Source organism: Pleurodeles waltl, chromosome 10 (assembly GCF_031143425.1).
Source record: "Pleurodeles waltl isolate 20211129_DDA chromosome 10, aPleWal1.hap1.20221129, whole genome shotgun sequence".
NCBI classification, from domain to species: Eukaryota; Metazoa; Chordata; class Amphibia; order Caudata; family Salamandridae; genus Pleurodeles; species Pleurodeles waltl.
In genome coordinates, this window is record NC_090449.1 from 139,906,998 (window position 1) to 141,060,430 (window position 1,153,433).

General features: G+C 45.1%; 1 protein-coding gene and 2 long non-coding RNA genes across 6 annotated transcripts; 2 read left to right on the plus strand and 1 right to left on the minus strand.

Annotated features, from left to right (window-relative positions):
- Window positions 1-40,394: 40,394 nt before the first annotated feature.
- On the plus strand, window positions 40,395-43,314 carry LOC138260724 (uncharacterized). Its single transcript, XR_011198942.1, has 3 exons — window positions 40,395-40,606; window positions 40,717-40,779; window positions 41,058-43,314. It is a non-coding gene; the product is annotated as an uncharacterized lncRNA (long non-coding RNA).
- A 27,971-nt stretch (window positions 43,315-71,285) lies between these two features.
- Window positions 71,286-768,739, minus strand: RNF216 (ring finger protein 216). Of its 4 annotated transcripts, none has more exons than XM_069210008.1 (17): window positions 768,629-768,694; window positions 716,406-716,551; window positions 703,736-703,875; window positions 673,933-674,679; window positions 627,635-627,711; window positions 621,002-621,104; window positions 608,752-608,916; window positions 550,389-550,503; window positions 512,134-512,273; window positions 487,512-487,562; window positions 453,830-453,967; window positions 433,384-433,532; window positions 351,077-351,155; window positions 202,095-202,192; window positions 129,351-129,573; window positions 101,567-101,636; window positions 71,286-75,649 (listed from the first exon to the last, which is right to left on the minus strand). In XM_069210008.1, exons 2-17 carry the CDS (start codon window positions 716,482-716,484, stop codon window positions 75,324-75,326), a joined length of 2,700 nt encoding a protein of 899 aa, XP_069066109.1. In that variant the 5' UTR covers window positions 716,485-716,551; window positions 768,629-768,694; the 3' UTR covers window positions 71,286-75,323. The 4 variants fall into 4 exon arrangements, with proteins under 4 accessions (XP_069066109.1, XP_069066108.1, XP_069066111.1 ...); XM_069210007.1 differs by lacking the exon at window positions 768,629-768,694 and adding an exon at window positions 717,709-717,788; XM_069210010.1 differs by lacking the exon at window positions 703,736-703,875 and having other exon boundaries at window positions 768,629-768,739.
- On the plus strand, window positions 637,397-638,211 carry LOC138261245 (uncharacterized). Its single transcript, XR_011199061.1, has 3 exons — window positions 637,397-637,587; window positions 637,670-637,744; window positions 637,831-638,211. It is a non-coding gene; the product is annotated as an uncharacterized lncRNA (long non-coding RNA).
- Window positions 768,740-1,153,433: the final 384,694 nt, after the last annotated feature.

Consider the following 1,153,433-nt stretch of genomic DNA (forward strand, 5'->3'; position numbering starts at 1 on the left):
CACAGGACTTACAAAATTCCTTTGTGTCCTCAGACATCCTAGGCCAATGAAACAATGAAACCAGTCTGTCCCAAGTTTTCATTTGACCCAGGTGCCCAGCTAGGGGAATGTCGTGGGCAAGAGTTAGGAGGAACTTTCTGTACTCCTGAGGAATCACTAATCTCCTGGCAGCTCCAGGTTTAGGATCCCTATGCTCAGTGTACAAGAGGTTGTCCTCCCAGTAAACTCTGTGAGAGTCACTGACATCCCCATTAGCCTGTTTGACAGCTTGCTGTCTGAGACCCTCTAATGTGGGACAGGTTTGCTGTGCCACACTCAGCTCCTCCCTGGCAGGCCCCCCTTCACCCAAAAGCTCAGCAGTGTCTGCTTGAAGCTCCTCTGGTGTAGGTTCTGCACAGGGAGGGAATTCTTCTTCCTCAGAAGTTGAATCCACTGTAGAGGGAGGGATAGTAGGAAGTGGTTTGCTTCTACTAGCCCTAGCTTTAGGGAGCACTTGGTCCATTGTTCCAGGATCCAAGCTTCCCTGTCCTTTTTGCTTTTTGGCCTGAGCCCTTGTCAAAGCAAAAATATGCCCTGGGATGCCCAGCATTGCTGCATGGGCCTCCAACTCCACATCTGACCAAGCTGATGTCTCCAAATCATTTCCTAGTAGACAGTCTACAGGTAAATCTGTGGCTACCACAACTTTCTTTGGACCAGTAACCCCCCCCCCAGTTGAGATTAACAACAGCCATGGGGTGGCTAAGTGTGTTGTTGTGAGCATCGGTTACTTGGTACTGGTGACCAAGTAGGTGTTGTTCAGGGTGGACCAGTTTCTCTATGACCATAGTCACACTGGCTCCAGTGTCCCTGTAGGCCTGAACCTCAACACCATTTATTAGGGGTAGCTGCTTGTACTTATCCATATTAAGGGGACAAGCAACTAAGGTGGCTAAATCAATAGCCCCCTCAGAGACTAACACAGCCTCTGTGGCCTCCCTAACAAGGCCAACCCCAACTAAGTTACCAATAGTGAGCCCAGCTACTCCCTTGGATTGGCTATTAGTAGGTTTGCTCCCACCACCACTGCTATTAGTAGGGACACTAGGTGTAGCAGTAGGGGTTGTAGTGGTAGGAGGCTTGGTGCCTTTCTTTGGACAACTGGGATCTGTTGTCCAATGGCCTTTTATCTTACATAAATAGCACCATGGTTTCTTTTCCTTGTTCTGATTAAAAGAGGATTTGGGCCCACCACCCCCACCAGAGTGTTTTTGTGGGCCTGATGAAGACTAATTTTTAGATTTGTCCCCACCCTTGTCAGAAGACTTACCATCCTTCTTTTTGTTGCCATCTTTGTCACCCCCTGTATGAACTTTTCTGTTCACCCTTCTCCTGACCCATTTGTCTGCCTTCTTTCCCAATTCTTGGGGAGAGGTCAGATCAGAGTCCACCAAGTACTGGTGCAACAAATCAGACACACAATTATTAAGAATATGCTCTCTCAGGATCAAGGTATACAGGCTGTCATAATCAGTAACTTTACTGCCATGTAACCACCCCTCCAAGGCCTTCACTGAATGGTCAATGAAATCAACCCAGTCTTGTGAAGACTCCTTTTTGGTGTCTCTGAACTTTATCCTGTATTGTTCAGTGGTTAAGCCATAACCATCCAGGAGTGCATTCTTAAGAACTTGGAAATTATTAGCATCATTTTCTTTCACAGTAAGGAGCCTATCCCTACCTTTTCCACTAAATGATAGCCATAGGATAGCAGCCCACTGCCTTTGAGGGACATCCTGTACAACACAGGCCCTCTCAAGTGCAGCAAACCACTTGTTAATGTCATCCCCCTCCTTGTAAGGGGGAACTATCTTGTGCAGATTCCTGGAATCATGCTCTTTTGCAGGATGACTATGGGGAATACTGCTGCTGCCACCATGGGTTTCTAAACCCAGTTTCTGTCTCTCCTTCTCTACTTCTAAAGTCTGTCTATCCAAATCCAGCTGTTGCTTCTTGAGCTTCAGTCTGGTTTGTTCCACTCTCAATCTATTGAGCTCCCTTTCTAACAATCTGTCATCAGGGTGGGTGGGAGGGACATGCCTTGAAACAGAAGTATGGTGAGAATGGACAGAAGGAGACCTGTCCCTTACAGAAGCCACCCTAACAGCTTGGCTAACAGAAACATCACTACCAGTATGGTGAGAATAAATGCTTTTGCTATGATGTGAGACAACACTATTTATATGGTGTGGCTCATCATCATTACCAACTATGCTAGACTGTCTAGTAATGGGCAGGCTAGGAAGTTTCTTTCCTGAATCTTTTCCTGGGGGAGTCCCTGCATCAGATTGAGAACCATTAGCTACTTTTTCAACAGATGGGGCACTTCTAGCCTTATCCTGTTCTCTAAGCATGTTAAGTAACAGTTCCAAGGAAGGATTCTTCCCTACACTCAAACCTCTCTCTATGCAGAGACTCCTTGCTCCTTTCCAGCTAAGGTGATCATATGCAAGTTTGGACAGATCAACATTTTGGCCTGTGCCAGACATTTTTAGAGAGAGTTAAAGTGATAGTAAAATATAAAAAGTTTGTCAGAGCTTTTAGAAAGACAGAGAAAAAAAACTTTTTAAACTTTTAAGAACTTTTTGAAAGTTTAGGAGTACTTTTCAGCACTTAGAAAAGAGTGAAAAGAGGAAATGCAAAACTTTTTGGCTATGTGTATATACACTGACCTTGTTTTGTATATTTTTCTCTTATGAAAAGTACAATGACAAGAGTGGTAAGTAGTCTCAAAGCACTTATCCCACCGCTGCACAACCAATGTAGGAGGCTGGACTGGCTTGTAGTGAGTACCAAGGGGTACTTGCACCTTGCACCAGGCCCAGTTATCCCTTATTAGTGTATAGGGTGTCTAGCAGCTTAGGCTGATAGATAATGGTAGCTTAGCAGAGCAGCTTAGGCTGAACTAGGAGACGTGTGAAGCTACTACAGTACCACTTAGTGTCATATGCACAATATCATAAGAAAACACAATACACAGTTATACTAAAAATAAAGGTACTTTATTTTTATGACAATATGCCAAAGTATCTTAGAGTGTACCCTCAGTGAGAGGATAGGAAATATACACAAGATATATATACACAATAGCAAAAATATGCAGTATAGTCTTAGAAAACAGTGCAAACAATGTATAGTTACAATAGGATGCAATGGGGAAACATAGGGATAGGGGCAACACAAACCATATACTCCAAAAGTGGAATGCGAACCACGAATGGACCCCAAACCTATGTGACCTTGTAGAGGGTCGCTGGGACTATTAGAAAATAGTGAGAGTTAGAAAAATAACCCTCCCCAAGACCCTGAAAAGTGAGTGCAAAGTGCACTAAAGTTCCCCTAAGTACAAAGAAGTCGTGTTAGAGGAATAATGCAGGAAAGACACAAACCAACAATGCAACAACTGTGGATTTCCAATCTAGGGTACCTGTGGAACAAGGGGACCAAGTCCAAAAGTCACAAGCAAGTCGGAGATGGGCAAATGCCCAGGAAATGCCAGCTGCGGGTGCAAAGAAGCTTCTACTGGAAAGAAGAAGCTGAGGTTTCTGCAGGAACGAAAAGGGCTAGAGACTTCCCCTTTGGTGGACGGATCCCTCTTGCCGTGGAGAGTCGTGCAGAAGTGTTTTCCCGCCGAAAGAACGCCAACAAGCCTTGCTAGCTGCAAATCGTGCGGTTAGCGTTTTTGGACGCTGCTGTGGCCCTGGAGGGACCAGGAGGTCGCAAATTGGACCAGGAGAGAGAGGGGACGTCGAGCAAGACAAGGAGCCCTCTCAGCAGCAGGTAGCACCCAGAGAAGTGCCAGAAGCAGGCACTACGAGGATGCGTGAAACAGTGCTCACCCGAAGTCGCACAAAGGAGTCCCACGTCGCCGGAGACCAACTTAGAAAGTCGTGCAATGCAGGTTAGAGTGCCGTGGACCCAGGCTTGGCTGTGCACAAAGGATTTCCGCCGGAAGTGCACAGGGGCCGGAGTAGCTGCAAAGTCGCGGTTCCCAGCAATGCAGCCCAGCGAGGTGAGGCAAGGACTTACCTCCACCAAACTTGGACTGAAGAGTCACTGGACTGTGGGGGTCACTTGGACAGAGTCGCTGGATTCGAGGGACCTCGTTCGTCGTGCTGAGAGGAGACCCAAGGGACCGGTAATGCAGCTTTTTGGTGCCTGCGGTTGCAGGGGGAAGATTCCGTCGACCCACGGGAGATTTCTTCGGAGCTTCTGGTGCAGAGAGGAGGCAGACTACCCCCACAGCATGCACAAGCAGGAAAACAGTCGAGAAGGCGGCAGGATCAGCGTTACAGAGTTGCAGTAGTCGTCTTTGCTACTATGTTGCAGGTTTGCAGGCTTCCAGCGCGGTCAGCAGTCGATTCCTTGGCAGACGGTGAAGAGAGAGATGCAGAGGAACTCGGATGAGCTCTTGCATTCGTTATCTAAAGTTTCCCCAGAGACAGAGACCCTAAATAGCCAGAAAAGAGGGTTTGGCTACCTAGGAGAGAGGATAGGCTACTAACACCTGAAGGAGCCTATCAGCAGGAGTCTCTGACGTCACCTGGTGGCACTGGCCACTCAGAGCAGTCCAGTGTGCCAGCAGCACCTCTGTTTCCAAGATGGCAGAGGTCTGGAGCACACTGGAGGAGCTCTGGACACCTCCCAGGGGAGGTGCAGGTCAGGGGAGTGGTCACTCCCCTTTCCTTTGTCCAGTTTCGCGCCAGAGCAGGGGCTAAGGGGTCCCTGAACCGGTGTAGACTGGCTTATGCAGAATTGGGCACATCTGTGCCCAAGAAAGCATTTCCAGAGGCTGGGGGAGGCTACTCCTCCCCTGCCTTCACACCATTTTCCAAAGGGAGAGGGTGTCACACCCTCTCTCAGAGGAAGTTCTTTGTTCTGCCATCCTGGGCCAGGCCTGGCTGGACCCCAGGAGGGCAGATGCCTGTCTGAGGGGTTGGCAGCAGCAGCAGCTGCAGTGAAACCCCAGGAAGGGCAGTTTGGCAGTACCAGGGTCTGTGCTACAGACCACTGGGATCATGGGATTGTGCCAACCATGCCAGGATGGCATAGAGGGGGCAATTCCATGATCATAGACATGTTACATGGCCATATTCGGAGTTACCATTGTGAAGCCACATATAGGTAGTGACCTATATGTAGTGCACGCGTGTAATGGTGTCCCCGCACTCACAAAGTTCAGGGAATTGGCTCTGAACAATGTGGGGGCACCTTGGCTAGTGCCAGGGTGCCCTCACACTAAGTAACTTTGCACCTAACCTTTACCAGGTAAAGGTTAGACATATAGGTGACTTATAAGTTACTTAAGTGCAGTGTAAAATGGCTGTGAAATAACGTGGACGTTATTTCACTCAGGCTGCAGTGGCAGGCCTGTGTAAGAATTGTCAGAGCTCCCTATGGGTGGCAAAAGAAATGCTGCAGCCCATAGGGATCTCCTGGAACCCCAATACCCTGGGTACCTCAGTACCATATACTAGGGAATTATAAGGGTGTTCCAGTAAGCCAATGTAAATTGGTAAAAATGGTCACTAGCCTGTTAGTGACAATTTGGAAAGAAATGAGAGAGCATAACCACTGAGGTTCTGATTAGCAGAGCCTCAGTGAGACAGTTAGTCACTACACAGGTAACACATTCAGGCACACTTATGAGCACTGGGGCCCTGGGTTACCAGGGTCCCAGTGACACATACAACTAAAACAACATATATACAGTGAAAAATGGGGGTAACATGCCAGGCAAGATGGTACTTTCCTACATCCCTAAACCAGCAGTCTTGCCTTGAGCAAGGGTCCAACTACGACATGGTGCCACCAAAGATGGTGTTTTGGCACTAATTTACGGATGCTTTGAGTATCTCGGTCTCACACATAACAGGTACCCTGAGTACCATTATACAGAGATATCCGTGGTTTTGGGAAAGATCCTCCTCAGCTGAACAGGGAGCACCTAACTAGGCTGTAGGTTGTTTGAGCTCGAACTCTTAAAAGGGCTTTCTCCCCACTTGGTGTTCTAGCTCTTCACCCATTTCTCAATATGTTCTATAGACATTACTGAAAATGTCAGATATGCATTAACATTACATTTAATAGCGCATGGCTTAACAGATGAAGGCAGGGATGTCACATTCATTGCAGAATCCAATGAAGCTTACCAAACAGAAACTTTCTATTCCTGGATCACCTTTCCTCAGGAAGACTCTACAACATACACATTCCACACATTCAGAGTTGCAAACGTACCACAACTGTACCAAGCATACCAGTATCTTGAAATACTGATTACTTATCAAGAATCACAGAACTGGTTTAATGGTGCCCTACCACAAGTCATAGATTTGGTCCTTTAGGTAATGATGGACCAATGTGGCCAATGTTTGCCACATTTACCCTTCACCCCGGTGTATAAAACATGCAGGCAGCTGATCTGCTCAGTTTTTACAATGAGCTAGTAACATTATATAGATGACTTGTTGAGTTTGTTATGTGAACTTAAGGCTGGAAGGCTTGCCAAAGGGGTGGCCTACCTATATTGCATGCAGTCTGTTGTGGACAGGTCGCACGGGCTGTGTGCCATGTCAGTTTTGCATTTTAGGATTGCACCAGGACCAGTGGCAGACAGTAATTCTAGGAAGGAGTAGGGTGGGCAGGACACACATGCACACTCACACTCACACTCACCCTCATTCATTCGCACATACATCCATTTACAACACTCATTATCAAATATTCAAACATACATGCACCAAACATTCATTTAAATATAAAACAACAAACACACACACTTACCTTCGGCTCTCCCTTGGAGGTCTAGGAAGGTTGAAACTGCTGCCTTCCCTGCCTGACTAATCTAAGGTCAGCTAATGAGGGAAGGCAGCAGTCCCAACTCTTCACAGAGTGGGATGGGGTCAGCTAGACTGTGGACCCCACCCCACTCTGTGATGAGGTGTCACTGATTGACAGTCGGCACTGGGCGCTTCAGGGCTTAAAACTGAAGCGTCCAAGTCCGAAGCCATCAGTTACATTGCCCCTCTTCATAAGGGGGGTGGGCATCCAGGCACCATTGCTAGGTGAAAGAGGTCATGCCGACAGGGCTGTGACATCTTCAGCCCAGCAAAGTTCAGCTCAAGCAGCCGGGAGCCTGTGCAAATAGCGCATGTCTAGCTCCTGGCTCCCTGACCTGAAAATGAAGAGTGTCAGTCATGCTGACCTTTGCTCAGTCTGACGTACACTCTTCTTGAGGGGGGCAAAAGTTGGGGGGGATGTAGCACCTCAGCCTCAAAGGACAGGACGTGGCTGACCATTTACTGTGGACTTACAGTGGCAGCTAAAGGTGAAGAACACTGGCACAGGGTACCTGGTTAGCTGGTACCTAGTGCACTTCAGTCCAAGTTCCATTCAGAAACCAGGCAAAAAGTGGGGAGGGCGGTAATGCAGCAAGGGGCCAGTTTCCACAATTATAACCAGGGTAAAATGAAAGACTGTTTCCATTGTTTTTAATGCGCTTCTGCTATCATGACGTGGTTAGTAGCCTGACCTTGCCCCAGTATTTGAGTAAGCGAATCATAATCATTCTTGGTTGCTCACCCAATATTCTGTGCTGCTTGGCCTTCTGTGTACCATGTCCATTCAGAAATCTTTAATGACACTCGGGTCTCTGTAAAAGCTGGGCACAAAGTTCTCAAGAAAGTTTTCCATAAGGTGAGTCTGCCTCCTCTGGCAGACCGAGGAGGTGCTCATAATTACACTTTGACCTGTCTTTGAGATCAGGCAGCTTCTCCTCCTGCTTTTTTCATTATGGCTTATAGTTCAGCAGTCTCTCTGAAGTAACTACTTGTGTAATTCTCTATCCTGTATCCTCTGCTTTCTGTAGTTGTTATTCACTCTCTCATTTTGTCTAGGTCTTGTAAAAGCAGAATCACATTTATTGCCAAAAAGGCCTATTTTTCTTTATGATGAGCTGCTTTATTTCACTAGTAGAGGGAAGTCTGTACAGTCTTATTGGCTATGAAAGCTGCAACAAAAATTGTCCGAAATTGTGCATCGTGGGCAGACTGAAGTGACAGCAGAACCCTGTTTGGCATGAGGCGTGTCTGTTCAATAGACACATGCTGCCCTGCAGGTGCCTGAAATAGCTGCCATAGAATGCTTTGGGGGGAATATTAGGAGAAAAGGGCCTCATTTACAAAAAAGTCTGACCCATCTGTGACAACGTGCGCCCTAGAGCTCAGTTTTGTAAATACAGTGCCTCCATGGCGGCTTTAGGAGATGTGCGGCAGGAGTAAGAAATCTGACACTGATGACCATGCGTCAGATTATTGTAAATAAGGCCAAGAGTTTTGATCTGCTCTGAGAAAAGTCCCACCTCTCTGTTTTACCAGACCTTCACATAATCATGGAGGTCATTCTGCCAAAGGTTCTGGGTCCCAAGAGTTCATTGCAGAGCATGAGGCATCTCCCAGCCATAGAGGATCAAAAGACTGTGCCAGGGGAAAGCCACAGCACCCAGCAAGTGCTGATGGGACTGCTCCACTCATTGAGGACATCTGCAGTCCAGCAGTATAGCAGCACCAGAAATGTATCCACAGTGCCCCTCAGCGAAAGAGTGGGCCCTGGTGCACCACCAGTGCAGCCCAAAGTCAGCCAATCATTGTGGCCCCACCATGCATCAGCAAGCACACCAGCCTGATTTCAAGACAAGCAGGACCTGGTTTTAAATGATGTACGATGCTGGAGTTGTTCTTCACTTTCACCACCATCACTGCCATGTATGAAGTATTTAACAGCTGCAAAAGTTGTCACCACTTCCCTTTCACACACACATAACACTACTCTGTGCACTGATTTGGAGAAAGTTGGGTTACAGCCACAGTCCACTATTTTGCTTCCTCAATATTTAGGCACATATTTATACTTGTTTAGCACCGCATTTGCACCGCTTTTTGGTGCAAAAACGGCGCAAACTTACAAAATACAATAAAAGCGGCGCTAAAAAAGTATAAATATGGGCCTTATTATTTTAATGGGGCAAAGTACTAAACTTTGCTATAAGAGTCCTCTACAATCTTCCCACTAAACTCCTGCAACCAACTAGCATCATCACTAAGCTAATTATCAGCAAAACCCAGGGCAACATACAAACGACTGATTCTGCATTTCAAAGGAATGATGTTTCCTAGCAGCAGTTTTGCACAGCAGTAGTTTTTTTTTTTTTTTTTACATTAGTCCATTTTATGACGTTTGCATACGAGTGCACAAAGTAAAGGAAATTGTAAACAAAAAATAACTGAAAAATATAAGACGAGCTTGGTGCATGGGGGACATTCATAAGGTGAGGAATCTTTCAGATATATCCATCACAACTATTCATTTCTACAGATATCAAAAAAGTGATATAATACAATGTATTAAAGTGAAACACAAAATTTCAATAAAAAAAATATTTTACTTGAAAAGTATCTTCATCATGTATTTAAATGGTGTTTGCCATGTCATTTACATGCCAAATCTTTTGATATCTTTTTGCGTTGCTTCTCAGAACTTAGCCAGATCTGTGACTCGGCTCTACTTATGACATTGCGGATTGCCAATCTATATACATAGTTTTTCTATGCTGTGCTACATGTATGCACAATATTCTGTCTAAAGTGTCCTTTTGGGGGTTGTGCATGTAGGATGTGATTAGTGATGCAAGCATCACGTGAGCATGATATGTGTTCTAGAATAATGCATAAAGGCCCATATTTATACTTTTTTAGTGCCTCATTTGCGTCATTTTTTGATGCAAAAGCGGCGCAAACTTTCAAAATACAATTATATTTTGTGCGTTTGCACCCCTTTTGCGTCAAAAAGCAGCGCAAATGCGGCTGTCCTCCTGGGATGTATTTTTTTGCAAGTGGCTAAAACTTTCAATAAATGTGATATTATTAGGCCGGTGGCTGCTGTTTAGCGTTACATTTATTTCAACAAACATTGTCTGCGTGATTTCGTCCCACTCCTGCCCTCAGCTTCTTCCACAAGGTTCAGATGAATCAAGAGTCTGAATGTAAAAACATGTGTTACATGCACAAGACAAACAAGGACATGGCATTGCCATAAATCTACTATCTGATCCCCAGTATTCACAAACTTGCCCTTTGGATTCCAGACAGCAGAGCGCATTAGCCAAGCATCCATCTTACTTGAGAAAAAAACAGTGTGGGATGCTCTCTTTGGTACAATCTCAGTCTGCAACTGCGAGGCCAACAAGACTAAAAAAACTTCTGAAAGGGCCTTTAAAACTGACAACACATACTACTTGGCCTGTCTGCTGTCTGGAAAGGATGTAGTTTAATAGCCAGAGCTGCCCACTTTGGAGCTGGGAAACTAGGCTTGACTCTCAGCATCGGCTCAACATCCTGTGATTCTGGGCAAATCACTTAGGTCCAGATTTAAGAGGGCCTAGCACCTCCTTGCGCCACATTAGGATAATTTTTTAATGATGTTAATGTATTCCCAACTAGGCCAAATTCACGGTGTCATATTTACAAAGAGGCACAATGCGTGCATTGTGCCACTTTGTAACCCCTTATGCCACATTATACCTGAGCCAGGCATAATGTATGCAAGGGGGGGTGTTCCCCGTCAGGGGGAACCGCAAAACAGCACTGTGGAATCTAAGAAATTCCACTGCACCATTTTTAGCAGTTACTTTTAATAGCAGGCCTGAAAAGGGGGCATACCATTGTTTTCAATGGGCCTCTAAGTACTCTGCAGGATTAGCGCCAACATTTTGGCACTAATTCTGCACAGTACATCAATAGAGTCAAACATTTTGTTGTTGTTGCCCTTACCCTGCACCATAGTGTGCAGTATATTAAATACGGCGCAAACATGGTTGTGGTAGGGGCGATAAGGGGCACATGAAAAGCGGCACTGCATTAGGTGCAGCACCACTACTCTTAAATCTGGTCCTTAACCTTAATGTCCCCTTGCCTACCAAAAAAAATATGAATATGTCTGTGTGTAGCGTACCTGGTGCTCATGTAAAGCGCTCCAGTACCTTTGGGTCGAGTTCATGCTATTTAAAACCGCAAGGAGAAAAAACCTCTGTGGCAGTCACTGATGCCCTGAAGACAGCGAAGGGCCCTTAGAGATATTGAATGACTCACCTCGAATTCTAAGCCATGAAGCCAAACCAATATGGAATGCTTGCCTCATTTCCAGTATGAGGAGCAAAAAGCTGCTCATAATTTTGTTTTCTTTTGAGCTAGCAAGAGTAGATGGGATCTGGGCTTTTTAAAGATTGACCTATCTGCTCAGGTTACCAACCATGATTGCCCTTCCACTTCTTTTCTCGCAATGAGCTGCATTGGTACGGCAACAGGCAGTAAGCCCAATCTTTCAGAAAGGTTCATGGCTACTCCTCATAACATCAACTCCCACTTGGCATAATTTTACACATTAGACAACATCTCGGCCTTGTGCATACTGCCAAATAGATGCAGGGCCATCTCTGGTTATCCATTTTTTTTTTTTTGTGAACACACCCACAGCACCCTGCTGCCCCTATGAATAGACTGGTGCTATGTAGCTGCCTGTATGTTTAAATCCAAACTATAATAATCAATGAGCCTACTTCTCAGACCTCCTCCTCCCTCACACTGGTAGGCGCTACAGCCCAAAATAAGAGAAGAGCACCACTATGGACCCAGACACAACAACACTAAAACACAGCCTTATAGAAAGTACAACATTGCCAAACATATACTCTTCCAAGGGGTGTGTGCTACCTGCTATGGCGCCATGTAGAAGTGTATGAGGCACTATATTAATGCTACAATACATAGGCCCACTTTATTTTTTTAACCTAATGTGGCGTTACGTTGGCAAAAACACCGCACCAAGGGCCTGATTTATACTTTTTTAGCGGTGCATTTGCATTATTTTTTTACGCAAAAGCGGCGCAAACTTACAAAATATAATTGTATTTTGTAAGTTTGTGCCCCTTTTGCGTAAAAAAATGATGCAAATACGGCGCTAACAAATTTGAAATCAGACCCCAAATTTACATAGTGGTGCAATGGACGCATTGCGCCACTTTGTGAACCCTTGCATCCTTTTGGGTTCCGGAGTAGCATGCTACTTGCCAAAAGGGGCTTTGATGTCTCGTCAGGAGTAGTAAGCGCTATACAAATACTATTACAATACAGTACATTATGTCTGCCCCAGGCGTAATGTATGCAAGGGGGGAGCATTCCTCCGTTAGGAGGACCAGAAAAATGGCACAGTAGAATCTATGAGATTCTACTTCACCATTTTTCTTGACATTTTTAACGCCTGCTCAGTGCAGGTGTTAAATTGAGGCACACCATTGTTTATAATGGGCCTTTATGTACTTTGCAGGATTATCGCCAAATTTTTTGGCGCTAATCCTGCAAAGTACCACAATAGCACCATAAAATATGACGCTATTGATCCTAACGTGCGCAGTATTATTAATATGACGCACAGATGGTGGCGTTAGGGGGACCCATTGGCTTGCAAGAAAAGTTACATCTTAAATCTGGGCCATAGTGAATTCAAACAATAATCCCTTTGTAGGTTTATAACCATATTGACCCTGTTGTGTTATCCTCGCACAGCCTTGCTTCAGAAGGATGATGCTGTAAACTGCTAGTGTACCAGTGCTAGAATCAGTGCTCAATTTGTGCTTGTTGTTTCCGGTGCGGAGCACCTGTACTTATTTTTGAGGGCCAGGACTTATTTTTCTACCTCAAGCATTTACTGGGAGCAAAAAACACATTTGGGAAAGACGGAGAAAGAGACAAACGAAAAAGCATCCCAATAGGAGAAAGCAAAAAGGTTCAGGAGTGAGCTGAGGGGGCAGGGAGTGGCTGTATAAGGATTGAAGAGGCCCGGATGGCTTCAGGATTACCTTGCCTCAGTAATCCGTGTTCGCACATTTAATTGCAGCAGCCGCGTTTAAAATGAGCTCTTTGGGCACCGGCACGTTTTTATTTACAAATTAAGCACTGGCTAGAATTAAGTTGAATGTAAAGGTAAATGGCGTCATGGGGCAGTTTGGAGCTGTCTTTCATAGAGCTATCTGCGTGGCCCTAGCCCCTTGTTTGGCTCCTGAAAAGAAAGATTTTTTGGGGGGGTTACTGATGGAGAAAAGCCGAGTTAAGGCGACAAGACTGGATTGGGCTTCGGCAGGCAGAGAGGCGGTGGTTTCTATGGAAACCGTTCAAGGCTGCGAGAAATAGTGTGCAGAGGGCCCGCGAAGGGGGGATGTTTCTCCCTGGCTGAACAGGACAGAGGGTATTATGTTCACAAAGCTCGACAAAGAGCAGGGTCTTAAGGTTGTCACTTCTATTCTACTTCATGTAAGGACCATGGAGGGCCGCGCTGGGAAGAGGGTGTATTCCTGCAGGGTCTTTACAATGAAGTGGTCTGTACTGGCAGCGGCGCCATGTTTGTTTTCAGGCCCTTTCAGACATTGCTACATGAATATGGCACGGTCCACGCTACATGCACGATAACCTCAGTGAATGAGTCCCGCGTTAGTTTCTTCACGGAAGTTCATGTCGAGGCGCCTGGAGATTTACAAGCGCCTAGCGCCTCCTTGAACCACACTAGTGTCATTTTTTAATGCTAATATGGCTCAAGGAGGCAATTTTCGCCATGCCAGATTTACAAAGTGGCGCATTGCATGTATTGCGCCACCTTGCGCCCCCTTGCGCCACATTATGCCTGCATCAGGGATAATGCATGAAAGGGGGCGTTCGGTGCTAGGAGGCCCTCAAAAATAGTGTGGTGAAATCTAGAAGATTTCACTGCACCATTTTTGGTGTCATTTTTAAGACCTGCACAAAGCAGGCGATAAAGTGATGCTCCCATTTTAATCAATGGGCTTCCTCGCACTTTGCAGCACCATCGTCAAAATGTTTGACGCTAGTGCAGTTAAGCGCCACAATAGCATAAAAAATGTTGACGCTATTGGCTTTACATGCGCCCTGGTGCGCATATTGTGTCTTTTGGTGGGGCAGGGGTGATGCAAGAAAACTGGCGCATCAGCACTGATGTGCCAGTTTCTTGTAAATATGCCCCCAAGTTTTCTATGCACACGTGTTGTAGAATGGACATGACGTGAGCAATTCCCACCGTAATGAGGGTTATGATGGTAAACAGCTGATGAGCAGCGTAGAGGCCGTAGTTTGTATGAGAAAAATATAAGAAGAAACATGATGAAAAACTGATGATTTGGGAAACAACCACAGTAGAAATTGCTCTGAAAGGAAAGAGAATGGTCTCTGATTTCACTTCTACTTCGAGGGTGAAATAATGCGCTTGTCTAAGTGCCAAAGGGAGCGGTGAGACCACTCTGCTTAGTTCTGTTCTTCTGCAAATGGTTTGTAGTGCATAGTACTTGAATCCTCATCACACAATCTTGTAGTTGATGGACATTCTTGCTATTTAATCTCATGCCTGATATTCGAAATACGATGATTAGTTGTATAGCTTTATCACTAAGATACTACGTTGTGCATTCCACTTTCCACTTGAGGCTGCGCTACAATGCGCAGTTTGCTGGGGACTGTAATTCATCACAGTCGTTTATAAATCTGCTTCTTCAAATATCAAGGAATTTGATTGTTCACTATAAGGCCGGGGGTGAGGGGGAGCTATTCATATTCACAAATGTATCACCCTCATGAGTAACTTACAAGTGTAATTTACCCAGACCTTTGTGAGCACCTTTACTACTTTAGTATATTCACAAAATCCGAGTGCAAAGTTGCTCAAAAGTGTAGACTTACAAACCTCTGCTCCCTGAAAAAAAGGGTGGCGCCAAATTTAAACATTTTAAGTTACTACTGCAAAAAAAGGAAGCAGTATGGTTCATATGGTAAAATAAAGAGAATAATTTACCATAAGGAGAGCTCCACTATCTGTGGAGATCTTCCTATGGGTACAGACTCATAGGTCCTCTGGAAGACCTGAATCATTGGTCTTCAAAGGGCCCGAAACCTAGGTCACCCAGAGGAACCGAACCCCAGGTCTCCCAGTGTAACGAACCCTAGGTGTCCCAGGGGTATCGAACCCTATGCCCTCGAAAGGTACTGAACTCTAAGCCCCCCACCACCGGGGGTATCAGGTAATAGGCCCCCCGAGGTACTGAACCCTAGGTCCCCTTTGGGGGCTATTAAACCTAGGTACCCTGGGTGTACCAAACCCAAGGTCCCCAGGAGCAGTGGGTCATAGGTCCCCTTGGGGTACCAAACTTTAGGTCCCCTGGGGGTACTGAATCCTGGGTTCCCAGGGAGGGTACTTTTCCCAAATTCCCCTTGGGTTGCTGGACCCAAAGAACCCTGGGGGTACGGGACACTAGGTCCCCCAGGGGTACTCAACCCTGGGGTCCATTTGGGGTACTAAACTCTAGCTCCCATGGGGGCACCAAACCCTGGCTCCCCCAGGTGTACTGAACTTTAGGTCCCCTGGGAGTACCGAACCCTGGGATCACCCAGAGTACCGAACCCTAGGTCCCTGGGAATATCAGGTAATAGGTCCCCCAGGGGTACTGATCTTGATCCCTGGGGGTCGAACCCTAGGTCCTCTGGGGGTACCAAAGTCAAGGTCCCCCAGGGGCACCAGGTGCTAGAGGCCCTGGGGATACCGAACACACAGTCCCTGGGGGGTACCGAACCCTGGGTCCCCTAGGGGTACTGAACGCTAGGTCTCCGGGGGGAGGGTTGCTGAACCCTAGGTCCCCCAGGGGAAGGGGGGGCTTACCAAACCCTGTGTCCCACAGGGGGTACTGGGTTATATGTCCATCAGGGGCACCAAACCCTTATTTCCCCAGAGGGTACCGAATCCTAGGAAGTCCCCTGTTGGTGCTGGGTAATAGGTCTCCCAGGACACCTAACGTTATGTTTCCTGGGATACTGGGTGTACCGAATCCTAGGTCCGGGGGGGGGGGGGGGGGGGGGAATCACGTACCCTAGGTCCTCCGGGGGTATGAAACCATAGTTCTCCCATGGTTACACGACTCGGGGAACCGGGTACTAGGTCACCCTGGGTTACCAAACCTTGGGTCCTCCATGGGTACAGAACCTCTAAGACCCTGGGGGTACCCAGTACCAGGGGGCCATGTGGGCTCCCTCACATATATTATGAATACGGCCCCGGGGAAGTGGGGCCACTGAGGGCTCCCTAGTGGGGACTGGGTCAGCACACCTTCTCTCCTTAATTAATACACCTGGCCCAACAGGATGGGCATCTGGGGGAGGCGGGCCCTACTCATGCCACCCTCCCCATATGTGTAGAAAAAACATACATATACAAAAATACAAAAAAATTAAAAATATAAAAAATGGTGGCTACCATTTTTTTTGCTGCAATTCTACAGGATTGCAAAACAAACCTGCTTTTTTTTTTATTTAAGATTTTTGGCCCCAAGGGTGGGTCTCTCCAGGTCACATCCACTTTATTTTTTTTAAATCTGGGCAGGGGACTAAGGGCCTGATTTATGAACAGTTAGCGCCACCTTGGCGTCATTTTGTGACGCAGAAGCGGTGCAAACTTACAAAATATAATTATATTTTGTACGTTTGCGGCGCTTTTGTGTCACAAAACGACGCTAAGGTGGCGCTAACTATTCATAAATCAGGCCCTAAGTCCCTGAGTCCTGTAATAGGTGCCAGCAACAATTTTCTTATGTTGCGGGCAGCCAATCAACCTTGTTAGGCCCGATTGCCAGGATCAGTCAGGCCTGTCTCATCAGGGGCTGCAGCCAATCACTTGGCCGCACAGCCTCCCAGATGCCAGGTACTGGAAATCGGCCCCATTCAGCCTTCCCTCCTCCTCTCAGCCAGGCCTAGGGCAGATCAAAAGTTGAGGAAGGAGGGGACCTTTGCATTGCTTAGCGCCACTTGGGAATGCCAGTCTTCCACAACGCTCAACTTCTCAGTCTCTGGCTCCCCACTGATAGTAAATCCGGGCCCCGTGGGAGCTCCTTGAGCAGCATCCCCACCTCCATCAGACCAGTAGATGGACCGCCCCTCACTGAGCCAGGGTGCTTCAGGTGCTGGGGAGGAAGAAAAGGTCGCAACCTCACCACCACAGGGGACCCACGCAGCTTGGCCTTGGGGTCAGCAGTCACACAGTCTTTTGAGGGGTACAGACTTCTCAAACCCTTTTTGCCCTTGCAGTACAGAGCTACACACTGGCTTCTTTATTCACAAGACTTCTGCTGAAGTCTTTGAGATGCTGACACCTACCTTACTCTGTCCTGAGACCCTTGAGATCTTATCCTGTTTAGCTGAGAACCTAACTAGATGTCCTTAATTCTGTTTCTGCTGAGACGCAATCTGAATTTTTTTAAAGAATACCAACTCTTATTTCTAATTTTCTGTATTGCTGTGACTGTAATTTGTATATGCCTTATGCTATTGAGATTAATTTATTCCCCATTTCAGCTTGCTGGTTGTGATGTTGTGTCTTTACAATTTGATTCTGAGTTGCAACTATATGGCTTGATGCTTAATTCGTAAAAGAACCACTAAATTCCAATATTGATTCCTGGTCCTTTTTGTTTGGCCAAATGACTTCAAAAAGTTGTAAAGTGTAATCTCAATGCTAACTTCATTGATTCCCAGTACCCTACAAGATGGTGAAGAAGTCTGGCCACCTCTTCCATGTGCGCTCCTGCAAAAATTAACAAGCACTGGCAAAATCAATAGGTCTGGCCTTGTCAAAGATGGCTACTGCTTAATTATTTCTTAGATTTTTTTTATTGCAAGCATATTCCAGAAAAAAGGACAAAAAAAAAAAATCAATGTTGTGCTTGTATTAAAAATGTGTATTTAAAAAAATAAATGTAAAATAAAATTATTGATGTGGTAATTTTTCTGTTGTTGTTATTTAAATTACAATTTTTTCAAATGAACCAGCGCTTTATATTAATAAGAAGGATGCAAGAATAAATCACTGAATAACCAAACACTCAAATAAAGGACCACTACACAGTTACATAAACACATTAAAAAAAACTTCAAAGTGGATACCGAAAAGGAACCGTCATCTACTTATCCACACACTCATCTAACCACACTCACCCGTAAACCTAATTTACATCAAATACACAAAAACTTGACCATTTTTTAAAGCCAAGCCTATTGGTTTGGTCATTGCTTGTTCACTCATGAAATCCTCAGGGACTGGAAGTTCAAGAATCATACTTTCCTCCACTAATGTCCTGACAACATGTGGAAAAAAAATACAAAACATAGTGTGCGCCGTGCTGCGGATGATTAACTCAGCAACTATTTATTTAGAATGAAGGGCGCCCATATTTGGCAAAGGTTATAGGTTCATTGTTCACCTGTTTTTCCAATGAAGTTCTTCACCGGAAACACGCTTCTTGAAACTCATTTACAATGAGATTAGATTTAACTGTATTCATCACGATAAGCCATAATGGCCCGCACAGCTGTCACTGCTTCACCCCTGACCCCATCTGATGCAATTAAAGCAAGAAAGGGGGAGGGGCGAGGCTTCTTGATGGAGGGTGGGAGTCCGGGGAAAAGGACAGGAGGGGAAAAGCAGGGAGGGCGCTCTCTCTGGAATGCCTTCGGTTCCTAATCGAATTGACCACTAGGCAGGATGACACATGTTTATTTCAAAGGTGCAAGTTGCTTATTATATTCAAGAGCTTATCGGCGATATAGTGGAATTAATGTAAACGTTGTGCAGGAAGTCAGGGGAGAAGTTTGCCAAATACAACTGCAGTAAAACTCTACCTACACGCATTTTAACTATAAATATGCCGAATGTAAATATAAGTAGCATGCGGGCATGGTAGGGTTTGAAAGAGCGGCAGGAGTAGACGTGGGCTAATATGTAGGTGCTGCATATGTAAAATGTTTTGCAGCAATACAGGTCCCAAAACAGAAAATATAAACTAGAACTTCCTATCCCATTTGCCCCGTAATATGCTGCAATTGGAATTACCACAAAAACTAAAGTCAGTCCTTCACGAGTAACTGGCTTTTATACTCAGGCTCGCTGCACCCGCACCCACCCCACCGAGCCCAGGCCAGCAATACACGTTAGAAACCGAACTGTCTGATGTACAAGCAGTGCACTCTACTCAACAGCATCAGCCAGGCCGGAAGTTGTGCTGGTCACTTCCGCTACGGGTCCCGACTGTTATGTTTTGCACTGGATCATACCAGTAGTTCGGGGGGGGTGATAAATACTGCTATGAATAGAATAGCGGTAATCCTGTGAGGTGAGGGCGAGAAAGTAGAGTCCTGACATCAGGACTCATAGGAAATAAAGTTGCCGTTTGGTTTGGCGCCAACAGGCATTGAGTGTATCAGAAACCTGTGTATGCGTGTCATTTATTGCAGACCTGTTCGGGCCTCGTAACTCTACCAGCTTCGAATGTACACGTCGTCTGGTGCACAACAAACTGGCGACAAGAGCGGAGAACTCACCGTCTCCTCTCTGTGGCATCGCAGCTTCAGAAATGGAGCCGGGTCGGCTGTGCAGAGCCAGCACATGCAACGACCGCGAGTCCGGCGCTACGGAGCAGATGGGCGCGCGCGACTGCGCGGCCCCGTAAGGCACCTCTCAGCCCAATTATTCAGCGGCAGCAGCACCGGCTGGTCGGAAAGCGGAGGTGGAGCCACTGCATACATGTGGCGCCCGTATTCCGACCACGAAACAACAAGAGGAAATTACCGGTAACACGAGCACGGCGGCGCTCGACACAGTGAGCATAGAGGGGTGTGACTGATCGCCACGGAAGGGAGCTCAGAGGGCAAGCAGGCTGCACAACACCAGTCCTACGGCACTGTGCTCCTGTAGTAACAGAGAGCCCAATGGACACGTGCAGAAAGTAATTGTGCCCCGCCCTCAGAGAGTGCATTCCAGTCACAGACACTACTGGTTTTTGGCCTGAAAGAAGCAATAAGAGAGCAGGAACACCACCCAAGCACGGTACATGACACAATCCACACAACCAGCAAGTCCCTAAAAGTAAAAAAAAAAAAAAAAAAAAAAAAGAAAAACATAGACACATAATAAGTCAAGAACAACAAGAGAAGAAAAGGAACAAACGGAAATACAGTATCATGGCCACATTCCCAGAATTAGAGCCGTTTGTAATGGAAGGGCCTCCATCAGCTCAGGCGGCAAAGTGGAAATCATGGGTGGAGCGCCTAGAGAACTATTTTGCAACAATGGTGCTAGACCCAGATAGGCAGAGACCAATGCTCCTGCATATGGGGGGAGCAATGATACATAGAATTAGCAAGATAGTAGTGGAAGAGGGACCCCCATTCAATTATCGAACTCTAAAAAGGGCAATTACAGCATATTTTGAACCCATGGCGAACCCAGATTACGAACGCTTTCTCCTCCGTCAAGCCAGACAACAACCCGAGGAATCGGTAGACACTTATTATGCAAGACTACGGGAACTGGCCAGCACGTGCACACTGCATGATCCTGAGGATGAAATAAGAGACCAATTTATTCAAGGATGTTACTCTACAAAACTAAGGGTGCAGATTCTAAATATCCCTGGCATGGCGATGGCTGAAATGTTAATGATGGACAGATCAAAAGAACTATCCAAAGTGAGAGCGGCACACATGGAATCGGCACTCACGCAAGCTACCAAAACAGAGCCGGTTAACACCATCAACAAACAACCATTGACAATGCTATATGTGTGGAGAGATCTTCCCACATCAAGGCAAATGCCCGGCACTAGGAAAACAATGCACGAACTGTCAAAAACTAAATCACTTTGCGAAAGTATGTCGTTCTACAACAAGACCCAAGACAGAGACAGAGAATGAGCCATGCACGAAAACCATTCAACAACCGGACATAATTCCGGACATGGATGACGATGATGAACCAGATGGGACAGTATATGTAATACGCGCCACAGAACCAGGCAGTCGGACAGGAAAAAAGATCCCGAAATGCAAAGTAAAAGTAGCAGGCCACCAAGTGACTGCGCTGATCGACACGGGGGCCTCAATCAACATTCTAGCTCAATCGGTATTTAATCAACTGCAACAGCCATCCCCACATTGCCGCACAGCCATGCAAGTATTCGCCTTTGGGTCAACCACGCCACTCCCACTGGCAGGAGTGTTTATAACGGATATCAGTCACAAAGAGGCCACAGTGCAAGCTAAAGTATACGTCGCCAAAATAGGGACGGGAATGCTACTCAGCTGCTGCACAGCGGAAGAGTTAAAGTTGGTGACTTTCGCTTTCAGCATACACTTAGGAACGCTGGACAACCTGCAGGAAGAATACACTGATCTGTTCAGAGGGATTGGCTGTCTGAAAGACCAGCAAGTGAGACTGCACATTGACAAGTCTATAGAGCCAGTGGCCCTTAAACATCGACGGATAGCATTTCACCTTCGACCGCAGGTGGAGGCTGAACTACGGAAATTGGAGGAAGCTGACATCATCGAAAAAGTGGAAGGACCCACACCCTGGGTGTCACCCATTGTGGTTACCAAGAAACCAAAACAGCCAGGAGAGGTGCGCATATGCGTGGAAATGCACCTTCCGAATGTGGCCATCAGGAGAGAACGCCACCTCACACCCACAGTAGATGACATTGTAACTGAGGTCAGTGGCTCGAAATGGCAGAAGTGTTTCAGGACACCATACGTGGGGTACTAGCCAGACTAGAAGGAGTGATCAACGTAAATGATGATATTCTGGTGCATGCCCCCACAACAGAAACACATCTAAAAAGACTCCGGGCCGTCTTCCAACGACTACACACGAATGGGTTAGCTCTACACCGAGAAAAGTGTGAGGTTCTGAGACAGGACATTGCATTTTTAGGCTACCATTTTTCAGAACGGGGTGTCCGACCTGACACAGAGAAAGTGGCGGATATAAAATCTGCGCCCGCCCCACCTCAGTCACTGGTGTTCAAAGCTTTCTGGGAATGGTGACTTACTGTGGGAGGGTCATCCTAAACCTCACCTCTCCCACAGCTCCGCTGAGAGAACTCACAAAAGCCAATACCCCATGGGAATGGAGTCAAACACAGGAGGCAGCTTTTCAGGCAACAAAACAAGCACTCTCATCGGAAACCACGTTAGTGTATCTTGACCCGACAAGAGACACGGAAACTGTCAGTAGATGCAAGCCCTGTTGGTCTGGGGGCTGTGTTGTCCCAAAGGGGGAAGGATGGTGAGTGGGCACCAGTGGCGTATGCCAGCAGAGCGTTGACCATGACTAAACAAAGATACTCCCACATCGAAAAAGAGGCATTAGCAGTAAATTGGGGATGTCACCACTATCACTTATATCTCTATGGTCATCCATTCCTTGTCTACACTGATCACAAACCCCTCATACCATTGTTCAACAAGACAGCATCTCAGCCGCCCCCAAAAATAGAGAAATGGATCTTACAACTGCAAGGATATCAATTCTCAGTGGTATATCGGCCGGGCACCCAGAATCCAGCCGATTACTTATCACGCCATGCCAGACCGGCGTCAGAAAAGGAAAAGGGTTAGTGGAGGACATTGAGGAGTATGTGCGGTTAGTGGTAGAGAGATCGAAGCCACTACCCATGTCGCTGAGAGAAATTCAGGAGGCGACCCAAAGGGATGAAGTTTTGCAGATAGCCATTTCATGTGTGCAGGATGGGAAGTGGCATCGTTTGAAACAAAATCTGGCACTTAGAACAAAGGATGCAAGGGTGGCACTACAGGCATTATTCCGCGTTCGATACGAGCTGGCTGTGTCTTCAGAAGACTGTCTTTTGCGAGGCAGTCGTCTTGTCATCCTGGACATCTTACAACAGCGCACGATTGATCTAGCTCATGCTGCCCATCAAGGCATGGTGAAGACCAAAGCCAGGCTGCGAAGTAAAGTGTGATTCCCAAATATGGACTCCAGAGTGGAACAGACAATACACCGGTGTCATGTTTGCCAAATGGTGGGGCCGGCGGATCCTCCATCCCCCATCATCACAGAACTGATTCTATCCACCCCTTGGCAAAGGGCAAGTGCAGATTTAGGCAGTCTACCGGATGGTCGGTGCATGATGGTGGTCATTGACGACTTTTCAAAGTATCCAGAGATCAAGCTGTTGGAATCCACCACCACGGAAAAGGTGATACCGTGCCTGGAGAAAATAATGGCCACCCATGGAATCATGCAAGAATTGAGGACAGATAATGGTCCCCCGTTTTCAAGTCACGACTTTTCCCACTATCTGGCCTCGCACTCCATTCATCACCGCAAGATCACCCCTCGATGGCCTCAAGCCAATGGGAAGCAGAAAGATTAATGCAAACCCTCAATAAAGTGCTACGTATTGCAGTAGCACAAGGAAGGAACCTAGACTGTGCGATATTTGAATTTCTGAGAGAGTATCGTTTGACACCACACAGCACTACTGGAATGTCACCCAGTTCCATTTGTATGAGAAGGGGTGTGAGAGATACCATACCTCAGATCAGTATTCCCACAAAGGTCCATGATCAAGTGGAAATAAAGTTACGAAACAGACAAGCTAAGAATGACAGGATGTCAAAGAAAAGACAAGCTTGTGTGAAAGACATGCAAGTGGGAGATCGGGTGCTAATAAAGAATCGATATCCCGGAGGAAAATTCAAGACTCCATTTGAGCCCCATCCATGGGCAGTTGTTAGAATAAAGGGGACTCTAGTGACTGTAAAGAGAAACGAGGAGACCGTTACACAGAACATTTCATGGTTCAAGCAGTATCACAGTGATGAGAAGACACCCGAAGAAAAGAGTTCGACTGAGAATATCATGTAAGAGCTGGAAGAAGATTGGATACCCGACTTGCACAGAGAAATCTGTCTCCCAGTGGGTACTCATTGCAGCTCAGATGCTCGCAAGGGAACGGAAGCAGTCGGAACTGGTGAGGTGAACCAAGAAGCCGGTGTGAGAGAGGCCGACAAGGTACCTGAAATGGTGGTGCCTGATGTCACCCTGAAAAGAGGTGGGGACAGATATAATTTGCGATCTCGCATCACCACACCCATGAGACTCAAAGACTACTTGTGTTCATAGTTGAACTGCATTTGTAGGTGAATTACTTGCCGTCTCGCATATCATATGTTTTTGGTTCTACGTGATAAGCTATAAGGTGGTCGAAAATCAAACATTGCTGTTTATGGTTGATATTCATGTCTTCAAGTATAACTTTTGTTTTTATTCATTTTTAAGTTGAGGAGGAATGTTATGTTTTGCACTGGATCATACCAGTAGTTCGGGGGTGTGATGAATATTGCTATGAATAGAATAGCGGTAACCCTGTGAGGTAAGGGCGAGATGGTACAGTCCTGATGTCGGGACTCGTAGGAAATAAAGTTGCCGTTTGGTTTGGCGCCAACAGGCATTGGGTGCATCAGAGACCTGTGTATGCATGTCATTTATTGCAGACCTGTTCGGGCCTCGTAACCCTACCAGCTTCGAATGTACACGTCGTCTGGTGCACAACACCGACAAGGTGATGCAGCCCACCGCTTGCTCTCCGGGGCTGCCCAGCCTCCAGAAGGACCAGATCCTCGCCCTTCTTGTTCGGTTGGTACAGGTGGTGGCGGGGGACTACAAGTTTTACAATCCAAGCACAATGATATTCAGACCTCTACGATACTGCCACACCAAACTGATACTCAGATGGCAAAGTCCAACACATTTAGTGGAATGGCAACAGGATAAACATTGGCCAGGACTATTCCAAGGAAAAGTTTTTTAGCACTTTGCCAAACGTTGAAAGACCATGCTATCCCCTTTGCATTTGCGGAACGTGCAAAATTTTGCATTGTCGTTAAGGGAAAAAATAATGATCTTCACGGATCCTACTGACCTGCAATCATTTCTGGACTCTTCCTTCCATTCAGACAAGCAAACATGAACAAATTGTTCTTGCTGTTCCTTTCTGTGATTTGGTTGCCTTCTGTCATTGTTTGTGGATATCTCTACCTTATTACTGTCTACTACACAGAGTCTAGATAGGCCAATGGTATTATTGATGGAACATATCCTGTAGGACTGCTTGCCTCACACATGCACAGACTATGCCACAACAACATAATGGTTGATAGACTGTTACATAACTCCCAGTCTCACGGGCTGGGATTCACCCTAAGTTTATTTACAGCTGTCTTCGTGTTGCCAATAGTATATTTGTATGTATATTCTAGGTGCATTCTTTTACAGGTTTTTACGTCACTATACAACCCTACTTCACACGTGTTTTGCACATCTGGTTTGCAGTCCCACTTCTTATTCAAACTGTTCAAGATTCTGTTTTTTGGTTACCTGCTACCACCCACTGTTAGCAAAGTTACCCTTTGTGGTCCAATGTTATGTAATGATGTGCTCCGCTGTCTGGGCAATGTAAGTTTATTCTTCTTTCGTTTGTCCGGAGGATTGGGGGGAGATTGCTTTTTTTCTTTTATTTTCTTTCCTTAGTTGGCTTGGGACAGGCTTGCTTTTGGGTGACTGCGCCCCTCTTACATAAAGGGTGGGAAAATGTGCCATAGCTTCATCTCAGGAAAGGCGTGGAGGGTGGGTATTGTTCAGCAGTTTTCTTTCGATAATGCTTTTTTATTGCGTTGGCATTCTTTCTTCATCTCTCTTTTCTTTCTATTTCTCTCTTCTTAATTTTGTACGATACTACTTGACAGGGCCACCACAACACAATTCTCCAACATTGTCAAAGACAACACACTGAACTCAGGTTTCTGTTATTCATACTTCTATACAACTACCTTCACCTATACTCTTAAACAAAGCCGTCCGCACAGGTTCTCAGATATCTCCTCTAATAAACCAGTGCAATACGTGCTACTATAGTGTCTTTATCAATTATTTACTCTCATTAAATACGAAGGACCCTAACCATCTGGTTAAACGTAGAACGGTCGAGGACTATTGTTATGAGCTGAAAGGGGCTATTATTCTAATACAAGAAACACATCTGAAACCATCCAGGATGCAACATTTTACAGTACTTGGATTGCAGAGATTGGCATCTCTCCAGCAATGCAGAAAAATAATGGTGTTCTCACCTTAATATCTAGAAAATCAGACATTGCAGTGATATCCCATACACATGGCAGATGGCTTATATCTAGGGTTAGGAAGAGATACGAAGAATTCAACATTGTCAATATCTATGCTAAGTGGAACTTTGGAAGGACCAGGATAAGGAACTAACAGGTCTACTTGATAACCTTGAGGCGATATGAGGAGGAGACTTCAATCTTCCAGTAGATGGCAATCTTGATGGACTATCATCACTTAAATTTGTGGGCAATATCTCACACAAACAAGTGAGAATCTGCTGCAGCAATAACAACTGACAATATGGAGGCTTTACAACCCTTCAGGCGGTGACTACACATTCTACTCATCCCGCACCACTCCTTTTCCAAGGCTCGACTACATAATGGTCAGTAGACGTTAACTCCCTATGTTTCCTTGGACCTTAATCCGAATGACCTCTTCCCTCCCCTAGGCACTGACACCTAAATGATCATCTTCTTGATGATCATAACAGTAGGGAGGCAATTCCGTGGGCTATTGACCACTTTTTGGAAGAGAATCATACTGACAACACCCCCCACTCAAAGCCACATTTAGAGGTCTCATAATTCACCTAATGTCACTCAAAAGCAAGCCCATATCCGAACAACTCACATTAATAGTGCCGGACATTCAAGAGTTGGACAAATAGCTTAGACATTCTCGGGCGACCAGGAACCTTACCTAAATTACGTAGCTTGCAATACGAGTAAAATCAAATTTTAAGTAAAAGAGGCCGAAAATGGGTCGAGTTCTCTAGTGCTAAGAAATTATGTAATAGAAACAGAGCCAGAAAACCTTGGCAGACTACCTGAAGTATACAAATAACAAATCTCTCCAACCCGTAAGAAGGTCTTCAGGGGCAGTTATATCCTCCACACAAGGAATCCTCAATGCTTTCGGACATTCTATTCTAATCTATACAATTCTAATAAGCCATCTCCCCTTGCTATAACCAATGAATATCTTGACTCATGTAAACCCCCGTAGGTCTCCCAAGCAGACGCACTATGGGCCAGATTCATGCTGGCCTTGCGCCATTCCAATGCCACATTAGTGTCATTTTTTTTTACTCTAATGTGGCATTGGAAGTGCAAAAATTCTGCACTATATTTACAAAGTAGCGCAATGCTTGCATTGCGCCATTTTGTAACCCCTGTGCTCCACATTATGCCTGCTCCAGGCATAATGTATGCAAGGGGGGCATTCCGGCGTTAGAGGGGCAATGAAAATGGCACAAAGGAATCTAAGTGCAGGTGTTAAAAAGAGGCTCCCATTGATTACAGTCGGCCTCTGGGTGCTTTGCAGGATTAACGTCATAAGTTTTTACGCTAGTCCTGCAAAGTGCCAGACTAGTGTACAAAATAATAACGCTAGTACCTCTAATTACCGCCATGGTGCACCTTATTTTAAATATGGCGCTACCATGATGTCGCTACCATGGTGGCATTAGGGGGGGCACTGAGGGGCGCTAGAAAAGTGGCACTGCACTAGGTGCACCACCAATTTTCGTAAAACTGCCCCTTAGTCTTAATGTGCCTATTGTTGAAGGAGAAATCTATCCACTATACATAGTCTTAGGCCTGGGAAAGCACCCAGTCCGGATGGATTCTGGGATAGATTCTATAACTTTGTGCAGCAAAAGTAAAAAAGCCTTTAGAAGTTCCTGGTGGTTTTGTATACATGAGACCTGTCCGCACACCTGGCTTAATAAAGAGCCCCATCTAACGTAACTCTTACCTCTCAGCTCCGCCCTCTCCATACACAACTCAGCCAGACTCCCTCTGGAACATTCAAGATGCATAATATTGGATACAGTATCTACTTTAATCTTGCTTGATAAGCGGTTAGACAAACAAATGGCTGGTTCAACTGTGGCCTCCTTGTGGCATAATCAGAAGATTACATTAGAATGGAAGACGATGTTCCAGGAATCGTGGACATAGAAGGGTATAAAACTTTAGTAGATTCAGGCACTCGCCTACAACTCATTTAGTTCTCAGCCATACGCATGATTTTCAATCTACCAGACATCAATTTCTATAAATTCTTGAGTTAGAAAAGCATAACTAGTAAGCTGAAGTTTCCTCACCCACCTGACTTGCCGGGTCTACTAGGTAATTTTGAAAGGTGTGGCCACTCTGCATCACACATATATACTTCTAGAATATCCCAAAAGCTTTTGTTTGAAAGCACTTACCCGGAAATGGGACACTTACACTCACTCATTGCACAGCTCAAACATCCCAGAAGTTGCATGACGAAACATCTCGCAGTCCCTCCTTTACTGCAAAAAAGACAAAAAACATTAGCTCTAAATCAGACCACATTCTGGTCTAGGCTTAAGACATATTGGACTCCATCTAGATTACACAAGATTGGCTTAAGTACAACAGATGTTTGTTGGAGATGTGAGGAACCTTTGGGAGAATCTAAAACATATGTTTTTTACCTATGATGACCCGCCCATTATGGAATAAGATAGCATCCTTAATTGACACCACAGGGAATCTATCGAGAGAGACTTTTTGACTGTTGCCCTTGGCTTGCATGCAACCCCCAATCATCCAGTTTCAATGAAGAGAACTCCACGCTGCTTTACCTTTTGGTTTCACTGGGTACTAAGACTAAAACTAACCTGAGTTATCTCCCTTGGAAAATGGTGGAATATGCTGTGCTCCACAAGAGGCACAATGCTTCTAGTTCTACACACCTTTGGGACTCCTCTGATCAATATTTACAAAAAAAAGCAAACCACTTTCGGTGCTCTCCTGAACATATGTTTTCTAAACGCAAGGTGCTATTGCTGTTTGTTGGCATCCATTGTCCATACTTGTATTACTGGATATAGTCGACGGAGGTCCTGTCGGATTACTATATTGCAGATTTCTCTTTCTCTATCCCACTTCCCCTATCTACTTTGGGCTATTTTCTCTTTCTCTCTATTTTTTTCTCTTCTCCATGATCTGACTTATGGGTACTATTGTATGCTTCTGTTATGTTTCATCGGTTGCTCCAGAGATCTGCATCGTTCTTGCTTTATAGTTTGTGAATACTGACTTCACCACCCGGTTTGCTTATTGCAATTGGATAAGGCATGTTACGCGGATACTCAATTGTGTGGTCTCTCTTACCTGTAGGTAATTGTCTTATAGGCGTCGTCAATAGGATATCTATTGTAACAGATGTGTATTGTAGATTCTTTTATTTAAAAACAAGTCTGGGATTACAATGCAATTATCAAATCACTGCTTCTTGGCGAAGACTCTTCTTTCTGCAGCACATTCGGGGAGGTTCCTAAGGGCTCCAGGAGCATGCTTGGTGCCTGGATATGCGGCCAGTCTTCTGTTTGCAGGGCTCGTGGTTGTGCTAGATCTTGGAGATTTGATATGGGTGTCAGATCGACAACAGTTGGAACGCATTGATCTGACATCATGCTTTAATCGTAGGGGCAGCTGGAAACCAATAGTTTCTCCCGAAGACATTCAGTGGCCACTGGAACCTAATTTACCGGTAATCAGGAGGTGATCCCAAGGAAAGGGATTTGGAAACAACAATGAACTAACATAAGTAAAATAAAGACAAACAGGACCATGTTTGTACCTCTTAAGGTGAATGAGGTAAGCTTACTTTAATTATTAAACCTAGTTTAATATCATAAACACCAGTAGACTGGCATGCATGACTGTGCTGTTAGAGCTCGCCCAGGAGCTAATGCGGTCAGTTGGTGTGCCATATAAATGACATTACCACACAAATGTGCCAGCAAATTCATCCACTACCATGTTCTGTCCCTCTACTGCTTAGGTTTTTCGTGTGGCAGAACTGCATCTAAGAGGCTGGATTAGTAGCTCAGGACTGTTTCTGAACTGGCTGCCCTTAGCTAATCAATTCAGTGAATTTGATAAACCGACATAAGGCCTTTGTGAAAACAGTTCCTTTTTTAATTGTTATATAGTTTGCTGCTAGGTGTGCATGTTATGTCTCCTTCCCTAGCAACTGTGATGCTGCAGTAAACTGGCATATCTAAGATAGTAATCATCGTGGAGGGAATTGGAAATCTGGTGAGCTCTGGTGCAGTGACCAAAGATACATGTGGGTTAGGAATAGCAACAATGTGACACAAAAAAATCATGGGGAAGAAATGTATTGATGATTTCAACGAGCATTCCTAAACTGCGTTTATGAAAAATATATGCTGCAATTACCAATAACTGTATAATACTTCTAATTTTCTACTGCATACGATCATGATTTATACATCCCTGAAGAAAACCACATTTTGGTAAACAGTGCTTTAGAAAAATATACTGAAGAATGCAAATAGTGATGGATGGAATGCTTGAATTAAACTCAGCCACTGCTTATTACTCAGGCAGCATTCCAGTCCATCCTTATTTAGCGCACCTGCCACCTGTTTACAACCAGACATATGCAAATGGTTTGCTTGTTTTCAGGTTCAGTGAGGACCAGGCCTGGCATCTTGGCTGACTGTTCCCATCGGGGCAGAGTTTAGACAGATTTGCATATGGCTGGGTCTAAACCTGGTGTGCGAAATACTGATGGACTGGGATGAGGCCCGAGTAATTACCAGTGGCTGAGACTAATCCAAGTATTCAATCCATCACTGTTATGTATACTTCAGAAAAACATACAGCACAGTAAAAATTGACGAATACTCTATAATACAATAGGGCACAACATTGCCAAAAATGAAGTGCATGGAACTAAGTAACAAGATAGTTCTATCACACTAAGATCGGTGTGGAGCATATAAGCGACAATCTTCAGACGTGCCTAAAACCTCTCCGAATTTTGGAATGGGTTTTATTGAATCACAACATCTAAAATGCAAGTTGTTTTTATGCCAGAAAAAAAAATCTTACTGATTTTTAGTGGAACATTACCCTGTCCAAGTGGAAGATTGTGCTTGCATAAAAAAGTGAGGAGCGCATACTACTTAGTGTAGTTACAACCAGTGGTCCATCCATTAGCCAGTGGTTTGCTTTCCATTACTCACACGCATCTACTGTATAACTGAAAGGAACATTTTTCTAGCACTTCGGATTTTCTGGACGCCCTGCAGAAGTGAGCAGCGCCAAGAAGACGGGGCGCTTGTGTGTAGGGCCAAGGCTGCTAGTAAGGTCTTGGGGTGAGGGATTAGAGTAACCATACCTCTTTGGTGCCCTGCCTTCATAAACTCGAACGTAATCGTTTATTCCAGCAGAGATTAGTTTGTTACTTGTCACAAAGCTATTTACAAACTGCAATGCTTAAAGTGGTTCAATAATGACACTTCTTTCCTCACTTGAAAGAAACTGGCTACAAAACAGGTCTCCTCTGGAGGCAAGCAGTGTTTGATGGCTTTTCCTAATACTGACAAGAGCATTTGTATAGCGCTGTCGTAGCTTCAAGCCAAATTAATTATTTGAAGTTGTTGATACGAAAATAAATGGTGCTTTATTTATAGCGGAACGTTAAACAAACTGAGGTAATATGAACTTTCAAATTGCGATTGAAACACGTGTCAACAGCTGGTGCTGAAGCCACTGAGATACCTAACTTGCTGCATCCTGTCACGTGGGCAGCGTTCCAACAGGATCCAGGAAGTATGCTTTAGACTTTGATTGCTACCATGATCAGAGTGTAGCACATTTTCCTGGTCTAGTCGTGCCTAGCTGAGTCCTCCAGGAACAGAACTCGCCAGGTCTTACAGGAAAACCAATGACAAAGTAAAATGGTCACCAAGTAATTTCAATGTGCATTAATACATTGTTTGCAGAAGAGCTAGCACAGAGCTCCACTCGATGGGCAAAACCAACCACCTACACTAGAAACGACATCATGTTTGAAAATAAATGTGAGATTGCCATTTTAACTTATGTTGTGAACTATTAGCCCTCTTTTTAATGTTTTTTTTTCAAATGTCTGATAAAATTTTAATGACCTGATAATATTTTGCCAACAAATAAAAGCAAGTTCTGGCCATTGATGATCCAAGGAAGTGTCACAATTTCAGAGTTCAGAAGGATAGTTAGGACCCGGTAATTCCTAATGTGATCCAATAAATAATCCATACATTTTGGTTTCCTGCCCGCAGACAGATACCCTCCAGTACTCTCTAAGTCCAAGGAAGTGCTAAATCAGCAGCATCACTTAAGAAATAACCTTAATGTCATGGGGCACCACATCCCCCGAGAATCAACATCCATGCATCTTTCTCAGACAAGCACAACAGTTTGATCAATGACTGCCCTTACATCAAAATCTCAAAAGATACACTCAACTCAGTACCTCATAATAAAACACAAGGTCAAAGTCTGAGAGTTTCAGCGATGTTCAGCATCTATGTGCGAGAGATTGTTTGGTGCCATTGTGGGTCAGGTGGAGCAACCTAAGATGGAACAACTTGCATCACTGGCCCACACATAATAAACTTTCACCCTTTCTTTCCATTTCATCAGATTCTTTCCTACATCAATATTCCAAAAAAACGTGCATCAAAATAACCCCTCATAGCTAGGAATTATTCTCCTTCCTGCCTCCTATTTGAATGAGACTCTCTTTACAATCCATCCTCTGGATGCCTTGGTGGCTCTAAATGTATCCTACCCTTACACGTGCCTGCCTCCTTACTGTCTACTAAACTTCAATAAAATAGCCATACTCATCCTTACAAAGGATACACTTTCCTCATGAATACGTGTTCCTGAAAAACTACAACCAATGTTCTCACCCCAATCACGTAAATCACACTGTCTCAGTCTGTTAAACCTCCCCTTGTTATCTTCAAATATTTACTGCCTTCCACCCATTTCTTCACTACTCTTTTGCCACTTTCAATAATTCATAATTACTCCTATTGACGTAAAACATCACCACTTGAAAATTGAGGAAATCGATCAGTTTCCTTAGAACACAATACTAACCCAACGACCAACAAATCTACAATTGATAACCACTGGATTTTCCATTAACATTAGACTATGGAGTGCCATGCTAACCACCTTAAAACGTTTCAACACATTTTCAGGGACAGGTTAAATGCAAATAAGGCAGCTGAGAGCCATGAGGTGATGCCCACTGCGAGAATGGGAACTGTCCCGTTTGTTTTTTCTGGGGTAGAAAGTGTTCCTGTCTATGAGCAGGAATTCTGCCCAGTATTTTATCCCCTTCGCTGCCAGGCCTTTCACCCCTCTTGTGTCGAGCCTTTTTTGGCTATTTGGGCAGTGCTTAATTTGTAAATAAAAAGGTGCTGGTGCCCAAAGCCCTCCTCTTAAACATTCGGTTGCTGCAATTAAATGTGCAAGCACTGAATACTGAGGTAGCATAATCCTAAAGCCATCTCAAGCCTCTTTAATCCATTTGCAGCCACTCCCTACCCCTTCAGCTCACTCTAGCAGCTTTCTACTTTCTCCCTTTGTGACGCTTTTTCGTTTTTCTCTTCCTCCGTCTTTCACATGTGTGTCTTTTAGTTGCAGCAAATGCTTGAGGCAGAAGAATAAGCCCAGGCCATGAAAAATAAGAGCCGGCGCTCAGCACCGGAAACAACAAGCACAAATTAAGCACTGTATTTGGGGCAGTTTGTGCTTATGCCCTCATAACTTTTTGCCAACATAAGCTACCCACGCCAAATTTGCGTCCTTTTTTCCAACATCCTAAGGATTCTAGAGGTACCCAGAGTTTGTGGGATCCCCTGGAGGAGACCAAGAAATTAGCCAAAATACAGGTAAAATTTTGTTTAAAAAAAAAAAATTGGAAAAAAGGGCTGCAGAGGAAAGCTTATGTTTTTTCCCATGAAAACGGCATCAAAAAAGGATTTGTGGTGCTAAAATCACCATCTTCCCAGCTTTCAGGAACAGGCAGACTTGGATCAGAAAACCACATTTTCAACACAATTTTATTGGGGCATACCCCATTTTCACTATTTTTTTGTGCTTTCAGCCTCCTTCCAGTGAGTGACAAAAATGTGTCTGGAACCAGTGCCGGATCCCAGACAGCTAAACATTTCTGAAAAATAGACAACATTCTGAATTCTGCAAGGGGTAATTTCTGTGGATCCTTCATTGTTTTCCTGCAGAAAGTAACAGCTAAATTAAAATAAATATTGAAGTTGAGGTGAAAAAAAGAGCCATTTCTGTCCACGTTTTCTTCTATAATTTTTTTCCAGCTATGGCAGAGTTTTTAAAGCAATATACCGTTATGTCCAATGTTCCCTGTAAGGTGCGCTCGTACCCTTCCTTCCCCCACCGCGCAGGCCGTTTTCTCAAGCATGCACGTTTTTGCAACGTTACCTCGCTGCCTGCATCATGCGGGAGAGAGGACGTCAGCGCTGCGTTTAAAAAACAGAAGCAGTGCGAAAACAGAGTCACTCTTCGCGGCCGAGCAGGACGGAAAACAAGTGTGCAGCCACTCGAGGACAGATCACAGCACAAAGAGAGCACCGGATTAAACAGGTACGTGTATTTACATATTTGATTTTCTGCAAGTTCTGTGCGTCGATGGATTTCTGCTCTCTGGGTTTGCAACTGACACAGTGCGGGAAGTGAGCCCGATCCTGCTGGATCTGGCAGCTATGTTTGTGCCAAGCCCGGGTTCTGGGGCCGGTGTCCCAGTGGGTGACAAATACCTACACCGGGACACCACAGAGACGTCACTAAACATGCACTGCGTGGAGAACCAGGCTGCTGCACATGACCAGTAAGTAGCATGCTGCATTCCTTCTGCATCGTGAAGTTATCACAAGGGATACTGGTGCCCTTCACCCAAGCCGAAGTCCCAGTGCTGGTATTCTTGCAAAAGGGAAAACGAATCCTGTAGCCCATTCTATGGTGTTTATTGTATTAAAATGTGTACAATTGGCATATCATTGTAAGTATCTAAAATATCAGATTATGCATACGCTTTGTTGTATATTTTGGCTGCTGCTCATTCATCCTTATGGCCCACCCGTGCTTCTTCTTGGCATCACTAGATAAAAAATCCTGGCGCCGAGACTGCCGCAGGTGTGCACAGAAATACACGCTTCCCTTAAATCGATGATCATGTCCCTTTGCCCTAGTTGTATCTTGGCTGGGAACAGCTGCTGAAGCACAAACGAGCTCAGTCAGCTGCAGCTTTAGGTCTGGCCCTTCAGGTGGATAGATACACTCAGCATGTCGCTTCACAGGTTCAACTGAGACCAGAAAGGGGCTTTAGGCTTTCAATCTGAAGCCCAGTATGTATCTAAGAGATGGATGTCTATGCGCATGTGAGGATGTCAGACTTCTCTGGATGTAAGTAACCTAATTGTAAGCTTGATTAAAGAAAAAAATCCTAACTCAACTTTTGGCACCTGATAAATGTTTAGTAGTGCTCCCCAACACAACCCATGCTGTCAACATTAGAATAATGAAATGCTAAGTACAAACCTACAATGTTTCTCACGTATGCTTTTCAGATTACATGGAGCTGTATGAAGTTATTTAAGCAGGATTTTAACTTGTGATCAGCAGGTAGCAGAAGAATCTCTGCAACAACTTCATTAACCAACTTAGCTGTCTTTGATTGAACACAAACCTATGACCTGCATGTTACACAAGCATTAACCCTCTATGCTATAGTATGGTGCTTCAGACTATGACCAGTGTTGCCCTACATATTTGTACAGCAGGGGCATTGACCACCAGATTTAACTTAATATTATATCCTGCAGCCTGCAAGATACAAATAGATTTTAGCAACCTGTGTACCAACCCCAGCATTTTCACTGCTTCCAGGCTCTGGGAGAAGGTCGGCTGGATTCCTGGCCCCAAGTGTAACATGCCCTGGTCAGGATGGAGGCTATTTCTGTGCCCAGCTCTTAAAAACTGGCACTGCAGCTTGACCTCTGACTGGCTCCAGGGAGTATCTTTATTTATAAAAAAAAAACCCTGTGAGTATTTGACACCCATTGCTCAAACAGAAAACTGTTTCTGCACCACTGATGCCTGGTGATGTTGTCATATTAAGGCCTGATTTGATTTTCTGCAAGTTTGACCAGTGCCGCTCTGGGTTTGGGAGGGGTGTGGGTGGGGTGGGGTGGGGTGGGGGGGTGGGATAGTGCAGCACTGCATTTAGCAGTCCCTCGCTTCCAGGCTCTGGGAGAAAGTCAGCTGGATTCCTGGCCCCAAGTGTAACATGCCCTGGTCAGGATGGAGGCTATTCCTGTGCCCAGCTCTTAAAAACTGGCAGTGCAGCTTGACCTCTAACTGAGGATTGCTTTAAAAGCGCCCTTTCGGAAATACCTGGATGTGTATTAACATAGGTGGCACTCGCATCACAGGCATGTACTGTACGGAATACCAACTTGGCAATTGCTGGTCAAAACGGTGGGAGAATGTTTAACTTATGTATGAACTTGTGAATTCCCATCATATCTTGATATTTCTTTAATAGATGTTCATTTCTTGAAGTACCCCAGAACAAGTTGGGGGTGTGGAAAAGCATATTTGGATTGGGTGTGCTAGCCACGCTACCTGTTAACTGCAGCCGTCTCAATAGATGATAACCATTCTCAAAGTTGCTCTCCTGGCACAGTGGGAGAGCAATACTGCAATATTCGCTGCACTTGTGTGCTGACTGGCTACATGACCATGTTGCTTCAAATGTTTTTGTTGCAGTGGCCTCTAGGGGCAGTTTAGATCATTAGTCTAATGCCAAGTTTATTTTTTATTTTTTGGGTTTGCATAATTGTATCTGTTAATCTTTCCTTTATGCAATTCAGGCCACCATAGCATCCTAATTACACTGAACACTTTGGGGTGACCCTGCTAGTTTATTTCTCAATTCTGTGCGGTCTTGTCTTTTTGGGAATTGTTAGCCAGCAACTCTACTGGTGGGGTGGTAAAAGTGGTATTTTCTCAGAATTAACATGGTAGACTTCATTTAGGATGCTAAATGACAACATTTTAATTTGTCCTGCAGATTGAGGAAGTCAAATGTAAATGCTTTAGTTATATGCAGGGTCCCTGGAAGTATGTGGCGGGAAAGTACCAAATTATGAGGCAGAGTTGACCAATTTGTGACAAGTCCAATTATGCTTTTACAACCCCAGTAGCTAACTCACAATTGCAAGAACTATTGGATTGCAAATAGTTTTTTTCAGGTTAAGCACTCGAATGCCATTTGCAGCTGTCTCTTCCTAGCTGTGCTTTGTTGCTCTCACCTGTGATATCTCTGGGCCATTTTGTGCCCTTGTATGCTTCTCCCCGGTTGCTTTTTCATTGGTGTGCTTCTTCCTGGACAGATTCCCCCTGCTCTCCTTTGCTAGATTTTTTTCCTGATCACTTAGACTCCAACTGTGGTAGTGCAGGCTGAACAGCATGGTTATAAGGTAAAGGTACTAAAAGACACAACCAACTTTGACAGTGCTCGTTATAAATATGTACAGCTCTCCCCAGCAATTTCTCTCATGGAGAAAATGGGGACATATGTGGGCTTCCTGTTGCTTGTTGGCAAAAACCGGCCTGGTGGGAAACAGGTTTATATAGTGACTGCTAACGGGTGCAAAGCCAGAGTTAATGATGGGGATATTAGATGTAGGCTGTTAAGACACCTCAAAAGTGAGTCCTTCTGTGAAGACCACATTTTTGGATTGCCACGATCTGAAAGCTGACTGTGCATATCATGTTGAGTCCAATGCCTAAGTGATTGCGCCCTCTGCACTGGTAAGCAACCAGGTTTCCCATGTTGGGAAGGCAAGGCACAGCCAGCCTCCCTGTAGGCACGGTTAAAGCAAGCAGTGTCCAATACTGTAAATGGCATGCTGTCATCTTATTCATTGACTGGCTTATTGTGCTTTAAAGGGGGCTGGTGTGACCAAAGTCAGTTTTTGTACTGGAAAATGTTAAGTTATGGCTTTGAATACAAACCAATAATTTGTGCAATACTGAGGGAGCATCTGATGTGAAGGTACTAAATGCTTAGCCATACACAATGTGCCTCTGAGATGTGCAACACCATCAGGCTACCACCCATTGGCAAAGCCAGTAGGTTGTACATATGCAAAATCAATCGGCTCTGACAGTGTTTTACCCATGTGCACTAGCATGGTTGCATTTCAGCGTGGCTTGAAAGTTGGTATTGTGGAACTGAGTGGCAGTGTTGTATATTGGAGTGGTATAGTGCATTGTTGCAGAGTATAGTGTTGAATTAAGTGGTGTACAATGCAGTGTTGAGGAATTCAGTGTCAGTATATTAGAGTGGAGCACAGTGGAGTAGTGTATAGTGCAGGGGTGTAGTGGAGTTGTGCAGAGTGGTGTGGCCGGGACTGATGTAGTGGTGAAGAGAGCATTGGCACAGGTGTAGCATGTAGTGTTGTGGATTGGAGTGCAGTGGTGTGAAGTGCCAATAGACAACACATTTTCAGTTGAAATTACCATTCTATTAGCACATTTTTTAAATCTGTACAGTGAAGTGTAACCTGCCTCACCTAGTATAATGGCTTGTTTTGATCATATAAAATGTTTTCAATGCACTTCAGAAACAACCATGTGCTACATTTGTGTTCCTAATGCAAGTATTTTGAAATACTTGCATGGTTCATTTAAAAGTTGCTGTGCTAAAAAAAAAACGTTTGTACGCAAGTATCTAGCAAGATTGGCAGTGTAAATTCTCACTTTGAAGCCAAAGAGAGAAGTAAACAAGCATCCTTGAAAGACCATTCATTTACCTCTTTGAATGCACAGCAAATGGGATGAGATAAGAACAAGATCTACAGGTCTGTTTACAGAAAGGACTCAGAAGGATGATTTAAATAAGGTTTGGGGAGGGTACAAACTGCAGGTAGACAGCCTAAAACAACCAGAAAATGAAAAGCAGGAAAATGACAACCACAGCCAGTGGGCACAATACATTCATATGTCAGCTTTCTGAATGTACCCTTGATGTCTTTGGGTGTGACCTAAAAGGGGCTACAATCAGCCTCATTATGCTTTAACTTAGGCTACTGGAGCTTCCAGTAATCTCCTCAGGTGTTTGGAGGTGGGGGCCCACAGTTGTGGTCTTCTAGGTAATCCAGGGATTGAGGTGAATTAAAGTGTGGAACTGAGTGGGGCCCAAGTTAAAGCTAAAAACAATATTCTGCAACTCTTATGAACTTTTCACTACCTGTTGTATGCATATAATGCAAACACTTTAAATGAACTGCAAACAAAAGTAATTAGTGGTAAATGACTTGTTAATGCAATATCAATTAATACAATTGCCGACTAGTCCATCTAGCATAGTTGTGTGTAGTATTGGGAGGTCCAAGCCTGCTACTACTACTACTACTGTAATGCTCTGCCTAATTTGCCCCCTTGCAAAGTGAACTCCACAGCACACTTTATTAAATCCTCCAACTTTGCAGTCAGAGCAGAAAAATAACCATTAATCTCCAGGATAAAATAAGCAGCAAATTGTAAGAAGACATAAGTTGGCACTGGACGTCTGTCGTTGAACCCACAGCAAATGTGACAAGACAACAACAAGACTTAAAGGTACCTTCATTGCTCATTCACTGTCTGAATGAACAGAACACTTTTCTTCTGTCAGCTTGCCAGAACGAGCCAGTAGGCCTGAAAATGGCTCACCCTTATAAATCCGATTAGTCATAGCGAGTGGCCAAGCAGATAACTTGAGGCCTGTAAAGGCTGCATCATCGAACGTCTAACGCGGGATGTAGGTTTCCAAACGGATGATAATATGGAACCAAAGTTCATCTAAACTGAAAGCCCAGGTATCTACTCACTTGCTATGGAACTGTCATGCATGTTTTTGTAACTCCTATAACCTATGCTAAATATCTTCTTTCCAATTACAGCCGGTCAACATTTGGATTTGAACAGACAGGCGTGAGTACCAAGGAAGACCAGGTAATTCTGTAGACGTTCCAGGTGGGATTAAGGGTCTCTACATAAATCACGTTCATGATCCACACCTTTGCTTCTTTTACAGGTTTGTCGGACCGAGCAAGTTATAGATTTGAATGGACCGACATGTGTAGAAGCATAAGGACCAGGTAATTATTTGGTAGGTACCTCATCTGGGTCATCTGGCACATTATAATATGACATGCTGTAACTAACTGTTAACCATCTTTTCTTTTGCTGCAGGCATCTCAGACAGTATTGGTCATAGATGAGGGCGGGCAGACCGGAGTAGCAGCAGAAATAGCAGGTTATTATTTGCTAGTTTTTCCTTATGGTGCAACGGAGACATTGAAACGTTCAGGTGCTTTAATCACTTTTTCCTCTTGTACAGGCATCTTCGACACTGCTACACAAATTTGAACAGGCACACGTCAGTAGAAGCAGAAAGACAAGATAATAATGTAGCAGATTTTCATTGTGGTGCACCTAGTACAGTGCAATATGACAACCTACTTTAACCACCTTACCCACCTTTTCTTCTGTTGCAGGCATCGACAACAGCACTACTCATATATTACTAAAAGGCGCATGTGAGTAGAAGCAGAAAAACAAGGAAATTATTTGGCAGATTTCACTTGTGATGCACCTAGTACATTATAAAATTACAACATTCTTCAACCCTTTTTTTTTTCTTTTGCAGGCTTCTTAGACAGTGCTAACATTGGTTAGAAAAGGCAGACGTGACTACAAGCAGAAAGACCAGGTAATTATTTAGTAGTTTTTCCTTGTAGTACATCTGAAATACTGGAACACAAGCATGTTCTGTAACCATTTTTTCCTTCTATTGCAGAGAACTTAGACAGTGTTACATATACAGGCAGGTGTGAGATCAAACAGAAAGGCCCACGTAATTACTCGCTAGTCACAACATTTTCCAAGAGATAGCTCAGTCTTGCCTGGAAGATTGCATTCAATAGCATAAAAAACAACTTTAAGTAATGTTCCTCACTTTAAATAATGTCCCTCTTTTTTTTTTTGCAGGGTTTGCGGCACAGTAGGCTCAGACTGATTGTCACCAAAATGTTCAAGCGCAAAGCTGTGACTTCTGCAGAGAGCAGTGCTTCACCACAAAGGAAGAAATTCTGTCTTGTGTTCAAAGAAGAATGGCTGAAAGAAACTGTGGAGACAGACACAGAAGTCCCGGAGCAAGGTTTGTGTACAACTGGGAGAGCTATTTCTATACAATCCAGAAGTAGGCCTGATTTGCAAAGTATGTGCAGAAGCAAAGATTGCAGGGGACTTTTCTACTGGGAAGAAATGGAGTGATTGCTGGAAGCTGGACTACTTGAAACGCCATCTATGTAGCAAAGTTCAAGAATCTGCTTTGGTGACACTGAGAAATAAAAGTGCTGCTGCCAGGCTGGTTTTTGGAGTGCGCACCATGCTAACGGAAACCGCCAGTGACAGAGCAAACAGACTAGAAGTAGTTGAACGGCAAAGATCCCTGCCTGAGGAGATAAAGATTCTCATCAACAATGTGTTGCTAGCAGTCAAAATGAACACGTCAATGTTATCTGTTCAAGAGATCCATGACCATGTTGCATTGTATGTGAAGATACCAGACAGCTGGAGGAGCAAGAACTATGCCTTTGAGTTTTTAGAGGCCATCAACAGCGTGATACGCTCTGACTTCATGGCAGAACTGCGCAGTACTCGTATCACACATTGATAATTGATGAGAGCACAGATATTTCAGTTACAAAAATGCTCATCCTCTACATCAAGTTCCGATCTGTAGCATTAACAGAGCACAAAACAGTGTTTGGGGGAATTGTAACTCTGAGTGCATGCAATGCAGAGGCTATCACTATAGCTGTAAAAGACTTCTACACTGCCAATAAGCTGGATCTTATGAAAATGGTCATGTTCACATCAGATGGTGCATCAGTGATGCTGGGAAAGAACAATGGTGTTGCTACCCGCCTCAAACAATCCATTCCCCATCTAGTTGAGCAGCCCTGTGTTGCGCACAGAGAAGATTTGGGAGTTGATGATGCCTGGAAAAAAGTGCAGATGATCAGGGAAATGGAAACATTACTGAGGACTGCCTACACTGTGTTCTCCCGATCTCCGTTAAGGAAGTCCAAGCTGGATGAAATTGCTTTGGTCACTGAATGTGAAGCGGTCTCCTTTCGGCCACTCAATGAGGTGCGGTGGCATTCAAGGCATTTTGCTGTTGGTGCACTATGGCATAATTACGAGGTTGCTCTCAAATACTTTGATCATGAACGAGTTGAGGAGAATTACCCATGTGCTAAATGTTGCTACAAAAAAACTATCTGACTCAAACTTCCACATTTCCTTTGCAGCACTAAATGACATTCTGGGTGAACTTGCATCTTTGTGCAAGTTGTTTCAGAAAAGCTCTTTGACCACCGTTGAAGTTCTACAGTATGCAAGAGCACAAATTACCCAAATAAAGGAACATGACTTGGGTGACACTGTCTTTTGGGGCACCACAGTAAGAGATCTGAAGGCTTTGTTTAGAGAGGACCGCGAGTATGATAGTGAGCCGATGTTATATTTCATTAAACTTCTTTGTGAGCACATGGAGACAAGGTTCCCAGAAGATTAATTGAAGGAATGGACAAGCTTTGATTTCCATACAGTAACAACACAATCACAGTTTGATTTTGGGACTGAAAATGTACAAAGACTTGTTGAAAAGTATAAGAAGGTCTTGGTCCTGGGTGATTGTGACGCCCCTGATGATGATGTTCGGCAGTACAGCGATTATAAATATGTAGTGGCAGCGCATATTAAAAAAAACTTACTGTTTAGGACTTTTCAAGACATGGTGAATTTCACTCTGCAGAATGCTGCCCAATATAGTGTTGTATCTCAGCTTGTTGATGTCTGTGCAACTTTCCAGGCTTCAAGTGCAGACTGCGAACGAGGATTCAGCCTCATGAACTCAATCAAGTCCAAATTAAGAAACAGACTAGAGGAGAGTCACCTAGATATGCTGATGAGGACAAAGGCCTACTTCTCAAATGGGAAGCTTAACATAGACCGAGTTTATCAGCACTGGAAGAATGGCAAGGACCGGCAAGAGAAACAAACATGTCACACATCTACTGTTGGCACCTGACTTGTCTAAACTATGATGCAGCTCCTCCTATAGTCCATGTGTGGGTGGGTAGGAACATTTCTCAGCCTGTATCTTGGCAGGGGCATCATGGCATTTATCAACAGTGTGTTCATCAAACTGTAAATGTTAACTAATTATACAACTGGCTGTATTTGATGTGCAGGGCCCTCTCCAGCACTCGGAGTATTCATTAAAGTTTCATAATGGTTCAACCTCCTGATTTCTGCTTTCTCTAACTGGGGTGTAGGTGGCACTTAACAGTTCATGTCCTTGGGGTGTGCAACCAGGTCACAAAACTGCCTTAACGTCCTATTGCATGGAGTAATGTTTATACAAATATCCCTTTTTTGCTTTAGTGGTATGGAGAGGCTAATGCCAAAGATCTTGGTAGTTATGCGCTGCGTTCGCGTGAATGGTCAATTTCTTGTCACACGTATCCTTGGCTGCAGTGCACAGAGACCTCATACTGCCACACACAGTGGCAAAAAATTAGAGGGAACATTGGTTACGTCTGCTGGACTCTTCTGGTTGTGGGGATATATAGGGTTTGTAAGTTCATCAGGAACCCTAGGTACCCAAAGCCAATAATGGAGCTGCACCTTGCAATGGGTTTTCATTGTATACAGCAATTCATTTGGTAAAATATAAAGAGTGAAAAATAAGTATCAAGGAAACCTTTGTATTTCCAAAATGGGCACAAGATAAGGTGTTGAGAAGCAGTGGTTATTTGCACATCTCTGAATTCTGGGGTCCCCATACAAGCATGTGAATTACAGGGCATTTCTCAAATAGACATATTTTTTACACACTGTCTTACATTTGGAAGGAAAAGATGTAGAGAAAGACAAGGGGCGATAACACTTGTTCTTCTATTCTCTCTTCCCCCAAGTCTCCCGATAAAAATGGTACCTCACTTGTGTAGGTAGGCCTTCTGCCCACAACAGGAAACGCAACATGGACACATCACATTTTTACATCGAAATCCGATGTGTTTTTTGGAAAGGGCCTAGCTATGGATTTTGGCTTCTAGCTCAGCCAGCACCTAGGGACACCTACCAAACCTGTACATTTTTGAAAACTTGGGGGAATCTGGGATGGAGTGACTTATGGGGCTCTCACCAGGTTCTCTTACCCAGAATCCTATTGCAACCTAAAAATTTGGCAAAAAACACTTTTTCCTCACATTTCGGTGAAAAAAAGTTCTGGTATCTGGGAAGAGCCACAAATGTCCTTCCACTCAGCATTCCCCCAAGTCTCCCGATAAAAATGGTACCTCACTTGTGTGGGTAGGCCTAGTTCCCACGACAGGAAATGCCCCAAAACACAACATGAACACATCTCATTTTCCCAAAGAAAACTGACCTATTTTTTTGCAAAGCACCTAGTTGTGGATTTTAGCCTTTAGCTTACCTGGCACCTAGGAAAACCTAGCAAACATGTACATTTCTGAAAACTAGACTCCTTGGGGAACCCAGGATGGGGTAACTTGTGGTGCTCTCACCAGGTTCTGTTACCCAGAATCCTTAGCAAACCTCAAAATTTGGCCCAAAAAACCAAAAACAAACAAACACTTTTTCTTCACAATTTGGTGCTGCAAAGTTCTGTAATCTGAGGGAAGCCACGAACTTCCTTCTACCCTGCATTCCCCCACATCTTCCGATAAAAATGGTACCTCACTTGCGTGGGTAGGCCTAGTGCCCGTGACAGGAAATGCCCCAAAACACTACATGGACACATCAAACTTATCAAATACAAAACTACCTGTTTTTAAGCGGGTGATGGGGGACACCTGGTTTCTGGCCCTGGGCTCAGTAGCCATCTAGGAAAACCTACCAAACCCAGACATTTCACAAAACTAGACACCCAGGAGAGTCCAGGGAGGTGTGACTTGAGTGGATCCCCAGTGTTTTCTTACCCAGAATCCTCAGCAAATATCAACTTTAGCTTAAAAAAAAAAGAAATTACACCACACAGCACAAATTTCCTACGACCCAATGTTCCCCTCAGTCTCCCGATAAAAATAATACCTCACTTGTGTAGGTGGGCCAAGTGCCTGTGGCAGGAAAGAGAAGAAAAAACATTTCGATATTGAGGGGGCACGAAAGCGGGTCCAAAAGGGCAGTTTGAAAAAAATGTTTTTAGGCTGACAAGTGGGGCAGAGGTTTTTTCGATATAGATGCAACAATATTGGGTGGCAGAAATTTTATGGATTCCTGCAGATTATGGAAGCTTCCATCACAAAAATGTGGGAAAAAGTTGTGATTTGAAGCAAAGTTGGAGGTTTGCAGGGCATTGTGGGTTGATAAATGGTCTGTGTGCATGTGAAGCACACCACCCTGGACTCACCCAGATGTTTAGTTTTCGAATGTGTCTAGGTCTCATAGATTTTTCTACATGGCATAGTCCCAAAGTCCAAAAAGCGCAGCCCTCGCCATTCCAAGTGGGACGATTTTAAGAGTTAGACAAGCTCTTGTGACCCAAATATAAAACCAAAACCAAAAATAATCAAATGTCCTCTTGCTTGCTGTTGGGATAAGATCTTTTAGTGTGCAGGGGAGAGATGAAAGGCTGTTACCCCCTCAGTTTGGTGGCATAACAATTCCCATACTGGTTGGCATGCATCACCCACTCTATATATTTTCTTTTAATTCTCTGGCATCTAGTAGGTTTTCGCCCTCTTGGTGCGTGGATCGGGGGTAATTGCCCCATCTGCCCACCGGTGGGCAGAACAACTTTGTCTCCATTTATTTTGGGTGGGGATATGGCCCTACCCTCACCCTCTTTTTTTGAAAAAAAACTCTTCCCTGCCTTCTGGTGGGCTTTTTGCCCCCTTGGCACCACATGGGCCTAACAAAAATAGGTCGATCTGCTCCCAAAGTGGGCAAAAATGGCCAACAGTAATATGCCCCCATGGGGAGCGACCCTTGCCCAAGGGGCTGCTCCCCCAAACAAAACACACACACCAATCCCTGATGCTTAAGTGGTTTTTGCCCCTCCCCCCGGGAGTAGATCAGCCTAATAGAAATAGCCCAATCTGCCCCCAGGGAAGCAGAAATGGCCTAAAATAATTTTGCCCCCCAGGGAAGCGACCCTTGCCTAAGGGGTCGCTCCCCTTATGTGAAATTGGTGCAAAAAAAAACCCTGGTGTCTAGTGGTTTGTGGCTCCCTTGGGGGCAGGTTGGCCTAAGAAAAATAGGCCGATCTGGCCCTAAGGTGGGCAGAAATGGCCTACAATAACAGACAGTGCAAGCAGCCCCATCATAAAGACCAGGCACAAGTAAGGTGGTGGTGTAGTGTAAGGCTTTTCCAATATACACATGGCAGCAATGCATCCTGGCACACAATCATATACTCAACTCTCAAAGAAGCTCTACCTATTGTTTCTGCGACTGTGCATCTGTGATGGTGTTTGTGTGGGCCTGTTGCTGTAGTTTCTAATCTGATGGTGTGTGTGGTGGCTGATTCTGTGCATTTGTTAAGATGTGTGCATGTTGGATTGAGCTCGATGATTGTGTTATGGGATATGTGCTAGTGTTTGCTAGTGAGATGTGGCTCTGAGCTTCACAGCACACTACGCACCTTGCTTCCCGTCCGTCACTGTGTTACAGATACACTGCACAATGACTGCACAGGGAAGTGACTCTTTCAGAACGTATAGAAAGACCTACTGAGTACAAACAGCATCCAGCTTGTTGTGAGACCACTAACAATGCAGGGAGCCTTTCACTTATTTCAGTATGATAAAGTTCTGCTTAATGCCCACACACTTCAAGCTGCCACTTTTAGGTGGGTGAAACAGCAGTTTACATTTAGCTAAGTCATTTGCCTCTTAGTATTAACCAGCTTATGGAATCTTTTTGCCTGCCTCTTACCCAATATGCTTCGATTAGTGTTTGTCAATTTGTCCCCTTCCTCAAAATCTCCTGCCATTCATAATGTCCTATGTGGACACACCCATGTCAATCACAGTGGCAGAGGAAGCTTCACCTAATGCCACTCACCCAAAACTGTAACAAAGTGATGGAAGAAATGCTTGAATTAAACTCCGCTACTGGTAATCACTTGGGGCCATTCTCCAGTCCATTGTTTTTGCCCATCATTCCACTCTAGACAAAAGCCTGCCAAATGCAAATCAATATCAACTCTGTGCCTCATGGAAAGTCTGTCCCAAGCTACCAGGCAAGGCCACCCTTAGATGGGACCATAAGCAACCCAAGACCGGTTTTGACCTACTTATGTCTCATCAATGAGGTGATGATTGATTCCTATGGCACAATGAGCATGGAAGCCACATCTGTACTCAAAACATGCATTCTTGCAGTAGTTCAAACTTTGTGCCTCGGTTGCACAGCTTTCAAAATGCACAGTCCGATGGCTTACAACACACTCAAACAATCCTGGGTTGCGTAGTTTCCCAGGACAGACTGTCCCGTCATCTTATTTGTTAGTCTCAGTTCCAGGGGGAACGAAGGGGACAGGGGAAACAATTAAAAAAAATAAACAAATAAAACGTACCTTTCCCGCCAAGTCCTGCCCAACTTGCTCCTCTGCTCCTGATGGTTGGTGTCCCAGCATTTGCAGGGACACCAGCACAGGCTCCCCTGCAATCCTGGCACTGCTTTTATGCTAAACATAGCATGAAATCAGTGCCAGGGTAGGTTTGTGTGGCTCGGACTGCTGCTCAGACAGTCCTGGGGTCTGTGCAGCTTCTCCAGGCTGTTTTTTCAACACAGCTGCGCTGGAGAAACCTAAGTGTACGTGTGTTTGCTGGCCTGAGATGGCCTGCCAAACACATGTGTGCACTCTCTCCTCCCCCTCCCACCTCCTGTGACCAAGCCCCGCCCCACCCTGCACTGCTGGCTGAGCCAGGATCTGAAAAATAAAATGATAGTCAACTATGGTTTTATTTTTCATCTCCTGGCTCTTAGCCGGGGGGAGCGATGCTTCTCCACTATTGCAGAGGAGCCGCCCCTGCTCAGTTCCAGTGCATAATGTGGCTCAAAGTGTTGACCCAGCGCAAAACTCTCACTCACAATGTGCTGCTGGGACTGGTTCCATTTCCATCACTGCATTCTGTTAATCACATTTAACATTTACTTTTTTCCAAGTGCATCCCAGCATGTCTGAAAATTTTCATTCAGGTCTGGAACCTTAGTGGGGGGACAAAATTGTTGTGACAAGGCCTGGAGGGTGGGCTTAGTTCTCAAACTGTGTGACGAGTTGTTCTAGAAATTAGCTGTTGCTCTACATGAGGAGGGTATCCTAAATTTGTGAAGTTCCAAACTTAGGGGTCATCAGTTCTCAGTCCTCATTGATCACCTGATATGGTCAACAATTGGCCTAATAGAGACCGCATGTTTTTTGCACAAAGAATAACCAACACATGTTCAGCTAGAGAGATCTTTCGGACAGTCAAAAAAATCTGCAACCCACGCTCTGCCCCCACCAAACTCTGAAGAAAAGCAAGGTTTTACCCACCCAAGCCGATAGTGGTCAACCTTCTAATTTAAATGTAGGAAAAAAGAATTAGTGAACATAAAGCCACCTTTGGGGCACCTTATAGATCTTTCTTCAGTAGATAAACCTGCCCTGTCCCTCTCAGACACAACGTTTATATATATTAAAACTGTGACCCAGTAATAGGTGATTAATCAGATAAGGAGGACTAGCTCTGGATCCCCTTTTTATCCCTGCAGGGTGAAGTACATTCACTTTGTTAAAGAAAGAATTGGAGAAAAACTTGTAAAACCTGAAACAAGCTGGTCCATCTGCCTTTTGATTGTAACAATGCTGTGGTTATTACAATAATAAACAAGCATTGGCAAAGCCAATAGATCTGGCGTTGGTAGCTAGCATTTTGTGCCATCTATGCTAGTTTTGTTGTATCGTAGTTATTGCAAAACTTTACTGTAAGGATGCTGCCGGACTCTCATCCATTAAAAACAAAATGGCTAAAAGCAAAAACATTCGTTGTTCTCTTTCTATCTAATTGCAAATTGACCACCTGTGTGATTTTAGAAGGTTTCTGAGTGCTACATTTTTTCCCTGTGGAAATACTTTGATATTGTTTTAACTTCTGGGATTTGTGTTATCTTTTTTTGTAGGATGTGTTTTTGTGGTGGATTACTTCGAGATTATGGACATCAGCAACTAAACTAAGTTATGTATTTTATTTTTAGCGGGTGAGATATATTACTATTTAAGTTGTTGCCCTTATAAGGGATTATGTTTTTTGTATTTTATTTCTAGCTGATTGATTTTATGTATTGTGTCTTTAAGAGGTGTAATCTGTTTGAGTGACTGCATAATTTATCTATTAATATTTATTTTAGTCTCACTGAAATTTGTTACTGAAATGGAAATGCTTGACTGATAAGTAACAATTATTAAAATATTTATAAATAATTTAGTTTGCTACATATTTATTTACAGTTGCATTTTTGCTTTAGTTGGAATATTTGGATTTTTTAGGGTAGTCGCCTTGCTAAGGATTCTAGATATGGTAGGTCTTGATTGTTCTACTGTTGTATATCCATAGAGTCCAGACTGTTCTGGAAAACGTTCACAGCTCTCCTGCAATGGCTCCATCTCGGTGTCATAGTGACATCACTGGAGATATAAAGCACCTGATACAGCACATCAATGTCAGTTTCTCATAAATTTTTACTCATCCAATGACATCAAATATTAGAGTGCAGTACTATTATTTGGAACATTTTTTATGTGGACTATGACCCTACTTCAGAATGAGAAGGTGGGCAGGATCGGTGTGGAATCAGCAAGTAACTTATTCACTAAAAAAGGAGCTACAGAACGTAAGTAACTTTTTCTGCGGATGGATATTTCTACTGCATATTCCTTTCCATTTGAGTAGATTCCTATTTAGTACCCAAGTTCAATGGGGGAACACATTAACTAAGTAAGGACAAGATTGAGGTCCCACTGAGGCATGATAAAAAGAGTGGGAGGAAAGAAATGGGTGTGGCCCTTAAGGACTCCACTAACAATAGGATACTTAAAGAGTGAAGGCTGATCAGGCAACTGAAGAAAGGCTGAGATAGGTGATAAATATCCCTTAAGCGTGCCCAAAGCAGAACCCTGCTGGGCCAAAGAAAGAAGGAACAACAGAACCTCAGAAAGAGAAGCAGATAGGGGAATCAACAGATTTGTTGGTACACCATGCCACAAATTTATGCCAGCGACAGGCGTATACCATTTTGCAGAGGGACGCCTGGCTGCCAAGATTACATCACAGACTTCGGTGGAAGGTCAAAAGCCGTCAACTGCTGCCGCTCAGTCTCCACGCATGAAGGTGGAGATTGGACAGGTTCGGATGAAGAACCAACCCCTGCTGCTATGACAGAAGATCCTCCCAAAGGGGCAGGCTGAGCGGAGGATCGGTGGCCATGCTCAATAGCTCTGGAAGCTATACTCTCTGTGCCTAGTCCGGAGCCACCAAGATTACTTGGGCCCGGTTGTTCTTGATCTTCTTGAGATGTCTGGACAGGCGGAAAGGCATAAAGGAGGCCGGAGTTCTACTTGAGACGAAAATCCTCTCAGAGCGAGTGCCACTTGGAAATTCAAACGTGCAAAACAGCTACCATTGCACGTTCTCTGCGGAGGCGAACAGATCTTACGAAGGCTTTTCCCACTGCTGAAAGAGACTTTGCGCCACCTCCGGATGGAGATGCCATTCGTGATCGGCTATGCATCAACAGCTGAGTTTGTCTGGTCTGGCGTTCAGAGAACCTGCCAGATGTTGAACCACCAGGGTGCTGACCTGATTTGCCAGCCATGTCCAGAGGCGTAGCACCTCCAGACAAAGAGTCCAGGACCCTACTCCACCCTGTTTGTTGCAGTACCACGTGGCAGTAGTGTTGTCCGAGAACAATTGCACTACTTTTCCTTTGAGAGAGGGAAGAAATGCTTTCAATGCAAGCCTGATCGCCTGCAGCTCCAGAAGATTAATATGGAGCCCAGACTCTAATCTCCACCTCTCCCATGTGCCCACCCCCCATCCCAGATGTGATGCATCCTGGATAAAACTGGTTGGGGAAGGGGAAGGGAGAGGGATCTGTCATTGACCCAATGCTGATTCGAAAGCCACCACTTGAGGTCTTTCACAGACCCCTCTGAGATCTGGACCATGTCAAAGAGAATTCCCTGATGCTGTGCCCACTGGAACTTCAAGTCCCACCACAGAGCCTGCATATGCCATCTGGCATGTGTTACTGGCAGGATGCAGGAGGCCATGAGGCCCAGCAGCCTCAGAGTCAGTCTCCTTTAAACCCAAGATAGAAGCTGAAAGATTCGAATCATAGCCTGAATATCTTGGACTTGCTTTTCGAGAGGATAGGCCCGAAACTGCACTGCATCCAGAACATCTCTGATGAAAAGGAGCAGTGTCTGGAGGGAGTCAGGTGTGACTTCGGAACGTTTATAGCGAACCCCAGCATGTTCAGGAGGCTGGTCATAGTCCGAAGCTGGGAGACGAATTCCTGGGGCGAGTTCGCCTTTAACAGCCAGTCATCGAGGTAGGGGAAGACTGAAACCCCCAACCTGCGCGGATGAGCTGCAACCACCGCCACCACTTTCGTGACCACCCGAGGGGTGCTAGTAAGGCCAAAGGGGAGCACAGCAAATTGAAAGTGCTCGTGACCTACCACGAATCGTAGATAACACCTGTGGACAGGAAGGATTAGAAGAATATAGAAATAAACGTCCTGCAAGTCCAATGCTACCATCCAGTCTCCTGGATCCAAGGCAGACAGGACCTGAGCCAGGGTGAGCATTCTGAATTTCTCCTTCTCGAGGAAGGGATTGAGGTCCCAAAGGTCTAGGATAGGACGTAAGCCCTTGTCTTTTTTGGGCACCAGAAAGTAGCGGGAATAACAACCACAACCTACTTCTAGCGCAGGGACCGTCCCTCTGGCTCCCTTGGCCAAGAGAGCTGCGACTTCCTGACAGAGAAGTGCCAAATAATCCTCCGGTTATCGCTGAATGATGGCGGCATGGCTGGTGGGGCAGATTCAAAGGGGAGGGAGTAGTCCCTTCAAATGATCTGCAAAACCCACCTGTCCGGAGTGATGGATTCCCAGTGGGGCAGGTGATGGCGAATTATGTCACCAACTATTTTGAGGCTGCAGCAGGGGCAGAGGTGGACTGGGCAGACCTCTGGTTCCCTATCCCACGACCACGTGAGATTCCGCGTCCCCGGACACACAGCGGCTGAACAGCATGGGTGGAATGGTGGCTGGGAAAGGAAATGCAACAGGGAGCCCATTCCATGGCCACGAAAGGCGGACTGTTGGGGACGAAGGGCAGTGGAAAGGCCGTGCGACCGAGCCGTATCCCGGGAGACCTTGAACCTCTCCAGAGCAGGGTCTACCTTGTCTCCAAAGAGACGGGAGCCATCAAAGGGCATGTCCATAAGAGTCTGTTGGATATCCCCTGAGAAACCAGATGTATGTAACCAGGTATGGTGCCGCAAGGTCTACCGTTGTAACAACTGATCTACCTAGAGAGTCGGTCGTGTCCAGCCCACATCTGATAGGGAACTTTGACACGTCTCTGCCATTGGTGACAGCTTGGGAGATGATAACACTGGCCTCGTTCGGTATATGTGGCCGAACGTGCGCAACTGTATCCCACAGAGAGTGAGTGTAATAGCCCAAAAAAGCATGCAGTGTTCACTGACTGCAGTGCAAAACTCGAGGAAGAAAACATCTTTATCCCAAATTGTTCTAGCCTTTTTGATTCCCTATCTGGAGGTGCAGAAGGGAATGCACCAGAGGTTTAGGATGCCTTGATGACAAAGCTCTCAGGCATGGGGTGTAGAGACAGGAATTTAGGGACTTTCGGGGTGGGCCGATGGCGGCAAGCGATAGTCCTGTTCACAGGAGCCCCTCTGTTGGGTCTGGACCAAGTACTCAAAAGGACATCGGTGAGGGCTTCATTGAATGGAAGAAGAGGCTCATATGTGGAATCCCCTGGTTGAAGCACCTCCGTCAGGACATTAGACCTGACCTGAACAGAAGGCAGCTCAAGCCCAAGGACCTCAGCCGCCCTACTCCCTCCACTGTAGCCACGGTAGGAGGAGAGAGCATGCCAGCGTCTGGAGAGGTATCCAGACCACTGGCCTCACCCAACTCTTGTGCCCAGTCTAAGTTAGAGTCACCCTGGTATTCATAAGGGTCCAGGGACCCCTCCAATCCTTCCCGGACTTCATCCCATGAGAATAAGGGCCAGAATCCAAACTGGGGTGAATAGACCCCATCGAAGGAGGCGGCGTCGGCTCAAGCTGGTCCGACTCAGAGTCGTCTCGGATCAGTATTGGGTAGACGTCAATGGTGGGTACCACCGACTTCGGGAGAGTCAACAATTGAAGCAGCACCAGGGATGGTCTCAATAGTACAGCCTGTGCGAATCCGAAAGCAGATCTTGGGGGGAGTTCGGTGGCCAGAGCCGTAGCCCCCAGCGCGGTACCTGAAGGCCGCCCTAACCGAACCCTTTGGGCCCAAAGGTGCCATAGCAGGGGTCGGGCTGCCCAAAAATTAGGCGCATAGCCTCATAAAACTCCTTTATTTGGAAATGGGTCCCCCCGCTCCTGGAAACTGGGGGACGCATGGAGCGGACCCAGAAGCATGCTCTGAAGGAGGACTAGAGCACTGATGCTCCTGCCCTGTCGCACCAGCTGAGCGACAGGGTGAAGTCGAAGGATGACGGAATCTCTTTGACTTCTTCTTCTTCTTACCTTGACCTGAAGACTTCGAAGAAGACGAGTGGTGGTGGCTCCGTGACTGGTCTCGAGACCTTCCCCTTGAGCGAGACCGGAACCTATGCGAAGTCGAGCGCTGGGCCACCATAAGCTTGAGGGATCGCTCCCTTCAGGCCTTCAGGTGCATGGCCTGGCACTCAGAGCACAACTTTGGGTTGTGGTTGCGCTCCAGGCACCACAAACAGAACCGATGCGGATCCCTCACCAATATCATGTGGTGACAGTCCTTGCATGATTTGAAGCCAGTCTTCAGGGACATCTCTTGATGCACCAGAAACTCACAAAAAGTCAACAAAAGAGTCGACCAAGGGCAGTTCTCTCTCCGGATCAGGGCGTGGCGCGGAAAGAAGAGAACTGACATCACTGCGCTGAGGTGGCGTCTATGTACCTATTCCAATGTCATCATGGTGACTACGACGCCAACAATGCCCGTGGAGTCGACTGATGCCACCTAGAGACGCGCAAGGGTATTGCTCAAAGAAAAAATCTCCAGATTCAGTCAGACGCCTGGGGGAAAATTCTAAGGTAAGGAATCTGCAACTAGAAGTCTCCATCAGATAAATATAATTTGTCCGTACTTTTTAATATATTTTCATTTTACTTTGGTACATTTTTTCACAATTTTATACCAATTGTAAACATTTTGCTAACATTCAACAACTTATAATTAAAGTTATTATTTATTTTCCATTGTTTTCAATGGCTATGAAGTCTTTTTGTATTGTTTATTAACTGGGCATTTGTTACTGCTACCTTTATTTTTTTAGTTTATAAACTCCATTTTGGATCGTTCTAGCTTTGATGTGGTCACAGTTCCCTGGTGCTGCTTTATCGATTAAGCAAGAGCAATTTTGTGTTACTTTTATGGATTTTGTAGTTGGTGAAACTGTTGTTAGTGTTTTGTTGAGGTTTAGTAATGAAATGTTATGCTGTAGTTTTAGTTTTGGTTATGTAATCTGGAAGGCCTTAACATATTATGTATGTTCTGATTTCATGTTTTCCTGAAGTGTATTATATGTATGCTGTCTTCCCAAAAAATGTTTTCACTTGTGTTTAAGGAGTTATTTGTGCTGTTTGGGTGGGTATTTTGTGTTTTTGTTTTTAAGAGTTTTTTTGTCAGACTTTTGGGGGTCATTTTGAGTTTAGCGAATGGAAAACTGTCCACCAAACTCCAGACAGAGTGGTTTCTGCCTACATGGCAACCTCCTGCCAGTGTTAAGGGTGTCATTTCTAGCTAATTTGTTTGTTGTGTCTTTAAGAGGTGTTATTTGTTTGGGTGACCGTATAGTTTATGTATTAACATTTATTTTAGTAATTTTTATTTTTCAATCTCACTGGATTTTGTTATTGAAATGAAAATGTTCTGACTGATTAGTAACAATCATTAAAATATTAATAAATAAATTTGCTTTGCTGCATATTTGTTATTTACAGTTGTATTTCTGCTTTAGTTGGAATATTTTGATTGTTTTAGGGTAGTATTCCTGGATTCTGGATATGGTAGGTTTAGGCTGTTAGCAAGTGTATATAGTTTGCAATGTAGTATTTTTATACATTTGTTTTTTTTCATACTTTAGGTTTTGGTTTGGCTAGAAAGTGTTCTATTATAAGTTGTTGGTAGTTTTCTTTTCTTTTTTTTAAAAAATATTCCTAGGAATTAGTGTAGTGTAGGAAGGGACTTTGGCCTAGTGTTCCTTGGAAGGCGTTGTGCCACCTTTGCACTGCATTGTTTTGGGTTGTTGTGCCATGTTGCTGTCACACAAGTCCCACCATAGTTTAGGATACTTGGGTTGGCATTTGTGATGGAAACGGTTCAGTCTGCCATCCAAAGTACCTCCAAAATAGTCCATTAGGGGGAACTAAGTTTGCCGTTCTGTGTTTGGTGGTAGGTTGCAATGGTTCACTAATCCGATTACTGGGACATATGTTAGGACAATTCATTTTTTTTAAAGTTGATATGCAAGTTGGGCGTTTGTTGAGTTAATAACATTAGTGTAGATTTCTGGAAGCGTTTCCATATATTCGGGTTAAAACAGTCCTGTATAGCTGTATATGGGTAGATTTTTTCATATAGAACTAATCATTGCTGGTACAAAATTAATGATTATTTTTTGGTGATAGTAATTGTTAGTTTTAGATTCTATGAGTTAGTAGTAAGTGATTTACTGCACTTTGTTAGGCAAGAGGGCATGCACTAAAGGTATGTTTGTGTTGTGGTATTCATTGTGGTTCATGTGAACCGTAGAAGGCACAATTTAAATATGCAGTCATCATTCATGTGTTGCTTTATGTTAATCTTAGCAGGATGTAGCATAAATTAATATTTTTCTGTCACTGTTAGCATGTCATGCACGAGGAAGGGTTCCACACTATATGTTATTGGCGATATTTATGTCTGCAAATATTTTAGGGGCAGCAGGGATTTCAGGTGTGTTTTTTTTCGGTCTAAGAATCCTATCAAGTCTGGGGTACCTGGCAGTTGTCCTGTAGTATAAGCAGGAACATTTAGCATGATAACCTTTTAAAATAGATCCTGCAGGTCTTGTGAACTAGTGCTAGCTCCTCTAAAGTCTTGTAACATATTTCTAACTTTGATTCTTGTGGCATTTAATAGGTGATTATGCTCTTTGATGTTTTGTATAATTGTGTTTCACTATCAATATTTTTAAGTAACATTCATATTTGAAAGTGCATTAGTTTTTTGTATTTTATACTTAAAGGTTTGATATTGCTTTATTTTATAAAGATGTTTCCTCAGATTTTCATTTTTGTTGGAACGTTATGGACTAGAGACCTGGTTTTTGCTTGTTTATTAGTGTAAGGTTTGAAAAATAATTTTGCTTTTTTTAGCCTTTTAATTTTATAATTAAATTAAATACAGTATTGCTTTGTTTTATATTATAGTTTGCTGGGTTTTGGAATTAAGAAAGATTACTTATTTCATCTTCTGATTCTCTGCTTCGCTCAATTGGTGCTTGCTATGTTAGGGAAATAAAAATAGAAAACATAAATTTTGGGGTTTAATATAAGAGTTTGGCTGTTGGTGTTATTTAGTTATAATTTATTTAGTTTAGATTACTTTTTAGAATGGTTTGTTTTTTTGGATTTGCTTTGTTCGTTTATTTCTCCATAGAATTTGCAGACTGTTGCATTCTTAAAGTTTTGGCGTTTTTGATGTAAAATTAATGTACATTATTTGTTCTTTTCATATTTGTTATTGAACTAGTAAAGTTTTATTTGATATTTGAGTTTATTTGTGTATGTGTTAAGGCTAAAATATAATTAGTTTAATAAATGAAACTTCAAAAATAAGTAAAATGATTACTTTAGTAAATAAATATATTTATTGGTGTGGTATTGGTTTATTGGTACAATTTTTTTTTGATGTTGGTATAATATTTGCTGTTAATTTATTCACATCTTAATTACTTTTTTTAATATTTCGAAATATTTTTATTTGTGCTTATATGCTAAATAAACACTTAAAGATTTTTATTGTGTTAGAAAATGGGTCTCTAGATATCAGAGGTATGCACTCCGTGCAAGTAGGAACCACAATACTAGTCGGGGTAAGTCAAACAGAAAACCGAAATTCACCTGTGCTCACCCTCTGGTAGTTTGGCGCAGAGCAGGCAGGTTTAACTTAGAAGGCAATGTGTAAAGTATTTGTGCATCACACACACAGTAATCACAATGAGCACACCACAAAAAGACTCCACACTGGTGTAGAAAAATAAAGCTTGTCTATCTTTGTAAATCAAGACCAAAACAACAACAATCCAATTAATAAATCATAAAATATGCAATTTTCAAACTATATTGAAGCAGTGCTTTAGACGGTGCTCGTTTTAGAGCCTTTAAGGTATTTCATCTGTATGTAAGTTAAACAGAATCCATGTCTGTGCACAGGACTCCGCGTGTCCCGATGTAGCTGCGACAGGGACGAAAATGCAGCAAAAACCCTTCCGTGCAGCTGCCCGTGATATTGCGTGGTCAGCCAGAAGAACAGCACATCAGCCCCTCCACATTTGCAGCACCTTGTGGTGGATACAGCCGCTGCTGCAGCTCCATCGGTGAAGATGTGGCACCCGCTGCTTGGTCCTGTCTGGGTCGGTGAGAGCGCATCCAACTTGCTGTGAGTATCAGGCCAACTGGGAGGGCATTAACGCTGGATTGGAGCTTCCAGCAGCATCTGTGTCAGGCAGCACGGATGTGTAAGCGATTGGCACCGGGGAAGCACTCCTCTGCCGCAAGCCAGGCCCTTCGGGGTAAAACATCCGCAATCCCTTCCATGAGCAACATGGGTGCAGTGAAGACGCTTCGTGCTCTCCACTGGGGGCTCCTAGACAAGTGCCAAGGAGTTCCTTTTTGCAGAGCAATGCGAGGGGCTCACAGACAGATCCGCACTTGCTCCTTGATTTTGGCAGAAACCAGGTACGCTCCAGCAACATGGAGCGCTGAGATGGCATTTCAAGGTCTTGATGTCCCGAGATCTGAGGCAAGCCAGCAAGCCCTGGAAAATAGTTCTTGGGTCCTGCAACTGGGCAGAGGTCAGCAAGGCAGCTCATTCAGGCAGAGTAGAAGTCCTAGGAACAATCAAGCCCAGCAAGAGGGCAGTCCTCCAGCTCAGCTGCTTTTACTCCAGCATAGATTCTTCCAGGTCCAGAGCGTACTAATTTTAGGGGTTAAGAGACCCAGTATTTGCCTTTGAAGTGGGGGATGACTTCAGAAGCTTTCTGTGAAGTGGACAGGTCCCCCTTTTAGCTTAGCCTCAGCTCCAGACTATCAGTGGGGTGTAATCAGCCCCCTTGTTTGGGCTCTGGTTACTACCCTTTGAAATGCAAGTGGGAGCAATTCCAAACCTCCTCTCCAGGGATACCCATCAGTATGCAGATAAATACAGATGCAGTTGAGTATCCTGTGTTGTGGGTGTCAGAAGGGAATGCTCAAGTGTAGCTGTCACCTGGCACAGGCTAGACATGTATTGGAGACAGGCTGTAGGCACAAAGGACAGTGAGGGCAGAGAAATGCCCACTTTCGCAAAGTGGAATTTCTAAAATAGAAATAATAAATCTGGCTTCACCAGTAAAGTGGATTTATCATTAACATTCCAATGATATTAAATAGGATGCAGCCACTCCACTCAGATAAGGAATTACAACTTAATTGTATTTAAGGAATTACCAATGCTGGCCTGTAAGAGGAGCAGGCCTCACAGTAATGTAAAAAGAGTTTGGGAGTTTTTCATTACCAGGACATGTAAAACTAAAGTACCTGCCCAGCTTTTTACTTACATGGCATCCTGCCCTATGGGCTACGTGAGGCCTATCTTAACGGTGAAATATGCAAGAAAAGGGGAGTTTAAGGCTTGGCAAGAGGTTTTGAATGCCAAATCGAGGTGGCAGTGAGACTGCACACACACAGGCTCTGCAGTGCCAGGCCTGGGACATGTTTACAGAGCTACTAAAGTGGGTGGCACAATCAGAGCTGCAGGCCAACTAGTCTAAAAAAACGACTGTTCTTATGAAATGATAAATGTAAAATCAATGAAAGTTAAGCACCATCACATTGGTAACATAATAGCAGAAAGACAAATAAGGAAGTCAACTTCATGTAACAATACAACAAGCATTTGCAATGCAATAGGTCTCGCATTTGCTTGAGTTACAGCTATTGGCACTGTAAATACGTAACTGGACTTTTCTTGCAACATAAATTGGTCAACCTTGCTGCATAGTTTGGTCCTCTCTGCCACATAATTCCAGTGGCCCTGCATATAACTAAAGAACGTCCATTTACCTTCTTTCTCTATCTGCAGCAAAAAATGAAAATATTGCCATTATTTATTATATTTATTTATATAATTATTTGCCCCCCCCCACCTCACCAGCCTAGTGTGGGGGACCCAGAGATGACAGACAGAAACAGCACTTCATGCTGACAGTTTTGATGGTGGTACCATTGTTCTAGGAGAAAATGTTACTTACCTTCTGTAATGATTTATCTAATAGAGACATATTCTAGTTGCAGATTTCTTACCTTAGGCGTCAGACTGGATCTGGAGACTTTTCTTCAAGCAGTACCCTTGGGCGCCGTTATGTGGCGTTGGTTGACTCTGTATCCGTTGTTGGCGTCGTGGTTGCCGTAGTGACATCGGGTCGAATATGGTCTCTGCCTTGGCGCGGTGATGTCAGTTTCTTTTCACGACTTTCCACCCCAAAGTGTGGAGCCATGAAGAACACTGAAGTGGTGCACTAGAGCTAAGGCCCTAAAAGGGTAATCCCTGTCCCTAGAAATCAGTTCACAGGCGGGAGGATGGGTGGGTCGGTAAGGAATCTGCAGCTAGAACGTCTCTACCCGATAAATCGTTACAGAGGTAAATAACTTGTTCATCTAATAGAGACTTCTAGTTGCAGATTCCTTACCTTAGAATAGATACCCAAGTAATACCATCCTTGGAGGAGCGCTGCAAATCAAAAATCATATTAGAAAGTCCTGCAGGACCAAACAACCAAAGTAGCCTTCTCTGTGGACCTGGCTGTCCAGGCAGTAATGTTTAGTAAACGTGTGCAAGGACACCCACGTAGCTGCCTGACAGATGTCCAGGACAGGAACTCCTCATGCTAAAGCTGTGGTAGCAGCAGTTGCTCTGGTTGAGTGAGCATTCAAACCCTCTGGAGGTTGCTTCTTTGCCAAAGCGTAGCACATTTTGATGCAGAGAAGCACCCATCATAAGATGGTACGCTTCGGCACCGCCTTCCCTTTCTTCGCACCCATATACTCAACAAAGAGTTGATTATCCATGCGGAAATGTTTAGTGCGATTAAGATTGAACGCCAACATTCTTGTTTGATCCAGGCGGTGAAGTCTCTCTTCATGAGAAGGATGTGGGGGTGCGTAAAAAGTAGGCAAAGTGATGGATTGGCCAACGTGAAAAGGTGTGACAACCTTGGGAAGGAAGGAGGCCCTCGTGCATAGCACTACTTTGTCAGGATGTACAGACAAAAATGGAGGCTCTGAAGGAAGCGCCTGAAGCGCACTCACTCTGCGAGTAGAGGCGATAGCCACTAGAAAGACAGTTTTGAGGGTGAGGAGCAGCGGAGGACAATTGTGTAACGGCTCAAATGGAGCACACATTAGGTAAGTGAGGCCAAGACTGAGGTCCCACTGAGGCATAATAAATGGAGTGGGAGGATACAGATGAGTAAGACCTTTGAGGAATCTCCCTAAAATAGGGGATTTAAAAAAGGTTGATGTGGCAATCTAAGAAAAGCTGAGGTAGTTGATAAGTAGCCCTTAAGAGTGTCCAAGGCAGAACCCTGAAGGGCTAGTGAAAGAATGAACAACAGGACCTCAGAAAGAGTGGCAGGGAGAGGATCAACAGCCTTGTCTGTGCACCATGCCACAAATTTAAGCCAACAGGCGTATAACTTTTTGATGGCGGGACGCCTGGCTGCCAAGATAACATCACAGACTTCGGGTGGAAGTTCAAAAACCATCAACTGCCGCCACTCAATCTCTACGCAAGAAGGCGGAGACTGGACAGGTCCGGGTGAAGAACTGTCCCCTGATGCTGCTTCAGAAGATCCTCCCAAAGGGACATGTTGAACCACCAGAGAAATGCCCTGATGTGCCAGCCATGTCCAGGGGTGCAGAGCCTCTTGACAAAGGGTCCAGGACCCCACACTGGCCTGTTTGTTGCAGTATGAAATGGCAGTGTCTGTGAACACCTGCACCACTTTCCCTTTGATAGAGAGAAGGAATGCTTTCAACGCATGTCTGATCGCCTGGAGCTCCAGCAGATTGATGTGAAGTCCGGACTCTGCCGGAGACCCGAGTCCTCTGTTTACCACCTCTCCCATGTGGCTGCCCCATCCTACAAGTGGCGCGTCTGTCACTACTGTAAATTCTGGTTGAGGAAGGGAGACCTAATCCTGATTTGAAAGCCACCACTGCAGATCTTTTGCAGTCCCCTCTGAGATCTGGACTATTTCGGAGAGGTTCCTCAATGCTGCACCCACTGGAATTTCAGGTCCCACTGCAGAGCCCGCATATGCCATCTTGCATGTGTCACTAGCAGGATGCAGGAGGCCATGAGGCCCAGCAGCCTCAGAGTTATTCTCACAGAATCCCTGGATAGAGGCTGAAACATCGGAATCATTGCTTGAATATCCCAGACTCGCTGATCGGGAGGATAGGCCGGAAAATGTGCTGTGTCCAGAACAACTCCGATGAAAGGGAGCGTCTGAGGAGGGGTCAGGCGTGACCTTGGCATGTTTATAGTGAATCCCAGCATGTGCAGAAGGTTCACCGTAGTATGGAAGTGGGAGATGACTTTCTGGGGTATATCCACCATCAACAGCCAGTCGTAGAGGTAGAGAAAGACTGAAATCCCCGACCTGCGCAGATGAGCTGCAACCACCATCATCACTTTCGTGAACACCCGAGGGGCGCTGGTAAGGCTGAAGGGGAGCACTGTAAACTGGAAGTGCTCGTGACCTATGACAAATTGTAGGTAACGCCAGTGGGCAGGCAAGATGGGGATATGAAAATAAGTGTCTTGCAAATCCACCATCCAGTCTCCTAGGTCCAAAGTAGAAAGGACCTGAGCCAAGGCAAGCATTTTCTCTTTCTTGAAGAAGAGTTTAAGGGTCCTGAGGTCGAGGCTAGGACGTAAGCCTTTGTCCTTTTTGGGCACCAGAAAGTAGCAGGGATACAAGCAGCTGAGGGGGGCCCAAATAGGTGTTCCAGATGACTGCTCCCTTTGATGAATGTGTGACTATAAGGAGTATCATCCCCAACCGAGACCAGGGGCCAGTTGCCCTTCAGATTTGAGTAAATACTCGGGTAGACCTTGAGTATGTTATATACAAGCCTTGTACCGTTAAGACAGGATAGTTTTTTTCTTCACACTATACTTAGGAGGGATCCAAGGCCCTGAAGAGTGCCCCAGACCAGTAACTGCGCCACGTGTGGACAGAAACATGTTGGCTGTCAGGATTAGAGCGACGCAATGAGTCATACTCAAAAACCATCCCTATTTTGCTTTTAATTTACCAGCAGACACCACTATTAAAAGGTGTGATCCACACTGGTGATCTGCTAGGTAATTTTATTCAAACAATTGGATCCCGATATTATCCAGAAAAATATCATATCAGCACTTCTTCTGGGTTCATTTAACCACAAGGTTGAGTTCGCCCAGGTGGTATTGTCCTACCTGGGTGGGGGCAGGTGGCCAAATGATGAAGCATGACAGTATAATGTGAGACCACCTATTCCATAAGGAGGAAACCCTGAGAAAGGTCCCTAACATATGGTTTTCACAACCATGTTTCATTAGACTGGATCACGGAAAAGAGTGGTTCTACCACTAGTTGATCAAGTCCTGTGGGTTTGATTTTTCCCCCCATATGTTTTGTGTACATGGTTTTGATTTTTGGCGGTAGTATGGGGGCTACACCCTTCCTTGTTTCTCTTTATGTGTAAAAAGCGGGAATAACAACCACAGCCCCCTTGGCCAAGAGAGCCGCAACTTCCTGTCGGAGAAGTGGCAAGTGATCCTCTATCATTTGGCTAAAAGATGGCAGCATGGCCGGAGGGGAAGTCTCGAAGGGGAGGGAGTAGCCCCTTCGGATGATCTGCAAAACCCACCTGTCCGTCATGATGGATTCCCAGTGGGGCATGTGATGGCATATCCTGCCGCCAACTGGGTGGAGATGGGGGACGGACTAGAAAGGTTTGGAGGCTGTGGCGGCGGTGGACTGGGCAGACCTCGGTTTCCCTGTCCCATGAGCCTGTGGGATTCCGCGCGGTGTATACTATAGTGTTAAATTCTTGTTCTTACCACCATCTAACTTTTAGATTATGGAGCGGACTGCAGTCCATTTTACAGCCATCAACACAACACTATGGCACTCATTACAACCTTGGCGGGCGGCTATGTCCACCCGCCAAGGTTGAACCGCCGGGCGGCCGCCAATGCATCGCACTCCCGCAGGGTCTATTATGAGATCCCTGCTGGGCCGGCAAACCTGGTTTCCGCCCGCCGGCCCAGAGGGGATCTCGGCCGCAACACAGGAGCCAGCTCCAAATGGAACTGGCGGTGTTGCGGCTGTGCGACAGGTGCAGTTGCACCCGTCGCACTTTTTACTGTCTGCATGGCAAACAGTGAAAAGCTCCATGGGGCCGTGGCAGGGGGCCCCGCGACTCTCCTTTCCGCCCGCTTTTTCATGGACTCGTAATCCACCGGGACAAAAGTGGCAGAAATCCGCCAGTCCCGGCGGTGAGACCGCAGCGCTTCCGCCGCAGTCGTTATCCCCATGGAAGCACTGCCAGCCTGTTGGCGGTGCTTCCTCCAAAACAGCCCTGGCGGTTGAAGACCGCCAGGGTTGTAATGACCCCCTATGTCCGGTTGTACATCTTACATGGGGGGTAAGCCGCATTCTCCGTGCACTGCATTTCGGGTGCTTCATCCATAAGTACATACCTTCTCCTAATTTTTGTTTTGGACCTTTAGTGCAAGGACCCCTTTTTAAGTAGGCTTTGTGTAACTACACCATTGGTGTGGTTCACTTGGTGATTGGGTTTCACTGAAGGTATTAGGTGAAGGTGTCACCTTCTTAATTATTGGATCAGTTTCTGTTCTTTGATTTGTCAGTTACTGCATTTTAGAATATTTCTGTTTTCTTGTAGGTGTCCCTTTTATTGTTTAGTCCTGATGAGACCTCAAAGGAGCTAGAGGGTTGTAACGTCATCAACTGTGGTTTAATAAACCTAGTATTGTGGCCCTTTGAATTTAATTGGGTCATGAGTATGGACTTCAAATACTTTAGGTCGTTTTTTTCTACATTTTGGAACCCCCCCTTTCCTTTTTTTCCCTCTTGTGTATTCCCATTTTTAAATGTGTAATTCTTATGTTAATTGGAGGTTCCATACCATTTGGGACAGTTCACAATTTTATGGACACCTTCCACAGAAATACATTATATTTTTCCAAAGATTGACTAAGAAGTCAATTTTCTCTTTTTAAGATGATTATATGAAGTTGACTTACATACTTGTCTTTCTACTATTATGTTACCAATGTGACGGTGCATAAATGTAATTGATTATACATTTATCATTTCTTAAGAACAGCTGTTTTTCTAAGGATAGTGATATGGCACAGGTTCATATTGGCCAGGGTTTGCCTTTGTTGGTTGATGCAGGCCACTAGTAGCCTTTAATTTACAGGTTCTGGGTATATGGTATAAACGTTTACAAGAGACTTACATGTATAATAAATATGCCAAGTGCGGATACACCAATGTTACCATGTTATGGAGAGAACCACATGCACTTTAGCACTGGTTGGCAGTGGTAACGTGTTCAGAGTTCTAAGGCCAACAACAAGTTACAGCAACAAAATAGGGGGTCATGGCAAAAAGTCTGGGGTAAGACCACACGAAAGATGCCAGGTCTAACATACGCAGTTTTAAATTAGTAGTTAAGCAGCTTTTAACTGCAGATTTTGTTATTTTTCTTTGTCAGCAATATTCTGGTTGTCAATAATTATATTTTCAATACCCCAGTAGTATACTGCATACTAATGAGCTCACAATATTGTGTAGTTTTTATTTTTGTTTTAGATATTTGGATATTTTAGAGATTTTTTTCTTTTCAAATCGGCATTACTTTTGTATTCGTTAATTGCGTTTTTATGTTTTAAATGTATTTGATTTTTTTCTGCAGTATTTCAGAATTTAGATATTGTTGTTGTCAACAGTGTGTTATATAACATCCAGCAGAATTAGGAAGAGAAGAACCACCAGGGCTGGAAACAGAGCTCCTTCCTGAAACAGCTTAGTCATATTCGAAAGTCTTGTACCCTATGTCAAGGAAGATCTAAGAAATGTGTCCAGTGCTGTCCCTATGAATAGGAGTCATTGAGAGGGCTTCAAGTGAGACTTGGAAATATTAATGTAAACACTGGCAAGTCCCCACCTGCTCCCCCTCTGTGCACACCTTGGGTTCCTCTGCCCTGCTGCCGCGTCGTTGCCTGCCGGCCTGCTGCTGCCTGTTATTGCCTGCCTACTCTTGCCCGGCCGATCCTGCTGCTCCTGATCATCAGCTTGGCCCTGTCCCACCTCCTCGCCACAGTTGCGCCACTTCCCTCCTTCCTGCTCCATGTTGCCTGCCCGCCCTGTACCCCCGAACCACCCCAGGACCTACTTAATGGGGGTCCCTGTGCGACTCCACTGAACAAGTACCGATCAGCTCCCACTCTTCGCACACTCCGCGCTTCTCTGCCCTGCTGCAGCTTGGTTGGCCTGCCAGACTGCTGCTGCCTGTCCTTACCGGCCTAATCTTGTCCGGTGCCTGGCCCTACCAAACCGCTCCTGCTGCTCCTGATCGTCATCTTGGCCTATCCCATCCCCTCGCCAGCTTTCCGCTTTTTTCCCCACACCTTGCTTCTCGCCTGCCCTCCACATGCCCCGCCCACCACAGGACCCATAAATGGTATTTGGTGTGCGCACCTATTGAGCAGATCCCGCTCAGCTCTCCTCTGTGCACACATCGGGCTCCTCTGCCATGCTGACTCATGGGTGGCTTGCCAGCCTGCTGCTGCCTGTCTTTGCCTCGCCTTGCCAGCCTACTCTTGCCTGGGTGCCTGGCCCTTTGTGGTCTTGCCTGGCCATTCCTGCTGCTCCTGATCGTCAGCTTGGCCCTGCCCCATCCCCTCGCCAGTTTCCCACTACTCGCTTCCTGCCCGCCCTCCCCTCACCCTCCTCAGGACCTACTTAATGGCGGTCGCTGTGCGACCCCATTCAGCAGGCTCTGACCAGCTCACCCTCTGCACACACCTCAGGCTCCTCTGCCATGTGGTTGGTCTGCTAGCCTGCTGCTACCTGTCCTTGCCGGCCTACTCTTGCCTCGGTGCCTGGCCCTGTCTGGACACTCCTTATCGTCAGCTTGGCCCCGGCCCTCCCCACAATAGTTTCCCACTTCCCTACTTCCTTTTTTCTGCATCCCGCCCGTCCCCCGTCTGCCCCAGGACCTACTTAATGGCAGTTGCCACCGGCGCCCTGAATTTGCACCAAAGGCAAGTCAGTCTGCACCTGGACCGTGCCCAGTGCCAGGACCCCTGGATCTACAGCCTGCCACTTGTACTACATGAGCTTCGGAACATAAACCCAAGACCCGAAACACTAACTGCAGCACCGCCTCACCACGGGACCCTTCACCTGCCACCACTGCCATTTCTCATGAGATGTAAGAACCTCCATGAGCACCACCTAGCAGACACCTGTCCAGAGATCACAGGTTCACTGAGCGCTACTCAATGTTCGATCCCTTTGAAGGCCGGCCATGGAAATCTGGGACAGCATAACTATCCTCGCCCAAAGGTACTATTCATGACTGAAACTGGGCTTACCCCGCGTCAGCACCCGGCATCACCACTGCGACACCCCCTGGATACAAAGAGGATCACATCAGCCGCCCAACAGACATGGCAGAGGCATCGTTATCATCCCCAATGAATGCCTATGCTGCACTGCCTCTGACAACACTACATCAATCACGGAACACCTCAACTTCCAGATCAAACCGGACGCCAAAACCACCATCAGAGGAACCCTCGCTGACAGACCCCTGGGCGCCCACCACAGTTTCTGCAACTCTATCCCTGACTTCATCAAAGGCCCCTCCCTCATCCCATCCCGCAATCAACTCCAACCACTATATTTTCCTTGGAGACCGAAACTTCCAGCTAGAAGACCCTAATGACACCAACTCCACAATGCTCCTTGAAAACATGATCATCAGCCTCTCACAACTGGTCACCGCCCCCACACAGTGCAGAACACACACTCGATCACATTTTCTCCACCAATGACAGAGTCAAAATCTCACACACCGAGATGACCTGGACAGACCACTGCACTGACTACTTCACAATTGACTGCCAGCCAGAAGACCAGGGAGTATCCCCCACCCAAACTCGCCGTACCTGGAGCAAAGTCACTGAACTCATCTGGATTGCCGTCGTGAAAGAAGCTACTCCAATCCCTCACACTCTTGAAAACTTTGCCAACTGGATCTCCTCAGCTGCCATTATCCCCCCCCATCGAAAAACACCACCATCAGCAAACCCACCAACCAGGCCAAGAGGTTCACCCCAGAGCTAATTCCCCTCAAACACCACTGCAAGAAACTGGTGATATACAGGCACTCCAACAAGACCCCCGCCAACCTCAACTCATTCAGATACACCCTCAATAGCTACCACCACTGCCTTAGGGAGACCAAGTAAAAGCCCTCAACTTTCGTATCAAGGCACGCGCCAAACACACCAAGAAACTTTTCAGCATTGTCAGAGAATTCTCCTGCTCCTGCACCACAGAGAACACAATCCTCCCCTCCCATACCCTCTGTGACAGTCTAGCAGACTACTTTCACCACAAGATCTCTGACATTTACATTAACTTCGACCCCCAACCCACCAGCCTCAATTACCTCTGCACCCAACCAACATCCCACCCACACCGGATCACTGGCTGGAGGCTGCTCTCTACCGAAGACACCATCTCCATCATGAACTCCATCCACTCCGGATCCCCTATGGACCACTGCCCACAGCACATATACAACCTAGGAAGAGAAGTAATCGGAAGCTCCCTCACAGACATCCTCAACACCTCCATCACCACAGCTACCGTCCACGATGCTTGGAAGCACCCCAACAAATCCAAAAACTACTGCCCCATCTTGCTTCTCCCCTTCCCCGCCAAAGTCTAGGAAAAATCCATCAAATGCCAGCTCACAGACTATCTTAAAGAAAACAGCCTACTCGACCCTTCCGAGTCCGGTTTCAGGCTGAATCACACCAACGGACGACATCAGACGCCTCCTTGACCTAGGTGGAACAGCTGCCCTCATCCTATTCGACCTATCGGCTGCCTTCGTCACCGTCTCCCACCACACTCTTGTTACCAGACTCCACTGCATCACATCCAAGGCAACACACTTTATTGGATCTCCACCTTCCTTTCCGGTTGAAACAAAGAATCTACCTACCACCCTTCGCCTCCGCACCCAAAGGCATCATCTGTGGCCTCAACCAGGGCTCCTCCCTCAGCCCCACCCTCTTCAACACCTACACAACACCACTAGCAGACACTGCTTACACCTACCGACTCAACATCATCTCCTACACCACCGACACTCAGCTCATCCTGTCTCTCACAGAAGATGCCGTCGTCACAAGGGCCAACTTTCAAAACACCATGACCAACATCGCCTCCAGGAAGAAGACCATCTGCCTTAAACTCAACTCAGACAAAACAGAGGTCCTCATCTTGGGGAACACGCCTTCCCCTTGGAATGACACTTGGTGGCCCTCTGCACTCTGTCCCTCACCCACCCCAACGAGCTTGCACGCAACCTCGGAAACATCCTAGACACCGAACTAACCATGAAGCAACAGATTAACGCCGTCTCATTGGCCTGCTTCCACACTCTCCATCTGATCTTCCGATAGATCCCCCATCTCAATCAGGACGACAGTCATCCAGGCCCTCATCTTCAGCCGTCTTGAGTACGAGAACGCATTGTACACTGGAAGCACCAAACAGCTCCTGAAAAGACTCCAGATCATCCAGAACTCAGCAGCAAGGCTCATCCTCAATCTCCCCAGAAGAACCAGCATCGGCCCTCACCGCAGGGGCCTCTACTGGCTCCCTGTCCAGGAAAAGATGTCTCTTCAAGTACCTCACACATACCTACAAAGCCCTCCACAAATCAGGCCCAATCTACATAAACAACCGCCTGACATTTCACCAACTAACCTCTGCCCTCACCCTGGCCCACACTCACTGCATCTGATGTGCCTGCTACATAGGGTGCCCCTTCCCCTACCTCGCTGCCAGGACCTGGAACGACCGCTCCCTACACCTGCGCAGATTCCTATCTTTGAAGGACTTCAGGAAGCAGCTCAAGACCTGGGTCTTCAACCGCCATCAATCTCTGACCTAGGCTTGCAGATCCCACCAGCGCCTGGAGACCCCCAATGTTGACAAGTCGCTCTTTACAAGACCCACTGTTTGAATGACTCATTAATGGAAAAGCCAAAGTGATGCTGCTCTCAGTAGGTTATATGACACTTCTGGGACAAACAGGTTTTTACCAGCCAGTTGTCTTTACCTTCTCTAATGTATTGCATAAGGACTGGTACTCACAAAAACTGAACCTCTTAGAACACCCAAAATGTATGAAATTGACACTAGTCTTTTGCCAAGGTCTGAAGGCCTAAAGATTCCGCCGTCATATTTATCACAGTTTGGTGACTGCTTCAGGGTACTTAAAACCTGTCGGCAAATCCTTCCGTTCCTATTTTACTACAGACAAAAAGGTAGTTCAAACTTCAGTTGTATCTTGAACAGAGTAAAATTCCCTCTACATGGGAGTTTTCTTTCTTCGTATGATGGGTCACTGGGTTCTGAGATTGGTTGAGCTGATGCAACTTGGTAATGCAGAATTGGTGGGAAGTAATTGGTCTTCTCAGAGGTGCAGGTCTCTTGTAATTGAGCGTATGCTCTCCAGGCCACCGTGCTTTTCAAGCCTTCATACACTGTCACCACTTAGAGTAATCTCCTGTGTTTCTCAAACCCACCCAACATCCCCGTCTGAGGCCTCGCCTCAGAGGGGCGATAGTGCAAAGACAGCTTATAATGCAAGGAAAACAGCAGGAAGCTGGGGATTCAATTTGTCATCATCTCTCCTTCAATACTCAATCTTTACACTTCAGTGAAATGTATTATCATGGTGTAGGGTAACCTTTCTCATCAGTCCTATTTCAGATGTCACTTGTGTAAGACAGAATTTCTGAACCGGGAAGAGCCTATTAAAATAGTTTCCATCTACTCTGTGCTCATTAAACACCCCATTGGGTTTTATTCAATATATGAGGATCAAGACATGAAAACAAGAAAGAAAGAAACTTGGCAACCTACATACAACATTCACAAACTAATAAACATGTATAAATTACACAGAGGCAGCATAATCTTCAAAAGGTAGTGACATTTTGTACTCCTGGTAAAAACTATCCACATGAAACTATAATAGTGGTAATTTCACTATTAAACTAACATCAAACTAATTCAGGTATCTTGAGGCTGCATATCATTTTCACTCTTAATATTTGCACACAATTTTATAACTCTACGTCTTATATCTGGTATATCCAAGCCTTGATTCATTCAATACTTAATTAGAATTCCCAACATTTTATTACAAAGTGAAGTAGCATGTAAGAGGAGTCACATTTTCTCAACCACAATTGAGACAGAAAAGATACTAGATTCAACAAAACTTTATTTGCAAAAAATTCAAATTACATATAGTACATTTTTTACACACATTTAAACAAGGGATTAATAGTACACTACCAGAAGATAAAGAAAAATAGGTTTTATTTTTTTTGTTATAAACCACCTATTTATTTTCTGCTATGGTTATACAAATTTGAAATTCATGCATGGCGCTTCTGTACAGGTTGCTTTTGTTTTTAGAGGTTTTGCTAAGTACAAATAAAAAATTCCACTCTCCACCTTTAAGGCAAGTAAAATGGAATACTGCAAAGGTGAAACATAACCACCTGCTGCAGCAGCCAGGTGGACCTTTAACCTCTTGTCTTCACAGGCCAAGGGTATTCAAAATGAAAAACAACAATTAGACAAATTGGCCATTATATACACAAATAACCTGAGGACAAGCCTACCCTTAATGCTTTTATAATACGTAAAATTGATGTTATGAGTTGCTATGTCATTTGTTTGGGAGAAGCTAGCCTATTGTGGTCTTAAGGGAGCGGCTTTCACATTATCCAGAATTTTACTTACCTTACTGGGCATGATCTAATAGTAAGCAAGCCTTTAAGTGTTTTCCAAAACCACACTGGTGGGATTCTTCTATTTGTATATACATTTGGAAATTAATTTCTGCCTAATTGGGTTAACTTGGTGCTATGTTAAGTATTTTGAAATTCAAAAAGTAAACTAAAAATTCTCGTTGTTTATAATATACGAGGATGCACCAATGTTATGTACTTCTTTTGCTTACAAATATAGAAGTACACTAGCATATGATAGTGCTAACCGGAATTCTTAACAACACCATAAAGTTTGAATGCAAGCGTGTCTCAAGAGCATCTAACAGGCTGAACCTTCCTTTAAGAGCTGAAGACCACGAGCTGTAATCAGTAAGAACGTACCAATGAAACAGTCTTAACCAGATGCCTGCTATGATGTTCATAGTAATTCGAAACAACAGTCAAGATACTGGATAGGTTAAGAAAACAGCGGATGCCGTTTACTGTTTTTGACTATTGATGTCTATGGTGAACAAATGACTGGGCCATTTCCAGTATACCACAGACACTGAAAAAACACATTAATGCAGTCAAGCAAGTGGCATAGCAGCAACTAACCAGTCATCCCTGCCTGAAGACCAGAACATCCTTCATTGTATCTGGCACTACGTTCTGGTAAACATTTTTAAAATAATACAATAGAGATAACTGGAACAGGAAATCTGGAATGTACACTGATTATTGGAGAAACTAGACAAAGCTCAGCTAGAGGAATAGGATGTTTTAGTTTCTTTTTCCTAGATATGCCCACTCCGCCAACAGCTCAGAAACGTTTCTAGCTCCAATCCAAATAAAGCACATATAGCTCACAGCTCCTGGAAACATCCACTTCAAACTACAGGGGACAATTAGGACAACAACGTATCCACAAATGCCCATTTCTAACACAGGGAATGAACACTGGTTATATAGGCCAGAATAGGCCTTCAATTTAGGATAAGTGTTCATTGCTAACTACATTTCATGGAGGTCATATTCAACAGAAAGATAACCTGTAGATAAGAGAATCTCATAAACACAACTGTACTCTAAAGCCAATGTACAATTACTGGAGTCTTGGTAAGAAAGATCCATAATCAAATTAACCCATATGCAGCATCCTCAATCAAAGAATGAAACCAATACTGGCTTTTGATATATTTGCAAATTTAATAACATTCAGTAAATGGGGGCTAAGGGTACTGCCAAAAGAAGGCTTACAATTTTTAACTTATCTGTATTCTATTAAGCAAATTCTTCAAATGACTTCTTTTTTGGAATGCAAAATCAAGCAAGGTTCATATTCGGAATTTAAGAAAACATAGTTCACAATAATGCATGAAGGCTTCTATTGATTAAATGTCAATTAGGTAGTAAAACTGAAAGTGTTAAATTATTAGCATCAATGAGTCCCAATAATAGTGTCCATTCAATTTCTGTTTTGAACACAACCGAGAGTTGCATTAGTACAATTGCTGAATACAATATCCTCAATAAGCACCAGATCTATGCTGTATAAACCTGTCATAAGGTTAGGCATAGAGATAGACTGGAATCACACTTTGAGGTGTATGAATCAAACGTCATGAATTCCCTTCCTCTCCACGCCATCCATTCGCAGATTCAAAGTGTACAAAGAGTCCATGATGTTAGTAAATGAGATTCCAGAACTTTCAGAAAACCACATCAAGACACTGACATTAGAAACGGTGTAGTTGTTCCCTAGCAATATAAATACCGGATTATAAAACTGAGGTGTACGGTCCAGTGTGAGTAAACAAAGCATAAACAGCCAGTGTCATAATATTAACGTTTAAAGGCAATGAGGAGAAGTCGTGACATTTTAGCTTGAAAAATACATTGTTGATAGTGAAAGGACCACCAAAAGCCTCAGAATTTCAGGACAGTTTTGTAATATTTTTAAGGGACAATGATTTCAGCTTTAATTCATACACTCAAACATTCAGAGCGATTCAGACCGGTTATCCTTTCTACTATGTGCACACAGATGAATAAAAGTATATTCAGTGTAATATGACAATGTGAAATACTATTTTCCAAAAGGAACTGACTAACATGAATAAAGCAGTTGCTTTGCACAGCGTGCCTCAAACTGTTCATACAAAAAGACCTTTAATCGGTTCAAAACAAAAATAAATTTGGCAACAAATAATGATCAACATCTTTTTATATAGAAAAAACCTACACAAACTTTATACAGCATTTGATTAATTGAGTTGGGGTTTGAGAAGAAAGATTAACAATGAGAAATATATTATCTATGCAAACCATTAACATATAAATTCCAATAATCTTCTATCAGCTTCATATTATTTTAAAATAAAACAGTTTCTAAACTCGTACAGAATAAAAAAGAATGGTATGAAACTCCCATACGCAGGAAGCCCAAGTAATTTTCCAGTAAGCATACTATGCCAGTACGGTGAATGCCAACAGAAGTTCTTTCATGACATGCTCTGGTTAAGACTCGCCCCAAAATGTTTCCCAGCCTTGGTTATCAAATACTCCTTCCACAAAACAACAGGTTCTCATCCATATCCATATACAATTGTTTTTCCCCTCGTAGATATAAATGAAAACTAGTTCAAAAGGAAAAACACAGTAAGAAGCGTGGTTGAAACAATGCAACTGGAAATACTTTGTATGAAAACATTCCTGGTTTCTTGAGTGCATTACAGATATTTAAACTACTGACAGGAACAAAGACATTCATATACCAGGGTTCAGAACAATGCAGTGCTTAAAAGATGTGATGTCTACGCAGCAAAAGAAGGGTATAAAGACAAAATAAGTGTTAGTAAAGACAATTAGCTCAACGGAAAGTTTTTTTTTAAATTATAGTTTCAAGTTTAGAAAATAGTTGGAAATACCTGAATACAATAACATAATGGTTAGGTGATATTTCTTCTAATTTCCAAATTATTTGGAGAAAAAAAAAACACTAACCTCCTATAAAATCATAATAGCAAGAACTGATGATTTTTGAACTTTCAATGTATTTCCGCAGACAACAAAAACGTGCAAATATCTGCAGGCTCAGGTTTTGCCTGTTCAACTTCTTCACTACCATGAGGAGTGTCATGTACTGTAGCAAGGCTAAGTGGAAACTAAAGGGCTTTTAATTCAGCTATCTTAACATCTATGTTTCTTCACCAGTCCAGCAAACTCTCACTAACGAAGGTGAACATGTGCCAAAAGGGAAGCATGAGCATCATAAAATGGACACCTGAGTGCCTTATTTAAATTCAAACCACACACTTACCACCTGTAGGTGTGGTTAGTGTGTACTAACAGACATTGCAAAGGGGGAATAATCCATCAATAATTGACACAAGACGTGGAGAAAGTCCTTGGGTGTGTCCCAGCAGTCCACTTCTTTCAGCTACCCCCCTGGAAGAAAAGTATTCACATACTTATGCCATTAATGGCTCCCTGTTATGCTACTTACTGCAAGAGATCCTGAAATCAATATCTATGCCTATGTCGAGGCTGAGGACCAAAGTGCATGGGTAAGTTGTGCTCGAGCTCCATGTTGATGGCAGGGAATTCATAGTTGAAACGCATAAGGGGCAAGGGAGGCACATATGGAGCTGGAATAGGACCCATGTTTATTGGAAGATTGTTGTACACAGGACGGACAGGAGGCAGTGGAAATGGGGGATGCACAAATGGATAGGGGGGAATCTGATGTTGGTGCATATTTTGTGGGACTGGTCTGGGAATTACTTCAGCCCTTGGAATTTTACGGGGTTCCTCTTCAATCGGTGGACCAATCCTTTTGACACCATTTTCTGCAAAGAGAGTAAAAAAACGAAGCAAGTTAAATGTTAACATTAGAAATTACAAATGATGAATTTGCTTTTTTCAACTAAGATTGGAGACAGGGCTACATGTAATTTGAGGTGGCACATGATAGTGGAAAAGCAAGGCTAAAATAAACAAGCATTCGCAATGCAATGCAATGAGTCTCACGTTTGCTCGAGTTAGAGCTATTAGCATTGTAAACTCCTAACCGGATTTTTCTTGCCACAAACTGAAAATGAAAAGATAAACAGTTTCACATAAGCGAGCCGACGGCTGCCATAAGCGTGAAGCAAACACAAAGGAGGAAACACAATTAAATGTATGGGCAAAAGTGCAATTATCCATGTTTTCGGCAAAAGTGCAATTATCCATGTAACAGGCAAAAGTGCAATTATCTATGTAACAGGATCTATGTCATGCAAAGCGCTGCCTATGAAACAAAGAGAAAAAGTAATTAAGATACCATACAGAAAACATGGTGGTTCGTATGTTTTCGTATGTTTTCAGTAGTTGGCCGATGCGCTTGAGGAGGGCTAAACACCAGAAAAGGCATGACGTATGCATGCCTTCCACTAATCAAATCAAGTGAATTTTAAAAGGCAAGCCCACAAACGAACCAAACTGATGGGCGTGGTTACCAGCCCGTAGAGAGATAACATCAGGGACAGAGCGCTTTGCGTACTCAACCCTTAAACGCACCTAAGCACCACTAAGCAGCATTAATCAGCGCTTCCTCGTCCATAAGCAGCACTAACCTGAGAAAATCCTCACCCTACTGTAGAAGCGATTCCATTAATTAGCCAAGTATTATTGCGAGTACCATGTTGCTGCACTGGCAAAAACTCCCATAAGTTTATTTACCTTCTCAGGTCTTGCTGCAACTGGCAATACAGAACTGTATGTTAAACATACAGTGAAAAACCGAAGCCAAATAATGCGAGGGGTGAAGTTGGAGGAAGGAGAAACGTTTAGAACCTGGATGAATTTAGAACTTTAAAACATTCCAATAAGGTATACAGTCCAGCAAAACGCAGCCATCTTCCACCTTCTTTTGTTGCTGCTGCTCATAAGATAAGTACTCTACTATTTTATTAACCTTTGGTTGGGAAAAGTCTGTATAGACGAGTATGAGTAATGTTTGTTGCTAAATGGACTTTGTCCAGATATTCTCTGCCTTTCCCTTAGTGAGACCTACTGCTTCCATATTCTAATTTCTACCATCTCTCAATATTTTTCAAGCTTAAATGTACTTGCTGCAGACTCAGTTGATATGCAACCTTTGTTTTCTTTTGATGCCTCTTTCTACTAGATGGCCATTATTTTCCTCTAGCAGCTGGTTAGTCACCCCCCCCCCCCCCCCTTTCATAAATTGTGGCGAGCACCCAGGCTCATAGTTTCAGTGAGGAAGACGCATCAGAGCTCTGCTGAGCAGCCTCATGCCTCCTCATTTATCCCTGTGCCGCAACAAAAACCTTTCGGTGCGGTGCATTTTTAACATATCGACTGCACCGTTACAGGGAGGGAGACGCGTCAGACCTCTGCTAAGTGGCCGAACCTCCTCGATAATCCTCCCTTTGCTCAGGGCTGCTATTCGGTGCAGCGCTTCTCATAATAGGTGGCTGCACTGACTGACTTCAAACGGAAGCATACTTCCCACATTTAGGTGCTTCCTTTCATTAGAGGAAAGCGCCTTAACAGCCGATCACACTTCGGGCATGCGCGTTGGTCACCATTTTGCATGACTGGGATACTTGTATCCTTAATAAGGGTGGCTGCCATTCTGTTGGTTTGGACACCTTTTTAAAAATGTTACAATAATTACTGGGTTCTGTTGTGTACACAGTCCAGACAGAGTTGATGTTACCAAGAGAAAAACTAAAAAAGTTTTGGCAACGATTCTGTGCATGTTATCCTAGATGATTCTGGCTATATTCCTTGGACCACCGTACTATTGAGCCCTTCAGAGAAAGGAAACAGAATGCTTACAAACCAACTGGTGATACTCCCAGATGATATCATTAGATCAGGAATTCTTGGAGGAGTTAGAATTCTAGCTAAAGAATGTGGCGGCATGGAATGGCAAAGCCATTTGTGGGGAAGAGCCAGAAATAGTGCCAGATGCCAGTATAGAATGATGGAGAGCAAGATGTGGACACTCACCCAAGGGTGGACGTTGGACACTTCAAGGGAAGAGGTTACACATCAACTATTTAGAACTGTTGGTAGGCTCATTTGCAATAAGTTGCTTAACCCAAGGAATGATGAAATGTTGTGTGAAGCTCCATGACAACACTGTTGGCTGTGAAGTACGTCAACAAGATGGGCGGACTACATTTGAAGGGTCTAGCAGATTTGGTGAAAGACTTTTGGGAATACTGTTTGAGCAAGGGAACTTCTGTTGTGGCAGAACGTATTCATGGTCTAAACAATGGTGTGAGGGATTCATTTTCGAGGAATTTCAAAGATTCGAGTAACTAGAGGTTGAACAGGCAGGTATTTCTGAGTATTTCAGATATTCAGGAGAGATGGGGCACTTCAATGTAGGTCTCTTTGCAAACAGACCGTACACTCACTGATTACATTTTTCAGTTGGAGACCAGACCCGTAAGCTTTGGGAACAGATGTTTTTCTGCAAGACTGGAGTGGTTTAGCTCCATGTGCTATGATACAGAGAGAACTCCTACTGATATGCAAATGCAGGGAAACAGTTGTGGTGGTAACTCCAGTTTGGAGGTCACAAGCTTCGTTCCCAATAATGATGGAAATGGTAATCAATTTTCCTGTCCTGATACAGACTTTTAGAGGGGAGTATCACACTCTGATAGAACAGGGAATGCTAGATTTGATGGCTTGGAAGATTTCAGGAGACAGTGGGAAATGCCAGGTCCTTAGGCAGAGGCTTTCAGACTCATATCAGAATACTAAGCATCAGGAAACAGGAAAGCAAATAGATTGGCTTGGAAGAAATAGGTTTGTTACAGTATAGAACAGAATTAGGATCCTTAGCTACGTCCATTTTCTGCCCTTTCTTTGAGTTGAATGAGAGACTTTGCGTGGTTAAATGGTTGAGAGAGTATGAGAGGAACACTGAGAATTTGAGAAACAATGTTGCACATTTACTGGTTTTGTACAGGTGGCTTCATAAAGCAGTCTCACCCCCAACTTTGGCAAGATGGATGAAAGAGGTCATGAGAGAAGCAGGTGTGGATGTTAGCAGGTTTGGAGCTCACTCCCTTAGGGGAGCGTCAGCTTCAAAATCAATTGTCCTGATGGTGGTCTGCAAGAAATCTAAAGCGCTGCAGATTGTTTGAATGAAAACATGTTCAAAAGTTGACACATTAGACCTGTTGTGAATGTAATTGATAATGTTTTAACAGCACTTTAAACTTGCATAATGTGTCCTGACATAAAATATAGATTTTTAACAGCCTGGTGGGCAGAGAAAATGCATTTTATTGATGACACAGAGGCTAAGATTATGCCTCCACAGAAACTACACAGCCTGATGGAATAAATGCATGATGTTCTGTTTTTCTTTCAGAATAAAAAGACTTCTGAAAATGAAAACTAGAATGATGTGATAGGAGCATTTGCCTTTAGATTTCTATGTTTTGGGATTTATCTGGTTCGCAGCGTTTGAGGAAGGAAGATGACTCTGCGTTGCTGGACTTCACACTTTATTGGAATGTTTGAAAGTTCTAAGGTCTCTCTATTGTTGCTTCTGTGAGCGGGCAATAAAAGGAGTTTGCATAATCTTAGCCATCGTTTTCATTAATAAAAACTAAATTTTCCACCCACCAGACTGTGAAAAATCTACACTGTCTGGAAATATGGTTGTGGGAGTTCAGGCCTATGATGGCAAGTGTTCCCTCCGCGGAGGCCCATAATCTCTGGGATTGCCTCTCCAACAGAACGTTTATCGGAATACGTGGGCAGATTTTTGCAAACCTTGGTGTGCAATCTACCAGCCTATATTCAGGATAGCAAGGATATTCTAAATTATTCTGTTGGTGTTGTCTGGTCAGAGGACCTTATGTTTGTTACAAATAATGTCACTAGTCTATACTTGCATAAAGGAAACGTTTGGAATTCAGGCAGTTGAATTCTTTTTGCATACCAAAACAGGTGATTGGTTGGAACACAACAAAATGATTCTAGGGATGATTGAAATTAATCCCACAAATATTTTCTTACATAATTGATGCTGGTACCTCCAGAAGCAAGGGACAGCAATGAGTTCCATGTTTGCTCCCTTGTATGCCGGCCAGTTTATGGGCTGAGGTGCCTCCCCCAGACGGATTGTATTGTGTTCTAGGGGAGGTACCATTTAATGATTTTATTGATGATATTGTGCTCTGGAAGGGAACAGTTGACTAATTGACTGAATTTTTTGGGAATCTAAATGACAATCCTTACAATGTGAGATTAACCATGGCATTTAGCAGTGATAAGATCAACTTCTAAGATCTTCATTTTTATATCAAGCAGGGTCGGGTCCATAGTACCCTAAACAGAAAAGCCACAGCCTATAATAGGGTCCTTCAAGCGACTAGTGCACACCCCAGGTCTACCATTAATAATATACCATATGGAGATATGATGTGGTAGGCGCAATTGCAGTGAAACTGAGACATTTATGGAGACCATAAAAGGGATTAAACAGCGCTTTAGAGTTAGCTGCTATGAGGACAGGACTTTAGAAAAAGCAGAGGCCAGAATACAGCTGGTAGGGTAAATACGCTGAGTAAGAGAAAAAGGGACACAAAGAACAGACACCATAAACTAGCATTAATGTTGAGATGGAATGAAGCAGGTTGCATCAGCCGCTTTCGGTGTATTGAAATGGGGCATATTAAGTATTGAGGAGTTTCACTATTTTTTGTAACCTACAATGGTGGTTACGGTGATTGTATCAGACATATTGTTAAATCTTGCAATGGATTGGTCCAGTATGATATCTCTGGTTATTCCAGTGTGAATATGTGATATGGCCTGTAGTATATAAGATTCATTTGGGATTCTGTAGGATGGACCCGTCGGGTTATGAGATATATGAATAAAGAGTCTGATCTACTTACTTGGTATATGATGATGATACCAATACTGAATATGGATAGATCTCAAACGATACCCCTTGAGGATAGTTTCCTCTAATAGTCTGAAGGGGAGTCCTACTTTTTATTATGGCATCATAAGGACGGACACTAGTGAATGACTTTGTGACAATATAGCGATATAAGGCTCCATTTATTTTGCGGTCGTGCCCTTGGTGTTGTACTTGAGTCAAGATATTTTCATATCACATCTGTGGGGATGATGGGGATGCAGCAAATAGATTTTAATAGTCATTTGTTATAGCTGATGAATGGAAGCACGTATGCGGTTGAAAGGACTATGAGCTTTAAGCGATACTGTTTTGTTCCGATACATGGAGTCATGTGATAATTAAGCAACATGTGGCCTAACGTAAGTTCCAGTTGGTGTCCTGCATGCTGTGAATGAGCTGGGATATTTGCATCATTCATGTGGTGATATTTACCATTGCACCTATGGGGATGCAGTAAACAGACAGCAACATTTACTTGGTATAGCTGTGGTGAATAGTAGGGCACTTGTGGTTGAGAGGACTAGGATCTATTTAAGCAATATTGTTCTGTTCCGATCTGTGGCGCCATGTGATATTCAAGCAACATGTGGCCGAACATAAACAACATTTGGTGCTGTGCAAGCTGCACCAGAGCCAAGATATTTAACATCATTCATGTGGTGATATCATAAATGGATATCAAATAGCTGTTTACAATCGTTTTGTCAACTTTTACTAAGTGCACAGTGGTGGACAGAATTGGGACCAATTGGAATGGGAGTATTTCACGTTAACATGCAAAGTTAGTACACTTTGGGTCCATGTGACCACCCGGGAAATTGTAAGTAGAGGAGTAGATGGTGGTTGCGCTGCTATACCGCAGTGTTTCCGAGGAGGCTTACCAAAGCAAGATGGTGCCGGAGGACGTTTAAGTTGGTAAGAAGTGCAACGGGAATCTCAGAGTGTAAATGTTTAATTATGTAATATGCCATGTAGCTTGGGAAAGGGGTAGGTTTTGAATTTCTGTTTGACCCACTGGGCGTGGGCTTGTAAGTTGAGGTTTTGGTTCTGGTGGTTGACAAAGAGTGTGCAAGTTCGATCAGGCCCAAGGCCCACCATATTGTTGTAGATAATTATGTAGGTACTCTAAGGGTTGGAGTCATCTCCGTTTAGCATCTGGGATAGAGATGGATGAGGCCGCACAGGGATTTGTTACCCATGGCATACAATGAAACAAGCATATAGGGAAGCGCTGCTTTAAGAACAAAGTGGCGTTTGAAATGTGGCTGATACAATGTAGTGAGTACGTACAAATATATATAGCACCTGTAAGAGTGTTCGGCAAGACATAGGGCTGCCTAATTTTGAGGGGGATTAAAACGCACATTATTGATTTTGGGTGCCAATGGAAATGCGCACTGTTACGAACCTTTGTGAATATTGGAATTAAGATTATGATGACTGCTTGTGTGAAGAACTGGGAAGCCACTGGAATATATAACAGAAGGATTTTGAGGGGTATGTAACATACTTCAAGAACTGTTAAGATGTTTGAAATGTGGTGGGTACAATGTAGCGAGCGTTATGTGTAGATTTGAGAACGCCGCTGCAACGCGGCTTAATGGGGCATATGGAAGTCCAACTTCGTAGGTCATTAATGCGCATGTTGTTGGTTTCAGGTGCCATCTGAAATGGCACAATTGTTTTAAATTTATGCGAATATTGGTACGAAGACTATGATGATGATGATGTGCATTTATGAAGAACTGGGAAGCGATTGGAATACTTAGCAGCAAAGGATTTTCAGGGGTATATAACACAACAAGGTTTGAGCAATTGATTTGTGGCGTGTTGTACATGAGAAGAATATATATTTGGGAAAGGCACAAATATAATTATCATCCAAACGCATTTTTAGACGCTCAATGTTTGTGCTCCTCTGAGGGACCCAGGCACAAGGGTCGAATCTGGTGCATGATCGGATAAGGGGCAGCTACTGCCACAGTGTGCGAGACTAATGGATAGGATGTGTAAATAATTTGCAGTACATATATTTCTAGTGGACATGAATAACTGCACTAAGCTACAAGGAATATTATGGACGAATGGTACTAAATGTATGAACCCACAGGGGAAGTTTAGTGAGTTACACATGTGCCCATGTAATGGGGTTGGTTGTACTGTATTGCTTACAAATTGGATATCTTTCCTATTCCTACATATGTAGGTTGTCAAGACCTTTTGAGCAACTTTACAAGTTTTAAGTATATGAGCATAAATATGGTGGGCTAGATGTGTAACATGTTGAGATGTTTTCTTCTGTTCTTGTGCATTCAGTTATAGTTGTTTTATTGTGTTTGATGTTTAAAAACATTTTCTTTATATTTATAAATAAATGTATTCGAGTTGGTGTGTATGTTTTTAGATGTATATATATATATATATATATATATATATATATATATATATATATATATATATATATATATATATATATATATATGTTTTATTATATGTTTTCTTTCCAGCGCTGATGAAGTGTACTTGTACTGAACGAAACCGGTTGGCTGTTTTCTTTTTAAATTTTGAAGAGAATAAAGAACAAGCTGGATCATAATTTTGGAAATAAATTTAAGTTGGTTGTGCTGAGTAATATGTTGGGTGAGTTGATGTATTATGTGTGTTGTGTGGACATCTAATGGTGGTAGTGCATGAGGTTAAGAGGTTGGCAAATACTGTTTTTTGTGCGGATATGTGATGGAAGGCCAGATATGGTGGATAGAGTGTTTGCATATGATGATGGGTGTTTCCATACGCTGGTTGTGTGGACTTATGATGGCCGTGTTTGTGTATGATGATGGGTGTGTTGGAATGTGATGGGGATGTGTTGACGTATAGCTATGGGTGTGTTAACACAAGACAATGGTTATGGTGTATGATTTTGGCTATGGTGGCGTACGACAATGGGTTTGTTGGTGAATGACAGTAGGTATGACAGTGAATGCTGTTTGGATGTATGCTGAGTCTGTGTAGCATATGATATGTAGATGTACGATCTTTTGAGGCATGATGGGTGTGTGGAGGTAGGATGGTTGGTGTGTGGAGGTAGGATGGTTGGTGTGTGGAGGTAGGATGGTTGGTGTGTCGAGGCAAAATTGTGGTTTTGGGGATGTAATGTTGAGCGCATTGGCATATGTGAATGTGGACATAAGATGGTGTGTGTATATACATATGATGTTACGTGCGTTGACCTATGATAGCAGATACGTTAGCGTTTGATATTGGCAATTTAGACTTATGGTTGAGGGTGTGCTAGGAGGTGATGTGGGTTTGGTGAAGTATGATGAACATGCTGATGTATAATAGAGGTTGTGTTGGTATACATAGTTGATTGCGTGGACGTGCAAATGCAGGAGCATTTGCTGAGGATGTTGTTTTTGGGGAACTATGATGGGAAGTAAGTTGGCATATGTTGGTTGTGCGGATAAGTGACCACAAGCAGGTGTATGTTCACTTTCAATGGTTGTGCTGGTATATGATTGTGATTGTGTGGGTGTATGATGTTGGGATTGCTGATGTATGACAAGGCTGTGTTAGTATAAACTATGGCTGTGTGAATGTATGGTAGATATTTTAATGGCATATGATGGTAGGAGTGATGGTGTATGATACTGTGTGAATGTATGATAGCAGGTGCATTCAAAGCTTCTGAGGAAGTATGATGCTAGTTATTTGGACATCTGGTGAGAGCAGCAGCAATGAGCAAGGATTGGAGATGAGAAACAGCAGGTACGGGTTAAGAGAAAGCTGAGCTGGACAAGGAGTAGTGGGGCAGCAATGGATGAGCTTGGCGTGGGTGAGCAACACAGAAGTGCAGATGTATTAAGGAAACAAGATCCATATTGAAGAGAAAGAGCAAGAAAACACATGCACTCTCTTGAATGCTAAAAGAAACAAGTATTTGCAATGCAAAGGGTCTCGCATTTCTCCGAGTTAGAGCTATTAGCAGTTGTTAACTCCCAACCGGACTTTTTTTGCCTCATTCAATGGAAAAAAAAAAATTTACCCGATCGCGCTGCTAAACAAGTAAAATCGTGCTGTGAAAAAAAGAGAAAAAGTAGTCCACAAACCGGACAGAAAACAGCGAGCCTCATATGGTTTTCAGTACTTGGTCGCTACGCTCGAAGAGGGCTAGACCTATGCAGGCCTTCCATTAATAAAAGCAAGCAGATTTTAGAAGGCAAGCTCACGAACTAATGAAAGACACTCATGTTACATGGATGGGGCTCCGAGCCCTTTTCTAACTACTACAGCCTCTCGCAAGAGATACGCATGCGCAAGCGCATGCGATGCAGGCTCGACCCTAAAAAGTAGTTCCCGGCATGTAAGCAGTGGAAGGACATGTCATCCAATGAAAAAGATCTATGGTCCAGAAAAGTGAAAAAACGGGAACAAGGAGGAAAAACACTAACTATAAAAGCTAGCAAATAACGCAAATAAGACTGACGTTAAAACGATGATTGATATCCAAAGGACTGAGCTAAAGCTCACCATAAGCGGTCTGATACGTTTTGACAACACACAGCTAATATATGTATATAGACGAGACCTGGAAAAAAAAAAAAAAAAAAAAAAGAGGCAGGTGAGCTGATTACTACAAAGGTCTTGCCCAAATGCTTGGTGGGGGGGAGGCCTTATTTCCAACTGGGAAGGAGAAATGAAATTCAAGTCACCCCCACTGCTGCACTTCTGTAATGTCGAGGGAGGGACAAGTATTTCTCACCCTTGGCAAGTTGAAGGGGTGCACAGTATGCCAGCATTCGGTTGCCTTACTTAAATATGCTGTAGAAATAAAGAAGTGGGCATAAACTTATCAAGCTACAAAATGTGAGATTAACAGCAAAGTGAACATCAGTGGGACACAGACCGAGGCACCAGCTTGACAAACGTATTTGTTAGAAAAAAATAAAGTGTCAGCAAAAAAACAGAAAAGAAAAAATTATTTTATATACTTACATTTTGTTTAAAAACATAATATGGAAGCTACAATGAACAGGACACATGGACGTTAGCACAGATGCTGCATTGGAGCAATTTTCTACGACCCTTTCCTTGCACATGTGTGCTTAGTGACTTCTCTCTGACGAAGCACTACCATAAATGTTTGAATAGGGAACTGATGATGGGAGTATAGCTATAGAAGATTGTTCGATTCATGACAAGTAGAAGATGAAAATATTACATACAAAAGTACGGCCTCTAGGTTTCTTTACTATGATTATAAACACACGCAAGGGTACTGTATATTGATTGAAAAAACACAACTGTTAAAAAGTCAGTTCTGGGTCTAATTCAAACACGTTAATCCTATAACGTTACCTCCTGTGGACGAATCAGCAAAAATAAAATAGCAATCAAGCTGTGTAGTTTTATTACGTGAGGCACTCCCGTTTTAATGCAGATCTGTGCAGGAGGAAAAACAACTTAAATGCAGGGAGGAGGGAGCTGATAAAATACTTTTCCCCATTTTAGCACCATAAAAATTTTGCTAGCACCTGCAGAAAAAAAATTGAGATTTACAACTCAGCAGAAATCTGTTCAATAGTTTTTGAAAAAAATACGCCATTACGTAAAATGGCGCTTCTCCTTGAATCTACTGTTCGAATTCACTATTCAAGGAATCACAGTGTACGTCAAACACATTTGATTTTTTTTTTTTTTTTTTTTTACAAATGTGATTGGCTGGTGAGGTCTCCTTAGTTTTTTTATGGCCATTTTAAAAATCTCCAGTCTATTTCGGATAGTAGCATTGTGGAAAAAACATTTTCACAGAAAGAGGTGGCACTAGAACAAGGGTCTGATCCCAGGGCAGTTTGTAGGAGATAGCCAGTGACGTGGGTAGCTCTTGTAACAGACCATGGAAAACAAAACACAGAATACTGCACATGATTTATGACAAAAACATAATTGTGAAAACTGCAATTTTAAGTAGTGAATTATTCTACCATTTTGTGATAAGTGCTAATTTGATTCAATTTGAAACTTACAAAGTAACAAAAAATAAAGACCTAAGGTTGTGAGGTAGAGAGACAAACTATTACAGTCATAGAGCCAAATGCCATGTGTAGTGGGGTTATGGTTTTCACGCCAACACGGTGTTTGGCCAAATTCTGCATGAAACTTAAGAAAATTACATCCACTTTGGGTTCTTACAGGCAAACTTCATGCAGGTCCGTCAAGCGGGGGCCAAAAAAACGGGGCTCCAAAGGTTGCATTTCCCATACTAAATACCACAGGATACATTACAAGTTGATACAGGTGGAAAAAAAACACAATTAACATAATTAGACCAAACTTGGCATGAAGTGGAGCTATTCTCAGGGAAGTGCCTTTGCTTGATTTGGTGTAAATTCATTAAGTAGTTTCAGAAGGCCAAGTTACTTATCTTTGGTAACGCCTCATCTGGTAGAGACTATATCTAGCTGCAGATTCCTTACATTTGAATTCTCCCCAGGCATCAAGACTGGATCTGGAAAATTTCTGTGAGCATTATCTCTGCGTGCCGGTAGGTGGCGCCAATCGGCTCTGCATCAGTCGTCGGCGTTGCCTATGCTGGAATGACGTTGTGGGTCCTATAAGGGCGCCAACCAGGTGCACCAATGTCAGTTTAATTTCACGACTTTCCATGGCAGAAGCGTAGAGACGTGAAGAGCACTGACCACTGGTGTGTCAAAGCTAAGGTTCGGAAAGGGAAGCTCTTAGAAATCAGTTCACAGAGCGGGGAGGATGTGTGGGTCGGTAAGGAATATGCAGTTAGATAGAATTATCTTTTCCATCTAATAGAGACATCTAGCTGCAGATTCCGTACCTGTGAATAGATACCCACCAATACCATCTCCGGAGGTGGGTCTGCCAACCAAGCTCAAATAAAGTCCTGCAGGACCGAACGGGCAAAGTGCCCGTCCCTACGGACCTGACAGGCCAGGCAGTAGTGCTTGGTAAACATGTGCAAAGATGCCCACATTGCTGTCTGACAGATGTCAAGGACTGAAACTCCTTGTGCTAATGCTGTGGTCACAGCTTTAGTTTGGGTAGAATGAGTGCGAAATCCTTCAGGGGGTTGCTTTTTGGCCAGTGCGAAGCAGATCTTAATGCAGAGTACGATCCATCTGAGATGGTCCGCTTCTGCACTGCTCAACCTTTCTTCACACCCACATACCCTACAAAGAGTTGGTCATCCACCCGGAACTCTTTTGTACAATCCAGGTAGAAGTCCAACACTCTTTTTGGGTCCAGGTGGTGGAGTCTTCCCTCTTCTTTAGAAGGATGGGGGGTGCATAAAAACTAGGCAAGGTGATGGGCTGGCCTACATGAATGGGAGTAACCACTTTTGGCAGCAAAGGAGGCCTTAGTGCAAAGCAACACTTTGTCAGGATAGACAGAAGGTAGGTAAGGCACGCAGCTCACTCACTGTGGGCAGATGTAACCACGCAAGTAAGGATGTTTTCAATGTGAGAAACTTCAGAAGACAACTAGGATGAGGTTTGAAAGGGGCACACAAAGTGAGAACCAAATTTAGATCCCACCAAGGCATAATTAATGGAGATGGAGGAAAGAGATGTGTAAGGCCTCTGAGGTACCCAAGTACAATAGGAGACTTAAACAAAGAAGGTTGTTTAGGCAATCTCCAAAAAGCAGAAATAGCAGACAGAAATCTCTTTAAGAGTGCTCAGAGCAGAGCCCTGCTGGGCAATAGAAAGGATAAACACAAGACCTCAGAGACAGGAGCATGGGGGAAGGGTCAACAGACTTGTCTGTGCACCATTCCACAAATTTCTTCCAATGACAGGCTTGTACCATTTCAGTTACAGAATTCAGGAGGAAGGTCAAAGGCTTTCAACTGCTGCTGCTCAATCTGCAGGCAAGAAGGCGTTGAGTGGACAGGTTCGGGCGAAGACCCATCCCCTGCTGCTGCAACAGAAGATCCTCCTGAAGGGGTAGTTTGATCTGAGGATCGATGGACATGCTCAGCAGCTCAGGATACAAGACTCTGTGCCCAGTCTGCAGCCACTAAGTTTACGTGGGCCTAGTCGTTCCAGAACTTTTTGAGAACTCTGGGCAGGATTGGTATGGGTGGAAAGACGCACAGGAGGCCTCAATCCCACTCAAGACTAAGTGACTACAAGCGACTACCACCTTTGAAAAGCCAATGTGCAAAACTGCTGACATTGCACATTCTCTGCAGAGGCAAACAGATCTAACCAAGGTTCTCCCCAATGCTGAAAGAGACCTTGCACCACCTCATGGAGACGCCAATCGGCTGAGTTTGTTCAATCTGGTGTTCATAGAGCCAATCAGATTTTGAACCACCAGGGGTATGCCCAGCTGTTCCAGTCACGTACACTGACTCAGAGCCTCCTGGCAAAGGGTCCATGACCCCACTTCACGCTGAAGAGACCTGACTCTGGCCCAATTGTGGTTTGTTAACCGCCAGTGCAGATCTTTTGCAGTTCCCTCCGAGATCTGGATCATGTCGGAGAGATTCCCCCGATGCTGCTCCCACAGGAACTTCAGGTCTCACTGCAGAGCCCGCACATGCCATCTGGCATGAGTCACCAGAAGGATTCAGGAGGCCATGAGGCCCAGCAGCCTCAGAGTCATTCTCACCGAAATTCAGGATAGAGGCTGAAATATCAGCATCATAGCCTGAATATCCTGCACTCGCCGCTCGGGAAGATAAGCCGGAAACTGCACTTTGGGCCAGATGTATCAAATGATTTTGCACTCGCAAACTGCGAAATCGGCCGTTTGCGAGTGCAAAATCGTGGTCTGCAATGCATCAAAGGCATTCACAGACCACAAAATGAAAATCGCAAAAATTGCGATTTTCTGCGTTGCGACCTGGATTTTGCTAATCGCAATTTGCAAAATCCAGGTCGCAAAGCAATTCTGCAAAAAATCGCAAATTGCGATTTTTCGCAGAATGGTATTTTGCACATGCAAAATACCATTGTCTGCAACCAGGTGGTAACCTGGCGCAAAATTTAAAAATGCAGTAAAACTGTATTTTTAAATTTAATATGTAAAGCACACATGCCCTTTTGGCATGTGTATACTTTACAGTGAAAAAAATAAAATAAATTGGGGGTGCAGGAGAGGGGGCCTTAGGCCCCCAGCACCCTGGCCTTTTGCATTTCCCAATTGCGATTTCTGTTTGAGAAATCGCAATTTAGGAAATGCAAAAAATTCTGAGCTGTGGGCCAACAGGCCCATAGCTGCGAATGGGGCCAGTATCGCAATTTGCGATTCGGTAATTGCATTTGCGATTTTTAAGAAATCGCAATTACCGAATCGCAAATGTGATGATACATGGCCCTTTGCGAGTCGGTAATTGCGATTTCTTAAAAATCGCAATTACCGAATCGCAATGGGCCAGATTCATACATCTGGCCCTAAGTCCAGAACAGTTTGGTGGAAAGGGAGGGTGAGAGAGAGTCAGGTGTGACTTTTGCATGTTTACAGTTAACCCCAGCGAAGGCAGGAGGTCTGCCATAGTCTGGCTGTGGGAGACGACAGCCTTGGGGAGCTCGCCTTCAACAGCGAGTCATCAAGATAGGGTAAGAACCTTATCTTGAGGTGAGCATCAACCACCGCCATCACCTTCGTGAACATCTGAGGGGTGCTGGTAAGACCAAAGGGGAGCACGTTGAACTGGAAAGTGCTTGTGGCCTACTGTGAAATGCTAGTAATGTCTGTGGGCAGGCAGGATAGGGACATGGAAGTAAGCATGTTGCAAGTCTAAAGTTACCATCCAGTCTCCAGGGTAGACAAGACCTGAGTCAACGTGAGCATCTTGAACTTCCCCTTCTTGAGGGATTGAAGGTCTAGGATAGGGCGAAGGCCCTTGTCCTTTTTGGATACCAGAAAGAAGTGGGAATAGAAACCACAGCCTACTTCTGGCAGTGGAACCCACCCTAGGGCTCCCTTGGCTATGAGAGACGTAACTTCCTTGTGGAGAAGGGGCAAAGGATCCTCCATCATACAATTGAAGGATGGTGGCCTGGATGGTATGGTAGTCTCGAACGGGACAGGGTAGCCCCTTTAGATGATCTGCAAAATCCACCTGTCTGAAGTGATGGATTGCCAGTACGGAACGCGATGGCGAAACCTGTTCCCAAGCTGGCCCTTGGTGGGGGGAGGCTTATTAGGAGGGTTTGAAGGCTACTGCAGGACATGGGGGAGGACTGACCAGACCTCTGGCCACATGGCCCATGAGGTGGATGGGTCCCACGCAATCGGCCACGCAGAGGCTTTGGAGGATGTTTGACAAGAAATGGCCAAAAGGTAGACACTGGAGGCGAGGGACTGCCGAGAGGTCCACGGACCTGGCCGTAGCATAATAAATCTTGAAGCAATCAAGTGTGAGTCTGCCTTGTCTCCGAAGAGACAGGTGCCATCGAAGGGCATGTCCATCAAAGAAGCATGGACATCCCACGAAAAGCCAGATGTCGTCAGCCAGGCATGGTATCTCAGGGCCAGTGTCGTGGAAATTGGTTGTTGTGTGGAGGTAGGATGGTTGGTGTGTCGAGGCAAAATGGTGGTTTTGGGGATGTAATGTTGAGCGCATTGGCATATGTGAATGTGGACATAAGATGGTGTGTGTATATACATATGATGTTACGTGCGTTGACCTATGATAGCAGATGCGTTAGCGTTTGATATTGGCAATTTAGACTTATGGTTGAGGGTGTGCTAGGAGTTGATGTGGGTTTGTGGTTGCGTGATGGTGGGTTTGGTGACGTATGATGAACATGCTGATGTATAATAGAGGTTGTGTTGGTATACATAGTTGATTGCGTGGATGTGCAAATGCAGGAGCATTTGCTGAGGATGTTGTTTTTGTGGAACTATGATGGAAAGTAAGTTGGCATATGTTCGTTGTGCGGATAAGTGACCACAAGCAGGTGTATGTTCACTTTCAATGGTTGTGCTGGTATACGATTGTGATTGTGTGGGTGTATGATGTTGGGATTGCTGATGTATGACAAGGCTGTGTTAGTATAAACTATGGCTGTGTGAATGTATGGTAGATATTTTAATGGCATATGATGGTAGGAGTGATGGTGTATGATACTGTGTTAATGTATGATAGCAGGTGCATTCAAAGCTTCTGAGGAAGTATGATGCTAGTTATTTGGACATCTGGTGAGAGCAGCAGCAATGAGCAAGGATTGGAGATGAGAAACAGCAGGTACGGGTTAAGAGAAAGCTGAGCTGGACAAGGAGTAGTGGGGAAGCAATGGATGAGCTTGGCGTGGGTGAGCAACACAGAAGTGCAGATGTATTAAGGAAACAAGATCCATATTGAAGAGAAAGAGCAAGAAAACACATGCACTCTCTTGAATGCTAAAAGAAACAAGCATTTGCAATGCAAAGGATCTCGCATTTCTCCGAGTTAGAGCTATTAGCAGTTGTTAACTCCCAACCGGATTTTTTTTGCCTCATTCAAAGGAAAAAAAAAATAGCCCGATCGCGCTGCTAAACAAGCAAAATCGTGCTGTGAAAAAAAGAGAAAAAGTAGTCCACAAACCGGACAGAAAACAGCGAGCCTCATATGTTTTCAGTACTTGGTCGCTACGCTCGAAGAGGGCTAGACGTATGCAGGCCTTCCATTAATAAAAGCAAGCAGATTTTAGAAGGCAAGCCCACGAACTAATGAAAGACACTCACGTGACATGGATGGGGCTCCGAGCCCTTTCCTAACTACTACAGCCTCTCGCAAGAGATACGCATGCGCAAGCGCATGCGATGCAGGCTCGACCCTAAAAAGTAGTTCCCGGCATGTAAGCAGTGGAAGGACATGTCATCCAATGAAAAAGATCTATGGTCCAGAAAAGTGAAAAAACGGGAACAAGGAGGAAAAACACTAACTATAAAAGCTAGCAAATAATGCAAATAAGACTGACGTTAAAACGATGATTGATATCCAAAGGACTGAGCTAAAGCTCACCATAAGCGGTCTGATACGTTTTGACAACACACAGCTAATATATGTATATAGACGAGACCTGGAAAAAAAAAAAGAAAAAAAAAGAGGCAGGTGAGCCGATTACTACAAAGGTCTTGCCCAAATGCTTGGTGGGGGGGGAGGCCTTATTTCCAACTGGGAAGGAGAAATGTAATTCAAGTCACCCCCACTGCTGAACTTCTGTAATGTCGAGGGAGGGACAAGTATTTCTCACCCTTGGCAAGTTGAAGGGGTGCACAGTATGCCAGCATTCGGTTGCCTTACTTAAATATGCTGTAGAAATAAAGAAGTGGGCATAAACTTATCAAGCTACAAAATGTGAGATTAACAGCAAAGTGAACATCAGTGGGACACAGACCGAGGCACCAGCTTGACAAACGTATTTGTTAGAAAAAAATAAAGTGTCAGCAAAAAAACAGAAAAGAAAAAATTATTTTATATACTTACATTTTGTTTAAAAACATAATATGGAAGCTACAATGAACAGGACACATGGACGTTAGCACAGATGCTGCATTGGAGCAATTTTCTACGACCCTTTCCTTGCACATGTGTGCTTAGTGACTTCTCTCTGACGAAGCACTACCATAAATGTTTGAATAGGGAACTGATGATGGGAGTATAGCTATAGAAGATTGTTCGATTCATGACAAGTAGAAGATGAAAATATTACATACAAAAGTACGGCCTCTAGGTTTCTTTACTATGATTATAAACACACGCAAGGGTACTGTATATTGATTGAAAAAACACAACTGTTAAAAAGTCAGTTCTGGGTCTAATTCAAACACGTTAATCCTATAACGTTACCTCCTGTGGACGAATCAGCAAAAATAAAATAGCAATCAAGCTGTGTAGTTTTATTACGTGAGGCACTCCCGTTTTAATGCAGATCTGTGCAGGAGGAAAAACAACTTAAATGCAGGGAGGAGGGAGCTGATAAAATACTTTTCCCCATTTTAGCACCATAAAAATTTTGCTAGCACCTGCAGAAAAAAAATTGAGATTTACAACTCAGCAGAAATCTGTTCAATAGTTTTTGAAAAAAATACGCCATTACGTAAAATGGCGCTTCTCCTTGAATCTACTGTTCGAATTCACTATTCAAGGAATCACAGTGTACGTCAAACACATTTGATTTTTTTTTTTTTTTTTTTTTACAAATGTGATTGGCTGGTGAGGTCTCCTTAGTTTTTTTATGGCCATTTTAAAAATCTCCAGTCTATTTCGGATAGTAGCATTGTGGAAAAAACATTTTCACAGAAAGAGGTGGCACTAGAACAAGGGTCTGATCCCAGGGCAGTTTGTAGGAGATAGCCAGTGACGTGGGTAGCTCTTGTAACAGACCATGGAAAACAAAACACAGAATACTGCACATGATTTATGACAAAAACATAATTGTGAAAACTGCAATTTTAAGTAGTGAATTATTCTACCATTTTGTGATAAGTGCTAATTTGATTCAATTTGAAACTTACAAAGTAACAAAAAATAAAGACCTAAGGTTGTGAGGTAGAGAGACAAATGTGGTATCCGCTACGTGGGTGCTTTGGCACGAGCATAAGAATGAGAGGAGCCAGCACGAGAGTGAGAATGTGGAGAATGTGGAATGCGAAGTAAGTGGAATGTGGGAGGCGTTTGTGGGTGAGCCGTTGAGAAGGGGTGGCATGAAGAGATAAGGAGGTGGTTGGTGTAGGACTCGTTGTACGACTTATTTACAGAATAAACTTGCCTTTGTTTAAACTCTGCAAGTGTCGACTCCCGCCGGTCATTCTCACAACAAACTATTACAGTCGTAGAGCCATATGCCATGTGTAGTGGGGTTATGGTTTTCGCGCCAACACGGTGTTTGGCCAATTCTGCATGAAACTTAAGAAAATTACATCCACTTTGGGTTCTTACAGGCAAACTTCATGCAGGTCCGTCAAGTGGGGGCCAAAAAAACGGGGCTCCAAAGGTTGCATTTCCCATACTAAATACCACAGGATACATTACAAGTTGATACAGGTGGAAAAAAAACACAATTAACATAATTAGACCAAACTTGGCATGAAGTGGAGCTATACTCAGGGAAGTGCCTTTGCTTGATTTGGTGTAAATTCATTAAGTAGTTTCAGAAGGCCAAGTTACTTATCTTTGGTAACGCTTCATCTGGTAGAGACTATATCTAGCTGCAGATTCCTTACATTTGAATTCTCCCCAGGCATCAAGACTGGATCTGGAAGATTTCTGTGAGCATTATCTCTGCGGGCCGGTAGGTGGTGCCAATCGGCTCTGCATCAGTCGTCGGCGTTGCCTATGCTGGAATGACGTTGTGGGTCCTATAAGGGCGCCAACCAGGTGCACCAATGTCAGTTTAATTTCACGACTTTCCATGGCAGAAGCATAGAGACGTGAAGAGCACTGACCACTGGTGTGTCAAAGCTAAGGTTCGGAAAGGGAAGCTCTTAGAAATCAGTTCACAGAGCGGGGAGGATGTGTGGGTCGGTAAGGAATATGCAGTTAGATAGAATTAACTTTTCCATCTAATAGAGACATCTAGCTGCAGATTCCGTACCTGTGAATAGATACCCACCAATACCATCTCCGGAGGTGGGTCTGCCAACCAAGCTCAAATAAAGTTCTGCAGGACCGAACGGGCAAAGTGCTCGTCCCTACGGACCTGACAGGCCAGGCAGTAGTGCTTGGTAAACATGTGCAAAGATGCCCACATTGCTGTCTGACAGATGTCAAGGACTGAAACTCCTTGTGCTAATGCTGTGGTCACAGCTTTAGTTTGGGTAGAATAAGTGCGAAATCCTTCAGGGGGTTGCTTTTTGGCCAGTGCGAAGCAGATCTTAATGCAGAGTACGATCCATCTGAGATGGTCCGCTTCTGCACTGCTCAACCTTTCTTCACACCCACATCCGGAACTCTTTTGTACAATCAGGGTAGAAGTCCAACACTCTTTTTGGGTCCAGGTGGTGGAGTCTTCCCTCTTCTTTAGAAGGATGGGGAGGGGGGCGGGGGGTGCATAAAAACTAGGCAAGGTGATGGGCTGGCCTAAATGAATGGGAGTAACCACTTTTGGCAGCAAAGGAGGCCTTAGTGCAAAGCAACACTGTCAGGATAGACAGAAGGTAGGTAAGGCACGCAGCTCACTCACTGTGGGCAGATGAAACCACGCAAGTAAGGATGTTTTCAATGTGAGAAACTTCAGAAGACAACTAGGATGAGGTTTGAAAGGGGCACACAAAGTGAGAACCAAATTTAGATCCCACCAAGGCATAATTAATGGAGCTGGAGGAAAGAGATGTGTAAGGCCTCTGAGGTACCCATGTACAAAAGGAGACTTAAACAAAGAAGGTTGTTTAGGCAATCTCCAAAAAGCAGAAATAGCAGACAGAAATCTCTTTAAGAGTGCTCAGAGCAGAGCCCTGCTGGGCAATAGAAAGGATAAACACAAGACCTCAGAGACAGGAGCATGGGGGGAGGGTCAACAGACTTGTCTGTGCACCATTCCACAAATTTCTTCCAATGACAGGCTTGTACCGTTTCAGTTACAGAATTCAGGAGGAAGGTCAAAGGCTTTCAACTGCTGCTGCTCAATCTGCAGGCAAGAAGGCGTTGAGTGGACAGGTTCGGGCGAAGACCCATCCCCTGCTGCTGCAACAGAAGATTCTCCTGAAGGGGTAGTTTGATCTGAGGATCGATGGACATGCTCAGCAGCTCAGGATACAAGACTCTGTGCCCAGTCTGCAGCCACAAAGTTTACGTGGGCCTAGTCGTCTCAGAACTTTTTGAGAACTCTGGGCAGGATGGTATGGGTGGAAAGACGCACAGGCGGCCTCAATCCCACTCAAGACTAAGTGACTACAAGCGACTACCACCTTTGAAACGCCAATGTGCAAAACTGCTGACATTGCACATTCTCTGCAGAGGCAAACAGATCTAACCAAGGTTCTCCCCAATGCTGAAAGAGACCTTGCACCACCTCATGGAGACGCCAATCGGCTGAGTTTGTTCAATCTGGTGTTCATAGAGCCAATCAGATTTTGAACCACCAGGGGTATGCCCAGCTGTTCTAGTCACGTACACTGACTCAGAGCCTCCTGGCAAAGGGTCCATGACCCCACTTCACGCTAAAGAGACCTGACTCTGGCCCAATTGTGGTTTGTTAACCGCCAGTGCAGATCTTTTGCAGTTCCCTCCGAGATCTGGATCATGTCGGAGAGATTCCCCCGATGCTGCTCCCACAGGAACTTCAGGTCTCACTGCAGAGCCCGCACATGCCATCTGGCATGAGTCACCAGAAGGATTCAGGAGGCCATGAGGCCCAGCAGCCTCAGAGTCATTCTCACCGAAATTCAGGATAGAGGCTGAAATATCGGCATCATAGCCTGAATATCCTGCACTCGCCGCTCGGGAAGATAAGCCGGAAACTGCACTTTGGGCCAGATGTATCAAATGATTTTGCACTCGCAAACTGCGAAATTGGCCGTTTGCGAGTGCAAAATCGTGGTCTGCAATGCATCAAAGGCATTCACAGACCACAAAATGAAAATCGCAAAAATTGCGATTTTATGCGTTGTGACCTGGATTTTGTGAATCGCAATTTGCGATTCGCAAAATCCAGGTCGCAAAGCAATTCTGCAAAAAATCGCAAATTGCAATTTTTCGCAGAATGGTATTTTGCACATGCAAAATACCATTGTCTGCAACCAGGTGGTAACCTGGCGCAAAATTTAAAAATGCAGTAAAACTGCATTTTTAAATTTAATATGTAAAGCACACATGCCCTTTTGGCATGTGTGTACTTTACATTGAAAAAAATAAAATAAATTGGGGGTGCAGGAGAGGGGGCCTTAGGCCCCCAGCACCCTGGCCTTTTGCATTTCCCAATTGCGATTTCTGTTTGAGAAATCGCAATTTAGGAAATGCAAAAAATTCTGAGCTGTGGGCCAACAGGCCCATAGCTGCGAATGGGGCCAGTATCGCAATTTGCGATTCGGTAATTGCATTTGCGATTTTTAAGAAATCGCAATTACCGAATCGCAAATGTGCCCAAGGGAGGGTGAGAGAGAGTCATGTGTGACTTTTGCATGTTTACAGTTAACCCCAGCGAAGGCAGGAGGTCTGCCATAGTCTGGCTGTGGGAGACGACAGCCTTGGGGAGCTCGCCTTCAACAGCGAGTCATCAAGATAGGGTAAGAACCTTATCTTGAGGTGAGCATCAACCACCGCCATCACCTTCGTGAACATCTGAGGGGTGCTGGTAAGACCAAAGGGGAGCACGTTGAACTGGAAAGTGCTTGTGGCCTACTGTGAAATGCTAGTAATGTCTGGGGGCAGGCAGTATAGGGACATGGAAGTAAGCATGTTGCAAGCCTAAAGTTACCATCCAGTCTCCAGGGTAGACAAGACCTGAGTCAACGTGAGCATCTTGAACTTCCCCTTCTTGAGGAAGCGCTTGAGGGATTGAAGGTCTAGGATAGGGCGAAGGCCCCTGTCCTTTTTGGGAGCCAGAAAGAAGTGGGAATAAAAACCACAGCCTACTTCTGGCAGTGGAACCCACCCTAGGGCTCCCTTGGCTATGAGAGACGTAACTTCCTTGTGGAGAAGGGGCAAAGGATCCTCCATCATACAATTGAAGGATGGTGGCCTGGATGGTATGATAGTCTCGAAGGGGACAGGGTAGCCCCTTTAGATGATCTGCAAAATCCACCTGTCTGAAGTGATGGATTGCCAGTGGGGAACGCAATGGCGAAACCTGTTCCCAAGCTGGCCATTGGTGGGGGGAGGCTTATTAGGAGGGTTTGAAGGCTGCTGCAGGACATGGGGGAGGACTGACCAGACCTCTGGCCACCTGGCCCATGAGGTGGATGGGTCCCACGCAATCAGCCACGCAGAGGCTTTGGAGGATGTTTGACAAGAAATGGCCAAAAGGTAGACACTGGGGGCGAGGGACTGCCGAGAGGTCCACGGACCTGGCCGTAGCATAATAAATCTTGAAGCAATCAAGTGTGAGTCTGCCTTGTCTCCGAAGAGACAGGTGCCATCGAAGGGCATGTCCATCAAAGAAGCATGGACATCCCACGAAAAGCCAGATGTCCTCAGCCAGGCATGGTATCTCAGGGCCAGTGTCGTGGAAATTGCCTAGCGAGTCGGTCGTATCAAGTCTGCAACAAATTGTGAACTTTGCCTTGTCTCTCCCATGGGCAACAGCCCGAGAGAATACAGCCCAGGCCTTCTTCGGGATCTGTGGCAGCACTTGCACAACCATATCCCACAGTGTATGGGAATAACAGCCCAAAAGCATGTGGTGATCACTGACCACAATGCAAGGCTGGCAGAAGACAAAATCTTCTTCCCAAATTAATTCAGCCTTTTGGATTCCCTATCTGGGGGAGCTGTCTGGAATGCGCCTTGGGAAGTTGAGCTTTCTGTGGTGAGGTGCTGCGTCAAGAAAACTGGGTCCCTTGGTGCAGGGTGATGGCTGCGGGCAATTGTCCTGTTCACTGGGCCCCTGTGATTGGTTTGGACCAAGTACCCAGAAGGAAGTCAGGAAGGGCCTCATTGAACGTGAGCAGCACCTCTGTCAAGAGAATAGCCTTGACGGCCATCGAGGGTAGATGAACATCCAGGACCTCTGCCGCCCTCCATAGCACCATAACCACGGTAGGGGGAGATAGTAGGCCAGTATCTGTTGAGGTGTCTAGTCTGCTGGCTTCACCCATGTCCTCACACTAGTCCATTTCACATTTGTAAGGCTGGTATTCTAAAGGGTCCAGCGACCCCTCATTCGTCCCCAAGGCCTAGCCAAGAGAAATAGGGCTCAGGATCCAAGTGAGGAGGTAAAGACCCTGCCAGTGCTGGAGTCAGCTTCGTGCAACACCCATCCAGCTTAGTGTCAGAGCAGGGAATTACAATGGGGATGGAGCCGCCGGTGGGTGCGGGCAGCACCGCCGGGAACGGCGTCGGGGAAGGTTAAGGTGGTACACCCAGTGCTGGTCCACGTCCAGGACTAGATCCCTAGGAGCCCTTTGAGGCCAGAGTTGCTGGTGTGGCACATGAAGCCCCCCCCGTGCACCCCTCCGCCACAGGATCAAAGGCGTAGGGTCAGATTGCCCATAATGAGACACATAGCATCATAAAACTCTTGAGTTGAACAGGGGCTGCTCTGGCTCCTGAAAATTCAGGAGGGAAAAGTCCACACAGGTACAGGTTTCGCAGTATGAGCCCTAGAGCATCAAGGCTCCCTCATCTCGTCAGCCGATGGACGGGGAGAAGATGAAGAGCACTTTGACTTGTTAGATTTTTTCTTGTGCCTCGACTTACCCGATCGCCCAAGGACTTTGACGGGAGGACGACAACTCCGGACTCATGAGTGGTCCCGGACATTCCTTTTGACCAAGAATTCGACCTGCACAGTCACGTGCCAGGCTGCCATCAGCTCTAGGGACCACACCCTTAAAGACTTTGGATACATGGCCTGTCACTCTGAGTAAGACTCTGGGTTGTGGTCGCACTCCAAACACCACAAACACACGTGGTGCGGATCCGTCACGGACATTGCCCAATGACAGGATCCGTAGGGCTTGAAACCTTTCTTACTAGAAGACATCCCTTGACATACCAGGAAAAAAACAAAATGCCGGAAAAGTCGAGTCAAAAATTGACTGAGGGATAGCCCTCTTCAGATCAGCTCTGGCTGGCACGGAAAGAATAGAACTGATGTTGGGGGTTCCAGGGTCGCACCTATATAGGACTTGCAACGTCATTTCCGGAGTGGATGACGATGATGGACATGGAGCCAATCAACGCCATCTACCGGCACACAGGGGTACTGCTCACAAAAATCTTCTGGATCCAGTCTGACACCTGCAGATAATTCAAAGGTAAGGAATCTTGTAGCTGTAAGTTTCTACTATATATTACACTAATATTATAAGATTTAATAAGGCAATGAAGATGTTACATTTTAGAGATTTCTGGACTGTTAGTTCACAGATCATCCATGGATTCATGATTCAATGGAGGAATCATAAATGGGTTAAAAAATAAAGACACATGTTGGACGAGGGAAATTTTTCAACTGTTGTGCCTTGTGGATCTGCAACTCCACTGTGCTCTGATTGGCTGCTTTTCATAGAGATCAATTGCGGCAAACATAACCCTTACACTGTGCACAAGAACCCTGCTGGCAAAAAAAGAAAACGGGAATAAGGAGACAGGGTTAGTATACGATGACCCACAGGTCCTCATCGGAGCCCCAAATGAACACCCTCCCAAATTCAGTGCCAGATTCATGGGTACTTAAACCTTCCTAGATGCTGCAGAACCTTCTTTGCCACCAGGATACAAGAATCCTGTAATTAAAATATACCACTTTCCAGTTGTGCTTAGCTAATGGCCTTACATAGTGGTTGGCATCACAGATAGGTTTATGACTAAGGTGTTTTCACGATCAGTGATGTCATTATTAATGTTTAACAAGTCATGAATGATGTAATATGTGAGATCTTTAGTAGTGCATGGTGGGGGCACAAGTTATAGAGTTTGGCAACTGAACTTTAACTGGCTAATTTCAGTGTCAGCATATTCATTAATATGAGTATGGCTACATATATGTTTATTAGGCTAAAAGGATGTTTATATTTGTTTTCATAAATTGTTAGGCAGTGGTTTTACAGTTAGTTTGGCAGAAGAATGACTATGTGGAGAAATCAATAGAAAATCTGAAGATCTGAAGAATAATGCACAATTTTTTATGGAAGGATCCTTACATCATTGTATGGAAATATAACTCACCCCCACTTTTCTTTTTCTGCTCTTCTTCCGCTTCTTTCTGAATTTCCTGAATAATCTTTTCATCGTCTTGCTAGATTGACAGTAAAAAACAAAAAAAAAACATTAATTAAACCAATAGAGCACTGAATTATGTTTTCCCGAATCCAGTATTCATAGCTACTATTCCAAAAAGTTATTGTATTAATTGAAAACATTCGGAGGTAAAAATTGAGAAAACAGTAATTTCTTGTGATAAAGTTTCTCTAGAATGCACAGCTTTCATAGCTTATGTATGCTTTAAACATCACTGTTTCTTCAAATTTCTTTTTAAGCCTTGCAAATCAGAAGCATGGTCCATTATCTGTGAGGACATTATAAGACGTGGTTAAGGATGGTTGTCAATAGATTTAGGTGGTACATAAGATGAGAAAGGTAATATTACAGGCAAAAGTTGCATTATTAACAGTATTCCAAGCCTAAAACCTAGGGGTACACCTGAACCAATTAAAGATCTAGGCCCCTTTTCCCCCATGGCAACACTGGAACCCTTTCAGTTAAAATGCATTCAACCCCTCTCTATGCACCATTCGAAACAGCTTTCAATAAACACCTCATTTTTCAAAAACTGTATTAACTAACCTTTTTCTGCAATAATCTACAGCTATGTACACATGTGAATACAGGTGTTAGAATTTCCCTGTCACTGATAACCATAACCCACCAATTATTTATGTACTCACACAAAACTGCTCTATAAGCTATTTAAAGTTGATATTGCTATTTAAGGCATTTCTTTTGGAATAGGTTAGTAGCATGTAAACAGATGAGGCTGAACTGGTTACCGGCATGAGGTACCTCTGCTGAAACCATAAAATGGAACAGTAGGGTTGATGCCGCTGACGAGGTGAGGCTGATAAGCCTAGCAAGCGTGATGTGGCCCTGTTCTCTTTGAACTGTTCCAGAGCAAAATTGGACTGGTTCTCAAGCAGGCGGGTCCCGTCAAAGGGCATGTCTATGAGGGTCGATTAGTCATCGCCAGAAAATTCACTGTCATAAGTCAGTCATGGCGGCGAATGACAACCCTGGTATCAATGACTCGCTCCATGCAATCGGGGGTAATCAAGCCACAACTAATTGTAAACTTGACTGCATTATGAGCGGCTTGTAAAGCTTGGGTCAGATCAGATCAGAGGTCTCCCAGGACACCTGGGAGGACCTGAACCACCAAACTCCAAAAAGTGTGGTTATAACGGCCCTACAGGCTACTGGCATTTACAGACTTAAGGGTCAAACTTGTGGAAGAAAATACTCTGTTCCCAAAGGTCTCTGCTTCTTTGGACTCTTTGTCTTGGTGGAGTGAACACAAAAGTGGTGGATCTGTTTGACTAGTAAATGACTGCACCGTTTAGATCTCAGGCGAAAGGTGCAGGGATAAAAATGCGGTGTTACCTAGAGCATAGTGATGGAGTCTCACAATCTGGTGATTTACAGGGGGCCAGAGCAAGGTTTGACCTAGGCTCATAGGAAAGAATCTGTTTGTTTCTCATGAATAGGGAGCATGGACTCAGAGATGGTTTGCCCCGCTGGAGGACTTTGCTCAAGACATTGGTTTTGACCTTTAAGGTGGGAAACTGAAGGTGGTGAACTTCAGCCACCCTCCCCGGGGCCACTGTCAAGGAAGCACTCTCTTCAGTGGCCGGACATGAGGGTGTGAGTAGATCAGAGTCAGGGGAGACGTCAAGGCCACTGGCCTCTTGGAAGTCATAACACCAATTTTACCCATGTTAGGGTTGACTGAATTCATCACCTGCTTCGTAATCATTGTCAGAATGGGTACCAAACAAGGAGTGTAGTGCATGGTATTTTTCTGGTGGCCGCAGGATGTTGAGCGGTGCAGATTACAGTTCCACGGAAACTGAGAGCGGCCTCACTCAAGTTTTAATGGCGTCCACTTGGAGTCAGAAAGTAAAATAGGCACTTCATCTTCCAGCGTCTATGGCGTGGATATTGGTGTCGATTCCTCAGGAGCCGCCGGGGATCGTGGAATCTGAGGCAAGACAGGGGCTGGGGAGGCCCAGTCATGGTGTCAGAGTCACAAACTGGCACTGAGGGCAAACCTGCTGGTGGTATCCCAGATGTAGGGCATCTCAGCTCCTTGGGACACACTGGCGCATCAGAGGAAGGTGGTAGAGTTCTGAATAGTTGGAGCATGGTCTCATACAACTCGGTCACGGATTGTGCCACGACAAGTTGCAGAATTGGCTCAGAAGTCAACAACGCCAGGAACGAGATTGAGAGCAATGACGATGCCCACACCCCCCTTCACAGGAGTTCGATAGTGGTGGGAAGGGGCTGAGTCCCACTTGGATTTTTTCTTCGACTTACCCAAAACATTTATAGTGTGACAACAGTCAACCTTGGGATCCACTTCTGTGATTTTTGGACCAAAAATGGGACCGAGACCAACTTTTGGAATTCTTGGAAGTGGACCGATCTTGACGAGGAGTCTTCCAATGCTTGTCAACGTACAACTTCGCTTTGCGATCCTATTTGACCTTTGGGTTCATTGACACGCGGTCATTGCAGGCCTTCGAGTCTTGGCTCGACCCCAGGAGTCAGGCAAACCTGATGGGGATCGGTCATAATTTTTGCCTGCAATAGTCCCTGTAAGGTTTAAACTCTTTAGGTTTCAGAGGTGGCATTTCCCTTGAACACAAAAATATATATATATATATTTTTTTTTTTAAGGTAAAAATGTCTCAGGAAAAGGCCAGAGTCAGCTCCAGATTCGATATCTGGTGGTGTGGAAAGGAAGAAACTGATGTCAATGTGTGAATGACAAGTATTTATTGCCACATGTCACTTCCGGAGAGTACTGGTTTAAGTGTGGGACAAAACAACGCCCCCCTACAGACATGCAGAGGTATGACTGAAGAACGTTTTCACATCTGGTTTGATGCCTGGGGAATATTTAAAAGGTGAGTGATTCTGCAGTTAGAAGTCTTGATCAAAATATATTATTAAATGATAGGCATGCTAGGACATTTGATGAAGCATGATAAACTGATTTCTCAAGGTTTCCTGCCCTGCTATGCCAAAGGAACCACAGAAAAGAGCATAACAACAGACCTTTTTCCAAGCTTTTAAGGTAAACGATACTGGTAGTCTATGTGCACTACACTATTCTCAACTAATGCCCTTCCTACCCTTGCCACTCAGTGGCACGAGCAGAAAGTGCTTCTCAACACAGTTACAAATACAACTGTGTAAACTGTGTACCACGCATGTTTATGCAAATATATCCAAATCATGCCTGCTAGCGTGCCCCTCTCTAGGCCTTACTCCACCATAGTACTCATTCTGGTCAGTTAAATCATTAATAAGTAACAGTTCTGTTTGATTGCAAGATGGTAAGACAATGTCAAGAACATATGAAACAGTGATGTCATGTAGCAAGTTATTAATAATAGATCCATACTGAAGGACAAGAGATAAAGATGAAAAACAAACACCACATGTTGTAGGAGGCTGGCCTGGTTTGTAGTGGGTACCACAGGTACTTACGTACAACTTATACCAGGTCCAGTTATCCCAGACTTATTAGTGAAATGTAGTCTGGGTCTAGAAGCCACGTTTTCTAGAGGTAGCGGTAGGCAGAGCAGCCAAGGCTGAACTAGGAGACATGCAAAGCTCTTGCAATACCACCGTAGCCACAGAGTACTTACACAAAAGAAAGACAATACTCAGTGTTATCAAAAATAAAGGTACTTTAGTTTAGCCACACAAGGCCAAATATATCTTAGAGGCTAGACTCCCTTAGGAGGTAAGTATAATACGTAAAATATAAACTAGTAACCAGAAACAGGTAAGTAAACAGTCATAAAATTGTGCAAATAGTGAAAATCACCATAAATTACAATAGGGCTAAGGGGAACACAAACCATATACTACAATAGTGGAATGCGAATGTCGGTTTCCCACCTAGGTAAGAGTAGTGTGTAGAGGGGCTCTGGGAGTGCAAGAAAACACCAAAGGTAAGTACCTCGCCCCGTAGCCCAGGAAAGAAGGAGCAAAGTACAGCAAGTTTCCTCAGAACACACTAGAAGTCATGGTAAAGAATTATGCACAAACCAAGCAAGATTGCAAGACACCAACAATGGATTCCTGGACCTGAAGTCCTGCAGAGAGAGGAGACCAAGTCCAAGAACAGCTGAAGAGTTCAGGAGTAACAGGAGCCCCTGCTAACCCGGATGAATGTGCAAAAGTGGAACCTCCGGTTGGAAGAAAAAGTCAGAGATGCACCAAAGAAGACAGCTGCAGCTTCCTGCTTGGTGCAAAAAATGTCCCATGTTGAAGAGATGAATGCAGGCTGTTTTTCATCACTGCATTCCACCAACAAGCCTTGGCTCATGCAAGGGACGTGTTTGGCAGGAAAAGGTGCTACCCAGGCCCAGGAGGGAACTGGAGGTATCAACTCGGACTGAGGAGATAGAGGGGGCTCTCAGCATTTCAGAGAGCCCTCAGAAGACTAGGCAGCACCCACTGGAGCCCCAGGACACGGGGACAAAGGAGTTGCAAATTGCAGTTGTCGCAGCACTACACAGCAAGATCCCACACCTCCGGGGAACAACTCACGGAGCTGAGCGTCGCAGGATAGAGTGCTGGGGACCTCGGCTACGCTGTGCACGAAGGATTCCTTGGCGAAGCACACAGAAGCCCTCGGAGCTGCAAAACACACAGTGCACAGGGAGGCAAGCTCTTATGTCCACCAAATTTGGACAGTTGGACCTTTGGACAGTCAGAGTCACTTCGGTTCACCTCCTGTGTTCCAGGATCCACGCTCGTCGTCAGGAGAGGAGACCCAGAGTACCGGTCGTCACTGCAGAGAGGTGTCTGCTGAAGCAGGGAAGTGACTCTGACACTCCACAGGAGATTCCTTTGGTCCTGCTGGTGCAGGATGAAGACAGGCAGTCCTCGGAGCGTGCATGACCTGGAAACTGTTGCAATTGCTGGCAGGAGCTGAAGTTACAAAATTGCAGTAGCTTTCTTGGATACTTTGTTACAAGTTGTAGAGTCCATTGAGCAGTTCTGCGGTTGATCTGACAGTAGAAGTTGAAGCAAAGGATGCAGAGGAGTCCATCTGGAGTCTTGCAAACCAAATCTGAAGAAACAGAGGAGACCCTAAAAAGCACTCGGAGGGGGATTGGCTACCTAACCAGGTATGGACCTATCAGGAGGTGTCTCGGACGTCACCTGCTGGCACTGGCCACTCAGATGCTCCCAGTGTTCCCTGACCATCCTGAAAACAAGATGGCAGAACATAGGGACACTCTGGAGCAGTTCTGGGAACCAGCCCTGGGGTGGTGATGCACAGGAGAGTGGTCACTCCCCTTTCCTTTGTCCAGTTTCGTGCCAGAGCAGGGACTGGGGGTCCTTGGTGAGAGTATTCTGCAGCAAGTACTCATTTTTAAGACCTAGGGAGGTTCTCAGGTGACTTCGCAAGGGTGAAAGCCTAAACTAAATGGATCTTTTCAGCATTGAATGCTTGAGCTCACCAGGAGGTATCTCAGACCACACCAGGGATGAGTCTAACAATTTTGGGTGAAAGATTGCCACAGGTATAACTGTTCACGCATTACTAAAACAGCACCTGTGTCTAATCCACTGTTCAGTTAGGATGCACGGACCACCAGAAGTAGTGTCTATGGGTCACTGGAAAGCTGGGAAGGCGAGAGGCCTTAAACTCAAAATCTCTCCAAACAACCAGGACTCTCTAGAAACTGTCTAGGTGGATGTAACCAAGTTATAACCAAGTTCAGTGGCACTAGTGGCGATCAGACACGTGAAACATTATTTCTGGTATTTACTGCCACAGTTGTGCTTCAACAGGCTAGGGTTTAATTAGCTAGTCAGGGATGTAGCGCTAAGGATGTGAGAAAGATGACAGAGATGCCAGCTGGTCTAAAGAAGATCTAGCATTGATTACTTGTGAAGTGATTACCTTAGAGGTTGGAATCCAGTAAATACTGACCACAAGAGCACAGTGCGAGCCCCCAAATAGAAGGTGGAAACTTGGAGCTTTGTGCTCAGTGTCCTATCCAAGCCTCTAGGTGATCTAACAGATCTCAGAGAGGTCCCCAGATTGTCACCCTAGGGGAACAGTGTCCCTTGAAAGATATGGGTTTCAGGAATGGTCTGAACACTGGAAGCTACCACATGTGCAGCTGGGTACACTGGACCTGGCCTCCATTCTGACCTAAAGGGCAAAAGAAGGGAGTTGCTCTCTTACTTCCCCTCTTAGGTTGGCATTGAAGGCTGAATCAACTGAAACATGGAGTGACTATGGTGAACTGACCTTAGGCCAGGGAGGATTTGTCCCAAGCATTAAGGATCCTCTGACTTGAGGAAATATGAGCCTCAATAGCCCCATTCAGTAATGAAGCTGACTGGGCTATAAGCCTATTGATATAAATGGCCTTAGGCAGTAGACAGCCTTAATGCCTTCTGTCACTAACGACCATCCACAGTAAGAGCTCTGTGCCCTCAGACAAGAGCAAATAACAGTTTGGTAGTTGGATAGTGTGCTAATTTAAAATTGGACTATTTGACTTGCCAAAAATCAACTCCGCCGAATGGGAAGGAGGGCAGGCCATTAAAAAACCTATCAACAGCTAGAGTTTAAATCAGAAAAAAGAGTTATTGAAGGTTAGTGCATCAGCTCCATCAGATAAATAAATACCCATGTAGTAGCTTCTCTAAGGTGGAGGGTCTGAGATGTGGACTTCACACTACATGTATAGTAGTATCTGGTGAAGGAGTGGAAAGATGCTCACATAGCAGCCAAAACCATAATAGTAGCTTGGTTTCTGGTGGAATGAGCTAGGTATCCCTCTGGAGACTCAGAATTGATTCTGAAGAAAACTATGGTTGTAAGGGTGAGCAATCTCAAAGAGCAACTGTGCATAGGCTTAGAAAAATGTGCACATTAAGAATGCATGGACCAAACTACGGTCACACTGCAGCATGACAAAAGAGCAGGAGGAAGCATTTATGTAAGCCCCTTTAAAAAATGCTTCATAATAGCTGGTACCAGAAAGCTTAACCTGAAGTGGGTCAACAGAGGGTCCTCGCACCAGGCCACATCTTTGCCCAGTAGCCAGTGTAGATAAACCTGTTGAACGGACAGCAAGCCGCCAATGTAAAATCCACTACCTCTGTATACAGGTCAAAACCACTCAACTAGTTGTTATGTTATGTGAATTTGTAGGACATGGCTAATTACCTGTGAGGGTATCAAAGGTGCTGAGTAGGGAAGGTCTGACGTGGGAGGAGGAGCTCATGCCTGTCTCGTCTGGAAGAGGCATGTCTTGAGGTTCCTTTAGTAGTCCATGATGGACTGGGAGGCTCAAAGGTGTTTCTGGAGGTTGTTCCAGGTCTTGGCTGTGAGATATGAGAAGGAGCATCCTCTGCTTCTGGTCTTCTTAATACAAGGGAGGTGTGCTCTTGCCTGGGATGCAGGTCAAAGGTGTCTAGTGGGTTGGTAGGAGCTGAGTTGTGCAGGACAGGTGTTGTAGAGAGCTTTATAGGCATGTTTGAGTAGATTGAACTTACATCTTTCCTGGATTGAGAACCAGTGGAGATTGCTGAGGTGAGGAGAGATGTGGTTATTTTGGGAGATGTTCAAGATGAGTTTAGCAGCAGCATTGTAGGTGGTTCTGGTGAGATCAGCTGAATCTTCATAAGATGTAGATGAGGTTTAGATGAAGAAAGGTGTCCTACTACCAGGACAGCAGGTCATCTTGAAGAGATAGGCAGAGTGGAAGGCAAATGCTCAGGCTCAGCAGCTTGGAGTACCAAACCGAGCTCATTCTGTGGGTAACAGAATGAGCTACGCCTGGTCTCTCCTGAGTTCACCCAAGGCACGCACCACTGGGAAAACTGTGTTAAACTACTTCTGAATGCACTCTTGGTCAGTGAGATGACGCCAGCTGAGCTTGACAACAGTGACAGAGATAAATTTGAGCATTATACTAAAGTCAAGAAATTCCCCTCAGGAGAAATATATATATCACACCATAATTAAAACCACTTGCATTCAAGTTAATTAGCGACCTCACTCTATGATCCACACCTTATACACCAAAGCAAGAACCACATGAATTTGTAGAAGATACAGAAAGTTTTAATATAATAATACAAGCACAGCAAGAATACATATATTTTCTTTCGTCAGTCTGTGCAAGAGCATTTTAAAAGGTATTTAAAAAGCTTTAACATCATTAATAAAACCACCATTATTGTACCATAACAACATAACCATGAAACAAAAAAAAAATAGTACGAGAAAACAAATAAAACAGCACATTTTGTCTGTTGTTATACTGAAGGTCTACTCATATCAACAGAGATTTGTAATACACACAACTTCTCAGCTACGGTTTCCCCGTGTATAGCAGATTCTGCAAATATATACATGTTGATGCGTTTCGGCGGGAATGTTAAATAGCAACCGCCTCCTTCAGGACAGTACAACTGATTCAGTCTCCCACAACATTTCACAAACAAAACATCATAGGGACCAAATAGCTTGTTTATATCCTTTGTCTAGGTTCCAATTAACCAAAAACAGAAATCTTCTCGTGCTCCACAGAATCACATTAGGTATGTGAATTAACGAAGACGCGAGACAGGCTGATAACGCAGACTTAGAAGGCCAACACGAATAAGGGAATCCCCATAAAAGGAGGAAGAATCATGTAGTCTTAAGACAACCTATTCCATTTATACATGAGATGGCATAGTGAGGATCGGGTGATGGAATACTGATTGATACAATGGAGAGTGGGTCAGATTGGGCCACATACCTAATGTGATTTTCTGGAGCAGGAGAAGATTTCAGTCACAGAAGTTGGGGAGCAGAGCTCTGGATCTGCATCGAAGAGCATGGAAAAAAAGGACCTAATTTGAGCACACATGGGTGAAGCCAATATAAGGGCCTGCTTAGTCACTCTCGGATACAGGACGAGGCTGCCATGTGTTCCAATAGCACCACTTACTGGTGCAGAAAATGTTTCCAGATTCAGACTAGTGCCCAAGGAATTCAAAATATTCAGAATCTGCAGCTTGAACCATCCATCAGAAACTGGATTCCTTAGATGCAAGGTGGCAGCTCTTACCAAAAATAATGACTTTGTAGCAGCCTGGGAGTTATCTGCAACCAGAACATCTCTGGGGAGGGACGTGGTGGCAGCCATTGTCCAAGTGGAATGAACACATATTTCTAGAAAATATTTATTCTCCACAGAATATTTCTTAGCCATGTCATGTCAAATCTTGACAAACAAGTTACTTACCTTTAGTAACGCCTTATCTGGTAGAGACTATCTAGATGCAAAATCCTTACCTTAAAATACTCCCCAGATGTTACACTGGATCTGGAAATGTTTGAAGCCTGAGTTGGTCTGCCCTGGAATTCAGAGTAGTCCGCCAGGTGTTGAACCACAAGGGAAATGCCCTGGCCTTCCAGCCATGTCCAGAGGCGCAGGGCCTCTTGACAAAGGGTCCACAATCCCACCCCGTTTGTTGAAGTGTCAAATGGCGATGAACCATTCCTTGGTCGAAGGAAGGAAGGTTTTCAATCACAATTGGATCACCCCGAGCTCCGACAGGTTGATGTGAAGCCTGGACTCTGCTGGAGGCCAGAGTCCTCTGCTCTCCACCTCTTCCAGGTGGCCAACCCAAGAGTGACGCATCTGTCACTACACTCAGCTCTGGATGGGGAAGGGGGAGGGTCTGCCGCTGACCCAATTGTGATTTGTTAGCCACCACTGCAGGCTCTTTGCAGTTCCCTCGGAGATCTGGACCAGGTCAAAAAGAATCCACTGATGCTGTGCCCACTGGACCTTCAGGTCACAATGAAGAGCCCTCATATGCCAATGGGCATGTGTAACTAGAAGGATGCAGGTGCCATTAGGCTCAACAGCCTCCGAGCTTGTTTCATTGAAATTCAGGATAAAGGCTGGAACATAGGTATTATAGCCTGAATATCCTGGATATTGCTTTCAGGAGGTTAGGCCCAATCTGCACTGTGTCCAGAACGGACTGATAAAAAGGAGTGTCTGAGAGGGCGCCAGGTGTGAGTTTTGCACACCAATAGCAAAGCTTAGTGAATGGAGGAGATTCATACAGTCTGGCGGCAGAAGACTGCCTAGGACGAGCGTTCCAAATGCCACTACCAACAATAAACAGAGGAGGAGGAGACAAGTAAAGCGAACCACAAGTCAAGAGAGGGTTGATCAGGAAGGCACATTAAGTCAGGCAGCCCTCAAATTAAGCCACCACCTGCTTTGCAAGGAACACAAATCACAAAACATTGGAATGGCACGATTTAAAGAGGTTGAGGCTTTTTGAATCATACCACTGAACATACTTTTTCCAGCAACCTGCAAAGATGAATTTGCAAGCCTGCGTCCAGCCACAAAGAGGGCGTCATCAACTTAATCTGGAACACAAGAGAACCCTAAATTGGCAAAACTCAATTTTCATGAGTGCATCCACAGTATTTGGGGTAAGACGGGAAGGGCATCATTCATCCTATGAGCGCAGGACTGTTCTGAACGGGAGCAGGAGAGGAGGTCGGGTAACAAACTGGTATATGAGATCTTCTGTGCCCACTGGGCAATGCAAATCAGCTCTGCTGTAATCTTTTGTACCTTCTGCAATACTTTTGCATATATGGGATTGTTGGTAACATGTACAGCAGGCCCTGAACACAGTTGAACCTGTTCCTCAGAGACCCATTAAGAGGTAGATGTGTTGCACAAATGTGTGGACACTTCCTGATGTGGGTGCCGGCAAAGTTATCCAGGAATGGAAACTGCAACCTGAGAATATCACCTCTTTCGACTTCAGGGTGCAGGTCCCATTCGTGGGCCTCCAGTAAGAAATACCAAAGTGGTCAACCTAGTCTAAGAGCATGGGAGGCCAATAACTTACACACCTCTACTCCACTCTATTTTGATATAGTGGCTGTTAGTGTTGTTACCAACAGAATATGAATACTGCTCTCTGATATGAAAGGGAGAAATGTCTTCATTATGCGGTGAACTACTTGCAGCTCAAGCACTTTTCTTAGCATGTGGTACTCTATGCTTTAAGGCACACCAAAGGATCTGTGGCATCATGTCACTCAGATAGGCACCCTACACCAGAAAGGAGGCGTCCGTGACTACAGTAATCAGAGCCTTTGGAGGGCTGAAAGGACAGTCTCTATCAAACGTTTGGAGTGCCCTATCCTCCAGTGCATATCTGGATGAAAACAGTGAGAGATTTACATCTGAGCTGTGTGATTCTGCTGATGCTGGGGCCACAGTTACCTCAGTTACTCATCTGGACTGTGACACCAAGGCCATGAGGCCAAACAGTGGCAAACTTGCAAAATGAAGTCAGAGTCAAAAACCTCTGATTCATCGCCTACATTTCTGCTATCCTCTGAAAGGAAAAGGCTTTCAAGCTGATTGTGTCCAGAAAAGTTTCTTACAGAGGTTAGTGTCTGTGTGGAAGAAAAGCAGGACACTTTTTGCATTAATAGTAAAGCCCAAGTTGTGGACAATGGTGACCATTTTCTGGAAGGTGCTCCTTGTCAATGCAGTGAACTCAAATTGCACTAGCCAGTAGTCTCAAGAATAGAAATACATGGAATCCTAACAACTACACTGAAAACACAACATCTGTCAGCACTTGATAAAGATGCATAGAGTGTTTGTTAGTCAAAAATGCAGAACTGAGTGCCGTAATTCCACCTTGATCCTCAGTTAATGTTTGTTTGCCGGGAGACTTGAAAGATGAAAAGAGGCATCTGAAAGGTCCCAATCTCTTGCATTCACGACTAGAATGAATGGCTCAGAGACCAACTACTGAATGTGTCCTTCGGAATTAACAAATTTTGAAGTCGAAGATCCAGGATGGGTCTTAGGCCTCCTTTGTTCATTAGGGCCAAGAAGTAAAGGTAATACAATCTAATGCCCCTTTCCTTCAGAGGTACTACATGTAGACACTTTTGTTTGGCAGCAAGGACTTTCACCTACAAGACTTAAGTGTGTCCTAGAGAGCGCAACCTTGGTAGCAGGTGTGGGGTCAGAGCGAATGGGGAATAACACTTTGAGACTAGTTGGATGACCCTGCGATCTATTGTGATTGTTTATCAATTGGTGGAAAAATGGGATAGCCTCTCTTGCTGAAGGCGAGGGACAGTGTGAGGAGAGTGCAGGTGGAGAGTTGAAGAGGTTTTGAGATAAATCCAGCAGAAGATGGCACAGCTGAATCTACTGCTGATTTCCTCCACTATATACATCCCTTCACAAAAAGCAGCAGTTCAGCTGCTGAGATTTCTGGACAGGCTGAGTAGGTTGTCTCTGTTGAACTGTACTATCCTGAAATAGAGATGACATTTCTTACATTGTTGGCAAGATTGTCATGTTGGGGAGGCAAGGTCTAGTGCCCCTGCCCATGAACCAAGCGGAGTTGTCAACCCACACAATCCAGGAAGATCCAATCTATCCTAAACTTGCTTTGTGAACTGCTTTTTCGTGTGGGCTGAAAAGCTGATCTCTGTAGGTTTTACCAATTCCCACTAGGCATGAACATATCAGCAAAGAAGGCAGATGGCAACTGCAGTTGTGGAGGGTGGGGAGAATTGGGTGGGAGTCTGTCAGAAGCAAAGACTTTATGGCTTACTGAGCCAGGTTTCTTTGACTCTTTATCAGGAGGCTACATGGGGAAGACATTTGGGTTTTGCTCAGTGCTCAATTTGTAAATAAAAAGGTGCCGGTGCTCAAAACTCTCCTCTGAAACACGCGGCTGCTGCAATTAAAAGTGTGAGCACATAATACTTAGGCAGCATAATCCTGAAGCCGCCTCGAGCCTCTTCAGTCCATTTATAGCCACTCCCGGCCCCTTCAGCTCACTCTGTCAGCTTCCTGCTTTTCCCCTTTCTGACGCTTTTTCGTTTCTCTCCTCTTCCATCTTTCCCACGTGTCTTTTGCTCCCAGTAAATGCTTAAGACAGAAAACTAAGCGCCAGCCCTCAAAAATAAGTGCCGGTGCTCCGCACCGGAAACAACAAGCACAAATTAAGCATTGGTTTTGCGTAGAGGAGGAAATATGCAGAACAAGGCTTTCTAGTAACAAGTGAGAGGGCATAAAACAGGGGAAAGTTGCCGGGAGCAGGCCTATGGTGTTTGGCTATCTGCCCATGGACTCATGGGCTTAAAAGCTGTTTCTCAAATGCAGCATTGACGTGATCCAAGACAGCATCACAGAAAGAAAGCAATGGTTCTCACACAAAAGAGAATGGTTGCAAGACTACAGAAAAATATGTTAAACTTCTCCTTTAAAGAGGGCAATATCAATTCCAAGGCTTCCACTGCTTAGTGTACTGCTTACAGTTGTGAATGAAGAAACTTCAGCTGAAGCAGGGCCAGAGGGGCAAGGGCAGGGCCAGAGGGGCAAGTGATGACTTCTTCTGGTGAGGTGTCCACGTTGCTCACATCTTATACGTCCAGATATAAGTCAGCATCAGTTTTATAGAGAGAAATGAGGGTAGCAGCCTCCTAATCATTCTCTTCTGTTCTGCCATAGTCCTTATGAGGCTCTGCGAAGGCATCAAATGTCTGAGATAAATAACGTTCCATTGAGACAAATCTATGACTCTGGGAAGGTTCTATGCAAAAGTAAAATTGTTGAAGTTTGCCTCACTGCACCAATAATTTCCCCAAAACTCCCATGTCAACTTTGAAAGCAGCTTTGTAGTCAGCTCTCTGGAGTGAGCCTGCACTGACAAACTAACAGGAGGTGGCACCCTGGTAGGTTCCAACTACATTCTCTGTGCTGGGGATGGAGTATACATAGGCACAGATTCAGTGGTCCCCGTAAGGGGCAATTGAGAGGACAGAGAAGAGGTCCTGAAAAAATCCAGCATTGCCAGCCGGAAAGGCTCAACCAGCTCAAGGTCGGCCAATGAACTAGCGAACTCCAGTCTCGTCGTTATTCGCATTGGGATCTTATCTGCACTTGAGAGCTCGGTGTGGGAGAAAGGCACTGAGACTCCGAATAGTCACAGAAAATGGGCTGTTTTCTATAGGAAGAAAACGTATTCTTCCTGTTGCTCTTCTTCTAATTTTTATGGGAACATCTCCAGAGACATCTCCACCCGTCAGGTGACTCACCTGTACACAATGAGATGAATGCATCTCACTTTAGGCCTGAGGCAAAAACAACTTGATGTGTCGCTTTCTGGAGGCCTTGTAGACCATAGAGGCCTCAGAATGGCAGGCAGTGGATTTAAGTTCAAAACCCAGACACCAAATGCAGATGTCATGTGGATCTGAAATGGAAATATTCTTGCAGCATCTCCTACAAAGTTTTAACTCTGACACTTTCAGTGGAGACACTGGACCTAGTCACTGTCTAAGGAATTTAATTAGAAAGAAAACAAGGAGGATCTACTATTTACATTGATGAGGCATAGAAAAAAAAGAAGACCAGGCGCCTGCATGGCAGGTGGCACCATATATATATTTGTGCGTCATGTCAGTAGTGGCGGGTGAAGCCATATGAAGCCACCCAGTCGTACTGGAGAGCTACTGACGCGCAAAAGCTTTTGTGGCCCACTCTGAAGCCTGGAAAAATGATCCCTAAGATAAAGGATCTGTTTCAAGAGCTATCAATCGGCATGCCGCCTCTGTAATATTCTTACACATATTACATCAAATATCAATCTTAAGCTGTGCACAGTTCCAAGATATTAGTTATAAGCAAGTTTTCTCAGACAACAGAGCATAAAAGATAAGAGTACCCTACCCTCCTTCTGTTCAAGGCAAACAAAGTTTCTGGATATGCCTTTTGAATAGAAAATAGGAACTGAAAATGAAACTGCAAGAAAAGAATGCTTACAAAATAAGAGTGGATCAAGATTTTTTGCTGATGCTTCTTTCAAAGCAGTTTAACAAAACATTTTCTAACCATATATTTTAGCCAACAACCTTCAAAGAGGTCATTTACATTAACGTACAAATTACTTACCTTCAGTAACAAAATATCTGGTAGAAACATATTCTAGTTGTAGATTCCTTACCTTAGAATTTTCCTCCAGGAGTCAGACTGGATCCGGAGATTTTTCTTCGAGCAATACCCTTGGGCGTCGGTCGACTCCGCAGGCGTCGTAGGAGTTGTGGTCGCCGTGATGACGTCGGGAGTAGTACATAGACGCCACCCTTGTGCAGTGACATCAGTTTCTTTTAACGACTTTCCACGCCACAGCGCAGAGCCGCTAAGAACACTGAGTTTGGTGCGCCAGAGCTAAGGACCTGAAAGTGGGGGATCCCTGTCCCTAGAAATCAGTTCGCAAGCGGGGAGGATGGGTGGGCGGTAAGGAATCTGCAACTAGAATATGTCTCTACCAGATATTTTGTTACCAAAGGTAAGTAACTTGTACATCTGATAGAGACTTCTAGTTGCAGATTCCTTACCTTAAACCCACGCAATGACATCCTCGGTGGTGGGCTGCGAACTAAGATCATCCAAGAAAGTCCTGCAGGACCGAACGACTAAAGTAGCCGTCCCGACAGACCTGACTATCCAGGCAGTAATGCTTAGCAAAAGTGTGCAGGGATGCCCACGTAGCTGCCTGACAGATATCCAGGACAGGAACTCCAAGTGCTAACGCAGTGGATGCAGCAGTGGCCTTGGTAGAATGAGCCCGCAACCCGTCAGGAGGTTGCTTTTTTGCCAAAGCGTAGCACATTTTGATGCAAAAAAGCACCCATCGAGAGATGGTACGCTTCTGCACTGCCTTCCCTTTCTTCGCACCCACATAGCCAAAGAGTTGATCGTCCACCCAGAAGTCTTTATTTTAGGTCCAGACAGTGGAGTCTCTCCTCTGCCTGGGAAGGATGTGGGGGTGCGTAGAAGGTAGGTAAAGTGATGGACTGGCCTACATGAAATGGTGTAACCACCTTAGGAAGGAAAGAAGCCCTGGTGCGTAACACCACTTCGTCAGGGTGCACAGACAAATATGGAGGCTTTGAAGAAAGGGCCTGAAGCTCACTCACCCTGCGAGCAGAGGTGATGGCGATGAGAGAGACAGTTTTGATTGTGAGGAGCCGTAAAGGACAATTATGCATTGGCTCAAAGGGACAATTATGCATTGGCTCAAAGGGGGTACACAATAAGTAAGTAAGTAAGAAGATCCGCCCAAAGAGGAGGTCTGAGTGGAGGATCGATGGACATGCTCAACAGCTCTGGATACCACACTCTTCGAGCCCAGTCCGGAGCCACCAAGATAACTTGGGCCCGGTCGTACTTGATTTTCTTGAGAATTCTGGGCAGAAGAGAGATAGGCGTAAAGGAGGCCGGAGTTCCACTTGAGGCGAAAAGCGTCTCCGAGCGAGTGCCACCTTGGAAACTCCAATGCGCAAAATAGCTGATATTGCACGTTCTCTGCAAACAGATCTAACCAAGGCTCTCCCCACTTGAGAAAGAGACCGTGCGCCACCTCCGGATGGAGATGCCATTCGTGATCGACTGCGTCGGCGGCTGAGTTTGTCTGCTCTGGCGTTGAGAGAGCCCGCCAGATGTTGAACCATCAGGGTAATGCCCTGATGTTCCAGCCATGTCCAGAGGCATAGGGCCTCCTGACAAAGGGTCCAGGATCCTACCCCACCTTGTTTGTTGGATTACCACATGGCTATAGTGTTGTCCTTGAACACCTGCACTACTTTCCCTTTGAGAGAGGGAAGGAATGCTTTCAACGCAAGTCTGATTGCTCGGAGCTCCAGCAAATTTATGTGGAGTCCCAATTCCGCAGGAGACTAGAGGCCTCTGATCTCCGCCTCTCCCATGTGGCCGCCCCACCCCAGAAGTGACGCATCTGTCACTATAGAGAGATCTGAGTGGGGAAGGGAGAGGGATCCGCCAGTGACCCAATTGGGATTCGAAGGCCACCACTACAGGTCTTTCGCAGTACCCTGCGAGATCTGGACCATGTCGGAGAGATTCCCCTGATGCTGCACCCACTGGAACTTCAAGTCCCACTGCACAGCCCGCATATGCCACCTGTCATGTGTTACTAGCAGGATGCAGGAGGCCGAGAGGCCCAGCAGCCTCAGAGTCTGTCTCACTGAAACCCAAGACCAGGGCTGAAAGATCGGAATCATAGCCTGAATGTCTTGGACTCGCTTTTGGGGAGGATAAGCCTGAAACAGCACTGTGTCCAGAACTCCTCCGATGAAAGGGAGCGTCTGAGAAGGAGTCAGGTGTGACTTTGGCATGTTGATAGTGAACCCCAGCTGGTGCAGGAGGTCCGCCGTAGTCTGGAGGTGGGAGACCACTGTCACGGGCGAAGGTGCCTTCAACAGCCACTCGTCTAGGTAGGGGAAGACTGAGACCCCTAACCTGCGAAGATGAGCTGCAACCACCGCCATCACTTTTGTGAACACGCGAGGGGCACTGGTAAGGCCGAAAGGGAGCACGGTAAATTGAAAGTGCTTGTGACCTACCACAAATCGTAGGTAACGTCTGTGGGCAGGCAGGATGGAGATGTGGAAATAAGCATCCTGTAAGTCCAACGCTACCATTCAGTCTCCTGAGTCCTAGACAGACAGAACCTGAGCCAGGGTGAGCATTTTGAACTTCTTCTTGAGGAAGTAGTTCAGGTCCTGAAGATCTAGGATAGGGCGCAAGCCTTTGTCCTTCTTTGGTATCAAAGTAGTGGGAATAACAACCACAACCTACTTCTGGCACAGAGACCCTTTCAATAGCTCCCTTGGCCAAGAGAGCCACGACTTCCTGGCGGAGAAGCATCAAATGATCCTCCAAAAGGTGATGGAAGGATGGTGGCATGTGTGGTGGTGCAGATTTGAAAGGGAGCGAGTAGCCCTTCTGAATTATTTGCAAAACCCACCCATCCGTGGTTATATGTTCCCAGTGGGGCAGGTGATGGCGGATTCTGCCACCAACTGGGCAGGAGTGAGGGGCAGAGGTGGACTGGACAGACCTCTGGTTCCCTGTCTCACGGCCACGTGGGATTCCGCGCCCTCGGCAACGCATAGGCTGTCCAGCGTGCATGGCCCAGTGGCTAGGTTGAGGACGCGACAGGGCGCCTCTTCCGTGGCCACGAAAGGGACGAAAAGTGTACTGTGGGGGGCGAGTGGCGGAAAAAAGGCCAAGGGACCGAGCCGTAGCCTGGGAATCCTTGAACCTCTCCAAGGCCGAGTCCTCTTTGTCTCCGAAGAGACGGGTGCCATCAAAGGGCATGTCCATGAGTGACTGTTGGACATCTCCCGAGAAGCCAGAAGTATGTAACCAGGCATGGCACCGTAAGGCCACTGTCATTGCAACCGATATGCCCAGAGAGTCGGACGTATCCAGCCCACAACGGATTGTGAACTTTGCCACGTCTCTCCCATCTTGGACTGCTTGGGAGACGATAGCACGGGCCTCCTCCGGTATCTGCGGCAGGACTTGCGCTACCGTATCCCACAGCGAGCAGGAATAACGGCCCAAAAAGCATGCAGTGTTCACGGACCGCAGCGTGAGGCTGGAGGAAGAAAACAATTTCTTACCAAATTGTTCCAGCTTTCTGGATTCCCTATCCGGGGGTGCAGAAGGGAACGCGCCAGAAGAAGAGGATGCCTGGATGACAAGACTATAAGGCGTAGATTGTTGGGACAGGAACTTTGGGTCGTTCGGCACAGGCTGATGGCGAGCGATGGTCCTGGTCACAGGAGCCCCCGTTTTGGGTTTGGACCATGTACCCAAAAGGACATCATTGAGGGCCTCATTAAATGGGAGAAGGGGTTCAGACGTAGAAGCCCCAGGCTGAAGCACCTCCGTCAGGAGATTAGACCAGACTTCGACAGTAGGTAGCTCAAGGCCAAGGACCTCAGCCACCACACTAACCACCATACTATAGGTAGCTCCCTCTGCCGTAGCCACGGTAGGAGGAGACAGCATGCCAGTGTCAGGAGAAGTATCCAGACCACTGGCTTCTCCCAAGTCCTGCGCCCAGTCCATAGTAGGGTCTTCCTGGTATTCGTAAGGGTCCAGGGACCCCTCCAGTTCCTCCCCGTATTCGTACCCATATGAAAATGGGTCAGAATCCGACCTCAGGCGAATAGGGCCCACTGAAGCCGATGGCGGCGTCGGCCGACTCCGAGTCGTCGCGAATGAGAATCGGGTCGATGTAGATAGAGGGCACTACCGACGTCGGGAGCGTTGATAAACGACCCAGCGCCGGGGAAGGTCTCGATTGTGCGACTGGCGTCGGTGCGGATCCGTGCATGGATCCAGAGGCGACCTCGGGGGCCGGGGCAGAAGCCACCGGCACGGAACCCGAAGGCCCCTCAGCCAAGCCCCTTGGGCCCGAAAGCAACGTATCAGGGTCGGCACGCCCAAAGATGAGGCGCATGGCCTCGTAGAACTCTGAGTTGGGCGGGGGTCGCTCCGGCAAACTCAGGGAAGCTCGGAGGCGACCCAGACGTAGACTCCGAGGACAGAGGCCTAGTGCGTGGACGCTCGTCCTGCGTCGTGTCAGCCGAGCGACGGGGTGAAGTCTGAGAGCGATGGGACTTCTTCGACTTCTTACTTGACCCAAAGACTTCGAAGAAGACGAGTGGTGATGGCTCTGTGACCAATCTCAAGACCTTCCTCTTGAGCGAGATCCGGATCTACGCGGAGTCGAGTGCCGGGCCACCATCAGCTTTAGCTTTGCCCGACACTCGGAGCACGACTTCAGGTCATGGTCGCACTCGAGGCACCACAGGCAACCACGATGAGGGTCCTTCACCGACATCATACGGTGGCAGTCCTCGCACGGCTTGAACCTGGTTTTCGCGGACATCCTCGACGCACCAAGTGTCACACCAAAAATGTTTGACAAACGGTCTAATTCGGCCAAAAAGTAGCCGGGGATAGCTCTCTCTCGGATCAGCGTGTGGTGCAGAAAGAAAAGAACTGACGTCACTGCGCGAGGGCGGTGTCTATGTACTACTCCCAATGTCATCACGGCGACCACGATGCCTACGGCGACCACGATGCCTACGACGCCTGCGGAGTTGACCGACGCCACCTACCGAAGCGCAAGGGTATTGCTCGAAGAAAAATCTCCGGATCCAGTCTGACGCCTGGGGGAAAATTCTAAGGTAAGGAATCTGCAAATAGAAGTCTCTATCAGATAGAACAAAATAATAGGAGAAAGGTAACAGGAGAAAAATTGTTTCAATGTAATCATTTTGAGACATATCATTTGTAGCCACCAGGATAGAAATGTCGGATGCTGGGATATACGTTGCAATAACACTCGGGCAGCATACCATATTGCACTTGTAAGTCACCTCATTTTAAAAGACATGCTTCTCGACCTTTTTCCTGGAATTAGGTGAGAGCTATGGCTAAAAATATAGAAACGGTCAGTGGCAGTTCCTAACTTCGGTTTTACATTATCAAAACTAGCAACATTTCCAGAATGTATTTTCCAACTGCAGCAGTGAAAAAAAAATCACAGGTTGGCGTATTTTCTACAGTGGTGCAAAAAATACCTGCTCCTTGGATTGGAAAGATTAGCGGCCTTTTGGAATTTTAGTAACACTCCAGTTGGAATTTTGTGGGTAATTGCAGCTCATCAAATGCCATTTTCCGGAATATATGCGTTCCTACAGTTACATGTAAAAAGGAATGAGTAAGTGTGCACTTACGGTAAAATAACAGAAACCTACATTGCCATTTTTGGGGGGATGGAGAGAGGAGGGATCTTTCCACACAGAAACATATTTCTCCTAACCATAGACGGCTAGATTGCCCCTCTGTAAACAAACCACAGGAGTAGGATTTGGGGAAATGGGATACACTCAGAAATCATTTTTTTTTTTTTGTTTAGATATTCTAGCTTTCGCCCTGGCCTTTTTTAGAATACCAAAGATGTAGCTCTATGAAAGGTGTAGATATAAGCCCTTTGAGTCGTAGATTTATTGATTATTTCGTGCGACTGGCCCTGATGCGATGTAAAGGGAGCGAGCAGCTTATCACAAAGTCTTCAAATTCGGCATCACAGAATCCATACTTTTTGAGCTTGTGAGTTACTATGGCGATGAGGAAATTACCTACCCAATCACTGAGCTGCGCCCACGAACAGTCCAGTGTCTTTCCAAACATTTGCATGTGTTTTTATTTTAATAAGAAAATAAACGCACAAGGTTAGTTTGAAAAGCTACCCAAAATTTTGCCACCAGCCATTTCTCTACGCCACCCGTCACCCCATCTCCTTTCTCAATATCTGTCCTGCAGCCAGACCACTGCTATCCTTGACAACCTGTGGCTGGAGTAGGAAACCAATCACACACACTAGACCACTTGGCCTTTTCCTACTTGACTTCTGAGGTTTCAGAAGAAACCTCTGAGCTTTCCATCCCTTCAGCATATTGGGGCCTGCTTCTTCCTCATCAGCGCTGAACAGATGTTCTGGCCTGAAGATGTCAGCGGAGATTTGGCTTTGCATTATGTAATGACACCAATGCCTCTCTCTTCGATACCCGAGGGTTTTATTCCAGTGGAAGGCTTAAGTGGTGTCACTGGTAGCCTTGCTGTACTTCAGCTTCAGGCACAGATTCCACACACTGTGCAGGTACGACTTGGGGTACTTGGCAGTGCACCTATGGCAAAACTGGAAAGATGCATCTTACATAACACCCTTACCTGCCAACAGTGATTCTCTAGAATTCGACCTGGAGAACATCAGTCTTGTTGGCTGTTCGTAGGGGTGGCTGGACCAGATTTATTGGATAATAGTTAACCAGTCAAAGGCAGGAGAGACAGCAATGGTTTTCAAAGTTGTTGTGTTGGAAAAACTCAAACACTGGTCCGAAGAACTTGGCAAACAATGAGTCAGTCCCAGAACTGGCTCTCAAACACCCAAACCTGATGGCTGAAGCAAAAAAAATTAAAAAAAATCGAGCGGTTGAGTTTTTGTCCTCCTGCATTGTAAGTTAAGGTAGTAGTCACAACAGGTCTTGTGACTCAAAACCTTTCTGAAGAAAAACAAGATGCAAACATACACAGTAGATGGCAGAAGTATGCAGAGTATGTGTATCTACAGCCACAAATGCTATGAACATAACTATGGAGGAGGCCTAGCCATGCCAAATTTTCAGTTATACAATTTTGGTGCCATTGCCATTATTATTTTTGGGTTATGATAGGTGCAACAGGTAGATATGATAATTTTATCCTTGAAATGCAGACTACAGCATCTGGAGATTGATTTAGCACAATTTCTACAGACACCCCCATTGTCTCAAAAACGTATGCTATAAGTGCATCATCATGAAGCCGTTCATTTTTTTTATTTTATTTTTTAACAATTTGACATTTCTGCCTTCCATGCAAAAACTACTCTACAGGGCTGGTCATTTAGGACAAGTTGTCTTGTCCAATATGAACAAGTTACTTTCCTTTGGTGGCGCCTTATCTGGTAGAGGCTATGTCTAGCTAGAGATTCCTTACCTTTAAATTCTCCCCAGGCATCAGACTGGATCCAGAAGATGTTACATGAGCAGTACCCCTTTGCGCTGGAAGGTGGCGTCGATTGGCTGTGCACCTGTCGTTGACGTCATCCACGCAGAAAAGGACGTCATGCTTCCCATATAGGCGCCACCCAGATGCACAGATGTCAGTTTCTTTTCAGGAATTTCCATGTCAGAAGAACTGACCACTGTTGTCTCCGTAAGGGAATAGCCCTGCACCTAGAAATCTGTTCAGAGTGGGAAGGATGGGCAGGTTGGTGAGGAATCTGCAGCTAGATGTATTCTCAACCAGATAAGGCGTTACCAGAGATAAGTAACTTGTTCATCTGATACAGACTTCTAGCTGCAGATTCCTCATCTTTGAATAGATACACAAGCAACACTATCCCCAGCGCTCAAACTCCACGCGAGTCGGAGAGTGGAAAGATTCTGGTGGAGAATTCTCCCTTGCTGCTGCGACAGAAGATCTTCCCGAAGGGGCAGTCTGATTGGCGGATCAATGAACATGCTCAGCAGATTGGGACACAAGACTCTGTGCTCAGTCCGGAGCCATAAGTATTAATTGGGCCCAGTGGTTCCTGATCATCTTGAGGACTCTGGACAGGAGTGGTATGTGCAGAAAGGCGTATAGGAGGCCTGAATTCCACTTAAGACAGTGTCTCAGAGCGACTGCCGCCTTGGAAAGTCGAGCACAATACTGCTGGCTCTGCATGTTCTCGGCAGAGGCAAACAGATCTAGCCAAGCCTTCCCCCACTGCTGAAAGAGACCTTGTGCCACTTCCGGATGGAGATACCATTAGTGATCCGCTAGACATTTTCAGCTGAGTTAATCCTCTTTGGCATTCAGAGAGCCCACCAGTTGATGAACCACAAGGGATATGCCCTGCTGTTCCAGCCGTGTCCAGAAGCAAAGAGGCTCTTGACAAAGGGTCTAGGTCCCCATCCCTCTCTGCTTGTTGCAGTATCACATGGCGGTGTTGTTTGCGAACCCTTGCACTATCTTTAACCTGATAGAAGGGAGAAAGGATTTCAATACCAGTCGGAGGACACAGACCTCCAGCATTGATGTGGAGCCCCACTTTTGCCGGAGATCAGATTCCTCTTATCTCCACCTCTCCCAGATGGCCGCCCCATCCCAGGAGTGACGCATCTGTTACCACTACTGTCAGATCTGTGTGGGGAAGGGAGAGGGATCTGTGCACGAACTGACCAGAACTCTGACCACATGACCCATCAGGGCAGTGGGTCCTGTGCCCTCAGCCATGCAACAGCTAGGCAGCATGCACGGCAGAGTGGCTGGACGGAAATTTGCACGGTTGGAAGCCCCTTCTGCAGCCACGAAAGGCCGGTTGTTGGGGATGAGGGGCCGCCGCAAGACCCAAAGACCTGGCTGCAGCATGAGAATCCTTTAAGCGCTGGGGCGCCAAACCTGTCTTGTCTCTAAAGAAATGGATGCCATTAAAATGCATGTCCATTAGGGAAGCTTGGACATCCCCTGAAAAGCCAGACGTCCTCAGCTAGGTGTCGTGCCTCAGGGCCAGAGTCGTTAAAGCGCTCTGCTTAGCGAGTCGGTCTTGAATTTTGCTGCGCCTCTCCTGCCAACAACAGCCTGAGACAGTAAAGCCCAGGCCTCCTCCGGGACCTGTGGCAGCATTTGCGCATCCGTGTTCTGCAGTGTGGGAATAACAGCCCAAAAGATATGAGGTGTTCACAGACTGCAATGCAAGACTACCGGAAGAAAACATCTTCCCAAATGAATCCTGCCTTTTGGATTCCCTATTTGGGGAGTGGTAAGGAATGCGCCATGGGAAGTAGAGGCATGGATCACCAAGGTCTCAGGGGTAGGGTGTTGGATCAGGAAACTTGGGTCCCCAGCTGCAGGGCGATAGCGCCGGACAATCGTCCCATTCCCAAGGGTTGGTGCTTCGTTTGGACCAGGTATCCAGAAGGAAGTCTGTGAGGGCATCATTAAACGGAAGAAGGGTTTCAAAGGTGGAAGCTCCCGGTTGCAGCATCTCTGTCAAAAGATTAGTCTTGATGGTCGTGAGGACCTCAGCTGCCCTCCTCACCACCATTGCATAAGAGGCTCCCCTCTTCCATAGCCACGGTAGGGGGAGAATGTATACCAGTATCTGGAGATGTGTCCAGTCCACTGGCTTCAGCCAATTTCTTCCTCATTTGGCTGGCGATCTAAAGGGTTCAACGACCCCTCTGTAGTATTGGGTAGTTTATTATGTGTAAGTTATCTTGGTATGCTCCTTTCCTCCCCTCCTTGGGCAGCATTGTATTATGCCAGTGGACTTTCTAGAATGTAGAGGAGTGGAGAGAAGTAGGAGAGTCGAGTGGACGAATATATTGAAGGTGGCTGGAGGTTCTGTTATAGAGAACTTAAATAAATATATTTTTATGTCCACATCTTAGAAAGTCCAGCGTTTGTATGTTCAAGAGATTCAAGCAAGAGACACTACACCCTACCATTATTCCCTGATACCTAGCCCAGGAGACTAGGGCTCAGGATCAGAACGAGGAGGCAAAGCCCATGCCGGCGTAGAAGTCTGCTCTGTGTTGGAGTCGGGGATGATGACGGCGCTCCTGCACTGGGAGCAAAGGGACCGCACCATCGAAGATCGCAGTGGTACGACTGGCACCAGTCAAGATCCAAGACTGGATCCCTGAGAGACAATCAGCGCCAAAGCCATCGCTGCGGAAACCAATGGGGCCGCTTCTGACTGTGCAGGGCTCAAAGGCACCCTGCCAGGGTCGGACTACCCAAAAATACGATGCATGGCCTCATGAAATGTTTAATTGAGCTGGGGTCGCTACGGCTCCAGGAAACTCGGGGAGGAGCCGAGTCGGCCCTGGTGCAGATTCTGAAGAACGAGGCCTAGAATTACAACGCTACATCGTTGTGTTGGCCGACGGAAGTCGAAAAATGCTTTGACTTCCTGCTTTTCTTCGTATGCCTTGACTTACCATATCGCCCTGAGGATTTTCAGTGGGATGTCTTCAGCCTCCGCGAACGGTTCTGGAACGTTCCTCTCGACCAAGAACTCAACCTGAACAAATTTGCATGTTGGGCCACCATCACCTTAGGGACCGCTCCCTCAAAGCCTTCGGATGTATGGCCTAGCACTCGGAGTACGAGTTTGGGTTGTGGATATGCTCCAAACACCACAAGCAAACAAGGTGCAAATCCATCACAGACCTTGCCCAATGACAGCATCCACGGGGCTTGAAAACCGCCTTCCTAGATGACATCTTTCCACACACCAGGAGTGATCTCAAAAAGAATTTTGACAAAAAGTAAAAAAAAAAATACCAGTTGAAAAGCGAGTGAGGGGTAGCTCTCTTCGAATCAGTGCTGGCTGGTGCGGAAATAAAAGAACTGACATTGGCGCGCCTGTGTGGTACCTGCATAGGAACCGCAATGTAATTTCTGACATGGACGATGCTGACGACGGACGCAGAGCCGATTGACGCCACCTACCAGTGCGCAGGTGTACAGCTCACAAAAATGTTTCCAGATCCAGTATAACACCCGGGAGAATTCAAAGGTAAGTAATCTGCAGCTAGACATCTCTATCAGATTAGACCAATCAGCTGCTAGGAGGTGGCGGAGCACAATATAAACTATACTACTAACTTTCATTTTGGAGTGAGGTGAGAGTCTTGGAGTCAGGTAGAAATACTATGTTCCGAAAGAAAAAGTTGGTTATAATTCTCTAATGAACGGTCTAAGCTCTAGAGTAGAAAATGTTATTGAATGCTCCAGAGAAATTGTGAACGTTTATTCTTGGAAAAGTCACCAATAGTGGTAAGAAGTCGCTGTTATGAAATATTAAAAGGAGAAGCCAAAATCTCCAGTATAGACGTTTGTGAAAGAGAAATCAGGGTGTTTTTCACAACAACAAAAAATGTGGAAAGTGTTATTGAAAAAGAACTTGGAAAGCGTTTGTGGAACCAATTTTGGTAATATGGTCGTTTTTATTAAAAGAACGTTATATTCCCAAAATATTATATAAGGCCAATTGTCCAAATCTCGCAGACTCCTCTATTTTGCCTGACTCTGAAAGATTACAGTACTGCAGACTGGCAACACATTTAAATTTAGAAGAGTAATGAAATACTACTTTTCAACTTTTTATGGACTCAAATACATCTGTACAATGCACCATTACAAATATCAGTTTTGTCTCACACAGCGGCAAAACTGATTTTTGTAGGAGTGCTAGTTCCATAGGGTCATTAATAGCAGAACTCCTAAAATCTTGTCAGGTGCCAATTTTACAATAAGGTCGTAGTAATATGCATAGAGTAAAATACTTATATGCTGCTTTAGGAAAGGCCCAACAGGTACATTTTCTGAAGTATAGCAATATTTATGTAATCTCCTGTGAATTTTTATAGCTCCTAGTACAGAATTAATTTACTTATATTAATAATTTTGCAGGCAAACTATATGGAGTGTGTTAATATAGATGCACAGGTTTGTCTTTTACTGTGTTGTGTAGAATTTAACAAATCTTATTATTTCTTGCTAAAAAAAGTAAATGCATTTCATGTAGTTAGTGTTGGTATGGTAAAAACCAAGGTTGTAGGCAGCCATCCGGGACTTACGCTGGACATGCCTGCTCTAGAGATGTGTGAGGAAAATATAGGGACCTCCACAAACAGATCAGAAGGTGATCAGAACAGACATTCAGTTGCATTCTTTACAAATGATACAGAGAAGTAGAATGTCTAACTCACAAGTCACAGACTCAACCAGTGAAAATAAAATAGGGTTTTGGGGTATTTCCTAAGACCACGTGATGCATTCTATGAACCTTTAACGACTCCTACTGCAAATATTTGAAGCAGTACTCTCAATTACAAGTGAGATATATCACTGCGGGAAAGTTCTTCATAAAACAGGAGAGGTAAAGTGAACACGAAGGGGCGCACATGCACAACAGAGGTTATCAAGAACGTTATCTTTTTCTCCAGATTTACAAAAAAATGAAACCCCGAGAGTTGGGACTTACAACGCAAGATCATTTTTGGGCACCAGTATTATTGTTAAATATGCCTACTGCTTAACAAAGAAACCACCAAAGAATCGGATGGGCTGGACAGATTTGAACTGCACTATAAGTGTTGTGTTTTTTAAGACCATCATACGAATAATTATATCAGCAAAGACAAACTGTATAGCAAATGTAGAACTCGAATTAAGACTATTATACGACTTACCGATGGGTCAGTCCACAAAGAACATTTTGTACAGTCTCGGCAAGGCGCTCCTGGTGATTTTGGATGTTGGCAGAAGTGGTCGTATCCGCTGATTGGGACGCGGCAGAGGTAGCACATTTGGGCACCGCAGCGGCAAGACATGCGATTGCAGCCTTCTGATTTAATGAGACCAGTCCCACACTTGTGGCATTTCCTAATGCGGGCAGCAGTCATTTTTTCTTCACTAGAAAAAATACATGAAAAGAGTAAAGGATAAAAGCAAAACGTTAAACAATATACGGTAAAAATATGGCTTAAAATAAGTGTCTGAAAACAATTAAAAATATAATTTGGTAAATAAGTGTGCAAAACATCCTTTTCTCTAAAAACGTTCACTGTAGATCCTCGGTGGGGAAATCAAAATGCTCATCCTTGCAAAGGCACATCAAATTGAACCATAATTTTAAAAGACTAAACAGAAGAAACAAATATGTAAAAACAAGGAAAAGTACTGAAGGAAAGTTATTTCTAAAAGCACTTCTGTTGCTTTCAAAGCACCTATGTGCCTGTAAACAAACCCCGTACTCGTGCAGCACCTTTCAAATCAGAAGCTGACTTGTTAGGAAGCAATGGGCTGAGCAAGCGAAGGGTACCTTCCCCAGTTAGAATGAGCAACAAAGAGTATAAGCCTTGAAAAAAAATCAACCTGAATGCAAATAACGCTTCTGGGGGGAAAAAACGGGTTATAGACAACAGAGAATTGATTTCTCCCAAATCACTGCCTGCATCACTATGGATGGGAATAAAAGCACCGCTTTTGTCATTTCTATTAGTGAAGTAACCTAAATCGTTTAGGAATTCGTCCAGATTCACTTCACATGTAGTTAGTATTCAATAGCAGGTATAAGCATAGTGGATCAGAGAACTTTATTTCAAGGAAAATAAATTGTTACTTACAGCATAGCAGAGTAGCCAAATACACACAAAAAGCTCACAAGATTTCTTAAAAAGGCCAGTTCTGTCTAGATAGACTCTTAAGGGATCTTTTTGCTTCCAACAATGGAGTGAAGGGTCCACCAAACATGATCCAAATTAGCGTGAGTTAATCACGGTCTCATTGAGGTGAAAATTAATCAGAATTTTGGGAATGAATGGGACGGGTATAGCAGGGAATGTAAGGAGTTGTATTAGTCAAGAATCAGGTGTTGGCCAACACACTTTTTCCTAAAATCATGTCATGGACTACCCCAAAAACCCTGCAGCGGTTTGATCTGGATTTCTATCAATTTGTTTAAAATTCAAATACAGTGTCTCTTGTGCCTAAACTGAGTGTCAGTCAGCACAACATGAAACAAACTCTACGTAAGGGTGTCAATATAGGGGGAAAAAGGTGTGTGAAAATTAAAAACAAAGGTTTTTCAAAATTACACTGTAGGAAGGCATCCAAAAGCAAATATGAGACTACATACCAATATAATGAATTGCTAAGGCTATTAGTGCAGGGAATGCCAAAATCAGTTAGGCCTTGCCCCTGAGGAACTGCATGATGAATTCCCTTCCTCTCTTGCCGCAGCTCAAGATGCCAGAGGAACTGAAGTACTGAGCCAGTATCATTATAAGTATCTTGCTGCTTCTCCTGCCTGAGGTCTGCTGGGGACACGCTTAGCATCCCACTGTCTGATACAGGTAGTGAGCCACCCTGATTGACACGCTCAGTGCTCAACATATCCTGCAGTGACAGACCATAGTGAGCCCCCTGATGTGCAACGGGTTCTGTGATGCAGGTACAGGTCCGTGATCCTTCTTTTCAGGCAGACCAACAGCTACAAGTATATGGCATTAATGTGCTGCTGGCAATTGGCACAAGGAGGGAACTGTAACTTGAGGGTCACTGTCCTCCATGGACATAGAAAACAAATACTGACTCTGATTGATGCCCAAGAACAATGAATGGCCGATTGACTGTTGGCTGTGTAGACTCACACCATCACGCATAGGTGGAAAATACTGGTAATTAGACTTGAACAATGTCAAGTAAGCACACTCTGAGGGGAAGATGCAATGGTAGGTGAGTAGTAGTGCCCGGTGCATGCAATATGGGAGATGCTTCCTCCATGCTTAATTGAAGTCTCAAAACTGGCCGGAGGTGAGCTCCTCTTGCACCATGTAGGATGGATCTGGGGTTCAACCACTGCCTCGATCGCAAGGAACTTGTCTTTGATGCAGCAGCACCAGCATCTGAGAATTGCACTTTTAGTGGTCTCCTTTCTACATGTGCAGTTCTGCACCATCTACTTATCTGAGTGCTTAACGAACAAGTTACTTACCTTCGGTAACAAATTATCTGGTAGAGACATATTCTCTACTTTGGGCACCCTTGAAGGTTAGCTGTCTGCCATCTCTGCTTTCCTCATAGTACCGGATGAACCCTCCTTGTTTAAGTCTCCCATTGTTGGGAGGTTTCTCAAGGGTCTTACCCACATGTTTCCGCCTACCCCGTTCATAAACCTGATACGCATTTACCTTGTGTGCTCCCTTTGAGCCCCTTCATAATTGTCCTCTTTGGCTTTTAACTTTAAAGCCAAGCCTTTCTTGTAGTCATCACCTCTGTTCATAGAGTGAGTGAGCTGCAAGCTCTTTCTTCAAAGCCACCCTTTATCTCTGTCCATCCTGACAAAGTGGTTCTTTGTACCAGGGCCTCTTCCTCTCTAAGTTGGTCACGCCAATTCATGTAGGCCAGTCCATCACCTTGCCTACTTTTTACGCACCCCCACATCCTTATTGTGAAGAGGAGAGACTCCAACGTCTGGATCCAAAAAGAGCGTTGGCGTTTTACCTCAATCGTACTAAAGACTTCCAGGTGGACCATCAACTCTTTGCTGGTTATGTGGATGCAAAAAAGGTGGGTCAGTGCAGAAAAGGACCATCGCCAGATGAATTGTTCTCTGGATCAACATGTGCTATGCTTTGGCTAAGAGGCAACCTCCTGAAGGTTTGGGTGCTCACTTTAATGGAGCAACTGCAGCAACCACAGCATTAGCACGCAGAGTTCCAGTCCCAGATATCTGCCAGGCAGCAACGTGGGCATCACTGCACATGTTCACTAAACACTACTGCCTGGACAGTCAGGTCCACAGGGATGGCTACTTTGGCTGTTCGGTCCTGCAGGACTTTTTATTAAGATCTTAGTTGGCAGTCCCACCTCCAGGGATGGTATTGCTCGGGTATCTATTCTAAGGTAAGGAATGTGCAACTAGAAGTCTATCAGATGAACAAGTTACTTACCTTCGGTAACAAATTATCTGGTAGAGACATATTCTACTTGCAGATTCCTTCCCGACCGACCTATCAATCCTCCCCACTCGGACAACTGATTTCTAGAGACAGGGACTTCCTTTCAGGGCCCTAGGTCTGGCACACCAGTCTTGGCGTTCTTCATGGCTCCTTGCTTCTGGCGTGGAAAGTTGTGAAAAGAAATTGTTGTCAGAGCACCGGGGTGGCACCTAAATACGACTGCGACGTCATCACAGTGACTACAATGCTAACAACGGACATGGAGCCAACCGACGCCACCTGACGGTGTGCAAGGGAATTGCTCAAAGAAAAATCTCCGGATCCAGTCTGACGCCTGGGGGAAATTCTAAGCTAAGGAATCTACAACTATAAGTCTTTATCAGATTACCTTCCTTACCACCTGTGGCCTTGCCACTGACGTCAAGTTATCAATACTACAAGTCATTAAACTACAGAGTGTCACAGGAAGAGATGCCCAGATTCCTGCAGACACCCAACCTGAACAAGAATTTAAGACCAGAGAGAAAACTGCAGTTGGAGTATAAGATAGTCTCCTTGAACAACTATTCAAACATGGTCCGTGAAGAATTTTGAAAAAGTAGGGCCTGGTTTACACACCATACAAGGACTGTCTCAGGCCTAGATGACCACATCACAGAACTGCCATAGTAAGGTACTGCCTATGGATGACCATCATCAAAACTAAGCAGCATGGAAGACAGACCACAATGCTGCAAAGTAAGACTCCTGTGTCTAGCAGAGCTCAAATGAAAGTGGCCATAGGAAGGTCTTCATCCAAGGCTTTATACACCAAGTTATTTGCCATTAGCTCCTAAGCAAGACTGGTCCTCTACTGATGACATTTGTGTGAGTGTTTATTTAGAGTTATTACTCACATAGGACTCCACGAGGGAGACTGCTTAAGTGCCCAGGGAAGATACATATGGATTGGTCCAGCTTTGCAATACTTCTGTTTTGGACGTAAATTTGTGACCAGAGAGTGAATTCATAAAACAGCTATTTAATTACTAAATGCCAATTGCATTTTGGATCTGAAATAGAAGAATAAAAGTAAGGAGCATGTTTAACCATTCACTCAAATGGTGATTTGGTAGGCTAAATGTAAGTTGTTCAGAAAATTCCTTACTGGTGCGCGGATAAGCAAATACTGTATAGGGTCTTCCCACACCAGGTGACCAAACTAGCGTCCTGGTGTGGGAGATAGTATCCAAATCCTAGAAATCTGTACGGAGAGAAGGGGGGATGGTAGGGTCAGCAAGGAATCTGCAGCTAGATCCTCTCTCTTCCAGATAAGGTATTACTGAAGGTAAGTAACTTGTTCATCTGTTTGAGACATTATCCGCAGATTCCTTACCTCAGAATAGATACCAAAGCAATACCATCCCCAGAGGTGGGTCTGCAGACCAATTTCAGAGGAACAAGTGCAGCAGGGCGATTGGGCAAAATGCCTGCCCCACCAGACCGGACTGTCCAGACGGTAATGTTAAGTAAACATGTGCAGGGAAAAACATGTTGCTTCCTGGTCGGCATCCAGGACCGAAATTCTGCGTTCTAATGCAAAGTTCCCTGGCCTGCCTCTGGTAGAATGAGCATGCAAGCCTTTGGGGAGATGAACCCTGGCCAATGCATAGTAGGTTGTAATGCAAATGCGTCTCACCCTGCAAGAAGTTACTGACTAGAATAGCAGGTTACTCTGAGGAATTAGGTCAATAAAAACATACTCATCCCCATAATAACTGTGGAAGCACTACAGCAACGTCAAGCTCTAAAGGCAATGAAGAACAGGGGAATAGCATTGCCACGGCAGTGAAACAAATGAGTCAGAGGACAACAGACAACATGAACATAAAATCCACCTGCTCCCAAGGTGAGAATGAACCATGTTCGGCTAGCACATGGAGATTCAGAGTCAATAGGCAATGCCACTGAGCAGTAGCTCATCTCCATAAAAAAACATCACTGCAGCCAAAGCTGTTCTGTAAAAGCACAGATAAGAAGCATTGAACAATGCTATAAGAGAAACATGGCAAAGATCACAACAGCAACTATTGATATAGAACAACAATTGCCCTCAGAAAAAAACGACCAGAAATAAAGGAAAAGCCTCTGAGACCTACTAGAAAGGATACGCACAGAGGAAAAAAAGAATTGTCAATAAAAAGGCACGATGAAGATGTCATTAAATGTTTACGTACCGAGTCGAGTAACATGAAGATAGTACTAATGTAAAAAAATAGAATGTGTGGAGGACAGCATACACTCCAGGAAAATAAAGACCATCGAAACATGCAACCAAAGCCGGCCGACTGAGCAGACCTCATCAGTTTGCAGATTGTAAAAGCTGAAAGAAGACAAAAGGCATTAAACCTGGCTGAGGTACGGTAAGAAAGGGAAATTCAAAATACTTCAGGGACAAAACCTCACAAAGTGGATGTCCCAAAATGAAACAACTCAGTAAGGCCTGAACCAAAGAAGGAGCTGCAGACTAGAAAAGAACAACAATTGCTCATCACAGGAGACAATGCTCTAAAGGAAACATCAAAATATATGGTCATCTTCCAAGGAAGAGAGAGACATATTAAAAGAGAATATCCCCTTATAAATCATGGAACCTTATTAAAAATGAAGAAGGCTACAACGACCCAGAGGGGTTGCAATATGAAAACATCCTGAAGAACAGAGTGAAAGGAACCGACCAAGGAAACTGAACCATGATGTCCAAGGAACGTGCGTAACACCAACATCCACGGCAATACAGAAGGTAGCCAGTGACACAGAGGAAGACTACATGGAGGCATCTTAAAAATGAACATATGTAATCTGGAGTCCGTGAAAGGTATGAGGACCCCTGTTTAAAAAGGGTCCTAGAGCAGCCAGGGTACAGGACCTGACTTGTAAGTGAAAAGAAAGTAATACACATCAACCTGCGATGAAGGAGCAATATAGATACAGCAAGACCGGCAGCACAAAGGAAGAATGTCTGGTAGCATTACTCGCATGGGCACAAGAAGTAATGGGCCCTCCACACACCTGGTGCTTAAGATGGCAGCAGAAAGAACCCATAGTTAAAAAAGTGAAAAAAACGCACAGATGTAGAATAGTAGAACCACTTGCCCCATTGCTCCAACGGGACCGAAAAAACTGCTCATGGGAAGGGCAACACTAGAAGGAGAAGCGTAAGAAATGCTTCCATAGTAAAGCAAGAAGACTAATACACCATAAAAAGACACTTGTGCAAGCAATCTGCCATGCACAAAAGGTCCCAACGAGACATACTGACCAGCTCCCAATAAGGGAAATGAAGAGTACTACAAGATAATTAACGCCTTTGAGCCAAAAAGGGGATGATCCACACACAGCAGGTTAGGTACCATTAGGGTAACTATCTCTTGAACATGAAGCCCGTCTTCAGGGAAAAAGAAAAAAACATTCTGTAACAGTTGCTAAACCCACTTAGGGTCACAAGAATATAATACCGCCCATACAGTAACAAAAAGAGTAACAAAAAAGAGGTCAGCAACAGCCATAAGAAAAAATATGAATACTGTGCCAGTCCAAAATGTGGAAGGGCTCAGGCTGTAACGAAATAAGGGAGCCGAAGCTGGACTCAACAGGTCTCCACTCTGGGATTGGTTCATCTGCTAACATGGGTAGACATGTTTACAAATCTTTGCCACTCTGACTGTCCCGAAAGCGTTGCACCGCAAAATCGGCAGCAGTGCCGAACAGGCGAGTGCCATCGAAATGCATAACTTTCAAAGTAAATTAGACAGCGTCCGAAAAACCAGAGAGACATAGCCAGGCATGGCAGCGCAGTGCTACAGAGTGGGCCATGGCATGGACAAGTGAGTACCTGGTATCCATACCACACTGCATGACAAACCTAGTTGCCTCGCACCCATCCGGAAGTGTCTGGGTGAGTTCATTCCAGTTCTCCTCTGGAAGCGAAGAGTGCAGGTGCGCCACCGAATCCCACAATGCACGGGAAAGATGACCCAGAATACAAGAGTTGTTGATCGACCAGCGAAAATACTTTGTCCACAAGTTTCAAGCCATCTGGACTCCCACTCCGGAAGAATGCTAGGGAGAATGCTGAGGTCAGAAGAGGCGGCAGCAGCCTGCACCACAAAACGTCTAGGAGTTGGGGGCCTGATAAGGCTAGCAGGGTCTCCTTGGGTGGGCCGGTGTCTACAGTGTATGGATCTGTCCACAGGGGCCCACGTATCTGGTTTAGCCCAGGTCCCCAATAAAATGCTATAGAGCGTCGCATTATATGGGTGCACAGACTTTATTCCTGGCTGACCATGGTGAAACACTGTTAACAAGGGATCAGTAGCGACCTCCACAGAGGGGAGATGCAATTCTAACACTGCAGCTGACCTCTTTAGTGCCTCTGCAATTTCCTCTGTTGCAAGGCTTGTTGGGGGAGGGGGGGGTCTGAAGTGAGCGAGGACTCATTGCCACTGGCCTTACCAAACTCCGTCAGAAAAAAACCTTCCAGAGAAGGCTGGACAGTCTCGTCCACAGGGTTGCTAAACCCCAGGCCCTCTCCTTCACCTTCAAAAGCCTGTTCTGCTGAAGGAAAAAAGACGAGGGATTGATGAGAAGGGAAGGTATCCAAGTCTACAGGCACCACACCCAATGCCGCATGGCGTCAAGCGGCGGTGCTTCGGGAAAGGGTAATCGGTTTGACGTCAACTGCCGCTGTAGACGTCGGTTGATCAAACTTCAGCGTCGCGGGTGGGAACTCCAAAGGGCTGTGTGCAGGAGCCGGTACGGATCAGAGTATGGATCTAGGGGGCCTATCTGATGCTGAGGGCAAACCTGTCAGTGTGGAGTCAGGCCGGACGCCTCTCACCTCCCTGGACCCAGAAAGCGCACCCAGAGGGAGGTAGGGCCCAAAGACTGTGTGAAGGGAGTTGTAATAATCCTACATCTGGGCCAGAGTCGACCCAGTTCCAGGGAAGAGAGTGAGGTGCGGGTGGACTTATATGCCGATTAGTCACCTGGGAAATGGGAGCGGGGTTGGAAACACCAGAGATATCTAATGCAGGCAGATGCTGCAAATTCTAGCGTCAGTACTTCACAGTCTGGTCCTTCAAGGCTGATCGCAGCCTGGAACAGACTCGCAACTGCTTCCTGGACTTGGAGCGAGACAGACAACGGCGCAGGGCCTCCGCCAGACACGCCTCTAAGATCAATCAATCAGAGTATTTGTAGAGCATACTACTCATCCGTGAGGGTCTCAAGGCGCCGAGGGGAGGGCGGCTGCTACTGCTAGAACAGCCATGTCTTGAGAAGTCTCCTGAATGTAAGTAGGTCCTACGTCTGACGCAGGTGGGTGGGAAGAGTGTTCCACGTCTTGGCGGCGAAGTGGGCGAATGATCTGTCACCAGCTGTCGTTCTGTGGATGCCTGGGATGGTGGGGAGGGCAAGGTTGGCAGAGTGGAGCTGTCAGGTTGGGGTGTAGAAGGAGAGCCATCTGTTGAGGTATTCTGGTCCAGTGTTGCGCAGTGTCTTGTGAGCGTAGGTGAGGAGTCTGAACATGATTCTCTTGTTGACAGGAAGCCAGTGTAGGTCTCTCAGGTGGGCTGTGATGTGCCAGTGGATGTCCAGGATGGGGCGCGCGGAGGTGTTCTGCATGTGGTGCAGTCTTTTCTGAAGCTTGGCTGGGATCATCATATAGCATTCTTGCAACGCCTTCGGACGAAGGCGATGTCAGGAGCTGCAATCCTCTGAGTCATGGTGTTCCCCAAGGCACCACATACACAAAGTATGAGGGTCCGTAGCGTACATCTGCCTGCCACAGGACCCACAAGGTTTGAACCCCAAGGACATAAAGAAAAATGGCACACTGTTGCCTGAACAAAAGAAAGTTTTGTTGAGATAGGCCAAAGGCCTGAAGATAACTCTGGATCCGCGTTGTAGGATGGAATGGAAGGAAATTACGTCAGCATGTCGGAAAGGGTATTATATGGACTCCATCAACGTCACATCTGGTGGACGACGTTGCTACGGAGTCGCACACCACAATTTTAGGGCTGTTGAATTTTGTAAGATAACTGATTGGTGAGACAAGATTAACTATATAAATTAGGTACTGGAAATTCATATGATTGCAGCAATGAGGCACTAGTAGAAACTGAATGCAGGGTAATCTAGCGGCCCAATAATATTTTTGAAATTCCTGGACGCCGTGCCAGCTTCTACTAGTGCAACAGTAGCCTGAGTGATGCTTGGAACTTAATTATCCCTACATAAAAACTATTAAAACATTTCTCCAGCTCTTAAAAACATTTTCAATGTACTTTACCAAGTGCTGAGTAGGCAAAGTTTTTTTAGGAAGGACTGTCATTTTTATGTAGTTATTTTGACCAAGTAATGTAACAGAGCGTGCTTCTGAAGCTAGTAACTGCTAAATCTTAAACTATCAAGAAAACTCTCTCAGTAGATTGTTATTCATAATTGTCTGTGAAAATATCCTAATGATATTCCATCTTTTCTAAGCCAAAAGCTGTCAATCTAGCTTTAATTTCAATAGTATATGACCATGTTATCTTACTATTCAGATCCTAACCTGACAAAATGATGAAAATGGCCATTAGCATTGACCCACATTTACAATATGGAGTTAAAGCCAAAAGGTCATCTAGACAGTAGAGTTAGACTTTGTGGTTGGTTTTACCCACTGAGAATCCTTCAATAGACTAGTTCTCTTGAAGCTATCAAGTATCTTGTATAACGGGCAGGTAGTAGTTTGGAATATACTTTTATACCAATAATAATAATAAAGAAATTAGACAAAAGGGGGAGTAACTCATTGCATCTTTCTTGGGTTTACAGAAAGCAGCAATTTGGGCTTCTCACAAGGACACCTAGCTGAAAGTACTCTAGGCATACGCTCAGAAAAATCTCAAAAATGTATTCTTGGAGCATATCCAATATTTCTATTGGGAGTCTATTTAAGAATGTATAAGCAGCCAACCCAGATAGGCTGCTTATACATTTTTAACCAAGCTTATAACTGTAGGGACTTCATCCTTATAACCAGTTTAGGCATCCTTGTGATACTCCTGGAAAAGACTATTTTGACTTTAAAAAGGTCTGAAAAGCTTTTTGATAAGCCACTTTAGTTTTAGAGTACAGAGTTAAGTAATACATTTCAAAATCCTTGACTATCTTGTTTGAAATGTAGTAATATTTACTTTCGGTGTAAATATAATTTAAACTAACTTTCATTGTCCTACGCCTAGTTTGCCTTGTCAACATCCTGCCACTGTTTTCAATGAACTCCAGCTCAGTCTGTTCCAATACTAACTCCAGCAGTGTCCAGCCAGAAGACCTATTATTGAACTTAATTTGGGCTTCGTATGGCTTTGCAATATGACTTGCTTGTAAGGCAAGTATAGTTCTCACTTTCTAACAAAGATTGGAAATTCAACATTTTAACACACACATAAATGTATTTATTTAGTAATTAAGAATTTAGTTGTACCATGTCAAAGGTAAAAGTAGAAGGCACACCACAATGTAGATTTTCCTAGTAATTTATGAAGGAAAGTCTTAATTTTATTAAAGACACAGAGACAAGAATTATGCATTCTTAACTTGCTTTAATAAAATAGCAGCAGTCAAGAAACTACAAATCCCAATGGGCTTAGCAACAAGCTAGCCAATGGGGAGAAAAAACGTAGTAACAGTAAGCACCATTAGGATACCAGATAGTGCTATAGAGTACACCCTTGACTGTAAGCAGCCCTCTTTTCTTGTGCGAGAAATTCAACTAGTATCATAAAATAGAGGAAACAAAGATCCAATAATAGCAATCGCAGGAAGGGATGATAAAAGTTCTTGGCAGCAGGAGATAAACCATTGAAGGCGTGGAGAAGCTTGGCAGGATTGATGGTGAGAAAACTTGGAGTTCCGAAGATGGCAGGTAGGTAATTGTCTGAAGTCATCATGAAGAGGTAGGTGGTAATGCTGGAATCGCTGGTAGGGAGGGAAAGATAGACATGTTAATGGAAACCGTGGTGGGATAATACTCGCCTCCGTGTCTTTAATAAAATTAAGACTTTCCTTCATAAAGTACTAGGAAAATCTATATTTTATGTCAAGACCGGAGGCTTTTATTATGCTAGTTTAAAGCATATCAACTACTAATGAAGCTGCTGTTTGAATAGGTTTGTAATAAAACGTTCTAAAAACATTGTCATTGGACCAGTCAGCCGACCTCAGAATGTCCTCTAGGGAAGTGCCTATTGAAAAGGCTTTAGATGCCATGGCACCCCTGGAGGAATGGGCTTGAAAAATGGAAGTGTCAATCCCTGGTAGTGACATTACCCATTTGACCCATCGAGCAAGAGTAGGAGAGGAAACTGGTTTATGGGACTTGCGGAAGGAAATGAGTAGTTGGCGATTGGAGGACATTCTGAGGTTAAGCGTATGCTTTTCATATTCTTTTAAACACAGGCCTACACACAGTTTAGGTTGAGAAGGAAAGAAATGGTAGAACACTGTGTGTAGATTAGTTTTTGTACGTTTGTGGATATGAAATAGCACTCCTGTAGCAGTAAATTGGCGAAAGTAAACATCTAAGGATTTAACTTCAGAGATACGTTTAATAGAAATGAGGCATAAAAGCATGGCTAACTTTGCTGAAAGCATTTTTAAGGAAAGGTCTGTGTTGTCAGGCCATGAAAGAAAAAAGTTGAGCACTATGGATACATCCCACAAATTAGTATATTTGGAAGTAGGGGGTTTGGAAAGTTTAACTCCCTTCAGGAGACCGCAGACTAAAGGATGTTCACCAACAGGTTTGCCGTTGATATAGTAATGGTGCATGGAAATAGCTGCCCTTTAGAGATTGACCGTCCTGTAAGACTTACTAGAACTGGCTTCTGAGGCCAAGAAATTAATAATTAGGTTGATATTTGTTGAAAAGGGATTGATAAATTTTCCCACACACCAGCTTGTCCATAAAGACCAAGCTGACTTGTAGGCTTTTCTCGTCCCCGGAGCCCAGGCGATGTTAATGACTTCTGAAGCTTCTGTCGAAATAAGAGGGGCTTGTTGGGGAGGCCAGAGACCTTCCAAGCTGAGAGTGTTAGGGAATTGGAAAGAATTAGGTTGTGAGGGAGGCCTGCTGGATCGAGGAGAAGAGAAGGGAAAGAGGGGAGGAGAACCGGAAAATCTGTTGAAAGCTCTAGGAGAGGAGGAAACCAAACCTGGGACTGCCAAAACGGGGTCACTACAATCAGGGTTGCTGATTGGCGTCTGACCTGGGTTAAAACCCTGTTGATTAGTATGAAGTGGGGAAAGGCGTAATTGATTGTCCGAGACCAATCTTGTAGGAATGCGTATGTTGCTACAGCCAAAGGATCTGGGCGCCAACTGAAGAAATGTAGTAATTGTGAATTGAGACGAGAAGCAAAAAGGTCCATGTGAAACGGACCCCATTTGTTGGAGATAAGATGGAAAATGGAGGGATGGAGTTTCCATTTGCTGGAGTCTTTGAAATGACGGGAGTGCCAGTCTGCTATGGAATTTTGAGAACCTGGAAGGTACTCCGCTTGAAGGGAAAAACTGTCGGATAGACAGAATTCCCAAAGACTTTTCGCTAGCTGAGCCAGAGGTTTTGACCTGGTGCCTCTGAGATGATTTATGTAGCAAACTGCGGAAATGTAGTCCATAAGGAGAAGAATGGAGCATTGTACTTTGTGTTTTGCGAGGCTTTTGATTGCAAAGGAGCCTGCAAGCACCTCTAAACAATTTATGTGCAATTTGGACTCCTCTGGAGACCGTGTACCTCCAGTCGATATTTGACCACAACAGGCGCCCCAACCTCTTAAGCTTGTATCTGATTCTAATACAAGATCGGGCGCTGAGGGGAAGATGGTCCTGCCGTTCCAGGCGTCTAAATGGTGTATCCACCATTAGATTTCCAAGCGAGAGTCTGTGTCTAATTTTATTAGATCGGAGAAGGCTAAGCCTTTGCGGAGATGGAGGATTTTTAGACGTTGAAGAGCTCGGTAATGGAGAGGACCGGGAAATATGGCTTGGATTGAGGAAGAAAGAAGACCTATGATCCTTGCTAGAAGTTTGAGAGAGATTTGGTCTTTGAGTAGAAAGTGGCAAAGTTCTTTTTTGATGGAAATTACTTTTGAAGGAGGAAGATGGAGTGTAGCAGAGGAAGAGTCTATTAGGAAACCTAAGAACTCTATGCGTTGTGAGGAAATCATTAGAGATTTTTTTGAGTTTATGAGGAAACCTTAGGTCCGAAAGAAGAGAGCAGGTGAGATGGAGATGAGAATGAAGAGTTTGAACATTTTAATTCATGAGTAGGATGTCGTCCAGATAGATTATTAATCTGATACCTAGAGACCTGAGATAAGTGACAATTGGTTTCATGGTTTTCGTAAAACACCAAGGGGCTGAGGAAAGGCTGAAAGGAAGGGAAGAAAATTGATAGGTTCTGGATTGCCACTGGAATTGAAGGAATTTCCTGTGAGAAGGATGAATAGGAATGGTTAGATAGGCATCTTGTAAATCTAATCTCACGAACCAATCGTGTTGGAGCAAGATATCCCTGAGATAGATTATAGTTTCCATTTTGAAATGACGATATATGACAAATTGATTGAAGGATTTGAGGTGGATTACGGGTCTTAACTTCTTGTTTTTCTTTTGAACGAGGAAGAGAGCTCATCAACCCTGTGTGATCGGGTAGAGTGAGTTGAATAGCTTTTTTGTGTATAAGAACTTGAATTCCTGTAGAAATTAGATTGGACACTTCCAGCGAAAATCTTGGGGGAGTAGGAAGAGTATCTTGAAAAGGAGGAGAGTAGAATTCTATGGAGTAACCCTGAACAGTATCCAGTACCCAAGGGTCTGTTGTGATTGAATGCCATTTTGGAAGAAAGAAACAAAGGTGCCCTCCTATGGGAAGGCCAAAATATTGGCTTACCTTGGGGATTATTGGTCCTGGCGTATCGTTGTCCGCGGCCGCGGAAACCTCGGGATCTCTGGGGGTAGAACTGGTGTTTGAACTCCTGGGTGTTGTAGGAAGAGTTGAAGGAAGAATTGTAGGAGCCTTGTGATCCTTGGTTACGGAAGGGACGGCCAGTAAAGCGGCTCCTTCCTCTACCGGCCGGTGCAAAAACCCATTGGTTAAACACTTTCTTTAAATTTTGTTGAGCTTCGTCGATGGATGAAAAGGTAGAAACATAGCGGCTGAGATCCTTGATGAAAGAATCACAGAAAAGCTGTCCTTCTGATGGTATTGCAGGATCAAGGGTAGCCAAATTTGCAAGCTTGGGGTCTAATTTCAAGAGTAAGCCTTTCTTCCTTTCATGAATGATGGCTGAATTCACATTGCCCAGACGACAAAAATCCCTTTGAACCCAAAGGGAGAGGTCTGTAGGGTTTACCTCAGAATTGTCGAGTCTGGCCGATTCTGCCAAGTCAAATATACGGGCGAGAGGCCCAACCACATCCAATAACTTGTCTTGGCAAGTTGTCCAAGCTTTATCTACCCCTTTGCGTGGATACCTGCCAAATTTTGAAAAGAAAGTGATCAAAGATTGATCAATAGAAGGAGTTGAGGTGATTTGAGAAGGTAAAGAAGGTCTGGGGCATTCAGACTTTAGCTTGGCACAAGTTTGTTTGTCAAGGGGAAGACGGAGACGTGAAGAAATGTAGTCACCAACATGGGAAGCAGGAAGCCATTCTGTAGAATTAGGATGGTGTATGAGCATAGGATCAAACATGGGTAAACCTATCAGAATCCAGAATAGAATGAGGATCAGAATTGGATAATTTTATTTTATTTGGGTGAGGAGGAGAGGAAGTGGTGTCTGAGGTGTCTCAATGGATTAAATCGTCTAAATCATTGTCAGAGTCCAATATCTTAGATATTATTATTTTTCTAGGCGCATTATCAATATTTTTTGTTTTGAGTTTACATTTAGCAAATAAAACATCAGACTTTGTATTAGCGGAAGTGTTCCCCCTCCTTTCGAGGAGGCCTTGAAGCAGTTAAATCCTCAATCTGTGTTGAGGAAGACTCACCTATCAATTGTGCGCCAATGTAAGATTTATTTTTTGAAATAGGAGACAGTTTATGTTTTCTGCTTACCCCCGCAGAATGGGCCATTAAAGTATTGGACATAATATGTCTGACGGAATTTTCAATGTTTTTAGACTTTTTTTCATGGAAGCTTGTAAAGCTTGTTGTACTGAAGACTGAATAAAATCAGTCAAATCTTGGTTAAAAGCTTCCCCATCATCAACATTGACAGGTGTTAGAGAACTGTCAATCTCCATTGAAACGGTAAGAATTTAGTTTGAGAAAAAAATCAGCAGAGAAAAGGTTAAAACAGCAAAGGGAAAAGTGGGCAAGAAGAAAGTAAGTTAGTCACTCCCCTGAGGCGTGTATTGCGGAAGCAGAGCGTCTGGAGAAGGCTGAAGGCAAATTGGACGCACCCCTTTGAAGATGAATGGGCGTGACACGAAGTTGTGTTGCTGGCGTAGACCGGCAGAAGAAATATCTGTCGGAGCAACGAGGAAGCCGGCAAATGCAGCGTGCGTCTGGCAGGTACGATAAAAGGAAAGACCGGCCTGAGGCAGAAAGCGAGCGCAACGGTTTATGCCGTTAGAACGAGCGCACGAAGATGGTTGAGTAAAGCTTGCAGTCAAGGGTGTACTCAATAGCACTATCTGGTATCTTATTGGTGCTTACTGTTTCTACGATTTTTCTCCCCATTGGCTAGCTTGTTGCTAAGCCCATTGGGATTTGTAGTTTCTTGACTGCTGCTATTTTATTAAAGCAAGTTAAGAATGCATAATAAGAGCCTCCGGTCTTGACATAAAATTAGTGTAGATCAACAGCAGCCTTGTTTGACAGTACTTAAGGGGTTAGTAAACAGACACCCTTAGTGCTGTAGAATCATTATAAAGAAACCTTTTGAACAGAGATTAAACAATATACTGACACACCCAAGGAGCCGTTTATATTACAAGTTCTCCATGGGGGATACTAGTACAATTCCATAATCTCACAAGTTAGAAAATTAAAACTCTGCAGGAGGATGGTTCCGACATCTGCAGAGCCAGAAGCTTCATACAAAGCTCCTGCAGAGCTTTTGACCGAAGTTGACAACAGGAGTCAAACTCTTTGGCGTCATGGTGCTCGTCCAAACACCAAATACAAATTGAGTGGGAGTCCGTAGTCGACATTTGTTGTCCACAGGACCCAAAGGGTTTGAACCCTGACGATTGGACAGGAAAAAGCACACTGTTCCCACAACAAAAAAGAATAAGTAGGCCGAAAACGGCCCAAATACCATTACCGGATTCACGTTGCAAGAGCAGAAAAGAAGAAACGGATGTCTGGGCATTGGTGAGGGAGTTATATGGACTCCACTGATGTCACATTCGGTGGACAACGTTGATATGGAACCACGCGACACCCTCTTCCAACACGCAGACGTGTTATGGGGAAAAAAGTTTCTAGATCCAGGCTTGCATCTGGGAAACATTCTAAAGTAAGGAATCTGCAGCTAGATGTCTCTACCAGATATATAAAATCTGAGATGCAACTTGCCCTTACCAACCAGGACAAATATATATTGTATTATTAATGTTCACTTCACTTGAAGATATTCGTTGATGCATCAAATCTGACTTATGCCGCACACAAATTAATGAAATACAAAAATAATTTTACAGGGGTTTGACTCAAACCAATCAACAGCTCTATGTACATCTAGCTATACCATAACTAGTACATTTCTGGCACATTTGTAACAAATCTACCGGTGATGGATAATCTAGATAAACCTGCACATTTCAAATTTCTGCGAAGGACATATATTATATAACCATCCCACAATAACATGTAATGGGATGCTGGCAAAGTTTATACTTTTTCAATGGCATGGCAGATGAAGTAGTTATATCATCCTCTATGGCGCAGTAACAGCCACCACCTCTACAAACCCAAGTGTGACGCCAACATGATGACTTTTAAAAGCACTACAAGCTTCTGAGATTTCTTGGTGGGATTTTATAACACCAAGGAGTCATTAGGCCTAAATATATATAAAGAATGAACAAATAGATGGCTATGTTATGTAACACTTACCTGACTTTAAATGGATGAGACCTTCTCATAGTAACCTTTGCATTATATGCTGTACTCACTGTATGTGGGATGTGCGCTTGGAGTCTATAAACTGTTTGAAGTGGGCTTCTATTGAAGACTAGGACAGTTACATAATAGCACCATGACTATGGGGGAGGAACACAATTTAAATGTAATTGGATATGCAAAGAAAAAAATTTCTTCAGGAAAAACACAGTTATAATTCTGAGTGACCCTTACTTCTATCAAGGGGGAAATATGAGCGAACGAAGTGTGTGATTTTACTGTATTATAGGTCAAGCAGTGCAGCAAGACACGCAAACCAACATATCTTTTATCCTGTAACCTTTTTTCCACACTCAAAATAACAAATAGAACTTGAGTCTAGGGCTGTTGTATGAAACAAGCTGTAGTAGAGCATGACAGGATGACTTAAAGCCTCATTTTAGATTGCACATTTTAACTTAGCCTTTCTTTTGGATGGTGACATTTTACTCAGCTTTCCACTCATGAGATAATGTACTGAGAAAGCACTGTACATGCAACATATTTCCCATAGGCGTTGCTGCCATTCAGTCTGTACATACTGTCGAAGGCTAGGCACTCTGAACGCAATGCCCTGCTTACTATGATTGTCCGTGAAGACAGCTCATCATTTGCAGACGTTACATTGCAATGGCGCTGCACCTCTGACAGCAAGATACAGTGCTTGTTTTATATAAACCGCCTCTGTGCTACATTCAGCAGAGGAGCACTTCTGCAAGGGTTATCCCAAAACCAGTGCACTGTGGCTGAAATGCAGTCTTGCTGACTTTGACCTCTACTCTGCAAGCGATGATAGCTTGCACGACACCAGACCGGATTCTTGACTTCCTGGTATATCTTATCCAGGAATGGGGGGTTCGGCTATCCCCACTGATCTGGCAGAGCATACTCCCACTATGCTCTCGAAAGTGTAGGTAGTAACAGAAAGGAGAGTACAACATAATAGCATTATCATGGTTGAACAGTTTATCTTTTTCACTATTTTCATGATAGTTACCATGATTTGTCTAATTTGCCTAAAAATCACAGCTCATGTCTTTTATGCAAGAATACGACTGTTGCAATAAATGCTTGAAACAACACTTCCAAATCTTTCTCGTGTCTCATCTTGGTTGCGCAGTGGGACAACGTTTTTTTTTTTTTTTTTTTTTTAAATAATTTGCAATATACTAAGGGAGGCTATATTAGATCACACTGCACATCTGCTCATTCCCTAACTGTTAGGCATATCACCAACACTAGGGCCATCAATACTTACTACTGTAAACATCTTGTTTTAAAATCACAGTATTGATGTCACTAGGCATCCATATTTATCCCCCTTTAATTTACGGACCATCTAGTTAGATGATTTCAATGTCAAAATGGCCATGCCTCTAATGACAGTCTACTGATGGATGCTACCACTAGCAGTGTCCCGGCCGAACATAGTTTATTAATTTGGCTAATAGGTATATGTGTTTCTTGTGGCAAACTAAAAGCCTCAAGCCCATATTCTTAAATAATCTTGTATACCAACTGCTTTATTTTTTCAAATGGAGCAATAGACGATTCACGTTTTGTGAAACAATGGAAGATTTCTTGCTACCCAATACTGGATTGTATAGGCCCCTCTGTATACACAAGGTGCATTCCCATGCATCAACGCTACATGCCCTGTTCTCCTTCATCTGAACCCCATCTATCCACAAGGGAATGCCCAGGCCTAGCAGCCCAGGGCTACCTAAAGAGCTCTTGAAAAAGGTGGTTAACACACCAGAAAAAAGGGATTCAATAAATAGTAAACTTATAAAATTACATAAAAATACCAGTAAATGGCCTTTGTGAACGGGATTGAATAATAAAGATAATAATTTTCATAAATTGTCACAGAAGAAATTCACTGGATTTCTTTATCCAAATGTGTGTTCTTGCGGAAGGCCACACATATGATCCTGTTTGTGTCCTCTACCGCTTCTATGACCTTGATACTACTTATCCTTCAGACGTTTTCCAGCTGCTCTAGGTTAAGCTCTCCTGTTTCTTGCTTTTTATTTACCAACTGGATTTCAGCCAAGTAGGCCTGTGGTACCATTTAGAGGTCCTTAGCAGATGCAGTAATTTGCATCATTACCAATCCCAAATGTCTTTTGGGTGGAAATATGACATTTAGTCTGCAGCTTGGGAATTCATAGCTTCATGGGCAGGTTCTCTTTTAGAGCAATCTTCCCCACTGTATCTCATAAGGCTTTTCAGCGAGTACTTATTACGGTTTAGCCCAGTAATGTCCTTGGATTCTCCATTCACCCTTTGTATGATTACTGTATACTAATAGCATCCTGACAGAGACTTAGGGGGTCATTCCAACCCTGGCGGTCGGTGATAAAGCGGCGGCCAACCCGCCAACAGGCAGGCGGTAAAAAAAAATGAATTCTGACCCTGGCGGGAACCGCCAACACAGACCGCCACTTTAACACTCCGACCGCCATGGCGGGACAAACAAACAGCGCGGCGGTCACCGCCAACAGGCAGGCGGCAGACAACGTACCGCCCACCCTATCACAACTCACCAATCCGCCACCTTTTCCGGGGCGGGAGCACCGCCGATAAAAACACGGCAGAAACAGACTACGAACGGGAAAACGCTCACCTCTAGACACTCCACGAGGACGGAGGACAGCATGGAACCCGAATTGAAAATCCTACCTGCTCTCGTCTACCTGCTCATCTACCACGAGTACGAAGTCCGGCGCAGACGACAACGGTGAGTACCGCACCTACGACACAGGGGAGGGGAGAGGAGGAAGGGTTACGGGCACACACATACGCAATACACCCACCCCCCAACTATCTACACACCAATGCAGAGCACCAAGTCACAGTGACACCACCCAAACCCCCCGGAATAATGAAAAGAAATAATTAAATTGAGAAACTAAATTTATGTATAAAATAGGTTCATTGAAGTCATGGAAAAATAGGTAAATGAATTATAAAAAATCAAGTTAAAACATTGCGTAACCGATAAATAGAGGCAATAAGTCCTGCACAGTCACAGAAATTTCAACTGTCCGTGGGCCAAAGTGTATCAACACATGGGCAAAGCCCACACAGGAGACCTGAGTCCGTTGGAGAGAACACTGCAGGGGATCAGATGATAAAACTACAGGCACCTCAGGGGGACGGGAAGGGGGGGCTCCACAGCCACATGAGTCCACGACGCCAGATCCAAGAAGGGGCCACCATGCCCGCTGTGCCATCCTGGGGAGTGCAAAGCCACAGTCTCGCAAGTCTCTACAGTGGGTGGCTTGCCCACTGTACCATCCTGGGGAGTGCAAAGCCACAGTCTCTCAAGTCTCTACAGTGGGTGGCTTGCCCACTGTACCATCCTGGGGAGTGCAAAGCCACAGTCTCTCAAGTCTCTACAGTGGGTGGCTTGCCCACTGTTCAATCCTGGGGAGTGCAAAGCCACAGTCTCTCAAGTCTCTACAGTGGGTGGCTTGCCCACTGTTCAATCCTGGGGAGTGCAAAGCCACAGTCTCTCAAGTCTCCACAGTGGGTGGCTTGCCCACTGTACCATCCTGGGGAGTGCAAAGCCACAGTCTCTCAAGTATCTACAGTGGGTGGCTTGCCCACTGTTCAATCCTGGGGAGTGCAAAGCCACAGTCTCTCAAGTCTCTACAGTGGGTGGCTTGCCCACTGTACTATCCTGGGGAGTGCAAAGCCACAGTCTCTCAAGTGGATAACAGTCTCCACAGGCAATGGAGGAGGCAGTGTGGCCCGAGTGCAGCGTGAACAGTAGCTCGACCCAGAACCGGCACTGTCATTGGGCCAGCGGTGCTTGAGACGGCGGGGCCCAGCGGAGCGGAGCTTGAGATGAAGGGCCCAGCGGAGCGGTGCTTGACAGGAAGGGCCCAGCGGAGCCGTGCTTGAGACGGCGGGGCCCAGCGGAGCGGTGCTTGAGACGGCGGGGCCCAGCGGAGCGGTGCTTGAGACGGCGGGGCCCTGCGGAGCGGTGCTTGAGACGGCGGGGCCCAGCGGAGCGGTGCTTGAGACGGCAGGGCCCAGCGGAGCGGTGCTTGAGACGGCGGGGCCCAGCGGAGCGATGCTTGAGACGGCGGGGCCCAGCGGAGCGGTGCCTGTCTTGGCGGGGCCCTGTTCAGCGGTGCCTTTCTGGACGGCAGGGCCCTGTTCAGCGGTGCCTTTCTGGACGGCAGGGCCCTGTTCAGCGGTGCCTTTCTGGACGGCGGGGCCCTGTTCAGCGGTGCCTTTCTGGACGGCGGGGCCCTCTTCAGCCGTGCCTTTCTGGACGGCGGGGCCCTCTTCAGCCGTGCCTTTCTGGACGGCGGGGCTCTCTTCAGCGGTGCCTTTCTGGACGGCGGGGCCCTCTTCAGCGGTGCTTGTCCAGTAATTCAAGGGAGTCAGACCTGGCCAGGACTCCCTGCTCAGTCGCCCTCCGACCGTGCAGTTGCTGGACCCTTCGGTGACTGTGTCCTGGGCCCTTGGGTGTCCTCCCTCACACCCGGGATGGGGCTTGTGGGGCCCTCCTGGTCCGCGCTCCTGCTGGCTGACTTCTCCGCCCTGCTGCCCTTGCCCTCCTTCGATGTGGCTCTCTGGGCCTTGCCTCCCCTGGATGTTGTGGCAGGTGAAGTGGCAGAACTTTGGTCCTTGGGGGCAGCCGTGTCAGTCTTCTCGCGGCGGCCCCTTACTTTACGGGTCCTCTTTCCAGGGGGGGGGGCTGGCTGTCCCCTTGCTGCGGACCGATGTATCACTGCTGGCAAAGGGTGGACTCCAAAATCCATGCACTACGGTGACACTTGAAGCCGGGCTGGTGGTGGCTGAGGTGCTCTTGGGACTCTTAGCAGATGGAGGGGGTGGGTCAGGTGAGGGAAAGAGGTTAAGATTGGAGAGGTAAACTTTTTTAGGACCAAGGTAAAGGGTAGGTGTAGTGGTTATGGGAGTGGAGGAAGAGGAGGTGGTTGTAGGAGAGTCAGGTGTTCTGTCCTTGGGTGAAGGTGCATGGGCTGGAGGCTGTCGTGAGGTGGTTGGCTGTTGGGTGGGTGGCTGCCTGCATTTGTGTGTCTTGGAAGAGGGGGTGACAGACACAGTGGGAGAGGACACAGGGGACGTGTAAATGGCAGTGGGGGTGGTGACTGCACGTGTGCAGACTGTACTGGAGGGTGTGCTGGGGATGGAAGTACTGGCTGTTGGTGGTGTGCATGCAGGTGTGAGTGGAGACGTCACAGGGAGGGAGGAGGGAGACGAGGAGGTGGGGGACACAGAGGTGGTAGTGGCTGTTGGCATGTCTGCATCTGGGTGTTGCTTGGGTGAATGTTTGTGTGATCTGTGGTGCTTATGTCTGGATGAGCTGCCCTTGGGTGTTGAGGTGTGTGCAGGCTGGTCTGATGGTGTGGATGGGATAGGCTGAGGAACAGGAGACAGAGACAGGGTGGAGGCAGTTAGAAGAGGGAGGCTGGAAACAGGGACAATGGCTGCCGTCAGTGCTGAGGCCAGAGAATTGAACGATCGTTGATGGGCAGCCTGACCCGAATGAATGCCCTCCAGGTATGCATTGCTACGATGCACCTCCCTCTCTACCTCCTGGATGGCATTCAAAAGGGTAGACTGCCCAACAATGATGGTCTGTAGGAGGTCAATGACCTCCTCACTGAGGGCAGCAGGGGTAACAGGGGCTGAGGTGCCTGGGGCGAAGGAGATGCCCGCCTTCTTGGGCGAGCGGGCACGGAGCGAAGGCTGAGGGGCTGCTGGGAGGGCGGAGCTGGTGCGCTGGGTGACGGCTGTACCTGTAGAGGCGGGGGGCACGGATGTTGCTGCCACCGCTAGGGAGCTCCCATCCGAGGACGTGTCGGTGTCGCTGGTGTCACCACGGGTACCCGTTGTGAAGCTCCCCTCGCCCTCCGTATCACTGGTGGCCTCGGTGTCTGTGCCATGGCCCACCGGGGCCTTGTGAGTTGCAGCTCCCTCGTGCTCCGGTGCCAATTCTCCTCCGCCTGATGATGCTAATGCACACATGCAAAAGTAGATAAAGAAAAAGGGTGGGGGGAGAAATAAAAACAGGTTGAGTGCATGCATTGTCAACACCGTTGGCGGAGAGGACAGACACAGGAGCCTCATGCACTAAGCCGCGCAATCGGGGTACACTACTCAGTACTTGTGACTAGGCCAACAGGTCTAGAGACAACAAATGCGCACATGGGTGATGCAGGACCATGGATAGCTGTACTTGTCACCCTACAGAGGTGGGGGGGCGGGGGCACAGGGCCATGGCTAAAGGAGAGGACTACACTACAGAAAGCGCCCTGGCCTAATATCACCCACAGCCCTCCTCCCCCACCCAGGCACCTCCACTGCGCGTAAAGATAGCTGAATGTGCTGGTACTCACCCCCTTGTGTCTGCTGTGATGTCCTCACGCGCCCATCCAAATCGGGGTAGCCCACCGCCAGGATCCGGGACATCAGGGGGGTCAGGGTACGACTGGCACCCCTCCTAGGTTGGGAGGCCATCCCCAGCAGTGACTCGGCGGTCTTCCTGGTCCCGCGGCGGATGTCCTCCCACCTCTTGTGGCAGTGGGTGCCCCGTCTGTTGTGGACCCCCAGGGTCCGGACTTCCTTGGCGATGGCACGCCAAATGTCGACTTTCTGATGGGCGCTGACCTATTTGACATGTACAGGGTGGAATAGGAAATATCATAATTTTTCCGCATGTTAGATGTGATTGGCCCCCCCTCCCCAACCTTGCCATGTGGCACATGCTCTCATCTGTCGTGCCTTGCACTCGTCATTCTCTCCCCACCCCACCATCTTATATCCACCCCACTCAACACAGGCATAGCCCATTCAACGTGCACCCTGTGTACTAACCTGTTGGTCTGGAGGACCGTAGAGTAGCGCATACTGGGGGAGGACCCCATCCACTAGTTTCTCCAACTCTTCAGAAGTGAAGGCAGGGGCCCTTTCCCCAGTCGCAGCAGCCATTGTCTCTTCCAGACCTAGGTCACAGCAGCACTTGCAGTATAGGTCCTCTCCTGTGGATGATCAGGTCTCGAGTGATTAATCAGATAGAAAATGGCGGTCACGTCCGCGGCGGTGCGTACCGCGGCGGTGCGTACCGCGACTGCCGGCGCACCTAGTCATTGGCTCCTGAAACCCATAGGGTTCAATGTTAACCAATGCGGCTTCGCACAGCGGTCTTCGACCGCCTACCGCCACGGTGTGCCACGCCAGCGCATTGACCTCACATCCCACTGTCACACTTCACAGGTCAGGCAGCCGCCATTTCAAGGGCCCACATGGCTTAATTTCTACTGCGTCACACAGGCCTAGGCCTTGCATTGCCAATCATACAAGCCTTTCAATGACTAGCGATTCTTGTACTGTGCAAGCTGTGGTTACGTACCTGTGGGTTTCTTTACTCCATACTCCATGTTGTCCTTCCTAGGCACCGTCCGCTGGGACTTGCGAGAAGGAGGAATCCTCCCGTGTACCGACCGCTGGTGGACCGGTCGACAATGGAAGAACGCCATATTATACTCCGATACCGACTTGACTGAGCCACTATACATGAACTGTGTGCCCAGCTGGAGCCAGCCCTGATGTTCCCCATCCGCCAACCCACAGGGATTCCCCCTCTGGTGCAGGTCCTGTCAGTAATCCATTTTTTGGCAAGTGGATCATTCCAAACAACAGTGGCCATGTCATCAGGGATGTCTCAGCCTATGTTTTCTAAGGTTTTGTCAAGAGTGTTGTCTGCCCTGCTGAAATACATGCGGAGCTACATTGTTTTCCCTGAGGAGGGTGATTTGGCCACTGTGAAGGGTGATTTCTATGCCCTTGGACATATCCCCAACATAATTGGTGCCATTGATGGGACACATGTGGCTTTAGTTCCCCCAAAAGACAATGAGCAGGTGTACAGAAATCGGAAAAATTACCATTCTATGAATGTCCAGGTGGTCTGTTTGGCTGACCAGTACATCTCCCATCTAAATGCCAAGTTCCCTAGGTCAGTGCATGACGCGTATGTCATGCGAAATAGCAGCATCCCCTATGTGATGGAACAGCTACAGAGACAACGTGTGTGGCTAATAGGTGACTCTGGTTACCCCAACCTGCCTTGGCTATTGCCCCCAGTGAGGAATCCCCGGACCAGGGCAGAGGAACGGTACAATGAGGCCCATGGGCGAACTAGGAGGATCATAGAAAGGACCTTCGGCCTCCTGAAGGCCAGGTTTAGGTGCCTGCATATGACAGGTGGATCCCTCATGTACTCACCAAAGAAGGTGTGCCAGATCATCGTGGCCTGCTGTATGCTTCACAATCTGGCATTGCAACGCCAGGTGCCTTTCCTGCAGGAGGATGGTCCAGATGGTGGTGTTGTAGCAGCTGTGGAGCCTGTGGAGAGTGAAGAGGAGGAAGACGACGGGGACGAGACAGACAACAGGGACACAGTTATACAACAGTATTTTCAGTAGCACACAGGTAAGAATCACCCACGACATTTTACATTTACTTAAGGCCTCCTGCATCTCTACTTTCTGTGTTTCCCCCCAGTTCATTTTAACTGATTTGTGACTTTGCATTCCCTTTTCAGAGCTGTATGACCCAGTGCGTGACTACTGCTTTGTTTGCCCATGGACTAAAGCTTATTGACATTGGTATGTTGTCATCACAATTTAACTGAACATAATTGAACCGTTGTGTGTAATACATTTGTTAAGAATACAAGCTGACTCCAGAATATTTTCAGTGCAAATAGTGATTTATTTTTAGTGCTACATATAGGTCCATGATAGTAAAACGGTGATGGGTGGGGGTGGAGTAATGTCCATGGCAGAGTCCAGTTCTCAGTTTCACAGGTGCATTGTCCATATGCCTGTGGAAGGATGGAGCAGGGGCAGTTTAAGGTTGGACAGGTTGACAATGTGGGACAGTGGGATGACATCAGGGGGTATCTTATGCTGGCGTGGGTCTTGGCATCCTACTCTGTCTTCTTTTGTGATCTCAGGTTCCGCTTGCGGGGTGGTTGTTCTTCAGCAGGAGGTGGGGTTCTGGTGGCCTGTCGTTGTGTGGGGGCCTCCTGTCCACTAGCGCCGGCGGAGGTGGTAGGCTGTTCCTGGTCCTGGCTAGTGACAGGGGCCCTGTGTGGTGCCACATGGTCCCGCAATGTGGTTTCTATCCGGTTGAGGGCCAGGACGATGGTCCCCATTGCGGACCCGATGTTCCTGAGTTCGTCTCTGAACCCCATGTACCGTTCCTCCTGCTGTGCCTGGATCTCCTGGAACCTGGCCAGTACCGTCGCCATCGTCTCTTGGGAGTGGTGGTATGCTCCCATGATGGTGGTGAGGGCCTCTTGGAGAGTGGGTTCCCTGGGCCTGTCCTCCCGCCCCTGTTGCACTGCAGCCCTCCCAGTTCCCCTGTTTCCCCTGGCCTCTGTCCCCTGGACGGTGTGCCCACTACCACTGCCCCCAGGTCCCTGTTGTTGTTGGGGTGGTGGGTCAGCCTGGGTGCCCTGTAGTGGCGGACACACCGCTGATTGACGCGTCCTGGAGACAGAGGCATGGGCCCGCTGGGTGGGAGCTGTGCTGGTGTTCCCAGAGAGGGTTGGGTCTGCTGTGGCCTGTGTCTGTATGTGGGGAACCGACTGTCCAGAGGTCCCCGATGGTCCGGGCTGGTCATCAGGTTCTAGGTCGACAGAGCTGCTGTCATCACTGGGGGCCTGTTGTGGGGGTGGGATGGACAAATCTGGACCCTCCGTGGCGGTGTGTTGGCGTTCGGGCCCTGCAGGGGTAAAAGAGTATGGTTATTGCTATTGTGTGTGCCATGTCGTGTGATTTGTGGGTGCCCTTGTCCCCCAGTGCTGGCATTCCCTTGTGGGAGGAGATGTGAGGGTGGTTTGGGGGGGTGGATGGGTATGTGCAGTGGTCATGCATAGGTGATGGGTGTCTATGGTTTGTTTGGCATTCAGGGATTGGTGTTGGGTTGGGTGGGTTGTGCTGGTGAGACATTGGCAGGGAGGATGTGTGCTGGGGGTGGGGGTGTGGGTTGGCATGCTGGTGGTTGGGGGGGGGGGGGGGGGTGAAGTAGTTGAGATTCGACTTACCAGAGTCCATTCCTCCGAGTACTCCAGCGAGGCCGTCAGGATGCAGGATGTTGAAGACCTCTTGCTCCCATGCTGTGAATTCGGGTGGAGTGGGTGGGGGGTCCGCCGCCAGTCTTCTGCACAGCGATGTTGTGTCTTGACACCAGCGAGCGCACATTCCCCCGTAGGTCGTTCCAGCGCTTTCGGATGTCTTCCCGATTTCTGGGATGCTGTCCCACAGCGTTGACCCTGTCGACGATCCTTTGCCATGGCTCCGCCTTCCTGGCTATTGTGGTGTGCTGCACCTGTGTGCCGAAGAGCTGGGGCTCTACCCTTATTATTTCCTCCACCATGACCCTGAGTTCTTGGTCTGAGAACCTGGGGTGTCTTTGGGGTGCCATGGGGTGGTGTGGATGAGGTGTGGGGTGGTGTTTGTGGTGATGTGAGTGTTGGTGTGTGGTGATGTGTGCGTAGATGTATTGTGGGTGATGGAGTTGGGTTCCTGTGTGTGTTGTGGTTTGCGTTCCCTGTGCTCTCTCTCTGTGTATTGGGCCTTGTCTCTGATTTTCGATTTATGGGGGTTTGTGAGTGATGTGGGTGTGTGTTTTATATTGTAATGGGTGTGTGGGAGTGGTGTGTGTATGTGTATCAGGTGTGTGTATTTGGAATTGTCCAATGTGGCTGTGTTTTGTAAGGGTATTTGTATTTTGAGCGCGGCGGTGTGTACCGCCAATGGAATACCGCGGTTGAAAGACCGCTGCGTGGATTCGTGGGTCGTAATGGCATGGGCGTGTTTGTGTTGGCGTGACGGTGGAGGTTTGGTCATCTCCAGTTTATCGCTGCCCGCTGATGAGGCGGCCTTCCGTGGATGTCGGGTTTTTGGCGGTTTGCCAGTTGGAGGTCAGAATGACCGTGGCGGTTTACCGCGGCCGCGGCGGTATAATGGCGGACTTCTGACCGGCGGTAAGGGCCTTTTACCGCCGAGGTCAGAATCACCCCCTAAGAGATTTGCAAGGTGCATGCTGGACTAATCTAAAAGAGGGTGACGGTGGAGGGATGAAGAGTCTGAAATGGTATCTTGAACCTCTCTGGTACCATGGCTTGCTAGTTGGTAGACAGCTTATATAATACTACTTGCAGGAGTAGGAGTTAAGTGAGTATTAAATAGTTTACAATGTGACACAGATTTGATTATAAAGGTTGCTTTGGACTCTGAACAAGTTAAATATGGAGTTGCACATATTACAATACTATAAAGGTTAATAACCTAATTTCTAATAGGAGTACCCAATCGGCGATCCAGAAAGCAGTTGCTTGCTTCTTTTAAAATAGGATACTTTTAATTTGGTGCAATCTTTGTTTACTTTAAGACTACTATTTACTGTGATGCAAGCCTCACATAATTGAAATATACAGGTAACACTTGCTGTGGGCAGTCCATAATAATTTTGAGAAGTTAAAAATGTTACACCAAATTTTATTATTTTTAAGAAAAAATTTATTTTATCTTCACATTTTTATTGTACAATTAACACGGTCAGGTGTAAATGTGAGTGGCAAAGCTATAAAATGCAAGTGCAACTGCTTACACATTTTATTAAATAAATTGTTTTGTTTACACTTTTTCTGATCAAATTATTTGACACCTTTGTGTACTATTTTTGCTAAACAATTTGTATTGATTTTTGCTGGTAAACATACATGCATTGCGGTCAAGTATCATAGTGGGATAAATGTGGTACAATCCTTTTACGCAGTCTTATGTTCCCAATCCATAAAAATCCCACCATTTGCCCCATATCCTGGTGTGCTTCTGGGGAACATTCCCTAGCAGTGTAGACAGGCTCTTCCTGTTGCCACACCAGTCTAGGCAATTGTGCCACATTGTCAATGAATATCTCGGGCGAGGTCTCTTTTTGCCACTAATGTGGCCATACTCTGTAGGATATGGTCAAAGGTTCCACCTACATCAGCCAGGAAGCCCGGTAGGTCCATTTTTGCTGTCAAGTCCACCCGGCGTCCCAAAATCTGTCCCACAGTCTGAACAAACAGGTGCCAGTAACTGGCAGTTGCAGGGCATTGCCAGACAATGTGCAAAAAGTCTGCATCTGGGCGGTTGTAGCAAAAGCAAATCGAATCAGGGACCTGACCCTCATGCCATAGCTGGTGAGGGGAATGACAAATGACAAGGAGATAGTTCAGTTTGATCAAGCAGAGCGGGAAGAGATAGCTAATTCACATGGGGCCATATAGGCCTCTCCCCAGTGAACAACAAGGGGGCCCACCTATTGTTAATCTTTCCATTAGACGGCTACAAATTGGTCTAGGGAGTTGATGACCAGAGTATGGTATATCTGGGAGATACCACCCTTACCCAAGTGTTGCTTCAAGGTCTTAGCTTCAAATAGATTGAAGTCTGGTAAGTCAGTCAAGTCTGCTTTGTGTCTGGAGAGGACATGTCATAGTTGTAAGTATTTATGGAATTGGGTTCGGGAGAACTGAAATTGGATCTGCTAGTCTTGAAATGTAAGTAGGTGTCCTCCATGGATTATATCGCCCATGGAGGGAGATGCCAATTTTGTCTCATTTAGGGAAGTCCTCTGGCCACGCAGTGTGGCGGAGGTAATCATTCCAACCACAGGGGAGTTTGCAGTGCCACTTCCAGGTCCTAACCCACTGATTGCAGGGCCAGATACCAGCTTGTGAAGATCACCTTGGCGACCTCTGGTGGGGGGGACAGGGTTGCCATATAGCAGCCCCCTGTCTATCAATGCCAAGGAGGGAGAGTTCCGCTTGATAGGCAGGATCGTCTCAGCCCCCACACAACCAGTTGTTCCCGACCATTGTTTGGGCAACACAGAAGTACAACTGATCAGCCTCCATGATAGACTGAGTGAGAACATTTCTCGGAGGCAATGATGGGGTTTGATGGGCGGTAAGCCACCGCCACAGAAAGGAGGAGCTCATGGATGCCAATCCTTAAAGAAAATGTTACTTACCTTTTGTAACATCTTATCTGGTAGAGACTATCTAGCCACAGGTTCTTTACCTTAGAATTACCTCCAGGCATCAGAAAAGATCTGGACATTTTTGATCAGTACCCCTGTACTTTGGTAGGTCGCGTCATTCGGCTTGCTGGCATTGTTGGGATCGTCCACACCGGAAGTGACATGCGTGGTGGCTACATAGGCACCACTGCAGCACGCTGTCATAAATGTCTTTTCGCAACCACAAAGAATGCTGATGGACTGGTGTGCATCACAAATGGCCTCAATAGGGTCATCCCATGCAAAAACCCATTTGCACAATGAGGAGGATCAGTAAGAAAAATGCGACTAAATAGAGTCTCTACCAGATAAAGCATTACTAAGAGTAATTAACTTGTTTATCTGACAAAGACTTCTAGCTGCAGATTATTTACATTAAAACAGATTACCAAGCAAAACCTCATCGGAGGTGGGTCAGTGAACAGAGAAGATCAAAATGTCCCGCAGGACCGAATCGGCAAAGTGCCTGTCCTGACAGAAGATCTGAACATCCAGGCAGCAGTGTTTGGTGAACGTGTGCAAAGATGCACACGTTTCTACCTGACATAGATCCAGGACAGGGACTCTGTGAGCTTATGCAGAGGTCAAATCCCTGGCTCTGGTGGAATGAGTCCACAAGCCCTCAAGGGGTTGCTTCTTGGCCATAGCGTACCAGATTTTCCTGCAGAACACAATCCATTGTGAGATGGTCAGTTTCTGCACAGCGCCTTGCCTTTCTTTGCCCCGCAGTATCAAACAAAGAGTTGACCGTCCACCCGGAAGTCATTGATTCGATGTGTGTAAAATGACAACACTCTTTTTGGGCCTAGGCAATACAGTGTCTCCTCTTCTTTAGAAGGGTAAAGCAGAGCAAAGAAAATATGCAATGTGATATTTTGCCCTTCATAGAATGGTGTTACCCACTTCAGAAAGGAGGAGGACTGGGTTCTTGGTACCAGATTGTCTGGGTAGAATGTTTTGTATTGAGGGCGCTCAGAGTGCATTCAGGTCGGTGACCCTCCTGGCCGATGTGGCCAACAGAAAAATCGTTCTGATGGTAATAACTGAAGTGGACAATTGTGCAGTGGCTCAAAGAGTGCACACATGAGGAGGGTTAAGACCAGATTGAGGTCCCATTGGGCATGATGGATGGTCTTGGGGGGAAACAGATGTTGGAGACCATTAAGAAATTGAGTCACAACAGGTGCCTTGAACAAGAAAGGTTGGTACAGCAACTGTAAGAAAGCGGATATGGCTGACAAGTAACCTACAACAGTGCCCGGAACTGAGCCCTGCTGGGCTAGAGAAAGAACGAACAGTAAAACCTTGGATAAGGGAGCAGAAAAAGGATCAATGATCTTGGAAGCACACCATGTTACACATTTTCCCCAACAGCAGGCATACACAGTCTTGGTGGCGGGACACCTGGCTGTCAGAATAACATCACAGACTTCAGGAGGAAGGTTGAAGTCTGTCAACTGCTGCCGCTCAAGCTCCATGCATCTAGGCGAAGGGTGCCTAGGTTTGGGTGGAAGACCCCATCCTGCTGCTGCCACAGAAGATCCTCTCGAAGGGGCAGCCAGAACAGAGGATTCAAGCTCAAACTCAGGATTTAAGGATACCAACTCTCCTTGCCCAATCCCGGGCCCAAGTCACTCTTGTGCCCCCAGTCGCTACTGATGATCTTGAGAACTCTGGATAGAAGTAGCACTGGCAGAAAGGTATACAGGAGGTCTGAGCTCCACTTGAGATGAAAAGCATCTTCAAGCACGAGCCACCTTGGAAACTACAGCTCGCAGAACTGATGTTGCCCACTCTCAGTGGTGGTAAAAGATCTAACCAAGGTTCTCCCCAATCTCAGAAGAGATCATGCACCACTTCCAGACGCAGACAACATTCATGACCCCCTGAACACTGAATGGCTGACTTTGTCCGATTTGGTGTACAAAGAGTGAACTCTGGGTGAGGAAGGGGGAGAGGTCTGCCACTAACCCAACTGCGGTTTGTCAGCCACCATTGCAGGTCTCTTCTCCGAGATCTGGACCATGTTGAAGAGATTTCCCTGATGCTGTGCCACTGAGACTTCAGAACCAGCATATGCCAACGGGCATGGATTACCAGAAGGGAGGCCATAAGGCCCATCAGCTTCAGAGACAGTCTCATAAAATCCAGGGTAGAGGCAGAAACATCAGAATCAAAGACAGAAAATCCTAGACTCATCCCTTGGGAGGTCAGACCCGAAACTGCACTGTATCCAGAACAGCCCTTATTGAAGGGAGTGTCTGAGAGGGTGTCAGGTGCGACTTTGGCATGTAGATAATGAACCCCAGTGCGTGAAATAGGTCCACCGTAGTTTGGAGGGGGGAGACAACTGCCTGGGGCGAGCCTCCCTTCAATAGTCAACTGCCAAGGTAGGGGAAGATTGGGACCCCCAACCTCTGTGGATGTGCTGCAACCATTGCCATCACCTTGGTGAACATCTAAGGGGCACTGGTAAGGCCAAAAGGGAGCAAACTGAACTGAAAATGCTTGCCACAGCAGGCCTATGATAGGACAAAGGTCTCGGTCCTTTTTGGCAACCAGAAAGTAGCGGGACTAGCAACCCTCACTAATTTCTGATGCCGGCAGCCACTGGATGGCCCCTTTGGCCAAAAAAGCCAGTCCTTCCTCATCGAGCAAGGAGAGATGTTCCTCTGCCTGCAAATTGTATGAAAGTGGCATGGGGGTGGTAGGATTTGGGGAAAGGGAACAGGTTAGCCCCTCTGGGTGACCTGTAGGACCCATGTATCCGATGTTATTAACTGCCAGTGAGGCAGGTGGTGGAAACGTCAGCCCCCCACTGGGTGTCCATGCTTGTGTAAGGAAAAACTGAAGGGGTTTAGGGGTGGCAGCTGCCAGGGAAGTGGTGGACTGGTTCAACCTCTGGCTGGTAGTCTCATGTTGTTTGTGGGAACGGCGTCTGTGGCCATGAAAGCTTTGTAAGCCTGCTGGCCATGGAGGCTGAGTAGGAAAGGGTGTGGTTGGTTGCCCCCACGGTAGCTACAGAAAGGGCGAAAGTTGAAGTTGGCTGTGAGCCATGAATAGGCCCAAAGATCTAGCCGTAGCCCTGCTGTCTTTAAAACACTCTAGTGCTGAGCCTGCCTTTACGTCAAAATGGCAAGAGTCATGAAAGGACATGTCCACAAGGGAATATTGGATATCCCCTGAAAAGCTTGCGGTTCTCAACCAGGCATGACGTGCCACCAACAATGCAATCGCTCCGCCCAGGGAGTAAGTTGTGTCCAGTCCACAACGTGTGGTTAACTTTGCTGCATCTTGTCTATCAGCAATAGCTTGGGAGAGTATGGTTTGGGCCTCCTCTGAGACCATGGGCAGCACTTGAGCCACCGAATCCCACACAGTGTGGGTGTATCCGCTCAAAAAGCAGGCAGTGATCACCAACCGCAGTGCTAGGCTGGCGGAAGGTGTGCAGCCTTTTGAATTCCCTTATCTGGTGCAGTGTTAGGTAATGAGCCAGGGTTGATTTGGGAGGGGTAGACTTGGACCACCCAGCTCTCTAGTGTGGGGTGCTGGGTTTGGAAACTGGGATCCCCAGGAATGGGGAAACGGAGGCAGGCAAATGTACTGTGCACAGAAGCCCCGGTGGAGGGTGTGGACCAGGCCCCGAGTAGGACATTCATAAGTGCTTCATTCGAAGAGAGCAAGAGTTCAGAGTGGGAAAACTCCTGGCTGAAGCACTTGTCAAGACGGTGGTCTTGACTATTACTGGACCTCAGCCACCCTCTGCACCACCATTACAAATGAGGCTACTTCCTTTGTAGCCATGGCAGGAGAAGAGACCAAGCTAATGATCAGTGAGATGTCTAATCCACTGTCATCCACCATTTCCTCATACAAGTTGTCCTCTGGTTCTTCTAGGGAATGATGAAAATCATGAGGGTCCTCAGTCCCCTTCCAAAACTCCCCCTTTCCAGGCCTATCAAGAGTAAAAAGCACTGGCTCCATTTCAGGGGACATGGTACCAGTCTGCACTGGAATCAACAAGGGGCGAGTCAATCCAGCTTCGTATTGCATTCGGGAATGACTATGGGGTCGACAGCTCTGGGAATGACAGCCGTGGAGTGGGCTCCATGGAAGGTTGTGGTCTCGCAGGTAGAGTTGTTCCGACCTGAAGGTGCTCCAGAGGGGTTTGGCCACCCAAATATGAGATGCATGGCCTGACAGAACTCCGTAAGTTGGGTAGGGGTTGCTCTGGCTCCAGGAAACTCTGCGAGGGGCAGAGTGGAATCAAGTACAGGCTCTGTGGAAGAGTGAAGCCTCGAGAGTTGCCAAAGTTCCCATGCATTATCTGAGAACTTGGACCCACGGAAAGAAGTAGAGGAACAAGTTGACAGTTATTTATGTTGTAAAGTTCTGAATGTAAGTGGTAAGTATGGTCATCACTAAATAATGAATTATTGCTGAACCTCAGAAAAACAACTTAAGAACTACATAAATTACAATACATTTTGAAATGACAGGTCTTTTATCCAATTTGTCCGTTTTCACAGAATAGAAGTGATATCACTCCTGCACAAAAAAGCAGCCACAAATTTGTTGACTGAGTTGGCAAATTAAATTCCGTCACTAAATTTAATCAGCTCACATTATACTGTCAAAGATCAGAAAGGCACTTCATTAAATAAAGTAGGAAGTTATTAAATACATTTCCTCTCTGCGTAATTGAAGAAGGCTCCACAATAACATATGGCTCTAATTTAATCCGTGGATGATTTCCCACCTGAACGAGAGCCTTGAAAGGAAGTGCTGCGCTAGCACCACTCCTATGCAGTCACCAGCTGCAGCTCTGACTAACAAAGTCCACACAGGGCCTCTTTGATTGCTCCTCAAGCTTCCAAGGGAAACACCCCAAAATCCCTAAGCCCTTTCCACTGATGACTTTGATTCCATAGTGCTCTGATAAGTCAAATGGGTAGCAGCAGGGTGCTGTAAAGCTGAAAGCTCAAATTTAAAGCACCTCAATGTCAAATACTTAATTGTAAAATGACAGAACAATGATTGTCTGGATGTAAAACTACATACCACCAAGCAACCTTGCCCCATTGAAGGGTGTGAATGTCAACGGTTTAAGTGTTAACTCCAGCACACACAGAGCCTTTAACTAATGGGCTTATGTGAAACACTCTAACAACCCTCCCCCACCTCATAAGCCGTGTTTCTAGGTCAATAACCATACTAAGTAGAGAACTGGTGGTTGAAAGTAGCCTCAACCTGCAGATGTTCCCAGATTAGGAGGAATGTAATGTTCCGAATGTACTACTTGTATCCTCCTATGAGGCAGGAGTAACCTGACGTATGACAGGGACCCCAAAGAAGCTGCAGGCACTTCATTTTCTGTAATAGTTAAGACTCTTAGCGCACTCAGCTTCACGAGTGACATCACTCACTGATACAGCTGAAAAGACTGAAATGACTGTAAGCATATCTCATTTAAAAGCCTGACAAAAACTACACTTCTCAATGAAGTGTTGGGGTATCCTTCTGTGCATACACTAAGTGCCAGCATACCCTCGCAGGTGAAAGTATGCTTTCCAAATACACAACACACTGCCCGATTGTGCGTCTTTATCACACAAAGGCCTTTACCGCTTTTGAAATGTGTGCATCATTTTCCTGTAGAGTCCTGGGGAACTGGAGGGATTTCGCACCTTCCCTGATGATACATTTAGATTGTAAATATTTTGAATTCTGCATCTCTTTTAAAGAAATGCTGAAAACGGTGGAGGAAGTTCAGATGTTTCACGAGCACAGGGAAGATTCTAAAACAAAATATTGAGGGGATGCACCAAAGCTGGAGAACGAATAACTCGTCTATGGAACACCACATCAAATGGTGCAATTTACACACGACTGCAGATGGAATAGTAATTTTTGTTTGAATACTTTTCTGTGATAGGGTTTGTACCTCACTTGATCCATCAACTAAGTGACTTTGTAGAGTCGTTTTGTATAAAAGTGGAGAGTAAGTGTCACACACTTGTCTTTTACAGCAGTAGCCATTTTACTGGTAGGACACATATTAGATATTTGAATATGTCCTTCAAGACTATATTTCCTGCCTAACTGTGAAAGAGCAATCTCAGTGAATAAATAGATAACTACATTTCGAGGCCAGCGAAACAATAACCCTATTCAGCACGTACCTATGGTTGATTTTCTTAAAGTTTAGCTAATAGTTTGCATGCAAGTAGCTTTTTCTATTATGCCCCATCAAAATTACTGTTCTTCATTTTGTGTGGCAACTAAGGTGGTTCAGAAAGTCTCTTTCTGACTGCAAAGTTAGTGGGAAAGAACTGGCTAGAAGGGGAACAGAAATCAGTCTACTGAATATTGTGCTACAACTGCATGAGGCTGAATGGCACTAATCCAAACTATTAAGAAAACCCACACTTGGGTAAGAGTTGTTTTGGAAACCAACTGCAACTGGCGTCTCAGTTGCATATCAGGTCCATATGACAAATAAGATCAGTCTAAGCACAAAAGTACATCACCAACAAAAGATGGAGCGCATGTACAGGTAGTTCTACAAATTGACAGAACAGTAGTGGGAGGAGAGCTACGACAAGCTGGGCCACACTAAAGCAGGGGAGCAACCTTTTCATCTATAGCTCCACGCATTACTTCTATATAGGGACAACAAAGACACCACAGTAGTCGCTACGGTGTTGTTGAACAATTCTAATTGGGGTGGGTGGAGCCCGCAGTGGCACGGTCTGTAAGGCATCTGCCCAACAACTGACTCCTGCAACAGAGGGGTTGATGAAGCTATGCTGGCGATTGACATCGGCCACCAGAGCATCTTAGCCAGAGTAGCAGGAGTGGTGATGTCACATGCCAACCTATTAACTTTCTAAATTCTCTAATGGCTGCACAGAAAGCATTGGTGAAGGGTGGCCCGGCCTTTATTTGTTCGATTTCCTACCCACGGTAAAATTTGTTTTATTTAGTAATAAAATCTGCCTACATCATGCTTATATACAGTGGAATTTAGTTAACTGTTTCAATTCTACAGGTGTTCGCCATTTAAAAATAAGTATGAACAGAGTAGCAGAGAGGAGAGGAAGAAACAAACATTTCAGCAAAAGATGGACCAAGATTTACAACAAGTTATCAAAAGGATTGAGAACATGAAAAACTGCATGATATTTTCGGCACTTCGCAGCCCTAGATCTTTCAGAGACAAAAGGGCTTCTCATGTGTCAGCAGGTGACGGGAGTCTGTTAGCTCCAGAAGTTCTAGGAGTTTGCTTACGGTGCGGGCTATACAGGAGAAGACTTTATGTGAGGCCCTGTCCTGGGGCACATAGCAGGTAAGGAAGACTTCTCTGATGAGGCAAGTTATCAGACTTCTCTTACAAAATCTGAATTTAGGCTGCTTTGTTAGGTTTGGACTGAGTTCCACGGATGCGCTCTTGGGGTTCCCACTGTAGGAAAACTAAGACAAGGCAAAGCCAGGATGTCCACTGAGTAGTCATCAAACCAGTGGCAGTCGGTAATTTCCCGAGGGAGTGTGGGGGACACGGGTACACTCACACTCATTTATTCAAACACATGCGCATGCACACACACACATCCACACACAACACTCATTATCAAATATTTAAACATGCACCCACGAATCAAACATTCATTTAAAAAAACAAAATGAAAAAAAACACATTCACACTTCCCTTTAGCTCTGTGTCGGAGGTCGCAGGAGGGTTGGGATTGCTGCCTTCCCTCACTGGCTAACCTAAAGTCTGCCAATGAGGGAAGGCAGCAGTCCTAACTCATCACAAAGTGGGATGGGGCCAGAGAGATTGCTGACCCCATTCCTCTCTGTGACAAGGTGTCATTGATCGACACTCAGCCCTGGGCGCTTCAGGGCTTAAAACTGAAGCACCCAGGTCCGAAGCAATCAGTGAGGTGCCCCCTCGTTATGAGGGGGAGGGCCTTGAGGCACCTTTGCTAGGCTGAAGAGGTCACGTCCACAGGGCTGTGACTTCTACAGTCCAGCAAAGTTCATCTCAGGGAGCTGGGAGCCTGCGGCAAATAGCGCATGTCTAGCTGCCGGCTGCCTGACCTGAAAATAAAGAGTGGCTGTCAGGCTGACCTTTGCTCAGCCTTACAGACACTCTTCTTGAGGGGCAAATGGTGGGGGGGCGTGGCCCCTCAGTCTCAAAGGGCGAGCTGCAGCTGCACCAAACACATAGGAGTATCTAGGAAAATAAAATACCTCCACTTTGAACCATATCCCAAAAGACACTGAGCGAGCGAGCAAGGGGAAAAATCCTGGCACTATATCAGGGATTGCTCTACAAGAGCGAAATCTAAAAAACATAAATTAAAGAAAATTTAAATAAAGTGATCAGATGCAGTTTTTCATACCTCAGTTGTCAAAGTATGTGGCCATAAAGGTAGACGCTTTTTGAGTAGCAAAAGAAGGGCATTCAAGAGATGAATTCATCAACACTTGCCTATTATTGCTGAATATTCTTCAGAGAAGTTGAAGGTGGCATTTTCCAAACAAAATTTAGAAAAATGTGGCCACATTTTGCATTTTAGAGAACAATTTTCAAATTCACTGGCTACAAATACTAAAAGGTTTCACAGGTAGTTGTGAAGGGACACTGCACAAGACCAGGCTTATCCAAATTTGGGATACTAAGGAGGTGCAGGGGATCCCGGAATATACTGTGCCTTATCTCATCCTTCTTTCACTTTTCTTTCCTTATGTCTTTTCTACTTCCCATTTTTGTTTCTTCTCTCTTTTTAAAAAAAACAAAAAAACTTTCCTCTTATATTTCTCTTTTGTCCGTCTTTCTTTCCATCATTCTTTTTTCCATTTTCTGCGATTTTTAAAAATGTGTCAATATTTTTCATTCCTTCGTACGATACATTGTTTTTCTTCTTTACTTCGTTTACATCTTTTTTCTCTTTAAATTTGTATGTTTTCGAACCCATTTCGCTTCCTTTGGCTTCTTTCACTTTGTTTTCATCTTATCGTTTTTATTCCTTCTTTATTTCTACATCCCTTCTTTCTATTACTTGTTCTGTTATTTCCACCTTTGTCTAGTCCTTTTAGGTCTTTAATTTTTTCCTTCCCCTCCCCCTACGTCTGGTCTTTTGCAATCTTTCCATACTTCAATTTCGCCATCCTTCTTTCAGACCTTTTTGCTTCCTGCTTTTCTTTTTCATTCTTTATCTTTCTTACTTCGCCCTTCTTTCTCTTCTTCTATGACTAATTCCATCTTTCTGTGCTTCCTTCTCTCTTTCTGTATTTTACCAATCCACCTGTTTCACCCTTCCTTCTATCCAGCTTACTCTACATCTTTTTGTATGTGTCTAGCGATCCTCCTCTACCCAAACCATCTTTCCTTCTCTATCATTCATCTGTCTCTCCATTACTCCCTCTACTTTCTGAGCTTTCATTAATGTATCCATCCATCTTACTTCCCATCTCACTCCCCTTCCCTCGCTAAGATGCTCTCTTATTCCATTTGTTATTGCACCTCATTTCAATACTTTATGAGCCTTAGGACACCAACATTTCAAAGTGAAAGGAGCCCTAACAGCAAATTTAATGTGGTAAGTTATAAAGAACTGTCCAATGGCAACCACACTGACTTATGCAACAGCAGTGGGGGTTTATGCTGCCTCAGTTCTAAAGGGTGGGGTCCAACCATAAACCAATAGCTCTGGCAACAGACAGCACGAGCAATTTTAGGTGGGACCGTAAAAGGCTTTGAGTTGGGCCCACGTTGGAAGGGAACATTTTGCAGTCAACAGTTTCAGCCGTGAAAACTATGCTAGGCTATATGATACTTCTGATGCACTGAGTAAAGAGGGGCAAAACCAAGCAAAAGACAATCTATGTCGGAGTAAGTGTGCACAAAGAGCGATGGATTTTGGTTTTACGGCTCAGGTAGAAGAAAGAGATTTAGAAATGAGGACAGCAGGCGACTCTGTCACCTCCAGCATGCTTCAGGTCTTGCAGGGAGTCACCAAAACAATGAAACCTGGGGAATCACGGTAACGAGAAGGGGGTGTATTCAGGTGGAAAGAAGAGGCTATGGCCTGTGACAGGAAATGAAGCGCCTGACAGCTGCATACAAGCCTTTTAACTCAAACTAAAAAATAATCCCGTTTAGTAGAATTTTATATTAAGAGCAACATTTTCTTGGACGTTGATGGCGGATGTAAGCGGTTGTCCTAATAACCGGAAGAAACCCTGTTTTCTTTGCAGAGACGGAGTAGATGGAGCGTAGGGAAAGAGCGAGAGATGCACTGGGGCACTTAGGAAGGACTGGAAGGAAACAAGGAGAACCAGCTAAGTACAATGCCCTCTAATTGCATGACTGTGGTTGGAAAACTGCATTAAACTGTATTAGCAAGCTATAATTAGTGCTGCGAAGAGAGCAATGAGACAGATGGGTGCTATTAAAAACCTAAATAAATATAATAAGCTCGTTAAGAGTGAGCCCTTTAATGAAAGGGTCGTGTAAACCTGGCTAGCTTCAGATCCTGCCAGTGCTGAAGAGACCTCGGAACCGTATCTGTAGTGAAAACATCGGTCTAATCCAAAACAGGGTTGGGGAACCCTTTCCCTACAACTGGGCCACACTCTACACCGCCCCTTCCGAATGGCCCATAAAACAAGGTGTGAGGATTCTTTAACAGTGATTGGTTTACTGAATTCGGTGGAGTCTCTGTGCTGCAAGTCTTAATATATTAATAAACGCGCTGAAACACAAGCTGCTGAACCATAAAAGTGCATTTACTGTTCCCTCTAAGTGCACAGCTTGCAACAATGCGTCAACGTTCAAATGTTTCTACCTCACCACACCAAGCATTGAATGGAGTTATTGTGTTTGAAAACGGCGGCTGCAGCCGTCCAGGTGTGAGGGCCGAAAACAATATTATCTATGCCATTTTCACATGGTTGCTGTACTTCCTTCCGAGCGTCGTCTTCGCTGTATGGCCGGATGCTGCCAATAGCCTCTCCAGGAGATCAACAAGGGAGACAGGAAGCTGTGCTTGGGGCCAAGCTGCACTTCCGCTTCCTTCAGTAAAAAAACGGAAGTGACACTGTTTCTTCACATGTACAAACACACAGGTTTTCCAGCACACTAAGTGAGGAGGTTGCTTAAAAGGATATCATGGCCTCCTCCTATTAATGTCCATCATGTTGTGAGAAAACAAGTGATTTGTTTTCGGGGTCAACAACCATCCCAATAGTTTTTCGTAAACTAAGAACGTGAGAAGACTTATCAACTCGTACTCCGTCCGAATACCTTGGGTACATGGAATGTATACCTGTCCACCCGTCTGCACATTTATACATCACGTGGCATCTTAAGAAGCATAGTTCTAAATCGGGCTGTTGACTTTAAGAAGTTTTTTGCCACACTCAATGTCTGATCAGTGCACCCTAAACAAGTGTGTAAAGCCGCTGCCAAACAAAGCCTCGAACATCCTAATGAAACCACTACAGGAGGCCCGGAGAAACAAAATATATGCCTTCCTACAATAAGGAACATATCAGAGAGTCTCGGTTGAGACCAAGAAGAGGAACGCAAACCACTATAGCTGGTGTGAGGAAAGATCAAGATTGCTTACAAATAACTAATTCTTCTTGACCTGTCCGCGGCCTACAACACATGCACCACAGTGCACTTACTGAAACACTAGGGTGAAATGGAATGGCTCAAAATGAGGCACTCTTGTCAAGCAGCAGACAACCAATTGAACTGGTAGAGACTATATCTACCCGCAGATTCCTTACCTCAGAATTATCCCGAGGAGTCAAACTGGATCCGGAAGACTTTTCGTGAGCAGTGCCCCTGCGTGCTGGTAGGTGATGTCATTAGCACCTGAAGTGACATTTGCGGTGTCTAAAAAGGCACCATCCAAGTGCGCTGAAGTCAGATTCTTTTTGCAACTTTCCACGCCGTAAGCATGGTGCCACAAAGAACACCGATTACTGGTGAGGAAAACTAGGGCTCTGAAAGGGTAATATCCCAGTCCCTAAAAATCAGTTTGCAGAGCGGGAGGATGGGTGGGTCAGAAAGGAATATGTGGCTATATTTAGTATCTACCAGATAAGGCATTATCGATCATAAGTAACTTGTTCATCTGATTAAGACTTTTAGCTGCAGATTCCTTACCTCAGAATAGATACCCAAGCAATACCATCCCTGGAGGTGGACCAATTTCAGACAAGGAAGTCTTGCAGGACCCAAAAGGCAACGTGCCCATACCTATGGACCTGACTGTCTGGGCTGTAGTGCTTTGTGAATGTGTGCAACAAGGCCAACAGTGCTGCCCGACAGACATCCAGGACCGGAACTCAGTGTGTGAATGTAGTGGTTGCAGATTTAGCTCTGGTGAATTGAGCTCGCAAGTCGCAGGAGCCTACTTTTTGGCCAGTACATAGCAGATTTTAATGCAGTATAAAACCCATCTGGAGATGGTCTGCTTCTGCATGGCCCATCCTTTCTCCGCTTCATAATACCCCATGAAGAGTTGGTCATCCACCCGGAACTCTTTTGTGCGGTAAAGGTGAACAACAACACTCTTTTTGGGTCCAGATGGCGGAGTCGCTCCTCTTCTTTAGAGGGATGTGGAGGAGCATAACAAGTAGGTAAAGTGATGGATTTACCTACATGAAATAGTGACAACTTTAGGTAGAAAGGAGACCCTAGCGCGAAGCACCAGTTTCTCAGGACGGATGGAATGGTATGGATGCTTGAATGATAAAGCCTGAAGCTCACTTACCCTTCAGGCAGATGTGAGCTCCACAAGGGAGTGAGTCTTGATCGTAAGGAGCCTGAGGGAACCCGAGGGAACAATTATGGACTGGCTTGAAGGGAGCACACATTAAATAAGTTTAAGTTCCCACTGAAGCGTGATAAATGGAGATGAATCAATCAATCAGTAATTTGTTAAGCGCACTACTCACCTGGAAGGGTCTCAAGGCGCTGGGGGGGGGGGGGAGAGGGGCATGGGGGGTGGGGAGGGGAGGTGCAACTGCTCGAAGAGCCAGGTCTTGAGGCGCTTCCTGAAGGTCATGATGTCCTGGGTCAGACGTAGGTTGATGGGAGGGAGTTCCAGGTTTTGGCGGCAAGGTGGGAGAAGGATCTGCCGCCAGTTTTGTGGTCCGGTGGATGCGGGGGATGGTTGCGAGCTGGCATGTCGGGATGTGGAAGTTGAGACGCTCGTTGAGGTAGGCAGGTCTGGCATCATGGAGAGCTTTGTGAGCGTGGATCAGGAGTTTGAAGACAATCCTTTTGTTGACAGGGAGCCAGTGGAGGTCTCTGAGGTGGGCTGAGATGTGTTCGTGGTGAGGGAGGTTGAGGATGAGTCGTGCTGAGGCGTTCTGGATGCGCTGGAGTTTCTTCTGGAGCTTGGCTGTTGTTCCAGCGTAGAGGGCATTGCCGTAGTCCTGTCTGCTGCTGACGAGGGTGTGGGTGACCGTTCTTCTGGTTTCAACGGGGATCCATCTGAAGGTCTTGCAGAGCATGCAAAGGGTGTTAAAGCATGAGGATGAGATGGCGTTGACTTGCTGGGTCATAGAGAGCGATGAGTCCAGTATGAAGCCGAGGTTGCATGCATGGGTGGTGGGCGTTGGGGCAGACCCCAGAGTGGCAGGCCACCAGGAGTCGTCCCATGCTGATCTGTTGGAGCCAGAGATGAGGATCTTGGTCTTTTCAGAGTTCAGCTTGAGGCGGCTTGCTTCCATCCAGTTGGAGATGGCGTGAAGTCCGGTGTGGAGGTTGGTCTTAGCGGTTGCGGGGTCCTTCGTGAGAGAGAGGATGAGCTGAGTGTCGTCTGCGTAGGAGACGATGTTGAGGCCATGGGATCGGACAATGTTGGCCAGCGGTGCCATGTAGACACTGAAGAGGGTGGGGCCCTTTTAGCAACCTATGTACAGTACGGGTCTTGAATAGGGATGGCTTGTCAGGCAACTGGAAACTTTGTTTTCTGCACACCATGCCACACATTTCTTCCAACAGCAGGCGTATACCTATGGAGGGATGCCTGGCTGCTAAGATCACATCACAGACTTCGGGAGGAAGATCAAAAGTTGTCAACTGTCGCCGCTCAATCTCCACGCCAGAAGGCGGAGGTGGAGGACCTTCCCCTGTTGCTGTGACAGAAGATTCTCCCAAAGGGCACCCTGACTGGGGGATTGATGGCCATGCTCAAGAGCTCGGGATACCAGACTCTACATGCCCAGTCTGGAACCAGAAGGATGACTTGGATTCGGTTGTTTCTGATCTTCTTGAGAACTTTGGGAAAGAGTGGTATTGGCAGAGAGGCGTACAGGAGGTCTGAGTGCCACTTCAGACGAAAAATTTCTCTGAGCAACAGACGCTTTGGAAATGCCAGTGCGCAAAACTGCTGACATTATACATTCTCGGCAGAGGCGAATAGATCTAACCAAGGCTCTCCCACTGCTGAAACAGACCCTGCTCCACCTCCAGGTTGTGATGTCATTCGTGATCCACAATGCATCTTTGGCTGATTTGTCCGCCCTGGCATTCAGGGAGCCCGCCAAGTGTTGAACACCAGAGATATTCCCTTATGTCCCAGCCATGACCAGAGGCGTTGGGCTGCTTGGCAAAGGGCCCACAACCCCATCCCGCCCTGTTTGTCTTAGCACAACATGGCGGAGGTGTTGCTTGTGAACACCAGCACTAGGCGCCAATTGATGGAGGGTAGAATTGCTTTCAAGATTAATCAGAATGCTTGGAGCCCTAGGGGGTTAATGTGGTGTCCAGATTTCACTGGAGGCCACAGTCTCGGATCTGCACCTCTCCCAGATGGCTGCCCCACCCCAGGATTGATGCATCTGTCACTACTGTGAAATCTGATTGTGGAAGGAAGAGGGGTCTGCCGCTGGTCCAATCATGGTTTTTTAGTCACCACTGTAAATCTTTCGCAGTTCCCTCCAAGACGTGGACCACGTCCGAGCTATTTCCCTGATGATGTGCCCAATGGAACTTCAGGCCCCACTGCACAGCCCGCTTATGCCAGTGTGCATGTGTTACCAGCAAAATGCATGAGGCCATGACACCTTCCAGCCTCAAGGTCTATCATCTTAGTGAAATCCAAGAAAGAGGCTGAAACATCAGTATCACAGTCTGAATATGCTGGACTCGCCGTTCGGGAGGATAGGCCTGAAACTGCACCATGTGCAGAACAGCTCTGACAAAAGGGAGCATCTGAGTGGGAGTCAGGTGTGACTTTAGGACACTGATAGTGAAGCCCACTGACTGCAAGAGGTTCGCTACAGTCTGGAGGTGGGAGACAACAGCCTGGGGCGAGCTCACCTTCAACAGCCAGTCATCGAGATGGGGGAAGACTGGCACCCCTGTTCTCAACAGATAAGCAGCAACTACAGCCATCATCTTGGAGAACACTCAAGTGGTGCTAGTAAGGCCAAGGGAGCACGGTGAACTTAAAATGCACTTGGCCTACTGTGAACTACAGCTGAAGCCTATGGGTAGGACAGGAATGTGGAAAAAGGTGTTTTTGAAGTCCAACACTGCCATTCAGTTCTCCTGGATCCAGAGCAGAAAGGAACTTGCTAACTGGAACATTTTGAACTTCTTCTTGAGGAAGTAATGGAGGGGCATAAGTTTAGGATGGGACTAAGGCCTCAGTCCTATGTTGGCACCAGAAAATAGCAGGAATAGCAACCATGACCCATTTCTGCTTCCGGCACCCCCTTTATGGCTCCCTTGGCCAAGAGGGCTGTGATTTCCTGGCAGAGAAGGGATAGGTGATCCGTCATTTGCCTGTTATAAGATGGTGGCATGGGGAGAGGAGTGGTCATGAAGGGGAGAGAGTAGCACCTGCAGACGATCTACAAAACCCATCTGTTCGATGTTATGGACTGCCAGTGCATTAGATGATGGCGAATCCTTCTGCCAACTGGATGCTCATGATGGTATGTGGGCAGATTAGGAGGGTATGGAGATTTTCGCCTTCTGGGGCGTGGTGTATTGATTAGACCGCTGGATTCCCGATACACAGGGTCTGTGACATTGGTAGTCAGCCTTTCGGTTTTCTCAATGTGTGTCTTTTTTTGACATGGGTTCTGTAAAACTTTATTGCTGTGGGAGATGCCAAGCTCTCACTATTAAAACAAACACTGGCAAAAAAAAAATGTTTTGGTTTAAAAAAGCACACATTGACCCAGTAGTTTCTGACATTGAACAAAACTACTTTGTCTGTCGATATGATCCTTGTGAAAGATCACAATGCTGTCACTCAGTGTAGCCATGCAACAGATAGCTAGAGAGACGGATAGAATTTTAGTAAAAACAAAAGGTCTTGGTTAACGCCAGACCTAATTATGAGTTTCATTCTTAAAGAAAGTCAAAAAAGTGCACCCATGGTATATGTACTTACATTAGTGCAGGTTTATACAGAAGCAGGTAAGGGATGGTACTCCTAGAAAATATTTGTAAATTCCATTTTAGCTTGAGCAAATATGCATGTGTAGACTTGCTCATGCGAAAATCTGTTAAGCGTTTACAAGATCACTTTCCCTCCAACCACTTTTTTCCCAACCCCAGAAGGAATTTGACTTCTGCCCTTGTCAGAAATACATTTTCAAGTTTTCTCAGCATGGGAAAATATTAGTGAAGAGCTTGTGAAAACCCCTAAAACATGCAAGTTGGGAAGTTTGCACAGTCTCAAAAGGGCATTCCAACCCTGGAACTATTGGTTATCGCTACCTCCAGCACCAGTATTTAGATTTGTGGAAAGGTGTAAATATTAGGGAATTGTTAGTATTCAAGCCCAACTATAGTAATAGCCCAGGCATAATCAAAGCTCTTGTATAATGAGATTGCTGCCATAATTAGTCGCCCCACTACATGGTACCAAAGGGACAAGTGGATTTTGTTACATGAAAAGTAGATTTATGAAACATCCTGTCCCATGGATAGGTAGCTATTTTATTAAATTCCACACCCCTCGTCAAACTGGAGTAGCGGATCTGAAGGGAAGGCTACCGGTTGCAGCACCTCTGTCAAGATGTTATTCTTGACTGCCACCGATGGTAAGCTGATGTCCAGGACCTCAGCCACCCTCCGCTGAAAAGGACTCTCCCTCTCCCGTAACCACAGTGGAGGGAGAAAGAATACTACTATCTGGACAAGAATTCAGTCCACTGCCTTCATCTGGGTCCTCACACCTGTCCATGTTAGGGTATTCATAATGCTGGTATTCTTGAAGGTCCCACAACCCCTTCCAATCCTCTCCACGTCCTAGCACGTAGGAATAGGGCTGAGTCTCCGACCTGGAGGATATGGCTCCACTCTGGAACAAAGGAGACATTGGTTGATGCCCCTCCGGCTCTGTGTCCGAATCGGGAGTAAAGATTGGGACAGTGCTGCTGAGAGCTTCTGGATTGGGACTGACACCGGGGACGGTCGATATGGTACAAGTGGCTTCGGTTCAGATCCAGCAAAAGAACCCAGGGGACCTACTGTTGAAGAGGCTGGAGCCATCGGAACAGAACCCATAGGGGCCCCTTGCAAACTCTCTGGGCCCAAACGCACAGCAGACAGAACAGGCCACCCAAATATGAGGAGCATGGTTTCACAGAATTCTTTCAATTGGGCGGGGGTTGTCTGGCTTCCGGAAATTTGGGGAGGTGGGGAGATGGCTCAGGCGCTGGCTCAACTGCAGAGCCAGGTCTCGATGGACGATGCTCTTGGCTGACATACGAGGCAAAGACAAAGATCTCTTCAATGACGATTTCTTGTGGAGGTGGGACTTACCCAAGTGGCCCAAAGACTTCTAATGCAAAGAAGATCTTGGTCTCGGCGACCGCTACCTTGCTCTCGACCGGAATCTGGATTGTCGTAGAGTTACATGTCGAGCGGTCAGGAGCTTGAGTGATTGATCCATCAAAGCCTTGGGTTCATGGCGCGGCAATCAGCACAGGCCTTCAGGTCGTGATCAACCTTGAGGGACAACAGGCATACAAGGTCCAAGTCCATCACCGACATCAATCTGTGAGAGATGCCATAGGGCTTGAATCCAGTTTTTCTAGAGGACATCCCTGCCACACCAGAAGAAAACCACCTCAAAAAGAGTTGACAAAACATCAAAAAGGTTAGTAAAAAAATGACTAGGGGTAGCTCTCCTTTGGATCGGTGATTACTGGTGCAAAAAGAAAAGAACTGACGTCGGCGCACCCTGGTGGTGACTTAATAGGCACTGCGAACGTCACTTTCAGTGCAGACGACGCAGGCAATGCCATGCAGAGTGGATCAATGCCACCTACTGGGGTGCAGGGGTACTGTTCACGAAAAAACTTCCGGATCCAGTCTGACGCCTGGGGATATTTCTAAAGTAGGGAATCTGCGGCTACAAATCCCTATAAGATAAAGTAGGATCCCCTTATCTGTGAAAACCATCATATGGGGGTAACATAAGGATTTCTACTGTTTCTTCTATTATTCCGCACACAGAATATTCTTCAAGCCCAGCTGATCTAGCCATAAATACAGTTATAAATGTACTTTTCATATTCAAGTGGGCAATCGCAAGAAGCATTGCAAAACATCAATTGCCACCCTAAACACACTTATCAATAGAAAAAGAGAGCTATCATTTTAACAGGTCAAAAACTTAAATCCTGAGAGCTGAAGATTTGTCTGGTGAAAGCTCTTCCTTTGACTAGCTTGAGAATAAGATGTCACACAGACCCCAGTCAAAGTAGTCAAATATATGGGCATGCAGTATCAATCAGATTGTGCTTTATGCCATCACACCACAGTACTAATTAAAAACAACTTGATCGCTAGTTGCAGAAATGGATCCTTCTGATACAGGTTTCTCATCAAATTAGGCCGACTAGAACTTAGGTGGTATCGGAACTGAACAACCATAATGCTGTTTAGGCCTAAGCCCAAATGAAAGCTCCAGATACTGCAAAACCAGGCAGCTATACTCTTCTTCAGTTAAATTAAAGAAAAAGCAACCTACCTTCGCACAGGTCATTGTGTACTGCATTGCTTTCCAGTGGCATAGAAAATACAATTCTGGGTCCTCTGCACTTGTACTAAAGCCCAGGTTGGTCAAATCCCTAAATTTCTTCAGTCACTGTTGCAGAACATTACTCTGAAGCACTAGGTCAGAGCCAGTGATGTACACATGCTTATTCAGGTCATTTTTAACTGAAAGACAGAAACCATGTTTTCAATCTGTCCATTCGAAGCCCAGCTTTAGATCCCTCTGTCCAAAAGCGAATAAATTTACCCTGGATATCAACTTCAAAACAAGCCTGTTCAAAGCCTCCTAAACCGTACATGAAATATTTGGGACTAGACTCCCTTAAGGAAACATAAGGCTTCCCTTGTGCAGTTGTACCCACATTTAAGATCTGAAATTAATTCCTTCATGACTTAATCATCTGAAATGCCATAAACTGTTTATATCCAAGAAGAGCACTAATAATATTCAAGAACCAACACTATTACCAACCCTACCAAATGGGAATCCATCACAATCGCTTTCTTAAAAAGACAATCACATTAATTTGGGGTCTATGGAAACCTAAATTACAGGACTATGCTAAGTACCATTGAAAGGGATAAATACCTTGAACAGTCAATCTCTAAATTTAGTCATGCACAAGGGACAATGAAACGATCATATGCATTTTACTTTGATTTCACTTGGACATCTAGGGCAAACTTCATTGGGAGGTCTTTCATATTTGCTTCAAAGTATATACCTTTATCTGCACGTATTAGTTTCCTTCAACTCAACTGTGGGACTAAAAGCATTCTGCAGATTAATTTTGGATTCAGAAATCCAAAACACTTGCTTCAGGTGTACGTCTCATTAAAGATGCGTTCCAAATATACACCAGCCAAAATGACTCTGTTTAGAGTATACTGAGAGTGATAGAGAAACTGCTCATGCTTTACAGAAAAATAATCTCATTTACATATTGCTAACTGCACGATTTAACAGAGGCTACAAAGAGGAATAACTCCCATAGCTTTCCTGACCATCAGCCCTTTAGAGGCACCAACCAAACTATCCAAGTGCTTACTGGAAAACCTGGCACATTTATTATTGGTAAGTATGCTGTACATAAAATTGCATCTAAGTTTTAAACATCTGTGAATCTGTGACAGTACACCAAAATACCACGCATCTGCAAAGAGGTTTCGCTGCACTTCAATTTTTCCTGAACTAACAAGCATTCCTCTTAGGTTTTTGCCCACTTCCTCCCTATACAATACTACCACTTCTATGTATCATATGAAGGGCATAGGAATACAGCCCTCTCCATGCTCTGTGTTGTCATGACCCAACACAGCCAGTTGTAAGAGATAAAGGACCAGGTATTGCCATTCCTTTGGATCAAAGCCAGCTCATGTTGTAACTTAATGTGTTTTGCAGCTCTCAGGCTTATGGACAGACCACTTGCTAGGTGGTTCCAGTGGGCTGCACCCCTCACTGCTCCAGAGTCACCACGGACTTATATTATTTTACTTCAGAGTGGGGAATTGACCTTCCAGTAGGAGGCTATTTTGCCACTCCTCAACGGACAGAGTTTTAAGTAGTTGCCTGAGTAGCACTTCCTGCTTTGGTTAGAATTTCCACACAGTAGTGATCAGTAAATGTGTGGATGGAGGGCCAGGTGGCATTCTTACAAATGTATGTTAAAGGAACATTTCCCATGAATGCCACAGTGACTTCTCTTTTTTTTATGAGTGGAATGTGCTCTTAGTATTTAGTGGAGTGTGTGTTTGGTTTCTTGTAACACAGCTGAATGTATTTAACGATCCACCTTGTGAGGCTCTGTTTTCAAGCAGGGTTACTAAGGTTGAGCTTTGCAAAAGCAACAAAATGTTTAGTGTTCGTGTGGCTTAAAGTCAATACAATAGATAGCGGCCCTGCGAATAGCTAACGTGTGGAGTACTTTATCCACTTAACACTGGTTTTTTTTGTGACAAACGCTATCTCACCACTTCCAAGTCAACCAGACTATACAGTTACCTTCTTTTTTTCCCAATAGGGTGTGTATGCGCTACACAGGTCTGTCATTGTCTACATGCATAAATGATTCCTCTACTGATAAAAGCTGAAGTTCATTTACTCTTCTGAGACAACTGACAGTCCCAATGAAAACTACTTCCTGAGAAAGGAACTGCGGTGGAAAGAAGTGGAGTGGCTTGAATGGCACCCCCAAAAGCCAAGCAAGGACAACGTTAAGGTCTCAAAAGGAATAGGAGGCAGTCTAGGAGGAGTTATTTAAGGCGTTTCAAGAAGGCTTTGATGACAGGATTATTAACTATTGCCTGATAGTCTCAAGTTTCCAAATACAAAGCTACTTCTGATAAATGTATTAGTACATAAGTCTAGCCTGCCTCTTATGTTTGTAGGTGTAACCGACAATGTGATGAACTCTAACTGTTGAGGGCTGAATGTAGTAACTTGAAAAATAAGTAACTATTTGCATTTTGCAGCATAACACGCAGAAGTAGTATGTTTTCTAGCCTTATCAAATATTTGCAAGCATTCCAAATTCTGAGACCTCAAGTGTCAAGAGTGAGCGACTTGAGGTTCGGTACGAAGGCACCATCCCTAAAGCTTCCTGAGAAGGCCTGGACTTAGAGACGTCCATTAATTCACACGAAAAGCTATGCCAAACAGTAGAGAACGCCAATACTGATGCATTTGCAGTTTTTTTCTTTTTCTTACGTAAGTAGCAGTTGGGGCAAGCATCTAGGTCATTCATAGGGGAACACAGAAAGCAGTGGTTGGAATGCATGAATTAATCTCAGTCACTTGTAATTATGTGGGGCCACATTTCAATTAATGTTTTCTACTCACTTATACCAGCTAAGACAGCATCCAAGGATATGAAAATCAGCTTTCGTTCTGCTGTGATATGACAGTCCAGCTTGAACCGTCATGCCAGGTCCCCTCTGAAAGGGACTAGAATCACCCCAGACCGATATTGGCCTAGTTAGGTCTAGTGAGTGAGCTATAGCTTGATTTATGTAGCACACTGAGCATGGGACCGAGATCTGGGCATACCTGAAGAGGAGGATGGTCCAATCAAAAACAGCATCTAGTGAGTCAATTCACACAGCAACCAATACAGTGTTGCAGCTCTCCAACTGAAGGTGAAAGTCAGGTAGCGCAGATATGTCACTGTTGCACTGAGGTGTGTAGACAATTGAGAATTGCAAACCACGTCCGAATAGGCGATGGGGACGGAAAGGTGTGGGGGCCTTACAAGACACAAGCAAAGAATGAGAAGAGGCAGAATATGATGAGAAGCACATGTAAATACAAGATAAGGCAACAGGTCCCACTGGATGTTGATGATGGAAAGCAATGAGAATCTTATGAAAAGGGTAAAATTGTTCCAAACCAACAACACGTTACCCTGGAAAACGATGCCTGGATAAGTAAACCTTTACCACACCGAATGAGAACAAGTAGAAAAAGAGGAAGTAAGAAAGACAGGATTTCTCTCCGAATATCAAGACTTACCCTCAACACCTCTCCCAAGTGACTTTAATCTGAGGTGTACATAAAGCAAGGGAACTGCAACTAGGCCATTGTGGTGTTGGGGAGAGGGAGGATAAATGCCAAGAATTTCTAGCAGACACAGGAAGTCATACAGGCCAAGCAGTTCTGCGGCACATGTTACACAGGGGAGGAGGTGGTTGAGCTAAGCGAAATATAAATAATCAAGAAGGGGCAAACTCAACAGATGTAATCTTTAAGAATATAGACAGGGCCAGAGGCAGTCTCTCGAAGGAAGTCACACCAACAATTACAATCTGAGAAGACTTTATAATATGGTGGCCCTGGCAACTTACACAAACAAATCACTGGCAATGGCATTCTTCCACTCATGAAAAGTGTTTGACTTACTTAAATGAAGCTATATTTTTTCCAGTTGAACAAAATTTAAAGATGGCGGGGGACAGTAGTAGTTCTCTCTCAATCCAATTGTTCACCATGAAACAAAGGTCTAGCAGGATGGGCCAGAAGAGATCTAATTCTTTAGCTATGTTGATGGACATGAGGAAAGATGGAGTGGGATGCTAGCAAGACTCAGCACTCTGTTAATACTTGACTGGGGCAACGATAATGTTTGACGATGGCATTTGCTCTCTCAGCCACTAGCAAGAAGGACAACACATATTCCTGTTTATACATGTGACAGAACAAAAAACAACCTAGACAGCAGCACGTCAGTATTTTAAGCAAGTGGAAGACGAGCTGAGAACTCCAATTTGGGATGCACTAAACGAGGCAATTACTTTTTTCAATTAGGCAAGAACCCGAACTACATTTCGTAACAACCTTTCTGATGGATATGGCAGCTCCAGCAGAATTTGCATATGAACCTTCCAAGGTACCAGATTAAACAGTTAACATTTTCATTAGTATCAACCCATTGGCACTAAATGATGCTATAATGTGTTGTTTGTGGAGTCATGCACCACGCTAGAAGGGATGCCAAAGGCACTTCTAAGGCTCCACAGAAGGTGTGATATTAAAGCTGGCAATGTTAATTTCTCTGCACATTTATTGCAACCCCAGAGGGTAGAGCGAACAAAAATTAAAAGAAAAAAGAAAGACAACTTCAGAAGGGAAGGGGCTATATATATATATATATATATATATATATATATATATATATATATATATATATATATATATATATGAGCTGTCAAAGCCATCTGAAAGGATGTTATCAAAGGTAACATCCTCCTAATGGATATTGGCTCTTGCAATTCTTTATAACAAGCACAACCCACAATCAGCCTTCTAACCTTTCCACTGCTATATATACCTCTTATATATTTTGTTTTCTGTAATAATCCACTATATTGTAACTCTCGACCTTTGAAACTCTTTTGGTAGTATTTGATAATTTTAAACCATCTGTAATTTCCATGTAACAAAATATTTCTACGGTAAAGTGCTCTAGCTTTGAGTTCTGCCCGGCTGTATGAATTTGCATAAATAAATAATTAACCCAAGTAAATGACAAGCCTGAGGATTCACCCTTATAACTTTAAATGGGGCAAACGCTGAAGTAGTGTGTCCCAAATTGGGAGTGTGCTCCGTCCTGCTTGCCCCAACAGTAGCATCAAGAGACACAGAGGCTCTATCTGCTGCTTAGCAGATTGACTGGCTAGTATCACCTCAAAGAAGAGCTGAGGTACTTGCTTTGCTTCTCACTGAATTCGCATGAATGCACCCTGTGTAGTTTTTAAGTGGCAGTTCATAAGACTGCTTATGCACACAGACACACACTCGTGGGTGTCCGATGCAGATCGACTTCCCAACAAAAGTACCTAAAACGGTGATTACATTATTACACTCTGCTTGGAGTGGCTGAGCGATGGCCTAGTGTCCAATTTGTGAAGATTCACATTGTCCTTGTGATGAGATGAAGAATAAAGGGAAAGCAAAGATATTGCCTGAGCCAAAAGAGATTCAGCGATTAACTATGGCAGAATGACAGGTTTGACCCACATTGTAACTTTTTCCCTGGAATAGGAATCAAATGTTAGGGCAGGAGAGAGAGCTTGAAGCCACCTTACTCTCGCGCTAAATTAACTCTCATAAGGACAGCAACTACAGACAAAAGAAATGCAAGTGTTCAAACAAATAAAGGTTACAAGCAAGTTTACACACAGGAGCCCTAAAATGGACTGGAATAAAGATATGCAAGTCCTTTAAGGGTCTGGCACCCACAAGAACCTTAAACAGAGTACTCACTTCCCCTAACAAAATGCATGCAGAATTAGAGGGAAGAGACCCTTGCACATTTTGAGCCCATTCTCCAATAGGGCTACAGCAAGCTGGAGAATATCCAAAACACTTGCTTATAAGGGTCAACAATGTTATCCTTGCACCAAGAAGTGAATGTGGACTATCGACTTGACTACACCAACATGGCTGATGGGAGTTGACACATGACCTCTGCCAGATGTTTATAACGAGGCAAATCTAGCCTTCAAGTTCAAGACAAACATGTTCAGTCTGTCAATGGATGGATGAAGGCACTGCCCCCAAAATTCAACAACTGGTCTACCTAAAATGGGAAATGACAAAAGGGCTGGTAACGCAAAGAAAGTTATGAACTCACAAATCCCTTGTACAATGTTAAGGCGATGAAGTTCACATTCCCTTTGCGAAATCAGAGTTTGCAGTTGCTAGTCTGAATAAGAGGAAAGAGAGGAAAGGAATTATGAAGCTGAAGTATCAGAAGAGATGCTGATCATCATCATACTGTGTCAAGACTGAACAAAAAAGCTTACACCGACTTTATGCTGGGGTCACAGTAACTGCGGTCAGGCCTGAGTCTTGGTGAAACCAAAAGTCATGTCTGGAATGAAAGTCAGTTGGTGCCCTTGGAAGCTGTATCTGAGAGGTTCTCCAAAAACAATTCTAGTATGACACTCTGAAATATCTGACTCACTCTGGGAAATCCCCAACTGGGACAAAAGAACAAGTTACCTACCTTTGGTAACGCATAAAGTAGAGACTATGTAGCTGCAGATTCCTTACCTCAGAATAATCCCCAGGCATGAGACTGAAACCAGAAGTTTTTTTTAGCAGTACCCTGGCGTGCCTACAGGTGGCATTGTCAGCACCAGTTGAGATGTGTGCTGTACCTACATTGGCCTCACTCCGGCACGCTGACGTCAGTTACTTTTGTGACTTTCTGTGCCACAATGAGAACAGACGGCACAAGTCTTCCAGGAAAACTTCACAAAAACTCCAGTGCTCAGTAATCATGACACCGTATTCTCGTCATTGGTGAAAATATCCAATGGAAAAGGTTATGCCCCACTGGGCAAAAATGTTTTGAATCACCTCAGGATGGAAATGCCATTCACAGTCCACCAGCTAATGTTTCTTCAACTCGTGACTGCCTGCAGCAAACACGCCTTGAGCAGCCAGTTGTTAAGGTACGCTAATACATGTATCCCTGAGCTATGTAGATGGGCTATGACCACCACTATCACTTTTGGGAACACTCAAAGGACTGAGGTGATGCAAAAAGGTAGAACAGCACATTGGACGTGTTCTCACAGCATTATGAACTGAAGGAAGCTTCTGTGGGACTGCAGGACGGGCTTATGAAAACACATGTCCTCAAAGTGCAAGGACGAGATTTAGTTTCCTGGGTCCAGAGAAGTAAGAAGCGGAGCCAGAGACAGCATCTTGAATTTGTCCTTTTGAAAGAAGGCATTCAGAGGTCAAAGGTCTAGGGATGAGTCTGATACCTCCATCCTTACAGAATGTGAGGAAGTTGTGAAAAAATACCCCTTGCCTTTCTCCGCTTCTAGAAACCTCTTGATGGCTCCTTTGGCCGGTAGATGGTTGATTTCCTGTATTCTTGTATAAAAAGTGTGGCATGATCTTGAAAGAGTGGTCCTAATGTCCGGGGATATGTGTAAATAAATGGTAGAGCATAGCCCCATTGAATGATCGTAATACCGACTTATCTAATGTGATGGAAATCCTGTCTCCGTCCCCTTGTTGGTTCTGGAAGGGCACATCAGAGTGGCTTGTTGTTGCTGTAGCAGGGGAGAAAAGGACTGCTGTTGCTGATGTGCGCGGCTATGGCTGCCACCATGGTCTCTAGAACTATGAAATGTCTTGAGTGGTTGGTGCACTGGCTGGGAAGGCATGCTGCCGGAACACTACGCTGGTGCCTATGACATAATGCACATAATCAGTGAAATCAAGGCAGAATGCAGCACATATTTCACAGTGTCATGTTCGACCTAAATGGTTTGTACTAATTTTTCCATGAGGTCCTCAGAGATGACCAGCTGGCAAGATTTAATTGACTATATCAAGCAAAACATGAGTGTACCTTCCCACCAGACAAAACTAGTTATGCACCTTTGGTAACACCCTATCTGGTAGACACTCAACCTAAATGCACATTCCTTACTTAGAATATTTCCCAAGAGTCAGACTGGATTTGGAAGTATTTGAGCAGTACCCCTGTAGGTGGTGGTGTTTGGCTCCACATCGGCTGCACCGACAATGACGTACACAATATATATATCAATAAAATGTGAGGTGCCACAATGAAAACCTGGCCTACGCGTTTCGGCAAAAAGCCTTCGACTGGGCCATTATATATCTATATATATATATATATCCCTGGAAGCTGGGCTCTGTCGGGGTGAGGGGGCAGGACTGGCCTGGAGTAAGACATCCGTAAGGGCTTCGTTGCAGAGAAGTAAAGGTTTTGAAGGGGTAACTCCAGGCTCTGTTTAGACCAGTGGTTCCCAACCTTTTAACTTCTGTGGACCCTCACTTTATCATTACTGGAGTCCAGGGACCACCACAGAATCTTTATTGGAATCCGGGGACCCCCCACTGAGTCATTACAGAAAGCTAGGGACCTAATCTGTTAATAATATTTAATTTTCTAAGCTGTCGCGGACCCCCTGAAGGTGGTTCGTGGACCCCCAGGGGTCCCCGGACCACAGGTTGGGAACCACTGGTTTAGATGTTTGTCTTGACTTCCACTGTGGGTAGCTGAAGGTACAAGACTTCCCTACACACCACCTTAGATAAAGAGGCTCCCTCCTCCGTAGCCACAGTAGGAGGAGACCAAGCCAGTGTCAAGTGAGGTGTCTAACCCACTGGCCTCCACCAGTTCCTCTTACCAGTTGTCCTCATTCTCAACTAGGGGATGCTGGTATCCGTAAGGGACCTCAGACTCCCCCACCCCCCCTTTCCCATTCCACTCCCCTTCCAGAAGCACTGGCTTCAGTAAAGAAGTCATGGTCGGCGCTGGAATGGTGTTGGACAACGCCCATCTGGCTTCATAAAGTGGGAAATGACCATGGGGATGGAGCCACTGTGGTGCATCAGTACTGGAGTAGGCTGTGAGAAATGTCTCAGTCTCGCTGGTGCCTCCGCTCTGGATCCAACAAGGGATCCTTGGGGCTGAGAGTCGACTTGTGCAGAGAGTGTGAAGTTCTCAGAAAGCATACATGAGCAGGCGTAGGTATATTTCCAAATGCAGAAGATTTATGAATTTAGAAAATTAACTCCGGCTACTGGAGGACAACAGCTCCTCAACTGACTGATCATAGCCTCCTTGACCATCAGCATCAGCATTCTCAATAGAATTTTACATAAGAACATTACATACATAAAAAGGGGTATGGTATCTAAAAGAGGGAAGAACGAAAATATATAACAAATAACAAATGTCTGTATGGAATACCACACACCTTCCTTCCCAAAACATGAGGCCCACTCTACCTAATCTTGACCTAATGGATCCAATCACTAGAATTCTATAGAAATTCCAAATGCGACCATCATTCATTCTGGCCACACTCAAACACTTTTGTCACATGGTAAGGAGCACTGAAAAGTACAGAACCATGCAGTTTTCCCAGCAATTTAATGTTAGCACAATCTCCCACATTGACACTTTTAGGTTTGACTGCATTACAATGATCAGTTTTCCTTTTTAGGCATCTGTGCGAGGTTCTCCCTTTACCTCCTCAACACTTTTTCTTGAACGTTCCCACTCTCCCCATCTCCTTTATAATTCTGCACCCAAGGAGGGTTCATGCGTGTATTCGGAATCCGCTTTTTAAATAGAGTAAAATGGACTGACTCCTGTAACTGTATGAGAGTCAACTGTACTCCTCCACCCTCTTCATCACAGCTTATACCCAATCATGACCATTGGATTTAGCGATTTGAATTGTCTCCTTTAGTATCCTGTTAAATCTCTCTACCATCCCATTACTCTCTGGATGATCGAGAGAACACTATTTATGCTTTATACCTCTGTCAAACAAGAATTGTTCTATTTCCCTGGAAGTCAATTGCAATCCATTGTACATAAGTAGGCTTTTTAGATTATCTCCCCTGCTAAACACTTCAGAAAGGAATTTTATCACAGTAGACATGCTAATCTCAGCTTTGACCGAAACATCTGGTTACCTAGATAACATGTCTATGGCAACAATCAGACATCTGTTAACTGTTTGCACTTATAGGACCAACAATGTCAAGACTCAATTCCTCCCAAACTTCACTGGTAATTTCTCTGCAGCTCATGGAAACATTTCTCATTTTCATGGCTTTGTCACTCAAGTTACATTCCACACAATCTCACACACCTTTCTATCATAATATCCATTCCAGGCCACCAATATGTGCTTCCAAGTCTCTCCTTAGCCTTTTGTATCCATTGGTGACCCTTATGACCTTTGTTGACTAACGTCTCATGGACATCTGAGGGGGGAACTAATCAAGTCCCTCGCAGGACCACTCTGTTCACAACAGAAATCTCATTAAACATTTTGACATACGATGAGAACTTTCTGATCCTTACAGTATTATATTCTCACAAAGAGATCCAAGTGTGAATCTGGGAAAGTTCTTCATCCAAGTCTAACTCTTGTAACCACTGCTCCTCAGACACACACCCACGCGTCACACTACATACCTAAATATCGATACTCCACCACAATCACGTTACGTTCCTGATGCCCATTACATAGAGACAGCCTGGAGAGACAGTCCCCTACACAATTTCTATTCCTGGAATGCAAACCACTGAAAATTTAAAATCTTGCAGCCCCACAAGCCATTTACATATCCTAGAAAATGCGCTGTTAAGCCCTTTTTTGTTGTACACCTCTTGCAAGGGTTTGTGATTGGTTTGAACAAGGAATCTCAGACCGCACTCAAATATACAGCAAGGGCTTCATTTTCAACTGTAGAACATCATTCTTCAGACCCTTTTGAGGACCTGGCAGGCAAATGCCATGGTCACCTCATTCCCATTTTGCCTCTGTTTCAATACCACCCCTAGCCCTTTATCACTGGCATCAGTTACTATCATACACGGTCTGCTCGGTATGAAACATTTAAACTTTTGTGCATCAAAGAGAGCTGACTTCAAAACCTGTTTTTCCTGTTGACAATCTTCTGACCACACACACTGCACATTTTTCTTTGGCAGGGACCTTACGGCTAGAGTACGGCAGGCGAAATTGGGCACAAATCTTGAATAATATTCTGCCATTCCTAAAAAGGATTGCAATTCTTCTTTCCTAGTGGGAGGTGGCAATTTTTTAATAGTTTTGACTAAGTCCTCTCTGAGACTCACACCTTCTCCAGAAATATCATGACCCAAATAAGTTATCTTCAAAAGATAAACAAAAACCAACATTTACTGAGACGTGGTGCGATACCTTTCTGCTCAAAAACGCTCAAGAATTCTCTGACTGTATTGTTGTGTTGTTCCAAATTTTCACAAAAAAAATTAACACATCATCCTGAAAACACTTCACATTTCTTACAGATATGAATAGTTCGGACATGAGCCTCAACACTGAGGCTGCCGAACAAAGACCAAGTGGCGTCCTATTGAACCTGTATACCCAAAATGGTGTAAGGCTGTAAAAGACTCTAAATCTTATGTTAAATGATCCTGGTGATAGGCAGATGTCAAGTCCAGGGTGAGAAAAAACTTGGCATCGCCTATCATTGTTACAATTTCTATGATGTTAGGTAACAGAAATCTGTCTTCCGCCACTTCCTTATTAAGAGTTCTGAGATTGATGCATAAGCGTATCTCACCTGAAGGTTTGGTTGCCACTCCAACTGGAGCCACCCATCTGGCTGCCTTTACAGGTTCAAGTATGCCCTCATCATTAATTATGTCTAATTCTGACATATCGTGTAAACCTAGAGGACTATTCCTTGCCTTGAAGCAATGGGAATAGCATTGTTCTTAAACTCAATGCAGTGTGAGTAGCCTTTAACGGATCCCACTTTGTCAGAAAAAACACTCTCAGAAATTCTCTGGAAAATTCAAAAGCCAAGGCATCAATCTTTTTAACTTGTACCAAAGGGTCAAGACTGGGATCAAGAAATATTCCTAAGAGCTTCTGATGTGGCCATCTCAATATGGTGTCACCAACCAATGGGGCCTTTACTTTTCCCATGGTGTGGTTCCCATTACACTTAAAATGAGCCATAAAATACCCCACCAACTCTATTGGCTTTCCTCCATAACTGTGTGGAGTGACATCGGGATCAATGAGTTCAACTTTTCCCTTAAAAAAAGTAGAGAAATCACCATCAGAAATAAGAGAGCTTTGCCCCAGAACTAATCCCATTTACAGTTACATCGGCAGGGTAGTTGCAGTTCACACTAGTGACACATTTTACATCATTGACCACCTGAAGAACAAAAATCACCTTTGTCTGTATCACCTCCATTGATTTTCTCTTTGTATGTGACAGCCTTACAACACTTTGCAAAATGCCCCTTTTTCTTGCATGATCTTCAAACAACTCTCAATGTAGGACACTCTTTACTGTTCGCAAAGTAATTCAGGTTTCCACATCTAAAAGAGGTTGTTTCAGATCTGGTGGCACTCGTTTTTATCTGACCAAAAGTGTGTACCAACGGCACACAGTCTTTAGATTGTTTTCAAATCACATATACATTGTAAAGAAAGCATTATTTGTTTTGATATAGTTAACACTTCAGTTAACGAGGGGTCATTCCTGGACCCCAATTCTTCCTTAACTATCATTATTGCATTACAACATAAATTGGTCACAGATTTGTTTCCTCCGTATTATCCCAGTTACAAACTCTTCAACCGTTTCATCTTCTTCTTGTTTCCTTTTCCCAAAGTAAAACCTTTGTAGGATAACAGATACCTTGAGAAGGAAATGCAAATCGAGTTTTTTAACAGCTGATTCAAACTCATTTAGATTGTCACCATCCCCTTCACCAAATAAATTTGGTAAATTTTCATATATGTCCTGACCCTCAGCACCTAAACAATGACTAAGCATGGATGTTTTTCTTTTAGCTGAGAGGTTAGGACTACACAACTGAAGGTAATTAGAAAATATAGGGATGTGGAATTCCTATCACCCGACGCCCAGGAAATATTGTTTGGGGTCAAGGGCAACAAGTTTTCATGCTTATTTTGTCCTTGGGACAAGTAGGCCCAACCGCCTTCAGCACAAACCCTTTGGCTGCTAATTTACAAAGAAGGGAACTGTCTGTAGTTAATATGTGTGCCCATATGTTAATGCTCTTCGAACTAGTATTTATGGTTCATGAATTAAAAGCCTTCATTATTAGGGTGAATGCTCTAAAGAAATATTTTAAGGTCACTGCATTACTGACAGTTGTTCCAGTGCAAAAAAAATGGTTAAACTTTTCAAACGTGTGTACACTATCAAGCTGAGAATAATGCTCCCAGAATGCTCTCTGATCAGATGTACATGTCTGCAAAAGCTTGTAAGCAAGAGTGAGGATTCTTTGTTTTCAAAATAAAATGTTCAGAAAAACGTACAAGTAGGAAAAAAACATTTCACTATTATGAAATGTGAGGTTCCATTCTTTCAAACGTCATTTAGAAAAACGTGTTGATGCATGCTAGTATTTCCAAAAAATATTCCTAATGGAAAATTAGTGTAACCATTTTCAACAAGATTATGGGAAGCATCAAAATAAACAAGCACTGGCAAAGCCAACCGATCCTACATTTTTGGTGAGTCTTTTAGTTTCGTCAATGCATGTTTTTTTTATATAGCTTTTGAAACACTGTTGTGGGAGCTGCCAGGCCCTCACCATTGTAACACATACTGGCAAAAAGAAAAAAAACTGTTTTTGGTCTCAAAAAGCAAACATTGCCACCAGTAGCGAGCAAAAGCCCTGCAGCCCCCCTCCACGGAGCCCCCTCCGCACAGTACCTGCCCTGAGTGACTCTAGAGGGGGGCTCCAGGTTCTTTGCAGGGGGGCCCCCCTCCAGGTTAGTCACGCCACTAATTGCCACAGTGGTTCCTAGCACTGAACAAAATTACTTGATGTGTGCCTATATGCTCCTTGTGGAAGAGCAGAATGCAATCACTCACAGTAAAGCCACCCGATAGATAGAGAAAGAAGTAGAAGTTTAATAAAAACAAAATGTCTTTGTTAACACCAGAACTAATAGGGGACCCAATTCTTTAAAAAGGTCACAAAAGTGCACACATGATCTAACTCTTTAAAGTATTGACTTTTATGAATTCACACGAACTTACAGAAGTAGAAAATAGTTGTGAACTGTATTTTAGCACAAGCAAATATGCATATGCAGATTTGCTCGTGTGAAAATCTATTGAGTGTTTACAAGTGCATTTTCCCTCCAACCACATTTTTCCCCAACCCTGGAAGAACGTCTACTTCTGCCCTTGTCAGGAGTAAATTTCCAACCTTTCTCATTATGGTAAAAGAGTAGAGAAGAGCTGGTGAAAACCATTAAAACATGTAAGTTAGTAGGTCTGCAGACTCAAAGGCATTTCCAGCCCTGGAATTATAGCTTACTGCTTCCTCCAGTCCCCAGTATGTAGATCTGCGGAAAGGTGGCAAATAAGGAAATTGCTATAGCAGAGATTAAAACTGCAAGAATTCAAGCCCTACTATAGTGGCAGCGCTGGAATAATCAGAGAGGCTATTATCAGAGCTCTTATATAAGGAGATTGCTGCTATAATGTTTCGCTGCACCACATGGCACCAATGGGACAAGTAGATTTTTTTACTGGACAGGTAGGTTTGAGAAGCAACCTGTCCCATGGACAAGTAGATGTTTTATTAAATTCCACACCCCTGAAAATACCCTTTGCCATTTAGACCAGATGAGAGGCAGGTTGCCAGGTGTAGATAGGAAGAAAGGTAGTGGAATGATATGTTGCATGGTGCGAGACGGAGAGCAAAAAAACAGCAAGAAGAAAAAAGAAAAGTAATAAAAAAATAAACAAAATGATAAGAGTAAGATGATAGGCTATACAATGGAGAGGAGAACATGCTAGCTGAAAGGATAATAAACTTGCATAAAAGAAATATAAAGGTAATATGAGAGAGCAAAAAAATATTAAAATAAGGATACATTTCTCTGGTACACAAAAATGTACCCAAAAAAACCTAAGGATTTTTATTTATTTTTAAGTTAAAGCAATGCAAACTTCTAGCATTAGAGTACAATGAAATCTGAGGAACTCCTTTTCCTTTGTTGATGACTGGTGGCATGAGAAGAAGTCCTTTCTCTATTAAGCTGGGGGCAGAGCCAGTGCAGGAATTGTCACCTTAAAGTAGAAGAATGAAACTGGTAGACTGGTGAAAACAGCGAGAAATCCTGTATTTTAGAGTGCTGGAAGAAGCGTGCTGGTGAATACTCCAATCCACAGAGGATTACAGGGCTTAGTGAGATTGCTGACTCAACTATAAATGGAGCCAATTGCTCGAGGTGCTGTGTGTGCATAAGTCAAGCAACATTTTGAAACAGGCTCAAGAGGCCGTGCGCAGACGAGACAGTCTTTTGCACGAGCCGGAGACATTGAGGCAGGAAGTGGAGTCAGAGGATGATTAAATAGGCTCGTAGGGACTCGCATGCACAATGCAATCTTCTGCAAAAGCCAGACATTTAGCGGCTCGAAGTAGGGCTAGAAATTAATAAAATACAGAAAACAAAAACATTTTTACAGCATAAATAAAAATACGCGCGCACATATATAAGTTAAAGTGATCCATGCCCATAAAGTCTAATAAATGCTGTAAAACAGGAACGTTGCAGGGCGAGTAAAAGTTGCAAGTAGAGAAATTACCAGGAACGTAGTGTGTTGGGTACACTGCGCAAAGTAAATATCAAGGATGGCAAGCAAATACCTTGATAAAAATGTCTGTTAAAAACGCTTGGCTTTACTGTCCATATATTAAACAGAGCAGTCTTGAAGATTCCCCTTGCATGGGTAACGTGCCGACTGCTGCCACTGTGAAGTTCTCAGCAAGCATACTCAAGCAGGCATGGGTATATTTCTAATTGTAGAAGATTTATGTAGACAGAAAAAACTACAGCCACTGCAGGACAACAACTCCATAGTCTCCTTGAACATCAACATTCTCAATAGAATTGTACATAAAAACATTGTGATGTTATCACAAACAGGGAAGAACCAACCAACCAACTGCCTGTATGGAATACCAGAGCGCCAACCACAGGCGAGTGTGGGCCACTTCCGAGCACGTGGAACCCCAAGACGCTTCTCTGGGAGGCTGGCTCTCTTTATAGTGTACGAAAATGACCAGCACTGTGCAGAGTCTCCAAGCAACCCCACCTTGGTATCCAGAGGTAAAAAGCAAATCACCTAATGCTCTTTTTGTGGTAGTGTGGGCGAGCAGTTAGGCGTATCTTGGAGATGTGCTAAGCATTTGTTTTACTCACAGTATCAATAAATGTGGACACAAAGTCTGAAGAATAACTTGAGACAAATTTACAAAAATATTTCAGATTTTTATAAAATGTTCAAGACCAAGATCATCAATAAACGGTAAGTACTTCTTTTGTCATGATTTTTCAAAATTGAGAAAATATATGCTTTTTGTGCATAATGACACCATAGGAATGAAAGGGAAAAACTTTAAAATTACATATAAAATCAGGCAATGCTCTCACAAGTGTCACCTTCTATTTTTAGGTTGAGGTCGTCGAGATGTCCTGTTGGCCAGCCGGAGAAGTTCGGTCAGTTCCCAGTTCAAGTGGGAGCAGCAGCTGAAAGTCTTGGCGCTGGTGCAAAACTGAGAAGCGGATCACATGGAAACACACTGCACAGATGGACTTAAGGTAAGTCCAATGGGTCACTTTGGAGTGTATAGGTCGCAAGGTGTTAGGGACCCCTAGAGCACAGCTGGTTTTCTGATGCAGGGGCCAGAGAGGCTGGGTGCAGTACAGATAGGTCAGCCAGGAGTTGAGCGTCATGGAGTCCTTGGAGCCAGGAGCAGGTCACTTAGAGGGTGGATTGCAGGCCAGCAGAGCCACTCAGGGGTGGTGATTCTTGTGTGTCCTGAAGTCCCTCAACTGGTGCTTGCTTCTGGGCTACTGAGAGTCCAGATTGGACTTTACTTCTGGGTGTCCGACGTTGGGGGTCCAGTACCCCCAGGCAATGGGACATCTCAAGCCCTGAAAGTCGTAGTGCCACCAAACTTGGCACCCTGGTAGGTTTTGTCCTTTGGGTGGGTCGTGTGGATTTTGGTCTGGCTGCTGGGTCCAGTTCGTTGGTCTGCAGCTAGTCAGTAAACTGGACTTCACTGGTTCCTTGCTTGAGGGTTTGCAGAGAATAAGACCTTCATTCTGAGGGAGGTTCTTGGTGATTTCCAGAAGGCTGGAGGTGTTCTAGTTTTTTATTTTTTATTTTTTTAAAGAGTCCTTCAAGTTTCCAGGTGACACCTCAGCAGCAATTGTCGTGTCCCAGGAGCAGCAAGCAGGTTTTGGTGCCTTTTGCTTCTTGCAGCAGGACTTCTGTTCTTGCGCCTTGGGTCTTCTTTGTTCCTGGTCTTCTTGTGTCCATCGAATCTGATCTGAAGGTCTAAGGATGCCCACTAAATACTACATCTAGTGGGCATTAAGTGGGGAGTACCTGGTAGTGTCCAAAGGGCGATCTACCTTAGGGTGGCTACACCCATTAAGTAACCACTTTCTGTGGAAAGGGGTCACATCCCTAACCCTGATTGGTTACTTGCCCACCATCCCAGATGGAGGAAAATGAAATGGAGTGTTCACCTTGCCTGCCACATCTGAGGGTTGGTACAGGCTGGGGGTGGCCACTCCTCCTATTCTGGCTAAGATTTCTCACAGGTTATTTTACTCAAAGTGAGGGGGAAAACCGTTGGGCAGCCACCTGCTGCTTGCAGCAGAGGCAGATTTCAAAGGCAGTAAAACCTCTGAAGCTGACCGCTGGTGCAGGGTGCCTGCCTGGGGGAGGAGGTGTAAAACCTCCACCTAGGAAAGGCTTTGTTTTCTGGCTCCTGAGAGCAGATGCTTTCATCCCAGGAGTCCAGACTTCTGTCTGGTGGTGGCAGGCTGGCTGAGACCAGTCAGCAACCATGCCAGGGCTGTTAGATTTTGCCGGGGGCACCTCTAAGTTGCACTCTGGGTACACTTTATAATAAATCCAACACGCATCAAGGTGGGTTTATTATTCTGAGTTGTTTGATACCAAACAACCCAGTATTCAGAGAGGCCACAATGTAGCTGGGGAACTCGTTATAACCACAGTCCATCACAAGTATTTGCTATGGCTTCCCTTAACACTTACTATGTCTTAAGGTATTCCAAAGACACAGTAAGAGGATATTGGCTCATGCACACATATGCCCTCACATGTACTATACGGCACCCTGCCTTAGTGCTGGGAGGCCTGCCAGAGGGGTGACTTACCTATATTGCATGCAGTGTTAGTGGACATTGCACTCTTGGTAAGTGCCATGTTGAGTGGCGCAATTGGTGCTGCAGCTCTGGGGGGAGCCCTCTTCAGTACCCATGCCGTAGGTACCAGGGGTACCATTTAATAGGGACCTACACGGGTGGCTGAAGTGCCAAACATAGTACATTATTGAGAAAAGAGATCAGGTCCTTTGAACCTGTTTAGCAGGGGTTCAGGGCACTTACAGTTTGAAACCACGTTAGTTTAGAGGCAAAAATTGGGGGGCTACCATGTTGAAATAGGCCCTTTTTCACAGCTTCAGAGGGGCAGGCCACCCAAATATGGGGTGCATGCCCTCTCAATATTCCTTGACCTGGCCAGGGGGCGTTCCAGCTAAGTCCGGGAAGAGTGGAGCCACCCTGAGTCCTGCTCCGTTGATGAATGAGGCCTAGAGTGCCCATCTTGTCAGAGAACTTTGACGAGTGCGTCAAAGTTGAAGATCTCTTTGACTTCTTGTGAATGTGGGACTTCCCCGACAACTTAGAGTGTGACAACGATCACCGGGTGCGGCTCTGCGAACTGTCCCAAAATGCTCACAAATAGTCCTGTGACCTTCCCCGTGACTCAGATCTTGAGCGTTGCGGGGTCGTCTTACATCAGGCTTTGAGGAGATTGGGCAATTGCTCCCTCAGCACATTTGTGTGTATGGCAAGGCAGTCCTTCCAAGCCTTGGTCACCATAAACCCACCAAGTGTGGGACTGTCACAGATATCTGCCTGCGAGAGGCACTACATGATTTGAAACCAGTCAGTTACTTAGAGGACATCCGGTCACAGCAGGAAAGAAAATCTCTCAAAAAAGTGCTGACAAAAACTTGAGGAAAAAGCCAGTCAAAAAACGACTGATGGCAGCGCTGACCGGACCAGCGTCCTCTGGCATGAAAAGGAAAGCACTGACGTCAGAGCACTGGCGTGGTGTAAATATAGGTACCGCGCATAACAGTTCCAGTTTGGACCCTGCAAAACAACGCTACCTACTGGCAGGCAGGGGTACTGCTCAAAAACATACTGATGCAGTCTAACTCCTGGAGAATATTCTAAGGTAGGAAATATGTGGCTAGAAGTCTCTATCACATAAATCCATTTGGGAACATCTTTTTCCCAAAACTTGTCAATGTGCATAAATTACCTCTCCTGAGAATTGGTAGGAAAGGCATTAGGATTCACCTTTCTGGTAAAAGCCTGTGCCATAGTACCACTACAATTCCTGGCTTTAGATGCTACACGAGGAATGTTGGTTTATCTAGGGCCAATCTGCGTTATTTTACAACAGGCCAACTGACTGGAATGGCCAAGCATGGTTTCATTCCAAGCAGCTACAAGAATGCCCATGAACACCTCACTGAAGGGCAATAGGGTATCAGTAGAAGCAATATAAATAGGAGGACTTCTGTTAGTAAATCCAATTTAGTTTCTACAATAGACAGCAATAGGTGGAGGACTTTTGCTACTCTGCGTACCACAAAAAAAAAAAAGAAGGCACAGTTACGGTCAATCATAGCTGGCTGCATCTTACTGATGTTGTGTTAATACACAGCTCTGGCGTGGATCAATGTTGGTTCGGGGTTAGAGACTGGCGCAGGCACCGGGTGAGGTACAGATGTCAGCAGAGTCAGCAGTGGTGTTGGTTCAGAAGGGACTGGCATGGACCCTGGGGCCTGAATGGATGTTAGGTTTGGAATCAGTATGGGGCTGGTGATGAGTCTCACGGAGACAGTCTGAGCCAGGAAAGAGCCCGCTGTCAAAAATGCGACTGGAGGCTCCTAAGGCTCCATGGGTCCGAGAGACCCTCAAGAAAGAGCCAGCAGTGACTTAATTTGCAGCAAAGCCTCCTTTAACGTCTCTATCCGCTGATGGGTTGGAGATGGCCCAGGGCATGTGTGGTACATTAGGATCAACTACTGTGTAATAGGCTTGCAGCCAGTGGATGCCAGAGGTGAAGGTCCCTTTGTGTGATGTCTGCACAACGTTTTGTGTGACTGAGTGGAAGGAGGGTGGGGACAGTGTTGAATCCCTGTTGGTCTTCTTTTACTTGAGATGCACTTTGGATTTTGGCTTACCTGTGGGCCTCAAGCGGAACCAAGATTTATCTTGGGACTAACCTTGCAAGGGGAACAGGCCCTGCAACTTGGAATGGAATCGCAGTTTCCAATGCAAACTCTTCTTATACTCAGTGTTTTATAGACTTGCTTCCTGCTCTCTGATTGGCTTTGGCTACATCAGGGCAAATCATTTTATATGAAGAGTTGTTTGTGACTGGAGCCAAAGCACAATAGACCTATGTCATAGGGGTCTGTAACCAACATTTGCATCACACAGTCACTGCAAGTTCTGATCCTGTTGTTTTGGGGTCGGAGATGTTTCCTAGCACAATAAAAACTTAAGCCTTAGAAGACCAACAAGTTGGGTATGAAGTTCCTTATCTGTGTAGAATGTCCAGGAAAAACAAGAAACTGGTATTAATATGCAGGAGTTCACCTAAATGGAGTGCCGCACTGCCACTTCTGGGGGTGCGAGGTTGCAGAGGAGTCATGTAGGGCCCCCCCTGGTAGCATGCGGATGCAATTTCTTGACATTCGCCAGCTCCGTTCTGCCACCTGACAATATTTTAAAAGGTGAGAAACTGGCAGTAAGAAGTATTCATTCGAAACAAGAGTTATGGTATGCCAAAGCTTAAATGATTTAAGGGGTAGAGTGCTCAGTGAAATGGAAAAGGTACTAGAAAATATTTCAGTAGAACTCTTGCTATGCTTGTTGGCAATAGCCCTGGAGACACATCTTACTAGATACGAGAAAAACTCCTAAATAAATGGGGATAAACCTGAGAAGAGACTTCGGTCAAATGCTATGAATTTGAGACCCAAAGTTTAATGAGATACTTGAGGTATATTTTAGTATCATTTTTTATAAAATAAATAAAAACATATGTAAAAAAGGAAATTTGTTGGAACCTATGGAACATGCATGTCTGTATATCTAAAATTAGTGGGTCTGCTCTCTTTAAAAGTTAAACACTTACAGAAAATTATCACAATGTTACATTATGTGATTTTGAGTAACTTTGTTTACACAAATGAGATTTGTGCATTAAAAAAAAGTAACGTGAGATACTAGCAGAAGCATGGTTTGTACAGAAAATGTTCGCCAAGTAACATTTCTACTTTAACTAGAATCTTATTGGTATTGCATAAGACTTAATAGAAAGTGCCTACACAGATAAAAACACAGTTTGGTCCAAAAGTGTAATTTTGGACAATTAATAATTTTCAAAACTTTTGTGGGAAAAAAATATGCGCAACTTCACATACACCTGTAGTTCAGAGTAAGAAAGAGTCACTAAGTACCAGTTCTACCGTGATGTTAGAAGCCTTTATTCTGATGGCAGAGGCGCTATAAAGAGTGTGTATTAGGTTAACGGGAGACCCCCACAAGATGAGTTAGACAGTTACAAGGATTATGTTCTCCGCTCACATTCTCAACTCACACACTTCAGGGATAGGACAAGCTGTTCTAGCAGTACATTCCTCACGGCTGATATTCAGAAGCAGCACCAGGCTTATCAACGTCTGGCCGTTAGGAAACAATTCAGAATGTTTTTCAGCTCTTGTTGCAACTTTGCAATCTTGTATTTTACTTAACATTAGCATGTTTATGTACCATTCTGTTACTCTCTCCCCTCTGGGAATGAAGCATGTGGGTCCCCAGTGCACGGTGTGCATTATGAAAGAGTCCCGGAGGTAGCTGTGGAAGTACCAAACTATGGTGAACTGCATAGAGAGCTAAAACACTTCCAATCCAAGTGTAATGCTAGTGGACACAGAAGAAGCAACCTCTCCACTACTGAAGCCAGCATCCCACCACAGAAGTGAAACAGGGGAGGGTTGCAACTTGCAGGAAAACTTGAATGACAGACTGAACATCCATCTACCACTATTTTCACCTTCACACTTGGTCACTAGGCCCCGAAGGTGCAAGCAGCAGGACTGCCTCCAGGCTGTGCACATATTACCCTCCATTGGGTAAGCAGTTTGAAAAATCTGATGGAACCAGCTAAATTCTGAGACTCATCAGCACAAAAGTCACCTACTACCCCCCTCAACGGCTTGTGCATCTTTTATTGCCCCCCCTCCCCGCAGTGTCAGGTCTGCCTACTGAAACAAACATTAGCACACATTTTCGGCTCATGTGTAGTGGTAAAGCTTCAGAGTGCAATAATACTGTGCTTTTTATGTGGTTATTTTACATTTACTGTAAAGAAATACCATATCCACATTACAGGCTACATCATGCATCTTTAAGAAAGACGCATGCGTTCTAAAGACAATAATGCACAGATCGCTCTGAACTGCAAACTCTTGCTCATATGGCAGGTTACAGTCATGTACACAAACACGCTAACGCGACCCCCTCTATTAATGTCCTAGAGAAAGGGGCATTGGTAAAGTGTGCAATGTTTTTCTTTACCAAGCGTAATGCTAAAACACTGGGCTGCCGTCTGCTTTTTCTGTTCAAATATTGGCAGCATGACTCACTTTTTTCAACCTAGGGGTTGTCTTTATGTAACTTTTCCTTAACAGTTAGGTTTGCATGAAAAGTAGAGCGTAAAAGTTTTCAGCGACCCTTTCAAAAGATGCACACGTAAGACCCCCCCAGTTGGAATCCTAACAAAGGATAACAGGTAAGGATACACGCCAAGTTTTGTCATACAAGTGATTACAAGCCACAGAATGCTCCTATTCCCTTACCCTACTCCTACACGCCCCAATGAGGTACTTACATTGTAACTCGGTACTTAATGTCATCTTTTTCAGCCAACTGCTCACAAGTAAAATCTTCATGCTCTTTCCAGGGCCACTGACATTTCCTGCAGGTTTCCTGACAATGAAAATAAAGCAAAGATTAAGAGAATGAGAAGAGGCGGTCATGACTTAAGTCACATATCAATATCTTTTACCAGGTGAATGCAAGTGTGAAGATTTGTAAAGAACCTTCTAAGGAAGGGTCTAGGCACTCTCCGAAGAGGAATCTATGTGAGATATTTGCCTAACGCCAGTAGCTCAGTTTTACTTCCCAGATCTCAAACAGCGACCCATTGATGGACTCAAGAGTCTGCATGTCAATCTTAAACTCTGAGGAGTTTCCAGTACAAGATCTGAGACCAACACTCTCTGTTCCCGACAAGACACACAAGATGAGGAGAACAAACTGCAAAATGGCCACACAGTGCAGTTCATTGAACACAGCTGTCCGGCTCACTATGAAGATCTACGCTAATGATTTCAGTATTATGGTTGTACACTCACACTGTAACTATGTGCTGCTACTGAATTGGTGGAGGGTTAAACCTTAAGAATGCACCTGTTTAGACTACCATAAATATTAAAACTCGGTGAACTATATTATCGCCCAATATCTATGGCTATACCTGTGCACAAATCACTGCACCTGCCACCAAAGGGGCAATCCTGAAAGGATTACATACAAAAAGATATGGATAGTGCACCACTGCTCAATGTCAGTAAAGTCCAGTAACACAACGTTGCCTTTTAAACATCTTCATTTTTTATTATTGCTTTTTCTTGAACAAACGAGCAATCAGCCAACGCGTTTCGTCCTACACAAAAGGACTTCTTCAGGGCTTATATTTGCATGGTCTTTAAATTGATTGTCTTTCCATATTATTGGAATTAAATGTCCAACCTATTATTACCCATAAAGTAAGGGATCAACCATGTCCGTCCCGGTCGGCAAAGGAAGTAAAAGAACACAGCTGTCCGGCTCACTATGAAGATCTACGCTAATGATTTCAGTATTATGGTTGTACACTCACACTGTAACTCTGTGTTCAGTGCATTAGGGAAGGTGTGCTGTATCAGGAAACTTAACTTAGTAAAGTGGCAGCAACTTATGCACTGAAACATTCCCTAGAGCACGGTATCAACGCTTGTGTTTCTATTTTCGTCTTTTAGATGGTTTGCAGCATTTCACAGACTTCATCTAGTAATGCAATGGCAAGCAGTTGGCATAAAACTGGCACTAATAAACCACTATTTCGTCTCACTGAACAACGTGCTAATGATGAAAACTAAACTAAAACTCTATCTGGTAGGATTTTTCAAGTTATACTATGACTAAGGAGAGGATAGGAGTGACAAATATAAAGGGTATTCGGTACCTATAAAGTGATTCACGGAAGTGATGCATGTTTTTTGGATGAGTGCCAAAATGTTGCCTCTTATATTTTTTCCTTCTTTGTATTTATATTTGAGGCAGTAAAACACGGATATAAAGGTAAGACATACTCCAAGGGAAAGCAATCCCTTCCTGCCAATGACGACTCACCCACTCGCTGCAAAACACACAGAGGAGCAGTTTAAGCAAGGTTGTGTTTTGAGCAGTTGTGTTTACGCAGTAACAAAATATGTGTATTATTTGAAATAAATGTGTTTTTTGGTGAAGAAGAAACACCATTTAGCATGAACTTTCAACAAGTTTATTTGCGGAACTTGCACATCTGAACAGAACTTCATGTTGCTTCGGTATATTATGCGCACATACGCTCAAACAAAAAAAACAAGCATTGGTAAAGCCAATAGGCCTGCCTACGCAAGGGCTATAGGTTTTGTCAATGTATTTTACCCATGTTGTACATCATTGTGGCTGCTGTGCAGCATGGCTGTGAAAGTAAGGAAAAAAGCGCTAGCCGTGTCCAGTGCTTTTTTTCTGGCGAGAGCAGCTAAGTAACAACGCAGGAGAGGGGAGTGGCAAGCAACAACAGGGGAGGAAGGACAGGGAGCATGGTAAGCAACAATGTGATGGGGCAGTGGAGTACAGGACGAGCAACAGTTTGGGTGTGGGTGACATGGAATGCAGCGACGGAGCAACCAACAGAGCAGGAGGGGTGTAGACAAGCAGCAAATCAGTTGGAGCAGGAGTGACAGGGTAAGCAAAACAGTAAGAGGGGGGCGGGAGGGACCAGGGAAGCAACAAAGAAGGAGGAGGGCATGAGGGAAGGGGCAAGCAATAAAACGGGAGGAGTGGGAAGGAGGGCAAGCAACATAGCAGGAGGAAAGGGGGCAAGCAACAGAGCATAAGCGAGGGACGGGGAAAGCAACAAAGCGGGAGGGAAATGGGTGAGATGGGGCAAGCAACAAAGCAGGAAGAAAGGAGGAGGACAGAGCAAGCAACAACGCCGGAGGGGGAGGTAGAAGGAATGGGAGCCCGCAACAAGGGGGGATGGTGGACAGGACAGATCAAACCACATTGAAAGAGGGACGGGGCATTCAAAAACAGGGAAAACAACAACACAAGAGGGCCAGGTGCAAGTAAAAGGGGAAAAAGTACCTCAGAAAGCACTAGTGGAAAGACCTACACTAGACAAGGAAGCAGTACTTTAGCCATTCATTATGGGAGCAACTAACACATGAAGAGGAAGGTGACACATGCTACCAGAGGAGAACAAGTTACTTACCTTTGGTAAAGGCTTAGCTGGCAGAGACTCTATCTAGCCACAGATTTCCTACCTTAGAATTACACCCAGGCATAAGACTCATTTTTTCGTGAGCAGTACACCTGCGTGCCGGTAGGTGGCATAGTTTGGCTCTACATGGCGTTAGCATCATCTGCGCTGTAAGTGCACTGTCCATATAGGTGCCACCCCAGCATGCCCATTGGCAGAAGGTCGAAGCCTTCGGAGGAAGTTCAAAAGCTGTCGACTGTCACCACTCAATCTCCACACATGAAGGCAGAGCACTGACAGGTTCAGTGGAGAACCTTCCCTTATTGCTGCAACGGAAGATCCCCCTGAAGAGGCAGCCTGATCAGAGGACTGATAGCCATGCTTAATAGCTCAGGATACTAAACTCTTGGAGCCCAGTCTGAAACTCAAGTATGGCTGGGCCTGGTCATTCCTGATCTTCTTGAGAACTCTGTGCAGGAGTGGTGTTGGTAGAAAGGGGTACAGGAGGTCTGACCCCCCCACTCAAGATGAACAGTCTCCGATTGAGAGCAGCCTTGGAAAGTCCAGCGAGCAGAACTACTGACATTGAGCATTCTTTGAGGTGGACAACAGTTCTAACCAAGGTTAGTTCCACTGCTGAATGAGACCTTGCACCACCTTCGGATGGAGATGCTATTTGTGATATGCTACGCATTTTCAGCAGAGTTTGTCCGCCCTAGCATTCAAAGAGCCTGCCTGGTGTTGAACTACTAGGGATATGCCCTGATATTTCAGCCACATCCAGAGGCTTGACAGAGGGTCCACGATCCAACCCACCCTGTTTGTTGAGGTACCACCTGGCAGTGGTGTTGTCCGTGAACACTACACTCACCTTTCCTTGGAGGGCAGAAAGGATTTCAAAGCCAAACAGATCGCCTGTAGCTTCAGTAGGTTGATGTGGAGTGCAGATTCCGCTAGAAATCAGAGGTCTCTGATCTCCACCTCTCCTAGGTGGACATCCCAACCTAGAAATTATGCATCTGTCAAAAATGTCAGAGCTGGTTGGAGGAAAGAAGAGGGGTCTGCTGCAGACCTAATCGCCATTTGTAAACCATCACTACAGACCTTGTGCAGCTCCATCCGAGAACTGGAACATGTCAGAGAGATTCCTCTTATGTTGGCCCACTGGGACTTCCGATCCCACTCCGGAGCCTGCAGGAGGCCAAGAGGCCCAGCAGCCTTAGGGTCAGTCTCACCGTAATCCAGGATAGAGGCTGAAACACTTGTATCATGAATTTCCTGAATTTGCAGTTCTGAAGGATAAGCCCGAAATTGCACCATGTCCAGTAAAACTCCCATGAAAGGGAGCATCTGAGAAGGAGTCTGGTGTGACATCGGCACGTTGATAGTGAGCACCAGTGAGTGGAGGAGGTCCACCGTAGTCTGGAGGTGGGAGACGATTGCCTGGGACGAGCCTCCATTCAACAGTCAGTCAAGATAGGGAAAGACAGGAACCCTGATCTCCACAAGTGAGCTGCAACCACCACCATCTCCTTGGTGACCCCCTGAGGGGTGCTGGAAAGGCAAAACAGGAGCATGGTGAACTGAAAGTGTTCATGGCCCACTTATGGACGTCAATTCACCAAAATGCCAGGATTAGCGGAAGTGACATCACACGCCCCTTTGATCTCCACTTACATTCACACATACTTACACATACACACAAATTCTCACTTACATACATGCTCTCGCACAAAACCACACTCTCACTAACATCCACAACATACATTTAAAAGCATTTTTACTTACCTCACCTGCCATGGAAGGGTATACTCCATTTTTATTATACTAATAGTGAATAATAAAATATTATTATTTATTCTTAGTATATTAAAAAATGAACAGAAAAAGAGTGGAGCTCCAACGGATGTCCACAAGGACGAGCTGCCTCTGTGTTCCTGGTACTGAATTTGCCACCTCTGGGGCCAGGGGTTGCAAAGTCAGTGAAAGGGGTAGCAAAGGACAAGCCAGGGGTCACAGCTGCTACCCCTGGCGACCCCTAAATTACGTCCATGGGCCCACTGTGAACCAAAAGTAGCATCTGTGGGCAGGCAGAACCGGAATGTGGAAATATGCATCCTGCAAGTCCAATGCCACCATCCTGTCTCCCGGGTCCAGGGCAGACAGGACATGAGCTAGGGTGAGCATTTTAAATTTCTCCTTTTTCAGAAAGTAGTTGAGAGGTTGCAGGTTTGATAGGACAAAGGTCTCTGTCCTTTTTGGGTACCAGAAAGTAGAGGGAATAGCAACCATGACCTACATCTGGCCTTGGCTCCCTCTTTATGACTCCTTTGACCAAAGAGCCACCACTTCCTAGTAGCATGAGGAGAGATGATCATCTGTCAGCTTGTCGCAAGAGGGTCACATGGGTGGAGAGGAAGTCAAACAAGCGGGAAGGAGTAACCCCTTCGGACAATCCAGAGAAACCAGCAGTCTGATATTATTGACCTCTGGTGGTACAGGTGAAGGTGTATTCTGCCTCCTACTGGTTGCCCATATGGGTTGGAGGGTGTACAAAAGAGTTTTAGAGGCTGTGGCTGCAGGGCGGCATGGTGGACTGGCCTGACTTCTGGCTGCCCGACCCACAGCATCTGGGGGTACAGCGTCCTTGGCCACGAAATGAGCAAAAGTTGGACTTGGGTTGGCAGGGGCCATAGAAAGACCCAAGGACCTGGTCAAAGCTCTGCTATCCTTGAAGCACTACAGCGCTGAATCCACCTGGACTCCGAAGTGATGGGAGCCTTCAAAGGGCATGTCCATAAGTGAGGCTTGGGCATCTCCTGAAAAGGCAGTCATTTTCAGCCAGGCATGGTGCAGTAAGTTCACCAACTGAGAAGCTGCTCTGCCTAGTGAGTCAGTCGTGTCCAGCCCACATCTGATAATGGCCTAGACCAGTGGTTCCCAACCTTTTGACTTCTGTGGACCCCCATTTTATCAATACTGGAGCCCGGGGACCCCCACTGAATCATTATTTGAACACGGGGACCCCCAAGGAGTCATTACTGATAGCTGGGAACTAATATTTTTACATTTTCAAGCAGTCGCGGACCCCCTGAGGAGGCTTCGCGGACCCCCAGGGGTCCCCGGCCCACAGGTTGGGAACCACTGGCCTAGACTGCAACCCTCCTGTTTGCCATCTCTTTGAAGAATATGGCTAAAGCCTCCTCCAGGACGATGGGCAGCACCCGTGCAGCCAAATCCCAAAGGGCATGGGCGTAACGGCCCAAAAGGCACGTGGTGTTCCTAGACTGCAGTGCTAGGATGGCGGAAAAAAACATTTTCTTGCCTAAAGTGTCCAGCTTCTAGTATTCCATATCCTGTGGAATGGTATGGAATGCACCCGCGTTTCCACAGGAAGTGGATGCTTGGACCACCAAGATTTCTGGGGTGGGGTGTTGCCTTTGGAAATTGGGGTGGGGCGATGGTGGCAGGTAATTGTCCTGTTCATAGGAGCCCCTGTGCTTGGTTTGAACCAGGTCCCAAGCAAGACATCTGTAAGGGCTTCATTAAATGGGAGAACTGTTTCCGAGCCACTCACGGCAAAAGCACCTCTGTCGAGACGTTGTGTTTGACTGCCACTATGGGCTAAGGGCAGGCTAAGGTCCAGGACCTCAGCCGCCACCATAGCAAAAGATGTTTCCTCCTCCCTAGCTACGGCAGGTGACCATGTCAGCCTCTTGGGAGGTGTCCAGTCCACTGGCATCCGCCAGTTCTTCACACCAGTCTATGTTGGGGAATAGGGGTTGGTGTTCATCAGGGCCAAGTGGCCCCTCCCAATCTTCCCCAAGTCCTAGCCTGTAAAAATAGGGCTCATTCTCCGGTCTAGAGGGGATGGCTCCAGTCGGCGTCGAATTATACCCCTCCGGCTCAGTGTGAAAGTTGGGGATGAGAATGGGAATGGCACCACCAGTGGTGCTGGGAGAGTCAACATCGGGACCAGCGTCAGGGAAGGTTGAGATAGTACAACCAGTGCCGGTCTGTGGATGAAAGGGGCCTGCCTGGCACTGGGGTTGGACTTGCCGGTGCGGAACCAGTACTGCCCTTTCCAGATCCCCTGTGACCTGAAGGCGCACCAGATGGGGCAGACTGGCCAAATATAAGGCATGGCCTCATAAAATTCACAAACTTGGGCACGGTGGAGGTGCAGAGCTGGCCCAGGCACAGGCTCAACCGCAGAGCTAGGCCTTGAATTGCAATGCTTCCTCATCTGGTCAGATGACTTCAACTGACAGGGCAAGACTTCTTTCTCTTTCTCTTTTTCTGGGACTTATCCAACCGCTCAGACAACTTTGATTCTAATAAAAATCAAAGGCTCCACAACTGATTCCAGGACCTTCCACTCGACCGGGATCGAGACCATCATGGAGTCGCACGTTGAAAAGCAAGGAACTTGAGGGATCATTTCCTCAAGGCCTTGGGTGCCTGGGGAGGTAGATGACGCAGGTCTTTGCATGATGGTCACATTCGAGGTACCAGAGGCAAAAAAGATGCAGGTCCGTCACCAACATCTGTCTTTCACTGGCACCCAGGAATTGAAGCCGGCTTTTCTTGTGGACATCCCAATCACTCCAGGAGACAATGTCTCAAAAATCTTCAACAAAGGGTTGAAAAAAGTGCAATAAAAAATGTGACTGGAGGTAGCGGTCTCTGGATCTTTGCCGGTGTGGATGACCCCATGAGGAACCAAACAATGCCACCTATTGGCACGCAGGAGTACTGGTGATTAAAAAAATTCCATATCCATTCGGACATCTGGGGATAATGGTAAAGAAGCTGTGGCTAGAAGTCTTTTTCAGATGCTAGGAAATGAGAGTTATGATGAACCAACCAATACTAAGAAACTGGTGGGCTCTAAGCCCCCTGTACTAAACAAACTGTCTCACAAGTGATAGCACATGTGCTTTCTCAAGCGAAACATAAAAATGGAGCCAGAACACAGGTTCTCATGAGGCGTTTATATAAGGCTCCATGACAGCAAACATTTCCTAGGTTTTAGAGAAGAGCCCGCAATTTACATGAGTTCTCTATTTCTGACGAGGTACTATTATAAATCCTAAAATGAACAGTGGAATTAAAAAAATTGTCTATAGCCGATGTATGGCTATAGATCAATTTACCATTCAGTGCTAATTTATATATTGATATTTAATTCAATTCACATTAATGGTTCTAAATGTTATTACGACCATTATTTTTGTTTTCGATATTCATTTGAGACTACAGTCTAATTAAGCCAATACTGCGGTCTTTCAATATAAGTGCCTTTTCATGGAAGCTGTACCCAATGTAGACTTCCAAGCCAATAACAAAAGTATTTTTCTGCATTTAAAAGAACCCCTAGAACCCTGAACTTGGTATTGTACTTGCAAATTACAAATGATCCAGGTTCATCCTGGCTCTTAAGTAACAAAATCAATTAAGAAGATTAAGTTAAGAAAAGCCATATTATTCTAATCTTCTAAAAACAAGAGATGACTAAAGGAGGCCCAAATGAACGTGAGGGCCAAGTATGTGTTGAAAATATTTTTTCGCTAAGGCCTGGAAGAAAAAAAAAACCAGATGTTCAGTTCTGTACCAGTGAATTTCTAGATCTCCTTTCATCAGCATTTGATTGTAAGAGGGCATGTATGTGGTAACTGTGTTCAGCAAGTAGACAAGTGTTATCTCTTAACAGACAGAAATACAGGGGGTGCCACTTTAAAAAAAAATAAAGCATTGGCATAGCCAATAGGTCTCGCATTTTGGATGTGAATGCACTATTTTTGCGTTCCTGTTGCATTATTGTTTAGCATCTTTCATTGCCACTACAAGTGAAACAAGCATTTACAATGCAACGGGCCTCGCGTTTGCTCATGTTAGAGCTGATCGCGTTGTAAACTCCTAACCCAACTTTTCACCTATCGGGCAAAAGTGCATTTATGTACATAACTCGAAAAAGTGAAATTAACTATGTAAAAGCGCTCGACTTCTGCCAAGCGAGATCGCGCTCGTAAATTAGAGAAAAAGAAGTCCACGAGCCCGATGGAAAACAGCGAGCCTCGCATGTTTTCTGTACTTGGTCGCTGCGCTCGAGGAGGGCTAGCTACCGGAAAAGGCATGACGTATGCGTGCCTTCGACTAATGAAAGCAAGCAGATTTTATTAGGCAAACCCACGAACCAATAAAAAACACTGACCTGAAGTTGACAGGGCTCAGAGCCCTTTTCTAAATACTAAAGCGTCTCGCTGCGATACACATGCGCGAGCGCATGCAACGCAGGCTCGACCCTAAAAACAACCCTATATATGTGTGTGACAGTGTACTCATGCATCAAAAATATTAAAGGAAGGTTGGGGGCTGTGTTCATAGCATCAGTCAGCTCCTTCTATTAGACTATTGCTATGCTTTATGAATGAGATACAATCGCCCGCTGTGTAACAATCAATAAGTGCAAGTGGGGGGGATGGTGTGTGGTTGAGGTAGAGATGTAGAGAGAGAGATGTAGGGGGGTAGAGGTGTAGAGAGAGAGGTAGAGGTGTAGGGATAGTGGTGTAGAGATAGGGACGTAGAGGTGCAGTGATAGTGTGGTAGAGGTAGAGAGAGAGGGGTAGCGGTAGAGAGAATCAAGGGTAGAGAGAGAGGTAGAGGTAGGGAGAGAGGGGGGTCAGAGGTAGAGAGAGAGGGGGTAGAGGCAGCGAGAGAAGAGTAGAGGTAGAGAGAGGGGTAGAGATGTACAGGGAGGTAGAGAGAGAGGGAGAGGTAAAGGTGTAGAGAGGTAGAGATGTAGAGGTAGAGAGGGGGTAGAGGTAGAGGTGAAGAGAGGTAGAGGTAGATAGAGGTAGAGAGCTGTAGAGAGAGAGAGGGGGTGGAGAGAGATAGAGAGCCTGAATGCCCTGGTCTCACTTAAATGGAGGGAAGGCCAGAACACCACCATATCCAGGAGGGCTCTTATAGAAGGAAGCCTCTGCAAAGGAGTCAGATGCGACTTTTGCACCTTGATCATGAATCCTAGAGTTGTAAGAAGGTTTGTTGTCATCTGGAGGTGGTCAACGACTGAGCGAGCCACTTGACAAAGTTGACAATGAAGATGCAGGAGGCTAAATTAGCCAAGAAGCCACGGAAAAATGTCTCTAATGCGGAGGTTGAAATATTGGGATCAATCATACACCACATGACCTGGACTCTTTGCAACGGAAGAAAAGCTATGATCTGCACCACATGAAGGACATCTCCAATGAAAGGAGTCATCTACGAAGGAGTGTGGTGTGAGTATGGCTCTTGATCAGGAAAGATGGCAGGAAATTAGCTGTCAACTGGAGATGGTCTACAAGTCACTGTAGCGAGCCCATCTTCAATGACCAGTAATTGATGTTGGGCAAAACTGCTAGCCATGTTCTCTGAAGATGTGCTGCAACCACTGCGATCGCCTTCATGAACACCTGAGGGGTACGTGTAATGCAGAGTGGGAGTAAAGCAAATTGAAACTGCTCCTGGCCTACCCTTAAACGCAGGTAACGTCTGTGGGACTTCAGGATTATTGTATGAAAATATGCATCCTGCAGTTCCAGGGCTGCTTCCCAGCCCCAATCAGGGCATTCCAAACCTGCGTCAATGTGAGCAGCCTGACAGGAGTGAGAGGATTGTTGTCCCTGATGACAAGCATACTGTTTTGCTTCATCTTGTCCCCTATCCCGAAAGGGCTGGGTTGCTTGCTGTGGCGATTTGGCATTGTAGGTATGCCAACCCATTGAAGAATCCCCTAAAGAGACAGGCTTGCTTAAGGAATTGCCTGGTAGGACCCAAAAGCCCCAAAGAAAGTACTGTGACCCAGCTTTCTCTAAAGTGTTTTAGGGCAGAATCTACTTTCTTGCCAAACACAAGAGATCTTTCAAGTTGCACATCCATAAGGACATCCCCAGAAAAAAACAGCAGATCTCATACATGCAAATAGTGGTTTTCAGGCCAAAAGGAAAGATTTATTTAGTTGCATCCTGGCCATCCTGAATGCCCTGTGCCAGGGAGGCCTGAAGGTCCTCATGCATTTTGCTGTTCATGTCTCAAACGATGAGCCATGCAAGCAGGCAACTGTAGTGATGACCTCAGGCTTTGGCCAGTTGATGAGAACATTTGTTTCTTTGTTTCTCAAAGGCATCCATCCTTTTTTACTCTGTCATGGTGAGGAGAGTGTGAGGGGGAAGTTAAGGGACAAGTTGAGCTTCATCTTGCTGGGAAAAGTTTGAACAAGACTCTCAGGACGGGGATGCTCAGTCATGAAAACAGGGTTGCATGTTGTAGGCCTGTGGCATCTGGCAACCTCCTGTTCACTGGTGGGCATAAACAAGGCTTTGCCGATGTGACAGTCAGGGCTTCATTAAAGGGCAAGAAGGATTAGAAAAAGCCGGCCCAGCTTGCTGAACCTCTGTAAAGATGTTAGTTTAGACCGCCACAGATGAATGTAGTAGACCCAAGACCCATACTGCAAGTCTAATAACAACAGAAGGAGGCAGTGTCTTCTGTCAGTAGTCCATGGTGATAAATCAGTCCAGTGTCACAGGATCTTACAAACCCACTGACCTCCTGCAAGGCCACATACAAATTGTCACAATCACAGTGTGGAGGTAACCCATCCCCCTCATCAGTATTGTCAATGCCAAATGGTAGACAGCTCTGATCAAAGTCTGAAAGAAAGTTGGGGGAGTACCTGAGAGCGGCTCCACGGTAGAGGTAATGTTCTGAGAGAATCAGACTGAATAGGGACCGGGCATCTCAATGTGGATTCCAGAAGTGACTTCAATCGAGGCTGAAATGAGTTTGGCTTAGAGTCAGACATAAAAATTGGTATAGGTTCGTCTTCTGGCACTAGGAGAGTCACAACTGGCACTGATGTTTAAGGGACTGGTGCAGAGTTTGGCACTAGAGCGGAAGTCTGTATCAGCACCAGTGCGGAACCCAAAGTGGATTTGATAGGCACAGATGGAAAGAAGATGGATCTGCTTGCGATTACCCAACTAGAGACCCCTGTGGATGTTTGAGGCCCACAGGCACACTAGAGGGAAGTGGAAGACTGCCAAAGGTGCGCAACATGGCTTCCCTGAAGGCCTCGATCTGTTGCAACATCAACGATGACCTAGGAAATTCAGAGTGCATCGGGCCAATCTTGGAATGGGCTCCTCAGTGAATTAGGAGCAAACCAGGTGGCCCATTGACACCTTGTGACTTCTTTGGAGACAGAGTGGCAGGATAGGGATGAGTACTGCTTGCTCTTGAATCTTTACTTACCTGAACTCTTCGACCGCAAAGTTGACATGTTGCAGGAACAGTCGATGGAAAGATCTCGGGAGCCTGAGTAAGTACATGCTTTCTATTTTGAGCCGGCGCTCTGTGACATACGGCTTTGCATCACAGTCCTCGATCACCTTCGGGTTCATGAGGGCACACGCCACACAGAACCAAACACCGAATGAATAACTCGAGGAGATCCATCACAGACAAATGTTTGAGACAGTCTTTGCATAGCTTAAATCCTGTAGTCTTTGGAGGTGACAGTTTCCTTACACATTGGTTTTAGTTTTTTTAATAAAAAAAAATTTGGGCAAAAGTTAGCAAAACATTGAAGAAAGAAGAAGGAAGCTAAGGATCCACATCTTAAGGAGCAGAGAAAAAGGATTGGATGTCAGCACAAAGTGGTGGCCTCTATCTTGGCTACACTCTATCACTTCTGGTGCGGGAATGAAGTCAATGCCAAACCACATGAGGCCACCTACCAGCGTGCCAGCGAGCTGCTGTGAATAGCTTCTCTGTCCTGTCTGGTGCCTACTAAGTATTGTAAAGAAGAGGAACCTGTGGTTAGAAGTATCCATCAGAAAAATAAGAGTTTATGGTGCCCACTGCTTCATGAACCAAAGACAAAACAAACAAAAGAACATCTGACAGTTTGGATTGTAAAGGTTCAATATTGAAGTTACCACGCCAATCCACAAACCTATTCTATTGATCGGCATAAATGAACTTACTGAAGGGCATATGGCAGTGAGGATGACATCCACTAATGTCTGCAGCAGATCAAACGCAGCCAAATAGTGTCACCCAATATCAAAGAATGCCGGTGTAGACTAAACAGATTTGGTTGGAAGACCCTGTCCTGATGCCGACACAAAAGGTCTACCCTATGTGGCAACCTAATTGGAGGACAGGTGCTCATGCCTAGAAGCTTATGGTGCCACACTCTCCTTGCCCAATCTGGAGCCACTAGAATGACTTGGGCTGGTCGTTGCCAATCTTTTTGTCTTTCTTTTTCAAAACTCAAAATAGGAGAGGCAGGAAGGCATACAAAAGTCCAGAGTTCCATTCCAGCCAGAATGCATCTCCTAGTGAGTGTTCGAGGAAACTCCAATGCACAATCCCTTTGACACTGCGTACTCTCGACAGTGGTGAAAAGATCTAGCCAGGGCTCTCCTCACTGCCGAAGATGCCATGCAACACCTCGCAATGTAGTCACCATTTGTGGTATGTCAAACGCAGTCTGCTGAGCTTGTCCATGTTGGCATTCAAGGACCCTGCCAGAGGGTTCACGATCAGGAAAAAGGCCCAGACGCTTAAACCAATTCCAGCGATGCCCAGCCTTTATGGTCGGAGCCCAGGACCCTCTCCCTCTACATCGGTTTGTTGCAATACAATTTGGAGGTGGTGGTGTCCATGAGAATTCTCAACTGCCTCCTCATTTGATGGATGGTAGTAGGAAGGCCTTTAAGGGCAAGTGAATGGCTCATAACTCCAGCAGGTTGATGTGGTGCAGGCTTCAACTGGAGACCAGAGTCCTCTGATGTTTAACTCCCACGGACGGCCTATCCACCCCAACAGTGATAAATCTATCATCACCGTCACCTCTGGCTGGGGAAGGGGGAGGGGCCTGCCACTGGTACAATTACTATGTAGCTACCACTGCACATCTTCAGCATGCATCTTCGGAACTGGGTGCAGCAGAAAGAAATTTAAGGGCATAACCATTCTGAATGAGTTGAAAGGCCCATCTGACAAAAGTGACCAATTGCCACCCTAGCAGAAAGTGATGGATCCTACCTCCCAACAAGTGGATGTACACCACCAATGGCAAGCTAAGGTGGTTTTGGTGGTTGCCTGCCAGATCTATATCCCTGGCATCAAAAGGACTGGGGTGAGTGCAGCAATGGCTGGGGAGACTAATGTTGCCTAAAGACCAGCCAGTAAGGTGGTGAAGAAACTGTTATGAAGGGGTCAAAAGATCCAGGGAGCATGCCATGACCCTACATTCCTTGACAGGTTGAGACAGAATCAGCTTTTTAGTTGAACATGCATGACCCATTGAAAAGGATATCCATGAGAGAGTTCAGTAAGTCTCCAGAAAACCCTATAGAGAGCATCAACACAAATGGCGGTGGAGCACCACACTGATAGAATGCCCTTCCAGACAACTATTCGTATAAAGGCCACCACAAATAGTGTACTTGCTCGCATCTTGTTCATCCTGCATTGTTTGCGCCAGTAAAGCCTTATGGTCTTCAGGGACCCGTGGCAAGACCCCACTAGCCATGTCCTGTAAGTTATGTACATAATGGCCAAGAAGCATAATCTGTTGACCGATCACAATGTTGGGTACCTGAAGAGAAAATGTATTTTGCAAATAGCTCAGTCCTCCTAAGCCTCCGTAGCCCCGGGGTGTGGAATTTAATAAAACATCTAGTTCTCCATGGGACAGGTTGCTTCTCAAATCTACTTGTCCGGTAAAAAATCTACTTGTACCTTTGGTGTCATGTAGTGGGGCAAAAAATTATGGCAGCAATCTCATTATGTAAGAGCTCTGATAATAGCCTCTCTAATTATGCCAGGGCTGCTACTACAGTAGGGACTGAATTCTTGCAATGTCAATCTCTACTATAGCAATTTCCTTATTTTGCCACCTTTCCACAGATCTACATACTGGGGGGCTGGAGGAAGTAGTAAGCAATAGTTCCAGGGCTGGAATGCCTTTAAGCCTGAAAACCTACTAACTTGCATGTTTTAATGATTTTCACCAGCTCTTCTCTACTCTTTTCCCATAATGAGAAAGGTTGGAAATTTGCTCCTGATAAGAGCAGAAGGAGAAGTTCTTCCAAGGTTGGGGAAAAATGTGGTTGGAGGGAAAGTGAACTTGTAAACGCTCAATAGATTTTCATATGATCAAATCTGCACATGCATATTTGCTCATGCTAAAATACAGTTCGCAACTATTTTCTAGGAGTATGATTTCCTGGTCTACTTCTGTAAGTTCGTGTGAATTCATGAAAGTCACTACTTCAAAGACTTATACCATGGGTGCGCTTTTGTAACTTTCTTTAAGAATTGGGTCCCTAATTAGTTCAGGCGTTAACAAAGACATTTCGTTTTTATTAAACTTCTATTTCTCTATCTATTGGCTGGCTTCACTGTGAGTGATCACATTCTGCTCTTCCACAAGGAGCATATTGGCACACAAGTAGTTTTGTCCAGTGCCAGGAACCACTGTGGAAATCAGTGGCAAACTGAAACTGGAGGGGGCCCCACTGCAAAGAACATGGAGCCCCCCTGCCCCCAAGACTCACTCAGGGCAGGTGCTGTGCTGAGGGCCCCCCCTGAAGGGGGCAGCAGGGCCTTTCCTACGCTACTGGTGGCAACGTGTGCTTTTTGAGACCAAACTTTTTTTTTCTTTTTGCCAGTATTTCTTACAATGGTGAGGGTGTGGCAGCTCACACAACAAAGAGTTACAAAAGTTATGTAAAAAAAAACGTGCATTGAAGAAAACAAAAGACTCACAAAAAAATGTAGGATCAGTTTGCTTTGCCAGTACTTGTTTATTTTGATGCTTCGCATAGTCTTGTTGAAAATGGTTACACTGATTTTCAATTCGTAATATTTCTGTGAAATACTAGAATGCATCAACACATTTTTCTAAATGACACTTCAAAGGATGGCACCTAAAATTTCATAGTAGTGAAACGTTTTTTTTTTTTTTTTACTACTTACATGTTTTTCTGAACATTTTATTTTGAAAGCAAAGAATCATCACTCTTGCTTAGAGGCTTTTGCAAACATGTACATATGATCAGAGAGCACTCTGGGAGCAGTATAGTCAGCTTGATATTGTTAAACTTTTCAAACTTGTGTACACTTTTTTTTTATTAACTGGAACCACTGTCAGTAGTGCAGTGTGACCTTAAAATGTTTATTTACGGCACTCACCCTAATAATGAAGACTTGTAATTCATGAACCATAATGACAATTTCGAACAGCATTAACAAATGGACACACATATTACCTAACTGCAGACAGTTCCCTTCTCTGTAAATTAGCAGCCAAAGGGTTTGTGCAGAAGGCGGTTGGGCCTACTTGTCCCAAGGACAAAATAAACATGAAAACTTGTTGCCCTTGACCCCAAACAATATGTCCCGGGCGTCGGGGGGATAGAAATTCCACATTCCTGCTAGCCAGTGGATGCGTGAGGAATAATTTGGGGTTCTCCTTCTTGATTAAGGTCTGAACAAACTCACTCTGAATTCAGAGAGAAAATCAAGATCCTCAGGCACTGGTCTCTGATGTCTGGCTATGTTCCTATACACTGGTGGGCAGGAACAGGGCTTTGACCAGATGACATTAAAATACAAGTGAGGGCCTTAATCAAAGGGAGAAAGGGCTGTGATGTGGAGGGCCCCAGCTGTAAGATTTCCATAAAGACATTAGGGTTCGTCTCAAAGCCCAGGTATAGGTCCTAGAACTCCGCTGCTATTAGTGCCAATAATGCACTTTCTTCTGTTGGTGGTCCTAATTGAGAATTCAACCCTTTATCAGACAAAGTACCAAGCCACTGGCCTCTTGTAAGTCTATGTGAAAACAGTTACCATAAACAGGGGGTAGGTCATCCCCATTCCACCATCGTCATCTCTGGGTGGTCTTAAGCATTGGTAAAAATGCCAGCCAAAAAGATGGTGTGTCCGCCCTAGTAGAGGCCCTGGATTAACAGTCAGGCTGCTATGTCACCTGGTTGCTCCTTAGTAATTTTGTAGCACATTATTGGTTGAGATAGGGCTGAAGTTAGTTCGGAGTCAGACATCTGAAATACCAATGGATCCTCCTCTGATGCCAGTGATGTCTGCACAGGAATCTACAAGAAAGGACAGTTGTGGGTTGTGAAGGTCAGGTGGAAGCTTGTACAGATTTGACAGTGGAACCGTAACAGGTTCAAGGGCTTCAGATGACGCGGAGGACGGATCTGCCTGCAGTAACATGATTGGAGGCCACTTGGTTCCTATCAGCGTAAAGGCACGCCAAAGGAAGCCATAATAAAGCCAAATATCTGCAGTATGGACTTCTTAAAGGTATGAATTTGAAGCAGTGTCACTGATGGCCTGGACAAATCCGGCATACCAAGTGTAGGAAAGTGCCCTCTTTCTTGGCAAGGTTACCCCCATTATCTGCCTGTTGGGTTTGACTGTGTCTACTGGGTTTCTGCTAACCAGGACCCCAGTAGTTTTGCTCTATCTTCTAAATTGTACCTTTTTCTTCCCACAATTGGCATACTGGTCCCCCCATGTAAGTCCCTAGTATATGGTACATAGGTACCCAGGGCACCTGGGGTTCCAGGGGATCCCTATGGGCTGCAGCAGTTATTCTGCCAAGCATAGGGAGACCATGCAAAGGCCTAAGCAGGCCTGCCATTGCAGTATGCGTGAACCGGGTGCACACACCCGGTTTCACTACAGGTCACTGCACCAGGTTATTCTAAGTCACCCCTATGGTAGGCCCTCTCAGCCCAGAGGGCAGGGTGCAGGTACCTGTGTTTGAGGGCACCCCTGCACTAGCAGAGGTGCTCCCATGAACTCCAGCACCATTTTACTGGACTTCTTGAGTGCGGGGTCACCATTTTATATATGTACTGGACATAGGTCACTACCTATGTCCAGCTACATAAACATCGGAATCATTCCTCAATACTATTGCAAGTATTGGAAGTATGATTCCATGCACTCTGGTGACTCCTTAGAGGACTGACAGCACTGCTACCACCAGTCTTACAGGGTTTCTCGGGCAGCCGAGCTGCTGCCACCCCTCAGACAGGCTTCTGCCCTCCTGCTACTTGATCTGATCAAGCCCAAGAAGGCAGAACAAAGTATTTTCGTTGGGAGAGGGAGGTAACACCCTCTCCCTTTGAAAATAGGGGTAACTGGCTTGGGAGGGGTAGCCTCCCCAAGCCGCCACTGGTTTGCTTTGAAGGGCACGTTTGGTGTCCTCTGTGCATAAACCAGTCCACACCATTCAGGGACCCCCAGTCCCTGCTCTGGCGTGAAACTGGACAATGGAGAGGGGTGTGACCACTCCCCTGTCTATCACCACCCCAGGGGTGGTGCCCAGAGCTCTTCCAGAGGGTCCATGGGTTCTGCCACCTTGATTCTAAGGTTGGCAGGGACCTCTGGGAGCATCAGAATAGCCAGGCCAAGCACGTAGGTAGGTAGGTGATGTCAGAGCCCCCTCCTGATAGGTGCTTACCTGGTTAGGTGACCAATCCCCTTTCAGGGCTATTTAAAGGTCTCTCTCTTGGGTGGGTGCTCAGATTTGGCTTGCAGGATTCCAACAGGACTCCTCTGCAACCTTTACTTCGACTTCTGGCCTTCAGAACCACGACTTGACCCTCCAGGAACCTAGAAGCTGCAGATCCACGAGGAAGACTCTTCTGCAACATTTTATCCAGAGTTCCTGCCAGCTTCGCAACAGTTTCCTAGCCATGCATCCTCAGAATACTGTAACTCTTCATCCTGCACAAGAACAAGAAGAAGGAATCTTCCTTGGAGTGAAGGAGTAATTTCCTTGCAACCGCAGGCACCTACAACAAGCGACAACTGACTGCGTGGCTCCTCTCTCCTGCTGAGCTGCGTGAATCCTGCCTCACAGGTGGTGGTCCAGAGGAGTTCTCTTGGCCTTCTCTGCCAGCTGTCCAACTTTGATGGAGGTGGGCCCTTGCCTTTCCACGCAGGACAGTACCCCCGTGCACCGCATCTCTTGCAGCTGCCAAGGCTTGTTTGCATCTCCTCCAAGGGATCTTAAGGCAACGTGCAGCTCCAGTCCCCAGCACTCCTTCCTGCAAATCCCAGCCTCCTGCATGGTTCTCCTGTGGCGTGGGATCCACTTTTGTAGTGCTCTTCAGGTTTCTTCTGTGTCCTCGTCCTGTGGGACTCCTGTATGTGCTGCCTCTGCTCCTATGCTGAGGGTCCCCTGTGACTCCCCTCCTGGGTTGAGTCCTCCTGAGCCTTGATGGTCCCCGGCAGCATCTCTTTTCCCCTAACTGCGAATTTGCCTTTGCCAAGGCATGTTAGTGGAAAACCTGCACCAACACCCATCTGCAATCTTCCTTCTGGCGTGGGACATCTTCTGTATCCATCTGGAACTCTTCACCAGCTCCTGGGCTGCAGTTCTGACCTGTAGTTCAGAACTGTGGACCAACTCTGCATCCACAGCTGGGTGAGTAGTAACTCCTACTCCTCCTGGACTCCACTGTGACTTTTGGACTTGGTCCCATCTTCTCCACAGGTCTTCTTTCTTCAGGAATCCACCGCTGTTTTCTTGCCGTCTTCTCTGGGTGTCTTATTTTTCTTCTCTTCCTCCTTTTGGGTGGTTTGGAGAAATTCCAGTGTTTTACTCCGGCATTCCTGGTCGCTGGGGGGTTCTGTGTTACTTACCTTTGTGGTTTCCCCCTACTCCCCTTTACACATTTTACTTACCTGGGTGGGGATACCTTGTTCGCATTCCATTTTTTTAGTATATGGTTTGTGCTCCCCCTATGGTCAATATTGGTTATTACTGTTTGCACTTTTTTCTAACCTTCTCTATGCCTATTTCTGATTGCTAGTGTACATATTTAGTGTATTACTTACCTCCTAAGGGTGGGTCACCTGGCTAGTGATTTGTGATAATCTGTGCCAAAAATAAAGTACCCTTATTTTTGTACAACTAAGTGTTTTCTTTCATGTGTGTAAGTGGTGTGTGATTACAGTGGTATTGCATGAGCTTTGCATGTCTCCTGGATAAGCCTTGGCTGCTCCTCCACAGCTATCTCTAGAGAGCCTGTCTTCTAGACACTGCCTACACTTCACTAAGCGGGGTACCTGGACCTGGTATAAGGTGTAAGTACCTTGGGTACCCAACATACACCAGGCCAGCTTCCTACACCAAGATCAATTGTAGGTTTGCCCATGCACTCGTGATCTGGGGGAGACTGAAAGACATAATTTGTGCCTTACCTTCGAATAGAGTGTGGTGGGGTGAAGTAGGGTACTGCTTTGCTTTCTTGTGCTTGAATATGGACTTTGATTATTTTGACTTACCTGAGACTTTGAACACAAATGGTGACTTGTCATGCGGGAACTGCCTTGGTAGCGGAAGCAGGCAAAGCCCTTTATCTGGAGGGGGGCCTACGCCAGTCCTGCAATTACATTCTGTGTTCAGCAACGTACAGCTTTGCATCAAAGTCCTGGATTGAATTTGGGTGCATGAGGGCCCACTTGTCGTACAAATTCGAACTGTGTCCTGAACCAAGCACCAGAGACAACTTTTCCGGGGTCATGACCAACATCCATTTTCTAATCACACTACCAGAGAGTTGTGAGGGAGATTAGCAAAATATATTTTGTGGAAAACGTCTTATACTAGCTCCCTCGTTTGAAAGACTAGTTACCTCAATAAAGTATGGGGTTCACCAATAATGTAGAGCTCTGTACACAGGAGACTGTCCGTGGGCTCCTGGACCCCCTTTGGGTTCAGAGAATGCGTGGTGTGGGTGCTATGACAAGTGAAGGTGGGGGGGGGGGGGGTGGAATTTCCTTTTACGGACTAGGTGGTCTCACACACGATATAGTGTCATGCTTCATCATTTGATCACCTAGCCCCACCCAGGTAGGATAGTACCACCTGGGCAGACTCAACCTTGCGGTTAAAAGAACGGGAGGGAGTGCGTAAATAAATGTTATTTGGAGATAATGGGATCCAGCTAAGCAAGGGGGATATAAAAGCACGTATGCTGTTGCCTGTGTGATCTACACTTTAATAGAGGTAACTGCTGGTGCGACTAAAAACGGGCCGGGACACCACGGAGAGAACAAGGACTCACTGGGTCACCTCACTAAAGGTTGGCCGACATGTTTCTGCCCACTGCTGGGAGCCGTGAGAGGTCTCGGGGCATTCTTAAGGGCCTAGGATCCCTAACCATCATGCAAAGTGCAGATAGGTAAGCCTCCCCTCAAGAGAAGGGGGGAAAAAACAATTGTAATCTATTGATAGAGAGGGCCTACCTTAGGCAAGGAACTACCTCGCGGAGGCCCTAATCAATGAGGCAACTAGCCTCAGATTCCAGGAGGGGGAGTGTCTCCTTATAGTCACACTTACATCAAAGGAGGCGCTCGCTGTGCTCCTATCCCGACCCCTCGCTAGACCGCTTGCAGGGTCAATGCAGAGCCATACTGCGCCACCTAGTAGCATGCTGAAGCATTCTTGGTGAACATTTTACAGGATCCATTCTGGCACCTAGGGAGTACTCTACAGTGAGGAACCTGCAGTTACAAGCACACATCAGATATTGCTGCTTGGAGTGGTCATGATGGTAAGCCACATAAGGCTCCCACTTGCACTCGAGTGGACAGCTACACCTTTCACTCCTTCCCTCAGGGCATAACCTAGTCAACAGGAACATCTGTCCATTTTAGAGGCAAATGAAAGAACTCCATCTTACCATCTGAACCTACAAAAAAAAAAAAAAAAAAGCTGACTGTACAAACAAGCTATAAGTGATGGAATGCTTTCCCAAAGACACACAAGTATTTATAATTGAGAATATTGCTTCAAATATGATCAGCATGTTTTTGTGATGTCCTATATCTAACAGATACCTGTACCCTACCAGAAAAACACTGGGCATAATCTATGTTACAGCTGATAGATGAAACAAACAACCAGCCACGGAGCTGTGGCATTTAACGAAGGGCCTAAGACTACTGTCTAAGTAGCTGGTGGGATGACTTACAAATGAGACGTGATTAGATTAGGTGGTGTCTATTCACCAAAAATGTCTGCAACCCGGTGGTCGAAAAACAAAGGCTTCTCAGAGGTACATATGTGGTCAAACAACTGAAAATTGAGAATGTCACCACCAAAGGCTCTCTAAAAGCCACATTGCAAACGAATACTTTGTGTACATGCACAAAAATGTCATGCAGACATGACTGTGTAATTGTCCCATGCGTACATTGGTTTTAGGGGCGAGCGATTAGAGGGATTTTAAAAACGGCCATGTCACATCAGTCACTTTCATTGGTTTGTGGGCTTTCCTTTTAAAATCCGCTTGCTTTCATTCGTGAAAGGTATGCAGACATCATGCCTTTTCCGGTGTTTAGCCCTCATCGAGAGCACCGGTAAACTATTGGAAACATACGAGGCGCCCTGTTTTCTGCACTACTTTTTCTCTTTATTTTGCAGCGCGATTGGGCTCGTTTTTTCCCGTTTTTTTCCATTTAATGTGGCAAGAGAAGGCCAGTTAGGAGTTTACAACGCTAATAGCTCTAATTCGACGTCATGGGAGATCCGTTGCATTGCAAATGCTGGTTAAATTTCTAGCTCACGAAAATAGAGATACGCGGCCGCGAAGAGGAACGGGGTCCAACCAGGCCTCGCAGTTCCGAGCAGAGTAAGCGGGACGAGATACCCATCAATTCAGTCCCGCCTGCCCGTGTTTCTGTAAAGCAGCAGCATGCTCGGGTGGGGCAGGATGGGGGAGGCCAGCATTACATAACTGATGATGCATTTTCATTGTACATGTGGCAGGAAGTCCCGAACGCCCTGCGGGCTAGGACTCGAATGTATTTCAGTCAGCTGCTGAGTATGCGCGAGGTGGTGCTCCGGGAGGCCTATTGTTCGCCGCAGAACAGATGCCAGCCTGCGGGCAACACCCACCTGACAATCAGGGGAATAAAAGCTGCACGCGACAGCGCGAAGTGAACATGGGTACCAGGGTAACGACTTAAAACAGACAAATCTACTACATGTGTGCTAAAGAAATCTACGTGTTATACAGATCCTTACTGTCTTGCAATGTTGCCATGGATACAGGGTTTCATTTTGGGCTCAGCGATTTCTCTTCATGCTTAAATATGAAACCATAGGGAAAAGAAAGGCACATCGCCTAGGCTACAGTCCGTCAGAGTGCTGGTGGCAGTCAAGGCGCACAGGCACATGTTTAAAGAAGGCAACTAAGAACAAGCAAAGAACAAGCATTTACAATGCATCGGGTCTCGCGTTTGCTCATGTTAGATAGAGCTGATCGCGTTGTAAACTCCTAACCCGACTTTTCACCTATCGGGCAAAAGTGCATTTATGTACATAACCCGAAAAAGTGAAATCAAGTACGTAAAGCGCTCGACTTCTGCCAAGCGAGATCGGGCTCGTAAATTAGAGAAAAAAAAGTCCACGAGCCCGATGGAAAACAGCGAGCCTCGCATGTTTTCTGTACTTGGTCCCTGCGCTGGAGGAGGGCTAGCCACCGGAAAAGGCATGCCATATGCGTGCCTTCGACTAATGAAAGCAAGCAGATTTTATTAGGGAAGCCCACCAACCAATAAAAAACACTGATGTGAAGTTGACAGGGCTCCGAGCCCTTTTATAAATACAAAAGAGTCTCCCTGCGAAACGCATGCGCGAGCGCATGCAACGCAGGCTCGACCCTAAAAACAGCAGTAAGAAAGCCAATGTGTAACAAGATGATGCAAATAAAACATTATTACACAGATGGTCAGGGGCTACTTTTGAATGGACAAACATTTCTTTTCTAGAACTTAATGGTTGCCTATAAACATGCATAAGCTATGCATTGAAGAGAATGATTCCTAAAGGGCATGTGGAAAGTCTAATTTGACTCGTTACGTCTACCTGATGCAGGGAGAAATGCACAAAGGGGAGAGTGAAACACGGGTGCAGGATGGGGAGAGAAGCCCATGGGCAAGAGAGAATATAGTTGAGAAAAGTACACATGGGAGATAACAGGAAAACATCTGCACTCTCATGAAGTGCTTAAAAAAGAAAAATGGTTGCAACAAAAGCGATCAGTGGGGATATAGAAGTTAGCCAATCAGAGAAACTAAAGAGTGTGCGCTATGGGCGATGCAAACACAAGATTGACAAACTGGGACACATGTAGGAAGCAGGCAAACAAGAGTAGCAGTAAAGGGAACCAATGAAAAGCAATGGAAATGCTGCCAGCCCCTGAATATTCTTGGTAAGTCCACACTCACAGCTTGCACAGCCTGGTAGGCTCTATCCAAAAGCGTCTGTAAGAGGAGGGGTAGTGCTGAGAAGATTGATGTTTTCTGGTCACCTTTACGGAGTCCTGGGGTACGACTTATCTGTGTGGACATGGTTCACCTTAGTCTCTGTTGTCCGAGTTCCTCTTACTTCCTGTCTTTTTTAAATTTCACTCTCCTTTTCACATCAGGCAGAGAAAGAACGTCAGATGGCGCACCAGCCAAAAGTAATGAAACAATTTATAAATGAAAAATACAAACATATACCTCATGAAGGGGCCTATGGGTAACACCTCTTCACCCACTGGTCTATTCAACTGCTATTCACATTCCATATAAGCCCACCCCAGGACACAGCAAAGGGCACAAAGTCAGCCAACTTCAGCTATTCGTTGTTCTCTTGTTCTGTGAGTGACAGCATTTTGAATGGTCACATGTGCACAGCTGCATAAACAGAAGAGTAGTTATGCGCCTGGACTGATGGGTCAGTATCATGCTAATGCTTTTCATTCGCTATCCTTTTAAGTTGAAGACTACCAGACAGCATAGCTGTGTGGTTGTAAAGACATATAGGGGACATGCAGATAGCTTCTCTGGGAATTCATTCCACCCATTGTTCACTGTTGGAATTTGTGTTGGGTAAATCACATTTGCTTGCATTCTATTTGCTGGCTTCATTTGTCTTAGTATGTCCCACATGCCTCTGTCCCTCCCGCTGGGGACAGACAGTTTACCACCTCTCTGACAGGCTCCTTGTAGTCCCCCACAGGAGCTCACTTTCTGGGAACTCTATTTCTTTTTGGTGATGCACTCCAGGAGGGTAAATGTGTTTTTAATTGTTTCCTCTATGGTAGTTCACGGCAGTAAACATGCTGTATTTCTTTGAAAAGGTTTTCTGCCACCTATCTTTCTGCTTGACTGACTACGTGCAACTACCAGTTCATCAATCTTCCATTGTTCGCTCTACCAGCTTGTTTATGTTGGTCAGTGCTCTTTACTAATAGCATAACTTAAACAATCCTCTTCCTCAATTTCACACCCATGCAAAGGCCCTGCAAGTAAGGGATTGGGGTGCTGAAGCACCTCCAAAATAATAATGCTATTTCAGAAGCGAATGAGTAATAAACAGGCCTTTAAATTTTGCTTCAATCTTGCCACATTTGCTGTGTATTCAAAGATGCAGGTCAAATGTTAGGTTCTGTCTTTCGATGGAGCACTGTATTTACTTTTCTTTCTATGACTTTATAGTCACGATTTATGCACCATCTTGCTGGGTACTGGGGGGTGTGAAAGGAAATGCTATAGGACGCTTTCTTTTCTAGCACACAACATTTAAATGCCAGTAAATGAACTGTTTAAATAGTTCAGGATATATTAGAATTAGGAAAGCACAAATGAAGCACATTTTTTTAAATTCTGAAGTGTTACGGAAGCAAACATTTTAATAATCTCAAAACAAATCAGTAAACTAGCTGATGTCGATTTCCATAGCTTTAGCATTAAAACTGTGTCTGTGCACTTTATTAGTCACTTCAATTGAAAATGTTGTCTGTACTTATGGTGCTCCACCACACCATGCATACTCCACTCTATGCCAGTCCACTCTACTCCATTTTATGACACTCCACAACACTCTCATCTACAATACTCTGTTCCATGTCTGTCTACTAACTTTCAGCCATGCTGGTGTACCACTAGGCTAAATCAGATTGGCAAAGCCAGTACGTTCTTGCATTAGCTTTGCCAATAACTTGTTGTATTTTTCAGTCGCACTTGAGTGTTTTAACTACTTTTTTTAGGTAACAGTAATTCAACACTAACAAATCTTTTTCTTAGAGCATATAAGAATCATATTTTCATCTACAGAGCATTCAAACTAACAAACATTGGCAATGCCAGTAGGTCTCACTTATGCAAAAGCTATTAGACTTGCGAATGTGTTTCAGCTATGTTGTACATTAGTGTGGCTGCGGTTCAACATGGCTAAATGTTTGTGGCGTAGAGTGGAGGGGTACAGAGTGGAGGGGCGCAGAGTGAAGGGGCGCAGAGTAGAGGGGGTTAGAGTGTCATGACTGGGTAGAGCATTATAGAGTGGTGTAGAGTATTGTAGAGTGGAGTAGAATGTTGGAAATCGGTGGTCTCTATTACAGAAGTGATGTAAACAATCAGGAGGGAAAGGATCAGGTGGCAGTTGGACCAGTCCCTTCTTTTCAATCAGGAATAGGTGGATAATATGAGGAAATGTATTGAACAATTGTTTTTGTGTTGAATCCTGGTCCAACTTCCCCCTTTGCAGTTTGGGAGACATTTAAGGCCACAGCTCAGGCGCAGATTATAGCATATAAAGCTAATCCGAATAAGCAGTGGGCTTGTAAAATGGCAGAATTACAGGCCACTGATGGATCAGATCAGCAGGCACAGAGCAGGCCTTCCTTGCCTAGTGTTCGTTTAGAGGAGGCTGAGAAGAACTTGAAAGACTTGTTTATATCGGAGGAGATAACCACCTTCAAAGCTTATCAACAGCAGGTCTAGGGAGAGAGCCAGTAGGTTGGCAAATTTCTGGCTTGGTCGACGTGGGTCAGACAAGAGGCTTCGTTAGTTGGTCAGATAGAAAATCCTGCCACTAAAAAGACAGTTTCCGAAAAGGGGGAGGTATCTCGCATCTGTTTCCAACATCATAGATCGTTGTATGAAACCAGGTTCTTGATCCCACAAACTTCCATTTATAGTTACATTGAATCATTAATGTTATGTTACCTCAGCTTCCTTATTCATAGGGATAAACACATAACCTGACAGGAACTGTTGGCACGGGGCAGAGCAGGCCAATTGCTTGTTTTTTAGCTTTCAATAGATTATTAATTTCCAAACCAGTAATTGGAAGAAAAGTTGTCAATCTGACCATCCTGCTATGCGTGCGATTGAGAGATCTAAGCTTCAGGGAATTGGTATAGTCTGTTGTGTAGTTATGGGACATCCAGGACCTGGTCACTGGTTTTCTCGAAAAGATCTGGTGGAAAACCCAATGCCATGTTTCTGAAGGTGACAGGCAGATTATTTGGGAGGCTGGCCATAAATCTTTAAGGGTGGCTAATTTCAAGAGAATGCCTCTGTCACAATGTATGGCGTATTAGACAGGTGTTTGTTTCTATCACATTGGCAATAGCCCGCTCTCTGCTTCTCCAAAATTAGAGAACACGATTAGTTCCAACAACCCTGGCTTGGTGGTCCAAAATGCTCAGAACACAGCAGATCGAAGAGGCATATGCAAAACTGGTTGGGGGACTAAGCTTCAAATAACTTTCTGGCAGTATACAGAGTGTATTAAAGATGTGGTTCCTGACTTTGGATAAATGCCAGAGGTGATATCCCCACCCTTGGTTTTACCAGCAACGATAGGGATGATGCTTACCGGTTTGAAGCTCCTCTAAATGGGAATTGGACTGGGTTAATAGTTAAAGAATAAAGCTGGGTTACATTTTAGGTGAATATCCGCAACAGCACCTTAATTGTTCTCTCCCAGGGGTCCAGAAGGAGTATATATTGCTTTATGGTATGATTGTCTAAAAGACAGCAAATGAGTCTTCCATTTATGAAATTAGTTTTATCTGTTAATAAGAGTACTAGTCCATGCGCTCCTCTTGCTGCTTAATTATAACTTGAAAATTTGTACTTTACTATTTTACCTATTTTTTGTAAAAGGGCGGCTAATTTCAAAAGAATGTCTCTTCTGTCACAACGAAAGGTGTATTATACACCCACAGCTCCTCATAAAATGTAACTTGTATTGTTTATTTCTTCCATAGTATGTCACTTGGCTGCTCAGGGCTCCTGTTGCTGCTTAAGTATTTTTTGAAATCATGCACTTTAATACTTTATTTTAATTTTTCCTTTTGACTGTATATTAAATGATATGCAACCTGCCTGGTCGAGGCTGATTTTTACCCCGCTTATGAATTTGTTTTTACATTGATTCGGAGTAAATAAAAAGATCTAAAGGCTGGGCTCCACTTTAGCTCGGTATTTGTAACAGCACTTTAATTCCCTGTCCCTGGGGATCCAGATGGGTTTATGGCGAGATTGTGTAAAAGGCAACATGTATTGTTTTCTGTTTTTCTTTGGCCTTGAACTTGCTTAAGTAGCTATGCTGTATCTAATACCTGGAGTACGATGCATTTCACTCGTTACACCTGCCTTGAGAGAGAAGGTTCTTAGGCAAATAAGAAGTGTTGCATTTTTTAAATTATGTTAGCTTGTCGGTAAGAGCAGCAGGTCCATCTTTTTCTCTTGCTGATGTACTATAATATGGAATTTTGCACTTTACCATTTTATTTATTTCTTCTGTATGGTATTTATCTGTGCACTTAATTATGATTATTATATCCTAGGTATTTGTATATTTAGTAGCGGGTACGGAACCCGTCTGTTCAAGGTCGAATCTCTAACACTTTTATGAATTTATGAATCTGTTTGAAAATCAATTCTGCTCAATAAAAAGATCTAAAAAAATAATATAGTGTTATGGAGTAAAGTGTTGCAGAATGGAGTAGAGTGGCGGGCAGTGGGGTAGAGTGGCGCAGAGGGACGAAGAATGGAGGGACACAGAGTGTCGTGGAGGGTGGTGGAGTGGAGTAAAGTGTTGTACAGTGGAATAGAGGTTTAGAGTAGAGTGCTGTGGAGTAGCATAGTGTGTTGTGGAATGGCATAGAGAGCAGCGGAGTAGAGGGTCCGAGTGGAGTAGTGTAAAGTAGAGGGTGTCGTACAGTAGACTACAGTGTAGTACAGTGGAATAAAGGGTTGCAGAGAGGACTACAGTGTAGTATAGTGTAGTATAGTGGAATAAAGGGATGCCGAGTAGAAGGTCAGCCATGGGGAGGCTGACAGTGTGGAGTACTTACATACACTGAAGAATGTAGTGATCACATTAACCACATAAGCTTTCAAAGTATAAAAGAGTGTGTTTCCTAACTATCTAATCTGCATTTATTTTTCACTTAAGGGGTGTGCGTTATATTGTACATGCATTACCTGAATGTGAGGATATCGATGTCAGTTGTGAGAACATGAACAGTGGAGGATGGAATACGTGGTAAAATACCAAAAGAAAACCCTGATTGAATTTAAAGAACGGTTTACATATGACCTTTGTGACCTGCCTGCCACTCACCCCAACGAGTCTCTATTGTAATATTGTCTCATTTGCCAGCATTATGTTCTTGCTGGGCATGGGGTATGTGTGACAGATGCCTTGTGCTAGAACGACTTTAATGTCGGTAAGATCTCGGCAAGTTCAGTGCTTGTTGTTGAGATCTGTTTCTGATCTGCAGGACACCGGTTTAAATCCTGGTTAGGTCGACTTAGCCATTCATCCTACTGACGTCGTATGTACAGTACCCTGGACTACAATGCTGTACATTTAACAAATTACATGACCATCGAAAATTAGATAATGTTAGGGAACCTTGAAAGCGTGATGGGTTCTACCATCAGATCGCACACATTGCTGACTGGTCGAAATAAAAATCATTTAACGCAAAACTCGATACCTCCTAACACGCAGTTCACAATCATTTTGCAAAAAAATGTGCACTGTTTGAAATCAGTGGACAGGCGAGTCCATCGACAAAACATGCAGAATGACCATTTACACCGCCATCGCCGCCCCACGAATATCTGGCAGTAGGCCTAGACATGATCTTTAAGAGGGAAAAATGGGCACCATAACGTCCTACGTACCGAGTCGGTACGCGGTAATCAGTCGCGGGCCAAACTCAATTCCAGATGTGCTCGTATGCTTGGCTAAATGATGTGTGTGTTGGTTAGGCAAAGCGTATTATTTCAACCAATTATAGCTGCGTATCATCATTTTCTTTTTTTACAGAATAAATTGACATGTAAAGTAAACTTACAAAATACTTTGATATCTTTGCTTCACAAAACAGACAGCAAAAAGTCTCTCTTTGCTTAGCTTGCGGTCTACGGCGACACCAAGAGGCCACTGTAAGTAAGACCGCTCCGAGACACTTTCAGCCTTGGTGCTGAAATATGAGTCACCAATGTAAAACCGCGGAACATTGGAAACGGTCGCGAAACAAACAGCTTCTCTCCAGGTGCCAGTAGGTTCATGGAGGCTGAAGAAATGACATGTCGCTTCAGTGTAAGGGGGACGAGGAACATCATCGAGCACATTCTTTTAATGGGCAGGTGCCAGAGTGAGGTGCCTATAGCAAAAGGTTTATCAGCAGTCGGCCATATGATACATATAGCAGGGCAAGCGGAAGAGACAAAATGGGCAAAACTGTGATGTTCATTTGCAGACACCAGTGAGTCGCTCGCACGCGCACTTACAAGGCCAATTTGCGGCACGAGTTCTTTCATGTTCATACTTTGGCTGAAATTAACACGGAAAGGGACTATAAAAATTGCTACAACATTATGCTATTTTACAATACTGAATGATTCAGGAGATTATAGTTATTACGTTTGCTTTACTGAACGTTAGTGAGGTAATGAAAATTGACCAATGAACAGTTTTGTAAGACTTTTTTATTTATTTATAAAGATTAGATATCAAAATTATAAATATACCTTTAGAACCTGATATATCTGCTACTGTAGGCAAGCACGTGAGAGGTGGGACGGACTTGTAAAAAAACACATTAGAAAACCAAGCTAAGTATTTTTTTTAATTTACTGCTTTTTCATTTGCCATGTATACCATAGACACTAGTGAGTTCTAGAGAGTATTATTAATGAAAAACACAAAGGGGGTCATTACAACCCTGGCGGTCTTTGACCGCCAGGGTTGTTTTGGCGGATTTCACCACCAACAGGTTGGCGGTGAAATCCTGGGGATTACGACCGCGGCGGAAGCGCCGCGCTCGCACCGCCGGGACCGGCAGTTTCCCACCACTTTTGTCCCGCGGGAGTAATCCTCCAGGGCAGCGCTGCCCAGGGGATTACGAGTCCCCCTCCCGCCAGCCTTTTCATGGCGGTTTGCACCGCCATGATAAGGCTGGCGGAAGGGGAGTCTCGCGGGGCCCCCTGCCATGGCCTGTGCAGCTTTTCACTGTCTGGTATGCAGACAGTGAAAAGCGCGACGGGTGCAACATCACCAGTCGCACAGCCGCAACACCGCCGGCTCCATTTGGAGCCGGCTCCTGTGTTACGGCCGAGATCCCCGCTGGGCCGGCGGGCGGAAACCTGGTTTCCGCCCGCCGGCCCAGCGGGAAATTTCATAATGGCTGTGGTGCAAGTGCGGCCACACTGGCGGCCAGAGCTTCGTAATGACCCCCAAAGTCTATATGGAGGGAGACAAGAGCGGATAAGAGAAATAACACAATTTTGATGCACGTAAAAAACACAAAAAGGGAACAAACTGAAGATTCCAGACCACTGGCCAAAAAAACAAACAAAAAAAAAAACCAGCAACATCAAAAACACAAAGCGATAGGCTTTTTTTATTCTTGCAGTTACAATTCTTCGAGTTTTGGAACTCAAAGAGTTAAAACCAAGCTTGTTTCACGTAACTAGTTTAATTAATACATGGTACTCGCCAACTAGAGACACTTCGAATCCCAGGAGAACTTAAAGGCATCAAAGGAAAGTATACCAAGCATTCTGATTTATCTTCCCAAAGGATCGTTAAAGAGTCTTAAAAAAAGGCAAGCAAAGCAGAATTATTTTAAGAAAGCAAAGATATACAATAATTTTGAATGTTGGGTAGCATTTGCAGAAGGGTTCCAAAGCGTCGGACAGGGGATACGTGGAAAATGTGGGGCAGGTGTGGGGAATGGAGGAGAGAGAAAGAAGCCAGGGTAATCCGCGTTAACGACCCCCACCCCCAACACACACACACAGCACACCCCCAAACTGGAAGCAGCAGTAACATTGTTTTTTTGTGTGCAATTCGTAGAAGAACAGAGCAAAAGTTAAACCTTTATTTGGGGGGAGGGGGTGGAGGGAGGAATAACAGAATGTTTACATTGAAAAAAGGGATTTGATTGGCCAGAACCTTAGAGATAAATGCTTTTGTAAATCAGTAGGGAGTAAATGGGGTTGAGTCAATTAGTATCTATATTGGGACTGAATGAAAAAAACAGATACTCAGGCTTCTACCTGAATATAAAACTATTATCAACCGGCCCAAAAGGTGCGGATCTATTTGGTGAGAAATGGCCTTGTTTTACAAGTAGGCATTGGCGTCTGCTTCTTTAGGGTATGGGGCCTCCGCCCACGTTTTTTTCTGAACTGTTGCATAATGTATTGTAGTGTAATCTTTAATTTTAAAAGTAGCATTTTTAAAATTAGTGTTAAGGTTGGCAGTACAATCCCAGAGTTTAACTTGGGCTAGCTGTCGTTCTTTGCCCCTCGCTTTTGCGAGGGCCAGGAAGTCAGGCACTGTTTAACTAGCTCAAGTGCAAGTGTGCATGTGCTTGTCTCCGAGTGCCGAATTAACAGCAGAATAAGGGCTTACCTTTTTACAGCCAAGGCCTGCCGTTTTGGTGGGTCTTCAGAGTCACTCCTTTATGACGCACATAAGTGTGATTTTAAAAGGCAGCCCTGGTTGCTTTGGGCTTAAGCCCTGTCCTGCCTGGGGCTGCATGCCAATCATGGCTGCTTCTGATGTTGGTGTCACATGCCATTAACCCTGCCTCATTGCACAGGATCCAGCAAAGGATGTGAGCACCAAGGCCCTCATTGTGCACCCTGGCCATAGGTAAGTCCTCCTTTTTAGGTCGAGCACGCAAGTGCTTTGACCTGTTGTAAGCATTGTGGGCTTTTAACCACGCCCACCACATGCCAACCATGCCCACCCCACACCCATCACTTTCATTCACTCGTGGGCTCGCCTTTTAAAACATCCCTTTATGTCATTGGTAATTGCTTTACATTTGTTCCGCTTTGGGGTAGTTTTGTGACCACCTTGCATACGGACGCTGTTACATGGATAAATGCACGATTGCCGATATACTTCAGCGGGGCTGAACTATTCTTTTTATTTTGTCTCTCCCCTTCGTGCTCCATGGCAACCATGGCCCTCACAGCACCAACTCCATCGGCAGTACTGGAGCACTGGTCACATAGTTCACACTGTTACCTTATCAGAGTAATTACTTTTGGCTCTCTCCTTCATGGTCCATAGCTTTCCCAAAAACACTCAATTGATAAATGCTAAATAACAGTCTGACTCCTGGGGAAATTGACTGAATTGCTGGCAATGCAATTCCCAAAACAAGACGGCCACAGAGGGGTAATAGATTAGAAGTGTCACGCAAACATATCAAGAGTGTTGAAATTGTCATAGTGTAATAAGGATATTAAGTTGGTCTGAATTATGATGATAATTGCAATAAGTAGAGATTATTAAAACATATTCGATTATCATATAAACCCAATAAAAACCTTTATCAGAAATAAATGTTTAGCATTAGACTGTAATGCTCGGAACAGCACCTAGAGGACACCACAATGAAAATAGGATTTGTAAGAAACATGGTCATGTTGCCATATAGTTAGCCCCAAGAGGGCATAACCACATTAAAAGAAGATGAATGAAAATACTGCGGAAAGATATCCCTTAAGAGTGCCCAAGGTGGAACCCGGCCAGGCAAGGGAAAGAATAAAGGGAAGAACTTGAGAGAGAGGAGCAGATAGAGGATCAATAGTATTGTCGATGCACCATGCCACAAATTTCTTCCAACAACAGGCGTATACAGTTTTGGTTGAGGGACGCCTGTCTGCCAAGATAGCATCACAGACTTTGGATGGCAAGTCAAAAAACATCAACTGTCGCCACTCAATCTCCACGCGAGAAGTTGTAGAGTTGACAGGTTCGGGTGGAGGACCTTCCCCTGATGCTGCGCCAGAAGATCCTCCCTAAGAGGCAGTCTGATCGGAGGAGCTATGGCCATGTTCAAAAGCTCGGGATACTAGACTCTTCGTGCCCAATCTGGAGCCACCAGTATTACTTGGGCCTTGTCTTGCCTGATCTTCGTCAGAACTCTGGGCAGAAGTGGTATTGGCGGGAAGGCGTACAGGAGGCCTGAATTCCACTCATGACGAAAAGCGTCGCCAAGCAAGTGCCGCTTTGGAAACTCCAACGCGCAAAACAGCTGACATTGCATGTTCTCTATGGAGGTGATCAAGTCTAGCCAAGGTTCTCCCCACTGCAGGAAGAGACCCTGCGCCACCTCCGGATGGAGGACCATTTGTGTTTGACTATGCATCGTCGACTGAGTTAGTCTGCTCTGGTATTCAAGGAGCCTGCCAGGTGTTGAACTACCAGGGAAATGCCCTAATGTTCCAGCCAAGTCCAGAGATGAAGGGCCTCTTGACAAAGAGTCCACGACCCCATTCCGCCTTGTTTGTTGCAATACCACATGGCGGTGGTGTTGTCTGTAAACACCTGCACTACTTTCCCCTTGAGGGAGGGAAGAAATGCTATCAATGCTAGTCGAATCACTCGGAGCTCCAGATGGCTGATATGGAGCCGGGGTTCCGCTGGAGACAAGATGCCTCTGATCTCTGCCTCTCCCTTGTGGCCACCCCATCCCAGAAGTGATGCATCTGTCCGACCGTAAGATCTGGTTGGGGAAAGGAGAGGGATCTGCCCTTAACCCAATACTGATTCATTAACCACCACTGCAGGTCTTTCGCAGTCCCTTCCGAGATCTGGACCTTGTCGGAGAGATTTCCCTGATGCTGCGTCCACTGGAACTTCAGGTCCCACTGCAGAGCCCGCATATACCATCTGGTATTTTGAACCTGCAGGAGGCCATGAGGCCCAGCAGTCTCAGAGCCATTCTCACCGAAATCCAGGACAGAGGCTGAAACATCGGTATCATAGCCCGAATATCCTGGACTCACTTTTTGGGAGGATATGCCCGAAACTGCACCTTATCCAGAACAGCTCCGATGAAAGGAAGCATCTGAGAAGAAGTCAGGTGTGACTTCGGCATGTTGACAGTGAACCCCAGCGAATGCAAAAGCTTTGCCGTAGTCTGGAGGTGGGAGACGACTGTTTGGGGCGAGTTCGCCTTCAACGGCCAATCGTCGAGGTAGGGGAAGACTGCACAGATGAGCTGCCACCACTACCATCACTTTTGTGAACACCCAAGGGGCACGGGTAAGGCCCAAGGGGAGTACGGTAAACTGAAAGTGCTCGTGACCTACCACGAATCGCAGGTAACGCAGGTGGGCCGGCAAGACGGGAATGTGGAAGTATGCGTCTTATAATTCCAACGCTACCATCCAGTCTCCGGGATCCAGGGAAGATAGGACCTGAGCCAATGTCAACATTTTGAACTTCTCCTGTTTAAGGAAGAGATTGAGGGACCGAAGATCTAATATAGCTCGAAGACCTTTGTCCTTTTTCGGAACTAGAAAGTAGCGGAAATAGCAACCACAACCTACTTCTGGCAACGGAACCCTCTGTAGAGCTCCCGTGGCCAAAAGGGCTTTGACTTCCTCGCAGATAAGCGCCATGTGATCCTCCGATATCTGACTGTATGAAGGTGGCATGGCTGGAGATGTCTCGAAGGGGAGGGAGTAGCCCCTTCGGACAATTTGGAGTACCCACCTGTCCGAGGTAATGGCTTGCCATTGGGGCAGGTGATGGCATATCCTGCCACCTACTGGCTCCTGGTGTACCTGTGGACTAGGAAGGCTTGGAGGCTGAGGCTGAGGGTGGGGTGGGGTGGACTGGGCGACCCGCTGGCTCCCTGATCCCCCGGGAACGTGGGATCCCGCGGCCCTACAGAGGCTGTATAGCACGCGCAGGTCTGTGGTCAGGTGGAAAAGGACGCGGTTGGGTGCCCCTTCCGTAGCCATGAAAGGGGCAAAAGGTGGACTGCTGGGGTCTAGGTGCGGGCGCGAGGCCAAGGGACCGGGCCGTAGCTCGGGAATCCTTAAAGTGGTTGAGAGATGAGTCCGCCTTGTCTCCGAAGAGACGTGTGCCATCAAAGGGCATGTCCATCAAGGATTGCTGGACATCCCCCAAAAGCCAGACATTCTCAGTCAGGTGTGGCGTCTCAATGCCACCGTCGATGCAACAAATCTGCCTAGAGAGTCGGTCGTATCCAGTCCACAACAAATCATGAACTAGCTTCATCCCTCCCATCTTTTACGGCTTAGGGCAGGACAGTCTGGACCACCTCCGGAACTGCAGGCAGCACTTGCGCAACCGTATCCCAGAGAGTATGCGAACAGTTGCCCAAAAGGCATACGGTGTTCATGGACCGTAGCGGTAGACTGTTGGAAGAAAACAACGTATTCCTCAAATTGTCCGGTCTTTTTGGATCCCTATCCGGGGATGCAGCAGGGAATGCGCCAGATGAAGAAGAAGAAGCCTGGATGACAAGGCTCTCAGGCGTGGGGTGTTGAGTCAGGAATTTTGGGTCTGACGGCGCAGGCCGATGGCAGCGGGCAATCGTCCTATTCACAGGAGCCCCTGTGCTGGGTCTGGACCAGGTACCCAAAAGGACGTCTGACAGTGCTTCATTAAAGGGTAAAAGGGGCTCGGAAAAGGAAGACCCCGGATGGAGCACGTTGGTTCAGATGTTAGGCCTAACCCGCACAGAAGGAAGCTCGAGGTCCAGGACCTCAGCCGCCCTTCTCACCACCATAGAGTAAGAATCACCTCCTCTGTAACCACGCTAGGAGGAGAGAGCATACCAATGTCAGGGGAGGTGTCTAGACCACTGGCATCACCCAAATCCTGTACCCAGTCCATTTATGGGTCAAGCTGGTATTCTAAAGGGTCCAGCAACCCCTCCATACTCTCCCCATATCCATACCCACAAGAATAAGGGTCTGGATCAACCCTGGGCCCGGGAGAGCCCGAGAGAACAGAATCAGCATTGATCTACATCGTTCCAGCTCTGGGTCGTCGGGTATGAGGATGGGATCGATTGTGGACCCAACCGACACCGCGAGCGTCGACGTAGTCTGACCCGATGCCGGGGAAGGTCACTGTGGCACGACCGGCATCGGGACGGATCCGCAAATGGATCCGGAGGGGCCCTCCAGAGCCAATGCCAAAGCTGACGGCTTTGAAACCGAAGGGACCCCGACCGACTCACCTGTGCCTGAAGGCTCCGAAGGTGGGTCAGTCCGCCCAAAAATGAGCGCATGGCCTCTGAAAATGCTTTACGTTGGGCTGGGGTAGCCCCGGCTCCCGAGAAGTCGGGAAGCGCAGATCCGACCCAGAAGAAGGCTCTGTTGACGGAGGCCTAGAACGTCGACACTCTTCCCACGTCGTATCATCCGATTGACGGGGTGAAGTCGAAGAGCGCTTGTCCTTCTTCGACTTCTTCTTTGACCCGAATGTCCCGATGACTTGGAGGACGAAGAGTAGTGGTGACTCCGCGGATGGTCTCGAGACCTTCCTCTTGGACGGGACTGTGAGTGCAGTGGAGTCGAGTGTCAGGCCGCCATGAGCTTTACGGACCACTCCCTCAAAGCCTTCGGGTTCATGGCCCGACACTCGGAGCACGACTTCAGGTCGTGATCGCGCTCCAGACATCATAACCACACAAGGTGCGGATCCTTCACTGACATAGTTCGGTGAAAGAAGTTGCAGGGCCTGAATCCGTTCTTGCGGAACATCCCTCGACGCATCCACAAACTCATCAAAAATATGATAAAAATGTCGACGTAGTCAAAAAATGACTGAGGTAGCTCTTCTCCAGATCTGTGCGTAGGTTGGCGCGGAAAGAAAGGAACTGACGTCAGCGCACCGGGGTGGCGCCTATATACGACCGCATCATCATCACCGCGAGCGCGACGCCAACGACGCCCGAGGAGAGGTAATGCTTGAAGAAAAAAATTCTGGATCCAGTCTGACGCCTGGGGAAATTCAAAGGTAAGGAATCTGCAATTAGAAGTCTCTATCAGATGGCAACATTTTTATTTTTTGCTGCAGATAGAGGAAAAAGGTAAATGGAAGTGCTTTAGTTATATGCTGGGCCACTGGAATTATGTGGCAAGAAAAGACCAAATTATGAGACAGGGTTGACTAATTTACGTGGCAACAAAAGTCCAGTTATGAATTTACAACGCCAATAGCTCTAACTCAAGCAAATGCGAGACCCATTGCATTACAAATGCTTGTTTTAACATGCAGTTCTGTTTCTGTTTATTGATGCCACTGCCAGCGTAACAATGTAATGCTCTAAACTGGTACACTTTTGCATGTTAAAGAAATGCAGTATTTCTGTAACATATTGAACCATTTAAGTTTAGTGCTTTAAATTATTAATGTGCTACCAACGCAACAAGGTAATGCACTAAAATGAAATGAATCAACATGATAAAGAAAGGCTACATTTCTTTAAGATGCAAAGCGTTTAAATTTAGTGCATTAGTCTGTATAGTTCAGGAGACATTTAATAGAAGTGGCAGCCTCTAAATCCGAAAAGTTTTTTGTCCCTCACACCACCAACCTGATGACATGCCAGTTAACACGGAAAGACAAGTTATTTATCATGTGCCCCTTACTTGTTGCCTAGGTTACAATGCTAGATGGAGCAATACTGTAGTCTATTAAGGTTTCAGCTTAGAACTCATCTTGAAGTATTTTAAGAAGCTCTATCATACCTGGCTTCCCACTTGACCAAACTCTGTGATCCTGGGCAATTTCCTTTATTTCACTGTGCCCATTTGTCCTTTATCATCACATTTGGTGAAGTTAGATAACTGCCTAGGATCACACAGTGTAGTAGATAAAGGACAAAGAAGCCTACTGAAAAAAAGGCAATTGGTCGGTATTGATAACAGGTTTCTTGCTTTAACTCAATCCAATTCAGCTGCTAGATGGATATTTTTAAACACTGTACTGGAAAGTGTACCATTGCACACAAAGGCAAAATATTCTCAAGAAGAGAACCTCCAAAAACCCCAGTGGAAAAACCCAGCTAGCTCACTCATCACTTTTCATGTATTGGTCTTATTTCCCTCCACTTTAAAACTTCACCAGCCACCTCTGTAAGTATGGGCTTGGGAGAAGTGTTCAGGCAGTGGGAAAGTGTCTAAGCAGTGGGAAAGGAGTGTGAGCAAGGGAGGGCACAAAGAATATGAATGAGGGATGACTGCAGACAGGAAGAAGGCTGGCTACCTGGAGGGATGGCTAGGGGTAGGAGTGTACAGTGAGACAGCACCTTTCAGAGGAATACCATTTAATACAGCAGCAAGGCCAGAAGTATCAGAAGCTGATGAAAGTCAGGGAAATTTAAAAAACACAACTAAGAGACACCTGAGGGACAAGGGATGTACGGGATCAGCAGAAGCAAATAATGTGCCTATGTCAAGTTACTTAGGATTTACTCTTTCTTAGGCTTCACTCATTACATGTAATAACACAGGAGCAGGGGGCAGCTCCTCCATAAGAGCAGAGGAGTGTCACCGCCCCCCAAGCCTCCCCCCCCCCCTCTATCGGCAGCGGCAGCTGCAAACCTTTTCCACAAAAACGATAATAAACTTTCTTTTATTATCATTTTGGGGGGAAAGGGGCGGGGCCACGGGGGTGAAAAGCAATGAGGGGGAGTGCTCATCTCAGAGCGCATGTATGTTTGGCCAGCTGCTTCGGGCTGGCCAAACACACACGCGCACAGGGCTCTCTCCAGCCCAGCAACACAGTTTCTGGGCTGGAGAGAGCCTGCGCAGGCTCCCAGTCTGCCTGAGAGAGCAATCCTGATGCTGCTCTGAGCAGTGCCAGGACTGGCGAAGGGCAGGCTGGGATTCTGTGCCTGCAGGCAGAGAAGAGGAGAGGAGGAGCGCAGTTGTGAAGGTACTTTTTTTTGTTTTTCTTTTAAAAAATGTAATTCCCCCCCACCACCCCTTGTTAATCCCCCCCGTCCCTCCCCTGCACGCCGCCGCCCCACCCCTGCAGCGTTGCACGAGCCGCAACTGCACATTAGCACTAAGGGGCCTTTCCAGTGCTTTAAATGGGCCGGGACTGTCCGGTACTGAGTACTGGCACTTTTTTTATTTTGAGAGGGTGAGTACTTGCACTTCCCAAGATAAACCTAATACTTTTAATTGGAGAGTACCAGCACTTATCAGAAGTAAGCAGGTACTCTGACACAGAGTACCTGTCCCTATATTTTTCCATTTCAGGCACTGATCCTTTCCATAAACTTAAAAAAATACATTATGTATCCAGGAGACTAAGATTAATAATTTGGCTTGGTTGGAAGGAAAGTCCCCTGCATGATGGACTGACATATACCCTGCCCTGAGTGTCTGCTTGTAAAACTGGTATTCTAGCTTTTCGTCTGGCCCCGACGTCATGCTAATCTGGCACATACACCCAGGCTGGACTCTGGTGAAGCAAGGTCCATACCTGTCCTGAGATCTGGAGGGATGCACCAAGTGTGTCTTCCCAGAGGGCATAGTTCTACCGCCCATGCCTTGGGTAGGTTACATTAAACAGGGGTGGCAGTGTATTTTGATTTTTCAGATCAATAGCGTGTGCGGACTTTATTCTGAGTCAAAGAGAGGGTGGAAACCGGAAACCATCGGCTCAAATTAAGCACCGACGATTGCAGATTTGCAAATCTGGAGCATTTAATATATCAATCGGTGGATGACTGCAGATCATGGGTAAGTAAAGGCGGGTAGTGCACTTGCACTATATCGCTATCCCGATCATATTTTTCCAATGCACGTCTTTTCTTTCTTAATTGTGCTCTTTAATTAAATTGGTGTCTTACTTTTTAAATGTGCAGGAGATTCTGCATCATTTTCAAACCCTGTGAAAGTTGACAGCGGTGCCTTAACTGCTTGCAAACTACTACAGCCACATTTCTAATGCAAGCTTTCAAGGAATAATTCCATGACATGGTATCATAAGCCAGAAGATGCGGGCCCTTCAGAGAGCTGGCAAGTGCGGGAACAGTAACTGAGGCAAAATCCAATCAAGCAGGCTCCTGTGGGAACACCTGGCACAGTTTACTGCCAATTACTGCGGCTCGACATATCATCCGCTGCACTTTCTTCTGTGCTAGTCTGCGGTTCCTGCACTTATTTTTGACGCTGCTAAAATATCTTCTAAAAGCAAGAGGCACCCTGGAATGACGCACAATAGGCTGGCGTAATTGTCACTTGAAATACACTGATAGAAGGCTTTCCCATGAATTGTAAAAAGCCAGTCCAAAACAAACGTCAGGGGCTGTCGGTGAGAGGCAGCGGAATTAACTGCTGGCATTGCCCGTGTAGCATTCCACTCCAGCGCAAGCTCTTTCACTGCGAGTGCCTCGGACAGCCCCGGACGGGCTCCCGAAGTGTGCGGCACGCGGACCCGCGTCACAGTTCCCCGATGACGTCACAGCCGCCCCGCAGTCATGGAACAGGGCTTCTTGGGGCGCTGCTCACGAAGGATTTGCACCTCAACCCTGCCAAGGCTAAGGTTAGTAGTTGAATTGGTCTAAGCATTACATCGTTACATGTTTTGTTCTTTCTCGCTGCCATGATATTGAAAACTATAATAACCTGCACGTGCAGAAGAAATGTAATGGTGCAAACTTCTGCACCAGTTTTTGTTGCAAGGATTCACAATTTACCTTGCCACAGACACTGAAAACATCAAACAAACGTACTTCTAAATCAACCATGTTTGTAAGAGCATACAATATTTTTTTTGTGAAACTACTGCGTATATTGTGGACTTCTGAAATCTAGACACGACCTTCAGTGAGAAGGAAGGGCAAGTGCGCAGTATCAGCTTGTATTGGGGGAAAAAAAATACCAGTAAAAGATGGGGATATAAAAGGCCTGCACACTTCAGTACTAACTCCCGAGCTGGATCTCAGCAGATGTTTTATTTAAAGCACAGCAGTTACTAGCGATGTGGATAAAGAAGTCCCGGATGTAGCTCACCCTGGTTAGTAAACGCTCTTCCAACATGCAATATGACTCAGGTCCCACGAGCCAGGACTGTGTCACAACGAGAGACATCCCGGCATCTACACGGAACGCTTATCTGAGTACACCTTGGCCACACACTGGTACCACAATGGACATACCTTCCAGAAGAGCTATGATCTAGCCAAGCTCGAGCAACGAAACAGTCCCAGCCAGCGCCTCGCCTCTTGCCCTACAGGACTAATGAAATTACTACAATGGCATGTCTTAGGCTTTTTAAAGTTTCCACTAAACATTCAGCTCGACTATACCCCTTTAGTTCACAGCTTCAAATGATGGGAAAACATTGGGGTCTCACTTGCAGCTATTCTGAAGAGCTGCTTCGATAATACCAGACAATACCCACTGCATTTCATCAAAACAGACGGGCATGAAAGAGTCTGCCCACTCGGAAGGATGAGTGGACGGGGAGAAGTACAAGTGTCTTTTGGGACGTGAGGGAGGTATGATACCAAGGATGGAAAGGCAGAGACCCAGAGCCTATGGGGGAACAGGATGCTGGCTGTCCCCATGAGAAGGTCAGCAGAGGCACCAGTGCTTTGCTGCAAAGCTAAGATGGGCAGAGCACCGAACTTTACTAGAGATATACAGAATCCTCTTCTGTGGTGAAAGGCAGAGGAGAAATAATTGGATGATGATCCCCACACAAGGGAACAACAGATAATGGGTTGCAATATTCCATAAATAAGATACCTACAGGAGAAAAGGCTAAAATGACTCCTCCCGTCATTCTCTGTATTATCTATTGATCTATTATTTAGCAGGTAATGAGAACTGACTGAAATATGTAGCCCATCTTCGACAGTAGCCTAAAAACAACACATTTAATTTGTCCTTTTGCAATCTATTGCGTTATTATCTAATTCTTTTCAGGGCTGTTTTTTACCCTATTGTGTTGTGGGCAATTGGGAATTTGAATGCCAGGTAATACCATGCCCTAACCCCCTAATGAAACCTATTCTGTGCATATATTTCTGCACAGAAAACCACTTTTCCCTTTGATTCTGCCCAACCAAATCTCATGAAATCTTCATCACCCTTGACCTAATGATACACGCACATTTTGAAACAAAACCATTGCTCCAATCTGTTAGTGGTTACATAACCTGCACGATTTACGAATTGCCTGTTAATTCCATTTAACATATGACAGCCCTACGTTATAAGGACTTTTCTTACTTTCAGGTTTATGTCAGAACGATAAAGGCAGCTGAAGAACAAGTCCATGTAGCACATGTTAGGTGCCTTAAAGGCAGATGAAACTCAGTAAATATTGCAAAAAAATGAATAAGTTGTGCAGCACTTTGAGAGCTTCAATAACAAATGAGTCAAAAATAATAATCAATTATAGCAAAGATCTCCACTACAGTAACATCAAAAGACACAAGAAGACACCCTACTCAAAGGCATAAGAAGTCAAACTTATATTCCGGGCACAAGTCGGGGGTAGATGGAATCTACCCAGTGTGGTGCCCCTCCCCACCCCACGAAGTATTTAGCTTGGCTCCAGCGAGTAAGCAGTTTAATTGTATAGCACTTACTACCCCTGATGAAACGTCGAAGTGCTTTACGATGAGTAAGACTGCTACTCAGAGCCTAGTTGTCAGTAAGTCAATTGGTTATTGGGTTAGTTTGCCTGCTGTATGGGGACTTGTTTAGTTTGATGTGATTATTAGAGGGGGCTACATGAGGCACAATTACTAGCTGGAATTAATACTGTTATGGTTTCAAAAGAGCTTTAAGGCAGATAGGCATGAGATTTTTAGAGTAACTTGTATACAGATGAGGGAGACAGAAGGCAGAAAGAAGCAGAGATCGATTTAAAAAACAAATGATTGGAAGGTCAGTTTTTCATGCAGGAGTTTAAGGGTTACAACAGGTTGAGAAATTTTGCGTGAAATTTGTGGATGTAAACCTGTTGAAAGAAACAGTTTCATTTAAAGATACTTCTCAGAGTAAAAAAAAGGAAGCTCAGTGTGACAAGTAAGAGCATCTTTTTATATACCCACTACACCATATTAAATACTATACTATAAAGTATTGGAGTTCATGCAAGTTATATGCACCATAAACAATATATTATAAAAATGTTTGTGAACATCCATCATTATGAAAATATAACAAGGGAATTAATATAGACACGTTTCAGTAACTATTAGTATATTCAGTGCCTTGTTTGTCACTCATTCAATGCCTAGTTTGTAAGGCGCCTGAACCTGAAGAGAACCCCAACAGAACAGACACCCGCTCCAGCTGAACGGATGTCTGTGGTTACCTTCTCCTTCTAGGATCCACCTTGCCTCATAGTGGCAAGCAGGGTAATTTTCCTAACCCAGACACATTATGCAGTGCCTGTACTGCAGACTGCTTTCTGCTCTGTGCAGGGGCTTGTTTTCACCCTCCAGGTGGACCCAAGACAAAGGGCTGATTTAAAGGCCATCATCTCTCGCTTTATCTGAGTGCAATCCTGCATGGGAGCTATCTGCTGCCTCAAACCTTCGGGCCAGAGCAGTGGAGGGGAACTATAGGCACACTGCTTGTTATCACCTCTCAAGCATTTAAGAGACACTACGATTTATAACCAAGCTTTTGATTTTGTTCAATACATATATGAAAGATGACACACTGTAAGAGTGTCACCCGTATTGGAATGTATGAGTATTCATAATAGCCATTCAAATACCTAATATTTTTTATGTAATTATTATACAGATGCCACTTCCTGTAAGTCACTTCTTCTGATGCCACATGAGATATCACAATCAGTGATTTCACACACACTGATTTCACTTGCTTAATGACTAACTTAGTTTGTCCTCCCACTTCTTTTTTTTTTTTAAGACTTGTGCCCTGATTATATTCGATGCAGTCTGAATTGTTTACATATACCATATGTCCCTGTGCTGTGCGCTGCAAGAGAACGTCCTTCAACTGGACAGACAACGGGGAGCATGGATCATACTGAAGAAGAAAAGACTGACAAATGTAATATGTATATCTGTGATGTCAATTAACAAGCTATGAATATATGAAGTAGCGCATGATGGGGATGCATGTTATAGTTAATTCACTAAACTATAACTGGCGTGTCATTGTTTCTTGTTTTTTTTTTTTTAAATTTACTTTACATCTCATTCCATCACATAACTATAACATGACCTTAGCTTTTTTTCAATAAATATATAGATATGTTTATACACACACATACACACACACATATATACATACACAACTGTGGCAACACTGACAGGCAGTACACTGGAGGCCAATAAGTCAAGAAGCCTCAGAGCCACTAACTCAGATCGAGGACCAATGCTCAAATATTTGGATCATAGCCCGAATGTTACAGACTCATTGTAACGGAAGCGAAGTTCCCAAAATGCACACAATCCTCAATAACAGGGAGGCTCTGTGAAGGTGGCATGTGTGCCTTTGGCATGTTGATGGTCAATCCCAATGATGACAGGAGGATTGTCTTTCTTTGGAGGTGGTCTACGACCGACTGTTGCAAGTCTGCTGTCAACAGACAGTTGTCAACTGACCTCCAAAGATGGGCCGCAGCCACCACCATCACTTTTGTGAATATCCTATGGAACACCCATGCTCTTGGCCTACCCTAGACTGCAGGTAACATCTGTAGCTAGCATGGATATATGAAAATACACATCATGCAGATCTAGGACTACAATCAAGTGTCTCGGATATAGGGCAGACAGAACCTGGTACAATGTGAACATCCCAAATCTGCCATTTTCCAGAAAGGCATTTTCCAGAGGGCAATGATGTAAAACAGGATGAAGACCTCTGCCCTTCAGCACCAAGAGCAGCCAGAATAACTTCCAATCCCTACTTCCGAGGCTGGCACCCGTTCTATGGCCCCTTTGAATAAGAGTGCCCGCACCTCCTGCAGTCAAACTGCAGGTGGTCTTCTAAAAAGACTCTAATGTAGGTCGATAAGTAATGGAAGACCACAGCCCTGTTGAATTCGGAGGACCCATCTTTCTGATGTAATCTGGTACCACCCCTGCTCAAAGTGTTGGGTTCTGGCCTTATACATGGTGGCCTTGAGTAAGTACCTGGTAAGAGCCAAAAAGCGCAAGAAATGTGCCATGGATCAGCTTTTACGTGCTCAGGGTCAGATTCCACTTTCTTGCCAAAGAAGAAAGAACTCTCAAATGGCATGTCCATACGGGAGGCAAGCCCATTCCCTGAAACATCAGTAGATCTCAACCAAGTGTGGCACTGTAGGACCACGCTGGTACAGACTGCTCAGCCTAAGCAATCAGTAGTTTTCAAAGCAGGCAAAATTACACTTACTCCTCCATCCTGAATGATTTGTGCCAGGGAGGGCCAAATATCTTCAAGGACTGCAGGCAAGATGTTGCTGAACATGTCCAAGGGGGCCTGTGTATAGCGGCCAAGTAAGCAACTGGCCTTGACTGATCTCAAGGCTAGGCTGGCTGATGAAAACATTTGTTTCTCGAATGCATAAAGCCTCTTTGATTCTTTGTTTAAAGGGGTAGTGGGAGAAGGAGTTGGGGTTCACACTGCTGGTAGCGAGTCCTGAACCACCAGACTCTCCTGAGGTGGATACTGAGTGAGGTTATCAGGGTCACCTGGCATTCGGCTTGTTCACTGGTGGGAATAAACAAGGCTTTGCCCATGTGCCCACCAAGGTATCAGTCAGTGATTCATTAAAGGGCAACAGGAGTTCAGAAGAAGCCCATCCTGCTTGCAGAACCTCTTTAAGAATGCTAGTTTTGACCTCCGTAGAGGGGAGTTGGTCCAAGACAATGCTCTATGTCTAATGAATACAGCAAAGGAAGCACTTTCTTCTGTTAGTAGTCCAGGGGGTGGATGGGTCAACCCAGTGTCAGGGCATGTATCAAGACCACAGGACCCCCTGCAAGGCCATATACAAATTGGCATCATCAGGGTTTGAGGGTACCATATCCCCATGAATCATGCCATTATCAGCATTGTAATCTCCAAATGGTGGCAGACACTCATCAGAGTGTAAACCAAACAGCTGGTGGAGCTCCTAAGAGCAGATCCACACAAGGAGTGGTGTTGTGTCAGACCAGATTGAACTGGGACTCAGTGTGACAATTTGGGGGTCCAGATGAAACCTCGGTTGAAGCAGAGACTAATTTGGCTACTAGTCAAAGGTCATCTTCTTACACCATCAGAGTCAGTGTAGATGTTCAAGTGAATGGTGTAGATTTTGCCACCAGAACAGAAGTCAGCACTGACATTGGTGGAAAAACTGAAGTGGGTTTGAGGGTACAGATTGTGCCAAAGATGGAACTGCTTAAAGAAGCCAGACTGGAAGACCTTGCAAATACTTGGGTACAGATGTTACGCGATAAGCAACTGGCAGAGTGACAAAGATGTGCAGGATGGCCTCCCTGAAGTCCTGGATCTGTTGGGACGTCGCTTAGGAGGGAAATTCGTGGTGCATGGGAAACAAATGTGGAATCAGCTTCTCTGTGAATTGGGAGCAAGACCGATCGGCAATTAGAGGCCCTTGACTTCTTAGGTGATTGAGAGTGGAGGAATGTGGACAAGTGACACTTAGTTTTTCTTGTGTTTACTCCTTGAATTTGATTTGGGCTTACCCAAAGACTTTGACTGCGACGAGGGTCTGTCACATGAATGACCTTGGAACAAGCGTGGGTCTGCGAACGGGAGCAGAACTTGCATGGTTTCCTCCAGTGTTCGGTGGTGTACATCTTTGCTTTATGCTCCCAGATTACCTTCAGGTTCACGAGGTCACTGTCTTTACAGGATTTGTAGTCGTGACCTGAGGATTGTGGACATCTGGCACAGACATTTGTTTGAGAAAGTCCCTGTGTGACTGAAATCCTGTAGTCTCTGGAGTGGACATAGTTACTTTGTATACTGATTTAAAGTTTTGGAGATTTTTTAGAAAAACTGTACACCAAATAAAAACAAGCATTTGCAAAGTAATGTGTCTCCCATTTGCTTGAGTTAGAGCTAGTGGCGTTGTAAATTCATAAGTGGACTTTTCTTGCCACATAAATTCTGCCTCATAATTTGATCTTTTCCTGCCCCATAATTCCAGTGGCCCTGCATGTAGCTAAAGCATTTTCATTTACCTTCTTCCTCTATTTGCAGCCAAAAATGGAAATGTTGCCATTTAGCACCCAAATTTACCACTTTCACCTCCTTCAGTGCCTTACACATTTTCAGGCCTACTGCAATACTAAGGCCCTAAAACACAAACTACTCCCACCTATAAAACAGAAGTTCCAGCTGTAAGAGTGCTTAAAAAGGGACTGAATGGTGGGAAGGATTATTATTTTGGGGTCCCCACTGATCTAGTGTGGGGACCCAGAGATGACCTAAACAGAGAGAGTGTGTCATGATGAACGTTTTGGTGGTGGTCCCCATTGCCCTAGGACCATGAAAGGCTGAGTTATGGGCAAAAATGTTTGGAAAAAGAATGATTGCAAAGCATTATGGGGAAACTTTTCCAGAGTGCAGTGAATATTGAAGTATCGGCTCACTCGCTGTACCAGGAGAGCTGCATTGAGGATTTCTGTGCTTTTTTTTTAGTAAAGGAGACCTGCCAACTCACAAGGTGCCACTGTGTGTCACATGAAATCTGCTCCATTCACACGGTCACGCAGTTAGGAGCTGATAACACACGGTGGCAGGAAAAACGAGCTGGAAACCAGTGCAAAGAGTGATTTTCCAAGCTCACTTTTGTTTTTGAGACTTTTAAAAGCTGATGTGTTTTATGCGGTGTGAAACACCCCAGGGCATCGGCACCAGCCTCAGCAGGCTTGGTTTTTTTTAGGAAGAGGGGGTTTGGTGGGAGAGGGCAGAGAAGGGCCTCCTAACTAATTCTGGGTACAAAGCCATCCTCTCCAAGCCTATCCCCCCCTCCTCACACAGTGAATGTTCTCTTGAGGTTGGCAGATCTGGTAAAACATTTATCAATTATAAGTGTGAATAAGTGTTTTTGGGAAAGCTATGGGTGGTGAAGGGAAGAGCCAAAAGAAATGAGACTGACTAGGGAACAGTATGAACAATGTGACCAGCACTCCAATACCGCAGATAGAGTTTGCGCTGTTAGTGCTGTGAGCGTCATGGATGCCATGAAGCACGAAGGAGAGAGCACAAAGAAAAATAGTTCACCCACACTGAAGTATAACGGCAATCGTGCAATAATCCATGTAACAGGGTCAAGTCTGCTAGGCGGAAACAAAACCGCCCCAACGCGGGACAAACGTAAAGGAATTACAAATGACATCAAGGGATTTTTCAAAGGCAAGCCCACGAACGAGTAAAAGTAATGGGCGTGAGGTGGGCATGGTTAAAAGCCCACAATACTTACAACAGGTCAAAGTGCTTGCACGCTCGACCTAAAAAGGAAGAGGGGAGCATCAGATCTGCGTCAAAGCGTGGCAAAAAGGAACTGATACCCGTGAAGAGTGGTGACGCCTACATTGGTTCCACTCCTTCACTTTCTAAGTGGGACAAAGTCAATGCAGAGCTGCACAACACGACCTACAGGTTTCTGGATCCAGTCTGGCACCTGAACATTATTCTAAAGATGAGCATTAGCAATATCCATCAAAAGGCCAGCTTATAAACCTTGCCACTAAGTTGATCACAAGTAGGATTCCTAATTATGAGGCCATCTGAATAGGAACATCATTGCAAACGCTTTGCTAGAGGCACTGGGGGCTGAATTTAGGTTGAAGTTATTTGTTTTCTACTTACATTGTTCCTCCACCATCATTTGATCCTGGACATCTTTGCTGTTCACACAGGTTGAGATGTAAAACATTTGGAAGGCTCACCAATCACAGGTATGTGCAGATTGGATGTGTTTTGATACTGCACACTTGTTTATAAGGTGATAGATTACAAAAAAATACATTTTGGTCACTGCTTCAATTCAAATTTCAACATAACTAAGTAAATGTGCTTCTTGTCTGGTTACCACCTTCATTCTTAAAGTCCTTAACAGCATTAGCCTTTTTTAACTTTAAATACTGAAGATGAGGCACCTGTGTGTGAACAAGAAGGGAAGCATGACTGCTCCCATTTACCAGAATCTAGACAGTCACATAGCACTAGAGATGCCTATATTGATATCCTTTTGTGAGCCTCACTTCTCTAAGAGGTACACAAGCAGATCTAAGCCACTTGAGAAATAAACATAGCGTACCCGTTTCCGTGAAAAGAACAGGCAGGCCTCTCTCTTCACCAAAAAGAGTTGTGCTCATATAGATAAGGAGTGTTAAGAATCAGACAAGCCTGTCAGAGTAGCTCAAATTTGCAGCAGGAGTATTGTATACCGATAATGATCCCTACTCTGGCCCATGGAAACAGTACACACACAGTTGTTGGTGTTTTACAATAAAAGGTTATTTATTATGCACTGTTCATACATACATTTCACGTACCAGAATGACAGTAATTATCATGGTGACGTCAAACGTCATACTATAAAGGTGAATATCAGAAATGCTTCAAATATTTTACAACACACATTCCAACTCGTTCTACTAGATTAGTCGTCTCCTCGCCTAATATCTGTCTTTAGCAATGACAGAGTGATTGTTACAACTCCCAATACTTTTAATATGCCAAACCATGCAAGTAGCCCTGCATAGAAAGCCAGTGGGTCTGCAGTAAGAGAGCGGTACCCTCGACATGTCATGCTAACAATTAGTTCCCAGTAATCTTCATGCCCTCTCCTTAAATGTTGTTATGTGGTGATGGCATCTCTTGTGCAGCTTCTTGTACCTTTGGTCAAGAACAGCAGCAGTGTTTGTGTAACAGAAGCAGGCAACAGTTGCCACTTTACATCACCCCATGCCTGCGTTGTGCGAGACGACGTCGCAGCTCTAATCATTGCACGTACTCGTATAGCTTTTTAGAGAATGGAAAACTGCAGTTTTCTATTTTGTTGGCCGGCTAATGCCAAATCTTATTCATCTGAAAATAATATCTGAAAATGATATTGCACTCTTGCACACTGTTACATTATAATTAAAACTAATAGGTTTCTAGGGCTCTCCCTCTGCCCCCCGCCCCCACTCCCTCCCTGTGAAATCAAGCCTGGTTTGCTTGTAATATGCATATATTAACAAGAAGGCCCTCCCAGAGGGAACAAACAATCTTTGTAAATCATGGTGCTTTCCACTACTGTGACAGCATTTATTATGGGTGATTGCAGTAGTCCCTTGGTGTGCTAAGGATGTAAACTTGTGCCAAGAATAGCAACCAGAAGGAGGTGCATAATTCTAAGATTTATGTTTATGGCGGATAAGTGGTAGTCTTCGTTCACAAACAATTTCTACCAATGTATACTTCTAGATATAAGTTAAACGGAAACTAAACATTCACGTGCAGACGCCTTGAAGGGTTCAATCAATAGCTATAAGCAAGACATGGTATGATTTGACCAAAACCCAGTGCTAGAAACTATTTTTAAAACCTACTGTCAATTTCGTTATATCATTTAACCCAGTGGTTCCCAACCTGTGGTCCGCGGACCCCCAGGGGTCCGTGACATATTCCCAGGGGGTCCGCAGGCCTGGGCTGGGAGGAAGGCACTTTTCCAGCTGGGGCCTCTCACAAACAGGTACGTGCGTGTTTTTATATTTATTACTTCCTTTGTTGAGCAGTTTTAAACGGACTGCAAAGCTCCTTGTACTTCAAAAATAAAAGTGTCAAGCTAACTCAGGTGATTAATGTATCTGCTGGATAGAGATGGGCGTTTTGTGCAGTGGCAGTTTTGACTCAAAGGTAGCGCAGATGGTTAATATGCCTACTGCAAAGAGTGTGTATCATGCAAAAAACTGTATTTTATGAGCATGGCACAGTGGGTTACTGCTTTTGTCACAGAGATTCTTTTGTTACTATGCAGTTCATAATCATAATTTAGCACAGTGAGCTGTGAACTGCCATTAAAGAGCTGCATGCAAACTGCATGGCAAAAATTAGAAAGTTGTTTTTTTCCTAGTCTTTCATTTTCCTTATGCTGCTAAAAAAGGTTTGCTTGTGTAGAAATAAATTCTTATTGCTTACACATGGCTCAATTTGTGCTTGTTGTTTCCGGTGCTGAGCACCAGCACTTATTTTGGAGGGCCGGGGCTTATTCTTCTGCCTCAAGCATTTGCTACGAGCAAAAATCACATATGGGAAAGACGGAGGAAGGGAAAAACAAAAAAGTGTCACAAGGGGAGAAAGTAGAAAGCTGCTAGAGTGAGCTGAAGTGACAGGGAGTGGCTTTATATGGATTGAAGAGGCCCAAGATGGTTCAGGATTCTGCTGCCTCAGGATTCCGTGTACCCACATTTAATTGTAGCAGCCGCATGTTTAAGAGGAGGGCTTTGGGCACCGGCACGTTTTTATTGACAAATTAAGCACTGTGCTAACGTCATCGCTAATCACTGTGCTGTGTTCTGAATTCTAAGTTTGTGCTTCTCCGGACCAAGCACTCTTAGAAAATACCTACCAGTGTGGATGATGTGAATCCTACACCTTGTAGTCCCCTGTAAAGTGCGGTGACACCCTACAGTGGTATGAGAGGTGCTATAAAACAAATGAAGTACATGTGAAAGAGAGGCTAGGGAGAGATGAGAGGCCCTTATGGTTTTTTTTCATTTCCGCTTCACTTATTTACGTGAAAAAGCTTTCTCAGATCTAGCATCCCTAAAAATTAAAAACAGAAATCGCTCCGGGAATGTAGAATCGGACCTGAGGATTCACCTTTTCTAAATAGAACCCAACATTGAAAAGGTAGTTGCCGAGATGCAGCGTCAACCTTCCCAATAAAATGTTTTGATTTTTGCATCTTTTTTTCAATATAAAAGAATTTTATCCTTAGTAATATGAGTATTTGTTTGGTGTGTACTTGTTATATTTTTTGCGAATTACTGTTTTAATGTTTGAAAATTAAATCGTACAAATTGCTGGGGGTCCCCGGCTTCCAGTAATGATTCATTGGGGGTCCTCAGGAGTCAAAAGGTTGGGAACCACTGATTTAACCCATTTGAAGACAACCTTAACAATCACACAGCTATTTCCTCTTGCTTTGGGAAGCCACCATGTGTTAAGCTGCCCTGATAGTTGTGGAGTGACTTACTGCATCATCCATCAGTAAAGGGATGTGACAACTTAGAATTGAAAGCATGCACCCACTGCGTCAAATAGATTTCACCTTGTTACACAGAAGCTTTGCGGGGTTTAGCAGTCCTACTCCAACAAAAGACAGGGCTAGATAATATGCAAGCAGTGAGTATTTACATTTTGAAACGGCTTAAAATTTAAAACAAGTTAAAATTAAGAACTTCTGCGAAGGAAGGTGTGTGAAGAATGCATGTGAACATGATATTAACCCAGTACTAATCAAGTTCCTCCTGTCCTAGGTGGGGGTCAATGCACTAAGCATCTGAGCTTCCCGGTGGTCTGCCTATGCCTCCCGGAAGTTACCCTGAAAGTTGGGGGCAGCACAGACATACCAAAAATATTCCAGGAGAGCAGGATTTACCCTTCTAACTATAGTCTAGAAAATGTGGGTAAAATCTTTGTTATGGGCCTTGCTGTAAGTCTGGGAGTAATGCTGGCATGTCAGTGCCAACGCATAAAGTGCGTCTCGAACTAGAGAGACTGAGGAGCTTTGGCGGATCTGGAACTTGCAAAGGAAGTCAAGTTATCCTGTCCCACGTAGGAGCAATCGCGCAAAATTAGCTATAAGTATTCAATGACGCCAAGAAGAGAGTTCATCATGTAGAAGTCAAACATCAGAAGTGTGTCCAGGCGGCCCTAGCCGGAGTCCACATAACACAGCATTTTACTGAAGAAAAGTAATGGGGAAAAATAGTGTCATTAGTCAGCCAGATGTATGCTGATCACAAATCAAGATTGGAAAACATACATATTTTTGTTATACCTTCAACTCAATACCTATTTTGCGGTGAAAGCAGTCGGGGTTGCACAACAGGTGCCTAGGCAAGCTTACAAAGATTATCTTGAGCTATGAATTTGTCAACACTACAGGCGCCTTATATTTGGAACCATGACCAGTATCAAATTATAATGCCCCTTATTTCGTTCACGCGTGAACTAACCGGGGAAATGCAAATAGTGGAAATTAAAAAGGAACACGCACAGCCCAAACGGTTGCTTGGCCTAAAGAAACACATAATGTGTGCCAGGAAATCCTGTCCTCGACTTGATCTGCAACACCTTCATCGATAGTACAGAGAGGTAACTTTTTACACGTTCTGTGACTCCTCGCCCGCAGTAACCTGTAATGTGTGGGGAGAGCCAGGCTGCATCTCGGCTTATATAGGTGCGCTAAATATAGCCCGTGACCTCACGGTGATGACGCGCCAGTGACAGGAGAACAAGCAGAAACCTGCGCCCGTCCTCGCTGTGGGCGGGGCTTTACTGCCGAAGAGAGCTTCTCCGAGTGATCAACAACAGATGGGTCACCTTCAGCGTTTACTTTTTCAAAGTCCCAGAAATTCAGGAGCTCAACGTGAGGAAGGTTCGCGCACGGGGTGCACCACAGCCAGTGCCACGCTAAACCCCGCAAAAAACCCTAAAACGTACAATTCATAACGCTTTACTGTAAACACTGTAAAGATTGTATCCTCCTCATTTGGAGGAAGCGTCGAGAGAAGCACGAGGTAACACCGTGCTGTACATACACTTGGCCTGGGTGTAGAAGTGCTTCACAGCCCCAGGTTTAAAGCACATGACCCGGGATCCAGGGTGAAATAGACAGCGAGGCATTATCCACCCAGAAGTATGGTCCAGGACACCACTTCAACGAGGAAGCCACAGCCCCACGCAGATCAACCTAGCAGAGATCCTACCCTACCTTCAGTTAACACACAGCACTGTCCACCATCTACGTGCAGCTCAGCTATCCAGGTGAAACCAGCGGATGACGCCTCATAACGCACAGCACTGGCAAAGCCAATAGGTTGCACCTCTGGGAGCAATTGCTTTGCCAATGCTGTACACAGCATCAGAAAACCTTCTCTTTCTACTGCTGTGCAGCATGGTCAACAGAAAATAGCAAGGCACAAGACCATTGTCATACTAGATGCATCGTCGTTTTTGTAAATAAAAAATAATGTAATTGATTTATTTTTTTCAAGCAGAGGGTAGGCAGCGATTCGCTGCCTGGTCCCCAGCAATACAGAGGGTAAAAGAGAACCACATGTGAGAGAGCAACACAGAGCATGGAGGAGCTGGGAGAAAAGCACACGCGAGAGAGCAGACAGCACACGGAGAAATCCACGCAGAGCGCTAGGGAGGACAGGGAGAGAGCCCGAAAATACATGTACCATCATGGAGTGCTTAGTGAAAAAGTAAAATGTTTCCTAGAAGTGAGTAGTGGAAGGATAAAGCAACAGGGTTTAAAGAGTGTATGCCCCAGGAATGGGACAAACACAGGAAGAGGAAGTCAAGTCAACACAAGCCAATGAATAAGCATCCAAGAAATGAAGTTACAATAAAACCAATCAATGGGTTGGCTCCAAACGCTCTAAGTTATTGGTAAATGATGCTCTGTTTCGGTTCAATATTTGACCTTGTTCACTCGCCTCAGTAGTCTTTTCCTTATGTGCTATGCACAGTGGCGGTGTCAGGTGATCGGCACCAACCTTCTACACCTACCACAAACAAGGTTTCTCCGATTATCACCATTAAATGCACATTCAAATAAAGTCAGCAGACCCAGGACACTACTCAATGCAAAAGTGGCTTTTGTCCACTGAAACCTATTAAGGAGGAAGGGAACCCTTTTAAATGCCCCCTCCAGGAATTTAACTTGGAGTCACTATCACTTATCGTGTACCTGTGCTAAAATTGCCTTGCTTTGGAGCCAGGTAGGCAATCAACACCGAAACATTTACTTTAAGATTTTATTTACCAGCATTGCGATGTTTGCACTTCATCACTTACGCTCCCCTGTTTCCAGTTGTTCCTCCCCACCTCCGACAGCCAGACAATCGATCTGCTTACCTCCGGGTGGTATAATTCCAGACTTCTGGAATTTACATGGTACCAAGGGAACAGTTACAGTATCCTTTGCAGACATGCTGGAAAATACTCTATGAACATAAATAATAGTCTCACTTGGAAGTAGCACATCTATTTATTAGGCTTTATTTCTGATTAGCACCGTTTCAATTCTCCTCAGTCAGGATCACACCCCTTCCATTCCTGACCCTCTGCTTCTTTTTTCTGCACTGTTCATTACCCGAGCCACAGCAGTAGATAGTTCGAAATCAACAGGGCAAAAACGTCCTCGTTGTGATCCATTTTATCAAAATATGATTTCTGCTATTAAAACTTGCGACAAGATTAATTTGGAAGCTTAACATCTGAGTACTATTTCTAAAAGGTTAGGTTATGAAATGTAAATCCATCTTCGAGATGTGGCAGGTGTGCCTGTTACACAACTAGAGCTACCATTTATAAATACACTACCTGTTTTAGTAAAACTATGAAATGTAGTCCTTCTTATGAAAGTTCTGTGGGAGAACTCAACTGACGCTTGATCTGTGTTCTAATATTTTTGGAACCCTAAAGGAATTTCAGGACTTACGGGACTTAAAATAGTCTAAAAGCATGAAACAGATTTCCACTTAGGTAAGGCAAGATCATACACAAAAGGAAAACAAGATTGACTTTCTACTGTGTCTGACGAACAGTTCCCAAATTCTGTTTCTGCTATCACGGTCCACCTATGTCCCACCAGGATCTTTGAGTTGGAGCGAGGTGGGAAATACAGACAATTAATGGAGGGTTTACTTGCAATCTATTTTGGTTAGCTAAAACTGGAAGAACATTGCACAAAAAAGCGCATGACAACTTAGACTTAATTTTATTCTGCCTACCTGGCTCTAAATGCCCATCAAAAAACACATCTATTTCAAATTTATGAAAGCCAGGGATTAGACATATGTATTTCGACGTCTACCACTGCTTGGAAAGCAAAACTAATACATTTTTCATTAAGGCAGTTACATTTATTTAAACAATTGAACAATGTATTGGAAGTAAAAGAAATTTCGAATCTGAACCTATAATATTGGCTACATTTACTACCAACGTAAAAATAAAATATGATTATTGATGTTCAAGAGTATGATGTACATATGTCCAGCTCTTAATTATGAAATAATTTTTAGTAGGGTACTAGATGCATTTTATACAATTTAACATTGGTAAATACTGTCTTCAAGCATCGTGACAGGAGTTTTGGTTTTCATTTAAGTATACATAAGCCCAGATATTTGAGGATTAATTTATTTATACTGTTTTATGTTATCACAAGAAGTTGCAAATAAGCAAACAAATTTAAACTTTACATAATACACTTTAAAAAAAATGTTTCCAGTGTCATCCAAATAAATTTCACACCAAGATGTTACAGCCAATGCTATTTATAACATTCCTTATTTCCCTTAAAATCACGTTATGTCTAACCCACGTGTACATTTATTACTTTTCCTTCCTAACGTTTTTTTACCCATTTTCTTTTCTTATTCTCTTACTGAGGAATCAATTTCCTATCTTTGACTACAATCTTGGATTTTCTAAACCCATACCCTCCAAACCATCAATAAGTGGCCTGTGACAATATCTATTTATTTATATTCAAAAGTCTGCATTCCCTATTAGTCTTTCCTAGTTAGACAGACACGATCACTTGCTGGCTGGCCCTTCATCAGCCCCAAGCCCACATTTTCATTCTACAGAACATACATATTACAAGTGTTTGCATTTTGTTACAAAACACAGAGGTAATTCCAACTGAGATACAGATGCTTTTCATCTAAGTAAATCATACAGTTGTTACACAACAAACTAGCAGTGTTTCTTTAACTTTTGAAAACCACTGGCCTACAATATTTATAGAGCAAAAAATTCCAATACCAGTCCGTCAGAGAAGCAATTTAGACTCAATGGATACACCTATTAAATTAGTTTCCAGGCGCGCACTTGCAAGCTCAAACAAAATAGTATATGGCCTAATATAGCGGTGATCTTTTTTGCAGACCCTACAAGACGGCCTGCATATATTACATTCCGACTTTACACAGTTCTAATTTCTAGGTGATTCCAATGTCAAATTCTCCAACTGCAACAACAAATACATCGCATCCATTCCTCGAGCTAAATGAGTTATTCAGATCTTTACAAACAACAGCACTTCTACATTTAGTGGAATGCTACAATGTGATATTCCAAATACTCTTAACGTCAACAGTACTGGATTACTGTGTTGTGATAAATATGTTTTTAAGTACAGAAAGCAATGCGGTTAGCTCTCAAGATGATGTTTGTCCTGGTGAATGGTCTATGTAAAAGTTCACCAACCCAGTTAGTGATAAATTAAGTGCCTTCTTTTGGGACCAATGAGAAGAGCTGAGAGCAAATCCATTAAAAAATGTGGTATTAACCATTGCTTTGTTGGCTGAGGCCTTCTACGGGGAGCTTGGCATGATGGAACATCATCTCCACAATTATTAGAGGTCCAGGAAAAGTGGGCCTGCCTAACTATTCTAATCATCATCCTATGGTGTTTATGTTTCCTTTCCTAGCCATCTTTCAGTAGCTAAAATCCCTCCCAGAACTTCATCATGCTCATGGTAGATCTAGAATGTTCAGCTTCGTTGGCTACAGGATGCGTATAACATTCACAAAAAACATGCCAGCCTAGTCCATCTCTCACTCTGAATCCTACCCCACCACAGAAAACTGCATCAAAGACTATGTTCTACATCACCCAGTTTTTACACCATACTTTACAGATTTCACTGATGTGTGGGTTGTGAATGGAAAAACGAATTGCTGTCGTAAGATGCTGCTGTTATCGTCGACCCTCAATCATCAAGGTATTGGGCACATTTCTGATTTAGTAGGGTAAAAAGTATTTCAGCAATAAAAAAGGGTTGGTACAACCGCCCCCTATCAAGGCTTTTAGTGCTCTAAAATAACGCCAAGGAGAACCGCTAAATATAATAAAGAGAACAGAATTTAAGGCAGGTATGAAAGAGAAGCCACCAAAGAAGGAAAGACTAACTGGAGCAAATGGTGTCCATAGGCAGGCACAACAGTAAGAGCAGAGCAGTAAGACAGGAAAAGGCTAAAACATTTCAGATGTTTAAAAAGTAAGAGCAGGTCAGATTTTATATTTTGATATCAGGAACCTGTGTATGAGTACAACGACAAAGAAGCAGTTCGAGAAAGAGAGGGATGGATTAAAGGGTGCCAGTTACAAGCTGAGAATGAGATGGTTAGAGAGAATGGAAAACATGATCACGGAATAGCGAAGGCAGGTGTGAGGGGAAGGAGCCGGGACACTAACCTTGGGTTTATCACAGCTGATGAGTAATAACTGCGATATCATCCAGGAAGGAAAGGGGCTAGAGTAATTATGTTAAGAAGCTGACATCTAAACAAGGAAAGTGACAGAACTAGGAATCAGCTGCACAGAAGTGACCAACAAGAATGAAAGGTGCAAAGGGAAGTCCCAGGGAAATAGCAGAGCCATTGGGATACAGCCTAAAAGGCACGGCATAGAGAAGGGCCTCCCCAACTGCAATGTGCAGTGAGAGGGGTAGAAAGACAACTTTAGGGCTGCAGAGCTATAAACACAAAGATAGCAGCCTGTGGAGCCGAGATCAAAGGGATCAAATACAATAAGTGAGGGCAGCAGATCGGGAAGAATAAGAAGGGAAAAATGTTTATAGGTACAACCCGAAGCGAACAAACTTTTTATGAGTGAATAAAAGTTTTGGTGGAGTAGAAAAATAAGGGAGGCCGCAACAATTAGCAAGACAAGTTCAAGGCACACTATAATGGGTGAATCCTTTATTTGCAAGGGAGAACTTTTCTAATTTTCTAAACTCTGCTTTTACTGTAATAATTCACAGAAAACTGTTCCAAAGGCATCTCACTTCCTCCAATCGCCCCAACTTTTGAACCCATGAGCTTCTTATTTCCCCTTTACAACTTTACAACTTGCAAGCAGAGTCTTTCAGTTCCAGGCATAACCCACACCCATCTGTCAGAACGGGAAATGAAACTGGCATGGACAATGGCAATCAGTCTGATTATGTAATCATGTGGTTAACATACATTTGTGATGAGGTTACACTAGCCTGGAAAGAAAGTTTCAGAGGTCAAGAATTTGGAAGGGTTTCTCAATGGCTAAGGTAGTATTAACTCTAGTTTAAAGAACTGAAGTCTCCAACCACTTGCTATTCGCCTCGTCAGGGTCGATAAGTACTTTTTTGTTGCGCAGAAGGTCCAAGCCAAGTCCTCAACACCTCCATTGGTTCCTTTGTGAGGACCTGGACCATCCGCTTTCAACTTATTCGGGTGTTGCACCAAACCTGGATCCTGAGAGGGAACAAAAACTGGTATCGTAGGTGGTATTGCAGTGTCTCTCCACTCGATTTTAGCACTCAACACTTTCAAAGAGTTAAGTTAAAGAGGGGTGGGAGGATGTTGCCCATGGCATGCAATCCCTTACTCACTGGGTTAAATCGGTTTGCAGGTGGCAGACTGGATGAGGCTCAGCCGCCTAAAGCTGAACTCTGACAAAACGGAAGTCCTCATCCTCGGAAACACCCCTTCCGCTTGGGACGACTCCTGGTGGCCCACGGCCTTCGGCACCGCACCTACCCCCGCAGACCACGCCCGCAACCTCGGCTTCATCTTGGACCCTCTTCTCACCATGACCAAGCAAGTCAACGCCGTGTCCTCCGCCTGCTTCCTCACCCTCCGCATGCTTCGCAAGATCTTCCGCTGGATCCCCGCCGACACTAGAAAAACCGTGACCCACGCCATCGTCACGAGCCTCCTGGACTACGGCAACACCCTCTATGCTGGGACCACCGCCAAACTCCAAAAACGCCTGCAACGTATTCAAAATGCCTCGGCCCGACTCATCCTCGACGTACCCCGCAACAGCCACATCTCCGCACACCTGAGACACCTGCATTGGCTACCAGTCAGCAAAAGGATCACCTTCCGACTTCTCACCCACGCACACAAAGCCCTCCACAACAAGGGACCGGAATACCTCAACCGTCGCCTCAGCTTCTACGCCCCCACCCGTCTCCTCCGTTCCTCGGGCCTCGCGCTCGCTGCCGTCCCTCGAATCCGCCGCTCCACGGCGGGTGGGAGGTCCTTCTCCTTCCTGGCAGCCAAGACCTGGAACACCCTCCCCACCAGCCTCAGGACCACCCAGGACCACTCCGCATTCCGGAGACTCCTCAAAACCTGGCTTTTCGAGCAGCAGTAACCCCCCCTTCCCCCTAGCGCCTTGAGACCCGCACGGGTGAGTAGTGCGCTTTATAAATGTTAATGATTTGATTTGATTTACCATAAAAAATTATATTTCCAAAAGGTCACAGTTTCACCTAAGGCTCCCACCCTTCTCCACCCCATACGAACTTAGCAATTAGGACCTCCACTGGAGTTCTGGTTACTATTTAGGTGGTAAAGGCTGTCATCCTACTTCTATTTCCCTAATAATCTAATTTGTCAAAGTACCTTTGTAAATTCATATGCTTCAGAGATATAGGCTCTACCCTTCAAGAGTCAAGATAATAATGCATTCTAGTCAAATATAAGCTCTGTGCCCCAAGCGTAAGCTCCCTGCAGCTTCATTATTCACCACAACTAATGAAAACTGTACTCCTTGGGCATCCATCCTGAAGCCTAAAACACAATAAAGGTACAAAAAATGGCTAATATTATGGACTGTGGTGGCATTTTAATAATTAATTAACATTATGTCGTAGCCACAATGGAATCCGCAAATATCGTTTAATCAAAATTAACCTTTGTGAGATAAGTGCCTGGTACAAGAAATGTATTTTAGCACGGCCCCATTATTTCCCAAGTAATAAACATAAAGGGTGATGCTGGAGTTTCAGCTTTGATGCAGCTAAATGACTCCATATTCAACTCAATGGTGGTCCCATTCTCAAGCACTTTTCAGCAGCACCTAAAACCGGCCTGAACCTATTAAAAAGGAGGGAGGTGGCTCGTCGACTTGTGTCTCTTTTCTGGCCCTCAAAATAGATTTATATACTGAAAATATTCCAGTCTTGTTAAAAAAAAACCTAAGCATGGGAGAAATGTCCAGTTCGCTGGCATAATCTTGCATACGTTTGCGTTACAGTTGTTACATAAAAGGCCAGAAATTACGCTATTAAACTGTGTAGCATAATTATGTGCTGTTCACTGCAAAACAATCTAAGCACGAGTAAATGGTTGCAATGTAAATGACTAGAACACAAGCTGCTGTGGCACACTGTAAACCATCAGAACGTTGAAAGCCGTTTCTAAAACTTGTGTTTTTTTTACTGTTTTTTTATTTTTGTTTGCGAAAGTGCATTCTGCATCCAAAATGGGCACTAAAATAAGGTACCAAAAGTCAAGTTTTTAGTTTTATGTAACTAGGTGTATATTTGTGAAGAATTTCTTGTAATTAAGCAAAAGCAAATTACGAGAATATCACATATCCCGAGGGGAAAAATATTCTTACTCGCATCTCACTTGTATGAAAACGGTGGGGGGTGCCAATTCAGACAGCCCAAAACGTCCCACACCTTCACTGAGCAGCAGGACAAACCCATGATCGTGGGCATGCTCCAAACATCAGGCTGCAGTGAAGCAATTCTTCACCTCTGTTGACCATCCTGAAAAAGAATTCAACCTACCTACAAATATCTCAAAATTCACTAGCCAAAAAGATTTTATAACGTAAATTACAAGTTACTTACCTTCGGTAACAATACAACTGGTAGAGACATATTCTAGTTGCCGATTCCTCACCATAGAATTTTCCCCTAGGCGTCAGACTGGGTCTGGAGATTTTTTCTTCGAGCAATACCTTTGCATGTCAGTTGGTGGCATCTGTCAGCTCCGTGGGTGTCGGCATCGTAGTCGTTGTGATGACATCGGGAGTAGTACACAGACACCGCCTCAATGCAGGGACATCAGTTTCTTTTCACGACTTTCCACACCAAAGCGCAGAGCCACGAAGAACACTGAAATTGATGAATCAGAGCTAAGGCCCTGAATGGGAAAGTCATATCCATAGAACTCGGTTCACAAGCGGGAAGGATGGGTGGGTCGGTAAGGAATCTGCAACTAGAATATGTCTCTACCAGATATATTGTTATCAAAGGTAAGTTACTTGTACATATGACAGAGGCTTCTAGTTGCAGATTTCTTACCTTAGAATAGATACACAAGCAATGCCATCCTCGGAGGTGGGCTGCGAACCAAGATCATACTAAAAAGTCCTGCAGGACCAAACGACCAATGTAGCTGTCCCTACAGAAATGACTGTCCAGGCAGCAATGTTTAGTTAACTTGTGCAGGGATGCCCAGGTTGCTGTCTGTCAGGAACTCCATGTACTAACGCTGTGGAAGCAGCAGTTTTTCTGGTTGAATGAGTGCGCAAGGCCTCAAGGGGTTGCTTATTTGCCAAAGCGCAGAACATCTTGATGCAAAGAAGTACCCATTGTGAGACGGTACGTTTTTGCACTGCCTTCATTTTCATTGCACCTACATATCCAACAAAGAGTTGATCATCCACCCAGAAATCTTTAGTATGATTGAGATAGAACGCCAATGCTCTTTTTGGATCCAGGCAGTGCAGTCTCTCCTCTTACGAGAAGGATGTGGAGATGCTTAAATAGTAGGCTAAGTGACGGACTGGCCTACATGAAAAGGTGTAACGACTTTGGAAAGGAATTAAGCCTTTGTGATTAACACCACTTTGTCAGGGTACACAGACAAAATTGGGGGCTTAGAAGAGCACGAAGCTCACTCTCTCTGCGAGCAGAAGTGATGGCAACAAGAAAAACAGTTTTGAAAGTAAGGAGCCGAAAGGGAGAATTGTGTATCGGCTCAAAAGGAGTACACATAATGTAAGGAAAATATTGAGGTCCCACTAAGGCATGATGAATGGAGTGGGAGGAAATAAATGGGTGAGGCCCTTAAGGAATCTACTAACAATAGGAGACTTAAAGACTGAAGGCTGATCAGGCAACCTAAGAAAGGCTCAGATAGATGATAAATAGCCCTTAAGGGTGTCCAAAGCAGAGCCCTGCTGGGACAAAGAAAGAATGAACAAAAGAACCTTAGAAAGAGCAGCAGAGAGGGGGATCAACAGATTTGTTGGTACAACATGCCACAAATTTATGCCAGCTACAGGTGTACATTGTTTTGGTTGAGGGATGCCTGGCTGCCTAGATTATATCACAGACTTCGGGTGGAAGGTCAAAAGCTGTCAATTGCTGCCGCTCAATCTCCACGCATGAAGGCGGAGATTGGACAGGTTCGGTGGAGAACCGTCCCCTGCTTCTGCGACAGAAGATCCTCCCAAAGGGGCAGGCTGACTGGAGGATCAGTGGCCATGCTCAAGAGCTCTGGATACCAGACTCTCCGTGCCGAGTCCGGAGCCACCAAGATTACTTGGGCCCGGTCATTCTTGATTTTCTTGAGAACTCTGGACAGGAGTGGTATAGGTGGAAAGGAGGCTGTTGTTCGACTCAAGATGAAAAACGTCTCCGAGCGAGTGCCACCTTCGAACCTCCAATACGCAAAGCAGCTGACATTGCGCATTTCTCTGTGGAGGCGAACAGATCTAACCAAGGCTCTAACCACTGCTGAAAGAGACCTTGCGCCACCTCCAGATGGAGACGCCATTTGTGATCGGCTATGCATTGATGACGGAGAGTCTGCTCTGGTGTTCAGACAGCCTGCCAGATGTTGAATCACCAGTGTGATGTCCTGATGTGTCAGCCATTTACAGAGGCGTATCGGCTCCTGACAAAGGGTCCTGGATCCTAATCCACCCTGTTTGTTGCAGTACCACATGGCGGTAGTGTTGTCCGTGAACACTTGCACTACTTTCCCTTTGAGAGAGGGAAGAAATGCTTTCAACGCAAGCCTGATAGCCCGGAGCACCAGAAGGTTGAAATGGAGCCCAGACTCCACTGCAGACCAGAGGCCTCCGATCTCTGATGTGGCCACCCCATCCCAGAAGTGACATGTCTGTTAGTATGGACAGATCTGGTTGGCGAAGGGAGAGGGATCTGCCGTTGACCCAATGCCGATTCGAAAGCCACCACTGCAGGTCTTTCACAGTTCCCTCCGAGATCTGGACCATGTCAGAGAGATCTCCCTGATGCTGCGCACACTGGAACTTCAAGTTCCACTGCAGAGCCCACATATGCCATCTGGCATGTGTCAATAGCATGATGTAGGATGCCATGAGGCCCAGCAGCCTCAGAGTCAGTCTCACTGAAACCCAAGATAGAGGCTGAAAGATCGGAATCATAACATGAATATGCTGGACTCGCTTTTCGGAAGGATCGGCCCGAAACTGCATTGTGTCCAGAACAGCTCTGATGAAAGGGAGCAGCATCTGCGAGGGAGTCAGGTGTGACTTTGGCACGTTTATAGTGAACCCCAGCGTGTGCAGGAGGTTCGCCGTAGTCTGAAGGGGGGTGACGACTTTCTGGGGTGAGTCCAAATTCCACAGCCAGTCGTCGAGGTAGGGGAGGACTGAGACCCCAACCTGCGCAGATGAGCTGCAACCACAGCCATCACTTTCGTTAACACCTGAGGGGCGCTGGTAAGGCCAAAGCGGAGCACGGGAAATTGAAAGTGCTCGTGACCTACCTCGAATCATAGGTAACATCTGTGGGCGGGCAGGATCGGAATATGGAAATAAGAGTCCTGCAATTCCAGTGCTACCACCCAGTCTTCTGGGTCCAAGGCAGATAGGACCTGAGCCAGGGTGAGCATTTTGAATTTCTCCCTCTTGAGGAAGAGCTTGATGGCCTGAAGGTGTAGGACAGGATGTAAGCCCTTGTCTTTTTTGGGTACCAGAAAGTAGCAAGAATAACAACCACGACCTACTTCTGGCGCAGGGACTCTCTCTATAGCTCCCTTGGAAAAGAGAGCTGCTACTTCCTGGTGGAGAAGTGTCAAATGATCCTGCGGTATACAGCTGAGTAGGCATGGCTGTTGGGGCAGATTCGAAGGGGAGGGAGTAGCCCCTTCGAACGATCTACAAAACCCACCTGTAGTGATGGATTCCCAGTGCAGCAGCTGATGGCGAATCCTGCTGCCAACTGGACCAGAGCAAGGGGACGGACTAGGAGGGTTTGGAGGCTGCAGCAGGGGCAAGAGTGGACTGGGCAGGCCTCTGGTTCCCTGTCTCACGCCCACGTGGGATTCTGTATCCCCAGCCATTCAGCGGACGAACAGCATGGGTTGCACAGTGGCTGGGAAAGGGATGCAACATGGAGCCTCTTTCCGTGGCCACGAAAGGGGCGAAAGGGAGTGGAAAGGCCGAGGGACCGAGACGTAGCCCAGGAGTCCTTGAACCTCTCCAGCACGGAGTCCACCTTGTCTCCAAAGAGAAAGGAGCCATCAAAGGACATGTCCATAAGAGTCTATTGAACATCTGCTCAAAAACCAGACGTACGTAACCAGACGTGGCACCTCAAGGCCACCGTTGTTGTGACCGATCTACCCAGAGAGTCGGTTGTGTCCAGCCTACATCGGATAGTGAACTTTGCCACGTCTCTCCCAACGGTGACAGTTTAGGAGACTATAGCAGGGGCCTCCTTCGATATCTGTGGCAGAACCTGAGCGACTGTATCCCACAGAGAGGGAGTATAACAGCCCAAAAGGTATGCGGTGTTCACTGACCGCAGCGTGGGACTAGAGGAAGAAAACATCTTCTCAAATTGTTCCAGCTTTTTTGCTTCCCAATCTGGAGGTGTGGAAGGGAATGCGCCCGAAGAGGAGGATGCCTGGATGACAAAGCTCTCAGGCGTGGGGTATTGGGACAGGAATTTAGGGTCGTTCGGGGCGGGCCGATGGCGGCGTGTGATTGTCCTGTTCACAGGAGCCCCTGTGTTGGGTTTGGACCAAGTACCCAAAAGGCCATCGGCGAGGGCTTCATTGAATGGAAGAAGAGGCTTAGATGTGGAAGCCCCTGGTTGAAGCACCTCTGTCAGGAGATTAGACCGGATCTGAGCAGAAGGCAGCACAAGGCCGAGGACCTCAGTCACCCTACTGACCACCATGGAATAAGTTGCTCCCTCCGCCATAGTTACAGTAGGAGGAGACAGCATGCCAGAGTCTGGAGAGGTATCCAGACCACTGACCTCGCCCAACTCCTATGCCCAGTCCAAGTTAGGGTAATCCTGGTATTCATAAGGTCCAGGGACCCCTCCAATCCTTCTCCGAATTCGAACCCATAAGAATAAGGGTCAGAATCCAACCTGGGGTGATTAGGCCCCATTGAAGAAGGAGGCGGCGTCAGCCAACTCCGGTCTGACTCAAAGTTGTCGGGGATCGGGTTGACGTCGATGGTGGGCACCACCGACGTCAGGAGCGTTGACAATTCAACCAGCACAGTGGAAAGGTCTCGATGATACGACCGGCGCCGGTGTGGATCTGGAGGAGACTTCAGTTGCCAAAGCTGCCGGTGCGAAACCCGAAGGCCCCCAAACCGAACCCCTTGGGTCCGAAGGCGCCGTAGTGGGGTTGGACTGCCCAAAAATGAGGCGCATGGTCTCATGAAATTCCTTCAATTGGGCAGGGGTCGCCCTGGCTCATGGAAACTCAGGGAGGCACAGAGCAGACCCAAAAGCAGGCTCTGAAGACGGAGGCCTCGAGCGCTGACGCCCCTCCCGCATTGCATCAGCCTAGCGACAGGGTAAAGTTGAAGGATGACAGGATTTCTTCAACTTTTTCTTCTTACCTTGACCCAAAGACTTTGAAGAAGATGAGTGGTGGCGGCTCCGCAACCGTTCTTGAGACCTTCCCCTCAAGAGAGACAGGGACCTATGTGAAGTGGAGCCCCGAGCCGCTGTATGTTTGAGGGACCGCTCCCTCAAGGCCTCTGGGTGCACGGCCTGGCACTTGGAGCACAACTTCGGGTCGTGGTCCCGCTCCAGGCACCACAAGCAGACCTAATGTAGATCCGTCAGCGGCATCATGTGGTGACAGTCCTCGCACGGTTTGAAGCCGGTCTTTGGGGATATACCTGAACGCACCAAAAACCTCACAAATAGTCGACAAGAGTAGAAGTCGGTCAAAAATTGACCAAGGGTAGCTCTCTCCAGATCGGTGTGTGGAGCTGAAAGAAAAGAACTGACGTCACTGCACTGAGGCTGCATCTATGTATTACTCCTTACATCATCATGGCGACTACGACGCCAGCGGCGCTCGCAGATTCGACCGATGCCACCTACTGACATACAAGGGTATTGCTCGAAGAAAAGAATCCCCAGATCCAGTATAGCGCCTGGGGAAAATTCTAAGGCAAGGAATTTGGAACTAGAAGTCTCTATCAGATACCAATTACATTCTTACTAGGTTTATATGCGCTTCAGCTTGTTAACCATACTACAGATTTTAAGAATACTGGCTTCAGTAACTGATCTAACAAGTCTTATCTCAGAACAAAAGTAACTTATGTGTATCAAATATCATATTTGATATTGAGAGCAAATACATTCATCATATTGATTTTTGTGGGCCACTGAACTGAAAAATAGGCAGCATTCCAAAATTACATTTCATTACAAATCTGCTGGTGTTCTCAACTTAGAATATTTCTAGATAAGCTTGTGCCTTGATTAACTAATTTAGAAGGAAGAACAATTGCCTCACGACTATCTTGGCACAACTGCGCTTATCAGTGCGTGTCTATAAATATGACTAACTTTAAAAAAAAAAAAATTAAAGCAGATTTTGACTGAAACTGTCCTACCCGTTTGTAGGAAAACTTCAAATGTAATATTAAGGAGTCATCCAAACAAAGGATAAAAAGTAAGCTTTTTCCTAAGATGTAAGATCCTGTCTTGAAGATGTATGTGTTGGTATGGACTAGCTGCAACCAAAGCGCTGCAAATCACGCAAAAATGTATTTAAATACAAAATCTAGAGTTACTCAAAGCCAATCAAGTAAAACGACTAGATTTAAGCTACACAAAGACAAACGAGTAAGGGGGGGGGGAATAAACCGACCTAACACCAAAGGGGCCAGTGCCTTTCACTGCTCCGGTAATGCTTATTGCTGGACATCTGCTGACACGGGTAAGGTGACAGTGCCGTTCATTACTTGTCCCACAGTACTGGCACAGAAATGCAGAACGCTTGCAGGCGACGCATCTGCACATCCATTAACAAATACCAACTTGCCTAACACCCATGTAATGGTTCCAGATGGAAACGCACGGACCCATGGGAACGCCATCTGTCTTCGGCTCGTATCCATATCAACCAGGCTTCGTGAAAGAAAAAAAAAACTCTAAATAAAAGTCACATTTTATAACAATATTATCATATACAAAAAACATGAAGCCATAAACAAAGGCAGGGTGCATGCTAAAATGGTTACTGAAAGTGCACGGATGCACATCATACTGCTCCAGCGGCACGATTTACATTCGGAAAGCGCGAGGAGATGGGGAGGCAGATGGGAGGGCCCATTCCATTCTGCTGATCAAAACAACAGGCAATGTAATGTCACAATATTATAAACGTGCATCCATACCGAGAGGGATATAGCCATAGCTCCTTGTTGCCATGGTACCCACGCAGCAATAAAGAATCAGCCATGTCATTCATCAAGAGACAGTGAAATCTCAAGTACCATACTGTAGATATGGACTACACAGTGCACGGGAAACACATACTTCAAGCTACCATTGCCCATGTGATGGCAGGCTATCAGAGCGCAGAGATAACCCACGCCTGGGAGTGGCAGCCCCTGGATTCACCTAAGAATCCCTCAGTGGCATTCCTGGCCACATTTCACCCATGCTCACAATCCCACAAGATCTATGTGCACCTATACACGAAGAATACCAAACAATTGGCCACCATTACACAGACAAAAAGAGCAGCACATAAGCAGGCATGCGCAGAGGGATAGAGGGACAGACCGAAATGAGTGCAGACTTTATGCACGTGTTCTATTTTGCTCCTCTGCAGCGCTCACTCATTCCTTGGCCTCCCAATTGAGAAGTTACAGTTCCAGCGAAGGAAAACTCGCTCTGCATGCCTGTCCAGTGGTCATCAAACAAAATGAGATACTGAGAACATGAGCACAATTAAAAAGATCCGAAGGCGTAGCAGGGTCGGGCCCATCTCAAGGTTACTATGCAGACATTTTCTAACTGGCTCAAGGGGTTTTACCAACTCATGAGTGGCAAATCTGAGCATCTTTTGGGGAATGTTAGATGATGGGTGGCAGATCGAAGCAGTCGCCGAGGCCTGGTGAATGCTGGGGCAGATATGTGAAGATGTGGGATCATTGCAGAGCGACTGGCACAGTCTGAGGGGCTGCACGGTTACTACAGGTCTACTCTAAGTCTACATGGCTTAGTGTGGAGGGGATTTATGAAAGTATAGGACAGAGTCCTACTTCAAAAAAAAAAAAAGAAGAGCCATTTCAACTAATTAAATGACTGTCAGCGTATGGCACCGTGGAAAGTGAGCTTAGAAGAGTATGTTTAAATGTCTGATCGGTGAGCCTAACTTTCACCATTCATGAACACTCAGAAGAAAACGCTGCGCATGAAGCATTTCTGGTTAGACTACTTGTCTCCTCGACTATAACAAAGGTCACTGGAATTATACTATTCCGCAGCCGCTGCACTGTCCGCATAATTATGGACTTGTTCACACGTGCCACATAATTTACCATTTAATTCATAACTTGCAAGTTTTTAACCAAGAACGTTTCTACTTCAAACGGATCAAAAGTTTTAAAAAAATGTTGCCATGCCACCTGCTTCACTGTGACAGGCCCGTTGCAAAGTTAAACTGGTCACCTTTCAGTCGGAGATTATTGTATTTAACTTTAAAACTGGTACCAATGAGGTAAAAACGTTGGCCTGTGTTAACTTGTGTAAAAGTATCAAAATAATGCACCAATATTTTCAAAAAAGGTGCCACATAATTTGCCTTAGAATTTGATCCTCTCCTGCTACATCATTCCAGTGGCCCTTCCCATTCCCAACATAGCAGTTCCCATTTCAAACCAGAAGCTTCATCCCAGTTTGAAGTGTACGGTTCCTGATCAGTGACAGCCGCATGCACCAGGTAAAGTGAAAGCAAAAAGCTACAATGGCACCGGAGCTGCTTCTCCAGTGTGCCAAGTGCACGCACACCCGGCCTGAAACTCGAAACCCTATTGTTTTGCTTAATTACAGCCGCCAGGGAAAGGGCTTGGCTCCCATGAGCTCAGGACAAAGAGGCGTAAGTTAATTGTATCTATGGAACAAATCCTTCCATTAGAGGCAACCTTGTAGCACAACAATGCCCAAGCACAAAGCCATTAGCTGTCTGTCACTAGGGTCTCATTACACACCTGCCACAAAGGCACAAACGAAGCCACGGGCGGCGCGCGCATTTGTGCAACTAAAGCAGCCACGGCCGCCTCCGCGGTGCCGCTGCCAGCTCACAGCCGAGGGCTGCCCAATCACTCGGTGCCCCTGGCTACAACCGATACCCTTTCCTGGCCAGCTGCCTCGGCTGGCTTCACGCCCCAGCTGGCCACAAGGCGACGTCTGGAGCGCACAGCTCCACGCATTTCGGAGTGCCAGGTGCCCTCGCAGTTGCCACAGTAGACGTTTTACTTTGTAAACATCTGAATTTCTTTTGAACTGAATGTATACTACCTTTACCCTATCTAGTGGACAATAGGGCTCATTCCCTTCAGCTGATTTTCTTTTCACATTAAGTTTGCAAAGGTCTGCTGCGACTACTGGTTGTTGGCACATGTGCACCATGTTCAAGACAGTGGCACACGTTTATGACTGGGTGAGCACGGCACTACTATTGAGCTGATCTATTGGTCCTTTCTTCAGCCTGTGTCCGTCCTCGGTATGATGAAGTTTGAAACTTTTCCTGCGGAGGGGATGCTTGTGAACCAAGGAAAGGTGCACAGCATTTAAAGTAAATTGCTCTTAAAGTTGCCTTTGCCACACAATGATGCACACCAGCCTCTCAGATCAGGAACAAAATGATCGCATTAGGTAGCAGTCCTCCCCTTGCCAAGGCCCCATTACTGAGGCCATCTTCTCCTCTGTGGAAGAGACTGGAGTGGGATTTATGGAATAAGATATGTACCTACAGTTACTATTTGTCTGGCGGGTACATAATCACCCTCAGATTCCACAAATGAAGAATATACTTTTTCCCCCAGCAATTGCTCTCCAGCGTCTCCCAGTGGCTCTATGAAGCTTCAGCCCAGTCTCCACCCACTAGAAGTCATGACCGAGTATACTGCTTCAACTGGGACACTGGGATCAGATACTGGCACTGGGTCCCATGCCCGCTGAGGCGTGTGGAGGGAACCAAGACAGCATCAAGTAAAGAGATCATCATAACTCATAGTAAGTGCACATACCTTGGGATCTTGGCAGACATAGCACTAACGTCTGCAGGAATGTTAGGTGTCTACCAAAAATATCACTACCAAAGGAAAGTAACTTTCTTTTGATAGATGCGAATTCCACCTTCAGATTCTTAGCCTAATGAATGAATTCAAAGGTAACAATACCCTATGGGAGGTAGAAAGAAGTAGTGTTGATTATCCAAAGAAATCAAGCAACATTACTTGGACAAAGTATTAGTCACTGAATGATTGTGCCATGAGGCAGTAGTGCTTGGCAAAAGTATGCGAGGAAGACCCCACAGTAGCCCGGCAGATGTCAGATACTGGAACGCCTTTGGTGAGAGCGACAGAACTACCTATGGCCATGCTGAAGTGACTTGGAATGACTAATGCATGGTCCTTCTTTGCCAAAGTGTAGCAGATTTTGATGTAGAATATAACCCAATACAAAAAAAGTGTGTTTGGTCACTTCCTTGCCTGGCTCTGGTTAAGCTAATCATTCAATCTGTCCTTTAGAGTGCAGAGGATGTTGCAGAGTACAGCAAGCCTGGGGGTACTTATCTACAATTGCTTGTCCCCTTTGGAAGGAGAAGGAGGCAGTAAGAAAAATATATGGAGGGCTGATGGACTGATTCATGTGAAAAACAGATATTACTTTGGGAAGAAAAGATTGACAGCTACCAAAAAAAAACATTTATGGTATTTGAAGACCCTGAGTCATGGTCTAACCTAAAAGGCTTGAATTTCACTGATCCTAACACCAAGTTCTTGACACTATGAAGATAGTTTTCACAATAAGAAAACAAAATGGGCAACTGTGCACTGACTCGAAAAACAGGGATGTCATTAGAAAAGTCAAAACAAATTTCAGATCACACGGAGGAGCAATAAACGGAGAAGGACGAAAAACAAAGCAAACCTTTGTAAAAACATGTCAACTGTTGTAACCTAAACATTAAAAGGTGGTTGGGAAGCATATGAAGCCGAATAGAGGAGCCAAATAATCTTTGACAGTAGCCACTATTAGGCCCTACTGAGCTAGAGACAGTGTAAATTACCTAATATCAGTGAGGTGTGATTTGAAAGGAGTCAAACCTTACGATTTGCACCACTGAACAAACATGATTTCAGGGCAGTTTCTACGCAGCCAAAATGACCCCTGCAACTTCAGCAAAAAGACTTAGTCACCATCTTCACACTTGTAACCATAGCCTTTGGAGATTAGGGTGAGGGACCTGCCCATCCTGTTGCAAGAGCACGCCTAACTGGTGTAGGCCAGCAAGAATAGGCTGAAGGCAGAGTGCCAATAGATTAGTAGATCAGAACCTCTGCGATCATACCGGGGAAGAACAGGATCAGCTGTACTATACATTTATGCACCTTCTAAAAAAACAGATCACGGAGTAACTCATCTAGCATACCTTGTGAACATCTGAACCTGACGGCATGCCATTCTTTTGGGAACCATTCAGAAAGAAAATTTTGGCACAAAAGTGAGACTGCTTGTTATGGGCCACAACAAAGAGATCCACATTTAGACAAACTCATCTGGAGAAGATCATGTTCATCACTTTGTAGTGAAGTTCCCACTTGCGGTCCTCTACGGAGGATGACTCGAAGCATCTCCTTTCATGCTGAGGGAGCCAGCAAGGTTTGCAGCCGCTGTTAAGATCTCCTTGTTATATCTTGCGCTCTACTTACTCCCCACTGCTGCAACACTTTTTCCTCCATCCTAAGCTTAAACTGTAGCTGTAAATCTTGTAGATCCACCAAAATTTTCGCCCGCCCCCTTCATCTAATGTGTTTAATTTTAACATCTCTTCTATTCTCCATTTGAGCCTAATGCAATTTCTCCTGCCTTGCCCAATAAGTCGAGAGACCCTTTATTAACCCCTTAACAGAGCTTTATGCGTGTCCCATATCACGTTTGGGGTCCTTCGTCTTATTCCAGGAAAAAAACTCTTTATATTGTTGCTGTATCTTAACCACTAACTCTAGTTGGATTAACATCCGTCTATCCATTGTCCATCTCTCCTCTTCCCAAACGTTTTTCTGCTCAATTTTTAACAACAAAGCTGCATGATCTGACAAGTGGATGGGTAAATGATCCAACCCAATAACTCTATCCATCTCCTTCCTTTCCATAAAAAAATAATCTAGTCTTGAATAATGTCTGTTTTTTGCTATAAAAAGTATATTCCCTGTGAGATATAATAAATGGGGAAAGTTGTGGGAAGTTGCTGGCTTGGAAATCTAGACTAGAAACACACCAGAATAATATTAGGAAGAGTTTGGATGGCGAGGCCGGGTTAATTGTTGAAGATAGTCCTAAGACAAAAACTGCTTTTAAATCCTTTTTCCAAGAGTTATATTCAGAAAATCTGGAGCTAGAAACGGGGGCCATAGAAGAGTGGCTCCAGCAAGCACGTCGCAAAATTGTCTAGTGATCAGACTCAATTATTGTGTCAGGAAATCTCAAATAGTGAAGTTTCTGCAAGTAATCAGCAAGGCAAAGAAAGGAAAGTGGCAGGGCCTGATGGGCTCTCCAGTGAGCTTTATAAGGCTCTGGAGGAGGTTACAGCTCCAGTCTGGGTACAGTTGTTTAATGCCATACTGCTGGAAGGCGATCCCATACCAGGGTCATGGAATGACACGATCATTTTGTTAATATGGAAGCCAGGGAAGAACCCCCTGCAGTGTCAATCCTATCACCCAATTTCACTACTTAATTGTGATTATAAAGTATTTACTAGTATCTTAGCGGGACGTCTGAATAAAGTCGTGGGTCATCTGATTTACCAAGACCAGAGGGGTTTCTTGCCTGGTAGGAATATGAGGGATCTCAATCATATATTAATTGGTTCCATTGACTTGGCTATGACTTTGGACCTGCCACTGGCAGTAGTGACGGTGGACGCCGCCAAAGCGTTCTACCATGTAAACTGGCAATATCTCATGACAGCATTAGCCCACTCTGGAATAGGTCAACCTCTAGTTAGTGTGCTGGAGAATATCTATAGTGCACGACAGCGAAAATCTTGGTAAATGGCAGCTTATATTCTGAAGTGAAAATAGAAAGAGGGATCAGACAAGGTTGTCCCCTCTCCCCGGTCCTCTTCGATCTCTATATAGAGCCCTTTGCAGAGAGTCTGAGATTAAATTAGCAGAGGAGGCCTTTTGAGGTAGGTGGTTTTTCCAGAAAAATTGCTCTATATGCAGACGATTTAATGGTATATACTTTAAATGTTGCTTCTGCTCTGCCAAATCTCATGAGGGAGATCTCGGTTTTCTCGAGGTTTGTTGGTTATGAGGTAAATGAAGAAAAAATTGAGATAATGGAATGGAATCAAAATATTGAGGATTCCAGAAAGGGTTCTGTTATGAGGTATAAAAATAACGTAGGATTTGGGGAAATTAGAAGCAAATTTGGAAAAAGTGGCCAGCGAGGTCGGGGTGCTGTTAAAACAATTTAGTAATTTATCACTTTCTATTTATGGGCGAATTAATTTGGTGAAGATGTCCATTCTGCCAAAAATCTCCTTCTCATTCGATAATATTCTCTTAACTTTTGATAAAAAAGTTATTTTAAAATTACAAGGAAAGATAACCTGGTTTATTTGGGCCAGAAGGGGTATTCGCCTGTCATGGAAAAAACTGAGGAGGAGGATTGGCGTGGGAGGACTGGCCCTTCCGGATCTCCAGCTTTATTGTTGGGCTTATCAGTTAAAGAATAACAAGGGGCTGTTAGGGACCCCAGATGACTCAGTGTTAGGTGGTATGTATAGAGCAATGCTGGTAGGCTTACCCTTGGATGGATTATCCTATAAATTTGGGGCACCGAAGTTCTTTAAGAAGCTTAGGCTGAAATATTTACAGGCAGCAGTCACCACTTGGAATGATATTAGATTATTTTAGGTATTGGATATTATAGTAAGTTATCGCACAAATGGGATTTACCAGGGACCCCGTAGTGTTTGCCTGACAGTTTAGCCCTGCTGATAAAACAAAGTGGAGTCACCACATGGCGTCAGTTAGTTAATGATGGGCAAAGGTTGACATGGGAGTTCTGTAGGAACAAGACAGAGGGGGCAATATCCAGATTTAAGATCTACCAGGTAAATGGGTTGCTCCAGGATCGTGGGCGGCGGAGGGGGGAGAGGGGAATAGGACAGACCCAGAATTGACTCAAATGGAACTAGCTCTTGAGTTGTCCGGGATTATTAAGAAGGAAGTCCACAATGGTACCAGCAATTGTTGACAGTAGTAGAGGATACAATACAGCCATCACATTTGGGGTGGATCGGGTTCTTGCCAGATGAGGAGCTGGAAGAGTTATGGCAAGTATCCTTTGCTACTCTATACTCAGTGGTAAAGTCTGCTGCCCTGAGAAGAAATAATTTCCTTACCCACCACAGAGTAAATTGGACACCCTAGAAATTGGCTAGGTTAAAAGGATGTGTAACGTCTGACTGTAAGAGGTGTGGCGGTAGAGAGGCGGATGATGTTCATATGTTTGCCTCTTGCCCGAAACTGGAGGCATTTTGGATAGCGGTAGGTAAGACTATCTACGACTCAGTGGACACGAATATCAAGGAAAGCCCTGATCTGATCATGTTTGGAATAACACCTTGGATACCAGGCCGGCCTCCCCTATTGATTTATCTGATATTACTTGCTAGGAGAGAAATCTGCAGGAATTGGGTACAATCTTCCGAATCTAGCTGGCAGGCTTGGAAAAGAGCTGTTTTATTCTTTAGGGAAGTAGAGAAAAGAGGAACACAGAGGAATGGGAATGGGAAAAGGACTTGGGATCTGTTAAAGCTTTGATTGACCTAATAGGGTTTGGTCCGATGATTAGTCACTGTTACCGAGCTAGGCTGGGAATAAACTCTTTCCATCCTGTGACCTAGAAGAAATGTGACTTCCACAAGCTTATGAGACTGATGGCAATCTAGTTGGGGCTCAATGGTGGTATTATTAGGACAATTAAAAAAAAAAAAAATCTCCTTGTCAGCTCCGATACAGAAGGCCTCATCAATCCATGGATTGCATACCACTGAAGACATATACCTGCTGAGGAGCTGTGCTAACGGCTACAACTGCTGTGAGAGAACATTCTTCAGCAAGTGGCGCGGAAGGCTGCACCTGTCAAAGGCAAGTGCCTGCTGGGACGGCCTGCTGCACTGTTCCCACACCACAGGTCATGTTCTAAGAGGTCACCATTGCAGCCCTGCATCAATGGTTAGACTAAATGCACCCACTAGCCCCAGCAGAGCTGCCTCTCCACCAAGCAGATCAAAGTGTGAGAACAAAACAAAAAATTAAGCATGTACACTAATCTGCCATATGAACTTAAGACTTTGGCCTGGTTAAACTAGAGTTGGTGAAAGCATTAGCTAATGGGGTAAACCAGAGTGAACCGCACCAGTGCCTAATTAATGCCTATACTTCTTCAACATACCATGGACCGTAGACAATAGCAAACCACTGTAGCAGAGAGAGGGCACTGGAGGGGGTTGAGTGCCTCAATGGTGATCATAGATGACATTACATTCCTATACCTGAAACAATATCCCAGTCCTTCCATCCTCGATTTCAAATACAAATGAAGGGGAGCACATTCTTAGCATTTTAATATAACACATCTTTCTCCACCTCAGACTTCTGCTTGTGGTCACCAGGGACAGAGGTATGTGGAATGCTCACTGTGCAAATTATCTGTGCCTTGTAAAATACATTAGATTAATCCTTCAAAATCAGTGTGCTGGGGTTAAAGACAATCGTTCAAGCATTGAAAGGCTTCCTTTTGATGGTGAAATTAAGAGTGACCACAATGCACACTTAAGTGTAACAAGGTGATACTTTGGGACTCTTCAAACCTTTTTCCAAATATGATGCAGAATTCCATTTGAACAAAAAAATGATTCTAGCAACCACTTTTCATGCCTATATGCTTCCTTCCCTGGGGAAACTTTTCACAAATTTGATGTTGCATACACTTTTTTGTCTCTTTGAAACTGAGGTCTTGTATCACACTTATGACGGATAATTTTTTAGGTAATGATGCTGGCAAAGTTGCTGCAAGGCCACTACTGCTGGATTCTCCTGGGCACCCACCTCCGTCTGGTATCCTGGCACAATCTATCATGGCTAGGGTGGTGGTCAGTGGCAATTTTAAGTCATTTATATGTCATATATATGTGGGGAAGCTTCATTAGATATGCCTCCCACAATCTACTGACACCATGTTCTGGAAGCTTTCTGCAATTGTGTTGCAGAGTCCGATCAGAAAGTTATGTGAACCTGTTCGGCAGGCATAAATAACCTTCTTAAGGAGGTTTTCTCCTTGATTTCTCATTCTCACCTTCTGTAGAATCTTCACACAAACCTCTGGATGGGAGATATCCTACGATGTTAGGAAAGAATATGTTGACCTGATTAGTTTTAATCTGTGGGCTTCTTCTTTTTTTTTTTAATTTTTTTTTTTACTTACAGCGATGTAATCAGCGTAGAACACTAAACAATTGGCACCATTTTTTAAGGTGGGAACTGGTGCAGGCGTGCATATTGTCAGGTACAAAGGGTGGTGCATGCTACATACAACATATGCATGCATCATACCGCTGCGAAAGGCTCCGAGTTAAAGGCTTTTGGAGGAGTGTTTAACCCCATCACTAGGTGGCAAGCTACACAAAGCAGATAACGGGAAAGGGCCTGTAGATCAATGGTAATTGAGTCACCATAAAGATACAGACTTCCACTAACTCCTGTTCATTCGATCTACCGTGGATAGTGTTTCAAAAGGGGTCCTTAAGTTAAAGAGCAGAAGTCTCCATGGTGAAGACTAACTACTACAGAATTCTTCTTACACCTCTCAGTCCTTATTTTAATTCATTAACACCCATACCCACATCCCCTTAGAGCTATAATTCTGTGGTTCTTGGGACAAGAAATGTTGCAAGTTCAAGAAATCGTAAGCTACTTTATCATCAAGGAGACAGCATGCTGGCCAATGTCGGTTCCTCTCGTAAAGGCGGTAAGGGTGGTAGCTACGAAGTGTAAATTAACAAAACCTAAGAAAATTAATGCAGCTAAATGCTATTTAAACTCTTGTTCAAACCAGTTTTAGCCTGTTATACAGCAACTACTTACGTACAGAGTTTTTAAGTTGTTAGTCCAGTTTATAATTCTAATAATTTGAGTTTCTGAAACATTAGTTTCCAAGTTTATGAAGTATTATTCTTGAGAGGCAGAAAAATCCTCTTAGCTGGAAAGATCTTCAGATGGTTTTTGGGGTGTTCATATGAATCTGGAGAACCCATTCAAATTAAAGACCTGACTACTGACTGTGATGCCACTAACAAACTGAGTGGTTGGGAAGACACCCACATGACAAAGTATGATTATTTCAAGAGCCCCCAAGATGGAAAACATACTACTGATTAAACTGATAACATCAGTCACTGTACCCAGAAGTGGGAAGTCCTAAGATCTAGGATATCTCTTGCCCTAGGTCGAGCAGCCTCTTGGTGGTGGGTAACGGTTAGAGGACCAGATTAAATCCCTATTTTAGAGAGCAAGTTGCAGAATACTGACTTTATAAACCCTCAGTGGCACTTGCACAAGTGAATTTATCAGTTGAACTTTCTTCCCATTAACAGAACTTGAAGCTATTCCCTGCCATTATGCCCTCAGCACAGATGGGTCTTCAAGAATACAAAATCATATGTGCTCTCAATCCAATCTTTGGGCATGGTTATCTAAATGCTTGCTTCAGTACAGGTGAGAGACAGATTTATTTATGAGAGAAAGTAATTGATTTATTATTTCTTCAAAGATCGTGTCACTTTATTATCTCCTGGATACATCTACCTTCAGAATCCTCATATTATGAAGATCCTGCAAGTGTCGGGATGAAGCTGGTCAACTTTTTCCCTGCAGGAAAAGCTCTTTACCATCCCCAGGTGACACTACAAGGCGTTAGCCGTGATACTGCCCATAAGATGGTGATCTAGTGTCAGTTCCTTTTTTGTGTACTTCTTTCAATCAAATCAAGGGTTTTCTCAGGGGTTCTTTGATAACATTTGTCAGGTGTTTGATGGTGACTAAGTCAAATGTCTCGACATAGGACCTGAGATTAAATCCTGTGTGCATATGCCACAAGATGTCTCTTTTGAATTCAAAAGATTTCTGCATGTGGTATCCATGGTCCAACCATGACTTCATGTCATGCATCTGAAAGCCACCAAGGATCAGGAGACCAAACTGTTTCTGGCAAAAGCCCACAAAGATGCCAAAGTGCTCCACTATGCCAAAGTGCTCCACTACCCCCCTAAGGTAAGTCTTGTAAAAGGGAAAGATCTCCAAAAAAGATCATTCCTCAAAAATAAAATAAAACCTGCCATGTGAAGGGGAAATCTATTTTGTCATGATTAATCTCTTCCTGGCCTATTCAAAGTCCTAGTGCTGTGCTCTTCCTAGTAGTCAGTGTCAATTCCTAAACTGAAAAAGATAAAGCCAGAATTCTGATCTCCATCTGCAGATCTTGTGAACGTTCAGGCCTCATTACTGGTTATATTACAATAATTCAGGACAGCTGTGGTACTTATCAGAGGCATCCCAAAAGGTGAGCATGATCCTGAAGATTTTGGGACTAAAGCAGCACAGACAACCAGTGCCTCCCAACTACATGCTTCAATAGGCTCTGGCTCAGCGTCTAAAAAATAATACTGTGCTAATGCCGGCTTAGTCTGTATTGCCCACAACACCAACCAAGATGTGGCCCTCAGAACCGATCTCTGTGCCACCTCAAAGTCGACTGGAATCACCTGTATGGCAAATGAAAAGATTAAGGCTTGTACGGTAAGCAATACCTTGGTAGAGCACCTGCCTAAGGCAAATAAGTGTTCACTGCAGGAAGAATTACTGACACACTTACCTTGTCTGATAAGGATTATGGCTGTACAGAAGGAGAAGACTCTGGGTCTCATACCATCTTTCTCACATACAGTGTTTATGCTAGCTTATATCTTGATTGGGACACTTCGCCATAGGGAGATACTCCTTACTTTGTTGAAAAGCAGCAGTAGTTTTGGTATTAACTATGGCCCCTGCTGCAGTGAAAGCTAATATTTTGAGAGAGTTTTTGCAACCTTCCTCTCAATTGTTGAGCCTTTGCTCCAATTCTGTGAGAGATTATGAAGCTTTGTAAAAACTCTCAGTTGATCCATCATTCCAAGGAAAGATAGCCCGATGACAGAACTTCTCAGTCTGACCTGAAGTTTCCAGCATCACACCTCTCACCGGAAAGGCTGATAGTCTAAGATTCATCCCAAAGTCGAACTTGAAAGCATTTCCCCATGGTTCCTCCAGACAGAGTCAACAAAGCTGGATGGGTGGAATAAAATGTCTTCACTTCCTTAGTCTGCCCTATATTTGGCGATACAAGGTGCTTTTAGGTCACTAAGGTACATCCTGTGGGAACTGAAAGTTATCAGCCTATTGGAGCATATGAAGAAGTTATTTTCCTGTTTGGACAACAAATGTTTGGATACCACCAGTCAGACCTGGAACTGGAGCCTGGATTCTGCGGTCATCTTGGCCCGAACCATGACGACAATCAGGCTGCAGTGCCTTGCTTGGATTCTTTCTACTGGGATATCAGAGGATAAACAACCAATCCTCAAGGATATGACTTTTGATGGGGAGAAGATCTTCAGAGAGAAGGCAAATTCTTCCCTGAAACTCTCTATAAAGAGGAGAGTTATGGTTTGTTCGTTGGTTCCGGAGCACGGTAGTTCCATCAAAATACAGAAAAATTTGAGACTATGAAAGAGCGCCCCCCAACATGGGGGGAGCGCGGACCCTTAGGGGTCGGGGACGCTGGGGCCTGAACCTCGCACTAGTTGTGCGCAGGCTGGCCTATGGGCTTCTGCTTGCGCGTCTCGCGAGACGTGAGGGCGGAAGTCCGACGCTTGGGGGAACGTCGGTGGTCGGCGGCAGTGCCGGACCGATTTGGGCCGCCGCGCACTGGTGGGGGGGGGGGGCATAAAAGCACCCCCCCCCCAGAAGGCTCTGCCTTCTTACTTCGTGTGTGGCGGCCCGAGTGGACGGGCCTGTTGTCAATTACCGACGTTCCCCAAGCGACCTGGAGGAGAAGCGCGCAGCATGGGAGCGACCTTGTTGAGAAGCGGCGGGAAGCATCAATATTAGAATTCTTGCCGTTCACGCAGGGGACCGTGTTTCTATACCCAGCCATACAGCAGCTTATTTTTCGGAGGTGCCTGAGGATCGGACAGCAGGGGAGCGACCTTGTAGAGTCGGGTGAATCGGACGCACAATTACAGGCGCAGGGGAGCGACCTTGTCAATCGATCGGTGTGGGTAATTTTCATAAAGGAAAGCGAGGTGAGTGAGCGCACGGAGGCTAACTCCGTTGTTAGGAGGTTGTTCTGTGCGCGCTCTGACCTGCTAGGGGTTTCACCCCCGGTCAATTATTTAAGGGTTTTCACCCCTGTTTTAATGGTTTAGTTGTTTGGATGCCACGTGGGAGAGGGTTGTGGCGCTAGGGCTAAAGTGATTGTGGCAAAAAATATTCAATCTCCCCCAATTTTCTTCAACTTTATGGTAAAGCGAAGTGTCATTATATCGATTGTTGAAGGTGCTTATTTGCAGGTATAATTGTTTCTATTGGTATGTTGGTAATTTTGTCGCCAATTGGACGTGTTTAATTTGCATTGCGTGACAGTGCCATAGGACTGTTAGCCACTGTGTTTTGCAAAAGTGCTGTGGGCATTGGGCTAACAGAATTATTCCTTTCAGGTTAATTAGTTTAGAAAGTTTTCTTACCACTGCTTACACCTTGTTTACCTAACATTGGCATTATAGCATCTAATAGGGTGAGAGGGGGTAAGAGGAAGGGCACAGATCCTGATCTTGCCCAACTATTGAAATTGGTCCTAGCTGAATTAGGGGGCGGGGATTCAGAGGGGGAGGCTGCTCCTTCAGATGGAGATGACGGTGAGGTAGGCGCTTCCCGCCCGCGCCGTGCGAACATAGCACCACCTGCAGCATTTCCTCCAGTTAAACGTAGGAATAAAAAACAGACTGGGGGGACAGTAGTCCAACAACCTACGCCTCAGGCAGTTCCCACCCCCCCTCCCCCTGTGATTGAGTTAGTCACAGTGGTGGCCCCCAGTATTGCAGCGGCTGCACCTTCTGAAGAAATTGCTGGGCATCACGCAGGGGTGGGGTCGCCTAGCACGGGTCCAGCGGGAGGTGTGGAAGCTATGCTGGCAGACATATGGCGTTCTGTAGCAGCATTAGCAGCACCAACCAATGGTGTACCCACACAGGTATTACCCATCGTGCAAGGAGTGGCACCAGGAGCTAGCACAACCACAGAGCAAGGGCAGGCGGCAAGGGCCCAATCAGGGGCATCCCAGGACCTGACAACTCAAACATTGGTGTCAGTATCCCAGATGTTGGCCAATCTCACTGTGCCAACGCCAACACCACCCCCCACGACCCCATGGGCTAGTGACCCATTGCAGAACACGGTACTTGAACTTAAGCGCCAGGTGGAGGCATTGGTAGCAGCGCGTAATGTTCCTTCATTGCAGGTGATGACCTCAGGTCCCTGTGTCAGCCAGGCACCGGGCTCGCTGTCTCAGACTCCTCCAGTTGGAAAAGAACATGGTAAGGTCATGGAACAGGGTGTTAACATCATAAAAACACCGGCTCCAGCTGAGGTCACGGGTGCAGATACATTGCTATCTAGGCCAGGGAAGTTAGCTGCACATGTGGCTTCTGAAAATATGGAAAGGGGATTTTGTGGACATTTTTAGCCTGGTAAGGGCTAAGAGAAGGGAAATGGAATCAAAGGATAAAGATACTAAAGCTTCATCATATACAGATAAATAACGCATCCCAGGTCCCCCCCTTAGGTCATTGCAGAAATCTTATGTCTGCCGTGAAAAACCCCGGCGTGGTGGCTAGAAAAATTGCAAAACAATGCGCTCTAGGGAGACTGGCTGGCTCCTTCCCTTCCCCCCCCTCAGCTAATTTTGTTTGTTCCCCATTAGGAGTAGTACCCAAAAAAGAGCCGGGGCAGTTCAGATTGATCCATAATCTATCAGCCCCACGTGGCGCATCAGTAAATGAGGCGATAGACCCGACTCTATGTTCAGTGCGTTATGCTACCGTAGACCAGGCACTAGTGTTGCTGAGGGGTCTAGGGCGGGGTGCGCTCTTAGCAAAAACAGATATCGAGGCAGCTTTCCGGCTTTTGCCAGTTCACCCTGAAGATTACCATCTTTTGGGATTCCAATTTAATGGGGAGTATTTTTATGACAAGTGTATGCCCATGGGGTGCAGTGTGTCCTGCAGTTATGTCGAACAGTTCAGTTCTGCTTTGCAATGGATTTTCACCAGGCGTACAAGTCATGGGAATGTAATACATTATTTAGATGATTTCCTAGTGTTGGGCCCTCCTGAGTCTAAAAAATGCCTTTTGGCCCTGCAGTCTCTGACAACCATGTTCAGGGAATTCGGGGTCCCAATAGCCCAAGAAAAAACAGAAGGCCCCTCCACATGCATCACTTTTCTGGGCATCGAAATTGACACCATAGCGGGGGAGTGCCGCCTTCCTCTGGACAAGCTTCAGGTTTTTAAGGGGTCCATCAGAACTGTCCTATCCCGTACCAAGGTCACCCTGCACCAATTGCAAGTCCTGGTGGGTCAATTGAATTTCGCCCTGAGGATCATTCCCATGGCCCGTCCCTTTTCCAGATCAATAGCTAGGTCTATGGCAGGGTTGACCGAGAAACACCATCACACCAGGCTGTCTGCTGAAGTAAAGGACGATTTGAGAGTGTGGGAGGCATTCCTACAGGACTTTAACGGGGCGGTGATCTGGCCTCATCCCCCTGCCGACAGCACTTCTCTTGGCCTATTCACAGACGCTGCAGGCAGTGTGGGCTTTGGGGCTATCCTAGGTTCTGCATGGTGCAGGGCGGATTGGCCAACTGATTGGGTTGAGTTGGGTCTCACCAAAAATATAGCATTCTTAGAATTATTTCCCATCATTGTAGTGGTTTCTGTCTGGGAGGGCACATTGAGAAACAAGACAGTAGTATTTTGGTCAGCCAACATGGCAGTCGTTGAGTCGATCAATAGACAAAAAGCTAGCTGCCGATGGGTGCTGAGACTACTTAAGTATCTGGTGCTGCAATGTTTGAAACTCAACATCACATTCCGGGCGAAACATGTTCCTGGGGTAAATAACAATGCGGCTGATGCCTTGTCTCGATCATTAATGCAGGATTTTCAGAGGTTCCACCCACAGGCATCGGAGAGGATGACAAAGTTTCCAACATCACTGTGGAGGATTGGTGTCCCGCGCTGTCAGCCCTAGTAGGGGCTTCTTTGGCGACACGAACGAAGGGGGCATACGAAAGGGCCTTCTTGCATTATAGACTGTTTTTGAAATCAGTGAGCTCCTCAGATTGGTTTTCATCCGAAGCAATCTGTGCCTTTTTGCAACATTTAAAGAGCAATGGTAAACCTGTCTCGTGCGCCAAGGCCAGCTTGGCAGCCATCCGTTTTTTCGCCAAGCTAAGAGGGCAAGACTCTAAACTCAATGCCTTTATTATGAAGCAGGCACTGGTGGGGTGGTCAAGAGCGGAGGGCCCCAAGGTAGACTCCAGGCGGCCTATAACCCCCCAGTTTTTAGAAAAATTGCTGGGCGTAGTTGCTGTAGTTTCTTCCTCCCCGTTTGAGACTGCCTTATTCACATCAGCTTTTTCTGTGGCCTTCTATGGGGCCTTCCGTATTGGGGAAATGTTAGGTACATCCAAGAACGACCATGCGGGGGTCTCCAGTGGCCAGATGTAATAATCAATAATAACTCCGCCACCATACTGCTGCGCAAATCAAAGACTGATCAGTCAGGAAAAGGGGCGAGGATTGCTCTTCGGGCAGCGCAGGGGTCTCTTATCTGTCCGGTAGCCAACCTAGATGCTTACCTAAAGGTGCACCCTTTAGAAAAATCAACGGCGTTATTCATACACTCAAATGGGGACTGTCTGTCGCGCTACCAATTTACAGAGGTAATGAAAATATCACTAAAGGCAGCAGGCATAGAACCTCTAGGTTACTCCCCTCACTCGTTCAGGATTGGCGCGGCTACGTTAGCTGCGGGGCAGGCTTGCCCATCTCTGAAGTTAAGGCCATTGGCAGATGGTCGTCTAACTGTTATAAGCGTGACGTTAGGCCGGAGCTGGTCTAAGTTGTAGTCTATGTGTGTATCTAAACATTCTGTATCATTCCTCACACAATTTTCCCTTTATTGCAGTAGATGGCTCTGCGTGTGGTTTGGGTACTGGGGCATTCATTCGTTCGTGGGGCGGCGTACCGGTTGCAGCAGCTCCGTAAACAGAATCCGGCGACAAGCTTAGACGTGGCCTTCAGGTGGTGCGAGGTTGGCGGAAAAGGAATTAAACAGCTGCAGCAGCTGGTTGATTTGGCTTGCGGATGTGCAGGGCTCCAATCCCCGGACCTCATCATCATTCACCTTGGGGGAAATGACCTGGTACATTTAGGTCGTAAAGCCCTCAGAGAGGCAATATTCTTAGAAATAACAAAGCTTGCTAAGCAATTCCCTAATGCAGCTATCGCCTGGTCTCACATGGTGCCGCGGAAAAGATGGGGCCCAGGAATCAAACCAAGAACAATCAATGTGTCAGTTAGGCGACTTAACGCGGAGATGTCAAAGCTTTGCCCTGGTCCAGGCCGTTTGTGGAACATCCCACATAGACAATTGAAAGGACCTGAAATGTTTCATAGAGATTTGGTTCATTTATCCGATGCAGGTACTGACCAATTCATGGCAGACATGTGGTTCTTCGCTAAGTGTTTGTTTTCTGGAGGGGAGGGCGTAGGACCCTGGGGCCCTGGTCGCCCTCGTGGCGCAGATAGAGAGAATAAAGTAACCGGAAGCAACAGAGGGGACCCCAAGGGTGGGGCCCCGGTATAACAACAGAGATAGGATCCTGAAGTCCTGGACCAACCTGCAGATGGACACACCTGTTTGGGGGTAGGGAGCCCAGATCACTGGGGTGGTCACGGGGCTCATGCCCTGGGCCGCCCCGGTACACCCCTGGGTTGATTGGTGTTTGGAGAGGGGGCGGAACCCTGAGCATGGGGGCAAGGAACAGAGGAAGCAGGGATACCGCCCCCCCCAAGGATACAGGTGACGACCAGTCCCTGTGTGGTCCAAAGGAGGTTCAGGACAGGAAGGGATCCTGTCAAAATAATCTATGGTTACAAAGTAGCGTCTATAACAGTATATATATATTAAAGTTTGCAGTGAAATGTTTTATTTGAGTAATGTGCATATGATGACTTGCATAAATTGTGTTTATGAATTTTAATGAAAGTATATATAAAAATAAATACTTCTTCCATCAAACAAAATTGTCTTGTCGGTTGGTGTATGACCGGTGTTGGGGTAAGGGCCCTATGGCGGCCTCCGAGTCCTATGGAAGAGTGCCCCCCCAACATGGGGGGAGCGCGGACCCTTAGGGGTCGGGGACGCTGGGGCCTGAACCTCGCACTAGTTGTGCGCAGGCTGGCCTATGGGCTTCCGCTCGCGCGTCTCGCGAGACGCGATGGCGGAAGTCCGACGCTTAGGGAACGTCGGTGGTCGGCGGCAGTGCCGTACCGGTTTGGGCCGCCGCGCACTGGTGGCGGGGCATAAAAGCACCCACCCCCCAGAAGGCTCTGCCTTCTTACTTCGTGCGTGGCGGGCCGAGCGGACGGGCCTGTTGTCAATTCCCACCCACCCTCTCCTTATTATTAGGCTTGGAGGAAGAGAGAATAAAGTAACCGGAAGCAACAGAGGGGACCTCAAGGGTGGGGCCCCGGTATAACAACAGAGATAGGATCCTGAAGTCCTGGACCAACCTGCGGATGGACACACCTGTTTGGGGGTAGGGCGCCCAGATCACTGGGGTGGTCACGGGGCTCGTGCCCTGGGCCGCCCCAGTACACCCCTTGGTTGATTGGTGTTTGGAGAGGGGGCGGAACCCTGAGCATGGGGGCAAGGAACAGAGGAAGCAGGGATACCGCCCCCCCTAAGGATACAGGTGACGACCAGTCCCTGTGTGGTCCAAAGGAGGTTCAGGACAGGAAGGGATCCTGTCAAAATAATCTATGGTTACAAAGTAGCGTCTATAACAGTATATATAAAGTTTGCAGTGAAATGTTTTATTTGAGTAATGTGCATATGATGACTTGCATAAATTGTGTTTATGAATTTTAATGAAAGTATATATAAAAATAAATACTTCTTCCATCAAACAATATTGTCTTGTCGGTTGGTGTATGACCGGTGTTGGGGTAAGGGCCCTATGGCGAAATTCCATTTCACAGCTACCCCTGACAGTGCCAACCTTTGCAGCCAATCCAGACACTCCAACAAATGTATGAATGAATGTATGTATGTATGGTTAATTTTGGGGCTAGGTAGATTTAGAGGACATAGTCACCAACAGCAGCTACAGTCCCTGCCATCTTCCATCGACTGTGCTGCTTCAAAAACCTCTCATTTCTATGTCCTCTGTCTCACCCCCCTTCTCCCCCCCTTTGAGCCATCATCGGGTAGGGCTCTTTTTCCTCAGATGGATGACAATCTCGCACGGACTAGGCTTTACCCTTCCCCTCCTCTCCTCTGACCTGCCCTTCCTCCACCATGCTTTCTAGCTCACTCCAGCAATTATTGACGTGGATAGCTTTCGGCTGGTTGTCTTTCAATGGTCCACGTGTTCAAGCAGAAAAAGATGCAGAAAAAGATGCAGAAAATGCATGCTGAGCTTGCTATGAACTCCCCCACCCCACCCCACCGAACAAAGCATCAAGTAACAAAAACCAGGGGGCAGACAATTCAGTCGGGCTGGATGCCCCAGAAGGGGAGATTAAGTAGGTGAAATGAGTGTCATTCCACTGCGAACAGCGAGAGGGAACGGAATAAGGCAAAAACGCAAAGCCAATTGGGACCCTGGAAACCTAGTGCACGCAACATAGGCTGCGTGGGCAAAACTATTTGTGGAGGTACAATATAAAATGCTGGTAGAAGGAAAACAGAGACGCAAAACACACATGAAATGTAGTTAAAAACGGTACTGTGACAGAATTCTTCTCTGTCACGAGGAGCCCATTCACAGTGTAATTCCATTCACTGTCAGGGACTGCTACAGCAACATCCGCTTTGCAAGATCAAAAAACATATTTTGGCTTTTTTTTTTTTAACTGGTGAGGAACCGGCAGCTTCTTCAACAATAAAGTTTCACAAAAAGCATGAAAAAACAAAAACATATGGAAAGCCATGTTTGACATGCCTGCCTTTCCAAATCAAAATGTTATGTTTTCATGAAAATCACAACACTTACTCCAGACACTATGAGCTGGCTGGCCATAGTAAAACTGCTCAAAGTGCCCACCTCCCCATTCCGAGTGCTACACATCCTCTATAAACGAAGCACTCTGGCTGCTAAGCTGACTTCCAATATAATTGAGGGGCATTGTTCTGTGTGGAGGCGAGGATTTGGTGCCCCCTACTGTCTGCCTCGAGAAATTAATTCATATCATTTGTGACATTAAAAGGTTTCTAAACCGCTGCTGGTTCCTTATACTCTGGGGTGTAGTAGCATCCATGCAATTTCCGTTTCCTTCAAAAAGCCAATATTAAGTAATATCTTCTGTTTATCAAAAATGTTTCATGTTGCGCAACAAAGCTGTGTTTTCTTTAAGAATTCCTTTATTGTAGCTAACAGCTCAATATGATAAATGGACAGGCTGAAAATGATTTAGATACGAACACTTAAGTCCTCGGTATCTGGAGAACAAATTATTCCTGTTGCTGTGTGACAGCCACTGCCTTGCGAGTCTGCTTCTATGCTCCAGAGACAAAGGACGGAAAGAGAAGCACAGATACCTTAAGAAGGCATTGTCGCAAACTGACCAAGAAAGTGTACGAAGAACACACCAAATGAGAGCAGATGTAAAATGCATTCACGTTTTTAAACAATTTTCATTGATCTTCCATTAATAAAATAAAAATAAAAAAAGAGCGTCTAACATACAAGATAATGTCCAGTCCTAAAAGACGCATTAACAGCAACAATTCTACCAATGAAACTCTATGGCACTCATACAGTGTTCCAGATACTAATGGAGGAATCTCACAGGCACGTGCAAAGCGGACCTCGTCTTATCACGTTATCCATCTTCTGGAAGACCTGTATCAAGTCTTCCCAGGCCCGGACACCACTTCATACCTACTCTATAATGCCTCTCTCACTGCCTGATCTCCTTAGGTCGCTCCTCTTTACACGTCACTGCTACGTCCCTTTCAGTAAGATTTCGTGCTAAGTCTACAAATCTGATGCTAATGTTCTTCTTTCTAGGACTCAGAATCTTTCATGACTCAGCAATGCAGTCCTCCTGTCACCTTTTCAATAACCAGTTCAGCCAAGCCACAAAGGTCACCCAATTACTAGAAGCGTGTAGTGGTACCAGCTAGATGTCATCCATTAATCTGGCACTGAGCGAATCTGTTTCTTAACTGCTGGAGGACAAACGGCCAGATGTACGTAGGTAAGCCTGTGCAATTACCAAACAGCAAATTATTGGGATCTGCTATTTGGTAATTGCAAACAATCAATTTACAAATGTGTGTATGCACATTTTGCGATTCCCATTGGGTTGCAAATAGACCTACCCCATGCATATTAATGAGGTAGATCTCGCTTTGCGGCCCATTGGGAATCACTAAAATTACAGGGATGGCAGCCTGCTGGCGTCAGCAGACCATCATGCCTGTGATTGCTTTTAAATAAAGCAATGTATTTATTTTTTAAATGCAGCCCATTCTCCTGGAAGGAAAATAGGATGCGTTTCAAACAAAACATGAAACGTTTTCTGTTCATTTTTTAAGACAATGCAGCGGCCCACGAGACTACTGCCTGCTCTTAAAACATGTTTTACATTCACAAAGGGTAAGTGGTCCCATGGGGACCCCTTCCCATTTGCAAATGGATTACCATCTATTTGAAGTATGTGGTAAAATACAAATATTTTGTAACTGCATTTCGATTGCAAAACATTCACACCCCACTGCAATGCGGTATTAGGAAGGGACACCCTTACCATGCCCCTTCCTAATTCCGAATTGCAAACCTAATTTGAGATTCAGTGATAGGTTACCAAATCGCGAATAGGGCTTTGTACATTTAAAAAAGCCTTTTTGAGTTCACAAAAGGCTGATTCTGCGAGTCAGCCCATTTGCAAACACAAAACGCTTTGCACATATGGCTACTGATCTATTAAGGTACCAAACAAGTTCTGCGTGACCAAAAAGGAAGGTTGATGACTTTCTTAGGTGTCTCTAGGAGAACGTTTCAAGACTTAAGCCACTGCTGCTGATGAATGTATGTATACGTGGGGGCTCATTTTCCTGGCAGCAGTGTCAATGAGATCCAAGGGTAACAGCTGCTGCTCAAGTGGCTTAGGTACAGCACACACATACACCTGGTCGAGACAGCACCTTGTGAGGGGCAGGTCTTTATGGTGTCTGGTGCCAGGGTCAAGTTCCCAGAAGCATCTCTTCCTGGGGAGAAGTATGGGTGCCTTACAAGAATATCACTGATCTGTGAAAGCTCTGTAGACCAGCAGGGAGCAAGTCATAGACTGGTATTTGGATTGGAACCAGCATACCAATATAAACAGGAGCCTGCTCCCCTGGGCTGATCGCGTAGTGAAGCAAGCTTCACCATGGGATCCTATCATGGAAATCAACACTACCCCAAGTAGAGGATGTGCCTGAGTAGACTCGGTATTCCGGATTTAGCTGATCCACAGTCTGACCTGTGCAGCGTGAGGGTTCACCTCCATGAGAGGGTCAAAAGCCAGAGGAAAGCCATTAAAAACAGACAGAGTCGAAGGTCCAGATCCCCAGGCCTTTGGATGCACCAGGAAGACTGTGCAAGTATTACCCCTCCAAGAACTGGATGGGGAGGCATGATGGGAACACAGACTCCCATTTCCGGTGTGCATATGGCGTTGGGGAAGCCTGCTAAAAGACTGCTGACTTCTTCGTTAGGCAGGAGGAATCAGTGTGGTTCTCAAACCAACTAAGTTGCAACTTCCCTCTCAACAAACAACAGCACAGTCGGAACTGGTTTAATCACAGAGTAAAAGCGCATCAGGAGAAGGATCTGCTGATGGAACTGTGACAGAGAACTCAGACATGAGGATCTGGCCCCTGATGTCTTGCAACCAAGTGAGAGATGGCCCACCTGGGAACTAGGGACTGATACTTGAAGATTCTCTAAAACAGGTCTGCAGCACCACACCCAGAAGAGACTTGCCCTATGCCGTGGGGCATCAGTGGCTTGAGACCAGATTGACATAGCTGAAGTTCATCAGAGAGTCCCAAAAGATTCCACAGAGATGATCAGAGGCTTCTCCGCAAAAAGATCTTACTCCTGGGAGCTTGGTGTCTAGTGACAGGCAAACAATTGTTGTGCATCCCAGTGCTTAAATATTAACTGGGGTTACTTGCACTACCTGATCTAGGCCAGTCAGTGTAACAATCATACTAGAGTGTCATTTGCCAAGGTGCCTGCTCGTTCACTGGCAGAAAGAGTGCTTGAGACTGCTCGAGGTGGCTGAAATTCTCTAATCCCCTCCTAATTCTTCCAAAGGATAAAATCAAACATCTAGAAACGGAGCAGGGCTCCCTTACAAATTGCGAGGCAGGAAGTTCTGGAATGACTGTATAGAAGGTAGCATAAAGAGTGCAGGGCTTACACTGACCAAGAGCGTCTGGGGCTGTGTAGGTCACCAGCTATAAACTTAAGGTTGATGACAGAAGTGAATGCCTTAAAGCTGGAGCAAGGCAGCATAAACTACATGAACGGAAGGAATTTGGCTGGAGAAACATCAAAAATGATGTACGGAGACATGCGGTGTACTACCTTGCAAAGCCCTCACTGAGCAGCATCTGAAGAAGTTTCAGGTCTCTCTACTAAGGAAGAATCACTACCAAAAGCAGAGATTCTCAGCAGTTCAGAATACGAGAGAGCCAAAATGTGAGACTAACAACGCCATCTAAATTCACATTTACTGCACTGTCCGCTTTCTTTCTCTCCCTCAACCTCTCAAAATACATTGTCTGGAGAAATCGTCAAACACGGCCAAAGAAATGTTCACACTTTGAGCTTGAATACCTATTTTATTAGTCACTTAGTTATAAATATATCCAAACCAATACCCCTTTATAAAATCAGATGGTGAAATTTGGGTGTACAAGAACAAAAAAAAATAAAAAATAAAAAATAAAAAATAAAGTTCAAAATTACAGCGGGATGTTGATGGGCCGCACTGACACAGCGTTGTAGTTATTTCAAAGGGCAGTGCAATCATTCACATGTCGACATTGGGAAAGCTGCTAGAGGAAGTATTGGCCGGGTTGGCATGCTAAGAATACTGGCTTATCCACCTGAAAACTAGCTTTTATCCATGGTACTAAGAAATTCATTATTACTATCAAGATGTTACAAAAAAAACGCTTGACCATGAAAATCAAAAGCTTTCGGAGAATCATGTTTCCTGAGAAGGCGGGCGAGGATGTGTATCAGCCTGGAGGCAGAGTACTCACCTTTGAAATATAGTGAACATTTCAAATCACGTCATCAGAGATGGTTTGGTGCATGTAATCTAATATATTGGTGGGTCTTTTCTTTGCCATTAGCCACAGCTTACATATTTGATTTCACGTCTTTTTCCTCCTGCCCCCACTTCCAATCATTTCACATGCAAGTCCATGATCTAAGCGGAAATCTGATTCAAGAAAAGATGACCTAATTTCAAAAACATGTCAATCTGTGACTGCTGCCTTGGCCTTCACAGTGCAGTGACTGACCTCAACTTCCCGTAAACTGGAAAGGTTTACAGCACAAGGGGAGTTTACTTGCAGCCGTTCCTGATCCCCCTCTATGGAGCAGAAGAATTCTGAACAATTTACAGCCTCTCAGGAAAGTCAGACTTTGATCACGGTTCTGCTTAATGCCAAAGCAAATCGAGCGATGCCATGTACAATATCTGGATTACTGATTTGTGGGGGATGCATGATTCATCTCATGTTTCTCGCCAAGAATCTTTTGCAGGGCGTGCTGAAGGGGGTCACCCTCACATTACAGCAGAATGGAAAGACCCCCTTTGCGTCTCATACTTCCTGCATGGGTATAACATGGCCCCTTTCAGGTGCTTAATTATGGACCAGGATGATAGAAACCCTCCTGTTCCAGCTGGATTTACTCTTTCGACTGAAAGAGTGGTGCATTTCAGCCAACTTGATATGTTCTAGATAAGCCAATCGCATTGGCCAAAACGATTTGCATCCTCTATGGGAAAATGCCACAAAACAACCCGTGGGGCATGGCGGCAAGGGCAATCTATATCAAATCAAATCAAATCATTAACATTTATAAAGCGCGCTACTCACCCGTGCGGGTCTCAAGGCGCTAGGGGAAAAAGGGGGGGGGGTTATCGCTGTTCGAACAGCCAGGTCTTTAGGAGTCTCCGGAAAGCGGAGTGGTCCTGGGTGGTCCTGAGGCTGGTGGGGAGGGAGTTCCAGGTCTTGGCCGCCAGGAAGGAGAAAGATCTCCCACCCGCCGTGGAGCGGCGGATGCGAGGGACAGCAGCGAGTGCGAGGCCAGAGGAGCGGAGGAGGCGGGTGGGGACGTAGAAGCTGAGGCGACGGTTGAGATATTCCAGTCCCTTGTCGTGGAGGGCTTTGTGTGCGTGGGTGAGAAGTCGGAAGGTGATCCTTTTGCTGACTGGGAGCCAATGCAGGTGTCTCAGGTGTGCGGAGATGTGGCTGTTGCGGGGTACGTCGAGGATAAGGCGTGCCGATGCGTTTTGAATGCGTTGCAGGCGATTTTGGAGTTTGGCTGTGGTCCCGGCGTAGAGGGTGTTGCCGTAGTCCAGGCGGCTCGTGACGAGGGTCACGGTTTTTCTTGTGTCGGCGGGGATCCAGCGGAAGATCTTGCGGAGCATGCGGAGGGTGAGGAAGCAGGCGGAGGACACGGCGTTGAATTGCTTGGTCATGGTGAGAAGAGGGTCCAAGATGAAGCCGAGGTTGCGGGCGTGGTCTGTGGGGGTCGGTGCGGTGCCGAGGGCTGTGGGCCACCAGGAGTCGTCCCAGGCGGACGGGGTGTTGCCGAGGATGAGGACTTCCGTTTTTTCAGAGTTCAGCTTTAGGCGGCTGAGCCTTATCCAATCTGCGACGTCCTTCATACCCTCTTGTAGGTTGGTCTTGGCGCTGGCGGGGTCCTTGGTGAGGGAGAGTATAAGTTGGGTGTCGTCGGCGTAGGAGGTGATGATGATGATGTCGTGCTTGCGTACGATGTTGGCGAGGGGGCTCATGTAGACATTGAAGAGTGTCGGGCTGAGTGATGAGCCTTGGGGTACGCCGCAGATGATCTCGGTGGGTTCTGAGCGAAACGGAGGGAGGTAAACTCTTTGGGAACGGTTTGAGAGGAAGGAGGCGATCCAGTCCAGGGTTTGGCCTTGGATCCCGGTGGAGCGGAGGCGGGTGATTAGGGTGCGGTGACAGACGGTGTCAAAGGCAGCCGAGAGGTCGAGCAGAATGAGGGCGACTGTTTCACCGCTGTCCATCAGGGTTCTGATGTCGTCAGTGACTGAGATGAGGGCGGTTTCAGTGCTGTGGTTGGTTCGGAATCCGGTTTGTGAGGGGTCGAGCAGGTTGTTGTCTTCCAGGAAGGTGGTCAGCTGTTTGTTGACGGTCTTCTCTATTACTTTGGCTGGGAAAGGCAGAAGAGAGATGGGGCGGAAGTTTTTTAGGTCGCTCGGGTCAGCCGTAGGTTTCTTTAGTAGGGCGTTGACTTTGGCGTGTTTCCAGCATTCGGGGAAGGTAGCAGAAGAAAAAGAAGAGTTGATGACGGTCTGGAGGTGCGGGGCGATGATGTCGTCGGCTTTGTTAAAGATGAAGTGCGGGCAGGGGTCCGAAGGGGCACCGGAGTGGATAGAGTTCATGATGGATTTGGTTTCTTCCGTGTTGATGTGGGACCAGTTGTTGAGGGTGATGGCCGTGGATGCCGGCCTATATGTAATCATTTGATTTTCGCTCCTGGTTAGTGGAATGGAATCTTAGGTGACTGTTTATGCTTTGTGGCAGAAAGTTTGCTCATTCTTTTCCTAATTGTGTTCATTGACAAGGATGTCTTACTTTGTCTATAAAATGTTCCGTTCTAATGACCAACATATAAAACCCAAATAATATGGAACACGGTTTCTCTGAAAATATTTAACTTGTTGCTTCAAACAAAAGAAATATCAAATGAGTCTTTAGTTCCCTGTTGCAAACATTTCAAGCTGAACAGGAAACGAGCTAAAACAAATAACAGTGTCTAAAAAGAGCCATTAAACACGTTTTGATGCAGAACATCAGACAGAATTACCAGTGGGTTGCCGTGAAAAATAACATAGATAAGTGTCAGTACAGCTTAAGCAGTGCCCCTTTGGGTGATGTAGAGATTGAAAGACTTGCGAGTGGAAAATTGTGAGACTGGCAAAAAAATATTTAGACTCGGTTGCTTGAATTCAGTGAAAAGGTTAGGGTATACTAGTTTCCACCTGCTAGTTCCAAGCCAATTAGTTTCCAAGATTCCATCAACCAGAGAACCTTTCTACTCGAAAGGTATGCTTTAGCACCACTAGGGCAAAATATATTGCACTACAACGAGAGAGAGAGATCTCAGACATACCGATATTCCACACCTTTCTGCTATAACCAAGAGAGTGGTTAGTGGAGTGCGACATGCTGCCACAAAGCCAGAATCATAACAGAAACCTTGTTTTATGCAAATCGGTGCTGCAGGACTTTTGGAAGAACAACCACCTCCTCCCTCCAATAGCAGCTGAATGATTTCTCCTATCTAGTCTTTTTCCTATGGAAAATATTTGTCAGAGCATGGGAGGGCAGCAGCAGACATATGGTGACCTCTACAAAGCAGAGCCAGTGACCACAAATGGACCATCATATTTTTGTGGAGAAAAACTGAATTGAGCCAAAGGACTCGCCTTTCATACCGCTGGGCTCTTACATCTAATGATCTTCATAACTGCATGGTTTACTACATTTCAGAGACAAGTAAGATTCTATGAGAACTCCTCCGCCATACAGTGCAAACAAATTCAACCCACTCCATCATCATTCCAAGGAGCTCCTCTTCTCCACTACTGTCAAGACTTTGAGAATGACACTTCTGCTTGCCCACTACCACTTATGTTTGAACAACTTTTAATGTGTTTTGTGGCCTCTGTTACAGACCAATGACATTAGCTGAACAAAGTTGTTGAAGTGTCCTGCTAACCAAACAAGGGCAATCGCGTCAAGTGATCCCAGAACCAGCTAGCAGACAGACTGCTTTGGACAAATGCAACCAGTTGTGCCAGATATTGCGAAGCTGAGAAGATGTAGACCTCCGAGTGGGGTCTTTCAGCATAGAATGAAGTATCTCCGTGCGAAGGGGGCAAAACACTGAATTATGCCGGGGCAAGCTTTCTCAACATTACACAAGCAGCCCCATTATTTACTTTCATTATAAGTCTTTGTAGTAGATCAATGATTTAAGACATACAATTAAATCCACAGCTGATAGTATACGTACCAGGTGCAGTGCTCACAGGATGATGTAAATTATGCTACATGAACTACGCAATATTCAAATTAATGCACCAATTATAATGTAAATAATGTGAAGGAAGGAAAAAACACACATCTGCAAAGGTAAATGTAAGAATCGCTGTCTTGGTGCATCTGCCCAAGGACTTTAGGATCATGCCACACATAATGGATGGCAAACTCTGCCTTCTTATAGGAAGCCAACATAACAGCTAGATAGAGCCCACGCCAGGTTTAGGTGCCTGCAGGCACCTTTTCCATCTAAGCACACACATACAAAAAAGCCGTTAAACAGTGAATTTGCTGCTAGAAATAAGATTTCACTTTGGGAGTGTGTAGTAGGAGGACCTGGACTTGTATGTGTCCCGGAGCCTAGCACAGAATTACATTTTTTTTTAGATAATGTACCACACATTTCAACTAAAATGATACGCATGTCTTGTGGTTCTGTAGCACTCTTACGGTTGGCCTGTTTGGTGGTGGGGGACAAACAAAATGTACCCTGATTTCCACCTAAGGACCCACTGTAGTCACATTTACCCCAACCCAAACCGTCCTAACTGTCACAACCCCAGCACACACCACTGCTAAAAGTGGCTTCCCTCCTTAAAATCACTATCTGACGGTGAAGAGGCGAGACACTGGTGTAATCAAAGCCAAGCCCGTTCCCGTTTGGAAACAGCGCAGATTAAAAGCATCTTGGCTTCATTCAGGAGTGACGTCGAAGGTGCTTTCCTTATCTCACGGCCGGCGCTTCCTCGAGCTACGGATGAACAACACGCGTTCGCTCATTGCAGGGTTTCTGGCTCCTTGACTGAAGAGGTGTTCTGGCTGGATTACCGCAAACATTAATAATTCAACCACTGTAAAAAGACAAAAGCGTCTGCAGGTCAGAACCCGTGGACGGCAGAGTCCCTGGCGCAGCGTTATGACTTGTTGACAATTATAAGAGCTGGCGAGCGGAAACTTGCCACACACAGCCTGTGCGCGTGGGGGGAGGCTCGGGCCGAGAGCGAGAGTCTTTAAAGAAAAAGCAAGGTAACATGTCTTCTCTCACAGAAACCATGAAATACCGACGCAAGACACGTACACTGCTCAGTATCGGCCAGCAGTGTAAGAAACTGCACAATACCCCACTGCTATGTCCGGTAGGGTGACCACCTGGGATTGAGGCAAATTCTGGACAGGACTGTAAAAAATTCAGGACAAAGGGTCAAAATTCAGGACAAAAATTCAGGACCTCCCTGCATTAGATGGGGTGTACCAGTAAATACTTTTAAGGAAGGCTTAATACACTGCTCATTGTTTCCTACTGACCATTCCATGGATCACTATCTGGGGTTATCATGCACAGCTTTCTCTTGCCCTGCCAGAACCTGTAAACTCACTGACCCGAAGAAACCCTATGCTCCTGCACTACCTTTGCTAAGCCTTCCCACCTGCACACTGCACTGGTCGCCACTGTACTCTACACCACTCTGCTCTGTACTACTGCATTCTGCACCAATACACTCAATTCTACTGCGCTCTATGCCACTCTACCCTGCCCAATGCCACTCTATGCAACTGCACTCTACACCAGTGCACTCTAAACAACTGCACTGTGTGCCACTGCCCTTTACTCTGAACCACTGTACTCTATGCCACTGTTCTCTGTACCACTGCACTGACACTCTACTCTGCAACTGTGCACTCTACACCACTCTACTCTACTCTATGCCACTGAACGCTAGGCACTATACTCTACTCTACACCACTCTACAATACTCCTCTCTGCACCACTCTACACCACTGCACTCTATGCCACATGAGTCTACTCTGCACTCTGACACTGCACCACTCTACATTACTGCACTCTATGCCACATGAGTCTACTCTGCACTCTGACACTGCACCACTCTGCATTACTGCAGTCTCTGCTACTCCACTGCACTCTATGGAACTCTACCCCATGCCACTCTATGCCACTGCACTCAGCGCCAATGTACTCTAAACAACTGCACTGTACTCCACTGCCCTCTACTCTGTACCACTGACTCTACGCCACTCTCTGCCACTCTACATCACTGCACTGACACTCTACAGCGTTGCACTCTGCGCCACAGCACTCTACTCTGCACCACTCTACACTACACCACTGCACTCCCTGCATTGTGAGTCTACTCTGCAATCTATGCCACTGCACCACTCTACACTACTGCTCTCTCTGCTACTCTATTGTATGCCACTCTGCTCCACTGCACTCTATGCCACTGTACTCTGTCCCACACCACTGCACTCTAAACCACTGCACTCTACGCTAACGCACTCTAAACAACTGCACTGTACCCCACTGCACTGTACTTTGCACCACTGGGCTCTACGCCACTGCTCCTATGCTACTCTACTCCACTCCACACCACTATGCCACTAGCTTTAAGCCATGCTGAACAGCAGCTACTCTGGTGTATAACATGGCTAATGGCTAAAACACATTAGCAAAGACAATAACTCTTTCGTAGACGAGACCTGTTGGCTTTGCCAATGTTTGTTAGTACTATGAGGTACAGAGGTCGCTGAAAGAACTATGAAAAATACAATTACATCATAATAAAAGCTGCTACAAAATGCGCAAATACATTTCGGTTAAATAAAAAAAAGCACTTCTCAAATACAGATTTGAATAATATACGGTTTATACCTAGTACTAAAAAAATGTATAACACTCCATTAAAACCACACACTCCACAGCTCACCTTGGAACACCATTACAATACCTCTCTGAAAGAAATATCTTTGCCACCAGAAAACTTCAAGTGACTCCTTTTAGTAAAGTCAATGCAGGTTTTCAAGCCCCTTTGTATTTGCAGATTTACCAGTTGTCCACATTTGCATGTCTTTAGGGAAGGAGACCCCCTGGCAAGAAGGTCTGATTCTTATCTGTCTGCCCCTCCCTCCCTCAGAGCACAGGAGACTCCCAGCTGGGGAAACTGATTGGCCCGTAATTTCGCTCTACCTTCCCTTGTCCATTTAGTCAAAGGCTAAAATTACGGATAAATGCCGTTCGTTAAACCTTTCATAACGGACAACGGACGGCAGGGCGAAATTACAGACAGTCCGTGAAATTTACGGACGGGTGGTCACCCTAATGTCCGGGCTTTACATCACTTTATGGGGGTTTTCATCGAAATCCACTGGCTGATCGGTCTCCCACAGAACCTGCACTCCATACTGTGAATAGGGTGGGTTTTAGGGTCTGGCTTGACAGCACGCCTGTCCCTAGACAATTATGTGAGCATCACTAAAGAGGGACTTTGGCTCAGCCATATGCTGGGAGTGAGAAACACGTTCTGATTGGGCGGAAGGTGTGTGCTTCCACAAAAAAGAGCTTGCCATCCGCCAGCTGTAATCAGCTCGTTTTGTTATCCAACTGCCTACGCTTAAACTTTCAGGGGTATACAGATGACACTGGAATACTATTAAAGGGTCTTAGATAATTAAATAATGTATATTTTTCCCCAGCACATATGGGAGGAGGACTGTGTAGGAGGCTGGACTGGCTTGTAGTGAGTACCAAGGGGTACTTGCACCTTGCACCAGGCCCAGTTATCCCTTATTAGTGTATAGGGTGTCTAGCAGCTTAGGCTGATAGATAATGGTAGCTTAGCAGAGCAGCTCAGGCTGAACTAGGAGACGTGTGAAGCTACTACAGTACCACTTAGTGTCATATGCACAATATCATAAGAAAACACAATACACAGTTATACTAAAAATAAAGGTACTTTATTTTTATGACAATATGCCAAAGTATCTTAGAGTGTACCCTCAGTGAGAGGATAGGAAATATACACAAGATATATATACACAATAGCAAAAATATGCAGTATAGTCTTAGAAAACAGTGCAAACAATGTATAGTTACAATAGGATGCAATGGGGAAACATAGGGATAGGGGCAACACAAACCATATACTCCAGAAGTGGAATGCGAACCACGAATGGACCCCAAACCTATGTGACCTTGTAGAGGGTCACTGGGACTATTAGAAAATAGTGAGAGTTAGCAAAATAACCCTCCCCAAGACCCTGAAAAGTGAGTGCAAAGTGCACCAAAGTTCCCCTAAGGACAAAATAGTCGTGTTAGAGGGAGAATGCAAGGAAAACACAAATCAGCAATGCAACAACGATGGATTCCTGTCTGAGGGTACCTGTGGAACAAGGGGACCAAGTCCAAAAGTCACAAGCAGCTCGGAGATGGGCAGATGCCCAAGAAATGCCAGCGGTTGGTGCAAAGAAGCTCTTACTAGGCTGAAGAACTGTGAATACTGCATGAACGACAAGGGCTAGAGACTTCCCCTTTGGAGGATGAATCCCCCACGCCTTGGAGAGTCGTGCAGAAGTGTTTTCCCGCCGGATGGACGCCAACAAGCCTTGCTACACGCAAATCGTGCGTTTGGCGTTTTTGGACGCTGCTGGGGCCCAGGAGGGACCAGGAGGTCGCAAATTGGACCTGCAGAGAGAGGGGACGTCGAGCAAGACAAAGAGCCCTCACTGAAGCAGGTAGCACCCGGAGAAGTGCCAGAACAGGCACTACGAGGATGCGTGAAACGGTGCTCGCCGAAGTTGCACAAAGGAGTCCCACGTCGCCGGAGACCAACTTAGAAAGTCGTGCAATGCAGGTTAGAGTGCCGTGGACCCAGGCTTGGCTGTGCACACAGGATTTCCGCCGGAAGTGCACAGGGGCCGGAGAAGCTTGCAAAGTCGAGGTTCCCAGCAATGCAGCCCAGCGAGGTGAGGCAAGGACTTACCTCCACCAAACTTGGGCTGAAGAGTCACTGGACTGTGGGGGTCACTTGGACGGTGTCGCTGGATTCGAGGGACCTCGCTCGTCGTGCTGAGAGGAGACCCAAGGGACCGGTAATGCAGCTTTTTGGTGCCTGCGGTTGCAGGGGGAAGATTCCGTCGACCCACGGGAGATTTCTTCGGAGCTTCTGGTGCAGAGAGGAGGCAGACTACCCCCACAGCATGCACAAGCAGGAAAACAGTCGAGAAGGCGGCAGGATCAGCGTTACAGAGTTGCAGTAGTCGTCTTTGCTACTATGTTGCAGGTTTGCAGGCTTCCAGCGCGGTCAGCGGTCGATTCCTTATCAGAAGGTGAAGAGGGAGATGCAGAGGAACTCGGCTGAGCTCATGCATTCGTTATCTGAAGTTTCCCCAGAGACAGAGACCCTAAATAGCCAGAAAAGAGGGTTTGGCTACCTAGGAGAGAGGAAAGGCTACTAACACCTGAAGGAGCCTATCACAAGGAGTCTCTGACGTCACCTGGTGGCACTGGCCACTCAGAGCAGTCCAGTGTGCCAGCAGCACCTCTGTTTCCAAGATGGCAGAGGTCTGGAGCACACTGGAGGAGCTCTGGACACCTCCCAGGGGAGGTGCAGGTCAGGGGAGTGGTCACTCCCCTTTCCTTTGTCCAGTTTCGCGCCAGAGCAGGGGCTAAGGGGTCCCTGAACCGGTGTAGACTGGCTTATGCAGAATTGGGCACATCTGTGCCCAACAAAGCATTTCCAGAGGCTGGGGGAGGCTACTCCTCCCCTGCCTTCACACCATTTTCCAAAGGGAGAGGGTGTCACACCCTCTCTCAGAGGAAGTTCTTTGTTCTGCCATCCTGGGCCAGGCCTGGCTGGACCCCATGAGGGCAGCTGCCTGTCTGAGGGGTTGGCAGCAGCAGCAGCTGCAGAGAAACCCCAGGAAGGGCAGTCTGGCAGTACCAGGGTCTGTGCTACAGACCACTGGGATCATGGAATTGTACCAACAATGCCAGGATGGCATAGAGGGGGCAATTCCATGATCATAGACATGTTACATGGCCATATTCGGAGTTACCATGGTGAAGCTACATATAGGTAGTGACCTATATGTAGTGCACGCGTGTAATGGTGTCCCCGCACTCACAAAGTTCAGTGAATTGGCTCTGAACAATGTGGGGGCACCTTGGCTAGTGCCAGGGTGCCCTCACACTAAGTAACTTTGCACCTAACCTTTACCAGGTAAAGGTTAGACATATAGGTGACTTATAAGTTACTTAAGTGCAGTGTAAAATGGCTGTGAAATAACGTGGACGTTATTTCACTCAGGCTGCAGTGGCAGGCCTGTGTAAGAATTGTCAGAGCTCCCTATGGGTGGCAAAATAAATGCTGCAGCCCATAGGGATCTCCTGGAACCCCAATACCCTGGGTACCTCAGTACCATATACTAGGGAATTATAAGGGTGTTCCAGTAAGCCAATGTAAATTGGTAAAAATGGTCACTAGCCTGTCAGTGACAATTTGGAAAGAAATGAGAGAGCATAACCACTGAGGTTCTGATTAGCAGAGCCTCAGTGAGACAGTTAGTCACTACACAGGTAACACATTCAGGCACACTTATGAGCACTGGGGCCCTGGGTTACCAGGGTCCCAGTGACACATACAACTAAAACAACATATATACAGTGAAAAATGGGGGTAACATGCCAGGCAAGATGGTACTTTCCTACACAACCCCCCCCCAAACGAAGGACAATAAGACTAGCCATTACCTGATGAGTCTTCATTGTCTAAGTGGAAATATCTGGAGAGTCCATCTGCATTGGAGTGGCTACTCCCAGGTCTATGTTCCACTGTATAGTCCATTCCCTGTAGGGATATGGACCACCTCAACAATTTAGGATTTTCACCTTTCATTTGTTTTAGCCAAAGTAGAGGTTTGTGGTCTGTCTGAACAATGAAGTGAGTGCCAAACAGGTATGGCCTCAACTTCTTCAGAGCCCAGACCACAGCAAAGGCCTCCCTCTCAATGGCAGACCAACGCTTTTCTCTAGGGGTCAACCTTCTACTAATAAAAGCAACAGGTTGATCCTGGCCCTCAGAATTAAGTTGTGATAGGACTGCCCCTACTCCTAATTCAGATGCATCAGTTTGGACATAGAATTTTTTAGAGTAACAAGGGCTTTTCAGGACAGGTGCAGAGCACATGGCCTGCTTCAGCTCCTCAAAAGCTTTCTGACAGTTTGCTGTCCATAATACCTTTTTAGGCATTTTCTTGGATGTGAGGTCATTAAGAGGGGCTGCAATGGAGCCATAGTTCTTAATGAACCTCCTGTAATACCCAGTGAGGCCTAGGAAGGCTCTCACCTGAGTCTGAGTGGTAGGGGGAACCCAATCAATAATAGTTTGGATTTTCCCCTGAAGTGGTGCAATCTGTTCCCCACCAACAAGGTGTCCCAGATAAACCACCTTACCCTGCCCTATCTGGCACTTTGATGCCTTGATAGTGAGGCCTGCCTTTTGCAGGGCCTCCAAAACTTTCCAAAGGTGGACCAGGTGATCATCCCAGCTGGAGCTAAAGACAGCTATATCATCCAAATATGCTGCACTGAAAGCTTCCAGCCCTTGCAGGACTGTGTTCACCAACCTCTGAAAAGTGGCAGGTGCATTTTTCAAACCAAAAGGCATTACAGTAAACTGGTAATGTCCTCCAATGGTAGAAAATGCAGTCTTAGATTTAGCATCTTCTGACAATTTGATCTGCCAATACCCTGCAGTCAAATCAAAAGTGCTTAGATACTTGGCAGATGCCAGTGTATCTATTAGCTCATCTGCCCTGGGTATAGGGTGAGCATCAGTTTTGGTTACCAAGTTGAGACCTCTATAGTCTACACAAAACCTCATTTCCTTCTTTCCATCTTTAGAATTGGGTTTTGGTACCAGTACCACAGGAGAAGCCCATGGACTGTCAGAGTGCTCAACCACTCCTAGTTCCAACATCTTCTGAACTTCTTGCTTTATGCAGTCCCTGACATGGTCAGGCTGCCTATAGATCTTACTTTTGACAGGTAAACTGTCTCCAGTATCTATAGTGTGCTCACACCAAGAAGTGGTGCCTGGCACAATGGAGAAGAGTTCTGAAAATTGTCCTAGGAGATTTATGCAATTATCTTTCTGCTCAGCAGTAAGACAATCAGCCAAAACTACACCTTCCACAAGAGCATCTTGTTCTGTGGAAGAGAAGAGATCAGGTAGAGGATCACTGTCTTCTTCCTGTCCCTCATCTGTTGCCATGAGCAGGGTGAGATCAGCCCTGTCATAGTAGGGTTTCAGGCGGTTGACATGGAGCACCCTAAGGGGACTCCTGGCAGTGCCTAAGTCAACCAAGTAGGTGACTTCACCCTTCTTTTCAACAATTGTGTGGGGTCCACTCCATTTATCTTGGAGTGCTCTTGGGGCCACAGGCTCCAAGACCCACACTTTCTGCCCTGGTTGGTACTGAACCAAAACAGCCTTCTGATCATGCCATTGCTTCTGGAGCTCTTGGCTGGCCTGAAGGTTTTTACTGGCCTTTTTCATGTACTCAGCCATCCTTGATCTGAGGCCAAGTACATAATCCACAATATCCTGCTTAGGAGCTTTTAAAGGTTGTTCCCAACCCTCCTTTACAAGTGTGAGTGGACCCCTAACAGGGTGTCCAAAAAGAAGTTCAAAGGGGCTGAAGCCCACTCCTTTCTGGGGTACCTCCCTGTAGGCAAAAAGGAGGCATGGTAGAAGGATATCCCATCTCCTGCTGAGTTTTTCAGGGAGTCCCATAATCATGCCTTTGAGAGTTTTATTAAATCTCTCCACCAGTCCATTTGTTTGTGGATGATAGGGTGTTGTGAACTTGTAAGTTACACCACACTCCTTCCACATGGCCTTTAAGTATGCAGACATGAAATTGCTTCCTCTGTCTGATACTACTTCCTTTGGGAAGCCCACCCTGGAAAATATTCCCAGGAGGGCCTTTGCCACTGCAGGAGCTGTAGTGGTCCTTAAAGGAATAGCTTCAGGATATCTTGTGGCATGGTCCACTACCACCAAGATAAACCTATTGCCTGAAGCAGTAGGAGGGTCAAGGGGGCCAACTATGTCAACCCCTACCCTTTCAAAGGGAACCCCAACCACAGGCAGTGGGATAAGGGGTGCCTTTGGAGTGCCACCTGTCTTGCCACTGGCTTGACAGGTTTCACAGGACTTACAAAATTATTTTGTGTCCTCAGACATCCTAGGCCAATGAAACAGTGGTACCAATCTGTCCCAAGTTTTCATTTGACCCAGGTGCCCAGCTAAGGGAATGTCATGTGCCAGTGTTAGGAGGAACTTTCTGTACTCCTGAGGAATCACTAATCTCCTGGCAGCTCCAGGTTTAGGATCTCTATGCTCAGTGTACAAGAGGTTGTCCTCCCAGTAAACTCTGTGTGAGTCACTGACATCCCCATTAGCCTGTTTGACAGCTTGCAGTCTGAGACCCTCTAATGTGGGACAGGTTTGCTGTGCCACACTCAGCTCCTCTCTGGCAGGCCCCCCTTCACCCAAAAGCTCAGCAGTGTCTGCTTCCAGCTCCTCTGGTGTAGGTTCTGCACAGGGAGGGAATTCTTCTTCCTCAGAAGTAGAATCCACTGTAGAGGGAGGGATAGTAGGAAGTGGTTTGCTTCTACTAGCCCTAGCTTTAGGGAGCACTTGGTCCATTGTTCCAGGATCCAAGCTTCCCTTGCTTTTTGGCCTGAGCCTTTGTCAAAGCAAAAATATGCCCTGGGATGCCCAGCATTGCTGCATGGGCCTCCAACTCCACATCTGCCCAAGCTGATGTCTCCAAATCGTTCCCTAATAGACAGTCTACAGGTAAATCTGAAGCTACCACAACTTTCTTTGGACCAGATACCCCCCCCCAGTTGAGATTTACAACAGCCATGGGGTGGCTTTGTGTTATGTTGTGAGCATCGGTTACTTGGTACTGGTGTCCAAGTATGTGTTGTTCAGGGTGCACCAGTTTCTCAATCACCATTGTGACACTGGCACCTGTGTCCCTGTAGGCCTGGACCTCAACACCATTTATTAGGGTTAGTTGCTTGTACTTCTCCAAGTTATGGGGGCAAGCAACCAAAGTGGCTAAGTCAATAGCCCCTTCAGAGACTAAAGTAGCCTCTGTGGTCTCCCTAATCAGACCAACCCCAACTAAATTACCAAAAGTGAGCCCAGCTACTCCCTTGGATTGGCTATTAGTAGGTTTGCTCCCACCACCACTGCTATTAGTAGGGACACTAGGTGTAGCAGTAGGGGTTGTAGTGGTAGGAGCTGTGGTGCCTTTCTTTGGACAACTGGGATCTGTTGTCCAATGGCCTTTTATCTTACATAAATAGCACCATGGTTTCTTTTCCTTGTTCTGATTAAAGGAGGATTTGGGCCCACCACCCCCACCAGAGTGTTTTTGTGGGCCTGATGAAGACTCATTTTTAGATTTGTCCCCACCCTTGTCAGAAGACTTACCATCCTTCTTTTTGTTGCCATCTTTGTCACCCCCTGTATGAACTTTTCTGTTCACTCTTGTTCTGACCCATTTGTCTGCCTTCTTTCCCAATTCTTGGGGAGAGGTCAGATCAGAGTCCACCAAGTACTGGTGCAACAAATCAGACACACAATTATTAAGAATATGCTCTCTCAGGATCAAGTTATACAGGCTGTCATAATCAGTAACTTTACTGCCATGTAACCACCCCTCCAAGGCCTTCACTGCCTGGTCAATGAAATCAACCCAGTCTTGTGAAGACTCCTTTTTGGTATCTCTGAACTTTATCCTGTACTGTTCAGTGGTTAAGCCATAACCATCCAGGAGTGCATTCTTAAGAACTTGGAAATTGTTAGCATCATTTTCTTTTACAGTAAGGAGCCTATCCCTACCTTTTCCAGTAAATGATAGCCATAGGATAGCAGCCCACTGCTTTTGAGGGACATCCTGTACAACACAGGCCCTCTCAAGTGCAGCAAACCACTTGTTAATGTCATCCCCCTCCTTGTAAGGGGGAACTATCTTATGCAGATTCCTGGAATCATGCTCTTTTGCAGGATGACTATGGGGAATACTGCTGCTGCCACCATGGGTATCTAAACCCATTTTCAGTCTTTCCCTCTCTATTTCTAAAGACTGTCTATCCAAATCCAGCTGTTGCTTCTTGAGCTTCAGTCTGGTTTGCTCCACTCTCAATCTATTGAGCTCCCTTTCTAACAATCTGTCATCAGGGTGGGTGGGAGGGACATTTCTAGATACAGAGGTGTGATGGGAATGAACAGAAGGAGACCTGTCCCTTACCAAGGGCACCCTAACAGCTTGGCTACCAGCATAATGTGAGAGCACATCCTCAGTATGATGTGATTCAACCTCTGTACCAACTATGCTAGACTGTCTAGTAATGGGCAGGCTGAGAAGTTTCTTTCCTGAACCTTTTCCTGGGGGAGTCCCTGGATCAGATTGAGAACCATTAGCTACTTTTTCTACAGATTGGGCACTTATGGCCTTATCCTGTACTCTAAGCATATTAATTAACAGTTCTAAGGAAGGATTCTTCCCTACACTCAAACCTCTCTCTATGCAGAGACTCCTTGCTCCTTTCCAGCTAAGGTGATCATATGCAAGTTTGGACAGTTCAACTTTTTGGCCTGTGCCAGACATTTTTAGAGAGAGTTAAAGTGATAGACAAAGAGAAAAAAGTTTTCAGAACTTTTTGGAAAGACAGAAAAAAACTTTTTTAACTTTTAAGAACTTTTTGAAAGTTTAGAAGTACTTTTCAGCACTTAGAAAAGAGTGAAAAGAGGAAATGCAAAACTTTTTGGCTATGTGTATATACACTGACCTTGTTTTGTATATTTTTCTCTTATGAAAAGTACAATGACAAGAGTGGTAAGTAGTCTCAAAGCACTTATCCCACCGCTGCACAACCAATTTAGGAGGCTGGACTGGCTTGTAGTGAGTACCAAGGGGTACCTGCACCTTGCACCAGGCCCAGTTATCCCTTATTAGTGTATAGGGTGTCTAGCAGCTTAGGCTGATAGATAATGGTAGCTTAGCAGAGCAGCTCAGGCTGAACTAGGAGACGTGTGAAGCTACTACAGTACCACTTAGTGTCATATGCACAATATCATAAGAAAACACAATACACAGTTATACTAAAAATAAAGGTACTTTATTTTTATGACAATATGCCAAAGTATCTTAGAGTGTACCCTCAGTGAGAGGATAGGAAATATACACAAGATATATATACACAATAGCAAAAATATGCAGTATAGTCTTAGAAAACAGTGCAAACAATGTATAGTTACAATAGGATGCAATGGGGAAACATAGGGATAGGGGCAACACAAACCATATACTCCAGAAGTGGAATGCGAACCACGAATGGACCCCAAACCTATGTGACCTTGTAGAGGGTCGCTGGGACTATTAGAAAATAGTGAGAGTTAGCAAAATAACCCTCCCCAAGACCCTGAAAAGTGAGTGCAAAGTGCACCAAAGTTCCCCTAAGGACAAAATAGTCGTGTTAGAGGGAGAATGCAAGGAAAACACAAATCAGCAATGCAACAACGATGGATTCCTGTCTGAGGGTACCTGTGGAACAAGGGGACCAAGTCCAAAAGTCACAAGCAGCTCGGAGATGGGCAGATGCCCAAGAAATGCCAGCGGTTGGTGCAAAGAAGCTCTTACTAGGCTGAAGAACTGTGAATACTGCAGGAACGACAAGGGCTAGAGACTTCCCCTTTGGAGGATGGATCCCCCACGCCTTGGAGAGTCGTGCAGAAGTGTTTTCCCGCCGGATGGACGCCAACAAGCCTTGCTACACGCAAATCATGCGTTTGGCGTTTTTGGACGCTGCTGGGGCCCAGGAGGGACCAGGAGGTCGCAAATTGGACCTGCAGAGAGAGGGGACGTCGAGCATGACAAAGAGCCCTCACTGAAGCAGGTAGCACCCGGAGAAGTGCCAGAAACAGGCACTACGAGGATGCGTGAAACGGTGCTCGCCGAAGTTGCACAAAGGAGTCCCACGTCGCCGGAGACCAACTTAGAAAGTCGTGCAATGCAGGTTAGAGTGCCGTGGACCCAGGCTTGGCTGTGCACACAGGATTTCCGCCGGAAGTGCACAGGGGCCGGAGAAGCTTGCAAAGTCGCGGTTCCCAGCAATGCAGCCCAGCGAGGTGAGGCAAGGACTTACCTCCACCAAACTTGGGCTGAAGAGTCACTGGACTGTGGGGGTCACTTGGACGGTGTCGCTGGATTCGAGGGACCTCGCTCGTCGTGCTGAGAGGAGACCCAAGGGACCGGTAATGCAGCTTTTTGGTGCCTGCGGTTGCAGGGGGAAGATTCCGTCGACCCACGGGAGATTTCTTCGGAGCTTCTGGTGCAGAGAGGAGGCAGACTACCCCCACAGCATGCACAAGCAGGAAAACAGTCGAGAAGGCGGCAGGATCAGCGTTACAGAGTTGCAGTAGTCGTCTTTGCTACTATGTTGCAGGTTTGCAGGCTTCCAGCGCGGTCAGCGGTCGATTCCTTATCAGAAGGTGAAGAGAGAGATGCAGAGGAACTCGGCTGAGCTCATGCATTCGTTATCTGAAGTTTCCCCAGAGACAGAGACCCTAAATAGCCAGAAAAGAGGGTTTGGCTACCTAGGAGAGAGGAAAGGCTACTAACACCTGAAGGAGCCTATCACAAGGAGTCTCTGACGTCACCTGGTGGCACTGGCCACTCAGAGCAGTCCAGTGTGCCAGCAGCACCTCTGTTTCCAAGATGGCAGAGGTCTGGAGCACACTGGAGGAGCTCTGGACACCTCCCAGGGGAGGTGCAGGTCAGGGGAGTGGTCACTCCCCTTTCCTTTGTCCAGTTTCGCGCCAGAGCAGGGGCTAAGGGGTCCCTGAACCGGTGTAGACTGGCTTATGCAGAATTGGGCACATCTGTGCCCAACAAAGCATTTCCAGAGGCTGGGGGAGGCTACTCCTCCCCTGCCTTCACACCATTTTCCAAAGGGAGAGGGTGTCACACCCTCTCTCAGAGGAAGTTCTTTGTTCTGCCATCCTGGGCCAGGCCTGGCTGGACCCCAGGAGGGCAGCTGCCTGTCTGAGGGGTTGGCAGCAGCAGCAGCTGCAGAGAAACCCCAGGAAGGGCAGTCTGGCAGTACCAGGGTCTGTGCTACAGACCACTGGGATCATGGAATTGTACCAACAATGCCAGGATGGCATAGAGGGGGCAATTCCATGATCATAGACATGTTACATGGCCATATTCGGAGTTACCATGGTGAAGCTACATATAGGTAGTGACCTATATGTAGTGCACGCGTGTAATGGTGTCCCCGCACTCACAAAGTTCAGTGAATTGGCTCTGAACAATGTGGGGGCACCTTGGCTAGTGCCAGGGTGCCCTCACACTAAGTAACTTTGCACCTAACCTTTACCAGGTAAAGGTTAGACATATAGGTGACTTATAAGTTACTTAAGTGCAGTGTAAAATGGCTGTGAAATAACGTGGACGTTATTTCACTCAGGCTGCAGTGGCAGGCCTGTGTAAGAATTGTCAGAGCTCCCTATGGGTGGCAAAATAAATGCTGCAGCCCATAGGGATCTCCTGGAACCCCAATACCCTGGGTACCTCAGTACCATATACTAGGGAATTATAAGGGTGTTCCAGTAAGCCAATGTAAATTGGTAAAAATGGTCACTAGCCTGTCAGTGACAATTTGGAAAGAAATGAGAGAGCATAACCACTGAGGTTCGGATTAGCAGAGCCTCAGTGAGACAGTTAGTCACTACACAGGTAACACATTCAGGCACACTTATGAGCACTGGGGCCCTGGGTTACCAGGGTCCCAGTGACACATACAACTAAAACAACATATATACAGTGAAAAATGGGGGTAACATGCCAGGCAAGATGGTACTTTCCTACAGACTGTCATGGATCTTTAGGTCTGCCTTCACAATGCAACTGTCAATGGACATTTCAACCCATACCATTATTATTGTACGGTATTTTGCTTCCACCCAAATACATATATATTCCCTTTCTATTTACTTGTAATGTTTTACATTACCTTACAACATTCTCTTAAAGCCAGAACTATTGGGGTTGCCAATGCTTGTTATTTTAGGTGGGTGTGGCAACACAGTAATTGTGGGTGCATATTCATGTAGTTTGATTTGGCTTTACTAAATCTCTTCTCATAGAATGGTTTGCATGCCCACTGCTCAGTAGAAGATGCACGTAAGTAACTGGTGATAACATAGGCGGTGGGTGGTTATACTAACACCTGTTAAGCTGTCTTCAAAAGCAGCCAGAAAAGTTATAAACCAGCGAGTAGGCCAGATTTATTATTTTTGATCTCCTGAACGGTCTACAGCAACCAACCTGACTACCATTGGTTACTTTTTTTAAATTTATTTTTATTGAAAAAGTAGAGCGACAATAAATATACAAATACATCCTTAAAATATCAGTATACATATATCAAACTGAAAAATCACCAAAGATACAAGTTTATAGTAACATAAGACGTCAATAACAGCACGTTAATGAGATGGAAAGGTGTGTTATTCATTCCAAAAGACCAGCCCACATGTGTCTCATAATCGCTTTTGACCCCTTTTCGCTATTATCTTTCAAAATCACTGCTCCCATCTCTAATTAGTGCCAAAAAAGCGCCCACCCGTTCTTCACAGAGGGCAGGCTGGAGAATGTCTCTTCATGAGCAATACAGAATCCAGTGTCAACAACTGAAATACAAATACTAGATATATACTGGCCAGGGGTACTCCTACCACTGGTTACAAGTCAGAATGTCTGCATTCACCACAGATTGGCACGCGTGTGTGTTCGTTCATTAGGGCAGTGTGCAGTTTCACCACAAACAGAGGGCACATATGCTGTTAGTTTACGCTCCGCTCAAATGCACGTTGTGGTCGAATGCAACTGAGGTGAACACAGCTGTGACAAGTACTTGCACCCACACACAATCTCCTCCCCATCCCTAAACTCCACTGGCAGAAGTTTGCCCTTGATGCCCAAGCAGCGAAAAGCGCCACATTAAACAAGTGAAGCAGTCCTTCTCGTCTTCACTGAGGGGTATCAACAAGGACCACAGAGATGCTAAAGCCCACTATAAATGGGTCCCGCTGCACTCTCCATGAGGATACCCAAGAAGTTCTGCATGATGTTCCTTCCACTGCAGAGAATCGCAACTGTCAGAGACCTCGTAGGAAGGAAAAACCTGGCTACTAGTTGCCCCCCAGCTATATGAAAGAGCAGGGATAGGGATGTGGCAGGACAACTGAACGGCAGGTGTCCACACCAAGGCGCACAGCCAGATCCCAGCAGGATGATGCAGACGCAGCTCCATCCTAGGACACGTGGCATGCACCTGGACAAATAAGGGAGTGTCCACGACCTCCTTCCACAACCACACTCTCTAACAATGTGCCCTACATCCCTAAAACAGACCGTCATTTTGGCCACCCTTTTAATCTGCAAATGAGACTGGAAAGGACCCAAGAGGACATTGTGCGACAGTCACTAGCTGAGCAAGGCAAGCTCATTCTCACTGCACTCGCGCAGAGAAACCACACACGAATCAATAAAGACTGAGGTCACAGGCAGGGCTATTGATTCTTCAGCTATTTATCTTATTTAGCCTGAAGAGAAGACAATCATGGCCATTAGCCATTTCTGCCAGGTTTTCCTGCTCCGACACTTGCACTAACCTTCATAATGGCCTTGTTTCTACACAGACACAAAGCACTCTCTTTGTGGGGGCGACTGAGAAGCTTAAAGCATCAACCGGACTGAAGGACATGTTTGATTGCCTCAACGAGAGCAGAACAGAGTTCAGCCTCTGGAAGTGGAATTCAAAGTAAAGGTTACTTCAGATAATTTTAAGCAAGAAGTAAAAATCCAAAGCGCAGAGCAGCCCAGGCTGACCCTCAGTGACACTTCCTCCGCAGAGAGGAAGTGGAGAGCGTGCTGAATGCCCTCGGATAAGAGGATTTCCTGCTTGCCTAACACGACTCTACAATTCTTCGGAGAACATTTCCCAAATTAGGAAGCAAGTTCAGCGTAAAGCACTGAGCCGCATGCGCCGTCCGCAAGCTAGGTCACATGCTGAGGAACCTCTGTTCTCTAAAACAACCACCACGATCTGTGCATGAAGAACATGTGTGGGTAAGGCACGATTTCCTGCAAGATCCATAACACCCAGAATATGCTAGGCACCTCATCCACAGAGGCCTGTCGCTGTGAATACTCGCTAGGCTCCATTAAAGTTCTGTGATCCCTAAACACAGCAGGTTTCTAGCAACAAAGCGAACATTGGCAAAGCCAATAGGTCTCGCCTTTGGTACAACTGGCTTTGCCCATGGTTTTTAAGAGCTGCTGTACAGTATTCCCAATATTATGCAGCATAGCTAAAGAATATTCTTTAAAAAAAGTTATAATACTGCTGCCCCCTCACTTAGTAGGTGATTACACCACACATCTGTGTGCCTACAAGGTTATACAGGCGCTTGGATTGGTAAGTTAAAAGAAAGATAAAAGTTAAAGGGTTTTTTACTTCTTTGAAAGCATGCCGGAGAAAAGCAACACAAGGTAGCAGAAGTAACTGGGGAGAGGAAGCAAGGCAGGGTCTGGGGAGAAACACAGGAGTGGAGAAAAGCAAACTTGTGAGAAACTGCAACATGGAGAATGGCGGGAGGAGAGAAAACAAGCTAGAGAGAGAGTAACGTGGAGCTGTGGAGAGAAGTACATGGGAGAGAAAGCAACACATGGAGAAGCACAAGAGGGCGGGTGAATGACATAGGTGGGTGGGGGAAACTAGAAACAGCCATATGGTGCACAGGTGGGGTAAGAGCAGCATGCTAGGGAGACAGCTGAAAAACACATGCCCTCTTCATGGATTGCTTAAGTAAAAAAAAAAAAGTAGTTCTCTAAAACTAAGCAGTGAATGAAACTAAGTAAATTGGGAGTGCTCCGGGTGAAGGACAGACACAAATGGAGAAGGCAAGCCACTGAATAGGAATCAGGCACAGTATAGCGAGAGTAAGCCAACCAATGGTTAAGTAATGGATGGACTGCAAGCCTCTCAATGTTCTTCGTAAGCGCACAGTAGGTCTTTTGGTACTAGATAGCTTGCGCTATTAGGCTCAACTTAAAAACAACCATTTCTACAATTGTGTGTCCTAGCTGTGCAGACTCAACCAAGAGTCCCACCCCACAGTCAAGGCAAAAGGCATGGCTATACAATGCTAAGATTAGAGTGACCACCGTTGTAGAATACAATAACCTTCGGATTTGTCACTTACAACTAGCTGGATGAAAAACATGGATGTGCCTCAGTAAATGTGCATACTTTCACCTCCTGTTTGGGTCACGATTCTGGGGTGAAAATTCTGACTGGGCAACCTGGACAGTAAAATAATTGGGTAGATTACAAAATAATTGGCAGACTACAATGATTACCAGTCCTAACCCTCAGATGCTCTCCGTCTTTAGTGGCAACATTTCCCCGTTTCCTTTTCTCCTTTGGTGCACTCAAACAGTACCCTTTCCAACTTTTCTGTGCACCAGCTGCATTCCGAGACACTCAAAATTTTTCCTTCTACCCGTTGCCGCCTACTCTACCTCTCTGGTGCTGAAGTGCATAGAAACTTCTCTGACTCCATCCCCCAGTGACCAATGTTTCGTATGCAAATCACCACTAGCGTAGATGTCTGCCTAAAGAAAAACATATACAGGCACTGATTTAAAACTGTTACTGCATGAATAAAACAGCACAGCAGAAAACCATACATTGTACGGCAATTGTTAGATTACAGTAGTAATAATGTGTTTATTTATTGCATTTTATACTGCAATGCTACAATTTCTAGGCGCTTTAAAGTACCAGATGTTCCTATTACACAGTTTAAGGACCACATAAAAATGGAAGGTTGCTGGAAATTGAACGCTGAACTCAGATCACAGCGTATGTTAATAGCAAACTTCTAACTCAATAAGCCACCCTGCTGTTAAGTACAAAATGTTGCACAACTCCACTTCAGCAATTCTTATTAGACTTTGTTGATTTAAAGCAATTTCAGGATGGCATGCGCTTTCTACAAATGAACGTAACATAGGAACAGACTGTGTTGTGGATACATATTCACTACTGTCAATGATTCGACATTTACAGAAACTAAAATGAGTTACATATGGATACAATTCTAAACTCTAAACGTGTTTAATACTATTTGCAACATTCTGTGGCAAATTTGCAAATGTTACATCTTGATTTAGTCCTGAGAGTGCAGCCTTGCTAGAAGTTGCAGAATCTATGTGGTGTGGAGCTACTAGTCTGAATGGCAAACAGAACTAGCTTTCTGGATAGGCCACCCTTGAAGCTCTTACTGCAAAATTTCAGAATAAAATGTTAAAGAAAGGACAGGAAATATATGCAGTAAGCAAGCACCTTTTTGCACTTTAGAACCGCTTATATTTGCAGAAGCTGTGTAATCTGTACTCTGCTGAGAAGAACAAGCGTGTCCTGGGCAGTTCACATGAAACTACGTTTTTTCTGTATTTAAGAGAAAAACGCTCATCCTATAGAACTCGGAGGCCACCAGCAAGCCCTCACCCCAACACCGGCTATACGCAGACCGAGAACTCATTTGTTAGAAGAAGTTTATTTTCTTAACTTTTCTCGTTAATTTCATAACACTTTTTTATCAATAAATCACTGCAAAAGATATTTCAAAAACATAATTTACAAGATAATAACCATATTCATGAGTTTTACTCTATAACCATAAATCACTTGTGACAGGATCCCTTCCTGTCCTGAACCTCCCTTGGACCACACAGGTGAACCGTACCTCACCTGTATCCGTAGGGGGGCAGCTCCCCTGACTTCACAGTTCCTTGTCCTCATGCTCAGAGTGCCGCCCCCTCTTCAAACACCAAACTGTCAAGGGGTGTAACGGGGCGGCCAGGAGCGGGAGCCCCATGGCCACCCCAGCGATCTGGGCTCCCTACCCCCTAATATGGTGTGTAAATCTGCAGGTTAGTTCAGGACTTCAGGATCCTACCTCTGGTGTTAACCCAGGGCCCCAGCCTTGGGTACCCCTCTGTTTCTTCTGGTTACCTCAGTACTTCTTCTCCAACCATACAAAGGAGAGGGTGGGTGGGACAACGCTGCATTCGCCGATTCCAGACGCCTCGCAAACCACAAGGCCAAGCACCTTTGGAGGGGCGCTTAAGTAGCCCCACAGCTGCAGCGTGGCGGCTGAAACCGGCTCAGCGAATGCTACACCTACGTTTACCCCCATACCTAGCTACCGGACCCACACCTCGCGAGGCATGAGGGCGGAAGTGCATGGGCCAGCCCGACACACAACTAGTGCGAGGGGTTCGGGCCACGGCGACCCCCGAATCCTAAGGGGCCGTGCTCCCCCCATGTTTGGGGGGGCGCTTTTCCCAAGCTATTGTAAGATGCACCACTGCAGCACTAGTTCCCAGCATGCTGCAATCTGTTGAACTATACAATGCAGCAGAATTCTAATCTGAAAAGCAGCATTACTATCTCCCACAACTCTGAGCACCTTTACGTGGGCCAACACACCCACAACCAGATTGCAAGGGGCTAAATTCCTAAAGTCCGATAAAATCACATTACATAGGCAGTCCAGGTGTGGGATCAGTTGTTTTACCCACCCGACAAACTTTAACATGAAAGTTCTCAAGCAGTAAACTGATTTCTGGAGTTACCCCTATTGCCATTTTGCACCATAATAATATATCTGGGCGCAGCAGTATTATTAATGAATAAAAGGCCCTACTTGCCACATTCATTTTTTGCCACTGGCAGGACAGGCACACACTTGACAGAATTATGCCTCTATGTGTGAGCTAAGGGACCATGGACAGGTGTGTGACAGCTGATGTTTGTTGGTGTAGAGCTGATCGGTCTATTTATTTATAGGGCAGCTCGGACTGGGCATGGATTTACACCTCACTTCATGCTGCAGCAGTCAGATCCTGCCTTTACAACTAGCTACTCCTCCCCAAATGGGTGCACACTAGGATCTCTGCTGTACGTGGTCTATCAAACAAACAAGCTTGCATCTCACTGAGATGGAAGGTAACCCTTTAAAGCCATGCCCTGTACATCGGGATAGAAATGTATGATCACCAGAGAAGACTTCTCTGGTGCTCTCCATCCACGGGGAATTGGGTTAAACTTCCACAGGGTCAGGCCTCAGCCAGAGACATTTCAAGGCATGAGCTATTGCCACGGGGCACCATCTTCTAAGGGGCCTCTTGGGAAACCGCATTCTCTCTCTATTTGCCATTTATCTAGCCTGCTTTTCTATCTAAACCCTCTCTCCCCCGGACTGTCTCTCTAGCCTTTGTCATTTGAAGGAGTTTTTGATCATGGGCAAGTTTATACTTCAACTGCCTTGAATGACTTTGTGAAAGTTTAACATAAAATGTCACAATTGTTTGGAATTATCCGACAGTAAATTAGCAGGAAATGGGTAATAACGTTCAAATTCGTCCCGTAGAGGGGTCCCAAAAATATGTCTCTCCTGCGGCCCCCCAAAATGCTTAAGATTTAATGGGCCTGCCTGTGCTGCACATGGAGGCAGCATCTACCGCAGCGCTGGGCTGATCACATCATGGGTTTCCGACAGCAGAGGAAAGAAAAAAAGCTGAATGTGAGTAACAACTTCCCGTCTCCTTTTACGGTAAAAAATTGACACAGCAGGGCTCCCAAGAAGCGCATTGAGAAACCACAAGAGACGAGACAACAAACTCGCCATTTGTTCTGGCCCCCCAAGAATATAATGGTGCATGCTCACATCTGTGTCATGCCGAGAGAATGCATCGATCTGTCTGAAAGTCCCAAATGTTGCTTAACAAGCCACCTACTGATACCCCCCGCGTGGCTATTTTATTTATATATGGTATTTATGGAAAGCGGACTTAGCCACAGGCAGCAAAGCTCTCCACATGCAGAGTAACAAACGAAAAAATATTATTTTAGTGAGAAAGAAACAACATTGGTATCAAGGGTCACGACATCAGTACAAGTCAGTATGACGTTGCACATGGAATCAACAGGATGTTGCGCAACAGAGAGCAGGGCATCCTAATCTAGAAATTCAAGTTCCAACTGTGGAAGTGTAAGATTTCTTCTGAACTAGAGGACATCAGGATCATGTCTAATGGTTCCAGTGATCCGAGGCCTACTGTACTAATCCGTAAAGTGGTTGCGGTCCCTGCCATTGGCAAAATCACACGGTTTGCAAAAGCAAAATGATTTTAGACCATGCCCTTCATGACTTGCAAGTCAGAAAAGCACTGAAAGGCTTCTGATACCTCCAAAGAGGTAGTAATCACTTCACCATTGGGAACGGTCGCCGGTGGACACCCTCATCATTGAGAATCGTTCTGGGCCGCATCGGTGGGAGGAAGCTGTAGGTCCTGAGGACCACTGCATATTTGGAAAACAAACAGAAAGATGGTGGTCTACTGTCCCCTTGCAAGCCACCACTGCTGCATCAGCAGCCTTTCATAGGCTAATTGTTAGGTAGGCCGTTTTACAATCCTTTACAAATGTGCAATGTATGATGCAACTTATTAATAAATGGATCGCATTGCATATTCCATACCCGTTCGCAAACCAGTTTGTGTGCAAACTAAACCTTTTGGCTTGCGAACAGGAATAAGCACAGCAGGCCCCTTGTTCCAAGATGGAAATAAGAATATTTATTCGATAAAGACTAGCAGTTAAAGCTACTCAGACAGGATCTTAATTGGATGTCCACTGGCATATTTATAAGATGTAACTGATGCAAGAATTGCTCATGTTGGTTTCAGAAGACTCTTCCCAGACCAATTCAACAGAGTAAGTCTGTCCGTTGGTCCCTATATCGTGCACAAGTAACCAATAGACTAAAACTGAGGTAGGTCAGGTATCAAACCATATTAATATGTGTGGAGAGTGTGGATAAGAAAGCCAAGAAAAATGTAAACCAGAGGCCTGCATTTAGAGGAAAACTATACCGGTCTGAGGATCACAGGCTAAACACATCATCAGGCTGCGAACAAGGCAGGAGAAACTTTACAAACAAAAGAACCTATAGCAGCATGACCAACCTTTTAAAAGGTCCAATGCTATTTTTCTCTCTTGGATGCTTCTCTCCTTTGCATGGCTTGCAGAAGAAACTGGTGTATTTTTCAAATATTTTGGGAGCCATGGTGCTCAAAACCCCTGTGTTATGTGGCATTTCTACCACACTTCTGCCGCATTAAATAGCAGGTTATAGTAGGCGATTAATGTAACAGCTTAGAATCCCGACAAGGCACTCATCACCTAGCTTCTTTTTTTCCCCCAAACACCGAAACAGAATCAATAGGCCTGTAACACTGATTTTATGTGCGGAGATATGTGCTATCTGGTATTTAGAATTGTCGGTATTCTGATGTTAAGCTTTCGCCTCTCGGAGTGTGCAGACGCTTGACATTCAATGGCTGCATCATATGCAATGGCATGGGGCCCAATTAACCAACATGCTTTATTTGTTAAGAGTACCATGGGGGGCACTGCTATGACATGGCTTAGGATGAGGTTAACGTGAAGCCAAAAAATATGAGATTCATGGGGTACCAGTACCACTAAAGTACGTAAGTTACAACAAAGACATTGAGAAGCTCCAGCAATTAGTCAATAGGAACGTGTTGATCTCCAGCTTGGTTTTCAAGGTTTAACAAAGGAAAAACAGCTTTGCAAATATGGTTCAATGTGAGAAACGTTAAAAAAAATGACTGATACTACGTTTACAGAGGACAGGAGGCTCAGCAAAACATTTTATGCTGACAACAGGTCTATGCAGTTAGTTAAAAAAAAAAAAAAAAAATACAGTATTACAAATCAATGGTGGTTACTGTAGCCTTCACTCCCTAAATAGACTATGCCAAAGTACAAGGTTCCTTAACAAATAAAGTGTAACCTCAATACAATTAGGATTCAGGATCTGAATATGAATGGAAAGATGATGGCTTCGAAGGATGATCCCACCATGTCTGGAACGGTACAAATGACATTAGCCACAAGTTTAAAAGACAATAAGGCCTTGAAGCTTGTGAGACTAGCAATCTGGTGATAGAGTGTTAGATAAACAAAAGATTGAATCAAGGTCTGTGATCAGACCTTTCAAGGATCAACTTTCATTAATTTTTTCCAAGATGAAACAAGTCACATTTATTGTGCTTGTTTAGTGGGTATACAACATCAAAATAAGATATCTGACAGAATGACTGGGCCTTCATAATATCCCCTACTGAAGAAGTCCTGGCCGGTTGAGATAGTACGTTGGAGAATACTAGCAGTTTTAACCAAAACCCTCTTTAGCGCAACAGGATCGCAATTCTATACTTAGGCCAGGTCAAGAGAAGGATCCTTACCTACAAATAAAGAACAACAGACTTATCTACCTTTAAGGAAACACCTGAAAACTACTCTTGCGATGCCAGGATACCGAAGTTGATGTTTCCCTCCCTGCTGGCCTTTGAAGAGTTGGTTCTGGTCATTCAGTAGCCTCTAAGCATGTCACCCAGAGAGGAGGAACTGATGAGTCCGTGGACACATGAAGCACCTCTCACAGACAGCACAACAGAATCAGAATGGTCTCAGGTGCCCACAACAGTACATTTAAAATATGCATATCCCTTGAACCATCACAATGTACTCTTAAAACCAGTCAATTCTCCTAGTACCTAAATGAGCCTTTATTCTTTCAAGCTGAAAAAATAATACTCTAAATAAACAAATATAATAAGTTGGTTGCAATATAATGTATAATACAGTGTTGAGGCAGTTTCAGGTCGAACGACCCTTAATAATGACATCACATAGCTTTAGGGGCTAATCGGCTTGACTTTATTAATCAGAATATTTCTAAGACACGGTGCAACTTCACTGAACTGGAAAGTTTACTCCCCTGCTAGGCTTTCTTTTAATAGCTGGTGCATCAATCTTAATATGACAAGCCCCATGGCAACCAGTGAGTCAGCCAGTGAAGTCGCCCACTCACCACTTAGCAGGCTGTGAGGCAGCAGTGGAGTTCTGAGGAATAAAAGTGTGAGGCGAAGATGAGCCACGGAGGAAAGCGTTACCTATTAGTGCTGCTGGCTCTCTTCAGTGATTGTCGAGCCACAAAACATGAGAATGACCACCCATAAGACAGATCCTCTCAGAACTGTCTACAAAGTCAACGCACCAAAGATTCAGATGGAATATATCTGAACCAAGCCCATCAACAGCGGTCCTAACTGTCACTACCGAATGAGACTACACTGTAATATACACCATGTAGGGTTCTAGATCCCTAAACATTCAATAGCCACAATCAACTACTGGTAACTTTTGAGAGGCAAATTATAAGGTGCGCCCAGTTGCAGCAATTTTGACCTAGAAACAGAATGTTGGATATTCTCATCTTTCAATATATATTCTGTATCATTCATGAATCTTCAGCCACAAGGCAGGTTCAAGTAAATAGCATTCTGTTCTAGTACTTTTCGGAATTCAGTGTTAGAAAATACAAATAGTGTTACAATAGAATATGTGTGTAAGCTAGAACTCTAACAACCTCAAAGCAAAGCTCACTGATACTCCCATCACCATTTCACCATTTGTATTCCACCTTACTTTGAATTAACTGTTAAGCTCAAGAAGTGGGAGCTGTCTAAACTAGGCGCTTGACAGCCAGGCCATTTACTTTACTAGATATTATGATTCACTGACCCTCTGTGATCATTACTAGTCCATAAAAGCCGCTCACCCTGAACACAAACTAATCACAGCTTGTGAGGTTTTAAGCTGACCTAAATAGCCCTTAATGAGTATATGATTATTTTCGCTGACAGAATTGTTAAATTCTATCTTTAAAGAAACTAGATATTGGGAGTAACACACGACCCCTAACTTACTGTAGAACAGGTAAAAAAAACACTAGCAAAAACATTTAGCCAGTAATCCGATGCTTCTGAGCACAGAGCAAGCAGTTCTTTTGAAGAACTCAAAGCACTGGTATCCAGAGAAATAACTGAATTTGGGCTTAGCTACTGTTTAGGTCGAGCATGGCAACACGCAGGTGCTGCTTTTCAACCTGTTGTAATCTATTCTGTGGGCTTTAACCAGGCCCATCACTTTCATTCGTTCCAGGGCTTGCCTTTCAAAAATCCCTGGACGTCACTGGTAAATGCTTTACATATGTCCTGCCCAGTGCTTAATTTGAGCTGGTGGTTTCCGGTGTGGGGCACCAGCACTTATTTTTGAGGGCCAGCACTTATTCTTTTGCCTAAAGCATTTCCTGTGAGTAAAAGACACATAAGTGAAAGACGAAGGAAGAGAAAAACGAAAAAGCGTCACAAAGGGAAAAAGTAGAAAGCTGCAAGAGTGAGCTGAAGGGGCAGGAATGCCTGTGAATGGATTAAAGAGGCCAGAGATTGCTTCAGGACTACGATGCCTCAGTATTATGTGCTCGCACATTTAATCACAGCAGCCACGTGTTTCAGAGGAGAGCTTTGGGCACCGGCACATTTTACAAATTAAGTACTGGTCTTGCCTTGAGGCTCTTTTGTTACGCCTTGCAGAGTGACTCTGTTACATGGACTATTGCACGATTGCCAACATACTTTAGCAAGGGGAAACTACATTTTTTTTGTCTCTCCCCTGCTCACTCCATGGCGGCCATGGCGGGTTGAAGTTTCATACAGCGCGACCAGCGTAAATTCGATCGGCGGTATTGGAGCGTTTGTCACATTGTTCACACTGTTACCTAATCGGAGTCATTTGAATTTTGCTATTGTCTCTCCCTTTCGCACTCCATGGCTTTTAAAAATCCCTTGTAAATGGTAAATGCTTTATTAAAAAACACCAAAGTCATCAAAGCACCTTTCCGGCACAGCAGGAGAGCCTATACTACAATATTCACTGCACTTGGGAAAACTCGCCTCATACTGCTTTGCAGGGCATTCCTTTTACAATACATTTTTGCTCAAAACTCAGCCTGTGGTGGGTGTAGGACAATGAACCATCTTCAAAACAAACGTTCAACGCGAGGTTCTCTTTCTAACTACTCAGCTCTGTGTCCCCACACGAGGTTCGTGGGGACCCCAAAACAATAATCCCTACCACCATTCAGTGTCTTTTTAAGCTCTCTCATGGCTGGAACTTTTGTTTTACAGCTGGGAGTGGTTTATGTTTTAGGGCCTTGTTTGTAATATAATTGCAGTAGGACTGCTAGCCCTGAAAATGTGTAATGCATTACGTCCTCTAGCAGCTAAATATATGGTTACACTGCATTACTTTGCCATTCTATTTTTAACATAGTTATGCCCTCTAGGGGCTGACTATATGGTTACATGACCATATTTCTTACAAATACAATTTTATTGTGGTGTCCTCTACGGGCTGTTCTTAACATTACAGTCAACATACTACAATATTTGCAGCACTCAAAATCTCGCCCCAAAATGGTTTGCAGGGCATTCCTTTGCAAAACATGTTTGCTCATAATTCAGCCTGGGACCACCTTCAAAACGTTCACCACAACATGCTTGTTCTGTCTAGACCATCTCTGGGTCCCCACACTAGTTTAGTGGGGAACCCAAAATAATAACCGCTCCCACCATTCAGGGTATTTTTAAGCTCTGTTCAAACCTTTGTTTTACAGCTGGGAGTAGTTTTAATGTCCTTGGTTGAAATAATATTCCAGTAGGCCTGCTAGTCCATAAGCTATATGCAGGGCCGTTGGAATTATGTGGCAGAGAGGACCAAATGATGTGGCAAGAAAAGTCCAGTTATGCATTTACAGTGCCAATAGCTCTAGTGCAAGACCTACTGCGTTGCAAATGCTTGCGTCTGCACTGCTCACAGGCTCCAAAAAATGCACATCAGCACTGCATGGACTGTGGTTGGAATGCAAGTTGGCATCACACCACTAAAATCGTAGTTGGAATGCACCAACTCCAGGTTGCAGCGGGTTTGCAAAAGAATGTAATTTAAAGCGGCAACTTCAGTACACAGAATATGTTGGATATAGGGCGTAAGCACCCAAGAAATAGCTCAAACTGCAACTTTGAGAGTCCTCTAAGCTCTGTGATTCTTGCCCTCTTAATATAGGTTTGATTCCAAAATCCATCATCTAGAAGTAGAACATTAGACATTAATGGAACCAGACTATTGAACAAATGCCCCACCGAGTTAAGGAAGGAAGAACATTTGTTAACATTTACAAAACAAATAAAACATTTAAGTTCCCTAAAGAATCGGTGTCGCATAATGGGGGTTGTTTACAAATCCGCACTATTGCTCATAGGCCACGTGCTTCAATTTAGTGCTGTACAGATGTAAATGTAATGAAAACATTCAACTGCAACAGACAGAAGAGCATTCTCCTTGAGAACCAACATTACATATCTTGTAATTTATCACCAGGATATAGGCATAAACCAAAACACGTTCGGGCAACTTACCAAGGCATTTTTAATTTTGTGTGATAGTACCCCAGTACAGCTACTTCATAAACTACCATTTGAAATTCATTAAAGTGAAGATTTATTTTTGTAGTATTTCTAAAGTCCAGAAGTAAGATGGAATACGACAAAATGGCAAGTCATTTGCAATTCACTTACATCCTCATCTACAGCAGTAGTACAACAGCACAAATAGGTTCTATTTTACTCTAGCCAAGCTTTAGGGTAAGTGGCCCACCATCTATGGCTACTAGCAGTTGCTAGGAAATCACATGCAAATCAAGCCAAAAGCATTCCCAGCACAAAGCATAAAACCTACCAAAAAATAAAGAAATAGTTGATAAATTATCCCAGTACTTGACCACCTACAATATACAAATGTAAATATTAAATCAATAAAATAAAAATATAATTTAAAAACATTTATATAAACTCTGACATTCAATACCCTATATGTATATATATCACACTGCACAAATACTGAAACGCAATAAAACATGATAAAAATATACAAAGTCAAAACGGAACATTGCAGACGACTAGGCTCACATGAGTTTCAGGGACTCAAGGTGCAACAAGCAAGGCCACAATGTGTCTGTTCTGTTGAGACAGGACAGGGGCTAGCAGTTCGGAATCGACAGGTTGGTCTGGACATGGGTAAAACTGATTTGAATATGGTTAATCTTCTGCAGGCGGGTGAAGGGGGTGGGGGAAACTAAATATCAAATTCCCAGGGGTTAAACTGATACACACAATTCTATCCAGTACAAATGTAGAATTTTACAGTGGTTGCCAACCATAGCTAAGCAGCTTCCAGAGGTAAACTGAAAACTATCATGCTCAAGAAAGTCAGAGTTCTTGCAACACGTAGAAGGTAACACTAGAGAAAGATCAGGAGGGCTAAACGAATTTGAAGCATCAAAGCACAGTACGTGATAAAATGAGTTGTGTACAGTTCTGCCACTTCTCAAAAGCAAAATGGGGACACCGATGTGCAAGGGCGATAAACAGCCTCCCTCATAAGAAGGAAGTGCAAGCAAATCTAACATTTTAGACATTTAGGAGGAATATTTAGAGCGACCTCCGACCTGAACATATACCACATTATATTACTGATCTATGCACTTTATTCCCAGTGCTTGCCTGTCCAAAAGCCAATAAAATGATTGCAACATCAACATTTTGTCCTTGTTCTCGAGAACAGTAATTTGCTACTCTTAAGAATCAATTTTGAAAACACGCACTTTACACTAAGGGAACTGAATAGGATACACTTCTGGCTGCATTACACGTTTTCCAAGTGAATTTACAGTTTTCAGCAAATGATAATTAACCTCCGTTGAAGCACGAGATGAAATTAGAAAGTACTTAGCTAGCAAGCCATTAAAAACACGAGCCTGGAAGAGCACTCCATCTTTTAGCACAATAGTACTTCCATTTTCGACACTGCTTAAAGAGTATGATATAGGCCACTCCAAGAGTAGAATGCCGGAGTCTAGTCGCACACTTTCTCCTACATCTAGTGCTTTAAATGGGTAGGTACTGTGCGGTACTGAGTACCGGCACTTCTTTAATTTTAAAGGGAGAGCACCTGCACTTCTCAGGACCACTGCAATACATGTAAAAGCAGAGTACCGACAATTCTCAGGAGCAGGCAGGTACTCTAAATAGTGAGTATCTGCTCTTCTACATTTCCATTTAAAGCACTGCCTACATCTATATGGAGGCACTGCCACAGCCTTGCAATGTCTGAGGTACATACATGCGCGAACAATGTACTTCCAAGAAAGGCAGCATTTCATACATCCATGCACTACAATTTATGGATTAATTGTTGCAAATACATTTTCATTTGAAAATCAAGCAAGTGTCATTTACACCCAAGCCAAAGAAGCATTTTCACACTCAAATGTCTCCAAAACTGCAAATTTTTCCTATCACCAAAAGTACATGAAAATTGCATGCAGTACCTTATACACTCACGCCTTGACTGTGGCAATATGCTTTTCACTGGACTGCCAAACGAGTTTTGCTCCATTAAGGACTGTACTGCATGGTGCGGCTAGGATTTTCTCAAACATACACAAATATGCCCATATCATACTGTCCTCGTCTGCTTAAAATGGCTTAAAAGTGCTTAAGATGCATTTACAAAACAGGCCGTCTAACCCACAAGATGGTACGCCTAAATATTCCGAAATATGTCTCCGTAACCGACCATCTTAGGTAAATGGCCGTATCTAGGAGATTGGTAGGTGCCGAAGCTGAGAAGAAGTGCAGATTAGTAGTCAAGAGGCCAACTGGCCTTGTCAACTGGGGCCAACATTTCAAGATCTAGCTGTGTTTGCGAGGTGGTTCCAATAGGACAGCGGGTTGATGCATGCTGGGCTGTGGCTCTGGGACCATGTGACAGACTGTGTGCTGGTCCAGCAGTTGTAAGCGCTGCATAGACGGAACTACCCTTCTTTCCCTGCTCCCATGGTGATGACTCTATGGGCCTTGGAGGGCCTGTGGCCCCGTCAGGTGCTCTGGAGGGCTGGAAGAGGGTTGATCTCTGCAACAGTGCAGAGTTGCCTAGAACTGGGAGTCGGGCACCACCTGGAGATATCCGAGGGCTGACCTGAATTCTGTGCCTAATTCCCCCAACAAATCTCGAGAGGGTTGAGATATGGGAATGCATGTTCTCACAGTGCTCCCAGTTGTGCAACTCAGAAGTGATTGACCTCCTTAGAGGCCTGACCTGAGCACATCCCCTAGGCTTTGTGGATATGGTTGGTCAATATACCTGGTTTCACTATTGAGAGTATTGGCTTGGGACAAGAAAAACGTGGGATCATTGAAGACCACCTCCTCCCTACTATTAAATGCTCAAGGACAGGGGTGCATCTATACTTGCTTCCGGTGGGGTGGTGTCCCTGTCCTAGGGGTAGCAGCCAAACGCCAAGCGGACTCCACACGCATCCTACAAGCCATAAATTCCACCAGACTGGTCCACCTGCGCAACACCATGTCCAATCATAGCCAACCTTCTCAACTTCAAAGAACAGACTCTATTCTACATGCAGCCTGAACACAAGAATCTTCCCAGACTATGCCAGACTTTTGCAACAGCTAAACATTTCTGATGGGGTAAAACAGAAGCGGCGAGCGCTAACATTAGACTACATGTTGATGTATCTGGCTAGACACAAAGTCCTTTGCAACTCCAAGTCATTCATCTTTAATATCCCGGCAGCCGCCAGGGTCTGGGGGAGGGTGTGGATTACTCTACGACTGAAATCGCAATTATTAGTAGACTCTGAGGGGAGACTGTCTCTGCTGAGTGGGCCTGCAGGCATGGGTTCGTTCTAGTACAAACAGAGAGGAACAAAATTCAATCCGTCCAAAACTCTGACATTGCTCATGGACAGCCAAGATAAAAAGAGGAAACGCTGACTTGCAGCAAGTCCTGAAGCTTGGGACTTGAAGCACTAACTGGGATCAGGGCGACTGAGATCAGAAGCGGTGGCGTGCCTTATCAGCATCAGTCTGGAGCCCTCTCTTGAGGCTGGACTCTGGGCAATGGCTGCCCTACGAACAACACCCCCCCACCCTACTATTGGCCTTTGAACTGCCTCTCCTCTGATGCGAAAGCAGGTCACAACTGCCTATTGTTTATATGAAGATATGCACATACATAGGTCTAGAAGATATGTCATCTGGATAGGAACACTTCAAACTCAAGACTTCAACAAGGCATGCCAATGACCTTGAATAAGGATTGTTCCCCTCCCATACTCTCTAGCAACACATTCCTGGAAAAGACTGGGTCGTTTAGGACGCAGGTCCCACCAGGCTGACTGAACCGTGAAGAGATGGGCAGGGCGCAAGATGGACTCTATGTATCTGCTGAGAACACCACCAAGCTTACAGAATTTGACAAATCTATGGGAATGTGTAATGTACATCACTTTCATCCCAATGCCTATGAACGACCTGCTTTTGGTATGCACACATTTGATCCTGGTGCCCTGGCAAACGTTACTGGGTGATGCCTGTGTTTGACTGTGCTCGGTAGAGGAATCATATATGGTGGCTCCTTGGATACAGACTTTGAAGCAGATGAGAAGGGAGGCAGATCTGTGCTGTTAAAACATATGTGGGCTCAGTGGTGTCACCACTAGTGTGCTGGCAGTTCTTTAATGTATTAATTAGGGGTAGGGTTATGAGCCACACTGCAGGAAGTAACAGGTGTCAACAGAAAGTGCCCTACTGAAGGCCCTCCTCCCGGATGTACAGACACGTCATGTGGCCCCCACAGGAACCAGACACCCTCGTGTCAAAATTCACTAATCAGCAGACCATTTTAAGGCAGCCTAAGTCAATTAGTCACACAGATCAGGACATATCAGTGGGGGAATAAGGCCAGTAACCGCTCCATATTGGCTTACTAAATGGGATGAATCCCCAAGAGTGGTTGCAAAGGTTCGGAGCTGAATGACAGCAGCCCCATCTCACAGGGCTTCACAGACCATCTGGATTTATACTCTGAGTGATTACACCCCTACCCTCAAAATCTGAGATGACTTAATCCAGTTCATCTGATGCACCCATGCGGCACCTCATTCAGACTGACAGAGGTGAACTGGAGATGCTTGCTTCTCCAGGGACAGAGCTGACGTAGGTTCTCAGTTGCAGAATGAGAAGAGCCTGAGTCCCAATGTACATCAAGCCAAATTCTTTAAACAATAGCGAGAAAACAGATGTCCCACTTTAAATCCATGTGTGAGGCCTGCTTGGGCGGATGTGCTCTGCCACAAGAGTCGGAGATAGCAGTGATTTTTAAACTGGGTGGATCACTGAATCCGGTTTTTTGTACTGAAACATCTCCTGATGAACAATGAGGTTAAGATATTGGCAAGGCCCCAGTAAAATCAGTTACGTTTGTGTGACTGATTCTCTGACGCGCCCAGACCAGAGCAGATTTATGCTACATGGCACAATATCTACGAAATGCACAGTGCCCTGACTTTCTTGTAGTGGTTGGAGGGGTAAGATTAAAGCATCTGATAGGACGCTGGACACAGCTGACTGTCTTCCACTTTGCTGTCCTCACAAAATGAGCTTTGGGCGTATGTGAAGGAGTTGGATTGAGCTCTTATACGCTCAACTTACAGCCACACTGAAGTCACCGGCATACTTTTGGAACTGTCCCCAACTGGCAGAGGTACTCGGCAAAGATGGTCTCTGTTCTGTCCCCTCGCCCCCAATACATTCCCTCCCCTTCACCCAACGCCGCTCCCTTCTCCCCACCTTTGTGTTTATCCGGGTCACTGGCTCGGGCTTAGGGAACTGTTCCCTGAGAAGGAGGATAGTGTCTCGCTCAATGCAGACAATCGCGCAGATTTGTTTGTAGCGCCCAGCTGTGATTGCTTCACGCGCCCTTGGCACGCTGGACATCTTGGGTGAATGTCTACCATCAGGTGGATTAGTCAAAGACTCGGTCTATCCGGGCAATTCCGTTCAAAGGGCAGGGGAGTTCTCAGGGCTGTCCTGTGCATCGGGCCTGAGAATAGCAATGGAGGGTTTGCCTACCTTGGTGTGCGCATCTCTAGGGAGCAGACATCAAGCTGGCACTCAAATGAAGCAACGCACCTGGATGGGTTCTGCAGCACTCTAGGATGCTCGTGCACTCTCTCTTTATCACTGCTGGGCACAGTCGCCACAACCAATGTGACCATCCTCCCAAAACTCATACATAAGCTACAGAACTAGCCCGATAGTATTCCACTGGCCTTCCTTGCCCATCGTATCAATTTACAGTGTTAGTTTATGTGGAGTGGGAGAGTTCCTAGAGTATCATTGGCTCAGTGTTGCAAGTCTCCTTTTGATGGAGGTCTTGGCATGGGGGGTACGAGGTCATACTACTGAGCCTCCCATCTGGAAGTGATAAATGTTTATTTGGCTCCATTTTCAATCCTAATTACTGTTCTGAGATTAGGTCTTTGGGACATCCACACACTCTCCACTTCTTATACAGAGACCACAGGACACACCCAGTCAACACTTAAGCGTCGGGTCTGGTTTGCCACCCAATAAAGTGGCATGCTCACAATGGAGGCCCCTGTGTGTGGTTCAACACCATGTTAAGGGAAATAACAACACAGCTGAGATTCGAGGGTTGGGACGATATGGACATATCCAGGCTGGAAGATATAATAAGGTGAAAAATTCTGTGCTCTTTTGCAGCGATTCAAAGTACAAAACCACCACTTCTTTCTGCGTCTACAGCTCTTTCTCAATGTCCATGCCCACGAGAATTCGGCCTGAATTCAATACCTAAGAGACCAGACTGCTCACGGAAGACATGGGGAGAGAGGTGGATACAATACCTCACAGCTCCTTAGTGTTTAATACCCCAGACTCCTTCCCATCCCTCACGTCCTGCTGCGATGCGAGCTCAGGGCCTCTCTGATGACAAGTGGGGAGGCACTGATGGCCACTCATGAGGCCCTATTAAGGTGAATCCAGTTCACCTACCACCACTGCATATAGTTTATCAGTCAGAGTTTGGGTTGCTCAGGTCGTGAACTATCTCGGCTGTGCCGGAGATGTGGGGACCAAGAGTGGGATTTCTTGCATATGGGTTCACCTTGTGATAGCCTTCACTGCTACTGGGAAGTATTCAGTTGCTCATTTCGACCTCACGTCTAAATAACCATGCTGTACATCTCCCCCGATATAGATACACAAGATATGCCCAATATGATACCATTCTCAAAATGGGAATTATCCTATCCAAGAGAGACAAGGTGCTTACACATGGCGTGACCGGGACTCATCGGATCAAGAATGTTGACCCAAGGGGTTGGATTGGTACATGTTGCTGGAGCGTCCCATGTACTACATAGAGGTTGGTGAGCCAATGAAAGCTTGAGCCAGCTGTCTAGGCTCTGGGTCAGCTCGAGGCCCTCTTGGACTATTGAGGCTAAAAGGAGCCAAGCTTTTATGGGACTTTTGCTACCATCTATAGTCTACCCCCACGCACAAAGAATTAAAGGCATGCTCGTGAACTTTGATGCAAAAGTGACAGAAGGAGATATGCACAGAGTGACTTGAATTGCCCACTGTGACAATAGAAAACCTGGGATAAATCACGGCTACGCTTAACCAAATAATGTGATCCTGTCAAATATTTTATTATACCGAACATCCTTTTTAAATCATTATCACATATGATGAGCACCTTTCTAATATGCAAGTTAAGAATAAGCACCGTAAAAGAGACTCTTGTGTTTGACTTAATAGTCTACAATACTGCTCCATGTATAATAAGAATCTAGGCCATAATGGAGTACGCATGACAACCGATTTGCTTCTTAGTTTATTAGTGGCATTGTCAGCATGATAGGGGGCATGAATGTTTCCAAGTTCTTGTTTAAAACTATTATCAATTTTAATAAAAACCTCTCAATGCAGAGATCGGATCTATTGTACCAAGGCGAGACGATTCTGCATGTCCCAGAAGCATATTTGTACACGATAGTTACCGAGAGATTTACATGCCAAGTATTTTAAGTGCCCGGCTTCTAAATGAGGGTGCTTTAAGCTGAGCAGGACCCTTGGCTCTGCCCTTCCTGTTAATTTGTTGGCTCACCCACCACTGCTACCAGCATGAACAGGAGACGTGATTCTCCCGGTGTGTGATGTGCCGCCTGGGCTTGAAAATACGGAAATCATTTTAGGGACCGACAATTATTTTTCTACACAGACTTTGATCCAGCCCAGAAGAGAAAAAAAACAGGGAGGTGGCAGGGGGCGCGGTAAACTGAGATAAGTAGAGAAAGCAGGGTTTAAAAAACTGAAAGAGTGAGATAAAGAGGCAGGAACGGTCTGATGGTGGACTAAAGAGGTAGAATCAACACTACCAGTCTTAGCATTTGGCAGCACCGTCCGCAGGTTTCTGGGAGCTATACAACTGGCGTTATGTTACATTGAAATGTACGGTCAGTTAATTGCAATTTGCAATTACTTGCTTATGGAATTGCTGATTCACTGTGTTTATTTGATAATGTCAAGAAAATGGTATATAAAGGCTACTACTGAAATAATGGGGCACTTTTAAGAAGTACAACTTCTAAAAAAGATTTCTCGAATTCGCTATACGTTATGTTATAACTGGGGAAAAAAGCCTTTTGACCCCCAAAAAAGTACACAATGTATTATTATATTAGTATACTATTGTGGGCTAGTCAGTAGATGGTACAGAAACCTGGAGAATTTCATCTCCACGTACAGCAGTTAGAAACAACGGATCTTAGACAGCGCGTGAGCGCCATCTAGTGATCGCATTCCACCCCGAGCATTCCGCGGCCGTGTGCTCATTCCCGTGGAAAAACTTAAGCCAGCCTGCAAGACCCGACAGCGGTAGCAGGGGAAGAGTCAATTAATTAATAGTAGAGTCACAGCCGAGCCAACGGTCTGCTGGCATGGTTCAATGAGCCAATACACGAGCCCAACTCTGAAAATAATTCACATGTAAATCTTTCAACAACCATCATGTGCAATATGATAGACTCTCCAAAATTAAAAACAAAAAAGCTTTCTTTGAACATTTACAAGCGTTTCACCTTAGTACATCAGATTATCATATCACTGCATTGAGGCGTCATTAAAAGTGATAGACTGTAAAAAAATAAATATATATATATATATATATATATATATGGAAAATGTCACTTACCCAGTGTACATCTGTTCGTGGCATGAGTCGCTGCAGATTCACATGCTGTGCACAGTCCGCCGTCTGGTGTTGGGCTCGGAGTGTTACAAGTTGTTTTTCTTTGAAGAAGTCTTTTCGAGTCACGAGACCGAGGGACTCCTCCCCTTTCGGTTCCATTGCGCATGGGCGTCGACTCCATCTTAGATTGTTTTCCCCGCAGAGGGTGAGGCAGGAGTTGTGTATGTTAGTCATAGTGCCCATGCAATGGAATGAATACGTATGTACATAATAAAGGTTAAAGTAATATATTTACAAATGTACAATTGTTTAAGATCTACTTCTAAACGGCTACAGGCTCCCGGGGAGGCGGGTGGGCGCATGTGAATCTGCAGCGACTCATGCCACGAACAGATGTACACTGGGTAAGTGACATTTTCCGTTCGATGGCATGTGTAGCTGCAGATACACATTCTGTGCATAGACTAGTAAGCAGTTATCTCCCCAAAAGCGGTGGTTCAGCCTGTAGGAGTTGAAGTAGTTTGAAATAATGTTCTTAGTACAGCCTGACCTACTGTGGCTTGTTGTGCAGTTAACACATCTACACAGTAGTGCTTGGTAAATGTATGAGGCGTAGACCATGTTGCTGCCTTACATATTTCGTTCATTGGAATATTTCCTAGAAAGGCCATGGTAGCCCCTTTCTTTCTGGTTGAGTGTGCCTTTGGTGTAATAGGCAGCTCTCTCTTTGCTTTAAGATAGCAGGTTTGAATACACTTAACTATCCACCTGGCAATGCCTTGTTTGGAAATTGGATTTCCTGTATGAGGTTTTTGAAAGGCAATAAATAGTTGTTTTGTCTTCCTAATTTGTTTTGTTCTGTCAATGTAGTACATTAGTGCTCTCTTGATGTCTAATGTATGTAGTGCTCTTTCAGCTACCGAATCTGGCTGTGGGAAGAACACTGGTAATTCTACTGTTTGATTTAAGTGGAACGGTGAGATAACCTTTGGTAAGAATTTTGGATTTGTTCTTAGAACTACCTTATTCTTGTGTATTTGAATAAATGGTTCTTGTATGGTAAATGCCTGAATCTCACTCACTCTTCTTAGAGATGTGATGGCAATGAGAAATGCAACTTTCCACGTTAAGTATTGCATTTCACAAGAATGCATGGGTTCGAAAGGTGGACCCATGAGCCTTGTTAAGACAATGTTGAGGTCCCATGAAGGAACAGGTGGTGTCCTTGGTGGTATAATTCTCTTTAGGCCTTCCATAAACGCTTTAATGACAGGTATTCTAAATAGGGAAGTTGAATGAGTAATCTGCAGGTAAGCAGATATTGCGGTGAGATGTATCTTTATGGAAGAGAAAGCTAGATTTGATTTTTGCAAATGTAGTAAATATCCTACTACATCTTTTGGAGATGTGTGCAATGGTTGAATTTGATTATTATGGCAGTAACAAACAAATCTTTTCCATTTATTTGCATAGCAGTGTCTAGTGGAAGGTTTTCTAGCTTGTTTTATGACCTCCATACACTCTTGTGTGAGGTCTAAGTGTCCAAATTCTAGGATTTCAGGAGCCAAATTGCTAGATTCAGCGATGCTGGGTTTGGATGCCTGATCTGTTGTTTGTGTTGTTTTAACAGATCTGGTCTGTTGGGTAGCTTGACATGAGGTACTACTGACAGGTCTAGTAGTGTTGTATACCAAGGTTGTCTTACCCATGCTGGTGCTATTAGTATGAGTTTGAGTTTGTTTTGACTCAATCTGTTTACTAGATATGGAAGGAGAGGGAGAGGGGGAAAAGCGTACGCAAATATCCCTGACCAATTCATCCATAGAGCATTGCCTTGGGATTGATGGTGTGGGAACCTGGATGCGAAGTTTTGGCATTTTGCGTTTTCTTTTGTTGCAAATAGATCTATTTGAGGTGTTCCCCAAATTTGAAAGTAAGTGTTCAGTATTTGGGGGTGAATTTCCCATTCGTGGACTTGTTGGTGATCCCGAGAGAGATTGTCTGCTAGCTGGTTCTGGATCCCTGGAATAAATTGTGCTATTAGGCGAATGTGGTTGTGAATTGCCCAATGCCATATTTTCTGTGTTAGGAGACACAACTGTGTCGAGTGTGTCCCCCCCGTTTGTTTAAATAATACATTGTTGTCATGTTGTCTGTTTTGACAAGAATGTATTTGTGGGTTATCATGGGTTGAAATGCTTTCAACGCTAGAAATACTGCTAACAGCTCTAAGTGATTTATGTGAAACTTCCTTTGATGTATGTCCCATTGTCCTTGGATGCTGTGTTGATTGAGGTGTGCTCCCCACCCTGTCATGGAAGCATCCGTTGTTATGACGTATTGTGGCACTGGGTCTTGGAAAGGCCGCCCTTTGTTTAAATTTGTACTGTTCCACCATAGAAGCGAGATGTATGTTTGGCGGTCTATCAACACCAGATCTAGAAGTTGACCCTGTGCATGTGACCATTGTGATGCTAGGCATTGTTGTAAGGGCCGCATTGCGTTTGGGACAATGGCTGTGCATGAAGACATCATGCCTAGGAGTTTTAATACCATTTTTGCTTGTATCTTTTGTGTTGGATACATGGCCTGTATCACGTTGTGAAATGTTTGAACCCTTTGTGGACTTGGAGTGGCTATCCCTTCTGTTGTGTTGATTGTCGCTCCTAAGTATTGCTGTGTTTGACACGGCAAAAGGTGTGACTTTGCATAGTTGATGGAGAAACCCAGCTTGTGAAGGGTCTGTATGACATACTTTGTGTGGCGTGAACACCTTGTTAGCGTGTTGGTCTTGATTAACCAGTCGTCTAAGTAAGGGAACACGTGTATCTGCTGCCTTCTGATATGTGCAGCTACTACTGCCAGGCATTTTGTAAAGACTCTTGGCGCAGTTGTTATTCCGAATGGCAACACTTTGAATTGGTAATGTATTCCTTTGAATACGAACCTTAGGTATTTCCTGTGGGAAGGATGTATCGGTATGTGGAAATACGCATCCTTTAGGTCTAATGTTGTCATGTAGTCTTGCTGTTTGAGCAGTGGGATTACGTCTTGTAATGTGACCATGGGAAAGTGGTCTGATTTGATGTAGGTATTTAGTGTTCTGAGATCTAGTATTGGTCTCAGAGTTTTGTCCTTCTTTGGTATTAGAAAATACAGTGAGTAAACTCCTGTGTTTTTCTGTAGGCTTGGTACTAATTCTATTGCGTCCTTTTGTAGTAATGCTTGAACTTCTAGTCCTAGAAGATCTATATGCTGTTTTGACATATTGTGTGTTTTCGGTGGGACGTTTGGAGGGAATTTGTGAAATTCTATGCAATAGCCATGTTGGATAATTGCTAAGACCCAAGTGTCTGTTGTTATTTCTTCCCAAGATTCGTAGAATTGGCTTAGTCTTCCCCCCACTGGTGTTGTGTGACTTGTGAGTCACTGTTTATTTTGAGGGGCTTTGGGACCTTGAAATTTTCCCCGACTTCTTGGGAATTGGCCTCCTCTATATTGTCCCCGAAAACCTCCCCTTTGATATTGACCCTGGTAGGTAGGTGGTCTTGTCTGTGAAGTGTTGGTTTCTGTGGGTTGACCCCGAAACCCTCCCCTAAAAGGTGTCTTCCGAAATGTGCCTCTGCTCTGCGGGGAGTAGAGTGCGCCCATGGCTTTGGCTGTATCGGTGTCCTTTTTTAGTTTTTCAATGGCAGTGTCTACCTCCGGCCCAAACAATTGCTGTTCATTAAACGGCATATTGAGCACAGCCTGTTGGATTTCGGGTTTGAACCCAGAAGTGCGCAGCCAAGCGTGCCTCCGTATTGTGACTGCAGTGTTTATTGTCCTTGCAGCTGTATCGGCTGCATCCATGGAAGACCGTATCTGATTGTTCGAGATACTTTGTCCCTCTTCCACCACTTGTTGCGCTCTTTTTTGGAACTCCTTGGGAAGGTGTTCGATGAGATGTTGCATTTCATCCCAATGAGCCCTGTCGTATCTTGCCAAGAGTGCTTGCGAGTTGGCGATACACCACTGATTTGCTGCAACTCTTTTTCCCGCTGCATCAAATTTGCGGCTCTCCTTGTCTGGAGGTGGTGCGTCGCCTGATGTCTGAGAGTTGACTCTTTTACGAGCTGCCCCCACAACTACTGAGTCCAGTGTTAGTTGTGTTGTAATAAATATTGGGTCTGTGGGAGGTGCCTTATATTTTTTCTCCACCCTTGGAGTTATGGCTCTGCCTTTAACTGGCTCCTGAAATATTTGTTTTGAGTGCCTTAGCATTCCTGGGAGCATGGGAAGGCTTTGATACTGGCTATGGGTGGAGGACAGGGTGTTAAAGAGAAAGTCATCCTCAATAGGTTCCGAATGTAGTGAGACATTGTGGAATTCGGCTGCCCTTGCGACCACCTGTGCATATGATGTACTGTCCTCAGGTGGTGACGGTTTAGTTGGATATGAGTCTGGACTATTGTCAGACACTGGGGCGTCGTAGAGGTCCCATGCATCGGGATCATCCTGGCTCATTGTGGTATGAGTTGGTGAGTGCGTTAGTGGTGGAGTTTGCGCCGGTGATGCATGTGTTGATTGTGGTGGAGAAGGTGGTGGTGTTACTTTCTTTACCACCTTTGCTTGTGGTTGCTGGTCCCCTTGTTGGAAAACAAGTTTCCTTTTCATCTTGATTGGGGGGAAGAGTGGTTATCTTCCCTGTGTCTTCCTGGATGTGAAGCCTCCTTTGAGTGTAGTCAGTTTCTACAGTTTGAAGCTCTTCACCAAATCTATGCAATTGGGTGTTTAGTCCTTGTTCCTCTGTATAGGAACTAATTTTCAGTTCCGAGGCTTTTCTCGGTACCAAAACCTTTTCGGTAGGCTTTTTAGGCTCCGAAGAAGATTTCTTTGATTTCGGCGTGGTATCTCGGTGCCGAACATCTTCGGTGCCGCTGTCTCTGCGCCGAATTGTCTCGGAGCCGGTGTCTCGGCTCCGAGGTTGCTGTGTGGCGGTATCACGACTGGAGTCGGATGACTTCGACACCAGCATGCCCTTTTTCGGTTCCTTGGCTCGGTCACCTAGTTTTTGGGTTAAGCCATGGCCTGTTGGCTGTGGCGTCCCCTGGGCTTTTGTGGACTTTTCGTGAGTCCTAATTTTCGACGTCTTACTCACGGTTGTTATGTCTTCGGCGTCGGATTCCCCCGAATCCGACTCGTGGATGGAGAACGCTTCCTCTTCGTCCTCGAACCGATGTTGTCCTGTCGGCGTGGACGCCATTTGCAATCTTCTGGCTCTTCGGTCTCTGAGCGTCTTCCTCGACCGAAACGCTCGACAGGCTTCACACGTATCCTCCTTGTGCTCCGGGGACAGGCACAAGTTACAGACCAGATGCTGATCCGTATACGGATATTTGTTATGGCATTTAGGACAGAAGCGGAACGGGGTCCGTTCCATCAGTCTTGAAGTCGCACGCGGTCGGGCCGACCAGGCCCCGACGGGGATCTAAATTACCCCGAAGGGCCACCGGAGCTCTTCAAGATTCGGTGTCGATTTGTTCTAACTAACCCGAAACCGAACGAAACAATACCGACGATTTTTTCCGAGATTCTAACTAACTTTCCGACCCGAAACACGGAGCGAAAAGGAACACGTCCGAACCCGATGGCGGAAAAAAAACAATCTAAGATGGAGTCGACGCCCATGCGCAATGGAACCGAAAGGGGAGGAGCCCCTCGGTCTCGTGACTCGAAAAGACTTCTTCGAAGAAAAACTACTTGTAACACTCCGAGCCCAACACCAGACGGCGGACTGTGCACAGCATGTGTATCTGCAGTTACACATGCCATCAATATATATATATATATATATATATATATATATATATATATATAAATAAATAAATAAAAAACTTTGTATAATTTTAAAACATACAGACTGAGCAGCACATCATACATGGATCTGGGAAACTTGGCCGGGCTGCACTTCCAGCCAATTTTGGCATTTTAGCCAACATCAATTTACATGCTGAGGTTTTGATCCCATAATGATACTGTGAAAAGCCAAACTACAAGCCCCAAAAAGCAACATACTGATGTCCAGGGGAAAAACACATGTTGGTAATCCGTGTCATACTGCCTACTTGCAGAGTTATAAAATGCAAAATTAAATATAGTTGTAGGCTTTCTGCCTTTTTTGTAGGCAATAATGATTAAACAGCCAGTGAGTGACAGGGAGGGGATAGCCTTTCAGATGTAAATGCCAGATTCTCCTGCTATGGGCTAACATTAACACTTCTAGGAAAGCCAGACTGTTAACCGGACCCATCTGCCAGAACAATTCGTGCATCTGCAAGTTACCTGCGCCTAGAGACCGAGAGAAATGAAAAATACTGACTTTCTACCCCTTGGACAAGGGGACAAGGCGGCAGCTCGCAGGCCCCGGAGACAGGTGCAGGCCGGATCGGACCGGTCATGGTGAGTGGGCTAACGGTGGACCTAGTTTGAATTTGTGCGGTCACCCAGGGTCAGCAGCCATTGGTTGCTAGGTGATTGGCGGGGGGCGCCTGGGCAGGCATCTGGGGCAGCCACACCAGTTAAATAACTCCTGGCTGCCCTTGGTGACTGTGGATGCGCCCCCTCCCCTTTTTCAGACCAGATTTCTTCTTTTCCTACCCTCCCTTCCCTGTATTAAGTCCACTGGGGGTGGAGAAGTCATGTTTGGCAACAATTACAGGTAGACAACCTTGGCATCAAGGATATAAGTGCAGGCAAATTCAGGATGGAATCAGTTTTTTAGCCTTTAACTGAAGACGGGGCAGGGGTACTGCAGTCTTTATTGAAAGGCTGAGGACGTCCGCTACTGTGATTGTCTATAGCTGGCCAGGGTACTCCATTACACAGCCCTGGGGATACTGGGGGATGGTGGGCTGCGCCAGGAAACCAAGGTATGGCCCAGTTGACAAGGCCCATCTCCCAATGGGTGCCAGGGGGAGTCCCATGTATTCGGTTGCTCTGGCATGGTAGTTTGTGAGACCAGCTGTCATGCTGGCCCAAGCTCCCTCTGTCTTGAGGGGACAAGTGAGTTCCCCTTGTAAAGGACAGCTTATTGAGGGACCAGCAGGGTTTCATCTTAGGTCCAAGTCAATGCAATCAGTCAATGCCACAAGGGGCCTGGGGAGTGGTCAACTATGACTCCTCATGTATTTGGTATTTGCTGGAAATTGTTCATATATTGGTAATGAATATTTGCTAGGAGTTTCATGTATTAGTTATGTACATGTGATAATTACAATGCTATTCTGTACATATTGTAACAACATGAGAAAGAATATTGGTCGTGTTTATGAGATGTAATAAATACATCCGGAGAATGTTTTATTCTCTAACGCAATAATGGCATCTTGTATTGTGTCCTTGCAGAATCAGTCATGGATGTGTAGATGTATAATGTTTGAGTGGTTGAGATATGACCGGTCTCGCTGCGGTCCCTCACCTGTCTTCCCCAGCCCATCCTCGACGTTTGTGTGATTTAGGTAGCGGATAACTGGTTTGTACAAGTTCCAAGTGCTTCTTATTGTTTTCTAACAAAACAGTGCACAGAAAAAACATTTATCTTTAAGTCCATTGCTGGCACTGCAGAATACCAAGGCCGCCTACTCCTGATTCCTGCTCTTGCCCCTTCTTGCATCACCTCACGTCTCCTTATCCCACTCTCTCAGGTTCTTTGTCACCCCCTGCTTTATCACCGTTTTCCTACTTGTAGCTTTCACCTTCTTTCTCCTTTTCTAGCTCTTGCTCTGGGACAAAGAATGATTGTGAGTCCCAGATGTAGGAAGTAAGTACTTGTGCCCACCCCGTTACACGTTAGTACTACATGTGTTCCATGCACTTGCACCGTTCACCTAAAGGGACCTATGCCGGATTGTAAGAAATTAGCGCCAATCCCTGGACTCTCCTCACAGCTTCCAGAAACCGAGCAGCGGCCAGTTGTGCTGAAACTGGATTCAATAGCTGTACCGAAGGAAGTCACACAGCAAAAAACTCTATGCCTGGTTGGGTTCCCAAATGATCCATGGAAAAAGTTAGGCATGGACGTTGCGTGACCCATGTAAGATCTCTCAGCAAACGCGAGATAGCCTTCGGTGGTTGTAGATTACTTCCCGAAGTGGGTGGAAAGCAAGTTTATGAGGGAACCAAACACAACACTTTCCTCAACAATTAAATTCTATTAAAGATCTGGTGCAGTGTCATTTTAAGTAGCTCTAATGGATGTGTGATGTAACTTTGGTAATGGTTTTCACCCTAGATCTTGGAACCTCTACATGCCATGGAGCTTATGCGAAGCTATTAGTGCATAAACTAATCAGTGGGATTGATTATGAACTGAAGTTACACCAACACACTGAAGTAACCTTTGCGAAGGAGAGTACACAGTCTATTCAACTTCTTATGCTAGAGCAGGTATATGAACAGCAACCCTGGCATTAGCGTTCACCAACTATGGCTACAGGACAAGGGCTTTGCTTGGCAAGGGTTCTGGCTTAGTTCACGTGTGGGAGAGTGAGACAGCACTGAATGAATCGGATGGCACCAGCATCTCCTTGAGAGCAGGCAGCAGCCTCTGACTTCAAGGCCTGCTTCGACAGCCTGTTCGCATCAGGGACAGTTTTACACCCTACAGCAGAGCACCATTACATTGCACAGTACAAGCAAAGACTTTGCATATACCGGTGTATACTAGTTGTGAAGGCAATAGTATTCCTGGTACGTTATCTCTCATTAATGGCCACGACTGCACCCGAGGTTGTGCCTATTATGCTACTGCTGTGGGTATAGCACATAGCATTTGTCTGATTGAAAAGATGATTCCCTTTTTTAGAAGAGTTTCCTAGGCGACAGCCATGGTTCTAACTGAGGTCAAAGTATCTAACTGAAATAGATAAGGAAAAACGAAGCTGGTCAAAATTGTGAGTAATCGTTGAAATCATGTGGTACCCACCACAACAAAGTCTCCTACAAGAGACCTGTAAGGCGCGGAAGACCCCACGTAAAATGAAGGTGGCTCGTCTTAGTGCGAAGCCACAATTTTGTGTTGAATGATTTCACCACACCGAACCATGCACTGCTACAGCGCACTGTATACTGTTAAGTATGCATGCTACACCATGCATTCAAAGTCCCAGTTTTCTGGATAAACACACCATAAAATAAGAGAAACAAAAATTACTCTCACAAAACCATTGCCCCATCACCTGACACAATAACTCCAAGCCAGAGCAGATTACTAATTTGCCACATAAACCCATCCAGCAGACAGGTATCTTTAACTCTTGATTTTCACTACTCCACACAGTACCACTTCTATTATACTGCAGTAGGGCAGTACTAGCTCTACAGGCTAGCAGGGCAGTGCATAGCACTACATGCTATGTACATCCAAATTACATCATACAACAAAGTAAATTAATACCACAGCACATTTTGCCTCTCTAGACTTGAGACATTTCAACAGAACCATCAATCTTACATCACATTTGCTATTTAGGATTGGAGAGGATTATGCAATGAGAAGATTGCCCAGTTTAAGGGTTTTATATCTACTTCCTCCTTTCATAGCCACACAAAATATTTTCAGGTACATCATAGCATCAATGAATTGGTAAACTAACAATTCAAGGCTTCCACAATGTTGAAATGGAATGAAGATTGTAGTACTATATGCAATCTCTTCTTCAGGTAGCAGCAACAGGTTTTTGCTCTCTTTTTTTTCCCTTCAAAGGTCAGACTAGATCCAAGGTCAATTTCAGCAGAAAATAGGATACGTTACCCATCTTCAGTAACTCTTACAGGAGGACACTTTATCTAATTGCAGATTGCTCAGCTCAAAATATCTTCTAGGCACCCGACTGGATTCTGAGAATTTCAACTGATAGGTGGAATTGTGAGGCTTCACACTGACTCCATTCTGCCCCAGAAGTGACAGACCTGAACCACATATAAGCACTAAATCCACAGGGTGACATAGGTTTCTTGCGTTTTCTCTTTATACACCCTCAAATGTGGAGAGTGAACAATTTTTGACAATAGTTTGGTGATTAGTACCATTGGACCTCTTCCAATGTTAAAAAGAGAGAAATCCACTGATTGCGGAAAGGAAGTAGATTGAAGACTATGCGGTTTGATAGAATATTCCCCTGAAAGAGTATCGGTAAGTAACTTTTTCATCTGATGGATATTTCTAACTGCACATTCCTCAAACTAGAATGGATACCAAAGAAGTACCTAGTCACTTAGGGCGCACATAGCAACATCACAAAATAAAATGATGGACGGAGTGTTGAAACTTTTCAACCCGGGTCAAAACTGATTTGCATATGCCTGAGTCCAACTGGGGTGGCATGATGAGCAGAAGATCTGTGACTGGGGGTAAGTGCTTGAAAAGTTTCAGCACTCTGTCCATCATCCTTTTGTGTTGCTAAAGTTACCCTTAGTGGGAAGGGTATGCCCAGACGTGGGTCCCGTGCTTACGGTGCCACTGGATTCAAACTAGCCTGGCTGAGGAAGGGTAACACCCTGAAACCGGTTCCAGGATGCTTGTTTCCGGTCCAGGAAGGACCGGACGTGGCAGTTCGGACTGGACTGTTCCCATGGGGAACAGGGTCAAGACTGATTTGCGAATGGGTGAGTTCCAACTGGGGTGGCATGGTGAGCTAAAGAACAATGGATTAAACCCAGATCTTTGACTGGGGGTGAGAGTTTGAAAAGTTTCAGCACTCTGTCCATCTCCCTTTTGTGTTGGTAAATCAAATGCAGACGATTGTCACAGCTCAGTTTTTTCACTTGGAGAGGTTATTTACAGAAGTTCAGGTGGAGGACCCTGCCCTGTTGCTGAGACAAGAGGTTCTCTTGAAGCGGTAGACAGATCAATGGGCAGAAGAGTTCAGGGTACCGCACTCTTCTGACACATTTCAGGGCAATTAGGATGAATTATGCCCAGTCGTTCTTGATCTTCTTCAGAACTCGAGGTAGGAGACGTAGTTGCATGAAGACAGGCAAGAGTCCCATTCCAGCTGAACGCATGTCCTTAAGAGTGCTCCTGTGTAACTCCAACGCGTTAACTGTTGACATTGCACGTTCAACTGTTCTGAAAATGTGTAGCCAGGGTTCTTCCTGATAGTCTAACACAACCATCACCAGTTTGGGATGTGGACGCCAGCTTGTGATCTGCCATATGAAGTTTGCTAGTTTTCTCTGGCATTCAGGGACCCTGACAGATCAGTGGTGATCAGGAAGATGTCTGGTGGGTAAGCCACCCCTAAAGGCGCAGAGCCTCCTGACAAAGAACCCAGGAGGCCACTAAGCCCTGCTTCTTGCAGTAACATACCAGTAGTGTTGTGTAAAACCTATACCATCCTTCTTTGATGGCAGGAAAACCATCGGCAACAAACACATGAGCCATAGCTCCAGCATGTCGATGTGGAGCTGGCCTTCCACTGCAGACATGGGGCATCTGATTACCACCACTTCCAGATGACCACATCACAATGCAGTAAAGATGCATCCATTTTTAGACCTGTGAAGATGGGCAGTGACCACTACACTTAATTTCGTGAAAACCTGAGCAGTGAAGGTAAGACTGAATTGGAACAGAGCAAACTGAAAATGCTCAAGGCCAAGCTTGAATCGCAGGAAACTCCTGGGCTGCTGGACGGGTACATGAAAGTAGATACTTTGCCTTATCCTGCTTGTCATTAATTATCCTGGCCAAAGAGGCCCTCTAGTCCTTTGGAAGAGCCAGCAAGGTCTTGCTGGCCATTTCCTGTAGGGCACATGTATGTCGGCCAAATAGACATACTGTGTATACAGATGTTAGTGCAGTCAGGCAGAAGAAAACATTTGCTTATCAAACTCATCACGCCCTTGGGATTCTCCGTCCGGGGGACTGGACAGAAATTTAACATGATTCACCTTATTGGTTAAAGCCTGAACAATGAGACTTTCCAGAAAGGGGTGCATGGTGGGAAACTCTGGGTCAATTGTGCAGTTCTACTTACCATGGCAACCAGATGACTTTCAGACAGGAAAGAACATAGTTTAGACCAGGTAACCTTCAATGTACCTGTGAGTGCAACATGAATGGAAGCAAGGGCCCAACATTTCTGTCAAAACATTTATTCCAATCTGAATGGAGAACAGCCGCAACTCTAGTACCTCAGCTGCCATCAGAAGTACCAGTGCAAATGAGACACTTTCTTACGGTGGAGGTCCATATTATGATTCAAGCTCTGGTTCAGGGGAGGTGCATGTCCATTAATATTTCGTAAATTAAGATACAAGGCATCATCTGTGTAATGAGTGGTGAGCTAGTCATACCTCTCACCTTCATCATTATACAGGGGTGCACCATGTTCGGTCTAGCAAAGAATCGAAGTCCGAATCAATAAGAAAACTAGAGCCTCTGCTTATTATTGCATCATTTAAAAGCATCGAATTAGAATCAGGCTGTATGACAACTGGTGGCACTTTTGTAATTTCGTGGAGTGACATCTGCTAAGTTCCAGCATACAGTGGTTTGGGGTCTGACATGAGCATTGGCAGCAGATCACCCAGTGGTACCTGTGGTATTCGTATCGGCATAGGGGTGACTGGGAGCAGTGTAGATCTTAGGGTAGGATCAGAGTAGACAGTCTCGTAACGTGTCCCTTGAAGACAGATGGCAGTTGGGGGGGGGGGGGGGCAATGACCCACTGGTAGTTACCTGACTGGAGACCTCTGTCCAAAAGAACACCATTGAGAGGCAGAAGCACGCTAAAGACTTGCACCATGAGCTCTTTGAAGACTTTGATCTGTTGCAGGGTCCACAATGGCCTGGGGAACTCAGGGCACGATGGAACCAACTGAGGACGTGATTTTGTGGCGGAGTGACCTCAAGTGAGTGCAACTCAGCTCTTGATATCCACTTGCCTTCTCTTTGATGTTAAAGTTGCAGGATACCGTTGAGTTCAGATTCACTTTCCTATGCTTTCGCTTGAGCTTACCCAAAGATTTCTAGCAGGAACTGGAGCATCTGCCAGAAACCCCCTGGGACCAGGTTTTAGAGCAAGATATGCATGAAATCTGCAACTTCTTCGCCTGGCAATGTACCTAACCTCCTAATCTTGAATCACCTTTGGGTGTAATATAGCACATTTGTCACATCAAAAAGTCGTGGCCTAAGTCCAGGCACAACTTTGACATGTGACAGACATCTGCTTCCTGAACTCACAGCAGAGCTTGATCATGTAATTTTTGGTGGGGACACCATTTCCTACCACACTATTCAAAAAAGTTATTTGGAGACACTAGAATACTGACAAGGTTGAAGGCAGAGCACCAATCTGCATCAGAAGGCATAGAAAGAAAGAAATGGACATCGGTGTGCAGGAGTGGGTGTATGTGAGACTCTCTTTCATCACTTATGGGACATACAGTGGTATGGTACCAGCTTGGAGTTGTACGATGCTGGGCAACTGCTAGAAAATTCTCCGGATCCATTCTGGCCACTGCTGGGTTATTCTGAGATTAAGAATCTAAAGTAGGAATTATCCATCAGAAATATCATCAAGGGAAAAGGTAGAGGTAATCTTACTTTACATATTCCATTCTTGCACAAACATTCTTCATTTGGTTCTGTTCTCAAACACTAAAATGGAAGTTTCTGCATACAAAGGTTTTTTAGTCACTTACTTTTCGGCACCTTGGATTAGGACAGCTGAAACGAGTCACATCTTTGTCTAGAATAGCAGGAAAACTGCACAGTGGACACCTGGAAAGAATGCATAAAAAGTGTCACAATCCTTTTTCACTCACAACAGTTAAATATTGCATTTACCAAGTGATAATCTTCAAGTTCTACTGTACAAAATGGAGAGTACAGTGCATCAGACCCCCCTCTGATACCAATACAAATACAGTAGAAATGCAAATTGAGGAAAGCTTTATCCAATAGGGCCTTGAACCATATTCATTTAAGAAGGTCGACTACTGTGTTTATCAATATGATGAAAGAAACATTAGCAAATCGATCAGACATATCAAGCTTGAAGAAAGAGAAATTAACTGGTGTTTATGGGCTGAGATTTTTTATTTTTTTTAATTGGAGGGAATTTTGTTGTAGGACAGTGCTATCAGTGGAAAACTTTTTTGTATGTCTGGGTATGACAAACTAGTTACTTACCTTAGGGAACAAATTATCTGCTAGAGACGTATCCTAGTTGCAGATTCCTTGCCTTAGAATTTCCCCCAGGCGTCAGTCTGGATCAAGGGATTTTTCTCGACCAGTACACCTGCGTGCAGCCAGGTGGCATCAGTCGACTCTGCGTCAGTCATTGGCTTTGGCTTCGCCTGATGTGATGCCTCGGGTCATATATAGGCACCACCCCAACGTGCTGTCAGTTTCTTGTTACGGCTTTCCATGGCAGAAGCCCAGAGCCATGAAGAACACTGATCCTGGTTTGATGGAACTAGGGCCCTGAAAGGGAAGTCCCTGTCCCTAGAAATCAGTTCGCAGAGCAGGAAGGATGGGTGGGCTGGTAAGGAATGTGCAACCAGAATATGTCCCTACCAGATCATTTGTTATCAAAGGTAAGTAACTTGTTCATCTTTTAGAGACTTCTAGTTGCAGATTCCTTACCTTAAAATACATTCCCAACCCGGAGGCGGGTTTGCAAACCAAGATCATACTAAGAAGTCCCGCAGGAACGACAGGAAAAGTACCCATCCCTACGGACCTGAGTGTCCAGGCAGTAGTGTTTGGTGAATGTGTGAAGAAACACCCACGTTGCTGCCTGACAGATGTCCATGAGTGGAACTACGTGTGCTAACGCAGTGGTTGCAGCTGTTGCTCTGGTGGAGAGAACATGCAAACCCTCCGTGGGTTGCTTCTTAGCCAAAGCATTGCACATTTCTATGCAGAGAACAACATTTTAATGGAGAGAACGACCCATCTTCTGCACTGCCCGACCTTTCTTTGCACCCTCATAATCAACAAAGAGTTGATCATCCACCCAAAACTCTTTGGTACAATCAAGATAGAACGCCAATGCTCTTTTTGGGTCCAGACGATCGAGTCTCTCCTCTTCCTTAGAAGGACGTGAGGGCGCGTAAAAAGTAGGCAAGGTGATGGATTGGCCTACATGAAAGGGCGTGACCACTTTAGGTAAAAAGGAAGCCCTGGTACGAAGCACCACCTTTTCAGGGTGGATGGAAATAAAAGTTGGCTTTGAGCAAAGAGCTTGCAGCTCACTCACTCTGCGGGCAGAACTGATGGCCACAAGAAAGGCTGTCTTCAGAGTAAGAAGCCAAAGTGGACAGTTGTGAAGTGGCTCGAAAGGAGGACACATTAGGAAGGTAAGAACCAAGTTCAAATCCCATTGGAGCATTATAACTGTAGAAGGAGGAAACATACAGGTAAGGCCTTTGAGGAACCTTCCAACAATAGGAGATTTAAACAAGGAGAGTTGGTCAGGTAATCTGAGGAAAGTCGATATGTCAGATAAGTATCCCTTGAAGGTGCACAAAGCAGAGCCCTGCTAGCCTAAAAAAAAGAATAAACAAAAGGGGCTCAGACAGAGGTGCAGGGAGGGGATCAACAGACTTGCCTGTGCAACATGCCACAAATTTGTTCCATCTGCAGGCGTATACCGTTTTGGTGGAAGGACCCCACGGCTGCCAAAATAATATTGCAGACTTTGGGCGGAAGGTGTAAAGTTATCAACTGCCACCACTCAATCTCCACGCAATAAGGCAAAGACTGGACCGGTTGGGATGGAGAACCGCCCTCTGCTGCTGAGACAGAAGATCCTCCGGAAGTGACAGTATGAGCGGAGGATCAATGCCCATGCTCAAAAGCTCGGGATACCAAACTCTTCGTGCCCAGCCTGGAGCCATAAAAATTAATTAGGCCCAGTCAGTCTTGATCTTCTTGAGAACTCTTGGCAGAATTGGTAAGGCACAGAGGAGGCCTGAGTTCCACTTGAGATGAAAAGCTTCGCCGATCGAGTGCTGCCTTGGAAACTTCAAGGTGTAAAACAGCTGATACTGTGTGTTCTCGCGGAGGCAAACAGATCTAACCAAGGTTCTCCCCACTGCTGAATGAGACCTTGCGCCACCTCTGGGTGGAGATGCCATTCATGATCGACCAGGCATTGACGGCTGAGTTAGTCTGCTCAGGTGTTCAGAGAGCCCACCAGACGTTGAACCACCAAAGATACACATTGATGTTCCAGCCATGTCCAGAGGCACACAGCCTTCTGACAAAGGGTCCAAGGACCCAGTCCACACTGCACGTTGTAGTACCACATGGCAGTGGTGTTGTCCATGAAGACCTTAATCACTTTCCTTTTGAGAGAGGGAAGGAATGCCTTCAATGCTAGCCTGATTGCCCTGATCTCCAAAAGACTGATAAGGAGCCTGGACTCTGCCGGAGACCAGACACCTCTGATATCCCCCTGTCCCATGCGGCCACTCCATCCCAGGAGTGACGCATCTGTCACTACTGTCAGATCTGCTTGGTGAAGAACAAGGGAGCTGACTCTGACCCAACTGCGGTTCAAAATCCATCATTGCAGATCTTGCACAGTTCCCTTCGAGCTCTGGACCATGATGGAGGGGTGGTTACCCTGATGCTGTGCCCACTGGATCTTCAGGTCTCACTACAGAGCCCGCATATGCCATCTGGTATGTGTCACCAGCAGTCTGCAGGTGTCACAGGATACTCGTTGTTTATGACTCTGGCCAACTGCAAAGTGGTTTTGATCCTTGTGGGTTCTGCCTTGACCAAGGTAAGGGCGGCCCTTTCTGGTAGCCACGCTGCTGCGGACGATGGAACGCCAAAGGCAGTCCGTCCCCTCCAGAAGGAGTCCCAGAGGAAACAAACGCAAAGGGAAAAACCTCTATAGCAGGTACTCCCTGGAACAAAAATATGCAAAAAGGTAAGTCTTCCAACAAGAAAAAAATACTGGAACAAACTGGAACAAGCGGGGGAAAAAGCTGGAGAAAAACAACAGAGTGAAGATCACGACCAAAGAAGTGATGCAGCGCAAGGAGAACAAGAATCACAATCCTTATATAACCCAAAACAGGAAATGACCAACAGGAAGAAAAAGGACACCACATTGTATTGGAAAAGAACCATAGGAGAATACAGAGAAAGGGGCCATTTTGGAAAAGGGTCCTAAAGCGTGCAGTGAAAAGAAGGGCATGCTGGGACAATGACTAACATGGCTGCAAAGTGTAAAAACAAGGAAAGAAAGAAGAAAAGGAGAAAGAAGAAAAGAGAAAAACAAGAAAAAAATCCTGCCTCCAACTGGTCCAAGACGGTGAAGCGTAAGACTTGGAAGGTTTGGAGGTTGCGGTAGGGAGGTGGGGTGCAGGGGGGGTGCTTGGGAGTGGTGGAGTGGGCTGACCACTAGCTCCCCGATCCACAAGGACGTTGGATCCATCTCAGGCAGCGTAGAAGCTGCGCAGCATGTGTGGCACAGGGGAAAAGGGACGTGGTCGGGTGCCCCTTCCGTAGCCATGAAAGGGGCAAAAAGCAGAGTGAGGTCGAGAGGCACACTGAGCCGTATCGCGGGACTCCTTGAAGCGCTCGAACGTGGAGTCTGCTGTGTCTCCAAAGAGACGGGTGCCATCGAAGCGCATGTCCATGAGCGTAGCTCAGACATCCCCTGAAAAGCCAGATGTCCTCAACCAGGCGTGGCTCCTCAATGCCACCATCGATCAGCCAAGTGAGTTGGTCATAGCCAGCCCACATCTGATTGTGAACTTAGCTGCATCTTTCCTGTTAGCAACAGCTTTGGAGAGAATGGCCCTGCCTCCTGCGGGACCTGTGGCAGCACCTGCACAACCCTATCCCATAATGTAAAGGAGTAACGGCCCAAAAGGCATGCAGTGTTAAAGGACCACAATGACAGACTGGTAGAAGAACATTTTTTCTTTCCAAGCTGGTCCAGTGTTTTGGATTCCCTATCCAGAGGTGCGGAAGGGAATGCGCCCGAGGATGTAGAGGCTTGGATGACCAAGCTCTGAAGGGTGGGGTGTTGGGTCAGGAATTTTTTGATCGTAAGGCGCAGGCTGTTATTTTTTAGCCATGACTGTTTGAAATTTCCCTCGTAGTTTGTGGCAAAAGACTTCATAAAGCTCCCCTCTTCTTTTTTTAAAGAAAAATGCTACATACACCTCAGTGGCTAACCAGAGTGTTTTTAGGAGACTTCTTAATCTGTTTCTGTGATTTAAACTGTATTTAGAAACTGTCTACATCACCTCTTTTTGCCTTGAAAAAGCAACATTTCTGATTGTAAAAAAAAAAAAAAAAAAAAACACTGAAATACTGCTTGTCACACAATATCTCCCTTACCTGGAAAGTAGACTCTGCTAGCTTGGAAGTATGTATTCAGCCGGTCTGTATCCAAGGAGATTCTGAATAGAGCAGCAGCTTCCCCCCTCCCTTGCCACAGGGGCTGGGGCTTCAGTTAACATGGCCCTTATATAGGTTTCCATTGGTTATTGCATATGGTGTTGTGATAGGTTGTCGGGGGTTGAGATACCTATTGGGTTGCGATACCTATTGGTACATGGTTATTAGGGTTGGGGTTGTGATTGGTACTAGGGTTGAAATTTCTATTGGTTTCTGGTTTTTAGGGTTGGGGTTGTGATTGTTTGTCAGGATTAGGGCTATGATTGGTGAATAGGGTTGGGTCTCCCATTAATTGTGAGATTTAGGTTTACAAATCTGATTGGTGAGGGTTAGGACTAGGTTTCTATTGGCCAGTAGGGCTGTTTAAGCCTAGGGCTCAGGGCGTCTCCGGCCGGGCGTCGAGGCTAAGGGCAGAGAGGACAAGGGCATATGCCTGTTTGGACCTGTTCAGGACAAGTTGGGCCTATGGCCAGAAATGCTGCCCAAATCTCTATTGACCAGAAAGGACTTTACTCCCTACATATCAATCAACATGCAAACACATTATCAGCAAAGACATCCAACTCTTGCATCACAAACTGACCTCATACAGATCATCAACCAACACAATACCCCATATACAACACCTGTACACATATCTACCACAACTACAACAGTAAAACACCTTCATTCTCACAGTAAACACTACTCTGTGCATTCCCACGAACACAACCTGACATTACCCACACAACACAAAACCACATTATACATTATTTTCAGCCATCCAGATACACACTCCCTGTTCATACAAACCAACAACACTATCATGTATTTCCTACTGCCAGACACCCTTTTATCATGAAAATACCTAAACCCAGCCTGCCAACATACCATCGACAAACATTTCCCTCTCTTCACCAACTACACACAACCATACAATCCTCACACTCAACTCCACCACATTTTACCTCTTCCAGTCATCACAACTAACACAAGCTTCCCTGACACACATCCATCCCCTCTTACACACCTCATACACTCATCTCCAAAACACACCCCCTGTAATACTCTAATACCACTCCCCAGCAATAACTCACATACAAATCCCTCACAGAAAACCATTATATCAATACCCCCTTTCACTATTCCACAAAACAATACAGACCACACACATCAGCACACCAAAATAACAGAAACTTTTGTATTCTTTCTGTCACACCCACTCCCACAATCATGACTACACAAATAAAACAAACCCTGGCCAATTTTACCCATAAATTCTGACTCTTCACAAGCATCTACCACAAGCACCCCAACACAGCGACATTCATTCACCCGCCTCTCATCCACTGAAAAATTTAGAGCCTTACATTATGATCCACATGCTCCTTCACCACCCCTAACCCATACTCATTCCGCACTAAACAGACGCAAACAAAATAAACAACATGCCACTCTTAACAACTATGTATCCCCTAGTCTATTACATAATAAGGCTACCCTACAAAAAAAGTACACTCTTCATGTCTCTCTCAGCCACCAAGTCCACCACCGACACACAAAGACCCAACAACATGCCTCCTAAGCCTGCTTGAAGAGGAACACTATATTGGAACAGGACTATTGTGACCCTCACACAGTTATCACAACTAACAACACACCTGCTACAAGTTCTAAATATACTGCTCACCCGTCTCCTAAACAAAACACCGCCACTAACACACTTCTTCTAAACTGCCAGCTCATAAATGCTCGATCACTCTAAAAAAACAAGCACCACATATACGACCTGCTCACGGACACACAACCTGAGTTACTATTCATAACAGAATCATGGTTGGGAAATGACATGGCCCCAGAGCTGCATGAAGCCGTTCCTCCGGGCTATCAAATCATCACACAAAACCGTACAGGCAAGAGAGGAGGTGGACTAGCTATTATATTCAAACAAGCAATAAATCTCAGTAAAACGGACAACATTTCCATTCAAAGTTGTGAAGCCCTCCTCACCAGATGCCACCCTACTCCAACTTCCTCCTGTAACTTTCTCCTCCTTTGCAGACCTTCACCTAACAACTCAACATTCGCAGACGCTTTCCTAGATACAGTCTCAAACCTTATTACATTATACTCAAACATATGCATTCTTGGGGACCTAAATATTTGGTTTGACAAACCCAATATGCCCCATCCAAAAGCTATCACCACTGGCCTAGTCGCATTTAACCTACATCAGATTGTACACAATCCCACACACATCTCTGGACACATCCTAGATGTCATTTTTGCTAAGCCTGAACTAGTTACCGTTCATAGCATCACACTAATCACATCGTCAGACCACCATCTGATAACTTTCCAACATAAAACACCACAAATCAACATACCCCACAACTACTTACATACGCACACCTATCCACCATGGAGCAAACTCAATTTTGATGACTTTGAAACACAACTAACACCCAAAACAGATCTAGATACAACTAATTATGTTCCAAAACTTTATGAGTGGCTACAGGAAGCTTTTGATATCCTAATACCCTCAGAAAAACTAAATAGGACAAAAGAAAACCAACACCTTGGAGAAACACAAAACTTAAAAAGATAAAGCAACAAATCAGAAGGTTGCAGTGGACCTGGCTCAAAACAAACATTCAAGACAAACTTCAGCTACATAAACTTAACAGAATATACAAATAATCAATCAAAAAAGCTAAAATAAAGTACTACTCAGACAGAATTCTAAATATTAAGTTTGCAACCAAAGAATTTTATAAAATTCTCAATGAATTTTGAAAACCCAAATGCATGGAAGGAAGTCATCCATTTCACAAACAAACTGGCAACTCATTACACAGCCAAGGCAGACACAATGGACTTCTATTTAAAACAGAAGAAAACTATTTTCAGCAACAACCCCTTTCCTAAAATACCCTCTAAGAATAAACCAACCCAGCTTCTACAGTCCTTCAAACAAATATCACAAGGTGAATTTATGGATTTGGTCAAAGCAAGCAAGCCTTCCGGTTGCCCTTCTGACCCTTATCCACCACACATCTTCAAGAACATTCTTTTTTCTACTTCTGCTCTCACACCTGTAAGAAGAATCATCAACAACTCTTTAACTACAGGAACTTTTCCTGAAGACCGGAAAAAGGCATACATACAACCGTTATTAAAGAAAACAAAACCTAGACCCACAGGACCCCAACAACTACAGACAATCACAAATGGACCTTTGCTGAACAAACTAACAGAAAGAGCAACATTTGCCCCGAAGTCACAATTCATTGAAGATAGTTCCATACTTTCAGACTACCAAACTAGATGCAGCCCAGGAAGAGGCACTGAATTGGCACTCAAAGCAATCTGGGAAGATCTTAACACCACAGTCGACTGCAATAGAGTTGCAGCACTACTTCTTTTGGACCTCTCGGCTGCCTTTGATACGGTTGACAATGACACCCTAATTCAAAGACTCCATGAAGCCGGCATAGAAGGGACTGCTCTCGACTGGATTACATCCTATCTTCAAAACAGAACTAATATTATCTATTCTCCCAACCTTCTCGTCCAAACCCTACCTCACAAAAGCAGGAGTCCCCCAAGGATCAATCATCTCACCTTTGCTTTTCAACATCTACATGATACCATTACCAGAACTGATCAATGATTTTCAACTCACATGCTAAAACTATGCAGATGACACACAAATACTACTTAAATTGGAATGCCCCAAAGACATTGAAAATTCACATATCTTCAGTTGCCTCAGAGCTGTTGATCAGTGGATGACTTGGAGCCAACTCAAACTAAATGCCTCCAAAACGGAAATACTCATATGTGATGACTGGAAAAATGATGACCCACTGTGCGCCTGGCCTGACGATCTCAGACCACCTCCTCAATTATCTGAGGAAGTTAAAAACCTTGGCATTACCATGGATTCCAAGTTAACAATGAATGCCCAAGTGGACAAATTAGCCCCAACAAACGTCATCATCTTGAAGACTCTACGACGCATCTTCCCCAAACTCTGATTTCCACACAAGGTGCAGGCTACTATCTCGCTTGTACTATCCAAACTGGATTATGCCTATGGTCTACCATGGATCATCTCGATTATGAAAAAACAACAACATATTCAGAACTCCCCTGCCAGGCTGCTATTACATGTAAAGCCACAAGCCCACATCTCCCCTGCCTTGAGAGCACTACACTGGTTACCCGCTGCCAAAAGACCCACCTTCAAGCTGCTCTGTTATCTTCCACACAGCTATACACGGAACAGGACTGCTTTTTATCAGAAACAAAATAACCAAATACATTCAACAAAGAAAACTCCGCTCACGATTGGCACCCTGCCTTAAAACACCATCATACAAGAAAAAGACTATAGGTGGTACATCCTTCTCCGTTCAAGCAGCCAAATTATAGAATTCATTACCCCCAAATATAAGATCCATGGATAACTTTCTTGTCTTCAGAAGACTATTCAAGAGTTGGCTCTTTCCTTCATAACCACCATATTCAAACAGCAATGGACTGCATAGGCCAGTGTTGACAAATATATGTTTAATATGATTATGTGTATATTCAAGATATGTATAGTTCTTTTGGAAATATGTATTGCAACTGTGTCATAACAATAAATTACACACATACTCTTTAAATCGGTTTACCAAATGTATATTTACTCCGGGTAAATATGTATACATGCATAAATATATATATATATATGTGTATGTTATTCTATGCTTAGCATGGTCATTGCATAGCTCCTAGATACGTTGTTATATTAGATCCTTATGAATCACTGCTCTCATTTTATATCACACTGATCAAATGTTTGATTATCCTAAGCATTCCACTATTCAAAAATTGAGGAAAGATAAATAAATGTTAGAAAGATACACTTATTAACTTTAAATATTACAAATCTTGAAAGTCTGTGTTTATACAATACTACTGTTCTTCTCATATTATACCCATTATGATATTCCTTGAACATATATTCCCTTACTATGTATTTACATATATATTACTCTAGTCCTACTGTACTAGAGAAAAATTTAAGAGAAATAAATAACAAAAAATCTATAAATGAAATTCAAATTATAAATAAATCAAAATGAAAAAAATAATGAATAAATAAATTAAAGAAAATAAAATGATTAAAGAAATGCATATAAATGTATTAATAACATTATAAAAAAAAATATATATAAATGTACTCTCTTGTAAGCTTTACTTTGCCTACCCATCACCATATGTCAATTTATCCTCCAACCCTCTGACTCATCCCAAACCCATTCTACCACTTTCATCTCCAAAATAACCCTGCCTAACCTCTTTCCTCCTCTTCCTAATCTAGCTCACCCAAACCTCAGTTTATTACCATGATCTCCCAAACAACCCTACTAAATTCTCCCTCATGTATCTCCCCTTTGATTAATCTAAAACCCCTCCTGCTACTATGATCTCCCTAACCCTTTCCACAGACTATCCCCACCTCCATCTCTCCTTTACTCATCCCAAGCCTCATCCTATTACTATAAACTCCCAATTAACACTTCTGGATTCTTCCCTTCTCTATCCCTCCATTACTCTAGTCAATCCAACTAACAAACTCACATATCCTCTCCTCAAATTTAACTCATAATAATACTAAAACTGTACTCGGTTTTCCCTATACTAATTCACCACTAATTCCTCTTGGGTTCCGGAGTAGCGTGCTACTCGCCGAAAAGCGATTCGACGCCTCATCAGGGATAGTATTCGCTATGTAAATACTATTACAATACAATACAAAGTAATGAGGCTAAGCTTCAGAGGAGTGACTACCACAAGAAGAGGAAGGAAAGCCCACACTAGCTAAGGAATAGAAAGTAGGCAAATGAGAGTGACAAAAAAGCTAACGAAAGGTAAGTAATGGGCGAGGCCTAAGCCCCCTTTAAACTGTCAATAAGTCTTTTTGCAAATAGACAGCTTCCACTGTCTGGTAGGCGAGATCTAAAATTAATATATCCTTAACGAGAGGGCACAATGTACATGTTTTATTTTACATGGGGGGGCATCACTGAGTACAGATCTTATGTACTGAGCAACATTCAAAAGTAGCAATAGTAAACTTGCCTTGTGTTGCTTCTCTGTAGAAGGCTAAACATGGACAAATATTGCTGCTGTGTTGAGAGGTTCATGAGTACATACTATGAATTGTGCACATTGGGTAAGACGTGGGAGCATATGCTTCTAAGTTCTCTACATGTGAATTTAGGGCTTTTATGTTCCCAGTTCACACATGCTCTTTATTATCTCCATTTAGCAAGAGCTGCATGAGCACAGATGTAGAACACAATTAACTTGTGATGAGTATGGCAGGGGAGCGAGTGATTGTGCTGTAATCGGTTTAACTTTTTTTTTTTCTTTTTAATAAAGTGGCATCTTTCTATCCTATGGATGCCTCAGAATGCTCTAAAATACCGGAGAATGCAGGAAGCAATGCTAACCCATAGATGGCTAATGGTAGAACTTGAGGAACAGAATGCCGGACCTAATCCTTGAAATACTTACAGCCTTGTTAGTGGAGAGATATGCCCATCTTCAATAAAAACTACAAACATTAACGATTTACAATAACAGAACCCAAGAGATCGTGCCAACTACAGGCCTACTGCTGGTTAGGAAATGGATAGCAGTATTCTTGAGAAACACCATCCCACATATAGCAGTGCACATCCTTTGCAATATGGATTACAGGCTACCATGGAAAAAAGGTTGCCATGCTTAAACTCTATGAATACATGCAGGGAAGAGGGACATGTAGTGAAACAGTCACGTGGCCTTCAGCTCCTGGGATTATACTCTTTAACTGTTAAGATAGCAATCTTTAGGCAAGTCTGTATGAACTGGAAACTAGTCTGTGAAAGTTTGATTGGAGAAGTTCCTGATTACTTTACACTGGCATTGGGCCTATAAATACCCAATAAACTCTAGGCTTTAAAACAAGGACATGAACAGTTGGCAACAGTATCAAAGACCAAATCTGCAAGGAGCAGAAAACTAGATTTTCATTAGTAGGCAGCAATCATCCAGGAACAAGTAAGCCCTTTGCTTGCACCAGGTAACACTGCAGGTTTATTAAATTACCTATCTACAGGCTTATGGATTATCTGCCATGGTACGATTGTGGCCCCGGTTAGGCATCAGAAAATGATGGTATACTTTATGCATGCAAAGAACGTTGCAAGTGATTCATATAACCTTTCAGGAAGTGGTCTAAGGATCTAGGTGCTCCAATGTTAGAAGATAATTTAACTAGGTCTTTGAATCTTCACGGAGTTCCTTGAAACCCCAGATCAATGGTCACAGGACCCAGAAGAAATATCTCAGAGAAATAAAGACCAGGAAAAAAAATCCAGAAGGGATAACGTCCGGATTTCTAATGTTAAGGATGACCAAGAGGGAAACACTATATCTGCCTCTATTTACAGACTGGAATTATTAGGGTGCCCAGAGTGGGAAGACAATCCAAGAAACAAGGTACACAGTCAGACATGGTGTAAAACCAAAAGACTACAAGCTTAAAGAGGAAATTATGTCTCATACTAAGAAAATAAAAGAGTTCACATATGCCAGTAGCCATGCCCTACTCGTCCAACACATCTTGATGGGTAAAGCGTCAGTGAAGGTGACAATTCAGAAGTCTTACCCAAGAAGTAAGCAAGAACTTTAATAGGCATGGGGACTAGTCCCATTGGGACAGTACTCCAGTAGGACGGCATGCTCAAAAGGAGTCTGTGCCATCAGCAGAGACAAGTTTTGACTTGAACTGGAGGAACTGCGGAGATGAGGGGAGACTATATAATAAAATTGAGAAAAAAACAGACCTATCAGCCAAAAACGACACCAGAACACAAATCATGACTAGCCTAAAAAAAAACGAATGCCAGGGAAGCTAAAAATATAATAACCGGACTTGGATGACAGGAGTTGACCAGTGATGCCTAACAATCTTAGACCATACTAATGGCCTTATTTCGAGGTGGGACGAGGTTAGGTGAAGAGGAGGAACAGTGTTTTGGCCGGCTATGAGGTAGAAGATGCAAATGGCTAGAAGATTCATTGGACAGACTGTATAGGTGTTGCTAACACTCGTCAGCTTCTCATGGGGATGGGGGGGGGGGGGGGGGGGGGCATTGTCGGCACTCCTTTTGGCTGAGCACCAAAAGCATAAGTGCCTACAGAAATGTCTAGGCCCAGATGGCGTTGGTTACTTCTAGTATTGAAAAATTAAAGTTCATATGGACACATGGTGCTCACAAGGAGAAACCTAGGAGGGGGCATATAAAGGAGAGCACTCAACACCGCTCAACACAAAAATTCAAACTACAATCACTTAATGTGAAAGGTTTACACTGTTTGAGTATGACTGAAAATCTGGCAATATATACTACACCATGATCAAGACATATTGCTCTTAATGGAAATGCATCTTTTGCAAAAGGACTGATTTAGAACAGGCCACAAAGCATACCCAACGCAGTTCTGGGCATCAGCCAACAAGAGAATTGCAGGGACTTCCATATTGTGTAAACAATCTTTTAGAAAGGAGGGAACCAAATAACCAAGGGCCAGATGTAGTAAACAGTTTGCACGTCGCAAACAGTTTTGACTTGAACTGGAGGAACTGCGGAGATGAGGGGAGACTATGTAATAAAATTGAGAAAAAAACAGACCTATCAGCCAAAAACGACACCAGAACACAAATCATGACTAGCCTAAAAAAAAACGAATGCCAGGGAAGCTAAAAATATAATAACCGGACTTGGATGACAGGAGTTGACCAGTGATGCCTAACAATCTTAGACCATACTAATGGCCTTATTTCGAGGTGGGACGAGGTTAGGTGAAGAGGAGGAACAGTGTTTTGGCCGGCTATGAGGTAGAAGATGCAAATGGCTAGAAGATTCATTGGACAGACTGTATAGGTGTTGCTAACACTCGTCAGCTTCTCATGGGGATGGGGGGTGGGGGGGCATTGTCGGCACTCCTTTTGGCTGAGCACCAAAAGCATAAGTGCCTACAGAAATGTCTAGGCCCAGATGGCGTTGGTTACTTCTAGTATTGAAAAATTTAAGTTCATATGGACACATGGTGCTCAGAAGGAGAAACCTAGGAGGGGGCATCTAAAGGAGAGCACTCAACACCGCTCAACACAAAAATTCAAACTACAATCACTTAATGTGAAAGGTTTACACTGTTTGAGTATGACTGAAAATCTGGCAATATATACTACACCATGATCAAGACATATTGCTCTTAATGGAAATGCATCTTTTGCAAAAGGACTGATTTAGAACAGGCCACAAAGCATACCCAACGCAGTTCTGGGCATCAGCCAACAAGAGAATTGCAGGGACTTCCATATTGTGTAAACAATCTTTTAGAAAGGAGGGAACCAAATAACCAAGGGCCAGATGTAGTAAACAGTTTGCACGTCGCAAACAGCGAATTTCGCTGTTTGCGACGTGCAAACTGCACTTTCCAATGCACACAACCAGTTTTGCGATTCGGTAACCTGCTTACCGATTCGTAAAACGGGCTTGCGAGTAGCAATTAGGCAGGGGAGTCCCCTTCCTAATTGCGAGTCACAGTGCAATGCCAGATTGCTTTGTGACCACGAACGCGGTCGCAAACCAATTGCAGTTAGCACCCATTTCAAATGGGTGCTAACCCATTCGCAAAAGGGAAGGGGTCCCCCCTTTTTCCAGAGCAGGAAGTGGTCCTATGCCTGCTCTGAAAAAATTCAACAAAAAAGTTTCATTTTTGTAATGCATCTCGTTTTCCTTTAAAGAAAACGGGCTGCATTACAACAAAAAAAAAAAAAAAACTGCTTAATTAAAAAAGCAGTCACAGACATTAATATTAATGAGGTGGGTCTTTGCGACCCCCTTGCAAGTCGCAGATGGTGTCAGGGACACCATCCTACATTCTGAATTGCGACTCGCAAATTGCGAGTCTCTCTGACTCGCAATTTGCAGGGTCGCAATTCAGAATCTACCTACATCTGGCCCCAAGTGACCTAGAAGGGAGTTTCCTCAAAGTTTTATTGATATTCATCAACCATAAATGTATACTCCCTAACTGGGCATAGGAGCTGTTCCTGAACAATTTTCTATCATGGGTGTGGACTTCAACTTTTGACTGAACCACCAGATAGGCCGAGGTGTAAAAAGGGAGGCGGTTTATGGTATGAACTCAGGATATTGGCAGAGAAAATGTAAAGACTAGGTCTGAAGGACCTTACATGTAGGGGATAAAGATTATTGCTTCTATCCTGCATATACAAATTGCAAACTATTATACAACCTATCTAAGACCAGGGACTCGCTCACACAGCCCAGATCTGGGATATCTCTGTATCACACCATCCACACTTAGAGGTAGAGTGGTAAAAGATGGGTGACAGACAACCTGTGAACAATCCGGAGATTATGAGCAGATCTAACTGATTAACACCCACAGAGGGTAGAGATGGTAATGGAGAGTGAGGAATTCTTCAAGGACAATGAAGTAGCCTTAATGACAATGCTTCGGTAGTAGCCGTAGAAATGCTAAATAATGCTCGATGGAAAAAGAAGACTAGTTGAAGAGAATCTAATACAGAACCAAGAAGAGTTGGAGAGGGAAGAAAAACAAGCACCAGGCTAGGACATTAAAGGACTAGTTGAAGAGAATCTAATACAGAACCAAGAAGAGTTGGAGAGGGAAGAAAAACAAGCACCAGGCTAGGACATTAAATGATTTCAGTGGTCTGAGGTAAAATTAATCTACTTTGAACAAATAAATTGCAAAAATGTAACCAGAAGGGCAAAAGAAGCATACTTCAGGCATGCAGATTAAAACACATAAAGGCCAAAAACATATGAAGGGCATATTCAGAGGGAAGATGAGGCCTGGACAATAAGGAGAGAGAAAACACTTAGCGTTTAAGCAGTGCTTTTATTTCCTATACAGAAGGGATCGAAGATTATTACTCTTGTAAAAAATGGTCTGTATCCCATCCAACTGGGTGGAAGAGATGAACAAGTGATGGATATCAGTCCAAGTCCCTATGCAGTTGTGGCAGCCTTGGCCCAAATGCAACTGACTTCCGGAGGCTTCTTCTTGACTAATGTGTAGCAGCTCTTAACATAAAGGACTACCCACCTTGACAGAGTCCTTTTTTACAGTACCTTACCTTTACTTTAACCTAAAGCACCCATAAAAAGCTGATTGCCCACCTGATGGTCTTTGGTACAATTGATGTAAAAGCTTAAAGCTCTTTTGGAAATCTCTCGCCCTTTTTCAAGAGGAATGGCAGGGTAAAGAACGCTTGGTGGGTGATGAAATGCCCAACAAGAAAAGTCGTTATGACTTTTGCAAAAAGGCCACCTTGGTCCTTAGCCCCAGTTTGTCCAGAAAAAGGTGGTGTAGGGCATTTGCATTAAAAGGTCCTGGAGCTTACTCATGTGATGAGCTGGGGTTATTACAATGCGGAAGAGCGACTTTAACGTAGAAGCCATAACGTGCAGCTGTGCTTCGGTAAGAAGTAAGTACTGTGGCAAATCCATTTTAGTTCCCCACTGGGCACAGGAGACAGCTCGGCCATCGGCTTGCAGGCCTGTTTCCCTCGTAACCTCTTACCTACTTAGCATGCTCTGTTTTATCCTATTTATTTCGTTATTTCTTTTAGCACTTCGCAATTGTTTACATTTTTTTTTTTTTTTTAAAGGGTTGCTTTTCTTTATCAGTGCCATTAGGAGAAGGTGTCATTATCAATGAAGTACGTAGGTACTGTCATAATGTCCTTTTCTTTCTTACATTTGACAGGAACACAATGTGCACTTGTTAGACATTGTTTATGTAATTCCCAATACAAGTTTGCGTACATAATCAGTTGTTTAGGTACATACCTGCATCAGAGATCATACACGAGCCGTATGAATACACCTCACACAGATAAGGTCATTAGAAGGTTTCCTTCCAGATGCCATCTATGCTGTACGTCACTTTGCTGCAGAACTCAGCCTTTGTGTTTCCAGAGTCTGACCTAGAGACCTCATTCCAAGGTAACAAAGAGTCTGACCTAGAGACCTCATTCCAAGGTAGCAAAGGCTCGGTGGCGCTTCTCATGGACATGGTACTGGAAGATTAGGGTTTATTACTCCTAGCTCTCGTTAGGGTAAATTAGGCCTTCTTTGTTAGGAATTTCATATCTTATGTTTATTGCAATATAGTAGGGGTTTCATAGTTATTGCTAACAAGAGAAAAGGGTAACCGGTTTCACCACGACTTCCCTGAGAAGTCTCATCTAGAGTCCATGCGTAAGGCTGCCAAAAATCACCTTCACTGAGTTACGGTGAGGCACTGCTTGTGAGCTGGAAGGATTGGGCCGACAGATGTGACTAGTTGTATGAGTGACTCAGTCGCCTACAAACAGAAGTGCTGCCACCCCTAAACCAGCACTCTCTATAAGGAGCGAAAGTCCAACTACAACAGTATGCATGAGAAATGTCAGAACCAAATTAAGGTCCCACTGTGGCATCGCAAATGGTTAGGGAGGGATGATGTGTGTTAAAGTTTTAATAAACCACATCACAACAGGCGATTTGAACAAGGACAGTTGACCCAATAAATGCAGAAAAATCAAAAGAGCTGATAAATAACCTTAAAAGTGCCCACCGCAAACACTGATGTGCCAAATCTAAATCAATTAACAAAATAGCCTAGAGCTCTGCAACAGCAGGATTGCCACCCTGGTAAAAAATGGCAGATCCTTCCTTCCACATGGCGGCTGTGCAGCACTAAGGAAAACTAAAGAAGGTTGCAGGTTGATTCCACAGGGGAGGGGGACTAGGAAGATTGGTGCCACTGGTGATCTCCATATTACCTGCCTGATCCACGTTCCTAGCCACATAAGGACTGAGGTGACAGGAGCAGGAGTTGGTAGGAGGTGCCTTGTGACGCCTATACATCAGCCCTCTGGAGTAGCCTTGGAAGGGGTGAAACTGATTAGGACGTTATCTCAGAAGGGTTAAAAGGTCAAAAGAACGCACCATAATCCTACATTACTTAAAACCTTCGATGGTAGAATCAGTTTTTCCACCAAAGAGGTGGGATCCATCAAGAGATGCATAGCCATAAGGGGTGCCTGCACAAATCCTAAAAAAAATCTGTGGATCACATCCACACATGGCAACAAAACACCACACTAGTACCTACTGCTCACTCCTAACAATCAATTGTATTCAGATCAGCAATGATCACATATTTAACTGAATCCTGACTATCATGGGTGGTTTGAGCTGAGGAAGAACGAAACTATTTCAGGACTGTCTGCAAAATCTCACTGCCCATGTCCCAGAGGATGTGCCTGTAATGGACTATCCAACCTCTAAGCAATCAAGGAAAAAGGGAACAATTGTTTCCTGAGCACCTGGGTCCTTTTCGGTGCTGGAGGGAGTTTGGGGGTTAATAAATTAGGGTAGAGGTCTTCAATCCGTGGAGTGCGACCTCCAAGGGGGCCTTGGAGTCATGAAAAGGGAGGTGCGCATTCCCCAGCTTTATCAGCAAAAAAAGGATTTATGAAAAAAAAAAAAAAAACCTTTTTGGGAGCAGATACCCCCCCCCCCCCACCCTCCCAGCCAATAATTCCGATTCGGAGTGAAGCATCACTCAGGGAGTGTCCTTTGCTGTGAAACCGAAGCTGAATAGACAGCTAAAGGAGCCTTCCTGTCAGGGTGCTTGCTTGCCTGAAAGAAATGCAAAGGTGTGCTACAAGTTAATCTACAAATTTAAAGGGTAATCTGCAAATGTAAAGGATGCTTGGGAGCCGGTACTGGCTTTAATTGATCGAATCATTCAAAGCTTTGTGAAGACAAAGAGTTAACTGAGCTGTGAAGTGTGTGCTTTTAATTATAATTGTATTTACATAGCATGTACTACCCCTGAGGAAGTTTTGAAGGTGCAGTTATGTGAAACAAGTTGCATTACATACAGTCTGGGAATTACTAAAATCTATATTTTGGGAGCACCATTTTATCTTACAACTTTTTGTGCATTTTGGAGTCTATCTTATACTGTGTGTAATGCAAGTATAAAATAATGACTTGCATATTCACAGTGCTTTCTGTGACAGGCTGGTACTTCGTAGCACTAAAAATGCTCAAGTCACTATTCTACACTGTACCAACCAAGATTTCATTCTGTGGCTCTCTGGTTACACACAGACCTCTGCAGGGCATTAATTAATAGATGTTTCATAAAGTACTATTGTGCATTTCCCACTGAGGAACAACTTTATTTGTTTTTTCCATTTAAGCTGCCCGTTATTTTATATGTAGCTACCTGACAGTGAAAGACCTAAAAAAAAATGTGCAGAATATTTTGTTTTTGAGCCCGCCCCATGCTCACTGACCCCACCCATATTGCATGCAGCATCACAGTTCCCATACTTTTTTTTTTTTTTTTTTTTTAATACACTTTGACCTCTGGTGGCTCGCCTGCCCATTACTGTGTGGATTTGGCATGGTGGAAGGTTGACAAGAATTGGAGCACTGCACACTCTGCTGCTTGATGCCTCAGTGAGTACAGTTCACTCATCACAATATAGCTGGCACTGGTCGCACTGGCCTGGTTGGCTCAACTGCGCTGGCTGCAGCAGTCTGATCACAGCTGAGGCTGACTCACTCATCCAGGTGGCAAGCAGCAGTTATGTTTCTTTTTCGTGCTGCTGCGTGTGCCTCCAGTTTGGTGCATGCCTCATTTACAATGCACAACCACTGGGTGAGGTCGCACAGTCATCGCTGCAGAGAAGCAGGATTATGTGGTTACTTAATTTTGGGCTAAAATGAATACTGTATATGTGTTTTTTTAATGTGAGGGACTCTCCACCTTTAAGTTGTGCAGACATTCACTGTCCTACAGCGCTGTGCTAGCTGCTGCCACAGCTCCTCTCCCTCTCAGATAGTGCCTGCCTCAGCATATGGCTGTTCCCCTGCACCTAGGACTGCCCTCACTCCAAGGCAGCATCAGAGAAAGAAAGCAGTGTGTGTGTCGCAGGTGCACATATTAATTAAACGCTACTGTGCATGGTGTCGCAGCACGGGATGTTTTACCGCTGGGTTAGGGAGCACTATCACATTGCTCTCCCTGCTCAGACTGCAAAGGCCCTACAAACATGATTGAAGTCAACAATAACTGCAACTATTATAACCAGGAATCACCAAAAAACCTTTGGTTTTCTAAACACCGTTTAATATTATTTTCCCACTGTAAAAATAATTTGACATGGGAACTGGGGGCTTTTATTGTTATCGATGACAAGGACTACCAGGTTCTAGAACGTTTAGTCAGGAGGGGGTCTTTATGCCTAAAAAGTATTGACAGGGGGGTCTCAGCATCAAAAAGTGTGAATAACTTTGAAATAGGGTTCTTCTTGGTCAGGGAAGCTTGGACAACCGAACTCTCAAGAGTAGTAGAAAAGCAGAGCCACCCACTGCTCAACTGTGGCGTCTTCCCACCTGCCTGCTCACCAATGGGCAAGAGTAAGGCTTGGACCAAGTACCCAGAAGAGTGACAAGTTAGGGCTTTGTTAAATGGGGGGAAAAACGCTCAAAGGAAGCAGGCCCCTATTGCAGAACTTCTGTAACGATGTTTGTCTTAAATTCATCAGAAGGGACATGTAGGTCCAGGACCTCTACAGCATGTTTAATTACCACAGCAAACGAAGCACTCTTCAGATGGTGGCCCAAGGAGGAAATCAACCTTGTATCCGGGAAGGTTTCAAGCTCTTTGTAAATCCATATATAAACTGTCTACATTCATAATGTGGGGATAAATCATCCCCAACATCACCACTGTCATCGCCGGGTGGTGGTAAAGAGATGATGGAGCATCTGAGGATTTTTCTTTGGTAGTGGGAGAGTACTGTCGCTGTACAGTTACTGGGAGCAACAGAGTGGAGTCTGAAAGCGACCTCAGACTGAGTCAAGATGAATTCGGTTCGGGGTCAGCATCGGATCCCCCTTCAGAAAAGGGGAGGTGGGAGTTAATGACAGGGGGACCAGCAGATGTGTTGGAGCCAGGATGGAAGTTGGCACCAGAGTCAATGCAAACCCAGAGGCAGGTTCCAGTGGTTCAGACTGCTTTGAGATTGAATTGCAGGGGAACCCGACTAGAGGTATGAAATGGTGAGAATGGAGCACACATCAAAAATAGTATCACTCTGTTATTAGTCGTAAAATGATCATACCTCAGTAAGTTGTATAAGAGAACCGTAAAATTCCTCCAAAAGTGCTATCAGTACAAAATTTGATGGTTAAAAAGTTAAAGAAAAAGTTTTAATTGATAAATCAAAGTCATTACATTTAGTATATAATAAGAAAAATTGTTGTTTTTAAACTTGACAATACAACTGTAAATCCATACCAAATAATCTTTAAACTTGACAATACAACTAGTGCGAGAAGAACAACAATGAATGACGTAACCTCATGCATAATTGTTGTATTACATTCCAAAGAACCAGAACCTGTGAAAAGTATCACAGAAAGTCGGATATTGTGAATAATTAGTGATTTAATTTCTGACTGCAATCCTAAGTGTTCATTGTTGTTCTTCTCGCACTAGCTTGGGCTAGCACTTTCTTCATCCTTTTTTCTCCTTCCTTTTCTTCTTTTTCTTTGGCTTATATAAATTTTCTGCTATTTAATGAGGATATCTAGAAGTATGGTTTCTGTTTGTTTTTTTATCACATTTAATAATTGGTGACATATCTCTGTGGTATCTTGGTGTTTTTTATCTTTATGACACTTTATGGCACTTATATCTTCATTGTTATGTCGATATAATGTGGGATATTTTTTAAAAAAATTCTTTATCAACATTTGGGATATTGGCAGTACAATAGGTACAAACAAACAATCTAACATTTGTTTTGTCAGCCTTGATAAAGTCCCATGTTCGGGACGAAACACGTGTCGGCTGAATCTGGATGAACCGGATAATTATTTTCTCTATTGGATGAAGACAATTCTTTCTGCTTCCATATCACCAAAGTGGATACTTTCTATCCCTATGATTAATTTGCTGGATTTTGTATGAACATGCTAAGGGATTAACTATTCCTTTGTTGATTTGAATATATATTTGTCTAATTTCTGGTAAATCTTTTTTTCATGTATGGATAGGGTATTTGATATGGAACTACAGTTGTATTGTCAAATTTAAAGATTATTTGGTATGGATTTACAGTTGTATTGTCAAGTTTAAAAACAACAATTTTTCTTATTATATACTAAATGTAATGACTGATTTATCAATTAAAACCTTTTCTTTAACTTTTTAACCATCAAATTTTGTACTGATACCACTTTTGTAGGAATTTTACGGTTCTCTTATACAACTTACTGAGGTATGATCATTTTACGACTAATAACAGAGTGATACTATTTTTGATGTGTGCTCCATTCTCACCTTTTCATAAATTTAATTTGCTGGTACAAGTTCGCTTGTTCCAACACACATGCTTGACAACAGGCATGTTCTAAATGTATGAGCACTTATACAAAACTCGGTATTATAGGAATGTGCAGCAAACCTTAGGTTTCTGTTGTCAATCTTTTGTAATAAAAAAGAACCCGACTAGAGGCCCTTGTGATTCTTTGGGTCCAAAGGCATGCCCGAGGGAGAAGGAAGAATGCAAAAAATATGCAGCTTGACTTCTTTAAAGAACTCAACCTGCTGCGCCATCAACAACGGCCCAGAAAACTCAAGGCACATCAGCATAACTATAGGATCCACTCGTGAATCAGAAACCGGGATCGATATCACACAGCCGCTTGACACTTTTGAAACATTTTTAGATAGAGAGTGCTGGGATAGGTTAAGTATCACTTCATCTTCTTTGGGTTCCACTTAAATTTCAACTCGCAGAATGACTTCAACCACAAAGAAGACCTGTCGTGGGATTGCCTCTAGAGCGGAAATAGTTGCATGCTCTTGGCTGGGAGCATGAACATGGGGCCGTGCCCAGAGTGAAAACACCAAAGGCACACAGATCGACAATTGTTTGACAGTCACAGAATGTACTGAACCCTATAGTTTTAGGAGAGACTTTGTTCCCTTACACACTGTAATTCTATTTGAAAAATTCCTTAAACTGACGAAAAAGGGAGTGGCGCTCCGGATCAGCATTCGAAGGTCTGGAAAGAAAGGAACTTGTGTCTGTGTACAGGGGTGGCGCTTTTGTGTGGCTACACTCCATCATTTCCAGGGCAGAATGAAGCCAATGTGGATCTACGTGGCAGGTGTAGTTCTGTGAAATATTCCTCATCCATTTTGAAGCTTGAAGAATAATGTAAAGTTCAGGAATGTGCACTTAGAAGTATCCATCAGAAGGGGAAACGCTTTGAAGTAGCAGAGGTATGTATAGCAATTAAGAGAATGCATCAGACTAAAACGGGGATGGGATCAATATAAAAACTGCTGACAACCCCATTAAAAGCACTTACACTGTAATCAGGACTGTTCCCATTGACGCGAGAGGTGAACATCTCATTGATTCCCAAAACAGGAAGGCACCCAGAGGAATGATCAAAATATAGGTAAATAGACTTCCTAAATACAGATACAAGGATTTCACCAAACTATTAGCAAACAGTAAATGTAATTAATGCCCAACTTGGTAAATCTAAACCAGGAAGGCTTCATTCAGTGTAGACAAGGGCATGACAATCTTAGAAGGGAGTACTCCTGGTGGCGCAAACTAAGAAGAAAAAAACCCAACTGACCTACTTAGTTTGGATGCTAAAATATAATTGAGTTGTGTCCTGTGTGAGTGTCTGAAAGCAATTTCAGACGTTATTGGAATGGCCAAGGGTATGATGGGTTGGATAATGGCAGGATACAAAGTACCAGACAGAAGAACATAGCAGAGTTTCTCTCTGTTATTTGCTCTAGTAGTGTGTGGAAACCACCAATCAAAACACGGGCACCATAGTGGACTTTGGCCAAGACAAACATGCCTTTTTGGAGATGATGTCCTCCTCACTTTGACTGACCTTGAAAGGTCTATACCGATAATATTGAGACCCATTGAGGAATTCAAAGCAGAGGAAGGCCTTATGGTCAATAAGCAGAAAAAAGGAAATAATCAGGTTCTTATCTTACCAGAAATCCGATTACAGTCAGTATATTCATTGTTCTGGCCAGTGACGGTAATAAACTAAACTATCGAGGCATCCATCTTACTTCAATCTAGGAGAGTGGTACTTCGCCAACTGGCATTCATTGCATGTGCAACTATTTTCAGATTTAAATAAGTGGTTACCCTTTAATGGCTTGGATGGGGATGGATCAAAGCCCTCAAAAATCGATATGTTGTCCAGGCTTCCATATTTCTTTCAGAGAATACCAGTTCCTATCCTTGCAGGGGAACTGAAGTCCCTACAGGGCAAACTAATGGACTCTGCTGGGCAGAGGTGAAAGCATGCATTAAAAAAGAAAAACCCTGATGGCCCAGAGAGAAAGAAGAGCACTGGCATGTCCTGATACCATCAGCATGAGCATTCAGGGCCATGCACACTTATGAAATAAGCTAAAACAATGGCTCAAGCGTTCATCCTGCAAGCACACAAAAGGGCACATTTCTCTTGTGCACAGGCATCCTGTACTCACAAAGACACACTACTCACACTGTACCCACCCAGGCACACTACCATTGGTATACTCACGTACTACCCCTACCCCTACTACTTAGCCACCACTAACTCTGCACTCGCACAGCTTACCCAGCATGCAGAAGCATACTTTGAACTGACACAGACACTACTCACCTTGTACATTGCTCACCATGCACTCATACAGGCACCACCACCACCACTCCCCACAAAGGTGGATCCAACATTCACATATATGCACCCTACACTCACAAAGGCACACTGCTATCCATCGTGACTCACTTCCATGTTGAACGATTCATCTCTCTTTCAGTGTTTACTCCCCTCACCTACTGAAAAAGGAGGTTAGGCTCCATCGGTTGGACCCCAAAATGGCTTAAGGCTTTTACATAGATTGAGCCAAGGGTCATCAAGTAGTTTTTGTGGTGATCTCTGAAGCACAAATAGTGAAACCTGTGTAAAAGAGGACCTTGCTGAAGTAGATACTCCTCTTCGTTAAGATTTGCTACCCACTGGCCGAGAAGCAGCCCCGAAAAGGTACGAGAGATCACTCTACCAGGGCCAAGCCTTCTACCATGGCATTAATGCAAGGAGTGCCTGTCCTTGACATCTGCCAGAAAACAACATGGGTCTCTGTGTGAATGTTCATGAAGCACAACCCTTTGACAGTCAATCTGACTGGAATGACCCTTCGCGCACTTGGTCCGGATGATTTTTTGGTGCGAGTCCACTCCACAGACCATCCATTCTTTTGGTATCTATAAGGTGGGGACTTTGCAGTTATACATATCCGTAGGAACAACAACTTACCTTTAACACTTTTTCTGGTGGAATATAATCACAGATTCCTCACTTCCCTCCTCCCTTTTCTATGGAGTGGCCCTTTTTTTAACACCTAAAATGACCCCAGACGTGGGTGGGGGTGATGTTGGGGAGAGGGATTCAATCAGGCCTTTACATCGTGACCTGAAGAGGGGAGGGCCATTAGCCTTCGCTCTAGGAGGCAACAGGGGGCTACGTACAGTTAGGATGAGGAGGCAGAGTCTGGGTGAGTTAAATTTTGCAGCTAAATGAAGCAGGGCAGGTCCATTACTGCCAGAGAGGCAAACAAAGGTGGGCGAGCTTAAATGTCGAATGAAGCCTGTGGGGAATGCCATGGGTGTTAAGGGCATAGTTGGAGATTAAACTCAGTAGAGGTACGGGACAGCACACTCTTCAAACCTGTGTTTTTATTCTGCTGCTGGATCTCTGCAGTACCAATTGTGAAGAGTCAAGGGATGCACTCTAAAATTTTAAAACATATAAGTGCACCAATGGTAAGCAACACTTGGTTAGGTGCTTTATCAGTTTGAGGGAAGGGATAGCAGACTCTGAACCTTCCAGCCCATCCTCACACCGCAAACCACATTCAATCAATCTTAGCCCGATAATGTAGCAACCTCCAACTCAGCACTGAATTTGACACAGTTGCTGGGCAAATAGCTATCACTACTTACCTTAAATACTGGAGCCCTTACTGACTCACTAAAGTTAACCAGAGAGCCGAGGCCTGCTCACTGTTAACTATATTGAGCCCGCCAATCAGCAGATCAAGGCTTGTACAATATTTACACATTGCAGACACCAACTTCACAGCCAATGAGCTCTTTGGAATTCTCTGCACCGTTCTCGGATTGGCTGATGTGCCACCAACAAGCCAATCTTACCCCCACCTTACACATTACAATACCAACTGTATTTCTATGGGATTGTCTGTGATGTTATCAAGAAGTACTGCATTTATAGACAAATGCTGTATATAAAATGATTACTAAAGGACAACATATATTGAGCTGAATTAAATAGCAGGAGCCTGTAGGTAGCAGGAACAGATGGTCACCCTATGCCAATTGTTGACAGCATTATAAAAAATACAAAAACTGCCAGAGTGCACAATGTATCAGTAAGTTTAGATGTGCTGGCTGTCTAGGTAAGCGGAACCCCTGGGGATGTAGAGTGTGAAAAACATTCTTTTGTGGGCACATGTAGCAAATTCACCTTTTCGGCATGAACATGTGAATAGCACCCCTGCGTGCCGATAGGTGGAGTTGATCAGTTCTGCACCTGTTGTCAAGCACTGTCCATGCCAGAAGTGACGCTGCAGTACCTATATCAGCATCACCCAGGCCTGCTGGCGTCAGTTTTTTTTCATGACTTTCCACGCCAGAAGTGCGCAGTCATGAAGAACACTGATCACTGGTGAGTCAAAACTAGGGCCCTGAAAAGGGTCATCCCTGTCCCTAGAATTCTTTTCGCACAGCAGGGAGGATGGGTGGGTTAGTAAGGAATCTGCAGCTAGAAAATGGCCCTCATTACGACTTTGGCGGTCTTTTTTGAAGACCGCCAAGTTGCTGCAGCCAGCAGCCAGCCATTGTGGGTGGTCTGCTGACCGCCATATTACGTGTCCTGAAAGGGCTTCTGCCTGTTTACAGGTGGAAATCTGACTTCGTCGGCCTGGCCGACAGAGTTGAAGAGGCGGTTCCACCACCAGCACCGCCATGCCAACAAGACTCCACCTGCCATATTACAATCCATAATACGGAGTGGCGGAGTCCTGAATGGTGGTTTGGTGCTGGCGGTGAAAAACACCAGGACCCATCCCCTCCCAGATGACCAATTCACCAGAAAAAGGTAACTCAATCGTCGGAATATTGTGCATTCTTGGCCAACGCAAACAAATCTAACCAAAGCTCTCCCCACTGCTGAAAGAGAACTTGCGCCACCTCTGGGCGGAGCTGCCATTCCTAATCAGCTAAGCATCTTTGGCTGAGTTAGTGTGCTTTGGTGTTCAGAGAGCTCGCCAAGTGCTGAACCTCCAGGGATATGCCCTGCTGTTGCAGCCCTGTCCAGAGATGCAGGCCTCTTGACGAAGGGTCCTTGACCCCCTCACCCTATTTGTTGCAGTACCACAGGGCGGTGGTTTTGTTCGTGAACACCTGCAATAGCCTTCCCCTGATGAAGGTAGAAAGGCCTTCAAAGCCAGTCGGATCACTCCGAGCTCCAGCAGAGTAATGTGGAGTCCAGATTCTGCAGCAGACCAGAATCCTCCGATTCCAACCTCTTCCAGATGGCTGCCCCATCACAGGAGTAATGCATATGTCACTACTGTCAAATCTGGTTGGGGAAGTGGAGGGGTCTGCCTCTGACCCAATTGAAGTTTGTTAGCCACCATCTCGACCATGTCTGAGAGAATCCCCTGATGCTGCATCCACTGAAACCCCAGGTCCCACTGCAGAGCCTGCATATTCCATCTGACATGTGTCACCAGCAGGATGCAGGAGTCCATGAGTCCTACCAGCCTCAGTCTCACCAAAATCCTAAACAGAGGCTGAAACATCAGTATCATAGCCTGAATATCCCCGACTCATCCCTCAGGAGGATAAGCCTGAAACTGCACTGTGTCCAGAACAGCTCAGATGAAAGGGAGTGTCTAAGAGGGAGTCAGGTGAGACTTTGGCACGTTTATAGTGAACCCCAGTGAATGCAGGAGGTTCGCTGTAGTTTAGAGACAGGAGATAACAGCCTATGGAGAGCCCACCTTCAACAGCCAGTTGTCCAGATAGGGAAAGTCTAGAACCCTGATCTCCACAGATGAGCTGCAATCACCGCCAACACCTTGGTGAACACACCTGTCCGATGTTATGGACTGGCAGTGGAGCATGTGATGGCGAATCCTGCTGCCAACTGGGTGCCCATGGTGGTAAAAAGTCAGACTAGGAGGGTTTGGAGACTGACCAGACCGCTGTAAACCTGACCCACGAGGTCTGTGGGTACCGCACCCTCTTCAATGCAGAGGCTGGGAAGCATGCGCAGCACAGTGGTTGGGTGGGAATTGGCACGGCTGGAAGCCCCTTCTGTAGCCGGGAAAGGAGCGAAAGACAGATTAGGAGTGATGGGGGCTGCCACGGGCCCAAGGATCTTGCCATAGCCTGAAAGTCCTTGAAGCGCTTGAGCCCCAAATCTGCCTTATCTCCAAAGAGACTGGGACCATCGAAGAGCATGTCCATAGAAGAAGCTTGGACATCCCCCGAAAAGGCAGATATCCTTAGCCAGGCATGGTGCCTCAGGGCCACTGCCTTGAAAACTGCTCTGCTAAGCGAGCCGGTTGCGTCAAGTTTGCAATGAATTGTGAACTTTGCTGCATCTCTCCCATCGGCAATAGCCTGAGAGAGACCATCCAGGCCTCCTCCGGAACCTGTGCCAGCACCTGCATACCCGTGTCCCACAGGGTGTGGGAATAATGCTTAGGTGCCTCCACCGCCGTGGCCCCGAACACCCATATGAGCATGGGTCTGCTCCTTTCGCCGAAGTGGGAGTGAGGGAGGCAAACAAGCGTGCCTGTGCCTGCACCCCTTTCCAGAGAAGTGACACGGGTGAGTTGGGCCCAGGACGAGCTGTGCAGCTGATACACTGTTGTCTGTGAGTAGCCCCGTCAATGCAAAGGGAGACCAGTCATCTCTGCTGGAGCAGCTACGGCCTTGTGGGGACTGCTGCTGCAGTCCAGGAAGCCCTAGAGGGCCCCAGACACGCTGCTGGTGTTTGCGCAGCTTGAGGGGAACCCGCAGAGACCGGCAGCTGCCCCTCAGAGGTGTGGGTGATTGCCTCTGGATTTGCCCTACGTAGGGAGACTAGAAGAATCTCCCCACCAGCCAAACTAGTTGTGTGTTCCCTCCACCCCTAAGGAGTACCCAGGGGGATAAAGGGCCTGTGTTCTGGCATTTTTGCCCCTGGGACAAGGCGACCTCGACGGAGGCTCTTTCCCACAAGGAGAGGGATTTATCAAATACCTATAATAACAGCGCAACAATGCAGGGTTGCATGGTGAGATCTTCGTGCAGGAGGTGCTTGGGGGTGATCTCTTTCGGTTCTGCCTTCCCCTTATGGGGGTGGCTGGCTTCATTACTTAGGATAATTGTTATGCCCTGATGGAGTACCTTGTTTTTCCTGATGACTGCTAACATACGTATCTCAGGTTTGAAATTGCATGCATTGGGAGAGTAACATTTTAGAACACGGTGTGCCAGATAGGAATGTTTCATTTCATGTGCATTTGTGGAAATGTCTTAGAATCTCTGATAATATGTTTATCCTGATATGGGCATTTTTGGTGATAATGACAATGTGATTACTGCTTGTGTTGCAGAATACCAGTAATTTATATGTTTACCTGACTACTGCTTATTGTCGCAGAGTGCTAGTAACCTGTGTGATGTTCTGACAACTGCTTGTGTAGCAGGGTATTACTGATACGTGTCATGTTTGGTCTTATGCAATACAGCTTATTTTTTTATATAACTTGTTGTTGTTTCCTTTGTGGTGTATTTATTGTGTCACATGTGTTGCGTGTGTTGTGCAAATGCTTTACACCTTGCCACTGGGATAAGCCTGACTGCTCGTGCCAAGCTACCAGGGGGGTGAGCAGGGGTTATCTCGGGGGTGTAACTCTCTCGCCCTGACTACAGTGGCGGGTTCTGCCTGGCTTAGGTGCCTACACCCTAGCCAACCAGAAACCCCTTTTCTAACAGGGCACATCCTTGCTGGGCCCAGAGCAGAACCCGATGGGGCCCTCTCCAACCCTGTAGAGCCTGAAGGTACACTGACAGGAGTCAGACTGCCCAAAAAGTCAGGGAGACATGGAGCCGGTCCAGGATAGGTTCTGAGGAACGAGGCCTAGAAGGTCACAGCTCCCTCGCTGTGTCAGCTGATGGATAAGGAGAAGTCGAAGACCACTTTGACTTCTTGCTCTTCTTCTTGTGCCTCAACTTACCCGATCATCCCGAGGACTTGGAAAGGGACGGAGACTACTTCAGACTCCACGATCAGTCCCCCGACCTTCACCTCGACAGGGACCTCAACTTGCTCAGAGTCACATGCCAGGACGCCATCAACTTTAAGGATCAGTCCATCAAAGCCTTCGGATGCACGGGCCGACAATCGTAGCACAACATCTAGTCGTGGTCACGCTCCAAACACCACAGACCGACGAGGTGATGATCCATCAACAGCATTGGCCTTTGACAGAATCCGGAAGGGCTTAAAACGTGTCTTGCTCAATGACTGACACCAGGATGTAAAAACCTCAAAGCTGTTGACAAAATGTTGAAGAAACTGAATGAGGGGTAGCTCTTCTCCCGAACAGTGTAAGTTCTGGCACAGAAAGAAAAGAACTAACACCAGCACGCCTATTCAGGTAATGCAACGTCACTTCCGGCATGGAGAATGCAGACAGACGTGGAGCGGATCTACGCCACCTATTGGTGTGTAGGGGTACAAGATGCGGAGCAGATCAACACCATCTACTTGTGTGCAGGGGTACTGGCTCACAAAAAATCTTCATCCCGTCTGATGCCTAGGGAGAATTCAAAGGTAAGGAATCTGCAGCTAGAAGTCTCCATCAGATATATTTCTTTTTTTGTCTCCGCTTTGGAAGATGGAAACAGAAAGGCTTCAGTTATTTCTCTATGATTTTCAAAAAATGATTTTTTTGGGACAGAAGATTCTGGATATTTCTCCTGGAAAAATGGCTTTGAAAAAATGTACTTTGTGCTTCTTGGAACAAAAGTGTCATAAACCCAGTCTTGCCACTCCTACATACCCCATATGGTGAAATACATATTCATAGATGGAAGAGTTGCCATTCCTGACTCAGAGGATAAAAGGCTGCCTCTAAGCCCAGAAAGAGCAGATGCCTGCTAACTGCTAACCACATAGGCGGAATTAGCTATCTGGAGTGGACAGGAACAGTTGGCAGAACACAGGGCAGCTTTAGCACTATTTCCTTTGATCTGGAGATGCCCTATTAATTCATTCCTGGACAGCCAGCTCTAAGTCAAAGTAGGATAGAGAAGTAGTGTTGACCCCATCAGATGGGAGGCCAGCTCAACTCAACAGGGGAGTGGACAAGGTACTGAAAACAATCTTGCCATCTTCAAACAGGGGTTCCTGAGTAATTTTATAGTAAGGCAAAGAGGTTTCTAGAAAATAGAGTTGTATGGTAGGAATTCTCTAATCACTTGCTAATACACAGAAAAATCTGGCAACTCAATCAGTGAGACCTCCGAACAACCCTGGAACTGCGAGACTAAACCTGAAGAACGCCCTACTCCAAGAGGACTAACTAAATGACTTAAGGACACCTGAATCCTGCTGTCATGCAGGGAGTGGAACTGCACTCTATGGGTAATGTGGTTGGCCTGCTGTTTTCCTGCTTATGTGGCACAAAAAGCTGAAGACCAATCTGAGGTACCAAACCTTAATTTTTCAAAAGCAATTTTGGACGAACTGAGAGTTACATTGCTGCTGAGATGAGGTTTACATTACTCCAAATGTACATGATCTATGTAAATCCAACTATCCATGTTGCTGTCTGACATTAAAATCAACCTGCAAAGATGGCCCCTTCCTTTCCCTTCTTGGATTGGTAGCATCAATGTAGGGGAAATTGAATACCATGTCCAGAGTTTTACATCTGTTCCAGAAGCATCCGTTCTTGGTGGAGGAAACTTTTTCGCCTGTCTGCAGCAGCATTAATTAAGTTTATTTGGGAGACTCTAAACCATGCATTCCTTTGAAACAGTTGCAGCACAGTACAAATCTGTCTGGACTAACTCTACCAGATTTAAAATTCTACTCTTATGTGCATTGTGGTGAAGAGGTTCAAAGACAAGGTTGACACACATTGGCCTCATATGGAAAGGGCAGTTATGGCACAGCCCCTGAAAGAAATAGTATGGCTCTGTAAAAATCACAGACCACAAATTGCTTACCCTATCACCCCTGTCAACATCACACTTCAAAAATGGGCTACAGTTAATAATAAAGAGCTCGTGACCATTTATCCATCCCCTTAAATGCCAATTTATGACAACCCGGCATTCTCTCCAGCACTGATGGTAGGGAGCCTTTGCTAAGAGGTAACACTGAGGCTGCAGATATATAACATGTTTCAGAAATGTGTGATTAAATCCTTCTCACAATGCAATTAAGATTTTAGGATACCAGAGACTGAACAACTGCACAATGAGCAAATGTGGCACAGGGCGATGCAAAACAATGGCCACAATTTAAGATAAGACACCCTTAAAAAAATTGTTGCCCCCACTCTCATCTCAAAGAGGCGTAACATCTAAGTTATGCGCTACTCTGTGTGACACTCAATTCGCTCGTAAATTGGCCTATCAAAATAAGTGAGTCAGGACACTGGATAAAGAGATCACTGCTATGGATTGGGACAATCTAAGGGCATATATACAAAGGTGATCTATTTCCATAGAAATAAAAGAAATTCATTATAAACTTCTCTAAGCATGGCTCTTACACCTTACAATACTCCACAGAATTTTCCCATTGTCCAGCACCTTACGTTGGAGACTGAGGTCAGAGAGGCTTTTTCCTTCATATATGGTGGGAATGCCCATCCCTTCAACCCATTTGAAAGAGTGGGCTCAGGCCTTGCAGGAAATACTTGGCTTCCCTTTGACATTCACACTGGTTTTCCTCGTTAGGTCTGCGACACCCAGACCCTAAATCCTTAATACAAAAAGGCAGCCTAGAGGCTCTTTGGGGCAGCAAAATTAGCTACAGCATTACAGGGAAGGAGGGCAGACCAGCCATTGACTTTTCATTGGTATGTCCACTTGTGGGACACTGTAGCAATAGAATGTTTGACCAGTAGTGTCCAAAGAATCACTTATCCTTTGGGATATGATGGTTCCCTATAGTTACCTACTTGTTGAAAGGTCTCCAGAATACGATACATCCACCACAGCTACGAGCCTGGAATATCTTTCAGTAATTTGCACTGAAATTAGAGAAAGTGATTTATCACAAAGGAACTTAAGGACTTCACAGGGCCCGGAAGATTCATATTAATGACTGCTGATGGCCATACTCTTTGTTACAATGGATGGGTGGGGGTGGGGTTTATTTTGCTTTTGAGTATGTTGTATTTGAAGTTTTTTTAATTAGGTACTCAAAGGGTCTGGTTGACAATTCATTGGTGAATGTTGTGATCTTTGTGTTAGATGGGCGAATACTTGTCATTATAAGCACCAAAAACATGTCTGTAACCCCCCCCCCCCTAAAAAAAACTGGAGACCTGACTTTAAGAGGGCCGTAGCTGAGCACAGAGAAATTGATCATGCAGAGAATTGTCTGGAGAGAAACCTGACACCGACAAGCATGCCTGACTAGCATGCTGCTGCAGGAATGATCAGGAGAATGTTGTCTAGCAGGATGAAAAAAGTGTGATGTAGTCATTTCTGTCCTATCTCTGGAGGACCAGATTGCGGTGCTGAGGCTTGACCAGGGAGAACGCACCTGTGGTGAAAAGAAAAGCAAGGTTGTCACACTCAGAGCTTTTTGTCATCCTGAAATTGGTTCAGTGGGACCTTGAGGCAAAGGCATCTCGACTCGAGCAGGCCTGCCCAGCTACAATTTCCACACTTGCCCAGCTGGAGGACTTTGACTTACAAAAAAAGTGAAAAATGGCAATGGTTACACATCCCAACTTGATATACATGTAGGTGTTTGTTCTAATAGCTTAGTATCCAATTAAAACACATCAACAGGTATTTGCAGTACCTGTTTTGACGGAGAGGTGGTGAAGACCCATGCCACTGAAATACTACATCTGGAGGTAAAAAGAGACACCTTGTAGGAGGGATCAAGGATATACTGATTAGGTCTGTTCTGTGCCCCAGGCTTCTTATCACTAGTATGTTTCTGTGGCTGTTGTTAGGGAGAAAGGGGAAACTGGATCAGTAAGTGTTTGTTGCTGTACAGTCCTGAGTGCCCTTTTTGTCATTGCAGATATTCACAGTGACTAAAGTGGACTCTTTCATTATGGTACACCACCTATGTTGTAGTCAACCTCTCCTGTAGTATGTTGCGTCATTACCCTCGTGGTATCTACAGCCTTCAATAGTGAGCAATTTACTGCATGGGGCACTAACAGGCATAATCAGAGTACTCCTTGTTAGCTTTCGTGAGAGTTACTGAGCTATTAGTACAAACTCTACACTTCTGTGAAGTGAAGGTGTGTAACCACTACCAAATGTTAAAATGTGTATGCTTTAATGCTAGCTCAGTCCAAAATCCTGTTTTCAAGAGCAAGAAAAAAAAAGAACAAACATTGTCACTTACTACAGACTATCTTGCTACATTACTCTTGTTTCACTTCCATTCTTTTTACGGATTGTGAAAGATAATGCTGGCCATTTTTTTGTTCACTATTGAGTTTTTAAACATTCTAAAGAAAAATAAATAATACCTGGAACACATGATCTACAGAAAGGCTACAGAAATGTGTAATATATTTTGTAAAGGAATGTATTTAACAAGTCTATTTTATGAAAAGCGTCCAGGAATAACAAGCATGAGTGAAGCCATTAAATGCTTATGGCTATCAACGAAAATATGTTAAAGGAGAATTCTAACAATTCTACAACATCTTTCCCAAAAATGACTCAAAGTTTATGGCCTATGTCTGTAGCACGCCATTCATCATCAGTGCCTAAATGCAATTGACTCAGAAACGCTAAAACAAACAAGGAATCTGACACTGCTAACGAACGGAATACAAGGTATGCAGTAAAGAAATACATTTGTTTAATGAATGGGGAGATTCTCCTATTCAGGTATGAATGCAGACAGCTTTACGTGATGGCAGAGCGCATGGCGTTGCAAATGCGTAACATGAATTGTTTAACCCTACAGCATATTTGGTCCTTTTTGACACACAATTCCAGTGGTCCTGCATATAACTAAAGAGATAGTAGGCCTACGGGAATATTTTTGCACACAATGCCCAAACTACGTCCAGGTGCAAACTAAAAGTTCCAGCCAATAGAGAGCTTAGAAATACAATGAATGATGGGATGGGTTATTATTCTGGGGTCCCCACTAACACAGTGAGGGGATACAAAGATGATCTAGACAGAAAAAGCACGTTGTGGTGAATGTTTTGAAGGTGTCCCATTGCCCTAGGACCACCACAGGCTGAGTTATAAGTAAAAAATGTTTTGTAAAGAGAATGCCCTGCATAGCATTATGGGTCGAATTTCAGAGTACTGCGAATATTACAGTATGTTCACTGTAATACTCAGAACAGCCCCTAGAGGACACCACAAAAATACATAGCATTTGTAAGAAGGAAAATGTTACTTACCCAACAGACATCTGTTAGTGGCATGTAGTGTTGTAGATTCACATGCTTTGCATAAGTCTGCCATCTAGTGTTGGGCTCGGAGTGTTAAAAGTTGTTTTCGAGTCACGAGATCGAGTGACTAGCCCTCTCGGTGATACTGCGCATGGGAACTGAGTCGTTTGTTAGACTGTTTTCCCACAGGTGGGTAAAGTAAAGAGTGTGTACATGTGTACATAGATATAAGAAATTAGATGTCCGTGCAATGTATGTATATTTACAATATATGATACTGCAACAGCTACAGGGCCAAGGGGAGGAGTGAGGGTACATGTGAATCTACAGCACTACATGCCACGAACAGATGTCTACTGGGTAAGTAACATTTCTGTTCGATGGCATGTGTAGCTGTAGATACACATGCTTTGCATAGACTGTAAAGCAGTCCCCTACAAATAAGCGGTAGTCAGCCTGTAGGAGTTGGAGTAGCTTGAAATGATGCCCCAAGTACTGCCTGTCCAACATTTGCTTGTTGGCGAGCTAACACATCCACGCAGTAGTGTTTCGTAAATGTGTAAGTGGTAGACCATGTAGCAGCTTTACATATGTCTGAGATTGGTATGTTGCCTAAGAATGCCATTGAAGCTCAATTTTTCCTAGTGGAATGAGCTTTAGGAGCTACCTGTAACTGTCTTTTAGCTTTAAGATAACATGTCTGAATACATTTAACTATCCATCTGCCAATCTACTATTTGTGATAGGATTCCCTGTTGTGAGGTTTTGACAATGTAACAAAAAGTTGTTTTAACTTTCCAAAATCTTTTGTTCTGTATATATAGTACATGAGAGCTATTTTAACATCAAGGGTATGTAGGGCTCTTTCAGCAACTGAATCTGGCTGTAGAAAGAAGACTGGCAAATCCACTGACTGATTGACAGAAAAGGTGAAATTACCTTTGGTAGGCATTATGGATTTGTCCTCAGAACCAATTCGTCTTTATGAATCTGAAAGACTGGTCCTTCTAAAGTGGAAGCTTGAATTTCACTAACTCTTCTTAAAGAAGTCATTGCTACTAAAAAAAAGCAAGCTTCCATGATAAGAACTGAAGGGTACAAGAATGCATGGGTTTAAAATGTTGGCCCGTAAGTCTCGTAAGTACAATTGTTAAATTCCATGCAGGAGCTGGAAAAACTCTGTGTGGGATTACTCTCTGAAGTCCCTCCACAAAAGCTTTAATAACAGGAATTAATTCTAAATACAGAAATACGCTATCTGTTTTGAAGATAAGCTGCTGTACCTGCTAAATGAAGCCTAATAGAGGAATATGCCAGATTCGTTTTTTGTAAGTGTAACAAATAGCATACAATATCTTGGACTGAAGTACAAGTTACTTACCTTTAGTACTGATATATCTGCTAGAGACATATTCTAATTGCAGATTCCTTACCTTAGAATTTTCCCCCAGGCGTCAGACTGGATCCGGAGACTTTTTCTTCAAGCAATACCCTTGCACATCGGTAGGTGGCATTGGTAGCCTTCACAGGCGTTGTTGGCATCTTAGTCGCCATGATGATGTCGGGAGTAGTACACAGACGCCGCCTCAGCGCAGTGACGTCAGTTTCTTTTAACGACTTTCCACGCCAAAGTGCAGAGATGAACAAGTTACTTACCTTTGGTAACGAGGTATCGGGTAGAGACTATCTAGCTGCAGATTCCTTACCTTAGAATTCCGTGGCGTCAGCTTCGAATCCGGAGTTTTTTCTGAGCAATACCCTGCGCACGCGCCGCCGGGCAGCGTCGTTCGGATCCCCGTGCGTAGACCAGCTTCGCGTGCGTCGTCAGCGTCGTTGGAGCAGTCTATGACGTCACGGTTGCCTATATAGCTCTTTTCCACAACTTCCCATGCCAGAAGCGCAGAGTCATGGAAGAACCAACAATTATGGATTTTACCTCTTTGACTGTTTGAAGTAAAAATTCTCTCATGCCTTTAAGAAAGGCAAAAATGTCAATCATATATATATACACATATACGCAGAGCGGGGAGGCTTGGGTGGGTGTAAGGAATCTGCAGCTAGATAGAGTCTCTACCAGATACCTTGTTACTGAAGGTAAGTAACTTGTTCATCTGATAGAGACTTCTAGCTGCAGCTTCCTTACCTTAGAATAGATAACCAAGCTATAACCCCTGGCGGTGGGTCTGAAGGAGATTTTTACACTAGGAAGTCCTGCAAATCAGACTGGGCAAAATGCCCCTCTCTTCTTATCTGGCTATCCAGGCAGTAGTGTTTTGCAAACGTGTGCAAAAAAGCCCACGTTGCAGCCTGACAGATGTCCACCACCGGTACGCCACGTGCTAACTCAGTGGTAGCAGCTTTCCCCCTAGTAGAATGAGCTCTCAAGCCCTCGGGAGGCTGCTTCTTTGCCAAAGCGTAGCAGATCTTTATACAGAGAACGACCCAGTGCGAAATGGATCGTTTCTGCACCGGCCAACCCTTCTTTGCACCAATGTACCCCACAAAGAGTTGGTCGTCCACCCAGAACTCTTTAGTGCAGTTAAGGTAGAACGAGAACGCTCTTTTTGGGTCCAGTCGATGGAGATGGGAGATGCTCCTCTTCCTTAGCGGGATGCGGGGGGCAAAGAAGGTGGGCAGGGAGGTATTTTGACCCAGATGGAAAGGGGTCACCACCTTGGGGAGGAAAGAGGCACGAGTTCTTAACACTACCTTGTCAGGATATATCATGAGATAAGGTGGCTTTGAGGATAAAGCCTTCAGCTCACTCTCCTGGCAGATGTAATTGCCACCAAAAAGGCTGTTTTAATAGTGAGCAGCCGGAGAGGACAGTTATACAAGGGCTCGAAGGGAGCACACATAAGGAAGTTAAGAACCAAATTAAGATCCCACTGGGGCATAACGAAAGGCACCGGCGGGAACAGATGCACAAGCCCTTTCAAAAACCTCTGTACTATAGGTGATTTAAACAGAGATGGTTGATCAGGCAACTGAAGAAAAGCCGATAAGGCTGCAAGATAGCCCTTGAGAGTCCCCAAGGAGGAAACCTGCTGGGCAAGAGACAATATAAACAAAAGGATGTTAGACAGAGAAGAAGAAAGAGGATCAATAGACCTCTCTGTACAATATGAAACAAAGCGTTTCCAACGGCAGGCATAGATCGACTTAGTAGAGGGACGCCTGGCTGCCAGAATGACATCACAGACCTCGGGAGGGAGGTCATAAACCATCAACTGTTGCCGCTCAATTTCCACGTATGAAAGCGCAGAGTTGATAGGTTCGGGTGGAGAACCTTCCCCTGCTGCTGCGACAGAAGATCCTTCCGAAGAGGCAGCCTGATTGGAGGACCGATGCTCATTTTGAGAAGCTCTGGATAGCAAACATTCCATGCCCAATCCGGAGCCACTAGGATTACTTGGGCACAGTCGTTCTTGATTTTCTTGAGAACTCTGGGCAGAAGTGGTATAGGCGGAAAGGCAAACAGGAGGCCTGAACTCCACTTGCGACAAAGAGCGTCACCTAGCGATAGCCCCCTTGGAAACTCCAACGCGCAAAACTGCTGACATTGCGTGTTCTCTACGGAGGCGAACAGATCTAACCGAGGCTCTCCCCACTGCTGAAAGAGTCCTTGCGCCACCTCCGGATGGAGACACCATTCGTGATCCTCTAAGCATTTTCGGCTGAGCTCGTATGCCCCGGCGTTCACAGAATCTGCCAGGTGTTGATCACCAGGGTCATGCCCTGCTGTTACAGCCATGTCCAGAGCTGTAAAGCCTCTTGACAAAGGGTCCACGACCCCACACCGCCCTGCTTGTTGCAGTACCACATTGCGGTAGTGTTGTCCATGAACACCTGCACCACCTTCCCTTTCACAACAGGAAGAAATGCCTTTAATGCTAGCCGGATCGCCCGAAGCTCCAGCAAGTTGATGTGGACCCCGGATTCCGCCGGAGACCAGTGACCTCTGATCTCCACCTCCCCCAGATGGCCTCCCCATCCCAGAAGTGACGCATCTGACACTACCGTTAGATCTGGTTGGGAGAAGGGAGAGGAGACTGCCTTTGACCCAATCGCAGTTAAATAACAACCACTGCAGATCTTTTGCAGTCCCCTCCGAGATCTGAACCACGTCGGTAAGGTTTCTCTGATGCTGTGCCCATTGGAACTTCAGGTCCCACTGCATAGACCTCACGCGCCATCTGGCATGCTTGACCAATAGGATGCAGGAAGCCATGAGTCCAACCAGCCTCAGAGTATGTCTCACCAAAATCCAGGATAGAGGCCGAAACATCGGTTACATAACCTGAATATCCTGAACCTGTTGTTCGGGGGGGGGGGAATAAGCCCGATACTGCACTGTGTCCAGAACAGCTCTGATGAAAGTGAGCTTCTGAGAGGGAGTCAGGTGTGACTTCGGCACATTTATAGTGAACCCCAGCGAATGCAGGAGGTCCGCCGTCGTCTGGAAGTGGGTGACGCAAGCCTGGGGCGTAGAAGTCTTCAACAGCCAATCGTCCAGGTAGGGGAAGATTGAAATCCCTGACCTGCGCAGATGAGTTGCCACCACCCCCATCACCTTTGTGAACACCCAAGGGGCACTGGTGAGACCGAAAGGAAGCACTGTAAACTGAAAGTGCTCGTGGCCCACCTTGAACCGCAGGTAACGCCTGTGGGCTGGCAGGATAGGAATGTGGAAATACGCATCCTGCAAATCCAACACTACCATCCAGTCTCCTTGGGCTAGGGCAGACAAAACCTGAGCAAGAGTGAGCATCTTAAATTTCTCCTTCTTGAGAAAGAGATTGACGTCCCTTAAATCCAAGATAGGGCGAAGGCCTTTGTTCTGTTTGGGAATCAGAAATTAGCGGGAATAACAATCACTGCCTACTTCTGATATCGGGACTCTTTTTATGGCTCCCTTGGCCAAGAGAGCCGTAACTTCCTCGCGGAGCAAAGCCAGATGGTCCTCCATCAGCCATTCCTTTGTCGGAGGGATAGAAGGAGGGAAAGACTGGAAAGGAAGGGAGTAGCCGTTCCGTATGATCTGCAGGACCCACTTGTCCGTGGTGATGGAAAGCCAGTGAGGGAGATGAAAACGAATCCTCCCTCCAACTGGACGGATGTGATCCCGCAGAACCATACCAGGAGGGCTTGGGTGCAGCGGAGGGGGGCTGTGTGGTGGCTGACCTGTGGCCAGAACCTCTGGGTCTGATGGTACCATGACCACATCCTCTTCCGGGATGCTGTGAAGCCTGAGGACGGTGGCTAAACTGTGGCTGGTGTGGTACCACGCCCCTTCCCAAGCCTTGAAAGGGCCGAAAGACAGACTGCTGTTGTGCTGGCGCTGAAAGGCCCAAGGATCTGGCCGTGGCTCAAGAATCCTTGAACCTCTCAAGCACGGAGTCTGCCTTTTCGCCAAAAAGGCGAGAGCCATCAAAGGGCATGTTCATCAAGCTGGACTGGACATCCCCTGAGAAACCAGTGGAACGTAGCCAGGCGTGGCGATGCAGAGCCACTGACGATGAAATCGCTCTGCCCAGCGAGTCGGTTGTGTCCGAACCACACTGGATCGTAAACTTGGCTGCATCTCTCCCATCCTTGACAGCCTTGGTGAGTGTGTCCTGTACGCCCTCCGGGACCTGGGGCAGCACCTGTGCCACCGTATCCCATAAAGTATGGGAATAACGGCCCAATAGGCAAGAGGTGTTTACGGACCTCAATGCCAGGCTGGTGGAAGAAAACTTCTTCCCAAGCTGATCCAGCCTCTTGGATTCCCTATCCGGGGGAGCAGAAGAGAAGGCACCACAGGAAGTAGAGGCTTGGACAACCAAGCTCTCAGGAGTGGGGTGTCAGGAAACTAGGTTCGCTCTGAGCAGGCCTATGGCGGCGGCCGACCGTCCTATTCACAGGAGGCCCTGTGCTGGGTTTGGACCACGTACCCAGAAGGACGTCTGTAAGAGCCTCATTGAAGGGCAACATCGGCTCTGATGTTGTCACCTCCGGCTGAAGCACGTCTGTCAGGATATTCGTCCTGAATGGCACCATAGGCAAATCTAGGTCCAAGACCTCAGCTGCCCTACACACCACTATAGCGAAAGAAGCACCCTCCTCCGTAGCCACATTAGGAGGAGAGAGTATACCAGTATCTGGAGACGTGTCCAGTCCACTGGCCTCCCCTAGATCCTCATACCAGTCCTGTTGTAATCTACATTCTAAAGGGTCCTCAGACCCCTCCAGCGTCTGCCTGATCTAAATAATGCTCAGACAATGATCTGAGCCGAATTGGTTCCGTCGGAGTCGACGTCGTAAGACGTCGCTCCGGATCATCCGGAATAAGGATGGGGCTGCCAACGGCGCCGTAGGAGGTCGACTGTGAGAGACCGGCGCCAGTCCGGATCCAGCATCGGATCCTGGGGTCCCCAATGGTGCCGAAGCCGCCGGCGTCGAATCTGAAGGGGCCCCTGCTGACCCCGTGTAGCCCAAAGACCCACCCGAGGGCGCAGCCCGCTCAAAAACGAGACTCATGGCCTCGTAAAACTCTTATTTGAGCGGGGTCGATCCGGTCTCCGAAAAGGGGGGAAGACGCGAGGACGACCCTGGCGACGGCTCTGCACAACCGCGCTCGTAACGTTGACGTTCCCTAGAAGCCTCGGCCGACGGACGTGGGTAAGACGAAGTCCGCTTGGACTTCTTCCTGTGCCTCTTACCTTCGGATGAACTCGAATGCGAGGAAGAGGACTTGGGGCTCCGGGAGCGGTGCCACAACCTCTTCCTGCTGCAGGACTGTGACCTCCGCGGAGTCGTGCAGACTGAAGACGAATGTCGGGCCGCAAGAAGCTTAAGGGATCTCTTCCTTAAGGCCTTTGGCGCCATGGCCCGACAGTCGGAGCACGAGGTGGAATCGTGGTCCTTCTCCAAACACCAAAGACAAACACGGTGCAGATCAGTCACCGACACAGTGCGATGACACGCACCACACGGCTTGAATCCTGTCTTTCTCGAAGACTTGACTTCTAACAGTCAAAAAAGCGTCGACAAACTGAAGCAGGGTAGCTCTTTCCGGAACTGCGCTTAAACGGCGCAGAAGGAAAAGAACTGACGTAAGTACGCCGAGACGGCATCTATATAGACAACCGTGACATCATAGATGGCCCCAACGATGCTGACGAAGCACGTGGATCCGAATGACGCCACCCAGTGGCGCGTGCACAGGGTACTGCTCTCAGAAAAAACGCCGGATTCGAAGCTGACTCCAGGGAATTCTAAGGTAAGGAAGCTGCAGCTAGAAGTCTCTATCAGATGCAAAGAACACTGAAATTGATGCGTCAGAGCTAAGGCCCTGAATGGAAAAAATCCTGTCCCTAGAAATCAGTTCACAAGCGGGGAGGATGGGTGGATCGGTAAGAAATCTGCAACTAGAATATGTCTCTATACCAGATATATTGTTACCAAAGGTAAGTAACTTATACATCTGTTAGAGACTTCTGATAGAGACTTCTAGTTGCAGATTCCTTACCCCAAGCAATGCCAATCTCGGAGTTGGGCTGAGAACCAAGATCATACTAGAAAATCCCAAACAACCAAAGTAGTCGTCCGGATGGACCCGACTGTCCAGGCAGTATTGTTTGGTAAACGTGTGCAAGGATGCCCGAGTAGCTACCTGGCAGATATCCGTGACAGGAACTCCACCTGCTAATGCAGTGGAAGCAGCTGCCTTCCCTTTCTTTGCACCCACATATCCAACAGGGTTGATCATCCACCGGAAATCTTTAGTAAGATTGAGATAGAACGCTAATGCTCTTTTTGGATCCAGATGAAAGAGTTTCTCCTCCTTATGACAAGGATGTGAAGGTACGTAAAAACTAGGCAAGGTGAAGGACTAGGATACATGAAATGGTGTATCGACTTTGGGAAAAGGGAAGTGTTCGTGTGTAAAACCACTTTGTCAGGGTGCACAGACAATAATGGGGGCTTAGAACAAAGAGCCTGAAGCTCATTCACTCTGTCAGCAGAAGTGATGTCAAAAAGAAAAACAGTCTTGAAAGTAAGGAGCTGCTATGGACAATTGTGCATCGGCTCAAAGGGAGTACACATTAAGAAAGTAAGCACAAGATTGAGGTCCCAATGAGGCATGATAAATGGAGTGAGAAGAATGAAATGGGTGAGACCCTTAAGGAATCGACTAATAATAGGAGACTTAAAGAGTGAAGGCTGAGCAGGCAACCTAAGAAAGGCTGAAATAGCAGATGAATAACCTTTAAGGGAGCCCAAAGCAGAACTCTGTTGGGATAAAGAGAGAATGAACAACAGAACCTCAGAAAGGAGTACAGAGGGGCATCAACAGATTTGTTGGTACACCATGCCACAAATGTATGCCAACAACAGAGTTACACCGTTTTGGTGGAGGGATGCCTGGCTGCCAAGATAACGTCACTGACTTCGAGTGGAAGGTCAAAAGCCGTCAACTGCCGCCGCTCAATCTACACGCATGAAGGCAGAGATTGGACAGATTCGGGAGGAGAGGAAGATCCTCCCGAAGAGGCAGTCTGAGTGGAGGACTGGTGGCCATACTCAATACCTCAGGAAACCATACTCTCCGTGCCCAATCCGGAGCCACCAAGATGACTTGGGCCCACTTGTTCCTGATTCTTAAGAACTCTGGGCAGAAGTGGTATAAGCGGAAAGGCATAAAGACGGCCGGAGTTCAACTTGCGATGAAAAGCGTCTCAGAGCGAGCGCCACCTTGGAAACTCCAACATGCAAAACAGCTGACATTGCGTGTTCTCTGTGGAGGCAAACAGATCTAACCAATGCTATAACCACTGCTGAGACCTTGTGCCACCTCTGGATGGAGGCGCCATTCGTGATCAGCTATGGATCGATGGCTGAGTTTGTCTGCTCTGGCGTTCAGAGAGCCTGCCAGATGATGAACCACCAGGGTAATGTCCTGATGAGCCAGCCTTGTCCAGAGGCGTAGAGCCTCCTGACAAAGGGTCCAGGACCCTTCTCCGCCCTGTTTGTTGCAGTAGCACATGGCGGTAGTGTTGTCTGTGAACACTTGCACTACTTTCCCTTTGAGAGAGGGAAAAAATGCTTTTGGAGCTCTGGCCTGATCGCCCAGAGCTCCAGAAGATTGATATGGAGCTTAGACTCTGCCGGAGGCCACAGGCTTCTGATCTCTGCCTCTCCCCATGTGGCCACCCCATCCTAGAAGTGATGCGTCCATCACTATGGATAGATCTGGCTGGGGAAGGGATCTGCTGTTGACCCAATGCGGTTTTGAAAGCCACCAATGCAGGTTTTTCGCAGTTCCCTCTGAGATCTGGACCATGTGGGAGAGATTTCCCTGATGCTGCACCCACTGGAACTTCAAATCCCACTGCAGAGTCCGCATATGCCAACTGGCATGTCTCACTAACAGGATGCAGGAGGCCATGAGGCCCAGCACCCTCAGAGTCAGTCTCACTGAAACCCAAGACAGAGGCTGAAAGATCGGAATCATAGCTCGAATATCCTGGACTCGCTTTTTGGGAGGATATTCCCGAAACTGCGCTGTGTCCAGAACAGCTCAGATGAAAGGGAGCGTGTGAGAGATAGTCAGGGGTGACATTCAGCACATTTATAGAGAACCCCAGCTTGTGCAGGAAGTTTGCCGTAGTCTGAAGGTGGGAGACAACTTTCTGGGGCGAGTCCGCCTTCAACAGCCAGTCGTCGAGGTAGGGAAAGACTGAAACCCCCAACCTGCGTAGATGAGCTGCAACCACCGACATCACTTTCGTGAACACTCAAGGGGCGCTGGTAAGGCTGAAGGGGAGCAGAGTAAATTAAAAATGCTTCTGACCTACCACCAATCGTAGTTAACATCTGTGGGCAGGCAGGATGGGAATATGGAAATAAGCGTTCTGCAAGTCCAACACTACCATCCAGTCTCCTGAGTCCAAGGCAGACAGGACCTGAACCAGGGTGAGCATTTTGAATTTCTCCTTCTTGAGGAAGAGACTGAGGTCCCGAAGGTATAGGATAGGACATAAGTCCTTGCCTTTTTTGGGCACCAGAAAGTGGCGGGAATAACAACCACAACCTACTTCTCACGCAGGGACACAGTCTATTACTCCTTTGGCCAAGACAGCTGCAACTTCCTGGCGGAGATGTACCAAATGACCCTCTGGAATACGGCTGACTGATGAAGGCATGGCTGGTGGGGCAGATTCGAAAGGGAGGGAGTAGTCCCTTCAAACGATCTGCAAAACCCACCTGTACTTAGTGATGGATTCTCAGTCGGGCAGGCGATGGTGAATCCTGCCACCAACTGGACCGGAGTGAGGGAGACAGACTAGGAGGATTTCGAGGCTGCAACAGGATTCCGCATCCCTGGCCACTCAGTGGGTGAACAGCATGGGTGGCACGGTGGCTGGGATAGGGAATCAAAAAGGCTGGATAGGGACGCAACAGGGAGCTCCTTCCGTGTCCACGAAAGGGACGAAAGGTGGACCTGTTGGGGACGAGGGGCAATAGAAAGGCCGAGGGCCCGAGCCATAGCTCGGGAGTCCTTGAACCTCTCCAAAGCCGAGTCAGCCTTAAGAGCCTGTTTGACATCCACTGAATAACCAGATGCATGTAACCAGGCGTGGTGCTTCAAGGCCACCGTCGTCACAACCGATCTACCTAGAGAGTTGGTTGTGTCCAGCCTACATCTGATAGTGAGATTTCCCACGTCTCTCCCATCGGTGACTGCTTGGGAGAAGATAGCATGGGTCTCCTCCGGTATCTGTGGCAGAACTTGTGTGACCGTATCCTACGGTGACTGGGTTTGGTGGCCCAAAATGCATGTGGTGTTCACTGACCGCAGCGTGAGACTGGAGGAAGAAAACATGTTCTTCCCAAATTGTTCCAGCCTTTTTGATTCCCTATCCGGAAATGCAGAAGGGAATGCGCCCGAGGATGAGGATGCCTGGATGACAAGGCTCTCTGGGGTGGGGTGTTGGGACAGGAATTTAGGGTCGTTCGGGGCGGGCTGATGGTGGCGTGTGATAGTCCTGCTTACAGGAGCCCCTGTGTTGGGTCTTAACCAAGTACCCAAAAGGACATTGGTGAAGGCTTCATTGAATGGAAGAAGAGGCTCAGGTGTTGAAGCCCCTGGTTGAAGCACCTCTGTCAGGAGATTAGACCGGACCTGAACAGTAGGCATCTCAAATCGGAGGACCTCAGCCACCCTACCGACCACCATGGAATGAGTTCCTCCCTCTGCCGTAGCCACGGTATGAGGAGACAGAATGCCAGCGTCTGGACCCTTCCAACCCTTCCCCAAATTCATACCCATAAGAAAAATAATCCAACCTGGGGTGAATAGGCCCAATCGAAGAAGGAGGTGGCCTTGGCTGACGCTGGTCCGACTCCAAGTCACTGGGGATCGGGTCGATGGTGGGCACCAAAGACATCGGAAGAGTTAACAATCGAACAGGTGCCAGGGAGGGTCTCAATGGTACGACCCACGCAGGTGCAGATCTGAAAGTGGATCAGGAGGGGACCTAGGTGGCCGGAGCCGCTGCCGCAGAAACTGAAAGCCCCACGACCTGACCCCTTGGGCCCGAAGACGCATAGCGGGGTAGGCCTGCCCAAAAATGAGGTGCATGGCCTCATAAAACTCCTTTAATTGGGCAGGGGTTCCAGACTCCCGGAAACTTGGGGAAGCGCAGAGCAGACCCAGAAGCAGGCTCGGAAGACGGAGGCCTCATGCATCGGTGCTCCTCGCGCATCGCATAAGTCGAGCGATGGGGTGAAGTCAAAGGATGACGGGATCTCTTCGACGACGACTTCTTACCTTGACCCGAAGACTTTGAAGAAGAAGAGTGGTGGTGACTTCTCGACCGGCCTCGAGACCTTCCCCTCGAGCAAGACCGGGAGCTATGCAGAGTCGAGTGTCGGGCCGCCCATAAGCTTGAGGGACCGCTCCCTCAAGGCCTTCGGGTGCATGGCTCGGCACTCGGAGCACGGCTTTAGGTCATGGTCACACTCCAGGCACCATAAACAGACCGATACAGATCCATCACCGACATCATGCGGTGATAGTTCTTGCACGGTTTGAAACCGGTCTTCGGGGACATCCCTCGACGCACCAGAAAAAAACTCACCAAAAAGTCAACAAAAGAGTCGAAGCCGGTCAAAAAGTGACCAAGGACAGCTCTCTCCGGATCAGCGCTTGGCGTGGTAAGAAAAGAACTGATGTCACGGCACTGAGGCGGTGTCTATGTACTACTCCCGACGTCATCACGGCAACTACAACGCCAACAATGCCTGCGGAGTCGGCTGATGCCACCTACCGACGCAAAAGGGTATTGCTCGAAGAAAAAAATCTCCGGATCCAGTCTGATGCCTAGAAGAAAATTCTAAGGTAAGGAATCTGCAACTAGAAGTCTATCAGATGGGTCAATATTTTTGGGTTGACAATTGTACACAAAACATTTCCATTTAGCAGCATAACACTGTCAAGTTGTGGGTTTGCCTGCCTCCTTTAGAATATCCATACATTCAGAAGGAAGTTGTAGGAAACTAATCTCTGACTTGAGGAGCCATATTGCAAGATTGAGTGTGATGGGATTTGGGTGTCCGATTTGACCTTTGTTTTGGGCCAATAGATCTGGTCTGTTTGGTAGCTTATGATGAGGTACCACATATAGATCCAGCAGTGATGCGTACCAATGTTGATGTGTCCATGTGGAAGCTACGAGAATCAACGCTAGTGAGATTTGTCTCATCATCTTTACCTGAAATGGAATGAGTGGGAGAGGCGGAAAAGTGAAAGCAAATATCTTTGACCAGTTCATCCATAGAGCACTGTCCTTGGATTTTGGGTGTGGGTACCTGGATGCGAAGCTTTGGCATTTCGAGTTTTCTTTTGTGGCAAATAGGTCCATGTCTGCAGTTCCCCACATTTGAAAGTTTTCTGAAATATTTGCGGGTGAATTTCCCATTCATGGACTTGTTGCTACAACCTGCTTAACAGGTCCACTTGTTGACTGTCCATCCCTAGCAGATACTATGCCAATGTCTGTGCATATTAGCACTACCTTGTGTCAGAAAAGTTCTGAGTGTTAGGAATACTGCTTGTAATTCAAAGTAATTTATGAGGCAAGTCTGCTGGTTGGCGTTCCATTCCCCTTGTATGGTGAGATGAGCTCCTCAACCTCTCTGTGATGCATCTGTTGTGATGGTGGTCTGAGACACAGGTTCCTGAAAGGGCCACCCTTTTGATAGATTGGTGTGATTCCACCATTGCAGAGAGCGGTAAGTATGACGGCCCAACAACACCTGATCCTGAAGTGACCCTTTGATTGAGACCACTGTTGAGAGGCACTGCTGAGGTGGCCAAATGTGCAGTCTTGCATTTGGAACTATGGCTATACATGAAGGCGTCATTCCTAATAACTTCTTCACTAACTTCACTGTACAAGTGTGGTTATGTTGTAGTTGAGATATTAAGAGTTGAAGTGCCTGAATCCCTACTGGGTTTGGGTATGCTAATTCTGACTGAGTGTTCAGAATTGCTCCCAAATACAGCTGTATTGTAAATGGTTGTAGATAGCATCTGAGGTAATAGATCATGAATCCCAAACTGTGTAGGAGATCTATTGCATTCTTACTGTGTTGTTGACAGGCTTAGCTTGTACTGGCCTTTATTAGCCAGTCATCTAGATATGGGAAGACATGTATGTGTTGTCTTCTGAGGAATGCTACAACCACTGCTAAACATTTGGTAAATACCCTTGGTGCTATTGTTACTCCGAATGGTAGTACTCTGAATTGGTAGTGCTTTCCCGTGATGACAAATCTTAGGTATTTGCGATGTGGTGGATATATGGGAATTTGGAAATATGCATCCTTGAGATCTAATGCTGTCATGTAATCTCGTTTTTGTAATTAGGGAATGACATCCTGTAGAATGGCCATATGATAGTGTTCTGAGAGAATGTATAGATTGAGAGACCTGAGAGCTAGAATTGACCTTAATGTGCTATCTTTATTTGGTATTAGGAAGTATAGTGAATACACTCATGATCCCTGCTGGGATAGGAGTACTAACTCTATCACTCCTTTGAACATTAGTGACTGTATCTCCTCTTTCAATAGATTGAGATGGTCCTGAGTAAGTTTGTGTGAACGAGGGGGAATGTTTGGTGGAATAGTAATAAGTTCCAGACAATAACCCTGTTGGATAATTGGCAGAACTAATTGGTCTGTAGTGAAGTCTTGCCATTGTGGATAGATATTTACCAGTCTTCCTCCCCCAGGAGATGTGTGGGCTGTGGGGATAGTGGCTGTGGCACTGTTTAGTTGCAGCAGAGGAACATCTGGAAGCGAATGGTTTGCCTCTTCCTCTATTATTGGATGCTTTGTAGGAACCACAAAATTAACCTCTTGTATAAAATTGTGAGGTCTGTTTTGCTTTGAAGTGGATGTTGTTTCTGTGGCTGCTGGTTTGAAGCCACACCTCTAAATTGTGGCCTACGAAAGCGCCTTTCAGCAGGAGTAGTGTATAAAGCACCCATCGCATTAGCCATCTCAGAATCTTTCTTCAGCTTTTCTATAGTTGTTTCCACCACTTCTGGACCGAACAGATGTTCCTTGTTAAAGGGCATGTTTAAGAAATCTTGTTTGATCTCAGGTTTGAAGCCTGAACATCTTAGCCAAGCATGCCTTCTGATGACTACGCTGGTGTTTATGCCTCTAGCTGAGGTGTCAGCTGCATCAGTAGTGCATCTAATAGTGTTACTGGAAATTGCCTGTCCCTCTAACTATTTGCTGTCCCAGCTTTTGATACTCTGGTAGAAGGTATTAGAGCAATTCTTCCATCTTGTCCCAATGGGCCCTGTTGTACCTAGCTAAAAGAGCTTGGGAGTTAGCTATTCTCTAATGGTTGCCGCTTTTCCTGCAGCATCTAGCTTTTTGCTCTCCTTATCTGGAGGAGCATCCCTGGTTGACTCGCTGTCAGCCCTGTTCCTTGCTGCACTAATTTCTATTGAATCCGGGGGGTAACTGAGTTCTTATGAAAACTGGGTCTGTGGCAGCTGGTTTACATTTTTTATCTACTCTAGGAGTGATAATTCTGGCCTTCACTAGTTCCTTAAAAATATTGGATGAATGCTTAAGAATCCCAAGTAGCATTGGGGACATTGATATTCCTTATGTGTGGATGTTAATGTATTAAAAAGGAAATCCTTCTCTCACGGGTCTCACATTATGGTATGCAACTGCTCTTCGTATGACCTGATTGTATGATGTAGTGTCTTCTGGTGGAGAAGGTCTAGCAGGGTACAAGTCTGGATCATTAGAGGTAATAGGGTCAGAGTCATACAGATCCCATGGATCCATATTCTGCCTAATATCACCAAGATCATCCCTGTGTGGTGATGCTGAGGATGTCTGTGGTGAGAATTGCATCTCATATGTGGGTGATGGCGGTGGTGTGGAAGGAAGAGGAAGCGAGAAAGAGAAGGACAGAGAATGTGGTGGCAAAGGCTGTTTCTGCTGTAAAGACCTTTCTCTCTGTACTTGGAGACCTTTTTTGGTAGAGGTCCAGCATCTAAGGTCTCCTGAAACTTTAACTTCCTTTTAATAGTCACTGGAGGAGAAGCAATTACTCTTCCAATGCCCTTTTGAATTTGTGCTGTCTAGCATCCATAACCTCTAAAATTGGTTGTATGTCCAAGGGTTCTTGTATGGAAGTAGTAGCTCTACTACTTGTAGCTTTCGGCTGCAAAGGTTTAGTCACTGAGTTTTTTACTTGAACTGATAGCATTGCCTCCGAAATGGATAAATGTTTTTTCGGCTCTGAAATTGATGTCTCTACTTTTCGGCTGGGTACTGAGACAGCTGGAACAGTCTGTTTAGTTGGTGCCAAATGCACTTTGGATATATTCTCGGTGCCATACCCGAAGGTTGGTCATCCGGACTGGTTCTTCATATCCGACCACGGCCTGAAGGCGTTGGAGGACCGAACACTAGTGTTGGAGACTTTTTTGATGGGTTTGGGTGGTGTGAAGGGGCAGGTGTACTCACGTACTGCGTCTGAGGTAGGGTGTGGCTGTCCACAGTGGAGTCGTGTTCAGAATCCGAGTCTCTGATGGAAAGCGCCATACTCTGTTCTTCCTCCCCCTGCGCATGTTCCTCACCAAAAATATCAGGTGTATCTTCTGTGGACTTGGATGCCATTTCCAGTCTATGAGTTCTTCAGTACCGAAGAGTCTTCTTAGATCTAAATGATCTGCAGGCGTCTCAAGTCTCCTCTCGATGGTGGGAGATAGAGATTACACACCAAATGCTAGTCGGTGTATGGGAACTTGAGGTGACACAAGGACAGAATCGCAACTGGGTTTGTTCCATCAGCCCAACATTGAAGTAGGCCCTAAAAGGGCGAGACTCTTTGTAAGCGCAAAAAAAAACAAAAAAAACCCTGATGGTTTAGTCGGATTGACTACACATAGAAAATACGATTGAGACAATACCAACGGTATCATAGAAAGGTAGAATAAGTTCAGAAGGCCCAAACCGAGATCCACCGGAGTGAGCTGAAAAACGTCCAAACCGGACAGCAGAAAGAAAACAATCTAACAAAGGACTCTATGCCCACGTGCAGTATCCCCGAGAGGAGAAATCACTAGATCTTGTGACTCGAAAACCTTCTTCGAAGCAAAACAACTAATAACACTCCGGGCCCAAAACCAGATGGCAGCTGTATGCAGAGCATGTGTATCTACAGCCACAAATGTCAAACATTTTTTTTCCATCTAACCTCAGATTCCTCATCTTTAGAACACATACCTGAGCAGTTCTTTCAAAAGGTGGATGGTCTGAGGACTGGACTTAGCTTAGGAAGTCTTGGAGGACCGCGCTTGCAAAATGGCCCTCCCGTCAGACAAGGCAGTCAAGGCGGTAGTGGTTCATGAACATGTGCACTGACAAGCACCTCCCAGCCTGGTAGAGATCCAAAACCAGCACCCTTTTCCCAGTGTAGTAGCTTAAGTGGCCTTTCCCTTGCTGGAATACATCTGAGGTCTCTGAGGGGTGTTTCTAAGCCAGAGCACAGCAGATGTTAATGCAGGGGACCAGACCCTTGTGTCCCTCTTTTTGCACTGCCTTGCCTATCTTGACTGCAGTGAACCTCACAAACAGCTGATCAGCCACTAAGGATGATCGGTCTCTTGTATGCCCAGTATAGAAACTCAAAGCCCCACTAGTGATGGGCAGATGAAGCCTCTCCTCTTTCTACGAGTGGCAGAGTGAAAAATGTCAATACGGTAATTGACTGATCAACATGGAAGGGTGATACCACTTAGCAGGAAGGCAGACTGAGTGCTAAGCACCAATATGCCTGGGAAGAAAAGTGGTGTTAGGAGGTTGCTGTAGTTTACTCATGTGGCAAGTACAGTGATGGTGACAAGAAAAGCTGTCTAGATAGTCAGAAACTGCAAGGACATACTGGGCCTACAGCAAAAAAATAATGTAACAGATTGACCTGTAAAGGGTCAAGATGAGGTACTCCCACACCAGCCCTTAAATTTTTCTCAGTGCGGTCATGGACGGATTTTGTGGAGGGGCTCTCTTTTCCCAAGAATGACATCTACCACTTCAGGTAGTAAGTTAGAAAAATGTAATTGTCACACTTGATTTACACAGCAGGAGGTGAAGTCTGAGGAGATTAAGGTGCAGAGCTCTCCTCTATTGCCGAGTAAGAAGGTCCTCTTGCAGGGGTAGCTTGATAGGAGGATACATTTCAGGCTCATGAGCTCTGGGTATTACAGCCTCCTCATCCAGACCAGGGCTACTAAGATGGGTTGGGCCCAGTCTGTTTTGACTTATTTTGAGGCAGGAGAGGTAGTGGCAGGAAAGCATCCTGGAGAAATGTGCCCCCATCGTAGATCGAGTATGTCTCCCAATGACCTTTGTGGAACAGACTCGAGGGTGTAGACTAGAGAGGTCTCATCAAGACACACGATGACCTGGGGGATGATTGCCTTACGTTAGCCTGGAATTGTCAAGTAAGTTCTAGAGATACAGCCACGTAATTAGGGCCAGTGAAAACGCGGCACCGTCTATGCTCACTTGATACCTATACCTTTATCAAGGGTCTAGGATTCATCATATTTATTTCTATAGCCACTGGCCCTAATTAAGTGTCCTGTGAGTACTGCTACAAATATTAACTAAAGACTCACCTTGACACGGAGGACCTTATTTCCAGCTAAGTGTGGCTGTATCTCTAGACGTTACTTGAGAATTCCAGGCTTACTTAAGGCAATCATCACCCAAGTCAACGTGTGTCCTGATGAGACCCCTGTTTTCATGGTCGTGTTGAAAAGCCATTGACATAGAAAAAAAGACTGATCCTTGGAATACCTATTCCATGAGGTAAACTTCCCTATCGCTAAACCCTTCTTATCAGATTTGGCTGTCTTTTCTTTGATGTATCAAATGCACCAATAACTATTTATAAAACAAAACTTGCATGTGTTTAAATTTGGGGTTTTCTTAACTTGGGGTTCACACTTTTTTTTTTTTTTTTTTTATATGCTGCATTTTTGTTATTAATATGATTTTTTCACTTGCTGTTTCCAAAATGAAGATACGACTTGGACCATATGAGAAACCCAGATACTGTTTGCCTTTGACACAGTCTGTATACTTTTTTTATATATATATATATATATATATATATATATATATATATATATATATATATATATATATATATATATATATATATATATATATATATATATATATGTATATTTATTTCGCCGCGATTGGGCACTCACTATTCATAAACCATTTCTATATGTAAATTCAAACCACTGATGTAAGCAGAGATTAATTCTAATGCAGTACTTTCTGCCTGATTTCATATTATACTGAGTTTCACGTGGATGTCTGTATGTGAATTGCAAGTGAAGCACATAACAGACAATGTCTCAAACTGCTGCAGCAAGAGGGCAATGGGCCTGGGCAAGCAGTAGTGAACAAAGCTTTTCCATTTTGCTGCGTAGAAGGCTCACATGGTCGACCTTTGTGCTTCCTTTAAGATGGTCAAGCACTCTGGAGGGAAACTGAGGTAACCAAACTTAAGACTCAGGAACTGTTGGACTTTTTTTTGCTTATGCAAGGTCATCCCCAATCTTTTTTGCCTCCTGCCTCCTATTTTTTCTGACCTGTTGCTGTTGTTTTTTTTTTTTTTAACTCTGAGCACTTTACCACTGCTAACCAGTGCTAAAGTGCATATGCTCTCTGTGTAAATTGTATGTGATTGGTTTATCCATGATTGGCATATTTGATTTACTAGTAAGTCCCTAGTAATTTGCACTAGAGGTGCCAGGGCCTGTAAATCAAATGCTACTAGTGGGCCTGCAGCACTGGTTGTGCCACCCACATAAGTAGCTCTGTAATCATGTCTCAGACATGCCACTGCAGTGTCTGTGTGTGCAGTTTGAACTGTAAATTCGACTTGGCAAGTGTACCCACTTTCCAGGCCTAAACCTTCCCCTTTCTTACATGTAAGACACCCCTAAGGTAGGCTCTCGGTAGCCCCAAGGGCAGGGTGCAGTGTATGGTTACGGTAGGACATATAGTTATGTGTTTTATATGTCCTGACATAAATATTGCTAAATTCGTTTTTCACTGTTGCAAGGCCTTTCCCTCTCATAGGTTAACATGGGGGCTACCTTTAAATCTGATTAAAGTGTAGATTCCCTTTGGGAGCGGATGGACATGTGGAGTTTGGGGTCTCTGAGCTCACAATTTAAAAATACATCTTTTAGTAAAGTTGATTTTAAGATTGTGTGTTTGAAAATGCCACTTTTAGAAAGTGAGCATTTTCTTGCTTAGACCATTTCTGTGACTCTGCCTGTTTGTGGATTCCCTGTCTGGGTCAGTTTGACAGTTGGGCTGGTTGCACCTCACACTAGACAGTGACAGAAAAGGAGCTGGGGTGTGGTCTGCATTTCCTGATGAGCCATCTGTGCTAGGAGGGAGGGGAAGAGTGGTCACTTACACCTGAAAGGGCTATGCCTGTCCTCACACAATGCAGTCTCCGACCCCCCTGGTGAGTGTCTGGGGCCTGGCCTCGGCAAGGCAGGATTTCACATTCCAAAGGGACTTTACTTTGAAGTAGGCCTACTTCAAAGGAGAAATTAGGTATAAAAAGGGCACCCAAAACCACAGACTTTAGAACACTTCTGGAAACAAGAGGAACCTCTGCCTGGAGAAGAGCTGAAGAGACGTGCTGCCCTGCCTGTGACTGTGCTTTGTAGAGCTATCCTGCAGTTGCTGCTTCTGCAAGAGTAAGAGGGCAAAGACTGAACTTTGTGTGCCTTCCATCTTGTGAAGAAATCTCCAACGGCTTGATTTAGAGCTTGCCTCCTGTTGTTTGAAGTCTCAAGGACAGCAAAGACTTCTCTCTGCCAGCACCTGGAGTCTCTGGAGAGACTCCTGCTCTGACAAGTGGTGTCCTATCCAGTCCCTGAGCCCTTGAAAGGAAAGCTGGTGGAATTCCAAGGAAATCAACTTCGGCCGACTTCGGACCGACACCGCTGCTGAATCCGGTGACGTCGCCTGCACCCGACTTTGTGACCTTCGCTGGAACGCAACGCTCTTCGCAGGCCCGATGCCGCTGCAGCCCCACTGAAGTCTGCGACTCCGTGGAAGTCGCCACACCACGTTGTGACCGACGCCGCTCAAAGTGCGCGGTTTCAACGTTTCGCACCGACGCTGCGATCCCCGACTTCGCGCATCGACTTGTTTTCACTCTTCACCAAAGGTACTGTACTTGGGGGTCTACGCGACTCAGTGTCCGGCGCCGCTGGTGTCGGCTTGTTGGGAACAACACCTCATCGAAGCATTTTATGTTTCTAAGTGCTATTTTCTAGTTTAATCTTTAATAATTCATAACTTGACTCGTGTATGTTGGATTTTTGTTGTTTTGGTCTTGTTTTGTTTAGATAAATATTTCCTATTTTTAGGGTCGAGCCTGCGTTGCATGCGCTCGCGCATGCGTATCGCAGCAAGACGCTTTAGTTATTAGAAAAGGGTTCGTGGGCTTGCCTAGTAAAATCCGCTTGCTTTCATTAGTGGAAGGCATGCATAGTCATGCCTTTTCCGGTGGTTAGCCCTCCTCGAGCGCAGCGACCAAGTACAGAAAACATGCGAGGCTCGCTGTGATCGTGGACTACTTTTTCTCTATTTTCCTAGCTCGATTTCGCTTGGCAGAAGTCGAGCGCTTACACAGTTAATTTCACTTTTTTACGTACATAAAAGCACTTTTGCCGATAGATGAAAAGTTGGGTTAGGAGTTTACAACGCGATCAGCTCTAACATGAGCAAACGCGAGACCCGTTGCACTGCAAATGCTTGTTCTAAACTGGTGTTGTGTCATTTTGTAGTGTTTTCATTAAGTTACTGTGTGTGTTATTACAAATACTTTACACCTAGCACTCTGAAGTTAAGCCTACTGTCTGCCAAGCTACCAAGGGGGTAATCAGGGGTTAGCTGAGGGTGATTCTCTTTTACCCTGACTAGAGTGAGGGTCCTTGCTTGAACAGGTGTAACCTGACTGTCAACCAAAGACCCCATTTCTAACAGGAACCAAATCACAAAATTGAGTTGCCTGGAGTTCAGGTGCTTGAGTGTTTCCTGCCTCTGCATGAGAAGGTCCATCCAGCTAACAGTCTCTCATGCTGCACTACAGACAGGTTGAAGAGGATGATGAAGCAGGGCTGCCTTGTCCAAGTGGAAGCCACCAGGATGAGGGTCAGGGACGTTTGCTGGAGCCTTTGGACCACGAACGGAATTAGTGGAAGAGGCAGGAAAGCGTAGGTAAACGACCCAAGCTTGACCATCCCTGGTGCATTGCTCATGGACTGCTGGCATTTGGGTACCTGGAGGCGAAGTGTGGGCATTTTGCATTTTCGGTGGCAGCAAACAGATCTATGTTGGGAAAGCCTCAAAGATGGAAGTGTGGGAGTAGGACTTGCAGGTGGCGTTCACACTTGTGAACTTGCTACTGAATCCTGTTGAGAAGGACTTAAAAGTCGTTATCCACTTCTGGACCGTCCTCCACCAGCATATGGACCCTGTGGTGGGGTGCCCACTACCAAAAGACCCAAACTAGTGCTGACAACTGCAGAGAGTATATGCTGCCTTGTTTCTAGAGATAGTACATGGCAATCATGTTCTCTATGAAAATTAGGACTACCTTGCACTCAATGTGACCGTGGAAGGCCTTGAGTGCTACTGAATGACCAGCAGCCTGGGGAGTTTGATGTGGAGACCCAGTTGGTGAGTTGCCCAGAGACCCTGAACCACAAACTCTTATAAGTGTGTCCCCCACTTCGTGAGGCAAGCATCCATTTTAATGGTCACCCGCGGTCCCAGATAGAGAACCTGCAACAGACTGGTGGTGTTCTACCACTGCAGAGAGCAACAAGTGCGTCCCCAAATCTACACTTGATCCGCTCTGTGACCCTCTGCTTGTGACCAAAGGGCGCTAGGCACTCCTGTTACAGGCACATGTGTAAAAGTGTGGGGAGCCTACAGCAGCAAAAGATGCAATCATGTTGACTAGGCGCATGAGAGTTCTGACTGTTACCTGGTGGTCCAGCTTAAAGAGAGAGAGCAATGTGCTGAAGGTCTGAACCCTTGCTGTACTGGGTCAAGCCTTGCCTACTACAGAGTTGAGTACTACCCTTTAAACAGGCTGGAGGTCATACTTTGTCGTATTGATGAAAACCTTAGAGCTATAGCAGGTCTGTGGTGGTTATAGAACATTGTGTTCTGGAGACAATTTGTGATAACGTGGAGGAATGTTCGGAGGGGTAGAAATCAATTCTAGGCAATAGCTGTTGCGGATAATTGACAATACCCATAGGTCTGTGTTGGTATTTTGCCATTGGGAGTGGAACTGCTGCAGTCTTCCCCCCACAGGAGATGTGTGGGGTTGAGGGATGGTTAATAAGTCACTGTTTAGAAGGGGTAGTGGCATGTTTTGAGGCCTGGAATTTGCCTCTGGTTCTAAAGTGTTGGCCTCTATAAGAACCTCTAAATCCCCCTCTTTGGTACTGCTGTTGTTGCCCTGGTTTTGCCTGGGAGGTAGAAGCCTTTGTGGACTGTGGCTTGAATCCTCCTCTAAATTGTTGCCTATGAAAGGAGCCTCTGTAAGGTGTTCTATACAAGGCACCCATTCCTTTGGCAGTGTCCGAGTCCTTCCTGAGTTTTTCTATGGCAGTGTCAACCTCAGGACCAAACAGGTGTTTTTTTATTGAAAGACATATTCAGCACTGCCTGCTGTATTTGTGGCTTGAAACCAGAGGAATGTAGCCATGCGTATCTGCGTATGGTGACAGGAGTATTCATGCTTCTAGCTGCTGTATCTGCAGCATCAAGGGCAGACAATATTTGATTGTTACTTATGGCCTGACCCTCCTCAACAATCTGTTGTGCTTTTTTTTTGGTGTTCTTTTGGCAGGTGTTGTAGGAGTTCCTGCATCTCGCCCCAGTGGGCTCTATCATACCTTGCCAGCAAGGCTTGCAAGTTAACAAATTGCCATTGGTTCGCAGCTTGTGTCGCTACCCTCTTGCCAGCACCATCAAATTTTCTACTCTGTCAGGGGGAGGAGCATCCCCTGACAACAGGCTATTAGCCCTCTTCCAGGTGGCACACACATCTAGTGTTGGGCTCGGAGTGTTCCAAGTTGTTTTTCTTTGAAGAAGTATTTTCAAGTCCCGGGATCGAGTGACTCCTCCTCTTCGGTTCCATTATGCAAGGATATCGACTCCATTGTTAGATTATTGTCCCGCAGAGGGTAAAGGAAGGAGTGATCGAGTATATAGGTATAAAATAAGAGATGTCCATGCAAATGTAAATGAATATACAAATGTGTTAACCTAAACAACTACAGGCTTCCGGGGAGGAGGGTGGGTGCATGTGAACCTGCAGCAGAAATGCCACGAACAGAAGTGTACACTGGGTAAGTGACATTTTCCGTTCAATGGCATGTGTAGCTGCAGATACACATGCTGTGCATAGACTACAAAGCAGTTTGTCCTCCCAAAAAATAGCGGTGTCGAGCCTGTAGGAGTTGAAGTTGTTTGAAATAATGTTCTTAGAACAGCTTGACCTACTGTGGCTTGTTGTTGTGTTAATACGTCTACACAGTAGTGTTTAGTGAATGTATGTGGTGTTGACCATGTAGCTGCTTTACATATTTCAGCCATTGGTATATTCCCTAAAAAGCCATTGTTGCACCTTTCCTTTGTGTAGAATGTGCTTTGGGAGTAATTAAAAGGGGTCTTCTTGCTTTGATATAACATGTTTGGATGCACCTTACAATCCATCTTGCTAAACCTTGTTTGGATAGGATTGTCTGTATGTGGTCATTGGAAAGCTACAAAGAGTTGTTTTGTCTTTCTAAACGGTTTAGTTCTGTTTATATAGTACATTAAAGTTCTTTTGATGTCCAAAGTATGTAGAGCTCTTTCTGCCACAGAATCCGGCTGTGGAAAGAAGACTGGCAGTTCCACTGTTTGATTAATATGAAATGGTGATACAACTTTTGGTAGAAACTTTGGATTTGTTCTTAGTACAACTTTGTTTGTGTACTTGGAAGAAAGGTTCCTCAAGAGTAAAGGCTTGAATTTTGCTTACTCTTCTTAAATAAGTAATTGCCATTAGGAAGGCAACTTTCCATTTTAGAAATGTAATTTGACACAAGTGCATTGGCTCAAATGGTGAACCCATGAGTCTTGTAAGCACTATATTTAGATTCCAAGATGGAACTGGTGGTGTTCTGGGTGGAATGATGCGTTTTAAGCCTTCCACTAAAGCTTTCATGACAGGAACTCTAAATAAAGATCTATGTTGTATATTTTGTAAATATGCAGAAATTGCAGTAAGATGTATTTTTATTGAAGAGAATGCTAAATTAGATTTCTGTAAATGAAGGTAATAGCATACAATATCTTATATTGATGCTGTAAGAGGGTCTATATTTCTAGATTCACAGTAATATATACATCTTTTCCATTTGTTGGCATAGCACTGTCTAGTAGCGGGTTTTCTTGCTTGTTTAATAACTTCAATACATTCTGATGGGAGTTGTAAATATCCAAACTCTATGACCTCATGAGCCAAACTGCTAGATTGAGAGCTTTGGGATTTGGATGTCTGATTTGCCCTCTGTTTTGTGTCAACAGATATGGTCTGCATGGGAGGTTGGAGTGTGGTACTACAGACAGATCTAGTAATGTTGAATACCACGGCTAGCGTGCCCATGTTGGTGCTATGAGTATCATGCTGAGTGACGTTTGACGCAACTTGTTGACTAGAAACGGAAGGAGGGGGAGAGGGGGGAAAAGCGCACGCAAATATCCCTGACCAATTGATCCATAGAGCATTGCCCTTGGATAGGGGATGTGGGTGTCTGGATGCGTAGTTTTGGCATTTTGTGTTTTCGCTTGATGCAAACAGGTCTATGTTTGGTGTTCCCCACTTTTGAAAGTACTTTTGAAGTACATGAGGATGAATCTCCCATTTGTGAGTTTGTTGGTGATCTCTGTTGAGGATATCTGCCAACTGATTGTCTATCCCTGGGATGTACTGAGCTAATAGATGAATTTGGTTGTGGATTGCCCATTTCCACATTTTTGGGGCTAGAAGGGACAGTTGGGATGAATGTGTCCCTCCCTGTTTGTTGAGATAATACATGGCTGTCATGTTGTCTGTTTTGATAAGAACATTCTTCTGTGTGAGAAGAGGTTGAAAAGCTTTGAGGGCTAGAAAGACAGCTAATAACTGCAAGTGATTTATGTGTAGCTGTTTCCGTTTGACATCCCATTGTCCTTGAATGTTGTGATTGTTTAGGTGAGCTCCCCAACCAATAATTGATGTGTCTGTTGTAATTATGGTCTGAGGCACAGGGTCTTGAAATGACCGCCCCTTGATTAGATTGGTAGAATTCCACCACTGAAGGGACATATATGTTTGACGGTCTATCAACACTAGATCTTGGAGTTGACGATGTGCCTGTGACCATTGTTGTGCAAGGCACTGTTGTAAGGGCCGCATGTTTAAACTTGCATGTGGGACAATTGAATGCAGGATGCCATAATTCCTAGAAATTTTCATGACAAATCTTACAGTGTATTGTTGATTTGGTTGTATTTGTGGAATTAGATTTTGGAAAGCTTGTATCCATTGTGTGTTTGGAAATGCTAGAGCCTGTTGAGTATTTAGTATCGCACCTAAATACGGTTGTAGATGTGCTGGTTGGAGGTGTGATTTTTTGTATTTTATTGAGAAACCTAGTGTGTGTAAGGTTTGTATTACATAACGTGTATGATTTTGGCATTGTGTACGACTGCTTGATTTTATTAGCCAATCGTCTAGATATGGAAAGACATGTATATGTTGTCTGCTTAGGTAAGCTGCCACTACTGCCAGGCACTTTGTGAATACCCTTGGCGCTGTTGTTATTCCAAAGGGTAACACTTTGAATTGGTAGTGTTTTCCCTGAATGACAAACCTGAGGTATTTTCTGTGGACAAGATGGATGGGTATGTGGAAATACGCATCTTTGAGATCTAAAGCTGTCATAAAATCTCGTTTTTGTAGCAGTGGGATAATATCCTCTAAAGTTACCATGTGAAAATGCTATGACAGGATGTAAAGATTCAGGGGCCTGAGGTCTAATATTGGTCTGAGGGTGCCATCTTTTTGGGGAATGAGAAAGTATAGTGAATAAACTCCTGTTTCTATCTGAGACTGTAGAACTAACTCTATTGTTTGTTTGAGTAGTAGAGATTGGACCTCTTCTTGTAACAGAATTGTGTTCTGTGGTTAGTTTGTGAAACCTTGGTGGACTAGTTGGAGGAGTGTTTATCAATTCTAGGCAATAACCATTGCGGATAATTGATAGCACCCGGTTTTCTGTGGTGATATTTTGCCAGTGTGTGTGGAATTGCTGTAGTCTTCCCCCACAGGAGAGGTGTGGAGTGGTAGGGAGTGAGGGAAGTCACGGTTTTGGGTGTGTTGCAGGCTGTTTGGAGGTCTGGATTTTTCCTCTTTTTTGGAGTATTGTCCTCTATATGTGCCTCTAAATCCACCTTGTTGGTACTGTGTTTGGTAGGTTGGTTTTGTGTGGGAGGTTGGTGCCTCTGAGAGCTGTGGTATGAAACATGGTGTGGAATAGAGTGCACCCATTGCTTTAGCTGTGTCGGAGTCTTTTCGTAGCTTTTCTATTGCTGTTTCTACCTCTGGCCCAAAAAGATGTTTTTTTTTTTTTTTTTAAATCAAAGGGCATGTTTAGCACAGCCTGTTGTATTTCTGGCTTGAATCCAGAAGATCGGAGCCATGCATGTCTATGAATAGTGACTGCTGTGTTGACACTCCTTGAGGCTGTATCTGCTGCATCTAGGGCAGATCTTATTTGGTTATTTGTGATAGCTTGCCCTTCTTCCACTACCTGTTGAGCCCTTTTTTGGTGTTCTTTGGGGAGATGCTGTATCATATCTTGCATCCCGTCCCAATGGGCTCTATCATAACGAGCTAGTAGTGCTTGTGAGTTTGTTATTCACCATTGGTTTGCTGCTTGGTATGCACCCCTTTTCCCTGCAGCATCGAATTTTCTGCTTTCCTTATCAGGAGGGGGTGCAAATCCTGAGGACTGACTATTTGCTCTCTTCCTGGCAGCACTAACCACAATAGAATCAGGTGGTACCTGATGGGTTATATAATCAGGGTCAGAAGGTGCAGGTTTGTACTTCTTTTCTATTCCATGTGTTATAATGCGTGCTTTTACCGGCTCGTTAAAAATTTGATCTGCATGTTTAAACATGCCTGGGAGCTTCGGGAGGCATTGGTATATAAAATGAGTTGAAGATAATGTGTTGAATAAAAAATCCTCTTCTAGTGGTTCTGTATGCATTGTGACCCCATGATAGGCTGCAGCCCTAGCTATGACCTGGTTATATACAGTAGTATCCTCAGGTGGTAATGGTTTAGAGGGGTAGCTGTCTGGATCGTTGCTTGGGATGGGATCAGGGTCATAAAGATCCCATGGATCAACAAAGTCCTGTTGTGAGTCATAGGGATGAGTTGACAAATGCATTGGAGTAGGGCTGGTGTGAGGAGAGGTAGGTAGGTGCGGAGAATGAGGAGAAGACTGAGGAGGTGCTGGCTTCTCTTTCTGTTTTGGCACTTTAGCTGGGGGCTGCATATTGTCCAATTCCTCCTGAAATGCTAGCTTCCTCTTTGTTTTTAAAGGAGGTGCTGTGATAATTCTTCCTGTTTCCTTATGGATGTGGATCCTGGACTGCCTCTCATCCATAATTTGAAGTATTGGTTCGACCGCTGACTCCTCCTCAGAGGTTTTGTGTCTTTGATTAAGTCTTTTAGAAAGTCTGTGTTCCTCTGTGTATGCCAGTTTTTTCAGCTCCAAAATGTGTCATTTTGGGATCGAAAAGGATGAGAAGGTCTCAGCTCCGAAACAGGTTTTCTTATTTTCGACTCTGAAAATTGCTGTTTATTGGAGTCTGAAACTGAGCTTTTTGTCAACCCTAAGGTTTTCGGAGGGGTGGCCTTTTTCGGTGCCGAACAGGAGGGTCAGTCACCGACAGTCTTTGTTCGGGGCGAGCCATGGCCTTCCAGTAGTAGCGTACCCAAGGCCTTCTGTTTTTTCTTATGTGAGGGTACAGGGGCAGACGTAATCACATGCTGGCCGGCTGTGACAGGTCTGTCTTTCTCAGATTCCTACTCTGACTCCGAATCTCAGACTGAGACCGCTGTTTGTATTAGTTCTTCTTCTTCTACATCAAAATGTTCTCCACTCTTCAACGCCATTTCAAGCCTTCTTGCTCTTCTGTCTCTTAGATTTTTTTCGATCGGAAGGATCGACAGGCCTCGCAGTTTTTCTAGAGAAAGGCAGAGGTTGCAAACCAGATGCTGGTCTGGGTATGGGTATGGGTACTTCGCGCGGCACCGAGGGCAGAATCGGAATGGAGTTCGATCCATGAGGCTCTCCACATGGTTGGCCCAAACAGGCCAGAGTAGGGCGAACAAAGTTGTTTCCCGACGGTACTGCTGTGTCGATGGAAGATTATTAACCCAATCGATACAATACCGCCGAAAATAAAGTTTTGCAAAGTTTTCCGAATCAAAATCTTAGATCGAGAGGAAACACGTCCGAACCCAACGGCGGAAAGAAAACAATCTAACAAAGTCGATGCCCATGCACAATGGAACCGAAGAGGAGGAGTCACTCGATCTTGTGACTCGAAAAGACTTCTTGGAAGAAAAACAACTTGTAACACTCCGAGCCCAACACTAGATGTCGGAATCCATATGCACAGCATGTGTATCTGCAGCTACACATGCCATCGAACACATTATATATATATATATATATATATATACACACACACACACCCTGACGGTAGTGGTAACCCCAAAGGAAAGCTATTTGAACTGATAATGCTGCCCACTTACCAAGAACCTGAAAAATTGGCAGTGAGCAGGATAAATGGGTATAGGAAAGTAGGCATTGTTATATTTCATCCACCAAGGGGTTGAATACCCTTGCCTTCACAGGCTCCTTAGAGATGTCAAGAGCATGCTATGGCATTCCCTTAGCATTGGGAGGTACTGCATGGAGTGCTTGGTGAAAGAGAGCATCTCCAGCAAGAAGGTATCATCCTGCGGTAACTTATGCATTTCGACCTTATGGTATGTGGCCGACCTGGAGAGTACCTCATGGTATAGGGAGTTGAAGTCTGGTCAGGAACGCTTTGCAGGTTAGGTGCAGGATCCGTATACCCAGGAGAGTCGACATTATAATTGTCCATTGGGTCATACTGTGGCTGTGGGTTGAAAGGTGTGTCGTAAGGAACACAAGGAGACCCTGTACTGTCTCCCCCAAACCCAGAACGTCGTGAAGCCTGTGGGGAGTGAGACAAAGGGCCAGCAGGTGATGGGGGTGAAGGAGGGGATATTGAGAAAAAGGCAAAAAAGGAGGAGGGGAAAGGTGGGGTGGACGAGGAGGTCATGGACTAGTATCTCTGTCATAGTGCCATTTGATCTTAGAAGCTGGTTCCATTGTTTTCTGGAGGGCTTAGCAAGAATCTGGCCAGTCTGTGGATGGATGAGGATCCGCTGCTGAAAAGCACTAAGTTCACCCTGAAGCCATTGGAGGATCTGCTGATCCTGGGAGGCAGTGGAAGATGAGGTAGTGGGCTCCGGGCATTTCTTTACTAAAGTGGTGTCAGCGCTTAGGGTCTCAAATCCAAAGATTACCTCAATTGTGTCTTTTAAGTCAGTGCAGAAGGAGCAGTTGGAGTCGAGTGTTGTGGCTTCAGTATATGCTTCTGTGACAGGAGCTGGCTAGGTGCAAGGTCCCAAGTGTAGTGTTGGTGCCAACCATGGCCTTCAGCAGAGGGGGACAGGAAGCCTAATGATGAGCTTCTGGCCTCGATGTCTGACCTTCAAGTGCGATGCTCAGCCTCAGTTTGATGCTGGAGATGGAGGAGGAAAGAGTGGTCTAACTCATGGCAGCGGACTTCACTGGGGGTATTGTTGCAGAAGGAGGGACAAGCAGCACAGAAGCCTTGCTTGAGCTCTGGGGACAGAAAATGTTTAAAGATCGAATGGAGGTCTCCAAATGTACAGTTGGTGCAACAATAAGGGCAGTTCCGGAATGGAGTCCTTTCCATCATAGATGGCCCACTGATGAACTGCAGAGAAGTCCGAGCAGGGGTGAGGCCCTGAATGGGGCACTGTAGAAGCCTTGGACAAGGGAGTACAACAATACGAAATGAAGGAGACACCACAACTCTTTACAACAATGAGTCTAGAGGATCCGAACAGGCCCGGAGACAACACCAAGAAGTGTCAACCAAGAGCTCGATAATTACACGCCCGAAACTGAGGGTGGAAAAAACACACATCAAGCAATGGACCTAATAGCAATGCACATTACCACCAAAAGGACCTTGTTATTCGACTTTGAAGAAAAACAAGTTGCATACGTCTGAGACCAACACAGGAGAGTATGCGCATCATGTGTATCCACAGCTACACATGCAACAAACCTACTGTATACTGCCCCACCATCAGCAGGTCATTGGCCTAGAAGGGCAAAATCAAAGCTGTATGGGAACCCCTGCAGCAGGGGTGGAAGAGTTAGATAATTGCTGTCCCTGCTGGAGTGAACATATATAAATCTTTTCCAAAAGAGAGGAGTTTCTAGTGCACTGGCTGGTAAGGTTGGTTTTGCAGGTAAGCTAGGCCTCTGTAATAGCACCTAAACTTTATATATGGTTAGCAAAATTGCTTGGTTAGAGACAGTAACTCCAAGGATTGAACAGTGGGACCTCTATCTTTGAATCATTCGCGTGTTGAGTCAGACTTTTCTCTGAACAATCTAGATCCATCGAAGACCAGGCCCATACAGGACTGTATTAACTGTGCCAAACAGAAAGGCAATTGAAAACGCCACTTTTAGGAGCAATTTATTTCCTGTTGATATCTACATCACCATAGCGAGGCTATTGCTCAGGGCAGGAAAGGAACAGAAAACTGCCATAGTTGATTAACCCTTGTAAAATCTGAGCTGCAAAGTTTTAAATATTAGTTTTAATTAATTGATTTGTCCTGATAAAGGTCAAAGAGCCACCAAAACACTGTCGACCGAGAAACCTCTTTTTGTTTCTTGAGTGTATACAGTTGCTTTCTATGTTATTTTTCTACCAACTGTTTTTGATGATGCATCTGGTCCAATGGATAATAAACTATATTAACAAATGTCACTAGCATTTTATGTGTTTTTATTTACATATTTATGAGATACTAAATATTGTGGTTGGAGCATAATTAGTTCTTGTTTGAGATCTATGCTATATGTGTTGTTCTTGTGATGATTAAGCATCCATATAGTGAAAGTTTGGATCTTAACAGTGAGACTTCTAAACAGTACCAAGACTGCCAGCAACATCTACTTTGCTGCACAGTGAGCACTTTGGATCACTGTGAGAGCCTTCGTAACAGCCAACAAGGTATCGCTGGCCATTTCCCATAAGGCATGGGGGTACATGATCTAAAGGCACACAAGTAAAGGTAGGTTAGCTGAGGAAAGTATTTTTGTACTGTAGGCATCAATACTTTTCGAAACCCTATTTAGGGTGTTTGCCAGAAAAGCATTTGGAGTGACGTTAAATATACCACACTCCTTTCACATGTTGTATGTTTCATCAGAAATTCAGGGTCATGGTCGCCAGGGGCTGGCAGGTATTGTCTAGCCATGGGTCAGCTGACAGGAGCATCTGAGCATGCCTCACGTCAAGTAGCCATGACACTGTCCGTAAGGGCCCCATTAAAGGTTAGTATTGGCTCAAAGAGGCAAGACTTGGTTGCAGAACTTCTGTCCGTAGATTTTAAATCCAGTGTAGGCAAAAGCAAATCTAGCACTTCTATTGCTTTTCACACCACTGCTGCTTAAGGGTCACCTCCTTACATTGATAGAGCAGGTGGTGAGTCAGCTCTGTCTCTGGTGAAGTATCTAGTCCACTAGAATTTTACAAGTCTAAGTACACCCCTTCTTCATTCTAATGGGGGAGCAAATTGTCTGCCTCTTAATCAACATCTATGTTGTGCCATGAGGGATAATATGTAAGTACTGCAACGCAATGGAGTAGAAGGTGAATTCAGCCACTAGCCTCTAAAAACTGACATGTTCTGTCACTTCTGGGATGGTGTGAAGTCATCGTGGATACATAGTGCTCCGTCTACTGGCGCATGGAAGCACTGGTGAAAAAATCTCCAGATCCCGTCTGACTCCCAGGAATATTCTAAAGGCGAGGAATCTGCAGTTAGATATATCAATCTGAATAGCTGTGTCAACCTCTCTCCAGCTCTTTAAGCATTCAACATCTCTGAAGCCACAATTTGTTTTTTGATAGCTAGGATGTGGAATGTAGGTGGTAGGGTTTTCTGTTGGCTGCTTAACGGCTTAGGGATGTAAATAATAGATCACTCTTTCTCAAAACAATATTTGCAGTTCACATGGATTTAGACTGACAGTGGCCATGCTGAACACCTGCGACTTGCCTGGAGAACAAGCTACGCCATCCCAGACAGCAGGAGGGATAAGTGTGCACTCATCCAAAACAGCAACTGAAGCCTATTCTTGGCTAGTATGTTTTAAAAGGGTGTTTTAGAAGCCAACAGCACTGTATGTAATGATCTGGTATTTCAACAAAGCAGGATTATAATTTGAATGGGTCCAGTGCGATTTCATGCCATCTGTCATAACAATATCTAGAGGAGAGGGCTGTCCCCGATCATGGGTGTTAATGGATCACAAAGTGGTACCACAGCTGAAGATTCATGCTTAAGATGTGCCATGCATGATATTGATTGCTTTCAAGGTTCTGTGAGGTCTGGGTTTATGAAGCCCTCCACAAATCTGGCATGAGTAACAGGACATGCGGGAACATAGACTTAACTTTGTCTCGTTTCTGTATTTTTAAAGTTGCTACTCTTTAGTGTGGTGGTCTTTAACACACTGGCCTTTTGAATTCCTCCACTTGGTATCACGGATGCCAAGCCCCCAGGTCTTATTTCAATATGTATGTATGCATGAAATCACCTAGTTACGGAGTTCTGACAAACAGATTTAGCAGAACTGTGATATGTTTGGTATTAAAAGATTGCAGTGATTGTTTGCAAATTATAAGAATTTGCATACCACTTAGTTGAAAAGTCAGATAGCCTGGCATATTCAAAAGCAATTCTGCTACTCTATGCTTGTTAGCTATTCAATGCAATATACTTGAATTGAACCCACTGGAGGGAAGTATTAGGTCAGTTATTACTTAAAATAGTGTTTAATTGTGATGCTTTTCCAACATCATCACAAGACCTGCTTCATCTATATTTTGTGACTGATATACATTTTCACATAACATGGGTTTAACTTAGCTAGATATAGCAGTGATGTCTTCATGTGTTTTACTATCCTTTAAATAGCAAGCATGGTCAGAGCCAAAACATCTGGAAGATGTGTTTTCTTGTTATTGACATTTGCTTTGTACATGACAGGCAGTTGTGGGTAGGGTTGTACGGATGGCGACGTCACTGAAAGCATAGAACTAAATAGGTGATTGTGAAAGGATGAATAAGGGCATAAGTGAGTGAATGGGCACACAATTGCCAACCAATAAAGAAGCACTTTCATTATTCCTAAAGAAGCCAGACTTACTGGCTTTGCCTATGGCTGTTCAATTGTTAAAGAAGAAAATTACCTCAACTATTGGCTCCTCAAAACAGTTTAGCTAAGAAAGTTATAACAGAAACCCTCAAGTTTCTCCCATATAAATGTTCTTTACAACAAAATACTGCATAATTTCAGAGCAGTCTATAATAGGTGCAAAGAACAAGTTACTTACCTTCGGTAACTATAAATCTGGTAGAGACAGTCTAGTTGCAGATTTCTCACAGTAGAATTTCCCCCAGGCATCAGACTGGATCCGGAGATTTTTCTTCGAGCAGTACCCCTGTGCACTGCCAGGTGGCGTCAGTCGACTGTGTGCGTTGTTAGCATTGTGGTCGCCGTGATGATGTTGCAGTCATATATAGGCACTAACCCGATGCGCTGACGTCAGTTCTTTTCTTTACGCGCCAGCCTACGCACAGATCTGGAGAAGTACTACCTCTAGTCATTTTTTTACTGACTGCAACACTTTTGTCGAATTGATCAGTACATATGACAAATATCGATTTTAAGAAAGAATGTAACAAATCTTCAAATGCAGCCCAAGCAGGTCCCAAGTGGCTGTCTCGAGCGGGATGATGTGACACTTCACAAGGTTTCGCCTTTCTCAGTGAAGCCACTCTCCAATCATCATGGCCGCCACAAGTACATTGGACATGGAGAGTTTCAAGTTTCAAACATGAAGCTGAAGGCGTTTACCATCGGAGTAGAAGTAAGCCGTGCACAGCGACCTCTCACAACCAACAACTACCTGAGTAGGAGATAAGTGGAGACATGAGGAAGGGGGAATAAGTATAGGGGACAGTCAAAGTGTGGCCTTGGCAATTAAAGTAATAAACACTAGGATGGTCCATCTAGTATCTAATCTACCATCAGTGCTTCAAACTAGCACTTTGTATCAAGAGCATCAGGGACTTTAAGGGCTCACCATAACTGCAGAATCAAACAATGGGGTAAGGGTTAGGCCTCCCCCAGCACAGACCCTCACCAATGCAAGAGTTCAGCTCCCCCATAACTAGAATTGAACCGTTGCTGACCACTATTTTAGGAGAGATGCAAAAGTTAAAGCAAAGTCATACTCAATGGCCCAGTCACTGAGTGGCAAAGTGGATGAAATTGAGAAGAAAAATCGATCAATACTCAGTGAAGCTTCAGGAAGTAAAAATGCGATTCTTCATCCTGGAAGACGCTGAAGACGAGCTAAACCCAGCTAAGGTATGCCATGCAAAGAAGATCAAGTTAATTACACTTCAGTTAGAGGATCAGGAAACTCATTTAAGGAGATCAAACTTACACTTTGTGGGTATTCCAGAGGATTGAATTGGCGTCCTCTCCCGCAAAGGTTATAGAAAATTTTATTAGAACTCATGCCCTCCTGAAGGTTAAGGATGACTTGATTATGAGAGCACATTGTAGCCCGTTTACAGAATATGCCAATGTTGCATGCCCAAGTACATATTACATTGTGTATGGGGATCTCTATGTGATACGATGGGGGAGGTGTTTTTTTTTCTTTGCTTATGTATTCTGTTTTAAGGGTACTGATCGAGGGGTTGGAGAGGGGAGCAGTCACCACACTCAAGGGTGAAGGATTGGTACAGTATCCAAGCAGAACGCAAAGAAAGTGCATGGGTACTTAAAGGGAAAGCAGACAGGGGTTTGTGTGTGTGGGTGGGGCACTTCAGAGTGCGGCAGGGGAGGTTTAAAATGGAAGGGTAAGGGGGGCTGCAGAATCCAGGGATGAAAACCGTTTTGGGGCCTTAAAAATCTGAAAAATGACCTCCACAACAGAGAACGGGTAGTAGGAGAAATCAGGATGATGGTGAAGAGGGATGATCAGGTTCTGGCCTGCATGGCAGTGGGATTTTAATTAACGGTAATAGGCTCAATAAGAAGCAGTGCAGGGCCACCTCTGGAACTGGTTCAAAAAGGCAGAAATCAACCATTGGATATTTTTTTAAATAAAGCTTATTATCAAAGGAAACTTTTCTGGAAGAGATTTGGAATGAAACTCGCATTCTGTTCTTGGAATATAAAGGCTCTACATCACAAGAAACCATTTGGGAGGCTTACAAAGCAACAATGAGGAGTGAAATTATAGCCTATGAAAGAGCCTGGTGAAAGACAGAAAATGAGCAACTACTAAATCTTTTAAAAGAACTTCAAAGCGCTGAAATTAGGCTGCAGTGGGATCCGAATGGCTATACCAGCTAGAAAGTAAGTTATGAAGAAATTGTGAATGCTTTTGCTAGAGAAGGAAATTATAAGTTCAGAGACTTATGAGAAACAGTTGTATGAGGAGGAAGAAGTTAGGGGTAGATTGTTGGCATTGCGTGCGCTCACTCAACAGATGGAAAATAAAGTTAATAAAGAAGATCCAACAGTGAAAAGGTAGAAAGAGGAAATAGATTCTGTTTTCAGTGTCCATTTCCGTAAGATCTATGAAGACAGTATTAACCCTTCAGATGAGGACATTTAAAGATTTCTATGCCTGGCCCAGATTCTCTCTTTGACAACAGAGGCAGAAGGCACCCTGATTCACCCGAAAGAAACAGAGGAGGTAGGGAGGGCGCGTCCACAATGTGAGACTCCAAGAGACAATGGCTACCCATCCGAATGGTATTCATTAAAGCACCTGCTTACATAACTATTTTATCATGTCTTGAATGGGGGTGCGGAGTCTATGCCCCCTTCATTCAAGAAAATAATTTTAATCCACTTTCCTAAAAAACAACAACTCCAGAACAGGTAAATTCTTATACTCCTATCACTTTATTAAACTCAGACTATAACATTTGTATGAAGATTCTCATTAGGAGAATATCAGCAGTAATAACTGATTTAGTGGCAGCGGATCAAAACCGGTTTAAAACCGCTCACCAACTAGTCTCCAACACATATTTTTGTTTAAATGGAGGTTATGGATTATAATGAGACTAGTCTGCTTCCAGCCATAGTTTTGTTTATCGATGCTGAAAAAGCCTTTGATTCGGTGAATTGGAAGTTTTTATTTCGAAAAATGAATGCATTAATCATATATCAGCATATTTCAGGGCTCAGTGGCACAACTGTCATTAAATGATAAAATGTCAATTTTTATAAGTATCCGCCGAGGCACAAGGCCAGGCCACTGTCACCTTTGCTGTTTGTGCTTTACATTGAGACTCCAAGCATGTTCCTTAAGGAGGTTGGAAGAGCTGTCCGAGCCCTTGTACAAGGTTTTACTAAGCTCCAGATTTATGTGGACGATTTAGTTTTATACATTCAACCAGATCCCGTAGTCATAAAGGCAACATTTCCCCTTTTAGGAAAATTCACGCCTGTTGCCGGATATACTATTAATACTGCAAGAGCAGAGCTGTTACTCTTTAATGCAGAGGTCAAGACTTGGTAGCAATCCTTCAGCAAGTTTACACAAATAGACCTATTTGGTATTTGGGCATTAGGGTTACAATGAATCTTGATGATCTTTGTGAACTAAATAAAGATTGGAGATACATTTGTCAGACTGTCAAATAGCTTTATTTCAGCACTATATGTCTTAAAAGCATAACATGACACAAGAATAAATATAGACAAATAATATGGAATAAAAATCTAAAACAATTAATACCATCCTTACAAAGATAATATGAAAGGCATTTTGATCTTACAGCCAGAGCCCTAGGAGCACAAGCACTAAAACATGCATAACAAAATTATAATAGCAGCACTAAAAAGCATAGTAAAAGACATATGAAAAAGAATCGATGAACTATATAGTTCCAAGAATAGTGGCAACATGCATGAGCTGTGTGATGCATACTTATAAAAATGCAATATTGCCAAACCGCCACAACAAGTTAGTACAAATGATTAGATCAAACAAAGCAAGAGACGGCTCGAGCGAAAAACAGCCACCCAAACAGAAGCATATTGGCAATCAGGGGGGAAACAAAAATACCTCCCACAAAGGCCACAGCTCTAGTAAAGATGACTCAATCATACACTCTTCTACCACTGCTTAATGGCCTTTGCCCTGATAGTTCACATGTGTCCTAGGAATTGTGTGACGGAACAAGCGTAAAAAACGGCTAGGGTCAGTTCGCAAAACACTCAGGGCACACATGCTGCTTCAAGTCCCCAGGGCCCTAAGCAGCTATGTGCAACCAGGAAATGGTACATGGGCAACAGATTCTTTGGCAGACTTGCAGCCAGGACATAGGGGAGAGACAGCATAATTTGATGCCCAGCTGTCCATAAAAGATCTCATAGGAAAGGTGCCAAATCTAAACTGAATGTACAATTTCCTGTCTCTGGGTATAGAAATAAAATCCAGATAAGGTTCCAGGGAACTAATAGACTTAAAAGCTAAAAATGAATTTGCCAGAGGCCTTCTGTCGCACGAGGCTCTGTCATTTTGTGCAACCCACTGTCAGTAGTACTTCTTCAGTTGGGCCTTAGATGGAATAATTCCCGGCAGACTGGTGTTCCATGCTGCCTGTAAGCCCAACGAGGTAAGCAGCTTCTTGAAGTTGTGAAGTGACACCTGGTGATGAAAACAGGGTCAGTAGGAGGTGCCTTATATTTCTTTTCCACCCTTGGCGTTATTGCCCTACTTTTGACCGGCTCCTTGAAGATTTCCTTTGCGTGCCGAAGCATACCTGGCAGCATAGGCAGGCTTTGGTAGGAGCTGTGGGTGGAGGAGAGGGTGTTGAATAAAAAGTCATCCTCGACTTGTTCTGAGTGGAGGTTTACGTTGTGGAATTGTGCTGCTCTAGCCACCACTTGAGAATATGCTGTGCTGTCTTCTGGTGGTGAGGGCTTTGTTGGATATGCCTCCGGACTGTTGTCCGACACTGGGGCGTCATATAAGTCCCAAGCGTCTTGATCCTGGTCACCTTGGCTCATGGTGGTGTGAGCCGGGGAATGTGACGGAGTTTGCGTTGGTGAGACGTTAATTACAGGTGGAGGAGAGGGTGGCGGAGTCACCTTTTTCACCATTTTTGTTTGTGGCGCCTGGTCTGTTTGAAACTCCAGTCTCCTTTTTCTCCTAATATGGGGAAGGGTGCTTATTTTTCCTGTTCCCTGCTGTATGAAAATACGTTTTTGCGTATGGTCCACTTCGGTGGATTGCAGCTCTTCCTCAAACCTATGCTTTCGCATCTGAGAGGACAGTGATTGCTCCTCTGTATAAGAGCCTGGACCTGGGTCGGTTACGGGTTGTTTCGGCACCGAAACCCTGCCTCTATCTTTTTTCGGCTCCGAGGTGGCTTTTTTCTTTTTTGGAGTTGAAACCTCTCGGCGTCGATCTTCGTCGGTGCAGCTGTCTCGGCGTCGAGCCGTTTCTACACCGCTATCTCGGTGTCGTTGCTTTTCTCCAGCACTTTCTCAATCCCGAGAAGGCTGCATGCCGGTGTCTCGACCGGAGTCGGACGATCTCGGCACTGTTTGGGCCTTTTTCAGTGCCGATGGTCGGTCACCGAATTTATGGGTGGAGCCATGGCCTGGTGGCAGTGGCGTCCCCTGGGCCTTGTCACTTTTCTTATGTGTTGTTTTCGACGTCTTACTCACGGCTCTTTGATCGTCGAATTCCTCGGAGTCCGATTCGTGGATCGAAAAGGTTTCTTCTTCCTCTTGTTCCTCGAACTCTCGGTGCGCTGTCGGCGTGGACGCCATCTGAAGTCTCCTGGCTCGACGGTCACGGAGTGTCTTTCGGGACCGGAACGCGCGACAGGCCTCGCAAGTCTCCTCACTGTGCTCAGGTGACAGGCACAGGTTACAGACCAAATGTTGGTCTGTATACGGGTATTTGTTGTGGCATTTGGGACAAAAACGGAACGGGGTCCGTTCCATCGGCGTTGTTCGACACGCGGTCGGGCCGACCAGGCCCCGACGGGGGATCGAAAACCACCCCGAAGGGCACCGGAGCGCGTCGATCTTCGATGCGGTGTTGAATCTAACTACGCCGATCCCGAACGCAACAATACCGACGAAAATCTTCCGATATTTACTAACTTTCCGTTCCGAAACTCGGAGCGACAGGAACACGTCCGAACCCGATGGCGGAAAGAAAACAATCAAAGATGGAGTCGACGCCCATGCGCAATGGAGACAGAAGGAGGAGTCACTCGGTCCCGTGACTCGAAAGACTTCTTCGAAGAAAAACAACTTGTAACACTCCAACCCAACACCAGATGGCGAGCTATGCAGAACATGTGTATCTACAGCGACAGATGCCATCGAACACTTTGTTTTGGTGGTCTTGATCACAAGCCCCTTACAATGCAAAATTCCTCGAATCTATTCACTAAGAGTTGAAGGCCGGCAGGTGTTGTAGCCACCCGTAATGTGTCATCTGCGCATAGAAGCGTTGCTATTTTATGCTTGCCAATCGATGGGGCATCACTCAAGGGTATGGAGAGAAAGTCAACTACCTAATTCAAGAATTATGAGAATAGAGTAGGGGCGAGCACGCATCCCTGTCTCACACCTTTATCAGTATTTGTTGATTCTGCTATCTGGCCTTGCTCGCGCCACCTAATGACTGCCTGGTTGTCTTTGTGTAAACAAATTATAATAGACAAGATATCGCTCGGCATCCCCATATCTTGTAGTACAGATCAAACTTTTTGGCGCGAGACCAGATCAAATGCAGACTTTAAAATCAATGAACACCACATGTAGGCTACCCCTGCCTATTAGCACGGTTTTCCAATATAAAAGCATAAATCGAAAAACCTGCTCTATCGTCCTCATCTTTGCCCTAAATCCTGCCTGATAGAGCATCAAGATTTCCTGTTCCTCAATCCACTCTTGGATCTTGGCCAGCACTGTTACTAAATTCTTTCTGAACCGCATCGGTTAAGCTTATCGGCCTATAGTTAGTAGGGGAGTCCCTTGCCCCCTTTTTAGGTCGAGTTTGGCAGTGCGCAGCGCTGTCTGCAAGACGTATTGTATTCAATATGGGCTTTTAACAACACCTATCTTGCCATTTATTCTTTGTTGTGCTGGTCTTAAATGTTTCACTTGTATTAGTGCATTGTGCTAAATGGCCTTCCTTTGTGTGCTAGGTTCCCGCCGAAGGAGCTTTCACTAAGTGAACATTTTTGTTGCCCATCACACTACGTCACACTTACTCCTGTTACAGCATGTGTTAGCTCCTCCTCCCAGCAGACTTCACTGATTGATCTTTTTTGTTGGCCATCTGTTGCATTCTTGCCTCTTCTCCCTCCTGTCATTGCTGAAAATATGTGCTTTAAACTTTATCTTAAAAGCAGCTGCAAACTTCTACAGAGTGGTTTGTTTCCTATTTCTCTTGCTTAATTTATTTCATCTATTAATTTAGTTTGATTCATGTCTTACTGCTAACAGAGTCCATGTGACTGCTTTTAAGCTTTTTCGTAACGGGCCTCTCAGGGAGTGGGTTTCCTTCTAAGGCTGTGGCTGGGAGTTCAGATACGTTTTTGGTGCTGCTGAGTATGTACGTTGTAATCAGTGAATCGGTTTCTCTTTCTAACTCATCTCTTTCCTGAGATGGCTTAGTTACACAGAAGGGAAGGCGTTTGCGTTTTAAAACAGACACATGTACAGGGCTGTATATGAACCCAGAAATGCAGTTCCTGGTGGAAAACACAGAGGGGGTCATTCTGACCCTGGCGGCCGGTGGCTGCCAGGGCCACCGACCACGGGAGCACCGCCAACAGGCTGGCGGTGCTCCCACGAGCATTCTGACCGCGGCGGTTCAGCCGCGGTCAGAAGCGGCAAGTCGGCGGGCTCCCGCCGACTTACCGCTGCTCGGGGGAATCCTTCATGGCGGCGGAGCGCGCTCCGCCGCCATGAGGATTCTGACAGCCCCTACCGCCATCCTGTTCATGGCGGGAAACCCGCCATGAACAGGATGGCGGTAGGGGGTGCCGCGGGGCCCCTGGGGGCCCCTGCCGTGCCCATGCCAATGGCATGGGCACGGCAGGGGCCCCCGTAAGAGGGCCCCGCAAAGTATTTCAGTGTCTGCCTTGCAGACACTGAAATAAGCGACGGGTGCAACTGCACCCGTCGCACCCCTGCAACTACGCCGGCTCAATTCTGAGCCGGCGTCCTCGTTGCAGGGACATTTCCTCTGGGCCGGCGGGCGCTCTTTCGGAGAGCGCCCGCCGGCCCAGAGGAAATGTTTAAATGGCCGCCGCGGTCTTTTGACCGCGGTGCGGTCATTTCACGGCGGTACCTTGGCGGACGGCCTCCGCCGTCCGCCAAGGTTAGAATCACCCCCAGAGTGCCTTGCCTGGTTCTGCTCACTGTATTCCCTTTTTAGGATGAGCATTTATTAAAACCTGTCGCCCTTGTTTGCTTTTAAAAATCATTGGCTGGACTTCCATCCATGTGCATGCGAAACATCATATACTGTTGAAAGTGCATTTAAATGTTTTATATTTTATTTAACTTTTTTCAACTGAAGGATGTGGGCTGCTTCATGCTTTTCAAGCTATAAATACAACAGGGAAAAGATAATTTCTATTGATTAAATCAGCATGTTGTGTGCCCCCGCATTCAGGTGGGCATAAATTTAGGAAGATGCAGTTTCAGATAGTCCAGTCTTTCCAGCCGCCTGTGCCAGAAGAACACGCAAGGTGTCTACTCTGCTCAGTTGATCGCTGAGGCCACTGGATCTGTGTAACACGCATGTTCACTATGGGAGCTGCATGCTTTCCAGCAAACAATCTTTGCATCTCTCAGAGACCAAGGTGAGGCACTGCATTGGATAAAAGGAGCGCTGACCTAGTCAAACCTTCTCACAATCCGAGATCTGGAATTAGCTAAAACCCTGTTGTGCAAGCCAGTGGCGTGACCACTGCTGTACCATAATCACAGCCCAGTCATAACTAAGAAGGCACCAATTTATGTGGCAAGAAAAGTCCAGTTATGTATTTACAACGTCAATAACTCTAACTCAAGCAAATGCGAGACCTATTGCATTGCAAATGCTTGCTATAAATAGGTTCTACTTCTGCCAACTTCCAGAAAGGAGGAATAGGCGCACCCTTGGTGATGTGATTTGCCAAAAGTAGAATGTATTTTGCCCGACTCGGTTTATCATATTTGAATAGATCACCCAGGACACCATCAGGGCCTGGTGCTTTACTTCCCATAATGGTGTTGCTAGAAATATTGATCTCGCTCAGAACAAACATATCCCTAAGATCAGAAAGAGAAGCTGTTGGTTGGGGAGCAGATAGCGCCAACAGGGAGTCATCACAGTAAGGAGATTTAAAATGATTAACCTACACTGCCCGAGGGATCGCATTGTCTGGTTGAGGTGCAACCTCAAGACCACCACTACTAAGGCCCATACTTTCCACAGGCATTTCTTAAATCTTGCCACCTTTTTTCCTCCCAAGCTCTCCTCACAAGTATCTAGGCCTGCTTATAAGCTTCCCTCAGTTTAATTATGCTACCCAAACCCTTGAGCTTAACGGCCTTTAACAAATCGGTCCTAGCCTTCCCACATTTCTTATCATACCAATTAGCATGGTTGGGTGGTTGCTTTTACAAACTTGCTGCAGGGACCGTAAAATATTGTCTAATCCGCTCAAAAAGGGCTGAATCAGTGTTAGCCACCTTAGTCCGACCCATAATGCTAGAAGCTAACATGTCCACCTCACAAGTGGCAACTCCAAATTCTCCAGCTATTTTAGCAAGTAATCAGTATCCCAAACTACCCTCTGCCATTTGAGGCTGCGCCTATTGTTTGTGGAGAGAGGCCCATGTGTGCAAGTAAGAGGGCTTGAGTCGAATACACAGTCAACACACACTGAATTCAGCGGTAGGCATAATGGATTGTGATCACTTTTAAGGGTCTTCCTCACTTCCATATCAACTACATTGGCCAAAATCTAAGGTTAATCAGCTCATAATCTATTAAACTAGAACCTTTGTGACCCTGGAATGTGGAAGCCCCGTTCCCGACACTCTTAGTTCTGCCACTAGTGGCTCTTGGTCCGAATTCTAGTGTAAGAGCCTTTAATTGTAGTGCCACCCTTGCCCATTTTTTAGTTGCAGCTAAATTCAGCTGCAGGATAAACCATAATTCACCCTCCTCTGCCATAAGAATAACATCATCCCTGTCCATGGGGCTCAAAGGTAGTGTTGAAATCCCTGCTTATAATTAAATGTAGCGATGTCAGTGTCTTATCTAAACTGACTAAAATGGTCTCCAAGCCACTAATAAAATTGTTCCACTTGGGTAATAGTATCTCTGAGCGCAGCCCAGCCACATTGCATGAGACCAAAGATGTTTCATCAAGAGAACCCACATTATTTGAATCCTAGTAAACTTGAGGGCTCGCAGACAAACAATTATTCTTACAGTCATCTTCTTGTGGTACTATCTCACCCTCTCACCCGATACCATCACAGTAGGCAAACAAGGTGCAATCTTCATGCAGCGGTCTACCTTTGCAGCCTGAGGAATGTGGAAGCCTAGCTCTCCCAGCCCCACATGCGAAGTGGGCACTAATCCCTCCTCCTGGAGGTAGTCAATCAACCTCCGCCAGGACACCAAATCGACTATGAGCGGCGCACACACACACACCCACACACACCCCCCCCCCCCTCCGCCCAACACCCCCACCCCTCTATCTCTGACTCTGCATGTCATCACTGAATAGTTTATGCACAATCGCTGGATCTTTAAAATTTATATTTATACAGTCCATACCTGGGACAATCCACCCTACCCCCTCTGTGTCAGTAATACAGTATGGGCCATCTTGGCTGGAAAGTTCTTGTTTTTCCCAAGCCAGTGTAAACATGTGTTAGCTAGCTCCTCCTGTGATTCTTTCCGGCCATCCTGCAGCTTTGGGTCTCCTGATAAGAAGGCAACAAAGGGGCAGGAAGCTGGGGCATATTTATAGTGGGAGATTTATTAGTTTGAGGGTTCCCAGCTAGCTTGACCACCCCTTCACCAGCATCCCTTGCAATGTACTTGGTCCCCGCCAGGGCCCCCTATCGCAGGCATGACCGCCTCAGTTGAGGATGCCAGTAGGGGGTCTGCCGGACGGGGCCTTTTAACAGTCTGATTCCAGAAAGGGCACTCTGAAGATGGCACTGGGGAGCCAACTTCCGCACACGTCTAACTGTATCAGTGGCACACAATCTATTGTAGCTGGGGGTGCATGGGACTCATGATTTTGAGTGCTTTTTCAATCTTAGAGAGGCACTCTATTATGGGAGCAAGTTCAATGCTAAGAATTCCCTTCCATGACCTTGTTCGTTAAATGTGCTATCAATCTGAACGTGACCCGTGTCCTTTAGTAGAATTTAGGCACTGAACATCTGCTATGGGCTCTACTTGAATAACAGCTTTCACACTAGGGTCATGTAATTTACTCATCTGTGCCCTCCACTGCCTTATCGTATGCAGGCTGCCCTCAGTAGTAAAATCCTCCGAAGGCAATGTCTCGGGGCTCGTTGGAACTTTAGCCGGGGACCGCTTTTAACACACTAGATGAGGCCTCAAAAGTATTATTGGCAGCAAGTAGAAAATGATGGCTAGCTATCCGCTTGGGCTGCAGGACATCCAGCGACAGTCTCCTCTCCGTTAACTCTACCTCATTGGAAACAATGCCTATCACTGGTTGTGACATCCGGTCAGTTGTTCTCCCTCAGGACCAGTCTTTAATACTCTGGAGTATTTTCAAATACACAGCACGCTTAAACTCCTACTGCTTCAGGAAGAGTAATCAAGGGAGAGTGAAAGTAATATTTGATCACAAAAACAACAAAAAAGCTTGAACAATGGGTGAAACAACTACAAATGAGCCACAGAAAGGCTGATGAAATGTTCTGCATCGGCTAAGGGAATTGGAGGAAGAAGGTTAGAGTAAATCTGGAGGAGGAAGACATGTCTGAAATTTCACTTTTTAACACTCAGATGCTTAGAGGAGCAAAATGTAAGCACCTGCAAATCTATTCATCTTGATTAGTGTACTACACCACCAATAAACTGCATGGGTGGAATGTAAACATCCAGAGTAACTGTCCTAGGTGTGACTCAGTGGGCGTTCAGGCGAATTCTGTCATAATTTATTGTGGTAAGACTAGTTGAGAAACTTGGAATATTTGAAAAGGAAGGTTAGCTGATTAGTTAAGATGATGAGCTAAGGAGTATTACCCAACATAAAAAGTACTGCAACTGGGAGCACTTTATAATACCACTTTCCCAGCAATTGTTGTGGACTTTTTTGCTGAAAAATCCGGAATGCTCACTAGTATGGATGCTTGAATTTTTAGTTTATGTGAAGATGATGAATTCATCTGATGCATTAAAGTGATAAATGAAAAAATGGAAACTGTAAAAATCATTAAATAAAAAAAGAAAGCAGCCCAAGCAGAGCACCAACCTGACAAGCTCATCTGCACAGGCAGCAGCGATCTCCTCCTCTGCTTTCCGCTCATAGTACTTGCATAGGATGTTCTCCGGTAACACCTTCTCCAGCTCGCTGGTTGGAAAGTCACATGTACAAGTGCCATCCATGCAACTGAGTTCAGACTATATTGAAAAGAGGGGTGCAAGATATATGCAAATCAGTTATTACTCAGCCACAACAGTTATAGATCAATTTAAAAAATAAGACGTTTCTTCACAAAAGGTTTATACAATGTTATTTTAAACATGCTAATCGATGGGTGCTTACATCAATCTACCAACACAGCAAGGCGAGACCATACAAGCCCCAATCCACCCTATAAATAAAAGACAGAAAGTATATATTTGCACGCCTACAATACACTTATCCGATTAACATTTCAAGACATGCCAGCAGCACCACCCACCTACTGAAGTATCCGCAATGCATTAACCAACATGCTCAATTAAGTTGCCTTGTACTTTTGCCAATATTTAAGTAATTGTCAACATATTTTTAGTTTAATGCATTAACATGGCTACATTCTGCAGATGCCTGGATAGCTATATGCATGTCGGTCACAAGGTAATAAGCACCTACTTGACAACCCCTTTCACCTATACTGTGGTCACAAGCAGTGATCAACAGTGCTGCAGTCTCAGCCGTGAGGCCTGCACAAGTTAGAATGAAAGATTAGTCTTCTGATAGAACAAATGAAAACAGGGCACAAGTGTAGGAAAGTGCTGCTTTTATCCCTGATATATGGTACAAGAGATACCCACGGCCAGTAAGTTAAAGGTCACTAATGAACTTCAGCACTTACCTGTGACATCACTATGGTGACAAAGATGAAAACGTGACTCCAGGCCTGCCACTGCAGCCTAGTCGAGCAGATCACAAACTGCCAAACTCAACATAGTAAAGTAACCCTTTTGCCAGGTCCGAAACTTCCTTTTTGATACCTATAAGCCACCACTAAGGCAGGCCATAAAAGCACATAAGGCAGTTCATGATATTAAACAGGATACATCATATTTATACCTTACATGTACTGACAGTGAAAACTCAAAATTTGTATTTTCACTGTAGCAAGACTGGTGGCTCTATTGGCTAACATGATGTTTCACTAGCCCATATGCTAAGTGCTAACTTCCAAACGAGACCACTAAATATGGAAAAGGGGGCTCTGGAAAGCAACCACTTTGTTACCCAAACTGCTGGTAGCCCTTTTTGACTTTTTGGCTATCCTTCGAAACAACAAGCTGCTCTCCTGCCACAAACGGCGAAGTACTCCCATGAACAGGCAACAAAGGTAACTTGCTGGGAGGAAGTCTGTTGTCCTCCAGCAGGATGACTACCAGGCAGTGGTGAGAGATGACCCACTTTCAAAGAGGCTACCGCCTTAGTGAAGCAAATGGCAAATACATCTTTGTCTGGCAGCTCCTTTGTGTAGGCAGACAGGTTATCATCTCCTGCAGAGCGGGAAACCCATTGTAGAACTTATTTTCCAGGAGTAGTGGCTCATTATACTGGCTACACCCCAAGGGTGTGCCCAGAGCTCCACACAGGGAAAGAAACCCTGAGCCAACTTGGATTCAGGTTGTGAAGGGTATTCTGGGATTGATTTTGGCCAAACCCCCCAAAAAGTAAGAAGGATTACTCCATGGAAGCTGTTGCCCCATTAGCTGGTGAGTCCTCCCGTCCACAAACACAAAGATGGCATTAAAGTAGCACCCTTGGCACACAGTCCTCAGATCACTAGTGGACTGCAAAGAAGGCACCGACAAGAAAGATTTACTTACCTGCAAGTCACTGTGGAGACCACTGTAACTGGGAGATCATTTGCCAGTGAAGACCGGATCTGCACTGGACTCTATTGGTGCATCGGGGGAGATAAATGTCCCAAGTGTGGAGACGACTCCAGATGCTTGTGGACCCAGGGTGGCCCCAAGAAGACGCACCACAACTCTTCTAGTATCTTCAGCATACTCATCATCCTGCACCCCAAGCATCAGGATCACGTCTTTGCAGAAACAGTGATAACGGTTAAAAAAAACAGTGAGGACCTGGAAACTGCTGGATCCCACAGGACATAGTCTCCCTGGACCTGAGTGGTCCCTGTGATGGACTCCCAATGTGTTGTGGACAGTCCACAAGCATTGGTAGCCCTGCTAGCCCAGTGGCTAAGAGCAGTTAAACCACTTGTAACAATTTAATGCATCTCAAAGACTGAGCTACAGTGATTTATCTTAACTTTGAGAAACAAAATCTCCGGCGTTTGATAGATTGTTGTAGTACTGGTGTCCACTTAATAATACAAATATACCTTTTTTATACATTTATTGGATTTTATTGTGTTGCGTTTCTTACTTATTGACCATTTTGGTATTTCTAAATGCTTTATACTTCCATTGATTGAGCATGACTGTCCTATGCCCCAGGTACCAAGGACTGAGCTAAGGGTTTTATTAAAGAACCTAACTGGACCTGATCGAGATTATGTAATTATTATATAGTGAGGTCTCACAACAATTCAATTTACTTCAGCTATCCAGTATTAGATCTTGAGGGTTCAACTACCAAAAGAGCTGTCTAGTGCCCCTAACATTCTTTATTGCACGTAAACATACTTAGGGCTTAACTTGGACCGAACATGTTACTTGACATCTATCGTAGTGTGTAGTGCTGTAGATTCATGTTCTACGCATACTCCTGTCATCTAGTGTTGGGCCCAGATGTTTCCAATATTTTTCTTCAAAAAAGTCTTAAGTGACAGGGTACAGCAACTCCACCCTTAGCTGTCAATGCACATGGATGTCAGCTCCAATGTTAGATTGTTTTTTGCACAGCAGGCGATCATAATGATGGAGCAGTAGGTAGGAAAGCTTAGTGACCATTTGCAAAGGTGTTAAATATGTAAATGAAAGGGAAAAATACTGTCTCTTGAGAAGGCTGGTTGGCGCATGGGAATCTACAGTGCTACACGCTACAAACAGTTTACAAGGTAAGTAGCATTTTCAGTTCACAGCATGCGTGGTTTTTAAAAAAAAATGTTCTGTATAGACTGAAAAGTACTACTTTAAGCGGGTGGTTACGCCAGTGGATGGTGCCCATGCTTGAAACAAAGTCTTTAAAACAGTCTGACCATCTTTAGCTTATTGGTGAGTTAGAACATCCACACACTTGTGTTTGGCAAATGTGTGTAATTTAGACCATGTAGCTAACTTATGTATGACAGCTGCACAAATATTACCCAGGAAAGCCATGTGGCCCATTCCTTGTGGATGGAATACGGCCTAGGCAGGGCATGCAACATTCTTTTGGCTTTGACGTAGCAGGCTTGAATGCACCTAACAATCCTCTTGGCACGGACAGGGAATGAGCTTGTGAAGTTTAGCAAATGTAACAAAAGGTCGCTGTGTCTTGTAAAAAGTCTTGGTCCCATCACTGTAATTCATAAGGGCGATTTTTTTATATCAAGAATGTGAAGAACACTCTCTGCAACCGTGTAGTTGAGCAAAAAAGATCAGTAGATCCATAGTCTGATTGAGATTAAAAGTGGAAGCCACCTCTGGGAGGAATTTGGGGTTGTCCTGTAGACAACAATGTTATTATGGTTCTGAAAGAAATGTTTCCCTAAAGCAATTGTAAGTAGTTGGCTAACACACTTTAGGGACGTCATAGAACAAGAAATGAGACCTTCCAAAAGAGGAACTATAAATGGCAAGAGAGTAGTGGTTTAACAGGAGGGTCCATGAGTCGGAAAATAATGATATTAAGGTTCCAGACAGGAGCAGGAAGAACTCCAGGTGGAATGAACCTTCTTGAAGCCTTCTATAAAAGCCTTGATGACAGAGATTCTAAACAGTGAAGAGTGAGCCCTGTTCTCCAACCTGCAATAGTGACCAAATGAAGGCAAATGAAAGGGTAAGCCAGACCTGAATTCTGAGGAAGGAGGCAGCAGGCAATATCCTGAACTTCAGATCTAATTGGGGTCAGATGATTTGGAGTGCAGGAGTAGAAAACCATTTCCACTGGGCAGCGTAACAGGCACACAAAGTGGGTCTGCGAGCTTCTTTGAGAATGCCCAGGCATTCTTGATGTAGGCTGAGGTAACCAAACTCTAAGAAATCACAAGTCAAGTAACTAGATTGAGTTGCCTGGGATCCAGGTGTTTGATTCTTCCTTTGTCCTGCATGAGAAGGTCCAGCCTGTAGGGGAACCTCTCATGCGGAACCACAGACATCTTGAGAAGGGTCGAGAACCAGGGTTGACTGGTCAGGTGGGAGCCAAATCTTAGGGCGATTGGGAGAGGAAGAAAAGCATAGACAAAGATCCCTGATAAGTTCCTCCATTGCGCTTGGCCCAATGGACTGAGGGTCTGAAAACCTGGAGGCAAAGTTTTGACATTTTGCATTCTGTGTGGTGGTGAAGAATTTGAAATTGGAACTGGAGCAAAATCTCAGTCTTGGAGAGCATCTTTACCTGGAAGTCGTCATCCTCAGGAGTGGTAAAGGTGTACTTTGTGGTAAGCAGATGCTCGATGGATGACCCCAGGATACACAGAGGTGTCATCTATCGGTGAAGGCTTGACTGGGACCGGCTCAAGGTCACGGCCACTTGGAGGTTCTACATCAGTCTTCCTTGGGGTCGTCAGTAGGATGCGGGAAGAGAGGCATTGAAGTCTCTTATAGTAGGGACTAGGACTAAATGTCACAAATGGACTGTATATATCCACCAGAGGAGCCACAAAGAGGGTTGTGGTTGGTAGTGCTTCGATGCAGGAGAAGGGCTAGGGTCCTTGTTGATGAGAGCATTTTTAGGCACAGAAACTGAGAAGAGTGATCAGCCTCATTAATGCCCTCGAAGGCACGCCAGGGATTCTTGGGCATTGCTCCAGAAGGGCTGGTGGAAATTTTCCCCATCCGGGGGAGAATGATAGTGTTATCTCTAATTGAGCTTGCGCTGAAGCTTTGATGATGGGCTCGGTAAAGTCTTCAGAGCCAACCATCAAGGCTGCTCTCAGGGTGACAGAGTTCCAGCTCCAAACTTAGATGGGATGCTGATGAGGACTTTGGCTTCGAAGTGTATTTGGGCACTTTGGCGCCGAGGTGTGTCTTCAAAGCACCCATGGCCCCACACTGCTCTTTAAAAAGGGAAGGGTGAAGCACTGACTGATACATGCAGGACCCACTGGTTTGTGGTAATTTAGCAGTACTTGGGCAGGTAAAAACATATTTTACCCCCTGATATGGGTGCACGTGACTCCTTAAGGGTGAATCAGTGCTACTTGATGATTGTGGTGGCAAGGAAAAAGGTAGACTAGAACTGGTCATGCTGCTGCTGTTCCCATTCTCTACCACCAGCATGTTCACTGGAGCCCCCAAAGGTCTAAGCAGGTTTCTTAATGTATGCAATAGTTTCTTTGAGGCACGAGTTATAAGTACTTGAGATTACTCTAACTGGTGAATTTCAGTAGTTTGGTTTGTTTAAAATGGAATGTTTTAACTGAAATTTTCACCTGAATATATATGTATATTCATATGACTTGCCTATAACTTTGGCGCCATTTGACAAATCTTCATAATATTTTCCAATAAAAGTGTCTTACTGTGTCTTATTGTGCACTGTAAGCCTCATGGTGATTCGAAATGCGGTGGCTGAGAAAAGGGGAAAAAAAAGCATTTTTTTAAAACAAAAAATGTCGGCTAAATTAGCGGAAGATTGGTAAATCCGCTGAAAAAAACAAAAAACAAGTGTGGTCTCATGCTTTTAATGTAGCATACGGGTGGGCCAGGACCTGCGGGCATCCTCAAAATATAAAAATGGAGGGAGGCACACAGGGCTTTCTTATGCCTCAGAGACCACATCTCCCCAGGGCTACTTGAAAATAAAAATTTATGGTGGGCAAAGCGGACCCCCGGGCCACACCACATCCCTGGGACTTTTTCTTAAAAAGGAGGTGGGGTTGTTCTGTCCCCCCTCCTGGGGCTTTCATATGCGACGGGGACCACCACCTCCCTGGGGCCAAATACTACTGCAAAACAGGGAGGAGTGCCATTTATGGCCCCTGGAACCACCACCTCCCTGGGGCTAACCTGTGTAATAGAAAGTAGGGGCCAGGCTGCCCCCCTCCTGGAGCCATTATTGGCCCTGGAGACCGGCACCCCCTAGGGCAGGCTCCTGCTAACTCCTGAGCTGCCCATCCCTGGGAGATAGCCGTTTGGTTATTGTACTGTATTGTACTGTAATAGTATTTATATAGCGCTTACTACCCCTGACAAGGTGTCTAAGTGCTTTTTGGCGAGCAGCCCGCTACTCTGGAACACAAAAGGAATTAGTGGTGGATTAGTATAGGGAAATATGAGTACAGTTTTAGTACTATTATGAGTTAATTTGAGCCGCGGATATGTGAGTTTGTTAGTTGGATTGACTGGAGTAATAGAGGGGTGGAGAAGGGAAGAATCCAGAACTGTTAATTGGGAGCTTATAATAATAGGATTTAGGCTTGGGATGAGTAAAGGGGGTATGGAGAGGGGAAGAGTCTCTGGTCATAGTAGCAGGAGGGGTTTTGGATGAGTTAAAGGGGAGATAAATGAGGGAGAATTTAGTATGGTTGTTTGGGAGATCATGGCAGTAAACTGAGGTTTGGGTGAGTTAGATATGGAGGAGGAGGGAAGAGCTCAGGCAGGGTTATCTAGGAGATGAATGGATTTGGGATTAGTCAGAGTGGGAATGGAGGATGGATTGATAGAGACATGACATATGGTGATGGGTAGACAAAGTAAAGCTCCCATGAGAGTAAAAAATATAATATATATATATATATATATATATATATACACATACATACACACACACACACTTTTATCATTATTTTTATTTATGTATTCTTTATTATTAATATATATATTTAAATTTACTTATAATTTGAATTTATTTATAGATTTTATTTTATTTAAATTTTTCACTAGTACAGAAGGACTAGAGAAATAAATAAATAGATATGTAAGTACATAGTAAGGGAATATATGTCCAAGGAAAATAATAATGGGTATAATATGAGAAAAAAAATAGTATTGTATAAACACAGATTTTCAAGATTTGTAATATTTGAAGTCAATTAATAAGTGTACTTTTCTAACATTTACCTTTACTCAATGTTTGAATAGGCAAATACCTATGATAATAAACATTTGATCATTGTGATATAAAATGAGAGCAAGGATTCATAAGTATCTAATATAGCAACGTATCTAGGAGCTATGCAACAACCTATGAACATGTTAAGCATAGAATAACATTATATATATATACATATATATATATATATATATATATATATACACACACATATACACACACACGTACATATATATACATATTTAAACCGTGAGTAAATATACATTAGTTAAACAGGTTTAAAGAGTATGTGTGTAGTTTATTGTTATGACATAGTAGGGATACATATTTTCTAAAGAACTATATATATCTAGAATATACACATCGGATAATAAATATTTATCAACACAGGCATATGCAGTCCATAGCTGTTTGAATATGGTGGTTATGAAGGAAAGAGCCAACTCTTGAGTAGTCTTCTGAAGACAAGATAGGTATCTGTGGAGCTTATAGCTGGGGTAATGAATTCCATAGTTTGGCTGCTTGAACGGAGAAGGATTTACCACCTATAGTCTGTTTCTTGTATGGTGGTGGTCTAAGGCAGGGTGCCAATCTTGAGAGGAGGTTTCTTTGTTGAATGTATTTGGTTATTTGGTTTCTGATAAAAAGCGGTCCTGTTCCATGTATAGCTTTGTGGGTGATACAAAGCAGCTTGAAGGTGCATCTTCCGGCAACGGTTAACAGGTGTAGTGCTCTCAAGGCAGGGGAGATGTGGGCTTGTGGCTTTACACGTAATAGTAGCCTGGCTGCAGAGTTCTGAATACGTTGTTGTTTTTTCATAATAGATAGAGATGATCCATGGTAGAGGCCATTTGCATAATCCAGTTTGGATAGTACAAGCGAGATAGTAGCCTGCACCTTGTGTGGAAATCTGAGGTGGGGAAGAGGCGTCATAGATTCTTCAAGGTGATGAACCTTGTTCGTGCTAATTTGTCCACTTGGGCATTCATTGTTAACTTTGAGTCCATGGTGAGTCCAAGGTTTTTAACTTCCTTGAATAATTGAGGAGGTGATCCGAGATCGTCAGGCCAGGTGCACAGTGGGTCATAATTTTTCCAGTCATCACATATGAGTATTTCTGTTTTGAAGGCATTTAGTTTGAGATGGCTCCAAGTCATCCACTGATCAACGGCTCTGAGGCAAATGAAGATTAGTGAGTTTTCAATGTTTTTGTGGCATTCTAATTTAAGTAGTATTTGTGTGTCATCTGCATAGTTGTAGCATGTGAGATGAAAATCATTGATCAGTTCTGGTAATGATATCATGTAGATGTTAAAAAGCAAAGGTGAGATGACTGATCCTTGGGGGACCCCTGCTTTTGTGAGGTAGGGTTTGGACGAGAAGGTGGGAGAATAGATGATATTCGTTCTTTTTTTAAGGTAGGATGTAATCCAGTCGAGCAGTCCTCTCTATGCCGGCTTTGTGGAGTCTTTGAATTAGGGTGTCATGGTCAACTGTATCAAAGGCAGCTGAGAGGTCCAAAAGAAGTAGTGCAGCAACTCCATTGCAGTCGACTGTGTTTTTAAGATCATCCCAGATTGCTATGAGTGTCGATTCAGTGCCTCTTCCTGGGCAGAATCCAGTTTGGTAGTTTGAAAGTATAGAATTGTCTTCAATGAATTGTGAAACCTGGGTGAATGCTGCTCTTTCTATCGGTTTGCCCAGGAAAGGTCCATTTGTGATTGGTATGTAGATGTTGGGCTCTTGCAGGTCTAGATTTGTTTTCTTTAACAACGTTCGTATGTACGCCTTTTTCAGGTCTACAGGAAACTTTTCTGTAGTTAAAGAGTTGTTGATGAGTCTTCTTACAGGTGTGGCAGCAGAAGTAGATAAAAGAATGTTCTTGAAGATGTGTGGTGGGCAAGGATCAGAAAAGCAACCGAAAGGTCTGCTTGCTTTGACCAAATCCATAAATTCACCTTGTGATATTTGTTTGAAGGACAGTAGAGGCTGGGTTGGTTTATTCTTAGAGGGTATTTTAGGAAAGGGGTTGGTGCTGATGATTTTCTTCTGTTTTAAATAGGAGTTCAAAGTGTCTGCCTTGGTTGTGTAATGAGTTGCCAGTTTGTTTGTGAAATCTTGAGTGGTGTGATGACTTCCTCCCATGCATATAGGTTTTCGTAATCCATTGAGAATTTTATAAAATTCTTTGGTTGCAGATTTAGCATTTTGTATTCTGTCTGAGTAGTACCTTTTTTTTAGCTCTTTTGATTGATGATTAGTATATTCTGTTACGTTTGCGTAGCTGCAGTTTGTCTTGGCTGTTTGTTTTGAGTCAGGTCCGCTGCACCTTTCTGATTTGTTGCTTTATCTTTTTAAGTTCTGTGTTTCTCAAAGGTGTTGGTTTTCTTTTGTCCTGTTTAGTTTTTCTGAGTGGTATTAGGATATCAAAAGCTTCCTAAAGCCACTCAAAGTTTTGGAACAGAATTAATTGTATCTAGATCTGTGTTGGCTGTTAGGTGTGTTTCTAAGTCATCAAAATTGAGTTTGCTCCAAGGTCGATAGGTGCTTGCATGTAAGTAGTTGTGGGGTGTGTTAATTTGCGGTGTTTTATGTCAGAAAGTTATCAAATGGTGGTCTGACCATGTGATTGGTGTGATGCTATGAACAGTAACTAGTTCAGGCCTAGCAAAAATGACATCTAGTATGTGTCCAGCGATGTGTGTGGGACTGTGTACAATCTGATGTAGGTTCAATGTGACTAGGCCAGTGGTGATAGCTTTTGGATGGGGCATATTGGGTTTGTCGAACCAAATGTTTAGGTCCCCAAGAATGAAAAAGTTTGAGACTAATGTAATAAGGTTTGAGACTGTATCTAGAATAGCATCTGGGAATGCTGAGTTGTTAGTTATGCCTTGTGGGAGCTGTGATAGCTCCCGCCAAGCAAAAACTAACTCTGTTTCCAGCAAGCGGGAGCAGTCAAAATGCTCCTGCTTGCTGGAAGCAGAGTTTTTATCTGTTTACCTGCCTGCAATCATGCGGGCAGGGAAACAAATGAAAGTACTGCTCCTGCATGCAGGGAGTTGCACTTCTAGCAGCTCCCTGCGTGCGGGAGCAATGCCAGCTCCCCCAGGAGGCAAGAACCTGGATGGGACCGCAGGGGCCTACAGACTCCCCTGGCGTTCCTGTCACTTTCTCTCTCTCTGTCTTTCTTCCATCCCATAATGGGATGGTAGAGAGAGAGATAGAAAGATATTGTTTTGCAATGGTCGCTCCACAGAATGACTTCAAAGCATCAAACTAGCAAGATGATGGTTTTGATGCACAGAAGATCAGAGTCCCTTCCTGTCTAATGGTAAAGCTCTTGGACTGTCACTCAGTAGGTTGAATGTTCAAATCTTAGAATCTCTTGTCAGTGTGTCTGTTTATTTACTACTGCTTTGACTGTTAAACATTCCGTAGTGATGAATATTTATGCTTTTTGCCATCAAAATCTTTAGGTGGAATGTAATAGTTATATCTGGACATTGCATATCAAGGAATCTTCTGTGGCCTAGAGTTTAAGGTTTCAGACCTTCACACTGAAGGTTGAGGGTCCTATTTAGGTGTGCCTGTGGTCATTTCCCTGCATCCATTTCATTCCAACTTCAAATATTTAAGGTACATACTGAAAGGTGATTTCACTCTTTTTAATTGACAAATACATTTCTCTTTTCAATTTGTCCACAAAAACCTCATTCTAAGTATATCATTGAGCAAAGCCTACAAAATTCTCTCTCAAAATCTTCAATCTCTTTCTATTATTACCCCCTTCTTTTTCTCCCTCTTTCACCCCATAATGGGATGGAAGAGGGACAGATTGTTATTGCAATGGTCTCTCTATACAATGATTTCAAAGAGTCATACTAGCAAGATGTTAGGTTTGCACGTTATAGCTATGTTTTGATGCACAGCAGAACAGAGTCACCTCCGGCCTACCAGTGAAGCTTTTGGACTTTCACTCAGATGGTTGAAGGTTCGAATCCTGGTACCTCATGGCAGTGCGTCTGTTTATTTACTCAGGTTTTGAATTTTAAACATTTCTAGTAATGGAACATTTACATCTTTTTCCCATCAAAAACTTTGGGTTGAATGTCGTACCTACGTCTGTACACTGCATGATAAAGAGCCACCTGTGGTCTAGTGGTAAAGGTCTTAGCCCCTGGCACGCACCGCTGAAGGCTGCGCGTGGCTCGCACTTGGGTGCATATAGGTGGTAGGCTGCAGGGCTTTACGGCCAACCCCCACAAGGTACAGCCGAAGGCCGTGCGTGGCACAGGGTTTGGCAATTATAGGGGGTGTTATAGTTAGATTCTGAATTTACACACACACACACACACACACACAGCCATAGAAATTCAGCAGTTAAAGTTATGGTTTCCTAAAGTAACTATAACTCATGCCTTACGGAAACTATAACTCATACTCTTGCCATTCACTACTAATTACCCCACATAGTACTACACTCATGACATTTTGATAATATCAATGTAATAGTTGCAGTAAAATTATTGAGGAGAAAAATGTGCATGGAGGGGGTGCGAGTTATAGTTACTGCAGATAACCATAACTATAACTGCTGAATTTCTATGGCTTGGTATGGGTAAATTCATAACCTAACTATAACGTCCATGTAACCTTTGGTTATTGAAGTAAAAATAATAATTATATATATATATATATATATATATATATACAGATAGATAGATATATCTATATCTATCTGTCTGCAAAGGTTAAAGCGATGTTATATTCGGGTGAAAATGTCAGTAAAAAAAAATCAATTTTAAACAAAGCAAAACTACTACAATTCACCAGTATATATGTATATTTGTGTGTGTGTGTGTGTATATATGTATATATGTGTGTGTGTGTAATTTACTCATGTAACAATTTATAGACAGAGCTCTGTTTGCTGAACCATAGTTTTCCTAATCACAAAACATCGGAAAAAAATGTTAAATGTGTTTTTTAAAGAAAACTCTGAATACTAGAAACTGTGAACAATACTGGGTCATAGAATGCAGCCATGAGGTAGAAACAACTTATCTCTGCATCCCTTATACAGAAAAGTAATACATAATCAAGAGCAGTCTTGTCTCCGTTATACTCTTGTGACTGTATCTGCTCTTAGAAAGCCACAATATTACTGCACAGATGCGGATCAAACATTCAATCGGAGTTCCTGTAAAAAGCCCAACATTTCATTCTGCTGCTAGACTCTGGCAAATAGGCAGCGGAATAAGTGAAGTAAGGCAGTATGAGGGCGCACACTACAGAGTACTTTATATATTTATGTGCCAACAATACATTATTAACTAGACAGGCTCAGAAAAACAACTTCAAAACCTATGTACATCAGATGAGAAGTAACCGAGACCTACATTTACATTTTCATCATTGATTAGCCCTTTCAGGCTTTTCCAGCAATAGGGTGACATTTCAATTTACTTTGAGCTAAAGCAGATTGGCATTTTCTAAAAATCCTCAGCATATTGCTATGCTAATCAAGGAATAGCAAGCAGCCCATCCCATCAATCTTAGCGCGCTCAAGGGCAACAGTGACAAGGTTGCCAGTTTCATCAGGGAATTTTTCGTCGAAAGCAAGAGTATGGTAGGGGAGGATAGCAAAGCCACTCATCAAACTGAGAAACGTGGCGAGACACACTCGGTATGATTAATGTTTTACCTATATTCACTGGGAAATTTGTGGAAACTAAAGCAGTCGAAGCCATGGCTAAATATTCATCTGCTGATATCCCAATTAGTTGCTTTTGCTGATCTACAGAATGATGCCTGCCGTTTAAAAAGAATGATGAATAAACATGCCTTGAAAAGAAACAGGCATAGAGCGCGTTTTACAACACGAAGCACTCATCCCCAGCACACCAGACTGCTTGTCGTTTCTATATCGAGTGTCCAAAACTGAAATTAGCTGTCAGTCACTTACAAGTCCCTGCCAGGACTTCCTTTGTGCTTTCTTTGCCATCCCTAGAAAACCAGCAAGCCGCCAGTTCTGCGAATACGGCCAGCGTGTCAGCAGAAGGCCCAGTGGTTTGCGGTCATCACTCCTCCTTTAACATATGCATGTGCCTCCCACATATCTATGTCATTAAATCTATGCAGCGCTTCCCCAAAAGAGCTGGATGGTAAAGAAGCGGACGCAGTGCCAAGGGGCGAAAAATGAGCACATGAAGGGTGGGAAGCAAGGACAGCAAGCAGGTGGAACAAAGGTACAGCCCAAGGGCAGAATGTGTGAAGGAAAGACATGTACAGGGGTTTCAGATCAAGGAAATACTGAAGGGTAGTACAGAAAAACCAAAACAGAGGCCAGAATAAATAGAAGAACCAGAGAGAGCAGATGTAGGACCCGATTTATACTTCGGCAGACGGATCGCCACGTCACAAATGTGACCGATCTCTAGTGAGCCTAAATACAGATGCATTAGGAAGAAACGCACTTGTAATAAGGCGGGCGGGGATTCCATCACAATTGTGCCGGAGAATCTGTCTGCCAAACTCCAAAATCAGGCCAGTGTGCACCAAGGGACAAGAGAAAGAGTAGGTGGTCGGAGGAGCTGGACATAGACTGCGCTGGGCCGAGTGATTAAACAGAGACTTCAGCAAAGGCAACTCCGTGCACACGAGCGGAGCTAAAACCAGAGACGAGAAGCTGGGGAACGTGAAATATTAACGGGGTAAACATTTTGCATACGTTATGGAGTGGGAAAAGACGATAACATACTGGAAGAGATGTGAGTTCGTAAGGGTAGAGCCTCAAAGCGCACACCAGTACTGCGAGCAAAAGTGGACAGCGGGGGGCTTCGGGAGGCAGGGGATATACAATACCTTAGGTAGAAGGACAGGTGTGGAGTAGAAGGAAGGAAGAACATTCCTTTCAGCAAGGCTGAAAAGGTTGAGACTACATTCAGGCAGAATCGAGAGAAGAGAATAACATTCATCAGTAGTCCAAGGAGAAGAAAGCAGACAAGAGGCAGATGAGGAGCACGATAGACAACAGGGTGAAGTTACAGACACTGAAAGTAGTCTAAATGAAAAAAGAAAGGAGCCTGAGATCAGGATCTTCTTGCAACTCCCAAGAAGGGTTTCTAGCTTTGGAAAACCTAAGACATAGAAACCGAACACATGGAAAAACAGACAGAAAGCCAATGGAGTGCAATACCGGAGATCCCATAAAAAAACAGAGAACAGAGGGAAAATAAGATCAACCATTTCAAAAGCAGTTGATATATTTGGGACGCTAACATGAGAATAGGGCTTAGCACGCAGAGCTGTGGCTAGTTTTTACAACAGATAGAAGTGCGCATTTGTTGGAGTGGGCAAAATAAAAAACAGAATGGACCATGGACAGACGGGAGTGAACATCAAAACAGAAAGAATAGCAGAGTAGGAACAACACACCCAAGAAGCTTTGAAAAAAACAGCAGTTACATAAAAGGCCCAGTATTTAGCGGTAGGGGCAGATAGATAAGTCGAATTTTCCAAAGGCCTGAAGAAGAGCAGCATGCTTCTTCCATGGATTTGTTAAAAATAGAGGAGCAGAAGACTTGACAAGCACTGGTAAAGCCAACAGATCTGGTCTCTGCAAGAGCCATTGGCTTTGCGAATGCGTTTTAGTCACGTTGTACACCAGTGTGGCTGATGTTCAGCATGGCTAAAAGTTTTTGCCATGGAGGAGAACTAAGCGGTGTGAAGCGCAGTGGAGCAGAGTAGAGCAGTGTGGTGCGGTGTGGCGTAGAGTGGAGTACATAGGAAACAGTGTTGTGGCATAGAGTAGAGCAGAGTGCTGCTGGGTGGAGGGGTGTAAAGTGGAGAGGCGAAGAGTGGAGTAGAGAGGTTGCGTAGAGGGGAGCTCTGTTGAGTGGCACAGAATGGAGTAAAGTGTTGTAGCCTGGAGTGCTGTAGAGAGGAGCATAGTGGCGTAGACTGTCTTAGATGGCATAGTGTCATAGAGTGTTGTGGATTGGTACAGAGTGGCCTGAAGCGAAGTGTCAGAGTTGAGAAGCATAGTGTAGAGTGAAGTGGTGTAGCATAGACTGGAGTGGGTTGAATGGAGTGATGTGGCATAGAAATGAGTGATGTGGCGTAGAATTGAGTGATGTAGAGTGTCACGGTGGTGTGGAGTGGATAGAGTGGAAGGGAGTAGAATGTCAGAGTGCAGTGACAAAGTGGCATAAAAGAGTTGAGTAAAGTGTTGTAGATGTAGATGGGAGAAGTGTCGTAGAGTAGAGTGTTGTAAGTGGACTGACAGACTGGAGTTGCGTAGAGTGGGAAATGCATGTTGTGGTAGTGCACTGCTATTCTAAAATATTTTCACTGTTCATTTACAGTAATTTAAACTTTATTGTGTGTTAGAGAAAAATAACTTCCTACAGCCTTCCCTGTCACATGGGCACGCAACAGGATTGTCACACAAATCCTCTCACTTTGATACAGAACAGTAAACACTAAGGGCCAGATGTATCAAGCGTGTTTGCATTCGCAAACAGTGTGAATGTCCTTCTGTGAATGCAAAAATGCGTTTTACGATGTATGAAACGCATTCGCAGTGGGAAAATAAGAAATCACAAAAATAGCGAATTTTTGCGAATGAGAAACTAATTAGCGTGTCGCAAATAGCAATATGATTTACTGAATCGCTTTTTGAGAAACGCTAATTGTGATACAGAACAGCGATTCGCAGATAGCAATTTCCTAAATCGTGCTGCTATTTGCGAGATGCAGATTGCGACACGCAAAAACGGATTCGCAATGCGATGTAGCAAAAATATTTTTAAAAAATTGCGATTATTCGCAGAATGGCCGTTTGCACATGCAATTTACCACACACTGAAACCAGGTGGTAACCAGCTGCAACCTATATAAAGGGGACCAGAATGCCTCAGCTCCTCTTCCACAATGGCTGCACTCTACGTCACGGCGAGGAGAATGAGGATCTTGGCAGGTTTGAGGAGAGAGAGGAGGAGACAGGAGCGCATTTTCAGAGTGCGCATAACCCTTTTTGACCAGACTGAGGAGGACATTTATGATAAATACAGGTTAAGCTCAGCCATGATACTTGACCTGATAGCTGAGCTACAACCCATGCTGCAGCGCACAACACACAGGACCAATAGCATACCCACACATGTGCAGGTATTATGCTCCCTGCACCTACTAGCCTCAGGGAGCTATCAAGGGGTCCTAGCAGCAGCTGGAGGGGTATCACAGAGTGCCCTTTCTAGATTCAACGCATTTCTCAATGCCATGCTGAGCAGAATACAACTGTACATCAGATTCCCCAACACCCCACAGGCATTACAACAAACCAAAGTTAAATTTTATCAGATAGCACAGTTCCCACATGTGCTAGGTGCCATTGATGGGACACATGTAGCAATCTGTCCACCATCGGCCACTGAGTATGTGTATCGAAACCGTTAAAACCATCATTCCATGAACATACAGGTGATAAGCAATGTCTCTTACATCATTACCGATCTCGTGGCCAGATACCCAGGGAGCACACATGACGCCTACATCTTTCGCCACAGCGGGATACACACAAGACTGCTAGCTGGGGAGTTTGGGGAAGGATATCTACTCGGTAATTTGATAGTTCACATTATTAATGTATTGATGTAAGCATGACGTCAGACAGCAAATGTACTCATTTTACTCTCTGTGCATTCAGGAGACAGTGCCTACGCAGTGCGCACCTATAGGCTAACGCCCTACCTAAGCCCTGCCACACCAGCAGAGAGGAGGTACAATGCTGCACATAGGGCTACCCGCAATGTGGTGGAGCGCACTTTTGGGCTGCTGAAGAGCCGTTTCAGGTGCATCCATAGGAGTGGAAGTGCACTACAGTACAGCCCTGAGACAACATGCAAAATTGTGGCCACATGTGCTAACCTGCACAACATAGCAACCACCAGGGGCATACCAGTGGAACTCACGGAGCCAGACTCAGGTGAGGATGATGATCCCTTACCACCCCTTTTACCAGAAGGCAGGCAAAGACATGCTGACATCACGCGCAACCATTTTTGATGTAAGTAAAGACAAATCCACTTCAATAATACGTATTTCAGGTAAACAATGTGTCAGTAGGACACAGCTATTCACAATGGGCAGACATGATCTACTAACAGTGTCACACTATTAGTATCATAGCATGACTTTATTACACATGTTGAGGTGGTCCCCTGTAGCCCTCCACATCACTTCTTACGTCCACGCACTCCACTTGAGTGCTCAGTGCCCTCGCTGGCACCTCTAGTAGCAGGTTCACCTGCAGTACTGTGTCTGGACCTGCGACGCCTCGGATCAATCACAGGGACTGTCAGACTGCTGAGGCTAGACAACTCCTCACGGTCACCAACACCCAGTTCGCTGGTTGCGTGCTGTTTGCAGGGCATCCATTATGTTGGTAATTTGCACCAGTCCCTGTGCAATGTCCCGACTGCAATGTGCCATCTCCACCTGTGTGGCAACGGCACGCCATGATATCTGGGCTGTTGAACTTGCAAGCCGATTGACTGATCTACAGACGCTGTCAAACTTAGCCAAATATTGGTGATGGCGCCTGCGCTGGCTGACGCGCTCCTGCCGTACCTCAGTGCATAGTTCCCAAATGGCCTGTGTCAACTCCTTGGTGTTTTCAGCAACTCTTTGCTGTCCCTCAATCAGGGTCTCCAAGTGCTTGTTTTGTAACCCCACATTGCTATTGTGAGACACAAACTGTGCAGTGACTTCAAATGTTTGCATTACAGGCGCTGCACCTTCAGCATGGAAGCTTCCATGCCGCAAAGATTGATGGGCCCACTCCTTCTTCTGTGCCCTGTCTGCCTGCATCGTGGCGTCTCCTGAGGGGAGTTGACTGATGCTGGTGCAGGGACTGCTATCTTCCTGTGGGACTCGGCTCTGGTGGTGGTGTGGGTTCGTGTTCTGGCATCTCATCTGAGTCCAGGTTGTACTCTGGCAGTGGTACCACCCTCGCCCTGCATTTAGTCGAAAATATACTGTAGGATTCCCTTGTATTTGAGTCGGACTGTGGCTGTGTTTCGGCTTCCCCCACTTTTTAAGATCGTGCAGCAGCAGGGACCGAGTCATCTGCAAGGATAATGTGCAGCATGTCAGTTCTAGCATTTGTCACATATTTCCACAGTGTTGCTTTAAATGTACAATTACATTGTGTCACCCTGAGTCATTTGTGGTGTTTCTCGATGTGTCTGACCACTATCTTGTTATTTATGTTGTGAATTCACCTTAGGGTTGTGTTCTACCACTGCCACAAGGCACTGTTGTGTTGTATGCAAGATGTGACATGGACTACTTTTCATTGTGCATCAAGCTATGTTCTATTTCCTAAGGGGCATGTGTACATGCACATGTGGGGATACACATTATCACAGGCCTTACCTTTGCTGGTGCTGGGTGTCCCTGAGGTGTCATTGTCAGTTACACCACTGACAGCTTCTGGCAGCAATGTGGACTCCACCAGGTCTTCCATAGGGGTGGACGGTGTGTGGGTGGATGGTCCGCCTCCAGTGTTCCTTGCCTCCCTAAGCCTGCTGGCCACCCTCTCCTTGGCACGGGACCGCAAGTCGTACCATCGCTTGCGTATCTCCTCCACAGAGCGCTGTACAACCCCCACTGCGCATATTTTCGTCTGTATGTCAGACCAGAGTTTCCGCTTCTCACTCTCAGGTACTTGGAGTGAGGTCTTGCCAAAGAGTCTATCATGGTTCCCAACAACCTCCTCAATGAGCACCTCCAATTCTTTCTCACTGAATTTCAGCTTCCTCTTCCTGTCTCCCTTCTCCTTCCCATTGCCAGCACTGGCCATGTTGCAGTTTGATCCTGGCTTCCTCACAATGCGGACTCCCTGGCGCTGGGCTGTGTCTCACTCACTGCTCCTATGGGTGTGGCATCTGGAAACAGCATGGGCTGACTCACTTCCTGGTTGTGATGTTATCAGGCTGTTCCAGTTTGCCGTTTTCGCTATTTGCGATTTACAGTTACCAAATCACAATTTTTTTTGCGATTCGGTAGTTGCATCTCACAAATAGCGTTTGCGAATTTTAAGAAATCGCTATTTGCGATTTTCAAATTTGATACATCGCATTTTGCATTTCTAAAATTGCGATTTCTTAAAAATCGCAATTTGCAAATCGCTACCTGGAATCTTGCTACATCTGGCCCTAAGCTCCCTCAGAAGACAGAGCCTAGTATTTGAACTGTCTTTGAATGCGCAGCAAATGTGACAAGATCAGAATAAAATCTAAAGGCCTGCTTACAGAAAACAAGCACTCGTGAAAGACTACAAGGAGTGATGGTAAAGAGGCGATTGAGAATGGGAGGGTCGAAGACATGCTGGACAACCTAAAACAAATAAGGCCAGCAAATGGAAAGCAAGCAAGTGGGAGCTGCAAACTACAAAGCCAATGGTGAGCAATGGGCGGAATGCATTCCAAGGGAAGTTTTCAGGATGTTCACAAAATGTCTCTGCAAACCAGGCAGCTGCACTGTTTGGCAGGCTTCGGCCTAAAAACAGGACTGGCAAGGGCAAAACACAATGGGTGAGAAAAGCACTTATAAAGGAAGTGAAATGGATCAGAATGAGGCAATGGAGGGATTAGCTTTGTGAAGCCAAGACCGATCACATTGATAGCCTTAGGGAAAATGTGCAAAGAAATGCAAGGAGGAGGAGCAAAAGAACAAAATGGGAAAGGAATAGGGGAATGAGAACTAAGTGCAAAGTATATCAATTTTGCATGAAAAACATTTTTGCAGAGGAAGTCAGCAAAGAAAGGTAAGCAGGTCAGGGGAAGTTAGAAATGAAGTTACTTGAGACGACAAAGGAGAAGTTATGGGTGAAGAGATTGTGAAAGGGGTGATCAATTACTGATACAACAGTTTAGCATGGAAAAGCGTGAAGTTGCAGACGGGACTGGACATCAAGAAAGTAATATCTTTAATAATGTCTCAAATTTAAATTAAAAATAAAATACAATCACAAAGCCAATGACTAATAGTATTACTGAAGACTCATTTGCAATTTTATGGACAAAATGGAACATGTGAAGAACAAAAAAATAACATGTGTATTTAAATAGTGAGGCTATTTGCCTAAAAGTAAGAAACAACCTTAACCCACAGCAGCAAAATATATAAATGCAAGGAAACAAACTAAAATCACATGCTGAGTGAACAACAGCATTCAAGTCATCTACGCTACGGAACATTTATAATCTATTTTCTTCATTCCACTTACCTTTCCAGAGCCAAAGACTGCTTCCTGAGCATATCTAATGAGGCACTCCTTGCAGAACAAGTGGCCATCTGCACATTGTGTCAGCTCCTCAAATGCAAACTCCCCATAGCAACAGCGACACTCAATCATCTGGCCATCCTACAAAATACAACAAAAAGTAAATGTAGCAAATCCGGAATATCAAACAGCTGTCTAGATTCCATCATGTACACAAATGCATGTATAAATAAACCTCACAGAAACAACAATTAATCCCAAAGAATGTTTCTCTCAAACCCAAAAAGCTATTTAATGTGTGTTGTGACAATGTTGTGATGATTCGGCTTACACTTACCCATTCACTAGCGACGTCAATGGAATATTAAAAGGAAATAAAGAAGGCAGTACCTTAGAATTAAGGTGACGTCAGTTTCTTTTAACTTAGGATAGATACCCAAGCAATACTATCGACAGAGGTGGGCCAGCGGACAAATTTGACACCAGTAAGTCCTGCAAGACAGAATGGGCAAAGTGCCCATCCCGATGAGCCTGACTGTCCAGGCAGTATTGCTTTGTGAATGTGTGCAAAGCAGCCCATGCTGCTGCCTGGCAGATGTCCAGGACCGGAACTCTGCGTGCTAACGCCTTGTTCGCAGCTTTAGCTTTGGTGGAGAAAGCACGCAAGCCCTCAGGGGGTTGCTTCTTAACCAATGCATAGCAGATCTTAACATAGAGCATGATCCATTTGGAGATGGTCCATTTCTGCAAGGCCCGCCTTTCTTCGCTCCAACACCCCATGAACAGTTGGTCTTCTACCAGGACCCGGAATGCTTGTGTGTGATCAAGGTAGAACAACATTCTTTTTGGGTCCAGATGGTGAAGTCACTCCTCATCTTTAGAGGGATGTGGCAGGGCGTAACAAGGTGGCAAAGTGATGGATTATTGAACATGAAAGGGAGTGACCACTTTAGATGTAAAGGAAGCGCTTGCGCAAAGCACCAGATTGTCTGGGTATATGTTATGGTAGGGAGGCTTGGATGACAAAGCCTGAAACTCTTTGGGCAGATGTTATAGCCATGAAAAAGGCTTTATTGATGGTAAGGAGCCTAAGTGGACTATTGTGCAATGGCTGAAAGGGAGTAGACATGAGGAAAGTAAGGACAAGATTAAGGTCCCACTGGGGAGATAATGAAAAAGGGAAGATAGATACAAATGCTACAAACCTTTTAAGAACCTATTTACAATAGGGAATTGGAAGAGGGATGGCCGGTCAGGCACCTGCAAAAAAGCAGAAATAGCAGAGAGATAGCCCTTGAAAGTGCTCAAAGCAGAGCCCTGCAGGACAAGAGAAAGGATGAAAAGGGGGCAGAAAAGGGATTCAACTGTCTTTCTGTGCACATGGCACAAATATTTCTCAACGGCAGGCCCATATTGTCTTGGTGGAGGGATGCCTCCATGCCAAGATAACGTGACAGATTTGAAGAGAAAGGATGAAAGCTGTCAAATGTCACAGCTCAATCTCCAAGCAAGAAGGCAAACAGCTGACAGGTTCAGGTGGACAACCTTTCTCTGCTGCTGTGACTGAAGAACCTTCGGAAGGGGCGGTTTGATCGGAGGGTTAATGGCCAGGCTTAACATCTTGGGATACCAAACTCACTGTGCAGAGCCCGAAACCCACAAAGATGACTTGTGCCTGGTCGTTTCTGATCTTCTTGAGAACTATTGGCAGGAGAAGTATGTGTGGAAAGGCGTACAGGAGGCCTGAGCTCCACTCAAGAAATAACATGTTTTCAAGTGAGAGCCGCCTTGGAATCTCCAGCATACAAAAATGCTGATATTGCACGTTTTTGGCCATGGCAAACAGATCTAACCAAAGCTCTCCCCAATGCTGAAAGAGACCTTGCACCACTTTTGGATGGAGACTCCACTAGTGATCTGTAAGGCATTGTTAGCAGAGTTTGTCTGCCATGGCATTCAGAGAGCCCGCCAAATGTTTAACTGTCAGAGATATGCCCTGGCATTTCAGTGAAAGTCCAGAAATGTAGGGCCTTGTGACAAAGGGTCTATGACCCCCACACCACACCCTGCTTGTTTGACTACCACATTGCGGTGATGCTGTCCGTAAACACCTACATTAGCCTTCCCCTGATAAAGGGTAGAAAGGCTTTCAATGCTAATCCGATCGCTCAGAGCTTCAAACAGGGTGATGTGGAGTCTGGATTCCGTTAGAGACTAGAGTCCTCTGATCACCTCTCCCAAATGACCGCCCCATCTCTAGAATGATGCATCTATCACTTCCGTCAGATCTGGTTGGGGAAGAGAGTGAGGTCTGCCGATGGCCCAATCATGATTCATTAGCCACCACTGCAGATCTTTTGCAATTCCCTGGGAGATCTGGACCACGTTGGAGAGAGCTTCCTGCACTGCACCCACTGGAACTTAAAGCCTCACTGCAGAGCCCTCATATGCTAGTGGGCATGTGTCACAAGCAGGATCCAGGAGGCCATGAGTCCCAGCAGCCTCAGAGTCAATCTCACCGAAATCCAGGAGAGAGGCTGAAACATCGATATCACGGCCTGAATATCTCGAATTCGTCATCTGGGAGGATGAGCCTGAAATGAACAGGGTCCAGACAGCTCTGATGAAGGGGAGTGTCTGAGAGGGAGTCAAGTGTGACTTTGGCATGTTTATAGTGAACCCTAGTGAATGCAGGAGGTCTGTTGTAGTCTGGAGGAGGGAGATGGCAGCCTGGGGCGAGCGTGCCTTCAACAGCCAAGCGTCAAGATAGGGAAAGACTGTCAGACCCGATTTACGCAGATGAGCTGCAACCACTGCCGTCACCTTGGTGAACACTCAATGGGCCTTGGCAAGGCCAAAGTCGGGCAAAAGGAACAGAAAGGTCATGTGGCCTACCATAGGATAGGGTAGGACAGGATTATGAAAGTATGCGCCCAGCAATTTCAACGCTTCCATCCATTCTCCCATGTTGAGGGCAGACAGGACCTGAGCTAGTGTGTGCGTCTTGAACTTCTCCTTCTTGAGGAAGAAACTAAGCGGGAGCAGGTCTAGGATAGGATTAGGGCCTCCATCCTCCTTGGGCACCAGAAAGTAGTGGGAATAGCAACCACAACCCACTTCTGGCATCGGCACCCTCTCTATGGCTCCCTTGGCCAAGAGGGCCAATCCTTCCTGGCAAAGAAGGCGTAGGTGATCGTACGTCAGCCCGTCGCAAGTTGGTGGCATGGGTGGGAGGGGTAGTCACAGAGGTGAGGGAGTAGCCCCATCAGATGATCTGCAAACCCAACTGTCTGATATTATAGACCACCAGCGGGCAGGTGATAGCAAACCCTGTCACGCCCTGGGTGCCTATGAAGGTAAAAGGGCAGATCAGGAGGGTTTGGAGGCTGCCGGGGTCGTGGTGGTGGCCTGACCTGAATGCTGCCTACCTGACCCAAGGAGTCTGCGGGTATTGCATCCTCTGCCAGGCAGAGTCTGCAGAGTGTGCATGGCTTGGTGGATAGGAGGGGTATATACGTGGCTGGAAGCCCCTTCCATGGCCAGGAAAGGAGTGAAAGGTGGATTGCGGGTGGTGGGAGGCCATGGAAAGGCCCGAAGACCTGCCATAACCCTGCTGTCCTTAAAGCACTCCAGCACTGAATCCGCCTTGAGGCACGGCCATTAAAGGGCATGTCCATAAGTGATGCTTGGACTTCCCCAGAAAAGGCAGTCGTCCTCAAGCAGGCGTGGCATCGTAAGGCCACTGTTGATGAAACTGCTCTGCCCAGCGAGTCAGTCATGTCTAGTCCACAACGAATTGTGAACTTAGCTACGCCCCTCCCCGTCAGCAATAGCCTGGAAGAGTACGACCCAGGCCTTCTCTGGGACGGGGTGCAGCACATGAGCAACCACATTCCACAGAGCATGGGAATAGCAGCCTAAAAAGGCACGTGGTGTTCACAGACAGCACTGCAAGGCTGGTGGAAGAGAACATTGTCTTTCCTAAGGTGTTCAGCTTCTTGGATTCTGATCCTGTAGTGCAGCTGGGAATGTGCCAAGTTTTATGTGGGAAGTGAAGGCTTGGACCACCAAGCTCTCTGGGGTACAATGTTGTGAGAGGAAGGTTGGGTCCCCATCAGTAGGGCAGTGCTAGCGGGCAATAGTCCTATTCACAGGAGCCCCCATGCTTGGGCTTGGACCAGGTCCCAAGCAGGAAGCCTGTAAGTGCTTCATTAAAAGGGAGAAGTGATTATGAAGGGGACACTCCCGGGCTGAAGCACTTCTGTCAAGACATTCGCCACTGAGGTTAGGCTGAGGTCCAGGACTTCAGCTTCTTTCCTCACCACCATTGCGATGGACGCTCCCTCCTCTGCAGTCATGGAAAGGGGAGAAAGCGTGCCAGTATTAAGGGAAGTCTCTAGTTCACTGGCCTCACCCAGATCTTCACACCAGTACAGTGTGTCATAAGGCAGGTATTCCTCAGATTCCAGTGACCCCTCCCACTCTTCCCCAAGTCACTGACTTGACCCGTAAAAATAAAATACATCAGTGGAGGGATTCTGGTGTTGTGAAACCTCTGGAACATGAGTGTTTATGCCATCTTTTCCTTATTATAGTACAGACGAAAGAGGTCATGTTACTTTATAGGGCCCTGCTGGAGGGCCACAGACAGCTCTCATGGCCCTCCAGTCGTGATGGGAGGAGGACTTGGGGGTGTCATCCCAGAGGATGACCCGAGAATTTGGTCCAGAAATATCCATTTTAAACGTATGTAATTCTTTTATTTACACCAGGCCTATTTGACTCCCTGGCGCATACAGGCCACACGTTCCCTGCTGGACCTCAGAATGTCCTCGGTCTGTTACGGAGGATGCTGGCTTCTTCCACATTGTCTGATCCTGCCTGCTTTTGCTATCTTACTGGTTGGAGGTCCTCAAGGTGGTTCAGAAGGGGGGGTGGTTTGAGGGGGCACGGACAGAGACTTCACACTTAGTCCTCTAATGCGCTTTCTGGTCCTACATGAGCATACTGTGACTAGGAAAACTACTGTCAGGTTTCAGGACTTGGCTTTAATCCTGGCCCGCTGCCAGGTTTCAGGACTTTGCTTTAATCCTGGCCCGCAGACAACTGACTGAGTTGGAAATCCAACTGGGATCCAGATGTGCACATTAATTCATGAAATGGGCGGACTGTGAAAGGGAGGCTACTTATAAGCATGAGGCTGTGGGAATGCTGATTCTACCTGTGTGGAATGCTATAATGTTGGCGTGTCCCTGTGTGGACTACAGTGGCCTTATGATTGTAGACAAGCCGCTTTCTGGCGTATCTTTGCACACTGTGGGGACACGGGCAGCGGGCATGAATATGGGTGACTCCCCCCTTAGATGCCGTTGGGTCTTCCTGTATTCTTGCTTCTTGTCTGTCTCCTCTGCTTTGGTTTTATGATTGTTGGGGAGGTGCTCAGCTTTCTTTAGATGGGAATGTAGCACTGGGACTCTGATGTTATGCAGGATTTCTACCTGTGGGGAATTCCACCCTACCCTGCTTCTTCCTTGTTAGGTATGCTGTCACTGTTACTATTCATTGCTGTACTTTTAATTTTTTTATCAATTTGTTCCTTTTTCCTCTATGCCTTGCCCTCGGGCATTTGCTTTGTTGTATAAAGATCTGTTTGAGTATTGATTGGTTGAGTTACCACTCATGGAAAGAGAACTCCTGTCTGCTTAGTTTGTCTGCTTTGACACTGTTCCCTGGAAGTTGTATTGCCATTATGTTTGTCTCTGAATGGTCCACCTCCAGACTTCCTGAGCTAGTCCTAATAGAACCAGATTTCCTTAGCTAGTTTGTTCCTCCCTGCTTGTTTAGATAAAACATTGTCATTGTATTGTCTATACGACTTGGTAAAGTTAATCCCCAAAGCTCTTTCTGAAAGGATTTTAAGGCTAGGAGCACTGCCTTTAGCTCTAGTGCATTGATATGTTGTACTGCTCCTTGTTCCTTTCAAATTTCTCTGACAGTGAATCTGCCCATATGAGCTCCCCAACCCATATGTGAGACGCCCGTATTAATGGTTACTGTGGGAGCTGGGTGTATAAAGGGTCTTCGCACTGTTAAATGTGGTCTTTTTCCACCGTGCCATTTCCTACTGTAATATTTTGGTTTAGAACCACTAGATCTTCCCACCTCCCTGTGGCTTGTGACCATTGGCTTTGGACCCATTCCTGAATTGCTCTCATATGCAGCCGTGCATATGGAATGAGAGGGATGCAGAAGGCCATCTTCCCTTCTATTTTCCCCACAGTCCTCATTGTCAGAGACTGCACCATTGTAACAGGTGAGTTTCTTGAAGTATTGATGATATCCTTTTCTCGCAGAGATGAGTCTTTGCCTCAGATGTGTTGATTCTTGCTCCCAGAAACATTTTTACCTAATCAGGGTTTGGCAACGACGTTTTTATGTTTTTTTTAAAAAACTCGGACTGGAAAGTGTTGATAGGACCTTTTGTATATCCATTTTACATTTGATTACAGTTTGTTTTCTCCAGCCACTCTGTAAATAAGGGTAAACATGTATCCCTTACCTTCTTAAGTATGCTGCAACTGCTGCTAGGCACTTTGGAATAAAATATGCACGAAGGGGTTTTACAAAGGCCAGTACCTTTGTATAGTGTTTTTTGTTCACAACAAGACGCAAATATATTTAGGGTCTGCTATTCACTGGGATGTGTAAGTAAGCATCTTCTAAATCTATAGTTGCCATACAGTCCCCTTGTTGTGGTGGAGGTGTTGTCATTTTGAATTTGTGTTTTTATGAACTTGTTTATAAATGAGAGGTTCAGCACAGGATATAGGGGTCCATCCTGCTTTGGAATTAGGAAATATGTTGAGTAGTTTCCCTCACTGATCTCGTTCCTGGACACTTTCTATTGCCTTTTTTCCCAGAAATTCATCTACCTCTTTCAGTAGACTGGATGTGTTCGATTTGGTATGGATCACTTTCTTTGGTCGCCTTGCTGGTGGTTGCCTTTCTCAGGTCTATGCAGTATCCAAAATGTACGTGAGATGTTCAATATCCAATTGTCTGAGGTCACTTTCCACACTCGTGAAGAATTTCCTTAATCCATCTCTCCACGGGTGTTACTTGTTAGAGGGGTTGATGATATGAGTCATTTGCTGGAGGCAGCAGCTCCTCGGCTGTGCTCTCCTTGTGCACGACCACAAAACTGCTTTCGTCCTGGTGTTTAAAACTGCCATTGCTGTGATGGTGTCTGTGTTTGGCTTGCATTCTGAAACCCCTGATGTGGAGTTGTACTTGGGAAACTTCCTCTGCTTGTAACCCTTCAGACTGGGGTTTCCCCTCTCCATATGATTCCTCTTAATTGCAGGGCTCCTATTGACTTTTCAGTTTAATTATCCTTCTTCAGCTGTTGAAGAGTTTCATCCACTGTGCTTCCAAACAGTTGTTCCCAATCGAAAGGCGTGTTGACTATATTGGCCTGCACCTCTGGCTTGAACCTGACACCAGCAGCCAGGCATGACATAATTACATTGTTCCGGCTATCATTTGCATACCTGCAGTGTCTGCTATGTCTAATGCAGACTTTAAGCAAGTATTTGTGATATTTGTTCCTTCTTTTGCCACAGAAGCTGCCCTATTACAATATTATTGTGGAAGATGCTTCATCAGCTCTGCCATCTCATACCAGTGTTGGCATGCATATCTGTTTAGCAGAGCGTTTGAGTTGGCTATTCGACATTGAGTTGCCGAACTTCTTTAAAATTTCCTCCCCACCATAGCCAGATTTTTGCTTTCTTAATCCGGTGGGGATATGGACGCTGTTGGACTGTTTGCTCTTTTCCTGGAGCAACAATGAAGTCTGCCTGGACCATTTCTCTTATATACAGTGAGTCTTTGGAAGAGTGTTTATACTTCTTCTCTACCCTCGGTGTTACTGTCCTGCAAGTAGCAGGTTCCTGAAAGGCTTCCCTTCCTTTATCCAGAATGCTTGGTAGCATTGGTAGGAACGAGTTCCTAGTTTGAGAAGGTAGCAATCTCTCTGGTACGAAGCATGCTTGTGTTTTCTCCTCCTCTACTGTTAATTGTATTTTATAGCCGCTCTTTTAATCAGCAGTCTATGCATTGTGATGTCGTCCGTAGGCGATGGCCTCGACGGATATGTGTCAATCCTCTAATCAGTAGAATCCATTCAGATGTATTGCTGCTGAGTTTCCATGTACTCTGACCCCTCAGTCTCCTCAAACATACTCATGCCATCAGGATCACCTTTGTCAAAGTATCATCCCTGTTTTTCTTCCTCTTCCTGCGACTCTGGTGTCATAGGGGGCTCTACTTCTTCAACATCTTTCTTAAGTCTTTTTCAGTCAAAATCTTTCGAGGGATTCAAATTTCTTAAAGGGATGCGCTGAGCTCCCTTTTCTTCTGCAAAATCTTGGCCATTTCTGCATCAAGGGACCTCTTCTGCTCGATTTCGGAAGATCGCTTTTCAGCATCAGGTGTTGGAAACAATTTTCTCTGCAATATCAAGGCTTCCTTCAACTGTGTATTGCTCATTTCACGACTTCTTTCGATGTCAAAGCTGCTAGACTTCTTTCGTCCTTCGACGACGAAGCTTCTCGACTTCGATCGTCTTTTGACTTCACTGTCTTTTCTGGTGTGTGTGTCCTCCTGAGGGGTCCTTGCTGTGGGATCGGAGGGGTTCTTTTGCTCTCTGCTTTCCTTTGGTCAGCAAGATTTCAGGCTGAGGCAGTCGTCAGTGGTTTAAATTCTGATGTTAGATACTCTCACCCTATATCTTTTTTGTGTTAACTGGGGTCTCTTCTCCTTGTGCTGTTCCTTCTGGTTGTTGATGATTTTCATTTTGGTGTCTGAGACCTCTCCTTCTGTCCCTTCAGCGATGTTATCTTCGTCATGCCTAGACAAAACCATGTCTTTTAGAGATGGTGTCTGCTGCTGCCCCTGCATGGCATAGTGTGCCTGTCTTTGCTTGTCCCTTGCCGCCAAAACTTCAGCTTGAACTCCGCATATGTCTCCCAGTTTTCACTCTTGTAGTTGAGAGGAAGTCATAGGTTACACACCTGTCAGGCCTCAAAAAAGCTACTTGCTCACTCACTATGGCAAGTCATATTTTATCACGTCGAGCTATTTTTATGACCTACTCACCCCTTCTGGTGAATTTACAAAGAACAGGTGTTCTGTTCAGTCAGAAGGTGAAGGAGCAATAAAGATGCCTTTAAATCTTGTTCATATCTTATTACATTTGCTCTGTGTTCAGAGACAGAGGTCAAAAGTCAGTTTGTCTTCTTACAAATCATTTTTCTTCTGACTGCAGATTTCCAGGATTTTGTAGGGGGGACTGTCTGACCTGCTGTACAAATAGTGTGAAATGAAAGGCTGTATAGCGTCAGGTTTTTCATAACAGACAACATTTAAATAACTAAGTCAACTGTACAAACATTTAAAAAATATATTGCAGTAGTTGCGAAAGCCCATTTTTTCTATGTCTGTCAGATGAAAAAAAAAATTCATAGGATGAAAACAAATCAGAACACTTTACTTGGTGATGTGCAAAGGATAAATATGTTTTCTGAAACCCAATTTCTACATATTATTGTTAATAAACTATATAGTTTTAGCAGTAAGCTGCAAGTTAGTGGGAGGTGTTGTGACATTTCTTTGAAAATTTCTGTCTGTAAGTGACAGTGTGCTATCACATCAAGCTTTAGTAATATATTTATTGAAAGTGAGTGTTTAAACGACCTGAGAAACACTCCTGCCCGATGGAAATTGTATTAGCAAACTAAGAGGCAAGGCAAGGATCACATGCTCCGTATAAGTGGGCTAGATTCTTATTACACATGGAGCAAACGATTACTCTATTTAATCAAACAAAAGGGTTGTTTGTACAGCAGAAATACGAAGCTCATACACTGAAGGCACATTCATATGTGAGAGGCCATTCTGTAAACTAAAATATTTGCTTAGAATCACACAATTTGATACCCATTTACTGGTCAAGTACATTACAGTTAGGTAGAGTAGATTATTCAAGTTACCATTTACCAGCAACTGTTATTCCACTAGATACTTGTAGCTCTCACTACCCTGTACCTTGCAGCTTTCGCTACCTTTTACTTTCTTTGTAGCACAATAGGGGCTGGAGGTTGCATGGCTTCCGTTCCTGTTGGCATACATTTTAAGTCAGGCGCCACCTGTGTTTAGCTTTTATTTTATGTGTTTTTACTTTTCATACTTTTAATTTGTTGCTTTTATTTTAATTTGGCATCCTGGTTCCTAGTAGCTCATTCTGGGAGGGAAGCCTGCCAGTTAGGGGTCAGAGAAGCTGGGCTCCATTTTGTTTTCTATTGCCCCCTCGGTTTACTTTCTGCTTGTCTGGCAAGACCCCCGTTCAGGTGGGCTACTTAACCATGGAAGCAGAATGGATGCACCTATGGCAAGCCCATCTGCGCCGGTCCATGCCTGGACGGCACTAGGGTCCAGAATCCCTGCCTAGAAGAAGCCAGACATAAGTACTACTCTCCTAAGAAAATCCTGTCTCTGGCCCCCAATGAGCTGAAGGATGATTGCCTACTCTATGAATATGGGTAGGGTTGATTTAACATGAAGCAAATGTTGTTATAGCCTTGATTGCTCAGATAGTGTCACACCGATGAGAAGAGAGGGAGACTCTCCTAGACACAATGCGCAATGTTTCGCTATTAACTGCCGCTCTCTACCCAAGAACAAGGCAGAGATTTGGGACTTTCTTATAGAGTGTGGTCCGAGCGCGCTTTTTATTTCAGAAACCTGGCTAAGAGCCACCTCATCCCCTTATATTCTCAATGCAATCCCCTCTGGATATGCCATAGTGAGGCTGGACAATCTCAGAGAGGGGGAGGGATTCAAACATTCAATATTCAAACAATCGCTACCCTGTGTTTCTACTGAGATGAAGATTGAGGGCGCTGAGGCCTCCTTCTTTACTTTAACCCTCTCCAACAATTGCACCTTGGCAGGTTTACTCATTTACTGCCCACCCCGCCCTGCTGCCCAGTTTATTATTGATTTGGCCTACATTGTTTCCTCTCTTGCCCTACGGTACTTTAACTTCATCATTCTGGTTGCTCTCAATTTACACTTTGAGGATTCTTCATGTCATAATGTCATGTCTCTAGTAGAACATCTAGCAGCCTGTCATCTGACCCAACTGGAGCATACCCCAACCCATTGGCTGGGTCATACCATAGATCCCATTTTCATTAACTCTCTTTGGGTGAGTACCATCTCCCTGATAGGAGTGGTTTGGTCAGATCATTATGTTCTTCCATTTCAGATCAAGGGGGTCCCCCCACCCCTCCTTCCTCCAGAGGACATCAATACTCAGCACAAAAGCGATCTAAAGTCACTGCTGACTCTTTTATGTTGACATTAAAGGTCTCGTATCCCACCCTTCGGGATTACGTGAGTTTACCAGTTCACATTTCGCAAGTAGAGCCTTGGATGACCTACCACCAATATCGCTGCGCTCTACTGCTCGCACTTAACCCTCGAAGGAGTGGTATATTGAAGAGCTTGGAATTCAGAAAAACATTGGCAAGCCTCTAGAGCATCAATGGCATAGGAATGACAGTGCCATAGATACAGTGCTACATTTAAAGGCCATGAAAGACCACCGTAAACAGATGAAACCCACTCATTGTCAATTCCATGCCAAGAAAATTGTCCTAGCTCAGAACTCTGAGCGTGGGATCTTCTCTATAGTGAAATTGTTATCCTTAGAGCGCATCTCTGCGCTGTTGGTGCCCTCGACAGAGAACTTTAAATCAGACTGCAATTATTTTCCGACAAAGTAGACACAATTTATACCATATTTCATCAGGAATTTAGGAAAACGAGATGCCACTTGTGATTTACTCCTACCGAGGCCAGAGATGGTCTTACGAAGTTTGAAGCAGTGTCGCTGACTGACCTGCAGCAGGTTATAACCAAGGTTAAATCTAAGTCTCCACTTGACCCAACCCCGTCTAAGATCTTGGAACATGGTATGGAGGTTATTGCTCCGGTCCTTTGTGACCTGCTGAGCCTATCCTTTAACTTGGATCAGGTGCCCCCAGAATGGAAACAAGCGACTGTGGAGCCCCTTCTGAAAAAATGAAAAAACCTTTGCTAGATTCTAGCAAACCAGAAAACCTCAGACCCATCTTGCTTCTCCCCTTTGTTGCCAAATTAGCCAACAATTGTGTGAATCAACAGCTGTTGAGGTTCATGGAACCTAATGATCTGATACACGAGAACCAGTCGGGCTTTCACCCTCACTACAGTGCTGAGTCAGCTCTAATGATAGCCTCTGAGTCTCTTAAGACACAATGCATATGAAGACAACACAGCTGCTTTGATAATGTTTGACCTAAGCACATATTTTGATACCGTGTCTCATGGCATACTGGTGGAACGTTTGAGGTCCTATGGCGTTGGTGGATCTGCCCTAAAATGGATTGCTTCCTTTCTTCAGAATCTCACCTTTCAGGTAGTTCAACAGTCTTGCTCCTCTGAGATTCTCCCACCGAAACAAGGTGTGCAGCAGGGCTCCACCCTTAGCCCCTACGCTGATTAATCTCTATATGTGTCCTTTAGCGAAGGTAATTGAAAGTTGGGGTTTCAAAATCGTGTCTTATGCAGATGACACCCAATTGATTATTACCCTCACCGAAGACCAGGGTTCTTTCACCGACGCTTCAGATCATGCCTGGCTATTTTAGCCAGGTGGATGGAACTGAGCTGTCTCAAATTGAACGTGGTGGTTGGGAGACAGCCCTCAATCTGATCCTTGGCTTGGTGGCCTGACGCCCTGGGATCAGTGCCATTGCCTAATGAAGCAGTGCAAAAGTCAAACATCTGGTTTGATGTCAATACGTTTTGAAAAACAGATCTCTAGCTGGCACCTGTTTTGGCATTTTAAAAATGCAACAGGAAATCATAGGTTTCCTGCCAGCAGCTGGAAAACCGTGGTACGAGCCGTTCAGATTAATAAAATGTACTCTAATGACTTTTAAAGTTCCAAATTGTGCAGAACGCTTCTCCTCGACTGTTACTAAACTCCCCAAAATGATTTTCAATGGGACAAGCCCTCGCCACCCTTCACTGGCTTACGTTAGGGAAGAGAGTGGCTTTCAAGGATCTGAGCTTCTGCCATAAAATTCTGCTGGGAAAGAGCCCCCGGTATTTTCATCCCCTAGTCACTCCTTACTGCCCAAACAGAAGTCTTAGATCTTCAACTGCGACTTTCACATCAATCCTAAGAGTAAAGAGAGCACGAATGGGAGGCAGTTCTTTCAGGTACTTGTACACTAAACTGTTGAATTTGTTGCCATTAGATCTTAGGCAGGAAAACCTAGAATCAGTCTTCCGTAAACATTAAAGACCTGGCACTTTCAGACCACTTTCGTTTAGGGCTGGATTCTCTGTTAACTGGTAAATATACCTTCGCGGGGGGACACTCCAGTCTGGAGTAACAAGGCACTTTAAAATCTCCTACAACATAACTCGAACTGCAGGTCTAGTAACATTTTTATGATTTTTCGAGGTTCTGGGTGAGTTTATGGTGGCACTTTGGGCAGAAATGAAATGGTATCTTCTCCATAGCTCGCGGAACAGACTTCCCTATGTTCAGGCATTCTCCCAGTCGCCCTGGATGTTTGAGATCGATTAATTTTTATTCAGTACCTCTTCTCGATGGTAGTCTGATTTTTTTCATTCAGCTAAACTTCATCTCTGTGTAGCCTGGAGAGCTTCAACTAAGATCCCTGACCTAACAGTGGAAAAAACAATTTGAAGATGGCGACCATGCGAAGCTTCCGGGGAGGGTGTGTGATGTCAGGAGAGGCTGGATTAGACACCAAATGGAGGGACAATCAATGCCCAACAAAAAAAAAATGAAGGAGGACTACTGGTACACTAGAGAATTCTGGACCCAACCACTAGATGGTGGAATAATGCACAGAATGTGAATCCAGAAAAGATTCACGCTTCAAAAGCAGCCAACACACTGACTTGACTGATCAGGCTTTCTGGCAGTGTCAGATTGCACTATATGCTAGTGTGAATCTGCTTAAATTTAAGGAGGGTGACTGCATAATGCTAGGATATTTCTTCTCCACCAGGGGAAAACCAAATGCATTAAAGCGTGTAAAAGAGATTTAGAAATCAACAAATCTAGCAAACTCCAATAAACGCAACTAAGTTATTGGGCACTTTTCAATACCAATACCAATACTCACTCCCTTTCAGATAGTGTTCACTATATACAAAACCATTACATACCTAATTAATAAGATATGAGACAATGGGGGGATACTAGATCCCCTATGAAATTGCATTTCACAAATACATAGGACACAATGCTCAGCAAGAACATTTCAGGGGAAGAGTACAACAAAAATGCAAAACTATCACTCAAACTACACAAAGTGTATAAAACAGATAATTCCAAAACAAGCTAATTTATTATTGGTATATGACTCCCAGAAAACTGAGGTTATGTTCTCCGGGACACAATAAAAATGTTAGAGTCAATGTGAGGTGGAATGGGCTCAGCAATATGTGGAGTGGGTCTGCCAAATTTTACAGGTGCACTGGAAATAGGTGCTGAGCAATCTTAAAAGGACCTGGGATAACCTATGGTCAAGGACCCCTTGGTTTCAGCTGGGCTAATATCACTCACACTGAACAAATTGACAAACAAGTATTGGCAATGCCAATAGGTCTCACATTTGTGAGAGTTAGAGCTATTGTCACTGTAAATGTCAATGCCTTTTATCTATTTTATCTATACATTTTGGTTTGGAGTGGACTTGATGTATGTGGTTTGGAGTGGAATTATGTGGGTTGAATTGGAATTCTTAGTTGTGGAATTGTGTGGGAAGGGTGTGTAGTGTATTTGTGTAGGGGAATTATGTGACATGGTGAATAGACGGCGTGCGAGCTGTTTAGAATTGATAGTAAGGAAGTTAGAGAGAGATGGGCAGTTTGTGCACAAAGTGGTGAATGAATACTAAATAGAGGAGCAGAAACTGTGCGTGAGAAAGGAGAGAGGAGGCCAGGGCACCTGTGTATGCAGAAAAGACCTTAAGAAGAGAAGGAGCAAGTTGGTTTGAGGGACGGAAATGTTGAAAAAGCAAGGGAAAGAAATAGTGCTTCAAGACCTGAAGTGAACTAATATGAGAGTGGCAAGAAGAGAGAGAGGTGTGACATAGGAAGGAGAGAGCATGAGAGAGAGAGAGAGAGAGAGAGAGAGAGAGAGAGAGAAAGGTACGAGTAGGAGGGGTACCCAGAGGGTGTGGGAGAGGCGAGAGGTAGACGTTTGCACAGCACAGGGTGGTACAGGAAGGTAAGTATGTGTGAGCAGACAGAACAGAGAGAAGACAGGGAGTCTGAGGAAGGGATGAGAGGGGGTAGTGGAATTGCTAGATGAGAGGGGGTTCACTCAGTACCTCCAGTACCCTTTTACAACCCAGCAATCTGTACGACGGTTCAGCGCCCTTAATTACCGCAGTTTCATACCTAGTTATCAATGTTGGATACACAGCAATGGGTATCATGCGGTTCTCTGCAGTTTGTATCCTTCAGTATTGAAGCAGTATTTTTCAGTACCAATCTGTACTGTGGAGAAAAATGGATACAATACAAACCGAGCAATCCTTTGGAGCCCACCATTTGATACTCAAAATAATCAGTAGTCTTAAAACACCTGAAAATCAGTAACTACATACATCTACATCCAACAAGCAGCTGAACTTTTTCAGATACTTTTTTTTTATTGCAATACATGCATCTAGGTACCTGGGATGGTCAAGAGGTGTGGAGGCCAGTCCGGTTAAAGAAAGCAGGATGTCAGGGATGGAAGCATTTATTAGGGACAACACAGCCACCTTTTTCATTAATTACACGTCAGAGGAGGAGAGAGAGCGATTTGCTGCAAATCACATGTTTTTTGTTTAAGTGTCGGTACTGGGACTGGAACCCAGATTTTCACATCCCGAATTTAGCAAATCTGCGAGGAACACCAATGAAGGAGCACTAGCATACATTGCCATGAGTACTCTGTGAGAGAGTGCAGGTGGTCAGTACTCACACGCACCGCATTCAGTGCCCTGAAGTCGTTCCCTGCTCACAGCACGGTTCTAGAGCCCTGCCATCCGTAGATTATCTGCACTTATTTCACTCTCTGAGCGTCCAAACTTCAAAGCAATGGTAAAGCCAGTCTGTGGGCCAATAGCAGACTTTATTCCCAGCTCCAAACTGGCAATGCCCAACTCATATAAACAGGCAGCGCCCACTCACCCTTGAGTCCAGGACACCAGCCTGCTGTCAACACATAAATAACTTTCCTGCGCTGCACAACTTTCCCTTCAAAACAAAAGGTAGGAAAGAAGTACGCTGCATTCTGAAGGTAATCACTTTCCAACAAGGTCTGAGAAGAACACCACCAAAGGGCCTTTTTCTCCTAAACGCTGCCAGGCAACAAAATAAACACCATGCGGGCAGGAGGTTTCATCCTGTTCTTATGAGCAGAAAGAAAAAAAGTGGCACAGACAGACATTTTCCGTACACTGTTGAAAACATTTTTTTTTTTTTTTTTTTTTTTTAAACACCCCAGTTCTGCGTTTCTGCACAACTGGGTTCTGCGTATTCTATGAAGGACCACTCCGGTCCAGAAGTATTTCCACCATTAACATTGTAAACTCACCACAGTTTAATTTTATTCCCCAGAATAATGAAACTGGCAGTGAAAAAAGCATACCATCAAAGGAAAAAGGAAGCTGCAGGTTAAATCTTTAAACCGAGCACTTCCCTCTCTGCTACATTCTTTTTCAGGGATTTCTCTCAGAGTGCAGCTCTGCCTACAACCCAGAGTCTACAATAGGGCTGGGCGACCTCAGAGTGCATGCTAGTTTGTAGCAGAATGCAAGTGGAATACGACTGCATGAGTTCAGCATTGCACTGCTAAATTAATGAGCTGCACCATGCAGAACAAAACGTGGGCGGGCAGCTGTCATATTTAAAGATAAAGCGAGGCATGCCCGCTAATCAAGGGAATCGGCGTGCCATGCAGTGCTAATCGAGGGCTGCACGCTGCGCTTTACCCTAATCAAGCACAAACCAAGGGAAAGCAATCACAAAAGTTCCCACACAGGCCCTGCATCAACCTGTAATGCCAGAAGGATGCTACTGCTGGTAGTGTGATCACTAAGATCTCAGTGTTATTTTGGAAAATACAGGACACAAAGTCAGTCCTGAACACTGACCCATAAAAGAATAAATTGCAAAAGGGTTAAAAATCAATTTCAGTTTATAAAAAAAAAAAAGGTTTGTTTACCCGATTGTGACAATGGGGATAATAACACGTACGGCAGCTTCACTGTGTAAAACAAACTGGACGTTACTGTGGAAAACAATACGAAGAGAGTAACAGTGGTTTCAAGGAACACGTTACAGAGGCAATGGCAGTTATATCCTTGTGGGCTCCATAGCTACCGCCTTAGTGTTTTTGTGTACTTTTTTGTGCCCATTTCTCGTTTTTCGCTGGAAAATATTTGTCTAAATACACGGAGTTGCATTTTCGTGTTGTTTTTAAACGCAGGCTTGCGTGACCATGCTGATACAAACATCGCGCCTGCAGTCACTAAGCAGCAGAGCACCCCCATCAAAGCAGCTGGGACTGAAGCACAGCAGCTAGTCTTTTCTGGCAACCAACGTTATGAGGAAATTAAAGGAAGCAGAGTTAAAACCACAATAATGAATTACTCTCCATTGCAAGCCGAGCCTGGGAGCTGCCTTTGGGATGAATACAAAAGAATGTCAGCCACATGACTGAGAGGACCGAATGCGGCAATAAAATGGAAGCAGATACGGGCCTGAGCCCCCACAAGCTGGAAAAAAAATAGTCCCCTCACGAACAGTTAAACACAACAAAGAGTAATTGTATTGCACTTCGGTCCTGCCATGGAGCAGCTACTAAGAGAAAAAGGTGGGACAAGGAGGCAGGACTGACAACTAGCAAGCAAGGATTTTTAAAGGACACTGAAACAAACAAATGAGAAGCAGGGGGATGGGCTTTAAGTTTAAGTATACTTGAGGTCGTACACTTACGCTTGACCTAAAAATGATTAGTCCCTCTTCTGTGTCAAAGGCAAGAAGCAACATCCTGATGGGGAAAAAAACACTATGCAGGGACGCTGGCAGCTTAATCAAAACGACAGCTGGTGATAATGGCAAAGGAGAGGCTTACTTAGGATGCGAAATAAAAGCAATTGCTAAACCACCATCTGGAAACATTGACAGATTGCCTGTAAAATAGTTCTTTATATTCAGCCTGCCTAAGGATCTTAAGAGCATTTATATTATACTGAGAACCAGGAATTGAGCAAATTAAGGCAAACAGTATACATTTGACATTTTCAGATTGTACATAGCAGGCCAGATAAGGGTGCTCCCTAGTGGGGAAACATCCCGAACAACTAGGTCTAAACCACTACTTGCCTGAACCACTACTGCTAAACAACTAAAAAGTCTCTACAACTAAGTACTGAACAACTACTGTCTAAACAACAATTGTGCCTGAAAAACAATTGCCTGAACAACTAATTATAAGATAAGGTTTTCTTTTTGTTTTTGTTTTTTATGGTTTATTAGTTGTTTAGAATATATGGAAAATGTCACTTACCCAGTGTACATCTGTTCCTGGCATGAGACGCTGCAGATTCACATGCTGTGCACTGTTCCTACCATCTAGTGTTGGGCTCGGATTGTCACAAGTTGTTTTTCTTCGAAGAAGTCTTCGAGTCACGGGACCGAGTGACTCCTCCCTTTCGGCTCCACAGCGCATGGGCGTCGACTCCATCTTAGATTGTTTTCCCCGCAAAGGGTGAGGTAGGAGTTGTGAGTATACTAGAGGTGCCCATGCAATGGAGTAGCAATGTATGTACATAGTGTGTATTAAAATAATAATTATTTATATATTTACAATTTTCGTGCAACTAAAAACGACTACAGGCTCCCGGGGAGATGGGAGGGTGCATGTGAATCTGCAGCGTCTCATGCTACGAACAGATGTACACTGGGTAAGTGACATTTTCCGTTCGATGGCATGTGTAGCTGCAGATACACATGCTGTGCATAGACTACAAAGCAGTAATCTCCCCAAAAGCGGTGGTTAGCCTCTAGGAGTTGAAGTTGTCTGAAATAATGTTCTAAATACAGCCTGTCTTACTGTGGCTTGTTGTGTTGCTAACACGTCTACACAGTAATGCTTAGTAAATGTATGAGGCGTAGACCAGGTGGCTGCCTTACAAATTTCTGTCATTGGTATATTTCCAAGAAAAGCCATTGTGGTGCCTTTCTTTCTAGTGGAGTGTGCCCTTGGTGTAATGGTTAATTCTCTTTTAGCTTTAAGGTAACAGGTCTGAATGCATTTAACTATCCATCTGGCAATGCCTTGTTTGGATATAGGGTTACCTGCATGAGGTTTTCGGAAAGCTACTAACAATTGTTTTGTTTTACGAAATTGTTTCGTTCTGTCAATGTAATACATTAGTGCTCTTTTTATGTCTAATGTATGGAAGTCCCTTTCAGCTACTGAGTCTGGTTGTGGAAAGAAGACTGGGAGTTCCACAGTTTGGTTTAGATGGAATGGTGATATGACCTATGGTAAGAATTTTGGATTTGCCTGGAGAACCACTTTATGTTTATGTATTTGTATAAAGAGTTCTTGAATAGTAAATGCTTGTATTTCACTCACTCTTCTAAGTGATGTGATGGCTATTAGAAAGGCTACTTTCCAAGTTAGAAATTGGATTTGACAAGAATGTATGGGTTCGAATGGTGGGCCAATGAGTTGTGTTAATACAATATTAAGGTTCCACGAAGGTACTGGTGGTGTCCTTGGGGGTATGATTATTTTTAGTCCTTCCATAAATGCTTTAATAACTGGGATTCTAAAAAGCGATGTTGTATGTTTAATCTGCAGATATTGCAGTGAGATGGATTTTAATGGAAGAGAAAGCTAGATTAGACTTTTTAAGTGTAGTAAATAACTTACAATGTCTTGTGTGGAGGCATCTAGTGGCATAATTTGATTAGTCTGACAGTAGCAAACAAATATTTTCCATTTGTTTGCGTAACAATGTCTTGTTGTAGGTTTTCTCGCTTGTTTAATGACCTCCATACACTCTTGTGAAAGGTTTAAATGTCCGAATTCTAAGACTTCGGAGCCAGATTGCTAGATTGAGCGATGCTGGATTCGGGTGTCTGATCTGTTGTTTGTTTTGTGTCAACAGATCTGGTCTGTTTGGTAGTTTGATATGGGGTACTACTGATAAGTCCAACAGTGTTGTGTACCACGGTTGGCGAGCCCAGGCTGGTGCTATGAGTATTAGTTTGAGTTTGTTTTGACTCAGTTTGTTGACCAGATAAGGAATGAGCGTGAGAGGGGGAAAAGCGTAAGCAATTATCCCTGACCAGCTGATCCATAGAGCACTGCCATTGGACTGAGGGTGTAGGTACCTGGACGCGAAGTTTTGGCATTTTGCGTTTTCTTTTGTTGCAAATAGATCTATGTTTGGTGCTCCCCAGCGGTGGAAGTGATCCTGTAGGATCTGGGGATGTATTTCCCATTCGTGAGTTTGCTGTTGATCTCGACTGAGATTGTCGGCTAGCTGATTCTGAATGCCTGGTATGTATTGTGATATTAGCTGAATGCTGTTGTGAATTGCCCAATGCCAAATTCTTTGTGCTAAGAGACACAGCTGTGACGAGTGTCCCCCCCGTTTGTTGAGATAATACATTGTTGTCATATTGTCTGTCTTTACAAGAATGTGTTTGTGGGCTATCAGTGGTTGAAACGCTTTTAATGCTAGAAATACCGCTAGCAGTTCCAAGTGAATTATGTGAAGTCGTTTTTGTTGATTGTCCCATTGCCCTTGTATGCTGTGATTGTTGAGGTGTGCTCCCCACCCAAGCATGGAAGCATCTGTTGTGATAATTGCGTGAGGCACTGGGTCTTGAAATTGCCGCCCTTTGTTTAAATTTATAGGGCTCCACCATTGAAGCGAAGAGTGTGTTTGGTGGTCTATCAATACTAGATCTTGTAGTTGACCCTGTGCTTGCGTTCATTGTTTTGCTAGGCACTGTTGTAAGGGCTGCATGTGTAGTCTTGCGTTTTGGACAATTGCTATGCATGAGGACATCATGCCTAGTAGTTTCATTGCAAACCTTACCGTGTAGTGTTGGTTTAGTTGTATGCTTGATCTTACATTTTGGAACAATTGGACTCTTTGTGGACTTGGAGTGGCAATTGCTCTTTGTGTGTTGTGTTGCTCCCAAGTATTGTTGTATTTGGGATGGTTGCAGATGTGATTTTTGGTAATTTATAGACAACCCTAGTTTGTGTAGAGTTTCTATGACGTATTGCATGTGAAATTGACATTGTTGGCTTTTATTAGTCAGTCGTCCAAATATGGGAATACGTGCATGTGCTGTCTCCTAATGTGAGCTGCTACTATGGCTAGGCATTTTGTAAATACTCTGGGGGCTGTTGTTATCCCGAACTGTAGCACTTTGAATTGATAATGTTTGCCTTGAATTACAAACCTTAGGTATTTCCTGTGAGAAGGATGGATGGGTATGTGGAAATACGCATCCTTGAGATGCGGTGTTGTCATGTATTCCCCTTTTTTTTTTAGTAAGGGAACTACATCTTGAAGTGTTACCATGTGGAAATTATCTGATTTGATGAAGAGATTCAGTGTTCTGAGATCTAAGATAGGACTTAACATTTTGTCCTTTTTTGGAATGAGGAAATATAGTGAATAAACGCCTGTTCTTTTTTGGTGATTGGGTACTAGCTCTATTGCTTTTTTGTAACAGTGCTTTGACCTCTATATGTAATAGGGCTAAGTGTTGTGGAGACAGTCTGTGCGGTTTTGGTGGCACATCTGGAGGGAATGTTGTGAATTCTATGCAATAACCATGTTGGATAATTGATAGGACCTATGTGTCCAATTGTGGTAGTATTTGGTTAGCCTCCCCCCCACTGGTGACAAGTGTTGGGGTGTTGTGACATTGAAGTCACTGCTTGCTAGGGCTTGGTTTGTCGGGCTGGAATTTCCCTCTTCCTCTTGGGAATTGTCCTCTATAGGAATCACGAACCCCCCCCCCCCCCCCCCCATTGGTATTGTGATTGATAGGTGGGTTTTGTTTGGGAAGTGGAAGGTTCAGATCTTTGTTGCCGAAACCCCCCTCTAAATTGTGGTTTCCTAAAAGTGCCTCTGAATTGTGGGGAGTAGAGCGTTCCCATGGCTTTGGCCGTGTCCACGTCTTTTTTCATTTTTTCGATGGCAGTATTGACTTCCGGCCCAAACAACTGATGTTGGTTAAACAGCATATTTAAAACCGCTTGTTGAATTTCTGGTTTGAATCCAGAACTCCGCAGCCATGCATGTCTGCGAATCGTTACAGCCATGTTGACAGTCCGTGCTGCTGTATCTACAGAGTCCAATGCGGACCTTATCTGATTGTTAGATATGGCCTGTCCCTCTTCAACTACTTGCTGGGCACGTTTTTGGTGTTCCTTGGGCAAGTGCTGGATGAGGTCTTGCATCTCATCCCAGTGTGCCCTGTCGTAGCGTGCAAGTAGGGCTTGCAAATTTGCAATTCGCCATTGATTGGCTGCTTGTGATGCCATTCTCTTGCCCGCCGCGTCAAAGTTTCTACTCTCTTTGTCAGGTGGTGGGGCATCCCCTGACGATTGTGAGTTCGCCCTTTATCTTGCCGCCCCTACAACCACTGAGTCCGGTGTGAGCTATTGCGTTATAAACACTGGGTCTGTTGGGGGTGGTTTATATTTCTTTTCGACCCTAGGCGTTATAGCTCTTCCCATTACAGGCTCTTGGAAGACCTGTTGTGCGTGCTTGAGCATGCCCGGTAGCACTGGCAGGCTTTGATAGGATGCATGGGTGGATGCCAGAGTGTTGAAAAGGAAGTCATCTTCCACTGGTTAAGAGTGCATCGTTACGTTGTGGAACGTAGCTGCCCTGGCTAGTACTTGCGTATATGCTGTACTGTCCTCTGGTGGGGACGGCTTGGTTGGATAACACTCTGGGCTGTTATCCGATATCGGTGGATCATATAAATCCCATGCATCAGCATCATCTTGGGCCATCCCAGTATGTGTGGGTGACTGCATAAACGGTGTTCCCACTGGTGACAAGTGTGGTGAGTGCAGTGGGGATCGTTGTGGTGAGACCTGTGGTGGTGGTGACTTGTCTCAAACCACTTTGGCCTTTGGTTGCATCTCTGTTTCTTGAAATGCAAGTTTTCTCTTAGATCTGAATCTTGCCAGTATCCTTTTGGATATGTAACCTTTGTTGTCTTTGATCAGGTTCCTCTATATCCAACTCTTGCACAAAAATCTATGTCTTTCCTTGAGTTGCATGGAAAGCCCTTCCTCCTCAGTGTATGAGGTTTGTTTCGGCTCCGAGGCTGCTTTTTTCTGTACCGAAGTTTCTAACGTAATAGTCTTTTTCGGTTCTGAGGAGCTTTTACGGGGTTTGGTCGATTCGATCACTCGGTGTCGAAATTTTTCAGTGCCGGAATCTCGACCGGAGTCGGAAGTCTTCGGCAACTCTTTGGCCTTTTTCGTTGCCGATGTTATCTGGTCACCTTCCCTTCTGTGGGTTGAGCCATGGCCTGCTGGCGGTGGCGTCCCCATGGCCTTGAGTTTCTTGGTGTGACCCCGAGTGTGGGACGGGGCAGGTTTACTCACGGGTTGTTGCACCGTCGAGGGTCGTTCACTGTCGGATCCATCTGAGTCCGTTTCTTGCATGGAGATTCTTTCTTCCTCCTCGACGTCTAGCTGTTCTTTCGGTTTCAATGCCATTTAAAGTCTTCTTGTGCGTCGATCTCTCAAGGTTTTCTTAGATAGAAACGCTTGGAAAGCTTCACAAGTATACTCTCTGTGTTCGGGCGACAAACACAGGTTACAGACCCGGTGCAGGTCTGTATACGGATACTTTGGTTGACACTTAGGACAGAAACAGAAGAGGGTCCGGTCCATTAGTCTGGGACGATGGGTGTGGTCGGGCCGACCAGGTCTCGATGAAGAGTGGAAGCCCGAAGGGCCGCCAAAGTGGTCTTGATGTCGGTGCCGATACACTAACACTAAACCGGTACCGAACGAGAACAATACCGTCAAATTTTCGATACTTTAGCTAACTTTCCCAATTCAAAATACGGAGCGAAGAGGAACAAGTCCAAACCCGATGGCAGAAAGAAAACAATCTAAGATGGAGTCGACAGGGAGGAGTCACTCGGTCCTGTGACTCGAAAAGACTTCTTCGAAGAAAAACAACTTGTAACACTCCGAGCCCAACACTAGATGGCAGGAACAGTGCACAGCATGTGTATCTGCAGCTACACATGCCATCAAACATATAGAAAATGTCACTTACCCAGTGTACATCTGTTCGTGGCATGAGACGCTGCAGATTCACATGCTGTGCATTATCCTGCCATCTAGTGTTGGGCTCAGAGTGTTACAAGTTGTTTTTCTTCGAAGAAGTCTTTTCGAGTCACGAGATCGAGGGACTCCTCCCCTTTCGGCTCCATTGCGCATGGGCGTCGACTCCATCTTAGATTGTTTTCCCCGCAGAGGGTGAGGTAGGAGTTGTGTATATAGTAATAGTGCCCATGTAATCGAGTAAGTATGTATGTACATAATGTGTTTAAAAGTGATATATATTTACAAATTTACAATTGTACTTGTTTATTTTTATCAACTTAAACGGCTACAGGCTCCCGGGGAGGTGGGAGGGCGCATGTGAATCTGCAGCTTCTCATGCCACGAACAGATGTACACTGGGTAAGTGACATTTTCCGTTTGATGGCATGTGTAGCTGCAGATACACATGCTGTGCATAGACTAGTAAGCAGTTATCTCCCCAAAAGCGGTGGTTTAGCCTGTAGGAGTTGAAGTTGTTTGAAATAATGTCCGTAATACTGCCTGTCCTACTGTGGCTTGTTGTGTTGTTAACACATCCACACAGTAATGTTTTGTGAATGTATGAGGCGTAGACCATGTGGCTGCCTTACATATTTCTGTCATTGGTATATTTCCTAAAAACTTCATTGTGGCGCCTTTCTTTCTAGTAGAGTGTGCCTTAGGTGTTATAGGTAGGTCTCTCTTTGCCTTAACATAGCAGGTTTGAATACACTTAACTATCCATCTGGCAATGCCTTGTTTGGATATTGGATTTCCTGCATGAGGCTTTTGAAAAGCTACAAACAATTGTTTCGTTTTGCGAAATTGTTTGGTTCTATCAATGTAATACATTAGTGCCCTTTTAATGTCTAATGTATGTAATGCTCTTTCAGCTACTGAGTCTGGCTGTGGGAAAAATACTGGGAGTTCCACAGTTTGATTTAGGTGGTACGGTGATATAACTTTTGGCAAACATTTGGGATTTGTACGTAGAACCACTTTATGTTTGTGTATTTGTATAAAGGGTTCTTGTATGGTAAATGCTTGTATTTCACTTACTCTTTTAAGAGATGTGATAGCTATTAGGAATGCTACTTTCCATGTTAAGTATACTGATAGGTCTAGTAGTGTTGTGTAACATGGTTGGCGAGCCCAAGTTGGTGCTACTAGTATTAGTTTGAGTTTCTTTTGACTCAATTTGTTTACTAGATACGGAAGGAGTGGGAGAGGGGGAAAAGCATCAGCAAATATCCCTGACCAACTCATCCATAACGCATTGCCCTTGGATTGAGGGTGTGGGTACCTGGATGCGAAGTTTTGGCATTTTGAGTTTGCTTTTGTTTCGAATAGGTCTATTTGCGGTGTTCCCCAGTTTTGAAAGTAAGTTTGCAGTATCTGGAGATGAACTTCCCATTCGTGGGTCTGTTGGTGATCTCGACTGAGATTGTCGGCTAACTGGTTTTGAATTCCTGGGATGTATTGTGCTATTAGGCGAATGTGATTGTGAATCGCCCAATGCCAAATCTTCTGTGCTAAGAGACACAGCTGTGATGAGTGTGTCCCTCCCTGTTTGTTTAGGTAATACATTGTTGTCATGTTGTCTGTTTTGACAAGAATGTGTTTGTGGGCTATTAACGGTTGAAATGCTTTCAATGCTAGAAACACTGCTAGTAGTTCTAGTTGATTTATATGAAGTTGTCTTTGTTGATTGTCCCATTGTCCCTGGATGCTGTGTTGGTTGAGGTGTGCTCCCCCACCCTACCATGGAAGCATCTGTTGTGATCACGTATTGAGGCACTGGGTCTTGGAAAGGCCGCCCTTGGTTTAAATTGATAGGATTCCACCATTGAAGCAAGGAGTGTGTTTGGCGGTCTATCAACACTAGATCTTGAAGTTGACCCTGTGCTTGTGTTCTTTGTGTCGCTAGGCACTGTTGTAAGGGCCGCATGTGTAATCTTGCGTTTGGGACAATGGCTATGCATGAAGACATCATGCCTAGAAGTTTCATCACTAACTTTACTTGATACTGTTGGTTTGGGTGCATGCTTTGTATTACGTTTTGGAAGGCTTGTACCCTTTGTGGACTTGGAGTGGCAATCCCTTTTTCTGTGTTGATTGTTGCTCCTAAGTATTGTTGTATTTGACACAGTTGTAAGTGTGACTAGGTAGTTTATTGAGAACCCTAACTTGTGAAGGGTTTCTATGACGTATTTTGTGTGTTGAAGACACTGTTTCTGAGTGCTGGTTTTTATTAACCAATCGTCTAGGTACAGGAATACGTGTATGTGCTGTCTTTTGATATGTGCTGCTGCTACTGCAAGGCATTTTGTAAATACCCTTGGTGCTGTTGTTATCCCAAATGGTAACACTTTGAATTGGTAATGTACTCCTTGGATTACAAACCTTAAGTATTTCCTGTGGGAAGGATGTATGGGTATATGGAACTAAGCATCCTTGAGGGCTAATGTTGACATGTAGTCTTGTTGTTTGAGCAAGGGAATCACATCTTGAAGTGTCACCATGTGAAAGTGATCTGATTTGATGTAAAGATTTAGTGTTCGGAGATCTAAGATGGGTCTCAGTGTTTTGTCCTTTTTTGGTATTAGAAAATACAGGGAATAAACACATGTTCCTTTTTGATGGTTGGGTACCATTTCTATTGCTTCTTTTTGTAACAACGCTTGGACTTCTAGTTGTAACAGATCCAAGTGCTGTTTGGACATGTTGTGTGCTTTTGGAGGCATATTTGGCGGTAATTGTGAAATTCTATGCAATAACCATGTTGGATAATGGCCAGGACCCACAAGTCCGTAGTTATGTCTTCCCAATTTTGGTAATAGTTTGTGATTCTCCCCCACACTGGTGTTATGTGTTGGGGATTTGTGACAGTGAAGTCACTGTTTAGTTTGTGGGTTTTTTGGACTTTTGGAATTTCCCTCTTGTTTTAGGGAACTGTCCACCTCTATATTGCCCCGAAAGCCTCCTCTTTGGTATTGGCCCTTGTATGTGGGTCTGGCCTGTGAGGTTGAAGGTTCTGTGCTTTGGGCTCGAAACCCCCCTCTAAAGTGTGGCTTCCTAAAGGTGCCTCTGCTCTGTGGGGAGTAGAGCGTGCCCATGGCTTTGGCCGTGTCCTTCTTTAGCTTTTCTATAGCTGAATCCACCTCCCGCCCAAACAACTTTTGTCCATTAAAAGGCATATTAAGCAGAGCCTGCTGGATCTCTGGCATAAATCCGGAGGTGTGTAGCCATGCGTGTCTCCGAATAGTGACCGCCGTGTTTACTGTTCTGGCGGCTGTGTCCGCTGCGTCAATAGTGCTGACGTATCTGATTGTTGGAGATACTTTGGCCCTCCTCCACCACTTGTTGTGCACGCTTTTGAAACTCTTTAGGAAGATGTTCAATGAAATGCTGCATTTCGTCCCAATGAGCCCTGTCATATCTTGCCAATAAAGCTTGTGAATTGGCAATGACCCATTGATTGGCTGCCTGTGCTGCAACCCTTTTCTCTGCTGCATCAAACTTTCAACTTTCTTTGGCGGGAAGTGGTGCATCCCCAGAAGTCTGTGAGTTTGCCCTTTTCCGGGCTGCTCCTACTACCACCGAGTCAGGTGTTAGTTGTTGCGTGATGTACACAGGGTCCGTAGGGGGAGGTTTGTACTTCTTCTCCACCCTAGGTGTGATGGCTCTGCCTTTGACTGGGTCCTGAAACACCTGTTTTGCGTGTTTTAACATGCCTGGTAACATAGGCAGACTCTGGTATTGGCTATGTGTTGATGACAGAGTATTGAATAAAAAGTCATCCTCTATAGGTTCTGCATGCAGTGCTACATTGTGAAAAGAGCTGCTCTGGACGCCACCTGCATGTAAGCAGTACTGTCTTCTGGTGGTGATGGTCTTGCCGGGTAGCAATCCGGACTATTGTCAGATACTGGTGCATCGTATAGTTCCCATGCATCTGGGTCATCTTGGCTCATCCCTGTGTGCGTTGGTGATTGCATCATTGGTGGTGTTGCAATTGGGGACAGTTGCCGTGATTGCTGTGGCGATGGCTGTGGTGAAAAACGTGGTGGAGTTTTTTCTTTCGCCACTTTAGCTTTTGGCTGTTTTTCAGTTTCCTGGAAAGCGAGTTTCCGTTTCATTTTAACTGGGGGAAGAGTTCTTATTTTCCCCGTGTCCTTCTGTATACGGAGCCTTCTTTGTGTATAGTCTGGCTCTCCCATCTCTAGTTCTTGCCCGAATTTATGGCCTTGTAGTTGTGATGAAAGGCCTTGTTCTTCGGTATAGGAGCTCTGTTTTGGCTCCGAGGCTGGATGTTTCGGCACCGAAACCTTTTCAGCTGTCTTTTTCGGCTCCGAAGCCACCTTTTTCGGTTTCGGTGTGCCGATATCTCGGTGCCGAGTCTGGTCGGAGGCAGTATCTTGGTACCGAGTATACTCTGTGCCGGTATCTCGACCGGAGTTGGATGTCTTCGACACGTGTGTGCCCTTTTTCGGTGCCGATGGTTGGTCACCTTGTTTACGGGTTAAACCATGGCCTACAGGCGATGGCGTCCCCTGGGCTTTCATTATTTTCGTGTGAGTTTTGGCCGGGGCAGTTTTACTCACTGTTTGTTGCCTCGCCGGCTGCTCACTTTCGGCCTCGTCCGAATCAGGAATGGAGAAAGTCTCCTCTTCTTCGACGCTGTGATGTCCTGCCGGCGTCGATGCCATTTGAAGCCTTCGAGCTCTCCGGTCCCGTAGCGTCTTCTTCGACCGAAATGCCCGACAGGCCTCGCAGGTATCCTCTTTGTGTTCGGGGGACAAACACAAATTACAGACCAAGTGCTGGTCTGTATAAGGATACTTATTGTGGCATTCTGGGCAGAAGCGGAATGGGGTCCGTTCCTTGAGCCTTGAAGACGCACGCGGTCGGGCCGACCAGGCCCCGCCGAGGAATGGAAGCCCCGAAGGGCTATCAGAGCTCTTCTTTTCTTCGGTGTCGATGTGTGATTACTAACCCGAGACCGAACGCAAACAATACAGTCGAATTTTCCGAGATTTTAACTAACTTTCCGAACCGAAACACGGAGCGAAGAGGAACACGACCGAACCCGATGGCGGAAAGAAAACAATCTAAGATGGAGTCGACGCTCATGCGCAATGGAGCCGAAAGGGGAGGAGTCCCTCGATCTCGTGACTCGAAAAGACTTCTTCTAAGAAAAACAACTTGTAACACTCCGAGCCCAACACTAGGTGGCAGGATAATGCACAGCATGTGTATCTGCAGCTACACATGCCATCAAACATATATATACTAGTTTGAGTCTTGCACTCTGCTACTGGCTAATAAAGTAGCGCCACAAAGATTCCTATGATGCAGGAATTGCACTATCCATCTATACAGAGGAGGAATCTACCTCCTTTTTCCCTTTGGACAACAAGTTTTGGAAAAAAATTGAGAGCCAGACCTAGGTCAACCAACAATCCCCCAGAAGGGCGACAGAGCTACCGGAGGTTGAATGTTGCGCCGCAAAGAGGCCTAACAACCAGGGTGTCGACAAGGACACCTTCAAGCATCTGAAGCAGGCATTCCTTTCAACCCAACCCCCAGTTCGCTGATCCTGAATCTTTCCCAGCCTCCCCCCTCTCCTAATCCTCTGGGGGATGATGACTCTTAGGGTGACTGATGGGGATCCTGGCCTTTCCAGACCGTGCCCCCATCATCGGATGAAGTTTCCTTACCTCAATAAGATTCAGAGCCTTTGCTAGTAGTCCTGGTGGCGGACATGCTGGATCCAGATGACATTCTCTATGTTGAGGGGCACCTTAGAAAGCCCTTGGAAAAAGATGAGGATGGCCACTTTATTGGCAAAATATATCAGGGATCCGAAGAAGGGAATAGACCTTTCTTGGTGGTCAGACCAAGTTAAACTTTTGGATGTGACTTCCCGTGACGAACAGCGGATTCATCAAGATGTATTATGTATTATTCCTAATTGGTCTATTGGCCTGGCTGGTAACAGTCAGAGATGGAAGGGCAGTGGCCCTTCTAACTGATCTTGAGGCCTTGGGCCTATGTGAATAAATGGCAGGACAAAATAAGATTCTCCACCTGCATGGATGTTTCAAGCAGCAGGTTCATACTCAAGAATTGACTTCACATTGGTTACATTAAATATTTTCCAATTAATCTCTGCTTTTGAGACTAAACTCAATAAGTTGTTGCCCATGACCACTTTCGCTTGTTTTTTTAAAGTACAGTGCTTTTTATTTCAAAAAGTAAATTCCTTACCAGGAGAGATGGAAATAAACTTTAGGAAGTTGCTCTGGTTGGCAAGAACGATAGAAGGATTGAGGCCACTGCTTCAATCATCCTAAAGGACTGCCTTTCAATGGACCCTCTTAATACTGTAGAGCAATAGTTACTATTCAAAAGAAAACTAGTGTCTGTGTATTTTCCGGCAGCTGACAATAAGACGCGTCAATCCAGTCATCATTTGCAAGCTTTAAACAAAATCAAAATATTGGCATGTCTTCGTATCTTAAGGAGAAAGTGTAATAGGATCCTGAGACGTGCAGGAGGCAGCCCTTGAACCTCGAGCTCCAACTTAATCTGAAGTGTGCAAATAAAACCAATCAGAAAATACTTTGGGAGGCGAGCACTATAGCAAAGCAAAATCTCTGGGCAAAGGCACTATACCTCAGCAAAAAGAAGGACTCTAGGGAGTTTTGGAAAATGGTTAATAACTTAAATAAGGCTTGGTCGGCCGCCACTGGGTCAACTATAACAGAAGCAGGCCATGCTGCTTTTCTATGGGACATTTTAATTTGTCCGTGGGGGAGACATCAACCTCAATCACAAGAAGAGGCAGGACAATGCCTAGCGTACAGACAGACCTAGATGACAACAAGCTTAACTTCTCTGTGGATCAGACATGTAAAGCCATAAAAGCAAGTAATCACAATGATGCGCCTGGGTCAAACAGATTATCACAAGCTTTGTACAAAGTGAACCCGGCCTTTTGAGCAGAAAGTCTAAATGAGGTTATTAATAAGGTACTTCAGCAGAGGCTATTCTAGACTCATGATGGGGCTCTGTAACATTTCCAACCTATAAGGGGGGAGATCAGGAGAGACCGGAAAACTACTGCCTCATTATGGTACAAGACTCACAGCCAGAACTGTATGCAGGTCTACTGCTAACAGAACTATCACAGTGTGCCTCAGAAGAGCAAATTATCCCTTTTAATCAAACAGGGTTTATCTGTGGACACAGACAAATACACTAGCACTCTCTGTAATTATGGACAAATATAAGCCAAATAGGTGTCTAATGTATCTATGTTTTGTTGATTTTAAGTCGACATTCAACTGTGTACAGTGACATTTATTGTGGCAAAAATCGGTTCAAAAGGATATTCCCAATTGTCTTTTGAAAGGAATTCAACTGTTGTACACAAACACACGGGTTAAGGTTAAAATAGGAGATGGTTCTTTTATTTCTAGAAAAATTGTGGCCTCCCATGGTTTAAAGCAAGGTTGCACTCTGGCACCATACTGGTTTAATCTCTTCTTGGCCAATTTGCCACAGGTGTTGGACGAAGTAAATGTGCATCCTCCCAAACTAGGTGATAAACATATTACAAACTTTTTGGATGCTGTCTACGTGATTCCTTTTTGTAGAACAAAAATAGGATTACAATCACTTATTGACAAAATATCTAACTATACGGCGCTCAACGGCATGGTAATTAATGAAGAGAAAACTAAGGTCATGGAGTTGACCAAAAGGATATAAAAAAAACATAAATGGAATTTGAATGGCCATCAATTGGAGCAGGATAAGACCTACAGATATCTGGGTCTGCTATTTGATAAGGGACCTTTCAACAAACATACACAAGACCCGCAGGGAAAGGGGAATACACTAGTCCTCATGTTTAAAACATTACAGAGATCATTGGGGGGGGTCCAAGTTATCTCCCACTGTTAAAAATTATATCAGCTAAGTTTATTGCAGAGTATAGCTTATGGAAGTGAGGCACTGCGCGGTAGGGATGCGGTAACTGTGAACGCAATCCTTTCTAAGACATTTAGAGCACTTTTTTTCTCTTCCGCCCAACGCCTTCCCAGCATAGATATGGCTGGAATTTGGTTTAGTAAATCAAATTATTGCAAGTAAGGGAGCTTACCTCAAAGTATGGCAAATAATAATACTCAATTAATTGCACCAATTATGTAAGGCTCTTTGGGAAGAAGTCCAAACTAATGCAAACACTCAACTAAGGTAGTATTTGGAAGTGGCAATTGAGAATCTGGCTGTGTGTCCAGTGTGGGAAATAGCCTTTAGAATCCTTTAAAAGAGTCATTACGAGGCAGATGAAAAAGTTGTCACAGTTAAAAGACAAAGAGGCCTTTTGCCCATAAACCCCATGCCTGGATGATTATACATGAATAAATGTTTCTTAAACTGCTGCCTTACTTAGAGATTGGTTTGTCTAGACACCTAAACATGACTTTTATTAGGTACAGATTTGATTTTATGCCGGGGCTTATCCATACGGTCCCTTGGGCTGGAGGCACAGAAACTATTGTGCACAACGGGGCTAGAAAATATTATGCATTTGACCTGCTTATGTCCGGCTCTATTAAAGGAGAGAAAGGAGCTCCTAAAAACACTTTTTATCCAGCAAGGAATTCAGACATGTAGGTAGGCAGTGATGTCATATTTTAAGTCAACTGACACCTTGCTGAATTATAATTTCACTATGTTTTTAGTGGCAGCTGCGAAAAAATTGACTAATACTGGGGAATAACCTGGTTTGAAAAATGGTTAGGATTAACAATAATTGTGTTGTCAAAAGTGATTTTATAATGGAGCTTTTTGATTTTTTTTGCCAGATTGTGTTTTTATATTATATTTGCAATTTAGGTAAAATTGGATTTCACTTTAGAAAGCTCAGGCCAATGAAAGAAAAATTGTTGCTTAAATTTTTTTTCCCTATGGTGTGATTTTTGGAAATATGCTTGATTTGAGTAACTGTGGTATTGTAAGATTTTAATTAATCAATCAATAAACTATTTATCTGTCTATCTGTGCAAACATCTGGTGGCCACGTGCAGAATGAATTAGACAGAGAAACCATTCTCAATTAGTTACGTATGGTCAGAGGCTTACCTTTTGATATTGTTCTTCATTCATCTGAAGGGCGAGAAGAAAATCGGCATGCTGGAGGGGAAAAAATGCAAATGTTTAACACACTGTATTTATAAAATCAGAAAATGAACCATCACATTAGAAAGCCACCCAAACCACTTCTGCTTTCATTATACACGTAGCAAAGAGACTAACGAAAACTAATTTGAGAAAAAAGGAAAATGTTACTTATTCAGTAAGCATCTGTTTGTGGCATGTAGTGCTGTAGATTCACATGCTTGGCATAAGTCCACCATTTAGTATTGGGCTTGGAAGTGTGCAGATTGTTTTTCTGTGAAAAAGTCTTTGGAGTCACGCAGTATGGAGACTCCCCTTGCTTGTACTGCGCATGGTCCTCGACTCCATTGTTAAATTGTTTTCCGCGTAGCACGTGAGGATGGAGTGTAATGGATGATGGATCCTGATAAGGTGACCAGGCAAAATAGTGTAATGTATAATGAAAATAATCGCAAACAATACAGGTGTCCATGGAGAAGGGTGGGGGCATGTGAACCTACAGCACTACATGCCACAAACAGGTGCTTACTGGGTAAGTAACATTTGATGGCATTTGTGGCAGTAGATACACATGCTTAGCACAGGTCGTAAAGCAGTTTTTTCTCTTGAAGGAAGTGGCTAACCTTTGTGGGTTGCGTTAGTTTGAAACCGCTCAGCCCAAATTGGCTTGTTGACAAGCCATGACATCTACACAGTAATCGGTTGTAAATGTGGGGGTATATTACATTAGCTGCCCTGAATATGTCTGCCATGGTTATGCTACCTAGAAAGGCCCAGGAGGCACCCTTTTTGTAAAGTAGAGTGGGCCTTTCGAGGGATGGGTAGATTTTGTTTAGCTTTAATATAACAAGTTTTGATTCATTTCATAATCCAAAATGAAATAGTTGCTTTAGAAATAGCCTTTGCCTTACATAGTTTTGAAAATGTGACAATGCTGTTGTGTCTTTCTGAATGATTGAGTTTGGTCAATTTAATACATGAGATCTCTTTATACATCCAGTGTACATAAAGCTCTTTCTGCTCCGGAATCTGGTTGGGGAAAAAAATACTGGTAACTCAATAGATTGATTTAAGTGGAACTGTGAAATTACTTTTGGAAGAAATTTAGGATTTGTACGTAGTACTACTTTGCCCCTATGAATTTAGAAGAATGGTTCTTCTATAGTTAATACCTGACGCACTGATACTTATAAGTGAAGTGACTGCAATGAGAAAAGTAACTTTTCAGGATAGAAACTGGAGAGGGCATGAATGTAATGGAACAAATGAGGGGGGCATTAACCTTGTTAGGACAACATTGAGGTTCCAATCTATTTTTAGAGGAGCTCTAGGCGGGATAACTATTTTGAGGTCCTCCATAAAAGCTTTAACAACAGGAATCTTGAATATAGAAGCTTGTTCTCTGCTTTGGAGATCTGCTGCTACTGCTGCTAGGTGTAGTCTTATAGAAGTGAAATCTAACCCAGAGTTTTGTTAAGGAAAACGGTATCAGAAAATATGTAGAGGCTTTGCTGTTAAAGGGTTAATATCCTTTGAATGACAACAGTGGACAAATCATTTCCACTTTGCTGTATTGCAGGCCCTAGTAGCGGGCCTTCTTGCCTCTTCAACCTCTTCAAGAATCTCCATGCACTGTTCAGGCAGATTTAACAAACGGAAGCAGTGGGAGAGGTGGAAAAGCGTAAGTAAATATCACTCACCAGCTCATACATAGTGCATTGCCCTTTGACCGTGGTTGTGGGAACCTGGAGATGAAGCCTGGGCATTTGTCATTTTCTACTGTGGCAAATAGGTTTATGTTTGAGTGACCCCACTGTTGAAAGAAAGGTTGTAGAATGTGCCTGTTCAGCTCCCACTCACGGACTTGTTGCTGTCTTCTGCTGAGGAGATACGCAAAGTTGCTGTCCATTCCCGGTATGTGTTCTGCTAAGAGGTGAATGTTGTGTTTGAAAGCCTAGCTGCATATGTTCTGTCCTAGATGAGATAGCCGATGTGATCTGAAACCCTCCCTGTTTTTGTCGATAATACACAGTAGTCATGTTGGGTTTTTTTCTTATGAGAACTACTTTGCAGGTGAGGTGGGGAACAAAATGGTTAATTACCAGCAGAACTAGTTTTGCAGCTTAAGAGTTTTCTGGATTCACATGCTGTGCATTATTCTGCCATCTAGTGGGTGGGTCTGGAATTATCCGTTGCCCTTTTTTCTTTTCATTTTTTGTTTTCATGGGTGTCGATCACCATTTGGTGCTAGGTCCGCCCCCCTGTGTGACGTCAGATGGCGCCCCAGAAGTTCCTTTGTGTGGTAGCAATCTTCAGATTCTTTTTTCTTCTTTTTTTGTTTTACAATCCTTCTTTATGTATGACTTCCTTCCCATCTGTTTGTCCTGGGGAGGTGGGTGGGTAGCATGTGCCTCCAGAGAACTCTTCAAGCTGCAACACTACTCCTCCTGGTAACCATTTTGTTTTGCAGCATGAATCATTTTCTGGACTCGCATCCTGTGCATTAGACTGAAAGTATCGCCTTGTCATTTAATTGGGCCTTACTATGAACCTTAGTTCCAGGGGCGGAGTCTAAACCTGGGAGTGAGGTGTAAATAATATCTATCTTTTCCTTGAAGAACTTGGCGATCTTATTACAATGCAGAGTTGTGGGTGCCTGAATTGCAGAGTTACAGCCAGGTTTTAAAAGAGATTTTATCATTTGGAATATCTCTCTTGGCCATTTGAAACCGGGTTCTCCATACATCAAGGATATGCAAGGTTCTATCTAGCTGTGTTAGTGGGTTCTTAAAAAACAGTGGTAGTTTAATGCTCTGATTGACATGAAACTTGCTCACTACCTTGGATAGGAATTGAGGGCTTGTTCAGAGAATCACCTTTTCCTTATGTATCTCCTTGTATGATTCTTGTAATGTCAATGTAAGAAGCTCGCTCACTGTCTGTAGTCATGTGATTACTATTAGGAAGGCAGTTTTCAGTGTGGCATATCGGAGTTCTGCCTTGTATCTAGGCGCCAATGGTTTGGTCATCAATTATGCCAATACTGAATTTAGGCTCCACATAGGTACCAGAGCCTTCCTTTGGGGAGTTATTCTCTTGGGGCCCCTCTAGCCACTACCTTTTGGGCACTGGTGAAATGAAAACATTTTTACACGATGCTTCCCTGGTGTAAGTTACTATAGCTGCCATATGACCCTTGAGTGATGAATAGTTTATACCGCTATCCAGCAGATGGGGTAAGATAGATTAACACCGTCTTGTTTTGCTATTGTTTCCATTGAATTGTTTTGTGTGCACCAGTGGATATATGGTCCCTCTTTTGCTACATAGCATGGCCTTGTGGTAAACTTTCCTGCCTCCTTTAGTCTTTCCAAGGCTCTATGTGGCAAGGTTAGCTGTTCGAGTTCTATGTATTCCGGTGCCAAGCTGTTAGATTGATTGTTGCTGGTTCCAGGTGGACCACCTTCCCCTTCTGCATTGTGAGAAGGTCCCGTTCTTCCTTGATCCTGATCATCTGTCCTATGGACAGCTCAAGTAGGTTTGAGTACGAGGTCTGTCTGGACCATTGGGGGCTATCAGGATGAGGTCTGACCCTGGTTGTCTTCCTTGCTTTCTAATCTTTGAGATTGGAGGAATCGGTGGGAAGGCTTAGGCAAATCTCCCTGGCCAGTTTAGTGGCAGGGCAGTCCTTTCTGATTGGTGATGTTGAAACCTGGAGGCAAAGATCTGGCATTTCTTGTTCTCTGCTGTTGCAAACAGATCGATTGTTATTGTGTCCCAGTACCTGAAGATTTTTTCTAGGGCTTCTTGTCTTATTTCCCATTCATGTGAGCTGCTTTCCTCTCTTCTCAGTCTGTATGCCTCTGTGTTCTCCTTCCCCGGTAGGTGGATTGTCTGTAAATTGATCTTCTGTGGTATCGCCCACTGTCATATCTCTTGGCCTAGTTTGCCTAAGGTGAATGACTTTGTGCCTTCCTGTTCTGGGAGAACATTGCTGTTGTATTGTCTGTTGGGATCCGACGGTTTTCCGTGCAATGTGTGTCTGAGAAGTCTTCGGAGCTAGCAGCACTGTCTTCATCTCTAGGACGTTGATTTGCTTTGTTGTATCTATGTTGTTCCACTTGTCCCAAATCTTTAGTTTGCCCGTGTGTGCGCCCCATCTCTTGTGGTATGCGCCTGTTGTGGTGGTCACTGATTGAGTTGGTGTTTTGAACGTTCTCCCTAGAGTTATGTTCTTGGATGTCCACCATTGTACTTCTTTCTGTATTTGTACTGTTACAACCACTAGGTCTTACCAACTCCCAGAGGATGGCCACCAATTGTTGCATAATAGTTCCTGGAATGGGCGCATGTGTAGTATTGCATGGTTTATGAGCGTGATTCATGATGCCATCATGCCAATTGCCTTCAAGACTGTCCTCACTGTCAGAGATTGCCCCTTCTGGTAAAGGCGAGTTTGTTTCATGATTGTCTCTACTCTCTTGTGAGTCAGATATGTTCATGCTGTCTTCGAATGCCCTCTTGCCTCTATGAAGATGTTTTTCCTGCTCCAGTTGTGGGGACAACTTCTTGTGGGTTATTGAGAACCCTAGGTACTGCAGGATTGTGATCAGTTTGAATGTCCCTTTGACATTTCTGTTTTGTCTGTGACTTCACCAGTCAGTCGTCCTGGTATGGGTAGACATGTATCCCCTTTCTTCGTAGGAATGTAGCGGCTGTTGCCAGGCATTTTGTAAAAACCCTTGGTGCAGACTTTATGGCGAATGGTAAGGCCTCGATTTGATAATGTACTTTTTGGAGCACAAATCAGAGGTACTTTTTGTGCACTTGATTCATGGGTATGTATAGGTAGGCGTCCTTTAAGTCTATAGTTGATATGTATCCCCCCCCTCCCTTTGCAGGAGTGGGAATACCTCTTGCAGTGTTGTCATTTTGGAGTGCTATGTGTGAATGAATTTGTTTATGAACCCGAGGTCCAAGACTGAGCTTAGTGTGAGGTCTTGTTTTGGCACCAGGAAATAAGATGAATCATTTCCTTTGTTCAACTCCCTTGTTGGTACTCTTTCTATTGCTTGCTTTTGCAAGAGTTCTTTCATTTCTCTCCTTAGTTTTACAAGTTTCACCTCATGGGACATGTTCTTTTTTGGTGGAGTTGGTGGTGTAGTCTTTTTTATTTCTATACAGTATCCATTACGTATCATGTTTACAACCCAATTGCCCATTCTTGAGGGTAATGCACTATTCTGCCCCTACTGGTGTTTTGTGGGGGCCCAAGTCTGTTCTTACGTCCCCATGTGTGAGTTGAGGATGGCTCCTAAGTAAGGCTGTATCTGAACTGGCTGCAGGTGGGATCTGACCACATTGGTCGTGAAACCTAGTTGGTGAAGTACTTGATCCTCCTCTCTAGAGGTTTGTCCTTTACCCCTCCCTCTACCATGAAAGGGTGTCTCGAGGGCTACTGCCACTTGTGATAGGTGGCTTGCTGGGTAACCCGTTGTGGGCTGCTTTGTGTTTGTTGTTGCTGCCCCTTCCTGTCGGCCTTCTGGGTGTTTTTCCTCTCCCTAGAAAGTACCTCTGTACTGTAGGGCACCCATTGCTTTTGCTGTTTCATTGTCCTTTTTAATCTGCTGCAAGGACTCATCAACTGCTTGGCCAAATAGTGCATCCCCAGTAAATGGCTAACTGAAAATAGAGGCCTGAAATTTTTGCTTAAAGCCTGAGATCCTTAGCCAGGCATGTCTCCTTAGGGTTGTGCCTGTGCACATCTGTCTGCTGGCTGCGTCTGCTGCATTCAGTGCTGATTTCAAGCAAGTGTTGGAGATGATCTTCTCCCCTCGAATAATCGCTTCGGTTTGTTTTTAAAATCCTCCTTTGGGAGCTCTCATAACTTCCTCAATTTCATCCCATTGCCAGTGGCCATATCTGTTAAGGAGAGCACTGGAATTTACAATCCAATATTGTATGGCGGCTTCCCTTTCCATCTTCCTCCCTACCAGATCTCAAGTCTCTTGCTTTCTCTTTCTGGAGGTGGGCCTGCTGGCAGTTGTGACAGTGATGGACTTGGGGTTCCCTTTGATGATGGCTTTTATTTTTTTCTTCACCCTGGGAGGTAACTCTCTTTGTTGTAGATGGTTCCTTGAAGGCCTCCTTGACTTGGTCCAGTATACTAGGTAGCACTGAGAGATATAAATTCACCTTTCTTGATGGCATAAGAGTTTCCAGGAGAAAGCACAAGTCTCCTCCCCCCACCGCCCTTAGTGGCACAACATACATTTCTCCTGCCCTTTTTACCAGGCTGTTGTAAAGCGTGATGACATCAGGTGGTAATGGTCTAGAGGGGCAGTTGTCAACCTCCTCTTCTGGACTCTCAGTTTCAAGGTCATTCCACTCGTCCTCCAAGCCTCCTGTTGGCTCCTCCTCTTCAGGGGAATAGAATTCTTTTGCAGCTTCTTCCTCGTGAGGTTCTGGTGACACCAGGGCTTTTAAGGCTGCTTTCCTCATCTTGGATGTCCGTGGTCGTGAAAGGCTTTCGTGGAATTCTGAATTCTTTCAGTGCGTCGTCGCACTCCTAGCGTTGAAGGAGTGCCGCCATTCTTACTTCCAGGGTTCGTTTTTTGCTTTCCACCTCTAAAGCCCTTTCAAAATTTTTCGGCAAGGATGTTCTTTTCTTCGGTGTCAGTGGCTCTTTCTCTGAAGTTCTTGGCCCTTCCTTCGGGGTCTCTTGACCCGTGGTGGTTTTCGCCATTTTCAACTGACTTCCTTCATCGGTATCCCTGGTCTGGGATCCATGGGCCTCTTTTGTTTACAGCTGGCATTCAAGCTTTGTTTTCTTAGACGCGGAGGCTGACTTGTGCGATTTGTTCTCAGGGATCTTAGTCTCTGAACCTTCCAGTGGTTTTCTTACCTTTTCAGGTCTCTTTTTGACGTCTTTCGTGGCCTTCTTTGCTGCATGCTTTTTCGCCATGCCCCCTTGAGGATTTCTATGTCTGATCCTCTATTAGTTGATTTGGCGTCCCCAACATTATCATCATCGTTAATGGAAAGGCTCATATCCTTCAGCAACGTCTGTGGTCTCTGGCTGCTGGACATGGTTGTGTGGTGTTCCTCTCTCTGTTTTCTGCAAAACATGAGTCATTGGCACAAACCCAGCACAGGCCTCACAGTCCTCGTCCCCATAGTCTTTTCAGACTGCAAACACCATGAGGGCCGCACTGCGTAAACTTATGGTGGTAGTTTGGCGAATGAGGCAAGGTAGGGGTCATGGTAAACACCCCCTTTAAATTCTGTCCAACCATGTGTGAATTCTGCCAGAGTGACCCGCTGAGGTGTGATAATGAAGGGGCCCCTTCACTCTGATGGTTTTATTTTGTCATTCGGTTCGGTGATTTGATGGTTCTTCAAAATGTTTCCACACATTTTTGACGTTCTCCCTAAATCTTCAGAGCTCCTTCTTTTGCTTCCAGAAACAATGGCAAAAAAAAAGAATCTGGAGATGCTTACCACGCACAGGAACTTCCGGGGCACTGTTTGACGTCACTCAGGGGACGGACCTAGCACCAAATGGAGGTTGATGCGCATGAAAAAAAAAAACATGAAAAAAAAATAAAGAAGAAGAAAAAGGAAAACCGCCAATTCCGGCCCCAACCACTAAATAGCGGAATAATGCACAGCATATGAATCCAAAAAAGGATGCATGCTGCAAAAAGAATGCTTTCAGTGCTTAATGAACAGCTAGCAGCTCTACGTGCATGATATGAAGATGAGTTTGAGTGGGAGTCCACTGTACCTGTACAGTCAATCACCATGAGTGTTCTCCACAACCAGTGAGTGATCAGTCTCTTGTTATGTTCCTCTGCGGAATTGGGTCTAGAAAAGGCCATTTCTTTAGAAGATTGTTGGTATTCCACCACTGCTGAGAGTGGCAAGCTTGACCGCTGATCAACACCAGATCCTCTAGCTGACCCCTCCGCTTGAGTCCATTGATGCGCTAAGCATTGTTGCAATGGGAGCATATTTAGTCTGGCACGATGTAAAATGGCTATTCATGATGCCTCCATGCCTAGGAAGCGCATGACTGTCTCACTGTTACCTGCTGTTGCGGCTGAAATTGTGGAATAAGTGTTTTGAACAACTAAATTCTTGCATTATTTGTATAAGCTATTTCCATGTGTGAGTTGAGGATGACTCCTAAGTAAGGTTGTATCTGAATTGGCTGCAGGTGAGTTTTGAGTGCATTGGTAGCGAAACCTAGTTGGTGAATGTAGGAAGCTGGCTCTGTATATACTATATCAAAGTGAGATATACTGTGCACAGAGTCCAGGGGTTCCCCTGAGGCTTGACAGTGGCAAAAATAGATAATACTAATGCTCTATTTGTGGTAGTATGGTCGAGCAGTTAGGCTTATCAGAGGTTACTGTTAAGCATTTGTTGTACACACACAAGCAATAGAAAGAACACACACTCAATGCTTAACTCCAGACCAATATGATTTTATATAGAGAAATATATTTTGTTAATTTCTTTTCAGAACCACAAGATTCAGTAAAAGGTACTTTGCATTGGTATAAGGACTTTGAATGGATTCGACAATGTATACAGCTTTCTTAAAAATGGCAAAAATCTATTATAAAAGCAGACAGTGCATTTTTCAACAGTTCCTGGGGGGAGAAAATTCAGTACAGTTTTACCGATAAGTACACAACTTACAGTTCTTACCTCTGGGAGTTAGGTAGTCCGTCGTAAGGGGTTCAAGTTAACCCCAAACACCCACCATCAGCAACACGGGGCCGGTCGGGTGCAGAGGTCAAAGACAAACCAAATTAACGTGGGATTGTAAGGAGACGGGGGGCACTTGGTCTACTAGCAGGTAAGCACCCGTGGTTTCGGAGGGCAGACTGGAGGGGGGGGTGCTAGGGGAGGGGGATATTTTAGGACAGCACTGGAGGGGCCCCAAAGTAGGCACCAAACAGGCACCCTCAGCGGCACGTGGGTGGCAGGGTGTAGGGTGAAAACAGGACGTCAGATCTTCAATGTAACTCTATGAGGGGGCCCCAGGGGTCACACTGAGGTGCATGCGAGGTACTGGGGTTGGGGGATCTCAGGCACACCACCAGTCGGACTGGGAGGAGGGCCGCCTGCTGAACATTGGTACAACGGGGGTCGGTTTTTCCAAGGCCTGGGGGCTGCGGGTGCAGTGTGTCCTTAGGCGTTGGTTATCTTCGTCTGGAGCTCCACGCTCAGGAGGGTCCTCGGGATTCCCTCTGCAGGCATGTGTGGAGGGGTGGAGAGGTCAACCTAGGCAGGGCACTTGCTAGCAATCGCCCGGGGACCCTCTCTTGCTTGATGGACCACCTGGACATGGGCAGTGGATGTCGGGTGCACAGGGGTCCGGGCTCGCGCATCCAGAGTGAGGTGGGAGTCTTAGGTTTCTTCAGACAGAGCCGCTGTCTTCTGGAGTTCTTGGTCCTTTTGGGTGCAGGGCAGTCCTCTGGAGTTGGCAGAGGTCACTGGGCCCGCTGGTTGCGTCGCTGTTCTTTTTGCAGATTCTTTGAAGCAGGAAACAGGCTGGTAGGGCTGGGGCCAAAGCAGTTGTCGTCATCCTTTTCTCTGCTGGGGGTTTCAGCTTAGCAGTCCTTCATCTTCTTGTTGGTTATCAGGAATCTAATGAGCTGGGTTCAGGGAAGCCTTGAAATACAAGATTTAGGGGCATTTTAGGGGTCAGAGGGCAGTAGCCAATGGCTACTGTCCCTGAGGGTTGCAACACCCTACTCGTGCCCACTCCCTTTGGGGAGGGGGGCACATTCCTATCCCTACTGGTCCCCGTCTTCCAAACCAAGATGGAGGATTCTGCAGGGAGGGGGTCACCTAAGCTCTGGACACCTTAGGGGTGGTCCTGGTCCTGGCTGGGGTGGTGACTCCTCCCTGTTTTCCCTAATTGTCCCTCCGGACTTGCCACCAAAAGTGGGGCTTTTTCTGGGGGGCATGCCTCTCCACTAGTTGGAGTGTCCTGGGCAGTGTAACTCAAGACTTGAGCCTCAGAGGCTCACCACCAGATTTTACAGTTGCTGCAGGGGGAGGTGTGAAGCACCTCCACCTAGGACAGGCTTTGTTTCGGACCACAGAGTGCACAAAGGCACTCACCCCATGTGGTCAGAAACTTGTCTGAAAGTGGCAGGCTGGCACAGACCGGTCAGTCCTACACTAGCAGTTTGGCTAACATAAAGGGGGCATCTCTAAGATGCCCTCTGTGTGCATTTTTAAATAAATCCCACACTGGAATCAGTGTGGGTTTATTGTGCTGAGAAGTTTGATACCAAACTTCCCAGTATTCAGTGAAGGCATTATGGAGCTGTGGAGTTCGTAATGACAAACTCCCAGACCATATACTCAATAGGACTACACTGCACTTACAATGTCTAAGAATGTACTTAAACACTATAAGGGCATTGTGCACCCTGCCTTAGGGCTGTAAGGCCTGCTACAGTGGTGACTGACCTATGCCACAGGCAGTGGTTTGTGGGCATGGCACCCTGAGGGGAGTGCCATGTCGACTTTGTTCTCCCCCCACCAGCACACACAAGCTGCAAGGTAGTGTGCATGTGCTAAGTGAGGGGCCCCCTAGGGTGGCATAATACATGCTGCAGCCCTTAGAGACCTTCCTAGGCTACAGGGCCCTTGGTACTAGGGGTACCTTTCACAAGGGCCTTATCTGTGTGCCAGGGCTGTTTCAATTGTGGAAACAAAGGTATAGTTTTAGGGAAAGAACACTGGTGCTGGGGCCTGGTTAGCAGGGTCCCAGCACCCCTGCAATCAAAGATGGCATCAACACTAGGCAAAAAGTGTGTGTGTGTGGGCGGGGTGGTAACCATGCCAACAGTGGCATTTTCCTACAGTGACACAGGTTCATGGTAGTTTGAGTGTGTTGAAAACAGTTCAGGTGAGTACTGCTCTTGGTAAGCCAATTGTCTAGGTAAGGAAAATATGTATATTGTGACTGCACAGAGGAGCCGCTACTACTGCCAGGTACTTGGTAAACACTTTGGGGGCTGTGGTGCCCCAAACTGAAGCACCTTTAACTGAAAATGCTGTCCATGTTGCACAAATCCTAGGTATTGATGATGTTCTGGGTGGATTGGAATATGAAAGTATGCGTCCTTTAGGTCCAGTGAGGCTCTAAAGTCACCTTGTTTTAGTAGCGGGATGACCTCTTCAAGTGTGACCAAGTAAAAGTGCTCTGAGAGGATGTACCTGTTTAGTGGTCTGAGGTCGAGGATAGGTCACAGTGACCCATTCTTTATAGGGATAAGGAAGTAAAGTGAACAGACTCCTGTGCTTTGTCTGTGTAACGACAGAGGTTCTATTGCCCCCTTCTGTATCAAAGCTTGAATTTCCCCTGAGCAGTTGATGATGGTCTGCTGATAGTCTGTGGATACAAGGTAGAATGTTTAGAGGTGTGGAAGTGAGCTCCAGGCAATACCAGTGTGGGATAATATCCAACACCTACTGGTTTGATGTGATATTTTGCCATGCAGGAAAGTACCTCTGTATTCTTCCCTGTCAGATGTTGTATGATAGGGGGGAATTGTAGGTATGTCAGAGTTTGGTGGTGGAGGTGAAAGGTTTGGTAAAACCTCCTCTACCTCTACCTCAGGAATTGTTTTGCTTATGTAAACCTCTATAATATCCTCTTGATGAAGATGTTTGTGGACCCTTCACAGTTTGGTGAACAGCAAAAGCAGTCATATTGTGATTCTGTCTTGAAATCTCTTATGATTTTTGCAGTTTCCTTGTCTTTCTTTAGTTTCGCTAAAAGAGTATCCAATTGGGGTCCAAAAAGATGTTTTCGTTCAAAAAGGGAGGGCTAACAATTCTGCTGAACTTCAGGTTTAAAACTCAATTGCCTTAACTAGGCACGTTTTCTGAGGAGCTAGCTTGAATTGATACCCCTAGCTGCTCTACAAGCTAAATTAAGTGCACAACAAATAGTTGTATTTGATATTAATTTGCCCTCTGAGGTAATCTAGTATACCCTTTTCTTATATTCCTCTGGGAGATGCTGAAGTTTGTCTTCCATCTCAGCTCAGTGGGACCTTTCATAGCCTGATAAGAGGCCAATAGAGTTGCAATCCTCCAATGGTTGGCAGATTGTGCTGCCACTCTCTTACCCGCAGCATCTATCATTTTACTGTCTTTATCTGGAGGAGGCTCCTCACTAGTTGTTTTAGAGTTTGACCATTTATGGGCTGCAGCCACCACTAGGGAGTCAGGTAGAAGCTGTCCCTTGATACATACAGGGTCAATCGGGGGAGGAATGAAATATATAGAGATTTACTTTTTTTTACGAACCTAGGCGTAATAACTGTGGATCTAACTGAGGCACTGAAAATGTCCTGAGTGTAACTGAGCACACCTTTTAGAATTAGAAGATATTGAGTTGAGTGGACAAGGGTTTCAAACAAAAAGTTGTCTTCTAGAGGTTCAGTGTGAAGTGTCACTTTGGGAAATTTGGCTGCCCTACTCGTAAGGTTGTGATGAGTAGTGGTATCATCAGGACAGGAAGGATTTGGTAGCTAGAGATCTGGATCTGTGTTATTGTGGATCTATGCAATATGAGTCCCAGTGATCTTGAGGTCATATTTAAAACTGATCACCATCCCCTGTGAAAGAATTAAGGGCCATATGTACAAAAGCTTTTTCCCCATAGGCACAGAATGGGTAAAATCCTTTCGTACATCTGGCCCTAATTGAACTTCAAGGTGCATAAATAGTGTCATGAGCCGATGAAAGCAATGATGAGGGAGTGCACACAGCAGGGGGTGTGCAGTGGACTGGTGGCTTTATCCTCCCTTTTCTCCTTTGTAGGAACCGGAAAATCAATGACTCCACAAAAGTTAATTGTCTTTTAGCAGGTTTTACCACTCAACGTGGAGGTCTGGAGAGGATGAGTCCTGTGTCCGATGAATCATCAGGTATTTCTGATGAAAGTCCAATTCTTGATGTAACTTCTCGAGAACTGGTTGAACAGTCTCTGGAGAATCCCTCGAAGATGCATGTTTTTTTTTTTTTAGCACTGATGCGGTCTTAGGCACACATATTTTCAGTGTTGAATGTTTCGGATCTGAGGCTGATTTTTTTTCTGTGCTGGAGTGGAGTGTTTCAACTCCACAGTGTTTCGTGCTGAAGGTCGGCTCAAATCTGATGTTGAGTGCTTCGGTTCAAAGACCTGCTGGAGAGGCTATTTTTCTGATGCCAAGCTGTGACTCTCCATTTCGGACTCAGTCAGTTGATGCCAACCCTGGCCCAAACTCAGTGGTGACCAGACGAGTCTTTATTTTATGGGATGTTTGAGGCTTTCCCTAGAAAGTTGGCTCTTTATGTAGTATACCAAAGAGAAGTATATTGTGCAAAGAGTCCAGGTATGCCTTATAAGTGGACAGGGAGGTTGCTCTAGCAATCCCAGTGTGCTCTCGTAGGGGGGTCATGTGGTCGAGCAGCCTTAGACTTATCAGAGAGGAGTGTTAGACATTTGCTATAGACACACAGTCAATAAATGACACACACAACTCAATAAGGAGAGCCACACAATATCTAAAAATAACAGGTATCTTGATATACATTTAGGCATCAGAATAAAGACGGTCAGATAAGTACGTTTTGCAATAGAAACTATTACAGTTTTAAAAGTCTACTGTGCATTTTTCTGAAGCAGCAATGTTACCCTATTGGAGAGTAAACATATAGGCCAAACAGGTACTCCACAGTGACTTACAGAATCAATCGTCCAGACGTAAGCTGAGTATAGGGCAGGGTTCTAGGTCTCATCAACAGGACACCTCGGCGGGCATGGTGACAGCTGGGTGCAGTGGTGCAGTTCAGTGTTTGCTGCCCTGTTGAAGTCAATGGGGATTGGTTCGGGTAGAAAGGTGCTGCAGGTAGGGACAGGTCCGGGTGAACCACAAGGGAGTTCAAATCTTGCGATGCTCAGGGACACCTTTGGGCCTCTTCTCCTCAATCTCGGGCAGCATGGTGCAGGGGTGTCTTGGACTGTGGGGTTTCTGTCACCAGAGGTGGTCGCATGTGGGTAGCCTGCAGAAAGAGGCTGCAGGTGTGGACTGTGGGTCCAGTCTGAACAAACCAGCAAGTGGGCTCGGGTCTCACGAGGGTCAGGGACGTGGGTACACCTTTGGTCCTCTTCTCCTTGGTCCAAGGCGGCCAGGTGCACAGGTGTACTGGGCCATCAATTTTCCGTCACCAGAGGCAGTCGTGGTAGAGGAGGGCCTGGAGAAAGAGGCTGCAGGTGTTGGTGGGGAGTCCACAATCGACAAATTCAAGAGGTTTTGTCTCTGGAGGGCCTGGGAACCACGCTGACACCGTTGGCCCACTTCAGCTCAGGCTAGGAGGCATGGAGGCATGGGTGAAGTGCTGCTGTCAGCTTTTTGCAGTCCTCGGGCATCTCAATTCTTCTTGGGGTGCGTGCAAGATGCAGGGGAGCAGCTCAGCTACTCCATGGGAGTTCCTGGTTCTTGGGTGAAGGCTAGCAGTCTACCTGGGTGTTTTGGAGACACAAGCAGCTACAGGACGCGGCATCTTTGTCACAAATGTCAAAGTCAGTGGTAGGCTGGCAGGGTTGGTGCAGTCAGTCTGTGGTCTTCAGTGCTTGCTTTTGCATCTCTCCTCTTTCAGGTTGGCAGGGGCTTCCCTAAATTTTGAACTTAGGGGGCGTTAGGGGAGCGTAGGGGAGTAGCCAATGGCTACTTACCCAAGGGGTCACCCTATTAATTTCCTTTCTTTAACTTCAATTAACCTTTAAATAAACATTTGCCCATTTAACTTTTGTTTTTTCAAATGTTTGGGACGACTGGAATAAACAACAGCACAGGGAACCACATATAAACCAGAGGACTGCATATAAAAGCCAGGAGGGCTGCATGCAGTCCATGCTGTTCTTTGAGTATCACTGTTCTAGGGGATATTTTATCTACCTTCAAATGCCTCACCTCTTGAATATCCCAGGCACAAATTTGAATGTACAACTTGTCAATAGCTCTCCAATGCCGGTGAGGGGACGGCCGGATGCTGCACTTTGTTATGTCACTGAGGGCATAATTCACCCTGTTGGCCTGCAGACATCAGTTTCCATCCGATTTTTAGCAAGCTTTCAAGGCTAACTGATAACCAACATCCTACTCAGCTAGGTGTAGTTTTCAGTAATATGTACATAACAGGACTATTAGTATATACAACCATGCAACACGGAGGTTGAGAGGTGGGAGAGGAATCAGAAGGTATAGTATCCATTATAAAAAAAAGGATCAGTAAAGTTTGGTAACATGTTCCTCTGATGGATACCTGCAGATTTCTCACCTTTTGAATAAATTTCCTCAAGCAGTCCTAGATAAGGAGGTGGGTGCATAGCTGGTTATACCAAAAAGTCATCTAGAACTGTGAAGTTACCATTCCATCTGACTTTGGAATTTAAACAATGGTGTTTCACAAAAGTGCAATGGGATGACCAAGTTGCAAAGATCTGCCATTGGTACCTCTCTCTCCAGTGCTGATGTAGAGGACTTTGCTCTGGTAAAATGACTTGAATACCTTCTGGAGGATCCTTCTGCATCATTGAGTAACATATCTTAATGCACAGGATTATCCGGCTTGAAACAGTTTGTGGACTGCCCTTCCTTTCATCTTTCTAACATATACCACAGCGGGTTGATAATCCAATCTGAACTCATGTGTCCTATACAGGTAGAAGATGACTGCTCTCTTGGGATCAAAATGACAGTATTTCCTCCTCTTTAGATGGAGGTGGAGGAGGATAGGAGGTGAAAAGGGTAATTGATTTCCTTAGGAGGAAAGGTGGAACCACTTTAGGCACGAAGGCAGCCATAGTTCTCAACACTAGCTTGTCAGGAAAAGGGAGTTACAAGGAGGTTTAACACCTAAGGCTTGTAAATCGCATTCTCTCCTCGCTGAAGTAACAGCAATTAGGAAAACAGTTTTTAATGTCAGTAAATGTAAGGGACAACGGAGCAGTGATTCAAACTGTAAACACATTAGATAAGCAAGAACCAAAATGAGATCCTATTGTCATAATACAGAGAGTAGGTGGGTACTTGTTTGCAAGACCATTGAGAAATTTTGATATAGGAGATTTAAAGAGACATTATTGATCTGGACGACATAATAGGCCAGTAAGGCTGACAACAGTAGTAACTGCGCAGCCCTGCTGGCCTAGGGAAAAGGTAAAATGGAGAATGTCAGACAGATGAGCCTGAAGAGGATCTATGTATCTCACACTATTTAACAAAATATGGCATATCTACAAGAAGACACTTAGTGGAGTGTCTTCTTGATCATAAAATATCATCAACCACTTCAGGAGGTAAGGAAAAAGAAATCCAGATTCCACTGCTCAATCCCCGGGCATGTGGATGAAGGCTCTGGAGGCCAGGGAGTAGAACCTGCCCCTGCAACTGCTAGAGGAGTTCTACCCTATAAGGGAGACAAAGGGGAGGGAAAAGGGGAAGGTAAATAAAGTCTGCATACCATGTTCTTTGTGGTGAGTATGGGGTAATTAGGATTATTTGGGCCCGGTGGAGGCGGATCTTCCTCAAGACACGAGGAATCAGGCGTATAGGAGAAAGCATGTAGAGAAGTGGAAAGTTCCTCTTTACGTGAAAAGCTTCCCGAATGCGCCATGCTTTGGATACTGAAAAGCATAGAATTTTGGCCAGTGAAAATTCTCCTGTGACAAAGAAGTCTATCTAAGGAGTCCACCATAGCAGAGGAGTTCTGGACTACCTCGTATGAAGACACCACTTGTAATCGGACAGAGGGCACCAGATGAGATTATCCACTCTGACATTAAAATATCAGGCCAGGTGATTTTCCACTATGCAAATCAGATGGTCTTGAGCCCAAGACCAGAGTTGCAACTGTTCTCTGCAAAGAAGATGCAACCCCACAACATCTTGCTTGTTGATCTGGGATGTATTGTGTGTGAATGATTGTACGATGGAACGCACGTGAAAACCACACATGCCTGAACAACGTGGTCAGAACAACCGGATTGTTACCATGATTGCCTTTACAACGATTTTCCGTTGTAAAAGCATGCCTAGTAAAGGCATGTGAGGGAATAACATGCGTTGTTCTACCATGCCACCCCCCATCCGCTTAGGGCCCAACAGTACCCCACCTCTAATTCTTAAACTACCCAGACCCCACCACCCTCGCCCCTAAAAACAAGAGTACCCTAGCGACACCCACCCACCCTGAATCCTAAAACCTTCCAAGATACTCCCACCCCACCGCCGTAAAAACAAAAATAACCTGACCTCCCCACCTCCACACCTAAAAAAAAAAAACTGCCTGACCCCTCCACCCCAGCCCTAATAAAAAAAAACTAATCCGACCTCCCAACCCTTAGAAACAAAACTACCCCGACCCCCCTGAAAACAAAACTACCCCAATACCCCACACCCACCCTGAGCCCTAAAACCTTCCCCGATTCCCCTACCCGCCCAAAAAACAACCGACCCCCAAACCCTCACCCCTAAAAATCAAACTACCCAGACCCCTCCTCTCCTTTCCCTTAAAAACAAAAGTACCCTAACCCCACCACCACCGCCCCTAAAAACAAAACGATCCCAAAAAAAACCACCCACCCTGAGCCCTAAAACCTTCCCCGGACCCCCACCCTAAAAACAACCGAACCGCCCACCCCTAAAAACAAAACTACCCTGCCCATAAAAACAAAAATACCCCATACCCCCAACCACCCTGAGCCCTAAAACCTTCCCCGACCTCTCCACCCACCCTAAAAACAACCAAGCCCCCACCACAACCCTAAAAACAATATTACTTCGACATTTCCACCCAACCCCACCCCTAAAAACAAAACTTCCCTGACCCCCCACCCCGTCCCTAAAAAAACAAAAAAAAACAACAACAAAAATAGGCCAAACCCCCCACCCCAAACCCTTAATCCACCCCCACCTATTAAACGACCCCATAACCCTGCCCCTGCCCAACGTACATGGCCTCTCCTGATCCACACTAGAGAAAAAAGAAAAAAACTTCCCCTCATCCCTGCCCCTAAAAAAAAAAATAAAAAAAAAAAAAAAAAAAAAAAAAAATAGCCCAAGCCCCGCACCCTAAGCCCTTTATCCTCTCCACCCCTAAAAACTGCCCGATCCCTGCCCCAACCCCACTTACCTGCCTGCGTCCTCTCCAGATCCATATTGCCTTTTTTTCTGCCTTAACCACGCATATTCGTAGTTCAGCACATGTGGTTAAGGCAGAGAAAAAGGTTTGCATTGTTCCGCTTGCGTTGTAAATGTAATCGTTGTTGTGGGATCGTTGTTAAGGACATTTCCTGTGTGAATATCTGGAATTACTGACCACCAAGAAGAGAGAAACCTTGATGTATTGCAGTGAATTTTAACAGCTTTATGTGTAACATCTGTTCTTCTGGCGACCAGAGAACTCCGATCTCCAGTTCCTCCAAATGATGGGCTGCATCACTTTCATGAAGACTCTAGGAGCAGAAGTGAAGCCAAACTGATAGACCGCAAACTGTTCTGACCTGACTGTGAAACAAAGGAATTTCCTGTATTACTGCAGGATGGTAAGTATCCAGCAGGTCGATAGACATTTTCCAGTCTTCTACTTCCAGTACAAGCAGAACACGAGCCAAGGACAGCATTTGAACTTTTCTTATTTGAGGAACTAGTTCAAAACCCTGAGGACTAGCACCAGACGAAAATAGTTGTCCTTTCTGGAGCACAAGAAGTATAGAGCGAAACATCCTTGACTCTGTATCTACTTTGGGACCAATTCCACTAAGTCCTGTTGGAATAAGGACTGAACCTCTTGTTAAAGGATGTGCAGGAAGTCCTGTGGGAGTGTCTCTGCTCAGGGAGGAATAGAAGGTGGTGACTGTTGGAACAGTAAGGCATACCTGCGTGAGATCCAAAGTTCTGAAGTAATGGTCTTCTATGTTGTGGAAGGCGGACACCTATCCTCCAATGGGCTGAGTGTGTTCAGGCAAGAAGGAACAAGGCCTGTTTCCCTGTAATAAAGGTGGAAGTAGAGGATGATGGAGATAGGGTTAGGGTAAGATGAGGAAAGGCATGTTGTCTTCCTCTGCCTCTTTATCCTATCGAAATGTTTCTAGACCCAGACTGACTCCTGGGATATTAAAAAAAAAAGGTGAGGGATCTGCAGTTAGAAGTATCAGAAACAAGCAGCAAGGAAAGGATAAACATCTCTTGATTGTTTTCCTTTTACATATTACCACACTCTAATTAAAGATGACTTTCCTATGGTTTTCATAATGAAGTAGGAGATGGATACATTCCTAATTAGTGAGTGAGTGAGCTAAATTAGATTAATAAATGAGCAAGATTGAATAAGATTTTTTTCGGGCCGATCACATGAGGACTGCTTCAGCTGATGCTGGTATCAGTACTACTTACTACCAGCATTTCTCTTTTAAAAGATTGGAGGATATCATTATTTGTATGATACTGGAGGGCATCCTCCACCCAAGGCCTTAGCAAATGGAAGGGATCCTATGGTGTGTCACATCTTGTCCTCAGAAATTGGTTTGTTTAAAGACTCCTGTTTGCCAGGATTTTTCAAAATGATTTGAAAAGGTTTTTACAACAAATTTAGAGGGGGACAGAGTTTCCATTTGTAGATTTGGGATCTTCATAGAACTGTAATCCCCTACCCGGTCAAATACGTCAGGGATTGTTTTTAGTATGCCATTCTCAAGGTTAATATATTTAGTGTCCAGATTTGCCACTTATCATGATTTCATTATCTTCAAATGATTTCGGATACACAATTTCTCTATTCAATGTCTCATTTTGGGGCACTATTACTAAAATCTTAGCTCAGGTCCAAAGTAATTCCTTAATATATGTGGGATTAGGTTTTTTGGGACTTGTTGAAATAAATCCCTTAAATCCAAATCTCTTTTCTCTCATTCTTGTGCGTCTAGTTTTTAAAGTGCCTCAAAGATACACCTTAAACATTCCCAAATACTTACTACACTCTCTGCGCCTTTTGTTTATTTCAAAACAAATCCCTAATGGCTATTTGATTTCTATTGCGGCTCCTGGCTGTCTAAGATAGAAAAGTCTGCACACCAAAATGTTTAAGGAGATGTTGTGGCCTGGGGTTTTCGTGCTTCCTGGTGGTCGGCAGTAGGAGGCAAGTCGAGCACAGTGCGAAACATGATCAGTCACTGCAGTCATACTGCCAGACAGATGGTGCCCAGATCATTAGCCTTCATCATAGCAGTTATTACCTCACAAGAACCCATCATCTGACTTCACAGTACTGTGCAAGTACTGTCAAATGATCATCATGCCCAATTATGTCACAGCAGTGAGCCAAGTGATGGCTGGATGAGTCGGCCACTGGCAGTGGTAACTATCAGTCAGGAAAGTTCACAGAAAGGCAGAAACAGCATCAGTACACTCCCCATTATGAGTGGTGTTGGCAAAGAGGTAGGCAAGCAACCACTGCATAAAGGAATAATCGTCCCAGAATGCAGGCATCACGGAGTTCTAAAGGAAAGCAACCACTTAACAAATGGCCAAGCTCTGTTCCCAAAAGATCATTCTTAATTATGTGGGAGGCCATATTTTACAGTAATAGATTTTTAGAGGTACTGAAGTACTGATATACCATCCCCCTGTTCCTCATGGGAGGTTCCTACAGGCTCTACTAGAACTAGTAGCAGATCCAGCCTGCAGATACTTCAACTTCACCATTCTTGGTAAACTCAACATTCATGTGGATGAAGCGAGCAACATATCCGCTAAATCTTTATTCACAGATCTAGCAGCGCTAGACCTGACACAGTTGGTAAACGGTCCCACTCACATTAAAAGTTATAGAATCGGTCTAGTATTTAACAACATTCCTAACTTGTCAGCTCAGGCACCTCTCTTCCCCTGGTCTGGTCTGCTCATTTCTAAATCATGCTTACTCTCCCCAATTCCTCTGCCTCTATACACAAACAACCAAATAAGCTAACCTATCATCCATGGTCACATCTGAGCTGTAGTGAATTGACTGGTACCCTAGAAAACACTCTCCCTAATCCTTCCATCCCTTGGTCATGCTCAGCAGACAAATTTAATGAGTGGATTTCCACCTCCCTTGATACTATACTACAGACAAAGAATGTCTTTAGAAGTGCTCGCCGAAGGAAATCACTACGGTTCACTCGCCAGCTGCGGCGGTTAAAAAAAAAAGAGCAACTTGAAAGAAGGTGGAGGAAGACTTATGATGATGCCTTCAAACTCGAATATACAAAAGCGATTAGATCCTTCCATGCGGGCACTAAATCCGCGCAGGCGGCTTTCTATGCATCCAAAATAGAAGTCTTTTAATTCTGCAAGAGAGATTTTTCTAATATTTAAATAAATGATTCAGGATCAGTCTCCTGGTAATTTAACGGAAACCTCCAAGGAACACAGCAATAATCTGGCGTGTTTCTTCCTAAAGAAAATTCTCGATATTCATGGAACCTTCCCTATTAAGTCCTCTCAAGAGGTCGACCTGTTAGCTCAGGATGATTCTCATCTTCGCAGAGCCATACTTTCAGTCTTTCTGCCACTTATGGAAGATTTAGTAGGAAATCACCTATTCACCATAAAATCTGTATCTCCTCTGGATCCTGCCCCCCCCACCCCTTATATCTAAGCTTTAGGCTCTGACATCACAGTTCCTGCTCAACTAATGTTCTTAACGAATCCCTTACGTCCGGCCATATATCACCACACTGAAAACATGCAGCTGTTAAACCTTTACTTAAACCTTTACTTAAAAAACCCAGGCTTGATGGAACTCTACTAAGCAATTATAGACCAACTGCTCTCCTCCCTATAGCATCTACAATGATTGAAAACCACATCAACAGACAAGTGACAGGCTTTCTTGAGGACCATAAGCTTCTTCATCACACTCAAATGGGTTTTGTACCCCAACATAGTACTGAAACTGCCCTCTTGGCCGTTACAGAAGACGCATGACAACGGCTAGATTCAAGTGATACGCAGCAATCATTCTATTAGACTTAAGCGCAGCATTAGATACTGTGGATCACAACATATTGGTGCCAAGAATTTCACATGTAGGAATCAAGGGGCCCACCTTTAAATGGCTCTCCTCTTTTTTGAGAGATAGGACCTTTCAAGTCCTTGATCGTTCCCTCTTCTCCAACACTCTCTCCCACAGTTGTGGGGTACCGCAGGCTCTTCCCTGAGCCCTACCCTCTTTAATATCTATATGTCCCCATTGGCTAAGATCGTAGAACCCTCTGGTCTATCCTTAGTATCCTATGCCGATAAAACCCAGTTGGTCTTTTCTTTTTCTACCAATACCAACTCAGAACAGTCTAGTCTATCATCTTGTCTTCAGGATGTCGCCAGGTGGATGGCTGACCACAAACTCAAACTTAACAACGAGAAAACAGAGGTAATGATGTCCGGGAATCTCTCTCTCCCCAAGTCCCCTGCTCCAGCTCCGGAAGTATTAAATGATCTCCCTCCGCCAAAAGAGAATATAAAAAGTCTTGGTTTTTGGTTGGACTCTTGTCTTATGATGGAATGCCATTCAACAAAACTTGCAGCTACCTGTTTCAGTCTGTTAAGAATCCTTAGGAAAATCTTTAAGGTCCTCCAATTTCCAGCCAAAAGACTCATTTATTCAGGCCCTTATATTGTCACCCCTGGACTAAGGAAATGTTCTCTTCTTGATATTCCCTCGTTATGTATTAAAGAGATTGCAGGTGGTGCAAAATGCAGCTGCTCGCTTACTTATGAACACCCCTAGATGTCTTTCTGCCAAATCAGCTTTAGTTTCGCTTCACTGGCTCCCCACTGAACAACGTATTAACTTCGAAGCCATGTGTACTGAGCACAGAGCCCATCACAAAAAGGGTCCTGCCTTCCTTAGTCGGATTGTAACATTCTACACTCCTCACAGGTCGCTTAGACCATCAACAGCTTCTCTAATCAACATCCCTCGGATCAAGAAAGCAAGATGGGGAGGCAGATCCTTTGCTTTTAGAGCAGTTAATCTCTGGATCTCACTTCCTCTGGAGCTCCGCCAAGATAACTCAGAACTTTCTTTTTGTAGGAAACTGAAGACTTTATTAAAATTCAGCATAGGCCCTCATTTAGTTTATTGGTCTTGCTTTAGCGCTGGGAAGCCTTCGGGTAGCCATGCGCTCCATACACCCAGTAAACTAAACTAGAGGCTCAACTACCAAAAGTAAAGGTGGAGCAAAAAAATGAGTGCTTCCTCAGCCAAAGAGTTGAAAATACACACTTTATGTATTTGTGACCTAGGGGCGAAGATAGCTTTGTGGCTCTGAGCGGATGACCAACTCAACCAGTATTGAGGAAATAATCTAATTAAAAAGATGCATACACAGACGTTTCATTTAAATGGTCTTCAAGGCCATAATGCTTCTTCTCAGAGGTGTTGCTGGAAGAGAGTGGTCAGCATGGATTGATTTGATATTATTCAATAACCTGCTCGACATAGTGAGAAACTCTGATGGTGTGATTTGCTTCATTACTTGTGGTGCTACCTCCAGCACCTTGACTATGTAAACCCAGTAAATGTAGAATAAAAAGCCATGTGGAAGGTTCAGGTTTTTATTCCTAGCAAAACAGAGGAATTCCAGCCAACATGGGTTTCGCTTGGCAGGCGATAAGACTGTTCAAAGGACAGACTGAAAGCAGAATATTGATACTATGTAAACCATAAATTGGTATGTGTATGACGTAATACCTCTTGGAACCCTCAAATAACTTTTCATTGCCATGAAGAAGCTCATGTCGCTATATGGCGAGAAAAACATTAAATTATCACCAAAGGCAGAGATTTTTTTTTAATGAGCTACTGCCCCCTGAAATAGGAGATGGGCATAGAAGGGGAACCAATAATTTACCTTAAGCACTTGAACTCTACAGTGGATGCTTATTCCACTGCCTGCATTTTGATTTAGCCTGATCTAGTCATGATGCTTTTATTAACCCATTTCTATAGAATGTGTGACATGGAAAAAGAAAACAAATTTTACACTGTTCTGTAGGAAACGCTAACAAATTCAGGTGAATGTTTTATTAACTCAACGTTTAATTTTTGTCCTAAAAAGGTGGCCATTACTTTACCAATCACCTGCTTAGTGGGCATTCTGGGTATTGGCATTGGTTGTTCTGGTAAATTGAACAAATTCAATGATAAACTAAAGGGGGAGTTTGCTTTGGCCTTGATTCTGTTTTGTTGTGGGATACATTCAAAGGACTGGATTGCATTTTATGATATTTATTTAAGAGATAAAGTAGCTCTGTACTATTATGTCACTCTTTGTCCTATGATTTAACTACAAATGAGATTCGGGGCAAATGCACTAAAATATGAAGCTCAATAAAAAGTTTAAGATGCCTAAAATGTCAGCTTCACAATGCAAAATTAAAACTTGCCCCTAAAACTCTACTTTCCCCAGCTTTCAAATTCAAACAGTTCACTGGTCATGCAAACATTTACTTACTTCTGCTATCTCTTTCATTTTCTGCTCATAGAAGTTCAGCTCGTCCCTTACAGAAGAGTAAAGTTTATCTGAATCATAGCTTCTCCAGTGACGCCTTTTGTTCTCCAAAAAGAACATTCGTTTCTCAATTTTCATCTGCCCTATAGGAGAAAATAAGTTATACTGAGATATATGAAACATGTACTCCGCATGCAACCTAATAAGCACAGTTGGGAAATTTAAAAACAGTAATATAGCTTTTCTGAGTACATTTGATACAGTATGAAGCAAACTGACGCAAAATCATAAGACAACCACAAAGGCAAAGTTCACAAAATCCAATTGTCATTTTCCAATTATGAAGGCACCATTGGAAGTATACGTTTGCAAAGGGTCTTTAGAAAGACTCCAATAAATAATACCTGCCTTTACCCTCGATCAATGAGCTCAAGAACATGGAACATCCTTCATCAAAAACACCAGAAGTTGTATAATTAACCCTCTCACTGCCAGGGTTTTTGCCCAGGTCTGTGCAGAAGCTTTTTAAAGAAATTTGGCATTAGGTTAGTAAAGCCTATGTACCTCTTTGGTCTCATTGCTCACACTTGTTCCCGGCACAAAAGGAGTTTTTTTTATTGTGACAAACCCTGCATCCATATCTCATTAAAGGATTCAAACTATTTTGTTGCATTTCTCAAATATACAACTAGAACTCCTGGAGTGAGAACCAAAAAAGTTGTCGCCTTGAATGTCTGGAGTCCAGCAACAACAGATATGTTTGGGTTATCCTAAGAAATGTAGTCTACAGAAGCAAATATTAAATATTAGCACTGATTATTAAATAGTATCAGAAAAACCATTTGACGACATATCAAGTTCACAGCTACATGGAAATATGGAAAGTATAAATATTATAGAATTTCTGTACTACATAATGAATCTACTGGTGCAAGGCTAGTTAGTATTGCACTGAAAATGACCTAACATTTATAAGACTTTTAGAATTCTTTCTTTCCCATGGTAAGCCCTTAAATTTCTCTCACTTGGGGACATGTCCAACTGCAAACTATCTTAAATTGAGTCTCCAGAGGGTTGGGACTACCAGACATGCATGGGTTTTCTTTGAGTTCGGGCTGCCCAGAGTCAATAAGCCAGGTGCAGTGCATTTGGGAAATTTCAAAAGCAGCTGAATGTAAAATGCTGGTACTTACCTTTTAGTAACAGGCAAGACACCTCGGCCATACAGAAACATACTCCAACCATATATTTACCATCTACACAGCCTAAAGTTTCAATGTTTGGGTGCCCAACATCTCTCAACAAGACTGGGTGGGTGGGAGAGCACACTGAACATAAGGTTTGTCAAATAGAATTATATGAATCACAGCATATTTGAGAATCAGAACTTCCTGCAAATTACAAAAAGAAATTTCACAATTTCTTCACAGCTCTGTGACTGGAAAGTAAAACAAAAGGGACACTATCCAATGTTCCAGCATGTCTACCGACAAAAACAGTACCTCACATAAGGAGACTGGCCTAATAGATGGGACAGGAATAGACCAACATTTTAACATTGTGAAGACCACTTTGAGAGTAGACTACCCTTAAATGGTCACAACTCTGGCCTATTCGCACCCATTCCGACAGGCCCACCCACAGAACTGAGGTATTTGTTTTGACGTTTTGGAACAGTGGGGGTGGGACTTTTGCTGTAGCTCAAATTCCAAAACTTTCCGTTAGAGAATGTGAGGGATTTCACATTCAAACTATGATGCTTGCAAAGCATTCTGCCTAAGAAAAGGTTGTGGCATCCTCACCATCAACACCACTAACACTCGCCTATGTGAAGTTTTCAGAAAAATTCCTAGAATTGATAGTTTCAATCCTGGGCACACCTAGAGGAGTTACCAACATACCAAAAGTAAACCTAATTCCAAGCTTCTACATTGAGTTTCCATGGGCAATTTCTCAGACCTTTCCTTTTCCCAGATGACAAGCCCACAATTGTATTTGGGAGAAATACACAAAGCCAAACTGGTAAGACATTTGCTGTTATATATTGAACTTCTCTATGATTTTGGCCTCCTATTTTAACCGATTCAGTTTGGCAGACATGACACACTAACGTTCCAGGTTGGAGGGCATGAATATCACTTCCCCTAATGGGAATGTGAGAAGTGTCTGGTGCTTGCACTGGAGGTTTTACCAGTTTATTCTCCCACAGGTGCTGACATTGATGTGGCTGTACCTCAGCACACCACTTTTAATTCAGCTTCACTGTACCCGGGGGACTTTGTGCCACCCGGAGGCAAATATAGTGGAAAAATGGGTAACAATGGAAAAATGATTTTTTTCCCCTCTTTCCAATGGTGACCTTGCACAAAGGATTCTTGCTAAAGGATTGTGGGTAGGCCTGCAATCCCTGAGCAGAAATCCAACACTAGAAACCAAAGGTCTGTTATTTCATGGGGTCGGCCCCCCGGCATAGAGGCTGCCCCCCCCTGGGGTTTTATATGTTTTTTTCTTTCTTTTTTTTTAAACATTTCCCCTTCCCAGGGAGAGGAATGGATAGGTAGGGCAAAACGTTCAGGCCACAGCCCTCCTTTATATGATAAGTCACCATGTTTGAGTCTGTCTCTCTGGCCCTGGGGGGTTACGCATCCCACCCACTGCAGATACACAGTGTATATCGATTAGCAGTCAGGTGATATTTTGCACATGAATTGTAATCCTATTTTGAAAGCATAAGGTGGGTTGTGCCCTAACAGCTTTTTGTTGTTCACTAATAGTTAGCTGCACAGTTCTAATTTGTTGCTTACTTTATTATTTTTGTAATTGCATTTCAGCTTGCCTTTTTGATACAAACTGAAGAATTTATTTTTATCTTCCCACTTAGGTAGGTTGTTCCCCACTCTGCAAAGCCTGTGGTGTACCACACTCTCACACTGCATTTTCTGCTCATATCACAAACACTTGATAGCATTCTCAGCGCATAAACATTTCTACGAGTTTCAATGCATTCTACTTAAAGGACACCATTTGTTATTTAAAGAGTAGCATTTTAGATTAGAAATAGAGAAGGCCTCTCGTTTGATGAATCCTACCCAGAATCTTTGAAATCAAATTATGGAGGTTAGGTTCAAGGCCGGTTCTGACTGTATGGAAGAGAGAGATCATGATCAGAATCTGAGTGTAAATTTTTAGTTGGTGGAGTCAGATCACAACTTCCTCTGCAGGACAGCAAGGCAGCTAGGAGGCCCTTTCAAGAGGGCAACCTGTGCTGCTCAGACACCATGGCATTACTGCGGAATCCAGGGTGCAAGCAGGTGCAGCAGAGAGCACTGCATGGTGTGGTCACTTGGCCGCCACATACTAGTTTTCAGTCTCTAGTTCCTTTCTTTCACCGAAGATTCTAAATGTAACACCAGTAATGCACTTTTATCCCAATGAGTGTTTCCAAATTTTGTGAATGATATGTTCTTTGAGAAAGCATGAAGGAGCTCTGGAGCCTCACTCTAGGGTACCCATGAGGACATTAGGTCTTACTAGTCTTCTGTCACTGGTTGGGCAACACCCAGCTTCCCATTTGTCATGAGCAGTGATAAAGTTTTGATTCTGCAACATATGCTTCAATTCAATAACTCTAGCACTGCTTTGGAACCATCCAGAGCATGACAGATTGTACAAATGTCAGCCTGCCATAAAACAGTTCTCTGCCAAGTTGTAGGAAGTTGGCTCTGTATGTACTATTTCAAAGTAAGAAATAGTGTGCACAGAGTCTAAGGGTTCCCCTTAGAGGTAAGATAGTGGCAAAAGTAGATAATTCTAATGCTGCATTTTGTGGTAGTGTGGTCGAGCAGTAGGCTTATCAGAGGGTAGTGTTAAGCATTTGTTGTACACACACAGGCAATAAATGAGGAACACACACTCAAAGACTTACTCCATGCTAATAGGTTTTTATATTGAAAAATATATTTTCTTAGTTTATTTTAAGAACCACAGGTTCAAGATTTACATTAAACACTTTAAATGTAAGGTACTTCACTTAGATACTTTAGGAACTTAGAATAAAAGCATGATCATATACAGTCTTTGTAAAAATGGCAATAAGCTATTTTCAAAGTGGACACAGTGCAAAAATCAACAGTTTCTGGAGGAGGTAAGTAAAGGTTAGATTAGGAGGCAAGTAAAACACAAGTCTCAGTTCTGGGGCATAGGCAGCCCACCGTTGGAGGTTTAAGGCAACCCCAAAGTTACCACACCAGCAGCTCAGGGCAGGTCAGGTGCAGAGGTCAAAGAGGTGCCCAAAACACATAGGCGCCTATGGAGAACAGGGGTGCTCCGGTTCCAGTCTGCCAGCAGGTAAGTACCTGCATCCTCGGGGGGCAGACCAGGGGGGTTTTGTAGAGCACTGGGGAGGACACAAGTAGGCACACAAAACACACCCTCAGCAGCACAGGGGCGGCCGGGTGCAGTGTGCAAAGCAGGCATCGAGTTTTAGGTAGGAAACAATGGAGGGACCAGGGGGGTCACTCTAGCGGTGCAGGGAGGCACAGTGGGGGCTTCTTGGGACAGCCACCACCTGGGCTAGGCAGAGGGTCGCCTGGGGGTCACTCCTGCGTTGACGTTCGGTTCCTTCAGGTCCTGGGGGCTGCAGGTGCAGTGTTGGTTCCAGGCGTCGGGTCCCTTGTTACAGGCAATCGTGGTCAGGGGGAGCCTCTGGATTCTCTCTGCAGGCATCGCTGTGGGGGCTCAGGGGGGTCGTGTCCCTGGTTACTCATGGGCTCGAAGTCGCCGGGGAGTCCTCCCTGAGGTTTTGGTTCTCTGAATCTTGAGCTGGGGGCGTTGAGTGCAGAGTGAGAAGTCTCACGCTTCCGGCGGGAAATGTGCGGTCTTTGGAAGTTGCTTCTTTGTTGCAAAGAAGTAGCTGGTTTTGAACAGGGCCGCTGTTCATGGGAGTTTCTTGGTCCTTTAGTCCAGGGCAGTCCTCTGATGCTTCAGAAGTCGCTGGTCCCTGTCGCATGCGTCGCTGGAGCAGGTTTTCGAAGTTGGAGATAGGCCGGTAGGGCTGGGGCCAAAGCAGTTGTCTTCCTCCTTCTCTGCAGGCTTGTAGGTCAGCAGTCCTTCTGGTTTCTTCAGGTTGCAGGAATCTCATTTCCTGGGATCTGGGGAGCCCCTAAATACTGAATTTAGTGGTGTGTTTAGGTCTGGGAGGGCAATAGCCAATGGCTACTGTCCTTGAGGGTGGCTACACCCTCCTTGTGCCTCCTCCCTGAGGGTAGGGCGGCACATCCCTATTCCTATTGGGGGAATCCTCCAAAATCAAGATGGCGGATTTCTAAAGGCAGGGGTCACCTCAGCTCAGGACACCTTTGGGGTTGTCCTGACTGGTGGGTGACTCCTCCTTGTTTTTCTCATTATCTCCCCTGGACTTGCCGCCAAAAGTGGAGGCTGTGTCCAGGGGGCGGGCATCTCCACTATCTGGAGTGCCCTGGGGCATTGTAACACGAAGCTTGAGCCTTTGAGGCTCACTGCTAGGTGTTACAGTTCCTGCAGGGGGGAGGTGTTAAGCATATCCACCCAGTGCACGCTTTGTTACTGGCCTCAGAGAGCACAAAGGCTCTCACCCCAGGGGGTCAAACTCGTCTCTCAGCAGCAGGCTGGCACAGACCAGTCAGTCCTGCACTGAAGGATTGGGTAAATGACAGGGGGCATCTCTAAGATGCCCTCTGTGTGCATTTTTTAATAAATCCAACTCTGGCATCAGTGTGGGTTTATTATTCTGAGACGTTTGATACCAAACTTCCCAGTATTCAGTGTAGCCATTATGGAGCTGTGGAGTTCGTTTTGACAAACTCCCAGACCCTATACTTAATATGTCCACACTGTACTTACAATGTCTAAGAATAGACTTAAGACACTGTAGGGGCATGTTGCTTATGCAGCTATAGCCTCATCTGTGATATAGTGCACCCTGCCTTAGGGCTGTAAGGCCTGCTAAAGGGGTGACTTAAATAAGCCACAGGCAGTATTTTGTGGGCATGGCATCCTGAGGGGGATGCCATGTCGACTTTGCCTTTTTCTCCCCACCAACACACACAATGGCAATGGCAGTGTGCATGTGTTAGGTGAGGGGTCCCTAAGGGTAGCACAACACATGCTGCAGCCCTTAGAGACCTTCCATGGCCACAGGGCCCTTGGTACCACTGGTACCTTTTACAAGGGACTTATCTGTGTGCCAGAGGTGTGCCTATTGTGGAAACAATGGTACATTTTTAGTGGAAGAACACTGGTGCTGGGCCTGGTTAGCAGGGTCCCAGCACACTTCTCAGTCAAGTCAGCATCAATATCAGGCAAAAAGTGGGGGGTAACTGCAACAGGGAGACAATTTCCTACACAAGTTTCATGAGATTTGTAGTCTATTGAAAAATGTAGCAGTTGACAAGTGTTTAATCATTCTTATAGCACAACAGCTGGTCAGGCAGTACATTAGGAACTAGTGAACGGATTATGTGGGATCTTGCTAAGTCACTCTTTCATAAACATTGTAAACTTTATGCAGGACAAGTGGAATTATGCTGCAGGGGAGCATCATATGTGGCAGGGTTGAATAAAATATGCGTCAAGAAAAAGAAAAACATGCTGCATAATCCATCAGATTTTTTGATAGTATTACTTCATTACTTTAGAATTTTTACACATGGTAATAGTGCCTGGGTAAAGATTACACCTCATTAGTGCCAGTTAAACAGCCAAATACAGAAATAAGCAACTGAACAATGGCCAGATAACCTTTGCAAATGGTCTTCCACTACCTGTGAACACATGTTGTAATGTGTTAGTCATTTGTGATCCTTTTGAGACAGAAACAATTCTTTTGCTAAAATATGCAGATGATGGAGCAGATGATGGATTACATGGCAAGTGTAACTAATCCATAATTAAGTGAAAAAAGCTTTGGCCGCAGAATCACATAATTTCTGTGGCCCTGACTTTATGTGAACAATTCGTATACAAGAATATAGATGTTCAGTTAAACGTACATCCCTGACACTGCAGCATGTAGGACAATTTAAGTCACTACAAATAATTCCCTCAGTAGGTAAAAAGCTTCAAAAAGCTCTGCCCAGTGCCTTTTGATGGAACAAACTGACAGCTTTGAAATGTTCAGATAGGAAGAACACTGGCTCACTACAATTCAAGATTCTAGCACATCTCCAATCACAGTTTGGGATCATTTGGTAGAAGTGTGTAAGCCCCACTTAATGCTTGATTATATTAAAGTACATTGGTGCAGTTGATAAAACTACTTCCACTACATGAGGAGACTCTTAAATCTCGCACACGTTAATTATCCACCTGATGCTTTTTGGAATGAACAATGTATTTATTGTCTATAGCCAGACTACCACGGGAAGACTGATGTCATTCTTGGACATTGACCAGGCTTCTATCGTTAGACTCACTACCACAGAAACAGTAGCCTCTGCTTCATCTACTGCGGAGGACATTCCAAGGCAGCAGGACAAACACTTTTCAGGTGGTATTCCTGCAACAGAAAAGAATATTCACACATACTGTAAGTGTAGAGTTTATACTTGGCAAGGGACGAGGTAGGAGATTTAATCCTACCGTCACGAGAGCCCATATAAGCTAGGCCTGTGCCTTCCAACTTGCTTCACTTTATACCACAGAAAGGTGAAGTTGTGGGAAACGGACTGAAGTGGAGCGGTCAGTTCAAGAGTCAAGCATGAATAAATACCATCCAAGACCCATTACTAGACTTGGCTATGCAACACAAATAATTACCATAATCTATCCATGTTCTTCCTAAATTAGATTTTAGCCACTGTGTCTTCACTACTTCAAGTAAATGGGTGCCCATTGGGCATACCTCTGGTCTGCTTGCTAGTTTCATCCACCACCAAACCAGTGGATAGGACATCAGCCATGTTTTGACTGAGTTCCTAGACTGCAAACACATAGGGGGTCATTCTGACCTCCGCCGGCGACAACCGCCAGAAGACCGTACCGCGGTCGAAAGACCGCGGCGGTCATTCTGAGTTTCCCGCTGGGCTGGCGGGCGACCGCCAGAAGGCCGCCCGCCCGCCCAGCGGGAAACCCCCTTCCACGAGGATGCCGGCTCCGAATGGAGCCGGCGGAGTGGAAGGGGTGCGACAGGTGCAGTTGCACCCGTCGCGATTTTCAGTGTCTGCCACGCAGACACTGAAAATCTATGTGGGGCCCCCAGGGGCCCCACGACACCCGTTCCCGCCAGCCAGGTTCTGGCGGTGGAAACCGCCAGAACCAGGCTGGCGGGAAGGGGGTTGGAATCCCCATGGCGGCGCTGCTTGCAGCGCCGCCGTGGAGGATTCCCAGGGGCAGCGGGGTCCCGCCGGTTTCCCGTTTCTGACCGCGGCGGTATGCCCATGGAAGCACCGCCAGCCTGTTGGCGGTGCTTCCGCGGTCGTTGGCCCTGGCAGTCCATGACCGCCAGGGTCAGAATGACCCCCTTAATACGGTGCCAAGTTATTCTGGAAATTCTTTTTAGCTAATGTAGATGAATCTGCCCCAGGATTTTCACAAGTTTTCAAATGTAGATACATTCACATTCAACAAAGAATGGGTCACATGACATCTTCGGACTCTCCCAACTAACAACCATGCACTGGTAATGGTTGGATGAAGCAATTGTCAACTAGATTTTTGGCAGTCAGGAGCCAAATTCCAACCTTTGAAGGACTGAGATAAGTGTGCTAAATAAGCAATCACGACAAATGCACCTAAGCAGGCTGCTGGGCAGTGGGTGGTGCTGAACAAGTTACTTACTTTCGGTAATACTCTTTCTGGTAGAGACTTTGGGGGTCATTCCGACTCCCGCCCGCCGCGGTCACCGTGCGGCCGGCGGGAGCCGCCAGAATACCGTTCCGCGGTCGAAAGACCGCGGCGGTAATTCTGACTTTCCCGCTGGGCTGGCGGGCGGCCGCCTTCAGGCCGCCCGCCAGCCCAGCAGGAAAGAGGCTTCCACGATGAAGCCGGCTCGGAATCGAGCCGGCGGAGTGGAAGCTGTGCGACGGGTGCAGTTGCACCCGTCGCGTATTTCACTGTCTGCACAGCAGACAGTGAAATACATTTAGGGGCCCTCTTACGGGGGCCCCTACAGTGCCCATGCCATTGGCATGGGCACAGCAGGGGCCCCCAGGGGCCCCGCGACCCCCCCTACCGCCATCCGGTTCCCGGCGGGAGAACCGCCGGGAACTGGATGGCGGTAGGGGGGGTCGGAATCCCCTCGGCGGCGCAGCTAGCTGCGCCGCCTTGGAGGATTCCAATGGGCGGCGGTACACTGGCGGGAGACCGCCAGTGTTGCCGGTCCGACCGCGGCTTTACCGCTGCGGTCGGAATGCCCATTGGAGCACCGCCGGCTTGTCGGCGGTGCTCCCGCGGTCCACCAACCCGGCGGTCATTGACCGCCGCGGTTGGAATGAGGGCCTTTATCTGGACATAGATTCCTTACATTTTGAATATTCCCCAGGCGTCAGACTAGATCCGGAAACTTTTCAGCTGTACCTTGGCGCACAATCACGTGGAGCCATTGGGCTCCGCAACTACACTGCTCCGCTCTGCAAATGACATGCAGGGTCCACATAAGTACCACCCCAGCACACTGACGTCAGCTTCTATCGAGGCTGTCTGTGCCCCCAGATGCAGAGCTCCAAGAAAGAAATGGTTGTAAGCAATGTGCTCATTCCTAGACCTGGGATCTTAATAATGAGTAGTGCCCAATTATAGAACATGTAGGGTGGGAGGGTCTGAGATGAACTTGCATCAACATAGCCTCTACCAGAAAGTGTGTTACTTAAGGTAAGTAACTTGTTCGTCTGATAGACTTCTAGCAGCACAGTCCTCACTTTTTGAATAGATACCAAAGCAGTACCTATTGGAGGCAGATCTGTGAATGCAATGAACCAGAAGGTTCTGCACTAGCAAGCAGGTAAAGTACCACTCTTGGTGAACCTGGCTATCCAGACAACAGTACTTCATGAAAGTTTGGAGGGATGCTCACATAGCTTCCTGGTATATGTCCAGGACACGGATTCTGCATGCTAACACAATGGTGGCAGCTTTGGCCTTGGTAAAATGAGTGTGCAGTCCTTCTGCAGGCTATATTTTGGCCAGTGCGCAAAAGATCCTAATACAGAGGATGATTCAAAAAGTGATGGTTCTCTTTGGCACAGCCTTGCCTTTTTTTTGCTCAAGTGAACCCCACAAAGAGCTTATCGCCAATGCAATGTACTTTCGAATGATCTATGCAGAAGCTCATTAGTCTCTTGGGGTCCAAGGGAAGAAGTCTCTTATCTGCCTTAGAGAAGTAAGGCAGACTACAGAAAGCAGACAGGGTGATGGTTTTGTCAGAGGCATCACAACCTTAGGCAGAAAGGATGCCTGAGTCTGCATAACCAGTTTGTCTGCTACGAAGGTGATGCATGATGGATTAACACACAAAGCCTGGAACTCACTGAGGCACCATGCTGAGATGGTGGCAACAAGGAACACAGGGCCTGATTTAGAGTTTGGTGGAGGGGTTGCTCCATCACAAACATGACAATCAATCACTCAGTGTATCTGTAGAGCGCACTACCACCCGTGAGGGTCTCAAGGCGCTGAGGGGGTGGGGGTGCTGCTACTGCTCAAATAGCCAGGTATTGAGCCGCTTCCTGAAAGTCAGCAGGTCTTCGGTCTGTCGTAGGGGCAAGGGAAGGGTGTTCCAGGTCTTGGCGGCGAGGTGGGGGAAGGATCTGCCTCCGGTAGTCGCTCTTCAGATGCAGGGGACGATGGCGAGGGCGAGGTCGGCTGAGCGGAGTTTGCAGGGCGGGGTGTAGAAGGTGAGAAGTCTGTTGAGGCAGGCTGGACCGGTGTTGTGGAGCGCCTTGTGTGTGGGTGAGGAGCTTGAAGGTTATCCTTTTGTTGACGGGGAGCCAGTGTAGATCTCTCAGAAGGGGAGTGATGCGGCTGTGGCTGTGGGCATCGAGGATCAGGCGTGCAGAGGCGTTTTGTAAGCGTTGCAGTCATTTGAGGAGTTTGGTCGGGGCTCCTGCGTAGAGGGTGTTTCCGTAGTCAAGTTTGCTGCTGACGAGGGCTTGGGTGACTGTTCGTGTATCTGTGGGGATCCATCTGTAGATCTTGCAGAGCATGCGGAGGGTGTTAAAGCAGGATGAGGAGACGGTGCTGACTTGCTTGGTCATGGAGAGTGTTGAATTGAGGCTGATGCCCAGGTTGCGTGCGTGGTTGGTGGGTGTTGGGGCTGCTCCCAGAGTGGTCGGCCACCAGGAGTCATCCCAGGCTGAGGGGTTGGCGCCGAGGATGAGGACCTCAGTCTTATCTGAGTTCAACTTCAGTTTGCTGTTCCTCATCCATTCCGTGACGGCCTTCATTCCTTCGTTGAGGTTGGATTTGGTGGTGAGGGGGTCCTTGGTGAGGGAGAGGATCAGTTGGGTGTCGTCGGCATAGGAGGAGATGATGAGGTTGTGTAGCCGGGCGACGCGGGCGAGCGGGGCCATGTAGACATTAAAAAGTGTAGGGCTGAGGGACGAACCTTGGGGAACGCCGCAGATGATCTTGGAGGCTTCGGAGCGGAAAGGGGGAGGCGGACGCTCTGGGTTCTGCCGGAGAGGAAGGAGGTGGTCCACTCCAGGGGTTTGTCCCGGATACCTGCGTTGTGGAGGCATGTGCGAAGGGTGCGGTGGCAGACAGTGTCTAAGTCGGCTGAGAGGTCCAGGAGGATGAGGGCCGCGGTTTCGCCGTTGTCCAGCAGGGCCCTGATGTCGTCAGTGGCGGCGATGAGGGCGGTTTCGGTACTGTGGTTGCTGCGGAACCCTGACTGGGATGGGTCCAGGATGTTGTTTTCTTCGAGGTAGTGGGTCAGTTGTCTGTTGACAATCTTCTCAATGACCTTGGCCGGGAATGGGAGCAGGGAGATGGGACGGAAGTTCTTGAGGTCTCTTGGGTCCGCCATGGGTTTCTTGAGTAGGGGTTTGATCTCAGCATGCTTCCAGCTCTCGGGGTAGGTCGCGGTCTCGAAGGAGATGTTGATGACTTTACGGAGGTGGGGTGCGATGGTGGCACTTGCTTTGTTAAAGATGTGGTGCAGGCAGGAGTCGGACTGAGATCCAGAGTGGATGGTGCCCATGGTTTTGATTGTGTCGTCTTCGTTCACGTTGGACAAGACGAGCAGGGGGTCATAGTTGAAGGTGGGTGGAGAGTCTGAGGAGTCTGTGATTGGCAGGGTGGTCTGGCTGTTGAAGCCGTCATGATGTCTGTGATCTTGTGGTGGAAGAAGGCGGCGAGGGAGTTGCACATGTCTTGTGAAGGTGGGATGTCGTTTGTGCTGGAGCTGGGTTTGGAGAGTTCATTCACGATGTTGAAGAGCTCCTTGCTGTTGTGTGCGTTGTTGTACAGGTGGTCTTTGAAGGAGGTTTTCTTGGCAGATCTGATGAGGTGATGGTGATTGCGGATGGCATTCTTGAAGGCGGCATGGTTGTCCGGTGTCTGTTCGAGGAGCCACTTTCTCTCCAGTTTCCAGCAGGTTTGCTTGGAAGCTCGAAGGTCCGAGGTGAACCAGCTGGCTCTCTTGTTGGCACCTCTGTTGGAAGGTTTATTGAGCGGGGTGGGAGTGTTGGTGCAGTTGTCGATCCAGTGCGAGAGGTTGCAGGCTGCGAGGTCAGGATTGGTGGGTTCGGTGGGTGGTTTTCGTGCGAGGCTGGTGTTCAGCTGGTCTTGGCTGATTTTGCTCCAGTTGCGGCGGGGTCTGTTGGGTGCGGTGGTGCGTGGTGGGTTTCTGGAAGGTGAAGTGGATGCAGCGGTGGTCTGTCCATGGGAGTTCGGTGGTGTGGCTGAAGGTGACGTGGGGGCTAGCGAAGAAGACGGGGTCCAGTGTGTGGCCAGCAGAGTGTGTTGGGGTAGTGATGAGTTGTCGGAGTCCGAGGGTGGCGAGGTTGTCGATTAGGGTGGTGGAGTTGGGGTCGTTGTTATTCTCCAGGTGAAAGTTCATGTCGCCGAGGAGGACGTCGTTGGTGGAGGCTAGGGCGTGCCTGCTGACGAGGTTGGCGATGGAGTCGCAGATGAGGGTTCCTCTGAGGGTGGTGTTGGGGTTGGTGTGGATCTGGAAGTGCAGGTGTTCGGCGGTGCTGAGGGTGTCGTTGGTACAGGTCATGACCCTGATGGTGTTCTTGTGGACGATGGCGATTCCGCCTCTGACTCCGTTGGTGCGATCCCTGCAGGTGATCTTGTAGCCATCCGGAATGGCTATGGCAATGTCTGGGGCCGAGGAGGCGTTCAGCCAGGTCTCCGTCAGGAAGGCGACGTCCCGGGTGGAGCTGTCGAGCAGGTCCCAGAGTTCGACGGCGTGTTTGGGTGATGAGCGGGTGTTAAGTAGGATGCATCGGAGGTAGTTCTGGTCAGGCTCGGCAGGAGGTTTGGTGATTTGGAGGCTGGGGAGGCTGCAGTTCCGGCAGATGAAGGGTCCCTGGGTGTGCTTGGGGGAGGCCAGGAAGCAGTTGTGTGCTCGTCCGGTGCTGAGTGCGCAGAGGGTAATGGCGGTGTAATGGCGTTGCTGGCCATGGTGGTCTTGGGGACCAGGGGTCCTGGCGCTGGGCACGTTCTGGACACGGACGGGTGCAGAGAGGCTTGCCTTAGGAGCGTAGGCACGCCCGCACAGCGGCTGCCATATAAAGGGAGGTGGGAAGGAGGGGCAGCAGGGGGAGGGAGGGGGCAGTGAATGGGTGAGTGGGAGGCGGGGCCGCAGGGACACAGCAGCGCGAAAAGAGGAAATTGAAGTGGAGGGAGGGGGCGGACCGCAGCTGCGGGAAAAAAGGAAATTGAAGTGGAGGGAGGGGGGCGGGGCCGCAGGGACGCAGCAGCAGGGAAAAAGGAATTTGAAGTGGAGGAAGGGGGGTGGCCTGGGAGACCAGGGCAGAGTAAAATAGGGAACCTGGAGCAGAGGTAGCACCGGCATGAGGTGCAGGGGAGCGACCTACCTGAAGCAGGGTCAAGGGTCGACTATCCTATCTGCTGTATTATAGGTTCCATAGGCGATAATGGAATTGTAATACGGTGGACAGGGTAGCCGCCATGTCTGTGATAGAGCAACCCCTACGCTAAATTCTAAATCAGGCCCACATTTTTGATCGTAAGGATGTGTAGCTGTGAAGCCTTTTAAACTCAAAAAAGTAAGGACCAGATAGATGTCCCACGGGGCATCACAAAATGGGGGCCAGGGTATGTTTTGGGGGTCCTTAAAAAAAAAAAATCACATCACAAATGGAGACTTAAATAGGGAGGGCTAGCTGGCATCGCAGGAAGCCCCAAACGACTGAAAGATAACCGTTAACTGCGCCTAATGCAAAGCCTAATGTAAAGCCTTGCTATGCAAGAGACATCCACTCTGGCTTTGAAGTGGTTTGCCACCAGAAAAATGTCCTGCCCGTCCATTCCTTGCCAGAGGCACAGAGTCAGTGACCGCACTTCACCCTATTTGTTGCTGGACCACAGGGTGGAGATATGGTCAGATAGCACCAGCTTCTGTTTGATTGAGGGCAAGAAACCTTGCAACGCCAAGCAGATGGCACTCAGTTTCATCACACTGACATGGAGCAGGGACTCCACCGGAGACCAGAGGCTTCTAATCTCCACCTCTACCAATTGGCCTCCCCAACCCTGATAAGACGCATCAGTCACTACTGTCAGCTCCAGGTGGTTAAAAGAGATGGTCTGCCCTGCCAATTATGATCTAGAAACCTCCACTGCAGAAATTTTGCAGTCACCTCCAAAATCTGAACGTGGTTGAAGGGGTCCCCTTGAAGTTGGACCTACTGGGACTTGAGATCCCACAGCAGAGACTGCATAGGCAGCCTGGCATGCTGGACTAGCAGGATGCAGGAGGTCATCAGCCCGGGTAGCCTCAGAGTCGATTTCACTGAATTCCAGGATAGAGACTGAAAGATCGAGATCTTGTTCTGGACTCTTTCCCAGGGAAAAGGCACAAATCGCAATGTGTCCCAAATGGCGCAGATGAAAGGGAGCGTCTAAGGAGTCAAGTGTGACTGACACACTGATAAGTAAACCCTGAAGATGATAGGAGGCTTGATGTAGTCGGCGGAGGCGGAGGACTGTTTGTGGTGGACCCACCTCCAACAGCCAGTCGTTGGAAGACTGGCAACCCTAACCTCAGAAGGTGAGCTGCAACTAAACCATCACTTTTGTCAACACCCGGGGGACAGTGGTGACACCAAAGGGGAGCACTGCAAACTGAAAATGTTCCTGTCTCACCATAAACCACAAGTAGCATCGGTGGCCCAGCTAGACAGGTATATAGAAACAGGAGTAAGGCATGTCAAACGCCACTGTCGAGGACCCACGGTCGAGGGTAGACAAGACCTGGACTAAGGTAAGCATTTTGAATTTCCATTTCTGGAGAAAGTCACTAAGCGGTGCAGGTCTAAAATAGGCCTGCCAGCCTACATCTTTCTTGGGCACCAGAAAATAGTGGGACTAACCATCACAACCTACTTTTGGCACAGGCACCCTCTCAACAGTACCTTTGGCTAAAAGGTCTTGCACCTCCTGCGCAAAATGGAGAGAGAGTCATCCACATCTGTCGCAGGTGAGATGGCGGAAGGTGTGGCAGAAAACAAAAGGAAGGGTAAAGCATAATGTGTGGACAATCAATAGAACTCGCATGTCCAAAGTTATTGCCTCGAAACCCAGGCAGAATTAGCATAATCTGCCTCTCACCTTTTGGCTGTGGCATTGTAAGCGCAATTAAAGAGGTTTGTGAGATGAGGCTGCAGGGGTGGGGACAGTTGTAGTCTAGGCAGCCCTGACCTTGGGAGCAGTGGGCGCCTCGAGCACAAAACTGCTGGGTTCCTTCTAGAGGCTAGACAGGCTGAAGGTACGGGGCACCTAAGTAAAATCAGTGTAGCAAGCAAAGGCAATTAGCCATCAAACTTAATCAAAATCACAATAAATAAAGTAGTAAAATAAAATGAGTTAAAATAGCAAAAGATATAACAATCAAAAAATAAAATAAAACCATGCACAAATCCCAACAGCAAATAGTTAATAGCAAAAGATAAGCACTGTAAAAATTGGTAAGCAGAACGTTACACAAGAGGGGCACCAGAAGAGATCATTTTGTGTCTAGTTAACCACATAGCCCACAAGAACCTGGCAACAGCAAAAACCACCCATTGGCTTGTGCTTGATAATAAAATCCTGAGTGCTTCTCTGTGTGCCCTAACCCCTAGATTCTGGCAAAGGGGCAAGATCCATTTTGTCCTGATACATTGGTCAGCTGAACAGAAAAATAAAATGTGCACAGCTGATTCATTAGAAGCATACAAGGCAGGCACTTCCCAGTTTCATACCTCGGTTCATACCACCCACCTAACCCCCACTTGTGTATTTGAAAGCAAGCAGCAGTGATCAATATCTCAGTTGCAGATATAACTTCCTCACCGGAACAGGCACAATGTTGTCTAGGAATCGTTCCACAACAAAACAGTCCTTCAGCTGAAGGAATGTTGCAATCCAGGTGCCCTGATCGGAACAAATTTGAGTTATATTAGACTGATTTATACTGCCAAAAGGCACTCTTTATGTAAACCTGTCTGAGGGGTGGCAGCAGCACGGACTGCCCGGAAAAACCCAGAAGACTAGTAGGAGCAATGCTGGGGGTCCTCTAAGGAGCCCCCAGAGTGCATGGAATCATACAACCAATACTGGCAACAGTATTGGGGTATGATTCCGATATGTTTGATACCAAATGTAGGAAACTGCCTTCTTTCTTGGGATGGTTACCCCCATTTTCTGCCTGTTGTCTGTATGCGTGACTGTGTTCAGTGTGATCCAGCTAACCAGGACTCCAGAATATGCTCTCTCCCTTCTAACTGGTTGCTAGAACCTCCTTCACCCCACAATTTGGCATACTCATACCCCCATGTAAGTCCCTAGTATATGGTACATAGGTACCTAGGGCATTTGGGTACCAAGGGTTCCCTATGGGCTGCAGCATGTATTATGCCAATTATAGGGAGCCCATCAAAGTGTTCTGCAGGCCTGCCATTGCAGCCTGCGTGAAAAGGGTACACGCACCCTTTTCACTACCAGGTCACTGTAAGTCACCCCTATGGAGGCCCTCCTAGCCCAGAGGGCAGGGTGCAAGTAACTATGTGCGAGGGCACCCCTCCACTAGCAGAGGTGCCCCACAAACTCCAGCTCCATTTTTCCTGGACCTCATGGGTGCGGGGATGCCATTTTATGCATGTAATGGACATAGGTCACTACCTATGTCCAGCTACATAATGGTAACTCCGAACCTAGGCATGTTTGGTATCAAACATGTTGGAATCATACCCCAATACGTTTGCAAGTATTGGTTGTATGATTCCATGCACTCTGGGGGTTCCTTATAGGAACCCCAGCATTGCCACCACCAGTCTTCCAAGGTTTGCCAGGCAGCCCCAGCTGCTGCCACCCTTCAGGCAGTTTTGCCCTCCTGATGCTTGATCTGCTCAAGCCCAGGTAGGTAGAACAAAGGGGTGTTACATCCTCTCCCTTGGGAAATAGGTGTGACTGGCTTGGGAGGGGTAGCCTCCCCAAGCCACTGGTTTTGCTTTGAAGGGCACATTTGGTCCCCTCCGTGCATAAACCAGTCACACCAGTTCAGGGATGAATCCCCCCCACAAGTCCTTGCTCTGGCGTGAAACTGGACAATGGAAAGGGGAGTAACCAATCCCCAGGAACTCTGGTAGCATCTGAGTGGCCTGGCCAGGCAGGTGACGTCAGAGCCTCCTCCTGATAGATGCTTACCTGATTAAGTGACCAGTGCCCCTTTCCAGGCTATTTAGGGTCTTCCTCTGGGGTGGGGCCTCAGATTTGGCTTGCAAGATTCCAGCAGGACTCCTCTGCAACCTCTACTACGACTTCTGGCCACCAGAACCGCAAGTGGACCCTCCAGGAACCGACAAGCTGCAGATCCACGAGGAAGACTCTTCTGCAACATTGAATCCAGAGTTCCTGCCAGTTTTGCAACAGTTCCCTCTCCGTACATCCTCAGAAGACCGCAACTCTTCAGCCTGCACAAGAAAAAAGGAATCTCCCTTAGAGTGAAGGAGACACTCCCTTGCAACCGCAGGCACCTACAGCAAGCGACGACCGGCTGCATGGATCCTCTGTCCTACTGAGCTGCCTGGATCCCGCATCACAAGTGGTGGTCTGGAGTAGTCCTCTTGGTCCTCTCTGACTTTGGTGGAGGTAAGCCCTTGCCTTCCCACGGAGGACAGTACCCCGTGCACTGCGTCTCTGGCAGCTGCCATGGCTTGTTTAGGTCTCCTCCAAGGAATCTTCAGGCGTTGTGCAGCTCCAGCACGCCTTCCTGCAAATCCCAGCCTTCTGCGTGGTTCTCCTGCAGCATAGGATCCTCTTCCATAGTGCTGCGTGGCTCCTTCTGTGTCCTCGTCCTGTGGGACTCCTGTGGATGCTGCCTCTGCTCCTGCAGACTCTCTGCGACACTTAGGGTCCCCTGTGACTCCCCCTCCTGGGTTGAGTCCTCCTGGGCCTTGCTTGTCTCTGGCAGCACCTCTTTTCCTCCAACCGCAAAGTTGCCTTTGCCAAGGCTTGTTGGAGGAATTCTTGCACCGACACGAGTCTATAATCTTCATTCCAGCGTGGGACATCTTCTGCATTCAACAGGAACTCTTCTCTGGCTTCTGGGCTGCAGTGCTGACCAGTTCGTATTCACCATCAACCAACTACTGCATCTTCAGTGTGGTGAGTAGGGGCTCCTGCCCCCAATGGACTCTATTGTACCTTCTGGACGTGGTCCACTCTTCAGGAATCCACCACTGGTTTTCTTGCAGCCTTCTCTAGGTGTCTTCTTTTTTCTTCCTTTTGGGTGGTTTGGGGAAAATCCAGTGTTTTACTCCTGCATTCCTGGTCGCTGGGGGGTACTGTATTACTGTGGTTTTCTAATACCCCCAGCTCCCCACTACACATGTTACTTACCTAGGTGGGGGTACCCTGTTCACATTCCTTTTTTTAATACATGGTTTATCCTCCCCCTAGGGTCACTATTGGTTATTACTATTTGCACTATTTTCTAACCTTTTCTATGCCTATTTCCGATTGCTAATGTATATATTTAGTGTATTATGTGCCTCCTAACGGTGAGTTACCTGTCTAGTATTTTGTGGTGATTTGTGCCAAAAATAAAGTACCTTTTTTTTGTACGACTGAGTGTTTTCTTTCATGTGTGTAAGTGCTGTGTGCCTGCAGTGGTATTGCATGAGCTCTGCATGTCTCCTAGCTAAGCCTTGGCTGCTCATCCACAGCTACCTCTAGAGAGCCTGGCTTCTAGACACTGCCTACACTTCACTTAGAGGGGATACCTGGTATAAGGTGTAAGAACCTTGGGTACCCACCACACACCAGGCCAGCTTCCTACACCAAACATGCCCAGGTTCATAGTTACCCTTATGTAGCTGGACACAGGTAGTGGGTGACCTGTGTCCAGTATACCAGTAAAATGGATTTGCCACACTTACAAAGTCCAGTGTAATGGAGCTGGAGTTCATAAAGGCACCTCTGCTCATGCAGGAGTGCCCTCACACACAGGCACCTGCACCTGCCCTCTGGGGTAGGAGGGCCTAGTATAGGGGTGACTTACAGTGACCTGGTGCAGTGACCTGTAGTGAAAGGGTGCATGCACTTTTTCACGCAGGCTGCAATGGCAGGCCTGCGGACACATTTTGCACGGGCTCCCATGGGTGGCACAATACATGCTGCAGCTTATGAGGAACCCCTAGTGCCCAAATGCCCTGGGTACCTAAGTACCATATACTATGGACCTATATGGGAGCACCAGGATGCCAACTGTGTGGTGTGCAAAGTCCTAAGCAACCAAATTTAGAGGGAGAGAGCACAGTCACTGGGGTCCTTGTTAGCAGGAACACAGACAAAACACACTGACAGCAGAAAAAAAGTGGGGGTAACCATGCCAAAAGAGGGTAGTTTCCTACAACCGGCACCAGGCAAACGTAAGACCCTGACTAAGCTAGATTGAAAGGCACTCAGCTCAGGGGTTGTCCAAACTCTACCCCAATACAATAGGGGTCTTAGGCTAAGTTTATCTGAAACATTCTTAAGACACAAGTCCAGCCTGAAGGGAAGCAATGGGGTACTAATGGGAGCCCAGTCAGCTGTCGCATGAAACGGTTTTCAACTGTCAGTAAAGTGGAAGCACCCCTATGACCTCATAGCTCAACAACAAATAGGGCAGAAGTGAAGAAATCAGACGAAATTGAGAACGATTGTGCAACTTCATTATCCCTGTCTGAGATTTGCTCTAGCTTCAGTCTGCGGTTTTGCCAGTTAAAGTTTTCAGAGTAACTTTGCCAGTTAAAGTTTGAGTGAAACTTCCAGGTAATCAAAAATGTGGATTCACCCCAAAGAGGACCCTTTAAGTTTAGGAGTAGGGCAAGTGGTGGGACATGGATTAAAAGCCATATATTTCGTTTTGGTTATTTCTAGACCCCTGAGTTTGCAAAAGATATCAAGTCTGTCAATATATATATTTTTTTTTGGGGGGGGGGAGGGTTTGAAGATAGATTAACGTGTCATCAGCAAACATCACAGCTGGTACCCTGGTGTTTGCTAAACAGGGTGCATCAGACTCGCAATGGTCCGCAAAGTCTGCAAGAGCCCTGCCTGACTCTCCCCCATCCCCTATTTACAGAGAACGGATTTGTCAGTTTCCCCTTATGCCCACATCTAACTTGGGCAAAGTTATTCTCGTGCAACCTCAATCAGTTTCAGCAAATAGGGAGGAACCACCATGTCAGATAGAACCTGCCAAACTTTGAATCAAGTTACAAGGTCGAACGCCGAATTTAAAGCGATGCACACCACAAATAGCTGCCTGCACCCTAACTGAACAAACATCAAGTATAGCAACTGAAGTCATAAAACCTGGTAAATAGTGCTGGTTCACTCTCTAAAACCAGCTTGCAAAAGGGTGATGAAGTGGTCATCCATTCCTGCAATCTGGACAAAATTACCCTCGCGAAAAGTTTTTGGGTGCCTTCAACTAGGCTAATAGGCCTATAATTGGCCGGAAGATCACGATCAACGTTTTAAAAAAAAAGGAATGATCTCAGCACCTGCCCACGAGGCTGGAGTATGAGCCCCTTTCATAATGGCATGAGAAATTAAGCCAAGATAGGGACACCACATCTCTATCTTATCTGAGAAGAGGTCCTCAGGAACGTTATCAAACCCAGGGCTTTATAAGGAATAGTTTTATGTATGACTTGAGCAACCTCTTCAATGCTAATAGCCAATAAATCAGAATGATCACTGTGTGGCCCTATTAGGTCAAGAGGCAGCGCAGGGGCTTCCATCAGCTCTACAGGAGAGTAAAGATTTGAATGGTTGACCCATTCAGACATCGAAATATGATTTTCAATAGGGCAAGAGCCCTCCAGGCTGGTAGTCGCTATTATATTCCAGAACTAACGATTATCACCTTGCCTTGCAGCTGCTAACAATCCTTCCCATTTCCTCCTTTACCACTCTTTCTTTTCTTCCAGAATGGGGAATTTATAGGCCCTTCTAGTATCTTGGATAATCTAACGCTACTGTAGTTTAAAGGCACTGAATAATACCCTTATTGCATCTCTATACTGTCTTGTGTACCATGTTGGGGGTTGAGGGGTGTCTCTCTCTTACCAATATGACTAGATTCCACAGAAGACATCTGTCTCAAGATTTGGAACAAATCTGGGTGTATGTTACTGCATTTAATGAGAACCTCGACCTCCAAGTCAGACTGGTTTAATAGATGCACCAGCCCCCCTACTCCATCCGCAACCAGGTTAAAGATTTGACCAGCTGCGTCCTTAGATTGTGAAACAGCGCTCCATTCAACCCTGCGTCTGTTAGCGAACAGGACAGACCTTTTATCAAAGTGTTCCTTGCGATTCTCCCTAGCAGTAGGAACGGGCAACTTTATCTCTAAGGTCAGGGCTTCATGGTCACCGTCCATTCGTGATAAAACAACCATATCGATTTAATTACTAAACATCCGGACAGCAGGCAACGAATAATCAATGAGGCTTGAACTCTGCAGCTGATTAAACATAAAACAGCCTGCTTTATCGGAGGATGACCTCTTATTACAGGCTCTGAAACCATAATTCAGCATAAGCGCATTTAGATGAATTGCTAAGGGGGACCATTTTTATTTTATAAGGGGAATGGTAAGCTCTGGTATAGACCAATAATGGCCTTCTTCGGATGTATCCAGTCTAAAATGGATGTCTAAGGGCTCAAACTGACAGCTGAGGTCACCCAAGACAATCTAAACCACTTCAAGAGGGAGTGTCGCCAGTTGTGAAGAGAGCAAACTAATTACCTCCGACTCTGGTATGTTCCCAAACGCCTTGCAGTAGACGACGTATATACTACATGTAATGTTGCTTTGCATGGTGAGATTAATTCACAGTAAGTCTGGCAATCCTAATTTGAGTTCCTTGATTTTACACATTAAGGAGGTTTTAACCAGGGGTTGCTGTGTCGCACCCCTGGGCAAGAGTCAAGAGATGAAAAATTAAATGAAAGTTACGCCATTGTTTCATTTTTCATCTGCTGGCTCAGCCAGCAGTGCAGGGAGGGGCAGGGCTGGGCCATGGGAGGTGGAATGGGTGAGGAGAGAGTGCACTTAAGTGGGCATATGTGTTTGGCCAGCCGTCTCAGGCCGGCCAAAACACACATGCGCACTTAGGCTTCTCCAGCCAGGCTGTGCTTTACAGCCAGGCTGGAGAAACTGCACAGACTCCCATGCAGTGTGCGAGCTGCAGTCACTGCCGCTCAGACCAATCCTGCACTGCTTTCATGCTAGGTTTAGCATGAAGACAGCATCAGGATTGCTGGGGAGCTTAAGCTGGTGTCCCGGGGACCGCTGGGACACCACAAGAAGAGGAGGGACGAGCAAGGTGGAAGGAATCGTCGGCGGCGAAAGGTGTCTTTTTTTTTTTTTTTTTTTTCCTCCATCCCCTTCTTACCCCCCATTACCCTCATTGAGATTTGCGGCGGCCACCACTGGTATCAATCCAATTTATTACACTTCTTGAGGGTCTGCCTCTTCCACAGGAAGTTGCTTCCAGACAGTACGTAAAAAACCTGGAGCCATAAAGGTGGGTGGAGGGCAAAGTCTTTTGAAACAAACATATCAAAGGGATCTATAAAAGCACCCCACACTGGGTTCAGCAACTTGGACGAAAGTACTGCTACATTCCAGGAAATCAACTTAAAGGTGGAATTAGTGACCACAGACTTAATACAGGGGCCATTAGCACAATGGTGGTCACTCCCTGCCTCACCAAGTCAGTCAATATCAGCCAACACAAAGGAATTATGGGAAGGTAATCAGAAAGTTAGGGCAAGCTGGGGTCTTGAGGCAGACTCGGGGGGTGGGGGAGGGAGGAGCCCCACAAGGTGCCCTATTACTAACTTTTGGAATACGGGGACCTAGCTTATAAAAATACCCCAGCGGCAGTGCCACAATACTCGGGTTGACAATTTGCTTACTCAGACCCAAACAAAAGGTGATAAACCAGGGATGTGGACTTAAAGTTAACAATAATACAATCCCCTTGCCTGTCCACAAGCCCTGCATTAACCCAACCAACCCTTTTTGTCAGCAGAATATTACTGGCCAGGTGGAGCGGAAATTCTTGTTGTAAACCAGCCAGTTCAGAGTCTTATTAAATAAACTGCCCGGGGATTCCAGTTCGTTTGAAAGCAAAGGTGGTACACCAGTCAAAATAATTACATGAGAGCAGGAGGAAGGAGGAAGACTGATCACAGGTTGCAATACCAGTTGGTCATCTACTTGCTCCCTGGTAGGTCCTTGACACGAGGTATTATGGATGAGGTATGGGCCGGTTCTGCCTCGGCTATTTGGTTGATGGCAGAATGTTGGCCAGTTGGATAAGATTTGTGGCATCAGGCCCCTGGGGTTGGGGTAATGGAAGTGGATCCTACTTGTACTGAAGCCACTGGGCAAGAAGGACAAGTCATGGCAACTTTTTGGTAGGATCCTAGACCCAGCTTCTCCCTTGCTATTGTGGCAAAGGATGTACTGGGGGCCTGATCACCAGATTTCCTTACCTCCTTTAAGTCAAGAAAATGACGCTCAATGCCGTCTAACTGTAAAGGAACCGGGGATAGTTTGGTCAGCAAAAGGACCTTGAACTCATTTATACTATCCTCTATTAGGCTCCTTGCCCTGGCAGTAGTTAATAGAGTCACACATCTGATCATCCACTGATGGAGGGTTAAATAGTGGTGCCACTGAGACTGCAGTATGCCAAGACTACGGGAAATCTGTACAGCCACCTCCACAAAACAAGGTTTTTTTTTTCCACCTGTTTTTGTCGTTTGGCCAGGGCCAAAGGAAAGGGCCAACAGCTCGAAAGGGTGCTACTATGCGATGCATAGCGCCCAAAGTTGTCGCAAGGGATGGTGAGGACAGTAGATCTGACAGACTTGCAGGAAGAGGACTTGTGCCAGAGGAGTCCACGTGTCTTCTCTTAGTAACCATAGCTTCTGTAGAGCTAAGAGATAATCTCCTCTCTTTTAGATCGTTCTTGTTGCTGATAACGCTCACAGCACATTGTATCGGCCAGTCGTTTTAGGTGAAAGTGACGGGGGTTAAGAAATAGTCTTGGGTCCACCCACTTTCCTCTTTCCCATAATGCAACTGCAAGATAACACAGACAGTCTAGCCCTCACAATGCCCAGTCCACAAACTGCTCAACTGCTGGAGACTGGAACTTGTAGCAATAGACGTTCAAAGGGTTAATTGTTGGAAGTGCCTGTCGCTAAGGGCAGAGGAGGGAAGGGGACAATGTACCCCAAATAAGTAAAAATGAATAAGAAGCCAATGTTACAGTGCAAAAGATGCTCCACCCTAGTCCATTCCATCCTCCTACTCTAGAAACTGGCAAAAGTAAAAGGAACAGTATGTTCAATTGGCACTACTGCACCCTCGAGAAAAGTAAGATAGTCCCTTTCCCCATGCACCTAACTGTCTAATGGCTCCTAGTGCTCTGTGACAGCAAAGCCCTCCTCCTCTGGCGATGGTTATGGACAACAAGCAAAAGAAACCCTCAATCAGCCACTTACATCTTCCCCCTGGTCTTGCTGAGCCGCCGCCTCCACCACCACTGGCCAGGGGCTGACAAAATGGCAAGATAGCAACAATAGCCAAACTGTGAAAAGAGGTCAACGCCTCTGAACCATCCTCAATAGTTGTAATGAAAGCACTGGTTACTACCTTGTTGCTGAAAAATTGGAGCGAATCGGGGCAAAACAGAGTATGAAACAAAGTCCAAGAGGTTTGCAGACCGCAAGGGGATACCAGGGGCTGTGGAGGTCAATGATCAATGGTGATTAAAGTGCCACAGCATGACCTGAAAAAAATGATTACATCGACTGAGACTACAGGCACTGCCCCCACCCCAACCACCCTGCCATACACCCAGGTCCGGCTCCCTCAGTGAGTGGGCAAGGTACAGTGGCTGCGAACAGGGCAGCAGCAGCAACAGCATGCTGTCAAACACTGTGAGGAAACGAGAAAGGAAATAGAAAAATAAATTTGGCACAGTCAGCCCGGGTAATTGGCTAAATAATAAAATGTTGTACCACTTGTACCAGTATGATGTCCTTGGATTTTAGGAGGTTCAAGTCATGCACTGCACCCCACTGTATCGTACTGGGGAGTGGCTCCGAAATGAGCTTCCACTGTAGGTCACACTGCTGATTCCTTGGCTGCGCCTCCACGGCTCCATGGCTGACCAGCACAACGGCACCCCCAGAACCACAGCAAACGCCAGCTTACTAGAGTTTAAGTTGTGGTTGTGGCAATGGCAGTAGCCCCAAGTGCTTCTTGCTTTAGCCGAATGGATGGTAGTCACGACTGCCTCCCATGGCTCGTGCTCTGCTGACGGCATGCGAGCAGGCATGAGTACAGCATCAGCGGGTAATTTCTCCCAGTGTATCAGCGTAACTGTTGCAATTGCTGGGCAGAAAGGCCCAGAGAGTTTGCTGTAGATCTGCTCTCCTTAAAAACGCTGTACAACTGAATCAGCCTTGTTCCTGAACTGGCGTGTCCTGTTGAAGGGCGTGCCCATCAGGGAGGACTGGACATCGCCTGAGAACCCAGTTCATCACAGTCTCGCATGGTGGCAAAAGGAAACACTGGTGCCTATGGCCCGTCTGATGGAATCAGTGGTGTCCAAGCCACAATAAGTCATGAACTTGGACGGCGCATGACTAACTTGAATTGTCTAAACGAGAACAGCGAAAGGTCTTTAAGCACACCAGGGAGGATTTATACCACTGACTCTCTAAGTGCCTGGGAGTAGTATCCCAACAAGCAGTTGGCATTAACGGATGGAGGGGCCAGACTAGTGCAAGAAAATGTTTCCAATCACTTTGATTCCCTGTAAGGGGGAGTGGTAGGAAACATGTTTGGATCAGATGAGTTCATGGAGGTTTGCACCACCAAGCTCTCAGGTGAAGGGTGCTGCAAGAGAAAAGCATGGTCACTTGGAGCAGGGCAATGGAGCCTGACAACTGGTGATTGACTGAGGGACCAACAACAAGGTTTGGCCCAAGCCACCACTGAGGTATCAGTGAGTGCCTTGTTAAATGGATGAAGGGGCTCAGAATTTGTTTGCCCTAATAGGAGAACATTTACTTTAACCTCCATGGTGGGGAGTTGTAGATCAAGGACTTTGGCTGCCTTATCATTGACTGGGAGCAGATTCCTCTGTTGCTGGTCCACAGGGTGAGATTACACCCATTTCTGACGAGGAATGGAGACCACCACCCCCCTATAGGTCCTCATACCAATTATCATCCTGGGAGGGCTTGGCAAAGTCATCACCTGAATCATAGCCATTGTCAGAGTCTATTCCAAAAAGAGAATGCAGAGTGTGTTGTATCCCTTGTGGAGGTGGTGAGCCCAATTGGGAAACCAGTGCCTCAGGTGGAATTGGGCTAGTCTTCGGTAGAGGTTAGACTAACTTGTTGTAAGAGAGGACTATCTGAATCTCCTCCTCTGAGGTTGATGGACTTAGCATCGGTGTAGGAGTACCTGGGGCCGGCATTGGTAGTGGAGGGTTAGAACTATAGCCGGAGGCAAGATGGGTCTGGAGGGTCAAACTACGGATGAACCTGCCAACAACTCCAAATGAAAGGCCTCTAGGCTCCTTGGGCCCGAAGGCATGCCAGAGGAAGACGATAAGGATCCAAAGAGCCACAGGATGGAGGCACAGAACTCTTCGATCTGACAAGGCGTGGTCATCAGCTCTGGAAACTCCGGTTGTACCAACACTAGTTGCGGAATCAGCTCCGAAGTCAGCAAGTTTATAACTAAGAATGGCGTTGCCCCCATGCCGGTTCACGCAAACGTGAGTGGCAGGAGTGAGCAGAATCCTGCTGCTATTGCTTATGGTTCTTTTTTATAATTTACTTGAGGATTTGGACCTGTAACAAAGACCAGTTGCTTGAGCGGTTAAGGCAACTCTGGAGCGGGAATGGGACCGGGATCAAACTTAGGACAGACTGCAACTTGGAGTAGCTCCACCGAGACTTTCTATGCTTGCAAAATAAGTCCCTGATGGTGTTGGGGCTTATTAACATGCAGTAGGACTTGGAGTCGTGGCCTGATCCCAGATATCAACGGCATACCTGATGGGGATCAGTCAATGACATTTGCTTGCGACAGTCCTGACAGGGTTTAGGTTTTTATTTTATGTTGCAACATCCCGTACACACTGAAGAATTTTCGAGATAAATGACCCTGAGAGACAAGGTGGTATCTGCATCTGGTGGCTTAGAAAAGAACTGACATCAATGCACAAGGTGGCGCCTTTATGGGCCCCACACACCGTTTCTGGAGCGGCACAATATCAGTGCGGAGCCACATGGCATACCAAGGTACTGCTGCAAAGTTTCTGGATCCAGTCTGATGCCTAGAGATTATTCAAAAGATGAGGACTCTTCACTAAAAGTGTCTATTACAAAGGAATTGCTCACGTGGCAACTTGTGCAATATTAGTTGGGTGCAAGACAAAAAGATAAAAAGACAGTCAAAGTTTAAACTAGACCTGTTTTCATCAAAATCTTGTATAGGCAGGCAGCAGATGGCCAAGGCAGAAGTGACACAGATCACTGTGTCCACACCTACTCACATAGGTCATACCACAAACACTCACCTCTCCAACTACAGAGAAAGCAGAATTTCTTGTTTCGGTGCCTTACTTTACAGCAAAAATACCAAAGCAAACAAAACGCTGCCATTTGGCAGCATAACACGCTCTAGTTGTTGGTCTGCGTGCCGCCTTCAAAATTTCCATACATTCAGGAGGTAATTTAAGGTGCCCAAATTCTAGGACTTCAGGAGGCAGATCGCTAAATTGAGCGATCTGGGGTTTGAATGTCTGATATGTCCATGGTCTTGAGTGAGAACAGGTGGTCTGTTGGGGAGCTTCTCGTGAGGAACTTGGAAGAGGTCCAGAAGTGTTGTGAACCCAGGTTGACGTGTTCATGTGGGCACTACTAGTATCATAGTTGTGATGTCTGTTTGAGTTTGTGAATCAGAAATAGAATGAGTGGAAGAGGTGGAGAAGCATATGCAAATATCCCTGACTCGGTCATCCATAGAGCATTGCCTTTGGAAAGAGGGTGAGAGTAGCTGGAGGCAAAGTGTGGGCATTTTGCGATTTCTGCTGTGGCGAAAAGATCTATTTGAGATTTTTCCCACCTGTGAAAATATGTTTGAAGGACTTTTGGGTAGAGTTCCCATTTGTGGTCTTGTTGGTGCATCCTGCTGAGCAGGTCAAACTTGTTGTCCGTTCCTGGGAGATTTTCTGCAATTAAATGAATGTGGTGATGATGAGTCAATTTCTATGTTGTTTGTGCTAGTTGGGATAACTGGAACTACCGTGGCCCCCCCCTGTTTTTGTAGATAGTACATCGCTGTCATATTGTCCATCCGGACAAGGACAACGTTGTGTGTGAGGTGAGGTGGAAATGCTTTGAGGGCTAGAAATACCTCTTGAAGCTCCAGACAGTTGATGTGCATGGCTCGTTGTGTGCGATCCCAAAAAACCTGCCTGCACTGTGAATTTTAGATGTGCTCTTCAATCTTTCAAAGATGCATCTGTGGTCAGAATGATTTGAGGCACAAAGTCTTGAAAAGGCCGCCCTTTTACAAGGTTGGTGAGTTCCACCATTGCAGAGAGTGGTAAGTTTGGCGGTCTATCAACACTAGATCCTGAAGACGACCCTGTGACTGACTACTGACGAGAAAGACATTGCGGTAGCAGTCGCATGTGAAGTGTGGCATGTGGGAGGATGGCAATACATGATGCCATCATTCCTAAAAGACGTTAGACAGTTTAGACTATGGGAGTGTGATTCTTGTTGAAACTATGAAATAATATGTTGAAAACTTTGTATTCGAGATAGATTGGGGTATGCTATTCCTAATGCATATTGAAAACGGCCCTCAAATATGGCTGAGTTTGTAGGGGTTGTAGATGAGATTTTTGAAAATATTGTTCTGTATGTGTGCAATTGATATTGCTGCAGTGTGTTGGCTTTGATAAGTCAGTTGCCAGGTATGGGAAGACATGTATTTTTTGCCTTCTGAGGTGTGCTGCGGCAACCATTAGATTTTTTGCACATACCCTTGGAGTGGTTGTGCCTCCAAAAGGAAGGACTCTGAATTAAAAATGCTCTCCTGCTACCACAAATCTGAGATACTCGCAGCATGCAGGATGTATTGGGATGTGGAAATAGGCATATTTTAAGTCTAGAGCAGTCATGAAATTGTTTTGTTGAAAGAGTGGGATGACATCCTGAAGATTGACCATGTGAACATGTTCAGATAGAATGTATTGGTTTAGAGGCCTGAGGTCCAAGATGGGTCCGAGTGAGCCAACCTTTTTTGGTATGAGGAAGTACAGTGAGTATACTCCTGTTCCTTGATATTGGACCTGTTTTATTGCCCCTTTAAGAAGAAGAGATTGTACCTCCTGCTTAGGAGTGAAAGGTGGTCTGGAGACAACCTGCGAGTGCAAGGAGGAATGTTTGGAGGTGCTGAAGTAAGCTCCAGACAATAACCATGTTGGATAATGGGGAAGACACAATTGTTCCGATGGTATATTTGTCCATTGTGCATAGTAGTTTTGAAGACGTCCCCCAACTGGTCAGTTGTGGTATGTATAGATAGTCAATGTTTTGCTGTTGAGGCTAAACCTCGGGAGTTGAGGTTTTTGCCTCAGCCTCTGAAACTGTTTCCTCTGAAAGACACCCTAAATGAGCCTCTGTTGTAAGAAGGTGAGGTCTGTTTAGTTTGGGAGGTTGAGGGCTCCGATGCTGTAGAGGCTTTGTAACCCTCTCTATATGTTGTGCAACAAAAAATTCCTCTTTGTGCTTGAGACTCGAGAGCCCCCATGGCCTTTGCAGTGTCTGTATCTTTTAAAACTTTCTAATGTTGAGTCAACTTGTAGCCCAAACTGACTTTCTCAGTCAAATAGCATATTTAACAGAACTTGCTGCACTTCTAGCTTAAATCCAGGGCATCTAAGCGATGCATGCCTTCGTATTAACACACTGGTACTTATACCTCTTACTGTTGTGTCTGCAGCATCTAATGCGCAGCGAATAGAATTATTCACAATTGTTTGACCTTCCTGCACAATTTGCTGGTCACATTTTCGATACTCCTCTGGAAGATATTGGAGTACATCCTCCGTTTCGTCCCAGTGGGCCCTCTCATACATAGAAAGCAAAGCTTGCGAATCAGCAATACCCCAGTGGTTTGCGGCCTGCGCCACTACTCTCATCTTCAGCATACAGCTTTTTATTCCCCTTGCCTGGTGGAGGAGAGTCTCGTGTGGCCTGGTTATTAGCTCTTTTCCTGGCTGTAGTAGCCACTATTGAGTCAGGTGGTACTTGTGACTTGATAAAAAGTGGGTCTGAGGGCGCTGGTTTATATTTATCAACCCTAGGTGCTATAATTCTAGAGAGGAGAGGCCCTTCGAAAATATCAGCCGTATCATTCCAGGAAACATAGGGAGATAATGGGTGTCTGTGCGTGTTTCTAAGTGTGTCAAATAAGAAATCCTCTTCAATGGGTTCTTTATGTATTGTCACTTTATGGTATGTAGCTGCCTTTGCAATAGCCTGTTGGTAGCTGGTTGTATCTTCTGAGTGTGTGTGTGTGTGTGTGTGTGTGTGTGTGTGTGTGTGTGGGGATGGGGGGGAGAGATGGGGGGTTCTAGCAGAATATAAATCTGGGTCACTATTAATGGCTTGCTCTGGATTATAAGAGTCCTAGGGATCTGGATCTTGAAGTGTGTCCCTTGGGTAGTGTTCCTCTAATATGGGTAAAACCATGTGGACTAAATCCTTCCATAATTGGAACTGCAGGACAATGAGGAGAATAGAAAGGTGGAGGTGACGTAGGGGTGGAGGAGTAGGAGGGGGAGGAGTGGGCTCAGTTGAGGGAGCAACCTTCTCTTTATGTATCTTCTTTGGAGGTAGGGAGGTGCCCAAAGCCTTCTGGAAAAGCTTCTGTTTCAAAGTCATGGTAGGTGAAGCTGCAATGATCCCTGTTCCTTCTTGAATGTATATTCTGTGCTGATTAGTATCCATATTTTAAAGTATAGGCTGAATAGGTGAGGGCATAGAGGGCGAGTGTCCAGAGTCCAAAAATCATGAAGTAGCAGTTCCTTTTTGTTTCAGAACCGTAGGTTTTGGTCAATGGGATTTTTTCTGATGCAAACTTGGTTCCGTAGACTCTCGGCTCGAATCTCGGTTCAAGCCGGGTGCAGTTGGTGCTGAAACTTTGCTCATACTTGGACAGACCAAAGTGGCTGAGGTCGATGCTGAAGCCTGAGGTGGTTTATTCGGTTTTAGCGCTGATCCTGTAGGCACTTCTCTCTGAAACAGACCACGGCTTGTTTGCAGTGGTGGCCCAGTGAGCTCTGTACGGATTTTTTTGTGTGTGTTTTTGGGTGATGAGATGGGGCCCCAATACTCATGGTTTGTGCTGACGTGACAGGCTAGCTCTCTATGTTGGGTTCAATGTTGGAGTCCGACACGTGAATGGAGGCGGCTTCTTCTGGAAGTGGTTGTTCTTGCGCATTTTCTCTCTGAAAATATCTGGTGTGCCTTCTGGAGATTCGGGTGCCATCTCTATCCTGCTAGTCCGTCGGTCCCGTAGAGTTTTCTTCCATCGAAAAGATGGAAACTCCTCACACGTAAACTCTATGATCCGGCAAAAGGCACAGGTTACACACCCGATGGTGATCAGTGTAAGGGTACTTCAAGTAGCACCGAGGACAGAAACGAAAACTTGTCCCTTCCATCAGGATTACAATCCTTTTGGGCCCACTAGTATCTAGACCCAAAAGCAGACTGGGCCCGCCCTGAAAGGCGTGTGATCTAAAAACATTTCCCGACAAGTTCGAAAAATCGATGTGCAAAGTGAGAAACGCAATTGAAGTTACAATACCGTAGAATATAGATAAGATGGAGAGAAAGTGTTGGACCGGAGCGGGTCGAAGACGGAGTGAAAGATTACACGTCCGAACCCGATGGTGGAGAGAAAGCAATCTAACAAAGGGCTCAATGCCCATGCGCAGAATCACTGAAATGGAAGAGTCACTCGATCCTGTGACTCAAAAACCAACTTCTTCGAAGAAAAAACTTGTAACACTCTAGACCCAACATTAGATGGCAGGATAATGCAAAACATGTACCTTCAGCCACACATGCAATCAAACATAATATTTTGTGGAAGGATGGCTAGCAAACTCTCTTTCTGAACTAATGCTCTCTCAGATTGTGATGGCATTTGGTGAGCAACAAGAGCCCAGGAGGGAAAGTGGAACTGGATATGAGAGAGATTTCTGCTCCTGTGTATCTAGATCCTCTCTCAGTCGCCCAATGAAATGTGTTTGTACTTTTTCTGGAACGTTAAAGAAATCGTGTTTAGTACTCCTGTAGCAAGAGCTTTTTCTTCCTCTAAGCGCCCCTCCTTCTCAATAACTGCTGTACCTTAGGATTCAGACTTTCCACCTTGTGTTATGTGTGCTGCCCTCGACTCATGCGTTGTTTAGTTTCTTAAAAAGACACATCGTCATTAGCTCTGATTTCTCTGCAATACTGAGGGGAATGGTTATGAGATATGTTACAGACTTTGTCATGACATACCTCACTCACGGAATAGCTCGGGTCCATTCACTGACCTTCTACCCTTATTCTTCTTACGGAATACTGTGTAGGATGTCAGTATAAACTACACCTTTTCGCCATATAACTGAGCATGCAAATTCAAGGACGCTAGCACATTACTGGCTCTATTGAAGTTGTTGAAATTCTTACCTTGTTCTTTTGCAAATACTGTGCTGAAGCTTCTGCTTGTGATGGTCATCCAGGAACAGGTGAGCACAGTCAATGGAGGATAAACTCTTACGGAGAGTCTTCAAACAGTAAACAGCTTCTAGAACATAGGCACAGCTTAAATACCTGGCAGCACCCAAGATGGCTGTCAACTCTTGCAAGTTCTTGGAGTTTTTGCAAGAGTTGTGGCGCGTCTATTGCAACCTTTACTGGTTTTGCCCTATTGTAGTCAGGCTGTTGCTGGTTTTATTTAGAGTGTATTCAGGTTGTTCAGGGTCCTGACTACACAGGTTCCAGGGTTCAGGACCCTTTTGCACATCAAAGTTGTAATCATGGCATAGTTGTAATGATTGCATTGCCTGTGTGACATTTAGAGACCCCACGAGGTGATTGGCTGTTAACCTGATACATTGATGGTGAGCCCAAGACCACTGCCTCAAAGCCTCTGGAAAAAGGAGTTGAGGCCCTATTGCCCCTTACTCGTCTACGTACCACATCATGATCATACTGCCTGTCAAGATCTCGACAGACTGCCTGTGAGTGGAGGGTAGGAAGGCCTTGAGCGGAGGCTAGACTGCATGCAACTGGCAGGTTAATATGAAGCACCTGCTTCTCTCAAGACCAGCGGCCCCTGATCTCCAGATGGATTCCCCAGCCGAGAAAGAAGGCAGCCTTCACTGCCATTGCTGGAGGAGACAGAACAACAAGTTACTAAACTTTGGTAACAATCTTTCTGGCGCATATTCTACCTAACCACATGTTTCTTGCAATGTGGATATTCTCCTGGTATACAACTGGATGTGGAACTTTAAAGCAATATTAGTGGGTGGCACTGTGGTTTAGTGCTGCTCTGTGCAAAAGCCGTTCCTCTTTGGAAGTGACAAGCGGGCCACATATAAGGACCACCCATGTGCTCTGATGTAAGTTGCTTTCTTAGGTTGTCCAAGTCTTCAGATGAAGAGGCTATCAGCAGATTGGCATGACCAATTGGAAGATCTCTAAATTGGAAACTTTTTAGATGGAAAGTGTCCAGTCAACAGAATGTTGAGGTGGGTGGCGGAGAGGGGTATGGGGGGGGGGGGATAGAAATCTGCACCTCGTTACTGAAGGTAAGTAAATTGTTCTTTTGATGGATACTTCTAACCTGATTACTCACCTTGTGAATAAATACCATACCAGTACCTTCCCCGTGGTGGGTCAGTGAACTGGCTCAGACCAAAAAGTCCTTTAGGAGCAAGCACCCAATATGCCCCAATCAACGGACCTGAATGTCGAGGCAGTATTTCTTTGTGAACGTATGCACCAACATCCATGTAGTTGCCTCAGAAATATAAAGGACAGCCACTCTGCATGCCATTATAGTGGTAGGTTTGGATCGGGTAGAATATGCCTGTAAACCTTACAGAGGCTGCTCTTAGCACATAGCAGACGTTAATGCAGAGAACAATCCACCAGGAGATGGTCCATTTTGAACTACCTTGTCCTTCACCCCAGGTCAACTCCAAAAACATATATGAGTGTTCACCCAATGTTCTTGGGTACAAACAATATAAAGGCTTAGTGCTCTCATAGGGTCCATATGATGAAGCCTATTTGTACTTAGAGGGGTGAAGTGATGAAAGGAACATCTGTAATGGTGTTAGCCTGCCCAACTTGAAATGGAGCGACTACTTTCGGCAGAAAGGAAAGTTGGGTCTTCAACACCAACTAAACCTTGACAACTGTTGTATAAGGTGGGTGGACAGAAAAAGCCTGTACCTCGCGCACATGCTAAACTGATATTATGGCGATAAGAAAAACATTTTTCAACATCAAAAGTCTTGATAGACATCTGTGCAGTGCCTCAGTAAGAGTGCACGTGAAAAAACAGCTAACTAAATTTAAGTCCTGTTGTTGCATCATAAAAGGATTTGGCTGAAATAAATGTTGCTAATTTTTCAGAAATCTCATCACAACACATTATTTAAATGTAGGATGATCCAGCAAACACAAAAAAATGAAAAAGCAGAACAAAACAGCCCTTTCCTGTGCCTAAGAAAAGTTCTTGCCAGGGACAGAAGAAGCAACAAATACTCAGCCAACTTGGCTTGGAGTGAATGAATTTAGTGAGTGCCGCACCAGTCCACAAATTTGGTCCCTGGCGTTCCCAGATTTTTTTAGGAATGCCTCGCCACTATGATTACTAACAAAATTTTAAGGAAGATAAGAGGGAGCAACTGCTACCACTCAATATCAAAGCACGGAGATGTAGACTGCGCAGCCTGGATATAGCACCCTGTCCTACTCCTGCAACAGAAGATCTTCACATGCCAATCTCCTGGCCCAACAGGATGACTTGGGCACAGCCCTTCTGTATCTTGTTAAGGACTCTGGGTAGGAGAGGCAGCAGGGGGAAAGAGTTACAGGAGGGGGGGAGAGAGAGAGAGAGAGAGAGAGAGAGAGAGAGAGAGAGACTGACTTCTTGGAAAATTACACACACAAAAGTGATAGCATTGCATACTCTTGGTGGTGGCAAAAACACTCAGCAAGTGTTCTCTCCATTGATGGAAGAAGCCATGTTCCACCTCCAGATGCAACTGCCATTTGTGATCTGCTAAGGTTTGGAGGCTGGGTTTGTTCACTTTAGCATTTAGAGATCTCACCAAATGGTTCACCACCAAATAAATTGCCTGGCGGTCAAGCCACTTACAGGAGGTGTAGATCATCCTGGAACATGACTGAAGACCCTACCCCGTCCTGCTTGTTATAGTACCACATGGTTGTGATATTGACTGTGAACATCAGCACCAGCCTTCCTCTGATTGTAGAAAAAGCCCTCAACCACGGAAAAACTAATGTGGAGGCTAGCTTCTACTCAGACCTGAAAGCTCAGACTCCCACCTCTCCTAGATGGCCTCCACAACCCAGAAGCAATGCAACTGTCACCACTGTCAAACATGGGAGTGGTAAAGACAGCAGCCTTTGGCAATCTCCTATGAACCCAGCATCCAATCCTACAGATTCCTCCTCCCCGAAGAGGGTATCTGTGAGGGCCTCAATAAATGTTAATAGAGGTTATGTAGGCACTTGACCAAGCTGGAATACCTCTGTCAGAACACGAGTCTTCACTTTCATTAGTATGGAGTGGTAGATCTAGTACTTCTGCCACCCAGAAAATTCCTTCACATTTTCACAACATTTACATTTGCTTCTTTATTTATATCCATTTTATTAATCAGTTAGTATTATTACATTTTATAAGCAGTTGCCGACCCCCGTGACTAGGTGTTTCAGCTCCATCAGCGGTCCCTGGACCACTTATCCACGAGATGACTTCCGTTTATTCTACTCTCCCCTTTTTCAAATGGTTAGAAACAACTGTAGCTGTGGCTACAGGGTGAAAAAGCCTCTCCACATGAAAGCAGTCGAAGAATTGTGAGAAGACCACTATGAGCACGCTTCCATATATGCCTGCCCCTTACCTGTGCATCACTAATTGTTCCCCAGTAATTTATTGTTCCTTCTTCACCTCTCAGCAGAGAACTAAACTCTGCTTATTAACAAAATTTCTACATTTCTAAAAAAATCTTTGTAAAGAACGTAGCTACCCGAGGACCTCTTAGCACTGGAACAGTCATCATAGTCATCCACTAACCAGAAGATCGATTACTGAAGAGCCAGGTTTTCAAGGGTTTACTAAGTTTTGCTTTTTTATATGGATGCCCTTCTTTTATTGTCTCTTCATTTTGTGAAACAAATGATTCAGAGTTTTAACTCTTTTGGAACGTCTAAAAGAATATGAAAACATCCTCCTCTTTGAAGGTTTCTGCTCACAAGTGGGTCTCACACAATGCTTTGAACAAATTACTTAGTGAAATTCAAAAAGTTCTGGGGGCAAAGACACAGGGAGATGCAGTGAAGGAGCAAAGACAGGGATGTGATTAAGTAAGGAATAGCACACCAGGAAGTGGGTAGATACAATAGGCTAGGCAGTCTTTGTCTAAGGTCAATTTCTGTGCATCAAGACAAGCAAGGTTCTGTGCCTCACAATTAACAAAGCGCTTTAATCAGTTTAATTACAATATATAACACTGAGCTGAATTTTCTAGTCTGCCACGTTCCAAAATTCTCCAGTCGAAATATTGCCAATCTTCACTAAAAATGACAACCACTAATTTCATGCCCATTAATACTATGAACAATGGTTGCTCAAATGTCAGTGCATGGTATATGCGGTGGTAATTAATGATGTGACATTGAGCACATGTATATTACAGTTGTAGCATATTCAATGCTGCGGGAATGATGCAGAATGTTTGTTACAGTAATCTTACACTTTGGTAATCTTCAGAATTTAAGCATTAGGACGTTATTTACTTAAAACAAAAATGCATTATAACGCAGTATTTCCATGGCTAACACAAAATTCCACAGCAAGTATCTCAAGTTTAAGAAGAGCAGGAATGTGGAAAATGGCGACTACAAGTAAATTCAATGACACCACACTGTGTCAGCACTGTTATACAATTATATATCCAATCAGGGAAAGAACTGAATGCCTCCTGCGTTCCCTGACCTTCTGCTGGTTACAAAAAGTGAAAATAAGTGGGGAGGCCTACAAAACAGGAACGGGCATCTGAATAATTACTAGCAGGTTGCTTTCATATCATGTACATATACTCATAGATAAGACAAGATTACACACAACTGGATAAAAAAATGTGTGAAGAGGTCTGAAGAGATAAGAATATATTTACCTTGTTCAAATTTGAAATCTATGTATGTATACTGGTTCATTTCTTTCCGCCTTTTCCGCTTTCCACTCGATTCAGGAGACATTTCCTGCCATTTCTTAATAGCTTCTGAGAAGGCCTGCAACGAAAAGAAAGTACGTTTAGCACTCTGGACAAAACACCAGCAATGGCCAAAGACACAGCTTTAGGAGAGAACACCACCAGATTTCTGTTGAAGATGAGGCTTACATCCAAAGATGGGACTAGCACAATTCTTTGATAAATGCAACTTTAGGTTGACCGTCTTTGTTCTTTTTCCCACAAGGGTACGCACACTTTAGGGAGCCAACAGGATAACTTGTAAGGCAAGCAACAAAGATACACACACTTTAGAGAGCTAACAGGCTAGATTTCAATGCAACACTTGACAGACTGAAAACATTAACAAGGTAAGCAAAGTCACAGTATGGAGATTCTCTTCCTAAAGAAAGCTTCCCCATCAAAATTTTGCACCATGAAACAATTCGGTGTTAAGGGCTTTTTCAGAAATGGTAGTTAAAACATTTAGATGAAGTTTTTTCTGTGACTATGGCAAGACTTTTACAACTCAAAGGATATTCAAGGCTGATGAAAAAGCAACAACAACTCAATATTAACAAATAAGTTGCAATCAAAAAAGTCCTACTAAGGATGTAACACTCTAAGTCACTTTATAGAAAATGCACGCTATGCCTTAATGACAGATACTCATATGTTCTACTGTGCGGTGCATGAAGGATGTGATTTTCAAATTCCAGGACCCAACACATCTATGTAATAACAAAGAACTTGCACTGTATCTAAACTTATCAAAAGGCACTCAGAAGAAAGAAAAACCGAAAGCACATCTGATGAGACCGTAGGACTACAAGCAGTAGATATGTTATTTTGCTTTATCTAGAATTAACTAGATGTACGAAAAAATAGAACATCCCATGTATCTATGTTTGCACATTGAAAAGACGACTTGATGGCTTGTGCTGTCCAAAAATTGGCTGAAAATATGTTGACTTGTAATCATTAATTCCAGAGGCTTGACACTTTTTTTAGTGTGCCATTACATTTTTAGTGACCCAAACTCATGATATTACTATTGTAGGTGATACATTTTCTGATACGAATGCAGCCCAGATAGGCTTTCTAGAACCCCTGGAGCAAAGTACTTTGTCAATGTGCAAACATAAGAAAGAAAACCAACTGGAGTGAAACTACCCTGCAACCCACTGCGCAGTGTCCAAGTGATGCATTTCAGGGAATTATCAAGTCTTTGAGAAATGGATGATTAGTGGAATCAAAACTCTTTCATAGTAGGCAGGCAAACACACGAATCATAAGAAACAATGGATATACTGTAAGAATGGATTTTAAAATTAAAATCCTAACCTGGGCGGACACAATGTGAATAGTAACTGTGGTAAAAACTGTCAGATTAGTAGCTGCGATGGTTACAAGCAGTGTGAACAGCAAAACCTATTGCAACATACTAGTTAAATTGTATCGTTTTCTTTATGTCAATGTTTACAATTCCACCCTAAACTCTTGGGCTAACTAATCTTAGCAACCAAGAACGGGCCTAATTTGTGTTTCAAGGTGGATCACAAACACATTCCAGTTTTGAACAATGAGGCTAATGTTCTGTGTACTAGCGTCACCTGGTAATCTTGTCTGCACTGGCAGCAGGCTGATAACCCCACCAAACGAAGGATAAATACGCCTTCTGTTAGCCTTTAGTAAATGTAGGCAATAAGATTCAGCATGGACCGTTTCAGTCTTCTGGCACGAAGTTCCTCTCTAAACTGTCACTCTAGTTATTAGCTCATACAACATACCTGGTGACTGTTGGACTATTTAGAATAATAATCAAGAAATAGGATTATCCACTTTTGAGAAAGTCTTGTTCATAACTCAAACAAAATTATTGATAGCAGAGAATTCATTCACTCAAGCATACCACATTATAACGTTGCAATGAATAATGGCATTAATAGCATTCTATACGTCACTTGACTTTAGGTAATCCACAAATGCAATTCAGAACAGAGGAGAACTAAGAAAGGAAAATACCTGACTTTTTGTATCACTACATACGTAGCATAGCCACAACAGAAACGTTCCTTCTCTTTCTGTTCAACACTACCTTTCCCAGGCACCCAGAAAGCCCAAAGTGGCCCTATCTAACAGTCCAAACACATATGCCACATATAGCAAGGTCGCCTGTGGAAGCTGTAAAAAGAGGCTTGGAACTCATTTCGGTGTTCTGCTTCATATACCACTCTGCCTCATGTGAAAGCGTAGTGTGCAACAATTTATGGAGAAAGCGCAGAAACTGGAAAAATCTGGATAACGTCCTAAACGCCACAATCTCCCTTTATAGCGGGACCTGGGAGAAAGTAAACTTAGTGGGTCAGAGTATCCCCAAATGTCCACACAGACTGGGTTTAAAACAAGGATGAGTCTTAGCCCCAACACTCTTCAATTGATACACGGTGGATCTGGGCAAGGAGCTGCAAAAAGCCAATGAAGCAACCCCAAAGATAGGTCATAAGTAAAGAAGGATAGTTTATAATAAAGTGTACTTATTGCAGTACGTGCATGATTTTTTTACTCCTTGACCATACAAAATAGGTTTCCAGAAGGGAATAAACGCCTTACACATCTATGATGAACTTAACAACTTGGTTGCTAATCAAAATAAAGCAAAATTGATAATACTCGCCCACTCTATGAGGAAAACATCGCACAAATGGAGGCTGGGCTCCCAGACCATAACATTGACACAAAGTTACAACTATCTTGAAGCAAGGTTTAGTGATACAGGGAAAGTGACCGTATATCAGAAAAGGATGAAGACAAAAGCATAAGCAACCATACATACCCTGTTTAAATTGTATGGAAAATTATACAGCCCAACAACTGTAGCAATCAGGTTCTCAAAGCAAAATGGCTGTCTGCAGTAGGAGACACGCAACAAGCATTTCCAGGGCAATGTGAGACTATTAGAGAAAGCCCAGTGTTGGGACTACATTTTTTCAGGTACCGAGATATACATGCAGCAGCCTCATACATCTGGAGCTTGGCCTCTGGCAGCAGAAATACGAATTCCTGGGCATGTATGCGAAATATTACTATTGAATCCTGAACGCTCCAGCAGGATCCTTAAGGGAGGTGCTAAAATATGTAAGTTTATATATAGTATATATGGAAAATGTTACTTACCTAGTAGACATCTGTTTGTGGCATGTAGTGCTGAAGATTCACATGCTTTGCATAAGGCCGCCACCCAGTGTTGGGCTAGGAGTGTTACAAGTTGTTTTTCTTCGAAGAAGGTTTTCGAGTCATGGGATTGAGGGGCTCCTCCTCTATGTGATACTGTGCATGGAGTCCTGTTTTCCCATAGGAGGGTGAAGTAAAGAGTGTAGAAGTGTATATCTATCTATCTATCTATCTATCTATCTATCTATCTATCTATCTATCTATATATATATATATATATATATATATAATAAAGAAATGAGATGTCCATGCAATGCATATACATATTTACGATATATAGTACTACAACAGCCACAGGCTTCCAGGGAGGACGCATGTGAATCTACAGCACTGCATGCCATGAACAGATGTCTAGAGGGTAAGTAACATTTTCGACGATGGCATGTGTAGCTGTAGATACAGATGCTTTGTATAGACTGTAAAGCAGTCCCCTCCCAAAATAAGCGGTGGCTTGCCTGTAGTACTTGGAGTAGTTTGAAATATTTTTAAGCACTGCCTGTCAAACGTTTGCTTGGTGGTGAGATAACACATCCACAAGTGTGTGGTGTAGACCATGTGGCTGCTTTACATATATCTGCCACTGGTATATTTTGCCACTGAAGCTCCTTTTTTCCTAGTGGAATGTGCTTTAGGAGTTACTAGTAACTGTTGTTTAGCTTTAAGACAGCAAGTTTGAATACGCTTTACTATCCACCTGGCTAATCCATGCTTTGAAATAGGACTACCTTTGTAAGCCTGTTGAAATGCTACAAAGAGTTGCTTAGATTTTCTGAATTTTGTTGTCCTATCTATATAGTACATGAGAGCTATTTTAACATCAGCAACTGAATCTGGCTGTGGAAAGAAGACTGGAAATTCCACTGACTGATTGATATGAAACTGTGAAACCACTTTTGGATTTGTCCTAAGAACTATTTTGTTTTTGTGAATTTGAAAGAAAGGTTCTTCTAAGGTGAATTATTTAATTCCACTAACTTTTCTCAAAGAAGTGATTGCTACTAAAAAGGAAACCTTCCATGATAAAACACTGAAGAGGACAAGAAAGAATGGGTTCAAATGGTGGGCCCATACGTCTTGTGAGTACAGTGTTAAGATTCCAGGCAGGAGCTGGTGGAGCTCTAGGTGGAATAATCCTTTTAAGACCTTCCAAGGCCTTTATAACAGGAATCCTAAACAGGGAAGTATGCTGTCTGTTTTGAAGGTAAGCAGCTATTGCTGTTAAATCTATTCTAATAGAGGAGTACGCAAGATTTGGTTTTTTGTAAGTGTAGTAAATAGCAAACAATATCCTGCACTGAAGCTATAAGTGGGTTAATGTTTTTGGGCTGAACATAGTACACAAAATGCTTCCATTTAGCTGGATAACACTGACTAGTTGTAGGTTTGTGTGCTTCCTTTAGAATATCCATACATTCAGATGGAAGCTGTAATTAGCCAAATTCTATTACTTCAGGAGCAGAATCGCCAGGTTGAGTATACTGAGTTTGGGATGTCTGATTTGACCTTTGTTTTGAGTCAACAGATCTGGTCTGTTTGGTAGTTTGTGACGTGGTACTAGAGACAGATCCAACAGTGTTGTGTACCAATGTTGACGTGCCCACGTGGGAGCTATGAGTATCATGGTGAGTGAGATCTGGTTGATCTTCTTGATGAGCAATGGAATTAGTGGGAGAAGTGGAAAAGCATAAGCAAATATCCCTGACCAATTGATCCACAGAGCACTGCCCTTGGATTGAGGGTGTGGGTACCTGGATGCGAAGTTGAGTTATTTAGCGTTTTCTCTTGTGGCAAAAAGTCTATAACTAGTGTTCCCCACATTTGGAAGTATTGTTGAATCACCTGTGGGTGAATCTCCAATTCATGTACTTGTTGTTGCATCCTACGTAAGAGGTCCGCTAGTTGATTGTTTATCCCTGGAATATACTCTGCCAGTAACTGAATCTGGTTGTGAATTGCCCATTTCCAGACGTGTGTTATTCCCCCCAACACAGTTTTTGCAGATAATACACTATGAAGATATTGTCTGTTCTTATTAACACTGATTTGTGTCTGAAAAGCCTTGAGTGCTAGGAACACTGCTGGTAATTACAAGTGGTTTATGTGATAAATTTGTTGGATTGAGTCCCATTCCCCTTGTATAGTGAGGTTGTTGAGAAGAGCTCCCTAACCTATCATTGATGCATCTGTTGTGATTAAGGTCTGAGGTACAGGGTCCTGAAAGGGCCACCCCTTTACTACGTTAGTGTGATACGACCATTGCAGAGATGTATGCTCTGTGGGGATGAGTAAAAAGTCACTGTTTTGTTGAGGTGGAGGAACCTCTCTGAGCGGTTGATTTACCTCTTCCACTATAATTAGGCTCTCTGTAAGTGTGGCCTTGTGATATGGATGGTTCTGTGGTTGATGATTTGAAACCAGCCCTAAAATGGGGGCTATGAAAAGTTCCCCGAGTAGGTGTAGTGTATAACGCACCCATAGCTTTAGCCGTCTCAGAATACTTTTGGAGCTTCTCTATTGTGGTATCAACCTCTGGCCCAAATAAATGTTGTTTATTAAAGGGCATATTTAATACTGTTTGTTGTCTTTCTGGCTTAAACCCCGAAGCACTTAGCCATGCATATCTTCTAATAATGATGCTGGTGTTGACACCCATTGCTGCTGTATCCGCTGTATCTAGAGCAGATCTGATTTGGTTATTGGAAATAGCCTGCCCTACTGCTACTATTTGTTGTGCCCTTTTTTGGTGCTCTATCATATCTTGCTAGGAGTGCCTGAGAGTTTTCAATCCTCCGATGGTTAGCAGCTTGAGTTGACACTCTTACCTGCTGCATCAAATTTGTGTCTGGAGGAGGAGCATCCCCTGTAGACTAGCTACTGGCCTACTTTCTTGCTGCACTGATCACTATAGAGTCAGGTGGTAGTTGTGGTCTAATAAAAAACAGATCAGAGGGTGCAGGTTTATATTTTTATTCACCCTGGATGTAATGATCCTGGATTTTACTGGTTCTTTAAAAAGAATCTTCTGCATGTTTAAGCATGCCTGCGAGCATTGAGAGGCACCAATACTCTTAATGAGTAAATGTTAAGGTGGTAAATAAAACATACTCTTCAATCGGATCTGTATGTAATTGTACATTATGATACACAGATGCTCTGGCTATAATCCGATTGTAAACAGTGGTATCTTCAGGGGGAGATGGCCTTGTAGGGTATAAATCATTGGGGAGAATGCTATCTGTGTCATATCTCCCATGGATCTATATCCTCTTCAATCACATAGGAACATCATTCCTATGTGGTGAAACAGGGGATTGTGGAGAAAATTGTGTAGGTGAAGGTGGTGGTGCAGGGTTATCGGCTGGTGGAGAAGCAGGAAGTAAAGGAGAATGGGGTGGTGAAGGCTGTTGATGGTACCTTTTGTTTCTCCTTTAGTGGGTGGTGGCCCAGCTTCCAAAGCTTTGTGAAATATCAATTTTCTTCTGATTGTTGGAGGAGAAAAGGCTATGATCCTTCCTTTGTCCCTATGTATATGGATCTTCCGCTGTTTAGCGTCCATAACCTCCAATATGGGCTGTATTTCTGGTGACTCCTCAGAAGCTGGAGCATATCTACCTAGGACAGGTTTCAGCTCTGAAAGCTTGGATACTGAATGCTTGAGTCGGTCTGAAAATGTTGGTTCCAAAAGTGCTGTTACTTTTTTTCAGCTCCGAGGTGGAAGTGTCCGACTTTCGGCTTGGTACCAAAACAGATGTGGCAAGCTGTTTCCTCGGTGTGAATGCACTTTGGTCTTTTGTTTCGGTGCCGAACCCAAGATTTGGTCACCTGAATGTATTTTTCGGGTCCGACAATGGCACACATGCAGTGGAGGACCAAAAGACCACTGCTGAAGTCTTTTTAATTGTCTTTGGGTGATGGGATGGGGCTGATGTACTCACGTACTGCGCCGGTGGGATGGACTGGCTGTCGACATCGGAATCTCTATCCAAATCGGAGCCTGCAACGGAGCTGGTTGGACACTGTACTAATTCCTCTTGTGTGTGTTCACCCCCGAAAATGTCTGGAGTGTGTTCCAACGACCTGGACGCCATCTCCATTCGACACGATCTTCGATCCCTAAGAGTCTTTTTGGAACGAAAGGCCCGGCAAGCATCACAGTTTTCTTCTCTGTGATCCGGAGAGAGACGGAGATTGCACACCAAGTGTTGATCGGTGTATGGGAATTTGGCGTGACACCGAGGGCAAAAGCGAAACGGAGTCCATGTCGAAGTAGGCCCAAAAAAGGGCGAGATGTCCCCGAAGGGTGTGTAATACAACCCGACGATTACAAACGGATCGACTATAAGGTTGGAAACGCGATTGAAACTATATTGACGTTTATAGAAAAGAAGAAAGAAGTTTAGATAATACTGCCGAGGTCTACCAGAACGAGAGGAAACACGTCCGAACTCGACGGCGGAAAGAAAATAATCTAACAAAGGATTCAATGCCCATGCACAGTATCACCGGGAGGAGGAGTCACTTGATCCCGTGACTCGAAAACCTTCTTAGAAGAAAAACAACTTGTTACACTCCAAGCCCAACACTAGATGGCGGACTTATGCAAAGTAAGTGTATCTACAGCTACACATGCCATCGAAAAATAAATAAATAAATATATATATATACATATATATATATGTTCATCCACAAGAACAGTCTCTGTGATGACGCGCTCACTGGCTGGTGCCTGGTATTTCTCACGGATAGTGAGTCCTAGCACTATGTTCACCTTTTATACTGCCCTTCCCAATCGCACATTATAGAGCATTCTGGGAACAACATCTAATTAAAACACAAATAAGAAGTCAGTATAGTCCACTGATTTTGTTGATATGTAAAGGTCACGATCTCCAAACAAAACAATATAACTTATGTTTACAAAATTAGAAACCCTTTACTGATCAAAGCGTTATTTACTAAAGTAATTTTATCAACATAATTAACCTTTTTGCTGCGGGCGTCGGCCACTAGCCGATGCCCACACTCCCTCCCTGGTTCGGGTCACGACCAGTGGCCGACACCAGGGAGGGGGTTAAAAATCCTTGCACCGGAGGATTTTCTTTTTTCTTTTTTTTTCCCGCTTCTCCATCCCGCCACCCTCCCGCCCCCTTGTGACGTCACAGTTGTTCCCACCGGAGAAGAAGAGAAGCACATAAGCGTTGTCTTGTTCTCCGGTGGGGAAAAAAAGGCCAAAACGGCCTCACCAGATGCCAGGGAGGCATCGATGGAAAGGGGAGGCTCTCCCCTTTCCATTGATGCCTCCCTGGCACCGTTTCCTGGCCATGGATCGCAGCACGGCTGCGATCCATGGCCAGGAAACGCCCCTAGGCACCAGGAATCTTCTTTGGGGGGGGGGGGGTCAGCCCCCTTGTAAAAGGGCCGCCCCCCCCGGGGGGCAATATTTATTTATTTCCACTGTTTTGGGGGGCGACCGCGCCCCCCACATTATAAAAAAATTACAAAATAAAAAAAAAATGAAAACAAAATGGCGGGGTCGGCCCTTAGAACACAGGCCGACCTCAGGGGCTAAAAAAAACGTGTAGTTTTGCCTGGGGGGGTGATTGCCCCCCCAGGGTAAAAACAGGAGAGAAAAAAAATTGTTGGTGGTCAGCCCTTAGGGTGACCATGAATGGGGCCATTTTTTTTTTATACATGTGTGCTTTGCCAAGGGCAAGCACACGTATGAAAAAAAAAAAAACGTTTGTGAAATGAGTGTCTTGTTTTCTCTCTCTCTCTCATATATATGTGTGTATATATATATATATTTTTTCAGGTAGAGCATTGCAGCTCCCATGCACTGCTTTTCTGACTTGTTGGTGTGTATCTGGGCTTCTAACAACGCCCACCTCACGCCCATCACTACCACTCGTTCGTGGGCTTGCCCTTCAAAAATCATTTGATTACATTGGAAAGTGATTTACCTTTGTCCCTCCTTGGGGAGGTTTTGTTACCGCCTTGGCCATCGCCCCTGGTACATGGCTAATTGCACTTTTGCTGTTACGTTTAACTGCGAGCGAACTCCTTTTCCTTTTGTGTATCTCTTCACCTGATGCTCATGGTGGCCGTGGCGCTGTGAATCAGCTCTCTTATGTGAAAGAGTTTAACTTTCAATTATCAATTTATGTGGCAAGAAAAGTTGGGTTAGGAGTTTATAACGCTAATAGCTCTAACTCGAGCAGATGCGAGACCCATTGCATTGTAAATGCTTGTTTTTCTTTTGTGTGTTGTTTTATAATGGTGAACAATTTCACCGCACTCCACGAGGACCGTGATCAAGACTCCTTGGTGAGTTGAAACACGTTGGTGGTTATTGACTGCAATAAAATACACGTTTATATGTACCTCGTGGAGTGCGGTGACATTTTTCGGCATTACATAATTTCTAGATTGGTCTTCTCTGTCACTGGGCACCGGCAGTGGAGTGTGTCGCCCTTATATATATATATATGTTACTATATATATATATATATGCAACACAAATTGGTTAAAAGATTGTTGCGCAGCGCACTCCACTGCCGGTGCTCAGTGATGGAGGAGAGCAACCTCGAAAATATTTTGTGAACAAGAATCTCACCGCACTCCACGAGGTTCAAATTGACATGTTTTATTGCAAGTATAAACAATGAAAGAAAAGAGGGACTCATTTACTGTGATCAAGACTCCTTGAGAGTCAAAACGCGTACGTGGCTGTTGCTTGCAATAAAAGATGCCAATTTGAACCTCGTGGAGTGCGGTGAGATTCTTGTTCACACAATATATATATATATATGCATGCATACATGTCTTTTCTGTAGTGGCAGTTGCCATAAAGTAGCGCAGATGGTTTATTGTCCTGCTGCAAAGGAGATACATTTATATGTATTTAGCTGAGTGGATAAGTAAAGGCAAGCGTTACCTGCGCTTTAAAACAAATGTTATGCCAGGGGGACTATGGAGATATGAGTGGCACTTTTGCTGGGTAGTATTGAGGGAATTAGAAGAGGAGGTAATGGGAGGCAGAGCACCAAAAATGACTGTTGCACAGGGTGTGTGGTAAGCTGAAGTAATATTCTTTTTTGTTTTTTTCTGTGTTTTCAGAGAATCTGCAGAATTGGAGAAGAAGCGAAGGTAAGGTGACGACATTTCCTATTGTACACAACAAACATACCCACAAGCAATTTTGTGACTATCTGCCTTCTACGTAGGCTAGTAATTTAGAGGGACAGTTTAGCCAGTTGCAGAGATGGCGTCTCGTTGGATGACTGCTGATCAAGCCCTAACTCGGGTTATGGAGGACAGTTCTGATGTAGGCTCAGAGACTGAGACAGAAGACACTGAGACAGCATCTGAGGGAGAGGACAATGGGGCAGATTCTGGGAGTGATTTTTCAGTCGGCGGAGTCCCATTAGACGACACCTCTGTCTCCTTCAGACTCACTGGAAATGACGACATCCGTGCTGTCCCTTCGCAAGCACATTCTGGGCAGCGGGACCACATTGGGTTAGCCGAACCCAGAGAGCACGTGCTTGCTGCCGCAAGCACAGAGAGAGTGCTCGGGAAACATCCTTTTTTACGACTTTTTTTTCTTCGAAAGTCGTGGTTAACAAAAGAGCAACAACGCTTTTTTTAACCACGACTCCGGTTTTTTGTGCCTTAACTACGTATGTTCTGAAAAACGAACATGCGTGGTTAAGGTACAAAGAAGGGAGTTGGCGAAGGTAAGTGGTTGGTTTAGGTTTTGGGGAGGGGGTTTTAGGTTTTGGGGTGGGGTTGGGGGGTGGGGCGTTTTTGGGGAGTGGGTGGGGGGTCAGGGGGTTTTAGGGTGGGGTTGGGGGGGTGGGGGGTTTTTGGTTTTGGGGAGTGGGTGGGGGGGTCAGGGGGTTTTAGGGTGGGGTTGGGGGGGTTTTAGGTTTTAGGGTGGGGTTGGGGGGGTGGGGCGTTTTTGGTTTTGGGGAGTGGGTGGGGGGTCAGGGGGTTTTAGGGTGGGGAGTTTTTGGGGAGTGGGTGGGGGGTCAGGGGGTTTTAGGTTTTAAGGTGGGGTTGGGGCGTTTTGGGGAGTGGGTGGGGGTCAGGGGGTTTTAGGTTTTGGGGTGGGGTGGGGTGTTTTTGGTTTTGGGGAGCGGTGGGGGGGTCAGGGGGTTTTACGTTTTGGGGTGGGGTTGGGGGGGGTGGGGCGTTTTTGGTTTTGGGGAGTGGGTGGGGGTCAGGGGGTTTTAGGTTTTGGGGTGGGGTTGGGGGGGTGGGGTGAGGGATGTAGGGTGAATGGTGCCTATTGCTAATGATTTTATCAGGAATGCCTTTACAACGAAATATCGTTGTTAAGGCATTCGTGGTAAAATCATTAGTAGTAGCAACGAGGTCGGTGTTCCGACCTCGTTGTTAAGGCAGTAGTTGTTTTTTAAGTCGTTGTTTCGTCGTACAATCGAGTGCTCTCTTGGCAGCCCCCCTGTTTGGTTCAGCCCCAAATTCCACCTTTTACTGGTGACGCTGGATGTAAAGTTGATACAGCGAACTTTTTGCGAGTCGACTACATCTATCTATTTTTGGATGTTGAATTCCTTCAGAAAGTTGTGCAGCAAACAAATTTGCGTGCAGACCAATTTCTGAGGGAGCGCGGAGGCACTCTAGGGCCCCGTTCTAGGGCACGCCAGTGGACTCCCACTTCGCTGGCGGAGTTGAAGATATTTTTGGGCCTTACGCTCAAAATGGGGTTAGCGCAGAAACCCACCTTGCAGTCCTACTGGACGACTCCCACGGTTTGGGTAACTCCCATCTTCGCACCATACATGAGCAGAGATCGTTTTTTGATACTGCAGCGCATGCTGCATTTCAATGACAATTCTGCTGCATTGCCCCGGGACCATCCAGATCATGGCAGGTTGTTCAAAATTCGGCCTGTCGTGGAAAATGTGTTTGTCAGGTTTCCAGAGATCTATACTCCTGGAAAGAACATAGCAGTCGATGAGTCCTTTATCCTGTACAAAGGACGGCTGCTTTTCAGACAGTACATTGCGAGCAAAAGAGCTCGCTATGGCATAAAGCTGTACATGCTGTGTGAGAGCTCTACTGGCTATGTGTACAGCTTGAGAGTGTATACAGGGAAGGACTCAACCCTAAACCCTGTTGGTTGACCTCCTGCGTTAGGGGTCACAGGTAAGATTGTATGGGAACTTGTCCAGCCACTTCTTCACAAAGGTTATAACCTTTATGTGGACAATTTCTATACATGAGTAGAGCTGTTCAGTGAGCTCTACAAAGCTGGCACTGTGGCCTGCGGTACAGTTCGTTGTAACCGCAAAGGATTCCCGCGGGAGCTTGTTTGCAAGAAGCTCCAGAAATCCCAGATTACTGCATTGCGTTCTAACGAACTGCTTGCAGTCAAGTTCCTAGATAGGCGTGATGTATACGTGCTCACTACAATTCATGATGAGAGCACTTCTCCCATCACGGTTTGGGGTCAGATGGCCGAAGTCCACAAGCCCATCTGTATACTTGATTACAATAAGTACATGGGCGGAGTGGACAAGAACGACCAGGTTCTTCAACCATACAATGCGTGTCGTAAAACTCGCACTTGGTACAAGAAACTGTTTACCCCCCTAATTCAGATGTCAACATATAATGCGTATGTTGTTTACCGTCAGACAACCACAGGAAGACTCATGACTTTCCTTGACTTACAGTTGTCTGTAATTGAAAGCCTCACTGCTGTTACAGAAGAAGCAGCAGCCTCCACCTCATATGTTCTGGAGGATGTGGCAAGGCTGCAGGAGCGACACTTTGCTGATCGCATTCCTAAAACACCCAAAAAGAATTGTCCATGTCGTCGCTGTAAAGTGTGCTCGAAGCATGGAAAGCGGCAGGAGAGTCGGTATTACTGTCCCCAGTGTCCATCACAACCAGACCTCAGTATCGTTGTATCATACTAAAGCAAAGTTCTGGGAAATCGACTGAGGTTGAGCTGCCGTTGGGTAATCCTTTCAGTGGCAGTGCATGGATACCGAACGTCCATGGGCCACTGCTTCGTTAGGCAAGGAGCCACAGATTTTTACTTCATCATGGACTCCCTTTTGGACTGCTTGACAGCTAAATCCACCGTCCGAGCGTGGTCGGTGTTCTGTTCAATTAACATGCATTATATTCCCCCTACTGCATATACTAGTGGACAGAACATATGCCACATTGCCACGGAGTACCCTTTCTTCACCTGCATGTCTACCTTACTTTCAACTGTAGATATGCTCTCTCAGTTCGAGGAATCACTTTGTACGGCATACTTGGAAACCCCCAACTTGCTTCCACAAACTAGTATAGGTTCACTTGGCTATTATACAGGATTAGCCAGGACTCTGATGAGAACAGAGACATGAATGGGTAAGGAAAGCTTATGGTAGGAGTGCCTTCACAGGGTTATTGCACAGGTAGAAGGCAGATAGTAAAGGTAGTACAGATGTACATCATCAACACCTATGGATTCAAACCCATTGGTGCCATCCCAGCACTGAAGGAGAATGACTTGTATAGTTCAGTGTTTGACCTGCTTTTCATGTTCATCCTCCATCAGAACTTAGTAGATGTTCAGTTTGCTGTATAAGTGCATTATAGTCACATCACTGCACATAATGTTGGCTGGGACATATGTTACGTTCTCATGGACTCCCCTATGTACCAAACACTACCCTTTTTCATAGCCTATGACCTTCTCTTTAGGGAACATCATGAGAAATCCCCAGCATGTCTCCCTTAGTTTCAAAGATAGATATGCTCACTCAGTTCGAGGAATCGCTTTGTACGGCATACTCGGACACCCCCAACTTGCATCCACAAACTGGAAGGAGTTGGATTTAGCACAGAGAGTGCGCTAAAGGCGCATGAAAAACATGTCTTCCTGAGCCTCAGGTGGCTGTCACGGGAGTCATTAGTAAAGGTTCGTTACGCATGCATTTGGTAATGTTAAGGAAGAAGGAGGCAGTTACTTGACAGGTGGTAAAATGTAGTCAAACTTATTCCGTTCTGTGGCGTGTGAATGTGATGGGCCCTTGTCTGGCAGCGGTAAGTTAATGTGAGTGCAGTGATTGGTTGGATTGGGCCCGTGGCTGGCGATATGAAAGGGTTGTTTGTTGTGCGTGAATGGCGTGTGAATGGACCATAAGGAGGTTGGTGCCTGGAGGTGGCTTTATGGCCCACCTTCAGAAGGCTTGGTTTCAATATTCAGATACTTTGATAAGTAATCATGCTTTGAAACCATAATTTCTGGAGGTGCTAAAACCAACCAGTGTGAGTGGTGGGTTAACTTTAACAAACTTGTACCAGGGGAGTCCAAGGGTGCAGGACTTGCGTGGCTCTCACCAGTTTTCCTTCACCCAGAATCCCCTTGAAATCACAAAATGTGCTTAAAAAACACATTTTCCTTGCATTCCAATGAGCAGAAGTCCAGGGATCTGCAGGGATCCTCAAAATTCCTACCACCCAGTGTTTCCCCACTTGTCCTGATAAAATCACAACCCCGCTTGTGTGCCTGCGCCTAGTGCCTGCTTCAAGAATGAATCACTCCAGGGTTAACAGTAGCCCTCATGCAAGGACTACCATTGACCCTTGTGTGATCCATTCCTGTTGCGGGCGCTAGGCCTACCCAAACAAGTGAGGTATCATTTTTATCGGGAGACTTGGGGGAACGCTGGGTGGAAGGAAATTTGTGGCTAATCTCAGATTGCAGAACTTTCTGTCACCGAAATGTGAGGAAAATGTGTTTTTTTAGCCAAATTTTGAGGTTTGCAACAGATTCTGGGTAACAGAACCTGGTCAGAGCCCCACAAGTCACCCCATCTTGGATTCCCCTAGGTCTCTAGTTTTCAAAAATGCGCTGGTTTGCTAGGTTTCCCCAGGTGCCGGCTGAGCTAGAGGCCAAAATCCACAGGTAGGCACTGTTTTCTATGAAAAAATGGGATGTGTCCACGTTGTGTTTTGGGGCATTTCCTGTCGCGGGCGCTAGGCCTACCCACACAAGTGAGGTATCATTTTTATCGCTGGGTGGAAGGAAATTTGTGGCTCCTCTCAGATTCCAGAACTTTCTGTCACCGAAATGTGAGGAAAACGTGTATTTTTAGCCACTTTTTGAGTTTTGCAAAGGATTCTGGGTAACAGAACCTGGTCAGAGCCCGACAAGTCACCCCATCTTGGATTCCCGTAGGTCTCTAGTTTTAAAAAATGCACAGGTTTGGTAGGTTTCCCTAGGTGCCGGCTGAGCTAGAGGCCAAAATGTACAGGCAGGCACTTTGCAAAAAACAGCTGTGTTTTCTGTCAAAAAATGGGATGTGTCCACGTTGTGTTTTGGGGCATTTCCTGTCATGGGCGCTAGGCCTACCCACACAAGTGAGGTATCATTTTTTATCGGGAGACCTGGGGGAACATAGAATAGCAAAACAATTGTTATTGCCCCTTATCTTTCTCTGCATGTTTTCCTTCCAAATATAAGAGAGTGTGGAAAAAAAAACGTCTATTTGAGAAATGCCCTGCAATTCACATGCTAGTATGGGCACCCCGGAATTTAGAGATGTGCAAAAAACCACTGCTCTTCAAAACCTTATCTTGAGCCCATTTTGGAAATGCAAAGGTTTTCTTGATACCTATTTTTCACTCTTCATATTTCAGCAAATGAATTGCTGTATACCCAGTATAGAATGAAAACCAACTTCAGGGTGCAGCTCATTTATTGGCTCTGGGTACCTAGGGTTCTTGATGAACCTACAAGCCCTTTATATCCCCGCAACCATTAGAGTCCAGCAGACATACCGGTATATTGCTTTCAAAAATCTGACATCGCAGGACAAAGTTACAGAGTAAAACTAAAAAAATGGCTGTTGTTTTCAGCTCAATTTCAATATCTTTTTATTTCAGCTGTTATTTTCTGTAGGAAAACCTTGTAGGATCTACACAAATGACCCCTTGCTGAATTCAGAATTTTGTCTAGTTTTCAGAAAGGTTTAGCTGTCCGGGATCCAGCATTGGTTTCACACCCATTCCTGTCACTAACTGGAAGGAGGCTGAACGCACCAAAAATAGTAAAAATGGGGTATGTCCCAGTAAAATGCCAAATTTGTGTTGAAAAATTTGGTTTTCAGATTCAAGTCTGCCCGTTCCTGAAAGGTGGGAAGATGGTGATTTCAGCACCAGAAACCCTTTGTTGATGGCATTTTCAGGGAAAAAACCACAAGCCTTCTTCGACAGCCCTTTCTTCCCATTTTTTGGGAAAAAACGAAATTTTCACTGTATTTTGGCTAATTTCTTGGTCTCCTCCAGGGGAAACCACAAACTCTCTGGGTACCATTAGAATCCCTAGGCTGTTGGAAAAAAAGGACGCAAATTTGGCGTGGATAGCTTATGTGCACAAAAAGTTATGAAGGCCTAAGCGCGAACTACCCCAAATAGCCAAAAAGGGCTCAGCACTGGGGGGGGGGGGGGGGGAACGGCCCAGCAGCTAAGGGGTTAATATCACAATCTGAAGATCAGATTGTATAGTACTAAATCACTTCATTATCATGTAATATAACTAATTGACATCACACTGTTCTCATATCCAACTACTGCATACGGCTATCATATAAAATTAGTAGTTCTCAGAGGTGAACATGCAGTTCTTCATCGTAATTTAAACCCAAAGGAGTCTTAGTTCAAAGTCGAATAATATATTTGGATTCAAATTGAGGCGATCTCCTTGTTCTATCTCCTCCTCTCTCATGATCTATAACATGGTCAATAGCATAATATCTCAGTAATTTCCAATCATTTATCCCACCGTGAATTTAGTTTCACACGTTATTCTGTGCTTGATGAAAACCTCAGTGTTATTTTCTGCCAAAACTGTTTTGTGGTCCGTCCAATTTTGCATGCTTTGCAATTGTTACATTTGTTCTACCAGTCAATTAGGTAGTGGTTTCAAAGCAAAATGGCTCCTGACTACCTGGTCTTTTATAGAAGGTACCTTTCGAAATGTTATGGATGGTTTCTTCCCCACTCTCTGGATCATTCGAAACCAAATTCCAATGTCTTTTCAAAATTCTTCTTATGATCCCACATTCTTTGCTATAAATTGTGATTAATCTCAAGGGCTCATTCACCTCATTGTTTCGCCACTTTTGTTTCGGAATTAGGAAATTACGTTTAACATCCATAATCTTTTCCATACCTTTGTTTAACGTACTTTGTTTATATCCTCTCATTTTGAATCTGTGTACAGTGTCTTCAAACTTTCTAAAAGCCTCTTCATCATTTGAGCAATTTCTCCTCGTTCTTATAAGCTCACCATATAGTATGCTAGCTAACAGGGCTTTTGGATGAAAACTTTCTCTATCAAAATGAGAAAGTTGAAGTCTCTTTTCGATACAGCGTGGTTTCTATCTGCTCATTTTGAACATACACTGTAAGATCAAAAATGTTTAATCTTTCACGGCTTACCTCACAAGTAAATTGTAATCCTAACTCAAGGTGAACGTATGGCATTCATGGTGGTAGCCACTTCCCTGTTGGATCCACAGGAACGTTATGTAGCAATATCCGGGCTGCTCGGGGGGCACCCAGTCAATATCCTGAGCGCCTATGCTCCTCAGAGAGCGACAGAGCGCTTTCTAGTGGCTCTCCGGGATGTAGTGGCAGGGCTTCCCACAAGTCTAACCATATGCGGTGGGACAACTTTAACTCTGTTATGAACCCAGAGATGGACATTACCGGGCTCTTGTCTCTGAGCCGGGCCACCCAGGCAACCGGATTGAGCCGATGGGCAGACGGCCTTGGCGCAGATATGGCATCCCCAAATGTGACAATACACCCACACGTCGGCGGTACGGCACACCACACTCACACCAGAATAGATCTTTCTCTCATGCCAGCCCTCGACGTACCCAGTCACGGGGGTTGAGATACTCTTACATGGGGTCTTGGACCACGCACCACTCCTTGTTCGGCTAGACGATATAGACTCTGTCCAGCGTCCGGTCGGCGACTTAATGCCTGGTGCTTGCAGGACAGTGGACTGTACCCAAGCACTGGGGGACCAGCTTACCGAATACTTCACTTATAATCTGGGGTCCGTACTGTCCCCTGGTACAATCTGGGCTGCTTGCAAGGCCACCCTGAGGGGTCATGCCAGACAACTCCTTTGCGTGCATCCATTACAGGGCAGCTAGCCTTAGTTAGGGAGGAGATTAGACACACTACTCTCGAAACAGCGAAGCACATGTGGCGAGCCTCGGCGGCCCACGTGTATGGTTGGGAGGATAAAAATGACAAGCTCTGCATTGGGTTGCAACTCAACCTATGGCAAACAGAGTCATTCCGGAGGTCGTCAACGTATCAGGAACCATCTCCCGGACGCTGTACAAAATAGCGCAAAGTTTTGCCGCCTACTACAAGAGACGAAGAGCGGCTTAGGCCCCAAGTGGAGAGAGAGGCCCCCTTGTTGGGGGAGGTCTCCTTTCCAAAGATCTCAGAGGTGGAAAGACAGGACCTAGATGAACTCATTGGGCTCGAGGAAGTTGGGACTGCCATATCGGCGCTGGCTGCGGGCAAAACCCCTGGCTCTGATGGTTTCCCGGCAGAGCTTTACAGTAAGTTTCGCAATATCCTAACTCCCCACCTACTCACCATGTTTGAAGAGGCCGAACAGACGAGTGGTTTTCCCCTGGGTCTTGACCAGACCACCATAGTGGTGATTCCCAAGACCAGCCCCCTTCGCAGCACTGTTCTACGTATCGCCCCATCTCACTCCTGAATACCGAAGTCAAGATATTATCCACAATACTCACTACTAGACTGAAAAAAGTGCTGTCCTCATTGATCCACCCGGACCAGTGGGGCTTTATGCCAGCCAGAAGTACCAGACATTTCATTAGACGACTGCACGGGGAGCTGGCTAACCGGGCCCTGTTAACGCCTCCCCAGGCGCTCCTCTTTTCGGACTTCGAAAAGGCATTCGACACAGTGGACTGGTCATACCTTCAGCTGGTGCTCTCAAGTGCCGGGTTTGGCCCTCAATTCCAAGGACTAGTGAGACTCCTCTACTCTAACCCAACGGAGCAGGTGCAGGTAAATGGGGCAGTGTCGGACCAGTCTTCAATCTGCTGGGGAACTCGCCAGGTGTGTTCCCTGTCCCCGCTCCTATATGCATTGGGGATGGAGTTGCTTGCGAAGCTCATAAGGGAGGATCCCTTGATAGACGGATGGTCTTGGCCCACCGGGAGAGAGGACCGCATTGCATTGTATACGGACGATGTACTCTTGTTTTTGGCTAATCCGGCCAGCAGTGGACCTCGGGTGATGCAGCTGCTGGGGCTGTTCGCTGAGACCTCGGTTTGATAATTAACCCCAGTAAATCACTACTAGTTCCGCTATGCCCCACAAGGGATTGTTATGAATGGCAGAGTGCCATCCCTATCCGACGCAACAGCTTCCGGTATCTGCTACCAGAACTGGCATGGTCATTTAATCTCTTGCCACTTACCTGGAGAGTCAAGGAAGACCTCCAGAGATGGCGGTCTCTGCCCCTCAACAGCCTGGGACGGATATCGCTGCATAAAATGATGGTACTTCCCTGATTCTTCTATCTGCTTCAGAACGTCCCCTACCACATCCCCAAGCGCTGGTTCAAAGAAATAGAAGCTGCTGTGCAGCAATTCTTATTGCACAATTCCCACCCCCCGGCTGGCATTTCGCACCTGCCAGGGCGATGTGCATGAAGGTGGTCTCGGGATGTCCAACCTCTATCTTTACTAACTAGCGATGCACCTACTGGAGGTTAATGACTGGTTGGAGGGAGGCTGGTCGGATCCTGCATACCAACTAGAACTTCTGACGATGGGCTTTCCCGGACTGTTCGGGATGCTGTATGGGCACCCCTTGCCGCGTAGGGTCCCTGAGGTGACAAGGGTGGTGCTGATGGGGTGGAGAGCGGCGCAGAGGGTGACGAGTTGGTGGTGCCATCTCACCCAGCAAACCCCGCTGTGGCATGGGTCGTGGCTGGGGGAGGTATTGGCACTGGAGGGGTTCCATAAGTGGGACCTTATTGGCATTTCAGTGTTGGGCGACATCTGGGAGGGTTCCCACAAGCGGTCCTTCCAAGAGCTTCAGCTGAGGTTTTCGGTTGCCAGGACCCAGTTCCATAGATACCTACAACTTAGACACACGTTAAACATGCAACTTCAGGCATGTGTGGTCCTTCCCAAGTTTAGTCCTGTAGAAGCCAAGACACTGACGGGCGGCTTGTGTAGTGGGGGAGTGTCGCGCATATATCACTCCCTAGTCACTAACACAACACCAACGTTTGACAAACTCCGAGAGCGGTGGGAGCAATGGCTGGCTCCGATGGAGGACGAGGACTGGAGAGACGCATTGATGGCCCCGAGAACATGGACTATGACCTCCCGCTTTCGGGTGGTGCAGACCTATTACCTTCACACGGCTTACCTTACTCTTGACAGGATGCATAGAGCGGGTCTCCTACCCCTTGCTGATTATCCTCGCTGTGCGGGCCCGGATGCAGACTTCTACCATATGGTGTGGAGCTGTCCCCAAATAGCAACCTATTGGTGAGCAGTGGTGACTGAGATCTCTAGAGTCCTACAGGCGGAGGTTGAGGTTGCCCTGTTGCCAATTTTATTGGGGGTCCTGGATGGGGTGGGGTCCAGTAAAGCGGACCGGGCCTTTGTGGGAGTGGCATGTTTAGTGGCTAAGAGAGATATTGCAGGGGGTTGGAAGGCGGAGACAGCACCTGCAATTGCGAAATGGTGGCGAGGGGTAGACTGGTGCGCCCATCAGGAAAAACTAGTATATGTGGCGAGAGGCTGCTCTGCTAAAAACAACAGAGTGTGGGGGAAATAGATGGGAACCTGGGGAGATTGTTCTGCTGACATGTCTTAGATGAAGCAATTGTTGTGTGTGCTGTCCTTGACTACTACGGCTGCTCTTGATCATATGCCTCTGTTACCTGCCTGGGACTTGTGCAGTGTTCAGTCAACAAGGTGCGGTTGTGACCTGTTTGGTTTTATGTTGCCATACAAAAATAATAAAATTGATCGTAATTTTTTTTTTTTAAACAGCCGATAAAGGAGGTAGAGATGCCCCTTGAAAACCCACCAACTACCGGTATGCTGACTGACTAGTTTTAGCCAGCGTGCCACCACCAGACAAATTTTTGACAGCCAATGGTGAGCCTATGCTTTCGGGCAGTCAGGAACAAAGCCTGCTCTGGGGAGGTGTTTACACTTCCCACCAAACAGGATGACCTGCAAATCTGCATTTCAAGGCAGGGGGGCTGCAAATAAGCCCACCTCCTTTGGTATGTAGATCTGGCTTCCCCTCAAAGGAGAGATACAGACCCTCCTGCCCCAAAACCCACTTAGCATCTGCACAGGTATGAAAATTAGTAGTCAGAGGTGAGCCCACCTCTCAGGCCAGTTCCACCCCAAAGGTGTGCTGGCTGATGTGGTCACAACTTTTGAAAGTCTGCCATCTTGGTGATGGCATAACTAGGAACTCTGGGATAGGATTCCCACAGGAAGTGGTCGTATAGGGGGTGTAGTGAATGCAGGGGTAAGTAGCCCATTGGCTACTACCCTACATTCCCCTAAACACCCCTAAATTCGGTATTTAGAGGAGCTCCTGGCACCAGGAAATCAGATTCCAGCTGACCTACAAAGGACACAAAGAGCCGCAAAAGCAAAGACTGAGGAAGAAGTACCGGATTTGGACCCAGACCTGCCTGCCTGCCTGTCTGCAGCTCCCAATGGCACCACAGTTGTCTCGTCCTGCAAGCTTTTGTGCCTTTAAAAGCCTGGAAGGACTGCCCGTCTTCAACAAAGACCCAGGAACTTCTGTGGAGCAGCAGAGCTGCTTTCCTTCATCCTGAAGGCACCCAAAGAGAACTGCGAGGACTACGGACCGATGGAAACCTGACACCTGAAAGCACTACTACACCTGTGCCGCCTAGCCCGAGCTTTAGTGAGCCAGCGGTGCCATGGTGGTCCCCCGAGCCCACCAGAGACTAGGCCCACCATGGACTTTTCCACTGTGGACTAACCAATGCCACCTGCAGCCTCTGTTTGCAGGCCGCCGAAAATCGTGAGAGCTCCCGGTTGAGAAAAACAGACGTTGCAAGACACCTCTGGACCCATTGCACCTAACCTGTGGAGAAGAGGACCCAAGCTGTTCCCACGTCCCAAAGTATCGTGAGAGCTGAGCCCACCTGCTGGTTCAGCCCAACTGGCCTCCCAGTACAAACCTGCAGCCTCTCTTTAACCAGACCGATCCCCATAGGCTAACATTGGGCACCCAATGCTGTACTGCACCTGGCTGCCCCAGTGCCTCCTTGTGCGACCTGCTGATGTGGCCTTGGACCTTGCCCATACTTACCTTAAGTCCAGGAGATTGGTCCTGTAAGTGGTGTACTACACCTGTATGTAGCATTTGCTTTTCCTCCGTAGGATAATATTCCCGATTCTGAAAAATGCACGTCTATTTCTGAAATCTGAAAGTATTTCGCTTGCAAAATGTACTTACCTGATTGTACGGATTCTGGTGGATAAATATATATAAAGATGCTTGTTATTTTTGTAAATTGGTGTGGATCTCCTTATCGAGTTGTGTCTCTTATTTATTGACTGTGTGCTTGTCGTAAATATCTAACACTTCTCTCTAATAAACCTAAGGCTGCTCGACCACACTACCCCCTAAAAGAGAACTCAGAGATTCCTAGAGCAAGCCCTGTTCAGTGGTAAGGGAACCCTTGTACTCTTTGCACAGTAAACCTTATTATGGTATGCCATATAAAGAGCCAGATTCCTACATCCGTGGCACAGTGGTGGGGTACAAGACTAGACATTTGCTGTACCACTCAGTTAATAAGTGATAGCACTAAAGAATCCAAAATTGTATTTAGTTAGGAAACATTTATTCAATGTATTTTTTTCTAAATTGTTTAAAATTTACTTTTTGGGCATTGTGTTAGGTCCCTAGTCCAAACCGGTTAGAATTTAAAATACTTTGGTTAGTTAGGCCCTTTAGAAGTATATTCAGTTTTTTTTTTACATTTCTAAAAAGGTTCCAACTACTTTAAAACCATGACTGACGCAGCAGGTTCATCCCAGAAGCTCCAGCTGGACCCCTACCAAAACCTTAAGTTGGCCCATTTTAAGGCCCTCTGCAAAGCATGGAAACTTACCATGGGGTCTAAACCCACAAAAGCCCATCTGCAGCAGCTGCTTGCAGAAATTACTGAGCCATGGCACATATAGAAGCCAGTCAGGAGAATGGGGAGGAGAAGGTTGTGGAAGAGGATCTTGAATCCCTCCACAACTCCACTGACAGGAACACCACTGGGAACACTCCTTATAGTACCCCAAGGAGATGGAGACAGTGAAAGATACTGTTCTCCAGAAACTAGCTAAGAGGATAGAATTAGAGGCTAAACTCAACTGTAGAAAAAGAAAAGCCTGAAATGGGCCTAGGACCCATCTCTGGTGCCAGGAAAAACTTTAAATAGGTAGGAAGAAGAAGCATTTGACCCCAAGACCCCCAAAGGGATTGTACCCAAATACACAGAAGGTGGTGATATCACATAGTGGTTTACAGCCTTTCAGAGGGCTTGTAAAGTGAGGACACTCAGCCAAAAGTATTGGAACTCCCTCCTCTGGGAGCTGTTCTCAGGAAAGTGTAGGGACAGGCTCTTGACACCGAATGAAGCAGATGCTGAGTCATATTACCAAATGAAGAATTATCTGATTGAAGGATTTAAACTCACAACTGAGGAGTAAATGACCAGGTTCAGGGAAACTACAAAAACCTCTAGTCAATCATGGGTAGATTTTGTTGACTTCTCAGTCAAAACACTGGGCGACTGGTTAAAAGGGAACCGGGTGCAAGACTATGATGGGCTTTATAATCTTATTATGGAAGACCATCAGTTAAGTAACTGTGTTTCTTAAAAACTGCATTAGTGCCTTGTAGACCTCAGTCTATTTCTCCCCAAGAACTGGGAAAGAAGGCAGACATCTAAGTCAAGACTAGGGACACTCATGATAGGGGTGACCAAAAGAAAGGGGATGTTAAGTCCACCTCAAGGGAAAGATGGTGACCAGTCTAAAGATAAAAACAAAGAGTCCTCTAAAGGCCCCCCAAAAACTTTTCAGGAGGGTGGGTCCCAAGACAAGATACAAACCAAGGGTGGGTATCAGTGTAAGAAATGGGATCCTAAGAAGGCTTGGTGCTCTAACTGCAAAGCCAATGGGCACCCAACTGTCCCAAAAAGAATCCCCCTAGTGTACCTGCAGCTACTACTGCAGTGGTATGTCTCCAGATGGGATCCCAGGAGGGTCCTGACTATGTGAGGGGGAGGTGGATGTAGCTGTCCTGGCTCTCTGGCCCAGTAAACTGGAGAAGTGCAGACAACAGTCTCATATTGATGGGAACAGAGTTGAAGCACTGAAGGATACAGTTGGAGGTGTCACTATGGTGACTTAAAAAAATGATATCCCCAGAAACGTATCTTACTGTTGACACTTTCTCATTCATCAGAATTGAAAATCAAGCCAAGGTCCATTACATGGCAATGGTTCCTTAGAGTGGGGAGGGGTTACTGGCCAGAAGAAGGTGGTGGTATCCTCTGCAATTCCTGTAGCCTGTCTGCAAGAAAACAATTTGGAGTCCTCAGCATGGGCTGAGTTCTAAAGAAAGACCTGTGCAGCTATGCTGTGTGTACCTGAATGAATATGTGTGAAAACCAGAGCACAATGAAAGGTCCAGAGTGAAAGGGAGATGCTGGAGTCTGGAATAACTGTCCAGCCCTCCAAGAGAAAAGGTAGGAAGTCTGGTAAGCCAGACTCTGAACAGCCCCAAGCTCAGGTCTCCTCCCCTCAGGGAGAAGACCTGTCAGCCCTTTAGGGAAACTGAGCCCCAGGAACTTGGGCCTTACAAGGCAGACACACTGGGCCCAGGAGGTCCCTCTAGGAAAGAGCTGTGCCAGGGACGGAGGATCTGTTCCCCTCTTGAGAGCCTGAGATAGCAAGCTGCTGACCAGGAAAAGGGAGAGGTCAGTGGCTCCCACAGAACCTATTGGTAGGAGGCACTCCTGTATACTAAGGCCAGATACCCCAAACCTGGTGCCACTAGGAGAGTGGTAGTGCCTCAGATGTACAGAGAGGTCCTACTAACTTTGGCTCATGACCTCCTCTTAGCTGGGCATCTTGGTCTCACCAAAATGTGGAGTAGGTTAGTCCCTCACTTCTACTGATCAGGCATGTCCCAGAAGGTGAGGAGTTTTGCAGCTCCTGCGTCCCATGCTGAGCCAGTGGTTGGGGGTTCCCCTTTTAAAGGGTAGGGATTCAACGCTGTTGCCCCCCCAGACCCTCCAACAGCCTCAGGGAACAGAATCATACTGGTGGTAGTGGATCATGCCACCAGGCACCCTGAAGCTATACCCCTTTGAACTACTGCTGCTCCTGCAGTGGCTAGGACCCTACTCAGAATCTTTACTGGAGTGGGCTTCCCTGAGGAGGTGGCATCTGACCCAGGTAGTAACTTCACATCTGCATGCCTCAAAGAAATATGGAATGACTACCCCGTATCACCCACAAGCAAATGGTTTAGGTGAGAGATTCAACAAAACCATGAAGGGCATGATTACCGGACTCCCTGAAAAAAAATCAAAAGGAGATGGGATATTTTGTTACCTATTCTGCTTTTCACCTACAGAGAAATACCACAGAAGGAAGTAGGTTTTTCCCCCTTCCAACTTCTGTTTTGAAATCCTGTAAGGGGACCATTGTGTCTAGTGAAGGAAGGCTGGGAAAGACCTCTCAACGAGTTCAAGCAAAACAGTGTGGACTATGTGCTTGTCCCATGTTCTAAGATGGCTGAGTACATGGAGAAAGTATCCAAAAACCTTAGGGCCATCCAAAAGCTGCAGAACCTTGATTATTACCAAAAGGCTGCCTTGAAGTAGTAACAACCAGGGCAGAAGATGTGGGTACTTGAGCCTGTTGCTTCCAGGGCATAACAACCAGGGAGGAAGATGTGGGTACTTGGGCCTGTTGCTCCTAGGGCACTCCAGATCAAATAGAGTGGCCCTTACCAGATCCTTGAGAGGCAGAGTGAGGTCAGCTATCTGGTTGACCTAGGTACTTCTAGGAACCCTTGCAGGGTCATCCATATGAACAGACTAAAGTTTTTCCATGAAAGGGCTAATGTGGCCATGCTGATGGTCACTGATGAGGATCAGGAAGAAGAGAGTGAGCCTCTCCCTGACCTACTCTCCCACAGCCCCAAAGAATGGTCAGTTGATTGAGTGGTCTTTTCAGACACTCACTTCCCAGCAGCAACCTGACTGCAGGCAAGTCCTACAGCAGCATGCTGAGCTCTTTTCCGTCATCCCTGTTCAGACTAAGTGGTGTGTCCATGATGTGGACACTGGTGACCATAAGCCTGTCAAAAGATAAATATACAGACAGAATGACCATGTGAAGGATAGCATCAAAGCTGAAGTCAGCAAGATAATGGAGTTAAGGGTAACTGAGCCCTCTGACAGTACCTGGGCCTGCCGAGTTGCCTTAGTCTCCAAACTTCAGTCCAAGGGAGGTAAACCAGAGCCGAGGTTTTGTGTGAACTATAGTGGTCTCAATGCTTTCACAAAGACAGATGCACACACTATCCCAAGAGCAGATGAAGTTATTGGCAGACAAGGGGCCACCAAGTTTCTCAGTACTTCTGATTTGACATCAGGGTACTGGCAGATTGCTCTGATGCCTGAAGCAAAAGAAAAATCCACATTCTCAACCCGAGATGGAGATTACCAGTTCACTATTATGCCATCTGGTTTAAAGAATGCCTCTGCCACCTTCACAAAGGTTGGACAACAAAGCCCTTGCTGGGTTGGAAGCCTGTGGTGCAGCATATCATGATGATATTGCTGTCTTTAGCTCCACTTGGCAAGATAACCTAATCCACATTGGCAAGGTTCTTTAAGCTCGGCGAAGTCCAGGCCTCACTAAAAAGGCAAGCAAGTGCCAAACAGGGCAGGGCAAAGTTGTATACTTGGGTCGCCTTGTAGGTGAAAGTCAAGTTCAACCACAACAACCCAGGATCTAGACAATTCAGTGTTGTGTAAGAAAGTGCCCCTTTTTGACATGGACACCCTTACTTTGTGTCTGGTATTTGATGCAATTTTGACTAAAAGGGCACCAGGTATCTAATAACCAGGTCCCCAGTGCCAGATGTTTTCCCCTAAAACTGTGCAAATGTTCCCCAAGTGGCAATACCTTTGCCCCCCTATAAGTTCCTACTAAATGGTACCCCTGGCACCTAGGGCATGGGTACCAAAGAGAGTCCCCAAGGGCTGCAGCATGTATTGTGCCACCCTCAGGAACACTTCACCTAGCACAGACAGACTGCCATTGCAGGCGTGCTTTTCTGCAGCCAAAAGTGAAAACACAACATGGCACACAGCCTGTGTGCCATGGCCCCCAACGGACAAGTTACTTACCTTCGGTAACACCTCATCTGGTAGAGATCAAATCTAGTTGCAGATTCCTTACCTTAGAATTTTCCCCAGGCCTCAGTATGGATCTGGAGATTATTCTCTAGAGTGCCGTTAGGTGGTTTATATCGTCTCTGAGTCTGTCATCAGTGTCGTCTAAACCGGATATGATGTCCTGTGTCCTTTATAGGCACCACCCTGGTGCGCTGACATCAGTTTCTTTGCACGACTTTCCACGGCAGATGGGGAGGGCCATTAAGACCACTGACCACTGCTGTGTCAGAATTAGGGCCTGGAAAGTGAGCCCCTTTCCCCAGAAACCAGTTTGCAGAGCGGGGAGCATGGGTAGGTCGGTAATAAATCTGCACCTAGATATTGTCTCTATCAGATAAGGCGTTACAGACGGTAAGTAACTTGGCCATGTAACAGAGACATCTAGTTGGAGAGGCCTTACCTTAGAATAGATACCCAAGCAATATCAGCCCTGAGGTCAGTCGGCGAACAAAGATCATATTAGAAAGGCCTGCAGGACCAAACAGGCACAGTGCCCGTCCCTACAGACCCAACTGTCCAGGCAGTAGTGTTTGGTAAACATGTGCAGAGATGTCCATGTTGCCTCATAACAGATGTCAAGGACTAGAACTCTCTGTGCTAACTCACTGATTATAGCTTTAGATCTGGTAGAATGAGCATGCAAGCCTTCAGAAGGTTGCTTCTTAGCCAATGAGTAGCACACTTTAATGCAGAGTACGACCCATTTGGAGATGGTTCTCTTCTGCAATGCCTGACCTTTCTTCACACCAACATAACCAACAAATAGTTGATCATCCACCAGGAACTCTTTGATACAATCAAGGTAGAATGCCAATGCTCTTTTGGGGTCCAGGTGGTAGAGTCTCTCCTCTTCCTAAGAAGGATACGGGGTGTGTAAAAAGTAGGCAAGGTGTTGGACTGGCATACATGAAATGCCGAAACCACTTTTGGCAGAAAGGAGGTCCTAGTGCGTTGTCAGGTACAGCGGCTTTGATGACAATGCCTGCAGCCCTCTCACCCTGAGGGCAGATGTAATGGCCACAGGGAAGGCTGGTGTCAAAATGAGAAGCCGGAGAGGACAATTGTGGAGAGGCTCAAATGGAGCGCACAGCAGGAATGTCAGAACTAAAATAAAATCCCTCTGGAGCATAATGAATGGTGATGGAGGAAACATATGAGTAGGGTATTTAGGAACCTAATTACAATAGGAGAGTTAAATAAGAAAGGTTGATCAGTCAACTGCAAAAAAGCAGAAATGGCAGATAGATAACCTTTGAGAGTGCCCATAGCAGAGCCCTGTTGGGCCAGAGAAACGATAAACAATAAAACCTCAGATAAAAGGACATGAAGGGGGCCAAAAGACTTGTCTGTGGACCGTACTACAATCTTCTTCCAATGACATGCGTACACCGATTTGGTGGAGGGACACCTGGCAGCCAAGATTTAATTACAGACTTCGGGAAGAAGGTCAAAAGCTGTCAATTGCTGACGCTCAATCTCCATGCAAGGAAGAGGAGATTGGACAGATTTGGGTGTAGAACCCTCCCTTGTTGCTGCGACAGAGGATCCTCCCAAAGGGACAGTCTGGTCGGAGGATTGATGGCCATGCTCAACAGCCGGGGATACCAGACTCTTCGTGCCCAATCTGGCTGGAGCCATAAGGAATACTTGTGTCAGGTCTTTCTCGATCTTCTTCAGAACTCTGGGCAGACGTGGTATGGGCAGAAAGGTGCACAGGAGGCCAGAGTTCCACTAGAAACTAAAAGAGTTACCGAGCGATTGTCGCCTTGGAAACTCCAATGCGCAATGCTGCTGACACTGAGTTCCTTGCGGAGGCAAACAGACCTAACCAAGGCACTCTCCATGCTGAAAGAGACCTTGCGCCGCCTCTGGATGAAGATGCCATGTAGGACTGAATTTGTCCGCTCTGGCGTTCAGAAAGTCCACCACATGTTTAACCACCAGGGAAATGCCCTGGTGTTCCTGCCATGTCCAGAGGTGTAGAGCCTCTCGACAAAGGGTCCAGGACCCCACCCTGCCCTGCTTGTTACAGTATCACATGGTAGGGTGTTATCCATGAACACCTGCACTACTTTCCATTTGAGAGAGGGGAAAATGCTTTCAAGGCTAGTCTGATTGCCCAGAGCTCCAACTGATTGTTGTGGAGTCCGGCCTCTGCCAGAGACTAGATGACTCTGATCTCCATGTCTCCCAGGTGGCGGCACCACTCAGGAGTGACGCATCGGTCACTACTGGTTGGTGAATGGAGGGGGATCTGCCTTTAACCCAATTGCGGCTCGTTAGCCACCACTGCAGATCTCATGCAGTTCCCTACAAGATCTTGACTATGTCGAAGAGATCCTGAGGCTGCGCCCACTGGAAATTCAGGTCACACTACAGAGCCTACATATGCCACAGCAGGATGGAGGAGACCATTAGGCACAGCAGCCTCAGAGTCATTCTCACCGATATCCAGGACAGAGGCTGAAACATCAGTATCTGGGAGGATAACCCCAAAACTGCACTCTGTCCAAAAAAGCATCAATGAAGGGGGGAGTGCCTGAGAGGGAGTCAGGTGTGTCTCTGGCACCTTTATAGTTAACCCCAGTAAATGCAGGAAGTCAGCAGTGGTCTAGAGGTGGGAGACGAATGCCTGGGTTGGGGCCGCCTTCAACAGCCAGTCACCGAGATGGAGGAAGACAAACTCCTGATCTGCACAGATGAGCTGCGACCACCGCTATCATGTTTTAACACCCGAGGTGCGCTGGTAAGGCCAAAAGGAAGCACAGGGAACTGAAAGTGCTTGTAGCCTATCATAAACCGCAAGTCATCTGTGGGCAGGCGGGACAGGGATATAGAAATACACGTCCTGCAAGTCCAACGCTACCATCCAGTCTCCTGAGTCCAGGGCATATTGAAACTGAGCCAAAGTGAGCATTTTGAACTTCTCCTTATTGAGAAAGGGTTGGAAGGACTGAAATTCTAGAAGAGGGTGAAGGCCCCTGTTCTATTTGTGCACAAGAAACTAGTGGGAATAACAACCACAACCAACTTCTGCCACAGGGAGCCTCCTTATGACTCCGGGCTTCCCATGCCACTGGATTCAAGCTAGCCTGGCTGATGAGGGGTGAAACCCCGAAACCGGTCCCAGGATGCTTGTTTCCAGTCCAGGGAAGACCTGGCCTAGCAGTTCGGGCTGGACTGTTCCCATGGGGAACAGGGTCAAGACTGATTTGCATATGGCTGGGTCCAAACTGGAATGGCATGGGCAGCAAAAAAACGATGGATTTAGGCCCAGATCACTGTACTGGGGGTGAATGTTTGACAATGTTCAGCATTCCGTCCATCACTTGTTGTTTTTGCAGCCTCCTTATGACTCCCCTGGCCAAGAGGGCCGTAATTTCCTTGCAGAGAAATGTCAAGTGATCCTTTGTCATTCGATCATAGGATGGTGGCGTACATGGAGCAGTAGTCCCGAAGGGGTAGGAGTAGCCCTGTTGGACTATCTGCAAAACATTTGTGACGTAATGGATTGCCAGCGGAGCAGGTGATGGCAGATCCTGCCTCCGACAGGTCCCTTGATGTGAATTTTCAGACCAGGAAGGTTTGAAGGCAGATGCAGGGACGGGGGGCCGAGGGGGTGGACTGGCCAGCCCACTTGCTCTCCGATCCACGAGGACAGTGATTCCCATATCCCTGGCCATGCAGCCGCCATGCAGCATGCGCGGCACGGTGGCTGGAGGGAAATGGATGTGGCTGGGCATCCATTCTGTAGCCACGAAAGGGACAGAAAGCTGACTGACGAGGGACCACCCGAGGCCCAAGAGCATGGGTGTAGCACAAGAATCTTTCAAGCGCTCGAGCACCAAATCGCTTTCTCTCTAAAGAGACGGTGCCATCGAAGGGCATGTCCATAAGATTGGCTTGGACATCCCCCAAAAAGACAGTTATACTCTGCCCAAGGGCCACTGTTGATGAAACCGCTCTGCTCAGTGAGTCAGTTGTGTCCAGTTTTCATTGGATTGAGAACTTTGCTGTGTCTCTCCCATCAGCAAATGCTTGGGAAAATACAGCCCGGGCCTCCTCTAGGTCTTGTAGCAGCACCTGCGCAACCGTATCCCACAGCATGTGAGAATAACAGCCCAAAAGCCATGTGGTGTTCACAGACCGCAATGCCATGTTGGCAGAAGAAAACATCTTCCAAAGTGTGTCCACCCTTTTAGTTCCCTATCCGGGGTTGTGGAAGGGAATGTGCCGTAGGAGGTGGAGGCCTGGATAACCAAACTCTCAGGGGGGAAGTGTTGTGTAAGGAAACCTGGGTCACCCAGTGTCGGGCGATGGCAACGGCCAATTGTCCTGTTCACTGGAGCCCCTGTACTGTTTTTTGACCAGGTACCCAGTAGGACATCCTTAAGAGCTGCATTAAAGGAAAGCAGGGGTTCAGAGGATGAAGCCCCAGGCTGAAGCACCGGTGTCAGGAGGTTAGTCCAGACTGCCATTGAAGGTAGCTCAAGGTACAGGACCTCAGCTGCTCTCCCCACCACTACTGAATATGAAGCTTTCTTCTCTGTAGCAACAGTAGGGGAAGAGTGCATACCAGTATCTGGTGAAGTATCCAGTCCACTGGCTTCATCCAGGTCCATACGTACTCCATGGGGCCGTGGGGCTGGTATTCCAACGGGTCTAGCAACTCCTTCTATTCCTCACCATAACCTAGACAAAAGGAATAAGGCTCAGGATCGGACACAGAGGACAAGGCTTCTGATGACGCCATCCGGGTCTGTGTTGGAGTCGGCAATGAGGTTAGGGACGGAGCCACCCGGGGGCACAGGCGGCTCTGGCAGGATTGACGTCAGGGTGGCGAAGGTCGAGGTGGTATGAGCAGCGCTGTTCCAGATCTAGATATGGATCAATGGGTGCCCCTCAGAGCCAAGGCTGAAACCGCTAATGCAGAAACTGACGGGGTCCCCCTTCTGACTCCACAGGGCCCAAAGGCACACTAACAGTCAGACTTCCCAAAAATGTGGAGCATGGCCTCATAAAATTCCGAGTTGGGCAGGGGTCGCTCGCAGAAACTTGGAGAGGCGCGGAGTCGGCCCAAATGTATGCTCCGCAGAGGGAGGCATAGAGCGACAATGCTCCCGCATCTCGTCAGCTGATGGATGAGGTAAAGTCGAAGAACACTGTTTTCTTCGACTCCTTCTTCTGCCTCGACTTACCCGATTGTCCCACGGACTTGAAATAGGACAACAAAGAGGTGGAGACAGGGGAGGGCTCCACAACCGATCCAGAGACCGTCCTCTCGACCGAGATCAGGACTTACGCAGAATCGCCATGAGCTTTAGGGACGGCTTCCTCAAGCATTCAGATTCATAGCCCGGTACTCAGAGCATGACTGGGTCATAGTCAAGCTCCAACACCACAGGCACACAAGGTGCGGATCCATCACAGACATCGCCTGATGATAGGATCTGCAGAGCTTCAAACAGGTCTTGCGAGAATACATCCCTTCATGCACAAGTAGAAATTCTCAAAAAAAGGCAAGTGAAAAAAAACAACTGAGGGGTAGCTCTTTCGTCGGATCAGTACTGGTGGACGCAGAAAGAAAAGAAATGACCTCAGCACGCCAGAGTGGCACCTATATAGGACCTGCGATGGACAACGCTGACGACGGACAAAGAGGCGATTGACGCCACCTAACGGTGCGCAGGGTGTAGGAAGTTGGCTCTGTATGCACTATTTCAAAGTAAGGAATAGTATGCACAGAGTCCAAGGGTTCCCCTTAGAGGTAAGATAGTGGCAAAAAGAGATAATACTAATGCTCTATTTTGTGGTAGTGTGGTCGAGCAGTAGGCTTATCAAAGGAGTAGTGTTAAGCATTTGTTGTACATACACACAGGCAATAAATGAGGAACACACACTCGGAGACAAATCCAGGCCAATAGGTTTTGTTATAGAAAAATATATTTTCTTAGTTTATTTTAAGAACCACAGGTTCAAATTCTACATGTAATATCTCATTTGAAAGGTATTGCAGGTAAGTACTTTAGGAACTTTGAATAATTACAGTAGCATATATACTTTTTACATAAAACACAATAAGCTGTTTTAAAAGTGGACACTGTGCAATTTTCACAGTTCCTGGGGGAGGTAAAGTATTGTTAGGTTTCACAGGTAAGTAAGTCACTTACAGGTTTCAGTTTTTGGTCCAAGGTAGCCCACCGTTGGGGGTTCAGAGCAACCCCAAAGTTACCACACCAGCAGCTCAGGGCCGGTCAGGTGCAGAGGTCAAAGAGGTGCCCAAAACACATAGGCTAAAATGGAGAGAAGGGGGTGCCCTGGTTCCAGTCTGCCAGCAGGTAAGTACCCGCGTCTTCGGAGGGCAGACCAGGGGGGTTTTGTAGGGCACCGGGGGGGACACAAGTCAGCACAAAAAGTACACCCTCAGCAGCGCGGGGGCGGCCGGGTGCAGTGTGCAAACACGCGTCGGGTTTACAATGGTTATCAATGAGAGATCAAGGGATCTCTTCAGCGTTGCAGGCAGGCAAGGGGTAGCCACCACCTGGGCAAGGGAGAGGGCCTCCTGGGCGTCACTCCTGCACAGGAGTTCCGTTCCTTTAGGTGCCGGGGGCTGCGGGTGCAGGGTCTTTTCCAGCCGTCGGGGAATGGAGTTCAGGCAGTCGCGGTCAGGGGGAGCCTCGGGATTCCCTCTGCAGGCGTCGCTGTGGGGGCTCAGGGGGGACAACTTTGGTTACTCACAGTCTCGGAGTCGCCGGAGGGTCCTCCCTGAGGTGTTGTTTCTCCACCAGTCGAGTCGGGGTCGCCGGGTGCAGTGTTGCAAGTCTCACGCTTCTTGCGGGGATTGCAGGGGTCTTTCAATCTGCTCCTCTGGATACAAAGTTGCAGTCTTTGTTGAACAGGGCCGCTGTTCTCGGGAGTTTCTTGTCTTTCTTGAAGCAGGGCAGTCCTCTGAGGATTCAGAGGTCGCTGGTCCTTTGGAAAGCGTCGCTGGAGCAGGTTTCTTTGGAAGGCAGGAGACAGGCCGGTAGGACTGGGGCCAAAGCAGTTGGTGTCTTCTGTTCTTCTTCTGCAGGGGTTTTTCAGCTCAGCAGTCCTCTTCTTCTTGTAGTTTCAGGAATCTAAATTCTTAGGTTCAGGGGAGCCCTTAAATACTAAATTTAAGGGCGTGTTTAGGTCAGGGGGGTTAGTAGCCAATGGCTACTAGCCCTGAGGGTGGGTACACCCTCTTTGTGCCTCCTCCCAAGGGGAGGGGGTCACATCCCTAATCCTATTGGGGGAATCCTCCATCTGCAAGATGGAGGATTTCTAAAAGTTAGAGTCACTTCAGCTCAGGACACCTTAGGGGCTGTCCTGACTGGCCAGTGACTCCTCCTTGTTATTCTCATTATTTCCTCCGGCCTTGCCGCCAAAAGTGGGGGCCGTGGCCGGAGGGGGCGTGCAACTCCACTAGCTGGAGTGTCCTGCGGTGCTGGAACAAAGGGGTGAGCCTTTGAGGCTCACCGCCAGGTGTTACAGCTCCTGCCTGGGGGAGGTGTTAGCATCTCCACCCAGTGCAGGCTTTGTTACTGGCCTCAGAGTGACAAAGGCACTCTCCCCATGGGGCCAGCAACATGTCTCTAGTGTGGCAGGCTGCTGGAACCAGTCAGCCTACACTGAACAATTGGGTAAAATACAGGGGGCATCTCTAAGATGCCCTCTGTGTGCATTTTTTAATAAATCCAACACTGGCATCAGTGTGGGTTTATTATTCTGAGAAGTTTGATACCAAACTTCCCAGTTTTCAGTGTAACCATTATGGAGCTGTGGAGTTCGTTTTTGACAGACTCCCAGACCATATACTCTTATGGCTACCCTGCACTTACAATGTCTAAGGTTTTGCTTAGACACTGTAGGGGCATAGTGCTCATGCACTGGTGCCCTCACCTATGGTATAGTGCACCCTGCCTTAGGGCTGTAAGGCCTACTAGAGGGGTGACTTATCTATACTGCATAGGCAGTGTGAGGTTGGCATGGCACCCTGAGGGGAGTGCCATGTCGACTTACTCGTTTTGTTCTCATCAGCACACACAAGCTGGCAAGCAGTGTGTCTGTGCTGAGTGAGGGGTCCCCAGGGTGGCATAAGATATGCTGCAGCCCTTAGAGACCTTCCCTGGCATCAGGGCCCTTGGTACCAGGGGTACCAGTTACAAGGGGCTTACCTGGATGCCAGGGTGTGCCAATTGTGGAATCAAAAGTACATTTTAGGTGAAAGAACACTGGTGCTGGGGCCTGGTTAGCAGGGTCCCAGCACACTTCTCAGTCAAGTCAGCATCAGTATCAGGCAAAAAGTGGGGGGTAACTGCAACAGGGAGCCATTTCTTTACACAAGCCCCCCCCCCCCCCCCCCCAGCCCACAGGCCAGGAGACTCAGCCAAAGCTGGGAGAGTCTTCCTAGTCTGTCAGGCGAGGAAGAGTAGAGGAAATAGGCTGGTTTGTTGCAGGGCCTACTCTGCCTTACATCCTCCTGTCCAGGTCATTCCCTCTGGGGAACTGACCCACTTCCACAGTGATAGGACCTAATCTGAACTGCCTCTTGTCTGTGCTTTTAATGTCTTCACCCATTCTCTCTATCTTGGGGTTAGAGGTATCCACCTCTGCTAATCTTATCTTAGCCAGGGTCACCCCTAGCTTACCCAAAGAGGTTACCCAGAGCTGGAGTAACCCCACCATGACCAACAGGGTCAGGGGGCCTAACTTGCTATTTGGCATGGGGTCTGACCACCATGCCAAGGATAGGGCAGCCATAAAGGCTAACACCCAGCAGAGGCCACTGACAGCTGTCAGTGCCCAGAACCACACCTTTAGCTCTTCACCTACAAGGGAAGGGGCTAAGTTACAGGCTTCTTTGGGTTCAGGGTGCCCGTCTGCTGTATTAGAGTGGGGGGTTACCACATCTTGTAGTAAACACCCTTCTTCCACTCTTTCTTCTGTTAGCTGAGGAGCCACCCACTCAGACTTAACAGTTGCCTGACTAGCCAGGACTTCTTGTGGGTCAGGTTGGACTTTATCAGAGCCACTTTTGGAGTTCTCCCCTACTGGAGCAGAATCTCCTTGGCTTGCTGGAACCTTGGCTAAAGGTTGTCCACCTTTCCTACTCTGTTTCCTTTTGTTTTTCTTCTGGGGCCTACTTGCATTTACTGCAGAGGCAGGAACTCCAGAATCCTTGGGAGAGGTCTGGCACTGGACCCGTTCCTCTCTTGGGCTCTGACTAACCTCTGGGTAGTCATTTCCAAGGAGACAATCAAGGGGGAGGTCTGTACTGACTACCACCATTCTCCAGCTAAAAGTCCCACCCACTTCTATGGGCACAAAAGCCACAGGCCTATCAGTGACCCTGTCTGGGCTAACTCTTACTCTGGCCATCTCACCTGGGATGTACTGGTTTGAGAACACCAGCCTGTCATGCACAATAGTGTGACTGGCACAATTGTCTCTCAGGGCAGTGGCTGGGATTCCATTCACCAGTAGGTGGTGGAAGTGTCTACTTCCCTCTGGAATCTCCAACTCACCTGTTGGGCCCTTTTTCCAGTTGAAGGCTATGAAGACCTCCTCATCTGAGGAGTCATCCCCGATGGCTACACTGGTCACCCCTGGGATTTTGCTAGGGGGTTTGTTTTTGGGACAAGAAGTGTCCTTGGTGTGGTGCCCTGTCTGTCTACAGTTATGGCACCATGCCTTAGTGGCATCCCAGTTCTTACCCTGGTACCCACCTTTGTTTTGGGTTGTGTCTTGGGGCCCACCCACCTGTTCTGGTTTTTGGGGGCCTACAGAGGACTCTTTTTCTTTGTTTCTAGTGTCACCCACTTTCTCCTGGGGAGGCTTTGTAACCCCTTTCTTTTGGTCACCCCCAGTGGAAGTTTTGGTTACCCTAGTCTTGACCCAGTGGTCTGCCTTCTTTCCCAATTCTTGGGGAGAAATTGGACCTAGGTCTACCAGATGCTGATGCAACTTTTTATTGAAGCAGTTACTTAAAATGTGTTCTTTCATAAACAAATTATAAAGCCCAACATAGTCATGCACTTCATTTCCAGTTACCCAACCATCCAGTGTTTTCAGTGAGTAGTCTACAAAATCAACCCAGGTCTGGCTCGAGGATTTTTGAGCCCCCCTGAATCTAATCCTATACTCCTCAGTGGAGAATCCAAAGCCCTCAATCAGGGTACCCTTCATGAGGTCATAGGATTCTACATCTTTTCCAGAGAGTGTGAGGAGTCTATCCCTACACTTTCCAGTGAACATTTCCCAAAGGAGAGCATCCCAGTGAGATTTGTTCACTTTTCTGGTTACACAAGCCCTCTCAAAAGCTGTGAACCATTTGGTGATGTCATCACCATCTTCATATTTAGTTACAATCCCTTTAGGGATTTTCAACATGTCAGGAGAATCTCTGACCCTATTAATGTTGCTGCACCATTGATGGGTCCTAGGCCCATCTCTTGTCTTTCCCTTTCTATGGCTAGGATCTGTCTTTCCAAAGCCAATCTTTTGGCCATCCTGGCTAACTGGATGTCCTCTTCACTGGAGTTATCCTCAGTGATTTCAGAGAGGTTGGTCCTTCCTGTGAGGGAGCCAGCATCTCTGACTATTATGCTTGGAGTCAGGGCTTGAGAGGCCCTGTCTTCCCTAGATAGGACTGGTAGGGGGGAATCACCCTCCAAGTCACTATCATCGTCCTCTGAGTTGCCATCCTCAGAGGGGTTGGCCTTTTCAAACTCTGCCAACAGCTCCTGGAGCTGTAGTTTGGAAGGTCTGGGGCCCATTACTATTTTCTTTAGTTTACAGAGTGACCTTAGCTCCCTCATCTTAAGATGGAGGTAAGGTGTGCTGTCGAGTTCCACCACATTCATCTCCCTACTAGACATTATGCTTCTAAAAGTTGGAATACTTTTTAAGAATCTAAAAACTAGTTCTAGAATCTAATTCAAACTTTTACCAAACTTTTAAACTCTAAAATAAATGCTAAACAGGATCTAACACAAGGCCCTAGCAGGTCTTTTAAGAATTTAGAAAAATAGTTCAAATTGCAAAAATCTATTTCTAATGACAATTTTTGGAATTTGTCGTGTGATCAGGTATTGGCTGAGTAGTCCAGCAAATGCAATGTCTTGTACCCCACCGCTGATCCACCAATGTAGGAAGTTGTCTCTGTATGCACTATTTCAAAGTAAGGAATAGTATGCACAGAGTCCAAGGGTTCCCCTTAGAGGTAAGATAGTGGCAAAAAGAGATAATACTAATGCTCTATTTTGTGGTAGTGTGGTCGAGCAGTAGGCTTATCAAAGGAGTAGTGTTAAGCATTTGTTGTACATACACACAGGCAATAAATGAGGAACACACACTCAGAGACAAATCCAGGCCAATAGGTTTTGTTATAGAAAAATATATTTTCTTAGTTTATTTTAAGAACCACAGGTTCAAATTCTACTTGTAATATCTCATTTGAAAGGTATTGCAGGTAAGTACTTTAGGAACTTTGAATAATTACAGTAGCATATATACTTTTTACATAAAACACAATAAGCTGTTTTAAAAGTGGACACTGCATTTTCACAGTTCCTGGGGGAGGTAAAGTATTGTTAGGTTTCACAGGTAAGTAAGTCACTTACAGGTTTCAGTTTTTGGTCCAAGGTAGCCCACCGTTGGGGGTTCAGAGCAACCCCAAAGTTACCACACCAGCAGCTCAGGGCCGGTCAGGTGCAGAGGTCAAAGAGGTGCCCAAAACACATAGGCTTCAATGGAGAGAAGGGGGTGCCCCGGTTCCAGTCTGCCAGCAGGTAAGTACCCGCGTCTTCGGAGGGCAGACCAGGGGGGTTTTGTAGGGCACCGGGGGGGACACAAGTCAGCACAAAAAGTACACCCTCAGCAGCGCGGGGGCGGCCGGGTGCAGTGTGCAAACACGCGTCGGGTTTACAATGGTTTTCAATGAGAGATCAAGGGATCTCTTCAGCGTTGCAGGCAGGCAAGGGGGGGGGGCTCCTCGGGGTAGCCACCACCTGTGCAAGGGAGAGGGCCTCCTGGGGGTCACTCCTGCACAGGAGTTCCGTTCCTTTAGGTGCTGGGGGCTGCGGGTGCAGGGTCTTTTCCAGCCATCGGGGAATGGAGTTCAGGCAGTCGCGGTCAGGGGGAGCCTCGGGATTCCCTCTGCAGGCGTCGCTGTGGGGGCTCAGGGGGGGGGGACAACTTTGGTTACTCACAGTCTCGGAGTCGCCGGAGGGTCCTCCCTGAGGTGTTGTTTCTCCACCAGTCGAGTCGGGGTCGCCGGGTGCAGTGTTGCAAGTCTCACGCTTCTTGCGGGGATTGCAGGGGTCTTTCAATCTGCTCCTCTGGATACAAAGTTGCAGTCTTTGTTGAACAGGGCCGCTGTTCTCGGGAGTTTCTTGTCTTTCTTGAAGCAGGGCAGTCCTCTGAGGATTCAGAGGTCGCTGGTCCTTTGGAAAGCGTCGCTGGAGCAGGTTTCTTTGGAAGGCAGGAGACAGGCCGGTAGGACTGGGGCCAAAGCAGTTGGTGTCTTCTGTTCTTCTTCTGCAGGTTTTTTTTAGCTCAGCAGTCCTCTTCTTCTTGTAGTTTCAGGAATCTAAATTCTTAGGTTCAGGGGAGCCCTTAAATACAAAATTTAAGGGCGTGTTTAGGTCTGGGGGGGTTAGTAGCCAATGGCTACTAGCCCTGAGGGTGGGTACACTCTCTTTCTGCCTCCTCCCAAGGGGAGGGGGTCACATCCCTAATCCTATTGGGGGAATCCTCCATCTGCAAGATGGAGGATTTCTAAAAGTTAGAGTCATTTCAGCTCAGGACCCTTAGGGGCTGTCCTGACTGGCCAGTGACTCCTCCTTGTTATTCTCATTATTTCCTCCGGCCTTGCCGCCAAAAGTGGGGGCTGTGGCCGGAGGGGGCGTGCAACTCCACTAGCTGGAGTGTCCTGCGGTGCTGGAACAAAGGGGTGAGCCTTTGAGGCTCACCGCCAGGTGTTATAGCTCCTGCCTGGGGGAGGTGTTAGCATCTCCACCCAGTGCAGGCTTTGTTACTGGCCTCAGAGTGACAAAGGCACTCTCCCCATGGGGCCAGCAACATGTCTCTAGTGTGGCAGGCTGCTGGAACCAGTCAGCCTACACTGAACAATTGGGTAAAATACAGGGGGCATCTCTAAGATGCCCTCTGTGTGCATTTTTTAATAAATCCAACACTGGCATCAGTGTGGGTTTATTATTCTGAGAAGTTTGATACCAAACTTCCCAGTTTTCAGTGTAACCATTATGGAGCTGTGGAGTTTGTTTTTGACAGACTCCCAGACCATATACTCTTATGGCTACCCTGCACTTACAATGTCTATGGTTTTGCTTAGACACTGTAGGGGCACAGTGCTCATGCACTGGTGCCCTCACCTATGGTATAGTGCACCCTGCCTTAGGGCTGTAAGGCCTACTAGAGGGGTGACTTATCTATACTGCATAGGCAGTGTGAGGTTGGCATGGAACCCTGAGGGGAGTGCCATGTCGACTTACTCGTTTTGTTCTCATCAGCACACACAAGCTGGCAAGCAGTGTGTCTGTGCGGAGTGAGGGGTCCCCAGGGTGGCATAAGATATGCTGCAGCCCTTAGAGACCTTCCCTGGCATCAGGGCCCTTGGTACCAGGGGTACCAGTTACAAGGGGCTTACCTGGATGCCAGGGTGTGCCAATTGTGGAATCAAAAGTACATTTTAGGTGAAAGAACACTGGTGCTGGGGCCTGGTTAGCAGGGTCCCAGCACACTTCTCAGTCAAGTCAGCATCAGTATCAGGCAAAAAGTGGGGGGTAACTGCAACAGGGAGCCATTTCTTTACACAGGGGTACTGCTCAAGAAAAATCTCCGGATCCAGACTGACAGCTGGGGAAAATTCTAAGGTAGTGAATCTGCAACACAATGTCTTTATCAGATACAGCATGCAATATATGTAAGTCATAGGCCTCACAGTTCTAAGGCAGGGTGCATTAGAGCAGATATGCCCCTCTCAGGCCAGTCCCACCCCTAAGGTGAGCTGTCTGATGTTGACACAACTTTTGAAAGTCTGCCATTTTGGTGATGGCAGAACTAAGAACTCTGGGACAGGGTTTTTACCACTTACCACAGGAAGTGGTCATATAGGGGGTGTAGGGACCTCAGAGTAAGTAACCAACTGGCTATTACCCTACACTTCCCTAAAGTCAGTATTTACGCGAGCCCCTGGCCCTACGAAATCAGATTCCTGCTGACCTACTGTAAGGAAATGCCTCCTTGGCATGGTTACCCCCTAACGTTTTGCCTTTGCTGATGCTAAGTTTTGATTGAAAGTGTGCTGGAGCCCTGCTAACCAGGCCCCAGCACCAGTGTTCTCACCCTAAACTGTACCTTTGTCTCCACAAGTGGCACAGCCCTGGCACTCAGATAAGCCCCTTGTAACTGGTACCCCTAGTACCAAGGGCCCTGATGCCAGGGAAGGTCTCTAAGGGCTGCAGCATGTCTTATTCCACCCTGGGGACCCCTCACTCAGCACATACACACTGCCTTAGAGCTTGTGTGTGCTGGTAGGGAGAAAAAGACTAAGTCGACATGGCACTCCCCTCAAAGTGCCATGCCAACCTCACACTGCCTGTGGCATAGATAAGCCAACCCTCTAGCAGGCCTTAAAGTCCTAAGGCAGGGTGCACTATACCATAGGTGAGGGCACATGTTCATGAGTACTATTCCCCTACAGTGTCTAAGCAAAACCTTAGACATTGTAAGTGCAGGGTAGCCATAAGAGTATAGGGTCTGGGAGTTTGTCAAACACGAACTCCACAGTTCCATAATGGCTACACTGAAATCTGGGAAGTTTGGTATCAAACTTCTCAGCACAAAAAATGCACACTGATGCCAGTGTGCAATGTACTGTAATATGCACCCAGAAGGCATCTTAGAGATGCCCCCTGAATACCAATCTGACTTCTAGTGTAGGCTGACCAGTTCCTGCCAGCCTTCGTCAAACAAGACAAGTTGCTGGCCACATGGGAAGAGTGCCTTTGTCACTCTGTGGCCAGGAAAACAAAGCCTGTACTGGGTGGAGGTGCTTCACACCTCCTCCTGCAGGAACAGAGCCCCAGGGCATCCGAGCTAGTGGAGGTGCCCGCCCCTCCGGACACTGCCCCCACTTTTGGCGGCAAGGCTGGAGGAGATAATGAGAAAAACAAGGAGGAGTCACCCACCAGTCAGGACAGCCCCTAAGGTGTCCTGAGCTGAGGTGACCCCTGCCTTTAGAAATCCTCCATGGAGCCATGGCCATTGGCTACTGCCCTCCCAGACCTAAACACACCCCTAAATCTAGTATTTAGGGGCACCCCAGAACCCAGGAAATCAGATTCCTGTAACCTGAAGAAACAAGAAGGACTACTGACCTACAAGCCCTGCAGAGAGGACGGAAGACGACAACTGCTTTGGCCCCAGCCCTATCAGCCTGTCTCCTGACTCAAAACCCTGCAACCAGCGACTCATCCAACAGGGATCAGCGACCTCTGAAGCCTCAGAGGACTGCCCTGACCCCCAGGACCAAGAAACTCCTGTGAGCAGCGGCTCTGCTCAACAATCTGCAACAAACTTGCAACTTTTCTACAACTTTAAAGACTTCACGTTTCCCGCCGGAAGCGTGAGACTTCCCACTCTGCACCAGACGCCCCCGGCTCGAGATCCAGAGAACAAACACCACAGGGAGGACTCCCCGACGACTGCGACCCCTTTAGTAGCCCAAGACGACCCTCCTGAGCCCCCTCAGCGACTCCTGCAGAAAGAATCCAGAGGCTCCCCCTGACCGCGACTGCCTGTAACAAGGGACCCGACGCCTGGAACCAGCACTGCACCTGCAGCCCCCAGGACCTGAAGGAACCGAACCTCAGTGCAGGAGTGACCCCCCCCAGGCGATCCTCTGCCTAGCCCAGGTGGTGGCTGTCCAGAGAAGCACCCCCTGTTCCTGCTTCCACCGCTAGAGTGATCCCCCGGGTCCCTCCATTGAATCCTATCTAAAACCAGACGCCTGCTTTGCACAGTGCACCCGGCCACCCCTGTGCTGCTGAGGGTGTGTTTTGTGTGCCTGCTTGTGTCCTCCCCCCAGTGCTCTACAAAACTCCCCTGGTCTGCCCCCTGAGGACGCGGGTACTTACCCGCTGGCAGACTGGAACCGGAGCACCCCTGTTTTCCATAGGCGCCTATGTGTTTTGGGCACCTCTTTGACCTCTGCACCTGACCGGCCCTGAGCTGCTGGTGTGGTAATTTGGGGGTGCCTTGAACCCCCAACGGTGGGCTGCCTAAGCCCAGGAACTGAGACTTGTAAGTGTCTTATTTACCTGACAAACTAACCATTACTTATCTCCCCCAGGAACTGTTGATTTTTGCAGTGTCTTCTTTTAAAATAGCTTATTGCCATTTTAACAAAGACTGTATATGATATTGTTTTTATTCAAAGTTCCTTACTTTCCTGTGTGAAGTACCTTGCATTTTATGAGTTTACCTCAAATCTTGAACCTGTGGTTCTTAAAATAGACTAAGAAAAAATATTTGTCTATATAAAAACCTATTGGCCTGGAATAAGTCTGAGTGTGTGTTCCTCATTTATTGCCTGTGTGTGTACAACAAATGCTTAACACTACCCTCTGAAGCCTACTGCCCGACCACACTACCACAAAATAGAGCATTAGAATTATCTAATTTTGCCACGATCAACCTCTAAGGGGAACCCTTGGACTCTGTGCACACTATTTCTTACTTTGAAATAGTATATACAGAGCCAACTTCTTACACCTACGTAGAAGGACACAGAGTTGCAAAAACAAAAGCTGGGGAAGAAGCACCTGGCTTGGACCCAGCCCTGCCAGACGGTCTGCTTCTCCATTCGAATTGTGTCAAAGTAGTCTTGTCCTGCAAGTTGTGTGCCTCCAAAAGCCTGGGATGACTGTGTGCTTTCAACAAAGACCCGGGAACTCCCATGGACCAGCGGAGCTGCTTTCTTGCATCTTGCAGTCACCCAAAGAGAACTGTGAGGACTTCGGATCGCTGGAAATCTGACAGTTACAAGCACCACTGCAGCCGTGCCGCCTAGTCTGAGCTGAAGGGGGCCAATGGTGCCAGTGTGGTCCCCCGTACCTCCAGAGACAAAGCCACCTTGGACACCGTGGACTCACCAAGCAGCCTGCAGCCTCTGTTGGCAGGCCCCCTCAACTGAGAGTGCTCCCGGTGGAGAAAACCCAATGCCTCAAGGTACCTTTCTATCTAGATTGTGGAGAAGAGGACCTAAGGTGTCCCCACATCCCCAAGCATCATGAGAGCTGAGCCCACCTGCTGGCTCAGCCTGACTGGCCTCTCTTTCACTGGATCAATACCCATAGACTAAGACTGGGAACCTAACGCTGTACTGCGCCTCGGCACCCGAGTGCCACCTGGTGTGACCTGTTGGTGTGGCCTTGGACCGTGCCCCATACTTATCTTAAGTCCAGAAGATCGGTCAGGTAAGTTGCTGTACTATATTTGTATGAAATATTTGTTTTTTTCTCCATAGGATAACATTGCTGCTTCTAAAAACAAATATGTCCACTTTTGAAACCTGAAAGTATTTCTCTTGCAAAAAGTACTTACCTGATTGAATTGATTCTGGTGCTTAATTATATATAAAGCCTTGTTATTTTAGTAAATAGGTGTGGATGTCCTTAATGAGTTGTGTGTCTCATTTACTGACTGTGTCCCTATGCTAAATGTCTAACACTCTTGATAAGCCTAAGGCTGCGCAACCACACTACTCCATAAAAGGGCACTCTGGGATTGCAAGAGCAAGCCCCTATCCACTGGTAGGGAACCCCTGGACTGGACTCTTTGTACAGTATATTTCATTTTGGTATACCATATAAAGAGGCAGCTTCCTACACAGAGTCACTTACAAAAATCCAATTCACCTAGAAGGCTCTGTCTCCCCTCTTACTTTGAAGCATGCAGGCCTTGCACTTTATTCTGCTCTCATGCACACTTTAAGTCACTCGATGCAGTACCTTAGAACTGTTGTCTTTGATGTGTTTATAATGGCGATACATTTTAATGACATTCCATGCTGTTTTTCTTTAAAAAAATGTGAATGCACATGTATGTTTTTAAATTCTTATATTTGAAAAACAGAATTTTTATAAAAGTACTGCAGTATGTTTGCATACATTTTTCTTTTTCTTACCACATCATTTTACTATTGCATTTATACAGATGAGCAATTGCAATGGGTTTAATTAGTAACGCAATAACAACATTAATTAATTAATTCAGGCTTTGAACTCATGCTATAAACAAATTCATAGCAATAGCAACCAACATTAATCATTTTAATCACAAAGCATAGGCCAAGACCCACTCCTTCAAAATCACTTCCAAAGAAGTGACAACCTCTAAAATAGTGTGGAAAGCTGGAGAAAACCCCATAATGGCGGGTATGGGTATTCTTCAGGCAAATATATCTAGAGATGCCAAAAGAACAATCATGCAGATTTAAATCACCTAAATAAATTGAACATATTAGACAGCAGTAACCATCTCTGCACACACACAAGAACATTTAATAGCATTTTCTGAGTTGAGCCTCAATGCTTTTTTATGAAATACAAAGGAATTCACAATTTGCCTGCATAGTATTCAACAGTAAAACTAGTCCATGTTTGTCCAAGACACAGATAATTGCACAATTTTTCATCACTATTATCTGACCCACTTCATAAAACACTGGAACAAGAAAGAATAGAAGAATAATGAACGATTTCAAGATGGCCAAAAGCAAAAATAACTGGATCATACATTCAGGTGCTTTTAAAAATATAAAATAAGGGGGTTTCCAAATCATGCAACACAAATAGGATATTGACGAGGATTATGCAGGCCCTGAGCATAGCGAGGAAGAAAATGACTTGAGAGAACTGTTGTTTCTAGTTGATATAGCCGGGGACTTTTGACATAACCCGGACCACAGATTGTCAATAAACCCTTAGTACCTTCCAGAAAAACCATCATAGTGGATCAGAAGTTCAGATTCATCAAGGGCTAGAGCAATTGGATACTGTCCTAAACTTTCTTCCAGAGGATCAAGTAAACCCCAGACAAGAGTTCCTCAAATGGATAGGAATTACCATTGCATATTGCTTCCAGATTAGAGCTGTACATGGAAGAAAATGTTACTTAGCTGTAATGTTATTTCTCCAGTACTGGCATCTTTCTTGTGCTTTATTCACACCAGTTATCCTTGGTGTCAAGAATGTGAATATATGAAAGACAATACTGGAGAATTGGAGTTATATTTCACTGCTAATTGGACTTTGAAATGTACCAGATCTTTGGAATGGAATGGGCAACAATGAAGGTGGTGATCAGGGGCTTCTGTCTAGGAAGGGGGTGGACCATCAACTCTAGGCAGCTGGTGAGGGAGGTGAAGTTGGAGGAAAAAGTAGGCCGCATGGAGTCTGGTGGACTCTCAAAAGAGACAGAGAGGCTAATTCCATGACGAAGAAGTGACACTTGGGACTAACATATGACAGGCTGTATGAATATACATATAAGACCAACTGACAGAAAACTACATAGAGATTGGCAAGATGCTATCCTGGCTACACAAGAAAGAATCCTTAGAATCAATCCACATCACTTAAGTAATGGTGATGGGACAATAAAAATATGTATCACAAGTGCATATCTTGCACTTTACTCCTAGTCTAGTGACCCCTGCGAATCCGATAACAAGCAATACCTGGAGGTGATGAAATGTTCACTCTTTACTGAATAGCAAAGAGAAATTCTTGAGGCCACTGGAGTGGAAATGCAGGAAGCAATCCCACCCCTCCAGATTTTTATAAAGGGTATGAAGAGGTCATCCTAGAACAAAAAGCACAGCTGAGGCCATCAATTCCAACACATGTACCATTTCAGTAGCCAACTTTCCAAAAGCAAAGTCCCGATTTGAGGATCACTCATTGCTAGACAAGATCCTCAAGGGCAATATATTATTATATGTATCTATAGAATTTAGACTCTCCTACTGCCCTAGCCACTTTTCCCTGGTATAAGATGTCAACATGGTTTTACACATTTTTAAGTAACAGTGTATCGCCCAACAGGGGCGCTAACTGTATAACATTATGATTGTAGGGCTGAAAATCACTAAAACTGTCTCATGGGAATCCACTCCAAATCTTTACTACGCGACCCCCCTGGGCAGGATTAGAAGAAGGATAGGCTCATTGCGGTAATCCTGGGCTACAATCACCCATTCACCAAAAAGTCTCTGCTATTAAATCAACATGTTCCAGCCATTTCAGGTCAATCGGCCTTCATCAGGACGCTTTATCCCCTATAGGTTGATTCCCCTACCTGTTGTGATACAAGGCTTTCAATCAACAGGAATGCTTGGACTCAACTGTCCCCAGTCGGTATACAGACTCTAAATTATCAAGTTTTCATCATGAATCACTTAAACTGGAGCTTGGTGGGAGCAACTCCCTGCAGTCACACAATCGTCAAGTGACCGGTGCCTCCATAGTGCCAATCTTAGCTTCGTGGATTTTCTGCAGTTTAGATCCCCGTTTGTTTTTTTGGTTTTGTGTTGTCTCGTAGATCCCCGTTTTTTTGGTTTTGTACTGTCTTGTTTTCCTTCCCTTATTGCTCTATTCCTATTGTTGTAATGTAGGGATGTAGAAGCAGTAACCAGATAATGAAGCATGCCACAATAAGTGGGTGAGGACAATTTTTAACAACTGTTTTGTGTCTGTTATTCGGTGAGCTACTCTGTTATAGGGAGTTCGATGGTGTTCCTTGTTCCTTGTTCTTTGTGTGAGAGTGGCCCCATCAAGTGTCCCATCCATGATCACATATCTACCTTCGGGTCCACCGCATCGCAGGTAACCACCAGAGGCAATTCAGGAGGTACTCAGAGAAGCACCCCCTTGGCATATTCCAAGTAGATGGAGCCAACTATTTGGCCCCTCCATCGTTTTTGTACTATCAGGAGTTCTACCGCAGTAATGTAGGTTTCTTGCAAATATGCAATGTGAGTCTACCTGGGCCCCATGTAGGAATATATTAGATGGCCCCTCCTAGGTGTGGCCATTCCTTAGATATTCTAGGACACAATATTATACAGAGGTCAAGAGCCCATTTGGTGTGTTGCCGCACTATAACCACGTTCCTCTTCCCACCTCCCCCATGGATGAGGCTCCCATGGCCCCTATGTTACCCCGGTCCCTCTCCTGTGTCATTAATATGATTAAGTGACTGCACTAAAAAAAACAACAACAAAAAAATACAAAACATACAAATATTTTCTCAAAACTCAGTTCTAGGCCAGGACATAAACTAGCCCACAATCAAAAGTTAACAGCAAAAAAGAATGTTGGATTTCTTTCCATCCGGCCTTGGGGTTGCGTGGGGTGCAATTCATCAACCCAGATTAACAGAAAGAATATTGCAAAGCCCCTGCCCTCATACAAGCATAATGTGTTAAGCTCCTGCTTGGGAGAGTTGATCGCAGGACTACGGGATATCATAGCTTGGCTGTGTCTGGATTCAAAGGCCACGGGGTGCTTGTAAGCCACCCACTTGTGGGTCTACTTATTGGAGTGGGGGAGTATTCTTGGGGAACTGCAAGATCATCTCCACACTAATGGATGTCACTGCCTATATCTGGCTGAATGTCCTAGGGTGCCAGTGAGATTCCCTTTTACTCTAACCACTTCCAGTCATCCGTAGATGTTGTGGTGAAGATCAATGTGCTAGAATGCACCACCCATAATTGGCTAGGAACATGAGGGAGTATTTCAGACCCAGCTGACGGGAGTTTCTGTTTAACCGAACTTAAAGAAGCCACTAAGTTGCTGCATATCTACAGTATAATCCTGGTAGATGTTCACTGTTGCATTATTTACTTGCCAGGGGTCTTTGGTTCTGGTGCTCTGTAGTATGTGATCACGGTCCCAAGAGTTGAAGAGGCGTGTCACCACCGGCCCCAGTGCAGGACCCAGGGAAGTGGCCTTGTCTCAGTCTCTGTGGGCACTTTCTACTGACAAGGCTGCTTAAGACACTGTGAAGCAACAAATCCTACAGGAGGAGGTCCATGTTGGAACCCTCCACAGTCCCTAAGAGTCCCAATATGTTTATATTATTCCGGCGCAACCTCAGCATCCTCCACCCTAGTAAGGAGCAGCAAGAAATCTGCCTGGAGGGCTCTAATATGCGAATGCATTTCTGACACTGATGGGCACATCCACCCAGCTTAGGTTCATGTGCCTCCTCTCTGTTTTTTAACTTTAGAAGCCCAACATCGATCACCAGTACTTCCAGTTTAGGCTCCAAAGTGTTTTTTACATTCTTTATGGATTGGAGCAATTCATCAAACCTCTCTGCCTGTGTCTGCATAGCTGGGAGTAGGGTGTCATTCCTGTCTTCCGTTGTAGGGAGGAAGGACGACGGTGGGGCCATTTTGGATGCTGCTCCTTCACTACTGCTGCTCACAATGGGAGTGGAGGGCGGTCCCCCAGTACCAGCACAATCCCAGCAGTTAATCCCAGCCAGCCTCCTCCCTGGGACCACAAGAAAGTCTATGCTGGCCTCTGGCAGTGCCCCGCCTAGTTAGGTCTGCAAGTCATACAGTCATGTGAGGACATCAGGTGTGCCGATTACCTAAGCCTACATCCCACCAGCTATCACCTTTTTAGGCTTGCTGTCAAGTCTGCATGCTGCCAGTGGAGGTGGAATGGGGGAGGGACAGCAGGGCGGGGAGCAATTCCGTCTTGGTCAGAATGCAGCCATTAGGTATATCAGTGGGTGGGGGGCGCAACCTCCTCCTACCTTGGTGTCACCGCTGCTGTTGTTGCAGTCCTTCTTAGGTCAGAAAACATAGAAAGGGCTTTTTGCGGGGGGCGTTCAGAGACCTTCGGTGTTCGATGTGGTCAGGCCACTAATGGAGTCAAGTGGCATCAACAGGTCCAAAAGGCACTGAGACCACAGCCCACATATGGAGTGGACTGTGATCTCTCTGCCTGTGTTGCAGCAGAGACGCGCTACTGGGTAGCAACCACGTGGTGTTCCGCTGTTTATGATGGGGCAGTAGAGGAGGGGGAGTTTAGGTTGTGCACCCAGAGACTGCCAAAGTGCAACATCGATTGAGGGTGGCTCGGGCTGGCCACAGCGCGACAGGAGGGTGCGGCACAAGGAAATGCAACAGGTCATTGCTCATCTTAAGCTTGTTTCGAGGTGTGGCTCCCAGTTGGACAGCAATCTGGGATCAGCTGGATCCCGGAAGGTATGCACCAGTCTCACTCATTGCACCCTGGGTTGGAAAGCCATCAGCATGGTGTTGAGCAGACTTGCGACATGGAGTTCCTCTACGCCACATCTGCCCAAATCTCCGTCTTGGCTACACCACTCCCCAACATGGTTTTACCATTCCTAAAGAGTTGTCAGCAAAGGAGGATTAGTCAACTAAGCAGCTGCCTTCTAAACTAACCGTGCTACTGTGCCTTATTTCCCGCAGGAGGGGTTCAGATATCAGCGCTTCCAAAAGAGAAGGTAGAATCTACACACCCGATATGTGACTACCAGTCAGAAAAATTGGCCTAACATGAGCTATATCTTGTGGTGAAATGCCTGAGGGAACACAAGAGTTGGACAGAGCTTTGAAAAGATGTTTGACTGGACAATACCTTCTTTTAGGAAACCATTCATGCCTGTGATATCAGCCACCTTAGCCCAGTTAGCTGTATAGAATATGGCTGAAACAGAGATAAGTCTGAACAGTTTTGAGGCGTACTCAATTACACAGACAGGTGAATAAATTACTGTTACATAATAGAATACATGAGAGAAGCACAAGATGAGTGAGGTGGGCAGAAGATGTTTAGAGGTGCTGGATGAAAGAGGTTAGAGGCACACAGCACATTAGAGGTGGCCTATGTATAAGACATGTGAGATAAATAGACTGTCATAAGACTGGTGAGAAAGTGGAAACAGGCACTAGTTGGATAAAAGTGGAGACTAACAACCTCAAAGAGATAGACAGTAAAGCAACAAGATGTCCATGCAATGTATATACATATTTACAATATAATATACTACAGCAACTACAGGCTCTAGGGGAAGAGGGAGGGGACATGTCAATCTACAGCACTAAATGCCACGAACAGATGTCTACTGGGTTTAAGTAACATTTTCCATTCGATGGCATGTGTAGCTATAAACATGCTTTGCATAGACTGTAAAGTAGTCCCCTCCAAAGTAAGCAAGTGGTGGTCAGCATGTAGGAGTTGGAGTAGTTTGAAATAATGTCCCAAATACTGCCTGTCCAACATTTGCTTGTTCGCGAGCTAACACATCTACACAGTAGTGTTTAGCAAATGTGTAATGTAGACCATGTAGCAACTTTACATAAATCTGCTATTGGTATGTTCCCTAAGAATGCCATTGTAGCTCCTTTTTTCCTCGTGGAATGTGCTTTAGGAGCTACTAGAAGCTGCCTTTTAGCCTTAAGATAGCAAGTTTGAATACAATTCACTATCCATCTGGCTAATCCATTTTTTTAAAAATAGGATTACCTTTGTGGGGTTCTGAAAATACTACAAAGAGTTGTTTTGATTTTCTAAAATGTTTTGTTCTGTCTATGTAGTACACAAGAGCTCTTTTAATATCACGGGTGTGTAGAGCTCTTTCAGTAGCTGAATCTGGCTGTGGAAAGAAGACTGCAATTCCACTGACTGAGTGATATTAAAAGGTGAACTACGTTGGGTAGGAATTTTGGATTTGTTATAAGAAATAATTTGTCCTTATGTACTTGAAAGAAAGGTTATTCTAGAGTGAAAGCTTGAACCTCACTAACTCTTCTAAAATAAGTTATTGCTCCTAAGAAAGCAACCTTCCGTGAGAGAAATTGTAGAGTACAAGAATGCATAGATTCAAATGGTGGGCCCATAAGTCTTGTGAGTACAATGTTAAGATTCCATGCAGGAGCTGGAGGAACTATAGGTGGAATAACTCTAAGGCCCGCCATAAAAGCTTTTATAACAGGAATTCTAAATATGGAAATATGTTGTCTATTTTGAAGGGAAGCAGCTATAGCTGCTAAATGAAGCCTAATAGAGGAGTATGCCAAATTTGAATTTGTAAGTGTAACAAACAGCAGACAATATTTTGTACTGAAGCCTTAAGTGGATCAATATTTTTGGGCTGACAATAACACACAAAATGTTTCCATTTAGCAGCATAACATTGTCTAGTTGTGGGTTTGTGTGCTTCTTTTAGAATATCCATACAATCAAGTGGAAGTTGGAGGCAACCAAACTCTATGACTTCAGCAGGCATATCGCAAGTTTGAGTGTACTGGGATTTGGGTGCCTGATTTGGCCTCTCCTTTGAGTCAACAGATCTGGTCTGCTTGTGATGTAGTCCCACAGACATATCGAATAGTGTTGTGTACCAATGTTGATGTGCCCATGTGGGAGCTATGAGAATCATAGTGAGTGAGGTTTGTTTCATCTTTATTATCAGAGATGGAATGAGTGGGAGAGGCGGAAAAGCATAAGCAAATATCCCTGACAAGTTCATCCATAGAGCATTGCCCTTGGATTGGGGGTGTGGGTACCTGGATGTAAAGCTTTGGCATTTTGAGTTTTCTTTTGTTGCAAAAAGTCTATGTCTGTGGTTCCCCACATTTGAAAGTAGTTTTGAATTACTTGTGGGTGAATTTCCTATTGGTGTACTTATTGCTGCATCCTGCTCAACAGGTCCGCTAGTTGACTGTCCATCCCTGGGAGACACTCTGCCACTAATTGAATGTGAATCGCTCACTTCCAAATTGACTGGGCTAAAAGGGATAATTGAGATGAGTGCGCCCACCCCCCCGTTTTGGCAGACAATGCATTGTCGTCATGTTGTCTGTATATTAACACTACCTTGTGTGCAATTTGTATCACAAAAGCTTTGAGTGCTAGGAGTACTGGTAGTAATTCAAAGTAATTTATATGATTAAGACTGTTGGTTGGAGTCCCATTCCCTTTGTATGGTGAGGTTGTTGAGATGATCTCCCCAACTTATCTGTGATGCATCTGTTGTGATAGTGGTCTGAGGTACAGGGTTCTGAAAGGGCCGCCATTTTAAGAGGTTGCTGTTATTCCACCATTGCAGAGAGCGGTGAGTCTGGCGGTCCAACAACACTAGATCCTGAAGTTGACCCTGTGACAAACCACTGTTGAGAAAGGCACTGCTGTAGTGGTCGCATGTACAGTTTTCCATTTGGAACTATGGCTATAGATGAAGCCATCATTCCTAATAGTTTCATCACTATCTTTACTGTATAGGTTTGGCTGTGTTGTAATTGAGATATTAAAATGAAATGCTTGAATCCTTACTGGGTTTGGATATGCTAACCCTGATTGAGTGTTCAGAATTGCTCCCAGATACGGCTGTATCTGTGGTGGTTGCAGGTGGGATTTGAGATAATTGATTGTGAATCCCAAACTGCATAGGAGATCTATGGTATATTGAGTGTGTTGTTGACAAACTTGGATTGTACTCAGTCGTCTAGATATGGGAAGACATGTATGTGTTGTCTTCTGAGGAATGCTGCCACTACAGCTAAACATTTGGTAAACACCCTTGGTGCTGTTGTTACCCCAAGTGGTAGTACTTGGGATTGGTAGTGCTTACCAGCAATAACAAACCTTAGGTATTTGTGATATGCTGGATATATGGGAATGTGGAAATATGCATCTTTCAGGTCCAATGCTGTCATGTAATTCCCTTTTTGTAGTAAGGGAATGACATCTTGTAGAGTGACCATATGAAAGTGTTCTGAAAGGATGTATAGATTGAGAGGCCTGAGATCCAGAATTGGTCTTAATGTGCCGTCTTTCTTTAGTATTAGAAAGTTTAGTGAATATACTCCTGATCCCTGTTGGGATATAGGTACTATCTCTACAGCTCCTTTGAGTAGTAGTGATTGTACCTCCTCTTTTAGTAGAGTGAGATGATCCTGACAGTCTGTGTGAGCGAGGGGGGATGTTTGGTGGAGTGGAAATAAGTTCCAGACAATAACCATGTTGGATAATGGACAGAACCCACTGGTCTGTAGTGATGTGCTATTGTGGATAGAAATGTACCAGTCTTCCTCCCACAGGAGATGTTGTGCTGTGGGAATGGTAACTAAGTCATTATTAAGTTGAGGAAGAGGAACCTCTAGAAGTGGATGGTTTGCCTCTTCCTCTATTGTTGAATCCTCTAAAGGAACCTCTAAATGATCCTCTTGTGTAGAACTGTGAGGTCTATTTCTGCTGTGACGCTGATGTTTCTGTGGTTGATGGTTTGAAACCACCTCTAAACTGTGGCATACGAAAATGTCCTCTGGTGGGTGTGGTGTATAATGCACCCATTGCCTTAGCAGTCTCAGAATCTTTCTTTAGTTTCTCTATAGTTGTGTCAACCTCCGAGCCGACTAGATGTTCCTTGTCAAAGGGCATATTTAAGACAGCTTGCTGTATCTCAGGTTTGAACCCTGAACATCTTAACCAATCATGTCTTCTGATGACTACATAGGTGTTGACTCCTCTGGCTGCAGTATCAGCCGCATCTGTAGCACATCTAATAGCGTTCTTAGCTATTGTTTGTCTTTCTGTGACTATTTGTTGTCCCTGTTTTTGATGCTCTGGTGGGAGATACTGCAACAATTCTTCCATCCCGTCCCAGTGGGCCCTATCATACCTAGCTAAGAGAGCTTGTGAGTTGGCTATCCTCCAGTGATTTGCAGCTTCTGAGGCTACCCTTTTACCTGCTGCAACTACCTTTTTGCTCTCTTTATCTGGAGGAGGAGAGTCTCCTGTTGACTGACTGTTGGCCCTTTTCGTGCTGCTCTAACCACTATTGAATCCATTAGTATCGGAGTCCTGATAAAAACTGGGTCTGAGGGTGCTGGTTTATATCTATCCTATCTAGGAGTGATAATTCTGTTCTTCACAGGTTCTTTGAAAATGTTAGATGAATGTCTGAGCGTTCCTGGAATCATTGAGAGAACCTGATATTCCCATTGCGTAGAGGTTAATGTGTTAAAAAGGAAACCCTCCTCTATATGATCTGTATGCATCTGCACATTATGGTAGGCAGCTCCTCTGGTTAGGACTTGGTTATATGCAGTAGTGTCTTTAGGAGTAGAAGGTCTAGCAGGATTCAAGTCTGGATCATTTGAAAAAATGGCATCAAGATCATACAGATCCCATGGATCTCTATCCTCCTGAACGTCACCAAGATATACCCTATGTGGTGATGCTAAGGATGTCTGTGGTGAAAACTGTCTCTCATATGTGGGTGATGGTGGTGGTGTAGAAGGAAAAACAGGAGAACGTTGTGGTGCAGGCTGTATTTGTTGTATGGCCTTTTCCCTCTCCCTGTCTCTTGAGACCTTCTTTGGTGGTAGTCTAGCATCCAAGGTCTCTTGAAAAGTTAATTTCCTCTTAATAGTCACTGAAGGAGAAGCAATTCTGCTTCCTGTATCTTTTTGAATATGCAATTTTCTCTGTTTAGAGTCCTTGACTTCTAAAATGGGTTGTATATCAGATGATTCCTGTGTAGAAGAAGTAGATTTACAACTTATGTATTTCCGCTCAGAAGGTTTAGACCGTCACGGTCGGAGCACCGCCAAAGAGGCGGTCGGACGACGACATTACGACCGTGGAGAAAGCGCGACGGTCAGACCGCTGGCACCACCACTTTGTGGCCGCCAGACGGCTTGGTAGTGCCAGCGGTCCCAATCCGCCAGGACAGCGCTGTCCTGGGGATTACAACCACTCTCTCCGCTGGCGTTAACATAAAGGCTGGCAGAGACGGAGTACGGGAAGCCCCAAGGGGCTACCCTGCACTACCTATGCACTTGGCATGGGCAGTGCAAGGCCCACCCTGGCCAGGACCATCAGCATGGCAGGAGCTGGTGCACCCGACGCACAACAGCACTGCCGCCGGCTCTATTATGAGCCGGCGTCAATGTTGTTTGGCTTTTCCCGCTGGGACAGTGGGTGAAAACTGTGTTTCTGCCTGTTGGCCCAGTGGGAAACACCCAATAGGGCCAGCGAGAAGGCAGCCACAGGGGCAGTCTCCTGACCTGCAGGAGTTTGGTGGGTGGCATTTTCCACCCACCAACCTCCTAATGAGGGCCCAAGTGTGTAGCTCGAACCAAAAGTGTTGGCTCTGAAACTGGTGTTTACATTTTTCGACTCTGTACCGAGACAGCTGCAGCAGTCTGTTTTATGGATGCCGAATGAACTTTAGTCTTTGTCCTCGGTGCTGAACCTGAAGGTCGGTCATCTTGACTTTTTTGGTTCTGACTATGGCCTGAAGACCAGTGCAGGAGTCTTTTTAAATGTCTTTGGTTGGTGTGAAGGGGCAGGTGTACTCACGTATTGCGCTAGAGGTAGAGTGTACTGTCAGCATCAGAATTTTGTTCTGAGTCTCTGAATGAGAATGTCATGCTCTGTCCTACCTTCCTCCTGCGAGTGTTCCTCACCAAAAATTTCAGGTGTGTCTTTTGTGGACCTGGATGCCATTTCCAGACGACGAGCTCTTTGGTCCCGGAAAGTCTTGTTTTATCAAATTGATCTGCAGGTGTTGTGAGTCTCTTCTCGATGATCAGGAGATAAACAAAGATTACACGAATGCTGGTCAGCGTATGGGAATTTAGCATGACACCGAGGACAGAATTGAAATGGAGTTTGTTTAATCAGCCAGACATTGAAGTAGGCCCTAAAAAGGAAAGGCCTCTTTTAAGGGCGAAAATCAACCTCGGCAGTATAAATTGGATCGACCGTAGATAAGAAACGCAATCTAAACTATACAGACGGAGTTAGAGAAAGGTAGAATAAGCTCAGGGGTACCAAACCGAGATCCACCGGAGCGAGAGGAAACGCGTCCGAACCAGACGGACTCGAGGCCCATGCGCAGTATCACCGAGAGGAGGAGTCACTCGATCTCATGACTCAAAAACCTTCTTTGAAGAATAAACAACTTGTAACACTCCGAGACCAACACTAGCTGGCCGACTTATGCAAAGCATGTGTATCTACAGCTACACATGCTATCCAACAAAATGTTTTCTGTAATCTCCATCTTCCACAACTCTGATTTCATGGGATGCATTCTCCATGAAAACATGTGGGGTTCAACAATGCCTTTATCCTCTAGCATTAAATTCCACTGTGGTACATTTGCATTCTATTAGTTATGCAACAGTTTTCAACACAAAATAATCCCATACTTGTACCAGAACCGATTGATCATCAGTGCTCTATTGGCATTTACAGGATTTTTAAAGTAATGTGAAGGTATCAGATTAAGAAATCTAAAGTAAGTAAGCAGCATCTACACTAAACAGTGTGAAGATTTGAATTTTATAACTTGAAATAGAAAAACCTAAAAGCTTACCTTTCGCGTTATGGCATAGTGTCCATTAAGCTCGTGTAGTGCCCACTTAATGTCTTGACTGCTAAGCATCTTGAAATCTGCCATAAGAAGATCAGCAGCTTGAAGAAAACATCGCTGATCCACAGGTGTAAGTTTGGAAAAATCAAACAAATCCACCTTTGGCTCCTGAAGGAAGAAAAAGTGAAAAGAAATGTTTTACTTACAGAAATGCCACAAAAATGGCAACATAGTAAACATATTTAAAGTGTAACAAAGTGTGGGTCTCTTTGAATACAGAGCTACTTGCCAATAACAATGATCATCTCTAAACCACTATTCTCTACCCAGGAAACCTGCTAGCTAAGGAATATTGCCATCAAGGACATGGATTTTTTTATTTAAACAGAATAACATAATTATTAGCCAGCCTTTCAGTCCATGACCAGCATCTCAGCTCATCCCTGTCAGATATTAAGTCATGCTTTGTTTCATAGAAGAGCCACATGCTTAGGCTGTGGTTGGGGTCCTATTCCTGAAACACACAAGAAGCGATGGGAGGAATGCTTTCAGTTTGTCTAACCACTGGTAATTGCTCGCAGTAGCCTTCCAACCCATAATTATTTTGCTCACCATGCCACTTCAGGTTGCATCCAGCCATATGTAAAATAGGCTTTGACCCTGCTCCTCATGGGAACATTCCAGCACGAACTGCCAGGCCAAGTCCTCACTGAACTGGAACACAAGCAATCTAGGACCGTTTTTTCCCTGATAAGAGCTTATCCAATAGGTATAGGTGGGTTTCAGTTTGCACAGTGAGCACAGGACCCACATCTGGCTATGGTCTTATTTCTGCCTATGAACCTGGGGTTTAGGCTTCTAAACATCACCATTGACCTTACAATGAGCCAAAGTTGAGAATACAGGGCAAAGAGGTCATGCTCAAACTTTCACAACCCCATAACCGCTCTGGCTGCAGCATTCTGATCATCTGAAACCTGCCCTTCAATTAACCTGCAGCTTCCTGGAAGAGGCTGTAGTAATAGCCAACCTAGAACCTAATGATGCCCACATGTCCCTACAACAATGTCTAATGATGATGTATATAGATGCTGCGTAAGACTGGTGATAGGTGAAAAGGGGCACACAGAGAGGAATCTCTTACAATTGACCTAGACTATACCAGCCAGTGTGTCAAGGAGTTAAGATTGTGCTATTTTGATCAGCCAAATCAGAAAGACATTCCAGCCCAATGTATCGAAAGCACCAGACAAATGTATGAACATCAATCAGGTATCCTGAACTTTTGAATGCAGTGGCTGATCTCTGATATGAAGAAGTATCTGTGCCTCTACCTAGATGGAAAATGGATTGCTCATTGATTAGCAAAGTACAGGTCTACAGTTGATGAACCCATTGGAAAGTAACTACTTACATGGTTATCTTTGAAAGCACTAGACTCCTCAAGTGGATGGTATCTGCCGGGGGGTTCAGCCCCAGTTTTTGCAGATGAATAATCCACGATGGTTTCAAACATTTTGATTAACAATTCTATCTCAAGGACATGTTTATTATCCTGGTAAAAAACGAAGTCACTGTTTGGGTGTAGTCTTTAAGGATCACAGGGGTTCTACTTATATTATTATTTGTACTTATACAGCCCTCAGGAACCTAATAAAGGTATCCTGCAACTAGGTAACAGTGACCACAGTAAGACAGTCATACCTATCGTGAATAAAGCCAGATCTTTAAAGCCTCACATAACGGCAGTAACTGATGCGTATTTCTCAAAGACAAAGAGTAAATAATTCCACATTTGAACAGCTTTCACTGTTACGGACCTGCAGCCCAATTCTGCATTTCAACATTTAGGGATGTTGACAAGGCAAAGGCAGAGGCCAGCAAATAATAGTATAGGATTTTATCAAGCTCTCTCTCAGGGTTCATTGTGTAGATAAAAAGGTCAACTTGTAATTCTGCAAATGAGAGCGAGGATAGAAAGAAGGTCCTTTATATGAAGTTCTTAGTTATACCTGTAGTTATTAATTGTTTCCTCTAAAGCCGCAGGATGTAAGTGGATGTATGTGTTCTTAAAAACCAACAAAAAGAATGAATTTGTAATTGCTTTAATCTCTGGTGAGGAGACACGTTGCAGACTAAAGGCAATTAGAAGAACTTGGTTTGACCTTCTCATAAAACTGCTGAATGGGTGAAAAACTACAATGCAACTCAGGGTCTGAAGTAGAAGTCGCCACCAGGGAACACTGGAGTCTCTGAGTCACAGCTTATTTGCTGGGACAAGGAAAAAACCTTGAAGAGTGTAGTTTCTGTGGTGAATGCTGCTAAGGAGTGAACATCAACAATGCTCAAAATACAAGATTATTCTCTTATGCTCCTATGTAAAGTGGTATGCTACTCACTACTTGCACAGCTTGCTCTCTGGTCCATATGTTTTTCACCATGCAAGAGTGAGTTCATTGGTGATGTTGAGGGGGTTTCTTGTTAAACACACTCTTAGACAAGAACGAAGCATTTATTTCCTTAAGGCAAATCAAGAGTTTCCTTTTTAGGGTTTTCAAATTGTTCTTCAGTATTTTAAGTCAATTACTTTTACCCCTACTGTTCACTAGTGTGTACGTTTAAAAATGAATGTCATCAGGTGGTTGTTGGTCGAGATGTGGACACTGATAGGTCAAATGATTGTCAGGAAGCAATCCACAAAGAGAACCCAGAGTTATAAATGACATTTGATGGGGATAAGCACAAGCAGACGATGTTTCATGGGCAACACCTCCATTAACTTTAGTTAACATGAAATTTATGACATGAGAATACAAAACCACTCTTTTTAACCACAAAAACAAACTAGATCTATCCATCTTGCTCTCTACACGCGTGTGTGGAGGGAGGGAGAGGGAGAGGGATATATATATATATATATATATATATATATATATATATATATATATATATATATAATGTTATTTACCCTGTAAGCATCTGTTCATGCAATGTAGTGCTGTAGATTCACATACTCCTGCTATCTAGTGTTGGGTCCAGAGTGGTGCAAGTTGTTTTTCTATGAAGAAGTCTTTTGAGTCACAAGATTGAGCGACTCCTCCTCTCTGTGATATTGCGCATGTGTGTCGACTCCTTTGTTAGATTGCTTTCCCGCAGGTAGGTGAGAAAGGATTGAAAGGTATGTGTAAGGGAAGAGCTGTCCATGCTAAATCTAAGTACCTATACATATAGAGATTAACTACAGCGGCCACAGGCGTCAGGGGAGAAGGGAGGGCGCATGTGAATCTACAGCACTACATGCCACAAATAGATGCTTACAAAATATGTAACATAGCCCATTAAATGGCATGTGTGGCTGTAAATACAGATGCTCTGTATAGACTGTAAAGGTGTTTCTCCTTAGGAGCAGTGGCTAGCCTGTGGGATTTGCAGTAGTCTGGAATGGGGTATGTAGCACTGCCTGACCTACGCTGGCTTGTTGGAGTGCTAAATCATCCACATAATAATGCTTCGAAAATGTGTTTGGTATAGACCATGTAGCTGCCTTACAAATGTCGGCTATGGGAATTTCTCCCAAAAAAGCCTTTGTTGCTCTCTTTTTAGGTCGAGCATAGCAGCACGCAACTGCTGCTTCTCCAATGTGTTGGTATGTATCTGGGCTTTAACCACACACATCACTATCACTCCTTGAAGGGATTGCCTTTTAAAAATCGTTTGTTTTTGTTGGTAACTGCTTTACGTGTGTCCCTCCTCAGGGTGGTTTTGTTACCGCCTTGGCCATCGACCCTGTTACATGGCTAATTGCACTTTTGCCAATAACTTTGACTGCGAGTGAACATCTTTTTTCCTTTTGTCTCTCTCTTCGTGCTCACAGCGGTGCTTCGATTCGGCTCACTTATGTCAACTCTTTTACTTTTTATTTTCAGTTTGTGTGGCAAGAAAAGTCCAGTTAGGAATTTACAACGCTAATAGCTCTACCTCAAGCAAACACGAGACCCACTGCATTGCAAATGCTTGTTATGAATGGAGTGTGCTCTGGAAGGAACAGAGTAAATATCTTCTGGCCTTAATGTATCAAGTTTGAATGCATCTAACTATCCATCTGACTTTGTCCGATTTATATATGGGGTTGCCTTTGTGAGGCGTAGAAAAGGCTAAAAAGCGTTGCTTTGTCTTTCTAAAGGTTTTAGTTCTATCTGTGTAGAACATTAGTGCTTTTTTGACACCTAGAGTATGTAAAGGTCTTTCTGAAATCAAATCTGGGTGGGGAAAGAAAACTGGGAGTTCATTGGATGGATTGATTGATGTGAAACTACCTTTGATAGGAATTTAGGGTTAGTTTGAAGAGCTACTTTGTCTTTATGTATTTGGAAGAAGGGACCTTCTAAGGTTGATGCCTGGAGCTCACTAACACATCTGAGTGAAGTGATGGCGACTAAGAATGCAATTTTCCATGAGAAAAATTGAAGTGGGCATGAGTGAAGAGGCTCGAAAGTACAATGTTAAGGTTCCAGGAGGGAGCTAGTGGAACTCGAGGTGGAATAACTTGTTTGAGTCCTTCCATGAAAGCTTTAATTACTGAAATGTTGAATATTGAAAAGGGTGCCTATTCTGGAGATATGCAGCTATAGCTGCGAGGTGCAAGTGTACTGAAGTGTTAATCTAAATTTGCCTTCTACAGGTAAAGCAGGTAGCAGACAATGCCCTGCACAAGGCTTTCATGGGCTTAATTTGTTTGGGTTGACAGTAGCAAGCATAATGTTTCCACTTAGCAGCGTAACACGCTCTACCGGTAGGTCTGCGTGCTTCCTTGAAAATGACCAACATTCTGGTAGCAAGCCAAGGTAGCCAAACTCTATGACCTCAGGAACCAAATTGCTAGGTTGAACGATTTGAGGTCTGGGTGTCTGATTTGAACTTGATTCTGAGTGAGAAGGTCCAACCTGTTGGGGAGCTTCTCGTGAGGAACTACTGATCGATCCAGTAACATCTTGAACCAGGGCTGACAAGCACAGGTGGGAGCGACAAGGATCATGGTGAGACGTTTGCCTGAGCTTCAAAACCAGAAATGGAATGCGAGGGAGAGGTGAAAAAGTGTAGACGAATATCCTGACCGTTTCATCCATAGTACATTGCCCTTGGATAGTAGGTGTGGGTGTCTGGAGGTGAAGTCTAAGCATTTTGTGTTTTCTACTATGGCGTAGAGGTCTATTTGAGGGAAGCCTCATTTTTGGATGTATGCGTGAAGGATTTGCGGGTGGAGTTCCCACTCATTAACTTGTTGCTGCATTCTTTTGAGTAGGACTGCAAAATCATTGTTCATGCCTCAAAGGTATTCCGGTAACTGGCGAATGTTGAGGTGAACAGGCCACTTCCATATGGTCCAAGACAGGTGCGATAGTTGTGAAGATCGTGGCCCCCACCCCTGCCATGTTTTTGTAAATAGTAAATGGCTGTCATATTGTCTGTCCGGACCACAACAAACTTGTGAGACAGGTGAGGAAGGAAAGCTCTCAGTGCTAGGAAAACCGCTGAAGGTCCTGGTAACTGATGTGTAAGAATTGATGGTTGACATCCCAAAGACTCTGTACTGTTAGGTCTTCCAGATGGGCACCGCAACCCGTGCGTGATGCTTCTGTCATTACTGAAATGTGAGAAACAGGGTCCAGAAAATGATTTCCCTTTAACAGATTGTTGGTGTTCCACCGTTGCAGAGGACGGTGAGTAAGGCGGTCTATCAACACTAGATCTTCCAGATGACCCTGTGATTGAGACCACTGTTGAGATAGACATTGTGGAAGTGGTCGCATGTGTAATCTTGCATGGGGAACTATGGCAATGCAAAAGACCATCATCCCCAGCAGATGCATAATCTTCCTTACTGCTTAGGACTGTTTAACGTGATATTGTGGTAGAAGTGTTTGAAGAGTCTGAATGTAAGTAGGATTTAGGTATGCTAACTCTGAGTATTCAATATTGCTCCGAAGTAAGGTTGAACTTGTAGAGGCTGAAGGTGAGATTTGGGGATGCTGTTGGTGAAACCTAGTTTGTGAAGAAGGTCCACTGCCATCTGAGCATGTTGTTGACACTGGTGAAGTGTACTAGCGTTGATGAGCCAATCACCCAGATAAGGGAATACTTAGACATTCTGTCTTTGCAGATGTGCGGCAACCATTGCTAAGCATTTTGTGAACACTTAAGGTGCGGAAGTCACCCCGAATCAAAGGACCTTGAATTGGTAATGTTTGCCTGCTGTGACAAACCTAACTATTTTCAATGTGCAGGGTGTATTGGTATGTGAAAGTAGGCATCATTTAGGTCTAGAGACATCATAAAGTCGCCTGTTTGTAGCAGTGGAATGACATCCTGTAGAGTGACCACTTGAAAGTGTTCTGATAGGATGTATTTGACTAGAGGCCTGAAGGCCTGTGACCCAGTACTGATCTGAGAGACCCGTCCTTTTTGGGAAACAGGAAGTATAGGGAGTACACCCTTGAACCTTGGTGTAGTGCAGGAACAGGTTCTATGGCCCAATTTGAGGAGAAGGGATTGGACCTCTTGTTTGAAAAGAGGTAAGTGTTCCTGAGATAATCTGTGGGTGCGAGGGGGGTATTGAAGGTGTGGTAATGAGCTCCAGACAATAGCCATTTTGGAAAATGGCTAGCTAGTACCCAATGATCTGTATTGATGGTGTCCCAGACCAGGTGGAAGTTCTGAAGTCCTCTCCTGACCAGTGTGGAATGTTCAGGGGATGGTGGTATAAGTAGTCAGTCGGAGTGGATCCGCTTATAGCAGCATTCTTCCCCCTGCCTTTTTGTTTGCCCCTCTGAGTGCCCCTCTGAAATAGCTCCTGGTGTAAGAGGATTGGGGATACTTCTCTTGAGATGTAGAGGCATGGCGGGGGCATCCACTTTACCATCTCCAATTCCAAGCACACCACCTCCAAACACTTCAGCACCAACCCCCGAAGTTGGGCAAGGTAACTGAGAACCTATGGGCACAGGCCCTAGGCACCGTACAACCCGAGCCCACTGCAGACCTGGACTTCAACCAGGCCATCCAAAACTCCACCACCTGGATCACCAAATCCGCCGACAGAGCCACCCCACTGAAACCAGCTAAAACCAACAACACCTCTAAGCCTGCGAGATGGTACACTCCAGAACTCAAACTCCAAACATGACTGCCACATACATGAGAAACAATGGCTTGAGACCAAAGACCGCTCAGACAGAGCCACCTACAAGGCAGCCCTCAACTATCGCCACCACCACCACCAGGCAGCAAAAAAGAGCAGCAATCACTGCCCGCATCTACACCACAGCCAATAACATGAAAGAACTCTTCAAAATCATCAAGGAATTCTCTAACCTGACAGCCACAGAGACCACTATCCACCCATCCCAGGAACTATGCAACACCTTCTCAGACTACTTTCACAGCAATATCACCATCATATACAACAAATTATGACCCCCAACTCTTCACCTCTAGCCTGGACAACATCTCTCAAGAAGCGAACACCGGGCACACGATAGCCTCCTAATGCCCGATTACCACACTGACCACCGCAGCCATCATGTCATCCATCCACTCTGGGGCACCCACCGATCCCTGCCCCCACTGGCTGTCCAACCTCAGAGCCAAAACTATTAGCATGGAACTAACCCGCATCCTCAACACCTCCATCTCCACTGCAACCTTCCAAGTGGATGGAAGCATGCAGAGATCAGACCCCTTCTAAAGAAACCCTCTGACAACCCCAGCGACCTCAAAAACTACAGGCCATCTCCATCCTCCCCTTTCAAGCCAAAGTGCTCAGGAAAGCCATCATCCAACAGCTTACCGACTACCTCAAACTAAACCACCTTCTCAACACCTCACAATCAGGATTCTGGGCCAGTCATAGCACGGAGACTGTACTGAATGCCGCCACGGATGACATCAGGACCCTCCTTGGCTGAGGAAAGTCTACAGCTCTGATCATTCTGGGCCTCTCTGCACCGTTCGATACAGTCTCCCACCATACTCTCCCCAACAGACTCAAATACAGGCATTCAACAAAACACATCTAAGAGGGTTGACCTTTTCCTCTTGGGCCAAATGCAAAGCATCTACCTTCCTCCCTTCATTTATGCACCCAAGAACATTACCTGCAGCGTACTCCAAGGATCCTCCTTCAGCCCAACCTTGTTCAGCATCTACATGACCCCCACCCAGACATCATCAAATTCTACAGACTTAATATAGTTTTTTACACCAATGACACTCAAATAATCCTTTCACTCACCAAAGAGCCTTACAATGCCAAAGAAAACATCAGCAATACACCATGACCAATGTAGCAACATGGATGAAAAACAGCTGCCTCAAACTAAACACAGACAAAACAGATGTCTTGATATTCGTGAAGAACACCTCCGTATAGGACCACAGTTGGTTACCAGCAGACCTCAGACCAACATCCTTTCCATCAGACCAAGCACAAAACCTCAGCATCATCCTCGACTACCAACTATCCGTGAATCGGCTAGTAAACTCAGGTGCCTCCTTCTACTTCTACATCCTCCTTATGCTATGCCAAATCTTCAAATGGATCCCTACTGACACCAGAAAGGCAGTCACGCAGGTCCTGGTCACCAGCTGCCTCGAAAATGGCAGCGCTCTCTACAGTGTCCTCCTAGGTACTTAGACTACAGACTCTACAGCATTACTCCACACCTCAAGAACCTCCACTGGCTCCCCCGTCCAGATGGGATGGCAATTCAAAATCTTGACACTTGCATTTAAGGCGCTGAATAACCTAGGTCCATCCTACTTCAACCATTGACTGAGTTTCTGTGTCCCAGCAAGGCAACTACGCTTCACCTCACTAAACCTTGCACACAACCCCTGCAACCATCACAACGGAGGCCGCTCCTTCTCCTACACAGAAGCCAAGTCTTGGAACAGCCTACCCCTCCACCTCCGAAAAGCTTCCTCCTTGGCAGACTTCAGACGTGGCTTTTCAACAGAGACACAGTATCCTCAGCGCCCAGATACGCTCAGGGGTGATGGTGCTGGGCTTTACAAATGCTATGATTGATTGGGGCATCAGTGGAGGAGGACTCGTACGTTCCTCTATAGCTTGGGCGACGAAAGGAGCCCCTTTGTGTGGGGGTCTGTAAGGCACCCATTACCATGGCCGTATCAGTGTCTTTTTTTATCTTGTTTAATCTGGTGTCTACTTGTGGCCCAAAACAGGTGCTCCTTATTGAATGCCATGTTTAAGAATGCCTCCTGGACCTCCGGTTTGAAACCAGAACACCAAAGCCATGCATGCCTTCTTACAAGGATGCTGGAGTGGATACCTCTGGTGCTATATCTGCTGCATCAAGGGCGTACCATATGGAATTAATGGTGATAATTTGTCCCTCAGGGACAATTTGCTGCCCCCTTTCGAAGTGTTCCTCGGGAAGGTACTGTAGCAGTTCCTCCATTTCATCCAAATGTGCCAGATCACAGGGGGCCAAAAGAGCCTGCGAATTGGCAATGTGCCAATGGTTTACAGCCTGCGCTGCAACCCTCTTAACAGCTGCATCTATTTGTTTACTCTCCTTTTCTGGAGGAGGAGAGTCCCCAGTGGCTTGACTGTCTGCTCGCTTACAGAAAGTGGTGGAACAATGAAGTCAGGTGAAACTGGCGTAACAAAAAAGAGGATCTGAAGGAGCTATATTTTTAGTCCACCCGGGGGATGAATCACCCTAGACTGGAATGGCTCCTTAAATATATATACTCTGCATGTTTCATCATGCTGGGGAGCATGAGGAGAAATTGGGGGTCTCTGTGGGTGGAAGAGAAGTTGTAAAATAAAAAGTCCTGCTTTATGGATTCCTTATGGAACTGCATATTATGGAACGCTGCTGCCCTGGATGTGACTTGTTGGTATGAAGTGGTATCCTCTGGAGGGGAGGGGCGAGCAGGATAAATGTCCAGATCATAGGAAGTGGTGGGATGCAGATCATAAGCATCCCATAGGTCAGTATCATCCAATGGACCCTCTAATCCCCCAGTGTAAGACTGTGGAGACCCATCAGGAGTATCAACCAGTGTGTCCCGTATAGGGGACTGCGGTGAAGAAGGGGAAGGAGGTGATGGTGGAGGAGGTGAATAAGAAGGATGATGGGCTGGGCTAGTGGCTTTGTCCCTTGTCTTCTTTGGAGGGATAGGTATGTACAATGCCTCCTCAAATGTTACCTTCATCTTTGGATGTGCAAGTGAGGAAGAGGTTGCAATAATTAGACCAGTTCCTCCCTGGATGTGAAGTATTCGCTGTCTAGTGTACATTTTTTCCAAGTATAGGGGCGGCAGGTGAAAGAGTGGTAGAAGGATGACCGAAGTCTTTCTTTTCTGAGATTTTCGGTACAGAAGGATTGTGGATCCGCTGGTACCGAAAGGATTTCTTGTCCCAAAGAGCCTGAGGTAGAAGTTGAGGTTTTAGCCTTTGCAGCAATCTTTGGCACTGGGTCCGGAGGTGGGGCGGACAACACATTCTTTCGGTACCGACCATGGCCGGGAGGCAGTGGTGGACCCATGACCTCCAAAATAGGTAATGGGGACCGTTTGGAGGATTTCAACAGGAGAGCAGGGGCCACAGTACTCAAGGGCTGGGCAAAAGGTACATCTTGGCTCTTGATACAGAGCTCAACATCAGAGCCAGAGCCCATGGAGATGGTTTCTATCTCCTGGGCAGTTGGCTCCTCCTGAGTATGTTCTTCACTGAAGAGATCTGGGGTGTCATATGGTGCTTTCTGCGCCATTTCAAGTCAGAGTCCCCTGGTCCCAAAGAGTCTTCTTGAACCTGAAAGACTTACAAGTATCACAGTCAGCCTCATGATGAACTAGAGAGAAGGATTCACACAAAGTGTTAGTCGGTGAGCGGGTATTTGGCGGGGCACATCAGACAGAAATCTAAAGGTGTACGTTCCATCAGGGGAACATTCTCATCAATGTCGGAGGTGCATGGAAAGTAGGCCTGAGACAGGTGGTAACGCTCCGAAGGGCAGTCAGTCGAGACTCAAACTGACGAAGCTCATAGGGAGCTCAGGAATAGAAATGCAAGAGCGAAACCCTACTGTTGGAACAGTAAGAAAGAGAAAAGAACCAAACAGTGTTGAAAAGATGGAGCGGAGGCACACGTCCGAACCAGATGGCGGAGAGAATACAATTTAACACAGGAGTCGATGCCCATGCGCAATATCACAGAGAGGAGGAGTCACTCAATCTTGTGACTCAAAAGACTTCTTCAAAGAAAAACAACTTGCACCACTTCCACTTCATTTGGAAGTACATGTATGCACATGTGTACTATGGAAAGTTGTCTGATCCTCTTTAGCAAAGAGACAACACTACGGTTTTAGGAAACAAGCATTCTATGAGGTAAGACCTGAGTGTAGGCAATGGTGTCTAGGCACCAGGGCTCCCACTTCCTAAACGAGACAAAGAGCCATGTCGGCATTAAAAATCAACAGATGCTGAAGTGCCTTTAGAGGCATGTGTAAGCCCTTTCACCAGTCCTGGCTTATTAGCTAACAACTTCACTTTGAATTTTGTGACTGATAGTGTCACTTTTCTTATTGCACAACTGGGCTTACAAGCTCCCATGCAGCATGTGCCAGAATGAAAGGTTACTTTGCTTGAAAGACTAAATCAAGCTGAATGTGTCACATTTGCTATGGAAACTAGTAGTGTAATTCTGAAAAGAAATATGAAAAATAGAGAGTTCCCACCTACTTTTCAACTTTAGTGTATTAAGATTAAAAATATTTAATAGAAATACCTAGACACAAGTTGTCACACAAATTCTGCTTACAGCTGATGCACAAACTGTAATGCACAAATAGTGCTGAGCCTGACCACTACAAAGCAAAATAATGCATAGCATTACAGTACTGACTAAGCTTGTAATCTTAAACTTAATTCAAAACCTCCAGCAACATATCTTCAGTGCTACAATACTCTGGGGGTAACTTAGGCAACCATTCATAATGTGTGAGGGTCATGGCTAGGGTTCTCATCACTATTGTAAACAAACTGAATCTGCTCAAAGCATGTAGGATGACCAGTCTATTGCCTCCTGTTTCTCATAGCAGAGCGTGAAAACAGGAAACACCAGAGGACAGTGCTATGATACTGAAATATTAGGCATTACAGTACTCATGTTTTCCTTTTTCTTTTTAACTCCAGTGAAATTCATGAAGTTCCCCCCACCTACCTTTGACTCATCGGGGACAGTAAGTAGGATACTCGCATTGTGTGGGAGCACCGTGCCTTCCTTCTTTGGATAGTCGGGATTTTCAAGAAGAGCATTACAAATTCTACAAATGGGAAAGAACATACCAACATGATGAGAATTTCAAATCAGCTGTTCATTGGCAAGTAAACACACAGCACAATTTCACTGCATCAGCAAAACTGAAGCATGCTTTGGGTATATTCATGTGGTATGCGTGGCAAGGGCCAATGATTGCTAGAAATAGAGGAAGGTTTGACATTTCTTAAGAACAACACCAATAAAAGAAAAGAGCTTCAAAAATTGTATAAGTTAAACTAGTGTCTAAGATGTCCAATTACAAAGGTTTCTTTTGGACGCTGGCATATTGCAGAGAGGAAAAGAAACTGATTTTAGTCCTCTGAATGCTTAAAAGTAAAAGGAGGAGTACAACGTTTCTCACCCTCTGCTTCCTTAACATGAGACCACATTTAAGCCACATGTTTGTCTTCAGAGGATCAAATAATTTATTTTATCCTCAATATACTTGTGTTAACAGGAACTGTGTGTTTTATATATTTGCATTTACACAGCCTGTATATAAAAATAATTGACTGCATCCTTATGCACAAACCTATGCCCTGACTGGAAGGTGATGTCTAAGAATATATTCAAGGAATTAAAACGATAAGGAGAAAGAAGAACTTGTCCACTTCACCAGCAAGCATATCCACTTTCAGTCCAGAGATAAGCGAAAATGTTTACATTCACAATTTATTAAACCTTGTTTTGGAGGTCTCAGTATTGAAAATTAAGAGGAAAGTATTTAAAAAACAAATCTAGTGTTTAAGCACAGAATAGAGAGTCTCAAGGCAAGCTCACGAATGAGTGACAGTGAATGGTGTGAGGTGGGTGTGGTTAAAAGCCCACAGATAGATTACAACAGGTCAGAGCACTTGTGCGCTCGACCTAAAAACAGGACAATAATGCTGGTGCACATGTGTGATGATTTATGCGTATGCATGAGTCAACATGCGCACATCTTTGGGATGAAGTGTGTGCAATGTCATTCATTTTAACCCCATATACCACTACAAGATGGTGGATGACACGTGGGATTGGTATATCAAATATTTATATATTGCATCAGTGTGGAAGCGCTTACAAAAACGTGGAGCACAGCTCAGCAACAAATGGCAGGATCCTCCAAAAACAAACATTTAAATAACTTAAAAGGGCTCTGAGGTGTGTAGCAGCAACCGGGGGTGATAAAGGAGCAGATGAGGGAAGCAATGGGGGAATGAGTGGTGGGCACCAGAACAACGGAGGCCTTTTGTCACAAGGGAGCAGTTGAGCCTTTCTCGAAAGGTACAACTCGGCAATGAACTGCAGCTACAGGTATAAAGAATTCCTACAAGAGGTAAGGGAGCAACTGATTGAGTAGGGGTACAACTGAGAACTGGGTGAGAGTCAATGAAAGGGAAGCAACAGGAGAGGTTATTTAGGATGCCCATGAGAGAGAACAAGGAAAGACATGCACTCTCAGGGAGTGCTTAATAAAAAAGAAAATAAATCCCTAAATGTGAGCATCGGAGGGATAGTAGTTAGTCAGGCAAAAGGACAGTAAACATGCCACACCCTAGGAGAATGACAAACACAAGAAGAGGGAGGCATGCCTCTGAATGAGCACACAAATGAGAATGACAAAGCTAACCAATGATATGCATGGAGTGGACTTCAAATCTACTGCATTTTTTTGGTATAGTCCACAGAAGGCTTTTGCTCACAGACAGCTAAATGCTGTCTTGTAGGCGTGACAATAAAATGATAACCAAGATGTCCTATACCCAAGCAAGTTGTTGTACATTGGAAGGACTATGCAGGACATTATAAAAGAATAACACAGCACCACTGTAAGATAGATTGGCAATTAGGAAATGTACCGCCTGAGAAACATTACAGAGCATAAGGAACAAAACATGATTATTAAATAAAGGTAAAAATAAAAAATATATAGTTGTGGAAAATTAAAATTCTTAAGACACCTCAAAACCGTACAGATTTCCATAGTTTCAATCTTTACAAACTGCTTGGTTTATTCTTCAAATACCTTTAATTTAGGAAACCCAGAAGAGAACTTAAACAGAATAAAGAAGAGTCAAAATGTAAAGCAACATCTTTGCTAAGGTCTGATTTTCTTTCCATAGGCCTCAGACATGAAACAAATGCTGGAGCCATCTGATCTTCTGCAATTGCCCGGGAAGTATATAAACGGCCCCCAGGATATGAGATCTCTTTTTTTTCCCAACCGTGAAGATTAAATCTTCGGACTGAAATGCCAGCTGAGTGACTGCAAGAGCTGGTTCCTAGATCAGTGCTATAAAAGCGGATTCTTTTTTTTAACAAGACCTTTGCTTTCATACAGTATGTGAAATGCAGGAGAAAAAATAAAAAGGACCTATGCCAGAAAAAACATCCACCTTGCTCTGCTTCGACAGACACGTTTAGAGGCCTGGGGAGAAACACAGAGCACAAAACGGGATGTGCATATATTTGAGTGGTGGGATAAAACACTAGTGAGCAAGAAAATATGTGCACTGTGTAAATGAGAAAGAAAAAGTAGTACCCTGAATGTGAGTGGAAGGATACAAGTCATCCAATTAAAAGTATGGTAAAAGATAATATGCACGAAGGGAGTGCATACAAATGGGATGAATGAAATCCATCAAATAAGAAGCAAGTAAATGAAGTTAGAAGTGACTAAAACACCTAACCACCAACAAAGTATTGAGTGCATTATGAAACTAATCAGCACAGATTGTGTAGCTGCTGGATATGTTTAATTAAAGAAATTTGAAGACTAATGCTTCTTTAAAAATGTCATAAAATACACAGTTACTTTGGAAATAACTAACAGTATTATCTGCAAATAAATAAATGAAAGAATAGAACGTGGTCATTTGCAGATAGGAACCCAAGATGCTAACAGCCCTAGGCAGCAACCAGACGGCTGACTGTCAGGGCTTCTCACAAATAATGCCTTATGTCAACCTAAGCTACTGATGCCACTAATCCCCGAGACCTATAAAAATATTAAAACTGGCATCATCTTTGAGCATCTCGCTACTGACAGGCCTGAACTACTCATTCTAATGATAAGGTTGAAAGATCTTTCTTTCCCTCACCATCTTCCTTGAATCTCACTAGTGACTACAGCAATCCCTTAAAATCATTAATCTTATTACATAAAGTAGTCTGCCAAACAAGCTGAAAATAAATATACTAAATGACAGGTAAATCACTAGCTGTCTTTCTCCAATCTAATATAACACACTACAAGGGATGGCAACCTTTGCCAACCTACTATATTTTATTGTAGGTGCCCCTCTCAACACAGCAAAATTTCAAATTACAAGATTTGGTAGGTAAAAAGGCTTGCCTTGGAAAATTTTGCAAAATATTTAATGAAGAACATGAGGACAAAAACACCCTTCCTGATTTTCACAGATGTCCCAGGCTGATCCACATTATAAAGGATGTTCATTTATTTTGCCCAAAAAAGAAGATCTATTTATATTCCATTCTTACATTTTTTATTAGTTTTAGGTCGCAATATTGTCTTTATTAACAACACTTAAATTCACCATGAAACAATGCATGATTTACGTTAATTTCAACATTCTGATGCGTTCGATTCCAATACTGAGAACTTTTAAACATGGAAAACTGCTACACTCCTAGTTAATTATGAACCCAACTACGACTTAGATGTCCTGCTAGGATATTAACATCATCAAGCATGGTTTGGTGGTCAGTCCTAACATGTAATAATTACAGTGATACCTGGCCCCTACTGGCTGGGTAACCACCATATCTTAACACAGAAAATCTGCCAATGGCAGACGTAAGACAGTTACTAAACTAGATAGCGTCTGTTTCTATGTGACTTTAACACTATTTCCTACAATTGACTGCCAAAGAATCAGTAGCTGCTGGTCCTGGACAGCATGCACATCCTGCTGTAGATTTAGGGATGAAATTAATAGGCAATTTCAACACCGTCTCGTCAGGAGTTCAGAATAATATTCAAAGATGAGACTCAGTTCTAGAAGTATGCCAGCAGCTAGTAGTAGTTCTTCAGGATAGTGAACAAGAACTTCCAAAGATTTCAGAAGTTTACACCTCTGTGGGCTTGAATACCCTAGGTTTTTGAGCTATAAATCTGCACCTCAGAGCAAAGAATGAGGGTTCTGGTAAGTAAAAAGACATGCCAGAGACTAAAAAGAAGCAGAAAGCAAAACAAAAATCAAGGGCTGGATTTCCCTCAAGCACAGGCATCCAAGTAGGGGTGGATATAATTTGAAAAACTGTGATCCAATAAGAAAGGCAGATTGGTATTAGTATCCTTATAGTCTTTATTTCCATTCTTGACAGGACTCTTGGAATGGTAAAGGGCCAGAAAGGACTGAACATCACAGAAAGAATAAATACATCAAACAAATCAGTGAATCAAGACATGGAGCTGAAGTTAGTGTAAAGAAGGAAGAGAAATGTTCTGAGTCAAAGACACAGTTAAAGACAAATTAAGTGGGCAGTTTAGAAACAAAATGTGCCCTGTAAACTATGGATACTTCTGTACAATGGAAAATGGGTGGCAGCGCTTCTGAACAGGTGTACAAGTGACAATAGTTCTCCAGACTCTTATGGAGCATCTGGTGGTGACTCCAACTAAATAATACATACAGGTTGACAAGCCGTATGGACATGCAAACCCTCAACAGTGGCCTCATCATGAAGAAATACAAGGCTGAGGCTGATACACAGAGAAGGGTAAAAGCTATACTCTGGGCTCACTTATCTGAAGTTTATGACCTTATTCTTGAAGAGGATGACTGGCCTCGAGGTGCATCTCTTGTTAAGAGATGCACCTCAAGGTAATGGAGTTGATAATGTAAACATTTTCCTCCTTAGTACACATGGAACTTAGAAAAAAACGTGCATGGGAGTGGGCTCTGAAACAGGCTCCCGCGTTGTATGGAAACCAAGTGCAGGGGCATACAGAATCTGTTAAACATGTGATTTCTTTAGGGAAAGAGCCCCAGGTAAGGTACAGGCTCAAAATCATTTGAAGCAAGAAGGTAAGAGCAATATAAAAGCTACCACAGACAAGCTACACTATCAAGTTATAACAGTGCCTGGTCATTCCTCTTTTTTTCCTAAAAATGAATTCTCAATGACCAGTTTTAAATTATGGAATTTCAATGCACATACACAAACTCAAACGGTAGAAAATACTCACAGTACTGGCCTAATGACGAATCTAGTCAGCAAAAAAAATACAAAACAATCTTCGTCATATCTAATGTTTTTTTAGTCAAAATATAGCACCTGAATCACAGTATCTAACCGTTTTCTCATTTGGCGTTTTTCTATATTTTTATATACAATTAGAACAAGAGTACAAGAATAGTCTTGGGCTTTTTGCAGCAAGAATTATGGAGCTCATAGAAGATGATCATGAGGTGCTATCATATATTGATGAAATATAAATTACAGATGATGACATAACTGAACACCTGACTAAGGTTGACAGAATAATGACTTTCTTAGGCTGACTGGTATAAAATCAATTCTAAAAAAAGAAAAACAAATCTAAAATTGATCTGATTTTTAAAGGATATGAGTTATCAAGCCCAGCAAGTGCTTAGAACCCAGCTTTCAACAGAACTGTGCAACGTTACGATCTACGAGACAAGCAAGAAGCCCTAATCAGTGCTCTTAACTTTAGCCGAGTTTACTTGTCATATTATGCTGAGTGAGAGAACATAATCACTCATTTTCTCCTACGAAAGCACTCACATCTAACGTGACCTGCAAGTGGACATTTTACAGACTAAACATTTGCAAACACTGGACAAGAAAATGAACCTAGTAATTAGAGTTGTTCGTAGTATTTGAGGCTATACATACGCAGTATAGAATAAAGGACAGACAACTTTCATAGCAGCCAGATCACATCTAACACTTCAATCCAACTGAGAAAATTCTCACCACACGACAGAAAGCTATACTGAAATAATGCCCTTTGGTGCAGGGGAAAACATATCATTTTAGTTTCCTCCAAACCTACACTAAAAGCAGAAAGTAAAGCAATTATCCCTAATGCGTGTGCTCTACACTGCGTTGGGTGCAGTGCTCTGCTTCTTTAAATGCCACAGATGTAAAATGTGAGTATGACCCTATACTTCACACACAAGAATTTTTGCAGTATACACAAAATATTCTCCTATGTTTACCCATACATGAGCACAACATCATGTGCTATACCGACGGCTCTGCACAAGTATGGTCATTTATTATACATGACCTGAAAAAGTGGCCAAAGAGTATTCAACTAATAATGCATGGACAATAGGCATACTGTGAAGTACTGAGAAACTAAAGTGAGTGTCAAGAACCCAAATTTGCACAATTCTTGTGAAAATATATTTTCTGTAATAAAAACACCAGTACATCACAATTTGTGGATTGCTGGAGCTGAGGTAGGAGAAATAGGAATACATTTAACACAAATCCAAATGTACAAATTCCACTTCAAATTTACAAAAGAAAACACCATTATAATGTTGTACTTACACGTTCAAGTCAAAATATTTTTTCGATAAAATTAATTCCTCTACATACTCTTGGGTAACATCAGGGAATCTTACTTCCTGTAGAAAGCAAAAGACATTATTCACTTAAAAATGATCTACAACACTTCATCAATATAATTTAACACTCATCAACTGAATGTAATTTAAGAAGTTACTTAGAAGGATTAGTAGATAGTGGATATGTTGAACCTAAAATAAATCAATGGCACTTGGAATCAAAGAAGATTTTTTGTATCCATTTCTCTTCAACCAGATAAAACAAAATCTGTTTGTAATCACGAGAGGCACAAAACGAAACAGGAGAAAATATAGATTTTAGTCAAAAAAATGTGCATAGCTTGAAATTAACAAAGGGAAGTCGATAATTATCAAAAGAAAGATGCAACCTATCATCTTAAATTGTTCATGGTCAGAAAATAAAAAACAGGGGCACTAAAATCGGACTCTAGCATAAATAGTTTACAAAACTATACTGGAACTAAGCACTACAGAGCATGTTAAAAGGAACTACAGTTTTTATGAAGATTTGGAGGGAGCTCCGGGGGAATGTTTTTTTAAATGCCTGACTGATATGCTTAAGAAAACACACTTGGGAAACCCAGTTCGTATGGCTTAAGCAAGCTGGAGCTATGGTTCGTTTTTTTAAATTTAAATAAAAAACAAACAAGTAAGAAACATCACTGTTTAGAATTGTATCTCAATATGACTACAATAAAGAAGTTTAAGATTAAAAAAAAATAACTACTGCTTTGTTTTTTCAGCAAATTACTAGGGTTTCTTTAATGTAAAGTAAGATCTGTTTAACATACTCCACCCCAAACTAGAGGCAAAAGCTGCGCTGTGCACGGGCTTTGGCCCTGCACAGAGTAGAGTTGGGTGCACGGTCTGGCCAGAGGTAAGGCCCAACGAATATGTGCATGGCCGACCCCCACGGGGACACACAACTTTTTTTTTTTAATTCAAATTCGCAGTCCCTCTGGAGTCCTTCAAGACTCGCTCGGGAGACCTGTGCGATTGCTGCAAAGCCCCCAATTTATTTTTTTTTTTTATTGTGTTTGGCAGGGTCCTGCTGGGACTGCCCCACAAAGGGTGGGGGTGGAGGGGGGTAAGGGTATCCCTACCCTGCCCCCTAAAGTCCTTTTTCAAAAGTTTTTTTTCTGGAGGACAGGGGAGCAAGTCCCCAGAGTCCTATAATGGCAGCCCACTCAGTCAATCAGAAGGCTTGAATTTTATTTAAATAGATGTGAAGTATCTATCTGTAAATAAAATATGTTTATAAATAAAATATCTATAAACTTTTAACCTTCATTTTTAAAAAAAACCTGAGGACTGGATTTACACCAAGACACAAGAAAAGCACGCTTTCTGTGTAAAGATCTAGCTTTCTGCCAAACCTGGTGTAATTTTGTTACACCGTTTTGGCTGTCAAGCATTCTAAAATACCCTATCTAAATTGCATGGGAAAACTGATCTTTGGGACTCACTTTTTCCTCAGCCCCCACTTGATGGATCACCCCAAAACTTTCCAGCAATCTGCTGAGGTGAATGCACTTGTTTTTTAGGGAATATTTTGTGAAGATCTGTAAAACGGTGCTAATGTTATTAGAAAAACTAACAATCCATTTCCCACGGCATATAGGACGTAACTGTAACTTAATAGTGGGATTGACACTGTATAATATATATACACATATATTTGTATTTATATTACACAGTGGTAGTCATCACTGTGTAGTAATACTTTAAGTCATTTTCCTTTGGAAGAGTTTTCTTTATATTTTGAAAAAAAGGTCTACCCACCTCAACTCATCCTAGAGCATCATGTGGCATTTCATCAAGCAGGGGCTGAGATAGAATGAGAATCCCACAACCTCATTTTCCCATGTTAATTCACTTAGGAAAATTTTGGGAAGCAATACAGAAAAAGAGGACTGAACAGAATTAGACAATATTTGGCAGAACGTTAGATCTTTACTCAGAAAGCATGATTTTCGTTATTTTATGTAAATCCATTTACCCGGTTGCAATCAATTAGTTTACATTTTAGTGATATTTGGACTGTTTGCTCCATGGAATTCATGTGGTCACCCAAAATTCAAGAAATACAGCATTGTGATTGGTTGAGATGGCACCAACTCCCCCCTCCATCCCCGTCAGCCCCTTTGGTCCTGCTAGAACAGTACTGCTAATGCAGGACCAAGTAATGTGACTGGTTGGCCATTCACGTCCTGTGTTTAGTAAAAATGAGGTGCAAGGGGGCAGAGTAGGGATACTCTGATGCCCTGGCCTTAGTGAGGAAGGTCCCAGATGGACAACCATGGTGTCAATATATTTTGTTTTCGTGCAGCGGGAGCCATGATGCTGCAAGATCATACAGTCATCAACAGGTGAAGCTTTTAATGTATTGGGATACAACTGGTGGGACTTCAGCTGCAATACCACAAAAAAAAAAAAAAAAAAGAGTGGTGGGGGCAGTGGTAGGTTGGCTACCCGAGGGAGGTACATTGGGTTGGCCACATAATCTGGGACCATGCCTAGGAGTGGAGTGGTGGGGTGGCTGGCTGTCCACAGCGGGTTGACCACAGTCTGCGCCCAATTCCAAGCTAGACTATGTGCTAGATATGAACCATGCAACATACAGATTAAAGGAACTCAATTGCAGGAACAGGTTCGTCTACTGTTCGAAATATAACAGAGGTTTAATTAATTGGCTATAAACAACCATAATGAGGAGTTGTTTAGTATTTAGCACATAGGAAGTCAGCTGCTGGAACCTCTGCAGCCTCCTAGCTTTCGGTGTGCTGATTTCCACATTTTTTAATTTTTTCTGATTTCGCTCCTCTTGTGGTTTGTTCGATTTTCAGTTTTATCTCTTTTATAATTTCTTAAAGAGTAAGGTTTTAAAAGCAGAGACCAAAAATATGCCATTGGCATAGATGATGTCTTTGTCCTATAGGGGATGTAACTGAGCAAACTGATGCAAGCTAATTGATTTGATAGGGATTCCCTAAATGTAAAGGAGCTACTGCATTGCAACAAAAAACTGCTTTCTATGATCAGAATTTCCATTTTCATGCTTTATGTTTATGGACTCAACTTTCTATTGAAAAAAAAAAACATTGTTGTGATTGCTCGGGGCAAAGGACATTGAGGACAGAGTGATGCAAAGAAATCTTCTGTTGCCCCATTCCCCAGTAGGCTATGATAAAAAACACCTCTTTGTCGCTCAAATTCTATACATCTGCTGGTAACCAAACTACTGGAGTAGCAGTCCTACTTGGAATGGGTGCCTACTTTGTTTTCAAGGTCAATTTACATGACAGGCAGGGACGGATCCTAGCAATGAGAGGTAGACTAGTACAAGGCTGATTACATTCTCTAATTACAACACCAATGAGAATAACGTTTCTCCTATCTACTATCCCAGGTAGCTGACAGTAATATGGATTGTAGAGGGAGATTTCAATACAGCCTTGAATCCAATCTTGAATCCTACTGGCCCACCATTCAGCCACCACCCACTCTGACTGACACAGGATATCATTAACCTAGATTTATGGAATATTTGTAAGACTCACCCACATCTCAGAGAGGGGCTTCACATTATACCCCAATGTCCTCAAATATTTTTCTAGGAAAAAAAAAAAAAAACGTTTTGGTCAAAAGGTCTCCAAATCCTTTGTCAACCCAGATATTATCTGATCATGTCCCAGTGGTATGAGTCTGCTGCTTTAACTTCCCCATTTCATAGACCACAAATGATGCTGCTTTTCGTGATCCTTTGAAGCACTGGACTCTAGCACTCCTTAAAAAACAAATGTAACAAATATTTTTTCTTGATCTGTAATTTGTGTTGCTGCCTAGGCGGACCCTGGGAGCGAGCTCATAGTATACAGCTACCCTTCATTGTGAAATCCACAGAAGATGAAATAGAAACTTATATCCTTCTATAGAAGCAACATGTACTTACCTGCTCACACCAGTTGAATAAGGTTTAATGTACAACTAGGGAGGAACTGGAAAATGTTCAAAGGTTGTGGTACACTACACAGCCCTAATACAAGAGAGGTGAAAAGGGCAACACAATACTGGTATGCAAAATTAGAGTGGCCAAGAAAAGCAATCCTCAAAGTTGTGTCATACGTGGCCTAGGTTTTCCTTGTCTTTATATAGTAACAGGGACACCAGAATTGCCATATTTAGATAAATATTTAACACTTACAGGAGTGAAGCAGCACACTGGCAACTTAACAGCACAAGTTCTTTCATGTGTATTCTAACTGCTGCAATTCCTAGAAGTTTAAATACTTACAAGTAGAAAGTGTTCACCATTAGCATCAGTGCAGCCACAGAGCTGGACATCTTTAGCCAAATGTTCCTGGCTCACTATCATTCCTAAGTAAAGCAGATCTTTAGATTGGAGGAAGTTTGAATTGCTGCTTATCTATCTGAATTTTCTTTCCAGCGATAGATGCGGAAAATAATACAAAGGTTGGAGGAAGATCTCTCTCAGAAAACAATTACTGAAGTATTTCCAGAAACAAAACCCCAGTCCTGGTGGCTTTACTCCCTCTTGTTACCAGGTGTAACAGAACCTGCTAATGAATCCGCTGGCAACAGATCTTGAGCATTTTGTAACCTTCAGGTCTGTCATAGACTGTGATAGAGTTCATGCTCATCCCATTTCTAATATCAAAAACACCCTAAAAACTGGGGTCACATAGCTCCATTTTATTATTTAATCATTACAAACAAATATATTGTATTGTCTCTGTTAGAGAATATAGGGCACTAAATTGTATTAAAAAGTAGTACGAATGTATTCAATTAAGCAGATATGACCACAGCACACAGAGCATACATAGTTGTATAATACAGATGTAAATTTTGGTAATACAGATACGTTGATGAATAGTATAATACTCTTCTAACTATATATGCTCTATGTGCTGTGGTCATATCTGCTTAATTGTCCATTTAGTATACCCCTACACACTTTACATGTGCCTTGAGGTAGTAGGGCACTAGACCACTTACACCACCTTTGGACTATTGGACTAACTGTACTAGCTTGGACAACACTTGGAGGTGAATAAGTGCTTGCCATTACTACCTTGACCATTGGATGCATATGAATTTATCCAAATTAAACAGTCCCAGTCAAAGAGCGCTTAGTGGTGAATCTGGTGGAAATAGCCAAGCAGCAGACACAGAGTCCTTCTCTGGCTAGACTCTTAGAAGGAGTGCAGCAGGTGGAATGGTAATTTTTAAGTCTCTGATATACCGCTTGAATCTGTCTGGTGTCAAAAACATTCTGTAGAAAATACCAATACTTTGAGTCATCCCGACGGATTCTTACCAATTAAATTTGCATCTTATTCAGTTTGTTTTCCTTCCTTGTCTTATGTTTGTTCCTCTCCTGACGCACAGATTCTTGACCTTGTTTTTGAGTGGATTACAGGTACCGTTCCACAGCGCCACATTGGGGAACTACTTTTTTTCTTTTGGTTCCTGCAAAGAGTACCGGTCTTATCTTGCTCTTTCCTCTGTGCCACTTCCCCTTTACATGTCCACCCTACACACTGTGTTGCTACACCATCAAAGCTTCTTTGTTGCTCAGGGCTCCTCCCAGAAACACTGAGCTTTCTTTGGTTTAGTGTATTTACACTTTCCCGACCTCTCTCACCAGCTCAATTGTTCCACCTCCACTCCCTGATGCTCCCATTGCTTTTTGGCATTTACTTTTCTCTCCTCCCTGTCCCCTAAACACTCTCCCCACCTGCTCTACCACTGCTACACCTTGTTGTTATTTTTTTTCTGCTTTGGTGGATCTGGCAGCTACAATCTGCTGGGTCCCTCCTTTCTCATTTGCTTTGGCACAGGTTTCATATTTTATTTCAATGTATTGCTCCAAGATGGGTGTCCACCAATGTTCCCTGTAAAGGGCGCACGTGGGCGCGCGCTCCCTTCCATCGCCCACCGCACAGGCCTCTCTGCCGAGTGCTCACGTTGTTCGTCACGTCGCCGGTGCCTGCATGACACGTCACTGCCTCACGCGAGAGAGTGAAACCGTATGTCAGGGCTACGTTTAAAAAAAGAAACAGAGCGAAAACACAGTCATTCTCTTCGCGGCAAGAAAAAGCGACAGGATGAGAACCCCCTGCACATGGAGAGCACCAAATGCAAGCAGGTAAGTGTGCACAACACCACAAGGAGTTTTAGATGTGGTGCTGCAGGTAGCCGCGCAGTGTTTGTACAGACATCATCAGCATAAAAGGAGGGGAAATCCAAACCTCTGCATGTCACAGTAAAGGCTACAGCCAGCACTCCTCAATCTGACAGAGCAGAATTCGGCAAACCAAAGATTGTTTGCTGCCCCCCCCCCCCCCACCCCCCACCCCACCAGGGTTTCAAGAAGGCTTTTTTAAGTTGCACCCTAGGCTAGCATGATACTCTTTCAGTTTTATGGCCTCTGACTCAGGAGAAAGCCTACTTGAAATCACAGCTTCCAGCTGACTGCTAGCTTGAGTGGGCACACTTTATTCTCACATTACTTCCAGCTTGCACAAGGCAAGCCCCATCGCCACAACACATTAAACAAAACAGATCATGCACAGGCACAGATTTACCCAACCTTGCTGCAGCTTTACCAAGATCATCAAATGGTAACATCTGTGTGCAGGGAATTTAAATACTAAACACAATGAGTGGTGGTGCACTTGAAACAACCGCTTCTAACAGAATTACATTCAGGCATTTACGGTAAGTACTTACAACAACTTTCACATTTCACCTTTAACCCCAGGGACTAATGTATGCTCCCCAATACAAAAAAATAAATCACTTTCTACCTTGTGTTGAGATAAACAATAGTTTGCCTACACATTTTTTAACTAACAAATAATTGAAAAGTTTGATGCGGTAAATATTTTAACGAGAGCAATTCTGCCAAAATGTGCTGCGAGAGACATTGCTTTAAGCAAACAAGAATACTGAAAACACATTGCTTATGTACAGGGGCATAATATATTCAATGAAACGTGTCAAATTTGGTCAGCGTGACAGATAATCCTCGGCCACTCAAGATTATCTGCCAACGGGCAGCCATTTTCTGTAAGGGTTTCACTAAAATCTGTTAAGTGTTTTAGGGTTCCGGATGAAGTGTCATCCCTTTTTTATGGGTGAGCGCAAAGTAATCTCTCTTTGGGCTTCAAACCACGCCCAGGTCAGGTCAGTCTCTTTCATTGGTTCCTGGGCTTGCTCTTTAAAATCTGCTTGCTTTCATTTGTGGAAGGCATGCATACGTCATGCCTTTTCCGGTGTTTAGCCCCCTACACAACACCAGTAAACTACTAGAAACATACGAGGCACGATGTTTTGAGCCTGGTTTCTGGACTACTTTACCTGTTAATTTCCCCCGCAGCGCGATTGCGCTGGGGTTTTCATAGCGCGATCGCGCTCCGATTTTCCGTTTCTCAATTTCAGCGTGATCGCCCTGCATTTTACATAGCGCATTCGCGCTGTGTTTTTTTTCTTTTAATTTGTGTGGCAAGAAAAGTTAGGTCAGGAGTTTACAACGCAAATAGCTCCAACTCGAGCAAATGCGAGCCCCGTTGCATCGAAAATGCTTGTTCGGTATTTGTTCTGAATGTACACCATCTTTGCACTGCATTTCGTATTTATCACATCTATTCACAGCTTCGCACTGCATTTTGAAAATTTCTCAACTGCACACAGCTTTACATTGCATTTGTCATTTGTCCCAACTGTGCACAGAAATGCAGTGCAGCAAATACCTCAAAGGCAGTGGGCAGTGTATAGAATGACACATGGCGGTAGTATAGTGCACTCTGAAGGAAAGAAAATGTTATTCCTCATAGTCACACCAGGGAAACAACATTTTATCAAAAATCTGTTTACCTTCACCAAAATGCTAACATAACATGCTCTTCGGCAGCGTTGCCTTATCAACCGGTAAAACAGTGTTATGGCAATTAGCACAGGATTTCACCACTGCCTCAGTTCAAAATATAAAAGTATAAAAAAAATAAAAAATACTCCTGACATTCAAAATGTTAGAAATATGTAACAGCAACATTTGTGTGATCATTTTAACATTGTTATTGGATAACAGTTGAAGCTGTGGGAGGGAAAAGCTTCTAGCAAAGGGGTGGGTGGTTGTTTACACCTGCTGAACTTCTAGCGTAAGCTCATTTTATTGTTTTCTATTGTGGCAGAACAGAGGGGCTGTTCAAATAACCATTGCCTCCAACTCATGCCAATAATACTTGGAAAGTCATTAATGAAAGTTTTAACGCATTGCAACAGGTGATAAGGCTATATAATTTCTTACTAGAATTCAATGTTTATCTTATTTTTAATTTACATATCCCACTATTATGCTCATGCCTTTAATTAGCAATGTTGTATGCATTTGCACTTGTTATCGTATTGTGTTTATTATTTATTCTGAAAAGCTATTATGGGCAAAATGTGTACTATTATATAAACCTTATAAGCATATGGTGCCTTATAATGTAATACATTAACTGTTCATTGAATATTAATTTTTACTCTTTTATTTGATGTCTCTTGCAATCTGAAATGTGCACACATGTTTAGAAAATATCAGGAGTACAGGTGCTCGGTGCCTTATTTGTAAAATAATAGGTGGCAATGTCCAATGCGCTGCTCAGACACCCTTGGTCAGCACTATTAAAATGTCAACATGCTGAATACCAAAGGTACGTTGTCATGAATTTATCTCAGGTCTCTTTAATTCTCTGCTAGACAGTCCTGTAATCTCACACTTAACAGGTTTCTGTTTTCTACCTTGGTGATAGATTTTCTTTCTTTCTCTTCTTCCATCTATTTATGTTGTGTGTTATTCACTCATGGGAAATGTCTGACGAGGGTAAATAAGTGCTGGTCTCACAAAATAAGTGCCAGTAGCCCCCAACTGATATCATCCTGCTCAAAGTAAGTAGTGGTGGTCCTTCCCTACCACACATTTGCCCCAGAATGGATAATCTGAGGCATATAAAAGTTTGCAGAAAGCAAACATTTTAAAAGACCAATTAGTGCCAATTGTTAGACCTGGCATCCTTAGAGTGGTCTGACCTCAGACCTTTTGCCTTTCACCTCCTGTTTTTGCTGTATTTTTTTGATGGCCTTAGCACTCTGAACACTTTACCACTGCTATCTGCTAACCAGTGCTAAAGTGCATGTGCTTCTCCCCTAAACATGGTAACCTTAGTGTATACACAATCAGCATATTTAATTTATGTGTAAGTCCCTTGTAAAGTGGTATACCATTTACCCAGGACCTCCTACTAGGGGGCCTGCAGCACTGATTGTGCCAGCCATTCAAGTAGCCCTGTAAACATCCCTCAGGCCTGCAACTGCACGTTCACTTGGTATTTAAAACCTCTTGCCAACCCTTAAACTGCCCTTTTATTACACATAGGTCACACCTAAGGTAGGCCCTAGGTAGCTGATAGGGCAGGGTGCTAAGTAAGTAACAGGCAGGACTTGAACTAATAAGTTTTAAATGTCCTGGTAATGAAAATCTCCCAAAGTCGTTTTTCATTATTGTGCGACCTACTGCTCTCATAGGCAATGTTCCCTGTAAGTTCCTTCCTAGCCCACCCTTATAAAATCTGATTAGTCATAGCGAGTGGGCGAGCAGATAACTTGAGGGATGTAAAGGCTGCATCATCAAAGGTCTAAAGCATGATGTAGATTTCTAAATGGATGAAAATATGGAACCAGAGTTTGTCTAAACTGAAACCCCAGGTAACTAATAATTGCTCTGGAGCAGTCATGCATAATGTTTTTGTAACTCCTATAACCTATGCTAAATATCTTCTTTCCAATTACAGACAGTCAACATTTGGATTTGAACGGGCAGGCGTGAGTACCAAGGAAGAACAGGTAATTCTGTAGACATTCCAGGTGGGATTAAGGGTCTGTAGATAAATCACGTTCATGATCCACATCTTTGCTTTTATTACAGGTTTGTCGGACCAAGCAAGTTATAGATTTGTATGGGCCGACATGCATAGAAGCGTAAGGACCATGTATTTATTTGGTAGGTCCCACATCTGGGTAACCTGGCACATTACAATATGGCAACATGGTGTAACCAACTGTTAACCATCTTTTCTTTTGTTGCAGTTATCCCAGACAGGACAGGTCATAGAGGAGGACGGGCAGACCGGAGTAGCAGCAGAAAGAGCACGTTATTATTTGCTAGTTTTTCCTTCTGGTGAATATGAGGCATTGAAATAATCAGGTGCTTTAAGCAATTTTTCCTCTTTTACAGGCATCTTAGACCCTGCTACACAAATTTGAACAGGCACATGTGAGTAGAAGGAGAAAGACAAGGTAATTATTTGGTAGATTTCACTTGTGATGCACCAAGTACATTATAATATAAGAATATTCTTCAACCCCCTTTTTTGTTCTTTTGCATGCTTCTCAGACAGTGCTAATCATAGATTAGAAAAGGCAGAAATGACTACAAGCAGAAAGACCAGATGATTATTTAGTAGTGTTTCCTTGTAGTACATCTGACACATTGGAACATAAGCATGTGCTGTAACCATTTTTTTCTTCTGTTGCAGACATAAGACAATGTTACATCTACAGGCAGGTGTAAGAACAAACAGAAAGGCCCAGGTAATTACTTGCTACTTTTTCCAAGAGATAGCTCTGACTTGTCTGGTAGACTGCATTCAATAGCATAAGAACCAACTTTAAATAATGTTCCTCACTTGAAAAAAATGTTCCTTTTTTTTTTTTTTTTTCACGCTTTGCGGCACAGTAGGCTCAGACTGATTGCCTCCAAAATGTTCAAGCACAAAGCTGTGTCTTCTGCAGAGAGCAGTGCTTCATCACAAAGGAAGAAATGCTGACTTGCGTTCAAATAAGAATGGCTGAAAGAACTTGTGGAGACTGAGATACAGAAGTCACGTAACAAGGTTTGCGTACAACTGGGAGGGCTATTTCTATACAATCCAGAAGTAAGCCTGCTTTGCAAAGTATGTGCAGAAGCAAAGATCACAGGGGGCTTTTCTACTGGGAAGAAATGGAGTGATGGCTGGAAGCTTGACTACCTGAAACGCCATCTATGTAGCAAAGTTCATGAATCTGCTTTGGTGACCCTAAGAAATAAAAGTGCAGGTGCCAGGCTGGGTTTTGGAGTGCGCACCATGCTGACAGAAACCGCCAGTGACAGAGCAAACAGACTAGAAGTGGTTGAATGGTAAAGATCTCTGCCTGAGGAGATAAAGATTCTCATTAACAATGTGTTGCTAGCAGTCAAAATGAACACTTCAATGTTATCTGTTCAAGACATCCATGACCACGTCACATTGTATGTGAAGATACCAGACAGCTGGAGGAGCAAGAGCTATGCCTTTGAGTTTTTGAAGCAATCAACAGCGTGATACAATCTGACTTCATGGCAGAACTGCACAGTGCTCGTATCACACATTGATAACTGATGAGAGCACAGATATTTCAGTTACGAAATTGCTCATCCTCTACTTCAAATTCCAATATGTAACATAAAAAGAGCACAAAACAGTGTTTGGGGGGAACTGTAACTCTGAGTACATGCAATGTGGAGGCTATCACCATAGCTGTAAAAGACTTCTACACTGCCAATAAGCTGGACCTTATGAGAATGGTCATGTTTACATCAGATGGTGCATCAGTGATGCTGGGAAAGAACAATGGTGTTGCTACCTGGTGCCTGGAAAAAAGTGCAGATGATAAGGGAAATGGAAACATTACTGAGGACTGTCTACACGGTGTTCTCCTGCCTGCTCACCAGTAAGCAAGTCCAAGCTGAACAAAACTGCTTTGGTCACTGAATGTGAAGCAGTCTCCTTTCGGCCACTCAATGAAGTGCAGTGGCTTTCAAGGCATTTTGCTGTTGGTGCACTCTCGCGTAATTATGAGGTTGCTCTCAAATACTTTGATCATGAAAGTTTTGAGGAGAATGACCCAATTGCTAAATATTGCTACAAAAAACTATCTGACGCCAACTACCATATTTCCTTTGCAGCACTGAATGACATTCTGGGTGAACTCGCATCTTTGTGCAAGTTGTTTCAAAAAAGCTCTTTGACCACTGTTGAAGCTGTACAATATGCAAGAGCAAAAATTGAAATTGGTCAAATAAAGGAACAGTACTTGGGCTACACTGTCTTTTGGAGCAACACAGTAAGAGATCTGATGGCTTTGTATAGAGAGGACCGAGAGCATGATAGTGAGCTGATGTTATCTTTCATTAAACTTCTTTGTGAGCACATGGAAAGAAGGTTCCCAGAAGATGAATTGAAGGAATAGACACCCTTTGATTTCCATGCAGTAACAACACAATCACACTTTGATTTTGGGACTGAGAATGTACAAAGACTTGTTGAAAAGTATAAGAAGGTCTTGGTCCTGGGTGATGGCGACACCCCTGATGATGATGTTCAGCAATACCGAGATTATAAATATGAGGCGGCAGAACATATAAAAAGCAGATTGTTTAGGACCTTTCAAGACATGGTGAATGTCACTCTGCGGAATGATGCACAGTACAGTTTTGTATCTCAGCTTGTTGATGTCTGTGCAACTTTCCAGGCTTCAAGTGCAGACTGTGAACGAGGATTCAGCCTCATGAATGCAATCAAGTCCAAATTAAGAAACAGACTCAAGGAGAGTCACCTAGATATGTTGATGAGGACAAAGGCCTACTCTCAAATGGGAAGGCTGACCTAGACAGAGTTTATCAGCACCGGAAGAATGGCAAGGTGAGAGAAACAAACATGTCACACATCTACTGTTGGCACCTGACTTGTTTAAACTCTGATGTGGCTCCTCCTACAGTCCATATGTGGCTTGGGTGAGAACATTGCTGAGCCTGTCTCTTGGCAGAAGCCTCATGGAATTTATCAGTAGTGTGTTCATCAAATTGTAAATGTCAACTAATTGTACAACGTGTTCTATTTGATATGCATGGCCCTCTGTAGCACACTGAGAGTATTCATTAAAGTTTCATAATGGTTCAACCTCCTGATTTCTGTTTTCTCTAACTGGGGTGTAGGTGGCACTAAACAGGTCAGGTCCGTGGGGTGTGCCACAAAACTGCCTTAATGCCCTATTACATGGAGCAATGTTTATACAAATATCCCTTTTTAGGTTTAGTGTTAGCATTCGGAATGCTGTATACTAAAGTATACAATAGAGTGAGTTCCAGCGTTATGATTTGTTATTTGCAGTGTCCTTCAAAAATCCTTGCTTGCTAGTGGTCAGTTATGCCTCTTTGTCCTGCCTTTTTTATCTTTGGGAGCAGCTCAAAGTACTGTGTAATTACGCTATGTCCTGTTTATCTCTTCTGTAAGGGACTTTTTTTTTTTTGGCATTTGCCTGTTTCACCTCAACAGTGTGGGTACTTGTTCAGTTACTTATCCCCACCAGCTCCCTCTGTAAACATAAACCAACAGCAGAGGGGGGCTTTTCCAGGGCCAGCTCACCCTTGCTCTCTTCCTTTAGTTATTTTCAGTCTATGTGGCAATAAAAGTCCAGTCATGAATTTACAACGCTATGAGCTCTAACTCAAGCAAACACTAGACTATTGCATTCCAAATGCTTGTTTGCTTTAGTGGTAAAACAAATCTATGGAGAGGCAAATTCCAAAGATCTTGGTAGTTATGCGCTGCGCTAGCGTGAATGGTAATTTTCTTGACGCACGTATCCTTGGCTGCAGTGCACAGAGACCTTACACTGCCGTACAAAGTGCAAAACAATTTGAAGGAACATTGGTGTCCACCATCTTGAAATGGTGAATTACAGCAATATGGCCAAAGTGTTGTGACAAATACTGTATGTGTTTATTGAGACATTCTGGAACACAATCATCTAACTGAAAGGACATAGGCCCTCATTACAACTTTGGAAGGCGGCAACCACCGCCTGTCAAGTTGTAACCACTGAACGGCCGCCAATGCGGGCGCACTCCCGCGGTGGCCATTTAGACATCCCCGCTGGGCCCAGCCGCAACATGGGAGCTGGTTCCAAATGGAGCCGGCGACGTTGCGGCGGTGCGACGGGTAGGTGCACCTGTCGCGCTTTTCACTGTCTGCTGTGCAGACAGTGAAAAGCTTCATGGGGCCCCCAGGGCCCCGCGACTCCCCTTTCAGCCAGCCTTTCCACGGCGGTTCCTACCACCATGAAAAGTCTGGCAGGAAGGGGACTTGTAATCCCCTGGGCAGCGCTGCAAGCAGCGCTGCCCTGGCGGATTACAACCGCCGGGACCACTGTGGCGGAAAACCGCCGGGACCACTGTGGCGGAAAACCGCCAGGACCAAAACCGCCGGTCCCGGCGGTGCGACCACGGCGCTTCCGCTACGGTCGTAATCCCAGAGTTTGTACCACCAGCCTGTTGGCGGTACAACCTCCAGAACAGCCCTGGCGGTCTTTGACCGCCAGGGTAGTAATGAGGCCCATAATGTGGCTTGAGTTGTACCTAGACCCCCTGTGGTTATCAGGAGATACCAGTGAACAGAGTGAACTGCTTCTCACCACAAGCACATACATGATGCTAGCTTGAAACCTTCAGACTCATCCACTGATAACTGTGTGTGCTGGGGAGAGGAGAGAACTCGTCCATGTAAGAATGGAAAGCTCACAGCATAAGAAGGAGTGGGGATGGTGAAGAAAAATGTGATGTTCTTTTGAAGATACATCAAAAATCCTGGTTGCCAACAGAGAGTCCTGGGACGAATGCCTGCTGCATTGTTGAGATGTTGGGTTTGTAGGACAAGCTCTTCTTATTCTTTCACAAATATAAACTGACAAGTGCACTAAGTCACCAAAATATACATTTTCTGATAACTTTGATTCCTCTCACTTATTTTACTGCCTTTTTATCGGGATGCTCTACATTTCAGTTCCACCATTATTTTGAACCTGTCTGTATGCGGTCTTGATGATGTCAATAACTATGTCATATTGCAAGCTGATTTATCTCTGTACTAACAAAACCGAAATATTGCTGCTAAAAAAATGAAAGGGACACGTTAACTCCATAAATCAGCCTCAACAACAAAGTGACGAATCTGGAAATGTGTTGCATTTGAAGCAAACAACTGTACCAGGACGCCCTCTCATATTTAAGTACAGACTCATTAAAAGGGTCAAGGCAAAGAGGATCTTTGAATAAGCCAATGACCGGGAAGCATATACAGATGGGTAGGGGTCACTGCAGGGAGTTTCCTACAATAAAGGTAAAGGACCAAGTGGAAAGAAATAACAAATCTTTTAGGACTGAGAGTCAAAAAAATGATCAGGGATGTGGAATTCCTATCGCCCGACGCCCGGGACATCTTGTTTGGGGTCAAGGGCAACAAGTTTTTATGTTTACTTTGTCCTTGGGACAAGTAGGCCCAACCCTCTGCAGCACAAACCCTTTGGCTGCCTGTTTACAGAGAGTTGAACTCTCTGCAGTTGAGGTAATGTGTTTCCAAAGGATAATGCTGTTCGAACTTGTATTTATGGTTCATTATTTGAAAGCCTTCATTATTAGGGTGCGTGCTGTAAATAAATGTTTTAAGGTCACACTTCACTACTGACGTTGGTTCCAGTACAAAAAAAAAAAAACGCGTACACACATGTTTGAAAAGTTTAGGCTAAGAGGCTAAGTATAATGCTCCCAGAATGCTCTCTGATTATATGCAAATGAAGTGTGATTTAGTAAAATGTGTTGATGCATGCTAGTATTTCCCAAAAATATTTCTAATGGAAAATCAGTGTAACCATTTTCAACACGATTATGGGAAGCATGAAAATAAACAAACACTGACAAAGCCAACTGATCTGACATATTTTTATAAGTCTTTTAGTTTCATCAATGCGTGTCTTGTTTTGACATGGCTTTTGTAACACTTTATTGTTGTGGGAGCTACCAGGCCCTCAACATTGTAACAAACATTGGCAAAACCCCCCCAAAACGTTTTTGAACTCTTAAAGCACACGTTGCCACCAGCGGCATAACAAAGGCCCCGCAGTCGCCCTCCAGGGGGCCCCGTCAGCACATCACCTGCCCTGAGTTAGTCTGGAGAGGGGGCTCCTCCATGTTCTTTGCAAAGGGGCACCCTCCAGTTTCGTTACGTCACTGATTGCCACTGTAGTTCCTGACACTGAACAAAACTACTTTGTGTGGCAATATGCTCCTTGTGGAAGAGCAGAATGCGATCACTCGCAGTAAAGCCAGCCGAAAGAGAGAGAAATAGAAGTTTAATAAAAACAAAATGTCTTTGTTAACACCAGCCTAATTAGGGACCAAGACCCACATGTAGGTAGCTTTTGGCATGTCGCAAACAGCGACTTTCGCTGTTTGCGACGTGCAAAAAGCACATTGCGATGCACAAACCCAGTTTTGCGATTCAGTAACCTGGTTACCGAATCACAAAACGGGTTTGCGACTCGCAATTAGTAAGGGGTGTTCCCTTCCTAATTGCAACTCGCAGTGCAATGTAGGATTGTTTTGTGACCGCGGGCGCAAACCAATCGCAGTTTGCACCCATTTCAAATGGGTGCTAACACTTTCGCAAAAGGGAAGGGATCCCCATGGGACCCCTTTCCCATTGTGAATGTCACTGTAAACATTTTTTCAGAGCAAGCAGTGGTCCTGTGGACCACTGCCTGCTCTGAAAAAATGAAATGAAAACTTTTCATTTTTCGTTTTTGTTATGCATCTCGTTTTCCTTTAAGGAAAACGGGCTGCATTACAAAAAAAAACTGCTTTATTGAAAAGCAGTCACAGACATGGTGGTCTGCTGTCTCCAGCAGGCCACCATTCGTGAGGGGGTCGCAAATTGCGACCCACCTCATGATTATTCATGATGTGGGCATTTGCGAAGCCCTTGCGAATCACAGATGGTGTCAAGGACACCATCCTACATTAAGATTTGCGACTCGCAATTTGCAGGTCACAAATCTGAACCTACCTACTTGTGGCCCCAAATTCTTAAAGAAAGTCACAAAAGTGCACCCATGGTATATGTCGTACCCCTATAAAATATTTGTGAACTGTATTTTAGCGTGGGTAAATACGATGTGTAGATTTGCTCATGTGAAAATCTATTGAGCATTTGCAAGTTCATTTTCCCTCCAGCCACTTTCTTCCCAACCCTGGAAGAAGTTCTAATTCTGCCATTGTCAGGAGTAAATGTCCAACCTTTCTTATTATGGGAAAATATTAGAGAGAAGCTGGTAAAAATCTTTAAAACATGCAGGTTAGTAGGTTTGCAGACTCAAAGGCATTCCATCCCTGGAACTATTGCTTACTGCTTCCTCCAGCCCCAGTATGCAGATCTGCAGAAAGGTGGCAAAATAAGGAAATTGCTACAGTAGGGATTGAAACTCCAAGTATTCAAGCCCTACTATGGTAGTAGCTCTGGCATAATCAGAGAGGCTATTAATTGCTGCCATAATTTGTCGCCACACTACATGGCACCAAAGGGACAAGTAGATCTTTTTACAGGACAAGTAGATTTGAGAAGCAACCTGTCCCCTGGACAAGTAGATATTTTAATAAATTCCACACCCCTGAATGATGCACGGGGAGCATGCATTAAGAGACATTGATGGTTTTCATACTACACAGCCATCTCAGATACACTAATTTTTAACCGTCATTTCACAAACACTAGCTGCAACATATCAAAAACTAGATGGTGAGCTCAGCACAGCATGCGACTATAATATTTTTAAGATTGGCATTTGTTACGGATTCACATGTTACATATAATCCTGCATTAAGTACTTTGAACTTTAACAAAATTAATTTTCCCAATCAAAGTTGAGACTCCCAACCATGGGTGCATCTATGCGGATTGAGACTTCAACCAGAGCTCTATAATGTACAGATAACATCTTCAGATTACCATCTTACACCTATTGTTAATGATATTGAACTTATCTGCAAACTGTATTACACTTTGTCAACATCATGGAGAGAATTGTGAAAAACATTATTTTTTTTTTAACATCAAAGCTATGGTTACTGCTCCGTAGCTGGTCTGTACTGCAAGGTTCCAAGGCAAGAGGCTTAACCTTGTGTGCATGAGCCAAATAATGTTATCACTGTTAAGACGTGAGTTACACGGGACCGACTCTATTGGTACTGGCTAACTCCACTCCACTAATATTCCTTTCGCCTGATATTTTGGGAAGCACTTTTCTTTGTGAATCAATGTACCTCACTTCTCACATTGTTTTTTGTAACTTGCAATGTGTCCCTCTCCTCACTTTCTCTTCTTGAACGTGTGGTCCTACAACCCTTGCCAAGGTTCCCTTTTGTGCAATCTTCTGTTTTCCTTACATTTGCCTTTTCAATTTCTCTTTTGGATTTCAAGCACAACTCTCAGCTGGTACTTCTGAGATCCTTATGTGATGTCCAGCTATACAATATTCTTTCTAAAAGCCTGAACAAGACATCCAAAACAAATACACTGTAATTCAACAATCGGTGTTACTACTGCTAAATCTTTACATATCCATTTTGCTCTCCTTTCGGTTTTCTTCCTTCTGCAAAAAGTCTGGGTTTCTGCTTTGATTAGTCTCTTTTCTCAGATCAGATTTATGTCAAGATCAACTTTGTAGTGAAATAATCCACTAACTTCTATCCTACTTAAATATTAAAAGTTCTTTCTACATGTAATTACGGTTGTAACTTTTATGGTAGTTTAACACAACATTAGCGGCAGTTCATTTTATTTTCCATTTTGCAGTTCAAATCCAGCTGTATATTTTTTCCCTATTTTGCACCCGACACAAGTTTTGCCAATTGTGATGACTCACTACTGTCTACTGTTTAAATTTAGCCAATTCTCCAGAACACCAGATAACGGGGTTTGATTGATTTTAAATATGATGGAGAAAAGTAAGATCGATGATCAACTTCTTGAACTGAACAAATGAAGAATTTCTTGTGCTGCATCTTGTCCACACACTATATTGCTCATTGACACTGCACCTACAATTATAACACACCTTTACCTTATGTAAACAAAGAAAGCAGCAAACTTACATGGCGAATGACGATTATAACAGACTAAGTCAACACTGCTATCTCCTTTAGAAGGTTAACTTAAATAGGAAACCACATCTATCTACTGACAGGCAACTTATTGGAATGAGAAGGGATACCACTGAATCAAATCAAAACAGCACACCCTCCAAATACAGAGAAAAAAACTTCCTTCAGGACTATTAGGCAACACAGCAGAAGGGAACCCTTTTACCATTTAATGGCAAACAAAACTAAAAGTATCACAAACGTGGACAGCTCCTAAATCCGAGGGCATCACATCCAACACGATTATATAGTTTTATGGCCTAAATCCACAGAAAATACTACATCTGCCATAATCTTGGATAAACACTGGATACATAAATGGTGTTTACCTACTCGAACTAAAAAATAAAAAAAATAAAAAAACAGTGCTTCGAGGTGCTATATAAAAAGCTGATGCATATACTATGCCACCACTAGCGAATATCTCAGCAAAACCAGCTACTAATACTCACAGACAATGTAATGTCAAACAAAAGGAGCTACCCTTCCAACCAGGCACATGCATAGCATTCACTCTTTATGGAACTGCAATAAAACGTTATGAGCACCACATCGCCTTCAGAACCAGGGAGAATAACAAATCGCCAGAACTTCAAAATGTTGATAGCCTGAGAACAATCATACTACTCCCTAATGGATTATACACAAACAGCTCCCACACATAATGGTAACAAACAATTAAAGCACAACATTGCTTGCCATATAACTAATTTGTGCTGTCCCAATGTACTTGCAAACATGTTGGATCTCATAGCACGATCCACTGACTGCACTCACATATAAAATCAACAGAATACCTTAGAATACCCTGCATACATACAGCACAGATCTGTCATATAGTTTGTGATAATTTCACCACCAGTAGCAGTAGCCTCTAAGGAAGGCCACAGAGAAACACAAAGGAAAACAGATATATATATGACAGCCATGATGCTTTCTAAACCATTGGCCATCAATTTACACAACATTAAAATAACCAAACATCTTGGATACCTCCAGCAGGTAAAATACGCCAGGCAGCTGACAACACTCCACAAAACCCACAGTTTTAGTCCACACAGTAACAAACCAGAACATATTAAAGTCTTCAATTATAAAAAGAGGAGGGAGCACACTGCTTAGCATATCAGTACGCAATTAACCCAGATGCACTGTAGAAAATACAGTGCAAGATAACGCTCACTTCAATTGAAAGTCTTTAGTATTCATAATTGCTTGTGCTCCCAGTGCTGTGTATCTGTAGACACAGGTTTCAGGACAGGGGTCCTTCTTCTGTATAGAGTAACATGAGAAATTTGAGGGGGTGCTGTCAATTCTGCTCACAGTTTTATCAGATTTAGCACCACTCCCAGAGCACAGGTGCACTCCAGAGCTCATGAGCCTAATGACTTAGGAAGAAGCCAATCACAAACAAGCACTGGCAAAAACAATTGGTTTCACCTTTGTTTTATCTTTTGCATTCCATCTTATTACCTGGACAATAAATATTAGAAAAAAGGTTAATATAATGTTTGTTTTAAATTTGATCAACCGTTAATAGTTCTTTATGTTGTGATATATGTAGAATTAATACCTCAGGGTTCCAAACTCGTAATTCGTACCTCATTTGATATGGCATTACATTAGATTTTAGTAAAATGTCGTTGGTACAGTGCCACTGCACCTGCTGCACCATTCAAATCATGCCCCTTTTAACTGCAAGGTAACCACAATTGTGACTGCCTGTTCAGTAGTAAACTATAGCAATATTTGATGTTTAGAGGAGCTATAACAACTTTTGGTCCTGGTTCAACCGCACCTGCTGCACCATTCAAATCATGACCTTAACGCCTGCAAGATAACTGCACTTGTGACTGCCTGTTTACAAGTAAAATGTAGTAGGAGTTTGTGTTTAGTGGGGTTCTTAGAGCTTTTGGGCATGGTGCCACTGCACCTGCTGCACCATTCAAATTATGATCCTAATGCCTGCAAGGTAGCTGCACTTCTGACTGCCTGTTTAGTAGTAAATATAGCAATACTTGGTGATTAGAGGGGTTCCTGGAGCTTTAGACCCCGGTGTCACTGCACCTGCTGCAACACTAAAATCATGACCCTAGTGTCTGCAAGGTGACTGCACTTGTGACTGCCTGTTTAGTAGTAAAATTTAGCACTAATCTGCGTTTAGAGGGGTTCTGACATCTTGTGTCACTGGTGACACTGCACCTGCTTCACCAGTAAAAACATGACTACTGCCTGCAAGATAACTGCGATTGTGACTGCCTGTTTAGTAGACTATAGCAATATTTGGTGTTTAGAGGAGTTCTGACAACTTTTGGGCCTGATGTCACCGCACCTGCTGCACCATTCTAATCAGGACTCTAATGCCGGCAAGGTAACAGCACTTGTGACTGCCTGTTTAGTAGTAAAATATAGCAATATTTGGTGTTTAGAAGGTTTCTAGAGATTTTGACTTCAGTGTCACTGCACCTGCTGCACCACTAAAATAATGACCCTAGTGTCTGCAAGGTAAATGCAGTTGTGACTGCTTGTTTAGTAGTAAAATATAGCGATATTTGGTGTTTAGAGTGGTTCCCAGAGATTTTGCATCAACACTAAAATCATGACCCTAGTGCCTGCAAGGAAACAGCCTGCAAGGAAACTGCCCTTGTGACTGCCTGTTTGGTAGTAAAATTTAGCAATAATCTGTGTTTAGAGGGGATCTGACACCCTGTGGCCCTATTGCGAATGCACCTCCTGCACCCTTAAAACCATGACCCTAATGCCTGCAAAATAGCCACTTATGAATGTGTGTTTAATAATAAAATATAGCAACATATGGCGTTTAGAGAAGTTCAGACAACGTTTGGCCCTGGTGCCACTGCACCTGCTGCACCATTCAAGTCATGACCCTAGTTTGCTGCAACATAACTGCACTTGTGACTGCCTGTTAATAAGTCACTGAGATAATAACCATTTGAAATAAAACGTCGCCCAATTATACAAACATGTTTTCTTAAAAAGTGAGTGACTGGCGATTTAGGAAATAAGCCCACAAATAAAATTATGTACAACTTTTATTCATCAGAAATGTAATTATTAAATAATGAAAAAAACAAAAAAATGAGCCCACTCGCTGCTTACTTTCCATCTGCACTCTTATTACACACATTATAACTTGAATTGACTTGCGTTCAGTTCATTTTTTCGCTTACAAAAACTAACAAGTAACCAATCACCAAAAGCCAGAAGGTGTACTTCGTGCACGCTCCCGCGACGGCAAAAGCAGAACAGAAAGCAGACCAGACGGGCACGAAGTGACCTGCTAGCCAAAAAGCAGCAAGTAAGTTCAAGCAACGTTTTTTAGTAAGTTTAAGACTTAGTAAGCACAGCGCATGTACTGTGCAGGCGAAACCTAAAAAGAGGAGGAAGCACACTGCCTGGCATACTGGCACACAATTAGCCCAGATGCATTGTGGTAAATGCAATGCATTCCAGACAGCTAAAGCCACAGTTATAGTCTGCACAGTAACAAACCAGAACATATTAAAGTCTTAATTCAATTAATGCGGCAGAATACTTTTAAACATAGCATCCTACAATTACATGCATTTAAAATAGTGTACATATCCCAAACAGTGGGATTACTTTACCTCTTTCACCCTATCGTTTTTGAGATGGCAGTTCACTTTGCAGCTTTTTACTTTGTTTCTCACATAATCGTTTTTCACAAGACTACACGTGGATTGGCCCTATTTATAAAATACATTTATGTTTTAGACTTTGTAGCTTACTTACTTTCTATCAATGACAGTTCTCCCAGATACAAGTTTTTTTATGCAAGTTCTTGGACGGGAGTATACATAGCAATATGCCGACCGTGCTTAGTGAAAAATACTTCTTTATACTAGTCCAGTGGTTCCCAACCTTTTGATTTCTGTGGACCCCCACTTTAACATTAATGAAACCCAGGGACCCCCACTTAATCATCATTGGAATCCGGGGGCCCCGCGACGGAGTCATTACTGGAAGCTGGGAACCTAATTTGTCAATATTTATTAATATTTGTATTAATTTTCTAACAGTCGTGGACCCCTTGATAAGGCTTTGCGGACCCCCAGGGGTCCCCGGACCACAGGTTGGGAACTACTGTACTAGTCCATTTTTTTCTTTCCGTTATGACATATTTAGAAATTCCCCCTTTTATATGGGCGCATATTTTGGGATTCTTGGGCCACATGATGCACATACATTTTAAGAAAACCGGGAATCAGCGTTTTCAGAGGAGTAATCTTTAGGAATTGTTTGTTGGCTATTGGTGTCAACTACATACATACTTGGCATACACAGTATGGAATGGAAGTACTTTTTGGTGTTATTTTACCATATCGTTGTAGTACGCACATAGTGTCTTGTTTTTCTGTGTGACAATTTTTGGACTCAGCTTGTATAATATTGGGCATTCATTTTTGACTATGGGCAATACATTTCGCTATTCCTTTTCGGGTACAGGTAGGTTATACCTCCAAATTGCCAACATTGTACTATTGCCAGACTAAGACCTTTATCTTAGAACATCAGTTGCCAGCGGCCATACGATTGTTACCTTGCAACTTTGGGCCTTGCCTCTGGTATATATCTTTGGACTGAGTTGTCGGCATCAACGCTCTTAGCTTACATGTCTATATGTTTACTGAGTTTAGATTTTTTTTTTATGCTATTTTTATTTATCCTTAAACGAAGGACTTATTACAGTTTGGATAAGTTTTTCTAATTGCCACAGACATGCATAGGGTATGTTGTTGTTAGAAATGGGGTCTTTGGTTGGCAGTCAGGTTGCCCCCTGTTCAAGCAAGGACCCTCACTCTACCCAGGGCAAAGGAGAAACACAACGGTTAACCCCCGCTCTACCCCTTGGTAGCTTGGTATGAGCAGAAAGGCTTAAACCCAGACGCAATGTGTAAAGTATTTGTACCAACACACACAATAATACAGTGAAAACACTACACACTGGACACAACACAGGTTTAGTACAATAGTAACTATTTATCTAAATAAAACAAGACCAAAATGACAAAAATCCAATATACACAAGTCAAGATATGAATTTTCAAAGTAAAAAGAATCTTACTCCATAGAAAACAATGGAAACGTTGATTTTACACAAAGTACCTGGTTTGCGTCAAAGATATAACCGCACGGGAGAGCATGCATCAGAAAAGTCAGCGATGCATTGATTCCTTATTTGCAATTGAGGCCGTGCGTCGTTTCATCTCCAGTCGGGTAGGCGATGAGTCATTTTTCTCCCCCGCAAGAGAGCGATGTGTCGATTTCTGGACAGACACCTCGGATCCTCACAGGGTCATGATGACGCCCAGCGACAATGCATGAGAAATTCGGTTGCACAGTGTTGGAAAACCGCGCTGCATGGGGTATGTGTTGTTATCAGCATCCGCAAGCAGGATTTGCGTTGTTTCTCAAGCCACAATGAAAGTGATGCATTGAAATCATCAGCGAAGCAGATGGCGCGTCCTTTTTCAGCTGCGTTGCATCGAAACTTTACCTGTGCGTGGATTTCCAATCTTGTTTTACCAGCTTCACCGTTCAAGGGCCCAAGGGCTGGATAGAACACCACTTGGCAGGGCAGGGGTCTCAGCAGGGAGTTCAGGTGCTCGCAGAGGAAATCTTTGATGGACCCGAGAATTCAAAACAGGAGGCAAGCTCAGGCAAGTCGTTGGAGATTCTTCACAAGCAGGAATATACCACAAAGTCCAGTCTTTGTCCCCTTCCTCAGGCAGAAGCAGCAACTGCAGGATAGCCCAACAAAGCACAGTCGCAGGTAGGAGAAGCACTTCTCCTCAGCCCTTCTCCTTGGCAGAGGTTCCTCTCGGTTCCAGAAGTAATTCTTGAAGTAATCTACAGTCTGGGGTTTTGGGTCCAATACTTATACCGCTTTCTGCCTTTTCCGACCTGAAGTTCACAAAGCATGTATTCTCACTGGACCCTTTCAACTGTATATTTATGTTGTTCAACTCCTAAGAATAATGTAGATGGAGCTTGAAGCTGCACAGGCAACAGTATGTGCAAACCATATGACAGCGAAAAAGCAATCAGTTCACCACTCTGTACAGAGAAATGCGTCTATTTATGCCCAAGGTTACAACACACCCACTAAAAGTTTGCCTCAGACTAGTTAGTTCTCTGCTGCATGTTACAACATACAATTTACTGGCGGGTACAGCCTATCAGTAAGCAAAAAAAGTCAGATGAAAGAGCAGTACATGCACTACAGCATGTATAGCACAAGTAGCATCCTTCAGGGTTCATAGACAGGCATTACCATGAACCTTGTTTTACGATTGTACCACTACATGTGCCGCCTTCTCAAACAACCACGCTACAAATGCAGTTTCCACACATGCCAGTGTCAATGCAGCTCAAGTCTATTTTCAAAGTAATGTGCTCTGCAGATCTCAGAAGTGAGTACGCAATGATCCGCTCAATGCCTAACTTCAGTGTTACGATGAAACACCAAGAGACATAGGTAAGCATACCGATGATGCGTTTTGGGCACTGACAATCTGAGACACCACAAAAAAAACAGAAAGCTCCAGACAGGATCATTCCCAAATGTTATGAGGAAAAGCAGTGCTCTAATCATTACAGATTCAGTTCAGGTGAAAAAGAAATGCGCAGTCCCTCTTATGAAGGCTTGAGCCAGCGAACTGCATTGTTACATCCATAACCCATGTAGGTTGCAGAAGCGATTCAGTGCAGGCCGGGAGATAACAATGGACCAACAGAGTTCCACCACCCTCGATGCTTCCAGTGTTCCAAGGTTTGATTCCAAGGCTCGGTGGCTCTGATGGTAGCTGGGGGCCCTATGTCGCTGAAGTGGGGGCCAAACTGAGGGATTCCTAAAGGGCAGCACTCGTTCATTCCTGCTGGTTCAGATAGAGAGGCAGAGTTGGGGGATGTCTGAAGGGTGGCTGTCATTGGACCCTGCCGGTTCAGCTGGAGAGGACGTGCTGGGGGGATTCCTGAAGGGAGACAGTCCTTGGTTCCTGCCTACTTGACAGAAGAGGTTGTGCTGCAGGATCTCCTCAATGCTATGAGGTGTCTTCGCTCGGCAATCAGACAAGATGGCTGGTTGTCCCTGGGGGCGAGGCAGTCCACTAACAAGCAAAGAGGCTGCTACGCTGAATTTTCTGGCGAACTGTTCACAGCGCACTGAGTCCAGTGGGAGGCTACTGATTCTATCAGAGAGAAGTGCTGGGGTTATTATTGGCAGTCGGTTAGCAGGGGCGAAATAGCTGAGATGGGAAGCGAGGTCTTTGATGGCCCTGAGACGTCAAAGAGAACAGAGGGCAAGCCAGTGTGCCCTTGGTCACTTCTGGAAGTGTCTTTTAGGTAATTCTTGCAGGGCAGAGATCGGCAGGCAGCAAGGTGGCACAGCAAAGCAGGGCAACAGTTCCTAGGAACAGTCTGGCACAGCAGAGTGGCAATCTTTCTGGCATCAAAGCCTGTACTCCAGTTGAGTTTCTTACAGATCAATAGATTAAAACCATATTATAGTGTAAAATTGTTCTGTCTTACTTTATTGATAGATTTTCCTTCAACATTTTGGCGAGCCACAGCCAGTAGCTCTGCCAAACTTCACAGACTGCCAGGAACTGTGGTTTACTTTGGACACCTTGTAGGTGGAGGCCACGTTCAGCCACTCCAACCCAAGATCCAGACTATTCTGCACTGGGAATCTCCAAAAACCCAGACTCAAGTCAGGGCATTCCTTGGCTTGACTGGGTACTACAGGAGGTTTGTGAAGAGATATGGATCCATAGTGACACCCTTCACAGAACTGACTTCTAAGAAAATGCCCAACAAAGTTAACTGGACCTTGGACTGTCAAAAGGCCTTTGACACCATGAAACAAGCTATGTGTACAGCACCAGTTTTGAAAGCTCCAGATTATTCAAAGCTTTTCATTGTGCAGACTGATGCCTCTGAGCATGGGATAGCAGTCCTGTCCCAAACAAATGATGATGGCCTTTGACCAGCCTGTTGCTTGTATTAGCAGGAGGTTACTCCCCAGGGAGCAGCGTTGGAGTGCCATTGAGAGGGAGGCCAAAGCTGTGGTTTGGTCCCTGAAGAAGTTGAGACCATACCTTTTTGGTACTCACTTCACAGTTCAAACTGACCACAGATCTCTCAGATGGCTGATACAAATGAAAGGAGAAAGCCCTAAACTGTTGAGGTGGTCCATATCCCTACAGGGCATGGACTTTGTAGAGGAACACAGATCTGGGACTGCCCATGCCAATGCTGATGGCCTTTCCAGGTTCTTCCACTTAAAAAATGAAGACTCTCTTGGGAAAGGTTAGTCTTATCCTCTTTCGTTTGGGGAGCTGAGGGTGGGGTTGTGTAAGGAAATGCTTTTCTTGGCATGGTTACCCCTACCTTTTTGCCTTTTGTTGGTACCAGTTATGAAAGTGTGCTGGGACCCTGCTAACCAGGCCCCAGCACCAGTGTTCTTTCCCTAAACTGTACCTTTGTTCCCACAATTGGCACAGCCCTGGCACACAGATAAGTCCCTTGTAAATGGTACCCCTAATACCAAGGGCCCTGTGGCCACAGAAGGTCTCTAAGGGCAGCAGCATGTATTATGCCACCCTGGGGACCCCTCACTCAGCACATGCACACTGCCTCACAGCCTTTTTCTCCACACCAGCACACTCCAGCTAAGTCGACATGGCACTCCCCTCAGAGTGCCATACCCACAACCCACTGCCTGTGGCATAAGTAAGTCACCCCTCTAGCAGGCCTTAAAGCCCTAAGGCAGGGTGCACTATACCACAGGTGAGGGCATATGTGCATGAGCACTATGCCCCTACAGTGTCTAAGCCAAACCTTAGACATTGTAAGTGCAGGGTAGCCATAAAGAGTATATGGTCGGTGAGTCTGTCCATTACAAACTCCACAGTTCCATAATGGCTACACTGAAATCTGGGAAGTTTGGTATCAAACTTCTCAGCACAATAAATTCACACTGGTGCCAGTGTGGAATGTATTGTAAAATACACCCAGAGGGCATCTTAGAGATGCCCCCTGAATACCAGTCCGACCTCTAGTGCTAGGCTGACCAGTTTCTGCCAGCCTGACACAACCAGACGAGTTTCTGGCCACATGGGGTGAGTACCTTTGTCACTCTGTGGCCAGGAACAAAGCCTGAACTGGGTGGAGGTGCTTCTCACCTCCCCCTGCAGGAACTGTAACACCTGGCTGTGAACCTCAAAGGCTCCTGCCTGTTACAGCACCCCAGGAAATCCCAGCTAGTGGAGATGCCCGTCCCTCCAGACACAGCCCCCACTTTTGGCAACAAGCCCGGAGGAGATAATGAGAAAAACAAGGAGGAGTCACCTACCAGTCAGGACAGCCCCTAAGGTGCCCTGAGCTGAGGTGGCCCCGGCCTTTAGAAATCCTCCATCTTGAGTTTGGAGGATCCCCCCAATAGGAATAGGGATGTGCAACAACTTTGCAACTTTGAGACAACTTTTAAAGAGACTCTCACTTCCCGCCAGAAGTGCGAGTCTTCACTTTCTGCACCCGACGTCACCGGCTCGAGTCCAGGACAACAAACACCGCAGAGAGGACTCCCAGGCATCTCCAACAACGTGGACACCCTAAGTCAACCCCATTGCACGCCCACACTGACACCTGCAGAGAGGATCACGAGGCTCCCCCTGACCGCGACTGCCTGGTAACAAAGGAACCCGATGCCTGGACCAAGCACTGCACCCGTAGCCCCAGGACAGAGCTGAACCACCTACCAGTGCAGGAGTAACAAGCAGGCAGCCCTCATCCTAGCCCAGTCAGTGGCTGGCCCGAGAAGCCCCCGTGCCCTGCCTGCCCTGCCTAAGTGACTCCCAGGTCCCTACATTGCTTTCTATAGCAAACCCGACGCCTACTTTGCCTACTACACCCGGCAACCCCTGTGCCGCTGAGGGTGCGTTTTGTGGGCTTGTTTGTCCCCCCCAGTGCTCCACAAAAAAAAACCTGGTCTGCTCCCAGAGGACGCAGGTACTTACCTGTAAGCAGACTAGGACAAGAGAACCCCCTGTTCTTCATAGGCACCTATGTGTTTTGGGCCCTCCTTTGACCTATGTACCTGACCGTCCGTGTGTTGCTGGTGCTGTGGCTTTGGAGTTGCCTCCAACCCCCATTGGTGGGCTGCCTATCTCAAGGAGAGAGACTGTGTAAGTACTTTACTTACCTAAGAAACCTTATCAAACTTACCTCCCCCAGGAACTGTTGATTTTTGCACTGTGTCCACTTTTAAAATAGCTTATTGCCATTTTAACCAAAACTGTGTGTACCACTGTTTGAAATCAAAGTTCTATACTTACCTGTGTGAAGTACCTTGCATTTTATGTACTTACCTCAAATCTTGAGGTTCTAAAATAAATTACGAAAATATTTTTTTCTATATAAAGCCTATTGACCTGGAGCTAAGTCTGAGTGTGTGTTCCTCGTGTATTGCCTGTGTGTGTACAACAAATGCTTAACACTACCCTCTGATAAGCCTACTGCTCGACCACACTACCACAAAATAGAGCATTAGTATTATCTAATTTTTCCACTATCAACCTCTAAGGGGAACCCTTGGACTCTGTGCGCACTCTCTCTCACTTTGAGATAGTATATACAGAGCCAACTCCCTACATCCCCCAATGAGTGATTTGCGCAGTTTTGAAAGGTAAAGAGATGCGGTCGTTCAGTAAAGTATCTGCCTTTCTATAGGGCAGGTAGGAATAGGGTGGTTAGCATTTTTAAGGTGGGAATAGTATGAGGTCTGTTCCTTTTTTATATGCACATACATTAACAATTTTTAGAATAATTTATAATTTTATTGTGCGCATGCAAGATTGTGTATTGACACAATATTAAGGGATCCCAGGGATAAGACTGGAAGGTACAAGGTACTCAACTACATAGTTGAAAGTGGTCAAGGAAGAACAGGGTTTAAGGCTGAGTAATCATTGTATTTTCTGCAAAATATTGAAAAGTTGTCCTCTCTACGAACCCAGAGGGAAGTGACCAGTAATACTTTGTCTGCATGTGAACCTGCAGCGGAACATGCCACGAACAGATGTACACTGGGTAAGTGACATTTTCCGCTCAATGGCATGTGTAGCTGCAGATACACATGCTGTTCATTGACTACAAAGCAGTTTGTCCCCCTATAAATGAGCGGGGGTCAGCCTGGAGGAGTTGAAGTTGTTTGAAATAATTTTCTTAGTACAGCTTGGCCCACTGTGGCTTGTTGTCGTGATAATACGTCTACACATTAGTGTTTAGTGAATGTATGTGGTGTTGACCAAGTGGCTGCTTTACATATATTTCAGCCATTGGTATATTCCCTAAAAAAGCCATTGTTGCACATTTTGTCCTTGTAGTATGTGCTTTAGGAGTAACAAAGAGTTGTCTTTTGGCTTTAATGTAGTATGTTTGGATGCATCTTACAATCCATCTTGCTAAACCTTGTTTTGATATGGGATTGCCTGTATGAGTTTTTTTTGGAAGGCTACAAATAGTTGTTCAGTCTTTCTGAATGATTTAGTTCTGTCTATATAGCACATTAAAGCTCTTTTGATGTCTAACGTATGTAGAGCTCTTTCTGCCACAGAATCTGGCTGTGGGAAGAAGACTAGCAGTTCCACTGTTTGATTTATATCAAATGGTGATACGACCTTTGGATGACATTTTGGGTTTGTTCTTGGTACAACTTTATGCTTGTATACGTGGAAGAACGGTTCTTCAAGAGTAAAGGCTTGGATTTCACTCACTCATCTTAAAGAAGTAATTGCCACTAGGAAGGCAACCTCCCATGTTAAGTATTGTATTTGGCAGGAGTGCATGAGTTCAAATGGTGGTCCCATAAGTCGTGAAAGCACTATATTTAAGTTCCAAGAGGGGACTGGAGGTGTCCTGGGTAGAATGATAAACTTTAAACCTTCCATGAAAGCTTTAATGACAGGAACTCTAAATAAGGAGCTGTGCTGTGTATTTTGTAAATGTGTTGAAATTGCAGTAAGATGAATTTTCATGAAAGAGAATGCTAAATTAGATTTTTGTAAATGAAGTAAATAGCATACAATGTCTTGTATTGATGCTGTAAGAGGGTCAATATGTTTAGATTGAGAGTAATATACAAATATTTTCCATTTGTTTGCATAGCACTGTGCAGTAGTGGGGTTTCTTGCTTGTTTAATAACTTCCATACATTCTGAGGGGAGTTGTAAATATCAAAACTCTATGACCTCAGGAGCCAAATTGCTAGATTGAGTGTCTTGGGATTTGGGTGCCTGATTTGGCCTTTGTTTTGTGCCAACAGATCTGGTCTGTCTGGGAGTTTGGAGTGTGGTACTACTGACAGGTCTAATAATCTTGTGTACCACGGTTGACGTGCCCATGCTGGTGCTATGAGTATCATGATGAGTGAAGTTTGACGCAACTTGTTGACTAGAAACTGAAAGAGTGGGAGAGGGAGAAAAGCGTAAGAAAATATCCCTGACCAATTGATCCACAGAGCATTGCCCTTGGATAGGGGATGTGGGTGTCTGGATGCAAAGTTTTGGCATTTTGAGTTTTCGCTTGTGGCGAACAGGTCTATGTTTGGGGTTTCCCATTGTTGAAAGTATTTTTGAAGTACATGAGGATGAATCTCCCATTCGTGTGTTTGTTGGTGATTTCTACTGAGGATATCCGCTAATTGATTGTGTATCCCTGGAATGTATTGTGCTAACAGGTGAATTTGGTTGTGGATTGCCCATTTCCAAATTTTCTGGGCTAGAAGAGAGAGTTGGGATGAATGTGTCCCTCCCTGTTTGTTTAGGTAATACATGGTTGTCATGTTGTTTTGATAAGAACATTATTCTGTGTGAGAAGAGGTTGAAAATCTTTGAGTGCTAAGAAGACAGCTAACAACTCCAAGTGATTTATGTGTAGCTGTTTGTGTTTGGCATCCCATTGCCCTTGAATGTTGTGATTGTTTAGGTGAGCTCCCCAACCAATCATTGATGTATCTATTGTAATTATGGTCTGAGGCACAGGGTCTTGAAACGGCCGCCCTTTGCTTAGATTTGTGGAATTCCATCACTGAAGGGACATGCATGTTTGGCGGTCTATCAATAATAGATTTTGAAGTGGACTGTGTGCCTGTGACCATTGTTGTGCGAGGCACTGTTGTAAGGACCGCATGTTTAGTCTTGCGTGTGGAACAATAGTAATACATGATGCCATCATCCCTAAAATTTTCATGACAAATCTGACAGCGTATCGTTGATTTCTTTGTATTTGTGTGATTACATTTTGGAACGCTTGTATCCTTTGTGTATTTGGACATGCTAGCGATTGCTGAGTATTTAGTATTGCACCCAAATACTGTATTTGTGCCGGTTGTAGATGTGATTTGTGGTAGTTTATTGAGAACCCTAATGTGTGCAAGGTTTGTATTACATAATGCGCATGATTTTGGCATGGCGTATGACTGTTTGATTTTATTAGCCAATCGTCTAGATGTGGAAAGACATGTATATGTTGTCTTCTTAGGTAGGCTGCGACTACCACTAAGCACTTTGTGAATACCCTTGGAGCTGTTGCTATTCCAAAGGGCAACACTTTGAATTGATAGTGCTTTCCTAAATGACAAACCTGGGATATTTTCTGTGTGCAGGATGGATGGATATATGAAAATATGCATCTTTGAGGTCTAATGTTGTCATGAAATCGTGGTTTTGTAGTAGTGGGATGACATCCTGTAGAGTTACCATGTGAAAATGCTCTGACAGGATGTAAAGATTGAGGTTCCTGAGATCTAATATTGGCCTGAGGGTGCCATCTTTTTGGGGAATTAGAAAATATAGTGAGTAAACTCATGTTCCTACTTGAGATTGTGGTACCAATTCTATTGCTTGTTTGAGTAGCAGAGCTTGGACCTCTTCTTGTAACAGACTGATGTGGTCTGTGGATAGTTTGTGTGACCTAGGTGGTATATTTGGAGGAGTGTGTGTCAATTCTAGGCAATAGCCATTGCGGATAATTGATAGTACCCAATTGTCTGTGGTAATGTTTTGACAATTTGTGTGGAACTGTTGTAGTCTTCCCCCCACAGGAGAGTTGTGGAGTGGAAGGGAATGAGATATGTCACTGTTCAGGGTGCTGTGGAGGTTGCTTAGAGGTCTGAAATTTCCCTCTATTTCTGGGGTACTCTCCTCTATGTGTGCCCGAAAACCACCTTGTTGGTATTGTGGTTGGTAGGTTGGCTTTGCCTGTGATGAAGATGCCTCTATTGTCTGAACCCACCTTGAAACTGAGGTTTCAGAAAGGATCCCCTGTATGGTGTCGAGTATAGTGCGCCCACTGCTTTTGCTGTGTCTGAATCCTTTCTTAATTTTTCTATGGCTGTGTCAACTTCTGGCTCAAAAAGATATATATATATATATATTTTTTTTTTTTTTAAATCGAATGGCATATTTAACACAGCCTGCTGTATTTCTGGTTTAAATCCAGAAGATCTGAGCCATGCATGCCTGCGTATTGTGACTGCAGTATTGACACTTCTAGCAGCGGTATCTACTGCATCTAGGGCAGATCGAATTTGATTGTTAGTAATGGCTTGCCCTTCTTCCACTACACGTTGTGCCCTCTTTTGGTGTTCTTCGGGGATATGCTGGATTATGTTTTACATCTCGTCCCAGTGGGCTCTGTCATAGCGAGTTAACAGTGCTTGTGAGTTGGCTATCCTTGCTGCCTGTGATGCAACTTGTTTCCCTGCAGCATCAAATTTCCTGCTCTCCTTAACAGGTGGGGGCGCATCTCCTGATGATTGACTGTTTGCTCTTTTTCTGGCAGCGCTAACGACCACAGAAACTGGAGGTACCTGATGCGTGATGTAATCAGGATCAGAGGGTGGAGGTTTATATTTTTTCTCTATCCTGGGTATTATTATACGTACCTTAACAGGTTCACTAAATATCTGATCTGCATGTTTTAACATGCCTGGGAGCATGGGAAGGCATTGATATTTAGAGTGTGTCGAGGATAGGGTTGTTAAACAAGAAATCCTCTTCCAGGGCTTCTGTATGCATGGTGACCTCATGATATGCTGCAGCCCTAGCTATAACTTGATTGTAGACAGTGCTCTCCTCAGGTGGTGAAGGTTTAGAGGGATAGCTGTCTGGGTCATTACTATGAATGTGATCTGGATCATAAAGGTCCCATGGATCCACATTGTCCTGTTGTGAGTCAAAAGAGTGAGTGGGTGACTGCACTGGTGTAGGACTGGTAGGAGGAGAGGTGTGTAGGTGTGGAGAGTGAGGAGGAGAAGATTGAGGAGGTGGTGGCCTCTCCTTCTGCTTTGGCACATTTGCTGGAGGCTGCATAGAGTCCAATTCCTCCTGAAAGGCTAGCTTTCTCTTTGGTTTTATAGGAGGTGCTGTCTGAATTCTGCCCGTTTCCTTATGGATCTGGATCCTGGACTGCCTTTCATCAAGAACTTTAAGTATTGGTTGTACTTGATACTCTTCTTCAGAGGTTTTGTGGCTTTCTTTAAGTCTTTTTGAAAGTCCATGTTCCTCTGTGTATGCTGGCATTTTTGGCTCCGAAGCAGGCTTTTTCGGGATAGAAAAAGATGATACTGTCAATGCTTTTGGCTCCGAAAGTGATTTTCTAATTTTCGACTCCTAAAAATGATGTTTGCTGGAGTCGGACACGGAGCTCTTTCTTGCCTCCGATGTTTTGGGAGGAGTGGCCTTTTTCGGTGCCGAACTGGTAAGTTGGTCACCGGTAGTCTTTTTTCGGGCTGAGCCATTGCCTTCTGGCACTGGCATACCCAAGGCCTTATGTTTTTGCTTTTGTGAGGGTACAGGGGCAGGCGTACTCACATGTTGTCCTACTGTGACCGGTCTGTCTTCTTCTGATTCCTGACCGGATTCGGAATCTCGAACCAAGAACGCTGTTTGCATCAGTTCTTCCTCCATGTCAAGATGTTCACTGCTTCTCGACGCCATTTCGAGTCGTCGTGCCCTCCTGTCTCGAAGAGTCTTTTTCGATCGGAAGGATCGACAGGCCTCACAATTCTCTTCCCGATGATCTGGGGAAAAGGCATAGATTGCAAACCAGATGCTGGTCTGTATACGGGTATTTTGCGTGGCACCGAGGACAGAACCGGAATTGAGTCCGATCCATGAGGCTTCCACACGGTCGTCCTGAATAGGGTGCACGCGCCCAAAGGGCAAGTAAAGTTGTTTTCTCTGACGATACCGATGTGTCGATGGAAGATATAAACCCGATTGATACAATACTGACGAAAATAGAGGTTTTCAAAGTTTTCCGAATTGAAATCTCAGAGAGAGAGGAAACACGTCCAAACCCGACAGCGGAAAGAAAGCAATCTAACAATGGAGTCTATGCCCATGTGCAATGGAACCGAAAAGGAGGAGTCACTCAATCCCGTGACTCGAAAACACTTCTTCGAAGAAAAACAACTTGTAACACTCAGAGCCCAACACTAGATGGCAGAATAATACACAGCATGTGAAACTGCAGCTACACATGCCATCGAATATATATATATATATATATATATATATATATATATATATATATATATATATATATATTTATCTATAGCTATAGCTATATATTCACAATAACAATTGTTTTCATTTGCATCAGGCAAAAACCTACTCAGGCCACCCATAAATGTACCTGCCCAAAATATATGCGTAAACTAAATTTCTCCGAAAATAAGGGCTAAATATATCTGATGTTCAACTTCACGGCCTAATAAATGTTTATGTGAAGTTTTGGAAATACCCCATGAAGTAAATAGGAGTCCTCTTACAGTGTCAACTGTATAGTACATAAGATCAAGTTTACTAAATTAAGGTGTTCTCAGGAGATAAGGACAGGATCAATAAATATTGTAAAGAATGGCATAAAGCAATATTGCCATTGGGAACATGAGTTTACATCCAAAATTTTGGACGCACTGGGAAAGAAAGCAGTTTTAATGGACCTTTCCTTGTGACTGAAAGCACGATTACAGCTGTGAAAGTTGAAGGCAAAAATCCCTGGATCTGACGGATCTTCACCTAGCCCCTCACCATGCCATCCATCCACCCTTTGGACGCCGACCTTGAAAAAGAGGTGGGACAACAGGAGAAGCACCCGGAGTAAAGCCTCCCTCTATTGTTCCAATGATAGACAATACTTCTTTTGATTTATGTATTTCTTGTTTGTTTTTCCTTCTCGGTGCACTAATACTGCTATCTTTGCCCTAGTGCATTTTTATTACTCTTTGATTCCTACATCAACTATTACACGTATGAGCAGAACTGTTGATAATGAACTCCATACTGCATTATTTGAGAATGTGTGCTATCAGCACATGCATAGTATAGGCACATCCAACACCAGCTTTTAAGTATGTGCCCTCATCCCCCATTCTGCTGTAGTGGAAAGATTGCATCTCTCTAAAGAGGTATCCCCAAATATTACACACTTGCTCCTGCACCTCTTTTTATGCAGAATAAAAGCACAACTACAACCAACTATGTTAGTACTGTAACTGCACGAGTTAATATAATTAGATTTGACACCACCCCAGAAGTCCTACAAATCCTGACAGGAAAAAAAAAAAAAAAGATAACGGAAGAGATATTAAAAATTAAGACGGCAGGAAAATAGAGGGCCCACACAGAATGGGAAAAGTGGGTACTATACCGAGGCATTTTTAGAAGGTCTTAACCATCTTCCGAATGTAGTAACTATTTAGCTAACCCTCTATCGCCCGATTGTGCGAGCTGTCCAGGTCTCAGCATTACGGGATAAGTATTTGTCAATGGCACACTAGAGCCAAGTTCACATGTAGAGCAATATGCTTATGGAATGGTACCAAGACAAACATTCACATAACATTTGATAAGATATTAGACCAGTGTTAAGAAATGTGCGATGCAAACATACAGAGATATACATGGACAGGAATTACCACGCACCCTTGAATAGCAATTAAATTAACACAGTTTTCTCTTTGTTTCAGGAGAAATGGGACAGTAAGGGTGGAAAGTAACCTCAACTGCAAGATCACCACCTACATCGATATGCAGGGTTGCACCTACAGCCTGATGGACCACTACTGGATGTGTGGGGCACGGCTTCATAGGCAACTACCCCTGAACAGGAATGGACTCTGCTCCCTTGTGAATTTATATGCCCCCCGTGATACCAGGTGTGAACATCTCCCAGTTAAGTGACCATCCCATGGGCCATACAACATCCTTGCTTTTTCACCACTGGACAAAAGACTGTGGAATACTATGGTACTACAATTTGGAAAGAAGTCCTACAGGAATACTGACTATTCAACGATGTCCAGCTCTATTTTGGAAGTAATCTACCATTTGTTCATGCAAAAGCAACTGCCCACTGACTCCAAGTGATGGTCTGGGAGTTAATGAAGACAATCAATGCAACTGAGGATGGATTCAATGTTATCATGAAAGAACTCAGAGCTCTTAGACTGATGGTAATGCAGCACAGGTGATGACGGCCATGGAAGGAGGGGTGTGTAAGAAGACTGGGTCAGTCTGCTGTATTTATGTGCCGGCCAATGATGAGGACAATGAGACATTGACTAAGGCCATTCAGACATTGCATGACCTACACAACAAAATGGTCGATGAAGGGGGTGCCCCTGACGGGTTGCGCGACGGCTGGTTTGAATGGGTGCCATTCTGGATGTCAGGGTTGTTTAAGGCCTTGTTGTTTTTTATAGTGTTATTGCTCTTGACGTGTCTTCTTTTTCAAGTAATAGTGGCATGTTGTAAAAAGATGACAGCTAAAATCTGAGGTGCCTTGTTGGTTAGGAAAAGCGCTGAGGATGTTGAGGGATAGAATAGTGAGCATAAGGCGATCTCCCTAGTAGATGGGAAAGATAGTTGAAGAATCAACTAGAGGGGTGGAACCGATAAAAAATATGAATATATTTATAAACATATGTACAAATATAAAATGCCAAACCCCAATACAAATATTTCAGATGAGGGATAGTTTTAAAACCTATGTAAATAGTGAACCTCTGCAGAAATATATAGGTCATAGTGCACATTAGTTTTGAGAAACACACAGAGGTTGACAGAAGAAAATGGCTTTGCATCGTCATTGAGCACAGGTTGTAAAACAATGGTGGATTAGTGCAAGCCTGTTGAGAATACTAAAGTCAGATAGGCTGGACTAGGCCCAATGACGTCAAACAAGAGATAAGCACTCCCAAATTATCTCGCCCTTATTCTGAGAACTACAAAAAAAAAAAAAAAAACACAAGAGGGGGCTTCTGCTGAACATGGACATATACACAATTCTTGGAAACCTACTATGTTGACAATATCTTATCTGCTGAGCTTGCTATTTACGTCATATAGGAATTTATAACTTGTGCTTTGTTTTGTGGCTTTTACAGTATATATGCTACTGCATGTAAAAACTTTGAACTTCAGAAGTTGGTCTCTTTTTGAGACTGGCTGATGTTCCCAATTAAGCAATTGATTAAAACCATATTACTGTGTAAAATAGTTCTGTCTTACTTTTTTGATAGATTAGATAGATTTCCCTTCAACAAAACCATATTATTGATCTTGCCAATGTGAAAAGAGATGAGAGATTTCATGCTCTGGCCTCTGTGCTCAGATATGGACTGCACGAGGCCAACTACGTGTTTCTGGTTTACACTGGAATATCGTGGCCTGAGTGAATGGTGTTAGCCTCAAAGGTCAACCGCCATACTGGGTGTAAATAAGATAATGTCACATCCAATTAGAACAAGGGGAATTACAACACTTGCAAAGCAACTCTGTAAAGTCGATACTAAGTTTAACCGCAATATCACATGCTGTAAGCAGTCTTAACACACGCGCGGGTGGGGGTACGGAATTAAAAAAAAAAAAAAAGAAAACGTACCTGTGCTGCCGCCATCAACACCACGCTGCTGCCCTATGGTCAATCCGGACGCTGCTCAGAGCAATTTGGTTGGAGCCGAGTCGGATACATCAACCAGGTTCATCCTAGTAAAAAGTTTTACCTTTTCACTTACTCTTGTAAGACCCAATTCACCACAGGAAAACACGTGTAAACCGCCCCCAGGATCTCATGGGTGGTTTATAGTGACGCACTAGTTGTCAGATAGAGGCTAACAGTGGAGTCCAGTCTGGGTCCAGTTGCCACTCACCAGCTTGGCAGTTGAAAGAAAAGGTTGCTTGTTGTGTCCTTATAGCTTTAACAGGAGGTCAGCCTTATGACCCCTGGAGTCAACTTGTTTGTCCTTGGTACAATAGGGAACAGATCCAGTTCAGTCCTCTCAGGCCACAAATAGCAGATCCATTCCTCTTTTGGTTCAGTCATATTTTGAAGAGAGCGCAAGGAAATGCCACACTTATGCAGGTCGCATACCAGTGGGAGGGAATAACTCTTGGGCATACCTTACCCAATAGTGAAAACATTCCTGAGGCCAACACTACCCACGTTGGGCAGACCCTGGCACTACAAAACGTGGGTTCTGGGGAAGGGGACACTCCTACATTGAACACTAAAATCTAGATAAGGCTGCTACTGTACCCACAGTAAACCCAGAGACAGAACTTTCATCAGGAACCAGACAGCGGAAACACAAGAATTGCCTTTGCATCCCTGTCTCGTTCTTTCAGTTATACCCGCTGTTATGTATATAAATCCAGCAGACCAGTCAAGCGGGATTAGACACTCAACAAGGATTTGAGGCTGTAATGTCGGAAGGTATGCTCACTCCCCCACCCCTGAATAGTCTGTGAGGTTCAGAAGAGTCATCTTTGCCCATTCAGGTCAGCTAACTGTTTACTCCTGGGAAGCATTTCACACATTTTTCCCATCTATTTAAATGTGAAACAGAAGTTTGAGAGCAAATTGACAATCACTCTCCAGGAACTTCAGGGAGAGAAAATGTATAACTTTATAAAAGTTTTCATAATATTTATTAAAAACCTAACTTCACAACTGAACTGGATTTTAATACTTATTAAAGTATGCATTTATTTATTTTTGTAGGTAGTCTCTTTATAGAGATTTAGGGCCCAATTACAACCTTGGCGGATGGAATACTCCATCACGAATGTCACAGATATCCTGCCCACCATTTTACAAGTTCCATAGGATATAAAGTAACTTGTAATACGGTGGCGGGATATCTGCTGCGTTTGTGACAGAGTATCCTATCCACCAAGGTCATAACGAGGCCCATAGTAATTGGATTTTAATCTGTATTCAGATTATTATTATTTTTTTTATATCGGACAGCTAGGCCAGCCACAGTTCAAAATGGCTTTCAGGTGTTAGTCACTGTAATGACATGTTGAAATGTAATGTTAACATGTCCTACTTTTATATGCCATGCCCCCTGCCTAGTAGGCCAAAAGCCTATATTAGGGGTGATTCTTTAATATTTAAAAGGGAGATTGTGACATGTCAAATGGGTTTATTTTGAAAGGTCGGATTCAGGTGTTTAAATTGCCAAAGTCTGCCACAATGGTAGCCCTGAAGCAATGGTTTACACTGTCACTTTATATAGTGGGTGGTGCTGCAGTCCACCAGTGACATTTAACTTACAGACCCTGGGCACATTTTGTACCATATAGTATGGAGTTGTATGTAAGTGAAATATACCAATTACAAATATGAAAATTCAACCATGTTAAAAAACACAGGCACTTTACCACTGGTGCATTGAGTACTAACACCAGCAAGAATATAGGGCCCAGCCAAAGACAAAAAATGTAGCATGACCACGCAGAAAAGTCAGTTTTCATAAAGATTACAAATCCAAAGCAAGTTCCAGAGCAACTAGAAAATATACATATCACTGTAGAATTTGTGTGAATAAGACTGGGTTCGCAGTCAGCCTGTTAACATGAGCAGTCACCCTCTGAATGTCAATTAAAGGGAAGTGAGGTGGAACATATTGATCATTCTTCCCTCCAATCATGCAGGAATGCATCCACCACAGTCATCACAGAATACAGCCTCCAACAGGCGCTCAGCCTCAACACAAACAGATTCCCAACACATGGCCCCCTCCTAGCAACCCATAGTTGGAGTACAGTTCCCCCATGACTTGCTGCTCCTTTAACTTTGCCTGGTAGATAACAGGTTTGCACTATAATCCCATAGTCAAGACAGAAGTAACCGACATGGAGAGGTCGGCTAACACAGGATCTGAGCCACCTACATGGTATTTATACCTCACCAAAACAATACGTTAAGATGATAACAGAATATAGTACTCCATCACTCCTTAAAAGATTTAACTGCAAGTAACTGCGCCAGCAGTTTGATGAAATTTAGGCGCAAGCTTGTTTTTTTTTTTTCTTAGACCACCTTCTGCCAGGGGAAAGTAATCTGACAGATTTCAACTTGATTAAATCTGGTGTGGCACCGAAAATGGCCCAAGTAGGTCAAACCTCGGCAAATTTTAAAAACTTTACAGTGATTTACAATGAAGTGGGCTCAAAAAACTTCTTGACTAAGAGATCAACATATCTCCTACCACAGCAAACTGCACCAAGGAAATATTGGCTTTCCAGACCCTGCAAAGCTCCTATGTAAAGGAAAACTGCTTGCTTTAAGGGAGTTAAAACACACAGAGGGGACAATCACAGAGTATACAATATAAGCTAGGAAGGAAAATCACAGTCTTGGATGACAAAGCTTATCAGTCCTTGTTGACTCAAAAACACAACAACTTCAGAAGCTCCATGGCCAGTCACAGATGATTTATTAGGATTGACCTTTTCGCACTGTAATTTCCATGGTCCAAAAACCTCCCATATTGGTTGATATCAAGCACCAGTTTTGATAAAACGATCCTACCCTTACACCCTAGCCTTCCTGAGAAAGGCAGGGTTATGCTCACAAGATAATTATCATGTGCCTTGTTGTTAGTTCTAAGAACCAAGCTTGTGATCAGTTAAAAATGCCCCCCAGCTATGCTGGTCTTGTGCAGGCCTTAACAACCATACCCCTCCCCCCACCACCCACCTTCGGCTGTGCAAGTATTTCTGAGAGTCTTGGTTGTAACAGCTGAACGGTTCACTCATGCTGAGACTGCACAATCCAAAAAATTGGGGCTTTAAACGTCTGACTGATGTTTGCATCCTATTTGAAGGTGTCTAGGACTTATCCAAGGCCATTATTAAATGGTGTCCAAAAAAGCCTACTCTGAGGTTGCAGCAGCATCTCTCAATTGGCTAGTTCTTCAAGTTTGCATCCACTGAGGAGAACTGCGCTTTGTCCACCTGCTTAAATGGAATACTTAAAAGTTGCAAATTAAACATACAACTCTTTGGTGCATCAGGGTAACACTTTGCAATCTATTAGTGTTTCCTCCACTTTAACTGCCGAGGCCATCTAAAGACTCTTTGTAAACAGATCATCCTAAGGCCTCCAGAACCTATACACGCCCTTCTTGGGGGTCTTGTTCCAAAATGTCACTTAAATAACCATTTTTTATTCATCAAATTATGTGGTTTGCAAATCTTGATCGCCACTGAAAGCCTTGATATTCTGCTCACGTCTTGCAGAGTTTGTAATGTACATACAGTAAGAACAGCCTTTGAAGTTACTTAATGCATCCGTTAGCCTCTTAGGGGTGTCACCATATTATACAAGAGGAAGAATATAAAACTAAACTGCCCTATAAAAAGTTGGTCCGAAATTATGTTTTTCAGCCATGTCAACAAACAAGGATTAAAGACAACAAACTGAACTGATTGTGACCGAGGGGAAAAGCAACATTACTTGCTACCAACAAAGAGGCTCAGCTTGCAGAGATGGTTAGTTAGAGAAAACAAAATTTGTTATGGACAGACTAAGCCTCAAAGACAATGAAGCCATCTGGCTCACAATTGACAACTTATGGCACTGCCTAAGGATCTGCTATATAATTTGCTTTAAACTAATTCATACAACAACATTAGAAAGGAAGCACATCCTCACTTTGTACAGGATGTGGATATAATCTGTTAGCATGTTTTGTGCCTGTCCCTCAACACCTTTTGGTTAAAAAATAATATAACTGACACAAAATACAGTTAATGTTGAGATTTATTAAAATCTTGATTACGCTAGCACATCCCATGTGAATAAAGTGATGGAAAGAGAAAGAAAAATAATGCTGGACTGAATAGCAGGGCTTAATAAAAAACAAATTCTGGAAGATTATGGTTGAATATCTGTGAAAATCTGTGACTTTAAGACCACCAATTGGAGCGCCAGCCTTGCTCCAGCTTACATGGCCTCTACACAGGTGATCTAATACAAGGGCTATCCACATTTTCTTAGTTAGCTAACAGAAATAAACACAAGGAAAACAAGCATTTGCAATGCAATAGGTCTTGCATTTGCTTGAGTTAGAGCTATTGGCATTGTAAATTAATAACTGGACTTTTCGTGACACATAGATTGGTCAATTCTGCCTCATAATCATGCCCTTTCCTGCCATATAATTCCAGTGGCCCTGCACGTTACTAAAGCACTTCTATTCACCCTCTTCCTCTATCTGCATCAAAAAAATGAAACTGTTGCCATTTAGCATCCTAATTCCAATAGAATACCACTTCCACCATCCCACTTGCTAAAGCTTAATCCAGACAAAAGCAAATTACTCCACATGTCATTAAACAACAAATTAACAACCACACAAAGGGATCCCATGCTCAAACAAACCCCTTTAGGAATTAAATCACTAAAAAATAAGAAGAGTCAATTTCTTGTGTTTTATTTTCGAAAACAGTCTCGTTAACAGATCATGTTACCAACATTGCAAAAAGTATTCCTTGGCCGAAGCACACCACTTGAACTGAGAATATAATTGATCGTGTTCAAGAGAAAACTATAAGAACTCCTTTCACAACGCTGAATTACCACATTCAACCATTCCACTATTTGGACATGCCCAATTCTCAAGAAGTCCGATATCCAACATCACTATACCATTACAATATTTGTATGAGAATATTTATTTTGAACATGTGCCAAATCTTTGCTACTGTGGTGTTTCAAACCACTCTTGGTGAAAACCATTATCTGAACCCTGCTATTAACTTTTGTATTTATTTGTGTTCTGTCGACAGGTTCTCATCACAGCCTCACTAGATCATGAAGTACTCCGACTTCGACTTGATGTGTGCTAATTAAAACCACAAATAATCAATTCCCCTCAAGTTAATGGTCACCCCGTGTGAGGTGTCGCTTTTTTCATAGAGTTCTCGGCGTTGTAGATATCATGTTTTTTTGTTATTTTTTTTAATGCAGCCACAGTTTGCCATATGTAAACATAAAGCGCGGCATGCCGCGCTGCAACAACTAAAGGAGCTGGAATGACTCATGCGCTCCAACAGAGAATGTGGCGCATGGATTAAAGCTGCCGACTTTGGAACCGAGGACCCGGGTTCAAACCACGGCCTCGGCTCAACATTACCTAATCTCCCAAGCCTATAAAATATTAATAATATGTCTTTGTCTAATGTAGCTGGTCGTCACATAAAGCTTCAAAACTTTTAAAAAGTAATTAAATAAAAAACAAACATTTAACCACCGGGGACCACACAGGCACAAGAGCAAATGTGACCAAGATAGCCTGATTTACACCCTCATTTGAAGCAAAGGAAAATTGAAGCTTAGCAGAATATGAAAAGAAAAGAAATAAAAGTCCTCTAAAGAAGATTTAAACAGGACAAAGCGTAATCATTAGTTAGTCCCTGCTCCCAAAGAAAAAAAGGCAGGACAAAGAGGTACGACTGAGCACTAGCAAGGAAGTATTTTTAAATTACACAAAATGAGCAAATTAATTCGCTTTAGTCCATAGTAAGCATACTAAAAGTACACAAGAGGTCATATACTTACGCTCGACCTAAAAATTTATTTAACAATGGGGATCCACAAAAAAGATGCATTTTAACTCGTTCACAAAAGTGTTATGCTGGAGCCAGCAAACATTCATGAGTGTCAAGAATGAATTCTTCAAACCTAGGTCCTCCATTTCATGTATCGCAATTCCCTGTAAAATCACAATCTGACAAATGTGCTGGCATTTTGGAAGCCTGGTCGCGTCCATTATACCAGTCAATAACACTCCACACACACCATCTGCCCCAAAGAAGGCTATAATAAGATAAATGGTACCTTTCTCTGGTACTGCAATACAAGAATAGATAACTGGATTTTCTCTTTCCATCCTCTTGCGAGACATTTAGTTACTACAGTTCAGTGGGCTCTACAAATTATCGTAAAATGCCTGTTGCTCTTAATGTATGCATTTTGCAAGGCCCCTATAATGACAGGTGACCCAGTGTGCTTGGACTTATGCAATTCTTTCCGTGACTACTTTGGGAGCTTGGCCTACCTTTGCTACAATGCACAAAATTAGCAATGTCTATTTCTGGTGAAATGTCATATAGAGTTCCTGACAAACAGCCAGATCGTTCAACTGAAGCTCACATTTAATTCAGAGACTCGAGGTTGGTAATAACTGCTCTGCTAAATATAGAAGGTAGGATATTTATACAATAGAGGTAACCATTCCCACAAGATGCCTTCAGATTAACAAAAATTACACTAATTAAGACACATTATGGTATTTCAGTTGTTCAAGAGATGGTTCCAAGTCCAACAGAACTGTTTTGTTTGTATTTAAAAGGATGTTCGACAGGATTAAAGTAATAGAGGTGTAGATCAACTGATAAAGAGGAAGCAGGGAAGAGTATCCCAACAACAGGGTATGCACAGAGATGTCATGTTAGAGGCAAATAATGGGATCAGTTTTGAGAGAAACCAATGGTCTGAAAGATCTGATGAAAAGAGCACAAGTCAAATTAATTAATGGAGGACGAGCAGTGCAAACAGAATCATTGCCCAGAGTGGACCAGGCGGGTAGGGCGTGAAAAGGCATCAAGTGCAGACAAATAAAAAACTGTACATTCATTCATAATGTGCATTTTTATATAGACTATTTCATTTATACAGTGTATTAACCATAACATTTATATTGTGCAAAGAACCCAATGCATTTTCATTTTTACCGTTTCTTTGATTAGGAGTGCAATCTGTTCCTTATCAGGCACACTGGCAACTTCTTCACCATTTGAAGATTCCGGTTCAAGTGGTGCTTGCTCATGGAAGGCTGGACCAGCCTGTTCGTTTTCTAACCCTTCTTGATTTAATCCCTGTCCCTCTTGGTGAAAAGCAAATGGTGCGACATTATGATGTGGGTCCGGTTGCAAAAATGGTGAAATCATTTCAGGGAATAGCCTTCTTGCAACCCCTTGTTCCACCTCTTGTTGTCGCTCAGGAAAAGTATGACCATTAACAATATCTGGCTCAAGGACATGTGGCTGGAGATAAGGCAGACTTAGCCAGCTGTTCTCTCCTGCAATCTGTTCTTCTCTTGCACCAGTCTGATCTAGTTCTGGATTTGCTACTGGCTGGTTGGGGATGTATTTAGTAAGTTCCAGTGGGATGTCTTCTTCTTCCAGTTTAATCATGTCATTTAGGACAGGGTTTTGTCTGTCTGCATGTCCAGATGGAAAGTGACTCGGCTCAGCTTCAGAAATGTGTTCCCTATTTCCCAATCTAACACTGGATTGCCCTGGGAGTTGGTGATCCTGGTCTCCTTTGCTTGTCCCAGCACCATCCTCTAGTTGATGAAGTAAACTCCTGTACGCAGGTAAAAGCTTTCGAGGTTCTTCTCCTTCCCTGGACTTGATGGAATTACGCCACAGTGCTGCAGGTTTGATGACGTTTGGCCGCAAAGCTTTCTGTTTATGCACCTGCAAATAAACAAATAAAAATAATAAATGAAATAATCAGACCTGGTTGGAGGAGCAGATTACGCTCTTAAAAGAATACCTCATTTGTCTTTCTTTCACAATGTACATCTTTGACATGACAGTCTCTAGTGTAAAATAAGGGGTCCGTTTCTGCTACACGTTTAGGCCTATGGTTAGTCAAGGCTTTTTGATTTTACTAAAATTATATAAACAACCTACGTACAGTGGTTTTCAACTAGACTTCTTTATCCAATGCTCAGTTGTCTTATTCACGTTTTTCTTCCGCCCATTATAGCATACAGCATGGGAAAAAGGATCAGCCCACTTCAGTCATTGCCTGGTGATGGCACAAGCATGCACAGTAGTTCCTTTCAGTGCTAGTGACTACTTTGGCAATGTGTTCTTTTTGTGTACAAAGAAAATTGCTTTGCTTTTAACCATGGCCTGTTGTAATCTATCTGGGGGCTTTTAACCACACCCACCGCATGCCCATCACTATAACTCGTTCACTGGCTTGCCTTTCAAAAATCCTTTGTTATCATTGGTAAATGCTTTACGTTTGTTCCTCTTTGGGGCAGTTTTGTTACCGCCTTGGCCATCGACCCTGTTAGATGGATAATTGCAAGTCTGCCGATACGTTTGACTGCGAGCAAACTTCTTTTTCCTTTTGCGTCTCTCCTTTGCGCTCATGGCGGCAGTGGTGCTTTTGGATCGGCTCCCTTATGTCAACCGTTTTAGTTTATGTGACAAGAAAAGTCCAGTTAGGAATTTACAACGTCAATAGCTCTAACTCCAGCAAACGCGCACCCACTGCACTGCAAATGCTTGTTCAATACTTGTGAGGGCCTAGCAGCTCCCAGAAGAATAATGTTTTACAAAGAGTTGCTAAACAAACAAGTACCAACAACTCCAGAGGGTAGCTGCTAACAACAGCCCTATTGGCTTTGCCAATGATTGGCCTTATTCTTCTCAGTCAAGCCTTGATGTATGATTGCATGAACTAGGAGAACATTGTTCTTGCAAGAGATTAAAATGTAGGCCATGGATTCATTCTTCAGTTTTGAATTGTATAACCAGGCCCATTACTTTAAGCAGAGGAGGGCTTGAAAGATCATGATTTTACCAGTGCAAAAGTAATCAAATTATTAACAGCACTTTCTAACACCTTTCTGAATGAAGGTGAAGAGTACAAACCTAACTAAATCACCATAGCGCCTTAGGGCTGTTGACTAATTTAAAAAATCACCCAATATCCATCATCTACCTAATAACAGCCAATAACCAAACCCTACACATGAGCAATTAATTGGTTTTCCCCTGCAAAATCATCATCATCATTCCTTTGCTTATAAATTGTGATTTGGTTCCCAAAGTAAGCTAAAAGTAAAATTTTGAATAGGAACGTACACATGCAAGTTCAGAGATTGACCTTTTGTCTCTCTTGCAAACACTAGGATTAAAAGTTTTGGTTAAGTTGTTTTGTTATATTTCAACTAGAATATCACCTCTGTAATCTAAACTTATAGTAAGGAAAGTAGGACTGTCCTGCACTTCCAGCAAGTCTCCCAATATTAACTGGACTTCACATGTGGTTTAGTATAGTTAATATTCTAGGAGCAGGCCAGAACCGTTGATTGGAGTACATTGATGGCACACTTTTGTAATTAGAAAAGTGATATTTCTATGCTTCTGGGCACTGGGCAGCCAGGTTTCCACAAATTCCTAGCACTGCAGCACATTTTGGCAGCGTGTTACTTCTACATGGGCAGGCTTTTCCTGCCCATAATGCTTATTATACTATACTAGAGTATACTGTGCAAAGCATAACAGACCACAGACATGCCAAGAGTCCTAATCAAATTGGAATCCAGAGTACCTTTGCACTCTTACAACTCCAAGGTGCCATATCACATGTCTATGTTCTGGAGCCTACTTTTTCCATTACTAGTCTATCAACGAGACCTGAGGCGATGACTTTAAATAAATATGTAAAATTAAATTGCATTAATATTTAAGAACAACAAATAAATGTTCCCATTTTTCCCTACATTTTTCCACAAGTACAATTCACAGTTGGGTCACGATAAAACTATGGTAAAATATAGGGGCAATTAAAAATGTTTATTATATTTCAAAATAAATTAATAAAAACAGTTAAAAAAATATATATATATATTTTTACTGAGTTTAGGTAAATTAAAACCAAAAAAACATACGTACAGTGCAGATAATAGCAAGACAATACATCAGCATTACAGAGGAGTACCAGAGGGCCAATTGCAACCAGGTTCAAGTCATATGAGAGTCACAACCACTGTACAGACATAATCCACCATCCCGCCATCCCAACCCAAAACATTGTGGGACCAAACATTAAACAGCTTATGCAAGTAGGAATGTGTCAAAACCATAGTTGGCCGCCCCCTGCTCAGAGGACACAGCGAGTGTCCCCAACCCCTTCATACTCCGCGCCGCTTATAGAGCTCATGTCCTCCCCACCAGTGAACCGTTCCAACAAAGTTCACCAAGCCGCTACATCAGCGGGTGCCTTCATCTTTTCGTGTCAGGCGCATATGCTGCTCCTCGGCTGCGCCCCATTCCAGTAAATCTCTTAGCCAGCTGGAGACCATCGGGCTCTGGGAGCTCATCCAACTGATTGCTACTCTACGCTTGGCAAGCACCAGCACAAGCTGTGCCAATTTGTGTGGAATGCCCAGACCGTGCGGCTTCCGCACTACTCCCAAAATACAGGTCAACGGTGCTGCCCTTAACCCCAATTCCGTGGCCTCCTCAATCGCTGCTACCACTTCGTGCCAAAAGTCATACTTCCCTGCATGTCCACGCCAGATGAAGGAAGGAAGCACCAAATGCACCACACCTAGGACAGCATGCTCTACGGTTCGGGTCGATCCTGTTTAGTCGACGGGGTGTGAGATACGTTCTATGCACAAAGTTAAAATGTAGCAGCTTAAACCTATGATTACATGACACCATACGCATCAAAGAAAGAGCAAAATCCCAGTCAGCATCTGCTATGGGTTCCCCCAGGTAAAACTCCCATGCCTTACGTCCCACACGGACCACACCTGGTTGATCCTCCCGTAGGGCTTTATAAAACCGGGTAATCAAATGCGTCCCCTCACCCCAATTAATCAGATCCTTCATCACCGATGAGGCCTCAGGGGCGACCGGGAAACCACTCCAGATCTCACGTGCAACATTCTCGATTTTCGCATATTGTAGAAATTGTCCAGGACCCAGATCAAACAAATCTTAAGCATCAGGAAAAGAGAAACTCTCCATTAGGGTGAAGATCCCCCGCCACCTCACAACCTCCCAGTCCCCAAGCCTCTACCGACATTAACTTCTTCATATCCCGAAATGGGTCAAGTCCCATAACTTCAACTCCGTATCAAAAGGGGTTCGTCTGAGTACATGTTTAACTACCTGCTCCCAGATCCCGGCAGTGGTCTGGATCAGGTAGGGCGCAGCAGGGTCAGATCTACCCCGACATCAATATGTGCACCAATGACCGCCCATTGCACAGTCCTGCATACAGCCTCTTCTACCAGTTATCAGTGTCCGTCATCCACTTGGCAGCATATTGCAAGTGTGCTGCGTAATAATAGTGTCTGATGTTAGGTAACGCCAACCTGCCCCCTTCAAGATCCTTCTGCAGCACAGGCAGCGCCACCCTACTTTGCCGACCGGCCCACACCAGAGAGCTCAGCAGACTATCCAAACAATGAAAGAGCTGGGCAGCCAACGGAAACAAAGTGTTCTGAACCAAGTATAGGGACTGTGGCAAGAACACCATCTTAGCCACCGCAGCCCTACCCATCACAGCGAGACCAACCAGTTCCAAAAGGAGACCGAGCGTTCAAGACCAGCTACTACTCGCTCAACATTGTGTTTATCATGCACAGCCATAGAGTGAGTGACCCATATACCCAAGTACCAGAAACTCTCAACCTCCCACAGAAGTCCTGCTCTAGGAAGATCAGCACACAAAACAAACCACGCGAAGGGACCCCAAGGGGAACAGAAGAAACTTATTTCTGTTGAATCGGAGTCCACAGACTGACCTGAAAACCTTCAACCTCAGCAGCAGCATCAGCACTGAAACACGAGGATCCCGTACATAAACCAATGCATCATCCGCATACAGGGAGATTATATGTGTTGGCCGACCCACATGGATCCCCCATAGTGCCATCTCCTCGCAAAGCAATATTGCTAGTGGCTCCACTGCCAGAGCAAACAATAGAGGCGAAAGCAGGCATCCCTGCCTTGTGCCTCTACCAATCTCCCAGTTGTTCGAAAGCTCTCCCCCCACCCGTACTTGTGAAGTAGGAGCAGTATACAGCAACCGCACCCAAGTGCAGAAACCAGGGCCAAACCCCATGCCCTGCAAGACCTCTAAAAGGTACCCCCACTCAACTGTGTCAAAGGCTTTTTCCAAGTCCAATGACATTAGTGCAAACTCAGTTTCCACATCTTCGGTCTCGTGCAGGATATGTGCCAAGTGGCACTGATTATAGGACGTACTACAACTAGGGATAAACCCACATTGGTCCTTGTGTACTAGACCCGGAATCACCCCACGGAGCCAAGTGGCCAAGATCTTACAAAGTATCTTAACATCACTATTTAACATGGTAAGAGGGCGATACGAGGAGGGGTCTCCAGGCCCCCCCGCTTGAGCATCAACAGACAATACCCTGATGCATGGTGTCCGGCAATATACCACGCACTCGAGCTTCCTCAGAGACCTCCAGGAGCTTCTCCCGTAGAGACAAGGAGAACATTTGATACACATCGACAGGAAAAACATCACTACCGGGGGATTTGGACTTAGTCATAGCAGCCACTGCCTCACCCACCTCCTCTACGGAGATCGCAGTCTCAAGGGCATCCGTACTCTCCAAGCCCAAGCCCGGAAGCCGCATCTTCTTCTTAAAAAAAAACACACCCTTCTCAGATGGGACCGCACCAGCCCTCGACACCCTTTAAAGATGTGCCGCCAATTCTCGTAGAACGTCCATGCGCTTTGTGAGCATTTCCCCGTCAGCATTCCTGATATGCAATATAGGAGGGGCCTCCACCTCCCATTTCAGAATCCACGCCAGGAGTTTGCCAGATTTATCTCCCTCCCGGTGCAGTCGCTGCCTATACCCCTTAAGTGTGATCCGACTTAAAGTATCCCAACAACTATTAACCTCCTTGTATAGCCTGAGTTCTTCTCGATCAGCCATTCTCGCGTCCGGTTGCTGCTGCTGCAGATCTCCCAATTTCACTCCAGCGTTGTAAGATCCCGCTCCAATTATCTGCATACCCCACACACAATGCCTATACTCTCCCCCCTTATAACTGCCTTCACAGCCTCCCGTTCCAGGCCCCTAGTCTGTGTCGTATTCCAAATCAATTCCATGTACTGTTTAATGGCCTCACCCACCCGTTCACGACACCCCGCATCAGTAAGAAAGGCCGCAGGGATCTGCCAACTATGCTCTAGACAGGCGGCCGCATTACCCCACTGTAACCGAACCGGTGCATGATCGGATAAGAATCTACCCATATGCATAACATACAGTGCTTGCAAGCTATTAAGATCACCCAACAGAAACCTGTCCAATCGGGTATACGTATTATGTGTTCTGGAATGACAGGTATATTCCCTGCCCTCTGGGTGCAGCTTGCTCCAACTATCCCATAGTCCCAAATGTGTTATCACTTCCCGAAGAGACTTCACCATCAAGGGCTTAGTTCCCAGCTTCGGAGGAAGGCGGTCCAGATCTCTGTGCAGAACACAATTGTAATCCCCCCACCCAGACCAAAGGCCCACCCACACTGTCCCCTAAAATCTCAGGTATTCTAGTGTAAAAGGAGTGATCATCAGTATTAGGTGCGTATGTATTAAGGATAACTATGGGTAAGCCATCCAACATTCCTTCCACCAAGACACATCGGCCCTCAACATCCACTTCACTCTATAGGTGGGTAAACTGAACCCCCCCCCCCCGAAGACACCCATACAGACACACCTCGCGCATAGGAGGAGAAGGAGGATGAAAACATCTGACGCCGCTACTTCTTGGACAGTTTGTGTGCCTCCTCCTCAGTCATGTGTGTTTCCTGAAGGCAGGCAATATGAACTTTATGCCTCCTGAGAAATGAGTGTACACTATAGCACTTGGTGTAGCTCTTCAATTCCCTGACATTCCAGGTCAACATGTTAATTTGACGGCCCACAGTAATACTGAATTGCCCTCCCTCCCAACTGAACATCTCCATCTGTGGCCCACCTCAAGGAAGGGCAAGGAAAGGACATATAACACATCTCGCCCTCATACCTGCACTGTTGAATAAACATCAAACTTTGACAAACGTGGTCATTCAAACCCCCCAAACACCCAACCCCCACCCCGGATATACAGCAAAACAACCATAACAAACCATGCTGCAATTTCATTCCATGGATGCTGCCAGAACAACAGCCTAACCCCCAACTTACCATGTCTTACGTTCTACCACAAATGTGGAGTGATCACCCCCCACCCCTGGCATCAATCCACTGATGACCCGAGTACCACCCCAGTCTTGGTTCATTAAGTATTATCGGACTCACAGGTGGCCCGCAACAGACAGTTGAAATACTTATAGTTCAGAAGACGAGCAATAATGGCCTGGGGCGGCGCGCCAGGCCGGGAAGGAGCAACAAGGGCCCTATGCGAACATTCCACTACAAAAACCTTGGATAGCCCAGAAGGCTGCAGCACATCTCTGATCCAGCTTTCAACAAAGGATTCTGCAGCAGACCCTTCCGCACGCTCCGGGAAGCCCAGCAGCATGACATTGTTCCGCCGGGACCTCCCCTCTGCATCCCCCAACCTCGCCTCCAGCCGTCCGACCGTGGAATTGGCCTGCACTATTTGTTTCCTCAGGGCCCCCACCTCCGTTTGTAGCTCCACAATAGATCCCTCCGCCACCTTGACCTTATCCGACACCTTCCAAAGGCCCGCCCGAAGCAGATTAACCGCCACTGCCACAGTCTCTGTCTAACCCTCCAGTGCCACTCTTGAGCCCTGGATGGCCGCAAGGAGCTCCGCACGTGAAGGCTCGTCAGAATTTGATGGCACCCTCACATTATCTCCACTCCCATCCGATCGGGCCGAGCGTTGAGGCAGGGGCATCCCCAGCATGTGCTGCCCCGCCCCCGGACCAGGGCTCTGACCCAGTCCCTGTTGTAGCAGGGGGGCCGCTGATGAAGTGCAAAACACGAAGTGCCACAACAACTTAGTCCGCTGCCCTCCAGGCCACCAGGCACCACTATCCACCTCTGTTCCCCACAGTGTCCAGTGCAAAGGCCCCAATAGGAGAGGACCCCCCTCAAGTTACTCACAGATAGGAGCCAAAAGGATCAGGAAGGCAAAAAAATGTAGGCCCAGGAGCCTCTTCTGCTCATGCCCATCCTGGCGCACGCCATCCAGCCACTGCAGGTCTCCAGACCCCAAAGCGACCCTCCTGGGCTCCAGACGCCCCCCACCCCCCCTTGTGTCCTCACAGGACGCCACCACCTGTCCCCAGGCAAGGATGACCTATTCTACAGGCCGGGGGCCGCGCGTCCTACAGGCCCGTCCAAGGCAGCAGCGCGGGAAACGCTGCCCGCCCTCCAATGTCACGCCCCGCATCAGGCCCAGCAGCCAGTCTCCGGGCAGCCCAGGAGAGGCCTTCGCCCACAACCTCCACACGTTGCAGGCTCCCGCAGTGATCACCAGGGCCCAGCTGCCGCCTCCAGATCCTCCAAGGGCGTCGCTGCCCACCTTGCGGCTCAAGAGGCGCCTTGCTCAGGATAGGGGCCACCAAGTCAGCGCGCTCTCCATTCCAGCAGCGTCGCGGATGCGGCCGTCAGCTGTTCCAGCTCATGCTCCCTGGGCCTGGCCGCTGCCTCTAGAGCGGCACAAGAGAGGCGTGCACTCTCTGCCTCTATTCTAACTCCGCTGGTGCCAAAAGAAGAACTGCGCTGTGTGCGAACTCACAGCACGACATCCCAATGCGAAAAGGCGGGGTCCCCACAGCCATAGGTACCCCAGAATCATTTTAGGATTTCGCTGGGATCGGGAGCTCACTAGGAGCACGTCCCACAGGCCATGTTCCTTGGCCACGCCCTTCAAATATTTTGATGTTAAGTATCATTTTAAACTAGTTTTTTATGTTCATTTTAAATGTAGAATAAAGAAAAAACACACCATAATTAACTTTTTTTTAAATTTAATCTTTAATTTATTTAAATATATTACATGAAAAAAAAAAATCAAGAGTTTAAATTAAAAAATACATTTGAACATTAAGTTAAAAAAATACATTTCTTTATTATGCATTAGTTATTAAGTGATATACCAAATTATTAAAATGTAGTAAAAATACTGAACTAACAATTTTCCAATAAATTATACATTCAAAAACTTGCCATGATGAAAAGTAAATGTTTTACTTTCACATGTTTAAATTCAATTCTTTTTATTCATACTTTAAACTATTTTAAATAATTTAAATAACATTATTAGGGAGTTTTATTTTAGGTCCTGATCTCCATTATTTTCTAAGGGAGAGTGTTGCAGTATCAGTACTTGGCCTTGTGTTGGGTGCTGGACTTACTACTTTTTCTTTCCAACTATAACTTACACTCATAAATTTGAGATGGAGGGTGAGGATAGCTTCTTAACTTCTCCAGAGAGTGGAAGTGTACTGCCTGCATTCATGTGGCTGGAGGATGGAGACCCAAAAACAGAAATGAGTAAAGGATTCCTTTAGACTTTCCAGCAAAGGGAGGCGAGGCTTAGGGCATCAAGATGGCGGCCGCACTCTAAGAGTGCTCTGGACCCCTCCGTCATCCACCACCATTTACAGCCCTGCTTCACACCCTAAACTGATGCTGCTCCCTTCCTGAAAGGGCACAGAAATAGATGACAGCGAATCCGAATCCTGGGGCCTGAGGGAGTCATAGTCGGTAGGCCAGGCGTGGTGGCGCACAAGATGGCGGTGGCTGATGGCGTGGATGAGCCCTAGCAAAAAATTGTGTGAGCTGCGATGTGGCGCAGAGAGAGACACACATCTAGCCCGGCCCGCGGACGACCTTGTGGGTGACAGGCCTGATTGAGGCCTCAAAGGGACTCTGTCGGTGAGGACCGCAGCTGTGGTCCAAGGAAGAGCTGGTGAGACTCTGGGCCCTGGGCGAGGGCTGTACATTGCGCCAGCAGGGGGCAACCGACACACGACTGAAGAGCCACATAGGACGGAGCGGCACGGCACGACCCCACGTGGTGGAGAGGTGAGGCAAGAGAAAACCCAGAGGAGGAAGGGGCCTAGTGCAACATAGGATCGGCCTGAGGTGCCTCGGAGGAGCACGGGCAGCTCGCTGGTGACCTCTGGGGAGGAGACATGTATGGAGGGGTGGCAGCGAGGTGAAGGCCGCGATCCGGACCAGAGCGACTCAGACTCCAGAGGCCCTGGGGGGGACAGAGGTGCCCACCCTACCAAGTCCAGAGGTGATCCGAGAGGACCAAAGGACTACGGCGGAGGATGGGGCAATATTAACCTCCTCAGGTGGAAGTTGTGGAGGCCAGTAATGCTGCAGGACTGACAGAATTGGCACAGGCCTGTGTCTGGGCCGGCCGGAGGGAGAGAGCCACGAAGGGATGCTGGCCCAGAGCCCCTAACGCGGTGAGCGGTGAGTGCAAAACGAAAGTGTGAGCATGAGAACAAAGGACTGGCTGGCATAACGAGGATATGGGAGGCGGATTAACAAGAGCCTGCGACAAGGCCCAGGTTGGCACAAGGTGAGTCAGGGACAGCACTAGCCAAAAGGGCATAGATATATCCTGAAACCTTGTCCTAAACCAAGGAAGAGACCTGGAGAGGCCAGTGGGAAGGACTAATCGCGCGTAGCCACTGGTACAGTGAGCCAGTAAATTCATGGGGTGAGGGGCCTGTGGCAGAGAACCCTTAGTGGCTGTAGAGGCTGGGAACTTATCATACAGGAACAAGAATAAGTGGTGGATCTAGGATGGGGAAGGACAAACAGCCGAAGCTGCCTGCCTCCCAGTCACTCACTGACCGGTATACGACTCCTTGGGGGGGGGGGGGGGGGGGGAGGAATGGGGGACACCTGGAGGCACTAGTGGGGGAAATCGCGTGACCACTGGCACAGAAGACACAGACAAAATGTTACTGTCAATACATACTTCCCAGGCGGCAGTGTAGAGTAGGATTGGAGAAATACGTGTGGATGTGATCCTGTTTTGTCAAGATTTAAAACGCGATATCCGGCGTGACGGAAACAGAGTCGTGTGTCCATGGTGGAGGATGAAGTTGTGGACTTGAAAGCTAAAGTTAATCGCCTCTTCACTAGAACGCAGAACTAAAACAATGCGTCGAAGATGAGGAAAATCAAGGCGCAACAACCTGAGATTCGTGGGCTTCCCAGAAGGGATGGAAGGGGCGCACACAGTGGACTTTTTAGAGACTTGGTTGAAGTTATAGATGCCATCAGATAAACTGACTCTGTGGTTTACGGTGGAGCGCGCTCATAGGGCCCTGCCATCTAAGCCTTCCCCTGGAGCACCACCTAAAGCTACAACAGCTCATTTCTTCAATTTTCGAGTCGGAGACTATCCTGCAAGAAGCTCGCCGACAGGCTGACCTCCGTCACCATAATGCAAAGATTTTGATCTTTCCTAGCTATTCCAGAGATGTGTAGACACGTAAGCATTCCTACGAGCCGGTAAAACAAAAATTAAGGGCAGTCCAAATAACCAATATGCTTCTCTTTCCTGCTTACCTCATGGTGCTGCACACTGGCAGAGCGCACTTCTTTGAAACTCCTGAAGCAGCATAGGAGTGGGCGACGGAAGAGCGTCATCTTCAGCAGGGTGCCTGTGCCTCCTCTTCACTCGAGGTACCCACAACAAGCTTACAGGGAGCCCAGGGGCTGAAACCTGGTCGACTAAAGAGATCCTGGACACTATCCCGTAGGCGGCCTGGAGGTGGGCCCTCACCCCCACTCACTGAGCCAGGAATTGCCTGCGCTGCAGTTGATGCAGCTCGGAAATGAATCTCTAAACCCGAAGGAAGGAAAAGAGGATAAGGCAAAACATGAGCCAGTCATCAGTGGTGTGAAGAAGCACAAGGGCAGTGAACAACGTACTGACTGGGCAGCCAATACCATGATCCTGGTTTATGGAGGGGTCTACCACTTCACGCTAAAGGAACTTAGTTGCTAGTTGGGGGTCACATGGGGCGGCAGATGCTTCTTGTTGGGGGGGAAGGGGATGTTTGAATGCAAGACTGTTGTGGTGCTGTTGAAGTTTTCTTGTTTTCAAGACACACAAACAAAATCGCCGGGGGTATCAGATGTAACGCCAGCTAGTCCAAAGGGGGAAAATCTTTAGAATGAGGCAGATAGCTGGATTTGCAGACTCTCCACATGGCATCGGTTAAGGTGGTCTCATGGAACATCCATCTATTCTATTTATACAAGAGACGCACCTACTGGGCACATCTTGTCCCTTCCTGGCGGGTTATGGGTTTGACCGGGTCTACCATGAGGGATTCACATGAGGCTCCCGGGGTACCGCAAAACTGCTGTGAAGAGGAATTCCCATGGTGGTACATCAAACATGGCTGGACACAAAGGGCAGATATGTAGCACTGGTGGGCATGGTAGGGGGGGACACTCTTTGAATATTCTGAGTGTGCACACCCCCCCCCCCCCACACACAGCACTTAACTGCTTTCTGGAGGAGTTGGCAACAGTGGTGGTCCAGATGCCCCCTGGCTGCACAATCATTGGAGGCGACACAAATGCAGTTCTTGACCCAGTGGCAGATACTACAGGGGTGGACTTAGGGGTGAGATGGCGGCACTCAGTGTCCCTGGGACAGTGGGTGCCAAACCTAGGGCTATGCGAAGTCTGGAGGACCTGGAATCCCCGCTTTCAGCAGTACACACATACGTCTGCAGCACATCGCACACAGGCACGTATTGACATGGTCTTTATGCTGGCGGTCGATTTCCCCAAGGTTAAGCAGGTCCAGATTCTTGCTCGGGGCATATCGGATCATTCCCCAGTTCTCCTGGTTATTGGTTAGGCTGTACAGAAGCAGCACCCTATGTGGCGCCTCAACGCCTAGCTTTTATAGAACCGGGAATATGATGCAAACTTAAAACAGAGTTTGTCCAGTATTTTGAACTTAACGATGGAATGGTGTGTACATACGCAATATTATGGGAGCAAGAAAGGCCAAGGTAAGAGGTCACAGTAAGGCCCTCCTCCGAGCAAGAGAAAGGGATGGACAAGCTCATATTGCCCGATTGGAGGCCAGAGCTCTTCGATTAGAGAGGTGCATGGATAGGGAGGGACAGGGGGCAAGAGAGCATACTCTGAACCTGGTGTGGGAAGAAATAAGGGCACACTTGTTGGAGGCAGCGAAACAGCTACAGCGTGCCTCACAAGCAAGAGTATATGGATGGGGAGATAACAATAGTAAACTGCTACACTGGCTGGCCACACAACCGATGGAAGGGCGGGAGATACTAGAGGTAGCTGATAGGTCAGGGAAGTCTTGTGTTGCTCCTGTCGATATAGCCGCCACGTTTGCCCAGTACTATGCAGCGCTATATGCCATGCCCTCTGGGCCCCGGGCGGAGCTAGATGAGCCATTGTTGAACAAACTGACCCTGCCAAGAATTTCGGAGCAGGAACTGAGGGCATTAGATGACTAGGTGAGACAGGGAATGCCATTTCAGCTTTAAAGCCCGGGAAAACTCCAGGTCCAGCTGGATATCCCACTGAATTTAACTCTAGGTTCAATGATCGTTGGAAGTGGGCAGCTTCCCAGATACTCTAGACCAGGCCACTGTTGTGGTCCTGCCAAAGATAAAGCCACCATCCCTATCCTGTGCAGACTAAAGGCCGATATCACTGATTAATGGGGAGTTGAAGATATAGGTTACAGTATTGGCAAACCATCTACAGAGGGTGTTGGGGTACTTGGTCCACCAGCATCAGTGGGGGTTTATGCCCAAACCAAACGCAGCATTAGGCACTACATAAGGCGGCTGAACTTTGCACTGGTGCACAGGCATGTTCTTCCAGGACCCCTAGCACTGGTATTAATAGACTTTCAGAAGGCATTCAACACTTTTGACTGGGTGTATCTCAGGTAGGTGCTCGCTAGAGCAGGTTTAGGTAACAGTTTAAGAAGTATGGTAGATCTACTATATTGCTGCCCGACAGCCAGAGTACTGGTTAAAGGGACGATGTCAGAAGTGTTTCCTATCTGTAGGAGTACAAGGCTGGGGTGGCCCTTGTCCCCTCTCCTCTTTGGCCATTGAGCCACTGGCGTGCATGCTTCAAAGGGACCCCCTGGTGACGGGGTGGCGCTGGCCTCAAGGAGGGGAGACCCGAGTAGCATTATATGCTGATGACGTACTGGTGTATCTACCCAATCTGCCAGAGAGTGGGTCAAGATACTTTTATCTCCTAAATCTGTTCGCAGAAGTGTCCGGATCGGTGATTAATCCAAAGAAATCGCTATTGGTTTCACTGACTGGGTCTCAGGAAGCAATTAACTGGCAATATGAATTGCCTGTAAGGCAGCTTAGTATCACCTATTTGGGAATCAAAGTAGCACTGGAACCATCCATCACATGGACGCTCAACATCACACAGCTTGTTCATAGGGTTCGGGCAGACTTGAAAAGATGGCAAATAATACCCTTTAATATTCTGTGGTGTATTGCCCTATTTAAGATGTTGGTGTTGCCACATTTTCTCTATATGCTTCAAAAGCTTCCCATGCAACTATCGTCCTAATGGTTCAGAGAGATGGACGCAATGGCTTCTGCCTTCCTCTGGCGGAAGGAAAGGAGGCACCTTAATAGAAACATCTGTCAGCAAAGGACATATGAGGGAGGGCTGGGAGTGTCCAATATTTATTAATATTATCTGGCATCCCAGGTTCTCGTGATCCGCCACTGGCTCACGGGGGCTGGACAGATCCGGCCTACCTACTGGAACTAGAAACTTTGGGGCTGACTCGCATTATGGATCTCCTATATGGTGGCCCGATAGAGCAAAATACTCCAGAAGTGTCTAGGGTGGTGTTCACAGGATGGAGGGAGGCGCAACGGCACACAGGGTGGTGGAAGAAGTTGACAAATCAGACGTTGTGGGGAGGGACCTGATTGAGGGTGGTGAGCGCGCTGGAGGGTTTTTCAAGATGGGACGCGATTGGTGCAACTGTACTTTGGGGATGTGTGGTTTGGGGATCATATGCTATCCTTTCAGGAGCTCCAACAAGAGTACAGGATGTCACAGACACAGTTTTGCAAGTACTTGCAATTACAACATGCACTGAAATCACACATACCTCAGACCACCTCATTCCCAGAATTCATTTCCATGGAAGCAAAGGTGATGATGGGGTGTTGGGTAAAGGGGGGGACCTCACAAATCTATCGCTCAATTGTATTAAATGCCTCTGAGACACTTCATCCCCTGAGATCCAGATGGGAAGCCTGGGTGGGAGCAATGGATGATGAAGACTAGTGGGATGCTTTAAAGGCGCTGCAAGTGATTGCCATATCGACTAAACTGAGACTAATACAACTGTATTACCTGCATTGCGCAAACCTAACCCCAAGTTGCTTGCACTGCACAGGGCTCTGGTCCACACCCCAATGTGGGCGCTGTGGTGGATCCCAAGTGGACTTCTTTCAAATGTTATGGTCCTGTCCAATCATTGTGCACTATTGGGAACATGTGTTGTCAGAACTTGCTGTGGTGGTGGGGCAGAACCTGAAATTGTCCTCAACGATGGTCCTATTGGGAGTGATGGAGGGGACTGGAGTCTCCTGAGCTGGTAGACAAGTGGTGAGTACAACCCTCATGGCTGCAAAGAGAGACACTGCAAGGCACTGGACTGGGAGCAGCTCCCCCTACGGTTGTCTAGTGGAGGAGGGGAGTATATTGGTGTGCCCAAACAGAGAAACTTGTCTATGAGGCAAGAGGACACCCTAAAAGTACATTAAAATTTGGTCTAAATGGACGGGCGACCAAGGAGCTGATGTGGTAGAGACCCTGTAAAATGTTCCATGGACGTACTGAAGTCATGATTACGAATCTCACTTGTAGAGCATGGCTGAGGTGGTTGGGCGTGCTGGGGAAGCAGATATATGTCAAGCGTATCAACTCTGTTGTGTAGCAAATTTGGTGTTGCATACAATAAATAAAATGTGGTTATAAAAAAAAGAAATTCCAGCAAAATAGTTAGCAAAAGGCTGCTGATTAGTTCTTTCCGAGCTCTATCTTTTGATGGATAGTAGGGGTGAGAAGTGAAACTGCACTATTTGGTATTCAAGATGAGAATGTTTTTAGGCAAGGCCTACCCCTTTTGTTTGCCTGGCTTTGATTGCTGTTTCAGGAAGGCCGGGAGAGGATGTGGCATAATGGCCTGAGATGCTGACTTCAGAGTTGAGGGAACCAGGTTTGAGTCTCGGCATTGGCTCAACATCCTGTGATTCAGGGCAAATCAATAAATCTCCCTGTGCTGGAATTCAACGCCTTGGGACACTCATGGGTGATTTGCCACACTTTACAAATCTTGGGTTTATTTATGACCTACAGGTGCAGAGATCTTGCACTTCATTGTGCCAATTTTGGGTTATTCCTGCTTGGAGCCATCTGCAGTGCTACCTGCTGTGAGAAGAGTCATTCCACGCAAAGGTTGACTGGGAAGCAGCCTAGAAAAACAATGAAAGGATACCATCCCAAATGTGTTCCGAAGCATTAGACAGCAGATCAACATCCACTGTCTGGAAAATGTGTATAAGAGGGGTTTCCAAACCAACCCACTTTATTACAGTCCCAAGTTCTTTTTGACAAAGGGAGGAAGTGCTGTGGAGAATACTCCAAGAGCTGCTGTGCAACCAAGGGTTGTGCCTACCTTCCATGGGCCATTACTTTAGTAGGCAAGCAGCAGTGAAAATATTTTCCTCCACTTGAAGAAATCATGAACTTGCTTATGGCCTGCTCAACACCTTTATCTGCTGCCAGAACATGGTAGGGGTTCTGTTCGCTGAATGACAAGTGAATTATACCCACCACACTGCACATAATGGTGGATGGAACATAAGCCATGCTGTCATTTAGTACATGGTGTGGCCAAAACGTGAAATCTTGACTACTTTTTAAAGTGCTCTTTGGGGAATATAGGCAGTTTTCCCCTGCATGTTTGCCTTAGTTTCAAAGGTAGATATGCTCACTCAATTCAAGAGCTGTGCCCTGCAAGGCAGTCTGGGACACCCGCAACCTACATCCACAAACTAGAAGGAGTTGGATTTAGCACAGTGAGTGGGCTGAAGGCACATGAAAGACAGGTTTTCTTGAGCTTCAAGCAGCGAGCAATGGAAGGCATTAGTAAAGGTTAATTTAGCAAGTATATGATTTGTCAGGCCTTTGAAGGGGACTGAGACCTGAACAGGTAGAGATGGAAAAGGTTTAGGCTAGATGTGCTTTGTCAGGGATAAAGCATAAGTACAAGGCAGCGAGGCAAGCTAGCACAGGTACACATGCCATCACTTCATTCTCACCAACAGAGTTAACGACATCAGTGCCGGACTCAGCCAGATACTGAATTATTCCCTCACTCAACTAAGTAGGTGGACACACTCTGCACCTCAAACAGCCTTACTGGCTCCGCATCCACAGCTCTTTTTAAACTCGTGACACACACACATTCAAAGCCTTACACAACATTGACGCAGCATTCTTCAAAACCACCTCGGTTTTCAGAAACCTTCCAGACTCCTTGGCTGAGCCAAGCTCATACTCATACTTTGCAATCTCAGCACCAGAAAAGGGATAATTAATTTATCCTAACTGGCTCCAGAAGGCTGGAATGCCATGGTCCTACACATCTGTGCAGTCTCTGCAATTACTGCATTCCCCACAAAGCTAAACACTTGACTCTTCCCCAAAGGTGGGGACAGGATACCCTCCTGGGTGATATTACGGTTTAAAAACACACAATACATTACAGAGAACTCTGCACCCAATGCTACACATGTGTGGGTGACATGTGTGTCCTGCTTGCCATGTTCATCCTCTGTCAGAACTCAGCAGATGTTCCGTTTGCCATATGACAAGTGCATTACAGTGACAGCACTGTATGTAACAGAGACGGGACATATGCCACGTTCTCACCGGCTACAGTGAGTGTCAAAAACTAATGTTCTTCGTAGTTAATTATGTGCTTTTTAGGGAAATTATATAAAAAGAACGGATGATGGACGAGTTACGAGATACTAAACAATATCAAACATTCACCCCTAGTCAAAGAGCTGTGCCTAAATCCATTGTTTTCTGCTCGCCACGTCAATCCAGTTTGCAGGTCTTGAGCACGCAGGGACATCGTTGGTACACTTAAACTCGGGCTGTGGGGATCATTTGCAGTGAGGTTGTGAGGTGTCAGGTTGCGCTACTGAAGATCCTCTTGATTTTTGGTGCCTGCAGAAAGAGGGTGCAGAATGCGAATGGGGGACCGGTCTGGCTAAACCCAAAGATGGGTTCAGCTCTAGAGGGTCTCAGGACTCTGAGCACCGTCACCACCCTCGGACTAAGGTTGTGGGGCTCCGGTGCAGTGGTGCTTTGAGGCGTCGGGTTGCCGTGGTCAGAAACTTATTCGGAGTCTTGGTGACCTGGTGAAGAGGGGAAACAGGGCACTGGGGCAACACTCCTGAATGGCTTTGTGGATCTCGACATCCCTCAATGGTAGCCCTACTTTGGTGGTGTTGCAAACCAGACTGGACCACCAACAAGCCTTGGTTGCTGCAAGGGGTCCAGTACCCCAGGTAGAGGTGCAGGTAGCCTCCTGGTGGGTGTCAGAGTCTTGTGACTTCACTGAGGTAAAGGGGCTGACCTCCTGGACTCCAAACAATCTTCTCCTGGCTTGTTGTTCCTTTAGAGGACCCGATGAGCAACGGGACAGAATATCAGAATTTGCAAACTGTGTCTGCAGATAAAGGACACCAGCTCCTCTGCTCCAAGGGAGATCTTTCCCAGTTGTTGAGGAGCTGGGAAGTTCTCCATGGCTTTTGGGGAGGGTGTCCAGCCCTGTGTAAAGTTGGATCATCGACTGTTGAAGCACAAGCAACCTGGTGGGGTTTTGTGCAGTCTTCAGTACTCACTCTCTTTGGTCAGTCTTCTGCCTTCCTCGGTTCCCAGTAGTCGAGTCTTGACTTGATCTGTTTTCCTGGTGTCAGGGGGTCAATTAAGGGTTGAGAAGGGTAGTAGCCAATGGGTTACTTACCCTTCAGATCACTACACTCCCTAGATGACCACTTCCTGTGGGGAGTGGGCAACACCCTGCCCCAGTGTTCCCACTTCCACTACAAACAAAAAGGAGGAATTTTACTTTTCGTGTTCTAGGGGTGTGTCTAGCCTTCAGGTGCAACACGCCTCCTGGCTATCTAATTTCCCCCTGTCCTGGTGCCAAAGTGACCTCAGGGCAGGGAGGTGCCTCTCCCAGGTCTGCGGGAAGCCACGGTCGCATGTCAAAGGCGACAGGAGCTTTGAAGTCCCTGGCCTTGGTATGCAGATTTACTAGCCATCCAGTTGGTGGACGTGATAATAACTCCTGCCAGAGCAGGCATTGTTTCTGACCTCAGAGAGCAGGGGCTCTCACCTCCAGGGAGTCAGAAACTCCCATGTGGTGGCAAGCTGGTCAATAACAGTCAGCCAGCACACTAGAGGAGAAGTAGGTTGTGTGGGGCACCTCTAAGGTGCCCTCTTGGGTGATTGTTATAATAAATCCAATACAGGTGTCAGCATCGATTTAGTAAGACAAAGTGCTTGATATCAAAGACCATTATTTTCCGTGCAGCCATCATGCAGCTGGATGTTAGACCTGCCGTACTTGGGATGGTCTTGCCCCAGGCTTTTTGCTTTTCAACTTCGGTTTTGCTGCTGTACCTTTTGGTTTGCCATAGGACTCAGAGCACATTATCACTGCTAATCAGTGCTAAAGTGCATGTGCATGGTAAACATGGTAACATTGGTGTAACCACAACTGTCATACTTATTTTACATGTTAGTCCCTTGTAAAGTGGTATATCCTATACCCAGGGCCTATACATTAAATGCTACTAGTGGGTCTGCAGCACTGATTGTGCCACGCACTCAAGTAGCCATGTACTTTAAGTTTCTCATATGCTGGTATTGAAAAAATCCTGAAGTAGTTTTTCATTACTGTGCGGCCAGCTCCTGTCATAGGTCAGCAGTTGGAATCCCTTGTAATACTTTTAAGTTGCAATTCCTGATCTGAGAGGAGTAGCTGCATCGAGTTTAGTATCATTGACAATAATAAATCCTCTTGACTGGTAAAGTCGGATTTATTATTACTAGGTGAGAAATGCCACTTTCAGAAAGTGGGCATTTCTCTGCACTCACTGCCCTGTGTGTACTGATGGGTTTTCCTGGGGAGGTGGCTGGGACCAGAATCCACACGAAGGGCTGATTACCGCCCACTGATAATCTGGAACCAGAGCTGAGCTGAAAGGAGGGCCTGTGCACTTCATAGAAATCTTTGGAAGTCACCTCCACTTTAAAGGCACTTTTTGGTAAACATACTGGGTATCTGAACCCCTCCCCCCCAAAAAAAAACCAGTACACTTCTGGACCCAAGAAAACTCAGCTGGTGTAAACACTGCTGTGTGCTAGGATCACCACTCTACAGGATTGACTGTTGCTCTGCTCTGTTGTGTTGCCCTGCTGCCCTCTGTCCTGCACCCCAAGGACTAAAAACTACACCCAGAGTGTCGCCAAAGGCTTGCTGCCCCCCCCCCCCACCCCCCAGGTCTTAGAGACATCAAAAGCCTTGTTACCCCATCAGGTCATCACCAGGGCTTAACATCAGGTCATCACCAGGGCTTAACATCACTGAAAGACTGGATGCAGTGCTCCCGGAGTGATCCCTGCTACCAGGAGCCCACCGTGAGGCCGTGAGCCGAGTCAGAGCTTTTGCCCCTTGTTTCGGAGAGGTAGTTCCCCCACCTTGTTGGCCAAGCGTGCTGCTTTGATGGCAAGACACAGCTGGGGTGCCGAAGACGCAAGGGTCGCATCATGCTGCCATCCTGCCGACGCACTGACCACGCACACTTACCAGATCCTTCCCCTGGGGCCTGAGGGACTGTGTGGCCGGCCCAACATCACTGTGCAGACTGCCTGCATTCCGCAGAGGCAGTCATGTGCCGAATCAAGCAGTGTGTGCTCGTCAGCCCAGCCATACGACAGCACAACTTAGTTAAGATGTGGCTCAACAAGTCGAGTTGCTACCATAGGACTGCATGTAGAAGTGCACCAGCGCTCCCTACGCATCAGCGGACTCGCAGCCCTAAACCCAGCCTACGTACTCGCCCAGGAAGGTATTTTCGGCATTCTGGACCTCAGTTTCTACGAAGGAGGCGACTGGAGTCTAGATTGAAGGGCCAGTTTTGAGTGAAGTCGTCATACATTTTGCTAAATACCACTTTCTGACCTGGATTTGTTCCAGTTGCACCCTGCTTGATTTATTACTTTGACCTGTATTGTTGCAATCTTGATTTGCTGAAGTTAAAGAATCGCCATTTATTTGTGGAGTATTTTTGTGGTATTTTCCCGGTAATTGCTGAGTGTGTGTTGCACAAATACTTTACATATTGCCTTCTAAGTTAAGCCTGCACCATGCTACCAAAGGGGTGAGCACAGGTTAATATAGGTCTTGTACCTATGATTGCAAAATGATAAAAAAGCAACTTGTACATATTACATTTTTCCACTGAAAACCACCTTCTTTTCGCTATTTGGGTAGCCATAGATTTTGGGGCTTGTCTTTGCTGCCACTCAGAGAAACCAGCAAACATGTAATTTACCAGAGGAGTCCAGGGTTGCATGACTCTCACCAGGTAGTTTTACCAGAAGTCCTTGCAAACGTCAAACTTTAGTGTAAAAACAAAAAAAAAACATTTTCCTCACATTTATGTGCCTGGAAAGTTCTGGAATGTGTGGGGAGTCACACATTTCCTACCACCCTGAGTGCCACGTATCTCCCAATAAGAACAGTTCCCACTTGTGTGGGCAGGTCAAGAGACAACGACACAGAAGGCCCTAAAGCGCTATGTTGAGAGATAAGCAATAGAGGTAGCCGCAGTATTTGTGCCTGTGCTGTGGCCCCTCCCATTGACACCTACGAACCACAGACATTTTAGAAAGCTAGAAAAACTAGGGAATCCCAAGGTGGTGTGTACTGAGTAAGTCCCTCAAGGTGTTTCATACACACAATGCCCTGAAAACCTCAAACTTATCTGAAATCACTAATTTTCTTTACAGGTCTTTGATGGAAATGTTCGGAATCAGCAGGAATCCCTAACATTTCCTACCACCAAGAGTTACCCCGCTTGTGCCAATAAAAATACTATTCCACTTGTTTTGCTAGGCCTTGTGTCTGTGACAGGAATGGATCAAACCAAGGTCAATGACCGACCTGCAGGCTGAGCTAGAGCCCAAAGTCCAAAACTACCCACATAGAAAAAGGGTCACCTTTTCAGTGCAAACATCTGATGCGTCTATGTTGCCATTTGGACCCTTTCCTGTTGCAGGCACTAGACTTACCTTCACAAGTGAGGTAGCATTTTTATAGGAGACTAGGGGGAAATGCTAGGTGGTCCATCCCCTCAGCACCTTGAGACACTCACTGGAGAGTAGTCACACTTTATAAGAACACTGATTGATTGATTAGGAAATTTGTTATTACCCACAGGCTTTAGAAGATTTCTCCACAGAAATATGTGAAAATGTGTGTTTTTATTAGGTTTGAGGTTTGCAACAGCTTTAGGGTGAAATTAATTGGCTAGAGCCACGCAAGTCATGCTGCGCAGGACTCCTATGGTGGTCTGATTTTTAACACTGTGCAGGTTTGCTAGACTTTTCTAGGTGCCGGCTGAGATGGGGCCAAAACTCCCAAGCTACCCACATTACAAAAAAAATAAAGTTCCTTTTTCAGTAAAAAAAAATGTGATATATCTTTCTTGTGTTTTGAGTTCTTTCCTGTTGCGGGAACTAGGTTTACTCACACAACTGAGGTGCCATTTTTATCGGGCAATTTGGGGGGAATGCTAACTGGAAGGATGTCTGACTCCACACAGATCCGAAAACTTTCCATTATAGAAATGTGAGTACAATTTATTTTTCGGCAAAATGTGAGGCTTGCAAGGGATTCTCGGAAAAAAGAAATCTGGTGAAATCCACCCTGGATTCCCCTAGTTTTCTAGCGGATTTGCTAGGTTTGTTTAGTTGCAGGCTGAGAGAGGCCCCAGAATCCACAGTTACCCGCGTTGGAAAAAAAGGGTTCTTTTTCAGTGGATAAATGTGATGCGTCCATGTTGCATTTTAGCCAGTTTCCTGTTGCGGACACTAGGCCTACCCACATAAGTGACGTACCATTTTTATCATACAACATGCGGGAACATAGAATAGTACAACATTTGTTATTACCAAATTGAATTTCACAGCATTTTTACCTTCCAAATGTAAGCCAGTGTGCAAGAAAGAACACATTTAGAAAAATGCCCCAAATTCAGAGATGTACAAAATACCACTGCTCTTAATCTCTATATCTTGTGCTCATTTAAGGAATACAATGGTTTTCTTGATACCCATTTTTCACTCAACATATTTCTCCATGTGACTTGGTCTATACTCTGTACAAAATGAAAAACCATTGTACGATGCAGCTCAGATGCTGGCTCTAGGTACCTCGGGGTTCTTGGCGAACCTAAAAAATGCTATTCATCCCCACAACCAGAAGAGTCAAGCAAACGTAATGGTATACGGCTTATAAATTGCCCATTGTGACAAAAAGTTACAGACGAAAATCCTGTCACAAATGGCTCTTTTTTCCTATTCAAATTCTATATTTATTTATTTCAACAATTAGTTTCTTTGGGGAAACCTTTAGGGCTGTAGAAGTATGACCCACCCCTACTGAATAAAAAGGTCTATTTTTCAGAGATGTATAGGTTTTTCTGGATCACGCATGTGTTTCACACTGATTGCCACCACAAACTGGTAGTAGGTTGAAAGCACAAATAAGAGGAAAAATGGCAAAACTATGGTAAAAATTTAGTTTTTAGATTAAACTCTGCATGTTCCTGAAAGCTGGGAGATGGTCCCTTTAGCACAGCAAACCGCTCATTGATGCCATTTGCAGGGACAAAAACAGACACTTATCAGATTATCCTATTTTTATCAAAAAACTCAAAATGTAGCTATATTTTGCTGATTTTCTCTGTCCTCTCCACGAGAATCCACAAAACCTCAGGTACCTTCAGAATCCCCGGGTTGTTGGAAAAAAAGCAGCAAATTTAGAGTGGATACCTTATCTGGACAAAAAAAAGTTATGGAGGTCCAAGCACAAACTACCCTCATAGCAAAAAAGGGCTGGTTACTGGGGGCAAAAGGCTGAGCAATTAAGGGGTTAAATAATAAGCACTACTGGACCGCAAAGGAGGCCAACCTTCTGCACAGAGACTGGCATACAGCAGACTTCAAGAAGCAGATAACTGTTCTCAGACACTCAGTTTGCTGCAGTCAGGTAAACACTTTTTTTAAACACCAAACCACTTTTTTTTTTCTTTTAAAAACTTTTACAAGAAGCTGAGCACCTCTCACCTCACATAGAGATTTCACCCTTCTACCATGCCCTTCAGTTTTATTTTCTACTGTTCATAATATGCTGCTCCATGCTTAACCCAGACATTATGAAGCAGAGGAAACCAGCCCAAGACTGAAAGACAAAAAGCCCACATGAACACAAAACCACTAGAAAATGGTTCCTTCGAAGATTTACCAAAATCATTGTTGGAGGCATGTTGCCATACCCAGCCTCCTCAATTAGGAGCTCTGCTTACTGCAATACTGAGGGGGAGGTGGCCTACATCTATTAGGGCTTACAGTGAGTTGCATGGCTCCCAGCAAATAGACCACTCCTGAATAGTCCCCAGCCTTTAAAATCAAGAGTCCCGCTTTCTTCTATACTTACTGTAGGGCCACATACTGCTGGTCAAAGGTAATACCAAGATGGAGACAGAGTCCTGCTCTGAAATCCAAAGATGGCTTTTTAATATCTCGACAGGAGCACCATTACATGGAGAGGATTCTAGATCTCTTCACTGCATGGCCTGCCCCAACTTATGTTTTGCGCCAGTCACTGTACCTTTCCACTTCTATGGTTTTACGTTTTGAGGGAAGAGCGGCACAGCACCTGGAATTCAATTAAAGGTAGACAGGCCATAACTTGTAACTTTTTTTTTTGCTTTCTTTGAGGCTCATCTTTTTAGGGATGCTCTCTGTACCAAATCTTTTTCTTCACATGTTTTCCTTGTTAAGAGACGTGTGAGTGGTCTCTTTATTCACCATAAGGGCCTGCTACAGTGTGGAATCTGCAATGTAGTGCTGGTGATGAATGGACAGGCATGGTGGTGTGTGCAAAAAGACAGGACATATATCCCAGAAGATAATAAACAAAGTGTTTTAAAATAAGGCACAACTAGGTCCAGATGTTCAATGTGAGAAAAAGCACACCCTAAAGAAAAAAAAAACACATTATTTTGGCGGTGTCTCAGCCTGTTGACTACAGGTGAGTGGGTGGACTTGAAAGAATAAGGGAGGGGCATGGGAGTGAAAGTGAAAATAATAACTTCTTATTCCTCGTCATATGGTGCCCTGGAGACAGTGTGACTACCCTCAGTGAAGTAGGGACTGGAGTTCAGCAAATTGAGAAGATAAAAAAAATCCTATTCTGCAATATGCTTCTGCATGCCTCATACAACAAAACTAATAGCCTTGTAGAAGCCCTACTCTGTTGCTTATGTGCTTAAGGACTCTGACCTGAACCTATGTAAAGTTCTACCCCATTATCCATTTAAATTTTGGTAGCCAAAAAAAAAAAAATTCTTTGGAAGGTATGGTTGCAGAGGAAAGTTGACCACATAATATATATGTTATTGATCATTAATAAATGTCCATCTAGCCTTTTAGTTTCATGCTCTTGAGATTTGTGTGTACGTTTAATTACATATTTATACCTTCTTTGCAGATTTGTAATGTATTTTCTTTTTGAAGACAAGAAAATGAACATTTGGCCATGCCCCCGTTATCTTAAAAATATTAACAGATAACTAAATCTTCTACTAAAACAATGGAGAAGTATAAATACTACTATTTGAGTGATACATGAAGCATTGTTTTTTTCCCTGAAGGGTAAGCCTTGTTGAGGCTTAATGCACCAACAATGAATCTGTTATAAATGTTGTAGGATTTCACTTTTTATTTACTGCTATATGTTTTCATACATTGTGAATTACATGTGTATCTTGATATAGGAATGTTTAATTTACTGAAAGAAATAACATTTAAACAAAATAAACAGATGGGGCAATGGTGAGGACTTTTGTAAAATATCTACTTGTCCAAGGGAAGAGGTATTTCTGAAATCTACTTCTCACAACAAAAAAACACCTGTCTCAATTTGCCATGCAAAGAGCTGGCAAATTATAGCAGCACTGTCAGTATATAAATGCTCTCATCATGGCTTCATTGTTTATGCCAGAGCTCATGTTATTTCAGGGTTTGGAATTCAACAAGTTTCCGATTTTCCCACCTTTCTGGAATTCTATGTAGTCCCAGTTTATGAGTTGAGTTAAGATGAGTGAAGTGGAATTCTAAGTAATCCCAGATTATGAGTTGAGTTAGATTAACGGAATTCTTTTATGGAAAGCCACCTCGCTCCCTTATTAATGAGCGTAGTCCCTGCATCCGCTTTTTCCACTGTGAGAACAGACCCACATTTACTGGTTGGTAAAAATCACTTTAGTTACCAGCTGTATTGTAGTCTAATCCTGTTTGTATACCCAAGCCCAGCCATGACAGATAGGCATGTAATTCTGCCCCTCGTCGGACTACAGCGTTCTCTGAGCTCCCCTCCGTCATTCTCTCTCCTCCAACTTGCTCCTTAGCAGCTCCCACTCATGTTTATGTCTTGCCCGGAATAGGAGACAAATGTGGGTGATAATACTCACAGAAAATGGAACAGCATGCATAATTCTGCATGGTAAAAACAGGTCTGCAGGTTACTCCCCATTGCATGGGGGTAAACTCGTATCTCCCTGGTAGTGATGAGGTGTAACTCCATGGACCCATCTTTTGCAGGTGTGGATTTACCACCCCATAGTATCGTACAACTTGTAATAAGAGCCTTACAAGAGTTGAAATTAGTCAGAAGTGGTTGTTCTTGGGTTGGAATGCCTCAATAGTCTTCACAGATAAACAAATGTACATGTTGAAGGGTATTTACCATTTCCCAAATTGGAAATTTAATTCTGACAACGCAGGAGTAAAATGTTTTTCATGGGGTGAAAGGGTTAGAAAAAGTGAATTTGCAATTTCTCAACAGGTTGTATCATAAGCAAATATATGCCGGACAGAAAAAATAGAGACAGCAGGTAGGAACTGATTCTGTGTTGCCTGCATGCAATGAAGTGCCACTCAAAGTATCAGACACAATACCTGCAAGAGGCACAAATAGGTGTGTGGTAAACATAGGCAAACTGAACACCTTCAGTCACAGGAATGCAGGCAACACATTCCCAACCTTTGAGGAAGCAATCCTCAAACTCCATCCTGTGAAATGTTAAGCCAGGAAAATTCAAATGGATTCCACTAGCTTTAATACTCAAGACTCACACACAGAGGCCTACTACCATAAAAGCAATAAAGGATTTAAGTACACACTCAAACACATATGATATCAGGGCAAGAAAGCTGGTTTCGCATAACAGTGGAACTGTACACTGGAGGTGCCATTAGGGTACAATTACCTTATTATGCCATTAATTGTGTTTGGCCACTGACTGTGTTTCATCACTGTGCATATTAGTTGTTCAATGTTCACCAGTAGACATTACATTTTGTATTTAGGTTAGCTGCCTATTGACTTTAACGTGGCATTAAACTATTCAGGTTAGCTGCCTATTGACTATCGTGGCATTAGACATTGCAGATGAGCTGTGTTTTTCTACATGGTAAAGCAAGCTTGTGTTTTTCCCTCACTGAACCCTAGCATGATAAGGGAGCGCACATTTTGTTTTTTTTTCCCCTCTGCTCAGCCTTGGGAAGGGGAACGAGCTGCGGAGACTTGGCCACCCTCCGGGAATAATCAAGTGCATACAATTTACTCATACAAATATTTCACCTGGTGGTAAATGTGTACATGTTTTGGTACAGGGATGTCCTCTGAATGGTATTGCAGATGTGTTCCGCTGCCCACAGTATCTGACTGCATGTTAATCTGGGATCCCGAATTGCATTTTGAACCTGACATCATGCTAATCTAGTGTGATCGCAGAGACTTAGGCCTGTCATTTACACTGCAAGGTTGAGAACCGGTCCTGCAACCTGCATGGGGCACAGCAAGACGGCTAGTCATAGTGAACAGTGAACTGCTGTCCCTGCCTGGGGTTCACATTTGATGATGATTGGCATGACAAGGCGTTTTTATTTTTGTGTAGGTATGTTTTGCTTTCACTAATGGCCGAGCTGAAAACAATCTCTGGAATACACTTCTTAGTTTAAAGAAGACATTTATTATTACTTCACCACGAGGTTCCTGAGAGAAGAGATTAGTAGGTTGGAGGCACACGATTAAAAATAGTCACAGCAATGAAAGGAAAATATATCAAAGTGATTCTCAATTGCAATGTACACAGCAAATATATGTGATTATATTATAGCATAACTTCAAAGCAAAGAATACAAATCTAAATTCATCACTGTAGTAAGGCCTATCACTGCTCTTCATCTTTCTCATGCCCACCCCCACGGGACAACATCAGGCAGCTGGCGCCCGCTCCCGACTGAAGTCTCGGAATTCCACGCCACTGAACAATTCATCTGTTTTATATCATTTGAATAGAGAACGTTCCGGACCCAGCTCCCCCCCCCCCCCCCTCCTGAAAAGAGGAGAATTATAAAAAAAAGTGCTGGCTACTGTAGATCAGAGTTGGGAGAAAAGGAAAACAAGCGTCGGAGGGTGTACCAGGGTTGTGTTTCAGGCATACCATGCAATTTTTAAACACATTTTCTGCGCACTTGGGAATTCCTGCATTTTGCCATACTGGGGCCAACAACTTACAAATCCCTTTCACACTGATGTGAGCCATTCCATGAGCCATTGTAACTACTGCAAGCACATATGCATCGGGTAGCAACCATCTCTGATGTTCTGACAACTCGACCCAACAACCATTCGCATCCAATTTACCCGTACTTTCTCTCCACACACTCAATTCTCTCTCTGTGGCTTCAGCTTGAATCGATTTCACGCTTTCTATCGTGTCTTCACACATTCCAACATCACCAATCCATCTTGCAGGGCCCGCAACATACATTCGGCTCATCATATTCCTTGCCGTGTCTTTTGCGACCTCGTCAGCAAATGCATTCCCACGACCAACATCATCAGTCACCTTTTTATGTGCGCTACACTTCACAATCGCAACTTGCAACGGTAAAGTAAGTGAATCAACCCTCCACTTGATTATTCCAGGACATCTTTATGTGTTGTAGAATTCCCGGAGGACTCATGGGACACTTTGTACACAGTGTGAAAGATATTTTCACTCTGTAACAAAATAATCTCTTATAAGAAATAACACATACATAATTGCAATGAGCACTGTGCTCTAGTAAGTCACAGTTTATAAAGACAATTGGTTGTGGATTACCATTGACAAATTATCTTTGTGGGTCTTTAGGTTCCAGGGCATTAAGACATGAACACAACAACTTACGATCAGAACTGTAAAAAAGGATTAGTCAACAGTACAATGAATGCACAGTTCAATTAACTTCACATTTCCTTTTATCATTCCTCGAATCTTGCGAAATATTGAAGTAACTGACCGAAAGGATCACTACATCTTCCTCGTCATCCTCTTCATCTTCTTCATGGTTCTCTGCTATTGTGCATGTTGTCACCGACATTTCCTCATCAGAGTCATCCGATATTGTAATAAGCCCGTCCTCTCTGTGATTTACCCAGTCTAAAAAACAGAAATTATCCAAGTTGCTTGCAGGATTCACAAACAGTGAAAACATCATTTAACTTAGGGCACATCAAGGCTACATCATAAGACATCTACAAATCACAATAACATTCACTGTCTGCTGTTGGATGTATTGTTAGTTTACAGTGGGCTTGGAGCCTGCCCATTAATTACCTTTGATTGTTATCACCGTCAATCATTTGCTTGCTTCTTATGCATCAACCGTGTGAGCTTTTATTCCTCTACTTGTGCTTGTCTGTTCCCTGAAGCATGGATGCATTAGTGCATTTGTGATTTTTGTTTACGCACTGTGAGAGAGTGCATGTGTTTTCTATATGCCTTGTGTGCTTCTCTCCACCGTCAGCCAGATTCAGTGTTCCCCTCTTGCACCAATGTGCTTCTCCCAATTACCCCATGTTGCCTTCTGTGTGTTTTCTCCCCAGGAGCTCGATGTTGTTCTCTTTTACTAGTTTGACCCTCCCATCATCGTCCTAATGTTGCTTTCCTCTCTCTAAGCTTCTTCTCTTCCTCTGTGTTTCTTCTCCTCAACTGGCTTAAAAAAAATTAAAAAATCCTTCTGTGCTTGTTTAAGACCACTGACGAGACCTACCGGCTTTGCCAATGCTTGATCTTTGCAGAATCTCAAATCAGGATCAGCTGGGGAATAAGAGGGTTCCCTAATTACATGTAAGGCTCTCCATTCTGGATGTGCACCCACACAGACCTGCAGTTCATCGGACACTGGGCAGGTTAAGTGAGCTTCTCCCTCGATTTCCACTTTTCCATGCAACCCTTCTCCACCCCTCCCAAACTCCATCCCACTCCGCAATGCACGGGTGAGTGGCATACCTGAGAGGGACTGAAGGAATGTGAATGATGTGCATTTCTACTTCACACTACTTCACACTTTCTAGGTCTAGAAACTGCCTTTTTTACAGCTTTTTCCATTGATGTTTTAATCCTATATTCTCCATCAAGGGTCCCACCTCTGTTTATACGTATCACATCAGCGCTCAGTATTTTTAAAAGTTTAAATAGGTTAGTTTTTTAATGGCTTACTGACTTGCTGCCTCCCTTTTCGTCATTTCATACCTTTTACTTTACTTTTGCTCTTCTGACTTTCTGTCCCCACATTCTGAGGCAACCATCTTCGTCTCACTGCATAAGGTTGTTCGTGGAGTTCTCGTTTATCACAGCTGACAGAGGAGGGGAGACCACATCAGTCATTTTAACACTGCTGGGAACGCAGCGGCTCACCAGAGGCAAGCCTGTCTGTGCACCAGCCAGGCAGAGGGCAGGAGAAGCGGGCTCTTCTACACGTTTGGCTTCAGGTAAGCAGATTGGAGATTCTCTCACTTTACTATAAATTTGCCAGTGTTTTGATAACTCTTATATCCATCCTCATCTAACAAGCGCTCTGCTTGATAGCCACATCCCTTCCTTTAGTATGACTTTGCTACATAAAGAAAAAAGAAGTTAGCAGCCCAACCTAAACTAACCTGTGCATGGTTGAACTTGATGTTCATGATGAAACACATAATGGAACTTTACAATTTTATTCTCGAATTTTCTCTTAACATACTTTTTATAACAGAAACCTAACTTACAGACTCCTCCGGGTTAGCTGGTTTTATAATTAACATCAATTGCAACATCACACTTACAGAGTGCAGTCATAAATAAAGAGGTCATAAAAGTCATGCTTTTTATCCCAAGGAATTATTCCACCACTGAACCTTTGATCATTAATATCTATTGTAACCTTTCTAACATCCCAGTTTGGGCGTTAACCCTTTAAATCATAACAGTTAATTGTCATGGTAGATGATCCAAATGAAAAAAAAAATGTCATTGGTGTGATGTAAAAATGATTTAACATGAATTATAAATCAACATTTTCACCACCTTAAATAAAACATTTAGCACTAACGCCACGATGTTATTTATGTTGCACTAGCCAGGGGAAAGCTATTAATGCAGCAGGTTCAGTGCCTTTGAGTTCTGGTTTGGGGGCTAAATGCCCTTATCTTAAAACAAAAACGAAAAAATCAAAAAAATAATGAATGCACATTAAAAATACCATGACACAAACCATATAATATGCTATTCATAAAATTCTACCTGCACAACTGTGACTCCCCACTTACCTCCCAGGGGAACGCCTGATGGCGCAACTCCCGGCTAGGCCCTTTGGAATATCTAGAATGTCATTGGCTCTGGTGTAAGCAAGGATGATGAGCCCTCCACCCACTGGTTGCATAGTAAGACAGTCAACTTAAGAAGCCGCTGATCCATCATGCTGCATTTTACTCTATATCTGTAATAATATTTTGCCCATCATTCAAACTACAGGGGTACAGGATCATCCACAGTCTGGTTCGGAGGAGTATATCGTGGGTGTTATCTACTAGAGTGAACAGCAGTGATTACTATGGTGTTAAAAAATAAATAAATAGGAGACCTCAAACGTAACAACCGCAGATGGCGACATTTGATATTCATGTATGGACTTCTCTTCATGGGTGTATTCCTGTGCATGTAGTGGTGAAGGGCTATCCACCTAATCATAGCCCAGTGCAGTAGCTGATGACGCTGAACAGCTCTAGCCTAATTATGTATGCATGCCACTGTGTCACAACACATGCATGTATGTATCATGACAGGGGCAGCATTTTTTTTAAATTCAGAGTTCAAAGAGATAGCGAGAGAGACAAATAAAGAAATTAACTGATCACATTCACAGAAAGGAGCAGCCTGGTAGCAAACTGCAGCTGCCAGGCTCACCTAAATTTTACTAAAAAAATTAAATGAAAAAAGGCACAGGATGGAAGAAGAGAAGAATGCGAGAGGGAGTCAAGTCAATCAATCAATCAATCAATCAGTGTATTTGTAGAGCGCACTACCACCCGTGAGGGTCACAAGGCGCTGAGGGGGGAGGGAGGGTGCTGCTACTGCTCAAATGAGGGTGGTGTTGGAGTTGGTGTGGAACTGGAAGTGCAGGTGTTCGGCGGTGCCGAGGGGGTCGTCGGTATAGGTCGTGACCCTGATAGTTTTCTTGTGGTCGATGGCAATTCCGCCTCCGCCTCCGTTGGTGCGAACCCTGCGGGTGATCCTGTAGCCATCCGGAATGGCTATGGCGATGTCTGGGGCCAGGAGGCATTCATCCAGGTCTCCGTCAAGAAGGCAGACTGGGGTGGAGGTGTTGAGCAGGTCCCAGAGTTCAACGGCGTGTTTGCGTGCAGAGCGGGTGTTAAGTAGGATGCATCGGAGGTAGTTGCGGTCAGGCTCAGCAGGAGGTTTGGCGATTTGGAGGCTGGTGACGCTGCAGTTCCGGCCGGTGAAGCGTCCCTGGGTTTGATTAGGGGAGGCCAGGAAGCAGGAGTGTGCTCGTCCGTTGTTGAGTGCGCGGAGGGTGCTGGCGGTGTAATGGCGTTGCTGGCCGTGCTGGTCTTGGGGACCAGGGGTCCTGGCGCTGGGCGCGGTCTGGGCGCAGACGAGGTTGCCTTAGGCACATCCGCCATATAAGGGGAGATGGGAGGGAGTGGCAGCAGGGAGGAGGAAGGGGACAGTGAATGGGAGAGCAGGGGGCGGGGCCGCAGGGACGCAGCGGCAGGAAGAGGGAAATTGAAGTGGAGGGCGGGGCCGCAGGGACGCAGCAGCAGGGGCCAAAAAGTAGAGTAGAAAGGAGAAGCATCCAACAAGGGAATAGGGTACAGAGCAAGAAATCACATGCAGTCTTGTGGAGAAAAAAAGTAGTTCCCTGAATATTAGAAGTGGAAGGATAAAAATCATCCAATGAAAAGGATGGTATAGAAGCTATGATCCTGTGGAGGGACAAACAAAAGACAAAGAAGGAAATCCACTGAATATGAAGGAAGGAAGATAATAAGATTGACAAGAAGCACAACCAATGATAAACAATGGCCACACCTAAAGTTCACTTTAAGTGTTTGTAATGTACATAATATGTCTTTTGACAACAACCAGCTAGAGCGGTCTTCAACCAAGTAGTAGGCGGAAGAAACATGATTGACAGCTAAACAGACTACTAGATGAAGAATGCTGGCCCAAATCTTCGCTCTATATGTCTAGATGTATATTTTATGATTTTATTACATGAAGCTGGAGAGACAGCTGAAGTGATCTCTAGCTCCAATCTAAAAACAGCATGCACCTGTTGCAGACCCAGTGTGATTCAACCCCCACACCCCGACTCTAAGGTTAAATACTGAAGATCTTTTTAAATTCTGCTGGGTCAAGACGCAAAAGTTCAACTCTTACTAAGCTGTCAATTCATGTAAGAGTGGTACACACATTAAACTGTGAATACCACTAGAAATCGAAAGGTTTGAAAAGTAAAGCATCCAATGCCCATAGTTAGGGGACACTGCTCTCTTTGCAAGCAGTGGTAAGTGAGAAGAATGTAATCATATAAAATTCATAGAAATAGTTACATATGCATGATCACTATTGTAACTGTGTAGTGGGCACTCATGCCTGGCCCTTCTTATGTATGCCAGTCCGAAATCATTGATTTTCTATGTTTTATCTGATTAATAAAACTATTTAATACAATATTATCTCAACTGCAAGCCCTAGCTAACAACAAATCATGACAGACATTAACTTTTCTGTGTGCTGTACCATGCATAAACTAAACATAAACTGGTAAAGCAAACCTAAAATAAAGTGTGCCATTTATTCTTTAAACCAAATGTCCAATTTAAGTTTGTATGGGCAGACCTATGTCGCACTCCTCATAAAAGTGCTTACAATGAATCAAATGGCACATGTACATATTGCTTACAATTAATCTAACTGGACCATATTCACGTAGGCATGGGTTATAATGAAAATCTGCACGGTTTCTGCCATCTTAGCCCTAAATGTGTAGGTAGTTTTGTTTTAAATTATTACACTTTGTTCATTATTTCAAATATTGAATTGTCTTTAAAACACAGCTCCTTAAAACAACAATTCTAGTCTGGGATTTCCCAAGCATTTTTAAAATATGGCAAAATGTTGTTGGGAGATGAGACAGGCAAAGAGGTTTCTGTATGTAAATTAACAAGCACAGGCAAAGTCAATGAGACCTATTGGCTTGGCTAATATTTTTAGCCATGCTGTACAGCATCATGACTCAAAACGACAAGCACTGGCAAAGCCAATTGGTCTTGCCTTTGGGACCTTATAAGTATTTAGCCATGCAGTCCATTATATTGGCAAATGAAACATCTCAAGCCAACTCTGTGTAACCACTGGTGACCCCATAGAAGGGTCACACAAACGCATCAAGAGTGTTTAAACAGCCATAGTGTAATGAGGATATTATGCTGGCATGAATTATGGTCATAACTGCAAAAAGGAGAGATCAATAAAACATATTCAGCCCCTAGAAGGCGTAGTGCATTACACATTTTCAGGCCTACTAGGATATTATTACAAACAAGGACCTTAAAACACAAACTACTCTCAGCTGTAAAACAAAAGTTCCAGTCATGAGACAGCTTAAAAAGACACTCAATGGTGTGAGACGATTTTATTTTGGGGGTCCACCCCAACCTGGTGTGGGGACCCAGAGATGCCCTAGAGAGAAAGAGGATGTCGTGCTGAACATTTTGATGGTGGTCCCATTGTCCTAGGACCACCACACAGTGAGATATGGGCATAAATGTTTTGCAAAAGAAATGCCTCACAAAGCAGTGTACGGGTGAGCTTCTGAGTGCAGCGAATACTATAGTATCTTGACTGTAATGCTCAGAACAGCCCATAGAAGGCACTACAATACAAATAGCATTTGTAAGAAACATGGTCATGTAACCATATAGTCAGCCCCTAGAGAGCATAATCACATGAAAATGGAATGGCAGAATGTAATGCAGTGTAACTATATTTATAGAAACTAGCGGGCGTAGTGCATTACACATTTTCAGGTCAACTATAATAATATTACAAACAAGACCCTTCAAACACAAACTACTCCCAGCTGTAAAACAAAAGTTCCAGTCATGAGACAGCTTAAAAAGACACTCAATGGTGGGAGGGATTATTATTTTGCGGTCCCACCCAACCTAGTGTGGGGACCCAGAGATGACCTAGACAGAGAGTGCGTGAAGTTGAATGTTTTAAGGTGGTGCCATTTTGTAGGACCACACAGGCTGAATTGTGGGCAAAAATGTTTTGTGAAAGAAATGCCCTGCAAAGCATTATGGGGCAAGTTTCAGAGCGCAGCGGAAAATGAAGTATCTGGACTATAATGCTCAGAACAGCCCCTAGAGGACACCACAATAAAAATAGCATTTGGAAGAAACATGGTCATGTAACCATATAGTCAACCCCTAGAGAGCATAACCACATGAAAACACAAAAGCAGAAAGTAATACAGTGTAACCATATATTTAGCCCCTATCACAAACAAGTCCTTTAAAACACAAACTACTCCCAGACATAAAACCAACGTTCCAGCCATGAGAGAGCGTAAAGAGACACTGAATGGTGGAAGAGGTTATTATTTTGAGGTGCCCCCAACTTAGGGGATTAAAAAAAAAAAATAATAATAATATTTACAAATAAATAAAAAAGAACCCCTCCCCAGCTTGCAGCCTTTGGGCGCAGACAACCCAAAAAAATGGTAGCATGCCCAAAAACAAGGAAGAGGAAGTAACAACATACGGCCACAGAGCGCGAAGCAAAAGAAACAAAGGAATACACCACACTAAGTTACATTGCTGATTGTGCAATAATCCATGTAACAGGGTTAGTCTCCAAGGCAGTAACATTTGTATGTTCCTCCCGCCTCAAGGTGGGACAAACGTAAAGCATTTACCTACGACATCAAGGGTATATTGAAAGGCACGCCAAGGAATGAATGAAAGTGATGAGCATGGGATGGGCGTGGTTAAAGCCCATGGAGTAGATTACAGCATGTCGAGGGAGGAGCGTATGCGGGCTGCTAGGCTCACTCATGCAACAATCACACCTGCGTCCTAAAAATGATAGAGGCTGTTTTTTTTTTTTTTTGTTAGTCTGCTGCTCCACTTCAGATAAATACATTTTTAAAAAGTGCAAAGCATCTTTTCTTTTTAGAAACAATTAAAATTGATGAGCAGGATGCAGGAGTGGGTAATGTAAAATGGTGAGTGGGGCAGAAACACGGTGGCTGCCGGGGGAGGGGGCCGAAGCACTATGTTGAGGGGCGGGGGAGAAACAACAAGAGAAAGAGCACAAAGCAAAAGGAGAAACAAAGCTGAAAGAAAGCAGCATGCACCGTCAGGAGAAGACGCCCATGTGTGAGAGCAGCACAAGTACAGGTGGAGGGGAGAGCAGCATGTGATTGCCAGAGAGGAATGTGCGCAGGGGAAGAAAAGTACACAAGGGGGACTTCTGAAAAACACAAACTCAACTTCTGAAAAACATATGAACTCTCAGTGAGGGCTTAAACAAAAAGAAAAAAAAAAGTATTTCCTAAATGTAAGCAGTAGAAGCATAGAATCCAGCCATTAAAAAGATTTTAAAGAGACTGTGCTTAATGGGAGGGCCAAACAAAAGATGGGCAAGCAGAAACAAGAAAAGAAACTGCAAACAAAGCAAGCAAATAATGACAAAAAAGAAATGTGTAATTAACAGACGGGCTTTAAAGCCAGGTAATGTCATTTCTGTACTGTCTGGTAGGCACGACCTAAAATGGGAAAGGTCACAGAATGAAAAAGAGTTTGTGCTTGGATAGGAGAGGGATCCATATATTTGTTAGATGAAGGAGTACTCTTGGTATGCCTGAGGGAGTATATTCCTACATGAACATTACCTTATGCTTGCAAGTGGCAATAGGCAAAATCTAAACACTGTGTGAAAAATTCTTGTAACGAGGTGGGAAAGCACCAACAATAAAACAAGTGTCAGATAAATGGATACTTTTTGTATTATATGAACATCTTATCGTTTGGTTCTATTTCCAAGTCTGGACTAAATAGTTCAACAGACAAGTCTAGAATGTAATCAATCAGTCGCGGGTTAGTAAAATTATATTAAATCTGATAAACGTTGCTACTACATAAACCTTAGACCAACAGAGACAAAGTGCTCACTCATTCGGCCACCACTAAAAGCTTTCTTAATACCTCCTTTCATATACTCAAGTCCACAGTCCCCAAAAACTATGACCATCATTAAACAAACAGTATGAATGTGCTGCGCAAAAAATAAATAAAAAATGAACAAGTCCTCCCACTACAAAATATTCACCACCACCACCACATGGGAACTTAAGGGTGCATCTTCTTAACTGCCCTTACCGACCTTTCCTCCTAAATGCGTGATTGGCTCCATCCTCCTTATTGACTTTACTTTCATTACCAAAGCCTGCCATTCCACAGTGCCCCAAACCATAACAGACACTTGCAGCAATTTAAATGAGCAATAGACAGGACCACTACAGTAAAATGCAGAGCCCTACATCTTCCCTTGTTTTTGCTATTTATCTCAAGCTAATGTTTTCCTGTGATCATACCAGGTTTTCATGTGCCCCCAGAAGCTCAGCCAAATATTTTACTGAGATGAAAGACACCAAATCTTCGAACACTTTAAATACATCCTCAGAAAAGCTTGCCAACTTTAACTGATGCAGCCACTGCCGCAAGAAGCGCCTAATAACAAAATCAACCAAATGTTCTTTACATACTGCTCTGGTATCTACCAAATCCCCTACAGGAATTCCAGATCAGGAAAATATTACCTTCATAAACTATTAAAAAATGTCCTACATGGAAAATCAATTTTAAAATAAAATGCTCCTGGTCACTGGAGAAATGCAAAAACGGTGGGCCAAATTACGGGGAGAGTTCAATAAGTTAGGTTGCAAGGATAAGCACATAATACAGAATATTATGTAGGTAAAGGAAAATCCATTAGCACATCAAATAGCTTTAGAGCCATTTTAACACGTCTGTTTATACAAAATGGATCCTAAAGCTCTAGAGAATGCAAGAGTATGGTCAAGCTCATGCTATTTTTTTCTACTTCACAGCTTCAAACTGTACCACTGCCAAATTAATTTCTAATCTAGTTTGTCTGAGAAGGTCAAAACCAAATCAAATAACCACATCCAATCATTTAATGCATTATGACACTCCTTACTCAGAACAAGTACTCCACCCACAAGGTGTTTTTTTCTATGTCAGCCTTTTATTTATAAAGTTACCACCTCACACTCACTTGGCTCTATGGTATTCTTTGAACTGAAATAGACGAAACAGGCTAACCAATGGGCTGAGAAAAATGAAGAAAGCAAACAAGGGTACAAGTTAAGGCCGAGGACAGCTGGTGCAAAGGTTTGCACCCACCTCAACTCATTCTATATCGATACAAACTGAATAATTTGGCAAGTTATGAAGGCTACAGCAAACAAGCATCCTGTTTTATTCTAGACATTTGTAAACCGTATTATCACCCTTAAGTGTATCCTGGCGGTTTGGGAGATGTGGGGAGAATCAAACCTATGAGGAATTAAAACAGTAACTATTTTCAGAAAGAAAGACTAATCTAGCAATCGGAGAATATGAGAGCGAGTTCCAATTCATAATATCAAAAAGAAAAAAACAACCATCCTAGAAATGTCACTGGAAGGCAGGTCTGAGACAGAGTGTAGGAGAGTAAAGAACACATTCCTGGTGGGGACCGACAAATCGCTATTGGTGCACAATACTGTGGATCCCAAAGGACTTCGATATTATGTGATTGGGAATACCAAGCCAATGAAGAATAGTGCAAACTGAAGAGATGTGCGACAGATATCAGAGATTAAAAATTAGACTAACTACTTTGTTTTGATTGCAGGTAAGGTGTACCACAGAGTATGAAGGTAGTCAGAGAGAGAATTACAAAAATGAATATGAGGCAGGACAATTACCTGAACAACTAGATATTGTGACAGGAATGGATGATCTTGCAGACCAGGCAAAGATGAAGAAAGCAGGAAGAAGAAATCTTCCTGATTTGTATAGAAAGGGATAGACTTTTGCAAAACAAAGCCCAAAAGCCACAGGGACAGGCAGAGAGCCTAGGACAGAAGGCAATGAGTCTGTAGACTAGTCTAGGGTGTTATGCCACATGACAAGGATCTATAGTCTTATCTGTTGATTTTGAGCAAGTTAGAACCCATCCAACACACATCTCTTTCCAGATAGTCCAGAAACTCTGACGGTTGCTACAGTACACGCAGTCTAGTTTGGCCAAAATTTGAGCATCCCAAATACATCTGTATTACACTGGACAAAAATCAGTGCTAGGATCGCAAACTCTTTTTTCACTAAATGGTAGCATCCTTGAGTTTCTTACCACTGTCAAGCTAGCGATCTACTGATCGACCTTGCACCTCAGCTGCTCAAAGACCCTCCCTTTCCTATCAGAACTTGACGAACAGCTCTCTGAAATTCCACTCTACAATTAAAGCCAATTGAGACACTTCCATTTTGTCTTACTTTTGTTCGATCACTAGACTATCTGTTATGGATAAAGTGTTGGAAAAACTGTGGTGTCACATCATCAAGCTTTACTGTAAAATCAGGGTTTAGATCCAACCATCGTACTGCAACCACCCTTGTAGCCCTTTGGGATGACACTTTGAGGATGATGAACAAGGAAAAAGCTGCCTGACGGTTATGCTGAACCCTTCTGAGACATTAAACACAGTGGATCATGGTATCTTTTTTAACAGCCTTTGCTTGTGGTATCAGTCGATCATATAACAGCACAACTGTTTAGCACTTTATTTGGTCCTACAAAGTCATAGATCAGTGAACCTCTAAGGAAATAGTCTTAGCATGTAGGTTCCATTAAGGATCTCCATTACCACTACACTTTTTTTTTTTTTTTTTTTTACATCTGCCTTGCCAAACTATTTGGCATCTTTGCTAACAAGTCCCTTTGCGTTCAAAAATATACCACTGACACACAGGTATACCTATTTCTTTATTGACATGTGAACCTTCAACCGGTTCTCACTAGAACAGAGGTGTGAATGGCCAATAACTGCCTTAAGCTCAATTATCTGAATGTTAAAGAAAGCGCATTATCGTTGGATGCTACTAGAGATTTTAATTTGATCCCTCCCTATTTCCATAATCCTTTAGTCATAAACTAGATGTAACAATTTTAATGCTGACCCCTCACCCGATCACTTGACACCCATGTGAGCATGGTAATCAGCAGCTTCTTCCACTACATCCAGAATCTGAAATCCATACTCCTCAGCTCCCTCTGGGAGAAAACATTCAAAGTTGTAGGCACCACCATCAACTAATGGCCTGATTACTTTAACTAATTATACAAAGCTATCCCATCATACACGATCTGTAGTCTGCAGAGGTCAAAGAAAGCGTAAATGTGTCTCAACAATGGTCTCTCCATTATCCATTATACACTTCCCAGGTAATTTCAATGGCTCTTAGTGTGGGAGAAGATACTGCTCAAATTAAGAGGTATTGTTTTTAGGTGCTTGACCGACCAGCCACCAAAGTATCTCAAAGACAAAATCCATTATCATGCTCCAGTGAGAGATCCGTGGAACAGTGATCTCTATCTTCTGACAATTGTTCTAATTCAACTACCCTCCTGGGGTGATAAGTATGAAAGTCTGGCATTTGGAACACTCTGTTGATTTACACCATACTCAGTCAATTCAGGAGTTAAAAAGCTGACTTTTTAGAACCATCGCAAGACACTTCATCCCAGAGGCAGTGTATGTTTTAAAAATGCACTAGTTTCAGTTCAAAAGAAGCAAATTAACTAAGATTCTTCTTAACTATGAGAGCATTCTAGACACATTTGATATTTCGAGAAATAGCCTTGCAAACATGAAAATGCATGAATAATAAAGGAAACCTTTTATGAGGGGAAAATGAATCAGCCTTTCTATTGATTTCAAATTAACTTGTGTGTTGTTGACAAAAGTACTTACCCCATTCATAAAATAGGGAAATTAAAACCAACTAAGGAAAATTCTAAATTCTTTAATGCAGGACTACAGCAAGTAGGTAGGGGTGGCCAGTTAGCTTACACAAAGTCAGAAGCAGGTCTACACTCCACATGATTAATTTGAGCTAGAAACAAAATGTCTGTTGAAATCCGCAAATTAGATATTATACCATGCAGCAAATTCATAATAACACTACAGTTACAGAATTGCATTATTCCAGTGGCCCAGACCATGTAAAAAACTGGAACCAGTTAGTACAACTCACAACGTACCACAGTACTATATATGAAGAGCCACTGTGTAGTAAAGCTAGTGAATATAACATATTGCTTTTTGCTTGGAACAAGTTCTGTTCATACCAGCTAAAAAAATGAGAAGTTTGAATTTATGCCTTATGGGTAGTTTCCAACCAGAAATTTTGCACTACAATACTAATAACTCTTTTGAGTGTTTTAATGAAGTTTAATTTCTGTAACAACTACTTTTAGTCACTTCAGTACAAGTTTCACCTAATAACGGAGCATACTGGATGTTAGAAAGGGTGACTTATACTCACCATTTCCTCTGTGGCCATGGAAATTGTTCAACTGTATCACCTCCTCATTGCCACCAGCTTGAGCCATTTTCAACCGCATTCATGCATGTATGCGTGTATTGGTTAGCAACAACAGAAAATTATTGAACACAGAGTTTCAAAATATCCTGAAAATGAAAGCAAGAATGTTAATTGAAAACTAGTCTACTATCATGCCAAAAGCTGAAATTCAAATTTGAATTTCAATTCTAACTTTGTGTTTGCTTTGAATCTCTAAAGATTATGTCAGATACAGTGTGTGCTAGCTATTCTGTAATACGACACTACAACCACTGCGCAACATAAAACGAAGTATGTTTGAAGCAGTATACTTGGTATTCATGTCAATGAGCAATAAGTGTTTGGACATGCATCATGTCATAAGTCACACTCTTCCCACCTTCTTGCATACCAAAAGGTCCAATCACACTTCTCATTTCAATCAACCAAGATTCTATGCAATACTCAAGTCAGAAGCAAACTTATACTTTGAAACAGCCTCTCAATGGCATCCCACAGTATTTACACCCCTTTACAAAGTACTCAACTGTAACAATAGAAGGTCAATTGATTGATTGACTTCTAATCTGAGACAGGAGTGTAACTGATATGTGAAATTTCTAAGGGATGAAATTTATTAATATGAATTGTAATTGGTCTGAAATATCCAACTATCTAAGAATGTGTAAAGCTTTGAATTAGGCGGCCAACTCTTGCCTTAGAATGGTACTGTTTTTTATTCTGCTTGTTGCTGTGGCCAATAGAAATGTTTGTTACACTACATTGCATTTAAATATTCAAATTTAATACATATATATTTAAAGAAAAGTCAAAAACACATAGAACTTTAAAAATGTAAACACTTTCTAATTTACTGAAACGATAGCTCAGAAAGATCAGAATGCTTAAACTTATTTTGAAAACATTTCTATTCTGTCTGAAGGATACTGCTCTTCTTCCAAATTCAGTCTTTCCTTCATTGTCGTTGCATGACTTCCCCAACTCATTCTACAATCTTTCCAAAGATATGTTAAGCTCTTGTATTCATCATCCACCCATTACCCACTTACGATAGAATAATTAGCTTTCCTTTCTTTCACTCTCTCCCAGGCATGACAGAATATCCAGAACTGGGAATGAAAGAACAAAAGTAACCCAATTCTTTTCCTGGTTTGCAGCATTGTCTACATCCCTTCTGCTTCCGTTTAACCTAGAAGCAAGCTTTAATCGGCTAAAGAATACCCTTAGTACAACTACATAATACTAAACTAAGTAACAGACACACCTTTTTATAGCGATGCAAAAGCAAAAACTGCAATTGGAACTGTTGTATGGACCAGAGGGAGGAGGAAGTGGTGACTGGTTCTGAATAAGAAACAAAATACAATATTTTCACACTAACATTTATTACACTCTTCTCAAATAATGAAGCAAATACTAAATATTTAACCGGGAAAACGTTCACAATCCAGCAATTTAACACAAAAATATGGCGGAGACAATCAGAGTAGGAGGGTGAATGAGTGAACACACGTGCTTTTAAAAAAATGTGTGTATGGGATACATTAATAATAAAAGATGAACAGACCTTCCCATAATACGGTTTTAAGTTATCAATAACACCAGTTAAAAGATTGGCTCCAATGTCCCAAGACAGGTAGACAAAAGGTATGCACTAGGTGTTTTTGGCACACCAGTGCAGTGGAGGATGGTGAGACGTCTGTTTCTGCCTATCCAAATTAAAGAGAGACAGCAATCCTAAGTGCACACCTCCCCCAAACTGATTGACGCTATCTGTATGAGGGGAAAACTCAGTGATCATTATTGTAGGTTTTGGTTATGAACTAAGACAAAACCAACAATAATGGGTAAGAGACTCCCTCTAATAAAATGATATGTTAAGAGGACTGTATCTGTAATATGTATTCACAATGTGAGATAAGCGGGTAATTTAATATAAGAAGCCATTGGGTCCAGCACTGTATTAGAGAAAATGACTGAGCAGGCACTCTGGATACTGACAGGACTTAGACCCCTGCTGGCCTTTTTGTGTCATAAAGATAGCTAGGCCATGTCACTTTTTTATTTTATTTTTTAAGAGGGCCTTAGATTTTCTTGCTAACATAAAATGTAGCTCATAGTCAGAGTCAGCTATTAGCAGCTAAAGGTGTGTCAATTAAGCAACAGCAATCATGAAGGAGAAAAATGGACCAGAGGCATTAATCCAAGGGAATGTAGTATGACTAGACTTAACAAGAGTCTGGCAACTGCAGGATCCGGGATTTGACTCTCGATGGTCCTCAAGGCTCTCGTGACTTCAGGGGCTTCTAAAGCGTTAATCCATAGACCACTTGCAATAAGTAACTGGAACTCCACAGATTTAGAAGACATAGGCCATCATTATGACATTGGCGGTAAATCCCACTTACCGCCATGCTGACTGCTGCCAACATACCTCCGCCGCAGCGGATTACCACCACCCATGTTATGACCCATACATAGCAATCCGTCACTGTACAGCCACACTCACACAAGTCCGCCAGACTAAAAGGTCAGTGATAAGCTGGTGGTAGCAAAACCCACACCGTTACGCAAACAGAACTACGCCCACAGTATTATGACCCACGAATCACCGCAGCGGACATTCAATGGCGCTAAACCATTGGCGGTCCATACCGCTGCGCTCAAAATACACACACACTAACAAAACACCACCACATTGGACAATTTGAATAACACACACCTGACACACATACACACACCACACCCACACACCACCATAAAACACAGACACAGTACCCACAACCCTTTACCATTGCAAACAAGTGCGACAAGAGAGATTGCAAAACCACACACAAGACCACAGACACACACCACCATCACCTATACACCATCCACACACCTTACATCACACACCCTAACACAGCACCCCACACATTCCTCACCCACAATACACCCAATGCACCGTAAAAAAAAACGAGGTTCTCGGAGGAGGAGCTAAGGGTCATGGTGGAGGAAATCATCCGGGTAGAGCCACAGCTATTCTGATCGCAGATGCAGCAGACGTCCATTGCAAGGAAGATAGAGCTTTGGCGGAGAATCGTGGACAGGGTCAACACCGTGGGACAGCACCCCAGAACAAGGGATGACATCAGGAAGAGGTGGAACGACCTACGAGGAAAGGTGCATTCCACAGCTGCAAGACACCAAATAGCTGTACAGAGGACTGGAGGTGGACTCCCACCTCCTCCCCCACAACTAACATGGGAGGAGCAAGTCTTGGCAATCATGCATCCTGAGGCCCTGGCAGGAGTAGGAGGAGGACTGGACTCTGGTAAATCAAATCTCTATCACTATCACCCACCCTACCATCACATACCCCTACCCTTACTCTCACTCCCATCACTCCACCACCTCCCACACACCCCACCATCACAACCCACCCTTCCCAATACCAAGCCCTGCATGTAACACCAATGCACGGACCCCCATCACAGACCTGCATGGCCACCCATCACTAAAGCATGCACATTAGAGAGAATCACCTAGCCCACAAAATCACTACTCACACAAGGCAAAGCTGCCAGGGCAATAACAACCATACAGGGCAACACACCCATGCACAAGATAACACACACAGAAACAATAACACTGCATTTACATCCCCACAGGTCCCCCACCCAACGTCACCGGAGAGGAGGTGCCAGCAACTTCCAGTCCACCCCCAGAAGAGGTCCACAGTGATGACAGCAGCTCTGGACGCCTGGATCTGGATGACCAACCTGGCCCACCAGGGATCTCCGGACAGTCGGTTACCCAGTGGTTACCCATACCGCCACAGAGCCTACCCCCTCAGGAAACACCACCACCTTACCCAACCAGCGGGCCCATACCTCTGTCCCCGGGACACATCAATCAGCAGTGTGTCCACCACTACAGGGACCCCAGAGCACCCCACAAACACAGGACGTTCAGGGACCTGGGGTCAGTGGTGGTGGGCACACGGTTCAGGGGACAGAGGCACAGGACAACAGGCAAGCTGGGAGGACTGCTGTGCGACAGGCCAGGGGAACTGACTCTATAGGAGGCACTGAACAACATCCTGGGAGCATACCACCATTCCCAGGAGACGATGGGCCAGATACTGGCCAAGTTGCAGGAGACCCAGCGGTTGCACGAGGGAGAATACCTGGGGATCAGGGAGGACTTGATGGACATCCACAACACTCTGTCACCACTGCAGGGGTGCTGGCAGACATGGGCAACACCATTAGGGAGGCAATGGCACACCACCGGGCCCCTGACACTAGCCACACCGATGAACAGCCTTCCAGTTCCGCTGCCGCTAGTGGACAGGAGGCCCCGCCACAGGAACAACAGGCCACCAGCACCGTACCCCCTGCAGAAGGAGAGCCACCCCGCAAACCGTCCCTGCGATCCAGGCAGAAGCCTGAGAACATTGCCAAGACCCCGCCAGGAAATAAGACTCTCCTGAATGTCACCCTTGTGTCCCACTCAGTCAACCTGTCCACCTTGAACTGCCATTGCTCCACTTCCTATGCCCCCTTGGAAAATGCACCTGTGATACATATAGACTGGACTCTATCCTGGACTTTCCTCCATCATCACCCCAGCCTGCTGCACATCCCCCTCTAATCATTAGCACTTAAATAAACACCATTTGAATAATACGGGGGAATAGAGTCTGTCAAATCATTTAACCATGTATTCGTTTAACAAGCTTTAAACACTGCAATACAACTGTACAGCATCGAATACATAGGAATGACCCGTAGTTGGCTGCAGTCAACACACCAGGAGCGATAGTGGGACACAAATATCTGAAAATAGAGATGCCAAAGGGTACAGTAAGTGGCCATAGAAGTTTGAAAATCAGCCTGCCAGTGACAATGTCAAATACAAAACTGTCAATGTAAAGTGTAATTACAGTGTCTTACCGGTGTCTCATTGGAAGTACTGTCTTATAATAGCACTTCTGTTGTCCTCATCCTCATCCTCTGCCTCATCTTCACTGTCCACAGGGTCCACTGCTGCCACACGCCCATCTCCAGCCTCATCCTCCTGCAGAAAAGGCACCTGACGACGTAAGGCAAGGTTGTGCAACATACAGCATGCCACGATGATCTGGCACACCTTCTTGGGTGAGTAGTACAGGCATCCACCTGTTAGATGGAGGCAACAAAACCTGGCCTTCAGGAGGTCGAATGTCCTATCTATTAGTCTTCGTCTTCGCCCATGTACCTCATTGTAACGTTCCTCTGCCCTTGTCCTGGGATTCCTCACAGGGGTCAGTAGCCATGAGAGGTTGGGGTACCAGAGTCACCCGCAAATATCAAGGGACAACTGTTAGACACACACTAACCATTAGGGCCCACACCATACCCATACACCAACACCTACTGTGTGGGAACCAGGGCTCACCTATTAGCCACGCCTCTGGAGTTGAGCCATCACATATGGGATGCTGCTATTCCTCAGGATAAAGGCATCATGCACAGACCCAGGATACTGTGCATTGCCATGGGAGATCTACTGGTCCACCAGGCACACTATCTGCACATTTATGGCGTGAAAGCGCTTTCGATTTCTGAACACCTATTCATTTCTCCGTTGGGGGGAGAGGGGAGGACAAATAATGTTGGGGATATGTCCCATAGCATAGAAATCAGCTTTCACTGTGGCCAAATCCTCCACCTGGGGGAAAACAATGTAGCTGCGCATGTGTTTAATCAGGGCAGACAATACTCTGGTCAGCACTATTGAGAACATCGGCTGAGACATTCCTGCTGCCAAGCCCACTGTCAATTGGAAGGAGCCAGTTGTCGAAAACCGCCGTGAACTCCTCATTGGATCCCATTGGGCTCTATGGGTTATAGTGGCCAATGGTGATGTACAACGGCGGTGACGGTACGCACAACCTTCGGACGTGACTGCCATTTACTATCTGTTCACCCACTTGCTACCTGACCTTCAAAGGGAGAGGACCTACACTACAAGTGCTGCTGTGACCTGTGTCTGGAACAGACCATGGCTTGTGTCACTGGGGAAAGGGCCCCTGCCTTCACCGCTGCGGAGTTAGAGAGACTGGTGGATGGGGTCCTTCCCCAGTACCGAATGCTGTATGGGCCTCCAGACCAACAGGCGAGTACACTGTGAGCACAATGCATGGGGCATGAATGCATGGAGTGCTGTGTGTGAGGTCCTCGTGTAGTTGGTGGAAGGGCCCTGGGCTGCGTGCTGCTTGTATAGTGGGTAATGTCTGTCATAAGAGGATGGGAGGGCTATGGTGGGACATGAGTGTAACAGGCTGGACGGTCTGACTGACACCTTTTACTATGTGTATATTTCTGCAGGTCAGCGCCCATCAGAAAAAGGGTATATGGCGTGCCATCACCTAGAACGTGCGGACCCTGGGGGTCTATGGGAGGCGGACCACCCACTGTCGGAAACAGTGAGAGGACTTGAGACGTTGGGCAAGGAAGACAGCAGAGGCCCAGCTGGGGATGGCCTCCCAACAAGGAAGGGGTGCCTGTGGAACCCTGACCCCCCCTTATGGCCCGCATACTGGCGGTGGCCTATCCGGAGCTGGATGGGCACTTAAGGGCATCACAGCAGCCACAAGGGGGTGAGTACAGTTTCCCAATATACTACTTGCACGTGGTGGGGTGGCCTCCGGGTGGGGTATGTGGGCCTGTGGGTACCCCTATGCCAGGCCGGACATTGCAGGGTAGGTCCCATGTTGGGCAGGGTATGATGTGAACCTCCTCCTACCAAGTTAGTAGGCATCCACTACTGGACAAGGGTCTGTGGGTCTCAGGTATGCTGTTATTGCCAGTAGGTATTACTGGCCATGGCCTGCTGACTAGCATTGTGACTGGTAGTGCATTGCCTAATGTGTAGGGCTGTTCCCTGAGTGTGTGTTGTGTATGCCAACTGTGGTGTTGTTGCAGCCATTGACCAAGTGTATCCTTTGTCTCTCTCCCAGCCCCCCCCTTTTTGTTTTGTCACTTTGTCCTTATGTGCATTAGCATCATCTGGCGGAGGAGCAGAGGCACCGGTGACGGAGGGAGCTGCATCCCACATGGCCCAGGAGGCCGAATCTGCCGACGGTGAGGGCACCAGTGGGACGGAGGGCGAGGGGAGCACCACGGCAGAGACAGGAGGGGACAGTTCTGACAGTGATACCTCCTCTGATGGAAGCTCCCTGGTGGTGGCGGACACCTCTGTGTAGTTCCCGTGCCTGCTCACCCAGGAGGGTGGGCATTTCCTTCACTCCAGGCACTTCAGGCCCTGCCCCAGTAAGCACTGCTGCCCTGAGTGAGGAGGCTATTGACCTCCTGCGATCCAGCTCTGTTGGGCAGTCAACCATTGTGAATTCCATCCAGGGGCAGGCAGGCCATTTGCAATAAACAAATGCATTCCTGGAGGGCATTCCCTCTGGCAAGGCGGCCCATCTGAGATCAGTCCAGGCTCTGGCTTCCTCTCTGATGGCAGCCATTGTCCCTGTTTCTAGCCTCCCCTCCAACTTCCTCTACCCAATTCCATTCCCCTCAGCCCCAACCTATCCCAAGCACACAGGCAGACCTGCATGCACACAGGACACCACACAGGGGTGGTTCAGGCAAACACAAGCACCACACATCATCCCACAGGCACTCACATAGACACCATCCAGAAGCAGACATACCAACATCCACTGCCTCCATTGTGGCCCCCTCCTCCTCCTCGTCCATCTCCCTCCTAGTAGAGTCTACACTCACACCTGCATGCACTACATCCACATCCTCATCCACTACCTCCATCACCAGCACGCTTATCACTACACACCCCTCACTGGCAGTCACCACCCCCACATCCATGCACATGTCCCCCGTGTCCTCTCACACTGTCTGTGCCCCCTCCTCCCAAAGTACACAAACGCAAGCACTCAGACACCCAACAGCCATCCACCTCACAACAGCATCCAGCCCATGCACCTGCACCCAAACACAGCAGACAGACACCTCCTACAACCACTTCCTCTTCCTTCACTCCCAAATCTTCACCCTCTTCCTGCCCCAATGTCCCTAAGAAGCTTTCCCTCTCCACTGTTGACCTCTTCCCTACCCCTCCCCCCCTCCCCCGTCCTTACCGTCGGGCCAGGGTGGTCAGAACCCAGGCGAGCACCTCAGCCACCCGGGTCCACGGCCACAGTAGTGTCGATAACTACTGTAGGTGGGAAAAGATCCCGGGAACCAGCTAGCAGCACTGAAAGTGTGCCTGCACCTGGTGCATCAAGGAAGGGCAGGGAGGCACCACCAGCTGCAAAAGGGAACGGCAAGGAGGCACCACCAGTTGCGAAAGGGAAGGGCAAGGAGGCACCACCAGCTGCGAAAGGGAAGGGCAAGGGGCCTGCACCTGCAGACGAAGGACAGGAGGCCTGGTGATGGGACTCATTAGGAGGTCCTACCACCAACCATGGCAGTTCAGCCGTCCGAGGCTGCAGGGGAAGGGCTGGATCCTCCCCCCTCCACTGCCAGCACAGCCGCCAGTACTGCTGCCAGCAGAAGCCCCAGTGGGCAGCTTTCAGAGACTGCAGGGGAAGGGCTGGAGCCTACCCCCAACACTGCCAGCAAAGCCACCACAACCACTGCCAGTGCAGCCCCAGTGGGCATCCATCAGGGGCTGCAGGGGAAGGGCTGGAGCCTACCCCCACCACTGCCAGCACCACCACAACCACTGCCAGCAGCAGCAGCCCCAGTGGTCAGCCGTCAGAGGCTGCAGGGGAAGGGCTGGAGCCTACCACCACCATTGCCAGTCCCGACACCAGCCCTGCCAATGCCACCACTGAGCAGCCGTCCCCGCCAGCGGGCAGTGTGTAGTCCTGCCTCCATGGGCTGTAGTGCGTCCTGGACCCTGCAAATCCTGTAGGTGTGACACCCAGGTAAGAGACTGTGGCCTTGCACTCCCCAAGATCTGCATCACAGGGCACAATGCCCCCTCCAGAACCAGTGGAAGAAGCCATCCACTCACCCCAGTCTTCCCAGGATGAAGCACACTGGGCACAATGCCCCCTCCAGAGCCAGTGGAAGAAGCCATTCACTCACCCCATCCTTCCCACGATGAAGCACACTGGGCACAATGCCCCCTCCATAACCAGTGGAAGAAGCCATCCACTCACCCCATCCTTCCCAGGATGAAGCACACTGGGCACAAGGCCCCATCCAGAACCAGTGGAAGAAGCCATCCACTAGAGAGACTGAGGCCTTGCACTCCCCAGGACCATGCACATGGCATGTTGCCCCCTCCAGAACATGTGGGCAATTCACCCACTTGAGAGACTGTGACCTTGTACTCCCCAGGACCAAGCACGGGGCATGCTGCCCCTCCAGAGCATGTGGGCAAGTCACCCACTTGAGAGACTGCAGCGTTGAACTCCCCAGGACCAAGCAGTGGGCAAACCACCCACTTGAGAGACTGTGGCCGTGCACTCCCCAGGACATCGCACAAGGCATGTAGCCCCCTCCAGGACCAGTGGTGTTGTACCAATCTTCCGGCTGAGGTGTACCCCCCCCCATTCCCCATCCCCCTGACGTGCCTGTGTATTTTCGACCTGATGCCCCTGCAGTGTTCTGTCCGTGTTGATGCAGGAGTGAGGTGGGGCCTTGCCCTATGTGTTGTGGCCCTGTGGCCCACGGACATTGAGGACTGGGCAGTGTCCCTCCATTTGTAAATATGTATATACGTTTGTAAGTTAATGCACTTATTCATGTTCTTTAATCGTATTACACTCACTTTCTTCTAATCATTTTGTCCTTGCATTATTCCTGAGGGGTACGTGGTGGATATGTAATGTTACTGCATCTGTTTGTGTGTATGGTTTTGGGAGTGGGGTGTTGCGTGTGTGGGTCACTCTCTTTTTCCTCCCCCCTCCCTTGTCTGCTAGGCAGCAGTACTCACCGTGGTAGTCTTCGCCGGCACTGCTGCTCATAATGCATTAAAAGGTAGACAAGCTTTGGGAAAATGTGCAACTCGGGCTCCATGGCGTCGTGGTTGTTCCCGGAGTCCTTTGACTTCTGTGTTCTGTATCCGCCGTGCTTTTGATGTCATTGGTACTGCCCCGGAAAAGGTGGCAGATTGGTGTGTCATAATACAGTGGGCAGTACATTGTCTTCCGCCTGGCTGTTGGCGGTTATCGCCGTGGTGCTTGTTGCTACCGCTATGGCGGTCTGTGTGTTAAAGTGGCTGTCTGTCTGAGCAGTTTCCGCCGTGGTCTTAATTCCTTTTTTTTTTTTTTTTTTTTTTGCTGTTGGCAGTATTTCCACCGCTTTATCACCTACTGCCAGGGTTGTAATGAGGGGCCATATTTTTTTGCTGAAGTAATATGAGACACTTCATGGGTCAGATGTTACGGAAATCCAAGAATCAAGGATCGCAGATGAATTTTGCACTCTGTTTTACTGCATCAATTCAATCTGTATATAATGGAGAACAAGGACTGTAACAAAAGTACTGCAGTCCTACTTTCGACAATGAAGGAGATCTTACATGTCTATAGATAACATCACTACAAATGATACTTTTGACTATCATTGGGTTAGAAAGCCTGTGGGGTGCCACTTGCAAAGGAAATATGGTTGGTTAATGTTTATGTATCACCAGTAAATAGTACTGTACTAGAAGAGTTGAAGAATTTTTATATCCCAGGAAGTAACTTTATTCTGTTACAGATTATGTGGATGAAAACATTTTAGCACAAAACTAAATGGTCATGTTAGTTTCTCAAACATACATGCGAAAAGGATGATGGGGGGGGGAGGTGGGGGATGATTTAGGCCAACAACTAATTTGACAGAGAGTGAACAGAAGGATGGAAAGGCTTAACTTATCTTTCAGAGTTGTCAGACTGGTATTGAGTATGTTTTGGTTATATTGAAGATTTCCCATGCTATAAGACCTTTAGGAAGAGTTGGGAAGTGATCATCTACTTCTGATATCTACGACAATAATTATAACTGCATGTAAACCCGATCTGGGTCTTGAGTCACAAGATATCTTGCTACATTATGTCAGACAGAAGATCGGTCTTATGTAGGAGGAGATGTTGAATTGTGTTGATTAAAATCAAACTGGAGATAGTGGGTAGCTATGAAAAAACGTTGGTGAACTTACACTGCATGGTTCCGAGAAGCACTCATTCTTGGATGAAATATGGAGGAAACAAGATGGAGCAGTTTGTGTGACAGGTATATTGTTGCAGTCCCAAGATGCCGAATAAAAATTCTAACTCAAAGGGACATTATCTTAGCCACAAAAAGCCTGTCACTGTCTCAAATTCAAAAATTACAACAAATAAATATGTTTAAAACAGGCAAAGAACAAAGCTGCACTTCTGAGAACTGAAAATGTGTTAGTGGTGTGATGTGGGCTTACTTGGTAGAAGAAAAAAAACAGAGTCAAAGCAGACTCAGTTTCGGAAAACCACTGGCATACATACTTGGTTATCTTATATCTTATGCCAAGGGCAGGGTCTACAATAAGCAGCAGGGCATCCTAGAATGATTATTTTAACAAGTTAAAATAACAGAAGAGGGAAAAGCAATTGTCAATGTGATGCCCTTCTTCAAGACAAATATTAGAGCACTGACTGGTCTGCCAACACCTTAAAAACAAAGAGCTCTGATTATATCGCAAATTTTAACATTTGGAAGTAAATTCTGCTTCTTCTAGTCAGATGGTATTTGGAGCACTAGTGGGAGGATATCTGATCTGATTTATAAGAACATAGAGAAGGATACAGCCCAGTGAGTGCTTGGCTTATGACTCTCCAACACGCAACAGGAAAGCTTTCACAAGCTGCATCATGAAGGCTAGAAGCTTAAATAGCTGAAAAGAATAACCGGTTTAGACTGCTATCAATTGGATGGTATTAACAAGGCATGCAAAACAAAATTGCAATGCCTGAAATCTGGACTATCAACAAAGGTAACAGAATTATCCACTTACTTTAGTTAGTTAAGAGAATGGGGGGGGGGGGGGTGGGAGGCAGGTGGTTGATGGCCAATGACTTTAAAAATACCGGTGGAGCTTCATTCGGATACCTAGGTTAGGATTTAAAAAAATTGAAACATGTAGCAGTTAAGCCAACCTTTTACTGGTGTGGCTAATCGCCGTAAACTGTATAATCTGAGTGATCCTGGACCGAGCCCCCTAATCTGCCTTTTCAAACATTTCTACAGGCATTCCGGGTGATAAGGTGTGCTGGGGTGTCCACTGCTCTCAGCGATCCTGCCTCTACTGCCGATGGACGCTGATCAGTGGTTGAGCTAGCCAGGTGATCGCCGACCGACGATGCGAGGGGTGCCGGTATGATGCCTGGGCTACAGCCCAGAATGTGCTCCTTTTTGCACCCCAATAGGGACCACAGGGGTATTTCTACATATCCCTAGATTGCCAGTGATGGACTGACGGGGCTAGGAGTATCAAGACCCAATGCTAATATGAGACTGGAGGTGCAGTGCCAGACCCTTTGAAGATCAGAAACTGGTGCCAAATGGTTGATGTGAGCAGAGGGCCAGGGTGCGCCACAACAGGGATGACGGTGAAGCACAAGATTGGATGAGGGGCAGACAGCTAGGGTACACTTGCGGGCTTAGGTTAGGAAGTGTTGAGCTGTGATCAGCAGCGCGGTGCCGCCAGATCTGAGAAGCAGTGATCGGCCTCGATACAGAGTGTGAGGCGCAGTACAGCACTGTAGATGGCCGCAGAACTTGACGGGGTGTCTGCCCCCCTGTCGCACCACTTGTACTTCCTGCCACCTTTTTACTCTTCCAGACTGGCGTTGAACAGACTTCAACATGGGGTGCACTAGAGCCACAGTGGAGCCTTCTGGTATCACCCACTTTCAATCTATCGATCTCAGTGTCCTTAAAGATGATAATCATAAATTGGCTGACAGAGTGAGGTACAATGAAACGGCTCTCTCCTCACCGACACCCTGGCAGACTGAACAGAACTCTACCATTGCTCAGCTCCGTGAGCAAGTTGACATGCTTCAAGAATGAGTGGAGGATGCCGAATGGCGATTATGAAGGAATAATGTTCGTATAATTGGAATGCCAGAGGTAGTTGAGGGTTCCAATGCCCCCCAATATGTAGAGGACTGGCTGTGGAGAGCAGAGGCACCAACAGGCTTATTGGAGCCGTTTACAGTCCAGAGAGCACACCAGATCCCAGTGCAAAGACCATACCATGGTGTGCCGACCGTGCCCTTTTGTGGCCCGCATACTGAACTTAAAGGATCGACTGTGATCCTCCAGTGTGCCAGGGTGCCACAGTGCTTCCTACCAGGCATTCAAGCAACAACTAAGCATGGTGGGTCCAATGCATGTTCTCTTTTCCTTTCCAAACTTGAAGTTCTCCATGACCAGCGTGCCCTCTTTTATGACGCTCCAGAGGCTGTTTGGGATTGGGTGAAACAGCAATATTCTACTTCCTGGAGACCTGAAGCCTCAGAGCCACCAGTGCCTAAGGCTCAATGGCTACCCAGGAAACAATGCTGTGGTTCTGGCGCCTGTGCCTTGAGTAGGGCGGCTCCAGCTGGAGGGCCAGAGAGGTGCACTTGCATCGGCTTCTTCCTTTCATGACCTACAGCCGCACACCAGTTCCAGTTCATTGCCTGGCAGTGTATCAGACTCAGACCCCTGTGGGAGCATGGCACTCTTCCTTTCAGTCGCCCTACAGACTACCAACAAACTCCTTGGCAGACTTGTTGTGAGTACTATTGCTTGCCTTCAGTTATATGGTGTGGATTGTGCGACGTTCTCCTTTGGAACTGGTGCTGTGGGGAAACAGCATTTACCACGACACCGGAACCACTATTAGCCTCTACGACATCAGAACAATGAATGAGTCTTTACAACGTTTTTTACCACTAATATGCCTTTACCATGTACAACTTTATAACAAAAAAAATAAGTACTTCACAGGTAAGAGTATTATATATAATTTACTGGCAGTCACCAGTAGGTAGTCATAGTTGGGACACAGTTTGACAAATCTTTATACATTTTTCAAAACTAGTTTGCCACTCAATTCAGGTGCTGTCTTGAAAGTTTTGGGGTGATCTGTCAAGCGGGGGTTGAGAAAAAGTGTGGTTCCTAAACATATTTTCCTCATGCAATTTCCTAAAGGGATTTTGAACACAACTACATCCTGAAGCACTGGACAGAATTACACAAAATTTTGAAGAGGGTAGATTTTGGTCTAGAAAGTGTGTTTTTTGTTATTTGGTGTTAATCCGTTCAGTAGTTTGAGATAGTGAAGGAAAAAGAAATATGTATATCTGGGTGTAGGCACAGCTTTCATGGCAAGATCAGATTGGCTGTCAGCACTTAAACCAGGAAGTGCTGGCAGCCATTTTGGGACCAATAGACATGACAGTAATTTCTAAATGATCTTCAGAGTTGAAAACCAAAACTAAAGCTTATATGTCGGGAAAAAAATCACTTTTGAGGGTCACAAAAAGGAGAATGTATAAAGGGTGATAAAGGATTTTAGTTATAATGTAAATCTTTTGTTGATAGTACCATACTAATTTTATGAATTGTGGCATGTTGTTAGGTGATTTTATCCTGAGAAAAAGCATTCTGCTGGGGCTTCATGAATCATGTTTGAGAGAAAACTGGTTTCTCATGTTTTTCCACAGAGGTTTTGGAAGGTGCTCCAGAAGACTAAAGTGAGAACATATTTTCTGTCAATTGACACTATCCTTCTCAGCCATATGAGAATGAAGGCTGCCATTCTCAGTAAAACATTTACTTTCAACAAGAGCAGCCTGTCAGTTGATTCCCTTGTGCTCCACTGCAGCTTACCAGAGTGTTCTAGATAACAACAAGAGAAACAGTCAGACAAGGACAAACGTGTTACACATCTGAAAGCGTTTTGATTGAAACAAACAGGTACAAAACTTGAAATATTTAAATTGAGAAAGGAACAAAAACGAGGGGGTTCATTTTGTCATAAAAATTATGGTTAGTGCAGTAGAAAGAAAAATTAGGGCGTGTTTTATGTGTGGTCTCAAATATCATCCTCTTCTATGTCATTAAAACATTCTGACATCCAGACTGAAACATGCACTTTCAACACCAGCAGCAGACTTCCAGTTAATTCCCTGGTGATCAGCAGCTTTACTAAAGTGTTCTATTGAGTAACTACAGTGCTATTATTCCAAATTTATGTACTAAGTGTGGCACGTCTGAAAGCCATATCGGTGGAATCAAGGTAGAAAACCAAAAGCTTTTTCTACTGAGGATACTGCAGCAAATGAAGAAATAAGAGAGCTTCATAACAAATAAGCTCCCAAGATGCCCAGCAAAGAAAAACAAGCATTTACAATGCACTAGGGTCTTGCATTTCTCAGAGTTACAGCTATTAGCAGTTGTAAACTCCCAATCGGATTTTACTTGCCACATTGAATGGAAAAAAACAGCTCTCTACTTCTGCCAAGCGAGATCGCGCTGCGAACAAGAGATAAAAAGTAGTCCACAAACCAGATGGAAAACAGCAGCCTCGCATGTTTTCAGTACTTGGTCACTGCGCTCAAGGAGGGCTAACCACCAGAAAAGGCATGACGTATGCGTGCCTTCCACTAATGACAGCAAGCAGATTTTAACAGGCAAGCCCACAAACCAATGATAGACACTGAGGTGAATGTGGAAGGGGCTCCGAGCCCTTTTCTAACTCCTAAAGCGTCTCGCAAGCGAAACGCATGCGACGCAGTCTCGACCCTAAAAAAAGAGCCCAAATGTAGCCAAAGTATTGCCCGATAACAGAAGTGGGCAGTGTGTTTTTTTGCCATTTTATATAGTGCAGACTTGCCCCAAAGGTATTAGAGTGCTTCACCTGAGCATCAGTTGCATTACACAATGACACATTCATTTTGGTTTTAGGCATAAGAAGATTAAGTGATTTGCCCAGAATCACAGGCGATCAAGCTTACGCTGACACTCAAACCTGGTTCCCTAGTTGCAAAGTCTGCACCTCCGGCCATAGTACCACACCCTCTCCCCTCAGTACAGTAAATAATCAATTGGATAAAAAAAAAACAAGGTAGCAAATAATTTAAAAGTGCATTGTCGCTATCTGAGAGCTCAGTAAGTATGTACTTGTTTTAATTTTTTAGAGCACTAACCGTTAATTCTACGGGAATAAGACCCTCTCATTTTTATAATTTCTAAAGAAAATACTTTCGGTTTAACATCATGATGACATCAGGAGTGCCACACTTTTGTAATAAATACAGAATGCTAACAATCTAGTTGTTCATTAGAATACTGTGGGGAGGCAGAGGTCAGGGGCACGAGCTTGAATAATTGAGGCAGAGGCAACAAGTTTACCATGCTAGTTAGGCGGGAGGGGCAGTGGCAGCACAACAGACGTGGAGGGCAGGGTAGAGGGGGGCTAGGGAAATAAACCAACCATGCAGGACAGCCAAGAGAGGTTGTGGCAGTATAAAAAATAAAAAAAAACACAGAGCAGAAGGAAGAGGCCGTGGCAATACAACCATACAGGGGGGGGGCGGTGTTGGGTGTGTGTTTTGCGTTTGGGGACTCTCAAAATCGTCCCACTTGGAATGGTGAGGGCTGCACTTTTTGGACTTGGGGACGCTGCCATGTAGAAAATTCTACGAGACCTTGACACATCTGAAAACAAAACATCTGGGTGAGTCCAAAAGGTGGTGTGCTTCACATGCATCCTGAACCATTTTTCTACCCACAATGCCCTGCAAATCTCCAACTTTGCTTGAAATCACATTTTCCCCACACTTTTGTGATGGAACCTTCCGGAATCTGCAGGAATCCACAAAATTCCTACCACCCAGCATTGTTGTATCTATACCGATAAAATTTCTGCCCCACTTGTCTGCCTAAAAACATTTTTTTTCCCAAACTGACATGTTTTGGCTCTTCCCTGTCACAGGCACTTGGCCTACCTACACAAGTGAGGTATCATTTTTATCGGGAGACTGAGGGAAACATTGGGAAGTAGGAAATTTGTGCTGGTCTGGTGATCCAAACACAGAAATGTGGGGGAAATTTGATTTTTTAGCTACATTTGAGGTGTGCTGAGGATTCTGGGTACGAAAACACTCGGGGATCCACGCAAGTCACATCTCCCTGGACTCCCTCGGTGGCTAGTTTTCAGAAATGTCTGGGTTTGGTAGGTTTCACTAGATGGCTGCTGAGATCAGGACCAAAAACGCAGCCCCTGCAAAAACAGGTAGTTTTGTATTTGATAATTTTTATGTGTCGCTGTAGTGTTTTGGGGCATTTCCTGTCGCAGGCGCTAGGCAGCACCGAAATGTGAGGGGGGAAAAGTGTTTTTTTTCCAAATTTTGAGGTTTACTAAGGATTATGGGTCAAAGAACCTGGTGAGAGCACCACAAGTTACCCCATCCTGTTTTCCCCTAGGCATCTAGTTTTCAGCAATGTCCAGGTTTGCTAGGTTTTCCTAGGTGCCGGATCAGCTTGAGGCCAAAATCACACAGCTAGACACATTGCAAAAAACAGGTCAGTTTTCTTTGGGAAAATGTAATGTGGCCATGTTGTGTTTTGGGGCATTTCCTGTTGCGGGTGCCAGGCCGACCCACACAAGTGAGGTACTATTTGTATCGAGAGACTTGGGGGAATGGTGGGTGGAAGGAAAGTTGTGGCTCCTCTCGGATTCCAGAACTTTCTGTCACCGAAATGTAAGGACAAGGTGTTTTTTTTGCCAAATTTTGAGATTTGCAAAGGATTATGGGTAACAGAAGCTAGTGAGAGCCCCTCAAGTCACCCCATCCTGGATTCCCCTAGGTGTCTAGTTTTGAAAAATGCACAGGTGTAGTAGGTTTCCCTAGGTGCCGGCTGAGCTAGAGGTCAAAATCCATAGCTAGGCACTTTCTAAAAAAAACATGTCTGATTTCAATGTAAAAATGTGATGTGTCCATGTTGCGTTTCCTGTTGCAGGCATTAGGACCACCCACCCAAGTGGGGTACCATTTTTATCGGGCGACTTGGAGGTACACATAATAGCAGAACAAGTGTTATTGCCCTTTGTCTTTCTCTACATTTTTTCCTTCCAAATGTAAGTGTGTGTAAAAAAGAAGTCTAGTTGAGAAATGCCCTGTTATTCACATGCAAGCATGGAGACCCTGGAATTCAGAGATGTGCATATAGCCACTGCTTTTCAACTCCTTATTCTGTGCCCATTTTGGAAATACATGTGTTTCCTTGATACCTATTTTTCACTCTTTATATTTCACCAAATGAATTGCTGTATACTCGGTACACAATGAAACCCATTGCAAGGTGCGGCTCCTTTATTGGCTCTGGGTACCTAGGGTTCTTGATGAACCTACAAGCCCTATATATAGCCCTATATATCCCCGCAACCAGAAGAGACCAGCAGACTTAACAATATATTGCTTTTGAAAATCTGACATCGCAGGAAAAAGTTAGAGTAAAACGTGGAGAAAAATTGCTGTTTTTTTCACCTCAATTTCAATATTTTTTTATTTCAGCTGTTATCTTCTGTAGGAAAACCTTGTGAGATCTACACAAATGACCCCTTGCTGAAGTCAGAATGTGGTCTACTTTTTAGAAATGTTTAGCTGTCCGGGATCCAGCATTGGTTTCACACCCACTTCTGTCAGTAACTGGAAGGTGGCTAAAAGGGCAAAAAAATAGTAAAAATGGGGTATGTCTCAGTAAAATGCCACAATTGTGTTGAAAAATGTGTTTTTCTGATTCAAGTCTGCCTGTTCCTGATAGCTGGGAATATGGTGATTTTAGCACTGTAAACCCATGGTTGATGCCATTTTCAGGGGGAAAAACCACAAGCTTTCTTCTGCAGCCCTTTTTTCCCCATTTTCTTTTTCTTAATGAAACTTTCGCTGTACTTTGGCTAATTTCTTGGTCTACTTCAGGGGAACCCACAATCTCTGGGTACCTCTAGAATCCCTAGGATGTTGGGAAAAAAGGATGCAAATTTGGCGTGGGTAGCTTATGTGGACAAAAAGTTATGAGGGCCTAGGCACGAACTGTCCCAAATACCCCCCCCAAAAAAAAGGCCTGCCGCCTGAGGGGGAAAACATCTGGCAGCGAAGGGGTTAAAGGCCTGAGGAGCGGGGCGTGCAGCTTACCTTCTATTATGGAAATAAACCTAGGGGAGAAGGTGGTCCCCAGGGGTAAAACTGTCCTTAGAGAGAGGGGCCGCATGCACCCCCCTCCGCTTGTCTTTAATAATTAAACCATGCTGCAGGGACTTGGCCCACCGGGGGACTGGAAAAAGAACAAGCACAGGACGGAAGACTGCGCTTTTCTTTTGCTGCAGATTTTGAGATCCGCCATGATTTCACAGCAAAAAATGTTTAAAAAGTGTTTTTTTGCCCAGGTGCACCCCAACACCAGGGCTAGGGGGTCAGGGTATTCCGACTTTGCCACCCTTCTTTTTTTTTTTTTTCTTCTTTTTTTTTGGGACTCCACTCAGTCAGAGTCCCAAAATGGCTGCCAACAGTTTCTGGTTTAAATATTGGCAGACAATTAGATTTTAGCACTGGACTGTCAGATCTGCAGAGGATCCGCATCTCTAGATGTACAAATTTGGTTGAGTTAATATCTCTAAAACTACTGAATGGATTTACACCAAATAACAAAAAAGGGTGCTTTCTGGAACAAAACCTAGCTTTCTGTCAAACTTGGTTTAATTATGTCCAGTGGTTCAGGCTGTAGTCATGTTCAAAAACCCTATGGGAAATTGCATGGGGAAAACAGGTTTTGGGACCCCTCTTTCTTGGTCCATGCTTGATGAATCACCCTGAAACTTTCAAGACAGCAGCTGAAGTGAGTGGCTAACTAGTTTTGGAAATTTCTTGAAGATTTCTCAAATGGTGCCAAAGTTATTGGCAAACACAATGCTTTGCCTATGGAAACTAGGTCCTAACTATAACTATCTACTGGCAACTGCGTATTTTACAGGTATTAACTCATTATACATATATTTATAAAAATAGGGTTTATGCATACATTTTTGTGTTAAAAGCATATTCATAGTAAACAACAAAAAGGCAGATATCAGAATTGACTTGTAGGGCCGATTATATTCTCATCGGGGGGGGGCTTTGGATGGGGCACCAATAGTATTTGGTAGTATTTATACGCCGAACACGGAGAAAGATGTTTTTCTCGCTCACTGATCTACTATCCTCACAGATTGGGTGCTATGTGCCTAGGAGGTGGAGGGGGGTGAGACACCCTCCTCTACCTGGTGCAGGTTTGGTTCAGCAGGCCAGGACCCTGCAGCAATTGGCTCAGGGGTGGTCCCGGTCTGTAGCCTGGCATCAGTGTAATCATGGAATGCAGGATTATCAGTTTTATTCACCCCCTCATCAATTGCAAAGACATCTAGATAAAGTCCTCAGTACGAGTTCTCTCCAAGCATGTACTTCATGCTACATACCTAGGTAAGACGATTAGATGATAATTAACTGGAGGTCACTCTGTCGTGCTACAGGGTGCCAACTCCTATCCCTCCCTAGTGCATGCAGACCTAGCTTTAGGAGGATGCGGTGTTTTAGGATGCAAAGGCAACAGTCACCAATACCTACTTTACAGAGAATACCAACTCTGCTTCATCGCCGGTGGTGGACTAGGACGCCTTCAAGGTTGTGGTACAGGGGGGTATCCATTAATGCAGTTGTAGGGGCCATCAAAACAGTTTGTCATGATCTTACGTGCATCAAGAACAGTTTGGGTCCATTAAAAAAGGCTGTAACTGAGAATGAAGACATTATCCCGCAGTTGCAGGAAGCCAGAAATAACTGCTAAAAACTCTTTGGGCACCTGCACATTTTTGATTAAAGGGCCTATGTGCAGAGGACTTACACTGAGGCTGATAAATCCAGTGCATTGCTTGCACGCATGATAAGACCAACGCCCTCACCTACATCGATCCTTTCTATACTCACACCTAAACACCACCCTGTGTTTACACAAATAGATATTAATAATGCATTTTGTGATTTTTACACCACCCTTTAAGCAGCCAGCAGGTTCCACCGCTCTACCCTAATTTCTAGAGCAATTGACACTGCCGTAAGTGTCAGCTACGGATAGGGAGGCTCTGGGCAGCCCCTTCACTCTTGGTGAGATTCAGAGCACCATCAATGAGTTTGCCTGTAATAAAACACCGGGATCAGATGGCCTCCCTATTGATTTTAATACTACCTTTGCTAAATGATTGCTACCACAATTGGAACAGCTTTATAAGACATCACTGGAGGAAGGGGCGCTGTCACCCACTACTAGACAGGTCTTGGGCTCCTCTAAAGCTAAGCAAGCCCCCTGATGAAATGCCCTCTAACAGGCCCTTATTGCTCAACACTAAATATAAAATCCTGAGAAAGTTACTCCCCCTGCTCCCACAGTTACAGTTGATACACACTGATCAGTATGGTTTTGTTCCAAGCTGTAACCCTTCACTCAATATACGCTGCTTTTACCAGGTTATGGATGTTGCCCGTGGTCAACACCCAATGGCCAGTTGCTTCTCAATAGATCACCAGCAGGTCTTGGATACCTTGGGTAGGGACTTCATGTTTGCTGCCTTGACACATTTTGGTATTCGCCCTACATACCTGCACTGGGTTAGATTACTATGCACTCAAGCTAGAATGGGCCCACATATTTCCTCTTCAGATCCACTGAGTCACGGCACTAGACAGTGTTGCCCGTTGCTCTTTGTCTGGCACTAGAACCTCTAGCACAACACATTCGGCAGGATGTGGGATTCCCCCAGATCCCACTATACAAGCTGTCCCGTTGTATGCTGATGATATAGTATTGTACGTAAAGGATCTCCGTACGAATTTAACTGGGATCTCACAGTTGCTTTCTACATTTAGTGACTTTTCTGTTCTCCGCTTAAACTATGACAAAACCTACGCATTTTCAGTTGTGGACTCCTGTGCTGGGCCTACACTGCCTTTCAGTGATGCACATAATCAAACTGCACCCCTAACATTTTGTTATTTAGGCATTCAAATATATCATGAAGCCCAAGATTTTTAGGTGGGAATATATTGAAGATGATAGCGTCCCTCAAATCGCAAATTGGCTTTTGGATTACTTTACCATTATCCGCAGCGGGTCACCTGATTCTCACTAAGTTGCCTACGTTGCCACAACCACTCTATCCCTTTGGGAATTTGCCAGTGCTTGTACCTGCCCAGGTTTTCAAAATGCTGAATACACCGGTGTCTGATTTGATATGGGACACTGGACGGTGCAGGGTTCGTTTGAACAAGATGCAGTTGTTCTCCAGATCGAGGTGGGCTAAGTGCTCCAGATTTCAAGGCCTACTGCTTGGCAGGGCAAATGCAATGTTTATTCTATTGGCTGGTGGGGCATAATCTGTCAGAGATAGGGTACATAAACAGTATGCTTAATCAGGATAAATGGCAACGTTTGCTCTGCCATGGCTCTACAACTCCCTTGTCTTGTCCTATTGTGCATTGCTCTTGCATACTGGAAGGTCGCCCATCGTTATACTGCCACATGTATACCATTTGCCCCAAAACTTCCTTTGCAAGGTCTTCCTACATCCTCGGGTACCATGACGCTGAAGAGGCTGCATTCCTGGTTGGAGCACTCTTTGAGGGAAGCACCCTCATGTGTCATACAGATTTCATTCATGCATGTGGTCTGCTGGAAACACTATTTGTAATATCTGCCAACACTGGGCGCCAGACGGTTCTGAACCAATCACTCATAACTTTATACAAGCCATGCGTCAAGGCAACCACATCATTTGTTGGCTGTACCAGAGCCTGAATACACACCTGATGGTATCCCTAGCTCCCTTACTAACCAGGTGGGAGAAGGATATCACAGGGGGCCTTCATGATAAGGAGTGAGCCTTAGTTCTCAAATACCCATCTAAACTTCTCACAACTCCAGCTTCAAATTTATTCAGTTTTCCATTCTACATTGGGGCTACCTTACGCCACACAGATTTCAAGCTATGTTCCCCACTGTGTCCTCTGCCTATGCCCGTTGCCGCACTCCAGATGCAGGACTACTACATATGTTATGGTCCTGTCCCTCAATATCCTCTTACTGGGCAGATATTTCGGACTGCTTTATCAGAGTTGATCGAGTTCGACCACTGACAAACAATGGAACACTGTGTTCTGGGATAGCCCAGGCCCAAGGGCTCAAAAGTAATGGCATGCTTTGCCAATTTAGCCCTTTTACTAGCAAACCGCCTTCTCAAGAGGCGCTGGAAGTCCCCAGCGGCACCCCTTATCTCACAGTGTGCAAGGAGGTGTTGCAATGGGGTATGGTTGAAAGCAGCCCTTTGCGTAGGGAAGAATACCGTGGTTTGCAAAAGAAGCCCATCGGCCAGTTGCATGATGTGGGTATACAACTGCAAACCAGGACGATGAAAAGTTTGGGGGGGGGATGAGGGAAGGGATGGGGTTAACTGCTTATGTTTTAAAACTTATTTTGATCACATTTCAATTTCCACGTGTATGGCGTCTTTGTGTTCTCTCCCATTTTTAGGTCAAGCACACAAGTGCTTTGACCTGTTTTAAGTGTTTTGGCTTTAAACCATGTCCGTTTCACGCTCACTTTAATTCATTTGTGGGCTTGCCTTTCAAAAATCACTTTATGTCATTGGTAAACGCTTTAAGTTTGTCCCGCCTTAGGCTGTTTTTTCACAACTTGCAAACTGCCCCGTTACATGGATTATTGCATAATCGCCAATATACTTCAGCGTGGGTGAACTATTTTTTTTCTTTTGTCTCTCCCCTTCATGCTGCATGGTGGCCATGTCGCTCACAGTGCAAACAGGCACAATAGTGTGAACGTGATATGCAGTATTGAAGCGCTGGTCACATTGGGGAACTGTGAACAATCAGAGTCAATTTCTTGTGGCTCTCCCCTTAAAACACTTGAAATTGGTAAACTCTTTATGGTAAAACAGAAATCCTCAAAGTGAAAGTGGCTCAACGGCACAGCGGGAGAGCCGATACTACAATATTCACTGCACTCGAGAAGCTTGCCTCTTAATGCTGTGCAGGGCATTCCACAGACAAACATTTTTGCCCATAACTCGGTCTGTGTTGGTCCTAGGAGAATGGGACCACCACCAAAATGTTCAGCATGACATGTTCTTTGTGTCGACATCATCTTTGGGTTCCCACAACAAGTTAGTGGGGGGCCTAAAATAATAACCCCTCCCACCATTCAGTGTCTTTTTAAGCACTCTCATGGCTGGAACTTTTATTTTAGAGTGGAGAGTTGTTTGTGCGTTTAAGGGCCTTGTTTGCAATATTATTGCTATAGGCCTGCTACCTCTGAAAATGTGTAATGCACTGCAGCCTCTAGCTACATTGCATTATTTGATGCCATTATCTTTTTGTGTGGTTATGCCCTCTAGGGGTTAACTTCATAGTTACCTGACTATGTTTCTTACAAATTATATTTTCATTGTGGTGTCCTCTAGGGGTTGTTCTAAGCATTAGTCTTATCAACATACTAAAATGCTGGTGGCAAACGTAAACTTGCCCCATAATGCTTTGCAGGGCATTACTTTTAAAAAAATGTTTTTAATCCTAACTCAACCTGTGGTGGTCCTAGGATACCGAGTCCACTACCAAACCATTCACTGCAACATGCTCTTTCTATCTACATCATCTCTGGGCCCCCACACTACGTCAGTGAGGACTCCAAAATAATAGCCCCTACCACCATTCATTAACTTTTTAAGCACTCTCATGGCTGGAAAAGTTTGTTTTACACCTGGGAGAAGTGATGTTTTATGGGTTTTGTTTGTAATATCACTGAAACAGGCCAGCTAGCCTTGATAATGTGTAATGCACTATGTCCTCTAGGGGCTAACAATATGGTTACATGACCATGTTTCTACTAAATGATATTTTTGTCATGGTGTTTTGGGTTTTACAGTCTAATGCCAAAAGTTTATTTCTGTTAAATGTTTATATGAAAATTGTATACGTTTTAATATTCTCTCCTTTTTATAATTGACCATGATTCAGGCCAACTTCACATTCTTATTACACTGACTGTTTGAAGACTCTTGATATGTTTGGATGACCCTTCTGGCTTATTTCCCCTCTGTGGCCGTCTTGTGTCTTTTTTTGTGGAATTTGGTGGTATCCTATTGAAATTAGCAAGGCAGATTTAAATTACGATGCTAAATAACAACATTTTCATTTGTTGGTGCATATAGAGGAAGAAGGTGAATGGAAGTGCTTTAGTTATATGCAGGGCCACTGGAATTATATGGCACAAAAATACGAAATTATGAGGCAGGGTTGACCAATTTATGTGGCAAGAAAAGTCCAGTTATACATTTACAATGCCAATAGCTCTAACTCAAATAAATGCGAGACCTATTAAATAGCAAATGCTTGTTACTATTTGTACTGTGTTTACCAATAATTCCTGCTTTCATTTTCAAGGTCCAACAATTGGTATATGAGCTGTGCTTTTTTCTTGCCGTACGGTAATGCATGTCTGTATATAAAAATGCAAAACGTTTGTGTAAAAAAGAAACAAAAAAATTGCCCTTTTACTATTTTACATAGCATTAGGCCATTCCCCCTTCCAAAACCTTACCAATAAACTGGTTCAAGATCTCTTGCTAAGTCAATGACAAAATTATGATTTGGTCAAATATCAAGGGTGCCAAAGCATCATGGTCCATTTAGACTTGTATTGTTCAACTTTTGCCAATTTTAATGAATTTGCATATAACTAAGGCAGTTATGCATTACATTTAATAACTAAGGGCATCATTGCTACTTCGGCGGTCAGAATGATCTGACCGCCAAAGCCGTGGGGAGGAGGCTGCCATATTACCGGCAGCTTTCCTCTAGTTGTATTACGATGTTTCCACTGAGCTGACAGGCAGAAACATGGCACACCAGCACCCTCGGAATGCACACTGTCTGCAGAACTGTGCACATTCTGAGGGTGGTGGCGGGGGGGTGGGGGGGGGGGGGTGGGGGAGCTGCAGTGCCCATGGCATGGGCTGTGATGGAGCCCCTGGGTGGCACCCAGCACTGGCTTTCCATCAGCCTTTTCATGGCTTGGATTCCTCCATGAAATGGCTAGCAGAAAGAGGACTCCTGATCAGCACAGCAGTGCTAAACTCAGTGCTGCCGTGGCTGAACACAACTCCGATCGTCCCCACCCGCCATCCATGATACTGGCGGTGGCAGCAGCCCCCTGGTCGTCCAACTGCCAGTGTTGTAATCTGGCGGTCGGACCACCAGGACTGCGGCAGCCTGACCACCGCCACAGGTTTGGAGGTCCTTGGACTGCAAAACTCATATGGGGGCCTAAGTCAGTTATTAATGCCTTTATATTCAGAAGGAATACTTTTATATGGGAGTGAATTTCATCCATAACAAACTTGTCAATACATTATCCAAAATGAAGAGGTGAAGGTCTGAGTAACAAACAAGAACTAAGGCTATGGAGCAGTACTGCTCATTTATTTATTGAAAAGTAGCATATATCCCTTTTTTGTATCCATTAGATAGGATGTTGAATGGGTTACAGACCCAGATTGCATATTCAGCGAGGATAGACAAGCAAAGGCCAAAATTATTTTTCAGATTGAGAGCCATCTCCAACTTTCTGGAGAATGAAACATAAAAATTAAAATAACAGTAACCACATAAAAACCTTGGTTTTGCACATTATGTGGCACCTCCAATATCCATATGTAAACTCACGTTCCACTCCCCGTGATAAAATCTCACCTTCTCCCTTAAATGGGGTCTACGATGATTAATTTTCATTACATGCCTTTAAAATACCCTTCATACAAGCCAAATGAATCTTAATCACTCAAATGTCTTCCTTCTCTCTGCAGCTAAAATAAGATCAATTGCCCAACTGATGTTGTTAATGTAGACCCCACACTGTTTTCAAGACAGTTAGTTTGGCACAGATATCTTGAAGAGTAACCTCCTTAGGCCTTTTCTGAACTTCTCACAGTGGGTGTGCGGTCTGAATTCAGGAAGAGAATACCTTCTAACAACATTCTTTCAGTCAGTCAAAAATACTTTATTCGGCTCAGCACAGCCATAAAAGTCACAAACAATTATACATATACCAGTTAAAAATATAAATCTCAAGATAAAACACATAATACAAAACTAATAAAATTTACGAATTTGAATGGCACTAAGGATGAAATTTGACACAACACAAATCGCCACTTCACATCCAGATCATGCAAATATGAATATGGTAGAAGACTGGACCTAATACCTGAAGACAAACGCACAGGGCGAAGGAACCTTCTCCTGGGTACACTATATAAATTACAAAAAAGAATAAAGTGCAAAGTTCTTTAAGGAGATTTACTGACACATGTACACGGCGGAAGTTTTTTGAACCAAGTACAATGAATGGAAAATGCGACTAAGAACTGTATAGACTTCAGACGGAATCTGGACCATAAAAAATATATGCCGCTTGGAGGAAAAGATCATGAGGTACAGCTTATGGTTAAGCGGCTGCAGCAACAAACTCTCCGGATCCCCGGATATCTTACTAGGCATACTTGATTTGAAAACGTAATGCCAATATTAACTCCTTAGTTCTCTCTTTTGCCGTGACTGATAGAGATTTGGGAGTATGGAAATATTCCCCAAGGTGGGAAAATATAGTTTTAACATACCTGAGCCAAGAAATATCCACAAGCCGGGCCAGTGACAAACAGTCCGAAATCACGGGTCTGCAAAGCTGGGCTTAAGGATTGAACCATACTCTGAGCCAAAGAAATAAGGGCTGTACTCTTATACAGTCAGCTATACACCTCAAGCCCATCTCATTATGACAAAAAGCAGCTGGGAGAAATCACCTCAAAAACGTATCCTGGGGGCTCATACTGTTGCTATAACCCCAGACCCCAGCTCCAAACACAATAGGAGAACATTTACACTTAAAAACAGACAACATTTTCCTCATATATGGCTCTTTGAATTGTAGAACACAAACTCATTAAAAATTTCCATTTAAAATGAACATCTATCGGGACCTGAAGATAAGTAAAATTAGGGATTTTTAGGATCTCTGGGCCCTCTAGAACAAATTTCCTAGTTTTAGATAGCCTGGGGCAACTCTTCATCATATAAGACTTTGTTAGATTTCTTAGGCCAAGATTGCCCATAAAAGTATTAAAAGCATCCAACAGAGATTAGATGCCATTTGCTGTCCCCGAAATGAGGACAGCATCATCCGTGTAGATGGGAACACAGGGATTGGTTGGAAATTAATAAGTGGCAATTTTTCCCTGGACTATGCAGATAGTCTTCCAGGCAAGGGTACAAACAACCATCCCTGTCTGACTCCCTATAAAGAGGAAAATTCCTCTGTCAAATTGCACCTTTGTCCACCCGCAGTTCTGACATAACAGCCCACAATTTTGGTCTGTCAACCGTGTCAAAAGCACAGGACAGATCCATAAAGGCTAGATGAACACAAACTTTTTTCGCCTTGGTATACTTTTGTACTATCAGAGTCGGATTCAAGGTCCGTTCGATTGTACCCAACCCTCGGACGAAACCCGAACTGAACCTCTGATAAGCAATGAGTAGCCGCAGCCCAAGTCTCTAGTTTTGCTAACACTACTCAGCCTAAAATCTTTACAGAGCTGTCCAAGAGGGAAATTGGGCAGCAACAATGGGGTTCAGCCTTTCCTTTGCAGAGGTTTGTTTACACCTGGATTGTGATGCTGGGTTCTGATGTGCAGATTTGAGGGGAACAGGCTAAGATAGGCTTTGTGTATCAATCAGGCTGTGCACCCCAGAAGAAGCAATAAGATGTTATTATACTCCCCATTCAGAGTATATTCATGAATTTGTCAGCACTCTAGTGCAGGCTTTACAGCTGCCTTTGCTACAATCAAAAAACCAGTCTGGCTGCTGACTCAAGTGTAATAATTTACCCTATGTGAGATGCTATAGACACTGCCAAACTCTATATATGCGTTTTTATTGAACACATCTCAAAAAAGAATCACCAGGACACCAACTCATAGTGCAGGCACACTTCACTGAGACAGGTCGCTTTAGTCTCTTTCGTGATTTCATCAAGGTCCTTTGCCAGACAGCACAACTACCCACTGAGTTTCAACAAAGGTTGGCCACCTGCACTTTGTTTTAGTGGTATTTCTGAATGAAACAGGTATCTGTAATCATATATGTGTTTTACTGCTGCTCCATCTTGACCACTGACTCCATTTTGTGTTTAACATAGCTTCAAACACAGTCACATTGATGGTGCAGGTATTTTTCCATGCACAACTTATGCAACATGTTTTTCGCTCATGTTTTCACTCTTTGTGCTCTTTCTCACCAAGGGCAGGGACATAACATGGAGGAGCAAGAGTAAGATAAGGATGTACCAGTAGAATGTTTATGCCACGGTAAGGAACACCTCAGTCTTGGGAGCGCACCTTGGGATGTGGCCAAACTCTGAACGTGCTCTTTCAACACAGGCTTAGTACAGTCAGCGTTTAGACAACAATTTACAGTATAGGAGGGGGGAGTTTCTAGAATTCTCCTCTCTAGTTTGTATAAGGTATTTAAGAAGGAAACTTGACGACCGGGGTTACACAGAATTCATTCTGGGAAAGTGACCCCTTTTCCCAGTCCCCATTGAGAGTCATTTTCTCTCTTTCGGCAGTCGCCTGGGTTCCCGACTTGAAAGTGGCAAAGAGATAATGTCCCCATCACACCTCATGGTGATGCATTTTTAATTTGTATTTTTCGCTTTTTTGCTTTGCATTGTGCTTGAATATATATATAAGTGGTGTATTGTCATTGTTTGTTTCCATGATCATAATTATTCTACTCCTGGGATGATTTTTAGAAGTGCACTTGTGAGTTGCATTTGATATTCAACACACATGCCTTACCTGTACGAATCTTAAGAAGTGCCTTAATAAATTCATTACTCAGACGAAGAACTCTCCATTATTGGAATTCATTTTATTAGCATTTCCTCTCAGTCTGAAGTACAAGCAAAACAGTATCCACTCAAAGTTCTTCACCATAACTTGTACAGCTCTCACCCAACATGCATAAGGTCGCCCATCTGCTTTTTTCCTTGCAGGCGCAGCAAGGTTTTGAGTTTTCACATTGACAAAAATAGGCGGGACTGGCAGATTTGCTATCCTTCTCCAATTTAAATCCTTATTTGCTTCATCTCCGTTGGTGACTCATATTCTTCTTCTTAAACAAAATGGGGAATTGGACATGGTGTACCACCTGTGGAAGAGTTTTTTCATGAGGTAACTATGGACTTTATTGTGTGGTCTTTATTGTAACTAGAATCCCATCTGTCGTGGATTTGGCTTATTTCCTTGTTGCAGCTAATATACCTCAAGTGAGGCTGAAAAAGTAGTTTCATGTTTCATATCAGCAGCAAGGAATTAAATGGATGGTTTGGGTTGAGCAAAAAACCTAATAGGTTCTATCGACTAGCTCAGAGTGATCTGTAATATGGAGTATTATGGTATAATCACATATTTCTGCTATTGGCTACCCCGGTGCTCACAGCACACGTGCACATCGATCTTCAGTGGCTTATTCTCTACCTGATCTAGCTTGCCTATGGTAAGTTGTTGCTCTTCATTGAATGGTGCAAATTGTTACACATGGAAAGTATAGCATTAGATCACAACAGGAATGTTTGAAGGGATAAGCAAAGTGTGGAACTGCCCAGGACACTCATTTTCCCCAAAGACCCTGGGTAAGGTAATGGGGAGATCAGACAGTAATAGGAGTGCACAGATTATTTTTTCATTTGACAGATGGGCATGCCAGCTTAAAAGAGGCAAGTTTGCATGTCAGGCCTGCACAACATTTACCCTCCTGCGCTCAGGCAGTTTTGTCACATCTAGCTCCTTTCTTCAGCTCTCCTCTTCAATCTCACCCCTCACTCTCAACTGTTCTCTCTCTACAGAACCAATCTCTCTACACACCAACCTCTTCTCAACTCACTTTCCCTCAAATCTCTCCAAATAGACGTTTCCCTACACTACTCTCTGACAAGCTCAACTTTCTCTACCACTCCGTGCCCATCTCTATATATCGAACTCCCCTACTCCAAGTCTCTCCACTTCAAACCTCCTCAGAACATCACTGCTTTGTTTCCATCACACCTACCATTATCACTTGTACATCTGCGTCAACTCGCTCAACCTCATCTTGCATACCTCATGTCCACAGAGTTCAGAGAAAAGCAGCAGCCACACCCATCTCACAGCTCTGGCAAAAATCACTCTTCGCTACTTCCACTACTGCCATTACCGAAGAACACTTCTTTTTACTCTTACTACACGTCACCTCTAGCAATTGAGGATCCTCCTTCGTTACGAGGCCATAATCTAGGACAGAGCACACCAGAGCTCAGCCACAATACATTGTTTTGTGTCCCAGCTCAAGCCTTAACCATTGTTTATGGTAATACGTAAATCTAGTTACACATTTTGATGATATACCATCACCTTTGCTTTGTTGTATATAGTGAGTGACAATTATACACCAGTCAAATAAACAGCCTCTAGGAACCCAATATATATATTTGTGTTTGCCTCTCTATTGCGTCCCTTTTTTTCCAATCTATTGAGAGAAACTATCTAAGGATTTTCATCAGCTTATGGTTACAGAGGTTAAAGTACCGGGAGGGTTGGATTTTTGAGAACCAGAAAGTAGAGTCACACAAGTATGGAAGGCACAACAAGAGGTCATGAACAAGGATAGACCTTATCTGAGAAAAAGTGTCAAGAAAGCACAACTTCACCTTAGTTGTACTAATTGTAAACATCAAACTGCTTCTTGGAAGTCACAAGTAAATTTAGGTAAACACTATTCAAATATGAACCAGCTGTTTGAGAAAATAGGATTTTAAACATGATCACTCAACAATCAGGGTTGAACTCATAATTATTACAAAGTCAGGCTCAGATACAAACTAGACAGAATTACATATGTAGTCATTACATGCTTGCATAGAGAACACATGTTAACTATTCGCAGCACATACAATGGTGCCCAAACAAATATACATGTACTCTGATGAAGGCAGCCACTTTAACCAATTACACTGATGGAACAACATTCAGACCATCGACTATGTTCAAATCCACCTTGGAAGTACTGAATATACAATGGGAGAACCTAATGAACATTCATCCAGGGATGACAATGTCAAGAGATGAACATTTACAAAATTACAGACCACGAAGAAAGCCTTCAGGAGAAATGAAAAAAAAGCTTCTCTAAAAAAATATATGTAAAAATACATATTCAGACTAGGTAATTTTGTACTCTGTACTGCAAAACTCTACTCTGTCACTCTGAAAAAAAGATAAAAATATGAATTGTTTTGCAGGTGTGTATTTCAATACTTAAAGATAGTCTCAAAAATGAACAAAAACATTATACAAATGCAGAGACTAAGACTTTGGGTCTCAAGTCAAGTCTTTAAAATAACCTGCGAATAAACGCTAGCATACGAGAGGCCCACCTGCCATTCAGAAGAAATCTCAAAACATCTTGCTTCCCCCATTTGAACTGATTTAACTTGCAGACTTATGGTGTAGGAATTTCCTGGTTCAAAGAAGTCAGTTGTGGCGCGCTAGAAAACAACCAGAGGTAGGTTCATGTCTTTTTTTTTTTTTTTTTTTTTAAACCACCTTGATGCAAAACCACATATTATCTGTACCACAGATGACTTTGTGACCATCTCACAGGTCACGGCGGTGGTATGAAAGCATAGGTGAGAATGCCAAAGAAGAACCACAGAACAGGTGACAACCACCAGCCTAAGGGAGCAACCCAATGAACGCTGCAGGTTATAAAGCTTGGCAGAGAGTCACTGCCCCTGGCTCCCCTGCACATCTAGGGCATCTGACCAATCAATAAGCTTTTTATTCCTGGGCCAATTCCTTACTAGCTAGCCTACTCTACCCTTAGTGGTCTTTAATGGTCTTCCCACTAGTCAGAGACACAGTACCAGTTTACAATCTGCTGTTGAACCTCAATGCATGGTACAGCTACATATTCAGGCAGATCCTCGAGGATCGTGCAAATTTAGTCACAAATTATGGAAATTGTCAACAAACAGATTGGGATGTCACTCTCCCAGAGTGTCTGCAGCTTCCGCGACTGTATGAGCAAGGATCACGTACCCTATTTAAAATTAAAGATCACATCCAACCAGAGCTGTGCTCACAATTACACACTTCTTCTGGGCTTTTCACATCGGGTCAAGCCCTTTTGTAAACTTTGGATGATTTCAGATCACTCCACGTGCAACACTAGCTTGCCTTCCCAGATTCAAATGTCGATTTGAGATTCAATAGCAAATATATCTATCTTTTTGTGTTGTGGGTAGTAGGAGGAGAAGATTGTTTCAAGATCTGCTGTATGTATGTTTTCACCAAACTAGAGAAAAAATTGGAGTTGAAGCAATCACCTCTTCAGACACTTGTTTGGGCTGATTCATGCAGTGGTCTTCTCTGTGCAGGAGTGTAAGGATTGATATTGGGACACCATCCTTCCCTACTTCATTAAATAGATTCTACTTGCCGAAAAGCACATCGACAGGGATAGTAAGCACTATATATAAATACAATTACAATTGATCATGTTACAAATACTTCCTGATGAGAAAGTAGATCCAAGTATACTTTCAGTTTGTGCACTTTTTTAAAGCATGCTAAAATCAAAAGCGGTCCAAACAATATGCTTTCCTTGTGGACTGGAACTCCAGACATAACATCCAACTCCGCAATTTTCAAATGAAGAAAACAACATTTTGGAGAATATATTAAAATGGTTGTTAGTAATTCCCACCAGCATAGTAATATCAGACATAAATTAGAACAGGAGTCACCATTTGTCTCCAAATCCACAAACCAAACCGTCGAGCCGTCACTTTTGTTAAATTGTACTGATTCACATAATTTCACAAATCATTCATCAGTTGCTAAAAATTCACTCTTCTGAGAAGTGGCCAATCACAGAATTTAATTTATGCATTACATGAAGACGTTGGTGGTTTTCCAAATTCTCCAATTGTCTTGTGCTACAATGAAGGGCCCATTTTCTTTGACATAACATTAAAAAGTTGGACACAAATAACAATTTTTAGAGCAGAAAACATGTTCAGACCACCTATTACAATAAAGTTGTAAATCTGCTCCACTGGTGAACAGGTAAGCATTTTTTTGTTACACTACTTATCAATTCAGCATTCCCAGGTATCTACTTAAAGGGTCTATTCAAATTACAGATCACACTTCCTACTCAAATCCAAATATCTGGCAACTACTGTTGAGATGAACAGCATTTTTATTAACTGTCTTTTCTGGCATCTGAAGACTTCACTTTAATACTATACCACAAATACTGATATGCTGGTGTAGCCTCATAGCCAGGCCTCAGCGGCTTTCTTCCCAACTACAACATTAGGTCTGATGTAAGGGTCATCGACAGTGTTTGGACACAGACCAGGGCACATTAGGGAGGGAGGGAGGGTGACTGAGATGTCTTTCTACCCATGCTGGCTGGCGCAGTAGACACCTCCCTTGTGATCTGAAGAGAAAATAACATGGTGCCACAAATGTTCAAAGAGAGTCAATCCGTTCACAACTAGCCCTGGACATTTATAATGTGCAGATGGAGACACAGATAGGTGATCACAACTCATTGTGCCAACTGCAGCACCCATCACGACAGTGCTACACCATACTACCTATCCTTATCATCCTAAACTGGCAAATAATTTTGGTTTGTAAAAAAACATACATTGTGATACATAGGTGCAGAGTGAAATGTGGAAAGGTACTTCATGCTATGTATCTTTTTTAATGAAGGGAAAATATTTGTATCTTTAATGTATTTTATATTTTCTCTAACAACAGTCAGTCAATTACATACCATACCAAGACAGTTATATTCAACTTAGAACTCTGTGCTTCTGTAAACACATCAACTGAGGTCATAAGTTTAACTTGTACAGGTGAGGTCTTATGCAGTGAGCAAGATATTATTTCCACAGTCTGAGTCAGCCTTTAGTCTATTTCTTTAGACAGGCCTTCAAACTGTTGAAGTCACCTGCCAGTCTAAAATCCAGATAGAGATGGTTTAAAAAATTAGGTCCATATTGCTTCTTTCAATATGTATAGGAGCAAGGGATTTCCAAAAATATTGACTTCATTGCACCGATAAGTGATTGAAGATCTCTTATCCAACAGAAGAGGAATCTGGTGAAAACACTGCTTCATGGCACGATAATGACTGAATATTTGCGGGCAAAAGCAGCCTCTAGGGGCCTGATTGTACTCAAATGAACCCCAGAGCTTCCTAAACTACATCACAATGGTCATATATAGCTTGGAAATGCACAAGGGATTGGATAGTGTTTATTGTCAACACAGCAAAGAGGATCTCAGAAGCTATGTTTATACAAATCCAAGCAAGTGAGAGTTACTTGAAAACGGCTGTAGTGGTCAGAAAATTCAATAAGAAACTGGAGGAAATTAACAAATCTATGGCTCAACATCTGAAGTTTTTGTCACAATCAAAAATTAAACTACAAAAAGATATTCTCAAGTTCAGCCATGAAGCAACCTTTTCATATGCAACAGATGTATACTACACCACCATCCTAGACATCCCCAGGATAAGAAGCTTGGTGGGAGAAGACCAACACCTCAGAAATTGTCACTCACCACAGATGAAAGGAGCAGCAGCAGAGATAAAAATGATGGGGGTAAAGTCAATATCCCCCTCCCCCATAATGAGACCACAACAAGGCCACCAAAGTGTGTTTTGGCCTAAATACCAACATTTCCTAATCAGATTCCCTTGTTCACCACCTAGACCTTAATTTTAGGACAAGGCATAGCACTGGGCAGTGGAAAACAAAAAGACAATATCAGACTGCGGTGGACAGGGGGACCACAAATGACACAAGGAGCATGTGCAGGGAGAACCAAACAAGCACAAGCAAGACAACAATTCGGCTGTAAATCTCATTTTTGAAGTGCTGACTGAGCATGAAACAAACATCTTCAATAAAGGACTAGGTTTTGTATCAGCTCCCAAAGTAAACAAACTCAGATTCTGATTGCGAATTAGCACAATATTTCTGTAAGGTATCGTTAGACCTGTCGCTCTTGGTGTGGTTTCCCCTGTCTTTTTGGCTTCTGACCTCCTATTTTGATCTAGTGCTGAACTTCGTTTTTGCTAGCTTTAGGACTTTGGGCAATTTACCGCTGCTGATCAGAGTTAAAGTGCAAGCGCGCTGTGTCTAAATTGTATTGGTAATTGGTTTATCCACGATTGGCATATATGATTTACTATTAAGCCCCTAGTACAATGCACAGTGTGCGCCCAGAGCCTGTAAATCATATGCTACTTGCGGGCCTGCAGTACTAATTGGGCAACCCACATGAGCAGCCGTAGCCCTGTAAACATGTCTCAGATTTGCCACTGCAGTGGTAACTAGGGCATTTTGGAACTGCCAGCTCGACCTGGCAAGGGAACCCACTAGCCAGGTCCAAACCTTCCCTTTTACTACATGTGCGTCACCTCTAAGGTAGGCCATGGCAGCCCCATGGGCAGGGTACAGTGTATTTTAAAGGTAGGGCATGCACCGGTGTGTTTTACATGTTCTGATAGTGACATACTGCTAAAAAAAAATTCACTATTGCAAGGACTATCTCTCCCATAGGTTAACATTGGGATTGCCTTGAAATATTTTTTACGTGCAATTTCCATTGCGAGCATATAGAGATATGCAGCATGGGGTGTCTGCACTCACAATCTAAAAATGGATATTTTGGTGAACTTGTCTTTTAAATTGTAAGTTTGGAAATGCCACTTTTAGAAAGTGGACATTTTCTTGCTTACCCACGCTGTGCCTCTGCCTTGCTGTGCAATATATACGTCTGGGTCAGGATGACAGTTGGGCTGTTCGTGAAATCACTATAGACAGTCACACAAAGGGATCAGAGGTGTGCCCTGAGTATCCGGATGGGTCTTCCTGGGCTATGGTGGAGGGAGAAGCTGACACTTGCATCTGAATAGGGCTGCAAAGCAGTCTTCAACCCCCTAGAGTGTGTCTGGGGCCAGGGCAGGAAAGGCAGGGTCTTTTGCACTACCAATAATTTCCTTTGAAGTTTGCTTACTACAAAGGCAGAATTAAGTATAAGTATTGGGCCTCTGACACCACAACTTCAGAACACTTCTGTACTGAGGGCATTATGCCGAAGGAGGGACTGCCACTCTGATTATTACTTTGCTGTGCTGGCCTGCTGCTTCTGTCCTGGGAGTGAAAGGACTGGACTTTGATTTCTATATCCTGCTTTCCAAGGGCTTGAACTGCGCTTGCCTCCTGTTAGAAGTCTCAGGGACATCAAGGACTTCTTCTGCCAGCACCGGTGCTCTCTTGCTGAGAGTCCTGACCCACCAAGTGGTGCCAAATCCAGTTCCTGGGCCCTTGGGTGTGCATTCTGGTGTAACCAAAAAGAAACCAAGTGCCTTGACTCCAGAGCTACTTCGATACCGACGCCGCTGTCTGACTTCGTGCCACTGCCAGCACCAGGAGCTGTGCTCCCCACTGAGTGCCGAGACTGACGCTGCTGCAGTGCCTCTGAAGTTCTGCCACAGCGTGTGTCCTGAGTGCCATGTCCCCGACATCAGGGACACACGACACCGCCGCAGCTCCTGTGGCGTAATCGCAACACAGAGAAGTTGACGCCTCAACTTGTTGGATTCATTGACCCCGCCAGAACGTAAGGAACGGACGCCTCGCCAAAGATGCTGCATCACCTCTCCTGCCTGACAATAAGGAACCGACTCATCACCTCCGTGGTAGAAGGAACAGACGCCTGACCAGCTTCAGCGACGCCTCACCTCCCTGACTCCGTGCAACGTCTTTGCTTCATCGTCTTCCAAAGGTACATGCCGGGCGTCCGTGTGACTCCGTGACTGGCCTGCACTCTCTTGCAAGTGACGCTTGACTGTTGAGAACGACTCAGTCAACAACATCATGATCACCCCAGTTGGAGATTGTGTTTCCAAAAGCTTTCTTTAGATTTAATCTTTAAAAATTCCTATCTTTGCTATAAATTAACCCTTATACCTCCAACTCAATCCATACCAGCGTAACTGTTGGCATTCGAACAGGCAGGGATCCATGCTGTGGAATGACTCAACATTACACAGGATATGGTGTTCTATAACCAATTACATACAAAATGTATGGCATTAAGATCACATGAAAACAAGAATGACTTGATCATAAAACCAGCAGACTAGTGTGGTGCCATTGTGGTAATGTCCAGGGAGATGTATGACAGTAAATGCAAACGCTTCCTATCAGATACTAACAGCTATGAGATATTAGTAAGAGCCCCTACCTACCCCTACACTTAGAGCTACTATCTAAAGTATTACAGAAGAAGCATTGTGTTGGGAAGTATTGCTGGACAGGAAGATTAATTACTTGTGGCAAAAGAACTATAAATAGCACAGTTTAATACACTAAAAAAAATAAAAAAAATAAACATAAAATGGGGTTCCTGCCATCCTGTAGGCCAACAGTCGCAGAGATCAACTTCATACTGGAACCTCTCTCTTAGTTTTGTGATTGGTTCCTTGGACCACTGATTAAAAAGATAGGCCACTGGTTAAAAAGAAGCTCTCATTTTTTACGGACACCAGAGACGTCCTCTGTCTTTTACGTGATATTAGCATTAATAAGAACACTGATTAACTTAATAAAATGTACATTGAAGCATTTTACACTAGTAAACCCCACGAAAGAACCCTTAAAGGAGCACAGAGTATCCTTAGGAATTCCATGCAGGACACTATAATCCCCTGTACATTTCGTCATATAATTGCTAGGACAGCCCTTACCGAGAACTTCTTTTCATATCAAAACACCCTTTACCTCCAGGTTCAGGGGCTATCGATGGGTAGTACTTTTAGCCCCAGTCTGGCATACCAGTATGCCCCTCGATGTAACTACAACTACAAATTCAATTATACAAATCCTTTCACACTCCATATAAAAATATGGCAGTGGTACATCGATGATGTACTGGTAATATGACGAGGTGTCAACACAGAGGCACTTAGGTTTGTGAAATAGGTGAACAACTGTAATCCTTTTTTTAAATTAACTTGCACCATTAACCCTAAAATGGTTACCTTTCTGGATCTGGAAATCAAGATCAAAGAAGAACACTTTGAGACTAAAGTCTTTGAAAAGCTAACTGACAAAAACGGGCTTTTATATTTTGACAGTTTCTGTCCTAGATCTTTATATGAAAATATTCTCTTTGGACAATATTTTCATATTCAATGTAATTGCTCCAGTCTGGAGACATTTAACCAACAAGCTGATGCACAGACTAGCAAACTCACAGCCTGCCTATACCTCAAAATACATAACTAAGCGAGCAAAGAAACTAATATTAACCAGGCTCTCTTTTAAAACACAACAGAAAGAACAACCGGACAGACTAAGGTGTGTGACTACCCTTTTAGCTGTATCTAGCAAAACGTAATAAGATCATTAGAAAACACTGGACTGCCATCTACAGTGACGGGAACACCTGGAGCCTCCCCTTGTTCTCCTACAAATGGGGTAAAAAGCCTAATGGAAAGGTTGGTTTATGCTAACAAAAGTGACCCTTCTACCACAGTTGATAACACACTATGGGGGTTACCACCCCTAACAGGTCACAATACCTGTGGTAGATTTCTGTGTGCTCAATCACAGGAACTACAAAGGAGATTTATCTGGGTATGGAGGGACTGTGGATCCCTAAAAATCATAATAATTGCAATAGTGAGACGGTAATATGCATGATAACCTGCCCGTACTGTCTTAGGCATGTGGGGATGACCTCACACAAAATAAACATTAGATACCAACAAGCACTGCAGTAATAAAAAATGTAAAAGAAGCTCTACCAAATGACAAACCATTTTCTATAAAGAACTACACAGAAAATGCTATCAAGTGGGTGGTCGTTGAGAAAGTGACCTACAGCCATCATAATGACACTTTAAATATTTTATTAAATAAAGAACAACGATGGGTTACCATTTGAAAACACACAATGATGGTTTAAATGATGATATACCATGGCCACCGATCACAAACACCTAGTTAATTTACCTGAGTTTCACAACTACACGTAACACTTTGGCTCCTTTTCCTATCTATCAGCCAAATACCCAGAGACTACATGGAGATCAACTGGGTATCATAAAGTTGATTCGACATCTATGTACATTTTTCCTCTTCACATACCTCTACGCCCATTCTCGGTAATGAGATACTGACTACCATGTCTGACTCCTGCTCCCCAGGTTCCAAAATCAAAATCCAGTAACATAGATCTGACATTGTTCTCATAGCAGACTTATATGTTATTGGGCACTTACAATCACATAATGTCAAATGCACATATTTGCAGATACTTACAAATGCATTTACAAAGGAGGTTTTGACACGGAGAGCCGGAGTGAAAAATCAATGACCAAAGGTCTGTTTATTTTTGCTGCAGCAAAAGAGGACAAGTTTACCACTGGCATCCCAGGCCCGAAGTAAAGTGTGCTGGCATGAAGCGTTTAACAGTGATATTTATACTCATACATCAAAGGATACATAAAGTGTGTAAATAATGATATACGTCATACAGATATTTTAAGGAGTTAATCAGTTTTCCACACACCGGTTCCATTCCCAGCTTTGTCCTTGCCTCCCCTCTGCAGCTGCCTGACTCCCCACATTCTTGAGACCCTTCAAAGGATTGCGTGGTTCAAAGGTATAGATATCAGCCTTTCCCTCCCCAAAATACAACAGCTGAGGTCAGTTAGTTATTTTGAACACATAATTATAATGAGTACCGTGCCCCAGTTAGGGAAAGAAACCAGCTGCAAGCCTATGGTGTGGAACCAAGCTTATGTTACTTAAACAAATATACATAAGATAACATATGTGATAGACAGTGCGTTCAGAGAGGAAAAAGCTAAAACGTACACGTGTTAAAGAAACAAATCAATTCAAAATGGATTCGAACAATCGACCCTTTTTGAGTTTTTTTCTCCCTGAACATAATCAACGTTTTGAATAGTTCTAAATTTCCTCATATATGTTGAATTTTAACCATACTTCCTTGAAATTTACATTCATGGGGACATAAACAACCGATGGGTATGAGCAACCAGTATCTGTAGTGAGAATAGTGGGATCAATAGCCATTAGGGAATTTATCTCTTCTCTCTGCATCATAGCTCGATTGGTTTCTAGTATTTTTACTGGCGGAAGTTTACACAATTTTAAACAGGAACAGAAAGCAGGTAAGCACTGTACTAACAAACAACTTAATATAATAGCTATTATTATAAAAAGTATGTCTTTAAACAACCAGCCCCACCCCCCAAACCAAGACCATAACCATGATAAACTCAAATTGCCTCCTTCATATTGGCCCCCCTTTTCAAATACCTGTACTGCTTCTTTTATTTTCCCAATATCCAATTCTATCTCTGATGACTTGTTGACAAAATAACAGCACTTTTGCTGGTACTGATGTTGGATTAAAACACATACTCCTCCTTGTTGTACTGTAATCAAGTCTAGGGCAAGCCGATTTTGTATCGCCAATTGGGCTGCAGAGTTTATCTCTATCTGTACACTTCCTATGGCCTCCCTGGTGGCATTAAATGCAATGGCTAATTCAGCTGACATATTCATCATTGCCAGTTGTAAGTCGAAAATTCCAAATCCTGGAATAAGAACATGTAGTACTTGAAATACCCAGTTCTTTCGCTCCTCCGGTATGGGTGTCCCTCGTTTGTACCTATGTGCAAAACTCCCCATGTTAAGGGGCTGGGAAGATGATATATTTGATATCACAGTAATGTTGGGTGCCAAATATGCCAGTGAACATATCCCTTCCCAGTTTAGAGGGTGTACTTTATACGCAGTTCTTCCACATACAAAGTACATGCCTCCCTGGATCTGTGAATTTATAATGCTGTATTTTATTCGGGGCAAACCTACACCCTCCTTAGAGAGGAGGTGTCCTAGATAGGTGACCTCCTCTCTACAATACTGCAATTTTGGGAGGGACACCTTATGGCCCAGGGATGCCAAATATTGTAATAATGCAACAGTATCAGAAAGACTCCTTTGGCAGAAGGCTAACAACAGCCCTGCGTCCATCCCAAGGCAGGCAGTCACCCTCGCGCACACATTGATATGGAATTTACCTCGGTGCAACTTTATTTTGGATGCAACATAGAACTTAAGCCCTGATGAAGTCCTTAAGAGATTAACTTCTCATGGGGTGAAACACGTGTTGGCTGTACTGTACTATACTTATGGAGAGTTCCATACATTGAGAATAAAATCTGGACTCTGAGATGAACATGAGTCGGTGATTGATTGACTAAGAAGACTGGATACATCAATAACTCCTAATTAGGAATATCATGAGTGCTCTGACACCTGTTCTTTTTCTGTGTGTTTGCCTTGAAACATGGGAGGACTAAGGGAGATCCTCCTGTCATGAGCACCATACCATAAACTTATTGGACTATTACTTGATTGGACTTACTGTGAGCGCCCAAATCCTATGAATATCTTCCCTGTTGGCATTGTTTTGTTTTGTTTTGTTTATAATGCAACAGTATCAGTCTTACATTGGGTCATGGAATCTGAGGCAATTAAAATATCGTCAATGTACTGCAGCAGTGCAGAGCCTGAAGGTGGATTGAATTGGTCTAGTTGACGTTTAAGACACTGATTATATAAACTGGGACTCTGTACAAACCCTTGTGGAGCTCTTGTCAGACAAAATGATCTATTAAAGATGGAAAAACTGAACAAATATTGGGATTCTTCAGCAATTGGAATGCTAAAGAAGGCATTCTTCAAATCGATTACGGTGAAAAAACACGCAGAGGGTGGAATCATGGTGAAAAGACTATTCATGTCTGGGACCACGGGAAACTGGGGAATTACTATTTTATTTATTTCTCGGAGATCAATAACTAAACGATATACTGTGTTATCAGTAACTGATTGCTCACCATCTAATCTATTATCATCATTTTGTTTCTTTACAACAGGAAGGATTGGACTGTTACATGGGCTGCTCACTATTTCCTTTATGACACCTGCATGCACAAGATCAGATATGACTGCCTTGAGCCCTTTTTCGCTTGATTTAGGTAATTTGTATTGAGGAACGCGAGGTAACCGGGCACCTGGTTTGATTTTTATTACAATAGGGTCTATATCCATAATGCCTACATCATTTTTGCCTTTGGCCCATAAGCAAGGGTCTATTTCCTTTAGCTCTGGGGGTAAGTCGTATTCCTGTGAGAACATGCACCGAGTAGGGGAAACACTATCCATAGTTACATAGACACCATCCATTGAACAGTGAATAACTGCATTTAATTTCTTTAACAAATCTAATGCAAACAAGTTTTCATTGCAACCTGATGTTAAAGAGAGTGGCGTGTATACTGTAAATGGGCCTACAGTTACTCTCATAGGTGTTGAGATGGGGCTCACCACGGGGATCCCAGAAATCCCAATTGATGTGGTATGAAGCCCAGACAGGGGAGCCCCGGTGACTGCAGAATGTGCAATAGATGTTCTGGTGGCACCAGTATCTAGAAGAAACTTATGGCCCTCTCCTTCGATTTTTACATCAATGTAGGGACCATTCTGATCTACAGGAATACTTACTCGCCCCTGGCCCTGTCTGTGGCTGTCCTAATAATTGTAGGATTCAGAAAAGGAATAATCAGCATAATATTGTCGTTCAAATGCATTGTCAAAAATATTAGTGTTACGCGGGACCTGGTTCTCATTCTGCGAATTCTGATCAGTTCTACCTCTTCCTCGCCCTCGTAAATTACCTGCCGCGTTCCCTCTATTAAGTGACATACTTTGTCTTCCTTCCAGTAATGGGCAAGTATCACGCCAATGTCCATCCTGCTTACAGTAGGCACATTGGTTGATATTTAATCGGCGGTCTTGGGGTGGTGCAGATGCACCTCGACCTCGACCCCTTCCCCGTCCCCTTGGTGGGCCACCCCTTGGCTGAGGGGTTGTATCCCGCTGGGGATATGCCTGTTGTAATAGTACCTTTTTCTTAAATTCTTTTACTGACTTCTCATTCTTTTCTAATTCTTCCTTGTACCTGCTCTCATGGTATTGTGCCATCTGTAAAATCTCTGCCTGTCCCTTCGTCATCCACGAACTCTCTGTTGCTTTTAATTTTTGTGATATTTCAGGTAGAAGTCCATTAACAAAGCGTTCTACAAATAGTGTGACACCTGTTACGGTGGCTAGGTCTTGACTGCTAAAATCTATGAAAGCTTGTTCAATTCTAGTAAAATAATCTTGGACATCTTCACCTATTTTCTGTTTATAAGTGGCAAGTTTTCCCCAATCCACAGTCTGAAGAGGTATAACAGTTTCTAACTTAGTCAATATCCGATTAGGTAAATTTAAAATATCCTGATGCGGCAGGGATCCTGGTGCCCTTTGTGCTTCCCGTGCTTCTAAACCCCCCCATGTATTTCCCAAAGTAGGTGCATCATCTACTCTTCGAATTTTATGCCAAACTTCAGGACCCAATAAAACACCAAAAAAATAGTCAATGTCTTTGAGTGTCATGGTGGTGGTGGAAATAGCAATTCTAAGGTCCCGATAGAATCCAGCTGGATTCTTTCGAGGGTCTGGCAAGTCTTTTTTTATTGCCATTACCTCCTCCCTTTTCCATGGGATATGGACAAATTGGGCCACCGGCACGGGAGCTGGTTGTCCGGCGGCAGCTGCTGCTGCAACTGCAGCTGCAGCGGGCATATCAGGGTGTACTTCCCTCATTGGGTATCCCTTGTCATATGTATTGAGAACATCTTCTCTGGCTATAACACAAATGCGTACTCCCTCATTTATGCTGTTACTATCAAGCATACAAGCCACACTGTCCCGCCATAATTGGCGTAATTCTTGTTCATAAGGGAGAGGGGTAGAATCTGTAATACAAGAATTCCAATCCCTCTCCAATTTTTCAATCATGTATTGTAGTGCTAATTGCTGTCCATAATGTGACATCTGTTGTATTGTGTTCATAATATCGGTGTGGGTGTAAATAGGGTGTGCCATCCAGTTCTCTGACTGATTTTTGATAACCCGTTTTTCCCACTCCACAATAGTGGAACGGGTACTAGGGGGTGAAATCGACTTCATAGGTGTGCTCCATATGGGTGAAAGTGGGTGAGTGGTTGTACACCGTCGGCGTTGTCCATTTGGGGTATTAGGGGCAGGGGACATTATTGGTAACCTTGCAGTGCTGGCTGGTAGTGGTGGGGCAGGTGGCAGAGGGATTAGGACTTGGGCTATTTGGGTGGCTTGGGCTAGAGGCTGTGGTGGCTGTGGCACATGCTGCTGTAGTGGTGCACCTGGATTTCCCAAATTGTGCCCTTGCCCTTGCTGCTGTTGCTGTGCCCCCATGATAGGTTGGGCTACTGCAGGGGGTGTGTAAGGTGGAGGTGCAGTAGGGCTATTGTCTAATAGCTGTAGCAATACCTCATCTTCCTCTAATGCATGTTTGGGTTCTGTTGGCTTTGATACATAACTTCCCTCCACCTGGGCCCTATGGACTCTATCTTCAGACTCAATTCTTTTCTGGGTTTGGGAATGGTGGTACAGTGCGGCTTTCTGCATGATGGTTCTCCGGTTCTCCTTCTCTAACAGTTTATCTGACTTAGTTTTTCTTTTGGTGGCCTCAATTTCCCATTTTCTGTATACTTCAAACATATGTTGTCTAGCCCTTTTATGAAACAAACATTCCTGTAGGTAGGTTAGTTTCTTTAAATCAAAAGACCCATCCTCCGGCCACTGGAGGTCAGGACAATGTCTAGTATATTTGCGCCATATACTATTATACAAATGATTCTCTAAACCATAATCCTTTAACATGTCCCACCCTGGTGTTCCCTCTTTTGGGATGGGTTGCTTTTTATCTAAACGTGGCACATGATTTCGGCGAAAACAAAGACATAGCCCTTGCCAACATTTCTTATTTCCCATATCTAACCTTTTAATTTTTCAAAATGCAACACGCACCAAATTTCAAAATGCAACACGCACCAAAGAAACCCTTTTTCAAATGTGCACCAAGGAAAACCTTTTTCAAATATTTACCAACTTACAAATTGCTCCAGGCCTGGGCAAATTATTCAAACAAAAACACGTGTAATACAAATTGTCAAATGGTACCTTGTACAAATGCAAATTTACCAAGAACTAATCATTCCCAAAAGTGGAACTAATCATTCCCAAAAGTGATAAGTTATCCAAAAACAATTATTCTCTCAAATGCAAGTTAAAGCAGACAAATAGCCAGCGAGGAACAGTCTTACCTGACTATCTGCTTTTTCCTGGATTTCTCTCCGGCCGCCCGTGTCAGACTAATCAGTCAAGATAAAAACCGATGTTTCAGGGACTTCGCTGGGACATCATGAGAAAGCGGGGAGAGGCCTGCCCGGTGGATAAGATGCAGCTGCTTTTGAAACTAAGTCTTTGTGCAGGGGCCCCTGGAATCTACACCTCCGGAACGGCGTCCCCCCACTGGCAGCACGTCTTGTGACAGAGCTACTGAAGATATCCACTGGAAGGTCCCTGTTCGGGCGCCAAAATTGTCAAATGCACATATTTGCAGATACTTACAAATGCATTTACAAAGGAGGTTTTGACACGGAGAGCCGGAGTGAAAAATCAATGACCAAAGGTCTGTTTATTTTTGCTGCAGCAAAAGAGGACAAGTTTACCACTGGCATCCCAGGCCCGAAGTAAAGTGTGCTGGCATGAAGCGTTTAACAGTGATATTTATACTCATACATCAAAGGATACATAAAGTGTGTAAATAATGATATACGTCATACAGATATTTTAAGGAGTTAATCAGTTTTCCACACACCGGTTCCATTCACAGCTTTGTCCTTGCCTCCCCTCTGCAGCTGCCTGACTCCCCACATTCTTGAGACCCTTCAAAGGATTGCGTGGTTCAAAGGTATAGATATTAGCCTTTCCCTCCCCAAAATACAACAGCTGAGGTCAGTTAGTTATTTTGAACACATAATTATAATGAGTACCGTGCCCCAGTTAGGGAAAGAAACCAGCTGCAAGCCTATGGTGTGGAACCAGGCTTATGTTACTTAAACAAATATACATAAGATAACATATGTGATAGACAGTGCGTTCAGAGAGGAAAAAGCTAAAACTTACACGTGTTAAAGAAACGAATCAATTCAAAATGGATTCTAACAATAATCCTGACTTCATTTAGTGCAAACAACCATTTCCTGAATCATCTTTGCAACCAATAAAATAATAATAATCATTTTTAAAAAATCAACAGTTTAGATCATACACATCTGGCTCCTTAATCCCCAAGGGCACCAGCACTATATGGACACACCTACCTTTGAGGTCAGGATGTACCAAGCATAAGGTAATGCGACGCAGACACATATTGAACAGCTGAAGTGAAATGCTTTTAAGTGTTGCGTCGCTACCAGCCCAATTAACATTCAGAGGGTTAGTGGAGAATGCCTAGGTATTTCAGCGAGAAAACATATTTTACGAAATACGTGCCGAGGGCTTGTAGGGGTTGGGCGCATTCTCTTTTAAAACCGCCATTCTGCTGACTACGTCTCTGTACATTATTTACCAAACAGATTAGGACTACAAGGATTTTCCCCACCAACTTCTCCATGGGGCCCGCACTAGTATGAGTTGCAGACAAGACGCTATAATTGTGTTTGAACGAACATATGCTTTTCCCACTCTCACGGAATTGCAGTGTGCACTTTTCATATGCATGACATGAAATTTACAAAGTTACTAAGAACATGAAAAGTATCAAATTCCTTTCTATGCTCTGTCTTTATTGGTATTTTTTCATCATTTTAATTGGATTATTTCCACAGTTAATTATTTTCAATGATTATGATTAGCTGTATTGTGTGTTTTACATACCTTATGGGACAAAAAAAAAACTCTGCAACTTGCGCGAACATTGCCCTACAGGACTGTACTAACAGGTATAGTGTACCTGTTGATGAATTAACATAAGGGCTTGCAGTAGAGAAATTAGGAAAATAAGAATCTGGGTCCTGAAGAAAGCCTAGGACCTGTTGCAGGGCCATTATACAGGCTGAAAATGTCGACCTATTCAGATGTAGGAATAATAGGTAGTTCCTTCATCGCAACATTTTGTCATCATCCCTTAGGTCAATCCACAATAAATGAAGACCTTGGTTTAAGGGATAAGGATCTTGAGATACACTAGATCCTGGTTCCACATACACCCACTGCCCGAAAAGTACTCTTCACAACGAAGAGCTCATTCACAACTAGAATTTTCTCTAGTCAACGGAGTGTGGCCAAAGATGAAGCATGACACCCAAAGGAGTGAGTGAGGGCGCGCCTTTCAATTTTTTGTGAATGTCTTGGTCCTTATCATATCTGGATTGCAATATGGATTGATAAAGGACTACTAAAAAACGGTAAATGACAAAAAGTGAGTGCCCTTTGAGACTGGTCACTTTTGTTTATGGTTGTTTGTCTTATAGCTAGGGAGGACGCAAAACAGTAATTGTCTTTTTCCCCTCATTCTCTAGGACCTTCTTCCACATCACAAAATCAGGTCCGTGTGTGTTTAGAATTCAAAAACTTGCACCAAAGGCAGCAAATGTCTTTCTGATTATACATGGCCAGCAAAATCCTAAACATGCAAACAATAATACATTCAACAGTTGAGTGTAAGCCTCTGCATATCATGTGTTAATTGATTGCTACCGTCATAAAGTTCAAAGAGCACTGTGGAACAAATTAAACCTCAGCGGCATAACACAGACCTAAATTCTAGGTTGTATTAGAATACTGCGGAAAATGGGTGATGAGAGCAAATGCCAATAGAGCAGCAAAACATTTTTATTAGCTGAAATCTTTTAATTACAGTTTCATAGCTCCAAGAAATAGGCCACTTAACGCAGAAGCCTAGAACTACTTTAGATACAATAGCAGTATCTTTTGCATGCAGATATGGCATATGTATGTTTCAGATGTGGATAGATTAATTTGAGCTCTTAGTGACCGGATGACCCTGCTTTTCAATGGGAGATGTAAATCTAAGGTGAAGCTACAGGGAGTGCAGAATTATTAGGCAAGTTGTATTTTTGAGGATTAATTTTATTATTGAACAACAACCATGTTCTCAATGAACCCAAAAAACTCATTAATATCAAAGCTGAATATTTTTGGAAGTAGTTTTTAGTTTGTTTTTAGTTTTAGCTATGTTAGGGGGATATCTATGTGTGCAGGTGACTATTACTGTGCATAATTATTAGGCAACTTAACAAAAAACAAATATATACCCATTTCAATTATTTATTATTACCAGTGAAACCAAGATAACATCTCAACATTCACAAATATACATTTCTGACATTCAAAAACAAAACAAAAACAAATCAGTGACCAATATAGCCACCTTTCTTTGCAAGGACACTCAAAAGCCTGCCATCCATGGATTCTGTCAGTGTTTTGATCTGTTCACCATCAACATTGCGTGCAGCAGCAACCACAGCCTCCCAGACACTGTTCAGAGAGGTGTACTGTTTTCCCTCCTTGTAAATCTCACATTTGATGATGGACCACAGGTTCTCAATGGGGTTCAGATCAGGTGAACAAGGAGGCCATGTCATTAGATTTCCTTCTTTTATACCCTTTCTTGCCAGCCACGCTGTGGAGTACTTGGACGCGTGTGATGGAGCATTGTCCTGCATGAAAATCATGTTTTTCTTGAAGGATGCAGACTTCTTCCTGTACCACTGCTTGAAGAAGGTGTCTTCCAGGAACTGGCAGTAGGACTGGGAGTTGAGCTTGACTCCATCCTCAACCCGAAAAGGCCCCACAAGCTCATTTTTGATGATACCAGCCCAAACCAGTACTCCACCTCCACCTTGCTGGCGTCTGAGTCGGACTGGAGCTCTCTGCCCTTTACCAATCCAGCCACGGGCCCATCCATCTGGCCCATCAAGACTCACTCTCATTTCATCAGTCAATAAAACCTTAGAAAATCAGTCTTGAGATATTTCTTGGCCCAGTCTTGACGTTTCAGCTTGTGTGTCTTGTTCAGTGGTGGTCGTCTTTCAGCCTTTCTTACCTTGGCCATGTCTCTGAGTTTTGCACACCTTGTGCTTTTGGGCACTCCAGTGATGTTGCAGCTCTGAAATATGGCCAAACTGGTGGCAAGTGGCATCGTGGCAGCTGCACGCTTGACTTTTCTCAGTTCATGGGCAGTTATTTTGCGCCTTGGTTTTTCCACACGCTTCTTGCGACCCTGTTGACTATTTTGAATGAAACGCTTGATTGTTCGATGATCACGCTTCAGAAGCTTTGCAATTTTAAGAGTGCTGCATCCCTCTGCAAGATATCTCACTATTTTTTACTTTTCTGAGCCTGTCAAGTCCTTCTTTTGACCCATTTTGCCAAAGGAAAGGAAGTTGCCTAATAATTATGCACACCTGATATAGGGTGTTGATGTCATTAGACCACACCCCTTCTCATTACAGAGATGCACATCACCTAATATGCTTAATTGGTAGTAGGCTTTCGAGCCTATACAGCTTGGAGTAAGACAACATGCATAAAGAGGATGATGTGGTCAAAATACTCATTTGCCTAATAATTCTGCACTCCCTGTAAATGTTTTACCTTACAATATGTTTGCACTTCTGAATCAATTATAAAATATCTGGAACGTCTTGCTAATTTAATGGGACCATTTCCTAAGCCACGTACAACCTTGCCTGCCCAATATTAAGCACAAGAGAATAGTTTACTTATTTTTTATTGTTTTCCTTAGCTCCGTTTATCGATACCCGTTAAAGGAGAAAAATATCAGAGTATGAAAGAGGTGAGTGAAAGTGGAGAACCCACCTAGAGTGTGTCCAGGCAGTCATGGACATTTGCCCTCCCACTCTGAAAAAATCGACACGTGTGAAAGTATCTCAACCCCATGTTTGAGGTTTTGCTCGCTTCTGTTGCTTCAGTAAGGTGCTTTAGTAGAATATCCTAGGCTACAGTAGTGAACGATGCAATCGCAAGTGACACTGCACCAACACAATTATGGGAACCTTTGTCAGGCATCCAGAGTAGCTGTTCCCCAATGACGAAGAAAGCTACTTCCCTTCACCTAAGTGGACTGAAGCATGACACTCCCCTAGCAAGCTGTGCACCACTTGACGGTTTGAAAGCGAATTTAGTAATTCCCTTGCCTGTGATTTGTTTTTTTTGCCAGGAAGGAAACATCGAATATTGCACAACGGCTTTCTAGACAAGTATGATCTACGGGCGTGTTACCGAGACAGGCTTATTTAAAGCCTGTAGGGACGTGATAGTCATCAATAGATTTGACTTGAGTGACTGTGAGAGCCAGTTTCACTTTGTATTAGTAAATGAAGAGAGACCCATATATCTCTGACATATAGGGGCATTTATAATGTTGTCAATGCCACAGGTCATCTTTTCAGTTCGTTAGACAAAATACTGAAAAGGTAACAGTGCTATCTCTTCCTGGTCGGCGCAGTTAGCTTCAGCGAGCGCCCTGGTGGATCAGTGACGAGAAGAACATAAACTATGCTCCACTAATGAACTCATAATTGAAGCACTTATTTTCTCAGCCTTCTTCAAAAATGTTTGGGTACCAACGCACGTAGATTACCTCTGTGACAGATATCCCTTCAAACCACCTTCAGTAAGTCAGTTACTCATCTATAATGATTATTGTTGTTTTCCTATGTCCTTGTGGAATACTGGGTAATATATTATATAAAATTCGTGTTTTTTTATTTACTGCCTGCTCAGGTTGAATACAATCCCTCAAAAAGAAGACTCCTCACTAGAACACATTGTAATTAAAATGGATATGAGAGACAAACAAAATTACTTCACCACAGAGCAGGTGGCCACCTATTCGCTACTTACACAGACCGTCCGTGAATCCAGCCCAGTGTCCGTCGTCCGGTGTTGATCTTTTAACGGATGTCATATGTCCATAATTTCTTAACACTTCCGGGTCGCATAACAACCTATCCCACGGTTCTACACTCTTGGAGTGGGAGGTACGGTAATCTATAAAATTGCCTAGGATTGGAGCATCAGGGGAACCCCCCAACCAATCATAGTACACAGCATAGATAGCAAAGCTCCGATTTGTTGTTGGTTCCGCACGTGCCTTTGTCCGAGCCGCTCTCCCTACAGTCTGTGGTTGCCGCTCAGTTTGAAACGAGCTTGGCTTGGATGGTGGATTTCTTGATCTGAGTCTGTAACGGACCGTTTTTTAACAGCTTGTTTCAGGCCGGAGAGCTCAGACTAAACTGCGGCTCGAATTTCTTGGTGGGTGTAGGGTTGAAGAAGAGTTTGGTATGGATCTGGATAGTCTCACGGTATGTTCTTGACCGATACCCGTCCGAGGAGTCGGCTGACCCGTTGCTTTGTTTCGGGATATGCGTGGCAGCCGTAAGTGTGACTTGATCCGGGCATGTAGAAGGATGCGGGGTAACAGTTCTCTGAGGTACATGTGGTATTTTTGACACCGGATGTTTCTTTAAAAGTCAGTGGTTCGCGCGGCGTCCTGATGCAGCACTGATTCTTTCTGGCTTGTCAGCATGGCTGATTGGGCAGTGTCATCTATCGAGAAGACGTCACTGCACTTGCCCCCACACATGGCTACATTGTGCACACATCCATCCCTTCAACTGCATCGCCTGTCGGGTGACCCGCACGAATAAACAAGATCTGGGCGCACGTGCACTCACACCAGTTCTTGGACGCATTCGAACCCTTATGTCATCCTTTTACACTAAAGAGGTTAATTGCCCCCACAACGTTACATTGGTGACGAGGGCGCCGAGGAGCTTGCCAGCCGCTGAGCCTTTGGCCTTGAGGATGCCTTCTCCAGCCCTGCGATGTTCTCTTAAGATTTGGCAGCAGGCTGTATGCCAGCTTATCTCTACAAGAGCAAGGATCGTAGAGGTATTTGCATGAAGGAAGTCATCATGCTGATGCACTCATGACCCTGGTCATCAGTGTCTCTTCCGCTGCTAGAAGCCATACGCGGCAGTGTATCAAGCCTAACTCCTGCACCCAGCCTGGCCCTCCTGCTTTCTTAGCTATCCCCTGGCATAGTGGTCGAAGTACATGAAGGAAAGCGTGGAAATTGTGATCCAAAGTTCAATGGGAAGAGGTCAGCGAGTTTGGGGGCGTGGTCAGGGATGTGGCTTAAAATAACATAATATTCTTTAATTATTTTGTTGGCTTTTCACCTACAGGTATCTGTATAAAATACGATGCACACACCTTAAATGAAGAATAAATACAATTTACATTTACCTTTGGGAAATGCATACATTTTTTTCTGATAGGAAAGCTACATCGGTCATTAGGATCACTTAGAATGTGGGTGTAACTGGATGGTTCTGATTTGAATACTGATTTTAAGGAGCGGGGAACTACTGATGTATACTTGAGGTGCTGAGCGGTCCAACTCTGTGACAGAAAGCATTGTGAATCTACAAATCATTCGTTTAAAAATGTATTACACAAAGTATAAGATGGGGTGCACACGGTATAAATAGCCTTTTGATACTGAGCAGCCATTTCAGTTTTTTTGTCTAGCAGCTATTTGGTAAGCATACTTTGCTCCTCTGTTTTGTTCCGGACGGTGGAAGGGGCTTTTAAACAATTAACCCTCTACCACTTATATCGGCTCATGAAGCATACCCAGAAGATTGGTCCAAGGGCTTGTTGCTATGCTTGGCAGTGGCCTGTTTTTAAACTTGCTTAAAAAATGACCTAATGTGTTATATTCGTATACGCTTACATGTGGGCTTTCTCCAATGTTTTCTTCTTGGTTTATTGTAGTGGAAGACCCTAGGACGCATAGCTGCCCCCTGCTTGTGTTTTTACCATATGTATTATTGCAGTTCATTTTCCTTCCCTAAGGAAACACACTAGATTGATGCTCAAATGTTCCGCTTAAGCTTCTGAAATCTCAAAGAAGGTCTATCAAAGATATAGAGCTGATTACTCTGAATTGATTTAAGATTGTCTCAGCTCAAGTTCATGTCTGTTGTCCCAGATTACTTTGTGCATGTCATTACTGCTTCCCCTTAATCTTTCGTGGCAGTGATAACACTTGAGTTGACCACAAAATTACACACCATGCTACAAAATTCAGTACCATGTAATTCCACTCCACAATGTGCTGCTCCTCGACACACAATCCCTCTCCATATAATTACACTTCCATGACACTCAATCCCACTACACTCAATACAACATAATCAAGTCCCACATAATTCCAGTGCACATGAATCCAATCAACACCATACAATTCCAAGACACACAAATCCACTCCAACCCAAATAATTCCACCCCATGCTGTATACATCTACTCGAAAAAACATAGCTAAAAGACATTAACATTGACAACACCAATAGCTCTCGGATTGCTGAGACCTATTGTCTTTGCCAGTGCTTGTTTCTTTAGCTGCCTCTGGCTTCTGTACGTTAGAGGCGACCATTCTTCTACTCTTTCAACATATCATCATCATCAGTTCGGGAACATTTTTTTTTTTTTTTTTTTAATTTAACAAAAATTATGGGAACGGTTTTGATTAAATTAATAAAGCATGAGCATGTCATTACACTATGACCTCTGCCCTGGGACAAGTCTGCTTGAAAACCCGATTGCACCAACTCACCCCAGAACTGGAATGGGCATATAAGGCACCCAGAGCCGGCCTCGTATCTCAATCCCTGGATCATATAATGCTGTGCTTTAGGTAGCTTCTGTGCAACTGTCAGCCTCTTTTTGATGACTAAACTGTGTACCTCCCACTGCGGCTATCTCTTGTCATTTCGCATAATTATACGTAAGAAGACAATTCCATAACACTGTCTCCAAAAACTTAAAACCAGTTACTGAAAAGCACTGAAATTTGCCAGTTATGGTACAGAAGCCATAACTCACACTGCTGTGTTGTCTTGATAGATTTTTTCCGTTTATGACCATTGGCGAATTGGTGTTTTAAACATGTGTGTGTTGCCTAACATGACAGGTGAATTTTAATGTTTTTGGGTTTGAGCCCCAACCATATCGCTTAGTTTCTAACCCATAACTCTTATTTTCCAACTCCCCCTGTCTTCAACCTCCTAAATTGGGTGTTGACAAGGGGGCATACAGCCAAGTTCAGTGACCAACCTGCCTTTGGCCATGCACAGATGGGAGGTGCCCGCAGGGACTGGCGTATGGCCAGTCCCTGCACTTAACCCACTGCCGAATGCCAACACACTGTTGTTTTCTAGAGGGGCTGATCCACATGTCCCCTCCAGCACTATTAGTTTATGCCGCAGGTGGGCCTTTATTTGGGCCTCACCTACTTGATGTGCACTCATTTTGGGCAAATGCACAGCTGTCCTTTTCTTCTGCTCACCATCGAGACGCATTCATTTTCGCCGTGATATCTGAGAGACAAGTCTGCGAACCGCAGGCTTTGTCTGGTATAGCCATAAAACTTATTTTTCCAGACAAGCGGATCCTCTGATCAAAAGCCTCACTTCTGCTAAAGATACAAACGCTCTCCCTCATACGGCAAGCCATTGGCTTGCTGGCTTTCTATGCAGTGCCCCATCCCTTCAAGGAAGAAGATTGTCTCCTCTGTCTGGGACCCCAATAAGGCACTGAGTTTCTACATTGACTGGACCAGAGACTATTGACAGGATGAGTAACTTTTAGCCATTTCTTTGGAGCAAAAAAGGACAAAGCGATGCCAAAGGAAACCATCTTCTGCAAAAAGCTCTGCTATGGACTGGCTAAAAAGCCCCCCACCACGATCTCTCATTCCACCAGAGAAAAAGCATCTACCACTAGCACATGATGTGCCTGCTTTAGACATTTGCCAGAAAGCTGTATGGGCATCCCTCCACATGGTCATGAAACACTACTTATTGGAGAGCCAGGTTTGGTGGGATCGGCACTTTGCTAAATCTGCTCTGCCGGATTCCCTCGTCTGTGCCATTCCACAGACCCCCCACCTGGGCAGTTCAGTCTTTTGTATCATTTAACATGGTGAGGAATCTGTGGTTAGAAGTTTCTAACAGAAGAACAACTTGCTCACTTTTTGTAACGGCCTTGCTGGTAGAGACTGTTGAACCGAAGATTCTTCATTGGCCCACCCTTTTCACTTTTCTGTGGAATAGTCTAATTCGGTTCATTAATAAGATCCTAAATCTGAGAGTCTGCACACTGCAGTCTTCTGGCTCCCACTGCTTTTTGTCCCATTGCATGAAGCGAGATGAGAAAGAACCTGTCGGTGCGCGGAGCTGGCAAATATATGTGGGTGCTGATGGCACTTCAGGAGCGGGACGGATCTGATGTAGAGCCACCTGCCCTCACGGGAGAGAATTGCTAGCAAGAGTTTCCAGATCCAGTCGGGTATCTCGAGAAATTCACAAGGTGAGGAATCTGCCTTCAGATAGATACTCTACCAGAAAATGCATTACAGAAGGTAAGTAACTTGGTAATCTAGCCACTAATAATAAATACTGCTGAAAGGACTGGCAGATAAAACTTGGCTTTGAATTTAGTCACAAGTGCATCCTCAGGACCAGAACTGCCTTCTAATTGAGGCAGTATATTAAGGTGGATGGTGAAGAATGGACTGAAGCCAAAATAGTGCTCACTCGCAGTATTACTGCTCAGCCCAACCCTTCGGGTCTCTCCATCACCTAGCCAAAGATGGTTAACAAATCTACATATAAAAATAAAACCACGTAATTCCTATCCTGTAGAGGGTGTAAGGATTATGAGTTCATTATTGATGTCTAGTTGAGTGTAGGGCAGCTCGGATTTCCTTAACTTCCCTTTCAACTCCTTTTTTTGGGAACAGCTTAAAAAGCCTAGCCAACTTGGACTGGACTGAGATCAGCAGTCGATGTACCACCACTTTCTTCCTCAGCCCCTGCATCTTCTTTCTTCTAGTACTTGTTACAGTGTCACATCACCAAGAAGTAGGATCCTGCACCTAAGAAGGGCAACTACATCCTGTGACTGCTGCTTCCAAGAATGCTCTTCACCTTTTGTTATGGTCATCAAGTCCTCATAAACAGTCTCTCGTGCTGAAGGGAAATGTTTCCATTGAAAAGTGTTCTGCAGAAACGGCATCTTGCCTGCTTCGAGTCGAGGCTATGGTTCCCTATTATGCCTCCCTTTTTATCTTGACCATAATGCACTTAATGGTTTCCCATCCAACATGCAGCACCGTAGGATGACTGAAGAATACCATATATTGTTTCAAGAAATATGAGAGGATATGATGACCTGTAGCACTGCTTCTTTTCCGAGGAGACGCAAACCAATTGTAGAACCAGGGTTTCTAATCCATCTGGACAACGAGATGACAGGTGAGCCCTTGATTGGAAAAGATGGAAGCCTCCTGCCAGCACCCCGAAGGTATGAGCTTCACTCCTGGCAGCCGAGGTGCTTCACCCGCCTATTCTGGTGTGGCAGCAAAGCCATGGTCTCAATTGCTGCTCTTCCCCATTTCTGGTGCCTCCAAGATCTTTGCACTCTCCCTGCGGGGGCTCGGCCTCGGAGAGCAGTAACTGGAAGATGGGAACAGACATATAGTTGTCAGTTAATGAGGTATTCATCTCTCTCTTTCTATCATGCTATTATTCAGGTTGCGTGCTTATGCCCTCCAACCTTTTTTATGATTTAGAGGCCGTGGAGAGCTGTGTGTCTCATAGACATGGACTCGCCTTTCCAGAGCATGGCCTGAGGTGGAGAGAAGAAAGAGGTGGAAATGGTCAAAATAGTGCATCCAATAATACAGTGCTACTGGAGACAATAAGGAGAAGCAATAGAATGGGACTGCTTCTTCTGAGACGTGCCACAATAGACCATGTGTAAGCAGATTTAGATCAGAGAATGGCTTCCTGTTTGATGGACAATCCCCTATCCGTACAAACGTGCCCCACCTCCGTTGGTGCATGGTTCTGGAAAGTGGTCAACAGCAGACTGTGTTTTCATGGACGTCGATTCACCAATATTCTAGGTGTAGCTTAAGCGTCAGGACCTGTAACATGACAGGAAGTGACGTTACACGACCTGTGACTGCCATGACATCTCAAGAAGCCAAGTGCTCCTGATACCAGCGGAAGTAAAATCAACAACAATGTGTGCAGTACAAATACATTTAGAAAATCATAGCTGAAGTAAATCAATATCTGTTTGTTAATGCCTACTTATTAAATGTCATTTTACCATTATGAAACAGTAGCACCAACATAAGCTGTGATGCAACAAGTGGTATAGCCTCATATTATCCATTACGATTGCACATGCCATGTGCTGCCCCGTAAGCGCCAGTGCAGTGTTAAAGAATCCAGTACAGCCACTGGAGCCTATTGCAGTTTCAATATGGTTGACTATAGCTTCACATGTCCATTTCATGCCTTCATGAACACGCATATCCTTGACTGCTGATCATAGCCACCACCCGAGCAGATACAGACCCAAGAACACGGTGCAGCCTCTACACGCAAAGGTTTAGCCCCTCAAGCCCAGTGCAGCTCACTTGTGTGTAGTAACACCCCGAAAAGTCCAGCACATTTTGGGTTTAGTGTCAAGAGTTTAGTACAGTCTTTCAGTGAACAAATTTAGCCTCTAATGCCCAGTGCAGCCTGCCAATGCATCCTTGACCTGCAGTGCAGCATCACTTGCTCTTTCAGTAGTGGGTCCCGTACTGAGCACTGTCCTGAAGTACCTCAATCGTGCCTTTTTACCATCGCTTGCAACTTCAGTGCTGGCCCGCATACACGGCCCCACCGATGAACTTCACTCCTGATTGTACCACATCCTGCTGCTCCCAACTGGGGCTCGTACAGCTCTGCTAATGTTTCTCAATCCTGACCCACCTCCTGTGTACTTGCATCCACACAGCTCTCCCAGCGATCCTTGTCTCAATTGCTGCTGCTCGAGTACCGGGACTTGCATCTCACATGTGTGGCCAAGGTGCATGCACTGACAGAGCTACATATGAGGCTCTGTACTCGTGCAACAGTATTTGCTACTGGCAAGACTAAGGTTAATTTGCAGTGTTGTGTGTGACCAGCTGTTCTGGAATGGTAGCGAGCTACTGTGGCATATCTCAGCCTTTCCAAATAACCTAAGGCTGCTTGTACCCCTTCCTGCTGTTTGAGTAGTTTGATCTATGACTCTGCCAATGCACCTCAATCCCCCCCCCCCCCTTTCAGTAATAGGGCCTATACAGTGACAGATCAGGCTATGTACCTCAGTCCTGCCCCGGACCGCATCCTGCTATTTCAGTACCGCACCCACACCTGGCCTTGCCAATGCACCTTAATATTACTAACAGCATTGCCTGCTCCTCTAGTACTGGGACTCATACATGTCTGCTAAGGCATTGTGCGCCTGCATTGCAGCATCCCTTATACGTTGAGTACTGGGACCAACACACTGACAGATCTAACCGTGCACTTTAATCTTGTCCTTATCTGTGCTAACTGCTCTCATTTCAGTACCAGCACCTACACAAAGCTCTACCAGTGCACCTTAGCACTGCTTGCACCACCTCCTGCCACCCACATATTGCCTTTCCAATGCACCTTAATTCTGCTGTACCACCTCCTGTCACTTCAGTACCGACACCCACATCTATCTCACCAGTGCACCTTAACACTGCTTGCACATCTTCTGTCGTATCAGTACAGGCATCTATACATACCCCTGTCAATGCACTTTATCACTACCTGCACCACCTCCTGCCATTTCAGTACTGGCACCCCCACATGCACCTTATCACTGCTTGCACCACCTCCTGCGATTTCACTACTGGCACCCAAACATACTCCTGCCAGTGCACCATTTCACTGCTTGCACCACCTCTACTTTTGCAGTTGTGGGAGCCACACAGTCCTGCCACTGCACCTTAACCCTGCTTGCACCACCTTTCGTTTCAGTAGTGGCGCCCACAAATAACCCTGTCAGTGCACCTTGTTACTCCTTGCACCAACTCCTGCTGTTGCAGTAGTGGGAGCCACACAGCCCTGTCAATGCACCTTGAACACTGCTTGCACCACCTGTCGTTTCAGGAGTGACAGCCACTGCAACTCATCCCAAGAATCTTAGTCCTGGTGGTTCCAGCTATTGATCGAGCACGGAGACTCAAATACAGCTCTGCCAATATACCTGGCTCCTGCACTGCAGCGTACCTTGTAACAGTCCTGTGGAACACACACTGACATATTTATCAATGTACCACAGTCTTACCTGTTACCATGTCCTGCCGTTGTACTACTTGGACTCGCACCCATCCATGCTAACAAATCTCTGTTCACACAAAAACTAGTGACCTACTTAGCGTTTCACACCCTGTGACTGGCATCCAATGTTCCCTCTAATCTTTTTACGTGCGCCGAATAAACTTACCATACAAGGCAGCACAGCATTGGAGCTATCGAAATTAGTAGTGATTGCCCTTTCTAAAATTTGTTGGGAATTAAAAGTAAAAATGTGCGTTTTGATCCGCGTTTTGCTGCTTACAACAGTCATTATGGAGGCTCTTGTACCAGTCTCTGTATGTGGTTATGCATACTACCATTAATTTCATCACAGTGAAAATAATGCTCCTGTACCATCCAGGCCGTTTGTGTGCTGACCTTTCCTACCTTGCTACTACCTTCATCTTTCACATATCCCAAGAGGGCATGATTTACAATTTGGGTTCATATGCAACTTGATTTAATTTAATCTGTTCTACTTCCATTCAGTGATTCACAATGAAATACAAAGTTATTCCTTGTGTCAGAGCTAAGTTTGGTCAAAGCTATCACCCATCTGGCTTGACATTATTTCTAGGGACTCACTTTTGATATTGAGGATGGGGATTAATATGAAAGTCTCTCTATTCTCCATCAGCCTTGTACATCAAACCATCACTGGGGTGCAACAACAAAGCCTTGTGCAGAGGTCTCAGAGTAGGATGAACAGGTTGTGAGGAAAGGGCTGCATACATTGGTAGTGTTGGACAAAGGGGTCGATAGCTTCCTCACCGATCTATCATACTGATCTAATTTATATATATTATATATAGTGAAAGAGGTGTTGATAGTTGGGCATTAGCTAAGTAGTGCATTGCCAATGGAGTTGTGCAGGCCATGAATGAAGGCCAGTATGTAAGTGGCATGTCTGCTCTCAGTGCCTCATTGGAGTGATGAAATAGAAGGGCCAGTAACACCAGTGCTCTTTCTCTTTCTACCCAGACATACACAAAACCCAGTCACCCACCTTTGAATCCTACCGTCTCTCTAATATATCTATTAAAGACAACTTTGCCCCAAGGAAGCCAAGGGACAAAGGAAGTGTGCCATCATTAAGAAGTAGGCAATACGAACTAGTAGCAAGAGCCTCAAAAAGCAAAACTGTTTTATGGTCTGTTTTATTCCTTCACATTTTAAAACGGGCATAATTGCATGAAAGATTTTAATAGTCACATTAACTTATCAGTCAGCCATGTGTTTGACCCCATATTAGAGTGCTTGACAACATACACAATAACAGAGCATGGGGTACATGCTAGTTCTACCTGCGCTGGTAATTACATCAACTAGTTTTGAGCATCAAAAGCTTCATGAGCAAGAAAAGGCTCGAAATAAATCATGGAGCAATTTACCAACTAGACTTGTTTATGGAAGTTTAAGTTTATTGACACAGTTAAATAAAACCATTGCAATTCCGACATACATAATAATATAAATACTTTGCCTACTCATTATATTAATAGAGACCCATCATAAAAACATATAAAGCTTATTTGAAACTAAAACATATCATGGTAAAGAGTTGTGTGTAGCTAAAATGTTCTCCACGAATACCAGCCTTGGTCTTGAACTTAACTTTAGGACTTTCTTGCTCCCTTACGAACACTATAATTGTGGATGAGTGAAGCTCAGTGAGAATCCTAAGTTGTACCCAAGGTTGATTCCTGGCTGGAACTAAACTTTCAGAGCTTTACTAATCATAAAATGATGGCCCAGGCACACTCTGCTTCAACTTTATTCACTCTTTCTTTCAGCCTGTACGATAAATTTGGTCCCTCGACAAGAAAACAAAATTGAAAGTCTGCTAAGCCAGCTAATAATGGCCGGCCTGCATGAACGTATGTTCAGTGTCTTAAAAATGTTTTTCAGATATAATGTCCTGTGGTCTAGCAAAGCCGGGCGCCCACAAAAAATGTGTTCTAATGACTATTGTCTGTACCCACACAGTCAACAGGAAAGTATCAGATCCTGCTGTCTCCATAAAGGGACCATATCCTTCGTTTCCATCAACCCAAAGCGGAAAAGCATGAACCTATGTTTCAGCGACTGGTTGAAGGTTGCTGTTAGATATTCCTGTGCCAGGCGTGCTGTCTGCTTGCCAATTTTTGTTTGTCAGAATTTAAAGATTTCATCTTAGTGGCAGCGTTTGCCTTTCGAAAAAACAGCTTTTTGTCTGGGTTCCGGTCCCAGGCTTCTAGCACACCTAGCACTTTAATGCAGTTATTTAAGTGATGACCCCAGGTGCCTTTATCGTTGTGACGCTGTTGCTCCTCAATTTCGATCCAACATAGGTTGTTTAGAGTACCAATCTCAGCTGCACGCATCCTCTAGCATAATTTAATGAAGGCACATCTATTCTGAAATTCATAATTTTTCAGACCCAATTCTAAACGATCCTGAGCAGGAGAAGCTGGCCGTGGTATCCAAAAAACTGTTTTGTAGGCCTTCATCTGGACTTGATTGAAAAAAACTGCCTCCTTCCCCAGCATGATTTCGGCACCGTAAATGACGGTGGGCATTAGCTGCGCTGCCATGACAGAAATCAGGTGAGTGTGTGATGGGCAGCTCAGTTTTTGTTTTAGAACTTTAAAACCATAGGTCAATGAGTGGGCTTTTGCTTGAGCAACAGCAAGCTGTGGCTTGAAAGTCAAGTGGCGATCCATAGTGAATCCCAAATACCTATATGTGGGTGCAACTTCCACCCGGGCTCCATTTATTAACCATGAAGCAGACTTAAACTTCCTATCAACTAGGCGGACAATCTTAGTTTTACTCAAATTCAATTGTAGGCCTTGCATTGTTATGTTTGTATAAAATGCATTGATGCAACAGGTGTTTGGCTGAGTAAAACTATGTTGTCTGCATACTATAGCCATGCACTTTCTTTCTTGGCCAATACTGGCAGGTGGCTATTTACGGGAGCAAGAACCTCGGCTGTGTCAGCAAGATATAAGTTGAAAAGCGTGGGAGCTAATACACACCCTTGTTTTAGGCCTTTTGCTGTTAGTATTCTGTTGGTGAGGTGGCTGCCCTCTCCGATTTTTACTTGCGCCCAAGTGCCTGTGTACAAGTCCATCATTGCGCTAAGAAGGCTGCATGGTAAGCCCCAACTTTTCAGTTTCTCCCATAGACGGGTTCTTGGTACGCAATCAAAAGCTACCTTTAGGTCAATAAAGCATACAAATAGCCTTTTCATCTTGAGCCTGGCTTTGTTTCCCAGCAAGGCCAGGGTTGCCCGGTTAGTGGAAGCACCCATACCAGCTCTGAAACCTGTCTGGCATTGTGGAATTAGTTGTCTATCATGAATCCATTCTGCTAGTTGTTGCAGTAGACAGGATGCGTAGAGTTTTGCTTCCACGTCTATTAATGCTATTAGCCTGTAGTTTGAAGGGTTTGCTGGGTTGCCTGCTTTGTATATAGCGTGAATAATACTGCCTTTCCATGCATCTGGGTGACCTGTAGTGCCTCTTGTTAAAAAAGCAGCGCCAAATAATGCGCCCAGAATGAAGGGCCTCCTCTAAACAAGGCGTTCGTAATTCCATTCTGACCAGCTGCCCCTTCCGTTTTTAGTTTCTTGACCAGGCATATCAGCATTTCTATGTTGATGGTCATTAGTGTGTGCGTTCCTTCATTTTCGTTTAGAGGTAAGTCTGTTTGCGTTGTCACTCTGAAGCCAAAATTAGTCTTGCTTAAGTCATTGGCTAATTGTGTGGCCTCCTCCTTCACATTGTGCTCTGGGAGTGAGAACATTGGCTGTACGTGGGCTTCCCATGTAGCTGCATCGATACTTGCATTCGTGTGTCGTTTTTTTTGTTTTTTTTTCCCTGAGTTAGTCCGTGTATTAGTTCCCAGAACTTTTTGTTATTTTTCCTGTTTGTTGGACATAAGCAGCTTGGTCCACAGATCCTCGTGATAACTCTGTTTTGCCATCCAGCAGTTTTTCTTATATTTGGCTCTTAATTCAGAAAGCGTTGTCATCAGATTTCCTGCCCCAGTGTATATCCTTTAGGACTTTTTTTTTTTTTAAATTCTCTAGAGACTTGATTTTTCTGATTACGCAATGTTCTGTTGAATCCTGGCTTTTTTCCTTTTCAACTCTTAACTTTGTTTTTTGACTCTGTGACTGAAATTGGAAGACTTTTTTTGATGGACAATGTATTTATTAAGGAATCACACAAGTACCTCCAAGTGATTACTCGTTCTCCTTGGGTGTGGTCTTCTTGTTCCTGCGTTCTTAATGTTTCTTTGAGCTCCTTGGTTGTGCCTGCACTGCGGTACACTTCTTCCATTACTTTATCGAGGCCCGGCCCTTCCATTTCAATTTTTTTGTATCATAAGTCAATGGGGCTGATATTATGATATTGGCGGTGGGGAGCCGATTACATTCATTCCGGATCTTGATAAGTTGTGGAAAGTGGTCGCTCTCTGTGTGTTGTTGGATCCTATATGCTGAGACCAGCGGCAATGCGATTTAATTTTTGTAATGTAAAGTTGATGTTGGATTTTTTTGTGGCACTTGAAAAAGTTACTTGTGCGGATGAGGCGTCCTCGGGAAAAGGCGTCAGGTAGCGCAAACCCAGGGTTTCAAACTTTATATATGCGCATGCTCTGTTAGGGCGTTTTGTGCTGCCCTTTCTCAAATCAAGGTTGAAATTGCTGGACAAAATGAGGATTGCGTCCTAGTTTTGCTTCTGCAGCATTTCTAGAATACTAAACTTGTTTATGAGCTGCTCATCTGGTAAACCAAGTGAATAGAAAAGTATCTTTTTGTTTGAAGTGGCATGCATCTTTTCATACAAATCAACAGTACGTGGGCAAGTGGATATGATGACCAGCCTACAGTCTTTGTAATCTGTAACTAACCACACATTCTGCCTAATTCATATTTCTAATGCTCTTTCAGTTTCATTTGATTCTTGCCTAGATCAGTGTAAGGCCCATGCATGCCTGGATTTTTTGTTAACTGTGCAATTTTATGTACGTCAGAGTTAGAGAGAGCAGTGTGTACCACTGGGCGTCTTCACACTAATCATAATCCAAATACGAGAAAGAAATTGAGCATGGAGGCACATTTCCACAGGTTTCCCAAATTCCATGTGTCTCTAGAGAGTGGGGACACTGCCAAAGATTGTGCCCCAAGATTCTGCCAAGACAGTGTACTCTGTAAGAATGTTCAACCAATTTCAAAGGCCATGCTACTACCAAAGCAACTATATCTCTACCCATCACTGCTGCAGGAGCATTCCCATTCCTTCGGTAGGCACATTCACACACTCGATACCCTGAGATACTGCCCTCCTTGGAATGTGTTGTCTCTCTAGCCCCCTCACCCATATTATATATCTTCTTCGCTCAATACAGCTCAGCAAAGAGACACATCCTTCACATTTTCCTATCTCTGCCAAGCAATACACAGAAAATCTTATAAAACAAAATTCCTGTGGGTGCTCATGATACTTTATAAAAGCCATTGTTTCAAGAAAACACACCTCTGATAAATGTCTTCCATAACTTTTTCAACAATTGTATTCTTTTCTCACTTTGAACAGATGCTTCCTGCAAAAATTGTAAACGTTTTTTTTTTTTCTGCCTCAGCACTAACAAGATCTGTTCATATTCTTGGTGGTTTTGCTTAAAGTAAAATCCAAAGTTAACCACTAAAAGATTCAAATTTACAGACAGGCTAGTTTAGCATAAAGCACTGGCAATCTAGCGCTGGTGGTAAAAGTGCATGCTACAGAGATCTGAATACAAACTGGCCACAGGTCTGAAATAACACACAAACTTTAAAGGGTTAATGTTATTGCAGAAGAGTACTGTATGCAACATACAGGCCATGTGCAGAAATACTGAATGGCTAGCCTGGACGAGTCCAGCATTTTTGTAGAGGCCGTTTTGTAACCTGCAGCTCAGACGTTCTTACACAGGTCTGGTGGTTACTAAGTGCGTTCTCGAAACATTTACATGTAATGAGAGGGGCATAAGTAGGGCCATCGGAATTATGCACCAAGGAAACACCAAATTATGCAGCCGGGTTGACTACATTTTGCAGCACGAAAAGGCAAATTATGCAGCACCTTTTTTTTTTTTTATAGTATTACTTTATTATTTTATATATATATATATATATATATGTTTTTCTTTTCACAAATGACAATACTGTTTAGGCAAAGATGTCACAACACGATCACTAGGTTAACAACCAAATACAGAACTAAGCAACTAAAAGATGACCAGTTAACCTTTGCGAAGTGCCTTCCACTGGTCTCAAACATGCTACAGTTACAAAAGTTTTAGTAACTTTTGATCCATTTGAGCTAGAAACCTTTTTTGTTAAAATCTGCAGGTTATGCAGCAGGTAATGTAGGATGTTTCAAATCCATAATTATGGGAAAAAGCAGCAGAATTCCAGTGGCCCTGGCAATGGCAAATCCTTCTGTCTTGTCGCATCACTTGCCAAACGCTGTTACGTAACTAAACCACATCGTTGTTTTCGAGGTATTCGGTTTGATTGTAATTTAAGCAGTCTAAAACCCCCAAAAATCATTGAATAAATATTCATTGCTGTACAGGTTTCTCACGCCTAGTGAACAACGCAAGTCTTTTTAAATTGCAATACTAATTACAGTGAGTTGACTCGTTGATGCCCGATTCCTTCTTTCCTTTTAAGAAACGTTGCTCATTTGCATTAAATAGCAGATCGAGGTTTCAAAGAAACGAAAGCAGTTAAAAAACTCAAAGTAGGGGAAAGCCATGGGTAGCACGCAGCGTTCCGGAGCCGGCAGTTAACATACTTGAGGGCAACACTACTTGAACGAGGGTTGCTCGCTCATCAAGCGGACAGTGTGGCTGACACATTTTAAACGAACTTGCCTGCACCAAAGAACTTTACACTGCCCGCTTTCTTGTGTTCTTGTGACCTGGCTTTCAATTAAGCAGCAAACAAACGGTCTCACCTGGAGTTTGTGGGGACGAGCTTATTTGCCTAATGTCCGGGTATTCACCATCACACTGTTTGACAGAAAAGGGTCCATTGGGGCCCTGTGTTTTTGTCTGTAAATCACATTTACACTATTGTGTGCATTTGTGCAAACACTGGAATGTGGAGGCCGCCCCGCTGACAGCGACAACGGAGGAAAGGAGTTTAAAATGGCTTTAATCCCACCGGAGTATTTTGAATGAGTGTCTGCTTATATCTGTGTTGCCCGCTTGTATATGCGTGGTTTTGTGTGGGAGAAAAGTAAATGAAAGAGGTAGAGAATCAGAACACTTTCAGAAGTTGGGAACTGCTTTGTATGTGCATGTCTGCTTGTTTCTTTCTGTGTGTGTGTGTACACGCTCAAGAATATATATAGTATTGTGCCAAACAACAGCAAATAAAGGTATGGCATTTAGAAGGTGCAAATGTTACAAAACAAAAGAAATGTTAAAATATCATTGTTTCACCTTCATCTTGTGTAATGAGTTAACCTGTTTTGTTTATTTAAACACATTTCTCATGTGTTTTGATATGTGCTGCAACTGGTATATTTGTCATTATGTATCCTTATGTCTTACCCTTAGCCCCACCCACTCACCACACTACTAGCTCATATTAATGTGCACCTGCACTTATTTCTTCCCGTTCAAAGCACTGTGATGACCCGTGCTTCCGGAAGTTGCTGCACCTCTCATCAACATAGTTGATTGTCTCGCCCACATACACACACTGGAGTCTCAAATGGGATTCACCAGCAGTTTCCCTCGCTGACTCTCCTACTATCTGACACCAGGTTGTTTACGTGGGCACCTCCACTTCCCAAAAGAACCTGATCACCTGCGGAGACCCCTGGGGTTCCATACGGTCTCCTGTCATCCTCAGCGTCTACATGGACCAAGGAGGTGCTCTAGTACTCAGAGATAACCGCATCAGGATTCACTAATATACCAATGATACACAACTCTACTTGAAGGTCTCCTCTGCTTCAGACATCTAACATCTTAAACACTGACTGTACATCATCCTTACGTGGATGTCCAGTGCCTACCTGAAGCGCAATGCAACCAAACAGAATTCCTGCATTTGCAAGAACAACAAAGAAGAAACAGTACAAACCTGGCTCAGTGGCATGGCATGAACCTTGATGGCTGTGAACCTCAACTTTCACCAAACACCAAGTCACATTGGTTCTCCCGGGACACCAACCTCACTCTCAATTAATACATTGCTAAAAGACAAGGAACCATATTACACAAATGTGGGCAATGGGAGTCTACGCCCCTGGGGATCTTTGGTATTAACCCCTTCATTGCCAAGCCTTTTCCTCTCAGGTGCCAGGCCTTTTTTTTGGCTATTTGGGGCAGTTCACGCTTAAGCCCCCATAACTTTTTGTCCACATAAGCTAGCCACGCCAAGTTTGCATCATTGTTTCCCCAACATCCTAGGGATTCTAGAGGTACCCAGACTTTGTGGGTTCCCCTGAAGGAGACCAAAAAATTATCCAAAATAAAATGAACATTCTTTTTTTTTTTTTTTTTTTTAAATGGGAAAGAAGGCCTGCAGAAGAAGGCTTGTGTTTTTCCCCTGAAAATGGCATCAACAAAGGGTTTGGGGGTGCTAAAATCACCAGGTTCCCAGCTTTCAGGAACAGGCAGACTTGATTCAGAAAACCCAATTTTTCAATAAAAGTTTGGCATTACTGGGTCATTCCCATTTTTACTATTTTTTTTTTTTTGTGTGCTTTCAGCCTCCTTCCAGTTAGTGACAGAAATGGGTGTGAAACCAATGCTGGATCCCAGAAAGCTAAACATTTCTGAAAAGTAGACACAATTCTGAATTCAGCAAGGGATAATTTGTGTAGATCCTACAAGGTTTTCCTACAGAAAATAACAGCTGAAATAAAAAAAATATTGAAATTGATGTGAAAAAAACAGCCATTTTTCTCAACATTTTACTCTATCTTTTTCCTGCAATGTCAGATTTTTGAAAGCAATGTAATGTTACATCTGCTGGACTCTTCTTTTTGCAGGAATTTATAGCGCTTGTAGGTTCATCAAGAAACCTAGGTACCCAGAGCCAATAAATGAGCTGCACCTTGCAATGGGTTTTCATTCTATTCCGGGTATACGGCAAATCATTTTCTGAAATATCAAGAGTGAAAAATAGGTATCAAGAAAACCTTTGTATTTTCAAAATTGGCACAAGATAAGGTGTTGAAAAGCAGTGGTTATTTGCACATCTCTGAATTCTGGGGTGCCCATACTAGCATGTGAATTAAAGGGCATTTCTCAAATAGATGTCTTTTTTACACACTGTCTTACATTTGGAAGGAAAAAATGTAGAAAAAGACAAGGGACAATAACACTTGTTCTGCTATTCTGTGTTCCCCCAAGTCTCCCAATAAAAATGGTACCTCACTTGCGTGGGTAGGCCCAATGCTCGCGACAGGAAACACAACATGGACACATTACATTTTTACATTGAAATCTGATGTGTTTATTTTGCAACGTGCCTAGCTGTAGATTTTGGCCTCTAGCTCAGCCGGCATCTAGGGAAACCTACCAAACCTGTGCATTTTATAAAACTAGACACCTAGGGGAATCCAAGATGGGGTGTCTTGTGGGGCTGTCACCGGTTCTTGTCCCAGAATGCTTTGCAAACCTCAAAATTTGGCCCAAAAAAAACACTTTTTCCTCTCATTTTGGTGACACAAAGTTCCTTCCACCCAGCGTTCCCCAAGTCTCCCGATAAAAATGGTACCTTACTTGTGTGGGTAAGCCTAGCGCCTGTGACCGGAAATGTCCCAAAACACTATCTGGACACATCAAAATGATCCAATACAAAACTACCTGTTTTTGCGGGTTCGGGGGCACCTGCGTTTTTGGTCCTGGGCTTAGCAGCTATCTAGGGGAACCCTACCAAACCCAGACATTTCTGAAAACTAGACACCCGAGGGAGTCTAGGGAGGTGTGACTTGCGTGGATCCCCCAATGTCCTCTTACCCAGAATCCCCAGCAAACCTCAAATTTAGCTACAAAATCACATTTTTCCCACATTTCCGTGTGGGATCACTGCACCAGGACAAATTTCCTACCACCCTATGTTCCCCTCGGTCTCCCAGTAAAACTGATACCTCACTCGTGTAGGTGGGCCAAGTGCCTCTGATAGGGAAGAGCCAAAAACATGTCGAAAGTGAGGGAACCAAAGCAGGTCCAAAAGGGCAGTTTAAAAAAAAAACAAAACATTTTTAGTCTGACAAGTGCAGCAGAATTTTTATCGGGATAGATGAGACAATGCTTGGTGGTAGGAATTTTTCAGATTCCGGAAGGTTCCATCACAAAAATGTGGGAAAATGTGTGATTTCCAGCAAAGAGGCTTGAATGGCATTGTGGGTAGGAAAATGGTGCGGGTGCATTGAAGCACACCACCCTAGAATCACCCAGATGTTTAGTTTTGAGATGTGTCTAGGTCTTGTGGATTTTTCTACATGGCAGCATCCCAAAGTCCAAAAAGTGCAGCCCTCACCAGTCCAAGTTGGACGATTTTGAGAGTTAGCCAAGCTCTCGTGGCCCAAATGTAAGGGCAGAAGGGTAGAAAAGACCTAAAATTATTTTGGCCCCCTTGGGGAGCGGCCCTTGCCGTAAACAAACAAACAATTTCCCTGGTGCCTAGTGGCATTTCTGCTGCCCAATCACATTGCGATCAGGCAGCAGAAATGCAGAGAGAGACATGAAAGGGCCTTTCCTCTCCTTTCATGCCTCTCTCACCCCCTCGAAGCTCAGCGCGGTGGGTGCGATTAGATAAGGGAATCACTTTGCCCCTGTACCCAGTCGTACTACAGATACCAGTGAAGAAGCAAACATGCATTTAGGAAGTGCACAAAAGTAAGTCACAAAAGGTGGTGCACAGTCAGTAGGCCCCCTCAGGGCAGCCCTCTCAAGAAGTTAAAGGGGGTCTCATGGATTCCTCCAGAGATCCACCTGCAGACAGGTGCAGTCACTGCACCTGCTAGCAGGGGGATCTCTAATCTCAAAGAGCAGACAGGTTGCAGCCTCCACAGAGAAAGACGGAGCAGCTTTAATGCAGATGCTAGCTTATTTTCCTTGATTGCACTGCCCCCAGAGCAGCATGAGTTAGCGGCTGTCCTGAGGGCAGGGCGTTCATCATAAAAAAGCAAACGTTCCCTTTTTGCACCTGGTGCACCGGTTTAAAGGTGTGCAGTGGAACAAACAAGGAAAGTACTCCCTATTTGTAATACACGCCTGGGTACGAGTTCCCTCTTTTAAATAAAGTGAAGTTGCTTCTTCCAGAAAGCGACTTCAGAAATACGGTCCAGTTATTTTACACTTGCATCTGGATGATGATAAAACCATGCATGTTTCATGGTCTCCCAGACTCCACACTGACACATTTTAAGGGCAACCTACGTACCTCAGCATGTCTCTTCTAGGGCTTGAAAAAATATGATAACATCACTCAAATTCTGAAGGAACTTGATTGGTTTCTATTACCAGCCCGCACCATTTTCCAAACCAGCTGCATCATTTACAAAGCCATCACAACCAGCACCTCCACTTCGCTTGCTGACCACCTGACCATCTCTTGTTTTTACGTAACTTTAATGCCCACCAACATGAAGGATCTCAGCAGACGGCAGATTAAGAAGTATAAAAAAGCAAAAACAGGGCACATGTCTTTTTCTATCTGTGCTCCCAGGATCTGTTAAACGTTTCCATATCCATCAGGCCTACTCCAACATAGCTCCAATTTAGTAAACCGATGAAGACTTACCTCTATAAAGAACACTACATTACAATGTATTAAACATTCACAACCCAGCTTCCTCTAATATAACTCATTGACTTTACAATGTCTTTGACCCTGTATATCCCTCAGTTACATTTTGTATTGGTTCGGGATATTGAAGTACTACATATATGCATACATATAGTAATAGTTTGATTTAAATTAATGTGAGTCTCCACAAAGTCTCACTTCCTTTAGGCAGGGAGATGGTTCAACGAGTAGGGAGGGCCGTAGTCAGTACGTGGGATGGCATTCAATACTAACAAAAATCATAGACAGTAAATAATGATTTGTTATAGCAAATAGGGTGCTTGAGCTACAGACACCTCCACAGCTCTGAAGTGCGGTTTCTTATTCACCACCAAAGGTATAAGCAGCTTCTGGGCCATGAGTGTGCTTTTTGGGATGGATGGGTTTGGCCTGCTATTCCTGTGCTCCGGCGCACCACACTCCAGGGAAAATCGTAAAACCGAAAGCAGCCACAACTTACTTTCTTAAGTAAGGCATCCTTACTTGTGTTCTACCAATGGCTCAATCAGGGATCCGCAGATCTGAGATCTACATTAACATATAACTCCATCAAAATGAGTTTTCTGGCCTTTTCTATTAACGTATGTGCAAACAAATAGTCAGTTTGTTTACAAAATTCACAGACCGCAATACATTATTACACTTATCCAGTGGTCATCCCAGAACACCAGAAAATCTTTAGGCTAATTCTTCAGAATTAGGAGGAATTGTACCAGTAAAGAGGATTAAAAAAAAAAAAATTGTAATATTTCGGTCACTAAACTGATTGACAGGGATTACCCATGGAAACTAATCAGAGGATCGCTAAAAAGAGCATGGTTTACACAACAAGAAACTCTTCTCATCCCAAAAAGCAAAGTAGATGCTAACTCTGACATGCGTATTAACATTTAATCCCAAAGCCAACAAAATCAAACACATGATTCGAAAACATTGGAAAATTCTTTCAGGGTTAGACATCGCAAGGCCTATGTTTGCATTTAGAAAAGGGATAAAATCGAGACAAAACCTTGTAAGAGCATCCAGGCCCATTTCTAGAACCAAAGATCTAGCTCAAATGCTAGGTTTGTCATTGGCCACTTTAGATGCCTGGGCTCTGTTTGCAAATTTACAAAGGCACCAAAAGTGTTACACTAAATGGAATTGTTTACAAACAAATTAATTTTTGCAACTACAATACGAGGAACGTGATTTATTTTGTGATTGCTCTTGTGGCCGAGTATACGTAGATCAGATTATCCAACCTATGAAGACTTGGATGCTCCAACATAGATCACGGATCCATTGCCCAACTTAAGGGGCTCAGCTCGTGGATAATTACAAACAAGTGAATCATTCGGCTGATGATATGTTCTCATCCGCCCGTATGAAGTACAACATAATCCAAGGGGCGGCTCAGTGTCTACCATTATGTTGAAAACAGAGGCAAGGTTGATTGAGAAATGTCATACAGCATCTAAGGGCTTGAATGCTTTGGACGAATTCTGGTCTTTGATATAACAAAATTGGGTATATCACTGCCTGTCCCGATTTAGTTCTGTTATTTCTATGCACTCATATGTTTTTTGCAGATGCTTTATATTTGGAATCTATTTATGCTCCCTGAGTTTTAAACAAGGCACAGCAAGATGGCGGAGTAATTGAAGGAAGTGAGGTTTCCCATCATTGTATTTCTAATGCCCATAATTGTTGCAATGTTCCTTACGAAGTTTGTGTTTTCAATACTTACACATCCTGCAAAAAAAATTAAGAGTAGAGCATTCCTGGAAGGCTTTATGATGTTGAGTAAATGTACTGCATGCAGGGCTGGCTCCTCCTCTATGGTGGAGGAGTGCGACTACCCCGCCCCTGCCAGCAGCAAACCTTTAAAAATAGAACAATAATAAACTATGTTTATTATTGTTTTATTTTTAAAGGGGCAGGGCCATGGGGGGGATGACAGCCATGGAGAGAAGTGCTCAGAGCACTCCCCTCAGTGCTCATGTATCTTTTGGCTGGCTGTCTAGGGCTGGCCAAACACATATGTGCACAGGGCTCTCTCCAATGTACCACTGTGTTGCTAGGCTGGAGAGAGCAGGCATGGGCTTCCAGTCTGTCTTCGAGCGCCCATCCAGGGCTCTCCAGCCAATCCTAATTCTGCGCTGAGCAGCATCAGGATTGGCGCATGGCAGGCTGGGAGCCTGTGCCTGCAGTGTGGCGGAGAGCGGCAGTACGGCGGTGAGGTCAAGGTACTTTTTTTATTTATTTATTAATTAATTATTATATATATATATATTTTTTTTTCCGTATTTTTTTTATTTTTGTTTTATTTTCCCCTGCCCCCCCCCACCCTTTGCCAGTCGCCAACTGCGACTGAATGCATGGTATTTTGGCATTTTAGCACTCTGCTTTTTTTTCTATATGTCCCCTTTGGGGTGATGGGGAAGTCTCCCTTTCAATATGGCCCGCCAGACACCACCCACCTCAAAAAATAACCACAAGGTGTTATCTCCTGGCCCTGGTGCTCCCAGGTGCCTGACACCAGATGCACAGCAGATTAGTTATTCCCCAGCGGTTATCGGATAATCTCCATTTTTTTTTCTCTTTTCTTTCAGGTCCCCCCCCCCACACACACACACACACACACACACACAAAAAAACCCTTTTGAGCAGGGCCATTCAGGAAGACTTATACTAATTGCATCCAAGGACCACCAGATAGAAGTAAATGAGTTTCCTCCTAGTGCTGAGGTTGTTTTTTTTCTCTCTGGTACAAATGATCGTGAGTCACGGTTTGTTAAATTATTGCAGGTGCTGGACAACCTGCCAGTGGTTTCCTGCAGAGCTGCCTGACTTGTTGCAGCCGCATAGTTGTTCACGAAAGCGTGTTAGCTATAAGTAAGGCATCAATACTTCCTTATTTTTTTGCACACTGTGAAGTTATTTTTGCCTACACGCTCATTTGTCTTTTGCTCTTTGTATATCTCTACAGGCACTGGAAAACTTGTTGGTGATTTGTAGATAAATGCATCGCCTGGCTTTACTGAGATTGTAGCAGATCTCTAGTGCAACTTAGAGGCCTCCATTTTCATATTCTGATGGAAGGGCCTAGGTATGACAGCTTTCTCAATCACATCACAAAACAAAATAAAATGATGGACGGAGTGTTGAAACTTTTCAAACACTCACTCCCAGTCACAAATCTGGGTTTAATCCATTGTTATTTTGCTCGCCACGTCACCCCAGTTTAGACCCAGCCATATGCAAATCAGTCTTGACCCTGTTCCCCATCGAAACAGTCCAGCCCGAACTGCTAGGCCAGATCCTCCCTAGACAGGAATCAAGCATCCTGGGACCGGTTTCAGGGTATCACCCTTCATCAGCCAGGCTAGCTTGCATCTAGTGGCGCAGCGAGCAAGGGAACCACGTCTGGGCATACCCCTGCCACTTAGGGCACACAAAGCAACATCACAAAATAAAATGATGGACGGAGTGTTGAAACTTTTCAAACGCTCACCCCCAGTCACAGATCTGGGTTTAATCCATTGTTATTTTGCTCGCCACGTCACCCCAGTTTAGACCCAGCCATATGGAAATCAGTCTTGACCCTGTTCCCCATGGGAACAGTCCATGGGAAAAGTTTCAACACTCCGTCCATCATCCTTTTGTGTTGTTAAAGTGCCCTAAGTGGGAAGGGTATGCCCAGACGTGGGTCCCTTGATCACTGTGCCACTGGATTCAAGCTAGCCTAGCTGATGAAGGGTGATACCCTGAAACCGGTCCTAGGATGCTTGTTTCCGGTCCAGGGAGGACCTGGCTTGGCAGTTCAGGCTGGACTGTTCCCATGAGGAACAGGGTCAAGACTGATTTGCATATGGCTGTGTCCAAACTGGGGTGGCATGATGAGCAAAAGAACGATGGATTAAACCCAGATCTGTGACTGGGGGTGAGTGTTTGAAAAGTTTCAACACTCCGTCCATCATCCTTTTGTGTTGTTAAAGCTTTCTCAGTCACACCAGTGATGGGCTTTTTAAGTGTCTTTTCACAGTTTTTAACGTTTTAAAGATGGTTTAGCTCTACTTATGGTCCAATGCGCGCATGGGTGATATGTTTTGGCACCACAATGGTTGTTAGAGATGTTTAAGGTTGTGCATGCTCCCAAAGGCACTGATTCAGAGAGAACATTCCATGAGGAGTTTAGTGGACCTACCTTTTGGGTCATGGTTCCTTGACTGCACTAGCTCTTTGGATGAGTGGCAGCCATAACTAATATTCTGAGCCGGGTGACATCCCTTTGATAATTGGTTTCACCAGTGACGGTTGTATGTTTTCTAGCACTGCCATGTTGAGCAGAGAAATTAAAATGATGATTTTCCCCTCTGAATTCACAGGTACAAGATTTCCTTGACTTACTTGGTCTTGATGAGACCTTGAACTAAACAGGCTGAAACGTGTCGACTTTTTCTTAAAGGAGTCCCACAAAGAATACGTTGATTAGATTAGCACTAGGAGAAGCCAGAGGCCTGAGGCCCTGCATTCCTTTCCACAAAGACTACCTTCAGATTAATTGTACTCTGGAAGAGTTTTGGACAACCACTGTTTTCTAAAACAGAGGAAGCAACAAGGATTGTGTGTTTAAAAAAAATATATATATATATATGCATATGATTGATGTCTAGTTTTTAATTCCCTTTGGTTATTGTAATTTTCCAGGTTTTAATTTCGAGGTGGCTACATGAGCACACACACTGGTTGAAATGCTTATATGAATGATTTGTTGCAATTAAAATAACACATATTGTCATTGTCGGTCTAAATATTCTAATTTTTCCTGCAATTCCCCGCTTTATATTTTCACTGTATTCAAAGCCCAGGGTCTGCTGGATTACTAGGGCAAACCTTTCATATTCTAAGGCAGATGGCTGCAGCACAGGTCCTGCTCACTGTCGAGCACAAATCAGCATGCTGCTGAGCCCTCCCTGGCCTGACAACTCACAGACGTATCTTACAGTGTGGCAAGTAATTTCTAATTGGTAACTGTTATGTTATGTTATGTTATTAGATTTTATATGGCGCATTATCTGCCCGAAGGCCTCGTAGCGCTTTATGCTGACAACTTGATCGCAAGAAACATAACATCAGATACTTCAAACTCTAAATAGCCATGTTTTCAAAGTTTTACGGAATGTCACTTCCTGTGAGCATGCTCGAATATTAATCAGCAGACTGTTCCATAAATTTGCTCCTTGAAAGGACAAGTTTCTTTCTCCCCTTCTTGCCTTTCTTGCTCTCAGAACCTTAGCCAGACTAGCCGAGGAGGATCTCAATTGTCTGCCTGGTATATAGAAGGTGGCTAGTGGTCTGGCCATCTCAGGACCGAGATTATGTAGGGCTCTGTACATATAACATAGGGTTTTAAATTGAATTATTTTGGCGACAGGAAGCCAATGTAGCAAAGATATTCCCTTACGTACAGACTGATGTTTAGGAATGTTCAAAAGTGCTCGTGCAGCAGCATTCTGGACCCTCTGTAGTCTATCACATATTGGGGAGATCCTGTAAATAAGGCATTCCCGTAATCAAGCCGGGTGCCTATCATGGCCTGGATAACTAATCTCTTAGCTGTAAAGGGCAGAATTGCTAGTATCTTCCTGAGCATCCTCCGGAGTGCGAAGGAAGTTCCCGTTGTTCTGTTAGCATGTTGGGCCATTGTCAGGAGGGGGTCCAACCAGACTCCCAAACTTTTTACAAGGTCCTTGGGCGGTGGAAGAGCACCTAGCCCCTCTATTATTGTGGACCCTCCTAAGGGGTTCTTGGGATGTCCAAAGAACATCACCTCAGTTTTGCCATCGTTGAATTTTAGTATACTGGATGCCAAGCATTCAGCCACTGCCCCTAAGCAGGGTCCAAGCACTGTCCTGAAGTCCGGTTGGTTACTGGACAAGGAGATGAGAAGTTGTGTGTCGTCAGCGTAGGAAATCAGTTTCAAGCCAAATGATTGGACAATCTCAGCGAGTGGAAGCATGTAAATATTTAATAGCAACGGGCTTAGGGATGAACCTTGCGGAACTCCACAGCAACTTGAAATACGTTTGGAATAGCAAGAACTTTCTAGTACCTGATAGGATCTTTCCTTAATAAAGGAATTAAGCCAATCAAGAGCGGTACCAGTTATTCCCCCCCTCTTGTAGCCTTTCCATTAGAACATCCAGGTCTACCGTGTCAAACGTGGCGCTAAGATCTAACAGAACGATTGCAGTTTCGATCCCTCTGTCAAGTTGCAATTTGGCTTCTTCAGGAATTGCTATTAATGCAGTTTCAGTGCCACGCTGTGGCCTGAAACCCATCTGTGTCGGATGAAGAATCTTATTCTTCTAAAAAAAAAAAAAAAGTAGAGTTGGCCCTGTACATGCCTTTCGGCTATTTTGGCTATAATGGGTAACAAAGAGATGGGACGGTAATTATTCATAATTTCTGGGTCCAGATTAGATTTTTTCAGAAGGGGCTTAACAGTCGCCTGCTTCCAGAGATCTGGGACTGTGCCTGACTGAAGTGAAAAATTAATTAGATCCGCAATCACCGGGCTTAGTATTGACGAGCCCAAGGAGAGGAACTGAGGCATTGCTGGGTCCAATGGTGATCCTGATTTGATGGAGCCCATAGATTGAGTTACTGTCTCTCTGTGAATTGATGTAAAATTATCAAAAATTGCTATTTCCTTGACCTTATGTTAAATTCTCCTGTATAAATATTAGAAAAGGATAAATAAATATCCTGTACTTTTTTGTGAAAAAAAGTTGCTAGATTGTCCACCTGAGCTTGTGGCTCCTCCATGTGTCGTGGCTTCTCAGGAGTCTTAATGAGATCTTTGATGGATTAAAAAAATTCTTTTGGGGAGTTAGCTGCTGCTTCAATTTGTAATGCAAAGTATTTTGTCTGTGCTTCCTTTTATTTCTTTATGGTAAGAACAAATCAAAGTCCTATATTCTACTTTCGATGTTACTTCATGATCAAGTCTCTACTTCATTTTAAGTTCAAGTAGTTGTTGAGTGTACCAAGGTGACAAATTTCTCCCAGGTCTATCACTTAAATTTTGGACGGGTATGAGTTCGTCAAGGCTATCGCATAACCACTTATTGAATGAATGAGACAAAAGTGTTATATTTTTTAGTTTCTGTTGCTTGTCATTATCCCTACTTAGAGGCACAATCATATTGTCTCCTAGATTCTCTGGCTTGTACTTTCCAAGAGACTTCTTGAAGTCCATAGCTTTTAATAGATGCTATTTTCCTGTGCGAACGGTTGATTTACCAGCCCTTAACTTGTATTTAGGGACAATTATTTCTAATTCAATTAGATGATGATCCGACCAAATCAAATTATGGAATCTCAAATATTTTAGTTCCCAAGTGTTAGAAAATACAAGATCTATAGTATGACCTTTATTATGAGTAGGGTCTGTGATCAACTGAGTTAGATCACATGCCTTCATGTCAGATACTAAGCACCTTGCTGAGGCATTCTCTGTTTCTTCGACATGCAGATTAAAATCCCCGAGCACAGTAAAATTAGATTTAGTGTGGGCTAGTTGCGATATATTCTCAGCTAATGATGTTAAGAAGTCTCCCAACGGCCCCGGGGGCCTATATACAAGAACACCAGACATTGTGTAGTGGGGGGGTGATGCTAATAGATAAAAGACATGCTCTCACATCCCTTAATCTTCAGGGGTATTGTATTAACCGAGCATGTGTTTCTAAAAATAATTGCGATACCACCACCACCACCACTAGTAGCTCTGTACAGTCTACTGATTTTATAATCTGGCGGTACTGTTTTTACAATATCAGGGGCTGAACTATCATCTAACCATGTTTCGGTTAGTAATAAGATCATTGGTTGTTTGTTCCAAAAGGAGATTAATGTCCAGCTTATGCACCCCTAAAGAGCGACAGTTGGTCATCAAAATATTATTGGTTTTCACCGGCAGCTTTGTGTCAACAGTACACTTGCATCGTGGACATATGACTCTTGCTGCAAAGATCTACTGAGTTCCCTGGATTAAGAGCATCCAAGGTGTCCCTGTCATACCGTAATAATACTCTCTTACTTGTGGGAGAACCAGAGTTTCTGGGCTCTAGGCTCGTCCTGGCGTGGACGGGCGCAAACGGGCTTGCCTTTTTGTGCACCTTGGGTGCGCCAGTGGTGCACCCGCTGCGCGTAGCGTTCATCTGGCCTTAATATAGGCCAGAGATTCAGAAAGAGCTAGAGCGTTAACCCCAAAATGGTGGTCGGGGTAGAGAGTGAAAAAAAAATGGTGTAAAGACGCCCGTTCTCTTCTCACTCACAGCTGCCACTGAACAAGAGCCCTTCTGTGAGATGAGACTATGAACGTCAGCAAAAAAGCAGTAGTGTGAAACACCACCTTTATACAGCGCAACAAGGAGTTTTAACGATTTTAAAAATTTTTACAGTATTTTATAAAAACAGCAATATAGTGCACATCTAAAAACTAGCAAAGCATTCTAAAAAAAAAAAGTCCTCACAAATGATCTTAAATATCTTACGATCGCGTTTTCAAGCATTAGGAGACACCAAATACCTGGATGTCTTCCTTCCTTAACTGTGGCTGTGACATCAGAGCAGGCAATGCTGACAGGTGAGTGGGCGTCTGCACAGCCAGAGACATATCAAGGCTTGGTCTAAGTTGGCAATTTCCCAGGGCCTCTACCTTCCAGGCGCACACTGTGAAAATGAGTTATATCCCCCTCTTCCCACCGCAACCCCTGACTCCGTCTCTTTTCTCAGTGTCACTTTACGGAGTTTTTGAATCCCGGGTTCAGCATATTACAATTGCTGTGTGGCACTTTCAAAGTTTAACATATAATTTAGTCTTACTTTTGTTTTGCATCATGGAATGCAGGAATCAACAGGAAATGGGTAATAAAATTCAAATGTGTTCCATACAGGGGGGCCCCCAATATATGTTTTGCCAATGGCCCCCAAAGACCTTAAATTGACACTGGTTAGGAGAAATGCATTGATGACCATGGCAGACACTACGCACTCCCAGGGCTCTGGGGTTGGGCCACACCTCCAGGCAGGCTGCTCAGGTAGGGTCCAGTCATTGGAGGCAATCTGTCCCTGACTGAATCCTGAATATAGCCACCCTCCTCTAGGTAAGGAGTGGGCTCCTCTCCCTGCACTTGCTACTCGTCAGACAGACATTGGCCAAGCATTTCTTCACTGCCTCCAGCGGAAACCAGGGCATTCTTGTTCATGATTTGATCACCAGTATGGTACCAATAAACCCGGGCCTCTGATCGCCCTACTCGCCCTAGCGGTGCATAATCAGCAGCTCTTTTATTGGGCGGCATAAAATCTGCCACACCGTACTTTTCTGTACATAGTACGCACGTTACAGATACGCAATTGTCATCCATCCTTCGGCTGCCCTAAGTCAGTGGCCCCCATCCTGTCCCTCCAAATCGCACTCCAAACATAGGTGAATGGAGCAGTGACCGACCACCATCTCTGAAGCTCTCCTCTGCTTACCCCTGGTTTCAGTTATCAGCGAGCACCTTGAAGCTACAGATAGCAGCAGCAGTTGTTGTGCTTCCTCTCTGTAAAACGCCTGGCCTCAGCTCTTACTGGGAGTCCAAAGAACAGAAACTTACATTATCTGAGTTTGTGGCCGAGCATTGTGTCCTTTGACTGCCCCACCTTCAGGTGGCCTACAGTGGGATGCCTTAGTCTGAGTCACAACTGTGAAGTGAAACTTGACTCCAGTAGGGCTTGAGTTAGTTTCAGTTCTCATATCTTAACTGTGAATGACTGAAATTAGTTATTAAGATGTTTTGTAGTTAACCGTGAAATGAAAGCCAAGGCAAGCAAAGAATGGGCCCACATTTTCAGTGTTTGCTTCACACAGACTCCATCTTCCTGTTTAAAACAACTCGCATCTTAAAACATTGATAAGGCTGTAAAGCTCTGGTGCATGTGATTCATTTACTATGATTGACGCACTGTGCTCCCTCCACACCCACTAAGCAAAGCTGCGGCCCAAGGGAATCTCCCTGGAACCTAGGGACAGGGTTCGGTTGCTAGGTGTAGGGGCAAACTGTACCAGGTTGTAAGTGAAACTGTTAGAAGTTTCCAGTGAGCTCACTCTACGGTAGGTACTGTTTTATAGAACATTATTTATAGTGGACACAGGTCTGCTTTGTGACTACAGAGTCCAGAGGTCGTAACAGTAATGCCAAGGAACCCATCGGGCAGGTCATGGGTTGCCACTTTGGCCGGTTTTATACCGGCATGACTAATGTTTTGATGTCCTGGCCAGTACAAAAATTGGAAAAAGCAACTAGAGCTGGTATTTTTCACCTTATCAGTATATACTTTAAATGTAAGCAGAAAATGTGTTCTACAGCTGCCCTAATGACCTCTGAGTAATAATCAAAACAAACAATGGCAGAAAGGCTATGTTAAAAATAAATATGAACAATTTCATTTAAAGTTCTATTGAAGAATAATGTTCAGAACTTTGCAGAATATTAAAATGTGCACAGGTGGCCTGTATTTCTCTCGGAAAGGTGGTTCACTTTCATCCATTATTCTCACTGTGTAGTAACAGTTGGGATCAGGTTTCCATAGGAAATTGATTAGTTGTCTCACAAACCTTTTCAAAACAGAAAGGTTCATCCACCTCCGCTCCTACCAGGAAGGTTTTGAGATGATCTGTCAAACGGTGGCTGAGAAAAAGGGAGATTCCCAAGCTGTTTTTTCCCCATGCAGTTACCCAACGGAACTTTAGCTACAGCTACAGGCAAAAAAGCTGAACTGAATTACAACAGATTTGTCAGGAAGCTAGATCTTCAGCCAAAGATTACATTTTGTCATTAGGTGTAAATATGTTCAGTGGTGATTGAGAAATTAAGGTTCAGTACTTATAGATATCTAGCTACATGGTACTCCTGCAAGTATGCTTGGCCAAAAACGCAACTTGATTGGCTGTCTTGCAGGACCAAAAGATTTGCCTGGCTGACCGCAACAGAGAAAAATGTAGCTGCCACCATTACAGGACTTGGGGACTTAGTGGCCAAAGGCCGCGCATGGCAGTAAGTCAGACGCTTGTGGTGGATGTGAATTGTAATTACATGACATTCCTGTTAGTTTAGAATGTAAGTTGAGAATAAAAAAAAACACTGAAAATCACTGTTTTAGTTAAATAAATTAAATATAACTTGCTCACTCGTCATGCACTGCTTATGATCTCACATATGGCCTCATAAATTACATCACTCATGATGTGTGATGTCATCGATAACATCACTGGAGAAATCTGAAATGACATCATTAATGGCAACTTGCTTTATTAATGCAGCCTTTGTTTCTGAGCCTTCAAAGCACCAAACTCCATCTGGCCGTGAAAGGCAGCTAGTGGTAAAATAGTCGTCATTGGGGTGCAGGGGCCACTCACACCCTCACCCGGTACCACTGCACTGCCTGCACTTTTGATTGCTGGAGTGCTGCTTATCACATCTCATTGACAATTAAACAAAGCGCAAAGTAATACAATGATAAAAAAAACAATTATCATACAAACTGTTCTTCCTTGCTAAGAATACGTTGGCGCAGTACCCAAATTGTTCCTGTTCTGTTTCTGACAGCAATTTGATGTCTTGATCCTAGCACCCTATTCACATGGGACTGGCTGCATTAAAGAGCTGCATTAAGGGGCTGTGGTCACGGTTACAGATTTAACTGAGGGTATCCCTCACAGTGAATAAGTGCCCAACAAACAGTCCTGTTATGTTACTGTTGACCAACTAAACGTACCCCTCAGTAATAATTTGGGCCAGTGGTTGAAGGTGGTGGGCATCGGAACAGATTTTTGGGTTCTTCACAAAATAAGTGTGCAGTTCCATCGTTTGTGCCCTTGGATCCAAATGCTGGGTATTAGGACCAAATCCATGTCACCAGATATATCCCTCATAGGAAATTTAGACCCTCAGCAAAGGCAGAGGCATGCTTCATCCTTGGGTCTGCTCCTTGTTGGGTGGGCGCTACAATGCCTTATGGGCCCCCCAAGTTTTTTATTTTTTTATTTTTATTTAAACCAGTGATCCTTTCCCTGCTCAGTGGTCAGGAAACCTTGCTACCCATAGCGGTCCTTTGTGTTGGTAGTAGACTGAATCACGAAGAGTTGTCTTTAAATTGAACAAAAAGCATCTAGAAATTGTTTATTCTTACTGGACACCCTTTTTAAAGGGTAAAAGGAGTGGGTAACTCATAAGGCAACCATGAACCTCAGAGTTCATTAAAGGCTCTGCATGTTTCTTGCCACTTGACCCTACACAGAGGTCAATGGTAATTAATCAGGGCCATCATATGTGGCCTAATCGACTAGGGTGGGCATCCCCACATTCTGCGAATAAGGTCCACCGACTGTGTATAGAATGGGGTAAGTTACTTCCATTATCTCCCCTGATTGGGAAGCAGATTCTTTTCCCAATAGAGACCTGGAATATATATTTTTCCCCTTATTCTACCTTACCTGTATTACCTTATTCTATACACATTCAAGTGTCTTAAGCTCTAAAGTACTTTCTATATTAAACTATACATAAGGCCTTTAAAAGTATCAGTATTTAAACCTGCACGCTTCCACTCGCAAACATTAGTGTGTTCTTAACTCATGAGTTAAAGCACCGGTTTACAAGGATTACTTTATGTAACTAGCAGATTCTTCTCAGTTTGGAGTAGACAGTGCAGTAATCCACCAGGCACATCTTTAAGTGAATGCACCAAGTCGTAAGGGCTGATGGAACCAGAGCCTACCAGTGATTTATGTTAAGAGCCCAAAAGTCAACCCAGGATTTTTCACATTTTTATCCTCTCTGAACCTCCCTGACCATGTCTTGCCAGGCACCTGGTTTCTGAAAAAACACAGTTTTAAGGATGGTGATTGTCGTATGAAACGAGGACACCGTCAGGCTGCATTTACCAACCAATTGTCACTTGTCAGAGCATTAAAAAGCATTGTAACATATAGAGAACTTTTGCTTTACTCCTTATGTAAGTGATCTTTGTATAAGTAAAAACCTATTGTACCTTGCCTGTGCAAAGTTTGTAGCTCAACACTGACTGTAAAGGATTGAGCTGTGACAGCCCTTCCTGTGACGAGGTGATGTTATTTTCTATGCTAATTAAACCCCAGCCTATTCTTTTAGGAGCTGATCCTTACTTCCTGGGCATCAGGAGAGGGCTTCTTTTGTAGCATCATGCAAGATGAATAAATGCCCTGATTAATCACCTTTGATCTTCAGTGCTCCTATTCCTAATTGTTCTTGGCCCAGTTTTAACAGCATGAGATGAGCAACACCTCCCAATCCAAGAATCCAGAGGACATGCTGCCCTGCCTACCTCTTGGTGGAACAGGACCGCCTTCCCAGCAAACTCCTGAAAAAGCTAAAGCCCACAGTGGCAGAGTACTGGGGAGGCCAGGGAGGGAGTGATCACTGGGATGAGAAGAAGAAATTAAGATTACTGGCAGATTGAGCATACGTTCGTGTTCCTCGTCCTTATCCCAGTCATAGGCAATCTGAGAATACCAAACATTAAAGCACTTGGCCCTTAATGTAAAAAAAAAAAAAAAAAAAACAGTAGAACTGCACCCAGTGCTTAATGAAATAAACAGTTTGCAAAATGAATTGGGAAAAATGCAACACCATCATGTATAGTGTCCTCCCCCAGACTGTGACAGTGGGAAACAAATGAGTCCTGAGAAGCCTGTGATGCTCGGCAGATTTCAGAGATGGATATTCCTTGTGGCACGATCCTGTATGCCAGGGGAAGTGGAATGTCTGCCAAGGAGTATGCCAAAGCAATCATGGATCTAACCCTCCTGCTCACCCAAAGAGAGGAAGTGTCCCTTCCTGCCCAGACATTCCGAAGTAATGAGCAGATGTCGGATATTCCACGAGGCGTGGGAGGCTCAGGGTAAGATAGAAATTATGTGGAAACATCCAGGGGTTGTTACGATTTTTTACCTTAGGAAGAAAGCGGGAAGAAAGACGGAGCAACCACCTCTTGGGGTGGGAGGAAGAAGAAACCTTAAAAGAAAGAAAGACGCGGGGTGCAGCCTGATCCTACCTGGAAACGCAGACACGAGTGCTCTGCACAGAAGGGTTGTTAGCTCGCCGATATGTCGCCACTGCTAAATGTACCGCATTCGTACTCTAGAAATGTGAAATCCACCCCGGATAGTGTTTTTGAAGGGATGAGACTGGGACAGTCTTTTATTGCTGACAACTGAAATTGAAACGACCAGACTCTGTTGAAATCCGTCAAATAAGAATTGCAGCATGAAAAAAGTCACGGGAGAGGGGAAATTCCATCTGACTTACACCACTTTTGAACAGCATTGCAAGGCTCCTAGGTCTCGCCTATGTGAGATCTATTGTCTTTGGTGGAGTTCAGTGGCATTGTGTGGCATGAAGTCCAGTGGCATGGAGTGGCACTGTTGACTCAAGTAGTACTGTTTGGCAATGTGTGGTGTGAGGTTGTGAAATTGTGTGGCGTGGAGTGTTATTGTGAGGAGTGGCATTGAGTGACATTGTGAGGCCTGGAGTGCAGTGACGATGGCACTGAGCAGAGTGGAATTGTGCGCCACTGTGTGGTGTGGAGTGGAATTGTATGGCATTTTGTGTAGTAGAATTGTATGGAGTAGAGTGGCATTGTGTGAAACTGATTCTGTGGTGTGGGGTGCGAATTGTGTGGCATGTGGTGGATTGGTGTAGAATTATGTGGAATTGTTTGGAGTGGACTGGAATTGTATGACAGTGTGGGATGGTTGGAGTGGAATTGTGTATTGTGTGGCATAGAGTGGAATCGTCTGCAGTGGAGTGGAATTGAGTGGCGTGCACACAAATCTCTGTTGCACTCTCACTCCCCTCGAAATTGCAGTACACCTGCCACCTTTCACCAGAGCTGTTAAGATGGTTGCATGATGCTGGTTGCGATCCTCTGGGCAGGCAGATCTGTCCATTTTTTTTGTAAACATGTTTTTTTTTTTTTTTTTTTTACTTTTCAGTAAGACATGCCGTGCTAATAAAAAAAGGTTTAACAACTGCATGTAACCTTATAAATTAAAATGCAAGGAGCTTGCGTTTTTTTTTTTTGTTGATAACAAATGGTAAACAGTGCACGTCATCAAAGACATAGGATGTTTACACACAGATTAAATCATAGCAATGAAGTGCAACACGCCGGCCTACGAGTTGCACTCTGCAGATGTTAAGGAAACAGCCGCATCTGCTGATTAATCAAGAAGAGACCAGTTTAAGGATGAGGTGGAGCCTGAGCCCAGCAGCAAGAGTGTGGATAGACAAGGTGGGTGAGTTTATGAGGCCATTTTAAGAACGGTGGCTGAATCCTGGAAACCAAATGAGAAAACACAGAGGAGGGCAGGTGGGAGCGGGAAGAAGCACCGCCGACAAGAGGGGGCGAGAAGGAAAGAAGGAACAATACCTCAATCAATGAACAAGCCGCGGACAGACGCAAATCAAGATTATGTGCTTGGTCCATACTCCACAGTAGAAACAGGAAGTGATCCCCGGCATACACTGGCCAATTAGGAGGCAGCAAAGAAGAGTGAGAATGAAGCCAATGAATGGTAAGCAATGGGTGGGCTTCAGTACCCCCCACAGCCGACAGCAGATGCACTATGGGTAGGTGAGACCTACAAACGGCCCAGTGTCTGGAATAAATCTTGGGAGTTGAAGGATGTCCTGAAAATTGTATTGTTTGTGCTATTTGGCTCAAATAAGCCTGTTTATGGAGCCTCAATCTTTCAACTTCCAAACCGACTTGGCCAGATTCTGGGGAGGTATGTCCCAGAGCAGAGTTTAAATAAGAGGCAAGGAGGATCGTTTGCTAGGGCCTGCAGGAGGGTACATCAGCCCTTATGGGGAAAAATGGGACCATTACGACCACCTTCATTGCTTATATGTATGTTCTTACCACTAACTGAGGACTGCATGAAACTGGTAATGCCCAGTCTATTGATGCCAAATAGAGGGCAGAGCACCTTTCTCCCAGGCTGTTGGCTATTGGAAATGGGACTAGAACTTCACAACCAAAATGTTCTCCATGGAAGCAAATGAGTCCAAAGTGGAATCCTGAGACCCTTGCAAATCAACTTAAAGATCCGAGGGTGAATGCACAGATCCTGGTACTTGGTGGGTGGGGAGAAATCAAAATCCAGCTTAGCCTGCCTCCTCAATTATTGGCTTAGTCTTTAATGTGAACTCCTTTTATGGAAATATTTTTTTTTCTGCCCAACACCCCATCTGCAATACCAGGAGGTACAGAGATGAAGTTCTAGGATCTGATATGAAGAAATAGTGAGTGGCAAACCAGTCGCAAATTGGTATGCAACCACTAAATAGGGTGTTGTTGATTTACAAATACTTGTTAATGGTGAATTTCTTAAAATTGCACACCAAACAACTTCAGATGTCCTTTTTGTGATAGAATATACTTAATCTCTAGTTGTGATTTCCAAATAGCAGATCACTATTTGAATGTACTAAGCATTCACAAAGAGTACATTTGTTCTAACTCAGCATTCTGCATGCATAAAATACTCTATGTCAGGTTGCAAATAGCTGCAAATTATAAAAGGAAGGCCAAAATGCACCTAGACAAATGAGGTACAATGCTGCTTATAAATATACAAGCAGCGGTAAACAGTAGACATTTGGTTTACTCAAAGGCAGAGTCTAATGTCTGCACAAACGTGGGGGTGGTCTGGAGTATGATCCAGCAATGTGCTGTAAAATCATAACCCCTTGTGTTATGTTACATAATTTAGCCATCCATGACAGAATCCCAGTGGACCCTGCCACTGAGCAATCTGATGAAAATGATGCCCCCTGTTATCACTATCTCTAGGGGGCTGCAAGAGCTGTAGAGGGATGTGTGAGCACGTATGATGTCACTCATAACTACCTTTACAGTATACACCACATACAATTGTTTTTGTTAGCCTCAATAACAGACATGCAGATTTTACAAACACCTTCTCAAGTTTAGAGAGACACTCCTCCGCAAGAATTGCAAGTTCTTGATCACTAAATTTGCTCTTCCTCTTCCTGCCATCCTCCTCATTTGGCTGGACATGTTGGGTAAAAACAGGCAATCAGGGGAGAGTTCTGTTTCTGCTGTGCAGCTGCAAGTAAATGTACTGCCTGAAATGGATGATGTCATAATTCTCTCCAGTGCAAAAGTCCCAATTTGCAATCTTACACAGATTCACAAATTCTGATGCAGTATTTAAAAGTAATGAATGCTTACAAATGATTTACCTACTAGGGTGGTACATAAATCATATTCAGTGATTCTCAAAGTGAGGTTTGGTATTTGTCGCAATTTAGAAATCCTGTAAATATCCTTTTTTGTACATCAGGGCCCTTATCTTTCCTTGGCAGTTATCATACGCCTAATTATCACAATGCTGTCAGAGGGGACTACAACTGTCCCCTCTTTGAATAAGGGCCAGGAGTATTTGCAAGCTTTTAAAACAAGTGCTCAGTTCTCTCGGTGTTGGAAGACCTCCCAGCTTAGTAAAGGGACCGACAGCCCTGAATTGGATTCAAGACCAGAGTAGCTTATAAACCCAACACACTGACATCTGTTGTTAGTAATACTGTCAGAGGGGCTTTGAGTGGCACCCTCTCATTTGGAGAGGAAGATACGATCATCCTGACAATCGGGAGTGATGAAGAGGAACTACCAGTAAGTGTAGGTTGAGTTGTTCGAAAGCCAGACTCCAGTCTTTTGGCAGATTCACAATGAGAGGGTACAAGTGATGTCTGTCCAACAAAACAGTAAATATGTTCCTGGGCAATTAGCCAATCCCTCACTGGAGCTGAGTTTCTGGTTAAGAGGTCTTTCAATAAGTTTTGCAGCTTTTTCTCCATGTCCCGGGAAGGCAGACCAATCCATGTTCAAAATCTCGCCCCAGAGAAGGCACCATTCTGAGCTGATATAATGTTGAATTGTGTCAACTTGAGAAGCCCACTAATTGTCTAGATATGGGAATTGTTTTTACCTTAGTTCATGTAGCAATGAGACAATCAGAACTAAGACTTGAGAGAAACTACAAGCTGAGGCTTAAGGCCAGGACCTGCAATTGAAAATGAAGGTCTTGGACTGTGGGCATGAGGTTGCACCATGAAATGTGAACAATTGGAATCTACAGATAGACAACCATCAGCTTTAGGGTGGTCCTAAAATACGCTTGGAGATGGTAAGAAATTGTCCACTGCAAAGTTTCCATCTTGATTGGTTGTGTGATCCACTTGTTCACATTCCTGAGGTCAATCACTAAACGAAACCCCTGTGAAGCTCTGGAAACTTGAAATACTTAAATATACATCTCAACCCCTTTGACGGCTCCTCCTGTAGGGCAAAAGAGCATTGCTCCTCTGCTGCAACAGTAGCAAAAGTAAATTAAATGATAAAATGGTCATCACCATTTTATTACAAAGTTCCAAAGCGCGTCCGTCTAGCCCGAGTGTGCAGGTGGGGGGGGCAAGGCCATACTTGCTAAATGGTAGAAGAAATGCCTCAGCCTAAAGTCTTAAGTGCGCATGTCAGATTGGCCGGCTGTCCTGCGACGGGCAGCCTGACATGCGCACTTCAGACATCTCCAGCTGGAGCTGCGTTTGATACCCGGGTGAAGCACAGAAGCAGGCCCTCAGTCTAAAAAAAAAAAAAAAGCCCTGGGCTAGCCTGCTCCTTCCAGTCCTGGTGCTGCTGCCATGCTGTTTAATATTATAAACAGCATTACAGCAGCTCCAGGATTGGTTGGGTTAGCTGGGTCTTCTCTGAGACTCAGCGCGCGGATCTGCGACCTGCAGCTGCATTGAGAACTTATTGAGAATAAGTTCTTTAAACAACGTTTTAATTCCTTTGTTTTTTCCTCTAAATGTGTGGCGTGACTGTGATCGCTCTTTGTTGTTGCTCACACTGGCATAGCTGCCAAGTGCCTATGAGTCATGTGTGGCACCCCCAGCGGTGCCTGGGCTCGAGACATGTTCAGACAAACCATTTTTTTGATTATTTATTCAATATTGCTTTGAATGTTGGCACCACAGCTACCAGCATTTTTTGTGCTTCCTGCCACAATCATTTCATGAACAGGACTGCTGTGCATTCGGGCACTAGTACACCTTCTGGGAAATTATTGGCGTAATATTGTATTTTTGGGTCAAGCAGACTTTTCGCTGTAGATTTCGAAGTGTGCGACTGTAATGTGAACGTTCAGCCAGTCCGTCGTCTCTTAAGTTTGGATCCATATAATTATTGTTTTTATGGAGGGCGCCTACGAGACTGCAAATATGCGAACTGAGACCCAAGGCTAATGAAGAACTCACACCTGACCTGCGGCAACGTCAGATACTCCTTTCTTTACACTATAGTTTAAACACATCTAACCACCATGTTACTTAAAACCCTTTCAGCTTCTGCTTTATTTATACACAACTGCCCTTTGCATTCTGGGACTTGGAGGCCAATGGCGGCATTAGGGAGGGGTGGAACTACTAGTACCAGCATGCAAAGTGCAAATGGGGCCAAATAGGACTGTTGAAGATGCCAAATGTGACGAGTCTTCTTGGCACACAGAACGCTTAGCTGAGGCAAGGCCGTCAGGGAGAGACATCGATGCTGCTGATCAGCTCTCTGTCTTTTGTGATACTTTCAGCAAGTTGCGCCTCTTAAAGCCATAGCGGGTTGCATGCTGGGACTCGTAGTTATACTTTTGCCATTTTGTTATCTCATTTAAGATATGACTAGATCTCATTTATATTCTAGCGTGGAAACTGTTATTCAGTTGTGTGCATTTTTGTTGTATGCCTTACTAGACGAAAGTTTATCCATGGGTTAGGGAACAGGACATCACCAGGTGCCAGGGTACACTGGCGCACAGAGAGAATAAGGGGTACGGGCAGAGCCTTCTCCTGGCACCAAACAGGGACAGTAGCAAGAGATGGCAGATGGAGCTGGGTGGCGACAGCAATCTGGAGACCCCAAAGCGATCAGATAGCCTCTTCCTATCCAGGGACCCAGCGAAGAGGAGAAACTCTCTGCTCCTGCACCTGTCCCAAAGCATTCCCCACCCAGGCACTGACCGTGCTGTGAATTCTGCCAGCACTGGAAACATGAATGGCGCCCGTGCGCCGCACTCGGAGCGGGTGCACCATAAGGGAAAGCCTGCGCTGCATTTTAGGGGTACCCGGGCTGAGGGGGTGTTCTGAACTGCACGCAGAGTAGCGCAGGCTGAGGAGCCTGGGGGAAGTGTGCCTCTTCTGCACTCAGTCCATTACACTATATTCCGTGTGGGGGGTTTGTTGAATGCCAGGCTGCACCCAAGGAAGGGGAGAGGGTTCAGTACCACATAGCCCTATTACTTCAGTCATCTCCAGGTGTTTATAACGAGCTACGATTGAAAGCTCTGGAGCGGAGGATGAAGGCACGGCGTGATTTTCACAGTGCCCGTCAGTGGGTGAAAAAGATGCTCAGAATATATGGCCATTCAGTCCTTGGCCTCCCTGCAGAGCGCACGGGGCAGTGGTCACCTACTCCGGTTGGTATTTGTGATTCTGTGCCAATGGGAGTGATGAGGTACACAGTTTCCAAAAAAAATGACCAGGGACAAGGTGAAAGTAAAAGAAAATTCAGTGGTCTCTCACTACTTGAGTCATCCAGAACTTTCACACCCCACCACCTTCAGTTGTCATCAGCCGCCACTGGGTAGACTTGTCCAATACATCTTCAAGGGCTTTCTAATACGCATCTTTTTTCTTGGTTTGCTGTGGCCACGGGTTTGTGATGAAAACGCCACAGCATTACCTGACAGGACAGCGCTTAGTACTCGTATGTCTGAAACAGCGGCCTCCCGATTTGGCAGAAACATAGATTTATCCTCCTAGTCTTTCCGACTAGTGCAAGGTGACATGGACCAGCGCTGGTTTTCCTTCCAGTGATGGTTTGTTTTTGATGTTCTTTACATTTCGTAATTGCCTTGTCACTTTCCTGCCAGCTGGACCTTTGTAACCTTTGTAATGACTGATACGTCTGAGATGCCCGACTTCTCTTCACGAGAATCCGAATACTGATTAGAAGCGAATACTTTTTTGTTTATTTCCTAAAGGACAATTAATCTTGACATTTTTTGAAAATCCAGTGAATGCACTCTTCTAAATCGGTGTCAAACAAATGAGTTCTAGTGAAAGGAAATAAAAGGGTAATTAGTTTTTGGAGCTGTATGCAAATCCTTCATTAATATATTCCATCCAGCTGCTATGAATGAACCGTCGGTTCAGGCAGCTGCTCAAACCCTGTCAAAGACTGTCAGTAAGTCCTCCACATTCTGAGGGCCCCTCGACTGCTTTAAAGAGCTCTGTGCAGTTAGTCAGTAAAGACTGCGGAAGACACGCTACACAGATTGGTGCAGTTTATGGCTAGATTTGCTCCAGAATAAACGCTGCAGAGATCTGAATCTAATTTATACTGCTTAATTTGTGCTAGAGTTTACCGATGCTTGGCACCGGCACGTATTTATTAACAGTGGCACATAATTACCACAGTGTACCACGTGGTGACGCTGTCTGCCTCTTTTCCAACAGAGGACTTCAGCAGAGTGTTTAACAAGATACGTCTACTTTAAAAAAATATGCCAGAATGAACAGGCCCTCCTTAGAGCTTAGAGTGACCGTTAATAGTCAAAATTGGCGCATACATAGAAGAAGGGTGGTTAATAGGTATCTTTTATTTGCCAGCGCTGTCATAGACAGTGGGTTTTTGAAGCTGCAGTGACCGCTTGAGAATTACTTTGGGCCCTGGCACTTACTTTTTTTTCTTATACAAGTAAAATACTGATTCCTGTGCATGTGCAGTGTCATGATTTTATCGTTCTGACATCGCACCACACCCTACACAACTTATCGACCACCTCTTTGCTGTTGAACTAGGAAATGTTCATATGAGACCGCGCCTCATTTTAATGTTTCTCAGAGGTAAAAAAACACTGAATGCTGATAACATCAACTCACCAGCTTAACAAAACTAAAGACAGGGCTCAATTTCGAAATCTCCCCTGACGTCATTCCCAGAGGGCATCCACAGTTGCTTCCCGGCAGATGAATGAGTTACATACATGATGGTAGAGATCAAAAGCCCAGTAGTGACCTCAACTCCGTAAATTTGTCTTACCGAGACAGGAGCAAAACTGGAGGGTGTTGGGAAGGCCACTCTCCTTATGGCACCCAGCAGGCGCGATAGGGAAGCACTCTCAGCATTTTCTCTAGAGTCATGTCTTGGAGGTGGGGCTCACTTCAAGCTGTTATGCTTTGGATGGGAAAGAGTGACGTGGAGGTAATGAGTGGTTTATCATTAATCTGGAGACTGTAGTGTGTGGTCATCCTGGTTTTACCATAGACTATTGGAAACATGAGTCATGGGATTCAGCAGGTGAAGGCATGGTCAATTGCCCTGAGGCCCCACCTTCCAAAGGGCCTCCTGAGAAAGTGGAATTTCTCTCTGTGATCTGTCTATTTCATTTCTCTATCTAATCCTCCCTTCCTGTTGATCTCTGTGACTCTGTCTCTCTACCTTGTGTCATCCTAAGGATTTTTTGGGTCAGGGGTAAGACACGTTTTAACTGTTTTTGTGTGACTGTTAAGGTTTAACATATAATTTAGTACTGTATCGCATCATGTAGGCTTGAGGTAGCAGGGAAAGGGTAACAACATCCAAAAGCTGTTCCTTACAAGCCCCCTATAACTTGACGAGGGCTCCAAATCCTTAAGAGGGCACTGCCATCATCTCGTCTCTCTGAGGGTGCTTCTGGGACCAGGGCCAGGGTCACATCAACAATTTCATGAACCATCCTGCTTAAGGAATTGATTTACATGGCCCTGTGACTGGATTGATCCAAGCAGGATATTGTATTGTGTCATTCTATTTCGCTCTGTTCTTTTCAATGATTGGTAAAACTGACCATTTTGTGAATTGTGATTTCCACTTAGATGGGCACCAGTGAAAGTACCGAGCAGAAAACGTCGTACATAAATGGAAGACTTCCTAAAGGAATTGGAAGCAGAGAAGTATTATTTGAATGTGATTACTCTAGAGACCTATCACAAGTATACACTTGCTAGAAAAGAGCTCCAAGTGTTCACATAGGTGCATCTTTAATAGCATTACAGTAAAGGTCATTAAGTCAACACATCAGCCTTCATTATGTGTGGAATGGCAATTCAGTTCTGCGCAAAAATGACTGAAACGGGTTTACAAGTGATGAGATGTTATTGCATCGATAATCCCAGGTGCAGTAATTCTGTATTTTATTTTTACTGGGGACAACTAACCAAGTTCACTGAGAGGACCTTCTTCTCTGTAAAAGCCTGGAGTTATAGGTTAATTTGTGGACATTGTCCTTTGTCTTCTTCATTAATATCTGGTCAAAATATAAGTTGTTCCGGTTGTATCCGCCAGATGGCGATCTAGGCTCAGGATCATTAAAGCAAAATTGCCGCCTGCAAAAACCAGCAGCATTGTAAATGGCGTCTATATATAACCGAACTAACAGCAGGCGCAGAACTCTAATGGGTCTTCTTTCACTCTAACGCGCTTAAAAGCGGATTAACCACACGAGGGAGAACACCCACAACAATCCGAACTATGTACAAAGATTCTCACATTTAAAACTGAGGACATAACCCTTCACAATTTGGGTTTTCTTACTGGTGAATTTACTTTATTTGGGATTTTTATAGAGCGCTATACGTCGCCTCACCTGTTACTTCAGAGCGCGTTATAGTTCTGCGTTGAAGTTCACATTTTTGAGATAGCTAGGGTCCAAACGAATACTACCCCATATTCCTCAGGTACAGTCCCGGGTTTTCAACAGCTGTCCTGGGCAGGGAAGGCTCCTCCATTAGGGTGGAGGAGCGTCGCTCCCCACCCCTCTCCAGCACCGACAGCTGCAAACCTTTTACCAAAAAACATTAATAAACTGTGTTTATTATTGTTTTTTGGTAAAAGGGGCAGGACAATGGGAACGACGAGCACAGCACTCCCCCTCAGAGCGCATGTATGTTTGGCTGGCTGTCTCGGGGTCCCAGTCTGCCTGACACTGTTCTGAGCAGCGTCAGGATTGGCCGCGGGGCAGGCTTGGGAGTCTGTGCTTGCAAACAGCAGAGGAGCGGATGGAGTGGAGCGGCGAGGGAGGTAAGTGCTATTTATTTTTGTTTTTAATTTAATTTTTATTTATCTCAGATCCCCCCCAGAGCGCCGCCCGCAGTCTTCTGATCGCTGCGAGCCGCTACTGGTCCTGGCAGGATTCTTCAAATTTGGTACATGTCCCAGTTTTTAGAGAGGGTCGATTGAAAACAGTGACAGGTACTTTTTTAGGTGTTCCGAAGCACAACTAGTTAGCAGCTATTTTAATTAACAAGTAGGATGCTGCTTTTAAAAAATACATTTTATTTATTTTCTTAGTACCCCTTCGGTGTTTCTATGTCGATGAGGGCTGTCATTTTTCACCACTTCTTTAATGTAAAATTATAGTCCTTCCTCCATTTTTGCAAAATGTCCCAGTTTTTGGGCCACCCTAATGGAGGTCCTCATGGAAATTCGAAGTGTAGACTCTTTAAGCTTTTATGTGGATTCTTGTTGCTATCTACGCTCTAACCTCAAACATTAAAGACAAAAGGCCAGACTTACAAAGGTTTTGCGTTACTTTTATAATGCCAAAAAACATCAAACACAAAATCCTTTTCAGCATTTACAAACTAACACCATGATAGGGCCGATCCACTTCACCTTGAGTGGCTTTGTAAAAAAAAAAAAGGAAAAAAGAAAGTAACACAACGCCTTGTGCTGCGTTGCATTGCACTTCATCAGGCAGATGTTACATTAGTAAAATATTGACTTTCTCATGCCTCCATCCCTGAATTTTGATGCAAACCCAGATTTACTAAAGGCTCAAAACCTAGGTTTGCTCCAAAATGGTGCACCCTAGAGAGATGAAACCAGCAGAAATATGTTCAATTCTCCTTGTGACTTCCTCTTTCCATGTGTGCTGAATTTTGTGGTACCCCTCGGATGAGGAAAATGCCGCTAAGTAACATTTATGCGCAACCATTCCTGCACAAAACAATCCTGCCCGTAATGCAGGCACCCTTGTGCCATGGAGTAAGGATGCCTGCACTGGCTCTGGACAGGTACACATGCGCTAATACTGGAAGGAATGCTGAACTAAGCCATATGTTTGTAAATATGGTGCACTTCAGCTCTCGCCCTATCATGCAGCCCAGAGCAGCAACTTGCCCTTTTGCACTTCCTTGCGTGAAATGTTAGTAAATATACTCCAGGAGGTGAAATGGAGAGAGAGAGCGATATCCATTAAGTGGTTGAACTGCACAAAGTGAAACCAGTAAAGAAGGGATTCATCATGGCTTCAGCGCTTAAGCAAATTGCGTAACCCTGAGCAAGTATTTTATTTCACTTAGACTCCTCTTTCTTTATTATCACATGTGGAACCCTCTTCAAATACATGAGGTCAAATTGGACGCTGTAAAAAATACTTGTTTTTGAATTAATAGACTTTAACGTCGATCTGTGTATAAGAAGAACGTAGCCCACATGTAGAGTGCACATGACACCTGACTTGCTTTCTGGTTTTCTCATGGCATTGTCACCAGAACAGTGGGCATGTTAAAAAACTATCACTTTTAATAAAAACCTTTCCATGCAGTGGATGACATAAGTTTATGTACTAACGTGACACGCTTCAGCATGTTGAAGAAATAAACACTTAGAATTTAGAAACTTCATCATATGTTTACTTGATGTTTGTTGCACAGTTTACATGGCGGGTTCAGCTGGCTCATGCATGGGCACTTGGGGCCTGATCAGGCCCTTTGTCCCAGCTTTGACTAGCCTCTCCCTGTTGATTTGTTGGCTCGCCCACCTCTAGCTTCCAAATGGTTTCGAAAACACCTACGGTTATGCTCTGCCCTTAGCACGTGATTTTCTGAATTCTGGAGTTTGGCGCCTTGAGTTTCTAGTGACCTACCTCGTTGTTCCTTTCATCTGAAGGCACCTTGTTAGGGAAGGTACAGGTTGCCTGGTCAAAAGTTCCTGGTGGGGTGTAGTGATGAGGGAAGGGTGTAAGTGAGAAAGTTTGCAGACTAAGGCCCTCATTCCAACCCTGGCGGTCTCTGACTGCCAGGGCGGAGAGCAGCGGAAGCACCGCCAACAGGCTGGCGGTGCTTCCTGGGCTATTCTGACCGCGGCGGTAAAGCCGCAGTCAGAAAAGGGGAACCGGCGGTTTCCCGCCGGTTTTCCCCTGGCCCAGGTGATCCTCCATGGCGGCGCTGCTTGCAGCGCCGCCATGGGGATTCCGACCCCCTTCCCGCCAGCCTGTTTCTGGCGGTGAGGCTGGCGGGAACGGGTGTCGTGGGGCCCCTGGGAGCCATTCGGAGCCAGCTTCATTGTTGCAGGGGCTTTCCCGCTGGGCCGGCGGGCGCCCTTTTGGAGGGCGCCCGCCGGCCAGCGGGAAAGTTGGAATGGCCGCCGCGGTCTTTTGACCGCCTAAGTTTTTCGCTATGGTTTTTATTTTTTTTAAAGGTATATGTAGGAAAATGGCCCTTGTTGCAGTTACCCCCCTACTTTTTGCCTGCTATTGATGCTGACTTGCCTGAGAGTGTGCTGGGACCCTGCTAACCAGGCCCCAGCACCAGTGTTCTTTCACAAAAAATGTGCCATTGTTTCCACAATTGGCACACCCCTGGCACACAGATAAGTCTGTTGTAAAAGGTACTAGTGGTACTAAGGGCCCTGTGACCAGGGAAGGTCCCTAAGTGGTGCAGCATGTGTTATGCCACCCTAAGGGACCCCTCACCTAACACATGTACCCTGCCTTTGCAGATTGTGTGTGTTGGTGGGAAGAAAAAGGTAAAGATGACATGGCATCCCCCTCAGGGTGCCAAGCACACAAAACACTGCCTGTGGCATAGGTAGGTCACCCCACTAGCAGGCCTTAAAGCCCTAAGGCAGGGTGCACTAAACCACAGGTGAGGGCATAGCTGCATGAGCAACATGCCCCTACAGTGTCTAAGTCCATTCTTAGACATTGTAAGTACAGTGTGGCCATATTAAGTATATGGTCTGGGAGTTTGTCAAAACGAACTCCACAGTTCCATAATGACTACACTGAATACTGGGAAGTTTGGTATCAACTTCTCAGAATAATAAACCCACACTGTTGCCAGTGTTGGATTTATTAGAAAATGCACACAGAGTGCATCTTAGAGATGCCCCCTGTATTTTACCCAATCCTTCAGTGCAGGACTGACTGGTCTGTGCCAGCCTGCCACTGAGAGACAAGTTAACGACCCCCTGGGGTGAGAGCCTTTGTGCTCTCTGAGGCCAGATACAAAGCCTGCACTGGGTGGAGGTGCTTCACACCTCCCCCATGCAGGAACTGTAACACCTGGTGGTGAGCCTCAAAGGCTCAGGCCTGGTGTTACAATGCCCCCAGGGTACTCCAGCCAGTGGAGATGCCCGCCCCCGGACAAGCCCCCACTTTTGGCAGCAAGGCCAGAGGGATAATGAGAAAAACAAGGAGTCACCCCTCCAGCCAGGTCTACCCCTAAGGTGACCAGAGCTGAAATGACCCCCTCCTTGAGAAATCCTCCACCTTGCTTTGGAGGAGTAGGACTAATAGAGATAGGGATGTGCCCCCCTCCCCAGAAGGAGTGGGCACAAGGAGAGTGTAGCCACCCTCAAGGACAGTAGCCATTGGCTACTGCCCCCTGATCCTAACACACCTCTAAATTTAGTATTTAGGGGCAACCCTGAACCCAGATCATTACATTCCTGATGACCTCACAAGAAGAAGGCTGCTGAGCTGAAAACTCTGCAGAGAAGAAAAGGAGACGACAACTGCCTTGGCCCCAGCCCTACTGGCCTGTCTCTTGCCTCAAAGACCCTGCAACCAAAAAGCGACATGTTCTACAGGACCAGCGATCCCTGAAAAGCCTCCAGGGGACTGCCTGCATCACCGAGGACCAAGAACTCCCTGGGGCAGCAGTTCTGCCCAACCAGAAGAAAAGACATCCATCTTTAAAGGGACTCCCACCTTACTCCAGAAGTGAGTCCCCACTACTTTGCATCCGACGCCCCAGGCCCGTGTCCAGAGAAACCAACAACCCAGAGAGGACCCCCAGGCGACTCCGACGATGTGTCCATCCTGGACTGACCTCTCAGCACCTCCAAGACGACGCCTGCAGAGGGAATCACGAGGAACCCCCTGACCGCGACTATCCAGGACGAAGATATCCCATGCCCGGAGAAGCACTGCAGCCGCAGCCCCCTGACCTGTGAGAAACCGACCACCGGTGCAGCAACGACCAGCTGGCGGTCCTCACTCTTGCCCAGTCGGTGGCTTGCCCGAGAGGCCCCCTGTGCCCTGACTGCAGCGCCTAAGTGACCCAGAGTCCCTCCATAGAGTTCTATTGAGAACCCGACGCCCTGTTGGCACATTGCACATGGCTGCCCCCTTGCCGCTGAGGGTGTGGTTTTTGTACCTACTTGTGGCCCCTCCAGTACTCCTCCAAACCCCCCTGGCCTGCCCTCCGACAACGCGGGTACTTACCTGCAAACAGACTGGAACCAGAGTACCCCCTGTCTCCATAGGTGCCCATTTTATTTTGGCTTCTGTTGGACCTCTGCACCTGACCGGCCCTGTGTTGCTAGTGCTGGGTGTTTGGGGTTGGTTTGAACCCCCAACGGTGGGCTACCTATGCCCCGGAGACTGAACCCGTAAGTGTGGTACTTACCTCAGAAACTGTACTGTACTTACCTCTCCGAGGAACTGTTGAAAATTGCACTGTGTCCACATTTTAAAATAGCTTTTTGCCATTTTAATGAAAACTACAATATTGATTTGATTCAAAGTTCTAACTATTACTATGCAAAGTACCTTTCATTTAATGTACTTACCTGCTAAATGAATCATGTGGTTCTAAAAATAAATTAACAAAATAATATTTTTCTATATGAAAACCTATTGGCCTGGAGTTAAGTAATTGAGTGTGTGTTTTCACTTATTGCTTGTGTGTACAACAAATGCTTAACACTACCCTCTGATCAGCCTAACTGCTTGACCACACTACCACGAATAGAGCAATAGTACTATATATTATTGCCTCTGTCAAGCCTCAGGGGAACCCCTGGACTCTGTGCACACCATAATCTCATTTTGATATAGTATATAGAGAGCCAGCTTCCTACAGTATATGTACGTCTTATCTGTTTGAATAGTTTTTGCTTATGTTAACGTATTTCCCACCTTGCACATGGCACAAAAAATGCATCTGTGAATCCACCAACGATAGTTGCACCACCCTGATAACCTTGCTAAACTTGGTTGTGAAAGTTTCTGTACATTGTGCATTGTTTGATTTTATTGTCTTCATTGTTTTAGCTCTACATTACTTGTACATTTGTGCAACTTGTCTTACTTTGTGTACTTTTATGGTTATTTTATTTGAATAAAGTTATTATAAATGAATGGTTAGTGAGAAATCTGCATGATTGGTCTTGATAACCTTCTTCATACAGTACCTGATAATATAGGTCCACGTTTCAGCAACACTGCTTCATGGTTCTGAACTTACTTCCTCAGAACGAGTAGAGGTGGCCTGCAGGGATTCCAGACTCTGATCGTCTTGTTGCATGTGTGCTTCTCCATTACAGAACTATCCTATCAACTGTATGAAGGAAGCTGCTCAGAACAATGAACCCTTTGCACTTCCAAGTCACACCTATTTCAGTTATGCTGCCCTGCATCCCTTTTTGTAACCACCAAAATAGTGAATTGTTAGCTCTAAAACAGTGGATCTTCACCTGTGGGCTTCTGTGGACCCCAACTGAATTATTATTGGAATATGTGGCAGTATTATTGAAATATAAGCCATTACTGAAAGCATTGCTAGAAGCTGAGCATACTGGTATATGCAATTTCTAAAATTTGAACCTCAAAACAATACACAAAAATCCCCAAACAAGTTTGCATATACGGACATGCATACATATACATGTATACATATACACTTATACACCGGACAAATACACAAGTGGAGTATTTTATGTAATTCACAAATACAGAAAAATCGAAACTTACATTTTGATGGGACGATTGGACTTTTTCTAAATTTGTTTTTTAATTCTAAAGAACAAAGCGAATGTCTAAATTGTAAACTATCCATACTGTATTCTGTTTGCTGTATTTGTGCTGCTCCAATGCCTCAAGCTTATGATACCAACTTAATACCAACTTAATATTTAGCCTCCAATTTGAAATTCTTTCACACTTGCAGAACATTTTAATATTTACAATTTTACATTTTGCTCCTTTAAGTAGACTTTATAAATCTGCTAATATTTTCCAATGTTCTAAACCCTTTGATTAGGCACTGCGGACACCCAAGTGTCCGTTGACCACAGGTTAAAAACAATTACTCCAAAACACAGATATGTAGTTTCTGAACAAACAATGTTGGTACTACCGAGTCAGATTATTGTTAGATAATTTCCACACTGGAATACAAATGGTGGGGTTGTTTGAGCGAGGGCTGAAACCCTTAGGCAGTACTTGCAAATGGATTATACAAAACCTTAAGGGACCCCCTTTAAGGTTCATTAAAATTTGTCCATCCACCTCTTGCCAACCTTGTCCCCAACCTCCTGCCTTCACAGATCCTCATAGACCTGAGATGCTCCACAAGGTCCACAGACCGATAGGCTGCTGATGTTGACTATGGGGCTATCCCGGCTGTGAAACAAAACTTAGAATCTAAGCTACATCCCGGGTTAGACAAATGTGAAAGCCTGGTGCCTAGGGCAGACGTGTCATCCTTCAAGTGACACTGCTACTAATGCTTGAATAGGTCAATGAATGAGCTGACCGGATCACTCCAATAAGTCTCACTGTCTTGGTCTGTCTTTTAAAATAGTGTGACCTTCTTCAAGACCTCTGTTCATAATGCTCTTTTCTTAATCACCAGTGTATTTAAAGCAAAAATATCTGGTAGATGCTCTTATATCAAGTAGCAAGGGAAACATCTGGGACCCTCACCTGGAGAAATAAGATCAGTCATGCTAAAACTATGACTGTGATAATATTGTGTATTTTAATTTAAAAGGGAAATAACTTGTGGAAATCTCATGCATCTCTTTGTCATCAGTCACTGTGTCTTCATAACTTGTCTATTTTTCATCTTTATGTCTTTGTCATCACCTCTCTCTCTCAGCTCTTTCTCACTTGTTACTAACTTGTTATCACCTCTTCCTCCCCCCCTGTGGACTGCACACCCTGACTTGAGATCTGCAAACACCCACCAAGGGCTCATGGATCCATGTTACATCTTCTGCCGGGTTTTCAAACCTGGTACATACCTACGTGAGGTTGACAATGCACCCACACCCTTTTGTGGGTTCTGAAACCAGGATCCGCAGTTATTAAAAAAAAGAGAAGAGAAGACCAACCTCCGCTCGGCAGTCCAGTGGTGGTATTCAGAACAAGTTGGCCACCTGTGGTGGGTTGAGTACAGGCAGCGCTTAATTTGAGCCTTTGGTTTCCGGTGCTTGGCACCAACACCTAATTCTCAACACCGACACTAATGAAAGTCCACCACATGGTGGTGCTGTCTGTCAAATTTTGAGATGATCACAACAACAGTGTTTAATTATTCAATATATATTCAAAATGACAATTCAGAGTATTCCATGCCATTCTTATAGCATTGGGTGGCCTGGAATAGTCTGAATTGTCACACAATAATTAGTAGTTGTGTTGGCATTGTTATTGGTGGGAGCAATGAATGGTGCAGGCTGCAGTGGCCTCTTGAGAAGAGCCCTGGCACTTACTTTGTCACAAATTAAGCACTGGGTGCAGGGCCTGGTAGGAAGTCAGGAACTGCTGCCAATCTGCATTGTGCATGAATGGTAACTGCAGGTTCACTTCTTTTAGTGTCTCTTCCCACCTCTGTGTCTCCTTATCAATTCTCTCACATCTTTTTCTTTAAAATCTCTTTCTTGTTTATCTCTTCTGTAGCTTCTATCTCCAGTCTCACACCCCTGTAGCACTCTAATCTGCCTATTTCTCACCTCACGTTTCTATGTCTCTATATCCCCTAACTCTTCTCTGTCTCCTCAGCCTCTCTCTGATGTCTCTGGCTCCTTAGTATCGATCTATTTATCACCACTTTCTCCATGATCTCACCCTCTTTTTCATTTGTCTTTTTTCACCAGTTTCACCTGCCTCTCCCCTCTTTCTTTGAGTTCTTACACCCGTCTGCCTCTTTTCCAGCTTTCTCACACAATGGTCTGTCACTCTCTCCATATCTTTCTGAACCGTCTCTTTATGACATTTCTACCCCCTTTCATGTTTCTACTATTTCTCTCTCTTCATCACTTCTTTCTCACACCATCCCCACCCTTTGTTTCTGTCTCTTTTACTGCCTCTTTCTTATCTCTCTAGCACTGAGACACCCATCTGGATAGCTGTGCGCTTTATAAATTGTATTCATTCATTCATCTCTCGGTGTACTTCTCAACTCTGTCACATATTGACCCCTTTCTCACACCTGTTGAATTCTGTTGCTCAAACACTGCTCTCCCCCGCCTCTATCATCTCTCTCTCTCTCTCATATATACATAAATACACACAGCTGTCACTGTTTCTCTGTCACTGACTTGCCACTCTGCAATGTCCTCTTCCTGTGTTCTGTTTTTTACTCCCCTGTTCATCTGACAATGTCCTCTCTCTCCCCCTCTAGCCCCGCCCCTTCTGCTGAGTTTCTTTCTCCCCTCACATGCTCGTGGACAGCCAGAGACATGCAGACTCCAGCAATATAAATAAAATATTTTGCATGTGTTTATCTTTCTGCTGTTGCCCTTACAATACATTGTTTTTCATGTCTTCCTGTCCTGCAAATTTAGCTGGGCGGCACCTCCGAGTGGAGCTTCCAGAACACGAGTTTGGCCATGGGCAGGTTGCAGGATACAACATCGTGTCCCACTGTAGCAAGTGTTTTACTCCTGAATGCACTTGTTCTATTAACCAGACAGTCAGATGCCCCTGGTAGCTCAGAGGCCGCTTAAGGAGTTTGGGGGCCATAAGCAAAGCGTATTTCGCAGGACCCTGTTCGGAACAGCTTGAATTTGTGATCCACTTTAAGCTCTTTCATGCCCTCCTCAGCCGATACCTGACAGTGCACAGGCACACTCGTCCAAATTCTAAATGCGTTTGTTTATATCACAAATATTACTGCGAATATTCTCTGCGACACCATCCCATTTCTCATATGCGGGGTCCAGTGCTTAATTTGTGCTTGTTGTTTCAGGTGCTGAGCACCTGCACTTATTTTTACGGGCCGGGGCTTATTCTTCTGCCTCAAGCATTTGCTGCAAGCAAAAGACACATATGGGAAAGACGGATGAAGGGAAAAACGAAAAAGCGTCACAAAGGGAGAAAGTAGAAAGCTGCAAGAGTGAGCTGAAGGGGCGGGAGTGGCTTTATATGGATTGAAGAGACCCGACATGGATTCTGCATGACCCCGCCTCAGTATTCCGTGTTCACACATTTAATAGCCGGGTGTTTAAGAGGAGGGCTTTGGGCACCGGTACTTTTTTGTTTACAAATTAAGCACTGTCGAGGCCCTTTTTTAGTGTAAAATAAACTTTTTTATGGATGCTGTATGATATATAAACATATTTCTCTGCAAAATGTCTGCAGTAGACTCTCACGCAACACCCCACATTAAATTAAATTAAAGGAAAACGGTATTTAATGCAATCTGTTTAAGAATTATTTGAGGTCATCAGGGGAAGACTCTGCAGAACAAAGCTGGCTCTAACAGGGGCCCCCTAAAAGGCTGGGGTCCTGGGCCAGAGCCCAATTTGCCCACACCTTAAAAACGTCTCTGTGGAAGCTGCAGGCTATCGAAAATATACAAGGCTCTCGTTTAGCCTTTGGGGCTACTTTTAGGACATTTCAATTAGGGATTACATAGGCAGTGCAAGGGGCTTTAAGGGACAAAACAAGGGTCGCAACTGTGACCTATGGCGACTCTTAAATGATGCCCAGGTCTCTGGACCTTTAAACGGCAAATGGTTTGCGAACCCTCGTTCGTGCACAATTTGGAGACCCAGATTAGAAAAAGCATCGAATCTGATTGAAAGAGACAGCTTTTTTCCTATCACCTACTTCGTATGTGTGGATCCATGGACCCAAAGCTCGGATGGGCTGGCTATACATAAAAGAAATTTTTTCATGTAGCCTAAAAAGTAAAAATACAATTAGAGGAGAAAGATGGGGCAAAAGAGGCATCCCCTCACCTGGTGGCTTAGGTGGGGGAGCCCCAAAAGGAACCCTAGGTTGTAAAAGTCTGAAAAATTGCAGAATTTCCCCAAATGTTGGTGGGCCCAGCATAATCCCTGTGGACTGCAAACTCTGCCTTGAGGTACGCAAACTCCCAGCAAGAGGTCAAGGACTACATTTATATCTTCTGTCGGGTTTGCAAACATGACACCGGGTTCACAGACACTCAAGAGGTCGAAAATGAACCCACACCCCATGAAGGATCCCAAACTGGGATCTGCAGTTACTTAAAAAAATAAATAGACGACCAACCTCAGCTTGGCAGTCCAGAGGTGACATGCAGCACAGGTTGGCCACCTGTGGCAGGTTGGGTGCAGCGCCTGGTAGAAAGTCGGGCCCTTTTGCCAATTTCCACTGTGCATGGCTGAAGGGGGGGGCAGTTCCCCAGTACTGGTGGGTAAAATATGGGTCTTGAGAATACTCTTCCCCTTGGGCAAGTCAGGCGGAGTATTACAACCCACAGCCATAACACAAGGTGTGGGCAATGCATACCTACACCCTACATAAAAGCAGGAGGCTACTACATAGCATCCTCCTCTTTGGCAATGTAGTGGGAAACTAAATATTCCAACCCTTGGGAATGGAGGGGGGATAACAAATACACCAAACCCTTGAGGAAGGTGTGGTGCTAACTAAATATTCCCTGCTCTTATGCTTGGCAGGAGGATTGGGAACATAAACTACTTGCCTTTTGACAAGGTAGGAAGCCTTTAAAGACACCCATCGGCGAGGTAGAGGAACAACACATACCCCCTTTCCATTAGCAAGGCAGGTGTGGCTAATCATCGCACAATTAGGTAACACACAAAGTTAGCCACATAATCGCACTGACCACTGGACAGGGCCCCATTTGTTGGGGACCCAAAGATTTTCCTTCTCCTAGGCAATGCAAGTAGGTCTCTCAAAAACCCACCCCGCCCAACCCCTGGACAAAAGCAGCTTTTGGAAACTTCTTTGAAAATAAAGTTTGCATTGCAATAATTGCATTAGTCGCCGAAACTATGAAACTTTCATAAAAAGTCGTAAATGGCAACTTTACCTTTACGAATCGGGTGCTGTGTGTTTTGTTGGGTTTCCTCTGTCTCGCACCTTTATTGTTTTGTTCCCTCTTTTCCGTTTTCCTCTGATGATATTCTGTTTGACCTCTGCGCTTATCATTCTAGTTCCCTACCATTATGGGCCACCTCCCGTGGTCACGCCGCTACCATCCTCACCGCCTCCCTTAGTCCACACTGTGGGTGATGCCTTAGCCTTACCCTACAGTGGTGAGTACATAAACACATGCACAATCCAAGAGGAGTGCATTCCAATTGATAACCTAACCTTATAATACACTGTGTGTTGCTGTAGGTGGTGGGCAACTACAGAGGTAGAAGCATTCCTAAGAAGTCTTTAGAGGCCATTCTAATGTTTCTCTCTTCATTATCCTTGTTCCCTCAGAGTTTAATACGTAGTGGTTGTTCTACTGACTAAAAGTAGGTAAAGGCATGGGTGGGCATCTATATCCATACCACTGAATGCTGACACTATTGCAACCACTATCGGCAGATAAATGCCAACATCCCAACACATTTTGGGGGTTATTACAACTTTGGAGGAGGTGTTAATCCGTCCCAAAAGTGACGGATATACCACCAGCCGTATTACGAGTTCCATAGGATATAATGGACTCGTAATACAGCTGGTGGTATATCCGTCACTTTTGGGACGGATTAACACCTCCTCCAAAGTTGTTATAACCCCCTTTGTTTGGTGTTGATATTGTTCTTTTTTTTCTTGGTCTGTCTCTCTATAGTGGGAGCTTGGCAAAGGTATCTTACTTCGCATGTGTTTGCCTTGCAGGATCAGCAGGATTGGGGCACACCGCATCACCCCAAAACAGCGAGCATGGTATGAATATGCTGAGCTGCGCTGAATCCAGAGCAGATACTCGCCCAGACAACTGTCATGGAGCCAAAAACATCCAGGACAACTTGAAATGATGAGGACACCAGATGATAGAATAAGTAGTTCAAACAGACTTGAGGGCCAAAACCACCAGCGTGCACAGGGTCCAACTGGCAACAAATAGAAACCTCAATGGAAACACATTCTAATAGACTTCCCACTGGATATATTTTACATCCAGATTGTCTAGCATCTATACTAAAGAAAAACAACACCATTTTATAATACAACCCCTTTAACCAGCCTGAAAGCTCATTCACCGACCAATGTCCGGTGGTCACGGACCTTATACTTTTTTCTAATACTCAGGATGGTTCAGAAAAAACACTGATTTTCTTTTCATTTAATTTGTAACAATTGACAGGCCATTTTATGTCTTAAGCCCCCTTGGCCCCTGGTCTGTCATGGTACCTTGACTGTGGTTAAAGGCATTTGTCTGACTGCCCTATCTTTATAGCGTGTTGCATAAGTTAAATATTTATTTTTCCATAAAACACTTTATTGGCATTTTGAGAAGAGTAAATAGCAATAGTATCCTTCGTAAAGACAGTATACCAAGTCTTTAATAATCAAACAAAGCACAGTAAGTATCTGAACTTTACACATACATAAGCTATTTCTACACGCGTACAGTACGCTCACACGGTATCTGAAAGGGGTCCTCAGCCAATATTATTATGGTGTTCCATCCATTATCCCCAGTGGAGTATCCCCAGATACAGCCATGTTTTTGCAGGCAGCAACATCCCTTGTAAGACAGCTTTTCCAGGATTCTACAGCGGCGCGGTCCCAACCTTCCCTTAGGTATATTTGGTGCTTCAGCCGTTTCCCAATTCTGTGTGGTATGAGGACACAGTCCCTCAAATCCTTGGCATATATCTCTTAAAATTTAGTTCCTCTGTCGCGTTCATTCATGTCTGACTAGGGATGCTTGGAGGGGGTGCGTGAAGAAACTTATGTGGTACTTAATGTTCTATTCCACTCGGAAGTCATAGCACAGCCACCAGGTTGACTCCCTTACCTTACTATACGTTTAGTCTGCAGTACAAGATATAACCACTATACATTTAGAATCCAACGAAGCCCCACTCATCCCTTACTTCCCAGAACCTGTTGCCCCAAAGATTTATCAACTTCCTTGGGCCACATAAACACTAGTGGCGTAACAAAGGCTTTGCAGCCCCTGTGGTGCAGGGGAGGATGGGATGAGCTCCAGGGGCCCCCTCACCACAGTACCTGGGCCTGAGTTCAGCTGAATAAGTCTGGATGGGACCCCTCCATGTACTTTGCAGGGGCGCCCCCTCAAGGTTTGCTACACCACTATTAAACGCTCCTCTTTCTTTCACATAGAATGACACGGGATCTCGCAATCCACTATCCTCGCAGACTTCTCAAATAGATCCTGCAGACGATCATCAGAAGCTTCTTCAGCTCCCTTGCCTCTAACATCTATTAAAGGATCCTCAGAGAAGTGTTTCTCCTCTCTTGCAGGTAGAGGAATAAAGACTACAAAAGGCAGTGCCATAGATAATATTTACAATTGCAAATTGGGCTGTGCACATGTGGGTTTGTATTGACTAATGACCAGTGAAATTATGATGACCACATAATACAGTAAGTAGTTACATATATTCTAGGAACCATGCAACTAACACTAGGACCAGGCATTGCAGAGGGTCCAAGTACTGATTGCCTACACAGGGTACTACTTCAGAGTCCGCTTGGTACTACAAACCATGCTGGCTAAAGAAAACAAAAGCAGCCAGCCGGTAAGGACTTCACATCACTGGCTTTATTGAGCTGAATGAAAGTCTGGACATATGATCTGAAAATGGAATTGGGATTCAATAAGTCTCAAAGGTAACTCCACACTAAAGAAACAGATTTATCAAGATTTTGTGCCAGTGCAGTGTTACAAAAAGGGACAACAACTGTCTTGAATTTGGGTTACTTTCCAGTGAAAATCTTGATTTGCATTGAAAAGTGCGCAAATATGCAACACCTACTAAAAAAGGAAGACACAGATGTGGGCCAAAAATGTGATTCCTCGAGGGAGGTGTATTGTTTGTGAAAAGTTTTCTTAAACGTTTTGTAACTTTGCATGTCTGCTGTAATTTCTAGAACACATAAAGTTAGGCACATTTAAAATTAAGTCTAGGCCCAGTATTTTGTATTGGTAGGCTATTATGCCACACCTCACTCCCCTACACACACATCATTTCACTATGGTGCAAGGGTATATGCATGGCACAAGACTGACTAGAGTGCTCTAGCACATGGAATGACAGCAGCAGCACCACATCTCAGTAGCTACGGCATTGCCTTGCTGTTTCCCTTTCACACAAAGCTGTGCAGATCCTTTAGTTGACATTAACAAAAATGTGGTTATAATTTTGCAATATGAAAACTGTTAACTTTTCACGTAGAGAGATTCTTAAAACTTGTTGTGATTGATCACAGCTTTTACTACACCCGGCAGCATGGTGACCTGGAACTTCAAATTTTAACCTTCAGATTCAGAGTCAGAAACCTCAACCCTTAAACCTCAAGGGACACAGGATCCCAAAATGGAATTTAGTGAGACACTGTTGGTGGCTGCAAGATGCCAGCTACATCATTAAGACAATAGGAGATAAGCAGGAAAGAAATAGAGAGAAAGACGTCATGTTGTCGTCTGGTGCATGGTTGATACCAAAACTATTTCTTCAGAGAATTCCAAAACAATTATCTATTTATCAATAAAATGATCATAGTCTTTCCTAATCCCATGGTTTGCCCATTAACAAAAACTATGGAAAACTGTAAACTTTATTTCTAATTGAGAGGTCTTCACAGTGACACAGGACCACGGTGACAACAATACTAGAATGCTTTACCTTCAGACTGAGAGAGTGTAACCTTGACCACTAGACCACACGTGAGGTGTCAAGCTGCGTTAAGATATGATTATGGCATTAGATTTGAAGGTCTATATGTGACTGCAAGCTAACTTATTTCCAGTGAACAAACACAGTGTATATATTTATAGAAGCTGAAACCTCCATAGGTGACTGCACAAACTTATTGTGTATATTGTTACATAAACGAAACATATTATCTTATTTGACGTATCTTTGAAACATAATTGAACATTGATACAAGCAGAGAGATTGTTGAAGTCTGGACTATCGGGTATGCAATATCATAATTCTTTAATATATAAGACAAAAAGTTGTGAACAAAAATATTGAAAGGTAAGTGCATATAGAAAAGTGCAGGTACATAGATGTGGTATTCGGTACAGAAAATCAATACATACCTGTCAATATTTTTGGCTACAGTAGCAAGGTATAACAATATTCCCTGCTCAATATTCAGGACTCATACCAGACAGAGACAGGACAATTGAGGCAGCAGGATGTGAATTCTTAACTTTCTAACCATTGGGCCATGACTGATGCTCAGTTGGGCCAATGAAACCTTAATTATTATTTGTGATCAGTCAGCAGAATTGCGTGAGGCTCCATGGATGACTGCAAGCTAACTCTTTTCCCTTTGACAAAACAATGTTGTTATGATTAGAATTGAAAGCGATCATTGTTATGTTTATTAAGCGATCCATAAAATAGGCTGTGATTACTCAGAGGCTAAATCGACACAGGACCATGGCAGCAAGAGGTGAACACTTAACCTTCAGGCAGAGAGACAGAGATCTTGATGGTTAGGCCACAAGAGACTCCAGCTAGAAAGTGGAAAAAAGAGAGGGACAGGAGTTATTTTTATTATTTAGATCATGGAATATTTACAATTAATACTTCCTGAGAGTTGGCCCAAAAGCTATTTGATTATCAATAAATTATCATTTTATTAAATTCTATTTTTCTTCTATTAACAAAAAATGGGACTTTGCTGAGTTATGAAACATATTAACATTTCTCCTATTACGGTGGTCATTGAAACATGTTGTGATTGAACAGACCTTCACATAGAGACAGGACAAAAGCAACAATGGAACCCTTATGTTTCAGACTGAAAATAAGACTATTCGCACAAGGTAAAGAGTGACCTGTGAATAATCTGCATAAACAAATGGTTATTACTTATCTTCTGAATATAGAAATCCATTAGGCTAATTATGTGATTGCAAGGCACCTAATCTTACTTTAGCAAAAATGTGGGTATAAATTTGCATTATGAAACTATTGACATTTCATTTACTAAAAAGACCATGGTGAAAGCAGTATTTCAGTCTTAAAACATAAGCTTTAAAGTCAGAAACATTAACCACTAGACCATAATTGACACCTTATTGTGTGGAGTTAAAACATATTTATGATATATGATCTGTAAATAGAATTATATGATGCTCCTAAGTGACTGCAAGTTGAGACATGGAGCATTTAAAGAACAGGAGGTGAACAGGGAGTGAGTGGAGTAAAAAGAGAGAAGAAGAGAGATTTATTATTTAAGGCATAATATATTTAAAGTTAATATTTTCTGAGAGAATGAATGAAAAAAATATTTCCTTAGCAACAAAAATATATATATATTTACACATTCCTAGTCTTCTCCCCTTAACAAAAAAGTGTAGACATATTGTGGCATCATGAAAGTTATTATCATTACACCTGTTTGAGAGATATTGGAAATCCGTCTGAATGGACATACATTCTAAGAAACATAGGGCCTCATTATGACTTTGGCCGTCGTTTTCCAGGACCGCTGAAACCGCTCCAGTCAACAGACCGCCAGCGGTGTTTGCCAGCAATGGCGGTCTGTTGGCTGCCATATTAGGAGTCCTTGGAGGACTTCTGCTATTTCTGGGTGGAAGTCCGACTCCGAAGTGGATGTTACATCGCCAGCACCACCACGGCAGCAGGACTCCGTCCACCGTATTACAAGCCGTAATACAGCATGGTAGAGTCCTGCTGGCGTGGTGGTGCAAGATTGCCAGGACACGTCCCGTCCTGGACGTCCTCCTCGACAGAGAAGGTAAGTGGGTGTCCGAAAGGGGGAGGGGAAGGGTGTCTGTGTGTGTGGGTGCATGTATGCAGAGGGGGAAAGGGGGTGGTGAATGCGTGCATGTAAGCGAGTGAATGTGTATGTATGTGTGCGTGTATGGGGGTGTCTGAGTTCATGTTTTGCGAGTGAGTGAGGGTGTCTGCATGTTTGTGAGTGAGTAGGGGTGTGTGGATGTAGGCGTATGCTGAGGGGTGTGTATATGAATGCATGCATGCGTGAAGGGGTGGGAGGGTGTTTGTGGGTGTGTGGACGGGTGAGGGAGGATGTGTGCATCTGCGGGGACATGTGTGTGCCAGCAACAGGAATGGAGATTCCTGTCGCTGGGTGTGTGACCGCCAGGGTTGCGTGTTGGGGTGACTGCTGCGGAAAGCCAGGCAGTTTACAGCCTCGTAATTCGACCGCACCAGCGGGCCAGGTGGCGTTGTGGAGGCTTGGCGTCTGCAAAGCCCCATAACTCATGAGCCACAGTGAGGATTGTGGTCTCATGACCACCAGCCTCATAATGAGACCCATAGTATCCTGTCTAAAGCATGTCTTCAGCTGTAAATCTACATACAATCTAAAAGTGGAGTTGAATGAGGGTGCATATGTGACTATAAAGTCACTATTCTCTCTGTTAGAAATCTGGCTATATTTTTGTATTAAGAAAGCCACTGGCATTTCAGTCAATAATTAGAAACTTGATCCAAATGATGATTGACTAGAACAGATAATAGAGCAGGCACCCTTAAATGGAGAGCCATGGACTTTTACCATTGCACCACGTGACATTCAATTGGGATGGCTTAAAGTTTGATTTGGTGTCTGATCCAAAAAGCGATTTGAATACGGCATCATAGCTGAACTCAAGCTAGATCTTATTCATTTGACTAAAATTGAACGCTTGCACCTCTTTCCTAAGTCTTTCAAACAACATGTGATTGACATGGTTTTCAAACAGACACAAGATAATAGTGACAGTGTCACTTCAACCCATAACACTGTGGAATAAAAAATGTTGCCTTAGTGTAATTGTAATAGCTTAACCAAAATATACCAGAAGCACTCAACCAAAGACCATCTTGAAATAATAAATCCAAAATAGTAAAGATGCATAGAAGGTATCCATGGAGTAGAAGACAGAAGGTTTACCCATAAATGTCAGACTGTCGTCACAGTCCTTGTTAATATTTGTTACTTTTGCCAGTTCCCTTTCCCTGCCATATAGTAGAGATTATACTTTATGTATCTAATGTATTTTTTACAGCCTTGAAAAGGTCACAAGAATGACAAAACACATTACGGCTGTAGAGAAAATGAATGTCTGTATTCTGAAGACTTGATCCTTTCACGTGGCAATAAAGGAATTCGATTTTACCCACTTTCTAAGCATCCATTCTCTTTTGGATCTATTATTTCAAGTTGGACTTTGGTTGGGTGCTTTTGGTATATTTTGACTAATGAATTTCAGTGTATCCTGTGGAGACCAATGGTGTCTATGCTTGGGTAGTAGGACATACAATTCCAAGGAGCACCATACAGACAGTATTTGCTCTGCTTTACTTTACCCACTGCTATTTTTGTTTGATAATTGGAGGTGCGATATCTACACTACTACTACCTGTATATGCAATAATTGTAATAGCTGCAGCCATTTGTTTGCTCACTGCTAACCAATGCTTCTTGCTGCCCTGTTTAGAAACCCCTGGAGTGCATACATCTCAGCTTCCTTACATGCTCTTCAGTAATCACTACAGAGTATTTAAGGGTGCTGCGGGCTATGCAATGTAGCGATATTTAAAGAGGGCTGGAAGAGAGAGCAGTACCTCTATGTTTAAAAAACCCTGCAGATTAAAATTTAATCTGCAGTGGTTTTTAAACATAGACAGGCTTCTCCCTCTTCCAGCCCTGTATAAAAATCACTGTACAGAAGTGCATCCCCTTTGGCGCACTTACATACTCTATAGTGATTATTGTAGCGTATGTAAGGGGACCGAGGGGTGTGTACTGCAGAGTGATATGCAGTGGTTTCTAAAGTTTAGAAACCACTGCATACCACTTGGCCGCGTTGCGCTTACATACTCTTTAAATCAGGCCTGTAGTCTGTCGTGATTACTAGAGTTGGCAGTAACTGTCCCTCTGTCGTTTTTTTGTTGGATTTCCCACCTTCTGGCTTGGCAGTCCATGGTTGGAAGCACGACTGCAGCCACTGTCCCCGCCAAGCAAATTCCGATCTGCCTTTCCGCCAGGCCACCTGTGGTGGGAAAACCTCCAACCAAAGGCTGCGTATTGGGGGAGAAAGAGAGTGAAAACCCACATTCTCCCCTGTTTTATTTTACCTTTTTCCACAGGAAGATGACTGGAGGACCTCTGCCAATGCTGCTGACATTTGAGCACGAACCCCATCATCACCGAACACGAAGGTGACCAGTACATGGTATATATATATAAAGGGGTGACGCTTTACTGGCGAACACAACCCAACCGTCAATACACATGTAAGTATCTTTTTATTTTTGCTCTTGGGGTTGGAATATGTATGGACATAGGTTGTTGCATACATTGTATCCAACACACTTATATCAACACATATATCCAATGGGACATTCCCCCTCCATCACTAAACCGCTGCCGTCAATCCACCGGTACAGGAGGAACATCATAATCAGGTCAAAGGTACATTACCAGCCTGACGGCGTGGAGTCCAATCGGCCATCAATGGGCAACCGCCTCTGCAGAGGCTTGTTTCCCAATCTCTAACATCTAAATTTGTCTGGTAGGAGACTGCCAATGTGATGGTCTTTTTGGGCCTGCCACTGACTCGGTTTGGCAGTAATACCGCCAAAATCTAACTCAGGCCCTATGTAAGGACGCCAAGTGGTGTTTGGCTGCGCTATTTTCTCTGTGCAAAATGCATCCTAGCATCCGTTTTTATATGGGAGGGTGCATTTTGCGCTAAGAAAATAGCGCCAAATGCCCACTTTGCCTCTTTGTGGGATCTCACAGAATGTTAATGGAATTCAACAGAATCAAAGTCCGCCTTTGCTGCCCACCACTAATTGTCACTAATGATCTTACTTCTTCCTATTTCACTTTGGGTAGAGATTGTCCCCTTTCATCTTTTATTTTTAACCTATCACTGGAGCCTTTTATTTTAAAAATCAGACAAAATCCAGATTTACTTTTTATGTAATGACTAACAAATCAAATTAGCAGTTTGCACTGATAACATTTCGTTACTTATTACACAACTGCATTAGTCATTCTCTTATTCCCTTGTTTCTTGTTATAAATGAAATCATGATAAGTTTGAAATGTTACCCCTTTATAAGTTTACATTTCAACAAGACTAGTTGGTGACCAATTTCTCATGGAAATCAGCTTAAATTAAATAGCTGGGTTTATGCTTTTCTCAATCTATTAAAACTCTATGTCATTGAACCTCGATGATTGTAGAAATAAATTAACAACTTTAATTAACTGTTGGCAACCCTGGTGAGGCCGTTATGATACCATAAAGATGATGTTAGTACCCAAATATTTACACACTATGGCCCTCATTATGACTGTGGCGGTAAATCCCGCTTACTGCCACGCTGACGACCGCAACTTACCGCCACGGCAGCGGATATCCGTTCACCATATTATGACACACACACACCAATCTGACAGAATACAGCCACATACACAAATCCGCCAGCCCAAATGTCAGTGATAAAGTGGCGGTATCAAAACCCACACCGTTATGCCAACAGAAAAACACCTATCACATTATGACCCACGAATCACCACAGCGGACATTCAATGGCGGTAAACCATTGGCGGTACATACCACCGCACTCACAGTGGACACCCACAAACAAATCACCACCACATTGGACAATTCAAACAACACACAGCTGACACCCATACACACACCACACCACTATAAAACACATGCCCACAGTACCCACAATCATTTACGAATACCTATAAGCGCCACCAGACTGACACCAAGACCACTGCGACAACTAGACACACACACCACATACACCCATACATCCATCATGCACGCCACTTCACATACCCCAACACATTACCCAACACATCCTTACCAACACATATCACATAACACCCATTGCACCTCAAGGGCACCCCCGTTTCACTGAGGAGGAGTTAAGGGTCATTGTGGAGGAAATCGTCAGAGTAGAGCCACAGCTATTTGGAGCACAGGCGCAGCAAATATCAATAGCCAGGAAGATGGAGCTATGGCAAAGAACCGTGGACAGAGTCAATACCGTGGGACAGCACCCCAGAACAAGGGGCAACATCAGGAAGAGGTGGAATGACCTACGGGGAAAGGTACGTTCCATAGCAGCAAGAAACCAGCTCACTAACCAGAGGACTGGCGGTGGACCCCCACCTCATCCCCCACAACTCACAGCATGGGAGGAGCAAGTCTTGGCAATACTGCATCCTGAGGGCCTGGCCAGAGTCTGAGGAGGACTGGACTCTGGTAAGTCAACTTCCATCAATTCTCACCAACCATACCTGCGTGCCATCACATACCCTCACCCTCACTCTGCTCCATCCCACACACTCCACCATCACATCTCACTAATCCCAGTGCCAAGCCCTGCATGCTGTACCAATGCATGGACACCCCTTACAGCCCTGCATGGACACTCATCACTAAAGCATGCACAGCATAGGGAAACTAAGAATCCCACCATACACCAACATACACAAGTAAAAGCTGGCAGGGCAACACCAACTATAGAGGGGAAGCCAGGGATGTACAATATGTCATACACATGAACCATAATACATCATTTACATCCCCACAGGTACCCCTGCCAATGTCAATGGAGAGGAGGTGCCAGCACTATCCAGTTCCCAGTAGAAGAGGCCCACAGTGATGAAAGTAACTCTGGTCTTCAGGATCTAGACGATCTACCTGGCCCATCAGGGACCACTGGGCGGCCGGTTACACAAGCCCAGTCACAGACCACCACAGAGCCTCCCCCATCAGGAAACAACACCACAGCACCCACCCAGCATACCCAAACCTCTGTCCCCAGGACACGTCAATCAGCAGTGTGCCCACCTATACAGGGTCCCCATGCTACACCTCGCCCCCCAGACAATCAGGGATCTGGGGTCAGTGGCAGTGGGCACACCGTTCAGGGGATAGAGGCACAGGCCAACAGGAAAACTGGTAGGAGTGCTGTGCACCAGGGGGAGGACAGGATCACGGAACCGACTCTCCAGGGGGCGCTCTCTGAGATCCTGGGAGTCTATCAACATTCCCAGGACTCAATGGGCCAGATCCCAGACAGCGGCTGCAGGAGGGACAGTATCAGGGGTTCAGGGAGCACTTGCAAGCCACCAACAACACCCTGATCTCCATAACAGGGGTACTGGCAGGCATGGCCATCATTATGAGGGATGCAGTGTCACACCCAATGTTCCCTCTAATTTTTTTCCACTGTGTGCGGCAGTGTGCGGTCTCTGTGCGCTGCGGCCAAGGATACGTGTGCCAAGAAATTGACCATTCACGCGCGTGCAGCGCATAAGTAGCCAAGATCTTTGGCATTAGCCTCTCCATACCACTAAAGCAAAAAAGGGATATCATTGCTCCATGCAATAGGGCATCAAGGCAGTTTTGTGACCTGGTTGCACACCCCAAGGACATGACCTGTTAAGTGCCACCTACACCCCAGTTAGAGAAAACAGAGGAACATTGCCCGCGGCCTTTAAACGCTGTTTTCATTGACTTCAATCCAGATTCAAATATGAGCATTTTCTGCAATAGGAGAGAACGACTATCGCTCTAAAAGGCTTATTTGAGCTGAGAAAGTGATAATGCATATAAACAACTATGCAGTATGACAATGATGGAAAAGTTGATAACAGCACATTTCCTACTGTTCTGAAGCATTTCCTAGCTCATTCACCATTAATTTTCAACATAAATATCACTTGCTCGCTTGTATGCTAAAGTACGCCAAATGATGTTTAAAACACTCCCCGCGGCCTTTAAACGCTGTTTTCATTGACTTCAATCCAGATTCAAATATTAGCATTTCCTGCAATAGGAGAGCACGACTATCGCTCTAAAAGGCTTATTTGAGCTGAGAAAGCGATATTGCATATAAACAACTATGAAGTATGACAATGATGGAAAAGTTGATAACAGCACATTTCCTACTGTTCTGAAGCATTTCCTAGCTCATTAACCATTCATTTGCAACATAAATATCACTTGCTCGCTTGTATGCTACAGTACGCCAAATGATGTTTAAAACACTCCCTGCGGCCTTTAAAAGCTGTTTTCATTGACTTCAATCCAGATTCAAATATGAGCATTTTCTGCAATAGGAGAGCACGACTATCGCTCTAAAAGGCTTATTTGAGCTGAGAAAGTGAGAATGCATATAAACAACTATGCAGTATGACAATGATGGAAAAGTTGATAACAGCACATTTCCTACTGTTCTGAAGCATTTCCTAGCTCATTCACCATTAATTTTCAACATAAATATCACTTGCTCGCTTGTATGCTAAAGTACGCCAAATGATGTTTAAAACACTCCCCGCGGCATTTAAACACTGTTTTCATTCACTTCAATCCAGATTCAAATATGAGCATTATCTGCCTTAGGGGAGCACGTATATCGCTCTAAAAGGCTTATTTATTAACGTGCACGCTTGCCGAAGGGGCCTGCGCGATGGGGGAAGGAAAGGTGCGCGTGCGCTCGTGCGCGCGCCTTACAAGGAACATTGGTCACACCAGCAGGTCCCTGCCACTAGCCAGTCATCTGAACAGCCTTCCACTTCCGCTAGTGGCCAGGAGGCCACGCTACAGGACCCAGAGGCCACCAGCACCCCTCCCCCTGCAGAAGGTGAACCAACCTGCAAATGTTCCCTGTGATCCAGACAGAAGCCAGAGACACTTGTCAATACCCCTGCTCACAAATGAGACTCTCATGATTGTCCCCTTGTGTCCCACTCAGTCACCCTGTCCACCTTGTACTGCCATTTCTTCCTTTGCTATGTCACCTTGGACACTGCACCTGTGCTACGAACACACTGAAACAATACCCTGGACTTTCCTCCATCATCGCCCTATCCCATTGCACTTCCTCCTCTATATATTAGTACTACAATAAACACCCTTTGACATAAATCGATTTTGAGTATGTCATGTATTTTAAATATGTATTGATTGAACCATTGCAAATGAGCTGTATTGAATGAGCATAGAGTAAATAACCTGTAGCTGGCTGTTGTGATCACACCAGGAGTATTTGTCAAATCACTAACATCTGCAAAATGAATAGCCAGAGGTAACAGTAAGGGGGCATAGAATTGGGAAATACCAGCATGCCAATGCCACAGAGAATACAACCAAAGTCATTGAAATGTAAAGTTGCACTGTCTCACCTCTGTGTCATTGGAAGTACTGACGGATCAGAGATGTTCTGTTGTCCACATCCTCATCCTCTGCCTCCTCATCCTCACTGTCCACAGGGTCCACTGCTGCCACAGGGGCATCTCCAGTCTCCTCCTCCTGCAGAAAAGGTACATGGCGTCTGAGGGCCAGGTTGTTCAACATGCAGCATGCTACGACTATCTGGCAGACCATCTTGGGTGAATAGCACACTGATCCACCTGTCAGATAGAGGTACTGGAACCTGGCCTTCAGAAGGCCAAAGGTCCTTTCAATGATCCTTCTGGTTCGCCCATGTACCTCATTATAACGTCCCATGGGGACCCTTTCCCTTTTGCGAATGGGTTACAACCCATTTGAAATGGGTGCAAACTGCGATTGCTTTGTGACGGCAAACGCGGTCGCAAACCAATCTGGCATTGCAATGCAATTCGCAATTAGGAAGGGGACTGAGTACAGTAGCTATCATTACAACGTTCGGCTGGTGGAGGTGGTATCTGGGTGGTGGTTGTGTGTCAGTGGGTGCTCCTAGGCCAGGCCAGGCCAGACGTAGCAGTGTAAGTCCTCTGGTGGCTAAGGGTCTGAAGGGGAAAAACTGCCTACCTAGCTTGTTAGCATCCACTACTGGTCAAGGCTGCGTGGGTCCCAGGTGTGCTGCAGTTGGCAGGGTGTGCTCCTCCTCATGCTTTGGTGGCTAGCAATATCACTGGTAGTGCAATGCATAGTGCATAGGCTTGTACCATGTGTGTGAGGGTGCTGTGTACGCCAACAGTGGTGTTGGTGCAGTCATTGACCCAGTGTATCCTTTGTCTCTCTCCCCCACTTTCTTGTTTTGTCATCCTGTCCTTATATGCACTAGCATCCTCTGGCGGAGGAGCAGAGGCACCAGTGTCAGAGGGAGCTGCATTCCACAGGACCCTGGAAGCAGAGCCCACCGACGCCGAGGGCACCAGTGGGACGGAGGGTGAGGGGAGCACCACAACGGAGACTGGAGGGGACAACACAGACTCAAGATACCTCCTCCGATGGGAGCCTCCTGGTGGTGGCGGACACCTCTGTGACCACCCCAGCTAGAGGTACAGCTGCCACCCCCATACCAGCACCGCCCTCCCAGCAGCCCCTCAGCGAGTTCCCTGTGCCTGCTCACCCAGGAAGGTGGGCATCTCCTTTGCCCCAGGCACCTCAGGCCCTGCCCCAGTGAGCCCTGCTTCCCTGAGTGAGGAGGCTATTGACCGCCTGAGATCCATCTCTGTAGGGCAGTCAACCATTGTGAATGCAATCCAGCGGCTGGCAGCCCAGATGCAGCAATCTAATGCATTCCTTGAGGGCATTTATGGTGGATTGGTGGCTCAACAGAGATCGATCCAGGCTTTGGCCTCCTCTGTGATGGCAGCCATTGTTTCTTTTTCAACCGCCCCCCTTCCAACTTCCACTTCCCAGTCACATTCTCCTCAACCCCAACCCATCCCAAGCACACAGCCAGATGAGTATGCACACAAGACAACACCGAAGAGTGTCACAGGCAAACACCAGCACCACACTTCATCCCACAGGCACTCACACAAACACCATCCAGTTGCAGACACAACATCCACTATTTTCACTGTCTCCCCCTCCTCCTCCTCCACCTCCCACCCAGTTACATCTACACTCACTCCTGCATGCACTACATCATCATCCACTACCTGCATCATCACCATACCAAGCAGAACACACACCTCACTGGCAGACACCTCAACAACATCCATGCACACGTCCCCTGTGTCCTCTCCCATCGTATCTGTCCCCCCCTCCTAAAGTACACACACGGAAGCACTCAGACACCCAACAGCCATCCACCTCACAACAGCTTACAGCCCATGCACCTGCACCCAAATCCAGCAGACAAACACCTCCAATGACCCTACTAAAAAGCTTTTCCTTTCCCTGATTGACCTCTTCCCTACCCCTCCCCCCGTCCTGCACGTATGGCCAGAGTATCAAGGACCCAGCCAAGCATCTCAGCCAAACAGTCCACAGGCCCAGTTTTAGCAGCACCTACTCATGTTGGAAAGGATTCCAGGCCACAAATATTGACGTGGAAGGGGCCTGCACCAGCCACAAAGAAGGGGAAGGGGTCTGCACCAGCCGCAAAGAAGGGGAAGGAGCCTGCAGGAATCGAGTGGGGCCTTGGACTTTGCCATGTGGTCCCTGAGAACTATGGACCGGGCAGTGTGCCTTTTTTGTACATTTGTACATATCTGTTGCATTGCCATATCAACTTATTATTTTTTAAGTTGATCTTATTACAATCACTGTAGTCAACTCCTGTTGTCCTTGCATTATTTTGCCGATTATTGTGGACAAATAGATTTTCTTGTGCATCTGCTTGTGTGTATGGTGTGTGTGTTGTGCATGTGTGTGTGTCACTCTAGTTTTCCTCCTTCCTTCCCTTGTGTGCTAGGCGGCTGAACTCACCGTCATCGCCGGCGTTGGTGTTCGTGGAAGAGCATGGCGTAGAAGATCATCAGGAAAACATGCAGTTCTGGTTCCATGGCAGCATGGTTCTTCCCTGTATCTCCAATGGTGAGTCCTTTGACTTTTTTGTGCTCTGTTTCCGCCAGGCTTTTCATGGCATAAGTACCGCCCTGGAAAAGGTGACAGATTGTAGCGTCATAATATGGTGGGCGGTACTTTGTCTTTTGCCTGACTGTAGGCGGTTACCGTCTTGGTGACTGTTGTTTCCGCCCTGGCGGTCGATGTGGTACATTGGATGTCTTTCGGATATATCACTGCCACAGTAATAATTTGTAGTTACCGCCAGCATGTTGGTGGTATTACCGCCACTTTATCACCCACCGCCAGGGTCGTAATGAGGGCCTATATCTAAAATCCCATTATATATGCCTTCCAAGTCTTTTAAAAAATCAACTCCACACTTGCTTCGTTTTTATAAAATAAAAAAGCCTTCTATGTCTCCATTGAAACTGAAATGTCTCAAATCGGATGGTGGCATACATTTTCTTCATTTCCATAATTACCATATGGCCTTTTTATTAAAACAATCTACGATTTACAGTTTACAATCTTTAGAGTATTGTCCCTTTTAACTTTCATGAATATTTGTAATTCTTCAGAAAACCTCTGAGTATTTGTACTCCCATCTTTGAGCACCTTTGTAAGCTTTTAGAACCTATTTTATCATATAAGCCTTCTGATATTAACTGTTTCTTTAACTCCACATCTGGCATAACTACTGCCACATAAATAATAAACATATTTCCTGGAAAACATGGAGGAAAATGTGTTATATGGGTTAAAGAATTATTTGTTAATAAATCATTTGTGAAATATCCTCAGGCACATCGTTTTAACCTATCTTCCTTTTAAAATAAATGTCAAATGTTACAAACCATTATATCTGAAGCATAGGATTGTCTTCGGTCTCACTTTCAACAGAATCCAGTCTTCACTCCTAGGTTGGGTTATCTTTTACTTACAGCTCCAAAAGCATCTACTATTCATATTTATTAACAAGAAACACCTGTTGCTAGCAGTAAGAAAGATATTGATTTGACCTAGGAAAGAGTTTTTGAGAGTAACTTGGTGTACCTACACTTGGAGAAAAATATGGAAAAAAACTTTGAATATCTTACACATACCCTTTTATATATTTACAACAGACTCTTCATCTCCTTCTACTCTACATCATATGTACCTGGGCTTTATGGACACTTGTTGATCATGTCAATCACAACATGGTGACACAAAACACTTATTATTCAAATGCCCTCTAGTTCATAATTTCTGGACACAAATATGGAATCAAATCAATTCTATTTTCAATTCAGTGGTACCTTATTTCATTATTAATGTTTTCTTGGATAGTTTATCTAATGTTTGGGAAGATCTTTCACTGTGTATACAAATAGTAGATATATTGCTACAGATGCTTTCCAGCAAATAACAAAGATCTGGAAGGACTTCACACAATTATCTGCACAAGCTTTGTGGTATGTAGTTTGTTATAATTATAGATTAGATGTGGCAATATTCACTCTCTTTCACTTGTTTCGAAGCACACTGTTTTATGGTCTTCAATCACAAATTTTCATGCTAAACATTCAAGACCCTCTTTTGAATATCACCCTAATGCAGGCAACGTTCTCCAGCTTCCTTGACTTCATTTGTTTTTTTACAGGGGATTTATTTTAATCTCTAAATTTCTGTAAATATTTAAAAAGTATTGTGTCATTACCAGATTCCTTTTATTACAAACCATGTAGGCTCTTCTTACAGCATCATCCTTATTTTTTGTTTCCCCTCCCTCTCTCTTTAAATGTATTTCCTAAACTGGTTTGAATATACTATCACAATATATTTAGCTTACTTATTATAAACATTTTAAACTAAAAAGGAAAGATCATTGTACTACATTTGTAACTAAGAGTATAAGGTCACAGGTAATACCTTACTAATTAGGATTGAAACGTGTTTATCACATAAGATTCCAAATGAAATTAAATCACTCTCAAAGCTAACTCATGATGGCATGACAGGTATCAACTTTTCACTTATTTGAGACATTCTTGAAACACCTTGATATTGAATATTCCGTCAAGCAGACCCTGGATCATGGCAGCAGCAGCAGCAGCACCAGGTATGCTTTTCTTACACCATCATCCTTATTTTATGCTTCCCCTTTCTCTGCAGTCCCTTTAAATGTATTTCCTATACTGGTTGTAATATATTATCACAATTTATTTTGTTTAATTATGATAAACTTCTTTTTAACTAAAAAAAGAGAGATCATTTTACTACATGTTTGCACAAGTAATACCTTATTAAAAAGGATGGAAATATGTTTATCACATAAGATTAAAAAATTGAATTAAATAACGGTCAAAGGCAACTCATGATGACATAAGATAGGTATTAACTTTCCTATGATTGGAGAATTTTTGAAACACCGCAATATGAAATGCATTGTCAAGTTGGCTCTGGATCATTACAGCAGGAAGCCATGATCCCTTAAATTTCAGAGAGAGGGGACGAGAAAGAGAGAGAGAGAGACCTTAACCACTAGACCACATGTGACCATCTACTTGGCTTGATGAAGATATACTTATGACATTAGAAAATTAACTTCAGTGAGTTTCAGTAGATCACTTGAATTTCACACAAACAATAACACCTTGTGATTTACCTAGCAGTTAACACAAGATTATGTTAACAGTGAAACTTGAACCTTTAACTTTCAGCCACATTGTCTGTCTTAAAACATAGCTATGAGAGACGATCCAAATAATGGTTTAATGAGGCAGCATGGTCACTGCAAGCTAACTTCTTGCATCAATAATATAAATTGGACATATATTTGTATTATGAAAAGCATTTCATTTTTCTGGGAGATCGCTGAAACACCTGCAGATTGAATATGCCTTATCTTAAAGTAAACATATAACTATTAAAACAGCAGGAGTCAAGTGCTTACTATGCAGAATGACAGTCAGCAACCCTAACCATTTAGTCACATATGATGCTTTGTTACTGGGTGACACATTGTAACAATGTACAATCAAAACAAGGAATTTAGATGATCCGTACTTGTCTAAAAGCTGACAACTACATCATTTAGAGACTAGAACCTCACCAAGGAGCTAGAGAGAGAAAACGTTATGATATAAATTACCCATTGGTTGTCACCACTGGGTAGTTATAAAAAAATTAAGGTTCAAATGTTTTACATTTCATGCTGCGGAGAATGCGCAGAGCCAACAGTTCAAAATATAAGAAAAAACACACAGAGTGCCTTCTGGGCCGGAGACCCCATCCCATGGGGCTGATTTGCTAATTATTGTGGAGTGGGGGTGCGATGCGGCCCTCCCTGGGGCTGAATTTGTTTTTGGGGAGGACGGGGTGTGCACAGAGAGGGTGCTTGTGCCCACACCCCACAGCGCACGACTATGGACATCTTACTTTATGTCAAAATTCATACAATCTAAAAACAGAATTCAGAGGATCCATATATGTCTGAAAGCTGACACCTATATCATGTAGAGATTAGGAGCTCACCCGGGAGAGAGACGGAGAGAAAGAGTTATGATATATATTATCTTTGTTGATGTGGTGGTATTCAATCTGATTTTACCTTCTGATCTGTTGGATCCACTGACCATCCATGGTGCAATATACAATTTTTTACCTTAATTTCTCTAAAACCTTTGAAAGAATTTACACTAAATCATATAAAAGCACACTTTCTGGACCAAGATCTAGCTTTATGACAATTTGGTGTAATTCTGTTCATCTGTTTTTGCGGTATCGCTTCTCACATTTCTTATGGGAAATTGCATGGGGAAAATGTGTTTTTGAAACCACCCTTTTTCTCAGTCCCCACTTGGTGAATCACCCCAAAATTGTATGGGAAGGATTTGAAGTGGATGAACGTTTTTTGAGAATGTTTTGGGAAGATTTGTCAGACGGCACCAAATACATAAGCAAACCAAAAAATGTTTTTAGTGTGGAAACGTAGTCTTAACTACAACTACTAAGAGGCTACCGACACTGAGTGATATATGCGCCATTGCAGAGATCATAAATGTGGCCCAATAACATGTGCTGTTAGAGTAACTGTACTAATAAATGTACATTAATTGGTTAGTTCAATGCTAAGGTCAACTTTAAGCTTATTACCAGGGAATAGGAAAATTTAAACTAGATTTAACACTGATAAGGCCTCACAAATTACATGCAACAATTGACACAGTAAATCCTAATATTTATGAGGCCTCTGAAATGTTATTTCAACTTGCTGCCGAATTATAACCCCTTGAATAATGGTTGGTTAAATAACTCTTGTTCAAACAAAGACACATGAAAAAATGCTGTAACATAAACCAAATATACACAGATGATCATAGTATAATATACTATTTATTCCCCTTGTTGGGAGAGGGGAAGGGACATTATGACTCTCTCGAGGCGTATGTTCAGAAAATGAAATTGTCAGGTGTCTTAGGCAACTACAAACGAACTCTCTCCTCTAATTTACAAATGCACATATTGTTGCAGTGCAAAAAATATGACCTTTTCACTCTATTGCGGGATCCTTAAAATACTTTACGATTGACCAGACTTTTAAATAAACACAAGACTATTCCAAGACTTAACCTTCAGACAGAGAGTCAGAGATCCTAGCCACTGGGCCAGGAGTGAGGCTCCTTTGATGTGTGTGAAAACATAGTTATGAGACAAGATCTGAAAGGAAAGAGATTGTGACCCAATAGGTGAAAAAATCCCATGTAAAAAACTTTCAAACATGCCATCCTTCACATGATGAAATGTGTGATAGGGAGTATCTACAAGAATCAGACGTGCATGTCACGATAAGGTGAAAATACCAGGGTACACTCACATAAGCATAACTGAACCTTCTATGTGTTCAACAAAGTCACAAATTGAACAGATACAGAATAAGTTTCATTTCAAACAAAATGGCTTCCTTCAGGAAGCATGAGGGGCTCTGACAAAGTATGTCGACCTATCTCTTTTTACAATACAACACAATATTATGTGCTTTTCTGTGGTGAATAGATCTTTTCAAATGTTTCTGTGTGCAGTGATTTTTAATGTACCTAATTAAAACCACGATACAATTTGCAAGTTATGTATTTGAATTATCTTTTCAAAGCATGAAGCAATTTTCCATGATTAATTGCCTCTTTTTAAGCCTCAACATTTTTACATTTAATTTACACAATGCAGTTCGAAATGGAATGGAAAATGAAGATGAAAAAGCAGTCAATTAGGAGCCCCGAAATCACGGACGCGCTGTTAGCAGCAGCGCCATTAACTTTATGGTATGAAATGGCTTATAAGGAGGTGGAATATGGGTTGTTAACATTCTCAGAGTATATGGTTTGCTAGCTATTTAAATAAGCACAGATAAATAATGATGCAAAATGCTCTCGAATTCCACCAAGGTAAAGATTGATGCCTTCACGCTATCGTGTTGCAATTATCATTTAGTAAATATCTGCTCATCGCTGCAGTCCACGTATGTGTAAAATCAAGCTGGGACAGAACAATCAGGCTCTATTATGGGGCATTTCCGGAGAAGGGAGTTGGCCACCTGCATGACTTTATTGGTGAATTGAGTAAAAAAAAGTGTAGTTCATGGCTCCAGGCAACAATATGTAGGTTGTGTCTGTTGAGTTTAATTGTGTTTAGAAGTGCTGTCAATCAATGGCTGGTGCAATGTAACCTCAGGACTCCAAGGACCAACACAAATTGAGTCCTGAGAATTGCATTTTCCCAGTCTCCCATTGATGGTTAAATCTTCCACCTAACAGTAGAAAGGTTTGCTACTGGCAACAGAGCAATTGACAGGTTATACGCCAGCATGTCTATTTTGTGTCTTCCATGATATAGCGCCTTAATTTGTCACAGTTTTAGCCAATAAACGTGAGCTTTGGATGCAATCATGGGCCTGATTTGGCAGCTCGGAACTTGCAGCAAGACTTGTCTTGCCTTCCACTAAGGGGTGGCTGGAGCAGAATACACAATCTCCCAAGCCCATCAATGATCTGCACATTCCCAGTCTATTCAAGTCAGCAAACACTGTAACATGTCTAAAAGTGAAGCAGAGCGAGGCTATTACCCCTGATTCTAGAGGACGTTTTTTCTGGATGAGACTGTATCTGAGCTGCTGAGCGGAGGGTACTCCAAAGATCAGCCACCTTTGTGGTGACAAAATTCAGTTTCCCACCACAGACCATCTTAAGTTGAACATGCTGAGAGTGCAGTATTCAAGGACACTTTCTGCTGAGCAGCAACTGTGTGATGGCCACTGAGGCAAGACTTCAAAGAGAGGAAGCCGCTCTTGGGGACCACGAGGTTTGATGCCACAGGTCAGCTCAAACCCAACACACTTAGCATAGCATGGAGGGCTGGAAGAAACTTTCTGCAGGGGCCGCTGAGAGAGAAGGCCTTCCTTGAATTGTTACCCCAGTGTTAACATAATCTCATTTCTAAACATAGGATAGACCATGCACTCAGCATCAATGGCCGCAGCTAAGGAAATGCTGGGACCAAGGACCAACGAGACGAGTAGGCTCTTCTTAGCTCACAAAAACCTAAAGATGCTCAGCTATGACAATTCTAGATTTCATTCTTGTTGCACGGCGGTGTCTTCCCTCTTCCGTTGCCTTCTAATTTACCTAACAGGATAAAATGCAACTCTGTAAGCTATAATATGAAGTGAGGATAAGAACAATGAATGCCTCTAATAAATAAACCTCCTGGAATTTATTGCAGTATGATTTTATATTTAAAGCTGCTGGATTTATAGTATTTTATGTATACTCCTGTATTTGTATCTTTATTTTTTTGTGAAAAAAAGAATCTGCATGTAGCTGAAGCAGAACAGACATCTGTGTTGAATAACGTAGTCTTTTTCTTGATTTTATGCAGATGATTTGTTTTGCACTATGTCAGGGAACTAAAAGTCGGTCTTCCCCTAGGCGCTCAAAGTAGTTTGGTCAATATTCCTGGCTCCACAAAAATTAATGTAAAACTGAAGTGTTTCTTCCAAGTACTCTGAATACTGACATGGTGGAAGGATCAGCTTTCTAATCGACCCATGTGTGTGTTTAAATATATTATGTTAACCTCTTCCCTGTGGAGGACGGAAGGTGGAAGTCATGTCCTCGTACAAACACCCAAGGAAAGTCCTCAGAGCTTCTTCTACTTGTAGTGTTAAGGGGCCACAGCTCTCTCCCAGGAGCTGTGGTCTCTGTGCGGGAGGTACAGACAGAAAGTTGAGTCCCCTTTATAGTAATACCTTGCTTCAGTGGATTCTTGTACAGGGATTGCTGCAGCGGAAATCTACCTATACACTACTGGGGTTTGCCTTTCTTGGAGGAGTTGCCCTGGAGACTGGGCCATCGCTTCCCAACCTCCAGAGGCACCAGCAGCCTCTCAGTGCCTCTGTGGTGGGCTGATCTGAGGAATACCTTCAGCCTGAATACCCAGGGGAGAAGAGAGGCACACTAGATGACAGGTTAATTTTTTAACTTGAAAAACAGACATGGGTTGAGATGTTGAACATCCTTGCCCTATCCAGCAGCTCAGTGACAGATTGGCGGGCTTATTCCACTACGTACAATTTGGATTTGGGGATATTTGGTAGGTTTAACAGTTTTACTCTACACTGAAACTAAGCCGCTGCTACTGCCGAATAGTTCCTTGTCTCTGGTAATGGATCCATAGAGGGGAATGCATCATGCACATGTGGAGAGTGAAATTTAGACTGTAGATAAACCCAAACCCTTAACTGATAGTCAGGTCAAGTTTCTCTGAATAACTGTGAAAAACTTTGACACAAATAATACAAACTCAGTGTTGTTGCTGTTGCATTTTTGATCACGACTGGTTAGTTTTCCAAACAAAACAGCCTGGCCCTGCAGTTCTGCTGGGATTAGTAGTATTCACATCCTTCTCTGTAGCATAATATTATGCTACTGTTTCCTCTGAGAGGTGGTGATGATTCTTGATGTAAACTGTGTTTTCTTATCAATGAACTGATCATTAATATACTAGGAGTCATAACTACTGGCGGAGAGGATCAGTGGTCATATCCCTTCTGAAATTATATCATGGGAATTTTGTGATCATCAGATTAGGAGCATAACAATGTCATCATTCCTGCAGGGATCATGACCAGTAACCTCGGAGGATAAGGGTCTTATTAAGAGTGCCCTGGTATGGCAATCCTTGGGCCAAGTTACTGCTACTAGAGGTACCTGTAATTCCTTAAGGGGTCACTGGCTAATTACAAGTGAAGTCCATAGGGTCCTCGAAAATTAATGAATTTCAGGATAATTACTAATTTCCTCTCTTTATTACACCTGCAGACTCAATCTACTTCTAGCAGGCGGGTAAGGACACCAACCCATGGCTTTTACATGGGACTCGTAATCCCTATGGGCCGTTAACTCCTGTTACTGCCCCCATCAGAATTTACTCAAGACTTTGTAATGAGAATTTGGTTTTCAATGCAGATACCATGTGATCATTGTAGTTTTGAATTTCTTACTGTTTAGTTTACTTATAACTAATAATACTTTAAGGTCTTATTAAAGTGTTGTTCTTTTAACTAAATAACAAGTCTGGAAGGGTATTTATTCTCTACTTAAATTGGAATTGTTGTGGTATCGTTGATATAGTCTAAGCCTTCACAACAAATCTCCGGATCAAGGCTACCCATGCAGCCAAGGAGTCCTTGGACGCCCACTTTTCCATCATGGAAAAAGGACCTAGCATCTTGCTGGTCGGTAGGAAATACATGTAATCTCACCTTTGATAATGCTAATTTGTTTTCTCAACTTCAAGGAAACGGGAAATAAACTGCATACGCAGACCATGTGGAAAAATATGGTTATTAGAGAATTAGATAATTTCAACCTGTCATTTTAGAAAACCTGGCAGGGCAAGTTATCCAATCTGCTTGTTCGATAAGCCATTCTACCTGTGAAGATGCAGTACATGAAGTGGTCTGCTTCAGAAACTATAGCTACTATCGACTGGTGCACCCCGGACTTTGGTCTAAGCACTGTGCCCCAGGCCTGTGTGGGTTTTAAGGGAATGTGGGTAGAAGCTGCCCAAGCTCCCAAGAAAACTCTGTTGCACCTACTGAGGGAATGAGAGATGCCAAGAAGGGTCCACAGTTCTGGCTGCCGCTTTTGTCTAGATTTACACAAGCCTGGCCAACTCTATTGGCAACCTCTCCAGCACTACCCACCTCCACATAGTTCTACGCTAACTTCTAGGAGCCAACATGAGAAGCAGCAGTCAGGGATGCCTGGTGCGCCATCTCCACCGGTTCAGTGATGCAAGTAACAACCACACTTAGCGGAACCCGTATCCATGAGAAGAAGCACGCTTACCTGGCACACCAGGCTCTGGGCAGTAGCTATCTGGATGTTGGAGCACAGGCAGTAGTGAGAGATGCCCTCACTGACAAAGGTATGCCCCATCCCTCATGTTGTAAAGGGTATTCCCTTTATTTGCAAATGTAAACAGCTGGTCGGTGGGATGCCTCCTCAGAACTCTTAACTCACCCTCTTTTGGATAGGGTGTCACCATCCTTGGGCTCATCTTAAGCCTCCAAACAAGCAAGATTCTGCCCACAGATGTCAATGGAAAAGCTTAACACTTGAAAGGCTTCCTCCTTTCAAATTGTTCATCTTTATTGATGACATTTAAATTACATTCCATGAACATATCATCTCGTCCTCTTAGAATATTCAACGGCTTGAGTGGTATGGCTATTTTCATAATCAAAACTACTTGGCTAACAAATTAGTCCACTATTCCAGTACAACACTAGTTCCTAGGCTTGTGAAGCCCTGAAATGAATCCCACTAGCATATGCCACTTTTAACTTCATTAAACCTGAGAAGAACATTTTTATATGAAATATCTTACACGTGGGTGAGCCACTGAAGGCTTGAGTCAGATTGGCTTACCTTGAGGTCTTCTTGGACCTTTGATCCAAAATGACCCAAGGTTTCATGTGCCGAACTCACCCCCCCCCCCCCCCACACACTTTACAGTTTAGGAGGTGCTCCCCACTGATGTTTTATGTTCATTTTGCAGGTGGGCTTATTGTGAAGTCCCTGCAGAGCCCTGCTCGGAATGGGATGTTATGCTAATAATTTTCTGTGAGCACTTTCACAGCACTCGGCGGGATCCTGATAGTGAGCCGTCTGAAGTGCTGATCCAACCCCAGGAGTGATGACAAATGAAAAACAAGTAAAACTAGGTGTGGGTTCTGTGTGAAAGTCTGCACTTCAGCTGTTCCACGTGAAGCCTGTAACTCAGTGGGCTCTCTCAGTACCTCCCCTAGCTAACACCTTTAATTGCCTTCGCCGAAGTTGTTGAACGTTTCTGGAAAATTCAAATGGCCTCTTTGTTGTGACAGGAAAGCTGCTGTCGTCAACATTAAAATACAGTCCCCTGCCTTCTCTTGGCTCTGCTTTCTATTTTTATTCTAGAAAGACTTCTTGTTTCAGCCGTCATTCAATATGTTACAGGTGTAGTAATTTAAAATAGACTAGAGACGTAGGTCCGAAAGATTTAAAAATAAAACAAAACATTAACCTTTGATGTAAAACGAGAGTGAGAACGAGATATCCCTCTAGGAGCTCTATTGCACAACATGAAATCGGGAAACCTGAGCTCAGTCACAGCTTCCACGCTTAGGTAAATTGTGTGATATTAGGCAATTTTCTTACTTCACAGTTTAAAGTTACATCTGATTGATTTGTGGGACCATGATCCAGACATATTCTTGGGCATTTTTTGGAGTGACTTTTAATTTATTACCTATTTTCAGCTCATTTAGGGTTTATAATGCCAAACAATAGTGAATTCTATATATGTTTAAACTTCAGAAGCAGGGACAAGGAAAAACAGTCAAAAGCTCATGCTGCCTGTTGTCCAACAGATCAATAGTATCAGTACTAAGCTTGAACAAAGCCATTTATTTTTGAGTTTGGATATCTTTTTTAACATGTAACATTTTATCTGAAATTGAGTGTCAGGCCAGCTTATCACTTCTATTGTAGGAAACACGCACTAAGAGTGACTTGTTGGACGTTTAGTAGATGAGTGCATAATAGTAAAGTAAGACATGCGCATTCCGCTTGAAATTGTAGCTTTAGTTACCTAATATTTGTAACTACAAATATATCTCCTTCACTGCTGGCGTTCTTGATGCAACAATGAAAATGAAATTGCTGCTCTGGGGATTTTCAACATTTGATTGGATGAAAGGTAATACCTACATCCCGGTTTCTCTTCAGTAGTTTTGCCCCTCTTCTCTGCTTTACATGTGCTCATTCGCCGGCTAGACAGTTACCTGTGAACCTGCAGAGTAAGAGAAATTGGATGGGGCAGGATACAGGGATGGACAGAGGATTAAAGAGAAAAATATAATACGAGACATGAACTAGAGGAAGAAGGGGTAGAGATAGACATTATGTAGAAAAATATGTGACATGAGAGAGGTAGGCAAATAAAATATAAGGATATATAGAAAGTGGGAGTGAAAGAGAAGCAAAGAAATAGGTAAGGTTTTGGGGGGTTTGGAATGTGGGAGAGAGATAGAGATAAGGAGGAGGAAAGTTAGAAAGTGGCGTAGCAGTATACTTCTCCAAGGGGTGAGGTAGAGAGAATGGTAATGAAGACAGATGAATTCAAGAGATAACCAGATGGTAGACAGAGAATTGAAAACAAAGAGATGAAAGTTAGGGATAGAGAAACATGAGAAGAGGTTTAGAAAGATGGGCCTGGTAAAGAGAGCAGTGCAGAAAAGACAATGGTAGAGAGAGAGGCGATGAGTACAAAGGCAAATGTGTAGAGTGAACAAAGGACATTGAAAGACATAAAATTGAGCGAGGAGAGATTTATATGAAGGTAGAAAGTTGTGAGTTAGAAAAAGAGGAAGAGGTTTGTGAGGTAGGGAGAGTTATAAAGAAAGATATTGAGAGAGTTATTTGAAGTGGAGGTGGTGAGGTGAAATACAGAAGGAAGATAAGAGAGGAATATGTGTTTTAGTGTGTGTGAAAGAGAGCAGGAAGAGAGAGAGGGAGACGTATGAGTTGATGATATAAAAAAGGGTATAGGTAGGAAAATACAGGTAGCCAGAAAGGTGTGCACCCCTGATACTGAATCAAGAATATCGAGGCATTAAAATATCGAGGACAACATATTGATTCCAAAATATTGAAAGGTAAGTATAGATTTTCTATACCTAATTCCACAAATATGTACCTTGGTGAGATATATATCTACAAGGGATGTGGAGTTAAGAGTAGTAAATCTGCACTTCCCTACAGGCACTTAACTTTAGGTGTTTTGTCCTTAAATAATTTATCCACAATATTCTTGTATGTCGACATTCTTCGGCTCGATATTCAGTAATACAACCAGCCAGGGTAGAGTAAGATATTTAGAGATTTCTAAGAAAGGGAACAGAGGTACAAAGAGGGAAAGAGGAGGTGGAGTGGTGAGGTAACAAACTAATGGTGAGATAAATTGAAAAGTTAGGCAGTGAGAAGAAGAGCATTGGGGTACACAGAGGTGAGGTTGTGAGGGAAATGTGAGGTAGAGAAAGAAATAAGAGGTAAGACGTGGATCTAGATAGATGAGGTAAAGATAGAGATTAGATTGTGTGAGAAGTGAAGAGGATAGAGGAAAGATATAGAGAGATCAGATAGAAAAAGGGCAGTGTTGTACAGAGAGAGTGATGAGTTAGAGAGCTGAGGTAGAGAGAGGGGGTCGAGAGTGATAGAAATAGGCACAGAGAATGACAGGGAGGGATGCAAGGTCATGACAGAGAGAAAGAGAGATAACATAGGGCCTGTTTTAGAACTTGACGGGTGAGTTACTCCGTCATAACGGTGAAGGATTTCCCATCCGATGAAATATAAATCCCATAGGCTATAGTGGGATTTATATTTCGACCGATGGGAAATCCATCACCGTTGTGATGGAGTAACATGTCCCCCAAGATCTAAATCAGGCCCTTAGACTCGGGTATATTGGGTACATTGAGAAAGAGGTGATGTAGACAAAGGTGAGATACAGAAGACGGATTAGGGTGTAGAGAAGTAGAGACAAGGGGAGAGGTTAAAGGGGAGGTTTAAGGTAGAAAAGGTGAGGTGAGGCGGGATAATGACAAAGAAAGATTATTTTTCAATTTAATTGACACCAACTGCCTGGAAGTACGAAGATTAAGGCAGGGCAGGCCAGGAATGCAGATCAAGGGGCAGGTTTGTTTTTGGCACAACACTGCTCAGAAATCAAAGCTGCTGAGATGAGTTGCTTATGGGAAAGAAAGTGGGGCACAGCAGTCATATTTATGAAGAAAAAAAAAATGTCCCTCTGCTGCTCACTAGCCCTGCGCTGCTGCACAAACAGGCTGCCTAGTGCTACGCACAAACTTTGCACCATGATGGAGAGGTTTATGCAGGCTGTCTAGCATAGGATTTGTAATGGAAGCATTCTGCAGCACACATCGAAAAAAGAAAGTGTTTTTGTGCAGGTAGGTGCCCATTCCTGCACAAAAGCAATCCTCCATACAATGCAGGCAACCTTGCACCATGATGCAAGGGACAAAGACAGGAATGCACCATATTCTTTTAAATACAGCACATTTCTGTCCTTTCCCTGTCACACAGCGCAGTAAGGTGAATCAGTCATAAATATGGCCCTAATTGCTCAGAGAAAAGGGCACCTCCTCTTGAGCTGGACTGTGAATACACTTAAAAGTGTTTCCCCTGATTTGCATCACTTTGCCCTGGTGGAAACCCTTAGAAAATATAGTCCTAATTTTCTGTTGAACATACTCGGCTGACTAATTAAAAAAAAGATCATGCTTTTACGAACAACTTTATTATGCAGGAATGTGGACTGTCCAGCTCACTTTTCATCAGAGGACCTCTTGGAAGGTGGGGACCCTGGGTACCTGCCCACTTTTTCCTTGCATTAGCACATCTCTGAGTGTGCTTTCTTTTTCTTTATCATCACATTTCATAGCACACTGAAATGCATCAGTCCAGGATGTGCACTGTAGCAAAACCTTTATGTTTTAATGGACCATAATGTTACTCCATCAATAATCACAACTAGGCCACATACATAACTACTGACTGGGCTCTTGCTTCACCTTTCGCCGTCGGAAGGTGCATGACTGCTTCTAAGTTCATATTTAGAACCAATCATTCGTAATAAATGTATCTTTGTGATATTTGTGCATTTCGATTGTTGTGCCATTTACTTGCTAACTGTGTTGATGGCTTGGTTCGTGTGATGGTTCGTATAACCAAGCCAAACTCCTGTCTCTTACTCATCTCTCTCTATTAATCTGCTGCCTTCCCACCTCTAAACTATCTAAGCAGCCACTCGCAACTCAAGTGGCGTTTCCTCTCATGTTCCTTTTAGATAAACGTAGTCTTTCCTCTCTCTCCAGTCATGTCACTCGCCAGCTCTTTTCCCGTCATTTCAAAAGAACACAATTTACAGTTTGTTTCGCTTCAGCTCGGTTGTCCTTGAGAATTAAATACATCCTGACTCCATCATGCCGCAGTATCACTTTACAACCGAGTGGTAGATTTGTCTTCAGGCCTTCGTAGGGAGACAATATTTTACTTAATTCCTTTTCCAGGAACTGTCTCCCTTGTCCCCTAAGCGCACGCATTTCTTGGATGATGACTTATTGGTCGAGAGGCAGCCAAATCCCGAAAAAATTTGAAAATCAGATTTTAAATATGAGCTAAGAAAAAAGTATAGTCTGCAGAGAAGTGTAAGAAATCTGTTAACATCACTTCATCAATTGTTTGCCAAAAATAATTCGACAACATAAAACAGTGTTAGCTGCCGCCCATCCACATTTCTCCTCCTTTGCTAAAACCAAACACACACACACAGACACCCACACACGCACGCACACATCCACCCCCACCCCCTCCCTCTCTCGAATCGCAATGTTTGGGAGTAGTCCTCCAGGTACATAACCTCTAAAACACCCCACACACCCAAAAACCGTAGGATCACAGATTCCAAACACACATTAAGAATTTTCAGAGTCTCCAAAACTTGACGTCATAAACACAATCTAAGATCAATGAGCCTAAACCGCCTCAGAAGAAGCACTTCCACTCTGTCCAGTGACTGATCTCTTAGACTCTACATTAGACCAGGTCTCCTGAACTGTAGCCAACACTGATGCAACTGACATATATGGAGCCAACCAAGGCTTTGACCTTGATGTTAGTGCCCGCAAGGAAACCAAGTTCAGCTCTTTCTCCATCCCACTGTCTTACCAATAGAACACAACATTCTCCACCTCCTAAAAAGGAAGACAACATTAAACTAACTAATTAAATAAACTCCTCATCCTCCAGTGTCTTGCTGTGGAGATTAAAATGCGGCACTCAAACCACTGAGGCTGAACATCTTATACTACCTGCCTCGCAGCAAAACATAACTGATTAAATCACCTCTCCTGTGATCTGATCTTCTTGTCAAATTTCAACCTCCACTACGAAAAAGCAAAGACATCTATACATAAACAACCTATTGCATCACACCTTCCCAGGCCACAATACCAACTCTACCATGGACCTGATTTACATGAAGAAACCCGTATGCAAATACTCAACAGCTGACCTTATTGTGCACCCTGACACATTGGCTACATGCATTGACAAAGCCTGCCATGTCAGGCTTAATGTGCTAACTTCTGCAAACGCAGACATGCGTAACTGAGCACAGTCTATTTGTACTGTGACGTCGTTTAGTCCATCTCTTTCTTTGTTACTGATGGTGATTGCTGCCCTAATTACACAGAGTCCTGACAAAATTAGACTTTAAGCATTTCGGCATGCCTAAATTTGCAACACAAGCATTTGTTTTTGCCAGTGGTTGTTCTTGCTGTCTTAAAATTTATGGGGGTACATTGATTCACACATTAATGGGATCAAAGACATGCCTTGTAATAGAACTACTGCACTAGGAGGCAGTTACATTAAATCTCTGCAAACCATTGAATAAATAAAAAAGGTACGCATTCATTAACATTTCTCCCAGTTTGGTTGACTGGGCATGTATTATTATTGTCGAGATCCCAAAATAGTAATTTCTATTTTTGTGTGCATTCTGTAACTTCTAAATAATTTGCACTGACATTTCGGAATGTATGTAATAAGTAAAATCTAAAACATTGTACATATCTCAAGATTAATCAAGAATATGTACTACATTGGCAGCGTGAGTTTCTCGTCATTAATATACTTGTAGGATCACAGATGTTAGTAGTCACAGTGTTCAAGCCTGAAAGTTGGAATTGTAGATTTTCCTCAAAAGGTATTTTGCAGGAATAAGAATGCCTGGAGAACGGGCATAGGAAGGAGTGCCCACAGGGCATGCACCATTCAGCAAGTGTGAGTCATTTATATGTACATTTGCTTCTACAAGGAGCTAAGCTGTTGCCATATTTGTACATTACTAGTAGGCATATATATATAATATGATATATGAAGATGCACAGAGTGTATTATGCTATGTATTACTGTTGTTGAATGTGAGGTGAGTCCATTTCTCATGCCTCTTGTGGGTCATGATGCCCCTTCTCTCCGTCAACAAGGGTAATATATTGCACATGGTGCTATATACATTTGCATGTATGGTTATGACATGACACTTTTTAACATGTACTTGTTTTAAAACTAGAGTGCATGGGGTTAAATTTGCGCAATAAGTTAAAATCATATTGATGAGGCCTATGACCATTAGAAGAGTTGTTTCTAGACTCTTGTACAATTCTTGTAAATGAAGTCTGTGAGGCTGCAAGCAGTGTAAATGTCATTGTGCTGTTGTAATAATGTGTTTGACCTTTGCAGTGTAGAACACATGTATGAATGTGTGTTTATTAGACAGTTGCTAGTGATAGCACGTGTCATTGGACCACATTTATTTTCGCAGCCATGGCATGCAAATATATATAAGCTAATAACATGGGCACCTTTTGATGAATCTTTGCAAAACATTCCAAAAAAGTCTTATCCACCTCAGCTCCTTCCTGGAAAGTTTGTGGTGATCCGTTGAGCAGATATATATTACATTTTAATAAATTAATTAATAATTATGATAAGATACAATAAATAAAAGACATAAGATATAATATGTGTTGGTGCTGCAAGGTGGCCTAAAGTGTGCCAGGACAGCGGGAGAGATCAACAGCACCATATCTTTGTAGCTTTGTAGCTATGGTGCTGTCCTACCCTTTCAACTGTGGTTGCTGCACTGCATGACCTTTAAGTAAATGTGCCCCTATATTTTCTAATTGGTTCCTGTTTGGATAGTAGTCCTATATAAAGCACAGGCATTTAATCTGAGGAAGGGCCGGCTGCTTGAACCCCACCACCAAGCCTGAGCAATGGATAACCAGTTACGTTTTGCAGTTCAGAAAGGTTGGTGCTTTTGGGAGCTGAGTCACACCAACGATAAACACTTCAGCCTCACTCACTTTAGCTTAACACACCATTCACAAACACAGAATTGTGCATAGACTGTTAGGAAGATCAATACACACACTTAGGAACCAGGAAACTTTTGAATGACTTGGTTGGGGCCTTTTGGTGGCTACTCCAGGCCTGTCACCTCTTCCCCTATGGGTCAGCACCAGGGAATTACATGGCATGGTGGGAGAGAGGTCAAAAACATTTCCTTGCCTGTGGGGCCTTTGATGGAGGTTGCAGCAAAATTTTTGTATTTGATTGGGAAAGTCCTACTCTTATGTATGGTGCAAGATAAGTGGGTGTCTCAGAAACATCATCACATAATCATTCTGTTTTTATACTTGGAACACCTGGTAACCAGGTAACTATTTTTCACTAGGAGCTGTCCTATAGAGATAGTTTCGGGTTTGGGGTACAAGGCTCCCATGCATAATCATGCACTAAGTTGCACTGTCATAACCAAAAGGGATTATTTTCAGCTACCTAACAACCAGGTTGTCACATACATATGAACTGCAGCAGTTGGACACCATGTATGCATGAGCTTGTTGATCACAGGTGGAATATGTAAGGAAATGCCTCCTTGGCATGGTTACCCCCTGACTTTTTACCTTTGCTGATGCTAAGTTTTGATTTGAAAGTGTGCTGAGGCCTGCTAACCAGGCCCCAGCACCAGTGTTCTTTCCCTAACCTGTACTTTTGTTTCCATAATTGGCACACCATGGCATCCAGGTAAGTCCCTTGTAACTGGTACCCCTGGTACCAAGGGCCCTGATGCCAGGGAAGGTCTCTAAGGGATGCAGCATGTCTTATGCCGCCCTGGGGACCCCTCACTCAGCACAGACACACTGCTTGCCAGCTTGTGTGTGCTAGTGAGGACAAAACGACTAAATCGACATGGCACTCCCCTCAGGGTGCCATGCCAACCTTACACTGCCTACAGGTATAGATAAGTCACCCCTCTAGCAGGCCTTACAGCCCTAAGGCAGGGTGCACTATACCATAGGTGAGGGCATAAGTGCATGAGCACTATGCCCCTACAGTGTCTAAGCAAAACCTTAGACATTGTAAGTGCAGGGTAGCCATAAGAGTACATGGTCTGGGAGTCTGTCATGCACGAACTCCACAGCACCATAATGGCTACACTGAAAACTGTGAAGTTTGGTATCAAACTTCTCAGCACAATAAATGCACACTGATGCCAGTGTACATTTTATTGTAACATACACCCCAGAGGGCACCTTAGAGGTGCCCCCTGAATCCTTAACCAACTATCCGTGTAGGCTGACTAGTTTTAGCAGCCTGCCACACACCAGACATGTTGCTGGCCACATGGGGAGAGTGCCTTTGTCACTCTGTGGCTAGTAACAAAGCCTGTACTGGGTGGAGGTGCTTCACACCTCCCCCTGCAGGAACTGTAACACCTGGCTCACCCCCTTTGTTACAGCCCCACAGGGCACTCCAGCTAGTGGAGTTGCCCACCCCCTCCGGCCACGGCCCCACTTTTGGCGGCAAGGCCAGAGGAGATAATGAGAAAAACAAGGAGGAGTCACTGGCCAGTCAGGACAGCCCCTAAGGTGTCCTGAGCTGAGGTGACTCTAACTTTGAGAAATCCTCCATCTTGCAGATGGAGGATTCCCCCAATAGGATTAGGGATGTTCCCCCCTCCCCTCAGGGAAGAGGCACAAAGAGGGTGTAGCCACCCTCAGGGCTAGTAGCCATTGGCTACTAACCCCCCAGATCTAAACACACCCCTAAATTCAGTATTTAGGGGCTCCCCAGAACCTAGGAACTCAGATTCCAGCAACCTAGGAAGAAGAGGACTGCTAAGCTGAAAAACCCTGCAGAGAAGATGGAGACACCAACTGCTTTGGCCCCAGCTCTACCAGCCTGTCTCCCCACTTCTAAAGACACTGCTCCAGCGACGCTTTCCACAGGGACCAGCGACCTCTGAAGCCTCAGAGGACTGCCCTACATCTAGAAGGACCAAGAACTCCAGAGGACAGCGGCTCTGTTCACCCAAGACTGCGACTTTGCTACAAAGAAGCAACTTTGAAACAACTTGCGTTTCCCGCCGGAAGCGTGAGACTTTGCACTCTGCACCCGACGCCCCCGGCTCGACTTGTGGAGAACAATCACTTCAGGGAGGACTCCCCGGCGACTGCGAGACCGTGAGTAGCCAGAGTTGACCCCCCCTGAGCCACCACAGCGACGCCTGCAGAGGGAATCCCGAGGCTCCCCCTGACCGCAACTGCCTGCTTCAAAGATCCGACGCCTGGTAAAGACTCTGCATCCGCAGACCCCAGGGTCTGAAGGATCCGACCTCCAGTGCAGGAGCGACCCCCAGGTGGCCCTCTCCCTTGCCCAGGTGGTGGCTACCCCGAGGAGCCCCCCCCTTGCCTGCCTGCATCGCTGAAGAGACCCCTTGGTCTCCCATTGATTCCTATTGAGAATCCGGCCCGTGTTTGCACACTGCACCCGGCTGCCCCCGTGCTGCTGAGGGTGTACTTTCTGTGTGGACTTGTGTCCCCCCGGTGCCCTACAAAACCCCCCTGGTCTGCCCTCTGAAGACGCGGGTACTTACCTGCTGGCAGACTGGAACCGGGGCACCCCCTTCTCAATTGAAGCCTATGCGTTTTGGGCACCACTTTGACCTTTGCACCTGACCGGCACTGAGCTGCTGGTGTGGTAACTTTGAGGTTGCTCTGAACCCCCAATGGTGGGCTACCTTGGACCCAAACTTTAACCCCGTAGGTGGTTTACTTACCTGCAAAAACGAACAAACTCTTATTCCCCCCAGGAACTGTTGAAAATTGCAGCGTCTAGTTTTAAAATAGCTATATGTCATTTATGTGAAAACTGTATATGCTATTTTGCTAATTCAAAGTACCTACCTGCAATACCTTTCATTTGAAGTATTACATGTAAATCTTGAACCTGTGGTTCTTAAAATAAACTAAGAAAATATATTTTTCTATACAAAAACCTATTGGCCTGGATTTGTCTCTGAGTGTGTGTTCCTCATTTATTGCCTGTGTATGTCAACAAATGCTTAACACTACTCCTTTGATAAGCCTACTGCTCGACCACACTACCACAAAATAGAGCATTAGAATTATCTATTTTTGCCACTATCTTACCTCTAAGGGGAACCCTTGGACTCTGTGCATACTATTCATTACTTTGAAATAGTGCATACAGAGCCAATTTCCTACAGAATATGTCACAGTGGACCCCCACTGGAGTTGCCCTCACCCACTCTCCTCTCCCTGGACCCCAGCAAAGGAGATTAACTGTGTGGGAAGGAGAGCAAAACAGAGGTAGTGAAGAATTATTTTGGCGAGCAGAAGGGAGAATAGCTGAGCGATATCTGTGGTGCTGGGTTTCCACAAGCAAACAATGCAACTTAAAAACGCAGCAATGGTTTGCTTTTGATAGTACTCTAATTCATTTTATTTAAAACTCATGATTTACTAGTAACTAGTTTTTGGGTCCCTTTTAAAAATGATTTAGTCCTACTGCATTATGCATTGAAAGAGATTTATCTCATCAGTGCTCCAGTACTGAAAAAGTGTAGTTTTTATCCTACAATACTCCTGGCTGGAACAAAGATTTATGACTCTCAGTACAAATAACTTCATCATTAGCAATAGTTGATCTTACATTCATCTTTTAAAGTGATGTAGTATTATTTGCAATGAGAATAGCCACAATGTGGACAGTTCTGTATTTATGAAAAATAACAATAAAAACAACAACAAACAAAATCAACAAAAATAATAATGTAAACTCAAGTGGTCAGGAAAAGGCTACCTCAAGAAAATTGTTGCTGTCCTTATCCAGATGCTAAGAGACTGAGAACTATCAGTGATGCCATAGATGATGTCATAGAACATGTCATGAATGATGTAATATGTGAGGTCATAAGCAGTGCCTGGGGGTGCTGCTCACTATAGCTGGTGAATTTCTGTGTGTTTTCAGTTCGAAACAATGTTGTCACTGGCATATTCACCTAACTATAACAATACTTTAGCCTTTGTATTTTTCTCAGAGAATGTCTGTTTTTTTTTTCTCCAAAAATGTATTTCACAGAAAAGTTACTCCAGGAAAATGGCCCTTGTTGCAGTCCCTTACCTACCCCCGCCCCCACTTTTTGCCTAATATTGATGCTGACTTGACTGAGAGTGTGTTGGGACCCTGCTAACCAGGCCCCAGCACCAGTGTTCTTTCACTACAAATGTACCATTGTTTCCATGATTGGCACATCCCTGGCACGCAGATAAGTCCCTTGTAAAAGGTACCAGAAGTACCAAGGGCACTGTGACCAGGGAGGCTGCAGCATGTGTTGTGCCACCATAAGGGATCCCTCACCTAACACATGCACAATGCCATTGCAGATTGTTTGTGTTGGTGGGGAGAAAAAGGCAAAGCCGACAAAGCCGACATGGCATCCCCCTCAGGGTGCCATGCACACAAAACACTGCCCGTGGAATAAGTAAGTCACCCCTCTAGCAGGCCTTAAAGCCCTAAGGCAGGGCTATACCACAGGTGAGGGCATAGCTGCATGAGCAATATGCCCCTACAGTGTCTAAGTCCATTCTTAGGCATTGTAAGTACAATCTGGCTATATTAAGTATATGGTCTGGGAGTTTGTCAAAATGAACTCCCACTTCCATAATGGCTACACTGAATACTGGGAAGTTTGGTATCAAACGTCTCAGACTAATAAACTCACACTTATGCAAGTGTTGGATTTATTACAAAATGCACACAGAGGGCATCTTAGAGGTGCCCCCTGTATTTTACCCAATCCTCTAGTGTAAGACTGACTGGTCTGTGCCAGCCTACCACTAGCAGATGAGTTTCTGACACCCTGGGGTGAGAGCCTTTGTGCTCTCTGAGGCCAGAAACAAGCCTGCACTGGGTGGAGGTGCTTCACACCTCCCCCTGCAGGAACTGTAACACCTAGTGGTGAGCCTCAAAGGCTCAGGCTTCGGGATACAATGACACAGGGCACACAGCTAGAGGAGATGCACAGCCCACAGACAAAGCCCCACTTTTGCCGGCAAGTCCAGAGGGATAATTAGAGAAAACAAGGAGGAGTCACCACTTCAGCCATGACCACCCCTAAGGTGTCCAGAGCTGAAGTGACGACCCCCCTTGCAGAATCCTCCATCTTGGTTTGGAGGATCAGGGCCAATAGGGATAGGAATGTGGTCCCCTCCCCAAAGGGAGTGAGTACAAGGAGGGAGTAGCCACCCTCATGGACAGTAGCCATTGGCTACTGCCCTCGGACCCCTAAATCGCTCCTAAATCTTGTATTTAAGGGCTCCCTGAGCCAAGCTAGTCAGATTCCTGATGACCTCACAAGAAGAAGAAGGACTGCTTAGCTGAAACCCCAGCAGAGAAGGAAAGGAGACAACAACTGACTTGGCCCCAGCCCTACTGGCCTGTCTCCTGCTTCAAAGAACCTGCAAAAGAAAAGCGGCTCATCCTGCAGGTCCAGCGACCTCTGAGAAACCTCCAGAGGACTGCCTTCATCACAGAGGATCAAGAACTCCCGTGGACAGCGGCCCGGTCCAAAGAACAGAAGAAGAAACCTCTTCTGAAGGACTCCCACCTCACTCCAGAAGCGTGAGTCCTAACCACTTTCCACAGCCCGAGTCCAGGTAGCCCAACCGACCAGAGAGGACCCCCAGTTGTCGGCAATCAAGTGCCCACCCTGGGTTGACCTCTCCATCCCTCCACGACGACGCATGAAGAGGGAATCCTCAGGACCCCCCTGCCCTGACCGTGACTGCCCTGGACAAAGATAACTGACACCAAAGGACCCACTGCACCCACAGCCCCCAGGCCTTGGAGAAATCGCCACCTGGTGCAGAGACGATCAAAGAGGTGGCCCTTTTCCCTGGCCGACCAGTGGTGTGCCTGAGACACCCCCAGATCTCGCCTGCCGCACCTGAGTGACCCCTAGGGTCCCCTCATAGAGCTTAATTGGAAACACAATGCGCTGTTTGCACCCTACACCCGGCCGCCCCAGTGTCGCTGAGGGTGAGTGATTGGTGCCTACCTGGGGCCCCTCTGGTGCTCCTCTAATCCCCGTGGTCTGTCCTTCAAGCCACGGGTACTTACCTGATGGCAGACCGGATTCCGAGTACCCCCTATCTCCATAGGAGCTCAACTTTGACCTCCCCATGTTGCTGGTGGTGTGTTATTGGGGTTGACTTGAACCCTCAGCAGTGGACTACCTATAACCCGGAGACTGGAACTGTAAGTCGTGTATTTACGTCTAAAACTGTACTTTATTTTCTTCCCCCAGGAACTGTTCTGAAAATGCACAATGTCCACTTTTAAAATAGATATTCTCTGTTTTCTTAAAAACTGTTTACTTGACTAAAAAGAAAACAAAGTTACATTGATGTCTATGCTAAGTACTTACCTGCAACAGTATTTACTTCTGGACTGAGTCTTGTGGTTCTAGTAATAAAGTAACAAAAATATATTTTTTTATATAAAATCCAATTGGTCTGAAGTTAAGTCATTGAGTGTGTGTTTCTTCTATTGCTTGTGTGTGTACAACAAATGCTTAACACTACCCGCTATAAAGCCTAACTGCTCGGCCACACTACCACAAATAAAGCATTTGTATTATCTATTATTACCTCTGTCAAGCATTTGGAGAAGCCCTGGACTTTGTCCACACTATATCTCATTTTGATACAGTATACAGAGTCAGCTTCCTACAGTTACTTTAACCTTTGTGTTGCAATAAATGTATATTTTTCTTAATGGAATTTAATATTTTTTTGTTACCATACATAAAGCTAACTCACCCAGCGCATGACCAGGCCCTGTGGCAAACCCCCTCAGAGGCAGCCAACCCGCTCTGTGCATGGTCTTCGGCAAAGTACAGCTCGGGGTTGACTACAAGGCCTGGCCTGTGACCAGGCCCTGTGGCTACCCTCCCAGAGGCAGCCAATCCCCCACAGGTAGCCAGCGCCATGCTCTGCATGGCCTTTCATTGTGCACAGCATGGGGCTGGCTGCAGGGGCTGATTCGTAGCAAGAACCTACGTCCAACTCACCACAGGAAGCCAACCTCACGCTGCACAGAGCCTTTGGCTCTGTGCAGCGAGGTGTTGGCCACATGGCTTTGACTGCTGCTAGGCCCTTTTACCAAACCACAGGCAGGTTTCTAACCCCACACAGTGCACAGCCTTTGGAGTGTGCAGCATAGGGTTGGCCTTCGGACCCAGGGGACTACATCCTCGAGGCAAAACATGTATATTAAAGGGAGGGGACGTGCAGCTCCGTCCCAGACCCCTAATAGGCCCCAGTGACCCCACACCCAGGGCCAGTTCCAATAAAAAGGGGTGTGGGCCATGTGACCTACTCCCCAACCTGTAAAGGGCTCTGGGATCATATCTTCTGGGGCCAAATATAATTAAGAAGGAGAGGAGGCATTCAGCCCCCCTCCCAAGCCTTATTAAACCCTGAGAATCCCATCCCCTGGAGCCATTTATTTTTGTAAATGGGGAGGGGGGCATGTGACCCCACCTTCCTGAGCCTTCTCAGTCCATGGGGACCCCATCCCCCATGGCTGTCCATTTATAACCAAGCATTGGAAAAATCAATAGGTCTCGCCTATACGAGAGCTATTGGCTTTGCCAATATGTTTTAGCCATGTTGTTCACCAGTGTGGCTGCTGTTCAGTGTTAAAGGCTAAAGGCACAAAGGAGAGTGGCCTGGAGTGCCATAGAGTGGAAAGGCAATGGGAGGAGTAGAGTGCTGTAGAGGGGAGTGGCGGAGAATATCGTGTATTGGAATGGCATTGTGTGGAGTCGCATAGAGTGGAATACACTGGAGTGTGGCATAGAGTAGAGTGGACTGGTGTAGAGTTTAAAGGCATAGAGTTTTGCAAAGTTGAGTGTAGAGTGCAGTGGCATTCAGTGCAGTGGCACTGAATTCAGTGGCATGCAATGTAGCGTCGTAGAATGCAATGGCGTAGATTAGAGAGGTGCATACTAGAGTGCAGTGGTGAGGAGTGCAGTGGTGCAGAGTAGAGTCACGCAGAGTGGAATGGTACAGAGTGGAGAGGCACAGAGTGGAGTGGCAAAGTGTGGAGTGGTGCAGAGTAGAATAGTGGCGTAATGTGCATCAGTGTAGAGTGCAGTGTTGAAGAGTGCAGTGGCACAGAGTAGAGTGGCGCAGAGTGGAGTGGCTTAGAGTTGAGTGGTACAGAGGACAGTGGTACAGAGTAGGGTCGAGTGGTATAGAGTGCGGTGGCGTAGAATACAGAGTAGAGTCGAGTGGCATAGAGTGCAGTGCGTATAGGGGTGCAGAGTAGGGCAGCATAGACTGGTGCAAAGTAGCATATAGTGTCATTGCAGTGGTATAGAGTGCAGTAGTGTAGAGTAGAGTTCAGTGGCAGAGAGCACAGTGTTGCAGAGTGGTGTCAGAGTGCAGTGGTGTAGAGTAAAGTGGTGTAGAGAGCAACGGTATAGAGTACCATGATGCAGAGTAGAGTGCAGTGGTGTAGAGTAGATTTGAGTGGCATACAGGGCAGGGGAATAAAGTTGAGTGTTACAGAGTAAAGTGCTTTGCTGTTGAGTGTATTGGCATAGAGTGCAGTGTGGCAGAGTGGCTTAGAGTGCAATGGCACAAAGTTGAGTTGTGCAGAATAGATTTATAGTAGCCTAGAGTGGAATGTGGAGAGTGCAGGGGCAAAGAGTGCAGTGGTGTAGAATAGAGTGACAAATAGTGCATTGACATAGAGTAGAGTGGTACAGGGTAGAGTAGAGAGGCATAGTGTTAAGTGGCATAAAGTGCAGTGGCATAGATTAGGGTGGTGCAGAGTGCAGTGGAGTGGTGTAAAATGGAGTGGTGCATAGTAGAGTGCAGTGGTTGGAGTGGTGCAGTGTAGAGTGGAGTGGTATAGAGTGGAGTATTTATGGTGTGATAGCACACTGCCATTACAAACAACCCATTTTAAATTGAAATTGCCATTACATTTGCACAGACATACAGTTGTACTTATAAACCTATACAGTACACAGATGAAAATGTGTGTAAATAGCATCACTTAGTTTAATAATTAATTTTGATCACATTAAAGTATTTGTTTCCAACACACTTCAGAAATAACAAAAAATGTGCTTCATTTGTGCGTTTGCAATTCTGATATATTCTGAAATACTTACACAGTTCATTTAAATGTTGTTGTGTGATGGAAAAAAAACTCTTTCCTACTCCCATTATCCAGCAAAATTGTCACATAAATCCTCTCACCTTGAAGTCACAGAAAGAAACGTAAACAAGTGCTCTTGGAAGACAGCACCTGACACTTGACCTCGGTCTTTGAATGCAGCAAATGTGAGGATATAAGAACAAGATTAAAAGGCCTGTTAACAGAAAGCAAGTTTGTGGGAGGATACATGAAATACGGCTTAGGCAACACGGAGGGACAAACTGAACCTGGACAGCCTAACTCAAATAAAGTCAGCAAATGGAAAGCCAGAAAGTATGAGTTACAAATCACAAAACTAATGCTAATCAACGAGTGGAATGTATTCCTAGGTCAACTTTCCAAAAGTCCCCAAGATGTCTTTAGCAAACTAGAGCAGCTGCCCTGGCTAGCTGTGATTTAAAAAGGAGGGGGTCCATGTGGCTCCCCTCCCAGAGCCTCCTTTAGTTCCGGAATCCATCCTCCAGGGCCATCTGTTGGGCCTGCAAACCTGAATATGCTCCAGAACACACATCTGGGATTTAGTAAAATGTGCCCTAAGCAATCACCTGCCCTTGCATGGGCCAATGATCGTTGTTGCCTTTGAGAAATGTTTACTTGAGCCAATGCTTGTTTTAGAACTCATGTAGGAATCTGGGGCACGTGTCAACTTGGTGCCTGACCTTGTGGCATCCTCATGACTCAGACTGGGTGTGGCCAGGTACAGCAGCCTCATGACAGACTGGGTGCGGCCAGGTGACTCAGACTGGGTGTGGCCAGGTGCAGCAGGTATTTAAAGCCACACTAGCCTTGAGGTGATTGCTTCCTGTCACAGGTCTTCAGATGCAGAGTGGGATTCTCTGCTCCTCTGACCTTGTTCCTAGATCTTCTATTCCACAGCCCAGTGTCGCAGCTGCCGATCCTAGAAAAGAAGTGATCAAGAAGATTAGCATCATAAAAGGTGGTAACACGTTGCACGCATTTGAAAGGCGTCTTACAGGTCACGTTTGATAGTTGATTGCCGGACGTTCAGATGGGCAGCGTGCACTAGAAGGACATGTTATCAGTGTCCTTGGTTACTTGAATACTTGCTGTCTGCCAAATATTAATGCTCATTGTTGTTAGCTTGCTATGATAGTACAGATTTGAGCGCATGTTGGACAATTGTTATTTGAACAATGTCTTATGAACATGTTTGTCATAGTTGAGTTTTATGTAGCATTTTTGTGATACTAATCATTGCCTATGATAAAGAACACTTTGGGGGTCATTACAACCCTGGCGGACGGTATTAAAGCGGCGGTAAGACCGCCAACAGGCTGGCGGTCTTTTTTTTAGTATTATGACCATGGCGGTTACCGCCATGGTCATCCGCCGCTTCCCTGTTCCGCCCGCCAGGGCGGAGACGACCGCAGGGCTGGAGACCTGGGTCTCCAGCCCGGTGGCCATGACAATACCGCCGCCGGTATTGTGACCCGGCTTACCGCCGTGGATTTCCAGGGTAAGCACTATCAGTGCCAGGGAATTCCTTCCCTAGCACTGATAGGGGTCTCCCCCACCCCCCATCCCCACCCCGACTCCCTCCCCTACACCCCCCACCACCCCTGCCACCCCCCAAAGGTGGCAGGGCCCCCCTCCCCACCCCGACCCCCGACATTACCTTACACATACACACCCGACACGCACGCAGGCACCACCAACACACATACACGCACACACACCGACATACATGCCAACATCCACACAAAGTCAGACACCCACATTCACGCACACATTTCCGAAACATGCAACACCCCCGCAAGCATACACGCACTCACCCCCCCTACATACACAGACGCACACCCCCATGCACCCACACAACACACAACAACCCCCCCCCACCCCCCTCCCCTAACAGATGATCGACTTACCTGTTCCGTCGATCCTCCGGGAGGGGACGGGAGCCATGGGGGCGGCTCCGCCAACACCACACTGCCAACAGAACACCGCCGCGCAGAATCACAGGACGTGATTAGCTCGGCGGTGTTCTGTTTGCGTGGCGGTGGAGGTGGAGCAACCTCCACTTCCCCGCCGCCCGCAAGTATGGCTGTTGGCGGCTCTCCGTCGGAAAAACGACGGAGAGCAGCCAACGGTCATAATACGCCGAGCGGCAAGCCACCACTACTAGCGGTCTTCCGCACGGCAGTCCCTCGGCGGTCTTCTTAAAAGACCGCTGAGGTTGTAATGACCACCTTAGTGCTTGGCACATGCTAGTTTCAAAATGTGAATCAAAGGTCTGTTATTTCCATGTTTAATTGTCACTGTGATGTAACAGTGATGGCACCAGTTACATGCGAAAGTGCGCTTTAGTATATTAACCGTATGCTCTCAGTGTGGTTAAAACACTGAACTGTGTTCTTTCCGATACTAACACGCTGTGATGATTAATCCCTGAATATCTGATAAATCTGAATACTTTTCAACTGATTTTCATTCTTTATCGCCTGTTATATGTCTATGATTGTGAGTGTGACTGTGTTTTAGAAAGTCTCATCAAGACCAAACGAGCAAGACGTACACTGAATTACTGGAACACTTTAGGTAGGTCTTATATATAAGTATAGAAGGCTAAACATTGTACCTGGTTGCAGGTTCCATACTGTTTCTTGAAGATCTCTAGAGAGAGGGGAGAGCTATCAAAAGTGGGAAAAGGGACCCTGACAGGTACACCTAGTTTGTGGGAATTGGTGAAGAGTAGTTTTAGTATATCGGCTACATGAAAAGTGTTATTTGACTAATGTTTAATTCATCATAGGAGATATCTGCTCTTCTCTTCGTAGACAACTGATAGCCATCCTAATCCTGCCAGGCAACGTCCGTGTTTCTCTCTCTCTCTCTCATCCATCCCCTTTCCCCCTGAAATGTTCCTGTGCCGATCATGTACAAGTAAGTGGGAGGCATGCAACATCTAGGTGGAGTTGGGAACAGGCAACCTGGGTCAGCATTGTATCTCTGTGGGAGGAACAGGTTAGTGCTTGACAATACAGCAAGCCCACATTTAATTTCCCACCCAGACACAATGGAGACGCAAGAGGTCACCTTGGCCGATTTGGCACACATGTTAGGAAACTTACAACACACAACCCAGGTGCTCTCACAATGATTGGATGCTCGGCAGGCCACACCCACAGTCCAAACACCTTTTTTCTATAAAACTGCATTTTTTGGAGCCAAACCACCTCAAAACCAGGATAACACAAAGTTTAAACAGTTCTTCGCGGGGGCTGGTCAGTAAAAGTCACCAAGTAATGCCACAGTAATCCAGGTCACTATGCCACCCCAGTACCATTAGCCCCTCCAGAGCGTTATACAGGGGATCCTGCAAAATATGCAATATTTTTAAATCTATGCCACTTTCTTTTTTTTTTTTGCCGACCAGCCTCTTTTCCTTATGAGCAGACTAAGGTGGCATTTGTCCTCTCGTATCTGTCTGGTACGGCTGCTTCATGGTCCATTACTTTATTAGAAGAGGATGAGCCAATATTGACTATCAGGCCTCTAAAGCAGAAATGTAAAAATTGTTCGACAAGCATACATTTATGCAATCAGTAGACTCAGAACTGCTTAATCTGAAGCAGATGAATAAAGAAGTGCAGACGTATATATCTGCATTTAATAGATTGGTGGCTGAGTCGGAATGGCCCCAATAAAAGAGGGGGTCCTTGTTTTATAGAGGGCTGAAAGATGAACTCAAGAACCTATTAGCACAAATGGTAAATCTGCCTGACTCTTGGGAAGAGCTATTTGATTTAGTGGTTTAACTGGATCACCGTTTATCAGAGAGGCAGAGTGACAAATGTCGTACTGACAACGAGCTGTTCATAATCAGAGATAAGAAACAAGACACAAGTAAAGGCACAAATGAAAGCAAACTTGTGCAAATCGGTACCATTAGAGGCCCACTTACTAAGGAAGAATGACAACGAAGACGTGACCAAAAGTTGTGTTTGTATTGCGGGAAAAAAGGTCACTTTTTGAAGGATTGTATGGTCAAGCCCAAAAAACAGTCTGTAGGGGTCGAGAGCTCTGAAAGCAAAAAGTTTGAGGGAAACTGAAACACCTGACTATGGTGGAGGCTGGTTGTTCAGGTGTAGAAAGAGCAGAAGAATCTCACTTTTTGGCTCAAACTAGCTACCAGAGAGAATTCCACCATTTATATATATCCGCACTGGTGGACTGGGTCTCTTCAGACCATACAGTTTCTCTCGAGCTCCTGGTGGATTCAGAGGCCTCCGGAAATTTTATGGACATTGCAGTTACTGAGAAGCTAGGAATTTCGCTTCTGCCTAAGATCAGCCCAGAGGTAGTTAAGACTATCAATGGAAGCCCCATGTCTTCTGGTCCAGTCAGGAAAAACTACTTGTGAGGTGACAATGTACTTTTTCTCTTATAATCATGAAACCATTCAATTCGATCTGATATGTGCGCCCCATTTAGAACTTTGGTTTTGTATTGACTATAGACCCCTAAACAAGATCACAATTACAAACGGATACCCTCTGCCTCTGATCTCAACCCTTATAAATCAAGTTAAAAATACATGCATATACACTAAATTAGATTTGCGCTGGGCTTACCATCTTGTAAGTCTGGGAGAGTGACGAGCGGAAAATGGTTTTCCGGGCCAAATTTGGTTTGTATGACTACCACGTCATGCCTTTCGGACTCTGCAGTGCCCCTGCTGCTTTCCAATATTTTATCAGCGAAGCCCTACATGACTTAATTGATCAGTATGCGGTTGTCTATATTGAAGATATTTTAATTTATTCCAATACCTACGAAGAACATGTCACCCATGTCAAACCACTTTACAAGCCTTATGACAACATCACTTCTTTGCAAAGCTAGAAAAGTGTAGTTTTCATGTTCAAGAAGTGGCGTTCCTTGGGTATATCCTAGCCCCAAATGGGGTACAGATGGACCCTAAAAAGGTTGAAGCTATTGCCCAGTGGAAAGCCCCACAAAGTGTCAGAGTACAAAGATTCCTGGGCTTTGCCAACTTCTATAGGTGTTTTATTGATCACTTTTCCAACATTGATGCTCCCATCACTAAATTACTCTGTAAAGGAATGAAGTTTCAGTGGGGAGAAGAGGCAAATAAGGCCTTTCGACAATTAAAGGACAAGTTCAGTACAGCTCCCATTTTTACGACACCCAGATCCTACCCAGCCGTTCGTGGTCGAGGCAGATGCCTCTCAAGTAGTGGTGGGTGGGGTCTTGGCACGATCATGGGACCTGGGAGTTCCACCCAGTGGCTTACTTCTCCCACAGATTGAATCCAGCTGAGACACATCATTCAAAAGCAGATCGAGAATTAGTAGCAATAAAAGGAGCCTTTGAGGAACGGAGACATTATCTCCTAGGGAGTTTACATACAGTCACCAATCTGACAGACCATAGGAATTTACAATTCCTTAAAACCACATGTGCTTTATCTGCGTGACAGATGAGGTTGTCCCAATTCTTCAGTGATTATGATTTTCTGATTCAGTTCCAACCTGGTCGCAAGAATGGAAAAGCGGATGCACTTTCTAGACTAACCCGGTCCACTAATGAACAAGTGGAAGAACCACCTTTTATTATCTCTTCAAAATTGTGGGAGCTACAACTAGAGCAGGAAAGTACTCCAGCCATTGAAACCCTGCAGCACCACACTACAGATGTCACTAGCCGTGAGGGTTTAAAGTGTGTAGCACAGAAGTTATATTTACCAACAAAAAAGTAAAAGCCAAAGCCAGTGAGTGGTGCCATGCTAGTAAGCTTGCTGGTCACCCGGGGGGGAAAAAAGACCCTAGAGATCCTCCAACTACATTTTTGGTGGCCATCCATAGCCAAAGACGCAGAGGCTTATGTAGCAAATTGTGCTACTTGCGCACAAGGGAAAAGTTTGTACCAAGCTCCCACTGGTCTTTTGCAACCTCTCTTTTGGTTTATGTAGCAGGAATGTGTTGTTATGACTACTATGCCTGGTTCCTATGTCAACACATCGCTACACAAATAGCAGGGCCAGGCGCAAGGTACTTTGTTGTCAATGGGTCAGTGACACTTGTCCGTCAGAGAGGTTATTGGAACAAGGAAGTGGATCTCTTTATTGCGATTTGGGCTGGATTTTTGGCCTATCAAACCAGCCCTGAGGTGATCTTGGTTAAAGTGACGTTACAAATAGGTGTGGTAATAATATTTTACTGCACCTTAAACAACTCAAACAGCCACTGAAAAGCAAAGGTTAAAGTGATGTTATAGTTAAGTGAAAATATCAGTTAAAACGTAATATTTCAGGTAAAAAAACTACTAAGATTCACCAGTTATAGTTCACTGAAAGAGCTATAATCTGTGCCCTCGCCATGCACAGTGATGTAATTTCAGATGTCATCAGTGGTGTTATCAATAATGTTGTAGAGTAATGTTGTAGAGCATGTCATGAGTGATGTAATATGTGTGGTCATAATCAGTCCATGGCAAGGGCACAAGTTATATCCCTGCTGCCGACAGCCTTAGGCCATGTTGAGTCAGTATTTTTTCTAATAAAAAACATAAAAACGAAAAGTACATTACACACACACTACTAAATACTACGCATTGCATTACAAATATGTACATCAGGTAAATGGTAACACCTGTGGCGACACCCTCAAATCATACTTTAATCCTAGTGGGTCAGAAACCATATAATAACAATCCTCCAGCCTATATCAAACACAACATCACCATGTAGTGGGAGTTGTTTTAAATAAAGCAGGCCTACTGACTCTGTCAATGGGACACTACAGCAAGGCAGAACTATTAGCTTTGTCCAAGGATCATCACATTAATGAATCAGTTGCATGTCATAATTTACTGATTAATAATGATTGTCCCAAAAGTATTATAAATAAAGGCTTTCTAATAAAAACAACAATAAACTTATTTACATTTTTCTTTAACACTCCTCAGGCCACATAATGCAGCCACAGGCCCAAACACAAGGGGTGCCTGTCCTCTCAAGCCAAAGGGCAAAATTACACGCTGAGAGTGCTTAATTCAAAAGCAGACATTTTTTAGGGGTCATTAATTGCATGCACCCGGAATCTAAAGAAAGTGTTATACATCATTTTCGAGTGTCTGCTGCCAGTTCTGCAGACCCCACAACACTAATTTAACTGTTAATGGTGTACCTGCCCAGATTGGGGCACCACAGTGCCAAAACAATAACCAAATTAAGCACATAGCGGTCATTGTGGGACACTCTCAGGCTGGGAGCGTGAATATTTTATTAGCGGCATCACCTTTTATTTTGCACTTGCCGCTTCGTACCTCGTGTTTATCTTTATTTTGGTAAATCAGAAGCCCATGTCCCCTGGGCATGTCCCATGGTACTGGCGCAGGACCTCAAAATAGGGAAAAAAATATTTTGGCCCTACATGTGGTCTCTCTGGGACAAGGGCGATATGTCTAGGGTATCCCTACAGTGTGCACTTATGTCCTCTTTTACGAGCATTTTCCAAACAGCGGTGTAAGGAAATGCCTCTTTTGGCACGTTAACCCCCACATTTTGATGCTGTTGTTTATCGACTCCGAGATTCCACTGAGGCCTGCTATTCAAACCCCAGTGCCAGTGTTCTAACCACCATAAAGCACATGTTGAATTGGATTCCCCCAATTGTCAAGGCCTGACATACTAATAAGTCCCTGTTATATTCAACCCGGGGCATGTAAGCAGAATATCTCCACAGGACTGCAGCACTGGTTGTGCCACCCTGTGTGTGCGTAAATATATCATGGCTCCCAGCCTGCCACCGCAGACTGGAAGGGCACCTGAATTGCTGCTAGTTCAACTTTGCCATTACCATTAATGGCAAAGTCACCCACTCCCTTACTAATATATATATAAGACTCCCCTAGAAAGGCATACAAAGCCCTGAGGCAGGTAGCTATATATTATTAAGTGAAGGCATATATGCTCATATGTATTAGCAGCAAATCCCTTCAAAGTTGTTTTGCTAGGGAAATTTTGTAGCCCCATTGGTTAACACAGGGTTACTGGCTGACATACCAGCCTGGCTAACTTCTGAATGAGTCTACCTAACTTGGTACAGTAAGGTATCAAATTAATCGTGGCATTAAATCCGACTTGATGCCTAAGTCGAAATTTAGAAAGTTGCCAACTCTGTGCCAGTGTTTAAGTAGCCTTACATGGGCTAAAACACACATACAGATTTCTGCCAGCCTGGGGAGTAGTGTTAAATATTTCCAGGCTTAAGATCACACACATCCTGCGGCTGGAAGAGGTGTTACCTCCTCTTTGCAGGAGGACACTCAGCATGGTGACGAAAAAGGTGAGCTTCAAAGGGAAAGCCACCTATGATGACAAAATGGTGATCACACTCCTGAGGAGAAAAAACACAGAGGCACCTCTGTTGACCACACAGCAACCGGCGCATCCTTCAACCATCTTTTCACCTGTAACTCCAGCATCAGGGCCACTTCATTGTTTCTTATGGCGGTCATGTCGTAAAGGCTGGAACTTGCCATAAAAATACTCTGTCAGCCAGGTAACTTATCAAAGTCCCCTTACTGGCCTCCTAGACCTCTGCCCTAACAAAATTGATCACCCAAGTCTGACCAGAGTACACAAAGTAACTCCTTATAAACTTTTCTAAAGTTTACAAACTTTTTGTTGACCAATGATTGTTTGTGGTAAAATTCAGAAGTGCCACTGGCTTCTACAATCAGTATCTTTGGAACTCTCTGGTAGATTTTCCTAACTAACTTCCAAGACCTGGCCGAAGTATGCAAAGTAACTTGTTACAATTTGTTCAAACTTTTACAAACTTTTTGTTGACCAGTGTTTGTTTGTGGTTAAATTCAAAAGTGCCAGTGACTTCTAAAATCTATATATTTGGAACACTTTGGTGGATTTAGCTCATTTTTGCTTCTAAAATTCATAAAAGCATGCTCTATTTATATTAGTCAGTGTCCTAGTTCTTTCATGTTGTGTGATTTTCCCTTTGAATTATGTTGGTGCTATTAAATGCTTTACACCAAGTTCCTTTGTCTAGCTTTGTTGCTCAAAGTCACGGGTACCTAGGGTTCAGCTAAGGTTTTGCAAACGTGCCTGACTGGCCCCAAGAAAGGTTTTGTGAGTGTATTCCATGATAAGCCTACCAGGCCAAATCATATAATACACCCAAATCCTCACTAGGGGTCCAAGACCTGAGTCTGGTAATGGCTCCCGCAACATTTCTGTTCATGATGTTGCAAGCCAATCAGAGCACTCGCTCTGAAAAAGCCACCACAGCTAATCAGAAGTACTGATTTTTTATTTTTTATTTAAGCCAAACTCTCAATATGTTTACAAAGTTTGAACCTTAATTTCTCAAAAACTACTGGACAAATTATACGAAATCATGAAAAACACATTTCTGGCTAAAGTTCTAGCTTTCCCTCACATGTGATGTAAATCATTTCAGCCATTTTAACAGCAGTGGTAGCTAAACTTTCCTATAGAAATTGCATGAGGAATTTGCGTTTTTGACCCCCCCTCTTTTGCTCAGCCCCCACAGAATGGATCTCCCTGAAACTTTCCAGGAAGGAGCTGAGGTGGATTAACTTTTTCTTTTGAAAGTTTTGTGGAGATTTGTTTTATTAGCAAAACAAAAATACTCTTATGTGTTATGGAAAGTCTGACCTAGCTATAACTACTGCACATTGGTGACTACTACTAAATTATATATATATATATATATATATATATATATATATATATATATATATATATATATATATATATATATATATATATATATCAAAACAAAACCCTTTCAGGGTTAGAGTGACACATATATTATGAAAAAGAGCAGAGAGAACTCTGGGTAGTTCCCAAGTTTAGGTGGAGAGCAGCTCCAGGAAGGAGCACCCTGCAACACCAGTGACACTATAGATTTGTTCACTTCAGATGTCTGTTTTTCTAGCAAAGTTTTCAAGCATAGGAATGGCACATTTATAGTTACCTTAGGGCATGAGTTATAGTTACTTGAGTTAATTCCAACTATAACAGCTGGGAGGGCATGCAGGCAGGAAAACTGAGGAAACTGTTTGACAGCTCTCACTTGTTGCGAGTGGTGTGTTTGCTCTGCCTAAGCAACAGATGTTAAAGCTGCCACAAAGTGAGAGCAAATAGCTATGTCCTGGGGGTGGGCAACTCAGGACATAACAAGAGCCGGCCCTTGGACGTGGCAGTCCCCAGGGCCATTATTGACTCCATGAGGGGGCTATGAGCGGCTCCCGGGGTTGCGGTGGGCCATGGCACCCCTCCCATTGATTTCATTTGAACCCCCGGGTGGCGGTACCCGGGGCAGTGGGGTGTGGCGGGCAGCCCCCCCTATTTATTTAGTTTAAAGCCCCAGGGAGATGGTGGTCCTCGGGCTGTCGGGGTGCCCACATCTCCCTGCATTCATTTAGTTTAGAGCCCCAGGCAGGTGACGGTCCCCGGGGATGCGGGGAGACACAGCCACCCTGCATAGAATTAGCATTAGGCTTCAGGGAGATATAAGCCCAGGAGGGGGACCCAGTGCTCCCCCCTCCTTTATTTTAAACATGCCGCCAGGACCTGGCCCACCCGGGGGTCTTCATCAAACAAGTGCTTTTTTGCCCGGACCCCAACACCAGAGCTAAGGGATCAAGGTGTCCCTAACCTAACCCCTTTTCCTTTATTTTACATTTTGTTTTGTAGGATTCAGCTGAAGTCCAGTCCCAAGATGGCTGCCAACCCTTCCTGGTTAAAGTGTTGGTGGCCAATCAGAGCTCTGCATTTCCCAGCATACACTGAAAAAAACAAAGGCTAAAGTAATGTTATAGTTAGGTGAATATATAAGTGATCTGCACTGAGAATGACCTCACACATTACATCAGTTATGACATGTTCTATAACATCATTTATGACATCACTGATGACATCTTGAATTACATCATTTGTCATAAATAGATTGGGCCAAGTGGGATGGGGCCCCCAGGATCAAAAACAGCTCAGAGAGAGGAATTGCATGTCCTGCCTCCTTAAATATATCAGCCACGGGAGACGGGGTCCCCAGGACCCCATATTTGTGGGGTAGGAGGTGCGCTACTGATGCCCCTTCCCCATGTGTATATGTTATAAAATGGCAGAGGCTGAATTCGTTTTTATTTTAGCTCCAGGAGGGGTCCTTCTCTGTCCCCCCCAGGGGCCTAGGGGGGGCTGAGTATCCGTACCATTTTACCACCAACTTGAAGTTGGTCTTAACCCATTCGGAAATGGGAAAGGAGTTCCAAAGTACCCCTTCCTCTTTGGGAATTGCTGAAGAAGTATCGTTTAAGAGCAGGCAGTGGTCCCACGGATCACTGCCTACTTTTAAAAAAAAAGAAAAGAAAACTTTTAATTTTTTTTTAAAATGCCTCCTGTTTTCCTTTAAAGAAAATGGGCTGCCTTTAAAAATAGTGCTTGCTTTATTTTAAAACAATCACAGACCTGGTGGTCTGCTGACCCCAGCAGACCACCATCCTTTTTATATTTTGCTATTCTTAGTGAGTCAGAAACTGAGACCTACTTCATTAATATTCATGAAATAGGTCTATTTGCAACCCACTAGGAAATGCAAAAATATGTAAAACACACTTTAGTACATTAGTGTTTGGATTACCAAACAGCGAAATGTAAAAAATCTTATTTAGTAATCACAAGCACTAATGTTAGTACCTTTGGCCCTAAGTCCCGAGTCCTATATTGGTTGGCAGGAAACATTTTCTTGTGTTGTTGGCAGCCAATCAGCGCTCTTATTCCTACAGGCGTCTGACTGCCATGGGAGCGAATTGGCCCAAGGGAAAAAAGCTTCCTTTGGCAAATCAGAACGCTCTACCTTTAAACTGGCACTCCTGTGAGACTATTGAGAGACTCTCACGGGCCTTCCAGATATACAACTATATTTTAATCTTAATTTCTCAAAAATCACTGAACAGATTTACACCAAATCACAAAAGCACAATCTACGGACAAAGATCTAGCTTCTTGCCAAATTTGGTGTAAATCCGTTTAGCAGTTTTTATGGGAGTGCTGCCTAAAGACGTCTATGAAAATGCATGGGCAAATTTGCTTTTGGGATCTCCCTTTTTTCTCGACCCCCTACTTGACGGACCACCCTGAAACTTTCCAGGAAGGAGCTGAAGTGAATTTGCAAAGTTTCATCAAATGGTGCCAACGTAATTAGCAAACCAAAAAAATGTCAAGTCTATGGAAAAGCAATCCTAACTATAACTATCCAGTGGTGAACGCCACTGAGTGTTATATACATATGTATGAGTATATATTCAGAGGTGCAGAGTGTGATATGCTTTTTATTACCAATGCTGAGTGTTGGGACTTCTTTCTACAAAATGGTAATGTGGGCAATGGTATTGCAAGATGCAGTAATATTAGAACTGGAAATACTTGTAATCATATGGAGTTGTATCAGTACTGAAAATGACTGGTAATAACAGTCCATACTGCTTGTAATGAGATTCATGGTAAGGAGGAAACCTTGACAGGTATCTTCCCCACAACTGTCTGAACAGTAGAAAGTGGTTAAGTAAATGTTAATTAAAAAAGCTCTATTCAGAGCCACCCTATTCTTTCATTATGTATGTAGTTTATATTATGTTACCTTTTTTTCTTCTTAATGACTCTCACAAAACACTTGCAAGAGCCAATATGCTCTCATGCATGGTTGACTCTCACAGGATTCTTGCAAGAGCCAAGCGCATGGTCCTCTGCATCCTCTGCAAGGAGGCAGTGTTTGCTGCATTGCACTTACAAGCATATTGCGAGAGCATACTTTTATAATGGAATTTGCATTTTCACTGAACATATTCTGTTGTAATAGGTATAATTTATATGCGTCAAACTTTCACTACCCCTCTGTTTTTTTAAATGCAATACCATGAGACTCTCACAAGATTGTAAAATTACTTCAGTGGAAGAATTTACATTTTCCTATATTACAACACTTACCTCTTAAAATCCTCTCTACTAGACTAGGGGAGAGACTGGCCTCTCCACTGAGATCTTGCATGAAGATAACTAGTGTGTAGAGTAGGGTTAAAAGAGATACTACCAATCAATCAATCAATCAATCAATCAAACATTTGTAAAGCGCGCTAATCACCCACTAGGGTCTCAAGGCCCTGAGGGGGGGAGGGAAGGACTGCTACTGCTCGAATAACCAAATACTGGGATTGTCATAGGTGGGCGGGGAGGGTGTTCCAGGTCTCGGCGGCGAGGTGGGAGAAGGATCTGCCGCCGGCTGTAGTTCGATGGATGCGAGGGACGGCGACGAGGGCAAGGTTGGCAGAGCGGAGTTGGCAGGTGGGAGTGTGGAAGGTGAGTCACTTGTTGAGATAGGCCAGGCCTGTGTTGTGAAGAGCTTTGAGCTTTGTGAGCGTGGATGAGAAGTTTGAAGGTGATCCTCTTGGTGACAGGAAGCCAGTGAAGGTCTCTGAGGTGGGCTGAGATGTGGTTGCGGCAAGGGATGCTAAAAATGAGGCGTGCAGAGGCATTCTGTATATGTTGTAGTTTCTTCTGGAGCTTGGCTGTGGTTCCTGCGTTGCCGTAGTCCAGTCTGCTGCTGACGAGGGCGTGAGTGTGGGGATCCATCTAAAGATCTTGCAAAGCAAGCGGAGGGTGTTAAAGCAGGAAGAAAAGACGGCGTTGACTTGCTGGGTCATGGTGAGTGATGAGTCTAGGATGAAGCCTAGGTTGCGTGCGTGGGTGGCGGGTGTTGGAGCAGTTCCTAGGGTTGCTGGCCACCAGGAGTCGTCCCATGCGGAGCGGTTGGAGCTGAGGATGAGGATCTCTGTCTTGTCCGAGTTAAGTTTGAGGCAGCTCTTCCCCATCCAGTTGGAGATGGCATGCAGTCCATTGTGGAGGTTGGTTCTGGCGGTGGCGGGGTCCTTGGTGAGTGAGAGGATCAGCTGGGTATCATCGGTGTAGGAGACGATGTTGAGGTTGTGGGATCTGAAGATACTGGCGAGCGGTGCCATGTAGATGTTAAAAAGAGTTGGGCTGAGAGAAGATCCTTGGGGAACGCCGCAGATGGTTTTGGTGGCCGCCAACAGGAAGGGAGGGAGGCGGACTCTCTGAGTTCTGCCGGAGAGGAAGGAAGTGATCCAGTCCAGAGCTTTGTGGCGGAGCCCGGCATCGTAGAGGCGAGTGCAGAGGGTGTGGTGGCAGACGGTGTCAAAAGCAGCCGAGAGGTCCAGGAGGATGAGGGCCGTGGTTTTGTCTTTGTCGAGCATGGTCCTGGTGTCGTCGGTCACTCCGATGTGGGCGGTCTCGGTGATGTGGTTCCTACGGAATCCTGATTGGGAGATGTCCAGCGTGTTGTTGTCTTCCAGAAAGCGGGTCAGTTGGCCGTTGACAATCCTCTCGATGACCTTCACCGGGAAAGGGAGGAGGGAGATTGGTCGGTAATTCTTGAGGTCTTCGGGGTCCGCTTTGGCTTTCTTCAATAGGGCGGTGACTTCGGCATGCTTCCAGCTCTCTGGTAAGGTGGTGGTCTCGAAAGAGCTATTGATGATCATACGGAGTTGGGGGGCGATGATGGGGCTCGCTTTGTTGCTAGACATGGTGGTGGCAGGGGTTGGAGGGAGATCCGGAGTGGATGGTGCTCATGGTTTTGATGGGGCCCTCGTCGTTGATTCCATTCACACCTTTATCAGGCTCAGTAGTATGCATAGTAGGGTGGGGCTGGGGGGCTCACATGCAAGACCTCACTATTCCATAATAAGTATAACAAGTACTAGCCTCCCCATTGACACCTCTCCCCAGGGTAATAGCCATATTTATTAGTGTGTGGGAATGGATTTCCCTGTCCACTCACAACTCTCCCCAGCATGACAGATATATACAGTAGGATGTAGGGAAACATTGGCTTCTGCACTAGCACCTATCTCCAGGACAACTTGGATGTACAGTATGGAGTTGTGAACCCACGACCTCTGTTCTCACATCTCTCCTTAAAACAATAATGATATACTGTGCTGTCTGGGCAGGGAGGCATCTCTCTGCTAGGTCATCTTACCGGGGTAAGAGGTGTCTCTTGAAGGGTTTGAGAGAAATGTATCTTTCTACTCACACCTCTTCTCATGCTAACTGGTGTGCATAGTAGACTGTGACTAGAAACGGCCCTGTTTCCTGACATAAGTCCCTTGCATGACAACGCCTCATGACAGAAGTACAAGTAAAGTATGGGGTTGAAATTACCTTTATGCTCAAAGTATGTCTTGCATAACATCTATAGAGACTATGGGCTGCACTTAGGTATTGGAGGATGGGTTACTCAGTCACAACTGAGTAACAATATCCCATCCGCCGAAATCTAAATCTCATTATGTCTTGTGGAATTTAGATTTCAGTGGACGGGATGTCCATCACCGTTGTGACGGAGTAACCTGTCCGCAAATATCTAAATCAGGCCCTATGATATGAAAACACGCTAGAGGCTCAGGTGAGACATATTCCTAGAATAACATGTGCAAAGTAGACTGTGCATAGAAATTACCTCTCTTCATACTGATGAATGTCCATAGTAGAGTATGAAATGGGGTATCCTCTCTGTTCAGAACTGTGTCTCGGATAACTTGTGTCCATATTTCATTGTTGAGATATACTTACCAGTGTTCAAACACCTCCCTCTGGCAACACCCATACATAATAGCGCGTGCACAGCCGCTGATAGCAGTGTGTTAGAGTATAAACATGCACTTAGCTCTGTGTGAAGATCACTCTCTTGCATTACAGCTACCTGTGCTACAGCATGCAGCACCTCACTGATGCATGACAAGTAGCCATACCTGCTTTGCAAAGTAATTGGCTCCTGTATTACCAACCTGCTGCAGGATAAAAGATTTTCATAGTACCATTGACATACATGTCCAAGTAATAGCATATTTACAGTCCGGACCATGGTACTGCCTGTTTTACTGAATTTTGCAATACTATAATAAACTTGAAATTTATAGTAAATATTAAGTAAACTAATCCAAAGTAACTTTAAACTTTTTTATTACAAAACTACAACTACATTAACAAACATAACATAAACAACTATAACATCAAAAAACAAACAACTTTAAAATAAATAACATTTTGTCTGACACCCATAAGCACTTCCTAACTCTCCCCTCATTCGCCGTATTTGCCTACTGGTATTTCAATAAGTTAGCACTTTGTTCGGTCATGGGATTTGTGCCAGGTCATGGCAGACTAGGTGACAATAAAGTCTCCACAAAGCAGCATTTCTATAATACAGTTCACAAAGCCTAGCTTCCCCAGAGTTAACTCGTGCTCCTGAAGTACTCAACTCCACACGCTTCTGTCCAAAATACACTGGCCCACGTTCCCACCCTTGCCCTGACGCACATACACTCACTGTCCGCACATGCAGGCCTCAGTTCCCCTCCCCCATGTATCTTCCATCCACACCACTCCAAACAGGCATTGCCCATGCAGCATGCTCACAGTGTACTCACCTGTTTGTCTGGAGGACCGTAGAGTAGCGTGTACTGGGGGAGGACCCCATCCACTAACTTCTCCAAAGTGAAGGCAGGGGCCCTTTCCCCAGACACATGAGCCATCGTCGCTTCCAGACTGTGGTCACAGCAGCACTTGCAGTGTAGGTCCTCTCCTGCCGAAGGTCAGGTATCAAGTGAGTGAACAGACAGAAAATGGCGGTCACGTCCACGGCAGTGCATACCGTCACCGCCGGCGTACATCGTCATTGGCTCCTGGGACCCATAAGGTCCAATGTTAATCAATGCAGAATTGTGCCTCGGTCTTCGACCGCCTACCGCGACGGTGTAGAATGCCAACGCAGTTACCTCATATCCCCTTGTCCCACCTTACAGGTCAGGCAATTGGCCATTTCAGGGGGCCACATGGCATTAATATTAACTGTGTCACACCTATCTAGGCCTTGCATACACACCGTAACAGGCACATTGCGGATTTACAAATGTTTGCTAATGACATTTAGTAATATCTCAGTGTTGGCTGACTCTCTGTTCGCTGTTTTTCTCCATAGGGCACGTCCGCTGGGGCAGGTGGTGAGATGGCGGCATCCTCTGGTGTACAGACCCCTGGTGGACCTGTTGACAATGGAAGAGAGACACGTAATAGTCACCTGCAGACTTGATCGTGCAACAATCCATGAACTGTGTGCCCAGTTGGAGCCAGACCTGATGTCAGCAATCCGCCATCCCACAGGAATCCCCCCTCTAGTGCAGGTACTGTCAGTACTCCATTTCCTGGCAAGTGGGTCTTTTCAAACAACAGTGGCCATTGCATCAGGGATGTCCCAGTCTATGTTCTCAAACGTATTGTCCAGAGTGTTGTCTGCCCTGCTTAAACATATGCTCAGCTACATCGTTTTCCCTCAGGTGGAGGATTTGCCTACAGTGAAAGGTGACTTCTATGCCCTGGGACATATCCCCAACATCATAGGTGCCATTAATGGGACACATGTGGCCTTGGTGCCCCCCCGCAGGAGTGAACAGGTGTACAGAAACCGGAAGAGCTACCATTAGATGAATGTGCAGATGGTGTGTTTGGCCAACCAGTACGTCTCCCATGTGAATGCCAAGTTTCCTGGCTCAGTCCACGACGCTTACATTCTGAGGAATAGCAGCATTCCTTATGTGATGGGGCAACTCCAGAGGCACTGTGTGTGGCTAATAGGTGAGGACAAGGACCCTATACCCTGTGAATAGTTGTCTGGGTCTGGGGTTGTCCCTAACGGTTAGTGTGTGTCTAACATTTGTCCCTCGACATTTGCAGGTGACTCTGGGTACCCCAACCTGTCATAGCTACTGACCCAGTGAGAAATCCCAGGACAAGGGCAGAGGAACGCTACAATGAGGCACATGGGCGAACTAGGAGAGTGATCGAAAGGACCTTCGGCCTCCTGAAGGCCATGTTCCGGTGCTTCCATATGACAGGTGGTTCTCTCTACTACTCACTAAAGAAGGTGTGCCAGATCATCGTGGCCTGCTGTATGCTGCATAACCTGGCTTTGCGATGACAGGTGCCTTTTCTGCAGGAGGATGGTCCAGATGGGGGTCCTGTGGCAGCTGTGGACCCTGTGGACAGTGAAGAAGAGGAGGCAGGAGAAAAGGATATCGACAACAGAAACAATGTTATCCAGAAATACTTCCAGTGAGACACAGGTAAGATGTCACTGCCCCACACCTCTCATACAATTGTTAGACCCATCATATGTCTGTCACTTTCACCCAGTGTATGGACCTTGACTTGTCACTTTGCCTTTCCATTTCACAGATGTGGGTCCCACTGTGTGACCTCTCCAATATTACCTTATGGGCTCGAGCTGTGTTACATTGGTATGTTGACAATACAATTGATGTTGCTATATTCCATAGTTATTGCAAATACACATTTGTGAAAGCAGAGACTGACTCCAGCTTGTTTTGTGATTCTAGGGTGTTTATTTCAGTGCAAATCAGTGGAGGGGGTTGTAAAATGGGCAGGGGTGATGGTGGAGGAATGTCCATGGCAGAGTCCAGTCTATTTGTCTCACAGGTGCATTGTCCAAAGGGGCATAGGAAGTGGAGCTAGGGCAGTTGATGGATGGACAGGGTGACGAAGTGGGACAGAAGGATGACATTCAGGGGGGTCTCATTTCCTGGCAGGGGTCTTGGCATTGTTCTCTGTCTTTGTCCTGGATCTCAGGGACCGTTTGCGTGTGGTTCTCCTTCTGCAGGGGGTGGGGTGCTGGTGTCGTGGTCCTGTGGTGGTGCCTCCTGTCCACTAGCGCCGGCAGAGGTGGTGGGCTGTTCATCATCCAGGATAGTGTCAGGTGCCCCTTGTTGTGCCACAGTGTCCCTCCTGGTGTTCACAAGGTCCTTCAGCACCCCTACAATGGTGACCAGGGTGGTGTTGATGGACTTAAGTTCCTCCCTGATCCCCAGATACTGTTCCTCCTGCAGCCGCTGGGTCTCCTGAAACTTGGCCAATACTGTTGCCATCGTCTCCTGGAAATTATGGTACGCTCCCATGATGTTGGAGAGGGCCTCGTGGAGATTGGGTTCCCTGGGCCTGTCCTCCACCTGTCGCACGGCAGTCCTCCCAGTTCCCCTGTTTTCCTGTGCCTCTGTCCCCTGAACCGTGTGCCCAATGCCACTGTACCCAGGTTCCTGATTTTCTTGGGGTGGTGGGTTTGCCTGGGTTCCCTGTAGTGGTGGACACACTGCTGCTTGACCTGTCCTGGGGACAGAGGGATGGGCCCGCTGGGTGGGTGCTGTGCTGGTGTTTCCTTAGGGGGGAGGCTCTTTGGTGGCTTGTGCCAGTGTCAGGGGAACCAACTGTCCTGAGGTCCCAGATGGGCCGGGCTGATCATCTTGATCCAGTTGGACAGAGCTGCTGTCATCACTGTGGGCCTCTTCTGTGGGGGGAGTGGACATGTCTGGAACCTCCTGTCCAGTGACGTTGGGTAGGGGTCCTGCAGGGATGTAAAGGCATGATTATTGCATCTGTGTGTGCCATCGTGTGCAATGGGTGGGTGGCCCTGTACTCCAGTGCTTGCATTCTTGTGTAGGACCTTGTGTGATAATAGGTTTGGGGTCTGTGTGGGTATCTGTAGTGGACATGCTTTGGTGATGGGTGTCCATGCTTTGGTGTTGCATGCAGGGCTTGGTGTTGGTATGTGTGGGTTGTGATAGTGGGACATTTGTGAGGTGTTGGAGTGATGGGGTGAGGGTGAAGGTGGGGTATCTGATAGCATGCAGGTAGGGTGGGGGATGTAATAGTTAAGATTTGACTTACCAGAGTCCATTCCTCCTGTTACTCCTGCGAGGCCCTCAGGATGCAGTATAGCCAAGACCTGCTCCTCCCATGTTGTTAGTTGTGGGGGAGGAGGTGGGGGTCCGCCGCCAGTCCTCTGTACTGCAATCTGGTGTCTTGAGACCACGGAATGCACCTTCCCCCGTAGGTCGTTCCACCTCTTCCTGATGTCATCCCGTGTTCTTGGATGCTGTCCCACTGCGTTGATCCTGTCTACGATTCTGCGCCAGAGCTCCATCTTCCTAGCTATGGAGGTGTGCTGCACCTGTGATCCGAATAGCTGTGGCTCTACCCGGACGATTTCCTCCACCATGACCCTGAGCCCCCCCCTAAGAGAAGCTGGGGTGTCTTTGCGGTGCCATGGTGTGGTGTGGGTGATGTGTGAGGTGGTGTATGTTGTGATGTATGAGGGGATGTGTTTGTGTGTGTTGTCTGAGGTGCGTGAATGTTGTGTAAATGATGGTGTTGTGTGCCTGTGGATGCTAGTGTTGTTTCTGGTGGTGTCTCTCTCTGGGCTTCTTTCTCAGTTTTTGTAGTAGGGGTTTGTGGGTGATGTGGGTGTGTGTTTTATATTGTATTGAGTGTGTGGGAGTGGTGTGTGTATGTGTATCAGGTGTGTGTATTTTGAATTGTCCAATGTGGTTGTGTTTTGTAAGTGTGTGTGTATTTTGAGTGCAGTGGTGTGTACCGCCAATGGAATACCGCAGTTGAAAGAGCGCAGTGTGGATTCGTGGGTCGTGATAGTGTGGGCGTATTCCTGTTGGCGTGACGGTGTCGATTTTGTTAATGCCAGTATTTGGAAAGGATATGTAAGGCAAACTTAGCTTGTGCAGCAAATCTACACAGTTCTTCAGTTGCCTACACATTCTTTCAACAGGCAGATACCGCCTCTTCCCAGGTACTTACTGCTCAGGCAGATAAGAACCCTCCTTATATAAATAAAACACATTTTTACTGTTTAAGTAAGCAGATCATTTTGTCATCAAAAACATGTAGAGCTAAGGAGAACAAGCTTCTCCAAGGGTAGAAATGTTGCTGTAGCCATATGATGTATGACATGGTACTTCGGTTTTCCAGAGCTTCTGTTTTCCATTTTCCTCCTACAAAAAGACAAAATAACCAAAAAATGTTAAGTTACATACTGATCAATAAATGATAACAATGATGCATCACTATATTCTCTGACGATTTCTACATTTTTCACACATAATCAGATATTTATGTGTACCGTACCACCAACCTAATTTTATTTTCTCTAAAAAAAAAATCCACACCCTCAAACACAGCATTTGTTTATCTACAATTAGAACATTCGAACGTTGGCAGCTCCATTGAAAACAATGGAGTGCTGCGGGCTTTTACTGGCCAGTAAAAGCCCGCAGCGCCAACATTGCAATGTTTGCTTTGTTCACAGCAACAGCTGTGAACAAAGCCTCACGGAGCCCGAGGGGATTTAAATCCCCTCGGGCTCCGTGAGCAATTTGTTAATTTAATAGAACATTCTGCCCTGAGTGGCAGAATGTTCTAATAGCCTTAGAACCCGCTGTAGCAGGCTCTACCGGCTATGAAAGGCCCTTTCCCTTGTTAAATGCCCTCGCCTTCGGCTCGGGCATTTAACGCGGGAGCGGGCCTTTAATAGCCGGTAGAGCCCGCTACGGCGGGTTCTAAGGCTATATTAGAACATTGGAATGTTGGCAGCTCCATTGAAGACAATGGAGTGCTCCAGGCTTTTACTGGCTGGTAAAAGCCCGGAGTGCCAACATTCCAATCTTCTTTGTTTACAGCAACAGCTATGAACAAAGCCTCAGGAGCCTGAGGTGATTTTAATCCCCTCCGGTTCCGTGAAGCCTTTGTTTTATTTATGAGAACATTCTGCCCTCTAATGGCAGAATGTTCTAATAGCGATAAAACCTGCCGTAGCGGGCTCTACCGGCTATTAAAGGCCCTCCTTTAACGCGGGAGCGGGCCTTTAATAGCCAGTGGAGCCTGCTACAGCGGGTTCTAAGGCCATATTAAATTATAACATGCCTTCAAATATGGTTGCATAACAATTTTCAAAGTAACACATTCCTCTTTTCACACGTTTCCTAACAGTGAGCACAATGTTTTACTTTAGAAATAGAAATATCTCCACTCAAACATCTCACTGGGGTAAAATATGTGTACCGTGAGGTTCATAAAGACACTAGGCCTTGTATGAACAGATTGCAGATTCTTTGTTTTAAAATTTCAGAAACATTGCCTCTTTTACTTAGAGGTACATACAGACTGAACATTTCATTTTTAACACAAAGTCCAATACTGGCTGATATCTCTCTACATTCTAAAATCTACCTCTCAAAACTTATTTTAAGAAACATGTACCTCTACAAACAGCTTTTGGCTCACTAAACCTTGCATAAAATACGTTTACCAACAGTAGTGCCTTATTGACACTCTCAACAAAGTTCAGAAGTATACATTTAATTACCTGAACTTAGAGCAGTTTCTCACATGCAGCTGAAGACACCAGCCTATCTCAGTTCCACATTCAGCCACTTCTAAAGAGCACAACTTCAACAGGCTTCCTTCTCCTCCAAATCAACAAGAACAGTGTGAATTATCTCTGGTTCTGCACTAAATCACATCACAGCATTTCTTTAACCATGTAATGAAAATAGTAACTAAAGGTTGATCCTTGGCCCTTTTTTTCTATTTGTCTCCATTATGATCTTGCAAGACCCTTGGTGGGCCATAAAACATCTTGTGTCAGGCTCAGTAATTTTCAATCAGGGTCTCACAAGCTTCTCGCAAGATCCACGTGTTCATGCAGCAAGCTTCATTCCCTGAAGCTTGTGGTCTACTCTTGCAAGAGTCTTGCGGGATCGCAATAAAATTGTACGGAAATATGAGTATGTGGAATGGAGTATCCTCTCCACTGAGATCTATCTCTTACATGACAGGTATGTGTAGTAGAGTATGGAGAGCAACTAGTCTCTCTGCTGAGACCCTTCTCTTGGATGATGGGTGTGTATAGTAGGGTGTGAGGAGAGACTGGACTCTTCCCTTAGACCTCTCTCTTAGATAAAATGTGTGTGGATGGACTGCCCTCTCTTTCCACATCTATTTCTCAGATAATGGGGGGGTGTAGTAGGGTGTGTACATGGACTGACCTATCTCTCAGATTACAGGTTTGCCTACTAGGGTGTATGAAGAGAGACCGACCTCTCCAATAAGTTTTCTTTCTCAGATGATGGCTGTATGCATTAGGGTGTTTGTACACGGACTGGCCTCTCCTGACAAACCTGACTGTCAAATGACAGGTTAGCGTAGTAAGGTGTCTGCATGCACTTGTCTCTCCTTTTAGACCTCTTTCTGAGATGATGGGTGTACGTAGAAGACTCTGCGGAGAGAGACTGGCCTCTCCGCTGAGACCTCTTTCTTGCATGACAGGTGTGCATACTATGCCCTGTCCAGGGACTATCCTCCCTGCTAACTCCTCTCTCTCTTAAAATCAGACCTACACTCTGATAAATATCGTTTCCAGTAGTACTCCTCCCTACAGTAACATGTGTGCATATTAGTCTGTACTCAAGGAACACCTACTCCTTCCTACTCTTCACAATCCCCGTAGAGTCTCGCAAGACGGTAACTTAAAAAAAAAAAAAAAATTACCATCTACTCATCACAACAATTATCTCTTGAGCACTTTCTCTCAAAAACAAGCACCACAATATGGATTAAAACTAATGGAGTGTATGGAGAACTCATCTACTTCTTTTTTCTGTTTGTGTTCCCGATAGAGTCCCGCAAGATTGTAAAAATTAGTTAAAAACAATATACATTTATTTTCTTCCCATTAGCTAACCCTTAGACACATCCTCTCTAAGCTTAGGGAGACAGCATGCCTTTCTGCTGCCCCCTTATATAACCTTTTATTTAATTTCCACAACACCTCCAAGTTTTTTACAATAAACAGGAATCGCAGCCATTTCGTTTTTAACATTCCAACAGCCAGCCAATCAGAGCACTAGCTCTTGCGATATTCGTGGGAGGCTCTCGCTCCCACAAGAGCAGGAAGGCTCACTGGACAAATGGGCCTCTTCACCAATAACATGGCTCCATTTTTAATTTCAGGCTCTTGCAGGAGGATCACGGGACTCTTGCGAGCCCATCTGCCAAAATATCCAATTAATTTTTACCCTTAATTTCTCAAAAACTACTGGAGGAGTTTACACCAAATCACGAAAAGCAGAATCTGTGGGCGAAGATCTAGCTTCCTGAATTTGGTGTAATTCCGTTCATCAGTTTTGCTACGGTTGTCTTTAAAGTAGTCTATGGAAAATGCATGGGGATTTTACATGTTGGTACCCCCCTTTTTTTTTTAACCCCTGCTGGACAGATCGCCCCAAAAGAGTCAAAGGCACTTTGCAAAAGTTGGCTTCCCACCTTTCTGTTGCTCATTGCTATATTAGGGTTTTAAAAGTACTAATAAAGTGCAACCAATGCCCAGACAGTGTTAACAAGTTTAAAAATGACAAACTAACGAAGTAACAGTATCACAAAATGTGCTGCATAATGCAACATAATTACCCTTTTCTTGTAGCTAAATTTACTCACTGCTACCGCATAATCTGGCCCTCCCCTTCGGCATAATTCCAGTGGTCCTTCCCATAATTTGCCTTTATTTCTGCTTAATATAACAAACTCTGCTGCATAAATTTGCCCTCTGTTTGCTGCATATTGAGTGGCCATGGGTATGGAATGCTTGATGTAGATCTGAAAAGCATTTCAGAGTGAATCTCTGTCAGAGCGAATAATTGCTTTCCTAACACACAGTTATCATGTAAAATGTGTGACTGCGTCAGGAACATTTACTGTAGATCGCGCACATCTAGAGTATGGTGTGTGCATGCTGAATGTCGAACTGCTGCTTTTATTCATTTGACTTAGCACTGCCCTGTCAAATGTGAATTTTGGGAGACTATTTTTGAAACCATTAGTAATATCACAGGCTATCAAATGAATACAACCCCTCTTACAGCACTGGTAGGGTATGTGGGTGAGATTCTGACAGGACCCAAGGCTCAGATTATGCTTCTCATTTCTTTACTGTAAAATGACAGCAGACAACCAAAAACAGATAAATATATAAACTACACTTCCCATACAACCTCCAACCAATCAGGACCAACGCAGCCCTTGATCTATTAGAGAGACCGAGATCACTCCCCTTTCCTTGCTACTGCAGCCATCAGTTAAGTATTTTACATTGGCTCATGTGTTTCATGTTATGCTCATATTTTCACAGTTTTTATTTATTTAATAAGGTGTTTACTGACAGAAGTTATTGGTGGTATTTACTTTTTCAGTTTCCTTCCCTTATTATGATAGCGCGCTCTGAAGTTGGGGTACTCATTCTTTTTTCTAGATCATGAGTGTGCTGTTCGCGCTCTCTGAGGGAGTTGGGAGCACTCTGGGATAGCGCCCACATAACACAAGCTTTTTTCCACAGCCCTGAGAGCCAGGGACGGCTTTAACGCTGGTGGTGCCCAGTGCCAGGATCTTTTTTCGCGCCCCACATGACCTCCTCCTCGGATTTCCTCATTACCACCTGGCACAAGTGCCCCTCATACCTCCATAGCTCCTCTCTCACACACATTTCATTTGTTTTAAAGCCCAAATAAAGGCAGTCTTTACTAATCCGTTCAGCTATTCATATAAAATACATATATCTTCTTTGCAGCAGGCATATTAAACCTCTGCGCTACATTATGAAGAGTCAAAACTGCCATTAGACAAAATTCCGATCTTTCTCTCTAGCAGGAACATTAATCACAAAAGTTATCGTGACATTTTTGATGTTGCCTGAAAGCTGTGCCCACAAGGAGCTCTGCAGCAGGTGCTCAAAATCGTAAGTGTAAGTTATTGCTCAACACAGCGCCTCCCACCCCAACACGTCAGTGCCCAGTGCGGCTGCACCAGTCGCACTGCCCTAACGCCAACCCTGCTAAGATCATACTGCAGGCTTCTTTTAACTTCAGGCCTGATGAACCCTTCCAGCTTCGTCCCACTGGCTATAATGGTGAGGCTGTGTAGTTCAATTACAGGCTTGCTTGAGGAGTGTAATTCACCACCCATTAGATAGTGAGACTTGGGTTGACTCCACCTATTGTAGTTAAGGTTCTAAGCCCCTTTTGTCCCCGTCTATAGTTTGCGGTGGGTGTTTTTGTTACCCTTGTGGACCAGTTGCATAATGGAGCAGTCTGAAGGCTCTTGCTGGGAGGAGTATCCACCCTACACTACATGAGGAATACATTTAAGAGGGACCAGCTGGTGAAACCATTTAATAATTTGGTGCAGCAATTCGTAAACACCACCTGAGCTGTTGTACTTCAACCCTTCACAAGCCAAGTGAAAAGATATGTTGAACGCCTACCATTTTTCAAGAGGGCTTCACTGCAGCTCAATCCTGATGACCCTATTCAGACCGGATGTAAAGTCCAAGCAAAGTCTGATGGAAGGCATTACTCAAAGGCTTTTGACAGACTATCAAAGTCGTTTTTGGGAGCTCATGGCTATTGTGCTTGCCACCCTGAAAATCCCCCCTCCAGCCCCTGGAAGCTCCTGCAGAGAGGGCAGGTGAGGATAGGGAGACAGATGTTCTGTAATGGTTTGCAGGGGTCTCTGTTGCCGTTTCCTAATAAATCCAAATCTTCTACTGCATCTATGAGGCCCTCTGACTGCTGTCCTTTGACCTGGATGTGATTGTGCTCTCCTCCTCATAGTGGATCCCGCCTCCAGCAGTGGCGGATTAGACGCAGGGCCATTTAAGAAAGGCTTTTGACAAGGATGTCTGCAACTGTTGGATGGCAGACTGTCCCTGGCCAGCACTGACGGATAAAGTTGCTGACACTCCAGAGGTGGACCCAAATATAGCGACCTTCCTGATTTTTTTTTTGGAAGGACCTCAAACGGGATTGACAGGTTTGGTGTTTCTCCCTTAGCAACCTCTTGTTTATGGCCAGCCTGCTAGGGAAAATTCTAGAGATGTCTGTTCATGCTAAGGAGTCAAGGGAAACAGTGGATCCAAAAGTGCTGAGAGAGCTACCAGCTAGTTGGGGCACGCCAACTGCACAGTTTCTTCAGGACAATGCAAATTCACTTATGCGAATTGACCCCAAGCTGACAGAATTGGCATCAGCTGAGACAGACCCCTTTGTCAATGGTCTGCTTTTCGAGAATCCTTTTGCAAAAGACCTTGAGAAATGTGTTAACACTTTCAATGCCCTTGATAAGGCCCAAAGCTCTCTCAAAAGAATTTTCAGTCAGGGCCTTTTTGCAGGGCCGGACAATTCACAGGGCGATTGTTGGGTCGAACCTTTCAAGGCCACCTGCGAGGATTTGGCAATAGAAGAACAGGCGATGGCACCGAGCCCGGCATAAACACCTTTTTCCCCTCCCATGTCGGATACAGACAAAGTAGTTACAGCAGGCACAGCTTCCGGTTGACAGCCAGTACAGAGCCGGCTCCTCCATTGCAGGTACAACTTATTCAGGCTTCAGAGGTTATTCTGGGGGGGTCATAATCAATATTTGCCTCCCAATTGGTGTTGCATAGCTGAGGATGCTTAGGTGTTGGAAATCATCTAGGGTTTCAAGATCGAGTTTAAAGGGTCTCCCATACAGCGTGTTGTGCCTAGACAGTTGTCTATTGCCCTAACAGAGATGAGTTTTTATAGACTTCGAAATTACAAGTGACTCCTTTTTTGAGGACCCAACTGTGGTTCCTTTCTCTTCTGGAATTGGTTATTATTCCCTTGTTTCCAGAGGTTTTATTGGATCTGGTGGGGTCCATAATCCGCTGTTATTAGCAGGAAGTCTGCATTCTTCATCCTGGCAGGGATGAGTATGTTGATATGGCACACTCCAGGTGAATCCCGAGGGGGCGGATATGCCCTTACAGGAATTTCCTATCATCCTTAGCTTCACCTATAGATCGGTTAACAATTTCCGTTGTGCCATTTTGCGGGACATTCCCAAGTGGACAGCAGACTGTGGGAGAGCACCCGTTTGTGTGTAAACTCCTGAGGGGTATTTGTCTATCCAATCCCCCTCAACTTCGGTATATCTGTCTTCGGAATGTTGATGTAGTGTTACATTTTTTTTGCAAAACTGGCCTAATAAATATGATCTTTTCAGAAAGCAACTGTCTGCGAAGCTTACTGTGCTTTTGTGCCTGGTTTCCTGCTGGAGTGTGTTTGGTGTGCGTGCCCTTGACTCGATATTTTTTTCTGATAGTTTCTTTCCAAATTTCTATCCTTAAAAAGGCTTTCTCAAGGAGTGTTTTATATCTGTGCTTTCTGGATAATCCCAAGTTGTGTGTAGTTCAGTGTTTGAAGACTTACAAGAACTACACTTGGGAGTTTAGGGGTTCTACCTCAGGTCAACTTTTGATTGCCTTGCTAAAAACCATTTTGGCCGGTTATGTCAGCTACCTTGGTGCGATAGGTGACATGGATTATGGCAGAGGCTGGCTTCGATGTGACTAGATTTAGTGCACACTCGGTAAGGGGAGCCATGGCGTCAAGAACTTTTGGATTAGGTTCTTGTCTGGAGGACATTATGAGGGCAGTAGACGGGTCTTCAGATTTAATGTTTAAAAACAGTTTGCTACAAGCTTATTCCTAATGTAGCATCTGTGGTGGTTAATCTGTTTTAAACAAGTATTACCTGAGCCTCTGGCCCTGACATAGAATAAAACATTTTCTAGTTATTGCATCAAGAATTTTCAACTCTATTAGGGACACAGTGGCGAGGATTATACCACACAAATTTTACAGCTTCAAAAGTCAGTCCGTATCCCACAAGTGATTACGGGGAAAGTCCTCACAGAGGGCAGAGATCATTCCCTGCATCCAAGTTCGGTACATATAAGTTACAGATCACAGCTCCTGTCCCCTTGCTTCCCTGTCTGAGGGCTTCTGTTGGGGCATCTGCTGGTTTGAGCAGTACACTGGAGACAGCACAGCTTCTCAGGAGTGGCTGTCAATTTCCTGGCTGCGTAGTACTCTATGGGGAGCCTGTCTGTGACTGTGGTCTTGGCACAGAAGCTTTGTGTGAGGGTTAAACGAATCTCCTCTCTCTGCAGGGGATCATCAACTTCAACTTGTTGAAGCAGATCTAGTCAAGGTAAGGGGAGACATACAGTAAGGCATCTGCAGTTGGGGCAGAGATCTCTGAGTACAAGGCTCAGTAGTAAGTAAGAAAGACATCATTAATTTCCTTCTGTGTGCTGAAATATACAACCATCGTCAAGTTGGACTGCTCCTATTTGATAGTACTCGCAGTTGTCTCTGAGCAGCCACACCAAGAGTTCTCACCTACCAATCGGCCTCAGCATGTAGCCGGGCCAGATGGTGTTTATAGTCTAATTTCCAAAGGCGTGCCTCTGTATCTCAGTAATCTGCCCACAACTGGAGAAGTCTGTAGACAACCAGACAATTTTGAAATCCACAGGTTGTGGAAATGCAGTAGCTCTGGACGACTACCTTGTATCCATCCCACTCCGTCACCCGGTGCAAGGCGGCCCCCGCATTCAATGTGAAATATTGTGTAATGCGTGTCACCAGCTCATCCTAAAATGGGATATCACAAAGTGAATCTGTTTGCAACCGTCACGTAGGAATGCAGGGAAAAGCCCTCCCCATTATACAGTGAGTAAGGGGGGGGGGGTCATTGATCAAACAGCATCCTCACCAGATTTTCATAGTTAGTGCCTGTGGGTAATGCTCTTCAGTACAGAAGAAAAGATCAGTCTGAGTGGGCAGGCTGTATACTGGGGAGTAGAAGGAAAACTCATTGCTATCCGGGTGGTGGAGGTGCCAAACATCATGTAACCTACCAGTGGATAGTCACTCCTGGAAGTGCTGGGATACCATGTGACAGTCGGCGGCCAGGAACGGCAAGGTGGTGTGGTCCCGGATAATTTCCGGGGTGCAATTAAAGTTCCCTTCTCAAATTGCTGGGATTTGGGGGGTCTCGAAGAAGAGCTGGAGTGAAGCCATCGTAAAACGCTGAATGACCAGCATTCAGAGAGTAGATAGTCAGCAGTCCGAGAAGGTGTGCTGTCTAGGTGGCCCTCCACCACCTTATATTCGCCCTCTGGGTCTACCCTACGGGTTGACATTTCAAAGTGGATGCCAAGTGCAATCCAGATCAGGACTCCCCTAGCATACGCAACGACATTGTGCCATACACTTGGCCTCTCCACTGAGTGCAGAGCATTTGCAACTCCAGCACCCTCATGTCGATTTGCTGTAAGCACACTATATGTGTTTGACAACGCTTGAGGTAGGCATCAACCTGATGAAGCTTTGAAGGGGTAGCCAGGCCCGAACATTCCACATTAATACATTGTATTGCAGAAAGAACCTGTGCGGGGACAGAGCCATGTCGGACATTAGTGGTGGATGGACCCGCATCAGGAAGGTGTTCACACTAGAGTGTCAAATATGTTCCAGACAGTCTATGTGTGTAGCTCATAACACTAAGAAACCTGTGTACACAGACTCTCCCCTATACCTCTCCCACACTTTCCCGCCCTCCTTGTGCAGGTACCAAATGATGTCCTAACAATAATAATATAATATAATCACAGCAAACCAATAGGAAAAACAAACAGTCAAAACTGGTCCAAAACGGTATGTTGGGGAGCATGGCATGCAGGACTCTGTTTATAATGAGTCTCCAGGCCCTACATGCTGCCCGGGATGGTCGCTCCCTGCTTATCATCTATTGACCCCCCCTAGTCCCCAAGTTCCTGGACTGCCATAGAAAATTCGATGCGCCTGACCCCGATGTGGGGGCTCGGGCTTTACCAGTCATCTGGTGCTATCAAAGTAAGTAATTCGCCAGGCAGGGAGTAAAGACAGGCCCACGGTGCTCCCCTACAAAAGAGTCTGTCACATCATTTGTGTCAGAGTCTCCATCGGAGCCATGATCTTCCTGAAGCACAGCAAATGGGTTGTGGTTACGGTGCAGGACCTCTGCCACTGCATATGCCCACTCTTTCATGACTTGTTCATTGGAAGGGCAGTTTTGTTGTCTCCATGGGCATCGACATCACCATCTTTAGGTCAGCCAACCCTCTGATTACTGGGCCTCCGATAGTGTTGATGCCATCCCCTTTGCATGCAGTCACACCCAGACATCCTCTGGCGGTGAGAAAAATTAGATGGCCTCACCCTTGATGACTTTGAGCCTTCCCGGGAACGGCAGAGCGTATTGCAGAGAGGGTGCGGAGCTGGCATTTAATAGCTGCACAGGAGTTGCAACTGTGTTGAACTTCCATAGTGTAGTCAAGGTATGCTGTGATGATGGCTCTTTTGAACTGCCAAGGGCCTTTAGATTGGAAGAGTTGAAGGATCAGATGGCAATCCCTAAAGTTCAAGAGATGTTCATTAGAGAAAAACTTCGGTATCTTTCCTGCCAGGACTGTGGACTCCTGCCATTTCTTTAAAAAACATTTACCACTAGGCCCCTCTGTACACACTGGGAACCCCAAGAAACAAACTTTGTTCTAATGTGAACGTCATTCAGTCTCCTCTGCCATCCACTGCAAGGTAGTGATGTCTGCTCATAGACCACAGAGGTGAGATTTTTCCTCTGCACTGTGGGGCGCATCGAAGTCAGTGTAGATTTTGTTTCTTCTACTCTTTCCACCAACTTCCGGTGGTAAGTGCAGAACAACCTCACATCAATGAACACTGTGTCTGTCTTTGACTCCAGGGTAGTCTCAGTGTCCAGTATGGCCTGGAGTATCTTTTTCGAATTGCATGGCTTACAAGTGGCATAAGACGTTTGTCTAGGTGTCGGCTCCCCATGCCGGGCTGCTGGATCTGGTCCATTCTGAGGAAGGGTCGCTTTGGTTGGTTTTGGTTTCACAACTGTCACCTGCAACTGGTTCCTAACGGGAAACTAGATGTGCAACTCATTGTCCGGGTGGTAGGACCAACACTGGGCCACCACCGCGACCATGTGTTGCGGCGCTTCACAATTACAAGGGGTGAAAACTCACAGATTCAGTCAGTAGTCTGATCCAGGTTTCCTGTTGCGTATATTAGTGGTCCCAGACTTCTGGTGTTTATGCGTAGTATCATGCTGGGTGGAGTGACATTGGCTGGATGAACACTGTCCATCTTCCTTCAGCAGTATCTCATGCTGACACCTGTGAGCTGATGTGTGGTGGCGTGGCACATCAGAGGGGCTCTTCTGTCTTGCAGGGAAAAACAATAGATGTTGCTGCCTGGCGAGCTGCTGGAGGCCCCATGTAGCGCGACCCACCTCAGCAGCTTCAGGCGGTAATCAGAACTCCAGATGCTGCTGACAAGGAGAGGAGGCCGCACCCAGTCACCTGCAAGTGCAGATGCACAATGGGGCACCTTCAGCAATCCTGGGGCCACGGGTGTCACTTGGTGGCCAATGGTGCAGCCATTTTGTTATGGGGAAACAGAGGCACTGGCTCCAGTAGTGCTCCAGTATGTTGATAAAAGGTCCCCCTGGTGCAGTAGCCAAGCAAAGGCCTCAGGGATGTAGCAGTGAGATCACATCAAAGGCTTCCAACGTCATCCTGGGCAGAATGGTATAGGATGCACCGCGGGCCAAGCCTGAGCTCTTGTTTCGGCGACTGCTCTGGCCGCCATCCTGGCCACACCCCATTCAAGCTACAAACCTAACCTGTGGATGTAGTCTCATGCTGAGAGGGATGACTGCAACATCCTTGCTTAACCTCCAAACCTAACCTATGGATCCAGTCTCATGCTTGAAGGGATGACTGCAGCATGCATGCCGAACCTTCAAATGTCGAGTGATAGTTAAATATTTTGCATGTCACTGTTCGTATATTGTGTAAATCCGCTGTCCTGTCAAAGTAAAGAATTACTTTATAAAACATGTTGCAAGTGTGTAAAAAATATATTTTGACATCACCCTGGATACAACTTGTCTTGAAATCTAAAGACTAAGGGCCTGATTTAGATTTTGGCGGATAGGGATACTACGTCACAAACATGACGGGTATCCCGTCCGCCGTATTCCAATTCCATTATGGCCTATGGAACCTGTAACACAGTGGATGGGATATCTGTCACGTTTGTGACAGAGTAACCCCTCTGCCAAACTCTAAATCAGGCCCTTACTGTTCTGGTTAAGCCTGCCTAAATGAAGTATTTAAAAACGAGTGATGCTTGGAAGGATGTAATCTCGCTGTTTTTGAAGGGATGCAGTCTCTTGATTGAAGGAATTGTGTCTCTTGTTTGGGGGAATGATGTCTGATGTTTGGTGGAATGATATCTCATGTTTGTTGAGGTGATGTCTCATGTTTGGTGCGGTGATGATGTCTTGTGATTGAATGGGTTCAGGTTCATGCATATGGTACTAGTCTTCTTGCGGAATGGATTCAGTCTCATTTTGGATGGGTGCCGTCTCATGTTGAGAAGCAGTGCGGTCTCTTGTATGGTTGGATACAGATTAATGTTTGGAAGTGTAGGGTTGCACCATGTTTCAAGGGCTGCAGTCGTGTTTGGTGGCATGACGTCTTGTGATCAGATGGATGCAGTTCCATGCATGGAGCTCTACAGTCCCTTGGTTGAATGGATGTAGTCTCATGCTTTAGAACATGCTTCCTCATGTGTGGAGAAATTCTGTCTAATTTCTGGAGGGATTCTGTCTTATGTTTGGAGGGATACCATCTCTTGGTTGCAGAAGTGCTGCCTATTTCTTGAAGAGATGCAGTCTCTCTCTTGTATCAGAGCAACCTTGTGAAGGGGTGCAGTATAATGCTTGGACTTTTGCTTTATCATGCTTGAAGGGGTGCAGTCTGGTGCTTGGAGGGATACTGTCTCCTGGCTGTGGGGATGCCATCCCATCTTTGAAGGGATGCAGTTTCAAACTTGAAGGGAAGTAGTCTCATGTTTCAAGGCATGCAGTCTTGTGTTGAAGACATGAAGTCTCATGTTTGAAGGCCTACTTTCTCTTAGTTGGAGGGAAGCAATCTCTTGTTTGCAGGGAAGCAGTCTGTTGGCTGGGGAAGAGGCCCGGTCTTAGGTGCAGAGGGCAACAAGGGACCAGCCATGTGCTCGTTTTAGGGATGACAATGGGACATGTAGACATCACCCCATTCTGATCCTAAATCAAGTTCGGCCTCTGCTTCTTGATCCTTGGAGACAACAAAGATGGCAGATTGTGTTCTTTCCTCCATTGTACATCAATGGATTAATATAATGGCGCAAAAAGAGCTTGTAAAAAAGGAACACAAAAATAACCAATGTAAGTGGTTTCATATTAAAGTTCATAGTGTAGGAAACCGAGATTCAGTCTACAGCGTAAAGTTGTTAACAGGGGGCCTGTACATCGGTGCTCCCATCCACACCGCCCTACCCCCTTCAAAAACAGGGCCACAAAAAGGGCACAGATACACCCAAACATACAGTTAACCACACACACACGCAAATGACACGCCCAGGTACACGCAAAGACACACTCCCAAATACACAGTCATACAGTCAATGATCTACACACACACACACGAAATACAAACACACAAATAAGCAGACATACAAACAAGCTCATACATACACACGAATGACATAGCCACACCCAAACACATTAGCGTGCCAGTCAAAAACACAAAAACTCACATGCACTGCCTACTTAAAGCGCCTCTCACAAAAGAAGCGCCTCGAACGTACCTCACCAGCTAGCACTGCAGTGACTACACAGTGCTCACTTGCACGTGCTTGTCACTATTGACCTAAATACTCCCTAACATGGCCTGTACTAAACAACTAAGGTCTTGCCCCACCGTATGTACTTCATAACTTCACACCAGTTTTAATCACCTCTAACTTTTTAACAACGAGTTATAAGGATGGCTTCATGTTGTAATATACATGCTTTTAATTGATGTCACTTGGTGACAGTTGCTAGGTTACATCCGAATAAAACCTCGACGATCCTGGAATGTTGACATTGAAGCAGTTGATCCTGCCAGGGGTTACATTTTGTGCACTGCACATAATAAACTCCTTATATCATCACCTGGAAAGCGTCTGTCTTTTGAAAACTTCAAATATGAACATTGTTCGTTGACTGGCATTTTTGAGCCTACTGCTAAATCACTAGGTAGAAAACATTAATTGTGTTGATAATGTGTTGTGCCCTGAGGAAGTGACAAGTTATGAAGTCGAAATACACCTGTTGGCAAACTCGCAAAGCCTCATTTTGGAAAAATAAATGTGATGTTGATGGAATCAGACTACTATTGTGGAATTAAGAAACCTTAAACTTAAACTCAAACATATGAAATAACCATTCTAAAATTCAAAGCAGGCTCATTATGTTGCATAATACTAAAACACTGGTTTATTCATTTGTAGGCACCTCCTCCCTGAAGGTACAGTGAGATTGATTCTTGGCACAAGGTCTCATGTCTGTACATTCCTGTGGGTGTGCAGGTATCTGGCACACTCTCTTGGGTACACCCAAGTATGCCAATGGGATGGACAGGTGGAGTGTCCAGGGTGTGCATAGGTTGAGTCCAGCATGAGTGACAGAACCAGCAAGTGTCATTATTAGTTGTATACTTGAAGTGTGGTGACAATAGGTTTGGAGAGAATGTTGGATCTGTCAATTCCTTAGGAGCCAATGGACAAGGTACACATGGTGATGGGGACAGGGCTGGTGATCTGGTGTGATTTCCCGTAGAGTGTCTTAATGTGGGAGGGATCTTTCCAGAAATTGGGAATGAGGGCAGGTGGGACTCAGCTTTTTTTTGGAGGAATAAGGGCACTTCACACCTTGCATACTGCTAATCATCACGAAATAGCCCATACATTGGGAGAAGTCTCTAATCATTTTTCAGTCGTCCCCTGAAAGACCTTGGGGTTCTTCCCTCAAACCACCTCACTCAACTCCGCCTTTGTCTCATTACTTTTTGTCTGCACTCTGGAGTGGTGTAGAGAAACCATAAGTCCCACAAGGGTCAGTGAAAGACAACCTAAGAAGCACTGCCAAGTTTTACAGGTCCAACTGTGATGTCCTGATGCAGTCCACGTTTTTAATTTGCATTCTGGGACTTGTGATTTTGTTTATTACATTAAAAAGCAGGACTACACATCCCAGAATTCAAAGGAAGAAAACCTGGACTGGAGCCGCACATCTCGCATGGATCTGGTACACTTGCCAGCTATGCTTAAGACACATGGGAAAAGTAGAAGCACCTACAGGCACACACAGTAAGGATTGTTCTAGAAACTCTCTGCAGTGAGATAGAGAACTAGACCGCTAAGTGTTTGATGATGAATGATAGATCCGCTTGTGAGTGATATATCTCCCCCGAGACACGACCCACCTATCAGCAGAGAAGCAGCATTTATCGTATATTTGATTGGTTTGAAATTATCACACTGTTACCTAAGAGCTGCCCTCATTGGGAATCTTTTGTTAAATATAATCAAGACTGGAGTGGGACACTTCTATGTATGTGTGTGTTTGAGTGAATGTGTGTGGGATATAGGACATCTCAAAATCAAAATTCTGGAGCGCCACTACCCATTTGTGAATGCAATGAGAGACCAGATCAATTCCCTTCCTTGAAAAGACTTCTCTGAGAAGCTTCTGATCAGTCTTGATCTTGAACCATCTCCCCCAAAGAAGTTTTCTGAGCTTTCTCACTGCCCAATTTACTCCTAAGGCCTCTTTCTCTACAACAGAGTAATTGAGCTTTGCTGCTCTCAAAACCCTTGAGATAAGCAATATCATCCTGCTGTGGTCGCCTGATCTTTGCATCAGGACTGCTCCCAAGCCTTTTGAGCTGGCATCTGTCATGATTATAGTTTCATCTAAGTCAGATGTACCCTCCAAACTGTTTTTTATGTCAGTGAATTCCTTCTCACATGACTTTCACCAGACAAAACCTTTGTCTTTTCCAAGCAACACCCTCATACACACTGTTCTCTCAGCAAATCTGGGAACGAACTTGTAAAGCTCTGTCATCCCCTGAAATTTTACCAACTCCTCCCTGCTCTGAGGTGGTGGCAGATATTTTATTGCACTCACTAACTGACTTATGGGTCGAATACCAGAACCTGTGATTACATGTCCCAAATACCAAATTTCAGATACATTAAACTTGCATTTCTCAGATTTTAATGTTAACCCATATCTCTGCAATCTCACCAGGACATCAGCAATATTTGATTGTGTTCGTTCATCAACACTGGTCCCAAACATCAATACGCTGTCTTGATAGACTTTCACCCCCTCCACACTTTTCAAAATCTTTTTCACTGCCATCCGAAAAACAGAGGCCATGGAAATCAAACCAAATGGCATCCAGAGAAATTTTAAGGTGCCAAATGGTGTTGGAAAGGTAGTAAGTTCTTGAAAAGAGGCGTGCAACTTTATTTGGTGGCATGCTGATGTTAAATCGAGTGAGGAAAAATTCTGGCACGATTAAGAGAACCCAAAATCTCATTGACATTGGGAAGTGGATCATGGTCCACCACCAGAGACTTTTGAGTTACCTAAGGTCCACATATAGCCTGCCCTCACCATTGGCTTTGTATGCCATCATAACAGATGCAAGCCACTCTGAAGCTTCCCCTTCTTGGACATCCCACCTTCAAAGAGCTTGTCCAGTTCTTTCATCATACTTTCTCTCATTAACAACGGGACCCCCCTCATTTTGGCAACCTTGGACTCAGCATTAGACTGTGTTTGATCATATGCTTGTAGTCTTTAAGACAACCCAGATTCTCAATAAACACTTCAGGAAAGCATTTCACCCACACGTCACATCCCCCTGAAACAGTGGGAAACTCCTTCGTTCTGACAGGAAGATTCTCATTTGGGGCCAGATATACATACAAGTCATACTGGTGAAAACATCTAATAAGGGAATCACCTTTTTTGAGACATATATTTTCACACGTAAAGTGCAATCTTTAAACTCGATTGTTCCCCAGAAATAACTAATAGTTTAATCTGTTTCCCACCATGCCCTTTAGGTCAGTGGTTCCCAACCTTTTGACTTCTGTAGACCATCACTTTGTCAGTACTGGAACCCGGAGACCCCCACTGAATCATTATTGGAATCTGGAGACCCCCCCAATGAGTCATTACTAAAAGCTGGGGACCTAATCTGTTAATATTATTACATTTTCTAAGCAACTGAGGACCCCCGGAGGAAGCTTCACAGACCCCCAGTGGTCCACGGACACAGGTTGGGAACCACTACTTTAGGTTTTATATCCATTTTCAATTGCACCTTCGTTTTTAAACATTGTTCATAGAACGTCTTTAAATCAGCATTTTCTTTGCTCCCAAATCAAACAGAATTCTGACTGCTTCACCATTAACCTGAATTTTCCCAAATGGGCCATCAGACGAGCCCTCTTTTGTTTATAATATTCTGACCTCCCCAACCAATTTATCATCTTTGTCATCATCATCATCATACTCAATCTCCCTCACTTCCTTGGTATTGTTTGCTGGCTTACAACATTTCGGAAAGGGACCCTTCGTCCCACAGTTCTTGCACACAACTTTCCACCCAGGACACTCCTTGTAACTGGCCATATGACCCTCATTCCGATACCAAAAAACTGCATGCAAAAATGTTTTCGTAGGCTTGACAATTGCTCCAGACAGTTTTATCTTGCACTAATTTGATTGCTAAGTTATTCATCTTATCAGCCGTACCACCGCTGCCATGAACAAGCTCCACATGGGCTTTAGAAAATTCATGGGTTTTTGCTAAAGTGAGCACCTCTAGTAAGGAGGAATCGTCTTTCTGCCACATGTTTTCTTTGGCCTTTTCTAATGAACATCCCAACATAAATTGATCTCACAATCGCTCTTCACTGGAACTGCCAAAGCCAGAGGTAGAAGCCAATCTGTGCAGTTATGTTATATATTGCTCAATCGTTTCACCTTGGCGTAGCATTCTCTTCCCAAACTGGTAGCGCTCCAGAACAGTGCATAATGTAGGAAGATAATGCAGATCCAGTTTTTCCAAACACATCTCATACACGTTAACGTTAGCTGACTCACCATCCGACAGGTCAGACAGGTGTTCAAACACCTCTGGACCCTCAGACCACAGGCAGGGCATCAGTAACAACATTTTACGTTCTGCGCTGAATGAAGTTCTACTCCCTTGCATAATGACTGCACATCTTCCACTTCAGCCACTGTAGTGATGGATCACCTAGTGATGCCAAGAAAAACAGGGGTGCAGTGACGTTCTGCATGGCATAGGAAAGAAAGAATTAAGGTGTACAGAGATAACTACAGAGAATAACGTCCACATGGTGAACACCGGTTTCCGACTCAATACCGAAAGTGATGCCCAAAGCGCAGTACAGGACGTTTCTATGGCAAGATTGCTCAATACAGATGTTTTGCAATACAATAAAATAGTCATTCCATTGTAATTGCACCAGTAGAAATAATTGTATGTCGAGTTACTTCCAAAGTCCACTAAATAACCCTCACACTAGACTGGGGATTTTATTGAGAGATCAAGAGATCATAAACTTAAAATGTGAGGGGCACACATGTTCCAAGCTTGTTTCAACAAACAACCTATAGAAATAGAGGACACTGTTACTAGTGCGCGTGTTACCTTATGACTACTTGGCTCTAATATCGATGTCCAGAGCGGTCTCATGGGGTCAGTGGGCTCATAATCACCTTCAAAGAGCCCCGCAAGTTATTTTTATTGCTTGTTACTTCTTTCCATTTCATCATGTGGAGTTCTGCTAAATGATACTGGGCTACACGTGCTACTTGCAATGTCCCTGTGCCACTTTCATTTGAGTATAACATTTGGATGTGATATCTAAAACCTAATAAAGACATTTAAAAAAAATGAACACATATTATGAAAGCAATATAATGCCATAGTAATGGTGAAAGCCTATACAGAACAGAAAACATGACAACATAACATTACTTTAGAAAACACAATTCCCACAAATTTGCTCTTTACTGCTCAGCTAAAGCCCTTGGCATACACTACTGACTCAGCATTGCACATATTTGCCCAGGTTTCCCAATTCAACAGTAATGTACTGATTTGCCCCGTCTCCACAATACAACAATAATGCACGTTTACCACAGTGTAGCACGATTCATTGACAGACTGTTGAATGGTTTGTGTAACTGGCGGGCACACATCTACAGAGGCCTAGAAAGGCAATTGCATTGAGCAAACACCAGCAAACAGGTTCACAGTAAACACAGAAACAGCTGCATATAAACAGACAAACAGTACAAAAGCACATTCTCTCACAGCCACCCACACAGCCACTCACCAGTTTGCCTCCTGACACATAGGCACGACCAGGGCTGTGCAGGCAGAGGAATGAACCCCATACCGAGAAGCCGGGGAAGAAGGATAGGCAGACATGTGGTGGGCAGGCAGAGGTTGGCAGGAAAGCAGTTGTGACAATCAGCCTTCTGCCATGCAACATACACAATGGGAAAGGTCATGTGTGTGAGCCCTGCCCACTCCATGTGTTAGAACTTGTATGGAGGGGTTGGGGGGCTTGAACCCGGATCCTCCACCATGCTCCTTCTCCATGTACCACAAACCTAACAATGACAGCCTCCACTGTGGCCAATGCAGCCAGTTAGAGCTGACTAACGCTGGCCTGTCAATCTAGCATTGCAGGACAAGCCAGTCTGTGCCTCTCTTGGCCCCTGCTGGGAACCATTTCGTTGACCCTCTACTTCAGCCTCTAGCAATACCCCTCTGCCCCACAGCCTTTATTTCTTTCCACACTCATCAAACTGGTCACGTCTTCTGACATCTTTACGGCCTCTCTCATCTCCCCGATAGCTAGTCCCTCTACCCCAGCCTGTCCCCATGACAACATATTCACTGTAGTAGCTCGTCCTTGGCTTGACACTACAGCCTCTCGTGGTCCGATGAGTCCCAACATGACATGTCTCCATACAATGTCTGCCAGGACTCTATCCCTAAACCCACAACTCCTTCCTCTAACTGCCCAGCCGCCGCCCATTCATGACTCTCCACTGAGGTCTGGCAGTGCCCCTTTGCTAAGGTCCACAGGTTAGTTCCATTTATCAGATTCTCAATTTTTGCCCATTTTATCCCAGTATAAATGTCTACTCACCTATTCTCTGTCTTCTTTCTCCATCACCCGCCCCTAGGTGCACATCTTCCACAATTGTTTCTCTATCTGGCTGTGTCTATCTCACCCAGTCTCCATCTTCATGTTCATCTGGTGCTTTTCCCTCTCTGCCTTCTTCCATCTTCCCCTTTCTCATCTCTTTAGCTGCCCATCTCTCCAAATATATATTTGTCTCTATGGCAAAAGTCTCCAGATGCTATTCTCTGTGAGATGTTCTCCACATTTCGTGTTTCCTTTCTTCCCTTGTTCTGTGTCCCTGTCTGCGTCCATTAGCCCAGATCCCCTCAGTGCCCTTTTGACTGCATCCCCCCACATTGCCCCCCCATGCCTGTGTCACTGAATTCCCTCCACAGCGCCCCCTGTCACTGTGTGCACCCCTCTCTTGGTACTCATCCTCGTTTTATGATTCCCCAATCTTTGTGCTTCTTCCTCTGTATTTACCACTCCCCATTCTCTCTGGGTTTTCCCTCCATCAGTGTCCAACTCTCTCTTACAGTTTCTTTCTTTTTGTTCTCCTTTCTCTCTTTTGCTGACTTTGCTCACCCAGATTCATATTTTCTCTGTCATCTCCTGGTTTTAATCTTCCCCTTTGATCCCCCCAGGGTCACTCTGCTATCCATCCATGGTATTTCCCTGTCTGCTCGCAGTCCTCCCCAGTAGTCAGAAGAGAGCGGAACACTTTGGATGAGGTAGGCCTCCAGGCCTGCAGCCCCAACCTTGGAGGCCACCCCACGAGAGCTGTGGGGGCGGCATCTGGGTTTTGGGGGGGAGGGGGGGTTAGGGTCAGTGGGTTAGGACTCTTGGGGCTGAACTAAAGGCCTATAAGCCGAATGGCCATTGTGCGCCTCGTGCACGGCAATGCACCTAATGTTGAAAATGTAATGTAGATTTTCCTAGTAATTTATGACGGAAAGTCTTAATTTTATTAAAGACACAGAGGCGAATATTATGCGTTCTTTTCTTACTTTATTTTAAACAGCAGCAGTCAAGAAACTACAGCTCCCATGGGGATCAGCGTCAGATTAACCAATGGGAGAGAAACAGAAACCAAGGACCAAGCCAATCAGCATAAGGCATCAACCATAGAGAGTACCCTTGACTGCAAGCAGCCCTCTTTTCTTGAGCGAGTAGACTAGATAGAATCATAAAACAACGGGTAAATAAGTCCAACAATAGCCAGCGCCAAGGAAACGGAACAAAACTCTTGGCCCACAGCGATGAGACGGGAAGCAGTATAAGGAGGCAGAAGGTCCTGCGCAGGTTGCGATGATGCATCTGAAGAGTTCCTCTTGAAGTGGGAAAACCAGGAGCCAGTGGAGTTATCCGGAAGCTGGAGGAAGTGCCGGAGTCGCTGGGAGGGAGAAAAAAGTACAGATTAATAGAAGTACTTGTGGTGGGATAATATTCGCCTCCGTGTCTTTAATAAAATTAAGACTTTCCGTCATAAATTACTAGGAAAATCTACATTTTATGGCAAGACCGGAGGCTCTATTATGCGAGTTTAAAGCTTGTCAATTACAATTGAAGAAGCAGATCTAACAGGTTTACAATAAAAAGTCTTAAACACATTATCATTGGACCAATCTGCGGACCTGAGAATGTCCTCTAAACTGGAACCCAAGGCGAACGCTTTGGAGGCCATGGCTCCCCTGGACGAATGAGCTCCAAAAACTGATATATCAATTCCCGCCAAAGATATGATCCATTTAACCCAACGGGCTAGAGTTGCCGATGAAACTGGCTTGTGAGGTTTGCGAAAGGAGATCAAAAGTTGGGAGGAAGAGGACGTTCTCAGGTCTACAGTTCTTTTCTCGTATTCTTTTAAACAAAGACCCACACATAGTTTTGGTTTGTCGGGAAAGAAGGGGTAGAAAACAGAATGTAAATTAGTTTTTGTACGTTTGGAAATGTGGAACAAAACTCCAGAAGGTAGGAATTGGCGGGCAGAGACATCAAGGGACTTAACGTCCGACGTTCTTTTAATAGAAATTAAGCATAGTAACATGGTAGTTTTGGCCGACAGCATTTTAAGCGAAAGGCCAGAATTGTCCGACCAAGAGAGAAGAAGGTTCAACACTAGGGAAACATCCCAGAGGTGAGAATATTTGGCAGAAGGGGGTCTGGAGAGTTTAAGGCTTTTTAAAATGCGACTGATCAAATGATGAATCCCGATAGGGTTGCCCCCTATAAGGGAGTGATTCATGGATATAGCAGACCTGTAGAGGTTTATTGTCCGATAGGACTTGCCTAGACCCGTCTGAGCGGCTAGAAAGTTGATAATTAAATTTATATCTGTTGAAAAGGGATCGGCACCTTTTCCCATACACCAGCTTGACCATAGATTCCAAGCTGACGCGTATGCTCGCCTTGTACCTGGCGCCCATGCATTGTTGATAAACTCTGAAGCCTCTGACGAAATAGCGAAGGATTGTTGGGAAGACCGGAAATGTACCAGGCTGACAGGGTTAGAGATTTGTTGAGAATCAGATAGTGGGGGCATCCTAAAGGGTCTAGTAGGAGATGTGGAAAACTCGGAAGGAGTATTGGGAAGTCCACTGCGAGTTCGAGAAGGGGAAGGAACCAAACCTCAGATTGCCAAATGGGGGCCAACAGGACGAGGGACGCCTTTTGACGTCTGACCTGATTTAAAACTCTGTTGATTAAGATAAATGGAGGGAAGGCATAGTTGAGAGATGGAGACCAATCTTGGAGGAACGCGTCTGTAGCCGCAGCGAGAGGATCCGGACGCCAGCTGAAGAATCGGGGAAGTTGAGCGTTGAGTCTGGACGCGAAGAGGTCTATCTGGAAAGGGCCCCATTTCCTGTCTAATTGGCGAAAGACTGAGTGGTGTAATTTCCAATCGCTGGAATCGGATAAATGGCGAGAATGCCAATCTGCATTGGAATTCAGAGAGCCTGGAAGATATTCGGCTATGAGGGAAAATTTGTGGGACAGACAGAATTCCCAAAGGCTCTTGGCCAATAACGCAAGAGGCTTGGATCTGGTGCCTCCTAGATGGTTGATGTAACGCACCGCTGAAATATTGTCCATACGGAGCAGGATAGAACATCGAGCTCTGTTCTTTGTAAAGCTTCTGATCGCAAAGGAGCCTGCAAGAAGCTCTAAACAATTTATGTGCAATCTGGACTCCTCTGCGGACCATGTACCGCCAGTCGATATGGAACCACAGCGGGCGCCCCAGCCTGTGAGACTTGCATCTGATTCTAACACAAGATCGGGCACAGAGGGGAAGATGGATCTGCCGTTCCAGGCCTCTAAATGGGATATCCACCATTGGATTTCCATTTGAGATTCTTGATCTAGAGTTACGAGGTCGGAGAAGGCCAAACCTCGCCGGAGGTGAAGAATTTTGAGGCGTTGGAGAGCGCGGTAATGAAGGGGTCCTGGGAAGATGGCCTGGATCGAAGAGGAGAGTAGACCTACTACCCTTGCGAGAGCTCTGAGGGAAATAGTATCTTTTTGGAGAGTTAAAATCAGCTCTTTTTTGATCTCAGAAATTTTGGAATGCGGAAGAAACAGAGAGGCCGACACCGAATCTATCTGAGAACCTAAGAACTCTATCTGTTGAGAAGGGAGGACCACAGATTTTTCGTGGTTTATAAGAAAACCTAGATCTGTGAGAAGGGTGAATGTTAAGTGAAGGTGGCTCTGAAGGGAGGACTTGTTCTGGTGCATGATCAGAATGTCGTTGAGGTAGATAATAAGTCTGATACCCAAAGATCGGAGATAAGTCACGACAGGTTTCAGAAGTTTTGTAAAGCACCAGGGAGCGGAAGACAGGCCAAAGGGGAGAGAGGAAAAATGAAATGTTTTTGAATTCCATTGAAATTGTAAAAACTTCCTGTGGGTATGATGGATAGGAATAGTTAGGTATGCGTCTTGCAAGTCTAGTCTGACTAGCCAATCGAATTGGAGTAAAATATCCCTGAGATGGATAATAGTTTCGATCTTGAAGTGGCGATAGACAACGAATTGATTGAAAGATTTTAGATTGATTACCGGTCTTGACTTTTTGTTCTTTTTGTGAACGAGAAAGATAGAGCTGACGAAACCTGAAGGATCCGGATCGCAATAATGGATAGCCTCTTTTCTTAAAAGGGATTGGACCTCTAAAGAGATTAGAGAGGACATTTCGAGAGAAAACTTTGGGGGAGGGAGAGGATAATATTGGACGGGGGAAGAAAGAAGTTCGATCTGGTTTCCCCGTACCGTGGAAAGGACCCATGGGTCTGTTGAGATTGACTTCCATTTCTGGAGAAAGAATCGAAGATGACCTCCTACGGGAGGGCCAGAAAGTTGGCTTACCTTGAATATTGGACAATCTGGAGACACGCTGTCCACGGCTGCGGAAACCCCTAGATCTTTGTGGGTAAAATTGGGGTTTGAATTCCTGAGGGTAGGTATTGTAGGCGTTTGGGTATCCTCTAGAGCCTTGATTCCTGTAAGGTCGGCTGGTAAAGCGGCTCCTACCTATACCGGCCCAGACAAAAACACGTTGGTTGAAGACCTTTTTTATTGATTGTTGGGCTTTATCTATAGAAGAGAAGGTCAAAACGAAACGGCTAAGGTCTTTGATGAAAGTAGCACCGAAGAGGTTGCCGTCGGCCTGGATGCCAGGGTCCCGAGTGACTAGATTAGCCAGCTTAGGGTCCATCTTAAGTAGAAGGCCTTTGCGTCTCTCGTGGATAATGGCCGAATTTGCATTGCCTAATAGGCAGAAGGCCCTTTGGGTCCAGAGAGAAAGATCTGTAGGGTCAATAGGTGTGTCCTCTAATCTGGCTGATTCGGCCAGGTCGAAAATTCTAGCTAGGGGACCGACCACATCCAAAAGCTTATCCTGGCACGTGGTCCAGGCCTTGTCCACCCCTTTACGGGGGTCCTTGCCATATTTGGTAAAAAAGGTTAGGAGACTCTCATCAATAGTCGGTGTTGCAGTAATGTGGGAGTCCAGAGAAGGTCTAGGGCATTCTGATTTTAGTTTAGAGCGGGTTTGTTTGTCCAGAGGTAAACGTAGACGGGAAGAGATATATTCACCTACATGGTCTAATGGTAGCCATTCCGTTGAATTGGGGTGATGGATGAGGGATGGATCGAACATAGGAACGCCCTCAGCATCAACCACACTAGTAGAGGGGCCACTTGTGGAAAATTTTGAACGTTTGCGGGGAGGTGGGGAAAGAGAGAAAGAATCTTCAGGTTTGTCAGACTGGGATGAGTTGTCCATGTCGTCATCATCTGTGTCCAATATTTTCGCAATCACTATCTTTTTTGGCGCAGGAATATGTTTTGATTTAGATTTACATTTTGAGGGAGGAGACGAAGTGTGAACGGAAATCCCCTCCTTAGAAGGAGGCCTGGGAGGAATCAAGTCCTCAGTCTGGTGTGAGGCAAGCTCACTCTCTGTATGTGCGCCTTTGCGTGATTTATTTGAAAATAGTTTTCTTTTTCTGCTTTCCCCCGCAGAATGGGCCTTAGCATTGGACACCATGGACAAAACCGAGGTTTCAATGCTCTTTCACATTTTATCCATTGATGCTTGTAAAGCACTTTTCACTGAGGAGTGAATAAAATCACTTAAATCTTGTTTAAAGGCTTCCCCATCATCACCAGAGTCTGACCTTGAAGATGAATTGCCCTCCATAATAGAGAAAATTGTTTGTATATGAGCAATTGCAGAAATAAAGAATTTGGGGAACTAAGGGTTAATAGAGGAGCAGGACGCTCCCTGATGTACAAAAAGAAAACTCCCCGAGGGGCGGGGACAAAGGAAATAGTCGGAGGCGGAGTCCGGAGTGAAGCTCAACGCCGAGAGGAGAAGTCGAGTGAACGAGCGGTACTTCGAGACTCCGAAGCAGTGAAAGGCCGTGCGTCTGGAGCCGCGAAGTAAGTTCCTGTCAGACGCGCGTTTGAAATAGAGCACGCGCTGACTTGACGGGGCTGGAAGGAGCGGATAGAACGCGGCGGTTAGCGCGTGTAACAAGCACAACGGACGGAGGGGGGGGGCTGAAATAGATATATTTGCCGAAGCAGCAGATTCAACGGAGAATAAAGAAATCACTGAAATATGCCCCTACTGGATTAAAACATAAGGGCAATAAAACACAGCATTAGAAATAATACGAACAACCTAAAGAGAGTACTTATCTTGACTGCGAGCAGCAAGAAAAGAGGGCTGCTTGCAGTCAAGGGTACTCTCTATGGTTGATGCCTTATGCTGATTGGCTTGGTCCTTGGTTTCTGTTTCTCTCCCATTGGTTAATCTGACGCTGATCCCCATGGGAGCTGTAGTTTCTTGACTGCTGCTGTTTAAAATTAAGTAAGAAAAGAACGCATAATAGAGCCTCCGGTCTTGCCATAAAATTTATTTTAAACGAAGACTTGGAAAACTACACACTTGAAATGAACATAAAAGGCCTGCGCCTTCCCAGAAGCAGATTCGTGTGACTGGAACACGTATGACATAACAGCACCTCCAGTGTGATGTCACAGGTCCATACTACATGCAGAGGGGAGGCCTCCGCACAGCAGAGAGACACGGAGAGGCTTCTGAGGGGGAAGAATCTCGGGTAGGGTTGGATCGTCTGTTAGGTTTATGGAAGGATCATTTTCTGTGACTAAATAGATGCATTTTCTCAGAAAAAACAGGTTACACCCGTGCACTGTCTGCTCCCCTGTTAAACTGAAAATACTTGGCATCACCGATAAACCGGTGACGTGTGATGCCACAGTGAAATGTCTCCATTGTGACGTGTCCTTGGTATAAAAGGCTGGTAACCAGGCAGCTGCAGGATTGCGCGCAGGGACACCGGACCGGGAGGACCTCGGCTGGCTTTGGAGGGGCCCGTGAGGCTCCGAAGCTGCAGGGGCCTAGCAGGCTCCAAAAAGGAAGGGAAGGGGTGGATTTTAGGGTGCAAGGTGAGTAAATGAACCAAACGAAAAATGAACTGAAACTGAACTTGAAACCAAACTGAAAACTAACTTGAAACTGACTCAAAACTGACTTGATACTGGCTTGAAACTCCAATTCCCGTCCCTTCCGATCAACTTGCCTACCTCCCCTCCCCTCTCCTGTCCTTCCCTCCCCTCTTGTTTTCTATTCCTTTCACTCCTTCCCATCCCCTTCTCTTTTTTTTCTTTCTTCCTTATGTTCCCATCTGCTCTCCGCTTTGCTTTCTTCACCCTTTCCCATTCCCTTCTCTTTTTTTTCTTCTCTTCCTTATGTTTCCATCTGCTCTCCGCTTTGCTTTCTTCCCATTTCCCTTTGCCTCAGTTCCATCCATCCTGTCCTCGCATTTTCCTTCACATCCTTTCCCTTCCCTCCCTTCTTTATTCTTACCCTCTCTCTCACCATATCCCTCCTCTTCTTCCCACCCCCTTTCCCTTCTTCCCTTCAACCTTCCCTTCCCATCCCACCCCTACCAACCTCCTCCTGTCCCCTCCACTCCCCACCCTTGCCATCCTTTCTCCTTCTTCCCTCTCACCATTCTTTTCCCTTTCCTTCCCATCCCATTTGATACCTTCCCCTTCCCTTTGTCTTCCCCATCCCATTCACTTTCCCTCACCCCTTCACCAATCCCTCCCCTTCCCCCCTCCTCCTGCCTTCCATTTCCTTTTCCTTCCCATCTCCAACCTCTACTGCTCATTTCCTCACCCTTTCTTTCCCTATCCCCTTGACTTCCTCATCTCCTCACCCTCACCCTCCACCTCCCCCCTCCCACCCAATCCCCTTCACTTCTGCACCCTTTCCCTTCCCCTTCCATTTGCTTTGCTTCCCTTCCCAGCTAGTCTGTTCTCTTCCCTCTCCTTCCATTCCCTTCCCTTCTCCATCCCCTATCTTTCCATATACCCCAGCCCTCTCTTCCCATCCCATTTCCTTCCCCATCCCCTCACCCTCCACTTCCCTTCTACCTTCCAATCCCCTTTCATAACCCAGCCAGCCCTTCTCTTCCCCAGCTCTACTCCTCCCCGTTCCCTTTCCTAGTCCCTTCTCCCTTCATCTCCACCCCTTCCCTCCCCCATACTTCACCCTTCCCTTCCCATTCCTGTTCACATCGCCCTCCCTCCCCTTTCACCACCTTTCCCCATTCTCCACTTCAATTTCCCTTCCCTTCCTCCTTACCCTACCTCCCTCCACTTTTTCCCATCCCTTCCCTTACTTCTCCATTCCCTTCAACCTTTCCCCTCTGATCTTGTCTCTTAGCAGCTCTTCCTGTCCCCTCCACTCCCCACTCTGACGCACCCTTACAATCCCTTCCCCTCTCACACCCTTGGTTCCCTTCCATTCTCTTTCCTTCCCATTCGCTACCTTAACTTTTCTCTCTCCTTCCATTCCCTTCCTGTCTCTCCCTTTCCCTCCCCTTCCCTTCGTTTTTCTTTTCCTTTTCCCCATTCCTTCACTTTCCCTCACCCCTTTCCTCTCCCTCCCCTTTCCGCTCCCAACTCCCATCTTGCCAGTCTCTTCCCTTTCCCTACCTTTCTTCACCCTTTCCTTCCCTATCCTCTTGCCTTCCCCATCCCCTCAACCCTCCACTTCCTCTACCACCCAATCCCATTCCCTTTCCCACCCCTTTCCTTCCTCAGTCCCACACCTGCCCCTTCTCGCCCTCTTCCTCCCACTTCCCTTCCATTTTTCGATCCCATCCCTTCTACTTCTTCCCGGTCCCCTTCCGCTTCCCGTCTTCTCCCTTCCCTTCTCCATTGTTCCCCTTCTTCCTGCTCCCAATCCTGTTCACATTCTCTCTCCCTCCACCTTGGCCTCCCATTTTCTTTCACAACCCCTTCCCTTCCTTCTCTATTCTTCCGTTCTCTTCCTTCTTATCCTCTCTCTCCCCATCTCCCTCCCCTTCTTCCCTTCCCACCTTTCCCTTCCTTCACGCTTCCCTTCAACTTTCACTCCTCACAACACCCTTGCCATCCTTTCTCCTCCCTCTCACCCTTCCATTCTTTACCCTTTCCTTCCCATACCATACCTTCCCTTTGTCTTCCTCTTTCCCTTTCCTGTACCTCTCCTTCCCTTCCAATTCTCTTCTGCATCCCCTTCACCTTCCCTCAGCCCTTCACCAATCCCTCCCCTTCCCCCTCTTGCCTTCCCCTTTTTCTTCCCTTCTCCATCCTCTACCGCTCATCTCCTCACCCTTTCTTTCCCTATTCCCCTTGACTTCCTCATCTCCTCACCCTCCACCTCCCCTCTCCCACCCAACCCCCTTCACTTCCACACCCTTTCCCTTCCCCTCCCCCTCTTCCCCTTGCTTTCCACTTCACTTCCTCATCCTTGACATTCCCCCCTCGTGTTCCCCTTCCCATTCCTTTCCCCTTCTCTTTATTCTTACCCTCGCCATCTCTTCCCCTTCCCCCCTTTCTCCCCATCCCATCCCTCCCTTCCCCGTTTCCTTCCCACCCATCCCCCCTTTCCCCTCTGCACCTCCCCTTCCCACCCTTTCCTTTCCCTACTCTCATCCTTCCCTTTCCTTCTTTCCCTTCCTTTTATCTTCTCTTCCCCCCTTCTATTCCACCACTTCCCTTCCATATCTCTATCCCCTTCACCTTCTCCTTCTCTCCCCTCCTTCCCCCATCCTTCCCTTCTTTCCTTCCCTTCCTTTCTCTCCGTTTCCCTCCTTGTCCCTTCCTCCCCATTCCCCTCCCTCTCCTGTCCCTTCCTTTCCTTCCCTTACCTTCCACCATCCTATCCACTTCCCATTCACATCCCCTCTCCGTCCCGTTCCCCCCTTCAGCCTCCCTCACCATCCCTTACCTTCCTTTTCTTCCCTTTCTTTGCCCCATCCAATCCCCTTCCATTACATATGCACTCCCAAAAGATGCGAAGGCAATAGAAGGGTGTGAGTTAAAGAGAAGGATGTAGATGGGGAGGGATAAGGGGGAAGGGCGGGGAGAGACGTGAGGGGAAGGGGGGTGGTGAGGGGAAGAGATGGGAAGTGAGTGGAAAGCGAAGACAGAGGGGGAATGGACGGGGAAGGGAGGGGAAGGGTTGAGGGAAAGAGGAAGGGGTGGGGTAGAGGGATGGAAGGGAGTTCAACAGTGAGGGAAAGGGAAGGATGAGAAGGGAAAGGAAGACGGAAGGGAGCGGGAGAAGGGGCGGCGAGGGGAGGGGAAGGATGAGTGGAAGGGTACAGAGGAGGAAGGGAAAGAAGGGAGGGGTAGGGTAGGGAGGGAAGGGATGGGGAATTAAGAGTGAGGATAGGGAAGGAAAATAAAGGGGAGAAGGGGAGGGAAGGGAAGGGAAGGGAATGGAAGGGTAAATGCAAGGGAATGGAGGAGGGGGAGAAAAACTTAGAGGGGAAGAATGGAAAAAAGGGGAAGGGAGAGTGGAAGAGGAGGGAGAGGATAGAGAGACGTAGAAGAGGAGGGATAGGGGAAAAGGAAGGAATGGGAAGGGTGAGTAGAAGGGGATAGATGAAGAGAAAAGGGATGGGGAAGGTAAGGGATGGGAAAGGAAAGGATGAGTGAAAGAAAGAGGGAAAGGGGGAGGTTGAGGGGACGGGACTGGAAGAGAAGGGAGAAGGGAAGGGCGAAGGAAATGGTACGGTGAGGAGATGTGTAAGTTGAATGGGAAGGATGGGAAAGGAGAGGGAGAGAGGGGACAGAGTAGGGATGGGAAGGGAAGGGTGGTGGATGGAAAGGCAAGGCAGGTGAAAGAGGGAAGGGAAAGAGGTGTAGGGAAGGGAAAGGAAGTGAAGGATGGGGCATGGAAGATGGAGAAGGGAAAGTGAAAGGAAGGGAGGGGAGAGATGGAGGGAAGAGTGAGGGGTAAGGTGTTGGATAGGATGACGGGAAGTGAAGAGAAACTGAGGGTAAGAGGGAGGAGGAAGGAGAAGGGAAGGGAGGGGGAGGTGTGGGAAGAGACAGGGAGGCGCCGGGGGGACGGGTGTTCGGTAGGGTTAGGGGAAGGGAAGGGGAAAAGGGGAAAGGTGAGTTGAAGGGGAAGGATGGGAAAAGGAAGGGAGCAGTGCGGGGAAGAGGGAAGCGAATGGGGAGGTAAAGGGGAAGGGCATGGGAGGTGGAAAGAGGGGGATGGGGAAGGAAGGTGAGGGTAGAGGAAAGGGAGAGAGGGTGGGGAGAGGGGAAGTGGAGGAAACGGAATGAGGCGGCAAGGGGACAGGGAGGGGAAGAAAAGGGAGAGGAGATAGGGAAGCGTGGGACTGGAGAAGAGAAAGGAAAGGAAGAGAATGGGGGAAGGAGGGAAAGGGAGGAAACGTAAGGGAGAGGGGAAGATGAAGGGATGAGGGAAAGGGAAGGTGATGGGGAAGAAGAGGAAAGGGGAAGGGCGGGGTAGGGTAGGGAAAGGAAGAGTAGAAGTGAAGGAAACAGATGGGAAGGAGAGGGGGAGGCAAGAAACGGGATCGATGAGGAGGGAAGTAAGAAGGGAAGGAAATGGGGAGATGGAAGGGGGTAAGGAAGGGTAGTGGTGGAAAGGGAAGGGAGAAGAATGGAACGAAAAGAAAGGAAGGGCAGTGAGAGACAAAAGGGAGGGGAGGGGAAAGAGCAGATAAGGAAAGGGTGAAAAGCGGAGAGGATAGAAGGGATAGGGAAGAAAGGAAAGGCAGGAAAGGGAAATGGAAATAAAGGGGAGAAGGGAAACGAAGTGGAGAGATAGGAACGTAAGGAAGGTAGGCAAGTTGATCGGAAGGGGATTGGAGTTTCAAGCCAGTATCAAGTCAGTTTCGAGTTTCTTTCAAGTTTGGTTTCAAGTTAGTTTTCATTTTGGTTTCAAGTTCAGTTTCAGTTCACTTTTCGTTTGGTTCATTTACTCACCTTGCGCCCTTAGACCCACCCCTTCCCTTCCCTTTTCGGAGCCTGCTAGGCCCCTGCAGCTTCGGAGCCTCACTGGCCCCAGCTCCAAAGCCAGCCGAGGTGTCCTCCCGGTCCGGTGTCCCTGCGCGCAATGATGCAGCTGCCTGGTTACCAGCCTTTTATACCAAGGACACGTCACAATGGAGACTTTTCACCATGGCTTCACACGTCACCGGTTTATGGGTGATGCCAACTATTTCAGTTTAACGGGGGAGCAGGCAGTGCACGGGGGTAACCTGTTTTTTTCTGAGAAAATGCATCTAGTCACAGAAAATGATCCTTCCATAAACCTAACAGACGATTCAACCCTGTCCGACGTACTTCCCCCTCAGAAGCCTCTCCTTGTCTCCCTGCTGTGGCGAAGGCCTAGCCTCTGCACGTAGTATGGACCTTTGACATCACACTGGAGGTGCTGTTATGTCATACGTGTTCCAGTCACATGAATCTGCTTCTGGGATGGCGCGGGCCTTTTATGTTCATTTCAAGTGTGTAGTTTTCCAAGTCTTCGTTTAAAATAAATGACATTTTCAACATTAGGTGCATTGCCGTGCACTAGGCGCACAATGGCCGTTCGGCTTATAGGTCTTTAGTTCACCCCCAAGGTCCCTAACCCACTGACCCCATCGCTACCCAGATGCCGCCCCCACAGCTCTCGTGGGGTGGCGTCCCAAGGTTGGGGCTGCAGGTCTGGGGGCCGCCTTCATCCAAAGTGTTCCTCTACTGGGGAGGACTGCGATAGATGGTCGCAGACAGATAAATGTCATGGATGGGCCCCGTAATGAGCAGAGTGACCCTGGGGGATCAAAGGGGAAGACTGAAACCAGGAGATGAGAGAGAGAAGATTTGAAACTGGGTGAGCAAAGTCAGCAAAAGTGAGAAAGGAGAACAACAAGAAATAAACTGTTAGAGTGAGTTGGGCAATGATGGAGGGACAACCCAGAGAGAATGGGAAGTGGTAAATGAGAATGGGGAGTGGTAAATACAGAGGAAGAAGCACAAAGATTGCGGAATCATAAAAAGAGGATGAGAACCAAAATAGGGGTGCACACAGTGACAGGGGGCGCCTTGGAGGGAATTCAGCAATACAGGCATAAAGGAGGAGGGGGAGGAGAGGCAGTGTGGGGGGATGCAGTCAAAAGGTCACTGAGGAGATCTAGACTAATGGACACAGGGACACAGAACAAGGGAAGAGAGGAAACACGAAATGTGGAGAACATCTCACAGAGAATAGTATCTGGAGAGTTTCGCCACAGAGACAAATATATATAATTGGAGAGATGGGCTGCTAAAGAGATGAGAAAGGGGAAGATGGAAGAAGGCAGAGAGGGAAAAGCACCAGATGAACATGAAGATGAAGACTGGGTGAGATAGACACAGCCAGATAGAGAAACAATTGTGGAAGATGTGCACCCAGGGGCGGGTGGTGAAGAAAGAAAACAGAATAGGTGAGTGGACATTTATACTGGGATAAAATGGGCAAAAATTGAGAATCTGATAAAGGGAGCTAACCTGTGGACCATAGCAAAGGGGCACTGCCAGACCTCAGTGGAGAGTCATGAATTGGGGGGCAGCTGGGCAGTTAGAGGAAGGAGTTGTGGGTTTAGGGATAGAGTCCTGGCAGACATTGTAGGGAGACATGTCATGTTGGGACTCATTGGACCACCAGAGGCTGTAGTGTCAATCAAAGGACGAGCTGCTATGGTGAATATGTTGTCATGGTGACAGGCTGGGGTAGAGGGACTAGCTATCGGGGAGATGAGAGAGGCAGTAAAGAAGTCAGAAGACGTTCGATGAGTGTGAAAAGTAATAAAGGCTGTGGTGCAGGAGGCATAGCTGGAGGCTGTGATATTTATTTGTGTGAGAGTGTGGTATAGTTAGGTTAAGATTATCCCAAGGCTTTTAAGATGTATGTTGGTCTGTTGCTTGGGAAGAAGCTGTTGAGCTGGCAGGACTCTGCCAACTGGATGTCTTTGATGTTCTGGTGTGCAGTCAGTGAGGCTATCTATAGTGTTTGAGAAACGCAGATATTTAGTCTAATTGGTAAGGTGTTGTGTAGTGAGTATTGTTGGTAAAACTTATGTGCTTGTAATGGGCGTTAGGTGCAGAGAAGAAAGCAGGAGAGAGAGGGAGTGAAAGAAATACATTCAGTGTGTGTGTGTGCATGCATGAGTGCACACGTGTGCGTGTGTATGTAAATGCATATGCTCACATATGTTCCTGTGTGCACAAGTGTTTCGGAATTGGGACCACAACAGGTTATGGTTGCAAGTATCACTAGGATGAAAGTATTATACGTGATATTTCAATTTCTTAGGTGCATTTGAAAATATGGGGTAATTATCCGGTGCATTAGATTTATTGTTCGTACTCCAGTTCAAGAATTGTTGGTGAAAGTGCATTTATTGAGGAGGGGGTCAGATTTACTCTTCTACTTCCTATCTAAAAACCATTTGTGGAAGTGCATGTACACAGTGGTGAAATATACTATTTTATTTTTAATCTAAAAAATATTGAGAAACATGCACATATAGGGAGAGGACATTTGTACTATTCTAACTGCAGTGTAAAAACATTGAGGAAATTACAAATGAGTTGAGTGAGGTGGGGTCATGGTCAAATTCACTACATCCAAATAATATTAGAACCAATTAAATATAAGTTAGGGCGTTAAAGCTAAAAAAAGTTAAAAACCTAGAAGTCAAAAGAATATCTTAAAATTGGAAGAACTAACATATTTTTATAAATGTTTAAATAAATAATGTACTTTATTACAAAATATTTTCAAATTTTCAACTTTTTGATTTTTCTAAATTTATTTTTTAATTATTGATGCATTAATAACTGAAATAAAACTGCCCACCAATTCCCCGATATACACCACACCTCATTAAAAAACATACCGAAATGTCTTTCTATCTATCTATCTATCTATCTATCTATCTATCTATCTATCTATCTATCTATCTATCTATCTATAAATAAATAAATATATTTCTACATGTTAGTACTAATTAAACAATGTATTAATTTCCAAACAAATTATTTATATTTTACTTTACAGCCCAATCACAAATTAACCCCCAAAACTCGTAATTAAAATGTAATGCATAATTTAAGAAAATAAACAAATAAATAACATATAAAAGCCATAATATATAATAGCATATTCATAAATTGATATTAATTAATATATCATCACTGCCAAAGGAATTATGCGATTCTACCTCTGTGAAGTTTTCTACCTATTTATGGATTTGATGCATTTGCTACATAATCCTTCATTGTCTGAATAATCTGCAGCTTTTAGTAAAAAAAAGTTCTCCAGCTAAAACGAATCAAACTGTTTTTTTAGGTGGAGGTAGAAAGGGGGTGCAAGTAAAATGAAAAAAGGAAACTTTGAGGGGTTGGAGACAACCACACAAAAAGAAAGTGAAGCTAACACTTCCTAACACCAAAGAGAAGCGAGGAAATGAGAGAGACAATGAAGCCTACCAATGGAAAGCAATGGGGTGGCTCTCAGGGCCAGAAGTACAAAACGCGCATCGCGATGCTCATTCCCATTTTGCGAGTCAGTAACTTGGTTACCGACACGCAAAATGGGAATGCGACTCACAAATAGGAAGAGGTTTTCCCCTTCCTCTTTGCGATTCACATCGCAATGCAGAATTGCTTTGTGACCGCGAACGCGGTCGCAAAGCAATTTGAAGTTAGCACCCATGTGAAGTGGGTGCTAACCCATTCACAAAAGGGAAGGGGTCCCAATGGGACCCCTTCCCCTTTGTGATTGGCTCTGAAAATATTTTTTCAGAGCAGGCTACGGACCACTGCCTGCTCTGAAAAAAATGAAACAAAAAAGTTTCATTTTCTCAAGTGTATTGCAACTCGTTTTCCTTTAAGGAAAACGGGCTGCAATACAAAAAAAAAAAACTGCTTTATTAAAAATCAGTCACAGACATGGGGGTCTGCTGTCTCCAGCAGGCCACCATCCCTGTGAGTGCAGCGAATCGCAAGGGGGTCGCAAATTGCGACCCACCTCATTAATATTAATGAGGTGGGTCTTTGCGACCCCCTTGCGATTCGCAGATGGTGTCAGGGACACCATCCTGTATATGGATTTGCGACTCGCAAATTGCGAGTCGCTCCAACTCGCAATTTGCGAGTCACATACCCATTTCTTCCTACATCTAGCCCTAAGTCTCTGTAACTATAGAAGATGTTTTAAAGTGGCTGGCAAGAGTTATCTCAGGTGAGACTTAAATTACACTGTGTAGGGGGCAGGCACACAGTAAAAGAGGCAAAGGTGTCCGCCACACGTACCGAAATGCATAAAAAACCAACAGAGCTCGTGAAACATTAAGGGGCACTTGGGTATAGGCAGGAGAGTGTCTAAGGAAGGGACGGGGATGTGTCATGTCTGAGTGAATTTGGGGTTCATGTGGGGTGAGAGGTAAAAGAGCCAAGAGTGCCTTTCGAGTTCTGAGGGTTAAAGGAAAAGGGTAGCAAGGGCAACTGTGGGGTAAAGGTAAAGGGGCAAGGACGACTTTAGAGTGCTGGGAATAGAGTTAAAAGTTGGGCAAGGGAAACTTTGTGGGGTAAAGGTAAGGGGGGCAAGGGTGACTTTAGAGTGCTGGGAATAGAGTTAAACGTTGGGGAAGGGAAACATTGTGGTTCTGGATTTAGAGGTAAAGGGGGTAAGTGTGACTTTGGGGTTCAGAGACGTAGAGATAAAGGGTGGGGCAAGGGTGACTTTGCGGTTCTGGGGTTGAGCTAAAAAAAGGCAAGGACAACTTCGTGGTTTGGGGGAGTAGAGCTAAAAGTGGCAAAGTTTTTGAGGTTTGGTGGGTATATGATGTGATATGATAAAGTTTTAAAAATCACACTAAAACCCTCAGGTACCAAAGCGCTATTGCGAGACAGACTGATCAACAGAGTCAAAGCAACCAAGAAATATGTGAACTATAACGAGAAAAGCCAGGTTTTCAATTGTTTTTAAAGGAAATAAGGGAGTCTGCTTCAGAAATATAAGTGGGCAGGGTGTTCCACAGCTTGACAGTGGCAGTTGAAAACGAATACCCTCCCCAACTTTCCTTCCTAAATCTGGGAATCGTACCTTTTTTAAGGTGAGCAGTTCTGAGAGACCTACTGTAGGAAAGTACCATCTTCCTTGGCATGTTACTCCCAATTTTACCTGCATGTCAGTATGTTTTTGCCGGTCTCTCTGGGATCCTGCTGGTCAGGACCCCAGTGCTCATAGTTTATAACCTAATGCGTGTGTCTGTGTAGTGCTTAACTGTGTCACTGAGGCTCTGCTAATCAGAATCTCAGTGCTTATGCTCTCTCTTCTTTTAAATGTGTCACTATAGGTTAGTGACTTCATTGACCAATTTCAATTGGCACACTGGACCCCTCTTATAAGTTCCTAGTATATGGTACCTAGTTACCCAGGGCATTGGGGATCCAGGAGATCCATATGGGCTGAAGCATTTCTTTTGCCACCTCTAGGGAGCCCAGACAAACCCTTGCACAGGCCTGCCATTGCAGCCTACGTGAAATAACGCGCACATTATTTCACAGCCATTTTCACGGCACTTAAGTAACTTATAAGTCACCTATATGTCTAACCTTCGCTTGCTGAAGGTTAGGTGCAAAGTTACTAAGTGTGAGGGCACCCTTGCACTAGCAAAGGTGCCCCCACATAATTCAGGGCCATTTCCCCAGACTTTGTGAGTGCGGGGACACCATTACACGAGTGCACTACATATAGTTCAATGCCTATATGTAGCTTCACAATGGTTACTCCGAATATGGCCATGTAACATGTCTAAGGTAATGGAATTGTACCCCCTTTCCATATCTGGTACTGGGGAGCCAATTCCATGCATTCTGGGGGTTCCACCATGGACCCCCAGTACTGCCAAACCAGCTCTCTGAGGCTTGCACTGCAGCTACAGCTGCTGCCACCTCACAGACAGGGTTCTGCCTTACTGGGGTCTGGGCAGCCCAGTCCCAAGAAGGCAGAACAAAGCATTTCCTCTGAGAGCAGGGTGTTACACCCTCTCCCTTTGGAAATAGGTGTTACTGGCTGGGGAGGGGTAGCCTCCCACAGCCTCTGGAAATGCTTTGAAGGGCACAGGTGGTGCCCTCCTTGCATAAGCCGGTTTACACCAGTTCAGGGACCCTTTCTCCCCTGCTCTGGCACGCAACTGGACAAGGGAAAGAGGAGTGACCACTCCCCTGTCCATCACCACCCCAGGGGTGGTGCCCAGAGCTCCTCCAGTGTGTCCCAGACTTCAGCCATCTTGCTTTGCAAGGTGTGAGGGCACTCTGGACGCCTCTGAGTGGCCAGTGCCAGCAGGTGATGTCAGAAACCCCTCCTGATAGGTCCTTAGCTGATAAGGTAGCCAATCCACCTCTCAGGGCTAATTAGGGTCTCTCCTGTGGGTTCTCTGCAGATTCTGCTTGCAAGTTTCCTTCAGGGATCCTCAGCAACAACTTCAGCCTCCTCGGATCAACCGTAGCCTGCTCCAAGAAACGCTGTAACTGCAACAAAGTATCCATAAGAGATTCTTTTCTTCAACAACCTCTGCTCCAAGTCAGCAACTGCAACAGTTACCACGGTGTGTGCATGCTCTGAGGACTTCCTGTTTTCATCCTGCACCAGAAGGACCAAAGAAATCTCCCATGGAGTGACAGAGTCACTCCCCTGCTCCAAGCAGGCACCTTCCAAGATGATGACCGGTACCCTTGGACTCCTCTCACAGTGACGAGCATGCTCCTAAGGACACAGAGGTTGGACATCCTTGACATAGCATAGACTGTCCTGAGGTCCTGCTGACACAATTTGGAGGAGGTAAGACCTTGCCTTCCCCAAGAGCGACAGTGCCCTTGTGTACTGCTTCTTCCTCACCTCCTGAGGCCTCTGTGCACTATTTGCAAAATTCCTTTGTGCACAGCCTGGCCCAGGTGCCCAGCACTCCATCCTGCGATGCTCAACTCGCTGAGTTGTTCTCCGGCAGCGTGCAACCTTCCTTTGTTGTGCTGCATCAACTGTGTTTTGCACCTCCTTTTTCCCCGTGACTGGGACCTCCAGGGGTGCTGGCTGGCATCCTGAAGATTCTCTGCAGTGCTGACAGCCCCCTCTTCCTCCTCACACAGAGTTGAGGCCCCCAGGTCCCTCCTGGGTCCATCCAGCGCCATTTTGAAGCAAAACGCACTTTTGGCGTAGCCAAGGCTTATTGGTGACTTCCAACATGAAATCACGTCTGCAATGATCTTCACGTCGTGGGACTTCCTTTGCATCATGCAGGAACCTGCTGGCATCTTCCTAGGGTGCATTTCTGCAGTCTCCGACTAACTGTGGACTCATCTTTTGCACCCTCTTCTGGATTGGAAGGGGCTCCTGTCCTCCCTGGAACTTCTTTCGACTTCTGGACTTGGTCCCCTTCCTTAGCAGGTCTTCAGGTCCAGGAATCCAGCAGCTGTTCTTTGCAGACTTGGTTGGCTGCTGCAAAATCCCAATCACGAGGTGTAGTGTGTCCTAAGGAAAAGTGCAGTACTTTACTCCTGCTTTTCTGGGCTCCAGGGTGGGGTAATTTACTTACCTTTACTGTATTCTTACTCTCCCAGCGATTCTGCACACACTACACTTGTCTAGGGGGGAATTTGTGATTCACATTCCACTTTCTTATTATATGGTTTGTGTTGCCCCTAGACCTATTTTCTCCAATAGCAATCTATAGCATTTCCTCTTGCTTGCATTGTTCTATGACTATTTACTTGTCTAATTTTTGTGTCTAGTGTATATATTGTGTATAATACTTACCTACAGAAAGAGTATTGTCTCTAAGACATTTTTGGTACTGTGTCACCCTAATAAATACCTTTATTTTTGGTAACACTGAGTATTGCTTTTACTCGTGTATTAGAACTGTGAAACTATAAGTGGTATTGCAGGAGCTTTGCATGTCTCCTAGTTCAGCCTAAGCTGCTCTGCTATAGCTACCTCTATCAGCCTAAGCTGCTAGAACACTACTACATTTCACTAATAAGGGATAACTGGACCTGGTATAAAGTGTAAGTATCCAAGGTACCCACTACAAACCAGGCCAGCCTCCTACACCTACTGGGTGTCTATCAATGAAATTGTGTATTTAATTAGTTAGGGCCCTTTTTATGCAAGGCCAAGAAAACAGTACACAAACCCTTGAAGGAAATTCACTTACTTACTGGAAGCCAATGAAGAGAGAGAATACCATCTCTAAGTGAGAGCCTCTTGGGGGTGTATAGGACGAGGCAGGCAGCCACATTCTGTAATATCTGAAGTTTGTTCATTGAAGACCTGTTAATGTTGAGGTACAGTGCGTTACAGTAATCAAGCTGCGAGGTGACTAAAGCGATGATGACTAATTGGTGAAACTCAGCCAGGATATAAGGAAAGACCTTTTTAAAATTCTTATGATGTAAAAACAAGTACTGATTGTACGACTGACCTGTGAGTCAAAGCTCAAAATATTGTCAAATATAGTGCTAAGATTTTTTGTTGCCTTTCCTGGAGTGAGGAGGGGTCCACAGGCTTCTGGACATCAGATGTTAGACCAGATGGATTCCCGGGACCCAAGCATAAGAACCTCAGTCTTGTCTTCATTCAGTTTCAAAGAGTTATCTCTCATCCAGCTGCTAATGCTTAACATATACTGGTTAAACCTTTCCACCACTGAAGTCAGGATATTGAAGATGAAGTCGATATTTTGAGTATCATCAGCGTACGATAGTACTTGAAACCTGAATGATGACACCAACTCATCCTGGTGGTCCCATACAGATTGAATAATGTTGGGCTCAAGGATGAGCCCTTAGGCACCCCCCAAGGAAGGCTGAATGCCTCTGCCTTAAAGCCACCACAGCTGACAATCTGTATCCTGTTGGTCAGAAAACAGCAGAGAAGTTGAAAGGCAGTCCTGCAAACCCTGGTGAGATGGTATCAAATTCCTCAGACACATCAAGCATTACCAAGATAGCTGCCCGCACTGATTCACCTGGCTGTGAATACCATTAGTAGCCACAATGAGAACAGTCTCGGTTCTGTGACCAGCCCGAAATCCATTCACAGAAGGGTTGAGGACACCATAGGTATCAATTAATTTAACCAATTTTTGGTTAATGAGCTTTTCTAAGATTTTAGCAGGAGCCGGCAGCAGAGAGATGTGGTGGAGATTTTTCATGCCCTCATGTCATGTTCCAGCCTTCTCTTAACACCCTGGTTGGATGGAACTAGAGTGTGACTTCAGTTCTTGCATGTTATGGTATGGCTGAGATAGGGACAACCCTTTCCGGTAGCCATGGTGCTGCTGATAAGTAAATGCCAAGACAGTCCATGCCCTCCCGAAGAATTCCCAGAGGAAAACCCCAAAAGGGAAAAAACATCTTTCTCAGGAACTCCCAGAAGCAGGATAAGGAGAGCCTCAAGATACAAGGACTTCAAAGACTGGACCCACAGGGAGCTGCAGGAGAAACAAACAGGAAAATACTCCACAGGAATAGCAAGCAGGATCACCATCAACAGAAAGTGTTGAAATGCAAGGAAGAAAGGAATCCAGCTCTTTATATACTGATAGACAGGAAGTGACATACAGGTAAGAAGCTAAAGCCATCTTAGATTGGGAATGTACCTTATGAATAGCTGGAGAAAACACCATCTTTAGAAAGGAAGGAGAAAAGAAACTAGTCCATGCAGGGAGGTGAATGGCATTCCGGGAAGAAAAAATATGGTCCCGAAGGAAGAAAAGAAGGCAAGAAAAACCCCAAGGAAAAAGAAGGTAAGTATTTCATTGGGAAGGCACGGGGGCTTCCGCGGCACAACACCATGCAGCGCGTTGATCGCGGCTAGATCCACATCCCGATCCCGGGCCCCCCTGACCTCGCCACGAACACAGGCCAGTGGCGGTTCCTCCGGCCTCAGAAATGGACTGCAGACCCCACCGCAGGTCAAAAATGAGACACCACGGGCTTAGTGACCGCACACGGTGTAACACATCAGGGTCTGCATTTGGGTTCTTATATAGCAGAGTGACAACTGCTTCATTCCAAGCCATATGAAACACCCCAGATTGAAGTGTTAAACTAAGTACCTTCTGCAGAAAATTAGCAATAGGATCCAAAGCTAATGTTAAGGGTTTAGGTGTATAAGGATCACCAGCATAGCCAGCATAGCCAGATTTAAGACTCAACAAAAGTTGAGAGGAGGTTCTCTTCGGTGTAGGTAGCAGAGTTATCAAAAGAAGGACCATTTTCCAAAGGAGCAATGAGGTCTGAAAAAATGTTAAGGCTTTTATCCTGAAAGTAAGAAGCTACCATCTGACAGAAATCTTGGGATGGATTGAGTGAACCCTGAGAGGAAGGATTGGACAGCTCCTTCAGTATTTTAAACATCTGCATAGAAGAATTATTAGCATCTCTAATCTTCTCTTTATAGAAGGTCACTTTAGCTTGCACAATGGCCTTTATGCTTCTCCTTTTGCTTAAAATTGATTATTCCGGCCTAAAGGACCTAAGTTCTACTGAAAACCAGGGAGCAGGGGGCTTGCATCTATTTGCAGTCATAATTTTGAGGGGCATAACAATTTCCATAGATGTAGTACCCCAGGCTTGGAAGCCTTCAGCAGTATACGCAAATGAGCTATCTTGTCTGGCCCTAGCAGATGCAAGAGCCTGTTGTGGGGCGGGGGTGGGGGGAACAAAATAAAAAAAAAAATATATATATTTTTTTAAATTTACCTTAAGCTCACCACCGCCCTGCAGGCACAGCCTCCCAACATGCCCTGCACCAATCCTGACGATGCTCAGAGCAGCTTATGATTGGCTGGAGTGTCCTGGCTGGCAGACTGGGAGCCTGTGCTTGCTCTCTCCAGCCCGGCAACAGAGTGCCAGGTTGGAGAGAGCCCTGTGTGCATGTGTGTTTGGCCAGTCTGAGACAGCTGGCCAAACGTACATGCGCACTGGGAGGAGTGCTCTGTGCACTCCCCTCCATGGCTGTCATCCGCCCATGGCCCTGCCCTTTTAAAAATAAAACGATAATAAACATCATTTATTATCGTTTAACTTTTAAAGGTTTGCAGCTGCTGCTGCTGGCCAGGGGAGGCAAGGGTGACTTTGGGGTTCGTTGGTGGGTAGAGGTAAAAGGAGGTTACGGTGACTTTAGAGTTCCGAGGGTAGAAGTTAATGGAGGCAAGGGCAGCTTTAGGGTTTGGGGGTAGAGGAAAAGGGCACTTTGAGGTTCAGTGTAGAGGTAAGGGAGGTAAGTGGAACTTTGGGGTTTGGGGGATTGGAGGCGAAGGGACGAGGGAAACTTTGGGGATGGCAAGGTTAGAGGTAAAGAGGGGCAAGGGTGACTTTGGAATAAAAGGAGACAAGTGCAATCTTGGGGCTCGGGGTGTCAGAGGGTAAAGGGGGTAATGGTGACTCAGTGGTTCAGTGGGGAATCAGACTTAAAGAGGTGCAAAGGCGATTCAGCGGTTAGAAGTTAAGGGCCAAGGTTGTCTTTGGGGGTCAGGAGCTCACAAGCTAGGCAGAAATGTGAAGCCATTGGGTGACATGTTCTGTAAGTTGAGAGTAGCTAAGGTGGTGCAGTAAGAAATTAAAAAGCTTTCTTCTAGATATGTCTAGACCTAGATATGGGAGGAAGCAAGTAAAGGGAGGAGGGGGATAGGGATATTCCCTGTTCTCCTGAATATACATCTGTAAAATGAAGTCTTACAAATTAGGTAACATCCACCACTGTCCAGTCCCAAAACACCTCTTATCCTTTACTGGAGTGTATACCCATTTCCTGTACCTTAATTTCTGGCTGGAGAATACTTTTAGAAGCAACTTCAGTTTGAGTCTCCCAAAAACAAAACATCAGCAGATATGCAGTTTCTTTTTTCAATAGTTTCCTCTTCTATGTCCAGCCCTGACCATTCACACATATCACTGTGTCATTTCATGTGGAATCAACATTCTTCAGACAAACACACAGTTAAGACACTGTCACAGCCGGAATACTAGGTGACCTTCACTTGGTATGTTTCTTGTAGAGGCTGTACTGTACATATCACAGTTTTGGTTCTAGAGCCTCACGAGGATATTGGAGACTGTAAGGATTTTACCCTTGCCTCACCCATAGCAAGGTCCGACGTAGGTTAAGCGTGCCCCTTCACTGCTTCTCCTTCCTGCCTCCTTCCTCCACTCCTCCTTGAGTTTGCTGTGCATGATGCAACAGCATCCTAGGGCAGTGTCATATTTTAACCTTGACACATGATAGCACATGAGGAAACTATGGGATGATCTGTCTGCATGATGGCTTCTCACACCACATACAGGAGGTGCTAGAAATGGGGTCCCTAGTTGGCAGTCGGTTTGCACCCTGTCCAAGTAGGGACCCTCACTCTAGTCAGGATAAGGGAGATACCCGCTGAGATAACCCCTGCTCACTCCCTTGGTAACTTGGCACGAGCAGTCAGGCTTATCTCAGAAGCATTGTGTAAAGTATTTGTACATAACACACAGTAACATGGTGAAAACACTACAAAAGGACAAAACACCAGTTTTAGAAAAACAGCCAATATTTATCTGTGTAAAACAAGAACAAAACAATAGAAATCTGACAAACAGTAATAAAGATATGAATCTTGCAAGATTTAACTTAAAAATACGGTTCCTTGAAGTCGATAGCTCCACCTGTGGCTATCACGGCATTGTGATCAACAAAACCAACAGTTCAGGCCGTCCAGGGTGTCGCGGGCGTGCTATGGTGTCGGGAAGACCTGCAAACAGTACCTTGCATTTGTAGGGCGTTGTGATCCTCATAGTGAGCTCCGGAGAGCGATGTAGCTGAAGTGGTGGTGTTGGTTCCGGAGTCAGTGCGGAGGTTGTTGGACCCTTGAAGTCACAGGCGTTGTGGATTGAACTCCGGCTGATGAAGTGAGGTGCGCTGGGGTGTATGGCGTCAGGGCTGGGGTGTGAAGTGGGACAATCCGACGTGCGGTGCCCACAGGTTACGGTGCAGGCTCAGTGACGGTCATCCAGCGGCGTCGGTCAGACTAGGGCTGCGGTGTGAAGCGGGCAGTGTCACCAGGTCATGGTGCAGGCAGCGGCATCGTCGTTGCTGAAGCGTTGTCGTCGGTGAGCCCAAGTCGGTGGTGCGGCGCGGGATAGCTCTGAGCAGCATCTACGGGTCACGGTGCAGACAGGAACGTCTGTTGACGATACTGGAGCCAATGGTGCTGGCGTCGGTGGACCGGGGCTGCGGTGTGGGACTGGATGGTGTTTCGTGCTCCTCACAAGCTATGTCCAGAGGCCATGGTGCAGGCAGCAGCTCCAGTGTCAGCTGGAGCGGCGGCACCAGGGATGCCTAGGCTGCAGTGTGAGCAGGTGATGCCGGAGTGCGGGGCCCACAGGACGCAGTGCGAGCAGCAGCTCAGTAAAGTCGTCCAATGACGGCGTTGGTGAGACCAGGGTCGCGGTGTGAAGTGGGGCAGTGCAGCTCCATGTGGCGTCGGCAGGTCACGGTACAGGCCAGTGGCTTCGTTGACAGTGTTGTGGTGGTTTTTTTTCTTTTACAGCACAGAACACACAGTTCTCAGTGCTGCAGGTCAAGGAAACTGAAGTCTTTGGTGTCCCTGAGACTTCCAACAGGAGGCAAGCTCTACTCCAGGCCCTTGGAGAACTTTCTCAAGCAAGATACACAGCACAGTTCACCCTTTGCTTTCTTTAGAGGTGGAAGCACCAGCTTCAGGCCAATCCAGCAAAGCAACACAGCAAAGGGACATTACTCCTCCTCCAGCTCTTCAGATCTTCTCCTTGGCAGAGGTTCTTCTTGATTCCAGAAAGATTCTAAAAGTCTGGGGTTTTGGGTCCAATACTTATACCCCTTTCTGCCTTTGAAGTTGGCACACTTCAAAGAAAAGTCTCAGTTGTTTGCAAGATCCTTCCTTGTCCAGGCCAGGTGGCAGACACACACCAAGTGGTTGGATACTGCATTGTGTGAGGGCAGGCACAGCCCTTTCACATGTGAGTGACCACTCATCCCTCCACTCTAGCTCAGATGGCTCATCAGGATATGCAGGCTACACCCCAGCTCCCTTTGTGTCACTGTCTAGTGGAGAGGTGTAAATAGCCCAGCTGTCAAACTGACCCAGAACGGGAATCCACAAACAGGATGGTTTTGGCAAGAAAATGCCTACTTTCTAAAGTGGCATTTTCAAACTAGCAATCTAAAAAACAACTTCACAAAAAGATGTCTTTTTTTTTTATAAAGAACTTTATTAGTTTTTCAGAAAAGGAAGAATAATATGAAACAAAATGATGTATTTTTAAATTGTGAGTTCAGAGACCCCAAACTCCATCATTCCATTTGCTCTCAGAGAGAATCTCCACTTTAAAGTTATTTAAAGGCAGTCCCCAAGTTAGCCAATAAGAGAGTTCGGCCTTGCAACAGTGAAAAACACATTAGGCAGTATTTCACTGTTAGGACATGTAACCCAAATCAGTACAAGTCCCATCTTTAACATTCACTACACCCTGCCCATAAGGCTTCCTACGGCCTACCTTAGGGGTGCCATACATGTAGTAAAAGGGAAGGTTTAGTCCTGGACAGTGGGTACACTTGCCAGGATGAATTTACAGTTTAAAACTGCACACACAGACACTGCAGTGGCAGGTCTGAGCCATGTTTACAGGGTTGCTCATGTGGGTGGCACAATCAGTGCTGCAGGCCCAACAGTAGCATATGATTTACAGGCCCAGGGCACCTCTAGTGCACTTTACTAGGGACTTACCAGTAATTCAAGTATGCCAATCATGGATAAACTAATCAACAGTACCATTTATATAGGGAGCACTTGCACTTTAGCACTGATTAGCAGTGGTAAAGTGCGCAGAGACAACAAACCAGCAAAGGAGGTCAGAGAGCAAAAAGACAGGGGAGACATGCCAAAAAGCTGCCAGGTCTAACAGGAGGGATCTATTCCTCAGTATGTAGCATCATATAGTTTTGGGTTGCGATTGTTTTAATCTATTCCAAGATGAAGCAATGTGTTATTTTTACTTTAAATTGATTGTTTATTTTACTTATTCGCAATCCAAGATGGCAGAACCATTTCTGAAATGGACGCTTGCTGTTTGGCAGTATAAAGGGAGAGTCCATTGTGAGTTCAGTTGCAATGCAATTGTTTCTGCTATATTGCTCACTCAGTGGACTGTGGATTTTATGCCTTCTCCAGGCTCTGTGTATCACTGCTTTTCACCACGCTGTTTGGCCTGAACAGTTGGAAGGATGTTTTGGTCTCCAGTTTTTTTTTTCTTCCTCCTGGAATTTATTTTCGGGATCACTATTAGAGTCTAGTTACAATCTGATGCAAAGAAGACCAGCTCTGGACAGAGATGCCGCTGAATGCCACAAAAGAGGTAAATGAAAAGTAGCCCAAAAGCACTACCATAGCCGTGCCTGCAAATGCCAAAGTGCTTGCCAGAGTGCTGTCTCCATTGGCCCTTGTGCTCTATGGTACCCTTTGGAAGACAACAAGTATCAGAGGGAGGCAGGAGGACTGTACCATTCTCTATGCCCCTAATATTATAGGCTGATCCCAGCACTATGCTTTGCTGCTTAAATGCACAGCAGATTAAGGTACAAATAATGGCAGCATACTGTCAGTGAGCATTATTTATCTATGCTTAGCTGCACCCTTCATTTCCTTGTCTCTACACCTAGTAAATATAAAGAGCACCGACAGATGATCTGCTGGTTAAATGCCCAGATCCTGTGACCTGCTGATGCCACTGAGAGTCAAGCACAGCATGAAAGGGAGTATACGGTCTGTATTCTTGGCTGCACTGGCTTAGTCAGCATCAGTGCGTGTAAGACTCTTAGTGCTCACTGTTGGTGGTGTTGTGATAGTCATGTGCAGTGCTGCTCTTCCCTAATCTCAGAAGGTAGTCTGCATGATGAGCATTTTGAAATTGTTTCTCTGATTTAACCAGTGCAGTGAATTTAGAGTAGCCTTGTTCCATACCAGAGAAATGATCACCCATTAAAAGGGAACCTCATGTTGAAGTTGCTCTGGAAGGATCCCCTGATGACGGAATATAACCAAAACCCCAGAGAGTCTTATACGTGATGAGGTTGGTTTATAAGATGACAACCTGACCTGGACTTCCCTGGTCTACGTCACTACCCATGGCACGTTTTGAATTGAGTGTTGTCTCAAAAAGGTGAAGGGGAAGCTTTTGTTGTAAAGATAGGCCTCTTCATAATCATGAGCAGAGAACTAGCCCTCTTCTCTGTTGATCAGTGTGCAAAAATGTCAAACAGGGATAGCAAATGCCTTAAGGCATGAAAGCAGCAGTTGGACATACATAACACAGGGATCTAAGAGCCATGCTTACATTTCATAATTTGTGCTCCTCGCCCTAATCTTAGCATTTTTAGAAAACAGAAATGGTGAAAGGAGAGGGATTAGGGATTAACCATGCAATACCATCCAGGTCAAAGGGTGCCTTATGTCCCATCACTTTTCTTAGCATTTTGATGGTCCATGCCTGTATTCCACCTTCAAATCGACTCAAGCATTTCGCTTGATCTTATTATCTCTGTCAAAATCTGTTGCCATATTTGCACATTACAAGTAGCCGAAGTGACTTCCAATGTCATGGCTCATTGGAAATGACCAGATGTGATAACGTCTAGTTTAATAAGACCTTTACCAGTGGAGGCGCATTACATTATTTCCTGGAATGGCCAAACCCATTTTGGTTTGCTACCAGAATATCAATATATATATAGGATATATGGAGATGCACACAGTGTAATATGCTATGTATTTCCATTGTTGAATGTGAGGGAAATCCATTGATCACATCACTTGTGGGTCATGATGCCCCTTCCCTTCATCAACAAGGGTAATATATTGTATATTATACTATTTGCATCTATATGTATGTTTTTTCCGATGCACTTTTTCATATGTACTTGTTTTAAAATATGGTATTTAACCAAAACCATAGTGCATAGAATTACATTTGCACAATAATTTCAAATCATAATCATGAGGCCCATGACTTTTAGAAGAGTTGTTTCTATGTGTAAAGTTATTGTAAGATGAAATTTCTGAGACTGTAAACACTCTAATGTCATTATGCTGTAGTAAAAAGGTGTTTGACCTTTCAAGTGTGGTAATAAATGTATCAATGTGTGATAATTAGTACAGTTAGTATTAATAGTGCGTGTTGTTGGACCACATTTATTTTCGCTGCCATGGCATGCAAATATATATAACCTAATAACATTGCCACCCTCTGACAAATCTTCACAAAACATTCCAAAGAAAGTCTCCTCCATCTCAGCTCCTTCCTGGAAAGTTTGTGGTGATCCGTCAAGCAGATATATAATACATTTTAATAAATACATTAATAATTATAATAAGATACAATAGATAAAAGACATGAGATACAATATGTGTTGGTGCTGAAAGGTGGCCTAAAGTGTGCCAGGACAGCGGGAAAGATCAACAGCACCATATCGTTGTAGCTTTGTAGCTATGGTGCTGTCCCACACTTTCAGGCAGGTCAGCACACCAACTGTGGTTGCTGCGTTGAATGACTTCTAAGTAAATTTGCCCCTATATTTTCAATTTGTTCCTGTTTGGGTAGTAGTCATAGATCTAGCACGGGTATTTATTCTGAGGAACGTCTAGCTGCTCGACCCCAACCACCATGGTTGAGCAATGGATTCTTCACAACGGTTCAGAAAGTTTTCACCTACGGGTCAGCACTAGGGAATAACAATGCATGGTCAGTAGTGACATCAATAAAATTCCCTTGTGTCTGCGGCCTTTGACGGAGGTTGCAGCTAAATGGTGTATTTGGTTGGGAAGGTCCTACTCTTGTGTAAATACAGGATGGCTGGCTGTCTCAGAAATATCATAACACAATCAGTCTGTTTCTATTATTGGAACACCTGGTAACCAGGTAACTATTTTTCAATAGGAGCTAAAGAGGCCTACAGAGATAGTTTGAGTGGTGGAGGGAGGTAGTGGACGTGGATGTGGAGGGAGAGTGGATTTGACCTGAACTTTGGAAATGGGGACTACAGCTCTCTCTGGAGGAAAGGACCAAGAGTCCCTAGGTTGGGGGGTTCAAGGCTCCCATGCCTCAAGATGCACTAAATTGCACTGTCATTACCAAAAGGGGTGGTGTTCAGCTACCTAGAAATCAGTGTGTCATATAGGTAGGATCTGCAGCATTTGGAGACTCATGTATGCATGAGCTTGATGGTCACGGGTGCAACGTATGACACATTGGACCACCTCTGGAGTTGGCCCCACCACAGCAAAGGGACAGTAAATGTGTGGGAAGGAGAGAGAAGAGCAGATGTAGTGACAAATTCTTTTGGTGAGCAGAAGGGAGAATAGCTGAGCAATTTCTGCAGTGCTGGGTTTCCATAAGAAAACAGTGCAACCTAAAAAATGCAGCACTGGTTTCCTTGTAATTGTACTCTAATTCATTTTATGTAAAGTTGATATCTTATTAGTTACTAGCTTTTAGGTCCCTTTTAAATATGATTAATCTCATCAGTACTCCAGTACTGAAAATGTGTAGTACTTATCCTATAACATTCTCGACTAGGACACAGATATAGGACTCTGCAACAAAAAAAAGCATCAGAAATAATAATAAAAACTCAAGTGGTCAGAAAAGGCTACCTCATGTTGTTTAACAGCAGAATTAATTAGAGCACTGTAAAGTGATAAAGGGGTGTATGTTGTCCTTTTCAGATGTTTGGAAAAACCCATAAGCTCCTAAGAAAACAAATTGTTGCTGTTCATATGCAGATGCTAAGAGACTGGGAACTGTCAGTGATCAGTGATGTCATAAATGATGTCATAGAACATCATGAATGATGTAATATGTGAGGTCATAAGAAGTGCATGGTAAGAGCGCAAATTATAGTTAGCTCGGTAACTATAACAGGTGAATTTCTGTGTTTTTTTAAGGTCAAAATGTTAACGTTGTCACTTTCATATACAACTTACCATAGCAATACTTTAGCCTTTGTTTTTTTCAGAGAATTTCTAAAGTTTTTTAAAAATAAAACCAGATCTACAGGGAGTGCAGAATTATTAGGCAAGTTGTATTTTTGAGGATTAATTTTATTATTGAACAACAACCATGTTCTCAATGAACCCAAAAAACTCAATAATATCAAAGCTGAATATTTTTGGAAGTAGTTTTTAGTTTGTTTTTAGTTTTAGCTATGGTAGGGGGATATCTGTGTGTGCAGGTGACTATTACTGTGCATAATTATTAGGCAACTTAACAAAAAACAAATATATACCCATTTCAATTATTTATTATTACCAGTGAAACCAATATAACATCTCAACATTCACAAATATACATTTCTGACATTCATAAACAAAACAAAAACAAATCAGTGACCAATATAGCCACCTTTCTTTGCAAGGACACTCAAAAGCCTGCCATCCATGGATTCTGTCAGTGTTTTGATCTGTTCACCATCAACATTGCGTGCAGCAGCAACCACAGCCTCCCAGACACTGTTCAGAGAGGTGTACTGTTTTCCCTCCTTGTAAATCTCACATTTGATGATGGACCACAGGTTCTCAATGGGGTTCAGATCAGGTGAACAAGGAGGCCATGTCATTAGATTTCCTTCTTTTATACCCTTTCTTGCCAGCCACGCTGTGGAGTACTTGGACGCGTGTGATGGAGTATTGTCCTGCATGATAATCATGTTTTTCTTGAAGGATGCAGACTTCTTCCTGTACCACTGCTTGAAGAAGGTGTCTTCCAGGAACTGGCAGTAGGACTGGGAGTTGAGCTTGACTCCATCCTCAACCCGAAAAGGCCCCACAAGCTCATCTTTGATGATACCAGCCCAAACCAGTACTCCACCTCCACCTTGCTGGCGTCTGAGTCGGACTGGAGCTCTCTGCCCTTTACCAATCCAGCCACGGGCCCATCCATCTGGCCCATCAAGACTCACTCTCATTTCATCAGTCCATAAAACCTTAGAAAAATCAGTCTTGAGATATTTCTTGGCCCAGTCTTGACGTTTCAGCTTGTGTGTCTTGTTCAGTGGTGGTCGTCTTTCAGCCTTTCTTACCTTGGCCATGTCTATGAGTATTGCACACCTTGTGCTTTTGGGCACTCCAGTGATGTTGCAGCTCTGAAATATGGCCAAACTGGTGGCAAGTGGCATCGTGGCAGCTGCACGCTTGACTTTTCTCAGTTCATGGGCAGTTATTTTGCACCTTGGTTTTTCCACACGCTTCTTGCGACCCTGTTGACTATTTTGTATGAAACGCTTGATTGTTCGATGATCACGCTTCAGAAGCTTTGCAATTTTAAGAGTGCTGCATCCCTCTGCAAGATATCTCACTCTTTTTGATTTTTCTGAGCCTGTCAAGTCCTTCTTTTGACCCATTTTGCCAAAGGAAAGGAAGTTGCCTAACAATTATGCACACCTGATATAGGGTGTTGATGTCATTAGACCACACCCCTTCTCATTACAGAGATGCACATCACCTAATATGCTTAATTGGTAGTAGGCTTTCGAGCCTATACAGCTTGGAGTAAGACAACATGCATAAAGAGGAGGATGTGGTCAAAATACTCATTTGCCTAATAATTCTGCACTCCCTGTATTTATCAGACCTAACAATAATGTTACTTTAATGTTGTTATTTTCAGTGAATTTCTATTTTTTTAATTGTAAAGCAATATCTTATTACCACATATAAAGCCAACTCACCCTTCCCATGGCTAGGCCCTGCAGCAAACCCCCCCACAGGCAGCCAAGCTACTCTGTGCATGGCCTTCGATGACCAGGCCCTGTGGCCGGCTCACCCAGAGGCAGCCAATCACCTGCAGGCAGCCAACCCCACACTGCGCACTGCCTTTCATTGTGTGCAGCATAGGATTGGCCGCAGGGACTGGCTCCTGGCCAGGCCCGGTTTCCGGCTCCCCACAGGCAGCCAACCCCATGCTGCATAGAGCCTTTGGCCATGTGCAGTGGAGTGTTGGCTATAGGGCTTGGCCTTGATCCCACACAGAGCACAGTCTTTATCATGCGCAACATAGGGTTGGCCTTCAGGCCCTGGGAACACTAACTCATGGGGTAAAACATGTATATATATTAAATGGATGGGGCGTGCACCCCCCTCACTGACCCCTAATTGTCTCTGGAGTCCCTATCCCTGCGGCCAGTTCCAATAAAAAGGGGGGGGGGGGCGGTCCGTGTAGCCTACTGCCCAAGCCTTAATGGGCCTCGGGGACTCAATCTACCAATGCCAAATACAAATGAACAGGAGAGGTGGGCGTGCAGCCACCTTCCTAGCCTTATTAGGCCCTGGGAACCCAATCCTCTAGAGTCATTTACTTTTTTTTAACGGGGAGGGAGGCCATGTCCCCCTAGAGCCTTCTCAGGCCCCGGCGTGCCCATCCCCAGTGTACACTCATTTTAAAAAATGGAAGGGTGCCTCCGAGGATCTATCCCATGAGGACAGCCTTGTCATTATGCACAATTACCACCCCAGCTTCTGCACTGGTGACAGATCAATGGTGTACAACTGCAATTGTGTTCACAATCTATGGATTTATTCCATTATGAGTCCCAGATAGGACGTGGGCACCTCTTTCATGCCCGCTTCAATTTGCGATTCTTAACGTTCGCAAAGCCCTTTCATGAATCAGAAAGAACCTTCTGACGTCTACAATGGCATTACATTTTTGAAGATGTGTTTTATCCCCAAAACCTGTTTTTTTAAAATCACAGGCTTTGCAATTACAAAACACCTTTGTACATGAGGACCAGAGGCAGACATGGCACACACACAAACACACACACACATACTCTGTCTCTCTTGCAAGCTCTGTGTTAGTGGGAGGGTCTTCTCACCATCACATATCCTAAAGAGTGCACAAGTACTTGCCACATTCAGTCATAGCGGGTAGAAGAGAGGCGTTTCTGCTTGGTGGCATCCTTTCAAAGACTTAGAACGCATCAGTCCACTGATGAACCCAACCCACACTAACCTAAACTGCCACATATAGCATACCAGAGCCTCACTCAATTCAAGGAGGGTTGCTATCAGTGGTGGCTGGTAATTTTAGGAGGGAGGGGGCAGGCAGCACATTCACACTCACTCATTCACACACACACACATGCACGCACGCACATCCATTCACAATACTCATCAACATTCACACATCCACGCACGCACCAAACATTCATTTAAAAAAACACACACACTGACTTTCAGCCTCGGAGGTCACAGGAGGGTTGGGACTGCTGCCTTCCCTCAGCCAATGAGGGAAAGCAGGAGTCCCAACTTCATCACAGCGTGGGACTGGTGACCCCACCCCACTCTGTGACGAGGTGTAACTGATTGACATTCGCCCTGGGCACTTCAGGGCTTAAACCTGAAGCGCCCAGGTTGAAGTCAAAGGGTAACGCTTCCCTGCGTCACCGAGGGGGGCCTCGAGGCACCTTTGCCGGACTGAGGAGGTCTCGCCCACAGGAGCTCTGACCTCTTCAGCGCAGCAAAGTTCAGCTCAGGCAGCCAGGAGCCTGTGCAAATCGCGCATGTCTCACTCCTGGCTGCCTGATCTGAACATGAAGAGTATCTGTCAGGCTGACCTTTGCTTAGCCTGACAGGCACTATTCATGAGGGGCAATAGGTGGGGGGGGGGGGCGTGGCCCCTCCGCCCTAAAGGACGGGCCGCGTCTGGTTTCTAGTCTCTGGTGATAGCTACTGGCTTGACATTTCATAGGCTGTGGTCATTCTGCATTCCATTTTGCTTCAGTTGTGAGCTTTCACTCTATCTAGAATTTTATAGATTTGTAAAAAATTTCAAAAATCTCCAAATTCTCATAATTGTTTTAAACGTCTAAAATCTGCAGGGAACCAAGGAATCTGCTTCTTCCACAGAAAGAACTGTGCTGCAGATTTCAACACCTCGTCGCTGGTAGTAAGATTTATATAAATACTTTTGCAATTACAGTTTGGAGTGTCTGCATTTGTGTTAGGATTATAACATGTAACTGAGGGGCATATTTACAAGCCCCTTGCGCCACATTAGCATCATTTTTTTACGTTAATGTGGCGTTAGGTAGGCATTTCTGATGCTCCATATTTACAAAGTGATGCAATGCTTGCATTGCGCCACTTTGTAACCCTTTGTGCCACATTTTGCCTGCACCAGGGATAATGTATGCAAGGGGGGCGTTCCTGCGCCGGGAGGCCCCAAAAAATGGCATAGTGAAATTTACAAGACTTTTACTGCGCATCCTTTTGGGTCGTTTTTAATGTCTGCTTAGAGCAGACGTTAAAATAACACAACCATTTAGTTCAGTGGACCTCCCTCTGCTTTGCTGCACTAGTGTCAACATTTTTGATGCTAGTGTAGCAAAGTGCCACAATAGCATCAACAATTTTGATGCCATTGTGCTAACAACTGCCATGGTGTGCCGTATTGTAAATGGCGCAACCATCATGTCGTTAGGGGCTGGTAGGGGGGATGCAAGAAGAGTGGTGCATCCTCTATGATGCACCACTTTCTAGTAAATATGCCCCTGAGGGTCCTCAAGAATTCTAATAGGAGGGAAACATAAAACGTAAGTCCTGATTTACTGACTAATAATCCCATCCTGGTGTAAATTTAGTACTGGTTCTTGTCATATTACCCTTGGGTGAAATTAACATTTCTTTACCTTTCCCAACAAATGAGATTGAATGAGGAACAACCTACTGAATTAGAGTTTGCCCACTTATTTATGATGGATTTACCCTCTTTCCAACATTTTTCCTTTAGGGCAAATTGAATGTCAAATTAGGACCAAAAACTAATTGGCGCCGATTTGACATTACGAGCCAACATATAATGAGCGGCCTAGTGGAAGTGAAGTGATGTGTTTTGGGATGTGTGATTTCCATGTCCTTCGCTGTCAAACAATGGGAAGTTATCACTGTTTGGTCAGCCCCTTAATGATTTTCATGCTGTCACCTTGTCTAGGTGAGGCAGCCAGGAACTCTAAGTCATAGTGAAGAAAAGATCCCCTTAAAGAAGAGTTTGTAAATCAATGAAGATTAAGTTAGATGATGCTCATCGAAGAAACAGGGAGTCAGTTGTTTTTAATGAGCTGCTGAGCACTGGATGGAAAGGAGATTGAAAAGGGTCTCGGATATAAAATAGATGGACCAGGCTCTCGAGTCTGATATTTGTCTTTCATTCCTAGAAGAAAGGGATCAATAAGGAGATTTGTTTTCCTTATTATAAAGTATACACACAGTGCTTGCGTGATCTACGCACATGGAGCTGGAGCCATGACATGCTCTATCAGGCTTATTTTTCCTGCACCAGATGCCCATCAATTATTCATTTCTCTGTCTCCTTTTCTGATGTTTTGAGTGATTGCTTTTACTATCTAATTCTATCTCATTGTATATAAAGCAATGACAGTAGTTGGGGAGAGCACTGCCTGGCATACCAGCACACAACGTGCCCAGATGCATTCTGGTGAATGCAGTGCCTGATGACACTCACTTTAGCTGAAAGTCTTTAGTATTCACCCTTGCTGGTGCAACCAGCACTGTGTAACTCTGGACCTGTGTTTATGGATATTTGTCCTTCTTCACTAGAGATTAACACCTTACATTCGGGGTGCTGGCAGTGCTTCTCACAGTCTCAGGGGCGTAGTTTGGTCAGTAAGATTGGGGGGGGTGAGCTTCAGATTTTCCGACAATCAGACTGGCATGTAATGTTTAAACACATTACATGATAAGCAGGGTGCACGGGGGGGCAGTAGAAAGCGAGTAATGTGGATCGGTAGGGGTACTAACTGAGGGAAAACACAATGTTTTGTAAATTACCAATATTTTATAGTTTACTCATACATAACACAAGTCTAATTACAGTGCACTGCAGTATGCTGCATTGTGAGGAATGCTGCAGGGTCTCACACCACAAAGGGATTGTGGAAAGGTAACAATGAGGCTTGCGACTCATTGCGAATAATGCGTCTGCGGGCAACGGCTTTGTGAGTTCCTCTCTCTACCCATGGAGATGGTGATCACTGCACAAGGCACTCATTGCTCTGCCAGCTGCCTCTTTTGTGCATGACTTCCCAGGCTGTTTGCCCATCTCACACCTTGCGAGAGAGACCTCAAAGGCTATAGAGTCTTCTTTCATGTCTCCTACCATACGCCAAAGCCACCCTCTATCTATTTCAGTGTTCTTTATGCTTTCGAGTTGTCGCAGTCGTTATTTTTACCAGAACCATACAGAAGTAATAACGCACGACTTTTTGCAACTAAAATCTCCATGATAATTGTAAGGAAGAGTTGCTCAAAACACTAAAGACGGACTTAGTTACTCAGATTTTAGATGCCATATTTTTAGTTTCCACAGGCTTAACATAACTGTGGTTGTGCCGAGGAATATACCCAGTTGCTTAAAATTAAGGGGCCAGGTAGGGTAATGTTCTCTAGAACGATGGTCTGGGGCCGTTTCAGGGCGGCTTAAGCTCTGATAATGACAAAGAAGCTCTTCAAATAGGAGTGCGTTAGATAAAGCTACACATTTTGAAAAAATCATATGAAATGTCTTAGGACAAATCTACTTAGAGGTGCAGAGGAATGCTCAAGGGCAACGTTGAACTTATGATCACTGTCTACACGTGGACAGTTGGGTAGTTTCCCTGGTTGGTTATGAGATCTTGCATGACTGATGTTGGGTAGCAGTGCAGCGCAGTGTTGGATTTCAGCTCAATACTCTTAAGAGCTCTGAAGTCCACCATGATCAGCTTGACACTAACATTGAAGATAGAAGGCAACCAGAGCAGCCTCTCACAAAGTTGTGGGCTGTAAGCCTCACAGGGTACAAGAAGGGAGCTGTGCATCCTGCCTTTCTCTGGCCAAATTGATTCTTGTAGTCAAGACGTTTGGTCACGCTTTGAGGTGATAGACGGGTTTGTGTTGTCTCCATTCCTATCCCATGCATAGTGTATTTGCTGTGAATACCAAGCTCTGTTTCACTGTTACCATTATTACTGTGGTCCTATCACTACCAGCATGAATAATGGTGCTGCCTAGAAAGCCTGAAGGTTGAAAGTGGCATGGGTGCCATGTGTTTTTTTGGCAGCCATGGAAAGATGGGCAATTGGAAAGCATTACATACAGGCTACTAAAAGAGTATGGATTGAAGCTGAAGCCTACAAAAAGGACATAGCACTTTATAGAGGTAGTTATCAGAAAATACATGATAAGATAAATAGCCTAATGTAACTAGGGCCAACGCACTAAGGGCCAGATGTAGGAACAAAAAAATTAGCGACTTACAATTTGCGAGCATGTGCGACTCGCAATTTGCGTGTCGCTAACTGGAATGCAGGTACAATTTGCGGGGACAAATTGCGACTCGCACCCGGAGTCGCACCGCAGATAGCGAGTCCGCTGTTTGCGAGGTCGCTTTTTGCGACCGCGCAAAAAACTGACTCGCAATTTGCGAGTGGGTGTAAAAAATTGCAAGTTTCATGAAAATTGATTGCAGGTGCTGCAGAACACTCCAGAAAACACTCCAGAACACTCTGGAAACACTTCCTGGCACAAGATGATGACATCACAGCCAGGAAGTTTACAAATACACCTGGGAGGAGGGAGGACCACACCCTTTTTAACTGCTACACAGCTAACAGAGCAACAGCAACCATGGCTGACACTCCTAGAAAGAGAAAGCTGAAATTTGCAGAGAAGGAGCTGGAGGTGCTCACAGAGGAATGCTGTCAGCACCATGATGAGCTATTTGGGAAGGCAGCCCTCAATGTGCCAGACTCTGCCAAAAAAAGAATTTGGCAGGAAATTCAGGAGAAGGTGAACTCCCTGGGGGTCAGCCACAGGAGTGTCGATGAAATAAAGAAGAGGTGGTATGACCTCGGCTCCCGGACCAAGGAGAGGGTGGCAGAAAGGCTCCGGGAGATGAGAGGCACAGGAGGGGGACCATCTTCCATACCACCACCCACACCCCTGGAGGAAAGGGTGGAGGAGACCCTGGAGCCGGAGTCTGTAACAGGATTTGGAGAACTGGACACCTCTGAGCCCAGAACATCAACCGGTGAGTACCATGTGATATGCCTGTACCCCCATCAATGCCATACCCCCACCCACCATGTACACAGGGGCATGCACAACCAAGATACCTCCATTTCATAGTTGCAGATACCAGCATGATGCATTATGGGCAATGTAGTCAAGTAGGCAGTTAATAGGCAATTTTTTATTAGGAAGTGTGCAACAGATAGTAGACACTGACAGTGTTTTCCCCATGTCCCACAGGTCTCCCACAAGACCCCACCACCAGCCACAGCAGCCAGGTGCCACTGGTCAGCCAGCCCCATGAGGAGACAACAGGAGCAGCCACCACTCCCACCTGCACCACCAACACCATCCCCTCTATGGCAACACCCGCTGCAACAGTGGTTTCGGAGCCTGCACCAGCAACAACCAGGAGTGCCACAGCACACATCACAGGGCATCCACCGCTGCGCAGGCGACGCAGGATGAGGAGAGCGGGGCTGCAGGCAGAGTCAGGGCTTCCATCCACCACACTGACAGAGGCACAACTGCTATGTGGTCAGCGCCTGCAGAATCAAATGTTAGGGCGGATTAGTGGGGTTCTGCAGCGCTTCGTAAGGAACAATGAAATCAGCATGCAGCAGGTTCATGCACAACTGGAGGTAATTGGCAACAACACTGGTGACCTAGCCCTGTCAATGCGTGACCTGGTGGCTGGACTGCTTACACAGAGCGAGGGTGCGCGGTGCAGGGACCGCCAGCTGCTCCAAAGGCTGGACAAGATGGCCTCCTCTATTTGCAGACTGGCAGTGAACACTACTGGGCTGTCAAGGAGAACAGTCGCCCCCCAGGTTGAAATGGGCCACTTTGCGGGTGATGTGGCAAGGGGCCTGGGCCGGATCACCCACGTGATAGACCTCATGGAGGCACGGCAGGTGTCCAGGGGTACAGGGGACACCCCACAAGACAGCGAGGAGGGCTCCACTGTCAGCAGTGTCTCTGCTGGTGACACCAGGGTGCTCCGGAGTGGGAGTACGAGGCAGAACACTGCTGAGCAACCTGGTACCAGCCAGACTGGCAGAGGCCGCCGTAGGCTGTAAACTAAACACTGTCCCTGATGTTGGGGCACATGATGGCAATGTGCCCCATGCCAGGTTGGCTTTTTGAAGTCCCTGAACAGTTTATCATTGTATATAGTTCGGTTTTTGCACATATAAAATAATTTTTTTGTTCTACTTAACAAATGGAGTGTTTGTTCAATTGGTGAGTATGGTAGAAGTTGGCACGTATCTTCCAAAGTATTGTGTTGCAGTGTGTTCCCGTCTCAGTCTGCCTTGATTTGCGATGCTCCTATCCCCATGATGGCGATGTGGTTGCTCTTGCTCTTCATCCTCAGAATCTGGGTCTGCAGGGGTGAGAGGTAGCCCACGTCGAGTGCAATGTTGTGCAGGATGGCGCATGCGACAACTATTTTGAATGCCGTTATGGGGGTATACTGGAAGGCACCTCCACTTCGGTGAAGGCATCTGAAGTGTGCTTTCAGCAATCCAAAGGTTCGTTCTATCAGGTTCCTGGTCCTCTTATGTGCACAGTTGTATCGCCTCTCGCATTCATTGCTGGGTGTTAAGTACGGAGTCAGTATCCATGGCCGTAAGGCATATGCACTGTCACCTGTTGGGCACAAAAAGTACACTGTTAGAAAGTCCTGGTTGGTGTGCACATTGATCTGTGTGCATGTCTACAAGGTGTATGCAGCTCAACCTAGGAGATATCCGTCTCCAAACTCCCCACGTTCCAGGCGTTGGTGTATCCCACTGTGCCTAAAAATGTAGGAGTCATGAGTACTGCCTGGAAATTTAGCTACAATGTCAGTAATGACATAATGGGCGTCACAAACAACCTGAATATTGAGTGAGTGGGTACACTTTCTATTGCGGAACAGATATTCCAGGTTTGCAGGAGGGCATATTTGAATATGTGTCCCATCTACACACCCTATGACATGGGGAAAGTTGGCAATCCGGTAAAAGTCCAACTTGGTGCTGTTGATTTCTGCCTCATTTCTGGGTAGGTATATGTATTGGGACATGTGTGTGAGTAAGGCATCTAGGAAAGCCCTGAGGAACCTTGATAGTGCACTTTCGGATACCCCACCTGCCACAGCAATGACCCCCTGATAGCTCCCCGAGGCCAAGAGGTGCAGTGAGCATAGCACTTGCACATGCGTAGAGTCTGGCGTTCTAGCTGTGGCTTGAGTAATTCAATTAAATCTAGTATAGCTGCGCTGCTAAGTCTATATTTATCGTATATTTCCTCCTCAGTTTGCTAGAAGAGTGTCTGCCTTGTTCTGTAAATCTTCTCCTGTCTCTGGCTCCTCCTCCTCCTCTGCTGGGCGGCGTGGGCTCTCCTCCTCACTGCTATCAGGTATATCTCCGCCATCTTGAGTAACCCAGATGTCTTCTGGGTCTCCTTTTATACTTTGGTAATGATTACCACCTGCTCTGAGTTAGTGGTAAATTGGACATACAAACTGGGCTTTTTGCGACTAGTCGCAATTTGCGAGTTGCTATTGCATATGGTTTGCGACTCGCAAATTGCGACTTCCTATTTGCGGGTCGCAAAATGGGGTCGCAAATTTTGCGAGTCAGTAACGGCTCGCATCGCTTTTTGCAAGTCGGAAATGGGATTTTTGCATCCCATTTCCGATTTTGCGAAGTCGCAAATAGCGATTCGGGCCATTTGCGACTCGCAAACGTTTGCTACGTCTGGCCCTAATTTCGGTCAGGAAGACTAGTTTTCTCAGGTGTACAAATCTTGTCACAGGTCCAATGAACAAAGGAAGCCTGAAAGCTGAGGCACGGTTGCTGCAGGGGTGCAGAAATAAATGCTAGGCAGAGGTTTAAGTCACAGGTACTGACACTGAGCGGTGCTTTTCTTTTCCTTGACCTCGCCTGCCAAAAACAACAATAACATTCAGGAGCCCTTGCACTCTCAGGTACTTGGAGACACTTCAGTGGGCTCAGGGGCTATTGAGAAGTACAGGAGGACTGAAGGCATAGATGGCCTCCTTGATATTTGTAACTTGATTATAATATTACTATCTCTGTGCATATGTTGGTCGTCGTAAATAGTGAGCTATTGAGTTGATTAGTAGAACACAACTAATGCTCAGGCTAGGGCTTCTAGGTGCTGACATCTAAAAAAATCAGCAGGAAAGGAAGAGACTGTTGAAAAGGAAAATAGAGCATAATATGGATGGGTTTATTCGGCAAACAGATTTGTTTTTGGAATCGCCTTCTGTCAGCTCTAGCACATACAGCTTTGGGAAGGTTGTTCCTAGTTCGAGTTGCCACCAGGCAGCAATCCAGAGTTTACTGTTCCTTCCAATTATTCCTTCCAGTAGTTCAGTCTTATCAGTATATCATTTTAGGTGGTTGTATTCACCTATGAAGATATTGATATCAGGTACTGCTATTTTCTGAAATGAGACGCGTCACAGTCATTGGTCAGGGACACAATCAGTTGAGTGTCATCTGCATAGGATAACACTTCAAACCTGAAACTACGAATAAGTTTTGCTAGGGTGGTCATACAGATGTCAAAGAGCAGAGAGCTCAAGGATTACCCCAGTGGTGCTCCACAATCCAGGAGAACCGGTCTTGAAGGGAATGGAGGAAGGCTCACTGATGGGAATGTTTTAGCAAGAAAGTTGGAAATCCAAGCAAGAGCAGACCCTGCAGCACCTATTTCTTTTAGTCTTTGGATGTGGATAAGATAGGATATGGCATTGAGAGCTACAGATTCATCTAATAGAATGAGGGTCGTTGTACTTTCTGTATCCAGAGTTTGTTTCAACACTGAAAGAAGAGTGGACTCTGTGGTGTGGACAGCAGGGAAGCCAGATTGTGTAGGATCTAAGTGGCTGTTGAATTTGAGGAATCCAGATGACTGGTGATTTTTGTGCACTTCCAACATCTTTACAGGAGCTAGGAGGATTCAGATAGAACTATAATTTGCTTAGACATTGGAATATGCATTACTCTTTTTAAGGTTGGACAACATAAGTCAAATCATCTGGTACATAAGCCAAATGAATTGAGGAATTCAAAATCTGAAAAACTAATCGGACAATTGTCTTAGAATTGAAGATAGACAAGGATCCTCTAGTGAACCAGATTTGCATTTATGCATGAGATTGATCAATTCTGAAGAGCAGCTCAGTGTGAACTGCCTAACGCTTTCCGGGAACATTAGGCAGCAAAGAGATGTAGCACAAGCTATCGGAAGTCATAAATGATTTTGGGATGTAGACAATTTTACTTTTAAAATACTGAGCTACTGTGTTGCATCTAAGTTGGGAATGAGACAGTTGATTCGCTGTTTTCAATGGGATAAATAAAATCACCAACAATCATGAATTTGGAAGGTCTGATGAGTAATGGTGACAGAGTATTTACCATGTCTTTAGCGAAAGTCATGGCATAACCCGTTGGTCTGTATTTAGATGCACCAGACAGAGTAAAGTTGGGGGTCAGTTTGGGGCAAAGATAAAGACTTTGGCATTAGGAATATCATTTACGGGTGTTATGGAACAGGAATAGCTTTCTTTAAAAATAACAGCCAGCCAGCCAAAGCTTCTCTGTACCCTGTTGAGATGTACTGTAGAAAAACCTTTAGGAATAGATTCTGCAATATCTGGTGCAGCGTGCTCCTTTAACCAAGTTTCTGTGAGGAACATGCAATCTAGATCAAATTCCTTAATAAAATCATAATATATTGTGCAAGCTGACATTTTGCATGGATACTGGACTTGTGAGCTGCATTGCATGAAAATTTGTAATGATAAGGTACTATGATGTGTTGTAGCTTGTGTACCGCACCTCATAAACTGAGGATAGCTTATAGCATTTCAGGTTGACGGGATTGCTCTTTAATTTCTTCTAAAAAAAGATGAGAGAAAAGTCAAGAAATATAGAAAAGAAGTAGTAATGTACAGAATACTTCTTCAATGGTGCTCAAATAATTATTTTTGTGATCTGCATCAACTTAATTGCATCTATTATTCCTTGTGAATTGGTTCTATACATATGTAGCATAGCACCACTCTTTGTTATTCACAAAAAAGTGCCACCAACACCACTATTAATGCTAGGAGTAATAGGACCACAGAATCCCAAGTCACACTACTACCTACCACTCCTAGCATGATCATAGATCCCCTGTCCCTTGAGGCTGTTTTTAAAAAACATACACATTGTCAATAGAAGATGAATGCATGAAAGCTTTTCTTTCTCAAAGCAGAATATGTGCAAACCATTCCTGCTTACTGGCTTTGACTCCAGTGGTAGATGTATTAGTTTCTCAGATACTAATATGAAATACTTTGGTGTAGTTTTGGTAAGCAGCAATCCAGAAATGAAACATTTCTGAATTGCTTTGGATGTCCCAAAAGTTACAGAAAGCAAGGCTTTGGTATTGGGAAGGGACGTCTTGACATGTGAGTTGAGTATTAGCACTTCTATTGGTATGCGTTGAGTTATTGGTCTGTATTAAGAAGTAATCATAAAACCCTAGTATCATTGCTCACAAAGGTCTGAGATAAACTACTCTCCGCCCTCCCTGATTAGCCACATAGATTTTTAAATACATGTATGATTTTGAATTTCTGCCTGATGTGAGCAGAAAGCTTCTAATTGCAAGTGGGAGGGGGTCTGGGCCTGAAACAATCAAGTAAGTGAAGTCATTGCCAGGTTGGTGGAGTAAAGTGATATTTCACCCTAAATGGGCCACGTTTGCGCAGCTGCATATTTTCACACAAATTATCTGATACACTTCCTTAGTTTCTGAGGAAGTTCAACAAGTAAAGACTTTCCAACAGGAAAAGAGAGGTAACTTCTGCGAGAAAAGTTTTATTAAAAATAGAGAGTTCTAAGGGGCAGCCCGGAAAATAATGCAATACTTAATGCCTGCCATAGTATGTAAGAACATTATTCCTCCATGACTGTAACTACAGTGGTTGTCTACAGGTAAAGAGATATGTTTATTAACTTGCCATGAAACTCCTGCATCTAAATGAGAGTGGATGCATGTATCTTAGTGATAGTTTTGTGTAATTGACATCTATCTCAGGGATATCTCTGTGAAACCAGCACTTTGCAGTGGAACTTGTTATTCCTGAAACTAAATATACTAGAGATGAATATCTGAAATATATGTTCACCAACTCTTCTCTAGTAGTAGCATAACTACCTCAAGATTTGTCACTATACACTCTCTGTGAAAGATGAGTTATAGGGTCAGATTTAGAGTTTGGTGGACCGGTTACTATATCACAAATGTGATGGCTATCCTGTCAGCCTTATTACTAAGCATTATGTCCCTCATGGTGACAATGGTGGTAAATCCCACTTACCGCCATGCTGACTGCCGCCAAAATATGGTGAACGGAAATCCGTTCACCATATTATGACACACACACCAATCCGTCAATATTCAGCCACATACACAAATCCGCCAGTCCAAAGGTCAGTGATAAACTGCCGGTATCAAAACCCACACCATACTCTAACAGAACTACGCCCATCACATGATGACCCAAAAATCACCATGGCGGACATTCAACAGCGGTAAACCATTGGCTGTACACATCGCCGCGCTCAAAATGGACACACACAAACAAAACAACACCACATTAGATAATTCAAACAACACAAACCTGACACCCATACACACACCACACCAATACAACATACCACTATAAATCACACACCTACAGTACCCACACCCCTTTACGAATACAAAGCATTGCCAGCAGAGAGACATCAAGACCACAGATACAACTAGAGCCACACACTATTCACACCTATACACCACTTATGCAGCACGCATCCCACATTCCAACACGTTACCCAACATACCCTCACCTACACATATCACACAACACCCATGGCACCACAAAGACACCCCCGTTTCACAGAGGAGGAGCTAAGGGTCATGGTGGAGGAAATTATCAGGGTAGAGCCACAGGTATTTGGAGCACAGGTGCAGCCGATATTGATAGCTAGGAAGATGGAGCTATGGCGGAGAATCGTGGACAGGGTCAACGCCGTGGGACAGCACCCAAGAACTAGGGATGACATCAGGAAAAGGTGGAATGACCTTCGGGGGAAGGTACATTCCATTGCAGCAAGACACCAGCTCGCTGTACAGAGGACTGGCGGTGGACCCCCACCTCCTCCCCCACAACTAACAGCATAGGAGTTGCAAGTATTGGCGATCCTGCATCCTGAGGGCCTGGCCGGAGTAGGAGGAGGACTGGACTCTGGTAAGTCAATTCTCTACTACTACCCCCCTACTTGCATGCCATCACATACCCCCACCCTCACCATCACTCCACCACTTCCCACACACCCCACTATCACATCTCACTCATCCCAATGGCAAGCCCTGCATGATCTACCAATGCATAGACTCCACTCACAGCCCTGCATAGACACTCATCACTAAAGCATGCACACTATAGAGAACTAACTATCCCACCATACACCAACGCACACAAGTAAAAGCTCCCAGGGCAAATACAACCAAAGAAGGCAGGCCACAGATGCACAATATGTCAGACACAGAAACCATAACAAATCATTTACATCCCCACCGGTACCCTAGCCAGTGTCTCCGGAGAGGAGGTGCCAGCACTATCCAGTCCCCCAACTGAAGAGGCCCACAGTGATGACAGCAACTCTGGTCTTCAGGATCTGGATGACCTACCTGGCCCCTCAGGGACCTCTGGACAGCCGGTTACCCAGGCCCAGCCACACACCACCACAGACCACCGCCATCAGGAAACACCACCACAGCACCCACCCAGCATACCCACACCTCTGTCCCCAGGACACATCAATCAGCAGTGTGTCCACCTCTACAGGGACCCCGGGCCACACCTCGCACACAAGACAGTCAGGGACCTGGGGTCAGTGTCAGTGGGCACACGGTTCAGGCGACAGAGGCACAGGCCAACAAGGACTCTGGGAGGACTGATGTTCACCAGGGGGAGGACAGGCCCATGGAACCGAGCCTCAAGGAGGCACTTGCAGAGATCCCAGGAGCCTATCAACATTCCCAGGACACGATGGGCCAGATCCTGGACAATGTGCAGGAGAACAGGCTGCTGCAGGAGGGACAGTACCAGGGAATCAGGGAGGACTTGCAGGCCATCAACAACGCCCTGGTCTCCATTGTAGGAGTGCTGGCAGACATGGCCAATATTATGAGGGAGGCAGTCACACAACAGCAGGCCCCTGCCAATAGCCGAACATCTTAACAGCCTTCCTCCTCAGCTACCGCTAGTGGCCAGGAGGCCCCGCCACAGGACTCACAGGCCACCGGTACCTTTCCCCCTACAGAAGGTGAACCACCCTGCAAACGTTCCCTGCGATCCATACAAAAGCCAGAGACACTTGCCAAGACCACCGCCAGGAAATGAGACTCTCCTGAATGTCACCCTTGTGTCCCACTCAGTCACCCTGTCCACCTTGAACTGCCATTGCTTCCCTTCCTATGTCCTTTTGGACAATGCACCCGTGCTACAAACAGACTGGAACAGTACCCTGGACTTTCCTCCATCATCACCCCATCCCATTGCACTTGCCCCTCTTTTTCTTAGCACTTCAATAAACACCCTTTGAAAAAATTTGATTTGGAGTATGTCATGTAAATCAATTATGTATTCATTGAGACAGGTACAAACATTGCAATTCAACTGTACTGAAAATTAGCATAGATGAATGACCTGTAGCTGGCTGCAGTGATCACACCAGGAGTATATGGGAGGTCACCAACATCTGCAAAATGAATTGCCAGAGGGAACAGTAGGTGGGCATTGGAGTGGGAAATATCAGCATGACAGTGACACAGACATTTAAACAAATGTGATTGAAATGTGAAGTAACACTGTCCTACCTGTGTCATTGGAAGTATTGTCTGATGACAGATGTTCTGTTGTCCTCATCCTCATCATCTGCCTCCTCATCCTCACTGTCCACAGGGTCCACTGCTGCCACACGGGCATCTCCAGCCTCCTCTTCCTGCAGAAATGGGACATGGTGTCTGAGGGCCAGGTTATACAACATGCAGCATGCCACCACTATCTTGCAACCTTCTTGGGTGAGTAGCACAGGGATCCACCTCTCAGATGGGGCACCTGAACCTGGCCTTCAGGAAGCCAAAGGTCCTTTCAATTATCCTTCTGGTTTGGTCATGGGCCTTATTATAACGTTCTTCTGCACCTGTCCTGGCATTCCTCACAGGGTTCAGCAGCCATGATAGGTTGGGGTAACCAGAGTCACCTGAAATGTTGGGGGACAAGATTTAGCCACACACTATCCCATACAGCCCTCACCATACCCATATACCAACATCTACTGGGTGGGAACCAGGGCTCACCTATTAGCCACAACCTGTGCCTCTGTTGCTGGTCCATCACATTTGGGATGCTGCTATTTCTCAGGACAAAGGCATCATGCACTGACCCTTAGCATTTACGTGGGAGATGTATTGGTCCGCAAGGCACACCATCTGTACATTCATAGAGTTGAAACTCTTACAATTTCTGGATGCCTGTTCATTCTGGCGGGGGGGTTCAATTGCAATATGTGTTCCATCAATCACCCAAATTATGTTGGGGATACGTCCCATTGCGTAGAACTCGGCCTTCACTGTGGTCAAATCTTCAACCTGGGGGAAAACAATGTAGCTGCACATGTGTTTGATCAGGGCAGACAACACTCTTGTCAGCACAATTGAGAACATTGGCTGTGACATTCCTGCTGCCAAGCCCATATCACTTGGAAAGAACCTGTTGCCAGGAAATGGAGAACTGATAGCACTTGCACAAGAGGAGGGATCCCAGTGGGATGACGGATAGCAGATATCGGGTCAGGCTCCAATTGGGCACACAGCTCTGTGATTGTGGCCCTGTCAAGTCTATAGGTAAGGATAATTTGCCTGTCCTCCAGTGTTGCCAAGTCCACCAGGGGTCTGTACACGGTGGTATGTCTCCATCTCCTATTCATCCGCAGCTGTAGGAATTGAAGGGACAAAAGAGTGAGGAGGCAGTCACAAACTGAACAATGGAGCTACAATAGAACTTTGCATCCTGTTAACTTGTAATGGGTCAATGTGATATGTCCAGTATGTCCTAATATCACCAGTGACGCAGCACTTTTCAAGGGCCTGCCCCCCCTGAAATGGCGTCCGCCTGCCGTGTGGAGGGACAGATGGAAGTGAGGTAATTCTGCTGTCGTTGTGCGCAGCTGTGGGAGGCTGTCGGGAACCGCTGTGCAACTCCACATTGGTTATAATTGGGCCCTGTGGGTTTCAGTGGTCAATGGTGATCTACGCCGGCGGTGACTGTATGCACTGCCGCTGACGTGACCATCATTTTCTACCTGATTCCTCACTTGCTACCTGACCTTCCACAGGAGAGGACCTAAACTGCATGTGCTGCTGTGGCCTGTGTCTGGAACCTACCATGGCCCGTGTGGATGTCCTGAAGGTGAAGGAGCCTACACCAGGCAGCCTAAAGGGAAAGGAGCCAGTTCCCAGCTGCCAGGAAGACCAAGGAGCCTGCACCAGCAGGCAAGAAGGGAAAGGAGCCTGTCCCAGCTGCCAGGAAGACCAAGGAGCCTGCACCAGCAGGCAAGAATGGAAAGGAGCATTCCCCACGTGCCAGGAAGAGCAAGGAGCCTGCACCAGCAGGCAGGAAGACCAAGGGGCCTGGGGCAGGAACTGTGACTGTTGTGCAGCTGTCTGAGGTTTCAGGGGATGGGCAGGAGCCTCCCTCCATCAGCAGCACCACCACCACTGTGCAGCTGTCCGAGGTTGCAGGGGATGGGCAGGAGCCTCCCCCTACCAACAGCACCACCACCACTGTGCAGCCGTCACAGCCAGCAGACGTTATGTAATCCTGCCTCCATGGGCTGCTGTGCGGCCTGCCCCTTCTATAGCCAGTGGGTATGACACCCACCTGAGAGACTGTGGACTTGCACTCCCCAGGATAAAGCACAGGGCACGTTGCCCCCTCCAGAACCAGTGGGTAAGACACCTACCTTAGAGACTGTGGCCCATCACTCCCCAGGATCAAGCACAGGGCTTGTTGCCTCCTCCAGAACCAGTGTGGGAGACACCCGCTTGAGAGACTGTGGACTTGCACTCCCCGGGATCAAGCACAGGGCATGTTTCCCCTTCCAGAGCTAGTGATCCTTTAACATCTCCAGATTGAGGTGCCCCCTGAACCCCCTGAGGTGCCTGCTTATTTACCAACTGATGCCCCTGCAGTGTTCTCTCCGTGTTGAGGCAGGTGACATGTGTGGTCTTAAATTTTGGCCTGTGGCCATGTGGCCTGTGAACATTGTGGACTGGGCTTGTCCCTTTTTCTGTACATATGTATGCATCTATTATTTTGCCTAACTTATTTTTCATACTATGTTGATCTCATTACATTCACTTTTGCAAAATTGTTTTGTCCTTGCATTATTCAGCCGAGGGACGGGATAAAAATGTTTTTATAATACATCTGGTTGTGTGTATGGTGTGTGTGTGTGGGGTGTATGTTGTGTGTGTGTGTGTATCACTGTCGTGGTAGGCGGCTGTACTCACTGTCATCCTCTTCGCCGGCGTTGGTGTTCGTGGTGGAGCAGAACGCAGAAGATCATGGGGAAGACATGCAGTTCAGGTTCCATGGTGGCGTGGTTGTTCCCTGTATCTCCAATGTTGAGTCCTTTCCCTTCTGAGCTCTGTTTCTGCCAAGCTTTTGATGTCGTTGGTACCGCCCCGGAAAGGGTGGCGGATTCTGTAATCCCAATATGGTGGGCAGAACTTTGACTTCCGCATGGCTGTAGGCGGCTACCACCATGGTGCCTCTTGTTTCAGCCCTGGTGGTCGGTGTGGTACATTGGCTGTCTTTCAGAGATCTTTCCGCCATGGTCATAATTTGGTGATAGTTACCGCCAGCCTATTGGCGGTATTACCGCCCCTTTATCACGAACCGCCAGGGTCGTAATGAGGGCCTATATCTTATACATCACACTGTGATATAGCAACCCATCGGCCAAACTCTAAATCAGGCCCATAGTTTCAACTTTAATCTTATGTTACTGGAAGGTAACTGACAAAAGTTAATATTCTGTAATTCTGTAATTAGAATCTAGCATGAGCAACTCAACTTTAGAATCCTTCCAGTCTGTCACAGGAGAACGGCACCCTGGACCCTTCCCAATCCGGATTCTGCAGCAACCACAGTACCAAAACCACCCTCATCGCTGCCACCAACGACATCAGAACCATGTTGGTCAATGGCGAAACAGTGGCCCTCATCCTCCTGGACCTCTCGGCCGCATTCAACACTGTCTGCTGCCACACCCTTCACTCAAGCCTCAGCAATGTAGGAATCCACAACAGCTCTGGACTGGGTCACCTCCTTTCTCACCGGCAGAACCCAGAGAGTCCGCCTCTGCCCATTCAGCTCAGAGGCCACCGAAATCATCTGCGGCGTACCCCAGGGTTCATCCCTCAGCCTGACCCTCTTCAATGTCTTCATGGCCCTGCTCGCTAACATCGCCCGATCCCACAACCTCAACATCATCTCATACGCCGATGACACCCAGCTGATCCTCTGCCTCACCAAGGATTCCACCAAGACCAACCTCCAAAAAGGAATGAAGGCCATTGCCGGATGGATGAAGAGCAGCCGCCTCAAACTCAATTCCGACAAGACGAAAGCACTCATCTTCGGCTCCACCTCTCAGCAAGGGATGACTCCTTGTGGCCTGCCACTCGCTGAGCTGCTCCGACTCCCACCGACCACGCATGCAATCCAGGATTCATCTTGGACTCCTCATTATCCATGACCCAGCAAGTCAACGCCATCTCCTCCTCCTGCTTCAACACCCTCCACATGCTCCGAAAGATCTACAAATGGATACCCACTGAAACCAGAAGAACAGTCACTCAAGCCCTTGTAAGCAGCAAACTGGACTACGGCAATGCCCTCTACGCAGGAACCACGGCCAAACTCCAGAAGAGGCTGCAACGCATCCAGAACGCCTCCGCACGCTTCATCCTGGACATCCCCCACAACTTCCACATCACAGACCACCTGAGAAACCTGCACTGACTCCCAGTCAACAAGAGAATCACCTTCAAACTCCTCACCCACGCTCACAAAGCACTGCACAACACCGGACCAGAATACCTCAACAGACGGCTCTCCTTCTACACCCTGACCTGGCATCTCAGCTCCGCCGACCTCGCCCTTGCAAATGTCCCACCATCCACAGAACTTCAACCAGCAGTAGATCATTCTTGCACCTCACCGCCAAAACGTGGAACACTCTTCCCACCCACCTGCGTCAGACAAAAGACCTCCTTACCTTCAGGAAACTTCTCAAGACCTGGCTGTTCGAGCAGTAGCAGCACCTCCTCCCTCCCACCCCCCTCAGTGCCTTGAGACCCTCACAGGTGAGTAGTGCCCTTTACAAATTCCTGATTGATTGATTGATTGAAGAAACCTCAAGTGTAACGTGACAATCCATCCATCTTTAGAAAATTAAAATTTAACTATTCAAAATAGTTCAAAGTTTGTTTTCACCAAACATATCGACTTTCAGAATACTTCTCTGTGTTCTGAATGTCCTTCAAAAACTCTTAAGGAAACAACAGTTATTGTAAAGACAATTCTGGATAGTCTTATCAAGTCCTGGTTTCAGTAACACTGGCTAGCATGGTATCTTTGGGCAAGGAGGGAACTTAGGCCCTCATTACAACCCTGGCGGTCGGTGTTAAAGCGGTGGTAATACCGCCAACAGGCCGGCGGAAAAAAATGGAATCACGTTCACGGCGGAAACCACCAACATAGACAGCCACTTTAACTCTCCGACCGCCACGGCGGTACAAGCAAACAGCACAGCGGTAACAGCCAACAGACAGGCGGAAGACAATGTACCGCCCACCCTATCACATCACGGCAATCCGCCACCTTTTCCGGGGCGAAACCAACGCGAATAAAAACACGGCAGAAACAGTACACAGGAGGGGAAATCACCCACCTCTCCACACCCCACGAGGAACCAGGACGCCATGGAGCCAGAACTGCAGATCCTGCCGCAAGTGGTCTTCCTGCTCATCTATCAGGAACTCCAAAGGCATCGGCGATGACCACTGTGAGTACTGCACCTACAACACAGGGGAGGGGGAGGGAAAAGAGAGTGACACACACACGCAACAACCCCACCCCCACCCTCACCCACAAAACCATACACACAAATACATGCTGCAACATTACATATACACTCCCCACCCCCTTGAATAACGCAAGGACAAAAGGAATTGATTTGAACGATTGTAATCACTAAAATTCCAGTAGTCAAAACTCAAAATACAGTATATACAAATATGTACACCAACTACACAAGTCCGGATAGTGCACCAATCATTGTTCGTGGACCACTGGGCCCAAAATGCATAGGCGAGGCCCACACTAGATTCCTGACTGGAAACGGAGAGAACACTGCTGGGGCATCACACCGAAAATATACAGGCACCTCAGGGGGAGGGGGAGGGGGGCACCTCAGCCTGATGAACGCACAACTCCACTGCTCCACGAGGGGGCTCCATGCCCATTGATGTATCCTGGGGAGTGCAAAGCCACAGTCTCTCAAGTCTCTCAAGTGGGTGGTTTGCCCAGTGCTTTATCCTGGAGAGTGCAAAACCACAGTCTCTCAAGTCTCTCAAGTGGGTGGTTTGCCCACTGCTTTATCCTGGGGAGTGCAAAGCCACAGTCTTTCAAGTCTCTCCGGTGGGTGGTTTGCCCACTGCTCCATCCTGGGAGTGCAAAGCCACAGTCTCTCAAGTCTCTCAAGTGGGTGGTTTGCCCACTGCTGCATCATGGGGAGTGCAAAGCCACAGTCTCTCAAGTCTCTCAAGTGGGTGGTTTGCCCACTGCTGCATCCTGGAGAATGCAAAGCACAGACTCACAAGTCTCTCAAGTGGGTGGTTTGCCCACTGCTGCATCCTGGGGAGTGCAAAGCCACAGTCTCACAAGTGGATAACAGTGTTCACTGGTTCTAGAGGGGGCTTTGTGCCCAGAGTGCTTCATCCTGCCAAGGACTGAGGTAGTGGATGTGATTTTCCACTGGTTCTGGAGGGGGCTTTGTGCCCAGAGTGCTTCATCTTGCCAAGGACAGAGGTAGTGGATGCCTTTCTCCACTGGTTCTGGAGGGGGCTTTGTGCCCAGAGTGCTTCATCTTGCCAAGGACTGAGGTAGTGGATGTGATACTCCACTGGTTCTGGAGGGGGCTTTGTGCCCAGAGTGCTTCATCCTGCCACGGACACAGGTAGTGGATGCCTTTCTCCACTGGTTCTGGAGGGGGCTTTGTTCCCAGAGTGCTTCATCCTGCCAAGGACTGAGGTAGTGGATGTGATACTCCACTGGTTCTGGAGGGGTCTTTGTGCCCAGAGTACTTCATCCTGCCAAGGACTGAAGTAGTGGATGCCTTTCTCCACTGGTTCTGGGGGGGGGGGGCTTTGTGACCAGAGTGCTTCATCCTGCCTAGGAATGAGGTAGTGGATGCCTTTCTCCATTGTTTCTGGAGGGGGCTTTGTGCCCAGAGTGCTTCATCCTGCCAAGGACTGAGGTAGTGGATGCCTTTCTCCACTGGTTCTGGGGGGGGCTTTGTGTCCAGAGTGCTTCATCCTGCCAAGGAATGAGGTAGTGGATGCCTTTCTCCACTGGTTCTGGAGGGGGCTTTGTGCCCAGAGTGCTTCATCCTGCCAAGGACTGAGGTAGTGGATGCCTTTCTCCACTAGTTCTGGAGGGGGCTTTGTGCCTAGAGTGCTTCATCCTGCCAAGGACAGAGGTAGTGGATGCCTTTCTCCGGCATGTGCTGGCTGCGGGCTCTGTGGCAGCGGTGCTGGCTGCGGGCTCTGTGGCAGCAGTTCTGGTTGCGGGCTCTGTGGCGGTGGTGCTGGCTTCGGGCTCTGTGGCGGCGGTGCTGGCTGTGGGCTCTGTGGCAGCATTGCTGGTGGCAGGCTCTGTGGCGGCGCAGGTGGCGGTCTTCTCCGCCGTACAGGTTGGCGTTGACGTGGACAGAAGGTGTGACACTGGTCCCTCAGTCGGTGCCACCATCCCCTCTCCAGACCTGCCCTTCAGTTTCTGGCCATTCCTCACCTTTGAAGGTGGCGCAGCTGTCTTGCCACTATCCCCTTTCGTTTTCCCTGAACCCTTGGTGGCAGGTGTTTTCGGCTTCTCCCTCCGGGATGTGGGCAACTTTTTTAGCTTGGCAGGTGGCGGGATGTCCTTGCCCTCGCTCCGTGGCACACTGACAGCCCTGATGGTTGGCACACTCCAATAGCCTGCAGTAGCTGGCACCACTGTGCCAGGGGATGTGGTGGCTGAGGTGCTGGCTTGGGACCTGGAAAGCCTGGCCCTAGGGGAATGACGGGGGGGAGTTGTAGGGAAGAAGTCAATATTAGCCAGGAAAAGTTTTTAGACACACTGGGACGGGTAGATGGAGGGGGTTTGGGAGTGGAGGAAGCGGTAGTGGTTGTAGGAGGTGTACGTCTGCTGGATTTGGGTGAAGGTGCATGGGCCGGAGGCTGTTGTGAGGTGGATGGCTGTTGGGTGGGTGTGTGCCTGCGTTTGTGTACTTTGGGGGGAGGGCTCACTGACACACTGGGAGAGGACACTGGGGATGTGTGCAAGGTAGTGGGGGTGGTGAGTGCACGTGAGCAGTGTGTGGTGATGGGCGTGCTGGTGATGGAGGTAGTGGCTGGAGATGTAGTGCATGCAGGTGTGAGTGTAGACGAGACTGGGAGGGAGGAGGGAGACGTGGCGAAGGGGGACACAGTGGAGGCAGTGGATGTTGGTATGTCTGCATGGGTATGATCCTTGTGTGAGTGCCTGTGGGATGTGTGGTGCTTATGTTTGCCTGAGCCTCCCCTGTGTGTTGAGGTGTGTGCATGCTGGTCTGATGGTGTGCTTGGGATAGGCTGAGGTACAGGGGATTGGGTCTGGGTGGAGGAAGTAGGAGGGGCGAGGCTGGACACAAGGACAATGGCTGCCATCAGTGCTGAGGCCAGAGCCTGAAATGCTTTCTGTTGGGCTGCCTGGCCAGAATGAATGTCCTCCAGGTATGCATTTGTTTGTTGCAAATGCCTCTCAACACCCTGGATGGCCTTCACAATGGTAGACTGCCTAACAGTGAGGGATCCCAAGAGGTCAATAGCCTCCTCACTGAGGGAAGCAGGGCTGACTGGGGCAGGGCCTGAGTTGCCTGGGGCGAAGGAGATGCCCACCCTCCTGGGTGAGCGGGCACGGGACACACACTGAGGGGCTGCTGGGAGGGCGGTGTTGGTAGGGGGGTGGCGGCTGTACCTGTTGATGCGGGGGCACAGAGGGGCCACCATCGCAAGGGAGCTCCCATCAGAGGAGGACTCGCTGTCACTGCTGTCACCTCCTGTCCCTCCAGTGGAGCTCCCCTCGCCCTCCGTCCCACTAGTGGCTTCAGACTCCATTGTGTCGCCCTCCAGGGCCAAGTGGGATGCAGCTCCCTCCTGCTCCGGTGCCACTGCTCCTCCACGTGATGATGCTATTGCACACAAGAACAGGGAGACCACATAAAGGGGGGGGAGACAGAAGAAAGACATGTTCAGTGCATGCAACACCACTACAGTTGGCGGACACTACAGACACAGCAGCCCTCTGCACCACGCCATGCACTTATAGTTCCTAGATTTATCACATGCCCATGGGGTCCAAGGCCTAAGCCCGATTGCTGCACACATGGAAGTCACAGGAGCCTGACTAGGTGTAGATGGCACTAACCACTAGTTGGGTTGGGGTGCCACTGAACCTGCCTCACAAGGGACCTTGCCTACCAAGCTCGCCCTGGCCTACGGGAACCCACTGCCCACCTCCCCCACCCAGACACCTCATAATGCGCACAGAGTCAGCTGAATGTGACTGTACTCACCCCCTTGTGGCTGCTGTGATGCCCTCAAGCGCCCATCCAACTCTGGATACGCCACCGCCAGGATCCGGAACATCAGGGGGGTCATGGTGCAATGGGCACCCCTCCCACTTTGGGAGGCCATCCCCAGCTGGGCCTACGCCGTCTTCTTGCTCCAGCGACGAAGGTCCTACCATCTTTTCCGGCAGTGGGTGCTCTGTATGTGGTGGACCCCCAGGGTCCGGACGTCCCTGGCGATGGCACGCCAAATATCCTTCTTCTGGTGGGCGCTGACTTAGAGGAATAGTACAGGGGAAAAGGAAAATCTTTACTCGTCCGGACCATCATACTCATTGGCCCACATTCCCACACTTACCGTCCGCTCATGCAGGCGTGACTCCCACCCCCCATGTATCTTCCATCCACACCACTCCAAACAGGCATTGCCCATGCAGCATGCTCACAGTGTACTCACCGGTTTGTCTGGAGGACCGTACAGTTGTGTGTAGTGGGGGAGGACCCCATCCACTAGTTTCTGCAACTCCTCTGAAGTGAAGGCAGGGGCCCTTTCCCCAGACACATGAGCCATCATCGCTTCCAGACTGAGGTCACAGCAGCACTTGCAGTGTAGGTCCTCTCCTGATGAAGGTCATGTATCAAGTGAGTGAACAGACAGAAAATGGCGGTCACGTCCACGGCGGTGCCTAATGTCACCGCTGGTGTACATCATCATTGGCTCCTCAGACCCATAGGGTCCAATGTTAACCAATGCAGGATTGCGCCGCGGTCTTGGACCGCCTACTGCGACAGTATACACACCAGCACAGTTACCTCATATCCTCTTGTCCCACCTTACAGGTCAGGCAGCCGCCATTTCAGGGGGCCACATGGCATATATTTTAAATGTGTCACACCGATGTAGGCCTTGCATACACACAGTAACAGGCACATTATGGATTAATAAAGTTCCTGCAAAAAACACATTGTGATACCTAAGTGTTGGCTGACTCTCTGCTCACTGTTCTCCTCCATAAGGCACGTCCGCTGGGGCAGGTGATGAGATGGCGGCATCCTCCGGTGTACAGACCGCTGGTGGACCTGTCGACAATGGAAGAGAGACACGTAATAGTCACCTACAGACTTATTCGTGCAACAGTCCATGAACTGTGGGCCCAGTTGGAGCCAGACCTGATGTCAGCTATCCGCCATCCCACAGGAATCCCCCCTCTTCTGCAGATCCTGTCAGTACTCCATTTCCTGGCAAGTGGATCCTTTCAAACAACAGTGGCCATTGCATCAGGGATGTCCCAGCCAATGTTCTCTAACGTGTTGTCCAGAGTGTTGTCTGCCCTGTTGAAACACATGAGCAGCTACATCGTTTTCCCTAAGGTGGAGGATTTGCCCACAGTGAAAGGTGACTTCTATGCTCTGGGACATATCCCCAACATCATAGGTGCCATTGATGGGACACATGTGGCCTTGGTACCACCCCACACAGGAGTGAACAGATGTACAGAAACCGGAAGAGCTACCATTCGATGAATGTGCAGATGGTGTGTTTGGCCGACCAGTACATCTCCCATGTGAATGCCAAATTTCCTGGCTCAATGCATGACGCTTACATTCTGAGGAATATCAGAATCCCTTATGTGATGGGGCAACTCCAGAGGCACCGTGTGTGGCTAATTAGTGAGGACAAGGACCCTATACAGTGTGAATAGTTGTCTGGGTATGGGGTTGTCCCTACGGGTTAGTGTGTGTCTAACAGTTATCCCTCAACATTTGCAGGTGACTCTGGTTATCCCAACCTGTCATGGCTACTGACGCCAGTGAGGAATCCCAGGACAAGGGCAGAGGAACGCTACAATGAGGCACATGGGCGAACTAGGAGGGTGATAGAAAGGACCTTCGGCCTCCTGAAGGCTAGGTTCCAGTGCCTCCATATGACAGGTGATTCTCTCTACTACTCACCAAAGAAAATGTGCCAGATCATTGTGGCCTGCTGTATGCTGCACAACCTGGCTTTGCGACAATAAGGTGCCTTTTCTGCAGGAGGAGGGTCCAGCTGGAGGTCTTGTGGCAGCTGTGGAGCCAGTGGACAGTGAAGAAGAGGAGGCAGAAGAAGATGTCGACAACAGAAACAACGTTATCCAGCAATACTTCCAGTGAGACACAGGTAAGAAGATGTCACTGCCTCCCACATCTCATACTATTGTTTGAGCTAACATAAGTCTGTCATTTTCACTCAGTGTATGGACCGTGACTTGTCACTTTTCCTTTCCATTTAACAGATGTGGGTCCCTCTTTGTGCGCTCTGCTATATTTAATCCAGCCCTACAGCTATGTTTCATCGGTATGTGAAAAATTAAATTGACATTGCTATATTCCATAGTTATTGCAATTACACATTTGTGAAAGCACAGACTGACTCCAGATTGTTTTGTGATTGAAGTGTGTTTATTTCTGTGCAAATAAGTGGAGGGGGTTGTAAAATGGGCAGGGGTGATGGTGGAGGAATGTCCATGGCAGAGTCCAGTCTACTTGTTTCACAGGTGCATTGTCCAAAGGGGCATAGGAAGTGGAGCAAGGGCAGTTGTAGGATGGAAAGGGTGACAAAGTGGGACAGAAGGGTGACATTCAGGGGGGTCTCATTTCCAGGCGGGGTCTTGGCAATGTTCTCTGTCTTGTTCCTGGATCTCAGGGACTGTTTGCGAGGTGGCTCTCCATCTGCAGGGGGTGGGGTGCTGGTGTCATGGTCCTGTGCCGGTGCCTCCTGTCCACTAGCACTGGCGGAGGTAGTGGGCTGTTCATCATCCAGGCTAGTGTCAGGGGCCCCTTGTTGTGCCACAGTGTCCCTCCCGGTGTTGCAGCACCCCTGCAATGGTGACGAGGGTGGTGTTAATGGACTTGAGTTCCTCCCTGATCCCCAGATAGTGTTCCTCCTGCAGCCGCTGGGTCTCCTGAAAGTTGGCCAGTACCGTTGCCATTGTCTCCTGGGAATGATGGTACGCTCCCATGATGTTGGAGAGGGCCTCGTGGAGAGTGGGTTCCCTGGGCCTGTCCTCCCCCTGTCACACAGCAGTCCTCCCAGTTCCCCTGTTTTCCTGTTCCTCTGTCCCCTGAACCATATGCCCACTGCCCCCAGGTCCCTGATTTTCTTGGGGTGGTGGGTTTGCCTGGGTTCCCTGTTGTGGTGGACACACTGCTGCTTGACGTGTTCTGGGGACAGAGGGATGGGCCCGCTGGGTGGGTGCTGCGGTGGTGTTTCCTGAGGGGGGAGGTTCTGTGGTGGCTTGTGCCAGTGTCAGGGGAACCGACTGTCCCGAAGTCCCAGATGGGCCGGGCTGGTCATCTTGATCCAGTTGTGCAGAGCTGCTGTCATCACTGTGGGCCTCTTCTGTGGGGGGACTGACTATGTCTGGAACCTCCTGTCCGGTGACATTGGGTAGGGGTCCTGCAGGGGTGTAAAAGCATGATTATTGCATATATGTGTGCCATTGTGTGCAATGGGTGGGTGACCCTGTACTCCAATGCTTGCATTTTTGTCTAGGTCCTTGTGTGATATTTGGTTTGGGGTCTGTGTGGGTATCTGTAGTGGACATGCTTTGGTGATGGGTGTCCATGCTTTGGTGTTGCATGCAGGGCTTGGTGTTGGGATGGGTGGGTTGTGATAGTGGGACATATGTGAGGTGCTGGAGTGATGGGGGTGAGGGTCAGGGTGGGGGTATGTGATGGCATGCAGGTAGGGTGGGGGATATAATAGTTAAGATTTGACTTACCAGAGTCCATTCCTCCTGCTACTCCTGCGAGGCCCTCAGGATGCAGTATTGCCAAGACTTGCTCCTCCCATGTTGTTAGTTGTGGGAGAGGGGGTGGGGGTCCACCGCCAGTCCTCTGTACTGCAATCTGGTGTCTGGAGACCACAGAACGCACCTTCCCCCGTAGGTCGTTCCACCTCTTCCTGATGTCATGCCTAGTTCTTGGATGCTGTCCTACTGCGTTGACTCTGTCGACGATACTGCACCATAGCTCCATCTTCCTAGCAATGGAGGTCTGCGGCACCTGTGCTCTGAATAGCTGTGGCTCTACCCGGACGATTTCTTCCACCATGACCCTGAGCTCTTCCTCAGAGAACCTGGGGTGTTGTTGAGGTGCCATGATGTGATTCTCTGTGCGGTGTTCTGTTGGCGTCGCGGTGGAGGTGGAGCAACCTCCACTTCCCCGCCTCCCGCCAGTATGGCTGTTGGCGGCTCTCCGTCTGAAAAAGGACAGAGAGCTGCCAACGGTCATAATAGGCCGAGCGGCAAACCGCCACCACTGGCGGTCTTCCGCACGGCGGTCCCTCGGCGGTCTTGGAAAAAGACCGCTGAGGTCAAAATGACCCCCAAAGACTTTATTTACGCACTCCCTCCTGTTCTTTTAACAGCACTGTTGAGTACGCCCAGGTGGCACTGTCCTACCTGGGTGGGGCTAGGTGGTCAAATGATGAAGCATGACACTATATAGTGTGTGAGACCACCTAGTCCGTAAAGGAAATTCCCCCGCTTCCCCTCTACACTTCACAGCACTCACTGACCTCACCTATCCAAATAGGAAAACGAATAACCAAGGGCACAAATTGCACCCTTGACGTCTTCCATTAGAGAACCCTGTACTTCTTTATGTTTTTTGGTTATATATATAGGGAGCTAAGTACGGTTGCGTTCCTCCTAACGTCCCATCTTCTCCCTCATACTCTCTCCATGTGTTTTGACTCTGCAAGAACTACCAGACTTTCCTTCCCAAAAATCTTCTCAACGTGTGAGGGTTTGCAGTATTGATCCTCCACATTTGCCAAGTATTAAAAGATAAGCTATGCTTTGGCCAATGCTTTTTAACAGTGCCCCACTTAATCCTTTAACCAAGTCTCTTTATGTACACAAGGGCTTTTTTAATAATTTAAATACATCATGCATAATTCACATTATTTTGGGAATTTTTAATTATGCAAAATAGGAGAAACTACGCCATTGCTCCATGTTGATTCATTGAGTGCTGTTTTACTTAATTTTACTGCGAGCGCTTGAAAATAAAGTGACTGGCCGGAACAAAGGGCTGTTCCTCTCACAAATTGTGTTTTTTAATTTATATTTATACTGCAAAATGTGTCCTCATGTCACAGATAGATGCAAGAATGCATTTTGCACTGAATAAAGCACTAAATGATGGATTTTCATTTTGTCTAATTTTGCATAATTTTTTCTAAACTTCACATAATTCGAAAATTATGCAAATTTCGTACACCACTACTTAAGACCTCTTAATAGCCAGAAGTTATTTACAATTTAACATGTAATTTAACTCTGCCCGTGATTTTATTTTTAAAGAAAGTAAGTGACTGGGTGAACCTTTCCAGTATTTTGATGTCTCTGAGACACAATGCCTCTCACTCCAAGATAAGAAGCATCTTATTCAACAATAAAAGGAAACGAAAGGCCGGGTCTGCTTCCTTTGACCAAACAAAAGCTGCTTCTTTCATTGTCTAAGAATATAGTTTTCTGCTGGCTACAGCCTCTCCATGGGCAATGTATCAAAGCTTGACTTTTGAAGGTCCTAGGTTTACTTCCACAGTGTTATACAAGAATAAACTATGTACACATCACTGTGGGCCTCATTAAGAGGCTGGAGATCTTGAGACCGCCAGTGTCGCTGTGTCGGTTGGACCGCTGCACTACAGACGGTCCGACTGTCACATTATGACTCTGCCGCTCCGACCGCCATCCCCGCCGGGAACATGGTTCCTGATGGGCTGACAGCGTTTGGACTCATGGTCAGCCATGGCGGTGCTGAGTTCAGCACTGCTGTGCAGATCACACATCCCCTTTCCACCAGCCTTTCTTTGCAAGCAGTGCACATTCCAAGGGGTGCTGTAATACCGTAGCACTGTTCCCGCCGGGCTGACCCTCGGGAATGTCATAATACTATGTTTCCGCCGGTAAGCCTAGTGGGAGAATTGTAATACAACTGGGGGTGAGGTCCCCGGGTGGACGGCGGTCTCATCCCAGCAGGCTTTGTGGCTGGCTCATCCGGACGCCGTATCAGGTCCTTTGTCTTTAAAAAACCAGGAGGATTTAAGGATTATGAGATGGGTAAAGGTTCAGGGTGGCAAGAGTTTTAAAGTCCTTAGGGTTCAGTTGTGGGTACCGTTAGTAAAGGGTTTTTAGGGTTCAAGGATGGGTAAGGATATGAGGTAATAGGGGTTTTAGTTGGGTGTTTAGGGATGGGTAAGGGTACGGAGCAGTAAGTGGCTTTTAGGGTTCAGTGGTAGGCAAGGGTTTTATATAAGTGTTTAGGTTTCCGGGATGGGTGAGGGCACGGGGTATTAAAGGGTAAATGAAAAAGGGTAGCAAAGAGAGAAACACTGTATATATTTTAAATATTTACTTTCTTTAATAAAAGTGTGTGCTTTGGAAATTTGCCCAAGAAAAAAATATAATATAATATGATATGATATTTAAAATACATGTATTTTTCAAAGAAGTTGTGGGTTCAGAAGGAAATATATAGGGAATCACAAAATCCCCCTGAAACCACAACCTCTTTGAAAAATACATATATTTTTTAAATTAGATTATAGTAGCTATCTCATATATCTTCTTTATCAAGGTCAGAAAAATGTTCTGAAAAGCCGAAAGAACCATGTACTTCCAACATCAGCAGCAGTCTGTCAAGCAACTCCCTAGTGACAATTGTAACTTCACCACAGAGTTTGAATTGGAGCACAAATGTTCTGATTTTATGACAAAAGTGTTGCACACCTGATTGCCATCTTGATCAACAATGAAAACTGTAAAACTGCAAGGAATTTGTTACAGAGGTTGCTGCAGTAAATTAATATAATTTGAGGTTGCTTTATGTCATAAAAATAATGGTTAGTTCAAATATCTTCCTCATCCATTTCAGGGAAACATTCTGACATGAAGCATGAACCTTATACTTCCAACACCAGCACTCTAATCATACAATCCGTATGACTTCACATATTCCATTACTCATGACATGTTAAATCACATGGGATAAGAGAAAATAGAGACACTGGACTCACCAATCTGACTCGTCACATCTGCTGTCTGCAAGGTGTAATGACTAATCCGCTCTTGTACGTTCGATTTCAGGAAAAACAAGCTCCACATCAAATTGCAAAGCGCTGGTTTCACAGAGATATCACTGAGATAGATCCATTCACATTTGCAATACAGTGCAAGACAGGTGGGTTGTTACTAAAGATGTCTCTGATTGCCTCAATACAGTAGTCATTACACCTTGCAGACAGCAGATGTGACGAGTCAGATTGGTGAGTCCAGTGTCTCTATTTACCATGTGAGGAAAAATAAAATTCTCCTCACTCAACATAAACCGGGGGGTTTTATACACATTTTACACACAATGACCAAAACTGCAGATTCAGTGTAGCATGCCTAGTGGTACCACATATTGGACACATCAGTAACATGATTGTCATTTTAAAGGATTATAGCACTAACCCATTTCTACGAATAACCAAGAATCTTCCCTTACCTTCCACAGCAAAAGTAATCGTGAAATGCAAACCACAATATGAAACATTTCCAAAGTAAGGCCCCGATTTGGAGTTTGTCAGTCAATACACCAATACCCTGGTCGGGACGACGAAGCCAAGTCAGCGGCCTCCTGACCATCGTATTACAACACTACCACTGGACTGGCGGTAGTGTCTGCGGCAGCATGTTCATCTCCGAAAGTGAGCTTGAAGCACATGCCGCCGCAGTGCAGCGCAGCGCCAGATGTATTTCGGGTCCACTGTTGCCATGACAACGAATTTGACAAGTGTTAAACAACCGCCTTGAAGATGCTACAAGCAAATTCTAGACTTACCATCAAACCCAGCGACAAGGGCAGTGGTATAGGGGTAATGGATACCAAGAATTACATTGAGAAAATACAAAATATGCTAGCAGTGCCGGAACATTATAAAAAAGTGAACCGCACAGCATTTGAAAAGCTGAAAATTCAAGTTGAAAAACTCGAAATGGAGGCTCTAAGAGATGGACACTTATGGAAGAAGGAATGTGAATTTATTCTTGGTTAAAGCCAATCCAACCATGCCTGCTTTATATGGAGTTCCACAAATTCATAAAAATACAGGAGATCCACCATTTTGACCGATCATTCCCTCCATAGATTCCATTATGGAACCTTGGTCCAAATATGTGGGTGCCTATCTGTGCTCCATGACGAAGGCCTATAAGTCCTATATTAGGGACATTGGAGATATGATCACCAAAGTTGAAGATGTGCCTTGCAGTCTAAACAGAGAGTTCCTTATCACGCTGGACATTGGGACTCTCTACATGAACATATCGCAGAATGAAGCAATAAAAGCTGCAACAACGCTCCAAGGAAAAATACCAGGGGACCGACCGAAGAAATTCATGTTGAATGCTTGAAAATAGTGCTATTTAATAACTGTTTTGAATTCAATGGGAACATCTACCAGCAGATTAAGGGCATGAGCATGAGGGTGTCTTGTGCCCCAAGCATAGCAAACATCTACATGGGTGAATATGAACGTAAACATATCTATAATAAAAACTGCACCTTTCTTCGAGAATGTCAAGCATTCGCTCCACTTCATAGATTATACTTTTTTGTGTGGGAAGGGGAGGAACAAGATCTCCAAAAGTTCATTCTGTGGTTTAATTCCAGTGACAAGAATTTTGAATTCACTGCTAATTACAACAAGAAAAAGTGGAATTTTTTGACATTTGGACCTAAGGCAAACAAGGGGACTTAGAGGTAGGTTTATATAGGAAACCAACATCAAGAAAAACTGTATTACAAAATGCGAGTTTCCATCCAAATTGCTAGAAAGATTCAATTCCATTTGGCAAATTTCTAAGGATCTGGAGAAAGTGCTCCACTATGACTGAATATATACGCAAAATGGAGAAGAACTAGAGGTAGACTCCTCCAGCGAGGATCCCAAAGCACCTAGTTAGGCATGCATTCAAAAGGGCTAAGTACTATACTCGAGATGCCCTTCTGCAGGGACAGAATCGAAAACAAGATGACAATCATTAATCATTGATCACTCTAACCTTAATTTCAATGTGAAGAGGATTTTCGAAAAAAATTGGAACATTTTGAACATCAATGAAGAGGAAAGCAAATTGCAAAGACCTTGTAGCGAAGTTTGAGGGGCAACACCTTGTTAGGTGGTGCTGGGTAGGTATATATTCACACCAGGCAAAGGTAAGTAATGTCAATTCTTTTATTAAGGTCTCTTTTAGGTTCTCACAACATCATATACTGCTCCTTATTTCCAGGGAAGGGTGTTCCTTCATACCACGATTTCTCAGTCTCCTTGTCCTCTTCCTCTTTGTCTTTGCCTTTGGGGTCTCTGGTCTCCGGGACTCTCGGGCCGTTCCCTGGGTGTTGTGACCCTCAGGAAAAGGAGAAGAACAGGAATTCAGGTGAGTTGATTAATTATTCTAGTATTTCAACAGAGAGGGGAAGGGCTCGTGAGGGGACTGGGTTCACCCGTAACTGCCACCATCAACATCCAGCAGGCTGTGGCATTTATAACTGTCTCAGACTTTCCCTTCCGTCAAGCATGCTCACTAAGGGGGTCATTCCGGGGACCACGGAAGCACCGCCAACAGGCTGGCGGTGCTTCCAGGGCCATTCTGACCGCGGAGGTAAAGCCGCGGTCAGAAATGGGGAACCGGCGGTTTCCCGCCGGTTTTCCCCTGGCCCAGGGAATCCTCCAGCGCCGCCATGGGGATTCCGACCCCCTTCCCGCCAGCCTGTTTCTGGCGGTTTTCACCGCCAGAAACAGGATGGCGGGAACGGGTGTCGTTGGGCCCCTGGGGGCCCCTGCACTGCCCATGCCACTGGCATGGGCAGTGCAGGGGCCCCCTAACAGGACCCCATAAGGATTTTCACTGTCTGCTTTGCAGACAGTGAAAATCGCGACGGGTGCCACTGCACCCGTCGCACCCCTGCAACTCCGCCGGCTCCATTCGGAGCCGGCATCCTTGTTGCAGGGTCTTTCCCGCTGGGCCGGCGGTCGCCCGCCTGCCCAGCGGGAAAGCCAGAATGGCATCCGCGGTCTTCTGAATCCCGCCAGCCAAACTCAGAATGAGGCCCTAAGTGCACACTGTCTCATGCAGGTGTTGTTTTGTATTGTGCACCTCAAATGCCATCCGCACATACCATCGATATTTGAGCTTTACCCTGTCCTGCTCACCCCTGCGCCCCTCAGTTTCCCGTAGCGGCTGTCTAGGTGGTCCAGTACCTGTGACAGCCATGTTCCTCCCGGAACGTGGCAGGAAGATTCATCCTCCTGCTGCCTGTTCTCCTCGATGGGCTGTGTATACTCCGACTTCCTCTTGGCATCCTCTCCTGCTATTGCTTCCTGCTCTTTCCCTGCTGCTTCATCTGACCTTTTCTCGTGCTCCACCCACTCTCTGGTCTCAACTACTTTGTCATCTTCAAAAGTTGTGCCTCCTTTTCAGGACACCGGACATCCTGCAGATGCGTCTCTGATGCAAAACTAGACCTGCAACAACTAGACCTGTCGGTCATCTCCCGGGGTACTTGACACTGTATCTTCCAAGCCCTGGGATCGCAGCAGCCTTGTTCCCTGGCTCGGCAGGTGCAAACCTATTATCACAGACCTATAGTTCCATGCAGATATATATCTAATTTAAGGTATAAGCTTATCCATACTAGATTGAAGACAGGAAGAGGAACCTATCAGAACAATTGATGATGCTACTCCAATCAAGAGTAATCATAGGTATGGGACCTGCCACGCCTGTGATACAGCATGAGAAATCGAGCAATAGGAGTACGGGGCCATTGTAGTATCCTCAGGGATATGACAAATAGCAGTCGTAACGTGGTATATCTCATTATCTGCCTGTGTGGTTTGGGCTATATTGGAGAAACAGGCAGAGAGTTTAGGACCCGGTATGCAGAGCACAAATCAGGATATTTTGCCTCAATACTGTGAAGGAGGGTCTAAATGAACAAATAACCTGGCAAGTAACATAAGTTATGTTTATTCAACACATGTCCAGGATACAGACACAGACTGTGTATTTTTCCTGGGTTGCAAGTCTCACACTATTCTGGCATGTGAATAGCCGTAACTAGCCTTGTCAACATAGGTTAGTTTCTCCTTTCCTTAATACCTTCCTCGTGGTAATTTTTGTCATGCCATCTATAAAGATATCACAAATTCTGCAGATCTTGGGCATGATGCTTCACATTGTGATCTTATCAGAGAATGCATTGCCATTCCATAGTGGCTAACACATTGAGATTTTTCCTCTTTTTTTAGTTGGAGCTCCGTTTTCCGGTCTGATAACATGCACATTGAAAGTTTTTATTTTTGTTTTGTAGCTAAAAACATAAGGACGGGACCTTTATTTGTTATGAGCAACAGTTGAGTCTTTCTTCTTCCCATATTTAGGTTATCAAACTCCCAGTGGTGTCTTTTGTCCATTTTAAGACGAGGCCTTCGGCGTATTCTGCAAGTGTGCATGATGTGAGCATTGTGTAAGGGATGCCATTTGGGGGTGTAATGTATTATGCACCATGAGATCTAGCGTTTAAATTTCCTTTTCTCATTCACCGTGCACGTATGCGCTATGAAATTACTTTTTAGGAACAGGAGGTCGTTTTGACCTCTTTAGTTTAGATCAGTGTTTAGTAGTTTGTACCTTTTAATGGCTGCTAGGCCATGTAAGGATGGCACCCCAAGTGAGGCCCTACAAGCGCTCAAATTAGAATATCATGTGAACAGCGCCATTCTGGGAGCATTGTTATAATGCGTTTCAGCGTTGGTCTCGCTTGAAGTCTCATGAACCTCCAGGACGAATGTACAGCAGAGGACTCTAAAAGCCCGGTAAGTACAACTCCAGATAGACGAATGCACTCACATTGTGGTAGAGACCAAATCAGTAGCTCAGCGTGACCTCGCATCGCCTAAAGACTGTTGTCCATCGTAGTCTTTTGGGCCCATACTTGCCAGGATACGGTGTTAGAGCAAATGTAATGGGCAATCCATAATAGCCTCACATCTCCGATAGACCGTTTTCTATTTTTATCAATAGTCGAACGCAGCCACGCATTGCTGATAGACTGCAGTCCATTTTAGTTCTTTGGGTCCACACTTACCAGGATCCGGTGTAACCTACAATAGTCTTGCATAGGCCTTGCATCACCAGTAGACTGTTGTCTATTTCATCCCAGAACGGCCATGCACCGCTGATAAACTGTTGTTCATACTTAATAGGACATGGTGTTTGTGTAGATGTAACAGGCAACCTATAAGAGCCTCACATTATCGCTGATAGACCTATGTCTTTCTTAAACCTTCGGGCCCATACCTACTAGGTTACAGTGTTAGCGTAAATACAACAGGCAACATAAAAGCTTATATATATATATATATATATATATATATATATATATATATATATATAACTATGAAACCAAATAATTATTTCCATGTTTATTTTATAACTATGGTATGCCAGCCTTACAGAGTATCTCATCTTGTATCCATAGGAGGACACCCTGAAGCTATGTGGCCCGTCTTGAGTTTCAAGACAAGGCCAAAAATAATACTTTCCAATAAGACTTGAAGGAGTACACAGTATGACAGAATCTATTGACAACTTTTCAATCTATTGGCATAGCCCATAGTACTAGCCTGAGAGCAGTGGATATTGCTAACATAAGGTTTGTTGCCCCTTTTTGCTCATAGTGTTTTATACAGATATTAGGACCTGGAGCCTCATAGCAGCGGATAGCTAAATCTTGGATTTGTGCTCCATAGAATCTTGACCTGGCACAGCCTTGTGTGATATCTCCAGGTATAGGTCAGTTGTATATTTGCACATGGCCTGCTAATTTTTATGGATCAACTCTGATTATTATAATTTATGTAAGACACAGCTGTGTGCCTACAACCCAACGGGCCGGCAGTGGCAAGAGCAATTAGAAGTCCATGTAACACCGCTTTGAGGCCACAGTCTGGGGGCCGTCAGTGTACCTGTTGCCATTTGAACAATGAGAACTACAAGAAAAGGGTAAAACACAAACATGTCCTTCTCCCCTCCCTTGACCCCCTCATCCCCCCTCACCCCCCCTCATCCATTTCCACCCATAGGTCACTGCAGAGTATACTCGGGAGATGTGGGAGGCCTCTCATGATTTGCCTCTTCAGTGAAGAGCCCAACTGTGGTTCCCCTCTTTTCTGGAATTTACGTACGAGACTTTGGTTATAATCCACTAATCCGCTGTTATTAGCAGGCAGTCTGCAGCTCATGGCTTGGAAACTTTTCAGGGACCGTTGGCAAGTACCTGATCTTTCAGAACAGGCTAGTTTCTTTATCGACCAGTCTGGGCCTCTGGTACCCATAAACGCCAACCTTTAGCTTTACAAGGATGAGTACATTGACATGGCAAACTCCAGGCGAATCCTCCGGAATCCTCCGGAGGCGGATATGCCCCTATAGGAATTTCCTATCATCCTTTGCTTCAGAAGGGCTGGCCTATAGATCAGTTAACAATTTCCGTTGTGCAATTTTGCGGGACATTCCCAAGTGGACAGCAGAGCATGGGAGAGCACCCGTTTGTGTGTAAACTCCTGAGGGGTATTTGTCTATCCAATCCCCTCAACCTCGGTATATCTGTCTTTGGAATGTTGATGTAGTATTAACTTTTTTTTCAAAACTGGCCTAAGAAATCTGATCTTTTCAGAAAGCAACTGTCTGCAAAGCTGACTGTGCTTTTTTGCTTGGTTTCCTGCTGGAGACTATTTGGTGTGCGTGCCCGTGAATCAATTTTTCCATCTGATAAGAGTTTCTTTCCAAATTTCTATCCATAAAAAGACTTTTTAAAGGAGTGTTTTATATTTAAAAACAGTTTGCTACAAACGTATTCCTAATGTAGCATCTCTGGTGGTTCATCTGTTTTAAACAAGTATAACCTGAGCAGTGGTGAGGATTATCCCACACAAATTTTACAGCTTCAAAAGTCAGCCTGTATCCCACAAGTGATTACAGGGAAAGTCCTCACATTGGGCAGAGATCATTCCTTGCATCCAAGTTCTGTACATTTAAGTTACAGATCATAGCTCCTGTCGCCTTGCTTCCCTCCATCCAGTAAGGCATCTGTAGTTGGGGCAGAGGTCTCTGAGTACAAGGCTCGGTAGTGAGTAAGAAAGGCATCATCAATTTCCATCTGTGTGCTGACAATAAAACCATTGTCCAGTTGGAGTGCTCCTATTGGAGAGTGTGTGCAGTTGTCTCTAAGCAGCTACACCAAGAGTCGTCCCGACCAATCGACCTCAGCATGTAGCCGGGCCAGATGGTGTTTATAGTTTAATTTCCAAAGGCGTGCCTTGTATCGCAGTAATCTGTCCACAACTGGAGAAGTCTGTCGACAATCAGAAAATTTTGCAGTCCCCAGGTTGTGGAAATGCAGTAGCCCTGGACAACTACCTTGTGTGCATTCCACTCTGTCACCCAGTGCAAGGCGGCCCCCGCATTCAATGGGAAATATTGTGCAATGCATGTTGCCAGCTCATCCCAAAACGGGATATCACAAAGCGCATCTGTTTTCAACCGCCACATAGGAATGTAGGGACGAGCCCTCCCCATTGTAGAGTGAATAAGTGGGGGGGGGGGCAGTGATCAGACAGCATCCTCGTCAGATATTCAGAGTTAGTGCCTGTGGGTAAACCTCTGCATTACAGAGGGAAAAGATCAGTCCGAGTGTGCAGGCTATATACTGGGGAGTAGAAGGAGAACTCATTGCTATCCGGGTGGTGGAGATGCCAAACTTCATGTAACCTACAAGTGGATAGCTACTCCTGGAAGTGCTGGGATACCATGTGACAGTCAGTGTCCAGCAACGGAAAGCTGGTGTGGTACCGGATAATGTCTTCTCAAATTGCAGGGAATTGGGGGTCTCGAAGAAGAGCTGGAGTGAAGCCATTGAAAAATGCTGGATGTCCGGCATTCAAAGAGTAGATGGCCAGCAGTCTGAGGGGGTGCGCTGTCTAGGTGGTCCTCCACCACCTTATATTAGCCCTCTGGGTCTACCCTATGGGTTGACATTGCAAACTGGATGCCAGATGTGATCCAGATCAGGACTCCCCTAGCATATGCTGACAACGTTGTGCCATACACTTGGCCTCTCCACTGAGTGCAGAGCATTTGCAACTCCGGCACTGTCATGTGGATTTCCTGTAAGCATGCTATATGTGTTTGACTGCGCTTGAGGTAGGTGTGAACCTGATGAAGCATTGAAGGGGTAGCCAGGCCCCGGACATTCCAAATTAATAAGTTGTATTGCAGAAACAACCTATGTGGGGTTAGAGCCATGTCGGGCATTAGTGGTGGGTGGACCAGCATCAGGAAGTTGTTCACGCTAGAGTTTCAAATATGTTCCAGACAGTTACTGTGCGTAGCTCATCACACTAAGAAACCTGTGTACACAGACTCTCCCCTATACCTCCCCCACAGTTTCCCACCCTCCTTGTGCAGGTACCAAGTGATGTCCTAACTATAATAATAGAATATAATCACAGCAAACCAGTAGGAAAAACAAATGTTCAAAATTGGTCCAAAACGGAATGTTGGGGAGCGTGGCATATAAGACTCTGTTCATAATGAGTCTCCAGGCCCTACATGCTGCCCAGGATGGTTGTTCCCTGCTCATCATCAATTGACCGCCCGTCCCCACGTTCCTGGACTGCCATGGAAAATACGATGCGCCTGATCCTGATGTGGGGGCTCGGGCTTTACCAGTCATCTGGTGCTCTCAAAGTAAGTAATCCGCCAGGCAGAGAGTAATAACAGGCCCGTAGTGCTCCCCTTCGCAAGAGTTCGTCGCATCACTTCTGTCAGAGTCTACATTGGAGCCATGATCTTCTTGTAGCACAGCAAACGGGTTGTGGTTATGGTGCAGGACCTCTGCCACTGCCTATGCCCACTCTTTCATGACTTGTTCATTGGAAGGGCAGTTTTGTTGTCTCCATGGGCATCGACATCACCATCTTGAGGTCTGCCAACCCTCTGATTACTGGGCCTCCGATAGTGTTGACGCCATCCCTTTTGCATGTACTCACACCCAGACATCCTCTGGAGATGAGCAAAAATAGATGGCCTCACCCTCAATGACTTTGAGCCTTGTCAGGAATAGCAGAGCATATTGTAGTGAGATGGCAGAGCTGGCATTTAGTGGCTGCACTAGAGTTGCAATGGCGCTGAGCTTCCATAGTGTAGTCAGTGTATGCTGTGATGGTGGCTCCTTTGAACTGCCAAGGGCATTTAGATTGGAAGGGTTGAAGGATCAGATGGCAATCCCTAAAGTTCAAGAGATGTTCAATAGAGAAGAATGTAGGTTTCTTGCTTGCCAGGACTCTGGACTCCAGCCATTTCTTTACAAAAAAGTTTAAAACTAGGCCCCTCTGTACACACTGGGGACCCCAAGAAACAAATGTTGTTCCAATGTGAACGTCTCTCAGCCTCCGCTGCCCTCCGCTGCAAGGTAGTGACGTCTGCACATAGACCACAGAGGTGAAATTTTAGCTCGCCACTGTGGGGCGCATCGAAGTCATTGTAGGTTTTGTTTAATCAACTCTTTCCACCAGCTTCCGGTGGTAAGTACAGAGCAAGCTCACATCAATGAACACTGTGTCTAATTTTGACTCCGGGTAGTCTTAGTGTCCAGTATGGCCTGGAGTATCTTTTCGAATTGCCCCGAGTGTGTCCTGAATGACTTCCAAGTGGCATAAGACGTCTGTCTAGGTGTCGGCTTCCCATGCCTGGCTGCTGGATCTAGTCCATCCTGAGGAAGGGTCACCCTGGTTGGTTTTGGTTTCACAACTGTCAACTGCAACTGGTTTGTGCGCTTTCTAGGGGGCACCTGTGGTGTGCAACTGCGTAATCTTTCCAAGTTCAACACAGCCGTGTGCCCCTGTGCCAAGTGGTTGTGTCCGTCACAAGATGTCTGTGTGTCTTGGTAGGGTGAGGGCCAGATGCATCATCTATCGGGTCCTCTGTGGATAAGTGTGTCAAAAGGGGCCTACCTAAAGTTCCCTCAAGAATAGATGCAATGTGGAGATGGTGTGATAACCCTCTCGCAATGCTCCCTGCGGCTGTGTCTGGAGAGATATACCTAAATCACAGAGATTCCCTCATAGGAATCTAGATGTCCAACTCAGTGTCCGGGTGGTAGGACCAAAACTGGGCCCCCACTGCGACCATGTGTTGCGGTGCTTCACAAGGACAAGGGATGAAAACTCACAATTTCAGTAAGTAGTCTGAGCCAGGTTTCCTGTTGTGTATACTAGTGGTCCCAGACTTCTGGTGTTTATGCGTAGTATCATGCTGGGTGGAGTTACCTTGGCTGCATGAACACTGTCCATCTGCCCTCAGCAGTCGAGCAGTATCTCACGCTGACACCTGCGAGCTGATGCATGGTGGCGCGGCACAGCAGAGGGGGCTGCTGTCTTGCAGGGAAAAACAATAAAGGTTGCCACCTGGCCAGCTGCTGGAGGCCCCCATGTAGCGCGACCCACCTCAGCAGCTTCAGACGGTAATCAGAACTCCAGTTGCCACTGATAAGGAGAGTAAGCCGCACCCAGTCACCCGCAAGTGCAGATGCACAATGGGGGCCGTTCAGCAATCATAGGGCCACGGGTGTTACTTGGAGGCCAAAGGCGCCGCCATTTTGTTCTGGGGAAACAGGCAATGGCTCCAGCAGTGCTCCAATACATTGATAAAAGGCCCCCTGGTGCACTAGCCAAGCAAAGGCCTCAGGGATGTAGCAGTGAGATCACTTCAGGGGCTTCCAAGGCCGTCCTGGGCAGAATTGTATAGGATGTACCGCGGGCCAAGCCGGAGCTCTTGTTTTGGCGACTGCTCTGGCCACACCCCATTCAAGCTACAAACCTAACCTGTGGATGTAGTCTCATGCTGAGAGGGAAGACTGCAACATCCTTGCTTAACCTCCAAACCTAACCTATGGATCCAGTCTCATGCTTGAAGGGATGACTGCAGCACGCATGCCGAACCTTCAAATGTGGAGTGATAGTTAAATATTTTGCATGACACTGTTCGTGTATTGTGTAAATCCCCTGTCCACTCACAGTAAAGTATGACTTTCCAAAATATGTTGCAAGTATGTGTAAAATATATTTTGACATCACCCTGGATACAACTTGTCTTGAAATCTAAAGACTAAGGGCCTGATGTAGAGTTTGGCAGATAGGTATACTACGTCACAAACATGACGGGTATCCCGTCCGCCGTATTACAATTCCATTATTGCCTATGGAACCTGTAATACAGTGGATGGGATATCTGTCACGTTTGTGACAGAGTAACCCCTCTGCCAAACTCTAAATCAGGCCCTTACTGTTCTGTTTAAGCCTGCCTAAATGAAGTATTCAAAAACGAGTGATGCTTGGAAGGATGTATCCTCGCTGTTTTTGAAGGGATGCAGTTTCTTGATTGAAGGAATGCTGTCTCTTGTTTGGGGGAATGATGTCTGATGTTTGGTGGGATGATCTCTTATGTTTGGTGGGATGTTGTTTCATTTTTGGTGTAATGATGTCTCATTTGTGGTGGGATGATATCGTGATTGAATGGCATACTTGTCTTCTTGCGGAATGGATTCAGTCTCATTTTGGATGGGTGCTGTCTCATGTTTAGAAGCAGCGCAGTCTCTTGCTTGGTTGGATACAGTTTAATGTTTGGAAGTGTAGGGTTGCACCATGTTTCAAGGGCTGCAGTCACGTGTTTGGTGGCATGATGTCTCGTGATCAGATGGATGCAGTTCCATGCATGGAGCTCTACATTCCCTTGGTTGAATGGATGTAGTCTAATGTTTTAGAACATGCTTCCTCATGTGTGGAGAAATTCTGTCTCATTTCTGGAGGGATTCTCTCTCATGTTTGGAGGGATGCCATCTCTTGTTTGCAGAAGTGCAGCCTATTTCTTGAAGAGATGCAGTCTCTCTTGTATCAGAGCAACCTTGTGTTTGGAGGAATGTAATCTCGTTCTTAGAAGGGGTGCTGTATAATGCTTGGACTGATGCAGTCTCATGTTTGAAGAAATGCAGTACCGTGCTTGGAAGAATGCTGTACCAATGTTCTGATGGATGCTCTCTTATATTTGGAGTGATGCAGTCTCATGTTCTGAGCATGCTGTCTGGTAGTTGGGAGAATGATGTACCATGGTCTAAGGAATGCTGTCTTATATTAGGAGAGATGCAGGTCTCATGTTTGGTGGTTTGCAGTCTCATGTTTGAAGGCATGCTGACTCATGTTTGGAACATGGTGTACCATGCTCTGAGGCATGTTGTTTCGTGTTTAGATGCATGGTAACCATATTAAGAGGCATGCTGTCTCATGTTTGGGGGATGCAGTCATGTTTGGAGTGGTGTTGTCTCTTGCTTAAGAAAATGCAGTCTCATGCTTGGATGAGTGCAGTCTCATTTTTGGAAATTTTATGCAATCTCATGTTTGGAGGGTGTACAGTCTCATGACACACTGTTGTGTTTGGAGTGGTACACTCTTTTGGTTGTGGTGCAGTCTCATCCTTGCATGGATACAGTGTCATGCTTGGGTGAATGCAGTCTCGTGCTTGCATTTATGCAGTCTCATGCTTGGATGGGTGCAGTCTCATGCTTGGATTTATGCAGTCTCATGCTTCGATGGAAGCAATCTGAAGCTTGGAGGGATGCAGTCTCCTGCTTGAAGCGATGCAGTCTCGTGTCTGAAGCTAAGCAGTTTCATGCTTGAAGACATACTGTCATGTTTGGAGTGGTGCACTCATGTGCTTGTGATGCAGCCTCGTGCTTGGATGGATGCAGCCACATGGTTGGATTTATGCAGTCTCATGCTTGGATGAATGCAGTCTCATGCTTCGATGGAAGCAGTCTCCAGCCTGGACAGGTTACAATGTTATATTTTAAAAGACGTATTCTCGTAGTGGGAGGGATACAGTCTCTTGCTCAAAAGAATGAGCTCTCTTGCTTTGGGTGCAGTATCATGCTTGAAGGGGTGCAGTCTGGTGCTTGGAGGGATACTGTCTCCTGGCTATGGGGATGCCATCCCATCTTTGAAGGGGTGCAGTTTCAAACTTGAAGAGAAGTAGTCTCTTGTTTCAAGGCATGCAGTCTTGTGTTTAAGACATGAAGTCTTATGTTTGAAGGCATACTTTCTCTTAGTTGGAGGGAAGCAATCCCTTGTTTGCAGGGAAGCAGTCTGTTGACTGGGGACGAGGCCCAGTCTTAGTTGCAGAGGGCAACAAGGGACCAGCCATGTGCTCGTTTTAGGGATGACCAAGGGGCATGTGGACATCACCCCATTCCGGTCCAAAATTGAGATTTTCCTAGCCTTGGTATCTGAAAGGCTAGATTTTACTAAAGACATGGAGGCGAGTATTATGCAGTCTTTTCTTGCTTTAATTTTAACAGCAGCCAAGAAGAAAAACTACATTTCCCAACAAAAACTACAAAGTGACATCATAAGGGAACCATCCAATAGGACGTCGTAATGCACTATTAGTATCCTGACTGCGAACAACAAGTCCTCTTTTCCTGATGCGAACCACTAAAGAGGAGAAGTAACCTGCAAAATGACATAAAGAACAGAAACCAAAGTCACAAAGTCTATAAGGCAATCTTGAAGATGGCGAGTGTAGAGAGGAATCCGGGAAGGATGTCCGCAGATGACGGAGTCCAGTGTTGAACGAAGATCATTACGTAAATCATGAAGAGCCAACGTTGGGAGCAGGAGTTGGCACTGAAATAAAGGAACAGGGAGGGTTAAACCAGTGGTGGGATAATACTTGCCTCTGTATCTTTAATAAAATCTGGCCTTTCAGACACCAAGGCTAGGAGACTCTCAATTTTATTACAAGACCGGAGGCTCATATTATGCATGTTTAAAGCATAGCAATAACAGAATCTGAAACACGCGAAATTGGTTTACAGTAAAAGGTTCTCAAGGTACTTTCATTCGACCAGTCTGCAGATTTGAGGATATCCTGTAAAGAGGATCCCGCCCAAAATGCCAGAGAAGCCATAGCGCCTCTGGCAGAATGGGTTCCAAAAGAGTTTATATCAATCCCAGCTAGAGACATGATCCATTTAACCCAACGAGCTAGGGTAGGAGCAGAGACAGGTTTATGGGGTTTCTGGAAGGAAATAAGTAATTGGGAGGAAGAGGATGACCTCAATTCTGCAGTACGGGTCACATAAGCTTTAAGACAATTGCCTACACACAACCTGGGTTGAGAGGGAAAAAATGGGTAGTTAACCGATGACAAATTAGTCTTAGTACGTCGTCTGATTTGAAAAGAAACACCAAGAGGAGAAAAGAAAAAGGAGGTAACATCCAGGGCTTTAATATCCGAAACACGTTTAAGTGAGATTAGACACAAAAGCATAATCAATTTTGCAGACAGTTGCTTGAGGGAAAGAAATTCATTATCTGGCCAAGCTGTAATAAATTTCAACACTAGATCGACATCCCACATAACGTTATATTTAGGAGCTTGAGGAAAAACACATCTTACTCCCTTTAAGAGTTGACAGATGAGACGATGTTCACCAATTGGTCTGCCGTTAACTCTATGATGTTCAGCGGAAATGGCAGATCTGTAAGTATTGATAGTACGATAAGCCTTACCTTGGGAGGCTAATGAAGCCAGGAAATTCACAACCAATACTACATCAGCTGAAAAGGGATCTGAATTCCTGTCCAAACACCAGCTGGACCAAATGGCCCAGGCGGATTTGTAAGCCTTCGAGGTACCAGGGGCTCTGGCCTGTTGGATGAGTCTGAGTGCATCCTCCGAAATTCCTGGGGTTCTCCAGGAAGACCCGAAATCTTCCAAGCAATGAGAAACAAAGAGTTGTTGAGAACTAGGTGATGTTGTCGACCTTGGGGATCTAAGAGGAGATCGTGAAAGTGAGGAAGCCATAAAGGATGTTCGGTTGTCAACTCCAATAGAGTTGGGTACCAAGGTTGAGCCTGTCAAAATGGGGTTATTAGGACCAGTATGGATCGTTGTCTGCGTACATGTGCCAGGACCCGAGGGATGAGAAGGAAGGGAGGGAAAGCGTAAAGAAGGGATGATGGCCAGATCTGAAGGAAAGCGTCTGTGGCGAGAGCCTGGGGATCCGGTCTCCAACTGAAAAAGGAAGTAAGGTGAGAATTGAGGCGAGAGGCAAAAAGGTGTATGGACATTATGCCAAAGAGGGAAGTAAGCTGATTGAATATAGAAGGGTGCAAGCGCCAGTCGCTGGAATCGTGAAGATGTCTGGAATACCAATCCGCAACTGTATTCAGAGCGCCCGGTAGGTAAATCGCTCTGACCGAGATTTGTCGAGAGAGACAGTATTCCCAAAGATGCTTCACCAGGGTAGAGAGGATCTTGGACCTGGTGCCTCCTAGATGGTTGATATATCTGACGGCTGTTAGGTTGTCCGTTCTGAGAAGAATAGTGCAGCTTACCTTGTCTTTTGTAAATGAGCGGATGGCAAAGGAACCTGCAAGCATCTCTAAACTGTTTATGTGCAAGAATGACTCCTTCAGAGACCATGCGCCTCCAGTCGAGAACTGACCACATCTTGCGCCCCAACCTGTCTGACTTGCATCGGACTCTAATACAAGATCTGGGGCGGAAGAGAAAATGGTTCTTCCGTTCCAGGTGTCTAGGTGAGTCAACCACCAGAGAAGCTCTTCTTTGGACTCGGAGTCCAGAACCAAAGGATCGGAATAGGCCAGACCCTTGTGAAGATGACAGATCTTCAACCGTTGAAGGGCGCGATAATGCAACGGACCCGGGAAAATGGCTTGGATAGAGGAGGCGAAGAGACCCACAAGGCGAGCCAGAGTTCTGAGGGAGATGTGAGGAAGAGAGAGGGATTGACAAATCTCTTTTTTGATTGAGGAGACATTGTGTTGAGGAAGTTGAAGAATTGAACGAGTAGTGTCTATGAGAAAACCAAGGAATTCTAACTTTTGAGTTGGAAGCAAGGCGGATTTTTGAAAATTTATGAGGAAACCCAATTTGAGAAGAAGATCTTGACAGAACTGTAAGTGAACTAGGAGAAGGCGTTTGTCTTGTGCCATCAAGAGAAAATCGTCTAGATAAAGAATCAGACGATCACTGTGGGAGCGGAGAAAAGCCGCCACAGGTTTGAGGATCTTGGTGAAACACCAAGGGGCCGAAGAGAGCCCGAAAGGAAGAACTTTGCATTGGTAGAAAGAGTTGTTCCATTGAAATTGAAGAAATTTTCTGTGTGAGGGGTGAATTGGGACTGTGAGGTAAGCATCCTAAAGGTCTAGTCTGACCAACCAGTCGTCTTGAAGTAAAATATCCCTGAGATGAAGAATGGTCTCCATCTTGAAATGTCGGTAAACTACAAAATTGTTGAAATTTTTTAAGTTTAGAACTAGTCAAAACTTCTGATTTTTCTTTTGCACCAGGAAAATGGTGCTGAGAAAACCCGAAGTGTTGAAAAGCACTGACTCTATGGCTTGTTTGTCAAGGAGAGATTGAATCTCGTCGTGGAGCAGTTGATTTTGTTCTTGAGAAAACACTAGGGGAAGAGGGACAAGGGAATGAGTTGGTGGCTGATAAAACTCTAAGAGGTAACCTTGAATGGATTGAATTACCCAGGGATCTGAGGTGAGAAAACGCCATGAGTCTAGAAAAAGAGCCTGTCTGCCTCCTAATGGAGGAAGGCCAAAATTGGAAACACTTACCGGAGACTTGTTCTCCTTTATTGATGTATCCCCTCTGACGATAGCCTTTTGAGCGGTGGGGGTAGAAACGCGGCTTGTATCCTGAGTAGGTGTCAAGCTGGGTTTGTTGATTGTAGGAGTCTCGATTGGCATAATGACCTCTGAGGGAACGGCCGGCAAAGCGACTCCTGCCTTTGCCAGCCCTGCCAAAAACCAGAGAAGAAAAAATCTTCTTAATAGAAACCTGAGCCTTGTCCAGGGAAGCAAAGGTGGAGACGTACTTGCCCAACTCCTTAATGAAGGAGTCTCCAAATAAAAGGCCTTTAGCTGAAGGACCCTCATCTTTAGAGGCTAATGAAGTCAATTTAGGGTCAATCTTGAGCAGGAGACTCTTCCTTCGTTCGATGGACAACTGGGAGTTTGCATTACCCAGCATACAGATGGCACGTTGTGCCCAGTTGGAAAGGACTACCGGATCAATTGGCGTATTGTCCATCTTGGCTTCCTCTGCCATATCAAAAATTCTGGTGAGGGGACCCACCAAATCTAAAAGTTTGTCTTGGCAGCCTGACCAAGCTCTATTGACACCTTTTTTAGGGTCTTTACCAAATTTAGTGAAACACATAAGCATGTTGGGATCAATGGTGGGTGTAGCAGTAATATTATCGGGCAAGGAGGGACGGGGACATTCGGATTTAAGCTTGTTGCGAGCAACTTTGTCTAAAGAATGGCGTAGGAAAAAGGAAACATAGTCTGCAAAGTGGTCAGCAGGATACCACTCTTTAGAGTTTGGATGAACCATCACGGAAGGATCAAACAAAGGTTCACCTGAATGGTCCACCAAAATCTGAGACACCGGGTGAACGTCACCACAGTCACTGGGAGAAATTCTACGCCTTTTCTCCGGAGGCCCGTAATAAAAAGGATCAGAAGATCCATCCATATCATCTGTATGGCTGGGAGAGTCATCATCGTCATCATCAGTGTCTTTTACGTGAATAATATGGAGTGGAGAATGAGGGGGTCCCGATTTGGATACCTCTCGGGTGGAAGGACCAGCAGAAACGCCTTTTGAAGGTCCCGGAAGGGAAACCGCACGTTTCTTGCTTTTCGTAGAAGGCAAATGAGAAGCCGAAATAATTTTGGAGAGAGAGGCTTCAAGGTTCTTGGATACGTCCAACATGGAAACAGAAACTGCCTTCTGGACAGAATCTGTAATGAAAGACTTCGGTGATTCCTGAAGAAATTGGGATTCTTCCTCGTCAGCCATAACGAGGAGCTATTAAATTATATATAAATTATATATAAAATATATTAAAACAAAATTGAGGGTAAAGAAAAAACACCTATCAAGATTAAGGGAAAAAAACAAAAGAAAGGTGGGAGGTTTGTTCCCCTAGGAGCCCAGTAAAATAAAAGGGAATTAAATTATATAATATGCGCACACAGCGCGCTGTCACTGGCAAGGAACAAACACGTCAGGAGACGAGAGGCAAAAGCTGAGGACAAATGGGCCCAGACGCGCGTCTATAACGGTGAAAGGAAACCGCTAATAGACGCGCGTTAAATAAACAGAGAAACGCGTCCAAGACGCGAGCTGAGGAATCCAAGGAATGCAGCCGGCTGTCAAGAAAGATGGATGACAAGCCGGCTGCACGCGCACACACGCGCGTCTACAATGGTGAAAAAACGACGGTTGCAAGACGCGCTGACAAGAGTAAAACAAAGTAGACGGAGCGCCTTAAGATAAAACATGTCCTACACACCTAAACATATTATGAAATACATTATTAATAAAACATTCAACATTTATATGGAGGACTAAAATATTGGTACTTATCTTGACTGCGAGCAGCAAGAAAAGAGGACTTGTTGTTCGCAGTCAGGATACTAATAGTGCATTACGACGTCCTATTGGATGGTTCCCTTATGATGTCACTTCGCAGTTTTTGTTGGGAAATGTAGTTTTTCTTCTTGGCTGCTGTTAAAATTAAAGCAAGAAAAGACTGCATAATATGAGCCTCCGGTCTTGTAATAAAATCAAGTTCGGCCTCTGCCTCTTGATCCTTGAAGGCAGCAAAGATGGCAGATTGTGTTCTTTCCTCCATTGTACATCAATGGATTAATATAATGGCGCAAAAAGAACTTGTAAAAAAGGAACACAAAAATAACCAATGTAAGTGGTTTCATATTAAAGTTGATAGTGCAGGAAACCGAGATTCAGTCTGCAGCGTAAAGTTGTTAACAGTGGGCCTGCGCATCGGTGCTCCCATCCACACCGCCTTCCCCCCTTCAAAAACAGGGCCACAAAAAGGGCACAGATACACCCAAACATACAGACAAGCACACAAACACGCAAATGACACGCACAGGTACACACAAAGACAGACACCCAAATACACAGCCATACAGTCAAGGACATACACAGACACACGAAATACAAACACACAGACAAACAAGCCCATAAATACACACGAATGACACACACAGACACACCCAAACACATAAGCGTGCCAGTCAAAAACACAAAAGACTCACATGCACTGCCTACTTAAAGCGCCTCAGAAAAGGCTCACATGCACTGCCTATTCAAAGCGCCTGAAAGAACATAAGCAACTCACACGTACCTCACCTGCACGTGCTTGTCACTATTGACCTAAATACTCCCCAGCATGGCTTGTGCTAAACAACTAAGGTCTTGCCCCACCGTATGTACTTCATAACTTCACAACAGTTTTAATCACCTCTAACTTTTTAACAACGAGTTATAAGGATGGCTTCATGTTGTAATATGCATGCTTTTAATTGATGTCACTTGGTGACAGTTGCTAGGTTACATCCGAATAAAACCTCGACGATCCTGGAATGTTGACATTGAAGCAGTTGATCCTGCCAGGGGTTACATTTTGTGCACTGCACATAATAAACTCCTTATATCATCACCTGGAAAGCGTCTGTCTTTTGAAAACTTGAAATATGAACATTGTTGGTTGACTGGCATTTTTGAGCCTACTGCTAAATCACTAGGTAGAAAACATTAATTGTGTTGATAATGTGTTGTGCCCTGAGGAAGTGACAAGTTATGAAGTCGAAATACACTTGTTAGCAAACTAGCAAAGCCTCATTTTGGAAAAATAAATGTGATGTTGATGAAAACAGACTACTATTGTGGAATTAAGAAACCTTAAACTTAAGATCAAACATATGAAATAACCATTCTAAAATTCAAAGCAGGCTCATTATGTTGCATAATACTAAAACACTGGTTTATTCATTTGTAGGCACCTCCTCCCTGAAGGTACAGTGAAATTGATTCTTGGCACAAGGTCTCATGTCTGTACATTCCTGTGGGTGTGCAGGTATCTGGCACACTCTCTTGGGTACACCAAAGTATGCCAATGGGATGGACAGGTGGAGTGTCCAGGGTGTGCATAGGTTGAGTCCAGCATGAGTGACAGAACCAGCAAGTGTCATTAGTTTTATACTTGAAGTGTGGTGACAATATGTTTGGAGAGAATGTTGGATCTGTCAATTCCTTAGGAGCCAATGGACAAGGTACACATGGTGGAGGGGACAGGGCTGGTGATCTGGTGTGATTTCCCTTAGAGTGTCTTAATGTGGGAGGGATCTTTCCAGAAATTGTGAATGAGGGCGGGTGGGAATGTGCTATTTTGTTTGGAGGGGTAAGGGCACTTCACACCTTGCATACTGATAAACATCAGGAAATAGCCCATACATTGCGAGAAGTCTCGAGTCATTTTTCAGTCGTCCCCTGAAAGACCTTGGAGGGTCTTTCCTCAAATCAGCTCACTCAACTCTGCCTTTGTCTCATTACTTTTGGAGTGGTGTAGAGAAACCATAAGTCTCACAAGGGTAAGTGAAAGACAACCTAAGAAGCACTGCCAAGTTTTACAGATCCAACTGTGATGTCCTGATGCAGTCCAAGTTTTTTCTTTGCATTCTGGGACTTGTGGTCTTGTTTATTACATTAAAAAACAGGACTACACATCCCAGAATTCAAAGGAAAAAAATCTGGACTGGAGCAGTACATCACGCATTGATCTGGGAAACTTGGCAGCTATGCCTAAGACACACGGGAGAAGTAGAAGCACCTAGAGCAGCACACAGTAAGAATTGTTCTAGAAACTCACTGCAGTGAGATAGAGAACTAGACCGCTATGACTTTGATGATGAATGATAGATCCTCCTGTGAGTGATATATCTCCCCTGAGACAAGACCCACCTATCAGCAGAGAAGCAGCATTTCTCGTGTATGTGATTGGTTTGAAATTATCACACTTTAACCTAGGAGTGGCCCTCATTGGGAATCTCTTGTTAAATATAATAAAGACTGGAGCTTGACAACTCTATGTATGTGTGTGCGTGAGTTTGAGTGAATGTGAGTGGGGGACATAGGACATCTCAAAATCAAATTCCTGGAGCGCCACTACCCTTTTGTGAATGCGATAAGAGACCAGATCAATTCCCTTCCTTGAAAAGACTTCTCTGAGAAGCTTCTGATCAGTCTTGATCTTGAACCATCTCCCCCAAAGAGATTTTCTGAGCTTTCTCACTGCCCAGTATACTCCCAAGGCCTCTTTCTCTACAACAGAGTAATTGAGCTTTGCTCCTCTTAAAACCCTTGAGATAAGCAATATCATCCTGCTCTGGTCGCCTGATCTTTGCATCAGGACTGCTCCCAAGCCTTTTGAGCTTGCATCTGTCATGATTATACTTTCATGTAATTCAGATGTACCCTCCAAACTGTTTTTATGTCAGTGATTTCCTTCTCACATGACTTTCACCAGACAAATCCTTTGCCTTTTCTAAGCAACACTCTCATACACACTGTTCTCTTTGCAAATCTGGGAACGAACTTGTAAAGTTCTGTCATCCCCTGAAATTTTACCAACTCCTCCATGCTCTGAGGGGGCGGCAGATATTTGATAGCACTCACTAACTCACGTTTGGGTCGAATACCAGAACCTGTGATTACATGTTTATCAACACTAATCCCAAACATCAATACACTGTCTTGAAATAATTTCACCCCCTCCACACATTTCAAAATCTTTTTCACCGCCCTCTGAAAAACAGAGACCACGGAAATCAAACTAAATGGCATCCTGAGAAATTTTAAGGTGCCAAATGGTGTTGAAAGGTAGTAAGTTCTTGAGAAGAGGGGTGCAACTTAATTTGGTGGCATGCTGATGTTAAATCGAGTGAGGAAAAATTCTGGCACGATTAAGAGAACCCAAAATCTCATTAATATTGGGAAGTGGATCATGGTCCACCACCAGAGACTTTTGAGTTACCTAAGATCCACATGTAGCCTGCCCTCACCATTGGCTTTGTATGCCATCGTAACAGATGCAAGCCACTCCGAAGCTTCCCCTTCTTGGACATCCCACTTTCAAAGAGCTTGTCCAGTTCTTTCATCATACTTTCTCTCATTAACAACGGGACACGCCTCACTTTGGAAACCTTGGACTGGGCATTAGACTGTGTTTGATCATATGCTTGTAGTCTTTAAGACAACCCATATTCTCACTAAACACTTTAGGAAAGCATTTCACCCACACGTCACATCCCCCTGAAACAATGGGAAATTTCTTCATTCTGACAGGAAGATTTTCAGTTGAGGCCAGATATACATACAAGTCACACTGGTGAAAACATCTAATAAGGGAATCACCTTTGATTGAGACATATATTTTCACACTTATAATGCAATCTTTAAAGTCGATTGTTCCCCAGAAATAACCTAGTAGTTTAATCTGTTCCCCACCGTACACTTTAGGTCAGTGGTTCCCAACCTTTTGACTTCTGTAGACCCCCACTTTATCAGTACTGGAACCCGGAGACCCCCACTGAATCATTGTTGGAATCTGGGGACCCCCAATGAGTCATTACTGAAAGCTGGGGACCTAATCTGTTAATATTATTACATTTTCTAAGCAGCCGAGGACCCCCTGAGGAGGCTTCATTGACCCCTAGTGGTCCCCGGACACAGGTTGGGAACCACTGCTTTAGGATTTACATCCAGTTTCATCATTTGCTCCTTCGTTTTTAAACATTGTTCATAGAACGTCTTTATTCAGCGTTTTTTTTGCTCTCGAATCAAACAGAATTCTGACTGCTTCACCATTAACCTGAATTGTCTCAAATGGGCCATCAGACAAGCCCTCTTTTGTTTGTAATATTGTGACATCCCCAACCAATTTATCATTTTCTTCTTCATCATCATCATACTCACTCTCCCTCACTTCCTTGGTATTGTTTGCTGGCTTACAACATTTTGCCAAGTGACCCTTCCTCCCACAGTTCTTGCACACAACTTTCCACCCAGGACACTCCTTGTAACTGGCCAAATGACCCTCATTCGCACACCAAAAAACTGCATGCAAAAATGTTTTCGTAGGCTTGACAATTGTTTTGTCTTGAGATAATTTGCTCCAGATAGTTTTATCTTGCACTAATTTGATTGCTAAGTTATTCATCTTATCAGCCGTACCACCGCCACCATGAACAACCTCCGCATAGGCTTTAGAACGTTTGTGGGTTTTTGCTAAAGTGAGCACTTCTAGTAAGGAGGAATCGTCTTTCTGCCACATGTTTTCTTTAGCCTTTTCTAGTGAACATCCCAACATAAATTGATCTCACAATCACTCTTCACCGGAACTGCCAAAGCCAGAGGTAGAAGCCAATCTGTGCAGTTCTGTTATATATTGTGCAATCGTTTCACCTTGACGTTGCATTCTCTTCCCAAACTGATAGCGCTCCAGAACAGTGCTTAATGTAGGAAGATAATGCAGATCCAGTTTTTCCAAACACATCTTATACACGTTAAGATTAGCTGACTCAACATCAGACAGGTCAGAAAGGTGTTCAAACACCTCTGGACCCTCAGACCACAGACAGAGCATCAGTAACGACATTTTACGTTCTGCGCTGACTGAAGTGCTACACGCCCTCGCATAATGACTGAACATCTTCCACTTCAGCCACTGTAGTGATGGATCACCTAGTGATGCCAAGAAAAACGGGGGTGCAATAACGTTCTGCATGGCATAGAAAAGGAAGAATTAAGGTGTACTTCAGCAATAACAACAGAGAATAACGTTCACATCGTGAACACTGGTTTCCAACTCAATAGCCACAGTGATGCCCAAAGCGCAGTGCAGGACGTTTCTATGGCAAGACTGCTCAATACAGGAGTGTGCAATAAAATAGTCATGCCATTGTTATTGCACCAGTAGAAATAATTGTATGCCGAGTTACTTCCAAAGTCCACTAAATAACCCTCACACTTGACTAGGGAGTTTATTGAGAGAGCATAAACTTAAAATTTGAGGCACACGAATGTTCCAAGCTTGTTTCAACAAACAACGCTATAGAAATAGAGGACGCTGTTACCAGTGCGCCTGTCACCTTATGACTACTTGGCTCTAATATCGATGTCCAGAGCGGTCTCATAGGGTCAGTGGGCACATAATCACCTTCAAAGAGCCTTCTTCGCATTTAATCATGTGGATGTTCTGCTAAATGATATTGGGCTACACGTGTTACTTGCAATGTCCCTGTGCCACTTTCATTTGATGTATAACATTTGGATGTTACTTCTAAAACCCAATAAAGACATTTAAAAAAATGAAAGGACACACACATTATGAAAGCAATATAAGGCCATAGTAATGGTGAAAGCCTATACAGAACTGAAAACATGACAACATAACATTACTTTAGAAAACACAATTCCCACAAATTAGCTCTTTACTGCTCACCTAAAGCCCTTGGCATACACTACTAACTCAGCATTGCACATATTTGCCCAGGTTTTCCAATTCAACAGTAATGTACTGATTTGCCCTGTCTCCACAATACAACAATAATGCACGTTTACCACAGTGTAGCACGATTCATTGACACACTGTTGAATGGTTTGTGTAACCGGCGGGCACACATCTACAGAGGCCTAGAAAGGCAATTTCATTGAGCACACACCAGCAAACAGGTTCACAGTAAACACAGAAACAGCTGCATATAAACAGACAAACAGTACAAAAGCACAGTCTCTCACAGCCACCCACACAGCCACTCACCAGTTTGCCTCCTGACACATAGGCACGACCAGGGCTGTGCAGGCAGAGGAATGCACCCCATACCGAGAAGCTGGGGAAGGATAGGCAGACATGTGGTGGGCAGGCAGAGGTTGGCAGGAAAGCAGTTGTGACAATCAGCCTTCTGCCATGCAACATACACAATGGGAAAGGTCATGTGTGTGAGCCCTGCCCACTCCATGTGTTAGAACTTGTATGGAGGGGTTGGGGGGCTTGAACCCGGATCCTCCACCATGCTCCTTCTCCATGTACCACAAACCTAACAATGACAGCCTCCACTGTGGCCAATGCAGCCAGTTAGAGCTGACCAACGCTGGCCTGTCAATCTAGCATTGCAGGACAAGCCAGTCTGTGCCTCTCTTGGCCCCAGCTGGGACCCATTTCGTTGACCCTCTACTTCAGCCTCCAGCAATACCCATCTGCCCCACAGCCTTTATTTCTTTCCACACTCATCAAACTGCTCACGTCTTCTGACATCTTTACTGCCTCTCTCATCTCCCCGATAGCTAGTCCCTCTATCCCTGCCTGTCCCCATGACAACATATTCACTGTAGTAGCTCGTCCTTGGCTTGACACTACAGCCTCTCGTGGTCCGATGAGTCCCAACATGACATGTCTCCATACAATGTCTGCCAGGACTCTATCCCTAAACCCACAACTCCTTCCTCTAACTGCCCAGCCGCCGCCCATTCATGACTCTCCACTGAGGTCTGGCAGTGCCCCTTTGCTAAGGTCCACAGGTTAGTTCCATTTATCAGATTCTCAATTTTTGCCCATTTTATCCCAATATAAATGTCCACTCACCTATTCTCTGTCTTCTTTCTCCATCACCCGCCCCGAGGTGCACATCTTCCACAATTGTTTCTCTATCTGGCTGTGTCTCTCACCCAGTCTCCATCTTCATGTTCATCTGGTGCTTTTCCCTCTCTGCCTTCTTCCATCTTCCCCTTTCTCATCTCTTTAGCTGCCCATCTCTACAAATATATATTTGTCTCTGTGGCGAAACTCTCCAGATGCTATTCTCTGTGAGATGTTCTCCACATTTCGTGTTTCCTTTCTTCCCTTGTTCTGTGTCCCTGTCTGCGTCCATTAGCCCAGATCCCCTCAGTGCCCTTTTGACTGCATCCCCCCACATTGCCCCCCCCCCTATGCCTCTGTCACTGAATTCCCTCCACAGCGCCCCCTGTCACTGTGTGCACCCCTCTCTTGGTACTCATCCTCGTTTTATGATTCCCCAATCTTTGTGCTTCTTCCTCTGTATTTACCACTCCCCATTCTCTCTGGGTTTTCCCTCCATCAGTGTCCAACTCTCTCTTACAGTTTCTTTCTTTTTGTTCTTTCTCTCTTTTGCTGACTTTGCTCACCCAGATTCATATTTTCTCTTATCCCCTGGTTTCAATCTACCACTTTGATCCCCCCAGGGTCACTCTATCCATCCATGGTATTTCCCTGTCTGCTCGCAGTCCTCCCCAGTAGTCAGAAGAGGGCGGAACACTTTGGATGAAGGCGGCCCCCAGACCTGCAGCCCCAACCTTGGGAGGCCACCCCACGAGAGCTGTGGGAGCGGCATCTAGGTTTGGGGGGGGGTTAGGGTCAGTGGGTTAGGGGCCTTGGGGCTGAACTAAAGGCCTATAAGCCGAACGGCCATTGTACGCCTAGTGCACGGCAATGCACCTAATGTTGAAAATGTAATTTATTTTAAACGAAGACTTGGAAAACTACACACTTGAAATGAACATAAAAGGCCCGCGCCTTCCCAGAAGCAGATTCATGTGACTGGAACACGTATGACATAACAGCACCTCCAGTGTGATGTCACAGGTCCATACTACGTGCAGAGGGGAGGCCTTCGCCACAGCAGAGAGACAAGGAGAGGCTTCTGAGGTGGAAGAACGTCGGGTAGGATTGGATCGTCTGTTAGGTTTATGGAAGGATCATTTTCTGTGACTAAATAGATGCATTTTCTCACAAAAAAAACAGGTTACACCGGTGCACTGTCTGCTCCCCTGTTAAACTATAATACTTGGAATCACCGATAAACCGGTGACGTGTGATGCCACGGTGAAAAGTCTCCATTGTGACGTGTCCTTGGTATAAAAGGCTGGTAACCAGACAGCTGCAGCATTGCGCGCAGGGACACCGGACCGGGAGGACCTCGGCTGGCTTTGGAGCTGGGGCCCGTGAGACTCCGAAGCTGCAGGGGCCTAGCAGGCTCCGAAAAGGAAGGAAAGGGGTGGGTCTCAGGGTGCAAGGTGAGTAAATGAACCAAACGAAAAGTGAACTGAAAATGAACTTGAAACCAAACTGAAAACGAACTTGAAACTGGCTCGAAACTGAGTTGATACTGGCTTGAAACTCCAATTCTCCCGTCCCTTCCGATCAACTAGCCTACCCCCTCCCCTCTCCTGTCCTTGCCTCCCCTCTTGTTTTCTATTCCTTTCACTCCTTCCCATCCCCTTCTTTTTTTTCTTCTCTTCCTTATGTTCCCATTTGCTCTCCGCTTTGCTTTCTTCACCCTTTCCCATTCCCTTCTCTTTTTTTTCTTCTCTTATGTTCCCATCTGGTCTCCGCTTTGCTTTCTTCCCATTGCCTCAGTTCCATCCATCCTGTCCTCCCATTTTCCTTCACATCCCTTCCCTTCCCCTCCCTTTATTCTTACCCTCTCTCTCACCATACCCCTCCTCTTCTTCCCTTCCCACCTTTCCCTTCTCTTCAACCTTCCCTTCCCATCCCACCTCCTCCTGTCCCCTCCACTCCCCACCCTTGCCATCCTTTCTCCTTCTTCCCTCTCACCATTCTTTTCCCTTTCCTTCCCATCCCATCCCATTTGATACCTCCCCCTTCCCTTTGTCTTCCCCATCCCATTCACTTTCCCTCACCCCTTCACCAATCCCTCCCCTTCCCCCCTCCTCCTGCCTTACATTTCCTTTCCCTTCCCTTCTCCAACCTCTACTGCTCATTTCCTCACCTTTTCTTTCCCTATCACATTGACTTCCTCATCTCCTCACCCTCCACCTCCCTTCTCCCACCCAATCCCCTTCACTTCTGCACCCTTCCCCTTCCATTTGCTTTGCTTCCCTTCCCAGCTAGTCTGTTCTCTTCCCTCTCCTTCCATTCCCTTCCCTTCTCCATCCCCTATCATTCCATATACCCCAGCCTTCTCTTCCTATCCCATTTCCTTCCCCATCCCCTCACCCTCCACTTCCCTTCTACCTTCCGATCCCCTTTCATAACCCAGCCAGCCCTTCTCTTCCCCAGCTCTAATCCCCGTTCCCTTTCCTAGTCCCTTCGTCTCCACCCCTTCCCTCCCCCATCCTTCACCCTTCCCTTCCCATTCCTGTTCACATCGCCCTCCCTCCCCGTTTCACCACGTTTCCCCATTCTCCACTTCACTTTCCCTTCCCTTCCCCCTTACCCTACCTCCCTCCACTTTTTCCCATCCCTTCCCTTCCTTCTCCATTCCCTTCAACCTTTCCCCTCTGATCTTGTCTCTTACCAGCTCTTCCTGTCCCCTTCACTCCCCACTGACGCACCCTTACAATCCCTTCCCCTCTCACACCCTTGGTTCCCTTCCATTCTCTTTCCTTCCCATTCGCTACCTTAACTTTTCTCTTTTCTCTCCTTCCATTCCCTTCCTGTCTCTCCCTTCCCCCCTTCCCTTCGTTTTTTTTGTCCTTTTCCCCATTCCTTCACTTTCCCTCACTCCTTCCTCTCCCTCCCCTTTCCCCTCCCAACTCCCATCTTGCCAGCCTCTTCCCTTTCCCTACCATTCCTCACCCTTTCCTTCCCTATTCTCGTGCCTTCCCCATCCCCTCAACCCTCCACTTCCTCTACCACCCAATCCCATTCCCTTCCCCAACCCGTTCCTTCCTCAGTCCCACACCTGCCCCTTCTCGCCCTCTTCCTCCCACTTCCCTTCCATTTTTCGATCCCATCCCTTCTACTTCTCCTTCCCGGTCCCCTTCCGCTTCCCGTCTTCTCCCTTCCCTTCTCCATTGTTCCCCTTCTTCCTGCTCCCAATCCTGTTCACATTCTCTCTCCCTCCTCCTTGTCCTCCCATTTTCTTTCACAAGCCCTTCCCTTCCTTCTCTACTCTTCCGTTCTCTTCCTTCTTATCCTCTCTCCCCATCTCCCTCCCCTTCTTCCCTTCCCACCTTTCCCTTCCTTCACGCTTCCCTTCAACTTTCACTCCTCACAACACCCTTGCCATCCTTTCTCCTACCTCTCACCCTTCCATTCTTTACCCTTTCCTTCCCATACCATACCTTCCCTTTGTCTTCCTCTTTCCCTTTCCTGTACCTCTCCTTCCCTTCCAATTCTCTTCCGCATCCCCTTCACCTTCCCTCAGCCCTTCACCAATCCCTCCCCTTCCCCCTCTCTTGCCTTCCCCTTTTTCTTCCCTTCTCCATCCTCTACCGCTCATCTCCTCACCCTTTCTTTCCCTATTCCCCTTGACTTCCTCATGTCCTCACCCTCCACCTCCCCTCTCCCACCCAACCCCCTTCACTTCCACACCCTTCCCCTCCCCCCTTGCTTTCCCCTTCACTTCCTCATCCTTGAAATTCCCTCTTCTTGTTCCCCTTCCCATTCCTTTCCCTTTCTCTTTATTCTTACCCTCGCCATCTCTTCCCCTTCCCCCCTTTCTCCCCATCCCTCCCTTCCCCGTTTCCTTCCCACCCATCCCCATTTCCCCTCTGCACCTCCCCTTCCCACCCTCCTTTCCCTTCCCTACTCTCATCCTTCCCTTTCCTTCTTTCCCTTCCTTTATCTTCTCTTCCCCCTTCTATTCCACCACTTCCCTTCCATATCTCTATCCCCTTCACCTTCCCCTTCTCTCCCCCTCCTTCCCCCATCCTTCCCTTCCTTTCTCTCCCGTTTCCCTCCTTGTCCCTTCCTCCCCATTCCCCTCCCTCTCCTGTCCCTTCCTTCCCCCTTACCTCCTCTCCTTCCTTTCCTTCCCTTACCTTCCACCATCCCTATGCCCTTCCCATCCACATCCCCTCTCCGTCCCGTTCCCCCTTTCAGCCTCCCTCACCATCCCTTCCCCCTACTCTTGCCTTTTCTTCCCTTTCTTTGCCCCATCCAATCCCCTTCCATTACATATGCACTCCCAAAAGATGGGAAGGCAATAGAAGGGTGTGAGTTCAAGAGAAGGATGTAGATGGGGAGGGATAAGGGGGAAGGGTGGGGAGAGTGGAACAGGAGAGGGATGTAGAAGAGGAAGGGACGTGAGGGGAAGGGATGGGAAGTGAGTGGAAAGCGAGGACAGAGAGGGGGAATGGACGGGGAAGGGAGGGGAAGGGTTGAGGGAAAGAGGAAGGGGTGGGGTAGAGGGATGGAAGGGAGTTCAACAGTGAGGGAAAGGGAAGGATGAGAAGGGAAAGGAAGACGGAAGGGAGCGGGAGGAGAAGGGGCGGCGAGGGGAGGGGAAGGATGAGTGGAAGGGTACAGAGGAGGAAGAGAAAGAAGGGAGGGGTAGGGTAAGGAGGGATGGGGAATTAAGAGTGAGGATAGGGACGGAAAATGAAGGGGAGAAGGGGAGGGAAAGGACGGGAAGGGAATGGAGAGGGGGAGAAAAACGTAGAGGGGAAGAATGGAAAAAAGGGGAAGGGAGAGTGGAAGAGGGAGAGGATAGAGAGACGTAGAAGAGGGATAGGGGAAAAGGAAGGAATGGGAAGGGTGAGTAGAAGGGGATAGACAAAGAGAAAAGGGATGGGGAAGGGAAGGGACCACAAGGGAAGGCAAGGAAGGTGGTTAGGGAAGGGATTGGAAAGGAAAGGATGAGCGAAAGAAAGAGGGAGGGAAAGGGGGAGGTTGAGGGGACGGGACTGGAAGAGAAGGGAGAAGGGAAGGTCGAAGGAAATGGTACGGTGAGGAGATGTGTAAGTCGAATGGGAAGGATGGGAAAGGAGAGGGAGAGAGGAGACAGTAGGGATGGGAAGGGAAGGGTGGTGGATGGAAAGGCAAGGCAGGTGAAAGGGGAAGGGAAAGAGGGGTAGGGAAGGGAAAGGAAGTGAAGGATGGGGCATGGAAGATGGGGAAGGGAAAGTGAAAGGAAGGGAGGGGAAAGATGGAGGGAAGAGTGAGGGGTAAGGTGTTGGATAGGATGAGGGGAAGTGAAGAGAAACTGAGGGTAAGAGGGAGGAGGAAGGAGAAGGAAAGGGAGGGGGAGGTGTGGGAAGAGATAGGGAGGCCTCGGGGGGACGGGTGTTCGGTAGGGTTAGGGGAAGGGAAGGGAAGGGGAAAAGGGTAAAGGTGAGTTGAAGGGGAAGGATGGGAAAAGGAAGGGAGCAGTGCGGGGAAGAGGGAGGCGAATGGGGAGGTAAAGGGGAAGGGCATGGGAGGTGGAAAAAGGGGGATGGGGAAGGAAGGTGAGGGTAGAGGAAAGGGAGAGAGGGGTGGAGAGAGGGGAAGTGGAGGAAACGGAATGAGGCGGCAAGGGGATAGGGAAGCGTGGGACTGAAGAGAAAGGAAAGGAAGAGAATGGGGGAAGGAGGGAAAGGGAGGAAACGTAAGGGAGAGGGGAAGATGAAGGGATGAGGGAAAGGGAAGGTGATGGGGAAGGGAATGGAATGAGGAAGAAGAGGAAAGGGGAAGGGCGGGGTGGGGTAGGGAAAGGAAGAGCAGAAGTGAAGGAAACAGATGGAGAGGGCGAGGCAAGAAAAGGGATCGATGAGGAGGGAAGTAAGAAGGGAAGGAAATGGGGAGATGGAAGGGGGTAAGGAAGGGTAGGGGTGGAAAGGGAAGGGAGAAGAATGGAACGAAAAGAAAGGAAGGGCAGTGAGAGACAAAAGGGAGGGGAAAGAGCAGATAAGGAAAGGGTGAAAAGCGGAGAGGATAGAAGGGGTAGGGAAAGTGGAGAGATAGGAACGTAAGGAAGGTAGGCAAGTTGATCGGAAGGGAAGAGGATTGGAGTTTCAAGCCAGTATCAAGTCAGTTTCGAGTTTCTTTTCATTTTGGTTTCAAGTTCAGTTTCATTTCACTTTTCGTTTGGTTCATTTACTCACCTTGTGCCCTTAGACCCACCTCACTGGCCCCAGCTCCAAAGCCAGCCGAGGTGTCCTCCCGGTCCGGTGTCCCTGCGCGCAATGCTGCAGCTTCCTGGCTACCAGCCTTTTATACCAAGGACACGTCACAATGGAGACTTTTCACAGTGGCTTCACTCGTCACCGGTTTATGGGTGATGCCAAGTATTTCAGTTTAACGGGGGAGCAGGCAGTGCACGGGGGTAACCTGTTTTTTTCTGAGAAAATGCATCTATTTAGTCACAGAAAATGATCCTTCCATAAACCTAACAGACGATCCAACCCTACCTGAGATTCTTCCCCCTCAGAAGCCTCTCCTTGTTCTCTGCTGTGGCGAAGGCCTACCCTCTGCACGTAGTATGGACCTGTGACATCACACTGGAGGTGCTGTTATGTCATACGTGTTCCAGACACCTGAATCTGCTTCTGGGAAGGCGCAGGTCTTTTATGTTAATTTCAAGTGTGTAGTTTTCCAAGTCTTCGTTTAAAATAAATGACATTTTCAACATTAGGTGCATTGCCGTGCACTAGGCGCACAATGGCCGTTCGGCTTATAGGCCTTTAGTTCACCCCCAAGGCCACCTAACCCACTGACCCCATCCCGAACCAGATGCCGCCCCCACAGCTCTCGTGGGGTGGCCTCCCAAGGTTGGGGCTGCAGGTCTGGGGGCCGCCTTCATCCAAAGTGTTCCGCCCTCTTCTGACTACTGGGGAGGATTGCGATAGATGGTCGCAGACAGAGAAATGTCATGGATGGCCCCGTAACGAGCAGAGTGACCCTTTGGGGATCAAAGTGGTAGATTGAAAGCAGGGGATAAGAGAAAATATGAATCTGGGTGAGCAAAGTCAGCAAAAGAGAGAAAGGAGAACAAAAAGAAAGAAACTGTTAGAGGGAGTTGGGCATTGATGGAGGGAAAACCCAGAGAGAATGGGGGGTGGTAAATACAGAGGAAGAAGCACAAAGATTGGGGAATCATAAAAAGAGGATGAGTACCAAGATAAGGGTGCACACAGTGACAGGGGTCGCCTTGGAGCGAATTCAGCGATACAGGCATAAAGGAGGGGGGGGAGAGGCAGTGTGGGGGGATGCAGTCAAAAGGTCACTGAGGAGATCTAGACTAATGGACACAGGGACACAGAACAAGGGAAGAGAGGAAACACGAAATGTGGAGAACATCTCACAGAGAATAGTATCTGGAGAGTTTCGCCACAGAGACAAATATATATAATTGGAGAGATGGGCAGCTAAAGAGATGAGAAAAGGGAAGATGGAAGAAGGCAGAGAGGGAAAAGCACCAGATGAACATGAAGATGGAGACTGGGTGAGATAGACACAGCCAGATAGAGAAACAATTGTGGAAGATGTGCACCTAGGGGCGGGCGGTGGAGAAAGAAGACAGAGAATAGGTGAGTGGACATTTATACTGGGATAAAATGGGCAAAAATTGAGAATCTGATAAATGGAACAAACCTGTGGACCTTAGCAAAGGGGCACTGCCAGACCTCAGTGGAGAGTCATGAATGGGCGGCGGCTGGGCAGTTAGAGGAAGGAGTTGTGGGTTTAGGGATAGAGTCCTGGCAGACATTGTAGGGAGACATGTTATGTTGGGACTCATTGGACCACGAGAGGCTGTAGTGTCAATCAAAGGACGCGCTGCTATGGTGAATATGTTGTCATGGTGACAGGCTGGGGTAGAGGGACTAGCTATCGGGGAGATGAGAGAGGCAGTAAAGAAGTCAGAAGACGTTCGATGAGTGTGAAAAGTAATAAAGGCTGTGGGGCAGGAGGTATAGCTGGAGGCTGTGATATTTATTTGTGTGGGAGTGTGGTACATTTAGGTTAAGATTATCCCAAGGCCTCTAAGATGTATTTTGGTCTGTTGCTTGGGAAGAAGCTGTTGAGCTGGCAGGACTCTGCCAACTGGATGTCTTTGATGTTCTGGTGTGCAGTCAGTGAGGCTATCAATGGTGTTTGAGAAACGCAGATATTTAGTCTAATTGGTAAGGTGTTGTGTAGTGAGTATTGTTGGTAAAACTTATGTGCTTGTAATGGGCGTTAGGTGCAGAGAAGAAAGCAGGAGAGAGAGGGAGTGAAAGAAATACATTCAGTGTGTGTGTGCGCGTGCATGCACATGTGCATGGGTGCACAGATGTGTGTGTGTGTATGTAAATGTACATGCACACATATGTTCCTGTGTGCACAAGTGTTTCGGAATTGGGACCACAACAGGTTATGGTTGCAAGTATCAATAGGATGAAAGTATTAATCGTGATATTTCAATTTATTAGGTGCATTCGAAAATATGGGGTAATTATCTGGTGCATTAGATTTATTGTTCGTACTCCAGTTCAAGATTTGTTGGTGAAAGTGCTTTTATTGAGGATGGGGTCAGATTTACTCTTCTACTTCCTATCTAAAAACCATTTGTGGAAGTGCATGTACACAGTGGTCAAAAATACTATTTTATTTTTTATCTAAAAAATATTGAGAAACATGCACATATAGGGAGAGTACATATGTACTATTCTAATTGCAGTGTAAAACCATTGAGGAAATTACATATGAGTTGAGTGAGGTGGGGTCATGGTCAAATTCACTACATCCAAATAATATTAGTACCAATTAAATAAAAGTTAAGGCGTTAAAGCTAAAAAAAAAGTTAAAAATCTAGAAGTCAAAAGAATATCTTAAAATTGGAAAAACTAAAATATTTAAAAAAAAGTTTAAATAAATAATGTACTTTATTACAAAATATTTTCAACTTTTTGATTTTTCTATATTTATTTTTTAATTATTGATGCATTAATAATTGAAATAAAACTGCCCACCTTTTCCCCGATAGACACCACACCTCATTAAAAAACATACAAAAATGTCTTTCTATCTATCTATAAATACATATATTTCTACGTTAGTACTAATTTAACAATGTATTAATTTCCAAACAAATTACTCATTTTACTTTACAGCCCAATCACAAATTAACACCCAAAACTCGTAATTAAAATGTAAAGCATTATTTAAGAAAATAAACAAATAAATAACATATAAAAGCCATAATATATAATAATATAATAGCATATTCATCAATTGATATTAATTAATATATAATCACTGCCAAAGGAATTATGCGATTCTACCTCTGTGAAGTTTTCTGCATATTTATGGATTTGATGCATTTGCTACATATTCCTTCATTGTCTGAATAATCTGCAGCTTTTAGTAAAAAAAAATGTCTCCAGCTAAAACGAATCAAACATGTTTTTTAGGTGGAGGTAGAAAGAGGGTGCAAGTAAAATGAAAAAAGGAACCTTTGAGGGGTTGGAGACAACCACACAAAGAGCAAGTGAAGCTAACACTTCCTAACACCAAAGAGAAGCGAGGAAATGAGAGAGACAAGGAAGCCTACCAATGGAAAGCAATGGGGTGGCTCTAAGTCTCTGTAACTATAGAAGATGTCTTAAAGCGGCTGGCAAGCTTTATCTCGGTGAGACTTAAATTACACTGTGTAGGGGGCAGGCAAACAGTAAAAGAGGCAAAGGTGTCCGCCACACATACCGAAATGCATAAAAACCCAACAGAGCTCGTGAAACATTAAGGGGCACTTGGGTATAGGCAGGAGAGTGTCTAAGGAGGGGACTGGGATGTATCATGTCTGAGTGACTTTGGGGTTCATGTGGGGTGAGAGGTAAAAGAGCCAAGAATGCCTTTCGAGGTCCGATGGTTAAAGGAAAAGGGTAGCAAGGGCAACTGTGGGGTAAAGGTAAAAGGGCAAGGATGACTTTAGAGTGCTGGGAATAGAGTTAAAAGTTGGGCAAGGGAAACTTTGTGGGGTAAAGGTAAGGGGGGCAAGGGTGACTTTAGAGTGCTTGGAATAGAGTTAAAAGTTGGGGAAGGGAAACGTTGTGGTTCCGGAGTTAGAGGTAAAGGGAGTAAGCGTGACTTTGGGGTTCAGAGACATAGAGGTAAAGGGTGGGGCAAGGGTGACTTTGCGGTTCTGGGGTTGAGCTAAAAAAAGGCAAGGACAACTTCGTGGTTTGGGGGAGTAGAGATAAAGTGGCAACGTTTTTGAGGTTTGGTGGGTATATGATGTGATATGATAACGTTTTAAAAATCACACTAAAACCCTCAGGTACCAAAGCGCTATTGCGAGACAGACTGATCAACAGAGTCAAAGCAACCAAGACATCTGTGAACTATAACGAGAAAAGTCAGGTTTTCAATTGTTTTTAAAGGAAAAAAGGGAGTCTGCTTCAGAAATTTAAGTGGGCAGGGTGTTCCACAGCTTGACAGTGGCAGTTGAAAAGGAACATCCTCCCCAACTTTCCTTCCTAAATCTGGGAATCATACCTTTTTTAAGGTCAGCAGTACTGAGAGATCTACTGTAGGAAAGTACCATCTTCTTTGGCAGGTTACCCCCAATTTTACGTGCATGTCAGTATGTTTTTGCCTGTCTCACTGGGATCCTGCTGGTCAGGACCTCAGTGCTCATAGTTTATGGCCTAATGTGTGTGTCTGTGTAGTGCTTAACTGTGTCACTGAGGCTCTGCTAATCCGAACCTCAGTGCTTATGCTCTCTCTGCTTTTAAATTTGTCACTATAGGCTAGTGACTTCATTGACCAATTTCAATTGGCACACTGGACCCCTCTTATAAGTCCCTAGTATATGGTACCTAGGTACCCAGGGCATTGGGGATCCAGGAGATCCATATGGGCTGCAGCATTTCTTTTGCCACCCATAGGGAGCCCAGACAAACCCTTGCACAGGCCTGCCATTGCAGCCTGCGTAAAATAACGCACACGTTATTTCACAGCCATTTTCACTGCACTTAAGTAACTTATAAGTCACCTATATGTCTAAACTTCACTTGCTGAAGGTTAGGTGCAAAGTTACTAAGTGTGAGGGCACCCTTGCACTAGCAAAGGTGCCCCCACATAGTTCAGGGCCATTTCCCCAGACTTTGTGAGTGCGGGGACACCGTTACACGAGTGCACTACATATAGTTCAATGCCTACATCTAGCTTCACAATGGTAACTCCGAATATAGCCATGTAACATGTCTAAGGTCATGGAATTGTCCCCCCATTCCATATCTGATATTGGAGAGCCAATTCCATGCATCCTGGGGCCTCTATTATGGACCCCCAGTACTGCCAAACCAGCTCTCTAAGGGTTGCACTGCAGCTACAGCTGCTGCCACCTCACAGACAGGGTTCTGCCTTCCTGGGGTCTGGGCAGCCCAGTCCCAGGATGGCAGTACAAAGCATTTCCTCTGAGAGCAGGGTGTTACACCCTCTCCCTTTGGAAATAGGTGTTACAGGCTGGGAAGGGGTAGCCTCCCACAGCTTCTGGAAATGCTTTGAGGGGCACAGATGGTGCCCTCCTTGCATAAGCCAGGTTACACCAGTTCAGGGACCCTTTCTCCCCTGCTCTGGCACGCAACTGGACAACGGAAAGAGGAGTGACCACTCCCCTGTCCATCACCATCTCAGGGGTGGTGCCCAGAGCTCCTCCAGTGTGTCCCAGACTTCAGCCACCTTGCTTTGCAAGGTGTGGGGGCACTATGGATGCCTCTGAGTGGCCAGTGCCAGCAGGTGATGTCAGAGACCCCTCCTGATAGGTCCTTAGCTGATAAGGTAGCCAATCCACCTCTCAGGGCTAATTAGGGTCTCTCCTGTGGGTTCTCTGCAGATTCTGCTTGCAAGTTTCCTTCAGGAATCCTCAGCAACAACTTCAGCATCCTCGGATCAACCGTAGCCTGCTCCAAGAAATGCTGTAACTGCAACACAGTATCCACAAAAGATACTTTTCTTCAACAACATCAGCTCCAAGTCAGCAACTGCAACAGTTTCCACGGTGTGTGCATGCTCGGAGGACTCCCTGTTTTCATCCTGCACCAGAAGGACCAAAGAAATCTCCCGTGGAGTGACAGAGTCACTCCCCTGCTCCAAGCAGGCACCTTCCAAGATGACGACCGGTACCCTTGGACTCCTCTCACAGTGACGAGCGTGCTCCTAAGGACACAGAGGGTGGACATCCTCGACATAGACTGTCTTGAGGTCCTGCTGACGCAATTTGGAGGAGGTAAGACCTGGCCTTCCCCGAGAGCGACAGTGCCCCTGTGTACTGCTTCTTCCTCACTTCCTGAGGCCTCTGTGCACTATTTGCAAAATTCCTTTGTGCACAGCCTTGCCCAGGTCCCCAGCACTCCATCCTGCGATGCTCAACTCGCTGAGTTGTTCTCCGGCGGCGTGCAACCTTCCTTTGTTGTGCTGCACCAACCGTGTTGTGCACCTCCTTTGTCCCCGTGTCCTGGGACCTCCGGGGGTGCTGGCTGGCATCCTGAAGATTATCTGCAGTGCTGACAGCCCCCTCTTCCTCCTCACACAGAGTTGAGGCCCCCCAGGTACCTCCTGGGTCCATCCATCACCATTTTGAAGCAAAACACACTTTTGGCGTAGCCAAGGCTTGTTGGTGACTTCCAACATGAAATCACGTCTGCAACGATCTTCACGTCGTGGGACATCCTTTGCATCTTGCAGGAACCCACCCGCTGGGGTCTTCCTAAGGTGCATTTCTGCAATCTCCGACTAACTGTGGACTCTTCTTTTGCACCCTCTTCTGGATTGGCAGGGGCTCCTGTCCTTCCTGGAACTTCTTTCGACTTCTGGACTTGGTCCCCTCCCTTTGCAGGTCTTCAGGTCCAGGAATCCAGCAGTTGTTCTTTGCAGACTTGGTTGGCTGCTGCAAAATCCCAATCACGAGGTGTAGTGTGTCCTAAGGAAACTTTCAGTACTTTACTCCTGCTTTTCTGGGCTCCAGGGTGGGGTAATGTACTTACCTTTACTGTATTCTTACTCTCCCAGCAATTCTGCACACACTACACTTGTCTAGGAGGGAGTTTGTGATTCACATTCCACTTTCTTAGTATATGGTTTGTGTTGCCCCTATACCTATTTTGCTTGCATCGTTCTATGACTATTTACTTGTCTAATTTTGGTGTCTAGTGTATATATTGTATATAATACTTACCTCCAGAAGTATTGTCTCTAAGATATTTTTGGTACTGTGTCACCCAAATAAATAGCTTTATTTTTGGTAACACTGAGTATTGTCTTTACTTGTGTATAAGAACTGTGTAACTGTGCAGGAGCTTTTCATGTCTCCTAGTTCAGCCTAAGCTACTCTGCTATAGCGACCTCTATCAGCCTAAGCAGCTAGATGTAGGAGGCTGGACTGGCTTGTAGTGAGTACCAAGGGGTACTTACACCTTGCACCAGGCCCAGGTATCCCTTATTAGTGTAGAGGGGTGTCTAGCAGCTTAGGCTGATAGAAAAGGTAGTTTAGCAGAGCAGCTTAGGCTGAACTAGGAAACATGCAAAGCTCCCACTATACCACTAGTGTCATATGCACAATATCATAAGAAAACACAATACACAGATATACTAAAAATAAAGGTACTTTATTTTTATGACAATATGCCAAAAGTACCTCAGTGAGTACCCTCAGTATGAGGATAGCAAATATACACAAGATATATGTACACAATACCAAAATATGCAGTAATAGCAATAGAAAACAGTACAAACCATGTATAGTCACAATAGGATGTAATGGGGGCACATAGGGATAGGGGCAACACAAACCATATACTCTAGAAGTGGAATGCGAACCACGAATGGACCCCAAACCTATGTGACCTTGTAGAGGGTCGCTGGGACTGTAAGGAAACAGTAAGGGTTAGCAAAATAGCCTACCCCAAGACCCTGAAAAGTGGGTGCAAAGTGCACCTAAGTTCCCCAAAGAGCACAGAAGTCGTGATAGGGGAATTCTGCAGGAAAGACCAACACCAGCAATGCAACAACAATGGATTTCCAGACGAGAGTACCTGTGGAACAAGGGGACCAAGTCCAAAAGTCACGATCAAGTCGGGAGTGGGCAGAGGCCCAGGAAATGCCAGCTGTGGGTGCAAAGAAGCTGCCACCAGATGGTAGAAGCTGAGGATTCTGCATGAATGACAAGGGCTAGAAACTTCCCCTTTGGAGGATGGATGTCTCACGTTGTGAAGAGTCGTACAGAAGTGTTTTCCCGCAGAAAGACCGCAAACAAGCCTTGCTAGCTGCAAGGTTTGCGGTTAGGGTTTTTGGATGCTGCTGTGGCTCAGGAGGGACCAGGATGTCGCCAATTGCGTGAGGAGACAGAGGGGGCGCCCAGCAAGAGAAGGAGCCCACTCAGAAGCAACAGCACCCGCAGAAGTGCTGGAACCGGCACTACGAAGTGGAGTGAATCGGTGCTCACCCGAAGTTGCACAAGAGAGTCCCACGCCGCCAGAGGACAACTCAGGAGGTCGTGCAATGCAGGTTAGAGTGCCGGGGACCCAGGCTTGGCTGTGCATGAAGGAAATCCTCGGTGAGTGCACAGGAGCCGGAGTAGCTGCAAAACACGCGGTTCCCAGCAATGCAGTCTGGCGTGGGGAGGCAAGGACTTACCTCCACCAAACTTGGACTGTGGGAGTCACTTGGACAGAGTTGCTGAGTTCAAGGGACCTCGCTCGTCGTGCTGAGAGGAGACCCAGAGGACCGGTGATGCAGTTCTTTGGTGCCTGCGGTTGCAGGGGGAAGATTCCGTCGACCCACTGGAGATTTATTCGGAGCTTCTAGTGCAGAGAGGAGGCAGACTACCCCCACAGCATGCACCACCAGGAAAACAGTCGAGAAGGCGGCAGGATCAGCGTTACAAGGTCGCAGTAGTCGTCTTTGCTACTTTGTTGCAGTGTTGCAGGCTTCCAGCGCGGTCAGCAGTCGATTCCTTGGCAGAAGGTGAAGAGAGAGATGCAGAGGAACTCTGATGAGCTCTTGCATTCGTTATCTAAGGAATTCCCCAAAGCAGAGACCCTAAATAGCCAGAAAAGGAGGTTTGGCTACGTAGGAGAGAGGATAGGCTAGCAACACCTGAAGGAGCCTATCAGAAGGAGTCTCTGACGTCACCTGCTGGCCCTGGCCACTCAGAGCAGTCCAGTGTGCCAGCAGCACCTCTGTTTCCAAGATGGCAGAGGTCTGGAGCACACTGGAGGAGCTCTGGGCACCTCCCAGGGAAGGTGCAGGTCAGGGGAGTGGTCACTCCTTTGTCCAGTTTCGCGCCAGAGCAGGGCTGAGGGATCCCTGAACCGTCTGTGCCCATCAAAGCATTTCCAGAGGCTGGGGGAGGCTACTCCTCCCCAGCCCTGACACCTTATTCCAAAGGGAGAGGGTGTAACACCCTCTCTCTGAGGAAGTCCTTTGTTCTGCCTTCCTGGGGCAAGCCTGGCTGGACCCCAGGAGGGCAGAAACCTGTCTGAGGGGTTGGCAGCAGCTGCAGTGAAACCCCGGGAAAGGCAGTTTGGCAGTACCCAGGTCTGTGCTAGAGACCCGGGGAATCATGGGATTGTCTCCCCAATACCAGGATGGAATTGGTGGGGCAATTCCATGATCTTAGATATGTTACATGGCCATATTCGGAGTTACCATTGTGAAGCTATACATAGGTAGTGACCTATGTATAGTGCACGCGTGTAATGGTGTCCCCGCACTCACAAAGTCTGGGGAATTGGCCCTGAACAATGTGGGGGCACCTTGGCTAGTGCCAGGGTGCCCACACACTAAGTAACTTAGCACCCAACCTTTACCAGGTAAAGGTTAGACATATAGGTGACTTATAAGTTACTTAAGTGCAGTGTAAAATGGCTGTGAAATAACGTGGACGTTATTTCACTCAGGCTGCAGTGGCAGGCCTGTGTAAGAATTGTCAGAGCTCCCTATGGGTGGCAAAAGAAATGCTGCAGCCCATAGGGATCTCCTGGAACCCCAATACCCTGGGTACCTCAGTACCATATACTAAGGAATTATAAGGGTGTTCCAGTATGCCAATGTAAATTGGTGAAATTGGTCACTAGCCTGTTAGTGACAATTTGGAAAGAAATGAGAGAGCATAACCACTGAGGTTCTGATTAGCAGAGCCTCAGTGAGACAGTTAGTCATAACACAGGTAACACATACAGGGCACACTTATGAGCACTGGGGCCCTGGCTGGCAGGGTCCCAGTGACACATACAACTAAAACAACATATATACAGTGAAATATGGGGGTAACATGCCAGGCAAGATGGTACTTTCCTACACTAGAACACTACTACATCTCACTAATAAGGGATAACTGGACCTGGTATAAGGTGTAAGTACCTAAGGTACCAACTACAAACCAGGCCAGCCTCCTGCACCTACTGGGTGTCTACCAATGAAATTGTGTATTTAATTAGTTAGGGCCCTTCTTATGCAAGGCCAAGAAAACAGTACACAAAGCCTTGAAGGAAATTCACTTCCTAACTGGAAGCCAATGAAGAGAGAGAATTCCATCTCTAAGTGAGAGCCTCTTGGGGGTGTATAGGACGAAGCAGGCAGCCACATTCTGTAATATCTGAAGTTTGTTCATTGAAGACCTATTATTGTTGAGGTACAGTGCATTACAATAATCAAGCTGCAAGGTGACTAAAGCAATGATGACTAATTGGTGAAACTCAGCCGGGATCTAAGGAAAGACCTTTTTAAAATTCTTATGATGTAAAAACAAGTACTGATTGTACGACCGACTTGTGTGTCAAAGCTCAAAATATGGTCAAATATAGTTCCAAGATTTTTTGTTGCCTTTCCTGGAGTGAGGAGGGGTCCACAGGCTTCTGGACATCAGATGTTAGACCAGATGGATTCCCGGGACCCAAACATAAGAACCTCAGTCTTGTCTTCATTCAGTTTCAAAGAGTTATCTCTCATCCAGCTGTTAATGCTTAACTATATATACTGGCTGAACCTTTCCACCACTGAAGTCAGGATATTGAAGATGGAGTCAATATTTTGAGTATCATCAGCGTACGATAGTACTTGAAACCTGAATGATGACACCAACTCATCCTGGTGGTCCCATACAGATTGAATAATGTGGGGCTCAAGGATGAGCCCTTAGGCACCCCTCAAGGAAGGCTGAATGCCTCTGCTTTAAAGCCACCACAGCTGACAATCTGTACCCTGTTTGTCAGACAACAGCAGAGAAGTTGAAAGGCAGTCCTGCAAACTCTGGTGAGATGGTATCAAATGCCTCAGACAGATCAAGCATTACCAAGATAGCTGCCCTGATTCACCTGGCTGTGAATACCATTAGTAGCCACAATGAGAGCAGTCTTGGTTCTGTGACCAGCCCGAAATCCATTCCGAGAAGGGTCGAGGACACCATAGGTATCAATGAATGTAACCAATTTTTGGTTAATGAGCTTTTCTAAGATTTTAGCAGGAGCCGGCAGCAAAGAGATGTGGTGGAGATTTTTCATGCCCTCATGTCATGTTCCAGCCTTCTCTTAACACCCTGGTTGGATGGAACTAGAGTGTGACTTCAGTTCTTGCATGTTATGGTCTGGCTGAGATAGGGACAACCCTTTCCGGTAGCCATAGTGCTGCTGATAAGTAAATGCCAAGACAGTCCATGCCCTCCAGAAGGATTCCCAGAGGAAAATCCCAAAAGGGAAAAAACTGCTTACTCAGGAACTCCCAGAAGCAGGATAAGGAGAGCGTCAATATACCAGGACTTTAACCACTTCGCTGCCAGGCCTTTTCCCCCTCCTGTGCCAGGCCTTTTTTTGCCTATTTGGGGCAGTTCGCGCTTAGGCCCTCATAACTTTTTGTCCACATAAGCTAACCAAGCCAAATTTGCGTCCTTTTTTTCCAACATCCTAGCGATTCTAAAGGTACCCAGACTTTGTGGGTTCCCCTGAAGGAGGCCAAGAAATTGGCCAAAATACAGTGAAAATTTCGTTTTTTTCAAAAAAATTGGAAAAAGGGGCTGCAGAAGAAGGCTTGTGGTTTTTCCCCTGAAAATGGCATCAACAAAGGGTTTGCGGTGCTAAACTCAGCAGCTTCCCAGCTTTCAGGAACAGGCAGACTTGAATCCGAAAACCCAATTTTTCAACACAATTTTGGCATTTTACTGGGGCATACCCCATTTGTGCAATTTTTTGTGCTTTCAGCCTCCTTCCAGTCAGTGACCGGAATGGTCATGAAACCAATGCTGGATCCCAGAAACCTAAACATTTCTGAAAAGTAGACAAAATTCTGAATTCAGCAAGGGGTCATTTGTGTAGATCCTACAAGGGTTTCCTACAGAAAATAACAGCTGAAAAAGAAAAATATTGAAATTGAGGTGAAAAAAACATAAATTTTTCTCTACTTTTTACTCTGTAACTTTTCCCTGCAATGTCAGATTATCGAAAGCAATATACCGTTACGTCTGCTGGACTCCTCTGGTTGCGGGGATATATAGGGTTTGTAGGTTCATCAAGAACCCGAGGAACCCAGAGCCAATAAATGAGCTGCACCCTGCAGTGCGTTTTCATTCTATACCGGGTATACAGTAATTCATTTGCTGAAATATAAGGAGTAAAAAATAGCTATCAAGAAAACCTTTGCATTTCCAAAAAGGGCACAAGATAAGGTGTTGAGGAGCAGTGGTTATTTGCACATCTCTGAATTCCGGGGTGACCATAGTAGCACGTGAATTACATGGAATTTCTCAAATAGATGTCTTTTTTACACACACCCCTATATTTGGAAGGAATAAATGTAGAGAAAGACAAGGGGCAATAACACTTGTTTTGCTATTCTATGTTCCCCCAAGTCTCCCGATAAAAATGATACGTGGACATATCACAGAAAACAGAGCTGTTTTTAGCAAAGTGACTACCTGTAGATTTTGGCCTCTAGCTCAGCCGCCACCTAGGGAAACCTACCAAACCTGTGCATTTCTGAAAACTAGAGACCTAGGGGGATCCAAGGAGGGGTGACTTGCGGGGCTCGGACCAGGTTCTGTTACCCAGAATCCTTTGCAAACCTCAAAATTTGGCTAAAAAACCACATGTTCCTCACATTTCTGTGGCAGAAAGTTCTGGAATCTGAGAGGAGCCACAAATTTCCTTCCACCCAGCGTTCCCCCACGTCTCCCGATAAAAATGATACCTCACTTGTGTGGGTAGGCCTAGCGCCCGCGACAGGATATGCCCCAAAACACAACGTGGACATATCACAGAAAACAGAGCTGTTTTTTGCGAAGTGCCTACCTGTAGATTTTGGCCTCTAGCTCAGCCGGCACCTAGGGAAACCTACCAAACCTGTGCATTTCTGAAAACTAGAGACCTAGGGGAATCCAAGGAGGGGTGACTTGCGGGGCTCGGACCAGGTTCTGTTACCCAGAATCCTTTGCAAACCTCAAAATTTGGCTAAAATAACACATGTTCCTCACATTTCTGTGGCAGAAAGTTCTGGAATCTGAGAGGAGCTACAAATTTCCTTCCACCCAGCGTTCCCCCACGTCTCCCGATAAAAATGATACCTCACTTGTGTGGGTAGGCCTAGCGCCCGCGACAGGATATGCCCCAAAACACAACGTGGACATATCACAGAAAACAGAGCTGTTTTTAGCAAAGTGACTACCTGTAGATTTTGGCCTCTAGCTCAGCCGCCACCTAGGGAAACCTACCAAACCTGTGCATTTCTGAAAACTAGAGACCTAGGGGGATCCAAGGAGGGGTGACTTGCGGGGCTCGGACCAGGTTCTGTTACCCAGAATCCTTTGCAAACCTCAAAATTTGGCTAAAAAAACACATGTTCCTCACATTTCTGTGGCAGAAAGTTCTGGAATCTGAGAGGAGCCACAAATTTCCTTCCACCCAGCGTTTCCCCACGTCTCCCGATAAAAATGATACCTCACTTGTGTGGGTAGGCCTAGCGCCCGCGACAGGATATGCCCCAAAACACAACGTGGACATATCACAGAAAACAGAGCTGTTTTTAGCAAAGTGACTACCTGTAGATTTTGGCCTCTAGCTCAGCCGCCACCTAGGGAAACCTACCAAACCTATGCATTTCTGAAAACTAGAGACCTAGGGGAATCCAAGGAGGGGTGACTTGTGTGGCTCGGACGAGGTTCTGTTACCCAGAATCCTTTGCAAACCTCAAAATTTGGCTAAAAAAACACATGTTCCTCACATTTCTGTGGCAGAAAGTTCTGGAATCTGAGAGGAGCTACAAATTTCCTTCCACCCAGTGTTCCCCCAAGTCTCCCGATAAAAATGATACCTCACTTGCGTGGGTAGGCCTAGCGCCGGCGACAGGAAACACCCCAAAGCGCAACGTGGACACATCCTAAATTTTGGAAAAAAACAGAGGTGTTTTTTGCGAAGTGCCTACCTGTAGATTTTGGCCTCTAGCTCAGCCGGCACCTAGGGAAACCTACCAAACCTGTGTATTTCTGAAAACTAGAGACCTAGGGGAATCCAAGGAGGGGTGACTTGCGGGGCTCGGACCAGGTTCTGTTACCCAGAATCCTTTGCAAACCTCAAAATTTGGCTAAAAAAACACATGTTCCTCACATTTCTGTGGCAGAAAGTTCTGGAATCTGAGAGGAGCTACAAATTTCCTTCCACCCAGCGTTCCCCCAAGTCTCCCGATAAAAATGATACCTCACTTGCGTGGGTAGGCCTAGCGCCTGCGACAGGAAACACCCCAAAGCGCAACGTGGACACATCCACAATTTTGGGAGAAAACAGTGCCTACCTGCGGATTTTGGCCTGTAGCTCACCCGGCGCCTAGGGAAACCTACCAAACCAGTGCATTTCTGAAAACTAGAGACCTAGGGGAATCCAAGGAGGGGTGACTTGCGGGGCTCGGACCAGGTTCTGTTACCCAGAATCCTTTGCAAACCTCAAAATTTGGCTAAAAAAACACATGTTCCTCACATTTCTGTGGCAGAAAGTTCTGGAATCTGATAGGAGCCACAAATTTCCTTCCACCCAGCGTTCCCCCAAGTCTCCCGATAAAAATGATACCTCACTTGTGTGGGTGGCCCAGGTGCCTGCAACATAATAAGGCCCAAAACCTGAAGGGATAGAAGAGATAGCACAGCAAGTTTATAAGGGCATATTCTTTTATACATCTTTAGACGGACTCTGCTTTGGGGACCCACATAAGTGAGGTGTCATTTTACTTGGGAGACTGAGGGGAAAACTGGGGAGTAGGAATTTTGTGCTGGAGCGGTGATCCTACTAAGAAAAATCAGGAAAATATGCTTTTTTATGCAAATTGTGAGGTTTACAGAGGAGTCTGGGTAATAAAATGCTGGGGGAGCCACACAAGCCACACCTCCCTAGACTCCTTGGGGTGCCTAGTTTTAAAAAGTTTCTGGGTTTTGTAGGTTTCCCTACATGACGGCCGCACCCAGGACCAAAAACATAAGTGGGCCCTCCCCCCCAAACACAGGTATTTTTGGAATATATCACTTTGATGTGTGCACATACGTCCGTGATGTGCCAAACACTAAAATTGTGAAAAGAAACACACTTAGGTTATGTGAAGAAGACCCCTCACCCACCAACCAAGTTGGTGGCATGCTTCATCATCGGGGTCCCACCTGAGGCACCTAGCGTGTCTCAAGTGTGCTGCGACGCCTGATTACAGCGGAGCAGGTTTTGTCATTTGTACCACACATACTGGTTGGATTTGGCACGAGGGTGAGTGATGGTTCAGTAGATCAAATTTTATTAACAAGAGATTTCACAAAAGTGAAATGCACTGGTAATAACTGAAAGGCCAAAAAACTGAACCAATGACTCACAGCTCGTGAGCTGTAAAGCCACGACAAGGCACCAACCGCTTTACAGTCCATTCACACACCTTTCATACATGACATGCACTAGACCATTCACGCCGCCAGCCACGGGCCCAGCACATTACAAGACTCGCATCCACAGACAGCGCCAGTCAAGGGCCCATCACTTTCATAAGCCCACATGCCTGATACAGCAATCACACCAGCTGATGAGTGTGTGGACTGGCGTTTGGCCGGCACTGCCAGCCAAGCGCCACCCCACCCACACCACCAGCCAAGCGCCACCCCACACACACCGCCAGCCCAGCGCCACCCCACACACACCGCCAGCCAAGCGCCACCCCACACACACCGCCAGCCAAGCGCCACCCCACACACACCGCCAGCCAAGCGCCACCCCACACACACCGCCAGCCAAGCGCCACCACACCCACGCCGCCAGCCAAGCGCCACTCTACACATGCCATCCCCTTTTTTTTGTTTTTAAACAACAAAGAAACCACTAATCATAAATTAGTACAAAACTACAAACACAAAAGCTCTAACTGAATACATGACTAATGCCAACCGTGAAACCGAACATATAAAAATATAAAACACCAGTTTACGCTCACGGAATTTCCCAATAATTCTTCTGTGTGTGGTAGCTCCTGAAACAGCCACCCACACACAGCCCAGGCTTTGAAGGACAATCAGGGCAGTACATCCTAGTCTCCTTCCTGATACCTCTTCGAGCACAGACTCTACATCTCTTAGCAGGAAAGTTTTTTTTGGCCGTGGGAGGAATGTGGTAACACATCAGGGTCTGCATTTGGTTTCCTATATAGCAGAGTGACAACTGCTTCCTTCCAGGCCATATGAAACACCCCAGATTGAAGTGTTAAACTAAGTACCTTCTGCAGAAAATTAGCAATAGGGTCCAAAGCTAATGTTAAGGGTTTAGGTGTATAAGGATCACCAGCAGAGCCAGATTTAAGATTCAAGAAAAGTTGGTGAACCGAGATCGGGGGAAATACTGAGAGGAGGTTCTCTTCGGAGTAGGTAGCAGAATTATCAAAAGAAGGACCATTTTCCAAAGGCGCATTGAGGTCTGAAAAAATGTTAAGGCTTTTATCCTGAAAGTAAAAAGCCACCATCTGACAGAAATCTTGGGATGGATTGAGTGAACCCTGAGAGGAAGGATTGGACAGCTCCTTCATTATTTTAAACAACTGCATAGAATAATTATTAGCAGCTCTAATCTTCTCTTTATAGAAGGTCGCTTTAGCTTGCACAATGGCCTTTATGCTTCTCCTTTTGCTTAAAATTGATTATTCCGGCCTAAGGGACTTAAGTTCTACTGAAAACCAGGGAGCAGAGGGCTTGCATCTATTTGCAGTCATAATTTTGAGGGGCTTAACAATTTCCAAAGATGTGGTACCCCAGGCGTGGAAGCCTTCAGCAGTATACGCAAATGAGCTATCCTGTCTGGCCCTAGCAGATGCAAGAGCCTGTTGCGGGGCGGGGGTGGGGGTAACGAAACAAAAAAATATATATATTTTTTGAAAAACTTAACTTAAACTCACCACCGCCCTGCAGGCACAGCCTCCCAACGTGCCCTGCACCAATCCTGACGATGCTCAGAGCTGCATTATGATTGGCTGGAGTGTCCTGGCTGGCAGACTGTGAGCCTGTGCTTGCTCTCTCCAGCCCGGCAACAGAGTGCCAGGTTGGAGAGAGCCCTGTGTGCATGTGTGTTTGGCCAGCCCGAGACAGCCGGCCAAACGTACATGCACACTGGGAGGAGTGCTCTGTGCACTCCCCTCTATGGCTGTCATCCGCACATGGCCCTGCCCTTTTAAAAATAAAACGATAATAAACATCATTTATTATCGTTTAACTTTTAAAGGTCTGCAGCTGCTGCTGCTGGCCAGGGGCCCCTGGATAGAGGTAAATGGAGGCAAGGGTGAGTTTGGGGTTCGTTGGTGGGTAGAGGTAAAAGGAGGTTACGGTGACTTTAGAGTTCCGTGGGTAGAAGTTAATGGAGGCAAGGGCAGCTTTAGGATTTGGGGGTAGAGGAAAAGGGCACTTTGAGGTTCAGGGTAGAGGTAAGGGAGGTAAGTGGAACTTTGGGGTTTGGGGGATTGGAGGTAAAGGGACAAGGGCAACTTTGGGGATGGCAAGGTTAGAGGTGAAGTGGGGCAAGGGTGACTTTGGAATAAAAGACATAAAAGGAGACAAGTGCAATCTTGGGGCCCGGGGTGTCAGAGGTAAAGGGGATAATGGTGACTCAGTGGTTCAGTGGGGAGTCAGACTTAAAGAGGGGCAAAGGCGATTCAGCGGTTAGAAGTTAAGGGGCAAGATTGTCTTTGGGGGTCAGGAGCTCACAAGCTAGGCAGAAATGTGACGCCATTGGGTGACATGTTCTGTAAGTTGAGAGTAGCTAAGGTGGAGCAGTAAGAAAGTAAACAGCTTTCTTCTAGATATGTCTAGACCTAGATATGGAGAAAGCAAGTAAAGGGAGGGATATTCCCTGTTCTCCCGAATATAAATCTGTAAAATGAAGTCTTACAAATTAGGTAACATCCACCACTGTCCTGTCCCAAAACACCTCTTATCCTTTACTGGAGTGCATGCCCATTTCCTGTACCTTAATTTCTGGCTGGAGAATACTTTTAGAAGCAACTTCAGTTTGAGTCTCCCGAAAAACAAAACATCAGCAGATATACAGTTTCTTTTTTTTAATACTTTTCTCTTCTATGTCCAGCCCTGACCATTCACACATGTCACTGTGTCATGTCATGTGGAATCAACATTCTTCAGACAAGCACACAGTTAAGACACTGTCACAGCCGGAATACTAGGTGACCTTCATTTGGTATGTTTCTTGTAGAGGCTGTACTGTACATATCCCAGTTTTGGTTTTAGAGCCTCACAAGGATATTGGAGACTGGGAAAAAACAGTGACACACACACGCAACAGGCAACACTCCCACCCCCACCTTCACCCACAACAACACACACACTAATACATCATGATACATCACAGTTACACCCCCCAACCCCCCTGGAAGAATGCAAGGACAAAAGGAAATGAGTCAAATGATTGTAATATATACGAAGACAGTCATCAAAAATATATACATATATTAAGATATTCACACTATAAACAAATATATACACCAAGAATACAAGTCCAAGGTATTCCACTATCATAGTCCGTGGACCACTTTGCCCAAAAGGCATGGGCGAGGCCCACACTCAATACCCGAACAAGACGGAGAGAACACTGCAGGGGCATCAGATAGAAATAAAACAGGCACCTCAGGGGGAAGGGGGGCACCTCAGCCGGATGAGTGCACGATGCCAGATCCACGAGGGGGCTCCATGCCCACTGTTCAATCCTGGGGAGTGCAAAGCCACAGTCTCTCAATTCTCTCCAGTGGGTGGTTTGCCCACTGCTTTATCCTGGGGAGTGCAAAGCCACAGTCTCTCAAGTCTCTCCAGTGGGTGGTTTGCCCACTGCTTTATCCTGGGGAGTGCAAAGCCACAGTCTCTCAAGTCTCTCCAGTGGGTGGTTTGCCCACTGCTTTATCCTGGGGAGTGCAAAGCCACAGTCTCTCAAGTGGATTACAGTCTCCACTGATTCCTGCCAAGGACTGAGGTAGTGGATGTATTTCTCCCCTGGTTCTGGAGGGGGCTTTGTGCCCAGAGTGCTTCATCCTGCCAAGGACAGAGGTAGTGGATGTGAATCTCCACTTGTTCTGGAGGGGGCTTGGTGCCCAGAGTGCTTCATCCTGCCAAGGACTGAGGTAGTGGATGTATCTCTCCACTAGTTCTGGAGGGGGCTTTGTGCCCAGAGTGCTTCATCCTGCCAAGGACTGAGGTAGTGGATGTATCTCTCCACTGGTTCTGGAGGGGGCTTTGTGCCCAGAGTGCTTCATCCTGCCAAGGACTGAGGTAGTGGATGTATCTCTCCACTGGTTCTGGATGGGGCATGGTGCCCAGAGTGCTTCATCCTGCCCGTGGCGGCCTAAGTAGCGTCGGAAGCTATGGCGCTCATTGGCCTGTGGTGCTGCTGGCGGCGGTGTCCTGGGCAGCGGTGCTGCTGGCGTTGGTATCCTGGGCAGCGGTGCTGCTGGCGGCGGTGTCCTGGGCAGCGGGGATGGTGGCGGCGGTGTCCTGGGCAGCGGTGTCCTGGGCAGCGGGGATGGTGGCGGCGGTGTCCTGGGCAGCGGTGCTGCTGGTGGCGGTGTCCTGGGCAGCGGTGCTGCTGGCGTTCTTGTCCGCCGTGCAGATCTTCCCAGACTTGCTGGTTTTACTGTGCCCCTTCCCCACCTTGGATGGTGGCGCAGCTGTCTCCACACCCCCAACTTTACCCCTGGGAGCGGCTTTAGTGGCTGATTTCTTTCCCCTCTCCCGCCGGGCACTGTCCAACTGTTTATGCTTTACAGGTGGGGGACTGTCCGTGCTCTGGCTCCTTGCCACACTGGCTGCCCTGATGCCTGGCGCACTCCAGAAGCCGGTTACTACTGGCACCACTGGTCCCGCAGATGTTGTGGCTGAGGTGCTGGGTTGGGACCTGGAGAGTCGGGCCCTAGGAGACTGAAGGGGTGGGGGAGGTGAGGGAAAGAGGTCAAGGTTGGACAGGAAAAGTTTCTTAGGAACACTGGAACGGGTAGATGGAGGGGGTTTGGGAGTGGAGGAAGAGGTAGTGGTTGTAGGAGGTGTACGTTTGGTGACTTTGGGTGAAGGTCCATGGGCTGGAGGCTGTCGTGAGGTGGATGGGTGTTGGGTGGGTGTGTGGCTGCGTTTGTGTACTTTGGGAGGTGACCTCACAGACACACTGGGAGAGGACACAGGGGACGTGTGAATGGTAGTGGGGGTGGTGAGTGTACATGAGCGGGGTGTGGTGGTGGGTGTGCTGGTGATGGCAGTAGTGGCTGTAGATGTAGTGCATGCAGGTGTGAGTGGAGACGAGACTGGGAGGGAGGAGGGAGATGAGGAGGAGGGGGACACAGTGGAGGCAGTGGATGTTGGTGTGTCTGCATGTGTGTGATGCTTGCGTGAGTGCCTGTGGGATGTGTGGTGCTTATGTTTGCCTGAGCTTCCCTTGTGTGTTGAGGTGTGTGCATGCTGGTCTGATGGTGTGCTTGGGATAGGCTGAGGTACAGGGGTTTGGGTCTGGGTGGAGGAAGTTGGACGGGGGAGGCTAGAGACAGGGACAATGGCTGCCATCAGTGCTGAGGCCAGAGTCTGAAAAGCTTGCTGATGGGCTGCCTGACCAGAGTGAATGTCCTCCAGGTATGCATTGATTTGTTGCAACTGCCTCTCTACACCCTGGATGGCATTCAAAATGGTAGACTGCCCAACAGTGAGGGACCAGAGGAGGTCAATGGCCTCCTCACTGAGGGCAGCAGGGTGACAGGGGCAGGGGCTGAGGTGCCTGGGGCGAAGGTGATGCCCACCCTCCTGGGGGGGTGCGGGCACGGGGCAAACGCTGAGGGGCTGCTGGGAGGGCGGTGCTAGTGGGGGGGTGGCGGCTGTACCTGTAGATGCGGGGGGCACAGAGGGGCCCGCCACCGCAAGGGAGCTCCCATCAGAGGAGGATTTCGTATCACTGGTGTCAGCTCCTGTCCCCGCCGTGGAGCTCCCCTCGCCCTCTGTCCCACTGGTAAATTCAGACTCCATTGTGTCGCCCTCCAGGGCCATGTGGGATGCAGCTCCCTCCTGCTCCGGTGCCACTGCTCCTCCGCCTGATGATGCTAATGCACACAAGAACAGGGAGACCACAAAAAGGAGGGGGGGAAGACAGAAGAAAGACATGTTGAGTGCATGCAATACTGCTACCGTTGGCGGACACTACAGACACAGAAGCCCCCTGAACTACGCCGCGCACTTGGAGTTCCCTATTCAATGCCAGGGACATGGGTTACAAGGCTATGCCCGATTGCTGGACACATGGATGTCACAGGAGTCCGACTAGGTGTAGTTGGCACTGTACACAGGCGGGGTGGGGTGCCACAGGGCCTGCCTTAAGAAGGGTCCTTGCCTACTAAACTCGCCCTGGCCTAGGGGAACCCACAGCCCACCTCCCCCACCCAGACACCTACAATGCGTGCTGAATCAGCAGAATAAGAGTGTACTCACCCCCTTGTGTCTGCTGTGATACCCTCAAGCGCCCATCCAAGTCCGGATACGCCACCGCCAGGATCCTGAACATCAGCGGGGTCATGGTGCGACGGGCACCCCTCCCACGTTGGGAGGCCATCCCCAGCTGGGCCTCCGCCGTCTTCTTGCGCCAGCTATTACCGTCCGCACCGTCACAGTCATTGACCTGCATCCCTACCCTTGCCATGACGCACATGCGCTCACCGTCGTTTCATACACGCCTCATTCTCACCCCCCCCTATCTTTCATCCACACCACTCCACACAGGCATTGCCCATACAGCATGCTCACAGTGTACTTACCTGTTTGTCTGGAGGACCGTAGAGTATCGTGTACTGGGGGAGGACCCCATCCATGAGTTTCTCCAACTCCTCCGTGCTGAAGGCAGGGGCCCTTTCCCCAGACACACAAGCCATTGTCTCTTCCAGACTGAGGTCACAGCGGCACTTGCAGTGTAGGTCCTCTCCTGTCGAAGATCAGGTATCAAGTGATTGAACAGAGAGAAAATGGCGGTCACGTCCGCAGCAGTGCGTACCGTCACCGCCGGCGTACATCGTCATTGGCTCCTGGGACCCATAGGGTCCAATGTTAACCAAAGCAGGATTGCGCCGCGGTCTTCGGCCGCCTACCGCGACGGTGTACAACGCCAGCGCAGTTACCTCATATGCCCATGTCCCACATTACAGGTCAGGAAGCCGCCATTTCAGGGGGCCACATGGCATTAATTTTAAATGCGTCACACATATCTAGGCCTTGCCTAAACACTCATACAGGCATATGTCGATTTGCTAATATTTCTGAGTATGCTGTGTTTACGTACCTCAGAGTTGGATGACTCTCTCCTCGCTGTTCTCCTCCAAAGGCACCGTCCGTTGGGGCATGTGAGGAGATGGCGGCATCCTCCGGTGTACAGACCGCTGGTGGACCTGTCAACAATGGAGGAGCGACATGTGATCATCACCTACAAACCTGATCGTGCCACAATCCAGGAACTGTGTGCCCAGTTGGAGCCAGACCTGATGTCAGCTATCCGCCATCCCACAGGAATCCCCCCTCAAGTGCAGGTGCTGTCAGTACTCCATTTCCTAGCAAGTGGGGTATTTCAAACTACAGTGGCCATTTCATCAGGGATGTCCCATCCTATGTTTTCCAACGTGTTGTCCAGAGTGTTGTCTGCCCTGCTGAAACACATGCGCAGCTACATCGTTTTCCCTCAGGTGGAGGATTTGCCTACAGTGAAAGGTGATTTCTATGCCCTGGGATATATCCCCAACATCATAGGTGAAATTGATGGGACACATGTGGCCTTGGTCCCCCCACGCATGAGTGAACAGGTGTACAGAAACCGGAAGAGTTACCATTCGATGAATGTGCAGATGGTGTGTTTGGCAGACCAGTACATCTCCCATGTGAACGCCAAATTCCCAGGCTCAGTGCATGACGCTTACATTTTGAGAAATAGCAGCATCCCTTATGTGATGGGGCAACTCCAGAGGCACCGTGTGTGGCTATTAGGTGAGGACATGGACCCAATACAGTGTGAATAGGTGTCTGGGTCTGGGGTTTCCCCTAAGGGTTAGTGTGTGTCTAACAGTTGTCCCTCGACATTTGCAGGTGACTCTGGCTACCCCAACCTGTCATGGCTACTGACCCCAGTGAGGAATCCCAGGACAAGGGCAGAGGAATGCTATAATGAGGCCCATGGGCGAACTAGGAGGGTTATAGAGAGGACCTTCGGCCTCCTGAAGGCCAGATTCCGGTGCCTCCATATGACAGTTGATTCCCTATTCTACTCACCAAAGAAGGTGTGCCAGATCATTGTGGCCTGCTGCATGCTTCACAACTTGGCTTTGCGACGACAGGTGCCTTTTCTGCAGGAGGATGGTCCAGATGGAGATGTTGTGGCAGCTGTGGAGCCTGTGGACAGTGAAGACGAGGAAGCTGAAGAAGAGGACACAGACAACAGGAACACAGTGATCCTGCAATACTTCCAGTGAGACACAGGTAAGAAGACAACACAGCCTGCTACATCAGATTTAATTCTAATACCTCTCATCTGTCTATCATTTTCAGCCAGTGCATGGTCACTGAGTTGTCACTTTCCCTTACGATTTCACAGATGTGGGTCCCACTGTGTGACATCTGCTTTGTTTCTGCATGGACTAGTGCTGTGTAACATAGGTATGTTGACATTACATTTGTTACAGCATTTTGCCACTATTATTGCAAATACACATTTTCGAAAGCACAGACTGACTCCAGATTGTTTTTTGATTTAAGGGTGTTTATTTAAGTGCTCAGTAGTGGAGGGGGTTGTAAAATGGTCAGGGGTGATGGTGGAGGAATGTCCATGGCAGAGTCCAGTCTATTAGTCTCACAGGTGCATTGTCCAAAGGGGCATAGGAAGTGGAGCTGGGGCAGTTTAAGTATGGACAGGGTGACATAGTGGGACAGAAGGATGACACTCAGGGTGGTCTCATTTCTTGGTGGGGGTCTTGGCATTGTTCTCTGTCTTTGTCCTGGATCTCAGGGACCGTTTGTGGGGTGGTTCTCCATCTGCAGGGGGTGGGGTGCTGGTGTCGGCGTCCTGTGGCGGTGCCTTCTGTCCACTAGCGCCGGTGGAGGTGGTGGACAGTTCATCGTCCAGGCTAGTGTCAGGGGCCCCTTGTTGTGCCACAGTGTCACTCCTGGTGTTGACGAGTTCCTTCAGCACCCCTACAATGGTGCCCAGGGTGGAATTGATGGATTTGAGTTCCTCCCTGAAGCCCAAATACTGTTCCTCCTGCAGCCGCTGGGTCTCCTGAAACTTGGGCAGTACCGTTGCCATTGTCTCCTGGGAATGGTGGTAGGCTCCCATGATGTTGGAGAGGGCCTCGTGGAGAGTGGGTTTCCTGGGCCTGTCCTCCCCCTGTCGCACAGCAGCCCTCCCAGTTCCCCTGTGTTCCTGGGCCTCTGTCCCCTGAATCGTGTGCCCACTACCACTGCCCCCAGGTCCCTGGTGTTGTTGGGGTGGTGGGTTAGCCTGGGTTCCCTGTAGTGGTGGACACACTGCTGATTCACGTGTCCTGGGGACAGAGGGATGGGCCCGCTGGGTGGGTGCTGCGCTGGTGTTTCCAGAGGGGGCAAGCTCTGTAGTGGCCTGTGCCAGTGTGAGGGGAACCGACTGTCTCGAGGTCCCAGATGGGCCGGGCTGGTCATCTAGATCCAGTTGGACAGAGCTACTGTCATCACTGTGGGCCTCTTCTGTGGGTGGAGTGGACATATCTGGACCCTCCTGTATGGTGACGTTGGGTAGGGGCCCTGCAGGGGTGTAAAGGTGTGATTATTGCATCTGTGTGTGCCATGGTGTGCAATGGGTGGGTGACCGTGTACCCCAGTGCTTGCATTCCTGTGTAGGACCTTGTGTGATAATGGTTTAGGGGGGTGTATGGGTATGTGTAGGGGCCATGCATTGGTGATGGGTGTCCATGCTTTGGTGTTGCATGCAGGGCTTGGTGTTGGGATGGGTGGTTTGTGATATTGGGACATACATGAGTAGTTGGAGTGATGAGGGTGCCGTGCGAGAGTGGGGGTATGTGATAGCATGCAGGTGGGTGGGGGATGTAATAGTTAAAATTTGACTTACCAGAGCCCATTCCTCCAGCTACTCCTGCGAGGCCCTCATGATGCAGTATAGCCAAGACCTGCTCCTCCCATGTTGTTAGTTGTGGGGGAGGAGGTGGGGGTCCGCCGCCAGTCCTCTGTACCGCGATATGGCGTCTTGAGACCACGGAACGCACCTTCCCCCATAGGTCGTTCCACCTCTTCCTGATGTCATCCCTAGTTCTCGGGTGCTGTCCCACTGCGTTGACCCTGTCCACGATTCTGCGCCATAGCTCCATCTTCCTAGCTATGGTGGTGTGCTGCACCTGTGAACCGAATAGCTGTGGTTCTACCCGGATGATTTCCTCCACCATGACCCTGAGCTCTTCCTCAGAGAACCTGGGGTGTCTTTGCGGTGCCATGGGGTGGTGTGGGTGATGTGTGGGGTGGTGTGTGTTGTGATGTGTGAGGTAATATTTAGAGGTGTGTGGTGTTTTATGCGTGTATGTTGCATCAGTGATGGTGTTGAGTGCCTGTGGATGCTAGTTTGTAGATGGTGATGTCTCTCTCTGGCCCTCAGTCGCAATTGTTGTTGTAAGGGTTTGTGGGTGATGTGGGTGTGTGTTTTATATTTTATTGGATGTGTGGGAGTGGTGTGTGTATGTGTATCAGGTGTGTGTATTTGGAATTGTCCAATGTGGTTGTGTTTTGTAAATGTATGTGTATTTTGAGCGCGGCGGTGTGTACTGCCAATGGAATACCACTGTTGAGAGACCGCCGCATGGATTTGTGGGTCGTGATAGTGTGGGCGTATTCCTGTTGGCGTGGTGGTGGAGGTTTTGTTATTGCCAGTTTTTCACTGACCTTTGGTGTGGCGGACTTGTGTTGGTGTCTGGATTTTGGCGGATTCCGAGCTGTGGGTAATAATGACCGTGGCGGAATTCCGCGGCGGTGTGTTGGCGGTCTTCTGCACGGCGGTAAGCAGCTTTTACCGCCAATGTTGTAATGACCCGCTTAGTGCTCACTGTTGGTGGTGTTGTGATAGTGATGTGCAGTGCTGCTCTTCCATAATCTCAGAAGGTAGTCTGCATGTTGAGCATTTTGAAATTGTTTCTCTGATTTAACCAGTGCAGTGAATTTAGAGTAGCCTTGTTCCATACCAGAGAAATGATCACCCATTAAAAGGGAACCTCATGTTGAAGCTGCTCTGGAAGGATCCCCTGATGACGGAATATAACCAAAACCCCAGAGAGTCTTATACGTGATGAGGTTGGTTTATAAGATGACAACCTGACATGGACTTCCCTGGTCTACTTCACTACCCATGGCACATTTTGAATTGAGTGTTGTCTCAAAAAGGTGAAGGGGAAGCTTTTGTTGTAAAGAGAGGCCTCCTTATAATCATGAGCAGAGAACTGGCCCTCTTCTCTCTTGATCAGTGTGCAAAAATGTCAAACAGGGATAGCAAATGCCTTAAGACATGAAAGCAGCAGTTGGACATACATAACACAGGGATTTAAGAGCCATGCTTACATTCCATAATTTGTGCTCCTTGCAACAATCTTAGCGGTTTTTAGAAAACAGAAGTGGTGAAAGGAGAGGGATTAGGGATTAACCATGCAATATCCTTCCAGGTCAAAGGGTGCCTCATGTCCCATCACTTTTCCTAGCATTTTGATGGTCGATGCCTGTATTCCACCTTCAAATTGACTCAAGCAGTTCGCTTGACCTTATTATCTCTGTCAAAATCTGTTGCCATATTTGCACATTACAAGTAGCCAGAAGTGAGTTCCAATGTCATGGCTCATTGGAAATGACCAGATGTGATAATGGCTAGTTTAATAAGACCTTTACCAGTGGAGGCGCATTACATTATTTCCTGGAATGGCCAAACCCATTTTGGCTTGCTACCAGAATATCAATATATATATAGGATATATGAAGATGCACAGAGTGTAATATGCTATGTATTTCCATTGTTGAATGTGAGGGGAATCCATTGATTACATCTCTTGTGGGTCATGATGCCCCTTCCCTTCGTCAACAAGGTCAATATATTGTATATTATACTATTTGCATCTATATTTATGTTTTTTCCAATGCACTTTTTCATATGTCATTGTTTTAAAATATGGTATTTAACCAAAACCATAGTGCATAGAATTAAATTTGCACAATAATTTCAAATCATAATCATGAGGCCTATGACTATTAGAAGAGTTGTTTCTATGTGTAAAGTTATTGTAAGATGAAATTTCTGAGGCTTTAAACACTCTAATGTCATTATGCTGTCGTAAAAAGGTGTTTGACCTTTCAAGTGTAGTAATAAATGTGTCAATGTGTGATAATTAGTACAGTTGGTATTAATAGTGCGTGTTATTGGACCACATTTATTTTCGTGGCCATGGCATGCAAATATATATAAGCTAATAACATTGCCACCCTCTGACAAATCTTCACAAAACATTCCAAAGAAAGTCTCCTCCATCTCAGCTCCTTCCTGGAAAGTTTGTGGTGATCCGTCGAGAAGATATATAATACATTTTAATAAATAAATTAATAATTATGATGAAATACAATAGATAAAAGACATGAGATATAATATGTGTTGGTGCTGCAAGATGGCCTAAAGTGTGCCAGGACAGTGGGAGAGATCAACAGCACCATATCTTTGTAGCTTTGTAGCTATGGTGCTGTCCCACCCTTTCAGGCAGGTCAGCACACCAACTGTGGTTGCTGCGTTGAAGTAAATTTGCCCCTATATTTCCAATTGGTTCCTGTTTGGGTAGTAGTCATAGATCTAGCACAGGTATTTATTCTGAGGAACGTCTAGCTGCTCGACCCCAACCACCATGGTTGAGCAATGGATTCTTCATAGCGGTTCAGAAAGTTTGATGCTTTTGGGAGCTGAGTCACAGCACAGATCGACACTTCAGCCTCACTCGCCGTATCGTAACACACAATTCATAGAACTGTACAAAGACTGTTAAGCTGATCAATACACTCACTTAGGAACCAAGAGGCCTTTTGAAATACTTGGTAAATGCCTTTTGGCAGCTACTCCTGGCCAGGCAACTCTTCATCTACAGGTCAGCACTAGGGAATAACAATGCATGGTCGGTAGTGAGATCAATAAAATTCCCTTGTGTCTGCGGCCTTTGATGGAGGTTGCAGCTAAAGGGTGTATTTGGTTGGGAAGGTCCAACTCTTGTGTAAATACGGGATAGGTGGCTGTCTCTGAAATATCATTAAACAATCAGTCTGTTTCTATAATTGGAACACCTGGTAACCAGGTAACTATTTTTCAATAGGAGCTATAGAGGCCTACAGAGATAGTTTGAGTGGTGGAGGGAGAAAGTGGACGTGGATGTGGAGAGAGAGAGTGGATTTGACCTGAACTTTGGAAATGGGGACTACAGCTCTCTCTGTTGGAAAGGACCAAGAGCCCCTAGGTTGGGGGAGTCAAGGCTCCCATGCCTCACCATGCACTAAATTGCACTGTCATTACCAAAAGGGGTGATGTTCAGCTACCTAGAAATCAGTGTGTCATATAGGTAGGATCTGCAGCATTTGGAGACTCATGTATGCATGAGCTTGATGGTCACGGGTGCAACGTATGTCACATTGGACCACCTCTGGAGTTGGTCCCACCATAGCAAAGGGAGAGTAAATGTGTGGGAAGGAGAGAGAAGAGCAGATGTAGTGACAAATTATTTTGGTGAGCAGAAGGGAGAATAGCTGAGCAATTTCTGCGGTGCTGGGTTTCCATAAGCAAAGAGTGCAACTTAGAAAATGCAGCACTGGTTTTCTTTTAATTGTACTCTAATTCATTTTTTGTAAAGTTGATATTTTATTAGTTACTAGCTCTTAGGTCCCCTTTAAATATGATTTAGCCCTACTACACTTTGCATTGAAAGAGAATAATCGCATCAGTACTCCAGTACTGAAAATGTGTAGTACTTATCCTGTAAAATTCTCGACTAGGACACAGATATAGGACTCTATAACAAAAAAAGCATCAGAAATAATAATAAAAACTCAAGTGGTCAGAAAAAGGCTACCTCATGTTGTTTAACAGCAGAATTAATTAGAGCACTGTAAAGTGATAAAGGGATGTATGTTGTCCTTTTCAGATGTTTGGAAAAACCCATAAGCTCCCAAGAAAACAAATTGTTACTGTCCATATGCAGATGCTAAGAGACTGGGAACTGTCAGTGATCAGTGATGTCATAAATGATGTCATAGAACATCATGAATGATGTAATATGTGAGGTCATAAGAAGTGCATGGTAGGAGCGCAAATTATAGTTAGCTCTATAACTATAACAGGTGAATTTCTGTTTTTTTTTTTAAGGTCAAAATGTTAACGTTGTCACTTTCATATACACCTTACCATAACAATACTTTAGCCTTTGTTTTTTTCAGAGAATTTCTAAAGTTTTTTTAAAAATAAAACCAGATCTATTCATCAGACCTAACAATAATATTATTTAACGTTGTTTTTTTCAGTGAATTTCTATGTTTTTTTAATTGTAAAGCAATATCTTATTACCACATGTAAAGCCAACTCACCCTTCCCATGGCTAGGCCCTGCGGCAAGCCCCCCCACAGGCAGCCAAGCTACTCTGTGCATGGCCTTCGATGACCAGGCCCTGTGGCCGGCTCACCCAGAGGCAGCCGACCCCACGCTGTGCCCTGCCTTTCACTGTGTGCAGCATGGATTGGCCGCAGGGACTGGCTCCTGGCCAGGCCCGGTTTCCAGCTCCCCACAGGCAGCCAACCCCACGCTGCACAGAGCCTTTGGCCATGTGCAGTGGCGTGTTGGCTATAGGGCTTGGCCTTGATCCCACACAGAGCACAGTCTTTATCATGCACAACATAGGGTTGGCCTTCGGGCCCTGGGTACACTAACTCATGGGGTAAAACATGTATATACATTAAATAAATGGAGGGGGCGTGCAGCCCCCTCTCTGACTCCTAATTGGCTCTGGAGACCCCATCCCTGCAGCCAGTTCCAATAAAAAGGGGGGGCGGTCCGCGTAGCCTACAGCCCAAGCCTTAAAGGGCCTCGGGGACTCAATCTCCCAATGCCAAATACAAATGAACAGGAGAGGAGGGCGTGCAGGCACCTTCCTAGCCTTATTATGCCCTGGGAACCCCATCCCCTAGAGTCCTTTTTTTTTTTAAAGGGGAGGGAGGCCATGTCCCCCTAGAGCCTTCTCAGGCCCTGGCGTGCCCATCCCCAGTGGACGCTCATTTTTAAAAATGGAAGGGTGCCTCCGAGGATCTATCCCATGAGGACAGCCTTGCCATTATGCACAATTACCACCCCAGCTTCTGCACTGGTGACAGATCAATGGTTTGAAACTGCAATTGTGTTCACAATCTATCAATTTATTCCATTATGAGTCCCAGATAGGACGTGGTCACCTCTTTCATGCCCGCTTCCATTTGCGATTCTTAACGTTCGCAAAGCCCTTTCTTGAATCAGAAAGAACCTTCTGACACCTAAAATGGCATTACATTTTTGAAGATGTGTTTTATCCCCAAAACCTGTTTTTTAAAAATCACAGGCTTTGCAATTACAAAACACATTTGTACATGAGGACCAGAGGCATACATAGCACACATACATACACACACACATACTCTCTCTCTCTTGCGAGCTCTTCTGTGTTAATGGGAGGGTCTTCTCACCATCACATCTCCTAAAGAGTGCACAAGTACTTGCCACATTCAGTCATAGTGGGTAGAAGAGAGGCGTTTCTGCTTGGTGGCATCCTTTCAAAGACTTAGAACGCATCAGTCCACTGATGAACCCAACCCACACTAACCGAAACTGCCACATATAGCATACCAGAGTCTCACTCAATTCAAGGAGGGTTGCTAGCAGTGGTGGCTGGTAATTTTAGGAGGGAGGGGGCGGGCAGCACATTCACACTCACTCATTCACACACACACACACGCACGCACGCACATCCATTCACAACACTCATCAACATTCAAACATACACGCACCAAACATTCATTTAAAAAACACACACACTTACTTTCAGCCTCGGAGGTCCCAGGAGGGTTGGGACTGCTGCCTTTCCTCAGCCAATGAGGGAAGGCAGGAGTCCCAACTTCATCACAGCGTGGGATTGGGTCAGTGAGACTGCTGACCCCACCCCACTCTGTGACAAGGTGTCACTGATTGACATTCACCCTGGGCGCTTCAGGGCTTAAACCTGAAGCGCCCAGGTTGAAGTCAATGGGTGACGCTTTCCCGCGTCATCGAAGGGGGGGCCTCGAGGCACCTTTGCCGGACTGAGGAGGTCTCGCCCATAGGAGCTCTGACCTTTTCAGCCCAGCAAAGTTCAGCTCAGGCAGCCAGGAGTCTGAGAAAACCGCGCATGTCTCACTCCTGGCTGCCTGATCTGAACATGAAGAGTATCTGTCAGGCTGACCTTTGCTTAGCCTGACAGGCACTCTTCATGAGGGGCAAAAGGTGGGGCGTGGCCCTCCGCCCTAAAGGACGGGCCGCGTCTGGTTTCTAGTCTCTGGTGATAGCTACTGGCTTGGCATTTCATAGGCTGTGGTCATTCGGCATTCCATTTTGCGTCTGTTGTGAGCTTTCACTCCATCTAGAATTTTATAGATTTGTACAAATTTTCAAAAATCTCCAAATTCTCATAATTGTTTTAAGTGTCTAAAATCTGCAGGGAACCAAGGAATCTGCTTCTTCCACAGAAAGAACTGTGCTGCGGATTTCAACACCTCGTCGCTGGTAGTAAGGTTTATATAAATACTTTTGTAATTACAGTTTGGAGTGTCTGCATTTGTGTTAGGATTATAACATGTAACTGAGGGGCATATTTACAAGCCCCTTGCACCACATTAGCATCATTTTATTACGCTAATGTGGTGTTAGGAAGGCATTTCTGATGCTCCATATTTACAAAGTGATGCAATGCTTGCATTGAGCCACTTTGTAACCCCTTGTACCACATTTTGCCTGTGCCAGGGATAATGTATGCAAGGGGGGTGTTCCTGCGCTGGGAGGCCCAAAAAATGGCATAGTGAAATTTACAAGACTTTTACTGAGCATTCTTTTGGGTCGTTTTTAATGTCTGCTTAGAGCTAGTGTTAAAGTTTTTAATGCTAGTGTAGCAAAGCGCCACAATATCATCAACAATTGTGATGCCATTGTGCTAACAGCTGCCGTGGTGTGCAGTATTGTAAATGGCGCAACAATGATGTTGTTAGGTGCTGGTAGGGGGGGTGCAAGAAAAGTGGTGCATCCTCTATGATGCAACACTTTCTGGTAAATATGCCCCTGAGGGTCCTCAAGAATTCTAATAGGAGGGAAACATACGACGTAAGTGCTGATTTACTGACTAGTAACCTCATCCTGGTGTAAATGTAGTACCGGCTCTGGTCATATTACGCTGGGGTGAAATTAAAACTTCTTCACCTTTCCCAACAAATGAGGTTGAATAAGGAACAACCTACTGAATTAGAGTTTGCCCACTTTTTATGACGGAGTTGCCCTCTTTCCGACATTTTTCCTTTAGCAGTGGGCAAACTGAATGTCAAATTAGGAGCAAAAACTAAGTTGCGCCGATTTGACATTACAACCCAACATATAATGAGCGGCTTAGTGGAAGTGAAGTGATGTGTTTTGGGATGTGTGATTTCCATGTCATTCGCTGTCAAACAATGGGTAGTTATCACTGTTTGGTCAGCACATTAACGATTTTCATGCTGTCACCTTGTCTAGGTGAGGCAGCCAGGAACTCTAAGTCATAGTGAAGAAAAGATCCCCTTAAAGAAGAGTTTGTAAATCAATGAAGATTACGTTAGATGATGCTCATCGAAGAAACAGGGAGTCAATTGTTTTTAATGAGCTGCTGAGCACTGGATGGAAAGGAGATTGAAAAGGGTCTCGGATATAAAATAGATTGACCAGGCTCTCGAGTCTGATATTTGTCTTTCATTCCTAGAAGAAAGGGATCAATAAGGAGATTTGTTTTCCTTATTATAAAGTATACACACAGTGCTTGCGTGATCTACGCACATGGAGCTGGAGCCATGACATGCTCTATCAGGCTTATTTTACCTGCACCAGATGCCCATCAATTATTAATTTTTCTGTCTCCTTTTCTGCTGTTTGAGTGATTGCTTTTACTATCTCATTCTATCTCATTGTATATAAAGCAATGACAGTAGGTGGGGAGAGCGCTGCCTGGCATACCAGCACACAACGTGCCCAGATGCATTCTGGTGAATGCAGTGCCTGATGACACTCACTTTAGCTGAACGTCTTTAGTATTCACCCTTGCTGGTGCAACCAGCACTGTGAACCTCTGGACCTGTGTTTATGGATATTTGTCCTTCTTCACTAGAGAGCAACACCTTACATTTGTGGTGCTGGCAGTGCTTCTCACAGTCTCAGGGGCGTAGTTTGATCAGTAATATTGGGGGGTGTGAGCTTCAGATTTTCCGACAGTCAGACTGGCATGTAATGTTTAAACACATTACATGATAAGCAGGGTGCATGGGAGGGGCAGTAGAAAGCGAGTAATGTGGATTGGTAGGGGTACTCACTGAGGGAAAACACAATGTTTTGTAAATTACCAATATTTTATAGTTTACTCATACATAACACAAGTCTAATTACAGTGCACTGTAGTATGCTGCATTGCGAGGAATGCTGCAGGGTCTCACACCACAAAGGGATTGTGGAAAGGTAACAATGAGGCTTGCGACTCATTGCGAATAATGCGTCTGCGGGCAACGGCTTTGTGAGTTCCTCTCTCTACCCATGGAGATGGTGATCACTGTACAAGGCACTCATTGCTCTGCCAGCTGCCTCTTTTGTGCATGACTTCTCAGGCTGATTGCCCATCTCACATCTTGCGAGAGAGACCTCAAAGGCTATATAGCCTTCTTTCATATCTCCTACCATACGCCAAAGCCACCCTCTATCTATTTCAGTGTTCTCTATGCTTTCGAGTTGTCGCAGTCATTATTTTTACCAGAACCATACAGAAGTAATAACGCACGACTTTTTGCAACTAAAATCTCCATGATAACTGTAAGGAAGAGTTGCTCAAAACACTAAAGACGGACTTAGTTACTCAGAGATTAGATGCCATGTTTTTAGTTTCCACAGGCTTAACATAATTGTGGTTGTGCCGAGGAATATACCTAGTTGCTTAATATTAAGGGACCCAGTGGAGTAATATTCTCTAGAACGATGGTCTGGGCCGTTTCAGGGTGGCTTACGCTCTGATAATGACAAAGAAGCTCTTCAAATAGGAGTGAGTTAGATAAGGCTACACATTTTGAAAAATTCTTATGTAATGTCTTAGGACAAATCTACTAAGAGTTGCAGAGGAATGCTCAAGGGCAACGTTGAACTTATGATCACTGTCTACACGTGGACAGTTGGGTAGTTTCCCTGGTTGGTTATGTGATCTTGCATGACTGATGTCGGGTAGCAGTGCAGCACAGTGTTGGATTTCAGCTCAAGACTCTTAAGAGCTCTGAAGTCCACCATGATCAGCTTGACACTAACATGGAAGATAGAAGGCAACCAGAGCAGCCTCTCACAAAGTTGTGGGCTGCAAGCCTCACAGGACACAAGAAGGGAGCTGTGCATCCTGCCTTTCTCTGGCCAAATTGTTTTTTGTAGTCAAGACGTTTGGTCACGCTTTGAGGTGATAGACGGGTTTGTGTTGTCTCCATTCACATCCGATGCATAGTGTATTTGCTGTGAATACCAAGCTATGTTTCACTGTTACCATTATAACTGTGGTCCTATCATTAGCAGCATGAATAATGGTGCTGCCTAGAAAGCCTGAAGGTTGAAAGAGGCATGGGTGCCATGTGATTTTTTGGCAGCAATGGACAGGTGGGCAATTGGAAAGCATTACGTACAGGCTACCAAAACAGTATGGGTTGAAGATGAAACCTACAAAAAGGACTTAGCACTTTATAGTTCTCTGAGGTATTTATAAGAAAATACATGATAAGATAAATGGCCTTATGTCACTAGGGCCAATGCACTAATTTCGGTCAGGAAGACTAGTTTTCTCAGGTGTACAAATCTTGTTACAGGTCCAATGAACAAAGGAATCCTGAAAGCTGAGGCACGGCTGCTGCAGGGGTGCAGAAATAAATGCCAGGCAGAGGTTTAAGTCACAGGTACTGACACTGAGCGGTGCTTTTCTTTCCCTTGACCTCGCCTGCAGAAACCAACAAGAACATTCAGGAGCCCTTGCACTCTCAGGCACTTGGAGACACATCAGTGGGCTCAGAGGGCTATTGAGAAGTACAAGAGGACTGAAGGCATAGATGGCCTCCTTGATATTTGTAACTTGATTATAATATTAATATCTCTGTGCATATGTTGGTTGTCGTAAATACTGAGCTATTGAGTTGATTAGTAGAACACAACTAATGCACAGGCTAAGGCTTCTAGGTGCTGACATCTCAAAAAATCTGCAGGAAGGGAAGAGACTGCTGAAAGGGAAAAGAGAGTATAATATGGATGGGTTTATTGGGCAAACATATTTGTTTTTGGAATCACTTTCTGTCAGCTCTAGCAAATACAGCATTGTGAAGGTTGTTCCTAGTTCGAGTAGCCACCAGACAGCAATCCAGAGTTTACTGTTCCTTCCATTTATTCCTTCCAGAAGTTCAGTCTTATCAGTATATCATTTTAGGTGGTTGTATTCACCTATGAAGATATTGATATCAGGTACTGCTATTTTCTGCAATGAGACGCGTCACAGTCATTGGTCAGGGACACAATCAGTTGAGTGTCATCTGCATAGGATAGCACTTCAAACCTGAAACTACGAATAAGTTTTGCTAGGGTGGTCATACTGATGTCAAAGAGCAGAGAGCTCAAGGATTACCCCAGTGGTGCTCCACAATCCAGGAGAACTGGTCTTGAAGGGAATGGAGGAAGGCTCACTGATGGGAATGTTTTAGTAAGAAAGTTGGAAATCCAAGCAAGAGCAGACCCTGCAACACCTATTTCATTTAGTCTTTGGATGAGGATAAGATAGGATATGGTATTGAGAGCCACAGATTCATCTAATAGAATGTGGGTAGTTGTACTTTCTTTGTCCAGAGTTTGTTTCGACACTGAAAGAAGAGTGGACTCTGTGCTGTGGACAGCAGGGAAGCCAGATTGTGTTGGATCTAATTGGCTGTTGAATTTGAGGAATCCAGATGACTGGTGATTTTTGTGCACTTCCAACATCTTTACAGGAGCTAGGAGAATTCAGATAGAACTATAATTTGCTTGGACATTGGAATATGCATTACTCTTTTTAAGGTTGGACAACATAAGTCAAATTCTAATCATCTGGTACATAAACCAAATGAATTGAGGAATTCAAAATCTGAAAAACTAATGGGACCATTTTCTTAGAATTGAAGATAGACAAGGATCCGCTAGTGAACCAGATTTGCATTTATGCATTAGATTGATCATTTCTGAAGAGCAGATCAGTGTGAACTGCCTAACACATTCCGGGAACATTAGGCTGCAAGGAGATGTAGCACAAGCTATCGGAAGTCATAAATGATTTTGGGATGTAGACAGTTTTACTTTTAAAATACTGAGCTACTGTGTCGCATCTAAGTTGGGAATGAGATAGTTGATTCGCTGGGCTGTCTAGTCCGTTTTCAATGGGATAAATAAAATCACCAAGAATCATGAATTTGGAAGGTCTGATGAGTAATGGTGACAGAGTATTTACCATGTCTTTAGCGAAAGTCATGGCATAACCCGTTGGTCTGTATTTAGATGCACCAGACAGAGTAAAGTTAGGGGTCAACTTGAGGCAAAGATGAAGACTTTGGCATTAGGAATATCATTTTCCGGAGTAACGGAACAGGAATGTCTTTCTTAAAAAATAACAGCCAGCCCGCCAAAGTAAAGAAAAACCTGTAGGAATAGATTCTGCAATATCTGGTGCAGAATGCTCCTTTAACCAAGTTTCCGTGAGGAACATGCAATCTAGATCAAATTCCTTCATGAAATCATAATATATTGTGCAAGCTAACATTTTGCATGGTTACTGGTTACGGGACTTGTGAGCTGCATCGCCTAATTCTTTTTAATGATAAGGTATTATGATGTGTTGTAGCCTGTATACAGCACCTCATAAACTGAGGATAGCTTATAGCATTTCAGGTTGACAGGGCTGCTCTTTACTTTCTGCTAAAAGAGGCTGAGAGAAAAGTCAAGAAATAATGAATAGAAGTAGTAATGCACAGAATACTTCTTCAATGTTGCACAAATAATTATTTTTGTGATCTGCAACAACTTAATGGCATTTATTATTCCTTGTGAATTGGTTCTATACATTTGTAACATAGCACTACTATTTGTTATTCACAAAAAATGCCACCAACACCACTATTAATGCTAGGAGTAATAGGACCACAGAATCCCAAGTTCTTTCTTGAGCACACCAATTGTTATGCAACATTCTCGCTAGGTATTCCTATGATCATAGCTGCCCCCCCCAAACCTTGAGACTGTTTTTAAAAAGCACAGAACATTTTAGTGGAAGATTAAAACATGAAAGCTTTCCAATCATAAAGCATAATATCTGCAAACTATTCCTTCCATGTGGCTTTGACTTCTGTTCATGAAATAACTCGGGATTCCGTGGTCCTACCACTCTCGGTATGGATACTGGTGTTGCATAGACAGCCAGAAGGTTGAAGGTGGCATAGGTGCCATGTGGCTTCTTGACAGTCATGCACAGAGAGGCATGTTGAAAGCATGACGTATAGGCTATAGAAAGAGTGTGGACCGCAGCTGAAGTCTACAAAGGGGACATAGCACTTTATAGTGCTCTGAAACATTTGTCTGAAGATACATAATAAGATAAATGACCTTATGTCACTAGGGACAACATCATAATGTCATTCAGGAAGACTAGATTTCTCAGGTATACACATCTTGTTACAGGCCCAAAGAACAGAGGAATCCTGTGAGCTGGGGCACGGATGCTGAAGAGGTGCAGAAGGCAATACCAGGCAGAGGTTTAAGTCACAGCTACTACTTATCACTCCTAGCATGATCATAGATCCCCTGTCCCTTGGGGCTGTTTTTAAAAAACATACACATTGTCAGTAGAAGATGAATGCATGAAAGCTTTTCTTTCTCAAACTAATATGAATTAATTTGGTGCAGTTTTAGTAAGCAGCAGTCCAGAAATGAAACATATTTTGGTATTGCTTTGGATGTCCCAAAAGTTACAGAAAGCAAGGCTTTGGTATTGGGAAGGGACGTCTTGACATGTGAGTTGGGTATTAGCACTTCTGGTGGTGTGCATCTGTATTAAGAAGTAGTCATAAAACCCTAGCATAATACATGTATGATTTTGAATATCTGCCTGATGTGAGCAGAAAGCTTCTAATTGCACGTGGGAGGGGGTCTGGGCCGAAAACAATCAAGTAAGTGAAGTCATTGCTGGTAGGTGGAGTAAAGTGAGATTTCACCCTAAATGGGCCCTGTTTGCGCAGCTGCATATTTTCACACAAATTATCTGATACACTCCCTTAGTTTCTGAGGAAGTTCAACAAGGAAAGACTTTCCAACAGGGAAAGAGGGGTAACATCCGCAAGAAAAGTTTGATTAAAAATAGAGAGTTCTAAGGGGCAGCCCAGAAAATAATACAATACTTGATGCCTGCCATAGTATGTAAGAACATTATTCCTCGATGACTAACTACAGTGGTTGTCTATAGGCAAAGAGATATGTTTAGTAACTTGCCATGAAACTCCTGCATCTAAATGAGAGTGGATGGATGTATCTTAGTGATAGTTTTGTGTAATTGACATCTATCTCACTGATATCTTGTTGAAACCAGCACTTTGCCGTGGAACTTGTTATTCCTGAAACTAAATATACTAGAGATGAATATGTATGTTCACCAACACTTCTCTAGTAATAGCATAACTACCTCAAGCTTTGTCACTGTACACTCTTTGGAAGATGAGTTATAGGGCCAGATTTAGAGTTTGATGGACCGGTTACTACATCACAAATGTGATGGATATCCCGTCTGGCTTATTAGAAAGCATTATGGGGGTCATTGCAACATTGGCAGTAAAAGCCACTTACCGCCGTGCAGAAGACCGCCAACACACCGCTGCAGCCGCGGAATTCCACCACGGTCATTATGACCCACAGGTCGGAATCCGCCAAAATTTAGACACCCACACAAATCCGCCACACCAAAGGTCAGTGATAAACTGATGAAAACAAAACCTCCGCCGTCACGCCCACAGGAATACGCCCACACTATCAAGACCCACGAATCCACGCGGCGGTCTTTCAACCGCGATATTCCATTGGCAGTACACACCGCCGCGCTCAAAATACACTCACACATACAAAAAACATCCACATTGGACAATTCGAAATACACACACCTGATACAAATTCACACACCACTCCCACACACCCAATACAATATAAAACACACACCCACATCACCCACAATCACCTACAACAACAACTGCGACTGAAGGCCACAGAGAGACACCACAATCTACAAACAAGCATCCACAGGCACTCAACACCATCACCCACATAACATCCACGCACCTCACAGAACACACCACTAAATATCACCCCACACATCACAACACACACCAACCCACACATCACCCACACCACCCCATGGCACGGCAAAGACACCCCAGGTTTTCTGAGGAGGAGCTCAGGGTCATGGTGGAGGAAATCATCCGGGTAGAGCCACAGCTATTCGGAGCACAGGTGCAGCACACCTCCATAGCTAGGAAGATGGAGCTATGGCGAAGAATAGTGGATAGGGTCAATGCAGTGGGAGAGCACCCAAGAAATAGGGATGACATCAGGAAGAGGTGGAACGACCTACGGGGGAAGGTGCGTTCCCTGGTGTCAAGACACCACCTTGCGGTTCAGAGGACTGTCGGCAGACCGCCACCTCCTCCCCCACAACTAACAACATGGGAGGACAAGTCTTGGCTATTCTGCATCCTGAGGGCCTCGCAGGAGTAGCTGGAGGAATGGACTCTGGTAAGTCAAATCTTTACTACTATATCCCCCAACCTACCTGCATGCCATCACATACCCCCACCCTCACCCTCACCCCATCACTCCAACTCCTCACAAATGTCCCAATATCACAAACCACCCATCCCAACACCAAGCCCTGCATGCAACAACAAAGCATGGACACCCATCACCAAAGCATGGCCACTGCACATACCCATACACCCCCCTAAACCATCATCACACAAGGTCCCACACAGGAATGCAAGCACTGGGGTACACGGTCACCCACCCATTGCACACCATGGCACACACAGATGCAATAATCATGCTTTTACACCCCTGCAGGACCCCTACCCAACGTCACCGGACAGGAGGGTCCAGGCATGTCCACACCACCAACAGAAGAGGCCCACAGTGATGACAGCAGCTCTGTCCAACTGGATCTAGACGACCAGCCCGGCCCATCCGGGACCTCAGGACAGTCGGTTCCCCTGAGACAGTCACAGGCCACCACAGAGCTTCCCCCCTCTGGAAACACCAGCACAGCACCCACCCAGCGGGCCCATACCTCTGTCCCCAGAACACGTCAATCAGCAGTGTGTCCACCACTACAGGGAACCCAGGCTAACCCACCACCCCAACAACAACAGGGACCTGGGGGCAATGGCAGTGGGCACACGGTTCAGGGGACAGAGGCCCAGGGAAACAGGGGACTGGGAGGGCTGCTGTGCGATGGGGGGGGGACAGGCCCAGGGAACCCACTCTCCAAGAGGCCCTCTCCAACATCATGTGAGCCTTCCACCATTCCCAGGAGACAATGGCAACGGTACTGGCCAAGTTTCAGGAGACCCAGCGGCTGCAGGAGGAACAGTATTTGGGTTTCAGGGAGGAACTCAAATCCATCAATTCCAACCTGGGCACCATCGTAGGGGTGCTGAAGGAAGTCCAGGAGGGACACTGTGGCACAACAAGGGGCCACTGACACTAGCCTGGACGATGAACTGCCCACCACCTCCGCCAGCGGTAGTGGACAGGAGGCACCGCACAGGACCACCACACCAGCACCCCACCCCCTGCAGGTGGAGAACCACCCCGCAAACGGTCCCTGAGATCCAGGACAAACACAGAGAACGATGCCAAGACCCCCGCCTAGAAATGAGACCACCCTGATTGTCATCCTTTTGTCCCACCTTGTCACCCTGTCCATCCTCAAACTGCCCCAGCTCCACTTCCTATGCCCCTTTGGACAATGCACCTGTGAGACTAATAGCTTGGACTCTGCCATGGACATTCCTCCACCATCACCCCTCACCATTTTACAACCCCCTCCAATATTGAGCACTTAAATAAACACCCTTAAAGCATAAAACAATCTGGAGTCTGTCTGTGATTTCGAATTAGTGTATTAGCCATTACAGTGACAAAATGCTCTTTCAAATGTAATGTCAACATACCTATGTCACACCGCTCTAGTCCATGAGGAAACAAAGCAGATGTCACACAGTGAGACCCACATCTGTGAAATCGTAGGGGAAAATGAAAACTCAGTGCCCATACACTGGGTGAAAAGGACAGACAGTAGAGAGGTAGTAGTGTTAAAGTACATGTAGCAGGCAGGTTTGTCCTCTTACCTGCGTCTCACTGGAAGTATTGCAGGATCACCGAGTTCCTGTTGTCGATGTCCTCTTCTTCTGCTTCCTCGTCTTTACTGTCCACAGGCTCCACAGCTGCCACAACACCTCCATCTGGACCATCCTCCTGCAGAAAAGGCATCTGTCATTGCAAAGCCAAGTTGTGAAGCATTCAGCAGGCCACGATGATCTGGCACACCTTCTTTGGTGAGTAGAATAGGGAACCACCTGTCATATGGAGGCACCGGAACCTGACCTTCAGGAGGCCGAAGGTCCGCTCTATAATCCTCCTAGTTCGCCCATGGGCCTCATTGTAGCGTTCCTCTGCCCTTGTCCTGGGATTCCTCACTGTGGTCAGTAGCCATGACAGGTTGGGGTAACCAGAGTCACCTGCAAATGTCGAGGGACAACTGTTAGACACACACTAACTCTTAGGGATATCCCCAGACCCAGAAAACTATTCCCACTGATTTGGTTCCAGGTGCTCACCTAATAGCCACACACAGTGCCAATGGTGTTGCCCCATCACATAAGGGATGCTGCTATTCCGCAGGATGTAAGCGTCATGCACTGAGCCAGGGAATTTGGCATTCACATGGGAGATGTACTGGTCTGCCAAACACACCATCTGCACATTCATTGAATGGTAACTCTTCCGGTTTCTGTACACCTGTTCACTCCTGCGGGGGGGACCAAGGCCACAAGTGTCCCATCAATGGCACATATGATGTTGGGGATATGTCCCAAAGCATAGAAGTCACCTCTCACTGTAGGCAAATCCTTCACCTGAGGGAAAACGATGTAGCTCCGCATGTGTTTCAGCAGGGCAGACAACACTCTGGACAACACGTTGGAAAACATAGGCTGGGACATCCCTGATGCTATGGCCACTGTTGTTTGAAATGACCCACTTGCAAGGAAATGGAGTACAGCACCTGCACTTGAGGGGGGATTCCTGTGGGTGGCGGATAGCTGACATCAGGTCTGGCTCCAACTGGGCACACAGTTCCAGGATTGTGGCACGATCAAGCCTGTAGGTGATGATCACATGTCTTTACTCAATTGTCGACAGGTCCACCAGCGGTCTGTACACCGGAGGATGCCCCCATCTCCTCACATGCCCCAGCGGACGGTGCCTATGGAGGAGAACAGCGAGCACAGAGTCAACCAACTCTGAGGTACGTAAACACAGCTTACTCAGAAAACTATTCATAAACCGAAATTTGCCTGTATGAGTGTTGAGCCAAGGCCTAGGTATGTGTGACCCAGTAAAAAATAAAGCCATGTGGGCCCCTGAAATGGAGGCTGCCCGACCTGTAAAGTGGCACACTGGGATATGAGGTAACTGCGTTGGCGTTGTACACCGTCCCAGTAGGCGGTCGAAGACCGCGGCGCAATTCTGCATTGGTTAACATTGGACCATATGGGTCCCAGGAGCCAATGACGATGTACGCCGGCGGTGACGGTACGCACCTCCGCGGACGTGACTGCCATTTTCTATCTGTTCAATCAATCGATACCTGATCTTCGACAGGAGAGGACCTACACTGCAAGTGCTGCTGTGACCTCAGTCTGGAAGAGACAACGGCTCGTGCGTCTGGGGAAAGGGCCCCTGCCTTCAGCACGGAGGAGTTGGAGAAACTCGTGGTTGGGGTCCTCCCCCAGTACACGCTACTCTACGGTCCTCCAGACAAACAGGTAAGTACACTGGGAGCATGCTATATGGGCAATGCCTGTGTGGACGGGTGTGGATGAAAGATAGGGGGGGGAGAATGAGGCGTGCATGAACCGACGGTGAGTGCATGTGCCACATGGCAAGGGTAGGGATGCGGGCCAATGACTGTGACGGTACAGTTGGTAATAACTTCTCTTTTTTCCCTGTACAATTCCTGTAGGTCAGCGCCCACCAGAAGAAGGATATTTGGCATGCCATCGCCAAGGAAGTCCAGACCCTGGGGATCTACCACAGACGGAGCACCCACTGCCGGAAAAGATGGGAGGACATTCGCCGCTGGAGCAAGAAGACTGCAGAGGCCCAGCTGGGGATGGCCTCCCAACGTGGGAGGGGTGCCCGTTGCACCATGACCCCCCTGATGTTCAGGATCCTGGCAGTGGCGTACCCGGAGTTGGATGGGGGCTTGAGGGCATCACAGCAGCAACAAGGGGGTGAGTACACTCTCATTCAGCTGATTCAACGCGCATTGTAGGTGTCTGGGTGGGGGAGGTGGGCTGTGGGTTCCCCTAGGCCAGGGCGAGTTTGCTAGTAAAGTCCCCTTTTTCAGGCAGACCCTGTGGCACCCCACTCCACCTGGGTACAGTGCCAACTACACCTAGTCAGGCTCCTGTGACATCCATGTGTGCAGAAATCGGCCATAGCCTTGTAAGCCATGTCCCAGGGATTGAATAGTGGACCCCAAGTGCGCGGCGTAGTGCAGGGGGCTTCTGTGTCTGTTGTGTCCGCCAACGGTAGCGGTATTGCATGCACTCAACATGTCTTTCTTCTGTCTCCCCCCCCCCTTTTTGTGGTCTCCCTGAACTTGTGTACATTAGCATCATCAGGCGGAGGAGCAGTGGCACCGGAGCAGGAGGGAGCTGCATCCCACATGGCCCTGGAGGGCGAGACTACGGACTCCAAATTCACCAGCGGGACGGAGGGCGAGGGGAGCTCCATGGCGGGGACAGGAGCTGGCACCAGCGATACGGACTCCTCCTCTGATGGGAGCTGCCTTGCGGTGGCGGGCCCATCTGTGCCCCCTGCATCTACAGGTACAGCCGCCACCCCCCCTCCTGCACCGCCCTCCCAGCAGCCCCTCAGCCTTTGCCCCGTGCCTGCTCTCCCAGGAGGGTGGGCATCACCTTCGCCCCAGGCACCTCAGCCCCTGCCCCTGTCACCCCTGCTGCCCTCAGTGAGGAGGCCATTGACCTCCTCAGGTCCCTCACTGTTGGGCAGTCTACAATTTTGAATGCCATCCAGGGTGTAGAGAGGCAGTTGCCAACAAACCAATGCATTCCTGGAGGGCATTCATTCTGGTCAGGCAGTCCTTCAGCGAGCTTTTCAGACTCTGGCCTCAGCACTGATGGCAGCGATTGTCCCTGTCTCTAGCCTCCCCCCTCCAACTTCCTCCACCCAGACCCACACCCCTGTACCTCAGCCTATCCCAAGCACACCATCAGACCAGCATGCACACACCTCAACACACAAAGGAAGCTCTGGCAAACATAAGCACCACACATCCCACAGGCACTGACGCAAGCATCAGACACATGCAGACATACCAACATCCACTGCCTCCACTGTGTCCCCCTCCTCCTCGTCTCCCTCATCCCTCCCTGTCTCGTCTCCACTCACACCTGCATGCACTACATCTTCAGCCACTACGTCCATCACCAGCACACCCACCACTACACCCCGCTCACGTGCAGTCACCACCCCCACTACCATTCACACATCCCCTGTGTCCTCTCCCAGTGTGTCTGTGAGGCAACCTCCCAAGGTACACAAACGCATCCACACACCCACCCAACAGCCATCCACCTCACAACAGCCTCCAGCCCATGCACCTTCACCCAAAGTCAGCAAACGTACACCTCCTACGACCACTACCTCTTCTTCCACACCCAAACCCCCTCCATCTACCCGTTCCAGTGTTCCTAAGAAACTTTTCCTGTCCAACCTTGACCTCTTTCCCTCACCTCCCCCACCACGTCAGTCTCCTAGGGCCCGACTCTCCAGCTCCCAACCTAGCAACTCAGCCACAACATCGGCAGGACCAGTGGTGCCAGTAGTCACCGGATTCTGGAGTGCACCAGGCAGCAGGGCAGGCAGTGTGGCAAGGAGCCACAGCACGGACAGTCCCCCACCTGTCAAGCATCAAAAGTTGGCCAGTGCCCGGCAGGAGAGGGGCAAGACACCAGCCACCAAAGCCGCTCCCAGGGGTACAGTTGGGACTGTGGAGTCAGCTGCGACACCTTTCAAGGTGGGTAAGGGGCTCAAGAAAACCGGCAAGTCTGGGAAGATCAGCAGGGCGGAGAAGACCGCCATCAGCCCCGCTGCCCAGGAGGCGACCGCCAGCAGCCACACTGCCCAGACAGGACCGCCAGCAGCAGCCTCGCTGCCCAGGGGGTGACCGCCAGCAGCCACACTGCCCCAGACAGGACCGCCAGCAGCAGCCCCGCTGGCCAGGAGGCGACCGCCAGCAGCCCCACTGCCCCAGACAGGACCGCCAGCAGCAGCCCCGTTGCCCAGGAGGCGACCGCCAGCAGCCCCACTGCCACAGACAGGACCGCCAGCAGCTGAACCGCTGCCAAGGACACTGCCGCCACAAGCACCGCTGCCAAGGACACCGGCGCCACAAGCACCGCTGCCAAGGACACCACCGCCACAAGCACCGCTGCCAAAGACACCGCCGCCACAAGCACCGCTGCCAAGGACACCGCCGCCACAAGCACCGCTGCCAAAGACACAGCCGCCACAAGCACCGCAAGCCCATGAGCGCCAAAAGCTCTGACGCTACTGAGGCCGCCACGAGCAGGATGAAGCACTCTGGGCACAAAGCCCCCTCCAGAACCAGTGGAGATTGAAATTCACTACCTCAGTCCTTGGCAGGATGAAGCACTCTGGGCACAAAGCCCCCACCAGAACCAGTGGAGACTGTTATCCACTACCTCAGTTCTTGGCAGGAAGAAGCACTCTGGGCACAAGGCCCCCTCCAGAACCAATGGAGATTGACATCCACTTGAGAGAATGTGGCTTTGCACTCCCCAGGATTTTTTTGTTTGCGGTGAGTCCGCCCCGGAAAAAGTGGCGGATTGGTGGGTTGTAATACTGTGGGCGGTACATTGTCCTCCGCCTGTCTGTTGGCGGTGACCGACGCTGTGTTTGTTTGTACCGCCGTGGCGGTCATAGTGTTAAAGTGGCAGTCTATGTTGGCGGTTTCCGCCACGGTCGTAATTCCATTTTTTTTACCGCCGGCCTGTTGGCGGTCTTACCGCCGCTTTAACACCGACCGCCAGGGTTGTAATGACCACCTATATCCTATACATCACATTGTGATATAGCAACCCATCAGGCCCATAGCTTCTACTTTTAATCTAATGTTACTGAAAGGTAACTGGCAAAAGTTAATATTCTGTAATTCTGTAATTAGAATCTCCAGTAGCGTACGTATAGTCATATATGTATAGCATGAGTAACACAACTTTAGAATCCTTCCAGTCTGTCACAGAATAAACCTCAAGTGTAATGTGACAATAGAGCAGTCTTTAGAAAATTTACAATTAAATGTTCAAAATAGTTCAAAGTTTGTTTTCACCAAACATATTGACTTTCAGAATACTTCTCTGTGTTCTGAATGTCCTTCAAAAACTCTTGAGGAAACAACCGTTATTGCAAAGATAATTCTGGATAGTCGTATCAAGTCCTGGCTTCAGTAACACTGCCTAGCAAAGATACCATGTGCAAGGAGGGAATTTATTCTTCAGTGTCTCTAATTTGAGAGCTTTTTGAATAATTTAAATACATCATGCATAATTCACATTATTTTGGGAATTTTTAATTATGCAAAATGGGAGAAATTACGCCATTGCTCCATGCTGATTCATTGAGTGCTGTTTTATTTAATTTTACTGCGAGCGCTTGAAAATAAAGTGAATGGCCAGAACACCAGTGGCTGTTCCTCTCACAAATTGTGTTTTTTCATTTATAAGGGCCAGATGTATCAATGGATTTTGCTTTCACAAACGGTGCGAATCGGTGAATTCCACCGTTTGCAAACGCAAAATCGCCTTTCACAATATATGAAAGGCATTCCCTGTGCAAAGATAAGGAATTGCTAAAATAGCGATTCCTTGCAATTGCAACGAGTAAATGTGAATCGCATACTGCGATTCGCAAATACAGATGTGAATTTGCGAATCGCAGTATGCAAATCACAAATAGTGACGTGAATTTGCAAATCGTAATCTGCGAGTCGCAAATTCCGTATCGCAATGCAATGCATCAAAAAGTCGCAATTTGCGATTTTTCGCAGAATGGCTTTTTGCACGTGCAAATTACCACAAAATGAAATGAGGTGGTAAACAGGTGCAACCTATATAAAGAGGCCCAGAATGACTCAGCCTCTTTTCCACAATAGCTGCACTGTAAGTGATGGCGACGAGAATGAGGATCCTGGTAGGTTTGAGGAGAGGGAGGAGGAGACAGGAGTGCATTTTCAGAGTGCGCATTTCCCTCGTTGACCAGACAGAGGAGGAGATATATGATAAGTATAGGTTAAACTAGCCATGATACTCGACCTGATAGCTGATCTACAACGCCTACTACACCGCAACACACACAGGACCAATAGCATACCCACCCATGTGCAGGTATTATGCTCCCTGGGCCTATTAGCCTCAGGGAGCTATTAAGAGGGCATAGCAGGGGCTGGAGGTGTCTCACAGAGTGCTCTTTCACACCTCTTCAATACATTTCTAAATGCCATGTTTAGCAAAATTCAACAGCACATAAGATTCTCCAACACCCCACAGGAATTACTACAAACAAAATTAAAATTCTACCAGATTGCCCAATTCCCACATGTAATAGGCTCCATTGATGGGACACATGTAGCTATCTGTCCACCATCGGCCACAGAGTATGTTTATCGGAACCGAAAAAGTGCACATTCTATGAACATACAAGTAATAAGCAATGCCTCCAACATTATGACGGATCTCGTGGCCAGATACCCGGGTAGCACACATGACTCCTACATCTTCCGGCACAGTGGAATATACACAAGACTACTTGCTGGGGAGTTTGGCAAAGGATACCTACTTGGTAATGTTATAGTTGACAATGTCTCCTTGATGTATATGTGATGTCACGGTTAACAATTACTCATATTACTCTCCTGTCATTCTAGGAGACAGTGCCTATGCTGTGTGGTCCTTCATAGTGTTGCCCTATCTGAATCCTGCCACGCCAGCTGAAAGGAGGTATAATGCTGCTCACAGGTCAACACACAGCATTGTAGAGAGGAACTTAGACCTGCTGAAGAGCCGTTCCAGATGCCTACACAAGAGTGGTAGTGCACTACAATACAGCCCTGAAACCACTCGCAAAATCGTGGCTACTTGTGCCATGTTGCACAACATTGCAACAACGAGGGGCATACCAGTGGAACCCACCGAACCTGACTCAGATGAGGATGATGATCCCTTGCCATCCTTTCAGCCAGCAGACAGAAGCAGTGCAGAAGAGGGCAGACATAGACACGCTGAGATCACGCGCAACTATTTCTGATGTAAGTAATGACAACACCATGTCTAATTTTATGTATTGCTGTAGGTAGCATCTTTATTGCCTTGACTTCAGGTAATATATGTGTGATTAGGACATAGGTATGCACTATACCCAAACAGGTGCTAGTTACAGTGTCACACTATTAGCATCATATACTTTGCTATATGATATGCAAGTCCCTTGTACCTCTCAACATTACTTTCTACATCCACGCACTCCACTTAAGTGCTCAGTGGTCTCGGTGGCACCTCTTGTTGCGGGTTCCAAGACAGTACTGTGTCTGGTACTGTGACGCCTAGGTTCCATCACAGGGTCTGTGAGGCTGCTGAGGCTAGAGAGCTCCTCACTATCCCCACCACCCAGTTCCCTGTTTGTAGCACTCCGTGCTGTCTGCATTGTCTCCAAAACATTGGTGATTTGCACCAATCCTTTTTCAACGTCCCGACTGCAAAGTGCCATTTCCACTTGTATGCCCACAGCACGTCGTGATACCAAAGCAGTTGTGGTTGTGAGCCAATTGACAGATCTGCAGAACCCATCCAAAAGACCCATCAATTGGTGATAGCGCCTACGGTGGCTGACATGCTCCTGCTGCATCACAGTGCAGAGTTCTCTAATGGCGTTTGTCATCTCCTTTGCGTTTTCTGCTGCTGTTTGCTGTCCCTCATGCAGCTTGCACATGTTTTCATTGAGAGACTCAAACTGCTTGTGCGTTGATCCCATGTTTTCATTGAGAGACTCGAACTGCTTGTGCATTGATCCCATGTTTTCATTGAGTGCATCCACCTGCTTGTGCATTGATCCCATGTTGTCATTGTGAGACTCAAACTGCCTGTGCATTGCGCCTATGTTATGATCGATTGACACCAACTGCCTGTGCATTGACCTCATGTGTTTACATTGCAGGCGCTGCACTTTCAGCAGGAAGCCTCAAGGCCACCAAACAGTGATAGGCCCTCACCTTCCTCTGTGCACTGTCTGCCTGCTTCGCGACGCCTCCCGAGGGGAGTGGACTGACGCTGGGGCAGGGACTGCTGTCTGTCAGTGCTTCTAGCCTCTGGGGGTGGTGTGGGTACTTCATCTGGCATTTCATCAGAGTCCAGGTTATACTCAAGGAGAGGTAGCACTCTTTCCCTGCGTCTAGTTGGTGCATGTATAAGGGACTCACTGGTGTTTGAGTCGGACTGTGGCTGAGTTTCGCTATCCCTCACATTTCCATCTTCTGCTGCGTCAGGGCCTGGAACATCTGCAACAACAATGTGCAGCATGTCATTCTTGGATTAGTACTCAAATAGTTGCGTAATAGTATTACATTTACACTGGCATAGTATCACTGAGAGTCTTTTGTGTTGTTTCTCTCTTTGATTTTACACTATCTTGCTATTTAAGTGGCAGTTGCACTTTCAGGCTGTGGACTACCACTCCCATAAGGCATTGTTGTGTTGTATGAAAGATGTGGCATGGACTACTTATCACACTGCATAGTGCCATTGGTATTTTCTAAGGGGCATTTGTATGTGCACATATGTGAAAACACATCATTACTGCCCTTACCTTTGCTGGTGCTGGATGTGCCTGATGTGTCAATGTCAGTGATGCCACTGACAGCTTCAGGAAGCAGTGTCGACTCCACCATGTCTTACATTGGTGTAGATGTGGGTGGTCCTCCTCCGGTGCTCCTTGCCTTCTTCAGCCTGCTTGCTACCCTCTCTTTGGCACGTGAATGCAGGTCGTACCAGCGCTTGCGTATCTCCTCGATGGAGCGCTGCGCAACATCCACTGCGCATATTTTGGTCTGGATATCTGACCACAGTTTCCTCTTCTCACTTTCAGGTACCTGTAGTGAGCTTGTCGTGGTTCCTGACCACCTCCCCGGTGAGCACCTCCAAATCCTGCTCACTGAATTTGAGTTTGTGCTTCCTGTCTCCTTTCTCCTTCACATTCCCATCAGTAGCCATAATCCTGTTTGGTCCTGGCTGGCTCTCAAGACTGCCTCCCTGGTGCTTGGGTGGGTCTCTCTGTCTGCTCCTGTGGGTGGGGCTTCTGGAAACAGCATGGACTGACTCACTTCCTGGTTGTGATGTCATCAGGCTGTTCCAGGTTGCCATTTTCGCAATTTGCGATTTGCAAATACCGATTCACTATTTTTTGCGATTCGGTATTTGCAACTCGCAAAGTGCGATTGCGAATTTTAAGAAATCACCATTACTGACTCGTAATTTTCATACTTCCCTTTTGCATTTCTAAAATAGCGAGTTCTTAATATTTGCTATTTAAGAAATGCAAACCAGGAGCTTGATACATCTGGCCCCAAATGGTGGATTTTCAGTTTGTCTAATTTTGCATAATTTTTTCTAAACTTCACATAATTTGTTACGTGTACATATTTCGTACACCACTACTTAAGATCTCAATAGCCAGAAGTTCTTTACAATTGAACATGTAATTAAACTTTGCAGGTGATTTTATTTTTAAAGAAAGTAAGTGACTGGGTGAACCTTTCCAGTATTTTGATCTTTCTGAGATACAATGCCTCTCACTGCAAGATAAGAAGCATCTAATTCAACAATAAAAGGAAACGAAAGGCCGGATCTGATTCTTTTGACCAAACAAAAGTTGCTTCTTTCATTGCCTAAGAATATAGGCCCTCATTACAACTTTGGCGGTCTTTTAAAAAGACCGCTGAAGCTGTGGGCGCCTGTATACCGCCAGTGCTGGTGGTATATCTGGCTCCCTATTATGACTTTTCCGCTGGCCCAGCGGAAAAGTCACATCAACATTGCAGCCGGCTCGTAATAGAGCTGGCGGCAATGTTGATATGCAGCATCACCCGTCGCGCATTTCACTGCCTGAAATTCGGGCAGCGAAATACGCACTGGGGCTGTGCCTGGGGGCCCCTGCACTGCCCATGCCGGTTGGGGACTTATAAATCCCAGGGCAGCGGTGCTTGCGCGCCACGGTCATAATAGCTGGCGGAACACCGCCAGCCTGTTGGCGGTGTTACCGCCAGCTTACCGCTGGCCACCAGGATTGTAATGAGGCCCATAGTTTTCTGCTGGCTACAGCCTCTCCATGGGCAATGTATCAAAGCTAGACTGCCGTACAGATCACACATCCCCTTTCCACCAGCCTTTCTTTGCAAGCAGTGCACAGTCCAAAGGTGCTGTAATACCGTAGCACTTTTCCTGCCAAGCTGACCGGCGGGAATGTCGTAATACTATGTTTCCACCAGTCAGCCTGGTGGGAGCATTGTAATACAACTGGGGGTGAGGCCGCCGGGTTGACGGCGGTCCCATCCCAGCAAGTTTTGTGGTTGGCACATATCTCGGAATCCGGCCCTTTGTCTTTAAAACAAAAAGGAGGATTTAAGAATTATGAGATGAGTAAAGGTTCAGGATGGTAAGGGTTTTAAAGTTCTTAGGGTTCAGTTGTAGGTAAGGGTACAGGTAGTAAAGGGTTTTTAGGGTTCAAGGATGGGTAAGGATATGAGGTAGTAGGGATTTTAGTTGGGTGTTTAAGGATGGATAAGGTTATGGAACAGTAAGAGGATTTTAGGGTTCAGTGGTGGGCAATGGTTTTATATAGGTGTTTATTATTTCAGGATGGGTGAGGGCACAGGGTATTAAAGAATAGTGAAAAAGGGTAGCGAAGAGAGAAAAACTGTATATATTTAAAATATTTTTTTTTTATTAAAAGTGTTTGCTTTGGAAATTTCCACAAGAAAAATATATAATATAATATAATATGATATGATATGATATTTAAAATATAGGTATTTTTCAGAGTTTGTGGGTTCAGGAGGAAATATATAGGGAATCACCAAATCCCCCTGAACCCACAACCTCTTTGAAAAATACATACATTTTAATATTAGATTATAGTAGAGTTCTCATATATCTTCTTCATCCATGTCAGAATTTTTTTTCTGAAATGCTGAAAGAACCATGTACTTCCTACATCAGCAGCAGTCTGTCAATTAACTCCCTAGTGACAATTTGTTACAGAGGTTGCTGCAGTAAGTTAATAAAATGTGGGGTTGCTTTATGTCATAAAAATAATGGTTAGTTCAAATATCTTCCTCATCCATTTCAGTGAAACATTCTGACATGAAGCATGAACCATATACTTCCAACACCAGCACCCTAATCATACAATCCGTATGACTTCACATATTCTATTACTCATGACATGTTAAATCACATGGGATAAGAGACAAATAGAGACACTGGACTCACCAATCTGACTCTTCACATCTGCGGTCTGCAAGGTGTAATGACTATTGAGGTGCCTAAAGGCAATAAGCAATATCTTTAGTAACATCCCACCTGCTTTGAACAATATTACAAACGTGAATGGATCTATCACTAGCACTCAATTACTAATATTTATTACTCACAGAGACCTAAATATTTGTATAGTTTGTATAGGTTTGCAGAGCTTCACTTTACCTCATTATATGCAGCAGAGTATATAAGTGCTTTTGGGATTGCGGGAGCCTGAACCCCTTTAATGTACTGAACCCCAATATTTTGATCATATCACATTTTACATCTGGTAATTTAGCTACAGCACCCGTGATCTAGCAATGAGAGACCCCACCATGCACGATATCAGACCCAACAATTCAGCAGAGTAAATCAAAAGACTGAGTTCTAGATCGATACAAAGTTAACAAGTTTTACTAGAAACATTCTACAATTGACATTATAGAATAAACCAGTAAATGCCAAGAAGGTTCAGACACAGAGTGCAAAGTCAGAAGTCATTCAAAGGGTTTCTAAATGTCAGGTCCGTTAAGAACTTTAACCCTTTCGCTGCCAGGCATTTTCCCCCTCAGGTGCAAAGCCTTTTTTTGGCTATTTGGGGCAGTTTGCGCTTAGGCCCTCATAACTTTTTGTCGGCATTAGCTACCCACGCCAAATTTGCGTCCTTTTTTTCCAACATCCTAGGGATTCTAGAAGTACCCAGACTTTGTGGGTTCCCCTGAAGGAGACCAAGACTATAGCCACCCGTCGCGCATTTCACTGCCTGAAATTCGGGCAGTGAAATACGCGATGGGGCTGTGCCTGGGGGCCCCTGCACTGCCCATTCCTGTTGGGGACTTATAATTCCCAGGGCAGCGGTGCTTGCGCTCCACGGTCATAATAGCTGGCGGAACACCGCCAGCCTGTTGGCGGTGTTACCGCCAGCTTACCGCTGGCCGCAAGGGTCATAATGAGGCCCATAGTTTTCTGCTGGCTACAGCCTCTCCATGGGCAATGTATCAAAGCTAGACTTTTAAAGGACCTAGGTTTACTTCCACAGTGTTATACAATACAAGAATAAACTATGTACACATCACTGTGGGCCTCATTAAGAGACTGAAGATCTTGAGTTGGACCGCTACACTCCAGGCGGTCTAACTGTCACACTACGACCCTGCTGCTCCGACCCCCATCCCCCCAGGAACATGATTCCTGATTGGCTGACAGTGGTTGGACTCATGGTCAGCCACTGCAGTGCTGAGTTCAGCACTGCCATGCAGATCACACATCCCCTTTCCACCAGCCTTTCTTTGCAAGCAGTGCACAGTCCAAAGGTGCTGTAATACCGTAGCACTTTTCCTGCCGAGCTGACCGGCGGGAATGTCGTAATACTATGTTTCCACCAGTCAGCCTGGTGGGAGCATTGTAATACAACTGGGGGTGAGGCCGCCGGGTTGACGGCGGTCCCATCCCAGCAAGTTTTGTGGTTGGCACATAACTCGTAATCCGGCCCTTTGTCTTTAAAACAAAAAGGAGGATTTAAGGATTATGAGATGAGTAAAGGTTCAGGATGGTAAGGGTTTTAAAGTTCTTAGGGTTCAGTTGTAGGTAAGGGTACAGGTAGTAAAGGGTTTTTAGGGTTCAAGGATGGGTAAGGATATGAGGTAGTAGGGATTTTAGTTGGGTGTTTAAGGATGGATAAGGTTACGGAACAGTAAGAGGATTTTAGGTTTCAGTGGTGGGCAAGGGTTTTATATAGGTGTTTATTATTTCAGGATGGGTGAGGGCACAGGGTATTAAAGAGTAGTGAAAAAGGGTAGCGAAGAGAGAAAAACTGTATATATTTAAAATATTTATTTTCTTTATTAAAAGTGTGTGCTTTGGAAATTTCCACAAGAAAAATATATAATATAATATAATACGATATGATATGATATTTAAAATATAGGTATTTTTCAGAGTTTGTGGGTTCAGGAAGAAATATATAGGGAATCACCAAATCCCCCTGAACCCACAACCTCTTTGAAAAATACATAAATTTTTAATATAAGATTATAGTAGTGTCTCATATATCTTCTTCATCCATGTCAGAATTTTTTTTCTGAAATGCTGAAAGAACCATGTACTTCCAACATCAGCAGCAGTCTGTCAATTATCTCCCTAGTGACAATTGCAACTTCACCACAGAGTTCGAATTGGAGCACAAATATTCTGATTTTATAACAAAAGTGTTGCACACCTGATTGCCATCTTGATCGAATCAAAACTGTAAAACTGCAAGGAATTTGTTACAGAGGTTGCTGCAGTAAATTAATAAAATGTGGGGTTGCTTTATGTCATAAAAATAATGGTTAGTTCAAATATCTTCCTTGTCCATTTCAGTAAAACATTCTGACATGAAGAGTAAACCTTATACTTCCAACACCAGCACCCTAAGCATACAATCTGTATGACTTCACATATTCCATTACTTATGACATGTTAAATCACATGGGATAAGAGACAAATAGAGACACTGGACTCACCAATCTGACTCTTCACATCTGCGGTCTGCAAGGTGTAATGACTATTGAGGTGCCTAAAGGCAATAAGCAATATCTTTAGTAACATCCCACCTGTTTTGAACTATATTACAAATGTGAATGGATCTATCTCAGTGATATCTCTGTGAAACCAGCACTTTGCACTTTGATGTGGAACTTGTTATTCCTGAAATGAAACATACAAGAGATGATTATCTGGAATGGACAATTGCCTCAAGTTTCCTAACAAGGCACTCTCTTATGTAACACATTATAGTTTCTGATTGACTTGTGTGCCTCTGTAAAGTAATTCAGAAACATTACTATCCTGTAATTCCTAACTTGCCAACTTACATAAACACTAATGGAACTGATAACGCGTCCTTTTATGTTAATTTATTACACATTAGGACTCGTTTTAGGCCAATGAATCTTTTGACCCAGTTGAGAGACACCGTAGGACGAGATAGCTAATCAATATGTCAATCAATATGTCAATAATGCCATCAATATTTATCACAACAATACATTTCACTTTAGTCAAAGTCATTAATCAAATTGATGACGCAACCATGACCTTCCAGCCATGAATAACCACACCAGTTAATAGAATTTTATGAATTTTATTCCCTATTGATTACATTCTACGAGTAAATGAGTTAATCTCAAAACCAAGAAACATGAGAGTATAGTCACGATATGGCAGCTGTGATAAGATTTCATTAACGCGAGAATCACAAACATCAGAACATAGCACGGCGTAAACATAGATCAAGATAGCAGAGTGTCAAATACGCGTCAGTTCAACATAGCATAATGTCAGTCGTTTAACTATTTGCGTCAGATTTGGTGAACCCCTGTCCTAACCACTGATTAGCATCCGCATGTTGGGCTTCATGCAAAAAGATTTAGAACACCAATTTGGAAAACATCTAACTATGGTCTCTGTCAAAACGAGCAGTTGGTACCTAGAAAGGAAAAGCAAACAGACAAATCGCAAATGCATTGTCATAATTACCCTCCAGAGATTTGGTCAGCACACAGGATCAGTCTTCGTCTTCAGGACATCAGTCAAAACGCCATCAGTCAGGACTCAACTAAAGGGCATAGGGGCACTTCCCTCGTAAGGAGGAAAAGTGTAAAAGGGCAGTCTATGGGTGAGGATAGTTTTAATAAGTCTCAAAGTCACCAAACAGAGTGACAGAGTTTCTGGATAAAATCAATAGCATTCCCTACCTAATTCTAATGACCCCTCTGTGACATGGGTTTTTATCCCTTTTTCATAGTACATTCCCCCAAAATTCTATTGGACACTTGCTATACACCACTATCTTTAACCTATCGTATAACACATTAGGTAATCCCAAATCTTCACCCCATATTATCTACAGCTTTTGATTGGTCTTCATAATTTACGTCTTCAGAGGTGGCACATCCGGTATTACTTCATTTTCTTGGCAATTGTTTGTACACCTTTTGGTCAGCAGTTCTTCGTCGTCCCGGTTTGAATGATCTTGTACATTACATTAATCTACACTTGTTTCAATTCATTTATAACAATTATTCCAGGGCACCGAAGATGCGCCTGGGAACGGATTTAACATGGTTACATTTATCTTCCAAGCTAGAAGAAAAAGAACATTGTGGGGTCATGGCCCCTCGTGAGTCAGCACACTGGAAAACAGAGAAATGCATTTAATATGAGAGTCGAGCAGCTAATCCGCAGCTCACGCTAATTTAAGGCCTATGAGGATTTTCAATACAGATTCAGTAATGCGAATGTTAATATAAGCTTAATTGAACATAACATAAACATTTTATTCATCATTATTAGTTTGCATATACATTGGTGGCCACTTGTGGTCACAATTTCAGGTGCACGTTTAAGCAAAATCGCTATTATTATAGTTTCTAGGCGGCATCATTACACATCAATATATAAACGTTTCATGTTAATATAGATTATATAAGCTACGCTCTCTCAGTCCCTCCTCTGATGACGCACGTCATCACACAAACCTTTCCCTTTTGACCTTCCATTTAAATTTTTCACTTTACGCATAATGCGCATTTCAACATCTTGCCCCTTATGTGAACTTACCCAAATTTTGTTGAACATCTTCTCTCTTTCACTTTCTTCATTTCTCCTGGTTCTTTTTGTCCAATTTCTTTTAATTTTATCATTAATTTTGCATGCTCCCCACAATCCTAATAGACAGGCCAGAACAATTAATAGACCGATTAGTATTTTTGCAAGCACCCCATTCCAAATGTTGGTAAACCAGCTCCCTACTCTGGCAATTCCCTTTCCAAATTTCTCCCAAACTCCAGGTTCCTTCAAATCCTTCAAATCTGTACTATCTCTTGTTAGGTTAGTAAGCATGTTTCTAATCTTTTTACTGTTATCTGGAATGAACGAGCAACAATGACGCTCGTTGAGCATCTTGCAGACCCCTCTACTCTTTGCCAAAAGGATGTCTAAAGCAAGCCGATTTTGAAGAGTCATAGCTCTTTCTGCAGCAAGTTTAGTATCCATCAGGAGTATTGCCCCTGTAAAATTTGTCAGCATGTTATCCACAATAGTAGACAACTTTTGAATTTTCATGGAGTTCAAGATAACCCCTACTGAAGGGATTATAGCTCCAAATATATCACCAATGACAGCCGCAACTGATTCTCGTTTCTGTCTAGTATGTTGTAATTCAGACGTTTTAGGTATTTGCTTTAAGTCATCAATCTGGTAAATCTTTGGGAAAACTATTCCCAAATAACATGTCCCATACCATCCCTTAGGGAGAAGGTAATAAGCATTAAGCCCACAGATTTAATAGATCCCAGGGATTGCTGGATCCTGTCCATTCAACATAAATGTCCATTTACTCTGAAACAAAAACACATGTCTGCATTCACTCGTTCCTGCAAACAAATTGTCCTGCTCAGATTTTGGCCTATATATACAAAGCATACCTACATGTAATGCATCTATAGCTAATTTGCCTTGTGTCTTGATTGCAGTATAAGCATAATCATTTGCATATGTGCGTTTTTCTAATCCTTTTTCTAATCTTTCCTTTAATGCTTTGCGTCTATCATCAGTGTGATCTAAGAAGCTTTTCTCTACAGGTGATAATAAACAAGTCAAATTGTTGCGATGTGCATAAGCAGTTCCAAATGTAAGCGTCGGTTCGAAGAAACCTCTAACTATTTTTATATTATGCTCTTTAGCTAGCTTGTTCAGAAACTCAATCACAGGCACAAAAGAAAACACAACATCCAGGTTTGAATAAAAGTATTGCACATGCTCTTGATTATAGAATCTGTTTAGTAGCAAGCTACAGCTAATCCCGTATGTTAAAGGAAGGCTATGATAGGCAACCCCTTCTTGCACAGATGAAGGAATCTTGGTACACACATAACAATCTTTCGCATCCATGGTCTCGACATACTCATTCAGCAAGCGATAGAAGACATTAGTAGAAAGCTCCCCCTTTGAATTAGTCCCCTCATGCAAGTGTCTTGCATCTTGGTCAAATCTTTCCCACGGTGTTAGTGTTGTAGTTTCAGGTTTTGAAGTAGCGTTAATAGTTTTCTTTTCTAACCATGGCATTCCCACAATCACTCCCACAATTATTACTGCACACACAATACCTATTATAAGGCTTAACCAACCACACACTTTACTTTTCTTGTTACTACCTCTATTATAAGCCATGTCTGTATAGAATCAGATAGCAGAATAACAATCAACTTGAGGATGATATAGAACTCTTTTTGTCTCTTCCTCTCTGCGTGTATTTACATCATTTTCATTCGCTCCAGGACCCCTTCGTCGAATCAGGTTAGCAGCTTGTCATAATCAGGTTTCTCAAAATCAAATCAGGTTATCAGTGTCTCAACCGGTAATTTATAAGTCTCTTTCTTTAGTTTTCAGTTTTGATTTTTTAACAAAGTCTTTTCCTTGAATTAATTCAGGTACCGTAGTATTGGCCTGGTACTTCTCGATCAAAACAGAACGCTAAGAATTCTTGTTGCCATTCAGATGTTGTAGCATACACCCATTCAGGACCTGTGTACCTTCTATTTGCGATTCTCTTTCTTTTCAATCTGCATTCACCTTGCAGTTCTCCTTCACTTAGATCTTCCACTCGGTATGTATCAGTTTCTTCTGCTATGGTTTCACCTGGTATGCTTCTTATCCTCAGAACTGGTTTTTCTGGCCAGTTATCACCTTTGTGCGTCTTCTTACGATTTGTCTTTTCAGGATGCTGAACAGCACCCTCCTTTTGTAATATGGTGTTTTCGCTTGATGGACCTGCGACTGGTTCAGGGGATGCCGATACACTTTGTTCTCTTTCTACTATTTCCCCTTCTTCTTCTTCTTCTTGATCTGTAACGGGTTCAAGATCTAACCCGTATCCGTCTACTTCTGGGAGAACCTCTCCTTGATTTAGTTCTCCGGCTGCCTCTATTGAGATAGGCACACTGTCACCTCTCTCGAACTCGTTCACTGTTTGAGGGACTAGGCTGTTCTCAGTGGGCTCTCCTGCAGTCTCAGTTCTCTCTTGGCCGTTTTCTGGCCCTGAGACTTCTCTTTCTGGAATTGTTGTGCCGGAAGCTTCAAGTTTCTCGTCAGTTGGACACGTTACCTTTTTTGTGTGACTGGCATGTATCCAATTCGGAACGCCTGCACATTTCACAGCAGTGGTTGTTGTTAAGATTACTTGATATGGCCCCTTCTAGCGTGGCTCCAAACACGACTTTCTCATGTGTTTCTTGACAACCACCCAGTCACCGGCTTGCAGGGTGTGACCTGGATCCCCAATCAGTGGCAGTGTGTTAGCTTCTACCTGGTGAGAGAAAGAGCGAATCACATCAGCCAAACCTTTGCAGTAGTCCAACACCATATCATCCGTGATATTCACTAGAGCATTTGCAGGTACTGCGGGTAACCTCATAGCTCTGCCCATGAGTATCTCGTGGGGTGATAGTCCTGTCTTCTTATCAGGGGTGTTTCTCATCGACATCAGCACTAAAGGTAATGCATCTGGCCATTTCATATTGGTAGCTGCGCACATCTTTGCCATTCTCGATTTCAAGGTACCATTCATTTGCTCAACTAGTCCTGATGCTTCAGGGCGGTAGCTACAAGGCAGCTTTTGTTCGATGTCTAATGCGGCACACAGGAGTTTAATCACCTCATTGTCGAAGTGTCTGCCCTTATCTGATTCTATAGAGACCGGAAACCCAAACCTGGGTATTAATTCCCTAAGCAGCAGCTTTGCAACTGTGAGACTGTCATTTCTACGTGTGGGGTAGGCTTCAATCCAGTGACTGAAAACACACACAATCACCAACACATATTTCAATCCTCCGCAAACAGGCATTTCAATGAAATCCATTTGCATTTTGCTAAATGGACCACCAGCTCTCCCAATGTGGCTCAAAGTTACCACAGTCCTTTTTCCCGCATTCATCTGTTGACAGATGATGCACCTGTGACAGGTAACCTCTGCGTCATGTCTAAACTTTGGGTTGAACCAATCGATTTTGAATGACCTGATCATTGCATCCTTTCCAAGATGAGCCTGTCCATGCATAGCCTAGCGAATTTTGATAGAAGACTGTTTGGCAAAACTAATTTCCCTTCCTCTGAGACCCACAAGTCGTCAGCTCTCTGTATACACTGCATTCTTTGCCAGGAACGTTTTTCCTCTTTACTAGCACGACCCTGTAGTGTCTTTAGCTCGTCTAGGGTATCAACTACTCTTAGTGCAAGGTTCAAGCATGTGTCATTTTCGGTTTGTGGTAACAACTCCCACTGATCCTTGAACGATACACAGTTCAATGCATAAAACCTTGCGACTTGATCTGCATAGCTGTTTCCCATGGACACGAAATCTTGTGATTTAACGTGAGCATTGCATTTCACCACAGCAATTTCAAGAGGTAACTGAATCGCATGTAACAAGTCTTTGATTTCGTTCGTTCGTTAGCTTTATTTCGGTACAGATATATATACCATAAAAGCACACCACAAATCACAAATTCATAATTTTACAAAACAACAAGCTCATGTATAAAAATCCTCAGAAATAAAATGTTGGCCTACATAAAAAACTTTAGACATAAACATTTTCCCTCTAAAAATTTGTGCCATATTGTGGGATCATGCGAAAATGCAGAGTTTTTCATGATGGGTATCGGGGTCAGATACATACCTAACTAGACACAATAATTTAAATAAGAATAAAACATTTCTAAAAAGTATAAAAAATGTATGGACATAAGAACTTTGTTTAGACAATAGAAAATTGATAAAATTGATAAATGCATACACTAAAATTCACAAATGAGTTCGTCAGTGGCCACTCCCAACATCTATTGTTGGATTTTCCCCTATTTTTTTAAGCATATTCAAACTACAATGCCAAATGGAATCTAAATATTTTGCCAAACAACAAGCCACTAAAACAGATGGATCAGATTTAAGAACTCTCAAAGCCAGTGGACAATTCCTAAAACCCATTTTTCTACATAATGGAATAATCCAATGAGCCCTCTGTGGTATGCAGGGCATTGAAAGAGGACATGGGTTATGGATTCTTCCCTGGCACAGCCCATCGGGCACATCTTAGAGGTACAACTAATATTAGTCCATTTGTGTGTTAGGATGCGCAAGGGAAGAGACCCTTTTCTAAATCTGATATACAATTCATGTGCACGTGGAGAGAGTACTGTGTCCATATATTGCTCAGATTCATAGTGGCATTTGATTTTTAGAAAGCTGCCAGTCATTCATGATGGTGGGACTGCGGACAGTTGTGCAAGTTGGACATTAAGCCAAAATGCATCCTTCAGGGTCTGTGATGCATTTTTTGGAATAGATGACGGGTCCTTCCAATATGACCCCAAACCAAGTAGTGCGAGAGTCCGTTCTATGTACGCACACCACTTGATTTTTAGGCTAGTGCTATTGGCCATCAAGTTAGCTAGCCTGCATCTATAAGGAATAAGGGAATCTAGTGACCATAGGTGGATCCAATACAACAAAGGCCTGAGAGCAGCGATCTGGCTAATGGGAGGCAAATTTAAATCCATTTGAATAGGAAGCATTGGAGTACTAGGGGGGAACTCTTAGTAACGACCTTAAGAAAGAGTTTTCCACCCTTGTCATATCGTCTAAATTGCAATGGCCCCACAGTTCAGCTCCATAGAGGGCCCCCCCCTTGCTTGCAATTTATAAATTTCAATAGCGGGCGTCATGGCGAAGCTGGGAGATCTAGCTGCAAATCTTACGAGACCACTCGTCCGTTGTTTCAAGCGGAGGTTTGCTTTCTGGAGATGGGAATGCCACTTGTGTGTGTCTTCTAATTTCAGACCTAGGTAGTCAAAATCACCAACTCTTTCCAGCGCGGCACCCTCTAAGTGAATAGGTCGCTGCATCCTGCCTTTTTTGTCCCCAAACACCATACATTTAGTTTTTAGTCGATTGATTTCCAGGCCATGGTCTTTGCAGAAGTCCATGAACCTCGAAAGCAGGGTTGAAAGGCCTGTAGCTGTTTGAGATATCAGCAAAGTGTCGTCGGCAAATAGGAGGCAAGGAATCTTCTGCCCTCCTATTTTGGGGGCATCATTGGAACACTCCATAAGATAGGGAATGCATGCATTTATGAATAGAAGGAATAACGTAGGGGCGAGTACACAGCCTTGTCTCACGCCACGGGCAGTTGGAAATTCTTCAGTTAATTCACCTTGCCGGCCCCATCTAATTCTAGCATAATTTCCAGTATAGAGATCTCTGGTAATGTTTAAAATAGAGCAGGGGACTCCCAGTTTGGTCAAAACCTCCCACAGTTTGTAGCGGGGTACTAGATCAAAAGCTGATTTTAAGTCAACAAATGCTACGAATAAATGGCCTAAGTCCACATCAACAACTTTCCTTTTAATAGAAAAAAACCGGAAAATCTGGTTTATTGTACTGACTTTTTCCCTGAAGCCCGCTTGGAGGTGGCTTAGGATTTGGTTTTCCACTATCCATTTCCTCAGCCTGCTCAACAATTGGTGGCAAAATATTTTCTGAAGATTATCGAGAAGGCTGATAGGTCTATAGTTTCGCGGGGGAATTCCTCTCTCCTTTCTTGTAGATGGGCACGATAATTGCCTCTTTCCATGAGTCAGGGTAGGATCTAGTAGTCAGAATGGCGTTGGAAAGCCTATTAATATACGGACTCCAGATGTTCTGGTCCGCTTTGAACATATCTGAGGGGATCCCATCCGACCCTGGGGCCTTCGCTGCTTTTTGTGCAGTAATGGCCAGCATAGTTTCATTCAATGTGAAGGGAGGCAAAGCGGACATAGACAGACAAGATGCTGTCAGCTCTCCCAAACTTGGTGCATCACAGGCCAGTGGGGAGCCATACAGTTCCTTAAAATGGGAAAGCCAGGCATCTGGAGTAATATGGGACTCCAGATAAGATGCTCGGTTCTGGTCACTACGAGAGACCAGAAGCCAGAACCGTTTGGAGTCGTGGACCCAAGCTGCCTCAGTTAGTTCGCTCCAAAGCCCCTCTTCGTACTCGTGTTTGCTCTTGTTGCATATGGAGACATAATGGCGCCTAGCATTAATAATTCCTAGTCTATCTTTTGTCCTTAACACATTGACCAAGGTATTTTTTGCCTCTCTACACCTCTTGTTGAACCATTTGCTGCAGGGTTGGGCACAAACGTTGGTCAATGGCCTGACGCATTTAGAAAACAGCTCTTTCAGGATTGCAAAGCGGTCCAAATGTAAAGACGTAACTTCAGATGGGGCAAATATAAGGCTATCGTTGAATAGCTGGTGGGTAGAAATTAGAACACACAGTTTGTCTCGAAGCTTATTCGATCTCTGAAAGGAGTCCCATCTTACTGTGCGCCTATTGCTAGACAACTCCATGTCACCAGAAGGAGCAGAAGAGAATGCAGCTCCTGCTAAAAGAGATCTCTTATACGTAATCTGGAGAGGGGCGTGGTCGCTGGTATATGGATTACCCACTTCCACATCTAATATGTGGTGCCAAACTCTTAAATCAAAAAAAATGTAATCCAATTTATTACTGTATGAGCCCCTGAAGAAAGTTGGTCTGGCAGGCGTATCAGCTGGAAAGCGGCCTGTGGTAGGCTACTTTAGGTACAGAGGATGCCACTACGAAGATATGGTAAGTGGGTTTTATTTACGTTAGTTTTAGACCGTTGGATTTGAGGACAGTCAAATAATAATGTTACATGGGATAAGTTCACAAAAGTGCGGATTGTTGTCGTCTTCTCTGTCCTGTGGTCCGCTGTCTCTTCCTTCTTTCTGGTGGCTTTCGGTATGAGGGTTGACCGTGTGTCTTGTTCACGAGTATACCGGAAAGGGAAAAGAAATGGTAGGACAGATAAGTCAACTGGGTTTCTCTGGGGTCCTTTGGTGTTAGTGACATGCAAGGGGAACAATATACCGGGTTATAGGGAAGGTAAGGTTGGGAGTGTCCAGTGGTGCAGGGTTTGGGTCACAAGTGCATTCTCTTTCAGTGGTATTCTCATTTCTCTGGGTCATAGACCCGTGCTGATATCGTGCACCCCGTGCCCTTCCCTTCGCTCCCCTCCCCTGGCCTTCTCCCTGTTTCCCCTCCTTGTTTCCCTGCTTTAGACTGAAATCTCGGTAGTCCTATCAAGGACCGTACCTTGTAAAGCCATGACCCTCCAGGGTCGTGGCTGGGCTCCTCAGCAGTGGTTCGGGGTTCCTGTGGGTCCGCTCCAACTCTCTTCTCCGCTCCAGTGTTCCGCTCGTCTTTTGGGTCGCGTGTTCCTCGTTCCGTGATCGCCGTCTCTCCCTTCTGTTTCTCCGCGTCTTCTTGATCCCGGCATTCCGCCTCTCTGGACAGTCCGTCGTTCCTTTCTTTAGGTCAGACCCGGAAGTCCGGGTCCGATGCGTCTTTCAGCGTTCCCGTGCATCAGTTTGGACATAGAATTTTTTAGAGTAACAAGGGCTTTTCAGGACAGGTGCAGAGCACATGGCCTGCTTTAGCTCCTCAAAAGCTTTCTGACAGCTAGCTGTCCACAATACCTTTTTAGGCATCTTTTTGGATGTGAGGTCATTAAGAGGGGCTGCAATGGAGCCATAGTTCTTAATGAACCTCCTGTAATACCCAGTGAGGTCTAGGAAGGCTCTCACCTGAGTCTGAGTAGTAGGGGGAACCCAATCTATAATAGTTTGGATTTTCCCCTGAAGTGGTGCAATCTGTTCCCCACCAACAAGGTGTCCCAGATAAACCACCTTCCCCTGCCCTATCTGGCACTTTGAAGCCTTGATAGTGAGGCCTGCCTTTTGCAGGGCCTCTAAAACTTTCCATAGGTGGACCAGGTGATCATCCCAACTGGAGCTAAAGACAGCTATATCGTCCAAATATGCTGCACTAAAAGCTTCCAGCCCTTGCAGGACTGTGTTCACCAACCTCTGAAAAGTGGCAGGTGCATTTTTCAATCCAAAAGGCATTACTGTGAATTGGTAATGGCCTCCAATGGTTGAAAATGCAGTTTTCGGTTTAGCATCTTCTGATAATTTGATCTGCCAATACCCTGCAGTCAAATCAAAAGTGCTTAGATACTTGGCAGATGCCAGTGTATCTATGAGCTCATCTGCCCTGGGTATATGGTGAGCATCAGTTTTGGTTACCTGGTTGAGACCTCTATAATCTACACAAAACCGCATTTCCTTCTTTCCATCCTTGGAATGAGGTTTTGGTACATGTACCACAGGAGAGGCCCATGGACTTTCAGAGTGCTCAACCACTCCCAATTCTAACATTTTCTGCACCTCTTGCTTTATGCAGTCTCTGACATGGTCAGGCTGCCTATAGATTTTACTTTTGACAGGCAAGCTGTCTCCAGTATCTATAGTGTGCTCACACCAAGAAGTGGTACCTGGCACAGTAGAGAAGAGTTCAGAAAACTGACCCAGGAGATTTATGCAATGGTCTTTCTGCTCAGCAGTAAGACAATCAGCCAAAACTACCCCTTCCACTAGAGCATCTTGTTCTGTGGAAGAGAAGAGATCAGGTAGAGGATCACTGTCTTCTTCCTGTCCCTCATCAGTTGCCATGAGCAGGGTGAGATCAGCCCTGTCATAGTAGGGTTTCAGGCGATTGACATGGAGCACCCTAAGGGGACTCCTGGCAGTGCCTAAGTCAACTAAGTAGGTGACTTCGCCCTTCTTTTCAACAATTATGTGGGGTCCACTCCATTTATCTTGGAGTGCTCTTGGGGCCACAGGCTCCAAGACCCACACTTTCTGCCCTGGTTGGTACTGAACCAAAACAGCCTTCTGATCATGCCATTGCTTCTGGAGCTCTTGGCTGGCCTGAAGGTTTTTACTGGCCTTTTTCATATACTCAGCCATCCTTGATCTGAGGCCAAGTACATAATCCACAATATCTTGTTTTGGAGCTTTTAAAGGTTGTTCCCAACCCTCCTTGACAAGTGTTAGTGGACCCCTAACAGGGTGTCCAAAGAGGAGTTCAAAGCGGCTGAAGCCCACTCCTTTCTGGGGTACCTCCCTGTAGGCAAAAAGGAGGCATGGTAAAAGGATATCCTATCTCCTGCGGAGTTTTTCAGGGAGACCCATAATCATGCCTTTGAGAGTTTTGTTAAATCTCTCCACCAGTCCATTAGTTTGTGGATGATAGGGTGTAGTGAACTTGTAAGTCACACCACACTCCTTCCACATGGCCTTTAAGTAAGCAGACATGAAATTGCTTCCCCTGTCTGATACTACTTCCTTTGGGAAGCCCACCCTGGAAAATATTCCCAGGAGGGCCTTTGCCACTGCAGGTGCTGTAGTGGTCCTTAAAGGAATTGCTTCAGGATATCTTGTGGCATGGTCCACTACCACCAAGATAAACCTATTGCCTGAAGCAGTAGGAGGGTCAAGGGGGCCAACTATGTCAACCCCTACCCTTTCAAAGGGAACCCCAACCACAGGCAGTGGAATAAGGGGTGCCTTTGGAGTGCCACCTGTCTTGCCACTGGCTTGACAGGTTTCACAAGACTTACAAAACTCTTTTGTGTCCTCAGACATTCTAGGCCAATGAAACAAGGGAACAAGCCTGTCCCAAGTTTTCATTTGTCCTAGATGCCCAGCTAGGGGAATGTCGTGGGCTAGAGTTAGGAGGAACTTTCTGTACTCCTGAGGAATCACTAACCTCCTGGCAGTTCCAGGTTTAGGATCCCTTGCTTAAGTGTACAAGAGGTTGTCCTCCCAGTAAACTCTGTGAGAGTCACTGACATCCCCATTAGCCTGTTTGACAGCTTGCTGTCGTAGACCCTCTAGTGTGGGACAGGTATGCTGTGCCACACTCAGCTCCTCCCTGGCAGGCCCCCCTTCACCCAAAAGCTCAGCAGTGTCTGCTTCCAGCTCCTCTGGTGTAGGTTCTGCACAGGGTGGAAATTCTTCTTCCTCAGAAGTAGAATCCACTGTAGAGGGAGGGATAATAGGAAGTGTTTTACTTCTACTAGCCCTAGCTTTAGGGAGCACTTGGTCCATTGTTCCAGGATCCAAGCTTCCCTGTCCTTTTTGCTTTTTGGCCTGAGCCCTTGTTAAAGCAAAAATATGCCCTGGGATGCCCAGCATTGCTGCATGGGCCTCCAACTCCACATCTGACCAAGCTGATGTCTCCAAATCATTCCCTAATAGACAGTCTACAGGTAAATCTGAAGCTACCACAACTTTCTTTGGACCAGTAATCCCCCCCCCCCAGTTGAGATTTACAACAGCCATGGGGTGGCTAAGTGTGTTGTTGTGAGCATTGGTTACTTGGTACTGGTGACCAAGTAGGTGTTGTTCAGGGTGGACCAGTTTCTTTATGACCATAGTCACACTGGCTCCAGTGTCCCTGTAGGCCTGAACCTCAACACCATTTATTAGGGGTAGTTGCTTGTACTTATCCATGTTAAGGGGACAAGCAACCAAGGTGGCTAAATCAATAGCCCCCTCAGAGACTAACACAGCCTTTGTGGTCTCCGTAATCAGACCAACCCCAACTAAATTACCAAAAGTGAGCCCAGCTACTCCCTTGGATTGGCTATTAGTAGGTTTGCTCCCACCACCACTGCTATTAGTAGGGACACTAGGTGTAGCAGTAGGGGTTGTAGTGGTAGGAGGCTTGGTGCTTTTCTTTGGACAACTGGGATCTGTTGTCCAATGGCCTTTTATTTTACATAAATAGCACCATGGTTTCTTTTCTTTGTTTTGATTTGAAGAGGATTTGGGCCCACCACCCCCACCTGAGTGTTTTTGTGGGCCTGATGAAGACTCATTTTTAGATTTGTCCCCACCCTTGTCAGAAGACTTACCATCCTTCTTCTTGTTGCCATCTTTGTCACCCCCTGTATGAACTTTTCTGTTCACCCTTGTTCTGACCCATTTGTCTGCCTTCTTTCCCAATTCTTGGGGAGAGGTCAGATCAGAGTCCACCAAGTACTGGTGCAACAAATCAGACACACAATTATTAAGAATATGCTCTCTCAGGATCAAGTTATACAGGCTGTCATAATCAGTAACTTTACTGCCATGTAACCACCCCTCCAAGGCCTTCACTGAATGGTCAATGAAATCAACCCAGACTTGTGAAGACTCCTTTTTGGTCTCTCTGAACTTTATCCTGTATTGTTCAGTGGTTAAGCCATAACCATCCAGGAGTGCATTCTTAAGAACTGTAAAATTATTGGCATCATTTTCTTTCACAGTAAGGAGCCTATCCCTACCCTTTCCACTAAATGATAGCCATAGGATAGCAGCCCACTGCCTTTGAGGGACATCCTGTACAACACAGGCCCTCTCAAGTGCAGCAAACCACTTGTTAATGTCATCCCCCTCCTTATAAGGGGGAACTATCTTGTGCAGATTCCTAGAATCATGCTCTTTTGCAGGATGACTATTGGGAATACTGCTGCTGCCACCATGGGTTTCTCAACCCAGTTTCTGTCTCTCCTTCTCTACTTCTAAGGACTGTCTATCCAAATCCAGCTGTTGCTTCTTGAGCTTCAGTCTGGTTTGTTCCACTCTCAATCTATTGAGCTCCCTTTCTAACAATCTGTCATCAGGGTGGGTGGGAGGGACATTCCTAGACACAGAAGTATGGTGAGAATGGACAGAAGGAGACCTGTCCCTTACAGAAGGCACCCTAACAGCTTGGCTAACAGTGTAATGTGAGAGCACACCTTCTGTATGATGTGACCCAGCATCTGTACCAACTATGCTAGACTGTCTAGTAATGGGCAGGCTAGGAAGTTTCTTTCCTGAATCTTTTCCTGGGGGAGTCCCTGGATCAGATTGGGAACCATTTGCTACTTTTTCAACAGATGTGGCCCCTATGGCCTTATCTTGTTCTCTAAGCATGTTAAGCAATAATTCCAACGAAGGATTCTTCACTACACTCAAACCTCTTTCTACACAGAGACTCCTTGCTCCTTTCCAGCTAAGGTGGTCATATGCACGTTTGGACAGATCAACATTTTGGCCTGTGCCAGACATTTTTAGAAAGAGTTTAAGTGACAGAAAAAGTGATAAAAAAGTTTTTAGAGCTTTTAGAAAGACAGAAAAAAAAACTTTAAAAACTTTTTAAGAACTTTTAGAAAGTTTAGAAGTACTTTTCAGCACTTTAGAAACGAGTGAAAAGAGGAAATGCAAAACTTTTTAGTTATGTGTACATTCACTGAACTTGTTTTGTATATTTTTCTCTTATGAAAAGTACAATGACAAGAGTGGTAAGTAGTCTCAAAGCACTTATCTCGTCGCTGCTTCCAATGTAGGAGGCTGGACTGGCTTGTAGTGAGTACCTAGGGGTACTTGCACCTTGCACCAGGCCCAGTTATCCCTTATTAGTGTATAGGGTGTCTAGCAGCATAGGCTGATAGATAATGGTAGCTTAGCAGAGCAGCTTAGGCTGAACTAGGAGACGAGTGAAGCTCCTACAGTACCACTTAGTGTCATATGCACAATATCATAAGAAAACACAATACACAGATATACTAAAAATAAAGGTACTTTATTTTTATGACAATATGCCAAAAGTATCTCAGTGAGTACCCTCAGTATGAGGATAGCAAATATACACAAGATATATGTACACAATACCAAAATATGCAGTAATAGTATTAGAAAACAGTGCAAACAATGTATAGTTACAATAGGATGCAATGGAGACACATAGGGATAGGGGCAACACAAACCATATACTCCAAAAGTGGAATGCGAACCACGAATGGACCCCAAACCTATGTGACCTTGTAGAGGGTCGCTGGGACTATTAGAAAATAGTAAGGGTTAGAAAAATAGCCCACCCCAAGACCCTGAAAAGTGAGTGCAAAGTGCACTAAAGTTCCCCAAAGGACATAGAAGTCGTGATAGGGGAATTCTGCAGGAAAGACACAAACCAACAATGCAACAATGATGGATTTCCAGTCGAGGGTACCTGTGGAACAAGGGGACCAAGTCCAAAAGTCACAAGCAAGTCGGAGATGGGCAGATGCCCAGGAAATGCCAGCTGTGGGTGCAAAGGAGCTGCTACTGGACAGTAGAAGCGTAGGTTTCTGCAAGAACGACAGGGGCTAGAGACTTCCCCTTTGGAGGACGGATCCCACACGCTGTGGAGAGTCGTGCAGAAGTGTTTTCCTGCCGAAAGACCGCCAACAAGCCTTGCTAGCTGCAAATCATGCGGTAAAGGTTTTTGGATGCTGCTGTGGCCCAGGAGGGACCAGGAGCTCTCAAATTGCGTCAGGGGACAGAGGGGAAGTCGAGCAAGACAAGGAGCCCTCTCAGCAGCAGGCAGCACCTGGAGAAGTGCCAGAAACAGGCACTACGAGGATGCGTGAAACAGTGCTCACCCGAAGTCGCACAAAGGAGTCCCACGTCGCCGGAGAACAACTTAGGAGGTCGTGCAATGCAGGTTAGAGTGCCGTGGACCCAGGCTGGACTGTGCACAAAGGATTTCCACCGGAAGTGCACGGAGGCCGGAGTAGCTGCAAAAGTCGCGGTTTCCAACAATGCAGTCTGGCATGGGGAGGCAAGGACTTACCTCCACCAAACTTGGACTAAAGAGTCACTGGACTGTGGGAGTCACTTGGACAGAGTAGCTGGATTCAAGGGACCTCGCTCGTTGTGCTGAGAGGAGACCCAAGATACCGGTGATGCAGTTCTTTGGTGCCTGCGGTTGCAAGGGGACGATTCCGTTGACCCACGGGAGATTTCTTCGGAGCTTCTAGTGCAGAGAGGAGGCAGACTACCCCCACAGCATGCACCATCAGGAAAACAGTCGAGAAGGCGGCAGGATCAGCGTTACAGAGTTGCAGTAGTCGTCTTTGCTACTATGTTGCAGTTTTGCAGGATTCCAGCGCGGTCAGCAGTCGATTTCTTGGCAGAAGGTGAAGAGAGAGATGCAGAGGAACTCGGATGAGCTCTTGCATTCGTTATCTAAGGAATCCCAAGAGACAGAGACCCTAAATAGCCAGAAAAGAGGGTTTGGCTACCTAGGAGAGAGGATAGGCTAGTAACACCTGAAGGAGCCTATCAGGAGGAGTCTCTGACGTCACCTGATGGCACTGGCCACTCAGAGCAGTCCAGTGTGCCAGCAGCACCTCTGTTTCCAAGATGGCAGAGGTCTGGAGCACACTGGAGGAGCTCTGGGCACCTCCCAGGGGAGGTACAGGTCAGGGGAGTGGTCACTCCCCTTTCCTTTGTCCAGTTTCGCGCCAGAGCAGGGCTAAGGGGTCCCTGAACCGGTGTAGACTGGCTTATGCAGAAATGGGCACCAAATGTGCCCATGAAAGCATTTCTAGAGGCTGGGGGAGGCTACTCCTCCCCTGCCTTCACACCATTTTCCAAAGGGAGAGGGTGTAACACCCTCTCTCAGAGGAAGTCCTTTGTTCTGCCATCCTGGGCCGGGCCTGGCTGGACCCCAGGAGGGCAGATGCCTGTCTGAGGGGTTGGCAGCAGCAGCAGCTGCAGTGAAACCCCGGGAAAGGCAGTTTGGCAGTACCAGGGTCTGTGCTACAGACCACTGGGATCATGGGATTGTGCCAACTATGCCAGGATGGTATAGAGGGGGCAATTCCATGATCATAGACATATTACATGGCCATATTCGGAGTTACCATAGTGAAGCTACATATAGGTAGTGACCTATATGTAGTGCACGCGTGTAATGGTGTCCCCGCACTCACAAAGTCTGGGGAATTGGCCCTGAACAATGTGGGGGTACCTTGGCTAGTGCCAGGGTGCCCTCACACTAAGTAACTTAGCACCCAACCTTTACCAGGTAAAGGTTAGACATATAGGTGACTTATAAGTTACTTAAGGGCAGTGTAAAATGGCTGTGAAATAACGTGGATGTTATTTCACTCAGGCTGCAGTGGCAGGCCTGTGTAACAATTGTCAGAGCTCCCTATGGGTGGCAAAAGAAATGCTGCAGCCCATAGGGATCTCCTGGAACCCCAATACCCTGGGTACCTCAGTACCATATACTAGGGAATTATAAGGGTGTTCCAGTAAGCCAATGTAAATTGGTAAAATTGGTCACTAGCCTGTTAGTGACAATTTGAAAGAAATGAGAGAGCATAACCACTGAGGTTCTGATTAGCAGAGCCTCAGTGAGACAGTTAGTCATAACACAGGTAACACATTCAGGCACCCTTATGAGCACTGGGGCCCTGACTAGCAGGGTCCCAGTGACACATACAACTAAAACAACATATATACAGTGAAAAATGGGGGTAACATGCCAGGCAAGATGGTACTTTCCTACAGATGCGTCTTTCAGCGTTCCCATGTCGCCATGGGAACACGTTCGTCTTTCCGGGAGGAGGGGCACTGGCTGCCAGCTCCGGGCAGTGAGAGACGCGGTCGAAGAGACCCGTCTACACGGCCGTTGCCAAGACAGAGACCATGAAGTGTAATAAGGTCTATTATCTGCATAGCCCTAACACAAGGTTTGTATGAATTTTGTTGTATGGGATGGGGGGGAATATTCCATATGCTGTCTTCAGGCTGCATAACCTCTATGAGGTCTGAATTAAGTTCGAGTTGAACATTGAAATCCCCTGCTATTATGATGTGGTATTTTAAACGGAGGTCCGGGATTAAAGTATTCAATAGCTCAATGATAATTGAACGATGATTGGAGGGACCCGGCCTGCTGTAGATATTTATGCAAAGTACAGGGGAGCCTGAGATTGGTTGGATAGCAATGGCCAAGATATCGGGAGAATCTACATATACCTCCTTAATTCCTCCCACCTCTGTCGATTTTACCCAGGTACATAAGCCCCCTACTGCCCTACCTGCTAAAGATGGCTTAGCTGGTTTAAAAAAGGAGCTAAACCCCTGTCTATACGTGCAGTGTGTTGCCCAAGTTTCCTGGAACATACAGACATTAACATTTTCAACATAAGTCTTTGATTTGTTCACCATTTTTCACAGGAGAACCAGAAGAGGTCATGAAACCTCTCTGTGACCACAGTTGGCCAAAATCATGTACAATTCCAAATCCATATCTGCTGTCAGTATAGATAGTGACTCTCAGATTCACAGCTGCGTGGCATGCCTTTGAAAGGGCAATTAATTCTGCCACTTGTGCAGAAAATACTCTCTCGAGCAAGGAGGCTTCGATGATACCAGCTATGGTATATATAGCGTAACCAGCTCTCAGTGTTCTGATGGAGTCTCTCAAACAGGACCCATCGACAAACATAATGCAGTCATTTTCTTTCAGCTGTGTGTCTCTAATATCCGGTCGTAGCTCGGTACATAATTCCGTTACCTCAAGACAGCCATGCTCAACCTCTTCCTCATTGCTAACTTCAGTATTTTCAGCAGGAAGAAAAGTTGCCGGGTTCAACACAGTACATCGTTTCAGCGAAGCATTAGGTGACCCCAGTATGATTGTCTCATATTTGGTAAGTCGAGCATTTGTCATGTGCTGAGTTTTGGTTCGAGTCAACAAAATTTCAACTGAATGCGGAACCATTACTGTTAGGGGGTATCCCATGACTATGCCTTCACACTGTGTAAGGCTCTGACCAACTGCTGCAACTGCACGCAAACAACCTGGTAAGGCTGCTGCAACTGGGTCCATGGTAGCTGAAAAATATGCTACAGGGCGATTTGCACCTCCATGGACCTGTGTCAAGACAGACAAAGAACAAGCATCACGTTCATGACAAAACAGTAGGAAAGGCTTCGTGTAATCAGGCATACCTAAAGCTGGTGCCCTGCACATGCACTCTCTTAGCTCCACAAATGCCTCAAGCTCTTCTTTGGACAAAGCTATAGTAAACGGCTCATGCTTGATCTCTTTACCTGTCAGCTTTATCAAAGGTTTTGATATAATCGAGAAGTTGGGTATCCACTGGCGACAGTAGCCCACCATTCCCAAAAACATCCTGACATCTCTCTTCGTTGTAGTGGGGTTCATTTGCAAAATGGCTGTTATTCTTTCGATATTCTCCTGGACCCTCTTTCAATCAAATGCCCTAGATATTTCAACTCTTTCTGGCAGTACTGCAGCTTCTTGGGTGACACCTTATGTCCGTTCTTTCCCAAATGATTCAGTAAGGCAATGATGTCATATTTACAGTTGTCCCTTGTCTTGGATGCAATCAGCAAATCGTCAATGTACTGCACTAGAGTTGAATTAAAAGGCAGTACTAAGGATTCTAAATCCTTTTTCAATATCTGATTGAAGATGGACGGTGACTCAGAAAACCCTTGTGGTATTCTGCACCAACTGTACACCTTATCCAGGAATTTGAAACTGAGCAAATACTGGCTGTCCTCTTGAAGAGGTATTGAAAAGAAGGCTTGTGACAGGTCTACAACAGTGAACCATTCAGCATCACATGGAACCTGGAACATAATTACCGCTGGATTCGGTACTATGGGGCAACATTTTACCACAATCTCATTTATTTTCCTCAAATCCTGCACAATTCGAACCTTCCCACAAGGCTTTTTCAGACCCATTATCGGTGAATTACATGGGCTGTTCAACACTTCCTTCAGGACTCCCTGTTTCATAAAATCTGCAATTATTTGTGACACTTCAATAAGAACGTCTTGTGCCATATGATATTGTGGCACCTGGGGAAACACTGCATTTGGCTTCACCTGTACTTTAACTGGTTCCACACCTTTTATCAGTCCGACTTCCTTTCCTGACAAATCCCACACTTTCTCTGTCACTGTTCCTTGTAGATCGGCAGGTAGATCAATTATGGTAAGCACCGGGAACAATGTAATCAAAGGGTAATCCTCATTTGTCATTCCTGTCTCTAATTCCGAGAACTGACCCTCATCTCCTTCATCATCACTGTTTGTTTGCACTTCGATTCCATCATTGGTACATGTAATCGAACATTTTGTCTTGCACAGTAAGTCCCTTCCCAGTAGGGATACCGGACTTGAATCACAGACTACAAACCTATGCAGTCCCTGGAAGTTGCCGATCTCAACTTGCACTGGATCTGTTATCGGGTTTGTCAGGTACTGGTTTGCTACTCCGACCACCCTTATGGTACGCCCTGAAAGTGGTAGTTTCGGAACCTCCGCTCTTCTGACTGTAGAGCGTGTAGCTCCGGTATCAACCAAGAATGAAACTTTGTAACCCATTACCATCCCTTTCACATAGGGACCCCTCTGGTCTACCTATAGAGATGCTGCAAGCCTGCACTCCTCACTATCTGAGCTGTCATCCGACCACTCCTCATTCGTTCCATCTCTACCTCGCAATGGGAATTGTTGTACTGTATTATTTTGACTCATTACCTGACCTGTGACCTGCTGAGGAAGCATCACCTGTTGCTGTTCCTGTCCCATCGGAGCCGTTGGTAATTGCATTTGCTGTCTAGGTACCATGGGAATCTGCTGTTGTACTTGTTGCATTTGTGCTGGCTGAATATGCGGCATTTGTATCTGCTGCATGGGCTGTACCCCTTGCATTTGTACCAGGTTATTTTGAAAATTTGGATTTTGGTTTCTCATTTTCGGTCCTCTCATGTTTTGGAATGTACCGACATTAGTGCTTTGTTGAACAACACCATCCTGCACCATATTCGGGCACTCCCGTTTCCAATGCCCCACGCCCCCGCAAACGTGACATCTTTTTCATCCCTTGTGCATCATTTTGAACCACAACAGTATTCAAGTCTGGACCGCGATTCACAAACCCTCGACCTCGACCTCTTGGTTGCGCCTGAAACACACCATTCATTTGCGGTTGCTGCTGTATCATCTGTTGGACTCCATTTCCCTGCATTCCTGCCTGTGCAGCCCTTATCTGCATCACCATCACTTTTTCTTTCAACTTTTTCTGGTTCAGCTCAATTTCGTCACTACAGTATTTCGCATACTGCAACACCTCATCAATCGGCTTCGCTTGCCAACAAATCAAATGATTCTTAATCATCTGGCTAACCTCTGGTCTCAGCCCTTCAACAAATCTGAATACAAGGTGGTTCATATCTTTCTGCTCAATGGTCTCAGTACCGCTGTAATGTTTGAATGCCTTTAACAACCTCTCATAGTAAGCATGTATTGATTCCTTAACCTCTTGCGAGGTCCGGTCAATCTTCTGCCAATCGGTCACCTTCGGCGACACTTTCTGCTTCAAAAACTCAATCACCTTATGATAATATTTCATCACCTCCTCAGAGGGTGCTCCGGTCACCTTATCCCTTGCCGGCTCCTTCGTCGGCCAATCTACCCCTCTCTTGCACTTGAGCCATAAATCAGGCGGAACAATGATCTCAAACAAGGTATTCAAGTCTTCTCCCTCAACCTAGGATAATCATTTGTAAAAGATAGGATGTCTCCTCTAGACCTCGGCACATGAATTAAAACACCACCAGCTGTTTCTCTCATGTGTAGTATTTTTACCGACTCTGTATCGGGTGAAGCTTTAGTCTGACTTGACCCTGGACTATCTCCTTTCTCCTTGTCTCTTTTCTTTGCCCATCTGCCTTCCCATTTTTCTGATGCACCCCAAATTTGCGCACTTTGCAATAGTTCTTTTAAATGCGCCTTCATTCCGGCAGACCTCATGTGCTCAAAGTCTTTTGAATCAAAGTCTAATCTGTAACTTCTTTTCAAATGTTTGGTGTTCTCAATTTCAATGTTGTACTTGTCTGCCAGGTTTGCTAATCTCTGATGCACCTTGCCCACTTCTTTGGTAATCTTAGGGCACAGGAATCTCAGTTCTGCCTCGGTATATGACTCCAATCGGTTTACCCCCATGGTTCCTTCCACTAGTTCAGCAGCTTCCACTCCCAGTCTCCCAAAATTCAGGTACTCATCTTGGCCTACCTTTTCCGGTTCTATGGTAGTCCCTGTAGTCTTTTGTGAAGCATAGGTCTTTTCCAGCCACTCATTCAACTGTTGTACTGTAAAATCTTGCAGTGAAATGTTCCCTGCATGCATCATTGGTGACTGCGAAGTGTTTGTACTTATCGTCTGTGGGGTTAGTATCCCTAACCCTGCCTGCCGCATTGCCTCCAAGGGTGCTTCTACTGGGCTAAGGTCTATTAAGGACCTAGGCTTTTCAATTGCTTGTTCTCCTGGGGCCATTATCTGGGGAGTTCCTATACAGTAGACCCTCCTCTTATCGCATCTTGGGTCATTACTCCCTGATCACATATGGCAGATTTGCCTTGTGCATACAATGGCACTGGTGGACCGACAGTGATTGGTAATGATATTGCAGCAGGTGTCTGACCTAGTCCCAAACTCCGTGGAGCAGTAACTCCATAGGTCTGTTCCAAAGTACCCGGGACAAGTACTAATGGAGGGCCAGCTACTGGGTTGTACCCTGGTATCAGTTGTGGTTGCGGCTGGGACAGTAATTTCTGAGTCAACTCAATCTGTACTAACCTCGATTTTGTATGTATCGGGTCTGGCGGCACAATCAGATTTGTAGTAGTTTCAAGTACTGGGACGTCTGGATAGATTCTTTGTATCTGCGGTGGAGGTTGCAACTGTATCTGCATGTCTGGCGCAGTGGGTACACTGACACCATTCTGTATCGAAGCCGTATCACTAGTCTGTACCGTATCAGCAACTCCCTTCTCCTGCGTCTGGTTCCCAGGACCTATGCTAGTGCTCGGAACACTGTCGCTCACTGCATAAGGTGGCGGACGATCGTGTAATAATCGGTTCATGAATTCCTCGTTATCTGAATCGTCTTCCTCTTCCCAAGGTCTCTTAGTTTCTTTAGGCTTACTAGAGTCTTTGTCTGTTTTACAGGAGGCTTTCTTTCCCTGTGTCTCTTCTCCCTGTGTTATTGCTGGGAACAATTTTAGTCCGTCAACTATTCCCCGTCTCCACATTTTGTTCTCATTATCCCATCTAGCTTCTGCATAAGACTTTTCTGCTCTTTTTAGTCTTCTTTGGAATCTTTCTTGTCTATGTTTAAGGGCCATTAAATCCCAAATCGCTAAAGCCTCATACTGAGCTGGCCTCGGAGGTGGTTTTTGTGTACTTAACATCCACCTTAAATTCTCTAGCACCTTCGGATTGAACGTCCCATGTTCTGGGAACGCTAAACATCCCTCTTTCTCTGTTAATTTGCGCCACTGCTTCATCCATAAACAAGGCGCAACACCTTTTTCCTCCATAACCATGTAGGCTGGAGTACCTTCAGGCGGTGTAGGCTCCCCTTCAGTTGCCATAATGTATACATCTCCTTTCAGAGCACTCTTAAAAGCCTTGACAAAATTCATCTTTGCGTTTTCTCTTATTTGTATTTAATCAGAAAGTGACTTTAATTCCCAGGACACACTTCACCCACCTTTCTCAACCTATTGCGCGGCACCACTGACGTCACACTCTCACACTGCAGCTGGCAAAGTCTTGCGGCTCGTCCGCCCCTCACTGAATTCACACAAACGAATGCAAAATTACTGCGAGCACCTTCAACAACAACACAAATCTGCCGGTTTACTACAGGAAGGGTAATACATTCGCTTCAGAACTTTACAGAGATTTCACTTGAAGCCTCGGCCGCTACTCTCTCTTTCTCAGTCCCCGCATACGCAAGCAGAATTTGACCCGCAAATCCTACTCTCGACTTGTCAATGGTTCGTCCTAGTGCACTTTAGAACTTGCCAAATCTCCATCGAAGGTTTCACACATACACTTTGACTCAAACTCGACTTGTCAACCACGCCCGATTGACCTATTAAACCGCACAGATTACAACATAAACCCAAGTGTCTCCTACACTTGTCAATATACTCCGGAGTCTTAGACCACGACGGGTCCGTACAAAACAACCAACCTCGTGGATAATTTTAAGCACAAAGCGCCACACTCATATGAAGTACGCCGACTTCCCTACTCTCATACTGCGGAGTACGCCCACTCCTACTAAAACAACATTTACCTGACCTAAATACACACAAATTTCACAATCACCTGCAAAATGCATAAGCTGAACAAGCGCAAAACCCTATACCACACACATTTTGACGCCAAGAACATTCCCAACTCACTTAGGCAGGCTCTGAGATCCTGGGAAAGTCATGGTGAATTTAGAAACACATCATACCTCCAATTTGCATTATTTCAGAAAAACAATTTAAGCAATGATTTTCCGTCCTGGGGTGCCAAAGAGCCAAACCGTCGCTCTGCTACCAGAACTGATAACGCATCCTTTTATGTTAATTTATTACACATTAGGACTCATTTTAGGCCAATTAATCTTTTGACCCAGTTGAGAGACACTGTAGGACGAGATAGCTAATCAATATGTCAATCAATATGTCAATAATGTCATCAATATTTATCACAACAATACATTTCACTTTAGTCAAAGTCATTAATCAAATTGACGACGCAACCATGACCTTCCAGCCATGAATAACCACATCAGTTAATAGAATTTTATGAATTTTATTCCCTATTGATTACATTCTACGAGTAAATGAGTTAATCTCAAAATGAAGAAACATAAGAGTATAGTCACGATATGGCAGCTGTGATAAGATTTCATTAACGCGAGAATCACAAACATCAGAACATAGCACGGCGTAAACATAGATCAAGATAGCAGATTGTCAAATACGCGTCAGTTCAACATAGCATAATGTCAGTCGTTTATCTATTTGCGTCAGATTTGGTAAACCCCTGTCCTAACCACTGATTAGCATCCGCATGTTGGGCTTCATGCAAAAAGATTTTGAACACCAATTTGGAAAACATCTAACAATGGTCTCTGTCAAAACGAGCAGTTGGTACCTAGAAAGGAAAAGCAAACAGACAAATCACAAATGCATTGTCATAATTACCGTCCAGAGATTTGGTCAGCACACAGGATCAGTCTTCGTCTTCAGGACATCAGTCAAAACGCCATTAGTCAGGACTCAACTAAAGGGCATAAGGGCACTTCCCTCGTAAGGAGGAAAAGTGTAAAAGGGCAGTCTATGGGTGAGGATAGTTTTAATAAGTCTCAAAGTCACCAAACAGAGTGACAGAGTTTCTGGATAAAATCAATAGCATTCCCTACCTAATTCTAATGACCCCTCTGTGATATGGGTTTTTATCCCTTTTTCTTAGTACATTTCCCCCAAAATTCTATTGGACACTTGCTATACCCCACTATCTTTAACCTATCGTTTAACACATTAGGTAATCCCATATCTTCACCCCATATTATCTACAGCTTTTGATTGGTCTTCATAATTGACGTCTTCAGAGGTGGCACATCCGGTATTACTTCATTTTCTTGGCAATTCTTTGTACATCTTTTGGTCAGCAGTTCTTCGTCGACCCGGTTTGAATGACCTTGTACATTACATTAATCTACACTTGTTTCAAATCATTTATAACAATTATTCCAGAGCTCCGAAGATGCACCTGGGAACGGATTTAACATGGTTACATTCATCTTCCAAGCTAGAAGAAAAAGAACATTGTGGGGTCATGGCCCCTCGTGAGTCAGCACACTGGAAAACATAGAAATGCATTTAATATGAGAGTCGAGCAGCTAATCTGCAGCTCACGCTAATTTAAGGCCTATGAGGATTTTCAATACAGATTCAGTAATGCAAATGTTAATATAAGCTTAATTGAACATAACATAAACATTTTATTCATCATTATTAGTTTGTGTATACATTGGTGGCCACTCGTCGTGGTCACAATTTCAGGTGCACGTTTAAGCAAAATCGCTATTATTATAGTTTCTAGGTGGCATCATTACACATCAATATATAAACGTTTCATGTTAATATAGATTATATAAGCTACGCTCTCTCAGTACTTTGAGTACCTTGTTCATAATTATAAATACTTAACCTTTGCAACACAGTTCTTGCTTAAGAAGCCTTCCTGCTCTGTTACAGGTTATTCTTAAGTGACAGCAATACTCTTACAATTCTAGAAAAGTTCAAGTTAAATATTCACATAATTCAAAAATCATTTTCAGCTTGTAGAATACTTCTTTGTATTCTCAATGTCCCTGACACAACACCATCAGGGAGCCACAGTTGTGTATAAGGTAAAATGATAGGTCTGCACAACTAGGCCCTGGCTGCATCATCATAGAATCATGATTGCCTAACCAAAACGCCACTGACCATGAGGAAAGTTACACCCAGAAACCCAAGTTAATCATTGTGGTTCCAAACTAACCTGGGAGTTCATTCCTTTCCGGGAAATGTAGGTTGCAGTTTGACCACTTTCATGTAGTGCGTTTTCCACACATGCCAGGCCTCTCTCCAGACAGGGCAGTCACACTGCAAGGATCCCCAGCCATGCTTACAGACAGTTACACAGATAAACAATATTAAAAGATATTTGCTGTGATGACGAGGGAGAGGGCAGTTTAATACGGCTCTTCTGTTTTTCTTTTCGGTAAATTGGAATGGAGGGAACAGAAAAGCACAGCTGTTTTTATTAAAATATTCGACTGGACTTATGTTGTCGACCAAAAGAGGGTAAAACGCTGAGGTAACCCTGCAAGGATTCCAAACTGTGATCAGCAGAGTACAGGCAGATTGCTGAAGCAAACTGTGCTGCTGTGAAATTTTACTTGGATTAGAAGTTGGAATCTTCTGGTTAAACTCAGATATCTTGTTTAATAATCAGATATACTATTTTACAAGACTGGAACCTCCAACAGCTGTGTTAGGCAACAAGTGCACACACACACACACATCTTTGTAGTAGGTGCATTATCAAGCCAATCTATCCTACTGAAACAGGAACAATTAGAACTTTTGACCCCAAGTTTCACACGATCACCACAGCAGATGCTTAACCCCCTAAATTATCCTGGTTGGAATGCAATCTGTTACTGGATGTTTACACAAGGTATGTCACTAGCACTCAATTACTAATATTTATTACTCACAGAGACCTAAATATTTGTATAGCTTGTATAGGTTTGCAGAGCGTCACTTTACCTCATTATATGCAGTAGAGTATATACGTGCTTCTGGGATTGTGGGAACCTGAACCCCATTAATGTACTGAACCCAAATATGTTGATCATATCACATTTTACATCTGGTAATTTAGCTCCAGCACCCGTGATCTAGCAATGAGAGACCCCACCATGCACGATATCAGACCCAACAATTCAGCAGAGTAAATCAAAAGACTGAGTTCTAGATCGATATAAAGTTAACAAGTTTTACTAGAAACATTCTACAATTGACATTACAGAATAAACCAGTAAATGCCAAGAAGGCTCAGACACAGAGTGCAAAGTCAGAAATCATTCAAAGGGTTTCTAAATGTCAGGTCCGTTAAGAACTTTAACCCCTTCGCTGCCAGGCATTTTCCCCCTCAGGTGCCAAGCCTTTTTTTGGCTATTTGGGGCAGTTCGCACTTAGGCCCTCATAACTTTTTGTCCACATAAGCTACCCACGCCAAATTTGCGTCTTTTTTTCCAACATCCTAGGGATTCTAGAAGTACCCAGACTTTGTTAGTTCCCCTGAAGGAGACCAAGAAAATAGCCAAAACACTGCAAAAATGTCGTTTAAAAAAAAAAATGGGAAAAAAAGGCTGCAGAAGAAGGCTTGTGTTTTTTCCCTGAAAATTGCATCAACAAAGGGTTTGCGGTGCTAAAATCACCATCTTCCCAGCTTTCAGAAACAGGCTGACTTGAATCAGAAAACCCCAGATTTCAACACAATTTTGACATTTTACTGGGACATACCCCATTTTTACTATTTTTGTGCTTTCAGCCTACTTCCAGTTAGTGACAGAAATGGGTGTGAAACCAGTTCTGAATCCCAAAAAGCTATACACTTCCAAAAAGTAGGCAAAATTCTGAATTCAGCAAGGGGTAATTTGTGTAGATCCTACAAGTGTTTCCTACAGAAAATAACAGCTGAAATAAAAGAAATATTGAAACAGCCATTTTTCTCCATGTTTTACTCTGTAACTTTTTCCTGCGATGTCAATTTTTTTAAAGCAATTTACTGTAACGTCTGCTGGACTCTTCTGAGTGCGGGGATATATAGGTCTTGTATGTTCATCAAGAACCCTAGGTACCCAGAGCCAGCAAATGAGCTGCACTTTGCAATGGGTTTTCATTCTATACCGGGTATACAGCATAGGTATCAAGAAAACCTTTGTATTTCCAAAATGGGCAGAAGATAAGGTGATGAGAAGCAGTGGTTATTTGCACATCTCTGAATTCCAGGGTGCCCATACTAGCATGTGAATGACAGGGCATTTCTCAAACAGACGTCTTTTTTACACACTGTCTTACATCTGGAAGGAAAAAATGTAGAGAAAGACAAGGGGCAATAACATTTGTTTTGCTATTCTGTGTTCCCCCAAGTCTCTCGATAAAAATGGTACCTCCCTTGCGTGGGGAGGCCTAATGCTCGCAACAGGAAACACAACATGGACACATCACATTTTTACATTGAAATCTGACATGTTTTTTACAAAGTGCCTAGCTGTAGATTTTGGCCTCTAGCTCAGAAGGCACCTAGGGAGACCTCTCAAACCTGGACATTTTGGAAAACAAGACACTTAGGGGAATCCAAGATGGGGTGACTTATGGGGCTCTGACCAGGTTCTGTTAACCAGAATCCTTTGCAAACCTCACAATTTGGCCAAAAAACACTTTTTCCTCTCATTTCGGTGACAGAAAGTTCTGGAATCTGGGAGGAGCCACAAATTTCCTTCCCCCCAATGTTCCCCCAAGTCTCTCGATAGAAATGGTACCTCACTTGTGTGGGTAGGCCTAGCGCCCGCGACAGGAAATGCCCCAAAACACAACGTGGAAACATCACATTTTCACAAAGAAAACAAAGCTGTTTTTTGCAAAGTGCCTAGCTGTGGATCTTGGCCTCTAGCTCAGCCGGCACCTAGGGAAACCTACCAACCTTGTGCATTTTTGGAAACTAGACACCTAGGGGAATCTAAGATGGGGCGACTTGTGAGGCTCTGACTAGGTTCTGTTACCCAGAATCCTTTGCAAACCTCAAAATTGGGCCAAAAAACAAGTTTTCCTCACATTTCAGTGACAGAAATTTCTGGAATCCAAGAGAAACCACAAATTTCCTTCCACCCAGTGGTCCCCCAAGTCTCCCGATAAAAATGGTACCTCACTTGTGTGGGTAGGCCTAGCGCCCGCAACAGGAGATGCCCCAAAAGACTATCTAGACACATCAAAATTATCAAATACAAAACTACCTGTTTTTGTGGGGGGGGGGGCACCTGCGTTTTTGGTCCTGGGCTCAGCAGCCATCCAGGGAAACCTATCAAACCCAGACATTTCTGAAAACTAGACACCCGAGGGAGTCTAGGGAGGTGTGACTTGTGTGGATCCCCAGATGTTTTCTTTCCCAGATTCATCAGCAAACCTCAAATTTAGCTAAAAAAATCACTTTTTTCCCACATTTCTGTGTGGGATCACCACATCGCGACACATTTCCTACCACCCAACATTCCTCTCAGTCCTCCGGTAAAAATGATACCTCACTTGTGTAGGTGGGCCAAGTGCCTGTGACAGGGAAGAGCCAAAACCATGTTGAAATTGAGGGGGAACCAAAGCGGGTTCAAAAGGGCAGGTTGAAAAAAAAGATTTTTAGGCTGACACGTGCAGCAGAATCTTTATCGGTATAGATGAGATAATGTTGGGTGGTAGGAATTTTGTGGATTCCTGCAGATTCCGGCAGGTTCCATCACAAAAATGTGTGATTTCAAGCAAAGTTGGAGGTTTGCAGGGCATTGTGTGTAAGAAAATGGTGCGGGTGCATGTGAAGCACACCACCCTGGAATCAACCAGATGTTTAGTTTTCAGATGTGTCTAGGTCTTGTGGATTTTTCTACATGGCAGCGTCCCAAAGTCAAAAAAGTGCAGCCCTCACCATTCCAAGTGGGGCGATCTTGAGAGTTACCAAGCTCTCATGGCCCAAATGTAAAACCAAAACCCAAAATAATCAAATGTCCTCTTGCTTGCCGTGGGATAAGATGGTTTAGTGTGTGGGGGGAGAGCTGAAAGACTGCTACCCCCTTCACTTGGGGTGGGGGCATAACCAGGCCAATACTGGTTGGTAGCCACTACCCCGCTATTTTTTTTTTTTATTTCCATGGCATCTATTAGACTTTCTGCCCCCGGGGTGTGGATCGGGGGTAATTGCCCCATCTGGTGGGCAGAACAACTTTGGCCCCAATTATTTGGGGTGGGGATATGACCATACCACCACCCTCTTATTTTGAAAAAAAAACCTTCCCTGGTCTCTGGTGGGTATTCTGGGCCTTCCAAAAATAGGCCGATATATGGCCAACAGTAATGTGCCCCATGGGGATGACCCTTGCCCAAGGTGCTGTCCCCCCAAACAAAACACACACATACACACACACCAGTCCCTGGTGTCTAGTGGTTTCTGCAGGCCTTACAAAAATAGGCTGATCATCCCCCAAGGGGGGCAGGAATGACCTAAATACAATTTGCTTCCCAGTGGAGCGACCCTTGCCAAAGGGGTCGCTCCCCATACATAAAAACATAAAGTAAATGTATATCTATCTATATATATATATATATATATATATATATATATATATATATATATATATATATATGTATAAATCCCCGGTGACTAGAGGTTTCCGTCCCCCCCGAGGCAGATCGGCCTAATTATATTAGGCCAATCTGCCTCCAGGGGTGGCAGAAAAGGCCTAAAAATATTTTGCCTCCCCTGGGGAGCCGCCCTTGCCCAAGGGGCCTCTCCCCTGATGTGTTAGTATAAAAAATAAAAAATCCCTGGAGTCTAGTGGCTTCTGTCCCTCCCTGGGGCAGATCGGCCTAATATAATGAGGCCGATCTGCCCCCAGGGGGGCATGGCCTAAAAATTATTTGGCCCCCGGGGAGTGACCCTTGCCTAAGGTGTCGCTCCCCACATATATAAAAAAAAAAGAAACAAAAAAAAAGGTATCCCTGGTCTCTAGGGGTTTTCTGTCCCCCCTGGGGCAGAAATGACCTAAAAATATTTTGCCCACCCCCCGGGGAGCGGCCCTTGCCCAAGGGGCCGCTCCCCTTATGCGTAAGTATAAAAAAAAACTCCCTGGTGTCTAGTGGTTTCTGCCCATGGGGGGGCACATAAGCCTAATTATATTAGGCTGATCTGCCCCCGGGGGGGGCAGAAATGGCCTAAAAACAATTTGACCCCCCCCCCCAGGGAGCGACCCTTGCCTTAGGGGTCGCTCCCTACACATAAAATAAAAATAAAAAAATATATATATCCCTGGTGTCTAGGGGCAGAAATGGCTTAAAAATTATTTGCCCCCCCTGGGGAGCGGCCCTGGCCCAAAGGGAAGCTCCCTTCATGTCCATTTAAAAAAAAAAATCCCTGGTGTTTAGTGGGCATTTCTGCTGCCCAATCGCATCTCGATTGGCCAAGAGAAATGCTTGCAGAGACACGAAAGGAAAGGAAAGGCCTTTCCTTTCCTTTCATGTCTCTGCTGGCCCCCTCCTCCCAAGCGGAAGAGCAATGCTTTTGCATTTCTCTTCCGCATCACGCTGGAAGCATGCTTCCAGCGCAATGGGAGGTGACCTCTGATGAGTTCAGCAGGCGATCGCTTGCTGATGTCATCAGACGTCACTGGGAGGGGTCAGGGGGTTCGGGGGTGGAAGGAAGCGATTCCCCTTCCAGCCCTGGCCTGGAGGGGGTGGTGGTGCAGCCCTCGGGGGAACACTAGCGCTTCCCCCGAGGGCCGGTAAACAGACGTAATGGGTATGTCCGTGGCACCTGAGAGGCGCAGCCATGGACATAGCCATTACGTCCATGGCCCTCAAGGGATTAGCAGCATTTCTGATAGGGAAAGAAAATCTATCAATAAATGGACAGGTTTGTGAGGAAAAATAAAAGTCTTCTTACTCAACATAAACCAGGGGTTTTTATACACATTTTACGCACAGTTACCAAAACTGCAGATTCAGTGTAGCATGCCTAGTGGTATCACATATTGGACACATCAGTAACATGATTGTCATTTCAAAGGATTATAGCACTAACCCATTTCTACGAATAATCAAGAATCTTCCCCTACCTTCCACAACAACAGCAATCTTGAAATACAAACCACAATATGAAACATTTTCAAACTAAGGCCCCGATTTGGAGTTTGGCAGTCGAACCGCCAGACCGCCAATACGACGGTCGAGACGACGCCGCCGAGTCAGCGGCCTCCTGACCACCGTATTTCAACACTACCACCGGACTGGCAGTAGTGTCTGCGGCAGCATGTTCCGCTCAGAAAGTGAGCCTAAAGCACATGCCGCCGCAGTGCAGCACATTTCAGGTGCACTGTTGCCATGACACCGAAATTGACAAGTGTTAAACAACCGCCTTGAAGAAGTTAAAAGCTAATTCTAGACTTACCATCAAACCAAGTGACAAGGGCAGTGGTATAGGAGTAATGGATACCAAGAATTACATTCAGAAAATACAAACTATGCTAACAGTGCCGGAACATTATAAAAAAGCGAGCCGCACAGCATTTGAAAAGCTCTAAGAGATGGATACATATGTAAGAAGGAATGTGAATTTATTCTTGGTTAAAGCCAATCCAACCATGCCTGCTTTATATGAAGTTCCACAAATTCATAAAAATACAGGAGATTCACTGTTTTGACCGATCATTCCCTCCATAGATTCCATTATGGAACCTTGGTCCAAATACGTGGATGCCTATCTGTGCTCCATGACGAAGGCCTATGAGTCCCATAATAGGAACATCGGAGATATGATCACCAAAATTGAAGATGTGCCTTTTAGTCCAAACAGAGAGTTCCTAGTCACGCTATACATTGGGATGCTCTACATGAATTTATCTCAGAATGAAGCAATAGAAGCTGCCACACCACTCATAGGAAAAACACCAGGGGACCGACCGAAGGAATTCATATTGGAACGCTTGAAAATAGTGCTATTTAATAACTATTTTGAATTCAATGGGGACATCTACCAGCAGACTAAGGGCATCAGCATGAGGGTGTCTTGTGCCCCAAGCATAGCAAACATCTCCATCGGTGAATATGAACGTAAACATATTTATAATGAAACTGCACCTTTCATTGAGAATGTCAAGTATTGGCGCCACTTCATAGATTATACTTTTTTGTGTGGGAAGGGGAGGAACAAGATCTCCAACAGTTCATTCTGTGGTTTAATTCCAGTGACAAGAATTTGAAATTCACTGCTAATTACAACAAAGAAAAAGTGGAATTTTCAGACATTTAGACCTGAGGCAAACAAGGGAATTTAGAGGAATGTTTATATAGGAAACCAACAGCAAGAAAAACTGTATTACAAAATGTTAGTTTCCATCCAAATTGCTAGAAAGATTCAATTCCATTTGGTGAATTTCTAAGGATCTGGAGAAAGTGCTCCTCCATGACTGAATATATGCAAAATGGAGAAGAACTAAAGGTAGACTCCTCCAACGAGGGTTCCCAAAGCGCCTAGTTAGGCATGCGTTCAAAAGGGCTAAGTACTATACTCGAGATGCCCTTCTGCAGGGACAGAGTCGAAAACAAGATGACAATCATTAATCATTAATCACTCTAACCTTAATTTCAATGTGAAGAGGATTTTCGAACAAAATTGTAAAATGTTGAACTTCCATGAAGAGGAAAGCCAATTGCAAAGACCTTGTAGTGAGGTTTGAGGGGCAAGTGCTGGGTAGGTATATATTCACACCAGGCTAAGGTAAATAGTGTCAGTTCTTTTATTAAGGTCTCTTTTAGGTTCTCACAACATCATATACTGCTCCTTATTTCTAGGGAAGGGTGTTCCTTCACACCACGATCTCTCAGTCTCCCTATCCTCTTCCTCTTTGTCTTTGCCTTTGGGATCTTTGGTCTCCTGGACTTTTGGGCCGTTCCCTGGGTGTTGTGACCCTCAGGAGAAGAAGAACAACAGGGATTCAGGTGAGTGGAGTAATTATTCTAGTATTACAATAGATAGGGGAAGGGCTCGTGAGGGGACTGGGTTCACCCGTGTAACTGCCACCATCAACGTCCTGCGGGCTGTGGCATTTATAACTGTCTCAGACTGCCCCTTCCGTCAAGCATGCTCACTAAGTGCTCACTGTCTCATGCAGGTGTTGTTTTTGTATTGTGCACCTCAAATGCCATCCGCACACACCATCGATATTTGGGCTTTACCTTGTCCTGTTGCCCCTCAGTTTCCCATAGCGGCTGCCTAGGTGGTCCCGTACCTGTGACAGCCATGTTTCTCCTAGAATGTGGCAGGAAGATTCGTCCTCCTGCTGCCACTTCTCCTCGATGGGCCATGTACACTCCCACTTCCTCTTGGCATCCTCTCCTGCTATTGCTTCCTACTCTTTCCCTGCTGCTTCCATCTGACTTTTTCTCGTGCTGTTCCCACTCTCTGGTCTCGACTACTTTGTCACCTTCAAAAGTTCTGCTTCCTTTTCAGGACACCAGACTTCCTGCAGATGTGTCTCTGATGCAACAACTAGACCTGTTGGTCATCTCCCTGGGGTACTTGACACTGTATCTTCCAAGCCCTGGGATCGCAGCAGCCTTGTTCCCTGGCTCGGCAGGTGCAGACCTATCACAGACCTATATTTCCATGCAGATAGAAATCTAATTTAAGGGATAAGCTTATCCATTCTAGATGGAAGACAGGAAGAGGAACCTATCAGGGAACAATCTTGGTTACTACATTTTCTGTTTACAAGCCATCCCGTTTGAATATTTACGACTTATCAAGGTCGGCGCCTTTTCACAGTATACTATATTTTGTAATCTGTTCATCTGACATTACATGTTATTCTGGAAGATAGGAAAAAACTTTTTCAGGACATTTATTGACGAGGTTCTGAAAATGATAAACTTTGCGTTGAGAAAGTCCCATGGACGAAACACGTGTCGGCTGTAATTTCTGTTGAATGATGAACCATATTAAATCTTCTTTATGGACCACATCACAGTGTTCAATGCTTCTGTTTGAATACATGAAGGACTGACCCTTATGGATTTTTTGGAGTGCCATGGTACATTTGTGTTATGAACTCTGGGTTGTTTTCTCAACCTAATATTTATGCACCTGAAGTGGTTGGGCATGGTACCGTTTGGCACCCTGAGGACTTTATAGCATAGCATGTGACAAATAGTGCCACTGTAGGAAGTGCGAACCATAGAGCACTGACACTTTTATTTTGTTTAATAACAAATGATGATGCTACTCCAATCAAGAGTAATCATAGGTATGGGACTTGCCACGCCTGTGATACAGCATGGGAAATCGAGCAATAGGAGTACGGGGGCCATTGTGGTATCCTCAGGGATATGACAAATAGCAGTCGTAACGTGGTATATTTCATTATCTGCCTCTGTGGTTTGGGATATATTGGAGAAACAGGCAGAGAGTTTAAGACCCGGTATGTAGACCACAAATCAGCAATCCAAACTAAAAAACTACAGGCACCAATGGTCCAACACTGCCTAGAGGAGGCACATACAGAAAATGATTTAAAATGGCTCATATTAGAGAAGATTAAGCAACGACAGGGCCGTACCATGACAGAAGTATGTAAGGAGTGAGAGTGCTATTGGATATTTTGCCTCAATACTGTGAAGGAGGGTCTAAATGAACAAATAACTTGGCAAGTAACATAAGTTATGTTTATTCAACACATGTCCAGGATACAGACACAGACTGTGTATTTTTCCTGGGTTGCAAGTCTGACACTATTCTGACATGTAAATAGCTGTAACTAGCCTTGTCAACATAGGTTAGTTTCTCCTTTCCTTAATACCTTCCTCGTGGTAATTTGTGTCATGTCATCTATAAAGATATCACGAATTCTGCAGATCTGGGGCATGATGCTTCACATTGTGATCTTTTCAGAGAATGCATTGCCATTCCATAGTGGCTAACACATCGAGATTTTTCCTCTTTTTTTAGTTGGAGCTCCGTTTTCCGGTCTGATAACATGCACATTGAAAGTTTTTCTTTTTTTTTTGTAGATAAACACATGAGGACCGGGCCTTTATTTATTATGAGCAACACTTGAGTCTTTCTTCTTCCCATATTTAGGTTATCAAACTCCCAGTGGTGTCTTTAGTCTATTTTAAGACGAGGCCTCCGGCGTATTCTGCAAGTGTGCATGATGTGAGCATTGTGTAAGGGATGCCATTTGTGGATGTAATGTATAATGCACTCGCATTGTGGTAGAGACCATATCAGTAGCTCAGCGTGACCTCGCATCGCCTAAAGACTGTTGTCCATCGTAGTCTTTTGGGCCCATACTTGCCAGGATACGGTGTTAGCACAAATGTAATGGGCAATCCATAATAGCCTCACATCGCCGATAGACCGTTGTCTATTTTTATCAATAGTTGAACGCAGCCAAGCTTCGCTGATAGACTGCAGTCCATTTTAGTTATTTGGGTCCACATTTACCAGGGTCTGGTGTTAGCCTAAATGTAACTGGTAACCTACAATGGTCTTGCATAGGCCTCGCATCACCAGTAGACTGTTGTCTATTTAATCTCAGAACGGCCATGCACCGCTGATAAACTGTTGTTCATACTTAATAGGACACGGTGTTTGGATAGATGTAACAGGCAACCTAAAAGAGTCTCACATTATATATATAAAACAAAATATGTATCAAAATTCGGCCGTTTGTGAATGCAAAAATGCCTTTCACAATGTATTAAAGGCATTCGAGTGCAATTTTAAGGAATCTCTAAAATAGCGATTCCTTAAAATTTCGACCCCATTTAGAGAAACGCAAATTGCGATTCTCTAAATTGGAAATCGCAAATAGAGAATTCCTATTTGCGATTTCCAAAGCACATGTATCAAGCATTTCCTAAATGCGAATTGGGTATTTAGGAAATGTAATTACCACAAATTAAAGTTTGGTGGTAACCATGTGCAAATTTGTAAAATGCATTATAAATGCATTTTTAAACTTGACATGTAGCACACACATGCCCCTAAGGCATGTGTGTGCTTCACATGTCCGTAAAAATATTTTTGTGGTGCAGCAGAGGGTGCCTTAGGCCCCCGCACCCTGGGATTTGCATTTTCTAATTTGCGAATTCCTAACTGGAATTCGCAATTTGGGAAATGCAAAAACAACGCAACGGGCCCATAGGTGCGAATGGGGTCGGATTCTCTATTTGCGGTTAGGTAATAGCATTTGCGAAATGTAAGAAATCACTATTACCGAATCGCAAAAATCATACATACCATTTTGCATTTCTTAAATAGCGATTTCTTAAAATTTGTTATTTAAGAAACGCAAATAGTTTTTTTGATACATCTGGCCCAGTAATACTTTCCACGTTTATCTTAGAACTATGGTATGCCAGCCTTACAGGGTATCTCATCTTGTATCCATAGGAGGACGCCATGAAGCTATGTGGCCCGTCTTGAGTTTCAAAACAAGGCCAAAAGTTATACTTTCCAATGAGACTTCAAGGAGCACACAGTATGACAGAATCTATTGACAACTTTTCAATCTATTGGCATAGCCCATAGTACTAGCCTTATAGCAGTGGAGATTGCTAACATAAGGTTTGTTGCCCCTTTTTTTCTCATAGTGTTTTATACAGAAAATAGGACCTGGAACCTCATAGCAGAGGATAGCTAAATCTTGAATTTGTGCTCCACAGAATCTTGGCCTGGCGCAGCCTTGTGAGATATCACCAGGTATAAGTCACTTGTATCTTTGCACATGGCCTGCAAATTTTTATGGATCAACTCTGATTATTATAGTTTTGATAAGACACAGCTGTGTGCCTACAACCCAACGGGCCGGCAGCAGCAATAGCAATTAAAAGTCCATGTAACACAGCTTTGAGGCCACAACCTGGGGGCCGGCAGTGTACCTGTTGGCATTTGAACAATGAGAAATACAAGAAAAGGGTAAAACACGAACATGTCCTCCTCCCTTCCCCTGACCCTCTCATCCCTTCCCACCCATAGGTCACTACAGAGTATACTCGGGAGATATGGGGGGCCTCTCGTGATTTGCCTCTTCAGTGGAGGGTTGGCCTTTGGGAGTAGGAATCTGCTCCGTTAATCAGTTGTAGAAGACGTATGACTTTTAAATATGTAGGACAAGTACGTTTGTTGAATTTGGAGGAAAGAAGCCCATATGGTAGCTAGGTCAGTGCAATGGTGTTCTGCCAACAGCAGAGAGTTTCTCCATCCCCAACCGGAACCAAAGTTTGTGAAGCTAGTAAGCTAGTATATGTATAATTGGGTACCCTATCTGTGTCCCAAAGTGAGAGGATGGCTTGGTGGCTGAGCCCAAGGGCCAGGGCCATCTGTTCTCCCTTGTTGGAGTGTGTCTTTTAAAAGCAATATTAATACGAAAAGCTTGCAATATATTGTGTGATGAAGCCGCATAGAAACTGTGTTAAAATAGAAAATAATGCATGCGTTTGAAATGTGCCCACGGGGAGTGGCTACCAATGTATACGAAGACTAATGGAAAGGCTTATTAATTCTGAATTATTATGCAATAATATTTTGAATTTGTATTAGTATATAATAATAATTAGAGTTATGTGTTAAGAGTTTGCTTTATTAAAATGAAGGGCTTTAGCTTAGCGAGGGCTTGGGCCTAGCTGCCCGGCCTCATATTAAATTGTATTTTCTAATGTGTAGTGTGCTGTTTCCTGAAGAACACGAAGCTGTACTTTTCCAGGAGTTATGTGTGTGTAGCCGTAGTAAATTCTTTCTCATGAGAACCGGCTTGCTCAAGGCGATGTTCTTGCTAGCTGTAATAGTATAATTCATAACAGGTGCAAGGTTAACCGTACTAGGTTAAGACAATGAAGACACTGACTGGAGCGCAAAGTGTAAAATGTTCTACTTGACATTCCAACCATTGAAGACGTCAATAACATGGACCAATCCGTGACATGGGAACTGTGAACTATGGAAAATTCTAGTAAGGTGCTTACCAAATTATTGGACAGAGATAACAATGCACCAAACTTTATCCAATGAGGAATTAGGGAATAGTTTGACATTTTTTACTTAATGTCTCTGCGCAAGGAGAAATCAGTCATTATTCCATTTTTCCCTTTTGAGTTACTGACCCACTTCTTCAAGCCATTATTCTTTCAGCGTTTGCTCTGATACTTTAAACCATCCTCTACCTCATTTTTGCCCGATGCTAACTTCTCCTCTATCTGAGGGAAGTAATGTTCCTTAGCTATGCTATCTTAAGACTTTGCCCCGTCCTATCTTTGCTGATGACGATGAACTGATGTCCTGAGGACGAAGACTGACGCTGCTTGCTGATCTGTTGGATTTGTAACTATCTGATGCAAATTGTGATTATCTATTTGCCTTTTCTTTCTAGGTACCAACTGCTATTTTGATAGAGGCCTTAGTATAGATGTTTTCTAAATTTGTGTTCACTAAAATGTTTTGCATGAAGCCCAACATGCTAATGCTAATTTGAGGTTAGGTATGGTGTTCACTAATATCTTATGCAAATAGACAAATAACTGAGTTCTTGCTTTGTTGAATCATGTACTAATGAGACTCTGCTAAGTTGATTCATATTAATGAGGTGCCTAAAAAGTGAATGAATATTCTATGCATTGATTAATTTGTGCTCTGATTGCTGATTAGCAGTGTTTCTGATGTGGTTTATTGATATTGAGATTAACAGACATGATATTAGATTGTAACTAATAGAGAAATAAATATTCTAACACTTAACTAAACTGGTGTGGTTATTCATGACTGAAAGGTCATGGTGCGTTAACTTATGGATTCTTATTGATTGATTATTAATTAGTGATTGTAATTACTGATTGTTTTATTGATTTGTTGACTGATTATGCCAAGAAAATATTTGGTACTGGGAAGTCCCCAAACGCGGTCCAAAGGTTTGTCGACCTAAACCTGTCTCCTTGTAATCTTACTTATTAAGGCTCTGACATGCTAACACCCTTCATGGAGTGGAGTGGGAAGGTTAGTGGGGTGGATAGAGAAAGAACAATCTGGGGATCTCTGTGTTGAAGACATTGTCAATATCATCTAGAATACGGTCCCAGTAACGTTGCAATTTGGGACAATGTCACAGCAGGTAAATTAACGTGCCTGTGTTACCACATCACCTGCAGCATGCAGCTGACTTTGATTTATCCCATGTGTGAATGCGGGCTGAGGTGTGGTACCAGTAGGAGACAATTTTACAAGCCACCTCCGTGCCTGTTGAGCTATGGACAGTGTGGTGAGCCTTGTTGTGGATGTCCACCCATACTCCGTCTGTCAGTTCTCTCCCTAGCTCAGTCTCCCATCTACGCTGCCCTGGTGTTTTAGGTGACTGAGCCCTGGAGCTGAGGACTGTGTAAATCTCAGATATCAGTTGTTTGTAATCCTGTTTAAGTATTACCCATTTCTCAAATGGAGTGAGCGGTCTCCGGGGGAAAGGTTGCACCGTCAGGTGTAGTACCCAGTGTCTGAGCTGCAAAAACAATAATCTGTCTGCGTCAGTTAGCTCATATTCCTCTTTCAAGTTATCTAAGGGATGATACCACCCAAGTCAAATAAGCTGTTAATTCTCTCACAGACCCCGCATGCCAGCAACAGAAGTTATTGGGGCTCATACCGTGGGTGAAGTTTGGGTTAGCGCAGATCGGGGTCATAGGCAAAGGGAAGGAGATTAGTACTGCTCTGATGGCGACTGTGTCCCAGACTCAGAAATCCGAGCTGGTGATAGTGGAGGGGTAAAGTTCTTTTGCTCTGTGTTTGTGTGGGAGCCACATTTCTTTCAAGTTGTGGGACCCAGCGACAGATTGGTCCATGAAGCACAAGCGGTTTTCAGTAAGTGGGTGGCCCCATTCGATTAGGAAACGCAGCTGAATAGCCTGGAAGTATCTCTCTAGGCACGGGACCACCACTCCCCCATCCCTCTGAGATTGATGAAGCAGCTGCCTGGACAAGCGTGGGGGCCTACTACCCCAAATAAATTTAAAGATCGTGGTCTGAAGAGTATACAGTGTATTAGCTGGTGGAATTAGGAGAAGCATTTGAAAAAGGTGTAATATATGAGGAAAGGTCGTCATTTTAATCATCGCTATGCATCCTAGCCATGTGAAGTTATGTTGACGCCAAGTCTTCAAGTGTGCCAGCTCTAGCCTAGAAAGGGCAGCATAGTTTCTAGGAGCAGTGCATGACGAGGTGCTAGCAAGCTTGATGCTTAGGTACGGAATATGGGAGGATGGCAGAGCTCCACTTCATGGATGGGGGGACCGTAAGGTTCAGGATTTGGGACATTTGAATATTTACTTGTAGGCCGGAAATGGGCCCAAAATCTTGTAGTTCTGTGACTCAGGCTGGCAGAGAGACCTATGGGTCTGAAAGAGCCAGTATCACGTCATCTGCGTAAAGACTGATAAGGTGGTGGTCCCAGCCAAATTTGATACTGGAGATGTTGGGGCTTATACTTAAATGCTGGGCTAAGGGTTCCATGTAAAGGGCGAAATGGAGTGGTAAAGAGGGCACCCCTGCCACGTCGGATCAGGAAGGATTGGGGAGATACTCCATTCACAAGCACGAAAGCCCTAGATGGGCTGTAGATGCTGTTAATCCAGCGCAAAAGTTTAGGGCCAAAGACAAAACGGGAGAGTACCTCAAAGAGATAAGGCTAATGGACCCTATCAAATGCTTTCCCAGCATCGATGGACGCAATAGGGCCTCCCGCTGAGAGCACTGCATCTTATTAATGAGGTGCAGGAGGTGTTTTGTGTTGTCTCCACATTGTCGAGTCAGAATAAAGCCTGCGTGGTCTGGGTCCACCAGCCCAGGCATGAGAGGGTAAAGGCATTGTGCTAAGATGCCCGTGTACAGTTTGGTGGCTATGTTAAGTAGCGAGATGGGCTGTTTGGACCTACAAGCCCAGGGTCCTTGCCCTGTTTCGGGATCACAATAATGGTCGCATCTTGCATACTATCAGTAAGGGAGCTGGTGTTGGGAAAGGAGTTGAACAATCTCATAAGGAGAGGGGCTAGCTCTGGGCCAAAGGTTTTGTAGAAGAGTGGGGTAAAGCGTTCATGTCCCGCTGATTTCCCGGGTTTCACGGGGCGATGGCCGAGACTACTTCGTCTATTCTAATGGGTTTGTCAAGGGATTCAGAGTCAGCTTTGGGGAGCGGTGTTAGAGCACACCTGTCCAGGTAGGGAGAGGATCTGCAGTCGAAGCTGCATCAGCCGTAGAGAGGAATTGGTAAAATCTGTGAAACATGGTCGCGACCTGGGGCTCCATTTGTGCTTCGCCATTGTGCGGAGAGTGTACCATTGCAATGGCGGCTGCATGGGCGCGTGCTCGAAGTTTGTGGGCCAGTAGGCATCCACATCAGTTGCCACCTAGGTAGAATTTGGGTTTTAATTTAGATGTGGCGTACTCCACCCGATCAAGGTCTAGGTGCTTCAGTTGGAGGTGGGCCTTTTCTAACTCCCTCCACACACTGGGAGCTTCTGTACTCCTAAGTATTCTCCAATTTTGTTACCTTTTGCTCTAGCTGCAGCCTCTTTCCCCTATGTGTTTTGTTCCCTGAAGAAGAGATGGCGATCGCCTCTCCCATACAACTAACTTAAGGGCTTCTCAAATGAGAGAGATGTGTGCCATTTGTCGTTGGTGCTGAAGTAAATCACGATGGTCCGGCACAGTGCCTCAATTGAGCTGGGCGTCTGAAGTAGGGAATCCCGCAATCTCCAGGCAGGAGATCGGTAGTGTGTGGAGTCAATGTGGGCTGTGAGCGATAGTGAAGCATTATCGAAGAGGGATCTGGGTGCTATAGTGACATCGCTGATGCAGGCGCGAAAGGCAGGAGATGCTAGGAAATAGTTGATATGAGTGTACGTCTTCATCACCGCCGAGTAAAAGGTGTAGTCTCGGCTGATTGGGTTCGCCTCTCGCCAAGTATCAGTCAAACCGCAGTCTTTAAGCCACTGAAGCCCTGCTGGGAAGAAGGCACCTGCCTGACCGTATTGTTGTCCCGATATGTCCAACTCATTGTCCCTTAACAAGTTGAAGTCACTTCCTATGAGAAGCACGGCGTCGGGGGTGCTAAGCATCAGGGATAAAGCTTCCATAATGAATGCCTCCTGTTTCGCGTTAGGGGCGTGGGGTGAGGTGATTGTGAAGTGAATGTTACCCACTCGCATTCTAATTGCGAGGAATCTACCCCTTATCTCGGCAACCTTTGTGAGGACCTCACCCGGAAGGTTCTTGACAGCAGGATCCCTACCCTCCCAACTTCGACAGGTCAGAGGACCAGGACATTTGGAGTGCATCCAATATACATTTTTAGAGAGGGGATGGGTTTCTTGTAGAAAACAAATGTGGCTCTAGGAGCATTCTAGAAGTGAAAGTATGGCCAACCATTTAGTAACGTTACTGAGGCCTCGAATATTGAGGCTTAGGAGTTTAAGGCGGTCATTCCAACCCTGGCGGTCCGAGACCGCCAGGGTTGGGGACCGCGGGAGCACCGCCAACAGGCTGGCGGTGCTCCCATGGGCATTCTGACCGCGGCGGTACAGCCGCGGTCAGTGACGGAAAACCGGTGGTGTACCGCCGGTTTTCCACTGCCCTGGGGAATCCTCCATGGCTGCGCCGCCTTGGGGATTCCGACCCCCATACCGCCATCCTGTTCCTGGCGGTTTCGGCCGCCAGTAACAGGATGGCGGTATGGGGTGTTGTGGGGCCCCTGGGGGCCCCTGCAGTGCCCATGCCAATGGCATGGGCACTGCAGGGGCCCCCTAACAGGGCCCCAATAAGATTTTCAGTGTCTGCCATGCAGACACTGAAAATCGCGACGGGTGCAACTGCACCCGTCGCACCCCTTCCACTCCGCCGGCTCCATTCGGAGCCGGCATCCTCGTGGAAGGGTGTTTCCCGCTGGGCTGGCGGGCGGCCTTCTGGCGGTCGCCCGCCAGCCCAGCGGGAAACCCAGAATAACCGCGGCGGTCTTCTGACCGCGCAGCGGTATTCTGGCGGCTCCCGCTGGCCCTGCGGTTACCGCGGCCGGCGGGAGTCAGAATGACCCCCTAAGTGACCAATGTGTGATGTGGAGAAACGTACTTGTGTGTACCGAGTTGTAGGTAGGGAGGAGGTACTATTAGTAAGGCCAAGCGGTGTGTAGAGGGTTCATAGAGGGTTCGGGCTTCAATCTCGGAGTGTGTGAGGTGAACACATTAACAAAAAATCAGTAATAACCAACATGTAAGTGACCAAAAGTGTAGCACAGTCCCATAACAGAGGATGTCCTCTGAAAGGGCAGTGGCCATGGTCCGGGGAGGTCGGTCAGTGTGCCATGGATTCTGAGGTCACCCCGCCGCCCGAGCCCCATCTGTGAGTCAGAGAAGGACTTGAGCCCCCCAGAGGCAAGTGGGTGGTAGTTACTGTGCGGTCGCTCACTCAGGGCCCTTGTTTGCTGGGGCCAGAGGCAATGCTGTCCAGAACCGCTCATCTCTCCTGAGCTCGTTCTCTTGAGAATGGCCTATTGTGTTTTCAGCATCGGCCCACCCACGCCAGTGTGGCCGCTCCTTGGGAGAGGATTCCCCCGAGGCTCGCCTTGTGCCTTCCCAGGGATCCTCCGCCAAGAGCAGGACCCGTCAGGCCTCCTTGATTGGCTTTAGCTGGTGGACCTGGTCCACCCACAGGAATATGAGGCGAAACAGATGCCCCCAGCTGTATGAGACGTCTTGGGAGTGAAGAAGTTCTGTGGTGGGGCTGAACTCCCTGCATTGCTGGAGCGTAAGTAGAGAGATGTCTTGAAAAAGACTCAACATGTGGTCTTGGAACCTTATGAGCTGTTTATCTCTTGCCATGTGAAGGATGTCTTCTTTAATCTGGAAATTGTGGACACACACTAGAATGTCTGGGGATCTAAAGCCGGCTCCTCCCTGGGTGCCCAGCTCTGTAGACTCGGTCTAGTTGGACATCTCTGTCACCCCCACCCCCCCATCCCAGCACTGAGCCGAATAGGGCCGTAGTATATTCCCTACGAAATAAGATATTATTGTGGCAGGATCGGTTTTCAAGGTCCTCAGACTGCATCCCTAGTTGCTCCACATCCTCGTCTCTTGCTATCTCATTGTCTTCAAGGCCAGAGACCTGTTCTACAATCTCGGTAAGGTCTGAGCAAAGGTCTGGTAATTCCTGGGAAAGATCTTTCTGGAGGTCCTGCAGGTCTATCTTCAAGGAGTCAAACAGGGACGTGAGAAACCTCCTGGTGACTGGGGTGAGCTCCTCATCAGTAGCATCTCCCGGACTGACTGCTCCTTTTTATGTTTTGAGGTAGCCATGGTCGTGGAGGCTTCCCTACCCACCAGGCTAGGACACCTCTTAGTGAGAAGCAGTAGGGCTCAGCTCAGCCCTGGGCCCTAGAAATCCTGCTATTGAGACGTTATAGTCTCTGTTGTCTGCCGATTTAAGGAGCACGCTGGATCCGAATGCTGGGGGCAGAACGCAATGGGGGGGGGGTTATAGTGTAACCCTACGTCTCGGGTGTTGATTGTGTCCCCAGACGTCTCTGGTTGTTCTCAGCAGGCTCGAGACATTGCAGCTGATCACAAGGCACCTGGACGGTCCATAGAGGCAGGAGGCTTCATGTGACTTCAGCGCGAGATGAGGTCAAGGGCACTGAGAGTCAAGTAGGTGATGCACGTCCTGCGCCATGTAAGTGAGGGAGCCAGCTCGAGAGAGCATACCACCCAATCATGTCGCTCACTGTGGTGGGCGTGTCAATGATGTGGCAAGATGGCCTCTGGTGGTCTGGGTGGGGAGCAATAATAATACCAAGATAGACGGCACTGCTCCCTGAGTGCCTGGGACTGTGCCACGAGGGCCATAGCGGTAGCAGCCCTGGGCATCTCCCCTGAGGCGGGGAGGCTAGTTGCGCTGCACACCTGTGCGTGGCAGCGGGCGGCCCAGTAGGATGCAGTGCCGGTCATGGGTCACCATCAACCAGTATGGCCAGGGTTGCTGGTCAGAATCGTTGCAGGTGAGGAACAGCGCCCTGGAGAGCCACTCGTCAGGATGGGCCCAGCGGCTTAGCAACACCCCCCCCCCAGCCCACCATGAGGCCCCCCACTCTGTCCAGTAACGTTGGTCCTGAGATCCACCAGTGCCCCCCCCCGGTCTGCTCCTTAAAATAAATAATCAGTTGTATCATGTTGTACTGTGCTCCATGGAAACTGTGGGGAGAGAACACTTGCAGCGGGACATAGACTGGGAAGGGAATGAGCAGGAGCAGAATAAACAAAAGACTAGAAACTGAATCCATTTTAATAAAATTGTGTCTTCACGAAAATGTGACTTACCTATAGTATTAATCACACTTTTAAACATTACTATAAGTGTGTTTCAAATACAACATCATTAAGTCATCAGTTACCACTATACTCATCATAAAAATCATTAATACACACATATTATTTATTACTCATAATTACACATCTGGAAAAAACTTTTACAGTTCAGGATAATGTGGGAGCTCTGTGAATGCCTAAATAGCGGAAAGAGATCTGAGTGGTATAGGTCACAATGGACATACACTATAGGACCCCTCTGAAATTCCCAATATGGAGACACAAATGCGAAATGCTGGGATGTGTGGGGTACATTTAAAGTATATTGTACATATCTCGGTACACTGGCATCAGTGTGTAGCTTAGGTCAGTACTGATGAGCCCTGGGATATCAGCACATGGCAAATGTAATTGGCCTGGGAAAGGCCCAGAAAAAGGTGCAATTTTATCACACCCACAAAATTTTGACTATACATGAATCAGAATTTATTGGGTGTGAGGAAGAGTGTCTAAATATAATTGGTGCCCTCAGAAATGGGCATAACAAGTTGATTTTGATGCATGTCACCCCAAATCTGCAAGTCGATTTGTATACTGAGAATTTTTCAGTGTAAATTTAGGTAGATTTGATCTACCAAAGTTTACCTTGGGGAAAAATGTGGGGGTGTTGTGCTTATCACGCAACAAATGATTTGAATATATGTGGAATAAGATGGAACAAGAAGTTATTGCACATGCTCCAATTTATCAAGCGAATCGTAATTACGGACTTAAGTAGCCTGTCCAGTATTGTTGGCCCTTATTAGAGCTGCATATCTAATTTCTGGATTACCAATACATGCCAAAATAGCATATTGAATTGATTTAAAGTAATAGATGCATAGGTAATTGTAGGTCTATTGTAGCATTTCAAATTCAAATAATACTTTTGTTAAAATCAAATAAAAAAATAGTGTTGCCGCAGGTGATACTGCTCTTTGCAAAATAACTATAACATAGTCGTACATTTATTTGTATAGTGGGTTATGTTTCTAGGAATTAATGCCACCAAAAATGTTGCTTCCTTTTCAGACCAAATCACTCGTTTTCACTGTCACCCTTGAGCCTCTTGGCATAATTCATCAAGCTGTAACAGTCAATTCTCCATTCAAGAAAATCACAGTAGAGATATAATAGAACAAGCATAGGCAAAGCCAATAGATATCACCTTTCGAAAGGGATAACCAAAAGATAAAAGACACAATGTTGTGGCTGCATCATTTTGTCCAGCACTACACGGCCAACCACTGGTATAGCAACACCATTCAATAGAAAATAATGGAGGCAGGGACTTAATATTCAATAGGAAATATTGTTAAAACAAATAAATGTTTTTTGACTTATTAAAAAATATATATACATGTACTTGAATGATGGAAACATTAAACATAAATAAAACATATTACATTATTGTAACATGTTTTAATTTAATAGCCATTTTTAAATTTATAAATAAATACAATAAGTTGTTTTATTATTAAGTCATTTAAACTAATTCTATACATAAGTATCAGTAATGTGTACTAATTAATAGATATAAAAAATACAATTTAGGTAGGTTTGTGATAACATCTTTACAAAATTATTTTATTTAATTATTTATTTAAATGAATTAACTATTTAATTCATAGTTAAGTTAATAGTGATGTATATATTTTTTCTAGATTGACAAAAAATATATATAATTAATTTGCAATAATATGTAACAGAAAAACATTTTTTAATATTTTTTTTACTTTAATATAATATTCACAATTTCCCTTTACTTTACCATAGGGTGCTCTCCACTCTGGTGGTGGAAATATCTACCTACATGTAAAATGTTACATATTTACATTTGTAACTTTTGCTCCACCCAAATATCGGGGTGGAGACATGTAAGTCTACACTTGTAAATGGTGAATAGCCAAAAGTAGTAAGTTTACTACAATGTGTAAGAGTACATTTGCATGTGTAGACTTACTCATGTGCAAATTTACCTTCTTGAGTGTCTCTCTAAGAGTTTCCAATTGACAAATCATTTGCTGGTGACTTGTGATTCCTCAAAGAAAGTACATAAACCATTAGCATTCTTGCTGAGTAGGTGAGCAATGTCTACAATTGCTCTCGCTTACTCTTTGTTGCTCGGGCCTAAATGCTTACCCATAATCCAGAGCCAGGTCTGTCTGAGGTAAGGGTGACTGTTTCCGAAAAGCATGGTGTCACCACACACTAGAATACCTAGTAGGCAAGAGTCCTTAAGAAGCTAACACCTTCTCAGGAAGAAAAATACAAATGTGTAAAGAAAGAACCTCCTTTCTGATGAAATCTTTATAGCGTTGGAGAAGTCAGGAGTCAGGAATGCGGGCGAGGAAGTCCCAAGAGCGAAGAGTCAGGATCAGCAAGTGGAGTGAGCGAGGAAACAAGTGAAGGAACATGGCTTTGTTGTGACGCACCCTTCAACCAGACTGAGGCCTTTAAATAGTAAATCAACAAGAAAAGGAAATGACATTAAACACTACACAACAGGATACATAGGTGTATATTTATTTGTGGGTTTGCATTGCTCTTGTTCCACACAATGTGGTGGATGCGTGATCCAAGCCCAAAGTGCGATATGAGTGGCTTCATAAACCTGAGCAGCACAACTCACTGCATTGCATAACTCTTTCCCAGCAAGGTCTTCCATGGCTGTTGTGTGGGTATTCCCAAGCAACATCCATGGATTTTGATGCATTCCCAGATTTACCAGAAACAGTACACCTGGGAATGTGCAACAATGCTATGCCATACCAGGTGAGGCATAACAAGGGGAAATATATTTATTTCTCCTCGTTTTTTCTGTTGTGCACTTCTTATGCTAGATGGATGGGGTTTGGGTGTGTCTTATTATCATTCTTTCTATGTTATTCTCTTCTCTCAAGGGAGATGGGGTTCACTTCATAGGTAATGGATGGTACAAGTCGGAGTAAAAGTCATGAAGATTACCAGTAAGTAATCGGGCCATTAATGGTAATGACAGAGAGTCCAAGTTAACAGTTTAGGTTTAGAGAAGAATACAAATTCAGAAGCTCTAGATCGCACCCACTGCAGGGCTCTTGGAACATGTAGAAGCTCCTACTTAGACCCAAGTCCTCTAAAATCAACCTCTTACATCATCCATTTTTACATCTACCTGAACTCACCACCACCATCAATTGCTTGAACTTTATGGCCTTTCCACTGTCACAGCAAGGTGGTAATCCCAAGGGCTTGCTGGCCAGAGCAGATAAACAGCAGAACCTGTCAAGAACACCCATCTGTCAGACCAGCCCATCGGGCACTGCCCGATTGCCCTATAGGCCAGTCCAGCTGTGAATTGAGACAGATTGCTAGGCAGGTCCGAGCCTTAACACAGCACAGAACACCCAATACACCTGCAGCAAAGCACAGTGGCTATTGCATGGGCCTTCTCAACCTGAACCCTGATACTGCTGCAGCTGCTGTACCATTGTCAGTTGTCTACTCAGAACATTTGAGGGATTTATGCAGAGGTTTTTCAGTGGAATTTAATCTGGGTCCATTATCTAGAAGATCATCCTGATTCCCTTTGCAATCTCACAAACAATCATAGGTACTTTGTGGCTTCTTGCCTCTATATATAAAGGTGAGTGTGGCATGAGTCTCAGAGGTAAATTCTGCTGAGTATTAAAGGTCTCCCTGGTCATTGCAAGCCCAAGGCATGCTAAGGTGTTTTTGTAATTATGTGACTGCTACTTGCCTCAGTTATTATGTTCTAGGTTTGTCTGATTAGGGCTGTTGTCATCTACAATTGGGAGTTCTGTTGAGGCCCATGTTGTGTAGCATGAGGTGACATTTAACTAGTTATCTACCTTTAGTGTGTGCAGTTGGCTTCTGTAGACTGCCTGGTGAAGGGACATAATAGGCACTTTTAATGATTACAATTACTCTGCAGGACTAAAATTACTCTGTTGGTATAGTGTTGTATCCCCTGTGGGGCAGACATGACAGTAGTTTGCTTGACCCCATGTGACTCCTTCTAGAGTACTGTAAGAATGTCCTGCCACTTCACATAGAAGGATGCAATATCTTCATGTGTTTCATTGTAAATACCTGGCTGCAGGACTTATTTCAAGGATGACTAAAGCATGATATTACCCATGACTGTACATAGAAATGAAAGCAATATGTACAACAGCATACAACAGCATTCTTAAAAGGGGGTCATTGGGTCCCTGGGGATATGCAACACTAACTCAGGGGGTCTGCGACTGTTTAGAAAATTAAATAATAATCGCAGATTACTAAAGCATATTTATTAGACCTATCAGCCTTAGTTTGGTCTTCCCCCAAACTATTTGCCTTATTCCTCCATTTTTTGCAGATCTTGTTTTTGTTGACATTAGGATTCTGCACACTTCACCACTGCTAACTGTTGGTAAAGTGCTTGTGCTGTCTCCTTTAAACATGGTGAAATTGGCTTACACCAAAATTGGCATATTTACTTTACTTGTAGGTCCCTAATAAATTGGTACTACATGTACCCGGAGCCTGTAATTTAAATGCTACTATTGGGTTTGCAGCACCCATTGTGCCACCCACCTAAGTAGCCCTTTAAATATGTCTCTCAGGTCTGCCCTTGCAGCCTCTATGTGCATTTTTAACCTGGCAAAATAAACCATTTTCCAGGCCCAAAACCTTCATTTTAATACACATAAGTCTTCTTTAGGGTAGGCTCTAAACAGCCCAATGGGAAAGATGCACTGTATTCAAAGGTTTGAACATGTACTTTAACTTTTACATGTCCAGGTAGTGAAAACATTTAATTTTGTTTTTCACTACTGCAACTCCTATCACTCCCATAGTATAACATTTGGTTAACTATTGCATATAATAGGTGATAACTTTCAACCCGGAGGAGCTAGGGATATTGAGTTTGGTATCTACAGAATTGTAACTTAAACCCCTCTTTAATAGTAAAGTTGGATGTTAAGTCACAATTCTGAAAATATCACTTTTAGCAAGTTATCATTTACTTGTGCCAACCATCTTGGTGCCTCCAGCCTGTATTCTGTGTCACATGACAAGGTGTAGCTGGTGTTTAGTCTTTGTGCAATGTTCCCAGACAGTGAGATAAAGGGGTAATAGGTGTTGGCCGAATAGGTCATCTTTGACTTGATTGAGGGAGGAGCTGTCACTTACCACACTTACACATCACAGAGACTCTGCCTCAACACACTTACTGTTTCACACTAGTCTTTAATGCCACAGCCAAGCTAGGGGCAGGGAGGAAAGAAACTCCAAACACCTCTGGAGTGGAACCCACTAGAAATGTCTCCTACTGCAAAGCTGGCACCAAGTATAAGTATTGAACCCTCAGTCCCAACTGTGGACCACTGGACCCATGCAAAACTCAGCAGGACTGCTGTGCTGCTCTGCTTCAAGAAGAACTGCTAATCTGCAGCCCTCCTACTCTGCTGCATGAGTAAGAAGTACTGGACCTCACCCTAAACCCATCTTGAACTGAGGTTCACCATAGTGCCTCCAAGGCCTAATTGCATGGCCTTCTGATCAGCGCATCAGTGACAGAAAGGGCTCCAATCACTTTGAATGCTGCACCTGGTTTCTGCCTGCTGTGAGTCCTGCTGCCCAAGTGTTGCCAACCCAGTCCTGGACTCTTGGAAATGGGCCTGGAGGTGCTCTGTCATCTCAGCTGTGTTTTTATATTTTTTATTATTTTTTATTTATTTGCTATATATACTTTTTTATTCTATGATTGCTAATTTTGGATCATGATTTTAGTTTTTATGTTATGGTTCAAAGTTTAGGAACAGTAGTAAATATTTTTTAAAACATAAATTATTAATAGTGATAAAACAAATCTTGTATATATTAATGTTTAAATATGAATATGTAAGTTTCTAGTTTTGGTAAGAGTGTTTTAGCTAAAGTTTAGTTCATTTTATGGATCAAAAATCATGTGAGAGTATGGAGTAATGATTGTGTATATAAAATGTTTACTCTGTGGCATTTTGCATAAAATATTTTAGATTGTAGTGGAAATAGTACATTTCACCCATCCAATCCTCTCCCCAAATTGGCGTAGATTGGAATGGGAATAGTAAATGTCAGCCCTTTAGCGTCCAGCACCTTCCCCCAGTTGGGTTAGATTGGAGTGGGAGTAGTAAATGCCACCCTTTTAGTGTCAATTACCTTTCTCAATTTGAATTTGATATAGATTGGAGTGGGAAGAGTAAATGTCACTACTTTTCTGTCAATCAGTTTCCCCATATTGTTTTAGATTTGATTGGGAATAGTGAATGCCACCCTTTTAGTGTCCAACACCTTCCCCAAATTGGTATGGATTAGAGTGGTAATAGTAAATTTCACCCCTTTAGTGTCACTTTCCCCAAATTGTTTTAGATTGGAGTGAAAATAGTAAATGTCGCCCTTTTAGTGTCCAGGACTATCCCCAAATTAGCATAGATTGAAAAGGTTATAGTAAATGCCACCCTTTTAGTGTCTACAACCTTCCCGAAATGGGTATAGATTGGAGTGGGAAAAGTAGATTCCCCCCTTTAATGTCTAACAGTTTCTTAATGATAGTTTACTTTGGAGTGGGAATAGTAAATGTCACCCCTGTAGTGTCCAACACCTCCTGTAAATTGGTTTAGATTGTAGTGGGAATAGTAAATATTGCCTTTTAATGTTCATCACCTTCCCCTAATTGCTATAGGTTGGAGTGGGAATAGTAAATGTCATATCTTTAGTGTCCAACAACTTCCCCAGTTTGGTTTAGATTGTAATGGGAATAATAAATGTAACCCATTTAGTGAGTAACACCTTCTCCAAATTGGTATAGACTGGAGTAGGAATAGTAAAGGTCACCCATTATGAGTTTGGCGGAGGAGATGACCCGTCTGCCGAACTTCCGACAGGGAGGTTGCTGCAATACTGGCTACCTCCCCACCAGGCCCAATCTGGCTTTCCCACTGGGCTGACAGGTGGAAACCAAGGTTTCTGCCCATCAGCCCATCGGTAATGTGGCGGCAGCATTGTCCCCGGCTTGTAATTGAGCTGGCAGCAGTTCTGCCGCCCACAGGGTGCACCAGCACCCTCACAATGCTCACTGTCTGCACAGTAGGGGGACCCCTGCACTGCATCTGCCAAGTGCATGGGCAGCGCAGGGGCCCCACTGTGGCCCCCTGCACTTGCTCTCTGCCACCTTTTCATGGCGGTGAAACCACCACGAAAAGGCTGGTGAAGAACCAGGTCGTAATCAGCAGGGCGGCACAGCATGCAGCGCCGCCCTGGCTGATATCGACCTGCAACCACGTTAACCCGTCGGGATCACCGATCCCCGCAGAGACAGCGGTACCTTGGCAGTCAGACCATCAGGGTCATAATGTGGCAGTGGTCCTGACCACCACCACAAGTCTGGATGTCTAGTGACTGCCAGACTCGTAATCAGGCCCTTAATGTCCAACACCTTCCCCAAATTGTTTTTAGATTGGAGTGGGAGTACTAAATGTCACCCCTTGAGTGTCCAACACCTTCTCCAACTTTGTATAGATTGGAGTGGTTAATAGTAAATTTCACCCCTTTTCTGTCCAACACCTTCCCAACTTGCTTTATATTAGAGTGGTGATAGTAAATGTCATCCCTTAATAACCAACACTTTCTTAAAAGTGTTGTACGTTGGAGTGAGATTATTTAATTGCTATAATTTTATTGTGAAAACCTTTGTTTAAATTGTATTTGTATGTATTGGAAATAGTTTGCGTTATTTAATTAGTATTTTTCTGTTAAGCAATATAATGAAAAAGATGTATGTTTGTAATTATTAATATTGTCAATTACATATTGTTATAGAATAAAGAATACATTTTTCTAATTTTATTTGTTTTCAAAATTAAATTAGTGTATAATTATACATTTCACCTTAAAAATCAACATTTATATATAGATAAATAAATGAAACATTTTTAATAAATTTTTATTAGTATATAAAACTGTAAATCATATTTAAATAGTATTATATGTTGTACATTTTCCACTTTTTTCTATTGTTTAACGTTTTAACATTTCTTATATTGTTTTAAATCCATATGTTTAACATCATTTTAGCATACCTTTTTTCAGTACATATAAAATACTATGATCTATTTTCTGTACCATTTTTCTACCATTATTTAATTTATCCTTTACAATTTTCTAAATTTTTTTGCAACACTTTTTGACATGTTTAACATGTTTAATTTTTGAAACATTTTTTATTCATTTGTTCAACATATTTCCATTTTTCCCATGCATTTAGTAACCATTTGTTTACTACTACCTTCTATTTTGTAGGTTTTTGTCAATGAACATGTCCGTTGGGCATTGGGAGTTATTGTTTTAATTTTGATTTTTAGGAAAGCACTTTTGGTTGACAACAAACCAATAATTTCAACTTTGATTTCCTTTTTTCAGGTTTCCCCAGCTGTTTATTTTTTCAACAACTTTTTGGGTGTTTTATGGTTCGAGGATACTTTAGATTGCTTCAAGGGATGCCTATTGGATTTGTTTTATTTTGGTATTTTTTTATTTATTTTTTAAATATTTTGAATGTTTAGATTCAGTTTGATCCTGGTGCTTTTTGGTTGGTGAGGTTTACATTTATCATGTAAATAATTTATATTTTATTTAATTATCTCAGTCTTATTCAACAATGGTGATTTATTTAATGTTCAGACTGATATAATAAAAATGTATATTTATTATTTATGTTAAAAATGATTTATCATGTTGGTTTAGATTTTGTGACAGTTTTTGTGACTTTTGTATGTTATTATTTATTTTATAATATTCCTGTGGCTATGATTTGTAAGTAATCTATTCATTTGTTGTTTGCGAAGAGTTTGAGTTTAAATTGTAGCATGTTGTTCATACTTTGCCTTGTTTGCTAAGTTTAGATGCAACTTGAGTGTAGATAGGGTTCTGTCTAGTATGGATTGGAAGGCATTGTGCTATCTTTGCACTCGTCATTGTTTGTTTTGGCTTACTTTGTTTTGTGCAAAGGTGCTGTCATAGACATTTCACAATGGTATTTGGAATTTGGGTTGGTGTCTGTTTCTGTAGCAATGCAGTCTGCCAACCCAAGTGTGTTCAAAATAATCCATTAGGGGACTTAGGGCTTAATTCCGAGTTTGGTGGTCGGACGGCCATTTGCCATTTTTGCGGTCTTTCAGAATGCTGCATTACGGGTTATACAGGCAGGACTGCCGACTGCCAAGAAAAAAAGGCAGACCGCCAGTGGCAAGGTGGTGTGTAACTAGGCGGTCTGACCTCCAGGGCCGTCAGCACGTGACCAACCACCAAGCTTATTACAGGCACACAGTCGCTGTGTTGGCCCCCCCATGGCGGTCAGCCAATGGCAGCCCAAACCACTGTGGCTTGCTGTAAGCAATGTATGAGGCAACTGCATATTGGATGGATTTGAAAACAACACAGCTGAAACACATTGTCAGAGTGGACACACCTGCAAAAGACACTATAAAACACACCCCTTCAAAGACCACAATCCTTTGCATTTACAATGCAAAACACAGAAGGCAGAGCAACTTTTTCACAAACACTCCATAAATTAGGCACACCTTTTTTTCACCATCCCATAGAACACCCAGCACACAATTTTGTTCATTCACACCCTTTTACACTTCCCCTGTTTAATGAGTCACTGTTCCCCGTAGTTTTTTTCCACCATGTCACATTCTAAAAATCCCTGTTTTTCAGAAGATGAGTTAAGAGTCATGGTTGATGAAATCATAAGAGTAGAGCCCAGTGCTTAATTTGTAAATAAAAATGTGCCGGTGCCCCAAGCTCTCCTCTGAAACACATAGCTGCTACAATAAATGTGGGAGCACGGAATACTGAGGCAGCATAATCCTGAAGCAATTTTGGGCCTCTTTAATACATTTACAGCCAATCCCAGCCCCTTCAGCTCACTCTTGCAGTTTTCTGCTTTCTCCCTTTGTGATGCTTTTTTCGTTTTTCTCTTCCTCCATCTTTCCCAAATATATCTTTTGCTCGCAGTAAATGCTTGAGGCAATAAAATGAGTGCCGGCCCTCATAAATAAGTGCTGGTGCCATGCACCGGAAACCACTAGCTCAAATTAAGCACTGGTGAGCCACAATTGTTTGGAGCACAAGACCAGCACACTCCTCTCAGTAGGTAAATGGAAATGTGGGACAGGATAGTTGACAGAGTCAATGCTGTAGGCACCACCCTTCACACAAAGGAGGATCATAGGAAGAGGTGTAACGACCTCAGGGGCAAGGTCCATTCCCTGGTCACAAGGCAGCAGCTGCAGGCCACGAAGACAGGTGGTGGCCCTCTCAGTGCCCCATTACATCTTTTCCCGTGGGAGGAGAAGTTCTTGGCCATCCTGCATCCTGAGGACCTGACAGGAATGCCTGGTAGAATGGAGTTTGGTAAGTCACAACACAAAATATATCACCAGAATGCAATGTCATGCATGCTCACCTTTTGCCACTGTCTTTTTCATGTACCTCACCAACATTCAATACCCAGAGTATCTGAATTTAAACACTCTCAACGTGTATCATTGGATCCATCATCACAGTTACCATGGCCCACCACATGCCATATGCCCAAATGGGGCCTGGAAATCTCAAAATAACAAACCCATTCCAGGATTCATGGTATGTCCCAAAATGTAAATGGGTGCTCCAACCTAAATGCCGTCTGCATACAGATATGTAATACACAACATTTGTATAGTGTGTGTAGTAGAGGGAGTTAACTGACTGCAAATCCCAGGGGGCACTGTTTCTCTAACTCCAAACACCAGACCAGTGTCCACTTATCCAAAGACCCCTGTTTAGCAACACTCAATTGGAGTGTACCCACCTGGGAGGATACCATTTGTATAGTGTCAGTAGTACAGAGAGTTACCTGATTGCAACTCCCAGGAGACACTGTTTCTCTAACTTAACACACCAGACGAGTGTTCACTTGTCCAAAGACCCCTGTTTGGTAACTCACAAATTACGTGAACTCACCTGGGGAGATAACATTTGTATAGTGTGTGTAGTACGGGGAGTAACTTGACTGCAACTCCCAGCAGACCCTGTTTACTGTACCAGCACAGTGGGCACATGCCCCAGTACATTTGTTTAGTAACTCTCAATTGCAGTGGACTCACCTGAGAGGATAACATGTGAGTACAACTGCAGGAGGCTCTGTTATTGAAGCTCCGAACACAAGACCAGTCTGCCCTTGTCCAAATCCTCTTTTTGTAATCCCTCAATTGAAGTGTACTCACTTGGGGGGGATAACATTTGTATATTGTGTGTATAGTACAGGGAGTGACGACTGCTAATGCCAGGAGGCTCTGTTACTGTTACTCCACTCATCAACCCAGTGTTCTCTTGTCCAAATACCATGGTTTGGTAAACTACAGATGGAGTATACTCACCTGAGAGGATAACAATTGTATAGTGTGTGTAGTACAGGGAGTAACATGACTGCCAAGGCCAGGAGACTCTGTTATTGTTACTCCACTCACCAGCCCAATGTTCTTTTGTCCAAATATCAATGTTTGTTAACTCACAAATGAAGTCTACTTACCTGGGAAGTTAACATCTGTACAGTGTGCGTAGTACAGGGAGTGATATGACTGCTGATGTTATTCCACTCCCCAGGCTAGTGGTCTGTTGTCCAAACACCCCTGTTCCTCAACTCTCAATTGAAGTGTACTCACCTGTGAGGATACCATGTTTATAGTGTGTGTAGTACAGGGACTGACCTGACTACAACTCCCGGGAGGCACTGTTCCTCTGACTCCAAACACCAGCACAGTGGTCACTTGCCCAAATACACCTTTTGGGTAGCTCTCAAATGAAGTGGACTCACCTGAGGAGATAACATTTGTATAGTGTGGGTAGTACAGGGAGTGACATGACTGCTAAGGACAGAAGGCTCTGTTACTGTTACTCTACTCACCAGCCCTCTGTTCTCTTCTCCAAATACTGTTGTTTGGTAACCCACAAATGAAGTGTACTCATCTGGGGAAATAACATTTGTGTAGCGTGTGTAGTACAGGGACTGACATGACTGCTAAGGCCAGAAGGCCTTGTGTCTGTAACTCCAAATACTAGACCAGGGTTCACTTGTCCAAATCTATCTGTTAGTGAACTGTCAAATGATGTTTACTCACCAGGGAGGATACCATTTATATAGTGGTTTGAAGTAGAGGAGTGACCTGAATGCAAAGCCCAATAGGCCCTGTTTCTCTAACTCCAACCACAAGCACAGTGTTCATGTGTCCAAATATATCTGTTAGTGAACTCTCAAATGAAGTTTACTCACCTAGGAGGATACTATGTGTCAAGTGTTGGGAAGTAGAGGGAGTGAGCTGACTGCAAAGCCCAATAGGGCTGTTTCCCTAACTCCAACCACCAGCCTAGTATCCACTTGTCCAAATACATCTACGTGTGAACTCTCAAATGTAGTTTACTCACCTGGGAGTATACCATTTGTCAAATGTTAGGAAGTAGAGGGGAGTGACCTGGCTGCAACTCCCAGGAGGCCCTGTTTCTGTAACTCCCACCACTATCCCATTGGTTACTTGCATGAATACACCTGTTTGGTAACTTTCAAATGAAGTTTACTCACCTGGGAGGATAACATTTGTCAAGTGTGTGTGGTATAGAGAGCGACATGACAGCAACTCCCAGGAGGCACAGTTTCTCCAACTCCAAACACCAGACCAATGATAACATGCTACAAAACATCTGTTTGTCAACTCTCAAATTAGGTATACTCACCTGGGAGTGGTCAAGCACAGATTGTGCCCAAATCACATACATATCTGTCAACATAGATCCATCTTAACTCGCTAACCCAAGATGTAATTTTTGAGAACAGGAATGTCACCTTACCCAGTATGCAGAACAATGATCCCTAAGGCCTCAAAATGCATAACCAGAATGGTATTTGCAGCAGACACATTCACACCGCACTGACCGCTTGATGACTACTGGTGGCAAGATGGAATATTCAGGTTATCCTCTGAAGTGCTAATGATCTGCACCATTCAGCAGCTTCTTGACTGAAATGGATTTGGCATGCTCCACAACTGTCATGTCAGTACAACCAATACCATGGGTACCTTGCTACAATAGGATTAACTGCAACTCAACTTTATACAAGTTATCTGCATATTGTAACACTAAACTGTTGGAGTTAAATGTTACAATACAACCAGTAACATTGTAAGTTTTACATCAACAGATTGAGCTGCCACTGGACACACAGAGGCCACAGAAGAGACTGCCACTACCCCCCCTATATGAAGCCCTCAGTGAAGGAGACTCTCCTGGACTTCTGGACGTGGAGGATGGTTCTGGCCCATCTAGGCAACCTGGTCAGACACCAACAGTGAGTCTTACACTGGCCACATCAACACCTCCCAGCCCGGTTGCCTCAACATCACAGGCTACCATTCCCCCCTCCCAACCTGTGTCCCTACCACAGTGTCTACCATCTCATGACTCCAGTCCTGGATCTTGGGTTGCAGTGCAACACTTCTGACAATGAGGGTCGAGGACCAAGAGGGCACCCTTTGGCAATGGCACAGGCCCGTGGGGGTAGGGTAAGTGGGAGGGATGCTGTGGGCCAGCAGGGTGAGGCCAATAGGGCTGATCTTGGCCAGGACCCCATCAGCCACGTCTTGGGGGTTTATCAGGAGTCTCAAGGCGTGATAGGCCAAGTCTTGACCGAACTCCGGGAAATCAAGCAGCTACAGAAGGACAAATACCAACATGGCCTCCCTAACAGGGGTGGTGAGGGATATTAACACCACCCTCAGTAGGGCTTTTCAACATCAGTATACCCCTTCCCTCGGCTCATCAACACCAAGCACTTCTACATCAGTGCCAGCCACTGGAAGGGAGGCCCTGCCAGAAGAAGAACCAGCCCCAGACACCCCTGCCTCTGTAGCAGCAGATCACCCCCACCACTCAAGCAATGACGTCCAGAGAACAATCCAGGAGGTGCAGATGGCAAGACACCCACCACAACCAGTAATAACCCTGTTCCTTAAGGACCTCCTTTGTGTGCCACACATTCACTCTGTTGAATGATCCTCAGCCGCCTATCAGTTCCAATGGGAGGAATACTTTGGACTTCCAGTGGTGTGGCATGTACACCAATGATTTCATTCACCAGGGCTTTTTTGTTTCTTCATTTCCCAGATTTATTTTCTGCATTAGCATTGTAAAAAATTCACCCATCACAAACTCATTGTCTACTTGCTTAATTTTCAACTTTTTGCTTTGTTGATATGTGAGACCATGTGAACCATATGATGAAAACACAAGCTACTTGTGCAAGGAGGGATATGTTACAAGCACACAGTGTCCAGCTCAGGATTACAAATCAGGATTACAACCATTACACACAAACACATTAGTGCAAGTGTCTGGGCAAACCAAAAATGTAGATCCAGTGTACAGCACATAGACTGTCAATATATTGGGACTTTTAGAAACAAGAATCTGTGTCTCATACTGAGTCAAAGTACATATTTCAAAGTACAGACCCCCAGACCATGGAAGGACAGAATTTGTCAGACATTGTCCTGTTGAATAGGCAAATATTAAAGTGGTTGATTTCACCAGCTTGAGCCTTATCACATACCACACCAAAGTATTCCAGCATCACATTATCCAAGATACAGACAGATGGCCGTACAACAGTCCCTGATCACAGGCCCATCATAATCCAATGACCATGCATCTAGTGGTATGACACAAACATATGTCAGTATTCTGGCACAGGCACTGTGGCCTATGTGATGAAACATGTCTACAGCTTTATACAGGTTAGAGGAAAAAAAGAGTGTTTAGTCAATGTGAAGGAAAAATGACATATTTTATGGACACATGATGACACAAATGATACATCAGGCCCACCACAAGACACAAAACAAGTACAACATGCACTTCTGTACCTCTACCCAAACACTGTGCAAACTCTCTTTTTACAGGTCTCATACATCCAAACTCTGCAACCTACATTATCTGGAACAATCCAGCTCCTCTTTTTATGTCAGAACAGCATCAGGTACCTGCCAATGTCACAACTCTGAAATGCCCACATGAAGATGCCATGGTGAAGCTACCTGTACAAAGAACAAAACAAGGAGTGTAGGCTTGAAACCATAGCTATGGCACAAGCCACATAGCAAGCAACTAGAAAACAAAGTACATTGCAAAGAAACGGACACAAACAAATCAATATCTTCACGGTGGGGATGTGTCAAAGGCTATCTTATCAAGCAGCCTTTGGCTGAACATTGCACAATATCAGCTCCCTAGCTGTTTCCAAAACACTCTAGTCCACACATTCTCGCAACGATAGTTCATTGTACAGTCACAGTCAAGACATTACATGACATACTTACACTCAGCCGCGGCCTGTCCTTTAGGGCGGAGGGCCCCGGCTCCCCCACCTTTTGCCCCTCATGAAGAGTGCCTGTCAGGCTGAGCAAAGGTCATCCTGACAGATACTCTTCATGTTCAGATCAGGCAGCCAGGAGTGAGACATGCACAATTTGCGCAGGCTCTTGGCTGTCTGAGCTGAACTTTGCTGGGCTGAAGAGGTAACAGCTCCTGTGGGCGTGTCCTCCTCAGCGCAGCAAAGGTACCTCGAGGCCCTTCCCCTTAGTGACGAGGGGAAGTGTCACCCATTGACATCAACCTGGGCGATTCAGATTTGAGCCCTGAAGTGCACAGGGCGAGTGTCAATCAGTGACACCTTGTCACAGAGTGGGGTGGGGTCAGAAGTCTCACTGACCCCAATCCCACTCTGTGAAAAAGTTGGGACTGCTGCCTTCCCTCATTGGCTGACCCAAGGTCTGGCCTTCAGTAGCCAAAACGCCTGCTCCACTGGCTGCCGTGTTCTTCCTTGGGTCTCATTGAAGCAGACGCACCCTGGCATAGTTGGATTCCTCAGCGGCGTCAATAACCAAAGAAGGTTTGGATATGCTGAGTCTCCTGTCAAGGAATGGGACAGAAGTGCAACAATGAGTCACTCACTTCATGATTGTAGCACCTGACATTGCTCACACACATTCAGGACGGACGTGGCTTACGAATCAGGCAGGCCCTCTCTGGATGCAGTTGTGACATCAGCTGTGGTAGGTTGCTGTTCCACATAATGAAAGATTCATTGCCTGAACCCGGATAATGGGGACAGACATGTGAGATGCAGGGATCCGCCAACAGACAACTTGCACGTTGATGGAATGTAAGTTCTTTCTGTTGCGTTATACAATGTCAGTGGCCTGCGTTGACACCAGTCCAACATGTGTGCCATCAAGGGCCCCACCACACATGGGAGGAGGCCAAAACAGTAGAAGTTAGCCTTCACCTTGGCTAAATCTTCACGTCGGGGGAACATGATATAGCTGTCAATCTTCTTCAATATTGCTGAGAGGAAATCCTTCTTCACCAGACTGTACATAGGTTGGGACATTCCAGCAGAGAAGGGCCACTGTCTGTTGGAAGGACCCTGTGGCTAGGAAGTGCAATACTGACATGACTTGTACAATGGGTGGTATGCTGGTTTGATAACTAATAGCTGGCATCAGATCTGGCTCCAACCGACAGTGTAAGTCCACTATTGTTTGTCTATTCAGATGGTAGTATATGATGATATGGTGTCCTTCCATGGTCTGAAGGTCTGGCAGTGGACGGTAGACAGGAGGTTATTGCATCCTCCCTCTCCCAGGGTACCTATGTGTGACAAGACATAAGTTGTGACATTAGTCAGTGTGTCCACAGCAACATACATGATGCATGCCAAATTATATCATGGGACAAATCATTTCCGACTGAATGGACATGACATCCAGTGCACATCACAGCTGCAAACTACACAAGGGTCACAAGTGACCCCGATAGTTTTCAACACATGAGTCCAAAACATGGGTTTGAACAAAACTTATAGATGTGGAACACAATTGCCCCTCGAAATGTAATTGTATGTTCCCACCGCCAAAATGACCATCGGCCATGGTGGACTGTGCACCACTGTAAAATGCCATCTGTGCCCTGCAACATATTGAGTTGAAGGACCTACATGACAAGACATGATAAGGTTGTTTGTGATAAAACAAAACAAGTATTGTAGGTGTGATGCAGTTTAGAAAGCCCAATACAGAATTTCAGGCCACCAAAATGGCCTATGCCTTACCTACTCCACTGGAGATGAGGTACTGCTGGCGGAAGTCATCATAGCAGTTGCAACCGCTGCAGACACAGCCATAGGCTAACGTTGCTAGTGGCGGTCGTGGCCCAATGGCTGTGTACGTGGCGGACGTGACTGCCATGTTGTGCACATTCACTCACTTGACTCCTGACACTGCTCCCAGCAACGCCTCCACGACCTGAGCTGCTGTGTGCCACCTCTGGGAGCAATCAAGTCAAGTCCAGCAGGGGATGGGGTTCCTGCTTTCTCTCCAGAGAAGCTAGAGAGGCTTGTCAATGAGGTCCTACCTCCCGTGTGGACAGCTCTGTGGCTCACCAGAGGAGCAGGTAAGTACCTCATGTGCACAATTTTCTCTACTCCACCATCCTTTCCCTCCTCACAGGCTACAATGTGCTACTGTGTGTCAGTTAGACATCTTCTGTGTCTGTGGTTGTAGCCTATGTGGCATCAATGGGATGTACAATGTACAGGTATTTGTGGCCGCAAGTATATGTTAAGTTCAGTCACATTGTTTTGTGTGAGGTTTTTATTGTCTCCTTGTTTTGGATGCACATAACTGAGTAAGGAGACTTTGCTGCCATCCAATGACATCTCTTCCTTCATGATTGTTGCAAATGTTGGACAACATGTATGAGCATGACAGCATGAGCTGTGTATGTGTCTTGTATGAGTCATTTGAGAATCTTGTGAGCAGTGTGTATAGTACCACAGGTCTTTCAGCCCACTTCTATCTTCCCAAACTGTTGTCTAGGATCCATATCCTGACTCACTCTGCCCTTCAGGTTGCCACACACACCACATGCCAAATTGCTGATGGCCACATGATGTACTGTCATGCATGGAAGTGATGTAAATGGAGTGTCATGTAGGTTCTGTATGCTCAGCCTGCAGAGACCAGGGCCTGTCAAATGTATCTCCTAGTATGGGACCTAGTCTAGGCTGTGGGAGAGTCACTGTGGCTATGCAACTTTGGCACAGTGCCCACTCCCTGTACACCAGCAGATCCGAGCATGTGGACAATACGAGGCTCCTTGTGGCAAAACCTGCCCTAAATGCCTCAGTTCATTGACTAGAATAGGAATGGGTACTGAGGTAAATCCTTGTACTAGTCCATATGTGCATTTAACATCATTGTCAATGTGTGTTTTTGACTCATGACAGGTCCCTTACCCCCACAGCTCTGTCACCTTCACTAGGTCATATTTGTCCTGTGCTGGCTTATTTCACAAATGACAGTCCCTCAGTGCAGACAGTGTGTTGTTTCCTGAGAGGCCATGATATGCGAGTCAGTAGCTTGGTCACATAGCAGTAATTGTACAATGCATGCCTTTGTATGTTGGATGCCATCTCTGTAGGTTGGACACATATGTCAATAGGAGTGTTCTGTGGTACAGGTACATACCACAGAACCTACCGCCTGAAGTGGCATGAGTCTGCATTTATTAGGCCACATGTCCACACATGGACAAGGAAGACACTTTCTGTACCCACCATGCCAGCCCTTCCATTATCACTCAAGTGTAATGGTGAAGTTTGAACTATAGAAGCTTCATGTGGGACACTGCACAGTGAGTCAATCTCACAGTGTGAATGTGTTGGTCCATTCAGGCCTAAGGAGATTACTCTTCAGAAGCCACATATGTGTGTAGTGTTTCATTGTGGCTCACATCACAGTACATGTTGCTGAAGCATGGTCTACTTGATGTCAGTATGCTTGCTTAGTCATTGTAGGCTATGAGCAGAGTAGTGAGTTAGTCTGCAGATTGAAATTTATATGTCTATAGGCATGTTCCTGTACTTATTTGCTTGTGTGTTTCAAACTTATGGAGTGTTAACAAATGGAATAGTTCTAGTTTGGTGTTTCTGCCATGTATGTTACACAACTATTTGTGCCAAAACTTGTGATTGTAATCTCTTGATTTGTCTTTTGCAATCATGCAGGTTAACACCCATCAGAAGAAGGAGCTATGGAGAGCCATCGTCGGGGAAGGTGTCGACCCTGGGGGTCCACAGCTGGGGGAGCGTTCACTGTTGGAAGAAGTGGGAGGACATGAGACGCTGGGCCCGGGAGATCGCAGAAGTCCAGCTGGGGCTGTCCTCCCAATGTGGGTGGGGCACACATCAGACTGGGACCCCCCCTAATGCCCCTCATTCTGGTGGTGGCCTACCCAGACCTTGATGGGAATTTTAGGACACCACAGCAGCCACCAGGGGGTGAGTACAGGGCATATTCCTGCCTGATACATTGCCAAGTGAATGTGTTAAGTTCTGACAGCTTCATGAGCCATGTGTAACACAGTAGATGAGTGATTGTTCGTGTAGACATGGCATGTGGTACATACTGATGTGCCAGGCCTATTGACCCAGGGACCTAGGCACAACTGTGTACAATCCACAAACATTTTTCTCTCTGGGGACAACATAAGGCTGTGTACATTGATCAGTCAAGTACTGTTTGTTGTTGTAGTGGGTGTAAATTCTATGCAACAGACCACTAGTCCGCAGTGTCACAGGCCAAAAGAAAGGTAGTGATGGAACACTGTCCTCAGCCATGTGTCTGGTGAAATGAGTATATTGTCATCTGCCACCCAGAGGCTACTTGTCTTCAGCATGTGATGGGTGCTGGTGCCTCACTACTTTCTGTAATGTGAAGATGACCATCATACATGTCAGACAGCATACATTTTTTATTGGAGTGCAGCTACAGATCAGTACTTTCTCTTGGTAAGTGGGGAATGTCCATTGACATGATTTATATGCCATGACTGTTGCCAATATTCCTTGTGCCTACATGTCAGCATGTGTCCCTTTCTCTTTTGGAAAACATTTGTAAGCTGCTTTTTCATGCATGGTCTACATGTATTAATGGGATACTTTCTGTATATCCTCACATATGTATGCATGCCAGCAGTTACAATGGGGCTATATTTCATGTGGTGCCACATACAGAAGTTTGTCAGCATTGATTATTGGCTGACACATACCCTCACCCGTCATAGCATGTCATTTGGCATGTACAACTGCAGTAGCAACGAGGATCAAGACGTGTATGACTAGATATTGTAGTTAAAATGTGCATTTCCATGCCATTGATGTGGCATAATGTAGCAAAGTGCACTGTTTATGTGTAATAGGGAAGGCTTGTAACCTGACTGGTGGCATGCATTATGGAGTGACTTGCAGTTATGCTGAATTCACATGTGGTTGGGTATAACCATTCATCCACAGACATGTGGGTTTGCATGACCAAAATGGAGACAGTGATGTAGCTTCCCTCTGGGCAACATGTTGAGGGCCTTCTACAAGTACTTGCAAATCTCTGGGCTTCCCCAACATCCAACGGACTAATGGCATCTACTGATGCAATCAGGGTATGTCATTGTAAGGGGTGCCAGACATTAGTGGTGATTTCCCTGGGACTTGCTGATTCATTGTGTTGTGGATTTTAGGGATATATCTCCCTGACATTTTGCACATGATGTCCACATTGTACATTTTCATGCCTAATATGTGCCATATATGAGCCACATTCGCAGTACCTCCATGACTCCACTAGGACAAAGGGCCAGATGTATGAAAATATTTTGCACTCGCAAATGGTAAAATCGTCCGTTTGCGAGTGCAAAATAGTGGTCTGCAAGGCATGAAAGGCATTCGCAGACCACAAAGTAGAAATCGCAAAAATTGCGATTTTTTGCGTTGCGACCTGGATTTTGCGAATCGCAATTTGCGATTCACAAAATCCAGGTCGCAAGGCAATGCTGCAAAAAATCGCAAATTGCGATTTTTCGCAGAATGGTATTTTGCACATGCAAAATACCATGATTTGCAACCAGGTGGTAACCTGGTGCAAAATAAAAAAATGCAGTAAAACTGCATTTTTAAATTTAACATGTAAAGCACACATGCCCTTTTGGCATGTGTGTACCTTACATGTTAAAAAAAAAAAATTGGGGTGCAGGAGAGGGGGCCTTAGGCCCCCAGCACCCTGGCCTTTTGCATTTCCAAAATTGCGATTTCTGGTTCAGAAATCGCAATTTTGGAAATGCCAAAAATTCGCAGCTATGGGCCAACAGGTCCATAGCTGCGAATGGGGCCGGTATCGCAATTTGCGATTCGCTAATAGCATTTGCGATTTTTAAGAAATCGCTGTTACCGATTCGCAAATGTGATACATGGCCCTTTGCGAGTCGGTAATAGTGATTTCTTAAAAATCGCTATTACCGAATCGCAATGGGCCGTGATCATACATCTGGCCCAAAGTTCGCATGGTGAAGTGTGCATTGTTGATATGTTTCCAGTGTGACATGAGTATTTCCATGTCACCTTCTTCAGGCTACTGTATAGTTGTTAGCGACATGGCATGTCCTGGGAGCATCATTTCCCATTGTTATGTTATTGTGTATATGACAAATGTATGTCTGCATGACCTTGAGTGGGATCTTTGGGAATGCAGTTAGCCTTGGGCTACTATTGCATCCTTGAGGCAAAGCACTGAAGATGAGGTGGTCTCCTACTTGTCCAATGGTTACTGTGATTGCACAACTTCAGGAATGCAATTGTAGTTGTCTGAGATCCTTATTTTCTAGTGGGCAATTGTTGACAGTTCAGATGGCATGCATGCATATGGTATGGTGCATGTATGGGCCACTTAGGTAGAGTTTGTTACTAGGGCCTACTTGACATCATGGTAATATTTGCTGATCACAGCTGTTGTTCAAGTGTGATCATGGACATGTGATGACCCTATTTCTCTTTGTTTTTTTGCAGCACCAGCCCAGGGAAGCTAAGGAGACAGGACACAGCCGAGTGGGGAAGCATCCGCCTCAGGTCAAGACACCACCGACAAAGAGGGTCCCAGTGCCCGGGAGGGAAGTGCCACGGCAGAGATGGGATCTACATCCTCATTGGATTCTTTCTCCAGTGGCCACTTACTAGTGGTGGCGGACCCATCAGCACATACTCCAGTACCATCCTTGACCGCCACCCAGTTCTATCACCACAATCCCTGTTGCTCCTCACCCAGTTGGCCATGCTGGCTCACCCAACAGGGTGGGCGTCTACTTTGCCACAGGCACCTCTGCCCCTGCCCATCATACCTCTGCTCCTATGAGTGAGGAGGCTATTGAGTTCCTGAGGAGTATCTCTGTGTGGCAGACTGCAATTGTGAATGCCAGTAAGACCAATGCTTTCCTGGAAGGCACTCATAGTGCCATGTCTGGTCTACAGAGAACTTTTCAGGCTCTGGGTTCCTCACCGACGGCAGCCAGTCAACGCACGACCTTCCGTTCCACCTCCACCTCCCTCTTCCCATTCTAAATCCCCCATTCCCCTATCTATCCCAAGCACACAGACAGATCTGCGTGCATTCACCTCAACACAGAAAAGCAGCATACATAAACACAAACACCACAAAACACACTGGCACACAAGCACTCAACAGACACCCACACACACACATAGGCCACCACTTTCTCAGACGTCCACACCACCTGCACCAGCCCACACACCACATCCAGCACCCACAGGCACAACCACAACAGACATTGACATACCCTCCACACCCACCAGACCCACAGACACCACCCCAACAGACACACAGACATCCGCCACGCCCACCATATCAGCAGACACCACCCCAGCAGACACACAGACATCCACCACATCCACCACACCTGCAGACACCACCCCAACAGATATACACACACACATCCACAACTACAAGATTACCCACAAACACCACCCCAACAGACACACACAGATCCGCCACTCCCACATCACCCAGCACCTCCATCTCCCAGCCCTCCAAGACACGCAAATGACCACATTCACACATGCAACAGACACCAACCAAACACAAGCATACCTCACACATGAACACACCCAAGACATCCACACCGAGACACCAGACAGCCACTCCCTCAACCTCCAAATCCCCACCACTTTCTGATGACAATCCCCATGTTCCTAAGGAAAGTTTTTTTTGCCCTTGCCCTTTCCCCTGTCCCCTCAACTCTTCATCGAAAACCCAGGAGGCCCGACCCACATCCCAACCTATCCCTTTCACCTCCAAATCCTACCTTGTCACATCTGCCCCCCCTGCAATCACCCATACCCCTCCACCCAAGAAGAAGATCTCCCCTCCTAAGAAAGAGTCCACCCCTCCCAAACCCAAATCCACCCATCTCAAATACGACCCCCCCCCCCACCACAGCCAAGGATGATCCCTACGGTAACTGACTGCCCACTTGATGGCCCTTCCTGTGGAGATTCCCTGACAGTAATAGGAGTCAAGTGTTTGCAGAGTACTGTGCACTTTAAAGTCTGATGGACTGGCCAATGGCCTTCCACATTTCCAATTTACTATAAAATAGGCTCAAAGAGTTGTTTTGTTGGATACACATTTGTCCTTTTCTACCATATGTGTTTCTTAGTAACTTGTGTTGTGTGCCTACAGTTATCTGTGTTTCAGCCAAGACAAAAGTAGATGTTGACTGTATGGATATGTGGGTGGTGTCATTGCATTGTGTTCTGTTTGGCATGGTAAGTATTTCATCTTGTGTTGTCCAATGTGAGCATGTATGGTGTTAAACTTGTCCCCCTGATATGGATTGCACATTTGTCTCATATGTAGGAGCTCGAGTTTTGTTTGTGCAAACATGGAAGTTGTTAAATTGTGCTTGCTTCCTTAACATTTGACTGTGCATGTATCTATTGCTGTCTATACCTTGCAGCTACTTCATCTAGATGTCTGGCGGCCCATGCAGTTGTATGTGCTTTCTTGACTTGCACATCCACATTGTGCAGATAAGGCATGTCACTTGACTCTACTATTGTTTGGCCCAGAGATACCTGAAGGGCCAGCTCCTGCGCAGATGGTTTTTAGGGGCATGTGCAAATTGAAATGTGTCCCAGTGCAGCATCCTTCCCTGAGTGCTCCTGACACCCCTATCCCTATTGTTCAGGTATTGTTTGCATAGTAAGCTCTTTATATTTGTCTCTCTGTCTCTTGTGCATCCCATTGTTCTTCCATTGTTCTTCCATTGTGTGTGTCCATTGCAGGGCTGTTTCATGGGAGGTGATGTTTGTGTTCTATGACACATCCATACATATGTGTGTTGAATATGACGGCAGGTCATGGCACGTGTACAATGTGAGGGTGTCAGTTGTAGTTGTAGATGTGATGTTGCTGTGTTGTTGGTGTTGTGTGACACAATGTTGTGTACACTTCACTGTCCCTGTGCTTGAGATGGTGAGACGTGTGTTCTTGTATAGTGTTGCAGTGCAGTGTGAGTGACCTGCCCAAAGGGGGCATTTTGTGGCTCTGAATGTTGAGATGGTAAGACATGTGTTCCTGTATAGTGTTGCAGTGCAGTGAGATTGACCTACTCAAAGGGGGCCTTTTGTGGCTCTGAATGTGTCCTTCTTTGTGAATGACTCAGGATGTGTACACAATGTCAAGTGTACTTGGTGCCCGTAGCATGACTCCCATATGATGTGGCTGACGGTGCGGTGATCTGTTGTTGAGCGTCATGACACAGCTAGGTGTGTGTACTTCAGTTGCATCAACGGCAGCGTGGATTTTGGGGCCCCTTCGATGATCAGCAGCAGGACATGTGTGATGGGCTCCATGGCGGCACAGGACATGTAAGGCTGCATGCAGGTGAGTTGCTCTCTTTATATTCTCTGTTTCTGCCTGCTGAAACGTGGTAGTTGGACCGCCACGGTCACATTGGCGATGTGCAACCTCATAATGTGGGCGGCAGAAACACTGTCTTTGCCGGCCTGTTTGTGGTGCCTTGTGTCTGTGGCGGTCTGTGCTGCCTCGTGGTGCAGATGAGACCGCAGCGGTCTTTGCTCCATAGGCCTGCATTACTCTTAATAGAGTGGTCCGACCACCAAGCCGATGGTGAGCCGACCACCGCCATGGTGGTGCTTAGATCACCAAACTTGTAATGATGCCCTTAGTTTGTCTTCATTTTGTTGGTAGAAAGTGCTTTCTGTTAGTGAACTGTAGTGGTTAACTACCTCTGTGACAACGACATAGGCTAGTGCCATCATTTTATTTTATTTCAAAGGCAAATTGGCTGATTGTAGCTTATTCCACACACTGCAGTGTGGAGGTGACATCATATGCTTCAGGCTTGTATGGCTGTGTCGGGGGACATTTTTTAAATGGTTGGAAGCACAGCTTGTTCAAAGTCTATAAATATCTTTTGTGGAAAGTAGTTATTTGTTTTATGTTTAATGTGATTTAAGAGGTCATTGTAATTGCTGTTTTGTTTATTTGGTAGTTGGGCATATATAAAAGGGATATTTGTGTTTTGATATTCTCTATCTGCGGTATATATCTGAGTGAATGGTTTGGGGACACATTTTGAAGGTCCTATCCATAATACAGGCTTGACAATGGCTTAGTTTTAGTAAGATATCTGCTGTAGAGAATATTGGGATATGTTTATCATTGATTAGGTTGTCATATTAAAGGAAAGGTGCCTTATTATGTGTCATTTTAATTGCTCTGGTATTTGTATGTTTTACTATCTTCTAAAGGCAGGAGGAGTATTGCTGGAGGCGTTTTTAGTTGTACAATTACATGTTTTAAAGTGGGTATAGAAAGTAGTTGGTCTGTGATGTGTTCGGGGTCTTTAAGCAGTATATCTTTTAGGATTTTAGTTGTACGTTCCTGGGAGCTAGTGCTTACCTTTCTTCTATGCTGCAATGCCTCCCTTATTTCTATTTCTGTCACATTTGGGGGTGGTTGTGTTGTCTCACATTAATTACAACATCATATATTTCAATATGTTGTATATTGTAATGCTCTCCCATGGCATGTATTAGAATCATATTTGGTACATTTCCAGTTCACATTTTTTGTCGATGCACTTTCTTGGTTGTAGGTGTAACTCATGTGACTTATAATTGCTTTTCTTTTTTTGGGATGTTATGTATTTGGCTTTCTCTGTCATTGTATCGAAGTGTAATAGCATAAAAAAATACTTTTAAAAATGTTTTTACGTTTGTTAATTACATGTACAATTATGCAAATATGTATTTTTCTTATATTTGCATATATGTTCTTTTTAGATGTTTGATGACACTGTTTTGCAACTGTTTCGTTGGGGGTGTTGTAATGTGGAGCAGGTGCTTTCTTTTCTGTTGAAAAAAAAAAAGCCTAAGTTTCATTTTAAGTGTTTATTTGTTGGTCGTCTGCAGAGGTTGAGGTTGTTATATTTATTTTTACTTGCTACTGGGGTGAGTTAATATTTTCTAATAATTTATGTACACCCACTTTGTTATATTTTTTGTTGCCATGTCATAGGTGTATTTTTCAGGTAGCTTATCACTTTTAAAATTAGTAGAGTTTTCTTTTAGGAAGTACATATAAAGAGATAGAAGTTGGAGAGTGTTTTGCTAATTATTAGCTATTTTATATTTTTATTTTTATAGTTTTACTTACTTGGTTACGTAGTTGTAAAGGTGAATATATATCTTCTTTAAAGGCCTGGTCAGAGTATCTGGCAGAGTTTTCTCATCGTGCAGCATATGTTGTTTTTGTTCTAGTTTAGTTGATAAAATGTGTGTGCCTTTTATCTATTTTATGTTAATTTACTTGTATGTCTGATTTTATTGATTAAAGTTGTTTATAGTTTGATGTTATTGGTTGGTTTAGGTTTAGTTTCATTTTTTTTATCAGTTACGTCCTTCTATGTTAAAGGCTAATTTAAGTTTTATTTATAATGTTTGATATATAGTTTGATAGTTTTGATTAAAATGTTTTATATATATATTATATATATATATGTATATGTATATATAGAGAGAGATAGATAGATAGATATCAGATATCATCATCAAACACTTTATTGGGTTTAAGAATATTCAACCTAAAAATAAATAAATATATATCATATTACAATAGTTTTAAAAAAAAGTAATTAATTCAAAATATATCATTTCCCATACAGAATTACAATGAATCAATTTCTCTTCCGAATAAAAACTTTTAAGTAAAATTAAAAGAGAATTGCAATATTCCACCAAATTTGACACAACAAAGACCATACACAACTAATTTTTAGACTTTTAAAAATTACATACAAGATTTCATTTCTCAGTTAAAATTTCAATAGTGATAAAAACGTATAAACAGACTTAAAAAAGATTAACACTATTCCGCCAGGTTATGGCTCCCTTTAGAAAAGATACTACCCCCCGACACACCAACACATTGGAAACCATACGCAACCACAAAAAGGCTGGGCAATACCGCACAAAACCCCTTTCCATCAACAGAGGGAGTACAAAACGACACCTAAAGGTTGCATAGAAATCACTGAACAAAGTAAAATGAATTAGGGTCTGTAAAGACACACCATCACACGGGCACAATTGTATAGAATTTTGATCAAACTGGCCTAATGGAAAGCACAAATTGCTTCTAATTACCCCTAATCGAAATCGCAAACTGAGGGTCCTTTCCTATACATTCCTTATCTCCCTCTTGGCCCCTAAAATTTGAAAGAAATTCTCCTTTACCCAGCGTTTATCCGAACGCGTTAGGCCCTCTGGTGCATCAAACATATCTAGCCGCCCAAATGCAGTGACTACTTCTCTTATGTATACCAGCCAGGGAATATCCCTTGCATGGTCACATAACATACAGTCCCATAGGATTTCCCTGTTTAGGGAAGCAAACTCATTTGTTCAAATGGAAATCCACAGCAAAAAAGGAGCACTCTTAATGGTATCCTCTATAAAATCCAAATCCAGTTCAATATGCAAGCATAAACCAGAGGTGTTTTGGCCTACTCCTAACAACCTTCTACAACAATGATTTTTCGCTATCACAGGGGCCCTATTTTCCGTATAGCCCCAGAGTGGTGCACCATACATTAAGACTGAAAGATATTTACGCCTGTATACTTCAAGCAGGGGCTTAATAGGTTTATGTCCCACCCTTGCAGCAAACCCAAAGGTCGCACCTACTGTAGCATTGAAACGCATCCCTCTCCTGTAGATACAGGATTTCCAGGTACCCTTTTCATCAAAATGTACCCCTAAATAGGGGAATTCCTGTACCTTGCTAATTACTTGATCATTTATCTTCAGCCCTCCCACCCTACTCAGAGGTTTGCCACATACCATAAAATGTGATTTACTAAAATTGATCTCTAGATCTAAGGCAGACATGAAGGCTCCATATGCTTTAACCGCCTCACAGAGTCCATGATATAGTATGGGACATAAGAACTGCATCATCTGCATAGATCAATACCGGGACACTCTTACCGCTAATTTTAGGAACACCCTTACATCTTTCTACAAAAAAATCATACAACCCATTTGTATATAGAAGAAAAAGGATAGGAGCCAAAACACACCACTGTCGTACACCCATGTTAAGCTCAAATGAGTCCGTGCATTCCCCCATTTGGCCCACACCTCACAGTTGCATTTGTTCCTAGGTGGAGATAATGAAGCAGCTCCACAATTTAGGGATCCATACCCAACCGGGATAGCCTTTCCCATAACTTGCTTCGATTTACCTTATCAAAGGCACAGCTGAGATCCATAAAAGTAAGATACAATGTACCCCTCTTTGCTTGCGTATATTTGCCAATCAGCATGTGCAGACCTAAACATTGCTTTTGGGTGCCAAGCCATTCCCTAAAACCATATTGCACCCTGCTCAGGATCTCATTTTCAAGCATCCAATCCTCAATACGCCTTAAGACAATTTGTCCCAAAATCTTTGCTGAGGAATCGAGGAGTGAGATTGGGCGGTACAACTTTGGGTCATTTTGATTGCCCTTTTTGTAGACGGGTACAATGCAAGCTGATTTCCATGTAGTGGGAATTCCTGCACTAACTGCTGCATTGACAACATTGAGCAGAATAGGTGCCCACAGCTGAGGACAGTATTTATATAAATCCATTGGGATGGTATCAGGGCCCTGGGCTTTATGGCTAGCACTGCCCTACAGTGCCTTTCTCACTTCTTCGAGTGTGAACCTAATAGCTAAATTTGGGGGATGGCCATACTGTTTACCCATTTCCTCCCCTTGAGGGCCCCCCAAAACGATCCTACTAAAATGGCTCACCCAGACCTCGAGGTGATATTACAGCCCAAACCCTCTGATGTTTCTGTCTCGAATGAACCCCTATTTACAACCTTCCAGAACAGGCCCGGGTTCTTGTCGTGTGATTCACGTTCTAAGTCCTCCCAGACCTGCTCCTTGAGCTGCTGCTTCCTAGCCCTCAAAACGTTTTTGTAGTGAACCCTCACATCTCTTACATGGGCTTTATCTCTTGGCTGTCCCTTTAGTGCCTTCTTCAGAGATTTCTTTGCCTCATAACAAGGCTTGCTGAACCACCCTCATTGGTACTTATAAGAGCTGTAGTCATACATTATTTTTTGTAAATTTGTTTTTATTGAACTTTTCCAAGATTTAAACATGTCTATGCGTATACAATATTCGGTTACTCAAAGCATTCTACATTGGTTTCTGTTGCCTCCCACTTCAGTTTACTCTTGACATTTTGAACAGAAAGCACATCGTTAAGGCGTTTGTGTTATTGTCCTGGCAATGAGTACATCCCTCTAGTTTCAAATTGAAAGACAAATATACCACAACCTATCAACAACATAGTATATATTCCATCCCTTAAATTCTATTTGAAGTGTCTAAAAGGAGTCAGTGGCTACCGCTTCTACCATCTGTATATGCAGGTAACATTTTATGATCCCCCTTCAGATCTCCGGGGTCGAGTTTTATATGTGGAAGAGGTGTAATGCTCGTAGCCGGGGCCCACATGCAGTCAGGGGTACACCTCTAGAGAGAAATCTGACCGGGGGTCCCATATATAATCAAAACTTCGGCGCTTCCGCTCCCCCTTATCCACCAGGCGTTCCATGGCGAGACTTCTCCACAACCTGGCAAACCACAGGGTCACAGGTGGTGGATCCTTCCGTTTCCAATAGGACGCTAGTGTTGTCTTTGTCGCCCCTAGTGCCAGCCACATAATCGCACGGTCCCCTTGTGATTGGTGTTGTAGTTCCTGCGCTCTAAGGCCTAGGAGAACATGTTCTGGTAAGGTTGGTATTGGATATCCCAATATCTCTTTAAGGTGTGATAGGATCTCGTTACAATAGGGGCTAATATTTGGACAGTCCCACCATATATGTCTAAAGTCCCCAAGCATGCCACATCCCCGCCAACATCTACCGGATTCCTGGCCATATAGTTTCTTGAGCTTTGCGGGGTACAGGTACCGATTGTACAGTATTTTATAGTGTGCTTCTCTGTTGCTTGTTGAGCGGTTATGCTTAGTTATGTCTTGGTAGGGATGCCGCCAGCTGTCCTCCCCCACCTCGACGCCCAGCACCTGGTCCCAGAAGGTGATATGTCGGGCGTTGTCATTCGCTGTGCAGTAAGTAATATTTTATATAGACAGGAGACACTGCCCTTTGTCAGTCCCCCCCATTGCACAAATCTCTCCATTGGAAGTAACTTTCTTGTGGCTGCCTCCCTCATAGTTGGTTGTGTGACCCAGTGCACCAGCTGGTTGTAATGGTAGCGTTCAGATTGTGGGAGCTGAAAGTCTCTACAGCAATTATTAAGTGTGCGGAGTTGGTCCCCATGATATAGGTCTGCAAATCGCAAACACCCCCTTCCCTCCATTTATCAAAGGACCCTACAGCTTACCCCGGGGGTAATGCCTTGTTAAAATGGATGGGGGTATGTGGTGAGGGAAAGGATGTAATCTCATAGATTCTAGTCACCTTGTCCCACACTTTAAGGGTAGTGGCGGTGGGTGTGCTTAAGTATGCATTCTGTGGGCGTGTTTCCCTCTGCTTCCAAGGTAAATCCCATAGGGTCTTGTCCATCACTGCTCTATCCATATGTAGCCACAATTTTTCTGACTCTCGGAGGGACCACTCAGCTAATATACGCAGTTGTGCAGCTCGATAGTATTGAAGGAGGTCAGGGAGCGCTAAGCCCCCTTCTTCCCTCGGGCGCACTAGAACTTTGTATGATACTCTAGCCCTTGCTCCTTGCCAGATGAACCTCGTGAACATTGTCCGTAGTTCTGCAAAGAAATCTAGCGGAACCTCCACAGGGAGGCTTTGAAAGAGGAAGAGAAGCTTGGGGAGCACTGTCATTTTAATGCTATTAGTGCGCCCCAGCCAAGACAACCAGAGTGGGGACCACCTCTTGAAATCGTCTTTTAGAGACTTGATCAGGGGAGGGTAATTAGCTCTGAACAGCTCAGACACTTTGGGGACAAGTCGTATACCCAAATATGTCATTTCTTTCTTAGCCCAAGTAAATGGGGTCGAAGAGGCTATTTGGGTCATTTCTCTGGCGGGCATCAACAGGTTTAGAACAAATGATTTCCCCATGTTAACTTTGAAACCTGCCACCTGTTTGAATGAGAAAAGCTCCTCTTTTATTGCTACCAGGGCTGTGTGTGGCTCAGTGACATATAATAGAATGTCATCTGCAAACAAGGAAATGTTATGGTGGTCAGCACCAAATTTGATTCCTGGGAAAGCCGGACACGTTCGCACCCGTACCGCCAGGGGTTCAACACTCAACGCAAAAAGCAGCTGGGAGAGAGGGCATCCCTGCCTTGTACCTCTTGACAGCTCAAAGAACTCTGATGTTACTCCATTCACCAAAATGCAGGATCTGGGGCAGGAGTAGTTGCTCATTATCATTGTTATAAATTGCTCCCCGAACCCGAAGTGTCTCATGGTTGCTATTAGAAATGACCACTCCACTCTATTGAATGCTTTTTCAGCGTCCAGAGCCAACAGGAGCGCCGGTATCTGTTTCTATTTTCCATCAAATGAATAACCTGGCGTAGATTGTTGTGCGTTTGGCGCCCCTTAATAAAACCGGCTTGGTCTGGGTGTATGAACACCGGCATCACATCCTCCATCCTCTGCGCCAACATTTTTTAATATAACTTGGCATCAAGATTAAGCAAGGCAATGGGCCTATATGAGGCGCAAAGTTTGGGGTCTTTCCCCAGTTTGGGTATTACAGTAATCAGTGCTTCCCCCATCAATGGGGATACTGCTCCTTCATCTCTAATATAATTAAAGAGTGACGCGAGTTTTCCTTCTAGCTCCGCCCCAAAGGTTTTATTAAAATGAGCTGTAAAGCCCTCAGCTCCAGGGGCCTTGTGTAGGGGGAGGGCGTCAATGGCCTCCTGAACTTCCTCTCATGAGAATGGTGCCGCCAGCATTGCATTTGTCTCCTCAGAGACCTGCGGCAGTTGAGTGCTACGTAAGTAAGATTCTTGGTGGTGGGCAAGTGGTTGATTTGAGCGATACAAACGGTCATAGAACCTTCTGAATACCTTTGCTTTGTCTTCTTCAGTAAAGTGCTAACCACACTCGTCATTCACTTGCTCTAGATAGTCTCGGGCCTGTTTGCTGTGTAACTGTCTTGCCAAGGGGGAGCCTATCTTATTACCCATGTCATAGTGAGATTTCTGAAGTCTCAGCAGTGTCAATTCTGCCCTGTTAGTGTAAATAGCTTGTAGTTTACCCTTAATGGACACCACCTTCCTCTGTGCCTACCAGGTCGGTGAGCGTTTATGATCTCGTTCGTCCATCTTAAGTTCTTTTTCCAAAAGAAGTCGGTCATTAATTTTTAACCGGTGCATCGCAGCCACTAAGGAAATACATGTACCCCTGATGACTGCCTTAATGGCATCCCAGAGTGTATGGGGGTTCATGTCTCTCTTCTCATTATGTTGTAAATATTCCTTGATCATTAACCGCAGGTCTTTACGGGATGCTGCGTCTCGGGTCAATACGTTAGGGAAGTACCAGCGCTTGGTAGAGGTATGTGCCAGGGACCAGGTCAGGCCAACTCCCACTGGGGCATGATCCGATAAGACTATTGGATAGATGACCATAGAGTTAAGGGTCTTTCTCATTGTTTTACTCAGGAACACGTAGTCTATTCTCGAGTATGAGCGGTGGGTGTGTGAGAGAAAAGTATAATCCCTTTCCACTGGCTTCAGAGCTCGCCATGCATCAAACACCCCCAATCGGTGGAAGGCGGCCTTCACCCATTTGGAAAAAACGCTTGTCTGTGATCTTTGTGGGTGTGTCGTGTCTAGAGCAGCGTCCCTAACTAGGTTGAAGTCTCCCATTAAAATTATTTCGCCTTCTGAAAAGCCTTCTAATTCTCTCAGGAAATGCAGCAGGAATTGATTTTGACCACTGTTAGGGCATAAATGGTAGATATCGTACACAATTTCCCTTCTAATTTGCCTTTTATCAGTAGGTATCTGCCCTCTTAATCCTTGAAGTGGACAGAGTTACGAAACATCAGGGCTACCCCACAGTGCTTCGTTGGGGCTGAAGCTAATGTAATCAGGTTGTAGAGTTTGTGTCTCAAAGGATGTCCCTCCCCTCTTTTCAGGTGTGTCTCCTGTAAGGCCACAATATCATAGCAGTGGTCGTCAAGGTACTTCCTCAATTGCGATCTCTTATTGGGGGAGTTAAGCCCCTTCACATTCCATGAGAGCAGTTCCAGCATATTTTCCCCAACAGTGAACCTCTCTCACCGGACTTCCAGTCTCAGCTCCCCTCTCCCACCTTCTGCCCCCTTCCCACCCCTCTGCAATGTTCCACTCAGTTATTAGGTATTCCACCAAACTCTTCTAAGGGGATGGAAAACACTTAACAAATAAAACAAACATCTCGAACAGAACATAAGGAAACAGTGAACTCTAAGTTCCCCTACTGGCCTCACTCCGAAAACAGGTACCAAATCCACCCCATTTCCCCCCGGGCCCATCTCGGTCTGTAAAGTTTATCATCAGAGGAACCCTCCTGCCCCCCTCAGCCTCTGCAGCAGCGGGTCATGCTTTCCCTGTTTTTTCTCCCCCAACGGAGACCAGTCTCATAGGTCCTGATGCTAAACAGTCTCTCAGAGGGCAGTCCCACCTTTATCCCAGTTCCATCAGTGACTCCATCTGGAGTTCCCTTCCAGAAATCTCTGCTGTTTCGTCTGGGCCCTCGCACCGATCTGAGAGCCGGGTAAGATCATCTCTTGGAGGTCTTTCTTCCCCTCCTCTGTTGTTTCCATTGTTCAGTTGGTGTGGCAGGGGTACTCTCCCTACGCCCTGCTTCAGCAGAAACTCCTGCGTCTCCCCTCTCTCCTCCAATCTCTAGACCCAGCTCCGCCGCTGCGTCTTCGGCTGTTGTAAAATGACATGCTTTATTGCGAAGCTCGAACACTACTCCAAATGGAAAAGTCCATCTATATCTTATGTTCTTCTCCCTCAGTGCTTCTGTCACTGGTCGGAATTGTTGCCGCTTTGCCAGCATTGCGGGAGCAATGTCTTCGTAGAGGGAGCATTTTGCACCTTGGAAGGAGACGCAGTCTTGCCGACGCGCCTTTTGTATAATCCGTTCCTTGACTTTGAATGAGCTCAACTTCGCCAGGATGTATCTAGGCCTCCTCCCTTCGCCTGCGGTTTTAGCGCCCAGGCGGTGCACCCATTCCACCTGCACTTCCGGTTGATCCTCTCCCAAAAGGGTGGAAAACAGACCTATCACATATGCCTCCAGATCCGACCCCTCGGCTCCATCCTCCAAGCCCCTCACCCTTATGTTATCTCTTTGTGCTCGATTTTCCAAGTCTTCGCACTTCATTGTGGTGAGATGGAGCTGTGCTTTTATATCTGTGATCTCGGTCTGCATCGGAGTCACCTTTTGCTGTAAGTCCTGCATATGTGTTTCAAGATCTATGATACGGGCTCCAACTGAGTCTACATCTGCTTGGAGAGCGGATAGTTTCTGGTTGACATCTGCTTGGAATGCATCCAACGTCGCTCTAATGTCGGATGTAAGTTCCTCCCGCAATTCTGCTTTGAAGGTGCGGAGGGAGGATAAGAGATCCTCCTTTGTGAGCGCCATCTCTCCCTCTCGTGGCGGGGCAGCACTCTCCACTCTGGACAGTGAGAAATAACTGGAGACCCTGTTAGATTGAATTTTGCACCACGGCATATGCTTCTTCCGGGGACCTTGTCCCAGTGATTGTTTGGGAGCTCACTCTCCTCGCTGGGCATTCTCTCCTTCTCCTCATGACTTTCCTCTAAATCTCAGCCCGTATCTCGAGGGGTAGCTATGTGTCTTTTTGTCTCACCTAGCTTCTCATTTGATTTTGCACTATTTGTGTTTCTGTCACCCCCTAGCTGGCGGGTGTCTCTCACAAAGATGTCTGGTCTCTTCTCAGTTGTGTCCGCTCTGTTTAGATCTTTTCCCCCTGCTGCTCCGCATGGTCGGGTGTCCCCATATCCTCGCCCTCCACAAAGGTCTCCCTCCGCCCTTCTCGGGGCTTTCCGCTTGAGGCCGTGCCATTACCCCTTCAAGCGGTCCTCACATCTCCGGGGATAGGAAACCCCTCGTCTCCCATTTTCCTCCCATCTCGATGGAGTGTATTAGTGAGGGCCGACCTTCAGTTCTCTTCTGGGCCGCAGTCCCCCTATCCCTCCGGTCGACCTCACCTGGTCTCCGCCACGTCGCTGTTGTCTGCGCCGGCTCTCACCTCCTGGGTGCCCTGCTCAGCTCAGTGGCGGCCCGGACGACAGAGACGCCTCTCACTCCTGCCTCGTGCCGCCAGCGGGCCTCCTCCCAACGCGGGGCCCCAGCTCCAAACCGATCCCCCGCGATCACCTCCGGGCCGCCACCACGACGCACGTCCGCACCTCCCGGCAGGCCAAGTGCTCAACCAGCGGGCTCCTCCCTCCCCGGTCCTCCGCTCTCGATCGATGTTTTCTCCGGTTTCCCTCCCCCCAGGGGTTTAGCGGCACACCCCTGTGTCAGGGAAAGCCAATGAGGGGTCCCTCAGCTCATCGTTATATCGGGCCCGGGCGGATTTAGACGGAGCCGACAGAGCTCACGTCCGATCTGCCATGTTGGTTGGCCCCGCCCGTCATACATTCTTTAATAGCTTCATTTATTCTGAGCATGGCATACATAACTTCCCCTGATCTCGGGGATTCAGCCAGGAGAGTCCCTACTATCAGATTTAGATTTTGACCCACCACCCTCTGTACTATTTGCTGGATATTTACCTGTCTCCATCCGAGTCTCCTTCCCTGATCTTTTTTTCTCACTGAGACTGGCCCTCCCAACACTGGTTTGTGTAAAATCACAGGAAAGTTGAAGAAAATCATGAGGGGGTTATGATCACTAAAATACTGCTCTACCACCTCACCATACAAGACCAGATTTTTCAAAGATGGGGACACAAAGATGTAATTGATTATTGCTCCAGCCCCTCCACCTACAAACGTTGGGACCTGACGTTTACCTACCACTTCCAGATCGCATATATTCAGAAGTCCCAAACTCCGTGGGCCCTTGATCAGGGCCCTACCTCTCGAATCCTGTAATCCCTCAGCTGTATGAATCCCGAATGAATCCCATGATCCTGCTCAAAGGGATTCACCACAGTTCTGTGCCAGATATTTATTGGTATTTGTTATTGTATACATGTTTGTAGTTAATTTATATTGTTATGGGTTTAGTTATATATTTTATTGGGGTGAATTGTAAATATTATAGTGATGCGCTATATTAATTTTTAATTTAAACATGTGTATAAACTTTTTCTGTTTATTTTAAATAATTGTTTAATTGTTTTACATAAACAGTTATTTTGTATTTATTAATGATAGTGTAATTATTTTAGTGATACTACTTTAGTTGACAATGTGTGAATCAATATTTTTGACATTTGATATGTTTTGTTTTCTAAATATGTATATATACATATATATTTAAAACAAAACAACTGATATCAATTGTAATGCTGCACTCCAGGAGAGTTTCCTTACTTTTTAATTGCAGTCATAAGCTTCACCAAACATCACCAACGCGTTTCAACCTCCCGGTCTTGTTCACAGTGAAGCTTATGACTGCAATTAAAAAGTAAGAAAACTCTGTTTTAAACATGATTCAGAGGAAAGGTCCATTCCTCATGTCTGCACCAGCAGGTAATGCGCACCACAATGTGGACTGTTTCGTTTGCTCATATATAGATATATATATATATATATATATATATATATATATATATATATATATATATATACATATATACATATTTATATCGAAGCAAAACAGTACTCTCACAGCGCACTCCTCGGCTGGTGCCTGTGTCAGGGATGGACCAATTTCTATAATATATATATATATATATATATATATATATATATATATATATATATATATATATATTTCAAACCCAGTGAAAAGAAAAGGTCACCGAACGGCTGCACAATGTCCCAGGGATTGCATTAGGCTGGGAAATCGATAGAAAAATCCCAAAAGGTCTCAAATGGAAATCGTTTGCCAGCTATTTTATTGTAAAAAATCCTTAATTAAATATTTCAGAACAAATTCGCAGTCACTCTGTCCTGACCAAATGTCTACGCGTTTCGGCAAACGCCTTCAACTGGACATGTATATATATGTATCACTGTGAAATGCCTTACTGTTGTTTTGTGCCCTATTCCGGTTGTATCTGGACTTAAGCTTCATCCCACTACTTGTTGAGTCATCTATTGTTTTTTCTTCAATTTGAATGTGTTTCAGTGATTGCACTTTGAGAAAGGTAAAACAATGTATACTGTATATGAGAAATGTTTCCATAATCATTGGGGAAGCCTTTCAGCAGTTTATATGTCTACTGCCCCCTTGTACCTATGAGAATTAATAAATGTATGTCACATTCCCACGGTGGTCCTCTCCGAACCCCCGACCCCTGTTCCTCTATTGTGCACTTTTTGAGTAGGCTTCACCAAATGTATTTTTATGCACTGTTGACACTTAACACACTGGGTTCAGGAAGCTTCCCTGTCTGTCCACGAGAATCTGTGTTAATTTATGTTGGCCCCACCGGACTGTTTAGATTAATTGTATTATGACATTAATGCCTTTTATTTCATCTACAGCAATTCAGGATTGAGTATCCGGTATGGTCGTTTTACTTTTTGTTATTTGTTGTTTTGGAGCAATCCGGGGTCACACTCCGTTTTCTATGTTTCTCGACTTCATGGGTTTTATTGTGGGAGCGTAGAAGTACCCTGGAACTTGAAAAAGGCTACAGAGTAGCTGGAATGGGTCATATGTTGTTGTGCCATCAAAGCTTGATGGTATGAAGAATCTGGTGTGCCGGTTGCAGTGCTTAATTTGTAAATAAAAAGGTGCCGGTGCTCAAAGCCCTCCTCTGAAACACGCGGCTGCTGCAGTTAAAAGTGCTAGCACATAATACTGAGGCAGCATAATCCTGAAGCCACCTCGGGTCCCTTCAATCCATTTATAGCCACTCCCTGCCCCTTCAGCTCACTCTTGCAGCTTCCTGCTTTACCCCTTACTGACGCTTTTTTCGTTTTTCACTTCCTCCACCTTTCCCACGTGTCTTTTGCTCGCAGTAAATGCTTGAGACAGAAATACAAGCACAGGCCCTCAGATGTAAGTGCCGGTGCTCCGCACCGGAAACAACAAACACAAATTAAGCCCTGGCCGGTTGTTCCTTTCCTGACAGACGATTTGTGAACCAGTTTTGAATTTACAGCATACGCGGGACATACCCTGTACCCGTCGCCTGGCGGGAAATATATATATATATATACCCACACACACACACACACAAAATCTGAAATTGAGGATTTTAAAGCCCTCTGTACATGTGATGGAATTTGTAATTGGAGGCTAAAAAATAGGTCGGTATACCTACTCGATTCATGTTAGCAGCGCAAGTAGAGCAAACGCAATCTAGTAGGGGTGGTTGGTGACATCAACTGAAGCACAGTTTCTCGCTGACACAAAGAGAGCACACAGTAGGGGCAAGAAGGACAAAGTGATATGCTAAAGGCTAGCATTTTGATTCGTCTTTTAGAAATAATACCTTTGAATAGCTCCAACCTACCTGTCATTAAATTTGAAATTTCATTTTTTGTTTGTTTGTGAATTAAATGTTTTATAATTTGTATATTTGTTTAATATATAATTGTTTCTGTATGTTGCCGTAATGTTTTGAGTGTCAAGTCATAGAAACTGCGAAGGCAGCAGTCCTTGGTTTTTAGTAGTGATTCAGTGTAGGTACACAGGCCTGAGTAGATACTGCAGCCCCAAACCTCCCCCCAGAAGTCAAAATGTTAAGAGCCATTGCCATAGAACATCGCATGTATTCTCAGCTTGTGCATCTTTAATTGTTGGATTAAACATTAGAATGGGCCACAGTCTTCTGTATGCCCAGCTTAGTTTTGTAAAGCACCACCAAGGTGAGTGAGAAGACAGTAATGTCACAAACTCTCTCTTGACAGCTTTGATTTTCTATGGGGAACTGTGACAAAGCTAGGTTCAAGAACATTTGTGACCTGCAATATCGGTTTGCAGACTGAAGGACATGAAATGCTTCTAATCTAAAGTGAGTGAAGCAGTGACATTATATTGGAGTCCACACAATAGCTACAGGTAAAGAAACATGTCACAATCATGTCATCTCATTTTGTCAGTCCTTGATGTTTATAGCAGATCCTTGGTGATGTGTTTGTTCGCGCAATCCCAGTGGACACATCGCGCTGTTAGTCCTGAGGTAGTAGCCTGTTTCTAAAATCCAGTTGCCTGTGTACTGCCTGATTTCATAAAGTAGCTGCAACAGCCTGGCACCCTCCTGAATTTATATATGCATATCCTGGTCTCCATGTGCAGGAATTAGGTGTCCGAGGGCGTCCACCTCCTTGTTGGGTGGGTGTGGTGACACATCTAATTTTTAAAGTCTGCCTCTTGCTAGAAGGACCATGTCTTACAGAACTCGTGGTTGGGTATCTTTTTGTTTTTAAGGTTTAATTTCTTCACTAAATTCAAGACTTTTACTTTGTCACGTATACCATGATTTGTTATTTGCTTTTCTGTGCCTTGACCTTTGCATTATTTTTGTGAGATTGTTGTTGTTTCCTTTCAATCCATATGATGTCAGATATGTATGTGTCTTTTTTATTTACTAAGCAGGTTTTTGTTAATCACATGTGGGTTGTTTCTGTTGTGATGTTTTGACAGTTGATTTACATGTTAATGTTTTCCCCTAGTGAGTTTACTTTACATTACTTGTGCGTGGGCTTTTCTTCTTGTTCTCAAGTGTAAAATAACCTGCAGAGATAACCGTATTCACGTAAAGGAACAGTAATCATCACCTAGGTCGCAGGTCCTTTTGTGTTGGTTATTACTTTGTAATTGCCTGTTCCCTGCTTGCCTGTTTGCCTTTCCAATGCTCTTATTTAGTTGATTGCGCTGTTTATTTGGTATAAATTCCTCTCGGGAGTTTATAATCAACATTTTCCTATCTCGTGTCTCCCACAATATATTGGTGCATCTATATAGGAAAGAAATTCACATTTTAATATTCAGAAATGCCTCTTACAGATAACTAATGCATTCAACAATGATCTTTGGGCTTCTTTTGGCTTCTGTGCATCACTGTCTTTTTATATGGGACAAATTATTCTGTATTGATGATAAAATATTTTGAAGATATTGGAAGTTACTGAGGCATTCCATAGTGATACGGAGGAACAGTGCTGAATTCGAATTCTTTATAATGCCAAAGAGCACCAAGGTGGCTTTCAATATCTTTGTAACACATGGCATAGTATATTGTTTTACAATACATAGATTATTACCTTCCAGAAAAAAGTTCAACCCTTAGATTCGTGGTCTTTCGCATGAAAGAGATAATATGGCTGCTGATATGTAGAATGAATGTAGAATTTATAGTGCCAAATTAAACACACCAACATGTTGGCAGTAATTTGTTGCAAAATGTTTTAGAAGCTTAATAAAAGTCATTGAAAAAAGCCACAGTTCAGAATGTGTCATGACATGTAAGTACAATCCAATTTTCTTGCAATTAAAGTTAGCTGTGGGAAAAGTAAATAAGGCCAAAAATATCTAATTTGTTTGCCAAAGACAGTTAATTTCAAGGAAACGTGGTCTGGAAGAGCTGTAAAACTGATAATCATTTTCATTGTATAAACAGTGGTTGCATTTCTTCTCTTTGACCCCACTTTCATATTAAAAAAGATACAGCAGCAGTGAAACTGAGATTGTCCATCCGCTAGTTTCATCCTATAGTAAGGCTTGTGTAAATTGCCAATACTGGGTGGTAGACAAACTTGTTAGGCTGGGAATGTTCCCTGCACGGTAAACAAGCTGATGCCCCTGCCTGAGTGCCTGTCCACATGTGAAACTGGTTTCCTGACTTTTTATTTGACCTTGTCACCATGGTAATCTAGTGTGCAGAGGCCTAGGCCTGACCCTGCTAATCCGAAGCCCAGAACATGTCCTGTGACCTCAAGGGGTGCAGGAAGCATGTACCCATGGTGACTCTAGGACTACTGCCCATGCTAGGGAAAAGCCACATAAAGTAGTGGTGGCAGCACGCCATGTTTTTGTGGATTATTGCTGTGATCAGACCTTATTCTCTGTGTCCTGGAGAGTGAGCTCTACTGACCCCTTTCTCATGGAAGTTAAGTTGTTATGTGAGCCTTAGACTTTGTGCATGTCCAGTGCATGTATGTCCAGTGAGTATGAAGCACATGTATGGTAGGACTCAAGGCGTAGTGGAAGAGTATTGACTGCATTCCTGAGGCTGGAAAGTTGAGATCCACACACTAAAGTGAGGGAGGATGCAGACAGGGTTACCCTTAGAAAATCAATCAGGTCCAAGTTAGCAAAAGCCTGATGATTATTTCTTCCTTAGCACCGCTATTTGGTAGATGGCAGGTGTGAGGTTTGGGACTGCGGTATCTATTCAGGCCTGCCCTTTTGCCTGTCCATGATTACTGCTTCAGGAAAACTCATTAATTACATCCAGTACAGGGGTCTCATAGTTCATTGTGCCTTTTTATGGATACTACTGCTTAGAGCTGGCCTTACTGATAGCTACAGCGGGAGCCATCACCTTGCACAAAGGCTGTGTCTGGGAAGGAGCCATAAAATTGCATTTCAAAGAAAATGATCCTAATCCTCACCAGGTCTGAAAATGCAGATAGTGGATCTGGATCCCCTGATTGAAAAATAAGTACAAATGTTGGACTGAAACCACCCCTCATTATTCCAGTTCCATTTCAATGATGTAGGAAGAGGGTGTACTGCTGCAGAATGCTCAGTAACCACAGCTTGAGTCTACATGACAGCCAGTCTCCCAGAGGTGAGGGAACACCACCTGAAGTTTGTACTCTCTGCTGGAGGAGTTGATGGACATCAGAGAGTCTAGAATCCTGCTTGACTACTAAGAAAAACAAGGAGTTGAGTTTGCCTGATTCTGCAGGTGGAGAGAATGGCCAGGAGGAGAAGCCAAGTATGTTCTTGGTGTTGAGAACACCCACGAAAAGCAGGTCCCAAAAGAAACCGAGCCAGAGAGACACATTATGAAGGTGTGTTATCATCATTCTGCTCTGTGCTCAAGATACAGTTGCTGTCTCTTGTAACGTCGAAGTTGGAGATTCCTCATCACCATTGATGTGCAAGCCCTAATCAGCCTGGTGGCCACAACTGCTGAGGGCACCCACCCTCTGACGACTGGCCTGGAGGCCACAACTGCCTAGCCAAGTGCCCCGTCCGATTTCAGCCTGGGAGGTGGCTGCTGCCTAGGATGAGTGTTTCCATGTAAGCCTGCCAGGGTGTTCTCACCCAGTGGTCAAGTGCCAAGGGAGGTCCGCCAAGTACAGGAGCTGATGCCACAGATTTGAGACCACTGCATGCGCCTGCCCTGTACCACCAGAGCTGCAGCTACAGTAACATTAACAGTGGGGTCTAGCTATGAGTGAAAGAGAGACTGAGGAAACAGAAAAATTCTGCCCAAAGAACTTAACACTTTTACCAGGTGAATTTAAATGGGTGAAGGCAAAGTGAACTGCTGTTCCCATCTAAAGCATTGGGTTAAGTTTTAGTAAACTGCAGTGGTGCCTGATATATACCTAGACCCATGCTTAACACAGGGGTTGTAGATGCTAACAAATTCTGATAGTGAGAGGACAACACCAAAAGGGTGTAGTGCTTCACAGCGGATCAGAAACTAGATTACAGCCCTATTTATGAGAAGCCCAATTGAGCTGTGTAGCATTTTGTTTTGCCGTGTGATTAAAGTACTCTCTTTTATTTAAAAGATAAGTACTGGGCTGGGCATTTATCATTGTGACTCCTAATTAACTATTGAGATCTGAGTCATTGCTCCCCATTCTAACTCTCTGAGAGGCCTTTGACTCCTGAAAGTGCTAGTGCAGAAATGATACATCTGGCTCAGTTTAAACAGCCATAGAGGGCAGTCCCCAGGAGATAGGTGACAAATGACCTCAATCAACACTGTGGGGGGCCTAGTAGGCACTGTCTGGCCAGGGGCAGCTCCGTCGCAATGGGGAATGAGGGTTGCCCCCCTGGCTAAGCCAGGAGCTGAAAGATAAAACATTTTATCTTTCAGCTACCGGCTCAGCCAGTAGCAGGTGGAGGGAGGGGCAGGCGGTGGAAGGAGGAGAGAGTGCCCCTAAGTGTGCATGTGTGTTTGGCCAGCCTTCTGAGGCCGGCCGAACACACATACGCACTTAGGTTTCTCCAGCCCAGCTGTGTTAAACAGCCAGACTAGAGAAACTGCACAGACCCCAGGGTTGTGTCTGAGCCAGTGCTTAATTTGTGCTCTTTGTTTCCTGTGCAGAGCACCAGCACTTGTTTGTGAGGGCGGGCGCTTATTCTTTCGCCTCAAGCATTTGCTGCGGGCAAAAGACACATATGGAAAGACGGAGAAAGAGAAAAGAGAAAAAGCGTCACAAAGGTAGAAAGCAGAAAGCTGCAAGAGTGAGCTGAAGGGGCAGGGAGTGGCTTTAAATGGATTAAAGAAGCTGGAGATGGCTCTAGGATTATGCTGCCTCAGCATTACGTGTTCCCACATTTAATTGCAGCAGCCGCATGTTTAAGAGGAGGGCTTTGTGCACTGGCACGTTTTTAGTTACAAATGACGCATTGGTCTGAGCGGCAGTCCAAGCCACTCAGACCAATCCTGATGCTGCTTTCATGCTAGGTATAGCATGAAAGCAGCACCAGGACTGCTGGGGAGCCCGTGCTGGTGTCCCAGTGAATGCTGGGACACCAGAAGAAGAGGAGCGAAGAGCGAGGCGGCAGGAGACGACGGCGATGGGAAGAGGTACATTTGATTTAATTTGTTTTATTTTTTTATTCCCCTCTCTGTCCTCCCCCCGCCCCGCACGTCCCCTTGAGATTTGCGGCAACCGCCGCTGTGTCTGGCCTGTGACTACCCAAACAACACAACACAAATGGAGCTTGCTACAGCATATGCTTCTTTATCTATTTACAGTCCCACCACAACAATAGTAAAACCATAAGTGTTTCACGGCGAATAGGGATATTTGGGTCGCACCCCAAAACAGAGTTGTATGTTGCAAGGCAAAGAAATTGCGAAGAGTTTAGTAATGATGATTCATGGACATCATACTATATCCTGCAAGGTAATCCTTTATTCCTGATACCTCATAGTCCCATTTTTCATAATCCAACCGACAGATGTTTTGTTAACTATGACTTTCAGAGGGGCGAATTATTAGTGATTTGTAGGGTAGCAGCAGTTTGATGAAATGCATGGGAATATCTGGATTATTTTTGCCTGAGTGTGAGAACAGAAATTCAGTCTTGCTGAGTTCAGTGCAAAAGATGCCATTCAATTTTTGAGGTAGGTGAGGAAGGTTTTGTTGTGCTATATGTTTCGTATTTGTATAGCGCTGATGTATCTTGCTTTGTTGCTGTTTTGGTTGTGTGTGGCTAGTAGAAAATGTGTTCAAGGTTAAGTTTCAGATTGGTTGTGTGAATTAGGATAAATCTAGTTTACTACAAGAAGGTTTCCTAGTGATGGACTTTTCAGTTTTAGTTTCAATTGTTCGCAGATAGTTTGCTAGCAGTAGATGTGACTTCCTTTTGTAACACTGCTGTCTTACGCCTGACTTCCTGAAGGGAGCCAGGCAAACTCCTGGGGTGTTGCAAGTGCTCCTTTTGTTACTGGGGCTGATATTGCAGCACCATTGCAAAACCACCCCCCCAGTAACAAAAGCGCCCCCCCATCGCTGCAAAACTGGCCCCCACCCTTCCAGCCTCCCGGAGAAGTGCTGGATGCCCACTACTGCCAGTCCGGCCCTGTTAAGATATAGGCCAGTAACTGATATTTTCTTAGAGAAGGTGGTTTATGGCCTCAGGTCAAACATGGTAGATTACAAACTATTACATCCTTCACTTAGATGTTAGCATATACTCAGTGCAGACACCTGATTATGGTGTAGCACTTCACATGACAGTGAAGAAGGACTACCAATAAAGGCAAGTGACACATCTGACAACACAGACTGACCCGCAATAAAAACACATCCCCATCAGTCAGTGCTGCTAGACAGGTAATAACGCATGAGGCCGTTCTGAGACGTGAGCAGAGTCACGTTCCACTCTCTGCACTGTGGAATCAGTAGGGGTGTGGGTGAACTACCCCCAATGGATCTATCTCTCCTGCTTCTTAGTGACCACACCTAAATAAATACATTGACAATTAACTGATTAGATAGTCAGATAGCTTGGGCCTGATTTAGATATCGGTGGATGCGTTACTCCGTCACAATGGTGACTGATGTCCCGTCCTCTGAAATCTAAATCCCATAGGATATATTATGGTTTAGATTTCGGAGGACACACTATCCGTCACCATTGTGATGGCGTAACTCGTCCCCTAGTAACTAAACCATGCCCTTTGTTGTTATCTAGATTTCTTTGTGTCAAATAAAATTGAATAAAGTGTAGTGCATCTGCCACATTTCTTTCATCTCCTCTTTGTGTATCCCATAAAGGGCCAGATGTATCAATATTTGGAACAGCGATTACCTAATTGCGATTTTCTGTGAATCGCAATTAGGTAATCGCTATTTGAATGCAAGGAACTCCAGGAGTTTCATTTAGTGTTTCCCAATGGCTCACAAATCGGCCTACCTCATTAATGTTCATGAGGTAGGTGGTAATTTGCAACCCATTAGGAAACT

Coding starts and splice junctions, on each gene's coding strand:
- RNF216 (XM_069210008.1), bottom strand. CDS start 716,484: ATGCGGTTGAAAATGGCTCAAGCTGGTGGCAATGAGGAGGTGATACAG. Junction 627,712..673,932: donor CACTCCTAATCAAAGAAACG/GTAAAAATGAAA, acceptor TGCTTTCTACAG/GAAGTAAGATTCCCTGATGT. Junction 512,274..550,388: donor AGATTTCAAATTTGAACAAG/GTAAATATATTC, acceptor TTTCTCCTATAG/GGCAGATGAAAATTGAGAAA.